Consider the following 948325-nt stretch of genomic DNA (forward strand, 5'->3'; position numbering starts at 1 on the left):
ACTTATCTGGCATTGTTTGAATAAAAAAAATGAATCTCTTAGGCAAAGCAAAAGATGCACCACTCCCACTTCTTTCTAACTGAACAAACCTGATTTACAGGGAAAACAAAGGCGATTAGCTTAGTGACGCTATTGTGAAACATATCAATAGAACATGGCAGTGTTTCAATCTCGGTAAAGCCTTAGTGGTGTTTTAAATAAAGGCAGGGTATGTCATCTTCTTTAAAAATATGTTACATATTTTTGTTATATTTCTCATTACGTCCTGATTTCACTAATCTAATCTAATTCTGAAAAAGAATATCTTAAATGTAACGCTGTAGCAGGACTATAATAAGCCCATACAATAGACTCAATTATCCTGGATGTAATTACTCTGTGTCTGCCTTGCACTGAAACTCACTGAAACTGAGTCTTCCACAAGCGACTAGCTTGACATATGAGACTGCTACAAATATTTGCATTCATAATGCTTGTGAAATTACTTTTGGGGAGGCCTAAGGATAAAAACTGTTAGTCGATGCGACTTGGCAACTCTCTTGCTAGATCTTTTAACCTTTAAAAGCGAGCTCTACTTTCATCTCTCACTTGAAGAGGAATGGCAAACATGTGCTTGGTTTATCAGATGGATGATTTAATTAATCGAGCGTACCATTGCTAGTTGCTCAAGATAAGCAAAGTAGCCTTCTAGATGTCCTTTACATTCAATATTCCTTGTTACATTTTCTATTTAGGGATGAAAATTGTAAAACACCAGCAAAAAGGATGATTTAAATTCTTCAAAGATTGTTTATTTTAATTATTCATCAGAATACAGCTATGCATGGTTAGATAAATACACATTGTATGAATAAGAAAATTGACAGTGCCATATTTTGACATGTGAGTATACCAATACCATAGATATAAGTTAATTCAAACAAGGATGAAAGAGATTTAATGGTTTCACTTTGTAATTTGGCTTATTTGACTTGTTTCGGGAAAAAGCCCCGAAAAGATAGCATTTGTAACCCTCATTATGTCAAATATTGCTAAAGTGCAGTGCTCATGGAAGCAAAAGTAATTTGAAGTGCAAACAGTGTAATTAGTTTCTGAATATCCCAGGGTTTATGAGTCATTTGTTTAGCTTAATAGTGTCACGATGATTAAAATAGACCCGGTGCTTAAATTTAGCATAATTCATCACTATCATTTAATCTGACAAACGAAGGTTCATCCACATCTCCAAAAGAATCTTAGATCTTTGTTGAAGACAAAGTATTTTTTTTGTTTAACTAGCAATCACATTCATGTTGTGGAAGTGGAAATCAGCACTAACGGTGTTGTTGGCTTTACAGTAACCAAGACAACACTATCAGGCAGGATGCTGTAACGAGACTGATCTTCTGGCTTACTCCACTTGGAACCGCTGAAGATGCAGCAACTGTTGTTGTTGTAGTTACAGCTACCACTGTAGGTGGTTTAGTTATAGGAGCAGCTGTTGTTGTTGTTGTTGCAGTTACACCTACCACTGTAGGCGCTTTAGTTATAGGAGCAGCTGTTGTTGTTGTTGTTGCAGTTACACCTACCACTGTAGGTGGTTTAGTTATAGGAGCAGCTGTTGTTGTTGTTGTTGCAGTTACACCTACCACTGTAGGCGCTTTAGTTATAGGAGCAGCTGTTGTTGTTGTTGTTGCAGTTACACCTACCACTGTAGGCGCTTTAGTTATAGGAGCAGCTGTTGTTGTTGTTGTTGCAGTTACACCTACCACTGTAGGTGGTTTAGTTATAGAAGCAGCTGTTGTTGGTGCTGCAGCCGTAGTTGCGGCTGCTGTAGGTGCTGCATTAAAACAAACCATTAGTTTGAACATTTGTAAAACATTTTGATCATGTTCTACTCATTACTACTTACATGTTGTGTTCACAATGATTGAGGCGGTTTCAATGTCGAACCCAGTAACGTTTGAAGATGCTTCAATCAACAGTGCTTTAATGTCATCGTTTTGAGGAACAGATGTCATATTAAAGGAAAGCTCAATGTCGTTGACGACTGATCCTTGCCTGCAGAAGGAGAAACAAAAGATTCATTTTGAAGTATTAGATTACCACTATTCTTTAATTGTTACAAATATAATACTGTATCAATCAACACAATACCTGAATGACACCACTCTCATGGACTTGTATGAAAAGAATATCCTTAAGAACATGGGATGAAGCTGCAGAAACAGACATTAATTTGTAATTAAACAACATGGGTATTGTTTGCTGTTCACTAATTTCTAGTAAAACATTCCAAACTATGTTTTCATGAGTTTTTTCTGAAATTAGGATCACTGTATTTTTGACTAAGTAGCAAAATGATCCTCTTCATAGAATTTACCGTGTTGCAACCGTGTTCACCAGTAAATGCAGACACAAAAGTTCTCTTTCAAGATTTCATTTGCCTTTTGTAATTAAACTGTGTATGTGTAAGCAGTTTTTATGGTTTAAAATTATTCTACTTAATGTTTTCTTCCTTCATTTTTTGCAAGAAATTTGAATATGTAATATATTTTAAGTACGTATACTCTCTTATAAGTTTTCAGTCTTTAGGTTGAGGTATTGAGGTCTTTGATACAATAATTCAGTAGTTAAACCAGATTCAAAGGACAAACTTACCTCTTCCATGATCATTTTAGAGCGCTTTAAAAAAGCTTGAGATGCTGGATTCAACAAATCAGAAGAAAAAATGGATTGAAGTGATCTGAAAGTCGCAAATCTTGTTGTGACTTCTAAAGTTGTAGGTGTGGTAACTGTTGGTAAGGCTATAGTTGTAGGTGTTGCAGTTTTAGTCACTGCAGTTGTAGTTGCGGCTGTTGTAGTTGCCGAAGTGGTTAATGAGGTTGTTGCTCCCAATGTTGTAATCACTGCAGTTGTAGGTGCTCCTGTTGTTGGTGCTGCTGTCGTCGTTGCTAAAGTTGTTGGGGCTGCTGTCGTAGTCGCTGCAGTTGTAGCTGTGGCTGTTTTTGGTGCTGCTGTCGTCACTGCCAAAGTTGTTGGGGTTGCTGTTGTTGTCGCAGCAGTTGTAGGTGCGGCTGTTGTTGGTGCTGCTGCCGTTGCTGCTAAAGTTGTTGGGGCTACGTTTGTAGTCGCTGCAGTTGTTGATGCTGCTGTTGTAGTCGCTGCGGCTGTTGTTGGAGCTGCTGTTGTCGTTGCTAAAGTTGTTGGGGCTGCTGTTGTAGTCGCTGCAGTGGTTGTTTGTGTTGCTGTCGTTGTTGCTAAAGTTGTTGGGGCTGCTGTTGTAGTCGCTGCAGTTGTAGCTGTGGCTGTTGTTGGTGCTGCTGTCGTCGCTGCCAAAGTTGTTAGGGTTGCTGTTGTTGTCGCAGCAGTTGTAGGTGCGGCTGTTGTTGGTGCTGCTGTCGTCGCTGCTAAAGTTGTTGGGGCTACGTTTGTAGTCGCTGCAGTTGTTGCTAAAGTTGTTGGGGCTGCTGTTGTAGTTTCTGCAGGTGTAGCTGCGGCTGTTGTTTGTGCTGCTGTGGTTGTTGGGGTTGCTGTTGTTGGCGCAGCAGTTGTAGGTGCAGCTGTTGTTGGTGCTGCTGTCGTTGCTGCTAAAGTTGTTGGGGCTACGTTTGTAGTCGCTGCAGTTGTTGGTGCTGCTGTTATAGTCGTTGCGGCTGTTGTTGTTGCTGCTGTCGTTGTTGCTAAAGTTGTTGGGGCTGCTGTTGTAGTTTCTGCAGTTGTAGCTGCGGCTGTTGTTGCTGCTGTCGTCGTTGCTAAGGTTGTTGGGGCTACGTTTGTAGTCGCTGAAGTTGTTGGTGCTGCTGTTGTAGTCGCTGTGGCTGTTGTTGGAGCTGCTGTTGTTGTTGCTAAAGTTGTTGGGGCTGCTGTTGTAGTTTCTGCAGTTGTAGCTGCGGCTGTTGTTTGTGCTGCTGTGGTTGTTGGGGTTGCTGTTGTTGTCGCAGCAGTTGGTGTTGGTGCTTCTGTTGTAGTCGCTGCGGCTGTTGTTGGAGCTGCTGTTGTCGTTGCTAAAGTTGTTGCGGCTGCTGTTGTAGTCGCTGCAGTTGTAGCTGTGGCTGTTGTTGGTGCTGCTGTCGTCGCTGCCAAAGTTGTTGGGGTTTCTGTTGTTGTCGCAGCAGTTGTAGGTGCGGCTGTTGTTGTTGGTGCTGCTGTCGTCGCTGCTAAAGTTGTTGGGGCTAAGTTTGTAGTCGCTGCAGTTGTTGTTGGTGCTGCTGTTATAGTCGTTGCGGCTGTTGTTGTTGCTGCTGTCGTTGTTGCTAAAGTTGTTGGGGCTGCTGTTGTAGTTTCTGCAGTTGTAGCTGCGGCTGTTGTTGCTGCTGTCGTCGTTGCTAAGGTTGTTGGGGCTACGTTTGTAGTCGCTGAAGTTGTTGGTGCTGCTGGTGTAGTCGCTGCGGCTGTTGATGGAGCTGCTGTTGTCGTTGCTAAAGTTGTTGCGGCTGCTGTTGTAGTCGCTGCAGTTGTAGCTGTGGCTGTTGTTGGTGCTGCTGTCGTCGCTGCCAAAGTTGTTGGGGTTTCTGTTGTTGTCGCAGCAGTTGTAGGTGCGGCTGTTGTTTGTGCTGCTGTCGTCGCTGCTAAAGTTGTTGGGGCTAAGTTTGTAGTCGCTGCAGTTGTTGTTGGTGCTTCTGTTGTAGTCGCTGCGGCTGTTGTTTGAGCTGCTGTTGTCGTTGCTAAAGTTGTTGGGGCTGCTGTTGTAGTCGCTGCAGTTGTTGTTTGTGTTGCTGTCGTTGTTGCTAAAGTTGTTGTGGCTACGTTTGTAGTCGCTGCAGTTGTTGGTGCTGCTGTTGTAGTCGCTGCGGCTGTTGTTGGAGCTGCTGTTGTCTTTGCTAAAGTTGTTGGGGCTGCTGTTGTAGTTTCTGCAGTTGTAGCTGCGGCTGTTGTTTGAGCTGCTGTTGTCGTTGCTAAAGTTGTTGGGGCTGCTGTTGTAGTCGCTGCAGTTGTTGTTTGTGTTGCTGTCGTTGTTGCTAAAGTTGTTGTGGCTACGTTTGTAGTCGCTGCAGTTGTTGGTGCTGCTGTTGTAGTCGCTGCGGCTGTTGTTGGAGCTGCTGTTGTCTTTGCTAAAGTTGTTGGGGCTGCTGTTGTAGTTTCTGCAGTTGTAGCTGCGGCTGTTGTTTGTGCTGCTGTGGTTGTTGGGGTTGCTGTTGTTGTCGCAGTAGTTGTAGGTGCGGCTGTTGGTGCTGCTGTCGTCGCTGCTAAAGTTGTTAGGGCTACGTTTGTAGTTGCTGCAGTTGTTGTTGGTGCTTCTGTTGTAGTCGCTGCGGTTGTTGTTGGAGCTGCTGTTATCGTTGCTAAAGTTGTTGGGGCTGCTGTTGTAGTCGCTTCAGTTGTTGTTTGTGCTGCTATCGTTGTTGGGGTTGCTGTGGTTGTCGCAGCAGTTGTAGGTGCGTTTGTAGTTGCTGCTAAAGTTGTTGTTTGTAGTGGTGTTGTCGTTACTAAAGTTGTTGGGTCTGCTGTTTTAGTCGCTGCAGTTGTAGCTGCGGCTGTTGTTGTTGCTGCTGTTGTCATTGCTAAAGTTGTTGGAGCTGCGGTTGTAGTCGCTGCAGTTGTTGTTTGTGCTGCTGTCGTTGTTAGGGTTGCTGGTGTAGTCGCTGCAGTTGTTGTTTGTGTTTCTGTCGTTGTTGCTAAAGTTGTTGGGGCTGCTGTTGTAGTCGCTGCAGTTGTTGCTTGCGTTGCTGTCGTTGTTGCTAAAGTTGTTTGGGCTGCTGTTGTAGTTGCTGCAGTTGTAGTTGTGGCTGTTGTTGGTGCTGCTGTCGTCGCAGCCAAAGTTGTTGGGGTTGCTGTTGTCGCAGTAGTTGTAGGTGCGGCTGTTGTTGGTGCTGCTGTCGTCGCTGCTAAAGTTGTTGGGGCTACGTTTGTAGTCGCTGCAGTTGTTGTTTGTGCTGCTGTTGTAGTCGCTGCGGCTGTTGTTTGAGCTGCTGTTGTCGTTGCTAAAGTTGTTGGGGCTGCTGTTGTAGTCGCTGCAGTTGTTGTTTGTGTTGCTGTCGTTGTTGCTAAAGTTGTTGTGGCTACGTTTGTAGTCGCTTCAGTTGTTGGTGCTGCTGTTGTAGTCGCTGCGGCTGTTGTTGGAGCTGCTGTTGTCTTTGCTAAAGTTGTTGGGGCTGCTGTTGTAGTCGCTGCAGTTGTTGTTTGTGTTGCTGTCGTTGTTGCTAAAGTTGTTGTGGCTACGTTTGTAGTCGCTGCAGTTGTTGGTGCTGCTGTTGTAGTTGCTGCGGCTGTTGTTGGAGCTGCTGTTGTCTTTGCTAAAGTTGTTGGGGCTGCTGTTGTAGTCGCTGCAGTTGTTGTTTGTGTTGCTGTCGTTGTTGGGGTTGCTGTTGTAGTCGCTGCAGTTGTTGTTTGTGCTGCTGTCGTTGTTGGGGATGCTGTTGTAATCGCTGCAGTTGTAGCTGTGGCTGTTGTTGTTGCTGCTGTTGTCATTGCTAAAGTTGTTGGGGCTGCTGTTGTAGTCGCTGCAGTTGTTGTTTGTGCTGCTGTCGTTGTTGGGGTTGCTGTTGTAGTCGCTGCAGTTGTTGTTTGTGCTGCTGTCGTTGTTGGGGATGCTGTTGTAGTCGCTGCAGTTGTAGCTGTGGCTGTTGTTGGTGCTGCTGTCGTCGCAGCCAAAGTTGTTGGGGTTGCTGTTGTCGCAACAGTTGTAGGTGCGGCTGTTGTTGGTGCTGCTGTCGTCGCTGCTAAAGTTGTTGGGGCTACGTTTGTAGTCGCTGCGGCTGTTGTTTGAGCTGCTGTTGTCGTTGCTAAAGTTGTTGGGGCTGCTGTTGTAGTCGCTGCAGTTGTTGTTTGTGTTGCTGTCGTTGTTGCTAAAGTTGTTGTGGCTACGTTTGTAGTCGCTGCAGTTGTTGGTGCTGCTGTTGTAGTCGCTGCGGCTGTTGTTGGAGCTGCTGTTGTCTTTGCTAAAGTTGTTGGGGCTGCTGTTGTAGTTTCTGCAGTTGTAGCTGCGGCTGTTGTTTGTGCTGCTGTGGTTGTTGGGGTTGCTGTTGTTGTCGCAGCAGTTGTTGTTGGTGCTTCTGTTGTAGTCGATGCGGCTGATGTTGGAGCTGCTGTTGTCGTTGCTAAAGTTGTTGCGGCTGCTGTTGTAGTCGCTGCAGTTGATGTTTGTGCTGATGTCGTTGTTGGGGTTGCTGTTGTAGTCGCTGCAGTTGTTGTTTGTGCTGCTGTCGTTGTTGGGGATGCTGTTGTAGTCGCTGCAGTTGTAGCTGTGGCTGTTGTTGGTGCTGCTGTCATCGCAGCCAAAGTTGTTGGGGCTGCTGTTGTAGTCGCTGCAGTTGTTGTTTGTGCTGCTGTCGTTGTTGGGGTTGCTGGTGTAGTCGCTGCAGTTGTTGTTTGTGTTGCTGTTGTTGTTGCTAAAGTTGTTGGGGCTGCTGTTGTAGTCGCTGCAGTTGTTGTTTGCGTTGCTGTCGTTGTTGCTAAAGTTGTTTGGGCTGCTGTTGTAGTTGCTGCAGTTGTAGTTGTGGCTGTTGTTGGTGCTGCTGTCGTCGCAGCCAAAGTTGTTGGGGTTGCTGTTGTCGCAGCAGTTGTAGGTGCGGCTGTTGTTGGTGCTGCTGTCGTCGCTGCTAAAGTTGTTGGGGCTGCTGTTGTAGTCGCTGCAGTTGTTGTTTGTGTTGCTGTCGTTGTTGCTAAAGTTGTTGTGGCTACGTTTGTAGTCGCTGCAGTTGTTGGTGCTGCTGTTGTAGTCGCTGCGGCTGTTGTTGGAGCTGCTGTTGTCTTTGCTAAAGTTGTTGGGGCTGCTGTTGTAGTTTCTGCAGTTGTAGCTGCGGCTATTGTTTGTGCTGCTGTAGTTGTTGGGGTTGCTGTTGTTGTCGCAGCAGTTGTTGTTGGTGCTTCTGTTGTAGTCGCTGCGGCTGATGTTGGAGCTGCTGTTGTCGTTGCTAAAGTTGTTGCGGCTGCTGTTGTAGTCGCTGCAGTTGTTGTTTGTGCTGCTGTCGTTGTTGGGGTTGCTGTTGTAGTCGCTGCAGTTGTTGTTTGTGCTGCTGTCGTTGTTGGGGATGCTGTTGTAGTCGCTGCAGTTGTAGCTGTGGCTGTTGTTGGTGCTGCTGTCGTCGCAGCCAAAGTTGTTGTGGCTGCTGTTGTAGTCGCTGCAGTTGTTGTTTGTGTTGCTGTCGTTGTTGCTGTCGTTGTTGGGTCTGCTGTTTTAGTCGCTGCAGTTGTAGCTGCGGCTGTTGTTGCTGCTGTTGTCATTGCTAAAGTTGTTGGGGCTGCTGTTGTAGTCCCTGCAGTTGTTGTTTGTGCTGCTGTCGTTGTTGGGGATGCTGTTGTAGTCGCTGCAGTTGTTGTTTGTGCTGCTGTCGTTGTTGGGGATGCTGTTGTAGTCGCTGCAGTTGTAGCTGTGGCTGTTGTTGGTGCTGCTGTCGTCGCAGCCAAAGTTGTTGTGGCTGCTGTTGTAGTCGCTGCAGTTGTTGTTTGTGTAGCTGTCGTTGTTGCTAAAGTTGTTGGGTCTGCTGTTTTAGTCGCTGCAGTTGTAGCTGCGGCTGTTGTTGTTGCTGCTGTTGTCATTGCTAAAGTTGTTGGGGCTGCTGTTGTAGTCGCTGCAGTTGTTGTTTGTGCTGCTGTCGTTGTTGGGGTTGCTGTTGTAGTCGCTGCAGTTGTAGCTGCGGCAGTTGTTGTTGCTGCTGTTGTCATTGCTAAAGTTGTTGGGGCTGCTGTTGTAGTCGCTGCAGTTGTTGTTTGTGCTGCTGTCGTTGTTGGGGTTGCTGGTGTAGTCGCTGCAGTTGTTGTTTGTGTTGCTGTCGTTGTTGCTAAAGTTGTTGGGGCTGCTGTTGTAGTCGCTGCAGTTGTTGTTTGCGTTGCTGTCGTTGTTGCTAAAGTTGTTTGGGCTGCTGTTGTAGTTGCTGCAGTTGTAGGTGCGGCTGTTGTTGGTGCTGCTGTCGTTGTTGCTAAAGTTGTTGTGGCTACGTTTGTAGTCGCTGCAGTTGTTGGTGCTGCTGTTGTAGTTGCTGCGGCTGTTGTTGGAGCTGCTGTTGTCTTTGCTAAAGTTGTTGGGGCTGCTGTTGTAGTTTCTGCAGTTGTAGCTGCGGCTATTGTTTGTGCTGCTGTAGTTGTTGGGGTTGCTGTTGTTGTCGCAGCAGTTGTTGTTGGTGCTTCTGTTGTAGTCGCTGCGGCTGATGTTGGAGCTGCTGTTGTCGTTGCTAAAGTTGTTGCGGCTGCTGTTGTAGTCGCTGCAGTTGTTGTTTGTGCTGCTGTCGTTGTTGGGGTTGCTGTTGTAGTTGCTGCAGTTGTTGTTTGTGCTGCTGTCGTTGTTGGGGATGCTGTTGTAGTCGCTGCAGTTGTAGCTGTGGCTGTTGTTGGTGCTGCTGTCGTCGCAGCCAAAGTTGTTGTGGCTGCTGTTGTAGTCGCTGCAGTTGTTGTTTGTGTTGCTGTCGTTGTTGCTGTCGTTGTTGGGTCTGCTGTTTTAGTCGCTGCAGTTGTAGCTGCGGCTGTTGTTGCTGCTGTTGTCATTGCTAAAGTTGTTGGGGCTGCTGTTGTAGTCGCTGCAGTTGTTGTTTGTGCTGCTGTCGTTGTTGGGGATGCTGTTGTAGTCGCTGCAGTTGTTGTTTGTGCTGCTGTCGTTGTTGGGGATGCTGTTGTAGTCGCTGCAGTTGTAGCTGTGGCTGTTGTTGGTGCTGCTGTCGTCGCAGCCAAAGTTGTTGTGGCTGCTGTTGTAGTCGCTGCAGTTGTTGTTTGTGTTGCTGTCGTTGTTGCTAAAGTTGTTGGGTCTGCTGTTTTAGTCGCTGCAGTTGTAGCTGCGGCTGTTGTTGTTGCTGCTGTTGTCATTGCTAAAGTTGTTGGGGCTGCTGTTGTAGTCGCTGCAGTTGTTGTTTGTGCTGCTGTCGTTGTTGGGGTTGCTGTTGTAGTTGCTGCAGTTGTAGCTGCGGCTGTTGTTGCTGCTGTTGTCATTGCTAAAGTTGTTGGGGCTGCTGTTGTAGTCGCTGCAGTTGTTGTTTGTGCTGCTGTCGTTGTTGGGGTTGCTGGTGTAGTCGCTGCAGTTGTTGTTTGTGTTGCTGTCGTTGTTGCTAAAGTTGTTGGGGCTGCTGTTGTAGTCGCTGCAGTTGTTGTTTGCGTTGCTGTCGTTGTTGCTAAAGTTGTTTGGGCTGCTGTTGTAGTTGCTGCAGTTGTAGGTGCGGCTGTTGTTGGTGCTGCTGTCGTCGCTGCTAAAGTTGTTGGGGCTACGTTTGTAGTCGCTGCAGTTGTTGTTTGTGCTGCTGTTGTAGTCGCTGCGGCTGTTGTTTGAGCTGCTGTTGTCGTTGCTAAAGTTGTTGGGGCTGCTGTTGTAGTCGCTGCAGTTGTTGTTTGTGTTGCTGTGGTTGTTGGGGTTGCTGTTGTTGTCGCAGCAGTTGTAGGTGCGGCTGTTGTTGGTGCTGCTGTCGTCGCTGCTAAAGTTGTTGGGGCTACGTTTGTAGTTGCTGCAGTTGTTGTTGGTGCTTCTGTTGTAGTCGCTGCGGTTGTTGTTGGAGCTGCTGTTGTCGTTGCTAAAGTTGTTGGGGCTGCTGTTGTAGTCGCTGCAGTTGTTGTTTGTGCTGCTGTCGTTGTTGGGGTTGCTGTTGTTGTCGCAGCAGTTGTAGGTGCGTTTGTAGTTGCTGCTAAAGTTGTTGTTTGTAGTGGTGTCGTCGTTACTAAAGTTGTTGGGTCTGCTGTTTTAGTCGCTGCAGTTGTAGCTGCGGCTGATGTTGCTGCTGTTGTCATTGCTAAAGTTGTTGGGGCTGCTGTTGTAGTCGCTGCAGTTGTTGTTTGTGCTGCTGTCGTTGTTGGGGTTGCTGGTGTAGTCGCTGCAGTTGTTGTTTGTGCTGCTGTCGTTGTTGGGGATGCTGTTGTAGTCGCTGCAGTTGTAGCTGCGGCTGTTGTTGGTGCTGCTGTCGTTGTTGGGGTTGCTGGTGTAGTCGCTGCAGTTGTTGTTTGTGTTGCTGTCGTTGTTGCTAAAGTTGTTGTAGTCGCTGCGGCTGTTGTTGGAGCTGCTGTTGTCGTTGCTAAAGTTGTTGCGGCTGCTGTTGTAGTCGCTGAAGTTGTTGTTTGTGGTGCTGTCGTTGTTGATAACGTTGTTGGGGCTGCTGTTGTAGTCGCTGCAGTTGTAGCTGTGGCTGTTGTTGGTGCTGCTGTCGTCGCTGCCAAAGTTGTTGGGGTTGCTGTTGTTGTCGCAGCAGTTGTAGGTGCGGCTGTTGTTGGTGCTGCTGTCGTCGCTGCTAAAGTTGTTGGGGCTACGTTTGTAGTCGCTGCAGTTGTAGCGGCGGCTTTTGTTGTTGCTGCTGTCGTCATTGCTAAAGTTGTTGGGGCTGCTGTTGTAGTCGCTGCAGTTGTTGTTTGCGTTGCTGTCGTTGTTGCTAATGTTGTTTGGGCTGCTGTTGTAGTTTCTGCTGTTGTAGCTGCGGCTGTTGTTGTTGCTGCTGTCGTCATTGCTAAAGTTGTTGGGGCTGCTGTTGTTGTCCCTGCGGCTGTTGTTGCTGCTGTCATCATTGCTAAAGTTGTTGGGGCTGCTGTTGTAGTCGCTGCAGTTGTTGTTTGTAGTGGTGTCGTTGTTGCTGTTGTTGTCGCAGCAGTTGTTGTTGGTGCTTCTGTTGTAGTCGCTGCGGCTGATGTTGGAGCTGCTGTTGTCGTTGCTAAAGTTGTTGTGGCTGCTGTTGTAGTCGCTGCAGTTGTTGTTTGTGCTGCTGTCGTTGTTGGGGTTGCTGTTGTAGTCGCTGCAGTTGTTGTTTGTGCTGCTGTCGTTGTTGGGGATGCTGTTGTAGTCGCTGCAGTTGTAGCTGTGGCTGTTGTTGGTGCTGCTGTCGTCGCAGCCAAAGTTGTTGTGGCTGCTGTTGTAGTCGCTGCAGTTGTTGTTTGTGTTGCTGTCGTTGTTGCTGTCGTTGTTGGGTCTGCTGTTTTAGTCGCTGCAGTTGTAGCTGCGGCTGTTGTTGCTGCTGTTGTCATTGCTAAAGTTGTTGGGGCTGCTGTTGTAGTCGCTGCAGTTGTTGTTTGTGCTGCTGTCATTGTTGGGGTTGCTGGTGTAGTCGCTGCAGTTGTTGTTTGTGTTGCTGTTGTTGTTGCTAAAGTTGTTGGGGCTGCTGTTGTAGTCGCTGCAGTTGTTGTTTGCGTTGCTGTCGTTGTTGCTAAAGTTGTTTGGGCTGCTGTTGTAGTTGCTGCAGTTGTAGTTGTGGCTGTTGTTGGTGCTGCTGTCGTCGCAGCCAAAGTTGTTGGGGTTGCTGTTGTCGCAGCAGTTGTAGGTGCGGCTGTTGTTGGTGCTGCTGTCGTCGCTGCTAAAGTTGTTGGGGCTGCTGTTGTAGTCGCTGCAGTTGTTGTTTGTGTTGCTGTCGTTGTTGCTAAAGTTGTTGTGGCTACGTTTGTAGTCGCTGCAGTTGTTGGTGCTGCTGTTGTAGTCGCTGCGGCTGTTGTTGGAGCTGCTGTTGTCTTTGCTAAAGTTGTTGGGGCTGCTGTTGTAGTTTCTGCAGTTGTAGCTGCGGCTATTGTTTGTGCTGCTGTAGTTGTTGGGGTTGCTGTTGTTGTCGCAGCAGTTGTTGTTGGTGCTTCTGTTGTAGTCGCTGCGGCTGATGTTGGAGCTGCTGTTGTCGTTGCTAAAGTTGTTGCGGCTGCTGTTGTAGTCGCTGCAGTTGTTGTTTGTGCTGCTGTCGTTGTTGGGGTTGCTGTTGTAGTCGCTGCAGTTGTTGTTTGTGCTGCTGTCGTTGTTGGGGATGCTGTTGTAGTCGCTGCAGTTGTAGCTGTGGCTGTTGTTGGTGCTGCTGTCGTCGCAGCCAAAGTTGTTGTGGCTGCTGTTGTAGTTGCTGCAGTTGTTGTTTGTGTTGCTGTCGTTGTTGCTGTCGTTGTTGGGTCTGCTGTTTTAGTCGCTGCAGTTGTAGCTGCGGCTGTTGTTGCTGCTGTTGTCATTGCTAAAGTTGTTGGGGCTGCTGTTGTAGTCGCTGCAGTTGTTGTTTGTGCTGCTGTCGTTGTTGGGGATGCTGTTGTAGTCGCTGCAGTTGTTGTTTGTGCTGCTGTCGTTGTTGGGGTTGCTGTTGTAGTCGCTGCAGTTGTAGCTGCGGCAGTTGTTGTTGCTGCTGTTGTCATTGCTAAAGTTGTTGGGGCTGCTGTTGTAGTCGCTGCAGTTGTTGTTTGTGTTGCTGTCGTTGTTGCTAAAGTTGTTGGGGCTGCTGTTGTAGTCGCTGCAGTTGTTGTTTGCGTTGCTGTCGTTGTTGCTAAAGTTGTTTGGGCTGCTGTTGTAGTTGCTGCAGTTGTAGGTGCGGCTGTTGTTGGTGCTGCTGTCGTCGCTGCTAAAGTTGTTGGGGCTACGTTTGTAGTCGCTGCAGTTGTTGTTTGTGCTGCTTTTGTAGTCGCTGCGGCTGTTGTTTGAGCTGCTGTTGTCGTTGCTAAAGTTGTTGGGGCTGCTGTTGTAGTCGCTGCAGTTGTTGTTTGTGTTGCTGTCGTTGTTGCTGTCGTTGTTGTGGCTACGTTTGTAGTCGCTTCAGTTGTTGGTGCTGCTGTTGTAGTCGCTGCGGCTGTTGTTGGAGCTGCTGTTGTCTTTGCTAAAGTTGTTGGGGCTGCTGTTGTAGTCGCTGCAGTTGTTGTTTGTGTTGCTGTCGTTGTTGCTAAAGTTGTTGTGGCTACGTTTGTAGTCGCTGCAGTTGTTGGTGCTGCTGTTGTAGTTGCTGCGGCTGTTGTTGGAGCTGCTGTTGTCTTTGCTAAAGTTGTTGGGGCTGCTGTTGTAGTCGCTGCAGTTGTTGTTTGTGCTGCTGTCGTTGTTGGGGTTGCTGGTGTAGTCGCTGCAGTTGTTGTTTGTGTTGCTGTCGTTGTTGCTAAAGTTGTTGGGGCTGCTGTTGTAGTCGCTGCAGTTGTTGTTTGCGTTGCTGTCGTTGTTGCTAAAGTTGTTTGGGCTGCTGTTGTAGTTGCTGCAGTTGTAGGTGCGGCTGTTGTTGGTGCTGCTGTCGTCGCTGCTAAAGTTGTTGGGGCTACGTTTGTAGTCGCTGCAGTTGTTGTTTGTGCTGCTGTTGTAGTCGCTGCGGCTGTTGTTTGAGCTGCTGTTGTCGTTGCTAAAGTTGTTGGGGCTGCTGTTGTAGTCGCTGCAGTTGTTGTTTGTGTTGCTGTCGTTGTTGCTAAAGTTGTTGTGGCTACGTTTGTAGTCGCTGCAGTTGTTGGTGCTGCTGTTGTTTGTGCTGCTGTGGTTGTTGGGGTTGCTGTTGTTGTCGCAGCAGTTGTAGGTGCGGCTGTTGTTGGTGCTGCTGTCGTCGCTGCTAAAGTTGTTGGGGCTACGTTTGTAGTTGCTGCAGTTGTTGTTGGTGCTTCTGTTGTAGTCGCTGCGGTTGTTGTTGGAGCTGCTGTTGTCGTTGCTAAAGTTGTTGGGGCTGCTGTTGTAGTCGCTGCAGTTGTTGTTTGTGCTGCTGTCGTTGTTGGGGTTGCTGTTGTTGTCGCAGCAGTTGTAGGTGCGTTTGTAGTTGCTGCTAAAGTTGTTGTTTGTAGTGGTGTCGTCGTTACTAAAGTTGTTGGGTCTGCTGTTTTAGTCGCTGCAGTTGTAGCTGCGGCTGTTGTTGCTGCTGTTGTCATTGCTAAAGTTGTTGGGGCTGCTGTTGTAGTCGCTGCAGTTGTTGTTTGTGCTGCTGTCGTTGTTGGGGTTGCTGGTGTAGTCGCTGCAGTTGTTGTTTGTGCTGCTGTCGTTGTTGGGGATGCTGTTGTAGTCGCTGCAGTTGTAGCTGCGGCTGTTGTTGTTGCTGCTTTTGTCATTGCTAAAGTTGTTGGGGCTGCTGTTGTAGTTGCTGCAGTTGTAGTTGTGGCTGTTGTTGGTGCTGCTGTCGTTGTTGGGGTTGCTGGTGTAGTCGCTGCAGTTGTTGTTTGTGTTGCTGTCGTTGTTGCTAAAGTTGTTGTAGTCGCTGCGGCTGTTGTTGGAGCTGCTGTTGTCGTTGCTAAAGTTGTTGCGGCTGCTGTTGTAGTCGCTGAAGTTGTTGTTTGTGGTGCTGACGTTGTTGATAACGTTGTTGGGGCTGCTGTTGTAGTCGCTGCAGTTGTAGCTGTGGCTGTTGTTGGTGCTGCTGTCGTCGCTGCCAAAGTTGTTGGGGTTGCTGTTGTTGTCGCAGCAGTTGTAGGTGCGGCTGTTGTTGGTGCTGCTGTCGTCGCTGCTAAAGTTGTTGGGGCTACGTTTGTAGTCGCTGCAGTTGTAGCGGCGGCTTTTGTTGTTGCTGCTGTCGTCATTGCTAAAGTTGTTGGGGCTGCTGTTATAGTCGCTGCAGTTGTTGTTTGTGTTGCTGTCGTTGTTGCTAAAGTTGTTGGGGCTGCTGTTGTAGTTTCTGCTGTTGTAGCTGCGGCTGTTGTTGTTGCTGCTGTCGTCATTGCTAAAGTTGTTGGGGCTGCTGTTGTAGTCCCTGCGGCTGTTGTTGCTGCTGTCATCATTGCTAAAGTTGTTGGGGCTGCTGTTGTAGTCGCTGCAGTTGTTGTTTGTAGTGGTGTCGTTGTTGCTGTTGTTGTCGCAGCAGTTGTTGTTGGTGCTTCTGTTGTAGTCGCTGCGGCTGATGTTGGAGCTGCTGTCGTTGCTAAAGTTGTTGCGGCTGCTGTTGTAGTCGCTGCAGTTGTTGTTTGTGCTGCTGTCGTTGTTGGGGTTGCTGTTGTAGTCGCTGCAGTTGTTGTTTGTGCTGCTGTCGTTGTTGGGGATGCTGTTGTAGTCGCTGCAGTTGTAGCTGTGGCTGTTGTTGGTGCTGCTGTCGTCGCAGCCAAAGTTGTTGTGGCTGCTGTTGTAGTCGCTGCAATTGTTGTTTGTGTTGCTGTCGTTGTTGCTGTCGTTGGTGGGTCTGCTGTTTTAGTCGCTGCAGTTGTAGCTGCGGCTGTTGTTGCTGCTGTTGTCATTGCTAAAGTTGTTGGGGCTGCTGTTGTAGTCGCTGCAGTTGTTGTTTGTGCTGCTGTCGTTGTTGGGGTTGCTGTTGTAGTCGCTGCAGTTGTAGCTGCGGCTGTTGTTGTTGCTGCTGTTGTCATTGCTAAAGTTGTTGGGGCTGCTGTTGTAGTCGCTGCAGTTGTTGTTTGTGCTGCTGTCGTTGTTGGGGTTGCTGGTGTAGTCGCTGCAGTTGTTGTTTGTGTTGCTTTCGTTGTTGCTAAAGTTGTTGGGGCTGCTGTTGTAGTCGCTGCAGTTGTTGTTTGCGTTGCTGTCGTTGTTGCTAAAGTTGTTTGGGCTGCTGTTGTAGTTGCTGCAGTTGTAGGTGCGGCTGTTGTTGGTGCTGCTGTCGTCGCTGCTAAAGTTGTTGGGGCTACGTTTGTAGTCGCTGCAGTTGTTGTTTGTGCTGCTGTTGTAGTCGCTGCGGCTGTTGTTTGAGCTGCTGGTGTCGTTGCTAAAGTTGTTGGGGCTGCTGTTGTAGTCGCTGCAGTTGTTGTTTGTGTTGCTGTCGTTGTTGCTAAAGTTGTTGTGGCTACGTTTGTAGTCGCTGCAGTTGTTGGTGCTGCTGTTGTAGTCGCTGCGGCTGTTGTTGGAGCTGCTGTTGTCTTTGCTAAAGTTGTTGGGGCTGCTGTTGTAGTTTCTGCAGTTGTAGCTGCGGCTGTTGTTTGTGCTGCTGTGGTTGTTGGGGTTGCTGTTGTTGTCGCAGCAGTTGTAGGTGCGGCTGTTGTTGGTGCTGCTGTCGTCGCTGCTAAAGTTGTTGGGGCTACGTTTGTAGTTGCTGCAGTTGTTGTTGGTGCTTCTGTTGTAGTCGCTGCGGTTGTTGTTGTTGCTGCTGTCGTCATTGCTAAAGTTGTTGGGGCTGCTGTTGTAGTCGCTGCAGTTGTTGTTTGTGCTGCTGTCGTTGTTGGGGTTGCTGGTGTAGTCGCTGCAGTTGTTGTTTGTGCTGCTGTCGTTGTTGGGGATGCTGTTGTAGTCGCTGCAGTTGTAGCTGCGGCTGTTGTTGTTGCTGCTGTTGTCATTGCTAAAGTTGTTGGGGCTGCTGTTGTAGTTGCTGCAGTTGTAGTTGTGGCTGTTGTTGGTGCTGCTGTCGTTGTTGGGGTTGCTGGTGTAGTCGCTGCAGTTGTTGTTTGTGTTGCTGTTGTTGTTGCTAAAGTTGTTGGGGCTGCTGTTGTAGTCGCTGCAGTTGTTGTTTGCGTTGCTGTCGTTGTTGCTAAAGTTGTTTGGGCTGCTGTTGTAGTTGCTGCAGTTGTAGTTGTGGCTGTTGTTGGTGCTGCTGTCGTCGCAGCCAAAGTTGTTGGGGTTGCTGTTGTCGCAGCAGTTGTAGGTGCGGCTGTTGTTGGTGCTGCTGTCGTCGCTGCTAAAGTTGTTGGGGCTACGTTTGTAGTCGCTGCAGTTGTTGTTTGTGCTGCTGTTGTTTGTGCTGCTGTTCTAGTCGCTGCGGCTGTTGTTTGAGCTGCTGTTGTCGTTGCTAAAGTTGTTGGGGCTGCTGTTGTAGTCGCTGCAGTTGTTGTTTGTGTTGCTGTCGTTGTTGCTAAAGTTGTTGGGGCTGCTGTTGTAGTCGCTGCAGTTGTAGCTGTGGTTGTTGTTGGTGCTGCTGTCGTCTCTGCTAAAGTTGTTGGGGCTGCTGTTGTAGTCGCTGCAGTTGTTGTTTGTGCTGCTGTGGTTGTTGGGGTTGCTGTTGTTGTCGCAGCAGTTGTAGGTGCGGCTGTTGTTGGTGCTGCTGTCGTCGCTGCTAAAGTTGTTGGGGCTGCTGTTGTTGTTGGTGCTTCTGTTGTAGTCGCTGCGGCTGTTGTTGGAGCTGCTGTTGTAGCTGTGGCTGTTGTTGGTGCTGCTGTCGTCGCTGCTAAAGTTGTTGGGGCTACGTTTGTAGTCGCTGCAGTTGTAGCGGCGGCTTTTGTTGTTGCTGCTGTCGTCATTGCTAAAGTTGTTGGGGCTGCTGTTGTAGTCGCTGCAGTTGTTGTTTGTGTTGCTGTCGTTGTTGCTAAAGTTGTTGGGGCTGCTGTTGTAGTCGCTGCAGTTGTTGTTTGTGCTGCTGTTGTCGCTGCTAAAGTTGTTGGGGCTACGTTTGTAGTCGCTGCAGTTGTTGGTGCTGCTGTTGTAGTCACTGCGGCTGTTGTCGGAGCTGCTGTTGTCGTTGCTAAAGTTGTTGGGGCTGCTGTTGTAGTCGCTGCAGTTGTTGTTGGTGCTGCTGTCGTCGCTGCTAAAGTTGTTGGGGCTACGTTTGTAGTCGCTGCAGTTGTTGTTGGTGCTTCTGTTGTAGTCGCTGCGGCTGTTGTTGTAGCTGCTGTTGTCGTTGCTAAAGTTGTTGGGGCTGCTGTTGTAGTCGCTGCAGTTGTAGCTGTGGCTGTTGTTGGTGCTGCTGTCGTCTCTGCCAAAGTTGTTGCGATTGCTGTTGTTGTCGCAGCAGTTGTAGGTGCGGCTGTTGTTGGTGCTGCTGTCGTCGCTGCTAAAGTTGTTGGGGCTGCTGTTGTAGTCGCTGCAGTTGTTGTTTGTGCTGCTGTGGTTGTTGGGGTTGCTGTTGTTGTCGCAGCAGTTGTAGGTGCGGCTGTAGTTGGTGCTGCTGTCGTCGCTGCTAAAGTTGTTAGGGCTGCTGTTGTAGTCGCTGCAGTTGTTGTTTGTGCTGCTGTGGTTGTTGGGGTTGCTGTTGTTGTCGCAGCAGTTGTAGGTGCGGCTGTTGTTGGTGCTGCTGTCGTCGCTGCTAAAGTTGTTGGGGCTACGTTTGTAGTCGCTGCAGTTGTTGGTGCTGCTGTTGTAGTCGCTGCGGCTGTTGTTGGAGCTGCTGTTGTCGTTGCTAAAGTTGTTGGGGCTGCTGTTGTAGTCGCTGCAGTTGTTGTTTGTGTTGCTGTCGTCTCTGCCAAAGTTGTTGGGGTTGCTGTTGTTGTCGCAGCAGTTGTAGGTGCGACTGTTGTTGGTGCTGCTGTCGTCGCTGCTAAAGTTGTTGGGGCTGCTGTTGTAGTCGCTGCAGTTGTTGTTTGTGCTGCTGTGGTTGTTGGGGTTGCTGTTGTCGCAGCAGTTGTAGGTGCGGCTGTAGTTGGTGCTGCTGTCGTCGCTGCTAAAGTTGTTGGGGCTGCTGTTGTAGTCGCTGCAGTTGTTGTTTGTGCTGCTGTGGTTGTTGGGGTTGCTGTTGTTGTCGCAGCAGTTGTAGGTGCGGCTGTTGTTGGTGCTGCTGTCGTCGCTGCTAAAGTTGTTGGGGCTACGTTTGTAGTTGCTGCAGTTGTTGGTGCTGCTGTTGTAGTCGCTGCGGCTGTTGTTGGAGCTGCTGTTGTCGTTGCTAAAGTTGTTGGGGCTGCTGTTGTAGTCGCTGCAGTTGTTGTTTGTGTTGCTGTCGTTGTTGCTAAAGTTGTTGTGGCTACGTTTGTAGTCGCTGCAGTTGTTGGTGCTGCTGTTGTAGTCGCTGCGGCTGTTGTTGGAGCTGCTGTTGTCTTTGCTAAAGTTGTTGGGGCTGCTGTTGTAGTTTCTGCAGTTGTAGCTGCGGCTGTTGTTTGTGCTGCTGTGGTTGTTGGGGTTGCTGTTGTTGTCGCAGCAGTTGTAGGTGCGGCTGTTGTTGGTGCTGCTGTCGTCGCTGCTAAAGTTGTTGGGGCTACGTTTGTAGTTGCTGCAGTTGTTGTTGGTGCTTCTGTTGTAGTCGCTGCGGTTGTTGTTGTTGCTGCTGTCGTCATTGCTAAAGTTGTTGGGGCTGCTGTTGTAGTCGCTGCAGTTGTTGTTTGTGCTGCTGTCGTTGTTGGGGTTGCTGGTGTAGTCGCTGCAGTTGTTGTTTGTGCTGCTGTCGTTGTTGGGGATGCTGTTGTAGTCGCTGCAGTTGTAGCTGCGGCTGTTGTTGTTGCTGCTGTTGTCATTGCTAAAGTTGTTGGGGCTGCTGTTGTAGTTGCTGCAGTTGTAGTTGTGGCTGTTGTTGGTGCTGCTGTCGTTGTTGGGGTTGCTGGTGTAGTCGCTGCAGTTGTTGTTTGTGTTGCTGTTGTTGTTGCTAAAGTTGTTGGGGCTGCTGTTGTAGTCGCTGCAGTTGTTGTTTGCGTTGCTGTCGTTGTTGCTAAAGTTGTTTGGGCTGCTGTTGTAGTTGCTGCAGTTGTAGTTGTGGCTGTTGTTGGTGCTGCTGTCGTCGCAGCCAAAGTTGTTGGGGTTGCTGTTGTCGCAGCAGTTGTAGGTGCGGCTGTTGTTGGTGCTGCTGTCGTCGCTGCTAAAGTTGTTGGGGCTACGTTTGTAGTCGCTGCAGTTGTTGTTTGTGCTGCTGTTGTTTGTGCTGCTGTTCTAGTCGCTGCGGCTGTTGTTTGAGCTGCTGTTGTCGTTGCTAAAGTTGTTGGGGCTGCTGTTGTAGTCGCTGCAGTTGTTGTTTGTGTTGCTGTCGTTGTTGCTAAAGTTGTTGGGGCTGCTGTTGTAGTCGCTGCAGTTGTAGCTGTGGTTGTTGTTGGTGCTGCTGTCGTCTCTGCTAAAGTTGTTGGGGCTGCTGTTGTAGTCGCTGCAGTTGTTGTTTGTGCTGCTGTGGTTGTTGGGGTTGCTGTTGTTGTCGCAGCAGTTGTAGGTGCGGCTGTTGTTGGTGCTGCTGTCGTCGCTGCTAAAGTTGTTGGGGCTGCTGTTGTTGTTGGTGCTTCTGTTGTAGTCGCTGCGGCTGTTGTTGGAGCTGCTGTTGTAGCTGTGGCTGTTGTTGGTGCTGCTGTCGTCGCTGCTAAAGTTGTTGGGGCTACGTTTGTAGTCGCTGCAGTTGTAGCGGCGGCTTTTGTTGTTGCTGCTGTCGTCATTGCTAAAGTTGTTGGGGCTGCTGTTGTAGTCGCTGCAGTTGTTGTTTGTGTTGCTGTCGTTGTTGCTAAAGTTGTTGGGGCTGCTGTTGTAGTCGCTGCAGTTGTTGTTTGTGCTGCTGTTGTCGCTGCTAAAGTTGTTGGGGCTACGTTTGTAGTCGCTGCAGTTGTTGGTGCTGCTGTTGTAGTCACTGCGGCTGTTGTCGGAGCTGCTGTTGTCGTTGCTAAAGTTGTTGGGGCTGCTGTTGTAGTCGCTGCAGTTGTTGTTGGTGCTGCTGTCGTCGCTGCTAAAGTTGTTGGGGCTACGTTTGTAGTCGCTGCAGTTGTTGTTGGTGCTTCTGTTGTAGTCGCTGCGGCTGTTGTTGTAGCTGCTGTTGTCGTTGCTAAAGTTGTTGGGGCTGCTGTTGTAGTCGCTGCAGTTGTAGCTGTGGCTGTTGTTGGTGCTGCTGTCGTCTCTGCCAAAGTTGTTGCGATTGCTGTTGTTGTCGCAGCAGTTGTAGGTGCGTCTGTTGTTGGTGCTGCTGTCGTCGCTGCTAAAGTTGTTGGGGCTGCTGTTGTAGTCGCTGCAGTTGTTGTTTGTGCTGCTGTGGTTGTTGGGGTTGCTGTTGTTGTCGCAGCAGTTGTAGGTGCGGCTGTAGTTGGTGCTGCTGTCGTCGCTGCTAAAGTTGTTGGGGCTGCTGTTGTAGTCGCTGCAGTTGTTGTTTGTGCTGCTGTGGTTGTTGGGGTTGCTGTTGTTGTCGCAGCAGTTGTAGGTGCGGCTGTTGTTGGTGCTGCTGTCGTCGCTGCTAAAGTTGTTGGGGCTACGTTTGTAGTCGCTGCAGTTGTTGGTGCTGCTGTTGTAGTCGCTGCGGCTGTTGTTGGAGCTGCTGTTGTCGTTGCTAAAGTTGTTGGGGCTGCTGTTGTAGTCGCTGCAGTTGTTGTTTGTGTTGCTGTCGTCTCTGCCAAAGTTGTTGGGGTTGCTGTTGTTGTCGCAGCAGTTGTAGGTGCGACTGTTGTTGGTGCTGCTGTCGTCGCTGCTAAAGTTGTTGGGGCTGCTGTTGTAGTCGCTGCAGTTGTTGTTTGTGCTGCTGTGGTTGTTGGGGTTGCTGTTGTCGCAGCAGTTGTAGGTGCGGCTGTAGTTGGTGCTGCTGTCGTCGCTGCTAAAGTTGTTGGGGCTGCTGTTGTAGTCGCTGCAGTTGTTGTTTGTGCTGCTGTGGTTGTTGGGGTTGCTGTTGTTGTCGCAGCAGTTGTAGGTGCGGCTGTTGTTGGTGCTGCTGTCGTCGCTGCTAAAGTTGTTGGGGCTACGTTTGTAGTTGCTGCAGTTGTTGGTGCTGCTGTTGTAGTCGCTGCGGCTGTTGTTGGAGCTGCTGTTGTCGTTGCTAAAGTTGTTGGGGCTGCTGTTGTAGTCGCTGCATTTGTTGTTTGTGTTGCTGTCGTCTCTGCCAAAGTTGTTGGTGCTGCTGTCGTCGCTGCTAAAGTTGTTGGGGCTGCTGTTGTAGTCGCTGCAGTTGTTGTTTGTGCTGCTGTGGTTGTTGGGGTTGCAGTTGTTGTCGCAGCAGTTGTAGGTGCGGCTGTTGTTGGTGCTGCTGTCGTCGCTGCTAAAGTTGTTGGGGCTGCTGTTGTAGTCGCTGCAGTTGTTGTTTGTGCTGCTGTGGTTGTTGTTGTTGTTGCAGTTACACCTACCACTGTAGGTGGTTTAGTTATAGAAGCAGCTGTTGTTGGTGCTGCAGCCGTAGTTGCGGCTGCTGTAGGTGCTGCATTAAAACAAACCATTAGTTTGAACATTTGTAAAACATTTTGATCATGTTCTACTCATTACTACTTACATGTTGTGTTCACAATGATTGAGGCGGTTTCAATGTCGAACCCAGTAACGTTTGAAGATGCTTCAATCAACAGTGCTTTAATGTCATCGTTTTGAGGAACAGATGTCATATTAAAGGAAAGCTCAATGTCGTTGACGACTGATCCTTGCCTGCAGAAGGAGAAACAAAAGATTCATTTTGAAGTATTAGATTACCACTATTCTTTAATTGTTACAAATATAATACTGTATCAATCAACACAATACCTGAATGACACCACTCTCATGGACTTGTATGAAAAGAATATCCTTAAGAACATGGGATGAAGCTGCAGAAACAGACATTAATTTGTAATTAAACAACATGGGTATTGTTTGCTGTTCACTAATTTCTAGTAAAACATTCCAAACTATGTTTTCATGAGTTTTTTCTGAAATTAGGATCACTGTATTTTTGACTAAGTAGCAAAAGGATCCTCTTCATAGAATTTACCGTGTTGCAACCGTGTTCACCAGTAAATGCAGACACAAAAGTTCTCTTTCAAGATTTCATTTGCCTTTTGTAATTAAACTGTGTATGTGTAAGCAGTTTTTATGGTTTAAAATTATTCTACTTAATGTTTTCTTCCTTCATTTTTTGCAAGAAATTTGAATATGTAATATATTTTAAGTACGTATACTCTCTTATAAGTTTTCAGTCTTTAGGTTGAGGTATTGAGGTCTTTGATACAATAATTCAGTAGTTAAACCAGATTCAAAGGACAAACTTACCTCTTCCATGATCATTTTAGAGCGCTTTAAAAAAGCTTGAGATGCTGGATTCAACAAATCAGAAGAAAAAATGGATTGAAGTGATCTGAAAGTCACAAATCTTGTTGTGACTTCTAAAGTTGTAGGTGTGGTAACTGTTGGTAAGGCTATAGTTGTAGGTGTTGCAGTTTTAGTCACTGCAGTTGTAGTTGCGGCTGTTGTAGTTGCCGAAGTGGTTAATGAGGTTGTTGCTCCCAATGTTGTAATCACTGCAGTTGTAGGTGCTCCTGTTGTTGGTGCTGCTGTCGTCGTTGCTAAAGTTGTTGGGGCTGCTGTCGTAGTCGCTGCAGTTGTAGCTGTGGCTGTTTTTGGTGCTGCTGTCGTCACTGCCAAAGTTGTTGGGGTTGCTGTTGTTGTCGCAGCAGTTGTAGGTGCGGCTGTTGTTGGTGCTGCTGTCGTTGCTGCTAAAGTTGTTGGGGCTACGTTTGTAGTCGCTGCAGTTGTTGGTGCTGCTGTTGTAGTCGCTGCGGCTGTTGTTGGAGCTGCTGTTGTCGTTGCTAATGTTGTTGGGGCTGCTGTTGTAGTCGCTGCAGTGGTTGTTTGTGTTGCTGTCGTTGTTGCTAAAGTTGTTGGGGCTGCTGTTGTAGTCGCTGCAGTTGTAGGTGCGGCTGTTGTTGGTGCTGCTGTCGTCGCTGCTAAAGTTGTTGGGGCTACGTTTGTAGTCGCTGCAGTTGTTGGTGCTGCTGTTGTAGTCCCTGCGGCTGTTTTTGGAGCTGCTGTTGTCGTTGCTAAAGTTGTTGGGGCTGCTGTTGTAGTCGCTGCAGTTGTTGCTAAAGTTGTTGGGGCTGCTGTTGTAGTTTCTGCAGGTGTAGCTGCGGCTGTTGTTTGTGCTGCTGTGGTTGTTGGGGTTGCTGTTGTTGGCGCAGCAGTTGTAGGTGCAGCTGTTGTTGGTGCTGCTGTCGTTGCTGCTAAAGTTGTTGGGGCTACGTTTGTAGTCGCTGCAGTTGTTGGTGCTGCTGTTATAGTCGTTGCGGCTGTTATTGTTGCTGCTGTCGTTGTTGCTAAAGTTGTTGGGGCTGCTGTTGTAGTTTCTGCAGTTGTAGCTGCGGCTGTTGTTGCTGCTGTCGTCGTTGCTAAGGTTGTTGGGGCTACGTTTGTAGTCGCTGAAGTTGTTGGTGCTGCTGTTGTAGTCGCTGCGGCTGTTGTTGGAGCTGCTGTTGTTGTTGCTAAAGTTGTTGGGGCTGCTGTTGTAGTTTCTGCAGTTGTAGCTGCGGCTGTTGTTTGTGCTGCTGTGGTTGTTGGGGTTGCTGTTGTTGTCGCAGCAGTTGGTGTTGGTGCTTCTGTTGTAGTCGCTGCGGCTGTTGTTGGAGCTGCTGTTGTCGTTGCTAAAGTTGTTGCGGCTGCTGTTGTAGTCGCTGCAGTTGTAGCTGTGGCTGTTGTTGGTGCTGCTGTCGTCGCTGCCAAAGTTGTTGGGGTTTCTGTTGTTGTCGCAGCAGTTGTAGGTGCGGCTGTTGTTGGTGCTGCTGTCGTCGCTGCTAAAGTTGTTGGGGCTAAGTTTGTAGTCGCTGCAGTTGTTGTTGGTGCTGCTGTTATAGTCGTTGCGGCTGTTGTTGTTGCTGCTGTCGTTGTTGCTAAAGTTGTTGGGGCTGCTGTTGTAGTTTCTGCAGTTGTATCTGCGGCTGTTGTTGCTGCTGTCGTCGTTGCTAAGGTTGTTGGGGCTACGTTTGTAGTCGCTGAAGTTGTTGGTGCTGCTGTTGTAGTCGCTGCGGCTGTTGTTGGAGCTGCTGTTGTCTTTGCTAAAGTTGTTGCGGCTGCTGTTGTAGTCGCTGCAGTTGTAGCTGTGGCTGTTGTTGGTGCTGCTGTCGTCGCTGCCAAAGTTGTTGGGGTTTCTGTTGTTGTCGCAGCAGTTGTAGGTGCGGCTGTTGTTGGTGCTGCTGTCGTCGCTGCTAAAGTTGTTGGGGCTAAGTTTGTAGTCGCTGCAGTTGTTGTTGGTGCTTCTGTTGTAGTCGCTGCGACTGTTGTTGGAGCTGCTGTTGTCGTTGCTAAAGTTGTTGCGGCTGCTGTTGTAGTCGCTGCGGCTGTTGTTTGAGCTGCTGTTGTCGTTGCTAAAGTTGTTGGGGCTGCTGTTGTAGTCGCTGCAGTTGTTGTTTGTGTTGCTGTCGTTGTTGCTAAAGTTGTTGTGGCTACGTTTGTAGTCGCTGCAGTTGTTGGTGCTGCTGTTGTAGTTGCTGCGGCTGTTGTTGGAGCTGCTGTTGTCGTTGCTAAAGTTGTTGCGGCTGCTGTTGTAGTCGCTGCGGCTGTTGTTTGAGCTGCTGTTGTCGTTGCTAAAGTTGTTGGGGCTGCTGTTGTAGTCGCTGCAGTTGTTGTTTGTGTTGCTGTCGTTGTTGCTAAAGTTGTTGTGGCTACGTTTGTAGTCGCTGCAGTTGTTGGTGCTGCTGTTGTAGTTGCTGCGGCTGTTGTTGGAGCTGCTGTTGTCGTTGCTAAAGTTGTTGCGGCTGCTGTTGTAGTCGCTGCGGCTGTTGTTTGAGCTGCTGTTGTCGTTGCTAAAGTTGTTGGGGCTGCTGTTGTAGTCGCTGCAGTTGTTGTTTGTGTTGCTGTCGTTGTTGCTAAATTTGTTGTGGCTACGTTTGTAGTCGCTGCAGTTGTTGGTGCTGCTGTTGTAGTCGCTGCGGCTGTTGTTGGAGCTGCTGTTGTTGTTGCTAAAGTTGTTGGGGCTGCTGTTGTAGTTTCTGCAGTTGTAGCTGCGGCTGTTGTTTGTGCTGCTGTGGTTGTTGGGGTTGCTGTTGTTGTCGCAGCAGTTGGTGTTGGTGCTTCTGTTGTAGTCGCTGCGGCTGTTGTTGGAGCTGCTGTTGTCGTTGCTAAAGTTGTTGCGGCTGCTGTTGTAGTCGCTGCAGTTGTAGCTGTGGCTGTTGTTGGTGCTGCTGTCGTCGCTGCCAAAGTTGTTGGGGTTTCTGTTGTTGTCGCAGCAGTTGTAGGTGCGGCTGTTGTTGGTGCTGCTGTCGTCGCTGCTAAAGTTGTTGGGGCTAAGTTTGTAGTCGCTGCAGTTGTTGTTGGTGCTGCTGTTATAGTCGTTGCGGCTGTTGTTGTTGCTGCTGTCGTTGTTGCTAAAGTTGTTGGGGCTGCTGTTGTAGTTTCTGCAGTTGTAGCTGCGGCTGTTGTTGCTGCTGTCGTCGTTGCTAAGGTTGTTGGGGCTACGTTTGTAGTCTCTGAAGTTGTTGGTGCTGCTGTTGTAGTCGCTGCGGCTGTTGTTGGAGCTGCTGTTGTCGTTGCTAAAGTTGTTGCGGCTGCTGTTGTAGTCGCTGCAGTTGTAGCTGTGGCTGTTGTTGGTGCTGCTGTCGTCGCTGCCAAAGTTGTTGGGGTTTCTGTTGTTGTCGCAGCAGTTGTAGGTGCGGCTGTTGTTGGTGCTGCTGTCCTCGCTGCTAAAGTTGTTGGGGCTAAGTTTGTAGTCGCTGCAGTTGTTGTTGGTGCTTCTGTTGTAGTCGCTGCGACTGTTGTTGGAGCTGCTGTTGTCGTTGCTAAAGTTGTTGCGGCTGCTGTTGTAGTCGCTGCGGCTGTTGTTTGAGCTGCTGTTGTCGTTGCTAAAGTTGTTGGGGCTGCTGTTGTAGTCGCTGCAGTTGTTGTTTGTGTTGCTGTCGTTGTTGCTAAAGTTGTTGTGGCTACGTTTGTAGTCGCTGCAGTTGTTGGTGCTGCTGTTGTAGTTGCTGCGGCTGTTGTTGGAGCTGCTGTTGTCGTTGCTAAAGTTGTTGCGGCTGCTGTTGTAGTCGCTGCGGCTGTTGTTTGAGCTGCTGTTGTCGTTGCTAAAGTTGTTGGGGCTGCTGTTGTAGTCGCTGCAGTTGTTGTTTGTGTTGCTGTCGTTGTTGCTAAATTTGTTGTGGCTACGTTTGTAGTTGCTGCAGTTGTTGGTGCTGCTGTTGTAGTCGCTGCGGCTGTTGTTGGAGCTGCTGTTGTCTTTGCTAAAGTTGTTGGGGCTGCTGTTGTAGTTTCTGCAGTTGTAGCTGCGGCTGTTGTTTGTGCTGCTGTGGTTGTTGGGGTTGCTGTTGTTGTCGCAGTAGTTGTAGGTGCGGCTGTTGGTGCTGCTGTCGTCGCTGCTAAAGTTGTTAGGGCTACGTTTGTAGTTGCTGCAGTTGTTGTTGGTGCTTCTGTTGTAGTCGCTGCGGTTGTTGTTGGAGCTGCTGTTATCGTTGCTAAAGTTGTTGGGGCTGCTGTTGTAGTCGCTTCAGTTGTTGTTTGTGCTGCTGTCGTTGTTGGGGTTGCTGTTGTTGTCGCAGCAGTTGTAGGTGCGTTTGTAGTTGCTGCTAAAGTTGTTGTTTGTAGTGGTGTTGTCGTTACTAAAGTTGTTGGGTCTGCTGTTTTAGTCGCTGCAGTTGTAGCTGCGGCTGTTGTAGCTGCGGCTGTTGTTGTTGCTGCTGTTGTCATTGCTAAAGTTGTTGGGGCTGCGGTTGTAGTCGCTGCAGTTGTTGTTTGTGCTGCTGTCGTTGTTGGGGTTGCTGGTGTAGTCGCTGCAGTTGTTGTTTGTGTTTCTGTCGTTGTTGCTAAAGTTGTTGGGGCTGCTGTTGTAGTCGCTGCAGTTGTTGCTTGCGTTGCTGTCGTTGTTGCTAAAGTTGTTTGGGCTGCTGTTGTAGTTGCTGCAGTTGTAGTTGTGGCTGTTGTTGGTGCTGCTGTCGTCGCAGCCAAAGTTGTTGGGGTTGCTGTTGTCGCAGTAGTTGTAGGTGCGGCTGTTGTTGGTGCTGCCGTCGTCGCTGCTAAAGTTGTTGGGGCTACGTTTGTAGTCGCTGCAGTTGTTGTTTGTGCTGCTGTTGTAGTCGCTGCGGCTGTTGTTTGAGCTGCTGTTGTCGTTGCTAAAGTTGTTGGGGCTGCTGTTGTAGTCGCTGCAGTTGTTGTTTGTGTTGCTGTCGTTGTTGCTAAAGTTGTTGTGGCTACGTTTGTAGTCGCTTCAGTTGTTGGTGCTGCTGTTGTAGTCGCTGCGGCTGTTGTTGGAGCTGCTGTTGTCTTTGCTAAAGTTGTTGGGGCTGCTGTTGTAGTCGCTGCAGTTGTTGTTTGTGTTGCTGTCGTTGTTGCTAAAGTTGTTGTGGCTACGTTTGTAGTCGCTGCAGCTGTTGGTGCTGCTGTTGTAGTTGCTGCGGCTGTTGTTGGAGCTGCTGTTGTCTTTGCTAAAGTTGTTGGGGCTGCTGTTGTAGTCGCTGCAGTTGTTGTTGGGGTTGCTGTTGTAGTCGCTGCAGTTGTTGTTTGTGCTGCTGTCGTTGTTGGGGATGCTGTTGTAATCGCTGCAGTTGTAGCTGTGGCTGTTGTTGTTGCTGCTGTTGTCATTGCTAAAGTTGTTGGGGCTGCTGTTGTAGTCGCTGCAGTTGTTGTTTGTGCTGCTGTCGTTGTTGGGGTTGCTGTTGTAGTCGCTGCAGTTGTTGTTTGTGCTGCTGTCGTTGTTGGGGATGCTGTTGTAGTCGCTGCAGTTGTAGCTGTGGCTGTTGTTGGTGCTGCTGTCGTCGCAGCCAAAGTTGTTGGGGTTGCTGTTGTCGCAACAGTTGTAGGTGCGGCTGTTGTTGGTGCTGCTGTCGTCGCTGCTGAAGTTGTTGGGGCTACGTTTGTAGTCGCTGCGGCTTTTGTTTGAGCTGCTGTTGTCGTTGCTAAAGTTGTTGGGGCTGCTGTTGTAGTCGCTGCAGTTGTTGTTTGTGTTGCTGTCGTTGTTGCTAAAGTTGTTGTGGCTACGTTTGTAGTCGCTGCAGTTGTTGGTGCTGCTGTTGTAGTCGCTGCGGCTGTTGTTGGAGCTGCTGTTGTCTTTGCTAAAGTTGTTGGGGCTGCTGTTGTAGTTTCTGCAGTTGTAGCTGCGGCTGTTGTTTGTGCTGCTGTGGTTGTTGGGGTTGCTGTTGTTGTCGCAGCAGTTGTTGTTGGTGCTTCTGTTGTAGTCGCTGCGGCTGATGTTGGAGCTGCTGTTGTCGTTGCTAAAGTTGTTGCTACAACAGCAGCCCCTGCTGTTGTAGTCGCTGCAGTTGATGTTTGTGCTGATGTCGTTGTTGGGGCTGCTGTTGTAGTCGCTGCAGTTGTTGTTTGTGCTGCTGTCGTTGTTGGGGTTGCTGGTGTAGTCGCTGCAGTTGTTGTTTGTGCTGCTGTCGTTGTTGGGGATGCTGTTGTAGTCGCTGCAGTTGTAGCTGCGGCTGTTGTTGTTGCTGCTGTTGTCATTGCTAAAGTTGTTGGGGCTGCTGTTGTAGTTGCTGCAGTTGTAGTTGTGGCTGTTGTTGGTGCTGCTGTCGTCGCAGCCAAAGTTGTTGGGGTTGCTGTTGTCGCAGCAGTTGTAGGTGCGGCTGTTGTTGGTGCTGCTGTCGTCGCTGCTAAAGTTGTTGGGGCTACGTTTGTAGTCGCTGCAGTTGTTGTTTGTGCTGCTGTTGTAGTCGCTGCGGCTGTTGTTTGAGCTGCTGTTGTCGTTGCTAAAGTTGTTGGGGCTGCTGTTGTAGTCGCTGCAGTTGTTGTTTGTGTTGCTGTCGTTGTTGCTAAAGTTGTTGGGGCTGCTGTTGTAGTCGCTGCAGTTGTAGCTGTGGTTGTTGTTGGTGCTGCTGTCGTCTCTGCTAAAGTTGTTGGGGCTGCTGTTGTAGTCGCTGCAGTTGTTGTTTGTGCTGCTGTGGTTGTTGGGGTTGCTGTTGTTGTCGCAGCAGTTGTAGGTGCGGCTGTTGTTGGTGCTGCTGTCGTCGCTGCTAAAGTTGTTGGGGCTGCTGTAGTCGCTGCAGTTGTTGTTGGTGCTTCTGTTGTAGTCGCTGCGGCTGTTGTTGGAGCTGCTGTTGTAGCTGTGGCTGTTGTTGATGCTGCTGTCGTCGCTGCCAAAGTTGTTGGGGTTGCTGTTGTTGTCGCAGCAGTTGTAGGTGCGGCTGTTGTTGGTGCTGCTGTCGTCGCTGCTAAAGTTGTTGGGGCTACGTTTGTAGTCGCTGCAGTTGTAGCGGCGGCTTTTGTTGTTGCTGCTGTCGTCATTGCTAAAGTTGTTGGGGCTGCTGTTGTAGTCGCTGCAGTTGTTGTTTGTGTTGCTGTCGTTGTTGCTAAAGTTGTTGGGGCTGCTGTTGTAGTCGCTGCAGTTGTTTGTGCTGCTGTCGTCGCTGCTAAAGTTGTTGGGGCTACGTTTGTAGTCGCTGCAGTTGTTGGTGCTGCTGTTGTAGTCACTGCGGCTGTTGTCGGAGCTGCTGTTGTCGTTGCTAAAGTTGTTGGGGCTGCTGTTGTAGTCGCTGCAGTTGTTGTTGGTGCTGCTGTCGTCGCTGCTAAAGTTGTTGGGGCTACGTTTGTAGTCGCTGCAGTTGTTGTTGGTGCTTCTGTTGTAGTCGCTGCGGCTGTTGTTGTAGCTGCTGTTGTCGTTGCTAAAGTTGTTGGGGCTGCTGTTGTAGTCGCTGCAGTTGTAGCTGTGGCTGTTGTTGGTGCTGCTGTCGTCTCTGCCAAAGTTGTTGGGATTGCTGTTGTTGTCGCAGCAGTTGTAGGTGCGGCTGTTGTTGGTGCTGCTGTCGTCGCTGCTAAAGTTGTTGGGGCTGCTGTTGTAGTCGCTGCAGTTGTTGTTTGTGCTGCTGTGGTTGTTGGGGTTGCTGTTGTTGTCGCAGCAGTTGTAGGTGCGGCTGTAGTTGGTGCTGCTGTCGTCGCTGCTAAAGTTGTTGGGGCTGCTGTTGTAGTCGCTGCAGTTGTTGTTTGTGCTGCTGTGGTTGTTGGGGTTGCTGTTGTTGTCGCAGCAGTTGTAGGTGCGGCTGTTGTTGGTGCTGCTGTCGTCGCTGCTAAAGTTGTTGGGGCTACGTTTGTAGTCGCTGCAGTTGTTGGTGCTGCTGTTGTAGTCGCTGCGGCTGTTGTTGGAGCTGCTGTTGTCGTTGCTAAAGTTGTTGGGGCTGCTGTTGTAGTCGCTGCAGTTGTTGTTTGTGTTGCTGTCGTCTCTGCCAAAGTTGTTGGGGTTGCTGTTGTTGTCGCAGCAGTTGTAGGTGCGACTGTTGTTGGTGCTGCTGTCGTCGCTGCTAAAGTTGTTGGGGCTGCTGTTGTAGTCGCTGCAGTTGTTGTTTGTGCTGCTGTGGTTGTTGGGGTTGCAGTTGTTGTCGCAGCAGTTGTAGGTGCGGCTGTTGTTGGTGCTGCTGTCGTCGCTGCTAAAGTTGTTGGGGCTGCTGTTGTAGTCGCTGCAGTTGTTGTTTGTGCTGCTGTGGTTGTTGGGGTTGCTGTTGTTGTCGCAGCAGTTGTAGGTGCGGCTGTAGTTGGTGCTGCTGTCGTCGCTGCTAAAGTTGTTGGGGCTGCTGTTGTAGTCGCTGCAGTTGTTGTTTGTGCTGCTGTTGTAGTCGCTGCGGCTGTTGTTTGAGCTGCTGTTGTCGTTGCTAAAGTTGTTGGGGCTGCTGTTGTAGTCGCTGCAGTTGTTGTTTGTGTTGCTGTCGTTGTTGGGGATGCTGTTGTAGTCGCTGCAGTTGTAGCTGTGGCTGTTGTTGGTGCTGCTGTCGTCGCAGCCAAAGTTGTTGTGGCTGCTGTTGTAGTCGCTGCAGTTGTTGTTTGTGCTGCTGTCGTTGTTGGGGATGCTGTTGTAGTCGCTGCAGTTGTTGTTTGTGCTGCTGTCGTTGTTGGGGATGCTGTTGTAGTCGCTGCAGTTGTAGCTGTGGCTGTTGTTGGTGCTGCTGTCGTCGCAGCCAAAGTTGTTGTGGCTGCTGTTGTAGTCGCTGCAGTTGTTGTTTGTGTTGCTGTCGTTGTTGCTAAAGTTGTTGGGTCTGCTGTTTTAGTCGCTGCAGTTGTAGCTGCGGCTGTTGTTGTTGCTGCTGTTGTCATTGCTAAAGTTGTTGGGGCTGCTGTTGTAGTCGCTGCAGTTGTTGTTTGTGCTGCTGTCGTTGTTGGGGTTGCTGTTGTAGTTGCTGCAGTTGTAGCTGCGGCAGTTGTTGTTGCTGCTGTTGTCATTGCTAAAGTTGTTGGGGCTGCTGTTGTAGTCGCTGCAGTTGTTGTTTGTGCTGCTGTCGTTGTTGGGGTTGCTGGTGTAGTCGCTGCAGTTGTTGTTTGTGTTGCTGTCGTCTCTGCCAAAGTTGTTGGGGTTGCTGTTGTTGTCGCAGCAGTTGTAGGTGCGACTGTTGTTGCTGCTGCTGTCGTCGCTGCTAAAGTTGTTGGGGCTGCTGTTGTAGTCGCTGCAGTTGTTGTTTGTGCTGCTGTGGTTGTTGGGGTTGCAGTTGTTGTCGCAGCAGTTGTAGGTGCGGCTGTTGTTGGTGCTGCTGTCGTTGCTGCTAAAGTTGTTGGGGCTGCTGTTGTAGTCGCTGCAGTTGTTGTTTGTGCTGCTGTGGTTGTTGGGGTTGCTGTTGTTGTCGCAGCAGTTGTAGGTGCGGCTGTAGTTGGTGCTGCTGTCGTCGCTGCTAAAGTTGTTGGGGCTGCTGTTGTAGTCGCTGCAGTTGTTGTTTGTGCTGCTGTGGTTGTTGGGGTTGCTGTTGTTGTCGCAGCAGTTGTAGGTGCGGCTGTTGTTGGTGCTGCTGTCGTCGCTGCTAAAGTTGTTGGGGCTACGTTTGTAGTCGCTGCAGTTGTCGGTGCTGCTGTTGTAGTTGCTGCGGCTGTTGTTGGAGCTGCTGTTGTCGTTGCTAAAGTTGTTGGGGCTGCTGTTGTAGTCGCTGCAGTTGTTGTTTGTGTTGCTGTCGTCTCTGCCAAAGTTGTTGGGGTTGCTGTTGTTGTCGCAGCAGTTGTAGGTGCGACTGTTGTTGGTGCTGCTGTCGTCGCTGCTAAAGTTGTTGGGGCTGCTGTTGTAGTCGCTGCAGTTGTTGTTTGTGCTGCTGTGGTTGTTGGGGTTGCTTTTGTTGTCGCAGCAGTTGTAGGTGCGGCTGTTGTTGGTGCTTCTGTCGTCGCTGCTAAAGTTGTTGGGGCTGCTGTTGTAGTCGCTGCAGTTGTTGTTTGTGCTGCTGTGGTTGTTGGGGTTGCTGTTGTTGTCGCAGCAGTTGTAGGTGCGGCTGTTGTTGGTGCTGCTGTCGTCGCTGCTAAAGTTGTTGGGGCTGCTGTTGTAGTCGCTGCAGTTGTTGTTTGTGCTGCTGTGGTTGTTGGGGTTGCTGTTGTTGTCGCAGCAGTTGTAGGTGCGGCTGTAGTTGGTGCTGCTGTCGTCGCTGCTAAAGTTGTTGGGGCTGCTGTTGTAGTCGCTGCAGTTGTTGTTTGTGCTGCTGTGGTTGTTGGGGTTGCTGTTGTTGTCGCAGCAGTTGTAGGTGCGGCTGTTGTTGGTGCTGCTGTCGTCGCTGCTAAAGTTGTTGGGGCTACGTTTGTAGTCGCTGCAGTTGTTGGTGCTGCTGTTGTAGTCGCTGCGGCTGTTGTTGGAGCTGCTGTTGTCGTTGCTAAAGTTGTTGGGGCTGCTGTTGTAGTCGCTGCAGTTGTTGTTTGTGTTGCTGTCGTCTCTGCCAAAGTTGTTGGGGTTGCTGTTGTTGTCGCAGCAGTTGTAGGTGCGACTGTTGTTGGTGCTGCTGTCGTCGCTGCTAAAGTTGTTGGGGCTGCTGTTGTAGTCGCTGCAGTTGTTGTTTGTGCTGCTGTGGTTGTTGGGGTTGCAGTTGTTGTCGCAGCAGTTGTAGGTGCGGCTGTTGTTGGTGCTGCTGTCGTCGCTGCTAAAGTTGTTGGGGCTGCTGTTGTAGTCGCTGCAGTTGTTGTTTGTGCTGCTGTGGTTGTTGGGGTTGCTGTTGTTGTCGCAGCAGTTGTAGGTGCGGCTGTAGTTGGTGCTGCTGTCGTCGCTGCTAAAGTTGTTGGGGCTGCTGTTGTAGTCGCTGCAGTTGTTATTTGTGCTGCTGTGGTTGTTGGGGTTGCTGTTGTTGTCGCAGCAGTTGTAGGTGCGGCTGTTGTTGGTGCTGCTGTCGTCGCTGCTAAAGTTGTTGGGGCTACGTTTGTAGTCGCTGCAGTTGTCGGTGCTGCTGTTGTAGTTGCTGCGGCTGTTGTTGGAGCTGCTGTTGTCGTTGCTAAAGTTGTTGGGGCTGCTGTTGTAGTCGCTGCAGTTGTTGTTTGTGTTGCTGTCGTCTCTGCCAAAGTTGTTGGGGTTGCTGTTGTTGTCGCAGCAGTTGTAGGTGCGACTGTTGTTGGTGCTGCTGTCGTCGCTGCTAAAGTTGTTGGGGCTGCTGTTGTAGTCGCTGCAGTTGTTGTTTGTGCTGCTGTGGTTGTTGGGGTTGCAGTTGTTGTCGCAGCAGTTGTAGGTGCGGCTGTTGTTGGTGCTGCTGTCGTCGCTGCTAAAGTTGTTGGGGCTGCTGTTGTAGTCGCTGCAGTTGTTGTTTGTGCTGCTGTGGTTGTTGGGGTTGCTGTTGTTGTCGCAGCAGTTGTAGGTGCGGCTGTAGTTGGTGCTGCTGTCGTCGCTGCTAAAGTTGTTGGGGCTGCTGTTGTAGTCGCTGCAGTTTTTATTTGTGCTGCTGTGGTTGTTGGGGTTGCTGTTGTTGTCGCAGCAGTTGTAGGTGCGGCTGTTGTTGGTGCTGCTGTCGTCGCTGCTAAAGTTGTTGGGGCTACGTTTGTAGTCGCTGCAGTTGTCGGTGCTGCTGTTGTAGTTGCTGCGGCTGTTGTTGGAGCTGCTGTTGTCGTTGCTAAAGTTGTTGGGGCTGCTGTTGTAGTCGCTGCAGTTGTTGTTTGTGTTGCTGTCGTCTCTGCCAAAGTTGTTGGGGTTGCTGTTGTTGTCGCAGCAGTTGTAGGTGCGACTGTTGTTGGTGCTGCTGTCGTCGCTGCTAAAGTTGTTGGGGCTGCTGTTGTAGTCGCTGCAGTTGTTGTTTGTGCTGCTGTGGTTGTTGGGGTTGCAGTTGTTGTCGCAGCAGTTGTAGGTGCGGCTGTTGTTGGTGCTGCTGTCGTCGCTGCTAAAGTTGTTGGGGCTGCTGTTGTAGTCGCTGCAGTTGTTGTTTGTGCTGCTGTGGTTGTTGGGGTTGCTGTTGTTGTCGCAGCAGTTGTAGGTGCGGCTGTAGTTGGTGCTGCTGTCGTCGCTGCTAAAGTTGTTGGGGCTGCTGTTGTAGTCGCTGCAGTTGTTGTTTGTGCTGCTGTGGTTGTTGGGGTTGCTGTTGTTGTCGCAGCAGTTGTAGGTGCGGCTGTTGTTGGTGCTGCTGTCGTCGCTGCTAAAGTTGTTGGGGCTACGTTTGTAGTCGCTGCAGTTGTCGGTGCTGCTGTTGTAGTTGCTGCGGCTGTTGTTGGAGCTGCTGTTGTCGTTGCTAAAGTTGTTGGGGCTGCTGTTGTAGTCGCTGCAGTTGTTGTTTGTGTTGCTGTCGTCTCTGCCAAAGTTGTTGGGGTTGCTGTTGTTGTCGCAGCAGTTGTAGGTGCGACTGTTGTTGGTGCTGCTGTCGTCGCTGCTAAAGTTGTTGGGGCTGCTGTTGTAGTCGCTGCAGTTGTTGTTTGTGCTGCTGTGGTTGTTGGGGTTGCTTTTGTTGTCGCAGCAGTTGTAGGTGCGGCTGTTGTTGGTGCTTCTGTCGTCGCTGCTAAAGTTGTTGGGGCTGCTGTTGTAGTCGCTGCAGTTGTTGTTTGTGCTGCTGTGGTTGTTGGGGTTGCTGTTGTTGTCGCAGCAGTTGTAGGTGCGGCTGTTGTTGGTGCTGCTGTCGTCGCTGCTAAAGTTGTTGGGGCTGCTGTTGTAGTCGCTGCAGTTGTTGTTTGTGCTGCTGTGGTTGTTGGGGTTGCTGTTGTTGTCGCAGCAGTTGTAGGTGCGGCTGTAGTTGGTGCTGCTGTCGTCGCTGCTAAAGTTGTTGGGGCTGCTGTTGTAGTCGCTGCAGTTGTTGTTTGTGCTGCTGTGGTTGTTGGGGTTGCTGTTGTTGTCGCAGCAGTTGTAGGTGCGGCTGTTGTTGGTGCTGCTGTCGTCGCTGCTAAAGTTGTTGGGGCTACGTTTGTAGTCGCTGCAGTTGTTGGTGCTGCTGTTGTTGTCGCTGCGGCTGTTGTTGGAGCTGCTGTTGTCGTTGCTAAAGTTGTTGGGGCTGCTGTTGTAGTCGCTGCAGTTGTTGTTTGTGTTGCTGTCGTCTCTGCCAAAGTTGTTGGGGTTGCTGTTGTTGTCGCAGCAGTTGTAGGTGCGACTGTTGTTGGTGCTGCTGTCGTCGCTGCTAAAGTTGTTGGGGCTGCTGTTGTAGTCGCTGCAGTTGTTGTTTGTGCTGCTGTGGTTGTTGGGGTTGCAGTTGTTGTCGCAGCAGTTGTAGGTGCGGCTGTTGTTGGTGCTGCTGTCGTCGCTGCTAAAGTTGTTGGGGCTGCTGTTGTAGTCGCTGCAGTTGTTGTTTGTGCTGCTGTGGTTGTTGGGGTTGCTGTTGTTGTCGCAGCAGTTGTAGGTGCGGCTGTAGTTGGTGCTGCTGTCGTCGCTGCTAAAGTTGTTGGGGCTGCTGTTGTAGTCGCTGCAGTTGTTATTTGTGCTGCTGTGGTTGTTGGGGTTGCTGTTGTTGTCGCAGCAGTTGTAGGTGCGGCTGTTGTTGGTGCTGCTGTCGTCGCTGCTAAAGTTGTTGGGGCTACGTTTGTAGTCGCTGCAGTTGTCGGTGCTGCTGTTGTAGTTGCTGCGGCTGTTGTTGGAGCTGCTGTTGTCGTTGCTAAAGTTGTTGGGGCTGCTGTTGTAGTCGCTGCAGTTGTTGTTTGTGTTGCTGTCGTCTCTGCCAAAGTTGTTGGGGTTGCTGTTGTTGTCGCAGCAGTTGTAGGTGCGACTGTTGTTGGTGCTGCTGTCGTCGCTGCTAAAGTTGTTGGGGCTGCTGTTGTAGTCGCTGCAGTTGTTGTTTGTGCTGCTGTGGTTGTTGGGGTTGCTTTTGTTGTCGCAGCAGTTGTAGGTGCGGCTGTTGTTGGTGCTTCTGTCGTCGCTGCTAAAGTTGTTGGGGCTGCTGTTGTAGTCGCTGCAGTTGTTGTTTGTGCTGCTGTGGTTGTTGGGGTTGCTGTTGTTGTCGCAGCAGTTGTAGGTGCGGCTGTTGTTGGTGCTGCTGTCGTCGCTGCTAAAGTTGTTGGGGCTGCTGTTGTAGTCGCTGCAGTTGTTGTTTGTGCTGCTGTGGTTGTTGGGGTTGCTGTTGTTGTCGCAGCAGTTGTAGGTGCGGCTGTTGTTGGTGCTGCTGTCGTCGCTGCTAAAGTTGTTGGGGCTACGTTTGTAGTCGCTGCAGTTGTTGGTGCTGCTGTTGTAGTCGCTGCGGCTGTTGTTGGAGCTGCTGTTGTCGTTGCTAAAGTTGTTGGGGCTGCTGTTGTAGTCGCTGCAGTTGTGGTTGGTGCTGCTGTTGTAGTCGCTGCGGCTGTTGTTGGAGCTGCTGTTGTTGTTGCTAAAGTTGTTGGGGCTGCTGTTGTAGTCGCTGCAGTTGTTGTTGGTGCTGCTGTCGTCGCTGCTAAAGTTGTTGGGGCTGCTGTTGTAGTCGCTGCAGTTGTTGTTTGTGCTGCTGTGGTTGTTGGGGTTGCTGTTGTTGTCGCAGCAGTTGTAGGTGCGGCTGTTGTTGGTGCTGCTGTCGTCGCTGCTAAAGTTGTTGGGGCTGCTGTTGTAGTCGCTGCAGTTGTTGTTTGTGCTGCTGGCGTTGTTGGGGTTGCTGTCGCAGCAGTTGTAGGTGCGGCTGTTGTCGCTGCTAAAGTTGTTTGGGCTGCGTTTGTAGTCGCTGCAGTTGTTGTTTGTGCTGCTGTGGTTGTTGGGGTTGCTGTTGTCGCAGCAGTTGTAGGTGCGGCTGTTGTTGGTGCTGCTATCGTCGCTGCTAAAGTTGTTGGGGCTGCTGTTGTAGTCGCTGCAGTTGTTGTTTGTGCTGCTGTGGTTGTTGGGGTTGCTGTTGTTGTCGCAGCAGTTGTAGGTGCGGCTGTTGTTGGTGCTGCTGTCGTCGCTGCTAAAGTTGTTGGGGCTACTGTTGTAGTCGCTGCAGTTGTTGTTTGTGCTGCTGTGGTTGTTGGGGTTGCGGTTGTTGTCGCAGCAGTTGTAGGTGCGGCTGTTGTTGGTGCTGCTGTCGTCGCTGCTAAAGTTGTTGGGGCTGCTGTTGTAGTCGCTGCAGTTGTTGTTTGTGCTGCTGTGGTTGTTGGGGTTGCTGTTGTTGTCGCAGCAGTTGTAGGTCCGGCTGTTGTTGGTGCTGCTGTCGTCGCTGCTAAAGTTGTTGGGGCTGCTGTTGTTGTCGCAGCAGTTGTAGGTGCGGCTGTTGTTGGAGCTGCTGTTGTTGTTGCTAAAGTTGTTGGGGCTGCTGTTGTAGTCGCTGCAGTTGTTGTTTGTGCTGCTGTGGTTGTTGGGGTTGCTGTTGTTGTCGCAACAGTTGTAGGTGCGGCTGTTGTTGGTGCTGCTGTCGTCGCTGTTAAAGTTGTTGGGGCTGCTGTCGTTGTCGCTGCAGTTGTTGTTTGTGCTGCTGTGGTTGTTGGGGTTGCTGTTGTTGTCGCAGCAGTTGTAGGTGCGGCTGTTGTTGGTGCTGCTGTCGTCGCTGCTAAAGTTGTTGGGGCTACGTTTGTAGTCGCTGCAGTTGTTGGTGCTGCTGTTGTAGTCGCTGCGGCTGTTGTTGGAGCTGCTGTTGTCGTTGCTAAAGTTGTTGGGGCTGCTGTTGTAGTCGCTGCAGTTGTTGTTGGTGCTGCTGTTGTAGTCGCTGCGGCTGTTGTTGGAGCTGCTGTTGTTGTTGCTAAAGTTGTTGGGGCTGCTGTTGTAGTCGCTGCAGTTGTTGTTTGTGTTGCTGTCGTTGTTGCTAAAGTTGTTGGGGCTGCTGTTGTAGTCGCTGCAGTTGTAGCTGTGGCTGTTGTTGGTGCTGCTGTCGTCGCTGCTAAAGTTGTTGGGGCTGCTGTTGTTGTCGCAGCAGTTGTAGGTGCGGCTGTTGTTGGAGCTGCTGTTGTTGTTGCTAAAGTTGTTGGGGCTGCTGTTGTAGTCGCTGCAGTTGTTGTTTGTGCTGCTGTGTTTGTTGGGGTTGCTGTTGTTGTCGCAGCAGTTGTAGGTGCGGCTGTTGTTGGTGCTGCTGTCGTCGCTGCTAAAGTTGTTGGGGCTGCTGTTGTAGTCGCTGCAGTTGTTGTTTGTGCTGCTGTGGTTGTTGGGGTTGCTGTTGTTGTCGCAGCAGTTGTAGGTGCGGCTGTTGTTGGTGCTGCTGTCGTCGCTGCTAAAGTTGTTGGGGCTGCTGTTGTTGTCGCTGCAGTTGTTGTTTGTGCTGCTGTGGTTGTTGGGGTTGCTGTTGTTGTCGCAGCAGTTGTAGGTGCGGCTGTTGTTGGTGCTGCTGTCGTCGCTGCTAAAGTTGTTGGGGCTACGTTTGTAGTCGCTGCAGTTGTTGGTGCTGCTGTTGTAGTCGCTGCGGCTGTTGTTGGAGCTGCTGTTGTCGTTGCTAAAGTTGTTGGGGCTGCTGTTGTAGTCGCTGCAGTTGTTGTTGGTGCTGCTGTTGTAGTCGCTGCGGCTGTTGTTGGAGCTGCTGTTGTTGTTGCTAAAGTTGTTGGGGCTGCTGTTGTAGTCGCTGCAGTTGTTGTTTGTGTTGCTGTCGTTGTTGCTAAAGTTGTTGGGGCTGCTGTTGTAGTCGCTGCAGTTGTAGCTGTGGCTGTTGTTGGTGCTGCTGTCGTCGCTGCTAAAGTTGTTGGGGCTGCTGTTGTAGTCGCTGCAGTTGTTGTTTGTGCTGCTGTGGTTGTTGGGGTTGCTGTTGTTGTCGCAGCAGTTGTAGGTGCGGCTGTTGTTGGTGCTGCTGTCGTCGCTGCTAAAGTTGTTGGGGCTGCTGTTGTAGTCGCTGCAGTTGTTGTTTGTGCTGCTGTGGTTGTTGGGGTTGCTGTTGTTGTCGCAGCAGTTGTAGGTGCGGCTGTTGTTGGTGCTGCTGTCGTCGCTGCTAAAGTTGTTGGGGCTGCTGTTGTAGTCGCTGCAGTTGTTGTTTGTGCTGCTGTGGTTGTTGGGGTTGCTGTTGTTGTCGCAGCAGTTGTAGGTGCGGCTGTTGTTGGTGCTGCTGTCGTCGCTGCTAAAGTTGTTGGGGCTGCTGTTGTAGTCGCTGCAGTTGTTGTTTGTGCTGCTGTGGTTGTTGGGGTTGCTGTTGTTGTCGCAGCAGTTGTAGGTGCGGCTGTTGTTGGTGCTGCTGTCGTTGCTGCTAAAGTTGTTGGGGCTGCTGTTGTAGTCGCTGCAGTTGTTGTTTGTGCTGCTGTGGTTGTTGGGGTTGCTGTTGTTGTCGCAGCAGTTGTAGGTGCGGCTGTTGTTGGTGCTGCTGTCGTCGCTGCTAAAGTTGTTGGGGCTGCTGTTGTAGTCGCTGCAGTTGTTGTTTGTGCTGCTGTGGTTGTTGGGGTTGCTGTTGTTGTCGCAGCAGTTGTAGGTGCGGCTGTTGTTGGTGCTGCTGTCGTCGCTGCTAAAGTTGTTGGGGCTGCTGTTGTAGTCGCTGCAGTTGATGTTTGTGCTCCTGTGGTTGTTGGGGTTGCTGTTGTTGTCGCAGCAGTTGTAGGTGCGGCTGTTGTTGGAGCTGCTGTTGTTGTTGCTAAAGTTGTTGGGGCTGCTGTTGTAGTCGCTGCAGTTGTTGTTTGTGCTGCTGTGGTTGTTGGGGTTGCTGTTGTTGTCGCAACAGTTGTAGGTGCGGCTGTTGTTGGTGCTGCTGTCGTCGCTGTTAAAGTTGTTGGGGCTGCTGTCGTTGTCGCTGCAGTTGTTGTTTGTGCTGCTGTGGTTGTTGGGGTTGCTGTTGTTGTCGCAGCAGTTGTAGGTGCGGCTGTTGTTGGTGCTGCTGTCGTCGCTGCTAAAGTTGTTGGGGCTACGTTTGTAGTCGCTGCAGTTGTTGGTGCTGCTGTTGTAGTCGCTGCGGCTGTTGTTGGAGCTGCTGTTGTCGTTGCTAAAGTTGTTGGGGCTGCTGTTGTAGTCGCTGCAGTTGTTGTTGGTGCTGCTGTTGTAGTCGCTGCGGCTGTTGTTGGAGCTGCTGTTGTTGTTGCTAAAGTTGTTGGGGCTGCTGTTGTAGTCGCTGCAGTTGTTGTTTGTGTTGCTGTCGTTGTTGCTAAAGTTGTTGGGGCTGCTGTTGTAGTCGCTCCAGTTGTAGCTGTGGCTGTTGTTGGTGCTGCTGTCGTCGCTGCTAAAGTTGTTGGGGCTGCTGTTGTTGTCGCAGCAGTTGTAGGTGCGGCTGTTGTTGGAGCTGCTGTTGTTGTTGCTAAAGTTGTTGGGGCTGCTGTTGTAGTCGCTGCAGTTGTTGTTTGTGTTGCTGTCGTTGTTGCTAAAGTTGTTGGGGCTGCTGTTGTAGTCGCTGCAGTTGTAGCTGTGGCTGTTGTTGGTGCTGCTGTCGTCGCTGCTAAAGTTGTTGGGGCTGCTGTTGTAGTCGCTGCAGTTGTTGTTTGTGCTGCTGTGGTTGTTGGGGTTGCTGTTGTTGTCGCAGCAGTTGTAGGTGCGGCTGTTGTTGGTGCTGCTGTCGTCGCTGCTAAAGTTGTTGGGGCTGCTGTTGTAGTCGCTGCAGTTGTTGTTTGTGCTGCTGTGGTTGTTGGGGTTGCTGTTGTTGTCGCAGCAGTTGTAGGTGCGGCTGTTGTTGGTGCTGCTGTCGTCGCTGCTAAAGTTGTTGGGGCTAATGTTGTAGTCGCTGCAGTTGTTGTTTGTGCTGCTGTGGTTGTTGGGGTTGCTGTTGTTGTCGCAGCAGTTGTAGGTGCGGCTGTTGTTGGTGCTGCTGTCGTCGCTGCTAAAGTTGTTGGGGCTGCTGTTGTAGTCGCTGCAGTTCTTGTTTGTGCTGCTGTGGTTGTTGGGGTTGCTGTTGTTGTCGCAGCAGTTGTAGGTGCGGCTGTTGTTGGTGCTGCTGTCGTCGCTGCTAAAGTTGTTGGGGCTGCTGTTGTAGTCGCTGCAGTTGTTGTTTGTGCTGCTGTGGTTGTTGGGGTTGCTGTTGTTGTCGCAGCAGTTGTAGGTGCGGCTGTTGTTGGTGCTGCTGTCGTCGCTGCTAAAGTTGTTGGGGCTGCTGTTGTAGTCGCTGCAGTTGTTGTTTGTGCTGCTGTGGTTGTTGGGGTTGCTGTTGTTGTCGCAGCAGTTGTAGGTGCGGCTGTTGTTGTTGCTGCTGTCGTCGCTGCTAAAGTTGTTGGGGCTGCTGTTGTAGTCGCTGCAGTTGATGTTTGTGCTCCTGTGGTTGTTGGGGTTGCTGTTGTTGTCGCAGCAGTTGTAGGTGCGGCTGTTGTTGGAGCTGCTGTTGTTGTTGCTAAAGTTGTTGGGGCTGCTGTTGTAGTCGCTGCAGTTGTTGTTTGTGCTGCTGTGGTTGTTGGGGTTGCTGTTGTTGTCGCAACAGTTGTAGGTGCGGCTGTTGTTGGTGCTGCTGTCGTCGCTGTTAAAGTTGTTGGGGCTGCTGTCGTTGTCGCTGCAGTTGTTGTTTGTGCTGCTGGCGTTGTTGGGGTTGCTGTCGCAGCAGTTGTAGGTGCGGCTGTTGTCGCTGCTAAAGTTGTTTGGGCTGCGTTTGTAGTCGCTGCAGTTGTTGTTTGTGCTGCTGTGGTTGTTGGGGTTGCTGTTGTCGCAGCAGTTGTAGGTGCGGCTGTTGTTGGTGCTGCTATCGTCGCTGCTAAAGTTGTTGGGGCTGCTGTTGTAGTCGCTGCAGTTGTTGTTTGTGCTGCTGTGGTTGTTGGGGTTGCTGTTGTTGTCGCAGCAGTTGTAGGTGCGGCTGTTGTTGGTGCTGCTGTCGTCGCTGCTAAAGTTGTTGGGGCTACTGTTGTAGTCGCTGCAGTTGTTGTTTGTGCTGCTGTGGTTGTTGGGGTTGCGGTTGTTGTCGCAGCAGTTGTAGGTGCGGCTGTTGTTGGTGCTGCTGTCGTCGCTGCTAAAGTTGTTGGGGCTGCTGTTGTAGTCGCTGCAGTTGTTGTTTGTGCTGCTGTGGTTGTTGGGGTTGCTGTTGTTGTCGCAGCAGTTGTAGGTCCGGCTGTTGTTGGTGCTGCTGTCGTCGCTGCTAAAGTTGTTGGGGCTGCTGTTGTTGTCGCAGCAGTTGTAAGTGCGGCTGTTGTTGGAGCTGCTGTTGTTGTTGCTAAAGTTGTTGGGGCTGCTGTTGTAGTCGCTGCAGTTGTTGTTTGTGCTGCTGTGGTTGTTGGGGTTGCTGTTGTTGTCGCAACAGTTGTAGGTGCGGCTGTTGTTGGTGCTGCTGTCGTCGCTGTTAAAGTTGTTGGGGCTGCTGTCGTTGTCGCTGCAGTTGTTGTTTGTGCTGCTGTGGTTGTTGGGGTTGCTGTTGTTGTCGCAGCAGTTGTAGGTGCGGCTGTTGTTGGTGCTGCTGTCGTCGCTGCTAAAGTTGTTGGGGCTACGTTTGTAGTCGCTGCAGTTGTTGGTGCTGCTGTTGTAGTCGCTGCGGCTGTTGTTGGAGCTGCTGTTGTCGTTGCTAAAGTTGTTGGGGCTGCTGTTGTAGTCGCTGCAGTTGTTGTTGGTGCTGCTGTTGTAGTCGCTGCGGCTGTTGTTGGAGCTGCTGTTGTTGTTGCTAAAGTTGTTGGGGCTGCTGTTGTAGTCGCTGCAGTTGTTGTTTGTGTTGCTGTCGTTGTTGCTAAAGTTGTTGGGGCTGCTGTTGTAGTCGCTGCAGTTGTAGCTGTGGCTGTTGTTGGTGCTGCTGTCGTCGCTGCTAAAGTTGTTGGGGCTGCTGTTGTTGTCGCAGCAGTTGTAGGTGCGGCTGTTGTTGGAGCTGCTGTTGTTGTTGCTAAAGTTGTTGGGGCTGCTGTTGTAGTCGCTGCAGTTGTTGTTTGTGCTGCTGTGTTTGTTGGGGTTGCTGTTGTTGTCGCAGCAGTTGTAGGTGCGGCTGTTGTTGGTGCTGCTGTCGTCGCTGCTAAAGTTGTTGGGGCTGCTGTTGTAGTCGCTGCAGTTGTTGTTTGTGCTGCTGTGGTTGTTGGGGTTGCTGTTGTTGTCGCAGCAGTTGTAGGTGCGGCTGTTGTTGGTGCTGCTGTCGTCGCTGCTAAAGTTGTTGGGGCTGCTGTTGTTGTCGCTGCAGTTGTTGTTTGTGCTGCTGTGGTTGTTGGGGTTGCTGTTGTTGTCGCAGCAGTTGTAGGTGCGGCTGTTGTTGGTGCTGCTGTCGTCGCTGCTAAAGTTGTTGGGGCTACGTTTGTAGTCGCTGCAGTTGTTGGTGCTGCTGTTGTAGTCGCTGCGGCTGTTGTTGGAGCTGCTGTTGTCGTTGCTAAAGTTGTTGGGGCTGCTGTTGTAGTCGCTGCAGTTGTTGTTGGTGCTGCTGTTGTAGTCGCTGCGGCTGTTGTTGGAGCTGCTGTTGTTGTTGCTAAAGTTGTTGGGGCTGCTGTTGTAGTCGCTGCAGTTGTTGTTTGTGTTGCTGTCGTTGTTGCTAAAGTTGTTGGGGCTGCTGTTGTAGTCGCTGCAGTTGTAGCTGTGGCTGTTGTTGGTGCTGCTGTCGTCGCTGCTAAAGTTGTTGGGGCTGCTGTTGTAGTCGCTGCAGTTGTTGTTTGTGCTGCTGTGGTTGTTGGGGTTGCTGTTGTTGTCGCAGCAGTTGTAGGTGCGGCTGTTGTTGGTGCTGCTGTCGTCGCTGCTAAAGTTGTTGGGGCTGCTGTTGTAGTCGCTGCAGTTGTTGTTTGTGCTGCTGTGGTTGTTGGGGTTGCTGTTGTTGTCGCAGCAGTTGTAGGTGCGGCTGTTGTTGGTGCTGCTGTCGTCGCTGCTAAAGTTGTTGGGGCTGCTGTTGTAGTCGCTGCAGTTGTTGTTTGTGCTGCTGTGGTTGTTGGGGTTGCTGTTGTTGTCGCAGCAGTTGTAGGTGCGGCTGTTGTTGGTGCTGCTGTCGTCGCTGCTAAAGTTGTTGGGGCTGCTGTTGTAGTCGCTGCAGTTGTTGTTTGTGCTGCTGTGGTTGTTGGGGTTGCTGTTGTTGTCGCAGCAGTTGTAGGTGCGGCTGTTGTTGGTGCTGCTGTCGTTGCTGCTAAAGTTGTTGGGGCTGCTGTTGTAGTCGCTGCAGTTGTTGTTTGTGCTGCTGTGGTTGTTGGGGTTGCTGTTGTTGTCGCAGCAGTTGTAGGTGCGGCTGTTGTTGGTGCTGCTGTCGTCGCTGCTAAAGTTGTTGGGGCTGCTGTTGTAGTCGCTGCAGTTGTTGTTTGTGCTGCTGTGGTTGTTGGGGTTGCTGTTGTTGTCGCAGCAGTTGTAGGTGCGGCTGTTGTTGGTGCTGCTGTCGTCGCTGCTAAAGTTGTTGGGGCTGCTGTTGTAGTCGCTGCAGTTGATGTTTGTGCTCCTGTGGTTGTTGGGGTTGCTGTTGTTGTCGCAGCAGTTGTAGGTGCGGCTGTTGTTGGAGCTGCTGTTGTTGTTGCTAAAGTTGTTGGGGCTGCTGTTGTAGTCGCTGCAGTTGTTGTTTGTGCTGCTGTGGTTGTTGGGGTTGCTGTTGTTGTCGCAACAGTTGTAGGTGCGGCTGTTGTTGGTGCTGCTGTCGTCGCTGTTAAAGTTGTTGGGGCTGCTGTCGTTGTCGCTGCAGTTGTTGTTTGTGCTGCTGTGGTTGTTGGGGTTGCTGTTGTTGTCGCAGCAGTTGTAGGTGCGGCTGTTGTTGGTGCTGCTGTCGTCGCTGCTAAAGTTGTTGGGGCTACGTTTGTAGTCGCTGCAGTTGTTGGTGCTGCTGTTGTAGTCGCTGCGGCTGTTGTTGGAGCTGCTGTTGTCGTTGCTAAAGTTGTTGGGGCTGCTGTTGTAGTCGCTGCAGTTGTTGTTGGTGCTGCTGTTGTAGTCGCTGCGGCTGTTGTTGGAGCTGCTGTTGTTGTTGCTAAAGTTGTTGGGGCTGCTGTTGTAGTCGCTGCAGTTGTTGTTTGTGTTGCTGTCGTTGTTGCTAAAGTTGTTGGGGCTGCTGTTGTAGTCGCTCCAGTTGTAGCTGTGGCTGTTGTTGGTGCTGCTGTCGTCGCTGCTAAAGTTGTTGGGGCTGCTGTTGTTGTCGCAGCAGTTGTAGGTGCGGCTGTTGTTGGAGCTGCTGTTGTTGTTGCTAAAGTTGTTGGGGCTGCTGTTGTAGTCGCTGCAGTTGTTGTTTGTGTTGCTGTCGTTGTTGCTAAAGTTGTTGGGGCTGCTGTTGTAGTCGCTGCAGTTGTAGCTGTGGCTGTTGTTGGTGCTGCTGTCGTCGCTGCTAAAGTTGTTGGGGCTGCTGTTGTAGTCGCTGCAGTTGTTGTTTGTGCTGCTGTGGTTGTTGGGGTTGCTGTTGTTGTCGCAGCAGTTGTAGGTGCGGCTGTTGTTGGTGCTGCTGTCGTCGCTGCTAAAGTTGTTGGGGCTGCTGTTGTAGTCGCTGCAGTTGTTGTTTGTGCTGCTGTGGTTGTTGGGGTTGCTGTTGTTGTCGCAGCAGTTGTAGGTGCGGCTGTTGTTGGTGCTGCTGTCGTCGCTGCTAAAGTTGTTGGGGCTAATGTTGTAGTCGCTGCAGTTGTTGTTTGTGCTGCTGTGGTTGTTGGGGTTGCTGTTGTTGTCGCAGCAGTTGTAGGTGCGGCTGTTGTTGGTGCTGCTGTCGTCGCTGCTAAAGTTGTTGGGGCTGCTGTTGTAGTCGCTGCAGTTCTTGTTTGTGCTGCTGTGGTTGTTGGGGTTGCTGTTGTTGTCGCAGCAGTTGTAGGTGCGGCTGTTGTTGGTGCTGCTGTCGTCGCTGCTAAAGTTGTTGGGGCTGCTGTTGTAGTCGCTGCAGTTGTTGTTTGTGCTGCTGTGGTTGTTGGGGTTGCTGTTGTTGTCGCAGCAGTTGTAGGTGCGGCTGTTGTTGGTGCTGCTGTCGTCGCTGCTAAAGTTGTTGGGGCTGCTGTTGTAGTCGCTGCAGTTGTTGTTTGTGCTGCTGTGGTTGTTGGGGTTGCTGTTGTTGTCGCAGCAGTTGTAGGTGCGGCTGTTGTTGTTGCTGCTGTCGTCGCTGCTAAAGTTGTTGGGGCTGCTGTTGTAGTCGCTGCAGTTGATGTTTGTGCTCCTGTGGTTGTTGGGGTTGCTGTTGTTGTCGCAGCAGTTGTAGGTGCGGCTGTTGTTGGAGCTGCTGTTGTTGTTGCTAAAGTTGTTGGGGCTGCTGTTGTAGTCGCTGCAGTTGTTGTTTGTGCTGCTGTGGTTGTTGGGGTTGCTGTTGTTGTCGCAACAGTTGTAGGTGCGGCTGTTGTTGGTGCTGCTGTCGTCGCTGTTAAAGTTGTTGGGGCTGCTGTCGTTGTCGCTGCAGTTGTTGTTTGTGCTGCTGTGGTTGTTGGGGTTGCTGTTGTTGTCGCAGCAGTTGTAGGTGCGGCTGTTGTTGGTGCTGCTGTCGTCGCTGCTAAAGTTGTTGGGGCTACGTTTGTAGTCGCTGCAGTTGTTGGTGCTGCTGTTGTAGTTGCTGCGGCTGTTGTTGGAGCTGCTGTTGTCGTTGCTAAAGTTGTTGGGGCTGCTGTTGTAGTCGCTGCAGTTGTTGTTGGTGCGGCTGTTGTTGGAGCTGCTGTTGTTGTTGCTAAAGTTGTTGGGGCTGCTGTTGTAGTCGCTGCAGTTGTTGTTTGTGTTGCTGTCGTTGTTGCTAAAGTTGTTGGGGCTGCTGTTGTAGTCGCTCCAGTTGTAGCTGTGGCTGTTGTTGGTGCTGCTGTCGTCGCTGCTAAAGTTGTTGGGGCTGCTGTTGTTGTCGCAGCAGTTGTAGGTGCGGCTGTTGTTGGAGCTGCTGTTGTTGTTGCTAAAGTTGTTGGGGCTGCTGTTGTAGTCGCTGCAGTTGTTGTTTGTGTTGCTGTCGTTGTTGCTAAAGTTGTTGGGGCTGCTGTTGTAGTCGCTGCAGTTGTAGCTGTGGCTGTTGTTGGTGCTGCTGTCGTCGCTGCTAAAGTTGTTGGGGCTGCTGTTGTAGTCGCTGCAGTTGTTGTTTGTGCTGCTGTGGTTGTTGGGGTTGCTGTTGTTGTCGCAGCAGTTGTAGGTGCGGCTGTTGTTGGTGCTACTGTCGTCGCTGCTAAAGTTGTTGGGGCTGCTGTTGTAGTCGCTGCAGTTGTTGTTTGTGCTGCTGTGGTTGTTGGGGTTGCTGTTGTTGTCGCAGCAGTTGTAGGTGCGGCTGTTGTTGGTGCTGCTGTCGTCGCTGCTAAAGTTGTTGGGGCTGCTGTTGTAGTCGCTGCAGTTGTTGTTTGTGCTGCTGTGGTTGTTGGGGTTGCTGTTGTTGTCGCAGCAGTTGTAGGTGCGGCTGTTGTTGGGGCTGCTGTCGTCGCTGCTAAAGTTGTTGGGGCTGCTGTTGTAGTCGCTGCAGTTGTTGTTTGTGCTGCTGTGGTTGTTGGGGTTGCTGTTGTTGTCGCAGCAGTTGTAGGTGCGGCTGTTGTTGGTGCTGCTGTCGTCGCTGCTAAAGTTGTTGGGGCTGCTGTTGTAGTCGCTGCAGTTGTTGTTTGTGCTGCTGTGGTTGTTGGGGTTGCTGTTGTTGTCGCAACAGTTATAGGTGCGGCTGTTGTTGGTGCTGCTGTCGTCGCTGCCAAAGTTGTTGGGGTTGCTGTTGTTGTCGCAGCAGTTGTTGGTGCGGCTGTTGTTGGTGCTCTTGTGGTTGTTGGGGTTGCTGTTGTTGTCGCAGCAGTTGTAGGTGCGGCTGCTGTTGGTGCGGCTGTCGTTGCTGCTAAAGTTGTTGGGGCTACGTTTGTAGTCTCTGCAGTTGTTGGTGCTGCTGTTGTAGTCGCTGCGGCAGTTGTTGGAGCTGCTGTTGTCGTTGCTAAAGTTGTTGGGGCTGCTGTTGTAGTCACTGCAGTTGTTGTTGGTGTTGCTGTCGTTGTTGCTAAAGTTGTTGGGGATGTTGTTGTAGTCGCTGCAGTTGTAGCTGTGGCTGTTGTTGGTGCTGCTGTCGTCGCAGCCAAAGTTGTTGGGGTTGCTGTTGTCGCAGCAGTTGTAGGTGCGGCTGTTGTTGGTGCTGCTGTCGTCGGTGCTAAAGTTGTTGGGGCTACGTTTGTAGTCGCTGCAGTTGTTGTTGGTGCTGCTGTTGTAGTTGCTGCGGCTGTTGTTTGAGCTGCTGTTGTTGTTGCTAAAGTTGTTGGGGCTGCTGTTGTAGTCGCTGCAGTTGTAGTTGGTGCTGCTGTTGTAGTCGCTGCAGCTGTTGTTTGAGCTGCTGTCGTTGTTGCTAAAGTTGTTGGGGCTGCTGTTGTAGCTTCTGCAGTTGTAGCTGCGGCTGTTGTTGCTGCTGTCGTCATTGCTAAAGTTGTTGGGGCTGCGTTTGTAGTCGCTGCAGTTGTTGTTTGTAGTGGTGTCGTTGTTGCTATAGTTGTTGGGGCTGCTGTCGTCGTTGCAAAAGTTGTTGGGTCTGCTGTTGTAGTCGCTGCAGTTGTAGCTGAGGTTACATGTATAGTTACATGTAGTTAACTAACATAAGTAAAGCTTTTCAATACAAGTATTTTTTGTCCTCCGTACGTCTTCTCAAATTTCTCGATATAGAACACTGATATAAATTTGAACTGAAAATAATATTTTAGATCTTTGCCACAATCCCATCTCTCTCGTTCTGTTTAGAATCAATTCAGTTGCAATTGATTGACAATTCATAATAGCAGTGATTTTTACATCAAACAACTTACCCATCAGTAACAGGAAAATGAATACTTTCCGTTTGTCTTCCATAATGTTTCCCACTGAATCAAATAACAAACAGACATGTAAGACATTATTTAAAACGTATCCTCTTAACCATAGTATACATTCCATTTCCCTTTCTTGAACACATAAATACTAATGACATTGACAGACATTTTTTCGCTTAACGATTAGAGGCTGAAAATTCATTAAACTTAAATTTGAACCTAAATTCTACCTAGATTATGACCACTTGTAGCAGTTCTGGTTGATCGTCTGTCGGTTTCTTACCACTGCCCCCGAATGCAATTCTTTAATAAACTTTTGTCTTGTTTAAGTCATTAACTGGACCAAATACCAGCAGAGTTTAGGGAAAGTGGTTGAGCAGCCCAAAATGGTTTTAATCCGACTGCTAATGCATGGAATTTTGTTTTTCGTCTTTCCCACCTAACTATTATAAATATACAATATAGAAATCATGAATATAGTATAATAAATATATTACAATGGAGGATACATATATTACAATATAATTATATATATATAAAATCTAATACAACATGTTTGTATATATATAATTACATTGAATCGATGGGAAGTACTAACTAACTGTCAGTGAGACTAGGCCTAGGATATGTTGAACATACAAGGAAAACTTGCATCTTCATAGGAAGTTAGCGAGACAAATTTTCCTACGCATCATATAAAGAATCTTTTTGACCCATCAGGTTAAGTCGATAATCATATAATGGCCGCATTGTAGCCAGTCTTTGAGTTCCACCAGTGTAGGTTTTAAAAAGGACAATGAATTAAATATAGATATTTTGTGATTTGGAGGGGGATGAAAGGAATACAGATTTGGCATAAACAAAGATGTTGAGTCATACTCGTTAAACAGTAGCATTGTAGCCTTGGAATATTCACTTTCCTAATATTTTTGATTTTTGGTTTCATAGTGTTAACTGAAAAAACAAGTATACTGAACTCACAATTCATTTCCACAACAAATCAGTCTTTTAGTGTATATGGACCAATGTCATGACAGTATTATGATTGGATTTTAAAGTGTACTTACCCGAAATGATGACCTATGAGATAAAAAGTTGTGAATTCCTCCTCTCTTTCTGCTTCCGATGTTTCAAAATTATTTCAGTATTTTTATTATTCGGTCTAGTTCACATAGTGGACATTGCAAACCTTTCACCTGATGACTTGTGACTGTCAACATCTATGAAAGCCTTTATACTGAAACAGGATAAAGGCCAATGACGTCACTCATTGATGTGCTTTACCTTGCGATGAAGACAAAGCTGTGAATCTTTTGGTTCCTTCGCTCAGCACACTCCCTTCTCTTGTTTTGAAATGCTTGTGCATTCCACCTAAGGCTATGTTTAAACACGTTTTTCCAGTATGACGGTAGAACAAAGTAAGAATTAATTCCATCTGCAATGTAAAAAACACATTTTTGAAACATACATTGCAGTATACTGTTTCTACACTATATACTTTAATGACATGATTTCATGATCATACCACCATTCGATACGGGGGATAATTAGTGGGGAGAGTAAAATGTTTCTGTACAGCGTCATTGTGGTGTTGTGGTTAGCACTGTCGCCTCACAGCAAGAGGGCCCTGGGTTTGACTCTGCCCTGTGGCCTTTCTGTGTGGAGTCTGCATGTTCTCCCCCTGTCTGTGTCGGTTCTCTCCCACAGTCCAAAGACATGCACCATCCCCAGTGCATGTCCTAGCTCCTAGCTCCTAGCTCAATTGGGGACTCTAAATTGCCTGTGTGGATGGGAGTGTGAATGGTTGTTTCTCTTGTCTTGTCCTGTGTGTTACCATTGTGACCAATCCCATATGTACCCTGTCTCTTGCCTGAAGTTGGCTAGGATAGACTCCTGCAACCCTGTGTGCAGGATAAGCGGTTTAAAGATGGATGGATGGAATCTTTCAGTACTTCACATTTAAGTTTCGATAAAATTAAGACATGCCCATAAGGAGTCATTGAGCTTCTAAATTTTAGGTAGCAGTAAGAACTGGCTTGCTCCAAGTCTGATGGTGCTTAATGAAATTCCACAATAAAGGATTAAGCTTCCTGAAAGAAGAGGTATATATTGAACAAATTGAAAAAATATGAGGAAAAATGTCAACATTCACTCATTATCTACTTCTGATATTTTTAACGATTTGAGTATTTTAATTCAGTTCAGGTTCACCTAACACCTTAAGGAACATTTTTAATCAAGAAATGCCATTAACATGAATCACACCATGTTATCTTAAGAAAAATAATTGCAGCTTCATTGGCTCTCAGGTGCACACTCCCTACCTTCTTTTGTTTTGTTGTTTCATTGTTTGCATTCCAGCTATGTGAATGTCAAAAAAAGTTCTATAGATCTCTAGTGTGTGGTAATAGAGTGGGAATGTTGGCACAACTTTGATGCCAGTATCATCTTAATAGTCTTCCCTTATATTCTTATTATAAAACTCAATTATTTTTGTACTTTTTGTCAATACAATCCTCTTTGAAATGATCCTATTTGATAAATGTTTAACATGTATGTGTTCTTTTTCTTTTTAAAATACAGATTTTTTAATGTTAAATGCACTATTATTGTTGGAATAAAAACAAGTAACCTTGGTACGATATGGATGCCAGGATTGGAAATACCTACGATGCAAGCTGTGTTATGCGTATTGGTGATAAGGCAAGTATAAATAGGCCACAAAAATATTGTTTATTTAATTGTATTCACACAAAAATATTCTGAAAGGATGATTTGAGGATTGAGGACAGGAGATAGAAAAACAGACCCATAGAAAGAACCTGAATGGCGGGTAGACCGACCGCTGGACAACCAAACAAATCATCTCGTCCATATTCATCAACACAAGGAGCCATCACACCAAATGTGTTTGTACATCATCTACTCACTCATTAAGTTTTAGCTCCAGGATTAAAGTCAGTGTGGTTTGTGACATAGTAAAAGTTAAATGAACCACTGTTTTTTACTGCTCACTTTAACGGAATGTGGTATTTGGAACAGTTCCTTCAACATGGCAGAAAAACATGTATTCCACCGCATTACGTGTTTTAAATATTTTCATTTGAGTTATCTCTATCTTTTGGGTATACGTTGAAACCATTGTTTCAGATTTTTAAAATTTGATTCATACTTATGGAAAACGTATTTTCTTGTGAGAACTTTGCTGATCATCATGACCAACATGATCATGCAGCAGAGCAGACCAGCTGGTTGCGAGCACCTGAAAACTCAGCTGTCATTAAAGCACCCACGCCCTCCATTGTGTTTCGCTTAAAGCTTTAATATTTATGGTCAAGTTAATAACAATAAACATCAACCATAATAGTCATGTAAGGGGAACATTTATTATAGAGCACAAAGGACAGAAAAAATAAGTGTTGTCATCCGGTTTTATAATAAAACTACTTAACTACTCAAGAACTGTTAAATTCATTTGTAAGACTAGCTGACGTGGTGACGTCATCAAGTAAGGTGCTGTTCCAATTGCACAATGATCTAATTCTAATTATTATGTGCAAACACGATAATAGACACATATTGTTTATGTAATGATATTCACATCATATCCCTCTTACATGATCTTTTTTTTGCCTGCAGGAAACATTAATCGTTTCTCAGGACCGCAGGCGGACAGTGGCTTATTAATTAGATGTTGACATTTCTTTGAAGTTTGTCAATAGAGCTGGATTGACCAATTATTATTAATTATTATTTATTATCTGGCTTTCTTTGAATTATAAATAATGATAAATAAATTATTTTAAACTGTGTAAAATAGTAAACAATGCAAAAAAACATCACTGGTTTTATATGACTCAGGATTCTAAACAAAATAATATTGACCTAAGTATCATTAAAAACAAATGTTTAATTATGATGGTGTCTCAAAATCAAAAAAACGATAAAAAAAACAAATCAAAAAGAATAAATGGCAACACTGGGACATTTTCAGTCAAAAGCACATCTTTGCCGGTCCCCGTTGGGAGCCAAAACCTATAAAAGGTCCATGCCGGAAGGAAGCACCGCAGATCACGAAAGAGGACTTTCAGACATGCTCCAGTAAAATGAGAGTTTCTGGACATGACAGCGGCATTAGAGCTGTGATATACAGTTGTACAGTTGTGCACAATGTCCAGATGCATTTTTAGTCTTTGTGGTGAAATGATAACTTACAACACCCGTCCACGGGAGGCTTTTTTAAAGAAAAATAAATAAATAATTTAAACATGTAAAAAACAACAAGAAGATACATACACACAGTACAAGTGGACCTACACGACTGCTAGGTGTATGAGCAATGCTGCTTCTCTTGAAACCATATTAAAAACATTCAAATTGTTTTCTATTTTCAATTCTGTTTGTTGATCGTTCCACTCTGCTGCTCATGAACACTGTGCTATTGGCAACCTGTAATTTATCAGGAGACTCAAACCTTTAAACGTCTACAAAACCATGCTCATCAACCTGTCTGGCAGTGTTTGAGTAAAAAGAGAATTTCTTAGGCAAAGCGAACAATGCACCACTCCCAGTTCTTTCTATCTGAACAAACCTGATTTACAGGCAAAACGAAGGCTGAGATTAGCTGACTGACACTATTGTGAAACGTATTTAAAGAATATGGCAGTGTTTCAATGTCGGTAAACGTCACTGGTGCTTTAAATAAAGGCAGGGTACGTCATCTTCTTCAAAAATTCTGACAAAGACTGATAAATACACATCGTATAAATGAGAAAATTGACAATGCCTTATTTAGGAATCAGGAAACATTTATTGCCAAAATACTGTATGTCAAACATACAAGGAATTTGTCTTGGCGGTTGGTGCGTGACAGTAGACAGTGTAACAATAGACAACAAGGCAGCAGTGCACAAGTAATAAAATAAGGTAAAATGAAATGCTAATGCAATGGGTTAGTAGAATAAGGCTATGGATTAGTATAAAACAAGAGAATAAAGTTAGAGTTAAAAATTTAAAATATTAAAAAAGTATTAAGCATAAAGTGCACTAGCGAACAAGTAACAAAGTGACAAGTGACGACAAAGTGAAAAATGACAGTTAAAGTGACGTGCAGTATGAAGCAGAGTGAATGTTATAGTCAGTCAGTGGGGGACCGGGCTTTGTTGATGAGCCCGACTGCCGACGGGAAGAAACTGTTCGTGTGGCGGGAGGTGTTAGTCCTGATGGACCTCAACCTCCTGTCAGATGGAAGGGGCACAAACAGTTTGTGTCCGGGGTGAGAGGGGTCGGCTACGATCTTTTTGGCTTGCTTCAGAGGCCTCAGGAAGAACAACCTCTGCTGAGCCTTCTTTGTGATGGAGCTGATGTTCAGCTCCCACTTGAGGTCCTGGGTGATGATGGAGCCCAGGAAACAGAAGAGTCCACAATAGTGACGGGGGAGTCACACAGAGTAATGGGGGAAGGTGGAGCTCTGTTCCGCCCGAAATCCACAACCATCTCCACTGTCTTTAGAGCGTTGAGCTCCAGGTTGTTCTGGCTGCACCACGACACCAGATGGTCAGACTCCCACCTGTAGGCGGACTCATCCCCACCAGAGATCAGTCCAATGAGGTTGGTGTCATCCCCAAACTTCAGGAGCTTGACGGACTGGTGACTGGAGGTGCAGCTGTTGGTGTACAGGGAGAAGAGCAGAGGGGATAGAACGCAGCCTTGGGGGGAACCGGTGCTGATGGTCCGAAAGGCTGAGACATGTTTCCCCAGCTTCACGTGCTGCTTCCTGTCAGACAGGAAGTCTGTGAGTCGGGCACGTGCAGCTGGGAGAGTTTATCCTGCAGCAGAGACGGGATGATGGTGTTGAAGGCAGAGCTGAAGCCCACAAACAGGATCCTGGCGTAGGTTCCGAAATTATTGTATGCGAGCTGAATGCACTTTGCCTTTAACAAGATGATTTGTCTGAAGAGAGGTCCATTTTATTTTATTGTTACTAAGAGAAGCTTTGTACGTTGAATGACTCAAACATTGCATTATAAATAAGTTATATAAGTTAAAAAAGTTACTTGAACTTTATTGGTATGCAGTCACCAATACTCTGCTGTAATACAGTTATCCGGGCCGCTCCGTGTGTGTGGTGCACCCTCTAAATCCGTCCCCCCTACAACAGTACTACAATAAACGATCCTATTGTTACATCTTTCTTTTTCTTTTTTCAAGTTAGTCTCTTTCCCTGACTTCGATATTCTAGTGTATATATATATATATATATATATATATATATATATATATATATATATATATATATATATAATATATATATATGTATATCTAGTGCAATAACAATCTAACAACATAGACAATAACAAATCAACGTGTTCAAAACATCAGTTTTTTCACAAATGCAACAAGTGTATACAACAACACATTCCATTTCTATATATACATTTTTTCTTTCATAATCCATCCTCCAATCACTGCGAATAGTCCATCAGGTAGTGGGGCCTGACAACTTGTTGACCTGACCTGGTGACCGTCTCCCGGTTTGCTGGGCCACCTGGCACTACGGCCTCCTCAGTCACAGTTGGTGTGGGTGTGTTCTGTGTTAGTGAGCGCCGGGTGAGATTGTGTCTGAGGTGGCGACGATTACGCCTCACAACACCACCTGACTCCAACTCCACCTCATATGATCTATGGCTCACCTGTCGGACCACCTTCGCTGGTCTCCAGCCCCCGTGTGTGCCACAGGGTTGTATTCTCACATTGTCCCGTCTCTCCAGAGTGTCCATGTCTTTTGCTGCGCGGTTGTAGTACTTTTCCTGTCTCCGTCTGTTGTTTTCCAGTCCCCGTTTGTTGTGTGTTACCTCTGGCTTCAGCAGAGTGTCCTTCGTGGGAAGCAGGGTCCTGGTCCTCCTGCTCAGGAGTCTCTGTGATGCGGCCCTGGCTCGGCGTGTTGCGATGATCCAGCATGGCCAAGTACGGATCCTGTCGTGCTGCTGAAGCCTTCAGCATCAGGCGCTTGGCTGTCTTCACCGCTGACTCCGCTTTCCTGTTACTCTGCGGGTATCCTGGCAACGATGTCCTGTGTTCAAAGTCCCACTTTCGGCTGAAGTTGTCACGGTGTGGTTCACTTCCTGTCTTATTTTGTAGTTTTCTGCCACTCGTGTCCCCGGGTAACTTCACTTCCTGCCTTGTCCTGTCATCCCCTGTGATGTCTAATAGTTTCCACCTGTGACCAATCACCTGCACCTCCCTTGTGTATTTAAGCCGTGTGTCTCTTGTGTCACTTGTCGCGTCATTGTCTTTCGTCGTGGATGTGCGTGTTTCCCGTCTGCCGTTTTTCCCCTGGTTACTGTGTGTTTTTGCCTTTTGCTTTTGCCTTTTTGACAATTAAAGTCTTTTGCTTTCCAAGAAGTCTGCGTTTGAGTCCTGCCTCCTCCACGCATCCTTGACAGAAGTGCTGAAACTCTAGTGATGCATATTGGGGTCCGTTATCTGAGATAACAATGTCCGGAATCCCTTGTCGTAAAAGTGGGCCTTGAGTTTCTTGATCACTGTGTTACTCTTCGTGTCACGTAGATAATCAACCTCCCAAAAGTTTGAAAAATAGTCTACTGTTATCAGATAGTCTTTATTGTGAAAGGAGAAAAGGTCTTTCCTCCCTTGGCCCAGGGTCTGCTTGCCATGTCATGTGGGTGTAGTGTCTCTCTTTGTTGCTTTGGGTCCACTGACCTACATATGTCACATTTGGAGATAAAAGTCTTGATCTCCTCATTCATTCCAAGCCAGTATACACACTCCCTCGCTCGCCTCAGACATCCCTCTACTCCCAGGTGAGAGGAGTGGATCCTGTGAGTGATGTCCACCCTGAATGCGTCAGGTATCGCGGCTCTGTCCCCTCGGAACACTATGTCATCCTGGAAACTCATCTTGGAAGGTGTGGTAGTGCCTGATGTCACTTGGTAAGTCCTGTTTTCTCTTGGGCCACCCTGACAGTATTCTATTTGCCACACTCTAACTTTGTGTCGTCTTTTGTTGCAGCCCTGATGGCACTCAGCCTCTCTGCTGAAATGGGTAGGTAGCCAACCATGTTTAAAGTCTCTATATCTGTCTCACTCTCTCCCCTAGTGCTCTCTGGTAAGTATGCTCTGCTCAGCGTGTCTGCAAGCAACATATCCCTGCCTGGAACATAGGTCACAATAATATCATACTGCTGTAGCCTGAGTAACATTATCTGCAGTCTCTTAGGTGCACTAAGTAGGGGCTTGCTGTGTATATTCTCTAGAGGCTTGTGGTCACTCTGTACTGTGACCTCTCTACCATAAGTATACTGATGGAACTTTTCCATCCCAAACACAATGGCTAAACATTCCTTCTCTATTTGGGCATAGCCCTTTTCAGTTGGTGTGAGTGCCCTACTGCCAAATGCTACCGGTTTACCTTTCTGTGTCAGGGCGGCCCTCAGTCCTGTGTCCGATGCGTCACACTGAAGTGTCAACTCCTCTTCCTTGTTGTAGTATTGTAGGACTGGTGCTTTCGCAATTTTGTCTTTCAGCCGTTGAAACGCCCCTTCTTGGATGTCTGTCCATTCCCACATGTTCTCCTTGCGCGTGAGTTGTCTCAGAATCTCAGTCATCCGAGAGGTGATCATAGAATTTAGAAATATAGGCCTTGGCATCCCTCTGATTGCCCACACTTTCTCCGGGTCAATCCTCAGTCCATCGGCCGTGAGCAGATGACCTATGTAGGGTACCTCCTTCTGCCTAAGCTTGAATTTGTCCACGTTCAGCTTGATCTGCACTGTGCAGCAAAATGATTTTCCTTTCCACACTTCTTACATTTTCTTTCAAAAGCTGGGCATTTTTTCTTATTCCTCTCGTGTGTTCTACCACAAAAATTGCACAGTATCTCATTGTCTTCTTTCCTTCCTTCCGTCTGTTTTAGTGCATGTATCTCCTCCACTGTCTGTCCTTTCAGTGTTCTGCAATTCTCCCTAGGCAGCTCTGTAGCTCTACAGATGTGCAGGCATGTATCAAGAGTCAGCTTCTCTTCCCTGAGTAATCTCTCCCTCAGCGCTGAGCTATTTGTACCGCACACAAGCCGGTCTCTAATCAATGAATCTCTAATGTCCCCAAAATTGCAACTGCTAGCAGTCATCAATACTCTGCTGTAGTAAAGTTATCCGGACCGCTCCGCGTGTGTGGTGCACCCTCTAAATTAGTGATGTGTCGTTCGTGAACGATTCGTTCATTTTGAACGAATCCTTACAATGACTCGAGAGTAACGAGTCCTCTCATAAAAAGATTAGTTCATTTTCTCGTGGCCACGCATCGGGACTTGCATAGGCTCAGCCAAGGAAACAGAAATGATTCGTTGAATGCAGGTCACGTGGGAAATGATCCTTCTGCCAACCAAGTGGTACCAGTGCTGAGCCTATGCAGGTCACGTGAAAAATGAACGATGAACAATGAACGAATCATTGACCCGAAGGCTCGGTTGGTAGATGAACGAAACATTGACCCGAAGACACGGTCGGGAGGTGAACGATTCGTTCATTTGCCGGATTACAGATCTTTAGATCATTTTTCACGTAACCTGCATAGGCTCAGCACTGAGCCACGCTAGCATCAGGCTAACGTCCCCGTCCATCCACGCTAGCATCAAGCGAACCCTTACATACAACACATAATAACAACCTCGCTACCAGACTGTGGACTTCACCGCTTTATAACAAAGCTTTTTTGCAACGTAAATGGATCAGTACCGCCGCTGCCCATTTTTAACACAGGGGACCGGCTATGCCCCGGAGAGGTCAGTGTTGTGTGGACGGGACAGGGCTATATACTGGCCATCACACTACATAATGGGCGTTTCGTGTTGACAACGACCCATCCTGGAAAGTCCACTGAGTGCACGAACCCAAAGGTTCCGACATGCGAGCACCGCATGGAGGCCGGCTTTGGACCGGGGCAGCGGTGATTTTATCCCAGTTTGCATGTTTATTGGCGGACCTTTAATTGCAAGGTTCTGGCCGTCAGTGGTAACCAGAGCGAGCTCATTGTCAGTGAGATCAACGTGACCCGGGTCCGGCGGTACGAGCGGAGTACTCACTTGTCTGGACGGCCGGCTACAGGCTGAACTTCACGTGACCTGCATAGGCTCAGCAGCACTGGTAGCGATAAGCAGTCAGCATTCTTTCTCTGCGCTAGCAGGTTGCCATCGCCGTCTGAGCCGTCGTGTTTTCAAACGAAAATACCATCCAACCGTATTGGTTTAAAGATGATTTTTTGAGCTCAATTCCATCGTATATCTTCTTTTTTTCTTCTTTGGACGACCATTCAGCTTTTACACTGACATTCTTTTTGTAAAAGGTGAGCTGTCTCGATGGGTTTCTAGCCCAGCTAGCATTCAGCTAACTTAGCTAAGCCACCGGTTTGGTAGGAAGTTCGTCTTCGTTACGATTTAATATTGGATTCCAAGTGGTGTACTACCAACGTGAATTATCACGTTCGGTTCTAACGGACCTCGTTTGTGTTACGATGTATAGATTTACCGGTTTTACCTTTAGGAAAACCTCTATTGTTATGAACGATGAACGAATCATTGATCTATTCGGTGAGTACGAGTAGATCAATGATTCGTCTTCGATTCGGTCTTCGGATACGGATCTTAGGATCATTTTTCACGTGACCTGCGCTCAGAAGAGGAAACAGAAAGGATTTGTTTACCTCGTTCACTTTCGCGTGGCTAGGTTTAGTAAGGAATGAAATGAACGAATGACTCGAAAAAAGATTAGTTCATTTTGCTGAACAAGATTCAAAGAACCGAGTCGGTAAAATGATCATGCCATCACTACTCTAAATCCGTCCCCCCTACAACAGTACTACAATAAACAATCCTATTGTTAGTCTAGTTTAAGGATCACCATGTTAAATGTAAACATTTTTAGACCTTTTTAAGACTACACAATTAACTTTAATTTCATGATCATACTGGCCAAACTAAAATACAATGGAAAACTAGTTGGAAGGATACCCTGTAAGGTTATTTTTTACTACATCAGTACTTCCCAGCAGTTTATAGAATCATTCTTAACAGTATAATTTGAATTAACAGCCTTCCTACTAGGATGAATGGCATAAAATGGATTCAGGGATTTAACAAAGTATGAGACAAATTTAAGATTTTGCTATGATTGAAACTTGCCCATAATGAGTCACTGAGCTTCTACATTTTAGGTAGCTCACAGCATTTGCTCCAAGTCTGAAGGTTACTGAAATTCCGCAACAAAAGATTCAAATTCATCCTGATCAAATCATCAAACTGATAGAATATGTATATTTGAACAAATAACTCAAATTCATAATACAACCATGATCTAAGGTCTCAAAAAAGACAAGGAGCCACCTCCTCTTCCTCTATGGACCGTCCTTTGTTGTATAATTACCTATTAATATACTTACTTAAGATCAATCTAATTCTGATGTGTTTAACGATGTTAGTTTCTTAATTCAGTCCAGGTCATAGCTGCTATATTACAAACCATTCACCTAATGTGACATTTCATGAAACGCCTCTGTATTTAAATGGAAAAAAATCCCATTAACATGATTCACACGATGATGTTTTCCTTTTGAAAAAAAATATAGAGTCGAACAAAACCGAATGACGTAGAGATAGATTATCAACTGTCAGTGTCTTGACTCAGTATAAAAGCACACGCCCTACCTTCCTTTGTCAGGCATTACTGGCATTCTATGTGAATGTCAAAAGAAGTTCCTCCAGAATGACAAACAGTGACAAAAAAACGTGTGGTAATGGAATGAGAAGAGGCAAGATATGGATACCAGGTCATCTCAGAATTATATTGGAACTTTTTTAGAGAAGGACTCACACACATTTACAAGTACTGACAATAAGACATTAGCCGTAGACGTATTTACCTTTAGGAGCCGAGATTCATCATGATGTTTATACGGACACAGTGTTCCTCGACAACCAAAACACTACTACTAAATCACTGAGTAAGGCGTGTGGGAGTAACGGAAATACCTCCGATACTGCATAAGGGTTTGATTTGCATATCGGTGAGGAGGCAAGTCTACCCACTGATCCGATGATGTGTTGTGATATACATGCATTTTTTCTAATGGCAAGTACATGACTACACCTCTACTTTTAAACTTAGAAACAAATCGGATGAGCAAAAGTCATAGTGTAGAGGAACACAAATCGCAGTAGATCCAAATCTTGGGCTTTCCATGGTGGGCTGGTTGCTTCTGAATACAACTCTGGAAACTGAACTAAAGCAATTCTGTCAAAGCTGCAAGATGTTTTCTGACTTTGAAACGAATCCAACCTCGTGGTACGGACAAAAAACATTAGGAATAACTCATTTGAAATAGGCATTAATCATGCTGATGGTCCTGTTTTTTCTTCATGGTATTTGTTTTTAGAGCTATTGCTACTTTCGTTCTAAAAGGGATTACAACCTTGTGTTGGATTTACCGGTTGGATGATTTTATGAATATAGGGGGACTACTGGTAGTTTCTAAATAATACCACTTCTGCCTTTAAGATCCCTTAACCTGCCTTGATACATTTTCAATTAAAACATCATGAATGAAACATAACACAAGAGACAATTTCAATTCATCAAGACAAGTGTATTTTGATTGTTATAACGTATTTGAAAGAAATTGTACAAACAACCCACATTTTCATTGAATACAGTGATAGAGGAAGAAGTTGTCCGTGGATTACTTTGACATACATGCTTACCCTTACCCTTGATATAACTTCATTTAAAAGTAATTGTTCAGTTATACTCTTATACTACTGTGATAAGTTTTATTTATTTTGTTTTATTTTAAGTTTTATTTATTTTGTGAAGAAGCGAAATCATTTTATTATTAATTGTGCAAACATTTTCCGACATCCCCTGGTTTACGATTATGTTTTTTTAAATAAAGACTGAAATGAACCTGGTGCTTAAAATTGGCTTTGTCATTTCATCCGGTCCATGATACTGGACATTCCCATTCATGAACATGTTAGACAGACATACCTAATCATCTGTGCTTAATACATTCCCTTGAATGATCTTAGATCTTTGCTAAAAACAAAGGCATGTTTATTACTAGTGATGACATTTACTTATTGATAGAAATTCAAATGGAAAAATCATCACAGATGATATTGTTTGCTTTATAGTAGCCATGACAACACTATCAGGCATGATGCAGTGATGACAATGATCTTCTGGCTTACTCCACTTGGAACCGCTGAAGAGGTAACCGCTGTTGTCGTTGCCGTCACACCTACCACTGTAGGTGGTTTAGTTATAGGAGCAGCTGTTGTTGTTGCAGTTACACCTACCACTGTAGGCGCTTTAGTTATAGGAGCAGCTGTGGTTGTTGTTGCTGTTACACCTACCACTGTAGGCGCTTTAGTTATAGGAGCAGCTGTTGTTGCAGTTACACCTACCACTGTAGGTGGTTTAGCTATAGAAGCAGCTGTTGTTGGTGCTGCAGCCGTAGTTGCGGCTGCTGTAGGTGCTGCATTAAAAAAACAAACATTAGTTTGACTAACATTTGTGAAACTTTAGACATTTTTCATCATGTTCTACTCATTACTTACATGTGGTGTTCACAATGATTGAGGCGGTTTCAATGTCGAAGCCAGTAACGTTTGAAGATGCTTCAGTCAACAGTGCTTTAATCTCAATCTCTTTTTTAATCTCTTTAATCTGTTTTGAGGAACAAATGTCAAATTAAAGGAAAGCTCAATGTTGTTGACGACTGATCCTTGCCTGCAGAAGCAGAAATAAAAGATTCATTTTGCATTAGTATTAGATTACCACTATTATTTAATTGTAACAATTATAGTACTGTATCTCTCAACACAATACCTGAATGACACCACTCTAATGGACTTGTATGAAAAGAATATCCTTAAGAACATGGGATGAAGCTGCAGAAACAGAAATGAATTTGTAATTAAACGACATGGGTGTTGTTTGAAATGTTTTACTAGAAATTAGTGAACAGCAAACTATGTTTGCAACTACAGTTTTTTCTGAAACTAGGATCACATTGTTTTTGTTTGCATAGAGGGAGCCCATCATGCCTAAGTAGGGAAAGGATCCTCTTCATGTAATTCAGTAATGTGTTTCAACCACGTTCACTAGTAAATGCAAAAATTTGTTTCAAGATTTCATTTGCATTTTAATATTGAACTGTGTGTATATGTAAACAGTTTTTATCGTTTTAATTTATTACCCTAAAAGTTTTCTTCCTTCATTTTTTCGTAAGAAATTTGAATATGTAATATCTTTTAAGTATGTATACTCTCTAGTAAGTTTTCAGTCCTTAGGTTGAGGTATTGAGGGCTTTGATACAATAATTCAGTAGTTGAACCAGATTCAAAGGAGAAACTTACCTGTTCCGTGATCATTGTAGAGCGCTTTACAAAAGCTTGAGATGATGGATTCAACAAATCAGAAATAAAGTTGGATTGAAGGGATCTGAAAGTCACATATCTTGTTGTGACTCCTAAAGTTGTAGATGCGGTAGCTGCTGGTAAAGCCATGGTTGTAGGTGTTGCAATTTTAGTCTCTGCACTTATAGTTGTGGCTATTGTTGGTGATGCTGTTTTAGTCGAAACAGTTATAGTTGTGGCCCTTGTTGGTGATGCTGTTTTAGTCGCTAAAGCTATAGTGGTGTGCTGCTGTTGTTACAGCAGCACACCACTATAGCTTTAGCTTTTGCCGTTGTAGTCGCTGCAGTTGTAGTTGCGGCAGTTGTTTGTGCTGCAGTTGTAAGAGCTGCAGTTGTAGGTACAGCAGTTGTTGTTGCGGCTGTTGTTGGTGCTGCTGTCGTCGTTGGGTTTGCTGTTGTAGTCGCTGCAGTTGTAGTTGCGTCTGTTGTTTGTGCTGCTGTTGTAAGAGCTGCAGTTGTAGGTACAGCAGTTTTATTTGCGGCTGTTGTTGGTGCTGCTGTCGTCGTTGCTAAAGTTGTTGGGACTGCTTTTGTAGTCGCTGCAGTTGTAGTTGCGGCTGTTGTTGGTGCTGCTGTCGTCGTTGCTAAAAGTGTAGGGTCTGCTGTTGTAGTTGCTCCAGTTGAAGCTGCAGTTGTTGTTGGTGCTGCTGTCGTTGTTGGGTTTGCTGTTGTTGGGGGCTGTGGTTGTGGTCGCTGCAGTTGTTGTTGGTGCTGCTTTCGTTGTTGGATTCGCTGTTGTAGTGGCTGCAGTTGTAGTTGGTGCTGCTGTCGTCGTTGCTAAAGTTGTTGGGTTTGCTGTTGTACTCGCTGCAGTTATAGTTGCGGCTATTGTCTGTGCTGCCGTTGTGAGAGCTGCAGTTGTAGGTACAGCAGTTGTTGTAACGGCTGTTGTTGGTGCTGCTGTCGTCGTTGCTAAAGTTGTTGGGTTTGCTGTTGTAGTCGCTGCAGTTGTAGCTGCGGCTGTTGTTTGTGCTGTCGTAAGAACTGCAGTTGTAGGTACAGCAGTTGTTGTTGCGGCGGTTGTTGGTGCTAATGTCGTCGTTGCTGCCGTTGTAAGAGCTGCAGTTGTAGGTACAGCATTTGTTGTAACGGTTGTTGTTGGTGCTGCTGTCGTCGTTGCTAAAGTTGTTGGGGCAGCTGTTGTAGTCGCCACAGTTGTAGTTGCAGCTGTTGTTTGTGCTGTGGTTGTAAGAGCTGCAGTTGTAGGTAAATCAGTTGTTGGTGCGGCTTTTGTTGGTGCTAAAGTTGTTGGGGCTGCTGTTGTAGTTGCAGCAGCTGTTGGTGCTGCTGCCGTCGTTGCTGAAGTTATTGGGGCTGCTGTTGTAGTCGCTGCAGTTGTAGTTGCGGCTCTTGTTGGTGCTGCTGTCGTCGTTGCTAAAGTTGTTGGGGTTGCTGTTGTAGTCGCTGAAGTTGTAGTTGCGGCTGTTGTTCGTGCTGCTGTTGGTGGTGCTGCAGTTGTAGTTGCGGCTGTTGTTGGTGCTGTTGTGGTCGCTGCAGTTGTTGGTGCTGCTGTCGTTGTTTGATTCGCTGTTTTAGTGGCTGCAGTTGTGGTTGTTGGTTCTGCTGCTGTTGTTGCTAAAGTTGTTGGGGATGCTGTTGTAGTAGCTGAAGTTGTAGTTGCTGCTGTTGTTGGTGCTGTTGTGGTCGTTGCTAAAATTGTTGTGGTTGCAGTCGCTGCAGTTATAGTTGCGGCTGTTGTTTGTGCTGCTGTTGTAAGAGATGCAGTTGTAGGTACAAAAGTTGTTGCGGCTGTTGTTGGTGCTGCTGTCGTCGTTGGGTTTGCTGTTGTAGTCGCGGCTGTTGTTTGTGCTGCCGTTGTAAGAACTGCAGTTGTAGTTACAGCAGTTGTTGGTGCGGCTGTTGTTGGTGCTAATGTTGTCGCTGCTAAAGTTGTTTGTGCTGCCGTTGTAAGAACTGCAGTTGTAGGTACAGCAGTTGTTGGTGCGGCTGTTGTTGGTGCTAATGTCATCGCAGCTAAAGTTGTTGGGGCTGCTGTTGTAGTCGCTGCAGTTGTAGTTGCGGCTGTTGTTGGTTCTGCTGCTGTTGTTGCGGCTGTTGTTGGTGCTGCTGTCGTCGTTGCTAAAGTTGTTGGGGCTGCTGTTGTAGTCGCTGCAGTTTTAGTTGCGGCTGTATTGTGTGCTGCCGTTGTAAGAACTGCAGTTTTAGGTACAGCAGTTGTTGGTGCGGCGGTTGTTGGTGCTAATGTCGTCGTTGCTAAAGTTGTTGGAGCTGCTGTTGTAGTCGCTGAAGTTGTAGTTGCGGCTGTTGTTTGTGCTTCAGTTGTAGTTGCGGCTGTTGTTGGAGCTGCTGTTGTAAGAGCTGCAGTTGTAGGTAAAGCAGTTGTTGGTGCGGCTGTTGGTCCTGCTGTCGTCGTTGCTAAAGTTGTTGGGGATGCTGTTGTAGTTGCTGCAGTTGTAGTTACGGCTCTTGTTGTTGCTGCTGTTGTAGTCGCTGCAGTTGTTTGTGCTGTTGTGGTCGTTGCTAAAGTTGTAGGGGCTGTGGTTGTGGTCCCTGCAGTTGTTGGTGCTGCTGTCGTTGTTGGATTTGCTGTTGTAGTGGCTGCAGTTGTAGTTGCTGCTGTTGTTGGTTCTGCTGCTGTTGTTGCTAAAGTTGTTGGGGCTGCTGTTGTAGGTACAGCAGTTGTTGTTGCGGCTATTGTTGGTGCTGCTGTCGTCGTTGCTAAAGTTGTTGGGTTTGCTGTTGTAGTCGCTACAGTTGTAGTTGTGGCTGTTGTTTGTGCTGTCGTAAGAACTGCAGTTGTAGGTACAGCAGTTGTTGGTGCGGCTGTTGTTGGTGCTAATGTCGTCGCTGCTAAAGTTGTTGGGGCTGCTTTTGTAGTCGCTGCAGTTGTAGTTGCGGCTGTTGTTTGTGCTGCTGTTGTAAGAGCTGCAGTTGTAGGTACAGCAGTTGTTGCGGCTGTTGTTGATGCTGCTGTCGTCGCTGCTAAAGTTGTTGGGGCTGCTGTTGTAGTCGCTGCAGTTGTAGTTGCGGCTGTTGTTGGTGCTTCTGTCGTTGTCATTGCTAAAGTTGTTGGGTTTGCTGTTGTGGTCGCTGCAGTTGTAGTTGCGGCTGTTGTGTGTGCTGCCGTTGTAAGAACTGCAGTTGTAGGTACAGCAGTTGTTGGTGCGGCTGTTGTTGGTGCTAATGTCGTCGTTGCTAAAGTTGTTGGGTTTGCTGTTGTAGTCGCTGCAGTTGTAGTTGCGGCTGTTGTTTTTGCTGCTGTTGTTTGTGCTGCCGTTGTATGAGATGCAGTTGTAGGTACAGCAGTTGTTGCGGCTGTTGTTGGTGCTGCTGTCGTCGTTGGGGTTGCTGTTGTAGTCGCTGCAGTTGTAGTTGCGGCTGTTGTTTGTGCTGCTGTTGTAAGAACTGCAGTTGTAGGTACAGCAGTTGTTGGTGCGGCTGTTGTTGGTACTGCTGTCGTCGTTGCTAAAGTTGTTGGGGCGGCTGTTGTACTCACTGCAGCTGCCCTGCTTTTGTTGTTGGGTTTGTTGTTGTTGGTGTTGTAGATGTAGGTGCTGCAGTTGTAGTTCTGGCTGTTGTTGGTGCGACTGTCGTTGTTGCTAAAGTTGTTGGGGCTGCTGTTGTACTCACTGCAGCTGCAGCTGAAGTTTAAAGAAACATTGAATGAAATTTTGTCAAGAGCTTCACGTTAAACTGATTTGTTATTTTAACTATATTTTTCACTATATTTTCAGCCATTACTCAGGAACCTTAAAAAGCAATGATTAAACATCCAACAACTTACCTATTATTATCAAGAAGAACGAGGCTATCGTTCCGACATCCATCTTGTTTTCGCTGCACAACCTTAAACAATGGAGACACTTTCTCAGAGACACATCATTTCTGTAGCGGCAATCTTTAAAGTTTATTATTATTTTAGTTCCAGAGCTAATGTATTGTAGATTATGAACAAACAAACTCCTCAGAGAATTTGATTAATTTCAAATTCAGGCAGTATGATCCGGACCCTACTGTACTCAAAAGCTATTCAAATGAAGAATTCATTCTGTCCATTTCTTACTGTTACTTCTATACTGTTGTTTATTTATATTAAGTTTTCGCCACCGGAGAAAAAGGGGGGATTTGAGTTGAAAGAAAGTAAAGTGAGACAATGGCGGCACCGATTGGAAATATAGGCGACAGCCACTCTGCGATCCCCGGTGATTCCTCCCACTCCTGTCGTTACTTTTGCATCCGCTATCGCTTCAGAGCTGGACGCGGGGAGGTATCTCGGGCTGCGTCTGCCATTCTTTCAAATCGACACTCCTCCAAGAGACCCGCCCTCCTCTGATTCTGATTGGTTTGTTTCAGGTTCATGGCCAATCAAACCAACAATGGCAGCGAGTATTACCCAATATGGGGCAGAATCGGCCAAATCTTCACAGAATTTCGGTGGAAGACAACTCTGTAAATATGGGACAAACCCTGTTCCCTATTGATTCAAATCGGGACGCGCTATTTTATTCTCAAATACAGGACGATTCCGTATTTTAGGGCACGGGTGGCAGCTGAAACACTAGATCTAGCTAGAACCGTGTGGCATGCGGAGAGGGACAATATAGAAACGCCTTTTGACGGAGGGTAACATAACATTGCAAGACAGCAATAGAATAGTACTTCAATGGAAATGGCAAACAAAGATGCACAGCAGCTAAGTGCTTCAACCCAAGTGCATAAGTTGTGTACTCATTTCGGAAACAAAATCGTCGGTGGCAAGCCATTCTATTGCTGTGGGAGAACAGGTCACCAGTGTGACTTAGACTTAGACTGCAGACGTTGTGGCAAAAAGGGTCACATTGAGCGTGTATGTAAAAACAAAAAGGGACAGTCAACCAAAAATACTCAACAGAGGAAAAGTGACTTCACAAAGTACAAAAATAAACTGCACAAACTATAGCACACAGAGGGAGAACACAGTGACACCCCATGGATGCTTGTCATGGGGTTTTCGAGTCATCATTCCGCCACAACTTAGAAAGCAGGTGCTTGAAGAACTCCATTCACGGCACTGTGGCATAGAGCGAATGAAAGAGATTGCGCGCAACTACTTTTGGTGGCCAGGCTTAGACACAGCTATTAAAGACAAGGCAAAGTCATGTTCTGCATGTCAAAAGATGAGATGGCAAAAATCCTTTCAACTCTGCCTATCTCCCCGCAATCTCTTTATGGAAAACTCCCACTTTCCCCTTGACCCTCTCGTGAATGCATTTGCATGACACGGAAAAGCGCAATTCACCCTTTTTAATCACCTGAGTTTGCCTTGTTTGTACATACCTCGCCATGCTTTTACATGCACAATGCGAAACCAATATGCCTGAAGTGGGCACAAAAGCATTGGCATTAGGCCCTCAAACTATGTAACAAGAATTAATTATGAGAGAACTGGGGATGCTTTTTGCTCCTGAAAAGAGTCTCAAAGTCTGGAGTTCTACTTCAGAAGACTACAGTGAGTTTTCTGTCCCAGGTCAAGGTGCTCCTGTTCAAATGCATCCAAAATTGTGTGGAATTTGCAAGCTTCTTCTGGAGGCCACGGTCAGAGGACACTTAAAGGGTTTTTGACAGCTTGCTTCAGAGAGAAATGTGTTTCTCGACCAATCCAGCTGTCCAGATTTCTCCTCCATATCAGAAAAGTAGGAAGAAAAATATTGAATTAATTGGTCATGTGTCCCACTATGGCCGACATGACTGGACCTCTGTCTACATACTAAAAGAGGTTCAAAGAGGTTTAAAGGCTGGTGTCCTTGCCATGCAGAGACTTATTCACTATGTTCATTTTGCTAAATATGTCTGCCAGAAACATTTCTGATCAGCTCCCATTCTTATTCGGTTTGCATCCTATCCCAGACTAGCATTTTTTCTTTTTCCACTTTTTTCAACCACTGGTTCAGGACCAGCGCATTTGTTTGCAGCAGTTCTTTGTGTTCAGCTCCTGTTCAGAGGCGTTGAAACCTGCGTGTCTTGACTGGATGTAGTTGATCTTAAATAATTTAAAGACTTTTTGAAAGCATCTCAGTACAGAAAGATCTATGGCTGAGTGGTAACGCATGGAATCAGTGTGCTCGCAGCTTTAATTACACCGGTTTCTTTTCAGGTCACCGACAAATTTCTTCTTATATTCCATCTTCAATTTCTCTGGTCTTTTTTTTCATCAGTTCTTACCAACGTTAATGAGATATACATGTGTACTTCTGGTACCTCAAAAAGCAAAGTACTTTAACATGCAGTTGCAACAATTTTAGCTACTGCCCACAAGCCTCAATCAGAAATTAACTATTACTATAGAACTATTGTTAAAGGTAGGCTATAGGTGATTAAATAAACGTGATATGTATAAGCGTCATGAAATGGATTGGTGGATGAACCAGTTCAAAATGCGTTTACTGAAGTTTATTAAAGCTTTTTATTAAATGTACACATATTGGTCAATTAGCTTTCTAACGACTGTGACACGGACGTGTGGCGGAGCCAAATGCAGCACAACGGCACGGAGTGTTTGGTTAGGCTTTTATTAAACACGGCCTCACAGCAGGCGTTCGGCCACAATGAGAGGCAGAGCAGAGTTCGGTCCTCAGGATCGGGGAGGAGATGCCGGGAGACAGCTGGTGCGATCGCTGGGCCGGTCGGGGATCCGGAGCACAGGAGCCGGGCAGTCCAAGGAGCAGGCAACAGAAACCCGAGGCGCTCAGGCAGGACTCGTGGTCGGGGACAGAAGGCTGAGGTGCTCACCGGGGCGGAGACAGACGAACGGGTCGGGAACAGGCAGGGTCGAAACCGGGAGATCAGTCCAAGGTAGAGCGCTGGAGAGACTTGCATGTCGCGAAGAACAATCTGGCAATGACAGGCTGGGTGTGCAGTGCTTATGTAGCGGGGCTGATCGTGAATGCGAAGCAGGTGTGGAAGGCAGGAGAGTGACTGATTGTGGATGCGGGGCAGGTGTGGAAGATCGAGCTGGCAGGTGAGTGTGACAGACTGTAGGTTGCACTAGAACAGTCTTTCCTGCAGGTCTATTAGAGTTGACTGAAGCGTCACAAAAAAAGGATATGTAGTCCATCGGAATACACAATCCCCTTCTGCAACAAATCCCCCCTTTTAGTGTATATGGACGAATCTTATCATAGTATTACTTATGGATCGTTGAATGTAGTCACCCAAAATTAGATATAAGATGCAAAAGTCCCCCTCTCTTCTTCCTTTCTATATTTAAAAATATTTCAGTGTATAATTCTGTCCAGTTAACATCTGTGACATTGCAAACCTTTCTCCTCCTGTGACTCTCAACCTCTGTGAAGGCTTTTATATGGAAACGGAAAAGAGGTTGATGATGTAATTCATTGATTATGTCTTGCGATGAAGAGAAAGCAATTCTGAATGGTAGGTGACAAACTTTTAGTCCTTTGTATCAAAATTACAACCCACTCCTTTCTTTTGTCCTGTTCTTTTGTCCTTTGGCTGTGCATTCCAGATACATAATGTTGAAAAAAGTTCCACCAGTTTGACCACGGAAAAAAGACATAATGGAGCAAGAATAAACAGAAGAATAAAAACACATGAAATTATAATGAAAAAATATAGTATATTATTATGGAAATTATAAAAATGTGAATAAAGCTAAAAGTATGAATATTTATATCAGCAAATAATTCGAAATTCTCCCACACTACTCCACTCCTCCGCTCTCTTCACTGGCTACCAGTGGCCGCCCGCATCCAGTTCAAAACATTGGTGCTCACGTACCATGCTGTGAATGGATCGGGTCCAGCTTACATCCAGGACATGGTCAAACCCTACATCCCAACCCGCACTCTCCGCTCTGCATCTGCAAAACTACTCGTCCCTCCCTCACTGAGAGCAAAACACTCGACTAGGTCTCGACTCTTCGCTGTCCTTGCGCCGAAATGGTGGAACGAGCTCTCTGAAGACATCAGGACCGCAGAGAGCCTTCACATCTTCCGCCGCAAACTAAAGACACACCTCTTCAGACCCTACCTCGACTAAAGACTAACAAATTGTAGCACTTAATTGTACTTGTAACGTCACTCATCTATAGCAAATTGTAAATTGGCTTATATGAGGAAATTGCACTTTCTTGTTTCTTGTTCTCCTGAGTTTGTACCCTATGGTTGAATGCACTTATTGTACGTCGCTTTGGATAAAAGCGTCAGCTAAATGAAATGTAATGTAATGTAAAATAAGAAATTATTTATTCATATTGGCAATATTTATATGTTCCAGTCTTAAATCACTATTTTTAATGAGTTAATAAAACTCCAGAAAAAATGATTGAGCTTGCGCCTCCAGGTCACATCTGTAGTATTACAAACCTTACGTGACTTTTCAATAAACGCCTCCATTATTGGATTGAAGGCTTATGACATGATTAGAAATTCTATATTTTGAAAACAAACCCAAAAATGAACCACACCCAGTGTCAGGATACAGAATATCAGCTGTCAGTCTCTTAAAAGGTGATTTATTACCAGGCTGCAACCTGCAGTCTTAAAAGTAAAGGGAATGCAGAACTGGCTTAACATGAATTCTTTCTATTATTAGACATCTGTATCTAGTGAGATGAAAGGTCAAACAGGGTGTGCCCTTTTGGTTTGGCGTAAAGGTTTTTCCAGGGAACAAAGCTGCAATTGGTAAGTTAAATCTGGCTTTTTGACATGTTAAAATAAAAATATATCTAAACGTATTGCTGGGGCTGCTGTATTAAATATATTTGGGAAGGCAATTTATAACAGACAAGGTAAAACCCAACATGAAATGTGAATTTCGGTCACTTAGGACACATGTGCAAAGTTTTTGAGCATTGCAAGCCACTAAACAACAGGCTTCCATTTTCATGGTGAGGGATGCATTGGCACGACCACAGTGTTTTAAAAGAACTTGAATGAATGCAGATTTCACAATCTGTTAAAGGATGCAATGTGGACATAAGTTATAATGGCCGGCTAACTGTTGTTAAAGTTACGTGTACTAATGTATAAATTCACACTCATGTGAAATGTATTCATGAATTTCACCTAAATGTAATAATAAAATTTGATAACCTTGAATCAATCGTCAGTAATGATAACCATAAAATGTGGCAGTTATTGGATCGACCTTGGACCGAAATGTATTTTTCACAATTTTGCATTTTTGCAATTGTAGGTTTGGCAGTCATAGGTACCAGTTGTCGTAGGTGCTGCAGTTGTAGAAGCGACGGGTGATGGCACAGCAGCTTTTAGTTTCTATTGTTGTGTATTCAACAGTCTTATGTTTGTACAGTATACGTATGTATATGTGTGTATATATGTGGCAAAGGGTTCATGCCAAGGACAATTATAATATAGTATTTGTCCCCTCATGATAAACTCTATCTTGATCCATATAGATTTTATTTTAAACTAAACTACTGTGATACAAATGTAAAAACGTTAAATTAAATACAACTCCTTCATGTTACAAGATACTGTAAAAGACCTTTATTATTGTGACCTTCTGACAAAATACAGCAATCATAACTGAACTGAATAATATTCGATTAATATGACGCTTTTCAGCTTTTTCCACTTTTCAAATGATCCTGCACAATATTTGGAAAATTACCAGCAATTGTGGCAAGAGTGGCTGTCATTTATCTGACTTCATTTCCCTTCCCTACAGCAAAGAAACAGTCAAGTTTTCAGAATGTGGTCCATTTTGTAACATCTCACTCAAGTAGTTTTTTTACCATTCTGTCTTCGCGCTATTTTCCTTAAGAGCTTATACAGGCTAAAGGTGATGAACTATACATATTATATATTATATTTAACCAGAAAAATACTTCACAGAGTGAGGAGACCTCTAAATAATCTGTGGAACTAAAATGTCTGAGCAGAGGATCAAATCCCTTTTTAAACAGGTGTGCGTCAAACAGAAATCTTTGGTTATACAGTTGTATTGTTACAGTTCCATTCCATTCAACTCCTTAAATCCTAATGACATGTGTCATAGGTTCAACTTTTTTCAGAATTGTTATGACACCTTTACAAGGTGCCGAAATAATAAGACGCACGCGATCATCATTCAATCTGTCAGTTTCTTGGCTGAGTGTAATGGCATACTCCCTTATTGTCGTTTGAAACTCTGTCATGTGACTGTCTCAATGTCTAAGGAAGTTTCACCAGGGAGTTATGAAACAACTAATGAATTGGTTATATATTTATTGTTAAATGGTAATGGATTGGAAAGAATTAATAAAAAATAATTAAGCAAGCATAATGAATTGCTCTTCTGAGTTTGTATCCCTATGGTTGAATGCACTTATTGTAAGTTGCTTTGGATACAAGCGTCAGCTAAATGACATGTAATGTAATGAATGGAAACTGTGATAATTACAGTGATGTGGTGTCCATAAACCTTAACAATAATCTTAATTATGTTCAATGTCAGTTTATTTAATACCGCACACAATGTACAATTAATACTATGTAATAAGTAAGCGTTAACTTCTCAGGAGGTTTTGTGACCTTTGTGTCCTCAGTATGAAAAGGTTTCAGCTTACTCAATTTCTTGGAACTGTGTCATGGCATACTCCCTTCATTCATCCTGTCAAACAGGTTCCATGTGCATGCCAGCTGCGCAAGTGTTGAAATAAATTCTACCCGTACAGTCAGTTATGACAAACAAGATTTGCATATTAGCAATATTAACATATTGAACTAATATTTTATATAATATCTGGAGTTATTGGCATAAATGTGACAATAGATAATTCAATGACTGACCGACTTATTGATGACTTCTTGTTTTTTTAAGAAATTAATTCACAGCTCGTTAAGGTTTTTCAAGTCCTGCATATACCCAATTATGCGGCTCTTCATTGAACAAGGTTTTACAAGTGAGTAAAGTGACATATTTTCTAACTCACAGCATTTATTCACAGGCAGTGGTTTGTTTGTCATGAAAGTTCTTTAACTATCCTCTGCCAGGGGAGCAGATTAAACCTCAACATCAATATTAGATTAGAAAAGGGTTTGTAAAGGGTTTGTCTTCCTTGTGAAGAGAAGAAAGGTACAGTGGTTCTATAAATATTAAACGACACAGTAATTACACTATGCATAAACAAGATCTATTATTTTTGCCCGTCGCAAAGTATATGGTGTTCTTATATAGTGGTTGAACGACTGTACAAACTCCTGCTTGGTGGTAAGTGGAAAGGTCCAGTTTTCTTGAAATGATTTTGGCATCAAACAACAACAACGCTGTTTTATACTCCTTGTGATATGTTGATTAAGTTGAATAACTTACAAATGTTGTTTGAAGTATGTCTGTTGTTTATCAAGCCAGAGGTCAGGGTGAATGAGAACAGGGCTGGATGTCTCGGTATGGCACGGTCTTTATAGGATTTGTTAATCATAATACTGATATAAATAGTGATAATAAAATGTCCCAGAAATGTTTATAGAATCAAACCGCAATTCTATTTGGTCCATTTAGTGATTTATTATGTGACATTCCATTCAGTGCTTTTTTGCTTTCTTCTGCGTTAAAGAGTGTCAACGTTTGCTTGAAAGCTGAAGACACTGATGTATTGTAATGTCCACGGTCTATCTCAAAACAAAATGTCTCCATAAAATGCACTTATTATACTTTGACTCAAGTGTGAATCAAATAAGAAGATTTGTGAGTGACTGAGAGCATGTAAAGACGCTGTTTGTCTGATGGCTCCCCCTGTTGATGAATGTAAGTGTAGTTTTGGTACACACTTTTACTTTCTGTATTGACAGAATAATCAGTGCACCAAGGGCCAATATAAATGAACAATGAACAAAACTCGACAGGAGAGAAAATTCTACTGACATCTAATTTATTTTTTACAAAGGTATCAATGTCACAACAGAAATAAGTTGAAAGTGTTAATTGACCTCAAAAATTAGGTGGCAATAAAACCCAGAAACAAACACAACAACAATTAAATACCACGGAAAAAAACTTTGAAAATGTGTACACTTTGCTATGAGCATGTATTTGGAATATTAATTTGTGTAACTTTTAGGACGCACAGACAGAAGAGACCAGTGAGGGTCTAACTGACCAAACCACCACCAATATGAGCTATAACTAGCTGAACAAAGACGACTCACATTCAGCGTGAGAAGCTGTGTAGACGTGTATCAGTGACGTTATATACATGATATCTGCTTAGTCTACGATGTAAGCTAGCAAGTTGAAACATGTGTTCACGTCCATTTGATTTATTATGATTGTTTTTGGGATGTGCTCATTTTTCTCGGGAAATCCATCGGTGTTGGCGAACATTCTTCTGAAGTATGACATAAGTGAGGGTTTGTCTGGACTTAAACTCAGGATTTCCAGCCATCAGTTTCTTCTGATTTGATCATCGCCGATTCAATTCCCAGCTCCTCCGGCCCTTGGGAAGGAGACTGAATGCCAAAATGCTGCCAACTTGCCATCAGGGTGTACAATATCAATGTTATCTAGATTAGATCGTGATGGCCTTTGACATTGCATGACATGAACGTGAGCCTGAAAGGGTCAATGTAGACATGTACTGTAAAGCGCTTTGAGTGGTTGGATCTTTTAAACGGCAAGTCCATTAACCATTGTTCACACTTGTGGGGGTAAATGTAGGAATCTGTGGAGTTGAAAGAAAAAGATAATTTACTGTGGAGAGGATCTGACAAAACACAAACGAGGCATCACAAAGCACGTTGTTTAGACATTCCAAGAGATTTATAAATTTGTTAATGAATATAATGGCGTAAAATAACAGTTCAAAATGTTGGGAAAGTATGCTTAAATATGAGGCGACATATGGCTCCCAGTACTAATTACTACCAATCACTTACCACACAAAGTGACGGAAAGGCACTTTATCCTTCAAAAACAAACAAGATATAACAATTAAGTTGACAAATTTTGCTTCAATTGGACATAGCCTTCCTTTATGTTAAATTTATCGCGTACAGGCTGAAGCATTCAAAATATGAGGGGGAGGTTAGTCTACTCATTTAACACTCCCTCTCTCAAAAAAGAGTTTCCCAACATTTGAAACTACTGCCTAAAAGTATAGGTACCTGATTTGTGTCGTTCTGGTCTGACTGGCTTGTAACTTGGAATGTGGTCCAGATGACAGATGGGTAACCAAAGTCAAGCGGCCTGACAGCAGCAATTTCGGGGGTATGGTTGAAAAAAACTATATTTCCTCGAGAAAAAGGAACAGAGTTAGGATCAACTTGCTGTTGTGTTATGTTGGCTTCAATGGGATTTAGAGTTGATGCATCCAGGGAATTGGGTGTTTTGTTTGCCGTTGACTCTGCAGTTTGTCCTGCAACCGTGGGTTGCGCTGTTGTTATTGCTGCTGTTGTTGATGTTTGTGAAGTCCCCAATTTGGTTGTCGCAGATGGTGCAGCTCCTGTTGAAGTTGCTGATTGTGTGGTTGCAACCATAACCTGTGGTGGTGTATTTTGTGTAGCTGTTGTTGCTGGATATATTGTGAGTGGAGTCGGTTGTGTTGGTATGGTTATGGGCAAAGTTGTGAAGACTGTTATCAAAGGTGGTATATTTTGTATTATTATTGTAGTCACTGATCCACTGAGTGTAGATGGGTTCAAAATTGCAGTCGACTTCTCAGTTTGTTTCGCCGCTGTGGGTGTCTCCGTCCTTGCTGGTGCTGATGTTTGAGTAGTCACTGATTTAGTTGCTACTAATGATGCACCTTTTTCTAAAGATGTTGTTTGTACTGTTTCTACTGGGGTTTGTGTTGTTTTTTGTGGTGATGAAACAGAAATGGCTGTATTTTGTGTTGGAGTTGTTGATGATTCTATTGTGGGCGTTATAGATTCTGTTGGTACGATTGTTGACCTAGTTTGTGTTGTGAATGCTGTTGTCATAGGTTGTGTAGTTTGTGTTCTTGTAGTCACTGATCCACTATGTGTCAAAGTGCTGGAAAGTGCTGTTGATTCAGCAGGTTGTGTTGTAGCTGTTGTTGGTTCTGTTGTCACGGATTTTCTTGTTTGTGAAGTATCTGATGTGGTTGTTGCAGATGGTGGAGCCATAGCTGAAGATGCTGTTTGTCTGGATACATCTGTAATTTGTGTTGGTTTTTGAGTAGATGATGCAATAGATCCTGTACTATGTGTTGTTGTTGTTGTTGTGGATGATTCCATTGTGGGAGGAATAGATTGTGTTTGTACTGATGTGGACACAGTTTTCGATGTGAATGTTTCCATGATAAGTGGTGTAGTTCCTGTGGATGTAGGTAATGATCCACTAGGACCAGATGTGCTGTGAATTTCCATCGATTGGTTAGTTTGTTGTGCAGCTGTGGGTTGCTTTGTTGTTAATGATCCAGATGATTGTAAAGTCACTGATTTAGTTGCTACTGATGGTGCACCTTTTTCTAAAGATGTTGTTTGTACTGTTTCTACTGGGGTTTGTGTTGGTTTTTGTGGTGATGAAACAGAAATGGCTGTACTTTGTGTTGGAGTTGTTGATGATTCTATTGTGGGCGTTATAGATTCTGTTGGTACGATTGTTGACCTAGTTTGTGTTGTGAATGCTGTTGTCATAGGTTGTGTAGTTTGTGTTCTTGTAGTCACTGATCCACTATGTGTCAAAGTGCTGGAAAGTGCTGTTGATTCAGCAGGTTGTGCTGCAGCTGTTGTTGGTTCTGTTGTGACTGATTTTGATGTTTGTGAAGTATCTGATGTGGTTGTTGCAGATGGTGGAGCCATAGCTGAAGATGCTGTTTGTCTGGATACATCTGTAATTTGTGTTGGTTTTTGAGTTGATGATGCAATAGATCCTGTACTATGTGTTGTTGTTGTTGTTGTTGTGGATGATTCCATTGTGGGAGGAATAGATTGTGTTTGTACTGATGTGGACACAGTTTTCGATGTGAATGTTTCTGTCATAAGTGGTGTGGTTGTTGCAGTTAGTGGAGCCCTAGCTGAAGAGGCTGTTTGTCTGGATACAACTGTAGTTTGTGATGGTCTGTGTGGCGATGAAGAAAATACTGTTGTTCTTTGTGTTGTGCTCATGCATAAATTTACTAAGCGCGTAGAGCGTGATCTTAATGTGGGAGCAAGAGACGATGGTTCCATGAGGACAGAAGAAGCAATATTTGTCTCATCGCCGGCGTCTATATTTTCACTTAAGCTTCCCTTTGTTGATGTGGCACTCAGTTGTGGAGTTGTTTGTTTGTCCCATTCTTTTGTTGTCTCCATGAATGGCTGAGGGTTTGAAAGTTCACCGACCTCTAGTACTGTGGTGGTCCAAGCATTTGTTGAGTTAATTGTAGGAACCTCAGTAGAGGTCATGGCCCGTGCGTGACGCAGGCATAGAGCTGCGTGAGAGGAGGCAGAAGGGTTCATATCAATTCATCTTGCACAAAGTGTAAAAAATGTGGTTTGATCTCTCAATGTTCACATTAGCTCTTACATAAAAAGTAAAAAAAGATGAGTAAAATAAATGAGAGGTGGATTCAAAGCTTGATAGATTAATGTGACAACATAAGCCATTAATAGTTTCATGACAGTGCCAGTGTTATATACATAGACTGGAGTTTGTCACCTGCCACTAATATTATGAATCCGTGGTTCATGCTTGCAGGGGAAGGTTATTCAGGAGCAGCATGCATATCTGAAAAGAAAACACAAGGTATGTGGCCCGCAGGGCAAAAGGACTCGTTGGAATGTTTAAAACAGGATATTAAATAAGAAGAATTCTTTAAATTAAAATTAAAATGGTGGTTCTCCAAAGACATTTTGAGATGCTATAGCCAGAGATGTCAATATAAGTAATTTAGCTCCTATAACATTGTCTCTCAGTGAGAAAAAAAAAGTCTTTGGAAATACATATTTTTGATTGCACAGACCTGGTTAACTACTACCCTCATTGCAACTTGAGTTCAGTCACATTCTCGCGTTATGTTATGTCAAGTTATGGGTTGTTGGAGTCCACTTTTTACAGCACTAACAATAGCTTCCTTCCCTTTTAGATGGTCCAGCTTCAAAGAAACCACAGCTGTTGTGAATTTGAGAAAAGCTTTTCTTTCTGTGACGCATGAAAAGATCTCAGCAAGTTCTTCCTGTTCTACCCCACTCGTCTTAAACTGGGTTACATATGTGCGGTGAGAATGAATCAACCGTATTGCTTTAGTTATGTTTGCTTTCAACTCCAAATAAACTATAATTCCGCAGAGCTTGTCAATTGTAGATTGTGCTGATTGCGAAGGCCATTTTGGTAAAGCGAGTTCTACTATAGGGATAAATAAATGTTGCTTGACTAGTGTAAATCCACCCATCATCCTTCAGAATTCTACAATTTAATATTTATTCCTGAAACCCAGATGTCATCCTTCTGACGCAAGTTTTATGACCCTTTATTTAGTTGAATCAACAACAAGGTTGAAATAGACGTGTAGAAAAAAAACACATGAGTAAAGCATCTCCCACTGTCAGTGGGTGGAAAACAATTCATGACATGCAGGAAAAGGCAAAGCCATGAATAACATGTTCTATTAAGAGAGTGTTTTCAGGATGACGTGTTTTTGTTGGCCAACCCTAGAAGCTAGTGTCCTGCATCAAGCATTGGATATGTTTTTTTCACAAATTAACTGCACTAATATTTTTGGAGCGGGATACCATCTAAAAAGTAAAGTTAGGTAGGTAAAGTTAGGTAAAAAAAGTAAAAAGATGACACACTAAACTTTTGAACTATAGTCTCGTAAACTTGAGTTTCCTCAACAGGGCTGTAAAGGCAGACTAGTTGGTGTGATGTCTTTGGAGTCTTATTTGGCCCCTTTATACGGGTATACAGGTAAAAAATTCATGAATGAGGTATTTACTGACTTTTTTAATATTACAGAACAGATGCTATTAAATATCTTCAGCATGTTAACAACAAGCCTTCTTTCAGGCATCTAACCAAAAGAAAGATTCAAAAGAGGTTTAAACAAACAAAACAAAAGGGAAAAGAGAACTAGAGGTGTAAAACGCAGGTTATTCTTTTTAAGGCTTTAGTACTCTTTCCTGCAGTCTTCTGTTGGTATTATGTAAATAAAATAGGTGAATGGAAACACATTTAATGTAACTGCTATTGAAAAACAGTCAGACAAGATTCTACCTATTCTACCTAAATATTCTCACAGAGGGCCATTGGAGGATAGAATCTGTCTGGGACCTTTGGCACAGCCCCCACCTGTCTGTTCTTTATTTCTTTCTGACTCTCACTCACACGCAGACAAAACAGGTGTTTTCAGTAGTTCTACACAAAACATCTTCAAATAAATCTTTAAATTTACACTGTAATCGTGAACCAACTTGAAATTGAAATCAGATGAAAGAGAATCTAATGTTTACAGTTGTAAAAAATTCAGAAATTGCACCGACCTTTCCACACCACTGGCTTCTTAACATGCAACTATTTTCGCCACACTGAACCTAAGGGTAACAAGAAACCAGTTCTACCTGTTATGATCACACCTGCCTAGGGCTCTAAACTTGCCCTGGACAATAAGGTCAACGGGGTGGATGCTACGCCCAACAAAAGTGGAACAAAAGTGGAAGCTCTGTTTTTTTTTTGCGTGAGAAATTGGATGTGTGGCGGAAGTGCGTGAGAACAGAGCGAAATGAGTGACTGGCACTAGAGAAGCCTGCCTGCCAGTCCTTTTATCAGTGGTGAAAAAAATAAAATGTTTCCATCTAGTTTTAATAAATAGAAATAATAAAAATCAGAAATAAATAACATTTATTTCAAATTTATGAATTTAAACAGCCTGCGACCTGACGAGAAAATGACATATAAAGGAGGATTTCAGTGTGCACTGAAGCAGTGGTCCCCAACCACCGGGCAGTGGACCAGTACCGGACCGTGGGCCATTTGGTATCGGGGCGCAATACAGAAAGAATATATAACTTTTATTTTTTGTCATTTGACTTTTTTTTATGAAAAATTATTGAAAGAATTATATGAAAAATTATTAAAGAAAATTGACCAGATTCTCTCCTAAATATGTGCTCTCGTCCTTCTTGACATATTTCCCAAGTGTTTTTTTTTCGCATTTACAATTATCCACTCCTCGCTTCCGCCCACCAGCGGACGGAGATGCCTTTTGTATCGATGGTCAACAGTCTGATCTTTTGGCGCAGCAGTGACGGAGAAGACCGGGGTTACTATCACAGTATATGATATTGTAAAATGTAAAATAAAACAATTCTATTAATGTTATTTTCCCGTTTTTATTCAAATATAACATCTTTTTTGACACCAAAACATTACCAGTTCAGTTGTATTTTTAATTGGATGGTTCCACACCCAATTGATTTTTTCAACGCTACATTGTTTCCAATCATTAGTAGACAGTACTTTAACATCTACTGGGTAGTTGATATGTCACTTTACATACCTAATGTGACGGAACCACTTCGAATAGACTCTCTATCATTGACCCCCCAATAAATTGTATTGATATCATTGTTGTATACTGTCCGATGTAAAAGGGCAATCAGACTGCAGGTTAAACAATAAATTAATGGTATTATCAAACTATTTTAATGTGTGCCATTAAGGACCGATGGACATGATAAGTGAATAAACATAAAACCTAAATCAATGCCTAAATGTAGAAATCGTTGAGTTGTAAAGTTTAACTACATATCCCATAATCACCTTTTCCCCCCGTTGGTATGGAAGCCCTTGGGTCCAAATATAGTGTTTGCACATCCGCGCTACCGCTACTGCTACTCTTAAAGGAGACGCATCCCAAACGGGCCGATACTTGGGTTAAGAAATATGAGGTTTGCTATCGCTTTAAGAAGTAGATCATGTTGAATGTTGGTAAAATTAAATCGTCATATAACGTTAATTTTGTTTTATTTATATGCGAGTTATTGAAATGCTTGCGTAGTGACTTAACGTTGCCGTTACTCTACGACCGAGCTAACATAACTTGGTCCCAAAAGGGCCTTCAATGTTACGTTGGTAATAACGCTAATTACATGTTCTATCCTCAAAAATAACGTCACGTCAACTGACGCCAATTACAAAAGTCCCTAAGGGTCATAACCGTTAAATATGAGCAGCGTGGAAGACGACGTTTCTGGTATTCGTCCCGGGACTGAGACAACCGGAGACTCAACGGAGGCCGCAAAACCATCCCCGGACCCGACTGAACCGTCAAGCGGGAGAAGAGGAAGTAAAAGGCTGGCGAAAACCCCAGCGGCCTCGCCGGACTCCAGCGGCTCTGCGGCGACATTTCGAGTTTTGCGAGCAAGGGCAGTTGGAGCTGGCAAAAGTGCCGGTGGTAATTCCAAGAATGCCGCTTGCACGCCAACGCCTTACGTTAAGAGTGTGCACCGTGGGCGTGGGAGACCTCGCTCAAAAATCACACCGTAAGTGGTTGCAAGCATGTTAAATACTTTGCAGCACGCTAGTTCTATGGGAACACACTATCTAACGTAATGTATGTCTCCCTCAGAGGCAAGTTGGATGTGGGATTGCACTGCAAGGAGGCTGTGGTTGTAGGAAGTGTGCTATGGGGGTTCTTAAAGCTATAGGTTTACCAGAGGTTGACACCAAAACATGTTAGTTAAATGCACGTTTTGGCACTTGTTATCATTTTCAAATGATCCATTTAACACGCTGTGTGTGTGTATATATATATATATATATATATATATATATATATATATATAAAATAGTTTTTATTTACTGTAGACTTTCTCTCACACAGACCTGCGGGAAAGAAATCCACGTCCAAAAATGGTACGAAAGACACATCAGTCCTTTTTTATCTATTTGTTGGAATTTTGTTGTTGTTATGCATTACATTTGTCCCCAATGCTTGGGCACTCTTGACTTCCTCAGCATCCAAACACACTCCTGGTTCCAAGCTGCCTAAAGCTAGCGAAAACAAAGGAAGACCTTCAATCCAGGCCTCTCGTACCACGCCAGCAACAGCTTGCAAACCTGAAGAAGAGATGGCCGCCGGTAAGATAAAGGCTACTTGCATTGTTGTTACTGCGTACTGGACATGCACGCGTCAGGAAAAGAAAACTTTGGGCAACTGCAACTATCTGAAGCTAAAAGAACATATCCATTATCTCTGCTTTTCAGTAGAGGAAACCCGTTGTTTGAAAGGAATCAATGACAGGTGAGTGGTATACTTGTCATTTAATGAGCACATGTTTCAAGTTTGATTTGCCAATGTGATTTTAATCGAGGCCAGTGTGGTGTGTTTGTCCATATTAGCCTCGCAGGTCCAGATGCAGCTCTTGACGAGGACCCCCCATTCAGAGATGACCCAAATGACTGCATCTATAAACCTGAGACCAAGACGTACGCTGAGCTCTCTGCCTTTCCATGATGAGTATTGCATTGTTTTTCAGATTGAATTAAGTTCTGTCTGTTAAATCCTCAGGGAAAGAACCAGACGGAATACAATATTAAATCAAAAGGAAGTCAAGAAAGAGGAGTCGGAAAAGGAGGAGGAGGAGGAGGAGGATGAAGATGACATTAAAAAGGAAGAATCAACAGAGATTGTTGTGCAATGTGGAGATGGAGTGGGTGATAACCCAGAGCCACCCAGGAAGTAAGCACAATAGGGGTTGGTAAATAGTAAATGTACAGAATAACTCATGGTTGAACACCCCAACAATACATTTATTTCAATTGTCATTGTTACCTGAAGCTAGACACCCTCACCAATGTCTGATGGACTGCTTGCTTACTAAATGTTGCATTACGAAGGAATTTAACAATAAAGATATTATCCTATTGGAAGTTTCGGTAGAAGGATTAAAGTATTGGTTGACATTTAGTTTGTTGTTTTGTAATATTTTTTGTCTTTTGCTCTAGGAGAGGTAGACAACAAAAAGATGGCAAACTCCCTCGGCTGCCAAAACAAAGGTAACCGTCTATTACTGTGTGTTTATCACCGTAGTATTTTTATCAAATATGATTAGTGTACAATTTCCCTTTTTTTATGTCTCCATAGGAAAAAGCCCCCAGTGCAGTATGTGCGCTGTGAAATTGAGGGCTGTGGTACTGTCTTGGCCCACCCACGTTACCTACAGGTTTGGCATCCTTTCAACTATTTTCAAAGGCGATGTGTAAAATTTGGGACTGGAAACTTATATGGAATATTATTATTATATTATATTATTTGCCAAAGAAGTCACATTGGTGTCCAATATACTGTTTCAGATCTGTAAACGTATCGTAAGGTTCACAGTTTGGTGATTGTGGAAGGAAGGACAGTGATTTGGCTGTAACATTTCTTCTTTTTCTCTGGTCTCTTTATTTCAGCACCATATCAAATACCAGCACTTGCTTAAAAAGAAGTATGTGTGTGATCACCCCTCGTGTGGCCGATTGTTTCGTCTGCAGAAGCAACTGCTGCGCCATGCAAAACATCATACAGGTGACGTCAAGGCCCAAATGTTTATTCACACAGCATCAAGACTGGCAACATACCTAGTGTTTATTTGATAATGAAAAGACCAATGTCATTTCTGAGCTACTTGAAGTGCCACGGTGGTAAATTAAAGCCCCACATGTTCTGTCCTTTCATGTGGTTTATTCATACTGCTTGTCATCTGTATTTCAGATCAAAGGGACTACATCTGTGAGTATTGTGCTCGTGCCTTCAAGAGCTCCCATAACCTGGCTGTGCACAGGATGATTCACACGGGAGAAAAACCAATCCAGTGAGTAGCAAACGGCCGATGTAACGTCACGATGCCATTATTACAAGAAAGAAAGCAAATTAATTCATTGTAGTTTCATTTATGTGGAAGCTAACCATTTAAAATAACCATATAATACATAGTCTATTAATTAATTCATTGTAATGTTAAATACAAACATTGTCTGTGTTGCTTGCATGAAGAAATTATTTTGTAATGTTCTTTTTGTAAAAGACTTAAAAAAAACACAAGGCTTCAGAAGAAAAAAGATCCTCGCTGGGTGGAGCTCAGTTAAATTAATCTCAGTCAGTTCACAGAATGAACAATACACCACATACAGTTTATAGTTTATCAGATATGAAATAATAGGTATAAGTATAGGTGTAAGTAGGTATATTTAAGAAAAATGAATGAAAAGGGACTTTAATCCGTTATCCTGAATTATTAAAAAATATATATGTATTTCAGTAATACTTCGGTTATTGTTATCAGAACAGCTTTTTTTGTGTCAGTGTGTTGTTTCATTAGATGATTCATCCGGAATCTTTTAGACTTTTGCAGTGCTATTACTGCACAACAAGTGCATACAGTATGTACTCGTCATCATTACTTAGATCTTTCCTGATAATGTGACTCAATGTGACTCAAAATACCTCACTAATTTACCCTCTGATCCTCCATTGGTTTTAGCAATCGTGATGACTCCTTTTAGAGTGGAATTTAAAGTCACATGGCACGCCTCACCGTGCATGGCAGTAAGCCAGCGCCAAGGACACAGGACCATGAGCTGTCAGCATATATCGCAGGGTTAATAAGACTTTCTCCCACTATATATCCTGTCTTACACCATTTTCACTTAGATCAATCATCCCTAAATAAAAAGTCATTCATTTTAAACTCAAATGTATATTTAGCTGCTTTGACTTGAGTAAAATGACCGGGGGGATTGTAGTGAACAAGGAGCAGCAGGTCTGTAACCTGGTCTTTGTTTCCACCCTGTGGCAGGTGTGAGATATGCGGCTTCACCTGTCGCCAGAAGGCCTCCCTAAACTGGCACATGAAGAAGCACGATGCAGAATCCTCCTACCAGTTCTCTTGCTCCATTTGTAGCAAAAAGTTTGAGAAAAAGGACTCCGTCGTTGCACACAAGGCCAAGAGCCACCCCGAGGTGCTCATAGCTGAAGCCTTGGCAGCAAATGGGGGCTCAGTGATATGCAGCCCCGGCCTGATCCCCGAGCCCGCCCGGGCGCCCTCCCCGACCCAAGAGACTGCCCCGGAGCTCAGGCAGAACCCAGAGACCGTCCCGGTCCTCACCCAGTCCTACCAGCCCAATGTCGGCCAGGAGAACCAGGGGACGAGTACGCTCGCTCCACTGCAGCAGGTGGGGGACCCGCTCGCCCCACAGACTCAGGTAGATGGATCTCTGGGCCAGTTCCTCCAACTGCCCACGCACCATGTGGTAGAGGTGGCCCATCCGCAGCAAGCCCCCACCTTGCTGCACCTCACGGCTGCTACGCCTACAAACTTCTCCAGCGTTGGCCACCCCCAGCTCCTCCAGCTCACCGCCCTCCCTGCCTGCACCGCTGCCCCCACGGCCTCTGCGGACCCTCAGAGCACCCTGCTCACACTGAGCTCCGTCACCACACTGGCCTCCACGGCGTCTCTGGCTTCCCAGCAGGCTTTGCAGTGGGGCAGGGAGACTGATGGGAGTGAACCGTTACCCGGAGAGGGCGAGCTGTGGGAGAGGGTGGTGGTGGGTGGCGCTCATCAGGATGTCGGGGAAATGATGTGGCAGGGTCACGAGGAAAGAAGGAAGGAAGATGAGGGGATTGTGTGGGAGAGGGAAGGAGCGAGGCCGGTTCTTTTACAGTGTGCAGAGGTTAATGCAGAAAGTTTGATCTAGATGAAGAAAAAAAGCGCACACACACGACAGGATCATAACAGGAACTTTATGCAGGGAGGTTTGGCTTTAAGAAAGGAACAAAAGACCGAAGAACCTGTCACAAGCTGAAGCTGATGTTTGAAATTATAGATATGTCTCCAGGGAGAGTAACAAAGTAGTTAACTATAGAGAGCTACTTGTATCAGGGAGTATGTATTTATTATATTATTGAAAATGTACACTTTTTACTACCTACTGAATATGTTGATTTTGTGACGTGTGTTTATATAAGTGTGTGTATATATATATATAGATGTTAGATGAAGAAGACTACAGGATCATGGTACATGTTGTGCAAAAAAATTTAAAAAGACATTTATACCCCTCATGTCCATATGTGAATGAACTAGTGTTATTAACATAATTTGGTCAACTCTAGTAGTTTTAGATACCTACAGAACAAATTAACTGTGAGCAACAATTAAAACCAAACAAGATTCTTAAAGTAAAATAATCTTTATTGTGAGATGCATTCTAAGAAAGAGTCCATGCCTTTTCACACAAATTAGTTTGATGAACAAAACAAAACCCATAATGATTTGACATATTTTGAAATAGAGGTAAGAAAAATCTTTTCTTCCTCAGCAGCCATTTGGAGTTAAAGTAGATAAATCACAAGTGTAATTTGTATTATGGATTGCTCCCTTCTATTTAAGTGTCTGCGTCAACATCCTATGCAACATGTTGAAATGTCTTTTGTGAAAAAGCCCAAAACCTAATTTTCTAAAGATACTATCGATCATTGTGAGTCGTCACTTCCCTTTCAAATTGAACTCAAGCATCTGATTTAATTTGTTACAGATTGTTGCCTTAATCATTTTTCACAGGTAAGACTATGCAGGGAGCAGCATAGTTTTTATCGTGTTTTTTTTCTTGAAGCAATCTTCGATAATATAATATACCTCTTTGCACTGCAACTACTACTGAGCATTCGTAATCATATAATTTTAATTTATTAGAAAATGTTTTCAGATTACTAATAATAAACAAACTGTGTTCGAACGTTTTTGTCTTTTATTCCTGACACCGTCTACTGTAATTATCTACATTGTTTACATTTGAAGGAAAAAACGCATCAAACTACTGTATATATGAAAATTCATCTCTGACATTTTTGGCATTTTATAAAAAGTGTATACCTGATCTACCAACACTGATACCAATATCGAATCTTAATGAATACACCTTTTTTAAACATCTTTTAAATTTACCCATTCATTCAAACTTTTAGTTAGCCCAGACGCTGAGAAAAGATAATTTCTATTATATTTTTGGGATTTGTCTTAAAATACTGGTAACTTAATAATGTCCAGTGTTTATTTGGTTTTGGAGGAACTTTGGTTTGAATTATAGGAACCGAATGTTACCCGTTCTATGTGTTTAAAAGTACTAGTAGTGAATGACTAGAAGAAAGATCACATGTCTGCTCTCTACACGGATTCCCACACCTGGGGAGGAAATAGTTTGGAGGTTCTCCCACATTATCTTCCTGTGACTACAAAACCCCAGTAAAAGAAAAATGTTTTGGGGTTTTATTTGCGGGGTGGGTGGGCCGCATAGTGACGTTTTTGATGATGAAAAAAAGGAACGGAAGTACGCCCCCCCCCCCTTCCTAAAACGCCCCCGTGTCTTGCGCAACCAATTAAATCCCCCGTAGGTGCGCGCCGCAGTGACACTCGCTGGGTTGCGATCCACGGCCCGGTTCTGAGCTGCTAAAGTACCGCCCCCCCGCCCCCCCCCCCTAAGAGTTCCGCTTGTCAGATCGGTTCCGTTACCGACGCAGTCGACGGTAGGTGCTCCGCCGGGTCCGCCGGGTGCAAAGCGCGGCCGTACTGCAAATGGCAGAGCGGCAGGAGGGACCCGCGCAAGACGCGTCGCAGACGGAGAGAGCGGTGGCTCTCGCCCGGCTACTTCGCCACGAATGTGCTCTTCTGCTCCAGCTATACGTGAGTTTTCGGTTAGCGGCACCGTCGTTTGTGTTTATGTGATTAAAGAGCTGCCGGCTATGCTACCTGTAGCATTTGAGTGACGTGTTTTAACATTCACCGGCGCACACTTGGTCATTCCCGGCAATCCTACGAAAAGCCCCGCCCCCTCCATTTCCCTTAGGATGCCTAATGGCTGGAATGTATTGGATTTTTTTTACATTTTCCACCCGTCATGCTTCTGTTACCCATCCTTTTTTTTGCTCTACTGATAATAAATGTAAACTATAAGGACTGTGGTTTTCAAATATGTTTCTGTCATGCCTTTTCTTTGGAAGGTTAAAAGAAATATACTGTAAAAAAATATATAATGTATAAATATATAAAATAATACTGTACTTTGTTGCCAAATGTATCAAACCCACTTAACCTAACAACGTCACTGTAGTGTTCTGTGCCTGACTAAGCATAATCCCGCTGAGTGAATGTGGTATGGTGGTTTTCTTATTGCCGTGCTTTTCCTTGTATCTCTGTGATGATTAACTACATGTGCATTAACCATTAAAACCCACTCTTCAACCTCAGCGCTACTTTACAAATGATTACAAGCTTGTGCTGTGTGTGTGTGTGTGTGTGTGTGTGTGTGTGTAATGATAATATGAAACATAATAATATATTGGTGTATTTACTCGAGTTTACTTGACACTTCTAAACTGACTGCTACTGTAGTTGTATTTTATTTGAAATCCCCCATATTTATTCCACAGCTTTAATAGGTAGTTGCTTGAAGACTGCAAAAAAACATCTGAATCTTATTTGGGAGACACTGGCCTTGTGTATTGGGTAGGTGAAAAATAGCTCCACCCAAACTACCCACAACAGTTTAATACTAGTCAAAAATTGATAAGTTACTATTAGCGATATATATATGTCGGTGTGTGGATGTGAGTGTGAATGGTTGTATGTCTCTGTGTTAGCCTTGCGATTGGCTGGCGACCAATCCAGGGTGTGGTGCACTTCTGAAATATGACATCATTTTAAAACGTAGTCGGTTGTGTTTATGTGATTAAAGAGCTGCCGGCTATGCTACCTGTAGCATTTGAGTGATGTGTTTAACATTCAGTTATTCCCAAAAGGGGTGCAGGGCAATCATACTAAAAGCCCCGCCCCCTCTCCCCAGTCCCTCCATTTTCCATCCGTCATGCTTCTGTTACCCATCCTTTTTTTAAACTTCTTTTTTAGATGATCTTTCACTTGATCAATACACCTGTCCTTAGTGTTAATGTGTAACTGAGCTGAAACACAAGGTGAGGCCGAGAAGCCCCTTGCGCCCGTCCGTCTTGCTCTGCACTCTTGTGTTCAAGCCCGAAAACAAACCGTCTCGTTCTCGCCCCTGTTCAGAAAGAGAAGGAGACCTTCCTGTTGGACCACCCCCCCGACGCAAGACGCATCGTGACCCTCTCCGCGGACCCCGAGGAGCCCAGCGCGGAGCAGCAGGTGCAGCTGCTGCACTCGGCCCTGCGGCAGTGCCTGGGGCTGATCCACTGTGTCATCCAGAAGGAAGAGGAAGAGTGGGGCGAGCTGGAGGGCGACTACGAGGCCGCGAAGAAGCGCGTCCGGCTCCGGCTGGAGCACTTGCTCAGCACCACCAAAGCTCTGGTGGAGACCGAGGACGTGATCCTGGAAGTGACCCCGGACCACAAGTGTAACGAGGTGAAGTGATTTGTTTATGATTTAAGTTTGTAGCGCGTGGACGTTTTCGAAATTCGACATAGTTTCCCCCAAAAATGTGGTGCTTAAAAAGGAGGGTTTTAACAAATGGAATGAAAAAGAGGGGGAAAAAACAACAGACCGTCTCCTGACCAAGAACATTTCATGTGTTTTTCAAAGATTTAAAAATGTTTTTACTAAACAAAGCATTGCTGCGCAGTTTCTTACTGGACAACAACAACAGGAGCAGTTAAATGTAAAAGGGTGCTGTATTATATTAATGTGATAAATGTCTTGGGAATGAGTCATATCTTTAAATGAACGATGGATTAAATGTTTAATTTGAAAGGAGTCCCTCATTTTTACGACTCCAAAAATAATTCTAACACAACCCCGCAAGTCCCTCAACTCTGCGAATTATTTCAGGTTCCCTATTTTCAGCACCAAACCACAGGCAAACATAGTTCGCAACTAGTGGCGAAAAGTGGGGAATCTAGCAACAAACAGTTCATTTGGAACTTGCATTTGTCAGCTAAACATGAATATAACTTCAAAGAAATGATGTGGTTGCTCAAAAATATGTTATTGCAGGTTTAAGTGCATTCACTTTTGCAAAACTTTGTCATTCTGGAAGCAAACAGAAATATTCATGTATGTCTTCAGTAGTCTCTGAATTGGTTGTTATGCTGCATATTTTCTTTCTCCATCCCTCAGAATTTCTACATTATACGTTGAAAGTGGCCATTTACTCTAAAGCCGCGGTTACCAAACTCAAGAATGCCGCGGCCCAATTTGAAATCTGAAAATCTTTCGCGGCCCACCCAAACCTTTAATCACAACTCTGATCAAAACATAATGACTAAATGACCTTGAGAATTTAACCAAAATCAAATATCCGCGAGCAAAAGCCTGTCTCGCGCGAGCAAAAGTTCGTCTCCGCGAGGTATTTGCTCGCTTGCGAAACGTGAACTTCGTTGCTCGCGAGGAGAATCTCTGCTCGCGCTCGAAGGAGTTTTTTACGCGCTCGCTGTTGTTCTTTTTGACAGTAAGGTGGAGACGGTGCTTTCAGGGTCCGATCAATGCCGCGAGGTGCGTCCGCTCCCGCCGCCCCCCTCGCCATCTACGCCTTAAATCTTCGGCTGCTTTTAGAATAACTTATTTTCTCCTTTTAAGATGGTTCAGCTACTGTAGAGAAAAGGGCACCGTCTCTCGCTCTTTAATCTCATGAAGTGCTCGGCGAGAACGACAGCTTTGTTTCTCCGACGCGCCCTGAAACAAGCTCCATATCTCACGCGCTTGAGCTCCGCTCGGCATCCGCCCCTAACCCTTTAATCCACTTTTACTGTTTCACCGTTTTCTTCTATTCACTGTTCCTCTTTTCTTGATGAAAGGTTGCGGATGTTGACTTGCTTCCTTCTGTGTAGGAAACCGATGGCGGTGGGGGAGCTTTTGCGCTCAAAATGTGGACCTATCATGTTCTGCTGGAGCTAGTCCACTGGGCTGAGCGCGCTTCGCAGACCCTTCATGTCCTGCACACAGAAAGGACGGAAACCGAAGACGTCTGATTCAATCCAACAATGTCTGAATGAACTTAACACTAACAGCCAGCTTCCCCATCTATGTATTCAAAATGGAATATTATCTCTTTGGAATATGCTCTGTGAAAACTAGAGGTTAAGAATCGTGCTGCTTTGCTAAAATCCCAGTTGATCTCCTTTCTAACAAAGCCCTGTAGACGTTTTTTCCCGGACGTTGGTATTTCCACAGCAAGTGCTAAAATGACCTCTAGTGTGCCACAGTTGCTGTTCCCTTTAACGAAGAAGTAAGTGCAGACCTCTAAAGTTTGGTTTGCAAAGTGGCCAGTTACACTGTTTGAAAATGTTTTTTGTTTTTGTATACGGTGTAGTATTTATTTTATTGAAGTGGATATATTTTGAGTACTAACTATCTACCATTTTCATCTACTAACTGCTAGAATGTAGCCAGAAATACATGACTGATAAACTGTGACAAACTGTATCCATTTGCTGTCTTAATAGGTCATGTAGCTTTATATGTCCCACCGTATTATTAACACATGTATTCTATGTGATTCCATAGCAAATTTCAAATGCTTTCAAATTTGATTTTAGTTTGGATCAATCCGTGAGGACCACGTGGAACGTTCGCTGCCCTGGTCAAGTTCTCTCCAGATGTTATACTTGAATATGCTGCTCTACTGTTTGCAAATTGAAACTATAAGAACTGTGGTTTTCAATTATTTTCTGTCATGCCTTTTCTTTAGAAGGATAAAAAGTAGAAAAAAGATATACTGTATTTTGTGTCGCCAAATGTATCAAACCCACTTCACTGTAGTGTTCTGTCGCTGACTAAGCAAAATCCCGCTGAGTGAATGTGACTTCCAAAATTGTTGGTATGGTGGTGGTACTACATGGTGCATTGACCATTAAAACCCACTCTTCAACCTCCGCTCTACTTTCCAAATGATTACAAGCTTGTGCTGTGTGTGTGTGTGATAATATAAAACCTAATAATATATTGGTGCATTTACACAAGTTTACTTTACACTAGAGGACTGATACTGTAGTTGTATTTTATTTGAACTCCCCCATATTTAAGCAACAGCTTTAATAGGGAGTTGCTTGAAGACTGCAAAAAGCATCTGAACCCATCTTATTTGGGAGACACTGGCCTTGTGTATTGGGTAGGTGAAAAATAGCGCCACCCAAACTACTCAGTTTAATACTAGTCAAAAATTGAGAAGTTACTATTAGCAATGTATATATGTATATATATAAATTTTATATTACAGTATATAATATATTAATTAATTAATTATATATTTATATATCATATTTATGATATATTTATATGATATATATATATCATAGTCAATGTAGTTGTTGCAGGGGATATGTAGGCCTAGCTGTACAAATGTGGTGCACTTCTGAAATATGACATTTTAAAACCACGTTTCTGAGCAATCCTCTTGAAATTAAGAACAGTTCTTTAGTAACAAGCTGGTTAAACAGAGAGAAGCTGGACAACATACACAACACTGATATTTCCACGACAGATCATAACAAACGTGCCAGCGTATGCTGAAACAGCTCTAATCGATTAAACTGCGTTGATTTGATCGGCGCTTCTACGTGGAATTTACAGATCACCCATCGAACACCCGCAACCCTGCATCAACAATCAGCGCGACCGCGCGGGTTTTGGATCCCGAGGTTGAGGGAACGCATCTTCCGAGGAGGTGGGTGCACCCCATTTTACCAGCAGGACCCCGAAGGATGTTGTGCACATGCGCACTGGGGGCAATCTACCGGAGCGTGAGAGGTAGGGAAGGGAGTCCTAATGGCGGAGAATGTACGGTCGCCCTTTGACTACCGGGAGCCACCGACCCTCGACAGCGACGGGGATGGGAGCAAACCGCCGCCGCCGAGGGGGTGAGTGGGCACAGAAAAGCCCGACGCTTCGCTCAATCCGGGGAGAGGGAGAGAAGCGTGTGTGTGTGCGTGTCTGTGCGCGTGTGTAGTTTTCACCGGGGCTTCTGTGTGCAAAATGCGTTTGTTTGGTTAACATCAGAAGCCTTTTTTTCCGCGTGCATGATTTCAGCGTTTAAATGGAGAAAACGCAGCGGCGGTAGCGGGGGTTGTCGGTTTTTTCTTTGTCTGTTCTTTAGCTGCAGCTGCTGTGGACGCAGAGGACGCGTCTTCCCGCACCCGCCTCGCGTTTAATCTACCGCCTTTTAATTTTGGTGTTTTGACGGCAGCGACGTCTCGGCGTTAGCTGCCGGAGGCTAGCGGGCTAGCTCCGGTTTAGCATCGCCGTTAGCATGCGCCCAGCAGGAGCCCTCCGCTACGTTCTTCTCGTGCCGCTGGCCCAGCGATGCGCCCTCTCGTCGGTTCCCGCCCCCCGGCCCCGTCCCCGTCCCCGTCCGGTACCGCCGCGGATCCCCGCAAGCATAATGCCCGCAACAACAAAAAAACAACCTGCTATCGCGGCCGTGTTTGTGGCGCTGTGGACGCCGCTCGGCTGCTCAGCCGGCTGAGATCTGGACTCGTGGCTCGTTTGGCTTCGGGTAAACAAAAGTTGCCGACCTGTGGCTAAAAATGAAGCCGAAAAACCGATGGCCGTCACCGGGCTCGTTGGGCTTTGTGGCGCTAATCAGGTCTCTGTTAATGCGCGTCTGGCGTGATTTGAAAGAGAGGTGGGGCCATTTCAACACATGAAGACGGCTGAAATCTGTTTACACACCAGGTGCCTGTTTCCAGTAGATATGTGTGACGTCACGTGAAATCAGGGACTGGTTAACACCTGTACTGACAGGTAAACGCAATGGACACTAGCCTGGATGTGGTGCTTAAATTCAAGTGTTGATGGACAGGCTACAATTATTGTGGTGTCAACAAAAAAATGATACCTTCGCGGAGTCTTTACTTTTTTTTTTTTTGCATCATTACGATTAACATTTGTGGTTTTTATTGTGTCTATTGGAGAACACAGGTTATTTAAAAATGTCTATTTTGGGCATTTCTTCACAATTTCCGTAATTTAGATTAATAGCACAATTAATCAACATACTCATGAGTCGACCCTTAGATGAAATGCAATATGTTTGCTTACACTTTTATGTTTGCTTACACACACCAATTTTCTTCTACTCGACTTCATGCACTCAAAACCTGCAACCAAAATATCCAAATGTCTATGTTTCGATGGCTTGTCGTATCGAAGACATTTTCTCTTCTATCACAAACAAGAATTAAACGGCTGCTGCCGTCATTGGTTAAGCGGTTCGTAGCCTTACAATTTTTGTGGATGACTCAGTAATTGAAGAGAAATTCAATTACTGCTTTGTTGCAGGTCTCGCATGTTAAAATATTTACCAGAGGAAAGTGTGAACTACCATTATGCAAAAGAAGCTTGGTTTACAAAAATTAATTAAATGTATTTTTTTTTACAGGCGGGTGTGTGGAAGAAAAAGGAAGGGAACACCAGTGAAGGTGTGTGACCGTGCGTATGTAACAGAAGATGAGGAGGAGGAGAGCATGTCGGAACACAGCTACAGTCCTGGTACAAACACACACACACACTTGACCACCTGCTGTTTGTGTATTCATCCTCTGGTGCTTGTCGTAATTAGCAACATATTGTAGTACAGAGAACCACCTTTCATCCTACAAACATACGGCTGGTGTTTTTTGTGATGAAGCAGTTAAGATTGGCAGGATTTAAATCTAGCACATCTCTCCCAGGTGAGGGCCAGTACCCCGAGGGAGCAGAAGATCGCCTCCCTCCGCCCGGCAGTCCCTACTACTTGCCCGATCCCACCCAGCTCTGGTAGAGGAGACCCTCGCTTAAATAACTGTGCTTAGATGTTCTTCTAGGTTAGGGATCCAAATTGCTAATTTGTCTTTATGCTTCCCAGTGTGCCAGAGTTGGGGGAGGAGGGAGCGAGTGGTGTTAGGGGACCTGTCCTCTTCCATCCACCGCCCAACTGTCGGATTAGAGAAGTCCACTGTGGGACCCAGGTGCGGTTGGTCGTCATAGCGATCCGAGACATCGCCAAAGGGGAGGAGATCACAGTGGACTACAGCCTGACGGACTGGGGAGAGAATGCAATGGTGAGCTTCTAACAAGTGATGTTCAATCTTTTTTTCTTTATTCCAATGACCGCAAAAAAATTCTGCACGGGAGGCGTTATCCAGACATCAACTGGATATAACAGAATGTAGATCCTGGTGACACCAGCGATATGTTGCGCTTATTTCATCTGTTTTCATTTGAAATGTGTCAAACCAGGAGGAAGAGGCTGGCCCCCACCCGCTGTCCCTCTCCGTGTCTGACTACCTTACCCCTTCCTGGTCGTTATCCCCCTCGTCCTCCCCGCTCACCCACTCTGAGCCCAGCGACTCGGACCGCGAGGAGGACGAAGAGGAGGAAGAGGACGACGACGACGACGATGAAGAGGAGGAAATTGAGGAAATAAGGGGCCGGATGCTTCGTCGGCGCAAGAAGCGCAAGCTTCCCGCAGAGGTCGATTCGGAGAAGAAGAGCGCGCCCACGTCCGCCAGAGGACCCGGGCACCCCTGCTCGTCGTTTTCGCAACCGGCACCTGTCGCGACCCACGCCAGATCCCAGTCCCAGCCCCCGGCCAGCGCCCTGGCCCCCCCGACCACCACAAACAACAACAACAACAACAACAATATTAACATGAACATTGGGAGCTCCGGCGCCGCCACAGTGAGCCGGCGGCAGCACTGCCCGTACTGCGGCCGCCACTACCGCTCTCTGGCGCGCCACCTGGAGAAGCACCACGCCAACCAGCCGGACGTCAGGTCGGCCATGGAGCTGGCGCAGCTGCACGCGCACGGCTCTTCAAATGGCGGCGCCACGCACCCTCACCCCTCCTCCTCCTCCTCCTCGTCGCTGTCCACCGCCGCCACGCACACTCACTCCTTTGCTGTGCCTCAGCCCTCGGCCTCCAGCCCCGCTCCCCCGCCCCTCTTCTCCAGGGAGAGGGAGTCGCCGGCCGCGCGCCCGGGCACAGGCGGCGTCTCCTTCTCCCTCCCGCTCTCGCCGCCGGCCTCGGCTCAGCCGGCGGGAAGCGGCAAGAAGGGAACCGGCCTACCGCTGCCCGGCTCGAAGCGTCCCGCGGCCCCGCTGCCGTCACGGGTTAAGAGTCCGTCACCGCCTCCCCCGGCCGCTCCCAGGAGGGGTCGGAGGATGAAGAGGGAAAAGCACGAAGAGCAGCAGAAGGTGGAGGTGGAGAGCTCGAGGAGCCAGGAGGAGCTGGTGCCACCTCCCACCCCCGAACCAGACGTAGATCCCAACGAAGATCTAGAGCTGAGCGGAGACGGAGAGGAAGACGCACCAGAGGAGAAGAATGGAGAGATTGTAAGGTATTGTTGGATTATTGTTATCAATATGGTTTTTACTGTTCAAGGGTTTTCTTTGTGTTTAGTGGTTTCAACAGATTTTTAAAAGCCCGACCCCCCCCCCCCCACTATCTCTTTTCCAGCACACAGAGACATCACATGTCTCCAATGCTCTCGTCCCTCTCGTGTTTGGTCCTCTACCTGCGGCGGCAGCAGCACGCCTCTTTCCTTTCTCTAACTCGTTCTCCTCATTCTGCTGAGTCCTGGCGCCTGCTCTGCCATTCCAGCCTGTCCCTGCTCATCCTCTACAACCGCCACAGGGAATGCGAGGTGGCCAAGCTCACTGTCCAGGACTACCACAACCGCGTCACTCCTCCGGCGACCTCCGTCGGCAGCGCCCCTACCGGCATGGAAGCAATGCTGTCCCCCTTTGAGCGCCAGGTCCTCTGTAACCTACCGCGGGCTAGTGTTTTGGGCAAGCGCGGTCGCATCCAGCCGCTTATTCTCCCGCCGCACTGTGAGTCCTGCCTGGACCTACTCCTTCAAACCAGCCCCAACGTGGGCGTGGACCCAGAAAGCCCATACGTCTTCTCCCGGCCCTACCACTCGCCTGCCACACCTCTCCGGGGCACGGACCTTCTGAGGAACCTGGCGCGGTCCAGCGGGGCCAAAAACCCCGGAGCGGTGACAGCGACGCGCGTGCGGAGGCAGGTAGCGATACTCACTCAACTGCTCCTATTGGATGAGGGGGAGGGCCAGCATGGAGCCACCAAGCAGCTGGAGGACTTCCTGGAACGAGAGTACCACGTGACACAGAACTGCTCCACCATCATACGGGACCCGGCACTGATGGGTCGCGTGGGCCGCGTGGTCCTCTACGGGGAGAAGGAGGGCGTGCTGTTCAGAGGGATGAGCCTGCAGCACATCTGCCTCGAGTTGGATGGTAAGGCGTTCCATCATGTCTTTTTTTAATCTTGACGTAAAATGATGAAATGGCTTGGGCCCGTCTGCAAGTATTTCAGGCATGCAATGTTGAGTTTAATGCAGGTTGTGCTCAATAGTTCACTGGTGTAAAACTGTTGATAAAATGGTTTGGACTCAAGTTCAAGATGGACTCCTGCACACTAAAGAAGTGCTTAGTTCTTAATATGATGCTTCAAGTATGACGGGTCACTATTGGCAACAATGCAAAAAGACACATTTCCCAAAATACATAACTATTGCTTTTTGCAATAGTTATGTATTTTGTATTATTGTATAATTAATATATAAATAATACAATAATAATTATTTTGTATTATGTATATAGTTATGTAAAAAAACATATTTTGTATCGAGCACCTTCACCATTTAATGTCTGAATTTGGAGGAGGGAAAAAATTCGAGATGGTTTGAGTTCTAGTAACTTTAGCTCCACGAATGTGTTTTAAAAATGAGGTGGGAAGTGTAGGTTCTTTTGGGTTAGGAGGTATAAAAAAGTTGAGTTAACTACTCCCCCATTTCATTGCCGTCCCACAGTAATGTCCGGCAACTCAGCTGAGTCCTTCTCAGAAGAATCCGAGGCCGAGGAAGAAAAAGAGGACGTCAAAGAGAAAGCTGAGGTGACGGTGAAGAAGAAAGGACCGGGGCGACCGCCGCGGAAGAAAAGGGCCACTGTTCCCTCCTCGGTCTGCCCATCAATAGCCAACGTTCATAAGAGACGATGCATTCCACCCAAATCAGGTGACCACCTGCCACTCACAGCCGATGACCTCCCGAACCTCCGTCCCCGTCCCCTGTAAATCTGATCCTGTGCTTTCTCCTCTCTCCCACAGGGAAGCGCGGCGTACTTAAGCGCCCCTGGTCAGAGGACGAGCGCGTAGCCGTGGAGACCAACCTGAAGAGGAACCTCATGGAGCTGCGAGTGCCGGCGAAGGCCGACTGCGAGCGCTGCCTCGAACTCTGCCCCCTGCTGGTGAGCAACCAGCGGGACTGGAGGGCGATCAAGTTTTACGTTCACAACCGCATCCAGCTGCTGAAGAAGCAGGGGAGGCGGGAAAGCGCCGCGGCCGTGTGCTAGGTGGCGGCGGCACAGGACACGTACCATGTTGTAAAAAAAAAAAAAAACTCCACCAGCAATCGTGATGAGCAAGCCGAGCGCAGCTTCTCTTTTTGGGTGCCGTCCCTGAATTCAGGTGCATGCAGTGTCTCATCGCCCCCGGTCATAAGTGAGTTGTGTAGTAATGAGTTCCTCTGAGGGTCATACAGACCCACACGTGGGGCCCGGTATCTGTTCAAGATGTTCTCTTAAGCTGTTGGACAAGATGTACGCAAAGATGTGAATATGCGTTCATTTTTTTTTTTTTATGTCATCCTTATTTTGTGATGTAGTTGATAGTGGAGAACAGCAGGAGATACATAAAGGCGAGAAGGTGACATGAAACGAATGCCCCTGCATTTGGCTGATGACCAAACATGAATGTGTAAAGCTTTGGAAGAAGAAACCAATGGTTCTGATTTGTTTTAAATCACCACAGATTATGTATGTACGTAACTTGTATAGTTTGTGTTTGACATTGACTGACCGTGTGCCCCCAACCTGCGGCGCCAAATCGACGTGCGTATTGAAAAGTATTCTTCATAGTCGAGGACCATTATGCACCTGCGAAGTGGTTCATACCTCTTCTACCATGGTCGTAGTCAGACTATGTATCAAGGTACACCTACTTGAATTCATTGTGTACCAGATATTAAAAAAATAATTTCAGAATTAATTTATGGTATTATCCATAATGTAAATACTTCCTAATCTATGAAAAATATACAGTAGCGATTGCATAGTATTGTGTTATGGTGTATATACTGTAAATACTACCTGTACTTATTAAAGTGTATGACATTTTGCTGTGTTTTCTTAAACTAAATCGTGATGTGAGTCTTATATTGTGAATGTGGAGTGGAGAAAAAAACAAAACAAATATAAATTCCTATATTGATTGAATTTACTGAAAAAGCTGTTTTACACACATTCTAAGATAGTTGGTCATGGAAGAAATTAACAGGCTAAAAATAAAAGTTTTAAGTTAAACCGTCTGCCTTTTTTCAGATGCTAACATATATGTTTACTGTACCGTTACAAGACCAAAATAACCAAAAGCCCAGAGAACATATAGTTGTGTATCATGTAATAATTATGTCATACTTGTAAATCACTCGAAAGAATCAAACTTAACAGTGGATATAAACCAGGATTAAACAATGGAAAGATGTCACCTTTGAAGGTGGTTGTTAAACTGCTAATGAGACAACCCTCCTCCACGTTGTAGAAGGAGAGCTCTCCGTGGTCGTGATCCAGAAACACACCGACCGTCTGGGGTCTGGAGCTGACCGGCGGTGAGACGCTCGGTTCCGTGTTAAACTGGAGGCCATCGGGGGAAGAGGACAGGAACCAGCAACCGTTCAACGTAGTTGGCCAGAAGTTGGACACCTGGGGCAAGACAGCTCTACTCGTAACTCCTACCCACCAGGACTCTTTCAGAGGTACATTAGGATCTTCACCCCCCAAAGAAACCTCCCGGTAGTGTTGTCCAGAAGAGAAGCCACTAGTTCCTTTGACAGCTGTGAGACAAGTAACTGCGTCTCCGTCGGAATAGGCACCATAAGCGTTTCTCAGTCGACTGCCCTGGATTGTGAGATGAGGACTTTCCGTCTGTTCAAGTGTGATATTTACTGCAAATTGAAAGCATTAAGACGTTGAGATAAGAGAAACACTTTGCACACTACACACATACTTGTTATTTCCAATAATTTCTTGGTTGTTACCGTATTCATCCTTGATTTCTTTTGAAAGGTTTTGTGACGGGATCACTGCTGAGTCTGTAAGTGAACAATAATCATTACGTTATGACAATTGTGTATCACGCTGTTTAACTTTGACGTGAATAGTGACCAAAGTCACTTCTTACCTTCTTTTAAAAGGTGATCTTTCTCTGAAAAAAATAGAAATAAAGTTAACCCATAGGTTCTGTTTATTTATGTCTCCCAAAGGATTTCACACATAAAGTTCAAATGTGTTGTCATTTACTGCTCAGCATGTGAAAACAGATTTATGATGTCTTGCACTGAAAAAGCTTTCCATGGTTTGAAGAGAACTTGCTGAAGTTTTCAATGTGTTGAGGACACGATGAGAGACCATGTTGTATTTGGGTTAATATTTGATTCTTAGTAGGTGCTTTTTAAAACGTGTCTCACGAGTCCTTTATTGTATCAGGGCCAAGAACAAAAAAAAATTGTTGCACACGTGCAAATAATTGTCACCCTATTTACCAATAAGAGGAGGGCTTTTCAGACGGCGTTGGGTATCATGTTGTCTTCTTCCCACACTGCTGACAGGAGCGGGGAGGTTCCCACTTCTAGGAAGGAAAACATTTACTGTAGAGCAGAAGGGGACATTTTTTTAGTTGAAATAATCCACTTCCAACATACTCACCTGTCACAGAGAGACTGACGGTTGCCCTGTCGTAACCACGTTCACTGCTGACGTAACAAATGTAATCCCCAGCATCTTTAACTGTGGCTTTTTCGAGCTTCAGGCTCACGTCGCCCTCCGTCAGCCCAGCAGACGCTGCGTCCTTCAAGCCAAACGAGACTCGGCCCACATACGAAGCATCCTGGGATGCATTCTCAAACTTCTTACCCCGGTAAGATATGATCGGGGCGTCGTAGTTACGATACCAGGAGACCTCCAAACCATCTGCACTCTGTGGTGGATTGTACCAGCATGGTAGTGTGATGGTGTGGCCGCGTCGCACAGAGACAGGAGTCCTCACTAAAACCTCAAGGCTTCCTGAAACTTAAATGTGAGTAACTGTAAGTTATTCTGGGTTTTGTTCTGAACTACTTAATAACTTAATAAAGAGGCTTTATTGCCTCCTGTATGTCCACATCTCTGTGTGAAGTACACAGTGTTTGATGCAGCATTTTTTCGTTGATCAAGGATCATGTTGAGATTATATATGGTTCCTAAATGCACACAAAAACTTGATTAGGTTTAAAGTGTTCTTAAAAGCAGTGTAGCACAAAATGTAACATTAAGTTAATTAATCAGAATAAACTGCGTCAAATATATATGAATTGAGAGTTGTGCATTGTAAAATGCAAGTTTATGCAGAATAAACATAACTAAGAACAGATGTGAAGATGACTTACCTGGGGAGACACCACACAGAGGTGCACCAAGAGAGGCCACAAGGCACATACACATCATCAGTGCGCCTGGAAAATGGGATGGACACAATTTATGAACCAACCGTAACATCAGGACGGCCAAAGGTACAGTCAACTCTCCAAAATACACAATCTGGCTTCAATTAATATAGATTTAATATCAGAAACTGAATGGAATCAGAACATTGCAATAAACGGTGTGAGGCGCGTCTTACCCATCGTGCTGCTGTAGCTCCAGAGCAGAAAAACTCCTCCACGTGGTTCTTAGTGGGCTCTGGATCTTGAATGCAACGATCAAGAAAGAAAAAAAAATGGAGAGGATTGAAGGTCAGTTTTGATTAATGTTCAGAAAACAACGACCTTTAACACCACGCGTTCTTATCCAGATATTTACCTATAGACCTCGCTCTTTCACTTCTGATGTCCCCGGAAACAGTTGGAGATTAATGATTTAAGGAAAACGGTCTTCTGCTCTGTGAACGCCTTCAATAAATGCTCACCTGGGGATCAAGAGAAACGTTTGCAGGGACTTAATGCATGTGCATTCATCCACTTGGAAAGTTTAACCTTTCCTGAAAAAAATCCCTTACAATGAAAAAATGATTATGGAACATCAGATATATGAAAAGTTAAGACTTAAGCTTATTTATTTAAACACAATTTAGACATTTTTTTAATGTTTGAATGGAACGGGTTTGATATCCATGATATAATTGAATTTCTTTATGACTGATAATAACACTATTATTGTTTTTATAGACACCTGTCATGACGTAATGAACTTACACACTCCTCTACAGCAGGTGGCGGCACACGCTTTAAAACTTGGTTTGCAGTCTGCATATAAACTAGGAGCCTGTTAGCAAAAGGCCAAGAATGTAAAGGATTTCTGAATGGGTGAGAATATAAGCCAGATGTGGCATGTGTTGAAGAAACGGGGCGTAATCCAAACTTGGTTTGTGATTCAGGGATATGTGTGTGCATACAAAGGGACGGTTAAGGGTTGCATGGGGGAGGATGTTAGAAAGAAGTAAAAATGGCCATAAGTAAATCAGGTTTAACTACTCTCATTATGTTGAGCCATCTGGCTAATTTTGCATTAGAGGTGTGTTATGACTGGGGTCATATGTGTAGTGTTTGTGGGTTTCGTTTTGTGTCTTTTTGTTTTCCCTTTATTCAAACAGGGATGTGCCACCACCAGGCGCGGATTGGTGGACTGTCTCCCACCCGTCCTGTAATTGGCTGCAGCCGGCATATAATGGAAGCCAAGATGGCGTCCGAGCCAGAGCAGGCCAGAGCAGGCCAGAGCAGCAGCAGAGCAGCAGCAGCAGAGCACAACCCTCGTCCGCCTCCTCTTCCAACCAGCCACTTGTAGCATACCGTGAAGCTGAATAAGTATTCTGTTTTTCTTTTGAGTTGGTTTTCTCCTGTTTTAGAGTAGTTAGGTAGGTAAGACTGATGTCATTATTTTTCTCCTTTGTTTTGGTAGGTCAGCGTCTTATTTTTTAGCTAGGTTCGTTTTTTGGTTTGTTTGTTATATTGGGGATGGGCAACGGCGAAGCCGTGGTTTGTTTTTGCCTCAACATACCGGGTTTTTCTCAACCTAGAGCTTTTTTTCAATAAATATCCCCTATACAAACTTAAAGTGTGTGTGGCTACTTGGGAGACGGGGAAGATTGGGGCCTATTCATGTTGCACCTTAGGCACCTCTAGACTGGGGCGTAACAAGGTGATTTTGCATTTTTATAATAAAGTTTGGCAGGAAGGAATGTTGCCCGGACTTTGGAAACAATCAGTTGTTGTACCCATCAGGAAACAGGGGAAAGATCCCAGTAATTCCTCAAACTATTGACCAATAGCATTGACTTCCCACGTGGGATCACAGACAGACTGACATATTTTTTGCAAACTAGGAATCTTGTGTCGAAATATCAAATTGGATTTAGAAAAGGAAGGGGAACTATGAATCCTAGAAGCAGAAGTGAGGAAGGCACAAGTGAATAAGGAGGCGGTGGTATATTCTTTGAGGTTAAAATGTATTTATATGGTAAGGAGCTGGAGAGGACAGAATACAAATCTTTGGGAATGTGGTTTGATTAAAGGCTCACCTGTGATGTGAGAATTGGGAAAATGGTTTATAAATGCAAAAAGGCTTTAAATGTAATGAGATGCTTGGTGGGAACAGAGTGGGGAGCCGACACGGCTGCTTTAAAAGCTGTATATGTGCGGCTGATAAGATAAGTAGTGGACTATGGCTGTGTGGCTCACAGGCCGTAGGTTTGATATTGGGACTGTGGAGTGAAGAAAAAATAGAAATAACAAATACAAGATCACATATTGATTGAATTTATTGAAAAAGCAGAGTCACAAAGAGTACACACACATTCTAAGTTGTGAGTTAAGCCGTCTTCCTCGTATCAGATGCCAACATGTATGTTAAACGTTACTTAGTGGTGGTGCCAGAGTCCTGTTTTTGTCACTTTGTCACCAGCGTCTCTCGAGTATGTCGGTGCTGCCGCCACAGATCCTTCGTGTCCGGCTTGTAGACTCACTTCTGCAGTATTTCTGTTCGTAGTGTGTTTACTGCTCCGTTACAAGACCACAATAACCAAAAGCAAAGACAACATATAGTTGTGTATCATGGAAATAATTCATGCTTAAAATGTACTCACATTCACAAAAAGAGGAGTCACACAGCACATGCAATAATAACTTCAAAAATGATTAGAATTTGTGTATAAATGAAATTTGTATAATCAGGAATCAGGAAACATTTATTGCCATATGTCAGAGATACAAGGAATTTGACTTGGCGGTTTGGTGCATAACAGCAGACTAAAGCAGATAAATTTCAGTGTATACTTAATAATATGGTATAAAAACACATGAAAGCCTACGTTTTTACTATAGTGAGTATAAAAAAAACACAAAATGAAATGTGGATTCATCATTTAGATAAAAAAGATTGACACCACCGTCACATCTGCAGAGAGGTTTCTATCCATGTTATTCTGTTATTCACATGCACATTTGGTTTGGAGTTTGTGCTAAAATAACGATAGACAATAAGAAACGTCTTCTCTAAAATTGACTTGTTTTCAGATGATGCGTCGTTCCCCATTTCAGTCACTCAACACTTTTCCCCTCAACTACAGGAGTGTTCATCTGTTTCACTTCTACAGGTGTCGACATGTCTGATACAAAGACTTTTGTACCACAAGACCCACCCGGTTCTTCCCTCTGTAATACCTTCATACTTGATCTGTCTCCTATACCAGGATTAAACAATGGAAAGATGTCACCTTTGAAGGTGGTTGTTAAACTGCTAATGAGACAACCCTCCTCCACGTTGTAGAAGGAAAGCTCTCCGTGGTCGTGATCCAGAAACACACCGACCGTCTGGGGTCTGGAGCTGACCGGCAGTGAGACGCTCGGTTCCATGTTAAACTGGAGGCCATCGGGGGAAGAGGACAGGAACCAGCAACCGTTTGACGTAGTTGGTGAGAAATCAGACTCCGTGGGTAAGACAGCTCTACTCGTAACTCCTACCCACCAGAACTCTTTCAGAGGTACTTTATCATTGCTCCTTAAAGAAACCTCCCAGTAGTGTCGTCCAGAAGAGAAGCCACGTGTTCCTGTGACGGCTGTGAGACAAGTAACTGCGTCTCCATCAGGAAAGGGACCATCGCCGTCTCTCACTAAGTCATCCTTAATTTTGAGATAAGGATTTCCCGTCTGAAGTGTGACGTTTACTGAGAATTGAAAAAATGAAGACGGTCAGATAAGAAAGAAACACTTGACACACCACGCACATAACTGTTATTTCCCAAAAAGTCTTGAGTTGTTACCATATTTATCCTTGATCTCTTCTGATAGATGTTGTGACGGGATCACTGAGTGTACAGGAAGAATAATCATTACAGGATGCAAATATTGTATCACAGTGTTTTACTTTGAGTTGAATAGTGATCAAGTTACTTCTTACCTTTTCTTAAAAGGTGATCATTCTCTAGGGATGAAAAAAATAAGAAATAAAGTTAACCAATAGGTTCTGTTTATTTATGTCACCCAACGGATTTCACACATGAAGTTCAAATTTGTTGCCATTTACTGCTCAGCATGTGAAAACAGATTTATTAGGTTTACCACGGGAAGAGCTTTCCATGGTTTGAAAAGAACTTGCTGAAGTTTTCAATGTGTTGAGGACACGATGAGAGACCATGTTGTATTTGGGTTAATATTTGATTCTTACTAGGTGCTTTTTAAAACGTGTCTCACGAGTCCTTTAAAGAAGTGCTGGACCAGAAACCGAACACTAATTTGTGCATGTAGTCATTTCATACGTGTCACAAACTGTCTCTGAGATGTTGCGTTAGAGTAATAAATGATGCGTCTGGTCATTCTTACCGTCAGCATGTTCACTTTTTAATTTGGGTTCCTTCCCTGAAACATAGAACATCTTCAGAATTTCTTACCAAGTTTATATTTAAAACATCACAAACAAGTCTCAGAAAAGCCAAACCATTACTTGTCTTTTTGTAGTACAAGACTCCAAGAGACACCACAGTGGCACAGAGGAGCAAAGCGAAACACACCCATCCAGCTGGGGAGGATTTAGGCTCTAAAAAATAAAAAAGTAATGCATTTTTATGTATTGTCTCTGAGTGAAGGACAAAAGAAATTAAATTGTTGCACACGTGCAACTAATTGTCACCCTTACCAATAAGAGGAGGGCTTTTCAGACGCACTCTTGCCTCTTTCGGCTCTTCGTCAAAGATTCCTACTGAGCAGGAAACCTCAGAAGAGCTGGAGACAAGAAGCCAACTGTGGACTGACTGAAGACCGGACGAGTCCTCGCTGTACCTCAGACTTCTGGTGGATTGAAGAAGCTGTTTTCCATTTGACCAGCGCAGATACGGCGTTGGGTACCAGCCTTCTGACTCACAGCTCATATTCAACATGTTGTCTTCTTCCCACACTTCTGACAGGAGCGGGGAGGTTCCCACTTCTAGGAAGGAAAACATTTACTGTAGAGCAGAAGGGGACATTTTTTTAGTTGAAATAATCCACTTCCAACATACTCACCTGTCACAGAGAGACTGACGGTTGCCCTGTCGTAACCACGTTCACTGCTGACGTAACAAATGTAATCCCCAGCATCTTTAACTGTGGCTTTTTCGAGCTTCAGGCTCACGTCGCCCTCCGTCAGCCCAGCAGACGCTGCGTCCTTCAAGCCAAACGAGACTCGGCCCACATACGAAGCATCCTGGGATGCATTCTCAAACTTCTTACCCCGGTAAGACATGATCGGGGCGTCGTAGTTACGATACCAGGAGACCTCCAAACCATCTGCACTCTGTGGTGGATTGTACCAGCATGGTAGTGTGATGGTGTGGCCGCGTCGCACAGAGACAGGAGTCCTCACTAAAACCTCAAGGCTTCCTGAAACTTAAATGTAAGTAACTGTTATTCTGGGTTTTGGTAACATTTAAGTTCTGAACTACTTAATAAACAGGATTTAACGCCTCACATATGTCCTATCTTTGTGGTGTTTATTGTTTTAGTTGATCACGGATAATATCGAGAGTAGCCTATATATAACTCCTAATTGCAGAAAAAAACGTGATTGGGGTTTAAAGTGGGGATGGGGGTCGTCGTGGTGCAGGGGTTAGAGAAGGTGTACTGGGAAGCACAAGGTTGGTGGTTCGATGGTTTGATTCCAGGCTGCCCCATGTTGCATGTCGAAGTGTCCCTGGGCTAGACACCTAACTAACCCCTAATTGCTCCCCGGGCAAAAATGTAAAAAAGCCATGGGTTTAAAGTGTAATGTAAGTCGCTTTATGACCTGTAATGTAATGTAATGTAAAGTAAAAATAAAAGCAGTTTAAGGATGTCGCACAAAATGTAACAATGGGGGAATAAATCTAAAATAAATCTGAATAAACTGACCAAATGCATGCATGGAAAGTCGTGCATTGTAAAATACAAGGTTGTGGAGAATAAGAACAGATGTGAAGATGCACGCGACTTACCTGGAGAGGCGCCACACAAAGGTGCACCAAGAGCGGCCACAAGGCACATACACATGATCAGCGCGCCTGGAAAATGGGATGGACTCAATTTATGAACCAACCGTAACATCAGGACGCCCAAAGGTCCTCCACACCCCTCCAAAATATACAATCGGGCTTCAATTAAAGTCTATTAATAACAGAAACGGAATAAAATCGGAGGATAGCGATCAATAGACGGCGCGAGACGCGGCCTACCCATCGTGCTGCTGTGACTCCAGGAAGGAAAATCTCCGCTGCTCTTCGATGGCTTTAGATTTTGAATGTACCAAATAAGAGAGAATAAAAATCGAGAGGACTCGAGAACAGTTTCGATTAATGTTGGGAAAACGACGACCTTCAACACCGCGCGTTCTTAACCAGCCATTTTCCTGGACCTCGCACTTTCACTTCTGATGTTTGCCGGAAATAGTCGGAGATTAATGATTAAGGAAAACGGTCTTCTGCTCTGCGGACGCCTTGAAAATATGCTCCCCCTGGATAGCAAGAGAATTACGCACCGTCGTGTCGACGCACTCGTTTCCATTGGTTCTAAAAGGCTTGCGTGTGCCAGAACAAGTGTCGGCAAACGTCGGTTTGCCGGTCGAGGTGTGAACAAAGTTGTGGAGGAAAATACGGGACAAATGTGTCCGCGATGAAAAGCAGCAGTGGCGATGCACGGGGCAATAAAGTCTATGATAAATAAATAAACAAACCAACGACTTCCACACACAAAGACGTGACTCTCTAGGTCGTCTTCGACAACAACACGTTACTCCACTTATTGTTCTGCCGGTGAATTGCTCTGCAACACACGCAAGACTTTTAGAACCATGAATTGAAACGAGTGCGTCGACGCAACGGTGCGTAACGCAGAAGCAGAAGCATGCGCCAGTGACGGCTAGTATAAGCGGTCATATTTACGCATTTCTTCCGACAAAAGCTCTTCAATCTGATCCGTTCTCTCGTAAACATTCTTCTTTTAATAATGGCTAATCTAATAATGGCTAATCGTTTTAATAATGGTGGTATTGTGCTACGAAACCAGAAATGTGAGACTCGGTAAAGGATGTAGTTAGCAGACCAATCGCACCCTTGTGCGCTGCAGGAGGCTTGCGAGGCTTGCGCAGCTTTTGACGCAAGCCTAGAAAAATGGCTCGACACATGCAAGCACGCAAGGAGGTGTAAAAGGCACGCAAGGGACACGCAAGGGACACGCAAGGGACACGCAAGGGACACGCAAGGGACACGCAAGGGACACGCAAGGGACACGCAAGGGGCTCTTGCATCGCTCTGAAAACGCAGAAGCATAAACTAGGCTTTACGTCTGCAGGGATTACATCCCTTACGTCCATTACATTTGTTCATCAGAGGAAGTTTAACCTTTCCTGAATAAAATCTCTCTATAAACGAGTATAGAACATTATAGAACAGGGGTGGGCAAACTTTTTGACTCGCGGGCCACAATGGGTTCTAAAATTTGACAGAGGGGCCGGGCCAGGAGCATTTGGAGGGAGTGTTTGGGCTGGATATACTAAAGCATTAAATGTAGTGTGTGTAAACCTCATAGCACAGTAAGAACACTACAACCCAATTTATTAACTGTCTTTCAAATGTGAAAAATAGCCCTTATCAGTTAATAAATTTGTCTCAAGGAATATGCAAGATATGGCATTTACATACTATTTCGCAGATACTGGGAGGAGGAAATGTAAATAGATTAAAATAACATACGCACTGTGATTTATCAAGATTGCGTCTGTTTTTAATAAGTTTCAATCGAAGGTGCAAAGTTAAAGAAATCTACATTTATTGAAAAATGGAATCACTTTCAATATTCAAAACATATTATTACACAACGAAATACTCAAGCTCAATAATATCTACTTGTTTTAAACTCCGCAAAATCATGGATGGATTGTCCTGACCGCGCGCTCTACAAACTCGCCACGGACGCCCTCGCCTTCACGCGCAAACAGTACACGTGTATCGTTGCCAAGCACACAGACATAGGCTGTATTAAATATACTACCTGCAGCTGAAAATGTAAATTAAGAGCGATGTGCGGCGTGTTAATTAAGCTACTGTACCGCTGATGTGCGTAAATGCGCATTGCTCTCTTAATTAAAAGACGCACTTCCAAACTTTCCATATGCATTTTTTCATAACACAGCAGAAAAACTCACCATTCTGTTGACTCTGTAAATTAGCTGCCAACCTCTGAGCAGTAGCCGCCCGTTCTTGTGTTGACTGCATAGTTTGCATGCTTCGTGGCAAAGTGACGGCTGATATTGTAATCTTTGAAAACCGCAACAGCTTCTTGGCATATCAGACATACAGCCGTTGATCGGACTTCAGTAAAGTATTTTGTTGTCCACTCCTTATTAAACACTCGGCATTCGCTGTCCACTTTCCTTCTCTTTCACAGAAGGGCTTAATGGTGACGTGAAACAAAGTGAAAATTAAAGTGAAATTAAGAGAAATACGCGCCACTCCAACAACGGTCAATGTGTTTTGAGTGCCCCCACTATTGGGGAAACGTGGGCATTGCAGGCAAAGGGGGAAAAAAGGGAGGTTTTTACTATAATTTGGACACGTTCGGCGGGCCGGATTAAAAAGCCTAACGGGCCGTATGTGGCCCGCGGGCCGTAGTTTGCCCATGTCTGTTATAGAACAAATGAAGAATAAAAAAAAACGTTAAAGCCTATTCATTACATTATTTAAATGTTTAAATGCAACTGGTTTAGACAATTTCTCTGTGAAGTATTTTATTTTTACATTTATTCTAACAACACTACAGTTGTGTTAAATCACACCGCTCGTGACGTAATGGTCGTACACACTCCGCTACAGCAGGTGGCGGCACGCGCTGCTAAACCTGTTTTGCATTCCACTTATAAACTAATAAGAAGCTTGTGTGTGGCGGACTTTCGTCCGTACACCACCGTTGGTTGGAACTTACTCCTCTTTGTGCTATTTATTGTTATCCGCAGGGGGTTGTAACGTTGTATGTAAGAATGTACGAGTTCAGTGTGAGTTTGGGAGAGGTGTGGTTAGCGTCGGCTCCACGGTGACTTAGCAACGCAGTTCTAGCTAGCTGCCGTTAGCTGATGCTAGCTGCCGTTAGCTGACGCTAGCTAAATTGACGTCTGTAAAGGTCGGGTCAGCGTCACAGTGCTGCGTGGTTCATGTTTCGCAGTCGACATGTCTCAACTCTCCGACTCTGACGACACCACTCCGTTGCTCGGGGATGATTCGAGCAGGTGAGTGCACAGTTCAACGGTGTTCGCAAGTCTAACGTTAATAGCCATAACTTTGAGTCGCGCGTGTTGTTTGGGTTCCTGTGCACAGCGATGCCTCTCAGGATGAAGATTACAGGAGTCGTTGGCGGTCCATCCGGGTCATGTACTTCACCATGTTCCTCAGCAGTGTAGGTGAGGATGCGCTCCACCTAAAGACCGGGGGTTCAGTCCCTCGCGTGGGGTCACAGAAGGGGTCTCCTCCACGCTCGGGGTTTGGAAAAGTAAAACGGAAATCATCTTCACCATCACTGCATTATACTCTAAAAGTATTGTTATTTTCCTTTTGTGTCAATATGTACTGTTGCAATGACCGTGATGCATCGCTGTCTGCCTGTCTTGTTCTTCAATTAAATCAATCTTTACTCAATGATTAAGTTTAATTTGCCTTTTCAGGTTTCACTATTGTCATCACATCGCTTTGGCCCTATTTACAAAAGGTATGTAACATTACAGTGTTGGTTGACAGTCCTCTTTGTAAAATACTTCTGACTGGTTTTGCTGATATCCGTAATACAGATAAAGGCACTTCCCCCCCCCTTTCCAGAAACCTTGCAGGGTAAACGGGAAGTGAAAGAAGCTACAAAGAAAATTGTTCTTAGAATAGGCCTAAGTACTGCACTTGACCTGTGGGCTAGTCACGCTTCGTAGAATGCAAATTTAAACACCCTGTCGCATTCTAGTTATGTGTCAAGTACCTGACTACATGCATTAATAATGGATTGAATTTTAACCGTCATATATATATATATATAAGATGCTCATGATTCCACATGTTTTTTGGGGGTGGTTTCTTACAGGTCGATGATAGTGCCAGTGCCACCTTCTTGGGATGGGCCGTGGCAGCCTACAGCCTCGGCCAGATGGCAGCCTCGCCCATCTTCGGCACTTGGTCCAACTACCGGCCCCACAAGGAGCCCCTTGTGTGTTCCATCATCTTGAACCTGTTGGCCAATGTCTACTACGCCTACGCATACCTGCCCAGAACCAATAACAAGTTCCATGTGCTCATATCCAGAGCCTTAGTGGGCTTTGGAGCAGGTAATTTGTGCAGGGCCGTTTCACATTTTTGAAATGTTAACATACCTGCCTGTAAATAACTACTTTAATTGAATGCCATGGATTTGCTCATCATTTCTAATATTTGTGAGCCATGTCACATAACTAACCTGCCAACAATCGCCTTAATCTCATTTTTATGGCAGGTAATGTTGCGGTGGTGAGGTCCTATGTAGCCGGAGCTACATCACTAAAGGAGAGGACCGGTGCCATGGCGAACATGAGTGCCTGTCAGGCCTTGGGTTTCATCCTAGGACCAGGTAAAGCTGGCTCTAATTTGTTCACATCATATAAACCAGGCCGGTGACAAGGGGAAATGACGCTGGCGTAGTGTTTGTTCTGTTTTTCCACATTTGCATATCTTTTGTACGTGTCAGCTCTGCAGGCCTGCCTGTCATTCATCGGTGAGCACGGCGTCACGGTGACTGTTATAGACCTGCAGCTCAACATGTACACTACTCCGGCTTTACTCGCCGCAGCATTCTGCTTCATCAACATCGTGCTGGTTGTTTTTGTGCTGAGGTGAGGCGTTCAATACACATATACATGTATATATTTTTTGTTTTGATTACGAAGACTTGAGTTATCCTTTTGTCTGTGTAGTATTGAGTTTCTCGATGCTATTCTTAAAATGTGGATTCTTGTCCACAGACCCCACCACGTTGATGAACAGGGACGTGTTCAAGCCATCAACTACACATCGGAGGGTATTTATTGTCTTACTCTCCAGCCTTTGTCCCCAGAGTTTGATCAATGTGGCGATTATAGATTACAGAAAAAGAAGACTGCCTTTGGCCCAGTTAAGAAATCAAAGGAAGAGTTGATAGATTTAGTGGACAGTGTTTGTCATTCCAAGGGAAGACATCATGCAAAGCAGCTCAATTCTTAGCCGGCTCTTTCAGTACCGCTGCAAAATATGTAGTATAAAATATCTTATGAATGCAAGATAATACATTTCCTAATAAGTCTTGCTGTTCGGTTTGTGCTTTGAATATCTGTATCATCCCCTCTCCTGTAGATGGAGAGGATGTTGTTGAAGAGAGTGATCGGACCATTGATCACATAGCGGTCCTGACTTCCAACGCTCTCTTCTTCATCGTCATGTTCATCTTTGCGGTCTTTGAGACGTAAGTATTTTATCACTTCATCTACGGAGGCAAACCAGTTACAGTGTTACCTTTTGCTTAGTTTTCCTTGTCTCTGCATACTCGGCCTGAATCAAAATCTGACTTGAGGTTTCTTCTTTTTTTCTTTTAAAAAAAATAATTTTCCAGAATTATCACCCCCTTGTCCATGGACATGTATGCTTGGACCAGGACAGAAGCTGTGTTATACAACGGCATCATCATCTGCTGCATTGGATTACAATCCATATTGGTGTTTATAATTGTAAAAGTGGTCTCTGCAAGGTAACAATCTTCATATATGTATGCATTGGATAAAAATATATTTCATTGTCAGAAATCCTTCTAAATTAACCAAATGAATGATTTGCGTTCAGGTATGGGGATCGTCCTGTGATGCTCGCTGGCTTGGTCATTATACTCTGTGGTTTCTTTATTCTCCTTCCATGGGGAAATCATTATCCTAAAATCCAGTGGGCAGGTAGGCACTGTTCCGTTTTGTCTGAGTAATGAATAGCTGCTGAAGCATTGCTTTTTGGCTCGGTTTGCTGATGTATATTTATTTGTTTTATTGCAATGCTCCTGCTTGGCCTCCCCGCTTTGAGTGTAGGGACATTAGTATATTGGTGTTTTCCTGTTGCCAATTCTCGGGGCTGCGAGAATACAGCGGAGAGTTACACGGGCTGCCTGTGGTGGGACGGCTCCCACTGTTGCCTCCCAGCACGTGAGGGTTCGATTACTGGGCTGGTCGGGCGTTCTGTCTGTCGTTTGCATGATCTTTCCGTGGTTTCTATCTGGGTTGTCAGGTTTCCCCCACGACAGCCCAAAGACATGCAGCTTGGTACAGGAGAGCCGGTTAGGAAGATAACTGACTTGAAAATGTGTCGTCTGACTTAAAATTTGTCCTCTTTTTTTATTTTTATTTTTTTAAATAGACCTGAAAAACGGCTCATTAGTCGGTGAGATGAATAAAGCCTCGAACCACTCTGTGGAGCCAACGGGCTGCCCGTATGAACAGACCTGGTGCCAGTACACTCCTTCCATCCATCTGGCGCAGTTCATCTCCTCTAACATCCTCATCGGGGTGGGGTACCCGGCCTGCAACGTGATGTCATACACACTGTATTCCAAAATCCTGGGACCCATACCTCAGGTAAGAGGACTGCACGGTAATGACAGTGTTGCTTTAACAAGCTGAAATGATCAGTCCTTTACATCACTTTGAATATTTCTTTATTTTAAAATCGTACATCTTTTGATAACTCTGTGTGGCTGCTTTTCATTTGCAGGGCGTGTACATGGGCTGGTTGACAGCCTCGGGGAGCGGAGCACGAACAGTGGCCCCCGTCTTTGTCTCCCAGGTCTACACCATCCTGGGACCACGCTGGTGCTTCAGCCTCATCTGTGGCATGGTGGTAGGTGCCATCGTCCTCCTCAGCTGTTGTTACCACCGACTCGTGGCCTTTTCTGTACGCCATAGAAGAAGCGTGTAATGAAAACTGAAGATTCCAACTGGACAGCCGCACTGCCTGATATCAAACGGAACTGTCCACTCGTCACCGTCTGCAGCCATCTCGAGTTGGACATTGCCTCAATTCTAATAAGTTCCCATGACTGCTGAAGGGTTACATTCTTCATTTCATTCTTCTTCCAACTAATCACCAAAGACCAGCACCTGAATACAACGGCATTTCAAGTTAACTGGCGATGTGTTACCTTGCCACCGTACTCTGGACTATGAGTGGAGCAGAGCGATTTTAAAAGGACAACGACAACAACAACAACCTAGAACCAGCCTACAATGTCCTGCAATTTTGGGTAGACATGCCGTACATGTAGTATTCATTTGTAAATAAAGAGTGTAATATAAATTTTAAAAAACAATTTTCAACTTCTACAGATGCATTCATGCTGTCTTTAGCCGTCTTGGTATTTATTATTACTACTCGGTTCTGGGCCCACATCTGACCGTGCTTAACTATGTCAGTCGTGCACGTGGCACTGATTGGGCAACGGCTACTCTCCGCGCGGTGCTTATTGGTCGCGGTGCCCGGTCGAATAGGTCGACTCATACTTTGAGTCGGAGGATTGCGAGGTCTTGACCCAGGCCAGTCACCGATGGCGGTTTCCCACTGCTTTTCTCAAAAATGTAAAAGCAAAGTCCGGGTTCTACTTAAGGCTCTTTTGTTGCTGTTCCTCCCTGTCATTAACAGGTGGAAACCGAGAAGCCTTTGAGAGTGTGTGGCGTGCTCGCTTTGCAGGTTGCTACGACCTTTATTGGTTGAAAGCAAAAAAGCCATGTAATTTTATTTGTTATTTTTTCCATGATCTTGAATGGAATTTCCCATTATCAGGAGGGCCGACGATATACAAAAGTTTCATCATCTCAGATATTAATTTGTAACTGGGACCACTTTAGTAAAAGGTTCTTTGAAGGCCGTCAGATTTCATTTGAGAATGAAAACGATGCAGGCATGTTGACTATGTGGACATAAGAGCAGCAACCGTGACCCAATGAAGTGTACTTTGGAATACATGCTATCAAGTGTTTACACCAATGGAAAATTTAGCTACTGAATTATTTTTGAATAATCGAATGTAACATTCCTTGTACTTTCATTTTGCTCTAAGTGAAAAGTTTTACTGTGAAATGTAGAAAGATACAAAAATGACATTTGACATCCCCCCCCAAAACAATCTCTATTTTATTAAGATAATGTTCCTATTTCTTATAATTAATAGCTATACTGGTGGTTGTTTTGAAGCTACAAGTTGTGTTTTTAAAAAAACGTTTTCAGGAAATAATATATGATGAATGCGAATGATTTTCTAATATATTAAAAGATTATGTTCTTAAAATGTCAATTTAACTTTGTCTTCAAATTGATCGAAATTGGTGAAGGACTTGTGCAAATTGGAGTTCTGACCCTTGATGTGTACAATGCAAGATAATATAACCCACTCGTAAGTAATCTTCTGGCAGCCTGTTGAATGTTAAACCCGAATGAGACGTGCAAAAAGCCAAGAAAACCTCTGGCCATAAAGAAATACATTCAGCATTTAACAATGCATATGTGTAAGACCTATAAAGGGCTTATCGAAGTCAAGGAAGGGAATGGAATAGAAACAATGTGGGGGGGGGAATAGGAGCACGGATGCGTCGCTGCTCTGGAGTGTCACAGTGCGCATGCGTCCTTTTGAAAAAAACAAGTTCCGCACGTCCACGTGAAGGCAGAAGCTGGCTGAGAGCGCGCAAACAACATGCACTCTGCCAACGTTACCAGCGGCTAACGTTAGCGTCAAGTTATTGCCACTCCGTGGCTAATTAACTCGAATTTACGAGCCCAACAGGCGGTGGAAAAGCCAGTGTGACTAAACATGGATATATATAGAGACGAGACCGGTAAGAACACGCCTATTAGCCTCTGAAAGAAGTTGGTAGCTAGTTTTAGCAAGGTAGCTCGATTGTCGTAAGCTAACGCTTAGTTGGAAGTTAGCTTGCGTTCCCACCGTGAAGTGATACGTGACCGAACAGCCCTGTGCGTTTTACTACGTGCTGATTCTTCACGAAATTAAATTGTCTGCTTGTCTTCCTCCTCAGAGTTTACGGATCCTCGGATGGTCGTGAGTATAAACTTTTTTTAAACTTCCTTTAGCCTCACACACACACACACACACACACACACACACACACACACACACACAGGAAAGATACCCGGGGCTCTTGTTTATGGGTGGTGAAGCCTCACGTGGGTGCGAGGTTGCTGTTTGCAGCCGCCGTCGTGCGTCTTTTATGTTGACGCCAACAATGGATTCCAACTCGTCTGTATAGATGTACTCTACAGTTCGGATATGCACCTCGTGTGTCTATCCTTCATTTGGGAAACTTTGTTGTTGCGGTAGTTCTCCATAAAAAAATAAGTCAAACACACAACAGGATAAGAGTTGGCGTCGATAAGTTACGGGTACACTTGGCTATTGTAGAGGGATCCGCTATACTCCGACATGTCAACTAGCAACTATCACATCTAATTCATATGTTATATATTTTGTGTCGTTAAATATATATTTTCCCACATTTGGTGTCATTGTAATGATGTGGACGGGGGGCACAGCAACATAAGAATGTCATTGTACGGAGTAACTTGTTAAATTACACACGACAATAAATGTGTCGAATCGGCTTCAGTCCTCGTGGCCTGTTTTTGTTTTTTATCTTTGCCGGGAAGATTGTCCGAAATAAACTGATCGCATCATCTCATATAATTTGGATAAAGCACAACTTGTGTTAACGCCCTGTACTTTTGGTCATCCCCTCTGTACGGGCTTTTTGTTTCATTTCCTCAGTCTCTGTCTCGTGATGTGACGTGAGCTCTGCGTGTTTTTGTTTTACATACCGTGTAGTCCGTGAGAATATTTCCCCACATTAGATTCGGTCTCCAGAATGGACTTTGTATGTGTTTAGTGTTTTGGTAACCTGCTGATGTTGATCCAGTGAGTCATCTTCCCCTGGCTAAATGAAAGTGAAACTTTAAGAAGAGTGTTTTCGGGTGAACTCACTGCAACATACAGGGCTGCCATTGGAACACAGCTGCAGACCGCTTTGAGGACACATCTGCCCTTTATTTTGTCTTTAACTGAAGGACAACTGTAGAAGGCTGACTGCTGAGCTTATCTGATTTTTCTCCTTTCCAGCGGAAGGTTGTGGATTTGTTTGATTCCTGTCACAGTTTTGAAACTATAATAAGAATGGGACTTCTTGGTAAGAATCACACTACACGTCTGCCACACGCACAAGTTTGCTTTCAGTGTTTTATTTGTGAAATTGCATTCAACTTAAAGAGAACATTATCTTTCCTAGCGGATATGAAATATGATGATGGGGGAAATGTCACAGATGACGATGATGATTATGTATATCAGAGGCCGTCTGCCAAGGTTAGTAATAACTGCTCACGTTGGAACCATACAAAGTCATCTGGCATCTGCTTGCACCTTTTAAGCACTTCATCTTGTGATATTCCTCGCACGCTCTCTGTAAAAAGTTCTTTCATTTGACCCGTCTCGTCAAATAGACGGAGTTCTTATGATGTGATTTGGTTGAAATCACTTCAATGTTTTAATGCTACTCTTGTAGGACTCTGAAAGAAGAGCCACATTATTAGAAGAATTAAAAAAGCAGGAAAAGGCTGAGAAGAAGCGACACAAGAAACTGGTAAATTCCATCTAACCACATGAGTTTCCTATCGATGACTTGATGTCACGTTGTGTGGATTAAACCTTTTTCCTTGTGTGTGTGTTCTCACCCTCCAGAATCGAAAGGAGAGAAGGCGACTTGAGAAGTTGGAGAAGGAAAAACAGAAACCTACAAAATGTGAAACGGTAGCGATCAATGTGTGCAACGTCCTAATTACAAATTTCAGCGAGCCTCAAATGTTAACGTTTATTTCCTGATTTGCAGGGGAAAACTGATTCGCCGCTCTCTAGTACCGGGTGGACCAAACTAGTCAATGATAAATCCAAAAGAGATACCATTTCTAGTGATGAAGAGTATGACTCGGAAAACCAGTTGGACAGCAGTGACTGTAGTGAAGACAAAACCAACGATGACAATAGCACCAGGAGCGACTCGGCACACTTTGAGGTACCGCTCGCTAACCGTGTGTATTTCAAAGTTGTATCATATAAGAAGTGTGGATAAACGTTTCATTTAAAAGTATGGAGTTGTGTGCGATATGTTTAGTTCGGATTGAACATGTGAGATGTCCTTTATTTTAACATGAAACTGGTTAAAATGAGTTAATTGCACAGTTACCCAACAAATAAAAGTAAATTCTACTGTGCAAACATTTTTGCCCCCTGCTGCTGTGTGCAGAAGGCCATCTTGAGACTTTGGCTATGTAATTCTAATTTAAACTACTGACATGGGGGGAAAGCGGCGGTCTCATTGTGCGACAGTGGGCAGTGTACCTCGAGCTTCTTCCCGTAAAAGCGTGCGCGGGTCTGATCAGAGGTTCGAATGCGTCTGTTCTTGTATTCTTTTAAGGAACTGGACATGAACAGCATGTTTGTGAGCAAAGCGGCTCTCATAGCCAGGCGTAAACTGGAGCAGAAGCAGGAGACGAAGGAGAAAAAAAAGTCCCCCGTCAAAGAAGAACCCAAAGTGGTCCCCGACAAACTTGATAAAGACCCGGATGATGAAAAGAAGGTGAGGTGTAGGTCGGGTTGTCCTTGCAGACATGACGCTACTCTGGATAAGACTGATCATCTAATGTCTCACTTTCCAAACAGGATTCCCCCACCCTTGGGACCCCCACAGTTGGAGATAATGTAAAAATAAGCACCAATTTTGCAGGTTCGTTTCATCCATCGAACCGCTACATCAGCACATTCTAATCTGTAGATAAAAAGTTCATCTTTACATAATTTTTTCAATTAGACCTTTTATTTTAAACTGAATTTTTCTTTATTTTGTTGTTAGTTATTGGAAATCGGTTTGCAAGTGCTGGAGACTTTAAGATGGCTGTGAAGTATTTCACCGACGCAATTAAGCACAACCCTACAGAGTTTAAGTAAGAGCACGTCCAGTTACTTAATTTAAAGTGAATTGGTGCTTTCACTTGTTCTTATCAAAGTTTCCTTTCTGCCGCAGGTTGTTTGGCAATCGTTCCTTCTGTTTTGAAAAGCTGCAAGAATACGAGAAGGCGCTGGCTGATGCCGAGCTGTCCCTCGGCCTGTTACCGGGCTGGGTCAAAGGCCTGTTTAGGAAGGGCAGGGCGTTGGCAGGTCTAAAGGTAAGCTGTCTCCTTTATGTGCTCTATTATTAATGTCACAGCAAAATCATCGAAATGTATCCAGCTCAATGAGTTCTCATTGCTTGAGGTCACCAACATGTTTGTTCACATGAGGAAACCATAGGATGTATAAAAGTGTTTTAGCCTCATGATGCGATTCACATCTTAGCAATACAATCTCGTTGCAACACAGCTGATTTTATTCAAAGCGTCGTTGAGCTTTCCAGGACGGCTGTAAACATTGACTGACGACTGGGCGGATTTCTCCTGCGCGATGACGTTCACGGAGGTTGAACATTGATTTTAATTTGATTGTTTTTCTTCCTCCCAGAGGTACGAGGAGGCCGCTCAGGCCTTCTGGGAAGTCCTCAAAGTGGACGGCTCCTGTGCTGAGGCTGCCCAGGAAATGATGCGGGTGCAGATAACACAACTGATGGTGTGTAGTCCCGCTTGGGGGGGTTTGAATGTTCTGTACTCCATGAAACAACATTCATTTGTGGCATTTGAAACCCAACGTTTATTAATGTGTATTTAAGACGTCACCACGCTATAAAGCAGATAGGGCGTTTGACCGCTTTTGTTGCGGTCACACACACACAAATGTCTTTAATACTATTAAAGGCAAGTCAGTAGATGATTGACTGTAATTCTGTTTCTGTTTCAGGACTACGGTTTCACCCGGGAGCAGAGCTCAAATGCTTTAATTATTCATGGGACGGTAAAAAAAGCCCAGGAGGTGCTGTCGAAGCTTAATCAGCAACCTGGTGAGTGTGATTCTACAAACAAGCATCTGAAGTACCTGCTGACGCCACCATGCCATGTTTCATTTCCTAAACTGTCATTGTAGCTCAATTAGCTTGTATGATTATCCCAGATTGAATCATTTTGAAGTACATCCACGTCCATCTGTGCGCTTAAACTTGTCTTTGTTTGTAGGAGCGATTCATTCCAATAGCACCGTCCAACCGGCCCAAGCAGCCGACGGTTTCGGCCACTCGTCGGCCCTCACAGCCACCGCGTTCCCCACTCGTGCTCCTCATGCCCACGATGCACCAAAACCAGCGTTTAAGAACAAACCTTTAGGCCCCGTACAGAATATGTTGAATGTGCCGAGTCGACCCTTGAAGACCAACAATCGAGCCACGCGTCCGCCACGGTGAGTACACGTACAGTAACAACGCTTGAGCATCATGTGTTTTTTAGATGGTATTTGTTGGCATTTTGATGAAAAAGTTCAGTGAGCGTTCTGTCAACAGTTGGATCAGTTATTTACTTATCAGCAAGACAAACAGGAGGAGAATAATAATCGGAAGACATGCAGATTAATGCAAACTATCTTTATGAATCTATTTTAATTTTTTTTTGTCCATCTCACATTTCTGCTGTGCCTTTTTAATTAGTATGGATGATATAGTAGCTGACGGTATTTCGACGTGGTTTGATGGCTTAACCGTGCTCCTGTATATACTTTGCACCTGAAGGACGATTCCTAATCCTGTGGAGCGAGCCGTGTCCTCTGGCAGGCTCTCAACTCCTGTCCACCACAGCCAGAAATCTCCCTTATAGTTAAAACTTTGCCACACAGATCCATATATCAATGATGGATTAGTTAAAGCATAATGGATATGATCCACGGTTAACTCGATGTTCCTGTTTGAGCCCTTTTACCAACTGCACTTATTGCTGCTTCCTAATTAGACGATATTTATTATTCGAGAACAGAACATCACAGAATGCTTTCATGCAGTTTAGACAACTGCCATTGGGTCTCTGCATACTTGCTCGTGTCTGTTTGACTTTTTATTTTTCCCTCATCAGTGAGCTGTTTCCAGTCTGGGTGGGAAACTTGGTTAGCCCGGTCAACGAGTCTGTGGTTACTAATCTGTTTAACAAGTAAGAAAGCACTGGTCCACATTTCTACAGCCTAACCGTTGAAGTCAGATACTCTGCTCGCATACCAATTGTTGGCTTGCTCTTCTCTTTCAGGGCCGGCGATGTCAGTAGTGTGAAGATTCTGAGTTTTAAAAGATGTGCTTTCGTAAACTTTACAAATCTAGAGCATTGTTATGAAGCAATCAGTCGCTTCCACGTGAGTACACTTGGAATTTATAAACTACTTCGTAGATGCCTTCTATCTGAGAGCAGCCATGTTTTTTATTTTAAATTGAACTTTTTCCTTCTTGCATACTTTCCAATGAGGTGCGGAATGAGTATTTATTGTAAATAACCCTTAAGGCCCATAGTTAGGACTTTCTTTTCTACTGTCCCAAAGATTATTAGGAGGTAAATAATGTGCTTTAATTTAAAAAGGAAAAATACTCCATGGACTTTCTATTTGTATGTTCCCATAACAAGTTATTGCTCCTCTCTCTCCTCCTGGTTTTCCTTCAGGGTTATGAGCTGAACGGCATGAGGCTCGCTGTGAGGTTTCCAGATAGGATTCCTAACGGTTTGGGAATTTCTAGTTCTGCCCTCATATCGGAAGAAGAGGCGAATATGAGGTTAGTGCTTCAATAACACCCCATGTTTTAGGACATTTGTGTATTGGCTTACTTTGGTGTGGGATGAGAGAGTTGACGTTGTCTCGCCTTCTTTAGTTACAGGACAGACGAGTTCGGCGAACAGAGGTACACCGTTGGAAGTGGACGACCAATTCGCGCATACAGACAAGTCACCAGCGACTACAAAAGCCCCCACGAGTACTGAGGAGGGGAAAGACGCCAATGAAGCGCAGACTTGACCAAAGAATGACCATATGTCAATAGCCACTGAAGTATTAGTAAACAACAAAGTAGAAATGTAGTAGATGCTGAAAATTACCTGATTTAAAGAAATTAGTTTTTTTTTTATTTTCCGTTCATATAAGGATACTGTGAGCTGATTCCAGGGGCAAACTCTCCCATGTCACATACAACAGCTGGGTGAATTTTGTTTTAATTATGGTATTAAGCTTTTTAAAATGATTTAAGTTAAGGACAGTGGATAACACACAGGAATGTTCTAAACTCAATAACTTACTGCCTATATGTAATCAAGATTACTTTACTTATATGAAAAACAGTGACTTGCGTATTAAAGGTTCTTTCATATTCATTTCTCTCCAGTCTTTAACCGGGGGGGAGATTGTTTGTGCCAATATTTGACAAGACGCTCCTTCACGAGCCAATAGGTGGCAGTATAAGCTAAGCTTCGCAACAGAGGCAAGCAAACACTGTGAGAACTTTCTAATTTAAGAGGACAAGCCGACTGAGCACTTGAGCTACATGCTTCAGTTTAATTTGTCCAGGCGTCATTCAGTGGGGGTGAAAGTTGTAGGGTTAAAAGTAATGCTGGTTGTACCCTGATCATTTTCCTCCATCAAAGGACTGCTAGATGGAAACCTCTGCCGTATACTGACAATGAAGGTATGAGAGGGACCACATCAGCTCTACGAAGAGAAGCCATGCTTGTGACATCGCCGTATTTCTGATTTATTTATAGTGCCAAATAAAAACACTGCCAGCGGGTGTTGCTAAAATGTATAACAGCTGTGGTACAAAATGACAAATTACTGCGAAAGGATTTTGAACATGAATTAATTTCCACAGTCTATAAAGCAGGAGAGCTAATAATTATTACAGGTCATTTTAACTGACATTTTTAACCCATGGCACCTTACATTTTTGCCCGGGGAGCAATTGGCGGTTAGGTGTCTTGCTCAGGGGCACTTCAACATTACAGGTCAAGTCATTGGATAGGACATGGAGCAGCTGACCTTGTGGTTCCCAGCGCACCCTCTCTACCCCTGCGCCACGTCAACCCAATTAATACATTTTATGACAGTTTGTTTGGCTCTACTGCGATCAAAACAGTGTCAGTGGAGCCCTTTCAATGAGAACAGGGCCATGCCTTTAGTGCAATTATCCTTTTTAGTTCTTAAGTGTATACTGCTTCACTATCACGGGAACAATAGCAGCTTTGTGGGGCCCCTCTGTTTGGTAGGTGGTGTTTATTAAATGAAACCCTGATCGACTAAATTACTTCCTACGCTTAAATCAATTGCAAGAGTTCAATGAATTTGGGATTTTTACTTGAACATTAGTGGCGCCGTGCAAATGAAGTGAATTCATGGACCATCCTAATTAATCGCTTTTCCTATGTAGGGTATTCTAGTGTGTGCCCTTTTCGCAACAGTATTTCGTAGTGCAATTTTAAAGCATATTAGAAATCCACCTGAAGGAGGCAGTTAAGCTGCTAGAATGCCATCGCGGCTCTGATGAAGAGGAGCAACAGGCCTGCCGACGCACGCCTTCCTCGCTTGCCCTGTGGCAAGGTCATCCAGCCTCTCGGGTCAAACTCCACTGTCCAGCAAATTACGTTTTATGTTGGCAAGTTGAAAACCGCTTTTATTGAATGCTACTTCGTATTTGTTATGCATTAAAAAAACACCACCCACCATTAGGTCTAGTGAGTAGCTTTTTCTGTCAAAACGGTCTTTTTAACACCCAGAATTCAACAGGGCAAACTTCATCTGCTGATGAGGATCTGTAGATATTCAGCTTCAGATATTCAGACATTCAGCTTCAGTTGTCGCCTTATTTTCTCTCATTGTAAATTTGTCAGAAGGTTCTTTGAACCTTTCAAAACAGCACATGTGTCTGTTTAACTTGTAATTAATACAATATGTGCCACTTAACAGGTTTCATTTCAAAAAGATAAGCCGCAAACGAGAGCAAAACTAAAACACCATTTAACTTATTAAGAAAAAAAAAATCATAAAATGTTGATTGTTTGGGAAGAAACGAATTGTGCTTTCTTTCTCAAGCATTACAAAAACTATCTCAGATAACACAAACGGGTTCAATTTATAACAATAGTTCCTTCAAAGCTGAAAGCACCTACAATGAAGTAGAAAAATAAAGGGTGTGTCCTTCCGACATAAGGCATCGGGAGATGTTCCTGGTCTTGATATTCCTGATTTCAGAGAACCGCTCTGACTGCCGTCAATCGTCCTGACGTCCAAAGGACCGAATTGGACGCAGATCTGACCTCATGTCAGGAGTCCAAGCTGCATCTCCACTGGACGACCTCGGCGGCTCCGGGGCAGACGTCGGATTTGGTCCCCTCCACAGCACTGCTCCCAGGTCAGCTCCACAGGCAGATGTTGCTCATGGCCTGGCAGGTGGAGCTGCTCTCTGCGGGTGACAGGTAGATCTTGCCGCTGGGACAGACGCACACCTCGTACACGGGCGGCCGCCGGGAGGCCCGGTCGGGCTGCTCCGTGTAGACGCCGAGCGGGAGACCGGCCAGCTGAATGCTTCTGGCGTCTAAAAGTATCTGGGGGGGTGAAACGTCAGAGATATGCCAGATGTTAGTCCAACAACGTGGCTCAAGGTGAAGCGTTACCGACTCAAGCTGTTAAATGACTGGCACATTCAGTGAATCCTGTGCGACGGGTGGAGTGGATGCAGCAAGGGGGAGACGGGAAGGAAGAACTCCATCTCTCTCATCACGTTGTTTGGTTTGAAAATAGTTTTTGTAGCCATGTTAGTTGTGTTTGACACCACCTGGGGACAAACTGGAATGTGTCAACCACTGTGGGATTCCATAAAATATAATAACATTTTTAATCATTGGGTCAAGATGTAGAATTTGTAAAACACTTTTTTTTACAAGCCTAACTTGTACAATGTTCAGCACGGTAAAGCCAAATCTTGTCATTTAGAATTCATTTTTCAAACTGAATTTTCTATCACACATGGAAAAGGAACATGTAACCACCTCAGAAGGGAACCCTATTGAGATTAAATACATTATATAGAGCATACAAATAAATGACCTCACCTCTCCCTCCGTGGACTCCAGCTGGAGATCCTTTCGCCCGCTGACCTTCAGCGGGCCCTTGGCAGCCCTCACTTCCACCCCTCTGGGAGCCTCCATGGTCAAGGTCCGCGTCGGAGACTCCAGCCTTAAATAAATAAAACGCAGCCGAAACAAAGTAAATCAATCTTTTGTGTGTATACTCCTCACCATGGATGGTGGTTGTATCTGGGCCCTGGTCCTCCCTGACATCACCCGCTGTCATTATCATTGTGAATACGCTCCCTAAGCGTCCCCCGTTTTTTGGGGGAGATTTGGGGCTGTTCAAAATGAATAGAATTGATGTTTGCATCACTAAGATTTTGCCTTTCAGCGTGAATGAATAACGGAAGTCACAGGTTTGGTACAAGGATATATTTGTAGTTTAGGAATATATCTGTTTACTTGTTGCGAGCAGTCATTTAGCTCTTCTCACTATTATAATACAGAATGGTATCAGCTGATTTTACCTTTCAGTAACTTGAGGTTAAAGCATTTTTTATTTTCCTCCTGTGGGCTATTTGTCTACACAGGGAAAGATAAGTGCAAGAGCCAATCAATGTGGAATTTGTTTTCATAACTCGTAACCGTTTCAAATTGATTCCCTCCCCATTCTTCCCCAAATCGGTTTCCAATGAATTTTAAATGGGAGACTTTAAGGAGCCGTCTTGGAATCGCTTAAATCTCCATACCCTCTCAAAGTGACACACATTTCGGATTATGCACTCTTGAATAAGGGAGAAAAAAAATATAAAGGCAAATGAATTTCATTTGCATTTTAAAAAGCTTCTTTGGCTTCAAATCAGTGCTCGGTAGATACAGTTTGGAAAGGCTTTGTGAAATGTCTTTGACCCGGGACTATCTAATGCGTCTCTGTTGTGGTTTCTTTGACTCTTCTACTGCGGTTTGGGATTTTTCCTCTCAAATAGGTTGACATGATGACATATTACTGGATTTACTTCTTTTGAGAATGCTTTTGCTAATTTAGTATGGATAAATGACAAAAATATACACCTAATATCCTCAGTCCCTCTCCTGTACTATTAGTTTGTGTTTTCATTGTAGATACGGATGGATGTTGATAGTTGCTCCTAATGGAGAGGACACTCAAATGTGTGATTGTTTTCCCACCAATCATTGTCGACTTTAGGTTTGAGTATTGACAGACCCTGATTTAGATACTTCATATATACTGAAAAACAGATGAGAGCAAATGAGACTCTCTCCCAAACCTTTAACCAATTAGTTCACTTGTATCTGTACGTGATGTCCTCCGGTTCTGCAGCTCAACCATTTATCTCACGGCCAACTAAGAGCATCACAATACCAGACAAGAACACTCGTGCTGCACTGCGTCTCAATCCCAACAAATTGGGAGTCAGAAAAGTCCGAGCAGCCGTAAGTGGGACCAAGAGGAGTTGTTCCGTTCTGCCTTTATCTTCTTAATGAACCTGTCACTCTTGTGTGGACACAGCTACCAGCAGAAAAGGGGGGGAAGGGAGGGAGGGAGGGCGTTCGCGGCTGGACTCTGAACCTGAAGATGAGCGGCCGAGTGCGGTGGAGGGAATGAAATGATGGCACGTCGTGCTGCTCTCTGATGCCGGGCCGAGACACGCACCACATGTGACGTCTACACGGACAGCCGTCTGATCCGGTTCGCTCTTCTTAATGCTAGACTTTGTCTCACTACAGATCCACATGTGCTTTTAAAGCAAAAACAAAAACAAACAGAAGAAGTTTGGTCTCGCGGCGAGTCAACACATGAATTCTCACAGCCAAATTTCCTGCAAATGTTTGTCTTGAGAGTGACGCCGAGCGACGGAGATCAGATGTGAGGGAGCTGATCAGAGCTGTGACTAAAAAGGTGATGAAGCTGTGAGCAGAGACCAGGACACGACGGGCCGACACGTCTCCTGCAGGACGACATCCACCCGATGACGGCGCCGCCCTCGTCTCAGAGAGCTCAGCACTCCGGACGGCTCCTCAGCACCAGGGCGATTACTCACAGGTCACCGCACACAAACACGTCTCAAAGAATAAATGAAATAAAAGCGACGCAGGGGACCAAAACAACCATAAATCAAACCACTCAACTGTTAAGCTTCAGCACTACTGCCGCGGTGCAACACGACGACAACAGTCAACAACCATTTTGGAAGGCTTCAACCGCATCAAAACAGTTAATATATTACATCTTTAAATTATATTTATGCATAATTGTGTGTATAGTTGATGAACATATTATTCTAGTTCATCCAAGTTACTAATCTGCACTGTGCCCTTGTGTTTTCACATCAATTTCCTAAATTACCTTTATTTGTTGGCTCAATTTATCCCGGCCATGTGGTCTGTTCTCTCGAACAGAAAGCAAATGGAACTCAAATGATATTTTTCATATTTACCCCACTTATTTCATCAATTTCGAAATTCTGGAGTTACGCTGGTGTTGCATCTTGTGGCAACCAATCTGACGGCAAAATAAACCTGCATCTCATCAATTCCCCTTAATAGATTGGGAAAAGTTGGAAGCAGACATGGATACAATCCTGCAAACGTGTTGACAGTGAAGTGTACATGGATGGTTTATATAAACGGCAAAAGGGGTTATTACACTCTGTGTATTAAATTATTCAGAAGCGGCATGATGACGACAAGTGAAGACAAACTTGAGCGCTGGCGTTGGCAGACAAAGCGCTCGGGGACAAGAACAGGTGCTTCAAAGAAAAGGGAGATCTCCAGTGGGTTTCTTTGATTAAGGCTGCGCTCTGTTTTTTCTCCCAGATTACTTTTGGCTCGCAGAGAAACAGAACACAGCGCACAGAGAGCGACGTTTCTTTAAAGGCGGGGGGGGGGGTTGGGGGAGAAAAGAAGGGCAACACTGACGCGAGCCAAGCCGCGTCATCATCATCATCATCGTCATCATCATCCACAGAGGTTTGCTGAAAGGTGGCGCAAAGATGCACAATAAACGCAGATTTAAAAAATAACTGCAGGTCTGCGTTAGAAAAAGTGTGACTTTTCACGTAATCATAGAAGATGATACATTAGATTCAAAAGGTGTGATCGATCACCGGGGAACCGCGGCTCATGATTTACTGTCTGGCTCCATGATGAAGAAGGTGCCTGATTCGCTGATGGTAAAAAGGAACAGGGGGAGGATTTGCTGGTGTCTGGATGTTTATGTCAAACCAAATATAAGAAGGATACGGTTCGATCGGCAGGCAGGGTTACAGTCAAAAATCAAGAATAGTAAATCTTTTACCGAATTGTGGTTGGCTTAAGTGACATCAAATGAGAAAAAAAAATTCTAAAAAAAAGAAATAAATCAGAAATCTCTAGCTTTCGTTTCAACATTTGCTTTATTTAATGTCCCGACAGTACCGTTGTTACTGCTCGTTTGAAAATGTTTGCGTAATTTGTTTGTACAGGAATAATTTAGAAATAGACAGAAAAATTGACTTTTGAAAATGTAATTCAAAAGCCCTGAGCCATTTTTAAGGCCCCTGCTCAAAAATCATAGCCATAATAAAACATGAATATGTGCTGTGCGGTTGCTGGTTAAGAGTAAATGAAGATGGCACATGGAACAAATGAAAAGTTCGCCTAAAAGAAAAGGCACTTTCGGGGTGATGATCATCCCTTTGGAATGATGCTAGCAGAGCCCTGAACCTCTAACTGAGTCACATTCTCTTGGCAAAGTGGAATTTTAATTATAGGAATTGTTTATTACAGCGCTAAAGCTTGAAATGTTTGAATCGGTTTGCTAAATTGAGTCTAAAGGATTATGAAATTTGGTCATTCATTTACATGGTGTTGGAATTATGTGAATATATGGCTCATATGTTCTTATATCCCCCGTCCTGCTGTTTATTTGATGTACAGAATTACTTTTTTCTCGCGTTTATTTTTTTTGACGCTTTGAAATCAACGCCAGACCCAAATCTGGGTCCTCAGGGCTGAAGAGAGAATCAAACTTTCACATTGCATACATTATGTATGAATGGCATATATTTAATAACTTTGACAGACTATGGCTTTACATCCAAAAGCCAATCAAGCAGACATCGTGTCGGAGATTTTTTGTGTCCCCACGGTTGTGGCCACATTGCAGATGGTCAACCCCGAGCTGTGTGTGTGGGTGTGTGTGTGTGTGTGTGAGAGACAGAGGGGTTTGTGTGTATGTGCGCTTGCTTTAAAGTGAACCTCATCAGCATTCCGCTCACTCTGGAGGAATTAGATGCAAGAACACTGCTTTTTCTGCCAACTTTGATCCCAGCACTCCCCTCAGGACCAGTTGTGGACAACAAACCACACTCGTTACAGCTGGTTAGGTGGCCGGGGGGCCGGGGGGGCACTGGCGATCACGTGCTTCGGATGCATCTCGACCCGTACGAACGTCACGCGCGCCCTCGGTGCTTTAATCGATTCCTGACTGCGATGGAGAATGACTAACAAATGATGTCAGCCCTGGGCTGTGAAATTAAAATGATGGTCAAGCCTGGTTTTAAATCTGTGTGTGATAACGAGCCGACCGGCAGATCGAGTTTAGAGGGTGCTTGAAAATAATTATTCTCATGAATAACGGTTACTGCCACATTTTTCTTCTTTTTTTTATCCCGGAGCTGCATTGACTTTGAAATGCCGTAGAACATTTTTCATCATTAATTAAAAGCTCTTCATCTTAATTGAACAGGAAATGAACATGTGACATTAAGCTTTAATGAACTCCCGTTAAGTCAATCAATATGAACTTACTTCAGGTCTTCAGTAGCTCTCGCCTGGATCAGGGGAGTTTCAACTGAATGTCCAAACACAGCGCCTTCTAATCCTAAAAGAGAATGTATACTTTTGCAATTTATAAAATGAAAGGCGAGCATGAGCCAACTGCATCCTTGGTATTCAACCATCTTTCAACATTTAGCTGTACCAGATAACGGAGTCTTCGGTCTCCTTTGACATGTGAGAAATCTGTCCAGAATGACCCAAGAAAATGTTTCAGACGTTTACAAATTCCCAGCACAGCGCATTCACCTGTGACAGTGAACTTTTTGGTCGTCATGGTGACCTCCTCCTCGTCAGCGGTGAACAGCAGCTGGCCTCCGTCTTTACTCCGGACCTCTAGCCTCTGGCACTGGGCCTCCACGGCCTCGGGCCCTGCAGAGCGGCAGACATCCAGGTTGGCGCTTCTGGCTTTCACCACAATAATACTAGAAGAACACTGATTACAGCCAAGTGTGGTGCTGCATATGAAAATTGAAAGCCTCAGGTGCTGAGAATTCAATTTGTATCAGTTTACTTCTACAGGCATATTCAATATTTCAGGACTTAATGTATGTTTTAGTTTGATAATGAAAAAACATAGTTTTCTGGTACGAAAAGCAAACAACAATGTTCTTTTTGTAAACGGTGCAGTCAAATAAAGGTTGCCTCGCGGCTTTGCAAAACTATTTCCGAGCATGTCGGACTATTGGCAATCTGAAACACTCTGTAAAGTGCTTGCTCTGCAAATTAAACGCGCCCCACAAAGCTGGATCAGCCGTGCCTTTGCAAGGAGACAAATAAGGAATCTTGTGAGGAATAATAATTCTTGTTCTTCAGACTTTGGTGTTTATCCAGATGTGAATGCAGAAACTTTGAGAGTCTGCCTTTCTCGCGCTCACTTCCATTAATCCACCGTCTGCGACGGCTAGGGAATGAAATTACTGTTGCCAAGCTTCATCTAATCTCAGACAAAAAAATGCACTTTCTACAAAAACAGGCACTACATTTCTGAGGAAGGTCAAGTGTAACCAAAAAGTCTCTTATCACCAGTCTTGTCAGAATCAACTCTCAACTTATGTTGGCGGAGATCAATAGCTATTAATCTTAATAAGCAGATCCCATTCGTTCCAGTGGTCATTAATCATGTAAATGGCTTTGGTAATTTGGATTGACTGATGGTTGAACTTGACTTTAATAAGAAGAATCCATTGCCCTTTCCAGTAAGAACTTCAAAGGTTAGCGTCTGGAAGACACTACGGATTCTTTGAGAACGCCACAGAGACAATTAAAGATGAATTGCTCCGCTTATCTTGATTAAAGTCATTAATTTACAGCAAGGGCTTATTAAAAATATCTTAAAAAGATGTAAAGGCCGAACCCACGTGTAACTTCCCATGATGCACAGATAATTACATGATTATTTCAACATTAAAAAAAGGCACAAACTCAAATAAATAAGTAAACTGCCTTAAGGCCAGACCTCAGGCAGTGATGTCACAGCCGGCGTTTCCCCCCCATTAGCTGTGGAAGGCGAGCGGCGCTTCACCATCTCAAGTGAAATGGCTTCCAACCGGAGCGTCCTGAGTGGAGACTCACCCACTGAGAGCTGAGCGGTCAGCTGGCCCCGGTCGTTTCTGGCGTTCAGCGTTACGTTCTTCTCCGACCTCAAGACCAACAGGCTATCCTAGGGGAAGCGTGGGTGTGGAAGGAGAGAGGGGCCGGACGAGGGAACAGACAAGAAATATGTTATTTTACGATCTTAATTACATACGCCGCACTTTGTTTTCGTCATTATCTTTTGTGTAAATAGCATTGTATTATAATCCACATCTACTAATCATTACAACAAAGCCCCAGAGAACCAGATGCACAAAAGACAAACCGAAAGTTCAACCGGATCATCTCCTTCAGTCTCTTTAAACAATTGTGCTCCCAAAAGAACAGTAGCAACTGCTAAATGCTCGCATTACATAACTTCCTCTTACAAAATGCCAGGAGTTAATTGTAATACATTATCTCAAGCTTGTGCGCTGTGTAACTGCAGAGGTCATTCGGTTTAATTTTCATGCCCTCCTTCACAATAGAAATGCGCATCATGAAAAGAAGTTCTCCAGGAAGCGCAGCATCGCCAAGAAATTGGAGCTCTTGATTGGAAGCGCCTCCTTTAAGGATTTCACAGGTCTTAAAGCGTTTTCCCGAGGGCCGTGACTTAAGACGTCGATGCTCTGAACACTTCTTAGAGAACACATAAAAGGCTTTTTCTTTTCTCCATTCACCGCGCCCTTTGAGGAAGGTCAAGCGCAGATCACGATGAACGCAGTGGGTCCGTCAGACTGAAGGATTCCCACGGCTGCTGTAAAGCAGAGGATGCCTCGCCGCATGAAATGAAAATCGTTACAGCAAAAGCAAACCTCACACGATGGAACTGGCTTCCTGAGAGCGGGTGTCAAATAAAACGCAGACTTTAAGCATAAAGATAAAGGGCTGTGCTCAGGATTAATGTGTAAACCTAACCAAATATTTGCATTAATATATTTGGAATTAATTGGAATTTTGCCACAGCTAATTTGCTTACTGAGCTGAACAAATAAATTTAATGAATTAAAAAATTTAATTGAACAATTAACAAATTGTCATGTTGAAACCCACGGTTATTATGGCTTTGTTTTTCCCATCCAAATATCAAATGTTGCAGGCAGGCTCTTTCTATGCACGGCCAAATTCTGTAATACGTCCAAATTAAACCGGTTCTAGCGAGTCTGGATGTTCGGGTCTCTGGGGCTGAGCCCGTTGTACATTCGCATCGCTTTCGTTCTCGTCTGCAGACGGCGCTTACGATCGTCTTTGTCACGCATCACCAACGCAAGTAGGGAGACGTTTCCCTCCAACGAAGACTCACCTGCATCTGATGCTATTTATAGATCAGTCCGGGTCCCCAGGAGACAATAAGGCGAGCAAACAGCTGTCTAATTCGATGCAATTTTACTGTTCTCTAGATTTCATATTGCACACCAGTAAAAAGACAATTACATGAATATAGTTGTATCAGGAGTTATTTGCAACAGGAAAAGGATAACAAACATGTTTGCATTGTATTTGGTGCTAAAAAAGAAAGGTTTAAAGTAACCCAACACCTTCACTCTCTGTCCCTGAAAACATCAAATAAAGCCAGAAATCTGGGGGTTATTATGGATTCAGATTTACACTTGGAGAGTCACATCAAATCAGTAACAAAATCGGCCTACTACCACCTCAAAAATGTAGCACGACTTAGAGGCCTCATGTCAGCTCAAGACTTAGAAACACTTGTACATGCCTTTATAACCAGTAGGCTAGACTATTGTAATGGTCTCCTTGCAGGTCTCCCAAAAAAACTGTCAGGCAGCTCCAGCTTGTTCAGAACGCTGCTGCTAGAGTTCTAACAAAGACCAAAAAATGTGAGCACATTACACCAATTCCTAAATCCTTACATTGGCTCCCAGTATGTCAGAGAATTAATTTCAAAATCCTACTGCTTACATATAAATCACTACATGGTTTAGGGCCAAAGTATATCACTGATATGCTTCCACTACATAAGCCTTCAAGATCACTAAGATCTTCTGACACCAATCTGTTAGTGATTCCCAGAGTAAATACAAATCATGGGAAAGCATCATTTAGTTACTACGTAACAAACAGCTGGAATAAACTTCCTGAAGATTTAAGACTTGCCCCAACTCTGACCACATTTAAAACAAGACTTTTTAAAATTTTAAAAAATTTAAAACTTTTATGTTCAGCTTCGCCTTCTGCTAAATTTTATCTACATTGCACTTTTAACCTCTGCCTTTAATTAAACAATTTAAATAAGATTTTAATTTATAATTTTATTTGCTGTTTTTAATTGTCTTTTAATTCCTGCATTTTATTTCCCTTTATTGTATGAAATGTTACGATGTGAAGCACTTTGAGTCTGCCTTGTGTATGAAAAGCGCTATACAAATAAAATTGCCTTGCCTTGCTCACAAATAAAAAATTATAATTGAGTGTTTGAAAAACGCTTTATACATTTAATTGTTCCATCTTTGAGAAAGATGTCAAATTTGACCTGTACATAATTCACACTAATGATGAGAAAATGAGCAATGTGACAAGAAGCCATAGCCGCAAAGGGTCAGACTATCAGGGATAATTATGAAGACTCGTGTGGACAAGTTGCATCTAGCGTACTTCCCCGTCTCCATCAGCAGCCTTTAACCGGCTCACTCGACTCAAAGGTCAAACAGCTCGCAGGCTGAAACACTAACGCATCCGTTTGGTTGTTTTCTCTGAACCCATTCAGGCAGAAAGGAGGACCATTTTGGTAAAATCCGCTCCTGCAGTGGTTTAACACAACTAACATTCTGCCTTTCAGGATGGAAATTCACTGGAATACATTCAAATCACAAAACACTAAAAGCAACATATCCAAGTGGCCGCTCTGCTAAAAATTAACACGCTCATCAAATGTAATTTGTTCAAGTGGCAGCCGACCTTGTTATAGTCGAGTCCCAAGACTTGTTTCCTTTCAGGTGTTTGCGACAAATATGCCTGATATAAAAAAAAAAGGCATTAAGCTCGACAAGATAAAACGTGAATTTTGAAAAACAGTCAATTACGCACTGAATAACGTATCATCGTCTGCATGGATTTGCCTTTAACACACTTGCAGAGCTGTTAGAAATACTCAGATAAAACGTTCTGTGAAAGCTTCCAAATGAGAAACAGGAAATGCATCAGCAGCCAGTTTGTGGAGTCTCTGACCCTCTTTAAATGTTCTCTGTGACGAACATGAAGGGAAAGAAATACCTGCTCAAATTTTTAGCGTCGCAAACACTCGAAAGCATAACGGCAGTGTTCGTCCAGCAAGTGGGACTGATTTTTAAAGCCACCTTGTAATAAAATTTCAAGCGTCTAAGTGATTTAATCTGCTCAGAATTGAAGTAGGATTGTGGCTTTTACATGTGCAGTTGGTCCAATAAAACGCCTGAAATTGGAAATTAAGGCCCTCCTGTCACATCTTGTTCATGGTTCTCGTATCGGCGTCTTTTTGCGGTTCAGGTGTGCGTGTTCTGTTCCCCCCGTAAAAGCTGGCAGATGTACAGACAGATAAGCAGACCTGCACAAGAGCCCAGAGGGAGGAAAAAAAACCTAGAAAATGTTCCATCCATCCGTCAGATTTGACAGAGTACTCCGAGGGCATCACTGAAAGCTTGCTGCAAAAGCAGCAAACACTTGAAAGGCCGTTGTCTTCTTCCAGCCTCTTTCGTGTGACCTCAAAGGAAACATTTATCAGCTCAAGAAAGATGTGAAGGCAAAGTTTTAAGGATAACCAGAAATGACGGCGACACGCCTTCTGAATAATGTCATGGCTTTACAAACCATACTGTAACGTTATTAGATCAGAGAATTACTGCTCAGTGTGGATTGCGTGTAACAGAGGGGTTTTATACGGTTTTATGCTGCTGTCGCAAACAGAACTGATGAACACGGTGACCTTGAATCAAAGCAGTAAAGAAGCGTGCTGTGAAACAGTCACCACGCTAAAGCAGAGTTTGTTCAAAATACGCTCACGTAGAAAATTAAAATTGCAATTATTGACAGTGTCTCGGTGCTGAATCCCCGTGTCTGCGTGGGTGCTCTCCCACAGCACAAAGCCATGCAGGATATTCTCGAATTATCTTTAAAATTGGCAGAGAATTGGTTTAAATTAACTTTGGGAAACATCACATTTATTTTGTGTACAACACAATATGACTGCAAAAGACCTGTTGAAACTCCCTGAAACACTTTTTATTCTATTCTATTTTATTTATTGGGCAGGAATTACAACCAACATAAACCATTTGTGCAAAGTTAACGGCTCACATTTTCCAAAATGCGACTGAGCGCTGATTCAAGGGACAGCGTAGCCTGTTATTTGCTGCCAGCCATCAACATTCCTGCCAAAAAACCCACCGAGGGAGCAACTTCCACTTGGTATTCAAAGATTATGGCTTCGGTCAATGCTGGAGATTCAAAGCACTTATTGATCCAAGAGAAGTAAAACTAAAGCTACCTTTGAGCCTCAACAGCGACTTGAACATATGAAAAGTAAAGAATCTTTCTAGCTTTTAACTCCCGCGGCCCACCGCCGTCCGCCGTGATGACTTATTGATCAGCCGCGGTTATCTGACCGAACAACAGCGGCGTCGTGTCATCGGAGAACCATAATCCCGCTCTCGCGCTGCTTGACATATTTTCTCAGGTGAGAAATATCGAGTGACCCGCAGAGATTTTAGTCCCTGCAAATATCTCTGGTGCGGGTAGATAAGGAGGCCACTGTAAAACTAGACAGTAAAAGCGTCTGCAGGTGGTATTGCACCGGGGGCTTTTGTTATACCTGCTGTGGCCTCGAGGTGTTTGCAATTGCTAAGCACACAATTATTATATTTAATATATACATTTAGCTCCAACCACCAGATCAAAGAGCACGAGGGGTCAATACCAAGTTGTCCCACAATCCGCTTTTGGCAAATTATACCAACTATGGAGTCACTTGCCACCATTGACGTGCCTCAAAAAAAAAAAAATTGCTTGAAATTGCTTTCTGTACCGTGGCTAATCACTGAAAAAGAGGATAATCCAACTGAGCGTCTGTGATTCGTGTGGGAGAAGAACATTTGAAACAACTCGGCACTGGGGCTGTGTTGGTTAATCTACTAAACATCAAAGAGGAGAAGAGGGAGGGAAGAAGTGGAAGAGGGGAATTTATGGTGTGGGTTTGATTGGAAATCCAGCGGGGGGACTCTGGTCCCTCTGTAATCGCCTGTAATCTCCTGTAGCTTGCATGTGGCCTGAAGAGGAGCTGAGAGGCAGCCTATTACCCGTCTCCTGCTGATTGAGGCCCTGATAGTGCACTATTGGAGGATGACAGGAAATGAGGAGGAGGAGCACAGGACAGGGAGAGAAAGTGTAAGCTCTCCTATCCAAGCACCAGTATAAAGGACAACATCAAAGTAACGTCAGAGCTCGGAGAGAAGTTTCCCTTTGTTGCAAATTGATTGATCAGAACTTCCAACATTGTGAGATCGATGCCCGTTTGTCTGCAGCTTTGGAGAGAGATCTTTTCATGCGAGAGACTTTCACATGCCTGTCAGTAGAGGATAGTTACTCCTTGTTCATCAGCGCTGCAAAGTATTAACCCAAAGGCGAGTTTAAGTTGTTGAGGAGAGCAAAAAGAGGGAACCTACCCTTCTGGACTGGATCTCGTTCACATAGAGGGGCAGAAGAAACTCAGAGATTCCCTTGAGGCGAATCCCATCCTGCTTCAACTCCAGGTTTCCCATTCCGTCCTGCAACATAATCACGGTCGTCACGCACAGAGCGACGCGGCCTGCTGTCGCTGAGCGGCATTAGCGAGAGCGCCGGCGGACTGCAGCGTTGAGCGACACGCGAGAAGCAGGACACGACATGGAGGTGACAACGCCACCGACGCTCGGCGGTGAGGGGCCGCGTGCAGCGGGGCGGCGGAGTGAGGAGAACTGACGCTAATGTGTTAGAGGACGTCGAGAAGGCTCATGGGGATTCGTGCCCGCGCAGATTTACAATGACTGTATTTAACGTGGCGCCGTCGCGTTGGATGAGGCTGGCATCGGCCACGTTTTCCACCTGGTGAAATCAAACTGAGTTTATTCGCTCAGTCACTGTGTTTGCACGTATGCTCGAAGCTGGAGAAATAAATCAATGAGAACATGCATATATGTGTGTGTGTAGGTAACAGGCCTGATCCGGTTATTTCAAGCCAAATGGTCTGCAATGAGCGTTAATAAAGGCAGAGTGGTTAATAATGGCATGAACGTGCATATCGTTTTAGATTTAAAAACATTATATCAAGTGATTACAATTATGTAATAATATGTTGAGACACAGAGAAAAAAATAACATTCATTAATGCTAAACCTGCAAACCAAAAGTTTCCTCATTGATGTCAAGAATACCTGTTAATGATCAATGAAATTAGTAGGCTCAACATAGTTGCCAATTATTATAATATTATAAAAACATTTTTATACATTATAGAAAATGTGTAGTATACAAAAAACGCTGGTGTTTTTAGACTACAAAGCTTCAAAGTACGGTTGTTCAAGTCTTTCTGTAGAGGAACACTTTTGAAATATCTGATTGAGAATCTTGGAAGATAAAAGCCTCCATTTTTATCTTAAGCGTCCCCCCCCCCCTCCTCATTGTAGGTCTTTCAGTGCACATTGAACAAGGTTATACCGTGACACACAATGGGCAAAGTAAAGTTCTGACAACAGCTTTGTCGGGATCCCAGTGAACAGATGGGCCCTGCGGGATGCGATGAAAGAGTCCACAGTGCCTTTTGCATAAATGGATTGAGATCGTAAATTATAGGAGGCGAAGTGGAGTGAGGGAGAACTCCATCGAACAAGATTAGAGAGCCAACACTGCAGACGGACACGAGGACAAAGTCAGAAGAGCCCAGGAGGTGGGAGTTATTTGCACTTTACGTCAGCAGCCCGACGGTAAAGTCCCTCCTGCGAGGGGACGTGGAGATTGCGTGCGAGCCGCTGTCAGTCAAAGGCGGAGGAGGGAGGCGGGACAAATGCTTCTAAAACAAAAAGATCAGTTTAACAAGATATGAGGGGTTCTGCTGAGGCAGCAAAAACAGTTGTGTAATGTGCCTTGTGGCCTCTTTGAAGTCAGAGAAAATAACCCTGGAGACTGCTGGACTCTGTACTGCTGTTATATTAGATCATATTGCAGCACCACTGGTAAATGCCAGCCAGTGGCCTACTTGGAGAAATACCCATGCACTTAATATTATTTTGGACGATTACAAAGAAGTTACATCACAGACGTTTTTTTTTTATAACACTGGGATCCACTAATTTGCTGGACAAATGGAATAAAAAGATGACTGTCATTGTGACACTCACAGGTAGGTATAGTTTTGCTAGATATATATGCTTTACTCTGGGTAAATGGGATGTTATTGAAGAAATGAACCGAACAGAACATACAATGGGGTGAGAACATTAGTAGTTGGCACCCAGCATGCACGACCCAGAAATCTCTTCTTTGTCTCCCTGAGCTTTTCAGTTCCACCTTTAAAAGGATTTACGTTACGATTTACGCCCTTTGTCTTCGAGCGAGTGACCCGAGTGTTGGTAGGACAGAGCAGGGGTGTCAAACTCAATGACACAGGGCCAAAATTAAAAACTGCCATAAACATCAAGAGACGCGAAGTTGCTAGTTTTGTCGCCAGTGCCTCCTGGGACACATATAACAAAGTTAAAGAAACCACGGTTGTAAAGCAGCAGGACGCAGCGCGGTGGCACGTGCCGTCTTATGGAGAGAGACGGACAGCGGTGAGGTTCGTCTTCTGGAACGACACCAGCAGCACCGATAAGGTCTTTAAGTCGTGGCACAGACTGATGAGAGGCTGACGGAGTACGAGCGATGGCAACAGTCGAGGGACGCATCAGTCACGGAGCGAGGATGCTGCCACCGCTGCTATCTCGAAATAAATAAATGAATAAAGCGCTAAATTGTTTTCGCGTCGTCCCTGGAAATGTCACGGCAGCGTCTGCCGGTTTGGTTTGGGATGAACACGTTCGCCGTCAGCCGGCCCTGCAGACCAGTCGCTTCCAATTCTTTTGGTCAAATCGACGTGAGACAAAGCACATTTGTCCACTAACCCTTTGAATTAAGGTCATATATATATATATACATATATACATAAAGTATAGAAAAAGAAAAGCCCTGTCCTGGATCTATAGACAGTAAAATGATAAATTGGAAAAAACTTAACCTTGAGAGAGTAGACTATGCAAATTAGTAGATTAACACGTGTGGTCATTATTTGGGGCTTATTTTCACATATATATTGCCTCTTGTCTTGCGGTGGAAATTTTTGGTCCTCAACGCATTTTCTAATGGACAGGCGTAGTGTTGAACTGTAAGTGAAGAAGCTATTCATCAAATTACCAACGGACTCAAATAAGTGTGTGAACTATCACTTGGAACATGATGGAAGCCTCATTCAGTGGTTAAATGTGTAGCTTGCACATCAATACGTAAGAGGACATGCTTCTGTTTGGGCTGCTGCACTGTGTACTCGTCTCTGTCCAGTGATGCAAGCAACACAATCCCTCTTGTATTAAGTCCCCGAAAAAACACATTGGAACAAATCATCTTTGGTTCCAGTGGACTAGTGACCCGTTTTTATGTATCAAGCCGGTTGCGAGCACCAGCTTCTCAAATGTATTGTAGAACTTTTCTTAGTTTTATTGAACTGCAAATCGTATTTCTTCAGGTTTTAGAAGACTAAAGTTTGTATGAGCATTTTCAGTATTTGACCGAATAATGGAGACATTTTTATAAACTGTGTACAGTATCACACTGCGCCCATGAAGCCTGTTCCCTCACAAACACGTTGCTGCTGCCATGTTCGCCACTATCGTACCGCTTCGCCGCCTTGTACTCACCACAGAGAAGTTCATGACCTTTATGATCCAGACGGTGAGGGCCATGTTTACGATCATGGTGACCAAGAGCAGCAGCAGAAAGAAATAGAGGCACCGCTTTCTCCAGCCGCGCAGCCCCACCGGGTCCACGGCGTTGCCGCCCGGTCGCTGGAGATGCAGGGATTGGGACGCGAGGATGAACTGCTCCTGGGTAATCTGGGGGGGTGGAAACACAAAACACGGGCAGGAGCATCGTTACCTCGTGAGCACCACTGGAAGCGACTCTGGGCTGAGGCACGGCTGGTTAGTCCTACAATTACGTTTGTAAAAGTGGTGCTACGACGTAAAAGAACTACGTGCGAGTGGAACACGTGTACGCAGGCTGGGGGGAAACATCCAGCCGTGGTAATTAAATTGAGCGATGGATATTTCAGTCTGTAATATATTCTTCTTCATGACATTTTTCTACGGGTCGCATCTTTATTTTGGTACAATTATTTTCTATTATTTGAAACCTTTGCCATTACGTGCCCGGGTACACTGGCCCTGCACACTTTCAGAAATTGGACTACTTCGGGGTAATTCATCAAACTAACCTAGAAGAAAGGGTTGTTTAGGTGGCTTTATTTTATTAAAAAGAGAAAAATGTGCGCTTATCTCTGCCCGAGAGGGGAAACATCAATCAAGAGTCATCGATCACAGGTTAGCAAGCAGTTGTGGGAATAACTGGCCCAGAAGTGGAAAACATGTTTGAATTTACAATTCTTTGTTAAGTCAATACTGAAAACCTGCAGGAAGATCTGGAACATAATGTACTAGCCAGAGCCCTTAATATCGTTTTCAGTCCTGGAAAGCAAAGTCCTCCACATTCCCAGCACACGTTCATTACTTATGAAAAGGACGTCTCTGAAGCCCAAGTGTTCAAGCCATGAAATTTTAAGCTTTTCTGCCACTCCGCGGGAATGAAAACACGAGATGGATTAAGGAAAAAAGAGGGTCAATTTGGTGCCGGAGAAACGTTCCTTCACTCTGGCTGAGTAACTCCGCGCCCGGCAGCCTCCGAGACGCCGCTACTCACCAGCTCTGATCTCAGATCAGAGAGGATGATGTCTGTCAAGTGCGGTCATCCGGGCGAAGGCGCTCTCCAGCCGGCCGTGGCCCCCAGGGGGGGCCGACGGTGTGAAACTGGACGTCGGGGTGGATTCGTAACGAGGCCGCCTGGCAGCAGCCCGGCGTCTTCCACGGATGATTAAAAGGAGCAAAGCACTTACTGGTGCAAACCAAGTTAAAATGTCCAGCATCGGCAGAGTCCTTTATTACGTCCAATTAGGTCAAAGACTTTTGGGGGAAATCCTCATACTTCCAAAGAGCAACTGTTTATTGCACACGTCGGTACTAAAAACCCTTTTGATTGCATGAAACGTGCGTCTATAATCGACACACCTGCGCACAGTGAAACACCGTGTAATGAATGCATCACTCAAGTCACGATCCGTGCCACGCGTGCTTTAATCACACTCAAGCTTGTCATTAGCGTGTGCCACTGATGGCAGGTGCCATTAGATACCGCGTGTCCCCGACAGCGCTAATTAACTGCGGCAGAACAAGCAGAGACTGTTCGCCTCAGCGAGCTGAAGCCTTTTTTTTTTTACTCGACCTAAGGTTTCGAAACGAGGCGGGAAATTTTACCCTCCTGTTTATTTGAGTATAACTGCACTTTAATGAAAAAGCAACGCAGCAGGAAGTGTGTTTTAACAAGCAGGAGACAATATATAGGCCTGTGATGGAAGTTATTATTGCTGCAACAAAGCCATATCCCTTACTAGGCTGATCAGTTTATGAGGTTGTTCATTAACTAATTGATTACTCAACCAATCGTTGCAGCTACACTTGACAGGGTCTATCAGGAGCTGAAATAATGAGTTGATTCAACATTTTTGGACAATCACATCTGGCTTGCTCAACGTACGGCTTTTCTGCATGAATATATCTGTGTTTTGGATTGTTGGCCTAGAAATGTCATTGATTCCAATATATATATATATATATATATATATATATATATATATATATATATATATAATCAATCTGCACTGATGCCTGAGTCTCCTCACTTCACCCACTCCTTAAGTTGCGGTTTCTTTGGACGATCCATTAAGGCCCTTCCTCCCAGTGGTGGCAGATGACTCCCAAATGGATGTTGTGACTTTGCAGCAAATACAAATGACCCATGACGCTGGCCTAGAAATGTCAACGATTCCAATTTAAGCAGCGATACAGCTGAGGGACAAGAGCCTTACGAGGAGTGCTTACACAAAGGCTGTAAACTCTCAATGTGGTGTCAGAGATCCATATTTGTCGCCCCCCCCAACAATTGCACCTTTACGGTCGGCAGAACCATACGCTGAGTAGGTCCCGAGAATCATCAAGACACTCAAGTCTCTCCGCATTGCGTATAATCCAAGACACTCAGATTGTACAAATGCATTCTTACCACATCAACAATTAAAAAAAAGAAATGTTGTAGCCTGCGGCCGTGCCCCTGCTGGACAGATTCAGTCTATTTTCAATGCCCTGTTGCTAGGGGATACATCAGCACTTGTAATTACTATAGCAACCCATTGTTCCCACCGCCAGTGGATCCTGTGATTTCTTTGCAGGACTTTTAATGCATACATTACCCTGGAGCCTCCTAAAGCCCAATGGAGGGGTGCGCACAGGCTGGCATTTTGTCAATCCGTCATTTCAGCATGCCCGTCACAGCGGAGTCCCACAAACAAGCCGGACTGCACTTATCAAGATGTCCAAATGCAGCGGCTGTGAGAAACAACTTTGACTTTTTGGGAAAAACGAAATATGGATTGCAAAGCGAGCTGTGCATGTGGGAAGACCTCCATTCATCAGTAAGCTTCAGCTGGTCAGGCAATCACCATTTCATACGCAAAAGTACGGCTACATAACCAAAAAATGTACGTCTACTGGGTCTGACCACTCCGACTCCAACTGTATAATTAATCTTTTTTCTGCCCTTTAGCAACATGAGAAACAGTCCTGATAATAATTAGAAAATTGGAACAGTGGTTAAAAGTAAATGCAGGGACAGATGGACGCTTAGATTTTGAACCTGTGATGCAACGGTCCGAGGATGGACAATAAGTAAGTATAAATATCGCACCCACTTTTATTCAGTAATAAAACTATCCGCTAAAAATAGTCGCTCCGTTTGGAGCATATGTCACGCCTGACGCATCTGCACAGGCCCAATCGTGTGTCCTTCTACGAATGGCCAATAAAATTCAATTCAAGTGGTTGTTTCTCTTACAACTATTTCTTTCTACATACTGTGTCGTTTCGGTATTTTCACGAAGGAATGGAGCGGCTTGAAAGCAAAGGGCATCGTGGTCCTTTTCAGGTCAGCCACGTTCACGTACTTGGTCAGTTTTGTCCAAGTCTTGAGGTCCCGATAGGCTCAAAACTACAAATGAAGCTCTACAGTTACCAACAAACCTACTAATCAAAACGTGTTACAGTATATTCAAGACAAATATCAACAAATCATCTCAAACTCAAAGATGGGCGTGAAATCTAAATCAAAGCTACGGATGGTTTACCACTAGTGGGTGGGGGGGGTCCTCAGAGCTTTGACTAGAGACATTACAGCTGGATCCAACAAAGCCGGCAATTACCCAGCATTCCCCTCCCCGCTGCCAGCGAGCCTCATCTTCACCAATTAGCGGGGTGGGTGATATTCCGCATGCTGTTTTGATGAAACGGCGGCATGCCGCCGAGGCGGCAAAATGCGCCCGAGAATCCCCTAATGAAAGAAAATGAGACGTTGTTAATACTTGATGGCGGTAATCAGCGGATCGGCTGGCGCTCTCACTCAGCGGGGCCACGGGAGTCCCGCGGGGGGCCACCTCCGCTGGAGGTAGGAAAATATTTGAGATGTGCTAATGACTGCGAGGCCCGCGCTCGTCCATCCCGAGTGCGATCGGGGGCCCCAGTCGCTGAGGCGGCAGCCCCGAGCCAAAAGGGAACGCCATAACGGCACAAGAGGAGTATCAAAGCACCTGTTCATTACGGTTCCATGGGCTCTTTTGGTTTGACGGGAGGCCTGATCAAAGAGACGGAGGAGCCCGAGCGCACGACTGCAACTCGGAAAACCAATTACACTTTGCAAGCATGCAGCTCAGCTCATTGACGTAACCATTTTGCATTCTGTTGATGAGACAATCAAGCTCTGCTTGGATGCAAAATCCAATTTTTCTGTGGCGCCATCATCTCTGGAGGGTGTGTGTGTGTGTGTGTGTGTGTGTGTGTGTGTTACAATAGCGGCATCTCCTGCGGCTCGGTTGCCTTTTATGGAAGGGCGCCGCAACTCTTCCTTCGGCAGGAAAGCCACCAATAAACAAAAAAGGTAAGCCTGCAGACTGCGGCGAGGACCGAAGACCTCCGAATGAATCTGGCACGAGGAAAGGTCGCAGCTGTTCAATCAGAACACGCGGCCAACCAGGGCAGAGCATCGTGTTTGAGGAGGTTTTAGGATGGAATTTGATGACACATTCAAGAAAAATGTATTTGCATTCAGTATGACGGAAGTGTGCAAATTTCCTCGTCACCTCTGGCCAGGTCTCCTTTAGGTGTCATGGCTGCAGGGGGGGAGAGAAAAAGACATTTCCTGGCCAATCCCTGTTTGGGGAGAGCAACAGGGTAGAAGTGTGACATCAAGCCCATGGGCTTCATTTGCATTCATCAGAGCAACCAGCACAAGAGGATGGGGGGTGCAAACTTGAGAGGTGCATTATCTACAGAAATAATGCCACAAAGCCAATCTATACAAAGCACAGTGTGCACAGTGTACACAGAGGTTGGGGGGCGCAGCGATTATCCGAGAGACAAACTTGCAGACTTGTCAACCAAGCTGCAAGTGCTGGATCAGCGCGCAGTGAGCAGGAGGGATTCCTCCACTGATAAGCTCCGTGCACGCGCGTGCGTGCGCCAATAGACGGACTCTGGTGCACACAGACCAACGGTAACTATCGCTATGTGTGTGTGTGTGCGTGTTGCAGCCAAGATGCACATACTGTAGCCAGAGGTTAGTGGCTCCAAAGCCGGAGCGGAATGATAATGAGGAAGCATGCGGGCAGAATATTCATAGGCTGTCACATTTCAGGGAGGCTCGACGAGGAAAATGCGCAGAATAGCAGGTAAATGCCGAAAGGGGGGGAGAGGGGGGGTGTTAAATCCCCGTGTTCCTCGCTGGAGGGAGATCACGGCAGTGGAAGACGCTTTACGCTCACCTTGTTTTTAATTGGCAGGGACTATTTTTCAATGGCGCAATTAGTTAAGTGGTTGCACCTGTTGCAGAGGACACGGGAGGAACTTGAGGTTTGCGCCGCTGAATAAAACGACGTAGAAATTACTGAAATACATTTGAGTAAATTTACCGCCCTTGAAAGCTTTGGTTTGACCAAACATTAACTTCCCTGCTGCCTGTGAAACTCATCAAAGTACCGTCTTACCTTAAGCGTCTCTATGTCGAGAGTAGCCGCCTGCTCCATGTTTCAGTCTCATTTGTCCCCAGTTAACTTACATATTTCCACAAAGTTTAGACAAGCAAACCCCTAGAAATGAAGCCCCGGCGCGCCACCTCGCACGCGATTCCTCACGTCCATCCAGCGAAAATACAGGTGTCCAACGGTGTAAATAAGTCCCATTTCTCTATTTCTTTAAATCATTTTTTTTGTATCTCTATGGGCTGTAACTCCTCTCAACGCGAGCTAGTTCTTCACAGGCTGCTCTCCTCTCGCGCAGGCTGGTGCTGAGGAAGCGACTCGCTCAAAAAAACCTCAACGGCCATCAAGTCAGTGCGAGTAAGCTGCGGCACTTCCGGTGTTTGATTTAAAGAAGTAAAGGTCGTGAAGGATGTGCGTCTCTACAGTAGCGGTGTTGTTGGTCTGCACACTCAAAGGTTTCTGAGTCAAGTGTCAATTAGACCTCCGCTCAGGTCGAAGCAGGATACAGCTCTGGTGTGTGAGCAGGGAATTAAATGTTCAGAGTAAAATTATAACTAAGGGACTATAATACAATGTAAACGTACATTAACATTTTACACGACAAAGTACAGCCTTTTAGTAACAAGATGTACTTACTTAAATAATATTTTCACATTGACAATTGTTCAATTTTTCACATTTTCACCTTTTCTTTAAAAAGTACTTAAGGAACATGTTTCATTTTTAAAGGAGTCGCATGTTTCTTTTTTTAACGTAAATACAGATAATAATATATAGTTTAATTTGTAAAAGTCTTTAGTCCATACCTTAAAGTAAATAAAATACCCACAGCTGTCAGTACATGAATTGGCTAAATGCATTTAGTAACTTACCACCACTGGTAATGGTTATGGCTTTGTTATTTCTAGAGGGCAAATTGCATTTTTGTGTTATGGTCACAAATAGCTAAGTATGAATTTCATTCTGAAAATATGGTGTCACTCCATCTCCGGTTTAATCATAGTTAGCTCTCGCTAACTTGACACGGTCTGAACCCCATTAACTATTTAAATCGAGACTATGGGGGCAGAATTCTAATTCAACAGAGGCAATTATTTATCGGAACCGAACTTTATCTGACTGACATTTGTTTAATTGGCTTATGGAAGCCATAAAAAGGTTGTTTAGATGAGAAGAAAATAAACTTATTCCTTATACTTAATCTACCTCCGAGGGGCTTTTCAAATTGTAACGATTTGTTTTCCCCAAGCTCACATGGTACTTATTATTATTCATTATTCTGTTGCTCCATCGGGTCTCATTTATTGTTATCTGATGCACTCTGCAGGAGACATGGCAACCCTGCTATGATTTAATCTACCAAAAAACATTCACCGATGTAACAGCCCAGAGTTTTGTGCATGCATCAGGTTAATGTGTGTTATTTTAATTGTTATATTTGTGTACCGGAAATGAATAATACAAACCAAAGAATAGACAGTGAGGAGAGTATTTTGATCAGTTTTGTTTACAAATTGGTTATTAATGATAATATATAGGGCATATATGTAGCTCAAATACACGATTTATCCTCGTGGATATCAAACATGTATAAACCAGAGAGTTGGGAGCATTCCATTATACGTTATCCACACATATTGGTTGCACTATTATTATAAATCCCGTAGAGGGCAGCAGAGTTAAAGGCTGCTTTTGATTTTCAGACCAACGTAATCAAACCGGAACGCCAACTCTGAACTAGGATTAATAATCAACTACATACACGTTTATTGATCATCGCAAGGATGTCAGACGCCAAGCAGATCATCGCTCAGAAAAGGTAGAAAACTAACATTTAATTGGCGTTAGGCTTCCTTTTCTTATTATTCCTAAATGTGAGCTCTTAGTAAATAGAAATGCCCTCCTATTTCGTAATAATCTTAACATTGTAGTGTTTATAAATCGACCACACAGTTATATGTAGGCTTTAAATCGAGGTATTCATTGTTGATAATGATAAATTATGCGTGATTGCAGATCGATAGACTGGCTTTACGTTATTAGCTATCCAGCTGCTTGATCTGCCCGCGATAATGCAGATGTTGTGGTTGCATCGTTTGATTTTTAATATTTCGCATCACCCGCGTCTTTTCTCGCAGTGCTAAAATAGCGGCTGGAGCGGTTGTGTGTGTTGAAAGCGAAATAAGAGGAGACGTGACCATAGGTGAGCGTTTGCCTTTAACTTCTCCGTAAAGCGCCATTTCTCTTATTGTTATTGCTACCAGGCAGCTGTGAGCTCCGGTTTATTTTCCATCTCCTTTCCGTTTTGCAGGCGCTAGAACAGTTGTTCACCCCAAAGCCCGGATCATAGCAGAGGCCGGGCCGATCATCATCGGGGAGGGAAATCTGATCGAGGAGCAGGCACTGATAATTAACAGGTAGACTTTGTATTACAACACACGTACACTAATTAACCACCCCCAGTTTCAACCCCTCTTATTTCGTCTCCACGTGTGTTTTTGTCTATAGTTACCCGGAGAACATCATGCCAGACGCAGAGGGAGTGGAGCCAAAAACCATGGTGATTGGCACCAATAATGTGTTTGAAGTTGGATGTGGTATCCTTTTCATTTATCGTTTGTCCACCAGAGAGCACTGTCGATTTATTTCGGCTGTGAAATATGGCCACACAGTTTACATCCTCGTCACTGTTATAAAGGACAACAAGGAATGTACAATGGAGGTGTGGATGGACTTAAAAAAACATTCAATGCTATTGATCATGTATTATTATAGAAGAAACTGTGGAGATGCGTTGTTAGAGGGATTGCATGCTGATGATGTGTTACTGGTGATAGACATCTCTACAGACAAAGAAATAATTTGTTTAATCTGATTGGTTTGAGGTTACTTGCGGTATTCTGCAGGATAGGTCTAATAAACTCAAGCTTAAGCTCGCTCTTTAACATGATGACTAATTGTTTTTAACTTATTTAAATGCGCATTTATTTTCCAAACATGACCTATGCTATTACTACTGGTAGCTTATAAACCTTAAAAAAAGAATAACCATTTTTTCAGGTTCGAAGCACAAATTTGTGGGTTTAAATCCTTGATGATTCTTCCACAGTCTCACAAGCTTTGAAAATCGGGGACAACAATGTGATTGAGTCTAAATGTAAGTACCTTAATCACCAACTATAGTGTGTGCACCCTGAATATAATCCACTATCCAGTTACTATATTCAATTTCGTACCTCGGTATCAATATATTTCTATTATTTATGAACGTTTTCTGGATACCAGACAAGAATGGTTAAATCATATGAAAATACAACTTCGTCGGCAGATTTTTATTCAAGTCCGCCCACCATGATCTATTCAACCCGGAGATATTAATGCCTCTGCTCACGTTTAATCCCAGCGGACCTCGGGAGAAACGTGATCCTGACCAGTGGCTGTATCGTGGGTGCGTGCTGCCAGGTCAACGCGTGTGAGGTGGTGCCGGAGAACACGGTGGTGTACGGCTCAAACTGCATCCGCCGCGTGCAGAGCGAAAAGCCTCAGGTCAGCGTCCGCACCCGCCTGAAGGCCAACTCGGCCCACGTGCGGAACGCCTATTAACCGGCCAGTGTCCTTTCTCCTGTTTTCATCCTGCAGTCTCAGACTCTGCAGCTGGACTTCCTCATGAAGATTCTGCCCAACTATCATCACCTGAAGAAGACGGTCAAAGGAAGCGGCACACCTGTGAGGAACTGAGAGGAAGCTGGACCCCGGAGGGATCGTAGCCTACTTCCTCCGACCCGATCTGGCACCTGACGCCACGCGCCGACTCAATTCCCTCAACTTGCACGTGTCTTGTTACACTTTAGGGTTCTTCTTTAACGCCTAGTGGAATGCTTCTGCCTTTGTACATTTCTTCCTGCATATGAGGAATGCCAACATTTGCTCTTGCACACTGTTTTCACTGTTAAGAATTGTAAATCTCCTGTGCCATTTTTATGTTGAAGAATTCTACTCGTATGTATGTATAATCGTTCCCATTAAAATATTGCAATAGAAATGACTGAAGATTGCATTTCAGCTTGCATTTCTCCTGAGTGTTGGTTTTATTTACCACAAGGAGGGACTATTGAGCAACTGTTTGTTCCCCCTCTGTGGTTCCTGCTCTGAAGGCTTTGTTTCAGCAGCCATACAAAATATTATAAGTAATGAAACAAAAAAGAATCCTCATTTGTTAAGTACTCTGTGCTGAAAACTGTAATAAATTGCATTTTATAGGTTTCAATTAGGCATTAAAAATAACATGCATTAGTTGCTGTAAGATGATTCTGCACTTAAAAACTGCAATCTGCAGAAATGATGCCTCAAAGGATGACCTTGGGTGTGGTAGTCACCATCTTGGATTTGGCAGTTGCCGGTCATGGTAATCTTTCTCGGAGACTAGTTTATTATCCTAATTGAGCTTGGGTGCAGTGGGGTGCTGAATCAGACATGTTGCACCCCCCCCCCACCCTTCCCCTCCCTGAGCCCCCCTGGGCTGGTGCTCCCATCTGTGTGCCGCCACAGCCTCTCGGCTTTGGGTGCGGATGGATGTGCGCGTGTGATGTACAGCCAGTAGCTCGTCGCTGCCCCCCGAGACCCCCCGGCAATGAGCAAGTCGCGCTGTCCTACTTCAGCATTGGCCCCCAAACTCTTGGAAGACGCTAAACAAAGCGCACCGTCCAGCTCGCTGGGCCTTCTGACGTTCAGGTGCTTTGTGTGGAGCTCGGTGCAGCAGCTCCCTGTAGGAGGCACGCAGCTGGTGTGGCGGCCGCTGCCAGTACATGTCACGCTGGAGTCCCACGAGGAGTCCGCATCAACCAGGGGCTAATTATTTCAAGCGGGGCCACGTCTAGGCTCCATGGTGTTCTCCCTCCTTCTGGGTTTTGTTTTATGTCCCCCCTCCCCCCGCTACTATTGTTTTATTTTTATGTTGGGGTGTTGTCAAAGAGTCAGCTTACGTCGACATGACAGGAAGACAGATCGCGGGCGCAGTTGCGCGGGACTGCGGAGGGACGAGGGCCTCATGGGTGGCAAGTGTGGCCTTTTAATCGGCCGCGTGTCTTTAAAGAGGCGAAGTGGCTGTGATGAGAGCGACTCATGGCAGGAATTTGAGAGGAAGTTCATATGTTGTTCTATTTTTGGACGCGGTTATTAATACCTCTCCCTTACTGTACTGCGGTGAAACGGAATTATCCAGCTCCCACTCGGGCACTTTCGTACATTGCGGTGGTATTTGCTTTTCCTTTCATGGGTTTATCTCAAACTCAATATTTGGCCTTTGCAACAATGTGCAGCAATCTCTGAAGAGTCAATAGTATCCTATTGTGAACTAAGAGGGAAGCGTGAGATTTCAGGTAGAGGCACAGCACACGGACACGCGGGAAGTTGCTGCAATAATGTGAGCGAAACGCAAGTAAACATTTCTCCACCATGTAGAAACATGTCACCTTCTCACTCAACTGAATGAGAAGGTGCGCCAAAACCTTTGACTGGTACTGTATATATCTATAATACGGGGAGGGGGGGATCTTCTCTTACAATACTGCTTGTTAGGCTGTTATGACCTGGATTTTGGGCAGCCCACGCAGTTGCAGTCGGGGTGTAGTCCTCTGCCGTCAGTCACGGTTAAACAGGCCACCGCTTGGTTTGTGAGGATAAAGGCTTTCTGACAACTGACCTTTGCTTCCAGGTCCACTCCACCTTTAAAACGTGAAATGTGACCTATAGACCGCAGTGATTTCCATTGCAATCCCACAGAAATAATTAATCTCATCACAACAGGGACCCCGGACCACTGGATGTCATGCCTTTTAAGCCTCGGTAGCCATGTTGGTCACTTTGGTCCAGACTGAAATATTTCAGCAACTGTTGGTCGACTCGCCATGAAAATTGATATAGATATCTGTATCTCCTTGAGTAATGACTTGGGTGGTCTCCTGTTTTTTTTTACCCCCCCAATCCACCACGAGTTTCAGATTTCTGGTTTTGATATTCAGATACTATGAGAAAATCTAGGAATCAAAATAACATGACGCCAGAAAATTTGAATTGACTGTAAGTCGCCAATGCACAAAAGTTCAGCAGCTCGACCGAAACTACAAAAATAAAGATTAACTTTATTTTACAGACACATGCCGTTCAATAAAGATTAAAGGTGGGGGGAAAGTCAAAGACCTCAGGAGTTTGGTTTAACCTTTTTATTGGTTTCATTGCACAACAAAAGAGACAATATAACTCGATGTACTTCCCGTAGCCCTGCTCGAAGGCATTTTAGAACCACTCAACAGCATTCAAAGGGAACATTATAGCCCATTACGTAGACCTGTGTCAACATTTGGGAATTTGAGCCTGGGAGACAGACTTAGCGTGGTCTCTGCTCTCCACTCAGCCCCTTCTCTGCCCACTGAGCCGTGAAAGTTTATTGTACAGTTTAAGGAAAAAGACCCGGCCCTATTTATCGTGTCTACTTTGACAAAGACTATTGTCAAGACAACGATTATTTTACTCAAACTAAAAACTATTCCAGACACGTGTCTCAATAATTTGGACTTCATGAAGTATGAACCCAAGACTTTTTGAGGGAAAGTTGAATAGTTAAATAAAAGCTTGTGGTTTGCTTTAGTTGATTGAGGGATGAAAAGCTTTGGTCTGCCCACCAACTTGGTTCACACTTTCAACTACAGGAAAAAAAAGGGTCCCCAGAAGACGAAGCCTACTGACATTGTTGATCCCCTAAACTCTGGTTCTGCATCAAGGCTGCCATTTTTGTTTTTCCTTCAAACAATATTGGATGACAGAACAAGATGATCGTGATGCTGACGATCTGTCGCGTCTGTGAAGACAAAATTAAATAACAAGTCAGACAATCATAAAACAAGCCCCAAAAAGTACTGTTACATTAATTCAACGTGATCTTTACGTTACACAGAGGTTAGGTGAACGGAGCGCTGCGAGGAAGCTATGGAAAAAGATTAAGCTACAACAAAGCACAAAGCCTCTCATGGCCAATTAGAGTGGGTCAATCTGACCACAAATTGCTCATTGGTGTTCTTAGAGGAGGATCAAGGGCCTCAAAGCACAAGGGAGGAACGCTGTGTATCAGTAAGTCAAAGGAATGGAATGGCCTGGCCCTGGGCCCAACGAGAGCCACTTACCCCACACCAGGGTGAAGTGTGTTGCTCTGCCAAAACCAGAGCCGCTGTCAGGTGCGCGGGCCGGATGGATCGCGGCGTTGTTCCTCTTCTCGCTTGTTTTGGAGAAAGTTGGGAGGAGCTGGGAGGAGCAGCGATGAGGACTTCGCTTTGATGCCGAGTTCAGGAATGCGAATGAAACAGCGAAAGGGGGAAAGAGGCGAGACGTCTTTGAGTCACGTGACTGCGGCCGAGCGGATTGCAGGAGCGGCAGGGCGCCTCACCTCGGGGATTCGCCGCTGGTCGATACATCGGCATTGTGTCATGATAGATTCTTGCATCGGTGCTCATATCAAGCTGGCCTTTTAGCTGTGAGTCAGTGATCCAGAAGACCATATTGGATAATCTGATTTGTGTTTCAAGCTTCAAGCCTGCGTTTGTGTCAGCAGAGGCCCTTGCGATATAGTGATATAGGTTTGTCATCTGGGCAATAAAAGTATTTTTAAAATAACGGAATGACATTTTGGGAGATTTGCTTGCTTGCTTTCTTGCTGAAGGTTAGAGGAGAAGATTGATTCTCCACTTTCCTACCTATTTTTGCTAAACATGGAGGCATAACCTGCAGCTAGCGAGCTTAGCATAAAGACAGCAAGCCTGTCTCTTAAACAACAACAAAATCCACTTACTAGAACTTGCATGAGCATTAATGTATATTCTTGTACGAATGAAACAAACAAGACTCTGTGATGTTTTTTTCTGGAAATTCAACTTTAAACATGTTGCATTCTTATTATATTCCAGGACAAGACATTAATGAGAGGGAAAAGGTCTCATAGGGACAAGGATCTTTGGGGTGAACTGATGAAAATCTTCCAGCAGCATCAGTCTAAAAGTGTTAACTAGACTACAAGACTTCCCAAAAACAGCTGTTGGAAAAGGTGTGCCAATAACCCGGGTCATCTTTTGTTTCAATACGGTTTTAAAATGTGTCAATTTTTCTTCTTAATCGTGCATTTTTTAAATCTTGGAGTGAGGCTTGCATATTCTGACAAGCCAACTGTCTCTAGCTTCTTATTTAGCAGACAGATATGTTGCCCCCGAGTTATATGTTATATATACGTGTATATATATATATCTTCTCATCTAACACTAACAAATCAAAGAGGATATTTACCAAAAAAAATCCTAATTATTCCTTTCTAGTCTGTGAAATGAACACACTTTTTGACATCAAAATAACTACCCCCCCCACCCGCCCCATCTTCGTAAAACAGATTCTTGATGGCACAAAGACACCTTTTCTGTGAGCCTGGACCGCTTCAAAGCTTGCTGACATGTTACCCAGGACATTGTGACCAGACACCCCCCCCCCTGCCTCCCCCCGCCCCTATGTTTGTCTGTGTGTGTTTTTGTGGGAGAGGGAGGGGAGGGCCCCCCCTCCCTCTCGGCGCATCAGACCACACAGCTCAGCCCTGAGACCTGTCAAACACAGCTGGGACATCTCCACACCCTCCCTGCACACTCCCATCCTCTCCTCCTCCTCCTTCCTACCTCTCCTCCCCCTCCTTGTTCCCCAGACTCCGGCGGGAGGCTTTGATACAGGGGTGTTGAGCAGCAAGGGGAACGTTTCCAAATTTATCTGCTTCGAAGACTCCGAGAGCCTCCTCCCTCTTTCCCAATCCCGAACTGCTTCTCATCAGCATAAAAGCGCGCGCCATGTCCCCCCTCCATTGTGCATACTGATATGGACACGATCTAGGAGGGGGGAAGAAAGAGCAGAAATCCCTGCGACCGATCTGTGGTGACTGTTTTTCCCCACTTCCTTTGTTGCTTGTTGAGGTGCAAGTTCAGCAAAAAAAAAAAAAAAAGGACTCACTGTGTTTTTTTTCTGCACCGGCTGTCATAAAAATGCGAGTCTGTCCCGTGGAATAAATGTCGCGCGACATACAGTCAAAGTCCCCACTACCGAGCTACTGTCAGCCCTTGAACTTTTTCGTAGCGGAATACAAAGCCAGGCAGTTGCTCAAAATAAATGTTTTGAAACGGCGGAGCGATCAAGGCGGCCTTGTCACCCGATCGCTGCTTTTAAGGCTGTTTTGCACCCTGCACTGTAGACAATAATAGGTGTGCAGGTGAACTTTTGAGTGATTGCTCATCTCCACTATTGTTGAGGCATCACTTCCAAGCCCCGGGCCCCGCCTGTTACCCCACTCACAGGTCATAAATCAAACAGTCTTGGTTGAGGGCCACAATGGATTAATGCAACCTGTTTTGTCGAACGCGAAATCTTTGGAAATGCACAGGTGTCGTCTCCAGGACGTCCTGAACGCACGGCCTGCCGCGTACATCCAGAACGAAATAAGATGTATGAGTGATAGTGAAAATAACAACAACAAAAGGCCTTGAAGTATCACGTAAAACGTGTTGAACGGTCAGGTGGATAATTATCTACTGCTCTGTAAGTCTATAAAGATGATGCATTGTGCTGAGGGCTACATTTCAAGGGAATAAGTTAGGGAAGAATAGAGGAAATAGTCCTGAGAGTGCAGGGTAACAACACATCTTGTGGTGCCAGATTTATGGGCTAAGCTGATGTCATGCGGCCTGAAGGCTAAAGTTTAACAGTCAACAAGTTACGATACGGAAAACAATGAGCGACTCTTTAAGAGCATATATGAGTCAAACTGATGTGTGCAGATTACTTTTACAAAACAAAGGCATGCTGGGCATTTCAGGCATTTCAACGACACACTCAAAAATGACTCTTAAAGTACATAATGAGTCACGTGCAGCCTGTTTATAATCAAGGCAAAATGTGTGTATGGTACTTATGAAAGGCGTAATATATTCATGCACATGTTTCTCTACCATATGAACAATAATCCTCTCACCCTATTGGACCAGGTTAGGCTACTAGCTGCCTGTCATGTGTACTCCCTGGGTTAGGATTAGGGTCGGACCTTAGCCAGAATAAAATATCAACAACATAGAGACGCAACAGCATTATTCAATAAAGGCAAACCCACAAAAACACAAACTCACTGCTGCAGCCGGACCGCAGTCTTGGCATGTGCATTTCTTTCTTGGGAACTTGTGGTGTAATGGCAACCGGGGGCAATAAAAAAAGTTATGCCAGCTTAATTTCCAACACTGTAAGATGTCAATAATTAACATTACATTGTTGTCACGGGCTTAGTTAGTTGTTTTTTTTGGACAATGCACACAAAGGAGTAAGACGGGAGGTAAACAACCCATTCATAATAAAACAACATGCTGCTCCGCACAACACCGTTCGTGATCGCATCAAGACGGTGCACCCGAGCCCTTCACCCCACCCTAAACCCCTCCCTCCCATCGCTCCATCCCTCCATCCCTCCCATCCCTCGTAGATAGGAGGGGGTGGGGGCGGAGGAGGAGGGGGGAGTTTGCCTGAGGCGCAGTCCGCTGAACACTCAGCGTGGTTTCGTTTGGGGAGCAGCAACAAGAGAAGACTTCCCGGGGACGCACAGGAGTATCTGACCTGCACCCGCGGCCGACTTGTTTCACCGCCTTTTGCAACAACAGACAAACAGACAGACAGACAAACAGACAAACAAACAAACAAACGCACAAGACGGAGAGATCCTTCCTCGTCGCAGAAGTCGCGGTGGAAGCTCGGGTCAGTGGGAAGGTGGCAGCGCACGGACTGCGGTCTCTCGGAGGGAGCTTCATACATTTGGGTCCCGAAGAAGAGGAAGGAGACGAAAAAGAAGAAGGAGAAGAGACGCGAAGCGGGGCGAAGAGAAGAAGACAAGACAGTCCAAGTGAAAGCGAGAAGAGAGCCCGCCTCAGCATGAATAATAGCAAAAGCGAGAAGGAGATCGAGCAGAGTGAATTCACCAACCACGAAGAGGAGGTAGGTGCCCCGGTCTGCGCCCACCTGCCGCCCCGCGGCGCCCGTCCGGGTCCCACCGTTTAAACACGGCGTCTCCTGCTCAGCGATCGAGAGGAGAACCACGAGCGTCCCAAACGACGTCTCCTCCAGATGTTTAGCGTTTAAAAAAAAAAAAAAAAAAAAGACAATGGAAAAAGTTGCTGTTATATCATTAGATGTTTTACGTCATCACACAGCATGCGTATCCTATCCTGTTTCACTTTTTATATATTTTAATATTCATCTTTCATGTGTTCTCCGTAGCAGTGCGTCTTTCCTCGTTCAGCCCCACACGGTCCCGTACGAGTCAGGAGCGCGGCGGGACCTGATCATAGATTAATCAGTAATAACAAGTTCCCAATTAACGCACTACATCGCACACGATGTTACCTGAAAACCGACTAAAGTGCGGGATGGTAGAGGTAGACTTGGCCCAGCCTTGAAAAGCACCAGTGAGAGAGGGGGGGGGGGGGGTTTCCAGTGCCAGGGTGGGAATTAGTTTTTCACTGAAGCTGAGGGAGCAAGCGAAGTTCAGACAACTGCTGCTGCAACATGTACGCAATACGGCTTTGCAGCTCCGGACCCACCGCCTTTAACAGTGATGCAGGAGCACAGCCTCTCTATCGATGTGACTCACTGACATCTTCACACGGCAGACAAATAGAAATTTTGGGGGGAAATAAACATGTGAGGTAATCCTCTCAGTGCCCGGTGGGAATGTGTTTTTCCGTATAGTTCAACATTGCACAATCTGGATTCACGATGCCTCTTTAAATCTGTGGGAATAAAATGGTAGTGTTGCTTTGTGCTTGTGGCGATTTTCTTTGGCACAGAAGTATCTCTATCCGGTGGACGGAGTTGTTATTTCAGAGCCACCCTGCATCCCCTTGCCAAGTGACGTAAGAAAGGTATATCGGATTATATCCGATTTTTTCTCTTGGAGAAATTTGATTAAGGCTCAGTGGGCTGTTCGTCACTTTGTAACTGAATATCCAAACATACGCAGCCCTGCTTAATACCATATTTGGTCCACTGATGAGGTTACCATGGATGCGGGGAGTTGCCGTAGCACCATGAGGCACCGACTAGAGACTGACTTCTTGGAAACCTGATGGAGACTTTCAGTTTGTTCACCTCGTGACCTTATGTACTCGGTACGGTGCTGCAGCAGAGGTACTTCACAGCCCAAATACTGTGTGCGCCAGCACTCCAAGGCAGGGCTATAACTGATGGTTATTGTCAACATAGATCAAGGAGTACTCGTGTACATTGTCAGGGAGCTTTACATTTAAATCTATAAAAGGCTGACATGATATGAGGGTGGAAAGTTCACAGGTGCTCAGGTGTAAGTCGTATAACAGAGCAAAACAGAAAATAGTCACATTTTTCAATCTTTGAGCTGCATTTTGCAGAATAAATGACTTAAATGGTTTAGAGATTTTCAGTTTAGCACTAAGCATTGGTGTTATTGATAGGAGATAGTTCCAACCAAACCGTACAAAACATTTCACATAATGACATTGGACAGCTGTGATTTAGATCCATTAATGGAATAGTCGATCGCTATTGATAACAGTTTCTCACTGGATTCCTTTTTTGTGACCTTAGATATACCAAGCAGTTAGTCGGGGAAAAAAAATGAGATTAGTGGTGAAATAATCATTTGTTGGTCCAGCTCTACTTTCCCCCGATAAACACGTCTCCGGACTAAAATCGCTGTGATGACCGATGTGCCGGAGCACCGGACGGCAGCCGTCCCTCAAATTGAGTGAAAGGCAGACAGCGAGGCAGCGAGAGCGAAGGCCCGAGGAGTCTTAATGGAGGGGGAAATGTTTGGAAGCCGTCCAGACAGGCTGGGGACTTAAATGTACCCGGTCGAATTAACGTAAGGTCAGACGGCACCACTTTATCTTCTGTGTAGCGTTGTGCGCTGCATGCAGAGAAGGTTCGGGGGAGTGGTGGGGGGGGGGGGGGGGGGGGTACTGTACCACGCACACACACACACGGTCACAAGCGAGCAGACGTGGCGAGGTGCTGTGACGCACACACACACACAGACACACACACACATGCACAGACACATGCACACACATGCACGTGGTGTGCATATTTAGAGAAAAAAGCACTCCCACTAAGAATAATGTGAATAATCTGCGAGTGTGACTTGCATCTTTCCCTTGTGATTCATGAACATCGGAGTTTAGTCATTCTGGTCACAGAAGCGGAGCTGAGCACACGAACAATAGACCTGCTTCATGGGTGATCAGTTTCTAATTTGACATTTTCAACCGAATTCAGAATGCCGAGCGACTCGGTGCGCAGCGACACTAGAGGAACCACGACCTCTGACCCCGCGAGAGCCAAAGTTTAACGGCCCCCGGGCCGGTGTGACTCTCACACGCTGAACGCCGCTGGCGTCCCCCCTCCTCCCTCCTCACCCACTCGATAGATCACTGATTCGCACCAAGTAAAAAAACGCCGTCGTCGGTGCTTAGTGTTTATCTGGGCGAGAGACCAGCGCTCACCAAACATGGGCCCGCTGCAGACGAGGTATGCAGGTTTCCAGCCCCGGCGGCATCTAATCTCTCGGGCCGTGGCTTTAGACGGAGCTCTTATTATCAGGCGTTGCGGGACGCTGTCACGTACCGCCGCACTCAGCGGCCGCCCGAGCGGCCGAGGTGATACGCCGTCTCTCACGGACATCGAGAGATACGTTCCGCAGCAGCTGATGTTTTCCAGGCCTTGTATGGACAAGAGACCCCCGCAGGGCCTCTTCGGTGTAGACTTGAACAGTGGGATGGTTTAACAGAGCAATTGCGGTTTGTTTTTCGTAGGATGCTTTTGTTTGTTTTGGGGAATGTTTGTTTGATATTGAGTGTGGTAAATGGGGGGAACAATTCCAGACGCAGGAAGGAGCACATGCAGCGAGGGAATAAACCCAGTTCACGAAAGGTTAATCATATCAAGTCGTATCAAAAATGATCAGCAGATTGAGCAATGTAGATAATGAATCTATTGATCAATACTCTTTTAAGCAGAAATATGTAATATTTAACAAACATCTTTTGCTTATGGACTCCCGCACATAGATCAATTATGTATAATTAGTCAAATTAACTTATTTGTTCCAGGCCCCATTTTAATTATTAGTTCATCATTTTAAGTTCATTATCAAGAAAATTGCCCAAAAGCTTTGCTCTTTACAGTTTGGTCGGCACTGCAAACCATCATTTCTTTACTTCTGATTATTGTTAGGCCTGTTTTGTGTTAATGAATAGAAGTAGGAGGTGAAGCACAGGCCGCGGGTGCATGGAATGTATCAGAGCTAACCCAGTCACCCGCCTAAGCTTGACCTCTGGCTTCTTCTCTATCCATTGCCCCCGAGCTAACTGGTGTTTATTTAAGATCTGCCCGGCCTCCTCAGCCCTGGAGGTCCACTGACAAACCACACCTGATTTGTGTGACAAATGAGTGGACACAGAGTGTCTCTCCTGGAAGTAACCGTCAAACACAGCGGCGGTTTGAACTCTGTTGATTCTAGTTCTGGCCGACCATAAACGTGTAAGTGGATCTTTACAAGCGCCCCAAAGAGAAACAGAATATCACTCAAGCGGAGTTCAGCAAATGCGCCGAATCTCCCTCGGGTGTAATTGGGTTTTGCTTTGCCTGCTCCGGGTATCCACCGGGTTCCTCTTCAAATAGCAGGTCATGCGGCCGCCGTGACCTTTTCCATGGAGACACGTAGGTGGGGAGAGGTGCTCTGCGGGAGGAGCGCGGCTGGCCGGCGTGACCGCGGCGTGGGCGTGTGTGTGCGGTCCGTATTCGAGCATGTATCTACGAAAAGGGCACGCAGATATGTTAACGCTCCGTGACATGAAACGTTATCGGAGGGCAGCTCAGAGGGTAAGGTGGCCATGATGGGGCGACAGCTACAACATAGGATGAATGTCACGTATCGCTGAAGACAGGGTTTGACTTTCTAGAGTCAAATAAAGTAAAAATGACAACAAAAAAATGATATATTTGATGTACCCCGTAACAACAGGCTCGCCCAAACCGTTAAAAACCCTGCTGCGTCTGCCCGTCTGATAGGTGGGAGTTTATTTATAAAAGCACAACGGGAATTGTCATCTTATCTTAGCCATTTGTCAGCTGCGCGACAAGAGGTATTTGAAAAGACAACAACAAGGCTTAGCGTCAGGAGCGGCTGGCGAAGGGTCCCGCGAGACACAAAGAAAAGAGAAGACTGAGAGATATGAAGAATTCAAATGTATTCAAAAATAATTCAAATGTAAGTATATATATACACACACACGCACGGCTATATATAAACGATCAAAACTGACCGAGAGTGAGGAGCGACGCCCTTTTATGCGGCGCCGCTTCCCTTCAAAGGCCTTGCTTGTCACCGTCTGAATTTGCTTTTTTAAATTAATGAAACGCGACGCCAGAGGTGTGAGAAGTGCGGGTTCCTGCCTAGACAGCGGCGGCCATCTTGCCTCGCTTTGTCACACCGTATTTATGTTCGTGGTCTGTCACCTCCACTTTGATATTGCTCTCAACATCCGCTTTACAGCCCCCCCCGCCCCCCCGATTCTCTCAAACCTTTCAGTCGATACTTCTCTGATTCATCTAATTTATTTTCGCTACGCCCGCACCACCACCGCCCCCCCCCATCCGTCCTCCTCACTCTCCCTTTCTACACTTTTATCTCCTTTCCTCTCAGTTTCCCTCCCTCCTTCCCTTCGTCTGTTCCACCCTTTTTCTCCCCTCTCTTTATCTTGTTCTCGAGCCAATTCCTCCCTCTTTCCGTCGGCCTCCGGTGCTGTTTGTGACTTACCCCCCCCCTCCCCCCTCTCACCCTCTCTTTCTCTCTATCGCTCGGCAGAGTCCGAGACATACTGCTTATCCCCCTTATCGCCCCATACGTTGAAAGCGTGTCCCTGCGATCGCCGAACAGAACAGAAGGACCGTTTATGGTCACGGGAAGAGCCCTAAAGAGAAGGGTGAGCAAGGCAGAACGGCAACAAGGAGAAACTTGTCCAAACCGACTATCCAACCGTGAGCGAGGTCAAAGCGCTGAAGATTAGCTTGGAGAGGTGGGAAAAATCGAATCGAGTAATGGTTGGCGAATAGGCCGCGGTGGATTAGTACGTGAAACGCTCCGACTAGGTCTGATGTTTCCCACTGTTGGTTTTCACGATATACTTTTCCAGGAAAAGACTAACTTTTCTCTTTTTTTGTTAATCCACTTTAGAGGAAGTGGGAATTCATAGTGATGTGACAATGACATTTCCTGACATTCTTTCGTTGCTGCCCTTGATTGGCTAAGCTCACTGTGCAAAACCATCTGGTGGTACAGCTGGTTTCTATTTTTATCATCAATTAGTTGGCTTAAGTATTCTTTACGGTAAAATAATGTTAAAATGGTCTGATTACAGCCTCATGTATGTGAATATCTTAAGGTTTCTTTACTCTTCTGGGACAGTAAACTGGATATGTTTGAGTTGAGGACTCACACAGATGTCCTCTTTTGGGAAACACCGATCAACATATTTGACCCTTTCACAGACCAAACAACTGATCAATTATTTGAGAAAATAATTTACACACGAAATTACATTGATACCCTTAAAGGAAAGACTATCCAACTTTGTTTGTGTGACCTGGTCTTGGCTAATGTAAGTAATTCCTAATATTATACGTCTCCTGTAAATTGTTATTTGGGGTTTGGAATACTCATTGGACTACAAAAACAAAAAGTATGAACGGAATGAAAACGTGATAGATTTATTTGGTCGGATTCTTAAGTGCTGTCGCCGATAAACAAAGGAACAGCTGCACTGTCGCGCAAAGACAACTCTTTGGCAGTTGGCTTACATTTCTTCGTGGAGACTTAGAGGAGGTCTGAGTATCTGTTGTTTTTGTCTCCACTTGCACGGGACACTTGAACCCTCTGCCCACCCAACCTCAAAAAACCAAACAGCTCGACGTGTCCACATGGCCAGGCGGCAACAAAGGGAGTCCAGGAAAAGGCCGACTCGGACTTGGTCGATTGGTTTGCGTTAATGAGAGCCTTCGGCATGTGAAGCGCCAGATGAGAGGAGGTGAAGATTTCCGATGAACTCCGAGCTGTCAGTCGAGGAGTCGAGCTGACGTGCGGCCGACGGGAATCTACGAAGGGGCCCCTTCTCCCCTCCAATGCGCGCTCAAACGACACCTCACCGGGTTTTCTTTTTCACGCTGAGTTGGAAAACGGCTGCTACGAAAGAGCGAGCACGTGGGCCATTAAGACACAGCGGGGGTTGTTTTCCAGGTTAGATTTTGAAACTGTAATGGCGAGGGGAAGGAAAGAGCAAGGGGCCGGGAAAATTGTAGTAAAGTGGACGCTTACTTGCTTTTCCTAGGTCATTTGTCTTAAATGTCCTTTAAAGGTTAACCTGTTGGAACATTCACAGGCCCTCACCGAGCTGTAACGGTTGGTCGAAAGCACTTGCGGGAGTAAGAGGGGGGGAGAGAGAAACAGAGAAACTCTCTCTCGGAGTTCACTTTGTGGCGTTCAGAGTTCACTCGACCTCGCGGTTGACCCGCGACCGACACAGCAACCCAGGGCCCCAACCTGCGCCCTGTGACCCCGAACGTGAAACTTTACCCGTCAGACCCGGGCGATCAGCGGACGGACAGAGTCATCTATTTATGGTCGCCTGACACCTCTCGGGGCCTGCAGACCGTCACTCTTCACGTTCTCCGGCACACGGGATGAAGCGGTGAAAAAAAAAAAAAACCCAGACTTGTGAGGATGACGGAGTACGATGTCAACGCGGAGCAGTGACAACTCGGCTAGCAGAAGAATAGTGCGAGTCTCTCAGCCAGACTGTCTTCGACGAGGCGCGCGCTCAGCCGACGCGAGAGCTCAACTTATGCCCCGCGGGCTTATGGGTAGATAGAGCTTGGTCACAGCGAGGGGGACCTGTGCGCGGATTTGAAAGCAGCCAGAGAGGGTTTTCCAATGGAGAAGTTGATCCGAGCTTTGGGTTCGTACGCGGGTAATGGCGTGAACACGCTCGCTCCACAAAGGGCTACTGTACCGTCTCTTTGGAGGCTTCAAGGTTAGAGCCGGTGTCCTGTCACATCTGGCTCAAAGGAACCTGTATCTATTAACTCGGCTGTGAAATACACACTCGCGCGCAAAAAGGGAGGGAGAAACACGCGGTAATCATCTCCCGTCGCACCAAGGTCGCGTCCCTCGTTTCAGCCAGAACGAGCGGTCAAAAAAGCACTCAATTAAAGTCGGAGCAAATATCTGAGAAAGTCACCGAGTGCGGCAGAATGTAATGAGGCAATAGGTGCAACGCGTCTTATAAGTCCACGACGCAGGCTGAATGGAAACGACACGCGAGGAGGGAAGTTGCAAGGTCATTTAATTAGACATATCGAGCAGGTTTCTTGATGGTTGTCAAATTGCATCCTGTGCTTGGGTTATTGAGTCAATTTTGGCTCCTTTAATTAAAGCTTCATCACGTTTGATAGCGGAACGAGGGTTTTGGTGGAAGGTCTGGGTTTAAGTAAGCTTTGCATTTTTATTAGTTGGGCCAGAAAAAAAAAGAAATTATTGAGCTAAAATGGCTCTTACTTTTGGCCTTTTTTAGCCATTGTTTCTATTGGTGATGGTAATATGTTAAAAAAATGAATTCCTGACATTTCACACAAGCAGTTAGACAATCGTCATTTTTCTTCCAGGTCAGCCCGACGCATTTGGAGGTGATTACCAAGGGGAACCATAAAATTATTATGCAAATTGTTTCGTTGTCACCACCCAGACCGACTTCCTGCTTTGACCTCATGTACATGTCACCCGGGGATTAGTGCACGTTCCTTTGACTTCCAAAGGAAGTGGTTTTGAAAACCCGGCTGGACTGTTTGTTTTCTTATGATAGTCGGAAAGATTGTGTTTCTTGCCAAGATGGAATAGCAATGTCATTGTGTCCCCAGTGGGGAAAAAATGATTGGTTGATTATTTTATTAGCTGATTGTGAGAAAATATTCAACATTAATAGCAGAAACTATTCTCTGGTTACAGTTTCTTCAATGTGAACTTTTCTCAGTCTTCTATGTTATTGATATTTTAGGGTTTTGAACTGTTGGATGGATAAAAACCAGGACTTTGATACGTCAAAAGGGATTAATTGAGATAATAATTAATAAATAAGTGCTGATAAAAACACATCGATTCCCAAATCTCATAAATTACTCTTGTGAGTACAATATTGAAAAAAGCAGCTCTAGAAACAGTTTTGATCAATCACCAATAATGCCTCACAGAGCCCTCGCCCCTCCCTCCTCCAGCCCGGGGAGGGGGGTGAGGGGCAGCAGCAAACCCTTTAAGGTGCGACGATAGAGTATCAATAAGGCGATGACCTCATGCTCGGCTCGTGGAGTCGAGAATCACTGATTAGGGGTGCATTGATCCCATGGGACTTGCTGCAGAAGTGGCCTTAATAGGATGTGATGTCTTTCGGCCCGGGGCTCCAAACGCCGCTGTACCCTGCGAAGGCGTTGCCAGGGAACTGCGCTGGTACGCCCGGCTGTGAGGTGCTCAGCTGGCCTGGCGGTAGGTAGCGGCTGCTGTTTTTGATAGAAGCCTTCCCTTCGTGCTAGCATGTGAGCACGCCATAAATGGTCAATGATTCAAAGGCCCACAGCGGGCCACCCAGCACTATGGAAATGTAGGTATGTGACTCACCGGGAACCAATAAAACAACGCTTCTAAAACCCAATAAAGAGGCGGCACAGGGTGCATCTTTGCTTTTCTTCTTCTTTTCCTTTTTTCACGAATCGGGCGGAATCGGCTCAACCTCCTCCTGCTCGACCTTGGGTTTACTACGTCGTGACACTTTGATGTTCCACTTTAGATGGTCGCAAAGAGTTTACGACCACCCCTTTTTTTTAAATCCTGGAGGCAAACGTAAACAAAGAGCGATACCCGTGATCAGCAGCAGATGTGTGCGGGAGGGCGGCGTCGACGCACACGTCTGCGAATCACTCAATTCACACACAACGCGGCCGATCATATATCACAACAGCTGACGTCAGGGAGTCTCAGGAAAGAGGCTCGACGCAGCCAAGAATGTACCATTGTTCTCTGTGTGGAAGACTTGTTGTTGTGTGTGTGTGTGCGTTTGTCCGGACCCGTGCGGCACACACAGCTCTCAGGTTTCTTTTGGCCTGGTGACCGGATAGGAGTTAGAATCAAATATGGGATCTCGGATACTTTGGCGAGGGAGGGAGAGCTGGACGGTGGAATTTGATTGAGATGTGCGCCAACTCTCTGTTTAAGGGTACAATTTGAGGAAGTGCTGCAATCTGCATGATTATAATCTAAATACCCTGTTTTGTATTATTTGAAAAAGTCAGGGCCAAAACATTTACACAATTGTCATTTTGTGCTCATGTGCAGCTTCAAGTCCTTATGAGACATTCCAAACCTTCAGTTTTAGGCCCTTTAACTTCCTCATTCCGAAAACCATTTTGAATTTTTTTTCAATTTTTCTACTTTCTTCGGGGGAAAAATAAGCGCTTAATCAAGTAGTAGACAGGCTCAATCGAGTCAAGTTAAGGGCGATCACTTTTTCATGTGCTCGCCCAAACGATAGACCAGAGTTTTGAAGGGTAATGCCTTTGTGTGTGTGTGTGTGAATTAGTTGTCTACGGCGAATAACAACCTTAGTGATTTCATGACGTCTTCTGTTTCCACTGCCACGCCGTCTGATTTATCCCCCTAAGTGCTGCCCTCGCATGGCGTCCGACTGACACTCTTTGTTCCCGTGTATCTCCATATAAGGAGACCCTCTGAAAGAGTTCCTTTAAACAGACGTGCCAGAGACAGAGGCCAGTGACAGCCCCGCAGGGTTCAACTCGACTCAGATAAGATAAGAGCGAAGGTGAGAAAGTCGCCGAGGTGAGACGTTGCAGCGGGATGGCCCGGTTTGGCACTCGCCAGCCATCGCCGACCCCCCCTCCCCCCCCAGTTGCCAAGCTCCTTTGTTTGTGCGTTGCTCCGCCTTAGGCATCAGTGGTGCCTATCAGGTTTCACGAGGGCATGAGTTGTAGTGTTAGTTCAGCAGTTTCTTTGTCCTCGGGAGTTGTGAATCCGCTACCTAATGAATGTGGGAGCGGTGCATCCACGCCGCGTAAAAGCATTCCTGTAGCTCCATTCGCCATTCGGCCTTGAATAGAATCGGAATATTGAATAAATAATTCAATTACACACTGAAGTCCACTATCACATTATTGATGCGGGTGTGTCTAGGGTGGAGCTGTTGGCCGTCGGTTTGATGCTCACGGTCTATTGTTTCACTCTCCCGTGCCCATAAGCAATTTCTTCTACCGAACCGAATTTAATTAGGTGATCACCTATGAGGTGCTATTAGTGCCTAATAATGATTTAATGAAAGTGTCAAAAATGGTGTAATGTTTTCTTGGTCAGACATTTTTGGTCATTTTAGTTCTTCAAAGCTTCAGAGAGGTTGAATGCACATGCTTTCGTGTTAATAGCACCCAGATGTTGTAGCTTATTTTTAGAAATACCCGAATTAACAACCACACTGACCCGCTTCAGTTCAGACACATTTACAAGTGGTTTCGTTCTGTTCATTCGCCTCCGAGATCGTCGTTGGCCTTGACAGGACCTCTCAACACCTGAGCGAGTTCTGTAGTGCTGCGATGTGTCCGTGTTTACTTAATGTAGCAATTGGTGCTACCTGTCTGCAAATATGTGTTGAAAGAACTACTGCACACAAGCTTGTTTCAGACACGGCAGCCCGATAGTCTTATTTCACGTATCGTTGCTACTTCTCTGTGTTCAGATTAAACAAACAAGCTGATGACCATTTTTAAAAGGTGCTTGTTACCCCAGGACGGAGTCGAGCTAGTGGTTTCCCTATTCTCTATTTTTTTGCTAAGCTAACTGCCTGCAATCTTCATGCTTACTCCTTCCTTTTTAAATATTAACACCCTTTTTGGGGAAGCAGAGTCTTCATTTAACCTTTTTAGAATTGCAGGCCTTCCGATATATGTTGCTCAAATAAATTCTAGTACACAGTGATTTAGTTGTTCTCTCGTACACCAAATTTTATCCCTTTTCTGAGCACATGAAGTATGACAGAGGAGCTCATCTTCAAGTGTTTCCTCTTTGAGGGTCGACTTTGAGGTGGAAAACAGAAGTAAACACTGAAAAAGTAAGTTTTACCATCGAAAACGGCTGTCGTGTTTCCCACCTCACCTACTCCATAAGGCACGGACCACCGCCGCTACATTTTCCCTTTAGACTCTCCTCGCGAGCGTAAACATTGCAATTCCCCCGCAATGCCAACTTAAGTTGCGAGTTGAAAAGTTCAAATGTAAAACAGAGGCCAGCGCTGCGAGGGGAGGGTTGCCGTAAAACGCATCAAGGCCGTAGATCACACAGGAGAATACAATGTACTCACTGTAGAAAAGGTGTGTGCGCCTGATTGAGTGTTTGCAAGGCTGAAAGACGTCCCTATCAGTATTGCGAAAGTCTGTCTTTTAGTGAAAGAACTGTTTCTCTCGGGTCCTGTGTCATTCTCCCCCTCAGCTTAGTTACAGTCAAGTGCTGTAAAGCTATTTGTAACCAGTGGAAGTTAATGAAAAATACGTGATCTCTTTCTTGTCTTCCCCAGGTCCGAACGCTATTTGTCAGCGGGCTTCCACTGGATATTAAGCCGCGGGAGCTCTATCTCCTGTTCAGACCATTTAAGGTATGTTTGTATGTTTTAAACGGCGGGGCTGCGGCTATTCTTAGCAGCTTTTCTTTCCAGCAGTCAATGGGACCTCCATTAATGGTGATGAAATAAGCGGCAATGGAAAACTCTCCCGCGAGGTTCGAGTGTCGGTGTTCCGAAAGCCGAGGTTCAATCACATCTTGATCCGCCGGCGTGTGTCTCATGGAAAATTGGCCTACCGCCTGCGATGCAAAAACAAACCTGTTTGCTTCACCTCAGACACCTGACGTTGTCAGGAGCACAAAGGGCCCTAGAGTTTGGTTCTAGTGACTGCACGTAGAAGCTCCTTGTGATGCGGTTGGAGTGAATAACGCCACGCTGGCTCTGCACCTAATCTCTGGCAGACGCTGCCCACGCTGCTCCGAGCAAAGGCTTTTTATCGTGTGCGCAGTAAATCTTTGATTTTGTCAGGTTAGACGCAACGTCTGGTGCATATGGTTTTCATAAGGGCTCTTTAACTCCTAAAAACCATTCATCTAGTCAGCGGTGACACAATAAAGACGTTTCACTCGATGGATGTGGAGCTCAGTTTGTCACGAGCAGAATGTGTATCCGCATCACCTTCGGGCCGTTGTCTTCCTTCTCCTTCTTGACGTCTTCTGTGTTTGTTTCAGGGCTACGAAGGCTCCTTGATAAAGCTCACTTCTAAACAGGTAGGCCTGAAAGACTCGCTGACAACACAAACATCCCTCTCTCATCACGCTGTTACTGTTTGCATTGCTCATCCTCACCTTCCGTTCTTTTTTCCTTCGTTCTTCCTCTTGTGTGGTTTCATCTTGTTGGAGTAGGACAGATTGGCCTCCGTCGCTTGGAGGACGGGAGGTGAAAAAGTCGCCTTTGGCGGTCGGGTGGTACGCTTGTAGACAGTCAGCTCCGGTGGGACTGGGAGGGAGACGGGAAAAGAATTTTCAAGTGCCAAAAGCGAGTGTTCTGACTCGCGGCCGAGTTTTGGCCTCTAGGGGCGCCGGACTGAAAATGAGCTCTGCTGACAGGTGTCCACATCGAGAGTTAAGCGATTTAGCGTGATGTCAGTGTGCTTAGTACCACATTGCGCCGTGGCGCGGTCATTAGGGGGGATTTATGGCTATTTTTAATCGAATGTGCGGACTATAATACCGCTGAACTGAGAACAAAGGAAAAATGTTTTTTTCCCCACTATTGAAATAGAGTAAGACCCCGTTGCATGAGTTTCCCTTTTTTTTTGGTTTCATTGTGCTTGCATAATTTAAAAATCTTTCATACATTTGTTTGTTTGTTATCATTCATTAGTCTTCTATACTATAACTATTCATGTTTTGTTTATTGTTTTTTATCCTCATAGTATTTTGCTTAAAAAAAAGCACACTGAACACTCCCTGAAATCCTGAATCTTTGAATGATCAGGGACTCGTTGGCTGCGAGACCTTCCCTCAACCTCCTGCTTTCCAAATTCCACAATGTAGAAAGTGTGCAGGTTTTATTAGTTTTGGCTGTTTAATGACTAAATGAGACGCTCTTTTGCTGCACTTTGCCCCCCCCACACCCGGCTCCCCCCTCTGTGCCTCCCCACCTTGCCTCGTGCTATCACAATGGCCATCTTCCACTTGACTGACGTCAAGTTGCTTAAGTTCAAGTGTGGCAAAGCGGTGCGCGACATTCCTCGGGCCTGATCTCAGTTTTGAGCGACGCCTCCCGACCGGCGCCGATGACAGCGCGGACGTAAACTGCCGACCGGTCCGAGAACACACAGCCATCTCCATATATAGCAAGAGCCACATCTCAGGCGCTTTCTATTTATATTCCTGTTACGCTTCCTCCTCCTGACGTCTTCCTTTAGTCTGTCTTTCTTTCTTTTTTTCCTCATCTCTCTACTTTTTTCTTCTTTTTTTCTCAGCTTTCTCTACTTCAAAATTCCCATAACCCGAGACGGCTTTTCCGGATCATGCGCGGTTGTGCGACCCCATGGGAGCAACATGTTTAGAGATTTTATCCCCTCCCCCTCGCCTCCTCTCAGCATCCCCATCCACACACGATATGCATTGCATTCTTTGTTCGTAGCTGCAACGGAGGTCTGAAATCTGACACCCGAACTGGCATCACGGTGTGTTTTTTTGTTTTTTTTCCTCACCTTTACTATTGCGGGCCCGGCCTCTGCAGTGATGTCACCAGAATACAGAACAAGCACGGGGCAAACAGATGTACGCCGTGTTTTTCAACTGACAGGCCCAAAAAAAAAATGTTTCTACCTCTCGCTTTATTCTCACCTTCAACCTCTAAATTCTCAGTCTCAAGGTCCCCCCCTTCACCCCCCCCCACACACACACACACAAATTCATCTTATTTTCTAGCTCTTCTTTCAGCTTTGACCCCCCCCTCTCTGCCTCTCTCACACTCACTCACGCACTTTCTTGCTCTCACGTTGCCCGTATTTGGGCATATGGGAGCTGAATGATGGACTCTCCTTGTACAATGTTAGCGGCCAGCCTCAACCCCCCCCCCCCCGCCTCTCTCTTTCTCTCTCTCTCTCTGTTGCCACGGTTTCATAAACAGGATGAGAGAGAGAGAGAGAGAGAGAGAGACACAGGGGGTTGGGTAGGATATAAAAAAATAATAAATAAGAAAAAGAAAAAGAAAAACATGTCCATGTCACTCAGGCAGAAATGCCGACTCAGTTTTCCTGCCTTAAACCATGTTTCTTTCTTTTGTTCTGTCTTCTTGTCTCCCCAGCCGGTGGGGTTTGTCAGCTTTGACAGTCGATCAGAGGCGGAGGCTGCTAAGAATGCCTTGAACGTAAGTGTCATGCCCTCCTCGCGCTCCAGCTCGGCGCAGGCCTATCTTGTGATGACTTGAAATTGCCTCTCTCTCTCTCTCTCTCTCTCTCTCTCTCTCTCTCTCTCTCTCTCTCTCTCTCTCTCTGCCCGCTGTGCAAATGCATCTGGTAATCGGGGAAATCCGGACGTTCCTGCCTTTTGCCCATCACGTGCAGAAAGGCAGAAACGGCGGTGGAGAACCAACATCTCGTGGCAGCTCCCAAGTGTTACGGGTCGAGCAAATACAGGCTATTTTTCTTAAAGCTTTGCTGTAGATGCTGCAAGGTCGGGAGGACCATTAGCTTCTTCTTCTTCATATACATAGCATTTATTGATCCAGGGTTTAATCTTAATCTGACTTATTTCAGAATGTAGCTCAGTAGAAAAGCCTCGACGAGGCAGAATGTGGAAGAGAGTCCGTCCTCACAGGGTTTTACTCCGCTCTGTTGAAACAAAGCACAGACAGACAGTAATGAACACCAGCTCTCACACTACTTTATTTTCCCACAAAAAAACAACAAGATTTATCGTTTATCGTCTAGCTAAAGTGCAACCGTGACAACGCGGTAGAGTCTAGTCAACTTTCAGTGAGTTTTTTTGGAGCGCGTCAAAGGCAAAGCAGGGACTTGAAGGAAGTCTAAAAAATGATCATCCTATTACGAGCCAACAATAGTCAGACTGTTTCCACTGAATCGCTCAGCGAGTGCTGAGAATTGAACAGTGCTCTTGTTTTTCGGGGGAAAGCTGCGTCCCGGGGGGTCATATGGAGATAAGCCAACATCTATCTGCATATTGAAATGTGTAAAAGACGCAGGGAAGGAACGGGACTTGTTTCCTGTCAAAGCAGGACCGGCATCTTTTATACAAACGACTTGATTCCTCCCAACGACACCTGTGCGACGACTGCCCTCGTCGCCGAAAACGAAGCCCGCAGAGGCGCTTAAGACGCCCTAAGACCCATTTTAAGGTAGAGATCCGAGATGCGCTCAGGCCTCATTAAACCCGTGTACCTTATTATACCTCTGTAGCCTCGACCGGCAGAAGCCCGGAGCGCACTGAGCCAAGGCAATCCCAGTTAATTCCCTCCCCTTCATGGGAAGAGTCATCCCCTCGCTTGTTTCTGCTCAGCGTTGCCCGAGCCTGCAGGGACAAGCCGAGAAAACCCGCCTCTCTCTCTGGCTCTTTAGCTGCGGGGAACTTCGCTCTCGTTCGCGTTGAATTGGACCGTCCGTGCTTTTATTATGTGTTTCAACTACACACAATCTAATAAGGTGAATTAGAGGCGGGCTCATAGTTGCTGGTGGAGTCCTTGCAAGCCTGGCTGCTTCCAGAGCGGGCCGAACAAATGGTTCCTTTGTGCGTGGATGAAGAAGAACCTTTTGTTTATGTCACTTTTTCTAAGAAAAATGATTTGGACCGCCGCACATGTGGGGATCAGCTGGCAAGGGAGGGAGAGCAACCGAGCAACCGTTGCTTGGCTTGTCACGCTGGTATATATCTAAAGGCTTTTAGCAGTGGCATCTCAAGAATTTGGCAGAATTGGTTGGCAGAAATGTTTGGGGCGGTGATGCTGGCGATATGTCACGGCGATAGGCGGATTTGATAACATGAGATTAAGTTACAGCTACAGGGTTCAGCGGGGAGGGAAGAAGGAGGGCGTCGTGGCCTTGAGTCATCAAGTTTGGATTTTTTTTAAAGTGGGCGTTACGTCCTTCCGCAGCAGCGAGCTTCGGCGTCTCAGCCACCGAAAATGTCTCTTGCGATTTAGACGATACCCTTTGGTTAAGAAATGCTGATAGATGAAACGATGCAACGTGTCATTTCCAGGTATCAGCCAGGTCCCAACGGAGATCTAAAACACAACGAGGCTGAGAGTGAGAGGTCATTAGAACTGTATCCATGTGGTTTGAATTAGGCTGCTTCATCCCTATTCTAAGGCACAAAACTATCAAGTCTAGCAGTCGCTCTCTCTGTCGCATCGCCAATGTTTCATCTTTCTGTTTAAGGAACAGTTTGTTTAATGGAAACTGTTGCTAATTATTCAACAAGCGTCCGCATTGAGTAAGAGATGATGATGAGTTTGAGATTTGTCCAGGAAAACACGGGGTATCCAATAACCAATTGATAGACGTGTTGTTAACCCTTGCAGGAAATTGGTCTCCACACTAACTTTGATCAGCATTTAAAAGCGATAGAATTATTAATAATTATCAAATGTATCAATTGGAATACCAAATAAAATCTGCAATGAACATTTTGCAATTATACTATGATTATAGACCTGACATTAGCTTTTTTGTAAGTTATATAGTAAAAAACATATGTAAAAAAGTCTAATGCTGACTGAGTCCTTATGATAATTCCACTTTTCAATCTACCAGTCCATCTCTTCCTTTCTACTTCAAAGCCGGCTAAGAAACAATATTTATGCTTACACATCTCTTCGTCTGATCTCAGGGGGTCCGGTTTGATCCGGAGATCCCTCAGACCCTTCGGCTGGAGTTCGCCAAAGCCAACACCAAGATGGCCAAGAACAAGCTGGTTGGCACCCCCAACCCCCTCCCCTCCCAGCAGAGCCCCGGGCCGCAGTTCATTAGCCGAGACCCATGTGAGTACTCTGAGCATTTCTCCTCTTTCCTCTTGGTCGGTGTGGACGCTCCCTTTGGCCGTTAGTTGCTGCGGTTGGAGGCGACTGGACAGCTGTTACCCATTATTTGTCATTGGTAGAGAATTTGAGCTTCAGCCGTGACTATCAGGGCAAAATGAAGATTGACTCTGGATTGGATCGAGTGTTTTATCCCTCAAAACACTGACATTTTTGAGAATCGGGTCAATAGCGTTTCTCTCAGTCACCTGTCACCTCGATTGTATCATTCCCGATTCCTGATGATAAAATGTGTGTTTGAAATCTTGTTTGATTACCATTCGACCCCGTCATTACTTCTTGCATTAACGACTCCTAAACCGTTCACGTTCACTGTTAGCCATAGCTCTCATTATTTGGAATCATTGCCTTTGAGTATCAGGTGTGTGTAGAAGATTCAATTGCAGCTCTGTTCACTTAAAAAAAAAAAATCTCCATTTAGTTAAATATTTTCCACAGTGGTCAAGGATTCTGCAAGAATCCACCATTGATTGTTGAACAGGGGGGGCCAGCTGCGGCTGAACATTCCTCCTAAATGACCAGACCACTCTTATCTTGGATCTCTTTTTTTTTGCCAGAGAAAGGGTGTGTACTTAGGGCCTCAGTGGAAAATGGAAGGAAACGATTAATGAAACCGTGACGTAATCACCATGAGACAAATTGCTGTCATTTCCTGATAGGAGATGTTTAAATCAGGCAGTTTTCTGATCATGCTGCGATTAACACTGAGCTCGGGGGAAGAGGCTCCTTCGGATCGGACGGTTATACAATGGCGCTCCCACAAGCTGCTTCTTCTTCTGATTTTGCATTTTAAATGTACGCTTACTCTGCACCACTCTGCGCTGTCACCCAACTCTTCACTTGTGCACCATTTTTCACTTCACATTCAACTCAAGTAACTTGTCACATCTGGGATGGTTTCCTCTCATTTTATCCAGAATGAAGTGTCTTAGATTTAAAGGGAGTGTAATAGACTGTTTGGTAGTCCCTGCCCTCTCTTAGAGAGTTTTGCCAAGCCTGTTAATCTTTCCCTTCTCACCCGGGACATATGCAGCTTTAGAATAATAACAATAGTGACAGATTTACCACTTGAAATAGTTTTGAAATAGTGTGCCTATGATTTCAAGCGGAGAAAAACAACAATTGTCAGAGCTGAAGCTAAATAGATAATCAAGCCAATGTAAGTTTCATGCCTTGGTTATCTCCGACTGATTTAGCAATTTTTCCAGCTGACAGATTTTAAAACAGGAATTGGGGTAAAAAGGATTTGAGATATGCAGTTGATGCTACACGCGAGCTTTTTTGGCAAGATATTGTGCTAGACCCACTGATCATGCTCACGCATCATGTTCATGCAGCCTTAGTAGACACGTAATCTAACGCTACATTAATGAAAGGCGTTGTTTGTGTACTGCAGCTTACAGATAAATAATCCTGATACCATTACTAGCATAAGAAAACATTTCAAACTGTATGTAATAAGAAAAGGCAAAGCTGTGTAGGGTCGCTGGAGTGTATGATGTATGAATCCAATGAAAAGCAGTTTAGAGCTGCCAATAATGCCCCAACTCCACTAGCAGGGTTGCTATTGTAGGTGCTAATGGATGAACATCTCTCTCCAATGTGGCTCAGGCTTGAGCAGACCAGCACATATTTGAATCCATAAGAAATGAGAGGAAGCTTCTTCAGAAAACTCATGCTGCCCTTGTACTCCACCTTCGCAACCACGTTTCACCGCCGTCGCCTCCACGCCGTCTCTTTAGCCACCCACCCGTCCACGGGCCACCCTCCTCACTCCACTCCTCGTCTTCTTCTTCTTTCCACAGATGAGCTCACAGTGCCCGCTCTATATCCCAGCAGCCCAGACGTGTGGGCGTCATACCCGCTGTACCCGGCGGAGCTGTCACCGGCCCTCCCGCCCGCTTTCACCTACCCCTCCTCGCTCCACGCTCAGGTAACCTGCGAACCTGTCCGCTCCTCCTCCACCACCACCACCACCTCCACCACCACCAGCACCACCTCGACCGCCGCCCCTCACTTCTGCCTGAGCCCACCGCCCAGAGCCCTGAAATCTCTCTCTTCTCCATTCCACAGATGTACCTCGGGGCACCACCCAGTCTGTGCATTTTGCACATTTTCTGATTAGTTCTCCAGCTCTTCTGCTGCTGGTTAAATGCGTGTTGTTTTGCAGGCAACGGGGGTAGTTTTGGTTTTGGAGAACTTTTTTTCTCTTACGTCCATGATCATAATCTAATGATATCTTAAAAACTGCCCGTTCTGAAATATCATAGAAGCAGGAATTTGAGACTTTGATTTATCGGTTTATTGATAGAGAAGAAATTGACTTCATAAATATTTGATGTGCATGAGTATAGTCCATTTTTGACCGTTCACTCTAACTCATACCATGTGACTTTATTAATCCCCATCAGCGGCATCATCAGTACAACTAGAAGGTTCACTGGTTTCAAATGTTTGCATTGACTTTTGACCATCACAGACTTCCATCAATCAAATCCCCCCCTTTCCGACCAACAATGTTCTAGTTTATTGAGGCTTTCTAAGCCGCACTGTTCCACTGCGGGTTCAAATAAGAGTTCTTTATTGATCTCTCATGGAGCACGTTTGAAGCTGCCTGACCCTGTTAAGATCTCAGCATTAGATGTACCGTTTCTGAATACTTGTTTGTCGATTGTCTTTTTGAAGCTTGCAATGATTTCTCACTAGTAACAGTCTCTGGGTTATTCACTTCTTTTATCTCTACCAGAGGGTCTATAGATTCCGTACATAGTTAAGATGCTAAGGTGAGTTAGGTATAAAGCCCGCTAGCAAAGACACTAAAGCAGATGATGTCAGAATTTGAAATAAGTGCGAGGTGAATCTGCCCAGTTGGCATAATTCTACATGCGTATACTATGTGAGCTGACAAACACAACGGGAATCTGGCTTTCAAGAAGGGCTCGTGAGTAATGTTCGCATCTCACCACCCTTTCCAACCTTGAGGAGATACGGATGGGAGACATAAATATATGTATAATAAACACTCTTACGGTACACACACACACACACACACACACACACTAATTTGTGGTAACGGGCTCAGCTTTTTATGGCTCCCTGGTTTATCAGCCGTTGTCATCTTTTTTAGCACAGTAATGTAATTGGATTGCTCATACATTTTAGCTGTTTCATGTAACCCATGAAACATGCTTACGTAAAAAAATCCACCGAATGACAAAGATTGACTAAAAAGCTTGATGAGTTTAGGGACTTTTTATGGCAATTAGGCTTATTTGCTTTCTTGTTATACTCTTACGACTCTATGTTAAGCTGAGCCGATTGCTTAGCCTGGAATAAAGATCGTGGAAACTGGGGGAGCTGTGAGATTGTCAGGCCTCGAATTTGCCACCACCCCGTAATACAACTATTGTTTTTTATCCTTTGGAATAAACATAGAAAATAAAAGGAGCTAATTATGCATCTTTACAGGTGCTTGCAGCTGGATTTCGATAGCTTTTGCCGCCAGTCTATGCTAAGCTAGGCTAACCAGCAGCTGGCAATAGCCTTATATTGGTGGGTGGGTGGCGGGAATAACATTTTAAGTGACAGAAAACTATTACTATTACTAAATACTAAATTGAATATTAATTCAACGTTTGTGTAAATGTACGTTGTATAGACTCATATATTTGTATATGTGTGTGTATTCATGTGCGTGTGTTTAGATTCGCTGGCTCCCACCTGCAGATGGAACTCCTCAGGGATGGAAGTCCAGGCAGTTCTGCTGAAGTATGTGTGAGTAACACACACATACACACACACATGCACACGCACACAGACGTACACAAGCGGCTCTAGATTGACCAAGAAGTGTGAGTTGCGCTGTGAAAAACCTTTAGTAAATGTTATGACACTTGATTTAAACAGGCACGGAGGTATTTCTAAACATATGTCGGGGAATATCAAAGAGTGTATTCCGTGTGCGTGTAGCGTGTTCGTCGAGTAAGCGCCCCCCCCCCCCCCCCTCTGCTTACGCTCAAACCCCCCACGACAGCCCTCCGTCCGGCCTACTGCCAAACTAACCAAGTGATTAGTCACATCTCCGCGTGCCGCAAAACAAACAAGCCTTTTAGGAGTAAATGTGAGAGTAAAGGAGCCACGGCGAGTATTCGCACATCATCGCAAGACGTGAGAGACGCGATTTAGCGGGGAGCGCTATCTCACAAAGGCCACAGAGGGCGGCGGTGTGATGCTTGATCCCAGCCATCAAAGGTAGGAAGTCAAACAGAATATATGATTCTCATATGGCGACATTTGAAAAAAAAAAAAACAGGCGGGCTAAAATGCTCATATTAGCGGCTTTGATAGGTCATTTTATAACCAGTGGTCAAAGTCACTCGCCCTTTCACCTTGTACGCCATTTAATCCGTCGCTAATCTAAAGATATTGATAAGGGCAGTTTTAAATGGAGGGTCTGAATATTTCTTCCACCACTTATAATGAACTGATTATGCGTCTTGATGATTTTCCAACAAAATCCTCCTCTTACACTGAATTGCTTTTTTATTAGGATCATACTGTACATGCTCAGGGTTTTCTGTGGAGGATTAGAGGGAACTTCATGGTTCCACAGATCTCCCTTCTGGAAATACGCCTCGTATTCATTGCACTTGTGTGTGAGGGACGGTGTATTATAGTGCACACATAAAGAATGAACTGTTGTCCTACGATGATGTTTGCCCGGTGCACAACATATATTAGGGAATGTTTGTCATGTTGTCAGACCCTGGCTGGATGAAATACAACTTTTAATTCATAAAAGCTTTTTGGTCATTTTTTCGCATTACAACAAAGTGCACAGTGGAGAATTATAAAGCATGGATGGTCGTAAATGTGGAACATGCACCGCGATCTGCTGAGGTACTTGGGTATTGCCGGAAGGGCAGTTATTATGAATCTTTATTAAAAAATGATTACCACAGGGATGGATTTAAAATAAATCGCAGATGAATTCATTTCAGTGGCGCTGCAGACAGGAAACAGAGAAGTTGGATTCTAATAAGTGCTTAGATAAGCATATGAGGCCACCGTAGCCACGCATGAGCTACGCGGCATGTGCGCCTCGCTCATCTGCCTCGGACACACCGAACGCTGTTGTGCTTGTAGGAAAAACAAACCCAGAAAGCACAACAAATCCCCTGCTAGTCTGTGTTTCTCTGTTGGCTGACTGGGTCTGTGTGTGTTTCTCTGTGTGTGTCTGTGTGTGTGTGTGCGTTTGCACTCGGCGCCAGTCACGCTGTCCCCAGTAACCTCCCTCTCGGGACAGGAAGAAACATGTTCTCCCGACCCCTCGGGGAGTCGCTGAGGAGTGGGTGGCTGGGGTGGAGGCCCACATTCATCAAGCCGTTGATTGCTGCTAGTCCCGTAGTCCCTCTGTAACCCTGCATCCTCGCCCACTTATCTGTTCCCAAACACTAAACAAACTACATGAGAACAGAAAAAAAACCACACTTTGTCTTTATCGTGGGGGTAAAAGGAGGAAGGGAGTGGAGGTGGGAGGGGCTTTGAGGAAATAATTACTGCTCCATCAAACAGGGAGGAAGTCATTTGGCCGGTCAGGCTGCCCCAGTGGATATTAGCTCCGCGATGAAACAACAACATGCCCACATCCGCCTCTCAGCAGAGGGTGTAGTGAAGCTACAACATCCAGGCAGAATGTTGTGATAATCACAGGCCACCGCAGCAGGTGTACACATAAGCAACACACTCAAATTGCGTGGTGTGCATGCGTACATGCCCGGGCAAATATACGCAAGAACACGCGCACAATCAAAAGGATTTCGGTCGTACAAAACAAATCCCAGAGACCGACCTGAGTTCATCCATAACTACACAGGAACAAGTGATGAGGTATCACTATAGGTAAGTAAGAAAATATGGATCTAATCATGGCAGAATCACACCGTGGCATTATATAAAAGTAAATAATACATATATATATATATATATATCAGTATGGGAACCATAATACAGGAAGAAGGAAGGTCAACTGTCAGTGTTGAGTTGGCCCCGCTGCTCTGTCCGTCCCTGATATTTTGCAGCTCTGCAAACAAACAACTTGTGTTTTTCTTGGCCCCTTCTGCTCTGCACAACGGCCACAGTCGAGTTAGAAACACAGTTACTCGATGTGTCGATGTGGGATAGGGTTACGTATTCGCCCGCTGCGATCGGCCCGAGAATTTTAGCTTCTTGTTGTTTCCTGCAACACAACAAGAATGCACCTGTACAATCCGTCCGCCGTGACTCGGCCATGTGCCTTAGAAGAGAGCCGGCGCCTGTGAACTGTTGCTCACGCTGATGAGCGCGTCGGCGGGCATTCGCAATGTGGTCGCTCGGTGGTTGTCTCGGCATTCGAAGGACGTGTGTCAGAGAATGCCGCGCGCCTTCGGAAGTCTAACCGTGGCAGACATGAATGCATGCGCGCGTGTGTGTGTGTGTGTGAGCAGCTGAAAGTGAGGAAGTGTCCGGGGGTCTTTCTAGTCGTCGCGGGTGACGAGTTGTCCTAATCACCTGGCATCCCTGCTGTCAAAGGATGTCAAAGTTTATGTTCAGCTCTTGATCATTCAATCGGGAGCTGGTATCTAAACTGTGATGACTCAGTGATTTCCATTGCGGGTTTCTCTGTTGCTGTGCGACCCCGGGAGGCCTCGGCCGGTCGTTCGTCTGACTACTTGTGAAGCGGAATTCTATTTGACGTTTCATGCTCCGGCACAGAGCTGGATCCAAAGACAACCCTAATAGTGGACATTAATGCCTAGTGAACTGCAGGCAAAGGTAATCCGGATTTTCCATCTGATGTGACATGCTGGGGGAGTGCGGTGAGTATCATGCATGCTTGTGTGTTAGCCCGAGAGAGACATGTGTGTGTGTGTGTGTGTGTGTATGTGTGTGTCCGGCTGCCTGCCCTCAGGAGATTTTTGGCCAATAGCCCGACAAAACCAATGGTTCCTGTACAAAGTTGGACTAACTCCCACTGGAGAGCTGAGGACCAGCTGGGGCCCCTTCTAATAAGGAAGTGGTACTTTATTCCTTCACCCCCTACTGACGCACACACACACATACGTAATAGCAACAGCGTGGCCTTGTCCCTGCACCGGGTCTCAGACCTAGATACATGTCAGCAGCTGCATTCATCACCGCCCAGCTCCAGCAGCGATTGCTGGTATGTGAGAAACACAGCCGGGGCCTAAAGGCTTTTCTCCGGATTAAAGGGGCTTCAGACGCGCCTCTTCTTCGTGGGCCGCGCTGCGCAGGTAGAGATCTTAAAGGGCCATACGGGTGTTAGTGAAAAGTTTTAGGCTAATGAGTTAGAAATTGAGCGCACTTTACATTTTCACACAGCGTTCTCGAACATGGGCTCCCGGTAATGAAGATGAGAGATTAAAACACATCTGTGGCAGGATTAGATAGAAAAGACAAATACCATCCAGAGTGGTTTTCACAACTTGGAAACTGTTTTTTTTTTCCTCATTGATTGCAGACTACAGACAACCGGAGTCGGTGTTGGTTCTATATTCTCGCTCTTCCTTCGCAGCACCAGATCAATGAGCACCGATAACAGACACAGGAACACTTGCCACCTGAAGCCTGGCTGGAAAAAAAGAGGAAACAAAGGACACATTTACTGCAAACCCAGTCCCTTCCCACATTGTCAAACACTACGTGTTTACCTATCTCACATTATGCGCCCGGGCCTGACTTATTGAATGTAACACATTAAGCTCGCGAATCACTAAACCGTTCCCTAATCCGCCCAGACATGTTCAATGATCAACCCAATCTTTAACCTTGGTGTCTCAGCCAGAACAAATAGGGGGGTGGGAGGGTGGGGGGGGGGGTCTGGAAGTATGCGTTGCATCAGCTTAGCCAAGCGGCTGTACGGCGCATCGATTCCCCTCATCCTTGATTGAACGCGCAACAGGGCATTAGCTAGGCCAGCCGTGCCCCCGTTAACGCAGCGCGCTCCGATCGGGGAACAGTTCCCAACTCGACCGCCTCTCCACCGTTTCTTTCTCTTAAGGTCATGTTTGGTGTACTGATGGTTTATTGTTCCAAAGAGTCCCCCTTCTTCCCCAACCCGAGTCGCCCCGGCCTCCGAGACATGTCTATTTTTGGTGATACATCCGGTGGGGGGGGTTGTCGGAGGGTTGGCCTTTCTCTTCGGTCTGCCGGTGTTGCAGATGGGGGAGTTTTGTTGGAAAGGGATCATAGGAGACATGGTTGTTAGGCAGCAGTTGAACATAAGTATTTAAGACCATTGTCAGCCAACATCCTGTTTGCCACAGTTGGACTTGGAGCTCGACAGGCTCGGCCTCTTTAAAGGGTCGGTCCCCTGGTCAGAGTGTGTGCCCCACATCCTGAGGAAAGAGTTTAACAGGGTCTGCCGTGGCTGCGTAGGAGCTTTGTTCCGTTTGTTGAATCTGAGAAAATTGCTTTAGAGACGTCACTCGAGTGATCTAAACCTTTACAGAAAGGTTGCATTACAAAACTGTGTGTGTGGGTGAGGTTTAAAAGGTGTGGCCGAGAGCATCTCATACAAGCTCCAGTTGCTTTGTGTCCTCCAGTATTTCTGGAGACTGAACATCATGATACTGAACGTTCATTTCCTTTCTCTGTCTTTTGTAATCACAAATTGGTGTCCCTTTCAAGCTACACACAGCTGTACTTCAGCCATAAGTTGCCTTCAAAAGTCTTCGACACATCGCGGTCAAACAGCAATAACACCGAGGAATCCACGTTGAATCGACAGCCGGAACAAGACCCCCCGCGTGCTATCGGTCAGGACTCTGGTCAAACTCGGCCTTCGTTTGTGTCCTCAGGTTCCTGATGTGTGATGGTGGCCGTGGCCGGCTGTGACGGGCGTTGCCGATCGCCTCTCGTGTCCAATTAGAACCCACGGGTGACTGACCCGACTGCAGCCCGCGGAGCAGCGTACCGTCGGTGAGTTCGCGGCCTCGGGACTTTGTGGCCACATTGACAAAAGGTGTAAATCTCGCCTCGGATTTCGGGGGTCGGATGTGAAACAACTGACAAATGTCCCGGGTTTGTTATTTAATTTCTTGATTTGGTGGGTGGGGGGAAGGGGTGGGGTTGTATGAGCACTGCCAGAGACATCTGCTGGAAAACACAGCAGCAGAGAGCCATATTGACAGCGCGGCGACTTTTTATCTAAAAAGTGCGCGCGCGTCAGTCTTTGTGGCGGCGTGTGATTTTTACGGGTGTGCAAATGTGTTTGTGTCGCGCCGTCCCCCGTGTTTTCATTAGACGAGGACGAGGTTTCGTGTGCGGTGACCATGGCAACCTCACCCCTTTCCTTGTCTCTCTCTCTCTCTCTCTCTCTCTCTCTTAGGCAGCAGCAGCCTCAGGACATTCTAGACCCCAGCCTCCATCACACATCGAGCCCCCCCCCCCCCCCCCTCTTCTCCCCCCCAAGTCCTCCCAACTCCTTTTTTTTATACTGTTACATACTCATGATTTACCGGCAGCGCTTTGGCTACACCTCCTACGACACCTCCGTGAAAGGTAGCGGGGCGTGCGCGACAAAGCCGCCAAGGCCTCTCGCTGCGCACGTGTTCATTGCGGCCGCGAGGGCGGCGCCGGCACGTTTCGCGCGGCGTACAGAGGTGGTGTTCCGGAGCGCCGCCGGGTAATGTTATTATACGACTATAATTATTACTATTCTGTATATCGTTCATATTAATGTTATTATGACTATTAGATACATGTTGAAGCATGACTTTGCAAAAAAGAAAAGTGAGAAGAAAAAAAAAACAAGCAACGCTGTACATTTCTAGATATTTTAAAGAAATACAAAAAGGTATTTTTGTAATCGAGACTGTTTGAAATGGTTCTGTTCGATCGGTTCGTGTTGTGACGAAGCGTGTGAGGAGCTCTCACACTTTATAATTCTTTTTTCTTTTCAATCCTTCCTGTTTTTTTTGCCATTATAAAGTCGCCCCTGCTGTGCCAAAGCAGTCCTGTGGGTTTTCTCTTGTCTGTTCTACGTACCGTGGGCTTTTAGGGTCGCTGGTGTGCGTCTTTGCGTGGTGTCTTCACCTCACGAAGCAAACATATTGGTCCTTTGTCTGAAATCGTCGTGAGAGAGAAACACACCTGATCTCGCCCGTCAGCTTCGGCGGAGGTAATCAGATGTGTTGAGAGAGGCAGCGACAGCAACGAGGCATCGCTGTGAAAGTAGAGCTACACCAGAGACTGCAAAACACCGCAAACTGAGCCCTGCTAAAATAAGGAATTTGCTCCTTCTCTTGTCTAGCGGGAGGACAGCGGCACAGTACGGAGAAACAAAAGACCAAAGGCATTTTTCTTTTACACTGGAGAGCTATCTAGGCTAGTGGAATTATTCCGTTTTTGACTGCTTTGTAGTCCTCAGTCTGATTTCTTATGAAGTACGACTTTGTTTTTGCTGCATGTCTCTTTTGGTGTCACTCCAAAAGAGCCACTCTGCACCTGAAAGGATGTTCACTTTAAGCAATTTGTCTCTTTTGTCTATTTTTAGGGAGCCAACGCGAATCATCTTGCTTTCGTAAATTTACTGAAGATTGGGAGTGTTAAAAAAAAAAAACTAAAAACTTTTGTAATCGTGTGTATTCTGGGCCTGCAATAACGTCTTTGCTGTTTGACATATCATCGAGTGATCTCATTCCTCTGACGATTTTGACGCCAAAACCACCATTTATGTCGCATTTTTACGAAAAACAAACAGTGACTCTTGTACTTTTCTGATGAGGCCAAGTCACACTTCAGTGACGTGACGATCAAAAACAGAAAAACCGCAAGAAATACAATCTTCCCCCGCAAAGTTTAGCCCAGGTGTGTACAATCATATTGGAGTGGTGAAATCATATAGTCAGTGTTTGTAATGAATAATAATAATAATAATATGCACATCATGTCAACTGATTTTCTGGAGCAGTTTCTGCTTTACAGACATTTTTTTAAAGCCAAGTGTGGCACCAAATTTATTAGAACAAGTATTTATAAGATGTGTGTGTGTGTGTGTGCGTGTGCGTGTGGGCGTGTGTGTGTTTTTATGGGTATCATGTTTTTAAAGTTAGAAGATGCCCACCATATAATTCATTGTAAGTATTATTGTACGTTTAATTGTATATTAATTTTGGCGGTTTTCTAGAGCTTCTTTTGTGTGTTTGTATCTGATATATGAATACTGTTTTACCTGCATAATTCACTGTGAAATCTAGAGAAAAACCTCGAACGAATGGATCATTTTGTGTTTCGCCAGCAGTACGGTACAGAAGTTCCTGGAAATGAATATGATGATCCCACCCTTTGTCAACAGTTTCAGTGTACCCTGTGCGTAACTGTGTGTTCTGTGCATGTTCACGGCATGTGTGTGTTCTTCTTTTCTTTTCCTTATCGCATACAGTACTGTTGATATTTATGTACTTTAGCCGCTGTAAGGAGGAACTGTATTTCAGTGAATTGCAGAGGTTTGTTTGTTTGAAACCCCCCAAAAAAAGTGATCAAATGAGTTTTTATGAAAATGTTAAATGAAGACATTTCCGGCCATCTGCCATTAAAGATTGACGTCATCCCCGCAGTCGTGACTCCCTTATTTCATCTCCGTGAATGTGATTGTGATGCGTTCACATAATTCAAATAAACAATGAGCCAAAAACATAAATCATCACATCATCAAATACGTTATCAGTTACATAAATACTCAAAGAGGAATCGGTAAGATTTGATGTTATCAACTTATTAAATGTGAAAAAATCTTCACTTCTTTGCATCACTAAGTCATTTATTCAAAAAAGATAATTCGTATTTTTGTTCTGATGATTTTTCACATTTTAACCGCTTAGGAGTTGTTGTTGGCCACAAAGAAACCCGCCTGCGTCCAGCTCCTCTTCACACCTGCCGTTGGATGACACCCCCCCTCCCCCACCCCCCTCCCCCCACTACCACATCAAAACACGATGTGGGATCCTATAAAGTGGTTTTTGTGCCAGGGGAGATGGAGCCCTCTCGCTGGCCTCTACAAGAATAGCGCTGCCCAACCCGGGAGCACGGCGGCTCCAGAGACGCAGGCCGCAGCCAATTTAGCTCCCGTCTTCGCTGTCCGCCGCTCTCTTCCTGTCTGCTCAGTCACACCAGGTGGCACGCAGCAGCTTCTCACACGATGCACACACAGGGTGTCACAGTGGAGTGAAGCGGGGGATAAAAGCGCCTGTGTGAGCGTGCGTCGGGGGGGGGGGGGGGGGGGTCAAAGGGGACACGCTCATCTGGGTGCATGAATGCAATGCATACGCGGGCAACACTCTGTAATAGCGTTACTCCCTCAGACGAGTCCATTAAAGAGGTGTTTCTGTCCCGTTTCACCCACCCTCATTCCGGCTGCGGCGTGCCTGACTGGCGCCTTTGCCCGCGTTGGACTGCTGTGAAACATTGACCGCCGCTTACCGTAATGGGCACATGGTGTGCCATCGGACAGGCCCGGAGAGTGTGCGGACATGCTTCGTTTAGCGCCCTGGTTGGGAAACACTTGAACTATGTGTACTTTTTGTGTGATGTTTAGGAGCTGTAAGCAGTGTAAACAATCCGTGATTTCCCCTTTTCCAATTGTTTTCAGAGCCAAAGGGCCTCGGCCTCCCGGGGGTCACGTTATTCAAGGTGAGGCTTTGACTGATGGTCAAACCGCAGATTTAAACCACTGAGAAACAATTGTAAAGGCTCTCAGTCTGGGATCTCGCACCTCGGTTGCTCTACCCATGATACATCGACACTATCTAATACAAGTCCACGTTTCAAGGCGATTGAAGAGGTTCGGACACAGAATCCGACCCTGACTAACTGATGACTCATCATTTGTCTGCGCAGTCACTGTCTGAACTCTGATTGGCCGAAGGTTTTTTTTTTTTTTTGTCTTCCCGGAAAGCCTCCTCCAACCAAAAGCCCCCCCGACACTCCCCACCACACCGCCTTTTGTCGTCGTTACACTTTCAGATGAGCTGACGACTTCAGAGTGAGTCAGTGGATTTGATTTCACAGCAGGTGTGCGTGAGGGGGGGTGAGGAAGGGGGGACTGTCCTCTCTCCGATCCCCTTGTTCTCTCTCTCTCTCTCTGTGTGTCTCTTTTCTGTCCACCTCTAACTGTCTTTTCTCCTCCTCCTCCTCCTCCTCCTCTCCCAGCTTTCATCTCCCCCGAGTGGGCCCCCGATCCCTCGGTCTCACAGCAATCAAAGCACTGAGGGCCGACGCTCCCACAACGTTGCAGCTTCTCGCTGATTCCGTGTTGCCCTCGGTCGACTCTTTGGATTCGTACATGGAGATATTGTTTTAATAATCGGAGAATAGATGGTGTGTGTGTGTGTGTGTGTGTGTGTGTGTGCCTGTACAAACAGGGTGTGTTGCGTAGGATAACTTGACCGAGGATGACATCATAGAACAACCAAAGGCCCTTTCTCTCAGATGATAAAGGGCCCCACAGCGCCACCAGATGGTTATGAAAGCACATCACAGGATTGATGGCGACTACACGCACACACACACACACACACACACACACACACACACACACACACACACACACACACACACACACACACACACACACGGCTCACATAATCAGTGCTAAGTTTTTCCATCCTTTGCTTTGGTAAAAGTAGCATTACCACAGTGTACCATGTACCATTGTAAGTAAAGAGTCTTCATTCAAAACGCTTCAACTTTTGTACAAATGATAGTTTGAACAAAAATCTACGCCGGGAGAACAGTGTTCACATCATTTATTTCCGTAAAAGTAAAGAGGCCATTCTATACTTTCAATTCAGCATTTCTTTCATGTACAGAGAGGCACTTTAATCTATGACGAGGGGGTCTTGTTGTATAAATGCAGATGAATGTAACTGCAGATGAATGTAGCGGAGAACGACCCGTCACAATATCATAGATTGCCCTGCAGTACAATACTTGGGTCAAATGACTTTCCGCCAATGAAAACTTACCAGTAACTACCACTGTAAAATCAATGTCTTGGAGTTAAAAACATCGTGATCTTATTAATCACCCTTATTCATTAACTGTACTGCATTCAAGCAGATTGTGCAAAGATAAGCTGGATGGATTCCCTCCGAAGCACCTCTGCTGTAACACTCGACACAACCACAATCTTGTTTAAAACTGTGGCTGAAATTAAAAGAAAAGTTATTTTGGACTGCAGATTCAAAGAAGACCCAGCCTGCAGGCTCACGACCCCTCAAGCTTTACAGCATCTGAGGGGTCTCAGAGGACTTTTCTTCTAGCGCGGGATTCTAGCAGATTAGCCGTGTACGTGGTGGGGTTACACCTCCATGAAAGACGGTGCCACTCAGGGCCCAGTGGGGGATGTGGGGGCGATCGATCAATCGACGGCAGACGTCATCTCAGCCTGTCTAGGCTTACGTGGCCCTCTGAAGGAGGGGTACCTTCACTCTTTATTAGTTGTGCTTGGAAGATGTTTTTTGATCTTCTCTCATATTTTGCAACGTTTCTTATGAATCCAGCAAACAGTGAAGAGGGCGAGGTAGTGATGATATTTGTCCGAAATGTTGCGTTACACTGAACCACCAATGCTTTGTTGCCATACACGATACATATTGTTAATGTATTCTCCTAAATGTTGTGGTGTAGATCTTAACTCGGTTGTGTGGAACCACATTTGTCCCATAGGAAAACAAAGGAAAAGAAAAACTACTCAGTGCTTTGGAGTTTGTGAGCTCACATTTACAACTTTCACTAATGCGCCGAAGCGTCTGGTGGTTCGATCCTGAGGTAAAAGTGGACACACGTCGCCCTCGTGTGGTCAGAGATGCGCAGTGCAAATACCCTCACCAAAAAATACCCACGTCATCTTCATCATGTGAGAGATCGGCATTGCCCTTGACCCCAAAGGCCGGCACATGACAGCACAAGACCCTGCTGACTGCATGTAGGAGGGAGGCCTGTCGGGCTGAGTTCTGCCTCTCCTGAATCAAAAACAGCCATTCTGCACTTACCATGTAAAGATACCTACATGCTGGCTACTTAGAAAACAACACAAGACAAAGTGACCCATGAAAAGGTTTTAATTGTTACAGGCAATACAATTTAAAATCAACCATCAGTGCCAATCGACCAATGTATCTCAAGGTGTGTGGGATTGTTATTGCTCTGCTTCCTTTAACACTGATTCGGTCCGGTGTGAGACTATTTGCGGCTGTTTTGGTGCGGCTAAAAGCACCGGGAGGTCAAGTTTAAGTGTTGTTGGAGACACTTAAAACAGTCTCATTCCTCTGCAGCTGATCATGCTAATATTTTTGATGCATATTTTTTCGCCCAGATTTTGACGTATTCGTGTCTGAGATTTATGTGTCCGCCCCGTGGAGGAGGACGAATTCCCTCTGCCATCGCTCACAGTGTCGAAAATGAAGTTTAAAAAAAAAAGAAGGCAACAGTAGCATGCATCTCCAGAGACAAAGCAGCCGTTGCCTCGGATCGATCCACATGGACGGCTTCGATTGGAACCGCACTGTTCCATTTAATCAATGACACACTGTGTTCAATTTTTTAAAAACAACATCTTTCAATGGAGGGAGGAACACAAAAAACAAAATGACGCTTTCCTCTTTTGTAGTAGGATGGCAAAATAAATCTCGGCTAGATGCCACAGGAGTCCTTGGCCCTTTGTGGTGGGCTGGTTGCTGGGATCCCCCCAAAGGCACATTACTCTGAGGCGGTGACGGATGTTTTCCCTTAGTTTCCATTAGCGGTTCGTTCCCCTGTGGTTCTCTCCTCTCTAGTAGTCGTTGTCCCTCGCGCTGCATGCTGGATTATCACAGTTGGCCGTGATTCAAGCCGGACACCGTTGAGCCCACCGGGTTTTAGGTTTGTTTAGAGTCGTTTAACTTTTTTCCAGACATTTTTACATTGATCTCACACACATTGATCTTCCACACATGTGGAACACACTTGATTTAGATTTATGTCTCATGGTTAGAATACAAACGCAAATACAGATCTACATGGTTTCCTCTATATAAAAATAAAATGTCAATTTAGACTCAAGTTTACTGCTTCTTGAAGATCCTCTTGGCATCCACTCCTTCATAGTTGTAGCTCTAAGGGTGGGGGTAAGGTGGAGGGGGGGGGGGGGGGGAGTAAAAAACTGTCACTTTATGTGGAAAACCCCCCACACATACTGCGTATCATTGATGAAATGCGTCGCGGTGGACTGACCTGTACAAGCTCTCCTCCCACCAGAGCTCGAGTGGTGGTCAGGACCTTGCTGTTGTCCTTCCTGGTGAATTTCCCTTTCAGCAGGTCACCTTCCATCTCCCACGTACCCTGGTTAACCAAATACACAGTTGGTGCACAAATGCCTGGTATTACTTCTTTTTTTCCACCTCTACATATTGACTTGGCGCGTTTGGCTTGTTTTCCACTCTTCCCCCATCGGCGAATAAATCAGCGAACCAGCCGTAATTTTCCCTGAAGTGAACCATTCCTCGTTGGCGCTTCGGTTGACTCACTGAGACTTCGGTGCCGTCGGCCAGGCTGTAGTCGAACGGGACGCCCAGAGTGAAGTCGATGTCTTTGGTGCGGAAGGTGCTGGACTCTTTGATTTGAAACTGGTCCCCGGTCTGCTCGATGGTGACCTTCAGGTTGTCGTGCTCTGCCAGCTTTCGCTTCATGATATTGACACCTTAAACAGAAGTCACATGGTAACACGTGGCTGGATTCTTTCAACTGTGGGATTGAACAAAGATGCATCCGTGTGTCTGAAATCGGGCTAGTCGAAGTTGCAACTTGTCTGCTTTCCAAATCGGCTCGTCCGTGACCCCAGTCCAAAGAAAGACCTTTATTTAGCTGCTGCTGCTATTCTTATGGGCGGCACCATAAACACCTGCGGCTTATCAACACGTCACCGCTCCGGGCCTGAGCACTCCCAGTGTCAGGTCGCCTGCAAACACGTGACACGGGTTCCGTGCACTGACCCCTGGCGAATCGGACCCAGAAGGCCGCAGAAATAGGCCACGTCGACACTCACCCATTTGCTCCATGAACTTGTCGTAGTTGTCGTTGCGGTCGACCTTCCAGGTTCCGTTGAACGTCATGGCGGAGCGGGCTCGCTGTGGGGTTCCGGAGGGGCAGCCGATGGGGGGATGAGACACTGGCAAAGACCGTGGGATCGCGAAATGCCCGTTGGACTCCCCTTTATATACTCTTCTCCCTGGCGGCCAACCCTCCACCCAACCCCTCCCCCCCTCCTCCTTCCACCCTCCCACGCCGCCTGAACTGGCATGGAAGATGCTCTGCTTTATCTCGCAGATTATCTGTCTGTTGATGTGGCCATTTAGAGGCTAGTGCCAAATGTAGGGCGATTGCCGCACGACCTCGAGGGTACACTAATAAATAACCTGAGGGCAACTAGTCTGTGAGTCTGGCACATTTAAACACTGTGGCACTGTTCCTCGGTGGAGGAGGGGGGTGGAATGAGAGGGCTTCTTTAACGGCTGCTCATGGCAGTGACCCAAATGCGCCCCTTCTCGGGGCCTCAATCCTTTCTCTGTGGCCCCGTTTGTGCCCGGCATGAGAATGAGTCCTAAAGGACTGACGACTCGAGCTGGCATCCTAACAATGAGTATTGGCCCGGTGTGGGACAAAAGGACGGAGAATGGGAACTTCACGTTGGTTCAGAATGAAGAGTTGGACCGTACAACCAGAGTATTTGCAAATTTGTAACACCATAAATAGTCGGGAATAAACTTTAATAGGTGTTTGTGTGAGTGTAAAAATCAACCAGCAGACACTTTGTGTGATTTACACGTCTGTGAACCCTGAATCTGCATTCATATTTACAAAGTAATATATTGTTGTTGCATGGTGATGCAGTTTAATCACGTATTGATTTGAAAGGTTTTTATTGACAAAACCAGTACAAAGTGAGTTCTGTGCATACTTTCCTTTGGCTCCCAACTGTGTCGCACGGTCTTCACCGGGGGAAAGAGTTTGCTCATTGGTGGCTTTGTAGACATTAACTGCACTAAGATTTTCAGATTGCACAGAAGTGGATGGAAACCAATGGATGCCTGCAATGGGAAACATCCAAACGTTCCCAATGTTGCTCGTCAGCATGAGAGATGAGTGTAAAAAACAACAACACTGGCAGTGCTCTCAAAGTAGTAAAGTGGTTGTCATTCAGCTTGTGTCCTTGGACAACGGGGCACTATCGCTGCATTCTTGGGGGGAAAAGTTCTGTACTGTTGCATTAGCACACTAAGTAACATTGTGGTTACTTGGATAAGCAACAATAAGTAACTGCTGACTCTCCTTTTTATTGCTGTCAATGAAGTGAGTTTGCACTTTGACTTTTTTTAGATCCTCTGATATGATTTGAACCGTAGACGTGATGGTGGTTCAAACTAACATCATAATCGGTTTAAGTAGATATAATTATCGTTTTATATGTCTGCTTTTATCAACAGAATAGAACACACCCTGTCCACCGATCCCCAACCAGCGTCGCCGTGTTGTTTACGACGTTGCAGCCTGCAGAGAGTTCTCTCTGAGTCTCTGGGGCGGACGTTACACGTTGATGTCATACGCTAATGTGGCTCTGTATAATCTCACTAATGACTCTATTTTCTAATGTAATTAGGTAAATGATACTTTTACACAACGGTGTGCCCCAGAGGTCTTAATTACTCGGATGAAAGTTAAGACATTTTTACAGCATGCATGTGTTCATGTAAAAACAAACACGTGCAAAAACACAAAAAAACACATGAACTATTAATGAATTGCAAATTCTTCTTTCTTGTAATTCTTTAAAAAAAAAATCAATTTAACGTATGAGACACTGTTAATTGGACAAACCGGTAATGGCATTAAAAGACAAACGTATTAAAAGTAACAGTAATTAGTATTTCATAAAATAAAACAAATTAGACCAGAAATACTACAGTCAATATTCTACATATTCCCCCATTATTTGGCAAATTAACAGGATTTCTGTGGACATTGGCGCTGAAGATGACAGAGACTTCTCAGAGATGTACCGCTCCACCTGCTGGGCCGCTGACGCAGCTGCAGGCACCACTTCACTTTCTTATTGAGGACACTCGATGCGGTTTATGCAGATAAAACCACAAAATAAATATTGAAATCTGGGTTTAATCCATTAAGGAGTTGCAGTTTAGGAATGTCGGCTATATTGAGTAAAGTGTGACATTAATCTATTTAAGCTTTTTCACATTAGGTATAACTGTGCTAATTAAAAAGCAGTCACATTAGCAAACATTAATGTCTAATTGATAACAAAAACAAGTGCTTCATCTTAGACTCTGGCTGAAATGATGTTTGGCTGGAATTCACAGGGGATTTACAGACCCCAGCATTACCTTCAGCATCAAAAAAGTTACACATTCTGTAAGAAAAAACCCACAACCCTGTTCCAAATATATCCCCGCCGCCTCTGCAGACTAAGTGAAAGTCAATATTATCGAGACTCTGCAATGAGGCAATATTTGAATTTCGGATGGGCCTCGGACAGCAGAGAACATTCAGTCCCCCTGACGCGAGTGTGAGACCGGGCATTATGCTGAATGAGAAACGCTGTGTCAGAGCAGGGAAGTGGGATAATTGATCCAAATTAGGAAAGAGTGACCTAAAGCACTCTGTGAGCGCCGGCGTGGGGCAGAATGCGAGTGGCGTTGATACGTCTTCTCCAAGCAAAGCAGGGACCCTCGGTGCTGCGCGTGTGCAGGTCGTCGTTCATGAACGAAGCCGGTGGAAGAACACCACAAGGTTAGTAAAAGGATGCTCATTTCAGCAGGATGTACTTTATTGAAAGTCACCACAGAGATGCCTTGAATGTTATCAGAGCATCCCATATAAATATCACTCAAATCCGTGGAATAAGATAAGGTCAATCCTACCTTTTGCCTCCCTCCTTGGTAATGGCTTCTCCCCCTATCTCCCCCATTCAGCGGTTCACCCATCCATAAATCTTTTTGTTTTTTTTCTTGCATCAGTGATACATTTCGGCTCGGAGAGACAGATTACGCCTCTTTCTCGGATCTACATCCCAGAGCGTCTGCTGGGACCGGTGCCGCCACCCACCGCAGGACCTCCGCTGCTCCGCTGCTGGGGGCTACCAGCATGGCCTTGTATGTGGGTTCGTAAATTATCCGGGACCAGGCGTCGTGCAGGGCCAATCCCAGTAGGCCATATATGTAGGCCACGTATGCACATGAACCCACAGAACTAGATGATAGTGTGACTCCGCTGCCCGTCCCTGTGTGGGCATAATGTCCCCTTTGAGTCTCACAGCAGCAAAATGAGACAAAATGATCGGCTTTGTGGATGAATACAGAAGATAGCCGCGGTCAGTAGAGACATTTGAATGATTCCTAGAGTAAAGAATTAAATAAAGGGCATCTGTATGTTAGTTGTCTCTAACTGTGATATTTCGTCATTAGAAAATAGATTAAAATCTTCATCTTGAAACTAAGTGAAAACATTGCATAGGATACATGTGTTATGTTTCTTTTATTCAAGTAGGAAAACAGAGTTAAAAGTGTATTTTCAACAAATTTTGAATTCGGATTCATGCACATATCAATAAGTTGTGCCAACTTTATATCCAAATAATTCAAACCCATTATTACATTTTGAGTCCTGTTTATATCCACCAAAACCTTCTTTTATACATTGCACAATATATCGTGCAAGAATAATTGTCAATATCTGGAAATTATTAAGATATTTGTGAATATTGCATGACAATTCCGCCAATGTGTTCACATATATTTTCATTTTGAATTACGCTTTTCTGACTTCACAGAAATCTTTTTCGTTAATAATGAACATGAAAAAAAAAAGTTAAAAAGTGTGATTAAAGTTATCCAAAAAGTCCACAAGTGTGTGTATTTCTGTGGATAATTGGTCCATTAAGATGGAACGAGTCCCATCGTACCTCCTGAGAAGGTCCCTGGAGTTCAGGACTAGATGTAAAACATCAATCCCAAATTCCAACACTCCAGCTTGATTGAAGAGCCGTTAATTACAATAATTTCATCTCTCTCGGCTGATTTTAATTTCCTCTCAGTGCATTTGACCCAATTTTGCTTTGATTAAGTTGACATTTCCAGTGAAGTTCAGGTGAGTGGAATGTTTGGGCAGAAGAAACTTTTCCTCGCAGACATTCGACTGTATATTTAAAGGATCCGTTTCCGTGCAAGCTGGCGCACATCGGCGTGTTTTTGTTCCGCTCGTGACGACTTAACACCTTCTTTTTTCCTCAGCAGATGTCTTAATCCTAATGACACGATCCAACATATGGGCAAACAAACAGGGGCCTGTTCTTAATCTGTGTGACCGCGGCGCAAACCTCCGACCCAGGTTGTTAAAGTGCTAAATCGTCATCAATAGCCACTTGTTATCAAATCCTCCGTAATTACTCTTCCACGGGGGGTGTGAGGTGGCCGTCCTCCAGCATCCTGTAAGTAATATTCTGTGACAAACGTCTTCTTTCTCACAAGTCCCCTCTAACACCCTCGTAGCACTTCCCACCTAATCTCGACGTTTCCTCTCCTCCACTCGGTCAGCGGAGGGGTTTTTGTGCCGAGAGCGCCGACTCTAAGCTGTTAATTGCAGGTGGTGTGCGTGTACGCTTTTCCCAAATCCAAACCCCCCCCCTTTTGTTCGCTGCGCTGTGGGAGCAACAAAGGTTCCTTCTTTTTTGTTGTTGTTTTTCTTCTTGTTTTACTCCCTGCCCTGACTCTCGGTGTGGGGACGAAGAAAAGGATTAAGTCAACATTTCTCATGACCTCTGAGGCCTGCGGTCGGAGGGAAGCTCGCATGGTGCTTACAATAGGCAACCTGGCAGGAGGGGAGGCGGGGGGGGGGGGGGGGGGGAGGGGGGGTCCCAAAGTGGTGGAAGATTCAACAATAGCTTTTTACATTTCCCATTCTGTGTCTTTTTGAAGATATGTTAACGTGCGTAATATTTGACACATTTCCTCGAAACGGTAATCGAGCGCTAACGTAATCCCGAGCGGCGCCGCTGCAAGGAGTCTCTCCCGCTGAGACGGAATGAGTCATGAAGGCGCGGAGCAGCCTGCTACAGTTAACTGTTGTTGTTCATTTGCTTCCCATTACAGGAGCACCATTTTGGCTAATTAGTCGTGACAGTAACTTTTCCCCGTGGTGTTGATTAGAACTAATGAACGGCTGCAGGCAAGAGGAAGGACTGGTGCCCTGAAGGCGCCATATTCACGGGTGATCCAACCCCTCCCGTTTCTTTGCCACAAAGGCCAAACTATGTTCTAGTGTGTGTTTTATTCTTTTTTTTAAATGAGTTTTTATCGATATTCTGTCAATCATCACGAAGCATTTATAGTTCCATAGATGTTTTTGTTACAGCTGTGTGCCTAAAAGTTTCCACTTCACTTCATTAAGTGCATGAATACGAAAGCATGAATACGCCAGGAAAAAAAGCAAACCCGAGCTAATCGGAAACGGACGCCATACGCGATTGGAGTGTTGTGATTTGTCTTTGCCACAAAGCTCTTTGACCCTTTCTTTTTTTCAACATTGCATCATCGTCAATCATAATCTTTCCGTAACAACTCATCCAAAAGCTGCCCGCTACCTCCCATTAGTCCCATGGGGGGGGGGGGGGGGGGGGCTTAAGGGGATTAGATCTGAGGTGAATGTCTCGCAGGAAAACACCATGCCGAATGATGCATTTAGCAGGGAAGCAAATCGTCGGGACAATCTGATTAGCGTTGTGCAAACTTATCTGCGGTGAAACCTTCCGTATGCATCCGCCACAGGGAGACACAGAGAGAGAGAAAGAGAGATGAGATGAGATGATTACGGTGAAAGAGATTCGTCACGAATGCACAACGTCTACCGACAAGTCGATGGATTCATTTCGGGAAAAAAACGCGTCACTTCACAGTTTGATGATAAATAAATGCCACTGTACTTTCCGTTTGCTGAATAGGACACCACAGCCAACGGATAGCTTAGCTTAGCATAAAGACTGACAATCTAAACCCAACAAACCGGCACCATTATGGCCGCCTCTAGAAAACTACGGTCCCTCCACTTCCTTCCGTCAGTGCTGCTGGTCCCGCTTGACAGAACGCCCTTCATTCAATGCTGGCACAAGGTGCCGAGGCCGTCACAGCTGTCCACAACATGCAGAGGGTAATGGCACGGTTGGGGAGAGGGATGGGGGCTCCCGGGGAGCGTTGCAGGGGCCTGGTGTCGGTGTGTCTCGGAGCCCCTGATGTTTATCGGGAGATATTCTGGGGTGTGATCGCGGACTCTCCCGCTTCCATCACCACCTGCTCGAAGAAATCAAAATAATCACCGCCGCGCTAATGTGGGTGGCGGTCCTTATCTGCAGCCAATCGCGATGGAGCTCGATGGAATCGCTGCTCATTTCCTCCAAGATGAGGAGGGAAAAGCTCATTAAGGAGATGCATTCATTTGGATTCAACAGAAGCTGTTTTAAATATTCTTTAGTTGCAGCAGCAGCTCCCTTCCATGTGTCCTGGTTGTCATCCCTTGTTTCGGCACTTCTGTCTACTCGTGTATCTGAGAGTTCTAATAAAACACCGGTCATGAGCACGGTAGGTTTGTTGCTTGCCTTGTTAAAGGCTTGTTGAAGGCTCAAAGCCACCTGGAACTTTCATGAAGAGTCCATTTTATGTGCAGTTTTGAGTGAGAATTCATAATGTCATTCATTTGTATTGCATTGAAGGCCAGCCAGAAAAAGAGTACAGGCCCATTTATCGGCATTATACACTTTGTATGTGGTGATCAATCGTCTGTATGTTTCTCCTTCTGACGCCTTTTGCCGAAAACCGAAAAGTTTCTTTTCACGGAATTGCTGTCGAATCACAGTGGTTTGAACATGGCTCTGAGAATATGTTTGGTCATCTGAGCAAATATCTGACCCCTCCGGAGGGTCTGACGGCTTTGGCAGACCCGGTCCACCCTGCTCCCGAGGTATCCCTCCACCTGTTAGATTCCTGACCCTCCCACCACTCTTAATGCCCAGCATGACAGACATACAACCAGCCGGGACCCCCGGGGCTTCCAACAATGCAAGACCCTCCCTCAGACACGGAGGAAACATTTGGGGATTACAAACGTAAGTCCTTCAGAGTCAATCACCTGGAAAATGAAGCCCCTGAATGGATGCCCAGACCAATATACGGTCACGTAAGGCACACAGGGCGGACGAAAGAGAACAGTCAGGTGGAAGGAATACAGGCATGCTGGGAGTTGAGAGTGTGAATTAAAACTCGCCCGCTGGATAATAACAAAATGTGGAACCAACTTCTCACGTTTCCGGATCTTGCTCACAAAGCGTTGTGAGTGGATTGTTGCTTGGTTGTGCAGGAGCGAAGGGAAAGAAGAAGAACAAAAGTGGTAGTGAGTGATTTGCCCTTTGTTGTTGTCGTCGTTGTCCAGGGGCACAATCATTTGATGCGGAAAAAGGGCGAGATTCACTGCACACACACTCCCAACGCCGATGAGTACACTTATGCAATTATTCCCACAAATTTTTATCCGCCGTCATTATTCTCGCGGCCGTGAATTATTCATGGGATTGTGATTTCTTGAGCGTGTGTCGCCTACAAATTCAAAAGTTGCATTTGCACACCTACTGCCAGGCTTACTGACATTGCACATATTGAGATGGGTGGCAATTACTGTTCATCGGCGTTCAGCAAAATATATTCACAAGATGATCGAGGGCGCCGAGGACGCAATGCGGCTAAATGAAATTGAACTGTACTGAATATCTAATACGGAGGCTGCAGAACAGTCACGCTAACCTCCATCATTGAATGTTAAGTCATGTTTAAGCACGTGGGGATTCTATTCCAGTTCTATTAAGTAAAATATGAGCTTTTTTTTTACTGTTATCTCGACACTTAAACTTGGGAATGTGCTGCATTCGGACTCACACTTCGCTGCAGCCCATTTAGTAAACATTCATGTGCAAAATCTGATTAGGTGAGCCAGTTTAACCTTTTGGAATTTCACAATGAGATTATAAACATGGCACGTTTGCGATCCTCACGTTTCCAACAAATATATCGCTCTTTTTGTGCACCACATTTACAAGATGCACCAAAAAGCAAGACCTTTCATTTAAAGTAGTCATGGATTACTTTTTGTTTTACTGTAATGCAATTCTTATCACTTGCCATAAATAAAAGATAAAGTCTATTTTTGTAGACAAAACAATAAAGGCACTTTTACTAGGACGTAATATATTCATATCCATGCACATATTGCTATTTGAATGACCATCGCTCAATGACACAACGTCTTTTGGGATTCTGTTGGGAGAACTGTTCACTCAAAGTACCACAAAAGGGTCCTGCTTAAAATAATTTCACACCTTATTAAGCTAAGCTTGTTCCTTGTTGTTTAACTGGGATCTAAGGCGGATCATATTGCACACAGTCGGGTAAATGAACCTGCGGACGGAGGAGAAAAACTCAACTGTTCACATTAGCTGGTTTTGAAGGTGTTCAACTCGGAAAGGTCAACCCTGAATCGTGCAGTTTTATGTTTTCAGCGCTGCATATGAAGTTGCTGTCATTGCGTGAGGTGAACGTTTCTTTAGCATCTAATGGAAGGTTTCGCTGCATCTACATGGAAGAGAAACGATGTGCTATTACCTGCACGTTCACCTGTGTTTTTCTCAGTGGGAACCCTCTACGAATAGTTTATTCTCCGCCCGACGAAATCCCGCTTTGATGTTTTTCCCTGTTGTGTTCGGCTATTGTGTGTGTGTGTGTGGGGCGGGGGGGGCAGCCCATCCTTATTCCGTGCTAGCAGGGGCAGAAAGAAGCCTTTCGAACCACTATTTTCCTGGTTTAAAGCTTTCATCTCATTTGCCGGTTAAGGAAGTGTCCTGCTGTTGTGGAGTGGTGTGTTGTTTTGTTGTGAGGGGCGGAGGGGAGGGGTGTGGGGGGGGGGTCAAGGCACCCTGCTCGGTTTAGGAAACCGGAGCGGCCTTAATAACCTCAAAGCCCAGGCATTGATTTGACGAAATAGTATTTGGAATTAGATGTTGCAGCACAAGCAAATCCCAGCTGGGGTAAAAACAATTCCCCCCCCCCCGTCGGGAGGGGGGAGGTCATCCCTTATAAGGGGACCCTTTTACCCGCTGAGAGGATCAAAGCCGCGTCCTAAAGGAAAGGGACACACTTTTTTTTAAATCTCAGGGTGAAAACTAAAAAAGTCCTTTTCAGAGGGAAAAGAGGAAACACGCATCAGCTTATTAGCTTAACGGGCTGAAGGCTTATTACAATACCTCCACCCAGCGGCACCAGGTACGCTGGTATTTTATAATTCTAACCACACAATGGATGACAAAAGTGCTGGAACATGTTGTAAGACCAAAAGGAAACTTAATTCAACGTCCCCTTACAGCTTTCATGAGAATCTTCCTACCAGTTTTAGCTTTTCTTTTATCTTTAATCAAATCTGAGCAAAGTACATGAACCGAGGGAGGTGTTTACGCTCTGAATAGATAGATGGAGAGATAGCAAGCGGAGCTCGGGTTTAGATTTATTTTTTACTTTGACAAACCATCACCTCAAAGAACGGATGTCGACGGCATTTTGATCACAACTTTGATCCGTAGAAAATCTATTTCCATCTACGCTCCACCTCAGCTATTCATAGAAATAGCTATCTGAGAGGTGATTAACTATTCAAAGAAAAAAAAAATGGTTAATCAGTGAACAAAGGGCTCGTTATTATAGGAGAGGAACAGGCCTGACAGGATTCAGACAAAAGCAGCACAGCGGAGGCGCTTTCGCTTCAATGAGCCCCTCTGTCGGTCATCGGAGGTCCTCCGAGCTGTCCTTTTGTATACTGTCCCCGAACGCCTCGTCTCCCCCCATGTTCTCACTAGTGCGTTTTCGCCCTACAACCCCCCCCCCTCACTTGTATGTAGGTCGTGTTGGGGAAAATACAGAGATGAAACTACTAGAAAAAGAGCTCGTCAGATACAGGATATTTTGTCACGATACTAACATTTTTTTTGCAAACATTACCATCAAACATCATTCATTTCAAGAGAAGACACCATAGTGAAAGCTGCTTGAAAATATTGTCACCAAGTTATATTTCTCTAACATTGAACTAACTTATTAAAATAAAGTACGCTAAATAGTAAAACAATAACTAGAACTACATGGTGTGCTGTGAAGGTAGTTGTTGCAGATGATGTTTTTTTTCATGTCATTGGTCCACATTTCTTAGCAAAAGAGGCGGAGCGATAGCCAGAAGGCAATCTGGGAACGCATCGGCTCTCGTCTGATGACAACGGCCGATTGTTAACTTGCTACTTGTGAAACAATCAGACTGTAAACAACGTTCGGCACGAGGAGCGGAAAGTGGGTCGGGAAATCCGCTGTCTCCGAAACCCCCAAAACTTTTGTCCATTGCCCCCGGAGAGGTTTAAATAGTCCCTTAGCAACACGCTGGCAAAAAAAGAGGATTCTTGTGGGAGCATAAAAATAGATTTAACCTCTTTTTTTTTCGCCAAACAAACCCCTGAAATGGAGCACACACTTGTTTGAGTGGAAACACTGGTGGCTGTTAAACGCCTCGTGGCTTAATCCTCTCTGTTAGTTAATGAGGATTCTCAACAACACGGTGCCAACAGCGATTACTCATTCGTGTCCCTGGCAATCGTGATTGAATTTTATGGGCACTAATAGCCTCCAAGATTTGCACCAATTAACACAGGTATTAAACGTTGAAATGTACTTAGTTTGACTCAGCAATCCTGGATCGACTTTATACACACGACGTTCCAATAAAAAGTGCAAATTATCAAAGCTTTCCAAAGTTTGTAAACTGTTTTTTATAACTTCAAATGAGGTGGACTACTTTCTCACACTCTCCAAAGCTTCGCGGACGCGATAAGCCGTGTTTGCGATGATCAGATAAACTCAGCGAAGCCTGTGAACTCAAGGTTGCAGTTCTCAGGATCTGACGCCCGCATTGATGTTGGGACTCCACTTGTACAATTGTACAACATCCAAACTGATAAAAGACACCATTTATCTCGGGTCTCGTAGATGTGAGCGCGGTCTTCAAAAAGTTTCCCCCAAAGATCCGCAGCGTCCCCCATTTGTTCTATGTTTTTGAAGAACTGTGCTTTGTTCACACCTGTGGTCAGCACTTTATTTTGTATTTTTTTCCCCTTTATCCGAGTATAATCTGCATGCAGCCAGCATTCTGCAGTCTATAGTCCTGAATAGACTGTAGTGTGTATTGTTATCTGTTCCTCTGTCTCTGTACCTGACTGACTATGGTTCCGCAGTAGCTTTGAACCATAACCAGGTGTCAGTCCATGTACACGCCTGTTGGTGTGGCTTTGTCGCCAACATTGCTAAATGCAGAGAGGAGTAATCTTACCTGAACTCCGGAAAGATCACAAATACTAACCCTAAAAGCTTGAAACCTTTTAAAGTTAAACGTGTGAATCAGTTATACCGTAATTATTAACATTCATCAGCGAATTAAGGAAAGTTTTAATTTCCCCACCGCTCGTCTGATTGATACTGGCTCTGCTGCAAGGATTATAATTTAGATCAGTTAATTACTTATTGTGGTTTTTAATGGTTAAAAAAGTCTTGATTGGGCAGGAAAATGTTTTAACATGACTATGAGCGGTTTTTCCATCTGTCTTCAGATAGAAAAATGTCCACCGTTTCCAAAAAAAGAGGACATATTTTAAGTTGTTTGCAAAACAAATAAATAACACGGGGTCCAAATACTAAAGTTATTGTGGTCCTTCAGTTCAACTGTGACTGTGAGATATATCTCGTCCCAGTGGTTTCCTCTCCCCGGTATGCTGGGGGCGACTGGGGCAGGTTTGCTTCTGCTGCCTCGTGGAAACTCATTCCACCCACTGATACCCGCTGTGTGCGTTAATAATCCGATCACACGAGAGCGTCAGGCGCTCAGAATTGGATCCGAACTCGTGGAACATGTTTTAATAAGACACATGCACTCGAACAATCGACCTTGGTGCGCACAAACTTCCACTGGATTCGCCCCGACGGTTTCATGTTTCCTCTAATCTCTGCAGCAACTCGCATCTGATCTGTTTGCAGATGCCAGTTGCTATCAGAGACAATGTTTAACAATTGCCAAGCTGTTATTGTCTGCCACCGAAAGAAGAACATTTTCCCATAACACTGCCAGAGATGCACGGTGCTGATGTGTCCTCTTCCCGTGCTCCTCGTTCATCTGATAGCACGCCGCTCGCCTCCGTCTTAATGCTTCACCTGCGCCCTTCGCTTGTTTGCCCTTTCCTTCCCAACGGCCTCCCGGGCCTTCGCCTCCACTCTCGCCTGGGTTCGCAAAAAGTGAAACCCTTGTAATGACGACGCCTTTCTACAGTTTTAAAGTATCTCTTCTAAAAAACGCTGTAAGTATTTTTCTATTAACCATGAAGTGCTGTGAGGTGTTTAAGGTGCTGCTCACGGGGATGAACACACGCGCTTTGGTGTCTTTAACCTCAATTGTTTCCGTTTTTACAAGTAGTCGCAGCGGTGCGTTTAACCTGAAAGCATGAATACTTATTTTGTAGCCCTACGTCAATGTACAAAACAATCAAACAAAAAACTCATTCATATTTGCAGAGAACCAACGGAGTTCTTTCCCACGTCGTGTCCATCATTACGACATCCACTTCCTTGTCATCGTCGGTCAAGCGGCACATTTTAAAAACACACACACACACCTTCTTTAGAAACTTGATTCTTTAAATCCTTCACACAGGGCTGTGCTCATCTGCCACTCAGTTATGCATTGTTTGGCTGCAAAGATCTCCTTGCAAGTGTATCGTTGAATAAAGAAGCCTCTCTGGCAGTAAACAAACACCGGGTGTTGCCTGACTGGGCGCACGGCGAGGAACTCTCGGGGGTTAAATCTCAACCCGTTTAGACAGCGAAGGTTGTATTCATTGGCGCCTGACCAGAACCTTTCAAGAAGATAATGTTCTCAGCCGACGCACCGCCAGCCTCCCCGAACCCCCCCTTTACACACACACACACACACGCACACACACACACATAATTAGCTGTTCAAGCACATAAATGCCTACACACACATACGCTCACACACAGAGTGTGCCAGTATGTAAAAGTGCAGCGTGTTGATGCAGATGTACACATGGGTGCACTCACATCCCACACACACACACACACACACACACACACACACACACACATCCGTGCTCATGAGCAAACGCCGCTGTCTTTGGGCCCCCATTGTTCCCTGGCGCTGAGGCATTGCCGGGCTAAGTGAGGGGCCCTGATGGATACCTACCGGACTCGGACCACCAATAAAGGTGGGAGGGGAGGTGAAAAGGGAGTAAATGCAGGAATATTGAATGGGAGAGAAGGAGATGGCAGAAGATAGAGGAATAGGAGGAAAATCCATTGTGCCGTGCATTCAGATGCACAGGTGTGCGTACGAGTGCAGTGTGGATGCTTCCCTTCTTCACTGCATGGGTTCTGATAACAATAATATGTCTGTTTTTCTTGTTGAATTGAATACTCCAATAGGAAGATAATTTCACATATTGTTTGAGCTAACTCAGTAAGAATTTAAAGTCAAGGTACTGCTTCCATGTGGTTTTCTCCACAGTATTTCAACACAACTTAGCCGCCATTGACGGCCATTCACCCATCAGCGGTGAAGTGGAGGCTACTGTGTGGCACTTAAACGACAAGGGTGTGAAGTGACAGATGAGAGAGTAAACACACAAAGGTTAAAATCCCTTCACGTGCTGAAAGAGGGGGATTCGCAGTCACTCCAGGGCTGTATTCTCAGAACCAAGGAGGCCGTCTTGAAACTTAAGACATCGAACTGTTTCCAAGTCGAAGTGGTTTTCCATGAGGATTTCTTCTCTTCCCAGTTGGCGACAATAACTGGATCGTAATTATCTTGCACGCAGACCTATTTGGATCAACAACGTGACGTGTCTTTTATTGACACCCTGCAAGATTTAAGTTCAGATGGCAACGATTTTTAATATTTACGGATGGGCTTCTACTCCTCTGCCCTACCTCCTCACTTCTCCAGCTCCTTCCTCCCCTGACAGTAGGAGACATCAGGTTTTGCAAGATGTGTGAGTAGATTAGCAGCCACCTTGCTGCAGATAAGAAGCTGTCCTGATAAAGCCCTGTCCTGGGAGGCGCGTTGCTGTGATGAAACACCATATCTGACATGAGCAGATCTGTTAAGAACACAATTAAGACACTGTCTGCCGCATCTCTTCTCCAACTGCACCTATCCCTGCTCTCCCTTCATTCTGTGTTTGAAGTGAGGTTGGAAAGAATTCATGTCGTATAAACCGAAGAACTGGATGTAAGGTTTTTTATACGGAATAGATAACTTATATTACGACCAAAGTGTAGACTGACACCAACGAATCGAGAGAATGACCTTGTATCCGACTGTAACCGATCGGGTTTGAAGGCACTTAAATTAAACAACCATCTTGGCTCGGCCGTGTGGTAATCCTATGATCCAGAGACAAACAGAAGAGGCAGTAAATGAGTAAATATAACACTTTAGCTTTTATCCGTAATCCAATTTACAGAGGCTTTTCCAAAACGGCTGTTTTTGTCCCATGTACCTCCTCGGGGTAATTATAAATACGGCTGAAACGGGTCCTCAATATGTACTCAGACACGCACATTCACACGGGCTTGTTAACAGCACGCTGCTTCCAGCCAGCATCTCCTGCAAGAAAAGGCTGAGACTGGTCCGCATAAGAGGTGTGCACGAAGAGGCAGGTGAGAGCAGCTTAATGGGCCTGGATAAACTCACCAGCCACGAATCCAAACCTCAAGTTCAACGTCACAGTGGATGAAATGATTAGATCTGCATGCGCGTCCACACAGCATCTGCATCACTGGCATTTGTTTATGTTTTTAGGGCATTCTGTGTTGATGGATGCGTTTCAAATCCTCTCCATGTCCTGCCCAGCTGTAGTGCGTCTGTACCGACCCCTATCTGTCCGTCCATCCAGCCCTTTAACTCGTGGATCATCTTTCTGCAAATAGCAGACTCTTCATTATCTGGATGCTTTTGTTACGACAGTTTCCCCTACACACGTACGGATTTTTTTTTTTTTTTGCACTAAATGTGTTTGGCTTTTGCATATGCACACATGCATGGGTGTAATGGGACAGGTGGGCTAGGTATGCTGCTGATAAGACCCGCCACCCTGAGGACAGACGGATCCTTGTCAGAACGAGGTAAAAAGGGGGGGGAAAAGGGGCTCAATCTGCCACTCACGCGTTTGGCCCTCAAAAGCAACAAATATCTTGTATCAGGTTGAAACCCTTAATAGGGTGTTTGTGGGATAAGTGGTGATATTAATGACTAACAACAGCTATTCCCACATCGAATTATTGTGTATTATACTGTAAGCAGTTTTCCCGGCCTCTGCTTTAGCAGACCTTCCTCCGAGATGCCCTCCGGAGGATCATTATCTCGGTAAAAGGCCACGAGGGGGTTGAGCGCTTCCATCCAGCACCTCTTTAACCCACATCCATTATTCAGAAGGAGTCGAGTGGAGTCATAACTACAGGGAGACCAAGAGAAGCCACCGATAAACCCCCACTCTTAAATCTACGGACTTAGGAGGCGCCAGGATTAAAGGATGCTGTTGTTAACGTTTTGAGTTTATGTGACATCTCCGTCAAGCCGCTCACATTTTAGCAAACGGAAAGAAAGGAAAGTCGGGTTTGGCCGAGGGCACGTGTTTCCCTTGGTGACTGACACTGTGTTTGTGACATTACGCGCTAGTTGCTTTCCGTGTGATACCAGGTAGGCAATCTGCTGCGTGTAACTAGATCCTGTTCGAGTGGAGGGATATGAATGAAACATGTGACAAGGTGTGATTAGTCGGGCCGCCAATCTTGCTGGGTGTTTATTGACAGATGGGTCTTTTGTCGAGGTAATTTGTTGAACAGAACAACCAGGTAGTTAATGACCTGTTGCCTTTGTGTCCATCGGGGCCATTGTTGTGTTAAAAACAGCCTAATAGTGAATATTCATTGCTCAGTGGGGTGACCAAAGTGACTAATTGTATCTAGCCGACCCGAGGCAACATGGTTATCTTCCCATTTACACACCTGAATCAACAAAGTAACAGTTTTTTTAATTTGTTTTTTTTACTGTTGGTGCATATTACACACAATGAACAATTGAATCAACGGAAATCTTTAATGAAAATAAAATTCCCTGCAGCTCACAATTCCCAAAAGTGCAATTATAGAGATTGTACAAAGTCTGGACACGGTTGGTACTTCTGCATCAGATCATCCCACCATTCATCCAGGATGCAAATCAATGGGATCAGGTAGGCTGTTAAGAGGCCGGAGCGGAAAGGGGTGTGACGAGGGTGTCTTGTTACATGTCAAACCACCTGGAGAGAGGGACACTTAAGGCGTCTTGCTCCAGGGTGTCAGCGGCAGTAGAGAGACGCCGGTCCCTCACAGAGAGATCGTTCATTCCCATCGGACTGTACGACTTTTCGCAACTTGTCGGGCCGATGGAGAGCAGCGTCACACCGCTCGGCTCGCCGCTCGGAGGCCTCCACGTGCCTCCTTCCCTCCTGCGCCCTCCGCCTCTCTTCTTCCGCGGCTGCAATCCCGTCCTGGAGAGGGGATACCCGCGCACGCCGAAGTGCGCCCGATGCAGGAACCACGGCGTGGTGTCCGCGCTCAAGGGCCACAAGCGCTTCTGCCGCTGGAGAGACTGCGTGTGCGCAAAGTGCACGCTGATAGCGGAGCGGCAGCGGGTGATGGCCGCGCAGGTGGCGCTGAGGAGGCAGCAGGCGCAGGAGGAGAGCGAGGCCCGGGAGCTTCGGTTCATGTACCCCGGCCCCGGGTCTGCAGGGGACACGGGGATCCGTCCGGCGTCACCAGTAGGCCCCGGGGGGCCAGCGGGCCAAAGCAGTAACCCGACGGCTGCCGGCTGTGATGTTTTTGGAGCGGAAAGCCAGAAAGAAGGTACATTAGAAATTGAAATGTTTACTTTGAAGATCATTTAATTGTTAAATATAAAATATACCCCTCATTAAATTCACAGTTGGATGTTTGAAGTCTGAAGTTTGTACTTAATTCAAGTAGCCCGAGTAGTGATTCGAGTAGTTTTACTCACACAAATCCTGTACAAAAACCATGTGTTTTTTTTTCTACATTTCAGATAACAAACTTAGCAAGTACAGCTTTTACAACGGATTTATGGGCCGACCCCTCTTTGCACCCGACCCCGCACGGCTGCCCTCCCCAATGGACAAGAAAGATCTGTCTCCAAACAAGGACATCACCACTTCATTCAGTGATGACCGCGCAAGTCCATCCCCAGTGTTCGACCAGCACTCAGACCAAGTAGAGAGTCCGGAGAGGTCGCTCTCCTCGTCGGATCCAGAGTCAGGCACCGAGTCGGACAAACCCAAGGACTGCCGGAGCCAGAGCCCGAACCGGGACCCCACCGATATAATGGCCAAGATCTTCCCCCACCAGAAACGGGACACTCTGGAGTCTATGGTGAGAACGTGCAAAGGTGACATTGTCAGGTCCATTGAGCTGGTGCTGAGCTCCAAAGAGAACCAAATGGACTCTGATAGCTTGTCTCTGTCCAATCACCCGAGCGCACTCTGGCATTCTGTTGGATGGCCTGGAGTGCTCGGTGGTCTGGGGAACAAGTCGGCCTTCTCCCCGCTCCACATGCCGCCGCCGCCGCCGGCCGCCGGGGGAGACGGTCTGTACGGGCTTAACCCCCGCCTGGGCGTCAGCCCTCTACGGCTGGCGTATTCCTCAGCAAACGGTGGGATGGCCAGTTTTATGTCACCGTACATGACATCCGGACTGATGCCAGTGTTTCCAATGCGTCCACCCTTGGACTCCTATTCATTCCCGGGCATGATGTCATACCTTCAGAGCAAGGAGTCCCTGTGCAGTAGTGCAGGTCTTTACACAAGACATAACAGTGAGAAATGACAAATAGGAATTTCTAAAAAGAAGTCATTCATTTGGTACAGTCAAAGACCTGTATGCTATCTGTAAATGTTGTAAAGTGTGTCTATTGTTAATAAAACTACCAGAAGTTGCTCCTGTTTCATATGTGTTCATGATTTTTTGGTAATAACATATCTATCTTCCTATGATATGAGATAAACAAATCACACATATTTTATTATATCAATGATGCTACATTTGAATTGAAATTCAAACGCCAGAGAATAACACCGTTAGATCTAACGAATGAGTGTAACACCTGAACTTTACCGCTACATAATTCACAATTACATCAGTGATGATCTGCTACGGTTAGTCAGGCTATACCAGAGGTGGGTTTAATCATTCGGTTGCCACCACTTGCTTCACACTTTTCACCAGGAAAAAGCAATGATGGTGTGTGTTGCATGTAGTACACGATGATGGTGTGTACCGCATGTAGCATCCAGACCACCTGCTGTGATTGGTCGACGGAATCACGTGTGACTGGGACAGAAAACCAATAGCAAGGCACAGAACAGACATCGGATTGATTTTTTCGGGAAGTACGGACACGGCGTGTCGAAATTTTGAATGCATTACAAGTTATATCATGAATTTAAAAACACATTTGAGCGGGAATTTATAATGCAGGAGAGAGACAGTTTATAAGTGTGACAACTGACATGACGTTTCCTCGTTTTAGTCGCCTCTGTGTTTTGTTGTGATGTCGTAGACTCGCGGAGAATAAGAGGGATATCTTCGTCCCGTAAGTGCCCTTCAAGCTACTTCGCTATCACATTATTTGTGTAAATCACACCGCGTAGCTTCAACAGCTCTGTAGCTTCAACAAATACAACATGACGCACGTTCCTATGAGGATGTCCTCGCTGTTGGATACTATAGGATACTTGTAGAGAGCTGTCGTTCCTGTTACGTGTCCCATGAAGACGAAATATTTGTTTTGAGTAAAGAATGCCTAATTAAATGTAATTTATTGACCATTTCCCGTTATTGCACTGGTTAGTAAAGCAACTGCGTTGCTTAAAAGTACTTAATAAAATGCCTCGAGTGTCTCCTTCGTTTAGGAAAACGTCTTTCCTCACACTCCTTAATCACGTTAATCCCCAAATACTCCTTACACACTTGAATGGCGTTCTTTCATTCATTAAATGCCATTTAATAAACCAATAAAGCTTGCACGTTGCTTGTCTTTCCATTCTAAATAAATTGTCTAAAGTGATTAACATGAACATGAATAAGTGCATGGTAGAGGGATAAAGCCATTCTCGCTCACTATTGGTCAATATAATGACACGTGGCTGTGATACTAACCAATGGAAAGGCTCAGAACTGTCAGGTGACCGCATGTTTCAGGAAGTCCGTAAAAATGTATGCGTTTGATACAGTTTAGCGGGTTATTGTAAAGTGTGAGACAGTTTATAATTCTGCCACCTGACATGCATTTCCACATGATTATCGTCGCCGTCTTTTGGTTTGGTTTTGTAGACTCACGAAAAATAAGAGGAATATCTTCGTCCTGTAAGTTATTTCCCCTTCAAGCTAGCTAAAAGCTAATTAGCTAATACATTATTTATAGATGACACAATTCTTTAAAAACAAATGTCAACATGCTAAATGTTATCCAAAGTGGTTTCTAGCTCCAGTTCAAGACCATCGACATGCCTCCTTCAGTAACGTTTTCATTCTCTAACAGACAAGCGGTTCTTCAGGGAGAGGAAGTCTTTTCTGTGCATCGATGGCTCCAAGATCATCCCCTTTGAGCAGGTGAACGATGACTACTGTGACTGTGAAGATGGCTCAGATGAACCAGGTAATACGTGCATGCGGGTTTTCTTTTGCATGCTGTTTATTTGCAATACAGTTCTGCAATAGTTGCCCTTCTGAGTTTTTGTTTTCACTAAAACTTTCACTACGGATGGCTCACTGTCTATAAAAATGTGCTCTCACTTCAACATTTCAGACTATATTGTAGCCAGACATTTGCTTTATGTCCTCATGATACTTTTAGTATTACTCAACTCATTCTGGAATTACGTTCTCGTTCTGAATATCACCACGTTAATCACTTGTTCCTTGGGGAACCAGAACCCTTCTAAACGGCTCATCAGGCTGAACAATGAGGATCTGTGGCTACTGGCAACAAATACCTGGGTTTCATTTATGAAGCTAAACTCAAAATGCGTATAGCAGAACACTATAATTGCAATGTAATTGCGCTGAGTATGAAGTCTAACTCCCTCTGTGTGTTGCCATCAGAGCTTCTCTCTACTTTTTGTTATTCCCGTGCTTGATCGGTTGCCGTTAACTTTTAATCCAACAAAAGGGCCGTGAACTTACTTTGATTTAAACCTAGAAAATCAACACGTGGCCACATTTAAGAGCAAATTGCCCCCCAAACCTTTGTTAACATCAATTTAGAAAAAATAGGGGTAATTTCATTTTCAGAAACAATACATTTGTTCAGCACTGGAACCGCTGCCCTGGTTTCCTTCACATGAATGTTAGTGCACTCAAGTCTCCTTGGCTTGCTTGTGGCCGTTGGCCTGCACTGTGCATGTATGGTGGTTACCACTGATAACAGCGTTGTTGTGAAAGCGTAGCGCCTCCCCCTCAGGTAAACATGGTCAGTATAAACATCGGCAACAGTGCTGACAGAACTATTTCTGCGACCGTCTCAAGGTTAAGCACCGTGAGGAGCCAGTAGATGCGCCCTTCATTCTGAATCGAGCAGCTTTTAACTCGCTGAACTTGAAGCTGCAAGATCCAAGATTGGGGGCATTTGGATTGCCTCGCCGTGGCTCTCGGGCGCATAGCTAAAAGGTCCCGGCAGAGCTGAGAGGGTTTTCCTTGAGGGGGATCCGGAGGCTGGGTGACGTGCTTCCGTTGTGACGGCAATATCAACTTTAACCCTCGTATGAGTGCATTGAAGCGCAGTGGCTGTGACCCCATCAGTGGGGCACGCTCCCATGCAATGAAAGGAAAGTAAAGCAAGGAGAACAGCACATGGAGGGAGAGAGGGACTTCTCTGCTCAGGTAGATATTATTGAGATATATATATATATATATATATATGCCCGGGAAAAATGAAACCCCACTGACAGCTGATACAGCCAGTACAGTGCACTGAAAACAAAAAATCTAGAAGTCATTTCTACCCTCAATTTATGTTTTCGATTTCCTTATTAGGACTTTTTATCAGAGTAATGTCTGCTCACTTTCACCTCAAAATGTTTTTTTGATTTTCCAACTGCACACTGCTACCACTTGTTAACATGGGTGAATTCTACTCTTGAGCAGGTGTTAACCAGGCTGTTGAAAAATAAGTAACTAATTAAACAACAAAATGCAATGCGGCAGAATCATCCGTACAGGTGCCCGTTGAAAGCGGGCATATTATGTGTTCCTCTTACCGGTCTGCATGCATGTATTAGGAATAGCTTTGACTTGATCAAACTGTTTCCGATGGTTAGTCAATGACTTAGTGCTGACCTCTGCTTCTGACTCCACGTAGGCACCTCCGCCTGTCCTCAGGGCCGATTCTACTGCACCAACCTGGGTTTTCGCCCACACTACATTCCGTCCTCGCGGGTCAATGATGGCATCTGTGGTATGGCTTCTTATACGGCCTTATATTGGATGATGATGATAATACTATTGGATGATGATGATGATGATAATACTGCTGAGAGGGGACTTTAATGCACTTTGCCGGACCTGAAGTGAGGCAATGGATGAACAATGTAGTTCACAATGTAGTGGTGACCAGATTTATTCTTTTAGAAAACGACTCTCCTTCGTATTTGTTCAAATGTAGCGGTGTGCACACGCTCACTCTCCTCTGTCTTTTCTCGCGAGGCTTTTCTCCACTCTTTCTCGTAAAATCGACCCCATCAGATGTTTTTTCAGCCCCCTCTTCTCATCCACTTTGGTCTTCCCGTAAATCTCCCCTTCGCTACCAGTGCATTTCATCGTGGCCGCCTCCTGTCTGTGACCGGTGCTTTCGGCACCCTTGAACAGCACTCTTCCTCCTCCTTCCTTTCCTCCCTTTATTCTCCTCCCACTTTACTTCTCAATGGCAAACGCAACACCGCTTTTCCTTCGCCGGTTGTTTGGAGCTTTTTCATTGGCTTCCCTTTCTGAGCTGTAAATCTCTCGTTTCACCGGTCACCGATAATTGAGAAACCTCTCAGTTTGCCCACTCTGGCCCTCTGGGGCGAAACATCTGATCAAAAGGCAGACAGATCCTTGCGTAACACCAAGCAGCTGATCTTTGTAAGCGGAAGCCCCACTCTGAAGTAGACGCACAGATCTTATTTTCAATGTGGCCGAAAAGTGACGAAAGCCCTAAAGGGAATGTCTTTGCCGTTCATGTCTGGCGGTTTGATAGAAGGCTACTCTGGTCACCTGGTCAGCTTAGCGCATATAGATTTTCTTTTTTTTTTTTTTACAGATTATACATATTTATGAGTGATGTTTAAAAGGGCTGATTTGCTTACCCTTGGACAAAGGCAAGCTATCTGTTTCCCCGGTCTCTAATCGCTCTGCTAACCGGAGCTACGTTGGGAGTGAGACGTGGGGGCTGCAAGACTGTCGTACAGACTCTGGAATCCTAAAATAAGAAAAACCTTCCTGGATCTGGGGATTTTTATTTTTATTTTATCAATTCATTCTCAGACACTGATGAAAATGGCCATTGCAACTTCCCACAGCAGCCAACCTCTTACCCCTGACCAGTGATGAATCAATCCATCAATATTGTTACTGATCCGTTTTCAGGTTTTCTTAATGAATGTTCATTAATATATGATGCGCTGTTGGAAAGCAATTGCTTCTTCTCACCTTTTTAGGAGCAAAGGAAAGATGCAAAGCTCAGAAAGTAGCTAAAAATGTTATTTTCAATGTTGCTGACTGTGTTTTTGTGTTTTTGTTTTGTGTTTTTTTTCCCCTCCTGTCTGATATTGTGAATGCTCATCTATTCTCTTGTATGTGTGTTGGACCGGTTTCTCCTGTGCCAGATTGCTGCGATGCTTCAGATGAATACAACAGCCACGCTCACTGCCAGAACGCTTGCTGGTCAGTTGAATCAAAACTGAGATTCAATATTTGTAAAATAACACATGCAGAGAGGCCCACGCATTGCTAAAGAAGAAGGGAAAAAAAAACGTTTAATCAGCCCATTCCATTTGGGCAAATGTTTCAAGCAGTAGATTTTGGGCAATTTAGCTAAAAAAGCCGATCCAAGCCGCATTTAAAATGAAGGTATTCAAACTAGTATCGCTGTGCCACCAGGGGGCATAGTGTCACTATGGTTTAAAATCTGGATGCAGTTCCCGCCCGCTATTATAATGTGAACGCATCAAAATATTGTTTTGATCCTCGATAGAGAGACGGATCTGAGTCCCCACTCTTTTCTCTCTTTTCGCAGAGCAATTTTGTACTTTCAATGACTCCATCCTGAGGTGTTTTTCATGCAGAAAATTCAGCTTCTATACAATGTAAATTGCTCCGTGCATAGATGGCAGGTCCACAAATAGATAAACCCATAAGAATTCAGGCCCCGTCGGCTTATATTTATCATCCTTTCTGAGATGCGGGCATGGACCGTACCCTTCTGCTGTGTAAATGTAACTCCTAATAAGGTAACCCACTTCTGTTGTTGACGGCCCTCTTGTTATTTCACATATGAGTATACCTCATTATGTTTTCACAAGGTCCTCACTCGTATGCTGTTTGCCAGACTTCAAAAACAATTTAGTTCAGCCCCCCCCCCATCTAATTTACTCTTCTATTTTTCCCATTTGGATCCCCGTTGCATTGTGGGCCCTTAAAAATTGGATCGCGCCATCTCAATGACCATAGCAGGGGTGGCGGATGTTTTCGCTGTAATGATGAGGCTGTGCGTCTCTCGCTCTCCTCTAGGAATCTGGGACAGCGAGAGCGAGCATACGTGGAGGGCCAGATGAGGACCTTGGACGAGGGTTTGCAGCTCAAGCAGCAACTGATTGAGGAGGGAGTGCTGCTCTGGAGAGAGAAACAGGTACACTGAAACCCTCCGCGAAGGCTGCTCCCCCACGCCTTTTCCCCCCTTACATACATACACATATGTGCGTGTGTGTATATGTTTCTAGTCTCCGGCCTGTTTATTTGAACTTGAGCTAACAAAAAGGTGATCTGACTTGGATGAGAATCAGCAACCACAGACAAAATGCCACAGTGTAAGTGTTTGGATGTGGTCAATGATAATTCTAAAGAAGGCTCTAAATATCACTTTTCTTCCACTAAAGTTAAAGGATTGGGAGCTGATGCAACCTGCCTTAATATTCATACCATGTTGAATGTTTCAGTAATGTAGAACAGAATAAATTAGTCTTTCAACCTTTTTTTCTTCTCTTTTTAAAAAGAATATTGCACAGCTTGCCTTTGGTATTGTTTGAGTCAAACCATTTGTGCTTTGGTATGTTATTGCTCCAATTTAGTTTTGTATACCTATAGCCTGCCCCCCCCCCCCCGCCATTGCATTCATGAGATGATGAATTGAGTGTGATGAAATTCAAAATGTACCAAGTCTCCCATTCAAAGTTTCCAGTCATGTGCAACGCACAGAAATATATACCTGTCAAAAGCTGCTGTAAATGTGCTCCAAGACAGTCAGGAGTAAACGGTGGGGGTTGGATTGGCACAAGTAAACAAGCACCTGGGTCATCGAGCCCCTTTTTTGAATCGACATGATCCTCTTTATGGAGCTTCAAGAAACTACTCGACAGTTTCCGCTGCGCTCCGACTGCTCGTTCAACAAGCACGAGGCCAAATTCCAAACCGGAGCCCCGGGGTTCAGTGCAAGAGTTGCGTGGTACATTTGGCATCTGAGGATCTCTCTGGTGTTTGGTTTAATACATGTATTGTCTGGATTTGAGAAATTCAAATCAGTTTTGCATGTTGCACGTCGAAAGGTCTCCTTCCCTTGTTTTAATAAAAAACTATGAGACTGGAGTACCAACGTGTAGTTACCGTCATTTCTAAAATTCCCACTAATTCTTTCACTCTCTCGTGGCATAATCATGTGACAAGCGGCGTCCTTTCAAGGTCGTCCGAGGCACTTCTCACACACACACCTTGCAAAAAGAAGTGTTTAAAGATGTATTGCTTGTGAGATGCAGTTAAAAATATGCCACTTCAACTCAAGAGATCTTAAGTGAAGGACACACACACACAGATGCATACAAAAGCTCACTCGCAGCTGATTTTTTGCAAGCTGAAGGTCTCTGAGTGTGTACCCTCTCGTTTTTATATTTAATTTTTTTTGTTTCCATGCTGTGTTCGGAGGCGGCTGATTGGCAGATGGAGGCCGCGGTGTCACCCGGCCCCCCGTGGCCCCGCAGCGCGGCGGGGCCCTCTTCTCTCGGCGCGTCTTTGTTCCACGTGGCAGGGTTACCTCGGCGGGGCCTTGTCTCGGCCGCCACACACCCTGACCCGCGAGTGAACCCTTCCCGCGGTCCAAAGGGTTAAACGAGAATCTGCTGTTGGAACAAACGGGACGCTGGGGAACTTTTAAATATAATTAGAATTCTTTTTTAGAAGGAGAGCTGAATGCAGCATGTCAGGAACCTACTGTCGCTGCTATTTGAATACAAATGGGTATTCAGTAAAATCTCCTTTTAGAATGTTCGGCCTTTCTGCCCCCTCGTTAATTGTAAAACCTTTTGATCAGGGAATAATGTGCAGGGTGTGTGAGTCCTAAATCCCCCCCAGGAACATTAATGCGGCGTTCACATCGGTTGACACTGATTGATCTTTTAAAACCAAAAAACAACATCATTCGAACAATTCGGATTGTGTGAGTACGCAAATATTCATCTTAAAAAAGCTTTAACTTCATTGGAAAAAATATGGCGGAAAAGCAGATGCCTTTTGCATTAGTTGTTGCGGTGGAGGAACAATTTACATGTTGTGGCTGTTATTCACAAGTAATTATGTTTTCGTTGAGTCAACGCGGAGCCCATAAATCACGGCGGCAAACCGAATGTGGCTAAGCAGCCAGCGTGGCCTAGAAAGGTAGTCATCCCCGTCCGGACCAAGCCGAATACATCACTGCCTTATGAGAGGACACACACACACACACACAGGTAAACGAGGAGCCGCTGCTCTTTCATATTAATTGGTCCATTACAGAGAGTGATGATAGCTTGTGCTCGGTTGTCACAAGCTGTCCTATTTAGTGTGACAGCAACGCCTCCTGACGCCGAGGATTTAAAACAGTCCACAGGGCTGGTTGTGGTCTGGACCTCGATGCTCTGGTGAATAATGAAAGGTGCGTCGCGAGCCAGTCGGTGTGAATCCAGCCCCAACTTTCTATACAAACTTTGAACAACATGAAACTTATTAAATGAACAAGAATGTTTTAGGTCTCAATCAACAGATCTCCCTTGAGCTACAAATGATCTACGTTAAACAAGAAAATGAGCAGCTCTACGATGCACTTGTGTGTGTATATAAATAATATCCTTTTTTTAGTTGTACAGTACCTTCGGCGCTCGAGCTGTACCTGAATAGAATAAACCCAATTCGGCTCTCCGTTGTCTCTCTGCAGGCGCAGCTCCGAGAGCTTCAGCAGGTAGCCGAGGACCTGCAGACGAAATTGGAGGAACGCCGCAGCAGGAAGCAGGAGGCCGACCGGCTCAAAGAGCAGACGCCGAGGCCGCCAGAGGCCGGGGACGGCCGTAAGTGCCTCGCCACCTTTTTAACCGGCTGTGATTTCGGCCCGAGTCCATTCAAAGCAATTTGCCGGGTCCGGCGGCATCGCTCCGCTTTGCAGGTCACAGGTCACGGCCGCGGCTTCCCAAAGGGCCCCGTCCGTTTTATCTCAGCCCGGGCCTCGCGCAGAACGCAAAGTAAATTGCCGCTCGCTGCTCCGGCCCGGATGACAAGTGGCAGAAACGTGGGAAGGCGGCCGGAAGGGTTAAATACAGATGCCTGTGCCATTGAAATAAATGGACTGGGAAAGGAGAGCTGAGCAACAGCACATCGCAGTCCCACCGCTCTCCTTTTACAGTCCTCAAACCCTCAGAGAGAGTGTGTGTTGGAAAGCACGGTGTACAGCTTAGTTTTTTTTTTTTACGTGGGTCATTTCTTTAGTCTGTAACACGTACTCTGCCCGTTGAAAGTCGTAATCAAAAAAAAAAGTCGTCATGTTCTCCTCTGATGGCCATTGATTGTGCGTCTCACGTCAAACTGGCCCTCAAGTTCGACTTTTGATTGCAGCAAAGGTCATTCGAACTTGCCGGTTCCTCTGAGCGAACATCCATCATGCTTCCCACTGTGCCAGCTGACCTCTGCCCCCCCCCCCCCTCCTCCACGTTGCCGGGGCTGTCATTGTTCGCTTCCATTACTGCTCATCTTCAGGGCGTAACAAGCATCCATCAAGGTTCTGGTCCGTGGTTGCGCGTCTTGTCCGCGTCGGTCCGCATCCATCGAGGCTTTTATCAAACGGTTCTACTGACAGTTTGTGTGTGTGTGTGTCTGTGTGTGTGTGGTGACTTCTAAGTGCAGAAGTTGAAGGAAAATTCCAGTGACTTAAAAGCGTTTTCTTTCCTGCTTGCAAGCTATGGAATTACATGTTGACGACAACTTGAATTTTGGTGAGTGCTCCTTTTAATCTGCCGACAGTCTAACTCTGCAGAAGCTTCAGTGTTGGTTTGTTACAGCTTTAATGAAGGGTTGCTTCCTTCTAGATTCCACTGTGGTAAATTTCTATAGTAAATCACTACAATCTCCGTCTCTTTATCGTCTTGTAACCAGTCGTATCCTTATGAGGCTGGACTACCAACGATATTCTTTAATGTCCTTTAGAATTATTTTCTGACACACACGTATGGTCCAAACCTGCCTTACTTAAGACCCACACGGACAAATAGTTATCTCAATTAAATCTCACATGAAAGAAAATGTTTTAGTTTGAGTCCGGAATGGAAAGCCAGAAGAACGAGCAGCCGAGCCCGAAAACTAAAACCGAGCAAGTCTTTTTAAACATTTTTTTTTACTACTGCTGTCGTTCAAACGTGTCTCTCCGGGGCTCCGCACGCAGTTTTCAAGGACCAGGTTATTTGTACCCTCAAAGGAAATTGCAGTTTCTCGATGCGCAGCGCTTTCGGCACAATGGAACAATACCCCAACGGCTCTGAGGTTTCCGACGTCGCCGTTGCGGTGTGAGAAAAATGACGTGTACGCCGTCCAGCATATATCTGTATTATTACGTTCTCAGAGTACATGCATATGGCTTTTATGATCGATGGATTATGAACTGTTGCCTGTGGTTACATTAGCTAGCTCAGCATCTACGCTTCTGTCTCACCCTGCAAAGCATGCTGGGGAAATACTCATCGGATGACAGACTTTCGCTTGTTTTGTTTGTTTGTCCTCTTTTTGGAAGGAGAGCCTTCTTAATGCCAGGCTTCCGTCAGCTTTTGGGGTTCACGCGGAGGTCTCTTCCTTCATGTGACACGATCCCCCCTCGCCCGAGTTAATGGTATGTCCCCCCCCCCCCCTACTCAAGAGTTTCCACAAATTCATCGGTAATCCGTCGGTTGACCTGATTTCTCCGGTGCGTCCAGTGAGACATCTCGCGTGCCACTGCACTCATGTACGTTGTCTCGTGGCGTGCATTAGGTGCACTGCGATGGGGGGAGGGGGGGCTTCGGCATGCCGAACGTTTCTAAACTCACCGTTATGTCAAATGGTACTTTTGAATTGAAGAATCACGCAATTTCCATTAACAATGAGGTCAATCGTTTAGTGGTTTTGTAACAACTGATGCAACATTCGGGCCTGTTTCTTCATACACTTGTATTGCAGTGGTCATGTTAGTCGTTACTTATTCAAATATGCCGTTTTCTTTCTGTGCCAGTTTTGCCAATCCCCTTTTGAGCCTTTTGTTCATTACTAAATCAGAAAACCAGACTGTGGCCCAACTTGTTCTCGTCAGATGGCGTTGTCAGACGGACCATAACATTGTGATACACACGACCACATGGGCATTCATTTGGTACATGCGAAGGTTTGGGACAGAATAACAAAAGCTGATCTGTTCCCCCAGCATTACTCAGCCTGGGGGAGATAATTAGTGTTTTAACGGAAGATGACTGGTTTTGACTTGTTGAATGAATTAATTTGACTAATTATTTGCAGAGGCCGAGAAGTATTCCGCGAGAAAAGGGCCAATATCTGGAAAATAAGACACAATGATGTGATTTTCTTTGAGTTTACACCTGCCGGGGTTGTCTCGATCTCAATATGCAAATGAAGCGCGTGCAGCCGACGGATTTGTTGAGTGTGGTTATTGTTCGCTTTATTGTAAGGCACCCTTTATTTTATAAATGACACCGGAGGGAGCACAATTTACACAAGTTTGTGGCAAACCTCCAGTTTTGCTTGATTGCCGCTTTCCCCGCGTTGTTATTAAACGCCACGTTTCCTCCAGATGTGATGGCGGTCTTTGTGTACATGTTTATGAGCCTATAAATGGACTTTTCATAGGGCTTTACGAATATCAAGAAACATGAAGCAAATACCAGAATATGTCCTACAGATTTTGCATTCCAGTAGAAGTTCCCTTGAGACCCAATGCAGAAATTTCGAAATGACTTCTAAATGTATATTTATGTTTTTAGAAATGGGCACAACTTTTGAATTTATTTGATTTGTTCCTACAGTCATTTTTTGCTGAATATTATATGTATTTTTACTGGGTGTTTTTAAAAAATGTTGAAAGTGCAATAGACTGCAGATACAATGGCAGAGGCGAAGGTCAACAAAGTCCTGACCCAGAATCCAACTTGGGACATTGCAGCTCAAGGTCCCGCACGACCCAGTAGGCCTTTGTGCATTTATCCATTTCCTGTTCTTAGCCAAAGCATCACGCGAGGATTGTTGCTCAACATGATTTGGTTCATGAGGATGACGTTTCTATCCTGTGTTTTCACAAAAAGTGGTAAGCTTGAATAATTAGCAGCCATTCACATTGTCACACTAGTTTGTGTCATTTGTGATTTTCGACTTCGTAAATGTATGGGCAGCTTAACACCAGCAAGCGTTTTTTGAATATATTTTTGCTTCTGTTGCACTCTGCCACGTTCTTTACAGTGCCGCAGTCTTTTTCTGAACTAACGCAGCGTGAGTCACTCTGCAAACCGCCGCCATCTGATGCACCGTTTAGCTTTTCAAAGCGCTTCTTTGCACGTTCCACCTTTTTTCTATTTACACACTCTACTGTGCTCTTTAAAAATAAAGGCTCAGTGTAACACCTGCAGCCTTTTGGTACATCTCCATCTCAAAACCTCCCCCTCTCCCTCCCCAAAGGGGTAATTTCCTTCCCTCCAAAATACTGCTCGCGCTATACAGGAAAAGAAGCCCGCGTGCGTTGTGTTGGCCTCGGAGTGCTCCGCCTCACAACAACAGAGGAGGCTCTGTGCGGATAACGCAGGTCCGTGCTGATGCCTTGCCTCCTCCTCTGTTCTCTTTGTTCCTCTCATTTTTTACGGGTATGACGCGCTTGCCATCGCCAGGGCAACATGGGTGGATGAGTGATGGTGTCCATTAGTAAACACAGCCCCCCCACTCCCCCCATATATGTGCCATCGGCCTAAAGAGCCAATGTCTTGAACCGCCTTCCTCGCTGTTTTCTTTTTTTTCTGTTATTTCCACTCACGCCCTCCTGCTCGCTCATCACTTATTTTTCCATATTCTACCCCACTCCTCCTCTTTACCTTTTTACCCCCCCTCCCCCGCCCCCTTCCCCCTCCCCACACACACACTGCTCCATATTTTTCTTCCTCTGCCCTCCTCTCCTCCCTTCGCCATCTATCCTCCTCCTGGTTGTTTTTCAGAGCTGCAGCTCTGCAGTAGGAGGAGGAAGAGGGATGAGACCATTTCTCTTCCTCCTTTTGTGCACTCTTTTTTTTTTTTGCAAGACAGAGACTAGAGAACAGGCTCAGAATGTCAAGCATTAGGTCGGGAATAGAGCGCCGTTTGAAACAAGTGGATCAGCCTCTGATGCAACAGATGAATCTGGGTGAGAAGTCCGGCTCCTTCGTACATGTTCGCTGCCTTGATTCATATTGTCGACGGGAGAAGTCGGGAAAAATAATTCTGAACTTAAATCCCCCCCAAAAAAACAACAAAACTACAAAAAGGAATTTGAAGTTGATTTTGGTATGGTTGCATTTATTAACTGGGGTTTAGTTTTTTTTTTTTAGTTTTTCTTTTTTTCATACACCCCAACAGCACGGCCTCAACCCACTCCACTGTACACTCGATAAAAAAAATGCTAATTCCACAATTAGCTTTTCTGTAATTAGCGCGGAAAGGTAATTGCGGCGGATGTGCAATTAGTATCATGTAAAGTGCTCTTCCCCAGACTTCGGGGCCAATCAGTTTGCCCCTTTTTAACGTTCTCCGTCGTGCGGCTGCTTATGCGCGAGAGAACTTCCTCCCACCCCGATGAATGCGATTCACAAAACGATTTTTTTTTGGGGGGGGGGGGTTTGCATCTCTTTTTCATCTGCCTGTGAATATGAATGGAGGAGAAGGGAAATCACTGTCAACCAGCCGTTGCAGCACAAAGCCTCCTGATTGCATTTTGGACTCTGACACCCGTTTTTTTCTCTTTTTTTTTTCTTCCTACAGGGAAACCAAATGTTCTCGCACAGCGTGACTGACTCTTTGCCTGATTGCCCAACATGCTCCTCCACCCCCCCCCCCCCCCCCCCTCCAACGCACTCATTTTTGAAAACCAACTCCAACTCGGTCCATCTCTCTTTTCCCAACTCTGTTTGCATTCAGATGGATTCATGTTCATAGCCGCGATTGTTGCTTTTAAAAAGCCATTGCCTCTCTTCCCTCCCTCTTCCCTCTTTTTATGAGTCTTTGTGCTTAGAAGCTAATCAGCTAGACTGGTGTGTCTTACAACCTTCTTTTTTTTAATACATTTTTGCATTAATCCAGATATCATTTTTTCTTTTTAGGTCTTTTTAGAGGTCAGAACAGCACAGTAACCGGCACTTTCAAGTTACTGGACAGCAATAAAGATGGAAGGTAACTAACATACAGCTTTTCTTTTTCCTGCATTGACCGTTGAAAAGCTTGTGGCTCCAGTTTTTGTGTGTTTGCCCCATGATAACCCATTAAGATGACACGATGACGACCCTCCACAATCTATCCTTGTCAGCCCTCACCATTCTTTATAAAAATGGAAACGTTTTGGATAAAACTGTGTTGGCAAAAATTCTCAGATACAATGATCCACCGATTGGCCTTTTTTCAAACCATCCACTGATGTTTTTGTGCTGAAACAGTTTTTCCGTCTAGAATTTTGCTCTCGCCAGGGTGAAAAGGTTTCTGTCACAGTATTGAGATTGCTATGAAATCCAATACTAAAGAAATTCCTATAGCATATTTGCTCATTTGGGGCTTTTTTCCTCCTACTGTGCAGTTTACATTTTTTTTTTTTTTTACCAGAGTGGTTGAAGGCCGGGGAGTGTGGAAAGAAAGGGAACAAGGTCGACGGTTTCAAATTTTTCTTTCAGTGGTACGCTTTATTCTGTCTGCCCTTGAACAGTGCACTTCAACACAAATGTGTAGTTTAACCATTGCATACTCAAATGAGCAAGGTTTATTGACGATGAATACATCTGACAGAAAGTTTCAGTTGCCGGCTGTGCTTGTTTATTTATCAGCTAATTTCCTAATTTCATTTGCAGACAAAGCAACCCTCTTGTGTGTGCATGAAAACAAAGGTAGCTGTACGTGAAGAACTCAACCTGTATAGTTAAACTTTAACTTATGATGCAGACCGTGAAACGGAGACAACGCCTGAAAAAAAAAACAACAACACAAAAAATCATTGCTGCTTACGCTAACCAGGCATATTGTCCTAGAAAGGAAGCGGGGCATAATAAACTGAAAACGCTATCAAGCACACCGCACTAAGGTCGAAGTGCTTGTGCAGCGATTCCTTCTTATTTATTTTGCTTCCAGGGAGCGCAATGTGCCCACTTATGCATTTCCCGCGCCTGGACGTGTAGCTATTATTCAGCCCCTCCGCCCCACCCCGTTCCCTCAACCAGCTCCGCCTCCATCCATCCACTCCATCAGCTCCACGAGACGCGCTTTAACAAACGCATTACCTGGTCAAAAAAAATATCTGCGAGTGGCGCTTATATTCTGCACGGCCGTCACTTCGGTCCATCAGTCGACGAGAGGCGGGGAGCCGGCCGCCTCCAGGCGAGACGAGTATTGATGGCCATTTGAATAAAAAGCAGGGAGTGGCGGCTGTGTATGTGCGGTACATCACCATTTTCTCTCTTAAAAATAAAAAAAAAGACAATGCCCAACGATTGCGACGACGAATGCGTCCAAAATCCTCCTCGGCTCACCTGCTTCTCGCACACAGCGATCTGCTGACATCGAACCGGATGAGCATGCGCATCGCAGGCTCTTTATCGTCTCCCTAATGGTACTTGGCTGAACGCTAGCCCGTTCTTAATCCACTCAATTGGAATTGCTAATCATCTTCAATGCTGATTCCCAGATAATTGTTCTCTCACTCATCATGTGAACTAATCAAATTTTTTTGCGTCTATTTAGCCGCCACTAATTGCTTTCCAGGACAAAAAAAACAGCCATTTTTCTTTCGTGAGGGCGTGAATCCGCTCTGAAATCCTTGAAGGGATACGTCACAAGCTAACGGGCTGCTGATTATCATCATAATTGTATTTGACAACAAATATTAAAGTGGGAAAAGTTATTGTTGCCACATCTGGAAGAAGTACTTTCTAACTTTCTATCACGTTGTACGATGGAAGGAGAGGAGGGGGGACCCCTCCTCTCCTTGGTCATCAAAGCAGCTTGTGGACTCGGTCGCCATTACTTCAGCCCGAACCTTCTCGAGCGCCGCGTCACACGAGCGAGCCCCTGTGCCAGCTGGCAGGCGTTTGGCAGCCCGGTGCCGGATTAACTGGTACCAGTACGCCGGCCTATAAATAGACTCCACCAACTGCTTCAGGAAATGAACCATGATGGAGCCTCCCAGAGGCCCGCGACCAGGTTGTGCATTTCATACCCTGGTCTCTGTCACGATTACAAATGTGTGTGTGAAAGAGTGAGTTTCCCCGTGTGTAAGTGTGCATCGCCCAGCACCTCCTTTTTAAGATCTCTCTCTCTCTCTCTATATATATATATATATATATATATATATATATATATATATATATATATATATATATATATATATATATATATATATATATATATATATATATATATATATATATATATATGATGATTGGAGCTGAAGCGGGTTTTCTTCACACTGCTCTGCAGCCTGTGTGCGCGCCTCACAATTGCCATTGTTTTCCTCCAGCACTTACCCCGGCCATTGATCCTCTGTGGTGGAACAAGCTATTTCGCTTTGTATGTTATCGTGCGCTTCCGCTCTCGATGGACTCCCGGGATTGATCTGGCCTGCGCGGCCATTATCTCGGCTCAGTAATGTTAGTTTGGGTGGAACCTGAGGAAGAAAGACCCCAGCAGGGGGAGTGTGGCCATAGAAAAGATCTAAGTGTTCCAGGATAAAAGGTTGTGTGTGTATGTGTGCGATTGGGATTTGTGTTGCGTTGTGTTCTCCGCCGTGTGGAACGAAGTGCGCCAAAACGGACTCAATGCCATGTTGATAAAAGCCAAACCTAGCAAAAGAATGAGCTCACCCAAGAAGAAGGCAATGAGCTTGATTCTGTAGTGCTGACTCCAAACCGCTGTGGCTCAATAATCCATTTACTTTTGTGTATATATTATATAAGGACGGCTATGACATCTTCATATCATTCAGTCATGTTAAAAAAGAAACGCTAACATACTCAACACATTCACACAGATGTCTTTTGTTTTCTTTTTATATATTGACCTCTTTTCCAGTAGCAGGAAATCTCCCCGTCGTCTAACTTACTGCTGCTTGTCTGTCGTTTTTGTGCGCGACAGCATAACGGTGGATGAAGTCCAGGCTAAAGTGGCACTTGTCCACGATGAAGAGCGGGTTCTGTCTGAGGATGAAGCGGTGGTAAGTTTTATTCTTTTATTCACACCGTTTCCTCTACAGTGCCGGTGACTTTTCAGCTTTGGCCTTCACTGAGTCCTTGTGATGGTACGTTATATTATCTAAATGCATTGATCAACAGAATGTCAAGTTAACACCCTTAAAAGGCTTTTAATCCATATTTTCCTTACTGTTCATAAATCTCGTGAAAAGAACACACAATCTTTTTATCCTAAAACAACAGCTTAACACTGTAGCTCTTTGTTGTTGTTTTTTAGGAACTTTGTGGTTTAATACACAGTCAGTGTACAAGTGAAGTATTTACAGTTGTGTGTGTGATATTGCATCACAAGTACAAGTACAAGCTCACTGGCGCCATCATCCATACGTACCGGACGCATCCCGAGTATGCATGAGATGCCAATGCTGTAACGTCTCCGACATTAACCACGAAGACAAATCGCTAAATGCTGCTCCTTGGGCTGCGTTGTGCGAGGCCACAGCCGCCGTTTCCCCCCCCCCCAGACCTGTTGAACTTCACGAATGAAGTTTGCCGCCAGAGGGTCACAGAGTGAAACATTGGCTGCGAGACAATTGTTTGAATGTTGCGGCGTTGCTCTGTGTGTGTGCGTGTGTGTGTGTGTGTGTGTGTGTGTGTGTGTGTGTGTGCAATGTGACAAGCCGACCAGGTGGTGAAAATCCGTGTTGATTTGTTGTTTCCGCTGGCTAACGGGAAGACATTTCCTAATGGATTCGACGAGAAGCGGATGAATTTGGAAATGAATATGCATGAGTGTGAAAATGTGTACTTAACTGCAGCCACAACAAAGCCAGGCACAAATTAAACAGGGCTGCCATTGACTAACATGTAATTTGCATTAGAACTGACAAGCGGCCCGGTGTTGGCGCCTTAATCGGGGTCCAAGGGCAGCGGCGGCGGTGCCAAACGAGAAGTTAATTCTGTGTACTGTGAGGGATTGGGAGAAACACTTTTGCGCTATTACCATCCATTAACTCTTTTCTATCACCTCCCGTGCGCTCCTTTCCTCGGAATACCTAACATTGCAAGCACGCCCCCCCCCTCACCCCCCAAATGTGTGTAAAATCCTTCTCAGGTGGAGACCGACTGGGTCGTTGAGAGAGAGAGAGAATAAGGCGGCTTTCATGTTAATGTTTTAGTCGTATACGTGGACAGGGAGAAAAAGTTATTTCCTCATCTGAAGACCCTGATTACTCTTCCTCCGCTCCACTCGGGGGATGATGCCGCGTATTGATTTCTCGCCCGCTTATTCAATTTTTTGTCATTTCCACAGGCACCCACAGAAAAAAAAAAAAATGTGGTTTCCACTTCAGCGGCTCAGATAATTCAAGAACAGAGGATTTTCAGGAGAACAATTTGATGATCAAAGGAGGCACTCCACTCGGAAGGGGGAAAGGGATTCTCTGGCGTGGCACTCCCTCACTATGCCATCATTACGTTAAAGCCCTCCAGTCCTTTTGGAAACCACCGCTAATGTAGATTCAAGTATATTCGCTTTTAGGAGGTAATCATCAGGTATTCGAGGAGAATGTCTTGTCAAGCAAATTGGCACCATTCTGGTTGAGTTGTCTCCTTTTCAAACAAAGCACAGAGATCTGGACAGATAGATTTCAATACTCAAACTGAAGCATTTGGACAAAATTAGCTCTGGCAAAGAGAAGCCTGTCCTCGCTTTTGTCGGTAACTGCAGTACAATCCATTCTCGGGAGCACTGATGTGTGACCAAGCTTGGACTACAGCTCTGTGCAGGCGAACAGAGCTCAAGGAAATTGCCTTTCTCTCAAGAAATGGGCATTTCTTCTTCTTCTTCTTCTTTTTTTTTTTTTTTTCTTCTTTTTTTTGCCGAGGTGAAATTCACTTATCCATCTACTACCCAATCGCCTCCCTTCAAAGCCCCCTTAAGCAGTCTGCCTAAACCCACAGAGTGTTCTCACATAGTTTTTCTTTTGAATAGAATGAAATGAATCCTCATGGGGCAAAAAAATCGTTTGAGAGCAAAGATGGATGACAAGAAAAAAACCAGTAGGTGCATTGGGAAGTCCCCCTAACAGCTTGCTGCTGGGTATGTAAATCGCCCTCTTTTTGTTATATTTTTTCTTCAGTTTGATAATATTTGCTTTACCACAGGGGTTCCAGAAGAAGAGCTGTCATTAGTTGGTAACGACGCAGTAATGAAGACGGTAAAGCGCGTCGGGTGTAGTGGCGCGTGGACAAAAGGGAATAACCGGCTTCAAGAAGCTCCTGAATGCTCGAGGTGCTCAATGTTTAAATCTTATCCTTATATCTACACGCTGTAATCTTCTACTAGTACAAGGTAAAAACATTGCGTGCATTTTCGAGCTTTATATTGAATGGCTGGTAAGTTATTGCAGATACATTTTGGTCTGTGATACTGCGGATGAGAGATTTCATCTGTTTGCTTCAGGCTTAATCACCTGATTGGCAGTGACTTAAGGGGCATATATACTAAAACTATTTAAGATTTTAAACACTGGGAGAAGTGTTCGGGGGGGGGGGGGGGCTGCTTTGGCTTTTTTACCTTTAGTAATGCATAACTGCATACTGGCTTTACACCCACTGAAACATCCAAACAAAACCCCAAAATGTGAATTAAAAATGGAACGTTTTATGTTATCTTTTAGTTAGTTGAGCAATAACATAAGAGGCCGTGATTTTAATGATACAACAAACTGAATAGTCAGAAAGGAGATAAAAGGAATTACATAAATTAAAAAAAATGAATAATCAAAAGTTCCCAAAGGAGATTAAAGCATAAAAACCTCCCCCACACCTTTTTATCCGTCTCTGATACGTTGCTGAGCGACAGAGAAGCACCTGCGCAGCGAGCTGGTCGGCTGCGATCCCCCCCCCCCCCCCCCCTTCCCCCTCCCCCCTCGGCCACGACGCCCAACTCTTTCAGTGTTCCCGACATCCACGGAAAACACCCGGCACCTCGCCGTCGCCCTCCTACCCCGAGTCACTTGCTACCCACCAAGAGTGGGGGGTCAGCCGCTACGTCCGGCCCCCCGCGCCATCTGTTGGGGGGGGGGGGGGGGGGCAGTCGATGTTTGGCCTTCGCCAACGCTGAAGTCTCCCTTCGGGGAGGCTTATTTGCATTCTTGTTTAAAGATGGTATCCGGGTTGACGGACCCGACGGGGGTCCGACCGAGACTAGGACAAGGACCGAGTCCAGATGTAACCGTGACTGTGACTGTTGCACACTTCACCCCACCCCTACCCCCCCATGATTGAATCGACCGCCACGTGAAGGGCAACGGCGGTGTTACAGCACATGGGTGATGTCTCGCCGGCCTCCAGAAGGGGGCAGCAGGCCTCTAAGTGAGCGCTAATGGGGGGTGTGGAGGGGGGAGGATGCAAAGTCACATTCACAGGTCATTTAATCTCTTTGTTTTGCAATGGGCTGGGCCTCCGGTGCTGTTTTTCCGCCTTGCTCTCTCAAACAGAGGCAGGGAGAGAGAGGGAGCAGGGAGATATCGCCCCCTCCACCCCAATCTCCTTCCTCATGCATTTGCCGGCTGGTTCTGTAACGCTTGCAGTGATTCCAGGATTTAATGTGCGCGTTCTGAGGAGGAGCATTCTTCTTCTTTTCTTAACACACACACACACACACAGTTTCATTATCTGAAATGCCTTTTCTATTCGGCGCCACGTAGCATCTGACCTTGAGTCTGCCGACCCGAGTCCGCACTTGAGATCCGCGCTCGTTCCCGAAGCCGGCTCCGGGATGTAAGCCGCGTCGGTTGCGCACTTTGCAGCCCGTGCACCGGCTCGCCCGGTGGATTACACGGCAGTCAAGGTAAATCATGGGCGGCTTAGACTTAACCATCCCAGTAATCTGGATAGCGGTAAACACCGCCGGCCTTATGCGTGTCCGTTTGTGTATGATTACAGTCCTGTGTTAAAAGCCGACCGAGGCTGGTGGGCCGAGGGCAAAAGAGGGCAGGAGAAGGGGGTGGGTGGGGGTAGGGGGGGGTGTCTGCGCCTTTAACCCCCCCCACCCCTCCATCAGTACCATTCATCACCTTGTATCACATGTGCCATGTTTTCCCACTCCCCAGCTGGAGTGCTTTCAAGCTGTATAATGCGAGATGACAGGATGAAACCAGAGGTGGAGTGATACGCGGTTTGCAGCAAACTGACCTGCTGAAACTCGCTGTTCTGTGTCGTGTTGTTCTGAGAGGACTTTATTTATCTACCAGAAGGTCTCCTTCTATCTGCTCAGTCACTCTCGTCAGTTTCTCCCCCCCCACCCCCCCGCTTACTTACTCGTTAAGCTGTGTTTCTCCACAGAACATTCCTTTTTATTTCGTTTCATGAGCAATACGGAATTGTGAATAGCGACACTGTAAAAACAAAACGCCACCCGTGTCAGACTTAAGGAAGCTGCGTTCCTGCCGCTTAGACTCCACCGCCGAAAGCGCCGTCTCGCGAGCTTCGCTGTCAAACCAGCCTTCCGGCGAGCTCGAGGCAGCCGTTTGTATCCTCATCGCCTCCAAACCACTCGACAAACACTATTGATGTTGCTCCTGCACACAGCGGGTGGCCCCACGTCGAGAACGGGTCCCACGCCGAGCCGGCAGCGGCGTCCAGGCAGAGCACGCGCCGGCTTCCTCCGGGACGAGCCGCGCCGGGGCTTCCCGAGGCGGGACGCATCGATTGCTGATTCTGTAGCAACAGAGAGGGACTTTTAGCATGCAGAGGGAGGTATTCCAACAGGTATTCCTACATTATGCTCACGACAAAAAGGGGGGTTCTCTGCTTATTATTGCTGCGTAGTGACTTCATACTCAAATGGACACAGAGCGTTGGGCCCTTGATACGGCATATGTATCTACAACACAAGAAAATGAGCCAGGTTAAGACGTTAAGAGATTAAGACACGTTTCACCTGCAACGTAACGAAAAAAAAGAATGCACATAAATAAATCTAATTCCAACACATGAAATATGTAAAACCAAGACATGAGCAAATGTTTTTTACTTCTTTTTTTTTAATGATAAAGAAAACTAAACCCTCCCTCCCTCTCTCGTCGTCAACTCTAGGCTTTTGAGACGGGCTTGCTAGCGACGGGATGACACACGGAATGACAAAACTCGTGTGTCTGTCTGTCAGGCTCGGTCTTTATCCCGCTGACATTTGCTGGCTCCGACTCATCCGGGCTCTGGAGAAGCCGGGGATAAGAGTCAGACACAGATGGCTCTTTCCCTTGCAGTTCTGTCTCGCGCGAGATTCAGGATGGGGGGAGGGGGGGAGGGAGGGAGGGAGGGAGGGAGTAGGCGGGGGGGGGGTTTCAAATCCTTTATTTTTTTAAACTCTCTGAAATATAATTGCCTCTTCAAGCGAAGAAGAGTCCAGCGAGTCTTCACCTACTGCAACAATGTGTAGGTTTTGTTGTTGTTGTCTTCTTTTTGGCCGCTTCTCTTGGCCCAGGCTTGATTCTTTTTGTCGTTGCTGACCCGACCTGTCGGGCCGTGGGGGCGCGATGGGGCCGTTGCTTTCGGGCGGAGACGTTTCTTCTCCTCCCAGCGAGTCAAAAAAGCCTCGTGCCGTTTAAAACTGATGAGAGACACGAGAGAGGGGAGGTGTAGCTGTTGAAACCCATTGACATAAAAACAAGAATTACGCTCGCCCGCTGTTGTTTCCAAATAACGACCCCCCCCTCCCACCCCCAACTTCTGTGTGCCGAGGACTGTCGCCTTTTTAGCAGACATGTGTAAGAGCGATAGAAATTGTTACGTAAGAAACATTTAGCGACGTCTTTCATTATTTATTTATTTATCCCCTGCAGCTTTCCGCAGCTTGATCCTTTGTCTTCTTCTTTTTTTTTTTTTTTCTTTCCCTCCCGAGCGGCCTCAACTTCTTCTCTGCTCTCCAGGTAGTTCAGAGCGAACGCGTGGGCCCAGAACAAAGGGAGCCGGCAGCTGATCCAATGACGGCAGCGATGCGAGAGGGTCCCAGGTGGAGTCGTGACTCAAGTAGCACTCCAAGATGGGGAGGTGTTTGAGGGAGCGAGGGGAGAGGGTACGGGGGGGTTGGTGGGGGGGGGGCACACAAGCGGCGCCCTGTGTGACAAGCTGCCTGTTGTGTGTGTATACTCCTTGACAGCGGGGAAAGCAAAGAGACAGCAGACCTCTGCCCCCCCCCCTCCCTCCCCCACCCACCATCGCTCCCCTCGCCGGACCTCCGCCAAAGTACGACGGGACTCATATTTATTCCCCCTGAGCGGCAGTGGCAGGCGTGTCCTCCTCTGCTGCCCCTGCGCTTGTTTCAGTGAAACTGGCGTTGAAATAGCAGGAAGATGTTCGCCGAGCAGCACGCGACGGGGAAGCCGAAGCTTCACTATGAGGGTCCATCATCACAAGGCTTTGCCTTCGCATATACAAAGGTATAAAGTTCATCAAAGGGTAGACTTAACCCTCCTATTTTCTTTCAGTGTGTGTTCAGGGGAACTTCTCGGTGTGGTCAAGTAAATGAACGTGCAACGTGCGATATTTCGTTTACAGATGACCGTCGTTTCAACTCTTAACCAGCTAATTAATACGACCGTCAAACGCACATCACAGGCGACACCCAGGGAAGAGTGGGATTCCATAATTGGAAATTTTCCTCCCAGGAATTGTTCTTCGATGGAACTATTCAAACGCTGTCTCTTGAGAAATGATGTTGATGCGAGTGTGTCATCGTGTCTTAGCGGTTTTTAATAGGAGCCGCCACAGGCTCGGCCTAATTTCCCCGGATCGGCAGCGTTGACCATTAACGCTTTTATTGGAACGCGCTGCCGGCTTTTCATTACTTTAAACGTCAAGGGTTGTAAATAATACAGTTAAAGATATTGCCCCTTTCCCCTGTACACGGATTGAGCATCGCATTATTCTCCGTCTGGCAGCGTACAGAAGTGACGTCATCCACCGGCGCCCACTCGGGTGCTTCCCTGTGTCTCCGTAGTTGTTTGAGATACGTGACCTGATTTCCTTCACCTTGTGGTGCGTGTGTGGTTGCGCGGCTGTGCACTTAGGTCGGGGGGGGGCAGTGCCGTCGCCCCTCTGACTCATCCCTTCCTGCCTCTTTCCCCTTTTCCTCACGCACTCCCTTTGCAGAGAGTGACATTTATTAATTAAATATGTGTACTGCCGCGGGATGTGCCTCCCTTTCCACTATCTCCAGACACTAATAATTACATTGGCATTTAGCTCTGTGATAAGCCGACCCCATGGCCTTCATGAAATGTTCCCTGGGCCCTGATACTGAGCAAAATATAGACTGAGGGGAGGCTATATTGATCCAATCGCCCGCCTGGTCGCTTTTATCTTAAGAAAAAGAGGAACCGTCCATTAGCATGGGTATAAAAAGAAGTCTTTGACACCTGATTTCTACATAATTAAAGGCTGAAATTGAGCTTTTCTGGAAGGATGCTGTTTAATTGAAGTTGGAGCTGATGTTGACAAGCTACCGCAGGTAAACAAGGGATCATTTTTATCTCTGACGGTCTAAGGACTACTACCTTTGCCTGTAGAGACTTAACTCACACCACCTGACACACAGTGCATCATGATCAAGTTTGAATGAGCAAATACACGACGGATCAGCTGCTCAAAGCTCAACGGCATCCGTGTTTCCGCTTAGAATATTTCCCTGCAAAGTGAAGTGAGCTAAAAAGCTTTGGAGTATTAAGCTTGATTTTGCTTTACCTAATTGCTTTGCCTCGCGCGGCCTAATCAGACTGGTGCATTGCCAGATTATGTGGTTTGTTAGCTTTAGGGATGCACCAATTGATGCCTGAGTCACAATCACTGTAATCATGCATTGGGTTTATAAAAAGCTCACTGGTACCAGTCACATTTTAATAAATTGTCAGCAATTAGCCCGCTATCCGTCCCATCAGTTACCATGGCACCGCGGCCGTTTGCGTTGGTTTTTATTGACAACCTGTTTTTCTTTTCTTTTTCACACGACTCGGGTTGTGCTTCTCAGACCTGACTTCCAGCCTTCCTTCGGCGGGGGTTAGAGAATGCCTTTGTTACAAATAGCAGCGTGGAGCAAATCACTTCAGGTTTGTCTGAATAATCACTAATCACCAAATTAAACTGGAGATTTGAGTCCCACAGGTTTGCAGCAAAGGCCCCGGCTGTTTCAGCGGAAAACACCTGGGCTCCAAATTGGACCTCCGTACTCGGGTTGATGTACTTCCGGTATCGGCTGAGATGGCCGGTGTTCTCGCTGCCTCGGGACTCGTGCGAAGGGACGACTAGCGGAAGCTTTCCTAACCTGCTAACTGCTCGGCTGAGGAGAAAAGCCCCAAAACGAGTGGCGAAGATGAGTGAATGAGGCAAAGTGAAGAATGTAGCCGCCGGCTTTTATTACATGCGACTTTCTGCCCGGGCAGGTGTGTATTCATTCCGTATGCACACACTGTGGTGCTTTAATACTGCGTGGAAGTGGTAATACTTTCCGCCGTGTGGGATCATGGTAATGGATGTCTCATCTTTTTGTTTGTGCCGTTTTCCACTTGTTTGCAAAGCGCATTTCATAACTAGAAACCCAATAATCTCTCGGCGGGTAGATGTACGTGGTGTTTGTAAAACTCAGCTTCTGGGACTGGCTCGATCCATCAAACACCATAACGGAGTATGTAGCGATGTTATTTGATCTTTCCTCTCCTTTCTCCCACTCGCTGTAATGGCAATATCTCCGGTTGTGTCAGCCCTGGAGTTGGTTCCTCTGAATAAAGGGCAGAGCTTATTCGGCGGAATTGTTGCCAAATGTTCTCATCACAGGAGTCAACTCCTTCAGAAATTGCAGTTCAGATGCAGTTTGAGGACTAATGGGGTTGCCTGATTTGTAAAAGTGATAAATGCTTAATATGCAATTTGCGGCTGTATTAAAGTTAAACTTCTGGTACACAGCGAAGATCTAACAATTTTTTATTCTTTTCAAATTTTTCAAATAGTCTTTTCCCCTTGTGATTAGCCATAGTTTGTTTTGTTATATAAAACAATTAAATGAATATGGGCCAAGTTTAAACTCATCCCAGTCGTACACCTTGGAAGTAGAAAAGGATCACATTGGTTCCCCTATTGAGTCTAAAGGCCGGCGCATGCTTCTGCGTCGCGTGTGTTGCAGAGCAATTCACCTCCAGAACAACAGGCGGAGTGACGTGTTGTTGTTGAAGACGACCTAGAGAGTCACGTCTATTTATTTATCATAGACTTTATTGCCCCGTGCATCGCCACTGCTGCTTTTCATCGCGGACACATTAGTCCCGTATTTTCCTCCACAACTCTCGACCGGCAAACCGGCGTTTGCGGCGATCTCCCTCCGTGAATCCAACCCGCTTTATACAACCCGCCAACGGTGGCAAGGGACACGCAAAGGGGGTCTTGGGTCTGCGTTGCTCTGAAAACGCAGAAGCATAAACTAGGCTTAATCTAGACTAATCTAATTTATTGAGCAGGGTAACAAACTAGTCAGTACGGTGCAGATATTTCTATGATTAATTTATCCATCTATTGTTTTTTTATTCACAATTACTGAAGCCCACTGCGACGTCTTCAGACATCTTTTGTACAACTCTAAATGCAGTCCAAGAAACCCGCCAATCGTTACACATATTTGGCTTTTTTTGCTTTTTTTAATCGCTTAAATGATCGTTGCAAATTAATTAATCTGTAGAGCGATGCACCCGTCAGTGCAGAATCTCCCCTTCCAACCAAACTGCTGCTTGTTGTTTAACAAAGGTTGCGCTCTACATGAAGCCTGAAGTTGCGGTACCAACGGCTCATTTCCCTCTCAGCCCACTCAGCATATTTGGTACCCCCCCCCCCTCCCTCCTCCCTCCCCAACAAACACAGTTTTTGGCTTTGGGAGCGGCGACCCCGAGCCTTTGCCGCGGTGTGATTCACACCACCTGCCTTCCGAATGTCCGCATCCACGGCGTTTATTAGCTTAGCTAAATTGTGCATACTATTCAAAGGTCACCGCCCGCTGCGACACGCCGCTGCCAAAACCGCTGCCCGCGGGGACGCCTCTTCGGATGAATAAATGCTGCAAGCCGCACCGCCCTCCGCCCCTCCTTTACCTCCCAAAATGTGCAGCACATTTGGCTTTTACGGGCCTCGCACAAGGCCCTGTGACGGATGGGCGTCTGCTGGTGCGCTTCGCCTTACTGACTTCCATTTCAGCCGGCGAAAGGCAGCAGATTAATTCGCTTGTCAAATTTCCCTTTTTTTTGTTTTGGCCTTTCCTTTCTTTTCTGCAGGGGTTTATTCAGATCGCAAGAACGATGGGTTTGTCCTCCAGTGAATTAAAACATGCAGTATATCTGTATAAGTACAACCTACCAGGTGATGAATGGTTTTTGACTCCGGGAAGCAGTAAACTTCCTCCGTTTGGCTGTAAAAACTGATTTAATGAGAGAATGACTTGAATAGATGAGCAGATATGGCAGCGGGGATTATTGGCAGTGGAGCTGAATGGAGGGGAGGGTGGATGATATCCAGTTTATCAGTTATGTAATGCACTTTTTATGAGACCATACCTGCAGGGGCCAGCAGGCACTCTGCACGAGACGGGTGAACGCGAGCTGGAGATGCGTGTCGAAACCTATACGTGCTTTCGAGGAGACGTGTACTCTTACGGTGCATGTTGTGTCTCAGGTGGTATAAAGAATTTAGAGCGATGGAAGGCACGACCCGTTGAGTGCCTGTAGAGATACCGAGGCTCCATGTTTGATTCATTTACTGCGTTTGCACACGGGTTTTGTTACAGTATTTATTGTGCTTAAAATAATTACCCCTGCCTCCCTTCCCTCCCCTCCAGGCTTTGTTGGGAGGAGACCATCAGATGGATCTAACCACGTTTCAGCACACACTCTGGGACATCCTGACAAACGGAGGCCGTGTCAAGGTGAGCGCCGCCCCTCTGCATCCTCCCTCTAGCTGACTGTGCTCTTCATTCACTCCTTTGGGGCTTTTTTTTAATTGTTAAACAAGAAAATGAAATGAATGGACATAATTCTTCACCAAAGGGGTAAATAACGCACCTGCAATGATGAAACACAAATAGTTCCCTCTAGTTTGCCTCATTGTTTTTGAGGGATTTTGTAGTTGGTAGTTTGCTTGTAGTCGGTGAAACAGGGAGGATTTGCACTGCTTAGTTAATCCGGTGACTCCATCGTTGTTCTTTAAGCGCGATTGGTAAGATTAAAGAGCAAGAGAACCAGCGTTTTTTTATTGTTCTGTCTTAGCATTTGTAAATAGAATCTTGTTGCAAAAAGACAATCTAATGGACTGTTCTAGAAATCTAACTTTGATGTCAGATCTCTTTTACCAAACCGTCCTCGCTCACTTCCTCCTTTCACCTCCAGCTGATTGAAATCACCTCCAACCTTCTGCTGTCTGTCATTTAACTTCGATCCATACCAAAAAACATTTCCCTCTGGCCACTGGGGAAAAAAACCAACTCCCCGCTCCCAATGGCTGGGTCGATCCCCCCCTATCTTCCCTCCTGGACCATGAGCACCGAATGGGGAAAATCAGTTTCTGTGCAAAAAGCCTGATTAAATGTAGCCGGGGGTGACGTTCTTCTAGTTACCGCCGGTGGGGTTTGACGTCCGAGCCTGCCGGCGTCTTTTCCTCACAACCACGTGTGTTCGTGTCGCGGCTGAGGCCCAAAAGAAGAATGTCCGCGCCCTCCTCTCAACCCCCCCCCCCTCCGTCTCCTGAACCGAGGACACGCAGAGTACGCGATACCATCCCTTTCATTTCCGCTCTTCCAGATAAAAAGATGAGACCGGGCAGAGCAGGCAAAGGGAGGCCTATCGGCGGTGATTGAGTCCCTTCGCTAAGCCAGCGCGAGGATCCGCTCAAATAACCCGCCGTGCCGATAAGGAGCCCGTCATCGCCATAGACAAAAAACACATCGCCCGTTCTGATTGGATTGCGCCGTCTGCCCCGGCTTATCTTAGTGTTGCTCCATCATAGGAGGTGAAATTATAAAGGCAAACTCGTGTCCCCCGTCTGAAATGCATCCGCTTGAAATGGAGCCGGGTTGTTGTTGTTTGCAGTTGCAGCGCAGGTTTGAATTTGATTTTGCTTCCCCCATTTTCAAGCCGCTTTTTCAAGACGTCTGGCTGCCGTTATGGAATGAATTCATTTGCAATCCATTTTCTGCTCGTATTGCCATCGAGTGTTTGTTTCTGTAACGCTTTCGTTTCTGACCAAGCAAGAAGATTCTCACAATACAACTGGGAAGATAAACAAAACAAAGATTTGCGCCACTGCTTTAGAAATCAGTTCTATAAAAATAATAATGAATAGAAAACAATTCAAAACCTACCACAAAATGTTCCTTCCCCTCCTAAAAACCTTGAGTTCACTTCCCTTTACCTGTTCTCACGTCAAGCAAGCAAGCGGCCGCTGCAGGTCTCCGCCGACGCAGGTTTCCAAACCTGAACCTTTTCTGTTCGCGCACAAGTCGGCCGCTCTTCGTCCCGTACCGGTTGTTTCTCTGCGCGTTCACGGCCGGGGGGGCCTGCTGAGAAGCTTGCTCGCTCGAGGAGAGCTGTGACTGCGTCGGTAGATGTAATGGTTGGTGGCTCACAGAGGAAGCACTCCGTCTGTTGCGGGAGCGGACGGCGGATCAGCGGTTCTTGCGGATGCAGCGTGACGGTTTGACGCAGCACAGGCTATAATAAGACTTTCTTTTTGGACCGCGCTGCTGCAGTGTCATTACTTTAACTGCCGTTTTGTTTTGGGCATCTTTCACTCGGCTGCTGATTTATTCATCCTTTATATGCAAAGCAGCCAGAGACCAGCTTGTGGGGGGGGAAAGGCCGATGAATGATAAAGCATTTTTAACGAGCTATTGGAAAAGCTTCGCCTCTCTCGCATGTCAGCTGCTGTACGGCAGTTTACCAGCGAGGCGTTTACATCCTCCAGGAGGCGTGAAACCCTTTTAAAAGCACTCGAGTCGGCTGCTATTTGCCGCCCCGATAAAGCGCCCCGCCGTCGCACCCGTTGCGTCTCGGGCCATATGTTCGCCTCGCCGTTCTCTGGTTGCCTCGAAACCCCTGAATCACAAAAGCCGCGTTGCTTTGGGAAAAGACTTGAACCTGAAAAGCCGGTATGACTCTGCTCTTCACGTGCACTTGAGCATGCCGTCGCTGGTGTAAACAGGAAGTAGATTGGTTGCTTGGTTACAGAAAATATGAGAGGAAAATGGTAGTCTTTTAACGAGAAAAGGTAGTGCTTGATCTTTTCTCTCTTTCTCTTTTTCTCTGACAGTGACTTTAAAATGAGCACTCGTGATCAAAGTTCACTCCATCACGGGTCGGTAAATGCGCTCAACAAACGTCTCTCACTCTTTTTGGGTAACGTTGTCTCAAGTCTCGTAGCCGGGCGCGTTATAGGCGGGAGTCTCTGTAAACAAACGAAATCACAAAGGTTTCTTTGTTAGCTGCAACAAAATGCGCATTGATAACAAACGTCAAATCTTGCATCTCAATCGCGTTCAGCGAAGCCTTGACTTCCGACGTCCTCTCTGACCGCTGATGACGCCTCAGTAATCGCTCTATTTGTCCGCTCTGTCACGTGACGGGGCCGGTGGAATCAGGGCACGCTGTTCTTTAAACATGTTTGTCCCCCCGCTACTCCTTTTTGTACATTTTTACAACCCTTTCATGAAGAGGGTCTAATCAGATCTGACATCAAGAGCATTTGGGGGACTCTGCATCTATTGCGGCACCTTTTTCTCCCCCCTCCCAGTGGCACGCGATGGCTGACGGGCCGGCGGTTGCCAGCAGACGGCCTTCCTCTTTCGGCCCGTCTTACCGACACGCCTGCTCCTTTTTTAAATTTTTTTTAAATTCCTTTTCGGTTTCCCTTCTGCCACAAACAACAGCTCGTTCGGGCCAGAGTCTGGCAGAGGATTATTTAGCTCTTACTGAACACTTTTTAGTATGACTACAGAACTTCTGCCGATCCATCTGACACTGTTGCAAAATGGCGACATATGGCCACAAATCTGTTTTAGCACAGACTGCAACAATTATAGCACTTAATGATCTGATTACATGCTCTTAAGAGCGTACAGGAACTTTATTGTGCTTCTGTGGCCAACTTGGATGTTAAAATCAGTGAACAACTGACGAGTGTTTTCTTTGCAAAATAGTTTTTCCTGCACTTCCGTCACAGTTCACCGAAGCCTTCACATAAAATGCGCGTGATCGCCTTTACCGTTATTTTAAGCCCTTTTTTTCCCTTCTCCAACGCCATGGAGGGATGTATAAAAGTTAACACGCGTTTGTGCGTGTGTGTGCATGTGTGTCCCTCATTTACATAAAATGGTGTGTTTTCCATCAAACCGTGTCACACATGATTCCGCCATATGTCCACAAATTTACCCCTGACTGTTTTCTCCCACACTCAAACATGTAAACGGACTACGGAGAAACCCATCAGAGGTCGCCTCGCGTCGGCAGCGGCCCCCGGTTCAGAGCCGAAACGCGCATCTCCAGAAGACGTGACTCATACGGTAGAAGGTGCTATTACACTGTTTTTCGGTATCAAAACACAATCGCAACTCGCATGCGACATTTGACAGCAGACGGGGGGAGATATTCTCCCAGAGAAGAAGATTTTGTTTCGGAAGTGCCATTAAAATGAATCAAAAGATTGTGAACCTCCGTGAATCACTCCATCGCCGCTCTCGCGGGGACGTGGAGACACAGAGGAGGAAAGTGCCAGCAGCTGTGCATGGGAGTCGGAAAAAGAAAACCACTCGGGGCGTCTTTGTCCTCAGTTTAAACAGCGCCACAGAGGGGAAGGGGAAGGGGAGGTGGCAGAAGAAGGGAAAAGAGACGAGCGCTTTCTCACAGCTGCCCAGCCCGAGGCCTGAAATGTGTGGCGCTCTTCTCGTCAGCGTGTCACCAGCAATCCGTCCTCGCCTGTCATTACTTCAGCTCTCGCTGAGCACACGCGCACACACACACACACACACGCGCGCGCGCGCCGTCTCTCAGACACACACAGCGCACACTGTCTGTGCTGTCGCGGTCTACTCTTAAATGCTGCCAGCATCAGATCCTCCGACGTGGCCAACTTAAACGGAATGGAAGACAGACGTCCGTGAAACGGGACGGCATCCTGGCACTCCAAACTATAAGACCACGAAAGAAAAGGAAATCCGGTGGCTAAATGATTCAAATAGGCAGTGGGCTACCACATTAACTGTAGTACATGACCGTCACCAGTCATCTCAACAACAGCCATCTGCGGCGACCCGATCAATCAAATGAATTCTTCCCGCAGACGGCGAACAAAAGATGTGTAACGTCACATTCGCAGATTATACAGATTATTAGAGCTGCACGCAGATGACACACTGAAAAGTGTGGTGGAAAAGAGACCAAAAGCATGCAACACATTACAATACGATGTGAAATGTGCATAACGTGGCACGCTTATAAAGAAGGGCCTCGTCTTTGCTGCTTTATCACCGAAGGTATTCCATGAGGTCGGTGTCTCCAACACACCGTGAGTCGGTGCACAGGCGGATATTTAAATTGCATCAGTTCCTCTGACGGAAATGTGTATAGCCTTCAACTCCCTTAGAGCTTTTAGTCATTTATTTTGATTAGCGCTGTATTTAAAAGATAAGTCTCTTAAGTAAGTCGCCTGGGAAGACGGCTTGGCGAGGGTGGCGGCGGGGGAACAAGATGAAGTCTGTTTGATGATTATGAACTCGGAACTATCGGCTTGTCAATTAATTAGGCACTTCCCGGGTACATGCGCGCCCCTCGTTTCATTCGCCGGGCCCCGTCTCTCGGTGGACAAATACCCGCGGCGCCGCCATTGTATGTCTAAGTCGTTACACGCATCTCCCGCAGCTGGGGAACGGAGAATAAAGATCCTTCAAAGGCAGAAGGTTTTCAAGAGCCTCCTTTTTTTTTTTTTTTTTCCTTTCTTTCTCGGAGCAGCGCGTGTAGCCGCTCGAAGGCTTTACTCTGCCGGTGTCTCCTTTTCAGACGCAAACAAGAGCTGGAGACCGACGTGGACATGAAAAGGTGGGTGGAATGAGAGGACCGAGCTCGAAGTGAGGCCCTCCCATTATTTCTGCCTCGCAGGCCGACCACGTGTGCGGCGAGGCGTGCAACAAATAGAAATGTGCATTTCACATCAAAGAGGGGAACGCCGCACATACCTGGGGAAGATTCTTCACATTTTCCCTTCCCCACACGCGTTGTTGGTTCTGTATCCGTGCCGACAGGCGGGGGATAGATGAGCAGATTCCACATACGTGTGTGCATTTCATATGTGACCAAGCGTGCACGAAGGCCCGTCCAGGAAACTGCTTCCTAGAACCCACGTGAAGGGAAGGGAGGAGAAATTAAGCCTAAACCGAAGGTTCAAATACGAGTGTGGTCTCAGCAGGGTGGGCTAGCGAGCTAACGGCTCTGTGGATAAATGGTATACAACCTCTGTTAAAACCCCAATATGTGAAAAAAACGCCTTCATACGTGAGCTCTACAGGAGCTGGCATGTGGTTTGTGTTGCCTTTGGATATAGAACCTTGTCATTCATGTTGGTTCAGTCCATTTGGGTCATTCCCTAATATTGCACAATGTTTACTGGATAAGATAAGAATGGGTGACGGTGGGCACATTTATAGTGGTTAATCTAATATAATTGTTATAAGAAGAATAAAAATACAGAAAAAACACACATCGAACGAGCTGACAAAGCTGCACGGAATAACATTAGTGCATTTTTATACCATATTTTTTAACATTTTTTTCCCAGCTCTGGTGACTCGTTCTTTTTTTTTCTCTTGCCACGGCAATTTTCACATTTGTACTCATTTTGTCAAAAATATTCTGAACCTCAAATAGCGCGTGCGATGTCACGATGATCTTAAGCGGGTTTTTGTTCTCGTCCCGAGGTGGTGAGTCACATCGCGTTCGGCAACGCCTCTCTCTCTCTCTCTCTCACACCGTCGAGTTTGCAGTCTGGTGGAAAAGAATACAAAAGACAGCATGTCGCATTCGACAAGTCATCGAATCAGACCCTTATTTCCTCTGCCCCTTATGTGGGAATCCGTTTGGTCCTCCTCAGCATCACGAACCCTCTGAAGAAATATGTTTTTGCACAGTATTTTCTTTTTAAATGTCCTAATGCCTACGAGCGTCAACAACAGAATATCGCACATCTGTAGAAGCACCCATTTTTCCCTACCTCAGGTGGCTACCCAGCTCGGGATACGACTCAATATTTTGATAACAACATTTCACAGCTGCAGCTTGGCAATCGGCAATATCTACTCCAGCAACGGTTTAGTGATTATCTCCCTAAAAGCTTCCACGAGGTGAGGCGCTGCAACACGACTTGGATCTTCCTAAATGAGCGCCGTGTCTCACAGAGAAAATTAAAGACCTAAAATTGTTTTGGCTGCGGCGGTTTCTCCAGCGTGACCTGAAACAGAACGCTAGCATCCCGGGCATGTTGTTCTTTTCATCATGGCGCTGTCTGTCAGAGGCTCCTGGGAGCCTCCCGGAGCACAAAAAGGAACCTTGTATTTTGCAACATCAAGCGCGTGGCGCCTCCAATGTCCGCTGGGGGTTGCGTGTTCGAGTCATGGAGTCGAGCTGATGAGCTTTTAAAATCCCTCTCTCTCTTTCTTTCAGACACACACACACACCAATGTCGCTTTAAACATTAATGCAGGTGATACCCAAGGTCTTACGAGTGTATAGAGCTTTGACCTTGTTCTGTCTCTGTGCTTCCATTACCTGCTTGTAGATCAAAGACACACATGGTGCACCAGGCGTGGGTGAAGATCCTCCCTTAAAGGTAGCGGACAGAGGTAAGTTATCAAACCATCTCGCTTCCCACTCGCACAATGCACCCCCCCCCCCCCCCCCCCCCTCTCTCCTCTACGGGTCACAAGCTCAGGGGTTTGGGTGCTTCTTTGAATGCTAGTTGCGTAAAGATCGCATCAAAGTGGGCACCGTTGCTCAACTAGATCTTATGAGCTTATGAGAAAGTAAGGCTGCCAACGGAACACATGGAAACATGTAAAACCTTGCACGTTTTAATAGTTTGGATCGTACAGAATGGCAAATATAGAGAACAAACATGCTGCTGAACAATTGCTGGAAAATATTTACTACAGAGTTGGACTAATCCAAATTTATGATTTGATCTTTACCTCCACCTTGAGTGAAAAACAATGCAATTTGATTCTCAAGCTTTGGCACTAACTCAATTTAAATATCTTATGATGGCCGATCGCCCTACTTTTAAAACCTAGATGTGTAGTTCTTGGGATTATTGTATCTTTTGAAGAAGCACATGCGCTGGGGGGGATTGCGGTGTTTTTTCGTACCACCACTGGGAGGGGCCCAAGCTAGAATGGACAAATCTTAAAAATAGTGGCGTTAACTAATAAATACACTAAAAGGTATATGCACAATTATAAATAATTTTGTTTCGTAGATGTATTTTTATTGACAAGCTACTTTTTGTACTATGTAATGCACAAACTATTGCTGCAATCGAGGATTGTTATATGTCTATTTGGGACATGTGTTGTCATTGTGGGGACAGAATTTGCGGTGGTGAAATGTGCAGGGAACTCTACAAACAAACGCAGCCATCAAACACTTTTCAAATATCCTGCTGTTGAATAGAAGTATTCCAGCATACCTATTGTCTGAGAACAACAAACAGATTACCCATGCATGAGAGCTTTCCATTTCTTTGGCCCTCCTTCCGCACCAAATATATGTGAGAATGCACTTAGTGTGGGTGTGGGGCTTATGTGCGAGGCTGTTTGTGTGCGTCTCGTTTTTTTTTTTGTTTTCAAGGTGATGCAGCTAGTTTATTCCCACCTTCACGCCACAAGCATATTATCCCGCTCCAGCTGCTTCGAGGAGACAGGCGCAGGTATTTATGGCTAGCATAAAAAGCGTGTGCATTTCCCTGTCACCCTACAGCTCCAGGTTTACGGCACGTTTGACAAACACGCTGAATAAAAAAGAAAAAAAAATGAAAGAAGGAGACTGTTCAATTTGTATAGTAGTAGTAGAGTTTACAGCCTGTCTGTTGTGCATGTTCCCCCAACGGAATCTGCTGTTAGGACACGTGTGTGTGTGTGTGTGTGTGCGCACGCATGTGTGTCTCGCTGTCTATGTACGCCTCCCGCTGTGTCGATCTGCCTGCCTGTCTGCATGTGCCTCTGTGTGTGTGTGTGTGTGTGTGTGTGTGTGTGTGTGTGTGTGTGTGTGTGTGTGTGTGTGTGTGTGTGTGTGTGTGTGTGTGTGTGTGTGTGTGTGTGTGTGTGTGTGCGCGCGCGCAGCCCGCCTGCTCTGAAACACCAGCAACAGATAACAGATGGTCCCGCTGCATTAGAAGTGTTTTATTTCCCCGCGGAAGCCAGATATGTCAAAAATAAGCATGCGCAACATTAGTCACTTGGAATATTCATGCCCCTGCCGTCCGATGGTTTCCTTTTCGCAGCCAAAATATGCCCCTAATTCTCCTAAGGAAGTTAGGGTAATAAAGGGGGGGGGAAGCAGTCATCAGCTGAACGGATCGGGCCTGCACGCGGCGTGAATGGAGGAGCTTCCTCCCAGGTCTGTAAATAAACGGGGGGGCTACAGTGAGCTGATGTGTTCATAACGAGAACCACGTCCCTCCGCCCCATTAGGCACAGCGACGTGCACATGCACGTGCAAAATGGTAATTAGCACCCACATTGCATCCCCCCCCCCCCCATCGACTGGAGCAGACTGCACTCCTTCATAGACACGTCTTCGGGAGTCCTCAGTCACTTCTCCCCCCTTTTCTCCTCTCCACCTCCCTTTGGAGCTTCAGCCTCTTTAATCTCCCCCTCCTAGGCTTCCCACTCCCCTTTACCACCATTGGCCTGCGCCGTCATCGGGCCCGGTTAACCGTCCCCGTAGTTGGCAGTCGGGAGGAGGCAGGGGGGGGGGGGGGCGATGGCATGGTCGCCAAGGAAAACATGAATTGCGAGCAGCTCTTTCTCACTCGCCGGGTCCCTCGTGTTTAGGGTTAATTTGTGGCGGTGCGCGTGAACGTCGGAGAAAAGAAGAGAGGAGGAAGAAAGGAAGAAGCTACCCGACAGTAAAGCACTGCTTATCACATAAATGGAATATGATTTATTCAGGAATATGCAAATCCAACAATCACTCTGCCTTGTTTACCGAAGGGACCTTCTGATTCAGAGTCTGCGCGAGAGAGAGAGAGAGAGAGAGAGAGAATAGGCCGAGCCAAGAGACGGTGCATGTAGAGAGGCTTTCAGCAGCAACTAAATCTCTGCTTTTCCTCAGAATCGTAAAGCGAAGGGTGCCGGACCATTTTGTGGTTGTTTCGCGCTTTTGAAAAACCTATTAATTGAAATTCTTTGAGCCGGATTGCTGATGTAAAGAGTGGAGGGATGCAGGCAATACATCGTCTTGTACCATGTAAATACGGCGCAAGACATACAAAGCTGTTTCATTAAGGTTCATATTGGGCCACATGCTGCCGTCCGTAACCGTAGCGCTGGAAGTACTGTGACTGATGATATGAAAAGGGCTCGGCCTGAGCCCGACTCGTCCCCTTCGCTTCATTTTGGAAAATGCTAAAGAACAAGAAGAAGAAAAAAAAAAAAAATGCATGGCGCCGAGGAGGGGCAGCGCGCGAACGTGTTCAACAGGAGTGTCTGAGTGGGTGTTAGCGTTCTATTTTTAGATGCTTTTGCTGACACGGATAAGTCCCGACCGGTCGACTCCGTGTCAACATCGGCGCCGCGCGGCTCAGGGCGGATTTAAAATAGTGCGTAGAGCCATTTTGAACCCGCGAATGGCGGATTTCTTTTAATACATTTAGAGAGAGATGTCAATATGAGCACCAGCATTGATGTGTTCCATCACAGTACAGCCACAGCATATTGTTTGCCGCTCAAATAAAACCCCGTCAAGGTGCGCAGTACATCCTTAAATACGCATTTCGTAGCGACCAAAACATTTCAATCCAAACCCGAGAAGTACTCAACGCTGGGATCAAAATGTCTGAAGAGATCTTGTCAACTTATTCTTCGATCAGATCAAATTTCAATCAACATTTTGTCTAAATTGTATTTAGGAAAAGTCCTTGTACAGCTACTTGTTTGTTTATAATTTGAATAGTTGGGTGTTTTTTGTCCATTGAAAACGGGGCTTTATAGAGAAACTGGTTTGTATCCCACAAAGGAAGATCTAAAAGAAAGCCATGAATATGGGGTGCTTTAATATTTAATCCACCGGTTGTACAAAGGATGCCACGGAACACCAAGTAACACAGAGTGTTGCAGATCCTCGTACCGTTACTAATAGCGAGCCTTCGTTCTGCCTTGAAAGGGAGTGAGCACATGTGCTTTCCATCTCCACTTTTGACAGCACCGAGCAATTATTGCGTTACCTCTGCAGGAGTCATGCTCCATTTGCAATATCATCCTCTCAGTCAACTGCGTTTATTCAATACATCCTTTTTTAAGAACCTGCGGGTTGGGATTCACTTGTGTTCATTGTTTCCCAAAAACAGCGAAGCCCGATCAACCTGTGGATACGCGGTGTGCGGGAACACAAAAACAAGGTGTTGTGAGCTGATAAGTGTGGACGACAAGCGGCTACGGGGAGATCTGAGGACGGTTTCTCTGCCGCGTATTAATCCGCGTCTCCGGGGCCCGAGGTCATTGCGGTACGCCGCTGTTTGCCTCGGGTAGGAGAGTAAAGATTTCTCCCCTGACGACCGCACATCTGATGCACGACACACACAGATGCAATACAGCGTGTTGTTAAAAGATGAAACCCACAGCCGGGTGCTGTGAGCCGGGACGCAACGTACCACGTGCAGCCGAGCGACAGTTCGACGGCCTCAAATTTGATTCCGAACCGCCTTTTTCCGTCGGTAACCACATTTAGTTACCTGTCCCGTTTATTTTTTTTTTCTCTCTTCTCTTTTATCCTCGCCTGGTCGTGGAAACCGGTATTTCGACGCGGACATTTTCCCGACTCTCTGCCGAGGGCCCAATTAGTGGCGGTGTATTGATTTCTCTGCGCGGCGTCGCGTGCACTCTTCGAGGTGAGTCCCCTACAGCTACAATACGAGTGTGTAGAAGGCAACAATTATCCTTTTCTAACAGATTCTCTGAGGCCACACAAAAGAGAGGAGGGCTCAGAAAATTGATCTCTTCAGGCTTGTAAGCCTGTTGCAAGTGTGTGTGTGTGTGTGTGTGTGTGTGTGTGTGTGTGTGTGCGCGCGCAGACACGGCCGCCCGCAAACTCAGTGATGTCTTCCAGCTATAATATGCAACCTTTTGATGTCCGTACCCTTTAATAATTATGTTCAAACTTTTCCTATTTATTCTCTCTTTGAGTGTTGACATCGAGCAATGAGAGCAGATACGGCGTATCGGTCTGGCTTTGTGTGACCATGTGCATATTATATGAAATTGCCTGAAATGGGCAATTTGGTGCTATTTTTAGACCGTGTGCATTTGCAGTGGCCATTGTCACGAGCAAGGTTGTAGTTCTCAAGCACCGGAATCCATAGCAACGCCGATAATGGCAGAAATAATGTGATAGGAAATGGAAAAAAGGAGTTGAACCAGATGGCCGTTGTTTGTTGTTCTAGTTTTCTTTCGTTCTTGGTTTGGTATCATGGATTTTGTTCTATATGTCCCAGCTGGTTTAAAGTAGACACCACAGCCAGATGAGTGGCAGCTATTTGGACATTAACTTGATTATTTGAGCAAATATTATAAGAATATTTTTTTCCCCTATGTTATAGTTTTAGGATTATATCTTTAAAGGGAACAGAGACCCACAACTTTCGTCCACCTCCTCAGAATCTAATGTATAACGAGGCAAATGTTTTCTTTGCCAAATGGAGAGTGAGTAGTCACTCTTTCTTTATTTGTATTTATTTACTTATACTAAGAAATCCTGTCTGTCTTTCTGATCACGTCCACTCATTCTCTTCCCTTATGCTTTCTAAATATGCAACACTTTCGAGTTGTTGCAGCCATTTGTCCTGCAAACACCCCCCCCCCCCCCCGCTCCCCCACCCTCCCCCGTCCCACGTTAAACATGGCTGGAAGATATTCTCATCTTCCCTGTGAATGTATGTCACATCAGCGATGTGATGCTAACCTGCTGCAGCCACACACCCTCCATCGTGCTATTTTTTGCCACGCGCGCGTTGCCCGAGAGGTCAGCGGCACAGCAGGGTTCCTACTGGGCTGAATTGCTCGGAGGCAGAAGTTAATTTCCAACTCAACAGAGAAGAATGACTTTGCCTCGACCTCCCGTGCTTGCTGGCACAACAAAGACGTTGTGCTCTTCCCAGGAGACGAGCACCGCGAATCTGTTATTCAAAAGCCGGCCTTTACTCGCGGAGTGAAATGATACGAAGGAATACATATTTTTTTATTATGTAATTTAGTCACAACAATAGTGTTTCTCTGCCGATCTCAGATAAAACAATTAGATGTAGATACTTTTACCAATTATAATTGATTTGGACCAATATATGCAATAATATAAAATATAATCCAAAGGCTATTAACTGATTTTAACTAAAGGGTTGGGTTTTCTTAATCTCAATTTAGGTGTAATCTAATGGCACTCAGTTTGTGATGCTCAAAGGGGCAAATAAAAATTGAAATAAAAACATCTCCTTCCATAAGTGATGACCCAGTTACTGATATTGATGATCCGCAGGCCTTTTCAAGTGCAGTTCAGTGTAGGAACTTCAGTTGTGGTCCTTCTTAATGCTGGTAAACAAATAAGGGTTCACTCTCCAACAACACTGTAGTAATAGACAACATAATAAAATAGATCTGTAACTAGTATTAGTAGAACTGGTAACAAGTGTTATTAAAATGAATGTTCACCAAGCTCCGCCCCCTTAGATGCTGTTGCTACTCCTGTTTAGCTCTCTGTTCTCATGCGACACATGAGCAGTCTACGATGTGTGTTTTTCGGGCTATATAAATTAGCTAAGCTAGCTCAGTGGTTAACGGAATGATCATTTTTGGTGGAATTACTGAAATTGAAGTATTGTGGGGCCGCCATCGCCGGTGACGAACCTAAGCGGGCTCACTTTGCTTTCCTTAAAAAAACGGTTCCCTTGGGAAGCGGTCGGAGCTCCTGCTGCGCAGCGCGTCACTTCTTAATAAGCCTGTTACTCCGATTATTCTATTAAGATGTGTTTCAAGGGCCTTTTGTATCTGAGGTTTGGAGACGTTTTCACATCATTTGGTATTCACAAGTTGTTGTTCTCTCGTGCCAGCTGTCCGCATTTCGTACCGAATCTGTTGAAACATTTTTATCAAACTGTTAATGTAATGTTTGATTGACGCAGCGTATCCCTCATTTTATTTTAAATTGTACTCCACGTTTATGTGGGCCTATGCAAAAATTTAGTTCTGCTTCATACTGTGTTTTACTGAACAACGCAGGCAATAAAAGGAGCTATATTTGTTACATACACTTCATGTAGGTATAGTTTTCTACCCACGTGTTGTCTTTCTAATCAGAACATTAGTTTAGATCTTGGATGAAAATGATGGACTCTCATATGCACATTTACATACATTTTAGATGTGTGGTAAAGAAAACACTAACAGGCAAGTGGGGTCTCTTGTGCTGTAGAAGCGGCAGCAGCAGCTTTGAAGGGGGAAATTGCACGTTTTTCATTCCTTCAGTGGATTTACTGCTTCCAACCCGAAGCCTGGTGGTTTACGCGGGAACGACAGTTCTCTCATGCGCTGCTCACCTTGGACTTTGCGATGTTCCCGGGCTATAATAAGCACGTTGGGCCAACATAAGTAAGTATGACCATTATGCGCTCCGGTATCACTGAGTGCCCTCCCCCCCCACATCCCTCCAACCCGCCTCATGCTACTTTAACACTTATTAGGGACACACTTGAAACTCGCCCACGCAGTTCACCGTCAGCCCATATTCAGCAGGTAATAGGCTTGAGGCAGGAGACACCAGGAGACACATTTCCTTCCAGAGATCATTGAGGAGGGAGGAGGGAGGAGGGGAGGGGAGGGGGGCGCGGTGATCGTTTCAGTGGTAATGGTTCATTTTGATTTGTGACTTTAAAATGGTGGCTTCGGCCAAAAGCTCTACAGCATTCAATTGCTAACTGACCCACTTTCCCTGTAGATTCTCCAGGATTCGAATGGCGCTGTTTAACGGGAGGTTTTCTTTTCTCCCGGATGTCTTGAGCTAAGTTAGTACAGCAGAAAACTAGCACCGAGGCGCCATGGAGACGATAACAGCAACGATCTTTCAAGAGTAATGCATCTCGCTCTGTGTGAGGTGAAACGGTTTCCACAGCGGTGATCAGCCTGACGATCGCAGGCTTTCAAGTCCTGTTACAATCCGTCCTGGCAGTAGTCGACTGAAAGACAGAAGAAACCAAAGTCCCACTAAAGCGCTGTGTTGCTTTGATGAACTGGGCTATTGGCAGATCCTCTAATCGTTAGATGTGCCTGTCAGATTTTATTGGAACAAAAACTTGAATGCTAAACTGAAGAATTCGAGCAAAGCACATGATGGAGAAAGACGTTTGTCCACCTCGATAATGATACACAATGAATGAAGTAACATTGGCTCGCTGTTAATAGCAGCGTACGTTCGGAGCTTGGCTGTGGTTGAGTTGAGGAGATGCTGACCATCAGGAAGACGATGCTTTGTGCTGTCATCGCCCGACCTGTGTTTTGCTGAGATTATGTTCCGTGTGGTTAAAAGACGGATTCTGTGTTCCGCGAGAGCTGCATCCTCCCGGTCTCCGGGGGACACGGTGGTGGTTCAGGTTCAAGCAGAAAGGCTTTTGCGAGGAAGCGCGAGAGCAGCAGAAATGCTCAGCCGTGGGATTTACCTGTCAACGGTACTTAAGCGTGTGCGCTAACACTCGGCCTGCGATGGTGAAAGCACTGGCTGACGGGCCTTCGCAGTGATCTTTGGTCACCAGCGGCTCCATGCGCGTCAGAGCCAAGTTGAAAATAAACTGGCTTTAATACATTTCTCTGTTTTGAAGGGCCGCCATGTCTTCAACATTGATTTTCGCGTGAGATTAAAGATGAGAGACGCGCAGGTAAGCCGGTTCCTCCACTGACGATGCAACGGGAGAAAAGCGGCCTCCGTCATTCCAGCCATCTGGAGGTCTGGCTCAGACTTGAGGCCGTAACTTTTAATTGGAGAGACAGCGGTGGGAGGCGGAAGAGCAGGAAGGAACGATCCCAGCGGAAAGACGGGCGGCGCCTGCTGCCAGATGGACAACCCAGCGTTCGCCCGAGTGCACACCACTTCATTTTCGGGCCGACGCGGTGTGTGTTCCACCGATCGATGTTTGGGTCAGAGATGAGTCGGATTCCGCAGAACGCTGCCGTTTTCACACGGAAGAATGAAGGCGCGACTTAATAGGTCATCTTGGGGCAAAGATGCCCTAAGATGACCTCTCCCTCCCTCCCTCCCAGATAACCTAGAGACCTAGAACTCTCGGTAATTGAGACGGAATATAAAAATATACGGGCCGAAGCCGTTTTCAAATGTTGAACGGACGGATCCTGTGCTAGGCTCACTGGGTTGTGCAGAGTTGTATTGTGTGCCACCCCCGCCGTGTTTCCAGAACAACGTGTGCAGCACCGGGCCGGATAAAATCTTCACGGGCGGCATGTGGCTGCTGTGCGAGTCATCTGATAAGAGGCCATAAAGGAGCCCTGCGGGGCTCGCTCATCAGAGCGCTCGCTCCTTTGCGTCCGTGCGGTCACAGCTCGTCTCACTTTCCCTGTCTGCCGCGGCGAAGCCGTTCTTCATTCAGGAAAAGTCGTGTTGATTAGATCCTAGCGGCCGTTTCTTTGCATTTTTTGCAGCTATGCTAAGCTATCCCCCCCCTCTTTTTGGTGGTTTCTTTTTTTGCCTCTGTCGTATATCTGATCTGTAAATGTGATTGAAGCCGTAGGGAACATTACAGTGAAAGTCCCCTATTCCTTTTGTCCAAATGACAGGTCGCTGTCACTTTATGAGACGGACGAAGCCACCAATGTTATTCATTCCGTTTCTGTATAATTCATGGCAGATACGTTTCAAATGTATTCCCGTTCGACTCTGGAGATCTGCGGATGTCCTCCCGTTTTCCGGGTCCCCGCGGCTGCGGATTTAGAATTTCTTTCAGCAACCGCGGGTTCACGTTTTATCAAACTGTGCTGTTTGTATTTATAGATTTACTGTCACATCGGTGTGTAAAATGCTATCTGATTGCTGTCCAGCGACGACGGCTCAAGTGTTGACAGAAAATCCGAGAGCTGTGTAGGTGAGACACGAATGATTAACTGTCAGCTGTGGTTTCAGCCGCATCCCCCTGAAGAGTTTGGGAAAGTAGGTTCCAGGTTTAACTCTTAGCCCCCCCCCCCTTCCTTCTCCATTCACCAGCATGCGTGTGTTTTTCTCCATTTTACACCTCTTTCACACCACATATTAATTTCCCCCCTACCTACCCAACCGCAAACCCCTCGACGTAGAAATTCAATTTGTAGTGTATGTTTCATTTATACTCCGATTTAGATTTATTTCATGTTGACTGCTTCTAATTAACTCTGGATGTGCGGCGAGAGGGGGGCGAGAACGAGAGACACGGAGAGATAAAAAAAAAAAAGTATAACTCCTCACATCTGCCAATGAGTTACACCAGCAATCATTTACCACTTCGACAGTAGTGCAGAAGCCCCTCCAACCCCCCCTCCCACCGTTCGTTGTCCTGGCAACCGGTGCCTTGGTGATTGATTCCGTGCCAGTGTGGCGTCGCCGCGGGGAATAGAGCGCGTGAGCTTAGCGTGCCCGCTACATCTTTCTAATTAAAATGGGATTAAAGAGTCATCGCCGTTGTATGTTCAAACAAATGCAAGGCTGCGGAAGAAAATCAATTTTGGTAAATGTCAGGGCTGTTGAATACAACTAGGGATAAACAAATGTAAGCGAGCTCAACGCGCTGATATGCACACTATATGGAGATTTACCTACATTCCATTTGCATGTCGGGGGTTGTAGCGATCGGCAGGCGCCGGCGCGTCCCTCCATCCAGGAGTCGAGCATGATTGACGGCGCGTGGATCCTGTTATGCAGCGCAAATCACCAGACACAACAATGACTCCGTTTGTTGCTGTGCGCTAATCACAAAAAAAAAAAATGCTTCAAATTGGAGCTTAATGTACATCCCAAATGAACAGCGTTTTCTGTTAATGTAATTGGATTAGAGGAGTCAATCATCGTTGCTGTTGTCTTTCTGTTCACCGAGGTGCAGAATATTGTTCCATTCACAGTTTCGAGGCTTGATTACTTCACGTTTTTCAGCGTGGAGATTACTGTAGCTCTGTTATGTTGCATAGTCTCCCCTGCATTTGAACGAGAAATGAATGTAATATGCAAGGGGGAATGACACGTATTGTAGCCTTTCACAAACAATGCTTCAGTCCCAATGGGTCCATTTTACTTGCACATAATAGCACACCTGTTTTGGCTCGGCATGTGCTACCTTCCCTTTTTCTTCGTAGGACTACGTAGCTGTAGTGATATGCCGTTACCACGTTGTTCAAGGCCCAGGAAGCTACTGCTACTATCATTACAGTGACATTCTTCACCATAATTGTTTACTTGAGTCGCATTTCAAAGTTTCTTGAAACAATCAACATCCCCAGCGTGAGACCCAGAAGGTCTCCGTGCAAAACGGCTGGAGGATCGCGAGCATCAAAGCAGACAGAACCGAGTGCAGGGCTCTGTTTTCAGATTTCAATCAGCACGGTACAGTCGGCTAGGTGTAACATAGTGCCTTGGACCTGTTCCCAAGTGAAGCTCTTTGGCACCGGCTGTGTGGGATGTGTCATTTCAGCAAAGGTAATAATAGGCCGGGGGGGGGGGGGGTGAGGGGGGTGGTATAACATGGCGCTTTTTGAAAGAGTGCCTGGAAAATCGTGCTGGCAGAAGAAAAAATAAAGGGTTTGGTTGTAAACAATGGAAGGCCTGTTTTGGGCTTATATGTCATTGTGTGACTCAAATGTATATTAAATTTCTCATACCCCCCCCCCCCCACCCAACGGGAGCGCCCGTGGACCGGGGGTGGGCCACGAGTCCCACATGCCTCTCGGCAGGTAACAAACTACTCTCTGGAATGAAAGTGCAGTTACAGCCTTACGAAACGCGAGTGCCTGCATTCGGCATTAAATCAATTCTGGCTTGTTTTTGCCCTCTCAATCTTTTATCAGTACGGGCGTTCTAACATATTTCCCTTGTTTAGTCTTCGTTTTTCTGGAAAAATAAATATGACAACATGGAGCATAGTGCTTCCTTCCATTCCCCTTTAAATTGTGTAAATTGAAAACATGTCTGTGAGTGAATAGTATTCACGCGCATTACGCGCTTGATTGAGTGGAGTTCATGCATGCGCACGGCTCTGATTAACACGCCATGCAGACGCGCTTTGATGCAAATCAGCGGGAGTAAATGAAGATGCAAGCGCAGTTGCGGGTTAACGGTGCCATGTCAGGCCAATGGAAGTATTTTTCTCACCACTCTTAGTAACCGCGGTAAAGCCAAGGAACGGCGATGGGGACCAGGGCGGATTGCAGCGAGATTCATTACCGGTTTCCATGGTTTCCTGGGGGACGGCTCCCATTGACCCTTGGCCTCACTTTTCATCTCGCTCCAAAGGCAGGTCAAAGCTTTCACTTATCCCGTAAAACATCCCAACGTCCGGATCGGAGCCCTGTATGTTAATCAAAACTCGACAAGCAGGCACCCATCCTGACCTTAAGCACTTGGTCGGATTGTGTGCTACTGTGTGGCTAGTGTCATTACCCTGTAACGAATCATTGCCATCATCCAAAATCACTCTGAACAGGCTGGAGGACGTTAGCCTGGAGCCATTTCTGCTGTGTACACAACTCTCATATGGCCGGAATAACGGGAACAGGAAGTCTGTTTCTACAAGTTGCTCAAGTGGATGAAGGTGGATGACAGTAGACAGTTTATTTTTTTTCTTATTTTTTTTCGGGTTGTGTGTAAAAAGTCACACATACGTGTGCGTGATCGGTGTCGGGTTTGCTCCCATCTTGAGCAGAGAAGAAAACCATCTGGGATTGTGTTTGTGTTAAGCAAAGTGCAACGATTTTCCACTCCCTTTCTCACTCACACACAGGCGCCTGGCATCATGTAGGAACTAATGTGGAATCTAAATCTGGACCTTGTTGATAGAAAATGGCAGGTCACGCTGTTTGGCATGTGATTCTCACAGACCCTCCTGCAGGCAATGGCGCTAATAGTTAATTGCAAGCTTAATAGGAGACATGATTTTGTGTGATATGGCACTCAGATCCAGCCACTAACATTTTTTGTTCATACATTTCCTCTTTATGAAAAAATGTTTTTTCTTTTCATTTTAAAATGATAATGTAGGAAACTGCCTCTCTGTTCCCTCAGACGAATGAATAGATGGATGGATATCAGCTCAAGCAAGCCATCTTGTCTCCACTCGTGAACTTTCGTTAGTGGCTTGCAACAATGTGCGTGCAGAGATCTGTCTCTCACCGCCGCACGCACACACGCACACACACGGCGCGCTCTCATAGACACAACCGCTCGTCATAACTGTTGGCTGCCGACTCACACCCTCCCCCTGCGCCTCCTACTCATCCTGCTGATTGGAGTTGTCAGGAGTCAGAGGGTCACAGTGGAGGATGTCAATAGGCCTCATTCACAGACACAGAGAAGCGCGCTCGCGCACGCACACACACACACACACACACACACAAAGTAAAGCAATAAAGGAGAGAAGCCGACTAAATGACGGACAGGCAATAAAGCGGTCCTGTCTTAAGTGTGTTTGAACACACCCCACAATCCCCCCCCAGCACGCCAGCAGCTGTGCATCAGCCCGCTCTCCCACTCGCCGCGGCGACGCCAGGAAAGAGCATTCCATTTATATTCATTATTCACCAGTCAACTGCTCTGATTTCAGTGATTGGATATACCCCTGTACCACCCACTGGCTCCTCCCTCGCTTTCCTCGGTCCCACGGGACGGCTCAATGTGTCTCCTCAGCGCGCAGGGTTGATAGCTCTGTTTGTGGGTGTGTTTCTTTCACGCGTGCTGAATGGCGCTCGGCGTGTGGCAATCACCAGGCTTATGGGGTACTAGCAGCGAGCTGATGGATTTGATGGGGATTTGTCCTTAAAAGAAAAGGAAAATTTCAAAGCCTGGTTACACAACATGAATTAATGTACTTTCCTTTTTTGTCCTCAAGCTGCGATCCTGTTGCCAAATGTCTACTCACAGAACTCTCAAGGTCACTTCCCACACTGGATTTTTTTTTCGCAGCATCTGGTGATTTGTTGGCAGAGGGATTTGATGATCTGAAATTAGCTTAAAAACATTTTATAAAATGGAACATAGGGCAAAAGTAGAGCTGAAACAACTAGTTGATTGACAAAAAATAATCAGTTTAAGAATTTTCTCATGAATCAATAATAGTTATTAGAATATATTTTGACCTTTTGCCCTTTTTTGGTCTGCTGTAGAATCATGATGCATGACTAATACACGGTTTCCGTCTGACGCAATCCCCCCCACAGTCAATCAAAAAGGACCACAGACAGGTGACTACAATCTTCCTCCCAGTGTAACACATTTCTCATAACAAATAACCCCCTCCTCCCCCAGGTCTATTCCAACCGGTATCAGGTAAACCGGTGAAACGACCATCAGGCTCATCATTAACAACAAGGCGCTGCCGAGTAAAAGAACTGTCTGTTTGACGGGACATTGGCTCGGCTATCTTTATCTCCCGACTATAAGCCGAGGGAACCGCGCGCAGAAGCTCACAGGCAGTTTGCTCTCAAATTGTTTTGGGCACCTGTCATCCTCTATTATAATTAGCAAGTGCACGTCTAAATAATTGCCATCAGGCTACGGCTGATGTACCAGTGTTGGTAGCCATAGCGCCCCCACACCCTCTCCTCCTATGCCATGTTTTTGGAGCTCTGGTATTATATAAAGGCCCGGCGCGCCTTCACAAAGCAGTGCCCTTAGCGCGGTCTTAAGCTGTGAATTCAGTCAGTCAGCGACAGCATCTGGAGCGCTGAAACAAAGTAAGTGACACAGGAGGGTTTGGTGTTTGCTTCGCCATTTGTTTTGTCCACACACACACACACACACTAAAACACAGATGCGAGCACATACAGGCAGCTTTTGATCATAATTGTGACACTGCCAGGAGTGAGGGAGGTAACGCTCTTGTCCCAGTAGGGATTGGGCATGGTTGTAAAAGTAAATGAAGCAGATGGGTCTGTTTTTGAAATGGTGGCGCAGGGGAAAAGAAAAGAAAAGGCTCCTTTGAGGCATAAAGTGGTTGAAGTGCTTGTTAAATTTGAAGGAATGTGCTGGCACAGCTACTGTAGGAATAATGTTGAATACAAGTACAGTAATGATGCACATCTACCAACCTTCAATTTGATATTTTCACAGAAAGAAGCAGGGATCGGTAGTGTGTATCTGAAAACATGCATCCCCCAAAATACCCAATTCTGCTTTTACTGTATTGAGAATTCACAGGTGTGGTGCCATAATTCTTCCGTTGTGTGTGTGTGTGTCTCTGTGCTGGAGCCGTGCTCCAGGGCGAATGTGAGAGTTATCCCCGAGTATCGCCAGCTGTAGCGTGACGACTTGACTCACACTTGTCGTCCTCCCTCCCGCTTTCCCCCGATTAGACTGATGCAGCGTGGAGATGTATGTCAAGTCCACGCACACGCGCGAGCATACAGAGTGAATTTGTGGAGCCGTGGCTCTCGGGCAGGCCGCGGGTCACCGGGCTTTTCTCCACAAACCTCCCCTCTCGCCGGTTGCTGCTGCTGGTGAGCGGTGCCCTCACTGTGCGGATAGCGGCCACTTGCACCCTTCCCCCTTTACCACCCCTCCCCCCCCACCACTCTGCATAGACTTATCTGACTGCACAGTTGTACGTGTCAGCATGTCTGTGAATGTCGCTGTGTGTTGGTGTGTCTCTTTTGTGCAAAGAAACCGCGCATGTGGAAAAGGGCATTATGCGTAGCGTGGCTTTGAGTGGCGTGTTGTCTAAAGAAATGGTTTCCTGTACCGAAAAAAACGGAGTTCTTCCATCAGGCTTTTGTCCTCGCGGTGTGCCCCGAAGCGCTGTGCTCATCGAACAATGTTACTTCTACTTACCACTCATTTGGATCCAGGCACAAACGTTCAGGCGAGAAGTCGTGTCAAAACGGCAAGAGGAAAAGAAGCCAGCCTGCGGAGAGCTGTCTTGAGTCTGAATGTCCACTCGCGCGGTTGCTGTGTTGGAGTAGTTGTGGCTCACTGAGCCAATGCCCCCCCCCATCTCCCCCCCCCCCACCCCTTTCTTTTTCTTTCCCTGTGTGTGGTCAGTCTTTCCGAGGTGCCTGCTCAGCAAGCGCTCTCCATGGTGCTGACTGAGACAGACTGGCGCTGTCCGTGGTGCTATCGTCACCGGCCCTATTTTGGGTGGTTCCTCGCTCAGCCTCAGCTGACGGCGTTGGCTTTCGTCCGCTCCGTCCTGTTTTGCTACCTCATCTGTTTCTGGCCGAGCGCGTGCCGTCCGCGGTGCTAACGCTGCTGGTTTGAGCCGCGAGGCGGTCCGAGCTGCCCGGTAATCTCTGATAGCTGCAAGCAGATCCAACTGTCGCTCTGCATCCATATTTTCTGAATCCTCAGCAGCAAACCTGTTTGTTTTTTTGCCATCTCATATCCTTCCTGTTGAACGTGCATCAGAAATAAAATGTGTCGTTGCCTTGGCTAGTCTGTGTGCATTGAGGATTTTTCCTGTTGTGTTTGGTGACTCACTGTGGGGGGGGGGCGGCGGGTTGTCACTGGCAATCTAGTGGCGTCCCGCTTTTGATTCTGCACTACCCGTCTGCTCCGCAGGTGTGGCTGGCGCGTCGCGCCCAAACGCCCCGGCTTTGTCTTCACTTTCAGTGGTTGAGCTGCAGGTTAAATACTTGCACTTGAAATAACGCCAGGAAGCGGATTGTATTGTTACTAAACCTAGTTTACGGTGTTGCTCACACACTTTGTGCATGATGCGGTTCGGACCCAGAACGGCTGTGGATCAATGCTGGATCCTGTAAACGTTCGAGCAAAGTTATAACGTTGTAAATTAAACTCTGGGAAAGCGGCTACTTGACGAGTTGCAGACGTGCAGCCGATGATGTTATTTGTGTCATGCTACTTATCTTGATGTTGCTTCTTTAAATGGGATAAACCAATTAGCTCTGCATGTGCGGTGCACTTTGAACTGATTTAGTGGGGTTGCATCTTAAGCTATAAGAGATGTGTAGTAGACTTATTCATAGATGGTGGATATTTTGGCGCAAAGCGGATCCTCGTTTCTCCCCATGACTGTTGTTCTTGTGTTGTGCCGTCCTCTACGGCTGGCATTACGGCCCTCGACATCAATCGCATCCCCGCCATCTCAGTCTCCCGCATGCGCCGCTCACATCGGGGGCGGCCGTGGGACTTTTTCTCCGAAGACGCGTCTCGCCACTTAACAAATGAACTGGCATGCGATGAGAGCGAGGGCGGGGGGGGCGGACGCTCGGCGGGGTTTGCAAGCCTTGGCGAGGCCCGATGGTATTTAAAAAGGCTTCGTTCAGCACTTTCCAAATGAGATGTGGAATTGTTAAGCAGGAGGGACTCTGCGTTAATGCGGCCACCTCTGACCCCCCCAGCCGAGGGCGACGCGTCCTCAAAAACCTAATTGCCCTCACCTTGAGTTCAACAGATGGAGCGAGGCGAGAGTCGAGGGAGGAGCGGGTCAGAGACAGTGCGCCACGTTTCCCTCTCGCTGCAGAAGGAGCCGCTCGCGCATTTGCTCGTTGGCAGGAGGTTGAAACGATGCGCCTCTCACCTTCCGTCGCCCTTGTAGCACGGTTTCGATAGCCACCGGAGGAATGTATTGGATTGCAACCATTCGAGGCATACACCAAATTAGCCCTTTTTTTTTACTTTGAAATGTTTGGAAGTCTGATTTGAGCAGCTGCCAGATTTCCGTGTCTCATGTTGTCTGAAATAGATGTATTTTTTTTCCCTTTCCCGGCTCCTGAAGCGAACGGTGTTTGGCACCACACCAAGATGATCCCGGATGAAGACATTTCGTGAGATGGTGCAGACGAGTAGTCTCCCGTGTGCAGCCCCAGTTATGTCTCGAGTTCTCTCTTTTGTACGCACGTACTTGTCCGTCACACATTCTCCTCGTTCCCCGCGTCTCCTCGCGTTCACCTCCGCATGCCTGCACGAGCACATATTCAGTCATCTCTTGTTTATTTTTAAACGAGACTCCCTCAGAACCGGTGCAAATCGATGTTCCCCTACCCTCCCTCCCCCCCGCCCCCCTCAACATCTGCATTTAGGCCAGCAGGAATGAACTCTCGCATCGATCCAACGGGCGTGCCGCCACCACCTCTCCTGCTCGGCCACCTCGGCGGACGGAAATCACCACTCGCCAAACCATCAAAAGGGAGCGTGTTGATTTGTACACGGGAGTCGTATCCTTCCTGCTATTACAGTACGTTGCAAGATGACAGAGTTCCCCCGGAAGGGGACCAAGTCATGAGCAGAGGAGACACAGAAGTAGGTCAGCTCCAAGGCTGTTTGTTACATCATACATATTCATAAACAGCACCCAGTTGTTGCAGGGAGAACTCCACATAGACTGTTTATTCTGTTCATTGCGCCCCCCGCGCCCGTGCACCCGCTCCCATCCCCATGTCCTCTGTTAAAATGTTAAATAGTGATTAAGCATCGCGACAATAACACGAGCAATTCCACTCCGCTGCACTTGTATTTTTATCATGTAATTTTTATATTTATCATGTATTTTACGCGGTGACTCTGATTGTTCCCTCTAGAAAGTCGTCCCTCCTTCCGAGGAATGGTACGTAAAAGCACAATGTCATCTCTGTCCACACCTCGTCCTCCTCAGGGCAAAGCTAGCCAGCTGTTGTTTGTTGCAAAAATGGGAATATGCAATTTCTAAAGGTCTAAAATAGAGAATTAGCGCATCTAAACATTTGTAAAGCGGAAATATTTTCCACTTATATTTGACAAGTCACTTGAATATTTTGGGGGACGTTGATTGTGTGGTGAATAGACCCCTTTTTTTTTATTTCAGTGCAATTACAGTGGCGCGGTGCTGCACTTTGTCCTTCAACAATTGTGGATGAAAAAGACTGCTGAAGGAGAGTGTGGGAGACCGAACACAAACTGAGTCAGTCACAAGGCTACGAATTGCACGAGTAGTTCAAAACATGATGCTATTTCTGCCAGCTACTGTTATTCACTCAACCTTAATACAATCAGACACTCCAACACAAATATTATGCAGGGGGGGTGAGATTGACCTCTTCCCAACTCTCAGCAGCCTCTGCTGCAGTTTCAGGATCATTGGTGGAATTTGGTAGGCTAACGAGAGAAACGTGGAAGTGGAAGTCTCGACTTCCATTAACTGTTGGTTTAATTAACTATATTTGTTTATGAACAACTTTCTGTCTGGGATTAAAATGCCAACATTTACTCACATTTGTTTTTCGCTGGCGAGTAACGTCACAATGTTTCCGTCTTACCTTGGTTGAATAGGCTCTTTGGAGTAAAAAATAAAATAAATAAATAAAATAGGGTAATTAGCGCCTTTGTGCCCTCGTGTTTTGGTGCTCGCAGGTGTCTGTTAACACAGCAGCCGGCCCCGTTGACGGGAAGGCCTCTTGTTCGTTGTTACCACCTGCCATAAACATTTCATTACAGGAATCCTTAACCTATATATTCTTTTATCCCTCCCCACTCTGCAGTCAGAACAAGCAGAGAGAGGGGAGAGGGAGGTGTGGGGGGGTTTGAGGAGCTCATACTGAAAAAAAAAGAGGAGTTTTATGTCAAATACAAAGCAGGCAAAGAGGGGTTGATGCCGTGGGGGGAATGAAGGAGGTTGCGGAGGAGAGTGAAAAGGGAACTTGCACGGGAGCTTTTTTTTTTACAGAACACAAAGAGAACTCCTACATGTGCCCGATAGTCGACATAATCCAGCTAAAGGTGTCCGCGTGAGGTTCGCCATGTGTCCTCGCTGCGTTGCCCTCGCTCTGTTCGACACTGCACACAAGCGGCGGGGCTTCTTTTCTTAGCGTTGGGGAAACATTTGCCTCGCTTATTGATTTTGTCTTTCGCGTGGAAACGCTGCGTCTCCGGCTCGAGGTATGTATGCACAGGAGATTTCCCACTGAAGACGGCATGCACAGCGCGCAGCGTATTCCTCGTCTTCTATTTTTGTGCCACGGCCTCGGTGATTTCAAAAACACCCTTGACAGCGTCTAGTGCTGAAAGGGAAGCGAAGTGCGGTACACTTGGAAGTGAAAAAAATGTCATCCACTGATCACTTTAGCTTCACCTTAAATCCTTTTGTAGCCCCTTCTCCGATTGAATGCCCCCTTAATTGTGGAGAAAGACGACTTTTTAGCAGAGTGAAAGGCATTTGTTTTTATGCACCGAAATAAATCATTTTTGGGATGTGATTGTTGAAGTGGCCCATTATGCTGATTGGGCTTAAAAGACGTAGCAAGAGCACATAGAAAGCCGGCTTGAGCGGTTCATTTATGCAGGCTGTGATTGTAATGGCATGACATCCATTGACCGCATGACCATTAATCTAATCTCTGCCGTCATTAAACCGTCCTTTTTGTCGCCCCGCGCTGTATGCGGGCCTAGGGTTATGTCGGCCTGACTGGTGCAGAGACCACTCCGGAGGCTTTACTCGCCCTGTGTTCCGTGCTCCGGGTACTTCTGAACGCCTGGCTGCTCCATCACGCCCTCTCCCTCCTCGGCTCTCCCCCCCCCCCCCTTCGCCGCCTCGCCATTGGCCGGCTGCAAGGGGTCAAACGCGCTGTGCGTCTCCTTTGGCCAATGCGGAGCATCATGATCCGTCTTGTGTGGGAAAGGCCCGAGAGACGCCGGGCGTGGAACATGCTACTTGGTATTCCGTCGAGGCCTGCGACGCGCTTCCCGCGCATGCACTCTCCTGTCTGTTGTCACGGCGAGATGGGACGCGTCCACTCCCCGAAGCCCCGGTAGATCCCCGTGTCCATCGGCGCTAGACAATAACGCTTTCATGCCATTTGGTGCCGGTGTAATCTTGCAACGAAGGGTGCCGCGGTCAGCACGGTCCACTCGGCGTATGATTCCGTTCGCCGTTGCCTCGACCTCTTGTGAGAAGAGGGCCAGACAATCAGTGGCGCAATCGGACGTTGTTTGAAGAGGTTCAAGTGTAATTTAAGATGGGATGACGTGACGCGTCAAATTGGAGAAAATGTTTCGCCTCTTGGCTTCTAAAGGGTTGATGGCTGCACTACACCAGTTGTTTTAATCCCATTTGATTAACTGGCGACAATAATACGAATGTAGTTTTCTCGGAGTTATCGCTCGGCTTTGCAGAGTGTTAACTGTCTTTCATTTCATTGTTTGGTTTTATGGTTTAAAAAAAAAAACAGGAAACCACATTTCCAGCAGCGCCAAGAGGCTCTGTTAGAAAAACGCAGCACATTACCGGCCCAACACTAAATAACTGAAAGATTAGGCTAGCCGCCGGCTAGTGAAGACGGTGGAGCAGTTGGCTGCATAAAAAAAGCCCAATATTTCCCTCAGGGGTTGTTCAAAACCCAATAAGAGCTAAAGGGAAAGTCAATAATGTAAATTCAACAAGTGACCAGTAAAGCAAAGTGCTTTACGGTTCTTATGTTTTCATTTGTTTCATTTTTACCCAGTGTGACAAAGAGAGACAAACATACCATCACAGTGGCCGCCCTCGCTGTTTTCACACCTCCTCCTCTTTTCATCTCCGTCTCGGTAAACACAGTTGTTAGTGTAAAGAGGCTAATAAGCCTGCGGGCCTTTCGGCATTTACCACACCTGGAAATAGCATTTCGCAGTTTATGCGCAACCTCGCTCCTCGCACAGTCCGACATATAACAGCCTATTCTTAGTGCCCACTGTTCGGCAGCTGTTGAGATGCAACAGCTCGACAGCGTTAATTTGTGCAACCTTTTGTTTCGTCTCGCTGCAGAGTGGGAGGCCACCAATCTGAAGAAAGTGGAGGAGGCCTACGACACCGTCAACATGGAAATAAGGTAAGGGGAAGAAATGGAAGCGGAGGTTAGCTTCCATTGCCGCGAGCATCTTGCTGCTGCTTCTTCGTTTTTGTAACCCAATGCTTAATAGACTCTCCCCGTTTGTGCTTTGGCATAAAGGGAAGCGGCACAGTAATGAGTTTGCACAGTGATATCTAAGGCTAATCTAAATGAAGAAAAACAAACGCTGTGAGTAGACCTATTCAAAATTATTTTGAGTGTCTTCCTAAGTACGAAATGTCTTTGTGGCATTTTAAAGATAGACATGGAACAAATTAGTGTGGCAATCCCGAATTATTTTTTGTACTGCAAAAAAAATGTCATAACAAATCCGCCGACCCGTATATTTCCAATCGAGAAAGCCCGGAGAAAAATGCATGTGACGCGCCTCTTCTCGCTCTCAGAGGTCTTTACTCTGAGCTGTCGGTCAGCCAGCAATAGCTGATAAGTAGCTAACGTGGCCCCCAGGCCTGCAAACTGTTCATTACAGTAGGCGGAGAGGAGAGTCAGCCACAGAGATGAGAGATGGCTGTTACCAAAAGGTCAGGATCCCCCCCCCCACTAAACAAACGCCTGCATGGAGGGGAGGGGGAAGGGAAAATGAGCTGGCATGACCTCCGTTCCTCTAGTTCTTAGTCCACGTTGCTCCGATTGCTCCTGGTCACTTCCTCACATGTGTGGCGCGTTGGAGAGGATCCCCCGTGTGCAGCGCTAGTGCAGTCGTACAATTAACACGAGATTAAGGTCTGTCCTTTAAACCTTTTTATTCCTTGAGTGTGCTCTAAAGGGTAATTTCCACAAAACTTGACCTGGTGCATGAACGCTACGACCCCTGCCTGACAGACACTCGCGTGCACACACATTCGCGTGGCCTGTGGTGCCTTGGTGACCCCGAGTTATCCCCTTACGCCACCCGACACTATCGACCCTGAGCGAAACAATCACTCGCCCCAAACATTTGTTAACCCCATTAGCAATTCTGTGTTATGAATATGGAAATAAGGGCCCGTGTGCCGTTTGAGATAGGGCTTAGTTCCCTTGTTAGCGATTAGTGGAGAAAAGCAGCCCTCGCCAGCGCGGATAATTGGAGCCGCGGCATAGAAACGGGCTTTAAAGGGCCACCTAATCAACACACTATTCAGGAAGTCAGACAGTAAGAGCAGCGGGGAAAATGAAGCTACATTGTCAGCACAGTTAGGAGTCATCAAGAAGTTATTGGAGCGGCTTGTCAGGGACTCGGAACAAATGACCCACATCCAATAAGCGTTTGTCTCCGTCTGAAAGGGGGGACTTTTTTCTGTGCTGCACACGTTGTACTTAAACTATTATATAACTTCTTTTTAAAGCTGTACCTGGAGTTAATTCCCGGAAAACCTTAGCGGCCGGTTTTAGAGTGCCCTTATATTTAAATGCAGCTTTTAGTTTGCTAGTTGTCTAATACGTTTCTTTTTGTTTTTCTTAGTGATCTCCGGGAAAAGCTGGCTATTGACTACGGACCAGATTGGGAGTTTCTGTTTCTGAACAGCCAGTGTTACAAGCTAAAAGTATATGAGTAAGTAGCAGTTTGCTTTTTTGATTCATCTGCTTCTTTTGATCAACCTTTGCTGTGAATCTAGTCTTGCACTGACCAAGCTTCTCATGAACCTTATAATAATACATAATAAAACGCTATGAAGAATCATTGCAGAATCAATCATTTAACCAGGGGCTGCTTATTATTTTCATTTAAACTGTGAATATAATCCGAAACCAACACCAAGCATTTCGGTAGCTACCATTTAAAGTTGATAGTTTGTGAGCTCCAAGTCACCCAGGAGAAAGCTAAGCAGCTAAATCAACTTAATTTAATCAACAGAATGAGCTTCTTTTACTCTCTCCTGCTGCATCCCTATGGTGCCTGCTGGGGAAGAATCTGTTCTCCTCAGGATTACTTGCCAGCTGGAGCTTTTAGAAGCCTGTGGGTGGTTGCAGTTTTGAAAGAAATGAATCTGAGATCTGCACCGAGAATTCATTTTTCCCGACATTCTTGGAATCGGTGGGTTTCCCGTGACACCGGTTTCACTTGTTTGCTTAGGTTGCCATTTAGGAGGCAAAATCATCCAATAGGCATCCTTGAAGAAACCGAAGAGCACCATTTGCACCAGCATGAACTCAGTCGAACCTACCAGCACCCTCTCAGCAATGTACCAGTCACCCGCCCCCCTTTATCCTTGCTGTTTGCCTTGAACTGTGATCCTAAAAAGATCTGACATTGACGGACACATAAACCAACAGCTTTGTATAACACTCCCTCCCATGGCCTCGAGTGGCGAACCAACAGAGCTACAGCTCCCCTCCAAAAATGGAAAATAATCACTTGCCTCTTTCTCTTTGCTTCTTGATAATCTGCTGAAAGCATCTTACAATCGGCCCCCCACCACCGCCTTGATTGCTAAAGTCTTGATTGATCTATGAATAAGAGATAGAGGAGAAGCTACTTTACATTACTTCACATTTCAGCACAGGAAGACAGCCCACAAGGAGCTCTCGTAGGCGTAGTCCCTACCTTCAGCACAGTCTGAATATTCCTCTCGCGAATTTGTTGACACTCCTCAAAGCGAGTTAAATCGCGGGGCCGCGACTTATGCAAGACTGTCAGGTCGGATCGACTCTGCCGGCGCTCTCGTGTCATCAGAAAGTACGGCAGTTCAGTGAGACACGCCCGCCGCTGTGGTTCGGCTTCGACAGAGACGAGAGGGGGGACGTCGCGGCGCCAGTGACCCTGCAGAGTGTATCCGCGGAACGCCAGGCGGGCTTCTTCTGAGACGCACGCCATCCGGATGTCCCAAAGAGAGCCGTTCAACAGAAGCCATATTTAATCATTTCATATAATGCCCCGACGTGGAGGCCTTTTGCCATCAGAAAATTAATGAAACGCCAGAAAGCGAACCAGACTACGGATAGTTACAGAGGAATGCACACAAATAAAAATGTAATCCGCGTTTATCAAGGGGGCAGAAAGGCAGAGGGTTTTGTTAATCCTAATTGGAATTGTCTAACGAAGTGGCCGCGCTACAATAGATGTTTGTACAGGTGCCTCAGAGGACCCGGTAGCTCCCAATTGCCATAGACACTGTCGCTAAATTAAAGCATAACCATTAGGATTACTCTTGTTGAACTGGTCATTCAATGAATCGACTTCAATGGGTCTCGTTTGGACATTTGTCCGTTGAAGAGATTGCATTCACCTGCTTTAAGATGTTAATTCTGTCGTGTTGATGAAAATCACACATATTTTAATTTAGAAAAACCAGGAACATTTACTCTGTTAGTTTCTGTATCAATACAGCAAATAATGGTTGCCAATATGTTCGCACAGCGGTGTGTGTGTGTGTGTGTGTGTGTGTGTGTGTGTGTGTGTGTGTGTGTGTGTGTGTGTGTGTGTGTGTGTGTGTGTGTGTGTGTGTGTGTGTGTGTGTGTGTGTGTGTGTGTGTGTGTGTGTGTGCGCGCGCGCGCGCGTCTGGTTGAGGGCGTAACTAAGTTTGAAGAAGACCTGGTCCTCCTCACTTTTCCTGAGTGTGGGCACAGTGCCTTTTATCCTCCTCTCAAACCACCGGCCTCGTCAGCTGCCGGGGACACTGGTCCTTTCCTGTTGGAGTCCGGGGGCCCGTGGAGAGTGTGCCCAATCCACAGCAGGGGCCGCCATCTGACGTAGCAGGAGCTCTCCGTTGGTTCAGTAGACCTGTGCGTTGGCAACGAGCGCGCGCGCGTCTGGCGGGGGTCATGAAATCATCCCATTCCATCAGTCTTTGTTCTGCTGCCAAGTTGACAGCGCGAGAAAGGAGACGGGCATGAGCGCGGAGTCTGTGGGCTGCTTGTGTTGAAACAGTCTGGGTCAAACTTTCAGAGATTGTTTATCCAGCTTGTCAGCGCACACCAGGACTCGCTGTTTCTAATTCGGTTTGAGATGGTTTTAGAGCCAAGTTGATCAACTTTATTGGTTGAAAGGTTTTTGGGGTTTTTTTTTCCTACTTTGTTACTGCTGCCAGTAGCTCAAGTTAGATTTTATATTTTTTCTTGTTGCACAGCTAGAAAAAGAGAATATAGCCCTTCAAAACATAGTAGTCCCATAGAGAGCCGGGGCAAGTGGCACAAAGGTAAAAAGAATATAACCTACAAGGGATACAGCAATTTGTCTTCATGTGCAGCTGTATTGCAGTATGTTTATTTTTATTTTCCATTTGAAAATGAGCCTTTCGAATATAAGGTTATGAGATAAAAAAAGCAAGTTGTTTTAATGGTGTTATCGAATCACCTTCAGACCAAAAAGGGATGGCTTATATGAATTGATCAAACCTTTGATCAAAACTCAACGTCTTCTGTCGCTTGTATCCAATGTCAGTGTTGATCGCGTGTATTATTATTATGTAAGACAAATCAACGAATTATCAACATTTATTAAGTACAGTTCTCAAAAATGCATCAAAATTGGCATCAATAATATTAAGTAATTAGCTAAAATAATATTAACATTAAATCACTCCACGGCACAATGCCTGTTAACAAAAATAAATTGAGAGGCGATTCTCATGAAGTATATTAAACCCGATTAGCAGGTAGAAAAGGACCCTGAGTGCATTTTTGAAATAATTAAAACACCCATCCCTAACCCTGTATCCTGTCTTCCATTAGCCTCAGCTCTACCTCATGAAGCAATAGCAATAGGTTCTTTAGAGATGACCAGGAGAACGATTTAAGTGATTTGCCAGAAGCTATTTCATTGCCCAAAGTGATAAATACGCTTCAAGTTGTACTTGTTTTGTTTGCTTTTTCTGAATATAAATCGAGCCATCTTTTTGAAAAGGCTCTGCAGCTCTCTGTTACTACTATTATTTCCCTGAGTAGTTGACATGGGAATACAGGGTCTCTGCTGTGCATTCCAACAGGTTGTTTCCCAGAGGATCTCTTCTGCACACTGTCAGCTCTGCATGAAAAAATGCAAAGCCCAAATATAATAAGCTGCTTGCATCTGTGCTCCTCCATGTGGAAAATGAAGGTAAACGTAAGAATGGCCGGCCCTGAGTGTCTGCTTTGAAGCCTGCATTGGCTCTTTGGGCTACCGGCAAACTCCCCTCTGTACTACCAAGTGAAAGGAATTGCACTGACCTAATCTCACAATGGTCATGTTGATTTATTTTCAAACTCCTAATAATTGTAACTTTTCTAATATTTATTGCAGTATTGGAATTGGATTCCATGATTGAGCTTGTGAGTTGAATCTATTACCAAACCGTGCAGAACTCCTCCACCACAGACAAGAATCAAAGACTCCCAACTTTCTCTTTACCCTCCGACTGTAGTTGATTGTGTATTGGATGCATTTCTAAAAAGCAAATGCCCAAGACAGTCGTTCCTGAAATGAAAGTAACTGCAGTCTGATACTGAACCGTCTAGCTGTGGACAGACGCAGAGCTGCACACGAGACGCTCACTCACTCACACCGATCACATGATCCCACTAGACGAGTTGATAGTTTTCGTCGTGTGAATGAATCAATAAGTGAGGGAAAGTCCAACCCGTTACTGGAACTTATGCAACTTCTAAACGTGTGCGCCGAGGTCGACTGCAGCAGCGTTGGTTTTCCTTTTAAGTCTGCTGTGAAACAATTAACCACGACACGCCGCGCCGCCGAGCCGCCTTTGACCTTTCGCCAGTGTTACCTGTGAGCCAATTAACGAGTGCGGCTGCTGTTGCCGTTTTGCGGCGCCGTCGGTGAACTCCACCCACAGTCTAGTGGGAGAAGGGCTTAATTGCCGTCTCTCTCCCTCTTGAGTGGATCTCAGTGGACTGAGTGATAAATATACTTGTCTTGATGTGACCTTGTGAATAGCAGTTGGATGACAGTCAGAGCTAATTAGCGATGGACTGACGAATACAACCGCATGTACAGTTCAGCTTCTCATAGTTTGTAGCTTTGTTGTCAATCTCGGAACTAAAACAACCTACTAAAAGTAATACCTTCAAAGTCCAAGCAAGCTACGTGTCCCTCACTCTCTCAACGATGACACATGTGAAAACGCAAGGACTCGTGTGCTGCCGTTTGTCAGTAGCTCACATTGGACGCATCGAGGGGCTGCAGCCTGCGCAACAACGTGCGTTTTGGGTGTCGGCGCGCCTGCCAAAGACCGACACGGGCGCTCCCAACTTATTGTGAGCTTTATCTTTTGATCCTTTTGTTTCCTCCGCCCAGTGTCCCCCGTTCTGCACGTCATCACCCATCACAGTTGCGACCTGTTGAGTTGGTGATTCACTTGCACAAGCGTCACCACCCTTGATTCCTTCCCACTCTCTTTTTGCACACTTTTGTTATCTATTTGTCTTTCTGCCTGCCTCTTTCTTCTGCCTTTGTTCTCCTGGCTATATTTTAACCTTGTCTTTCAGGCGCTGTCAGCCTCGTCTCTGCGAAGCCTTCCTCCTCCTCCATGTCGCTCTGTGCTCATTCGCTGAGGATAGCTGGGCACAGTTAGTCTAAATGCGCGCGTTTTTGACCTTTCTGCGCGCGTATCCTTTCCGTTTTGTCGGATGTGCCGAATGTGGCCTGGTGGTCCTGGAGACGCAGCGCTTATCAACCTGCACCTCCGCTTACGTGTTGTGCTTTTCTGATTCCTCCCCACTTATCTTCTACCGAGGCGGCGCGTTCTCCGTCTTTTGTTTTCTCAGAAGCAGCCACGTGGAGGCGAGCGCCCAAGGTCAGATTGCAGCGCCCTCGCTCAGAAATAGAAGAGTTTTTTTTTTTTTTTTTTTTGTGCGTTTGTGAAAGTGCTCACTGGCGTGTCAGCAAAAGTGTGCAGGGATTGATGGCTTTGCCTTGCGGGTAAGACAGAGGGTCCTGGGATGGGCGTAGCGGCATGTCTAGCTGGTGTTTAACTAAATCATTGACATCAATAGAATGATTAATAAATCACAAAATGAGTATTTAGGTAAGAATGAATCTCAAGTTTCATATTTGATATTAAGGTCGGTGCTTCCAGCCACCATCCCATGGACACACAATAGCGTCAGCGACAGTCACCCAAATTGGAAACTGAATTACACAGATATACGTTTCTCTTTCTTTACGTGACGCGCTGTGTTCACCAATTCATCAAGGTGATGGCACAATGTTTCACTGGAGAAGATATCATTCATGGTTTTATGCTACAGGAAACATTCAGGAGTCTCCAAAGTCAATAGGGTTTGTTATCAAAATCTAAATATTACAATCTGGAGATGGACTTTGCTGCAAACATGGTTGTTGGATGTATAAATGATAACTTAAAACAACATCTCAGGAACCTTGCTGCGCTGTGGGGGGGGGGTGGATCCTCTATAGGCTTAGTCATGGTAAGACCTATTTAATTTGTCTCCAAGCTGAACTGCTTACTGTGCAGTCCAAAAGGATGCTTCTTGTGTGATTTCAGTAGACGGGAACGGTAAATAAATACGTCAGTGAAATTAAGAAGCTTTTAACACCCACAAACAGTGAGCAAGAAGTCGCCAGCCGTTTGCTCACCCCTCCCTCTGTCGCCCTTTCTCCCCCCCCCGCACTTCCCAGCCCACACATACTTACGCTGCAGCCATTTTTCACCGTTTCGTTCACCATCATCACTAAGGCCTTCGATCAGTTGGTCAAGTGATCGACTCTCTAATCAGCACATTGGGGATGACCTCCGCTAAGCGCTGACTCCTTTAGACTTTACGCCAGTAGAAGAGCAGTCACCATAGTTTGCCTGCTGATTAGCTTTGACCTGGAATGTGTTTTTGTTTTATTGGTGCTTTTTACAAGTGGATCAATGGAAAAACAGAATATTGGATGACTCTCAGCGTACAAAGTGGGTTTACCAAAGCAATAAAGAAATACCATAAATTATAGCGCTGACAATTCATTAATAAAAATGTAAGTTACATGCGTAAAAACCCCAAACCCTAAACATGTTTCACAGCTCTTTTGAATTTAGAGGCAGATTCTTTGTAGATTTGCTCACTACCAATGATAAATGTAGTAGATTGAATGTTTATTAACAGCATAGAGCAGCTGTGGGATAAATCTATATTATATCTGGTTGAATAATAATTAACATGATGACATTTTCAAAATAATATTTTTTACCTTTGTCCTTTTATAATGGCAACTTTATTTCTCAATGACCTAAAACGTTGTTGGTATTTCTGTTGTGCATTTTCCAGTCTACTTTTCAACTTACGAACCCATAGCAACAATCCAGTGGGGAACGGAAATGAATCAAAAAGTAATAATCAAAAGTCTTCACTTTGCGGCGCTGATGGAAGTTCTTTTTTATTAGTCTTTTGTCTAAGGCAGCATAAAAGAGCCAAAGAAGCTGTAAAAGTATAAAAGATGAAATGTGCCATTTCGCTCAATGGGGATGTTGCGTGTGCTTTCTCCCGCTGCAGGTATACTTATACCCTGTGCCCGTTCAATCAAGTCACACAACAGAGCACCGCGGGAACGGAGGTCTCATTGGGGTGAGTACGTCAGCCGCCTCTCCTTTTGGAATCCCAAACAGTGGCACCGGTCACAGTGTGTGAATGCAACGCCTAATGTGAGGGAGCCTTTATCCAAACGTTGGGAGGGCTTTGTGTGCTGTGACATTTAGAGTCTATAGCCGAACAGTTGTGTCAAAAATAGCTTTAGGAATCTAAGTCCTCCTTGGTCTTTAACACGGGATTTATGTATTTAGGATTTACATTTTGTTCTATTCACAAAAATTCACGTGGCAGCATTTTTACGTTTCACCAAAGGAGCTGAAACACGTCCCACCACTGCAGTCCTTTAATCATTGTTGCAGAGCTCACGGGGAGTTACTGTAAAACCAATATTTGCGCTATTGATTTAAAAAAGAAAATGTTATTCAATCTCTGTTAGGCTTCATGTGACCTTTAATCAATCGGTAACAGATCTCTATTATAGTTTTAATACCCTTTGATCAATGACAAACAGGGGGCAGGTTTCATATACTGCTGCGCTTTTATTTCCTCGGCCTCGAAGGGTTTCAATTTCATCTGAAGGATTATACTCTGGCCTTCTACAATCCCCCTGGGGTGGGCGGCGTTGAATGCTCCACGTTGGCTGTGTATCAAAGAGAAATGCACCTCTGTCCCCACAGAAACATATTTTGCGGCGTCACAAGATGTTATTGTATATGATTGTATCATACACAAGCGTGTTAATATTCAGATTAGGGACGTTTAACTAAAGGTTATTCCTGGTACGTGACATTTGTATCATCGCTGTCGAACGGATGAAGAAAAAAGTAGATGACTTTAAAAAAAACGACATGAATTTTAGTCTAGAGGTGATAATTATGGGACGTCACCTCGCTGTCATTTCTCCACTCTCTTATTAGCCTTTACCAACATTGATCCGACACTTTTATAGGTTTCAATTATAGGAACCGTCGACGTTGAAACCTCTCTCGAAACAAAAGCTTTTATGAATCAATGCAACTCCTCCCGGAAGAGGAGGACTTAATTGCAATGATGTTTTTGTTGTAGCGGGCTCATACTCGTCTGGCAAACAGACAACATTAAAGGCACAAATGTGCTACGTGTCAAAACATTTGTTCTTTCAGAAGTGATGCCATTACGCTGTACTTGTCTTCTTTTGGCAATTGAAGTGAGACCTTAAATATAGTTGATTGGCAATTATCCCTTTCTGCACATGTAAGTTTTGCTTTCAGATGACAAATTAATTTGAAGCTAACCCAAGGCTGTTTTTTTTTTTGTTTTTTTCCTTCTTTTCTTTTTGTGCTCCGCCACCTCCCACACTACCCACTCACTTTTGGAGCGGAAAGTGCAATGTTTCACCACGTTTCTAGCGCAGGAAAGAGGAGGAACAGAATGCTAGCTGTGAGTAATGTGACCCCAGCGCTTCATCCTGCCTGTCACTCACGATGGTATGGAAGGGCAGAAGGACCAAAACGGAACCCAGTGGTCAAACTCTCGTGTGAATCGCTCCCTCTGTTTGCCAAACGAACCTTGAGGGAATCGTTTCATGTATATAAACTCTAAATATGTTTTGGATAGGACCGAATGAGAGCGATTTTTTATTTTTTTTTGCCTTCACTTCAACGCGATAACTGGAAAATAAGGCTAGTTTCTGTTTGATCACATTCAGACGAAAACCCCTCATTGGTATTTTCTGGGTGTGGGTGAGTGTTGCAGCACTGTATGATGTACTACACTGTTTCCATAGAGTGCAGTGGCGGTATATGTGGAATGGTTTTAGGGGAGGAGGGGGGGGGTCCATGAATCATGGCTTGCACGCCGGGAATAAAGTTCATTTTTTATCCAGACAGACCATCAGTCAGCGCCTGCAGGATATAGCTGAGCCGCCTGATATCAATCTGCATGGAGGCATCCTCGCTCTCCCCAGAGGGGAGGGGGGGGTTGGGGGTGGCGAGGGGGGCACTTTGATTTAAACGGCAGCATTTATCACACCTGCTCCGGCATTCTAAAGGACGACCACGGGAGAAGGGAGCGGGGCAGCAGCATTAACATGTGTGGCCCGTCGCCGTAGCTCGCTGCTACACGTAGCTGATTCGGGTTTAGTTCCGACGACGCTCCCGCCGCGCCGAATGGGTGCGGTCGCTCCTGTTTTTTAAAAATTACGACTCTTGGCCGGCGCGCACGTTTGTGTCAAGGCTCGTAAGAGCTACGGTTGTTCCCTCGACGCTAACCTTCCTTCACGGTTGGTTTTGCAGCATAGTTGGCTGGTGGGCCGTTAGCTTTACAAATGTTCCTAATAAACAATAAATCCTGGCGGGAACACTTCCTTTTTCTAGCTGCTCGCTCTTCTATTATTGCCACACACAGATTTCCTAAGGCGCGGCAGTCATACTGTATGCTCCCAATTATCTGTAAATGTAGATATTATACAACTCGTATTCACTCCTTGAATTGCAACGTCTCGGTTTTTCCATTTGGCTTTCCTGCCTTTTGGTCTCAGCAGCTTCAACCGCTTCCTGGAATGGCTGTTGTAACAATAACATCAGCCGCGATAATGATAATGGAGTAGAAGAAAATGCTTGCGTTGCGACAAACACCATCCCGCTGTGACAGCGTCGTCCGTCTTCATAATGCCCCCCAACCCCCATTTCCCGAGGCAGGGCCCAATAACGAGACAGCAAACAAAGGTTTATTAAATGCGCCTGAAAAGACAAATATATACACTGGTACGCGTATCGGTGATTTTGCAGAAGCACGCGCGCGTGGGGTTTGATGCCGCCCCGGTGTTTGTACGAGCTTATTTAACGCGGCGGTGACTCAACTCTTTGCTCCAGGAAGAAACATCACGCGCATGTAAACAAAACATAGATCTCCCTTTGTCGGCGGCCTGTCACGTTCATTTGCAGCGGTATCAATGTGTTCACACATTAACACACAGTGATGGTGAATAATGATGTGTTGAGGCCCGTGGTGTGGCAGAGGCCTCGGTTTGAAGTGTGTTTTCGGGTGTGGTTGCCGAGGATCCTCTTGGTACCGCTGTTGCTTTTACTATTGAAGTTTAAGTTCAGGGTATCTTTTAACTATTTACATATTCCCAAACTTTGCATTTCATACAGCAATTTTCTAGACAGAAACTCTTGCCGAGACAAGTATTACATACGATTGAACCAGTCGAACCCTGTTAAATGAAACTATGGTCACAATTTTGTCTATTTTGAGTGCAGGCGGGTAAACCTAGTCGGTGGGTAAAACAACCTACATCGTGATGGAAGAGTTTGTTCATTTCCAATCATTTGTGTTTTTCATGGAGGGAGCTGGAACCAAGCGGTTAGCGTAGCTCACCACTTTGACTGAAAGCAGTAGGAAACAGCCGCCCTGCTCTTTTCAAAATGAACACATCCAGCGAACAGCCCCTCAAAAGCTCACTTATGAGCTTTATCTAAATTGGTTAATCTGTAAAAACAACTATTTGTGGTGTCATGTGGAGTTATGCCACATTATTTTTTTGGCCAAGCAGCAGGGACTTTTTTTTTCTTTCTTCTAATCTGAGATAACACCCTTTGGTTCCGAGCTCTATACTTAATCTTCCCATCTAATTGCAAGAGAACCAATTAGCATTTACCCAAGATGTTTAGCTACCGTGTTAAAGCAGTTACTGTTGCACCTTTTGTAGTTAAAACACTGATAATTTTTCCCAGTTTAATGAGTCTCTTTTAGTACTCATTAAACTCAAGCTCTTTGGCCTCGCTGCCTTGCTGCCCTACTCCATGCTTGCCAATTGAAATATTACGCAAAATAAAAGACAGTCCTGACTGGAGGTCATGAGTAATAACAGATGTCGTCTTCCACAGAGTCAAATCTGCATGTTACGCGTTGATAACGTGATACAATGATACAAACGTGTTGATTAACGTGTCATTTGATAATAGCCCAGAAAGACGTCACTGGGGTCATGCAATCTACAGCCCATTGGTCGTTTTGGTTATTCATTGTGCTCAGATTCAATGCAAGAGCAGCATAAACGTAAAGCGTAGAGTAAAGCGCAGTGACCGTCTTTTTTCATTGTTTTCAAAAAGGAAAGTGAAACAATAACGCCATATTGTAAACCTCAGGAAGACAATTAGAGGCAGTAACTTTATTCCATTGTCGACGACAAAGGATAGAATAATGTGAAATGTAATTTCACATTTTCATGGGCAAAAACGGACTTTAAACGGGAAGCAAGCAATCAAACAAATAACGAAAATCTTTTCAAGCACCGAGCACCTAATGCATTGCCCCATTTTAATCTCTCTCAATTGGCTTGAGTACATCCAGCAGTACGGCTTGCTATCAGTCTGATGCGTTCAAGTTTTTAAAATGTAGGTCCCCAGGAAGAACATTGTCAACATCCAGTAATTGCTTTTAGTGTTCAACCCATTCCCTGCAAAACAACCACAACTACGGAAAACAACTCTTTTACAGTGCACTTGTCCATAATGACCGGCCACCATGAGCATAAGTGCATTTGCAATAATGCAAAGATGGCTTAGGATAAACACATCAGTCCAATCAGTCGTCGTTCCCAGCGCAGCAGGAACTTAACTTCTGGTATCAACTTTTCTGGCAGCGCTAACACCCAATGTTTTTTGGTCTCAACGCCCACACCAGGCGTATTTTCCTAAGAGGAGACAGAGGAAGGTGGGGAGGATTTAAATGTAGCAGCGGACGAGTTGCGGATCAGTTGAAAGGTCATCCAATGAGTCTTTGTTGGGGGGCTCCTGGGAAATCAGGTGGCCGGCGTGTTTCGGGGGGGTCACGGGACCGGCGCGTGTCGCCCCGCAGAGTTCAAGGAGCTAAGCCGTCTATCGCGCCGGGGTCAAACGGCTCTGCGCTCGTCATTATCAAGAGAGAACACAGACAGAGAGAGAGAAAGAGAGAGAGAGAGAGAGAGAGAGGGGGGAAAGGAAACTGCTCACATTTAGACGCTGCTTGAATAAACCATTTTCAAAAGAATAGTGGAGGACTTCAAACAGAAGAAGACTTGCGACACTTGGAAATGTCCTGTCGATATTTCGTGGCTGAATCGGATGCGTGGTCTGCAGAGGCAGGCACTGTGCCGCTGCGTGACCGAGTCAACGGAGAAAAAAGAAAAAGCTGCGTTGTGAAACGAACATAAAAGGCCATTAGTGTTGTCTGTTGCTCCTGCAGGTTCATACCGTTCAGTATTCAAACCCACAGGTCTCCCTTGAACTGCCTTATTGAACAGTAGATGTTCAAACCGAGAAAAAAAAACCAAAAAAAAACAGTGGCGAAGTAAGGTAGCCTAGCAACATTGGAGCCGGAGTGAACGGCTGTGTATGCCCACTGCAAAGCAGCCACGCAGTGGAATTGATGGAACAAACCCCTGAGAGTGCAACACGCCGGCCACCGGGGGAAATACAAATAGGTTGGCTGCGTGTTTGTTTGTAGCAGGACACCTTTTTCTCCTATTCAACGCCGGGCTCATGTTAAAAAGCAGCACCAGCTGGTTTGGCCGTGTCAATGTCTCCAAAGGTTGTTTTTGGTATAGTAATACAAATAATGGAGACGCATTAAAACAGCACAACAGGGACGATAAATACACTAGAGCTCCAAAAAAAAAAGAAAAGAAATACTTATGGGTGTGCTGGAGAGAAGAGAATCCTGAGAGACGGAGGTTCAGTGATGTGATGCCTGCAGGCTGTCCGTGTCCTTTAAGGGGCCGTTAGTATGAATGGCTTAGCTGAGCAGATTTACTGGCCAAGAAAGTAGGTTCTACTCCATGACCATGGTAATATGGAAATATATGCATTTAATCAATACCAGTCCGTTCCTTATGAGCGCAGCTGAGAAAGCCCGTTGTTGGTTTTAAATGTCTGATGTGCATCGTGTTCCTTCTCCTTTTTTTACGAGCAATTACTGTTCACTTGCAGTTTTCATGTATAAATAGAAAAGCACTGGTGCTAATTATATTGATGGGTTACCATTTTATTGCACAGCGATCACATGGGAGCTCCGTACAACAGCATTAGCCTGACATTGAGTCAGGCACCTCTCGACAAAATATCCTCACTGGAGGTTAAATAACACTGGATGTTAAAACCCCATTTTTATTTTGACATGGTTCATATAACCATAAAAGTGCAAGTTCTATCACCTGGAGCTGAAACCCTAAAGTCACTGCCTTCCATATTCTAATCTGTACCGTGTCCAACTACTGATATTAAGTTGTACCCCTTTGTGCATTATACAACAATTTGTGCACAATAATACAAAACATTGCGCCATTGTAACTTGGTTTCTTCGATAAACAGTCTTGACAGCATTTCTTTTAGCGCCAATCTAAAATTTTAAAAGCACTGTTGATGTTCTGGTACATATATATGATTTATGGATTTACTGCAATGAGGATGCATCATATTTCTCCTGGCATTTTCCCTGTACAATTCTTTTTTTTAATTTAAGAAAAGTCTTTCTTGTTGATGCATACTTTCCATTTTCCTATTCGTGTAGGTTTTAATGTTCTTAAGTATGTAATGGCTTTCAGTTCCTCGTCTACTTACGCATTATCTCACTATTCTGATTTAATTTCTGTCAAATTAAATGTAAAAACAAGGACACATCAGATTTCCATTTATATGCAATTAGTATTTATATATATTTTTTTCTTTACAAATAGATTAATTGCTTTGTTTGTTGCTCGACTGTAAACTCACCCCATCTCACCTAATAAGTAAAGCGATGCTCCCTTGCACATGCTCATAAAAAAAGCACAACCCATCCCTAAATTTGTTTTGATGGGCTTTGGCTTTTTTATGTTACCATTATTTATTTTTTTCCCCTCGTCTCAGCCATAATGATTTAACCTACAGAGTGGTGGCTGTTTGACTGGGACAAGTGCATAATTATACATTTAAGTGTTCTACTTAACGCGCTCATTTTCATGCTGTCAGGGTCATTTGCTGGAGTGCCATTAGTGTGGAGCGGCCCCCCTCTTTACCTGAGAGAGGCGCCTGCCGCGGTTCTACCGGTGCAGCCCGTCCGTTCACACAACGCGCTCACTGACGCAGGACGAATGCTGCCCCGTATTTGTGGCCCTGAATCCAGCCCACACTTTATCTGGCAATCAGGGCGAAAGGGTAACGACTCTTGTGTGTCTGTGGAGAGGGTTGAAGTTGTAGGTAGCGGGGTGTGTGTGTGGTGAGGGGGGGGGGACACCGTGAACCCCCGATGGCCTTTCTGCCGAGTAGCCATGGCAACATCCAGCCGAGTCGTTAATGAGGCCCGGTTGAGCCGTTAGCGGAATACTGATTCGGGCTTGACATCGGCCCTCGTTCGTGTGTCGGTCGGTGTTGATGAAATGTGCACCCTGGGTTTGTTTAATAACCGCACGTAAAATGGCATCGGTGTCCAAACAAAATGTTCCACGGATGTTACTCAATGATTTAGAGTAATTATGTTGGTCAACGTGCCAAAATCCATCCGCTGCGCTGTCTGCAATTTCAGTAATTGACCTGTTGAGGATTTATTCATACCTGCTCATAAACTATTACCTATTATGTTTTAATCGTAATTATATATGCTCTTTGTATGTCGGTCGTATGAATTGAAAAGCTCTGACCGAGCATGCGTGTGCCCTTCACGGGTTCCCGTGCGTATGGATTATTTATCGAGGTGCGGTGGGGGCACAATTGGCGGCGGGGTTTGGGGGGCGAGAGGAGCATCACCGGCTGGCACAGTAATACGTTGATCTCCAAACGCCGCTCTCTGATGTGACCTTACACGAGTGGCAGAGGTCAGCGCGGCGCGACCGGTGAGGGCGGCGCTCTGCGGTCAAATGAGCCGGCGGCTCTGCTCCACGCTGTAAGTGATTAGCGCATTAACGGTGTAGTGGGGGGGGCGGGGGGCGACCGACTCGCCGCTTCACACCGCTTGTTAAAGCAGTTAGAAGCATCGCTGTGAGGTATGATTTATTGCAGTGGCGGCTAACGAGCGGATGCGACGGACTTAGCCATCTTAACGCAGGTTGGGATTCGGTGTGAGAAGGTGGGTGTTGGAGAAGCATTTGGTAAAGTAATCTGATGGCGAGTTGGCACGTGGGTCGCTGTAAGAACTCACCGTTCTAGTTGTACAAAACGTTTCCTTACTATCCTTATCGGCAGGTTACTTATAAATCTTCTAAAACCGTACATATACGCCAAGCCATAATATAGTCACATAATACTCTTTTCCTTGAGGCATCAAGGAGGTGAAACTATCATTTGCATGGTATTTTCGAGGATACCGGATGTAATTGAATCACTACTCCATCTGCTGTTCTTTGTGTCAATAGAAATCACACCTCAGTGGTTCAGAGAGAAAATGAAATGAGATTGACTCCCTAATGTGTGCAATTAGAGGTGTGTTTTTGTTCTGCAGGGCCCACTTTCTCACCCACAATGCAAAGCAAATGTATGGATAATATAATTTAGCTGTCTAGATATGCTGCTTTTACAAGTTTATCTGTGATGGAAGTGGCCTTTCAGGGCATTAGAGGAGGCCAGACGGATCAGATTAGAAGCCACATATCTGTAAGTGTGTTTAATGTCATCCATCATTAATAATTAAAAGGAAGTCTGCATTCGAGGCTGCTCCCTTGCCTCCATGCGGTCGGAAATAGATTTTCTACAAAAATAAGACTGACTATGCTGCCAATATTAATCTATACAAATAATTTTAATTAACTTTATTGGACTTAAGTCTGCTTTTCTTTTTTAAATCCTGTGTATTTGTGACTCTGAGTAGTTGGGTGGGAACAGTTTTTATTTTAACAGGGAACTGGAGCTGCTACAAGGGCACGTGTGCATCACGGCTGCAACCTAAAGCCCAGATGTCGATGCGTCCCTGGTGCCATGAAATTATGAAATACGCTCCAATTGGATGTTTTTCAGAGGTGCTCTTAATGAGCTGCGCACCGGTCTGGTGAGATGTAGAATGGTCATCCAACATTAAGTGCAGGAAGGTAATTAGAGGTAAGGATCTGGACTCATCTCCCTGAAAACATGCTTCTATGTGACTGAGCACCCGCTGCCACTACAGACCACCTTCGATTATGCCCGACTTTAAGCATTTGTTGTTTTCTTCATTTGTGTGATGCCATGTGAATACATGGGATGGGAGGAGGAGGGGGGGGGTGTCTAATGGAATCGAGTCCCCTTCAGAGCCAGCCTCAAGTGGCCATTCGAAAAACTGCACTTTTTGACACCCCCGCATTAGTTTTGTCCCCCCCCCCCTGCAAGGAGGTTTCTGTGGTCGGCTCAGCAGCGAGGGGCCCGGAGCATGTCACTTCCTCCGTCTGCCGCGTCTACTGGAATCAATCCACTTGAGGGCCTCCTGGTACTAACGGAGCGCTAAAACCCAATCAAACAGGCTGCAAGGAGAAGGGCGAGACGCCGGAGCCAGCATCCACCCGTGTGAGCAACCCCACCTCTGGATGAACCCGTTCAGGCCTCTTTAATAATCCATGTACAACCTGGATAGCAGAAAAGCCACATTTGTGAAGCCCATGATGGGTTACAAAAGAGTGCTGAAGAGTGCTTTTTAGAAGAAAAAAGAAGGAATCAGAGAGTTTGCCCTCTTCAAATGGCGTTTAAAAAAGTTTTTGTAGGACACTCTTTGATTCAAGTAAAGTGTATTTTGTATCCCGTTGGGTGCACAGAAAGGCACAATTGTTACAAAACCAATGAAATTATATAATTTCTATAGGCCATGCCAAAACCATACACAAAAAAAGCAGATTTTTCTCCTCTAACATCCTCTGGAAAGGTTAATGTACATTTATTGACTGGGCTGGACAAGTAGGAGAAGCACTTTGCCAGATTAAAACAACAAACCGTTGACTTATTAGCTTTTTTTTAAGCTCTTTGCCCAGAGTGATCAACAGAACATTGACTGGCTATTTACAAAAAGGCTTTTAACCCATCAGCTTTCATTCTTCTTTCATTTTTTTCCCCTCTCTGTTCTGATTATTGAGTTGCAGACTGAAAAAAAAACCTGAAATCTGTAAAATCTTCAATCGACCGTGTACTAATGATGCCTATTAGGATTACAAAGTTTTCCAAGAATCGATCCTTACCAGCAGCAGGACTTTGGGCAACGGCACCTCAACAAAGCCTCTATAGTTCCTCAAAAGTTCAGTGGAAGTTAGCGGCCGCACGCCTCTCCAAATGGCACCCGTCCGTGCCGTGGGCTGCGTAGGGCGCCGCCAACTCTCACCCCGGTTTGCTTTGCTCTCAACTCCCCTTGAAACGCTTGGTGCGAACGTAATTAGCCGGCACCGGGCAGGCGCGGCCTCGTTCGAGATGGGGCCCCTCTGGCGCCCGTGTGTCTCTTCCGCTTCCCTCGTGTGGTGTTGTTGCACACAGGCTTTGCTCTGAGAAAAAATGCTAATTGATATTTCCCTTCCATTGTTGAAGAAGACACAGAGAGAGAGGACGCGTGAGCACCGGATGCCAAGATCCAACGGAGGGCACTGCCAGACCGGCCACCATGCCAGCTTTTTCTTCTTTTTTTTTTTTTTGCTGTGAGGATCTGATTTATAACTAATCGGTGTCTTTTAAAGGAATGAAGTTTTTGCGCAAACTTGTCGTTTAAAAAAAGGCTAGGGACTTTTTGTTTGGCTCGAATAATGGACAATTTGATGAAAATATTATCGGCTCTTGTTTCAGGAGGTGGGGGATGTGGGAAGGACCACCGAAGAACCAGTACGGTCGGATGGTGTATGAGAATGGAGAACCCTGCTGGCAGGGAGGCTCACGCAGTACCACAGTGAGTACAGTTCACGCGCTGGAAGCACCGGGAGCATATGAGCGCGAGATCAGTATCATTTCTGTCCTGTCGGAAATTCCACAAAAGCTTTTTTTGTCCAAAAAGTCTCCACAGTTCTCGCACAGGCTGCCTCGTCCTGTACCTCAACACCTGAATCAGTCAGTCAGTAAAAGATGTTCCCTCGTGATGGCCTACTCAGCAGCCCGCACAAAAATATGTTTAGCCCCAAGCTGCAGCTGACTTGCCTTTCCCCCTGTCAGACTGCATCGGTTTTACGGTGAATGTCGCGTTCTCTCCCTCCACCCCCCTTTTTTTTTTTTTTTTTTACATTATTGACCTGTTTTTACGGAAAGAATTTCCATTTTTGTGTTGATAGTGATTCACATTTAATTATCTCATTTTCTGGGCCCCCCCACTCCTCTCCCCTCTTCAAATCAGTCCAATAAATGTCGTTTGCAAATGTATGAGCTCATAATATCCAACGGGGGCCTCCTTTTGAAAAGACTAAATTTAATTCCTTTGATACGAATCCCTAACCGAGTGCAGTTGGCATAAGTGAAGTCTCGTTAGAAGTCAACGCTCATTAGATTTGAGATGCTGAATCTCGTCTTTGCTGAGTGCTCCGGCTCTCTGCGGCGTTACGCACCTCTCGGTGCACCCGCGAATCTTAAGAGTCTGCAGGGAAGGGTGGACTTGGCTGTTTAAGCTAATAGTCAAATTCCCACTGCTTTACTCCAGATCTAAAGGAGGGTTACACTTTATCTTCATAAAGGGCCGACTGCTGCAGACTCAGATAAATATTGTACTCATATTGCTGTTATGATGGCAAAAGCTATAAAAATGACTACTTGTCCCATTGTAGGGTCGTTGGTTTCATTTAGAATTATCTTTGGCTTTTGGTCGCTTGTGTCGCCCAAGCTCTGAATGCTACATTTCCCATGTTTCAGGATAAAAGGCCCCGTGTTTTGGAATGAGTAGTATGACAGACCAAGCCAGAATACCCGTGATGACATCATCCAGGTTCTTTTGTTAGATTTGACAAAGCTCAACAACAGACCTGTTAACCTTGTTTACGGGCTGAGCAATACTAAACTGATTCTCATGTGTGATATTGATTCAGTTCTTTTCTTAAGTGAGAGTGGAGACAACACAACGGGGAAAAGTACTTTTAATCACACGTAAAGCAGAAAGTATTGCCCCCCAATATTGGGCTCCGGCACCTGCGAGTCAAAATGTAATCAACAATAATCTTGTACACACACACACACACAAAACACGTTTTTTTTTAAATCTATGGCTATGAGTCGAGAAAAGGAATCACCGGTTGTACGAGGCTGAAGCTTGAGTACAATAATACCTGTCAAGTTCCCATCGCTCTCCCTCTCCAGCTGCTTTGTGTTCGCAAGATGGGTTGCTATGGAAACCCCCTAGAAGTAAAATAACTTGCTTTCCCCTTGTACTCGCTTGCAGAAGGTGTCAGAGTCACCGATCACTGCTCACACGTGGGGAATGTGATGACACTCCTCATGTATTTCACAACGAACCTGATTATGTTTGAATCTGGCATAAATCCACCCACATGCGGTTAATCTCAATTCTTCCCAGAAAGTTAGATATTGCTGCGAGAGTCCCTAAAACGAGAGGTAGGACGGGACCTTGAGCCAGCCTCCTTTTGGAGATGAAACTGCCATTGCTCTTGACTCGGTCTAACTGCACCACCTCCACGTTTTCCCTTTGTGCTTTTTCTAGGTCACGCTGACATGCGGAACAGAGACAGCCTTGCGATCGGTGAAGGAGCCCAGCAAATGCCAGTACATCATGGACTTTCAGACTCCCGTGGCCTGTCAGCCGGTGCTGAAGCAGCGGGGCATACACAGTGAACTGTGACCCCTTCCCTTACTCGCCCGGTCTAGATTAATTTAGCCCCCCCTGGCTAGCCTCCGGTGACAGGCGGAGGTCCTGAGGGTCCCCTCTGACATCTGTGTTGTCAGAACATATATATACTTCCAAGCAAGTCTTGCTAAGGTCAGAATCTGCTTTTCAATAACACTGCACCTAGACCACTTAGTTTTCCTGAAATGTTAGTGTTCCGTTTGTATACTGCATTGTTTAGTATTTTTGAATCTGCACTTCATACCTCATATGGTTTACCTTCCACTGTTACTAAAAACACATGAATAGGTTAACAATTTCATTCATTATGGTAAACATGAGCATTGATTCAAAATATATGGATAGTCCTCCATATGTAGATATGTGTTTAACCCAGAGCTGAAAGTAGTCTTGTGTTTGAGTAGAATTTGTTAAAACCACAGTGCCCCGCTGTTCTACGGAATTATTCGGTCTGTTAAGAAACCAACTATAATCTATTTTTAACCAGTTATAACTGCATTATTTAATCACCTTGAAGAAAGAATATGCTGGGGTCCGAGCACCGCCAACGGGGTCAAGTGTTGGTGGTAAAACAACACACTGTTTGCTTTGGTTCTTTCAAGTGTTTTGTTGACAAAGGAAAACATACCATTCTCACTGTATTACATATCAGTATATTCACAATGAACACTGGACATTAGAATGTGTAAAGGACATTGCAACCGCTGTATCGAAAAATTATCCATGAGCACAAATAAAACCACATACTTTACCATACCTGTCCTAGATATGCTTTTACTATTACCATGTTATATCATTCCCTGAACAAACCATAAAACATTAAGTATAGACCTACACATCTCTATGGTCCCTCAACACTTATATTAGTGATTGATTGTGCACTGAAAGTAACTCAAGATTCTGCCAGCGTTAGCAGTCTGCTCCTTACAATGTGAGATTATGTGCGTTTTGCAGCAGGGCTCATTAAGAGAGTGAAATCGGCTGTCGGGAATAGGCTACATTTCTACCCCACTGGTCCACTGTTCGCCTGTTAGCAGTGCAGTTTTTTATTTACCTGGTATTTTAATGGTGAATCAACAAAATTTGCTTTCACGTACGTCTTTTGAAACAATGGTCAGGTTTGTCTATAGTATCAACTGAAACACATTCGTGAAAATGGACCAGCAACATTCCCCATCATCTAAAATAACATCTCCCTGTATATGTAATGTTTCAGATATGCCAAAGATGATGTCTGCATAGCAAACATTGAGGCTTTCCCACCACAGCAGGAAGATGCTATATTGCATCGTTGCCATATGGTGTGATGTAACGCTGACGGGTAAATAACTTTACATCAGATAAAACCTGTTCTCACAAAGGACCGGTTATCAACAACTAGACTTTACTGAATCATCATGTAACTGATCATAAAAGGAAAAGGATGAGCTCTGGGAACAATTCAGATGGAAAGTCTTCCCAGTTGAGCGTGGGAGTATTTGTGTGTTTACTCCAAATTGCTCAAAAGCTGAGCCCAGAGGCGTTGTATTGCGTTAAATCGCCGACTCAGGAACTGGACTCCCCCTGCCTGTTATCTGGAGTGGGAGAGGGCGAGGCCTTCACCGGATGGACGGCCACATGAGCCCTGCACTTGTTTTTGGAGGTTGTTCTGAGCTCCCTCGGAGGCCGGCTCCAGGCCCAAGGGAAGAATTATTAATTATTATTTATTATTTCACCATTTCAACACGCTATACTACGACCTAATTCAACATGAAATACTATGAGTTATTTTTCACAATTTCGACTATGACTACTACTACTATGACCCTTTTCACCATGTTATACTGTGACTGTGAATGTTGTACTATTTTTTCACTTTTTTGACACGCTATACTATGACTTCATTGTTGGAATGCATTGAGATGCATTCCAAGTATTGTTCTTCGAATCTTTATTGTTGGAATGCATTAACGATGCATTCCAAGTATTGTTCTTCGAATCTTTATTAGTTGGAATGCTTTAAGCATTCCAAGTATTGTTCTTCTAATCTTTATTAGTTGGAATGCTTTAAGCATTCCAAGTATTGTTCTTCTAATCTTTATTAGTTGGAATGCTTTAAGCATTCCAAGTATTGTTCTTCTAATCTTTATTTCAACTTATTCTTATTCTATTTCTTCCGTGCCACCTTTCAACTGCTTCCCATTTTCAGCTATTTAAACCGTTCAAATATTAAAATATTCAGCTCCTTTCTGGCTTGAGGGCTATGTATGTTCAGCTTTCTACCTCTTAAGCTTGAATTTATATAAATCAGTAATCATGAATATTTCGTCTAATGGTTTTCCTATGGAGATCGTGTTTAAATCCTCTTCAACTTCTTCAACTTTCAGATTTTTCAGCTTCGCAAATCTTTCAGCTACAGACACCATTTCAACTCTCAAATGTTCACACAAGTCTTAACTATTTTATGAAAAAAACTGCTTCTTCATATCTATTGTACTTTTTTTATAATCACTGATTATGTTTCACTAGTTCTTCGCTCCGTTTCTGACTTTTACATGAGTGTGTATTGCGTCTGCTAGAGGCGGGACCTCGCAGGCTAGAGTGTGGGGCATCGCAGGAATCTGGTTAAAAAAATATGGAACTTCTGTCCTTGCAGCCAAAGTATACACTCTAGAGGCTTCATTTCTTCAGATTAATGAGGGTATGGTTGTGCTGATTGGATTAATGTGTTCATGGAATCCCAGAGTTTTTTAGTTTTGGCGCAAGGAGTGTTTGAGTGACACAACCTCTGCCAAAAGCCCCATAGGCTCCAATACAAATCTGCCGACATATTTCTCACAAAAATCCACAAGGTACACGTTTTGTAAACGGCCATAGGAGCCGTATTTATTACCGGACAGACATAAAAAGCACATCCACGCGTTCGGTAGAGTCTTGGGTCTCATACAAACGCCGTATTTTTTAGATAGCTGTTATAGTTTTTCGCTGGTTCCCATTTGTCTGAGGTGTGGATTCTGTGTAACTTGCTGCCATGTCTCCCCTTTTGCAGCCGCACAGGTGCGGCGTTGTCGTGGTTACGAGCACTCACACGCCGCAGGATCTGTCTGTGACTCACAGCTGCTCCTTGTGACCTGATTAGTGGAGTCACATGACGCAGCTATGCTTTCTGTCAACAGACCAATATGATAAAGACACTCGCCCCCCCTCCCCCCTCCACCCTGACCTCTACTCACTGTTAATCACTCAGTCAGTCAGTATGTCTGTCTATTTCTCCTCCTCTCTCTCTCCCTCTATCTCTTCCTCACCACCCCTCCCTTCCTCACCCTCTCACCCTCCCTCCCTCTATCTACACCCCCCCACCCCACCCAATCCAATAATTTCAAAATAAAAGCCCCATGGAGGGAATTTTTACTGTAATGTTTGTGATGAGGCCTATTAATTAAAAACTTCTTAGTTTGAATAACAAACATTCTGTCTCCCAACCCCCCCTCACCCAATTCCATCATTACAAACTAAAAGCCTCAATGATTATCTGTACCTTAACCATGAAGCGGTTTTGTTGAAATACGCATTGCTCTTTCAAATACTACTATAACCACTACGAATATTACTAGTACTTCTAGTAGAACTACAACTGATACTTCTACTACCATACTACTAGTATTTCTACTGCTATTAATACAACTACTACTAATGTTATTAAAAATACTACTATGGATAATAGTATCAGTATTCCAGCTGTTTCTACTGCTATTGATACTAAACCGACTTCTACTGCTAGTACTAATACCCAAATTACAACTAACATTACTACAAACAATTTTAAACCTTTTTATTCATCTCAGCTTTTGTTATTTCTGTACTTTTTAAAATTCATTTAAGCTCCTGCAACTTCTGTTTTGCAATATTTCACATTTATTTCAGCTGTTTTCATTTCTGCTTTTTCAGCAAATCTATTGAAATTCCTTTCAGCTTCTCCCATTTCTGTATTTTCAACTATTTCAAATTAATTTCAGCTTTTCTAATATCTTTTATTTCAGCAAATGTATTCAAATTCCCTTCAACTTTCTGTATTTTCAGCTATTTTCAAATATTCAGCAAATGTACTCAAATTCCCTTCAACTTTCTGTATTTTCAGCTATTTTTAAATATTCAGCAAATGTATTCAAATTCCCTTCAACTTTCTGTATTTTCAGCTATTTTCAAATATTCAGCAAATGTACTCAAATTCCCTTCAACTTTCTGTATTTTCAGCTATTTTTAAATATTCAGCAAATGTATTCAAATTCCCTTCAACTTTCCGTATTTTCAGCTATTTTCAAATATTCAGCAAATGTACTCAAATTCCCTTCAACTTTCTGTATTTTCAGCTATTTTTAAATATTCAGCAAATGTACTCAAATTCCCTTCAACTTTCTGTATTTTCAGCTATTTTTAAATATTCAGCAAATGTATTCAAATTCCCTTCAACTTTCTGTATTTTCAGCTATTTTTAAATATTCAGTGCAGCTTTCAGCATTTTGCATTCCAACGCATTTTCAGCAGGAAATGCTTTTTCTAGTTTCAACTTATTCTTATTCTATTTCTTCCGTGCCACCTTTCAACTGCTTCCCATTTTCAGCTATTTAAACCGTTCAAATATTAAAATATTCAGCTCCTTTCTGGCTTGAGGGCTATGTATGTTCAGCTTTCTACCTCTTAAGCTTGAATTTATATAAATCAGTAATCATGAATATTTCGTCTAATGGTTTTCCTATGGAGATCGTGTTTAAATCCTCTTCAACTTCTTCAACTTTCAGATTTTTCAGCTTCGCAAATCTTTCAGCTACAGACACCATTTCAACTCTCAAATGTTCACACAAGTCTCAACTATTTTATGAAAAAAACTGCTTCTTCATATCTATTGTACTTTTTTTATAATCACTGATTATGTTTCACTAGTTCTTCGCTCCGTTTCTGACTTTTACATGAGTGTGTATTGCGTCTGCTAGAGGCGGGACCTCGCAGGCTAGAGTGTGGGGCATCGCAGGAATCTGGTTAAAAAAGTATGGAACTTCTGTCCTTGCAGCCAAAGTATACACTCTAGAGGCTTCATTTCTTCAGATTAATGAGGGTATGGTTGTGCTGATTGGATTAATGTGTTCATGGAATCCCAGAGTTTTTTAGTTTTGGCGCAAGGAGTGTTTGAGTGACACAACCTCTGCCAAAAGCCCCATAGGCTCCAATACAAATCTGCCGACATATTTCTCACAAAAATCCACAAGGTACACGTTTTGTAAACGGCCATAGGAGCCGTATTTATTACCGGACAGACATAAAAACACATCCACGCGTTCGGTAGAGTCTTGGGTCTCATACAAACGCCGTATTTTTTAGATAGCTGTTATAGTTTTTCGCTGGTTCCCATTTGTCTGAGGTGTGGATTCTGTGTAACTCGCTGCCATGTCTCTGTCTTTTGCAGCAGATCGTTAATGATCACAGGTGCGCCGTTGTCGTGGTTACGAGCACTCACACGCTGCAGGATCTGTCTGTGGCTCACAGCTGCTCGCTCCTATGACCTGATTAGTGGAGTCACATGACGCAGCTATGCTTTCTGTCAACAGACCAATATGATAAAGACACTCGCCCCCCCTCCCCCCTCCACCCTGACCTCTACTTACTGTTAATCACTCTCAGTCAGTCAGTCAGTCTAATTCTCCTCCCCTGTCCCTCTCTTCCTCACCACCATTCCCTTCCTCACCCTCTCACCCTCCCTCCCTCTATCTACACCCCCCCACCCCACCCAATGCAATAGGTGCGCCGTTGCCGTGGTTACTCGTAAACACGCTGCAGTATCTCTGTGTGTGACTCACAGCTGCTTCTATGACCTGATTAGTGGAGTCACATGACGCAGCTATGCTTTCTGTCAACAGACCAATATGATAAAGACACTCGCCCCCCCTCCCCCCTCCACCCTGACCTCTACTTACTGTTAATCACTCTCAGTCAGTCAGTCAGTCTAATTCTCCTCCCCTGTCCCTCTCTTCCTCACCACCATTCCCTTCCTCACCCTCTCACCCTCCCTCCCTCTATCTACTCCCCCCCACCCCACCCAATCTAATAATTTCAAAATAAAAGCCCCATGGAGGGAATTTTTACTGTAATGTCTGTGATGAGGCCTATTAATTAAAAACTTTTAAGTGTGAATAACAAACATTCTGTCTCCCACTACGAATATTACTCGTACTTCTAGTACTACAACTGATACTTCTACTACCATACTACTAGTATTTCTACTGCTATTAATACTACAACTACTACTAATGTTATTACAAATACGACTATGGCTAATAGTATTCCAGCTGTTTCTACTGCTATTGATACTAAACCTACTATTACTGCTAGTACTACTAATACCACAATTATAACTAATACTACTACTAATATTACTACAAACAATTTTAAACAAATTTAAGCTCCTGCAACTTCTGTTTTTAGAAAATCTATTGAAATTCAGCTTCCCCACTTCCTGTATTTTCAGCAGTTCTTTAAAATAATTTCAGCTATTCTTATGCCTCTATCAACAGCAATTTTTTAATATTCATTTCTGTATTTTTTTGCAATATTTCAAATTTATTTCAGCTGTTTTCATTTCTGCTTTTTCAGCAAATCTATTGATTCCTTTCAGCTTCTCCCATTTCTGTATTTTCAGCAATTTCAAATTCATTTCAGCTTTTCAGCAAATGTATTCAAATTCCCTTCAACTTTCTGTATTTTCAGCTATTTTCAAATATTCAGTGCAGCTTTCAGCTTTTTGCATTCCAACGCATTTTCAGCAGGAAATGCCTTTTCTAGTTTCAACTTATTCTTATTCTATTTCTTCCGTGCCACCTTTCAACTGCTTCCCATTTTCAGCTATTTAAACCGTTCAAATTTTAAAATATTCAGCTTATTTCTGGCTTGAGGGCTATGTATGTTCAGCTTTCTACCTCTTAAGCTTGAATTTATATAAATCAGTAATCATGAATATTTCGTCTAATGGTTTTCCTATGGAGATCGTGTTTAAATCCTCTTCAACTTCTTCAACTTTCAGATTTTTCAGCTTCGCAAATCTTTCAGCTACAGACACCATTTCAACTCTCAAATGTTCACACAAGTCTCAACTATTTTATGAAAAAAACTGCTTCTTCATATCTATTGTACTTTTTTTATAATGACGGATTATGTTTCACTAGTTCTTCGCTCCGTTTCTGACTTTTACATGAGTGTGTATTGCGTCTGCTAGAGGCGGGACCTCGCAGGCTAGAGTGTGGGGCATCGCAGGAATCTGGTTAAAAAAATATGGAACTTCTGTCCTTGCAGCCAAAGTATACACCCTAGAGGCTTCATTTCTTCAGATTAATGAGGACATGGTTGTGCTGATTGGATTAATGCTTTCATGGAATCCCAGAGTTCTTTAGTTTTGGCGCAAGGAGTGTTTGAGTGACACAACCTCTGCCAAAAGCCCCATAGGCTCCAATACAAATCTGCCGACATATTTCTCACAAAAATCCACAAGGTACACGTTTTGTAAACGGCCATAGGAGCCGTATTTATTACCGGACAGACATAAAAACACATCCACGCGTTCGGTAGAGTCTTGGGTCTCATACAAACGCCGTATTTTTTAGATAGCTGTTATAGTTTTGCGCTGGTTCCCATTTGTGTGAGGTGTGGATTCTGTGTAACTCGCTGCCATGTCTCTGTCTTTTGCAGCAGATCGTTAATGATCACAGGTGCGCCGTTGTCGTGGTTACGAGCACTCACATGCTGCAGGATCTGTCTGTGGCTCACAGCTGCTCGCTCCTATGACCTGATTAGTGGAGTCACATGACGCAGCTATGCTTTCTGTCAACAGACCAATATGATAAAGACACTCGCCCCCCCTCCCCCCTCCACCCTGACCTCTTCTCACTGTTAATCACTCAGTCAGTCAGTCAGTCTGTCTAATTCTCCTCCCCTCTCCCTCTCTCTCTTCCTCACCACCATTCCCTTCCTCACCCTCTCACCCTCCCTCCCTCTATCTACACCCCCCCACCCCACCCAATCCAATAGGTGCGCCGTTGTCGTGGTTACTCGCTCACACGCTGCAGGATCTCTGTCTGTGGCTCAAAGCTGCTCCTTGTGACCTGATTAGTGGAGTCACATGACGCAGCTATGCTTTCTGTCAACAGACCAATATGATAAAGACACTAGCCCCCCTCCCCCCTCCACCCTGACCTCTACTTACTGTTAATCACTCTCAGTCAGTCAGTCAGTCTAATTCTCCTCCCCTCTCCCTCTCTTCCTCACCACCATTCCCTTCCTCACCCTCTCACCCTCCCTCCCTCTATCTACACCCCCCCACCCCACCCAATTCAATAGGTGCGCCGTTGCCGTGGTTACTCGTAAACACGCTGCAGTATCTCTGTGTGTGACTCACAGCTGCTCCAATGACGTGATTAGTGGAGTCACATGACGCAGCTATGCTTTCTGTCAACAGACCAATATGATAAAGACACTCGCCCCCCCTCCCCCCTCCACCCTGACCTCTTCTCACTGTTAATCACTCAGTCAGTCAGTATGTCTGTCTATTTCTCCTCCTCTCTCTCTCCCTCTATCTCTTCCTCACCACCCCTCCCTTCCTCACCCTCTCACCCTCCCTCCCTCTATCTACACCCCCCCAACCCACCCAATCCAATAATTTCAAAATAAAAGCCACATGGAGGGAATTTTTACTGTAATGTTTGTGATGAGGCCTATTAATTAAAAACTTCTTAGTTTGAATAACAAACATTCTGTCTCCCAACCCCCCCTCACCCAATTCCATCATTACAAACTAAAAGCCTGAATGATTATCTGTACCTTAACCATGAAGCGGTTTCGTTGAAATACGCATTGCTCTTTCAAATACTACTATAACCACTACGAATATTACTAGTACTTCTAGTAGAACTACAACTGATACTTCTACTACCATACTACTAGTATTTCTACTGCTATTAATACAACTACTACTAATGTTATTAAAAATACTACTATGGCTAATAGTATCAGTATTCCAGCTGTTTCTACTGCTATTGATACTAAACCGACTTCTACTGCTAGTACTAATACCCAAATTACAACTAACATTACTACAAACAATTTTAAACCTCTTTTTATTCATCTCAGCTTTTGTTATTTCTGTACTTTTTAAAATTCATTTAAGCTCCTGCAACTTCTGTTTTGCAATATTTCACATTTATTTCAGCTGTTTTCATTTCTGCTTTTTCAGCAAATCTATTGAAATTCCTTTCAGCTTCTCCCATTTCTGTATTTTCAACTATTTCAAATTAATTTCAGCTTTTCTAATATCTTTTATTTCAGCAAATGTATTCAAATTCCCTTCAACTTTCTGTATTTTCAGCTATTTTCAAATATTCAGCAAATGTACTCAAATTCCCTTCAACTTTCTGTATTTTCAGCTATTTTTAAATATTCAGCAAATGTATTCAAATTCCCTTCAACTTTCTGTATTTTCAGCTATTTTTAAATATTCAGTGCAGCTTTCAGCTTTTTGCATTCCAACGCATTTTCAGCAGGAAATGCTTTTTCTAGTTTCTTCATCTTCAACTTCTATTTCTTCCGCGCCACCTTTCAACTCCTTCACACTTTCAGCTATTAAAATCCTTCAAATATTAAAATGTTCAGCTTCTTTCTGGCTTGAGGGCTATGACTTTTCAGCTTTCTACCTCTTAAGCTTGAATTTATATAAATCAATAATCGTTAATATTTTAACATGGTTTTCAAATGGAGTTTGCTTTTCAAATCCTCTTCAACTTCTTCAACTTTCAGATTTTTCAGCTTCGCAAATCTTTCAGCTACAGACACCATTTCAACTCTCAAATGTTCACACAAGTCTCAACTATTTTATGAAAAAAACTGCTTCTTGATATCTATTGTACTTTTTTCATAATCACTGATTAAGTTTCACTAGTTTTTCGCTCCGTTTCTGACTTTTACATGAGTGTGTATTGCGTCTGCTAGAGGCGGGGCCTCGCAGGCTAGAGTGTGGGGCATCGCAGAAATCTGGTTTAAAAAGTATGGAACTTCTGTCCTTGCAGCCAAAGTATACACTCTAGAGGCTTCATTTCTTCAGATTAATGAGGGTATGGTTGTGCTGATTGGATTAATGTGTTCATGGAATCCCAGAGTTCTTTAGTTTTGGCGCAAGGTGTGTTTGAGTGACACAACCTCTGCCAAAAGCCCCATAGGCTCCAATACAAATCTGCCGACATATTTCTCACAAAAATCCACAAGGTACACGTTCTGTCAACGGCCATAGGAGCCGTATTTATTACCGGACAGACATAAAACGCACATCCACGCGTTCGGTAGAGTCTTGGGTCTCATACAAACGCCGTATTTTTTAGATAGCTGTTATAGTTTTGCGCTGGTTCTCATTTGTTTGAGGTGTGGATTCTGTGTAACTCGCTGTCCTGTGTCTGCCCCTTTGCAGCCGCACAGGTGCGGCGTTGTCGTGGTTACGAGCACTCACATGCTGCAGGATCTGTCTGTGGCTCACAGCTGCTCCTTGTGACCTGATTAGTGGAGTCACATGACGCAGCTATGCTTTCTGTCAACAGACCAATATGATAAAGACACTCGCCCCCCCTCCCCCCTCCACCCTGACCTCTACTTACTGTTAATCACTCTCAGTCAGTCAGTCAGTCTAATTCTCCTCCCCTCTCCCTCTCTTCCTCACCACCATTCCCTTCCTCACCCTCTCACCCTCCCTCCCTCTATCTACACCCCCCCACCCCACCCAATGCAATAGGTGCGCCGTTGCCGTGGTTACTCGTAAACACGCTGCAGTATCTCTGTGTGTGACTCACAGCTGCTTCTATGACGTGATTAGTGGAGTCACATGACGCAGCTATGCTTTCTGTCAACAGACCAATATGATAAAGACACTCGCCCCCCCTCCCCCCTCCCCCCTCCACCCTGACCTCTTCTCACTGTTAATCACTCAGTCAGTCAGTATGTCTATTTCTCCTCCTCTCCCTCTATCTCTTCCTCACCACCCCTCCCTTCCTCACCCTCTCACCCTCCCTCCCTCTATCTACACCCCCCCAACCCACCCAATCCAATAATTGTTGGAATGCATTGAGATGCATTCCAAGTATTGTTCTTCGAATCTTTATTTCAACTTCTTCTATTTCTTCCGCGGCACCTTTCAACTCCTTCACACTTTCAGCTATTAAAATCCTTCAAATATTAAAATGTTCAGCTCCTTTCTGGCTTGAGGGCTATGACTTTTCAGCTTTCTACATCTTATGCTTGAATTTATATAAATCAATAATCATTAATATTTTAACATGGTTTTCAAATGGAGTTTGCTTTCAAATCCTCCTAAACTTCTTCAACTTTCAGATTTTTCAGCTTCGCAAATCTTTCAGCTACAGACACCATTTCAACTTTCAAATGTTCACACAAGTCTTAACTATTTTATGAAAAAAACTGCTTCTTGATATCTATTGTACTTTTTTCATAATCACTGATTATGTTTCACTAGTTCTTCGCTCCGTTTCTGACTTTTACATGAGTGTGTATTGCGTCTGCTAGAGGGGGACCTCGACGGCTAGAGTGTGGGGCATCGCAGGAATCTGGTAAAAAAAATATGGAACTTCTGTCCTTGCAGCCAAAGTATACACTCTAGAGGCTTCATTTCTTCAGATTAATGAGGGTATGGTTGTGCTGATTGGATTAATGTGTTCATGGAATCCCAGAGTTCTTTAGTTTTGGCGCAAGGAGTGTTTGAGTGACACAACCTCTGCTAAAAGCCCCATAGGCTCCAATACAAATCTGCCGACATATTTCTCACAAAAATCCACAAGGTACACGTTTTGTAAACGGCCATAGGAGCCGTATTTATTACCGGACAGACATAAAAAGCACATCCACGCGTTCGGTAGAGTCTTGGGTCTCATACAAACGCCGTATTTTTTAGATAGCTGTTATAGTTTTGCGCTGGTTCTCATTTGTGTGAGGTGTGGATTCTGTGTAACTTGCTGCCATGTCTCTGCATTTTGCAGCCGTTAATGAGCACAGGTGCGCCGTTGTCGTGGTTACGAGCACTCACATGCTGCAGGATCTGTCTGTGACTCACAGCTGCTCGCTCCTATGACCTGATTAGTGGAGTCACATGACGCAGCTATGCTTTCTGTCAACAGACCAATATGATAAAGACACTAGCCCCCCCTCCCCCCTCCCCCCTCCACCCTGACCTCTACTTACTGTTAATCACTCTCAGTCAGTCAGTCAGTCTAATTCTCCTCCCCTCTCCCTCTCTTCCTCACCACCATTCCCTTCCTCACCCTCTCACCCTCCCTCCCTCTATCTACACCCCCCCACCCCACCCAATCCAATAGGTGCGCCGTTGCCGTGGTTACTCGTAAACACGCTGCAGTATCTCTGTGTGTGACTCACAGCTGCTCCAATGACGTGATTAGTGGAGTCACATGACGCAGCTATGCTTTCTGTCAACAGACCAATATGATAAAGACACTAGCCCCCCCTCCCCCTCCCCCCTGACCTCTACTTACTGTTAATCACTCTCAGTCAGTCTAATTCTCCTCCCCTCTCCCTCTCTTCCTCACCACCATTCCCTTCCTCACCCTCTCACCCTCCCTCCCTCTATCTACACCCCCCCACCCCACCCAATGCAATACGTGCGCCGTTGCCGTGGTTACTCGTAAACACGCTGCAGTATCTCTGTGTGTGACTCACAGCTGCTCCAATGACCTGATTAGTGGAGTCACATGACGCAGCTATGCTTTCTGTCAACAGACCAATATGATAAAGACACTCGCCCCCCCTCCCCCCTCCACCCTGACCTCTTCTTACTGTTAATCACTCAGTCAGTCAGTATGTCTGTCTATTTCTCCTCCTCTCTCTCTCCCTCTATCTCTTCCTCACCACCCCTCCCTTCCTCACCCTCTCACCCTCCCTCCCTCTATCTACACCCCCCCAACCCACCCAATCCAATAATTTCAAAATAAAAGCCACATGGAGGGAATTTTTACTGTAATGTTTGTGATGAGGCCTATTAATTAAAAACTTCTTAGTTTGAATAACAAACATTCTGTCTCCCACTACGAATATTACTCGTACTTCTAGTACTACAACTGATACTTCTACTACCATACTACTAGTTTTTCTACTGCTATTAATACTACAACTACTACTAATGTTATTACAAATACGACTATGGCTAATAGTATTACAGCTGTTTCTACTGCTATTGATACTAAACCTACTATTACTGCTAGTACTACTAATACCACAATTATAACTAATACTACTACTAATATTACTACAAACAATTTTAAACAAATTTAAGCTCCTGCAACTTCTGTTTTTAGAAAATCTATTGAAATTCAGCTTCCCCACTTCCTGTATTTTCAGCAGTTCTTTAAAATAATTTCAGCTATTCTTATGCCTCTATCAACAGCAATGTTTCACTATTCATTTCTGTATTTTTTTGCAATATTTCAAATTTATTTCAGCTGTTTTCATTTCTGCTTTTTCAGCAAATCTATTGAAATTCCTTTCAGCTTCTCCCATTTCTGTATTTTCAGCAATTTCAAATTCATTTCAGCTTTTCTAATATCTATAATTTCAGCAAATGTATTCAAATTCCCTTCAACTTTCTGTATTTTCAGCTATTTTAAAAAGTTCATTTCAGCTTTCAGCTTTTTGCATTCCAACGCATTTTCAGCAGGAAATGCCTTTTCTAGTTTCAAAATAAAAGCCACATGGAGGGAATTTTTACTGTAATGTTTGTGATGAGGCCTATTAATTAAAAACTTCTTAGTTTGAATAACAAACATTCTGTCTCCCACTACGAATATTACTCGTACTTCTAGTACTACAACTGATACTTCTACTACCATACTACTAGTATTTCTACTGCTATTAATACTACAACTACTACTAATGTTATTACAAATACGACTATGGCTAATAGTATTACAGCTGTTTCTACTGCTATTGATACTAAACCTACTATTACTGCTAGTACTACTAATACCACAATTATAACTAATACTACTACTAATATTACTACAAACAATTTTAAACAAATTTAAGCTCCTGCAACTTCTGTTTTTAGAAAATCTATTGAAATTCAGCTTCCCCACTTCCTGTATTTTCAGCAGTTCTTTAAAATAATTTCAGCTATTCTTATGCCTCTATCAACAGCAATTTTTCAATATTCATTTCTGTATTTTTTTGCAATATTTCAAATTTATTTCAGCTGTTTTCATTTCTGCTTTTTCAGCAAATCTATTGAAATTCCTTTCAGCTTCTCCCATTTCTGTATTTTCAGCAATTTCAAATTCATTTCAGCTTTTCTAATATCTATAATTTCAGCAAATGTATTCAAATTCCCTTCAACTTTCTGTATTTTCAGCTATTTTAAAAAGTTCATTTCAGCTTTCAGCTTTTTGCATTCCAACGCATTTTCAGCAGGAAATGCATTTTCTAGTTGTTGGAATGCATTAAGATGCATTCCAAGTATTGTTCTTCGAATCTTTATTCAACTTATTATTATTATTCTTCTATTTCTTCCGTGCCACCTTTCAACTCCTTCACACTTTCAGCTATTAAAATCCTTCAAATATTAAAATGTTCAGCTTCTTTCCGGCTTCCCTGCTATGACTTTTCAGCTTTCTACCTCTTAAGCTTGAATTTATATAAATCAATAATCGTTAATATTTTAACATGGTTTTCAAATGGAGTTTGCTTTTCAAATCCTCTTCAACTTCTTCAACTTTCAGATTTTTCAGCTTCGCGAATCTTTCAGCTACAGACACCATTTCAACTCTCAAATGTTCACACAAGTCTCAACTATTTTATGAAAAAAACTGCTTCTTGATATCTATTGTACTTTTTTCATAATCACTGATTATGTTTCACTAGTTCTTCGCTCCGTTTCTGACTTTTACATGAGTGTGTATTGCGTCTGCTAGAGGGGGACCTCGCAGGCTAGAGTGTGGGGCATCGCAGGAATCTGGTTAAAAAAATATGGAACTTCTGTCCTTGCAGCCAAAGTATACACTCTAGAGGCTTCATTTCTTCAGATTAATGAGGGTATGGTTGTGCTGATTGGATTAATGTGTTCATGGAATCCCAGAGTTTTTTAGTTTTGGCGCAAGGAGTGTTTGAGTGACACAACCTCTGCCAAAAGCCCCATAGGCTCCAATACAAATCTGCCGACATATTTCTCACAAAAATCCACAAGGTACACGTTTTGTAAACGGCCATAGGAGCCGTATTTATTACCGGACAGACATAAAAAGCTCATCCACGCGTTCGGTAGAGTCTTGGGTCTCATACAAACGTAGTCTTTTTTAGATAGCTGTTATAGTTTTGCGCTGGTTCTCATTTGTTTGAGGTGTGGATTCTGTGTAACTCGCTGCCATGTCTCTGTCTTTTGCAGCCGCTCGTTAATGATCACAGGTGCGCCGTTGTCGTGGTTACGAGCACTCACATGCTGCAGGATCTGTCTGTGGCTCACAGCTGCTCCTTGTGACCTGATTAGTGGAGTCACATGACGCAGCTATGCTTTCTGTCAACAGACCAATATGATAAAGACACTCGCCCCCCCTCCCCCCTCCACCCTGACCTCTGCTCACTGTTAATCACTCAGTCAGTCAGTATGTCTGTCTATTTCTCCTCCTTTCTCTCTCCCTCTATCTCTTCCTCACCACCCCTCCCTTCCTCACCCTCTCACCCTCCCTCCCTCTATCTACACCCCCCCACCCCACCCAATCCAATAATTTCAAAATAAAAGCCCCATGGAGGGAATTTTTACTGTAATGTTTGTGATGAGGCCTATTAATTAAAAACTTCTTAGTTTGAATAACAAACATTCTGTCTCCCAACCCCCCCTCACCCAATTCCATCATTACAAACTAAAAGCCTCAATGATTATCTGTACCTTAACCATGAAGCGGTTTCGTTGAAATACGTATTGCTCTTTCAAATACTACTACAACCACTACGAATATTACTAGTACTTCTACACTAAAACTGATACTTCTACTACCATACTACTAGTATTTCTACTGCTATTAATGCTACAACTACTACTAATGTTATTACAAATACTACTATGGCTAATAGTATTCCAGCTGTTTCTACTGCTATTGATACTAAACCTACTATTACTGCTTATACTGCTAGTACTACTAATACCACAATTATAACTAATACTACTACTAATATTACTACAAACAATTTTAAACAAATTTAAGCTCCTGCAACTTCTGTTTTTAGAAAATCTATTGAAATTCAGCTTCCCCACTTCCTGTATTTTCAGCAGTTCTTTAAAATAATTTCAGCTATTCTTATGCCTCTATCAACAGCAATTTTTTAATATTCATTTCTGTATTTTTTTGCAATATTTCAAATTTATTTCAGCTGTTTTCATTTCTGCTTTTTCAGCAAATCTATTGAAATTCCTTTCAGCTTCTCCCATTTCTGTATTTTCAGCAATTTCAAATTCATTTCAGCTTTTCAAATATCTGTCATTTCAGCAAATGTATTCAAATTCCCTTCAACTTTCTGTATTTTCAGCTATTTTCAAATATTCAGTGCAGCTTTCAGCTTTTTGCATTCCAACGCATTTTCAGCAGGAAATGCCTTTTCTAGTTAGTTGGAATGCTTTAAGCATTCCAAGTATTGTTCTTCTAATCTTTATTAGTTGGAATGCTTTAAGCATTCCAAGTATTGTTCTTCTAATCTTTATTTCAACTTATTCTTATTCTATTTCTTCCGTGCCACCTTTCAACTGCTTCCCATTTTCAGCTATTTAAACCGTTCAAATATTAAAATATTCAGCTCCTTTCTGGCTTGAGGGCTATGTATGTTCAGCTTTCTACCTCTTAAGCTTGAATTTATATAAATCAGTAATCATGAATATTTCGTCTAATGGTTTTCCTATGGAGATCGTGTTTAAATCCTCTTCAACTTCTTCAACTTTCAGATTTTTCAGCTTCGCAAATCTTTCAGCTACAGACACCATTTCAACTCTCAAATGTTCACACAAGTCTTAACTATTTTATGAAAAAAACTGCTTCTTCATATCTATTGTACTTTTTTTATAATCACTGATTATGTTTCACTAGTTCTTCGCTCCGTTTCTGACTTTTACATGAGTGTGTATTGCGTCTGCTAGAGGCGGGACCTCGCAGGCTAGAGTGTGGGGCATCGCAGGAATCTGGTTAAAAAAATATGGAACTTCTGTCCTTGCAGCCAAAGTATACACTCTAGAGGCTTCATTTCTTCAGATTAATGAGGGTATGGTTGTGCTGATTGGATTAATGTGTTCATGGAATCCCAGAGTTTTTTAGTTTTGGCGCAAGGAGTGTTTGAGTGACACAACCTCTGCCAAAAGCCCCATAGGCTCCAATACAAATCTGCCGACATATTTCTCACAAAAATCCACAAGGTACACGTTTTGTAAACGGCCATAGGAGCCGTATTTATTACCGGACAGACATAAAAAGCACATCCACGCGTTCGGTAGAGTCTTGGGTCTCATACAAACGCCGTATTTTTTAGATAGCTGTTATAGTTTTTCGCTGGTTCCCATTTGTCTGAGGTGTGGATTCTGTGTAACTTGCTGCCATGTCTCCCCTTTTGCAGCCGCACAGGTGCGGCGTTGTCGTGGTTACGAGCACTCACACGCCGCAGGATCTGTCTGTGACTCACAGCTGCTCCTTGTGACCTGATTAGTGGAGTCACATGACGCAGCTATGCTTTCTGTCAACAGACCAATATGATAAAGACACTCGCCCCCCCTCCCCCCTCCACCCTGACCTCTACTCACTGTTAATCACTCAGTCAGTCAGTATGTCTGTCTATTTCTCCTCCTCTCTCTCTCCCTCTATCTCTTCCTCACCACCCCTCCCTTCCTCACCCTCTCACCCTCCCTCCCTCTATCTACACCCCCCCACCCCACCCAATCCAATAATTTCAAAATAAAAGCCCCATGGAGGGAATTTTTACTGTAATGTTTGTGATGAGGCCTATTAATTAAAAACTTCTTAGTTTGAATAACAAACATTCTGTCTCCCAACCCCCCCTCACCCAATTCCATCATTACAAACTAAAAGCCTCAATGATTATCTGTACCTTAACCATGAAGCGGTTTTGTTGAAATACGCATTGCTCTTTCAAATACTACTATAACCACTACGAATATTACTAGTACTTCTAGTAGAACTACAACTGATACTTCTACTACCATACTACTAGTATTTCTACTGCTATTAATACAACTACTACTAATGTTATTAAAAATACTACTATGGATAATAGTATCAGTATTCCAGCTGTTTCTACTGCTATTGATACTAAACCGACTTCTACTGCTAGTACTAATACCCAAATTACAACTAACATTACTACAAACAATTTTAAACCTTTTTATTCATCTCAGCTTTTGTTATTTCTGTACTTTTTAAAATTCATTTAAGCTCCTGCAACTTCTGTTTTGCAATATTTCACATTTATTTCAGCTGTTTTCATTTCTGCTTTTTCAGCAAATCTATTGAAATTCCTTTCAGCTTCTCCCATTTCTGTATTTTCAACTATTTCAAATTAATTTCAGCTTTTCTAATATCTTTTATTTCAGCAAATGTATTCAAATTCCCTTCAACTTTCTGTATTTTCAGCTATTTTCAAATATTCAGCAAATGTACTCAAATTCCCTTCAACTTTCTGTATTTTCAGCTATTTTTAAATATTCAGCAAATGTATTCAAATTCCCTTCAACTTTCTGTATTTTCAGCTATTTTCAAATATTCAGCAAATGTACTCAAATTCCCTTCAACTTTCTGTATTTTCAGCTATTTTTAAATATTCAGCAAATGTATTCAAATTCCCTTCAACTTTCCGTATTTTCAGCTATTTTCAAATATTCAGCAAATGTACTCAAATTCCCTTCAACTTTCTGTATTTTCAGCTATTTTTAAATATTCAGCAAATGTACTCAAATTCCCTTCAACTTTCTGTATTTTCAGCTATTTTTAAATATTCAGCAAATGTATTCAAATTCCCTTCAACTTTCTGTATTTTCAGCTATTTTTAAATATTCAGTGCAGCTTTCAGCATTTTGCATTCCAACGCATTTTCAGCAGGAAATGCTTTTTCTAGTTAAACTTATTATTAGTTGGAATGCTTTAAGCATTCCAAGTATTGTTCTTCTAATCTTTATTTCAACTTATTCTTATTCTATTTCTTCCGTGCCACCTTTCAACTGCTTCCCATTTTCAGCTATTTAAACCGTTCAAATATTAAAATATTCAGCTCCTTTCTGGCTTGAGGGCTATGTATGTTCAGCTTTCTACCTCTTAAGCTTGAATTTATATAAATCAGTAATCATGAATATTTCGTCTAATGGTTTTCCTATGGAGATCGTGTTTAAATCCTCTTCAACTTCTTCAACTTTCAGATTTTTCAGCTTCGCAAATCTTTCAGCTACAGACACCATTTCAACTCTCAAATGTTCACACAAGTCTCAACTATTTTATGAAAAAAACTGCTTCTTCATATCTATTGTACTTTTTTTATAATCACTGATTATGTTTCACTAGTTCTTCGCTCCGTTTCTGACTTTTACATGAGTGTGTATTGCGTCTGCTAGAGGCGGGACCTCGCAGGCTAGAGTGTGGGGCATCGCAGGAATCTGGTTAAAAAAATATGGAACTTCTGTCCTTGCAGCCAAAGTATACACTCTAGAGGCTTCATTTCTTCAGATTAATGAGGGTATGGTTGTGCTGATTGGATTAATGTGTTCATGGAATCCCAGAGTTTTTTAGTTTTGGCGCAAGGAGTGTTTGAGTGACACAACCTCTGCCAAAAGCCCCATAGGCTCCAATACAAATCTGCCGACATATTTCTCACAAAAATCCACAAGGTACACGTTTTGTAAACGGCCATAGGAGCCGTATTTATTACCGGACAGACATAAAAACACATCCACGCGTTCGGTAGAGTCTTGGGTCTCATACAAACGCCGTATTTTTTAGATAGCTGTTATAGTTTTTCGCTGGTTCCCATTTGTCTGAGGTGTGGATTCTGTGTAACTTGCTGCCATGTCTCCCCTTTTGCAGCCGCACAGGTGCGGCGTTGTCGTGGTTACGAGCACTCACACGCCGCAGGATCTGTCTGTGGCTCACAGCTGCTCCTTGTGACCTGATTAGTGGAGTCACATGACGCAGCTATGCTTTCTGTCAACAGACCAATATGATAAAGACACTCGCCCCCCCTCCCCCCTCCACCCTGACCTCTACTTACTGTTAATCACTCTCAGTCAGTCAGTCAGTCTAATTCTCCTCCCCTCTCCCTCTCTTCCTCACCACCATTCCCTTCCTCACCCTCTCACCCTCCCTCCCTCTATCTACACCCCCCCACCCCACCCAATCCAATAGGTGCGCCGTTGCCGTGGTTACTCGTAAACACGCTGCAGTATCTCTGTGTGTGACTCACAGCTGCTCCAATGACGTGATTAGTGGAGTCACATGACGCAGCTATGCTTTCTGTCAACAGACCAATATGATAAAGACACTCGCCCCCCCTCCCCCCTCCACCCTGACCTCTACTCACTGTTAATCACTCAGTCAGTCAGTATGTCTGTCTATTTCTCCTTTCTCTCTCCCTCTATCTCTTCCTCACCACCCCTCCCTTCCTCACCCTCTCACCCTCCCTCCCTCTATCTACACCCCCCCACCCCACCCAATCCAATAATTTCAAAATAAAAGCCCTATGGAGGGAATTTTTACTGTAATGTTAGTGATGAGGCCTATTAATTAAAAACTTCTTAGTTTGAATAACAAACATTCTGTCTCCCAACCCCCCCTCACCCAATTCCATCATTACAAACTAAAAGCCTGAATGATTATCTGTACCTTAACCATGAAGCGGTTTCGTTGAAATACGCATTGCTCTTTCAAATACTACTATAACCACTACGAATATTACTAGTACCTCAGTAGAACTACAACTGATACTTCTACTACCATACTACTAGTATTTCTACTGCTATTAATACAACTACTACTAATGTTATTAAAAATACTACTATGGCTAATAGTATCAGTATTCCAGCTGTTTCTACTGCTATTGATACTAAACCGACTTCTACTGCTAGTACTAATACCCAAATTACAACTAACATTACTACAAACAATTTTAAACCTCTTTTTATTCATCTCAGCTTTTGTTATTTCTGTACTTTTTAAAATTCATTTAAGCTCCTGCAACTTCTGTTTTGCAATATTTCACATTTATTTCAGCTGTTTTCATTTCTGCTTTTTCAGCAAATCTATTGAAATTCCTTTCAGCTTCTCCCATTTCTGTATTTTCAACTATTTCAAATTAATTTCAGCTTTTCTAATATCTTTTATTTCAGCAAATGTATTCAAATTCCCTTCAACTTTCTGTATTTTCAGCTATTTTTAAATATTCAGCAAATGTATTCAAATTCCCTTCAACTTTCTGTATTTTCAGCTATTTTTAAATATTCAGCAAATGTATTCAAATTCCCTTCAACTTTCTGTATTTTCAGCTATTTTTAAATATTCAGTGCAGCTTTCAGCTTTTTGCATTCCAACGCATTTTCAGCAGGAAATGCTTTTTCTAGTTATTATTCTATTTCTTCCGCGCCCCCTTTCAACTGCTTCCCATTTTCAGCTATTTAAACCGTTCAAATTTTAAAATATTCAGCTTATTTCTGGCTTGAGGGCTATGTATGTTCAGCTTTCTACCTCTTAAGCTTGAATTTATATAAATCAATAATCATTAATATTTTAACATGGTTTTCAAATGGAGTTTGCTTTTCAAATCGTCTTCAACTTCTTCAACTTTCAGATTTTTCAGCTTCGCGAATCTTTAAGCTACAGACACCATTTAAACTTTCAAATGTTGACACAGGTCTAAACTATTTTATGAAAAAAACTGCTTCTTGATATCTATTGTACTTTTTTCATAATCACTGATTATGTTTCACTAGTTTTTCGCTCCGTTTCTGACTTTTACATGAGTGTGTATTGCGTCTGCTAGAGTGGAGAGCTCGAGAGCTAGAGTGTGGGGCAGCGCAGAAATCTGGTTAAAAAAGTATGGAACTTTTGTCCTTGCAGCCAAAGTATACACTCTAGAGGCTTCATTTCTTCAGATTAATGAGGGTATGGTTGTGCTGATTGGATTAATGTGTTCATGGAATCCCAGAGTTCTTTAGTTTTGGCGCAAGGTGTGTTTGAGTGACACAACCTCTGCCAAAAGCCCCATAGGCTCCAATACAAATCTGCCGACATATTTCTCACAAAAATCCACAAGGTACACGTTTTGTAAACGGCCATAGGAGCCGTATTTATTACCGGACAGACATAAAAACACATCCACGCGTTTGGTAGAGTCTTGGGTCTCATGCAAACGCCGTATTTTTTAGATAGCTGTTATAGTTTTGCGCTGGTTCCCATTTGTTTGAGGTGTGGATTCTGTGTAACTTGCTGCCATGTCTCTGTCTTTTGCAGTAGATCGTTAATGATCACAGGTGCGCCGTTGTCGTGGTTACGAGCACTCACACGCTGCAGGATCTGTCTGTGACTCACAGCTGCTCCTTGTGACCTGATTAGTGGAGTCACATGACGCAGCTATGCTTTCTGTCAACAGACCAATATAATAAAGACACTGGCCCCCCCTCCCCCCTCCACCCTGACCTCTGCTCACTGTTAATCACTCTCAGTCAGTATGTCTGTCTATTTCTCCTCTCTCTCTCTCTCCCTCTATCTCTTCCTCACCACCCCTCCCTTCCTCACCCTCTCACCCTCCCTCCCTCTATCTACTCCCCCCCACCCCACCCAATCCAATAATTTCAAAATAAAAGCCCCATGGAGGGAATTTTTACTGTAATGTCTGTGATGAGGCCTATTAATTAAAAACTTTTAAGTGTGAATAACAAACATTCTGTCTCCCACTACGAATATTACTCGTACTTCTAGTACTACAACTGATACTTCTACTACCATACTACTAGTATTTCTACTGCTATTAATACTACAACTACTACTAATGTTATTAAGAAATACTACTATGGCTAATAGTATTCCAGCTGTTTCTACTGCTATTGATACTAAACCTACTATTACTGCTTATACTGCTAGTACTACTAATACCACAATTATAACTAATACTACTACTAATATTACTACAAACAATTTTAAACAAATTTAAGCTCCTGCAACTTCTGTTTTTAGAAAATCTATTGAAATTCAGCTTCCCCACTTCCTGTATTTTCAGCAGTTCTTTAAAATAATTTCAGCTATTCTTATGCCTCTATCAACAGCAATTTTTTAATATTCATTTCTGTATTTTTTTGCAATATTTCAAATTTATTTCAGCTGTTTTCATTTCTGCTTTTTCAGCAAATCTATTGATTCCTTTCAGCTTCTCCCATTTCTGTATTTTCAGCAATTTCAAATTCATTTCAGCTTTTCAGCAAATGTATTCAAATTCCCTTCAACTTTCTGTATTTTCAGCTATTTTCAAATATTCAGTGCAGCTTTCAGCTTTTTGCATTCCAACGCATTTTCAGCAGGAAATGCCTTTTCTAGTTATTATTATTATTATATTTCTTCCGCGCCCCCTTTCAACTGCTTCCCATTTTCAGCTATTTAAACCGTTCAAATTTTAAAATATTCAGCTTCTTTCTGGCTTGAGGGCTATGTATGTTCAGCTTTCTACCTCTTAAGCTTGAATTTATATAAATCAATAATCGTTAATATTTTAACATGGTTTTCAAATGGAGTTTGCTTTTCAAATCGTCTTCAACTTCTTCAACTTTCAGATTTTTCAGCTTCGCGAATCTTTCAGCTACAGACACCATTTCAACTCTCAAATGTTCACACAAGTCTCAACTATTTTATGAAAAAAACTGCTTCTTGATATCTATTGTACTTTTTTCATAATCACTGATTATGTTTCACTAGTTCTTCGCTCCGTTTCTGACTTTTACATGAGTGTGTATTGCGTCTGCTAGAGGGGGACCTCGCAGGCTAGAGTGTGGGGCATCGCAGGAATCTGGTTAAAAAAATATGGAACTTCTGTCCTTGCAGCCAAAGTATACACTCTAGAGGCTTCATTTCTTCAGATTAATGAGGGTATGGTTGTGCTGATTGGATTAATGTGTTCATGGAATCCCAGAGTTTTTTAGTTTTGGCGCAAGGAGTGTTTGAGTGACACAACCTCTGCCAAAAGCCCCATAGGCTCCAATACAAATCTGCCGACATATTTCTCACAAAAATCCACAAGGTACACGTTTTGTAAACGGCCATAGGAGCCGTATTTATTACCGGACAGACATAAAAAGCTCATCCACGCGTTCGGTAGAGTCTTGGGTCTCATACAAACGTAGTCTTTTTTAGATAGCTGTTATAGTTTTGCGCTGGTTCTCATTTGTTTGAGGTGTGGATTCTGTGTAACTCGCTGCCATGTCTCTGTCTTTTGCAGCCGCTCGTTAATGATCACAGGTGCGCCGTTGTCGTGGTTACGAGCACTCACATGCTGCAGGATCTGTCTGTGGCTCACAGCTGCTTATATGACCTGATTAGTGGAGTCACATGACGCAGCTATGCTTTCTGTCAACAGACCAATATGATAAAGACACTCGCCCCCCCTCCCCCCTCCACCCTGACCTCTGCTCACTGTTAATCACTCAGTCAGTCAGTATGTCTGTCTATTTCTCCTCCTCTCTCTCTCCCTCTATCTCTTCCTCACCACCCCTCCCTTCCTCACCCTCTCACCCTCCCTCCCTCTATCTACACCCCCCCACCCCACCCAATCCAATAATTTCAAAATAAAAGCCCCATGGAGGGAATTTTTACTGTAATGTTTGTGATGAGGCCTATTAATTAAAAACTTCTTAGTTTGAATAACAAACATTCTGTCTCCCAACCCCCCCTCACCCAATTCCATCATTACAAACTAAAAGCCTCAATGATTATCTGTACCTTAACCATGAAGCGGTTTCGTTGAAATACGTATTGCTCTTTCAAATACTACTACAACCACTACGAATATTACTAGTACTTCTACACTAAAACTGATACTTCTACTACCATACTACTAGTATTTCTACTGCTATTAATGCTACAACTACTACTAATGTTATTACAAATACTACTATGGCTAATAGTATTCCAGCTGTTTCTACTGCTATTGATACTAAACCTACTATTACTGCTTATACTGCTAGTACTACTAATACCACAATTATAACTAATACTACTACTAATATTACTACAAACAATTTTAAACAAATTTAAGCTCCTGCAACTTCTGTTTTTAGAAAATCTATTGAAATTCAGCTTCCCCACTTCCTGTATTTTCAGCAGTTCTTTAAAATAATTTCAGCTATTCTTATGCCTCTATCAACAGCAATTTTTTAATATTCATTTCTGTATTTTTTTGCAATATTTCAAATTTATTTCAGCTGTTTTCATTTCTGCTTTTTCAGCAAATCTATTGATTCCTTTCAGCTTCTCCCATTTCTGTATTTTCAGCAATTTCAAATTCATTTCAGCTTTTCAGCAAATGTATTCAAATTCCCTTCAACTTTCTGTATTTTCAGCTATTTTCAAATATTCAGTGCAGCTTTCAGCTTTTTGCATTCCAACGCATTTTCAGCAGGAAATGCCTTTTCTAGTTCTTCTATTTCTTCCGTGGCACCTTTCAACTCCTTCACACTTTCAGCTATTAAAATCCTTCAAATATAAAAATGTTCAGCTTCTTTCCGGCTTCCGGGCTATGACTTTTCAGCTTTCTACCTCTTAAGCTTGAATTTATATAAATCAATAATCATTAATATTTTAACATGGTTTTCAAATGGAGTTTGCTTTTCAAATCCTCTTAAACTTCTTCAACTTCTTCAACTTTCAGATATTTCAGCTCCGCCAATCTTTCAGCTACAGACACCATTTAAACTTTCAAATGTTGACACAAGTCTTAACTATTTTATGAAAAAAACTGCTTCTTGATATCTATTGTACTTTTTTCATAATCACTGATTATGTTTCACTAGTTCTTCGCTCCGTTTCTGACTTTTACATGAGTGTGTATTGCGTCTGCTAGAGGCGGGACCTCGAGGCTAGAGTGTGGAGCAGCGCAGAAATCTGGTTAAAAAAGTATGGAACTTCTGTCCTTGCAGCCAAAGTATACACTCTAGAGGCTTCATTTCTTCAGATTAATGAGGGTATGGTTGTGCTGATTGGATTAATGTGTTCATGGAATCCCAGAGTTTTTTAGTTTTGGCGCAAGGAGTGTTTGAGTGACACAACCTCTGCCAAAAGCCCCATAGGCTCCAATACAAATCTGCCGACATATTTCTCACAAAAATCCACAAGGTACACGTTCTGTCAACGGCCATAGGAGCCGTATTTATTACCGGACAGACATAAAAAGCACATCCACGCGTTCGGTAGAGTCTTGGGTCTCATACAAACGCCGTATTTTTTAGATAGCTGTTATAGTTTTGCGCTGGTTCTCATTTGTGTGAGGTGTGGATTCTGTGTAACTTGCTGCCATGTCTCTGTCTTTTGCAGCAGATCGTTAATGAGCACAGGTGCGGCGTTGTCGTGGTTACGAGCACTCACATGCTGCAGGATCTGTCTGTGACTCAGCTGCTCCAATGACGTGATTAGTGGAGTCACATGACGCAGCTATGCTTTCTGTCAACAGACCAATATGATAAAGACACTAGCCCCCCTCCCCCCTCCACCCTGACCTCTACTTACTGTTAATCACTCTCAGTCAGTCAGTCAGTCTAATTCTCCTCCCCTCTCCCTCTCTTCCTCACCACCATTCCCTTCCTCACCCTCTCACCCTCCCTCCCTCTATCTACACCCCCCCACCCCACCCAATCCAATAGGTGCGCCGTTGCCGTGGTTACTCGTAAACACGCTGCAGTATCTCTGTGTGTGACTCACAGCTGCTCCAATGACGTGATTAGTGGAGTCACATGACGCAGCTATGCTTTCTGTCAACAGACCAATATGATAAAGACACTCGCCCCCCCTCCCCCCTCCACCCTGACCTCTTCTCACTGTTAATCACTCAGTCAGTCAGTATGTCTGTCTATTTCTCCTCTCTCTCTCTCCCTCTATCTCTTCCTCACCACCCCTCCCTTCCTCACCCTCCCTCCCTCTATCTACACCACCCCACCCCACCCAATCCAATAGGTGCGCCGTTGTCGTGGTTACTCGCTCACACGCTGCAGGATCTCTGTCTGTGGCTCAAAGCTGCTCCTATGACCTGATTAGTGGAGTCACATGACGCAGCTATGCTTTCTGTCAACAGACCAATATGATAAAGACACTCGCCCCCCCTCCCCCCTCCACCCTGACCTCTTCTCACTGTTAATCACTCTCAGTCAGTCAGTATGTCTGTCTATTTCTCCTCTCTCTCTCTCCCTCTATCTCTTCCTCACCACCCCTCCCTTCCTCACCCTCTCACCCTCCCTCCCTCTATCTACACCCCCCCACCCCACCCAATCCAATAATTTCAAAATAAAAGCCCCATGGAGGGAATTTTTACTGTAATGTTTGTGATGAGGCCTATTAATTAAAAACTTCTTAGTTTGAATAACAAACATTCTGTCTCCCAACCCCCCCTCACCCAATTCCATCATTACAAACTAAAAGCCTCAATGATTATCTGTACCTTAACCATGAAGTGGTTTCGTTGAAATACGCATTGCTCTTTCAAATACTACTATAACCACTACGAATATTACTAGTACTTCTAGTAGAACTACAACTGATACTTCTACTACCATACTACTAGTATTTCTACTGCTATTAATACAACTACTACTAATGTTATTAAAAATACTACTATGGCTAATAGTATCAGTATTCCAGCTGTTTCTACTGCTATTGATACTAAACCGACTTCTACTGCTAGTACTAATACCCAAATTACAACTAACATTACTACAAACAATTTTAAACCTCTTTTTATTCATCTCAGCTTTTGTTATTTCTGTACTTTTTAAAATTCATTTAAGCTCCTGCAACTTCTGTTTTGCAATATTTCACATTTATTTCAGCTGTTTTCATTTCTGCTTTTTCAGCAAATCTATTGAAATTCCTTTCAGCTTCTCCCATTTCTGTATTTTCAACTATTTCAAATTAATTTCAGCTTTTCTAATATCTTTTATTTCAGCAAATGTATTCAAATTCCCTTCAACTTTCTGTATTTTCAGCTATTTTCAAATATTCAGCAAATGTACTCAAATTCCCTTCAACTTTCTGTATTTTCAGCTATTTTTAAATATTCAGCAAATGTATTCAAATTCCCTTCAACTTTCTGTATTTTCAGCTATTTTTAAATATTCAGTGCAGCTTTCAGCTTTTTGCATTCCAACGCATTTTCAGCAGGAAATGCCTTTTCTAGTTGTTGGAATGCATTAACGATGCATTCCAAGTATTGTTCTTCGAATCTTTATTTCTTCATCTTCAACTTCTTCTATTTCTTCCGCGCCACCTTTCAACTCCTTCACACTTTCAGCTATTAAAACCGTTCAAATATTAAAATGTTCAGCTCCTTTCTGGCTTGAGGGCTATGACTTTTCAGCTTTCTACCTCTTATGCTTGAATTTATATAAATCAATAATCATTAATATTTTAACATGGTTTTCAAATGGAGTTTGCTTTCAAATCCTCCTAAACTTCTTCAACTTTCAGATTTTTCAGCTTTGCAAATCTTTCAGCTACAGACACCCTTTCAACTCTCAAATGTTCACACAAGTCTCAACTATTTTATGAAAAAAACTGCTTCTTGATATCTATTGTACTTTTTTCATAATCACTGATTATGTTTCACTAGTTCTTCGCTCCGTTTCTGACTTTTACATGAGTGTGTATTGCGTCTGCTAGAGTGGAGAGCTCGCGGGCTAGAGTGTGGGGCATCGCAGGAATCTGGTTAAAAAAATATGGAACTTCTGTCCTTGCAGCCAAAGTATACACTCTAGAGGCTTCATTTCTTCAGATTAATGAGGGTATGGTTGTGCTGATTGGATTAATGTGTTCATGGAATCCCAGAGTTTTTTAGTTTTGGCGCAAGGAGTGTTTGAGTGACACAACCTCTGGCAAAAGCCCCATAGGCTCCAATACAAATCTGCCGACATATTTCTCACAAAAATCCACAAGGTACACGTTCTGTAAACGGCCATAGGAGCCGTATTTATTACCGGACAGACAAAAAAAGCACATCCACGCGTTCGGTAGAGTCTTGGGTCTCATACAAACGCCGTATTTTTTAGATAGCTGTTATAGTTTTGCGCTGGTTCTCATTTGTTTGAGGTGTGGATTCTGTGTAACTTGCTGTTCTGTGTCTGCCCTCTTGCAGCCGCACAGGTGCGTCGTTGTCGTGGTTACGAGCACTCACATGCTGCAGGATCTGTCTGTGGCTCACAGCTGCTCCTTGTGACCTGATTAGTGGAGTCACATGACGCAGCTATGCTTTCTGTCAACAGACCAATATGATAAAGACACTAGCCCCCCTCCCCCCTCCCCCCTGACCTCTACTTACTGTTAATCACTCTCAGTCAGTCTAATTCTCCTCCCCTCTCCCTCTCTTCCTCACCACCATTCCCTTCCTCACCCTCTCACCCTCCCTCCCTCTATCTACACCCCCCCACCCCACCCAATCCAATAGGTGCGCCGTTGCCGTGGTTACTCGTAAACACGCTGCAGTATCTCTGTGTGTGACTCACAGCTGCTCCAATGACGTGATTAGTGGAGTCACATGACGCAGCTATGCTTTCTGTCAACAGACCAATATGATAAAGACACTAGCCCCCCCTCCCCCCTCCCCCCTGACCTCTACTTACTGTTAATCACTCTCAGTCAGTCAGTCAGTCTAATTCTCCTCCCCTCTCCCTCTCTTCCTCACCACCATTCCCTTCCTCACCCTCTCACCCTCCCTCCCTCTATCTACACCCCCCCACCCCACCCAATCCAATAGGTGCGCCGTTGCCGTGGTTACTCGTAAACACGCTGCAGTATCTCTGTGTGTGACTCACAGCTGCTCCAATGACGTGATTAGTGGAGTCACATGACGCAGCTATGCTTTCTGTCAACAGACCAATATGATAAAGACACTAGCCCCCCCTCCCCCCTCCCCCCTGACCTCTACTTACTGTTAATCACTCTCAGTCAGTCTAATTCTCCTCCTCTCTCTCCCTCTCTTCCTCACCACCATTCCCTTCCTCACCCTCTCACCCTCCCTCCCTCTATCTACACCCCCCCACCCCACCCAATGCAATAGGTGCGCCGTTGCCGTGGTTACTCGTAAACACGCTGCAGTATCTCTGTGTGTGACTCACAGCTGCTCCAATGACCTGATTAGTGGAGTCACATGACGCAGCTATGCTTTCTGTCAACAGACCAATATGATAAAGACACTCGCCCCCCCTCCCCCCTCCACCCTGACCTCTTCTTACTGTTAATCACTCAGTCAGTCAGTATGTCTGTCTATTTCTCCTCCTCTCTCTCTCCCTCTATCTCTTCCTCACCACCCCTCCCTTCCTCACCCTCTCACCCTCCCTCCCTCTATCTACACCCCCCCAACCCACCCAATCCAATAATTTCAAAATAAAAGCCACATGGAGGGAATTTTTACTGTAATGTTTGTGATGAGGCCTATTAATTAAAAACTTCTTAGTTTGAATAACAAACATTCTGTCTCCCACTACGAATATTACTCGTACTTCTAGTACTACAACTGATACTTCTACTACCATACTACTAGTATTTCTACTGCTATTAATACTACAACTACTACTAATGTTATTACAAATACGACTATGGCTAATAGTATTACAGCTGTTTCTACTGCTATTGATACTAAACCTACTATTACTGCTAGTACTACTAATACCACAATTATAACTAATACTACTACTAATATTACTACAAACAATTTTAAACAAATTTAAGCTCCTGCAACTTCTGTTTCTAGAAAATCTATTGAAATTCAGCTTCCCCACTTCCTGTATTTTCAGCAGTTCTTTAAAATAATTTCAGCTATTCTTATGCCTCTATCAACAGCAATTTTTCACTATTCATTTCTGTATTTTTTTGCAATATTTCAAATTTATTTCAGCTGTTTTCATTTCTGCTTTTTCAGCAAATCTATTGAAATTCCTTTCAGCTTCTCCCATTTCTGTATTTTCAGCAATTTCAAATTCATTTCAGCTTTTCTAATATCTATAATTTCAGCAAATGTATTCAAATTCCCTTCAACTTTCTGTATTTTCAGCTATTTTAAAAAGTTCATTTCAGCTTTCAGCTTTTTGCATTCCAACGCATTTTCAGCAGGAAATGCATTTTCTAGTTCCGACTTATTATTATGTTTCTTCTATTTCTTCCGCGCCCCCTTTCAACTCCTTCACATTTTCAGCTATTAAAATCCTTCAAATATTAAAATGTTCAGCTCCTTTCTGGCTTGAGGGCTATGACTTTTCAGCTTTCTACCTCTTATGCTTGAATTTATATAAATCAATAATCATTAATATTTTAACATGGTTTTCAAATGGAGTTTGCTTTCAAATCCTCCTAAACTTCTTCAACTTTCAGATTTTTCAGCTTTGCAAATCTTTCAGCTACAGACACCATTTAAACTTTTAAATGTTGACACAAGTCTTAACTATTTTATGAAAAAAACTGCTTCTTGATATCTATTGTACTTTTTTCATAATCACTGATTATGTTTCACTAGTTCTTCGCTCCGTTTCTGACTTTTACATGAGTGTGTATTGCGTCTGCTAGAGGCGGGACCTCGAGGCTAGAGTGTGGAGCAGCGCAGAAATCTGGTTAAAAAAGTATGGAACTTCTGTCCTTGCAGCCAAAGTATACACTCTAGAGGCTTCATTTCTTCAGATTAATGAGGGTATGGTTGTGCTGATTGGATTAATGTGTTCATGGAATCCCAGAGTTTTTTAGTTTTGGCGCAAGGAGTGTTTGAGTGACACAACCTCTGGCAAAAGCCCCATAGGCTCCAATACAAATCTGCCGACATATTTCTCACAAAAATCCACAAGGTACACGTTTTGTAAACGGCCATAGGAGCCGTATTTATTACCGGACAGACATAAAAACACATCCACGCGTTCGGTAGAGTCTTGGGTCTCATACAAACGCCGTATTTTTTAGATAGCTGTTATAGTTTTGCGCTGGTTCTCATTTGTGTGAGGTGTGGATTCTGTGTAACTTGCTGCCATGTCTCTGTCTTTTGCAGCAGCTCGTTAATGATCACAGGTGCGTCGTTGTCGTGGTTACGAGCACTCACACGCTGCAGGATCTGTCTGTGGCTCACAGCTGCTCGCTCCTATGACCTGATTAGTGGAGTCACATGACGCAGCTATGCTTTCTGTCAACAGACCAATATGATAAAGACACTCGCCCCCCCTCCCCCCTCCACCCTGACCTCTACTTACTGTTAATCACTCTCAGTCAGTCAGTCTGTCTAATTCTCCTCCCCTCTCCCTCTCTTCCTCACCACCATTCCCTTCCTCACCCTCTCACCCTCCCTCCCTCTATCTACACCCCCCCACCCCACCCAATGCAATAGGTGCGCCGTTGCCGTGGTTACTCGTAAACACGCTGCAGTATCTCTGTCTGTGACTCACAGCTGCTTCTATGACCTGATTAGTGGAGTCACATGACGCAGCTATGCTTTCTGTCAACAGACCAATATGATAAAGACACTCGCCCCCCTCCCCCCTCCACCCTGACCTCTTCTCACTGTTAATCACTCTCAGTCAGTCAGTATGTCTGTCTATTTCTCCTCCTCTCCCTCTATCTCTTCCTCACCACCCCTCCCTTCCTCACCCTCTCACCCTCCCTCCCTCTATCTACACCCCCCCAACCCACCCAATCCAATAATTTCAAAATAAAAGCCACATGGAGGGAATTTTTACTGTAATGTTTGTGATGAGGCCTATTAATTAAAAACTTCTTAGTTTGAATAACAAACATTCTGTCTCCCACTACGAATATTACTCGTACTTCTAGTACTACAACTGATACTTCTACTACCATACTACTAGTATTTCTACTGCTATTAATACTACAACTACTACTAATGTTATTACAAATACGACTATGGCTAATAGTATTACAGCTGTTTCTACTGCTATTGATACTAAACCTACTATTACTGCTAGTACTACTAATACCACAATTATAACTACTACTACTACTAATATTACTACAAACAATTTTAAACAAATTTAAGCTCCTGCAACTTCTGTTTTTAGAAAATCTATTGAAATTCAGCTTCCCCACTTCCTGTATTTTCAGCAGTTCTTTAAAATAATTTCAGCTATTCTTATGCCTCTATCAACAGCAATTTTTCACTATTCATTTCTGTATTTTTTTGCAATATTTCAAATTTATTTCAGCTGTTTTCATTTCTGCTTTTTCAGCAAATCTATTGAAATTCCTTTCAGCTTCTCCCATTTCTGTATTTTCAGCAATTTCAAATTCATTTCAGCTTTTCTAATATCTATAATTTCAGCAAATGTATTCAAATTCCCTTCAACTTTCTGTATTTTCAGCTATTTTAAAAAGTTCATTTCAGCTTTCAGCTTTTTGCATTCCAACGCATTTTCAGCAGGAAATGCCTTTTCTAGTTCAACCTGCTATACTATGACCTTTTTTCACCATTTCGACACGCTATATTATTACTTTTTTGACACGTGATGCTATGACTTTCTTCACCATGTCGACATGCTATACTATCACTTAATTTGTTGGAATGCATTGAGATGCATTCCAAGTATTGTTCTTCGAATCTTTATTTCAACTTCTTCTATTTCTTCCGCGGCACCTTTCAACTCCTTCACACTTTCAGCTATTAAAACCGTTCAAATATTAAAATGTTCAGCTCCTTTCTGGCTTGAGGGCTATGACTTTTCAGCTTTCTACCTCTTATGCTTGAATTTATATAAATCAATAATCATTAATATTTTAACATGGTTTTCAAATGGAGTTTGCTTTCAAATCCTCCTAAACTTCTTCAACTTTCAGATTTTTCAGGTTCGCGAATCTTTCAGCTACAGACACCATTTCAACTCTCAAATGTTCACACAAGTCTCAACTATTTTATGAAAAAAACTGCTTCTTGATATCTATTGTACTTTTTTCATAATCACTGATTATGTTTCACTAGTTCTTCGCTCCGTTTCTGACTTTTACATGAGTGTGTATTGCGTCTGCTAGAGGGGGACCTCACGGGCTAGAGGGTGAAGCAGCTTAGGAATCTGGTTAAAAAAGTATGGAACTTCTGTCCTTGCAGCCAAAGTATACACTCTAGAGGCTTCATTTCTTCAGATTAATGAGGGTATGGTTGTGCTGATTGGATTAATGTGTTCATGGAATCCCAGAGTTTTTTAGTTTTGGCGCAAGGAGTGTTTGAGTGACACAACCTCTGCCAAAAGCCCCATAGGCTCCAATACAAATCTGCCGACATATTTCTCACAAAAATCCACAAGGTACACGTTTTGTAAACGGCCATAGGAGCCGTATTTATTACCGGACAGACATAAAAAGCACATCCACGCGTTCGGTAGAGTCTTGGGTCTCATACAAACGCCGTATTTTTTAGATAGCTGTTATAGTTTTGCGCTGGTTCCCATTTGTTTGAGGTGTGGATTCTGTGTAACTTGCTGCCATGTCTCTCCCTTTTGCAGCCGCACAGGTGCGGCGTTGTCGTGGTTACGAGCACTCACACGCTGCAGGATCTGTCTGTGGCTCACAGCTGCTCGCTCCTATGACCTGATTAGTGGAGTCACATGACGCAGCTATGCTTTCTGTCAACAGACCAATATGATAAAGACACTCGCCCCCCCTCCCCCCTCCACCCTGACCTCTTCTCACTGTTAATCACTCTCAGTCAGTATGTCTGTCTATTTCTCCTCCTCTCTCTCTCCCTCTATCTCTTCCTCACCACCCCTCCATTCCTCACCCTCTCACCCTCCCTCCCTCTATCTACACCCCCCCACCCCACCCAATCCAATAATTTCAAAATAAAAGCCCCATGGAGGGAATTTTTACTGTAATGTTTGTGATGAGGCCTATTAATTAAAAACTTCTTAGTTTGAATAACAAACATTCTGTCTCCCAACCCCCCCTCACCCAATTCCATCATTACAAACTAAAAGCCTCAATGATTATCTGTACCTTAACCATGAAGCGGTTTCGTTGAAATACGCATTGCTCTTTCAAATACTACTATAACCACTACGAATATTACTAGTACTTCTAGTAGAACTACAACTGATACTTCTACTACCATACTACTAGTATTTCTACTGCTATTAATACTACAACTACTACTAATGTTATTACAAATACTACTATGGCTAATAATATTCCAGCTGTTTCTACTGCTATTGATACTAAACCTACCATTACTGCTTATACTGCTAGTACTACTAACACCACAATTATAACTAATACTACTACTAATATTACTACAAACAATTTTAAACAAATTTAAGCTCCTGCAACTTCTGTTTTTAGAAAATCTATTGAAATTCAGCTTCCCCACTTCCTGTATTTTCAGCAGTTCTTTAAAATAATTTCAGCTATTCTTATGCCTCTATCAACAGCAATTTTTTAATATTCATTTCTGTATTTTTTTGCAATATTTCAAATTTATTTCAGCTGTTTTCATTTCTGCTTTTTCAGCAAATCTATTGAAATTCCTTTCAGCTTCTCCCATTTCTGTATTTTCAGCAATTTCAAATTCATTTCAGCTTTTCAAATATCTGTCATTTCAGCAAATGTATTCAAATTCCCTTCAACTTTCTGTATTTTCAGCTATTTTCAAATATTCAGTGCAGCTTTCAGCTTTTTGCATTCCAACGCATTTTCAGCAGGAAATGCCTTTTCTAGTTTAACATGCTATACTATGATTTATTTTTTCACTTTTTCATCACGCTATACTATGACTTCATTTAACATGCTATACGATGACTTAATTCAACATGACACTTTTCACCATTTCAACTTTTTCGACATGCTGTACTATGACCTTTTTTCACCATTTCGACACACTATACCATGACTTCATTAAACATGCTATACTATGACCTGTTTCACCATTTCGACACGCTATACTATGACTTCACTTAACATGCTATACTATACTATTTATTGTTTCACTTTTTTTTGGCATGCTATACTATAGCCCTTTTTCACCATTTCGACACACTATACTATGACCTTTTTCACCATTTCGACACACTATACTATGACTTCTTTCAACATGCTATAATATCACCCTTTTCACCATTTCGACACGCTATACTTTGACCTCATTCTTCACCTTTTTGACATGCTATACTATGATTTATTTTTTCACTTTTTTGGACATCCTATACTATGACCTTTTTCACCATTTCGACACGCTATACTATGACTTCAATCATCATGCTGTACCATGACTTAATTCAACATGCTATTCTATGACTTATTGTTTCACTTTTTCCACACGCTATACTATGGCTTCATTCAACTTGACTTTCTTCACCATTTTGAAACGCTAAACTATGACACAATATACTATCACTTAATTCAACATGCTATATCATGACCCTTTTCACCATTTTGATACACTATACTATGACTTCATTCATTCATTCATCATGCTATTCTATGATTTATTGTTTCACTTTTTTGACATGCTATACTATGACCTTTTTTTCACCATTTCGACACAGTATACTATGACCTTTTTCAACATTTCGACACGCTATACTATGACTTAATTCAACATGCTATACTATGACTTTTTTCACCATTTTGATATACTATGACTTCATTCATCATGCTATACCATGACTTAATTCAACATGGTATACTGTAATTTATTGTTTCACTTTTTCGACATGTTATACTATAGCCATTTTTCACCATTTCGACACGCTATACTATGATTTATTTTTTCACTTTTTTCGACATGCTATACTATTACCTCTTTCACCATTTCAACACTATGTAACACTATTACTTAATTCTTCACTTTTATGACACGCTACACTATGACTTAATTCAACATGCTATATTATGACCCTCTTCACCATTTTGATACACTATGCTATGACTTCATTGAACATGCTATAATATCACCTTTTTCACCATTTCGACACGCTATACGATGACTTCATTCAACCTGCTATACTATGACTTCATTCAACATGCTATACTATAATTTATTGTTTAACTTTTTTGACATGCTATACTATAACCTTTTTTTTCACCATTTCGACACAGTATACTATGGCTTCATTCAACATGCTATACTATGACTTTCTTCACGATTTCGACACGCTATACTATGACTTCATTCATCATGCTATACTATGTCCTTTTTCACCATTTTGATACACTATACTATGACTTAATTCAACATGGTATACTGTAATTTATTGTTTCACTTTTTCGACATGCTGTACTATGACCTTTTTTCACCATTTCGACACACTATACTGTGACTTCATTCAACATGCTATACTATGACCTTTTTTACCATTTTGACACGCTATACTTAATTCAACATGCTATTCTATGATTTATTGTTTAACTTTTTTGACATGCTATACTATGACCTTTTTTTCACCATTTCGACACACTATACTATGACTTCATTCATCATGCTATACTATGTCCCTTTTCACCATTTTGATACACTATACTATGACTTAAATCAACATGGTATACTGTAATTTATTGTTTCACTTTTTCGACATGCTATACTATGACCTTTTTTCACCATTTCGACACACTATACAGTGACTTCATTCAACATGCTATAATATGACCTTTTTTTTACCATTTCGACACGCTATACTATGACCTATTTCAACACGCTATACTATGACTTAATTCAACATGCTATAGTCTGACATTTTTCACCATTTCATCATGCTATACTATGTCCTTTTCCACCATTTTGATACACTATACTATGACTTCATTCAACATGCTATAATATGACCTTTTTTTTCACCATTTCGACACGTTATACTATGACTTCATTCAACATGCTATACTATTACTTAATTCTTCACCTTTTTGACATGCTATACTATAATTTATTTTTTCACTTTTTTCGACATCCTATACTATGACCTTTTTTCACCATTTCGACACACTATACCATGACTTCATTAAACATGCTATACTATGACCTGTTTCACCATTTCGACACACTATACTGTGACTTCATTCAACATGCTATACTATGACCTTTTTTACCATTTCGACACGCTATACTTAATTCAACATGCTATTCTATGATTTATTGTTTAACTTTTTTGACATGCTATACTATGACCTTTTTTTCACCATTTCGACACACTATACTATGCCTTAATTCAACATGGTATACTGTAATTTATTGTTTCACTTTTTCGACATGCTATACTATGACCTTTTTTCACCATTTCGACACACTATACCGTGACTTCATTCAACATGCTATAATATGACCTTTTTTTTACCATTTCGACACGCTATACTATGACCTATTTCAACACGCTATACTATGACTTAATTCAACATGCTATACTCTGACATTTTTCACCATTTTATCATGCTATACTATGTCCTTTTCCACCATTTTGATACACTATACTATGACTTCATTCAACATGCTATACTATTACTTAATTCTTCACCTTTTTGACATGCTATACTATGATTTATTTTTTCACTTTTTTCGACATCCTATACTATGACCTTTTTTCACCATTTCGACACACTATACCATGACTTCATTAAACATGCTATACTATACTATTTATTGTTTCACTTTTTTTTGGCATGCTATACTATAGCCCTTTTTCACCATTTCGACACACTATATTATAACCCTCTTCACCATTTCAACACGCTATACTATGACTTCATTCATCATGCTATACCATGACTTAATTCAACATGCTATTCTATGATTTATTGTTTCACGTTTTCGACATGCTATACTATAGCCATTTTTCACCATTTCGACACACTATACTATGACTTAATTCAACATCCTATACTGTGACCTTTTTCACCGTTTCGACACGCTATGACTTCATTCAACATGCTATACGATTACTTAATTCTTCACCATTTCTTTTTTCACTTTTTCGACATCCTATACTATGACCCTCTTCACCATTTCGACACGCTTTCGACAGTTGACTTCATTCCATCATACTATACAATGACTTAATTCAACATGGTAGACAGTGATTTATTGTTTCACTTTTCCGACATGCTGTACTATATCTTCTTTTTCATATTTTTGACATGCTATACTATGACCTTTTTTCACCATTTCGACACACTATACTATGACCTTTTTTCACCATTTCGACACACTATACTATGACCCTCTTCACCATTTTGACACGCTATACTATGACTTCATTCACCATTTCGACATGCTATAGTATGACTTCATTCATCATGCTATACTATGTCCTTTTCCACCATTTCGACACACTATACTATGACCCTCTTCACCATTTTGACACGCTATACTATGACTTCATTCACCATTTCGACATGCTATAGTATGACTTCATTCATCATGCTATACTATGTCCTTTTCCACCATTTTGATACACTATACTATGACTTAATTCAACATGCTATAATATGACATTTTTTTTACCATTTCGACACGCTATACTATGACTCAATTCAACATGCTATACTCTGACATTTTTCACCATTTTGACACGCTTCATTCAACATGCTATACTATTACTTAATTCTTCACCATTTTGACATGCTATACTATGATTTATTTTTTCACTTTTTTCGACATCCTATACTATAACCCTTTTCACCATTTCAACACACTATACTATGACTTCATTCATCATGCTATACCATGACTTAATTCAACATGCTATGCTATGATTTATTGTTTCACGTTTTCGACATGCTATACTATAGCCCTTTTTCACCATTTCGACAGACTATACTATGACCTTTTTCACCATTTCGACACACTATACTATGGCTTCATTCAACATGCTATACTATAGCCCTTTTTCACCATTTCGACAGACTATACTATGACCTTTTTCACCATTTCGACACACTATACTATGACTTCATTCATCATGCTATACAATGACTTAATTCAACATGCTATTCTATGATATATTGTTTCACTTTTTCGACACACTATACAATGTCTTCTTTTTCATATTTTTGACATGCTATACTATGACCTTCACCATTTTGACACTCTATACTTCATTTATTATCCTATACCATTACTTAATTTAACATGCTATACTATGACGATTTTCACACGCCCTTTTGACCATGTCAAAAAGCTATACTATGACTTAATTCAACAAGGTATACTATTACCCGTTTCACCATTTCTATGACTTAATTCTTCACTATTTTGACACACTTTACGATGACTTATTTTAACCTTTTACTAGCTGGGAAAATGTCTCAGCCTCCCGGACCATCAGCACCGGTTCTCCCCAAGGCTGCGTTCTTTCCCCTTTGCTCTTCTCCCTGTACACCAACAGGTCCACCTCCAGTCATCAGTCCCTTAAGCTCCTGAAGTTTGTGGATGACACCACCCTCATTGGACTGATCTCTGGTGGGGATGAGACACGCTATACTAAACAGCAAGAAATGACCAGAGCGTGGCAAATCAGGGGAGGACACATCACGACTGCTATGAATCAAACACCAAGACAAAATTTTGCATTGGGTGGACGCTCAGTTGGAACGTAGCAACCCGTATGAGTCTTAAAACAATAATGTCGTGGTTTGGACGTAGCCTGAGGGGGAGGCATGCTTCGAGAGGAGAAAGTGTGTAGAAAAAAGCAGTGTGGTGAGAAGAAACATTTAAAACTGAGCGAAAATAGCTCGGGGGAGGTATAAGCAGAAATGCCCATCATGTTAAGGGTAAATGTTTGTGTTTGTACGCACGCCTACGAGCAAAGCGCAACACTTCCCCTGTGGAGTGGATGAGTGTAAGGGTGTCGCAGTTGGAGGCTGGAAGGCCGAGCTGTGATAGCATGTGGTTACCATGGGCCTCCTGCAGTTGGCTTTTCCCACTTGGAGAGGAGGCTGTTGAAAAAGAGGTTCAGGGGTCTGGGAATCCCTTTAATGTAGGAGGATCCCTACATATGAAAAAACAAACATATTCTGACACCAAAGACCAGCGTATAAGCCATTACTTCATAGGTGCTTCAGGTACAAATTACTCAAATGAGCTTTTACTCCGTTCATCCTCAAAATGTGAACACATGAGCGTAAATGTTTGCATTTTGGGGGTCTGGCGCTTGGTCAACAGGTGCAATCCAAAAGACTTCTGTGGCCCGGTCTCCTTTCGCTAATTATATTTCTTCTACTTGTAGCCACCGTTAGGATGATTGATGGGAAGACATGCCGGGAGAATGGTTAATTTTTCAGGGAAAGAAAGACCTGAGAGAGTAGGGAAGGAAAGAGCAGCATGCCATGTAAATAAAACAACAGGATGGTGTTTTATTTAAAATGACAGTGATGACCACTCTAAAATACAAGGAATTGGAAGCCAGTGGAAGCGACAGAACGGGACAATAAAGACCAGGTGAGATTGAAGAACGAATGAAAAGCAGAAGAGAGGAACTGGGATGTAGAGGGAGCGCAGCGGGATCCTGGTGGGCGAGGGGAGGGGATCCTGAAGGGCTATATTAAGCTCAGTTTCTCCACAGGAGCTGCTTAATGAAGACAGAGTTTGTAAGTAATTATTGGTTATCAACCTGATAATAGTCATTGCTCCATTTTATGGAGCGGTTTCCTCACACTTACACAATAATGGCGATTATTAACAAAGCGCCGGCTCTGCGTTGCCGCTTTGCATTTCAAACATCTTATATTATGTCATTATTTTTGTCTTGCATAACACAGGTTCCCGGGGAGGGGCGAGAAAAAGTAATTACTGCATTCCTTTAAGCAATAGGGTAAACAACAATTTAGCTTTCAAAACAAATATTTAGGGGGGAAAAATAACTGTTGGTCATAACTTTTGCGGCAGCTAATATTTCCACATTTGGAAATGACATGATCCCCCAAATACAGATCAAACCAGTTGAAAAATGGTCAGAATTGAGTGAGATGACACAAAGTAGCGAGGGTAAGACAGCCTCCACAGTGCAGGAAATGTTTCCAATTTAAGGGCTGCAGCAGGTGAGACAAACGGATGGAATCTGAGGATAAACAAACTGCTTCATCCACACATCATACTGTGGACTCCACAAAGACATTTTACTGCGGACGGACGGACAAAAAAAAGCACTGAGAGGCCAAAAAAGGGTTGATCTACCAATCGGCAAAGACCTGGACAAGAGTTGTGAACACTGACAGTATAGCCTAAGGAATTATTGCCCGAACAGCTTTTCTGAACGGAATCTGTCTCTTTGAATAATAGTTTGCTTGCCAAGTATTGGATTTGAATGTGAGATGACTGCTGAGAGGGAATAGAGACACAATCACCTTTCAGCAGAAAAAGTAAAGTCAGCAGTTATTTTTCCACACTGTTTGATTCGCTCATCAATTACTGCAGCAGCAGTCGTGATAAATAAAAGTCAACAACTGACAAATCATTGGCAGTCACCCAGAGCCCACTGCAGCATGGAAATAGAGCTCATCTTCACGTCTGTACACACACAATGTTGCTCTATACAAGTTCTTCGTCAAAGTCCATTCAATTACACCAAGCCTCTTATGAAACATCCCGTTTTTATGCCGTAAAATGATACGTCTTTAATTGTCTATAAAATTGTACCAACTATATTAATGACCTGATCTGTTTGAGCTCAATTGTTCTGTTCAAGTTTACAATAGCAATTACCATGAAAAAAAAACATTGGCCTAGAAATTACCAAGACTGAATAATAGTGCAGGAATATGGAAAAGACAATAATATTTGTAAGACGTCTCCAAGTTCAGGATGATGATATCTGTGCACGGAATACATTCATTCATTTGTAGTAGGCATGAACGAGATATTAAGGCTGATGAGAAATCTATTCAAATAACTTACTTAGCCAGTAAGTATTCATGAACACAACCCCAATGTGTCAGAATGGAAATTTGATCCAATCCCAAAAGAGGGAGCCAGTAACATTCCCGCTGTGCAGAAAGTAGGCTACACTGTGCTTAACATGACACAACACTGACTTATACAGGAAAAGGTTAAGTTAATGCTCTGGAGATGTAGAACACTGGGGGAAGGAGTTCCTCATCCCCAGACAAAAGGGAGGGGAAGGAAAATAAACCTTGCATTATTTTGAGAAGAGAATTATGCCTGTGCATCCCAGTAATTATAAAGCAATTCAGAGCCGACTGATGGGCCTCCGGTGGATTTCCCCCCCTCCCTCCCTCTATACTCTGGCAGCCTTATCTTCTCCTACCACAACTGCACAGACTTCAACACACATTTTAATATGGTAATTATCGAGTGAATTCTCAACACTAACCAAAAGAAAAAGCCCAGTATTAAAAATGAGATTCAGCCACCAGTTTTCTATATCAACACAACTCTCTCCCGCTACCAGACTAGGAGGATTTATTCAAGGTATTTATAGCCCCCCCCCCCCCATCTCTTTTGTGTGTACTGCCAGGCGCACTATTTACAGTATTTTGCTGCCTTCATATGGCTGATTTGCTACCGTGATAAAAGTCAATGAATGAGAGCGCATTGTGAAAAAAATTGTATCATTATTTAGCGAAAATACAGCACCGGCCAGCCTGAGCTATTCTACATGGCATATCTTCATGATATGGCATAAAATGGACTACATACATCGTTATGAACAACAACAAAAAAGAAAGCAGAGTTTGCAAATGAGTTGCTTTTCCCCCCGTAGATTGAACCATGGTCCCAGGTTCCAGTTGAAACATAAAGAAACAGGAGAAGAGGAAACAAGTGAGCCGTGGAGGCAAGGACCTCCCTACGGACTCCTCAGTCTCCTGCCAAGTTCTTTCTGTTTAGCAAAGCTAAAGCTGTAAATGCTGTGCAAAGAATCGGTTGCAGGGAAAAGGAAACTAAAGGTACGACTGTTCCTAAGTCACCGAGGTCAGCAGATACATTTGTTTCAAGTTTATGTTGCTGCGGGTTGGACTTAGATACACTTATGTTTTTTAAAAGGCCCTTTCCCCTGAGCCCATATCCGCTGTCAGTCTCCTTCTCACTCTACTTCCAGTGGTAGTGTTCAGTTATTCCAGTAGGGAAAGCCACATTGTACCGGATACATTTTTAATAGACTCTAACATATTGGAGACAACGTAGCTTGTAGTTGGGCGAGTAAATGCCAGGGCTGTCTGGTATCACCTTCTGAATCAATTCAGTGTTGAGGCCTCCAAGGTTTCACTTCCCCTCGTCTATGTATTTACTCGCGGTAAACACCGTGAGGTGAGTCCCACCTGAAGGAACCCGAAACCGCAAAATCAATCTCAATTTTCGATCTAGGGCTCGCCTTTCGAAAATATGACTGACAGTGCTGAAATCTGACTATACAATGACAACAATGGGCTGAAAAGAGCAACCGACACAACAGTCAAACCTGGTCGCCATGGATTCCTGTGTACATGGATGACAGGCTTGTGATCGGGTCCAGAATCTACGGTTCCCACGCATCGGCTTCGTCTCCTTCCTCGGTCTGCTCTCTCATTCCATCCATTACCACCTCCCTTCCGGGTTTGCTGCGCAGCCCGGCCTGTGGGCCCAGGGATGTTGTATTAATTAACTCGCCTCACTGCACTCTCATCAAGCTGCCGGTAAATGGCCCCGCTCCAAGTTTTCCCTCCCGGAGCGCGCCAAGATGGCAGCATCCGTAAACAACTTCAAATTTACGGCACTGCAGTCACAGCGGTGAGGCCCCCGCCACTCTGTGCACGGAGGGGGAGGCGGGCTGGAGCGTGCACCCCCCCCCCCCCCCGCATGCTGCTGTGTTGTTTAATATGTAGATGCAATGAGTTTTTTTTTGTTTGTGAGGCTCAAACTGCTGTCGCAGTCATCTATTTTTTGCTGTCTTTCTGGTGCGTGTGATTTGTGCTCGGAAACAAAGTGCAATCTGCACTAAGGGATTTGACTATGGCTCAGTAGTGGGGCGGCCATAAACAACTGTGTACTTTTTGTGTGGCATAATTAAAATGGCTGCAAATCGTTGTCAGTATTGTCGTGGTGTGACGAGCAGCCATGCAAATGACTCCTCAGAGAGTGTGCGAACCATAATGAGGTAAGTTCCACGGTGCGTTTTATGTAGCAATGGAACTGGGCTGCTGGAGAAACACAACCGCACAATCTCAGAGTGTCTCATGGTGGCTTTGAATAGTCACTGTACATAATCAATTCCTATCAGAAGCTCACTCGATCAAGGAATTCTCCACCTTTGCTTTCCCCCAGAGCCCATATTTACCTCAGTATACATTTTGAATACAAAAGGTTTATGAATGATGGTTTATTACAGTGTGGGCAGCGCAGGCGTGCGCGCGTTTGTCAAAATGAATTATTCAGATTGTGAATGAATAAATCCATTTGTATCAGTAAATCACTCAAAAGTATTTTATGCAGCATCCAAAACCTCTTTTTTTGCAGAGCTTCGCAAAAATGGTTCACTGACACTATTGTCATGGAGGGTTTACTCAACAGGCCCACTGGTCAAAGACATCGGGTCTCAAGACGTCCACGGGTCCTGGGCAGTAGCAGCCATGGAACGTGACGCAAATCATCCCCAATGAGACACAAAAAATAAGAAATAAAGAGGAAAGAGGACCAGCCTATAGCCCCAAAACTGAAAATACTGACAAATGCAAAACAACTGCAAAGATGGAATGTGACACAAAGCAACATGTACGACATGACAACAAGGAGACTACTACAAACCGAAACACGTTGGCAACAACGAAACCCTCCTCCTCGCCCTTAGACGCACCTTCCTCCTGATTTCTCTCTCCGTGGCTGCAGTGGGTTGAAAATAGCCCTCGCAGAGACACACCACAGGAGAGTGAGATCAAACATCATTATTCCCTGGGTAAATATTGTGGAGAGATCTCATCTCCACTGGCTGCGCAGGAAATGAGGGACGATGCACTGCTGCTGGTGTGCTCTGGTTCCCTTAAATCAGGCCTTATCACAGGAGAACAGAGTTCGGTGAACATTCAAAGATTGCTGAAAAAAAAAACTTCCACTTCACACTGCATAAATGTATGGACAAATCATAAATAGGCCAAGCGCATCCAAACAAGCAACACACAGACTTCAAGGACGAACACGCGCACACACACTCACGCAGAGTTTATCACAGCCTCGTGCGTACACCAACAGACACAGCGGGGGGTTGCAATCTGTCAAGTGTGTCCAAACAGCATACAGGTCCTTGTTCGTGCCATCGGTCTGCAGGCTCAGAATTGCATTTTAGGTAAAGATGAATTGAGATTTACAAGTGAGTGTGCAACAGAAGGTGCTCTGCATCGGCCCCGTCGCTGTCAATCATACCGATGCCCGCAGGGCGCCGTGCAAATGTTAGAAACTGACCAGAACGGCAGCAGCTCATTAGTCCGACTTGCCGCGAGGAGAGAACTTAATTCACACGTTGAATCCGGCTACAGCTGCTTCACAACAGGAGTACGGCTCTCCCCGCAGCCACTTCAGTAGAGTTTATTCAATCAAAACACAGTGAGAGGCTTCGTAAACATTGTCGTAGACAAGCAGACCGCAACAATGCTGCTGCTGCTATAAGGATATTTATTCCTCCAATGATGCTCAACTCGGTCATGTTTCTTTGTATTGTTCTAAAAGGGTTGCACACATTCTGTTCAGTGGACTAGAGGAGTGTTCAGTGCTCGCACAAAGTTACTTGATCTGTTTTGAGTCCTTTCCTTTCTACCATCAATGAAAAGGTACGGCATTTACGTACAGTGCGAGCATATATTTGATGATCAATGGAAGTAGACTATTGAACAACTGAAGCTTTTTTGTCGACATGAAAATATATATATATTTAAAGCTATACACTGTATCAAACGTATAAAAAAGGACTATTAATCTTAATCTTCAAACGGGAACTTTCTTAAACATGCATTTAATGAATAAAAATAGAAACGAGGCTCATTTCTCCCGATCCTACAGACCTAATTAGGTCCAAGCCGTCTGACTTTAACATCTGTGGGCGTAGATCACGTTTCATTCTAAAAGCGGCAGATGCAATCCATCACCATGGCGTTTCTTCTCACGTGTATCTTGTTTTTGACTCAAGAGTAAAACCTAAAAAAGGGCTCTCGCCAGTCCTGTCAACTACGTCATACACAATGCGATATTGATTTTTATATTGTACCACCAGCAGGACGAGGAAGTTGACCTAAACGGAGAAACAACGATTCTTTTAATCACACACCACTCATTTGTGGCAACAGCTGTTTTATTGCATCACTTGCTGGAAAAAAAAACCCCATGATGCACCTGTCTGCCCCCAGCAGGGGGCCCTTAATGAACCCGAACGCCTAAATTAGTTCATACGTTTCCGAAAAAAAGAGTGCAGCCTGAAAAGCCCCACTTCCACGTAACCGCGGAACAAGACTTTTGGATACTAGTCGCCACTGGAAAGAGAACGGCCTCTTCCTGAGGGGCGGGCCGGAGCCCTCAGCGGCTCCCGCTAAGCTGAAACTCATCTCTGATTTACAAAGTCTACAGTCTGAGGCATAGATTTCCCCTCTCCTCACACTGTCGGGGAAAAGGATCCAGTCGGGGGGGAAGGAGCCTCGTCTCGTTGATTGCCGGCAGCTCGCCAATCTCAGGGCTCGTTTTCGAGTGGGTAAGAGTAAGTGTACGAGTGGCGAGGGAGGGAGGGACCTTTCCGTACGACTGCAAAACCCCCAAAAAACGCCAGATCTCCAAACGTGGCGCCTCATCTTCCCGTTGAGGATTAGTCAGGGCTGTTATTCCAATCTTCCTTCACTGCCTCATTATGGGAACGGAGGTGCCGAGGCCTCACGGGGAGAATAACACCCAGCGAGTCCCCTGTTGGGTCGTGAGGGAAGATGTGCCTCGTTGGCGGTGATCTAACAGGGCCCGACGAAGGCCGGCGCCGACCGTTGGTGATGTAATAACTTAAATCCAATCACCCAACATGTCTGAGCGTGGCCTGCCGGTAATGGAGGGAGAGCAGAACAAGGCCGTACGCGGAGCTGAAGGATTTCTTTCATGTCTGAGGAATCGACACATGATGCAAAGGGAGAATATATCCCCTGAATGGGAATACAGGGGCATTTCCCGTGTGGGGATTTTTATTTAAAAAGGGTTTCCTTTCATTTTTGCCATTTTTCAAATTTCAAGTCAGTCAGAAATATTCCCCTAACTCAGATTTCACACTTTTCAACTTTGCTTTAGACTTAATTGAATTTGTGTGCCGACGATGCCAACCAATCACCACTTCTTCTCTTCCATAGACATGTGCAAGGCGTCTCACCCTCCGTGACTGCTTGGTAAAAACAACATTTCAGGGACTGCTTGAAGGGTTTGGGTTACAAGGGACTAAACCTGACACAGATACGAGGCACTTGTGAATTTAGCTGTAACTGATCTGCGAGGCCGGGCCATTAAATGGATTGTATGAAAGTCACATACATTTTTTTTTTTAAATCTTTTTAAAAAAACACTACTAAACCACTCCACCCCAATCAGCCTAAAATACTTTTTATTAAAAACGTTCAAGGGCCTTTCATCTGTGGATGAAAGCAATTTTGTGATGAACTTTCCACCGAGCCCACTACACCAGAGGAGCACGAGACGGATGCGTTTGAACCCAGAGGGTCAAGCAGGGAGGTTCCAGTGCTCCTTCTGCCAAGGGCGAGAGAAACAGGCTCGTTAAAGGGAAACCAGACGAGATGTTGGCGGGGGTCTTTCCAACAAAATAAAGGCAACAATGACTTCTGCTACACAGGTAGAAGAATGACTTCAGCTAATAAACGTTTTTGCTAATTTCTGTGTCGCTACAACCTAAATGCACTATTTTGTGTGAGCAGTGCATGAAAACGTCAAAGGGAAAGGGACATGAGAGTAGAACCTTTTTCTTATACATATACTTCCTACACACACACACACACACACAAATATGTGGTGGAAGTTCTTTTCATTTAATCCGATTCAATTCTGCCCCAGAAACAAATTAACTGTAGCTACTGCGTTGAGGAATATATGTGACTGGGGAAATTATGCATCTCAACGTGTTTAATTGTTTCAAAATTACTCTCCGGAGCGCTTCACGTTGTGCACACGAAAAACAATCTGTGAAACATTATTCCATTATGCAAATATATTTAAAATGCCTTCCCATTCCACATCAAATGCATAATTTTTTATAGAAAGGGCATGAGGCCACAGCTACATAATGGGTGAGAAGTTGTGCATCAGCCATGCACATCGATCGTATCCAGTTCAGAACTCCGCCCACATTGTCTTGTGACGGTAATACCCAGACGTGGAATATTTTATGCCCGGGATAGTTTGACAATGGCCATCCTGCAAAGTAAATCATTGCAACAGATCTGTCACGTTTGTGCCGATTGGAGTGAGCGGAACCCAAAACCTGCTGGACCGTTAATCACAATCAGTGGAAAGACCAAATATGTCCACGTGCACCTGCTGACGTCAGCGCTCAGCACAAGACGTGGGACCATGTTTTATTCATGTCCTGTCCCATGCTACGACATGCTAGGCTTCACAACGGGTGGCTTGATAATAGAGGGACCATCTGGGAGAGCTTTTTTCCCTTCTCATTAACAGTGGGTCATCTTCCTCTTCATCCTGCCTCATGTTTCAGAGGACAGCGGGCCGGAGCGCAAGTCTCCTCATGCCGGTCAAAGCTGCATCACTGCAATGGTTGAAATACTGGAAGTAAAAGAATGAAAGTGAAACAGTAAGCTGTAGGTAAATGGAATTGGTGGAAAGCAACCGTTTAACAGGTTAAGTTCTCAGCTCCAATAGGTGGAGCTAAAAGTTACCTAAATCAGTATTAAATCAGAGCTAATATGTCATCAACCTTAGGGCAGAGGTTCAATGCATTCCACCTTAAGGTGGAGCCTAATTGTATGACAGAACTTTAAGATAAAAAAGCTTTCAATACTCTACACACCTGGGCCCAGAGTTCATGAAGGCGAAACCATTGTTAAATATTTAAAAAATTGAAAGAGCAAAGCAAGTTAAAATTGTTAAAAGTATAGTTAAATTGTTAGCTAAATGTAAGAGACACATTTGCATAGTTGCATATGCTGTCACTCATTGTGCTGGTGGACAAAAACAAACTATTTTTATATAACAGCTAAACAAGTTTAAACATTTAAATAATCATATTTAGAACAGGTTGTTCAATTGAGTGATTCCGAAAGTGCGGAGGGGGGATGTCATAGAAAAAGGTCCCACTGCAGTAGACACACCGCATTGGTCCGTCATGGAAGTACTTTGCCACTTCATACGCTGGGTGAGTTTTAATTCATATTTCTAAAATGCAATATTTTGACCTTTGTATATTAAGCAGAGACCCACTCTGTAAAAAAAAATGGGTCTCCTCTCGAAAGCCCCTTTTCTTTACATCAAACAGCTGAGAAAGATGAGACATAAATTTACAGCAACTCATCAGTGAAGGCCATTAACGACTGAAGCCTAATCCGATCTCATCCAGCAGCATGTAATCACAACACGGGGCCGGAGGGTCTGCCATGATATGCTCCCGCTCAGCTGGCACAGGAGCTACCAGATAACATAAGATACAAAACCCAAAGAAGTCTCATGCAACCTGAACATGGACACTGCTTTCAAACCACGCACAGGACTCTCAGAGGAAAAAAAAAAAAAACTGTCAAGAACGATCTCGGCTGCTAGAGGAGTCAAATTAGAGCCTATGAAAGCTTTTCAAGTAGCGCACAGGTTAGCCGCCTTATCCTCCGATAGCCACACAGATCTGGAACGACGACGCGCGCCATGAATATAGTTTATGTGCTGGAACTTTTTCTTTTCTTTTTTTCCAAACTGTGAATGCTTTAAAGCTTTAAAGAGTGGTTTCTTCAGAAGCTCCTATCGGTAACCTTGCAATGGCCCTAAAAATGACAGTTGGGCAGCTGGAGGTAGCTGCGCAGTAGGGAAGCACACTTCAAAGCGAGCCATTCCATCTCCAGCGAGGCCGCCGGCCTCAAGTGCAGCATGAGATAAAAACATAAAACGTGAAGAAAAAAAAAGAAAAAAATCAATTCTCGATACGAGGCTTCTTCCTTCAAGCCCTGTGCTGCCGTTTGACAGTGCATTCAAGAAAGTACCTTCATCCTAAATGCCGAGGAACTTTACAGCAGGCGTTAATCCACCAACCGTCGCTCCCCACAAGAGGCACCGCAGCACGTGAGAAGGCGAACACCCCGGACGACGACACAAGGAGAAACTACCTGAGGGAAGATAGTCCACCTCTTTGTGTGCAGATTCGTGGCGACGCAGTCAAGTATGAATACAGTAACAGGGAGAGGAAAGATGGCACATACCTTCAAGAGCTTTCCACAGGCAGAGTTTAAAACGCTTCCTCCTGGAAATGATATTCTTTCCACCTGGCTCCTGCGTTTACTTATGGGGGGGCCACCTTAAGGAATAAAACTGCGCTTTATTGCTTACATAACTAGTTAAGTAATTAGTCTGTTTTACTGAGAAAGTGGATCAGATCTTAACAGCAGAAACACTGATGGGTTGATCGATTTCATAAAGAGCAACGACCAATGGGAAAACTCCAACTAGACCGACCACTGGCATCGCCTCACTAGTTTCTTTGGTGACGCTGTCCGAGTTGGTTCCTCAGGCTGATCCCCTTGGCTGCAGTCCAGTAAAAGAAATTATATATAAAATGTATATTCAATAAACACTGTAATAAACATGTTAGGACATACAGTATAATATGTCAATAAACAAAAACATTAAGTCGACAATATAGGGTATAAAATAGTCAATACAGTAAAATTCTGTTAGAATCAGGCTACATTAACGTAGACAAAAATATTGCAAATGTTGTAGATGGAAATTTTTATATTTTTAAAAACACCCAATAGCTCTAAATAATGACACTAAACTTATGAAAAAGTAAAGTATACTTCCACAGGGAGGCCAGAAAACAAAAACTACACAATTTGAAATTTCTGAGACCCGCTTGTTAAATTGACAATTGTTTTGGATGAGTGATGGAATCCAGTCACAATGCTGCATTGCCCTTCAACTTATTTATTGATGTACTGAACATGGAAGAAATCCAAAAGTATCCAAACACAAAGTAAAGAACATGTACATCCTTTTAAATACTCAACAAAAGATATTCTATTCCAAAAACGCTGTTAACCAAGTCAGACTATACAACTCCAAATAAATAATCATTCTTATATTAAGAATTGAGATAAGAGGGGTGGGAGGGAACCGTTTTTCATGCCGGACCATCAGAACAATTTGTCAAGAACCAAATCATCATGAAGAAGTTACAAAACGAAAAAACGTATCTTAAAACGACGATGAGTCAGGCATGAAAACCTCAGTTTCTAACCCACGCGGCAAGTATCACAACTCATCTAGATTTAAATTGAACTTTTACAAGTAACACAAATAAGGAATAGATAAAGAAGAAAAAGCAGTTGCAAATATAATCCTAGAATGCATAGCACACTGCTCATTTAAGGGGAAGCTTGACGAGTACTTTGAATCCAAAGCCCGGATGCAGGTCCAGTATTCAGTGCATCCCGCGCTCCACCAGCCGCCACTGGTTTCATCAGGACCACTGGGACGCTCTTTGACAAACTCTGGCAAACTATTCTGCTGTCGTTAATGGAACGGCTTCACCGACCTTCCCCCAAAGTGAATAAAGCAATACACACCTTTGTACGATTTTAAAGACAGGTTATATGCATTACGTTTTCATATATATATATATTAGAAGTATGAAACAAAACCCAAAAAACTGAAATAGTTCAAAACTGTGGTTTATATCCATTCTTTACCACATAAATATATAGATCTTTAATGTTTATATATAAAAAACAAAAACATGTCTATAGTTTAATAGATTTTTTTTTTTCCCCAAACAAAGCAAGACTATCTACAGACCAAACAACCAACAAATTTGATGCACTGTAATGCTAGTCCATGGGACAACAAATCAAGTATTTCAAATGAAGAGAACTCAAGTTGAAAGATTAATATCCTAAATAAAAATACCTTAAATACTCAAAAAAAACATGTATATATAAATATATATACACATCATACTTTCCAATGAAGTCCAAACTAGAACCAAAAGAAGTACTCAACATAAAAAAGGACTTATTTACAAAGCTCAAAGCTCAGGAGTAATCCGTTCTATTCTTCCGACCAGTTTTTTTTAAGCAGCAGCCTTCATTGGCTTGTCCTCGAATCTTTCATACAAAGTATGTAAAAACCCTTATTCTTATCGGTTAAGACAAAATCAGTCCAATTCTATATCATTAGGTACATCATGAGCTCCGTCTGAAGGAAACTCTTTAGGAAGAACTGATTTTCATCCCCCATTTACCTTTTAAGATATCTCCATGTTAGAATTTTGCATGCACTTTTTGCGAATAAACCTTTGTATTTCTGTCAGTTTTCAAATCTCCCCCCCCCCAAAAAAAAAGAAAAAAAATGGAAAGCGAGTTGCTAGTTATATAACAACCAGGATGACAGGGGACCCACAGATGATTTTACAAATGAAACCAGCACTGTCATTGATTCTACAATCTAAAGATAATACAAAGATCTCAAAAGGTATCTTTTACATCATAAATCTCCCCAGAAATTTCAACCACTGCAAACTTTCCTGTAAAGTTCAAAAGCTCACAAGGTGTCATATGAAGATATTTTCCAAAGTATCCAAGTCAAAATATTTTGTTCCAGGTCCAGTAAAAAGTTTCTCCAAATTTCTTTTTATAAAAATAGATGCTTTTTAAACCCACATCAAAGAGGTTCTTAGCTCTTTGGCAAGGTACTGCTTTAAGAAGATTTTTTTTTGTCTTTTATCCATTACGTTTACAATAAGCAACATTATGCAGCCAACCAATAAACAACTTAAATTACATGAACTGAATACTTACAAAATCAACAAAAACCCAAATAGTTCAAAGTAAGTACTTACTAACCACTGAAGGCATAATGCACCCAAGATAATCAGGACACATAAAATTACAAAGAAAATCACTACACATAACTTTACAAGACTTACTGTTCAAAGCAGATGTGCAACTAAAAAAGAAAAAAACCCATAGCAACATTTTAGATGGTCAATCTGTAACGAGAGCAAGAGAATCAAACATCGCAGGCACTCACACCTGCAGACTTTTTTCCTGTTTTAAAGTATATTAAGATTCAAAGCGCAGCGATGAAAAAGAAAATTACATTGGACCTTGAATTTAGTTTTTCTTCGTAACACTGATTTACAAAGCCGTTTTTACTAATGTAGAAAGTTACGGTCAATGCGCTTCCATTTTGTGTTTCCATCGTCCGCCGAGTTTCCTAGAAACAATCTCAGCGGGTATTAGGCTTTGTGGGTTTTGTTGGTTTTGAACGAGACTTGCAGCACTCTGTCCCCGAGGCGGTATCCATTCAAGCTGGCGATGGCCACGGCCGCCTCGTCGTAGTTTGTCATGGTGACAAAACCGAATCCTTTGCACTTGTTTGTGTTGAAGTCGCGAATAACCTTGACGTTTGTGACGGCACCGAACGGCCCAAACATCTGCCAGAGGATGCTCTCGTCTGCGTCTGGAGCCAGGTTGTAGACGAAGATACACCAGCCGGTGCCGGCGTGTCCTGGGATGTTGATGCCGGCCAGGCTGGTCACCCCGTCGATGGCCATGGGGGAGAACCGGCTGGAAAAGACCAAAAGTAACGTGGTTCAAGGCAAGAGGATGAGAGGGACCCATCAAGAGGACGGGAGACTTTGCCAACAAGCGGAATAGAATCTGACTCCGTCTCTGCAGAGGTCAGCAATCGCCACGTTTGTTTGTTTTCATGATAATGTCTCACTGTCCATTCACAAACCATTTTAACAATATATATATATATATATATATATATATATATATATACAAAAAGAAAAAAGGTTAAAGTTATGAAGCCGTCAACATGTGTTTTTCTTTTTAGAGTTCAGAGTTCATTTACAATTCAGAGAATTTGCTTGCTGCGCTCATTAGGAGCCTACTGAGAAAGGACTGGTTAACACAAAAACGTAAAAGGCCAAATTGTAATAGTAAATTAGTGGTGTATTAAAGTTGGAGTTCGGGCCAAGACTAAAAGCCACGCGAAAGCCCTGGCGTTTGGCAAATGTGGTGTTGCAGTTTAAAGAAACAGCATTCAAAGTGCAGGGAAAGCCTATGAATTATTGCAGCAGGTGTCACATAAGATTAGCTGCTCCAGTTGGCCTCTCAGGGAACATCCACCATGACAGGTGTGCTCCCAGCATCAAGGACACACAGAGAGATTTGGCAACGAAGACGTCAGCCAAAGAGCAAGGCTGAAGAGAAATCACACGTCTATTGTCGCTGGTGATGGGCCTTTGAGCTTCCAGGGGATTGGACTCAATCACACTCGAGAAAGGCATTCTTAAAACTGGACTTTGACAAACTGGTATCCCGGAAAATCTTGGAGGACCACTGACGCAACAAAGTTTAAAAACAGGACAAAGCTGTCCATAAAAGATCAAGGTAAGAGTATGCAACTGTGTGCAATCGCAAGTGAGACATTCTGCCTGTAGTTTGGACACGTTGTGACATCAAGTCAAGATTAAAGCATCCCACTGCATCCCTGTCACTGACCTCACCCCATACAGGCACAAAACCTTAACAGAAGGACATCAGACGATTAAGGTACTGTACATGAGGCGGTCACGTTTAAGATGACAGAAGGACGTCACCATGACTACTAGTCACATACAGTAGCAGCTTAAACGTTAGAGGGTATGCTAGAGGTAATTTTATAGATTTCGGTTCCAACACTTTCTTCTACTGCTTATCAGGTATTCATAATTGGCATTGGTATTAGTACAACAACTCTGGTAGAGCAAATTCAAATGATTTATATTTAAAGTGACGCATTCAACCCCCAAACCAGCGGTCACCCTAGAGAATCCAGCTACGATGTATTGTGGCAGAGGGAAAAGGAGTGTCGAAGGTCAAAAAAGCAAGTAGTCTTTGTTGAGACCCGTCACTCATCTATTCCCGGGTAAGTGTTTAACTTTCTGCATTGTGCACACATGCTTAATATTCATCACTTGAAGATTATTATAGATAAAAGTAATCTCTAACTCCCTTATGTTGGGCCTGATTTTCCCCCACGATTAAAAATAAAATCTAATTACCTTTTGACTCCATAGGCCATGTTCAGCAGATTATCCAACCTTCAAAACAAACAAGGGCCCACACATTAATTTGATTAAAAAAAGACTTGAAATTTCACAGATGAGAACATTTTCTGATAGCAAAAGTCAGTTGTTGCATTCAAGTTTATTACAACAACATTATTTCTTTCCCAAGTTTCTGACTGAATATGTTCATCAATATTCATCCTACACAAATCAAGCAAGCTGGAGAAGTACTGTTCATATAATTATGAAATACTGCAGCTTTCAGAGCATATACATTGGAAAATATTACATTCCCATGAATTGTGATTGTATGCAAACAGTACGTCTGAGGTCCATCAGTGGACTGAAAAACAAATAGTTTCAAACTAAGCAAAACGTTTATGCTATTTAGTGACTTTTCAATCAGTTTTACTCATCAGTCTCATATTTATCAATATCTGATGAAACCCATTTGTATCGTAGGCCTACACGTGCACCGGAGGGAACACAGTAAAGTTGAAAATGTGAATATGGGAAGGAATTATTCTGTCTGGAGTATTGATGAGCTTCACCGAATATTTTCAAAGCACTGCCGTGGGACAATTTAAATGCTAATTTCAAATAGCCTCATAGGGTCAGACTCATAAATCACTGGCAGTATTAACTAGCCTTGGTTGTAATCAGATTTCCAATTCTTTTTTTTCTTTTTTTGGTGTGCCCCTTTTACCTGAAGCGCTGTGCCTGCTGTGCGAGGGGTCCTGGGTACCTTCGATTGGGTGACTGATACAGCTGGGAGAGAAGTGCCTGACTGGTCTTCTGGCTCGGGTTGTTTGCAAACTTGACTGTAATGGGTTCGGTGGCACCAGGCGGCTTCTGACAGTTAAGTCCCTTGATGGCCTCCTCGGCCTCAACTCGCCGATCAAAACGAATGAAGCCGACCCCCCTGGAAACACCTGAGCAGAGAGAATTAACATGAGATCAGAGGCTGGGTTTCTCTTGAAAAGTCATGCAGCGAATATATTTCCCTCAAACAGTAGTGGGATTGTTTTAAGCATCTCCAAACAGTGGGTTGATGAGGCAGTGCAGACCAAGAATACTTTTAACAGCTTAAAAAAAAGAAAATCAGTTATGTTTGCTGAGGCGGGAAAAATATCATCAATTCAATCTGAGGTATAAAAAGAACCGTACATATACGTTTAATACGCATACACTTCTATACAAAGTGAGCATTTAGTGAATTTCTTAGTCAATACAAAGTAGAGGCCCGCGTCAGGTTTTTTACAAACCATGCTGATGTCTATCAACTAAATGGGAAATTCTTCAAATGCATATACATAAGAATAAGGGGCAGTATTATTAACACTGACCCATTACAAATCAAGAAAAGCGGCAATACCAAAGTCAAAATGTGTAACCAAGAATAAACGTGGGGGAAGTGATAGAGTGGACTTGTTTTGACAGAACACCAGCGTTTCCCATCGTGGGAAATTGGCAGGCAGTGGGTAGAAAGAGCTGAAGATTGTGAAATGTACATACTGACTAAGACTGAGGAAAGAGAAACCAGAGGAAGAAAAAAAGTGGCAAGAAACAAACATTAACGGCAAGCAAACTTTACAGAATAATTCCGTAACTACATTGACTTCCATCATTTTCTGTGTGAAGGGATAGCAAGTGAGTGTTATACTTTTTTTTTCAAGATTAATTGGCTAGCTATTTTCATTAAACCCGATATCTTGGAAGTTAATTTAAGCATTGGTCCTTCAACTTATTTACCTCTTACTGCCCTCTTGGAACAGCCATGCTTGTCTTTTGCTCTTGGTCTGGTTTCTTCCTGCTGCTTGCCAATCAGCCTTGAGCATCAGTATCTTGGCCAAGTCAAAATGAGGTTCATCACTCAAAGTACCACATGCTGCCTGAGCTACCACTGAGCTACCACTGCTTGATGCATAGTACTCATTTAAAAGTATTAGTTGGTTTTCCATTTCTCTTACGGTATGAGGTTGTGCATTTTAGCATTGCAGTATTTGATATGGAGTGCAGTTTTGGTTTTTAATCTTGATTGAGTTTGAGTTGTCAATGAGAGCTGATTTAGTAAAAGGCATGGGGGGGGGGCACCTTTGTATAAACAGCCTGCTGGTTTCCCCTTCAGCACGTTTCAGTACCTTGGATTTTGGTGATTGGGTTCCACCTTCTACGGTTGGATCATTTGATTGTTCTGATAATACTGAAGTAAAAGATTTCCAAAGAAAGAATCATTCAATGAATGCATGCAGGCCTGAAGGAATATCATTAGGTTTCACTTTCGTTTATCAGTGTTTGATAAGGATTCTGCTACCACATGACAGTTAAGTGTGAGAATAGAACTTCTCTGAATGCATTTTGTTTCTCAGGCATTGGATGTACACATTGGTGATGTGAAGAGAAGGAGAAGACAGCAAAGAAGTCAGGTTAAGTGCAAGCTGAAGAGAAACTGAAGGGGAAAAGTAATTATGTCGATTCGAGACTCGACACTTAACATTTTCTTTTCTGTCCATCGACGCATATTTATGAACATCTCTAGAGGGACACTGCATGTTTGAGGATCTCATAACAAAACCTGATGCATTTCTTGGGCCTGACTTGTTTTTCATAGGGAGTCACTGCAGGTAGGAGGTGAAGAGAAAAGAAGCACTGGGTGTGGGGGTCTGACATGTCCTACTCACCAGTCACCTGGTCCACCAGAATGCGTGAGGTAATGATGCGTCCATACTGAGAGAAGAGCTGCTCCAGTTCTTTCTGAGTCATGGTTTTTGGCAAGCCGCTGACGTACAAATTGGCATCTCTGATGGAGGCGGAGCTTGGACGCGCATAGGAAACCTACAGAGGGACAGTTCGCACGACCACCAGCACATTAACTTCATATTTGAACATGCATACCTCTAATGCAAATTTTCCAAGCTCAAGGCAGGTTATTCATCATCTCCTTCCGAAACTAACCAGAGCAGGGGAGCAGATGCTGTGACCCAAATATTATCAGAGGAAATTAAAACACTAACTGGTAATTAACCAGACTGAGCTTTCATTAAATTCAGTTATGCTATGGAGCCAACATGTCACTCTGACATTAATACATCAGTTACTGATGAAATCACACCTAAGCCCATGTGCAAAAACAAAATGCCTTAGTTCAAATGTTTGCATGAAAGCTCAGTATCTTGAGGAATGCATTGAAATTCACAGATGGACCTTCAATTGCTATTGGCAGTCTTTCCAATAAAATCACTGTTTCTAGTAAACACGTCCAAATCAAAGCATATTATACGACTCGCATATTTTTCATAAAAAAGTTGAACTTCAACAGGCCTGTCTAGACATTTAAAAAAAGATAATGTGCAAATATCTATAAAGAGAGGCGCAACTGTCCATTAAAAATAACCTTGGTTATTTCCTTTTCTAATATAAGGAGATACTTAGAGAACACCCGACAACAGGCCATGAAAAACATAAAAACGGGAACAAGGCAGTTATCTACCAGTTTGAATCAATACTTCATCAATCACCTTCACGCTTTATTTGATGCCAATATTTGCAAAGTACATTCTCCAAAACACCAAAGTTTATTTTCACTTATAACCGTAGAGCTAGAATTTCTGGATATGTAATATATTAAAGAAAATGTTCCACTGTTATAATAAGAGGTGGGGAGAAAGCGGTGTTCGATATTACTCAAGGGAATTGAGTCCTCTTTAAATATTGTATTAGAGGTTAAAAAAAAATGGTCAAAACATAGTTCACACAGGTTGTGCCAGTAAATTAATTTTCTAATGTAGACATTTTTCATAAATATGCCGATGTGAAATGTGAAAAGATGTGAAAAAGGATCTGCTGAAAAATATCTGGCTCCACCATCCAAAGGTCCTGCAGCACTATCTATATGAAGCAAATTTGTTTTTCCACTAGCGCATTTAGTTCTACATTGCCTGATGAATGCTAATGGGAGCCTCCTTCCTGTAAAAGGCATACGGCAGTGCCACAGCACACGCAACCGTAGCAACAGTTCTGCTCTACTTGAGGCCGAGGCAAAGCTGCATGTGCCCAGATTAACAATGGGCCTCTCCCTTTCCACCCCACGTTTCTCCAGCCTCATTATGCTTCCGACTGCTTCACAGAGCGCGAGACATGAACGGCACGTCTCGCATTTTTGCAACCAGTCATGAATGGTAACAGATTCCTGTCAGTTCAATACAACCCTTGGATTAGGATGCTTAATTGAGATCGGGATGAACAAGGTAGTGCTTGTTATACGAAAAACAAAAAACATGCATGCCATCTTACCTTGATAGTCTTGGTCTGAAGTCTCAAGCCATTCAAGGTGTTGATGGCCTTCTCTGCATCCTTCGGGTCCACGTAATTCACAAACCCGTAGCCTAGGCTCTGCCCTGCAATCACAACAGCACAAGCTATATAAAACTAATACTACTACAAACTGAAAGGTGACAGCTAAACACCAACAGCAATAAAAAAAACATTACATTTGGATTCATTTGGCAGAGCATGAAGAACAAAGGAGGTCGCAGGCAGAGGTCCACCGTGCATTTGGCTTACAACTTCTGTTAAAATTACCAAACAACTCTGACAGGGAATTGCTCTGCTTTTTCACCAACTCATCTCTGACACAGTGCAGTAGCCGAGGCTCAACGTGTTCCCCTCCCTTCCGTTTATCTCTAAAATGTACAATAGATTGACACCCACTCTTTATGTGCACTGAGCCAATTCAATTTCCTCCACCCACACTGGATCTCTCTGCAATTCCACTGCCGGTCAAGTTCACCGTCTCAAGCAGCTCCAGCTCATTAATACAGTAAAGCAACTTGATTAAATCTGGTTAATGTTTTCCACATCCCTCAGTATGAAGTTCATGCCAAAGACAAGTTTTGAGAAATGCTTCAGAAAATCCGTTCAGCGATGGGAAATTCACAAGGTCAATATTTGTTCATAAAAATAAAAAAACATTCAAAATAGGTCTTTTTCTTATGTTTTCATATTGGCTACATCAGCTCTTGCATTCACATCTGAAATATAAAAGAATCAATGTAAAAGTCACAATATTAGACCACTTTATACTTAGATCATGTTAAACAAGAACAATTGATTCATCAAGGGAAAAGGAGGGACATCCAACTGTCACAATATCGCTTGCAGCATTGCCCTGAACTTAGCTTTACTGTACATCAAACATCCCATTTGTATCCATGCCGGTTTCCATCACATCTTACTAACCAGTCGCTGCTCTCATATTGTTCTGCCGTGATCAAGTGAAGGTCATAAACTTAATTTCACCTTGAATCCCGGGGGCTGTTCTAGCCAGGAGAAACATGCAGAGCCTTTGAAATAAGCTGGTGAAACAATGCTTTTACTTAAGCCTTGCAGGCAAACCGTCTCCCTCTTCTGCACTACGCAGGGCGCATGTGGGCACGCTATGCCCTCATAGTAATGTCCTCCTATGGGACATGCTGGGGTGCACGTTTAAGCAGATGACTGCACCCATTTTCCATTGAAAGACTACAACTGCTCATAGTGGAAGGGAAATGACAAAGACTGAGCTGCAGCAGCAGCCAAGGACATTTGCAGCAAGGAAGAAGCATGACTCTCTCTGGTGATTACTTGAGATCTTCTGTAGAACCAGTACACTGATGTAGGCTGGCTTAAATCCAACGCCACAAGACCAAGGGAGACAAAAGCAACACAGTCCGGAGGGGATCGGGTGTTATGTAGAAATTGTTGAAATCAAGGCAACACTCTTCCAAAAATTGGCCGAGGCTTCGAGTAACACATTTTTCCCCAACTGATTTTTGAAGTCAGTTTTTACTCAACCCAATTAGAGTAATTAAAGAACTTTTAATTATACTAATTAGTTATTGATATGCTGATTACTTGGCGAGCATGCAAAAAAAAAAAAAGAATCATCCTACATTCAAATCGGTGCTTCAGAAATATCTGCATTGACAAAAACTTCTGCTCAACAGCAAGGATCAATCCCCTTTTCTGACTCGGGCAGGTTTCATAAATGTGAGCCAAACACTAATAAAACTGACAAATCCATTTGACTGTAACTCATTAAGACAACAATTTGCACGCAACTCCATCGGAGCAAGCATCGTTACAGCAGACACATTATGTTTTGGACAAGTTTATACATTTCCATCTGAAAAAATAGAAAAATCATAATTGAAATACATCAATGCGAAGAACTCAGTCTTCCCACCGGGCACCTTGCATTTCTAGAACTAAAAAAGGAATGTTTTTAGATGGCTAATTACTCCATTATATCTCAGGTCGATTCCAAGAGCATTTGGATTTGTGCGGTAAACGAAGCCCATCCACACACCCGGTTTCCCTACAGACGCCAGTGCGAATGTCATCCTTAATATAATCAAAGATAAGCTCACGTTCTGGAAACAAAGTTTGTGTAACGTCTACACACTAAATCACTGGCTTCTTTATGTAAAAAAAAAAGGCTAAAGCTAGAAAATACCATGACACAATTTTTCACAACAAGCAAACACTGAAATACAAGATGAACATTACTGGGACGCTACAAGAGAAACACAGACCATGCGTTTTTATAAACCTTTTGGCATTTTCTACAACAAGGCAGCCGCATGAGAAAGAGGACCAGCATAAAGACTGATTGGATTGGATTAGTGAAGAAAAGATAGTCACATGATTTTCTATCCACCTTCCTGCCTGGATGAAAACTTCCACGGCAAGTTCCATCCGTCTGAAGAAAACCGTTTTTTCAAATCCCGCCCCCCCCCCCAAAAAAAGGTTAATTTATGTTACTCGCTCAATCAGAATCCACATTTACAAGCACCACTTCATCGGGGCTTGTAGTATTGCCTCAAGTCCTTTCACTAAAAAGCCAGTTGATTTCAAGTTGTTTTATTTATTTCCTTGAACTTGAATTACTTTGAGCGCTGTGTTCACACTTGAGCCGCTAAATATGCAACCTGTCAGGCATGTTAATGTTCAATCAACTGAGCAGACTGTGCTCAACGCTGGTTTTAAACAAGAAACACTTGTCAATTCAGCTCAGACCGTTTCACACATCAACAATCAAATGCAATTTTTTGTATGCATGACTACATAAAGGCATTTATTTTTATGCAAGACAACACTTGATCATTTTTAGCATTCTTGCATGCCAAAAGTCTAAATTCCATAAATACAAAATGATAGACCCCTTATGCCTTGCATCTCTACAAACACACCAAACTTTGTTTGCAACTCCTTTCTATCATTCCTTTCAAAAATAATAGCGCTTTCATCATTTATATTGAATAGTTAAGTTGTAATGGGTTAATCAAATTGCAGGCCAACTTAGAAGGAAAAATGCATGCACATATTTACAATAAATGAATTCAGAAGAAAAGCAAACATTGCAAAGAAAATGCTATAATTACCTGTTATTTTGTCTCGAACTAGTTTACAGGACTCAATTTCTCCGATGCTCCCAAACAAACTCTTCAACTCCTCCTGGGTCATGTTCTGAGGCAGATAGTTGACTATCAAGTTAGTTTTACTGTCCTCTATGCTCCCTGACTCGACAGGCGAGGAGCAGTTGTTCGAGATTGTTGAGGGCCCGTTGCTTGTGTTGTTGCACGTTGGCCCATTGGACAGCTGTGTTTCCATGGCAGCAATTACCTGCTGAAGTGACCAAGACAGGAGAATCTAGTCAAAACCACATGTAAATTAGACAACACCCAACAAATCACTAATTGTTAAGAAAACACATCGAAACATTGTTTTGTCTGGAAATAATGTTTTTAACCTCAACACAAATCATCACTACATTTTCAAAAGTACAGAGCTTTAGAAAAAGATTCCCCATGCTGTAGTTTATTGTCTGTAAACACTATTTAGTGCAGCATATAAGAAGCAACAATTATGTGTTGCCAGAAGAGCAGGCTTTTAAATGATGTAAATGGGCAACTCCAGCGTTGATAGCCGACAGTGTGACATGTTTGATCTTGGAGGGCTACCACAGGTGGAAAAAAAACAATTTCAAAGTACGCCCAGTGAGTTCCCGCTCTGCTATTGTGACGGTCTAATAATCTTTCAGGAGTTAAACGTTTGATAAATAAATATTGAAAAGAGGAAGTGGGAAATGGCGACAAAAACATTTTATCAGACAAAATGATCCAGGCAAAGCCTACAGCTGTAGTCACTAGTATATTAGCATAGATAAATATATTTTAAATGCTATTGTAGCAACAGCGTTTGACGAGACATCGCTTGTTAATGGATTCACAATGTACACAAAGCAGATCAGTGTATCACACCACATCATTTAAACTATTCAATGACATACACTAAATCAGAGTAGACAGGCTTAGATCACACCAACACCTGAACTTCAAACAGACCATGTGATTCATTTGACTGGAGGGTCTACACATGACAGAGCTAACATCATTGGTATGGAGAGTGTGGAGACAGAGTATTGAGGAAGAAGTGCCACAGACCCCAGTCCAAGGCTCGGGCGCCCACGACCCACTTCTGAGCAGAGAAGCCACGTCGCACAGTCTGACTGCCATGTTAGTTTGGTTTTGCCGGCTGAAAATGTGGACACAAAAAGTACTTCACGTTAGATCAGCAGAAACAGGAAAGGCAACAGTCAGATGTGATTACATGCCATTGTTGGGGGTGAGGGTTAATGTACTGGCTCTGGATGCAGGTTGGCAAAAAAAAACGTATTGTTTCACCGAGTCACAATTCTTCTTCAGTAAGGAGGAAAAAAGGCAGACCCGAGCAGGGAAAAGTGTTCCGTCAAGAGAGAAACCTCTCCATGAAACTGACAGTGAGACAACAGCTGAAGAGTAAAAATCAATTGGTCTGCTACAATTACTAATATACAGAGATGGAGCAGATTCTTGCGTCGCGTCGACATGTCCTGCATGTGTTATCTAGTCTACAGCGCACACACAAAAACAATAGTTAACATAATTTCACATAATTCAGTCATACTTTAAAAACAAACCAAACTTTTACAAATGAAAAAAAGTATTCCTCTAAGACTTAGTCACGAATTACTAAAACAAAAACATGAGTACAATACATTTTACGTGCACAATTGCTCCTGTTTGCCATAGTTTTTTCCTTCAGTATTGTGACTTTCTTTGGACGAGTAATGTTCCAGCTGCATTATGCCGTGGTAAATTAAAGTTACTTTGCCGATCTACAATAACCATAACAGATTTTTAGGCATGTTTTTTTTGTTCAGTACAGACGACTGAGCATTTAGTGTTCTATTTATTCACTTGTTTCACCTTGTTGGTTTGCATCTTGGGAAAATGTCGGCCCGATACAACTCAAATGCAAATTGATTTTCTCTGCTCAAGTGATGAAAACAGCATCGCAAATTGTGCACTGGACGGGTTTAAACCTGATCAATATTTCTCCTTCAGCTCCTCAAACCACAGCTAATGTGCCATTTTAGTGTTTCAACACCGCCATAAAAACAGGATGGTGGATAGATTAAAAAATAAATCTTCATAGTTTCATAGAGCCACAAGAGATTAAAATAGTTTAGTATAGTTCTTGATTGAATTGCTTTTTGTCAAAACATAATCTGCCCTTCACACATGTCCATAAATCTATGCACAGCACATCAATAAAGTCGTGTGCCTTCACAAACCGTTACACATTTTATTTGATTAGAAAAATAATCACGCCACAATACTATCCAAGTGTAAAAAAACGCTTGTTACGTTTGTAGTCAGTGTTATTCACTATATTTCTTCTAGACTGTTAGTCCAAACCACGCAAATCAAGCAAAAAAAAAATAGAAAAGTACGCTCATACAGCAAAGACTTTCTACCCACATGACCCAATTCCATTCACTAGAAGAAACAATAACAGCAGAGGAGGATTCAGGCCTACATTGAAAACAATCACTGAAAAACACAGGAATATGAAATTCCAATTAACAACTCTGGCGCGCACACACACACAAACTCTCACTCTAAAGAGACTCAAAGAGAAGTATACTGGATATTTAATTTGCAGACTATCCGACAAACGATTGAGCAATGAGATATGACATTTCATCCTCGAGAGACTCTTTGGATTTTATTGATTCTTATCGCCCACTTAAGATGCAAGTGGAGCATATGATTACACAACTTTAAATGACTTACGAAGGCAGCAAGGCCAATATTTTTTCACATGAGCAATTTCAAAAAATATTTGTTCAAATAGACTCTTCATCTGTTGTATTTAGGGATGATCCCCGTTTTGATCAGTACAAACAGACAAAGGGAGAAAATATAACTGAAGACTGCATTTCATGAGATCATTCTTTCTAATTCAGCCTGATGGGACAAAAACAGCCGAAATCTTACTTTGAAGTCGAAATATTATCATCTTCTATATCAAATCAGGGTTAGCGCATCAGTTTTAAACTGATAAATCAATACTATTTGAGACAAGTACAGTCAACATTGACACCAAGCACACTGCAAGCTTCTGTCACGCAGTTTGAACTTTGCAGGTTAACTTTGCAAGTCTTCTGCTTTTCCATCTGTTAAGTATCTCAAAATATAAAAAAAAAAGAAAAAACCTGAAGACTAAAATATTTAATTTGCCTGCTGTTTTATGCCTCAACTTTTTTGCAGCTTAATTGCGATTGCAAAGAAGGGCACAAAGACAAAGCATTAAAAACCATCAGTGATAATTAGCCAGTTTCACTTGCCAAAAGGAACTTAAGCCACAAAAGGCCTCTCACATGTACGGTAACTGAGATGCGCGGCCACCAAAGAACATATTGTTATGACGAAAATGACTTATTTCAATCTCCATTTCATACCTTTCACATTTATTCCAAATACAAAGCATAAACATTGGCCATTGTCCCGCTTGAGATGGTGCCACAAGGACGAAATATTTCAGTAGATAAACACTTGGAAGGGAAAGCTTGGCAAGATGCCTCTCCCCAAAAATGTCACACGCGGCTTTCACTGTGTGCAGCCAGCCAGCAGCCTCCTTTTAGCGCAGTCATTTGAGTGCGGAGCAACTCGCTTCCCTTGAGGCCTTTGCCTCGCAGTTTCCTTAAAAAAAATAACAGCCCCAGATAAAGACCACACGGTTCTTTTTTGGTTCTCCCCGTCGTTGCTGAGATAAACCCACCCACCTCCACAGTTTTACCCAACTGTGCTGGTCGCCCATTAGGGCTTATTAAAGTGTAGTGTGTTCAGTCGTCGGTGCTCTCAGATACAGCAGCCTTCTCACAAGGGGAAGAGGCTGAGGCACGCAGAGTTACTGAGGAGGGAATACTGAGATTTGCACATGATACCTTCACACGCAAGCTTGGGATACCGGATGTGAAAACAATAAGGGACATTTCAAAGCTAAAAAGCCAGTGCTTTGCATGTAAAGTAAATTCCAAGCTTGGCCATTATTTAACTAGAGAGGTACTATACTATACTGTGCCTTAACCACGTGCAACGCTTCAGCCCCTTAAGCTGGTGAGTCTGGCGCTGTTTTAGCAGCTCATTGATTGTGCGAATTACTTGGATAGGTAACTTTCAGTGGGTGTTGGATAAGCTACACAATACCGCTGGAAGTAAACTTCAAGTCACAACATAACATTTCATGCTTGACTCCTGTTTAGCAAATGTTAGTAAAGGAAGGACAAAAAAGTACAAAGCTGAAGTACAAAAAAAAATGAAAATGTTTTCTGAAAGATTTGAGCAAGACAGGGAACTGCACTCAACCCCGCATTGTTGTTGTTTTGCACAAAATGGCGATATTTAAATACGCATGGGTTGAAAAGGCCTATGGCCTAGTTGCTCTTCTACAGCCAGCCTATAAAACAACATAGTGTTAGCTCTTGGTCTTTAACACCTTTTACAGGATTAAAAAAAAGGTAAACTTCTGTATGTTTGACTAAATAGATTGATGAGCATTATGCTCAGAAACACTAGGAAAAAGTTAAGATTTGGTTATAGAAACGTACAATCTGACTAACCGCAAAACTTCTCGAACATGAACCTGAAGCCAAGAGCGAGATCAGCGTGTACTGATGTGACACCGAGCACTAAGTGAGGAGGCACGCATCTCTGCTACTTGCTCCTCAGAGGATTAAATTGACCAAGTATGCGTGACAAGCTGCAGAGTGAAAATCTCCAAAGTGCACACACTGACGTGCTCGGCCTGTCCTTGAAAAAGAAAAGCCCACAAGAAACGGTTTAAAATATCCCAGTTGAAAACGTGGATGTGACGGAAGTATGCAAAGGCAAATGCTGAACAACGATGTGAGCATCCGATATGCACATCTTAACCAATGTGTAAAAAATACATAACATGGGAATGCAAAATACATTGAATACGCCAATTCGCTTAAAATGGCGCATACTTTGATGTTAATTGCACCTGGTCCAATCAATCGTAAAGCCCATCTAATTCATCAACCATCAACAGATGCTGATCAGCAGTCCACAACCCAAAAATATGCTTAGTGTTTGAATGTTGTTTAGGTTTTCATATTCCTACTTCAACTTTGCAGACAGAAAATTTAAATATGAGCAAAAATGTACAAACATAAAAACCCTCCTAATACTCTGAATTTCTGTCATGGAGGTTACAACTTTTTAAATGCAAAAGAATATTCTTCCCTGCCAATATTCCCAAAAAGACATTCCTACAAAGTTGTTTACACATGGCACAAAATGAATAAAACATTTCCACTGACATGCAGGTTTGCATACGTTGGTGTCACACTTGTATTACAGTGCCATGCTTCACCTTAAAGGTTTGGGTTGCAATATTTACACATCTCCAGAAAAATTTGATCCATAGCTAGATTTCTCAATGATGAAAAGTAGTTATGTTTCTCTTGACGCGTGGACATTCGCGTTCTACTTTTGGTCGTGTTTTTGAAAGTCTCAGTAGTTTGGTTTGTGTGCAACAAACAGAGCCGGCCTCAAAGAAACAACAGACCCTAATAGAGATGCACTCGGGTTAGCTGTGTACTAACCGAATACCCCAAAACATCCGAATAATGTTGCATCTCAATCAGAAAACGGTCCAGTCGGAAGGCCTAATTAAGTCTTCCCGATGGAGCATTTTCTCATGTCATTCGATATGCTGAGAACATTAGTGTTTTATTCTTTCCAACTTGATGCTGAAACAATTAAAAAATATAAAGTTGCCATTGCTTTTAAATAGGAACATCTCTTAAGAGTGTTTTACTTCAAATGGAAAAGTGTTATAACCAAGCGGTTAAACTTTTTTTTTTAAACTATTTTATACTTAGAAGTACTCTGATAATAGCACCATAAACGAATGGACTGATAGTGAAACCCAATAATTTTTCAGAAACTAGCCCACCTGCTATAATATAAAAAGGTGTGCAGGACATACATCATAAAAAGGCTGCAATGCTAAAGCTGGACTTTGATTACCAAACAAAAAGGACAACAAGCCATACAGTCAAAATGGCAACTTCCTGTGTGCGATGTTGCCTCACACATGAAACGATCCCAGTCACCACACAGTGAAGCATAAAGCTCATCAATTAAATACTGTAATCAAATCACAGAGACCCAAGACATTCAGAACACTGCGTCCCTAGAAGTAAAAATAATCGCGATTGTTCACTTAGCAATAGGTTCATTGCTGAGATTGTGACGTTTCAGTCTCTTAAGCAACGGAGACGTTTTAAATTTTTTTTGGCTGGAGGTCTTAGACCATTCGCATTGTATTTATTTGGTGAATTTAGCAGTCAGGTCCCAAACAGTAAAGCTAGGGATGCACCAACACCCAGGAAAAGGTTCGATTCCGTTCTCCTGATGCTACTATAGCAACGTGACGTTTACCTCTCACCAACAGCCCAATGCACAGGCAGGTTAAATTACCCATTTACCACCAACCGTTCACCCGTCCCACAGAGTTAACAGCAACAATGTTGCTGACATTCTCATGTGCAGCCACCACATCAATTAGCCTCGCTGTAAAGTTGTCAGTTGTGTCTTCCTTGCATACGCTGTCAGGGTTTTCACCAGTGCTGTGCAAGCTCAACGTAATGCCTGCCAATTTCCGGTCGAGACAACGAAACAGTAATGTTGTAGTTGTTAATGTAGTAGTGTGCAGTTTATAGATATAAAACGCCTCGTGAGAAGCAAGTTAAACTTACATATTAAAACCCCTACTTCAAACTATGCTGTGGGAACATAAAACAGGAAAACTACGTTGGATGTTGAAACCGCAGAACGTGAGCAACATCTGACAAAAAGTCACCGTTAGAATTGTGATGGCATCATTAAGCGTTCCTCAGTACCTGGTACAGGCGACTAGTCGAAATTACTGATACTAGTTTTACATTACAGCTCATCCATTACAATACAGTCGCTACGAGCTCCAATTCAATGGAAAACAAATAACTGGAATGTTTAGACACCACAAGGTTTATTTATGCCACATTGCTTCTCACCATCTTCAGGCCTGCACACTTAAACAGGCAAACATTAAGCAACATGCACACACCACATCACACCTTTACAAGGTGTGAGATGTGATCTATAAAAGCTGCCGTGATGCACCGGAGGGGTCAAGAACACTGCATTGCTGGTCTTCAGTAACGACCCACACACATGCAGAGGGAGAGCCCCCCTGTGGTCAACAGACATTGAGGAACACATGAAAACCAGCCTGTGCAGCAGCATCCCAACACTAGACTGCAGAGGGAGGGGGGGGGGGGGGGGGGTATTAGCTTCCATACTGACCCAGTCCTGACCGCCGCACACATTGAAAGTTCATTCACGGTCCTGTGTTTTAGTCACTATGTCATAAGCCTTTATTTACAAAGGCAAACGTGGGGGTCAATAATACATAAAGAGACAGCCGCTCTCATCGCTTGTCACGCTCACTAGCACAGGGGCTGCTAAAATCGTGGAAGTTGCGGTGGCAGTGAAGACGAAACGTACCTCAAAGCAGCATTTATCAATAGCAGCATGAGGGCAACTCCCATCTGTACCAATGCTGGACTTATGAGATCTGCTATGATAATACATTTTAATCAAGATATTTCCTTGTGCCGTTGATATGACTGATATTAAATAGTGCCCTTAGAGTACCCTTTTATGCAATATAAAAATTCCAAAAGGAATAGAAACTCATTCAGTATTTTGTAATTAAATAGTTTGAATAAAAATTTGTTATTGCAATAAGTAATAGAGGTTTCATACGGTGATTGGAAAAGAAAGCTGTGCAGCCAACTACTTTATTAAAAGGAAAACATTTCTCAGCTTGCATCTGTCTTACTAATGTTACATTAACATATAATCACTCTAGGGTGTAAACCTCCAGTCACAGCCTGGTGAGGAGATTTTCCAGACCCTCAAACACTATGTCCACAGACGTGTTAGCAAACGCCAGGTAAATTAACTGGTCAAGCTCTTTGCTGCCAGCTGAACAATATGTAATATTTTTATAAGCTACCAACTGAATTTTACACACTACAGACTGCCAACTATAAATCAGATGCCTGGGGCTGCAGCACATTTATCTCCTTAATATTCAAGACCAGACAGGCTACCACAACCCTTAGTACACACTAAAAGAAAATGCAAAAAAAGACAAGAATATGAGTTTGTTTATATCACAGACACCAATTCAACAATTGTCAACAGAGCCCTTGTGCACTTAATCTAATGTAAATACCCAGCCCCCCGAACCTGGAGTTGCAATAACCCCCCCCCAAAAAAAAAATAACCCACACATTTTTGACCATTTACAAGCAGACAGTTGAACACATTAGTATGCATACATCACCCCCCATGATATCACTAAATTAAGACTAGCTGCATTAATGATAAACATCACATACATCCAAATGCGATACCAAAAAGTAGATACGGATACACTTTGAGCAATGCACATTATGTAAATAGTAAATTCACAGCCAACTAAATATTCTAGCGACTTTCGAAAAAAAAAATAAAGGGATAAACAGGAATTTATGGTGAAGAGTAGACCTGCTCCATTATACACGCGCGAATCCATTGGTGTGAAGCCATGTCAAAAAAGGTCAGCAGTGACTGGTAGATCCCAGTTGAGTTTAAGGAAAGAAAAAATAACGAACCGCATTGTGAAGTGGATGAATATGGGGGGTGAGAATAATCAATTAGCAGTGCAGCTCTCAGCTAATCTGTGACACCTGCGCCGCTGCGGCCAATCTGCGCCACCGGACCAGCTGCGACGGCACGCGACTGCGAAATGCTAAATGGGCAAAAGAAAACGTGTAGTAATGCTTTAAAAGAGTAAAAAAAGTAATAATAATGTTTTCACTTCTATGAAAACTGCCCCTCCACGCGGACTCCGGTCACGGCAACTAGTGGCGAAGTCGTTTAATCGAACAAGGCTCGGAAGGAACCGAAGCGCGAGCCGTGGAGGCTTCGGCCAGCGGAAGTTGGATGTTAGCTAACCCCGAGAAATGCGAATGCGCTTTGTAACGGCACCGACGTCGCTTGGCTACCCTTTTTATTTGAGCACGGTAGCCATTTTTGTGTCACGTTAAAAACACGAATACTTCCAATGGAGTTCTGCGAGCAACGCGTCCCGACCCGGGGGCCTCGCGGGCCGGCTTTTGTTCGACTTTGCTAGCTACACCGACTCTTAGTCTATTTTCGGTTTAATTCGCCAGTCCGTATCTGTTGCTTTCGCAGGGGGGGGGGGGGGGGGGGGGGCGCTTACCTCGAGTTCTTCAATCGGCGTCGCGGGTATTTAATGATGTAAAGTCCGCAGACGTCAAACTTTTGGTCGCAGTAGGCGCAGCTCAAAAAGGGGGCGGTGGCGGGAACGCGGCCCCCCAAGTAAACTAATCAGACCGTCGGCCAATCAGCGTGGAGCCCATCGCCAACCCGGAAATGCACTATTTAGTAATTGATTTGCTGCAGGTGTAGCGTTACTATTGCTTCATGGTTCTTTAGTTAAAAGGGGAATTTTGGCTCAACTGGCGACGCAAAGGGGAGGAAAAAAACGCAAACACACACGACATTGAGTTTTCTGGAGCGGTGTCAGGGTGGCACCAGCCTCCCCGGGGGACCCAGGGGAGACCAGCCACATAACAATTAGGTTAATTTGACCCACCATATCATTACGGCAGATATTTTGGAGCATTGCGGTTTCAATTTTCCGCATAAAATGATGGTCACGTATTTGACAAAAGTGGTCCCCGGCATAACAAGCAGAACCTGTTTCAAATGGGAATCCTGGTCCCCGGCATAACAAGCAGAACATGTTTCACATGGGAATGCTGGTAAGTGGCATTCTGCACAAAAGGATCAGGATCCAAATTCAGAGAGGGATTTCTTTTGGTGCAGGAATTATTGCCTCGTCTGTCATGACAATAAAGACCTGCGTTTGAATTCAGAAATACTATACGAATATGTCTATGAAAGCAGAACTTGGTCATCGGGCGACTCCAAGTAGCGCAACGCTGCGCGTAACCTACATAGCGTTACTCGTTTTAGAGTTACACTCCAGTCCCACCATGGCCCCTGTGCTACGTTCAATTTACACCGAAGAAGCCTTCCGTGTACCACTTAGCTAAATATCCCACTTGTATTTTGACATTAGTATTCTCATTAAATGCAAGTCTTGATCAAGGGGTCAGAAAAGGCAAAATTTAAATAAAAGCATGTCAACATCTGTATATAAGACATTGTAGAATAATCCAAATATCTCCAACAGGGTAACGTTTTTACTTTAGATGCAGTAACGTAACCGACTACTATGCGGATCCCACGTTTTCAGCACTCTACCCGGGCCTATACGTCTACCCACATGAGGAATAAATAGGTCCATGCCTGGCATCCTTGAAGGTCCTGAAAAAAGCACAAGTGCAGTCTCCTTGTCCTATCGTATGATATTGCCAAAGCTCCGCAGATCAGAGTTGGACATCAGCAGTCATTGGAAGCATGAATGCGTCGCGGTGACTTTCCGATCGCGTTCGCATGCAACGCGACTGAGACCGCAGCGACCGCACGATCAGCTCCACACGCTGTCCGCCGAGAACTGACACAGAATACAAATAGCCAAAACATTTGATTTTTCCCAGTTGCGTGAGCAAATGTGTAAAAAAGATCTTACCGTTTCTATAAATGAAAGTTATGGACGTCCTTTGGCAAACAATCTTTGAATGAAACACCTGGCCAAATAGCGTGTAAAATGATGAAATTCCGCTCTCTTAGTTAAAACTTGGAAACATAAAAAGCCAACACAAACAAGATAAAATGAGGAAATGAAATATTTATTAAATCAAAACACAGAGATGATTTCCTTTCAGCAAATGTATGAAATAAAAGGAAAAAAGGAACAGAAGAAACAAAAGGAATCAAATCATTAAAAAAGCCGGCTTCAGCCTGTCTCGCTCTTTACAGGTGCGCCACACAAATACGCGACATCACTGAGTGGAAACCAACGCGAGGAGGAGGTGGTCTTTAAAAGGAAGATAGTCCTGCCGGCAAATATATAGGGCCGTATCACAGCATGTCTATACCTCTCCGCTTCATCCATTCAACCTACACACGAGCACGCATTGGACGCGGAAGTATACCCGGAGAAGCTCCATCCACCGCTTGTGCACACAGAAGCTCTCTAACGCTATTGGCTCGCGCGCGGTCCTCGTCGAGCTCAACAGTCTCCCCGAATCGCAAGATGCCATTCGTCCCCCGCACCCGTCACTCAATGGCATTTAAAGTCAAACATCGCCTCGCCGAGACGCGCACAGTGCAGCAGGCGGGGATGACTCCGCGCCTCGAAAGTATTCCGCTATTTGTCGCCATCATCCAACAAAGGGAAAGGAGGGGGGTACACGTATGTGTTCATATGTGTGCAGACTTCATGTGCAGGGTGCATTTGTTTTTAACTGGAGGTTTTATTCCATTTCACACCCCCAGATTAGACAATGAAACAGGCTCAGAACTATTATCTCAACAGGCCAATCTGCGCTCGTCGTAAACGGCGATTCTCTGCTCCACCCTGGCCAATCCCCCCCCCCCCCCCTCGCTTTTCTGCGCCATCACCGTTCATCAGGACAAAAGGTGTCGGGAGGATTTGAAACGCCGTTAGTTATCGGCGCTGGAGGCGAATCCCCTGCGTTCGGCAGCTTTCAGCACCGCGGACAGCGCAGTTCGCTGTTCAGCAGCCTGCATGCTTCCAGCTGCCTGCCTCACACACTTCCAGTCAATGGTCAGCTCCCAGCAGCCGACCCATAGGCTACAAAGAAGGAAAAAAGAGAAGGTGGGCGTTCATTTGAGCTCCCCAGGCAAATTTCAAAGAATAGAAAACACTTGCCTTGAGCCTAACTTTTGGTAACATCACAGCCTTTGTGAGCTAGCACACAATGCACACTTTAAGACTTTCTAGCGGGGGTGGTGGCAGGCTCATCCCAGAGCATGTTTTGTCAAATTTCAGAGGGTGGAGCAACAGTTAGGCTGGCATGGCTACAAGTGAAGAGGAAGATCAATGCTTGACAAGGAAGATCGATGCTTCCGAACAAATACGCCTCTATATAAAGACCTACAGTACCAGTCAAAAGTTTGGACACGCTTTGCCATTGAATAGTATGAGTAAATGTGTCCAGACCTTTGGCTGGTGTTGTCTATATGTGTGTGCTATGTATGTACACACACACACACACACACACACACACACACACACACACACACACACACACACACACACACACACACACACACACACACACACACACACACACGCGCGCGCGCTATACACATAGATACAGTATGTATAGTTTACTGTTCCAATCTGGGACGTTATAAGAACCGCGCCACTGAAATTGAGTTTGATGTGGGAGTTTCTAGCTGAAACGTTTTAAGGTTCAAATCAAAATCCGTCTTGAAAAAGGGTTTTCCAGGATTTACATCTTGATGACAGCATATGTTTAATTCCTGCTGTTCTAGTCATTCATGCCCACAAATATCAATTAGATGATTAGCATTTAGATAGCATATAAGAATTCTTAGAATGAAAAAGAACATGGACCTATTGCCCCCGCCGTTAATGGTGGTTGCTGAATGTCAGGAAGACTTACTTGGTAGGAAGATTATATTTTAAAGATCAGACTGAGGGTTGAATATCTCAGGGTAAATCAGTAATTCTGTGAATCTTGTTTCCAGAAATAGATTTCATTAGACTGCAAATTAGCACCTAATAAAGGGTCAATTGGACAAACTGACAAATCAACTCTCTTGCTTCAGGTACTGCTGGGCCTCTTCTTCAAGTCCGACTTACTAAAACTAATCCCCAGAGACAGTATCACAGTCTAGCAGTCAATCCGGTGGCTCCGGGTTGAACACATACAAGAACTCTGAACGCTGGCGTATTAGATATTTTGCTACTCGGTGGGGGGGGGGGGGGGGGGGGGGGGGGTGTTCCCTGCGCCGCGGCCAAGGCAACAATCATTAGAGAGTCCTACCCGACTCCGGTAGCTTTGGTCCAGCACTATCTTCCTGTCAGGCCCTCACAGCAGGCTCCTGGCCAGCTGCACCACACCCAGGGAGCTGTAAGAAAACGGCCACCTTCATTCCACCAAAGAGACAAAAGAAGCACGGGGCAATGGTCTTCTCAGCTAGCCCAATGAAAGATTAATAAGTGAAGCAATAGTAATGATTAGACTGCGTTACACATTAAAAAGGATTTAGCATGTTCATGGGACTTAAATACTCGTCACAGTAAGGAACAAGTTCACTGCTGCCTCCTTCAGCCATTTCTTGTGGAATTGACAAGTACTTGTTAGCACATTTCCCCTCCCTATCTGGAAAAAAATATCAAAACAGTTGTTAGCTAGTATGCATAATGTAAAATATTCTAAGTCAATATAAAGAGACAGATAACTCAAAATAGGACGTTTTTGATCTGGTGGTCATCTTTATGTCGTCTTTGTTGTTTGTATACCCACAATAGCACTTTCTGATGTGGACAGAAGGCTGATCACACCCTTGATGGGCCGTGCCAATGGCGTGGCCTTCGAGGAATCACATTAAATCATTAATAGGAAAAAAGGCAAGCTTGAATTACACTACTACTTACAGCAGTATGAATAAATTTTAAAACCTACTCAAAGCTGGAATTAGGTAAATACAGAATTATCTTGAGGCGTGTATTCAGGCAAAAGACCATAGTTCAAGGGGATTTGGTTACAATAACCAAATATTCATCAGGGGGTAAGATTAAGGTCAGAGATGGGTTTACTGGCCCCCAGCTAAAAGGTGTCAAACAAGTTCATCAGGGGACTCTTGACTGTAAAGCAATATAGCTCTAATGGACAAATCTAAGTGCGGATCATATGTTCCGGGGCCAGAAATATGCACAAATGCGAAATATATACACCCCCTTGGAGAGAAAGTAGATCAATGCCATGGCAGCTCTGATAATCCATCGCTGTCATTCCGAGCACCAAAGTCTAAAACCATTCGGACAAGAGGAATCGGGAGCATTCCTTTTACTGCGAAGGCAACAGTTAGACGCGGACTCCCCACAGTAGGGGTTGCTATTATCCACCTGATGGACACACGCCGTAAATCTACAAAATATACACTTATGTGGTCTGGAGCGAATCTGGAACGCAGGGCATTGAATGAGAAGAACATGAAGTACCATTCAATTGTAGAAAGTACATTTATCTATTACTGCCTGTACTTGTATTTTCTTTACATGATCAGTTATTCTTGGACATTTCAGATGAAAATAAATATAATGTTCAATGGAGGATTTTTTTTGATTATTTGATTATTCTCAAAGTGGGATACTGTTTTACTTTTTTTCAGAGAACATACAATGTGTCCATCACTGCACACTTAACAGGAAAATGCATTCATCCAATGGCAGCCCACAGCAAAGAGAATGAAAGTGAATGACAACATAGCAGATGACCAAAGGAAAAAAAACAAAACCTGCACCTCCAGTACCGAGGAACTGACCTCACACAGCTCATAGAAATATTCCCGTCTCCATCCACTCATCTCCTCTGTGCTCCTTGATAACCTGTACAACGCACGCAGCGGCCCCCGCCTCTTGCTATTAAGTGTCAAGGGTTTAGCGCCCTTCCCCGCACACTTACCGGCAATCCGCGAGGTCGAAGGGCCAACATTTGATCAGATGCGGGCGTTCCACCTCCTCAAAGGGTCCTGGGGACCAAGACGTCAATAGTGGATCCCTTGAGACATTCACGCTCCCTGTGACCGAGCCCCAATGGTCCCAATGGTCCCAGTGTTGCATGGAGGTGATTATTAATGCTCCCAGCTGGGACAGGACAAAATATGTCAATATGAGCTTCCCGAAAACCCTGTAAAAATATCTCTTTGAAGGCCTTTTCATCTTGCAGCCCACGGATTGCTGTGCTCAGACAGAAGTGGAGAGGCAGGGGCTCTCCTGGGGGAAACTACAGCATTCGCTCAATTATTTCTTAGCAAAACAACCGTTTTTATACCTCAATTTAATTTAAACATAAAGGGCAACGTCACCCTTTTAAAGAACTCCCACATCAAACTTGGCTTTAGTCCATTCCGATGAACAGAGAGGAAACCTATCTAATCTTGTTTGTGAAGTCAGTGGAAGGAAATAACCAAGTCAAAGTGCTCAGATGAGTTTTACATTTTTCCAAGTATCTTTTTGGCCGTTCTGAAACACACAATTTACGCTTCTAACGACTTGAATCCTTTCGTATGGATCCCGTTGTGAGAGTGTCATCAGTATCATGAGAAACTGAGAATTTCTAGTGACTTAGTGAACTACATAGCTGGAGATTTGTTGGTGGCGCCTGTGCGCTGACAAATAAATTAAGTCAAACGGGTCACAGTTTGAAGTCACACAAAGCACAACACTATCACACAGGCCAACAGATATTCAAGAGCGTCTCGGTGCTAATGAGCACATCATGTTACTAACAAGATAGTGAAGCAGTGAATTAATTATTCAAAAAGGTATACCATAAGTAATGCAGCAAACAAGACCAATAGAAGGATACGATACATACATACAAAACAGGACCCTAAAGATTATGCGGGGGGAAAAAAAAAAAAAGTTATGAGGACACAAATAATTTCAAATACGTTCTAAATGTTTCTGTGGAAAAACTCCTTAACCCGTCATCAAAACAATCTTTAGACTGCTAAACAACAGCATACATGGTAACAATGAGCTCTAGGTTGTAGTTCATGTGTTCAAATGAGATTTTTGTAGGCCCTTCTAGGAAGCAAAAATGTTTGATCAAAGTAACACGGTGAACATAAAACCCTTTTTTGTAAGCATCAAAGGTGCAACGCATAAAGGAGAACAAACACAAAGAATGCTGTTGTGATGCTAATGTCTTGCTGTCATTTCACCTGCTTTAAAACCAGAAGCCTTCAGGGGGCTGAGATCACTACCCCTTTTTCTACGTTTCCCCGATGGAATTAGAGGTTGATGCTTGTGCATGATGTCATTGATTGTGGACCATCCAATATGGGTTCCTGCTGGGAAGCCAGAGCTCCCACTGTGACTGTTATGGCTATGTAATGCAAGACTGGGTGATGTCATTGCAGGAGCACAGGGACCACGGAGAAAAAGCATTACATGTAAAGTGGCAGCAAATAACACCGCTGGGCAGATTAATATTGTATACGAGACAAATTGGCTTTATTAACTTTTTTCAAATTGATTTAATGTCTTACACGGCACTATGCCAAAGTGTATACCAAGAGTAGGGTTCACTGTTTGATTTGCGTTTTGATATTTTTTGTTTTTTTCTTTGTTTTGTACTCAACCTTCTTCCCATGACAATGAGACAGTAGGAAATCCTGGACAAAAGAAATGAATATCAAGAAAGCTAGAAGGAGCATTATCAAACTGATCAAATCCTTCAGAAAACATTTGGAAGAGCAGCTGTCAATAGTGTTGCTGTTTTTTTTTGGCAACAGTGACGCCAAAAGCTATGCTGGGAGGGAAATGGAAAAACTGACAAATAAAACTCTTTAAAATTCTTAGGATTCTATTTTCTTTCTCAGACAAACCAAACCAACAGCAGTTACTTTGTGTCTCGCCCCAAAAGTGGGACTTTTATTGAAAAGCTTCTCCAACGTGATTAAAAAAAGAGAAGCCCTTAAAGGAACAGAAACCAAATAAAGCCTGAAAAACATTTTCTTTCATCTCATTCCTCGGGGAAATACTTGCTTTGCAGTAGAACAGAGTGAGGTTTCGGATCTGTGAGAAAACAGGGCATGAAATCTCAATTATATGTGTCAGGATTCCGGGAAATTTCAATGTCTTTTTTATTTTTATTTTTTTTAAACCAGTCTCTGGGAGAGTCTGCCGAGTGCTTGACCACCCGGTTCTTCACCCCCTGAAATAGCCTATTCCCATATAGCGTGATTGGAGAGCGGGCTGGACAGCGTGGGCCTTTTCCTTCGGCGGTGAAGGGGAGGGGAAGTGGGCAGCAGGTGCGGGGGAGACAATGATCGATTCGGTTGTCCACGGATAAAATAAGAAATCAGGAGGTTTTATGTGGCACCGCTCCCCGGCAGCCCATCACACAGTCCAGGAGATTGGAAAGTGGAGTCCCCCCCCCCCCCAAAAAAAACAGACAAAGGGCATCATTAAACAGCCACTCTAGACTGCTCACACTTTGTTTCTAAAGTGGAATTTGATCTTTGGCTCCCTTTTAAACCCAAATGTCTTAGAAGAAGGGGGAGTCTCTGGCCTTGTTTGATTGAAAGCCAATTGTCTTTGCCTTTAGTCTCTGGCACAAGTCCACAATGCACTAACTTTTGAGAAAATAAGCTCTTTGATCAGCAGCAGTTCCTTCTCAATGTCTCCAGTATCTAATCCGTTTTCTGTAGTACATCCTCATTAGAGCGGCGACGCTTTAGCGTATGGTGTCTTAATTGATGACACGGGCTTGTGCTGCTTCTTATTGTGCACTGTATTGTGTGCGCTTTAGACACAAGGGGTCAAATTGCGGTGCAAAGTGAGTCATAAGCTAATTTATATGAAATCAATATTTCAGCTTACAAAACAATGCTTTGTCAATCGCAGACGATCCTTTTAAAAGGCTACGTATTCGCAGCTGCTGCACCTCGCCAACTAAACCCATTTGTGTTTTCAATCCGTGCCTTTAAAACACACGTTTAGCGGCCGCATCCTACCTGGGCCGTCCTCATGTCACGTCCCCAACTAATCGATTACCGTGTCAAAACCAATCCAGGAAAATCAGCGCTACAGAGCCCAGAGGGTGTTTCATTTTCATCTTATTGACGTCTAAAAACGCGAAGGCCCAGTGGTGGTGCCGGAACACGCATGATTCGATTTAGCTATTGTCAGCCAAGACCTACTTCCAGCTTCACGTGCTATTGTCGTGGTGTTTGGTCCCTGTCACGTGAAAGCCTTCTACTCTAGCTCCAAAATGCCACTCTTTGGAAAAATAAAAGCCTTTTGTGTTTCTTACATAAAAGCCAACACAGTTCTGAAAGGACACAGTGGGCAAAGTAAACAAGTATGCATTCTCAAGTACTGTAGTTAAGTACAGGCACTTTGTCTACTGCATGACATTTCAAAGGGAGACATTGAACCTATTAGTCTCAGACAAAGAATTAAGAGATTGTATCTGTGCAAAGTCCAAAACGCATTGTTATATATTTTCACGGTGTCGCTGACTTTCTATTTCAAAAGTGCCGAACAATTATATTTTATTATTCATTAGCCAGATATAAAGTTAGGAGCCAATGATTTTCTCAAAATAAAAAAAGCAAAGATTTAATCAGGAAGCAAAGAGGTGTGGGGGGGGGGATAAATGTTATACAGTCAAACAAACAGGTGATGGGATGATTAATTATTCAGCCATGGTAGATTGCTGAGATAATGTCTCCTGCGCCCTGATGAATTTAGCTAAAGGGAAACACATTGGATCCCATTTGGGTTCATTGTCTGAGGTATGATTCAGCTCTCTGGTGTCACTTTAGTGCATCACGCCAGTTAATTGCTTTCACCCAAAGACATATTTGTACAAATTAGACCGCCCGGCTTTACTGAGAAGATGAATTGAGCATGTAGCTCCTTGATTATGGAAAGGTGATGTATTGTGATGTGATTTGAAAAGCCTACATAGGAGGACAAAGAGGATTTGCTCACTCAATTAGAAAAACTTTGGTCCACGGCCTCGAAGAAAACAGCCTTTACGTTTACATCCCTTCACAATACGTTTGGAGAATCAATTAAAGAGATCGGTTGGAATAGATGTTGCCAGTTCAAAGAAAGAAACAACAAAAGCGGTCCTCTCTGTCTACCTTCTCCCAGGTCGCCTCCACTCAAGATGTAATAAGACACAAACAAATGAGCTTTCCCCAAATAAATGTTGTCTTTCAATGTTGAACACATTATCCGTATGAATGCACCTTTTTGTTAAAGTTACCGTTAGATTCCTTCATGCAGATACTGGAAACAACGATACTGAATATAAAGTCCATATGAACACAAACAGGAAGTCATCCTGTCAGGGTTGATTAAGGCAAAGACAGATCCACCCTAGCAGAAAATACTAACGTCACCAGTTGTTTTAGCATGCAAACATTGACTCGATGGCACAAAACACATCACGCACCGTTGGGGCTCACATGTTGGCTGCCTTTTTGAATCAATGATGGATCATCAAGGCGATTCGAGTTCATTCCTCTGGGAACCACGAGTGCTTTGACGAAATGCAATGTGACCACCTTACGGCGTATTGGTAGAGATGCGTGCGGCAAGCTTGCACAAAACACCGGTGAAGCAGCTTCACCGAAGACACGTCCAAAAAAAGTTTCAGGGATGTGCCGTCGCAAAGAGCTTAGCGGGTCGGGCATCTTGAGATGCGTGTCAGAATGCGAAGAGAAGAGGACAAAAATCCATTTCGATTACAGTCTCAAAATGGAACATCCAGGCAGAGGATAATCTCAAGCACCTTTTCTTCCACGGCTGCGGACCCTGATCATACGGACCCGCGCGTGATTACAGGAAGCTCAATTAACGTAGGCCCGGGGGGACAGTTCAATCTCAGAGACAAACATTCCCCCAGCATAGATTACGTGACCTGCAACCAATGGTCTATCTTAGCTCCCTTGATTGAGTTCAACAGGTTTGCGATGGTGGGCCCTGCAGACGCCCACTGGAAACTCGCAACCTGGAAATAAAAGAAAGCTACATTGTACATGTACTTGCACATGTCTCATATAGGTTCTCATATCCATCCTCTGCGGTCATGCAAAGTTAAATATGCACGTGCTTGCAGTGAAAAAAGGATGAATAGTCTCCACACGCCGTGCATCCCAAATCTGATTGATGCAAGTCCTTTTGGCAGATCACACAGGGGTCTCGTGCATTTACTCCCTTTGCACTTCTCAGCGCTACAATCCGCACATTTTACAGCAGAGATATCTCATTTAAAATGGAACCGTAATTGAATCCGAGATCACACGCTCACAGATACGGTGCCTGTTCCCTTGACAGAGGCATATCAGGAGCATCCTGACGTTTCAAAGTGGCTTTCATGCGATTTCACGAAAATACGGCTAATACGGTGTGCTTAGGCAGATCACAATGGGCATAATCCTGTGTTTGGAGGACTACCTCCCAGTGGCGCGCAAATAATAAAGAACCCTCTGTCTCCAACAGATGAAATGCTTCAGTCGTTCTGACTTGTTGTGACTGAGACTGAGATTGAACAGTAAAAAAAAAAAAAGAAAAAGAAAGAAAATGTGACAACCACAAAAAGACGTCTTTGCCCCTGCGTGTGCATCGTTTGTGGGCAGCAGGAGAAAACATAAACTGAAGCTGTAGAGGAGGCAGACTTGCATCTTGAAATAGAAATGTTGCAGACAGTGTCTTGATTTAATAAAAAAAAATGCTCCACCTTTATGTGGAGAAGGAAACAGAAGCTTTATTTAATCCTTCTGTGCCTGGCTAATGCCACATTTGAATAAACATTTGTTCACGTGATATAGTATCCGATGCACTGTTGCCATTGGTAACTTATTTTGTACTATCACTTGCTGTCCAATAAATCAAATATTAAATCACGACAGTCACATTTGAAGCTCTGCTTTACAAAATGTAATTCAGAGCCGACTGGCACATTGCTTGAGCTTTTTACAGCTTCTCCCCTCCTGGGAAAGAAAAGACAGCCTTTTCAAAATCAATAGCTATCTAAAGGGGGCGAATCTCACAACATCAATCTTCTGGCACCGGCAGTGATACTCGGGGAAATTAATCTATGCTTTAAACCGAAGAAATGTGCCAATTGATCTTTAATTTTCTAATGGAAGATACTCACAGCTAGGCCAAGTTACACCGGCTCAGAGCTTATTCAATACAAGTCTAATGAGGTCTATTATGAGTCCTTTTGAAGCATCCGAGTGTGCAGGAAGAGGGCCCGTGAAGTGGAGGGCACGAGTCATTATGCCCCGACGTTTGGCAAAATGTACAATTGCAAAGGGAAGATCATTTCAAGATGAATAGCTCAGCTGGTCCCCATGGTGATTATTTGTCCCTAAAATAAAAAGCACTCAGGCTTAAAGATCACCACGTGGCCCGTGGCAGTTGATGAACTTCAGATGAACTTCATCGTGGCGCTTGAAGTTCTTGACGATTTAGCGATTGTTTCACTCGTTCATAATATCTGAAAAGCCACCGATTGGGCCAATCAAGGCCGCAGAGGGCTTCACACACACAAGAGAAGACACGCGGGTCACTCTGCATTTGTGCAAGCTTTCATCAAACAGGTGAATCCACCGTGGCACCCACGCAGCGAGAGCCTGAACAAAAACACTACAGAGGAGAAATCAGTCGAGCCTGTCGCGTTGACCTACTTGACAGTGGCGTGTGAGCTGAACGGTGAGAGCATGAGAAGTCAGTGTCTGTCGTTTTCTTCCTCGCTGTCTCCTCTTCCCCTTTTCCTCTTTGTTTTTTCCCCGTTTCATGTCTTGCTGCTTTTTTGTAAATCACAACATGTAACGGAGGAATAGAGACTATAAGCGCAGGATAAATTCCTTACCATAAAGGAGAAAGACGTTTTCACTCTCTATGTGAAAATCAATTCTATGGGTCTAAATACGTATCACAGATCGTAGTGTATTTAGAAACTAATTAGAAGCGCTTTGAAGAAAAAAATCCCAGAAATCTCTGACATGAATGAAAGAAAGAAAAAGTAGCCAAGGGCACCACTGAAAGCACGATGATAAACACCAGGCTGAGCCGTTTTTTACACCTCTGCCATCTTATTTAAAATTCCAATAGTAAATACACAACTCATGTTGATTTCAGCGCATTTTAAAGGTAGTTAAAGCTCAACTGGTATGGTGTCGCCGTTTAAGTAAGAGAGATACACTCACTTGAAGTAGATCTACAGTAATACTGGAAATATCCTGACAGAAATAATTGCTCATAAGCCCATGCTGTCACTCATTGTATGGTTGCCAGGGGTAACTGTTGGTTGGACTAGAAATCCTGTAAAATAGAATTTCAGCTGAACATGTGTGTGTTGCTATACCTGGATGCCTTAAAACGTATGTGTGTGTGTGTGTGTGTGTGACACAGTTATGCAGAGGGGTCCGCTGAGGCCACAGGAGGAGATAAGAACCCCACAGCTCGTTTGCATCGCATGCTAGTTGAGGACAACTTTTACACGACACCAAAGATTTGTTTGCAGCCAACTTGCTCAATGGTTGCCGTTCATTCCGCAATCAAGCCTGGTTTTGATACCACTTGCCACCCGCTCCCATTTCCTTTAGGCTTCACAAGGTCGATCAAGTCCTGGCTGCAGAGCCTTGATATATTCGTAGAACTTTGTCTGGGAAAGGAAAGCAAATCAGTGGGTTTTGCCAAAATCTTTAACTATTTCCTTCACAAAAGAATCCACGAAGAAACCCTTCTAGACGGGATAAAGAAACAGGAACATTCTGGCCTTCCGCACACCACGTAGTGAGGAATTGTTCACTACAAACTCAATATTTCACTTGCTTTACTCTCCGTCATGGCAGCTACTCCCGACACTGGGGAACAGTTTAGAATCAAACTGCCAGGAGTCGACAGCTCTGGTGCTTAGGGAGGGAGGGAGGGAGGGAAGGCGGGAGAGAGAAGAAGATAGCGAGCGAGCTACGGAGGAAGGAACGTGGCGGCACAACAGGTAGCTCTGTCAAACTCCAGGGGTCTGCCTGGTTGATCCCCGCCTCGCATTAGAACAGAGAGCCGACACACAGGCAGTGTAGGCAGAGGAGAGGATTCGGGGGAAGGAGGCAGATGGAGGAGGCGAGAAAACAAAAGAGGAAGGGCAAAGCGAGCCTCCTAAAAGCCCTTCCGCTGACGGGTTCGGTGTAGCCGAGATACATTTCAGGGAGTGCTGCTGGTAAAACAAAGCTTTCGCCAGAGGAAGGTTGGGCGGATGGAAGGCAAAGTAATTGGAAGCTGCGGCACGACAGGCTGCTGGGTTAATCCCCCCTGACCCACTGACTCACTGGAAGGGCTGTTTCTGGAGGTAACTGGAACTGCCGGGTGAGCTCGGGGAGACGCCGCCCCCACACTAAAAAAAAAAAAAAGAAAGAAAAGAAAGTCTCTGCGGGTGTGAGGAGGAAAATACACAGCAATCCTCCCGCCTCCTCCAAATACGTATGGAACCATGGCGAGGTACACGATCGTGGCGATGGTGGGAGTGTGCTCCACATTAGAGAGTTTTGCAGAGCGAGAGGCCGTCAAACACCAGAGTGTTAATGTCTGCAACGACGTAATCTAAAGCCCCAGCGAGCACGCACGGACCACCACCACCACGTGGGCACAGAAGAAATAACAATGAAAAAATCCCCACACATGCAGAGAGAAAGAAAATGGCCTTCCCGTCAAAGAGGGGTCAGAGGGACGAGGCCAGACGCGAGCGTCAGACTCAAAGGAAACTCTTTTCCACCATCTACAAACAATGACAGCAGTGTGCGCTTAACAGCAAGGAGGTTTTCACAATAAAAGCTGGAGGTAAGACACAAGCGAGTCTTTCACCGCCGCTTGTTTTTGCCGCGCTGTGAAAAAAGGACATACCAGACGGGGGAAATGGGTGGAAAAAAAGCTATAAATTATTGAACGTCCGACTAACCAAACCCCCTAATAAAATAAAGGGACCCCCCCCCTCCGCTCCCCAAAATGCTGTGTCTAGACACAACATTGTATTACTAACGCTTGACTTGTCGATGCACCAGCACTCAAGAATTTGCATATTTGTTCAGCTACATGAACTCTGTGATCAAAGTGGCGGGCGAGCATGTTCCGTGTGTTTAAGTGAGCACTTCGGACACGTCTCAATTACTGTAAGTCAAAATGGTTTGGGGGCATTTTTGTTCCGTTTGTAAAAGTACCTTTGCTCATATGGTACATCGATACAATCTAAGTATACTATTATTATTTTAATACCTTTGAAGTTTCCAATGAATGAGGAGGTGAAGTACATCACATTATTGAACTGCCTGACAGTGTAAAAGGTACCACACGTTTTACGACACATGCAAATTCTCTCTAGTAATAATTTGTTTTTTTGTTTTTTTAAACATGAAGTTCAATAAACCTCTTGATCACACTTCCGCCATTTGACGAGTGACAAAGTGTTCAAATATTTTAAAGAAAGTGTCGACTTTGGGACGAGGGGCCTGCAGCAGTGTGAAGGTGAATGCATCCTCCAGTACGTATTGATGACAAATTCAAAATCTGCAAAGAAAACACTATCAATATTAAACAACTTTCCAAACCGGTTCATCGGTGAAGATTCCGACATCGACCGCGCCTCGGAGACGTCTCTGTATCACAGGGCTTCCTAAAGGAGACAAAGAAAACGAGGGGTTTGCGGTTATGGTGAGGGTGGGGGGGTAATGGCACGCCATTACATTTTTAATGCTCTCAACCCCCCCCCCCTCTTTAGTAAGATACTCAATTATTGATGCATTTATTACGGCCCGGTCCAAAGAGCTGCAGAGTTAGACCAGCTGTGACAAAAACGACAAAATCACAGTCAACATTCAATCTTTTTCTATCCGTCGTCCTTCTCGGCTGTCACACGCACATTCGGGTGCAAGCAATAACATTTGAATGTCAGAAAATAATTCTTGCAGTAATATTTTCTAATATCAGAGTCACTGAAAAGGCCATGAATGGCCACGAGGGGGGGGAATGAAATGACTTACTGCTTTTCACTCGTGACAGTTCATAATTCCATTTTCAATATCATTTCCGTTAAAGGTTTAAGGTCGCTCTTAACGTACATCTCATATACATCTTTTGAAACCACGTTTTCCCTCGTCCTTCAGCGCGAGACAGGTGACAGCTAAAGTGAAATCTCTTTTATTACTTCCCCCGCCATCATCGCGAACGAGCTGTAATCACACATCCCCTGAAGAGGGCATCGGACGAACGGCTTCATGGGGAACGATGCCTCGACGCCGCACCTGCCGCCTTGTGAGGAAACCCATTTCACCTCTTCCCCAGATGGTACCCCAGGTTCTCATGCAGCAGAGTTCTGCGGTTGGCAACGCCAAGCACAACAACTTCCACTCGTTGGTAGAGCAAACACAGAAGCTCCCAAAGGAGCCGCGTGGTTGAATTACTAAGCAGAAATTCCATCTCAAAATCAAACATCTCCAGGTGGACGCACGACTTTCCGATCCACAAGATACAGTAATTAGCAGCTGTTTTGAAAAAGCCCAGTTTCCCTTAACATGGTTCAATATAATTACTGGCTACACGGTTCCAGTTGGATTGTAATTGGAAGCGGAGTGGCTCTATTCCGGCTGCCTCATGTCAGTGGATACGCCACTTGTAATGTATGGCGTTCCACCCACTCACTTCGAGACCACACCATGGGCTCCATGTCGAGCTGGTGTTCCACATCGCTCGGGGGATGCTGAATTGCCAATTTGCAGCATTAAATTCAAACAAACTGCCCGTGCATTTCCTTCCATTGCCCCGGCTTTCTGTGAATTATATTAATTGATCTGTTAGCGTTTTAATGCTTACGTCGAAAAGCAGTTTTTTTCTGCAGAATAACGACCTGAATATCTCCAAAATCTCCAACTCTACCAACTCACAAGCCGCTGCAGTCAACAGCGGGGGTTCACAGCTGGCAGAGGAGAGAGAAACATGAATGGGAGGCTCAGACACACATGCCCTCAAGACGAGTGATCTTTCACTGGCTACTGACACTTGCCAATTACAAACCACCCACATCCCACTTGTTTTTTCAGAGTAATTAGTCAGGCCCAGTGCGTACTCCAGGAGGGTCTCGGGGGACGAAAGAAATCAGCCACAGGTCAGCCGGCTGGGTGGAGGGTTTAGTGGGGGCCCTGTCCATTCAACTCTGCGTTGGAAATGTGTAGGCTGCATTGAAGTGGAGTAATGGAGTGAAGGTTAGGCACACTTAACGTCAAGGCTCACCCCCCCACGCCCGCCTCCCGCCTCCCGATCATCATCGGCCAAGAACCATAAAGGGAAAACAAGACATAAACAACCACTCGGAGGGCTTTTCTTTCCTTTTACATCCTGCTGGTACACCGTTGATGGCGGATTCAACACGGCAAAGAGGGGAGGGTAAAAGATCCGCGTTCACAGCTTAACTTCATTCTGCGCAATAGATGGGAAATAATTCTGACACATTTTAATAGGTGGGAAAACTCTGCTCTGGACCGTATGGCTTTCTGCTAAGGAGAGCAAAAGTAAAGGTGTGACCCAGCGAGGCTGTTACCACTGGTGAAAATGAGCAATGGGGACTGAAAATAGTTGCCCAGATTGAAGCCCTGCGCAGTTAAATAAATTTGGGACGTCCGTGCCGTATGACAAAGGAGGTTAACAATATAATAACAATAATTTAATTATTATACCTTTTGATGCTGATGAAAATCCACATGGATTGAATAACCTCGGGTCTTCATGTAGCTAACCCTTGTCCCATTTAGCATTCATTTATCAATCTTTTCAACAATCATTGTAGAAGGTGTCGAAGTCATAATGAGGATGTTTTATGAAGGAACAGTGTGTAACCATTTTGGGGCAGTACATAAATGAATTAAATCAGTTTTCTTTTGGGCTCGGATTCATTGTGAAGTGGGCTGGGGGCAAAGGCCGTGACTCAGACAGGTAGGCAAGACACAAATGGTCGAAGGGCTTTGGGTAACAAAATCTAATCGTTTTTTAGGGTTAATATGTTCATGTGGAAAAGGATATATTAATAGAACAATGGAAAACAACAATTTGACCTAAACCAACGGGCTGGACATAAAACAAAGGTGAGAAGATTTAAATCGGTTGAAGCACATTATAATTGATAATAAGAATCATCCAGTCCGAAAGGAATAAACATGAGAGTTGATCTACAAACCATTTTTGTAGATGCCAAAGAATGACCATCCTTTTTTAACTGTGTTTTTTTGGTTGAATATGATAATGTTAACTGCAGGTTGAATGAGGGATATTGGCTTGTTGTACTGGGAGATGGAGATTCAACCTTTTTGACCACTGGTGGGCTAGAAGGACATTTTGTAATTTCCAGAGAGTGTTCTGGCAGATGACTTTATTCTAAAATATTTTGTTTGGATTCATAACCCACAAGACTAAATGATTGAAAGGACAAGGACATCGGAGACACCCACAGATGCCGCTCTGACGAAGGAAGGCCAGCTGAAAACCAAATGACATTCACGGATTTTGGACATGGACTTAACCGAAAATAACTTCTTGAGACGTTGCCATGGCAGGAAAGTGGAACAGCAAACGCAGAGGACAGTAGGAGTAGTTGTGTGACTTGCCTGTGCTGCCGCGGCATGATAAATACCTGGTGGGGAAAAACCCAGAGGAATTGTGGGACACCGATGGGAGCTTAGTTTCAGCTCGGCAGGAGGCGCTTACATCCCCCGTTTGTCCCTCTTGACCCCCAATTCAACATATTTACAGCATTTAGACACAGCAGATGGTTGGGGTTGTTATTGTACAGAGCAGGTCAGGAAAGAAAAAAAAAAAATCACAATGAGCAAGACAACATTTTCAAATCAACAGGCTGTTATTTCGTTTTCAGTGCAGGATACATGCTGAAGCCCTTTCAGTTTGTTCCTTCTTATGTTAAGTTCACGCTCAGTCGTTGTCTACTTTCAAGGTTTCGCTAGGAAACCTCAGCGGCTTGCATGTGGGAGACGGAGAAAGACACATTAGCAATGTTTGTGAACAATTCATAGTCACCCACCAAAGAGCGCCGTGTCCAGTAATTGTTGTTTAATTGGAAGTGAAATGTTGTTTTCTGGTTTGACAGTTTACAATGGACTCTGAGGGAGGTGACTCCACTGGTCCCTCCATGCACACATCTAATGAAAAACTCACTTAACTGATTGCTGTTTTCTGAAAATATGTTGGACAATGGTAATTGTCCCTAGCGCGTAATAAAGTATTTATTCATGAGTTGAAAACCAAAATGCTATTTACTAGATTTCAAGGTTTTATGTGCCTTTTTTGCAGGTGCAAACTCAAACGGAACAGTGGGAGGAGAGGACATGAACACCATGTGAGCTTAAAAGCGAGCCCGATACGCTTCTGAAAGAAACGAAGCACTAATTGTGTTTCCGGGGCTCTTCTTGACAGAACAAAAAGGCGTCTCCTCAGATGTCCATTACCGGCTGTTAAAGACTCGCCCTCGCGTAGAGTCTCTCTGCTCAAGGCCACTGAAACAAAACGAGCAGGCATCAAAAACACCCCCCCCCCCCCCCCAAATAAAAAACGGTCAAGTATCTCTCTCCCACTCTCTTCCCTCAGCTAGTGCACTCCACCCTCTTTTATCTCCCCCTCCATCTCTCCCCCTCCCGCCCTGCTCGATCAAGGCGGCGAGACCCCCTGGGAGGCTCTGATCTCCAGTGCACATCCTGAAGAATTAATGACTTCTAATGTACCAGTTAATGCAGAAAAGGCGGAACATCCATCATAACTGACAATTTAATGGCGCTTTCATAGATTGGACACTCACATCTCGCCCATTCTCCTTCACCGTTTGTCCCTTCCCCTGTCTTGATAGCAGACAAGACACACATGCTCGTAGAAATACAGCACGTGTATAACACACGCGGCACAAACAACAGCAGCAGCAGCATTCCGTCCTGTTCAGAGTTAAAGGTTCCTCGAATGTCTTTTTTTCGGTTGCATTTGAGCATTAAATGCTAACCAGGAACCGTTCATGATAAAGTACACAGGATCTATGGTAGTTATTGGCGCGTGAACAGGGAACAAATCAGGAACTGACTGAAATTATAAATGACAATACAAGTTATTTGATGTTACATGACTGAACCAAAGTGATTTGTTCCTACATATGTAAATCATGTCGTTCACTTTCTTGATGAATTTTCTGCAATTAAATTGCAAAGCAGCTGCTTAATAGCCCACAACGATTAATTAATGATTCCTTTCCTACACATTAGTTACTATTTTAATTTCCCCTTTTCCAAAGCAATGCTTCATAACTTATTGATGACCTCACTAGTATGTTAAAAGGAAAAAAAAACGCTTTTTACAGGCAAATGGATCTCTATAGATCATTAAGAACAAACAAAATTAATTGTTTGTAGACGCATGACATCATAACCTAAGTCATTCCTCTAAAAGGGTTTAAAGCTGTAATTCTATGCTAATTACATCTTTAAATATTCTATGTAATTCTAAGATAAAGAAATGAGTCTAATCTAAAAAATGTGTTTGTCACCATTTTTGTTTTCTTTTTATAGTTTGTTTTGGTTTTCATTGCATATAAATAAAAATAAAATAAAAACATATTAATCAGCAGTTAATCCTTGGTAGGGTTTCTCTTATCTTGGTAATTGCACAGGGTAGTGTGCGCCTTATTGATGATAAATGTTACCCAACTCTCTCTCACGGAGGATGTCTTAGTCAAGATTTACTGATACCGTTGTTCTTTCCAAACACAAATAATGCCCTAAAATACGGCCATTATATATAAAGATGTGGAAGATGATCCCCGGCTTAGCGACTTAGGCGTTGCAATGAAGCACATCAGAAGTCCATTATATCTTCTGCAGGTATCCTTGCTCAGAAGAACAAATCAATGGGATGACGCGACATGGATACTGTAGATGTAATGTATCTTTGACTGCTGCAGTAAAGTCCAAATCGGCTGGAAATTCAAGGCCAAAAGCTGTTTTTTTGGATTCGCTACATTCATGCAGGGAAGAACACATTTCACAAAGAACTACGCGCCATTGAGCATCAATTGCTTAATTGCTTCACTAATCCCACTTTAAAAATGACAGGCTTGGCTACGCAGTAACCATAGCAACCGTGGGACAATATGATGCTGTAAAAACACCTCACTGGGCAGAGAGAGAGAATTTCTTGGCGGCCGAGCCACGTTGACCTGATGAAGAGGACAAATACTCCCTGGGACAACTTGCACTCGCGGCTAATGTCCCTCTCAACGCTTCTGAAATTATGTTGGAAGGGTTGTTGGATCAATGGGACTGTCCGGCGACGGGAGGACGGCCGGGGCCACCTCACAGCCAGCTGAGTAGGTGTTCGATGATGCCGAGTTCAATTTATTGCAGCACCTCGAGTTGGTCTTTGTAGGATTTGTTCTGGCAGGAGGAGGAGGAGGCAGATAGTTTTCACTCTGCTATTCCCGGAGAGCGCAAAGATAATTGCAGTGTAGGAGACAAGAAAACAGACCACAGCCTGAGTATATTAACTTAATAAAAAAAGGAAGATGGAAGAGAGTTAATGAAATTACCGGGGAAAAGCTGCAAAAGAGGAAAAAAGTTAAAGATTCATGAAAAAAAGGTTTAGATTAGTGCTGTCGCCCTAAAGGCTAACAAACCTTGTATTCCTTACCTCTCTGTGCTAATGTTTACAGAGAGGAACATTCGGGGAGAGCGCTCGGGGTAGCAGTACAAAAGGGACAACCCTGCAACAACAAGTATGCAGTGTGACGTGCGGAGACAGATCCTGGCACATGTGGATGCTGGTGTGCAGTGGAGCGCAAATTCTGCATGAAGGCAAATTCATGAAGGTATCTCCAAACAAACTTCAAACAGTCACACACGCTCTTATCAAAGCATAAGTTTGAAGGGATTTCTGTCTGTTTCCATACCGGCAAAAAAATGTTTTGATACAGAAGCTTTCGCAGTTGTCAGTTTCTGTCCTTGGTGCTTTCAGTTGCGTTGGATAAAAAAGTGCTCACAACTGAGCCTTTAGAGGATCTTGCGTCAATGGAAAATTCAATCTGGACAGTTTTTTGGGGGGTGGGAGGGACATGGCTGCTCACAGGTCAAAAGTACAAGATAAGCATGTTTGTATTGACCCAGCAGACGGTAAGAAAATCGTTGTCATTGACTTGCAACAGAGCTCCAGATTGCCAAATACAGCAGCGGCGGGATCGGATGACTTGCCACTGTACGACCGATAACGCGAGCGGTGAGTCTGCCATGCGTTAAATGGGGAACATTATCCCCGAGTCAATTACAGATCTTTATTTTTAGCACATGGTCCTGAGGTGCTTTGGTTCGTTGTCTTGAGGGTAAAAGCCTGCCTCTTCTTTTTCCAGTCAGCACAAAAGAACAAACAAAGAAAAAAAAGAAAAAGAAAACAAGCAAACAAACCGCCCGTTCATAACAATCTGCTCCTCTATATCCTTTCAAATGTTACCGAAAAGATGCAGAAGCCCCCCCTGGCATTGTCGTCACGAGGTAAAAGTGAGTTTATAAGGAATCACAGCAAATAATGAAAGCAATGTCTGCCTTCTTTTCCCCAATTCTACCGGCAAAGCAGCAATTCGAAGTCAAATAGCCTTCGGTAACCGGCGGATTATGTTTAGCCCGAGCTCATTTAATTCCTCTATTATTTCTCAGCGAGCTCTCTGCTCCAGAAATCACAGGAAATTGATTCCATTATCTGTATCACTTCTCCTCTGTGCATAGCACCTGCATATGAGATCCAACGCACCCCTTCATCTGAACAATCTCTGCCATTGAAGCAACATTACTATTGTCATGGCAACTAACCCCCCTGCTCCATAGAGAAACTGAAGAATGCAGCATCCTGTTTTGTTGGAGTCACGTATACCAGTTTCAGATCCGTGCACGACACAAATCACGACTTTTTTGCCGGAGAGGACGTCCTCTGGTGTGCTGAAGGTAGTAAAATCTCAGACTGTTCGTGACCAAACAGCTCACGCCTTAGACAGACCTGCATCGTCCATAGGGGCCAAAAGTGGAGCACACTATAATAAACTGACAGTTTCCTTATGACTACACATTCTGCACATATGCAAATTCCTTCTATGGGGATGCATTTACCTTGTGAAGAGACATTTGTGTACTGCACTGTACATTTGACGTACACACCAATGCTGTAGATAGCAAACGCGGATGTAAACAATGCAAAGTATGTATGTATGAATATAATTACATTAAGTAATAGTCTTTTTGCAAGCGAAGAAGCAATGTACTCGTTTTACTTTACAACTTCTAAACGCTGGATAATTTATAAGAAAAACATGCACGTACCTGAACACAGCTATGGATAAACATGCTAAATAATGTTAATGCAATGATGATTGGAACGCGGGGAAATTTCACAGCATAAAATGTCATTGTCCTTCTTACAAAAGACCCTGGATTACCAGTGCTGCATCTTTAAATAGCAATGAATAAAAGAGATTTTCAGTTAGTGGCAGTTAGATCCTCAAGATGAGTCTTTGCTGATTTTGTTGCACATTTTTGTCTCTATGTGTCAAAGAAGGGACCAAGTGAGGGTGGAAGAACGGGGCTTTAGTCAAGGACATCGGCAAAGCACCTTGCAAAATGTGATTTCCAAAGTGTGAAATTTCCTCATTCTCTCCCATGATAGCTTCATTTCATAGTGAAAGCTAATTATGCGTGCTATAATTTATTTCAGCAGTCAAGCCATCAGCTGGTCAAATACAGAGCGGCTCAGCAAATGAAACACCATAATTGCTTTGGCGAAAAACAAATGCTCTTTAAGATCATCATATTTAACACACGCATATGATTTGGTGTGTTTTTTTTTTTTTCTTCATATATTTTTCATATATTCTCACGTGGAAAAAGTTGTCAAACTCTCCCACCTATGTTTATTTCTTTTAGGTAGACCGTTTTTTTTACAAGAAAAACAAACGCACCCCTTGGACATTGTCTTGTTAAAAAAAGAAGGCCAGGCCAGATTTAAGATTCACTGGGGTTGCAATCTGCATGCTAAGGCCCATCAATTTTTCATGGCTCTCACACTGTGAGCACTCACAGCCAGAAGGGGGTAATGCAAAATTGATTTGTGTATTAAGACTGCTTAGCCAAGCAGGCATCACTGGGAAAAGTTGTGATTACTCCCTGGGGACTTGAGAAGGCCATGTATAGCCAAAGTGATCTAAAAAGGGACTCTTCTGTCTAAACACAGAAAAATAACCCGGAGTAACACTGTAAATGTAACTAAACTCATCATTTTCTAGCACCATATGGGGCCCGTCAGGAGGAAACATTAACTATTTATGACATTTGTACTTTTACAAAAAGAAAAAAAAAACACTGCCGTACCCACCATTGAGGTACATAAAGTCCACATATTGATCTTTTCGGGCGTCAAACAAGCCACTCAGGCGGCCGAATCGGGACGTACCACGATACGTTTACCTAGACAGTGCTGCTAGTGGACTACTAGTTCAACGCCGTTCATCCCCAGACTGCATCCGAGCCACAGCTCCTGTGTGTTTAAGGCGGCAGTAAACAGTGGCCCCGTGATGCCTGTCGGTTAGTTTCCCTTTGAACGCCTACGTTTGTTTTCTTTCTTCACTGCGACCGACAGAAGTGAAATGGCTGTCAATCAAAGCTTAGTTCTGAGAAGGGAGGCGATATTGGACAGGATGAGGAGACGGACAAAGAGAGAGGGCATGTGATGGAGTGGCAATGAGAGGGGAAGAGAAACCTAAACACAAAAGGGGCCCCTTGTAAATACAGTTTGTGGACCCGAAATTTGGCCATTATTTATATAAGCTAATTTTTGCCAGAATATTGTTCATAAATGTTTGGTCCAAGATTATGAAAGCTGCGTTAACCTCACAGGGAAGGCAACCTGTGTGTTTTGCCAATTGGAAACTGAATACAAAATAGATGTACAATAATAAACGGTAAATGCGCTGCCCTGGTTGCCTAGGATAAAGCCTCTCGCAAAGATCACATCATTTAACTCGGATGGGAAAGAACAGTCTATTCCGCGTGCATAACTACAGGACCCGCGTCCGTCCTGGGTTTACAAATGCTCACCATTTTTACACTGCCTGCCTGCATACGCCTCACTTACACAAACACATCGCAGCACGCGTGTAGGGGTCATCAAACGAGGAGGCTGGACTCTCGGCCAGCTCCCCCTGCCTGCCGATACCAGACATGTCCTTCAGGGATCAAAGGAGGTGAATACCTGCGCTTTCTTCATTTTGGCGGTTGCAACCATTATCAAAGGGATCCCTAATCAGGGGAAATGAGCTTTGGTCGCGAGGGCAGGAATTGTCGTGCCAATTTTCGTTTGGTTTCCCGCTGAATCGTTCAGTTTTTGCTCAGCGACGGCCGTCGAGAAAGAAACAGAAAAAAAAAAAAAACACTGTTTGTGTGAATAGCAGCTTTCATGAAGTTCTGAATCGAAAAACTTTCCCTGCCGCCGCCGATGTGAAACAAATTCACAGCATCCCCATGAATTACACACCCATCAACTCAGCCTCCCACATTATGCTTTGACAACTCTTCAACTCTGAAAAGCACTCAAAAGGTCATTTCTATCCCGCAACATGAAAGGCTCACTCTAATAAAAGTAATTTAAACACCATTTGCAAAAGAGTTGGCGCACGTCTGTGTTCGGTGAGTCATAGTCGGTTAATGGTCAGCTCAACCAGCAGAGTTAAATACAAATGGAAAGCCATTTTGGGATTATTGCCGGTGTCATGCAAGCTTGATTTCGCGCTGACCTGCGTGTCAAAACACGCCCTCGACTCCGGGGGCCTCTGGTGAGAGGCTGAGCTGAGATTGAGTCGATTAGGAGGGATACTGCATGCACGTGGGGGTGGGGGCAGAATACCACCGGAGGTGTTGATACACAAGATAATTATGTTGGACGAATGCACACGAACAAATGTCGCCCAATTGCATGAAATTACTGCCAAGGTAAAAAAAAAACAGCTAGAAAGTCTGAGTGATAAACACTCCTCTGGGCTCCTTATGCGGTCTTGGGGAAACAAAAAAAAAAAAAAGAAGCTCATCCCTGTCAAGACTGCAACCTGTGGTTGAGAACGCAATTGGGAATGGCAGCGTTGCTTTTTATCCACGTTTGAGGAGGCAGTTACTGACCTTTACGACTAAGAGCTATAACATGTTGTCTGCAGCATCTGGGCTTTGGCCGGCAGTCACTGGGCTATTTGGTGATTATGGAAATATTTGTAGATGTCTCTGCCGGGAGAAAGCCCAGGGGAGCGTTTACCAGACCTAGCATCAAGACCCCCCCTCTCCCACCCGCCCCAACTCATATTTCTGTGTCAGATTCCTTTTTTTTGTTTGCTGGTTGTTTCTCAGCCTGCAATCTTCTCCTTGAACAAACTATCCGAAGTATCACCACGGGGATGATTCTGTGAGATACACACATTTCTATATTATCATTGTCCGCAGGATGAAAAGCAGGAACTCTCAGACACAATAATCCTGGATCCACATCCTAAAACCCTGGCAGTTAAATTACATAAAATCAAAAAGTATACAGCCTAATTCAAATTAAATCTGATTGAATCAGAGCCTGAGAAACAAATCTTTACAGTGAAAATAAATCCTTTGATCAAACACCCTTTGATTAAACAATGGTCTCGCTCATACAATTGCATTTTTATCAGTTGTTTCCTTTTCAGTTTCTGGTCGTTTTTCTTACCTCGTTGTGTGCAAATGAGAAATGATTAAAAGGAACACAACAATCAGTCATTACTTGTATTTTTCTTTGAATTGTAAAGTAGCCAAAGGCAATTTGCGGGTAAAAAACACTGAATGGGAACTTATCAAAGGGTGTTTTTTTATCCGTTTGTTTGCCTTCACTTTGCTAACCACTTTTACTTTGATGGAGAGCTGAACGGTATTTACAATGTAACGGATACCTGCAACTGGAATGAGGACAAATAGTTAATTTCTCCTAAATTCAGTCATAAGTGTGCCTAAACAGTACAATGCAAGCGATCACAGCAGGATTGCCCCACATGCGCCACTTCAACACCTCTTATGAAACTTCCAGAAACATTTCATTCGTGAATGTTCTTCCGTAAAGAGGTCAGACCCAGAATCTGAGCCATTCAAAGTGTATTTTTACTGTTTGGCAGACGGATCTGTAAGTGCACCGTCTCGAATACGTGGGAGGATCTTATCTAACCTTTCCTGCCTCATGAAAAATTCAGTATCCTGGCCACCAATCTCCGCCGTCTCAGGATGTTATGTCCAACACAGAGGCGGAGGTGCCGGGGAGAGAGGAGGAAATTGCTTCGGACTCCAGCACCGTATTATCACTGCGAAAAAAGGCCTCATTCAACCCCATATTCCATACGGCGCCCTGCACCGCCAGCATTCGCAGCAGTCGGGCCGCATTGCAGGCGTGATGTTTTATGTGTGTGTGTGTGTGTGTGTATGTGTGAGAGAGGCCTGGCTTTGTGATGGGTACGTGTGATAGGGGCGGCAGGTTACGTAACCAGAGACAGCCCGAGCGGCAAACCGCGGCGAGACAGCTCCCCGGACGGAGAGGGAGGGTCTAACGCGACTGAGCGACAGAGATGTCGGGATAAAGCCTCCTCGTCAGTCGCCCTGCAAGTGTTTCCCACCAGCTCCCTCACCCCCCTCCTCACCCCGGCGCCCTTCTTCCCTGTGGTGCCCGGTAAACAGGAGACCAGAGATTCCAAATATCAAGAAGCGCCTCGACGCCGAGGCATCTGCCCTGGGCTTTTTTTTTAGCAATCTCACGCTCAGCTTATATTGCCACTCAGGCTTTGACCCCTGTGGACAGGACGGAGATGGTTAAGTGACAGCGAAAAAGCTCCAGGACAGAGTTTTCGTTCATTTTAAACAGACTCCAGCTTTATCAGTGTTGTTTCCTTTTATTAAACATATATATATATATATATATATATATATATATTTCTGGGCTATATATATATATATATATATTTCTTATAAATAACATACACCTACTAGCTTTCTATCAAAGAGGATGATGAGGAGATGACACCACTTCCATGTCTCGGCATTATAGAGGGTAGCAGCCTTTGATGCGGCAGACACTTTGTTATCTTCTCTCAATATGCATGCACGGGGAAAAAAGTCCAAATGAGTAAAGTAATTTAAAGTAAATGAAACATTTGATTACTGGCCAAAAGTTTTGTATATTTGCCAAATAAGCAAGAACCAATTAATGGAGAGGTTTGGGGGACCTACGATCCATCCCAAATATTCCCTTTCGTGTCCAAACCCCTCTGAACCCTTTTGAATCTACATGGTTAGGCCCATAGAGATACATTAGCAGGGCTTTTTAAATAGCAGTGATTCAGTCGCATGAAATGCTAAGCTTACAGTTAGCCTAGCAGCAACCCTTTTTTGCTTCTAACATCACGCAGAAAACAGTCTCCGGAACTAATGCAATCAGTTGCAGGATAAAGGAGGGCGGCTACGGTGGCTACTACTGTACAGGGTTTAAATTTAAGCCCGAGGTGTGAATCAACCCACGCAACCCGGCCAACCACCAACTGTATGTTTGCTTGGCTTTGCACAACAGTGTGAACAACACCATCAGTTGCACAATCGCGCTGTAATGCCTCAGCCCGTTAGATAAGAAGTCGCACGGTTTTCCTTTTTGTTTGTTTGTTTGTTCCTTCCACCCTTGCCTGCGCCTGGAAGGGGGTGGGGGGTCGGCACCCCGATCGGCACGCACCGCCCCCGGAGGCAGAGGACATGGGACAACCTAGCCAGGGCGAAAGGCGTGGAGCCTCAGCAGCCTGTCTGGCTGGATGACAACACGGAGGATAACATGGGTGCTGCTGGGAATCTCTATGACTGAACTGGTTTTTACTGGGAACCATTTCCCTTGTATCAGCACTACATTTGACAGTATTAGTTACTAGTTACATTGCAGATTCAGATGTGTAGTACGCAGCGCAAGTGAACTGATGTATATAGCCTAGTAGTTAAGTAGTAGTGGTGGTTGTCAAAATTGTGATGGACACATTACTTCCAATAATTGTAATGCAATTATATAGGTCATGGCGCAGGGGTTAGAGAAGGTGTGCTGGGAAGCACAAGGTTGTTGGTTCGATTCCACTCTGCCCCATATTCCATGTCGAAGTGACCCTGAGCAAGACACCTAACCCCTAATTGCTCCCCGGGCAAAAATGTGAAAAAGCCATGGGTTTAAAGTGTAATGTAAGTCGCTTTGGATAAAAGCGTCTGCTAAATGACCTGTAATGTAATAATATATATTGTACTTTGTGTACTTTTACCTTTCGTAAGTTGATAATATTTTTAAACCTCTGCTTAATTATTTTGTTTTTAATAATGTAACCGTTTTGTAAATTTAACAACAAGTTAACCTTCATATGAAGTGTGCTCGATGTCTCCTGTTTTCATTGTGGAAATAAACTTCTGTATTACAATGGACAAGTACGTGCACAAACCTGCCAGACTGAGCCATTTTGTTACAATTACAATTATATTATCTTTTAATGAGTTTAGGCCTTCTATTCTCATTCTCATTACAATTCGTACACGGACGTTCCTTTTTGTTTTCATTCCAATAAAGCGTGCTATGGAAATAAATTACCATTGCTATAATATAAAATGACAATTACTTCTATAATTGTTGTATATTGCTAAGATTTTTTCGTCAAAGGCCTGCTTACAAGCATGCAAGTAGAGTTGGCGTCCATTGTTTCCCTTGTCCCAGTGATCGGCAAATCTGGGTGATGTTTGGCAGCTTGATAAGGTTTTTATTATTCAATACAATAAAAGAAAACAGCTGCATTTGTCTTAGAAATAATCTTTTCAGCTCATCAAATATTGCCTGGGTAAATGCCAGCCTATTAATATTGCACATTTCAGGCGTTTGCGTGTGTGACAGCGTATTAGTAATGCGCCAATAGCTCGATATTAAGCATTTCAATGAATATAAATAAGTGAACTTGTTCATTCCCCGATAATTTACCAAAATACGTAATGGAAACATTTGCTTTTGATAAGTGCCCAAAAGATTCCAAGTAGAGCTCTTGCTTTACAAGAGCAAGAATAATGTGTTGGGGGTTAAATCAACAGGCGATGACGCAACAAACAATTAACTTTTGATTGAAATCTAACAGAAGATTGAGCTCAGCCCCGCATGTGACCCCGAACACTGCTGAGAACACACAGCTCCTCGTAGATTCAGAGCCGTCGCCTTTCCCAGATGCCCCGCACTGAATTTTCCCGGTAATTTGACGGCACTAACCTGTGAATTTGAGCTGCTTTCCGGTTGGAATCGTGGATCCGAGATCACATCTCCGTCCCTTTTCAAAACCGCCCTGCAGAATGTCAAAACAGCAACCAGATTAATCACTTTGCATTATATTCATGTATACTGAGAGCAACCAATTACATTTGTTATGCAGAGTTTCCATCAAAATAAGCTTCAAAGTCGTCCAGAAGGATTTGAAGTGACCGTTCATGCACATCAGTGTGTGACATTTAGAGTGCGAGTTCGAAAATACCAGTTGGCTAAATCTGCATTTATTATGTAAATAGGAAATATGTGAAAAACAGTAATTGCAACACTATTTTAAAAGCCACTTTCAAAATGCAGCCTCTCTTTTGTGTCCCTGTTAATGCGGCAGACTATTAACTGCCCCTATGCGGTCAGTAAATGTAGCAATCAATGTATGTATGCTGGTTGCCATGGTTTCCTGCCCTGCTTGTGTGCTGTGAGTTGAGATCTACGTTGGAGAGTGGGATTCGTATTGATGTGGGGGCATTGCAACAGAAGAAAAGGGATTGTGATTCATCTTTACAAGAGGAGAAGGAATAGCTTCAGACTGTCTGGAGTATTGTGGAGACTGTAGAGATATTATTGTGTTGCTTTAACAGCGTTTGTGTTATCTGGCACCTCGACCTTGACGCTGAGCATATCCGACCCCCCCAAAAAAGCAACAGCATTGAGACTGTAATCAATACCTGCTGAAGTAAAGTGGCCCGCACCCTGAAGTGTCTTTATGGAGCACCGGCGGATAAAACGTCTGAATGAAACCAAGATAATGACTTCTATGTACTCAATAAGCAGATATTAATTATCTGTCCGACAGATTAGGGCACCAGACTTATTGAGAGCCTTGAGATAAATGGCTTTCTGATCGAGAAATAATGAAAACCTTTTAAGGTCCTCTAACCAAGCGCCCGTGAATTTACATATTAATTCCTGCCCTTGTTTAGGCCGCTGATCTTCTTTTCCCCAACGCCACACCCGAACAGCCCAGCAGCACCGCGCCGCTCCACCTGGAGTTGGATGTTATTACAAAGACGACGTCTCCAGCATCCCCCCCCATCGCCTCCCCTCTGTGGAAAAGTAATGAAATGATGAATTTGTCAAACAACCGCAGGGTGACAATGATGAATTTCGCGGTATCTCTCAGACTAATAGCTCTGTCAACAGAAACAACTCTGTAGATGAGCGCAAAATACCAGAAGCAATCTCGGCATTTGTGGTTTAATGCACCAAACATCGACGGAGGTGGCTTAAAAATGAGCCTGCAAATTTGTCATTGATGGCAGGTTAATCCAGCAGCGATTACTGAGGGCCACAATACATTTTATTTCTTCTTTTTTTACACAAAAAGCAAAATACAACCACTGTCCCGACAACAGCGTTTATCCTCAGAATTCTGTGGCGGGAGAGGGGGGGCTGCATTTGGCTGCCGTCCAGTCCTGTTTTGACCGGCAAAACGGCAGCGTGGTCTCGGAGATGCTCATGAGAGCCGAACTGAGCCGGTGGCGGGAGGAGGCTCGTCTGCCTCGGCGACCACGAGGCGAAGGAAACCTTCTCCTTAGAACTGCCAAGGCATTCCCTCCAGTTGGCAAAGTGTCGGCGGGCGTTATGTTCGCGAGCGCTTCTCCTGGCTGTTAGGGAAGGCTCACTGGGGGGATTCCTCCGAAGCTGCAGAAAACTCCGGCAAACACAGGTCGCTTACGCTATAATTAATATTTAAACTTGGTTGGTGGATCAACAGTACAGATCGCGCGTGGGCGGGAGCAACCTTTTTTTTTTTTTTAACGTTTGCCAGCAGCTGCCAGCAGTTACAGTACATTATTGCTATGTGATCCCCCGATGAGTCCACTGATAAAAGCAATATTCACTCGTGAAATATCACATCAAAGACAAGCCATTTTTATTAGTACCACTGAAATTAACTGCATTAAACCGTCATCAGAATTGCGTTGGAAGGAAGGCTGAAATAACAACACAGTGCAGTACATTCACTTATATAACCTTTCATTCGAAAAAGCAATTATTTCAAATGAATGCATAAAGTGGCGCACATTAAACGGGTTTTCCAGTTTCTTTCGGCAGTTTAAAGAGTTCGGTCTTACATAACGAATAACGGTGGAATACGATGTGCATGGACGCAGATCTAAAATTCTTATTGATGCGATAACAACTCCAACCATACTTGGGTGTCCTTTCCTGTATCAACGAAGGCTGCATATGTTCATCAGTGTGAACGTGCATTTTAACCTTGACGTGATCGACACACTTTCACACGCATGTTTTTGGCTGAGAAACAGCAAAACAAAGACACCCTACTTAAGAAACTCATTAACTTGGTACAGAGGCATCATTATGTATTAACCACCACCATTGTCTCTTTGTCGTGCGTGTGCGTGTGTGTGTGTGTGTGTGTGTGTGTGTGTGTGCTGGGGGTGTTTTCACACATGTAAGAAAAGGACTATCTGCCAAAGTTTTTTTCTTTCTTTTCATTCTTCCTACACGTGTGAGAGTTGTTAGCCTCCCCGGTAACCGGCGCGGTGCGGCGGCTCGGCGTGCGTCTGACCACGTACCAATCAGTGGCCCGGGTAATGAGTATAATTGATTGGAGCCTCGTTCAGATTCTGCGGAATAGAGCACGCAAATTGTCCTTGTCCTAATGAGGGCCCTCCTCAACGGCACAATCAAAAAATTTCCCTGCTAATTTTGCGAGCTGACGGGGGTGCGCCGTGTTGATTGCATGGCGGGTTGCCGGCGCCAACAGCAACGCGGATAGACGAGGTGGCGGTTTATCTCCATCCACTGAGGAAATGTGACGCCTGCGTACGGGTTCCACGGATGCGGGCCGGAGGCCGAGAGTGTGCACATAATCCATATCTAACTCCTGCGAGTTTAATCATTATTATTATCGCGCCATTGATTGGTCCCGACACTGGCTGCAAGAGAAGTTATTGTTTGTGCTCCATTGAGGAGCACAAACCGCCGAGGCCCTCCATCATGCTTACAATGTCAATATCAGGGGGCGCTTGATTCCTCCCTTGTCCTCACGGAAATATTCACGGTGCAAACGGAGCGCGCGTGAATATGATGGCGAGCACTTTTATTTTTTTTTTATCCCAGATAAGTCACCGTGTGTTTTGTGGTCCTTTCGTTTTCGGGGCTAATGAACGATTAACGAGGGGAAGAGGATTTACTTGCCTTGGGCTTTTCTTCAGGGGAAGGTTAATTTCGTTCAATACGCTGTACAGCTTAGAAGCCAGCACTTTATCCAAGCACTGGCCTTCTCGCAGGGAAAGGCACTGGGCCGCCCTGCAACCCCTCGGCCCATCCTTAATCCTTCAAGGATCCTGTGGTCAATATGGTAAGATTGATCCACCTCTCCAGTCAAATAAACTATTAAATGCATTAGCGCGACAGCTCGGGCTTACTCTATATTATGATTACAGTCAATTACTGATTCTGTGGTTCCGTCTAAATGTTGAAATGCTCGACATTGCAGGCTCGAGCAGCCGGTTAGAATAGTGAAAATGGAGTCACTGATAAACAGTGCTGCGAAAAAGAACCTTGAAATTCTGTGCGTTTACGGTTTTTATCAGTAAAACCCTATAGGCGCCGATCGCTATCTTGTTGGCGATGGAAGTTAAAAATTGAAATCCGGAGAGCTCGGATGACAACGATTTATAGGCGGGTGTAGTACCATATTTATCACGGATTATTTACAGAGAGATAGTCTGTGATGAGCGTGGATGATGTGTGGGGAGTGGAGACGTGGAACATGAATCATAGTCTGGCTCCACCGACAAGGACAAAAAGATCAAGAACATAGAACTACCCTAAAAACTCTAATTCATGTGTTTATCAAGCTCAGCCCTACGAAGCGTTCCAGTGTTTTTCCTGTCATTGCTATAACCTCAGGACTTATTGGTGAACATTTCTTGAGTTGACTCTACGTCGAACGCCGTATTCTGCATCCAAACGTGGATTTTAAATAACTGTCAGAATAAATGTGTGGAGAGGTGTTGTCGTTCCACCTTTGACTTCAACCCGTTCTAGATTTTAATGTGTTATTATGACGAACAAACTTCACTCGAACAGCAGGAGCGATAGCTCAAGCTCACAGCACATTCGTGCGGGAAATGCTGTGAATCACGACGACTGAATGACGAAGGAGCTTTGTTTAACGAAGTGAACGACAGTACGGCGCTAACAGCTTTTAGGGATACTGTGGTGTATCAGAGCTAATGGTCAGATGAATCAATAGGAAACACTTAACGGACCTTTTATGAAGAAAACATTGCACTTATTAAGAGCAGAGCGTACGTACTTTTCAGTGAGTGACAGGCTTAATCATGCAACCCCCCGAAGAGGCAGTGGAGTAAAAGACTTACGGTTGACAGGTGTTTTTAAACATTAAGAAGCATTGCGCTTTTAATCAGGGACTGAAAAACTGTACCAATATATTTTCCTTGTTTTTTTATTGTGCTGGACAATAAGTCTGTGTTGAAAGTTCCTCCAAAGTTCTCAGTAGCTACTAACTTGTGACCCTCCGCATTGGGGTGGCCTGACTGATGCTGCTCCGCTTCTACGCCTTCAAACCATGAAGCCCACACCGTCAATAAATGCCTCTCTGCATGGATATCAGTGTTTGGGGAAAAAACGAACAAAGAGCAGGCTGAAATGAAAAGGGTAGGCGCTAAAGCATATGCATATCGGAGTGAAAATAGGATTTATGGTGTGCTAATGTTAGCACCACATATTTAAAAAACATAAAAACCATTTAAAAACGTAGGTATTTTGTATTTCTTTATTTAATAAATGTGAGTATGTTTGTCTGTTTTGTGTAGCATTATCAGAGAGAATCTCATTGAAAATCTTAATGGTACACATATTAGCAAACTAACGTTAAGCTAGTTCAGCTAATTATGCAACAGTATACAATTGGCAGGTATTTGGTGTAAACAGTAAAAATATAAGAATAATTTACAAGGAGATTTTGAATTGTAAATGTAACTGGCTACTTCTTAAAATGGCTCATTTTGTGGGCCGGCTGTATTAGAAATGAAATTCAGCAACAGGAAGTGAATTTGCATTATTTAGATTCTTCATCAAATTCGTTTTTTACATAGAGCCTTGTAGGACACTTGTTCGGGATATTTCCTCTTTCTTGCTCATGTATTTCTCGGTATGCTCCTGCATCTTAATCTCAGAACTTCTGCTGAAAATAGCATCATCAGCTGCCTCCAGTCACAGACTTTGGGTCTGTCCTGTGAATCCTGGGTGATAGAATTTTCAGTAATCCTCTTGGATTAAGAAGACATCCTCTAATACCTGGGGATGCAAGTCTAGCGCACTTAGTAGGTAGTATATGTAAGCCTGTGTTGCTGCATGGGGAGGAGTGTTTGTGATGGAGAGAAGGAGAGGGAGAAAGAAGAAGGGAGTGAGGAAAGAGAATAGAGGGGGAGAGAAAGAGCTTTAATGCCGGTGTCCCTTTCAGACATGCTTTTAATTCTTCTGCAGGAATATCAGCAATATTTAACTGGAAATGTCACAGAATGTCAAGCTGGAAAATGTCACTGGGGAAGGACTGGAGGGTGACCTCAAACCTCCCCTTTAAGATGAAATAAATATGCCTCTGTGCTGTTGTAAAGACAGGGTTTTTTTCAGGCCACGATTTTTCCATCCTGCACATGCAAGTATTAATTTTCACAGCAACAGAAGACTGGCTGGGGAGGGATAAATAAAGTCATAAATTGTGGCAAGTGAGGACGCGGCAATCTTAGGTTACTATTCTGCACTGTAATCTTCACAGCTCAGCTACGGTTACATGAATAACCTTAGCACCACAGTCGGGAGCTTGCAGGAGTAACCTACAACGAGCTCCACCCGGCGAGACGCACACGCCGCAAACGTGTGCTGGGTGCCTGTGCTCCTCCCACCGCCCCGGCGCCGACTCGGACAAGCATTTCATGCCAGAAGACACGCTGCAGTGTTATGGCATTTGTGTTACCACGCAGGGCAACGCAACTGCCCTCAGGCCTGATGAGGTGGAAGCCAACACCAGGCAGCACTGCGAGGTGTCTCACTGTACCGACGCACATGATACCGAGGGGGGGGGGGGGGGGGGGGGGGACATAAAGCGACTGTAATCCGAAGTCAATAAACTTGGAGACAGAGGAAATATTCCAAGAACAGGAGAGAGAACACGGGGCACCGTTCAGTGAGAAGAGATTTTCTAATACCTTTCTTCTAAGCTGCACTGGGGACATTTTTCATCAGAGGGCAGAAATGATGGACTCTACCAAGACATTAGCCGCGAGTGCTAGGTGTCACATTAGATACGCATTTGCTTTGCTGCAGTGCATCAGAACATCTTTCCCCTTCCCTTCCTGCTACATCTCCCGTTAGATGTTTACGTCAGTGCTGTTCTTGTTAAGGAAATTGATAATAATAAGATTGAGCCCGTTCTTTGCCGAGTTTTATAGTTTCCAACAACGGAGTGTAATGCAGATTATTTCAATCTGGCCGAGAGATCAAGTTGACCCGCAACAGGAAAAGCAGTATATTTTTTTGTGAAACTAATTGTTTCCTGTGAAATATAGCAAGCTAATATTGTCCGGGGCTTCGCTACCGTTGAAAGACTCTCCTTGCACAGCCGGTTTCACCGGCTGGTCACATAAAAGGAGACGTTGTCCACACTGAGCTACAGAATGAATCGAACGAAAATGGCTTTTTTACAAAAAAAATGTACTAAAAAAAAGATTCCAACATCACGATAAAACCGATCAGACGGCAACTCAATAAACTTACAGCAGCCGTATTGTTGTACTGATAACCACAGCGCTTCAGTGTGCAGTGGCATCGCTATTGGGCTCGCTCACAAGTTCCGTATCATCAACCAGTGACCTGTGTTCAACAATACAACACAGGAGGGGAAGTTAAACACTGCCTTTGGTATTTCTACATGACACATCATAACATAGTACTAGCTATCATACAAGTTCCCTTAAATCAGTCTTATCAAGAGGGGCGTCTCCATTAGACATCATGTCCCATCCTTGATACCTACGATTTGCAGACCGGGAAGGGCTGAGAGTTGAAATACGCTGCGATACTCCTTTCTCCGTACGTAACTGAATCAATATATTAAAAATGAAAGGGGAAAAAAAAAGTCTACATCCTTTATCAAACAACACAGACGAGAAAACAATTTAATTAATCGGTTTGGTTTTGGATTAAAAGACTCCTCTTCAACTAAGGTCCCTGAATCAAACAAAAATCTAATTTACGCGGACAAAAGATTTTGCGCCAGCAGAATTTCTAAGTGGCTCACCGAGGGTCAGGCCAGATACGGGGTGACACTCAAAAGATGTGTGTTTTTTCCCTTCCTGCACTATTGGCAGGTAATTATATTAAAGGTGCATTATTTCAAGGTCCCAGTCCTTTAAATGTGATAAAGTGTAATCTGCTGCCTGTGTGTCCTTTTCTGAGGTCAGCCTGCTCCCCCGCCCGTCTCTGCAGCTTTTCCCTCCATCCAGAGAGACTGACGTTGAAAACATACGGCCCGCTGACGGCCTAAGACGGGAGATCGTGATTTCCTGCACGTTAAAATGCAGCTCTCCAAAGCGTGTGCTAACCAGTAAGTGGTCTTAAGCAGCCGTTGGGAAGCGTGGGATGCAACGCTTTGTGCAATTGGCAAACAAATATGTAATGCAAAGCTCTTTTGATGAAGTAACTTTCAACACCAAGGCGCACAGTGACTGGGACCTTGAACGGCGGAGAAGAAACAGTTACCGCCGACACCTGATGAGTACACAGCTGCAATGCATTGAAAGCCGCCCACATCAGGTGGCCAGAACCCTCTTGGAACCCAATTATACACTTTCAGATACTTCTTTCTTATTAGCTCAACCTCCCAAACCACACAACTTATAATACAGCAAAAGCTTTTAGGGTCAAGGACAAGAAAATATGTTTTTATTATGTGATCCACCAGGAATTTCCCATTATCTCAGTGTACCGCTTTCAGGGGTGAATAATGCTCTGAAGAAATGAAGTGCACTGTACATTAACCTGTTTGCCAAAGATTGAATCAGGAAAGCACCTCGTACCCGATGACCTCGACCCAATTTCAAATCTTGATTGCAGTATTTTTGTAGCCACAGATCCACGTGTATGATCAAGCCTAACATCCTCGTTACGCTGGTTGACATGGCTTCAAAACGCAGACAGCGTAGCTCAAGCTCTCTCGGGCACCTGATCGGCCTGGGGGCTGAGTAAAGGCCGGCCGGCGTTGCATCACTTCCAGAGGAGGATGAAATGCCAGAGTTGTTCCAGATCGTGTGTGCACCGCATCCCGGTTCCCACTTCCATCAGACCTCGTGTCCCCAGGCTCAAGTGCTGCGACATGGGACTGAGAAAACACGCTTTAACCTTTTAAGTTTGGATGTTTTTTCCATGTATCTGTTTTTCAAGACTAAGGGGAAATAGGACATTGGCTAATATTGATTTTTTTTTCTTCTGTCTGCTCTGAGTCATTGCAAGTTTTCACAGTTTCGTACATTCCGGCTACATCACACGACCGCTCCACGAGCTTCTTTTGAATGCCACAGGGTGTTATTAAGTGTTTTCCTTTTGAGAAATCACAATATGTACTTTAACTTTGTCTTTTGTAGCAAATACCATCATTGTTCTCCTTTTCTAGCCATCTAAAAACAGCAATTTCTTTCCTATTTTGTCAGTTCAGTTTGAAGTTTTTGTTCTGCATTTACCATTCCTCTACAACCCTCAATGCTCTTATTATGCACAGCATTCATTTGAGTGACACAGCAGTAATTTCCCATTTAATGATTGCATTGTTCTCCCCTCTCTTCACGGACATTAACTTTTATTGCATAATAGCTTGGCTTTGATGCTACACTAAGTTTGCCTTTATGCTCGTTCATAAACATTGACCACAGCTGCACATTATGGCCAACATTTTCAAAGTGTGAAGTCAAACAAAGTCTTTGAAATGATCTGTGACGGGCCTGTTTGGATCCACGTGCCTCTCAGAATGGTGAAACTAAATACTTGGGAATGAAATGTGCAGGTGTTTTTCAGCAGGCAACTAGACTAAATTAAATTGCATCTCCAATATGTGCACCGATGAACAGGAATCGCTGTTGGATGATGAAAACAACCCCCTTCAACAACAAGGCCTTTAAACCCCTCGAGATAGACGGACCCGTCATCACATTGAGTTCCATAACCGGGTCACGTGATGACCTTTTTTTTTTTTTTTCAAAACCCTATAGCATTCTTTGTTGTATATGAGAAACAAATCTCACATTAATTGACATCACCCCAAGACTTTATCAAGAAAGATTAAAAGAATATTTCTACATTTTGGCAACAGTTAGATATGGAGATTGATGCCACCTTTGCACTGAGTTACGACCTAGAACCAGTAGACATTTAACTAGCTAGAAATATCTATCAAAAGTTTAAGGTTTAACATGTTGTAAGAATTGGGATTCAACGACTTTGTCGAGAGATTTTCGGGAGATTGGAGGTGTGTATTCTGGCCACACCAGAACCCCACAGAAATGGTACCTTCCCACCCAGAGTCTTATTTGTATTCAGACAAAGTATTTGGATGCAAACTTGTGTTACTTTGATATTTGTTTGCTTTAAATATCATAATGAAACAATATTGTTGGAATAAACGGGAGGGAAGCCTCAGAGTGAGTGACATGTACCGCTTTAATGACATGAATCTGTGCAGCCCCACACTGCAGACATAGAACCCCTAAAAACCAACCGCTCCCACATGGTCCTGTGTGACGCTATTTGAGAATTTATTGCATTCATTAATAATAGATGGCTTCTAGATTGAGCGGAAAGCTTTCTAAATATGACAGTTTCAGGGCTTTTTGATATTAACGCGAAGCAGCTGAACGCATGCTTTATTGACTTATTGACACTCGCCGCCTTCATGTTAAGCCAATAAAAACAATATGATTCACGTGTTGACTTTTCCCTTGTCAATTGGTTTGCATGCACCCTGCCAGTTCAGTCATAAATATCTGTCAATCACACGTCAATCAAAGCGCCCAAAGACGGTTCCCTGAGCCCGGTCTGACAGCGCTGAATGCTTAAGTAATCTTCGCCTGCTAACCTTTTCAAGACACCCCCCAAAAAACGGGGAAAGAAATAACCATTTGCATCTCTGCCATGTCGTCAAGTCAAACCCTCACCAACAAAATGAATGATGTCAAGCCCTGATTTGACGTGCCAAAGTGTGTCAGGAAATCATCTCCCCACCTGTCCCCCAACAACGCCACAGGGCGCCATGCTCGCTGATGAGAGGGGTGGGGACAAGGCGGCGTTCCCCTCCCGATTCCCCCAAAAATAGACCCCGTGTCTCATGTCCTCCATGTCACGACACATTGTCAGGTAGCTACGCAAAGTTGCAATTTGTCCAGGTATCCGCAGTCAAAATTTTTAATACAAGCGAGACGGGATCCGTCTAAATTTAGATCAAATCCCATTAAGCTTGCAAACTCAGTGACACACTGTAGGAGGGTTTGGACCCTAATAGAACATGCTCATGCACTGCACTCTTTATTTGGCACGTTATCGCTGACAGTTGTCGTCTATTGTAGTGTGCTACTTGCAGATTGCATGAATTAACAGAGCATGCTTGGACAAACAGGTAGGAATTGCAATTCATTATTGTAATTAGACAGGAATATTTACAAAAGTAGCATGCTACTCTTCACAATAGTAATCATTTTGCACTGTATTTTGGTAAATGCTATGTAAGTAATGCCCTAAGCATTGCTTACGTTTGCTTTTAGCCAGATTACAGTCCACATTTTCAACACGCTATTTGACCTGTAGGAAGCTTTTCACACCTGCTTTGAAATTTTCACAGTGCACCTCAACAGCTCTTGATAAAGGATGTTAGTGTAATGCCGCTGGGGAAACAAGCTGTTGATTAAAACCGATATCTGTGGCATTCTGCAGAAGCGGGAAATAAAAAAAATAAAAAAACATGTCCATTACCGCAGGGTTGAAAAGGTGCTTTGTATTCTCCGGGTGTTGTGACGCCCTGTTTTCATTTAGATATCAGACTACATGCTAATGTGAAGCCCATAAACCAGAAGCCATAAAGCAAGCCAGCCCCGGATTCCTGATTAAAAAGAGTAGATTAAGAGGCAGCATGGCTGCACAGTAGACATAAGTCATACTTGCTGCCACCGTGTGTGAGCACTAAGAGAATTTGCAGTCTGCTCTCCCCTCCCTTTTTCACCCAAACATGGCACTCGGGGCGCCTTTCTTGTATATATCATTGCTGCCCTCTGGAGTTCTACACTCATTTGCTCCTTAATGAAGATGCCAGAGTGGAATTAGACCGTTGCCTATAATGGGCTGCTCTACCACAATGTCACATTTCTACATTGGAAAGACTTCAACTGCCGCATGATGGAGTTCTAGTTGGAATCATAATTAATTTATCCTTGAAAACACCAAATCTATGAGGATATGTGCTTCGCAGTCTCTTAATTCCCCAAAAAGTCTGCGCAAAATAAGTCACGTGGCAATCAGAAGAACATCCAGACCTCCGCTCTGTTTCTAGCACAAGTTTCAGTCACTAAAAAAACAAATCCACATTGACATCAATGCTCATTCCACACCTGTGGTGCGATGTGCCTTGTGACACGTAGCTCAACTGTTTCCCCTCAGGCCGCCCGCCAAATAACAGGGGAGCGCAATTAATGACAGATGGCCGGGCGATGACCACGTCCTTGAGCCGCAAGCCTTATTGGCACCTACCGCTAATTATATCACATATAACACAACTAAAAGCATAATAAATCCGGGAGGGAGTCGAAGGTTTTATGCAAGCCCTCTCCTCTCCTCTTTTTCTTTTTTTTTTCCCCGAGTGCGAAATTGCTCTGCTCTTGAAATATCTGCAACCTTATGACACCTATACTGCATTAGCTTAATTGCCTTTTTCCCTGCCCAGGTTGCCGGGCCTTCGAGAAACAGACTGAGGAGAAGAAGGGAAACAAAGAAGCAGTTGGGTTAAATAAAAATGATGGGATCGTTCCACTGATTAATAACAATCGCGGCCAATTAGGTGTCATTGCCTGCTAGAGGTGGTTAGCGGCAAGAGTCCGCGCCATTATGACGTGCTGTGGCAGAAATGGTCAGACGCTGTTGAAGGGTTATTCATTGCACAGGTTTTTGTCTCACTGTCAATGAGATCCTCAGTATATTACCAAAAGTGTGATTGCCATTTACCAAGAGGACAACTATAGATACGTAGATAGATAGAAGAGGTACAGATAATATGAGAACAAAGAGACATGGATCCGGCAAAAGTTCAATGAAAGTCCATTAATGAGGACACTTCTTCTCACATGAGGAGTCTCAGAAAGTCCGGCGCTTACGCGTGTTTTTGCGGCGACAGCTTGTGCCACTGCGGGGGGGGGCGGGTTTTCCCCTCAACGCGGAGTGACACTCCCCCCCCCCCCGACCTCCCCATCTCGCCGTGCGCTCGTTACGGGGAGAGTGATGACGATGTCTTGGAGCAGCTGCTGCAGGGACCAACCCCCTCACCCCCAAGCATCTCAGACCACAAAGGCCGCGTTCAACGCAGACACTCGGGTAAATGAGCGGTAATGTACTGCGTCAAATACACAAGCTCACATGTGTCATGGAAGTCGTTTGAGGTTTGCGTTGCCGGGCTCGCACAACGGTCCGGGCCACCCTGCAGATGTACAATCGATAGCTGATATCGACTGGCTGGATTGATTAGCTCACCTGCAGCCTTACGCAGCACTCTTTTGAGAATGATTTGTTGCTTTTGTTTGGACGGGTGTTTGCACGATTAGCTGCTTTACTGGGAATGCAAGACCACAAACTCAGGAATGAGATGTGTCCGAATGCATCACATTTCGCAATGCGAGAAATGCCTACACCACTGGATCATTTTTCAATGGCTCATCTGCAATAGACTTGCCCCCTGTGATAGATTTTCCCTTAATCAAACGACCTGGCAAATAATGCCTGGCATTGCATCCCACTGTAGATCATGTTGCAACACGGAGCGAGCGATGGGCTGTCGGACAAAGTAAGTGACCACGATGTAGGGCTCAAATCTTATATGGATGGTGCCAAAGTCCACAAAGAAAGCTGAGTGTGCAGCAGGACTGCTTACTTGGAGGAAAAGGGAGATTTATTAACATATTTAATTAAATATATTGAACAACCACGGATCATGGGTTCAAAGGAAATGGAATTTCAGGAGGAATTTGATTAAAACGGCGTGAGTCCACATTGTTAAGAGAATGTTAACCAACCCTTTGAATAAAATATGGGAAAGTAGGAATGCCAGAATGTGGACAATGATTAGCATATGACATGCCTTGATTTACATTCATTTTTCCCCTGTCCTAAATAATGCTTTCACTATTGTCCAACACGGGAACTGCGACTAACCTTTTGATCTAACAAACAAAAGAGCAACAATTGCATATTTCCCTCTAGTCATCTGAAGAAATCAACAAAAAAAAAAGGAACGTGTTGATAAGGAAAACAATCACACTAAGTGGACTGCAGCGACGGCAGCTGAGTAAGCACAGCAGGACAGATCTCCCTTCACCGCAGAGCAAAACTAACCTTTAAAACCACCGAGGCAAGGAGAAGGGGTGAGGCAGGATCCCCCCCCCCCCCACTCCCCACTCCCCCTCCTCCCTGTGCCAACACTCAACTATGTGCCGTTAAACTCACGGCGCCGCAATAAAAAGGATTTCCAATGAACACCAGGATAAAGAGGAGACCACGGCGGCACGTCGGAGGACGGAGAGAGGAGGCAGGAGAAACGCACCGACGGTGGAATCAATAAGGGTGTGTGAGAAACGCTCCCAATGGCTCGCATTTCCTCACTGCTCATCAAAAGGTTATTTTACACCCAAAAGCGCGTATTGATTGCGCGCACTCGCCACGGTCTATCAGAGAGAGCCCGAGAAATATCTGCCGGGGGAATTTACACAGTATTTATTTTTTGTATTAGGATTAGGGTGGGCGTCAGGGACGATCAATGCTTGTTTAATGTATCTGGCGGGATCAAGTCATGAATCATAGGCTCTGGGGCTATTACTTTTTATTTGGTATTACCCTTGGCGAGCTTAAGGGCCCAGATATCCTTCGATTTAGTCAACATATGGAATTTTAATCCATTGCAACTCTCATGATAGTGCCGAAGCTACCTGGCAACAATGTGTTTGCTAAAAATATATAATCAGGCACGACCTAGAAAGGCTATTTACGATGTGTAATCCTCTTTTTTACTTTTTTTTTTACTTTACACGACTATGAAGCAAGAACTAGTGATTTGTTTAGCCTGTAAAAAAAAAAGCCTCGGATCAGGTCCTAATTTCTTACCCAGTGGAATGTGTGAACTGGGCCGACGTGCATTTCTGAACAGTCCGCCCCACACGGGTTGTCTTTACTAGCAACCGGGTAACATTCAGAAAGGCAGATTTGTTGCCATTTTGAATTTTTCACAACTAGAGAATGCAAATGTCACTCTTACTAACTGGCTTTTGACCTTTTTGCCAATGTGCCTCATTAGGAGGTGGTTGCAAATAGTCGTATAACCAAGCAACAAATAAAACAAAGGCTACTGTGACCAAAAAAATCCCATGAATTCATCCCTCCTTATTAGCAGGTTGGCTGTCAAAAGTAAAAACGGTGTATGAAAAGAGAAAACGCCACCACCACCATTTCTTCTCAAAGACAATGACAGTTTCACCTTGTCAGGAACTTTCCCCGTGCAAAGAAGACCTTTGGATACATGCTGCTGTCAAGCAGCTGGCGCAAACTGCCCGAGCCGTCGCTGTTTGAGATGAGGAATTCCAAAACACGCAGCCTCATGACAAACGGTTGAGATGAATTCATCAGCGGAGGATGCGCTGGGTAGTTTAGCATTTCTGCTGATGAAGGAGAGTTAGCGGAGAGAGCGCGGATCGTTCCCCCCCCGCACCGTCGTGGTACCGTTCCCGCGCGCCCTCAGACAGTCATTGACACGGACCACATGGCCAGGCAGCAATCCTGCGGTTCAAATGAATTATTCAACCACGACCAATAAGCCAATGTTCCGGCAGCTCAGCCTGTGACACACAAAAAAAAGAAAAAAATACGACGGCATCCCCACTTACGTCTGTTGAAATCAGAGATTAATAAGAGCACACAAACGTCAGCACAGTGACAAACAACAACCGCTGTGTTTGATCTGCATGGATTTGGGGGAGGAATCTAATTACCAGCCGCTTTGATGTGGCGCGCAGGGGGGCAGAGAAATGTGACAGACGGTCCCCTCAAAAAGTCGGTTTGTTAGATCTGATTTAACTAATTGAGGATTCAATACAGTTTGTAACAGCGCGGCATCAACCGCCGTAAGAAAACATTAAAGCTAAAAGGGAAATATATGCTAAGGGGAGGGGGGGGGTTATACTTAAGGGAGCAAGTTAGAACCGGCAAGTTGTGATATCTACAGTTGGAAGATGAGACAGTCAACAGCCAACAGCTCCGCGAGGACGGAACAAAGAAAAGATTCGGGGACCAAGCTCACATAACCGGGGTAAGCAGGCAAGATCGGTGCCATGTTAAGTGTTGCCGTGCCACATGTGCCACATGTGTCACCTGAGCCACGTCGCTATCTGTGCCAAGAACAGTCACTATTTGTTGTTTTATATCATTATAAATTCATCATCAAATTCAATGTCGAAGCCTTCAGCTCTGAGAAACAGATGATTTCTTTAGGACGAAACAAATCAATAAATGCAAAAAATACATCACTAATGGGAAAAAAAACAAACCATACATCCATGTCGTCTCTCTCACCTCATTTCTCACTATGTTTTGCACACAGGTCTCACATGAAAACGCTGATTGTCAACTGTGAGGACACCGCAACTGCCAACGGGAGACTGTTACTACACCCCTCTTATCCTGATTTACATGCGTATGAGACACGGCACAGCGGTGTGGTCGGTCGCTTCAGAGTGTCACAGCGAGGAGGGTTTTAGAGCCCCGGATGGAGACCCTGGCCTCATGAAATGCACAGGAGACATCGTCCCCAGTGGGACCAGCAGCGGCATCATTCAAAACCTATAACTCAACGTCAACATGAAGTGACATACAGAAGGCGTTGCAAAGAAGGAAAACAAGATGGACGAGAAATGACCTGCGAGAGAAGCAATCTAATGTGGTTTGGGTTCAAAAGGGAGACTTGAAGGTTTTTGTAATTGTGTTCATCTAAGAAATCAAGTCTTCCAAAGTTCAGACTAAAGAGCAGTACAGAGACAAGATGAACGCCTTAACGGTAATGGTGGCTGACAGTGTGATTAGCAACTGACAGCACCATTAGCTAGAAAAGTCTCCCACTCTAAGGGCCCCTCTCCCCTCACTTTCCTTTTCTTTCTTCCGGCGTAGCCGAAGCTCTTTGTTACCAAATCAAACATTCTTTTTTTTTAGCTTTACACGAGCGTAATAGGGGAAAGGGGCGTCGAAGCGCTAAAGGTAGCGTTGCAATTTCAGATATTTTTTGCCCCTTATTGAAAAAGGAAAGCCGAACGGAAACACGGCAAACCACTCGTCTACTGTAGGCTGCAGACCCAAAACACTCGGAGCGGCCGAGCGCTACAGCTACGGATCAATGTTGCTTTCTCTTGACAGGGAGCGATTGATCACAGGCCGCCGTGAGATTCCGAGATGAAAACAGCAGGTGTCTTCTCTGGAGGAGGATGTCGAGTAACAGAGCGGCGCACCCGCTGATGAAACCGACGGGCCGGCAAAGACGTAGAAACCAGAGCCTGGGCTCGCCCACGCACCTTACGTGACTAGACTCGATTGAAGAGCCTGAGACCCGGGGAAGCGGCAGCTCTTGCCGCTGCTGCCTTGGAAGTCAGTCACATCGGTCTCCCGCTGTTTGGAAATGATTTTCAATTGAGGTTTTCGGGGGGGTTTTGTGTCAGTTGCAGAGCAACATGCCCTGACCAGCGTTAAGAGGTGCCTTTTCAGTGACTGTGTGGCTACGAAAATGTCTGTTTTGATGGGTTTTTTATGTGATCATTGTGCTTTTTAAACCGGAACAAGACTGACAAAGGCGACTTGGACATTTGTGATTAAACTAACCCCAGCTGCTTTCTGCTTTCGGTGGCTCTTCTGCACATACTGGCCACTGCCCCTTCAAACCGTCGCAGCCACAAAAGGCCCCTTTAGTGTTTTGACCAAAAGACTGATTTCCCATACTAGCCTGTTATCACAGCTCCCAACTTTCAAAAGACACACAGGGGACAAAATCATGTAACATTTTGTATGCTGCGCATTCAGCTCCCCTATTGTCACCCTGATTATACATCTATGGAAATTACGATGCAAGGAGCGTTCGGAGCATGAGGCATCCATTCGGGATTGATTACATGGATATCACATCCCATCAAGGACATCAGCGGGGTCCTGGCAGGCTTAAGTAATTCAGCCGCATGTTCAGACATGTTTAGGCAGGCTTTTGATGCTTCAAAAAAGGTTGAAATGTTTGTGATAACATCTCTCGCCATCTATTCATGCGGTGGCCTGAGCCTGCGAATGCAACGTATCCCAGGCTTTTTAAAGGGCAGCGTTGACCATAAAGAGAGGCGGATGTTTGAATCATGACATTTACTGACAATTCATGACAAGAAGGAGAAACTTCAAGAGATGCGTTTGCCTGGTTGATAATAAACCAACATGTGTGTCGTTCTGCCACATTTATAATTAGCATTTCAAGTAGCGTTTATCCAATAAACCCAAGGTGAGATCCGGCTTGATTGCATTTTGGGGACAGCAAATTTAATTTCTAAAGGGTTGGGCAAAATCCATTCCACAAAGGGATCAGTAGTACAGTATATATGAAGCATCAACCGCAGGAGTATTTAAAACCCTCCATCAAATGCTGCTTACTGGATGTAACAAAGTTTCTTTCTTTGAATGTTTAAATGTAATCCCTTTAGAGAAAAGGAAACGGGAGGTATACTAAAATGTTGTGTCATCTAATGACCTCTAAAATGTATCCAATGATACATTAGGGGTCATTAGTTTATAACACAACATTTCCATCTCAATTAAAAAAGATCAAATTCAGCACAGAGCTTCAGAAGGTGCAGACAGGCCTAAAGCATCAATACATCCATTTATTTAAGATGAAACAAGCTTGTAAATAGTGACTACTAACAACGGCTAACCTTCTCGCATGATTTATTATGTATCTGCTGTATGGTAATTCAACCAGATACTCTCATTTGGAGTTTTTATCACATCTATTTGCTCAACTTAGCCTTCTTAGAGTTCAACATAAACAACCCCCAGAAGGTCCATAAGATCCAATATATTACTGAGGCATGAAGTCGGGTTGAAGCAGTTCAGTGGGAGATGAGTTCCCACATCGAAATGGGCTCCTTCTCCTCCTCCTCCTCAGACAGGTGGGGTCAAGGCTGGGAGGTAATCCAATAAAGCTGATTCACTGCGTTGCTGCGATTTGGGGTCACGGTGTTCTCAGACGATGGGAGGGGAAGGGAAACTGGTAATTGTCCTTGAGAAACACCACCGGTTGAGTAATGCGCATCGAGCCAGTCGTAAGTTACACTGACAATATTACTACGGACGGGCAATTCATGCTCAAAACTTTGCTGACGGAAATCTTTTCAGACATTGGAGTCTTTGGCTTGTTGACAATTTGACTTTCCAAACGAGCAAAATGGAAAACAACGGCGAGATGCATGGGAGCACCTCGCCCACTGTTGCGGACTGGCCTTGGGGTTGCCAATTGCTCCGTTATGGAAATTGCATCGGCTACTTGTCAGTGGTGATGTCTTAGGAGGCAGGGCCACCTAATTGGTTTAGAAAGTATTGTGCCATCGGTAGGAGCCTATGGGTGCTTAATATCAGGGATCGTGTCGCAGGAGGGAAGCAGATGATGTCGTGCAACTTTTCCTGTGTCAACAGAAAAAAAACGGAATATGCAGTTAATTTGAATGGGAGAAAATGCATTGCAGAGAAAAAACTTGTACTTTGCAAATGAGAACCACTATCCATCAATGAACCAATTGTGGTCATGACCACTTGTAAGTGCACAGTTCGCAACACTTTGTTTTTCAAAATAAAAAAAGGTCATGTCTCTCCATCTATTTTTCGCTTTAAAGTCTTGGTAATTGTTTAGCATTCTGTCCCACTGCATTTCCTCGCAGAAGATACAGTAATGTCTAAACTAAAGAGAAATTGATTCTACTGCCCTTTCTCCAGATAATTTAAATGTTGGACTCTGCTAATCTCCAGTAAATTGTGGTCCAAACTTGTAAAGGTCACGGATCCCCGGTTCCTCACGTGGAACGCCGGCGCAAGAGTCACTGTCTGCCCATCAGCGCTCGGGCCGGGCAGGCGGGAGGTGACAGACAGCTTGGGGGTTGATCAATGTGCCAACAGCTATTAGGTACGTAGGGCTGAAAGGGCAAGTGTGTTTAAGTGAGCCGCCAGGGAGATCAGGCTCTCCATCACCAGCATTTGGACTTCAGCATTGAGATTAGCCGGTGACGATGTCTTTACGGCCATTAAGTAAGGGAGCGAAGTCAAATGTTCGCTGACCAGCATGGCAGGTTGGAACTGAGAAGACTCGCTTTGATCGGTTACTATGGCTGTGGTGTTTGTTGCATCCTTATTTAGAAAGATCATTTGGATTTAAATGACCAGAAGCAACTAGAACCCTACAGTCTGACCACAGGTCCAAAGGAGGTTTCAACCTCATTTCAACAATGTAAAAAAGAAAAATGCAGTATCAGTACATTTTACACTATATTTCAGTTAGAAGGAAGATTTTGGTTTGGCTTCAAAAAGGGGATTTTTGTATTCTCAAAGAGAAAAGATCACAGATAATTTCTCAGTGCCGCAGGCCCATATTTGTCAAGTGAAAGCCGAGAGCACTATACCCAAACGTTAAAAAGGTCACAAAGACGTAAACAAAAGGGCAGTGATGCCTCCCTCTCCTCGCCCTATCACTGATGTGTGTCCACCAGGAACGGTTAAGGACAAGAGGGCCTGAAGCCGGGTCCAATGCTGAGAACCCCCATGAGGGGTCCGCGTACGTTAACTACTGCGTTCAATAGAAAATCCCAAACAAATGTTGAATTAATCGGCCAACTAAGGTTGCCCTATTTATTTGAATTATATTATTTTAAATAAGTGGTAATAATGGTTTAGCGCCTCAGGGACAATTGATTTTGATTGTGGATGTGAGCGTGAACCAGAGTCAGGCCACACGTGGGCAGAAAAGGCTTATGTATAGCTAAATGAAAACAAATGAGGTACACAAAGGAATTCTAATAGGGAAATGTGGGGGGGAAACAGGAAACAAAAACACAGATCAAGGTCTGGAGAGTAAGCAGTAAACTTCGAGTCATCTGAAGGTTTTTTCCAGATTGTTTGCTTTTTTTAAAAACACAAAGGGTGAAAAAAGGAAATGATGAACAGGGTACATTCTGGAGCTGCGACAAGGCAGTCAAAGGACAAAAGGCCATCTGCTTTCTAAAATGCTCACCTAAAAAAACAGTTCTGTGTTTGAATTTGTTGAAATACGAGAGGCTTTTCCATGCAAACTGGAATCAGTGGTTTTGCGGTTTATGAATGTAGCAGTACACTACATTTGAATTTTGAGTCAAACTTTACACCAGCGTTATTAAATCATTTTTCAAATTTCTGTTTTTCTGTTATTTTCACCATTTCAATTAATGCCATTGTGAATATTAGTCAACGGGTACTTTGTAATGCAACAGTTCATCCACAGCTTCATCAATGTATGCAGAAAAGATGAGCTAGCTCTAATAGCAGATCCGTTCCAAAAGACATGGATCAAGATTTTTGCTGATGTAATTAAAATCTTAAAGGTCTGCATAACATTTAAAAAGATGAAGAATAATAACTTTGCCCTCCAAGATCTTTTCACATTCCTGGTAAAGATGAACGATGTAAAATGATCATCAAAATGATTCTTGGAGGAGACTATTGAAATCATTTTTTTGGGAGGCTGAAATGCCCCGACATGCCTTGTGCGTACCTCCTTACGACCCCGGCTCTCTTTACGGTAAATACGATCCGATCCCACCGAAATGGAGATCCAGCAGTTAATGTTTGTAATTCCCAAAACACGAGGGAGCGGGTCCGCCAGCTCTCCCTTCAACCTGATAATTGGCCCGCACCAAAGATCTGCAATTACTGCACATCATAATTAACGTCCTGCTTTCCGGAAATGATTCAACTTTTGTCCTTTCGCAGGTTTATTTCTCAGTCTACAATTAAAGCTGCCACCTGAGGAAATCCGAACGCACAATTACAACGGAGAGGATTAGTAATCATGGGTCAGTGTAATTTAATAGTCATCACACAGAAAGGCTGGTGTCGTAAAGGCTGTCCTCTGGAGTTAGGCTGGCTGTCATGAAACCGGAGCCGTTTTCCATCACGCACAACATTAATTTACGGATTAGCGGCAAAGAGAAAGACACAAAATAATCAACAGAAGAGGCTTCCTTTAGTGACTCAGGAAAAGTGATCAAATGAAGGACGTCCCAACACTGGGGATGCAACACTACGAGTCCCGATAAGAAAAGGAAAGATTATAGTGTCACAATCCAACTATTTAGAGTGTTTCGAGTAAAATTTTAGGAATAGGTGATACAAAACATAGGGTACAGAGACAGAGCGAATTATAGAGACAGATGTCCCTCTATTGGTAATATAGTTTAAAACTGTTCTGGTCGGGCTGCGAACATCCATCCCCAAAAAGTTGGAACTACAGCTGTCAACAAATGAAATGAAACTTCTACTCAAACAAATACAAGAAAAAAAAAAAGATATCCAGATATGAAAGTCAATATTCAAATGTGGATGAAAAACCGTGGCACCACCTCAGCTGCCCGTCTCGTGCACTGAATGCGTTTGACGGGAGCCACACAATGCCACGGTAATGAATTATTTACTAGTTATTCACAATAGCATGTAATAAATATGAATCAGATTTCCACTTAATAAATAAACTAAAATGGTAATTGATCACCGTTTGGCTTGATGCCAAACTCCGTATTCCTTCCAGTTAATTTGAGTTGCTTCCAGCTACTAGAAACCTACCTACACTTATTAAAATAGTAAAACGGTGGAAATTCCATGTAAACTGATTGTGAAGCACGACAAAAGAGGATTGGGGGAACTTACTGGTACGCTAGCATGAATCATTGCGGGTAAGCACAAAGTGGAAAAAAAGGATGCTCTGTAGTGCTTATTATGCGAGTGTGGTAAACTTCTCCCCCGCTCACAAACATCAACAACACCAAGCCGCAAGACGAGTGGACACGAAAAGAGCGTTAACAAAAAAAACTGAAGCCACATCATTCTGAACAGGCGCAGCTATTGATTTCTACTCAAAGCATCAATCACTAATGCATTAACATTAGTCAAGGACGCAATTACACCCTCTCTCATTCCCCCAGAGAGACAACAGGCCGCTGTGCTTAAGTGGCTGAATCACACAGCCGATGGCCGGCGTCGAACTTTTGAGTCTTTGTTGGTAACGTTGGACACTAATGGCCCGTCATGCTGTCAAGACAAGTAATTCCCCTTAAGCAACGAGGATGAGCGACGGTTTTCAAAGGGAGGGGAGGATGATAAATGTATTTGTGCGCTCATTTGGTGCTCAGCACATCATTTATTCTCACTTGTACCGCGTAGATTCAGCAAGATTACTTGAGCTTCCATTCGGAGCGTCAAGACGGGGAATTTTCTGTGCCTCATTATGTGAAAGGTGGTGATTAGAAACCACGTTTCCTACAAGAGGGGGACTGAAAAGCACAAATCACTGGGTTAAGAGCTTTTTGCACAAAACAGGTGCAACATCTCCCTGACGCACAGACTTTTGACTATGACATCTGCTGCTTTGTCCTTGTGGTTTACGGTCAGAAGAATGAAGCATTCTCAAAGGCAGCGGACGGTTTGGGTGTGATCAACCTTGTGATTCACCCTCATCTTCCATCACGGTTATCTTTTTGGTCACGTTGCAGAACGCCAATCATCTTAGGAGAGGTGCGTTAACCAAAAGCCAGAAGTTGAGGCTTTGAAGGCCCAAGGTAGCACTGCTGCAAGTTCAGCGTCTCCAGCACACCAAACGGAACCGACGTGAGCCATTCTTAACTTTGGCAGAAATGAGATTCACTGCGCAGCAATATTTAAAAAATGAAACGCCTTCCTTTTAAAGATGGATGCTGACCGTTAAAAAGACAATTTCTTTAAATGCTACATTGAGGCCGCAAAGACGCATTTACATGTGTAGTGCAAAAAGACGCACCTTCAGCCGATGACGGCATCGCCGGTCTGTTTCAAAAGAAAATTCTCTCGTCTTGCGCAGCCAACAATCCAAAAGGTGTGATGCAAAAGGTCCCAAGGCCTTGTCACCCGCCAGGTGGGGCCGTCCCAGTCACCACGGCAGGTCGTCCACTGCTGCGTAGTATACGGAGAGAGCACCATCACCGCTGGCTGGCAGTGCCAGCGGGATTAGTTGCCCGAGTGCAGAGACCTTTTTTAAAGTGAAGCGGTCTGAGCTGCCAGGTGTTGTTTTTTGCTCACTCCACAGAAAACGCAGAGGCGCATCTTGGACACGGTTTAAAAGCATACCGGTGGAGAAGATTCACTGGGTAGATCCAGTAATTGGGCATTGCCTCGTACCTCCAAGAGACTTCACCATCTGGATGCGGTGCCCCCCCGAGTGAGGGACATGCTGTCCCGTCCCTTCAGCATACGCAGGTGTGACCTACATCTCTGCCAGGCGCCCATTGATGTTATTTCACGTCCACTAGAGTATTTTTTTTTTCTTCTTCTTCTTCTTCTTACAACTCCAACTTAAATAACTCTGCTACATCTCGGGTTGGCGTTGAATCAAGTTGAGGGACTGTATGAATAAGACTACGGTTGGGCCTTCCCAGTTGATGTTTGGAGCCAAATAGGTTGTTGGTGGGGACGTCAAAGTGGTGCGCTGCTCCTGGGCAACAAAGAATAAGGAACATACTGAACGGGCACACGCTACTTTAGTCTTCAAAGCACTGATGAATCCCAATGTGACTTTATTTAAAGACGTACGGACGAGTGGAAGGGCCGCATACGCGCTGAATCCAACGAATGAACGGTCAAAATCAAATCAAAATTTTGAATTTCAAAAATAGAAAGCCTTGTGCCAACAATCAATTCCTTCTAGTGGCTTCATTAGCCCGGACTGTTTCTGAGCAGCGTACAAGCTGCATCCAGACTGTCCTGCTTGTCTCTTCCTTTGCTGCCTCGATCAATCTGGCCAAGATCAACCATTCCATCGGATTACCATTGACAGGAAGTCTGGACCTGCTGAGGGAGGCACTTTCCCTCCGGACGCTCGATCTGACATTGGGACGGACAACAAACAACTCTTGTCCACAGGGAGCGCAGTTCTCCATAATCCATACTGACCTTCCCTGGCTGCAATTCAGCTATATTTTTAGTCAGATTGAAACCTGGCCGTGTGCTGTTGATATGGAACACATTGCAACAACTTTCCCAGCGGCACACCTGACTATGTTTTTATTTTAAACTGCGGGAATCTAGTGATTTAAAAGCTTAGACATAAGATATTTTTATGACTCAGTCACTGTAAACATTAATGCAATTCATTTATGTTATATATATTCATGAATAGCATTATGAGTATCTATTGACATTGCATGGGACACTCAATGACTGATCTGTTGTTAACATTTCAGCCCTGGAAGTTTAGATGCATCTCTATGAAAAACACAATTTCATTGAAATAAATTGACACTCACATACGCTTAATCTCAAAAGGACACATTCCTCTTAAAACTGATTATCTTCTGTTAAAACCAAATCAATATCTACGAGCAAAAAAACCCTGTTTGTCATTGATGTCCTCAGTTCACTTTGTATGGAGATACGTTTAATATGCGTTTGTATTCCTTAGTTATTACCAAGACTTCTTGTTGCATACTCTGGTTGATCATTGGGAGAAAAGTAAATTAGACTGAGAAGATAAGATTATTTGCTGGTTAATTGGAATATAAATGTCAAAATAAGTAGGTAAGGAGGAAGAAAGGCAACTGTACACAGCATGTGTGTGTCTGTGAGCTTTCCAGCAGCTGCAGTGCTTTCAAGTCTCTATAAAGTACAGAATCAAGAAATGGAGAACAGGGAGAGTAAATGTTAAAATTACCATATTGATGGATGTTACAAAATATGCGCTTCATCTTTTTCATCTAAATTTCAAAGATGCATAATCATAACGGTCATTTTCTTTGCCCGTTAGCAGTTTCCAGAATTATTCAATTCTTAGGTAATTTTACCCACAAAGTCAGAAACCATGTTTTTATGTGGGTCGTGACTACATGTCATAAACTAACACTGCGCCTGAAGTGGTGAACACAGTTGCTTTTCTTCATTTACTTTAGAATAAACAAACATTTATTCAGTATTTACTATGAAAGTAAATGAGTCACATGCTTATTGGTGGATCCTCGGCAGCTTTGTGACTACTAACTTTTTGGAATTCACTGGGTAAAGCAGTTGGCCATGATGGCGGGATGGAAGTTGGTCAGGGTTCTCATCAACTACCATCAACACTCACATGGGCATACCACTACCCACAGCGAACCCCCCCCCCCCCCCATTCCAAACCAACCAGCAGAAGGTGAGCGAACCAAAATATGAAATCAAAGCTCGTCAGGTGCTTCCACTTAATGCCAGCATCTCTCCACGAATATTTCTGACAATGTTTGAGCTTGAGGCCAAGCAGTATTAGTGTACGTTTAGGTACATTTGTTGTGATCAAAATAAACCTTGAGTGGGACATTTGGCAGGAGAATTTGGCAATTTTAGGTAGCTCCATGACACTATTTGGACAGATTGGTGCTTTCATTTGAGAGAATAAATAAATGTACATTCGCCTGGTTTCGCGGGATTTACAAGATCATTTATGAAAATCTTTTATGCTGAAAAACATCCGTTTTTACTAGTTGCAAAATAATTTTTCTTTCTAATTTTTACAATCTTCATGGGGAAAACCACTTCTGCCTTTTCTGAAATAATGGGATAATTATCTCAGTAGTTGATGTAAAATGCTCTGTTAAAGAGGTACTTTAAAATCCCAAGAGAATCTCTTATTTACTTAAGAGCTTGATTTTAGGGAAGGACCCATGTTTAGTTTGGAGTTGGTTTGACTTTGAGACAACTGTGAGACACATTAGGCATTTTTTGTTTGTCAATTGTACTAACTAACCCTAACCCATCTCTGGACATTGCAACCGTTCAAATACCTGACACGGATTCAGATAATGCACTAAAGAAAGCCTAACACTGTTCATCATGTGATATTGTGTGCAGTCACCTTTGAATAGTAATCAGTATTGTCTATACATTTCACAAACAATATTTTGTCACATTGCTCCTTTGTTTGAATTAAAATGCCAAATGTTACTGACTGCCAAGCTGCCTTTAATGTTTTCTGCAAAACAGTGCTATAGATGCTCTCATCTTTGTGTTTGCATAAATTGTCCATGGATAAGCTGCTGCAGGTTCCTCGCTAAGGTCTCCATAGCAACACCTTGTCATCTGTGGTTAAGTCAGTCTATGCAGCACTGGTGTCACAGGGAAATAAAGCGCAGTACCCATCACAAAGTGACAGTGCAATTTATTTTACTCCCTAATCCTGCAGGCCCCCACCCCCCCCAAAAAAAGGAGAAGCATCGACACCTGTATTGATTAAAGGGAACGAACAGTTTTCTGTAAATACAAAGGCTTCCACTGCTAAAACTGGCATTTTTCTTTGTGACTGTATACTCCATATTGTCACAAGGACTACATACACAATGAGCTATTCATTAGTGAAGTGAAGTGACAATGCATTTGCAGTTTTCAGAGCCCATTGGGAAACGCATCGCAGCTCAGGTCATGTAAATGGATGAGATTGTTGTCATGGTCTTAAATCACGGAGGGACGGACAGCTCGTCCAAACACTGCAAAGCGAATCTACATAATCTATCAATACGCTGTAAAGCTCTGGGCCTTCAGGAAGACGCAGGAGATCGATAATGTCCTGCAAGTATTGACAGGGCTTTAAATGGTGACTTAACACAATGTGCACTCTGGAAACATTTTTCACGGTCTCTCCGATATGCTGTTGCACATTTGTTACAAAGGCTAATCTGTTCATTCAAGAGACTGGCGCTGTGGACATACAGTTACTGAGTTTTGATCAAAATCTGTTCTTCGTGTTGTCACCATGTTCGTCTCTAGGATAAAGAATAAGCAGGAAAGGAAAGTTGATGCAATGGAGATCTTACTTGTTAGCCACAGGCTGCTTAGACGTTCTTGCACCAATAAATAATCCAGCTGGCAGGATACCGCTATGAATGTAGAGTGAAAAGTGGAGCTCGATTAAAAACTATTGAAAAGATACTGTAGAAATACAGTATATTGTAGGTTTTACCATCAATGCTTATGGGAACATTGGACGAGTTCAATGCAGAGATTGTTTCAGACGACGACAAAAAGAGAACGAAAATGGAACTGTCCTTATGTCGAAGAATCTTTAACCGTAATATTTTAAAACTACCAGGTCAGTGGGTGGTTGGACGGTAATTTACCAAATAGACTAAAACCAGAATAAGGCCCCGTCGAGCGATAAGACAAGAGCTTCTGGGCACCTCTCTCCAGTACACTGATATTTTGAGATCTTCACTCTAAAAGCGTATTAGATCTTGATAGCAGGCCAACGAGCTGAAGTTGGTGAAAGCGGTCAACATTACCGCTGCTGAGCATTAGCACGTTAGCTTGAAAACAAGCTCTGTCAGTTTTATTTTCCGCAGAGCGAAATGTGTGAAGAACTGTGTGGATAATAAAGGCTGATGTGATGACAAAACAATGAGGGTTCTAACTTGTTTTAGGACAACAACTCACTGAAGTGTTTATCATTTATCAAGGATTCAATTAAGGACTACGCCCACGTCAGATCGCTAAAATAAAGATGTCGGGTTTTGTCAGTTTATTTGGTAGGAACGGTGCACATTTAGAAGACGTCCCTGTAGTTGTGCCAGAGTTTGCAAGGAGGCTATTTTTCATCTGCGTCCCCTAGACAGAGAATAGAGAATTGGCACAATCCCACATTGCCCAGCCTGCTGATTTCGTCTGCATGTGTGAGAGCAGAAAACATCCAGGGATTTTGAGAGATTACTCAGTTGTCATGGCTGCACAGCCTATTGGTTTAATAGTGTAACCGAACTGGCCCAATTGTAGAGAAAGGAAAGAAACTGACTGTGTTATTAGATGATGATGCTCATGTTGATTTGACTCCTATTTCTGACCGTACTAGCGTTACATAAACACAACACATCTTCCCTCTGAAACACAACTCTTTTCTCCCCACTTTCACCGCAAGGGGATGTAATACAAAATAATGGAATCAACGCAAAGTCACACTGACTTTTGAATCCGACCTTCACAATATATTCTAATTATCCTGGAGGCCAAGCGGACCGCGCGGCAAGATTTGAAGACGTTCCCTCCAGGCGTTCGAGAGATCACTTTCACGAGAACGGCCCCGAAACATAACGCCTGGGGCCGCGGCTGTCGCCCGCATGGAGGCCCCTCAAACCTGAAATGCTACACCTAGCCGTTGTCGTTTGCATGCTCGGAAAAACGTTTCCTCTCTCGACAGCAAAGGAAGCGTTAGGTGTCTGCTAGAGAGACACAAGCACGTGCCGATGGAGGTAAACACTCCGATGTGGAGGTCCTTCTGGGGCGACACAAGTCTCCAGCGCACATTCTGAGCATCGCTACTTACGTTATGATTTATATTATTATTATATTATTATTATCTACAAGCACATAGAATGAATTGAAATAATAGACAATACAGTTTGTTTAGCGCCAAAAGGTCTCATCATCTACACTCTGTTCCCCGAGCCCTGAACCTCGACTATTCAACAAAGCCTTCTTCTTTTATATTATCTGCTATCGGTTATTTCTTCTGTGTCCTAGCATGATGCAGACCCGGCGGAGCACGGTGGGCAAATACGAGAAGAGAAAAAAAACAACTCCTGGACCATTATGAAAGGCGAGGAGGAATGTCTAGGAAAGCCGTCTCACACGGTGAGAGCCTCAAGGTATCGCGCTGTGCACTTGAAAAGACTGAAACACCGCCGACTTCTCCCCTTTCGCTGCCTATGATGTGCATCTTGCAAGCTTTTTTTTTTTTTTTTTTTTTTTTTTAAATGGAGGCGGTTTAGGAGTCAACATGAATCCCACTGGATCGCTGCTGCACTCGTAACAGCAAAGGATGTGCCGAAGAGCCGGGGGAATATGGACTAAGTGGGCTGTGAAGGGTTGGAACACTTGGAAGTGGATTTTTGACAAGTTGACACTTCTATTTACATATCTGGGTGGCTATGAATGTGTGAAAGACGGAGACATTCGGGGCATTACAGTCAGTTATTTTAAACTGGTAGATGATCAAAGCTTAACTAAACTAACCTCTAGCTGCAAACAGGTCATTTTTCGGCGTCTTTTTAACAGACAATTAAGTGACTAATACATTGAGCTCATTGTTTTAGCTGTGTATTTGATTTTGTTTTACCACACCGTCCTCATTGAACTTGTTTGAATGCTACATGCCCGGTAGCAAATAGCAGAAAAATGTTTCATCTACAAAAGGGGAGAATCTAATACCCATCTGAAGAGCCACCTATTTATCTTGACAAATGGAGATCAAAACACAGGTAATGTGAGGAGAGATGCTTGACTTGTATTCAGCCAGGGAGGTGGGGGGGTGGCAAAATGAATGCTAATGTCACTCCTCGCTGCTCGATGGGTAAACAAGGAACCGTTTGCTTACAAATTTCGCCATTAAACTTCATCAGGTGATTTGTCATCGTTGACTTTTTCAGACACTCAATGGAGAGGAGCGCCGTGTCCACCGCGCTCTGAATGTAACAATTCAGAGGGATTTCTGACACGTCCATAGTAACAGCCCACGCCTAAGCACTGTCAGGAAATGCATCCATGTATTAACAACACACCACATTCAAGAACGAAAAACACGCCGGCCGGTGGGTTTTCCCCACGTCACAAGGTGAAAAGCAGATTATATTTTCTGAAAGCTAAATGTCATTTTAGCATTTGACATTTCAAAGAAAAATCAACCACTTTGCACTCCAACTCATTTAGTGTTAAAAATAAGCTTTATACTGTTGGTGTGTGCAGTTTTGCCTCAAACTGCCCCTGCAGCCAATGATTGTGATTATGGGCCTACATTGGGGTCACGCTTGGGCCCTTGACCTCCCCCCCGCCCTCTCTGCAATAGTCATCAGAAATCTGGCATTATTCTGCCATACCCAGCTCCCACTTAATGGAAACATCTTAATAGATGGATGAGGATTTCATGGGAAATGGCAGCGGTCGTTATGCCGTGATTTTCCCTCCAATGTATTCTGCCACTTGGCTGGTGGAGGGAGGGATGAACATCACTTCTCGTAGACCCTAAACACAGATCGAAAGGCATGCGGGCTGGCAATGCCACAACGGGCAGGGGGGAGGAGGGGGGGGTGCAGAAAAGCGAAGGCTGGATGATTGATGGAGACTTGAAATGGAGGACACCCACCTCCGCTCTCATCACGCCTGTATAGGCACAGCGTCCCTAATTTCCACTGGCTGGAACCAGGATGGGTCTAATGAAAAAGAACTGGGCTCTTTTCCTCATCGTTATAGGCTTTCTCTCTCTCTCTGTGTGTCACTGTCCTTCCTTGTTACATGCACCCAACTGCGCTCTCTCTTTCTCTGTAGACGATTTCTCTATTGACAAAGTGTACTAATGAAATGTCACCTCAGACTCCTGGTCGAGAGGATTGATGCGCCGCAACTTTTTTTTTTTGTACGGTTATTTGAATTTTCCTTCCCTATAAGTTTCTCACCCTTCCTCCATCGATTTGTTTTCTCCCATCTATTTTGCAACACTGGAAATGAAATGATATTTCCGTGCCCAAGCCCATTTGTATCTAGAGATGGGTACCAACATCGACCAAAGAAACGGCCCTGGGGACAAATTATTAAAGACATGGTGGGAAAAAAAATATTCTAACCTGCTCAGAAAAGGTATGATATCGTTTCACTGGCTTATGTCTTTTCGTAGTTGTAGTACTTGGCATTGATCAGTTTGCCTTCTCTTTTCCACAAATCCCGGCATCTTGGTTGTCCAACTGCCTGCATACCATAAGAGCAGTCAATCTTTTGAAATAAAATAGGAGACAACGATGTTAAATAGAGCATGTTGTCGCGCGGACACCATCTGAACAGGGGAGAAATTGCTATCAAATTGATTAATAAACACATTTATAAATGTTTAATCAAGCAGCGTTAATTGCATGGGTGGCGGACGGCTCGAAAGTTTCAAAGCTTCGTCGGACTGAGTGGCGGCGCGGTGGGTGCACGTTGGCGTGCCGTGCACGGAGTTTTAAGTGGTTGGAGGGATAGGCGGTAAATACCTACAGGACCATTTAGCATTAACCCATTTGCTTCAAGACCAACATAATTAATGCGGTAAAGACCATTTCATTTCATCGGACAATGTTGACTGGATTGATGAATTGCTGTCATTTTAAGCCTCAGTGGTGATTTGGTAATCATGGCTGCTCCGCAGGGGGAGATGGGGGGGGTTGTAACGGGTGAAACGGTGTGCGGACCTCGACCAGGCTGCCAATCACCTGCTCGTATCTGCAGAATGAATGCAAACTCTCTTCTCAGCACGGGGCTTCTTGATTGTCTCAACTCCTAAAACAGTCACAAACAAGGGGCGGTAGTTGGATTTGGTAATTACAACATTCCTATTAACAGCGAAAATGAACTAACTAGAGACAATGGAGGTCGGGCTTTTGTCACCGAGGTTTGGAATAATGGTTAGCTCGTATTTATCTCAAGATTTGAAATAGCTTCTGCTCATTGAGTCCAAATTTGAATTGCAGATGGGTCTGGGTTTTAAGAGATGGAACAATGTGTGGGTATTTAAAGCAAATCAGCTGGGAGGTAAATTGGATCACTCCCAGTTAATAATCTTCTATTGTGTTCCAGCGTTCACAATGAAGCGCTCACAGGGCCAGAGCATACATTTTCAATTAGCAACACCAATGGTCTCTTTTAATTAGAAATATCTGCTCGTATTACCGTAAAAACACCTAAGCAAAGACCCAATTTACAGAATGAACTTTGACCCAGCAGTTATATATTCATGCTGCAAAATTCACAACCTCTTGTTGTGCGACCACACCTATTGCTCTGCACCAAACGGCTCAACACCGAATCCCACCAAACATACGAGAGAGCTGCTGCTGCTTTGTAGCCGTCACAACTTTCATGATGAACCTTAATCACACGTCAGCTCTTTCCTCTTACGTAAGCCAACGTTTCATAGTCATGTTTTTTTTTCCTAGACAGATACTTTTCAGGCCTGTCGCATCGGGGGGGTTTAAAAGACGTGCGACTTCACCACGTAATCTAGATTTACACGGACAGGTGACTTCATTAGGTGGCAGCGTGAAACACAGAGCCGGCAGCCATCGTCATGTCAGATGAAAATTATGTTGTCAGAATGGATTGAGATATTTACGGATCACCAGCATAATGTAGTTGACTGCCTCGGTGACATTTCAGACACCAATTGGAAAAAGGGATACGATTACGTTAAAGTGAACATGTTTAGCGATGGGGATCATTGATGATTGGTAAATGGTACTGGCGGCAAAATAAATCTGCACATCTATAAAATATATAATTGCTCCCTTTGTGCCAATTCAATCCCATCCGTGTTTTCCGGTTTGTTGCACCTCTACTTACTTTAACCAGCCTAAACAGAAACAATACTTCATTGCACAAAACATCCGTATTTTTGGAATCAAAAACCTTACTGACCGGACATAATCAAAATGCTGGATGATTGGTTTGGTTCAAACATAACTTTTAAGTTAAGTTTAACTTAAGTTTAGGCGTCCTTCGTTGTCATGGTTCCAATTAACCGAGCGCTTGAGATGTGGGAACGATTGTGGTCACGGTTCACAGGAACCTTCGGGTCGACCGCAGGAAGCGACAAACAACCGGCACGGAGGCATTAAAGTCCAGCAGTTTGTGTCAACTCATGTGAAACATGTAAAAGAGCTCAAGAGCAGCAGCTTTAGCGCATCATTGAATCAACAACGTGCACATAATCCAGTCAACAATCGACAGCAGGAGCGTTCCGAGGTGTGTATGTGTGTGTGGGGTGGGGGATGCAAATCCACACGAAAACGCTTGTACACTTTCATCTGTTTGTTTACAAACAGCCCCCCCCCCCCCCTTCGTTTGTGCTATTGTGTGTTTACTGCGGGGTACTACATGGCAGTAATAACGTCTGTGCTGCAGTGTCTTTGTCTCCACAATCACAGGGACATCCTTGGGCTAAAGCAGCCTTCCCGTGGAGCGAGACACGTCGCACTAAAAACACTGCATTTTCTTGATTTGTTCCTCTGATGGAAACACACATACGAATGGTGCAATAAAAAAAAAAATATTTAAAAAAATGGAATACAATAAAACAAATTCTCTTTGCTGGCATTTCATTTCCGGGAGTGGGGGGGGGGGGGGGGGTAGAGTGCCCCTGAGTGACTTTTTGACAGGCGTTTGTTTTTGAAGAAGCGCTGGGGTGATTTATTTATTTCTCCGACAGAGTGGATATGCAAAGCGGCGTTGCACTCTCTGCTCTCCGAGCGCCATGATTCCTTGAGCCCTCTTTGTTATTCATTGTTTGAACAACAGGCGCGGCGGCGCTCCATGTGCACAGACGCTTCCCTTCTTCCACGCCGAGACTGCTCAAGGTGTCGTTGGAAACGCCAAACATTTTTCACTTTGAGTAAAGTATAATCCAAGATAATAAAGTTCATGTGACCAAAGCTTAGCGCGCCCGCTTTCATAATGCTGATTAAAAATTAACTGCATCAGTTGACTCGGGCTTCAAAGCCAATTTGCCGTGAAAATTGAAGGAGACGAAACAGAGCACAATGGACTTGAGGCAGCATGTTGATTAGAATTGATCACTGCATTAAGTGTCTTTACATTTATTGTGCAATGAAACGACTGTAGACCGGTACATTCCTTAAAATACAGTTTCAATCCTATTAGCATTTATCATCTCCGTGTAACATATTACACAATGGCCTCATGACGCAGAGGTGATTTTCTATAAACGCTTGGGCATTAATCTTCCAAATTAGCACAACCTAAAATGGAACGGTCCTTTGTCTGTTAGGCTGCGGTGCCCCCCCCCCCACCACCCGCCCCCTCGGCCTGCGGATTTGGCCCATGTTGCTCTACCAAAAACATTTGTGAAACTGTATAGACTTATAAATGATACATACCGGGATTCTCTTCTACGCAGCCTCCATCTGTATTGATGAAGCCCAAAGGTGACTTTTCATTAATATCGGTGCTCCGCCGAGATATTGATTAGAGCTTCTATCATTCCCATGATCACATTTCAGGCTGTAATGTGAAACTAAAGGGTCTATGAAGAAGTCTTATTTTACTTCCATTTATGGCCGGTTCAATGGTTCAAACGCGGCGAGCATCTTCTGTTCCCATCTCAGCTTGCAGTGCAATAATATGTTCGCTCGGTTTCAAATGACAATTCCCTTTCAGATTGCACAAGCTCTCGTGTTATATTCATTGTCCTTTGTGCATCATTGACAGGTTTAGTTCTATAGTAGTAAACACAGTAATGCTATAAAAGATGAATTTATGCTCAACATGTTCCCACCGACGTAGAAATGTGAGCAGATAGTGACCTTCTTTAAGATATAAAGCCGTTATCAAAAGGTCTTTTTATAACAATAGACCCATTTCAGACAAACTGAATATACTGAAATAATGAATGCCAAGAAAGCTACTTTAATATACATCATAAAACAAATGCACTTCATATTAAAAATCCCATTTAAAAAGAGTATATTTTATAATATATATTTTAAAGCTTTCATTGAGGTTTTTGAATGAAGCCGTTTGTTTGTGTATTATATCGATGCATAACACACCCAAAAAGTTATTTTGGTTGTGAACATGATTTAAGGTACCGATAACACAGAAGAACGCCAGCAAGTGAGAGAAATCACTTTTTTTAAATGCAATGATCATGTCTTTGAAAATCTAAATGCCTAAAAATCTGTTTTCTATATTGGAAATGATTACATCCATCTTTTCAATGACTTTCATACTCTACAACTCGAACTGTTTGGATCACACTAGTCGAAAAAACAACAGCGCAGGCTCCACTGAAATTTGACATTGAAATAAGATCGCAAAGCGTATTAGTGAAGTTCCACCTTCATCTGAAACCAAAATGTACTGAATGAATACACCTGAAAAAAAAGATTTTAAACATGCATCCAAGTCGAATTTGAATGATTTATGTCAACGCCTTCGGACAATTAAGTACAGCCCCAAAATAAATGACCTCTAGTGAAAGTCCTTCCTGGATGTCATCACTGTCACCCGCTTTTCTTGAACATATTCCATGTGATTGATGTCTTTCCAATAACTGAGTGAATGAGTGAAAAAGTAAGAACATTTCTACGCTCATATTACTGAATGAGGCCCGATTTATAAAATGACACAAAGTCCAAATACAAGTCCAACATAACTCGTTAAAGCGCCTGATTTCTTGTTTGTTTTCTCCGAAAAGAATTAAAGAATAAATCCTGGTGACGGCAACGGCTATAAACTTTAATTTCCTGTCCAAGTACATTTTATACAGCTTTTCCATGCCTCCCCGCCCCCCCAAAATGTTTGTCTCCTCCACAAAGACGAGGATTAAAAGGAAAGGTGGAAACTCAACAAAAGGAACATTGCAGATAAAAGCGATATGCTTTATATTAACTGTAGCGAGAAGCATCGATATCACCCGACCCGTCCGCCTGCTCCTTGTTATCAACACAACACGGTACCATATACGAAAGCAGACCTGGGAGAGAAGCCTCGGTGGCGTGCGATAACGGCGTGGCGAGGTGCCCTTTGCCTGCAGATAGGCCTTATAATGAGGGGGGAAAAAGGGGCAAAACATTGGATAAATAATACATGGCTCATTTGTAAATCAATGGAGGGGCACCAGGCCAGCGAATAGGCTCGAGGATTTATTCTGATTACAGATCGGCAATAAAAGGCCATTTACAACCTGAATGGGACAGGTAGTAATTAAGAATGCCGCCTTAAAACAAAAGGGAGAAGGGGCTCTGTAGGAGTGTGCCGTTAACTCCGGCGAGCGCCACTGCATGTTAATGGCCGCGCTGTAATTCGCCTGCAGTTGGTGGACAAGCCCAAGAAAGCCAGTCCTCCAGGAATGTGCAGTAGCCATCCATCTTGTTGTAATATTTGGACCGCACTGCAGCATAATACCATCGGGCCTGCAATGGATTCGCTGCATTGTGAGAGGGGGCGGGATTGGAAATTGAACCTTTCTCACAGGGATGGTTCTGTGATAAACCAACGTGGGTTAAAAACACACTTCAGGCCTTAAAATAATCAAAGTTGGTTGTCAAAGTCACAACAACTTTCATACCGTTCATGACTCGTGACTTTTCCGTTGTGTTATTCTAATTAACTTCCCGCTCATCGTCCCACATTGCAAAAACACCGGCACATCGACTACATTAGTGTCGATCTGATTTCATCCCCCTGACAACATGATGGATTAAGTGCTGGTGGCTGCAGTCGGCCCCTTCTTTAATTGGTTTGTCTAAATGTTTTATGAAATCAAGATAAAATTCAATCAATCCCCCCCCCCCCCAAAACTGCTGATTCATCCTAAAACGGCGAGGCACATTTTGATTGATTTCGGTCGTCAAGGGGGCTGCAAAGGTGATGTGCGCCCGAGCTGCAACAGCTCAAGGTTAAACAGCGCAGGCAGCGTGACAGGAAGGAGGGGAAACGCCAACGGCCACACGGGAAGGAGAAGCCTTCGGATCCGACTGCGGGACACACTGCCGGCGCTGCTACAAAAGGAGCTTCGCGGACGACAAGCGACGGCCAACACATTTGGAGGACAGAATGTACAGTGTTGTGCAGCGCTGACTGTGCTCGACCAAAGGAAAGATTGCACAATGTGTTGATTCGTTTCACCATCAGACTTTGATTGGAAATCAATGATCATTGCTTTCTTTTTTTTTTTAACCAGCAAAGACGTGTTTTCCTCATTTTTCTGCTCGGTTAGGCAACGATTTATGCAACGTTGTCTTTAGAACTGCTCATGTTGTAAATCATTCTTATGCGCTCATTCTGATAATAATCCATAAAGAAATAAATATGTGGCGTTCAGGGCTTCAACAACTAAAAAGCTTGACGTCGTGGACGGCCGCGCTGAAAGTTAAATGATCACCAAAATATGTAGGATCCCTCCTCCCTGCACCATAAAAAGGTCCGTACAAAATGCCACAGCAGTCCGCTGCAGTTGACATACAGATATTTCACCGTGGACCTGTGGCGGTCCGATTCCAACCCACCGAGTTCACAACGTGGGCACTCTGAACTCACCCTCGAGCTGCAGGAAATGTTGGTCCGCCCCGTTCCCCTCAAACACAGCACGAGAAATCTGGGTGACAAGGGGAGTGGAGGGGGTCAGGTTCACAATGTGACTTTTGTACATGACGCTCAACGATAACAAATAACCCCGGCTGTATTTATGGAGGGGGGAGGACAAAGCTCTGTCTCTGGAGGGCAGAGTTGCGCCAAAATCACTGGAAGACCGATTGTATGAAAATGATACACAACCTAAATAGGCCACATGTTCCCTGCGTAGGTGTGGCCGAACTTGTAACCTGTATCTTTTTTACGTATTTAAGTGGTGTGGTTGGTGGTGCTACCCCTAAAAACAACCCAAACGATAACACCACCATTGTTACCGATTAATATTCTGTCATTCGACTAATCAATTCATTGACTAATCACTTCCGCTGCAATTAAGATTAAAACTGTGCCGCCGTCGCTGGAGAAATTGACAGCTTACTCTGCATTGAAGATATGCGCCGGGAAAAGCTTTGTTTTATCTTGATGATTTTCAGTGTGAACGTGTAATTATCCTTTAATGGATTTTGTAATTGCGAATAAATTGCCTATTTGGAATGAGGGTTGATGTTTTTGTACGAATTAAATTGATTTCAAATTAAAAGCTAATTGAGCATTTATCAGGAAAATGATTTTGTATTGCAAGCAAGCAAAAACAACCATTGAGTTTTTCCTACATTTGCAAAGGTTGCCGGCTGAGCCGCAATAGGAGCTCGCCGGCTGCCAGCGGCTGTGACTCACCGTACCACTCCGCATGGATGTTGTTCCACAGTTTGTCATATACTATTCGGGATGTCAGCTGAAGCGCGAGGACGGCTGAAAACGCAAAGCCATTTGCTTGCCTATTGTACGGCCGCCTCCAAGTTATCTGTCAGGCCTGGCAAGCGCCCTATTATTTTCTGCCATTTGACTGTCCCCTCTGCCACAGTGCAACACTTCTGTCGTGCCATGTGATCAATCCGATTCTTTTGACATCTGGCGAACAGTATCTAGTGATCTGTAATGGCCGTAATGTTTCCTGTCAGAAAACGGAGCGGGGAAATGGGATGTGGGAGAGGGAGAGAAAGCCAACGTGTGAGTAAGAGACTGTGGGAAGAGGGAAGAGGAGATAACAGAGAGAGGACGGGCAACCTTTATGGCAAATATCACAGTCCAGAGGCAGAACCGCAGCAGTTTTATTGTTGTGGCTTCCCGTTATATCTGTGGCCTCGCCCCATTTTCACTACCTATTGATTTGTTGAAATTTGTTGGGAGGTTGAGGAGAGACGAAGCCAACAGAATGGCAACATAACTCCGCTGCTACCGTGGTGACCGGCTTTTACTTTGTATTACACACGGCGCGCCTGTCACTCACGGAGCTGTGAAGTGCCTCATTAGCCCGTTGCTATTTCCGATGTCACAGAAAAAGATCGGCTTTAGATTTCCCTCAACCGGAAACGACTGAGGCCTTCTTCAATGTCAAGTTCGAAAAAATTTGACGTATGTCAATTTCTACAGGAAATATATTGATTCCTTCCTTTAAACGTTTTGCCTACGACCATACGTTTATCCTGTGTATTGCTAAATGTGGTCTCCTCACAACTGTATGCATACGTTTGCTGTGCAGTGCTGCAGAATTGGTTTCTTGTCTACCCAACATGTCTTGTGTGTGGTCCCTTGGTCGGTAATACCTCGCTTACATGGGAAATTCAGCGTTCCGTCAATTCAAGACCCGTCACAAAGGCAACAATCGGAGGAGAAATGAATCTGCGGCAAGCAAGAAAATGTGAAGAAAAAAACCTGTCACACTGCTTATAATGGCAAACTACCTCCAGAAGAACACAAACCTCCCTGTGTGCTTGCAAGTCACCGACTGCACCTCACTAGCTGCCATAACGATGTTTTGTGTTGCGCTAGGAACAATCTGCAAGTCTGCATGACACTGAACCACCTGGTGGAAACTAATCTCTCTTCTAATGACTTCTGCAGACATTATATCTTCTGGAGAAATAATGAGAAATATCATCAAGACGGAGCAGAACGGAAAAACTTTGGAAATATGACTTTTCATCCTGCAAGCTGCAATGAACAAAATCTTTGTATTGACAATTGTGGGGGGAAAAAAAATACATGCGAAAGATGTCACTTGTTGCGGCACATCCACAGAAAATGATCACCCGATTTGTACTGATTTCAAGAAGGCTATTTCCAGATCACTGTACATTACCCCCAACACCTAACAGTAGAAAGAGAAAGTTGAACAAAGTGACTGGTGGGTGAACGTCGTGGAACGTTGTTAGATATTTCCCTCAGAAGTTGAGCATTTATGTTTCTAAAATATATCTTTGTTTGTAGGTTTGTGATGGGGACTATTTTTAGACACGGATTAATACACCGTTTCCGCACCTATGTGTATTTACATGTATAAACTAAACAGTTTTCCGAAGAGTTGATAGTCTAGAATATCATGAAATGTGCCTTTAAGAGCCTGCCAACAGTAGATCATATTCAGTCATATTGAGAGACAACACTTACAACATGAAACTATCATTAATCGTGTTTAGCACCCTGGAAATGATGCATGTTCCAGGTTTTTAATTATGTTTACTACAGTGCAGCAAAGGATGGAGCTACCTTTCTCATTGGCCCTAAATAATTCAATCTGAAGGAACTCTGCATTCTAGAAATGAAGAGACAACATTGCAGCAGAACAGCAGCGGTAATTTGGACTACATTCAATTTAACGTAGACGAATAACGAAGGTGAAAGTAACCGGAACAGACTGGGAAATCAAATCAGCCATTTCCCTACCGGTGCACATTTGAATCCGTAGTCACTCAAAGTGGGGCAATGTATTAAGTGGTATTAAGAGTACACGTACACAACACTAATCCAACGTCTAACTATAAAGGAAAATCCAGAGATTCCAAATGTTGTGTAGTATATTTTGATGTCGAGAGACTCTCCCTCCCTCCCTCCCTCCCTCCCCCTTTTTTCCACTATGACAGACCATAAACATTGTATCCAAATTGGATCGGGGAGATGCGACCGCAGTCTGCATCTGCTCCGAGAGACGTACATTGAGGCGGCTGATTGTTGGAAGAGGCACTGGAAATTGTGCTGTCATGGTAGAAAATGCTGAGAGATTAATATGGGTGACCCCCCCCCCCCCCCCCTCCCCCGCATCATCTCGCTTGCATTACCAAGCAACAAGGGCTCGGGGAAATAAAGAAATATAAAAAATAAAGAAGGAGAAGACACCGCTCAACCGGAGAGGGGACTGTGACATTATGGTGAGGATTCTGCGCGTGGGTTTTGTTCACAGAGTCGCGGGCATATCCATGCGAGAGCCATTACGCTCTGGAGTAGATTGGCTTGGCTTTGTGCTGAGGTGTAATTGCGCAGCTGTGGGACATTAGTCCTCGTAAACAAATTGGCTTCGGGGGGGAGAAACGCCTTTTGGATCTACAAGCGCGGGGGCTGTACGATCTGCTAGGGTGAGGCATCTGAGATTCTATCCATAGATTTGGTCTGGGGCAAGATATTTAGGCCGCTCTGAAATCACTCATGTTTAGACACTTATAGGCCGGAGAGGATGATTAAGAATTTTGGGGAATTTCCAGGGTTAGGGTTAAGGCTAAACCTTTCCATAAATGGCCAAAAGGTCATTTTTTACATTGATGAATGAACTTGTGTTCAGTTATCTATTAGATAAATGGTACATCCGTCACATGAAGAGCGTCGTCGCCAAATCCACTGAAGTTAAGAGTTGAAAGATCCATTTGTGATGGATGGTCACAGCCCCTTGAGGATGAGACATCCACTGAACTCATCATACACACAGTACAAGAAAACAAACGTGACAAGCAGGAACCTACCAAGCACATCCAGAATCTTGATAAGGTTTTAACCAGAGGTCCTGTTTTAGCTATGTGTAGATGGATGGACATGGCAGGCTATCCGTGGTATAATTCAAGCTCCTACAGTTACACTACATGGCCAACTATTATTTTTTAGCCAACATGACGACGATGTAATTGGCAAAATCATTAGTATCTATTTTTATGTCCGGTATTTACAAATGGTAAAAAGGTACCAAAGTATTTGTAGTACTTTTCCTAGTCCCTTTTAACTGCACAATATCATCTTAACTTAAGGTAGAAATGAGGAGGAATACATAACTATGAGCCTGGATAGTTACAGAAAAAGGTTGATGTGACAACTTCAAGTCAGTAGTCTGATTAATCTCTCTAATAAATTGTGGAACAGAGCCATCTTTTTATGAATGGACCTTCACTCTACGCAAGAAATGATTAATCAATGTGTGCTGATGAAATAAAAAATACATTTATTTTCTGAGCGAACTGCACAACTTGTCAACTTTGAATAATTATGTGGAAATGCAGATTCCAATTAAGTTTTTCTTCTTTTTTTCCACCATCATCACTCAACACACGTCAATAGCAACTGAGGATTACGACGTCGCAAAAAGAAATAAAGAAAAACGTTGATGCCGCCTGAAAAAAATTGGCCGTTTAAATGAATAAAAGACAAATCATTCATCACATTAGATGTGGTAATGGTCACTTGCAAGATTTCGATAACCAATCACATTGCCAGGACAATGGTGCAACCTCAGTGTCAATAAAACAAAGCATGTCTACTATTTCATCAGAAGAATGAAAGATCTCTTCTCCCCGAGCACCCAGACAAGCGCTTATCCAACCGTTTCAGACCGGTTTGTGAATTGGCGTGAAATGCAAATTCGGAATTTTACTTTCAAAGTAGCGCGGAGCACCGAGGGGAGGCAAACGGCTCCTATAAAAGTTTCATTCCAACCTGCCGGCAGTAATCCCTTTCTCGTTTCTCCTTTGAACGCTTTCGGTGCAGTTAAAAGAGGAACAATCGATAATGAACTGAATGTGGCCACATTAGAGCCCCATCTGGGATATGAACGCTCTCTTCCCCCCATAAATCTATAACAAAGGGTGAAACGCAGTGACAGCTAATGAGAGAATATGCTTCCCTTTTTTTTTTTTCTTCTCCAAACTGAAGACAAAACAGCACTCCCGACCGTTTAGGAATCCATTGGTATCCATCCACGGAGCCCACCATTATTCCTCCATCAACGCCATTCAGAGGTGTCATCTTAATGTGCATCTGTCTCAGGATGATGACTGAAAAGCTTCTTTTAACGTCTCCGCATCCCACTTCTTACGTTACCCTGTAACATTAAAATCATCTTCTCTATTAATAAGGGTTTCCCTATTGGTTTTCCTGCGTATTGTTTGAATGTGGTCATGTGTTCCCTATTCCCTCACCGGTTATAGTCTACCTCAGTTAATTAAAGGTAATTAAATATTTTTATATTCCTGGTTCCGAGGACGGGGACGGTCATATAAATACTGTAATAACAGGGCGGACTTTCTGCCGCGAAGGTCAAGTATGTCACAGACTTGTCTGTGCCTCTTTAATATTTAATTACTTCAAAATGAAAAACAGTTCATGCAATTTAAACATACCTGCAGGTCATTCAGAAGGACCTTCAGATGTTGCGTTTACAATATAAGCAGGGTTGAGTTTTAAGATTATTGTGTTTATTTCTTCTCTTCTATAATCCCCACATTGGAGCCGATATTCATCATGGGTTTATACATCATGTGAAAGTGATCACGTTGTGTTCTGAATCAGCCAGCCTACATTGAGAAAACAAGGTAAAATGCTTTGGTCTCAGAAAAAAAGGGATCAAATTATAACAACTATATTTTACAATTTCCATTTGCCCAAATTTCTTGTTTCACTTGCCAACAGTCCAACATTTTTTATCACTTGGCTGAACTGAACAGTTAATGCATTGACCAAAACCGAGATGCGTAGAGTCTACAGACAGTGTTCCCTCAGAGACTGTAATGCTTGTGACGAAACCCAAACAATTTAATTAACAAAGGCATTTGGAAAAATGTCAATTTCGGATGATGGTTGCTGGATAAAAGGATTTTTTTTTGTCACCCACAAATAGAAACCTCCTGGTGGCACAAATGTCAGGAGACCGTCCAGTAGTCGCTGAAATATCTCAGTCCTTACCAACATGGGGGGGCGAGCGACCCAACGCATCCGGAAGGCGACATTAGAGTCTTTGTGAAATCTCCACCACGACCACCACTCCCACCTTTGGCCCGGGACTCATTTGGCTAATCAGCAGTTCCGGGACTTCGGGGCAACAGCCGCCTGAGTGGCAAGAGCCAATATCTACCGCAAGGGAAGTGGTGGGAGGGTTGAATCAATCAATACGCCAATATGGAAAAAAAAAAAAAGGGATCCATCGTCTCATCAGCAGTCTCCCGGAGCGCATAGGTCGAACCATGTATTTGGATCAAGAAGCAGCCGTTGGTGGAGGCTGGGGTCAACACGCCTGTCTGCTGAATGCGTGACCATGCTAAAACATGGCATCTACATCTTCTAATTCATCATATCATACTACTCTGCAGTCCTAATGGTCCAGACTGGTGTGAATGACTGTTATTAACGACATTGGACCAAAGGGCCTCTGAACTCCAAACAGATTGTGTGCATGTTGAACCCTGTTGAATCGAAGTAGCAAAGAAAAAGCACAACGCGGTCATATTTCAATGGTGCATAAATTATAACAATCACTCTCCTAAAAAAAAAAAAAGGAAGAAAAAAATGCACTCAGTTACATTCCGGCTTCCCACGCCAGACACGCACAGCCTTTACAGAGAGCTTTTAACCGATTGCATTATTTAAAAAGCCACCCCGAAGCACAAAAGCAATTTGGTAGAATAGCAGCCGTAAAATATAGCTTTCAGAATTCAGTCGTGGGCACAAATGCTTCGTCGTTCATCACAGGCTTTTTCTGTGACTGCCTCTGTCCTCTTGTCAGACATGGCACCCGTCGGCCCCCACCGCGTTGCAAAGAGTACAGTAAGTGTTGCTGCCGCACTTCAATACAATTGATCTCACATCAGGTACACTTGAACCCTACAGCCCCTCCGACTCTACGGCACATTCACCGGTGGGACTCGATTTGAAGTCTCACATTAGCTCCCATGCAACGCCATGAGAGCGAGCAGCGGATGCACAAAGACCCCACGGTCCCCGTGTCCAAAATCTCAAAAGGTCAATGACCACAATTTATTTTGTGAGGGGGGGACTCGGGATGTGTAATTCAAAGCTATTTGAAAGTAGACTATGAACTTCCCGGACAGGAAAAAGAGAAATTTCAGCGGGCTCTAAATCACATGGTAGAAGGAAAAGGGAAACGGAGGGTACTATGGAACTAATTAAAATGCTGAAATAGTTTAACCTTCAGAATTTAATGTTCAAAGCCCGCTTCTCACTCCAGCAGAAAGTGGCAAATGAAATCAGGTCTGAGCAGTGACACGCCGTGAGAGACGGAGACAAGTTCAATATGTATGATTTATCTACTTAGACAAATGAAATCACTGTCAGCTTATTCCTGCGAAAAAGGTTTCAATGTCTCCTCCCTGGAAGGAAATGCAATTTGTATCAGATTTAATTTTGTCACAACTTGTTTTTTTCCCCCCTCCTTCCTCCAATGGCCCATGGGAATGGCTTTAAAGGGCGAATGAATACAAGACAGCAGAAAGTAGGCATCCTGTCATTATCGTTACAGTAAAAGAGCAGTTTCTTACCCTTTATTGGTACTCTTATCTAGTCTGGCAAGGAAAACAAGTATATTATGCGTTTTCAATATTAAAAAGACCATAAATCTTCACATTGAAATGTGCTTAATGAATTCATTTTGATCCAGAAAAAAAAGCCATATTTACCTTGCTTATCAAAAGATTACATTTTTGCGGTGCACAAGCGTTCTCCCACAACCAATCTTTCACCATGTCAGGAAATACGACAGATGGAATATCTCATTACTATTGAGATAGTCCACCCATGAAAAACAGCTCCTTTGTTAAGAGACACATTTTGCAGAGTTTCGGGTGGATGGACGAGTTGATGAAAAGTTGGTCCCTCTTTTATTATGCCAACAAATGGGAACCTGATTAGAATGTCTATGGTCTACAGTTGCTGACCTAGTGTTCACATATTCACCCATTCCTGCAGAAAATCACACTGCCTCCTCACTTTAACGGAGCTGTATCAATCTGATACCCCAAACGAGTGTTTGGTTAACTTTGCATCATCATTTAATCGCCACAGGCGGCCGAGACAAGTTCTTAAAACGCCCAGACGCTGGATCGTTTTCAAGCCCGTTCGGGTCTCCACACAATGAAACTGTCAATACTTTCATTCTCTAAAGAAGAAGATCTGAAAGGATCTGGAATGACGTTGACAACCTGAAGGGTGATGCGGCTTTGACAGAAGCCAATGTTTTTTTTTTTTTTTAAGTGTGATCTCAACACGGTTTGTTGATATCTGTGCTGCAGTCGCCAATGGAAACCGGCCGCTTCAAATTATTTTCAGCCTTGATGGCTTTTCTTCACATAACCATTCATCCAGCCGCATTGAAGACACCTAAGAAGAAGAGCTAACGGATGTCATGGCCGGATTTAAGTGTATTTCCCATTTACTCTGCTCGCCCCGGCCTATTTCGGTCCCCCGTGTCATCATTTCCTGAATAGCATCCTCAGCGGCTAACGCCAGTCTGAATGATAACAATGACAAATGTGCTTGCTTTCATTTTGCAATCACCATCACCTCCGAATCAATAGTCATTTTCTCCAAAAGGATATCCACATTAGCTGAGTGAATGATTTATGAACTCGTCCACACAACTTCAAGTACTGAGAAAACCACAAAAGGATGAGTTGGAGAAACCTCCATTTTAACTCTTGAGTTAACTGTCCAGGATGAAACACCGGATAATGGTATTAGGTCAAGTATTAAATGAATCTTCGGCAAATATATATAACAGTCTAAGCTCTTACCAAGGACAAAACCAAAAAGCAACAGTTTGGATGAAAATAAAGGCAATTCTTCTGGTTGGCAGAAGACTTTGTGTCAAACCGGCGTTTCACATAAAGGGCAGAAGTTGGGAGGTAATTATCGATGAAGCGCAAGAGAAATATTGAGAGTAAGAAGAGGCAGATGCGGAGAACAGATTCTACCAGCTGAGAAGAGTCTCAGCGCCAGCAAAATGCCAGACAAATAAATGTCAAATATACAAATGAAACACAAATACAACCGAGTGACATCTGAGGCTCAGCAGCCAGGCTGAAAACACAGCGACGACCCCGACGGTGCCAAGAAAACGCCGCATCCACATCCACCACCTGTTCATACAGGCAGTCGCAGGCGTCCTGTGGCACACAGGCTCAAGTTGAGTCACTGAAAGGCAAATTCCAAACGCAGATGAGAAGAGCAACCGGGATGCTGTCGAGTGCCCTGAAGTATGAATTCATCTCATGACTAAGACCGGGATGTATAAATAGCTATAGTAGCTGAAGTGGGATGTTATCCACCACCTTTCCTTTCTCGGTGTTTCACATCCGAGCCGGGTTTCGATTTGGCGTAACATAAGCATGCTGACGCAGTCGACGCGGAGCTGAGGGGAGAAGACGGCAACCGGGAGCCACGACGTACCTGGTTCAAGTCCTGCTGGGGATCTTTGTTGCATTGATCTTTCCCTCGGTTCCTGTCATCTCTACAGTATTGCTGTCCAAAGACAAGTGTGTGATCTTTAAAACAAGACTGATATCTTGGCAGAAAGTGGCTTATCAGTATATTATAGCATTTATTCCATAAATAACAATTTGTTGTAGTGTCAAAGATGTGTTGCAATATATTTTGCACATTGCCAGTTGACACCAATTGAATCCAGTTTAGAATTTAATCTTTGTTCAAGATTCCTTCCTTGCCGTTTGTTTTTTGGTGATACTCCTAATGTGTTCATTTGCAGTAATGGCTTGGAAAATCAATTCAATGCTGTAATTGTGCATTGTATAAAAACGCTGTTTTAATTATCCACCACATCCAGGAGGTAAGGAAAAAAGGTCTTTTTTGTGTTTGTTTAATGAAGCCTATTAAGCTGTACATTCAAAGAGCTTTCACTTTCCCACACAAACAGCAAGAATGAATGACACTGCGCTCCAAACAATGCTGAGGTAAAAGAAAAGGTTTTTTGCAAATGACCCTGATTTCCTGAAACTATTTTTCTCTTAACGTTACCCATCCGTAATTGAGAAAGCAATGACTTACATTTTTTGCTGTGCTTAACAATAACACAGGGGATCACGGTTTAAACAAGCTTCTGTCGTGTGTTTGTTTGTTTCTCTTCCATATTGAGAGGTCCAAGGATAAATGCTGTGGAGCAGCGGGATATAGACTGCAAATCCAGCTGTCAGAGGCAGAATAAGGTCCAGATCTCATCTTTAAGTACCAGCTGGCTGAAGGAGGGAGTGGGATGGGGGGGTGGGGGGAGGGGGTACCCTGCACTGCAGATAAGGAATAGTGTGACCTTAATCCCTCAAAATGGAGCTTCCTTTGGCCTCAGGAAGTCAGAAGAAACTGTACCACCAGCCAGTCCGCCAACAATATCACTCTTAGCGTTGCATTCGGCATTCTGCTGGTAGAAACATTAAAAAAATAAATTTAAAAAAGTGTCATGTAAACAAAAGGCTGCAGCTGGCGGCTTACTGGTAGGCATTTACAAAAGAGATATGAAATAAATAACAAATGTGTCTTCGAGAGATGCTTAAAAAAAGCAGTTTGAGGGGTTTGAATACCTTCTTTTCAAGGTGTCCAGTGGCTTATTTGTAAATAATTACTTACTTTACAACAATTATGAAGAAGGAGATCTGTGATTGGCCGTTATTGGACAATGTACCGGTTGAGGTCCTTGGAAAAAAACAAATTACAATTATTTTAGATGAATAATTCCTGTGACCTTCTGCTACATACAAGGCTGAATGCAATGCCACACGTTAATGCAATACTTCATTATCTATAAATTATTCATCATTAAGCATCATAATATCTCCCTGAGTTTGCGCCTGTTAGGTAGTGTTACCAGCAAATACTGCAGCAGTCCAACAGTTCTCTTGGGTTTCTCGTCTTGTTTTTCGGTGAAACACTTGGGGTTTTGCAAACAAGTGTGATATTTTCCCCCTCAGGGGCCGCTTACATTAAATATTAGCACCGACAGGTGTAGATGTCTCGTGTCAACAAATCATCTAGCTCTCCTCTAGCTCTCCTCCATCTTTGGGAGTCACCGACCGGGAGTCAAGAGAGTACAGTTCCTTTAATGAACAAAAAAGATTAACATTAACACGTGAACATTGGTAGTTGTTTCACACTATATTCTTAAACATCTAACTAATACATGAGAAGTTCGATCATCATGGGCCATTGCTGATAGAAGCGGTGTCGTGTCTCTCAGAAAATCATTTCCTTTGTACACGAGTCAGGCTTTGGGCTGTTGATTATAAGAAGAAAGTGCTTCTCGACTCCAAAATAGAATCTGAGGTGTATTGTTACATTTCACTTAAATGGATTGGATCTCGGCCACAATTAGCAGCTTCTTTGTTCCATTGTTAAACTGTCACTTTTATATTAGGGCCCATCTCTAACCTACATTAAACTCTGCCAGAGGCACGTCAATATTATTGCCAATTCCACAAGTGCCAAAGGAGGTTGATGAAAGTTATAAATTACTCAATGCAGTCTGTAAACTGTTTATATTGCCATGAAGAAAATAAACAGAGGCGGAGCAGGTAGAAAAAGATCAAGATCTGTAAAGCTCTCAAAAAGTAAAAAACAGGCAAGATAAGCCTTTACAGCAACACGTAGAAATGCCCACTTTTCCTTTTTTTCTTTGTTGAAGTAGGTAGAAAGTAGCTCAAGACCCCCCGCCAATACAAGCAAATGCCTTGCAATGAGTTTAGGGCGAATCTGTGAGGCGCCTCACTTCAACAACCCGCGGCGGACGTTTCATTTCAGAGGCCGAAATTAAAAGCGCGATCAACCCACAGGACGGAGGAGGGCGGTTCCTGTGGCACGCTGTCTGAAGGTAAACTGCACACAGGGAATCTGCACAGCCACACTGGCCAAAGGGTCTACGTTGTGGTGGACGGGGGTGGGGGGGGGGGGGGGGTGGGGGGGGCAGTGTATGAAAGCACAAGTTGTTATGGCAGAATGTGTTAGCGCCAAATAAAAGGTCGGCAGCAGGAGTGTTTGACGAGCATCTTAAAGTCACCGCTGATGTATGTAGATGGCCGCCTCTTCACGCCTCAGACAGGCTGCGGCCGGTCTCGAGGAAGAGCGAGGCGGCGGCGTTATGAGCTCCTACACTGCCCCCTGTTGGAGATGCTCAGACGTGCACGATGAGGCGGTAATGAACTTCCAGACAATGATTATGGTATGTAAGCAATGAAGAAATGATACACCTTCGTAACGTACGAGTCATTCAAGCCTTTCAACACGGCAGTGCACCGTCTTTCAATGAGATTTTCGATGACTAAGCCAAGTGTCTTGGGGTGGACGGGTCATTTCATGCGGCCTGTTGTTGCTTATTGCCTGAGCAGAGTGGATAAATCAAACCAATGGCCTGGGAACCTTCCCGGTCGGCCAAAATGGTGGGGAAGGAATGAAAGCCCACACGTTGGAAAATGAACTGCTGCCTTTCGTACCGAAATCCCACATGATGGGAAAGCAGCGAAGTGGCACTACACCGTGACAGCGCCTTGTTAGTGACTTTAGCCTAAAGAACCACTGCCGCCTTGGGCTCCTTCAGAGAGAACAGAGATGGGAACGTGAAATTTGAAAATCGGGGAGAGAGAGAGAGAGAGAGAGAAGTTATCGTCAAGGTGAGGAGAGGAGAGAGATGTGGCCACGGATCATCGGCCTTCTGTAGTTCAAGAGAGGTTCATCGAAAGCTCTCTCTCGGATTCATGTCGTCCGTTTAGCTGTCCGTTGGTCCCCGGGGTGCGTCGCTCTGTCTTTGCAGTCTGCTCAACTTGACAAAAAGGGCAGCAGGAGGCTTATCAAATCTCCAGCAGCCAGGTTCTCAGCCAAGTTACATATTTCCAATGAAATTCACAATAGAAAATTCACGAATCTCTCGCAGTCGTACGGACAAAGAGGTTTCTGCTTCTCGCCGGCAAACATGGGCCATATGGTGGTTTGAGGCTTCTGAAGGAAAAAAAAAAAACAGCCAGTGATTTGGCAGGCAGTAATAGTAGTCTAATTACAAACAGTGCCTCTGTCAGTGAGTAAGTGGGCATGCCGAATGCTATGAAGAATGGCTCCTTCTGTCTTTGTCCAGATGACTGAAAGGCAACGGGAATGAAAAAGGAGAGTCGGATCTAATTGCCACAACAAATGCCAAAGTGGCAAATGGCTGTTGTCAAACGGAGACGGTTTTATACATGTAAACAGGGAAATTAAGCAGAGGACAGCTCACGGAGCCATTTCTCTAGTGGAAGACTGCGCGTGCCGTTTAAATAGCCGTTTCAAACGGAGCAAAGCGACAAACACTATCAAACCGCTGCTGATGCACATGAAGGGCGAAGGAAATGAGGGTAGGGCGTCGACTTCAGTCAAAAACAAATCGTAAAGCCGCAGCATCAGCTGAAACAAAGTACGTACGAGTACTTTCAATCAAATCTACAATTTTCTATATTAAAAACAAATCTCATTCTTCATTTTTTGGTCGCAAATGCAGCTACATTTCCGTGAAAAAGCTCTAGGCTGCCCGCCCCAACAAAGTCTGAAGGACAGTGGACCATTTAGCATCAAAAGTGACAGACGCAAAGCTCGGACGTCAGCGTGGAGCAAACACAGCCGTGGAGCAAACACAGCCGTGGGGAGCGAGAATTTGGAACTTAAAACGGTGGAAAATAACATGAACATCTTAAGATGACTGCATGCTAACTAGTTTGCCACTTAAAACGGTGATACAAGTCCTCCATTCACAGCTACTCCCGAGTGACCAACACACGAGCCACTGCAGGTTTAAAAAGGAGCATCAATAAGTATTATTGACTTGCAGTAAATCCTCCGTAGCTATTTTAAATGGATCCCTTTGAGTAACCAGCCTTGTTATTCATGCCATTTGCCTCCTTACCCCCCGCCACCCTCCCTCCCCGTGTCTCAACTCTCCGCTAAGAGAGTGGCAGTTGGATGGTCCCATGTTCCCTGGTGGGTTGTTTAAACAAGAGACGAGCGTGAGGGCCTCCTGGAGCAAAGCGGCATCTCAGCTGCCGCGCCAGGCAGCCAGACGTCGCTTGAAGGCCTGACGCCCTCCGGCCGCTGCGCCTTGATGCGCTTCGGACATCACACCCCCCGTGGCGGCAGTGAGCTCCGCGCCGCGGCGTCATGATTAAGCCGCCAGCCCCTGCCTGGTCTCACTCAATGAGGTCGAGTCATTCGTGACATCCCACAATGGACGGTGTCAGTCTCAGGTTTTTGGACACGGACGCCCGAGGTCATCAAAGCGCATGGCTTTTCACACTAGTGTATGTTTGTCTGCTCGGACCTCGGCGTCACAACAGGCCACGGACCACAGCTTTGCCCTGAACCAAAAAGGAACCGCCCACACAGGGCCAAGCGTATATATGAAATACAACATTAGTAACATACTGAAGACCCAGTTAAGGAGTGTAGGCACCAGCCTCCCACTCTGCAAAAAATAATCCCTCAAATCTGTGCGCGTAAGCAGGGACGAACCCAGAGACGGCTTTTCAGACGCCTACACTCATAGAATCCGAAGTTACAATACATCATTTACGATATTTGGGCTACCCAGCAGTCTGAAAGCAATGCATCCATTTAGTTGTTGCCGTGTGACATGAGCAGGATGTATGTGAATGAAAAGGACGGTCCAGTGTTAGTGCCTAGGTCTCTCTCTACATTATAATAATATCTGTATATATCAACATCCATATTTCAAAATGGATATACAGGTTGATGAACACATGTATAGCCAACATAGAAATCTTAGACCCAGGTTTCTTTGACTGATTCTTATGTTTTGCAACTCCAAAATGAAACTGAAAGAGACTCAGTGGTTTCATTAAGGCCCGGCTTCTTATTAAAAGATAATCAGCACTAACTGGTTATCAGGCTCCGACTATTTCACTTTAAAAGAAATCAAGGGCAGTAAACCAAAACAACATAATACGAGTTGGGAAACGATGTATGTGATGCAATGTGATGTAAACTAGTAAAGCACTGGCCAGCACTCCGATCCCACTCCAATATGCCTTTATAGGAAATTCATGAATGCAATCTGCACTGCACCCATTCTGCACAGTACAACAGCAACAACAAAAACTGAAGCTTCTCCAAAAGGTAGAAGTAAGTAATATTCAGCCAGTGCGTTTGCCTCATGTACTCGTTTCCCAACTTCTGAATCACATTATTGTATTATGACATTCCCGTGTATACAACCTGGGGCCACACAAACTAGAAAGCCAAACAAAGCAGATACGTCGTTTCTGGATTGAAGATAGATTACGTTTCGTTTTCTATCGTGTGCATAGTATGTGGCTGCAGAGCCTCAAGTGTCTGAAGCATAATAGACAGCATGCAAACCAATTACAAACAGCGCTGAAATATACCTCATGCTTGAGTCAAATTAGATATGAAAGCCGTGACATTTAGCCTCTCCATTCCTTTTATTATCCGGCAGAAACCGTGCTTCGATGGAATTAAAATAAAAGCAGGCGCAGAAAATGCCGGGATGATGAACCGGGAGGTTGTGTGCGTGTACCCTAATGATTCGTTTAGGCTCTACTTCAAATTGAGAAACAATATGGGCTCAGAAGGCCGACATGATTTGCACATGCTTTTCAGCAATGGCTTTGCTTACAGCTGAAAACATCTTAATTCAAGAGGCTGGGGTATTTCACATATTTCAAATAAAAGACTATTATATTGTCGTATTCGTTGGATGGTTCAAAAATCCTACATACAAAGCGAGCAGGCTAATATGTTTTCTTCTCCACAGACAACCGTTTTTTCATATGTATTTCTGAGGAAAGCAAGACAGAAATAATGTAAATGTGTTCATAGGTGCTGCTGTCACAATTAGACTGAAATCCGGTCTTCAAACTTGTTAGTTTTGGAACTTGTGAAACTGACACCTTTCCCATCGCTGAGAGAATTCTAATTATAAAGAACCTAAAACGACAATAGTTACATAAACCCTAGCCACTGACGTTAGATTAGTCTTTATCCTAAAAAAGAATTGCTCCTGTAACGTTAAATGAAAACGTCCATATGTACAGAGGCAATTATGCGAGAACAAAACCGCCTCAACTTACCCGTTTTCTACCAATACTTAGACTAACTAGCTCTACACTCAATAAAAAATCCTCAAAAAACAAATTGTCGTGAAAACCCATATTGTTTTCCTGAAGGAAACTTTGTTGTTGATCACTCAGGGAAGTATTGCTCCGGTCACACTTGCCTACTATTCTGGTTGTGTTGCATCCATGCGTCTCTTATGGCCATTATCGGCCATTACTAGGGCCAAGCTGTGGTGCCAAGTCCAGCCGGTACTCCTTGGAGCCCCCCCCCCCACCCCCCCTCCCTGCGCCCCATCGTCGACCGAGTTACACAAGAGACTCACGGCCATCCTGGAATGTCTGTGAAAGTCATCAGGATTTAATGAGGTGAAGTGCATTGTAACAGAAACTAGTGGGGGGTCTGCTGCCGGCTGCCACTCTCCCCTCATTAAAAGCGTTCTAATGGGCTCTGAAGAGGGAGAACCAGCGGCTGACCGGCTTAACGCTTGTTCAGGTTGTCAAGGAAAATCATTTTTGTTTAAGGTACGAACTTGCCATTCAGCACTGAAATATTGATTCAAGTAAACTTCAAGGGGTCTGCTGGCTGTGACTAGCGTCCGCCGCCGGTGTCTGTGGGGGCCGACGGCTTCCTGCGACTCGGTGAAAAGCGAGACACGGGAGATGGTTGAGAAAAGAAAAAACAAATCTCTTGGTAATTGGCGTTCCTTCATCCGTTACGTCCAAGAGTTTATAACACAAGGCCATGGGTTAGTTCCTGAACGCAGCACGGACGGTCAACAGATCAGGTCAGTTGGTCAGTGTGCGTTATGTCTGATGAACATCCCCCAAAAACGGCAGCTCTTTGTGCTCGTCTTCATCGTGGGCTTCATGGTTTTCAAGTTCACGCCTCAAAAGCAAGCCGCCAGCCAATCGAGATGAAAACATTCTCCATTTAAAGTGACAGTTTATGGAAATGAAACAGAAGAGGGCATTAGAGGGCTTTTTTTTTTCCTTCCAGAAGAACTAATCACACCATTAGCCATATTAAAACGACTTTGCATTTAAGGAAAGGGCAAATGATTTCAATAGCATGCAATGGATTTGCTAGTCTGTGTGTCGTCGTCCTGGTAACAGAAGAAGGTAGCTCTATGAAAATTAAAGACCGGGCCAAATGACACGTTAATTAGTACGACAGTAATTGTCTATTTATTCAGTTAATGAGTGCAGATGCTTAAAGTAGATAATGGCCAATATGTCCTTAAGGTACTGTGATTAACATTAAATGAGCTCTGCCCCCCCCCCTACACTCGAGCAAAGTCACGCTCCATATCAGGTTGTATGATCTAAATGCATCGTGTTCGACGGTGTGATAATAAAGGGACACGTGGGCTGAGTTGAGTCAAACTGGAGAATGGAAATGTGTAACCACATGTAAATAATGTGGTTTCCTTATTTCCCCACATTTCTAAATGAAATGCAGTTGCGCTGAAGATGGATGTTTGAGCTGCAAATAGAAGCTCCACAGTCAGTCGACCTCTGGTCAGTTCTGACAGGTAATGCTGAGAATGCAAAGACTCGGATTCATGCAGCCATTACAATTTCTGTCACCCGAAAAACGGAAAAAGTTCAAAAGAAAGTCCTCCAGTCTGGTGAATGTGGCGACAGTGACGGACACCTTAATCACCACTAATCTTAAAAAAAGATTCGTTTCTTTCCCCCCGCTGACATCGCGGCGACCGACATTCAAACAGCGTCGCCAAGAAGTCTGGAAACAAAGTTTAGCGACGTCTTTGTAAATGCACATCCATCATGCGTTGTCCTCGGTGGAATCGAGAGACGGACCTGAAATCCCTGAATGATTTTCGCAGGGGGGCACTTTCTGTGATGTGAGGGGAAGCTATAACTCTTCAAAACAGCAGTTATCCCCGGCAATCTATAAACATACATCATCCGGCAACAACACATTCATCACAGCACGGCACAGAAAAGAGCTGAGGAAAGGGGAGGTTTGCGTAATACCTCTGATTAAATCTCGGGGAAAGCGGCACAAAAGCTACATTCTCGAGCAAAATCGTTTGTTCTTGGCAAATTAGTGTGGGCAGGTGCCATTATTCTCGCGTGAACTCTTTTAGGCTTTCGGAGAGAAATTCATCTTTTCAGAAAATAGCAGAGAGCAAATCACTGTGAAGTTATTCAATCGCTACCTGGTGATTCAAGTTCAAATTACCTTTTTTTTGCTTTGTATGCAACTACTGAGCTTCAGCGTCGATGGCATTTGGAACGATGGGAGCGACTGACGACGTCTCCTCCAGGCTTTAATTCACCCTTTTGGACGAATAACCCGTCGCTCCCCTTGCAAGGCCTGCAGACGCTTCCTTTACACTTGGGTTCGATTTTCGACCAACACCTCGACGTGTTTAACCGACCCGTCGCTGCGAAACCGCCACTGCATGCTGCTGCAAATATGAATAAATAAGCAAACATACGCTTGTCTTATGCCCCCCCCCCCCACCCCCCACACGGCATACTGTTCTCAACTCAATTTCACACTCCACTGCCTTCTCAGACAGGCGGATGCCAACAGCACAAAGTGAAGCATTTATTTATTTACTTTTTGGGAGGGGGTGGATTTGTCAGCCTGTGTGTGTGTGTGTGTGTGTGTGTGTGTCAGAGAGGTGAGCGTTTGTGTCTTTCTGCACCTGACAGGAACACACGGTGGGTGAAGTGAGTGCCATTCTACCCAGGAGAGACTCGCACAGAGACAACAGGCGTATCCAGGGGGCTTGTTTTCTTAGTCACTCATCCGGTGTTTGTCCCCCGCCGTGTCTCGACGGGGGACATGAAACGCTCCGCGTCCACCGAGAGAGAGAGAGAGAGAGAGAGAGAGAGACAGACAAAAACCCTGCCGCGATAACGCTGACAAATAAGAAGGACCTCTGATGTCGTTTAAAAACACAAGTGGGCCAGTTGTCTACGCACGACCTGTTAAATCTCTTCAGGGACCCCCCAGTTGCATTATGGGAAATGTTTGAGTTTTAGTAACTAAAGGTCGGGAGACGGTGACCTATTTTAAAGCATTCTCTGTTGCATCCTCCATTTAATAAAAAGCTAAATGGATCATCCCTTTAAATCAGGAGGAATATTTCTGCAATGTGGCATCATGAAGTTTTAAACTTTTCTTCCATTTACGAAAGATCAGCTCACGGCTCGTCCGAAAACACCTATTTTGTATCGGTTGCTCACATGTGACGTCAAGGACAAAACCTTTAAGCCGGCAGAGTTTCCGCCTTGGAAATGAGTCGAAGCACAGCCGTGTGTAACCGCAGGTTCACCGAGCAGTTCCTTATCACAAAGGCTTTGTAGAATTGACTCAGACGATGTCAAATAAACTTCCTGCAAGAATCACAAGTAAGCAGGTTTGACATTCTAATGGCCGTCTTCATTAAGTCTCTCGGCAGGGGGGGGGTGACGTTTGAAACGAATGTGACATTTCCAACTCCAAAGAGTTTCCGGTCTCCGGCTTTTCCTCCAGCGCCTGATGCTCGCTGCGCGTGTAATTTATGCACAGTTTGTGATCCAACACAAAGCTGTGTTTCCTAAGCCGCCGCAATCCGACATCCAGCGGCAAACAACACGCGTATCAGCGTCTGCGGAAAAGAGCAACAGCGTGCCGGCGGGGTGGAAAGAGCCGCTATCTGATGGCAGCAGACGTTTTTCCCCCAAGGCGCGGGAAGTCGCAGGGGTCAAACAGCTTCGCAGTCCGAGGCTGCAGCTTTCTGAGGCCAACAGTGAATAGGTGTTATTCATTTGTACCAACGATGTGCCGCGCGACGGCGGCAGTGCAGAAACCATCTTTAGGCATCCGGAGCAAAAGAAATTCACAAATCTGACAGCGAAAAACGGTCAGAAAATCTGATAGAAAATATTTATATAACATAATATATAAATCTTTACGCCTCGACACTTTCTTTAGTGATTTATGAAATTGTAAAAATGGATACAGAACAATCCTTGGTGTGGTAACCGAGGGTTACCGGTTTGAAAAGACAAACAGGGGCCAGTAAAAGACTGTGCATGGCAGACAAACGTTGCCTACTTTCCCTGCAATATGAAGGGGGTTCGTCCTGCCCAGTTGAGTTTTATCCAACACTCTGCACTATTATCATCATTTCCCACCGAGCAGAAGCTCCCCAGATGCTCCCCAGAGAGCGGCATTGAGCTGTACCGGCGCCTCTGCCATGTTACCATGGAAACCTTCCCATGGCGTAGCCCATTACAGAAACAGACACTTTCGGGGAGAGATTTCAACCGCGGTGTAAAAATACTCCGATGGTCTTTTTGCTCAAACTCCAAACGTGGGGGCTGGCGTTACCTGCTCGGCGATATTGGGGACACTTTGTCGTTGGTGTTTCAAGGTTTCCTGTTGTCAGAAGAAGATAGCACACCCCCTTTTCTTCACACAGCATGCAATATAATAAAAAGTACTACTGTAATCACTCTAAACTGCGGACTAATTTCATCAAGCATAAATTGAAAATAACGAAGAACAGCCCCTCGTCTCGCCATCGACGTCCTCCATCAGCTAAATGGTCCTTGATGAGGTTAAGTACAAGCGTGGCCCCTGTTACACACATTCTGCTGTGGGGAGCTAATTATTGTGCAGGCCTGCTTGGTTCTGATTAAGTCACGTTTTTTATTACGCCGTCTCTGCACCCGTGTAATGAGTCTGGCGGAAGGATGATAAAGCTTTGATAAAACATCCCAAACGGCTGCGATGACTTCTCATCTTTCGAACATGAATGAAAAGGCTCCGGTGAATGCGGAGCCTCGCTCCCGGCGGCAGGATGTGGGCTTTTTCTTCTTCTACCTCTGGGAACAGAGGAAACGGATAACAGTGGGCCTCCTTTTGGCCCCTGCTGCAAAAAAAACAAAACCCAAACCCACTCTGACGAGACGGGCACTGCATCACAGCTTTGTGTCTTAAGCCACAGTCATCACTCACCACCTCAACGCTGATTGCTCTATTATGACACATCATTACCTCGGCGACCAATGAGTCACCTCGGCTAAAGGGCGAGTTTATCGATACCGAGCGGCGACGGCGACGCGAATACAGGATGAGTCTTGATGGATCTTTTGGTTTTAGGATGTGGATTTTTTTTCTTTTTTTAAGTGACTCATCACTTCGTCGTGACCTTTAATTGAGCAAAGCAATGGTCAATTTGTCTTTGCGGCAGGGAAAAAAAATGGCATGAACGCTCAATTGTGAAGTCCTAAGAGGGCTGCCTCGCCTGCCGCTGATTAATTTGGGTTGGGCCCGATTAAGGTGAACGGCAAGGGAATGGTGATTAATGTCGCAGTCACTTCAAACTCACCTTGATTAATTCAGAGGAAATTGTTATTCCTGGGCCAAATTTCCTACAAATTGCTGATTTCTTAAGCGCATAAGCAGGCGCACAGCAGGAGCTCGTTCGACAAGGATGTTTTTGCGTGTTTTGGCATTTGATTGCTAATGCAAACAATGTGTTGCACTGGCTTATTTGCGGAGGGCGTCAACAGATGGACGACAAAGCGCGGCCACACTTACCCCTTCGGGCGGCGAGTCGGAGCTGGTCCAGCAGCTTCAGGTGCTCTTCTCCTCCCCTCGGCAGGCATGTGTTGACCAGCAGGCTCGGCAACAGCGGCTTCTGCTGAGGCATCGGAAATTACATTTTAACATCTGGTCCCCCCCGAACTCCTCACTGGAAGAATTCCACCAGCAAAACGAAGTCTTTGGATTGACTTTGTGAGATATTACACAAGCTCACAGAAACCTGAAGGTTGTCCTAAAGACCAAACGGACCCCAGCAGTCGGTAGAAAACACATGTGCCTCCTTTTGCTCATTGGGACCATTAAAAGAGACCGTTGTGTCACAGGAACAGAAACCAAAAGGAATTCAATTGTGTCTGCAAAACTGTTTGTTTGACTTAAAACGAAGGGAACAAACAAGACGTATCGTTACTCTTGTCACTACGGTAGAAATTAGCTACATGCTGCAGTAGTTAAAACACACAACGACCCCATTAAAGCAAGGAACATGAGAAGGAATAAACGCCTCTCCTGACATTCCTTTTGACAATTACTTCTGTATTATAATTGCTTGCAGGCTGTTGGTGGGAAGCAATTTGACAGTTTTATCACAACTTTGACCAAAGTAATTTACTTCAGCTCTGTTGCACTTCTGTGGGAAATAAATCAAAATAAATAAAAAGTAAAAAAAATGACACCCCACCACGATTTGACAGTTCAATGTCTTATGTCAAATGGAGGAGTTTGAAAATAAAAAGTGCGAGTTAAAAGGGCCGTGCGCGGTGATCCATCTATCTATCGTCCGCCGGGGGGACACGTTGGTGGTCCTCTGCGGTCCATGGGACAGCTGGGACTAAATCCAGGCAGCTGCACAGGAACTGGGATCAGCTTTAAGGAAACCGGATTCAGCGTGGCTTCAGAGTTTATTCTTCTATTTCGGATTTTGTACCATAACAAGTCCGATGCGTTGTTTGTTGGTTTGCTGCTTGTTCTAATATGGTTCTCTGTATGTATGTATGTATATATATTATATTTTAAAATCCTTATGCTGTTTTTGCCTGAACATATCTTGAATGAACAATTTTTCCATTGTAATATTATAGCAATAATAAAAAAATAAAAAAAAATCATTCCCTATTAATACAAATCCACAGAGTAAAATATATTTCTAATTTTGTTTGATCAAAGTACATTGCTGCAGCGGAAATGAATGTTATGCAGTTTGACTGAATGTTTAAAGAGGAGCAGCCTGTTTGACATGGAAGTTGGTTTATCGTTATTATAACTGAATGAGCTTCAGTAGGTTCCGTTATTGATGTAGAAAAAAAAAAGAAAGAAAAAAAAAACACAATCTGATGCTTCCATAATTATCTCTGATGCTATAACCCTGAATTCTCAGAGCAGGGCTGAATATTTGCATATGATCATAGATCAGGGTTGCAGTCTGCATGCTCACTTCAGTGGGAATCAGTCGTTTACTCATTGAAGACTAACCACAGATAGCGTGAACATTTAAAAAACACACGGTTCTACAGATTTACACTGAGCTCGGTGCATCGGTGGTAAAATATTATTCAGTCGAGGCTATCGAGCAGAACACGTTGGGGAGGAGGAGGCTTCATTGTCCTGCTGGTCTACCTGACAGAATTTCAATGCTTGTTTGATGGTATTAATGCACCATTTAAATGCAAGAAGGAAATCCACGCGATGAGAATATGCACAAAATCTGAGAGTCAGATGTCAGAGGGGTGAGCGCCGGGGAGGAATGTTCTCAAAATGCAGAAACTACAAGAGCGGAATATGAAATGTTCAAATCTTTTTCAGGGATTTGAGTGTAACAAAGTACTGTCGCCCACTTCACATTTTTCAAAAAGGGCCCTTAATGAAAGTAGCACAATGGTCATTCCTTTCCATTCCAAGACAAGAGGACGACAGCTTTTTTTTTCCAACAACATCAACAGCCGGCCAAAATCTGAACTACTTACCACAGAGTCCGGAACCTCGCTTAACCAGAAAGGCCAGAAGCCAAACAGTCACGTACGCGTCATCTAGCCATCGTATCAAATAGGAGCCTCCTCACACAGGAAATCAAGAACATTGCCAATGCAACAGCAGTAGTGCACAATTCAAAAAAGGTAATCAAAACAAACAGCTTTTGGAATTAAACATCTCTTCGACTTGGGGGGGAAAAAAAAAAAAAAAACCAGTCTGAAACTTGAAGGAAATGAAATGTGTGATGAGTCATTGCTCGGAGAAATCAATTCATTTAGTCATACAGGAGGTGCTAAGTTATTTATTGCCTGTCAGCTTGAGGTGCTGCGGAAAGAACAGAGGCGCTAGAGGAAATTTGTAGAGACTTATTTTATTGATGTACAGGATGTGTTCTTAAAAAGACAATGACATCAGCATTATCACACGTCAACACCTGCTTTTTTTTTGTCTTTCCTCCTTTTTCACAAACATGCTGGTGCTTCCAGCCTGTGGCTCCGAGGAACAAAGCACACGTATGAACACAAATTCACCCCAAATCTCAAAATACTAACTGAAAGAAAGGGAGCACAACAAGCGTCAAAAATAAATCATTTGAAAATATCGGAATAGCAGCAACGTGCACCAAATCAAACCTTAGGGAGGGAAGCGTTGCGCCTTAGCAACAGCAAAGACAACCTTTCCTACCGAAGCGCAAGCCTGAAATACTCACTGTACACAAGAAAACTAATCAAATTTTAAAAATCCAAGACATCGTGGCAGCTTACCACCTTTTCTGAAAAGAAATGCCGTGTGGTAATTCAACAGTGGTCACGTGGAAACGGCTCGCAGCTTGTCAGATCATGTGGAACCGAGGCGAGAGGCAACGTGCAAACAAGCAAACAGCCTCAGCTGTCATTTGTCAGCAGGAAGTACAGCAAACATCCAGGCACACGGATCACACAGCGAGCACGGCAGGGGCGGTCAGCACGTCGGTCGAAAATGTGAATATTGGCACGTGCAAGTCACATTGCAATACAAAGTGCAGCTGAGAATAACGGGACCGGTTCCAGTCATTTTTTAGGTTAAATGTGTCTGACATGAAAGACATTTTACTTCAGAGAGCAGGTTCCAATTATTCATAGTCGGAGGACTACAGGTGGCGTTCACGTTTAGTGGCAATCCATTTGGTAATTCTTAGGATATTCAAGTCCAACAGACCGAAACTGAAGCAAGCGTTGAAAGGTTTTCAAACACAACAAAGTGAACTAAATACACAACCACTCTGTTTAAAATGGACTTTGCAACACGTCACTGAAACTTTCAGCAAATCAGTGGTTTGGTCGCATCAATGAGGGAGAATTTTTTTTAGCACAGAAATATTTTACACACTTTTTTCTTCAGATCAACTGAATCATCAAAGTATTTCCACGTGGATCACGGAATAGGAAATAGAAAAAAACTCAGCATCATCTCCATCGATCGCTTCTTAGGGCTGCTAATTTTGAAGCCTGCTTAAAAAGCCACTTGTGTGCTCGTACCACTCAAATAGCAGTAGTGGCACAAATAAAAAAATAAAATAAAAAAACACTGACACTACGAGCACTTTAGAATCGTATTATTTGACAAATACCTTCACATGCACTAGACTAATGTAACCCCAATTCCTCCAGTGAAATAACCCTCTTAAATGCAAACACAGAGGAGCCACGATTCCTTGTCTCCTCAGGGGATCCGGAGCCGTTTTGCTCTGGATCTGCATGTAATTGCACACACAGCAGAGCATTACAGTATAAACTAGAACAAAGCAGCATCAGAATAAATTACAGCAAAGATGCTACATCAAGCGGTGGGATGCTATTAATTCCTGCTGCCACCTAGACGGATGGAACGCAATCATTTTAAAGCCACTCTGGCAGATTGACTTAAGTTGCTGCATAGTTGTGGAGAGCACTTATTTTATAGCTAGGTGAGTATTTCCTGTTCTCTGTATTATGTTTGTAAGAGATTTACCTCAACTTTTAAGAGATGCAAATATGAAAAAGAGACACGCGAGTGACGTTTCTGATATACTCACATCGTCTAACATTGATTTAATGTCACTGTAACTGGACAAATAATTTAACCTTTAACACTTTTATGCTGTCTTTGCATTTTGACTGTGACGTGAGCCGATAAACCCTGTGGGCCTCGCCACACACCACGGGTCAACACTGCCATCTAGTGACCAGAGGGAGGAAAGCAATCGAGGACGGTGCATGGTTTGAAAAGGTACACTGGGAGCAATAAATCACGGGTTTGAAACAGAAATCAGGCCTGTCGCTGAAAAAACAGATTTAATTAGGCCGAGACCAAATAATGGACGCTACATATCTATGGCCATGGAAGGCTTTTTCCCATCACTTGCTTTCATCAGGGCCTTGATGGCCCTCGCCCTCATTTCTAACTCCAGTAGCTCCAGTTGCTGAATGGATGGCTGACCTGCTGCAGGGCCGCGGCTTGAAGCGGGTAGGCCTTGAACAGATAAACTGGCATCTGTGGACTGCGGCGGTACACCCTGCTCTTCAGTTTCCTCTTTGCCTGGAGAGGAGGAGACGGCTAAAATCTCGCTGACGCTTCTGTCTATGTCGCTGAGGATGTCTTTCTTTGCTTCCGGCGCCTGGGGGCCTTTGGGAGGCTCAGGAGCCGTCGGCCCCGCGTTTACAGCCGGCTCGGCACCGTCCTTGCTGCTTTCCGCTACTTTCACCGCCGCAGCTTTAACAGTCTGCTCGTCTTTGGGTCCCTCTATGTCGCTATCGTAAATGTCTGCGTTTATGCTTAGGACGTCGCTCTCCTCTCCGGAACCAACACCCTCTGGAAAGAACATTGCAGCAAAATGTCACATACACAATGCAGCTTTTTTTAGCCTTTATTCTGTATCAGAAGTTCTGTTTAAGTTGAGTGCCTGGGGGAGTCGCTCTCACCTTGCTTAGGGTCCTCAGCTTTTGCAGTTTCTTTGAGGCAACATGTCGAGTCCACATTATTGTCTTGCCTTGGTGCATTAAAAACAGAAATAAAGACATTGAGAAAAAGCATGAAAACAAAAAACTACTTTTATTCAGAAGTGACTAGAATAAGTTTGCAAACGCTTCACTCACTGGCTTTCCAAGGTCTCTCTGTTTTGTTTGCCGTTATTCACAGATGTCAGTTCCTCTCCTATAAACAGGAGCTTTCGGTGAATCATTTGTTTGCAATACTTGGATTGTGCAAAATCATTTTTAGAAAGAAATGACCAAATTGCCTCATTTCTTACCTGCTAAGATCTGTGCAAGGTTCTTCTCCGAGATCAGCTGCAGTTGCTCCCAGCACATCTTCTGGATTTCCTCTAAGCTAAGGTCCTGTGAACCATAATGTGTCGCTTTAATAGCCTGTTAAACAGCAGAAGCCTATGGCATTACTTCTCTATTTGTATTTGATAGCCATTAACATTTTTTTCATTCATGAAATGAATACAGTTGGCACGAACAAAAAAGGAAAGTTTTTATCTTAACTGCCAATTTACTATACAGCTTCATAGCTAAATTATAGCTATAGATACAATATCACCTGCACTTTAACACAAATACAATTGATAACATTAACAGCCGTAACTATCAAACGCTAGCTAGTTTTAATACGGGGAATTTTAGTCCGTTGCAATTAAATAAAATGAAACAATTATATGCAACACAATACAACATATGCCTAGAAAAAGATGGAACAAACCTTTTCATGAAATGATCACTAGTGTTCAAGGTGTTGCTGCTTTTTCAGCCAAAGCTGTTGCTGTTGGAATGTAGCCAACAGTCCAAAATATGGCCAATTATGTTGAAAGACAACACTTGCCAAAGCACAAAATTAGGTCCAAAATGCCAAAAGTTGCAGTCAGTGAAAACGCAGGGTAGCGGCAAAAGAACTTTTTTTAGATTTGTCATGAAAATTGATATCAACAACATTTAAGAAAGTACAAATGGACAAGTACAAATGGACAGTCACATGTCATAAGACATGTGACTGTAAGCCATGTTGATAGAAGATTTACTGCGATCGGTATCAGTGAGACGTAGGCCTTATTCCAGTAAGGCGTACAGATAACACGCCCATTCACACAATCACCTTGAGCTCATCTGGCAGCATTTTGCGGAGCTTCTTCTCCCCCAGCACATGGAGACACTGCTCCAGCATCTCCCGCTTGTCGCCGACGTAGGCGGTGATTGGCTGGAACGGCAGGCCGAGGTCAAGGCCGCCCTCTTCAATGTCACTGCCAATCCGGTCCAGCTCCGCATCGGCCAGGTCATCCTTGGACTCCTGCTTTAGCAAAAACACAAGGCGTCGCTGACAAGTGTCTCCAAAAAAAAAGGTGTTTCCGGTTCTGAAGAAACACCACGTGACCAGGTATGTTTATCTGCGTTGACTGTAACCTAGAGACCAACCCTGACGTTGATTGACATCTTGGTAAAATGAATGCAGTCAATCACTAACACACACACACACACACACACACACACACAACTACAGAAGGTCACAACAAGCCCCCAACACGTAGACTATGTATCCTTATGCTGTGGGTCAACCGGATATAACGTTAGGTTAACGCTGCTTTGTGTGTCTAAACAGAAACGTTAGCATGAAACTAGCGTGCGCTCCTCTCACCTTTAAGCCGGATTCCGCACTTCTGCGTTTGTTGCCGTCGTGTCGTTCTTCGGGCTGCGCGTGTTTCCGTTTCTTGTCGCCGCTGCTCGATTTCTTTTTGAGCATTTTGGTGGCGCAGGAAAGCTGTTTACTCGTCGGCTCGGTGGCTCGAGTTGAGAGCTTGAATGTCGCGGGAAAAATGTGTCATCAGAGAGCGACGACACCTTATTTTGGTGTCGGCGATAAAAAGCCGCCATTGATTTCAGCTACTGCCCCCTACTGGACGGGGGCGCTGCTGCGTTTATATAATTTTCCACATTCACAAAGAAAAAAGACCAAATCTTCACATATATTTCGCAGAAACCTCTATCATATTAAGTTATATAAAACATTAACATTTTTTTCATTACTATCCCAAATTATTAGTATTGTAGCTGAATTTTAGTTTTTAAATCTACTGTAGAGACATTCAGAATTGTTTTACACATGGACAAATATTGCTTACTATAATGTATTGCGTTCACTACCATCATTATGAAAAAGCTCCATAGCGCTAGACCGTTACCATATGTCCATATGTGCCATTAGTGACTCTTTACGTCGCCATATTATAGTCTTTTTCTCGCCTCCACAACGACAAAGACTGGCCGTCTGGTGTTACATTCTATTCTATCTGTCAGTATCTGTGATTGAGCCTTGATGTGTCGCTCCCGAGCTGTTGATGGAAGTGCAAATCCATTCAAACTGTACACCACTCAACACTTTACACTTTAAAGCTTGTTTCGGATTACTTGTGACAGTCAGTCACACGTCCTCTTCCTGGTTTTCACACAGTCTTGGCTTCTCCCGGTTTCCATCTGCCTCACCATTTCATCGGATTCAGTACTGTAAAAGACATCCACTGCCGCTGCTCATTTAAATGGTTCAGGTTTTCACATTTTAAAATCAGACAGGACTGTTGTATTCAAAAATGAAGAAACGCCGGACGGACAGAGGTCATCGCAGATCGAAAGGTTAAATCAAATGTATTTAATAAAAGAGATGGTGTTGTGGTAAAAAGAACATCTCAGCTGAGGAGCCGCTGGTCTCAGCAACCAACAGGCCCCAGGTCAGTCCTTTTGGCCATCCCGGCCATTTGTTGCCTCCACCAGTGAACTCGAGAACAATGGTTCCTACAGGTATTTATAACAATGCTTAAAGGTGTGAAAGTCAGTGTCCACACCTCTGGGAGTGGTCTTCTGGTGAGTTCAATGTAACTCAGATTTCGAATGACCCTTAGTCAATATCAGTTGTTGTTCAAGTATTTACATGCATGCATTCCAGTTGATGACATTACATCAAATCATAACTACATTGGTATTATTCTATTACAGTTGCAGAATTACAGTGGTTTTACAATATTGTCATTACTTTATTGATTACACAGTTTCAGAATCATGGCTGTATTCTGGTGTACACTATATGCATTTTTATTAGTTTTATGAACCGGGTTGTATATTTGTTTCTAATATCCTACAGGACTTTATCACATGCATGTTTTTTTCCCCAAGGAATTTAGTGGTCACATAATGACACAGAAGGAACGAATAATTACAGCACTTCCAATACACCAATCACAAAGAGACATACGTACTATTCATGGTTATGGTGCATCGTGCAGGACCCATAGAAAAGAAAATGTGACAAAACAGCTGTAAAAATGTTTATTTTGATGTTGCGCAGATGTTTTTCTGTTTTCATTTACATTTGACATAAATAGAGAAGACTCACCGATATGAACACATTGTCGAACATAATCACAAAACATTGCAGTTAAGACTGAATACAAAGGGTAGATATCATCAGACAGGAACATATTTCATAAATGACAGCAGACAGCAATACAGTCCTTACATCTCCTAAACAATTTCCTTTAAATAAAGAACAAAAAACGTCTCAGATCTACATTACATTTATAGCAAAAAAATGTATCCTTATTACAAACAAGGTGGCCATGTATTTTTCTTCAGCTGGACGGGTTCCAAGGTTGTGACGACACAAACAAGTTGTAAATCACTCTAATTGGCTTCCCCGCCTCTGCCTAAAAGGAGGCAGGAGCCAATGCCATGACTGCCCGGGCGCCATGGCGACAGCTGTCTCCACATAATGCAGGTTGTTATCCTGATGCCATCCGCCAAATTATGCGGTGGATATGGTAGGAGGTGAGCATCGATCACAATCACGTCAAAATGTGTTTTCTTTGCAACATCTGCTCCCATGTGTCGGGATATCACCTCGTTAAAAGGGCAATGATGGAGCAGCCACTGTTGAAGGGGACATTGCAATCGACAGCCACGAAAAGGACCCGAGAAACCATCCCATTCTGTATGCGACTGTGTGAATCTATAGCAAAAAAAAAAGACGTAAAATGAAGTAGCAGTTTTTGTTATAAGAGCAACCCTTATCTACTGTGGCACATTTGTGTTTTCTTAAATTAGAGGTTGCTTCTAGAAATAGTATAACTGATTCTCGCTTTGTCTTCTAAATATTGTCTGCTGAATAAACATCAAGGTGCTTATTTTCCTGATGAGGAAATGTGAGTAATCAAGAGATGTGCTGCAGTGAATTGCTTTTTTTTCACTTGTTTGATTTAGTCTATTTGCAAAATGCAGGTTCAATGATGAATAACAGCAATACGCAACAATTGGAAATACTTAAAGTAATATTAAAAAGCTGGAGGAGCTCAACCCCCCCCCCCCCCCAACCAAAACAAAGAAGAAAAAAACAACAATCGCAGTGGATTGTAAAACTAAACTGAGTGAAGACTGAAGGTACAAGAACATTGCTTAAAACAAAACCGAATATTTCAGTTAAATCTGGAGACAAATGAATGTAGGGATGTTTGTTGTCTGTTTTCATGGTTTCACGAGAAAGACTTTTTTATTAGGCCTTGATTTTCTTTTAGGATTTTACAGCTGCAAAGAGGCAGTCTGTCTGAGACTTGCACTTCATAATAATAATAACAACTTTATTTATACAGCTCCTTTCCAAGCAAAGTTGCAAAGTGCTTATAGTGCTATACTGATAGACATACACATGCCATTGTGTGCAAAATCCTTAGAGGCTTCTAAGCCAATAAAACATCTTCAAGAAAACATCTTCATAGAAAATATGTGTCAATTTACACGCAAATCAACCGCACTCAGCACAGTTACTCATTTTGGGACTGAACACCTTTATTCAACCGATATAAAAGTGTTATGTGTGAACAGACAACTCTCAAATCAACACCCGTCTTTGACAAAACAACACGTATTGACGGTGCGTTTGTTTGGTGCAGAATAACAACTTCTCTGCCAACTGAGAGTTGAGCTGTGCATTTTAACTGCGGATCACTCGACACATCCGTGGGACTAAGCTTCAGGTAGCTTTATTAATTCAAGCTCAGACTTATTTTTGGGGCCAATTATTCCCCTAAATGCAAAAATGATGTGAGTTGTGAGCACATGTGCATCGGTTTATAGAAGATTTAAAGATATTAATTCAAAGTATATCCATCCAATGATGCTTCACGCTGACCCCACTGGTACCCGGATGCTGTGATAACGTGGCCGTTTCTCAGGTGGTCTATCTTGCCGTGTCTTTAAAAGTAAGCTACTTGTAGGGATCCGGTTGCACAGCTTTACAGAGGGAGATCGATTGACCAACCTAACAAACCAGTTTCTTCTTAAAATGAATCTCTGCAGGCAGGTGTTTGGATTGCAGGCCATCGGAATGGCTGTCCTGTGTCTCTTACTGTGAGTATCCTCGGCTGTCATCCCCCAATAGCAGTGTGCTTTATCGGTTCAGTTGTCTTTACAAAGCTTTCTGCAGCCGGCTGACAATTGTCACCAATTACATTTAACTAAGGTATCAACGGTGGGACATTTTAATCAGTGAACGTTTTGTCTGACAAACTGTTCTCCTAGACCTTTTTTTTAATACATCTGCTACCTTAGTTATAGTTCAGTCAGTGACTGATGCCGAATAAATGCTGACGATAGACGGTGTTAAAAAACGCGGGGCTCAGTTGATAAAGCAGTGTGTACTGAACCTGACAGATACACATGGTCCTCAACCTGTATGGATGACAAGTCCTCCAGGCGCTGGGCAGAGATTCAAAATGTACATTTTGTTTTTCGCCAGCCGCTTCCAAATGATTGTATTTTTTCTTGTTAATTATTAACTTTGCTCATTTTTCTTTGGGACTTCTGCCAAGACCTTAAAATTTGAATTTCTTTATTCATGTATTCGTCGGAGGGGGAGGGCAAACTCCAAGTGCCTTGAATTACTTGAGATGTATTCTCTTCATGTACTTCACGCTGCCACTGCATTCTCCCAAACTTCTCCCAAATGTTCCCGAGGCACTGAAGTCTCAAACTTTGAAACACGACAACCCCTCAAAGCTCCCACTCGTTTGTCTTATTCCAACAAGGCTGTAGAGTCGGTGCACTTTAACATGTCTAATTCATCCCTCGGAGCGCTCATGAATATTTTAAGGACGCCTCTGCCGCGGTGTACACTGCCTCGTAGATAGCCGGTAGGCAACGGGCGGCCAGTGTTTCTCTTTTCCTCTTTTGCCTTTGAGTCCCACCTGATTCGAACAACCTTCACTCAGCAATGACCGCTGTTCTGCCTGCAGAAATCAGCGCGGGGTAGTTAATAGATTTTTAATACACATCTCTGGCTTTCATTACTGAAGGCAACAACTGTGCACACAATGCCTCGTTTTTGCAGTCCTCTAACAAGCTGCCAAGCAGCGCCGTGGATAAAAGCTGCTTCCTAAGTGAGACCAATTGATGTCTAAGTTAACAACATGACAAATGAGGGAAGCAGGAGAGCTGTTGTATTGTGATCCCGAGCCGGATACAGGGATCGGTCCTTTAGTGCCATTATTGGATGCTTTTATGTGGTGCTATCAGTTGTTTAGTTGTAAAAGCGGCTGAATGTGAAGGTTAAACCAGTTCGTGCCGTCTTCTTCTATAATGGTTAGATGACATTGCAGAGTTACAAACATTTCATCTCTGTAATGCAGCAGTAAACACGTCACCTGTGTAGTTGATTTGGTGTCATTGGTATACAGTGAATATTGGTCATGTCAACCGGAGTGAATCCTCACCTCCCTAAAATGTTTAAAGCTGAAGCCCCACTGGATCAGCACATATTCTCCTTATATTTTGTGGCGGAGTCCGCCATTACGGCACTTAATTGAAATTGTCCGCCTATGCATATTTACAGAAAAGTATCTTGAGTGATGCTCCTTTCATATTGGTTTGCAGTCGCACAGTGTGTCGACCCACACTGACAGTGTGTGAGTTTCTTTGGAAGCTTAAAATGAGCCGACGAGCTCAACTTGAAGTTAACATGAATAAGAGGCGCTCAGGATCATGGGACATCTACATTTCCATGGCAACAGAGCAAAGTCAATGTGGAGGAAAGCTCAGTCAGTGGACCTTGTTGAGCTTATTGAGCAAAACACTAGATCATATTTATGTTTTATTCTTATTTTGAAGAGAAAATATCTAGTTTTTGCAAGATTCAGAAAACTCTAGAGTTGTGAATTTGGTTTGCGAGACGACATTATCATGCATTACTCTAACCGAGAGCGACTTTTATTATTTCTCATGAGGGTTGAAGCTAATCCACGCTTCATTTCTCCATCCCGAGCAGAAATCATCGCAGGAAAATCCATCTTAAATCTGTGCTGCACCCAGGGGAAAAAAGAGGCTTTATTTCACAGCTGGTGTGCATTTCTCATAAACCAGTCAAGTGATGTCAGTCTTCTCATATTCCAGCTGTCACCGCGGCAGCTTTTTCTGCTGGGATAAGCTGCTCCCTACTCAGCCTGTAAGCCTTGAAATTGTTTACTAAATAATAAGATAAAACAGTGCACTTCTTCACAGGACGAAAGCAGTGGAAGTGGAATGAAAACCGACGCGTCTCATCTGCACACGTTCACGGGGGAGCAGTTTAGGAATAAGCAACATGTGAAGGAGTGTGTGGTAAAAAAAAAAACTCACCCCGTCTGCCCTCCTGCTGGGACGGAGCAGTCGACTTTGAAGCTTCTTCTGGAGCTCGACCAGCATCTCCCTCGCAAAAAAGGTTCCCAGGAGCCGCGCTCCGCCTGCAGCCGAGTCGGAGAGAGCGTGAGCGAGCAGGGAGAGAGCGCCGGTCGGGGGAAAGGGTAAGACGAGAGCCAGGCACACAGGACGGGGATTGGGTCGTCCTTTCGCCTGTGATTCAGTAATTGATTGGGAGGGGAACCGACAGTGTCTCGGCTCCCTCAGGGGTCAAACCACAGCCTCCCAGGATCCTCGGGCACTAGTTAGTTCCCAGGACACTCGGCTTACGTTGTGGCCTTTGTCGTTCAATAGAAGGCGTCAATGGAGAGATGAGATGATGGTTTTGTGCTTAACGTTTGGAAGCTACTTGCCACCACGGCTGGTTTTGTTGGCCAAAATCAGAGCGAGTAAAAGGAAGAAATGATGAGAGTAGAGACATGCGAACCAGTTTCAACACATTAAACCCCAAATATATTGTCACCGCACTTAAATGGCTTTTTAACTTAAGACAGTTGTCGTTAATAGGACTCAAATACACAAGCAGCTGTGACTACAGCCATTCTGCTGAAGTGCAAACAACGAGAACACTAATGTACAGAGGCCTGAAGCATAGCAGCTAATGTCGTACAATATCCAGTCTCAATCTAGCTTATCAGCCTGCTTACATTTGGGAACGTTATGTAGGATTTATTGCATTACTGATATTTCCATTGACACAATATATTCAACCTAAAGTAGAGCTATACTGTGAAACTTCATTTCATAAAACATTTCATGCAGGATATATCAATGAACTGTAAATTAATTATAAAAAGAGAGAGCCTCCTCACTGTCTTCTTAAAATAGTAAAGTGTAGCTAACAGGCATACTTATTTACTCTTTTATCACTGAAACAATTAAATGCAGAGCATCAGTAAAAAAACGTTCTCTGTAAATCCTTGCTGTAATATTTAATTGTAATCATAAAAAAATCACACAACTCATCATCACATCTATGATTAAAAATAACACTATGTAATACAATAGAGATTCACCAGCTAAAACACAACATCAAAGCATGAGTCCTGTCCTACCAATTCACTGGCAGGATTGCTAAATATACCAAAACCTTGATGAAACCTATGGTAGCTTTGTGAGGACGAGCGACCGACCTTGAAGTGTGATTGACAGGAGCCAAGTCTGACACATCAGAGTAATTTCCAGCTGTCAGAAGAATATTTACAGTCAGATAAGCCCTGGATTCACCCTGGACTCATTTTGGAGCAATTCCTCCTCTCGCTGGAACTCTTTAAGACTTTTTAAGAGGAAATGTGAATCACGTCAGATAAAAGAATACAGAAAGGGGCAAACGTGTGTGTGTATATATATATATATATATATATATATATATATATAAACTTCATTTCATAAAACATTTCATGCAGGATATATCAATGAACTGTAAATTAATTATAAAAAGAGAGAGCCTCCTCACTGTCTTCTTAAAATAGTAAAGTGTAGCTAACAGGCGTACTTATTTACTCTTTTATCACTGAAACAATTAAATGCAGAGCATCAGTAAAAAAACGTTCTCTGTAAATCCTTGCTGTAATATATATATATATATATATATATATATATATATATATATATATATATGTATATATATATATATAATATGTTTCGCTATTGGACTGCAATGGTTCATTTGTATTAAATCCAGGTACCTGCACTAAGATTTGCCGTAGATGGCACTGTTTCATCGCAGACGGAGTCTGACTCCTCTCGCCTCTCCTTGCTGCCCAGAAACAACGACGCAGGCGCCAGTTCGACATGAGTATGATGTCATACAGTGACAAGCCAAGCCCTGAACCAAAGATTCTGGTGGTCCGTGAGGGGTGCTCTTTAAAAAGGAATTGAAGGGGAGAAAACAAACTGAATCATATACATACTGATAGCATCCATGTTTAAGAATACCAAGAAGTCAGAAGCTTATTAGCCGGTGGAAGAGAATGATTGTTTATCTCCCACGAGGCCGTGTAGACGGAAGAAGAAGTAGGAGTGACCCAGGAGCCTGGGGAGTGTCTGGGACACAATGTGTTTTGTGAGTCTCGAGTGGATATTAATGGCCCCTCCATGATGGATATCATCTTCAACATACCATCCTGTTTCATTTTGATGGATGTCAATGGAACAATTTGAGGCATTGAGCAGTGGATTTGCTAGTGTTGACTGTGGCGGAGTACGCTAACACAGTACAGAGACTCAAAGCATGACAAAGGAATCTATACAATATGTGACTCTCACATGCATGACGTAACTATATACTTATGCCATATGCATTATTACATTACATTACATGTCATTTAGCTGATGCTTTTATCCAAGGCGACTTACAGTAAGTGCGTTATGGGTTTATTCAGTCATTCGCTTCAGGGGTAATTTGCGTTTAGTGCTAATTAGAAAATGTTGCTAACATGCTAAACTAAACTGCTGAACAACCAATGTCATTGGGAGGAAGTTGTTGCTGGCATTTAGCTAAAGGCAACATTTGTCTGTGGCACAGTGGGTAGAATTGGTCTCACTAACATTAACATCAACTCAATTGGAAACAGCAGTAATATATTTCAAATTCTACACCAGGAATAATACATGAATAGTGTTTTCTGCTTTAAAATGGACTGGATGACATTTAAAGCATTTACATGACTTAAATACTAATGAATATAAAACTCCACTTTTGACTGTTACATTAGGCTTATCTTTTTTATGTTGGTCTTTTTTACAAGGTCATTTTTTCTTGTATGTAGAGAAAAACACAACTGCAAATCAAATAGAAAATGTACACTTGTTATTATTATGTATCTAACATAATCACGATACCACCTAAATGCATGTTTCAATTAGATAAGTTCTAAGAATTGATGTAGAAACAAATATATAGAAGTGGGTCGGATGACGTCCCTCAAAAAGTGAATAACTACATGATACTCGGCTGCAAAGGGAGTGGACGGGGGCAGAGAGTTTTCCATCACTAGCATCGGTTGTTATGGTGCCATTTTGCATGCTGAAGAAAACAGGACACACACACACACACACACACAACTCAGTGGCACTAAAGGGGAATATCAAATAGGTAGTAGGGCCTGGGTCTGTCTTGCACTGCCTATCAGACGCCTTTCAGCTCTTTGCTCGGAGGAACAAAAAAAAGGAATCCTCCAGTGAGCAGGCTGATGGCTGATTATGCCTGACAATACCATTTCAAAAGCATCTCACCCCCTACATGTGACACAGCAAAGCGTTGGGTGGGGGCTGTTGCAATCCCCAAACTACTTTCAACTTCAACTGAGTGGCGCAAAACTACAAAATGCAATACATCACTGATGCTTTAACTATTGATGTTCTCCTGTCACTGGTCCACTGTGTACCCTCATCATCCATCACAAGTTCCTACCTGTCTCTTCTCCTTCTCCTTACACCTGTACTCTTTACAAATGAGCTCCCACGATGCAGCCTGTCTATTCCCACCTACATTAGCCCTATCACATTATTCTTTGCAGTGGAGCTGAAGTGTTAGCTCAGATAAAACTGCTTTATATCCGAGCCCAATAGTCGGATTTGTATCTGGGGCGGATACCAATGCGGATGATAATTTCGCTTTACTGTTAAAATGAAATGACTCACAGATGAAGGCTAACAAAGGGCATTTGGGCTTTAGCAGGTGGAATAGCCCACCTTAATTTAATTAATTAAATTAATTATTACAGCCAGACAGATTATTTGATATTACTTTAAAAAAAAAAACAGAACAAATAGGCATTCATACAGTTACATTCATTTAATATATTGCTAGACTAAAGATGTCAAAGCTTTGCAGAGTCAATTAAAGTTTGAATCAGCTTTGGTGACTAATTCTGAGGCCCATCACATCTGTAAAATACAAATCTCTAAGGCGGGTAAATGTCTCCCGAAAGGTGTCAAAACACTTTTCGGTTTTTCACAAACAGAAATCCTGCCAATTCTAAAAAGAAAGTATGTTTTATTAAGATCAGTACAAGGTGAAGGCACTGGTGGGAATAAGTGAAAAAAATAAGACTCTAATATCTACGAGCTCTTCTTTGGCTTAAGTTGACCCTCTGTTCACTCACTAAGATGGAGGAGATGGTTTGGGAAACAAACAACAATCTCCTGGGTGAGCAGCCTGCATTTGTTTGACCCATTCAGCCCCCCGACGTCCTCCCTGCACTAACGCTCTAGCTCCTCTTACCAAGTCGCCTGCTCCCATCGTGGCCTCCAGAGGTAGACGACGCCTCCTTATTTGAACCGGTGATCGGCCAAGTGTTGTGTGACGAGTCTAACGATAATCCTCTCTCTATAGGTTTGTATCACAAATCCTATGCGTTTGTAAAACTGATCAGTAACACAACAATGGAGTGGACAGTGTTGAGGGTACTGGATGGCGCCATTAATATGATTGTCATGCACATGTCATCGGAGTCAAGACGGTACAATATATTACACATTTGAAGAAGAGCAGATAACATAAGCTACTACTTGTTCCGTTTAATGGTAAAGTGTGTTTTTTTGCTGCAGAATCTCGTTGACAGTGTGATAACTTTTCACCGCAGGAGGTCTTACGATTATTCTGACCAAATTTAAATCGATTGGAATAAATCACTGGGAGGAGTTTGTTAAACCCGGATAGCTCGGATAGCTCAAAAAGGTCAAAGGTCATCATAAAAGTGAAATGGCCGCCTTCCTGTTGGGAATACCTCCGAGGGGCATTTTTGTACGTCCCATCACGCCTACAAAATTTCCTGCAGCCCGTTGGAACGCCACGATGGGGCCAGTCCCGATGGGGCCAGTCACGATGGGGCCGCAGTCCACTGCCTTGTGTGCAGACTTTCAAGAGTTGACCGATGGCCACAGCACCTTGTTTTTGCGCAGCAACGTCCTCCAAAGCGGCTTTGTCCGTGCTCAGGTCTTGAACCGCGCCTGCACTGTTAGCGTCCGCTGAGCCCACGGGGCGTGGCACCGCCCCATTGACATGGCGGATCACGGCTTCGATGGAGCAGCCTAACCTAATGTCCCTGCGTCCTACACCGCTTGGCACGACCTACTCATTAACAGGTCCAAGGGCCCACACCCGCCATCTGTCCCGAGGCTAAGGTTCAGGAGGGAGGGGGTGGGGGCCCACTGTGCTCTATTGCACTCTCCGTGGCCCTCCCAGTCGAGATGCCAAGGAGCAGAAGGTGACATTCCAACTTTCTCTCTCTGTCGCGCTCTTTCTCTCTCTCCAACTCGGGGTTCGATTTATTTAGAGGAAGCTTGGATCCGAATGCAGCATCGCGCCGCACTGACTACACAAAGAGGTGAGAGAGTCTGGTGTGTTTGTTTACAGTGTGAAGAGAGAGCAGGGGAGGGCGTCTCCTTAAGAGTCTCAAATTGACAGCATCTGGCGTTGAAAGTCTCACAGTGTGTCCCTGTGAACATGCTCTCCCCTGTGCACCTTTGGTTGTACCCATTGGCAGTGACTTCCAGGGGAGATGAGTGTTGGTGTTTTTTCCTAAAACACTACAAATTAATTTCAACACTCAATCACGTTTAGTCTGCCTTCTCTTCAGGTTCATCCTCTCCGCAACCTTTCTTAAGATTTTTTTTTAAACTAATTTAAGTAGTCTTTAAAGGACAGGTGTTAAAGAACAGTTCGATTTCTTGTCCTTGCTCCATTAGATGTGATAGTTATCCATTTGTTTTCAATCACACTAACGAAGGATTTGATTGGCACTCTAAGAAGAAGAAGTGTACCCCTTGTTTTCTGGCAGCATGCCCCGCTAAATCACACACCAATACAAGTCCAGTACAAAGGTGAGAAGCTACACTTCCCACTGCATTCTCATTCCTGACCTGAACCACCAGGGGCCAGTAACAGAACATCTAATCAACATGTGGACAGTCATTTAAAAATACAGAATGGCCCTTAAAACCTCATGAGTGGTCAGTTCCTGCAAATACCTGGTAAAGCAAAGGCAAAAGTGCATTGATAGCGAGCTGATGGGTAACATGTATGTGTATTGTCCAATTCTGTTCATAATGACGCATGAAAGAAGTGCGGCGTGTCGCTCACTATTTATCACACATTCCATTGGAATGCAAAGAAAACCTTCCCCGGAAGTATCCAAGCGCAGCCTGCAGCAGGATGGGAGGGTTTTGATAAGGATACTGCAGCTACGATGTGGTGCCCGAAATGATGAAATACAACCTTTGCAACACAACAGGGCATCGATGTTGTGTTGCAAATGACTCCCCCTTTGATGCCTCTCCAGTGAGCATGCCACACAGCCACTTCTTCTTTTCTCTCCTTCTCTTCACCTTTCTCTCTGGTCACAAACTCCAGCCCAGAGTCTCGTATGTGAAGTTTCTATAGCAACCATGTTGCCGGCATGATCTCACCATTTAATTTCCCCAAAGGCTGTCTGACAAAGAGACGAAAAACAAAAAAGACTTTTGGAATCAGGGTTGACTTTGTGGTTTGGGGTATAAGACCACATGTACTCGATATTGAATCTACTCAATGACTGTCACTGCTGAACTGTTACCTGGGCCAAACAATCACCGCCTGAGATCATTGTTTTTCACCACTTCCATCGCAACAAGACCGCATCGCTGTCAAAAGTGTCCGTTCAAAACGTCCATTAAGAATAAAAAAAAAAAAGCAATATCAGCCATCACAGCGAGATTAGAAAACGTGTGTCATGCTTTGTTCCGGCAGGCGCCTCAAGGCAACAACGCCACGTCCGTCACCTCCACCCAGGAAGAGCATATGAGGGCCTACTAAACAGTCAGTGCACAGGACAGTGCACAACCTGCCTTGTTAATGTCTCCATGACAGCAGGAGATGCCTTATGTGGGTGGAACACACACAGCCTCGGCATTGATGGGCATTCATGGGGTTCGCTTACCCAGTTGGAAATCCGGCAGCTTTTAGGCTCTGGCTGTGGCTCCAGAGGTCTTTGGAAATGTCAATCATGTGCCCTTGGACCCACATGCTGGGACCAGGGCTTTACAACTCAACTCTGCCCTACGGTTCTCTTGCAATAATAAAAAAAAGGACATCTCAATAGACCACATCTTCTAGTGGGCAATTCAAATTAAATTGATGTTCAAATGTCATCAAGGTGAAAACCTTTCACTTTGACATGAAGTGACTTGAGTGAAGTGAGAAGGGTGCTTTTGAGGGTTTCTTGCAGAGAATGAGAAGATTGAATGCCTCGATTTCCTGATATTTACCAACGATTAGGACAGTTAATAGTTGAGGATTGACAAATGTGTCATTTGTCAACTGACATCATTATACATAAATCAGTAGACTTCAAACATGATTTACTAGGGTATGTGTAGAGGCAGAAAAAATTATTTAGAATATAAAGAATACATAAATAATATAAATGGAAAAAGACTAATGGAAATACCCACGTATCTTACTCTCGCTTCTATTTTTCCTATAATTGAAAGAAAATTAATAGTAGTTCCTCCATTCTCTCCCTGAAAAAAGAGTGAAAACTAATTTTGAAGGAAACATGCCAGTGCTTTTAAATTCTGAAAACCAAATTTAAAAACACTATAAAACTTCAAATAAGTGGCTGCAAGGTTGAAATGGTCCAATAACCCAAATCTAAAAGCTGGCCAATATTTTGTGTGTTATTGATTTTGCACTGATGTTTATTTTTTATGAGCTTTGCAGTTTTCCTGCAAATTAACAAGAAGAAACATACATTTGGCTGTTTATTATCACTGACACATCTATTTGTTTCCCAATCTAGCCTAAAGTAACATGATTTATTACAGCTCAATCATTTTATCTGCCTCCGTAAACATTTTAAAACATCACTTTGCCTCGGCGTTACTGATGCAGCCAAATAAGTTCAGGTAGACAAGCCAGAAACTCACACAGACATTGATTCCCTGTTCTAATAAACACCAGGACTAAGTGTTTGTGCAAAAGTTATTATTCTGAAAGCTGGAATAAAAGCAGAGGAGAGGTGAGCTTCTCAAACAGTTACACGTTTCCTTTTTCCTTTTTTGTGATTCATCAATGGAAAAGCTATTATGATTTGTTCCTCTAAGATCAGCACTTTCTTCTGGAGGCTTCTAAAACTCTGCATTTATCTATCACTAAAATGCTCCAAATAAAAGGCCACCCCCACGTCACCAATGGCACCAATGACACAGAAGCATTCAGGCTGCATTTCTCAACAAAGAAACCGCAGCCACCTCACAAACTGCAATCGTGCCTTCGTCCTTAAAGTATGAAAAGAAAGAAAAGTAACCGTTGCCTTAGAACCATTTGACAGTGGATAACCATTTATAAAGTCCTAAGCCTTTCAGTTTGTCAGGGAAGATCAAACAAACATTCTTTTTTTTTTTCTCAATATTTTCGCTTTGACTTCTCCTGAAAAGTCAATATATTTGTGCTGTGTGACTCCACCGGTTTACTAATGTTTGAAATGCAGGAGCTGCTGTCAAAGAACACCAATTAGTGAAAGCTGTGGTTCAAAAGGAGGCCAAGCTTGCCATTTGTCTTCATGATCATTCTCAGTCGTTACAGGTAAACAGAGCAAAGTCCTTTGGAAGTCTGCTATATTTTTAGGTATCTGCCTCCGGAGAGTGCTCTCTCCTTTCCAGCGGGAAAAAAAAGGCCTAATATAATCATATCGAGCCATGACAGTACTTCAAACCAAGCAGAACAGACAAGACCATAAAGCCATCAATAATATTCCAGCGCAAGGAAGACAGGAAAAGCTTCTTAGACTTTCTACATAAATATTCAAACAATTTCATCAGGACCCTCATTCGGATGGCCCAGTCATGCCAGGTAAAATATTTGACATTGCCACCGGGCGTGTTGGAAGATAAAGCGTCCCCAAGTGCTTCCGCCTGTGTGGCCCGTGACGCCCGGGTCTCTATCTTTCCTATTCTGAATGGATCTGCCACTCGGCGCTCCCCGCCACCTGTCAATCACGACGCATTAATGACCCTCATTATGTGGCTCGGCCATATGGCGCCCCGCTCTGTGTTTTTGTGTGTGTGTGTGTGTTGCCGGGACGCATGCTCCGCCGTCCTGAAAGCAGATTGCACTGGAGACGAGGCCGAGCTCTTGGTCACCTCCCTTAGAATCTCATCGCCGTGGTTGCCCTGACAGAGGAAATATGGCTGAGGGGCTGGAGGGAGGGGGGGTGGGGGGGGACAACAGTAATGGACTCTCTGCATCTGCTTCAGAATGTCATCCCAGATGTCCCCTTCTGCATGAACGGGCAGAGTTGGATAATAGCAATGTGAGGCCACCGAGGGGTGGCTGGAAGCTTCTGAATGGCACCGAGTGTGCGAGTCATAATGAACTTTTAACCCTTTGAATATTGAAATGTCAATCTTTGTGACAGTCGTTTTCTCTGTGAAAAGGGAGTTCATGCGGGTTCTGCATCAGAAGCTGACGGTAAGTCGATCGGAATGGCAACGAATCTAACCTCCAATATCAGTCGCCTGCAGAGAAGATTAAAAACGTTTGATTGATTTGAAGATTGACGTGGACACGCCTGTATCTTGCAGGCTCACATGCAATCAAAAACTTGGACTGCTTTGCAATGGGAACCTTTCTACTTCCACTGAGACTTAAGTAAAATGCCAGATGTCCTGACAATGCCCCTTATTAAAGCCGCGGCCATTCCACCAGGGAGTTAGATGAGCAGATCGACGTGCCTGTGCCGCGTTTTCCCCGGTTGCTTGGTAACCTGCAGTGACGACAAGTAGATGTCCCTGGCATGTGAAGCCAATCTAACTGCCTTCTGCTCCGTAGTGTGTGACCACAGCTCACAAAGCAAAAGCAGCAACTTAGCAGCTCCGTCCACACAAGATGCACTCCGGCAACGCACCGAGCAGAGGATATACCAGCATTTATGTCGCAGTGAGAGTCCAACCCAAAGTCACTATAGCAATGAAAGCTGCGTAGAAATATGCATGGTGGGCAGTAAAATGTAAGCCTGTGGGGAGCTTGAGTAGACAGCTGGATCAATTAAATGAATATGCACCAGAATTTAATTTAACTCTTGGCAAAAATGTGATACTCAAAATGTACAACTATTATGGATAAAAAATACAACTGGGGTTTAGGCACATATTTTTATACCCAGTTCACCCAAATAAGACTGGATACGAATGTATATGCAACAGGTTATCTGTGGGTATGTGAGTTCTGAATGAATCTAAATATGATTCAGCACATGTTTCTGTAAATCACAATACTGTACAGTTTTAAAAAAATGTCTTTATGTACTTGAAGAATGCAGTACTCTAAATAGGTTTGTTGTTGCACAAATGACCAAGGCAAATTCCTTGTAAGTGAACAGCGATAAACTTCTGATTCTGATTCTGATCCTGACCATGAACCAATGACTCTTTTTTACTTAGTAAAGTAGTGCTTCCTGTTTGTGATTCTTGTCCCTTGGCTTTTAAAAATGGACAGGAAAATCAATTCCCCGTAATGCATTCACTTTTCTGTGCATTTTTATTTAAAAAATCATAACAAAATGAAAACCTCTCAGTCTTGAAGCAGGATTTCAGGCCGATTGTGGGCAGACGCAATGACTCCTCTGGTCAAATTGCACTATGCCGACCAACTCCCTGCTCTCAAGAGGCATTTACCCTGTCAGTCCTATTTCATCTACATGTAATCTCTAATGAGCCTCATCTGTCTTTCTCGATACATTGAATGTTGCTTTCACATTGTGGATGGTAGAAAGAACCTAAATACACATATATTTGTGGAAACGGGTACTTTTTCTCTGATGTAGTGAAAAGCAAGACCTTCCTTAACTTACTATTCTTCTTTTTGTAAGAACCGAAAATGTAACATCTTGGCTGGCCGAGCTTTTCCAATCCCTTTATTCACAAACTCATATTTAAATATTTGCAAACATTCTGTGAGACGTTTTCAAATTAAAAAAATTGACATCTACTCTGCTTATTCAGTGTCGGTGGACATGGATTGGTTGAGCCGTTTAATTAGAAGTCTGGTTGCCAAAGACGTCGACTTGCACCTCACGATGTCGCGTTTATTTTTAGACCCCAGTATCAACAGCGGGTGCTCCTCTTCGGCGAGCCCCGTCCTCAGAGACAACTACATGCAGAGGACCTCCGTCTGCTCCTCTCTACTGTCAATAACATATTCCAGTGATTTGGCTTGCGCGGGGGGGTAATCAAAGCCTGTGGAAACACAAACAACAACGCAGCGCGACTAGACACACGCCCGCACCGAGGAGGTGTCTCTCCTTCAGAGCCGTGAGCCATTGCGTTTGGTGTTAGTGGATCCATTCGGTGAGTGAAGTGGTTTGATTAAGCGTCTAACAGCGAGGTTAAGATAAGAACATGTGCCAGTTGCAACACCCGGTGAATGACTCCAAAAATGTGGTTTCTGTTGATAAGGAACGACACGAAACTGAGAAGCAATCAATTCTCGGGAACAACTGGAAACTGGTTCGTTGTTAATTACGTTTTCGGCTCACCTACATCAGAAAAAAAGAATGCGTTCTGGGTTCAAGTACCCAACCAGCTGCCCCTCAACAAAAGAGTTTTTTATTTACCATCACAATGCATTACTATCATCCGTAAATAAATCGCTCACTCAATCACAAGGTGTCAGCATTAAAAACATCAAGCTCATCACACGGCACTAATGCGGGCTTTTGGGCCGCACTCCGGCTGTGTAGCTCCGCTCGGCCCGCTTCCCGACAGACTTCAGATGCGGTAAAACAACTCAAGGGGGTGAAGAGAGGAGACAAGCTGAATCCAAAAGTCCACACTTGCCCAGACTTGCGGGCTTTGCAGAGGGGTTAGGGCAGGCCTTTGCCAAAATGCATTTAGTCTGCAAGGGCTCTCATGCGAAATATTTGGTGTGGACCGAGTCTCCAGCAAGACTGCTGGCCTGCACACGGTGCAAGTGAGGTTTCTCACAGCTCACTGCTCCTGCTGATGTGACCGTAAAAGACATCAGGTAGGGGCACGCTGGTAGCTGACGGGTACTGAAGAGCTTGCACCGTCAAGGCTTGAGTCCTTACCGCAGCAGGCCGGGTGTTAGTGAAGCCTAAAACATCTTAAACATCTTAAAAATAGCGTTGTGATATGTGAAGATTATCTCGCTGAACAAAACGTGCGAGTGTCATATTTCTGTGTTTGCCACGGAGCACGTTGGCAGGTTTTTGGATGCAATAATCCAAAATCCAGTGGAAAAAACCCATTGGCAGAAGGAACCGGTGCGACGTGTACTTCTTTGGGTGGTCTACGAAGACATGTCATCACTTTATAGCTGGGGACTTATATGGCCCACTGGTGTTGGTAGGTCAATTACACACTCAAATTTATTTAGGAAGTTGCTATGCATGAATGCAAACGTTAATGTTGCCTTTGACCGCTAACTCTGTATCATGAAATGGAAGCCGCACAGACAGAAAATCCTTTAACTCCTCGACAGGCTTTTGACCTTCATCGAGGCAGCGTTTGTCCTCTTTGAGCAGCCTTTTACATCCGTGTAAATCAACTTATTCACAACCAGCACTTTCATTGTCAAACTCCCCAAAAATCTTAGTCCACCAGGGCTCCGGGGTCAGGACAGTCTGGACATTTGAACTTACGGATGGAACAACCACGGCACAGGAAGCCCGCCGGGCGGAGAGCAGCAAGCAGAAATGTGCTCTTTGACTAAAGCTGTTAAGCCCCTGCTGATCGATTGGCCTGGCCTTTTACTGGCACTGTAAACACACACACACACACACACACACATAGTAGGACATTGCTCTCTCTCTCGCCCATACTCGCATCATTGGTGCAAGTGCAAACATGTCAAAAAGACATCCTGCTTTTTTCATGGACCCAACACAGTGGCACTTGTTGCTTATGAAAACCAGTCGACAGCGTATCTACTAACAGTCCATGATTGTCTCCGGATGTTGGTTACAAAGATACTTATGCATTTAGTCTGATGATCTACACCTCTGCTCTGTAGTGGCCCAACAGGGTGAAATAAGAAAGTTTGCTCACTAGGTTCCTGCTGCATTCACGTTCCTATGGCCTGTATCTAAATAAGAGAACATTGATGTATGTGTGACTGGCCATCATGCCTTTCTATTTGCCTTTTAAACTAGAAGCCAGACAAAAACTGTGTCACCACTAAAGGTAATGTTGGGTTTTTTGAATGTTGCCTTCTGCCTTTCATAAGAAACCGAGGACCATTTGAAGGAGCTCGTCCAGCTGCTGCAGCATTTTCAAGGTCAGTCATTTTGTGTGTCCTTAATTTCTTTTCCCCTGATGCAGCAAAGTATAGTAATGGTAAACATATGTATCTCTTTCTTTTTTAGCCGACTGTGCTTATCTGTGAGAGTGCAGCGTGCTGATACTGTTTGTTTCCAAGCTGAGGCGCCCCGTTCCGATATGGCTTTAAACAGCGGCCCGCCGTCTCGCTTACTTTGTATTCCAACGGCGCTAAAGGTCAAAACTCATTGGATTTAAAGGAGGACGGAAAAAAATAAAAAATAAAAAATGCCCCCCTGGTGTCTCATGGGGGGACTTGCGACCAAAGGGAGACCAAGGTGGCTCTTCAAGTGCGGCCCTGAAACGCTCCATCAAAATAAAAGCCTGGGTGAATTATCCTGAACGCAATGACGCTTCGCTGATCAGTATGCACCTGGAGGTAGGTGTGTGTGTGTGTGTGTGTGTGTGTGTGTGTGTGTGTGTCGTGCATTAATAGGTTATTTCCTGGCTTTCTTTTTTTACCTCTTAACCATGGCCTGCATAACAATTCAACTTTTCCCCGTATATGGGTTGTATTTATTCATTCTGGTTTGACAGTCGTTTGTGAATCTGTTCAAATATACACAGATCACAACCCCAAACAGCTAATATGTCGCGCAGTTTGTTTGCTCCAGAAGTTTTAATTACAGATGCTTCCTGGCACAATTAAAGTTAGATAACAGAACCACAGCGACGGGAACCGGCATCTGCTCATGCTCCCAGAACAAGTCCGGGGCGTAGCTGCTGGGTCACACAACCCTGTCGACGTGAATAATGAGGTGGTCTCCGGGGCCGAGTCTGCGCCAGACCAGGTAAGGTGGCGTGCTGGTGGGCAAAGCATGCTGGGAGCCAGCGCGGGCAGCGCCTGCCGAGTCGGCTTCTGTGCACACTCTAAAGGGTCGGGGCTGTCATTGGAGTCGGGGGAAGCCGAAACCCTTCGTGGTGTCAGATGAACGCTGGGAGGGAAGCGGGACACTCAGGTACAAAACAGATTGGAAAGTTCTCGGAGCCGTTGGGAAGAGAGAGAAACAGCCGGGCGCGGGAGCACCTCGGCCCTGGACTGTCCTTTCTTCTCCTTCCCCCACTTCAGCACAGCTCAGCAACCTTGTTGGACAAAACGATCCCCTCGGCCAGCCCACTAGACAGGGTGGGTTTGAAGTGGCAAAAGGCGGCGAGAGCCTGATCGTTATTTCACCTCTGTGTTGTCAACGAGATCACCGGTACCCTTTCGAGCGAGTGCGACACTTTCTAGACAAGATTACAAGTCTCGAACACTTCTGAGATGTCATGGCTCCGTTCCGAGACAAAACGTCAAAAACACACCCAGTCACTGACAGAGGAGGATTTTAGGGAGTAAAAAGGATACGGCTGAGAGGACTCTTCCAAGAAGGTATGAATGCTCACAATACTGCTTCAACGCCTCAAACCTGTCTGATTGGAAGGAAAACATTCTCACTTATGAATCAATTCACTGAAATGTATTTGTGTTTTCAGACGTCAGCCTAAGCAGGTCCAACATGCATTTCTGATGTCATGGTTTTGACTCACCCAACCACCAATGCAAGCAACCTTTCATGGAGACAAGCTACACAAACAGTCCGGATGTAACCTGGGAGGCATTCCATTTCTGCTGTTGCAAATTAGTAGCAAGGGAGGGGGCAGCAACAAGGGATTACATTACCCCACTCAGGGAAATTGCTCACAGTCAGTCCTATTCTGTAAAAGCTGCACTCGAATAGGACTCCATCCCTGTGACGGTGAGAGACCTGGATGCATTGAAAGCCTATTAAAGGAAATGGCTAATTAGTACCCAGCTCAGTCAGCACTCTGACATGACACCACCTTACTGTCCTAATCTTTCTCAGATCGACTTTGTCCGGTCAGTTTGCTGCCACCTGCCTGTCGAGCTTGCAATTACCAGTCGCTCTTCTCTCCGTTTCCATCGAACGTAGCAGAAATAGCATATTGGCTAAGTTTGATTCATATACAGAGATGTTTTATGCATTCACGTGTGCTTTAGGTACTGTTTGTATGGTGCACTGCAGGTGGGTTTTGTGATTGACACTTAAAATGGAGGCAACATCTCCAGCAGAATAGAAAACCTTACTGAATCAGATTTATTGGGAAGCCTATTAGCGGTTGCAGAGAAAATTACCGGAATCAACCGCTGATCACGTTTGTCTGCAAGATGCATGTGGATGAATTATGCCCATAGCAGTAATAAGGAGGTGCAATGATCAAATGCCCCCGATTGCAATTTCAATTAGTTAAGCAAGTCCAAAGGGAGACAGGATGTGAGGACTTGGAATGTAAAGTAATTCACCATCGATTGCAAAGGAGACTTAAAGTAAGCTCGATACTTATAATGGCCATAATCAGCTCACCAGACAATCCATACGTGATGCTGCTGTGACAGCAAACCCCCACCTTCAAAGACGAGCAGCACTTTGGAGGCGGCAGCCGGGCGGGGAAAGAATCGCCCGAGGGTGCTGGGAAATGTCTCTGACTTTGTGGTGGCGCTGAAGCATTCAGCGCTGCGGGAGATCCTAAATGAACACCAATCAAAAGGCCCACGCAGCGAGCTTGAACCCCTCATCATCCCTCAGCATGGAGCCCCAGAGAGGTCGGTGGCTGTTGAGGAAAAGGCATCTGGTGTAACTTTAACGGCCCAGGAGTAAAATTGCGGCAATGCTCGGGTCATCACAGCTATTCCCGACGCAGTCTTGCCTTTGTTCAAGATTAGACGTTTGATTAAACGGGACCCCGCCGCAGAATGTGTCAGCACAACCCCCCCCCCGGTACCTCCACGCCAGCTTCCACAGAGGTCAGTGAGCCACACAGAAGACAATGCGAAGCTCTGAACTCGCTCGAAATAGTCCGGAGCAGCGCTGCAAACAAACGACAGACTCAGCCAGTGGGATTCCGCCGGCATCTACGACGCCTCAGAGGGAATTAAACAAATGCCACAAACTTAGTAAAAGCAAAATGTCAGCAACAAAAACCATGACGGCCGCCATAAAAGAGTCTGTGAGAAAACATTTTCGATAGCAGGTGTTTCCTATCGTAAACTGGGGGCAACAAGGACAGCGATGGTATTTTTTAAATCAAACCCAGAGACAAGACAGATAGTTGCGTGTGACACGTATGCATACAAATATCAACAAGCAAAGTAGGAGAAGCTTTTTCCACAAGGAAAAACAAGCCAACGTGATGTTTTACACAACAGCACACACTGTGAAATACAGGGGGCCAGAAGTCCAAAGTGAAGGCAGCGTTTATCTTTTTTGCTTTTCTTTTGTCTGCAAGATGTTGCCAACATTCGTTCACACAGAAAACACACCGCCTTTGGAGCAGATTTGACTTGTTTATTCACATTGTGCTTGGGCTATGCTACATGCAAAACATAGCCGGATGTTTAAATATTGGCCTTGGTGAATGTGACCCGCTGCACACATGAGTCTTATGAGGACAATTATCATAAAACTAATAGCTTTGCACTCACATTGACACAGCTTGGACCGACTGCATGCACAGCATTCATGAGGAGCAGTTATTGGGTCTTATTTCGACACTTGCTGGCTCAGCTCTTAGTGGGCGGGGCCGAGGTGTTACTGGTCACGTGAGCGACGGATCCGTTCCGCACAAGTGTGTCCCAGTAAGTCGCGACAGCGAGGCGGCATACGTAACACCAACACCCTGAGATGGAAGCCGCCAAATTAGGAACCCTAATTCTTACTTAATTATTTACACCCGTGCTCCTCCTGCTGTGACGTGTCAAAATGTCTTGCAGGAGTAACGGCACTGAACATCACACCGTTAAGAGATGTCACAAGGTCCTCATCTACTAATTAAATATGTTTGAATGGGCTCTACCTTTCGTCTGCAGAAGAAAGTCTGGAAATACTTAATAGTTGAGACAAATACTGAATGAAGTATCAAACAAATACTAGTAAGTTCAAAGTAATGATTAACAATTAAATAACTGAGCCATAATTAGGTTTTAAATCAGTTTTGAAATCAGAAAAAAACGAAAAAGGCAAACTCAGATTTGAGTAAACGTCTGGTAGATATTTCACAATACCAACTTCTTTCTTTAAGGTCAGGAACAGCTTCAGGCAGCACTTAGAACACGTTGAGTATTGCAGCCTGCAAAGACTCAACACCCTGGCACCGGAGCGAGCCCTTGACTTTAGAAGTCAGAGTCAGAGTCAAACCTGATTTTCATTTTTACTAAATTTGTGAGCTGTGATGCATTTGTCAGTGATCCTCTAAATGACATCAGCAATGTTAACATCATAGATGTAATAGAATACATCTATGACGGTCAGCTGCAAATCAGTTATAGATGTGATGTTTCCTATTTTTTGAATGATTGCAAATGCAATAAATTCAAGGACTTCTATGAGTGTTAATGTGCATTTAAGAGAATTACAGCACTTTGGTTGTTGTTCTTGTTACAGTGTTTTAATGCTTATGTTCCCTGTAGGACAAGTTCAAAGAACAGTTGTTTTATACTCTGGTGCCCCAAACAACACCCTGTTTGCTTCAAAATACATCTAATACATAAACTATTTACCGTATATCATGACTGATGGATGAATACTGTTTTTATTCTCATAAAAAGTGTCATCATTATATCAAAATTATGGAAGGAAAAACTTCAAAAACACAACCGACTTTGATAAAATCACATTGTTTTTTCTGCAATTGCACAGCTATATTAATACACACCGGCTGTCAAAGGCCAATTTCTTTGGTTGATATCCAAGGCATGACAGACATGATTTATTTCCGTGTGTGTTCTCCGGCTTCTAAGCCGAGTCCGAAGACCTGCAGGTAACAGTCGACTCCAGGAGCGAATGTGAGTGCGAATGATTGTGTGTCTCTCTGTGTGTGTCAGCCCGCTGACGGCCTGCCAACGTGGCCGCGCCGGGATCCGCTTCAGCTTCTCTGCGACTCTCAACAGGATCAGTGTTTACACATAATGAGAGAATGGACGGATGGAACTTTAAAATGACTCGACTCCCGTTAAGGGTGCTTCATGGTTTGCAATGGAGCCCTCAGACCATCGCCAGAGGGAAGGTATAGTGGAAGCGTGGCGAAAACACGGTCACTTCAAATGAAAGATAAAGGAGAAAAATACCTCTAGACAGACAGAAAGTAACAGGTTGCTCAGAAGAGTCAAGAGTTAAACTGCAGGGAGATACACAAGGCAGCTTATACCACAGGAAGCCTGAAGCAAGAACAGCAATCTCCGAGTACAGAGGGTGATTACAGTCTGAAAGGGTGGCAGGAGCTTTCTGTAAAGCTCGCCTGTCGAGCAGATCATTGATCACAGATCATCGCCTCTAACTCCCGTAATCTTCCCATTCCGGCTGACAATGCCTTTCATTGTGTTCCTCTGACTCCACGCGGAGATGCGGAAGATGTTGAGTCACGGGAAAGATTGTTAGGTATAGAATGAGCTTTAGGATCGTATTATCAGTGGAAAAAAGAGGTGGTTTGAGAACCAAACAAAGTCAAAGCCAAATATTTTGAGGAAGAATGAGGACGCACTGTCAGAGTAACTATGACAAATGTCCTTCCCAAAAATAGGACTGCAGCATTCAATTTACTGAAATGGAAAATATCTTTCATTTGCTATCCTGGGTAAATTTTTCCACTCCCTCATTTCATAGCAAATAATAATGCTAACTAGTGCATCAAAAAAGACAATTGTATTTATTAAATGATCTAAATGGACAGCAAGGAAAACTAAATACACGTTTAACGAAAGCCCACGAATAGTTTGCTCTGAATGAAGAAGAAAACAGGTCTGGCTCTGGACATTTCAATTTATATACATTCAGAGAATCAATGGCTCACGTGAACTAACGCCTCGCACACACAGACCCTCCCACCCAACACTGCCCCTGCTCATAATACCTTCGCAGTATTACACTTGGACGAGAAGTGCGAGGGAATAATGGCAGAATTTGACAAGAAATCATACCTCAAGACAGACGTTTTATCGCCTCCGCGAAGTTCCCACCGGACTGATTGCCTCTGGAAGTGTGGCCCGCAGCGCGGCGCTCTAATGAGCAAGGGGAGACAAGAGGTGAGATACATGCAGAAAGCCAGAACATTAACTCAAGATAGTCTAGTTAAGGCAACAGTTTGCCAAGATTAAGCCTTGTGAGAAACAGGGGCGGCGGATCTGAGGAAGCCATTGAAGAACAACATAGATCATGTTGGAGTCAGTAAAACTTCCATGAACACTCTGAGGATTTGCTAATTCTTACAGACAGTTAATGACCCGTGAAATCAAGCTCTTTGCTAAAATAATCCCAGGGAATTCCTTGTAATGCATGTTAAATTCAATAATATTGTGCAGTATATATGTAGCCCACTGCATGTTATCAAGTGTCTTCATATCAAACAATTGACATTATTTTTAAGACACCAATACAACCTAAGTTGACCAAAATGAATGAATCAAAGTATAGCTATGAGTCATTGTGGTGCTCTTTTATTCAGCTATATGTTTGAAAACTGAGATACAGAATATAAGATTCAGAAACTTACAGAGGATCCCAGCTCTCCTCCTCCCCATCTGACTGCCACTACAAAGCAAAAGCAAACAAACAACGTGCAGCTGAGAGGGGAAAGAAAATATCTATACATATATAGCTCTGTAATTTAGAGGGAAAAGTTAAGCAAATACTTAAATAGATTAGGCTAGCTTTGAATGTCTAATCCAGCAGGGACAAAGCAGGAAGGAGTATTGAACATGTTTCTTCATGAATTATTAGAAAGAGTGCTGTTTGAAAATAAGAGTTTTGTCTTGAGATTTAGAACTAAAATCAAGGAAACCTTACCTTAAGGCATTCTAGCTTCGTATTTGCTGGACTGGAAGCAACACAAAAAGAAAAACACTCTGAAAGTGGTAGTTTGACAAGATAATGAGTTTGTTCTCTGGGAAAACATCTCCACCACCCCAATAAAAGTAAAATGCCTTACCCACTCTGCTGCAATCGCTATGTTGGAAGCTCGTGGTCTCGTTTAAAGGACGGACGGACGGGCGAGAGGCTCAACACATGTGAGCCTGCAACGTGACACCAGGGAAAAGAAGGACAATAAAACTAGCTGTAGAAAGTTGAACAAAAGCGACTTTTGAGCTCGGATCCGATGACAAATAAAGCAATGTGCAAAAATGAAAGCTGGAGTCGCAGTACAATTTGAGCAAATGTTTAATCATTTGTCTTGGCAGGATTCAGTGTGGGTAGGACTTATTATTCTTTGCAGCCGGCGTGACAGTCGATTGAGCGCAGCATAAAAGTGATGTCAAGTTCTCAAAGTAAACCAAAGCGGTTAAGTGAGGAGGTATTTACATTCTGAACTCAGTGCAAAGTAATGTAAGTGGCCACTTGGGTTGTACAGCACAGAAGAAATGTTGAAAAGATTGGAGCTGTGTCATGTTCTCTACATCTTAATAAAACTTAACTTTCTATTTCATCTGAGATAAGCAGTATAGGCCAACAGTTTGACATTTGGGATTTCCAAAGTGCACAATGCAATTTCTTTACATATTATAGATATTTTGTCTAGTTTAATTAAAATAACACAAAAAACACAGTACTTTATATTTCAGAGTAAAAAAAGAACATTTCACCACAAAATGACCGTTTGTAAGTCATTACTCATCCGGACATTTCATTTTGATTAGTTTGTTTTTCTGGGAGAGAAAAAAGTCTTAATGAACTGAAGCAAATGGGGGTTTAACAGTTTAACAACAGCCAAACTATATTAAAAGATATTACAAAGCCTCAATAACTCTTTCAGTATATCCAGGGAATTTATTCATCTAATTTATTATGACTTTAAAATCCTTGAGCATCTCAGTGAAAACCGCAACCTTCAAGAAATCAAATGACACACGATGGATGAATTATATACAAACAGGTTTAACAGTGAATTATTCTTTCAAAATTGTATATAAATGGTAAAAAAACAACCCGTGTGGGTGTTTAAAAGGCACATTGTGTGTAACTATTCCCTGAAACTCCAGCTCCCATCAAAAGGCTCTGCATTGATGTGCACACACGGATGCTGTCGTCTTCCCTGCAGACCCAAAGATGTTTAACAGCTGGTTGACGCTCACTCATCGCCCCACTGCTGTAACCTCAACGTCTTTAGCCTCAGATTAAACATCCACGGCTGATTGGAGGCTCAGTCAATTGGCCAAAGCCAGCACATCAGACGGGGTTGTTAGCGTTCAGTTATTTTCAAAGTCAATCATTAAAGTGCCTTTCAGTAATTCACAATATGAGGTAGGAACTAACTGTGGATCAATTTGTTTTAAGCCATATTATCACATTAGTCCCTTGTTGATATCTATTCATATATAAATATCAGCATAACTAACTATCTGGCTGGAAAACACCCACTTAAAAACATCAGTACAAGCTCCGCTCTTTCATACAGTTATACATTTTAAAATATGATCATCATAAACATAAAAAAAATCTAAAACAAATTTCAATTTAAAGTTCAACCCTGGGGAGTCGTAAATATTGTGCAAAGTATGGGGCTTTCAAAAGATCTTTTTTTTTCAACATTCCTCTCCACTAAAGTCGGCAATATACTTTTAACTACATCAAACTGGCCTTTACCTTTCTTTCCATTTTAAGGGTTAGGTTGTGTCATCACTGCAAGATGGAGACAACCTGGGCGAGTTTGCAGGAACTACAACCATATTCTATAAAGTCCATGGCGTTGCCTTTGCAGAGCCGGCATTCACTGAGAGAAGATGATCTCCAGGAGAATAAATATTTGGCGGAAATACAGAATTCCTGAGAGCAAGTATTTTGCAGAGCACATTCACATGAGTTGTGTTAAAGATGATTATGTTAGGGCCGTTACAGAAGACAACACAAACAATTACAGGACATGTCATTTTTGACCAACACATCCGTGCGCATGCTCGATCGACGGTGTGCAAACATCATTCCGCCTTTGGAAATGACAGGAAATTAAGCGCGTTTAAAGTACTGCCGGCCAACAGTAATTGTGATTAGTGTAATGGTTGTTAAACCTCCTGCGCTTCTTGGGAGGTCTTCAAAGACTCCATTGGCAGCTCATCTGAAGTGTCCACTGCGTTGACGTAGGCCTGAGAGTCATCTTCCCCGTGCTGGAGCCTCGCAAAGTTCACAAAGACCTGGAATGTAAATGCGGAGTAGAAGGCACTTAAAGGCAAATTCAAGCTAGAAAACGAATACACACAATGCTCAGAGCCCTGTGGACATTTCCCTACCCGCCCCATTTAGTCCCCCCCCCCACCCCTCTGCCTCGAAAACAAACAGAAGTAGCAGCACAGACAACGGGATGCATGCGAATGAGTTGCCAGACAAGGGCTATGAAGCATCAAGTAAGCGCCTAGGCTCACACAGTGAATGTCAGTTTGACATCTTTGACCAGCTGGGAAGGAGAAATAAAACAATCATTCTTCTCGCTGTGATACCCATTTAATGTCAGAAGAAATCAATCCTACGGCATTCGTAAAAAGCCGTGTGCATTTCATCGCGCCTCAAACGACGCTGTCGTCCAGGCTTTTTATTCTCTTTGCATTAGCTGTCTGTTGTGATAAAACTACACACAGATTTTTACCCCACAGGAGAAGAGCAACAAAGAGGGCTTATAAAAAATGATAAGAGCATTGCTTTTTCTGACTGGGTAAATGTAGAATGTAGAAATGCAAATGAGTCAATTTTAAAGAATATCTCAAAGCAGGAAAAAATAAATTGTCGACTCATTAAAAAAACACTTTTTCACAAATATATATCACAGCTAAATGAAATGGGATGGAATGTAAATACCTGTGAGAGAAGAGAAATAAACAGATCTTAACAATAGTGTCTTTTCATGCTTTTGTTTTTGAGAGGCTAATTAAGATAGAGAAAGAAAGATTTGATGTATTGGTCCCTTCTGTGTAATATCTTGTGTTCGCCAGCAAAAATGTGGACAGAGGCATTTCTATTGCTCTCGTAAACTAGAATAATCTACTGTCATCGGCACCTTTAAAAAGCTGTCAGACACATTTGAAGAAATTTGTATTTGTTGACATGGGACTCACCTTGAGCTCTGACACTATTAACTTTGCATAGCGCTCACAATACCAAACAATAAAACTCATAGCCGTGTATTGAACAAACACATAAAAACTATACATAAGTTCATTTTACAGGTGCTTGTGTACAACACAGCATTATTGGGTGCTATTATTTAATGACCCTCACACATCAAGTCCTGCTGTTAGCCTTGCTGTATTATTACAGCTGATATGTTTAGGTTCAAGTAAGTTACTCCTATTTTGATTTACTAGAGCACAGAGAGCGAGACAACCATTTACGCTCCCGTTCACACCTACTGGCAAATCTCAAGTACAATTAACCAAACCTGCAGGTCTTTGGACTGAAGGAGGCAGCGGGAGAAAACCCACGGGAGAACATGTCAATTCCACACATCGGAATCCGCAGCCGTTGCTGTGTGGCTGCTCTTTAACTCTGCCAACACACTTTATTACCAATGAGTGTTCAAAATGGGGATTTCATGGAATCCACTTCGGAGCTTCCATTCAGAATTTGCAAAGCACAGATTATGGCCCTTTGTTCACTCCGTTGTAAAACAGGCTTTGCCACTTCATGTACACGTACCTCAGAAACATTAGCTAAATGTTCTTAAATACATAGACAAATACAAGTACTGTGTTCCCTTTAACTGGAATTTTGTACGTACATATGTAAAACCTCTTGACCTCAAAGCTGGCGGAGCTGCTGGCTAGTTGGTTTTATTGAAAGTAAAACAGCAGATTACCTCATACCTGAGAGACAAGCTGTGTCTGCAGAACGCCCGAGGCTAAAGTATGCTTCTGTGCGTGAGTGTGATGTCGGACCGTCAGCACTACGTATCAAGGTCACAGTTGTCAAGGCATCTCATCAAGGGAGAATGAGTTAGAGGACAAGAAGGACAGCAGCAAACACAGCCTACGCCAGTCTCTCGCGACCTCTGACCTTGCCACTGGCTGTTATTGGCTTGATGTGCCCAGGCATGCAATGGCTATTACACGTTCGCGTCTAAATGTAATTTGGCCGCAACAATTCCTAAATACAACTTTGATATGTTATCACCTTAAACATACATATGCCTCTTTATATGCAAATACAGGTAAAAACTATAATATATATATATTGTGTTGTGTTATGGGAAATATATATATATATATATATGTATATATATATATATATATATATATATAAAATTTTCACATTTACAGTTGGCGCAAATGCTTTTATAAATACTTAGTTACCATTCACATTGGGTTGAAAGCATCATTAAACCTGATCCTTTACGCATGATTATTATTTGTTTTTATTTATTTTATTTCATTCATTTCTAAAAATGTATCATTTCTGCATTTATATCAGGGCTGCTTCTATTCATTCTTGAATTAATAAGTAATTCATCATTTACATTGGTAGGAGAGAATGTCAGCTTACCACGAGGGGAAGGATTTCAAATGGCACTGTATAACTCCATGAATTTTAAAAAAGTAGTCAAAAGAAAGGGGTTATTTTACATCATATCTGAGGGTTATGAAGGGAAGATATGTTTCTTAAGAGATTAGGTTACTTTATTGCCATATCGTGTGTGATGAAACTTTTTTTTTCACTGAGGTTGAAAATGTGTTTTGCGTCAAAATATACTCACGCTCATCACAAAGAAGAGTAATGATTAGGATCACTTATAAAATGCAACTAAAACGTCGTCTCATTCAGCGGACAGCATATAGCGGCAGGGTTGAATGTCCCAAGGCATCGTCCACACATAAAGCAGCAAATGCTTTGCAGTCCGCACAACCTCCGCCAATAAGACGGCTTAGAAAGTCACATTCTCCTTTCACATGCTCCATCTGCACCGTCTTGGCCATCGGTGTTAATGCCCGAGCAGCAGCCTGTGTGAATCAATATTAATTGTAGTGCAAGTCTTGTGTTCTACTATAGGTCAAGGCCCCTCTCTATAAATCACCAGCTGAAAGGTGACCATCTGGGTCTCCACAGGTTCGCCAGTCCTCCCCTATGTTTTTAGATAATGTGACCTCCTGGTCGGAGTATGATTTATTTACTACGTCTTATGTGGTAAATATTGACCAGAGCAGAATGTGGGCCGAGTTAGATAAAAAGGAAAAAGGAAAAATGACGCGATGCTGGAGGTTGTGGTACGGCTGAAAACCAATGATCTGAGAAGCAAAAGCAGAGTTCTGTAAACAAACAGACAAAGAAACCCGCCTGACTCCAAACGTTAAAGCATTTAGCTTGACTAACAAATCCCTTCTTCCTTCCCAAGTGGTAGGCTAATGACCCCCTGAAGGCCACATTCGACTTGAACATTGCTACTAAAGAGGGTTTTATCTTGAATTTTGTGTCCTCTGGAGGGAGATGAAGTTGATTATGAAAACCTTAACGTTCCTGGATTTCTTTATACCGCATAGTAATTTGATTTATACAACGGTGGCACAGTGCAAATAATTGCATGGATGAATTTTGTTGTTCAATCCTCTCGACCAGCCTCCCCCAGCACTCTCCTCCCCATAGCGGCATAGACCGAGAACTGTGTGGACCCCTCAGAGGTCATCTCCCACCAGGTCTTCTGCTGCAGAGCTAATGGCAGCCTTGCAAGACCAGACACACTTGCCTCTAAGCAGCTGATTGCATAAGGTCCTCGAGGCCATTTGGAAAACACAAGGTGAAGCCAACGCGTAACCTGCCAGGGCTCAGTTTATCTCACAAATCAGGGGGTCCGGCTAGTGCTCTTGGAATAGAATTAAAACAACAGGAACTGGCTGGGGGAGGTTTTTTAAAATGAAGAAAAAAAAAAAAAAGAAGAAGAGAGACCTCAGTCCAGATTCTTGATCGATACCGGGACCTGGAGGCTAAACTATCTATATTGGCTACACAAAATCAGTGTCGTCCTCATTGGTCAGGCTGACACTCTAGAGAGGACAAAGCATAGGCAATAATAGATCTTAAATCTTATGCTGAACTGAACAGACTTGCGTTAGCTGAGAACCCCCTCCACAGAATTACCGCAGGATACTGAACATGTCCACGGAGACTTGACTTGACAGATTTGCTCACATCAGAAGTCACGGGAAGTGGAAGGGTGAAATTGTACATCCCTTTGCTATTGTATCAGCTGAAATCAGCGAGAAAAAAAATGTTCTTCTATCAAGAATAATCCATAACAGTATATTTGGTGAAAAAGGAAAATGTGTCATCACCAAGTCTTTGCCGTGAACAACCCTTAGGAAATAGTCAAGTGCATTGCTTGTTTTTTGCTCCTTTTGTTATTGTTCAGAGCCTGCCAGGTCCCCGATGCACAGCCACAACTGTTCAACGCATGGCAAAAATGGTTCAGGCTCCGTGTGGATTAAGCTCATCAACATGTACCGCCAGAGTTTCTGATTGGAGAGATGAAGATGGGCGATGAATAAATGTATTGTCGGCTTTGTATGGTACTAACAATGGAATGAGATTATGGATTAGCGATGAAAGGGAAAATGTATCACCTCTAGATATTACACAGGTTCATCAGGTGCAGGGGGAATGGAGCCCTGGGACAAATTACCATCTTCATGCAATTTATCTATAATTAGCAGCAACATATCTTTTCTCAGCCTGAATATTTACATCCCACTGCTGTCTATCATCCTTTCACCCATGTCGGTCAGTTTAGGACAAATATATTAGTGTCGCAAATGGGTACACTCCACATATCGAACTTAAAAGTAAAATGTTTTAGGCCTTACCTGATCGAGCGTGGTCTGGGACACGGAGTAGTCCTCCACCCCCAGCCTCTGCTGGTGACTGGTGAACTGGCTAAAGATGTGGGCCAAAGCCCCCTGTGTGTACGGGAGATGGTACTGCAGTGTGTTGTGATGCTTCTCCTTCAGGACGCTGCCCAGGAAGGACCGCCGGACAAAGTCCTCTACAGGCTTCAATTCAGGCGGAGAGCCACCAACCCTCACAATCACCGTGTAGCCATCACCAAACCTGGAACAAGAAGTCACAATTAACCCGTAGGGGCAATAGTCAATGGGGGCATTTGTTGTGGGTGTGTTAATGGGTATTGCACACAGCATTCATTGTGGCCGGGTGATTTGTTGTAATTTTAGGCTTTAAAATAATACAGTGTGGGAAGTACCTTCAGAAGCAGCCATTTTAAGGGTCAAAATGTGAAAAATAAATGAAAATGGGAAAATTAAATGTTTCGGAGGGTTAATGTTGGCTACAAGTGGAAAGTAATTTCCATATGCACCAACTTTAGAGTGGTTGAGGAACAATTTTGTGAGTTCTTTTTTTAATCTAACCCTGCACAAAAAACTGACATAACCCGGATTGTGAAATAAATAATTTGTAAAAATAAAATTGAGTATACAGAAATAATGAATAATCTTACATTTTTTTGGTCTTTAAAGAACCCGAGAGACATCGGGTTAATCTTTCTGTAACTGCAAACATACGTGCAACGCTAGTGCCAAATTCCCCACATCTGGCCACCTTAATAATTCACTTCTCTTTTCTTCTGTGATCAGGGCATGGTGACAAATAACAAGGAGGCCCACTGGAAACAGGAGACAAGACGGAAAGCGCACAAGATGGCAAAATATAATTGGTCTCGTACTCGCTGGATGTGGTGAGCGGCAGGAGCTGGTGAGCCCAAACACCTTAGAGCAGAAGCCGCTTGACTTCATCGGTACATCAACGCTGCCGAGAAACGGATCAACTTTTGCAGGTAATAATAGGTTTCAACACATTCCTCCGCACTACATGTCAAAGAAATCCTCAATTTGAGCCGAGCAAAGCCAGCGACAGAAACAGAAATTGCTTTGAAAGGTGTACATAAGTGAAGAGGCCATTGCTTGATTGAAAGAACTAAAAGGACCAAAAAAAAGCTGATTAAAGGTTGGCTTGGCTTCATCTGTCAACCATTAAATGACTTGAGATCCCAACACAAGACATATCTCAAGCTGTAGAATACAGTTCCGCTAGCTAGGAAACTACATCCACAATACGAATTTGATCAGCTGTATCACAAAAGGGTGCATCTCAAATAAGATGATGAGGTTTTTTTGCCACCTGTCGTTAAGGAGAACATAGGGCTTACTGTCTAAATAACAATACATCCCTGATGAGTAGGCTAAGGCAGAGAAGATAAAAGTGCTTGAACAGCCACAGTTTTGAAAATTTGTCGACATGACTAATATTGCTGAACACAAAATATTGTCACAAATGAAACTGTGCCCCAGCTAAGCTGTAAAGCTAATTAGCGTCATGCATCTTCCCAGTTGTATGCAATGTCTGCTGAGTTCCAACTAAGACTCGTGCCTTGTTATTCTGTCGTTAGCACTCTTATGACCCATTGTTTTCTGCCTAATTAATTCCCTAATGTTGGATTTACTCAGGGAAATGTCCATAGTGGGCTGGTACAGAGCAAGAAGCAACGAGAGTCACAGGCTCCCTTAGTGGCAATTAGAGATATGGTGACTAAACTGCAAGCCTACACAATCCCTAGGGGAGGGGGAGTGGAAGTGATGCTTTGTGCTGGTGCTGAGAAGCACAATGAATAGAGCCCATGAGTAGCAGAGTCCTTACAGCCACAGAGCAAGTGTAACTTTGCATAACTGTAATTCTTCGGGCATTATGATTGGACAAGCCAGACTACAACTTGTACCCACAAGGACAATCAACCCTCATACGCCATCACGCAGCCATACCTACTGCCGCACGGTGTACGTAAGATTTGGTGTCTGTTAGTATTGAGATCTGACACAACATAATATAAAAATAATGCATACATCTTGGTTGGGTCCAATGCTAGAGGCGAATGAAACACCAAAAGGCACACACAAATGTAGACCTCTTCAAGCTTGATCGCCATCAAGCCACCCTGCAGGTGTGTGTGGGGGGGCCGGGGGGTGCAGCACAAGTGATCAAAAGCATCCCCATAACCCTCAAAGACATATTACCCAGCGCACATCCTGTGGATAAAACTGCAGGTGCCCTGCATGTATCAGCGTCTTAGCACTTCATTAAGGAGTTGTCCTTTGGACAGCCCTTCACCGGTTCCAAATTATACTCCACACTGACCCGAGCCCTGCTCAACCTCGGCATGAAATACAGTCCTTTCACGAGGCGTTCATTGTGTACTTAGAGCTTCATCATCTCAAAGTGCAAATGCAAAAGAAGGATCGCCATCAGAGGCGCAGGGGTCTTAGAAACTACTATAATTACTATTAGAACGCATAACAGATGATTGTCCTTCTTTAAGATGCTCCCTCCAGTTGAAATTCACTCTTTGAGACGTTATTCAAATGTATGATTTATATTTGCAAATTAAATTAGGCATAACCGGAATAAAATAATTATGAGTAGGGTACAAAGCATTCCTTTGTAAAATTCCTGTGAGTGGAAAACGTTAAATCCGTATTTGTTTCTGCTGTCAAACAAAAAATATAAAAAATGTGTTATCATCATTGTTTGCAGAAATATCTTCATGCTAAATGAAGATGTAAGAAGCTTGAACCACTAGATATAGGCCAATAGAGCTGTGTCTGGCATCACAACATTCCATCAAAGCAATGAGTGAATGTGACACTGTTGTGGAAAAATGGACTAACAAACTACATTTTCAACAATGCACGGTTGCTCAAATATTATCCCTGTGGCTGGAATGTCACAAAAAGAAATGATATCACAACTTGGTTGTCGGCTGTGATTTGCACACACGGCACCAATAATCCATAAGATGAGTGTTTATCCAGGACACAGCCACGTGATTTCTGATTTTCAAAAAGACTCCACAGTGTGTAATCAGGCACCAGCACCAACACGTCACAGCCATCCTCACACATCAGGCTTAATTCATCATCCAATCAGGAGTATGAATGTAATCCTGCTGTGTTTATTACAGCTGCCGTGTTTTGTCAAAGGAACTGGAATGCTCAGCCGAGATGCCAAAACCATTTTTGCAGAAATCCAATAAGGCAAGAAGGCATTGTGGCTGAAAGGGTTTGTGATATGGTTTGCTGTGTACGTGAGTAATGCAATGCTGTTCCTCGGTGAAAGTAAAAGGGCTTATCAATTAGCTTTCGCTCATTCTTTCTTCATACGTACCTTTCATATCTTCACTGTCTGCACAGCTACACAAGGGGCTTCAGGCAGCACTTTGGAGAAAATATTCTTTCTTTTATATTCATCATTTCTACTCTGCCTCTGTATTCAAAACAAAACACGTTCTTTCATCTTCGCTACGCTGCCTGTCTTCTCTCTCCTGGAATAAACTCTGTCTGTGTAAGGAAAGTTAGGCGTAGACATCTTAAAATGATAGTGCAGCGAGCTTGAAACAATTACTACGCATTTAGCTGGTGAATGGTGATTCTAAAGCAAGAGGCAAGATAGTTGCTATTTGGGGTTGAATAGAGCAAAGAGGAAATAATGAAGGGATTATGTCATTGCTGCAACATATTGTCACAATTAATCCCTGCATATTGTTTCACATTAGAGGAATGATACAGCAGCCCAACCCAGCATGTTGGCGACACTGTAATAGCCGCGCTGCAGCTCTCGCCATCATTTCCATTATTCTGCCTCAATCCTCTCCTCCACCCTGCTCCTCCGGAGAGTCGTTCTTCCATGTAATTTAAAACAAACAACAAGCAGACACAGATAAGGCCTAGACAGGCAGAAAAGAATCCTGCAGCCTTTCTTCATCTAACGGAGTGTAGAAAGGTCACCCTCGCCACAGCCAAACCCTTGTATTTGTGTCTGCGGGGGGGAGAGCGGACGAGGGCCAACGGGTCACAGCGTGGCTCGGTTGTTCTGATGCTTTGATCAGGCGGGAAGTCATACAAAAAACATCCTTAGTTCTTGGAGGGAGAGCTAACAGAGCTCGAGGCACGGGCGCCACAGGAAGCACGAGGAGAGTTTGGCGGATGAATAGAGAGGGGGATCGGCATGTAGCTTAGCTTTGTGCACTCGGAAAACTGTTATTATAGCTTAGATTTATCTCAGATGAACGTGTCCAAAAATAATGACGGCCATGCGCTTGCTAACCGCGAGCCTCTAGCAACTGTGGTTGAACTGGGAGGTATATGCTTTGAATTAGAGCCTTCAAGCAATCGCAAGGTTTCAATGTGAGCTTGTAAGAGGGCTTCAATGACGAGAAGAAGAAGTAGTAGATGTAGTAGTCGTTGCGCTTGACAGTGCAATCGAGAGCTAAGGATGAAGGGTGGATTGGACCTTGACTGAAGATTATTGTGTTCGAATAAAACAGTTAAATCTGTCCTTACGGACCGCTCTTCATTTATGCATGTCAACATTGTGTTTTAAAAGAAATCTGACACGGAGGCTATTAATTCCTACATTTTGAAACATGCATAGTTCACCCAATAAAACAGCCTCTAGCCATGTAGCAATTCTGCATGACCTTGAATGAACACATATAGATGCAAGATTGTAAGGACAACATAATGAAACTGATGCCACTAACACAAATGTTGTGACCAGATGGCAATGACAATACAGATATATCTATATACTGTATATGTAGATATAAACACCTCTCAGGTATGTACCGTACATATTTAGTGACCCATCTATGTCTGTCAATGTTCGAGCAGTCTTAATTACAACTACTTTGCTGATGCGTCATAAACCGTGAAGAGAATTATTTTGTCATCCATCTCTGCTGGTGACACACACTTAAAAGCCATAAACTATTAAGTTAATGGCCCACCTGCAGAGCTGATGTACAGTGAGTGGGACGGAGTTTATTGGACTTCTCAACGTCAACTTCATAGGGATTGATCCAAACTTTTAGACACCACTTGTAAAAACTCTCCAGTGCCCACACCGCATTACCTTAATGCACTTAAGGCACTTTTACCCTCCACTTTTATATCATGACGTGCTTTGAGGTAGGAGCAAAGACTCCGAGCTGGTCTGTGCGCTTACTGCAGGTACTTTATGAAGAGGGGATATGAATGATATCAATCAGTGGAAAATCCGGCGTCGGCTAGCGGGTGTCCTTTCTAACTGACAAGATTATAGGGGATCTTTGAAGCTGCTTTTATTGGTTCCTCCACTTCATTTGGGTTTAACACCTGGGAGCATTTATACCAGCACACCGTACTAAAGCACTATTTATAGCCCCGTGCACATTTCCTTTTACTTATTTATTTCCTCCCTTCTCTGTCAGGCTCACATGAATTCCAGGAAGTGTGATTGAGTTGAAGGATGGAGGAGGATTTTTTTAACAGCCGTGGAGAACAATAATGAAGGGGCTTCTTAAAATGGTCAGAATTCCCCGTCCGAACCCCGTTCTTCAGCCCCACTCACGTCTTCTCCGCCTGTTTAAATGGACTACTTTGGCTCGTTTGGGGCTCGGTTGATACGCGGAGGAGGGGTTGTTAAAGTAGCAGAAGAGCATCTCCGTGATAAAAGACAGGGTCACCACTGAACTAAAGGGGGCAGCAGCAACAAGCACTCGCACGGCCGCGCTGGAAGCCTCGCCGCCTGAGAGGAGCAGAGGGAGGAATAAATAAGGCTAATCTAGTGAGAGGTTTTTGAAGGAGATGAGGCGGTCGGGGGGGAAGCGAGGGCCGCGAATGCGAACGAGTGAGCTATAGGGGGTCAAAATGTGAGCGCGCCCCCCCCTCCCCTCCCCTGCAGTGAGATTCTGCACTCCTTTCAGGGGCCCGGTGATGAAAAAGGGGATGGAGACGAAGCAGAAGAAGCGCCACCCCACCCCTCCCTCTCCTCCTCCGCCCCCCCCCCGCCTCGCGGGTCGACCGCTCACGCCGTGCGAGGATGGCGTGCACCACACGCCACCGTCGACCGCTACCCCTGCTGCGTGATGGAACTCTTCCAATGTGCGTTGGCTCAGATGTTTTACCCTGCTGGATTGATGAGGCTCACAACGAGTTGAAGGGTGGTGAATCACATGCTACAGTGGTTGCGCGTCTGTGTGTGTGTGTGTGTGTGTGATGGAAGGGCAACATGGTATAGCGAAAACACGTGGCGGGACAGTGACGGAGAAAAGAAAACAAACGGAAGACGGCCCTTAATTGCCTTTTCAGTCATTAACAGGGTCCCACACCTCATGAAACATTAATTACACCAAGCGCTGAGGAGATAGGGACGCTTAATTAGAAATTATTCACTGCGTGGCGAGAGCTGAGCGATTTCAGCAGCATGTAAATCGTCCGTGTGAGATCTAAAATAAGCACAGCAAAAATCTGTGTCGGCGTCATGCTTTTCTGGCTCCCCCCCCACCCCACTGTGTCTCATGAATTCCCTTTTAACCGATAGCACGTGAGTGAAGTGGGACATGTGTTAACCCTCCGTTCTCCTCCCGTGTTCGTTTGCTTCCTCCCTTTCCCCTGTCGCTCCATTGGCTCCTACCTACCCGATACCCTCCTGCATGCTTCATACATTATTTACAGCACCCGGCTCTTCCCCCTACAGACAGGATGTAATAGACACAGCGGATCTGTCAATTACCCTAACATCTGGGATGGACTGATTGCTACATCGCTCTCCCACTTTAGCCCCTCGCCTCTCAAATGTCGCTCGCATCTCTCTCGTTTTTTTTTTTTTGAGCACAATCGAAAATAAACCTCTCGTCTCTCCCCAGTGGGACAGCGGCCAGTGATATGACATCGCTGCTCTTGACAACGTTGCCCCCTCTCCTTGTTGTTCCAGGCGTCCCCCCCTAATCCTCGGCACAACTTTAAAAAATTGCCCCGCGCCTCCGTCATCCCAGGTGTATTGATCTTTCTCCTCAACCCAACGACTGCCACCACATCTTCCTGTTGTGTGTGTAGCTCTTCTCCTGTGTGTGTGTGAGGAGTGTCCTTCCTCTTGCAAGATCGCACAATGGAGTGGTAATAATGTCACCAGACTGTACCTAAGGTAATGGATCGGGCTCACTGCTACATGCAGGGCTCAGGATATAAGTGCTGGCCTTGGGAAATGTCAGATGAATATCAGAGGAGGCTCGGCTGCTAGGAGTTAGGGGCAGATCATATCTGCTATGGAGACGTAACAAAACCCATTAAGAGTCATGCACATGGCCCATAAAGGATGTGCGTAATGACGGGTCTGCTGGGAGACACATGTGGGATTGGGGATAATGGTGAAAGACCCGGGACACTGGCCTGGGGCCCACAGACCTGACCGTCTGCTCATTTATGAATCTTTTCACGTAAAATCCATACAGCCATGTCGATGACTCGCTGCACAAAAGTGCACCCGCACGTATGGGGCATACAGGTGGGTTCATTTGAGTTTCAGCAAAAAAAATGAATACCCTGTCATTACATATCCAGTAAACCTTTAATTCCCATATAAAAGCTGGAGTTGTTTTATATTTACATTTTACAAGTTAGTTTTCTTCCAAGGCAAGTTGGCAAATGTGTATGTGTCTAAATGTATTTTTATAACAATGTAAACAGGATGTTTATGCTATGTTTATACTTTTTGATATTAGTTATTCTTTGTGTGTCTCCTTCTCAAATCAAGGAATAAATGCTAAAATAAAAAAAAAAAGATACATTTTATTGTCATCACTAATATAAATGATCTTATATGTAAATAAACAGCAAAAAACCTCAGTTGGACAAAACTCCAAAATTCATGGATTCAAGATTTTATTTGTATTCTGCTCTCAATTGCAAAGGAAGGAGACTCACCTGCTCTTTAGATGCTGGATGCTTCCGAGGCACTTGAAGTGACCATTGACCATGATGGCCATGCGCGTGCAAAGGGCTTCACACTCCTCCATACTAGGAGGAAAGAAAAGGGTGATGTTGCATTAATCACAAGCAGCATTTCACATTTTTGAGTCTCCTGCTTAACAGAATAAAGACATTAAAACTTGTCTTTTTAGTATAAAGAGTATTTTAGAGATTTTTGTAATATCTGTCCTCATTAATGATCTAACACGCTATGTATTTAAGGCAAGAGCATTCATCGCAGTGGGATTTTATAGAGTATAGCATTTTTATAGATGGTAGAACTCAATCAATTTTAGACAATTTCATGATGGAAAATATCTAATGATTTACTGAGAACCTTTCTATTAATTTACATCTGAGGTTTGGATTAGAGCATTTTTACAGGTCCACTTTAACACCTTAAATGGACAACAAATTCGGTAATTAGAGGGATAGGAGGGGACCATCTGTAGTTCTTATGATCTCATTTTTTCTCTTTCGGCCTTGTGCTGGAGCAGGAGTCATTTGTAGTTGAGGCAAAACCTGTGAAGCCTTTCTGAGGAATGGTCCAATTAGGATTATGACTTTGTAAAACCTGGTGAATCTGCCACTTAACAAAACACAACCACCTGGTCATGCCATGGACCATTGGATGCAGCTCAGCCGCGTTGCCTTGGAGGACGACAAATGCTTTCATTTCTCCATCAAGGGAAAACATGAAATAAAATAAATAACAACAGACCATTCACATGCACTGCTAGGGGTGCAAATGATTAAAAAGAACCCAAGCAATCTAGAAAAAAAGTCAAATAAATAGGCATGTTAATGGTTAAATTGTCCATATCAACTTGGTATTAGTCACTTCATCTCGTCCTCCTCACTCTAAACTGTGCCGGAAACTGGCCAACACCGCACAAGAAAATATTTAGACCAACTTTGCTCCAGGAAGTCTTGGATAATGAAAAGACCTGCAAGGATATTGACCGTTTCTCTTTTCATGGAGAGGAAAAAAAAGCTCCATTCAGTCAATAAGCCCCCATGCGTCATGAAATCATCTGAGCAGCCAGTGTGTTTCTGCCGACCAACATTAAGTGTCACACGGAAACAATACCTGCAAACTGAAGACTCAAAATGCAATCAATTTCTAATTACAATACTTGTGGCTGACGTTCTTTTTGTGGTTTGGTTGCTCTGCTACCGCTGGTGAAGAATATGAATAGTTTGATCTTATCTTTGCGGCTGAAGTGTGAATCCATCAGAGGAAATCTATAGATTAGGAGTGACGTTGCACCTGTGCGATGTGAGAATGACTGATCGGCCCTCTTTGATGATGCTTAGGATGCAGTCCCAGAGGAAGCGCCGGGCTTTGGGGTCCATCCCAGTTGTTGGTTCATCCTGTAATAAATGTAAACTGTTTACTTTACATGGCCGTTTAAAAACGGAAAAGGCATTTTTGAACAGACATGAAGACGGCAAGGGAAACACCTGGACAGATGTGTAGAGAAACATATTGGGCACTAATGAGTAGCATTCCGCAGGTATCACATTCAAACCCAGCTGATGAATAAAGGATTTTAAGAGTGAGGTTTGGCAGCTCATTCTGACCCAACACATTAATAAGACACTGTTTGCATACATACAGTCTGGAAGAATTCGGGGTCGACCCATACACACATAATGGAGACACATCCTTCGGCCCTCTCCAACATAGCACAGGACCAACAAACACAGACAGAAGGAGTCTCAGTGACTGTTTCTTTTTCCTCGGGGCTAGTCTGCCCATGCATGATTAGAGAGTGACAGTACTCAGTCCATGAGCTGGTTTCATTCCTGGTTCCTCTCTCGCTAGCAGAATCATACAAATCCCCCCCGGGGGTTTTCCACCACCGTGCCAAACGTGTCCCTGTGCACGCCCTACGTGGCACAGCCTCAAGGCCGCCTCGAATCCCTGGGCTTGCACACAATATTGAAACTGACGCAGACGACACTTTATCCCACCGCCTCAAAGGAAAGGCCTGGCGCTGGCCGCCAGTAACGTAGGCTTGGACTGGAGCAGCCCGACCGGCTACCCCTGAGCCAAAGAGGGGAAGACATGCCTGGAAAGATTATTCTGTAAAAGTAATTCATTATGGATTACTCATTACCTGACTAAAATTATTAGCAGCATAATTTGAGAGGTTACTCTGATTCATGCGAAGTAAAGCAGTTTACGAGGCAATAAGATATATATATATATATATATATATATATATATATATATATATATATATATATATATATATATATATATATATATATATATATACGTTTTTTAGGGCGTATGATGTGGTGGGTTGGACCTGGGAAAACAAGTATAAATTGCAAATTCCTCAATAACAATGTGTACTTCTATTTAAGCGAACCCCCTGTGAGATTTAAGGTCAGTAGGTTTCATAACTACATGGACATAACTTCCTCATGCACATTACAGCTGATTAATCAAAGGCATGTGATGCAGTGGATTCTGAGTCACGCCTTCATTAATCCTCCACCAGAGAGCAGATTCTTTTCCCTGCTCTATAAGTCCTGATGAAAAGGAATTTAATGTGTGCAAATACTCCTCTGTGTGCAAATTCTGTGTGCTCTGAGTTTTTGGAATTGGTTGGTTGTGATATATATATTAAAAGATGACCGTTGAGTGACCCCTGAAGAATACACGCTTTCCATCAGCATTAATGTATTTGTAATCCTTTGGGATATTCAGAAAGGACTTACCGGACTGATTTAACACTTTTTTGCCACTCATTTCCGAAAGCATTTACTATCTCAAAGTCTTTGTGTGCTAGATGAGAAAAAGCCCCCCGAGTGGCTTGAATCCAAACATCTTCACAGCATCAATACTGATAAAAGTATTACACTCTTAAGTCTGAATTTAAAAAAAAAGAAGATTATCACATTTTAATCACTGAAGATGTATCTCACCAGGAAAATGACTCCAGGACAACCGATCAGGGCTATCGCTGTGGAAAGCTTGCGTTTGTTGCCTCCACTGTAGGTCCCTGCCGACTTGCTGGAATATTTGATCAGCCCCAATTTCTGGATCCCCCACTCGGCCACCTTTTGGAGAGAGAAATCAGTGACCAAAGCTACCATGGTGTAGCTAAAAGAGTGTTTACGTGAACCCCACAAACAGACTTTCTTTGGATGGATGATGATTCGACTTGAATCTCCAATGTATTTAAGCTCTGTGATTTTCAAAGACAATGCATGGAAACTGGCATCACTTTAAGACCGTAATCACAGGTTGTTATGAAACTGTTGTTGCTTCAATAACATCACGGCAAACATCTGCAATAAGCAACATCAACACAAGAAAATGTTGAGGCGTCACAATACAACGGCATTGGACGATTCTCAATTAATAATGTGGACAATCTGTTTACCGATTACACCGTTGTGACTGCACAAGGGCTCCGTTTGGATCGGGAATTGGCACCATGAAACGCATATCTCAATGGGCCAAAGTCAAATTCAAGAGTTATGCTCGCAGCGCAGGATTGGGTCTCTTTTCATCGCAGCTACGACATCAAAGCCCTGGCATCGGGTCTGAGGCCTATGGTCGCCGCCGGCCTATTCCCCTTTTGATCTTCTTGTGGTAGAAGGAGTGCAGGGAGGCCGCGTCGGGCCGGCCACACCACTGGGCACGGTGAATAATGTAGAGCCATGACCCGCAGCGGCTGCTTTTACACCACTGGCCATTTTTCATTATGTATGGGTTCTTCCAGAAAAGTGTTCAATCACAACAATAATTCTGGAAACAAATAAACATGTCTAAAAAGTAGCACAACTTCTGTCTTTTGTTTTGTTGTTTTCTAAGATTGCATTATTGCCAGTTATTTTAACCACCCTAGCCATCTGTAGAACCATGCCTTCCTCAGTTTTAACAGCACAAGGGCTCGAGGTAGGAAAGGATTGTGATGGTTACCATGGCGACCTCTTTTTCTGGGACCCCCCGTAGCCTGGCGTAAAACTCAAGATGCTCCCGTCCAGTCAGCAGTTCATCGATAGCATCGAACTGGGGACAGTAGCCCATGTTCTGGTGCACGTTCCTCATTTCTGTTCGTATGCTGGGGATGAGAATTTAATTAGGGTTTGACAAAGCATGTCATTAATGTTTCAGACGGAGAGTATAATATCGTAAAAATAATGAGAACAGTTAGAAAGACAAAAAGTATACATGTCGGAAATGTTGCCACTTTTCATTCAAACAAAACGCATTTACTCAGAAAGATATGTCCAAATCTGTCTTTCTCTACAAACCTTTTCTATACTAATACAAAGCACATATTTGTCGTTTTACATTATGCTATCTATCGATCGACGTGTAGTCTCAAGTCAGCATCCCAAAACAAAAGGAAGCCAACTGACAGAAAAACCCTAATGTTGATACAACCTTTAGCTGGTCCAAGATGGTCATATCATATAACAGTCAAGTGCTTTTTTGTTGTTGTTGTTGTTGTTGTTGTTGTTAGCATCAGCTATTCAGATTCTGACAATGAACATCCAACTATGAATAAGCCTTTAATAGTGCCAATGAATATGAAAGGACGTTTATTGCAATTAAACTTTTGTTTAACATATTCCTTTATAGCCCTACAACCGGCCCTAAACTGTGATGATATTGTATCTATTGAGTTGAACATTAATACAGAAATGATTCTTTATTAAATACAGGAAGGCGGTAAAAGGCAAGCCTGGATCGGTCCAAAGGTTAGCAGCACCTCTTGATACAAACTACAGTGGTAAATTTGAGGCCACTACACGAACACAATACTAACTTAATACATATTAACATTTGAAAAAGTCTTAATATGTATTAAACATAACCAAAACCGAGGTAGTCTACTGCTGCCATAAGTCTGTTCTTCAGTTGGTTTCCCATCACAGGAGACTGCCGATGTTATACCGGCAAGAATTTGTCTTTTGCATCCCAGAGACAGGAGGACGCCAGGTGGCGAGGAGATGCCAGATCCAGGTATGAATAAGCTGTCAGGGGAGCAAGGACTTCCACTAAAAAGATGCTGCTTCTTTTTTCCTTTTGCCAATCATTTTTATAACCGACGCACAGCAAGCTGAAAGCAGAAGAGTGGGCGTACTCACATCTGTTTTGTACTTTTCAATTTTTGTTTTCCTTAAAGGTCTCTGGATTTTTCTTTTAATCTCTCTCAGCCACATACACCAACATTAACACCGTTGTCTCGGGCCTTGCTTTACTCAGCTCTACTTCTTGTTTCTATTGAACTCAAAGTAAATTAACCGATGTATACATAAATGAACGACTGAATAGCGACCGCAGTGATGCAAAACCAACCCGCAGCCTGTCTGACAACCGTGCTCTGATGTGCAGCCTTAGAGCTCCATGCTAGGGGGGAAAATAACTGTTGTTTCTTCCTAAAAATAAGGAAGCGCAAGTGCTTGAGTCTCATACTGCTGGTGTCAAGGTGTTTTTTTCTTTTGGCGTGTACAAAGATTTCTTATGACTGATTCTGTGAGGCAGAGACGAAAAACACAGCGATGTGCAGGGGCGAGGATGTAAAAAGGAATGAAACGTGTGAAAGAGTCAGACAGAAAGCGAGAGCAGAGTTTTCAGCATTTCTGAGAATATCGCGGGGATATGACATGAGAGGCGCAAAGTTGAAAAGGCAGCGATGGCAAAATGTATAAGAGACATCAAAACTACCGAAAAACAACAACAAAGAAGGTGAATGAGAGAGAGGGGAGAAATAGAAAGCAGAGTTACGCGGTACAAGTGAGGCTAAAAAAAGGGTGCGAGCTGTAGAAAAGCTTCTCTCCGCCCGAGCAGCCATCTTGGGTGGCTAATTATGACGAGTGACTTGGTGCGCTGGTGGGAGTTAGCTCCTCACCTGTATCCATTTAGGAAGGCCTCTCCACTGGAGACTGGGATATCTCCTGTCAGCATCTTGAACGTGGTGGTTTTCCCGGCCCCGTTGATTCCCAGCAAGCCGAAACACTGACGGAGACAAAAAGGGGGGATACAAACCTTATTGGAAAGCGGACAGCAGACCCTAACCCTCTCTGCATAAAGCAAATATTTGTTCACAACATACAGAATAATTGAACTGCTGTACGTAATATGCATAATTGGTTCGGTGTTTAGCAAGAATAACAAATGTATGTTTTAATTTCCTGTCTATTTTCACCAAATACACATGGAAGGCACAAAGTTGATACTGTAAAAAGAAAATAATGCGGCAGGAAGTTGTCGCTACGCAGCCCCTCGAGTCCCGCCTTAGGTGGTCCGGCATAAATGTTTGATTTCTGTCATTCATTGATCCCTGCTTGTTTGTGACCTGTGCCTGGGAATGTATAGTTGAGGACTAAATGCGATGTAAATAATGCATGGAAATGCACTGTGTGATCAGCAGAGCCCCGTGAATCACAATATTCCGCTGGCATTTACATTGGGCTTTGAGTAAACAGCGGCCGGGAGGAATGATGCCACCGGGAAGCTCCTGGAGCACGGCCGCCTGTCAGCATTTGAGATTATGTTTAAAAGAAGCTTCCAGCACACAACGGGTGTGTGTCTGTGGATATGTGTAATGTGCAACATGACATGATGACTTTGGATGCTTTAGATTACAGTACATTGATCAAAAGTCAAAACTGTGTAAAGTTTACCTCGTCGCACTTTGTGTCGATTCCCACCGCTAATTTGGCAGTGTTCTAAACCAAACATCACTGGGTCCTCGTTCCTTTGCTTCATAGACTTTGTTGCTCTGGCAATGCTGTTCTACTAGCCTGCCTGTGCGTTTTTAGCACACAAATGCTTGGCAGTAATACAATGGCAGAAAACAAGCCCAATAAGGAGATTAGTGTTTCTCCTCATGCCTTCTCTGAGCAGCATTTGGGAGAGATTTAGATTTGACTTAGTAAAATCTGAGAAGAGGCAAAAACATTTCTAATCTTCAAGAAATAACTGGAAAACTGTAAATCAAAGCTCAGACAGAGTGTATCCGCTCACTGCTCCTGGTTCTTATACGTATAATTTTGTCAAAAAATGTTGTATTGGTATTTTCGAAAAAGGTCTCTCGCAGACCTTGAAGAGCTGCTCGTGTGATGCAGCGGCATTTGGCTCACCTCTGCGGCAGGTACTCCCACACATAGCCTGTCCACAGCAGGGGGGCTCCTCCGAGAGTACACCTGCAGGGAGCAGACAATAAAATGAATCAAGCAGCCAGCCAGAGAAAGGGAAGGCAGGGGGGGAGCAGACAGTCAGCAGGCAAACAGAGAAGATCGCATGACGAAATATGGTGCGATCGCCCAGAGCAGCAGGGAAGAGCAGGGACGGAAGGAGCAGGTGGGGGAAGCAGAAGGGAGAGAGACGGAGAAAGTGGAGGAAAAGAAATGATCAAGAAGGAATCATTTGCAACATTTAGAGCCTTCCAGATGGTAAAAGGCGGTAAAAAAGAAAGTGAGACGCTTCCACAAGGGGGGAACAAGAGGAGGGCGTGAACATTAGTATTTGTGACCGTATGACAGTATTCATGAGGAAATCTGTCTCGCATTTGAGTACCACTTCAGTACCCTCAATAACCTTTAGCGCATTCGCCAGTCAAACCGCTGTTCGATGCATGGAAACCAGCTTCGCTGCGGCAGCATTCAGTGATTCAATACACAGAGATGACTTTGGTGAAGAAGCGTGTTGTCCTTAATCTGAAAAAGTACTCCTGAAGGAAACCTATTACGCATGCTATAAGCCTGTAGCCAAACCAGGGACAGGGTAAGGTTGTGATGTAAAACTTAAACAGCTGGAAAGGCCACCTGATAAGAGCGCAAAACCCAAAGGAAAAAAGAGAACAAAGTCGTAGGCAGTAAAGCCAAAACAATGAGATTAATGAAGCATATTGCACCCACCTATGGAAATGTTTGAAATTTACATTTAACATGTCCTCGTTAAGCTTGTAATATAAAAGATAATATGAGCGTATTTGCATGAATTGCCGATGGGACTTTTAGCTTAAGAGATGTCCTGTTTCAGACTGAAGATGTTTCGTCACATTTTGACCTGCTGGCGTTGCACCAGTACTTGAAAAGCTAGTGAATCGCATCATTGATTAAGACACAGGACACATTAGTGAGCGGACATGTACACCACACCGCATGGTAATCCTATTGATATTAACCAAACTGAAGGAGGGCTAGACTATTAAAACTGTGATGCAGAAACTCTCTCAGGGGAAAAAGAACAATTCGGTTTGTAAGTCACCGCTATAGACGATTGATGTCGTACCACATCCCACATGAAAACTTTCCGTGCTGCATCCACATCCTCCCCCGCTGACCAGCCGTATCCTTGCACATTTGGTAGAGAACTCTCAATGTAAGGGATCATGATGTTTTTTACAGTTTTTTTTGTTTTTTACAATCACAAGAAAGATTCAGCAGTCGAATATTTAATAAATTTGGGTATTTAGTGTGTGAGGTATTTTTCAAAATCCAAGACTGAGAATGTCAGGGTTTGATGTATTTTCAAAGTGGTTTGAAAGCAGCGTTGTCTCACTCTAGCAAGAAAAGACAAGCCAGGACAAGACAAGGCCTTTGTTGTTGTTGCTGACTGTGACAGTCAAGGCATTTCAAATTCTAAATCAAGGACAGCACCGGGCCCCTTTGGGTTACGAAAGAGTGACTATGCGTGTTTACAAGCCCGTGTGTGAGTGTTACAGACTTAAACTATAAATGTTAAAACAAAAACAAAAAAAAGTGACAACATACATTTCCACGGATACATTTATCGCATCGAATCTGCGGACCAAATATTACTCACCATTGAAGACACTCAGCCGTTGCGGACAAAATGCCTACAAGGTAAATTTAGAATGGCCACATCGAATAATGACATTGCATTCACTAAATAGTTGGCACATCGAAATCCTTTCAGTGCCACCTGGCAGCTGCACTTATCAACCTGTATTACACATGCTACTTTTTAGTGACAGTTTGCAGTGCTAAAGCCACATCAAAGCGCCACATACATGTATGGAGGGAGGAAATTAAAAGATAATTCCCCCTCAGACTTAGAAACCACAGCGGCTGATGATAAGCAGGCTGACGTCTAATTAGATGAGACAGCTGAGAGGAGGTGACAGCGGCGGTACTGGGGAAACCCTAAAATGTAGATTTAGGTCAGCACATCACTAGATGTAGACGTTGCATGCTGCAGCTCAGGGAGTGAGACATCACACTGACACTGCTTTTTACAAAAAGGACTCTCCAAGGACTATTCGTTTCAGCAGCATGCGGTGTGTGTGCTACTTTTGGCTGATGTTCCCTCACTGCCGTACCAGATTAGCTCAAGATTGCTTCACCCACATCACCTGTCATGTTCCATTTACCTTGTTAGTGAGTTTAAACTGGATGCCATTTAACACATTTAATTGCATAACAGTTGATATTTTCATGTTTTTTTTATACAACACAAAGTGATACTCGAAACAGCTATTTTTTTTCTGTTAATTAATTGCAATGACTTGGTCAAGTTTCCGCTAGTTGCATGAGGTTGTTATTTGAACCATTAATTCATTGAAAGCACTATTCGTGTTAATATTGTTTCTCTCTTTCTCGCTGCATTGCATCATTTCTTTTCTTTGAAGATAATATTTTGATGATGTAATGAAATCAAAGAATGTACGGGAATGGACATCTTTGGAGTCATTCGAGAGAAGGTAAACATCACAAACAAAATGCAATATAATATATATGATATATTAAAATACATACTACTATAGTATGTGTAGTATCATACATATACATGTTTTGCCCCACTGAGGCAGCACAAGTCTTACTCAAACCGCTTACATGCACAGAATAAATATAATCACAAGAGCATCCTTGAAGTACTCCAAGGTTCAACTCATCACTCTTCAGTCTCCTGAATTCAAACAGCTGTCACAAGGTCCGGTAAAACTTCCACTGTCAACTTAGTGAGTGCCTAGAAGGTTGAAGCGACAGCACCGGGTCGGGGAAACTGCTCACAGATGGACACACTTCCATTACAGTCTGCACTGACGCTAATGCAGCGGCTAAGTGGAGGCTACCAGGTGGGGCTCAAAAGGAAGGGGAGGAGCACGAATCTGACACATGATGGATGGCCTGTCAATCGCTTCAGAGGCATGCTTGGATTTATGACAGGGCTCAGCCTGTGGCACATGGCCACCGAAGCCATGAGCTCATTGATCAATTTGTTATCTGCATCCCAAAAGGACGGGGCACAGCTGTGGTGGGAGTCAACGCGGGCACTGCAGGAAGAATCCTGATGCCTTCTGCCACTGTACTGCTGTTTTCGTGTGATGGGCGGTGCCACAGAGTCTCGTCTTAGTGAAATATTGTCAAGAGATCAAGGTGGAGAGCAACGGTTGCGTGTAAACAGGAGAGAATCACAATTACATCTAGTTTTTGTTTCATTATGGCACAGTTTAAGGCTGCAGATCTGTCTTTTCCCAAGTTCGCTGAACATTAAAAAGTTCTTTTGACAATTTTTTTGGCTGCGAAAGAAACATTCCACTCCACCCGGTTTCACCTTGCCAGATGATTTGTAAGACATTACCCGTCCGACTGATTTACCCAGCGCTTGCGCGGTAATTACCCGAGGGAGTGTGGAGCAGCCCTGTGTCCGTGAGCAATGAGTGAAAGATGAAGTATAGACTGCGGAGGCCGCGGCAGTCAAGGAGCGAAGCAGGGTGGTAAGAACGAAAGGCTGTTAGACGGTCCAGCTGTCGGCACTAGAGGTGCGAAGCAGTCTGCTGGGGTGTCACTTCCTGCTGCTGTGCCGCCCGCGGAGGAAACATCTGCCGATGGATGTGGCGTTAATCTAGCCTGTGTCGCGGCGCACACAACTTGCGGGTGCAGCGTGGGAAAGGCCAGGGCCGTATGCGAGTGCGGACCTCTACGAGGCTAAAATGCAGCCATGTTTCGTTCTCATGGCCAATTGTGATGCATGTGAATCTTCAATCTGTCTTCTCATTTTCCTTGCAAAACTGAACTGTGCATCTGCGAGGAGAAACAGCAACACCCTAAACTTCTTTCACTCCCACATACCCACGTGTAAAGATGAGGTGGATTAGTACTGTATTATGAAAGAACATAACAAAATAAGGAGCAAACAGATAATTACACAAGTTGTCGATTGTAAAATATTTGAAAAGTAAAAATACAGCGGACACAGTGGAATACTGCGCCAGCCAGTATTTGTTATAAAGAATAAGAATTAGAACAAGAGTAAAGATGAAAATGAAAAATAAATATAAAAGAGGCAGGTGAGCTGTTGAATTTCCTGGCTTGTAAAAAATGTAAAATTTACATATACCACTAGACTTTGAAGTACAGAAGACCTTACCATCATGATGGCATGAAGGAATACGCTGTAAGTCTAGGACTTTAAATAATAAATTAATACATTTTTACATTTCAAGAAGGAACAAGTAATCTGAACCTGCAGTTATTCCATGTTTTGGTCAAAAACATATGACTGAATAGAAAAGTGGGAACTACTCACTACAATCAGTACAACACTTTACTTTAGGACTTAATTATGTGCAGCACAATACCTTAGTGAGGTCACAGATCCTCAGAAGGTCTTTCTGGGCCTTTCCTTCATACAAGCGCTTGCGTTCCTGAGCAACATCGATATCCTCCTCCTCCGAAGATAATGACTTTCCTGAAATAAGTCTGGCAGAGAGAAGTGAACCACAGTTGGATGAACACCATTCATTAAAATTTACATGACCTTGCACAACAAATGAACTTGGTCAAAGTTAAAGCTCCATAACAAAATCTCTCTCTCTCTGCTTTTGGAGGAAGTAAATAAAAAAAGGAAACAAATCTGGATAGTTGGTAAACACATTTCCAGTGCAACAAATATTATGGGAAATTAATATGAAGTGTGTTACTCATCCAAATTGCAAAGAATAGGGGTATGTTTTTTTATGACTAAAACAAATACTGCATGGAAATTGACTGAAAACATGAAACTATATTGGTATGAAACGTGAGTGTAGTGAAAGCAAATTTCTTTGGCCAGTTTCAAACCACATTTATCTATACAAATGGCCGCTGATTTTACCTGGGCTTGCAGAAAAATTTATACTGGATGAGGATGGTGATGGTAAACATGACGACTCCCTGGATGGACATGGCACAAATGTTCTTTCCCACCATTTTCCAGCTGAGTGGGTCCTTGAAACGGTCTTCCCCTAAAAGAGGGAAGACTATGGTGTTAAACAAGGTCAATACACAAGAAAAATCATAAGCTCAGAGTATGATTTAGCAGAAATTACTTCAAAAAAGGAACAAGGGGATGTGCGTTTTCTTTCATGCACAGAAAAATAGGTCTTCGTCAAAAAGAGCAGGAGTTTTTTAGCTCTTTGAAGTGTTTTTGAAACATTCATTGCTGAAAGCCGGCTGTTTAAAAGCCACTGTGCCTTAAAAAATAAAATGTAAAAAAAGTGCTGTCACGTAGTCATGTGCGGAAATCAATGTTATCCGGCGCTTTTCACGTTGAGCCCTTTTCGGCTAATGAACACTCAAGTAGACCGGTGACAGCCCCCCACTCATCATCATTTTCATTTCTGCTCTCTGTCTTTCCGGCGTCTCTCAGATTCCACAACCCTCGAGCCCGAGGGGGCAGAGTAAGTAGACAAGTAAAACGAAGGTGCTTGCAGACTCATTCTCTGGTAAATAGCAGTTCTCCACACCAGCCCCCTTTAGGTTGTGATTGCTTTCCCCTTCCTGCTCTCTGCCACCGTCGCAAAATGATTCCTCAAGCCACCATTTCCTGCTCCATGTCTCTAAAGGTAACAGTCCTCTTCGTGTTTCACGTGTCTCTTTTCTTCTCTTGATGGCCTCCTCTAAACTGCCTCCGCAAACCCGGTCCCACCCTCGACCACCCGCCTGGGGGCCGAATGAAGCTCCGCAGGGGGGGGGGGGGGGTTGTGGCACTGTGTTCCCGCTCAAATATCGCCATGCTACAAACACGCTTATGACGTACACCAGTTATTCTACAGTGGTGGGGGCCTCTTACCAAAACCGCTGAAGAGGGTGGCCATTGCCTGGTTCTGAGCCATGTCGATGAGTCCTCGGCCCAGACAGAAATGGGGGAATATCAGCAGCACGTTTTTCACAATGTCATTGATGCGGGAGACATTCTGTTGAGGAAATTGCACACGATCAAAGATGATTATTAGTGGCATGTTAAAAGCTTTGAATATTTAAGGCACGGCTGAGAATGAGCACAGGCCTACTCGTTGACTCGCCGCTTTGAATCAGCGGGGGTCAGCGGTGCACGGGGTTTGGGAGACAGTGCGTAGTGCCCCGACGCAAGCGTGGATAATTAAAAAACATCCCGCATTACATTTGCATGCTGCGAGCTGCTGTGCTGTGCGAGGCTCTAAATGGTCCCGCTGAGGAAGCGCAGAGCATCTCGGTTCATCTACCTTCTTGATGTTGGAATTCTGCAAACATTAGGGAACACACTGTGTGATCTGTGAGGTAGCACACACACACAATGTGTAAACACAAATTAATGAGGTGGTGCTCAGGTAAGCAGATGTGCGTCCTTAAAATCCTAACTAAGGGTAGAAGGAGCACCCTGAGACCAAGAAGACACAGCTGGCAAAACACCAAAAACTGTGAAAACAGAAATTCTGTGTGTGCCTCTGTTCTTTCTTCTGATACTGTATAGAAGAACAATGAGATCAATGTGCACCAAGACAAAGCATATTGTTTCACTGTTTCACGAGGGATACAAAAAAACTAGTCTCATCTTGGCAGGGCATTTCCCAGCTCCGACTTGTCTTTCTTCCCAAAATTGCTCAGTCCCATTATCACTTCCCTCCTTCCCGAGGCAACAAATCAATGGGGTCCAAGTATATCACGAAATGAATAATGAATTTAATGAACACACAATGGACTGGGCTATAACAATCTGGCTCAAATAAGGAAGGACGTACTGTAAGTCAGGGAGGAAGGAAGGTACGGGAGAGAGAGGACTAAAAATGACTGCGCTTGGCATGTTTTGAAAGGCAAGTCCATGCATTATGCACAGGCTACTGGTTCACGGCACCATGGTCTTCAAAGCTCTTACCTACGTGGAGGAAGAACATAAATTCATCATTTCTGTATTTTGGGCAAGACCAAGCAAAGAGTAGGTGGGGCGTGGGTAGCAGTGCATTTTGTCAAAGCTGTGTGCAAGATTTCCAGATGTTGGCAATTGTTGTTGCAATATATATTCATGGGTATGTGTACCTGCTTTGTGATTTATGACTTCCACTGAGTAAGCTTTCGCAAGGAAGGTGAATGCATGGAGCCAGTCTGCCTTAAAAAAAAACAGGCAAATGCTTAAAAAATATTATTATGAATAGCAACTACTGGATTTTTGTTTTGTTTTTAGATGAATATTTAAATATTTCTTTCATAGAGTTCAGATATTAGAATAATAACACTACTACTATGTCTGGTGAATGAGTAGTCAGCTGCTCAGCTTGGCCTTGCAAAGGGACTGCAAACAGATGAGAAGAACTTGCCCGGCTGAGTCCCAAGGTAATCAACTCGCATATCTAAAGTTCAGCTATAGTCTATTTTGTGTTAGTAACTTCCTCGAATTTTCACAGGTTGCCTGGCAACTGGTCCCTGCCAAGAAACAGTCAGGCCGTGAAATCGCTAATTGTCATTTTGGTGAATCGCTTGTGGGTGGATATTGTCACCCTTGGACGGAGCCAGGTGAGGTGTTTCCACAGTAGGTGCTACTTCATGTCCACAGTTTTATATTTAGCAGACAGACATGAAAGGGGCCTTGATCTTCTCATCTCAAACTGAAAAGGAATATTTCCAAAAATGTGGAACTATTCCTTTCCTCACTTTTTGTTCTCGTTATTAACTTTCCTTTTCTCTTGGTGTCATTGCATCTTCCTCTTCTTCTTCCACATGATAATGGAAGCAAAGGTATGTCCACATCTGATCAAATGCAACCTTCAGATGTATGTCTAATTATTATAATAGCTCATACCAAGAGGAGCCGAGGTGCATTCAGGCACATTGTCTTACATTAGCAATATCAATAAACAGATTATAAATTTGTATTTTCATCTAGTTTGGTATGTTGACTTTTATCCTGTTGATGATGGATTTGTTCTTTCATTAAAGTAAGTTGTCGAGACTTTTAAATAATCGTTGCATCTGAGGTTCAATATCGCAAAGGAATGTTTACCTTAAAATGCATCATTCTTCACACATTGCAAACATTTAATGTCAAACATATTCTGTACATCGTTCTGTATGTTAATGTTCGAATGCACACTGAAGTCCCCCCTGTTCTGAACATTCAGTTACGCAGAAATCGAGAAAGCCAAATAAACAAACGGCTATGAACTTGACGGAATCTGGCTGGCAGAGGAATGCGAAGAAAGCAAGACCTAATTTGAGATCAATACATGAAGTAAAGCATGTCTTCTTCACTGTGTGTTCATCAAGGAGATCTTAGAGGCTCTTGGTTGGGGGATGATGAAATGCTAGACAATTGTCCTCTAAACGCCGGGCTATGTACCTAGAAATCATTTTCAAATGGTTCAGAATGTGTTGTAGTGCCTGAGACGCACATCTGACCCACCTCGCTACACATGCTTATTCCCACAGCACGGCTTCATTGAGAATGCTAGGATTTACTTTGCTTGTGAAACTATACTTGTTGTTTTTTTGCCCTGTCATGCTACACCAAAGGACTGATTCGAATGCCCATCTCAAACATCCCGCCGCTGACGGATGGCGGATAATCACACAGCTACACTACATGAGGTGGTTGGTACCTGCCCGCGCCTTTCAGGTTTATCCTGGAAAATCTGCCTGTGCCTGTGGTTATCTCAGAGTGGCACGTGGTGGAGGTATTGATTCAGACATCGCTTCAAGCGCATAAGGCAGGCTGGGATGGATGCAATCCACAGGGGGCCGGCCAGTCCTGAGGGGGGAGACCATCTCCCATTGCTCTGGAGACAAAACTGGGGCACAGAGTCTGTAACACTGCAGCTCTGCGTTCATCTCTTTGAAAAAATATTGCTATGCCCAAAGGGATCTAGATTCACCCAGCGTTTGAAAACAGGGAACACATTGAGGCCTGTGGCTTTACTTTTGAGTGACGTTGTTTAACTAATGCCACCGCCGAGGAGCCTAAAAATGATGAGACAAAGCTTTGAGGCGCGAGAAGTCGCAAGAGGGGAAGACTCGGCTGAGCTGTCAGATGTAGGATCAACCCTTTCTGCCTAGCTGTTGCGCACTTTTGTGCTCTCTCATCGCAGCGAGTTATTTTGTGGGGAGTCTGTTCTCAAAGGATATCCGCCAAACCGGACAGGAGACACATGGCAAACTTGGAGAGTTGATTGATGTTGACCCATCTGGCTCCCATATCGGCAGTGAAATCAAGTCAGATTAGCAGAATTACCACGGACCTCTGTCCCCATCAAGTCGCAGAGACGCACTATCTCTTTCCCGAGCGCCCGGGACAAGAGAAGAGCGCAATAAATCTATCGCTTTACACTGCCGGCGGGCAACATGCTGTCCATTAAATTATTACCAATGGCACCCTGTATGAGTAATACGCTCCTCTGACGCCGTATCAATAAATAAAGTGGATGCACAGGACAACAAAACAATGACAGACAATGACGGACAAGAACTTGCCGGATGAACAATACAAATTGATAATGAATCTTGGCAATGATTACATCACTATGCAAATGAGGCTGCCTCGTTAGGAGACAGGAAACCTGCGTGCCACAGAAGAGCGGCGCCAGAGGAAGCGTCGACTCAGACTCAGCGTGTCGGAGAGGATGGAGTGTGTGCGGAGGCAAAGTCTTCCAGGCAGCATTGCGCTCGGTCTGAAGTGTGGGCTCAGAGCGGTTTGAAGCATCAGATTGGGAAGCAGCCTGTCAGGAACGAAGCGGCCATTGTGTCTGTTGACGCGCAACGACTGATCGGGCTAAATATATATATTTTTTTTAAAAAGAAAAAGAAGTCGCTGTCGTGTGCTAATCACACAAAAAACAATTAAGTCTCAGAATAAAATTGCTCATGTTTAATTCAGTGACCAAAAGAAAAAAGACACAGAGAAAATAGAGTCATTTTCTTAATCATCACCTGTATGGAGCGGAGGTCCCATTGAGAGCGATCTCAGAATATTTTTCTCACCTTTCTAAATTTGTTTTATTTTCATGAAATGTCATTTCAATTCTAATCAAAAGCAGAATGACTGACAGCCACATCCCCTCTTTCTCTTCCTGCGCTCTCCATTACTGATGCAGGTCTTTTTTGGTGTCTTTGTATTTTAATTCCCCACAGACCAAAGCAGGTTGCAGTTAAAATGAACACTTGCTGAAAGATGGATGAGGACGGTTCTCTGAAGACCCGTTTCTCACCAAACGATTAAACAATAAAGAGGATAGGGAAAATAACTCCTTTGAAAAATCCTTGAGAGGATAAAGGAAATAAATTAAAAGTTTGAGCAGGTGGGTAGACACTTCACCCACATGGAAGCCTTTGCTTCAGAAAAAAAAAACGTCTTTCCACAATTGAATTCAATTAGCAAATCCACCGCTTTAGCCCCCAAATATATTTTTTATGCCTCTATGGGAAAATGGATGTCTGTGCCTCCTACTTCACAGGAAGTCTGTCTTCCACCACTCGCCTGCATATATGCGAGTCTCTTGTCTACTACAGTATAAGTTAGTGCATGTGTGTTTGTGCGTGTGACAGCTACTTACGTCGTCATCAAAGAGCTCCAGCACAAAGGTCGCGATGCTGCCGTTTATACCGATGAAGAGGTTGATGCAGGTCAGCACCACGTAGGCCGTGCTGGGCACGCTGAAGATGAAGGAGGCTGGGTACATCATGGGGGTGATGGCCCACCTGCAGAAAGGTGAAAACAAGGCACTGTCACCGGCGCTGCACTAGTTCAAGTTTAGTATTAGAGGTATCAGAACAGCTTAATGTTTCAAATGATATTGTATGAATGAGTTGACTGTATGCTTCATGATATAGCTGGTCACGTTGAGGGCTGTGCACCTCTTTAACATTTTTGATTTGAACCGGTTTTAAACTTTTAAAGACAGAAAATTATGCATCAACCGCTACGTTGGCTCTGATTACCACCGTGACACGCTACCAACTAACAGCTTTAATAAATGTGTTGCACAATTCACTTGCAGGTCTATATAGCATCAGTTACCCCGCTATTGTATGAGATGATGTATGAACATTTCAATTTGTCAACCAAATTTCTTCCTATATGCGTTTGAATATTAAATACATCGAGGAAAAGTGAGGTGGCGTTCTGCTTAAATTAGCAGATGCAGAAGACACTACAGTATCTGATATTATTGAACAATGTGGCAAAATGCAATCTAATAAAGAACCACCCATAGTCCAAACGTCATAAAAAAGGGATAACATTACTTGAGACAAGGAATCGCAACCGGCTATCACTCATAAACAGCTTGAGAATGAGGTGAAATTAAAGTTGATATTGGAAGTTTGAGTATTATAATTTACTTACCCATAAAAAAAGAGCAGCAGAATCAAAGCAGGCAGATTAGGAGGTGAGACATAGGCTTTTTGTTGGAAGCAGAGGAAGATGAAAATCACAATGAGGCATGGGACGAAGTAGTTACACTGCCGGGACAAACAAGCACACGGAAGAAATAAGCACCTACTCCAATCAAAAGTTGAGGACAGTGCATGATTAGGAAATATGTTTCCCTTTGCTTTCATTAGTGAGGACATACAACTAACTAACATTATCCACCAATATTTGTCAGTCATAAAGGACATTATTAAGACATATAATTAGCACTGAAATACACCCACCATCAATTTTCTAATGACTACCCTAAACAACACTGATTTAATATCCAATAAGACGGTTGAAAACAAGAGCTTTCACTTGTAGATCTAATATTCCCAGTAGCTGCTGAGCAAACCTACAGTTTCCAACCAACGATGCAGTAATTGATGTATAGATAAAATAAACAGTGATACTTGCTTATTTACAATCAAAAGGAAGAGTTTAAACTGAAATAATAAGGCATTCTTCAACCTGGATTGCCCCATCCTTTGATAGGGAGTGTTTTATCATGCAGATAGCTTCAGGCTAAACTTCTACTCAGTCAGAATTGAACAAGCATAATGATAATGGTCCAGGTGCCATTCATTTACTAAAAAGGTACCTGATAAAATGTTTACTCGCATGATGCCTCGGGGAAACTGTCAGTAAGGCGGTTGTGTGTAACCAGCGGGGGCGGCCAGCATCAATAATTACGCCTCAGCCAGTAAGTGTTGCTCTTAGGAAGCTCTTTTCCAGAAGGCTGCGGTGTCAAAGCTATATTAACGATTACAGTGAATGGGTGTTTTTTGTTACGTTCAGCCTTCCTGTATACCACGGTACAAAGTATAAAAAAAGGGTAAATTGAGGGCAACTAAACCTGTTCCAGAGTTGTTTCAGCTGCATTATCAAGGATATTTTTTTTACATTTGATGAAGCACGTAAATGAACGGCAAAGCTAAATGTAAAATCTAAATACAAGCAGCCTGACGGAGCTGATACTTACCATGTCCCAGGCAAAATTGGCCAACCAGTAGACAGCCGGGTTCACTCCACTGACAAATTGCAGATGTTTGGCTTTGTTCACCCTCTCTTGGATGAGGAAGAGGACAAAGCTGGCCGGGATGAAGGACATGGCAAAGATAACGCAGATGGACACCACTACATCAGTGGAGGACGTGGCCCTGTGATTGAATGGAGGAAAGCAAATAGGGAAGTTGAGTGGAAAGCTATTATTGTGCACCAGTCCAGGACACTGACAATGACACCAACACCAAAATAAGGATGCGGTGTGTCCATTTACACACTCAACAAAAAGGTTTCCATGATGCACAGAAAATATATTGTTGGAGGTGAACAAAGAAAGTAAATGAAGACAGGAGATATTTTCATCACAACACAGGATTTTCAAGACTGAATGAGAGCAGAGGGGTTTTGGGCTGAGCTAAAGGGAGGAGAGGGATTTATTTTGTTGATGGCACAGAGTCTCGACACAGCACAGAGTTGCAGGAGACAAATCTACAAATTATGAGGCTGTGGATCACGGTTTCTGTGACTCTTAGCCGGCACTTCTTCAGGGCATACTGGTTCAATTTATTTTCAATTTGAGTTGGCCACTAATTCATTGAATCCCAAAGCAGTCACATTTACCTCCTTTGGGAAAAGGACCAAAGACAATGGTCTCGGTGAGAAAAATAGGAAATGTTGCTGTACTGTGCAAAGGAAAAAGTCTATGCGAGATTTTAGGGGAGATAAAAGCCATCTGTTGCCTCTATTCTTTCTAGGAAAGAAGTCAGATGACATTTAAACCACTTTGAAGTGGCATTTGGCTCATTTCCAGTAATGTAAAATACACAATGTTACTTTGCAATGGTAAGGATGCGTTTAAACACATGTTATTACACCTACAGAATTAACATGTGTAACTAATGTTTCAGGCTTGTGTCAGTAGTAATTATGTCATTAGACATTAGCACTACACACATTAATAGAAAGCAACAGTGCAGTTTGTGTATAATAAGGGCATTTAATGCTCATTAGCATTCTGACACAATGATTGGTTCCACTTTCAGTTGTATCTCCATGTAAAGATATTTTTTAAGTCTTCCCCAGTACGCAACAGTCTCCTCCTTTCGTGTTTGAAACAAATGGCTCTTTTCTCCTCCGAGACGTTGACCTTCATTTCACTGTCGTGTCTTCATTTATCCATCCTAGCTTTGAGAGTGTCCTCCTTGGTGCGAGCTATATTGGTATTGATTAACACGGTGGGGGTTTCTTTAAAATCCCACGGTCATCCTCACCTTCACCCCCCCCACCGCCGCATAAGATCTGACACAATTTCCTGCTGCGGGATTAGCATATTAAATGAATCACCCTATGTGGCAACATGCAGATGTGTTGATGATTGGCAACCGTGCACAATTGAAACACATAAATATAGAATAGTCCACCGCAGTGGGTACCGGCCCACATTTCAACAGGTTTCAGGGGTTATGTGCTCTGGTTGTGTGGTAACGAAGGGGGCAATGCTCTGAATGATCTAAGCCCGAATGCTTGAAGCTGCTTAATTGCTGTGTGGAAGGAGACAAGCTATCTGCTAATTAACTAGTAATGGAAGAGCTAAAAAGACGAGCAGCGGGAAAAGCTCTACAGGATCTATTGCTTTTAGGGCTTTTTTTAATGACAAGGGCTGCAGGGTGCAGTCTTAAGTGCAGCGGGAGCTAAAAGCACGAGCTAATTATCAAACCTGAAGCTCCTGGCACAACATCCGGGTTGTCATTTGTATTATACAGCGTTATGTAGATAACATAGAAAACCATTTCAATTTTGATGGGAGCATATTACAATTAATTTGGTAGCTCAACCGTGTAAGGTTTTTAAATGGGATATTTTTTGCGAAAAGCATGCAAGAATCAGAAACAATATTAATTTGCCGAGCGGAACCAAATTACACATCAAATTCAACCGGGGCGCAAGAGCGTAACTTTTTTGTCAGTTTCTAAATTGATACTCCTGAGCAATTAAGAAGTGATACATCCTGTGTATTTCCGTAATGAAATGGTGTCAAAGTCTGACATTTCTGAAAATGATAGAGAATATCTATTTCTGCACGAATGCAGATGACTCGGAGACCTTGTGCGAATGAAGTGGTAATTGCGATAGGTGTGTGCTCCCCCTTTCTTTCTTTCTGCATACGGTTACAGTCTCAATGGATCATAAAACCAGTCGCATTGAGGGCCCACTAAAGGGGATGGTCACTTCATTTTAGATGGTGCAGTGTAATTCTTGTGTTCAAATCTTTATTACACATTGGACAGTTTAAGCTATAAACATTAGTTCATGTTTAAAAAGCCTTCCCTCAAAGTTGCTACAAAGAAATGTCATTTTGCATTCATTCTACCTGCGTTTGTAGGTCAGAGGCATCTGTATTGAAACATAACCAGTTAAAAGTTCCTCATAGTTATTCAATGTTCACTCCTCCTGTAGCCTAGCTTTATTCTTAATGAACTCGATTTTTTTACAAACAAAGCAGCTGAAAATGAGATTGTTAAGAATATAATTTGTCTGTTAAAAATCGGACTCTAAAAACAACAGTTCTTAATGGTTTCACACAACACATTTTCATTTTATCCACCGCTTGAAAGTACTTCGAAAGTAAATTGAAGTGGACCGTAAAATGTTTTTAATTCCGTAGCTCTCGAGTCCTCTGCTCCAAAAGACTCGGCCCTTCTCCCCCCACTCTCGTCCGCAGCCTCATTTAACAGTGAAGAACTGTCCAAGCCTATCTGGAAATCATAGTTGATAAATTGTAGCCGTCACACTCTGTGGTCTCTGAAGTGGAGAGGAATAGAGGTGCATCCTGAATCTGTGGTCGGCGTCATCGTAATCATCTCCTAACTATGCCGCAGCCTCCCTCCCTGACTCAGTGCCGTCGCCGGCATCTGATCACTACATAAATACCTGTGGATCGGCCCGCAGCGACGGTGGTGTGCGGAAATAAAACTGCTATGGTGTGTGCTGATTTGTTAGCAGCCACCGGATCGCCTTCTTAAGGTCAGGAGTCGTGGCTGTGGCACCGTACGCCGAAATTTGCTGCGCTTGGATGCATTCCAATTTCCCTTACTTTAAAGAAGGATTGATCAGAATCCCTAAACAAACTAAACGCATGACATCAGCCACTGATTATGTCGAGGAGCAGACACTGGCTCAAGAGTCGCACAGTACGCAGGGAGCAGTTGGATCCCTATGTTGCGATTTAGCACGCCATTAATCTCGGACTGTCATGGGGAGCCTCTCCTCTGCTAGCCCTGGGATGAAGCAGAGAAAAAAGGGGCGATGTCCTCATAAAGGGCTCTGCGGATGCCTCATCTATCTATCTGTCTCGCGCTTTCTATTGTGTTGTCTCTTACTCATCTGCTCTCCCTTTGTCCGTGCTGTCGCAGCTTTTCTTCCTCCCGCTCCTCCGCTCTGTCCCCCTCTCAGTTCCCCGGTCCCCCTCCTCTGCGTACCCTGATGCAGTTTTAGAAAATCTATATCTGCGTCTTCCAGCAGTCTTCCAGAGTCATTGTTACGTAAAAGGGCTAAATATTTATTTCAAAAGGAGGAGAAAAAATTGCAGCAAACGGAAATAAATTATAGACACCATAAAGAATTTTCTTGTAACACTATTAGGTCCTGAGCACGTGTTAGACATACAGATTACACATGTTGGCTCGCCCATGTCATATTTTAGTCGCCTTGTTCCTTCCTGCCCTTTGACCCGGACCACTACGAGGCACACGCGATGCATTAATGACCAACACCATGGGATTTTCAACATGTACCTAGCGTGGGATTGTACCTTCGCTCCACGACGCTAAAGCCCCTGGCGGCATCTAACCCGATTTTGTTCTACTCACAAGGCCGCAGAGGAGAGCTGATCCTTGGTGAGGTTGAGGGGGTGATTGTACACGGAGATGCCATACTGGCTGGGATCCTGTCCCGCTGGCAGATTTCCCCTCAGGATGGCGTTGTTCGCCACACCGAGGAAGGACGCCATGCCATGCCAGGCGTTGTTGTTGAACCACACCTGCAGGCAGAGGAAGAGAAAAGCATCAACACTGAGCACAGCATGCACCAGCATGGAAAAAGCATTTCATAAATTAAGAAAAAAAATAATAATAATATATATATATATATATATATATATATATATATAAAAAAATATGGACATTTGGACTTGGTGGTCACATTCTTGTGCAGCAGTGAAAAGTACGGACAAGTACGGTTTCTTTTCCATTCAACGGAACATAAAAGGCCAGGACAGTGAACGCCAAATCCCAAAGCGGCATAGCATGCTAGCTGCAGCTTGCACACTTTATTTTAAATGTAAGTGATTCTCTGACTCTGCTGGCGTGCAGAAGAAAAAGAATGGATGATAGAGAGTGGGAGTGAGAGGACTCCCCGCTGGTAGTGCAGCGCTAATTAATAAGAGTGGATGGTGGTTGAATGCCAGCCTAACATAACACTGCATCACAGAGGAGGATATGGAGTAAGCACACACACACACACACACACACACACACATCCTTGCCTCTTGTTCTCCCTGTTTCCACTGCATCTCAGATCAAGCGCACATCAACCGCAATTGATATTATTTCATATCATATTTTCGTCAGAATGCGGTTTCTGAAAGGTCTACAGCTAAAATATCATTTGATGTGTTTGAGAGAGTTAAGAGAACAAGCTTGTCTACTAAAGGCATGAGGGGGTTGAGGGAGTGAACATTTTAAGATACATTGCATTTCTGCTTTTGAAACTTTAAACATCAACTTATTTAGGAGAGGAGCAGCATATTAACTTCCACTTGAACAAATGTGACGTGTGACGGCCCCGTGCTCACGTGCAGCACTTTTCAAAGGCTGTGTAGATTTATCAACACATCAGTCCTTAATAAAGGTATCAAAACAAACGGCACTACGACATTGGTAGTCTGCTGATGTGTGACTATGGAAAGCAGTATGGACTGAACTAAGACAAGTTTAACCTGGATCCATCCAACCAACTACAGCAGTAAACTGTTGCTTACACAACACCTTCATTGGTGCACGATATGCCGAGGTGTCATCATTGACCCTTCCCTTCTTAATTTCAGGCGAATAACGATGTAGGCAGTATACGTTATTATGAAGTGAATTGCGCGTAGAAAGATGTGAAGACAAGTTTTAAGTGGGTTGCGCCATGACTGTCCCTGCATATATCTATTTTTCTATATTTTCTTTCTACATCAACTTAATCTCAAAATGTAGCCAAATTAGACTCACTAATTAATAGATTACCTTTAAGTTGTCCTTGGTTCCCAGCTTCCTCAGCAGCGTCTCAGCCTTCTGGAAGATCTGGTCAGTCAAATTATCCTAGTGGGGACGAAGAAAGCAAGACAACAGAAACACTGAGTTGGGGACTTAATTGGATACACTTGGAAAAACACCAACCGTCTTTGAAATGCAAAGCATGAGGCAGAGGGAGACAAGAATTAAGACTTCCCGGGAGCAGTTGGGTGTGTTGAGACACTTATTTTCCTCAGACTTGGGAGAAATGCACTCTACTGGTGTTGCATGTGAAATGAGCCGTGGGATGAGGGACTTGAGATGACAGGCGATTTCCAAAGTGTCATGTCGAGACCATGCTGTTCAGCCCAACCATAAGAGCACAGAGCACGTTACACATGTGATATAAATGCAAATGGACCTCCTGTTGGAACCTTTGCCTCCGTGAGGGGCGGTGGGGAAGGAATGTGACGTGGAGTGACGAGAAGTTGGTGGATGAAAAGTGCCGTTGACATTTGAGGGCGAGGTGGGGGGGGGGGTGTAGACGAAATGAGAGGAGAAATATCAAGACAGACACCCCAAGAATGCAAGAGTGTGCTCAGGTGCAAGTGCTTGTCTGCTCTGAGTGAAAGTGGAAAGAAATAGACACTAACGGGATCGCAGTCCCCTAAACTGATACCAAGGGACGAGGACCAAGGAGATCACGCCACCTGTGTCCTCGCTTTTCGGGACAACACGATCCTTCACTCAGCCAAAATTGCACCATATCATGACATTTTTAGAATTGTTGAAACATTTCAAGACTGTTTTCCCTGCCAGTTTTCATTAACGCAGCATGAATCCACTTTCCATGACACCACAACAACAACATTCAAAGGTAGTATTGTGTTTGATCAGGCGTTCAACTCCGCTTCCTCAAACCATGAAAAATATCTTGCTTTTGTCTGTAATTCTACCGTTGCCAAGAGAATCATTTTCAGCATTTTTTTTCCTTTTTTTTTTAAACTCCACTCTGGTCTGCGTTGTGCCGAGCGGCGGCGGGCAGCGCCATTAGGCGCCCTCACGGAGGATTAGCGGTGGCTGAAACGAGATGAGAAGTGGGCCAGCGGTCTAATCCCTGACAAACTCCTCCCGGCTCAAGGACAATGACAAGGCTGGTTTGGCCGGCGGACCGGCCCGTGCCACGGATAACGTCACGGCAATAAAGCCACTCGAGTGGCCGGTGACTTCCTTGGCTCGGATTCCAAAGTGGCCTGCACAGGTCAGCGGTCAAGCGTCCCGTGTGACTCACTGGTCATAAGGTCCGAGGGACGGTGTGTTGATACATGTCTGCACGTGTGTGTGTGTGTTAAATCCTATGGTTGAATAATATAAATTATTACAAAATACCGTTTGAAAAGGTTACCACAGAAACAGCGAGCGGTAGTGACATTAATACCACCTGTATAACACACAAGTATTGGGCATAGTTGTACAACTTTCAGTACACAAGCTTTCGCATCGTCTCCGTCACCTCCTGCACCACCAAAACCGATTCCTACCTGCTGGAGCCAATAAATGCAATTAAACTGAAGTCTCAGAGCCCACTTCCCATCCTGCACATGTGGTCGAGGGTGCACCGTCACCGTCTCACACTACACCGCCGGCCGAGCACAAGGGAGACACATTTCCCAAGGACAGTAAAGTACTTTAATAACAAGGAAGCGCTGCGACGGCTAATGCCCGGCCATTAGGGTTACATCATCGCTGCGGCACGAATTAAAGTCACGTTAGTGCCGAGATCCAGGTGACAGAAAACGTGGTCTGTGGAAGGAAGAGACCGGAGACACCTCAGGGCAAAGCAATGTGGAAAACTCAAAGTAGTTTGAGATATATGTGAAAGGTTACCGAGATATTGTGCGTGTGAAAGAGATCGGAGGGGAAAAGTGCGCTGGCATTTAGTTCAAGGAACATGGTACCAAAGTAAAAGTGTTTAAATATGTATATACATGAATTGAATTGAGTTATAAACAAATAGTAGATGAAAAAGGTTTGCGGGATTGTGTGTTTTTGTGCAGAAAGAACCCACATACCTTGATTTATTCAAGGTGCTGCACATACAATCAGAGCCTGTTGCCATGGACACTCAGCTGAATGGATTTTAAGAATCTAGCCCTCCTCTCCTCTTTCATTTTACTCTTTTTTTTTGTCAATCATTCAAGAATACAGCGGGGTCCAAAAGTCCCCAACAAATAGCATCACCTGTACCCAAGATACAAAGCAAGCTGAACAGAGAACGCCATGGTCCAATTAGGAGCGGCTCTCTCAAGGTGCAACTGGCAAACTGCACAATTGACGGGATATAAACTATTTCTGAACCAATTCTTCAGGCCCAAAAGTAGTTGGAACCCGTACTGTTGGAGAAAGACTTACAATGCAACAGAACGCACCCGCCGTCATTGCCAGATTCCTCCGACACGGCAGAGAAACCTTAATCGAAATGGGAAAAGCTTTTGTTTTATCTTCATTTGAAATATAATGTGTGTTTGTTTTTGAAAAGGTAACCTCAAGAGCATTTTTTTATGCTTTCAAACAAACCAGGACCACATGGACCCTAAAAAAGAACACACATACTTATTGACCAGCACTCGGGAGGTTGTTTTAACGCTGCACTCAAATAATGCTTTGGTATCAACACATTTGACATGCAAATTCCAACATATATTCCATAAAAATAAATAACATACCCGAGAGGAATTGAATAGGCCTTTTAAATCCCTGAATGAAGCTCTGATTGCTGCCTCGCTCAGACGGACTTGGGAGTTGACGCCTCCGACAGAGATGCCTCCGTACCTGGGGAGGTGGTCAAAAACACAAAGAGAGAGGTTCAGGTAGGAAGTAAACAGAAGTATGTGAGTAATGGCAAAAATGTACACGCACATTGTTTATTTGTTTTTTTACACTTGCTAGGCACACACACACACACAAACATGAAATACAGGCCTCAAGGAAAAGCAGATGGATATTACCATTAGGACCATGCAGTAATTTGTCTGTCTTTATGACAAAAATAAATCACCCACCCACTTTAAATGCTGCAGCTTATTCAGACTACAATTACCACCTAAGGCCTGCATGTTGCGGTTCACTTCCATGTTGCTCCGTTATATTTAAGTAATAAGGTGAGGCTGTCCTTTATCGTCAATAATGTTACAGTTCAAGGGTGTTGTTAGGCCCGACGCGCAGCAGAGGAGAGAAAATAGTCCCCGTACGTGGAGCTGTTGCTATGCAACTTCCAAGCAGCAATATTATGTTTGTTGGCCTAGCATCAAAGGTTTGTTGATGATTGGCCAGGAGACTAACATTAATTCCCAGGTTTCCCAGGCTTGCACCATTCAATCATTTATTTTACATTGGCCCCATTCCCCCCTTCCCGAATTGTCCTCTCTGCCTAAAAAGTGCCCTAGATTGGTTGCAAAAGCTAGCATTGGCCAAAACTGGTCAATTGCCATCGAGCTAAAAAATAAGGGAAGGGAAGAGACAACCAGAAAACCAAATAAAAACTTGATAAACTAGATAAAAGTCAACGCTCACACGTTACCTTGTTTTCCCAGAGCGTTTAAATGTCTTCACCAAGAAGTCCGTAACGTTTCGTCTAGTTAGATCCAACAATGTTTCTGTTGTGTTCTGGATCCTCTGTTTGAAAAAGAAACAAAGAAACAAAAGTGTTGAAATGCTGGAACTCAACGCTATTGGTTTGCAATTGGTTATCTTTGTAATAGTGACCTGCAGGACTTGTTCGCTTCCAGGTCTCTGAAGCGAGCTAAAAAGATCGCGGCCGACCCCTCCCACCCCGGACAAAAACTGTTTGTGCCCCTTCCATCTGGGAGGAGGCTGAGGTCCATCAGGACTACGACCTCCCGCCACACGAACAGTTTCTTCCCACCGGCAGTCGGGCTCATCAACAGAGCCCGGTCCCCCGACTGCCTGACTATAACACTCCACCGGTCACTCCCCCTCATACCGCACATGCCACTTTAACTGCAATTCATCACTTTGTCACTTGTCACTTTGTCTCTTGTCTGTTACTTGTTTGTTAGTGCACTTTATGCTTAATATTTTTCTTTTTTACTTTTTAATATTTAAATTTTGTAAACTTTATTCTCTTGTTTTATACTAACCCATAGCCTTAGCCTTATTCTACTAACCCATTGCATTAGCATTTCATTCCACTTTATTTTATTACTTGTGCACTGTTGTCTTGTCTGTCTACTGTCGCGCACTAATCGCCAAGACAAATTCCTTGTATGTTTGACATATTTTGGCTAATAAATGTTTCCTGATTCCTGATCCTGAAGGGTAAACCTGAATAATGTATTTTTGGGGCACTTTGCAGCACAACAATCTGTAAACACACAACGGACAAATTATCAGGTTATTAAGTTGATATATCACCTTATGTACACATTGTGCAGGTATAGTGCATCATTCTGATTCAGTCAACTTTCTGTCATCTAATATTCACCCTACATTTGTCCCTCTTTTGGTTTCTGTCAACTACTGAGGATCTGGCTGCAAAGCGCTACATGCTACACTAACTCATGGTGCTGGGTACAGTAGATTTGAGCTTTTTTGCACATTACACATAGTCACATCATGCAATATTATTTTAAAATATTGCTCAGAGCAGCCTCCAGTTGCACAAATTTGCTTCAAAACCTTTTCAGAAAATCTTGATGCGCAAAGCTAGTCCGCAGAAAATAACTGGGGATATCAGACTTTCTTGCCAAAGGCTGCAGCTTTTTTTAAACTTTACTTATGTAAAGTAAATAGAACTTTTCCTTGTACTGTGGCACGTAACTACAGCAGTGATGTAGAACCAAGTGCAGCAGGGCTAACCACAGGAGGACTCAGCCGCCCAGGAAACTCACCCTGTAGATGTAAAAATTACTTCTGCAGGTGAGATCTGTTTGCAGTTATATGGAACAAAAGATTTCTCCTCATCATAATGGTCAATTATGCCTTGCTTTTAGGAGGCCTGCCTGAAATGTAGACCCCCGGCCAATGCTCTGTCTAATGTTGAGGGAACCCTAATTAGATGCCCTTCTGCGGATAAATGGGTACATTCAAACATCCAATTAAGGGAGGGTGCGACACGCGACCCTGAATGCACTCCGCGGTGCGTGCACTGATACTTTTGAGTGCACACGCGCTGCTGCCAACACCAAGCTGCTTTAGTCTTGCTTATTTACAGAGTCAACGCAATGCTAATTAGCCGAGTGATCCTTGATAAAGGAATCAAGACCCCCGACTGCAAGGCAACCAGCGTACCTCCTAGTTATGCCACTTATCTATGCCTGTGTAAAAACAGCTTGGTTTGCAAGCTTTGGGTGCACATCTGTGTTGTTGTTTTCTTTACCTGTGCTCGTAGACCAATTATTAATCACAAATAACATCCAGTACATAGCACATGGCATGGCGGAGCCAGGGGAAATAGAAGCCGCATTAACGGAGAAAGAGGATACGAGAATATGCTGGAGTGAAACCAGGAGGAGACGAATAAAGAAAGTTTAGAAACAAGATTAAAAACAAATAGGATAAATAAGAAAAAGCAGAGCGAGAGCCGATCTGGAGAGAAATGGAAGATAAAATTGGGCGGCTGAGCATCAGAGGATCGAAAAGAAAAGCACGAGGAGAACGGGAATCACTAGGAAAAGAACAAACAGAAGGAGAAAGCGGAGCGAGAAGAGGACGCATCTGGCTTATGAATCAGAGATAAGGAGGACGCGCGGCGCATCCACCTTGGCTTATCTCTGAACAAACATGCTCTTCCTTCAAAAAGTCACAGAAAACAAACAAAACCGAAAATAAGAGCTTTTACATTCCGATGTGTGTACATTGAGTTATACAGGAGCATAGAGTCGGTGTGGGTCTAATTATTTTGGCCGCAGTCCACATCCCCCATCACCAAAAGACTGAAATGGCAACACGTCATTGTGCGATACGTGGGACTGCATCTCTTGTTCATTACCTGGAAACAGCTTCAGAGTGCTTGGCATTCCGCACATGAGTGTAGTGCATCAGTTCCCCACAACACAATCGTAGCTTGATAGCATGGGAAAGCAAACAGGGGTGAGGGAAATGTAAACTAGGGAGTAATCAAATCTGTTGAGCGAGCTGGCATACCGGAGCACTGGAGAGATAAGAGACTCTGTCGTGTTCACATTAATCTCGGCGCTGTTTACATCGCGCTGAACCTCTGAGGTAAAACTCAAATTTGATCTAGTGAGCATATAAAATAAATAAATAAAATGAGTCCGGAAAAGCAGATTAAACTATAATTAACGTGCTAAATTGCCAGCTGACTTCTGAGTAGGACTTTGCCCAGCGATGATCAGGTTAATTGTTTTTTGTTATGTTTTGTTTTTTCACACAAAGCAATACATTTATACAAGTGTGAGCTTGTTATTCCTATTGAACTCATTACACCATGATGTGTTTTTTTCAGAGAAAGTGACAGGTGGCCCGGTGTGAAGCTGTGTGTACTGTGTACAGGAGCCGCCGTTTCATTGCGTTGGGATTACGTCCGCTGTGATCACCATCAAAAAACGCCCGCCGTTAGATAATGGTGAGAGTAGCGTGGGAAGCCGATCGCCGGGCTACGACGCGCACTTAGCAACCGCGGGGAGGGGGGACCTGCTCTGCCTCCGTCCCACAAGATTGAATTGCTCACAATCATACCCGGTGACAGATTTTCATCTGTGCCCTTTCTCCTACGATTAGTCGCAACAAAGGCAAAGCACCACCTCGACCCCCCCAACCTCCCCCACCTCCCAGTCTTTTTCGACTACCTCACAATTAAATGACCTTTTCTGCTTTTGTTTGAGCGTCTCCCGTCTTCTGAGACGGTGGCTCCGGACAGGTAGTTTTACACTGAGACGGACCCGCGGATGTTGGGAGTGGAAGTGACACATCAACAGTGGCCGTCCTGTTGTGTTCTCCAGGTCGCGTGTTGGCTGCCGGGGTTCGGTAAGATGGATTTGATTGTTGGGAGAAAAAAAACTTGTTATGGTTATTTAGGATAATAGTATAATAATGCTGCATTATATAATTACCCATTTATTAAGAGTACAACAAATAGTCCTGCTGAAAAGACTGGTTTACTGTTAAGGGAGCTTTTCTCCCCCCTTAAACTGACAAACTAAGGTAGATAATGGTGTTTTCATTTCCAATATACAAGTTCACACAACACAAATGATCATCCGATGCTCAACTTCAATACACTGATTGATGAGACCATGGGAGAGTAATTTGCAAGCAAGCTCTAGTCAGGCAGGTCTCCATATGATAAATACATCAATCGTAATTCTGTGAACGTGGCGGCTTTATCAATTCCTCTGCCCACATGAGGGCCGATTCATCTACGAAGGTTAAATATCACCAGCGAACGAGAGTCAATACCTCAGAATTGATAATGGGCTCACTGCCATTTCCATGGAAACAATGATTGCACTCTCCCTCCTGCGGAGATGCGTCCATGTTTTATCCCTATCTCGTTGTTTCGCTAGTTTCTCAAGGGCATGTTCGAAAGGATGGAATGGATGAAAGAAAAAGAAAAAATAGTCAAGTGTGAAGCTGGCACACTTTATGAGTTATTCAGCAGGAGAAGCTTTCAGGTCAAAGGGAATACATCCTCACAATGTGCACAGCTTCCGCGGGTGGTCTCTGCCTTGGATTTCTATTTAATGCGAGGTCCCCATGCTGTGGACCAGTCTACAGGTAGGCAAAGCAGCAATGGTGGTAATTGCTTATGTTCCCACACACAAGAGATGAACTTATAGTGCATATTTACATCAAGCGGCCCTTTACAATCATATATTAATGTCCGTCACAATATTTATCCTACCTCGCAGGCAACGGTTCTCTGCAGAAATGATATTCTCTTTAGAGTTCATACTGTATATCTGAGCATGACAGGCACACTAAAGTTTCTATCCCACGACCTTACACTTCATTACTAACAGTAAACTGTGGGTTATGGCCCGCCGGGGGATTGCGGTTAACAGCAGGGAGGCAAAGTTGGAGAAGTGTTGGAGGGTTAAGGGTGTAAAGTTACACACTGAACTAGACTAATGTGCTGATGTTGAAAAAAAAAAAAAGATGACCACGAGAAACCATTTCCCGTCATTATCACTCTGCATGATTTTACCATATAAACTCAAACACTACCCCGGTGGTGTAAATCTGTCAAGATTTTAGTTGAAGAAATAAAAGGAAATAAAAGACTGCTGCCTCTGTGCGTTACAGAGACTCCTGCCACATAAATAAAGAGGTTTCAATATGCAGAAGTAGGCGGATAGACAGAGAAACACAACTTTTCAAAGCACATGGGTTGCATACAAATGTCTCCTCTCTTGTCTTCTGCTAAATTCTAGTGTCTTGTAGAAGTTTCCTATTACAAATCTACACTTCCTTTAGCACAGTGGGAGATGGCTGGCAATAATCTTGTTGCATCATTATGAGTCATAATGTCCTCAAGGTTATTTCCTTGCAAAAATGAGTCCATTTAACATCCTTTTACAGGATCTGGATAGGATGCTGTAAATAAAAGAGATATGATACAAGCGAATGTAACAAGATGGAGACAAGAACTGGCCTTTGTAAATGGTCGTTTTTATTGAGGCTAAGTGTACTAAAAGTGCCAGCCACATACAAAATGACACTATAAAGCACAAATTCAGCAAAGTAGTGACAGCCCATAGAATAACAGAAATTGATTGAGGCTGAGAAACGCTTAAATGAGAGAATGAGTGAGGCCGTTTAAAATGGGAGCAGCAGGTGGAGAGGAGGGAGGAAGCAGAATAAAATAGAGAGGGTTAGAAAAAGAGACCTTGATGGCTTAGCACGATACAGAATGACACAAAGATACAAATAGCAGCCCAACAAATGAGGGTTTCCCTGACAGTGCTGTCATAAGCTGGGAACAAACCGTCAGGGAATAGAGAAAAAGGTTACACAAAGGGCACGTCTCTTGTTTGGCTGTCTCAACAATCATCCTATAACACGATACCTAGACAATTGCTCCTTTAAAGTGGCCCTGGACGGCCTCGTCGCAGGGAGGAGCACACAGAAAGACTCATACGAGTTCAACGAGCCATTTCAGATCCGTGGAGGGTGTGAAATGGCACATTACACAGTGCGGGATATTGCGTAGAGGAGGTATAGGAGAATAAAGGACTGAGATGAGCGCAGTGGTTTCAAACTGTGTCCTTCCATGTCCTGCTTCTCTCTGTGTCGTCTTTATTTTATTACTATTAGAAAAGGGCATTTTGGATACACCATTGTGGGTTTTTTCTTAACTGGGCCAGAATCGTTCTTTACACTCCCTCTCTTCCCTCAATAACAGACATAAAGGTACTTTGCTTCATAACAACATTGCTTTGCAGATTACAATAGTTTTTCTGATTTTACTGAATAATGTAGCTCAAGTAGCTGAAAGCCAAACAATGACAAAAAAGACGATACACACTAGAGCTTCTGTACGTACAGGTGTGAAAAGCAAATTAAACTGTGTTCAAGTTAAGTGTGAAGCATTGAAAGGTTTCTCTGCCCTTGATCTGCAATCGAGAGACCCATTTTTAACTTAGTGAATATACTCTATATACTGTAAGCTGCGGAGACCCACATCAGCCCATCCGATCAAACTGAACTGAGGCTTTCCATCAGCCCATTCTTTTCAACGTATTTACTGTCACATGCACAACAATTACGTAGAGGCCGTCTAAGGCCAGTCTTGATTGAAAGCTCTGGAAATGACCTTGTGTTATGAACTGTTTCAAAATAGCAGTTTGTCTGGCATTCTGCTGCCTGTGAACAAAAAGCTTTCAGCGTGCATATTGTCTAAGGACGGCTTAAGATCACACAAAGACCGCTAGTTCTTATGAAAATGAAGTTGGGAGTACAAAATTGAGAATTAGTTATTGTGTAAATATAAGGGTGTTTCTCAGCCAAATCTAAAAGTATCACACAAAAATCCGGCCACTGCTGCAGTCTATCTCAGTTGTTAAAGTTGTAATTTGAGTGTCGACATTATACCTACCAATATGCACCTGCTCTTGCCAAATACATAGCAAAGGTCCAAAAAACTGTTATATGCTTCATTCAAATTACGGGTCGGGCCCAATAGGTGTGGCAGAGAATCAAAACCCGTGATCAGATAGCAGAACTGCCCCGTCACTTTCCTCTCTTCATCGGGGTACGACGACAGCAAACCAATGCTCAACTGTCTCCATGACGAAGAAAATACTGGCAGACAGAGGTAGGGTTAGGACGGAGACGTTGGAATTCAAATCTCTTATAATGCAGGCACACGCCACAAAGCCTGAGTGTGCAGACAGATAGCCGTCTCTAATGAAATGACTTTGGGTGGAGGTGGTACATTTTCCTTATTGTCTATCTCAGGCTTAGATTTCTCATTAGCATTGTGAGACAACAGTGCAAAGCATTTTGTTTCAAATCACCTACTTTCTCCTTGTCTCTCTGTAACCCGATTGGTTGAGTCAGCAGGTGGCTGCATTTTGCCAAGTATATATTGTTCAAGTAATGGCCTATAAAAGATTGGTATTGATTTCTGGAGTTTGAGACACACAAGATGCCCCCCCCCCCCCCAAAAAAAAAGAATTCATAATTTGAGCAGAAAAGGTCAAGTCCATACTGTCTATACTGGCATTACATGCAGTACAATGTCTTAAAAGGCGCTACAAGGAGAGATGTGGGCATATACCTGAATAGGAAAAACTACGGATCTTGTTCAACTGAATTTTTTTGCCTGTTTGGGGAACCGGGTGAATCCCTGGAAATGTCCAATTCACTGTGTTTGCCCTGGAATCTATTTTGGCCCTGCTTTCATACATGCACGCTAGCTCAGAAAAGGAAGGCAGCACAAAAGACTGATTTACATTTTGCAATGCAATGCAAAATCCTTGTTAGTACCTTTACATTTTTAAATCAAGGATGCTGACTGGGACTTTTAGACAGCAAGCCAAAAGCTTCCATGATAAGCATTTTTTATTGTACTGTTGTGTCATTGATTTATTTTTTTACACTATCCCACTCTCTTGCTGCAGTATATCCCACTGTGACACACACACACACACACACACACACACACACACACACACACACAGTCACGAGCAGTGGCCCTGGTTCAGGTCTTCCTCAAGGAACCTCAGAAGGAGACTTACACACTGACTGCTGCAGGACAACATCTATGACCCTAAAATGATATGCAATGGCTGCATTTACCACCCTGTCGCCGTGCGATCTCCAGACTTACCCGAGGTGGAGGGAGCCCTCCTGCAGCAGGTGGACAGTCGGGTAACATGATGGTCCGTTTAGGCGTGCTGCACTGACACGGGGGGGAGGGGTTAGACATGCTCCAGTTCCCGTTGATGAAGACGTCAGTGACGGACTGGTCAACGGAGGGAGTGAACCAATCAGAGCCACTCGAAGTACACGGCAAGTTCCTAAAAGCAAAACAAGGAAAGGGGGCGAGCGTGCCTAAATGGAAATAATGCTTAACACATCTGCTGATACACAATATGCTTTCTTATCTTAATCACAATTGTAATGGTTGTGTGGGACGAAAAAAAAGGAATCATAATTAGCGTATTATATTCTCTCGTTTGCCATTAGATTGGCGGCATACTTGTACATGAGTAACAAGAAATATATTAAAATATGTGTGATTTATGTTTGAAGAACTTCATTTGAGTAGGCTGCACAGGCTCCTGTGAACTGTGTGGGCTAGTTAGTACTGCATTCCATGGTTTTTTTTAGGTTTAAAAAGATATTATTCAGCTTATTCTGATCCGGATGAACTGGACAGTGTGAGAAAAGCTAATGATTTATTAATCGAGTGAATTCTTAGAAGAGTCTGTAAAATTATCATGCATAGTATTACATGAGTATTCCTCTGAGTTACTTGGCTTTTTTACAGCTTGTTCCATTTCTGCACCGTTTCCTGATGGAGGCCGAAGACATTTGGCATGACTGCATACACATACACCGACACTATTGTTTTGGCTTCTTGATTATACTTACGCTATTGGGTTTCCAATCATGCAGCGAGTCCCAAAGCCAGGCTTGTTCACCAAAGTTTCCACCACATTAGACACCTCAACGATATCTGGCCCATCATTGCTGTAAATATATTGAGGGAGATAATCAATAAAAATGCAAATTCAAACATTTCTGTGTGCAGAAAGGCATTCAGTATCATCTCTGATGGCAGGTGCATGACACTTTTTGTCAATTGTCACACTGTCAATAAAACAAATTCAAAAGTTTCAATTGGGTCTCATGCTCCGATCAAAGCACAAATTTGGTTGAGCTGTGGCTTTTTGGAAACTGGTATTGAAAAAAATGAATTTACAGGCTAAAATGTGAAGTGACACTAGGTGGATCTTGTTAAACGTGCTGCAGAATTGATTGCTTCAAGGAGAGCTTGAGGAGGACAACCTCTAGCCTGATTTGAAGTGGAATTACCCATATAATCCATTCATATTGGTCTTGGACGTCATGGTCAGTGATCCGGTCATTGAACCATCTTCCTGGTTCTGTGCTGACGAGCGTCAATAGTCAATAAGAGCAGAGTTCCCAGAAAAGCCAGGCATTCAGACTCTGCGGGTTTAGCTTCTTTCATAGTTGACAACAAGCATTAGTTCAGTTAAGTGGGCAGTATTTCTATAATCATGTATGAGAGAAACTGCGTTGTCATTATATTGTCATGTCATTATACTATTGGCTAGGGTTATTCAAGGGGTAATGTCTTCAATCACACTTGGTTAGGATTTTAAGACGTGTGGTTCACAATCGATTAGCATTTTACAACTCATCTAATACGTCTTCCACATTGGCAGAGCACAGGAGTTTGAATGATCATTAATCTTAAACGTATCTTGACATTGGAGAAGGCAAGGAAGGAAATGGCGTGCAACAGGGAATCCGGTGTGGTGCAAGTAAAAACTGTCTCAATCAAAACCGTGAGTTTGCCATCTCTTTTCTTTTGGCCAAAGCAACTCCCAAAACACCATCGGCGGTGCAGCGATTCGCACTCTTCCCTGCATGGTTTGTGTCCTCATGAGTGTGCAAGCATGTTGCAACGTGAACGTCCTCGGCATTCATGCGTTCAAGTAAAGTAACGGGCTCTTCACACACAGTCTTTCATTATTATCTCAGTGTCGTGTGCATATCGACGCGCTGCGTCTCAGTTAAACAATCTTCCCCTTTCCGATTTCATTCTCATTACTAACGACACAGATTCTGCCCTTTATCTTAAAGGTACCGTGGGAGTTAAAGCACAGCGTCTCCATAAAGACCCCCTGTGATGGCCTTCTTCCAGAAGTGGCCACAGGCCAGCCGGCCATTTGGATTAATGCAACGCTCACTGTCTCATTTAGAGGCGTCTCCATGAAGGTCATGCGGTCACGTCCGTTGCCACCAATGAGCGCAATTGAAGGGGCCTGATTGTAAAAATGGATTATGTGCAGCCATCTGTTTTACAATTAACAATGGCTGGGTTACCACGTTATTTGAGATAATAAAACTACTGGACAGTGCCAAAATGCAGACATTTGCATATACACCGAAACAGTGGAACTAATGAATAGGTAGTTCATGTAGTCAAACGTCGCAGAAGAAAGAACTGAGGAAACATTAAAAGAAAGTCAAATGAACATTATGTTAGGAAGGATAACTCCTTTGGAAAATAAACCAGAGGATTATCCATTGTAGATATTACGTTATGTATTCTGATCTCATTCAAATTTTTAAGCAATAATTTCACCAACCAAAAACTAGAGCTTATTGACATTACTGCCTCAGTTGTACATTATACAACAGTTGTATAGTTGTGTTAGCTTCAACCTCTAAATTAGGTCAATCAGCATCTTCAGCATTTGTATGCATGACGTCTATAATGCTCCTCTGAATTAACTGCTGGAATAAAACCGCACACCACTTTTTATCATGCTGTCATCATCAGGCAGGATGTTTTAAAGTCCCTGAAGAGAAAAGAACATGTCTACCAGTTGGTAGGAGGGAACGTCAGAAAGAACACTCCAGTTTTAGAATGTATCAAAGAAGAACCATCCCAAGGAATTCCCAAGTTTGCTGAAGGAGTAGTTCCAGTCCAGTCACAAGAGGCTATGTGTCTAAGTAGGCAACTCAGGTACTCCGAAACCGGTGCTTGTGAGCCAGGATTTCATTCCCACTCGTCCCTTGGTGCATTGTGTTAACATTAAGAAGATAGTGTGCTCTAAAATGGATTATCACAGTATTATGTAAAGGTCTTGGCAATCTTTCGACAACACATTGTGCGAGTAACATTGTGCCACTACAATGATATCATGGTTTAGCACCATTGGACAGTGATTCATCCTCAGCAAAGGTAAAAGACGGTGAAATAAGAAAAGCACAACATTGCACATTTTGCCAAATATATCTTCTTTTTTTTAACAGTGTAGTTGTTTGCCCCAAGTTCCTAACCTCAACTTCAAAGGAGAAAAAAAAGAGGGCTTTTTAGAATATTTTACAGAACAGATCCATACCAATGATAACAGCGACAGTGTCATATTTACATGTTCCACAACAAATGCCAGAAGACTGGTCCAGCAAAAGAAGTAGCATGAAAATAAATAGACCAACAAATAGATATGCTCAAAAGTGTTGTCATTTGTATCATGTCCAACAACAAAACAATGGTAATGAAAAATTAAGAAAAGCATTCAAACGATTCACCGTTATGTGAGACACAAATACTTCAACAAAAACAAAAAAGCGTTGTGATAGTATCACAAATAATCAATTTCACTTAACAGTTCATTGTGTCTTGTCATCTTCAAATGGAAATTCCTACAAAGCGCTGTCAGGGGAAAGGAAACACCTGCAGGGCGGGCGAGCAACGACAGCTTCACGTCAAAAGAACACATTATGAATGGGGTGTCAAGATTAGTGTGATGGTTTGGACCAATGCTGTGGTGATGTCAGAATCAAACTTTTTTTCACCACTTTAGAAGGCAGAACCACGTTGCAGCAACTGTGAGCCGACTAATGTGAATATCGAGAGACTTTCTATATATAAAATATATATATATATATATATATATATTTTTTTTTTAGGTGGACATTATATGCGTTACACTTCATAACGGGAGAAGCCATGGGTGCTCTGTTGTTTTTATGTCCTCATCCTCTGCAGGAACTCAACTTTGCATTCAGCTGGTGTTGAAGTGCACCAAGGCCGGGCCTTGTCACCAAGTGCGTGTCTTCTCAATGACAGAGTAGCAAGTTGCCGTCATGGAGGGGACAGGGTCCAGATTGATGACCTCAGCAGTGCAAAAACCCCTTGGTGATCAAACAGCACGAGCAGCACAGTGACATCTTTTTCCTTTGATTCCTTGTCTTTGAAACTACATTTTCTTACAGCGTATTTGCACATCAACTTGTGCTACAATAACTAGGACGCTCTCATTATAAGTTCTATATGTTCTCTGCCTCTGTTAATAGTATACATTCTTTTCTATTAGAATTTCCCTGGGTAGTTATATCATTTGGTGTATTACAGCATCCTTCAATTCAAAACTTAAAAAGAAGGTACTTTTTGATTATATTTCGCAACTAAATCAAACCCATTGCTGGATTGGGTCAGAGTGACATGGACAAAAAAACCTGTCAATTCTTGCCATTGCACAAAGTCGTTACCTGTAAAAGTTGGTTTGAGGCGTATACATCCATTGTTGCAGCTCCAGACTCGGATATTCGGTGAATGGTGGGACGATGAGCGAGAAGATCAGAGACAGGCACACAAAAACCGCGGGCAGAACCACCTAGGACGAAGGCACCAATGTCAATGCTACGTCTTTCATACAACTATGAACAAAGGAACATAAAATACTACAATCACAGTAATGTGCTGTCATTTTCAATGCGGGAGCAGTTATTTTCAACTTCAAGCCCTGTGTAATTACAACAGCGACATCATACTGAGAGAAACTATTTAAGGTGGACTCCTTAATAAAGAAAAAAGGATGATGCCTGCATGGATGAGATAGATATTTGTCTGTACAGGAACAACAGCCCAAGATTCAATGCAAGATCAATTTCGTCGCTCCCTAGCCGAGGCCCCTCACTGTCATTACGTGCTCCGGAATGACTGATGCGATCCACAATATCACGGGCCGCTGTGATAATGGGTGCACATTAATATGCTCGACACCCCCTTGTTTGGGCTCTCCTGCACGCTTTATGAGTTTGATTAAACACTTCCAACACTGCCACCATCATCTGGCCACTCGAATATAATTAGTTTCTCAGCATTCTCTAGGGCGTTTTTTTTTCTTCTTTTTTTCTTAACCAGAAGCTGCCACGCTTATACACCGCCCCCCACCCCATCCAATCCTCTTTTCTTCGTCATGCAATTCTCTTTTTATTTCATTGTTGGAGCTGACAAAAAGGTCAGTGGGAAAAATGCAAGCTATCTCTAATGTTTAATCACTTGTAGGTTGGAGCGCGCTGGGCGGCGGGGGGAGCTTTGCGTACACTTGATTAATTGCAGGGCATGCAATTTGCCAGGCCAATTCAAGATGCTAGAATTGAAAACCCTAAATTTACTTCAGCCATGGAAATGTGCTCAGAAGAGAGATAAAGAACAGCGACGAGAGTGAAAAGTGTAACGGCAGACCAGAGAAATAACTATTCCTTTTCGGTTTCTCTCCCTTTCCCTTGGAGGTAATTGCAGGTGACAGCTGGCGTTCTGCAAAAAGCTTATTATGCTCAGAAAGCCAAAGAACTCTATCGAAAAACGTATGCGTTTAGCGCATTCTCAAAGTCATTGGGGATTTAAAAGTGAGGACAGGATTTACCTGCAAACCGGGCATAAACACCAAAACACAATAAGATGTGTTTTATTTCCCGCAGTCCAATGGATCATTAGATTGAGTTGGTTTTCTCAACAAAGATTCACGCCGTTCCTATTTCTCTAGTTGAATTCAATGCTCTTCATGACAGCATGGGATGTTTTCACTGACGTATCAATGTGGTCTTTACCTTTCTCGGCGCTCAGACAAAAGATAATAAATAGTTAAGTTATTATAAGTAAGTTATAAGTTATTATATTATTGTTATATAGTTAGTAAAGTTATTGTTAAGCATGAACACAAACTTCTATGCTATTACAAAAAAAAAAGATAACATTAGTTGTGAATTACAAAACGTGAATCCTAAGCAGCCTGACAGCTCGGTTCCTGCATCTGGAAAAGGTTGCTACAGTCAGTTTGAGCTCCAAAAACCAGAACCCATCCTCTCCCTGATTTTGACTTTGCCAGCGCTCCAATGTCCCCAACTTTCATCCCCATAAATCACTGCTTTTGTGTTACATGCCATAATCTCCTTTATATCCCCCTAACCACTTGTATTTGAGGAGATTACCTCGCCACACAATCATATCTGCTGACAATGGGAGCTGTTGACATGATAGGGGGGGACTCGCCAAATGAATAAAGAGGGGAGAGGTAAGAGGTGCGGCCCTGCAGACAATGGGCACCTTTGTACGCTCACACACTTATGCCGCCATCCGGGCTCTGCGTCCCCACTAAAGAGGGACGTCCGAGATTGACAGTGACTAATGGGGATCGGTACTGCTGCAAATTACAAGCGGAGCCCATACACCTCAGAAAGGTGGAACGCTGTTCTCTCCGTTGCTCTATTTGTCTCTCTCTCACACACACACACACACACACGCACACGCACACGCACACGAGTAAACTGCGTGAGCTTTTTTGGTTATGATAATTTCAGCATCATGGCAGCTGTCATAACTGATGGCGTTACAAGATATTCACAAACAAAATAGGAATCCAGAGGGGCGGCGTGTCAATGCAACTCAAGTCAGAAGACACTTTTTAAAACTTGGGGACAAAAATTGATTAAGTCCTTTGGAAATTGCTACATAGCAAAATTGACTTTGACTTATTTTAAATTAAACCCGTTGATTGGTTTTGACTTTTGAAATGATGTTTATGAGGAGCAAACCGATGTAGACATGCACTTAATAGGCTAATAGCAGTCTGTCATCACTGTAATTGTTATGCGATCACATTCAATACATAGCTAACGGAAACACATGATTAGCACACAGTGAAATGAAGGGAAAACAAATCATGTGTGTCACTTCGGCTTTCTGGGGACAATCGCGTGAAGCTACTCGGACCAAAAAGGGTACAAAAAAAACAGACGCTGTGGTGAAACACCTTTCAACAACTAACTTGTGGCTTGGACCTGCTTTGGATTAAACAAGTATGATCCCAGCTATCGACATTTTTCTGCTCACAGAGAATGATTTATGAAAACCAAAGAGTGAAATCAGCAATGAGCACGTTGTTCAGCCTCTGTAGTCATTCAGGTTTTCCTTTGGGAGAAACGATGATTATTGAACATGCAGTTCACTGGTGATTTTGCATCACTCTTGTTGTTGCTCTTCAGATTTGTCAAACCTTTTCCTTTACTATAAATACTCTGTTGAAGTGCATTAACACACAACTCCATGACTTATCCCTAAAGATTTTAAATGAGCTTACTTGATCAGATTTGTCATTAACTGATTTCGAAAGGCAACATGTATTTCATGCAATACTACCTTGATCCTCCCATGCAACCCTCCCTGCATAACCCTTCAATTCATCAATATGACAGACTGAGGCCATTACCTGGGCAATGAGTCCCTTGCGGCTCCTTCGGGCGTGGTGGAAGCGCTTGATAAAAAGCGCCATGAACTGCCTCCGGATGAGCTCCCACCCGGTGATGACCGTGGATCCCTTCCCACTGACCACGGCGTTCCTCTTTAAGTCTGGAGTGGACGTTAACCCCACCAAGTTATTTATCATCAATGCATATGTAAAATACAGGGAAAGCACACTAATGGGCGGATGGAGTATAAATTCAGTATTCAGCCAGCCCAGTGGGGCAGTTATTTTTTTATGTATCATGGTTTTGGAGATGGTTATTGGGCATTACTAAGGAGGGAACAGGTGATAAACAAGGGCTTTATTGAAGGTTTTATGTCTCACATTCTTCAAGAACATCTTTACTAAAAAGGAGAACTATCTTGCCACAGTAGTGATGAAGGGAACAAAGCATATTCTGATTGAAAACTATTTTCATGGCGAAGACATTGTATGAAAGTGAATTTCTTTCATTAGGGCCAAATGGAAAACTGAAGTTAGATCATGCTGCATGGATCGGAAGGAAATAATGTTTGTGTAGACAGAGCCCCTTTTTATTTCCTCTTTTTAAAACGGCCACTGAGGTAAAAAGGTCAAATTGAAGTGAAACTAAGTTAATGTTGTTAACTGAGGAATGAAAGGCGGATGGAAAGCAGACATTTTCTAAAGTTGTCTGTAGAAAGGACAAAGTACAGAACCTACCTTCCACTTTACTTGTGAATGTCTCCTTTATTTCTGCATGAAATACGGAAAGAAATGAGCCACAAGCAGCAATTACAGTTCATTTTATAGCACCCAGAATATTAGCATTCGTCAACATTTTGCTTTCGATTAAATTTTCAAACATTTTCCTTCATTAAAAACCGTAACCGCAGGATAAGCTTGAAGAGACTTGCCTCTCCGTCCGGAGGCTTGCTCGGTTTTCACGTGGACGCTGGCGATGCTGTTCCGCTTGGATGTACCGGAGCCTCTTTTGCAGTCTCTCACCAACACCTCCTTTGTTGCTGGGGGAATACAAATAAGATATGTTGTTTTGGCCTGACCCAATTTAGGGTTATAAATAACAATAAGAAAAGCTACCTTCCCCGTATTGCCTTATCGCTCACTTCTATAAGCAAAAAAGTTTTAGGAACGTGAGGAAATGGGGTTTCAGATTAAATTGAAATGGGAGGTTGCTTGCGAGTGGAAGGAAGATTTATTTCACTGGGATGGATCGATGAGAAACAAGAAGTGATTGGTAAACTCAATATTATTTGGACTTAAGCATGAATACAATTTGATTCCACTGGGGTAAGACAAGCATCTCTATTATCTGCAAAAAAGGCTGCCAGTCACCTGCTTTTTATTTCCACAATAATATCACTTTCACTGTGAATGCAGTCAGTGGGGACGGTTGCTTTTACTATATGAACTGCTATTTTTCTTGGGGCGGTACTGCACTGTGGACTGAAGTTTAACTGTTGATTGAGAATCATCAAGAAAATGTCAAAGGCTTAAGGTAGAATCAGCTTTCAAGCTGTGGTGGTTGTGTGACACCGGCATGAATGTATTTTCACACACAAAAACAATGTTTTAAACGGTTATAAATTTGAACAGGGCTTGTTTTTGAGCCACATCGGTTTTACATTATACTGCTCCTCGCACCAACATGTGATGACATGCAAACACATTGTAACCTTACTTGGCATTTCTGCATCCACTCCGCTATCTTCAGCCACTTTAAGGAATATCTGTGAAATGAAGAAATGACCAACATACTTTCTCTTAGACAAAATGTATTGAACAAGCAAACAAAGATTTAACAAGGATGACAGTTACAAGTTTCCGCTGAGAATAAGATCTGGGTAAGTCCCTAACCTTTGCTTGAGCACTTGCTGATAGGCTTCTCACAGAGAAGTGCCCTCTTTGACATTATTTATTAATTCAGGCTATATGTCAAAGATAGATATATCTCCATATTTGAGATAAATGTCCAATTGACCTTCGGTTATTTTCTGCTGTGAGCGTTTCAGCGTCTGCCCTCTAAAAAGTCTCTGAACAAACCTGGCAAAGCCTACAACATTTGTACTGAATTTTATGTGGTGCATCACATCATTCAAAAACATAAAATCTAACTACTGACATCATAAAACGGTCAGAGTCCTTTAAGAGGTTATTTATAACAATAAGCAGGGTAAATTGTATTATATGACCAACGTTAACGAAACACCCCATTTATCAGCCCTTGTTTATTAGTGCCTTCATTGAAACTCACTGGATATTTCAATTGAATGCAAATATTTCAATTGAGTGTTGTTGGACTTAAAATAATAAAAATAAAATAACCTTGTTATGTCTAGATTTTTGAAATGCAAAAGGATTTTTCGGCGATTCCCTGCAGGCCATGAGTGTCTGATTCATGTCTGAGTTACACAAAAGCCAAGTTGGCCAAATACAGAGTCTTACAAATACAGAGAATCAGCAGTTCTGACCGAAAGCTGCTGGTTCCTTAGTTGCCTGTTCTTCTGCGTGACGGCATTTGAAAACTGCCCGTCAACAGTTTGGTGGCAAAGGAGGAGGCGAGGCGACAGGAAGTCAATAATAAATTAAAAAGACACGGCCGGGATGTCAGCGTATGAGCTTCCCTGCTGCTGTGCGATTGTGCATGCCATCTACGCACGCTAGGCTCTGTAGCGAGGTTGTCAATCTCACGCTTAGCGTACCTCCTCCAGCGTCGTGTCAGAGATGCCGTAGCTCGTCAGGCCAAGGTCAGCCAAGGCCAGGTCGAGCACTTGGAACAGCAGGGCAAAGGTCCCATCTGTGGCTCCGCCATAGGGCAGTATGTAGGTGATCTCCTGACCGACGCTCTCTAAGAAGAGCGCCTCGGGGACGTGGCGGCGCACGATTTGGTCTAGAGCCGTCAAGTCGGCTGGAGAAAGAGCTGTGATATTACACACTGAGCAAAACACCAAAAGCGTGTCATAATTGCACACACACACACAAGCAACAGATATTTCTCTGCCTCTTTTAATCCCTCTCTTCCTTCCCTGTGAAGTTGTTGATCAGACTTATGGAACGGAGAGAAAATCGAGTTAAAATAATATTTAAAAGAGCACCCAAAAATATTGTGTATGGAGCACGTTATTGTATGCAGATTAGGACCCACCTGATGCTGTGACCTTTAAAACGCACTGAAACAGATTAGTGGACATAATTCTCCTGTCTCATCCATTTCCAAGCGGGGTCTTAGTGAGAATCAATCAGGACAGTGTTGCAGAACACATCGCATCCATTATCGATCCAGAACCTCTCATACATAATTACTGCAGCTTAACATCCAACAGCTTGATGCTTTATGAAGAGGTAAATGGATCGGCCGTCAGACTGAATCATTTTGAGTGGAATGTGTGTTTGCGTCTGTTTACCGGTGTGTGCTGTCATGAGAAGAAATGTGCTGTCATTTGTGGAAATATAATTATTTTAATGGCATTCACAACAGTTATGTGTATAATCACGTTGAAGTTGAGAGCATTCATTTTCCATCCAAAATAAAATAGTTCCTGCCTAAAATTTTTATCTGATCATGTTTTGTGCTCGTTTACTCATCATGAAAATGATAAACTACCAGCAACGACTTCAGCTATTTGTCTAACTTATTTGAAATGATTTGCAAAATCATTTTTCCTGTTTTTCAATTGATTTTACTATAAAACACAAGAAAAAATCCTAGACTTTAATCCTGCGATTATAATTTTTTCTAGGCCACAGGGCAGTGCAAAAAGGTTTTAACACAACTTTAATATATCATCTCTTTTTTTCTCAATTGGCCAACTTGTTAAAAAAGATAGTTGCTTATCTTTGTAGCAAATATTTGTCATACTTTCTCAACAGTCTGGTTAATGTCCATCATCTTCCAGGTTGTCTCATTGGTTTTCAGCACCCACAAAACTCCCAACTCCTTCTCCATCACTTAAAGCTCTTTCCTTCCCATTTGTACCGACCGTTTTACTGGGACATATAAGTGCCGTCGACCAGCGGTTTGAACAACATCTAGAGGCAGCAGCTACTTTACTACTCCTGTGTTGGCTGGTTGGATAATGAAAGGAGAAATAGAAATCAATGAGCTAACGGCTCCTCGCATCACACTGACTACAGGTTTCATGGTTATTGTTTCCCTGTTTCAAAACTTCAAAAGAGCTTCAGTGTGTTAGGTTCACTTACACATTGTACTGGAGGTTCGATATGGAAATACAGTAAAAAATTACAGAATTATTCATTTTTTATGACATTTTTGAACAAATGACTCCACAGTTTGTTATTCAACTTTGTGTGTTGAGCCAACTGTATAGCATAGATGTACAGGCAGATGTAGGTGCAGTGAGCGGCCGTGATAGCGACGGGGTTTCTACCTGAGGGCTCCGTGTTGTTCCAGCTCTGGCTGCCGATGCCATCATCCGGGCTGCTGCTCCTCGGAGAAAAGTCTTTCTCCTGTCAGTGAGAATTGGATTACAAGAGATTTGTCATCCGCTACCACTGAGAATGATGAACAGTGCTTCTCTGACAACTCTTTTTTTTTTACGTTAATGTTTTAATGGAAGCCGTTCGTGAGTTGCTATTTAATTGCCCCCCAAAAACTAAAAGCGTCAGACATTGCGGTCAATCGGTAACGCAACAATCTTTTCAGTCCAAGACAATGAACCCAAAGGAGAATTAGATTTTAATTCCAACAACTGCGAGAACTTCATGACAATCATTAAATGGAGTTTAATCACGCTAAATGAGGGCAGGACAATGGCGCTTTGTCCAGCTCTTTTTCAGAGTCGCATTGGCTGTGTAATTACAAATGATTCCATGGAATTACAAAGCTTTCCTTAAGAAAAAAAAGAAAAGGCGGGGGTTCTATTCTACCTAGCCCACAAAGGTGTTTGCATGTTTATTTATTTATTTGAAACAAATGACTCTGCTCACCTCAAAGAGGCTGCAGACTAATGGTAATTGCTCTAGCCCTGCTGGCATCAGTGCATCTTGTTCATTTGCTCCTATTGATTAAAACTAAGTGTGCGAGGCACCATTGGCGAGAAAAAGCGAGAACCACCCCTTTCCCCTGCGACAATTAGTATCATCCAGCACGAAGGCGTTTGCCAATTCTCATGCTGGGAGAGACTAAACACAGATCATTACAGGGGGGCGGGGGGGGGCAGCAAGGGAGAAGGAGAGCACAGAGAAGAAGCCATGTTCAATAACAGACCAGAGAAAGGCGACTGACTGTTTCAGCGGGGCTTGCAGCTGAAGTTCATTTCTTCGTACGCAAATCTAAAATGATGATTTTGTGTAGTTAATTCAGGGGGCATAGGATAATAAAAAATAAAAAAAAGAATAAGCGCAGTTGGGTGGTCAGTCAATGGCCCTAATCTTCAAATTTGTTGTTAACTGGAAATAATGAGATCAAACACACCCATGTGTGGGTCGACAGCGGAAGTACCCGTGATAAAGATGATGCGCCCCATCCGCGCATGTAAAAGCAGTCAGCCCGCATGCTTTCTGTGCGTACCTCTTTGGCCTCGTGGTGTATGATACCGTCACGCTGAGCTGTCATCTTCTCGGTGCCATCCCGGACCAGAGTGAGGTAGTAGCCGCTGCCGAAACGTTTCTTGAGGAAGAGCGAGGAGCCGAAGCAGCGCATCTTTCCGTGGGAGATGATGGCGATGCGATCGCCTAAGATGTCTGCCTCATCCATGTGGTGTGTGGACAAAATGATGGTGCGACCTGCAGAGAGACAGACAGAGACGAGCGCTCGGGGCCTTAAGTGGTGTCTTTGTTTGTGGTGGGAGTAATAGTCATGAAGGACAAAAACATTTACATACGGCAAAGGAAAATAAATAGCACTTCTGAATCATTTACTGTTTCATGACAACCTGACACGAGGAGATGCCGCAGATCAAAAGTGTTCAAAATCACGCCAATATCACAATCTGTCTCAGCATGGCAGTCACTTATCTCGTTATTGCCGATGTCACAGTGTTTTTTACTCAACAAAGAAACCTAAGAGGAATGCGTGGGCCTGATTCTGGGACTACATTCAAACTACGATAGAGGCCACAACTCTACGCCTACGTTCCGGAACACATTTCATTTCAGCTCCCTCCCTTGTGCTGCGAGTCCTTTGATTCGACAGGCATCAAAATGAGCTCAATTGCAATGACAACTGCAGGAGACATTGGAAGGTTATTCACAGGTGTCCTCCTCCGTTAACACAAAGCTGCTTCACATAACACGCAATTTATTATCGCATACCCCAGAAATCAGATAAAGAGGATCAGATCTGTAATTAAGTCCCAGCGTGGTCTCGTCTCCCCGGTCGGCGTGACGGCGCCATCACAGAGCACTCTGGAACTCTTGATCCAGTCCATTTCAAAGCAGGAAAAAGTTAACCTGATGCCTTTACCCTTATGTGATGAAGACAAGATCCTGTTCAGTAACTGTGAAAAGTTACTTCTTTTTTTTCAAACGATTCAACAAATGCTAATTACAGAGGATTTATTTTTAGCCATGCTGTCGGCGTGACTTTGTGGATGCCGAGATCGGCTGACGGGTTTCGCCACTTTGTCTAAAGGCCTCATTTTGTAATAAATGTATTTTCCAAAGATCATAAGAAGCTAAAAGGAGGCTTTAATCATGTCCATTGCGCTAACATTTAGCTCAAAGCACTGATGTTCCCAACTGTAGAGTGTCCATAGCAAGATTGCAGACTCCTTTTAAGTTTTGGGAAGCAAGGTCCAGATCGCATTAACTCCTTTTAGAGATTAGAGGTGTGTCACATCAAGCCCACTGACTTCAAAACAGAAAGATGTACTCTCAGTAGGTAGATGATTGGGTGGCATTCTGTATTCTTTGAATTTGGTGTTTTTTTGCATAAGGTCAGGTGCACTGCTGAGCTTTTTAGTGGTCACACGTGTCTAAATCTGTATCGTCGCAGATCACATTACTCCAGGGACAAGGACACACTCGGGGGTGATTAGCTGCAGCACAATGCGGCCATTTTTCTTGGCCAAGTATTTCGGAATCCGTCTCCCCTCCTCTCATCTCCCCCCCTCCCACCCCTTTAATGCCCCGCGACCAGCTGAGCTGCTAAATCCATCTTCTCTCAGTTAAGTTTTGCTGCCTCATGCTATGCCAAGCAAGTCGGGATCCTTCTAAATACGAACTCCAACAATAGACCGAATGCCACAACTCAGTCACTTTAACATATGTGGGGCGAAAGCAATGCTTGAGAAGGGAGGGCGAGTGAGGGGGGAGTGGTTAAGGAAATTGCTTGATGCTTAGTTTGACTGCGCCAGCTCATTTAGTATGGGATGCTCAAACCCACAAATGATTTTTCCCGAGGATGTGTTTTGCTTTACAAAAGGGGAGAAAAAAACCAAATTGCACTGCATCATCTGCGAGTTGGGAGTAGAATGAATGTGTTTGGACTGCAGATGGCCAACAAAGGTATGTTGATTTATAGTGTGTTGTGGTGCATTACGGCACAGAGTGATATATCAAATGGAGTTCCTTGCTCAGGTAAATTGTTGGTACTCGCAATACGTACAACAAGTGAGGCTGGGGATCTTGTTTCTGTTATTTAGCTTCCTTCCCTCTAAATCAAGTTGATAGAAATGGATTTCACAGTGGGTGAGTAGGCCTGGACTAATATGATGTACATCGGCAGTAAGATGAATTACAGGACAAAACTGGATTAACGGCTGTTTGCGGCAATCATCCATCAATCCCTCCATTAGCTGGACCTGCTAATCCCAGGAAGGGAAGCAGGGGCGGGACGCGATCCCACCCAGAGATGTGAGGTGCATCCTGTCCACGGACATCCAGCTGCTCAAGCTCACATTGGCGCCCATGGGCCAGTTAAAGCTGCCTGTTAGCTGAACCTTCACTGTGGGAGGAAAACAGAGCAAAACCCACACAGGTGTGGGGAAGGCCACATAGCCAGGAGGTTCGAATCCTGCAATCAATTTAGGTCAATAAAGTGTTGGTCATATGACGCATACAGCCCGCTGTAGTCTTCCTCTCCACCCTCTTCAACATGTTTTATTTAAAAAAGCATACCAATCAATTTCAGAAATGTTTTTTTCTGTCATTAAAACAACTCGAGTAAGATCACGTCAAAGTAAAAAATGGCCTGAATGCAGGCTATTATTTTCACTGGAATATTGGCTTCAACCCTACATTAATTTGTACATGGGAAATGCATTATTTATGGAATTACAACTTTTCTACAAATCACAGAGAAACTCCAAAATGTCGAGAGTAAATATAACTGCTTTTTAACTTTTTAAAGTTTGAACTCTGTAGGAATATCGACCATTTTACACATTTTCTTTCTACACTTTGTTCCTCACAAACGGAATGTCCTTCCTACAGGGGTCAGGTCTACTTTCAGGCTGAATAAAGCATCCATGTTGTCAGTATTCACCACTGGATTTAATACGATTAATATTGTAATACAATATGGAATTTTGGAGGAGCTGTTTTGTCTTAATTACATACATTAATACATTAATGTACATAAGCACATTGTAAACCCTAACAATTTGATTTTAGGGGCATTGATAGTTTTACTTCAAGTTATTAATTGTCCGAATACAAGTTGTTAAAATGAGACATTCTGTATGTTCAGTACCCAGTATCAAAGGTTTGGACACAATTTCTCATTCAATTAAATGAGAGAGTGTGTGTTGTAACTGGTGCTGGGATACTTGGATAAGACATTTTATTAATCGAATTTCAAATGTTGTATACTGTGTATAGTGTGCATCACTGTGAAATACAAATGCCATAATTCATAACTCAGTTAAGAGCAATCTCAGGTAAAAGGGAAAAGAAATCAGGCCTTTCAAGGTAACAGAATGGGCGTAAATTGGTAAAGTTATTAATTTACAATCAATAAAAGAGGTGATATGAAATGCTGCTGCCACAGCTAAAACACACAAGTGTGTGAGTAAAAAACCCATTATATGAATAGCTTCATCAAAGCCAATTCCGTAACATAATGAACAGGGTAATTTAAAAGTAATCAGGTTCCAGTAGTGGATAATAACGAATGACTTTAAATCTCCATTTTCTACAGGAAATAAAAGCCTCATAAAACTCATAATTCACTACCAACATGTGACCATATTATGCTTGTATGTAAAAACACCCCGTAACCTACAACAAGATGGATTTAGCACAGCTGTCTACTCTACATCTTAAATGTACAATAAAGGATCTAATTTGAAATATGTTTTCCATGTTCCTTTGTACCATTTTAAGACCAAATTCAGGCACAACGGAACTCAATCAAAACAATACCCACTTAGTGTAATCGAGTCGACCATCCTGTATGAAAAACCCTGCACGCCCAATTAGCTACAGAGAACTGCAATATTAGGTCCAATTCCAGCCTTTTCATACAAACAGACTGGCTGCGGCGTTACTTCTTTAAATGACAAACCTTAGTAACACTTTGATACGAATAGGACCGCAGAGGCAGAAAACATGAGTCATTCAAGCAGCCAGGATGTGGGTGTTCTCATTATAACGGAGTCATCTCCCAATTGGACTGAAAGGACTTGATCAGAGAGGGAGAGAGAAGCTAATGATACAGCGAGGGCGGAATGTCACTCAATGCACATTAAACATTTGTTGAGAGTTGTCTTACTATGACGTCCATGTCCTGCTTAAAGCCACCAGCAACCACGCAGTATATAAGGCCAGAGAGTGACAAGCAGACCGATGGTGCAGACAATTACAGACTCTGTTAAATAGCAATGTCAATTAAAGCTTCTTGGATTCACTTGTCCTCACTTCCATTTCAATCTGTTCTAGTACAAATTATAACTTCTCTCCACCCACAGTGTCACTGAGGGCAAAGGGGAAAAAAAGGCAAAAGAAAATGTGCTGGCAACTATGGATGGTGATTACCTTAACAGCTTTCATATTGAATATATTTCAAGTCCACCTTGAACTTGAGCTCAGTTTTCGTAAGTTTCTCATCTTGGAACGGATCAAACATGCACAGGTGTGAATACAAGCCAATTCTACAAACTTGGAGGGTTTCAAAGCCTTTGGCGGAGCCTTGGTTCTTGCCGCCTTTTCCATACCTTGTTTGTATTTCAACAGCAGTTCCCAGATACCCCGGCGGGCGTAAGGGTCCACTCCTGCTGTGGGCTCGTCTAAGATGACGATTTTTGAGCCCCCGACAAACGCTATAGCCACAGACAGCTTCCTCTGCATCCCACCTAAAACACAGTACAATCTCCATCAGTATCCTAGTATTGTAGGTACTTTATGAAAAAAGGTAAAAACTGCAATTGACATGACATTTTGTCCTGTGGTATTCTGCCTGTTATCAGTACAAGGTCCTCGACAAACATCCCTCAACATTAGGTTTCAGATGTGGAATGGACTCAATATTGAGAACTGTTTGTCGAATAAATGTGTCAAGGGGTCCCTCTCCAGGTTTTTATTGTCACGATAGAGTAAAATGATTGATAGCAGAGGGGTAGATACACCTTCCTTGGGTTATTCTGGTCTCCATTCTCCTAGCTCGCTCTTCAAAATGCATCCAATGCAGTACTAATGTAGTGGAAATGTCAGCATAGATCGAGCTTGAAAGTCATATTTCAGTGATTTTGCACACAAGCAATCCGTGACTGGGAACAATTTATCATGCAGGACTTGCTCATGCCCCCAAGACAATGAATTACAACCTGTGACACAAAGGTACTGTGCATGTGCACCATGAGACAGCTGCTTGCACATGCACATTTAACTGGGCAGCATTATCCTGAATAGAAGGCATAATCTACAGGCAGAATTCCTTCCCCGAGGAAATGAATGCACCGAGCACAGAATTTGATGAACACATCAATAACTAAATTTACATTTTTACATGAATTCAATCAGACACTCCGACACACACATCCCAAAAATGTCATACATACACACATCCAGACACACCTGACAAGTTCTTAGCAAGCTCCTTCCGTTTGTGTGGTAAGCCGACATCCTTAAGCATCTGGTCCATCTCAATTTTCACCTCGTCTCGGCTGCGTCCTTTCAGCCTGGCGTAAAAGTAGATGTGCTCCTCCACCGTGAGGCTGTAAAGGTGAAAATAATATCGCAACGCCCATTTGATTGACATGTGAGGCGGCACGGGTGACAAAAGAGGCCATCACCTGCCACCCATTCATATGTAAGTGTTTGAAATATCTAAATGTTAGACGGACGCATTCTGTAAAATTATCTGGCTCAAACAAAGGCATTTTTGCGAAATAATGTAAAGAAAAGTACAGAGTTTCATCATAACCTCATTAATGGCCTCAGAAGAAGGACACTAATATGTCTAACTGTATGATTGCATGAATATTTTAACCTGTACTTAGTGTTAGATGCTTTGACTGCCTGGGATTAATATTAATGAACGTAATTTTCAGGTCCTCAGACATAATTATGATCTAGGACTAGCGTTGGGATGCAGGTACCCAGCTCGTGGGAGAAAGAAATAGAGGGGACTCTAAAGGTGGAATGCAAAGGAAAAAAAACTGAATAGCGATAGTGAATAAGTCAAATCTGGGGGGGAAAAAAGATAATGGTGTGTTGATATGAAACATAAGCAGAGACAGAGCCCCAATTATGCATATTACCACAAAGCACTATAATGATCTCTTTTTTCCCCATGTCCTTCTTTTTAAAATTCACCGGAAGCAAAACATGATTAGACTAATAATCAGAGAGGGAACAGGAATGATTCGAAATTCACTCACTCATTGAATAAGACATTGTGCTGCGGGCACATTCCCAAGTACTTTCGGATGCTGTCCATGTCAGTGAGGATGTCATATCCGTTGATAAGAGCTGTCCCCGATGTGGGTGGGAACAGTCCTGTCAGAATTGACCTACAGAGAGAATAAAAGACACAAACAAGACACAAAAAAACAGATTCGGAAAGCTAGATTTAACGATATATGAAAAAGGGTTTCACTTAAAAAGAAGCAGCTGCAGGGACAGGAGATTTGGAGCAATGATTATCCTTATCGTCTCCATTAACTTGTCAATGTCATCTCATTAGTTACACTATAATTAGTTACCAACATCAGCAAAACATTTCCAAACAACAAACAAAATATCATAATATTAACACTTCAACAGCATTTTTTGATATTGTGTCATGGTTATAGATAGTGGGATGCTATGTGGAATGTGACGAAACTTCTGCATATTCTCAAAAAAAGCAACAAAATGCTTGCTGTTTTCTCATGCCTTAACTGTGACGCTGCCTCTCTGCGGTGGAAATGCATCCACAGCGAGCGCCGGTGTGTGACAGAGTCCTTCCTCTGTCCTCTCTGTTATTGTTCTCTGTTACGTTTCGTTACAGCAGCTCAGAGCCGATGTCTTCCCCTCGGCCCTTAGTCTTGCATCACTTGCTCACTCTCTCACTCATTCTGTTTCTGGGCCACTGGCTTCTAACCCCCCCCCCCACCCCTCCACCCCGCAGAAAAAATGTAAACAGCGATTAGATGAATTACGCAATCAAAACAACGGCCGAGGCGGTTTGCTTTGAAAGCAGGGGGGGGCGGTACAACAACGTTGCTCCAGTACAGTCGGCATTGTTGGATTAGTTGCACCCGGAAAATGAAAACACATGATCGCAGAGCCAAGAGCCCAAGTGTGGGAGAAATAGATAATGAAACTCACATTGTGGTCGTTTTTCCAGCTCCGTTGTGGCCGAGAAAAGATGTGATTTGATTCTCGTAAAAGTCCATACTCAGTCCGTCCACAGCGAGCTTCTTTCCAGTCTTGTAGATTTTAACGAGATTGCGGACCGAGACCCCTGCTTTCATATTGGGAGATGGTTTCTCCAGATACTCTTCAGAAACACAAGGCATACATTCAGACACACACACACACACACACACACACACACACACATTGTTTCTTTTCTCAAAGCGGTTTGGTGTAAATTTTTATCTTGTTATTATTCTGTTTTCCATTTTAATCTTGTTTTTTTAAATTGTCAATCATTTGTACCACATTTCATTAGTTTGACGGTCGATTTAAAAATAAAAAATGATTATATCATTAACAATTAAAACAAGAAACAAGCTTAAACAGATACAATTAAATAAATAAAGCTGAACATTAAAAAGGTAGCTCTTCTATCAGATACTCAAGGACAACAAGATAAATACTGCACTACTAAATTTGTAATATGTATTGATGCTACCGAAGGTTTATTAATATATGCTTTTTTTTTAATTAAGAATTATTCTGTTGATACTTCAAAGATATTGATTGGGCCTTCAGCAATGTAAAAAGAAACTAAATTAAAACTAGAACACAAAAATACCCCACTCCTCTGAAAGTTAATTGGAAACATTTTTTTTAACAAATTCCAGACTTGAAAACTCACCTACGCTCTTCACCTTCACAAAGTGGCAAACTCCATTAGTACCCAGAGTGAGAAATAAGGTGCTAATGTTTGTTTGCTACCCATTCCCATTCCCTTCCCCGTCTTACTAAGACTGCATTACCTCTAGTAGATGGATGAGCGGTTGGGAATGTGATGCATACATAGCAACTCACCAGAGGTGTGAACTGAAAATGTATATGGCAATTTACCGTCATGTTCGGTCGAGTTCTTCAGCACGCCAGGGTCAATGGCGACCGTTGAGGCTGTCCCACACCAGTAGGATGCAGTGAAAGGGAAGTACCATGGCCTCGGGATTCCATATTGGCCTGGCATCGAGCGTAAAGAACATTACAACAGCTCGGCTTGTGGTTATTTACAGTGCGTGTTTAATCTTGACATTCTAGCACAAATCTTTTTTTAATTGGAGTCAATGAGAAATGCATTACAACTGCTGCATTGGCAATTCCATTAGGTAGGACTCGGGGAAAAGGGTTTCATGCAAGAAAAGTAAAGTAGATAGTTTTGGAAATAACACGAAAACAATGAATCTGCTGAAAAATGAGTACCTGGAAAGACATTCTCAATGTACCAGGTGAGAAGGCAGTAAATTGCAGCATCAACGAGCATCATGATGATGGACACTATGAAGGTGTAGTTATCTCCCTCTTCTGGACTGCTGTTGATGTTGTACCACTGAATGCCGATGCCTTGCACCTCGTACTTGGCAAAGTTCTCACAGCCGTAGCCAAAGGCCACACATGACAGCAAACTCTGGGAAGGAAAATCATACATATTTAAAAGTTCTGTTTGCCGCTTTGCGGATTGATGATAAGATTGACCCCAGTGTCGTGTCGGTTTGATGAATATGACGTTAGAGCCAGAGAATAGTTAGCCACAGCTAGCCTGTCTCAAACAGGCCGGAGTCTCTGCATTCCGGGCAACTGGTCCTGTCCAATCAATAGATAATCACAAGAGCCGCTATGTTACAGTGAAATAGCATTTTTACACTTCACACAGTTTGTGTATGGTTTGAACCAAAAAGGATAAAAAGTGCTATCAGTCGCCTGCTGTTTCCAGTGTTTATGCAAAGCTTTTGAAGCTACTAGCTAGCTACATATTTAACCGATATGAGAATCATTACCACCTGCTCATCAAATTCTCTGTAGGAAAGAAGATCTCTGTTCTCTCAAAGCGTCTTTTGAAGTAATATTTCACTAAATAATTCAGGTAAATTACTTTGTATTACCACCCAAGGTCACACTCAACTGATCAAGAAACTACTGCCGCAGACGGAGGAAGAATACACACACAGGCATCAGCCGGTTTAATTGCCGTGTTGCCTTTGTGGAAATCTCTCAAGACTTCATTTTAGACAAGAACAAAGATGGAGACTGAAATGTGTGTGCTGGAAACCAAGACGTGTTGACGCTTTTCATACAGAAGGAAATTGCAAATGACGCTTTGCCCGCGAGACATCATCTACCATGGCCTATCACTCTGCGTTGCCATGTTGCCTGCCAGCTGTCTTCTCACGCCTCATTTGCTCGCAGCATTCTCACTCCCGTCGAAGTAGCTGAAGCCATATAGGGACGAACAATCGCGGATGCCTCGTCGCCACGTTTATCGGGCAGAGACTCCAGAAAGCCCTGCAGTGACACCGAACCGGTGGCCCGGCATCCGACACTGCTCGCGACTTCCTGTGTTATCCTCCAACCCCCCCACCACCGCCCCCCATATTCTGACAAGCAATCAACAGTCAGCCAGTAGATGAGGCGTGACAGCAGGGCTAGTGGGCATCCATCCTTGAACTCAGTGTGAACGGCTGACAAAACCACAGGAGCCACTTATTTGGCATCTGAGAAAAGGGCTGGGGCCTGGAGGCAGACAAATAAGGCCCCTTCCATAGAACACACGTCGCTAACGCTGCAAATTCAGCCGGCATTCAGCCGGCTGCAGACAAAGAGCATTGTTTAGGGGAAGTGGGATCGGCATTTTAGCACTTTCTACGACGTCGCTTTGCAGGACAGTTTTTTTAAAGTAGACGGATATGACGGATATGATCACAATGGAGGGAAATGTCTTGTATTAGATATTAGAAGGCCGACACCAAAGAACTGCAGAGTCCCTTGTGGCTTGTTTCCTGCCTCTATGTCTGTGTCTCTATGTCTGCCTCTATACTGTCTCCTGTTGAGTGTATGTAGTACATTTTTAAAATATACAGTACAGTGTCGACGGTCATAATACTGCAAACAAAAAGTTTCAACAAAAACATACGCTCAACGGAGCTGCCAGATGTTGCAAAAGAATAGATCAATTCAATTAATTCCAGCAAAGGAAAACAGGAGGTGTTTTTTGGAGAATGATGTTGCTGAGAAAATTACCATTTTTTGAGGACTGAAAGATTAATTAAAAATATTTTGAGCTTTCGGGATATCTGGGCTCTCTTTTGTTTCTACCTCATTAAAAACGGGTTGAAAGAGGGAGAAATAATGAAAGTACGCAGACAGGTTGTTGGATATTGACATGGTGGCCCTGTGATAAACTGATACTTACAAAGCTGCAATCTAAACCCGTTATTATAATAATACATTCAAGGGATCTTTTATAATTCTGTTCCGATTAAAGACTTCACTATCAAGGACAATGTGTGTGCGAACACACACACACGCAGTGTAAACTGGAAGTGGTTTGGTCAGAGGAACATTGCTCATGCTAATTAGGGGGCTAGAGGGCTATTCATCTAGTTGGAGCAGGGGAGAAAACGCTCACTCGCAATGGGGGGCACCTGGCAATGGCACTTTGTGCTTGAGATTAAACAAGGTTTGCCGTGCATTATATATAACATGCCTACGTAAGGCGGCGTTTTAAAAGGGCTTACAGAAAGACAAGCGATGTCGGCACTGCTGGATGTAAATAGCGAGGTCTACAAAGTGTAAGAAAACCAACGGGACTCCTGCCAGGTGCCAATGGAAGACATTGTTGACCTCCACTATTCAAATTGATAAATACAAAACACAAGACTGTTGGCCATGGCCACCTGCACCCCACACAGCATTGCTGAAATTGACAAATAAGAAAACATGAGCTGATAGAAATTTGTGTCTGTTCTCTGCAGAAAGGAGAGCTGGAGGACAAATGATACCGGCACCGTCATAAAGGTCAGGCCGAAAGGCTACACTGAAAGTTGAGCAATGGTGTACTATTTATCTTTATCTCTTTGAGGATAAGAGAATATCACAAACTTCCTCACTCTGTCTCTTCTATTATTGAAATGTTTCATGGTACTGTCTAGTTTTTGACAAATCTCTTCAGTTTTCCGCCCAAATAAGTCATAACAAACTGGAAAAAGAATGAAAAATTACACATATTACAATACGTCTTAAGCTTTTTTTGGGTTTATACCGTACGGAACTATTCAATTCATCTTGCACACACAGTTGATGTCTTATTAACAGAATTGGTTAGGCAGGATAACGACAAATCCCTCACACATATTATCGATAGTGGGACAGAAGTCACTTCCATATATAAAGAACCAGCACCAATCAAATCAGTCCTGTGCCTTTTTGGATGTCACAGTAAAATAGAATTATTAACCCGGATTGAAAAAGTTGTTGTAGTTAGAAAACACAGGGCGTAAGAAAATAACTCAAAAGACAGTCATGTATGATAACAGCTGGCGAAGATATTAAAAACCATGTCGGAGCCAAAGACGGACTTACCACAGCAACCTTGGCCTGTAAACCCATGACGTCCCTCCAGGCGTAGCAGAGGACGTGCGGCAGGTAGAGGACGAAGTAGATGAGGCCACCGCACGCCGCTGCTAAATTGGCCTTAGAGAAGAAGACGCTAATGAAGAAGCACTGAGTGATGGTGGCCAGGCAGAACACCAGCAGGAAGACAAAGATCACCGAGGGGTCGCTGTACTGCAGCACATTGCCATACTGTGTGACGAGACGGGAGGAAAAAAAACAAACTATATTATATTTATCAAGATGACCAAAGAACCAGCAAATGTGATGATTATAGTTCATTTATTTATACGTAGTGGGGAGAGTAAAAGAGTGTTTTGAAAGGGTTAAAGGTGGTCAATATGGAATTGAGGCTGCAGCGTCTAGCGCCTCCACTCGGTTCTCAACATGGAGAAAGCAGAGTCGGAAGGTAGCAGCTTATGTACGTTCTCCGTTTCAGATAGGTAATTATTCCACGATATCTCTACATTGCAAAATTGTTGCTCGGCGCTGTATTATTGCTCTAAATCCATGACATAAAATGTATAACACATCTCGTGTGTTCATATTTCTGATAGACCTGAACTTATTTCAAAGTAGACTGATACTCTTTTACATGATAAACCTCTCTTTTACTCTGCCACTTTTGAAGGAGGACCCAACGTTGATTTTAGTGAGCAACTCGTTCATCCATCCATTCGAAAACAATGGCGTTATTATAATGGATGCTATTGGGACGAAATCCTTACAGGACACTGTTACGTGGAGCTGTACGGACAAACACTACAGATACTCTTCTAGTGAGCGAGTTACAAGTACAATTATCTGATGTTAGGGCTTTGGTTTCTCCTTGGATAAACATCTTCTGCATTTTAAAAACAAGTTGCATCACTCCATTAGACCTCAAAGATATAACTCTCCAAAATCAGTGTTGGATCCTCCTTGAATCATTGTTGAATCATTTTGAAATCACCTTCAGTACAAGGGAAAGGAGGAGAGCGCTGAAGGCCAGCGGCAGCAGGCTGGACGCTGCCCAGCTCAGCCAATAGACGGAACCTCTGAGGCCCATGATTCTCACGGTCTCCTTAAGCCTCGCCTCTTTCTCAGCGACGATGCCCTTAATGATCATGGCCACTGAGTATATCCAGGCTAAGGTCATGTATAAGGGGAGGGACCTTGCCAGAGACCGGAGGAACCTAAGGGTAGGAGGAGCCCGGACCAGAGAAGATGATCACACATTTTAAATCTGGTATTAACGAGTAATTTGTATGTAAAAACATTATCCCGAAAATTAACTTCTCTGATCATAATTCCTGTTATTGTGATACTGCCAGCGATATGATTGGATTTGAATAAACTAAGGAGACGAATTGGCCTCTCCAACATACCAGATGATAGAAAGCTTTTTTGCTATAAGAATACCTTATTTCTGAGGACAGTCTGGGTGACTTATCAACATTTTGTGCTGCTTATGATGTGAAGCACTTTGAGTCTGCCTTGTGTATGAAAAGCGCTATACAAATAAAATTGCCTTGCCTTGCCTTGCTTTTGTTTCCTCGTCAGTGGCTACTCTCTCTGGGGTTTGTTGCTTAGCAGCTGGTGGGTTTTAAGAGACCTCAAAGAGACTTTGTGGGACCCCAAAAGAGGAGGTCTATTCCTTGCCGGTTCCTCACTGTAAGCATCACCTTTCACACGGACGCAGCCATTTCATCCATTGCTGATATATAAAAATATTGATTACAACTGCTTTAAGAATGTGGCCACGCTGAGCAGACTGCACTTGCTGAGATGTTATCACACAGCAATCCATGAAGGTTCTGATTGCTATGTGCTCTGCATACACGTACAACCTGATTACCGTGCTCTCCAGGGGAGATACCCGTAATATGGATTAACGGTTAGTACTTGGCGTAAATGCGGACAGGTCTGTCATCATGGTAATGATTTGAAAAAGCCCTTGCACGTGACAGTACTGTTGAACGTGGTGACAGTGGAATACAGGTGTGACCCATCATCAGTGTTCAAGAAGCACGATATATAAGAATGATATACCAGTAGAATGCTTAATCTCCCAAAGTAAAGCATTATCATGTATAAAAAGTACGAATCACTTCATTTGTATCTGTAACTATCATTTTAAAGTTGTAGCAGTTTTAATTACAAAAGGTAGTTTACTACATAATGATGTATCATATTTTGAAATTCAATTTTCAAATGAATGAATTGACAGGAAATGCAGAAAGATACAGAGATCAGGGACCTCGAATTCAGACAATATAACAACTATACCTGTTATGTTAAGCTGCTATCCATTTATGCATCAATAAGGTCTAAACGTGAGCAAGCGTTTGAATAGTGGTCTCACATCCAACACGAGGTTCATCACTGATCAGTGCGAGCATTCATGAAAAACGACACCCTAATTCAGCCTCTTTGGAGACTGCAGCCAAATGTGAAAACATCCCAAATACATCAGTTTGGATGCCAAATAATAATTGCATCACCTCCTCTCTGATGAAAGAGAAAACAATTGTAAAAGGACTCAGGTGGAGGTGACAGAACGGGTTGTTGTCAACCTGTATCCACATAACAATAATTACCATTTAATTTGCTATTATTATTAATGTCCTGGAAATGGCTGTGAAATTATCATTTAGAATGGGCCTGTGATCTGAATACACATCATGTTTGCGGTTGCTTCTCCAAGGCATTCCACTAACTCAATTTATTGTTATTAATGCTTACAAATTGTTGATAGCTTGCAAACACATTAGGCTGATGGGAAATTACATTTCAGCCAGCTGTTCAAATATAAGTTTTTATTTACCAGCCACATTTCCCAATTAAACTGCAGAAGAATTAATTAGTTCGTCCTATAATATCAATAACTTTTGATTTCACGACCCGCGACTACAAAAGTCGCTTGGCGACGGCCTCCAACTAAAAGGGAGGGAAATAATAATGCTGCAGCCTCGTGTGTCACCCCGGGGCTCGAAGCGGCTCCTTTTTGTGATGACCGGGCTCCGTGCATCTGCTGCCATCGATCGCTGAGCGTGATCGCTCCAACAGATAAGCAAGTTCATTACATCCCACATAATCATTGGTTCAGCAGACTGGAAACACATACTTCCAGTAGGTAGACAACTGCTGAATAAAAAAAAACATTCTGCACATAACTAACGTCACGTTGTGTTTCGCCTCTTTTCCGGGAATAACACCAACTCCATTTTGCATTGCAAAAAAGTGTCCCCTGTGAGTGATGATGTTAGACCCATTAGATGATTGTACTTGCAGAGCATTATGCATCAAGAGTGCGATGATGAGGAGATAGGTTGCGGAGTCCAGTAGCAATGCATTTGAAATCCTGAAAATGCATAGCGCTAAACGATCAGTACTGAAATTACAAAACAGAAGCCGTCCTTATATTTAAGCACAAAGGTAGAAGAGAAGCAATTACAAGAAATAATAATTTGCTGCCGTGATTTTCTTTTGACAAAATTACATTTTTGGTGTCGAGCTCAATTAATTACAACAAGAAAGCTGATTGTAAGAATCACAGATAATGGTTTGATTTAGTTCTCACTAGTCGGGTTATGATTACTAAAATTAAAAATATAACAAAACACAAAGCATGACAAATTCTCCGTGTCACGTTGGACGCATTTGGTTGGAGGCTCATTTTTCTTGGTCCTCCTGCACTTGACGAGCGGCACCGTGATCTTTTGGCACGTTTCTAATTAGTAACAACAGTACACGAGTGTGCGTTATATTCCTTTTGTATGCTTTGTGTTTTGATATGTCGATCCTCTCAATGCCTCCTTTTCCACTGACCTTAACCATGACACTTATGAGCGCACAGGGAACCGTGAGCAGAACAATGTTCTCTGTGAACGTCACAGACCACAGGGCGCCGTTCTGAATGCCAACGACGCGCAGCACTTCCTTGAGCCGGAGTTCCTTGTCCAGCACGAGGTCTTTGATGGTCATGCACACGGTGTACATGAAGGCCAGCACCAGGAACATGGGGAGGATGCCTCCAATATTCTGGATGAAGCTGGTTGCGAAGGGAATCAAAAAAGGTCAGGATTGCACATTGACAAAAAGGAGTGGGTGAGGCTGTGTTAAATACTTGGTTATCGCTGCCAGATGAGTGTTGGCGTGCTTTTAATCCGCTGCATGCTGATCATGTTGGTTTATTTAGATGTTAACTACTAGTTTTTGGAGACTGAAATGAACCTTGTGAAGTTTTTTGACAAGTCAGCGAGGAAAATTTGCTGTGTTGTATACAAATTAATGTTATTATATATATATGGGTGGTGACATCAGGAACTGTAATTGTGAATATATTACATCAAAAAATTATTTAACTGCAACTATTTTGGTTAACTGGTTATTAAAGTCCCTTTTCAAGTCACATCCAAAGTGAGGGACGACTTTTTTCTACATCTAATGTGATAGTAAATTGTTTTTATTAGTAGCCGACACCACTTTTGGCTTTAACGGAGATCTGTGAGTATTTCTGGTATGGCTAAAAAAAATGTCAATAAATAAAAAGGCCTGAATGGTATTAATAAAATGGTCAGCTTTTACCATGCACACCCATATTTCATCTTAAAGGTTGCCTTTTGCAATCAGGTAGACAATCATAACAATGGGGGTTGTGTTCATGGAGTCAGTGTTTTATTTTCGCACTAAACTAACCTTCATAAACCTGGTGCATCAGCTCAATCAAGCCATTTAGTGTTGCACCTCGTCCCAGATGGGATGTGTGATTTAATCCTATTACAATATAATAAGGCATTATTAAACTGGCTTTATAATGCCACGCAAATACCGTGTAAATATCATCTCCCCTGACAATATAACAGTTTAAAGTTACGTTTATTTTGCTCTATTAGACACTGAAGGACATATATCAGATGGATTTTGACAAAGTAAAGATTTCCCAAATTGCTGATGATCTTGTGTAAATACTGACGTTATATGCAAGCAAGGCACAGTTCAGCATGGCGAATGAAGCCTGATGTGAATAAAGGAGTAATTGGCGTAACGATGGTCCTATTTAAAGGCAATATTTTTTCACTACATTCATTTTAAGTTTCAGTCCTGCAAAATATGGTTTCGCACGGAGAGTTTGAATACAAAAACTTAAATGAGAGAGAGAGCGAGGTTAACATTTTTCTTTTGGAGGACACTGCCTGCCCTTGTGGGAATGATCACTTTCAAACACGGCCTAAATAATACAAAACAAGAAACGCTAAGTTCCTGTTTCATTAAGTTAATACCCATAGCGACTAAAACTGAAATTCGCATGAGTAGAATTGCCTTTGCAAGCCCGTAATTCACAACCTCAAGAGCTTGAAATCCATGCACTTCAACAAATAAAGCTAACTCGTACATTGACACCTTTTCTGGGGAGGTGAGGAGTCTCAAGTCGCAGAGGCATCAGGTGGAATACTAATTCTGGTATTATCTGCTCCCGATTCCACCCTAACATCTCCGTAACAGCTGACAGCTTGTGTGAGTTTACTCCTTCTCTGACTTGTAGCACGGAAGGGGGAAGAGATCAGTCATGCACACCGCGTCTGACACAGACAACCTTGCCACCAGATGCTCTTGAATTATACATTCTCTGATCGATCAAGGGTGCTTAAGTAATAGAACTCCCGGCAGGTCCGTGTTACGGGGCTCCAGTTACATCGGCAGCCTGACCTAAATTTAGGTAAGCTGGAAGAATGATTTCTCAGTAAATCCAGAGATAGTAGAGCATTGTCTCCCCAGAGGTTGGCGTTCTATGCTGTAAAAAAAAGAAAAAGCTTCCTGTCTCATTATGAGCAAATATACCGTTGAGTTCCTTGGCTGGGTGGAAATGAGCAATTCATTGAAGGGAGCAGGCTTTATTGTTTAATGTGGATTATCTCGCCGCTGGTACAAATTATTACTTTATGGAAACTCTGCATGCAGTTATTGCACAAAAAGCACTCAGGGACCTATATGTCGTGTTCTTTTGGGGGTTTTGTGACATAAATATCTCGTGTATAAAACTAAGTAAAATTCTGTGAGACAATAGCGATGCAACATATTTTAGAAACTATGAATATAAAGATCATTTTATAGATTCAAATGTCATCTATACACACAGAGTCATATCCAAATAGCACGACATACACTTTGTGTGTATATATATACAATATATATATATATATATCTATTATATTGATGATTTAACAATAAGAAAATATTGGATGTGGGCACCCAGATTGTAAAATAATTCAATACACAGCGCATTCTGTACATTCCTCTGTTCCCCACTATTTTTATACAAGCAAGAATGAATACTATTTTTAAGGCTTCCACACAGTACTACTAGTGCTCACATATGGTTAATTAGCTCCTTGAGATGGACGAAAGCATATTCCTCTAAAATCCTCCAGTTGAATAGCCTTCCCACCCACTGTGGCCCAAAGCAGTCTTAGATCTCGCGTCAAGACCAGAGCACAGCCTCGGTACCCAAACGCGCATTGGAGCAGATGTGGCTGATAAGAGGGTTTGTGTGCCGCCCGGCCCTGCAAGGGTCAACCTTTCTCCCACACGTTAGCGCGGGCCTGTGTACAATGTGAATAGGAAGACAGTGGAAGCTAATGCAGGTTAGCTATCCCAAGTTTTGAGATGCCAACTGGTTCAGCTGTGGTGGGAGCGGCCCGGATTGCTGGTAGAGGATCAGCTGTGTTACAGCCAGCAAGGCAAGAAATAGGGAGTGCAAAAAGCATTGTATTCCAAAGGCGGGTCTAATAATAACAGTGTCGAGGTCAGTGCAGGTAATTCTTCCTTGCTAGTTGAAGTGCAAAAGTACAAATATAACTATTTTGATGCGACAGTTCTAACAGGAACTATATGTGCAGTTGGCAACGGTTTTCTGAGCTGTTGAAATATTTTCTGTGGCTTGAATTGTAAAATTGTCAAACCTATAATCTAACAACAAGAAATAAAATGACTGCAAGTTACGTCCAAATTTCTACAATGTCTAAAATTGCTGTACGTTTGTTCAAATTCATATGTGTATGATTTATCTCACATTTCCTTCCTGGAGAAAATAATTGTCTTCTGTGTGGCACATCGGAATGTAACTAAATGCTGAGAGAGAAAGAGAAAAAACTTTCCAGCAGACGGCAAACGTGTTTGTCTGAATGCAAAATGTTCTTTCCTTCGTTCTGGCTGACGACACTAAAAAATGCAAGATGAAAATAATTACCGCTGAGGTTCTTCCCCATCATGCTTCCCTGTGTTTGAGCACATCGTTCCTTTGTGTGATTTCACTCTCAATTATTTATGAATGAAATAGCAGTTTTCAAGTGTTAATAATTTATAGAAATGCCCAAATGGTTATTCAGGCAAAGAGTAAATGGTGAGGGGATTTGGGATATTGCAGCACTTTATGGATCACATTTATCTTATTTAATTATTACTCCATTGTGTAAGGAAGATGAAATTGAGGCTACGGGACCTTCATTAGCAAGTAAGCTGTATCGTGTCTAATTTCAGATCATTATCACAATAATAAGCTGCAAATGACAATGATAAGCAATGCTCTATATTCAGAATGCAGCGCCTGAAAGTGCTGAGCATTTCTAGAACATTGAGAATTCTGGTGTTATGGTTGTAATTGACAGTAATACAACATCTTGTTCTAACTGCAGCGTGTCTACTCCTTAATGTCAAGAGGAGAATATTTTACAATACAGGTCGTTTAATATGCCGAAATAGAGAAGGAGCATCACCACTCAATCTAATCTAAAAGGTACATATATATATATATATATATATATATATATATATATATATACACACACATACAAGAAGGAAAGCTTTTGACGAAGAACCAATAGAGAACCCTGATAATTACATTCATTACACAGATTTGTTTGTTTTAACAAAGGGGTTGTCATCCTGTCTCAAGGACAAACAGGTGGTACAGAATAGAAAATAAATATTTAAAACAGGTTTATGATAGCTGGCTAAAACCTTCAGCGCATTTTTTTTTTGCTTCTTTTATGCTCCCTTCAGCTTTAAAGCTCTCATTGTCATTGGCTTTATTGTAAATTCGGTGCTATCTAAGCATTTCAAATTTTTAAATTAGATCCCTAATCTCTGGAACTGCGTTTTCCCACAGGAAGCAAAGATTCGTCTCCACTGGAAAGGGGCATATTGTGTTGTTGGACTTAAATCTCCCTGGTAATCATCTCCGCTCTTGATGGCATCATTGGGCTCTTCCTTTATTAATGAAGATCATAATGTTTTGTGGATGGGAGTAATTTCCCAGACTCTGAGGAAATCTTTGCTGTGGGAGATTAAGAGTGATAACGCATAATTCCGCACCCTAGGTGAATGATCTAACATGATGGAAGCCAGTGCTATTGATTGATACATACACAACGCAGTTGGAGCCCTGCTATCAATCTTTGAACATGATGGAGCGAGATACAAGAGGTGGGGTACGGTCCTCTCACAGAAAGAAATGCCTCAGAAATACAAGAAACAAACCGGCGTGTGGTAGTTGGTTAAATAATTTACCATCCATCAACTATTCACGAATTTCTTGTGGTTTTAGTAAAATCAATAGTTGGCCCACTCATTCTCTTGCTGCCTTATTTATTTATTTCCCCTTGTTGAGTCTCAATTTATTATTAATCGATGATCCTCAAAGATGCCTCATTGTTATTGCGGAATTTTAAATGTGACTTTGTCCCTTCTTGGTTCATCAGCGACAGCGTGAGACACTCACGGACGAGCAACGCGGATATTAAAGAAAGGTTAAGTTAGACAAATATGACAGCACATCATGAAGTTTCCACGGGGAAATATGGAAGCCCTGAGTGATTGGTAACACAATAGCTCAACTGCGTGTTGCCACTGTGGCAACTCTCCAGAGTGAGCAGAATTGCGTTATATATTGCCGCCTTCCCATATGCAGTAATCACGAGGCTGAAAGAAATAAAAACCTTTGTACTCACCCATCATCCACGTAGCAGGGGTACGGCATTTGCTGTGCAAAAACACCAAGGGGCTGGGTCTTTGACGTTTGCACTCGTATTATACCATGGTCCATCATATCCTGCAGGTAGGCGAAGCCTCCCCAAATATAGCGCAGGTCCTTAAAGGGGTTGTCCCGAGCCCCGGGAGACCAAGACCTTATTAAAATCAGACACACCACGATCTGTCTTAGCAAAGGGCAAGTGAACCACAACCAAAATGATGAGAAGTACAGGCAAAGTTTCATGACTGCTTATGGAGATCATATTTTTACACTGTAAACTTTGAAAGACAAGAGGAGTCGTCATCTCTGGGCTTACAGAAAAACATTGACCTTGAGTAAAATATGCTTTTCAACCCTTTAGCAGAGAGTTAGAAGCAAAGATTGATACATCTAAAGGGTTAATAAATAAATAAATAAAATCAGCAAAAGTGTCTTGTTTCCCAAAGTGTCAAATTATTCCTTTAACAAATGGCAATTTCAGTAAGTCATTGTTGTATTTTAGAAGGAATGATAGCAATCCCTTATTAGTGTTGAACGGGGAGGCTGAGCGGTGTCAGGTACCTTTCTTTGAGTTTGTTGGTGGGCTCCACGTCCTCAATGTCCATGCGGATTTTGTATTTGATGTACGCAGGGAGGCCGCTGGAGTTCGGCTGGAGGTTTTCAAAGACGATGGCAGCCCAGAAGGTACCATTCTCCAGAAGCTCCAGGGCTCTGCTCACCAGACGGCTTTCCGTGGGGGCCGCCTCAAACTTATTCAGGTTTAAACACTGTCAACAAATTACAAAACTTATTTAATACAATCGTGTTCTATCATATGATTCCGGTTTTATTTACATTTTTAGTACCCACAAAACAAGCAACAAAAAAAAGAGGCAGGCATGGACTCACTGACAGAATGGCAGATGGATATTTTTTCGAAAAGTATCGCTATTGACTCCAGTTTCAAATTATCTGGAGCTGCCAGGGGGTGGGAAATGTTTTGGGCTTCGGCAGAGACAAGCAAATGAGATACAGCTTCGCTAGCACGCCCCGTTCTGTAGCCTTGTCCCCCCGTCTCATGAAACGATAATGAGCTAGCCGTCCTGGGAGGCAGTCACACCTGACAGCTGTCCACACATCCCCGCGCTGCAATAGTTGTATCATCTCTCCCCCCAGGATCGTGGAGTCTGGATTCTATCTATCAGCCACGCTGGTAAACAAAATATCACAGCAATGGCTTTTGCTGAGGAGATGCGAGTGAGGGTATCACAGCTGAGGAGTGGCTACGCGAGAGTTTGAAAGTGCACAGGAAATATTTGGCGTAAAGCGTGATAGGAGCTACAGTGTTAACCGCCAAGTCCGATGACTGATGCAAATCATAATGCATCAGAACAATTGTATTTCTTGGACTGCTCTTTAAATTAACTAAATGTATGAACCGCCTACACTGGAGGAATAGTATTCTGAGACTTTCTCTTCTCCATTTAATCGTTAAATAAGGTCACTATTTGCTGTCAAGTTTTCCCAACTATGATGTTTTGAAAGAGATGGATTGTTTGTGCATTTTGGTTTCCCTCTGGTCTTTCACCACTGGAGCAGACGTTAAGGCTCAACAATCTGATTGAGCCCCGGACGGAGAACTATTAGCTCACCAATCCCATCTTGGCCTCACTCAGAAAAACACCCAGGGAAACACGTTGAGTTCTCGAGGTTGCTTCATGCTTGTTGACTAATAGGAGTTATAGTAGCTCATGATTCCTACTTACATAAATTACTTAAGTGCCCTAAATCTTTATGCAATGCATCATTAAGTATACTGTAATGCATCATTACCTTTTAGCAACGGTGTCATCTGAAGCACCTCATGAAGTGCTATTCCAAGGATAACGAAGATGACTCAATGCAACTGTTCACTGCCTTTAGTGCTGCTGGATACAGAATTACCCGCTATGTTGTTTGCACGCCAATTGTAGTTCTTATTCTTTCTCTATTATCATTTAACATTGATATTTCTCTCCTTTAACCTTTTGATCCTATTTAATTCTGGGGTGGTTCATGAATGCAGCAGGGGAGTGGTTTGAATGACAACATTTACTAGTAAACATCCAAAATCAAAGTTAGATTATAGACAGTGTCATGCTGATTTGCCCTGGATATCAAGGCGATCTATCCCCAACATATGTATTTCCCCCAGACACGAGGGCACCACAGTAAAGGGTTGCCTACTAACTGTCTCTATCCCCATATCCATTTTGAGCAATGTCATTTCCATTAGGGCAGAAAACATATTGCATTATGTTAGAATTTCATTGGCCGTGTATGGCTAAGCCCAAGGACCCAACCTGCCATCTCCCTTGTAGCTTGATGTAATGTGTGTGTGTTTTAGCACAGATAGCTGTGCCAGAGATCAATATGTCACTGTCAAAGTGTGTGCGTGTTTGCCTACTTAGGGACACTTTGTTTGATACAGACTCACTATAGTCTTTTTTTTTGTCATTTTCAGCATTATCATGGAAGCAATGTTGCGACAGATCTTCCTGTGTGTTTAACATTTAAACTGAGCACCAGCTCATTGCTAAAAAAAGAAATGAACATAACGTTTAGATATAGTTTAGAAAGGTTTGCCACTATTGGGTAATGATCATCCAAGCTGCAAAATAAAGTCATCGTGATAAATGTCTGAGACGCTGCAGCACTAACTTGGCATGTCTTTAATTAGCTAACCTGGATAATGTTTACAAATCTAAAAATACAACCACAGAAATCACATGTAAGTTGAACTGAACAAATAAAATAGAAGTGAGAGGGTAAAAGAAAATAAGAGAATTATCACATCTATATATAAAATAATCTTTAATGCCAGCGTACAGAATATCATTCTAATTCAAATCCCCCACTTAGCTGAAGTAGTAAGCGTTTCATATCAAGCATAAACCAGAGAATTACGTACACCGAGGAACTTTGAGAGAAGCTTCAGGAAGTCGGAGGTGGCGTTGAAGGTGTCCCGCCAGTTGTAAGGGGGCATGCCGGCCGGCCGGTCCTCTGGAGGCCCGTTGTACAGGAAGTTGGCCAGGATCTCGCCCGTCCATCCCGTGCCGTCGAGGCGCTGGTTGAGGGCAGCAGCAAACAGCGGATTTGCCAGCAAAGTCTGATTTCAAAAAGCACAGAGACGGGTTTCATTAGTTTCCCTGGTTACCGGTGAGAGGTTTAGAATGAATGCTATGGAATCTGAGGACCAAAACGCAGCTAATTAGTTCAGCGCAGAAAGCACGGGAGGTGGGAGCTGTGCTTTGGTGGCAGTGGTATTGGTTCTTCTGGAGCATTAATCAGAAGCATCCAGAGAGATGGACCTGTTACACTTCACGCTCTGGAATACAACTATTCGCATGGCTAGGAAGTGCTCGTGCATTCCGCACGACATAAATGCAGTACATACGCAGTGCAAATGTGTATTAAACAGCAGGGAGTGGATATGAACACAAATTGAGACAGAACACAAATTCAAAAAAGTGCTAGACAGAAAGCTCCTTACACGGTAGTTCTCGCATGATTAGATATTTTTACTCCCGCGTGTTTGTTTTAATCGGTTGCCCTCTATTTAGTATCCAACAACCATTTATTCCCATCACTCCCACCGCGTATGTTCACAGTTCAAGGCTTCCGAGAGATAAATGCCCAATTAGTTCTATGACACTTTTGCTTTAATGACAGTGATACTATACAAAACCAAAATTAAACACAACAGTGGTAATTTACCTGCCATGTACACAGGGGAACACCAAAAAGGAACCTCACCCGCGGAGACAACAGGTTACTTAAAATTACACACAGCCATTAAATATTCCGGGGGCGAAATAAAAGGAAATCCCTTCTCCCTTGAGAAACAAAGGTTCCAGTCGTTGATTGCGTATGGCTCACAGCACCATGTGGACTCTGACTTTTGGGGAGGAAAGGGCGCAGGCTGTCAGCAGAGAATTAGGCCTCTAAAGTGTGAAATTTCTGAGTTTAGATTCAGATATATTCCGGCCAGTGTGCTCAATGGCATTTCAGTGTCAACACCTCTGATGATATTCTGCTTAACCTTAAGACAAAGTGTCAAATTAAGTAATCTCAATGCTGCATGTGACCTTTAAAAAAAAGAAAAGATACTCAACACGTCCGGCTCAGAGGGTGAAACTTTAAGGACACGTCCCATTAAATATAGAAGCGGCAGAATCCCTTTGGCCTATTGATTGCGACTGTTAGACAGGCTCCGGATTTTGACATCTTCATCGGCTCCATTTGGCACAAATTTCTGGGGCGTTTGGGTCAGTGAGCTTCAGATATGCAATTTAACCTTGTTGGTCATGTGTCAAATGTTTATGAGGAAGTGACATGTGTTTGCTTGCCTTAAGAAATAGTCCGATCCCTGTAGAAATTGTCAAAATAGCTGACAGGTTACACGATTGAGCATGTGTCAATACTTTTGCACTACCAGTTCACGGTAAATCAGACCCACGTAAGTTTATACATGAACCAAATCATCTCTGTCATCATCATTAACAGCCTGGTTGTCTACTGTTGGCTTTCTTCACACTGCGTCGGAGCCGTATTGAGTCACTGCTACCAAAGAACAGAATCTCAGCTGCTGCCTCACATCACAAGTATTAAAGCAAGCTATTTGTCACTGCGATTAGTCAAACAGCAATCACCAAAAACACACTTTGAATATTATAGGACAAGAAGGAGCCGCCGCAGTGAGCTGTCGGACACAGAGTCGTCTTCGTAAACTTCTCAGAAAAGTAACACACTTTACTGTCTCATGCTGTTGTGTGGAAAACAACTTAGGTCCTGAGCAGCATGGAATCATATTTCAGTTGCTCATGGCGAAATGGAAAAAAGGCAGATTATTGACATCTTTATTAAAACAAAGTCAGTCTGTTTGGCTGCACTGTAACTCGGAGACCTACAGTGATAAACTGCGCTCGCAGTTACCATAGTAACCACAGGCGCCAGCAAATCAACAAGGAGTGAAATCTTAAGGATTCCAGCTTTGACCTGTAAACACAATGCAATGTCACATCTAGTTATGTCAAACATGTTCCCAGACAATTATACTTTGTACGTGGTCTCTATACTGTTTGTCCTACACCCTGGTTCTTCCATCTCATACTTGCTGGAGGTGTATGGGGGTGGGATGGCAATTGTTCCATCAAACGTGAGGTGCGTCTGCGACCTTGACGGACCTCTGTGGATGACAGCAGCCAACAGCTTCCCATGTGCGGGGAGAGAGAGAGAGAGAGAGAGAGAGAAAGGGGGCCAGGAGAAAATGAAGACAAAGGAGGATTGCCGGCCCATTTGTGTAAAGGTTAGGGCTAGGGTAATGAATACCGTGGCTATATGGAGCTCCCGATGTCTGCTTCCCTCCAGCTGCCTATAAGCTCATTTGGAGTGACACTGGAGTAATGTCAGTGTCAAAGAAATACGGATAGAGGAGGAGAGAGAAGAGGAGGCGAAGAGTCCATGTCCTTTTACTTCTATAGATAATCCTTTCCGCCAGGATGAAAATGATCCTGCACTTATCCATAATTAGCTTCCTCCTTCGGTTTTCCTTCCTAACAGAAGGTGCAACAAATTGGTATAAACATCAGTTATACCCCCACCTGCAGTATATATAAGTCTCATCACGTCTTTGTGATTTTTACCTGAAAATGTTGTTTTTTAAAGAGGCTGGTGGATTTTCTCCACTTACATATTTCATTTTTTTTTTAAATTCTGCTTTTATAGTCGCTGCATCCTCAGCTGAACACGGCTCAGCATGTCTGTGATCAGTTAGAGACACACATTGACAACAGCAGCAGACAGACAATTGATTTTACACGCATGAGTACAACTCACTTGTGACTCTGCTGCAGTTAATCAGTGAGCTTTAGAAGTGCTGGTTGGTTACCAGCTGGTTGTGTCTTGTGGTAAGCTAATGCTCCCCTCGCTGTAGATTCATTGAGGTGTCAATGTTACTCTGGGCAAAAACAAGCGTACTTTTCAAAAAGTCGCATTAATCCTCTAAGTTTGTACCGTTCAGGTTAAAAGGTGAAACTGCATCGTGACAAAGCTATTGTCCAGCTGAAGCCCAATTTACTGCAAGTGTAATTTGACAGATTTAACTTTTGGGATATTCTCTGAAAACTGTCACCTGTAGAGATCCTAGAAACAAAACATTTTGAACTAAAAAAAAAAACGTGTTTCAGGTCATACTAAATGCGACCTTACCCGTAATGCGTTGACTTGCCGGCCATTTTGCAGGGTGTCCCAGACGCGTGGCCCGAGTTCCTCCCACAAATCAGCCAGCTCCTTTAGCATAGCCAGGGCATTGAATGTGCTATTTGCCTAAAAGAAAAAAAAGAAAATTTACATACACACACACACACACACACACACGTTTTATAATAGATCCATGTTCGCAACAATAGCGATGCCGACTTTCTCTGACTGGGAGCGTACCCGCTGAGCGTCTCCTAGTCGCTGTGAGCCAATCCAAACATGAAAGTACATCTACATGTTTCAGCCAACCCCGAGAGGAACTCATCATATTGTTACACCGCCACCCCCCACGGTGAAGAAATGTAAATAGGGTTATTTACCCCTGAACATTGACTTGTAAACAATCCGCCTGTATCTTGTGTGAAAAGGGCCCCCTGCGCCAGCACCGGACCACTTGCTGTGAAGTCGGCGGATTTTCCTTGTGCTCATTATGTATTCTCAATAAAAAATCCTCACGGCTTGCCTGCTGTTTGTTTTGCTCATGCGGTTATCGAAATGACACTAATATGTTGGAGAAATGTCACGTCCCGAAAATGCATTACATCCACCGCGTTCTATGAACAGGCCTCCTGACAAACTATCGTGATATATTTATTTTTCATCCCCAGGTGGTAACTTTGTGTGACTGCCAGTGTTTTTCATTTCACTACTGGAGGCTCCTTCAAAGTTTTTACGCACACTCAAAAATGGACTCGGCCCTGTACATGGAAGATAAGCAACTGCACAGAGAAAAATACTGTTTCACCTTCACAAAATACTGATACGAGCAACGAATTCATCTACTTTGCTATGAAAAGTTTCATTGTTCTTACCTCCTTCACCACGAGGCGAACAGCAGGTGTATCAGGTGTGTAGAGGACCTTCCCCTGCAATAACTGCTTGAAGGTGCTCCAAATGTAGCGCAGACCAGGTGTTCCCTCCAGGGTTTCGACAAGATTCTGACAAAAAGCATCTACAGCAGAGAAGAACAGAGGACATAAGACTGCGAGACACGACCTAACCCCCCCTCCCTCCCCTTCACCTCTGTCAGAGTGCTGTTTGCAAACTGTTTGCGTGTTCTCAGAACAGGACGGATGAGAAGAAACGAGCGGTCTGATGCGGAAGAAGTCATAACATTCGCAGCACCTAGTGCTGGTAAAATGCCAAATGACATGAATGCAAAGAGTGGAAGGTACACAGCTGGTTCACACCAGATATATAGTAGTGATCCAATCACGGCACTTCAGAGCAGACAGCCCACAGAGACTTTTGTACCTCCAGATAGATCCATTTTTTAGTATTAGTAGCAACCCTGCTAGTGTAGCTGGGAAAATAAATCTATACAGCATAGTATTGCAATATTTTGCATGGCAATCTTGTATCGATACACGGAGGCCAAGTATCGATCTTTTATATTTCGTTATATATAAAAAAAATAAATGCCTTTTACATTCACTAAGAGGCGCTGTGTGGTTTTCTGATGAGGTCAGCCGAGGTCAAAGGTCAGCGTGATTGGTAAGGAGTCAGTCATTTTAGAAATGCGCTGTACGCATTTATATCAAACGCCTGGACCTATTCTGGATTTTATAACAAGGAAAGGAAGATAGGTGCCATTTGACAATAGGAAACTCTGGAATACTACAAACATGAGAAATAACGTTAACCAAGAAATTGCAATAAATCAAAATATTCAGGAGATTTTGTAGAATCTGGGGCTCTGGGTTCACTGAAACGTTCTCAGTGACGGCATTTATACATCCAATCAACACATACAAAAAGAAAAATCAACAGTTACCCAATCAACAACATTTCGTCATGTCAACTGCAGTCACCGGGATCCAATCATATCTGTTAAAACACACCTTACTCCTTGCATACATTTGCAAGATTCTTCCAGAGAATGTTCCCCCCTGCGTTTATATATTGAAAAGCTCTGCTACTCAATTTCAACTTCAGCAAATGTATTTACAGAAAGTTTAGGCAGACTATTTAAAACACACACACACACACACACACACACACACACACACACAGGGAGGGAACACAAGCAGAGAGTTAAGACCCAAGTACATCAGAAAAGGCTTCTATGGAGAGGAGTGAAAACGTCGATATGCTCAGCGGCAGCGCGATCATTACTCATTTAACGTGAACATTGCGCGTTTGTGAGAGCGTCGAATAGGTTACACGAGGACCTGCGCTGCATGTGCCCTAGCTGGGAGTAGCTCGTGCCCGTATCGTCCTTGCCCCTGGGCTGTGATTCTCACAGTGCTGTAGCTCATCAGACATCTGATCAATCAGTGCGTGTCGCCTGCCAGTCAATATGACCGTCTGTCTGCTTTTCTTTTGATCTGTTGCTAACTGTCCCTTTCTTTCAGACACCTGTCATCACATCAGTGCTTTTCCCTGTCTCTTTTCACGCCCCCCTCCCCCTGCCAAGACTGTAACCTCAAACCCTCGACTTCTTCTCATCTCACCAGTGTGACCCATTTCCGCCATCAGAGAGATTTTAGCGGCCATTTCTGGTGCAATTAAATGCTATCCTGTCTGTCTCCTGGCCATCTCTACCTGGTGCTCCCGGGAGGTCTGTGCGCGGGCAGCTAATGGCCACCCCTTAGACAGAGTAGGACCAGCTGTTCCCTCTACAGGCTGCACAGATGCTACTTCTCACAATCATAACACTTGGGAGGAAAAATGGGTTTGACACAGCTCTCTCTTGATAGGCGTCTCGTGTCAGTCCAAATTGTGGGACTGTCACTGTTTCAGGAAAGAGTAGACTTTAATGCATGTTAATAACACTAACACAAAAGGGGCAGTCCTGATGGACTGATGCTGAACAAAGGAGACCAATCATTGCAAAGCAGTGGTTGCTACTCTGGATGGGGATGCAATAAGCATGTAACTATTCATGTTACAAAATGATGCTTCCCTGAAGTTATTGCTTTTTTGCTCGTGAAAAACAAGATGCATCTACATCTTTAAGCCTTTAAACATCCTGTTGAATTGCTGTTCCACTGATTGACTGTTGGTGGTGGACTCAGGCAGAGAGGGGAAGCGATTAAAGCTACTAAGGCATCGACAGAGAAGGGAGCAGGCCAGGAAACCTAAATGTGAATGAAGCAGGATTCATATGGAAACTGTTCTGCAGGACCTCAACGCAATGTGTAAGAAATGCTCAATGCCAATTTCACTGGATGTTTACAGGGTAAACAATGCTTCATGTGTGCTAGAAATAATAGGAAAAGCTACTAACAAGTAGAGAAATCCATGTTACAGTAATGGGGCATCAGGCAGGAAAATGTGCTTTTAATTAATATTTGAATGTGTGGTTTCCTGCAACATAGAGTCTTCGATCATAACCATTAAAGCTGGTCTCAGTTTATGTTGCACTCTATATATTATAGTGTTGGAACAGAATTGTGTGATGCTGTGGTGTGTGGGACTCATTTTAAAGTTATACCTGGTGCAATTTGAGAACAATATTAGGAGGCAAAAATTGAAAATAACTTTGCCGTGTACAGCATAAAGTCCAGTTAAAAATGTAATCCTAAACACATTAGGTGAATAGATATGGAAGGTCAAAACATTGCAAAAAAAAGCTGCACCCATAAAGCAGACAGACTTGCCATGGGAGACTGGAGCCCCTCGGCCCCCCGACGGGAGCACAGCTGGCTTCATGAAGACACGAGTTGTGCCGGGATCGGGGTCTTCATGGCTTGAAGCCGGGAACAGCACACTGCCACAGAGGAAATGGCGCCACTCAGCCCCGGATAGCTTGCAGTCGGAAAACGCTGGGGATTTTTTCTCCCACGTTTCAAACAGCCAGATATACTCGGAATCCAAACCAGGTAAAACATTTGAACCTTTCCCAAATTTTGCGGCCAATGTACCAATGACAAAAATAAAAGTAAACTATATTCCACCCAAAAACAACAACAACTCTAAAGCTGAATATGGTAAAATACTGCAATCACTTCAGTTGTTCTTTCATCATCATGTCTAAAACAACGTCCTGGGCGTTATTGTTCAACAAGGACACATACATCTTAGTCCCTAGTCTGCGGCGCACAAGTCTGTTCAATTTCCTCACATTTTTTAGCACATCTACTTCAATATGCATGTCTGCAACACACCTCTTCTGTGTATACAGTCTACTTCTTTGTTCTATAAATACCTTATGAGATTATGAGAAGAGAAAACAATGCAAATGGACCTGGACAACAGACTCTGACCGCGACACAAAAGCTAAAGCATTATAGACAATGCTGGAGCATGAATGTAGATACCGGTGACAAAGCTCTACTCTCAAACATTCGTATCTTGGGAAAGATGTATCACTTTTTGAAAATGTGTGTGCCAAAGGGACTGCCACATTACAGGCGTTAGCCGGAGCTGTGGGGTTCTTTTGACAACACTTCTTTGCTTTCTTTCTCTTTTTCCTCATCTTTTAAACACAAGTAGGAACAGAACAAGAGGCTGGGTTCTTTACGCCGGGTCTTGCCACAGTCTAATAATTGCTTGGAGCCTCAAGTCGGCCCCTCAACTTACCTGGCAAATTTAATCAATTTGAGTCGCCCCCTGGAGAAGGGCTCTGTTGGCCGCACACACACGCTTTGTCTCACGTGCGCACTCGTGAGAGCACGGGGACCTGCCGGCGCACACAAACGCACACAAAGTGTGTGTCAGAGGCACACAGACCGGCAGACTCACGCGCCAAATGTGACACGTCAGTCCAGAGCGATATACTTGCTTGCTTTAATCGAGGAGCACTTATTTCTTACAAGCGGTACAAATCAACTACTATCTTACAGCCTTCCGACAGAAAGTCAAATAAGCCTGAATAAATGTCATCCAAGTTCCTTTCTCACACGAGACAGAAGCCACATTGACATTCATTCGTACGCAAGTCAAGAATTCCGCCTTCACCGGCTCCAGCGTATTCAAAGGGGCGCACTTAGAACGGGAAATAAAAGGGTTCCACTTACTAGTCATTCAAAGTGACACCGATGGGAAATGCTTGGAGGATGACAGCACGAGTCTCAAGATAATTAGGGAACGTTATGAACAGTGGGGGATGGGGGGGGGGGGGTGACAATAGGACGATTGTGACAATCAAAAGTGCAAAATAAAAGACTATTTTGACAGATCAGCAAGGAGATTTCACTTGAAAGGCTGATGTTTGGTGCGGGTACAACTCACAACTTAAAGTTCCACTTTGGAAACAGTGCCAGACCAGAAGACAACCCAGGTTTTACAGGGATTTCCATAAAGCCGTATTTCTCTGTATGTTACCAAATAATGTTCAGCCAGGAAAGCAACCACTAAAAATATAAGTGTAGAGTCTCTGACCACGTTAACAAGTAATCTTTCACTAATTTCTACGACAATTCCAATGTGTACCATTGCAGAGCCATGTAACAGCATCTTATTTGTTATCTGTTCAGCAAATTGCAAAATTGTAATAAGTTGTTGGAGAGCAACAACAGAGTATAATGACTCGGACGTTTTCCTTTGCCGTCAACAATTAATTGGGAAGGGAACAGTGCGCTGAGGCATTAACAAAACCTCTGTGTTGGCCTTCTCTGTTGCTACTCTGCTATTCCTTTGAGTGTACTTTTACATGTATAAAATAGTTGTAATTGGCTATTATGCCGACGCGCTGCATATTCCAGATTAATTTAACCGTACATAGACCAACAGAAAGAAGCCGCAGAGCAAGTCCCAAACAGCCATTAGCATGCTAACAGAGATGTTAGTGCTTATTTTGTATGGACGATACTGTGTTTTGCCTAATTTACACTGGCACAAGCATGCAATTCCACTTTGCAGTGTAACTTTATTCCCAGGAAATTAGGGTTCTTATTAAAATCAAATTCCTTGCGGTTTTCTCCACAGAAGAGGCATTTAATGAAACAGAAATGCTTCGTCTCTAATGAGCATGTGACTCTAGAAAGTTACGCTGAAGACCTAATTTTTTTGGGAACAAACACTGTGATGATCTTCAAGGCCGTCTCCACCAACACGGAAAGCGATTGTGCTACTTACTTACTCGTCTCAATTTTTATGTGTGTGACAAACCTGTACCGCACCAGTAGGAGAGTATTTCATTTTTAAATATATGTAAAATATTTTGATTAAAAACTGTATCCATGACAATACATATATGTATTTAGAAGTATGTTTAATTATTTTTACACTATACATAATTGTATTTGTTACTGAAGAATTTTTACATTAGATGAATAACAATACAAAATATTAACGCACTTGTAACAAAAAGAACATTTTGAAAAAGGTCTGTTGTTAAAGTCCTTTTACTAACCCCTAGCCTTATTCTACTAACCCATTGCATTAGCATTGCATTTCATTTTATTTTATTTTACTACTTGTGCACTGCTGTCTTGTTGTCTATTGTCTGTTTTGTGTCTACTGTCAAGCACCAACCGCCAAGACAAATCCCTTGTATGTTTGATATATTTTGGCGATAAATGTTTCCTGATTCCTGATTCTTGATTAATCAATACATTTTTAAGTCTTAAAATGTCCAATCATGAATCAAAATCAGGCAGGTCTTGTTTTAAATTTCCAGTAGTGTGATAATCCTATGGGCTCTTCAAGTCCCAAAGATGAAAAAACCTGTTACCATTGGTTTACACTGCAGGCAACATAGCTGTAGTATGTTACAGATTGTAATTGTCCGTGTAAAATGTGGCTTTTCACTTTCATATCGAGTCCTGTACAAATGTGTGGATCAGGAAAACACTTTGATGCAGTAATGCCGTCAAAGTGTGTTCTGGGTTAGATCAAAGTGTGATTCACATCAGTACTTGACTTTATCTGCCATCCACGAATGCTGGTGGAGTATATCTTCCCTCTTTCATTAATTGATTCCTTGCAGGCATGAGCGCGTTTGTTCACAAGCATACTGAAAGTGGGTGGCGCGGCCTGCACTTTCAAAGCAGTGTGAACGTACCAAAGAGTCTTCAAAATGTAGCTACCTGATACACACCATTCATTAAAAGTGCTGTTGCAAAAGGCACACAACTGTGGCTGTTAAAGCTACGGAGAGCACTCATGTTGTACCATGTTACCGTGTTTATACACTGCCACAATCACAAGAATAGTGATACAACAGACAACAACATCGTGGACATCAATGCACTTGCCCTCATTATACCACAAGGACCACAAAGGTGACCACATAAATGACACTAGAAATAAACAGTCCATCTATATAGGAAAAACAACATACAATGTTTGTACACCTGATAACCATATGCCAGCCATGGTTGTGTAAACCACTCTTGCTGACAAGTGCAAAATACCAGTTTTAAACTTAAAGTGTTTTAGTGACACCATCTGTCCTCCACACAAAGTTTGTGTCGCCATGTGTTCTTATTTAGGATGTCATATATTCTCGCCTTGGGACTGATGCACTACGCAGACAACAACATCAATTTCCACTTGGGATTCGTTGCTGGGGACTTCTCTCTCCATTTAGAAAACATCACTGTGTCAGAGCGGGGAGTGAGTGCACAGCTTTTAGATGGAAGGAGGAGCTGATTTGATCGGCTACGATTGATGCCGGCCCCCGACGCGCCCGCGAGTAACCTAGTCCCCATAAAACACAGGTACCTTTTGTGCCGTGCACCCACTATTCATGGAAATAGGAACCATTGTTGTAACATGGACCACTCTGGTTTGCACTGAATATGTCTGTGCAGAGTACAGAGGAACCTCCAACACTGCCTGAGAACTTTGATTTGATTATTCATGATTCACTCAATCCTCTGCCACCTACCAATTAGGCATAACTCCCACTCTACCCAACCTAGTTATGCTTTTTCGCCTGTGGTTGGCAAATCACCAAAGGACTGCAGATACATCATTGGTTTTTAATGTAAAAATGTTTTCCATTTGCTGGCTACAATAACTGTACACAGCACTTTGCAGCCAAAATGTAGATTGATGATAAAGGCAATGTGATGACTTTGCTTTGTAAAGGAGTTTACTGCAGCACTTACCGGAACTGTTGCTGGTAATGGAGACAGACGTCTTGTTATCCATCTGTCTAGGTGAGCTTAAGCTGATGTCAGGCGGCTTTCCACAAAGCAGCATACTGATACTGCCAATCATGTCCTTTTGGAAATCCAAAGAACTAGCAGCCTCGAAGACCATGGAGTTCTGCAACCTGGTCATCTGAAAAAAAAGGTCCGTAATCTCTATGAATTCTTCAAATGCAGAGAAATAGCCATGTGATCATAGAGTAAAAGCATGTATTTCAGTGCGTGTACGTGACCGAGTAGCAACACTAACCTCCTCAATCACTGGTAATGCATCTTGAGTGGTTTTCCCAATCAGTGTGACTGTTACATTCAGATCCAAAGCTGAAGATACCTTAAGGAGGGAAAAGCAGATGTTTTATAGAACAATACTGTAGCTACCACATGAAAAGCAAAAAAACGTGACAGTGATGAAATCCAATGAAATCAATTAAACTTGCCGTTAAAAAACAACATTGTTTCAAATTCTCTTCTTTTTAAAGCTATTTTCAAAATACTATGTTTATGTTATTGTAGTGCATAACGATTAGCTCCAGTTGAAAAATTCACAATAATTTCTGTTCATAAATGTTGTGTGTGTTCACATCTTGGCTAAAAACACCAGCTCTATTTCTGCCTTTCTGCTGAAGCTATTTTATTTTGGCAATACACACACGCATTTATGCATCTGGACCGGGAAATTGTGTCCTGACATCATCCTCCATAGCGCTGGTTAATAAAAACTACATTAAAATGAAAAGTGGCACTGTGTGTTACAGTGACATCCTGAACGTACACGGGTCCAATTACTAGAACTAAATGGCATGCCCTTTTAACCATTGTCGTTTTCATGCATCAAGTGTCAAGTAAAGCCTGCACTAGGAGGGTCTGCATTGTCTTTCAGCAAATAAAATTACAGAGATTTGAAACATTGGTCCAGAACAGACATTTTCAATCAAGAGGGTGAGCGAGGTTTAAAGAAGGGCAACACTGCTTTCGTGTTATTAAAATAAATCTTTCTCAAATAGAATCCCACTCAAGCACCACTGCACTATGGAGCCCTTCGTGAAGCACACACATAGAAGGAGAATCGTGCGGGAGTGACTCTCACTCTATTTAGAGTTCTACGACGGAAAATCACTGATCAATGGACGGATTTTGTGTGTTGTTGCATTAGGAGATGTGAAATTGAACCTAGTAGTTTTCTCAAGCTCATTTGTTGAACTTGAACTTCTAATGCACTTTTTAACAGCTCAAGACGTCAATGTTTTCTTTGCCAACCTGCTACCAGATTAGAGAAGGTAATAAAACAGAAATTAAACAGCCACAAGTGTTTTGAAGGGTAAAATGCAAAGGAGCGTGACATTTGAATGACACGAGAGCCTCATACATTCAAATGTTTTTTTTTCTTGTTTCCATCTGCATTGTGTTATGAAATGATTGCCAGTAAACCGAGTTGTGGAACCAGTGTCTAAATCCCCTTCTGCCACTCGCGAGCGACCCCGCTGATAAACCCGGACTTCTTCCCTTGTCCTATCCTTTATGTTGCAGTTGTTGCTATCACAATCACTCAGCGACGTCCAGCTTTAAGTGTGAGGGCTTGATGTTCTTTTCCGTCCATTTGCTCGCGGCACTGAAGAGCCCGTCCGCCATATCTTGTATGGGCTTTCCTTTCTCCTGCATCTGAAAATGCCTGTGGGCTTAAATTGTTCAAATGCTGTCTCCTACAAACTTTCTTCCTTATCACTTATTTATTGGATTTTCTGTCCCATATATATTTTCTCCATGAGATAAGCTCAGAGAAAAGTGCAGTCTCTTATCATCCCAAAAGGGAACTCAGAGATTTAAAAGAATTCAACAAAACATTGGTTCTAAGAAATAACTCCCAGCTGATTGTATGCATTCTAGTAAAATCCCTGGAAGACACATTTGGCGATGAGCATTTTAAATGTGTTGACCCTATGGGCCTAAAAGTGATTTATTCCATGAAATAAATGAATAAAAAAAGAAATGCATTAACATAATGGTACAGTAGCAACGTGCTGCCTGTAGGTTATCCCTTTGAATTGGATGCACAGGCAAATTTTACCTTTAAAAGCTATTTTCTTTTCTATGTAAGTCACAGAGCAAGAAAAGAATAACATTTGACTTTTAAATTGGTGACTCAATTGTCCGTCACAGAAAATCATTGCCTTTCAATTTACTGCCAGCCCTGCGACAATTCCAGTTAGAGCAGACTCAATGATATCAAAACACTTTTAAAAAAGGTATCAAGGTGTGGAGTTTAATCTTACTATTGATAGAATATCCATGCTGAAAAGGACCTTGTGCAGTGACGTGTATTCCTTATTACAAAAAACGTGACTCTAGCGTTTCATTTTTTCAAGTTCAAGGTTCAAGGCTCAAGGTTGCTGAATTTAAGCAAGAAATGGCAGAATGAAGAGCCGAGCCTCGTGGCTCAAGATGGTTAGCAGCAACCCCGACGTTAAGGGCTAAAATCAAATTGTGTCTGCAAATATGAAATAATAAGGTATTCAGCACAACATTGAGAAAACAAACAATGTTTCTCAATCACTGATAGATTTGGAAAAAGCAGTGGCTAATGTTTCCAGCTAATCAATCCAGCCTGCTAGCTTCTAATCCTACCAGTGGAACAGACTAGTAAATACCTTATATGTACATTCTCAATTCCTCAACTGCTACTGTGGGTTGAGACACACAAAAGCTTCAGATTTACAGCGCAGACAGTGCAATTCATAAGCATGTCAAATGTAGGTGACCTTACAGAGCAGGAAATACGGCTTTTCATACGTAGAGATTATGATCTGTATTACTACAGTCAGGCCAATTAATGTAAGGCTCCCGAATGCATTCACTCCCTAAGTTTGTCAAACTGAGACTAATTGTGTGCGAGTCGCTACGCAAGACTCCAAGTCTCATCAACTTCAAAAGTTGTGAGGTCCCTTCTTGGTATGGAAGACAGCTCACCTCAGAAAGCACTTTCCCCCCATCCAGGTTCCGCTGGAACACTTGCTGGGCATTAATCAGCTGCTGTGGATCGCGGGAGCAGCTGACATTTGTAAAAGCCTCCTTTTCAGCTTGGCTGCTAAATTGGATATACTCATCATGATCCGTCCCCTCGCACAGGACGCTCCTCAGGTCGCCTGGCCTCGGGGTGCCTGTCGTCTGAAAAAAGAAATACAAAAAATCGGTGGAAGTTGACTAACAAGGGGACTTTGCATTGGAGCATATTGGGTTCATTGTGTACACGTTTCACAGATCAAAAGGATCAATGTCCTTGGAACCTTGTGCCAGCAGAGAGCATGCTGCATCACACTTGAAAAGCAGATAGAAATTATTGTTTTGACTTGTACTCATCCACGAGTAAAGACACAGTGAAACCAAGAAAGACAGGATACAGAGAGAAGATAGACAATGACTTTGAACTAAATAGTACATTTTGCCATCATAATGCCTTTATACTTTCTTTTAATCACTGCGCACTGTAGCTAAGCATCCTCGTCAATATGAGTGAAGCAAGATTTGCAGCTCAATTAATATCACTTGATACATATCATGGTATCAATTGGGGAACGTTTAGAGACATTTTTATTGCTGTTGCGACTTCATTTAATTCCAAATTACCTTCTCTAGCCAGCCTCAAACAACTTGTTTTAATCAAGTAAATGTTAGAGTTTGCTTTGATTATGACTTGCATAGCTGTCTCAGAAGCAGTTCTTGCCAATATTATTTTACTTTTAAAATACGCAAGAGAAACATTCTTGGCACATTTGGTCCTTTGAATATTTTGGTCAACAACAACATTTAATTTTATTTACAGGAGGAGGTAGAAAATGCTGTTTCAAAGCAGCTGGCATTTCTATTGAAGAATGTTTGTCGTTTCATCATGCGACCGGTGTGGCGAAAGGATACTCACTGGATTGAGTTTAATCTCAGCATTCATGAGGCTTTGGACCACCGTCGGTGGCAGCGACAAATTCTCTTTTAGATGTGTGGAGAAAGTTTCATCGTCTCTGAGAATACTCCTTAGGATCACCGGTTGAGCTTAAACATAGAGAAGCAAAAGTGTTACCTTGGCAGATTGATGCACAACAATACAAAATATAGTGTACAGCAGTGCAGTTGATGTACTGGTAAGCGAAAAATTGGAAGGGGAATGCGAGTGCTTCCATTTCATAAGATTTGTATTTTCATAGCCGTAAATTCTCCCTACTCGCCATCTGCACTGCAGATATTTTGCAGCCAACTCTCTTTCTGTCTCTGCCTCCCTTGCCATCCTCCTGCATTTTATTTCCACGTCACTGTTCGCAAATACGGGTGCATGTAAAAGCATGAGTGAGCGCTTGAGTTCTCTGCCGGACACCTGTGCCGACTACGGAGGAGTGTCAGCCTCGTAACAAAAGCGACATCAGCCATTCCGGTGCAACAGAAGGCTGGTTCAACATGTGCACTGGAGGGTGTTTTCCATCGTTGAAAGGAAAAGGTTCAAACTAGCCCACGACTACATGATCACTGCATTGCAGTTGCCGAGAACATAGTATTGTAATGACATGAACAATGTCCCTACAAGACCTCTATGAAAAAGTTCTTGGTAGCCTTGTGATTTGGTTTTGTTTTACAAGTTGCCAGAAGTGGCTTTAAAGTCGGATTTATACGCGTTTAAAGGACGCTTTCAAGATGACTGTTGCAATTAAACTGCTCATTGGTGCAAGTAGAGGTTGAGCACTTGAGTTGAATGAGTGGTTAAGAGGGGACAATTTGTTGCTTAACACGTACCGGAGAGTTCACCAGTCATTTTCGTCTGAATAGGTGCCCACGGAGAGGCAGGGTTTAAATTATATAGGTTAAGAAACGGACGGTCATTTGTTACGGCCCCTCACAATGGCATAACATCACAGGGATGCCACTAAAATATCTTCACAGACAACTGAAACTGCATCTATTCAACATGTGTTTTCTTCTCTCTGGGTCTCCTGCTCGTGCTGTCGAGATAACGAAGGAGGTTACGCAATTTAATTAAATTAGCCCTTTTGCAAGTGTAATGCATTCAGCTTAGTCGATTGTCAAGGTGAGGGGAGGAAGTGACTTATGCAGGGTTATTCAAGGTTCAATTAGGATAAACGTCTTATAAAAATAACAATCATTCTGATTTGTTTTGAGTTAATTATGCTGTTTGATGCAACCAGCTGAATGGATATTATTATGCCCCTCATGCCTGCCGGAGCATCAGGGCGGTCCGGTGGGCCGGGTTAGATCATGGGGAAGAAAAACATGCTCTGAGCTCCTCCTGAACACGCATTGCCGTTCTGATTTAAATGACCACCTGAGTCTTTTAATCAACCCAGGGAAAAAAAAAAAAAAAAGGACAACACAATCCCCTTTGCCATCCCAGTCTTTTGATAGTACTCCATTCCCCATTCTTGTCCATGACCTTTTGTGCTCTTGCCTCCCAACAGTGAATCCCATTAATTATGCCCAGGCTTAGATCTGTGATGGATTTAATCTCGTATATTACAAGCCAGCGACCCCAACCAAAATGCAAATGGCCCTCAAGCCGCTTGCTGAACAGCGGCCTCGCCCCCTCCCCACACCCCCTTGTCTCTTTGCAAATTAGGTGCTGTATGAAAATCTGAATATCATCAGGGTAAATGAGCCTAATGCAAAGCAGCAACTTATCAAGACAAACGATCTGTCAGTCTGCACAGCAAATTGCATCATAAATAATCATGCGCTATTGTTTTTGAGGGATAAAGGGGAATAACAAATCCTCCAACTTGTCATCGACATGAAGGGGATACTTTCCTTGATGGAGAGTACTTAACAAAGACGTAGCGGAGTGATTGTTGCTGAGACGTGATTTTTGCACTTTGTACGCGCACATCGAAACACACCAATGTCTATGTTGACCTTGTTGCTTTCACGATTACTTTGACGGTTGTGTTTGAACCTTAAAACTAGGTCCTTTCATGAATTGTGCCATTGTTTTAAGGTCCGTGGATCCAGGGAATTATCTTTTACCAGGGTTTGCCTTTGCCAGGACTGAATCCCACTGGTCGAGGTCCTCTGCCAGCAACTGCGCCTTGCTGAGAATGGATCCGTTCGCTAGGAGGCTTTGCAGCTCTATCAACATCCTTGAAACTCTTGTTAAGCAGAAAGACAAAAAAAATATATCACAAACTGCAAATGCCACGTCTTCGATCAAATCGGAAATCATTGACGAGACATTAATCTCCATCCTAATGTGCTCCATGTTGGGAGACGAGAAGATTACAGGGCACATCGCAGTACGTACATGGAGTCGTTGAAGTTGTTGACTTGGCCTGGCGTCTCCCCCGGCGTCGGCTCGTTCAAACAGGGATTGTTGATGTTGCACACCATACCTTGAAGCCAGGGAAGCACGCCAGCCGACGGCATGGCTTTATTCGGGAAGTGGCCTACAGGAATATAGGTGAATACTTTCAGGATTCCTCAAGTCAGATGCCTTGTTAACAAATGTTTTGATGTATGGATTCAGTGATGTCACAACTGAGTTGTTACGGGAATACACGTTAAGATCTGAGGGCTAGTTCTGAAGCTTTGTGTGACCTGTGAAATACATTTCACCATTGCATCTAGGCGTGGTCTTACATTGGCCTTTAAAAATAGGGTTGTTGGTGGACCGCACCCACACCAGGATGATGAAGAGGAACAGAGGCCACACCACTTCAACGACCAGCCGCACCTGCACAAAGGAGAAAGTGGTCTCATTTTCATAACCTTCATGGGATATATTACTGGAACATGTTTTGGCTTAAAGCATTTGCATTGTATTTTCGTAAGTGAAGCTTGACAACACACATAAACTCAAAGCAAATATAAAAGCTCAGGCGACAAGACAAACGGAAAATGTCGAGTCACAGCCGTTGAGGCATTGTTAATGATCGACTAAGATGATCTCACCAGCTTGTGTCTATGTATGTGTGTCTACAATGTAGCTACCCAAGCCATAGTCCACATGTTATGCTGTTGTTCTTGCTTTTACTCCGAGCACTTACGGGATTTAGGGAGAAACCTCGACGTGTGACTCCACAAGTCAAAGCTATCACACACACTCCCTGCCGTCTCCTCCACACATTTAATCCTCTTCTGGATGAAGAACACCAACCACTTCCTTGCTTTAATAAAAACCATTCAATACCTGCCAGCAAATAGAGGCCCATGTGACAAGCCAGGCATTTTATTCCAACCTCGGGGGATGGGTAAAGAGAGAAATTGATGACCTCGAGGCTTTACTCCTTCACGGAGTTGTTTCTCATTTTTTCTCTGCTCAGTTGGCCTTAAGGCGCCTTCTAAAGGCAAAGTACGAGGACCTTAGAGTTATGAGGTATACACACGCGCACACACTCAAGTCAATGCTTCCTCATTTACCACACCTACATGATTATCTTTACTATTGTTTTTACTGTGGAAACTCTGAAGTAGTGGAGTTCCTTTTTACATAAGTCACGGTAATGTGCACCTTTGAAAGAAGAGGGGCCAGGTGACAAGGGTTCATAATTCAGCAAGAAGCAATTTCAGACAGCGGACAACTTCCAGTGAGATATTACAACGCTGCGGCTCATCCTTCCTTCCTTGTCTTCAACCAGACGCCGTCTGCCACTGCGGCTTTTCTACGCATCCGCAGACACACCATCGCTCCACGTCCCCTTTCATTTCACTGAGCCTCCTCCCGCCACCCAGAGCTGACCCGGTCTGCCTGCACGCTCATTCTTTTCAGCGTCGCTGGCAGAGCGACTTGCTTTGAGGAATCAACTAGAAAGCTCCAGTTATCCCACAGCCTCGCTATGGTAACGGATATCGTATATGATGACGCACATTAGCACATAATAAGAGAAGCCATGAACGCTGCCGTTGGTGCCTAGATAATTAAACTGGAGGGCAGGCAGAGGTGAGGAAATACAAAAACACATATTGCATGTAATGTCACAGCGCCATGGCAACCTCATAAATTAAAGTGGGTTTCCTGCAGAGGAATGGGAATAAGGGATGGCGGTTGGAGACATGTATATATTGTTTAAGCAAAAGTCTATGATGTTGTCAATGAATTACAGAACAGAAACTAAAAAGATTTTTTGAATTATGCCCTTCCCTCCCGTCTGTGTGTCAAGAGAGGGTGTAGTTCTGCTGAGAGGGTAAATTATCATAATGTATTTCAAAGAACAGAAATGGTAACGGAACACAGAGATCATGGGGACTTTCTCAATGCTCCCCAGGCATTTACCATTGGACACTTGTGTCTTTGTGAGTAGATAATCTCCTCCTATGAAATTATGTGAAATAGTGGACCATAAAATCAGTTTCATGCCTGTTATAAAATCTTAAAATGCTTGGTGAAGCATTCATATAATTGGTCATTAACCTCCACAAGCCCTCCAGAAGCACCATTGTCCTTGCTAACTCCCTCTGGTTTTGTGTAATGCCAATATTTCACGTTGACATTGGCCAAATATCCTACATTCCATGCACAAAACCACTAGTGTCCCCTTCCATGTTCGAGGGGGAACGCAGCTGCTCATTTCTCCATTATATAAAAAGGAAAGTTCTTTCTGCCGGTTGACAAAATTGACGAGGGGAATGTTTCACAAAATCAAAGTTGTAAAATTGCAAATGACTTTGCCTTGAGTTATTTCCAAGAAAGTATAAACTTTGATGAAAGCAAATCTTTTTGTCACAATGTCCTTTGTTCTACTTTGGCAACAGGCACAGTGCTGTGCTAGAACCCATTCCAAAACAGGTGGGTGGATGTAACTCCCATCATCACTGCAACAACGCAAATCAAAGGGTAACAAAGAGTTACATCAGCCCCATGACACGTAAGACGAAAAAAGACAATGACAACTTGTTTTGACCTTGACATGCAGTTGCGACACATTGTGCAACTGTTATCTTCCCCCGGCATGTGACCATTGTGGAGGACATCAGAGGCAATGAAATCCACCACATATCACTGGGTCATCGTGTGTAGGCCAGTGCTTGTTATGTGATCAGGAAGTAATGACTTCGGCTACGGGAACCAGCCGGGGCAAAGGGACGATGCCTCATAGGATTAAGCATCGGCAGCAGTCGCGGTAAGGCCGCTAAATATTCGGGATCTGTGTAAAAGTAGTCATGACAAAAGCCCTAGTTCAGAACAAAATATCGACACGCGTATTAATCGCACAAACAATTTGGATAACAACGCTGAGGACGGGCCTTGGCAGTGAGTTTTTTGAATAGAGCCAGAAGGAGCGTTTGCCCTTCAACTGAAGTCTCCAACAATTGCCACTCCGTGTCCCGTTTCTTTTGACCAAAGAGTGGCTCCGTTAGGACTAAAACACAAGCGACGTGACATAACGTGCACAAGAGACACATCTCCCAAAATTGAAAGTGGCACTCCGAATTGGTTGGCATTACGGTAAGATTGTTCTTTTTCTCTAGTGGGAGAGCTAAAAGGCGGCTTACTTCTATAGGAGACCATTTTCGTAGTAAATCCCTCCTATTACTTCTCCTCTCATGAATAACTTAGTTGCCCTTGATAACACAATTCTGGGACCGTATACTCACTTTCCCTCCGTTGCCGACCAATCTTAGCAGATATACGTGGATTTGCAAAGGGGGGGTTGGTGTGCGAAAGCGTACCTTTTGTCTCTTCCGCAGAGTGAAGTTCTTCCACAGGAGCAGCGTGAACTGCGTCAGGAGACCCATTACGGCTTATCCTGGCAATATCCTGCCAAAGCGTCGCTATGGAAACTGGCCCACTTAATAAACCCTGCAGGGAATAAAAGGCAGAGTTTGGTTTTAGTACAGAGGAGCAATGCATCTTCGGGGAGTGCCACTAATCATCCACTTCCCCGGGCCATGGGGCTTACCGTTCAGCACCTGTTCTAAGAATTATTATCACCTAAACTCAGAATATCTCAGGACGGGGCCATGGCTCACCTGGAGGTTGCGCAGTTCCAAGGATCAAGGAGTATTTCATTTTAAAACCGTATGTTTGTTTTTCTTAATATATACTGTACATACAAAATATTAGGCAGAACCTAAAACCGCTGTTCATCTGAAAAGGTGGGTAAGGCTTTGAAAACTGTGCTCCTTAACGACTACAAATTCTCAGAAAGTATTTTTTTTGTGAACATATCAAACGAAAAGAAACAACTTCATGAGCAACTGCCAAAGATTCCCGTAAAACTTTTATCACAGGTTTTATTACACACTGAACAATGATTACAGAGACAATAAACAAATGGATCTACTGTGGCATTTTTACACCGTTACATCAAGTTTGACCTTTATAAAAGAAACTCTACTGGTGACAATGTCTCTTTTGACTGCAGCTCAGTCATTAGTCTGCCAAAAAGGTCCCAGGCATTATTACAGGAATGTTACGTGTCTTTAAATATAACTATACAAAAGGCAGTTTTAACGGTTCAAAATGTGTTGCAGTAAAGTATCATCCTCTGTAAATCAACGTTTGGGTTGTTCGCATCATGCGAGTATATTTTAGGTTAAATCCATGCAAAACTTCCATTTTGAAACTAGTTCTATGGGCAGTAGTAGTTTTGTATCATATAACTTTGTGTGATTGGTACGAAAGGCCAGGTCTTGAAAAATAGTTTTCACCTCAATGGAACGGTGGAATGGAATGGAATCGAGGTTGTCTCAGAGAATGTTTACAAGTTAAACTACAAGCAAATGCGAGCACGGCTTGAAACACTGAGAAGCCTTTAATAATAATACATGTTTAATTGTATTTACTAGGTCAAAGTATGTTACCTGGCTGTGTTAAAAGCACTTCAACGGATGCTCTGTGGAGACTTGAGTACGTGTGCAGGGGGAGGGGGGTGGGGGGGGTCAGTTAGGGATGGGCTTTTTTGCCGCAGGGTGGTCCTGACAAAGTGCCACCTTTTAACGCTCCATTTCCTCTTTCTGTACAGCTTCCATCTTCCCTCTGTGTGTTTACATTATTTACTGCTACTTCAGGGATGTTTTATTTACCGTCATGGGAAAGTTGAGGATCCCTCACTTTCAAATGTTACACTCATGTAGGTTTAATAATCTAATGTAGAATATTGGTGAGGGGTAACACATTTGTAAGGCTGTGCTGAATCAGGCTGTCAAACCTGTCAATCAGCTGTGAGACTACATTCGCCAGGGATTCTTTAGGTTTAATTTACGTCAATTCCTAGCTTTTCTTAGGAGGACTTACTACTCACTATTTGGTTTCACCTTCATTTTATCTTTGGAATAAGAAAACTGGCCTGGGTCTTCACAAAGAGGCCATATGCGCAGGAACTCTCGACTCCATCAAATGATTGGATAATCGAGTGTGCTGCTGCATTGGTCTGCCCTGCTTTTCAAGCCTTATCTTTTGAAACGTGAAGTGCGTAAGAGGAGGACAGCCTGGTACCTCCTCCACTCTGAAATCATGTCAAGCATGAAGGGTAAACAACATTTCTAAGAATACCCTCAAACTAAACTATAGTCTAAAATATGTGCATCCAGGCTGTGTTGGTTTCCGAGGAAAGAGATGCATAAAGTAAAGGACGGGGTGTGTGATTTTGAATGTGGGTGGGGGGGGGGGGGGGGGGGGCAGCTCAAGAGCTCCTTTTTCAATTCCACATCTAAAAGAACAGAAAAGAAGTAACAAAAGAAGATGTGATTGTGATTTGCATTGCAGACGCAGAGTTAAAGAAAAAGAAGCAAACACAGTGAACACAGTTCTCCAGAGAACAAAAAACATAGACTGTGAAGCGTGTTTCCCAGATCATGATTTTAATCTCCAACTAGGAGCAAAGGCAATAATGGACGTCCTTTTTGGACTTGTTTTTACACAGGAGTGTGGCCAGCAGGCACCGGCATCAGTTTGTTTCACCGGATCATTAGTTCCACTACATTAGACAATGTAGCGATAACGCAAGTGCTGATGCACTTTTGTGGAGCAGGGACAGCAAAGCGCGTCATTTCAGCCCCTAAGATGATTGAAAAGAGGAAGCAGATACTCGCCACGCAGCGCGAGAGCAGAGGACGGCAAAGCATGCCTTTGAAATCTTTTACAAAGGGAGGGGGGGGGCAGCTACGGCCCTCTGAAGGGCGTAATGGTCCCTGTGCTCCTTCGCTCAGTCTTTTTTTGTCTTTCCAACTCGTCTCTATCATACGCCTCACCACAGCAGGACGTCACATTACTGCGAGAAAGTCGAGCCAAGGACGTATTTGTGTTGTTTTTATAATTCCAGGTCATACGCTATATTGAAACCGTATTCAACCGTTTTCCCTTTGGACGTTATATCCAGCTTGTTTCACAAGAGCGCAGTTGGTTTTTTGCTTAACATCAGCATGATCATGCTGATTATTTAATTGATGTACAATTTAATCACCAGCGTGAACCCTCATCATCCTGCTGCTTTAGTTCATTGTACAAAGATAATGTGAACTGACTAAATGTTGTGGAGAGGGACATGTTATGCAGATAATGTGGTGTAAATGATCCTTCAAACGGATACCTGCAGTTTTTGGATGAAAATACAAGAGAACCACAACATTGTTCACCAGTAACAAACGTCTCCAAAAACAGCTCTCTGCGGTCATTTAAACATTAAAAACAAATGGAGAGCATCTCACTGTCGTTCACTACTGATGCTATAGTATAATGGGAGGAATGACCAACGCATATGATATAAAATAGTTAGAAAAACACACTCCTGACCACGTTTTGTGCGTCCCTACTTGTCTGTCTGTAATTCAATCGTTTTATTGCCAAACTATCTTCAATTACGAAGACGTGAAGCGGTGATATTAGTCTGTCAAAATGATACCACTGATACTAGTCTATACTAGTCTGTCATTACACGTAATTAGTTCAAGAGACGAAACAGCTCCCGGCTCTGCTAACTGCGTTTCCCCGAGCGACCTGTCAATCACTTTTAGCAGCTAATTACTCATTCATTATAAACAAATGAAAATGATAAATAAAAAAATGATACGATCCACGTTAGCACTTAGGGAATCATGAAGACATGTCATTCAAAACTAAATAATTTAGCACAGTCAAAAGGTACGCTATATATGGCACTACCTCTTCACTACTTGTTACATGTGTCCAGGCTCCCTGTTAATCATTAGTGTTGGAGTAAGCTCAGCGCTTTACCCTTTCGACTGAGCAGCCGTTGGAATAAGAGCATGTCTGAAGTCCTTCAAATGCTGTCAACTACAACAGAAGTAACAATTAAAAACTGGATTTATTTGCATTCTAAGCCTGGAGACCAGTTTATTGAAGACATTCGAATAAGACAAGCAGATCTCAAGGCAAACGTTTTGATCCACTTCGGAGACGAATGGAGTAAAACACAGACAAGTGTACGGACTCCCGGGCCGGAGCCCTGGGAGCAGAGAGCAAGCTACAACAAAACCAGCCCGCAGATGAGAGGCAGCAGCACGGGAGGACCGGCTACAAAACATGTGTCGTAACAGAGGAAACTAAATGTCAAAATCAACCTACCTCCGAGCTGTTTACTTTCCACCCATCAGCACGTCTCAGGGCCTGAAGATGGATTTGACCGCTTTTAACTGCCGGCCCTTATGAGTCACGCTCTTTACCATCTCTCCCTCTCTCTGTCTCTCTCACGCAAACACACACACACGCCCACACGCCTCTTCTACCTATCATGTTTCTGTACCCTTTTACCTGGAGTCATAAAGTATGCAAATGACCTCGGCTGGGCCCGTTCGTAGCAACAGTAGCCACACTAACGGGGCCGGGCAGCACTCGGGTGGTGTATATGTGGCGCAGCGCGTTCCCTTAAGCGGCGCCCCCGTGGCGGAGCATCGTGTAGTCTCGTCTGAGTCACCTGGCGAGGAGCGGCGGGGGTGAACATTTATGCCCTACATTTGCCACTTTTTTGCATTTGTCTGGCGGGGGTCTCTCGTAGGAAACGTTCAAATGTAGTCACCTGTTGACTTGGCACAAAAAACATTAAGTTAGTTAGTCCTAAAACAGTTTTTTCAAATGAGTGAAACTTTAGTTAGAGGTCAGAGACTAGTTTGTATAATGTGTTGTATAAGTGTTGTTAATCTGGCGGGGTTAGCTAAGTGAAGTAACAGGAGTGTTTTATAGCAACTATATAGTTTGGTAACAGAGGGGCTATGGTTTTATTACGCTGAGTGATAAAGAATAACATCAAAGCTGCACAGGGAGGACATAAATGTGTTGATGAGAGGGGTGTTCAGACATGAAATAAACAAGGATGCTTCACGCTCGGAGTTATATTCATGTGTTCATTATTATGTCATTAATGAATGGGTCACTGAAAAATGTTTTTTTCACACCAAAGATAAAGCAGGGATATTAAATCATTTTCTGCAATTTAATCCCATTGAAATTCCATTTCATTAGCATTATTGTAAAAGTGATTATTTAGGTTTTTACTGAGTGAGATTTGACAGATTTACAGCCAGATTGCTGTCAAACTCTCTTCAAGCTCTCAAACTTTGTGAGTAAACTTTTTTTTCCCCGTCCTTCACAATCAACGACGGCTCCTGTGATTCTTGAGCTGTCGCTCCACACTCTCAATTAGCTCCACACGCTCACAGTCACAGAACCCGGGTGAAACCTCAACTGCCCAAAAGTAATTGCTTTGAATAATGAAGTGCTGCCGCTGGAAGGAGCCGGTGTAGTGGAGTACACCTGCTGTTCCCAGGTCAGTAAACCCCGCGTTAGTCTAGCCATGCTAATGAAAAATAAGGTGTGCATTTGCAACAACAACCACCTTGTAATTTGTTTCTTGCATACTTAGGGAACAAGTGATAACGGGAACACAACCTGAACCCGACGAGAAGAAATGAGCAAAGGGGCGTGAAGTGAAGAGCTGGATGAGCCTACAGTAAAAGTAAAGAAAGTACAGAGGAGGCTATGATGAAAGCAAATATTCAGCGAGGCAAAAACACTTCATTTAATAGCTTCCATGTCTGACTGGCTCAACATTGCTACATTATTTCCAGTCTTTGGGATGCCTGGGTGGAATGATGGGCAAATTATTTATTATTCTAAAAAGAATAAACTTTGTTCCAACTTTAACACCCTCACCACCCAAATCTTTATACAGTGTGAATAAAAGATAAAAGACATCATGTGATCCGCGGAAGTCAAAATATTCCTTACATCACAAACTAGAGAAAGGAGTTAGCCCGCTCATTGCAACTCAAGTGCATGCGATAAGTTCACTGACTGGCGATAAGTCAGTAAGACCAGTGAGCGCTCGCATTTACATTGTGAACATCTGAAAAAAAATGATCATCAAACAAATACCCAAGCGAGGAGAGCCAAAATCCCAGGCTGCTTAACCCACGGCATCGCACAGCGCACAGATTCATTGCTTGCGAGCCAGCGAGCTGGCCAGTGTTCTTCTGCCCACTCATTGTACGATTTCACCCTGTCTGTTGATGAGGTGGGAAGTAAACCGCCAAGTGCTTGTTAACCATGTTCACGCGGACAGCTGATGGAGGGATAACTTTCAGCAGGCTTATCGGGCCACAGTTGGCATTTTTTGTTTTCCTTCCTGTAACGTCTACCTCTGGAGTTTTCCGGGGGAAAAGGAAAAGCAGCAAATAACAGCCTTCCTCGACGGATGCCGTTGCTGCTTCCTGACTGCCGGCCACGGGTGCCATTGTGTTTGTTTTGACTTCAGCCCACACAGACTGTGCAGAGGAAGAACAATTTCTAAATGTATGACGTCTGTTCTGACATGGCCACCGTACGCACTGCAGTGACAACATGAGACAAACAATACCTAGAAATCTGGACTCACAAGGCCGGTATATGTTCAAGCAGATGCACTGCTTTTTCACTTTGAAACCAATTACAGATATAGATATGAGAAGATAAAATAAAAGACTATTAATCAACTTACACGGTTGATCAAGAAGGAAAAAAAGGACATGGCCTCTAGATTTACTCGCTGTTTTATGTCTTTGCTATCCAGGCAAGTTACAGTTTACATCCATGCCACAGATGAAATCATTTCAATAGATCATTTCATCCCATTAAAAAAAAGTGTAAATGTTAACATTAGAACATTAAAAACACTGACAGAATCCTAATCGCCTCATCCATAAGTATAAATTTTCTTCAGGATCACAAGAAAATCGGTGCAGAGGAGGGAAGCTCAACTTCAAAGCACACTGGTTCCGTTAGGAAGGGAGTACTTTTTCAAGTCTCTCTCACACGTGCTCGTCCGCGGGAGAGAAGGAGGCGGTTTCCGTGGTTGCAGCGCGCATGAAAACCACACCGTGACGACATGGAGCGGTCCCAAAAGTCTGCAATGGTCAGGATCAGGCCCCTGACCATTGAAACAGTTCATGGATTGACTCCTCGATTAATGTCTTTCTGTTACTCTGCTGATATCTCATTTTTTGTGCAACATTACTCAAACAAAGTTTGCATTGAGCTGAACCGCTTACACGTTTGTCAGTCGGTGTCATGATAATCAGTTGCTCGCAGCTAATTGGTTTACTTCTTTTTGCATTAATGTGGGTAGCAGGACGTGCATTTATAAATGCATGTATTAAACTGAAACCGGCCGTTGCATTTTTGACGTTTCAAATAATCAGATCAAATAAATTCTAGCCAAGGTAAAAAAAAAAAAAAAATGTACTCCTTTTTGCACGTCGCAACCTGTGTCAGAAGGGCCACAGGCAGCTGGGGCAGCTGCTGCCACTTCCTTGTATTGGTACAAATACATATTTTCCCTTTGTTTTTCTCACAAGTTTAACTCAATATGGAAACACAAAGATACCATGATGTGCATTACTGCTCGCACTGCTAACTTTCTGTAAGTCATTTTACTTCAGTGCACTCATCCCTGCACCTTTACGCTAATCTTGAAGCTTATCTCAATAGTCCAGTATCCAGAATCTCCCCTTCAATAAACGTATCCTTCCAGCAGGTAAAATATCAGGCTCCTCTTTCCATTCATAGGCCCGGCTTAAGAGATTCACTACTCATTATCTGGGAGAGTCACACAGACTTATCATCTGAACTGATGGATGGCCCTAGAATCTCTCTATATATGTTTAAATATACTATGAATAAAAGACTCAATCTGTTGGAGAGCAGCTGTGGGCTGGTCAATGTTATTTTTTTCAATCATGCAGAAAAATAAGCAAACATGCTTGTGTTTAAATGCTTGTTAAACACAAGCATGAACAAGCATGACGTTACCGATACTCACAACTTCTAGTTGGTATTCCATTCATCAGCATCTGAAAGCGCTCCATTTGTTCCACAACTTTAAAGACGGTGTATGCTAATTGCTTTATTGTAATGATCATCATCATCACATGCTACTTAAGGTATATATATATATATATATATAACTATAGGCCAAAGCACAAGGTGCAGAAACAACAAGTGAACGAGGGGGTGACACAACATCGACACTGGTCTTGCGACATCGTTCCGATATTGCGACTGCAATAGAACCTTTGGTTGTCAGTGTTAAATCTATGCAATGTTGAGCTTTAACTTCAAGGTTTTTTTTCCGATCAATTCAGATCAGCTATCGTCGATTCCCTGTAAACAAGATAAGGCCACCGGAAAGACACACACAGGCATGATTCAACACTTCTCTGATACTGTTCTATATTACCAGCTTCACAAGGTTAGCATTTATTGCATGGCTGTTGTATTGGATTGCAATATTTCTTCGCAGAATGTGCCAGTTATGTTCAAACTCCCATACGTCTACCTCCGGGGACAGTGCCAATAATGTGAACGTGCTTGCAAATAATTTCTTTACAAGGTAAAATGAAAATGACCAAACTGATTGCGTATTGATTACTGCCAAGTGCCAACTAGAACAATTAGAGTAAAGGCAGGTTGTCCCTGATCTCTCTGAGATGTGCTTGGAACTCATTGAGTCTTGCAGAGATCAAAGCAGTATTCTGAAACGCATATCCATTGAAGAGGAGGAAGAGGTCAGAGCAACTTTTGCTATCCAAACCCTTATCAAAAGTATGAATCGTAGTGTTATGCTCGAGAGGAAACTGAAAGAGAATATCCCACTTCACAGCAGCATGTAGAGGCTGTTTGGGTAAGTCATAATGTGCACTGGCAGGCCACATATTGGAGGGCTTGACCAAGAGGCTTGAGTAATGCTTATGTGTTGCTCAAATAAATCTCACCATCTTTTCTTTCTGCGCCAGCATAGAACCTCCCTCAGGAGCTGCTGATCCTACTCCACCATCACCCAGTCTGTTCTCTGTTCTCACTGCATGGTTTGGACAGGCCACTAAACAGACTACAACGGATCATCAGGTCTGCGGAGAGAATCAAAGGCTCCAGCCTTCCATCCTTCCATCCTGGACTTGTACACCTCCAGAGTCAGGAAGCGCCAGGGAAGATCACTGCAGACCGTCACACAACCTGTTCAGACTCCTCCCCTCTGATAGGCGCTACTGAGCCCTGTATGTTAAGACCCCCAGACACAGGAACAGCATCTTCCCTCAGACCGTCTCTCTGATGAACAACTTATCTGTCCCCTTCTCCCCATTTGCACGTCACTCTGCACTATAACCTGTTATATACATACACATATACACACTTTGGGTATATTCATTTAGATCTCGTTAAACGTTAAATCCAATCTTTATCTTTTTAGGGAGTAAACCCAAGTCAAACATATATCCATAAAAGCATACGTGGCCAAAATTGCCGATTCAGATTCTGAATCATCAGTATTTACCATCCGTCTCATTCTTCCAGTATAAAGTACTAAGTTTGGCAGATGGGACGATAGTTAGAGGGGAAAAAATGAATAGTCTGTTGTATACACAATAGCACATTTAGGTTTTCCCATTATTCAGCATGAAAAAAACCTCAAATCTGAATAATGAATGTTTTTTTTTTAATGATATTGAATCTAAATGATTTTTAAGGGGATTATTTTTCTACACAGTACACAACTTTGAAATTGACATTATTTATCATACTGTAAAACTTTCAAAGTGAATTAGTGTTTTTAATTTGGTGAGTAGTGCGCTATGACCACTGTTTATGGTTCCATGTCAGAGTGAATTCAGACTGCTAATGGCAGGCCACGTACAAAGTGTAAGCACTCCACCGACTCAGACACAAATAGACTTGTATTAATGTCAATTAGTACAACGCTCATATCAGCCGTTAACCTGCTCCCTATTACTTTTCAGAAGTGAAGTAGAGAAGAAGGTGCGCTTCATTAATCAAGTCCATTTAACCTTCCAGTAGGCATTCCGTATTCTAATGCAGTCAAAGAAAAAAAATGGTGACAAAGAAAATACAGAAAACAGTTAACAGAGAAGGTGAAAGAAGTAGCTGCAATCAGGTTTAAGACACAGACTTTGAATTAGTCATTAGTTCTAATTAGTTCACACAAAGTACAGGAAAGTTGTGTCTCAACATAACATTTTATTTTTATAGCTTTAACCAACGCATACAATGTTTGCCAATGTCAGCCTAAAAAAAAAAGGCGGTCCGGGCCCTCTGGGCTGGGAGTACAAGGCACTGCCCAGAGGTCAAGGATGTTGCTTTCATGCTCATGAGAAAAGGCGGAGAAAAAAAAGGAGCGGCGATGCATTATAGGCAACATCTGTCATATTCACAAGACAGCGCTGTAAAGAACTGTAGCATTTAATTATACTTTCTTGTGCATGAGGGAATGAAAAGTTGAGAAGTGTAAATACTGAGCTATTTCTAAATTGCAGCAAATAAGTGAATATATTGGAAAATTAAATGGTGTTCCCCACAAGTTCTTGTGGTAGTTTGATAATTAATGAGAAAGCTTGAGCTATTAAGTTTAGCCTTGATAAAGGCAACATATTAAAGACTATCGAATAGATAGTGATCAGCATGATTTAATTTAATTTTTCTTACTTTTTACTCTTAATTTCATTCATTACCCCGGCATAGACGATGGCAAACAATGATACACAACAAAGGTGTTAGAATGTAATTCCTCTTCAGAGTCAAGCAATTAAAGAAATCATTAATTATTTTTATTATTATTTATATTATTTTTGGCTGTTAAGACCATATCATTCTTATTTTACGAGACATTCATTCCTCCATAAATCCCTGAAAAGTAATAATCCCCAAAGTCTCCCTTGGAAAATCATTCTTAGTGCATTTTTCTTTTCTTTTTTTGTGAACACACATAAAAGTTTTCCATGCAGGACCCCTATGTTTTAATGTTTCAGATTCCACGTAAAAAAAAAAAAAAAAGACCTCACCATGCAGCACAATAGAGCTGGACTTTAAATAAGAGGTTAATCCATTACAAATTAGAACCATCCAATAGCTTTCCCCAACCGATCCTTTACGTAATGCGGCTGGGGTAACACTAACACAGATTTTCGAATCGTTCTCAGTGTGATGTTACAGCCTTGAGCTCTGGCTGGGAATACAGGAAATTGTCTTGTATCTTTTCATGCTGTATTTGAGAACAAGAGGTTGCTCTGATTCACCTCACCGCATGAGGGAAAAGAGTCGATAAAAGGCGGATAAACTGGCTGGAGGACATGTGAACGAGCAGCATCCATCTCTTAATGAAGACCCACACTGGAACTAGTTTGGAGCAGCATCTGTATGCACGGCATTTTTCCCTCCGTTTCACAGTACAGTGCTTTCCTAGCAGTGTACTGTTGACTTCAAAAGGTAACGTAGTTTGCTGACCTGTAAATATATTATAGATCTGCAATGCACCACATCTCTTTACTGCACCAGTAAAAGAAGAAATGAAGCACAACATAATCTAAAATAGGGGCTTTTTACAAATGTACTTAAGGGGGAAAAAAGCATCAATCTTCATGTAGCCACCTGTATTGCCTAATTTGAAGCTAAAGAAATATCTGCTACTAGTTAATGATAAATTATCACTAAGTATAGCAAAAGGTCATCAAATCTTCCATTAGAGCCTCTTACAAGACTTTCTTGACATGTTTTTATCTAGTCTTTTGAACTGTAAAGCTCTGGGTAACAATGGGTTTCTAAAAGGTTTGACCTTAAGAGTCATACCTTTGAGTGCAGACAGCTCCGGCGGACCCAAATTGCTCTCAGTTCAAAGTCTGATTGGCATTTCAAAAAATAGTGCATCGATTTGTTCAGGTTATTTCCCCCTCTGTGACACTCTCCCCGGGCTGTTATCGCAGCAGGATGTGGACTTGCGCCTCGGTGGAGGAGCAGGCGGCACCAGCTGGCTCGAGGTAACTGGTTACGACCCACGGGTGAACTGCAGCAGCAGCAGTGGACGGAGGCTGACCAAGGCGTAAAGCTGCTCACTCTTCATACGTGAGTCCAAGAGGCCTTTCAAAAGACAAGAATGTGCCAGGAGGCTAAACTAAGCATATAATCCGCACATGCCGTGTGTCGAAACTTTCAGGGCACCAATGACGCCAAGCCTACGTATCTTCACAAGTGCCTGACCGATGAGACATCTGCTCTGGCATTAAGGCCTGGGTATGTACAAGGGGTCGCAGCAATGAGCAATATGGATAACACGTCTAATAAGTCTGGTTACTGTGTTCTAGCCTCCGATTTTAGCTGATCATCTCTGTCTGCTAGCGGACTTCAAAAAATGGTTGAGGCTTGGGATTTCTTTTTCTTCATTAGTGCTACAGAATACACGTCAAGGCAGACTGAGCAAAGTCATCTGCTAGTCTCACATAACAGATATCTGACACAGACACTTATATCTGCTTGTATTTTTACGAAAGCAAGCGATTGAGTATCGAACATTTTTCACTTCGATGGATTGCAGCACTCTGATAGAAGGCAAAGGCTGGAAATAAAATAAATGGAAAGACATTTACACACAAAAAAAAATGCAGCACCTCTAAATGGATACCGCTTTGAGACGGAGCTCTAAAGCTCATGACGTTGAAAGCAAATTTAACCACAACTGACGTCCATAAGTGCAAAGGACATTTCATTTAATTGAGTCATGATGGATTTTAACCGATGGTAAAAATACATACAATATGTTTTCTATGTGTCTAGTCAATATAATGTTTTCAAATGGGCTCATCTAAAGTGATTGACAATTCCCATTGCTGTTGCCTGCCTGTCTGTTTGTTTAGCGTATTTTTAGAAAACATAAGAGCCATAAGAGTCAGAGTTTACAGAATACGGTGTTCAAATCCAGACCAAAATAAACCCCACATCTCTTAACAGTAAAGCCGCTGGCCTGACAAAAATATTTAGCCCTGCCACTCTCTCGATATTGGCTATGTCACCTTTTATTGCATGTACAATGGACCAATGTCAAACTCATTTTGCCCGAGGTGATTTTCTGTACCATGAACAGCACAATAGCTTTGATGATGGCGTCCACGAGAGGAATCTAAAAACAAAAAAGGTAGATACACGTTTGGCTCAAAATGGTACAATGTCGGATACTCAAATGACATATAGATGTTAAGTGGCTTGTTAACTGAATACAATCAAAATGTATGAACTGTTTTAAATACAACCAGACAGTGCTCGATGCTCGCTGTATCGTGAAGGCATTAAAGGAAATGACCTACACAGACCTGCAGGTATATGGGTTATTTCTTCCTGATTCGACCTCTCCACAGGACAGGCTTGATTGACATCGTCCTCACTTACTGGTTAGACTGAAATCAGGGCTACTTATACAATTACAATTATTATTGGAATATTGAGTTGGGTGACCTCAAGCAATTCCCAGCAGAGCGTACATGACCCACTTGCCACCTGAGCAGTGTGGTAATCAGCAAGAATCACTGAGAACACCTTTATGGGTGTGCATGGCTTGTCACAAAGCAATTTACCATGCACTAAAACATCTTTATACCAATTATCAGGCTTTTAGCCAAAAGTGTCTCCCAATTTACAATTTTCTGTTTGTGTTATTGTTATCCTTTCAGCATTAACCAGGGAAAATAACAACCAAGACCTCTGGAGCCAAGCTGGCCAGATACAAGGAGCGACCGACAGAAGAAGAAAAAGGAAATTTTACTACCAAGATAGTGACAACCAATTTGGCCAAACAGCCGCCACGTGGCTGCTGCAATATGATATGTCAGCAGGGGAAGGGACCTCTACATTAAATGTCAGGACAAACATTGCCCGTGATGGGCTGACCATTGAGGTAATCCATTACTGGGCTCTGATAATGGCGCCTCCACAATCTCTCTGAGAGGCTCCCTCAACACCCGTGGGGGTTTGCCGGTGGTGGGATGACTGGGAATGATTTGAGTGGCGACTGTGAACGTGGTGGACTGTGAAAGGACTGTTAGCGGACCTAACGGGGAAAACGGGGAGACTTAATACACCATCTTCAAATACATCTGGCGAGTCCAAGAGCCGAGATCAATCCATCAGGTGCTTGTTGAAAAACGGACATGCAGAGGGATATGAAAATTGTGCGTTATTTTCTTGTATTAATAGCTAGTTAAATAAGAGTAAATAAGGATACAGCCTGATAACACTATAATACGAAATTCATACAACACGTGAATTGGAGCTTTTATTAAAGTTAAGCCAGTGTATTTTAATACAATGAAATAGACAGACAGTGGATTTAAAAGAGATCATCATCTGGAGACAGATGCACCAGATGTATGTCGCTTCTCTCATCATAATGCATTCATGAAGAGGCTTTCGGTCTTTTCAACAGATGAAACGAATCAAGAACAAATTAAGAACAAGGCTGTTAAGCCACGAGTTACTTCGCTCCGAGAACAGCAGCTTTAGACGTGACCAAGCAATCTATTAAATAGTAAATCTATTGAAATTCTTACAACCAAATGTATGACATTGCGATGCCAGCAGTCCACAACTGAACAAGACTTCATCGCACAGAAAACATATTTGTATGGTGATTAACAAATAAATATTTCAAACTGAGAATAATGTGTTTCAAGTATGTATTGAAGAATTGGATCAGCCCAACTTCCCCACTAAATTAGAGAGGTACTTAAGCGTTTGTAGGTTGGGCCCGGCAGTCGAGCCAAAAAGAGTGTGAGGTCAGGTTCACACTAAAGTGAAGAGATAAAACCTTATTTCTCAAATCAAAAATGCAAATAAACTCAGATAAATGGAATAATTGCAGATAATTGGTCATAAATGACACTAGCTGGTTGATTGGTTGTGGCAGTGATCGAGGGGCCTTAACAATGCATCACCTAAAAGCATCCACAGCTTATTATTACCCTTCAGCTCTCCTGCATTGTTGGAGCTAATTAGGATTATTAAAAAGTATCTACATTGAGAAAATACACACACACACACACACATAAATGATTAAATACACATCTACGGCAATTATTTCTTCACCACATATTTGCGGCGAGATTAGATTATTGGAGTGGACACAATCACAGCTTCCTTCCTGCCCACGGGGCATCTACAATTGTTGCTAGCCACCGATAAAATTGCGTGTATGAGGTTTATGTAGACAATGGCTTTGTCTACAAAGCATGTGGAGCTGACAAGATGCGCCTCAAACGGCGAGCTACACGGCTGAATTATGGTTGGGCACACACATGCAGGTGCTCAATTTGAAATAAACTTTGAAAAAAAGCAATTCAAAATCCAACCCAATCACTTGGGAGGATAGGTGACATGGTGGTGGCTGAGTAAAAGAGAAGGGGACAGGAAGAGAGCACGCATCAGCAAAAACCTCAGGAGTGTTTGGAGGGGGGCGTCTTGTGCAAAGAAAGGCATTCATTTATTTTATTTTAGTAAAGGTCAGCTGTGGATGTTGGTTTTTACAGGGTTTTTCATGTCATTTAAGTGCACTGATCAGGAGAAGCATTGTATTCTATACAATTACAACAGAGGCCTTCTTTCCTGTTCCATCGAAAGCCTGAAAAAAATTGGGACCATGGCACCAAGCAATTCATTTTTATTCCGTAAAACAGCCACCTTGGAGGAAAAAGTGGTCTTGCACATTTCCTGCTACGGAAGATTGGACAAACCAGCAACCAATACGTTGTAAAAGTGCCACAGGAAGCTTGGGTGGGGAAGGTTAATGAACCCGCCTTTTCCATCATCCTGCTGGGTGTTTTTACGGGACAAAAAATTAATTACTTGTGACAAATATACTAATGCTTGGACTGCCATTTCTGCCAGGCAACCTGTGAACAAAAACATTTTGCCAATGCTTCCATTAGCATTGGACTTGCCGAATCAGTGCCTTGTGTCAACACACACAAAAGAGAATAACCAAAGGTCCATCCATTGACTCACTGACAAAACATGGCAGCCCATGAAAAATGCACAGTTCACAAGGTTCGACACTGATGGCACGGCGCTTTCAGAATAAAAACATGGTACGCTCTCTGCCAGACCGCCTGTAATCTCTGGGGGAACAGCCATGCGAAATGACAGACATCGGCCCTCTGGAGCTCGCAGCTCCACTTTCCTCCGTCCCTGGCACCGTTACAAAGGCCAAACTGCGGGGCTTTACGGTTTCTCTCTTTACAAAGTGCAGCAAGATGCTCTAAAATGGTAATGAAATCATTTGTTCTATAGTTTCACTGCCATGGAAATAAAATAAAATATTTGAGTATCTCGCGTTAGCAGCATATTAACCCCATAAGTCGTAATGCTAAACGGCGTTGCCCTTTTCTCTATTGGTCAGTTTGAGGAACTGTGCATCAGGCTTAATGTGTCTGAGTATTATTGTATGGACCATAATTATTAAGCTATTAAAGAGTGTAACGTTTTAATAATTAAGATGCTGGCTCATGATTCCAGTGACATTATATAGCTGTATGAATAAATAAATATAGAACGAAATGTTTTAAGATCACCTTACCTTTAAATGTGTGACTGCTGCCTGCGAAATGGGGGGAAGTGACACTGCTGTACTTCATGATCAGCCCACTAGGCAAAAAGGCAAATAATTTAATGTGGATGGCGGATGAAAATAAGGTAATTAGACAAGGCTTTAGACACTACTGCCATTGAGCAGCTGAAGTATAGCCACAGGAAGACAATCAAATAGCTATCAATTTCCTCTAATGGTCGCATTTGGTCGAGGAATGACAAATTAGAATCCAATGAAGTTGTACTTATTATAGCTGAATGCTTGGCTTTTAATATCTGTGCGGTGTTACACTGAGCTCACACGCAGATTACCCAGAACACACCACGGCAAAGCGTGAATTATTTATTATGTTATACTGAATAGCGGAAACTTTAAGTTGAAAGATCCCCGAGAAAAAATGAGTGTAGACATTACAAATAGAGCTTCAGATCATATGTTTTGTTTGGTTAAGGAAAAACAGCACACCCACTCTGACATCAATAGCCAAGATAAAGTGAGCAGAACCTATTCCTCTATTGTCATAATATTGCTTGTCTATAGTAAAGAACTGTCGGCCTACACAGTAATCAGTGAAAGGGAAACTGCCAATGATGAAAACATTCGCAGGTTACTCAGAGTAATTTCATTTTGAACAGAATTGGAGCTTCCACACTTAATAAAGCCCGGAAAAATTGTTCACAAGGCAATTTAGTGGAGCAAAATATACTCCAATAGTGTTTATTGCTGTTTGCTCCAAATATCAAGGTGACGATACCATAAGAAGACCCTTATAACATTAAAAAAACCTGAAATTCTTACGTAAAGGCATCCATCTGCCGACTCAGATATGTCAAAAAAGCCAACTAAATTAGCCAATAATTTCATTGCCAAAGAATGAAAAGAAGTATTTGAGTGTACGATTTAATCAATCCACTCACTGTCTAGGTGGCCAGGTGGGAGTCACACCTAATCGACAGTATTTGTGCAGGACTACTCCATAAGCACTGGCATAGATGGCCTTTAAAGCTCTCTTAGTGAGACATGCATAATTACGGAAACACAGACACAGATGCTCCGGGTGATATGATGCCATCAGAAAGCTCACGTAATATAATGCTGGCACATCATTTGTCCTATGGGAGATTTAACCTAACACAGGAGTTCATTGCAGATTTAGCTGGATACTAATTTCAGTCATCAGTCTTTTATAGGACACTGGTTGAATCTGATTGTATATTCAATTGATCCCCAAAATAATGGAGGCCATTAGCTGTATAAGCTGGAATATGTGGATATCTTTTTTAAGGAAAAAAAGCTACATGTTGGACAGTTCTAAAAAGACCAGAAGGATAGCAGGGTTTTCCTCGAAGATATGATAATAACAGCAAAGGCTGCAGTCAACTCTCTCTCCATCTGGTAGGTCATTTGTTGCCTCAAATTGCTCCCAGGACAAGGCCATTCGGTTCACTCAGGAATGATCTACTTGAAACGGTGCAATGTCAAAGGCTTGGGAGACTTGTCTTGGTTAGCCTTCCAGGGGAAGAGAGTACCACAACTTCTCCATGGAAATAGCTCTCGATAAGCAATGTGGCCATTACTTTAAGTTAGATGGAGGAAAAGGGATGGTGACTGAAACTCATATCTCAAGAGGCAATGTAAGGTCATGGCAGTAACATGGGAAGAGAATGGATCATGTGCTGGAGGAGAAACATTTGTAACGGACTGATTTACAACACAATTCGGTTTTGATGACAAATTTAGGCAGAGGTCCTGCTCCCAACTCGACGAAACGAATTAAAAGCAGCATGTTTGGCAATGAGCAATACAACAAACAATAGAAAGTAAAAAAAAGATGTAGTCTGACACATGCAGTATCTTTGGTATTCTTTTGATATTGACATCGTAGTGTGTACACGAGGGACTACACAATGACATCTGCTTTAAAACCAGGAAAAGAAATAATGAAATCTGTCAACACAAAATCCCAAAAGTTCACCTGCAAATAACAAAAAGGGAGGATGGGAAATTAAAAAGCAGGCCCAGAGATACATAATGAAAAATACATCATATGCCTTCAGCAAAGGGAGACTCAGTTTGGAAAATGGCTTAAACTTTTGATTAATGAGGTAAAAGTACAAACACGGCATCAAAAGTCTCCCTGCGAGCGGGCTTTCCGATCACAAAACGAGGAATGACGAGAGTGTGAATCAGGGAGCCAACCAAAAAGGGAATGCTTCTTCAATGAATTGGCATGAATGAAAAATGAGCAAAAGAATGAGGATAAAGTTACCATCAAAATACCCTTTAAGCACACAAAAACATTACTTTTAAAAGCTCCAGTACCGGATCAGGATCCATGTGTGAGCAATTACTGTGTTCGCCTTAAACAGCAAACGAATGTTGCGTTACTCTTGCGCACGGCTCCTTCTCACATTTGAAAATATGTTCAAATTCAGACATTTCAGCAGTATTATTGTTGTTTTCTCTAGAATGAGTCAAGCTACCTAAAAAATTATTACGTTTAGCCACATGATGAGTTCAGGTCACCTGCGTTTTTGCAGCGCTCACAGCTCGACACACACAACCACAGTAGTGAGGCACATAAAGCCAACGCCTCGGCTCACAGCTACCTTCACGTATAACACGGGCGATGATGGATGACGCTCGACTATCTGACTGCACAAGGTAACTGATTAGAACAGTGTTAATAAAAGAGCCGGCTCGGATGCCCTCTCTGTCAGAAGGTGTGGACATATATATCAGGGCTTCTGCTCCTCAGCAGGGGAACACTGCACCTGCAGGTTTGGAGAACTAAGCTCTGCTACATTTTGCGATAGACTCCTTCGTATCAGCTTGAATTAACGTGAAGCGTAATGCCAACATCACGCCGACATCCTTGCCAAAGTAACAGCAGCCGTATTGGTTGTGCCGCCGCTGGATTGCTCTGCTCCTTCTGCCACCATCAGTCAAACCTGCTTTCGAGTGAGTCTATTCATCTCTTTCATTTATACATCTTATGTTCAGTATTAACAGTATACATTTGCAGCTCCAAACAATTAATCACTTTACCAACAGCTTGCTAGTTAGACAAAAAAAGTGTATTAGCATGCCTTCCAAACACAGTATTTCATAAAGAATAACAGCCATTAGATCTGTCATTTGCAGACCCCCAGCATGAAAAGCAACTATATTACAAACGGCCCTTTCCTCCGCCACCATCTGTGCGACAGTTCAATTTCCTGTGCAAAGCTTTAATAGTCTTCTCGATTATGTATCTAGAATTTAGATCTCACAAGGTCACCCAAGGGCCACCTTACAAATATCCATCTGCAAAGGGATCTCTTATTTTACCCATAGCAGAACAAAGTTTATTTGCCGGGAATCACTTTTATCGGTATTCTCTTCAAAACAGCCCGGGGCCATTTTGTTTTGACAGGTGCTGGTCAGAGCTGAACGAGTGATGACACAAATATCAAATGACTAAAGGCCAGGAATCTCAACCCCCAACAATGCGGTTAGTCCCATTGGACCACTTCTTCTCAAAGAAGGTGATTGCAGCGGCAGGCGCTGACTACTGCAGAGCAATCGGTTTGTGCAATGCCGATCAAATGCGATACTTCAAAAGTATTCAGGGCCCCAAAAAACAAAGGTCATATATTGCAACTTATCAAACAGAGGAAAATGGACAAAAGACGCTTGAAAGCACGTTGCCGTTCATCACACACATGGTCACGCATACACACAACTGAAACTAGTGTTTTATTGATTCGGGAATATTCTTAAATGAATTTCCTAAGGTCAATCCATCAAGATAAATCGTTCTAGTGCTTCATTAAAGCAAACAGTAACTTCTCGCTCAGTCATTAATTGTAAGTTATTGACCCCAGGTCCCATGACATTTTGATACAAAAGAAGAGTCCCACTGATTTTAGATAAACAGATTGCTGCCTGTTGTCCCACAGCAGAATGTCTTTATCGAACTGACTCCAATTTTGTTCAGAGACTCTGGGCCACATGTACGTACATTTGCAAACGTAACGTTATCAGCGCCAAATCATTGCGAAACAAAAAATGGGTGCAGTGGGTGCAAAAGCGTTAGTAGCCTACATGAGGCCCTGAATGTCTGTAAATGTTGTTATTTTCAAAAGGGACGGATGGATACGAATCAGCCCGATGGTGGATGTCCTTTCAACCTGTAAGTAGAACGTGGGACGCGTCCTTTTTGTGAAAAGCACATGCATAATTTATTTTGTCCTTTTATTTACGGTTCCCAAAATCCCAAAATACTAGATAATAATTCTAACCTATGATCACTGTCTTGTTTTCATCAAAGTTACATTGTTGTTAAAGGGTATTGCAGTTCAACACGAAGAAAAAAAACACAGTGATACATTACTGATGAACTGTAAAACAATTTTTATAACAATAAAAACGCTGTAATGGGTCCCTGAACTCAAGCAAGTTTCAAGACCCGAGTTCTCCGTAGGTTACAAAAACTAATGGAAATCAATGGCTGCCTTGAAGGTGAGAGAAACACAAATAATTGAAACAACAATGACTCAATATCTCAATTAGAGTTTACTTGGTTAAAAACACACCATGACAAGGCATCACAGGGACGGGGCTGTACAGACCTACCAAATCAAAGAAGAAGGAGAAGGCAACGCATCGGCACATTGTCTTCATAGACAAACCCATTGAGCGCCGCTTACGGCTCATTATTATCTTTATCTCATTCTTTCAAGATCTGGATACATTTTTGAAAGGGTGCCACACGTGATACTCCGCAGCAGTCTAGCATCACGTAGCCTCCGTACAGTGGAGCAGATTCTAAATGAGTTGCAGCATCATCACCTTATCCGTGGGCTCTCTAAGGCTGAAGAGGTGCATTTATTTGTATCAGATTATGGGGAATCTTCCCAGCTATCGCCAAAGAGAATATTAAATGAGAGCGAATACAAACACACGCTGCCCCTTCCTCAATAAGTCATAATGTGTCCGTGGAACACGAGCAAGTGTTTTGATGAAGGGGAGAGTAAACATTGCGAGGCTGTGAAGAAGGATGAGCTGGCAGGATGACTTTTTGTCACACGGAAAAGCTTCAGAAATCCTAATGACGCATTTCATATTCTATAATCTTAACTTAAAGAGTGTGTGAAACTCAAAAACAGAAAGAAAAACATTGACTTTGAGAAGCCCAAGCAGGAAGTGAAAATTAGACTGACTTAATTAATTATAGGACTTTTGCACCACTCTAAGGTATGCAATTGTAATTATTAGACAGGTTATGTATTATTTACAATCAACGAGATCACCTTTTACGTCTACTACTCCTCTTATAGTGTGACACTGTCACTGCAATTATTAACTGCAGAGTCCACATACAAAGCCATAACAGCTAGGCCGTATATATTGGGAACATTGGCAATTGAACAAGCCCAGCACATACACAATATAGAACAAGCTCCGTCATCAAAACTCACAAAGCCTTAAAAATGCTAGTTTTTTGTTACCTTAACGTAAGTGGCTGAGAGCACAGACCAAAGTGAAACACGGGAAATAATGTAGAAAGTCACACAAAGGGATACGATCACAAAAAAGGTATCTTTTTGAAATATAATTTACCTCAATAAGGCTGCAGATTAAAGCCATTTTGGTGGAGCGTGCGTTCAAAACTTTGCAAAGTGCTACTGAACATTTCCTTCCACCTTTATGCCTGATATTTCAAGTAGGTCCGTGTGTGCGTGCGTAGCATGTGCAGCACTCAGTACGGCGCATGATCCTATTACAAACAAATTATATACAAACTCCTTTTCCTAAAATATGGTACTTCCATGAACGAATGAATGAAAATTGTACTTTGCCTGAATATTGTTCCGTCTTTACATGGTACTTCTTTATATTTGTAACTCACACTAAACAAACCTGCTTGGAATTTAACTCTCCACGGTGTTTCAGGGAGAAATTGATTGAAATGTATCAAATTAAGAATTTACAAGTAGAGCCTGGCACTTAGGGATGTGAATGTGTTGTTCAGAGCCTGAAATCAAACAAGTTAATCATTGCACAAATCCTCTCTAAGAAACCGTCTAGGAAACTGCCTTCTAATGTAAAGCAGGAAATTGCAGAGTTGGCCGAGTCTGCTTGCACTGTGTAATAAAATGCAATTCAAGTCGGATATAACGACACCCTGAACAGCAGAATATGTTGCAGCGCATATGAAGAATAATATTCCTACATGGAAAATTAAAAATCACCTGGTTTGACATCAGCTCATTCAAAGTTTCTGAAGAAGAAGGTTTGATGAAACTTAAGCCTGCAATTCACAGAACATCTCTGCCTCTCCAACGAATCCAGACTCTGCTGCTCAGCGACACAATTTGAAAACATGGCATCTTCATCAACTACATCAACTATTACAACTTCATCCTTTACATCTAACCGTGTACAGCTACTTGCCAGCATCCATGCTATAACCCGTGTTGGTATTAGCATCCAGCCATATCGGGCCCCTGTGATGAAGGCAGATGTGTGCACATTAGTGGAAGCATCCCTTTAGGATTTCACAGCAGAGGCCAATCAACAGTTTCGACAGAAATCCAGAGGAATATATATTTGTAGCTATTTGTTGGCTTAGTTTGGCTCCTCCGTTGCCTGTGTAAACTCTGGCCTCCCGCAACAGAAAGCCAAGTCTCTGGTCTCGGTAGCATATTTCTGAAGGAACACTGATTATAATCAAGCAAGGCCAAGAGATTAATGGATCAGTGAGCTCATTAGAACCACACACATGATCTTGTGAACTCACATCAAGAAACTGTACACTTTCATCTTTCACATCCAAACCAAAAATATAACCAATGTAGTTTGGCCGTGTGAAGGAAAAAAAAAAAAAAATACATAAAAGACAGTCTGTATGTTTGAAGGTTTTAAGATGCTACTGGTAGCGCAGCTACCTCGCCGTGACACTATCGCCAGAGTCAATCTTCAATATGCTGATTCTATCATAATAAAAGAAAATTGGCTCAATCCCCAAAGAGAGAGGCCCTAATAGAAAATAATTCTGCCCTTGAAACACTCCAGGCCCGGCTTTGATTAGATGATGCTATCTTTGTTTAGACTTGAGCATCTGGGGCAGGACCATGTGTTCATATATTTAATTAAAATACCATTGCTTGCACTGACAAAGGGTACTTATCTCGTCAAAGTGTTCACCCTGGATTTTTTCTCTTAATTCAAAAGATTATCTTTGTTGATTGGCCGTAGATGTGGGATGGACGGGGGCAGCGGTATGGAATCTATTGGCTTGTCGGAATACCGGCTCATCCGCTGTCCACCTTGACAGCGAGCCAGACATCAGCGCCGCGAGCCACCTGGCACTGACACACAACTATTTTACCTTTATCGCTGCAATTTTATCATTCATCTAGAGGTTTGCGAGAGCATAATTACAGTGTCATTATGGTTGTCATAACCTTGCGGCAGCATTTGTATCGCTGACCCACCAGATATGATCTTTGTGTGCTTCTGCAACAAGCCTTGGTAAATACTGATACACACGCACAATGCAGACTGTGGAACATATGGGCCTTTTCTTTTGTTATTATTATTATTAAAAGTGGGGCGGCAGAGTATTATCAGTATATAGTTGATTCAAAGTATTGTTTTATTTGACCAGCCGTCCAAAGTCAAAGAAAAACTAAAGATCATTTGGGAATACTTGTGTTTCATAACAGTTATTAGTAGCGCTGAGAAGCTTTTCTAACTTTTACATGGTGAATTGATAAATATCAATAATATATACCATTTCACAAAACGGAGGGAAATATTCAAAGGAAAAGGAAACAACATTGAAGGGTTTAAATGTTGTATTGATATTGATCAAATGTCGTCGGAGAGAAGAGCGTGTGTCGATCCAGCTGTAAATGACTATTGACATCATTTAAAATTATTCATGATTGAAATGTATCAATTTTTTTTGTGACAACACTTAGTTTTCCATCAGCAGACCAATCGATTAATCAGCTAATGTCACAACTCTATTTACAGGCACAATGTAAAGTAATTGCCTTTGTCACTAAAATGAATGTGCCCTGTAATATCTCATTTTATAGAAAAACTAAATATGAGAAATGTTTTAGATTTGGTTGTAGCGATCTAACGCGTTCGCAATGCATCATTGTCTGTCCAGACCGACTGTATCCACAGCGAAGAGGACTCAGCATCTTCCAGGCCGCTGACACCGTCCCTAAAATGAAGTAACAGGTGAACTACGTCGCGCTGCTGCAGTCTCTCCGTGCGTATGTGTACAGTAGCAAACTCACAAATTCCCTGGACGGCCATTACCACTTTCCCAGGTTCCCCTTCTCCTCCTCCTGTGGCCTGTGCACGGAAAATTATGCTCTAAATGAAGTCACCAAGGATGCTTGTGAATGTCACGTAACCTGTTTGCCTGTGGCACAAGGGGCCCGTTTGCATCTCCCAGGTGAGTAAGTGCTGTGATACTGTCAGGCACTAAGGGGGGTCCGGGGGTTCTGCTGCTTCTCCCCGCCGCCATAAAACATGGGCTGTGTTAGGACGAGATGCGGCGTGTTTATGAGGGAGCAGAAGTGACGAGGGGGGGGCGCTTGGCGAGTGTGATTCAGAGACAGAGCAACCAACACACGAGGGGCGTAAAAAAGGAACGTATAAGAATGTCGTTTGGATGATTTATGTGAACAAGCGACAAGAAACAGAACAAATGTTTCTGTGAGTAGCTAGAAAAACAAGAAACTAAGCAGTATTTGTCAGCTCCTGTTAATATTTTGTCAATTTATTAATTAGTTGATAGCACTAAGCAACAAAAAAAAGTCCCATGATTTACTTATTCTAGCGTCTGAAACGTGCATATTTTTCCATCGTCCTTTAATAGTATATTGCGGGGAACTAAATTGGTTTTCGGCTTCTGGTTTGGAAAACACAACACAGCTTAACTTCTAGAAAGCCGGGATGAGCAAATTGCACTATTTCTCTCATTTTACAGACCAAATTATCAATGAAAAACAAACATTGAAAATGATTGTGGTTGCAGCCCCAGAAGGTTTCAGTTAGATTTGGATTGTTACCGCTGTGCCTCCTTCTCACAACAGTAAATCGTGCATTATGATGTTGGCCCTGTTGTAAACACGACATTTGCACTGCATAATGTAGAAGCATTTCTGTTTCCAATAAGTAAGGGAAATAAACCATGCATGCAAATGTGAATTTCAGTCAATACTGAAAAAAAAGAGATGGAAGACCTGTGCCTTGACAAACTCCAATAAAAGTACAATGTGTGCTGTGGTTATTAATAACGTTAGGCTCCTCCCCTTCTGGTACCCAAGATGAGCATCTAATTAACCTTAATTACCAGTTATTCGTTGCAGCTGGGAATTTTACCGACTCTTCTTGTAACCAAATTAGAAAGTCGTCTTTAACGCCTTCTCTAATAAAACCTTCTTTTTTTTAACTGTTAACGTTACCGTGTAATTACGTTGTAGCCAATGTTGTAGGACTATTACAGCTCACCTTTGCGGCGTCTTGTCCAGGTAGGGTTTTTTCTTTATTTTCTTGGGAGACGCTTGAAGTCCTGCGTGGTGTTTTGGCGTCGCACATCAAACCCGCCGATACTGTAGCCTACTTCTCCCCTTCAGCCACGATTTCAACAACCCCCCCCCCCGTCCGTCCGTCCGTCCGTTAGATACACCTTTCAGCTGCACACCTTCACACGGGACACGGTGTTTAAACGTGTGGTCCTTAACTTCCAAGGTCGGTTATTTCCTCCGCAGCTGACCGCGTCCAATAACGTGTCAGCTGTTTGACGTGTTGAAAGCAGGCCTTTAAAGTTATGCTACAAACGACCCACAATGCAACTTTCTTACTTCCGAGGGACTACGGTTACATTTATTGCGGCATTATTATTCCTCTATCTAACAGTACGCTATAGTTTACCAAGTGTTATATTTATCATTGTTTACTTTGTGTTTGGTTTGACAACCCAATTTTCTTGGAAAAAAAAACTTCCCAGCCTAGTGTACAGTAAAACATTAGTTCACATTTAGTCAACTAAAAGCTTTTCCTAGAACGTGAAGAATGAAGCTAAGCGTGTTTGAAGACACAGATATCCACATATGTCATTTAATTTAGTGAGGCTGGTTTGACCTCTGCTCAGGTTTAAGTGGGTGGAGCTATGCTTAATAATGTATAATGCAATGCCTAATCAGTGTCTAATCACCCTAAGTAAAGAAATGACAAGATCTGTGGATCTAACATTAGACCATTACGGCCGACGGGGGGGTTGGCGCTGACGGCCCGACCGGCGAACGATATGGTTGACGGGAAGGGGGCTGGAGGCCGTGGGCCGCACTAACATTAAACTCTCATATTAAGGTGGGGGCTACAAAATATCGTCCCGAGGGCCTCAGTTGGCCCGCGGGCCGCGGGTTTGAGACCCCTGGCTTAAAGTTTCTCCAAGTTGAGTAACCTTCCGTTCTTATTGCAGGGCAGAACAAGCTTTAATATCTCAAGGAGAACCACATTCCAAAGTCTTGAACCCTTTGGGCCCCAAAGTGGCAAACATTGACCAAATCCTGCATTCTATTTTAAATCAATGTTATCTTGGAGAATAAAGCCAAAGAGGAATTTTCTTTCATGTGCCAAGGCTGTCAAGTTGTCCCAATACACAGCTGGAGATGTCATTGATTCACCTTTGATTTTGGAGTTCTGCGAGGCATTCGGCCATTGATTTTTCCCTCGCGGGTGATATGAAAAACGTACATTCTTCTTTTGGGTCACAATCTGAGATCCTCATATACTGTTGTACACACACGGCATGCACCTTTCTCTGGCCACTTGTCTACTCGCAAGACTCACGTTCTTAAACAGCATCATGGGGGCTCCTGTATGTAGTGTCTTACAAACACGCAAATCCATGGCAGACAACATTTGTCCAACACAGCGTCTCTACCAGAGCCAGAAGGACACTTGTCCTTATCAGCACATCCAGTGAACATCCATCCTCCTGTGCTGCACTGTTCAACAGACGTTTGTGCAATTAGATTTCTTTTCAATGACAGCAAGTGAAGGTACCCAAGACGTTCATCAAAAACTTATTGTGTGATTCTGAATGGTAGGTGCAATTGGAAAAATATCAGATTATATAGATTTTTCAAATAAAAGCACCGGAAGACTTTGATTTTCAGTAATAAGATCAAATCAAATGAATCAGTAATGAAGGAGATGGAATAAGTAGGTGGGGATTGGGTAATAAAGCCGCTTGCCACACAGCTTCCTGAGGGGCTTCTTTCTATCGTAGGCATTAGCTCTATTCTCTATGAAAGTTTTTAATAGAAACGTACGTTTTGGAAATATTTGCCTCAAAATAAACTCTGAAAAAGGACACAGCGTTAAACACAGAGTTCCAACAATAAAGGTTGATTCATCAACCAGAACCCCTTGACAGCCAAAAACAGCATACAAGCACATGTCATCACTTACTTTGTGGTTAGGATGCGAAGCAGAAAACTTTAAGCGATGAAGGTTTTTAGTCAAAAGTCTGATGGCCGAGCCAGTTTAAAGTGAATGTACACTTGTGCTAGTTTGAAACCGTTTGCACTTGAGTAATCAGCGGTAATTGAAAACGCTGCTTGAATTCAATATCATAAACTGGCTGCAATCTGTTATGTGCCAGTAAACATCTGTGCGCCTTTATAAGTCTGCAAAGCCAATGGGAAGTGACCTGCAGTGCCGCTTATTCGCAGTGCCATTTTGTGCCGTGCAAGCATGTTTCCAGCCAGCGTCGGGGCAGCTTATGAGCTTGTGTTCCAACTTATTAATAAAGTGGATAAGGAGCCAGACTGGCATCTTCAGCACATTTCATGAACTCGCCCCAGTTTGTAAATGCCATTCAAAATGATGCAGTGGTGGCAAAGCAAGCTCTTACTGTCCACCGAAGTCGAATCTCTAAGTGATTCATGCTCAAAGGGACAGTTCATCCCAAACATGTGGGGCTGTTTATCAATTGGAGATTGGTTCAGTGTAAGTTAGTCATTTAGAGATTGGCCATTGAGCTGTTTGCCTTCTCTCTGACCCAGGGGTGCTGTATTAGCGGTGGGGGTGTAGTTCCTAGCGCGCCGAAGCAAAAACCCATTTGTAAATATCTGTCTCTCTCCAGATATCATTACTCAAAATAGCCCTTATCGGCAGTTTATTTTTTATTTTTAACAAGCTTGTTACCATGTAGGCCCATTATAATGAAGGTAAGGCAAACATCTCTATAGCTGATATCTCACAACCAAAACACTATCTACAGCAGTGCAAAGGTAAGTGCATTTTGTAAGTGGGATTTGGGGATGAACTATCCCTTTAAGTACATGGCCCGATGGAGGACCCAAGCTGTAATAAGAGGAGCCAAACATCCCTGGTAACGTTTCACAATGACTCAGGCATCAATCACAGGACAAGCTCTGGGGAAAATAGCCTGAATTCTTCATTTCTCCCTGCAATAAGTTGCAACAGGCGAACATGATGAGGGAAAAGTACAGAAAGCTTGTGACCATTCATTACAAAGTGTAACATTGATCCAGTGGTAAGAATACGGGTAATCTGTATGTGCATAATGTGATGCTGCTTTATGTATATATGTACATATCTCGTACATGATTCTCACTTTGTTGGTGGGTCATTCGGTGCTGAGCTGGTCGCAAACAGTTTGCTGATGAGAGCGGTTGCCGCAACGTTAAAAAGTACAATACAATTTAGTATCTCGCTTAGAAGGTAGGCGATTCTCACCCCTCTTCCTGTCCTCTCACAGGATGAACGCTCCGTCTGAATTACATATCTCCCGCAGAGTCAAACTCACGTTAATGATACAGTATCTGAAAAGAATTAATTGGTTACACCAGCGATGATATTGAAATATTTATTACAGTTTATGAAATCACTGCTTCTATTGTAAAGCAGACCAGAGCATATACAGAGCACATCCACTGTTTCTGGGCCAACGTTTATTTGGCACTAAAATGGACAGAGGGCTAATGAGGGATATTAACTGATAATAAAAAAATGAATTTATCGTTACATCATTTGGAGGTCCTTCGCTGGTGTCCATATAAAAGAGTTCCAAGACCCAGACAAAACTTTTGTTGTAGCTAAGTGATGAATCTTTGTCAGTTATTTATTTGTTGGTAAACAAGTTCCACTGTTACAACAAATATTAGTTATGCGGCCATTCAACTTGGAAACCGTTATACATAAGGAATAAATAAGAAGCCATAACCATTTCCAAGAATAACAACTTATCTGTGCCACTAAACTTGACTCCATCCTGCATTTGATTACTGTTTAGTAAACAGACAAAATAAATATATTTTCTCCTTGAGGAAGAAAAACAAAAAACACTTCCAGTTTTTCTCACTCCAAAAGCTCTTTCTTTAATAAGTAAAACAAACATCTTTCTGTTTTGTACAAGTGCCTAGTGCTCATTAATGTCCAATTTGTTCTCGCTCTTTCTCTCGAAGCACAAGCGAATGCCAGTGAAGATGCAGACTGCACTACGAACCTTTCTGAGGGACACCTCATGATTGACCTGGACTTGTTCTGTGTCCTCGACGATCTGGGAATCAGAACTCTGCTATCCTCACAGTACAAAAAGGGGGAAGAAATCCAAATGAAACAGAAAGTAGACCCGAAAACAAAGACAAATATGTAGCACAGAAATGCCAGCACGGTACATGTTTTGTTGCGGTATTTTTTGTGTTATCTTGCTTCTATTTAGATGTTCAATTCTTGGAAAGTGATAAAAGAGGAAAACAAAAACAATAAACAGACTGGTACCAGAAAACCAGAAAGGCCAGCACAACAGAACGAAATTGCTCCTAACCACTACATTTACACAGACAAAGGGTTTGCCCGGAACAAAAAAGAGCATACTACTGTGTGCAATGCTAGTTATCTGTACAATTACATAGAAATATCTCATAATTATCTTATTAGTTTTTTTCTCCCTCTTTTGACAACTGTTATTACAGTAAAATGAAAGAAAAACAACAGCTATGCCTGAAAGCATACGATCAATAATTCCTTCGTGGTAATTGTTCAAAGTGTGTGTTTTGTGTTCTTTTTTTCTGTGTCATGTTTTCATCGAAGGGACACTTCAGCAAACAAAATGTGCTGCAACTCACCAAAGAGGAAGAAAATCTTTCAAAAAAGCAATATAGATACAGAAGTATAATAAAATAGTCCTTTTTTTAAATTTCCCATTTACTCTGCAGAAGTCTATAGTTTCGACTTGTGTAGTTGGGCGGGCTTTGCAGTTCATTTTGACTCTCAGACTAAAAATCCTGTGTGAGTAATTGTCTCTTTTCACACCGAGACAAAACACACCAAACCACACAGGGTTGGAGAAGAGGAACACAACATCAACAGATTCCTGCAATGTTTAACCGAATAGTCACATATTAGGCCCCCAGACAAATACAGCGAGAATACCCCGCTTGTGGTCGGCAAAAGCGATTCCGAGTCCTTTGCTCTGCTTCTGTCTTCGGGGGCACAGAATAAAAAGAAAGGCTACCACTGCCAACGACTGAAGGAACGAGGGGACACGGTGAAGAGGACTCTGGTAATAGGAGGGACACTGGAGGAGCGGCGGTGGCGTCGGGCCTATAGGCTGGTGACCAGGTGCGAGGGCTCCGGCTGGGCTTCTTCTGGAGATAGATCCTCTTTGTTGGGGGGCACGATGAAGCCATCGCTGCTGCCCCGCCCTAAGTGGTAATAGGAGTGCAGCTGATGGAGGTGGTTGCGTGAGCCCAAGTTGGGCATGCTCTTGTAGTAAACGTCGTCCGAACTGGCCTCGGGGCTCTTGGCGTCCCCGCCGTCGGCGGGTTCCACGGACGGCTCAGGCAGGCCGGGCAGCATGGGCATGCTGGTGTAGAGGGAGTCCCTCTGGTGGTTGTGGCCGGGCGATGAGCCCTCGTCGTCGGTGTGCTCGTTGGTGAGTAGGGGAAAGAAGCTCTCGCTGTTCTCCTGGGGGATCCTCCTGCGAGACGAGGAAGTGGCGGTGGACGAGAAGGGGTGGTGGGGCAGAGGGAGGGGCGGCGGCGCAGACTGGTGGAGGTGATTGTTCAGGGTGTCCACCGCCTGCAGGGATGGTAGGGGTCTTTGAGGCAACAGCGGGGCGTTGGACTCCTCACGGATCAGGTCCAGGCCCAGGCCTTCGTCGTGGTGCGGACCGAAGGTGGAGTGCTCGTCAAGGCTCAGCGCCACGTTCATCCCCATCCCCATGCCCATGCCCATGCCGTAGCCGCTGTCCTTGCCCCCGTTGCTGACGTTATTGACCAGCTTGTTCATTAGGTTCCGGTTCTGCTCAGTTGCGCGCTCGTGGGAATTGTTGAGGTAGGAGGGGATGTAATTGGAGGTGAGCTCTTTGAGGATCTTCTTTTCCAGGGTGGTCTCCTTGTGGTTGTAACCCCGATCAATTATCTGGACGCAGTCACTCATGTACTCGGCGCTGGCGATGCTGTAGCTGTTGCCATGGTTACCATTCAGTGGTAGAGTATCCATGACACTTGTATCCCGGGCATTGTTCAGGATTCCCTCTGGAATGACAAACATGGGTTGGGTTGGGGGGGAGGGGTAGAGTGGCCGAATGAGAAAAAGCTGATGCGATGTAATTGCAACAGCTAAATGCCACTTTCACCAACACAAATTAATTTCAGGAATTAGGACATGAAGCACAATAAAAAACGTTATCCTGTAAATATGAACGTCATACACACTTACCTTGTAAAAATAAACAACATTTTCTAAGACACAATTAAAGTTTTCAATATTTGATGGCGGTGGTGAAAACACTGAAATATGCGTGACACGCAACAACACAAAGCACAGGCACAGCACACAGACACACACACACAAACACAAAGCATCAAGCAAACAAAGACCAAAAACATGGCCAAGCATGCAACACTTGAACACAAACCAGAGCAACAGCTGTAAATTTGGCCCCCTGCCATATTGTCCCATTTGAGCATATCAACAATAAAAATAGACTTCATGTCTGCTTTGCCCGTGTAAAGACAATTAGTGCTCTCTCTCTCTCTCTCTCTCTCTCTCTCTTGAGACATGAATTAATAAAACATAACAACCCACACTGAAAGTAATGAAACCTTATGTTCTCTCGGTTTTTACATTTTATCAGTTTGACCAAGTCTTTGCCATCAGCAGAGGGTGTGATGGTGTGATTTAATTCAAGCTATATCATACAAGGCCATCCAGCTTGTTACAAGTGTCAAGCCCAGCAATTTAATGACCTGAAGACTCATTTCAGAGACCTTCAAAACATATGTGGGCTTGATCAAAGTGAATAGTGTGATGGTATATTACTAGTGGGACTTATTTACCAGCTTTTATTGTCGGACCGCTCAGTGTTTTGCACATTGGTTGTGCAGTGAGATAAATGACCATAGATGGCATCTCTGCTCACCTTAAACAACAGGAAGGGGCTGAATGCGGATGCAGATAGCTGACCGTTCTATCGTTAACCATTTAATAGTTAAGAACAGAATAGTCAGATAGAAAACTTTTGTCCGGATGTCTTTGTAATAACTCATTCTCGTTCTGCTCTTCATAAGCTGTAAACATCCTGCACCCTTGGTTCCTTCTTCAGACGGCATTGCACTGTTTGACGATTGAACCTTCTCTGCACAGGGAATGAATACTCTAAAATCTTTTCTAAAATGTCTGTATTTCAGTGCCATGGCAATTACTTTGTACGACTTATACTCTCGCCACTATAATGGTACAATATAAACACAATAAATGCATGGACATGGGCACTGATACGAATACAACTTATTTTATTTGGATGGGCCTTATTAAATGTTAAGGTGAGTCTAAATGGTGAATGTATTTGGATTAACTCAATCGGGCCAATGGATATTTGACTGTAAGAAGCAGCAAATTCCTGAAGTCTTTTTTTACATCGAGAATTGCAAAGTACAATAAGCAGTGAAGTCAAGGATGTGATTTTAACTGATTTTTACAGGTCTATTCGAATTGGTGCGGCCCTTTGTCATATAATAATGCTGTTACTTCCAAAGGGAATGACATTTTGTTTTCATTACCCCTTTGTCAGTATCGAGTGAAAAGAAAGTAAAGCCAAAGTCAATTACATTTGATAAGCAATGTTTAGTTTGACTCCCATACTTGTCTCTCTGTAGGGCTCTTTTTGGGACAGCATGAGGGGAAGGAAAGAAGAAAAGAAAACACAATAAGCACAGTGACAGGTAGAAGAGAAATGTGCACATACAGTATGCTGATGACGCATCAAGAAAATGCAGTCGGAATGCTATCGCTTTATATTTGTACATATAATAATAACAAATATTTTATACCCACAGAAAAAATCATGGACATATCCGAGAAGAAAATATATAAAAGCAGAGATGCCTTGCAAAGACTTTTTGCGGAATTCGTCGGGCGCAAAATAGGAACGCTGGTGGAATGACAAATGCACCAGTTAAAGGAATGTACAGTATTTGCATTTTTATCCTTCCACCTATCTCTTTAACATCTAAGGCAATGTAGGTGAATTATAGCCCACTGTCACCAGCTCCGATGCAGCACTTGTATTGAATACATAAATTATGCCCCGATCAAAGCTGTGTGAGTTTTTATCTCAGTACTAACTCACAAATTTACAGTGATTTCATACTGACTGCTTGAAGTTTAATTAAAATAAATAACAGTTCTGCACATAGAAAAAAGTATTTCAATAGACTGGTATCAAATAGATTTATTCTTGGCTGAACAGAGATGGTTTCTAATGCTCAAGCTAACATTAAGATTGGTATTATATTTAAGGACCAATATATTGACCTATTAACCCTACCACCTCGCCTCCCCGACAAAATAAAATGTAGGGGGGATCAAATTTCAATAGATTTAATAACCCATATTTTGAATATATGAATTAAGACATTTTTAAATTAGAACTTCAAAATGGAAGGGAAATTTATTCTTTGAAGGAGTTGGTAAACAGCAATTCATGGCTTAATGATATTCCTCATTTCTAATCTTCAGACTATTATATTCAATGGAACATAGTTAAGCGATCCAAGCACAGTTTATGCTAAAAAAAGAAGCGCCAAACAGAGACTAAAGACATGGCACACAAGCTTCACTAACAACGCTAGAGCACATTTAAAATAAATGCCTGTGGATGTATCCTGCTACCAACAGGCACGCATTTGTGCAATGTCTATGTTCAAATGCCGGGGTGTGTACTTTGTAACTTAGTGGCCTGGCCAGACCAGAAGTCAAGATAGACCCCCAATGAAAGACCCCTCAGCAGGACAAAACTGTTTTGCAACACAAGCCGTAGTTGTTTCAATGCCAACACACAAAACGTAGAGCAGTGTTTGTTTTTTTGTTTTTCATTTTGTATTAAAGCCCAGTAAAATCACCCAGGGGTAGACACTGGCATTTCAGCTCAGTGCAAGTCTGTCACTTAGAGCTCGCCAATCATAAAGTTGCAGTCTGTTCCCGGGCATGAACAAGGATGTGAAACCGCAGAGTTTCTCCAGGAGCAAACAGGAAAAAAAACAACAAAAAAAAACACTGCCCTAACCACAACGTTAAAGAATGAAAAGAAGCCAGCACACCTTGTGTGTTGTACATGCCCAGAGGGTTGTTATAGACTGCCGAGTCCCCAAGCAATGTGTTATAGGGATTGTTAGTGCCATGAGGACGTAGGAGTGCATTAGGTATAAGATGGTTAGCCATAGCCCCTGGAGCAGCCAGAAAAGAGACAGAGCGAGACAGAAAAACAGAAGAGAAGTTGAGACAGAGAAGGGCAGGTGGGCAGATAGGGTGAGATTTGGACAGACAGAAAGAGAGAGAACACACATATCAGTTGGGCAGATGCAGCTGAGCAACGACAGCCATTAACACCCAAATGATCACATGATCATTAATGGAGGGGGGGGGGGGGGTTGCTACATGAAAGTGGCAGAGCTGAACTGACATGGCTAATGGGCCGAATGAAAAGTGTGTCAGTCGTATTGTTGGAAGGCGTCATACGCAACCATTTCTTAAAAAGTAATTCCCCTCTAACATCACGTATAACCCCCCCGAAGGGTGTAGCCGTGTCTGTATCTGCTCTCTGACTCTACTCTTCTAATTCTGCTGCGCTCAGGACGTTTCTGGGCATCAGTACAGAACATTGGGACCCCACGTGGGGAATAGACCCCCAGCCAATAAGCAAGGGTGTGCCGCCTGTTCTCATTCCTAAATCAAACAGCGCCTGAGTGAAAAATGAAAGAACGTGAACGTAAACTGGTAAACAATCAGGGGCTTTAGTTTTCTCCTGATTTACTCTCACTCTCTCGCTCTCTGTGCCTACATTTTATACCTTTAATGCCAGCCATTAGTGTTTCTGTGCTCCACATTCAGGTAGCATACGTTAAGAGACATAAGTCACAAAGAAACTTCAACATGGCCAACACAACACATAAACTGTGACATTTCTAGACCTTTCCTGAACAGATATTACAATAATTAGTAGTTTAAAAAATTTAACAATCTTGGTAATGACCAGTAGGGGCAGAAGTTGTGGTTGCAAAAACAAGTCAGTCTATGAGGAAAGTGATCAACACCGCATGATGTGCTTTTTGTATATTGTGGTTCCATTTGGTGTAAAACAAACAATAAAGAGGGGTAAGGTTTAGGATGTAGCCACATTGGGATAGACAGGTCACTACTGTTCTTTTGTTTTGTCTGCAAAATGCAGAAACAATCTGGCAAACTAAAAGTTCAGTTGACCGCTTTTTCTACCTCTTTTTAAAAGCAGGTACCCATTGCTTCAAAAATAGTTTTGAATTCTGAATTTTAAATCTGCCACATGACCTCAATTAGTTTGAGCAAGATATATTCGCTTGAGGGTGGACTTCTGATTATGCTATTATCGTCTGTATTTATTTACTTTAAATAAGAATATCACAAAATAACAAGCCATTTATTGCCTCTATGTTACACATAGAGGAATTAGACTTTAGAATTATCCTGGCTGCATTTATAAAATATAATATATATATTGTTGAAAGGCCTAGCGACGTGGCCTCTGTGGCCAAGACAGTCATTACTTCAACCTCTCCGCCCTTACATAAGAAGAACATTGGCTCATTTTCTATTCATGAGACACTCATGAGACACTTGTTGTTCGGATCTTGCCCAGATGACACATCCGAATCCCGACCAGATAGCATCAGACCACAGCAGTACTCACAGTCTGAGCCCTGTGATTAGATTTTGAGTGAAGCAATCTTAAATTTGAGTGGTGCAAAACCCCAGATGTTTTGGATTTTTTTGCCGTTGAGAAAAAAATATTTATTTTCAAAGTGGTTGAATGCATTATGCTGAATATCAGGTATGCTGGAAAAATTACTTGTCAACATGCAATTTTGCTATGATTTAGAAGGAAGCAAATTCAAGAGTTTGGAGCAGATGCATGTGTGTGCAACCAATATGCACAGCAGGAAAATAGACAAGAGTGCATTGTCCCTTTATTATGCTCGAAACCTATCAAACCAATCAAATGGATTTAACTTGATAATGACCATCATCTCAAAAGTTGGCGTTTTTTCTTTTAAATGTAATACGCATTATCAAATTTGGAAAACAATTCTTTATGCTATTTAAAGAAAATATAAGCCCTGCTGTTTTTGGTCATCTCTCAGCATTAATCAATATTGAGTTAAGCAAGTATTTGCCGTATTATTATTGATCCTGGAAAACGGAATGTTTAAAATGTTTGTTTTTTTTAACCAGTAATTTGTTGTTGCTGTTGCTGTATGCCCTAATTACAGTGTATTCCATGAACACTAGCCCCTTTTGAATTCTCCAAGTGACAGATCCCCCACTTATTGTGTCTATGTTGGATAAATTGGACAATTTCCAAAGCGTCACTGATTGCACTGATTGTGTGCTGCAATAACCCCGAACACTGGGATAAATTGAACATGCTACGCTATCAGGATGATTGCATGACTACGCTCTCGAGAGGGACGCAACGTGAGTGTCAGCTGCGAGCTCGCTCTCCGGAGGTGGAGGGGTGGAGGGAGGGGGGGGGGGGGGGTTTGGGGGGAATCAAAAGGACAAATCAGCAGGAAAAAGTCGCTGCTCAACTCATAATACCTTAATCACAGCGCTGGAGCAGCCACGGATAAGTGGAATTTGATTTACATCTGTTCCTTGTGATACTTGGGATGGCTGGACACACTCTTCACTCTGGTGAGTGTTGTCTCTATCAAATCCAATCTGGTAAGAAGCCACGGGTATGAAATTGCATTTGTGATTACTGACTCCGCCTTTTGCCTGCGTGGAACGTCTAGGTATGCTTTTCCTCAACTTTTCTACCGCTCCACCTCCCGCTCCAATCAAGCTTCTCCACAATGGATTGAGGCTGTGTCCGTGGATGGTGCTGAGCTGAGTGTCTAATTATTGAGAACCTGACACTTCTGCCCTGTGTTGAACATTAATCCATCATTGTAACCGTGCATTAGTGTCGACACAAGCAGGCGCCCAGAGTGGATTTAGAGAGCGAGCAGTGTGGAACTGGAGCCCTGCATCCAGAGATGCGGTGAGAGTGCCGGGGATGGATGCCAGCCAGGGCGGTGTTTGCTTCTCGGTGTCAGTCTGTGATCTACTTTCTGCGTAATCTGAGGGACTCCGAAGTCAACTTTGTTTCCTGCACTGCTGTCAAATACATTCGGGAAATGTGCTTTTTCCTTTTTACGTTTTTATTTCAGCACTTTTCCCGAGAGGCAATTTCATGAGTCGTACTGAATGGCCAGAACCAGCATTTTCATAAACAATTTGATTTCATTATATTCACTCAATTGTGTTTTTTGTTTGGATTGAATAAAATCTTTTTTTGTAAACTCTTTTGATGATTGGTTGATACTTCAAAAATAAAATGCATCATAAAACACAATTTTGAAGCAATAGGCGACCAAATCAAGGTTTTATCCTTTCAATCAGCCTCGCCGTCACGGTCACATTCTTTTTCCCAAAGTTGTTAACAATTGCACCAAGCACCAAGCTTTTTAAGTAGTTGCATTTAACTTGCTTTTATGTTTGGTAATTATTAACATTTGGAGAGAAAATTGGTCTGCTACTTTGAAATTTTAATAATTTAGAGTATCTGGTGCAAACGTTTTGTGAAATGATTCACCGTAACTCAAGGTTTGTCGTTGAAAGCTTGCTTTTCAAAAAAAGGGGCTTTCATGATCTAAACCCTTTGTGTCCTAATGAATAGAAAGCAACTGCAACCACAAAATCTGCAATCTTATTTGAAAAGCTGTATCTTGTATTAGTAATAACGTCTAAAGGCGAAGGCCAGTGTATTCAAGTAAATGAAAAGAAGTAAATATTCAAGTAAATATTTGCTGTGAAAGCACATACCTCTGTTCAGGGATGCAGAGCTGTTGATGTCGCCGGTCATGAAAGAAGACTCTGACTGTTTTCTGACTGTGTCGTTCCACATTCGACGGATGCGGCTCTGCAAGGACAAAACAACATGCCAAACACGTCAGAATCCACTCTGATCTTTGTCAGAAGTACAGCTAAAGGGTCAAGGTCTGCACACGAAGGGTAACTTCATTTATGAAAATGAAAATCAACCACACATACACAACATCATTGTATGTTTGTGAAGATCTTTTTTATCCACCTACTTTCAAGAACAATTAAAGGGTTGAATATGAAACATAAATACACTGTACGCTTTTTAATAATACATTTCTTAAGCCATTAAACATGTCTGCTATGGGCTAAGAAACATCCAATTAAAGATGAGCACTCGTACTGGGATAGATGAAGTCAATGATAAAGTGATCAGTCAAGCTCTCCAAATAAGTGTCTCAGGTTTCAAATGCTCAATCCAAAAGGGCTCATCCTGGTTAATTATCTTGGGTTCCTTGGGCTGTTGCACAAGTTGAGGATCTGGGTATTCAACCACAAAGCTGAATCCATCCTACGACACACGGGCTTGGCACACGATTTCAATATTGATACACGGATCGGTGATGGTGAAAATAACTTGTTGTAAAATGAAATGTTTAGCGAAGAAATGCCTCTTATTGAGGATAATTAATGCTCATTTTTAAGTGGTTTTGGATTGATATTTTTAATAATACTATTCCACAAGAGTATCATCCCTCCACTGCAAGGACACCAATTTATTGTAAACCAAAAGCAAACTGTAGTACAGCAGCAGGGCCCGTGACAATTTTAAGTTAACAGAAATCAGCTCAACTAAATCATCTGCACTGCCATCACCATTACCTGAATTTGGAACAAATGGCACTGCGCCCTTTCCTCCTGAAATTTTCAATTTGCCATTCAAATGTTGAGCATGTTGTTATACATTCAAATTTCTCTGTCCACGCAGATGTGTTATGATCAATACGGCCCTTCTGTGTCCGCCCCAGGTCACAACTCTTATAATCTAACAGGAAAATACACTGACACAAACGACCTCATTAACATATTTTACGTCATGTTGGCCCCCGGCACTGAAGAGACAGATGGGCTGGAAATGACACTGTTGCTACTTCTCGATATTTTGGACGGATGAAAAAAAAAAAAACCTTGAACCATTCATAGCCAGCGGGTTCCAATGTACTTTGCTGATTACACATTCATTTAGAAGCCTCAGAGTAAGCAATAAACAAGCATCTTTCTGAGTGTCTCCATTCCCGTCCTGCTGATATAAAGCCACTGAGCTTGAGGTTCGAGCAATCTTGTCAAAGCACTGTGTATAATTAAAGGCTTTCATCTGTGTGCAGAAACAGGGTTGTACGGTGGGTTGCAAACGCACGCTCGACTCCAAGGAATATTTATGTAAGTGGACTGGAAGGAAACCACAATCTTTATAATATGCAAATATGTTCTAATTCGGTGTATCATAGCAATTCGTCGTACACTTCAGGTCAATGCGGGCAGAATCCACGAACGCTCAACTTTTACGAGGGGACAGGATTCACATACTTGGGCAGAGAGTCCACAAAGCTCGAGCCGATCCTTCAGTCAGCGCCGATGCTAAACATTTAGGTAATCCATTTTTGTTTTTAGCTCAACAGGCCCGCTTGTTACCCTACTATCACTTCCGAAGGCAAAGCTCCGTCGACATCTAAAACCCAATGAGAGTTGGCCTTTCATGCTGAAGACGAAAGAAAACGACTGTAGAGAGAGAGGGTAGGACTGCGTTTTGCCACCTGCGACCCAGTGGAGTAACGTCCCGGAGCACGGGAGGCGGTGCCTTTTCCAGAGCCGACGGAGCTGTCCACACTTTTGCCACTGCAGCAGTGGGTACGCAGGCATTTGCCGTACTCCTTACGCACCTGTACGGAATAAAGACACAGCCACAGTCAATGATTATTAACCACCAGACCAAATCCAGGGGTAACAACATCCTTTTTGGAGCATTTGGAGAAGCCCCTCTGGCGTCATTGCCGAAGCGCGACCCAACGATCGCCTGGTTTCACACGGCACGTCCTGTCAATGACTCCGTACCTTTTTCTGCAGCACACAGTGGAAGATGAAGATGAACATTCCTTGCAGGGAGTTGAAAATGGTAAACAGGTAGGCCATGACCACAGTGCTCTCGTTGACATACATCAGGCCAAAGGCCCAGGTCAGGCCCAGCAGGCATAGCAAGGCGATCGCTCCAATGACCCAAGATCTGGAACACAGACAAACAGCCATCTTAAAAAAACAGGTGTCGTAGTTGTTGTGCTGAAAGTGCTTTAAATCTGGTTTGCACACAGGGATAAGAAAAATAATCAATTGTACACAACGCAACATTTTGTGACAATAAATGGAGGTGGAAAGTCACAACTTTAACTGAAATGTGTACCACTAGTAAACTAGATATGAAAGAAAACATCAGTTCAATGTATTATCTAATCCACAGGGAGAAAAGGCACACAAATGACATGAAATGGGGAGAAATTGATGAGAAATGACGGTGGCTTCTTCATTTTTTCATCCTTTCACTTTGCTTAGTTGCACTCTGTCAAGCGATGCCATAGACGGTTTGAACTGCATATTTGTACATACGAGAACGCGGTTCTGCATAAATGGTAGAGCAACAGAACATTTTCATTAGCAGGCTATTTAAATGAGTACATGGGATCAGGAAGGGCTCCATCTTCATGCGGGGTACACTCTGAGGGAAAGTGCCCCTTTCTCTTCACCTGCACCCTTTTAGTAAAGAGGCGGAGTTGAGACGACTATCGGGCTCTTGCCCGCGTCCGTCATGTCCGACAGCCTGCATGCTGGACAGTCTTCCCTTTCAGTGGGATTAAGTGCTTTCACAGCCATCTGAAGGAGGCCGTTATGTTTTCTCTCGGCAGCCTCTAATCTGAGCGACACGTTTTCTCAAAGTAAAACTAACGCACACAACCAGATCATATTCATTCAGTATTGCGAAGCTGTTGGATACAGCTAGATATTTCGGCTCCCAAGTTAATGCCATTTGTTATGGTTACATTTGACAATCAATTCAATAAGTCCATAACTATACTTTGTCATCACCAAACTTATTTCCTGCTGTTAAATTAGGATAATTCAGATATTTTAAGTATTTATCTGCTACTTCTAGCTTTTTATGTCAACCTGAATTTTCATATTGGATGTCGAAAAAATGATTTATAACTGTCAAATATAAGCGCTGTATCTACATTACAAAGCTAATATAGCTATAGACTGCACTGTGAAGATGCAGGTGCCATTTAAAACTAATCTTGCTTGTCACATCTGTGGGCTTCGTATATTTAAGACAAGAGTGCTGTGTGCACATTAATGTGGCCTTCATCATGACTTAGCACTTCGCAGTAAATCACGTTCATGATTCAGAGAGGCATCTAGATGGATTCGGCTATGGAAATGTTCATGTGGAGGAGTAAAGTGAAAGATGGAATTATGGGAAAATGGCCCTTCCATTTTTGTCTTACTTGATCTCAGGTTCATAATCTTGATAGCTGAGTGACATGATGAGAGACAAATAAAATAAAATAAGCAGAAATAAATCACATCACATAACAAAACACAAAGAGACGTAATCAAAAACGTGTGACCATAAATACAACGTACACATTTAGACATTAGGAGGGAAACAATACAACATTATTTTGGCAGCGGAGATTAAAGAGGAATTCACAGCATTCACATCCAAACGTCAACACCTGGCGTTCATACATTTTGGGAGGGGATTTGTTAGTGATCTACAGGTGGTAACCCTAATTATCCCGGTTCGCCGAAGTATCTAACTCCCCTCACGGACGCTGGCAGACTTTCACATTTAAGCGGTTATAAATGGGCCAGGTGTGCGGCAAAATAAATGATTTATGAATTCACCAGGGCAACCATTAAACATAATTTTCCCAGGGCTGTCTTAATGACCTGGTTGGAGAGGTACTTCATCACAACGACTGCCCCCGGAATGGACACAGAAACACAAGCAGTGGGCACAAAGAGAACAAAATATTCTCCTCTAACGAGTGACGGCTTTGTCCGCCGAATGGTTTACGACGAAGACACATGAGGTCATAAGTAATGCATCCGAGTGGACAGGATATGAAGAGGCGGCGGCTCCTAACGCACATGGCTTATCTTTGTCTGGAGTTATCAGATACAAATATAGGGGATGAGTTGCACAGCTGCATGGAAGGAGCCGTAGGGCAAAACTTTAGAGACTGCATAAGAGTACCCGAAAAGCATAACAGATCACTTATCAACAAAGGCGGTGCGTTTCAGGCCTTTTTTCCTACGGCAGTACAATATATAGACGTATCTGCCATCTTTGAGGTCTGCAGCAGAAGCTTCATTGTGCCAATCGTCTACTAGAATTTTGAAAGAATTAGCAATTTTGTGCAGAGAACCCGTTCAGACGGCTATCAAATTACCACCAATTTCCTTCAAAATGACTTCATTTGCAGAGCTGCCATTCATTGCAATGTCACAGATCATTTATGCATGAGATTGCAATTGGACAATTCAACCTGGTCAAATCTGTATGAAGTCTTTTTATAGGCTGTTGCTGAGAGGAAAAAAAAGGTTCTGTGACCAAACTCGACAGGGTGTCAATTATTCAACCAAAAGTGTGCGCAAAATGCTAGTCGCCCCCAGTGTTTAAGACATCAATAGCGCAAGGTTTTTTGATGTCGGCATAGACGTTTTGTATCTTTGAAATCACCCTCTTTAGAACATTTCAACTGAAGTTTCTCATTAGTACTGTAAGGCAGCTATGCAAGTCAAAAGTCACACCTTCCTTAACACTTTTTTTTTGGTTTTACAGTCCATCATGTTCTAAATAATCCACATTCAGGAGCAAGTTTGCTCTGGAAAATCACAACGGTGCAAAAGTCATGTTGTAATCCATGAATCACAGGGCAGTGGCAGCCGCTGTCACTATTAATGGGTGAGGAGGGAAAAAACACATCAAACACAATACCAAATCTATTCTACATCCTCTATTGAGAAACGTTGCATCTTACCAGTGCCATTCTACAATAACACATCCATCATAATAACGGTAGCTAAAATGAAGAGGAAAAAGAAAAATGGAAGATGAAAAACGCAAAGATGTTATAGATAAACACAACCACGGATAAAAAGGAAGGATGTGTGTGCTTATCAAAGAAAGAAAGGGGGCAGGTAGAAAGAGAAAGTGGAAAAAGAGATGAAAGATTCAATTTAAAACAAAGCAGTTTGATGAAATCTGAACCAAAGATGGGACATCAAACACTAAAGAGGAACAGCAGAAATATAACACAAAATAGTACACAATTCGTTAAACAGAGATGTCTTGACTTAATTAACCCATAATATCATTATCATGGTCAAACTGGTTCACTCGTAGAGAAGCTAACTAGCAAAGTGAGCTTTTCAATGACAGATTAAAACTGAAACACTTAATTCCCCATCATACTTACCGGTTTCTACCGGTTTATGCAGAAACACACCGTGACATGATGCGCTTGGCTCAACGGGACTTTCAGTAAGGCCGGTTGCCTGAATCGGCCGTGTGTTGAGAAATGGGTCTGGACCTAAACACCGTGTCAGATGAACGAGGGCTGACAAAAGCGCCACTGCTCCAAACCATTTTCCAGCGGTCACGTGAAACCGACTGTTTCGAAGTGAGTGAGTCTCGGGGGGGGGGGGGGTCACGAGGTCAGTTGTTTCGTACATTATGAGGGGCCAGTGCAATAAATCACACGACACAGAGAGCTCCAGCGGTCAATATTTTACTGCAGAACAAACCACGCAATGTGTCTTGCGCCACCAAAGACGGGCAACATACAGAACCGCCATGACAAATGTTATCTGGAAAACTATTACAGTGTTCTTTTGGAGTGGACCTGCTGTTCCCGGCGCAGTCGTGGTCCGCAGCTCCACCAAGCAATCTTGTTCCACACCGTTCCTCAGTACATACGAGCCAATCGAGGGGCTGCAGGTGGATGTGCCTGCGATGCTGCCGGGGTTTGGATCACACTAAGGGTTTGGTTCACAGAGGACGTTTGATGTACATGGTGCGTATGTCTGAGGGTTAAACAAGCTTGCGCTTCTGAGACCTTCGCTGGGCTGCTCTCGAAAAAAAAAATATATATAATGGGAAAGGCCACGCATTCCAGAAGCACAGAGGACGGCCGGATGTACATTCAGGTCACTTTGCGATCTGCTGCACAATTCTCTAGTCGTGACATAATTGCTGTTCTTTCATTCAAAGTGCACACAAGCGATTTACGTTTTCTTTCTACACTCCCTAATTAAATAGGACCAAAATACATAACCTGTTATATCCCAGAATCTTATTACAAACTGGGAAAAAGGAGGGGACACTGAATGTCTTCCACAACGAAGTCACTTCGGAACATCTCCAGTTTGCATTGACCGGTTATTAACATTGCAGCAAAGTATTTGGATGTGATTATAGCTTTGACAAAGCATGGCAGAAAGAGCACCTGTAAATAGATAAGCAATAAAACAAGGCTCAGGTTTCACCGCACTGTTTACATTTAAGTGCGTATTGTGTCCCTTAGTTGCTAGGACACATTTGTAGCAATCGTTAGTTAAGTTATAGCATTAAGTGAGCTTGAACATATGAAGAGCTCATGTAGTTGCTAACTTCAAAATCTAGCAACGTCAGTGTTTCTGAATTCAAAATGCACACATCTCGGTAAATCCAGCCTCTCTGCTTCGTGCCATGTCGAGGTAACTGTAATGTCAGTCACTTTGGGCCTGCTCAAAGAGCAGCACTTTAAAACCGCAGCTCCAGCCAGGAACATCCCGCCGTGAATTTGTAATTGAAAAACAAAGCAGGGTCTGACATGGTGCAGCTTAAGCATGCTATGTCATGCTTGCAGGAGATTCTTTTTGTGTGTATACTGTGTGTATCAGTGTGCCGCGAGGAGCAGGGCAGACAGGGCCACTGTGCCGCTGAGACACAAACAGTGATGTGATGCCACAGAGAAAGAGCCTGAGCGCCGGCCATAAAGTAGACTAATGTGTCCAGAGTGGCTGAGAAAAAAAGTGGAGGAGACAGCAAAACAACTTTACGCCCGGTGTGGAACGAGACCGCACTGACATCAGGCGGCTTGAGCTGATACCAAAGACAAGGACTGAAAGTGCGGTTTCATTCTACAGGGCAAAGGGATCTTAAAAACATCTGTTTATTCACATCCCGTCGGACATGAGGAAACGTTTGGAAGTCTAGCTGACAGTTTGCCGTCTTGGTTTGGACGACTGATCCTCTCTGTTGTTTCATAAACATAGATGCAACAGTGTGTACCGTACGTATACAAAATACAAAAACTTTCACTAGCTGAAACTCACTGTACCTTTGCAAAGCAGACATAAATTACACTTGTACAGTAATATATGTTGAAGTATTCAAACTTATGTTCTTCAGACATAAAGAATCCGACTTTCTATCATCATTATCGTCGCTCAAGCTTCCACGCCATCCGGGAAGCAACCAGGCAAAGGCAGATAACTAGACCCAAACAAACAGAAAGCACCGAGCGCGATTTGAATATTCATTGGCGGCTTGTTGACATCAAGATAACACCTGATCAGGCATGTCAGCTCGTCTCGGGGCCCTTTCCTGCGCAGACAACAGCGTTCTTCAGATAGCGGTGGAGACGCAGAAGAAGAATACCCGTTTGACTGTAACCATGCCTGACACAACCTTTCAGCCTAATAGGAGGTGCTTACCTCGCAGCCTCAGACTCCAGGACCCCTGGGGTGGGTGTTCACACCCCTAAGTGCTTCTAATGAGGTTTTTGAAATATTAAAGGGGGGGTTGGCGGCAAGAAAGTGTGAATTGTTCGGGAACATCGGCTTGAATACAGAGTAAGATCTTTAACCAAGGCTTCATTAGACTGAAGAAATCTGAATAGTATCTCGCACAACTCGATTTCATCTGTCGGAGTGCATTTGGTGGGGGCGACATTCTTTCCATCGGTAACAAACGTCATGAGGACTGCTATTTCTGGAAGACTTTTGTGGATATTTCAGGTGATGCGAGTACTCTTACTTGATGTTGTCCAGGCAACCAGAGTCTGGTTTCAAGATGGCCGTGTGATGGAACATCTTGTAGAGAGCGATGCCCAGGAAGATCACATTGAGCTGAGGGACAAACAGATTTGGTGAGAGAGAGAGAGAGAGAGAGAGAGAGAGAGAGAGAATTTATGTTTCCTTGTTTCAGTTCCTTTCATTTTAAATCAGAGCACTTTGTAGCACAGAGCTGGACCGCTGCAGCCAGACTTGCTTTCCCACTTTGCCAAACAGAGCACAAAATCCTACAAACCCTCTATGGTGGTGTGACGAACTAAACAGAGAACGGTGAGACGTGACAGCTGCATACTGGTAAGGGGGAGCGTTTCCGTCTGACTTATTCAAACTTGTCTCACACTCAGAGACAAGCACAGGGAATAACACTGCTGCAGAGCTTGTTTTCTTTGTGCAATTGTGTCTAGAAAGAAAATGGGTAACGCATTCTACGAGACCCGCGTCATCTTGAACATACTTGTGTTGTATTATTGTAACTATTGCACTGGTAATTATAGTTGTTGTGGCAAAGGTTACCGTGTCTTATATTTACTGACGTTCACAGCTGAAATTAAGCCTATATGAGCTGAGTAAACAGTTTGCCCAAACCGTCACCAAATTCACCGAGGAGAATTGGAGCGGAGCTCCTTTCTTGCGTTTAAACCTAATGAGTCAGTTATGAAGCATACACAGATGCATTGTTAATGATTGCACCCAACTGGAGCCACATTATGTGTGTTGGGATCCAGCAAACAGCTGAGCAGTACGACCTGTGCTACGACTCGTTGGAAAGTCATTCTGACAACAGATTTAAAGCGGATGGATCAATACACGGGATATGTCATTGGAAAATTGGGGCTGCCCTAGTTAGGAAAGGCACAGAAAGTATGTGTGTGTGTCCTCCTGCATACTACTTGTGTATCTACACCCAAAGCTGTCCGCGTGGCTGCTAAAGATACTGTGATTTGGAACAGGAACAGAATCAATCATAATCACAGTGCGCATTGCTCGAACACTGCACACTGAGTCCCCCCCCCGCCCTCCCACTGCCCTCCTCAACCCCCACTAATTGTCTTAGTCGGTGGCTGCAGCGGGGTGACAAACTGCAGTATATGCTCAACAGGGCAGAGAGAAGAGGGAGGATAGGAGTCAGAATCAGGAGTCTCGGTGGAGCATTTAAGCGATGACCCGCAGGCTAAGTAGGGTTAATGAGCAGTAAGGGTGGGGGGAGGGGGCTGGTTTGGGGGTAACGCTTACCATAATTATCAAGGTTGCTGGTCCTATGAAACTCCAGATAAAGTAGGTGTCCAGGCGAAGCCAGCAACTGCAATAAAAAGAGAAGGGAGGGACGGGGTGGTGGGGGGGGGGGGGGGGGGGGGGTACAGGAAGAGATTTGAGGTTATAGCTTCAATTTCCCGCTCAGAGGATATACATCAAGTAGGGGGCTGGAGTGACACAAAGGAATAGGTACTTCAGAACATAGATTGCCGCAAGGGGCTTGGAGAATTATGGCCATCAGTAAGAATTTGGAGGAATGGGGGGCTTCCAGGGGCTAAGACGGCAATAATGATGGCCTTTCATAGCCAAACAGGTGACCTGCGATCAGAGATAAAGAAAAGAACGCAGCGGGATGCAGCTAAAACTGATATGGATGTTGCCAAAAGGCTGGCAGTGACCCGACTCTAGTACACTTCAATTTGTCGGGTTGAGATAGCAAATTAACATTACAAATGATAATTTATGGATGATTCAATTGGTGCTCAATAGAATCCCAGCTGTATCACTCCAAAGGAATTGGATGGACCTTGACCCAGACAAACATGGTCACACAGTCCTTAAGCACTGTGTAAGTGTCCTACATGTTCCTATTAACGGCGATGAATCTCTGAGACCGCTGTAATCATGTCAAGAATTAAATAACACTCTCCTGACCTCAGCTCATATCAACAAAGAACAATCAGATCTCCTTTGTTGAGGCAAACTAAGTACAGGCCAGAAGGGTCTGTTGGAGGTGGCGGTGCCCCTTTGAAATGGCAAAAAGAAAGAATAGTTGATTCATGACCTGTGGTTGAATTATTAATCTTTTAATCTCCGCTGCTGCGGCAGACAGACGCCTCCATATTTGGCCACTGGAATATTACAGTTCGTACGGGCGTGTTGTCATTCAGGCTGACACAGCTGAAGTAGAATATACACTGTAATTTCACAGAAAAAAAATAGTTGTCTTGGCTTTAAAATTCCTTTTTATGAAGAAAGGTTAGCTGACTTCTCTGCCATCAAAGCCTTTTCTGGAAGCAAAAGACAATGATCCACGATGCCGTGCACGCTATTGCGGCTCCATCGTCTTAAAGAAAAAGCAGCATTTACAGCAAAATAGCCGTATAACCAAATGTTTCACTTTTCGTTGGCAAATCAACTGGCAGACAAATGAGAATTGATATGAAGTGACAGGACAAACACGGGCTGGTACTTTGTTGCCCCGAGTCGTCTCCATATCAATGGACGAGGGGAGGAAACACAGGAAAACACATATGGAGGAAGAAAGAAGTGAACAAGCGCAAACAAAGACACACAACACGCACAGGACTCTGGGAGCTCATCTAAGCACATGTTCCGAATGTCGCCGCTTTAAATTATGCCGAAGGTTTCCTTTGTTGTTTACCGTCTTCTTCTTCTTCAGATCACAGAGAGATTTAAAGACTTGGTGGGCGGTGGGAGCTGCGGGCTGTTATTCCCTTCTGCCTCTTCTACCTTCCCTTCTCCACTTGTGTCACGTTTTGGGCTCTTGGAGCACATCTAGTTTCATCTACTTTGCACCATTCCATTAGTGACCAAGCGTTAAAAACAGAGAAACGTGTGCCGGTCAAAACCCAAGCCGTGCGTGTGCCGACAGTGCTGTGGCATTCTGCAGGAATCAGAGACGGGCCGTCCCTTTGAGCAAAGGCGGCTTAATCTGCAAAGGAGTCTTTGCAACGGAGATAGTCATTTCATTGGCGTGACAGTGAGCTGGTGACCAAGAGAGAGCGTGAAGTCATGTGACGCGATTGAGCCGAGGAGATCACTGGCTGCGTTTTTGTTTGGTCTCAAGTCCTGAAGGAAATGATGCCTTTAAAGTCGAGATGAAAATAAAAATTTCTTTAAAAAAAACAAAACGTTCAGATCACATCGCTAGTAAAATATGGAAAATAGCTTACAATATAAATTGGCAAATCCTATTATAAAGCAGTTTCTTTAAATAATACAAAGTGTGATATGTGCTTATGTGAGCCAGTATTATTAACAGACCAGCTTCTACTAATATTACAATCAATCCATCAATTAATCTGATTTGATTTGATCTGAATAATGTGCTCCATCTGAGTCCTCCTTTTACAAGCTGTTTAATCGGACTCAAAATAATGAATTCTAAATCCCTCATTTAGTTTCACTGGGGAATACTCACTGAACACTGGGATTTATAGATTTGTGCATGTTTGGTAACACCGATGTACAGTAAGAAAAGTTTGGTGCAATGGTTTGATGAGTAGGTCATGTTTTTTTTGTTTTTTTTAATCCTGGGTTCCTCAAATTCCGTCCAATGGCTGATACACAAGAAGGTATACTCTTTTTTTCAATATTCTGAATTTCTAAACTACCATTTAAGTGTACAGAATTTTGTTCTGCTCACTGCACTCGAGCAGATTCAAGTCCTTTGCTCAAAGGCACATTTTAGAATAATCAGAGGAATTGAATGGAGGACCTAAAACTTTCTTTGGTCTAGAGATTCGTATTTGATAAACCTTTGAACGGGCAACTTCACAGGCTTTCCTGACCTTCAGGCTGCTGCAGCCTTTTTTAATGTGCTTAGTTACTGGGCCCTCGGCTCACGCCATCTACTAAACCCCGGCTCCCTTTTGACAGCAACTTGTTGGATATTTTCAGCTCAAAGGGATCCCGCCTGTGATACCGCTGCTATGGTTACTGATTCAATTTGCAGCCGGACTATGTGCCCTTCCGCGCCTTTTGCTATTCACCACGTATCACGCCTTGTCCTTCCGCCCATCCTTCAATGGCTGAGTATAATTGTTCCACCGGTGGCAGGCTTTAATTATTCACATGATGCCAAGGCTCAGGCGGTGGCAGCTATCACCTCATCCATCACCAAGAACTATGGCTGCGCCAATCTGCAAATGCACTGTCTGTCAGTTGCGTTGTGCGCAGCCATATGTGTGTGTGTGTGTGTGTGTGTGTGTGTGTGTGTGTGTGTGTGTGTGTGCCATTTATGATAAACATCTTTGAAGCAACCTGCTGATGCTGGTCTTCATTATTTTCAGGAATCAGGAAACATTTTCAGATGGATTTGGGATTAACAGAGGAATGGAGGCCAATCCTCTGCTTGGCAGTACACCGCTTTATAGACCACTTTGAATTTCAGAGGAAAGAGCTTACCGAGGAAGCTTTCGTAGGAAATTCAAAAAGGCAGTCTCTGTCGCGGCCCATCTTTTAGACGGCCCAAGCTGCCACCTTCTCTCTTATTCGCTCTCCGTCTCCCTGCTCATGCGCACTCTCCACCCTCCGTTCCTCTTAATCTCTCCACGCCTCTGTTGTAATTTGTGCATCCTAAAATGCTGAAGACATCAACCATAAACAGCCCGCCAGTCATCCAGAAAAGTCATCTCCTGAAGTGGGCATTTTTCACCGTGGCAACCACGTTGATTCAGCAGCGGGGAAATGTACGCAGCTCGAATAACCATTCGGCTTCATTAAAGGTTGATGATGAGCAATGGCTAATGGAGCGTCAGCGGCAAGATTGTTACGGCCCCTCAAACCAACACAAAACTGTTTGTGTGGCTGTTGATAAAGCACACACAGAATTGTTGTCCATTATTTAGTTTGAGCCCGACCGTCGTCTTATTCTTCTTCTTCTTTAAAAATGATATATTTTGCGATTGTGGGTGTCAACTTTGCCTTCATTTGATGTGTGGCTAAGAGAGCTGAGCAAGATCTTCCATTTGGAGAAGCTTGAAAGCTTGCAGGGAGGAGGAGAGTGTATAGACGGCATGTGTACCAGTGTTGAGGTCTGAGGGGGATGAATGATGTGCAATAACAACTCTCGGATGGTGCTAGCTGTATGAATACCTATTTATACATGACACATACTTATTAATACATGCTTTCCGTCCCTCTTTAATTGCTCTTCTGGTTTGTGGCCTTGTTTCCAAATGACTTTTATGCACCAATGTGCAACTGCTTTAAGTGATAACGATAATGTTCAAAAACTTGTTGTGTACTCACATTCGGTCGGTGCCGTAGCTGCGGTAGTCGACAGCGGCGGAAACGGCCACAATTAACGCCGGGACCCCGTAGCCCACCAGGTAGAAGTAGCGCCGCCGCGAGTGCTCGCTCTCAAACACCTCCACCAGCATGATGTAGAGCTGCACCCCCTCCAGGAACATCCAGGTGAACGCTGCCAGGAAGAAGAAGTGGAGCAGGGCGGCGAAGACAGCACAAGCAATCTGGTGACGGTTTAGAGCGCCAGACACGTACCCGAGGGATAAAGGAGGGAGGGGAGAAAAGAAGGGAGTTTTGAGTATTCACAGTTGAAAACATTTGAATCAAATCCGTTTTAATGCCGCCGCTCGAGGGCGCGGTATGACTTCAAGACGGTGTCCTCCGTGTGAGCAAAACTGAGCAGCCTTTTCTGACCTCTGCAGATTTGTGTCTTGCCGACAATTAGCATTGCTAAGCTTTGTTTGGCTGTAGTGACTGGCAGGAGAACCCGGCAGCTACGGCGCCCGGGTGGTGTTGTTTGCTGTAGCCGGCACAGATGACAGAGAGACAGGAAGAAGCTGAGTCAACAGCGCGAGAGCCAATTGGAGCTAGTCGCATTTAAGCCGCGGCCAGGTGTGAGGGTAGAGACGCGTGTATGCAAGACTAGGATGCAGGTGACTGTCAATCCACACACTTTCTTATATAGATAGATAGATTAGATAATAAGGCACAGTACTTACATGGATTGATCTAATTATCGGCACAGTTGAACATAACTAGCGTATTTTGTCACTGAAACGGATCCAATTAAATAACTAAAAGGTCGAGTGGACATTAAGTGCAGTCCAGAAGAGTGATCTTAGAGCGGCTGTGAATCTCACCTATAAAACGTTATGGAAGGGAAAAGTTCTAGGGCTCAACCATTATCTTTAACTTGTCCGGGAAGTAACTTTGCAGCTGAACTATGGCCAGTGAGGTTTGGCACTAATAGTAATGTGAATATTTGCAAAGCAAAATATGGGTTTTCATAGCATGAGGCTAAAAAGTAAGGACATTCCATTTCTTTGTCTATGAATTTAGTATTTTCTATAATAATTCCATAATTAATTTGGACCTAAAACACATTTATGAACCGCAGGTAACCTTGGGAGTATGCTGCAAACAATCACGTTAACCAAATAGATAAATATAATTAATAAAACGATCATGAACAAAAACATATATTACAGTGTCTGACCTGGAAATAAATTCACAGAATGCAGAAAAGATCACTCTAGCTCGGCACTCCGCCTCATTAGCGAGCAAAAATGGCATGATTGCGGGACGCTGTAGGTGGAATAAAGCCCTCCGCCAACTGGTATACATGTAATGACTCCACATTTGTCTGCTGCGTGAGTGTTGAGCACACACACTCGAAGATGACTGCGCGGTGACAGCATGCCTCCAGCTGCCATCATGGCTGAGCTCTCACAGGAAAGGAATGCAATGCAAGTGTGCTGGAAGACGGTTAAGTGTACTGAACAGTATAATGCAAATTTGTCTGAACCGTTAACAAATTGGAAAACTAAACACGAAGGTTCTTGTGGAGTGAACGGATGAATTCCCGTCACTGAGTATGTGAGTTGGCAGGTGTGGTGTTGTGTGTGCGTAGGAGAGTCTTCTCAAGTATGTGTTTGCCTCTGTGCAACCAGAGGACAAAGAGGGAGTGTTTGTTGAATAAAGAGCATCCGTTTTTTCTTCCCTGTCTGTATTTCTTCTCGTCAGTGAGCCTGGGAGAATCAAAAGAGTTCAGAGCCACTGGCCCTCTCCGGGAAGTACCCCTCGCAGCACAGCAGGACACCAAAGGTTACCTTCTCCTCTCAAAAAAAAAAATCCTTGGCTTTTGAATTTACAGAAGAAGACATGGTGAACACTCCTCAATGAAGAGTGATACAAAGCTTTCAGGTGGCCCTTGTGGACGCCTCCAGGGGCCATGTGTTTGAAAAAAGACATATCCAGACACATTCAAGCACCTCTGAGTCACCCCCATGTTACCCGAGTGACAACATGGAATAAAATAAATAATGATGTCACATCTATATTGGCTAAAAATAAATGTTTTACTTTTAAATTGACTATATTCATGGTACCTATAAACACTTCAGATCACCTCATATACAGTGGAATGTGTTTTTACCACAACTGTGTTTAAAACAGGGGTGCCCAACCTTTTTTGAACCAAGATCTACTTTTAAAGTTGATAGTGTATCGAGATCTACCAAGCCATATCGAAAGCCGTAGCGTAACCACAATTTATTGCGCACCTATATAGGACACTGTTATCTGACACATAGATACAGTTTTAACAATCGTAATACATTTATTGAAGTAAATGTGAATTTGCAAAGAATAAGCACAAGTAGGCCTGGGACTGGCCCGTAACAACACAACAGACAAACAACCCAAATAATACAATGCCTAATTCTTTGAACTTTTATAAGAACTAATTCAAGTTGGAAAAGTGGCATTTCTCTACCTTTTCTGGCACTGAGAGGAGGAAGCTAGTCTCTCATAGTCTGGACAGTAAGAGCTGAGTGCCAGCCGTAAGCAGACTGCAAGGTGGTCATCAGTCATGGTGGATCTGTATTTTGACTTGATGATTTTCATATGTGAAAAGGCCAACTCACACAAATATGTTGATCCAAAAAGTGCAGTCAAATTCACTGCAGTTTGTCTGAGGTTGGGGTACTTCTCTTTCTGCATTAGATTCCAGAATTCGACATTCATGTCAGGTGTTGCTCTGGATTTGAGCTCAATGTCATTCTTCAGTGTGAGGATCTCATTCTCAACAGCACAGCTATCCAGGTTAAAGAGTAATGCCACTTTGGACATTATACAATCCACATCTACATTTTTCCCAAATGGAAAACAGAGATAGCTGACAACAGGCTCAATGGATGCAAAGTCAGTGAAGAGCCTGTCAAATTCTGACAAGATGCTCTGCACTTGCTCATCATAACGTGCGCTCTCAAGCTCCGCCCAGTCTTTGCCCACAGCCTGGGCTGCAAACTCTCACGCGTTGGCTGTGAGACTCACGCATTTGATCGGTTTCACACGCTCTCACGCCACACCTCCGATTTCTCACGGCAAAGAAATTGGGAGACTACCATTGAAAAAGAGAGGCGCCAGAAAACAACAGTAATGTAAGGTTCCCTTTCCTGTCCATGGTCACGTTTACAACGCGCTCGGTATCGCGCTGCGCGGATACGTCGCCCATCAGCGGAGCAGAAAGCGCGTCGTCGGTGTTCGTCCCCCCCGGCCGGTCTCACGCCAAGGTTTTTGGAAAAGTCGGCAGCTCTGTTTCCCTGTTTCTAAATAAATCTATTAAAATCAAATTGATGTCTCGAGTTCCATTATCGAGAGTCGCTACAGTAGCGCGTTAGGCTGCGCTGGTAGGTGCATTGCATTATGTGACAATCTTTGGATCCATTTAAATCCCTATCTGTTATGTTCATGTTCTAGTGTCTAAGTTTATGTGTGTTTTTCTAGGTTCTGTGTGTTGTGCTCAAATGTTACTGTTTAATGTGTAAGAGTGGGCACCATGACCCAACTTAGTATGGCTGTGGGTGAAGTTCTGTGTTCAATGACTCAACAAAGTGTCCTGGGGTCAAAATTACCCGCGATCGACTGGTAGACCGCGATCGACTGGTTGGGCACAACTGGTCTAAACAGATCTTCGAAAATTAGAAACATGTTTGGCGTCAAACTCGATAACCTTTTTTTCTTTTTCTTTTAAATGCATCACCCTGTAGTACTTTGTGACGCATGCTAAACGCATCAGTGCTAAATAAATCGATACTTAAAAGTAAAAATCCATCAGCGGTAGTCTTACCGGCTGATCACCCCGATTGATCCCCACCAGGAACAGGGACTCAGCAATGAACAAGCTGATGCAGAGGTTCTTGTGGATGGTGTTGCGATCACTCTGGAGGCCGCGGAAGAAGCAGAAGGTGAAGAGGCTGATGAGCAGGCAGACCAGGGACAGGAGGATGCCGACCCAAGTAATGACGTCCAGAAGCACGTCGTGAATAGGGTCCGAGTTCTGTTGGGGAAGTGATGAGAGAAAGGGGTCAACACAGTCCAGTCTGTTACTGGTGTTCATTATACTTTTAATATAGTACTCTTCTTATTATTACTCATAACCACATTTTAGCATTTGTCTAAAATGGAAAGACACAATGCCATTACTATGCAATTTAAAAGGAAGAAATTGAAAACATGACCACCCATGATAATCCGCCAGTCCTTTCAAGCAACAACTCGGAAGCTGCCGTTTTGATTATTTATTTAGTTTTTGCTTCAAGGCGTAAAGTGCATACAAGCATCCAATACACCACGTGGCTGTGAGCAAGCCACAGGTGGCGGATATGAAGCATGAATTAGTCAGTGTGAATCAATCTAAAATACGGTTTCATTTTGGTCAGGCAACAAAGTGGAACAAAGTGAGCAGTGCAAATGGTGGCAGGTGTCTAAGACCGGCACAACAGAAACACAATCAAACCACAACATGGTCAAGCTTTCACTGATCCTTTTAGGGCATTGTCTCTTTTCAAATTGTAATTTGCCACCAAAGCCAGTTTGGGGCACTAAAATGCCTTTTGCTGGCAATAAATGTGGGCCTTTATGGGAGAGATAAGGATCAACAGTGACTCCACTGCAGCCATGAAAGAAAATTTACATCAGCCCATAAAAGCAAAGTGCACACAGGGATACTTGGACAGAAGTGGGCAAAGGCAACACCCACTAAAACAGCGGAATCTGCAAAATGACCAACTTCTGCGGCCTTAAACACATGAATGAACAGACGTTACAAGCGTCATTCTGCCAAGATCATTCCCAGGTTCAAACTGAGGACAGTTAGGGTTGGAGCTTTATTAGCAATGTGTAATAGCTTGCATCCCGTCACCAGATACAGGCCATGTGCCTATCGGGCGTAATCAGCAAACTTTAAGCAAATCCCTCTAAAACAGTGATAACAAACTTGTGATGGAAGATTGCAAATAGCTTTCACAAAAAAGAACACAACCTACCTACTAGTAATAAATACACATTTTCAACCGATGCTAACAGATGAAAACATTGTAGTATCCACCTAAAATCATTGTTAGTTAAATGACAACCGATTCCATTTGGAGGATGGCAGGTGGTGTGCATGAAGGGTGTCCTTGATTTGTCTGACAAGGCTGTCGGGGGTTCATCTGAAGATTTAACCGTGCACAAGCACACGTCAGCGAAACAGATGCCCAGCCTCCCTGTACAATACGCATATGGTACCAAGGACTGCGCTGTCATCTGACAATTCAGTATCATGGCACCGGAACGGAAGAAAAGACAAATTATGACACAGGTTTAAATAAGTGTCTCCTATATGTAAAAAATAGGGATGGGCATGACAGAGATAATTACTGTATGCAAGCACTTTGGTCAGCTTTTAAAGCTTCCTAATTTCCCAAAGGGATTGTCCTCTTTTTCATCCTGTTGGGCTTTTGATTCAAAGAAGCGAGTGAAAGCGGCTGTGGTGGTTAAGGGAGGTGTGTGTGGATTTGAAAGAAATCTGCAATCCTCCGGACGAGTATCATGCCTGCTGGGACTCCGGTACCATCTCGTTACAACTTTTAAAGTGAATTGACGACTACGACTGAACGCTAATGAAGATGAAACGGGAATTTAAAGAGAGAAGAATGTTGAATATAATTAATGGCAGACGGCTAATTAGCAGTGACGGACAGTTTAGAAAAACAAAACAGTAAAGGTGAAAGCAATGATTTCTTAACAGCCTATAGATCCAGGACTGACACCGTAAATCAACTACCAGACTTCAGAGGGCAGTTTGGCGGTTTGAGATCAAAGGCGTGTGGTGTGGGGAGGTTTGGCCTTCAGCGAATCATGTTTCACTTTGAGCTATAGCGTTGGACAAACCCAAGAAAATGTTTGCTTGTACTATATGTTTAATATCTCATAACAAGCCCATCTTTAAATCATATTTAGACCACAGACAGCAGTATTCTTAGCAAGGAGAGACAGACTATCGTTTATGTCTTTTTTTATACCTCCTAACACGAGTCAAGTCGGAGTGAGGAGACTTGGGTCAGTGACGTATTGCACAGCAGCCTTGTTTGGTGGCGGCTCGGCTAACGCTAGAACAGAGGGGAACAGATGCTGATCATTAAGGGGCTCCGGTACAATAACAGCCGCAGTGCTCCTTGAGTCTGGGGAGTGCGCTCTTTTGGATTTTCCTGCCTGATGAGCCGTTGTGTATACGTTGGAGGGCTGGAGGGGGTTGGAGACGGGGGACGGGGGGAAGGCACAAAGCAGACGACTGCCTGTGAAAGGGATCTGGATTTACTTGAGTTACTTTAGAGGGGTGCACACAGCTCATTCTTTCCTGTCCAAAAGTATTAGTATATTATTCAAAAATATATATATATTTCTGTTTGTGTTTGCATTCCCTGTACGTGCGGCGCCCGCTGCACTACACAAGGTATCGATGCGGTGGGGGCTACTTGCTGTGGTGCATTGTGAGCAGCCCCTATGGCCTCCCGGGCTGGCGAGCTGTGCACTAGCTGCAGGCTCTATCCATCACAATCTTGCATTCAATTGGAGCGGGGCCAAGTCAGAGAGACAGACAAGGCAAGAGAGTGAAAGACAGAAAGCTATAGAAACACGCTTTCGTCTGGGAGGTGGATGATGGCAGAGACGACGCCGGCTGCAATGCCTCTGCTCAAGTTCCCTTTTACCGGCAGGAGGGCAATTGGCAAATGATATGCAGAGCCTCTGCACCTAACCTCGCACCAACCAAGCCTCGATGATGGGAATCAGTCTAGGGGTCTCTGAAGTGGGCAGACGCAATTTGCTCTGAGATCCTACTCGCCGTGCAGCGAGGGCGGTCGAGTCATCCAGCATCCATGTTACTTAGCGGGGCGAGGCGCATTTATTCGATTTGCCTTCCAATCTTTCCCTTTGACATTTTTCTCTTATTCTTTAAACACAAATATTTTTCATTGCAGACGGATGCCTGGCGAGATTATCTTTGTCCCTGACAAAACAGCACGAAATAAGGTTTCCTGGCACTCGAGCAGGACGGCAAGGAGGCGCAGAGGTGTCAACAAGCTTTTTGCTGCGCACACCGGTCGGGCCGACCGGCCCAATCAAATTTCAATTCTGCATCTCTCACATCTAATGAGGTCTAACAGTCCACGTCCGCGGCCAGACTCTCCCGAAACAACTGCCGGAGAGGGCGAAAGCGGTGAGGAGGACGGAGCTTCAATCCTTCATACCCCCCAAGAACTGCTCTCAGCCCGGAGCCGTGGAGCCAATCCAATTAAAATGCATAAATCTCGATATGCCTCCGGTGCTGGGCTTTGACTCGTGAAATACGGTCAGGCAGGGCAGACAGTTGTGCTAAGGGGTAGTGGCCCACTGCAGGGAGTCATGTGACAAGTTCACCTCCGGTATGACCAAGGATTTACGATCGGCACAGGGATGAGGAACAGTCGCGGAGAGGGCATATGAGTCAGGGGTCCTGGCAAATTCGTCACATTTAAAAAGGGCTGGGGGAGGGAATCCAGCTCGCTTGGCGGGAGTTGACATTCAACACATGCTGCTAATGTCACAGTGTGTTCTAAGCTACAATAACTATGATAAAATGCCCGAGCAGGACTTTATGTTGCCATGGCAGTGAACCCGCCTGTTTTTTTCTCTATATGCGCCCTAACCGTATGAATAGAATCATTTTGAAGCATCTCCGAACTGTGTGTATAGTACTCAGCATAGTGAAATGCACAACTCACCTTGACTGTCCTCTGTCATGATAACTACTGTCTGATGGTGCCATGGATGGACATGTTTGATAAAGACAGTGATTAATGTCACCCAAATATCACCCTGTTCATCATCTAGTGGGATGATTGATTTATATGAACTGGTCTATTGAGAATAGTCTCCACTTACCAGTAGCTCAATGCCTCCATGGGGCCCTTCTCAGCACACCCATCTTCCACGTGAATATAAGCATGTAGCTGGAATGGGCATGAACCACTCGACTAACCCTTGTTGGAAGCACACCCTGATGAAATGGTGGCCATTCAGGGTTCGCTATTGTGACAACCTGCATCTGCTTAAGCAACACCCAAGTGACTCATAAAGGTTCAAGTGGAAGGAATTTATTCTGTATTTAATAGCTATTAAACATTTTGAGCCAGGGTTAATGTGTTAGGCTCAGAAAGAGGAAAATCCTGAGCCTTCTCAGCAAAGTCACATTCAAGTACACTCGCTCCAAAATCAGAATCTATCATTCTGTAAAGACACCAGAGACGTATAATCTCTCACACGCAGCTGCCGTCGGTGAGTACAGTTTTAATTTGTTTATGCGGCCAACGGCGCTGCTCGGATTTCAGGATCAGCCAAAGGCATCAGCTCGCTGGTTAGATAGCTCAAAATGAGTTTGCAAAGGGCTCGAGTGGCAAGACAGCAGTGACGGCACTCAATGACCTTGCAATCACCCAGGACGAGGTTACCCGATTCGCTGTATCTGACGGATATCCTTCTGTAGGGGTGATTCTGATAAGGAACAGGCATGCTTTAGCTATTTGATTTTAATGAGTTCTTTTGAGCTTGCCTCTTGGAAGAGATTTCACATTGGGTAGTTTGAAAAAAACAAAACGGTGTACCGCATTGCCACTAAGGCGCTAAACATCCGTGGGTACGCAGATATTCAAACATCCACAACATGTGAGTTGGAAATTATTCGGAGGAACTAATTGACTTCAGACATAATTAATCCCGATGAGACACAGTCTGGAGGTTCTCCACGGCTGAGTCTGTCTAATAATCTCATGTACAGCACATTCAAGTTCAAGGGATTTTTATGAATTTGAATGGTTGGGCAACTTGTTCACCTTCACCCACACAGCGACGGGGTGAGGATGATTACAAGGCAGTGATTGTTAACTGGGATATTTTGTCTACAAACATTATAACTAAGGTTTAGTAAGTAAGACCCCAAGAAATCATTGGGCCTATGGTTGGTAACTGATCTAAAGATTAATAAACATTAAACGTTAGGTATGATTACATCATTACGTAGAATGGTTTTCAAACAATCACATCTCTTTTGTGGAAAGCCCATCTACAAATCAACTCTTCCAGACAGGACTGGCATATTTTTCTGCTAGATATGAGCAGGATAAAAAAACAAAAAGTGTATTCTCCTCATCAAAACTGTTAAAGTTCAAGCCTCCGAAACCATTGGGAAACTTCAAATGCAGCCTGAACTTGGTTCTAAAATTGTTACACTGGGAAACGCATGACAGGCGACAGCTTATTAAACTCTACATAAAGATCCCTGAATATAACATTGTCATTATCCACAGCCGACGTGCCCACGATCCATTGGCCAAAACATCAAGATGAAAGATGATGGTGATACTGTACTAAGCATCCGTCCTCCAAAGGAAATTGTAATTGCAGCTCGCCTATCTCTTTTTTTTTTCAGCGATGCCACTGAGAAACAAACAAGGTTAGAATATTATCTGCTGCTCTGAGGGTAATGAGTAATAACAATGCAGATATCAGCAGTGGTATGGTCTGTTGCCATGGATACAAAAACAGATCGTTTCTTCAATTTATGAAATTCCTCTCACCCCCTCGCGCATACACATTCCTCCTTTCCCTGCATGCAGTGTGTTCCCAGATACAACAGTGTGACAGTTCAGCGAATGAAAAGTCTTTGTATCGTCCATTCAGTGGCACCTCCCAACAAGCGGCCTTTTATAACAACAGAGTGGAAAAGATAAAGAATAAGGGTGGGGGAGAAATAACTGTCACTCAGCCCTGGCATGCAACTACGGTCCACTTTCCTCTGCTGAATGCAGTGCAACAAGCTAATGTTAGGGATTGGCATGACAGAAAGCACTCCTTTTAACGCTTTCCTTTCCCTGCTTTTTTTGCTGCTTTGCTTTCACCGCGTGAAGGATCCCATTCTTTGCGGCCCCCTCTCTATTCCAGACTCGGCTTCATTCCTGCAAAGAACGTTGTGGGTCCAAAAAGTCACGCTGCTGAGTGACAAATAGTGGCTCTCTCTAGCGAAAAGTAAACCATATCACCCGAGACAGCCCGGAAGAGTTTATGTGCACGATAGCGTGCAAAAGCATTGTGACCACTGGGAAAAAGGGATCTGAGTTGGATTGTGGGGAAAAAGGAAAGGACTACTGGCCTAGTGGATGAGGGACAATTTTTGTTTAAATTCAGAGGAGATGCTCTGGAGAAAGATGCCCTGATAGATACAAAGAGCTCCTCAGACATCCTACGACAGCAGTGATTAAGCAGTCTGTCAGCATTGGAAGCTACAGCACAACGACCGAATATCCTCCTTCCTTCTCCTTGTCCAACACACTGTTTCTCGACACACTTATACTGGTCTTTCCTCCCTTAGCTTTTTATTTTCATTAAAATCACTCCACACAAACCTCAGAGCCCAAACACAATTCCACAAATCCTAATGAATGGATCCCAAGCACTCCACATTTACATCCCCGCATACTGTGTTTATTTCACTTTGTCCGTGCCTTTACCCGGAAGGCAAAAAAGCTAATGGCGCACTGAGACAATCCAGCAATTTAAATCCTTGTTTCGGTCTTCACATGAATAAATAAAAAAAACGTATTTCATGCATTAATAAAGAGGGCGGATGGAAAAGGCTCGGCCTTAAAATAAATCTTGATGGTCTTATATCCCGTTAAAACATATTCAAGTTGGGCTCAAAACTAATTTGAGAATGTTTTATTTTGATTAAGCCTTTGTTTAACTAGGTCCCTCCCAGGGAGTCACACATCTCTTTTACAGGGTACAACTGGTAAGACAAGTTACTATGTTTTGCCAGACCGTAGATTGTTCCATGCAGAAAATCTAAACAGCATTCTTCCCATAACACTAACGATGATTTTTATTTAGATAATAAGGTACAGTAAATAGTGATAGTGCCTTTGAGTTTTCATTCAGGGAACCTAAAGTACATTACTTGGATATTTGCTCCTTAGCTGAATGGACGCCTGCAGTATATGTTTGTACATTGTGCACACAGCACACTACCCGCTGGAGCCAATAACATATTTGGGCTGCTTCTAATGTGGCCGCGATTAATGCTCAGTTTCCACTGAAAGACTTTTTGAAATGTTATGGATAGGTTGTGTATATTGCCAGGATGAGTACCGTGAAGAAGTCCAACACTTATTCCCTCCTACCCTGTGAACAGAAAAGCAAGATGCCGACAAACAGCCTCTGCTTTACAGTGTTTTACGCTGCCTTAACCTTACTTTTCCTGTCAAACTATCATCTCGCAGTGGACATGCTGGGTAAACCGTAACGGATGAATGCGTTTTCATTCCTTTCAAATGGATCTGGTAAATTGCACGGATACATATGTCCATTAGGGAGCAAGAGAAGGGAGAGAGCTGGCCTACCTTGACATCCACATGGGCCATGAGGACAGCAAAATTGGTTAGATGGGTACAGGAGCACGTGGTGTGGGTCCTGTTGGTGCCGAGCAGGCGGCAGTCCTGGGTCGACCAGTGACCCGTCATGGTTTTCTTGGAGTAACTCCAGAAGGAACAGTTGGGGTTGAAGTTCTCCTCGGATTGCTGTCGGGGGGCAAAAAGATGAATGCATGAGTCAAAGTGGATTTAATAACAGGAAACAGTCCAGCACGTCAACTCTTTAAGTACAACACAGGCGTCCAGACTTTATCACATACAAGGCTTTGTCCCTTTCTACCTGCCTTCGTTTGCAGTATAATCACCTGGAACCAGGTTCATTATCCCCCACTGCAATCCGTATCCATTCTAAAGTGAATAGCAGGTGGTCTTACTGTCAAAAAGCCCCACGTCTGTTTTTCATTGTTTTCTGACCTTTCTCCTCAACTTTCACTGCAAGAAAATGGACTACCCCACTGTTTAATAGGCACAATCGCTGCCTGTGACGGACTGCAAACGGCAAGCACACCGCCCCCCCCTGCTTACTCGCTTGCCATTTCAAAAAAGTCGTCCACGACCACTGAGTAACGCATGAGCACAGCAAAACAGAACAACCAATAAATAGATACATCAACGGCCTTTTCTTCTCAAGCCTAATTTCTTTTGTAGCTTCGGAAACAAGAGGAGAGCACGATCCTTTCCTTCATGACTCACTGCTTCCAAGGTTAAACATGTCTGCCGTCTTACCATTTGCACCACGAGGAGCGTTAGATTTCCATAGTTTCATACACGCTGTGGGGTAATTAGTCTAATAAGGTTTATCCTCTGTGAATGTAAATTTGCCGCTGACTGAGTTTACCCTTCACACATCCAAACCCTGCGTAGAATATTCCACGCTAAGGAGATAGGATGACCCCCTGTTCCATTAATGGATTTAATTGGTCCCATTAAGTGGTGAGGCAAGGAAGCAAAACAATAACTAGAGGACACATCATCATCCCAGAAGACCAGTGATCCACAACATCATGGTTGAGAAGGGAAGCCCAAAAACCGGAACATGAGCTCGCCTGGGGAGTTCAGATAACGGCGGTTTATTTTCAAGGGCAAAGTTGAGGTCAACCCAACATACCTGAGATACACATGGATACTCTTTATTCTATTGAGGAGTATAACGTATATAATATTGGATGCCAACAATGATCTCTGACATTCAGAGTCAAATATAATCAAGTTGATTACAGTCGTGTACACCAAATACAATTTAGAGTTTCTCCTCTCAGAAACAGCCAGTTCGCCGATGAGTTCCCTTAACAACAACTCAGACTGGTTCACAAGTTTAACAGAGAATCGGGAGCGCTTGATTTGATCAACCAGAGAGACGTATCGGCACTGAATGCAAAATGCCAAACTATCGCATCCAATCAAATGTAATTAATAGTCTGTAATGATTATTATTATGTAACTAACTGCACAGCCCTCGCTTTTCCTCAAACAGTAATGCATGCTCAGCTCTCTCTCTCTCTCTCTCTCTGAGCACAGAGCAGAACACACTCTGTTCCAAAAGGGCACAGTTTTATTGAAACGACTTGATCCGGCCAAGAAAAGGGTATGAAAGCGCCACTGCCCCAACATTAGACGAACAGTAAAATGGCCGAATCTAGGATCCAAATTACAAATTACACTTAAGGCAGGTGAGTCACAGCAATAACTGCGCCGACATTGCCCCCTGACATTTCACCACCATTCAATTTTGATATCCATAAGCTTCTCTCCTTTCCCTATCTCCTCAGCACGCTGTGTACTTCACCGCCGCTCTTTCTTCCTTCCAGGTCCCTCCTACACACGAGACCCGCTGCAATTCTCTCATGGTTGTTCGACATCCTCGGTAATCGCTGAGGGCGCTGTTTGTAGACAAAACAGGGATATTTCGAGGGTGGCAGAGTGTGGAGAAGATAATGGAGTCGAGAGGGAGTCGTTGTGACTCCCCACAATGACTAAGCAGCCTCCAGCGAGGCTCAATATGACGGATATTTGTTCGAGAGATCAGGCTGGTGTTTGTTCAAACTAATAAACAACCACATGCATCTTCAGCATCACCTTGTGAGCAATTGCTCACACTTTAACTACATTTATTTTGTTCTGAGATGGGATTCCTCCATTTCTGCTGCACATAGGAAATTGAGATGAAATGGTTGTATTAAGGAGGCACATAAAATAAACATACAAGTATGTCGTGTGTGAGAGTAAAATAGAAAGAGAAAAGAAGCCCATTATATCAAAGGAACAAGGTAAGCGCATCTCCAGTGAGACACACATTGAGGGACAGACGAGTACCTGTAGGTGTCTAATGGTAAATACGACAGGGTCCGAGAGGTAGACTTTGTTGGAGTCCTTGTTGATGGCGGCCGTGATCACCGGTGAGTTGACAATGACCGAGTAGTTGGTAGCCATGGCTTCGCTGCCCAGCTTCATGCTGGCATTCTCCGTGGAAAGGTAGACCCCGATGTGTTTGTACAGCACGAAGGCTATCCGAATCTCACCTGCGGGAAGACGACAGAGGGGGGAAAGTGGTCAACGTTCCTCAAGTGACAACCGAGGAAAGATTACCCAACATGGCCAAAAGGATGCAGACAACTAACTACGACACCGTGGAATGATTGTTGAAAGCATACGGTGGTTGGGAAAGTGAGCTGTGAGCTTCATAGTCACCCCGCACTGAGCTGCTTGATATACAGGAACGGCAAATAGCATCAGCCTGAGGTGTGTGAGGAAAGATCAGAGCTAGCTGTGGCCCGCTTCCTCCATTCAGTCAAACTATGTATACAAAGTATTGAATGATATCTTCAAATGCTGAACAATTCTCAGTAAGCAACATACATCATACAGTGTACTGCTTTTATAATGTGACAATGTGCTAGTTATAGAGCTTATATGCTATTGATCTTTCGAAGCTTTCCGCAACACTTGAGAAATACTGAAAATAATTACTCAGCTGAAGCTTTGTGATCACAAGAATAGAAACTGAGGTAAAAAAGACAAAAACAGACTCTAACGTCAAGGTTGCCAAAATGGTCCTGTAATCAGAAAGTCTTTTTAGTTCAGCATCCCAAAAATGTGGAACCTTTGAAAAAAGCAGAGCATTTTTCTTATCAATAATGTCTCTCTCTCTCTCTCTCTCTCTCTCTCTCACTCTCACACACACATCTCTTCCCCCTCCTGCCGCCTCCATATTCAGCACTGACATGAAAGAAAACCCTCCCGCCGTGACTGAGATCACTCACTCAAATGAAGAGAAAACCATTTGGGTGCTAGAGCGCTGGATGAGGGGAAAGATCTGCCGCCGTGTTCTAACGATGCGCCCGGGCACGGCTGGACATACACTTAGTCACCCGGCTGAGAGGGTTTAGGGGGGCACATTGAAGTCATTTGCACCCGTAACGGAATTCCCACAAAACCGTTGCAGCTCCCAATGCAATATTACATTACACACTCAAATAAAACATAATGCTGAGATTGCCGTGTCCAAGGCGCATTTACACTTCAAACCAACAACAAGGGGCCAGCGGATTCGAAGGTTACGACGACTCACCGTTTCTTCCGTGCTGCTTCAACGTGTTGGCCGAGAGGTGGATAGCGTTGCCCTGTCCTCCCGTTTGTGGGAACTTCAGATCAGGCAAGTTCCCGTCTGTGCTCATCCTCGCCACTTCCAGCTCTTTACACATACGGAGCAAACGCGAGCATCAGCAGTTAATCAATACCTTTGACTTTCATGATGTACAACAGACATAACAGACAAACTGCTACAGGCTCATCGTTTGCGGCGGCACAACAGTGCAATATGGTTGCTGTAAACATCCCTTTTAGTTTCCTGTTAATGTGAAAGGTTTATGTTGGAATTTTTGAACGCGGCGATGCCATAACATAAGTATAAGACAGATTAAAGAACAAAAAACGATCCTGCTTTGGACGGAAGCTGACCTCCTTGTGACTTATTTGGTTTAACTTCCAAGGGGTAAAGACGTATGAGCCACTACTCACACAGCAGCCAGAAGTAAACTCATCTCCAATCACTTGACTGATTCACTTTCCTGTACAGCTGATTGTATTAATCCAAGCATCTCTGACGAGCACTAAATGCAATGCATCTTGTCTTTGAAGGAGCGCCTCCCTCTCCACTCTTCGGATGAAGGGGATGTCTGTTTTTGCTGTAAGTCTCTTAATCAAATGACAATCAAGTGTTCAGGTGACGTTGTTTCCTCTTTTAACTCTGTCTTTGGCCTCGACATCTTCATTTCAAAAGATTATTTTTCCCCTGAGAGAAAGGGATACAAGGAGATAAAGACCAGCTACGGAAGAGGAGTTCACTTCTGTGGCAGCTCGACAGCTGTTGTTTTTGCAGCAAGCTCCTAATTTACGGTTCAAAGAATCCGGCGTCATGCAGCAGAGCAAAATGAGCGGCTGATAGAAGCCCAGCTGGAACAAAGAACCCTCGTTCCATCACTTATTATGGTGTGATAAAACTCAGTTTGATCAAGCAGCCGAGCGGGCTCAAATCTCGAGTATCGGTGACCTGCGCAACGTCTGGGCATTCCGTCACATTAACTCTCAAAGCACTGAGACGAACCCACTGAGTCATCGCCAGGCAGAATTAAAGACAAGAAGCACTAAAGGTGAATTCCAAAAGATATGGGGAGCAGTATGGAGTAACACAGGTGATGGAGCAAATAACTGAACCTCCCCCCAAGATGTTGTACCTGCATAGACTATTCCTTAATTTGTTTCCCAAGAAAGGTGTTCGTATAAAACAATTACACTTGAATGCTTTGCGTCTGAATAACATTCACTTTCATATGGGCTCCCTTCATCTACTCGAGGGAGAAATGTCCGCCCCGCGATCGCTCCTTTTTCGTTTCATGGTCAATGACACCGCATTTGCTTTCTGCTGTGCCGATGCAAATGGCAGTCATCTATGGCGCAACACATAAAACTGGCTGGCAGATTAGTCTGCAGTGGAGAATCTCAAACACAATTCCACCCAAGTGTAGGAAATGGAAACTTCATTAAGCCTGATAAGGGATTCCGGAGATGATCAGTAGACTATGACACCTCCGTCTTTGCGAAAGGTTAGTGCCCACGGAAAGCTACAAAGGGGCCACATCTAATCCTCCTTTTTATCGGTTCTCATACCAAGGCTTCCCATTTTTTATCTTAAAAAAAAAAAAAAAAAAAACACCTTTGTATTAACATTCTCTAGCGCTTTTTTTGCAAAGGCCAGGGGGTTTCGGTGATACATTCCTATTCAACTTAGCTAAGACAATACCCCAGATAGCCCACCATTCCCTGGATTCCACGCCTGCCGTTGGAATAAAGAAAGCATTTTTCTTCCCCCTCTCCAGCTCTCTTTCCCCTGTGTGGTTGTGTAAAAGAGCTTACGATGGGCTTTGGGGAATGCCTTTGATGCCATAGTCGTTGCTGGACCCAAAGGCTATACCTTCAAAGCCCGTCTAAATAACACGCTAATCGGCAGAAATCTGCTCGTAAGATTATCATGCAGAGAGTGAAGAACACTCTTGCGCAGACAAAGCCCTGGACCGGCACATGCACTGTGACGTGTAAACACAAACACAGTCACAATGGGTGAGGGAACAGCCTTCCTCTTTGAAAGTGAAGAAAATAGATCTCATTATGAGCTTACATCTAAAATTGGAACCGGGCCTTTATACTGCTAAAGATTCATTTTGAAGCAGAAGAGCCTCCATGAGAATGTGAAACCGAGAGCAGTGAGCTACAGTACACCTGTACACACAAAGGCCATCACTTCACTAGTAATTCATTGAGAGAGATCAATAATTAGCTGCTGCGGTGATTGCTGATGTATAAATGGGCCACCCTCGTCTTCAATTAACCACTCTGCATGGCATGAAGGATCGCAGGGGCCAACTGGCTGAAAAACGAAAAAAGCAAGCCGAACAAACAGAGCGATGAGGCCTAGTAGACATGTCACCGGCCCATAATTAACCAGACCACCACAATAAGCTATAAAATCTCACTCCAGTTGAGCAGGCAATGTCTCGCCCCCCCTTAAAACAAGCCCAAAATCTCCTCAATACCCACATGAATTGTGTGCCAGATACAATAAAATCATTTTTATTAATTATCCTTACGCTTCCTTCCTTTTTAAGTCTACAGACCAATTTTTTTTATGTTGCCATGGCAGCAGGAAAAAAGCTCCACTTCTTGTGAGTGGAGGGCGATACATCATAGCATTGCTTTATTTCTTGATTCCCCTCGTCTCACTCACCACCCTGTGCAAAAAAAAAAGTAATTTAATTCTACTTTGTGCTTCGTAAATGTCTCTCAATGTAAAATACATATTAAATCAATCTAGTTCTGAAAACTCTGCAGGTGGAAATATTGATGACAGTTGTTCCATTATCTGTGCTCACTTGGTATTCATACACCGGAGAGTGAGCACTGAGCCCTGATCTGCACAACTAGTGGCTCATTGTGGCTAATAATTAACATGAGTATAAGCACCATTTGACATGATTGTGCATTTCCAGCCGACTGCCATCAGACATAAGCAGCCCTGCCAAAGTTAACCTCTTGCTCGAGAGAAATGATTAAACCGGTGACCTTCGCACACTTTCCGACGCCGCAAGAGCACCGCTGTCAATATGACAGCGCCGTGGATCAATAGCTGTACGGCAAACTTCTTCCCCCCTGTGCCCACGGCAAAACCAGGATGAAACACTTCAGACACGTGAGGGAAGGGACCACGGGAAAACATCACAAATACAAAACCAAACATTCAGCTCTTTAAGTCCAGCTTCCAATTTTGAAAATATCATAATTGAGAATGCGGCGGCAATAATCTGTTTCTCAGCAGCTTGAGAAGAAATTATCTTAACTCGGTCCAAGACAGTTTACTCACGCAGACGGACCAAATTAAAGTGTAATTTGTTTGCTGGCAGACCGTTTCCATGATTTCTATTGCTAAAAATAATTAAATTCCAGATATCTCCATTAAATAATGTGATCCATAACTTCCATTGAAATTTGAAAAACAAAAAAGGCGTTTCATTAGATTTTTCTACGCCCAGTGTGGAGGAGCCAACAGGAGCTGGAGGAAGTCTCCAGTATCCAGTCAACTGGCTCCACTGGGGAGACACAAAATGGTCCAAACGTCCGGAGACGTTATTGACCTTCAGAGCAAATTCGCGGGCTACAGTTATGTATTTGTGACAAAATGAATGGAAAAAGATTCAACACATAGCATCCTCTTATGTCTAAGATGATAATAAAGGATTTTTTCACGTGAAGCTTGCCGGCTACAGCGTCTTCGCTCGCACTCACGGATGTTGTCGGTGTTCTCTTGCACGATGTCGGTCTTCAGCAGGTTATCGGCCAGGACGAAGGCCCCTTGCTCCACGGTGTCCAGCAGCATGGTGGCGGCCCGCAGCTGCTCGCCCGTGCTCAGCTCCCTCCACGCCGCCTGGGCCTGTGGCTGCAGCAGGTTGTTGACCGTCTCCACCATGGCCTGAGGAGTCCAAATCAAACCATTTAGCCAACAGAAGCTAAGCTGGCCTGGGGCCGCTGTGGTCGGACATGGTGATACGGTGACACGGTGAGAGCGGAGTAAGTGAGATGAGGATTCAGGAGGGAACACAAAAAGAAAAAAAGAAGGAAAAAAAATGGCGTAATCCGGTGGGATTGTGCCAGCATGACGTGTTCACACCTTTCATTTCATAATCATCGTTCTACGGAGCAATTTCATGATCTTATTTCTATTTCATTTATACAAGTTATGCTTTTGGACATGGATTGTAATTGGTGGCAGCAGCACCTCAATCTGCAACGGCATTGGTTATGTGGCTAACTTACTTTTGTTAGCGCTTCCTTCTATCCAACTACAAGCAGAATGATTCATGTAAGTGAATGAGGACCTGTGCTTACACGACTGGAGGCCAGTTCTTACATGACTTGAGGCTAGAGTCTTTAATTGGTGAGATTAATGTTCTTCCATGCAGAGAATCCTAGAACAACAAAGCATAACGAAAACGCAAAACAACATCCAGATGTGCCAATGGTTGGACAAGGCATTTGCTGGTAGCAATAACTATTCACATCCTCTACTGCATAGCAAGTAAATACTATACTCCCTCTAATCTCCTCACGACAACGCCAAAGCCAGTGAACACGCAAGAAACGAGAACAATGTCAAGAAATCATGAAAAATTTAGACCCATTAAAGATTAAAAGAGCCAATGGCAAGATTTATGAATAGAATCCTAATTGGTCGGGTAAACTAATTCATTCCTAGTGCCACGGCACCGAGCAGCGAAATGAAATAAACGTTAAATACAGTAGGTGGTCAAACAAAGAATGTATACACTTAATATGACGCTAATGTATCATAAACATAGTCAGATACAGTATAATGTTGACATTTCCTTATTTTCTGAAAGAAAAAGAAAGTATTTCTTACTTTGCCTAAAGCAAACACTGAGTGAGTTACTTAACCATAATTTAGTGTGTTATAACAGTGATTATAAAATATTAGGAATATACTTTTTACTATTACAGGTATGGAAATTGTAACACACCATCTTTGTAAAAAAACATTCAAATTAGTGACAAGCAATTTTAGTGACCTACCTATAATCATAAAATGCTTTACTATGTTTATAATGTTCATTGTGAATAATAACTATAAATTATATAAGCAACTGACACACCAAACACATCATAATGTATCATTATTTTTTCAAGCGCTTTTCATATTTCCAAAGACAAATGATTTGAAGTTTGCTTAACATGCACTTTAGACATTAACGTAATAGAAAGAGTGTTTCGGATTGCCTTTAGATTTTACGTTTGCACTGCTTCAAAAGCCAGTTCAGGCTTGACATCCTTAAACAACAGGGGGGTGGGGGGGGGTCTTCTGAGAGAACCTCTCTGGACTCTGCTAAGATCCCATTTTTCATCAATGGAAAAGAAATAAAAGAGTTTTCGTATGACTCAAAATCGGCAAGAGGATGAAGCCAGGGCCGATAAGAGAAACCATCTGCTCCAGGGTATCAAAAAAGAAAAAACTGACTTTACCAACCAACTAGTCACTAAGCATTAGTGTAATGGACCCCCACAATTACCTCATAATGTTAAGTTGTGCGTCGGTTTCAAATCACTGTGATAGCAAGAGGAGACTGACTGACTGTATTCCACTCACTGGCGCTGGGTGAGAATTTCAAACAGCACCAGCTGGCTTCTCCTCGTTCAAAACATACCCTGCATGCATTAGGCAGCCCACACGCACACACAGACACACACACACACGCGCGCACACACACACACGCTGTGAAGGACTGACGCAACAGTGAACACACACCTCTGCACCTGCTAGTAGACAAAACCACAAGAAAAGTGCATGCACATACACACGCACAGTCTCCCAACTTTGATGTAATTATTCGTTATCTGCAGCCAATCTCCAATCACACCTTTTGACATTCTGCCAGAGGCAGAGGTTGATTCACTCTCAATTAAGGAGCTCTTTTTCTTCAGGCACTGACATTTTTTTCCCCCGTACCCTTTGTTCAACACTGCAAGAGTTATTTTTTTCTTTTCTTCTTAAACCACTGAAATAATAGTTATTCCAGGGAAAAGATTGATGGACTTGCAGGGAAGCAGTTTGGTTTTTTGCATGTTGAAGAGACGGACAAAACCCCCGATTCAAAACAGAATAATAGCACAGAGGGATCGGGTCAGAAACTTGATGAGGAGAGTCTAAGGGAAGGATAATTGATAAACAAGAGGGGCAGCACCTATAGTATGTGTCAAAGATGCATATTGTTAAGGTCAATTTTCTTCCTGGCCCTTCAGGCATGTACAACATTGTCCAAGGAAATGCAATGAAGCTGGCATAAACTCATTATGCATCATTTGGACTTGCATTAGATTACCAAATCACTCTGATGCAAGTCGTTAATTGCTGGTATTAATATGTGTGGAACATGCCAATTTTCCCTCATTGGAACCAGAGAATGAAATGATGCTATCAAGACTATTAAGTATTGTCTTTAGAGAAGTATGCTGAATTACCTGACCTACACTACACAATATAATACTAATACTATAATAACTTTTATTCATATAGCACCGTTCCAAACAAAGTTACAAAGTGCTTAACAATACGCAGAAGCAAGAGTCTTATAGGGTTTATGATCACAAAGGGAAAGATTGTGTTGCCTTTGCTGCAGAGGAACCAAACAACAACAAGTGTTTGTTCCGACTGCACTTCTGTAATATTGCTCTGTGCCCACGAAAGTTTTCTTAATGTTGCCAAAGATCATTAGAGCTATCATTTAGTTATCATTTTACACATCAAGACGGAACTGTGTCATTTTGGAACAAACGCACTTGCTTTCCTGCAGGCATTTAGATGAAGACTTGATAACATTCACCGTGTCTGTGCGACAAGTAGGAAGCTACGACCAGCAGTCAGTTACCTTAGCGTGACTATATTAACACGGAGCAAACAATCAGTCAGTTGTGTCGTTCAGAGAGCTTTGGAGGTATTTGTAGTTGTTGTGCTGAGCTCAGCTAACCAGCTGCAGAAGAGCGGTATTGATCATCTTCCCACCTCTAAGTAAGTAAACAAATAACAGCATTTTCCAAAATGACAAACTATGTCTTTGAGGACACTAGACAACATGTGTTCCGTTAAAAACAATCTGGTATTGTTGCAGTTCTTTCAGCCTTTCCTTTGGCACATTTCCCCAAATCGGGAAGTAGCAATCTTTTACATTTTTCAAGTTTTAAATACATCGTGTTTATATCTGGACTTTTCTGGGCTGGCACTAATATTTGTAATCGTCCGTGTTACAAATAAATCCTACTCATGACTCTGATGCCAAACACATGACGAATCTGCATACTTACATATTGCCCACCTTCCAAATAAATATTCGATGTGTGCGGTGTCTATTTGGCCGATCATTCAGGAGGAAAAACCATCATATGTCTCGTTGATTCATCCAGGTAAAGTAAGTATGGGACGTTTTGGAAGACAATTTGGCTTATTCATTTTTCTTGTTACGGGATAGATGAAAGAGATAGATGCCACTCTCATGTCTGCATGGTAAATATGAAGCCACAGCCAGCTGGCGGTTTGGATTGGGATGTGCACCCACGCATCGCAACCATCATCACAGTCTGTGCAGGTGAGACGGGACGGCGGCCTGCTGCTGCTGCTTTACCGTTATTATCCCACTGCCACTCCATCTGTCAAATGTAGAGGCTCAGCCTACTGCGGCCTTCCTTCAACCGTTTTCATTTGCGCTACACGACAATCCTTGCCGAAGGAGCGTAAACCGGTTCCTGGTACACGAGGACAAGCTAATCGTTAACCCGGCTCACTGCCAGAATGTTGCACCGGGAGAAAGCACGAGGACTGGGCGTGAAAAGCTGCAGTGCACAGGAAGGAGAGGTGGACATTAGCTTGAGCTTGGCAGGGGTCCCGGCAAGCCTATGGGGTGTGTGTGTGTGTGTGTGTGTGTGCTTTTATCAGCGTGCTGATTGATGGAATGAACTCTGGGTCTGGGAAATTGATTCTAGCTGAGGCTGATCCCCCTTCACTTTCGGGCTTGCTGTCGTTGGCCGGCTATCTAAGTACGGCCTCCTCGCATCCTATAGACCGGGCTCCTCCCACTTGTTTTCACTCACTGATGTGTATGACTGCTCTCAAAAATTCAGGGAAAAAAACACTAGAAATGATCTTGTCCTCTCTGACTCGATGTCTCTTGGCACAGGTGAAGCTGTTGCATCATTTGTACATCTTTTCGCCTTTTTTTTTTGACAGTCTTTGAAAAATCTTTGCAGACTTCATGTTTAATATTTCATGAAATCTTCCCCCTCTTGTAAGTGGAGGGATGCGTCTGTATTTGTGACTGAGGGGTTACCTTCGTGTAATCTTACTCAAATAGCTGTTCTCTATTTATTTATCAATGGCAGAGAGAGGCAGACTATAAGAGGCTTAAAAAAGTCCCACAGCACTTCCTCAGTATAGTAATCAGGCTTCAACACCCAGTGCCATAAACATGCATTCTCTCTAATGGCCATGAGTGGGAGACTCCTCTTTTTGCAAAAATGTCTCAGAGAATATAAAAACCTCTCACTGACTTTGTCAACTCAGTAGACATTGTAAGGATGAGTTTAAGTTCTTCTTAAACACATCATCATATTTAATAACCTACCCTTCAATTAAGAGTGAATGGTGGATAGAGCAGTTAATGCTCTATCCACAATTGGAGAGATCAGTTGATGATTGACAGGTCCCTACCACAGTAGTCAGAGTTGTTTGTGTCGGTCCCGACAGCAACAGGCAAAAAGTCGCTAACTTGAGGCTTGAAAACTGCAACTCCCCCACCAGTGAGTGACATTACGATGACTACTTCCACTTCTTAATAAGAACTCAGCACAAGACAGTTTTATATTCACTATTTTTTTTCCAAAAAACCCAACTTGCGCATATATTTCCCATGAAAACCCTCGTAAATGTACCCCCAACTATTTTCTCATGCAACGAGAAAGTGGGTCCAAATGTTTGACTGCTACTGTACGTTCATGAGTTAGCATCTGGGATTGAGGAAATTACAGTGTGCGTATAGGTTTGTCCTGTATGTCTATTAATATAACTTAAATAATGTATAAAAGAAAGAACAATATAAAATCCATAGGACTTTCTTACACTAAATTATACATACGTGTAACATAAGCATGACATCCCAAGAGTGAGAGAAACCACAGAGACAGATTCAGGCAGAACCGTAAGTAACAGACAGATGACAGATGAACGGGTTTCGGTTATGAGGATGAGGATCGTCAGCTTTTAACAAATTGACTACCAGGGAAATGTTCTCATCTCGTTACATTCTCCAACGAGGAGCCTCCCCTCGTTTCGCCTGCTCTAAGGTCATCCTGCACTGTGACACTCCCCCGAGTCATCTTTGCAAGGTGTCATTTTAATGAGGGGCCAGAACTCAATATGCTCCCTGTATCCTGAAAATTCACTATCGCTCAGCTCCCGCTAAGCAGGGAGATATTAAATTTGCTCTATTATATGTTGAAATGGCCATATGCACGCATCATTTAATTGAAAGTCCCACACCTTCCGTTTAAAAACAAAATAAACGCCAAAGGAAGAGGTCTTTCAAAGCTCGCGTGTTTGACTCTCGCTACAACACGGATGGACATAATCACAGTAATTGGACCTTAATGTCACCGCCTCTGAACAAGCTGCCATTACTATAACCAAAAGGCACAGAAGGAAGGCCGCTATTTTCATCATGTTTGCTCAAAATCAAAAGGGCACAACAGAGAAACATTCCTCCGGGGGAAAAAACAGAATGTAGGCAGTTGTTCACTATATTGTGCGCTTTGCGGCTTTATCAGGGCCACATCGTTTTGGGTGGAGTTAATGAAATTAAATTGGCAATGACATTTGGCAGATATCAAGGCTCATGAACAATAGGGAAAGATTCCAAAGTCATCATAATGAAGGGTCATTTCATCTGCACAGGATAAACACACTGCTGCAGGTTGAACTGCTTGCAAATGTGCAATTCAAACACCAAATGAAACCGTTGAAACTCCCTAATAATCCAAACAAGATAAAGACCTCAGTGCCTGATGAATTAAAGTGTCCTCTTGTTTTTTAATCTCGTTTACCACTTAAGCAAGATAAAAGCCCTCAATCAGGCAATAATCACTCGTCATCTCAATGAGACATCCACCTCCAGCCCTGCACTTGATTTTGGGCCGTGTCCTCCTTCATCACAACCACAATCTGCCTTTCCCCAAAGTACCGTTCAAGTCTGTTTTCAGCGCCGTCCCTGAGCAGAGGGACAGCAAAAGCAGGTGCGCCGCTTATTTGCTTTGTATTCCTCTGCTAATCCCATTTATGTCAACCACCGGGACCCAGTCGGAGAAAACATTGCCCAATTTCCCTAATCAATGAAAGTCCCTCAAAGGCTGGCACCGTGTGCAGTCAATGCCTGTGTGTACCTAAGGCCACAGATGTTGCTCCATTATTCCAGTTCGTCAAGTGAAAGCTCCACACTGTGGGGGACGGAGGGGAGGAGGAGGTCCACAGCTGAGCAGCATGTACAGTTGTGCATGGCCATGTACCATACATCCTCAACAGATACTGCACTATTGGAACATGAGCCCAGATGCTGCAGAGGTGACATCTGGATGATTGGTAATATCATCTAGCGCCAAAAAATGCTCAGTGGACTTGTCCCAAATTTGTCCCCAAAAGTATATTTTTCTTTAAATTAAATAAAAATATATTATCATGCGTATAATGAAAACCTAGTAAATATTACACCTGTTAAACGTCACAACAAATGTGTACATAAATAGGACACCACCAGCCTTATCGTACGACCATCTCACACTCACAAACCCATCGGCACATGGAAGCAGGCTCAGCCATATGAAAGCATTCCAGTTGGACGTCATTTGCTCAATCAGTTGACTATACATAGCAAACGGCCTTCTGATATGCCTCAGAGGAATCGAGGCCGATACACGTTGCTTTACAAGAGCGCTGCACACCATGAATAGAAAACAACATCTGCCTCTGATGAGCAGGTTTATTGGGGCCATGTGCACAGCAGACACGGATGCCAATGTATTCCGTGGTTCTCTTGTCAAGGTAGGAATGATACTGATGGCAGCTAGTATATCGCCCCAGGGATGACAAGATAACCCAGAAGCCTGAGAAATAGCTGAGGGAAGCAATAGACACCTCCCTAAATTAGGACACACATGTATTATGCATCAGGGGGAATCATAACACGTCATGACTTTGGCTGACTTAGTAGTTAGAAGTTGAGTTGATGCTATAATGAGGTCACTTCTTTTGGCTCCGATTTTTTGACTGATGTTAACCACTCATATGGTTTATTTCACTAGAAAACAGCTGTGATGCTCTTTCTTTATAAATGGCTGAGACACACACAATAGATATAAGGCATTTCATATGGCAAGTTTCATGCTCATGCAAAACATGTTTTAGGGACAATATCACGACAAACTGTGTGCTTGCAAGGTAAAATAAGGACAAATTACATAACAAATGTGGGGATGTAACACTGATGTTCACTTGTTGGTATAGATAGAGAGAGAGAGAGAGAGAGAGAGCGAGAGCGAGAGCGAGAGAGAGAGCTGTCCACTTAAAAAGGTCAACTCTAATGATATGGTAATAATATGAAGGAATGGAAGGTGGGTACGTGGTAAAGTTTGGAACAAATACCTGAACATAAAATCGGCAAGAACGCTCTCTTTTCTGCAGCTGCAACCAAAAGGAAATGCAAATCGTTAGCAAAAGGTCATGGATTCAAACAATCCCCCTTGAATACATCCCCTCTGTTTGAAATACAGACTTGAAAGTAGTGAGAAAATTGCTTTCACAAATTGTGTGCAAAGTAGCATATGTACACAAATGATATGCTACCAAAGAAAAACACTTGTGTGTTAATTAGCACTGAAATGAGACGGACTAGACATTTGGGAGTACGCCTCTGACACTGATTCAAAGCTTTCTTTTATCATTTATATTTTTCACATAAGACTTTCTATGCAAACTCAGGAGAGCTGTTTATCATTTGAACCTCTGCCACAGTTGGAGAGTTAGTGCTGACAACAATTTAGCACACCTGAGAAATGACGGAACACTCGGGCTCAAAGAAACGCTGCCGGCACTCGGTGAAGAGCGGATGATTTTAATTGAGTTCTGATACAAGCAAGGTAGCTAACGGTGCTACTGTGCGGTTTGACGGCACCGATGCTAAATCCCATGCAGAAGAGTACCACCCCCCCACGAAGGAGCCTCTTCCTCATCACATCACAGCCCACTCTCCTGGAAACGCTCCCGTCCGTACCGTTAGCCGGCAACCCTTTGATCAGGAAAACTAAACTGATCTCACCGCTAGCCAACTCAATCCTTTCATTGTCTGCTGGCAGGAGGCATTGTGCTTCGCTATCGGAAAAGAAAAAAAACTTTAATCTTAGCTCTTTGCAGATTGTCTCAAAATGATTTGAGCTACGGAAGTAAACATCAGCCACTGGCAGAGCAGAGGGGAAGAGGCAAGGGAAAGATACCATTCGGACCATTTGTCTACGAGAAAAGCCAGAGCAACGTTGGACTATATTGAGGACAGAGAAATATGTATTACATAACAAATGAGTAATCCCACGGCCTTCTAGATCATCATGGATTTAAAAAAATAACCCCTAACCCCTTCCTTTTGCCCTTCACCCTGCTTTAAAAGAGAAGTTAAATATAAGCAATCACAACCACAGCAGTAGCCTCCAATTGAATGTTGCATTTTTACGAGAAAGCCTTTTTTCAAGAGGTATTATAAACTCTAGTTGCCCCTCTACGTGGATTTGTCCATCACAATCCTTTATGAGGACTTTTGGCCATCTTTACAACCTCCCCTCTCCATTGGAGAAAACTGGCACTAAAATCTCAATGGGGACATCTGCGTCCGCCCGGCAATCAAATAAAAAATAAAAAAAAGTCCCAGAATAAAAAAAGACGGTCGGCGAACAGGTGTTCGTGTTTTTCTACAAGTGAAGCCGCATTTAAATTAATGGCTGACATTTGGAAATTCACTAATGTTTGCTCTTCTGTCGGCTGCTCAACAGACAGAAAGCCTTATTTTAGATCGCTTTGCCTGAGTGCCCCTCGCTCTGCTCGACTGAATTGGGGAGTAAACCACATTTGATTCAGGTTCAGCAAAACCAGAAACACGCCGATTTCCCGCAGTTTAGATACAGCCCCATGAAAACGTACGCCGTCCCATTATTAAAAATAAAGTGGAGTGCATTTGGCGAGCATGACGTCGTCAAATGCACCACAGATCTTTTAAAAGTGGATCAAAGTTGAATCAATAGCGGAATACACGGTACTCGTGTAAGGGATGTGTCGGAGCTGTTGACGGCCCACATGGAAAGGGAAATCATTTCATCCGGCAGCAATACGATCATTAAAAGGAAAACCTACTGCTCGGGTCTGACAGGGTTGAAGTTTTATGTTAGCTAAGCCTCACAAGTTTGAAAAGGTTTACGTGAAAATGCAGACTTTAAAGATTGGCACTGGCCACCTTGTTGAGGCTGCGCGCTGCGCTGTCTTTGCCGCCCGGCGTGAGGTTCCTCAGCTGCACGTCGAGGAGATCCACCAGCTGCACCATGGCCTTCACTGTGAAGGTGATGTCTCCGGCCTGAAGATTGCGCTTGGTTTGTTCCGCCAACTCCCTGGCAACGACCGCAGCGGTCTCTCCGGCTCTCAGCTGCGAGAAAGGACAAACAGAAGCACTTAAATGTCTGGACTGGCTAACGTGTATTTCCTCTGCAGAGGAACAAACAAGCCGCATAACCTTTTTTGTTTTTTTCTTCACTGTACCATTGTTACAATGAAAAACATGACAAATTGCTCTGTAGAAGTATGTGACCCCTTAAAATGAATACCGTTTAGCCTGTACATTTCCCCCCGACGGCTTCTATAATGCACACAATTAATGAGTTAAGACGGTCGTCAGCTGAATGTACACACTGGGGCTCATATTGTATCCAGAGGCAATTTGGAAATGGGCTATTGGGGCGATTTCCCCAGATCCTTCCCGGGAATTAACATTTTTTTCCGCAAGCACCACATCAATTATGATTTGCGAGTGTTGCCCTTTTGTTGTTGTGAGACTTAAAACAAGGTTTGCTTCATAATGTTTTCGACACCTTTCAAGGAATTGTTTAAAGAGTGTAGTAAGAATGCCTTTCTGTCTCCAGTCTCATTTTGTTCTGCGTCGTATTTTTCCAAAAAAGAAGCTTTTACGGGATACGTGATGTTTACGCTCCGGCAACCCGACGTTACCAGAGACCTTTTTGCTTGACGTGCGCATCCATTAGTCACATCTGTCGGGGTATTTTGCTATAAAGCAGAAGAAAGGACAGTGCCCCATGGCTTTTTTTATTTTATTGGAGAAACTTGCCAATATCTAACGTGCGAGCTATGGAGGCATCTGCTTATTGACTAATGAGGCTCACCACGAACCCTGAAAGGTTTGCTTCCGAACTTCATACTTTCCCCAGTTATTTATGCTGGCTTTCAAATGAGTTCGTACATACCGTATCAACCCAGCTCTCTGTACCTATTAATGTGCAGCGGTGCCCCTTGATGTCTACCATTTCTCACTTGTAATTTATGTGTCTCTGCTTGCCAGACAGTAAATAAATGGGTCTTAACAACTTAAAAATAACAAGCAATTATTTCCACTGCATTGCCATGTTTCTTTTTCAATTAGTATTAAATGCATTATGGAAAATAAAAGACTTTGATGAGTATAAAAAAGTCAAAGTCAACAAATGAGACCGATTGATTCACCGTACCAAAACATTTTTTACACGTCTGGAACCATAACACAAACCATATGTAATAGTTTGTCTCAACTCAGAACGCTAAATTAATTTGTGCAGTGGACTTGAATAAATGCCAAACAGCCTTTTGGTGTGATGTTGTCTTTAAAAAGGTCTGGCCCCTTCAGCATTTTACTAAAAGACTGGGTGTGGTGGGATGAGCCTAAAAACTGCCGTTACGCCGACGATACGGCCCTATACGGATTTACTCTGGCATCACCTGCTGTCACCGCCTGTGAGTTTATTAGCCGAGCCAATTATGCTGCTTAAATTGGTCTTCGCAGAGAGGTGAAAGCAGGGGATCTTGTCTTTGGAAAATGTTTTCCTCATTTCCCTCTCTGCTCTTCTCTCTTAATGAGAGCTGGGGATGCACAGCAGATAGCTGAGTTTTCTGTCTCTCCCTCTCTTTCGGTTTATCTGGTGTCATTTCATTCCCTTTTTTTGTCTCTACAGATCCCTTCCTCATTTTGTCTACTGAACCATCTGGTAATGAGCAGAGCCACATTCAAGACAATGGCTAAAGATATGAAATAACAAAGTGCCAGATGGACATTCCAGATCTATGAAATGTTAATCTTCATTAAATACGCCCTGTCTTCACGGAGTAGTAGTGTGACTCGCTTATAAAACATTAAATATTCTATGAAGCAATGACACAGTTACTGTTCAATCCATGCAACAACATAGCAAGCCTTAAAGCGACCTCAGGAAGCCATTGCTCGAGTTCATTTATGCTAACAGCCGCCTGGAGTGCAGCTTTATTGCGGCCTTCAAATGAACACAAATGCACCTTAAATTTCTCTCCCTTATATTTTGTTCCCCAGCAGCCATCCTCCATCCAAATCTGCAAAACTGCTGTTTGTTTAATGGGCCGAGCTTTGTGCTGTTGAGTACACCCTAAGTGTTATAACATGCACGCCTCAGGGCCCTGTGAGTTTAAGGGAGAACATCGCCAGCAATTCACAACCTGGAACCCTGATCCTCACTTGCAGCAAGACCCCCCTCCCCCCCCCCCCCCCCCAACTCATCCCCTTTCTATTTTATTCCATTGCAGATTTGAAAATAGGAAGCTTTATATGAGGCTTTGAATAATAACCTGTCCGTAGAGGACAACATACAAATGGTTAACGCTTGAAAAATAGGTAATGCAAATTACTGGTGCATTGTGTCGAAGGACAGAAAGTGGTCTGCATCAGCTGTGGCCCAACGCAGTCCACTAGAGTAGAGCGCTGTGGTGCAGATTCACCCTGCGCCCCCTTCCAACCACTGTAGCCCAACACGAGCATTTACCCTATTATTAACTGAGCCCTCTGCCTAAGCCCTAATAATAATTGAGTAGTTAGGAAGAAACAATGGACAAAAGGGACAACACATGTTTGAATTAAAGCTGTTAAAGCAGCAATGTTGGTTTATATTGTGAGCGAGGTTAAATTTTTAGTGGAACCTGGCGAAAGATATAACATACTTCAACGCCTATAAATACGAGTTTTCATATAACTGTATTCCAAAGAAAAACACAAAAATTCACCTTTTAAATCAACCAACTTTGTATTATTACCCTAAGTAGCACATGTTCTGCTTATTATATCAGCTTGGTACCTTCTGGCTGATGAGTTGGACCCAAGGGGAGGTGCAGTTGCTGAAATTAGGTCCCTGGGGGTCCCAGTACCCCTCTGGACCGACGCACACGTATGAGGCCACACCTAGAGAGAGAAGAGAGACAGCGGCTTAGTGAGCGCAATGACAGCTCAAGTGAGGCGACCAACGTGTTTGTTTTTCTATAAAATGTCTTAAGAGACTATCAAAATTACACACATTTTATCATTTTTCCCGCTGCTTATATACTGGCCATTGCATTCAGTCTTGTCATCTAATGGCCAATTTCTATGTTGAGCACTTTTCTTATTTGCATAACTTGTTGAAACACAACTGTGATTTCCCAAAGAAGCACAATTGTTAAGTGATTAAATTAATGGGTGTAGCGAAATGTAATTGGATGGTTTTATCTTATTGGGATTAAAATGAAGTTGCTTTACTTGAGGCCAGCCAGGTTCACCCAGACGGTGTATGCGTTTAATCATTGAAAGTCAGACAGTGTCTGCATGTTGCAGTTCAACTCTTGCATGAGAAAAATACCGCAAATGAGGTGCCAATTAAGTCTGCCATTGTGGAATTCATCACGAAAGGTCAATTAAGTTGGTCTGAGAAAACGGTCTGTGCACACATTTGAGAGTGTTCCATCTGGACTTAGGAACAATAACACCTCCGGACATTGATTCAAATTAAACAGTGGGACCATCATCTATGAAGGCTCTCTATATTTAACTCTATACCTTCAACCTCATTATAATAAAAGAAAACTTTTAAACTTACCAACCAACACAGTTTGTGGAATAATCCAATGCCTGCAATGTTTAAAAAAATTATAATTCTGTCTGACTTGCTCTACCAAGTATTCCATGCTGACATTTAATTGCCCTTGCTTGTGCTTGTGCTTAGAGGGTGTGTTGGCGGGTGACACGGCCGGCATTAGCGGATATAAAATTTGATTGACATACAATTTCCTCCACCAGTCCACCTTGGACAGCCTCATGTTTGATGGTTTTATCAGATAAGGGACTCTGTATTTCCTCCTATATTGAGAGGCGGGAGAAGGAGCATGAAAGTAGGAGGGAGAAAGAGTGGGAGTCAAGACGGGTGTATGGGGGAAAAAGAGCGGCAGTGAGCGAAGTGAGGTAGATAGAAGGAGAGCTCGAGGAACTTTCAAAGACTGGCAGAGTCGCGTTCTGCATTGGCAGTGTCGTCTGAAGAGCAATGGCTTTGAAGAATGTGCCGAGAGGAGGTTGGGTATGTGTTCCTCTTATCTTTCCATATGACGGTGAGGTCTCAACGGGTGCTGGTGTTGCCCATTAATGAAGCCTGTATCTGTGTGTGTGCGTGTGCTGACTGATTAAATTAATCGATTATTTTGAGGATATGACGTTGCACCACAATCAAGGAGGACTGGCACTATAAAATAATAATTAAAGAAAGGTTTTAGACAAAGGCATATTTTACAATTCAACATATCTCATTTGTATTACTTCTTATTTGGGTTTTTATTGTGAGTGAATAACACTCAAGTCTTTGTTTCCCTGCTTACTGAACTGTATATCTACAACAATGCATCTTCTCTGCGATGTGATTCCACCAGACCTGCAGCAGCGCCCTGCTTGTACCTCTGCAGAGTACGTCCATGTGAGCACTACCAATACATGTGTTCCATTCCTCTCATTGAACATTGAGGCACTACGGAGTTGCTCTATTATTGGAACTGACAGCAGAAACGTACATTTGAAAGGTTTCTAAGTTACTTTACAGTTAAACTTGAATTCGATTGGATTGTGGCACAATCTTCATCAATATAAAATCAAAGCCTCTTTGCCATAAGTGTCCAGGTCCCATTAAAATACAAATGTCCGGTTGATCAGCACATACATAGACATTTCTACATCCTGAGCGAAAGCTTTATATCTAAAGCAGATTATATCTTAAAGCGGACTTGACTTCATTCTCTCTCTCTAAATGAGAGTGTGGACGTCCTCACAGAGTGACGGAATAAAGCATCATGTCTATTTTGAAGACCAGTCAGGTTAACCTAATGGGACCTTGGAATATGGTCTAATGTCCTGATGTCCTGTGTTGGCGCCAACAATGAAAACAATACAATAAAAAGTTCACTGCCAAGATCAAAGGAAATAATTTACGTTATAAAAACTAGCTACTGTTGATTTTCTGATTTTCGTAGAATTGGTTATTTGCATATATTTGTAAAAACTTTGAAAAAGCTACCACATCACGAGTGATACATTCAATGACAATGACTGAAGGACTCTCAATTTACTAGTCAATTTAGGTTACAACTCTCACGTTTAGGAAAGAGCTTTAGGAAGTGAAAGAAAAGGAGCTTGGATTTTAGTAGCTATTGTGAGGCGCCCTCACCCTATACTCTATCATGACTGCCCCTGATACAGTACGTCAAGGGAAATATCCACTATGTGAGTACACTGGAGAGCTCTGCATCCCACATGGCCTCAAAAAATGCCTTAAAATCCCCCAAGTAGAGGTTGAGGGTGTTGCTTGGGAGAAGAACTTCAGGGCAAACATGTTTTAGCTTTCCATTGTCACAATTTGGATCCACAGAAATGGTGGTTGAATGGAATGCCCTCATTTCATCTTCCATAGCACCAAGGGCCAAACTACTAAAAATAGGACTTTGGAGACCCCTGCAATATTAAAATGAAAAAAATTCAAAACCACGGCACCTGTGGTTCCTGGTGGACAGGGCATCGTGGCCACCATGCCCTGCTTGGTCTTGGGCCAGGAGATGTCCATCATCACCAAGGGGTTGCAGTTCTCTACCCGGATTTTGGGAAACTGCGAGGAAGGCGGCGCCTTGTTTTCGTCTTCCGGGAGAAAACCCTCCATAGACGTCTGGACAGGGGCCACCACCGTGGATGTGGTCCGGGGCCACAGGGCCATTGCATTTGTTGTGGCGGGCATCTTGGTGGTGGTGGTCCTGGCTGATGTGGTTGTCATGGTGCCGGTGGTCGGTCGAGTGGTGCTCCTCGTTGTCATGGTGGTTGGGTCCATGTACACCATTACAGAGGACGACGTTTCTGGTAAATCAGAAAGAAGCAACAAAGAGGAAATAGATGTTAGGAAAAATGCAGTTTCAAAAAGAAGACAGAGTAAATGTCTCTCTTTTTAGGCACACCTTATTTATGCATGAGGGGGGGGAGGCAGTGTGCACGCAGCGGGGGCTCTGTTCTTTGCTTCTTTTCCACTTGTCAGTTTAACAGTAGATAGTTAGGAGAAGATCAATTGGAAATGGCAGGTGTGACTTGCCCGGGCGTGCAAGGCGTTTAGTTTTGGACCCCCGCTGGCTGAGCTAACAGACGTACACAGCTGTGCAGTATAAGGGGTGATGTTGACGAGGGCATATCTCTGCGGGTCAATAGCCGGGTGTTGTAGCTACATGCTATTTCTGGGTCAGACGGGACAAACTGAACGGCCTATTTCCAGGACGCGAGTCCTCCCTGTGGCTACACTCCAGGAGGTGCTAGCTCATGACATTGTTTACCTGAGCGGTTGGGGACAAGGGCCATCATAACAGCAGAGCACACACAGTTCGACACACGCACACACACACACAGATTGAACAGGCATTGGTTTGATTAGGGTCCTGTGTTGGCTTGTTTTTCACGAGTTTTGTTTACAGTACAGCAGCACACACAAACAAACACCCACCCACACCAAGATGTGGTGGACTCTGTAATCCTTCTCTTCCTACTCAAATGTATTTACACCTCCTCGACTCGCCGTCATCAATCATCCCGTCTATTCAGCTATTATGTCCCCTTTTTTTTATTCCTTACCCTGTGTTACTGATTGGAAAATGAAGCCTGCAAATATGTTTAACTTTCTGGCTCTTTTGATGAATGTGTTCACCTTGTTATGCTTCAAAGAGTCAGAGACAACACTAAGAGGTCATACTTTAATGGGGACGTAGCCTTTGTTCCTATGACGTAATATCATCATTCAAGAGCATTGCCCTGCGTTACTCACAATACATATGCATTATTTTTCCATACAGATTGTTCAATATGAACTACTGGGATTTTCCATAGTCATGATGTTACTACTGGTTGTAGTCTGGAGTAAGGTGGCTTGCTGTACAGCCTTTGAATAAGTTACTATGAAAGAGCATTTCTCAAAATACACACAAACACAATCTGGGCCTTTGCAAAAATGCAATTTGGGATAGTCGTCTTAATGCAGCGATACAATCAAAATGACAGAAGTGACAAATGCCCCAATCATGAAAGGGGAGTAAAACTAAATTCACTGAGGTTGGATTTTAGGGTGCAGGTATAATGGACTTTACCAAACCACAAAGCTTAAATAACGGACATCACTCTTGAATTCCAATTCTCCAAGATTCTATTTGCAACCGGCTGATTCCCCTGTATGGTCGATTGGAAAGCCGTGAAATAAGACTAAATTAATGCCACTGTTTATGAATTGCAGAGATGCCTGTACGCCGTAATGACACAAAAAAGCCCACTCTCAGCAGTCACTTCAGTCATCGTTTAACAGAATTCACCAATAGCCAAGGTTGATTGAATAGGTTGCCACCACAACAAAAGTCCCGGGCTGATTGATTATTTGTTTTCTCTTGCTAACTAAAGAATTTGCTGTGTTTATAAGATCCGCAGGTATCTTGGCCACTCCTGTGGAGACACTCCATCAGCAAAGTGGGACTAGAACAAGAATCTCATTGAACTCAAGGCACGCAGAGCATTTCTTTACCCCCAGCCGCCTGATAATGCGGCATTATACAACTTCAACAAATCCATCACAGAGATTAAAACCAAATATGCTTATTATACAGACGTAAATGTTAAGTGGAATAAACAAATCTTGGACAAGATGTTATCATACGGAGGAAAATGAATGAGAGATTGAATATGCTGGTATGAAACAGCCACGTGCACGAACACCCTTCAGCCACGCACATCTACCATGGGTTGACACGACCAACCATCAACAGGGCTTTAAAAATAAGTATAGAAACCCCATGAATACTCAAAAAGGCATTTAACATTTCGATCAGCCACAGAGACGTCAAAATTTACATTCTATAACCACCGTTAGACATCATCATCAATCTGCGCCACGGCAGCCCAATGATCATGAAAACGGGAGGGTGATATATCTCCGCGGAGGGCACTCTATTTATTGGATTATTTATGAGCGAGGGAATTTATCTCTGCATCTGCACTTGAGAAGTGATGATAACCCCTTAAACACGTTACACCAACTCTTGGTAAAGGCAATGGCATTTGATTTATGTTTAATTGAAATCAGTGTGGTGGTGCTCAAAGTGCATATGGTAGGAGCGGTAGGATGGTAGGAAATTCACCGCTCATATTGTGGTCAGTAAAGGTCACCCTGCACAGACTACGATAAGACAGTGGCTTGAACAGGCCTCTGAATATAAGGGGAATATTGTACTGGTGGTGACGGCGGATGCAGGAACCATTTACAATGTGACAGATTTCTTGATGATGGGAGTTTGCCGCCCAAAATGCAGACTGATGCAAGTCAGTGGACTGTGCAGGAACACGAGACGCATTACATGCGCTGAATGCAAAGTGTTACCATAGCAGCACTCAGTCGTTTGCCATCTAAAAATGAAGCCGTCCTGAGCGGAGAAGCTGCTCTCCCGCTGTGTGCGTTGTCATCTGGGATTTTTAGTGCCTCCTTCACACGGCGGTTCGAGAGCCATGTGGACGCAATCGCTCAATCATAGAAATACACTATTTTTAACCACATAGGAAAGTGTAAAAATTCCACTGGACAATATATTATACCTTATATCATTTGATTTAAAAATATCAGTGTCATCAATTAGAGGTGGTTTTGTTGAGCAACAGACATGTTCGCAGCAAAGAATAAGGCTTCCACCTCTTTTTTACATAACATTACAACATTTTGTGATAAAATCTTTAGAGTATTTATCTGGGAAATGCTAAAAGCATGTAACCACACATGTCTCATCTCATCAATTTTAGAAAGGCAGCAGTTGGCCATTTGGCTAACATTAGCAGCAGTGTGTTGTATGGCCTATGAGAAATCATGCACTCTCTTCTTGTAAATGTTACACGCTGCTGCTCTGCAGTTCCTCAAAACACCCAGACAAATATTCATTTTTCATTGTCCATGAATTTCAAACAAAGAAATTAACTCAATATACCTATCCTTTCTTAAATAACATAACATTAAAAGTTCCCTCGCTTTCATTAATGCTGGGTAACACGACGGTATGGAGAAATATGTCGTGGGGAAATTGCCATCACAGTGTGAGGTTGTCTCAAAGTCACGGAGAACCATGTCTAGAATGTAATTCCATACTGCCACATGATCCTGTTGAGCCCGCTGTTGAATTATCTTTCAACACGCCGCATGTTAAATAAGCCCGCAAAGACATACACAAGAGGCAGAGAACCGGAGTGGGAAAGAAGAAGGTGTCCTTGAGAAAACTTGTGTATCTTTTCCATGAGATGAGCAGCAGAAAAAAGGAAAGACAGCAGGCACAGTCTGAGAGCCCTATCGCCTCGGAGACATCACAAGGACATTTTGTGTTGCCAGCAAACCCATTCTCTCCAAAGGGATGAAGAGAGAAAAAATGCTCTGGAGCACCAACAAGGTTAAACTTTTTTCGGCATTCTCAGTGGGATTCAAGAGTGACCTTACAGAAAGATTGGAATGTGCGTAGTGTCAACAAAGCTGCCGACCACGTTCAAATGTGAACATGAACTGGTGAATCCTTCTCTTGCTTTTGGATGACTGAATTTCAAGTTGTATTGTCTTCATTAGAAGCTCGACTACCTGTTAGCAGTATCTTTAACAAGTACCTGGGTTCTTTGATGTGATTAGGTATTTTGCAATGAGGTTTTAGAATATAATTCCGCATTCAATGAATTCTGAAAGGCATTAGAGACCTTATTAAAAATGAATAGTACCAACATCCACCTATCAGATATTCATGATTCTTAAGCTTGGGGGCTTACGGCTGTTCCTACACCTGATCAGGTGACCTTTTCATTCATCCTAGACAGGTGCAAGCTGCTGTGGGCGCTCCGGCTTCCTCTCACTGTGAAGCACCTACTCCACTCATCATTCCACACCTCTTCTAATGCCCAAAATCCCCCTCACTAAACGCATCAAGTCTGTTTCCACCACACACCGAGCTTTGTGTTCCATTTCAAAGCATTCATTTCTAACTAATTAGGCTCTCTCTCTGTATCCCAGGGCTTGTGGCTTTCACAATTAGATAAGCACGCTCTACTTTGCTCCTTGAGAAAAAACTGCTATGCTACTATGAAATGAATCCGGTTTATACGACTTGCCATTTCCGCAAAGCCTCGTGGGCTCTGGGAAACTTCGGCACACTCAAGATCAAAAGAGGTGCAAAGGACTTTTGGGGGTAAAAATGAAACCAGCATCAGACTGTGATTCTTTTTTGTGCTGAGCCCAATTACCTTTTAATTTTAATATTAGAACCTTTATGTGTGGTTACAACGCCTGAAAATCAAGTAAAATATTAGAAAGTAGTGTGATGTCCCCCATTAGCCATTAGCTTCTACTGGCCTGTTTCAGTTAATGGAATTTCTGGGTGCTGGGACATGTATTTATAGAGTGAAGCGTAGTAGTGGAGCTATTGGTGGAGCTATTAGAAATACATTTGACCATATACTCTATATTAATTAGTTCCGATGTCAGAAACTCTTATTAGCTATGTAGCAATAAAAAATGGGTACATATACTAATACATATACTAACATATTTGAAACGAATGTTAAGAAGGTGTTTCCTAATATGAAAAAATAGCATCTGAAGAAGGGTTTGTTAATTCTCAGCCATCAGCCAATTAGAGCATTAATTTGAACAACATTGTAAATTTGATGACAAACCTAGTGAAACATGGTCTATTTGAAGCAAACTTGCAAAATCAGTATGCACTTAATAATGGCGTAATTCTCTACACTCACAAGCATATAAATTCCCTAATGTTTATGTTGCATGATGCTACACGTGACCTTTTGTGCTGAATGGTTGGCAACGACATGATAAAAGTCCAGTCATTTAATGGAGACTTTTGTGGCAGGACCACAAATCCATCATATAGTGTAACTGGGATGTGAGGGTGGTGCAAAGATGGTGGTGGTGGGAGTGTGAGGTAAATTATGCAGCCAGACGTCCAGTAATGCTCCGATATCATCTGACATGATGAGAGCCGTATTGGATGGGAACTATGCATTGTTTGCCAATTAATTTCTCATTCCGAAGCGCTCTTCCCGGGACTTGGAGAGGGCATCTATGGAGGTCACGCAGCCCTGGGATAAGGGTATGCCCTGGGCTGATATATACGCAGGCCTGGAGAGACGCTCACAGGGTTTGAGTTGGCAAGAAGAGAAGAGAGCAAAGCCGGTTTGCATATGTGAGGTGCCATAGGGCAAATTCACAAAACAGATCTACAGTAAGTACATAAGAACAGCCATAAGAACACCCAAATACGCATGCATACTGCAGAACCTCATCTCCAATTGCCAAATTAGATTAAGCTAATTAAGTTATTTTATTTATTACTTCGATATATTGTAGAACATTATTACATTATATTTGTAGCATTAATATATATCCTATAACAATGTCTGATTCATGATAAAACACCTCGTCCATATTCGGCCAGATCGTTTATAAAGCCAAACGGAGTAATGTTGGAGTCTCACAGGCTACATGTCTTCAAACGTACCGGAGGGAAGGCAGGAGGAGGAAAAAGAAAGCATATCATCAGAGGGGATTTCAGAGTCAGTAGGAGGAAAGGAGCACTCCTTCAAGGTCTCTTCCCTCTGCCAAAAAGTTAAGCAAAGCTTTTCAAAAGACTCTCGACCAACAGTAGTGCTGGCCAAATGGAAAGAGCAAAGCCGAGTCAAAGAACTCTGACCCTGGTTATGAAGACCGTTTTAGGTCCTACTGAGGCCTCCCATCAGATTTTTCTTGGCTGATTGACCAAAATAAAATCCCTTTTGATTTTTTTTCCTTTGAGTAAATCAACAAGCTAAATGTAATGTGTTCAAATTCTAGAGTGATGGTTTCCCAAACACATGCACGCACACACACACACACACACACACACACACACACACACACACACACACACACACACACACACACACACACACACACACACACACACACACACACAATCAACTCATGTGTAGACTGAGGAGGAGGAGGAGAGGGAGACAGTACTCTAGTTAGACATTGTTTTCCTCCTGTTTGATATTCATTGGGTGAAATCCCTGCCAACTACCTGCTTGGTTCACACACTGCACGGCTGATTGGCTGTGTGGGGAAAGCTCGGGTGAAACGTGTGCGTTTTAGCCAAACAAATAAGAGACAAACTGAAAAGACACGGGGTACCATTTTGTTTACTCTTCTCTAACTAAAAGGGGCAATGAAGTATATTTTTTCTTTTGCAGGTCGGGAACAATGCACCTGTTGCTTATGATCACCATGCATCCTTTTTAAGTATGTCTTTTTTCCCCGTTTTTTGTACGTGTCACGAGAGATGGATTGGTTGTGGGCCTTAATTGAGGGATTGCCTGCCACCTCTCTGGCCACACAGGTGATCTGTGCATGATTTCCGGATCAAGGCAGAGCTGCCAAGGCCCATGACGGATGGCCAGCTGGGAGGAGGGACACCAGGCGATATCACGTGATGGACAACAGCGATTCACACGGGACAAACAGACATGCTGAAACCACTTGTAACATGAGCTTGCACTGCTCAACGGATCCATTCAGAATCCAAATCAGGAGAAAATGAACATAAGTAGAACAGAATAGCATTAATATGGCAACAAGGGTTTTATAGTAGAATGCATTTTTGCATGAGGGAATGTGGATTTTGGAACATTAAGAGAGGCTTTTAAACACCAACAAAGTTGTCCCTGTTTCCATGCAAAGAAAAAAACATTCTAAAGCTGCATTACTAACGGAGCCCTATTGTGTTGCCGCATTAAAGGGTTTGCAAGAAGATCGTGCATTTGTGCATGTGTGTGTGTGCGTGTTGGAAAAAAATCCTTTTAAACTATAATCCCAATCCTTGCGCTTTCCCTCGAAGACATTCCCTGTGCACGAGGTGCACCGGGCACGTGTTAAGTGCGTAGCCTGCAAATAAGCATGTAGCCTACATTTCTAAGCCTCGACATCAAAAAGGGGATTCATGCAGCGTGCAAAAGGCCCGTTTACGACGCAACTTATTTCTTGATGCTGTGTTACCAAGAAAGAAAAATGCTTCTGTGATGACCATAAACAACTGCAGGGTTTCACTTGGATCTATGTGGTAAAGCGTCAAAATGTATCAATCGAAAAGCAGCATGACAGGTGTGGGAGGCCAGTGTGTGAGCAATGGAGGCCGATGGCACTGCAGTTTTTTCGCCTTTAAGAACACACTGAGTCACACTGAGGATTATCTCCACCAGACTCTGCCAGCCAGCATTCACTGCAGAGACGCTCTTAATCAATTTAGCATGTCAGCCACTTCGATCCAAAGCCAAGACGGGCCTGAGCTTCCTAAACATCAGCTGCTTCGGGCACGAAGGTCGGAGCACCGCGTCCGCAGGCTCCCCCCAGGCCAGTGGCGCTGGCGCCGCGCCTCGGCCAGATGGCAACACGGGGCGAAATTACAGGGACGCCAGACGGCGGCTGTATCTATGACTCCAACTGCAGTATCACTCACGCGCCGTCTCACTGGAATGCGAGCTTGAAGGCAACGTCTCAGAGATAGACACTGCAGACACTCCTCTACACTGTCTGAATCCTGGAATTGGAATGAAATAATTCAATGAAAAGCCAAATTGCTCTATTTCCATTAACAGTGTTTTGTTGGGAGTGAAGCCAACGCAATGCATGAGAGTCGACACACATATATGATGCAGCGTAATCAGCAGGAATTATACGAGTGCATCAGCAAGTGTGTGAGACTGAGGGTAACTTTCCCGTGGTCCCAAAGGTGAGGCCAGGTTCAGCAGGAATGTCTTCAGGCTTCTTTTGTTATTGTTAGTTTGCTTTCCTCTCTTGCTTAGGGAAGGTCAATTGCACAAGCCTCAGGCTTCTTGACCATTACATCTGGATTGCATGTGTGTTATGCACATGGACACGTGTTTGTGTACGACTGTGTGGGTGGCAGTAATGTTTTCACGTGTGGAATTCAAATCAAATAAATAATCGCATTTGCCTTGAAATCTAATACATCGTTGTATTAGTTTTCGTTTTGGAATAAAACGGCGATCCGCACTGAGAAATAAAGCAGTCTGAACCTGATCGAACATTTAGACTAAAATACTTTTTTTACAGAACACTGTAACCAATGTGCTTTCGTTGCAGTGGTTCAATTCCAAGTCTTGAGATTATGTAATGGTTTTGACTAAAAATAAAAGGTCAAAGGTGACTGCCGGGGCAGTATTGATTAAAATACTTGACACTGATTTCCAGCAGGCCTTCCGATCGTTTGTGAGCCTCTGCGTCTAGCTAACAATCCTAACTTTGCTCAGTGGACGGGGGATGATGGAACGGATCACGCACTGATGAAAGAGGAGGAACACTAAATGGTGGATTTGGAGAACTGGGTCACAGCTAGTTGGAGGACAATTACTTTCAGATCGGCAACCTCTAGCGAGGCCATTAGCGTCATCGCAAATGAGTTTGCAAAAAGTTCCATTTACCAAAAAATACATTTTTTTGGTCACTGATTGTATATTCCTTTAATGTTTTTTTAAAGATCATAGAGCAATTACTTGGTTGTCCTTTCATACTCGGCATTGGATGTGATCATGTGAAGTGGATTAATGGTGGGAGAGCTTTTATATCTGCCTGGTAATAGCAGTCTGTGCAGCCTCGTTTTTTCATCCCCAATTCAGTGAATTCAATTATCAATCGAGTTGTCATGGAAGCACTCTTGGGCATAGATCATCCGTCCTTGAAAACAGCCTCCCTGTTGAATAGACTTCAGCAACTGCACTGATCAGCACAGGATTATTTCTGGGAGTATACTAAAAACGTTTCTTTTCATGAACATCCTAATCATTTAGACTTTCACTTTCATTTGGTGAGGTTAAGAAACAAACTAACCTTTATCTAGCATAAGATTGTGGGAGGGAGGTAGTACTCCTGTGCTATTCCAGGTATCCTCACCCTGTCCCTGCCAGCTGCCCTGTGGCAGGTGCTGTGCCTTGGCCCATGTGGTTGGGCATACGGTAGCTCAAGCTGTGGCCTCGCCATTTCTCCCTGGCTGTGCCGCCAACTTGCCATGCTCCACTTGTGTGGCAGGTCATGCTTGCTCGTGGAGGGGAAATGAACTCGAGTTGAATGATACCTTTCTGGCACCGCCAGCAGTCGCAATGATTGCTGACAAAATACTACCTGCCCCGCAACCTTTTTACGTTTCTCTTGAAATTAAAGAACTTCCGATAATCCGATGAAACATTTTGGGGGTTCCCGTGGTAAAGCACAGTATGTGAATTTTCCTAGTTTCACAGTAGCCATCTTTGCTGAGAGTTTTCCTCCCGTCACCCAGTTTGCTATTTGATCCATGCACACAAACCCCAATGGCATGTAAATGGTTTCAACATTATAACGCACTAATGTACAGTACTAATGTGCGTGTTGAATTAGTCTACGCTGGCACAGAATCAACCAATTTTGAGTTTACTATTCTAGGATCTCACATTTAGGCTCCTAGTCAGACTCCAACAACCTAATTGTACCACAATAAGTATGCATAGTCAGTTTTTGCATTTTCTCTGGGAGTGCACTAAATTAAATGCTTTACAGTCCATTCAATCACCCTTATATTTTATATCAGCATGTTTATCTGACATTTGTATTATGTTCTTTGACTCCATCCACTTAATGTAATATTTTACTATCTATATTCATGCAGCAGCTTCTCCACTTGGCAGCTTATTCTGCACAACAGCAGCGGCCAGACACGAGTGAACATCTCACTGGAAAGTGTAATGCTGAGGCTTGCATTTGCATCTGAATTGGCATTGCCGTGTGTGTGTGTGTGTGTGTGTGTGTGTGTGTGTGTGTGTTCATTGTGTATCAGTGTTAAAAAGTGACGGATAATCATTTAATACCGAAAGCACATTACAACATCATTTCACTCCCCTTAACTATAACAAATTATATTACGAGTAGCTGTGTATTATCAAAACCAAACGCTGTAAGCATGGTCAGTGAATGGATGAATGCATTACAGGGAGTGTTGAAGCAGGACTCGGGCGCGTGAAAAAAAGAGTCGGGGTAGAGTAGCAGCCGGCGAAGGGAAATAAACGAAACTGGCAAGCGGCAGGTGGAGAAAGCTCCCGAGGAGAAAGCAGAGGTAGGGACTTCGCACTCAAATAACTTTTTTGACTAGAGCTGTTGATGAGAAGAATTACCATGGTGTGTCAAAACAGATTCTTTTTTTTCATTTCATGCTTCAAAACAAGCGCCAATTTATAAAAAGAACAATGGAGCGGAGAAATCTTAAGAGAAGTTTTTGGAAGTCTAACGTGAGCAGTTGTTCATTTCCAAAGACAACAGCTAGAGTGAGGACATTTTATTAAACTCCCAGTTATCAAAAGACAATAGGTGAGGCACGTCATGGGACTGCCAGCTATGCTTTTATACTACTCACTCGTATGTATCAACAGAAGCTATCTCAAGTGAACTTTATTCCAATTTCCCTTCGATAATGAAGGAAAAAATACCACAGTAACACATCAAGCAGCATTCCATGAAGCCAATTATCACAAACGCTTGCCATGCCAAGCTGTTCTTTGCGTCCCACAAACGTGTGGAGCAAGACATATAGCATGCTGAGAATTTTGCTTTTCTTAGAGCCGTTCAATTAGCGAGGCAAAGCATGTAGCTTGTTTGAGGCGGGTGGAATGAGATCTCCAGGCGTGTTAATCAAATGGGTCTTTACAGGCAAAGGTATTCAATTATTTGGAAACATGAATGTGTCAGGGAAATAGTGTAAACATTATTTATTATTTTTAAGATTCTTAGGGTCTTGTTATACCCTTTTCATTTGTATTTTTTGATCTACACCGTTCTTTCTCATTTTCTCTTAATTATCTTTTTTGTACTGGATTTGACTTTCTTTTCTTTTCGGTATGTAATTATCAAGCTTTCTATGCTACTTTAGCTCTGCTTTGGATCTATACAAGACGATACAAGCCTGTTGGGGGCGTCAGCTGGATTCGTAGATGACCGTCTAGGTTCATCCCCCGAGAAAGGGATTCGCATAATAATTTGAAACACCTAAATCGCTTGTGATGTGGCAAGGTGGAAAGATGGTTGGTACTGAAAGAATATGAGTGGGTCACAAAATATATCTAAGAATACTCATTTAAATTAACTTGAATTGAATTATAACAAAGGAGAATATGGTGAATATTCTTGTATTTTTTTATAATATATTCTGCTAAAAACAAATATAAGGACGGCCACAAGTACCAATGTCTTTGCCATTTTGCAGAAATAAAATCTTTGGTTCATAATGTATGTGTAAAAAAACTAGATCAGAACAGATCGTCTTACATCTTAACATGCATTAATATTAAGGGAATAAAGAGAAGTTGGCCTTACCGAGTCTGTTGTCCAGCGCTCCAAAGTCCATAGTATACTTCACGACGTGGTAATTGTTCCAAACGTACAGCAGGTTGTCCCTGGGGTTGTAATCCACTGCGGCAATGTACTGATAGGAGTTGGGGAAGGGGATGTCCAGGGAGCCATCTTTGCTCAACTCTGTGTTGTAGACGTAGTCGATCTTGTTCCCGGTCGCCTCATTGTCATCGTCCTCGTACACAGACTTTACCACATACAAGATCCCGCAGATCATGAAGGCGTTGGATGCCGAGCGCTTGTCGTACGCGGTGTCCCAGGTGCCCTCCACGCGCAACGTGTAGGGGTTCAGCTGGCTGATCACAATGCGCCCGTTGTTTTGCTCTGTGGCATAAATCACCCACAGGCCGTTTTCGTCGACGGCCAGGTCGATGTCCGACTTCCCCCCCCAGCGGTACGGCGATGTGTCGTGGTAGTTGGCGTTGGCGATGATGGCCTCGCCGCTCTTGATGCGAGTCCGCAGGTCGAACTTGACGATGTTGCGCGTGCGCTCCTTGTTGAAGAAGAGCGCCCCGTCGTAGACCACGAAGCCCGTTCCGTCCACGCGGTGCGGGAGTTTGTAAGTGGTGGTCGGCCTTCCGGCGATAAAGTCTTCTTTGGAGGAGTATTCGGTCAAGGTGTCGGTGCGGTACGGCGTCCAGGGCATGTAGTAGATCTTATCGGAGGCTTGGAGCGGGTCTTTGCACCAGGCTCCTGACTGGTGGTCCGATTCAAAGAGGTGCTCGCTCTGGTACACCCTGCGCAGAAGCCCTGGGCACAGGAATACTGAGGAGCCAAAATAGGGGAAAGACAAGTACAGAGTTACATTGGCAGGTATTATCCCATGAATGACACAAACAGCACGTGGATGCGGATAGCTTGACATGTGCAGCCCGATCTGATCCTCTATGAAAGAACGAGGCATGGAGTCACACTCTCCTCACAGTGTCGGGATGATCCAATTAAATGCAAAAAAGATTAGCGTCTGCAAATGTTTTGACATAAAAATACAAGTTAAACAGAAAGTATCCAAATGCAACCACTGTTTTTATTATTTCAAACATGCAGTTAATATATCTATATGAGATACTTGGAATTCAGATATTCTCCAGGCATTAAGGCAATTAGTTTACAACATCAATAAAAGAACAGACTTGGGCTGGGGTAAATAGAGCAGGTGGTGGTTATATCTTCTGACATAATGTAGAGCACAAACGTTGACGATGTTTAACTTACCACGGACAGACTGAGTCTTCCACCAGCATTTACACACGTTTACACCATTTAGTTTGTGTCTACTTAATTACGTATGATTGCAACAGAAAACAAAAAGTTGCATTGTGTTAAAAACTTAACATTAAAAACTATTGTGACAGTTTTTAGCAAATAGTATGAAGCAGACAAACCCAAAGTTAAACGATTTGGATAAATAGCTACGCTGTAATTATTGGCTTTAGGAGATGAAAAACGGAGGGCACAAATACAGTAATTACATCATCTATATAATGATTGCCTGACCATTATTTCACCCACATGACATTTCTAGTCTGCAGCAGGATTTACAATACCGCTGAGTAAACTAATTGAATAGGAACTGGTTTGTACACAGATCTGATAAAGCCAGGCCAAGGCGATGCAGCTGGAGCAGGCCAATAGTCGAAACCGTTTGAAAAGGCTTATTTTAGTTGATTATGCGTTGTTTTGGCAATTATAATTTTCTGTCTTTAAAAAAAAAAGATAATCTTATGGGTTACAGTGTCAGCAGTAATTTGAAAATGAATCTTGTTTCTACATCATAACAAATAATCAGAAAGAAAAAATACACGTGCCATTAATATACTCACACAGAAAAGATTATTCATAAAGAACATACATAAATATTTTCTTTTTTCAAAAGGTGCCTGAAAAAGAAACTGGCCACAGTGTGAACGGAAGAAACAATAAAGGATTTGCACGGCACAGTTCTCCCTTTCTCCCTGGGTTTGGGCCCTGCAGTACATCACGTATAAAAACTGTGTGTCAACGCTCCTCTCGCTGTAATGGGCCAGGAGCCTGACACGACGCTGACAGGTTCTCGCCGCAGATCCGTCGGGAGGTAAAAGCTGCACGCTCCGAGAAGCCGGAGGAGAAGGAGACAGCGAACACAGAGTCTCCTTTCCCTCGTAATCTCTGAAGATTAAACATGTTGTCGAGATGCGTCCCGTCGACACCGAGCCTTGGCACGCGGCTCGCTTTTTGCTCCACTAATGCTAAGAGGGCCGTTTCATTGGTTGAAAGAGACGAGATGTGCTGGGCTACAGGGTCATGGGGGAGGCGCGCTTTTGTACTGACGGCACACTGGGCTCTGTAAAATAGGCTTTTTAATGACGTAAGCACGGAGAAGTGAATGAAATGTATTTGAGAAGTGTTATAAAAGCAATCACGGCTTTCATTGGGAATAAAAGTGTTACCTCAGCAGCACGGACATCGCTGTGAAATGTTTTGAACCCCCCCTTGCGCTTCATTGCTCATGCTCGTAGCCACATGTTTCTGTTTTATGCCATTAATTTAGGACTACTGTGAGAGCTCAAATTTAGTGCACAGCTACTAAAGCTGACCCCGCCCCCCCCTCCTCCCTCATTAATGATTCTATTTCTATTTTAGACTTAAATCTAGGATTGTGTTTAACATCTGACAAAAGGACACATTCCCACCTAATGTAGAAAGATCACGCTACCAACACAAGGCTCCAGGGGCACAAGGGAAGATTTAGTATATGTTCTGGAGCATCACGCTGCGCTAATAAAATAATAATGACTGCTATGATCGGCCTCCAGTATTGACTATCGAGTCCCTGAAGGTTACAGCCATCATTATGTTAGAGCTATAATCAAAAACGCTGACAGCTTATTGGACAAACTATTGATCACCCTCTATAGCCTTGTCCTTTAATATTATGCAGCATAGAAAGCACAGCTGGAATAATCTTCTGTTATTAAAGGGAGTAAAAACATCCCAGGGTTGTGGTATTTTACTGAAGAGGTCTGTAATGACCTTTCCTTTAAGAATTATCATACATGTGGCACTGACCAAAGAGCTGCTCAGCGGTGTTAGTGTCATTGGACATGGAGGGAAGGTTCAGTGAGATGTGGTTGCATGCTGCAGCGTGTACAAGACAAAATGAACGGAAGCATTTAACTAATAAGGGTACATTGACAAATACAAACACACACAATATCAGACACCTGCTTAAGCACCCCGTCACCCAGAAAAACAAGTCTATGCCCAAATGAAAGTGCAGATGAAGAAGAAAAGTTGTTGGCATTTAGTTACCTTTTTGTTCCACTTCTATTTTTAGGCATGAAGGGAAGAGAGAGAAAGAAAAAAGAACAGGTTAATGATGTGTGAACCAGGAAAAGTCTTTATTTTGTAACAGTCACACAACTGAATAAGAAGAACACGGGGTTAGTGGAATAAACACGAAAAGCATTCAATCATAAGCTTTTAGGAAAGAGAAACAGGCAATGTGTCACACATGAGCCTGTTGGAAGAAAGACAGGTTAATCAGGTCTCAAATTGTACAGGATGTTTTTCTGTTTTTTCACTGAGGCCCGGGGGATGGTGATGTGTAAAACAGACGACTTTTTGTACAGCAATAAAATCATTCAACTTTAAGGCCATTTAGAAGCGAGCTTATATGTTCAGGGTACAGCTGCGAGAGAAAAAGGACCTAGTATGCAAATTGAGCCGCCTACATTTCACACTGCGCACAGCGGCAGTTTTCACCTGATAACCTGTTACTTAAATGATGTGAAATTAACCTGTTGGCAAACTGTTGATCATTACACATACGACACTGAACGAACCTGTTCATGGTGGTCAGATGCTTAAAAATACCGTAGGCCCTTGTATGCTTGTGTTAGTATATATTTTAAATGTACACAATACTGTAAAATAAAGGTTTCAAAGAGAATCAATAGGTTTCACTTACAGCTCAGTTCCGCAGCAGAACATGGCTTTGTGCTGCTACTTACAACCTACAACATTACGTCAGAAGACCAAATGAACTACTGGCACTGGCACTATATGCAACACATGTGGTGTAAGGAACATTATTGATCGGTGATTCATTATCATTAAAACCACTAATGACAAGATTTTCTTTTAAGAAAAAACTAAACACAACAAGGTAGAATGTAGATTGGATTTTTTCTGGTCTGATTCGTGATTAGATCCAAACCGTTATTTTAATGAGCTGTTGCACCGCTACTCAAGACAAATTGCTGAAAGGTGTTGCACCTAAAACACCGTTCTCCTCAACACGCCATATGCATTGCTTCCTCCGCTGGGAGCGCATCATGTGAGACGTGGCGTTCGCCTGGTCCTGACCATTCCCCTTCAGTAATCCCAGCTCTAATAAGTGAGGATTAACCTCTGTTACCAGGGCTTACACGAGTCCTCTCCTACAAATGGAGAGTGCCAGCGAGTGAGGTATGGAGGTCAGTGGATAAGGGCAGGTGGGGTAAAGTTGTAAAGATGGGAAAGTTATGAGAGGAGAACGCTATGAACGTGACGCGTTGAGCCGGTGAAAAGCAGCAAGTGATGTGGGGCTGTTTCAGAGAGAAAATAATGGGGAGGGGGGAGAAGCCGTCAACCAGCCCTCCGTGTGGGTCAGATCATACAATCGTACGCTGGTCCAGCATTGCACCTCATCAACAGGCAGTGCCCGCAGCTGTCATGGAAACATCCATCCATACAGCGCCTGTGCAACAATAGCTCTGGGCTACATCTGAATCACCATTACCCGCAACTCAAATCCGCCAATAACTCGGAACTGCACGTGGAGCCCATCGCTCAAATGAAAGTAAATAGCCGATCGAAGCCTCTTCGCCTCCCATGAGCGACCGCCACACAACGGGGACCACCGGGAGGCCGGCGTCTCTGATTGAGCGATGGCTTACAGTGGCGAGGGGAGAGAAGGGTAATGATCTATAGAAAAGGGCATTAAGCGGTGGGGATGTGAGAGGTGGTATACCAGGCAATCGCCGGGGGAGATGGAATACAGGATTCGGATGAAATCGCCGACAAGGAAATACGCCACCCCAAGAGGCAACCGGAGAGTACGCACGCCACTGTCGCTTGACCAAAAGAGAGAAAAAAAAAAGAAAGAAATGATGCTGGATGCAACAAGGTCACCTCTGGGATCACTCTAAGCAATTTGTTAATGTCACTTCCAACCACGTTTCACTGCAAATACAGTATAGGCTGAGACGTACGTGTGACACCAGCCCTGAACGTCCACATTTAGGCCGTCACAGACACAAGTCGAGCGCCAGGAAAAGCGAGAGTGAGAATTGATTCATTTGAGACGCTCCTCTGCTCTGCCCCACCGCGCCCATTGTGACCGTAATGCGATTTTGGTCACGGCTGTCATTGAGTCACTAAAAAGCACTTAGCTCTCTCATCCTCTCATCCCATTCTCTCCCTTCTCCTTGCCTTTCTTTCTGTATCCCCCCCCCGACGTATTAAACATATGCACAAATATACAACAAAAAAAATATATAAGGGTACGTCAGGAAACTCTGTCTCCTCGGTCAAAGAGTTACGTCCTCTTCCATCACACAAAATGAGCCTTTGTTTCCCTTCTTTATCGGCTCTACATGATGAATGATCCTTTATCTGCACGTTTGTTCCAAAACACTTGACAAAACCTTGCTCTAATATTTATATATAATAAGGACAGAACAGTCTTGGTGCTCCCGATTCTATGCTCTGCTCTGTTTCATAATGCCTCAGGGCAACAACAAAAGCTTTCTACCGAAGGTCTGTGCCCCAGAGACATTTTGGAGGTGCACGGCACTCTATTGAATTGTGTGATGACGGTGTTAAAGTTAATTGCATCACTCTCCAACACTCACAACAGTGAATAAGGTGACGAGCAAATGATTTGTAAAAAAGAGATAACGAGTATCGAGCGTCAATCTAAACGCAGAAATGAAGGCTGCACCTTAAGTGCTCGAATTGCTGCTTCAACTTATAATTCAGAAAAGTAATTTCCCTTGTCTGATTGGGAAAGTTAGAGAAGGAAAACAGCTCATCATTTGATTGTGGACAGGAGAGACAAGAAGGGTCTGGAAAAAAAACAAAAAACGGCTGAAATCCGCTTCCTTCCGGTGACTAAGTGAACCGAACTCTCACATTTAGAAATGAGTGAAGAAACACCCCTTAAATTGGACGGATCAACCGGGTTCGCCATTTCACCACGTTCAGTTATGGTGCATTTATTATCTCGGATAGATTTGCAAACACCCGGCTTCACACAATTGCACATGGCACATGTGGAAGTTGCCCAGTGCACACTCTCTTATCTGTTAGCCAGTGAGGAGCCGTTTGGGCTAAAGAGCAAAGCTCTGAAACACCAAAGTTCTACTCACTCACTTATCACAATATAGATTGATCCAAAGATTAGTCCAGGGATGGAAAACTGCTTCCCACACAGACATAGACACAGCCGATGCTTACGAATGAATAGGGGATTTAATAATTGAATTGCTCTATTTAAATTGTAAATTAAACTTTTTGGAGGAGGGGAGGAGGGGTGTTTTTGTTCAGATACGTGTTGAACAGGCCATAGTTAAATTAGACTACTGAATGCATTGCTTGGACAGGTCGGGGTCAATTCCTGGCAACACGTTTGGGCAAAATAATAACTCACTAAACTGTGTGCATGCAGCTTGTAACGGTCTGGCTGCTGTACGGTTCACCCTGCCAGACAAATAAAGCTGGGAAAGGCACCATGGCTTATGGGGCAGTCTACCTAATTGGTCAAGCTGCCAGAACCACATTTAATAAACCGAGCAAGTAACCTAACCTTGAAGATAAGACATTTTTAAAAAGCGGTTCTAAAATTGACATTCCGATGAAAACCCCCAAAATCAAAAGGCTTGTTTGCATGTAATTCAGCTTTTAAAGTGTAGATAACATTAGGCAGGCAATGGTGCAGCATCCTCCTGTCCAGCTTTACCATACACCCTACACGAGTCAATTATATTACTGTATGTTGCAGTCCATACAGTATTTGCTCAGATAATGAATAATTCTAAATATAATTTGCTCCCGAGGTGTCGCTCTGCATACGTATTGTAGTTGACTCTCTCCTTAAGACACACGCCGAGCGGCTTGCAACGGGGACCCTGAGCGACTGAGAGCTCCGACCCCATCAAGTGAGCGGCAGCTGTATAGATTTCCATTTGAATAATTAACGCTTCCCAATTTCACGCTAATGGTTGAGAGGTATCAGAATGGTATCATTAGCCGCTAATAGAGATTCATGGTGGAATGGCAGCGATATTTTTTGCAATATCGCCCCCCTCCCCCCTTTTCCCATTCCCTCTCTCTCAGCGAAGGAGATGCAGAGTGCAAACCTCTCAACTCCATCCCATCATCTTTTTAATTAATGACACAAATTACGGGGCCTTGAATAGCATGTGCCTAAGGACGGGGGAGGACATGCAGGCCACCATATCTCTTTCTCTGGAGTCTCTCTTCATCTCCCTCGTTCTGTTTCCCCATCATTTCCCCCCGGTTGGTGCACATGAGTCTCTCCCGCCATCATTACAGGTTCCATTTCTCAACACCACTCTTTTTCTTTCAACTACTTGTCTGCCCTCTTTGTGTCCCTTCCTCGGACCCAGTCAAACTCCTCCGCGATGCTGTGTCTCCTCTCGCTCTCCCTCCTACTACGGAGTTGGAATGCTATCTCATAACCTTGACAATGCGGGACGCTGCGCGCGTTTGTGTCTCTGTGAGTGAGTGAGTGTGTGTTTGTCTCTCTTTGAGGGACAGGTGCAAGGACTTGGCGCTCAGCCAGCCTGCGACCCACGTGGGACAAAACAACAGAGGGAGAAAAGACGAGTGCAGCCTCGGCGAAACCAAATTAAATACAGTGTTTGTGGAACATGGCGGCGACTGGAGCAGAAATAACCTAAAAGCACCTCCTGAAACCTTTCTTGATTCTCAAGGACCTTGAAGTGATGGAACAGAACAGAGGGACGGGGGCCGGGGGAGTGGGGGAGAGAAAGGGAAGAGAATGTTTAGCCCGGTGTGTGGCTGGATGTAGTGGAACATTAGTGAACAAACGAAAGAAAGCAAAGACAAGCAAATGGAGAAAGAGCTTTGATTAGTATGTTGATCATTAAAAGGAGAGGCCCCCAAAGAGACCAAACTCTAATTAGTGCTGTATCCTCGACACTTGGCAACCCGAGAGTTCTTTCAGACATGTGCCCGTGTGTATGTGAGTGTGTGGGCTGGCTGTTGGAGGAAACACAGATACAAGCTCTGCTTGTGTTATATAAATGGAAGTGTTTATTAACACTTCAAGAAGCGTGTTCAGATTGCAAAGCCCATCTATTCCATTATGTTGGACTAGGTGCATTTTTTTGTCTTTCTGTGAAAAAGGATGGGACGGTCCCGCATGTACGTCGTAGCACAAGAGCGGCTGGGACAAAACAAGAGCCTGATCGATTACACCACCTCGTTCAGCTATTATTAGGGGAAACTGTTTCCGCATGTCCAGATTCACCTCTTCCTCACCACCATTTATCCACATTGGTAATCACAGCCTCCGTGTGCAATTACCTCCCCTCTCAACTGGGGAAAAAACATAGCTTTTTTTCTGTAGGACAATTGTTAATCCAGCATGCCATTTTTCTACTCGACAAAATGCAATCATAAAAAACTAGATATAAATCTGTTTTTTGTATTAGGAACTGTTCTATGTGGAAAACTGTTTTTTTGATACATTTTTTTATGTGAATACTTTTAGCAATTGATGCTGTAGAAATAAACATTTCTTATGAAATTTATGAAAACAAATTTGGTTATACATAAATTGTCCTGTTTGTACATATCTTTGTCATGTTTGCCCCGAATCATGAAAAATTAAATCCCCTCCAGCACACGTATCTGCTTTGTAAACCACATGTCATGGGTACTCCTTTGAGAAAAGAAATGCCGTTAGCAATTGATATCGTATACTGCAACCCCGCCCGTCTACGTTTTATACTCAAGCTCTAGTCAATCAAATCATGGTATTTCAAACTGTATAAGCAGTAACACCCCCATTCAATCAGAGGTAGACGGCTGGCTGCCGACTCCACTAGGCACAAGAGCCTAAACAGCAACAACAACCCCCAAGCTCAGGCCTCCTTCTCATCTAGAAACAGATTTCTTATCCTGCAGCATGCTGGAAAACTGCACTGTAAGATAAGCTAAGTCTGTAGTTGTTTTCTGTTTTCTCTCCATCCCTGCAGCAAATGAGCTCGGTAGCTGAACCGCCAATCAAGCACTAACACCGACACGCCCCTCAGAGGCTTGATGGATGAGACCGTTTCTTCGATATTTCCCTAAATCTTGTTTTTTTTAATCTTCCTTTCTTTAAATAGTCACATAACTACGAACAATGCCTTTTCAAAAATCCTGTACACGCCACTTTCTTTGACTGCAAACAGAGTGATGAATCATTGTGACTTCAGCTGGACCAAAACATGCAGAGACAGGGTGGTCAAATTAAAACCAATGTGCTGTGACAAGATAAATCTCTACAAATTCAGGCCGTGACACCAGCGTGGCTTCACCGTGTGAATCAGATGACAGAACGTCATAGTCATCAGAGCTTTGTGCGCGGGGTGGGGAGTGGTCAGCTGTCACTGAGTGATGTGATGGCAGCACAGGCCCCCTTCACACTCGGGAAGACGTGCGGCTCGTCGCTCAGGTGGGGAGAAGAAGAAAAAAAAAAGCCGTCTGGACGAGGAGGCTAATGCTCACTGGCATTTCCTCAGGGAGCGAGGAGGGTGTGGTTGTGTGATGTATCTGCTGTCACGCCGTTGCCGCCCACACTAGAACCTGATGAACGTGGATTGAAGAGCTCAAGGACAAAAAAAGAAAAAGCCACTGAACTTCAATACAATCTGCTTAGTAGATTTACCGATAACATCAGAGTGATCCACTCCTGAAGAAGCTTAAAATTGGTGCAAGATTATCCAAGGCAAAGAACTGCTTGGGTGCCCGCAAGAGCGACGATGGCGTCCGCACACTGAGCGAGCATCAAAGCCGTATTAATGAACTTTGCGGGGACACAAAACAACGGGGTGACCCAGACGAGACACGTCGCCAGCCCGCACGGTGACCGTGGTCACCCAGGTGGTGTTTACCTAAGGTGTGACCGCTACATAATGGTCTCTGTAATCACACCGCAGTCTGCCCGGGCGGCGGCGTGCGCGGCGGCCATGCGCAGGGCATCAATTTCATGGTTTCACCTGCCAACACGGAGGGACAGAGATTGGTAGCAGGTGCTGACTAGAGCACGCCAAAGCAATCTACTCCACTGCTCGGTCGGCCAAGCCCCTCTGTACTTGTTAGCCGTGTTGTTATTAACTAAATGAATTAAAAAACAATTATTCAAGTTGGAAATAAAGGAACTCTCCAAATGACATGGCAAGTGCGAGCTCAGGATTATACCGCTCCATTCAAATCAGAGGAATGATTGCATGATTATATGTCCTGGCTCAGTTTCCGACGTGTGAGCCATATCTGACAGGGCTGAGCTGGATCCCACTGCGAGAGACGGGATTTGACATTGTCCTTATTAGCTACAAACAGTAGGGGGGTGGTAGGGGCTTATGTATAGCTACTGCCAGCAGGTTTTACGTCTTTGTCTTCCCGGTGCCCCCCCCCCCCTTCCCCCCCCTCCCCCCTCCACATCTGACATGCATGCTGAAGTGTCAGTCCAGGAACTCATTTATTTTGGGGGAGCGCTCATCTGGACAAAATAAATCAGTCAATATACCGTGAAAGTACGGTGAGAGGCACATCACACTGCTGAAATGACGGGCGAAGGACAGGAAAGGTAACGGCGAGCTGTCAACAGCAGAGAGACACTGTCCTCGACAATGCAGGTCTCAAATGCATTTTTTCGGTCTGACCAGTCTGATAGTTGGAGGGGCCACAAGAGGTGATGTAAGTGCTTCATTACTGCTGACGAAGAACACCGGGTAGCTAGAGGGAGATGGAGGGAGGGGAGGGGGGGGGAGACACACAGTTTTCTATAAGCGCGAGGAGCTACGTGGAGAGAAAAGGCCAGTGTGAAAGGTTTTAATAAGACATTAGGAGAATGGACACACATCTCTCCACTGAACCGTGGAAAGTCAAGGTGAGGGGGCGAGGCGCGGGCAAACGTTCACCGTCGCAGCAAAGTCGTGTTTATGAGTCATCATAAAGCGCCAGGACGTCACTTACTAATCTGTAAAGTGCAAGGGGGAGCACGCTCAGACTGCACCAGTACAACAGACAGAGACCTCTGGCAGATGAAGGATGAGTTTACATGACTCCATCATTAATAAAAGGTCAAATATAAGTATTTCCAATTTATTGTATCAAGTACTTTGTTTTTCATGCAATTTATCCTTGAATTTTTTATTGTTTTACATTCATATCTTTCTCCAATGTGATGGTATGTCCTCACAAATGACACACACACAGCTTATATCAAATCATCAGCTCATATTAAGCAATTATAAGTGATGGAGCGGATCAAATTGCAAATTAATAAAATCAATATTGTATCTGCCGCATGTGTCATGCATCAATTGGATTTGGCACTCTTATCTGCCATTATTAACGGTGGATCTGACTGTGCCATCTTATAAAGATATGGAGAAGACAGCGGTAATTTATCCTAGGAGAAAGAAAAAGCTCCAGCAGTATAACACAGAATAAAGCTATGCGTCGGGATGCTAAAGAAGAGACGAGGGGCGGTTGAGGGAACCGGGGGAGCAAATAAATAGATAAGCAGAGCCCTTAAAGGACAAAATGTAAGTGAGAGTGAAGGAGACTTGGAAGATGAATACGATTAGAACAGAGAGGGAGAGCTCGTCGGAGGAATATAGAGTAAAGGCTCCACCACTGAAGGGGAGTTGGAGACATGGCTGGCTGCTTCCCTTATTAGACACTCAAATCCGTCAGGCCGTCTCAGGAACTTGGAAAAGAGACTCATGCTCGAAGCCCATCCACAATTTAGCTGTCGCTTGTCATACTGTGTCACTGTGCCAATGTAAATACCAACATATTTATCAAATCAAGCGAATCTCTTTTAGCTTGAGAATTCAGAGATATTGACCATGGGGCCCACACGCAAGACAGGTCGCACTGATTTAATCGAGACAAAAAAAGAACTCTAAATCTCTAAATCCGGCACATTCCATCCAAAAGGATTGCCTCATTTCAGAGGCCAGAATGGAGCCACTGGGCTGTTACAGAGGAAATGCATCCACAAGCTGCAGTAAAATATGTTTCAGAATGCGTCTCCAGTGACTGTGTGTGATTACACTTTGCTTTCCCGCTCAATATACAAATAAACGCCTCCATGACTTCTGCACGGCCAGCAGAATATATTATCCTTCAATGGTCCTGGACACAATCCACAGTCACGGCAGACAAGGTGCCCCCGTTTCCCTCCCTCGTGCACCCCCAACAGGCGGGCCCGTTGTCACAACAACAAAGCTGCCAGAAGCGGTTTGGGCCGACTGTTGCAAGTTTCAACTTGGCTTTTGTTACGGCGGCTGAGGAGAAAAATAAGGTGAGTAGTTGAGGCGGATATTTCTGCATGTGAATGCCGTGGTTCCCGGGGGTATGATGGCATTTCTATTTGAGCGGACAGCTGTGAGAGAGTGCCGCGGGGAGTCCTGAAAGGCACCGCATTGGATGCAAGCCTTTTTACATCAGAACCATAATGCGGGACTATGTCCTTAAGGGGAATTCAGTTTACATACACGTCTGTCCAAAATGTCACCACCTAATCCTTTTATCCTATGGGACATTTGTGAAAATGCATATTATTAGCGTATGAATCCTTGATTTATGCTTAAAAATGTGAGGCCGTAGTTTTAAGATTAACCTTGGAGCACCTAAACAAAAGGGTGCAGTTCAACTTCTTTGCAAATATCAAAGAAATTCACTTAGGGCAACCTGACGTATTGCATTCATGAGAATGGGATGGACATGAGGTCACTGTGATTTTGACCTTTGGCGACCTTAAATCGAATCAGTATCCGTCGAGTTTATGGACACCTCTGAAAGACACAGACACCGAGTCGCTGGGATGGAGAAGTGTGATTGTTGAAAACAGTGTGGTATAAAATAGCCTGCCTGCTCTGGATCACAGGTAGAAATGTCTTTTTATTTCACAATATGAAAGCTCTTATTAGGCGTTTTGAGGAGGGAGCCATGTAAGGACATCAAATGTTAAAAAGATGGCTTTTGATCAGATTTTGAACCCAGCAGCCAACTGCACGGATAACTATCTGGGACCAAATATCTCTCATACTGCCCGGCAGACAATATGTCCGATTCTAGGAGGCTTAATTACTGTGGCTTCGCCTTTACCTCATACGGCCATGTCCACGCCACTTCCTTTGGTCTCCCCTGGACGTCCTCTCTGCGTGTTGATCCTTCCACCCCATGCTGATCAATCCCAATCCCAATGCCCAAATGTTTCCACTCAAGTACATTGACAATGTTTTTCACCTGCTGCACTAATTAAATCCGTTCTATTCGCTTGTTTCAGAGATGCTTCGCTCGTCTGAACGTTAAGTGGCGTCCGCTGAGCTGAACTGAACCGGAAACAACAAGAGCGTTTCATTTGGATGAAAGTCATGTGGTCTTGATTGCTGCTATGATAACAGAGACATGACATGATTCCTCAAAGATATTAACGCACTGTGAACTGGAAGGCAATGGCAAGCATAAAATAAAAAGTGTAGCTCACATTTCCCTTGACTGACTAACCCTGTTTTTTTTCTCTTTAGCATGTGGTTGACAACATATTTCCCACACAAACGTGTGTATTTCCGAGTAACAATTTCACTCTGCTTATTTAATCATCAATAAATTACACAAGCAATACTCGGTTGTTGTTGTTGGAGTAATTGATGTCATGCCAGATAGACATTGTTTATCTCAGGTCGGTTAGAACAAAGACGTACAAATTGTATTGTATCGAGGACAAAACATTCCTCCATGAACTGTATCATTTTTCACATGTAGAAAAACGCTGGCGATAATATTTTCTGCACCCTAAACGAGATGTTGTGCTTTTGGGATTACAGCAATCCTCCCTTGACTGCACATCCACTGAAGCAACTTCATCTGTTTCGCTCGACTGGATGAAACGTTCAAGATATTTCGGAAAATTTTGTCCATTACTCGCGCGCATGTAGATATGGTTGGTGATGAGCCATTACTGACAGCAGGAAGTGAGCATGGCTAAGTGCACAAGCAGGTGGTTAACACTGGGATATAATTAAGGAATACGTACTGTAGGGGACACACTCATATTGGACCTCAAGATATTTGTAGGTTCCCGGGCAAGGGTCAGGAAATACATCTGGTCCGGCCACAACGGCACACTGGGTCCGGTTGTTACATCTGAAAGTAGAGGGGAAAAAAGCAATGATAGCATCATCAGACAATCTCGCCATTCTCATTGGTAATGATATAACACAGCACATCATTCAGATGTTCAGTGTGTGGTTAATAGAGGTGAACATCTACTTCTGTTGCAGAGAATAGGAGCATTGTGAAGCTCTACCAACTATTTATCTATTCTTCTCCTTTAAATACATAGTCCGTGTAGGATTTCCATAATTTGTTAGTAAGTCTATTAAGTCTTGTAAGTCCCCCAACTCTAAAAGAAACAGTATAAAACAATTTCTCGGTTACCCCTTTAGGGCATGGACTGTTAAATGGGGACGAGTTTTAAAGCAGACATTTGAGAAAAATACAAGCTTTAGCTAAAGGATTGATGTATTGAGGCCAGTTGCAGATTAAAAAAGTGCTTGAAAAAGAGGTATTCAATATCAGATGTGGCATTTAAGTAGGTTGCAGTGTTTTATGATGAATATTTTATTTGAAAAAACACATTATTTTGTTTAAGTGGTCTAGAAAGGTTGACTGCTTTAGGTACGATTCTATTTATGGGAACACATTAACAAACTGATGGGCTAGAGATCTCAGACACCACACTGACGGAGGAAACATAATAGAAAACATGGAGGGACTAAAGCATTGTAGGATGAGGCAGAGTTGGGAGACCCTTCAGGTTGAGATAGTTCACCCCTTGTAAGTTCTGGAGACAATCTAGTTGGTAAAATAATCTTTCTGTTGAGAGGTAGAGCTGAAAGTCACGGGACTGAAACACAGCTTTAACCCATGAACAGGTCACATTGCTATTACTCCATGATGGATGGTGGTGGTGGTGGAGAGGAGGGGGGGGGGGGGGGGTCGGGGATATCAGCTCCAACGGAGAAAGCAGGTCTTCATTAAAAAACACAATTATGGTGCCGGCGGTGTTCTCATGTGACATTTTGTTTTGGGCAGTCATCCATCAAAGCCCCACTTCATATGCACACAGAGCCTTTCGCCACACATGATAGCAAACGTTATCTGAAGACATTAACATTAACGTTGTGACGAGCATCAGACTGCCGCCGCTTGCAAATTGTGAAAGAGGCTCTGTAGATCTGTCCAGTCTGAATTCGAGCACCCGATGTGTACGTGGGGTTTACTGAGACCAGCTGCTGCAAGGACTCACTGTACACACACACACACACACACACACACACACACACACACACACACACACTCGTACGCATGCTTATCTCGCACAATATAAAAAGGTGTTTATTCCCCTGCACCGTTCACAGTGTACGTCCTGTGAAAGCCAAGACAGGGTCTGACACCATGATTCATACGCCACAAGCAAAGGATTCTCTAGACCTTAATTAACATTGATTGGCTGTTGACTAATCAATCGAACCGGTGAGGGACAGGGGCCCCATCTCATTTCACGCCAAAGCAGTAATAAGATGTGGTCTGCCGAGTCCCGCCCACGCAAACTTTATGGGTTCACAAACCCCCATCACCTCTTGCCACCTATGAAGAGTTAATTCCCAGGCTGTAAATGCCAGTCAAATAAATAGGGGGTCAAGCCCATGAAACTGAGAAACAATTATCAAGGCGGCCTTCCCATCCCTACACCCTTCCTCCTTAATACCATTTCTACTTTATTGAGGATACACAATCACAATCTCAGACAGACACACACACACACACACACACACATCTAGTTTGGGGCTTATTTTGTCAAACGACAACATGAACATTATATAACATATTTGACATATTTTGGATTCAACATTGCTGCCCTAGAAGTTAAGCTATCTGGAATATTAATCATAATGTGTAGTAACTTCCTCATGAGGGATGAAGCATTATGTGTGTTTATCATAGATTGCAAACTAAATCCCAGCCGTAACATCTATCTTGACCCATATGCCTGGTGCCGTGCACAACAGCCACAAATACCTCCTGATCTGATTGCCACGAGTGTCCTGAAGTACCGGCATCTTACAGGGGAATAAAATAAGAGGGGTGAATAATAACGATGAAATGTATTAAGTGCAAATCAATGGCGGGGTAGGAGGGGGATCAATAGCAGGAGAAGCTGCCCACGCCACGTGCCACAACGACTTCACAATTACCAATTAGAGGGATAATCAGGATCTCATCAGACAGTTGGCTCTGATGGAGCCCTTTGAACTAGCAGGGGGAGAGAGAAATGGATCCACTCTGATGTATTCACATATGGGAAGGTCGGGTCTACAGTATAAGATTTAGAATCTAGAACCGTCACAATATCAGATTTCCACTACACATATATTCCGGCCAAAACAATTTACATTAACAATAAATAAATGCAAAATAAGATATGTATGCGTGGGCGCATCATATAAATATATAAATGTCTATTAAATAATAAATACTATTATTGTAGTCAGCATATTGCCTACAGTGGATGGCAAGCAGCCAGCTTGGAGAAACAGACATGAGTTCCAATGCAGTACCAGTAGATTTAAACTAATATTGATTTTCCTAGGTGGATAGAATAGTTTTGCTGCTGCTCCTGTTCGCATCACTATATTGCTTTGTACGTTAGCGGGTAATCTTGTCTGTATCTTCAAACTTGGGGCGTGCAGTTTACCGTCTAATGGGGGGCGGGACACTTAATTTGGATAAGCCCCCCATAAAACCCAAGTTCAAACAATCCCTCCCATGTGGTTACGGTCATCACCACTATATTTTGACAATCCCGGTTTGAAACATGTATTCCAATTCTAGGTATTATCAACCAATAGTAGATTGCATCTGGATAAAAACCCTTTGTACAAGCTAAAATGGAAAAGAAAATTGACGTTTCTATTTGGCCTCCTACTGCTCCTTTTTTACCTGAATTTTCTTTTCTCCTCCCTCATAGTTTTTTTCCTCCCGTTCCCTCATCTGCTGTTTGTTATAACTGGCAGATTAGAGTTTAGACTGCCAGCTGACATGGGGAGATGTGGCACAAAGCACAAGAGCCCTATGTAAGCACAAACTGTAATGACTATAATCGCTGGCTGATCCTGCTGCTGCCTCTGCTGCAGGTGGGTTGAGTCCCCCTCAGTCTATTGACCACTGACAGAAGAAAGAAAACAACAAATTTATGAATAATTGATTCAATGAAAGGAAGCGAACGAAAAAGCAGGAGACGGTAGTTTAAGACGGGGACGGTGCAGCTGCTGTCAAAGCCGGACACATTCGCGCCACTGTTCTCTTTCAGAAATCCAGTGGTTTGTATCAGGTGGAAAATACCAACCAGGTGGAAGGACGGAAAGGTTCGGCAGCTTTTAAAAGTTCAGGGGGAGGAATACGGCAATTTGCTCGGAGTGACTTTCCGAAGAATTCACATCAAAGAAGTTTGCCTGCAGTACGTCACATAAGAAGAGAAGCGGTTTCGGCGTGCACGCTTCATTGAGGGTACGCCTCTCTGTGGAGTTCTCCCACTGTGGGTATATGTCTGATAAAACTGTCAGGGGGCACATACTCTCCATTTGCTTTCAGTTAAAAAGAGCAAACACAGCCAAATTGCCTCACCTCCAAGAAATGAACACACACACACACACACACACACACACACACACACACACACATTGCCATTAGTTCCCGTGTTACCAAGATGAAAATATGCACAAGGTGCTTAAGGGACTTTGTGTGAGAGTGTGTGTGTGTGTGTACATGTGCAAAAACAAAGTGTATGCTGGTATTGTGTGCTCGTTGTGTACACTGCAGTGTGTGTTTGCGTTAGGCTGTGTACACACTTGTGAGGAAGGAAAGGGAGCTGAGAACAAAGTGACGGACAGGTCAATATCCCCATCCCTCTGCTGGGACCCATTACGCTTTAGTGATGGTCTTTGCCACCCACGGTCGACTTCATTCATTATCCTTTTTCTTTTTTTGCTGGACGCCACAGCATCCATCTTTCTCATTCAGTCTGTCTCCAGGCGCACGTCAAACACACACACACACACACACACACACACACACACACAAAAGGAAACCTTTAAAACTGCCATGAAATCCTAAAGAAAATACCACGAGGAGAAGGGGAGCAATGGCCTCGAGCAGTGTGTATTTAGCACTGGAGTAAAACCAGGAAGTATTTAAAGTCAACTGTTGAGTGTTGTTTAGTGTGGCTCTTATCCGTCCCTGTGGAAGCTTATTGTTCAACAAGGCTGGCTGAGGAGCTTTGGTATCAAGCTTCCTGTTGTGGAGCTGCTATAGAGTAATTCATTCTGTATGTGTTCCAATTATTGGGAGTTACTTCAAAGATATTCTCAGCTGGGAAAAACTGCAACAACAGTGCTTTTGCTCTATAAGTACTGTTTCTGGTTATGAGGGTTGGGTTTATGTGATCCAATTCTGTGGAATTACACGTTTTAATTGTCATCGGCTTACTACCTTCTAGATCATTGAGTGGGAGAGTTATTACAACTAACATTTTATGTTTAATATTTCCAAACATTGTTCCAAATATTAAGGCTTTCCTTCAATACAGATATATTGGCTGCCAATCAATTCAAATACCTGGATCAACACCACTATTGTCCAGAGTTAATCACAAATGAATCACTAGTTTGTTTTTTATGCATTTAAAATACACGTGAGGGACATTTCTTCGGATCGACATGGGAGTGGGCAAAAAGACGTAGAACAATCTCGGGAAATCACGTAACACCGCCGTTGTAAGCGGTCCACGCGTTGCATAGAACACGGGTTACGTCCAGTAACCGCTGTCTCAAAAATAATGCGACGCAATAATCAGAGTGAAGTCCCCGGAGAGCACAACCGTCGTAGTCGGTCCGAACTCCTCTGCTGGGGTTAGGAATGCACCGTATTATATTTTATTCACTTACACCTAAGATTTTTTTCTTTCTGTCATGAGCTAAACAACATTTTTAGACCAGATGGAAATCGAGAAGTGATACATACATGCATGATGGCACTACCGAATCTACACTAAGTACACTACACTAACAGATTACTCTAAAGATGCCACTTCCTTTCCAAAAGAGTAAGTTGTTGAACGCAGATTAAAAAGCAGAAGAGGAGGATGGGGTATGAAAAGTACACAACATGAATACAATGGGCCAGTGTGGGTGTGGAGTACTTTAAGTACAGCGCTGAAGGGGCTCACTGTCCTTGAGTATTTAAGTTCACATCGCGCCGCGCAAACCGCAATGAACATCTGCTCGCGAACACACGCATGCAGCCGTAATATGTTCCAGTGGTTGATTGATCCAATGTGAACAGTCACAGTTTGCTGCTGGATGGCATTAGCAACCTGCTACAAATCCACAGCAAAAAACATGGTGTGCTGTTTTTAAAAACACCATGGATGACAAAACATCAGCCATATTCCCCTTTTATAGGATTAACTATGTGGAACTAAGCAGAAATGAATGGAGTGCCGAGTGACGGTTCAGTGTAGAGGAGATGGAGTGTTCATGTGCATGAGCGATATGAATGACCTTTATCTGGCTCTATTAGGTATGGAATAAGAATTTGATTCGGGATGGTTAAACAAAGCTGAAGATTGATCATCACTCAAGAACTACTTCCGATGCTTTCGTAAATTCCATGCCATTTAAAAAGAAAAAAAGAAAAAAGATCACTTAAGCCCATCTTTTCCTCCTGACAAACATAATCCCTCGTTGCAATTCACACAGATTAGCTTCAGAAGATTTTTACATCACACAGTTTGGCCTCTCACCAAAGTTGTATTTGGTTTGATAAGCTGCACTTTGTCCCAACACAACAAGCTGTGAAAGAGCCAGTGGCACCAGATGAGAGATGATCAACTAGAACACAGACAACATGTGACTAGATACTGAGAAGTTATGGACGGGGGCGGTGTATGGATTCATCTATGGGCTCCTTCGCTTGGAGATCGTCCAAGAGCCTGAAGTGCAGCACAAGCTCAGCTTGATGAACACGTGCTTTTGCTGTTTCTCCGCGTGTTTGGACGAGTGGGCGCTTTCGCAGAGGTGATGACTGAAACTAGATTCCGTAACTGAGAAGAGAGACTGAGCTTGTTTAAGCTTCCCGATGATGGATGAGACGGATAAAAACAATAGTCAAACGATTTCTGATCTGTGATTTGTCATAATGACCTGCTTACTGAAGCCCACACTGGGATGTAGTCCTGACTCATGTTTCGTTATTTTTATTTTATTTTACAGTATTTGTACTTTATATTCACACTTTGTTTGGGAAGAAATGTATCCAGGCTATTTTTAGGAGTCTTGACCTTGTGACTGCACATTCATTAATGTGTATTTAACACCAATGTCAACTATATGAAAACAGTCTGAAAGGCAAAGATTAATCTCCACAGTAGCGGTCACTACAAGTTCAAGTTGTTCTACAGCAATATTTATGTTCTGAATGGAGCACGGCAGTAAAACACAGACTTGGGCTTCCTTGTATGCTGGTGTGTATATTTTGTTCATTTGAATAATTTAAAGAACGTTCATAAATTTGAGTTGAGGCCAGAGAGATGGTATAGCCTCAGGGGACGCTGTTCCCATTGACGTCCGGACCGTATGAATTGTGCAGAGAGCAGACTCGTGTTTACTGACACCACACGGGCTGATCAGCTGTGTAAACAGGCGCTATGAGGACATAGACAGACCTAAATCAAAAGAAGAGCAGATCGAACAAATACAGTTACGTAATACAAGTCACGGTGCCACGGGATTTAACGGATTAATACACTGATTTTTCACATCTCTATTTGCACCAGTTTGTGGCACCAAAGCCTTCGATGCATCTTAAATACTGGACGTCTCAGGAATGTGATGTACTCTGAGTATGTTTGGATGGTTGAGAGAATGAAGAACCTCTGAGGTCTTCGCTGCATGTTTACTTCACCTTAAGCCCCAACAGCTTACGACAAACACTCGGCTTGTGCAACTGGGGAGCTGAAACTAATTCTGCAGCGGGGGAATGTGCAGAGAAGAAAGCAAGTTCTTCGGGAAGAGTATAAGGATTAAGCATCGATTCGGACTAACATGAATTCCACAACAAAACCAGGAGAATTAGTTGTTTTTTAGGAATAAAAATACAGCTTGGGCCCTGACACACAGCGAGTTCAATGCAATTTCTTAGAAATAACTTGTAATGAATTCAATTTAATGTCATTTTTCTACAACAGGAAATTTAAAGATGAATTGCAAGGTTCACTTGCACCTTATCTTGTTATTTTAAAGGAGAAGTAATCCTGCCGAAGATAAACTTGCCCAGCTAGCCACTGAAATCAGCAGGTATTAGGTGATGCAATTTCTCTTTCCACCTGAAAGGTCAATACGTGATTCTGCACATGCCGTCTACACAGAAATTCCATTAAAGCATGAATTTGGCTAATGCTGGAGAGTGCTGGGGAGTTAAGATGTTTTCAAATTCAACGTTTCGTGAATTACTGATGTAAGCAAATCCCGGGCTGTCATAAAGAGAAGTTACGGTTTATACTTTAAGCGCATCGTTTGAATCAGACAATAAACGTTTTTCCTTGTATGATAATTCATTCCGTTTTAAAGTTCACATTTTTGCCGTGCAATTATATTCGTTCACGCGATGGCAACATACAATCCTTCTTTTGAACACCATGTGTGTGATGATTTCTCTTTGACATCAATGCCAGCCCCTTTCCATGAATGCATCCGCATGTAAAAACTTATCTCTGGTTCAAGGCAGCAACTGGTCTTATGGAGCACAGACACTTGTGTCTGAGTTCTAGCTCTAAAGGGCAAGGATAAACTCGGCGGAATAATCCTCAGCCTTTCCCTTAGATGTCAGGAGATATACATCTTGGAAATAGTGCGGCTCAAAAAAGAGCAAAAAAACAATGTCTTATTTAAACATAATAGTGATTCCAAGTTTGGCAAATATTAGATTGAATCTTTCTCTCTGCACAGAAGCACACAAACATTGAACCGCAGCCTCGTGGCCACGGTGGGAGATCAAATAAATAATGCATTATTTCTTTGTTTTGTTCTGTGAATCCAACACTAATGTTTCTGGAAATCAAACGTTTTCCATTGTATGATCCCCGTGAACTGTGTCCTAAACCAGATAAATGTAAATAACGTCATCATACACGCAGAGGTGTACAATGTATACGATGTATATGATACGACGGTGGATAATTAAAAAGCCTGCACAAGCGCGCCTGTCAACACCGGCACCGGATCACTCTTGTTTAAACCAAGACAACAGGGATTTCTGCAACGGAGGACTGACTTCTCAACATACAATTTGTAACAGCTCATAAGATACAAGAGCATTTTCCCATGGGGAAGCAGTTTCACTCAGTTAGGATCAGTAAGTAACAGGCCAGCTGTCTTTCAGGATTTGACATCTCATGGATGGCCTTTCTTGGAACAAGTAGTTTGTAACGTGGAAGGTAAAAGCACTGAATGTTACTGGCATTTAGTGCAGTCATGAGAAGGAGTGGGCATGTTATTATTAGACGGCTTATAACACAGTCAAAATTGGTAGAAATGTTTTTCTTCCAGCTTATTCAGGACAATACTTAATCAAGAAGTGTTTGGGGAGCTGTTGCTCGGAGAATAATCGGCATTGATTGGAAAAGCGCTTTCCTTCCTACTCAATTTAAAAACATGCAAGTTACGAAGCTGACCTGCTGAAACAGATATTCGTTACAAAAGCCAAAAAAAAATCTATTTTTCAACATCACTTTCATTAAAAGTAAATAAATAAATAAAGCTCGGCATCTGATTTACATATCTGTCAAAATCACGGAGCGTCTAATCTCTGGGTATGTGTATGTAAATCATAACGCCCACAGGGTCTCTCCAGGTGCCTGTAAGGAGGCAGAAGGGAGGGATTGAAATGTGCAATAACTTCACGAATCGATTTGTTTGGTGGGTGAGGCTTATTCACTGGGGCCGGCCCGTCTAATGATTTACGATTTCCAAGATGAATTTTTCTATTCCTGCCAACAAATGATGCTGCACCCAATCTTCCCGGTGACGCCTGATTCATCTCCTGGGCGAAGCCCCCTGGGACTTACAGCCTCCAGGCCCATTTTAGGCTAAGCCTCCTTCGGGGGGACGGGACGTGTAAAAGTGAGGATTGGGTCATAGTCATTTTCATAACCACATCCGTATGAATATGAATGCTACCCATATTGATGAAAAACAATAATTTCATATGCAAAGTGTAAAGTAAGATGTCAGGCTGTACTGTGTTTGTCGGTGGCTCAATTGGAAGCCGTGTGTATGAGCAATCGCATCTCTGCATGCAGCCTAGTGCACACACACACACACAACATACTCTTTCTACGGCATAAAGGAATCCATCCTGAAATATTCGGGCGACAGGGCCATTGAATTGCTGACCGAGGTTAGCCTTTTGAACCGTTCCTGCTGAGATTCTGAGCCCATCTCAAGAGCATCTCTGCAAGCGTCAGATTCCTCGGCCAGCTCCCCAGTGGTGCGGCTGCTGTGCTGGCCTTTAGACTGACAGATGGGTGATAGAAAAAAAGAAAGGCAGAAATGCCACTGCTTTGACTTTTTAAGGCACCGCGTCCCGTTTATTACGCACAAAAAGCGGCATTCGCTGCTGGTTCGACTCAGAAGTTCTTTAGGGAGCTTATGTGGCTGCACGCACTGTGCAGCGGCAACAAAAAGATTCTAATCCTTTCCATGGACCATTATTCAATCTCTATTTTCAGAAAAATTCAGGAAAATTCAGAGGTTTGTATGAAAAAAGAATAAAAAACTATTCCCAACACTCGAATAGAATAGCACTGCTTTCTCTGTGTTCATAATCTACACAGAAATCAATATGCAGCCTCACTGATCCCCTCCGCCATCTCTTTTTCCCTCGTTCACTCTCCCAATTGAGAGCACACACAGACCACGGCCTGCCTTAGAGCACGGATTTTTCATTTCTAGTCGCTGTCACCATGGTAACTTCCAATGTCCGACTCGGGCCGAGATGTGCTTTGAGCGCTTTCCTCCTTCAAAGCCCTTTTTCAAAGCCTTAAACCGCATCGCTTCACTAACGGTCCCCCATAGTGCTTAGCTTCTAGGAGGGTGTTTAACTTCTAATTACCTGACATGACAGAGGGCCAAATAAGTGCGTCTAACTACAAACCACTCTATCTACACAAGGCACAACGCTTAGCGATAAATAAACCCCTCTTCACAATCCTTCAGGTGAAGCCAGCCGAATGGAGGAGGAGGCTGAGCACGACCCTGCAGGTTCCTAACCAGCAAGTTCAAAGCGTATGTTTACACGCTCACTTCAACCTTGTTATGCATTCAAAATGGCCGCCTTTGTTGTCATGAAGAAGAGTGTCTTGGCAGCGCCACCCAAGCCACAATCAAATATTCCTGTGTTGACCGATCAATAACAGCGCCCCCCAACCCCCACGCACACTCCCCCCCCCCGACCTTCCTCATTCACATCTCAATAATGAAAGACGAGCAGGGGTTATGAGTAACCTCGGCGTTCGATACAGGAGGGGTCACGCGTTCGATAGCTCGGCAAGGGTCCAGGCTCGCATTGGCATGCGGCGAATCACAACGGGTCTTAAGGAATTGTCCTGAAGGAAGCATGGTTGGGATTAAAAGCTCAGGCTTGACTGAACTCTCCTGTCTCCTGTGTCAATACGCCAAAGGTACCGTCAGTCACAACTTGAGTCTTGAGAGGAAAGTAATTTACTGGCCCGGAAAGGCACAAAGGCCCTAATTCAGGACAAGATGTATCAATTACAGCATGTTAACAATAGGATGGAGCAGTAGCAAAATGCACCTTGAGTGCAATTAAATATTTTACATTTGCAGGATTAGATTGTTGACATTCATCAATAGAGAATGTAGAGTAGAGAATGTAGTAGAGAATGTAAAGAATGATCTATGGGTGTCACAACTGCAACGAAGGATTTAAACGTTATCGAGTATTCCATCATTGTGTTTGTGTCATTAATAAACTATATAAACTAATTTTTCAAAGCTGTCAAATTTACCCATTTAGACCAAACTGAGAGAAATGCAAATTGGCCCCTTTTGGCAGTTCCTTTTTGCAAAGCACTCATGGATCAGGAGACAACTATTACAGGATTACGTCAGTACTAAAGGAAACTTTGGATGTTATAATTCTCACAGACAACTTGGATATTTAAGGATGGTCCTTTGTCTGTAAATATTTTACTTGAAAACGAATAAATCAAGTCATTGTTTAAGCAATAGAGGGAATTTTTCGTTTTAGAAATGTGTGGAGACATCACTCTTTACTTTAATAACATCTTCCTCCGCAGCTATAATTAAGGAGCCATACATCATGAACACTTGGTGCGACTTCAGATTTATGCACAGCTCGCGTTTGGCAAAGCAGGAGTGCAGGCAAGGTGAACAAGGAGGGAATTAGAAGTCCAAGTACTGATATGGTTTTCTTTCCTGTATTCATAGAGGTGACAAGGTCCTTGTACTTCACCCCACGCAGCACCTTTGTCCCATTGGATTTATCAAGTGAAGGTTGTTTCTTTTTTACTTCTCTTACATACCAACGTCTTCAAAAATACAGCCTGAGGGTCGCAATCATGGAAGAGAGGGGGGGGGGGGGTCTAGAGAGTGTCACCCAGTCTGTTTCTGCTCGGCTTCTTTCCCAACTCCGGTACGTATTTGGCGTCAACGTCTGTTTGTAGCAGCAAGATTTACTGCAAAACACTTGGAAATGACAGCTTTTTGGAGAACACCTTGTTGTGCTGATGTACAGAACTCAAAATGTGTTATCCTCAACTCACGCCTAAATTTCTGGCATCTGTGATGACCTGAGTCCTGTCAAACAAAGCAGGATTAGTGGGTGGACAAGATAACTTTGGGCTAAGCCCTCACTGTTTCTCACAAAGACTTCAAACCGATTTCTGTTTCTAATGTCACAGACCAACGCTTCAAGGATCGGCTTTTTTGGGCAAAGCTTGTGGATAAATTAGCACCACGTTTCCTACCTGGAATAAATGAAGACAAAAATACCGCATTCACATGAAACTGACTTCTAAGTAGTTGGAACAAGCAATTTAATAGGACGTTTATCCGAAAGTACTCCAGTTAGGTAAATAGTTCTCATAATCAGTTCTCATAATCACAACTTTTTCACTTGATACTCTAAATAGCTTCTAAAATGTTATACAGTATTCCTCACTGCGACTGCAGACTCTACCTACATGTACATGATGAGGTGAACCGAGAGGACTTATTTTTAAACCAGCAGTGAAAATGTTTTTGTAGTTATGAACAACAATTACAAAAGCCAAACTTACTTACTTTCTAAGAAAGGATAAATGGCATTAATAACTAATTCAATTCAACATTACTATTTAAAAATGACTGCATTGTCGCATTCTGTCTTTTGTATTTCTTCTCATATTTTACCTTTTCTGTTGCTTAGCTGAGTAGTGGTATTATATGCTGCCGCAACCTGATCTCCCAACTGGAATCAACACTTTCCATTATATCTATATCTTTATTAAATATACTGCTGTCAGGGCTTTTGCGCAATCCTCTGAGGTGGCAATCTCAAATGCAGATTGTGAAGAAATTTGTCTTCCAAGAGCTGATTATATAATTTTTAATTGGACTCAAATCATACAGAGATCAATGGTCCCCACGTAACCAGAGCCTAGTATTAAAATTACATTCCTCATATAGGATGTATGTGAGTGTTAAAAATAGAAATGAGACACTGTCTATTGAGAAACAGATAGTTAGGGAACTCAGAAACTGAGTGGTCAGTTAAAGGTTGGAAGTGAAATGAGAGTTGAAGGGAAGAATTGTTAAGCAAAATAAGTCTATTCATGTATGTGCGCCAATTAGCAGCCTTGCCGACATGCAAAAGGCCGTATTTCAAATGGCGTCAGGATGTACACACCTCACCTATTGTATTTGTACGCATAATGGGGAAATTTCAATTTGGGGCTGTCATTAAAAAAGAATGGGATATGTCACAAAAATGGACAATGACCCAACAGCAGCTTTGTAAAATGTGATTTCAAGTCACAATGGCGTAGAAAAGGCATTACCAAATTTCTAATCTTGTAACTAATCAAGCACCAACTGATGTTGGAAGTGAACAGAATTGTACACACCAATATCAGGAAGCAGTGGGCGTTAAGTGAATTCCATCAACTTTTCAAGGTGACACGGTAAACCTGATTGGGTGGCGACACAATCAGTCGCCAAAAAGGAACAAGGCTGCAGTGGCGTCTCAGATGAGCGATCTTTTATCTCTGCATCCTGCTATGTCATTCTCCAACTATAAACACGGTATCACTCCCTCCGCTCCAAACACTGCTGCCTATGACACAGTTACAGATTACACAGACACTTTCAATTTGTACTTGTAGAGTGAGTTGACGCACCAAGAGAAGCTAGAACACAAGACACATTCAAGAAATGTTTAAAGCTTACAAAACAGAGTGACTTACTACCATTGTGGGGGGCATAAAAAACGGCCTGTGTTGGAGGTGGAGCAGATAATTTGTACTCACAAAATCCAAAATAAGCACTTTCCGTAATGGGGGAGGAGTATCATTATACTGCAACAAATGGTTATTATAATAATTAATTTCTCAACGAAATTGAATCAAGTACTGCAGTCTCCGTTGAAAATGTCCGTCCTAATATTAATGGGAATCACCCGGTTAAATAGAGGTCACACACATTCCTTCCACTGAAAAGTCATGTAAGTAGTCAGCAATTAACCCTTCGGTGAAGTTTTGCTTCGTCCTGATTGTTGAACCTTTTTTTGCAATGCTAATAAAGAAGGAAGAAAAGAAAGGACTTTTCCGTGCCCAATTCTTCTATAATCCAGACCACGGATTCACATCCAGCGCCTCAAAACCGTAAGTAGATATTCAGCTCCCACCCTCTGCAGCCCGACCTCAACAAGCACATGGATTTAGGTCCATGACAGCAACCACAAAAGCCCTAGTCCTACTTTATACGAAGCCCGTTTGGACATGTCCCAGCAAATAATGAGTGGGCGGGCCTGCACTCTATTGTGGTGTGGCATTACTCTGTGGCAGCTACAAGCATTTTCTTTAAAATTACACCATTGTAAGCAACAGCCACAGTCCAGTGGCGGTAAAGGGTATTGATGGAATTAAGTCCAATGAACCAGAATGAAGCGACGCGCAAGTGGGAGCTCTCCCTCTTTGCGATATTGACGTGGTCCAGGTCAGGAGGCAAACTGGAAAGGGAAATTATTGGGCCAGCGTGAGACGCCGTTCTAGAATAAAACCCTTCCAAAACCCTTCATCAGGAGCGTGTGCGTCACTGAGCATGAGGGGCTGAGGTGGCCCAACCAGTGACAGACAGATCTTTCATCGGTACAATTTACCACAGCGTTGTGGGCGCTAAGCCAACACGAGGGGTTTGAACTATTGTGGCCAGCATCTAAGAAACAATCAAGACGTATGTATCATCTTTGGTGATACCATAAAACCTCAGTTAGGCAGTGTCAGCCAGGCTTCGCTGGCCACATTGCTCAAATATTTATTTATTTATTAGATGTGGTGTCATGTAAGAACACACTATGCGGGAGAAGCTATGACAATTCAATTAATCTTTTGTCATCAATTCTAAACACCCTGGGAGTCATGCACAACTCTGAAAACCCTGAATAACACAAGCCTACAAGTGGACATCTCCATATGGATTACTGGATATGTATAGAGCTGAAGTGGCAAACTATGAATATGCAGCCGCTTGGGCTAGATCAAAGTGAATTATGCAAATGTGCTATGAAACATGGATTACAATGGTGTCATCATTTTTTCATCTTGAACATTGATGAATAACGTTTTTGCTTTCCATGCAGGTGTGCCTAGCACCTGAAGATCAAACGGAAAGGTAGTTATACCCTTTTCATTGATTTGGATTCATTCATCTATTAAAAAAAGATCTATGTGGATAAAGAGGAACTGTGATTGCAAGTTTCTCTTCATGATCACAAATATACATGTATTTTCTTGCTAAAAGAGAACTGTGACTGAGACAATGCTAATAAAACAGGTCCTTTGTGAGGTGCTAAGGAAACGGGGTGAAACCGCTCCTCGTCTGGCTCCCCCGATTTCATCCTGCCAAGAGAGGCATTAAAGTACAATAAAAAGACACAAGACATTGGAAGAGGAGCGCTAAGGAGGGCAAAAGGGATTCATAGCAGATCAGTAATTGAGAGGAGAGGGAGAGAGACAGAGAGGGGAAGATGGCAGGATTAAGAGAGGTAGACAGTGCCTTGTAATGCCGGGCTGAGCAATGACCGGTGGCTTTGCCAGCCGAGTACTTTGAGCCTTCCATCGTTTCAGTGGGACTGGAGTACCTCCTCGCCGCCTTAAGTCTCAAAGATGAGTCATCTTCAAGCAATGCTCAAAGCCAACCGAGCCAGGTGATAAGCGCCACCCGCCACACGTGGATCAAAAACACACAGACCAATCAAACATCTTAAACATCCACAACAAATCGTACGACAATCCACTGTTGTGGCAGAAAGAAACGACTGCTGTGTCCTTTTGCACAAAGCTCATAAAAGACTCAAATGTCCCAACCTCTGTAGCAAAGGGTGGAGACCAATCAAATAATATAAACATTTTCGGGGGGGAAAAAGAGTCAAGAGTTATTTCACATGCCGTGAAACAGTAGAGATTACAGCAGAGGAATGTCGATCTAATTGATCATTTGATATGGGCATGCACAAGGGAAATGGGTCCAATGAACGCTAATTGGGAGGGGGCTTCATAAGTAAAGTCAATTCCGATCCAAAGGAGAAACATCTGTCCACCAGAGCATCAGCTGGTTGCAAAGAACGTCTCCAAACTGAAGCCAATGGCTATTATTAACCCAATCACATTCATCCACCAAGGCCATGTCTAAAATTGGTCTCGGGGCAACCATCCCAGGAACGTGCAGTGGGGTTGTGGCAAGATGCCAATAAATAGCACCAAAGGCAGATAATGTGCTTTGTGTTTGCACAGATGTTGACTTTCATTCAGCAATAAAATAACCGGTCTGTAGTAAAACTTTGTTTGGATGTTTGCATGCGTTTCACTTGATTAATAAGGTGGGATTCAATTAGATGCGCAGACTTTTATATGCAATGACATCGCTGCTGCTGCCAAAACTATGACTGAAGCAGTTTGTTTCAACCGTTTACTGCATATGATTGTATAAACAATTAACCACAATAATCCTGTTTACACGACTCTCCAGAGACAGTTGTGGATTTAAAAAGAAGCTAAATAGTCTGCTCACGAGGGGTGGGAATCTCTTGGCACCTCACGATTCGATTCCGATTCAGAGGTCAACGATTCGATTCTCAACCGATTATCGATTCTAAACCGATAAAATAATTATCGATGCATCACGATTTTCTAAATTTTCTCAAATCTGAGTTTGCTACTCAGAGGTTGTTAATCACTTCGTACTTTATTTGATAATTAAAGAAAATCAACAGATGAATTACCTTTGTCACAAATATGATTTTCTATCAACAATGCAGCTTGCATTTCAACGCAATATGGAAGTAGCCTATGTAAAAAAAATATTAAACAGATTCATATTTCTTTTAAATGAATAAAAAGCTGCTCTTAGTCTCAGACCGGTCCGTATTTGTAAAATACCGGAAAAAAGTCCAAATCTGTGAATATCTTGCCAACTTTCAATACGGATCGACTTTTTGGAAAATCCAAATAATGATGTAAGATATGCGCAGGCTCCTTCATAGTTCGGTAAAGTTGGCAAGATATTCAGATTCAGACGGACGGACCGGTCTGCGAGCTGGACGCATTGCTCTTAATGTGCCGGTAATGATGGTAAATGATGGTTGTAGCTGGTTGTCATCTACGGTCCACTACGATTACCGAAGGGGGGCGTCTGTTTTTTGACAACGTTTTATCTCATAATTTCGACTTTCTATCCCCTTTCTGTAGTGCGGAAATGGGCTTCTATAGATGTGTGAATGCATCACTTCAGCCAATCCAAAGACGGGGTTTGTAACCAATCAGATGTAGATGGTGACTGGCTCCGCCCCCTTACTGTCAGTTTTTTTATTCCGATTATTAACTTTTCTGAATCGAGACCGAATCGTTCTAGAGAGAACCGAGAGAAGTTGAAAAATCCCTCATCAAATTGAAGCAAAGAGATTCCCATCATAGTTCTGTTGTAAAACATTAATCTGCCATTCAAAATGAATTTCAGGAATTAGGCAATGATAGTTTTGCCAGACGATTTAAGTTAGGAAACAACTTGCAGGACCAAAATACAAATACATGGGCTAGAAAGAGATGCTAAGGGGGACATTCTTCCAATGATTAGGTAATCGAGCATTAATTACCGCAACAATATACACAAGTTATTGCACAATTATAAATGAATATTAAGGAAAAATATCCGCAAGAAGTTTTGCCATGAATCATCATGAGAAGGTGTCTTTTTATCTTTGCAGAGAGAAGACAAGTAGCCAGGAAAGTCATCAAATGTCTGTAAAAGTTGCATGCCCTGTCTGTTACTGGGAAAAAATGGATTGACTGCTTCAGAGCAGACATCAAATGTGTATGTTGCCTTCTTCTTCATGCCAATTTAAAAAAAAGGAGAAAACTAAAAGAAGAAGGATGAAAGACTATGGAGCGCAGAGAAGGGCAAGTATCAGATCGAGGAAGGGAAAAAGCCGAGTCGGCTCCCTGCACTCTGACTAACCACCTGCTCCTGACTGAATTAGCCCTTTCTTTACTGTTTGCACTCATCCAAGTGAAACTCACTCCCCTAGCTGATAAATGGACTGAGGCCTCCCACTTTCACTTTTCAGAACATTATAAAAACACCGTGTTTAGCGAGCCACCACTGTGACGGCCATTAATCTGACACCAAAAGACCCAAACGACCAGGCCGAGGCTTCCTGAGGGAAATGTGCCCAGAATCCAGATAGTGTACAAAACTCTCAAACTTCCGGCTGCTTTGGCAAAGTCCTCAACTTGCAGGGGCATAACAAAGTCTATAGGGTATTCCGCCCAGGATCTAACAATGGACAACGCTATGGATGATTCAAACCACTGGCTTGGTTGGAGTCAATCTGCTCCTCTTTTATCTCGATCTCCTGAGAAATACCAATCCGTTTGATATGGGGAGATGTCCGACTTCATCCCCCCCGTTCGCTAACCCTGAGCTTCCTTTCCCGTCTAATGACCACACAGTCTTGTCTGGCCATTTCTGGAGACCCGGGCCGACTGGACGAGCTGCAGATTTGAAATGTACAACTACTAATTGGCCAAATGCGGGAGGCCCTTATCAAAACGGACCGGAGTAGGTTTGGGCGTCCCACGGGGCTGAAAAATGAGAAAATGAATGTCAGGTGATGTCATCCACTATAGGAAAAGAAGGCAATGAAGAAAAAAAACAAATCTCTTGGATTTAAAAAGAGTTACGCGAGGGCACGAGGCCAACATGTGCAGATGGTGAGGGGGTTTAAGTTCCTACTGTAATCCAAACAACTTCCAAAGGTGTTTATTACTTATTTTTGCCGTATGCTGATAAGATGTTTTGTCTCTCTGTGTGTCAGAGACGTTATTAATATTCCTTTGCATATTAATGCTGGCAGGCAAAGCCACCCACCATTCTCTATTTGTTCATACAATTACAACGGTCCTTTGTCCCCCGCTGCGCTCATCGGTCATGTTTTTGTTCTGTAATTGTCATGTGCTTAACACGTAATTGTATCATGGAAAAATAACAATAGCCCCCTATGGAGAATAGGCAAGACAAACCGATGCCTCTTGAAAATGTAGAAACTCTGCTGAGTGATCAATGCAGAATTTGTACTTAATAGAATCCAATATGCTGTGTGCCGGGTGAAAACAAAGTGTACATAATTCTAAGCATATCTTGAACAATATAATTTGAGAGTAGGAATCAAAGTAGAAGTCTGTATGATATAACCTTACATTTATAGGAGCACCTTCGAGATATTTGCACGTCCAACTACTAAAGTCATGCATTAATTTACCCGACATCCCATTGTTTGGAGAGTTAAATGTTTATGCAAACCTTGACTTTAAACACGAAAGGCCACCGCGGATAGAGCTGTGGGGGTCATGCATGAGCAATGACGGTATTATGCTCACATCTGCTCAGTATGATAAGCCCTCACTTAATGTCAATGGCACTCTCCTATTTGGTTGAATGAAAGGCTCTATTAAGTATTTATAGATACGATGTGAACACATTCAGCTTTATTTAATGCATTAAGTATAAAAGACTACATTAAAGCTGAAAAAATGAAGACTATTAAAGGCGTAGTGAAGCATTTTAGCGCTACACTTGCATAAAGCCGCGGGACTTAAACCACCAAAGGCTTAGATATGCTGACTTTTATATGGGTCAAGCTCCAAATTCGCCGTATCCTACATTTCCCGTGATGCAACTTTATAGAATCTTTCAATACATTGACTGATATCTTCAGTTTGTAATGCTGGGTTTCTGTTTTATCTGAAAATAAAATATTTTTTTGACCTTTGGACAGCTCCCTCCAGATGTATGAAACAGTTCTCACCGACTGAGATGGAAATCAAACTTAACTAAATGTGAATTGTGCTCAATTAATTACGTCATTGTTTTCTTTCATTGTAGAGTTTCTTAAATCTTTGAAATTTTATCTTTAATAGCAACAATTGTTTGAGAACTTATTTAGTGAAATCCTATGAATGGGTCATTCATTTTCTTTCTAAAACACAGACGTGTCTTAACACGATGAAATGCTCAAAAAAGAAACAGGACTATGGATATGGGAAAGAGTATCAAGCAGATGGTCCCATCCAAATATGTGCCGACCCCCCCTCAGAATCAGGCGGGTGAGGACAGGTAAGCTATTCAGAACAATCATGTTCGGCTTGTTGATGTTCATATACCGTTTTCCGCTCAGCCCGATTTACTCATTTCCCTTAAAAAAGAATGTTTCTTATTGCAAACAAATTCAAGCCAATCAGAATTGTAACATACACACATAACGTCCCTTTGATTTATAGACCTTAGTATTTTTGGAAACCACCATTTTTTCCCCCCAAAACATACATCCATAACATCCTCTTTTAAATGAGAGGATTTAAACGAAGATAGGCACAAAAAAAAACTGCAGGGCATTCTTCAGTTAATCCAACTCTCCCGCTTAAACAAATATCTCATCAAATCCTTCAACTCCGAATCGAGGTCACAAGCCAAGGATAATGAGAACTATAACGTATGGAAAGGATCACCGGCGAAGGAGAAAGGATCCTCCCATCTGCTTTCCCCTGCTTATCCCTCAATCATTCTTGTCCCTCTGTCAGCACGTGTTCTTATCCGTCGGGAGCGCAGCCATTTGTCTCCCGCATTCCAGTGAGTGTGGTGGGGTAAATAATGGCCTGAAAGCATTTATTTTCCACATAAACATCATTAACGAGGAGATTCTCAAATGTCAACTGTCACAAGGCCAGCAGGTTCAAGTCACAAGTTGCGCTCGTTTAGTTTCATCATCCTCAGGAGCCTCATCAGGCTGTGACGTCTATTAACCTTCATCATCAGTGTCATGTGCATTAACACTAAACGTTCAGAGACAAAAATATGTATTGTTCTTCTATGTTCCTTGAAATGACAAGTGTGAGGACATGGCAGTGGCGGCAATCCCAGAGAGACCGAGGCCCGAAACCAAAAGGCAAACAAAAGATGCGTGTGTGTTGTTGGACTGAATGTATTTGGTGGCTTTGCACCTTGCTGACCTGCTTTTCTCCTTGAGGGGTCATGCACCAGCCGGCCACAATGCTATCAGCTGTCCCTTAAGGTGTCTGCTGAGGTCTACTGAGGTATAAGGTGATATATAGCTTTGATATAGCCTGTAATTACTGGCCGTGAAGGCCACACCGCCTTGGGGGAAGGAAGAGGGGAACACAAAAAGAGGGAGGGAAGAGAGGCACTGGGACTCTGATGAGAAAAAAAGGGTCACTGTTGTTTGAAAGCACAAGTGCCCGGCCTCTCCAGTGATTTCACACAATGGGGAAATGGCAGTAGATCTATAAATGCTTTGGAGAGAGGCGGATTCAACAGACGCCTCAGCTCCCAAACAATAAGCTCCAAAGATTGCCCAAAAGGGAATAGCAATGATTGCAAAAACCACAGGCTGCCGTATGCCTGCAACACTATACAAATACTGGCCTCCCATTGTGCTGAATTAATTCTCGGTCGCGCGTTTCAATCACGGCATCATTAGCGTCCATCTAGCTCACAACTGTGCACCACCTACGGGTGACATGTTTATCCAGAGGCTGCGGGTTCGGTGCGGCCACGACGCTCGCGCCACAAAAAGGGGGAGGGTCGGCTAATGAAAGAGCGCCATTCATTTCACCCCTCGTCTCAGCATGGTGCGGGACAACCTTCATTTTGGGATGCATTACCAGCACTCACAGGCTCAGTGGCGCGCTATCACTCAGATGCAGGCCGCTATTAGCTCTCGCTTAAAAGTCTGTAATGGAACCAAACATCTTGCCGAAGAGGCCCCGTACACACCTCCGTGCGTGGGCCAAACTGGAGAAGGTAGCACTCCGGGTTGGTAGCTGAATATCAATGGGGGGCTGTTAGTGGCTGGGGGAGCAGGGCGGATTGAGCTGCCTGAATGTATATTGGCAGCTTGCGAGAGACAGTGACATGGTTGGGCATTTGCTGGTGATGGATGCTTGCCTGGCATGCAGACTGAGTCGGCAGCAGCGTGGCTCCTCTTCAGACGGGACGTGAATGCTAAATACCACACTTGCCAGTCACCACGACTTAACTGGTGCCAGCAGGAGGGGCAGGTGGTACACAGGCAAGGGGGAAAATAGGGAGCAGAGAAGCCACGAGAGGAAAATACTACCGGTGCATTCACAAGCATGCTAATTCGATTCCAAGGTAATGCTTACATTATTGCAACTAAACATGTTTATCGGTTTTAAATTTAACATAATCAGATTAGATTAATTGTCAATCGTTTGCAGTCTTTGCTGTGTCCAGGTTTTATAGATACTAACTACATACAGTTTGGAAAGGTGGAATCGAAGAAATACAAGTGTTTCCCTTTCATTTCAATAAAACATTATTTCCTCAGACGACATCCCATACTGCCAAAAGAACTTCAGAAAGAAGGCGCAGAGTTCTGTCACCCTTAAAAGCAGTGTATTCATATGTTTGCAGCTGTAAATTGGACCTTCATTTTATGTGCAATGTGTTGGGGCCAAAATACAGTATATCAAGTGCATCTTAATATGCACACTGACTTTTTGATGTCAGAACAGCCAAACCTGCTTTGAATAAGTACGTGGGACACAACGTTCTTAGTATGGGACATAATGTAAAGATTGAGTGGACTTAGCTTCGAGATAGAATGGTTAGAACGCAGTCCACATTGTGACTACTCACCACTTTGCTGTGACACGGTCGGTTACGGAGGGCAAAGGCTGTTTCGGTTTTATCAGACTGAAAGATTCACAGGGCAGAACCTATTTCAGGTATCCTAATCCAAAAATACATGGTTATGTTGTCCTGCCATAAAATAATGGTTATTAGACAATACAACCATTATTTTCTGTTTCCCTTTGTGTTCTGTGGTCTACAACTCATCCTTTCAGACATAAACACACAACTTCTTGATACTATTGTGTACATCATGCAAATGCTTTTCATGGTTACACCGTGCCTGTAAACATACTGAATGATCAATACAGGGCAGAAAGGAAACAGGAAAGAACTAGACTTGCCTCACTGCTGATAACAGCTCATTGAGATTTGAGTGGACACTATACTCAAGACAAACGAGTTTAAGAAATACTAAAATGTGTGCTCAGAAGCTACAAACCTGATCAGATCGTGTTAGCTGCATTTGTAAATGGACCACAACCGTGTAAATTAACGGTTATATATAAACATGGAACGTTGTTTTGCCCTCTATCACAGATCACATGGTCACCGCTGAAATCATGTGGTATGCAAAAAGATTTTTCTGCTCAAATTGTGTCTTTTCTTGTTGCACTCTGTTTTTCTTTTAACCCTAATGAGCGTAGCCGCAGGTGCCTAGCAACGGCTCTGATGGTCGGAGAGGGGGGGGTCGTTTGTTGTGCTAACCTCTGCATGCTAATGTATAAACGTGACGCTGTAGCCACAAATATCCTACAATACTCTCATCACAATGCCCTCCACTTAGCAACTTCCTCTCCCTCTGAATGGCCTTCTAGCATCACTGAGACGCGCAGGTAGCAACGAGATGCTATAAGACTTTCCGCAAGTACTTTATGTTGGTTTTGTGTTCTTGACAGTAGCAGGACGCGTTGATTCATTCCTGCAGGAGTTTTTAGTCTGAGTAGGCGGCTGGAGAACAAGGGAGCCACAGGGTGCATCAATTATCTGACAACATATTTCACACTACCTCTTTTCACCATCAGATGCTTTTCACACAGCTGATTATCCAAACTCTGTGGTAGCAAACTAAAAGGACGAGAGCAATTGTTTGATAAAGGCACAAAGGTCCATTTGTATTCTTGAAACCTAAAGCTTTGGAAATCAAAAGTGGACTAAAGTTAATAGGGAAGCAATTTAGATAAAGTCCATCGCTTGCAAGTGCAGCAATAAGTCAATCAACTATACATGCTCACTCCACAGCCGCCCTGAGACAAATTCTGGAGACCAGACTTCTTGGTGAGACCTCGAAACTTGTGTATATATTATCTTAATGTGGACCATCCATTATACTGCAAAAACCAAAGCACGGTAAGCCTACACTGTGTCTGCCTGACAAATAGTCTCCGGGTTCTCGGTCTGTGCACAACGGGGTCGTAACTCTGAAAACAGGACTCACAAGTGGCAGCAAAGCTTATCGAGCACATTTCTATTTGGAGAAATAACTGATTATATATTACTCCAATTAACCACTGACTTGTGTCGGAGATAATTCATGACCGATGGGGATCAGCAGACGAGTACGGTGAGGTTTATACTTCTTCAGCCAATTGATCCACACTGGGGACTGTTACCAAGCCAACAACTACACAAGGGAGGGTTTTCATATCAATTCTGTTTTTTCAATGCTACTAATGGCTTTACAATGTGAACATGTTCCCTCTTACGCAATTTAATTGAGATGTAATTTGTTCAACATTGTAAAATCTATGCAACTGCATTTCAATAGTCTACGATGTGGATAAGGTGAATAACTGCAGCAGTTTTATGAAGAGAAAGATTGAAATACATTTAAGAAGACCGACATTTCTATAGTTAACGAAAACATCAACAGATTAAGACCATTTAGTGAATTCATAAAAGAAGACTGCACGTGGCCGTACCTCTGTGACATGATCTTGTACGCATCCGGGAGGTAACACCGGGTGTTCTCCATCTGCGCTGGGTCGGCGTCACAGATCTTGTCGTCGGTGCGGCCGTAGTTGGCGCTCTCGATCATGATGACGTCCGTGCCCGGGCATCGCAGCTCGATGGGGTAGCTCTCGCACGACAGCTCCCTCCTCACCACCGCCATGGGGATGGGTGCTCGGCTGAAGGCTGCACAGGGAAAAGAAAAGACACTTCACGTAAGTGGAGGGGGTCACAGATTGGTGAAGGGTTTATTCACGTAGGGGTGGAAACAACTCCATCGCAGAGTTAGGTATGGACCAGAATTAAAATTGAATCATTTAAAAGAATCAATATAAGAATATACAAAAGTAGATGGGACCTGCAGATAAAAGGCCCACCCTGGTCTAGAGGGTGTGGGTGGACGGGGCGCTGGCTGTTTGGAGTGTGGGAGGGTGAGTAATACTGCCGGGGCCCTCGAGAAGCGGGGCGTTGAGAAAAGAGACTGTGTGAGACTGACACAGATCAAAGAAAAGGAAATAGACACAGTGTTTACATGTTGGCTGGTAGAAAATAAAAATGAATTACACGGGCATCCCACCGAGGACTGAACGCACCGAAATCAAGCACAGTGTGTATCATGTAAATTGTTACCATATCCTTCCAAACCAGAGTTTATAAATCTTAAGGGACGCTTCATTCTTTTGTCTTTTCAAGTGATACAATGCCCTCCCTTTGCGCGCACACTGGCATGAGGTAGAAGGTCAAAAGGTGCTCGCAGTCTGTCTGGTAGAAATACGCCGAAAATGGCCCTAAGTGGTCGTTCCCTTTGACACGGCTGCAGGCCCGCACGCCCTCCCACGCACGTCTGCGGGGGCTCGCGCGCCGTCGAGCGTGTGCACAAAGGACTGGAGGAGTTCTGTGTTTACAGCGAGAGTAAAAAACGAGCGAGAAGTGTAAACATTGGCCTGAGTGACTGTAGGAGGACTGCGGCAGTTATAGATTTTTTTTATAAACATCCCTTCAGACGAGCGTCTGCGCTGCGAAAGCCACCACTAGACGACGAGCAGCCGGGGACATTCATCAGGGAGGACGGAAAAAGGCAACGGGATTTTCCACATGTGAGAATCGGGCTTGGCGATATCAACTGAAATCAATGTCATGATGAATTTATGATAGCATTTAGCTTGACACCAGTAACTGAGACCCCTTTTTCTTTTACGTACACAAGGATCTCAGGTATTTCCGTCGGTTCAGTGTGTGTGTGTGTGTGTGTGTGTGTGACAGAGGAAGTCTCCATTTTAAGCTCCAGTCGCTTCCTTTTACGCTGAGCTTCAAACCACACGGCAATTGGATGACCATTTGTCCCCCTGTTCAAAACAAATAGTAATTGTACCCAAAGTTGAAATTATTTTGTTGCACAAATATCAAACGGAGCCCATTTATGGCAATGTGATAAACTGCTCTGTGTCTTATTTATTAGGTGTGAGATTGATTCTTTTTTTTGGTTTATGATATGGCTGTCAGGTAAAACGGGTAGCTCATATTTCCTCTGCAAACTATAAAAATGACTGATATCCAAGAGAAGCTACATTTGACTTTTTTCAGCATCACGTTGAATCATACAGTATTTAATGAGCTAAGTGCAACAGTGCTGACAACAGTGTCCATGTGAGTTACTCTATTTGGAATAAAACCAAGCAGAATTCACGCCATAACCGACAGATCATTTTCCCCTCGTCTCTGCTTCCCTCTGCACAGTATTAATGCATTTTACAGCTCATTGATTTGGCTTTACCGTTTTATGGTACACAATCAAGGCAGTTTTCACATCCCCAAATGTCATCCAGATACCACTTCTTATCTGTCTTTGAAAGTGAACCGAAAACACGCGAGAAATCACAAAGACGGAAAGGAAAGGTGAAACAACAAAAGAAGCCCCTCATTATCTTGTCTCTCATTGTGTCTCAGAAATCCTCCAGACCCCAACACAGTAAAGCACACTCGCCATGGAAACACCACAAAGTGGAATAATTGTATTCATTCTGCTGATGAAAGCCATCAATTATCTCACCCCTAATGGGGAGATGTGTTTCGCCCCCTGAAAAAGTACTGGTATGGATCTCAACAAACTTCTTTGAAAGTGACAAGCGCAGAGAAAATGGATAATATAGGTTCACTTTGGCAAATACAAGTCTTGCTTTGTTTATTGATCAAGTCTTTTGTGTGCATTTTCTCTTTTTTGGAGAGCTGCCACCCGGAGAAGGGAGAAAAATACACAAAAATGTTAAATGGTTTCTATTATTTATAGAATTTTTTATTTAAATTTGAATCTTGACTAATTTGATTGCAATGAACCCTCTTTATGAATAATTCCTCCAAGCCTTGTTACTCTGAAAAAAAGCAAAGGGCTCGATAAATGCCAGCTTCCCTGTAAAAAGCATAAAAATAAACATCAGAATAGCGAGCGTTGCGCCGTCAACATGGGCACCAGCAATCCCCTAATGTACGCGAGCAAATGCATGCCAATGGTGTCTCGGATTACCCGCCTAGTCAACAACTGTAGCGTAATTACATTTGTGCCCGGAGGCGGTGATTGATAGGGCTCATATTCCCCGGGTGCCAGAGGCGGCATCCTGCACCGCTGTCTGCCCGTGCTCATCACTGACGGAGCTATCAAAAATCCCGTCTTACGGAAAGTCCCTCCTCTTATCTTCGGCCTATGTTCTATTCTCTTCATCTCTCTTCCCTCCTCTCCGACTAACACGGGGGAGGAGTTTTCGCACACGGAAGGGATCTCTGCACTGCAGATTCTCCCGGGAGGATTCCTCGGCGTACACTGCGGTGTATGGGGATAAAAAGTCACGGGCCGAGGCAGACACTCGCATTGCAGAGCAGAGTAGCGGTTTTCCTCATGATGCCTACAAGTGACATCACTCAAATGAATATTTAGAACAATGGCAAAAGGGCAAAAGAAAGGTCAGGGAGGAAAATGGTCATTTGGAAAATGTCGACCCCCTGCAGCGCTTTTAAAAACAATTTACAGGAGAAAGAAAGCCCTTCGGTGTGGTGAAAGTGGGTTTGTTAATAGTAAATAAATTATACAGAAGGAAGGAAACATGTTGCCTTTAAAAAACAGAGCTCCGGCTCTTTGGTCGCTGGCACATTCTTCTGAATCAACGAACACAGAAGTGCAGATGGAGCGGAGAGAGAATGACATTTAAAAGTCATCATTAGTAACAAAACAGGGGCCTTAAGGGGTCTTGTATTTTCATTTCATCTCCCAAGAAAATATGTCAGAGACATGGAGTTAAGGTCAACTAGCACAAATTATCACAATGAGCTGAATGAGCCTCCGTCAGTGAATGAGCCTCCATCAGTGGAACAGATGTCGGGGACATGTGACAGCTCTCGACAACATGGCTTCAGATCACTTTCAGACTCCAGCTGAAGAGCGTAAGCTTAGACGCGGCGGATAATTTCCCAATAAATAATAATACTCCCCCTACAATTAGGCAGCTGGATAGTCTGGCAAAGTGCCACACACTGTATATCCCCAGTAAAGAGAGGTTGGGGAGGGGGGGGATTTCTCGCCCATTAATAAGTGAGGATGTAATATTTTACCCTTTTAAAGGAGGCTCAGTGTCTGCAGTGGATACCAACCACAAACTGTGTGTGTGTGTGTGTGTGTGTGTGTGTGTGTGTGTGTGTGTGTGTGTGTGTGTGTGTGTGTGCAAGCGGAGCCTGCATTGGAATCAACTCTGACTTCATTGAATTGATGGAGGAGAGGGGAGGACATGATTCAACAGATGAAATGTCTCTTTTTCTAGCGCGACTCACTGGATAGACGCCGGCCCCCATAGCTAGTGAGTAATTAGTGCGTGAATCTGGATGCCATTATTTGATTAGACTTACGGCAGCCTGTCAAACCCACTTCCTTTTTTGCAATAAACGACAATTTCTAAAGGGGCGGGGGGTCATTTGCAGGACTACTTTGAAATTCAACGCATAAAGAAAGATGCATGAGGGATTATTTATCTTGAAGTGAGAAACAGTTCAGGCAAATTGTTCTCCCAAGTAAATTACGTTTACATACGGCCGAGAGCAAGTGAAAATGCCAAATTATCCAGGAAGTGAAGTATCAAAGAACTCTGCATTTCAGGGAACAGCATCAATAAAACAACATTTGTGCTTCATGAGAAGAATGTGAGGCAGGGAATTGGTGCAATCACTCTCTGGTCGCGTCGTCAAGGAGATCAGACAACTTGGGACAAAAGTTTCACAGCTTTGAAAGAAAAAAAAAAGAGAAAATAAACCTCATTGTCCAAACGGGCAGCCAATGACAGACACTACCTGTAGATTGATGAATCCATGAGCTGACCACGGCAACGATCGAGACGCACTTTTCAAATGCGACGCGATAGCTTTTGACACCTTGACCAATGATGCTGCAAAGCACAATTAGCATTACTCATTATGACAGGACCCAGATATCTGTTTGACAAAGCGAATGAACGAGCCATTTGTTTTGCCTCTGCTTGCGTGCACTGACACACATTTGAACACATTAATTGGCAACACACCACGCACTCGCACATTCCAGCAGAGGGGGGAAGACTGATTGAGGTTTCTTTGCTGGGCGGCGACGTGCAAATGCCAGTTTCAGACAGTCAGTCAAACTGCCCATGATGCCTGGAGGGAAATTAGCTCTCAGTGTTAACAAATTAGCCCAGAGGGAGGACTAGATATAGCGCAGTCATTCTAAACTACAGCAGCACACTGGATCGACCTCTTCATGTTAATCTGCTTTGTCTTTTGTTTTGGGGGGGCAGCGGGTGTTATGAGGAGCAACATGCCACCATCTACCTGATGAATCCGAAGAAGTAGGAATCGTCCCCGTGTGGCAGAGTATTGCTTTCCCCCGTCTCTCTCTCTCTCTCCCCAAACCAACAGCGTATCGACACCATGAGAGTTAATAACTGTGAAAGTTAATAAATTGGTCAGCAACCGGGAGGGGATTCTGCAGAGGACAGCAGCCCCCCCCCCCCCCCCCCCGGTGATACGCTTCCAATAGACAGTTAGCTCAGGTCTGTGTACACACAAGTAACAAACACCAGTTCCTTGCCATCACTCCATAAAGGCATGATTCACATACTCCGAACACAGGGGTGAAGTGTCTTTTAATCCAGCAAGCACTTTCATTTCATTAATCACTACTTCAATTTATTAAGTGTACAGCTGGGGCAAGAACGAAAAAAATAAAAATAAAGGGAGACTCTCCCATCAAGGTCTTATTATTTATATTCAACTATTTTCCATTATTTTTTTAGATTAGCTGAATTATTTTGAATTTCTTCATAATTAAAAAAGGCACATGACATTCACGACACATGTTAGCCGTCTTTCCTATTTTCCCTCCCTAAATGTAAACAGAGCAGCAGAGGTCCGTGTCTTGCTTCCTATCAGAGAAGAGCCGTTGTGGCAGACGCTTCGAGCCGGAGGTGAGTCTGTGGAGCCGGCAGCTGCGGCAGCGGCTCCTGACAGCGAGCCGGGCTTTGTTCAGCCCCCGTCATGTCTGACATCCTTCTGCTTTTTCCTTCTCCTTTCGTTGGCGTCCCCCTCTTCCCTATATCCCACCCACATGCACAGGCATCACTCAAGGGAGCATCTCAACCAAGACTAATGCACCTTGGCTCTCACCTACTGTACGGTGTCACACATACACATAGGAAATAGATACACACACACAGACAGACACAACTCCCTGAGCAGGCATGACTCAACATGCCCCTATAGTAACACATGCCCTGATTGTAATTGAGGTCAAAGAAAAGAAACAAGGGGCTGACTTGTGTGAGGAGAGAGAGGTCTTTTCCTCCCTCTTCTTTTACCACACATCAGATGCAATTGCCTAAGGATTGGCTAAATTTAGCATCGCGGACCGAGAACTGCAGCAGGAACGGAGGTTGTTCAGCCTCTAGACAAGGGAAACACTCAAGTACAGGGGCAACGCATTCAATATGAAAAAAAGAAAAACATGCACGCTTTCTACAACATCCTGCAGGAGCCATTTGTGTGTTAAATTGATGTGCTTCTTTCAGATTTACTAGCTACACGTTCCCGTGTGAAAATTGGTGTATTTGCCAAAAAGGTACCACTCTTAAAGACATGCTTATTCCAGAGTTAACAGAGGGATGCTCTTAGGAAAACAACATAGCTCATGTTGTTTCTATTTAATAAAAAGATATTCCTTTTAGGCCATTTTCTTTTAAGCAGTTACGCTAATATACTTGAAGTAGAGGTAATTCAAAATGACATTCGACCACAGTGGCAACAAATTTGCTCATTTTCTGAGTCCTACGAATTCCCAAAACCGATATGCAATCATAGCAATGTGGTGGAGGAAGTATTTAAATTTAATTAAACAATTCATCACATTTTGTTATGTTAGGATATGCTTTGCATGTAAACTATTAATCTTCGGAGTAACTACTAACTGAAGCTGTTAAATTGGTTGTGTTTAATATACTTGTTGTACTTTGATGCCCGATTGTGTAAGGCAATTTGTGACTATTCAATTTTTGTAAAACTGCTTCAGGTAATATTTGAATTGTTTGCTCGTACAACGGGGAAGGCAGTGTGTAGTTTGCCAAATCTCATTCGATCACAATTTCATATAATGCTTTTACTTTTTACCAAACTAATAATGATCTACGTCAGTTTGTCCCTTACTAGCAGGTGGATTTACAGACAGTCAGATTTAGAGTATACCACCGTATCTCTTCCCTTACGAATGCTTTACATTTACTGCCATAGCAACCGATAACATAGAACAAGCTCCATAAGCTCCTTTCACACAAAATGTAGCACAGACTGATGACGGAACAACAAGAAAATGCTTTGTCTTGTAATGAAAGGGAAACAAGGCAATATTGCTGTCTGAATGGATCCCGGCGGCTTTGCTCATTATAGTTGTATTAATAGTGCAATAGAGAGTGCAAATAGAGCTGAGCCCCGGCGCTAACATGCTGGCCACCAGGTTACCACCAGCACAACCAGACTGATGAGAGCGTGAGCCTGTTGATCGGTGGGGATAGCAAGACAAAAACAAGTAAGTAAAGCACTTAATCTGAGATGACCTTAATCAGTCCAAAACACACCACCATCAGTGGTACATACAAAACAAACAAGCGCAGTGTGGTGCAAAGATAGTCACATCATTTACATGAAACAGCATATTGGTTGAAATTTCCTTTGCTGTTTCTCATGAAAACGTATTCAAAATGTCGCCGCGTTTGGAAAACGGGGTAGTGGGAAGTAAGGATGAGCAGCGTTCAGTTTCTCACCATTTGAGGACAAAAACATAAAACCGTCTGTGTGGCAGCGCTCTTGCTTGCATTCTACTTTGTCACAAATATCCCCTCCTAAAGTACCAGCTTAATGAATTACATTGTACCGATTTGTTTTCTGCAGAAAAGGACATTTGGAAATGAACCTAAGTGAATTCTCTTTCCCATATTCCTGCTCGTAGAAACCTTACTGCAGTGTAATATCCGAGGGGCAAAAAGCATGAATTAATACCAATTAAAGCTCAGCGCTGTGCTGTTTACTTACATAATGAAGAACAAGACATTATTTAAATTCAAGCGTGATTTCATGCATATGCATCTGTTATATTCTTAAGGTTTACAAAGACATTACCTCAGAATTGCAAATAATGTTGTGCCACTTCCATAATACAAAGCACTGGCTAAAAACAAAGTCACTCTTACTCAAGTGTAACTGCAGATATTTTCACACAAGCAGTCAGTGATAAAACAGGTGTAAGATGCACACCCCCGCAAAAAAATCCCTGAAAGGTAATATTCAAAGGCATTTGAATGAGCATACACAACAGTGACATGATGAGGAAGCGACTGGGGGGAGGATGTGGGGCTTTGCCCTTTATATTGTAAGAATCCAATGGGTGGTGCAATCTCACATGCCAGGTGGCATCAGCAGATTAAGTGTTTCTATCTGTACTGAAAGTAACTGAAAGCTGTTCCTTTTCCTTTGTCACCTCCCTTGCGATTTGTTCGCTCTTGCATGTTTTCGAATGTGCATCGGCCCACTTTAATACAACATGCACTGGGTTGGGGGAGTGGTTGTCGCCCCAAGGGACACAGCTTCTATCTGGCGCATACACCTACACAGAACACCATTCAGGATGAAAATGTAAAAGTAGGCCCACTCTACCTTTTGCCAGTAGGGTCACTGTAGCTAAGGGACGGACCATGCTGCAACCACTCCGTTTTTATGTACAAACGGGATATTTTAGAAAGGAAAATCTACACCCACTCTGTCCCTGTATCGAGGATCGCTCTTGCACAATGTTTTTTTACCATGACCAGCTCAAACTCCACGAAAAACATTGAAGAAAATGGGACGCTTGCATTAGAACCCAGGTTAAAAGTAGTTGAGGCGATGCTATGATTTGCCAGTCTCCGTTTATGGACTGGACTCAACAATCAATTGTGCGAGCTTGTAGCAATGCTAAATGGTTAGCATTGGCATACTCAAGAGGTTGGAGCCAACGAAAGGAGAAAGGGAAGGGGGTGTATGGGTGGCATTGTACTAAAAGTAGCTCTTATGAATGCAAAGTACCAGGTTAAAAGTCCATATCGAGAAAGCAAATCAAAGAGACAAAGACCTAGAGTCAAATTGAGAAGAAAATGTGCAAAGGCAGATTCTTTAACCACCCACATAGAGGGAAATAACCTCATTCCACATGTATGCAATCAAGGCAATTAGCCTGGGTGGCTACGCTACAACTGAAACACACAGCTACGATGATCTCCTCTGATCGTCCTTGTTTGTGCATTCAACATGACAGCTATCAGACATGGGTTTAGCGTGCTGAGATAATGAGAGCTGAATATGTATGAAGCAACATGTACATGGCGCCCACTCAACATCATCTGGCCTCACCTCTCAACATCCATATTGGACTAAAAAACAAGCATAGTAGGCATGAAAAAGGAAGGAGGTGAGACATTTGGCAAAATCCGCCGCATGGTTGCACAAAAGCAGGTTCAGAGCTGTGATGAGTGGTACAGTAGCACATAGAGATTAGTCTTGCACCTCTAAAAAATGCTCTTTGCCTGAGAAGCTTCAACAGTTCAAGAATGCTGCAAAGCATTAACAGTTCTTCATAAACATGCGTCCAAACTTCAGGCATACGGTCATCTACTGAGTTAAGTCGTTTTGCTACAAGATACAGCAATACATGGACTGGTTTTCACAGGATCTCAGAGTTGCATGGACATGATACCCTGATGATGGGAAGCCACTATTTGACCAAGGAGAAAACCTTGTACAACATTTCCCATCATGACTCATGTCAGTGCTTACAAACCTGTGGCTAGGGATACCTCCAAGGAGATGATTACATCATCAACAGAATACGAATAGTATGAACTCTCAGGAAGTGCAATGTTAGCTGTGAACTTTTGTCATCGAACATTAGCTAGTACTTCTTGTTTGCACTGTGAGCATTAAACAAACGGTCCAATGGGTTAATTACTTTGAAGATCTGAAACTAAATGGAAATACAAGCTTTAACTTTAACATGGGTGGCCTCCGTGACCTTTACTGTGACCCCCATGCAAAATACCCACTATTGTATTATGCAGAGGGCTAATATGCAGCTGAGAAACATCTGCAGCGGTCCCATGAAAATGACCCATTTCGTTTGATGCCGTCGCTCGCTGTGGAATGACATTGCTCATTCTGCCTCTCCAGTTTCAACCTTTTCCTCAGTCCATCTTGCGGCAAAGAAAGGAGCGCATTATCACGCTGAAAATGGATCTCCTCCCCCCCCCCCCTTCTCCTCTTGCCAACCAAAATGAGGGGCAGTGATCACGGAGGCAGCGTATGTGTGTGTGTGTATACGTGCTTGCATGGCTTCATGTGTGCGTGGAGAGTGGGAGGCGAGAGGGAGTGCGCCACTGGGGAATGTGCACCTGCAATTCTTCTCATTGGACACAGTCGGCCTTTTGTTGGGTCGCATGCACAGGGGGGGGGTCTGTGAAAGTTATGGCTCCTGCCCTTTACCCCCCCCCTCCCAAAGAACGACATCATCACCACACTGTTCTTTAACTCAGTTGGGAATAAACAGTCAACAATTGAAAGAGGGGTGCATTTAACAGATGACATGACAGCAACACACATACACACAACTGAGCTTATTTGAGAGCAACCAGATGTAAATAAAGCTTGTGACACACTGCTCCATACGGGAGAAAAAAACAAAGAGTGAAAAACTGTATAATGAACATTAATATTAGATGCTTGTTTTGGGGTGATTTTACTGTTGCTGGAGGTGATTTTGTTGTTTTACTGCCCTGAGGGTCCATTATTTGAGGGAAAACACCAGGGTTTTTTCTTACTGATTATGTTTGTGATTGTGTCTCTGTGATCTCAGCAATTCATTTGGCAAATATAACGTCACCGCAGTTAATAAACTAATGGCCAAAACTACAAAAATAAGACTTACGTTGGGGAAAAAAGTGAAAGCCAATTCTCCTTTCAGCTGCGGGTCAAGGGAGTATTCTTCAGGGAGTGTTTTTGGTAGAGATAACAGTGATCCATGGCCTGAGCTGATGAAGCCTCCCGTGTCTCCCAGCTGTGGTGCGAGACTGAAGCCAAGTGGTGACCCCCAGACTCTTGATATAGTACATCTGCCAGGTATGTGGAGGCCAATAAGCAAGATTTGTTTTCAAATGTGTGGGAAGGCTTGAGAGAAGCAAGATGAAGGGGGAGGTTAGGGGGGTGCTTCTGTATATCTCTGTTTGCTGCATGTGCACTAAATTAAATACATAAACCAGTGAATTTCCCATCCTGTGAAAAGCAGGAGAACTGTAAACTACTTGACCCTGGCATCCTTCCAAACCAGGGGGGGGTGGGGCGGCCAAGGAGCTACCATTACTCCAGCGCTATCCATTCCCCTCTCCTTGTATTTTAATGAGAGCACAATAAATAAGGAAATGCAACGGTCTCCTCCACAATGTAACCCTTCTTTTGTCAATGGCTGTATTGAGTTCCCCTTCGGGGCCACTGGGCCACATTGGAGGCCATCTCCAGTATCATCCTGCCACCCCCACACACCAACACCACCACTGGCTCTCTACGGCTTGCTTCCTCTTGTGCTTATCCTCAAGGTCTCATGGGCTAATGTGTGCCACAGTATCATTTGATCCCCCCCTCCCCACCCTAATGCTTAAAATGCAGACTTACAATACTTCATATTGATTTGCTGAGACAAAAAGAAAAATAATCACCAGTTACTGTGCATGCTTGGTGTATTCAATGACTGACTGAGGGAAGAAAGCGCAGGGTCGCACACCATCCTGCCCATGGTTGATTTTTGCTGCCTCTGTGTGAACGCAAAATAGCATCAGATCTTTGTATCCATACACAAACAAAGAGTACCATTCACATTCACCAGATAGAGTGCTGCATTGGGAGGCACAGATCAAAAGGTAAAATAACGAATGAATCTCTTTCCCCTTTCAATTTCCAATGATTCTCTTTTATTTGGTCAAATAAAGGCGCTATCGCGTCCTCTTGTCCTCAGAGTCTGCCTAACAAAGACAGTATTTTCCTTTGTATTTCTGTAAATGCCCTTATCCTAAAACCCTCAACAGCAGCAACAAAATCTGATGCATCAAACAATCCGAGACTATAATCAAGATTTACTAACAATGAGCGATTAAAGGCAGCAGCCGGTTGTTTAAGTCTCATTTTACCAATCTTCATTCGCAGGTCTGCCTTTTGGTTTTGCTGACAGCGTGTCATTATGTCGCCTTCTTTATCAGCAGAAAGTGCCAGTGTATTTCATCTGGGGGAGCTGGGAAAGTGCTCCACTGTTTGCTGCTGTGTGGCTACTTGGAAACGCTTACACAAGCTGAAGTGCATTTCCCTTCCCTCGAAATAAGATACGCGTGTCTCCATGTCACTGAACGACAACACAAACACAACATCTTGATCGAGCGATTGCTAGATAGTTAGTATGGGTGGAGATATTATCCAGTTATGAAAAAGAACATACCAGTCAGTGGTTCGGCTGCATCTATACACAACCACAGCTCTTGCCCTGAGCAACATCAAGAAGAAAAATTAAAATGGATATGCTCGAGCCTTCCATGCGACTCTCCTCGCTCTGTGCACTCCTGTGCCTGAAGCATGTGCTATACATATCCGTAGCAAAAGAAACATCGCCATGTACAGTACCGCCTGACGTGCTTACATAGCTTTTACAACATGCTATTGTATCACAGATGGACAGAATCTAATGCATTATTTCAATTTCAGATACATATGGAGAGGGAGCTATGAACCGACGTAATAGATGGACAGCGCAACCCCCGCACACGCATGTTATCGCAACATGTGGTTTATAATGAGGGAGATTGTAATCCGAATAATTAGCAAATGTGCATATTGTATGGCCTGTAGGCATGTACCGTAATCATGTGCTGCGGCAGCGACAATTCATCATCGACAGCCTCACTGTGCTTCACTCACACGCTGACGCAGTGGCGCCCGATGGCGGAAACAGAGCTGATGGGGGGGCCAATCCTGCAAAGCGGAATAATTAGCACACACAGCACTGTAGTGGCAAACATTGCGACATGTCTGTGCCTGTGTCGTCCGGAATACAAATATGTCACACAACATGTACATGCGGGCGCGTTGGCTTTTTTTTTTTTTTTTTTACAGGCGAAGGATTAAAAGCATATGCTGCTGGTATGGATTTCACAGTAGTAGGGGGGGAAGTAATTAACTTGAAATCGAGTAAAGAACAGGTCCCCGCCTCGTGCCCCTGCGTGGGTTTAGTTTGCCCTTCCTGCTCCTCACACTCCACCCGCGGCCCAAATTACTGCCGGAGCCCCGCCGTTATGCGGCGCGGGAAACCCTGTGGTACTGCACGCCCACCAATTTCTTTTCCTTTTTTTTATATCCCTGTGAGCCGGTCGGCGGGGTGACTGAGCAGCTCTCTCTCCACGCCGGCAGACAACGGGAGCACATGCGTGTACACCGTGCACGCGCACATTACGCGGGCCTAATGTAAACTAACATCCACTGGCACTTGACCTTGCTGTCAATATCGATCCTCATTAAACACCATTCGGCCGGCCGCAAGTCCACTCTAAATGGCATCATTCAGCGCTTACCAAATTACGCCGGTTCGACTTGGATGGGGCGTCTAATTCATTTATTTGGAAGATATACACACAGGTTCCACTACGGACACCTATAAAACATAGAGGCATTTAGCCCCCCGCTGCCCCCTCCCCCTGCTATCCTTAATGTTGCTGTCATACATTTCTCTTGGGTTGCAAGTTCTGACAGCAATTTGGCAATGTCTACTGGTGCCATGGGCAGCAAAGGCCGTTCTTTTATTTCCCAGATCAAGCAGGTATTGATTTTTTACTCATTATAGAAGAGCATAAAAAGAGAAGGGATTCCTGCGAGCCAGGTTGCCAGGAATAACATGGAAACGAGACCTGAAAGTGAACACAGACAAAAGTGCAACTCAACGCCAGAATTTTACCTTAAAACATTAAAATCTAACAATACTTTTCAAATACAAAGACAAAGACAAAGACCCGCTAGAACTGCAATACAAAAAGCATTCCAAAGAAGCTGCTGTGAAATGAGCATCATCTGAATGACAACAATGGAGGGCACCCTTAGGGTAGGCATAAAATAAGTATTTATTTCTCTATAACTGCAATACTATTATCTGTTTTCAGGAAGCCGTATGCGGCTTATGGGAAGAGCATAAACCACTTCCTGGGAAAAGATTGGAGAATTAAAAAAAGAAAAAAAACTGTTTAAGCATTAAACCCAGAGCGTTTTTTAAGAATCTCATCAAAACCATTTTCAAAGTGATCCTGCTTTTATGTTAAAGTCAAAGAACACAATTATCTAAACTCTCCATTTTGCCAGCATTAGATTGCTTCATCATTAGATTAAAATATGTAGATCTCAAGTCGGAGCTTTCCTGCAGAGCCTAAAAGCAATTCATTTTGAAAATGCATCTCTGTTGTTCACTCATGCTTATACTTAGGACTGTATTGAATTATGGTCATCATCATGTATAGTGCATTATTTTCAGCACAGATCAAGTGCAGTGGCCGTGCACGGGGGACGTACGAATGTCGAAAAGGCACAAGCAGAGGTTTTCCTGCCTGCACTTGTTTACCACTTCCCTGACCTTGCCTTGGTATTCATGGTCCCAGCATGTGCAGTACATTGCAAGCTCCAATTTGAGCGTAGTTTTACACGTTTCCAAACCGCCATCCATTCGGAAGGAGGCAGGCTATCTTGCACAACTAGCGCTGGGGTCTTACGGAACATAAATAAATGCTAATAGTGTGGAAGGCCAGTCGATCCTCTAATTTGGTCCCAATTGACATTTCTCAATTATTAGATAAATAGCTATTATATTCTATACAGACTTCTATGGTCCCCTGAGGATAGATCATAACGAACCTAATACTAACATGCTTCACATTGTTGCCTTTAAGTTAAATATCTCAACTATTGGATGGGTTAGCGTAAAATGTGGTTCACACAACACCTCCACATACATGAGTCTGTTTTTGTAGTTAGTGCTCAAAGGCTCAAATCATTAAACTTTTATTTAGTCAAACAACCGAAGTGTTGTAAGAATAAAGTATTTTTCTGTAACTAATGTGACATTCAAATGCATAATTCACTAGTATCTGTCTTCACACTGTGCCCCTGCCAATGAATGATTGACATCTATGCACTATGGAGTGCATTTATATTCAATGCATCAGGAGGCATCTCACAGCCACAGCTAAACAGTGCCTCAGTGGGCCCCACAAAGAACCCTTTCTCGCTTTGAAATATGAGCAACAAATAAATCATCTGTTTAATTAATTAAGCAAATTAGGCAAATCCGGAGACGCCTTCTCGGATGGAGTTGGTGCCCCGGCACAAGGAGATTAATTAAGTGGATCCGCGCGAGAGCAGTGAGAGCGACGTTGGCGTTACCATAGAGTCAGCTATCCGTAGTATGTTGGTGCAGATATGAAGCAACAGGGGGGGTTTGTTAGGTGCTTGTTGGCTTTACATTTTTTACTTTTACATTGTGTCCATTTTCAACTTCATGAACGAAAGACATAGAAAAACAAAAGAAAGATTGATGTTTTACTTATTCTCTCTACTCTCTGCGCTACTTTTACCGAGTCACCACTTACCTGTCATTTTCCTGAACCGCAGACACCTATATGCTGAACAGATGCATCGGGTAAACGGCTCCCTTGTCTCACCCATCCCTCAATACCCCCCGCCTCCCCCCACCACCCCCTCCCTCCACAGGACGATATCTGCTTCCAGGCTTGATGTATGCACCAGTATCTGACCATGAAAAATATGTGTCAGACTTTACGCTTTCATCTCTCGGATTGGCCCACGAGCCGTCATCCATTATACCCGCCGTGTCTCAGATTCCACGCGTTGGTATAAGTGGAAAGAATAGAAAATCCTTTCTGCAGCGTTTTGCATGCACAGAAACACATGATTAATGTGCTGCTCAGGCATGGCCAGAGTGTTTGGGACGGAACATTTGCATTATTATTCACCGGAACAAAAAACAATGACAAGTGTGCGTTTTACTTATTTTTCAACCCAGTGACAGCATTTGTGATAGAACTTTGATATTAATCTTGCCAGACTTTGTCACTATGGATGAAAACCCATGCGCGCGCGCGCACACACACACACACACACACACACACACATTTGGATCACACGCAAGCCGAGACACTGCCGCACACACACACACACTAGCAAAAGCCGCATCTCCACCCACTCACAGCCACAAATCCCCACCTTCCCCTTTGTAAGCGCCATTCTATCATTGACATTGTTTTATCACGCTTGTCCATAAATATTCCTAATTTTCCCCAGACGATTGTAAAGTGTCAGACAGCCGGTTACGTGTTGACGGACACATCAAGACGGGGAAGGAAAAAGCGCCTTTTTAAACACGCATGCTTTGCTTCTTCCGTGAAAACACGGCATGTGCGTCAGAAAAAAAGAAAAATAAGTGATTTGATTCTATTCATATGAACACGTGTGTGCATGCCTGTGCCTGATTTGATATTTGGGGACTGTAGATCGCAAAGTAGGCCAGCATCCCCCGCAGTACGCGTTGCCAACACACTAAGGCGGAAACACGCACAATGACATGGTGGCAAATACTCCCACAAAAGCTTCTCCGGCTGCAGAACAATTCACTGGCAACATCTGGATGTGTCTGCTTACGGCAGCGGGTTTTGGGTATTATGTTATTTATTTGTCTTAGTAAAAGTGCCAAACGATTTACTTTGGATGTCAACAACTTCATCTGCTGTTCCTTCAGGACGAAGCACCAAAAACACATAGTGACCAAATGCTGTCAGCTGCATGTCCCATGTTCCTATGGGACCAATGCGTGATTGATTGTTGTGTATGAGTAACAGAGCAGAATGATTGATTTACAGGACTGCACAGGTGTTTTGGAACGTTTAAGCCGATTCATGACAAATCATGCGCGCTTGATTTGCTGCCTATCATTTTTCCAAACAGTTCACATTGCTTTTACGATTGATGAATGCTTTTTTCCCCCTACCATTCATACCATAAAGACATGAACTCAAAGCAATGACATATGTGAGGGGAGGCAAATACTATCACCAATCCACAGGACTATGTATGCTTTGAAAAAGTTGCATACATTTGAAGTAAAAACTGGAATTGTTGAAAAACACTTTTAAAGCACAGCAGAGTAAGATTACATACAATTCCAACAAACTGCTGATCCTGTGCAGAGCAGTCAAAATAACACTGCTTTCTCATAATCTATATAAAACGTTCTTTGAGAGAGTGTACTTGCATTATTAGGCTATTATATTGTCATCAGTGGCATAAAACGGTCTGAAAATTTAGTTTATTGCTATTCATTTTGGTGCAATAATCCCACATCAAAAAGTAGTTATTGTGACAGCCCTAGTTTTAGCTTGCAATGTCCTGCACCTCACATTGCACCCGTAAATAACCCAGCTGTAACGTGTCCATGGTGAACCGCCGCGCATCAATCCACTGTGACACTTCCTAATTGGTCGAGGTTGACGTCCTACAGATGGACCATACATAGTGTTTAAGGACAATACATTTCTGGTCAGAAGACAGTGTACACACTTTTTTTAGGGCGACCGGACAGCTAAAGCTCAACAGTTTTGTAGTTACTTCTTATCAAAGTGTATTTTAACCTACATTTGTCATGGTCGGTCTTAGTGGGCGCTAAGAGGTCTCACACTAATCCGCTGCCACACAACGTCTCAACCTCTGGTCAAGGAAGCGCTCTAAAGACATACGCATGACGCATTGCCGTCACCCTATTGAGCATTAAGGCAAAACTAACGATGCCGGAGAGCGTGTTGTCATTAGTGCTTGATGTTGAACCCCGCCGTCTCCGCCCTGCTCCAATATCGCGGCGTAAAAACGATTTAATTAGCTTGAAATCACCCATTAATGGTTTTAGCCGTATCCAATTAACACTGCTACGGGCTATTGCCCCACTCCCAACACTCCTACATCTACACCCTACTTGATTGTGACCAGTGGCTCCACACCCACAAACCACCGACGACGATATCTTTTAATCGGAATCTAAATGACTTCATTTAGTTTGCCTCTAACACAACTCAAAGCAGACCAAAGGGAAATGCTGCAGAACCATAGCGGGCCGCCGGTTACCGAGCTGTGGGAAAAGAGTCCTCACAACTTGATCTGGAGATCTTAATGCGTGAAATGATAAAAGAAGTCATTTTGGTTTTTCCCTCCTGCAATTCTCACTCTACTCAAGATGCGCCACAAAGCCAAAGCGCTGCTAATGATTCTTTGAAAGCAATCTTGGTTCATTTCCTATTGCCAAGAGAGCAGGAGACTGAGACAGGAGGAAGAGGGACGGATCTAAAAATAGATAGAAAGTCAAGAGAAAGGAAGAGAACGCCAATAAGAAATGTGAAGAAAAAAAAAGTTCCCGGGTTCCAGTTTCAGGAGCAAAAAAACCCTGCTAATTAGCGAGAGGAGACACAGGCGCCAAAATTGGGACAGACATAAGTCCAAGGGCTTTTTTTTCTCAGAATCTGGCCCTTAAATAGCAAAAGGAAGAAATTCTGGCTTCAAATCATGCCAGTCACAAAATGCAATGCTATCTTTTTTTTGTTGTTTTTTTTTCTCCACACATCTGCTCCGCGCAGACACAAACACAGAGGCTCTAATGAGCCAAACTCACCGAGAGCGGCTGGTGCGAAGAGGTTGGCGAAGACTAGCAGGCGTGCGGTCCACATGGCCTCCTCCTCTTACCGCCCGCTGCCGACGGTCCCAGTTGAGTTCAGTCTTTTGCCTCCTTTATGGCGCGGCTGCATCCACTGTGAGGCCGGTTGCTCTGGTGCCAGAAGCTGTCCAAAATCTGAGAGCGGGAAAAAAAAGAAAAAGTAAAAACATACATGTTAGCCTTCAAATGACCTCAAATGTGTTCATTTATAGGCGCAACTTGTCTTTTACAGTACGAGAACACAACAGATGGACGCACCATGGCGTCATCATCCTTGCACGCGCTGCCCTCATGGCGTCGTGTGCTTCAAGTTGTCATCAAGTGACATGTTGCGAGTTGCTCAATCGCCCTTCAGCTGAACTCATCCGGGGTGAGATCAGACAAACGCTAAGCAAGGAATGTGTCTGTGTAGATTCTGTTGTCTGCTCAGTCAAATGTGTCAACTCGCCCATCTCCCCGACAACTGACTCGCGAGGAGAGACAGGGCTTCATCTGGGCGTGAGCCGTGACTGCGCGGCTTGAGCTTTATGCACCTGTGAATGCATCTGCACGGCCCAAAACAACGAGGACTGTGCACGCAGGCCTCAGTCCAAAAACACAGGACAACTAAATGGCTAAGAGGATTTACTCTGAGGAGCTGATTGAGCCCGAGCTTCCCTTCACCTCCTCTCAGCTCTTGCGAGTGGCACTGGATGAAGTCATCCCGAAGCTCTCGCCGGGCTAACATCAGATGCGTCGAATGAGCACCAATGTGATGGATGTGAGATTAGCACTTGCCGACGTGCATGTGTCAATATTCACAAAAACAGTGTGTGAAAATGTGCGACTCTGCATCTTGGGTGAAAATTATAAACAGCGATGGATGAGGATAAATTGGGTTTAAGCTATATTCGGATGACATTCTCCAAAGGGGATCATCCCCATATCATGATATTAAGGTTAAGTCAGGTTTAATGATTAGGTAATCCAAACCCCTTGATTATCCACCATCAACCGTGATCTCTTGCCGAAATCTAATCTACGCAAAACGCTAAAGCCAAATAGTGCGCACAATGCCGCCGTCCTCCACCCGAGCATTACCCTCGCTCATCAGGCGTTCTGTAATGCATTCTGCATAGTGGGGAGTTAATCCCGGTTTAGGACGTCAGAAAGGCCGGATACAGAAGGCTGAAGACCTGAGCACCGCCTCAAGGGACAAGGAACTAGAAAGGCCAATTTTAAATACACCTCAAACCTCCTATCAGACATTGCATCCCTTCACAGAGCTATGCTTCCCATGTCACAGTCACATGTACCCTCCTCAAAATCTAGTTCTTAATGCCCATTCAGAAATCCTAGATTAGAGCAATCAGATTTTTGGGAGCAGATATTATTGGGTTTAAGAGAAGGGAAGCAAGCCTTTTTCTGCAGCAGAACATTTGGGCAATATTAAGGGGTCAACAGTCAGTGTTATCAGCAATGTCTTGGCAGAAGACCATGAGTGAACAAAATGACAATCACATCTGCTCTTGTTGACTTCATTCAGTGTGTATATATATATATATATATATATATATATATATATATATATATATATATATATATATATATATATATTTATTAAATTTTTCTTTGAAACACTAAAAGGGCAGTTTTAAAGAGCATTTGATCAAAGAAATATCCTTGTGAGTAAACCGCTCTTTTAACAAAACACTGACAGCTACATGAGAGCTGAATGACATCAAAATCAGATGCACTGACTCCCACGACAAACAAGAAATACATTATGGCAGGAATAATCATATTTGAATAAACTGTCCAAGCGACAAATTAGAATTAGTTTTTTCTCTATGAAAATGTCTAACTTGTAGATAAGGACCCAAAGGGATGCACAGGCAACATGTTGAAAATAAATATTAGACATGACAGCCTGTCACAGGCTACATTGTTTGCCTGTTGGCAGATTGTTTTAAAAGATTAAATTTAGTCTTTTCAGGTTTGCACCCAAAGTGTAAAAAAGGAGCAGCGATGGAGGCCGTTTCCGTTGCAGAAGACAATGAGTGTGTGTAGCGCCGTCTGCAAGTATCCGTGTTAGTGAGACTGAATGCGCCATATCTCACAGTTTAACCGATAAAACTACACTACAGGTGTTACTTAGAAATTATAACATTAAATGAAAAACACTTCACTATCACAGTCATTAATTTGCTCTAACAGAAAGAAAAAAAAACTACTTGTACTAAGAACACAATAGAAACATCATAAAATAGATATTTATGAGAAGGGCTTGGACCCGGTTGAGAGAAAAAGTATAAAAAAAAAAAAAGGTAAAGCATTTTTTTTTTAAAAAGACAAGACAGACGAAGCCGCAGTCCGGTATTGCCAACTGGTCGTGTATTCCAGAAGGAGCCGTGTGATACATTATGGTGCTGACGTTTCAAGGGTACTCACTCAGAGGGGATTCAGGATAACTCCGTTAGATAAGTCAGCCAACATTTAGCAGCTTGTTCTCAGCCACATCAAGGAGACTTCTTCAGTACTGTCTTGCTGTTTCCTGCACGACTTTTTCTAATCAGCGATGTTGTTGTTTTGGTTGCTTTGGTAATCATGCGTGTGCAAAGCGGCTCAGATGAAAACTGACAAATCTAATTAATGACTTTTTTTTTAATCAAAATAAGGCCAAACGGAGCTGAGCGATATCTAGCAACAGCAATACTCGATGAGGGGTAAAATATGATGCCTCGCGGCTATCGGGCGTCTCGGAGAAAAAGACAAATGGGAGGCAAAGAGCGCTACGGGAGATGAAACCTACTACATTAGTTTGATTTAAGTTGGAGACTCAATTAAGGCTGCATTCAAGGGGCTTAGGACAAAAATGAGAGCAAAATTGCCAAAGAAAATGCAGTGGGACTTTTCTCACATGAACATGTCAATTCAAATGAATGCGCTCATTTGCATTCAATTTTGCAAACACCTGTAAAAAGGCGCGTCACCAGATTATTCACCACTGAACACCTGCCACCATCTTGACATTGATAACGCTGCCACGCTCCTCAAATATCCCCTCTTCCCGGTGGCCATATTGACATGAAATAGTAGGCAAACACCAGTTTAATTAATGAAAATAATTAAGATTCCGTCATTGGAGGGTAAACATGGGTGTATTTGATCACATTAATTACGGCCCAGTGCCTTTTTTCTGGGGCAGCGTACTGTGCATGCCGGCTCACGGGAGTGGCACACAAAATAGAACGGCACCGCAGTTCATTTGATAAGGGGGACGTGTGAAAATGGCTGCTGTGTAAAAGGCCCACACCCTGGCTGTTTGACCTGGAGGTAATTAGTATTCTCTTACCTGCTTATTTCATGTCAAAACGGCTGCTGTGAGGAAAGGGGTCTATTGGGGGAGAGTCAAATTTGTAACGTTCTAATTAGGCACAATGTGTGTGTCTGTACTTCTGTATCAATCACACAACACCTGGAATCAACGTTCCTCAGGAGGGCAAGCTGGAAACCTAAATACATTATTGTGAAAAACAAATGAAGAAAATCATCATATTCTGTATACATTGGCATTTGGTTTAATTACCTGTCACCACTACAGTGTAACTTCTCTCACACCATTTTTTAAGGGCCATTTCTTTCTGTATATTTTATAACTCTGGTCAGCCTTCTTGCTGTGAATTGTCTCTAGCTGCTGAATGAAAGACAGACTGCCAGAGGTAAAGGGCAGTATGCCCATTGTTTTACATTCTTTTTACATAAACTTTTCATATTTAAATACACAACTTCCAGTTTACATAGAGTCAGAGTCTCTCCACTGTGGTTGCTGCTCTGCCTCTAAGAGAACAAATTACATACAGTCCGAGATGAACGGCAGCTCATTTTAAATCTCATGGCTTTTGGAAGTACTATTTATTGTACTTTGTTTTGACGGTTTCCATCAACTTAAAATTCTATTAATCCCGATGGGGTTTGTTTTTTTCACTTTCCTCAGTTAACAGACGCGTGTGACAATGTATTCTAATTGTAAACAAAATTGTATCTGTTCCATTCTAAATCTCATTCTTTAAAAACGTCAAATATATATATATATATATATATATATATATATATATATATATATATATATATATTTATATATATATATTTATATCACAATAGAACACAGTAATATAAATATATAGCCACAAAGCAATCCTGCTTCTGTATATGTATCATTACAATCACAGATATCAACAGTAGATAAACTGATTATGATGCAAATGCTACAACAGAAGCGATACCAGTCACACTTCAAAAAAAGGGCTATGCCTCATACGGAGGGCTGCAACTACTGATTACTTTCATTTTTGCAATCAATGATTTATGACATTTGAGAATATACTGAGCCAGACCCACTTTAATTTACACTTCATCTTCAATCTTTAATCTAAAGTCAAAGAACAGCATCAAATACTGTCAATTACTGATACAGCTAAGCTTGCTCTTAAAGCTTCATTATACATACATGGCAGCCATCACACTGGGCCACTTTACCACCTCAGGGCATTCTCCATTTTTCTCTTACTGACCCGAGGAAAGATAATAGGATTTTAATTCATCCCAACACATTCCATACAACGCTTCTGCAACAAAGTGAAACGTGATCCTGGGTGTTATCTGATGGGGATGTATTAAGCAGGATGTTACCAGTCACGCCTGCTTTATGCCCCCCCACGTAACACTATGTAATGAAGTGGGATCTTGTTGCCGGGTTAAATACCATGTCTCCAATTTTCAACTGTTTCATGTCCAGATGCTTATCACACCAGTGAGGAGAGCTTGGTAATTTCTGTGAGACAGTGTGTTCATGCAAATGAAGTGTCACATAAAATGAATATTAATCCAGCACACTGTCTGCGTACCGTTTGATAGATGAGCACTCACTCAGAAATCGGAGACGAGCGCAGGTGATTAAAATCGAGACGATCCGGTCACTCTGGACCTAAAGTTTTGTTTTGGTCCCCCTGGTATGGCTTCCAAACCTTCCCGATGGTTTAGAATTGAGCTTGCTATGAAACCAAACACGGCAGAAATATCCAAATCATAAGTTATAACACGAGTTGAAAGGTGTGAAAAATGGAAGGTAAATGGAGAGTGCCCTGAAGTCGCCGGGCCCTGGAAACTGACACCATGAGCAGCAAGGCATTCACTCGTACAATTGTTTTTTTTCCCACAAGGGACCCCAACACAGCTAGTCAGTGACAGGCAGATAATAGCGCTAACTTTAGCCCGCACCGTCTCCGAATGGTCCTACACGATAGGCTTGTTGAGTGTGACCGATGGCTAGGGTTAAATAATGAAGGTACTGACACACAAACATGCCCCGACTACAAGAAAAAATAATCCACTTCAACAGACAAAGAAAAAAAAAAACATGGATGCAAAACAAAAACAAATTGCCATAAGAAATATTGAATAGTTAAAAGGCGCATTGGGAATGGGTCACATTCCCACAAAAGGAGGGAAACAAAGCACAAAGCCCCAAACAGACGTACAGTTGAGTTTATTAATGCAGACGGATGCGTCTTTTCTATCTGCCTTGAGACAGTTCTCCATTATAATGCAAAGCTCAGACACTTTCCATTTTCCGCCTCTTTCTTTTCTATATTCCCTCTCTTCTTCTCTTCGCATATCTTGCCTAATGCAGCACAAATTGATCCTGAACAAAGGAAGAGGAAGAGGCGGAGCCGTAGGAAGGACAGGAAAGAACAGACTGGGAAAAGGAGGGACGTAAGTGATTAAAGGATGAAGGTGAAGAGGGTGGGAGACAGAGAGAGAAAGGGAAACCAGCTAGATAAATGGGAAGGAGGGATCACATTGATTCATAGATTACCTCTTTTTAAAGAAAAAGAAAACAGACGTGATATCTGAAGGTCATGAAGAGCACTTTGGCTGTTGTTGATAAGGGATGCTTATTTAATTCAAATTCAAGGAGGTCCCGACCTCTACGTCCATCAAATGAAAATAACAAGATGTATTTCCTCTTCATTTCAGCAGTGGTGGAATGTAATTCATTACATTAAGTCAAGCACTTTACCTAAATGCATTATGCATATAATATATATGTATATACACACACACACACATACAAGCATTCCACCAAATGAGTTACTTTGCAGATTCTCATTGACACAAAATATAAAAATCAACTAATAACTGAAAAGGTATTGTTGTGTGTTCCGACCGTATATAAAGTATTTCAAATTAGCACCACCTTCAAAACCTTCACAATTCAATTCTTGTAGTGTTTCTAGTTTCACGTACTCCAGGCTTTCATCTCTCTCACATCTCTTGACGCTGTTGTTCTCTCGCACAATTAGCAATCCATGTGATCGGCTCAATTGAGAGAAGCTACTGCCGTATTAACCCGATCTGCTGCCCTAAAACGAGCCTGACCTCGTGAAGGACGGAGCCTTTACTCAGTCAGGGTCTGGACCAAGGTTCTGCGATGCCCACTATGGCGGTTCAGGTGAGCAGGTTACCATGACAACCTTTGCTGTTGGCCATCAATCTCCTACCCGGAGCATTTGGCATGCTGCGCCCACAAAACGCAGAAAGTCATTCAGTGGCTGGGCTAGATTTGGGATGTGAGCCTCAAGGCAGCACATAACGCAAACGCAGAGGCGTAAACTGCATCACTGCTCAGGACTCCACATAATCAAGATATATATATATATATATACACTGTGACCTCGAAGGTAAATCTGTGTATGGATTTGGTTTTTTAGACAGCCGCATCAATATATTGCCGACGTAGTATGCTTACCAGAGCAATTCTCCGAGATACGAGTTGACAGCATTGGCAGGCTCATGGATATGATGGACACATGGTGGGGGAAAAAAGAGCTCACAGCCGAAACCATTTTCAGCCACCTGTAAAGTCTGACCTCATCACCTTATCGAGTGAACATCTCAACATCTACTACATGGTGACCATTGGAATCATCTTACCGGTTTAAAATAAGCACGTCACTATTGGCCTGTATCATTTAGCTCAAAACGCCGCTGTGTCCAAGCATAGTCTGTTTAATCTGTGGAAGTTATAATATATCTGACTGAGCTGAGAATCGTTGGTTCTGATTGGCTAGTAAAGCGGCCGACCCTCCGTCTACTACAAGGCAGTTTATAGGTTACTAGACAGACAAAAAATGAGGACAGCTTCAAAGCACATATAGCACGAGCACACAAGGAAACACAATAGTCACATCCCATTCAAACGTGAAACAAAGGCCTGCCAGACAGTCTGGACTCAGCTGCGCTGCGTTTGGAAAGCATCTGCTCAGAAAATGCCCTGCTTTTATCTTTTTCTATTTACTTACTTACTTTTTTTCCAAGTCTCAATTTCCCTGCATGTTTTATTCCCAATAACTGCATTAGCATAATTGCCCAATAGACACTTCATTGCCTGCCAGATTTGAGAAGAGAGAGTAAACCTCTCTCTCTCCCTCTCACACACACATACACACAAACACACACCAATTTGAGCTCAGCCTCTGAATCGGGGCTACAGCAAATTCCAATGTCAATAACACTGATCCCGGTGGCGCATGCATTTCAATATCTGATGCCGAGCCAAGTGCACAGAATATAATGAAATCTTAAAACACGATTGCAGAGCATCCCTGTCTTGGCAAAGGTGGCGCACATTTTCTACAAGTATTATTAGTCCTATGCTTAATGCACCAAATACACACCTGATTACGATGTTAATTCTCCCATCCATCTGGCGATGCATGTCGGCACACCGCAAATCGCAATGGAGCGTTGAGGTGGCATCGCGATTGTAGCACGCTGGCAAGAACGGGTTGTAAATGGTCTGTAAATGAGAGGGAGGACTGTGTCCCAAGCCACCGCAGTGGTCACGACCACAGGGAATTCAAATGGGTTCCACCTGGACTCCACTCACAGCTCAATTAGCGGCAGAGCGAGGAGAGGATGAGGAGGGGGCAACTGAGGGTGGGGGAGTGGGGGTTGAACTCAGGTGTGTGTATCTACTTGTGTAAATGTTCAATTCTTCACCTGAAATTAAAAAAAAAAAACTGCTTGGTGGCGTATATAAACAAAGTTAGTAAAAAAAAAAAGAAACAACGTGGCCATTTATGTCATCCTCTACTTTATTTATGCTCGACATGTTACACGTTTGTAAAAAAAGGTTTTCCAACAACTTTTTGGACTTGTTTGGTTTAACTTATTAGAAGATCTCCCTTTAAGTTATAGGAAATACGTTTTTAAACACTACAGGTGTCTACAAACATTCTAAATTAAAAGCATAATTCAAATTTAAAAAAAAATTCAAAATGGAATTCAAGTACAAAATTGAACAGTGGCCTGCATCTTGCGGACAGCGGTCACTCTGAAGTCGTTATCACTTAGGCCGTTAGGAATGGATGTCTTTGAAAAGTTCAAATGCGTTTTTCAAGAACAAACATTTGAATATTCTTTTTGGCCAATTTTGACGGCACTAGTTCACTGAACATTACTTCCTCAGGCAGTGGGAACTCGCAGTCGCATGAAATAACAACAGATTTTCCAAAAGCTACCTTGATTGTTCTCCGAGAGGAACAGAGAGACGGTGTAATTTGGGACCACTGCCGTGATTCACTGCTACACACTGAACACTTGAGGGCCCTTTTATTGAAGCTTAGCAGTTGACATTTCCAGCAAAACATATTTTGTTAAGACCTGCTTTTGTCTTGGATTGTGTACAATGCCCTGGTCATAGCAATGTTCTGAATGTGCAAATAACAATATGAAAGTGTGAACAAATAATCGATGCAGCAATATATTGTGGTGTTTTTTGTTGGCGAGACATTATTGATTCACTGGCACCAACACTGAAATGCATTTCTTTGTCCTGCCTTTTTACCTTTGTGACACTGTAAACACAATGAAAAAATGTGATTGAAAGTGTAGGCTTTCTGGAAAATGTTCTCCTGCATATAGTGTCTTGTAATGCATAGTGCATTTAGTAGCTGTGCCATGTTTGTTCAAAATATAATCTCAATCTTTGCTTCTAACCCTTTAAAGTTAATAATCAAAATAGTTGTATGACCTATAATATCTACCCACACTGTTGGTCTAGAGCCACTTATTTCCTCCACTGCTTTGATCTGAATGAGCATGACTCAGACTCTTTAGATGTAGCATATTTATATCCTAAAGCATTGAAAGGCCAGAAGAATGTGAAGGGGGGAACAGAGCAAACACACTCACCACTCTTTCCATGTGGTCGACAATAGGCCATTTCCTCGTTGAATGACACTTTCTTATTTACCTAGTGTTAAAAGGTAAATAACCACCCAAACATAGTTGACACACGGGTCAAGGGTCATGGCGGTGAATTGCTGTGGAGGCTCCTTTGGTGTTGTCTAGCGGCCTTTAGAAAATGCAGGCTGAAATGTGAGAGCGCTTGTCCAGTTGAGACCTCGGCGTCCCGGCTTTAGAGTGATCGATTAGCCAGCGAGAATAAACCTGTGAATGCCGAAAGGGACGTTCGAGGGCCGAGCTTCAAACTCAAAATGGGAACGTTCAAAAGCAGAGGAAGAAAAAAACAAACAAACAAGTAAACTAGTACATAACCGTCTTTGTTGTGGTTATTTACACACTTTGCAGTCAACCCCCTCACACAGCTGCCGGCCTGGCACAGATCCCACCAACCGTCTCCCGATTGTTAGGGTACAGGTGGCCCCTCGTAGCCAACGCTTCTTCCTTGAGTCGTCAGAGTCCAAGTTATCACGCAACGCTCAGAGATAACCATCTATAATTGGGCATTTCAGGTTTTTTTCCAAGCCACAGGGAAGAAGTGCCTGCCGAGGAACGTATGGGGAAAGTGTGGAGAGCCGGCGGGTAGCCGAGGTCCATCAGCCCTTTCCCCGGACCAGAAGAGAAGGGAGTTTGATGAAAGTCTGATTGGTCTGGGCAAACATCCTCGTGGGGAATGTGTCCGGACAAAGAGAGCAATACTCTCCTCTCCTGTCGAGGGCCGGCGCTCTCAGATCTGACAAATCACGGCCGGTCTCGAGATGCCCGGTCTTACCATGAGTTCCAAAAGCTGATGAGATAGCTGCTGCCCTCGGGAGTACATCAACCTCAATCTAAAAGTCTCCTGGATTTCAAGCTTTTTTCTTCTACATCTGCCTGATATAGTTTTGTCCCAAGAGCCTACTAAGTACATTATGTTCGGTGTGGGTGAACACAGCAGAGAAAGTGAGACATGAGATTTCGGCAGGATTGCATTAACTGTGTAATGTAGTCCTTGTGTAATACACTCAGCAGCATGGACGCTCACGCCGAGCTATTTAGAAGGAGAGGAAAAAAAGCCATTTAGGCCGTACTAGTTTCATTTCACTAGATGCTGACTAATTCTAATTAAGTCATTATAGACTCACTTTGAAGTACAAATCTGCAAACACAAGGGATTTAATGAAGTAAATTGAGGAGCACAAAGAGAGAATGGCATTGATACCATGTCGATGCCATCCTTGGTCGTTCCATTTCCTTTGTTTGTGAGCATGTTGGGGGAGGAAAATTAGTCAGATGTTTTTTTCGTGTCAAATCAGAAGCTGCAGTAGAGCTGCACAGTGGGAGGCGAGGACACCATGTGACCTGTGTGTGCCTTTGTGTTTCATGCCCTCAGACACAATTTGGGTAGTGGCTCCAAAACGGACACACACACACACATCCCACTGACCTTGTCCTGTGTCTCTTGGCTGAGCAGTAGAATGTGTTTGGGTTGGACTCAGCAGGCAACCTTTCTCATTCTAAAAGTGGAGGCCTCCCGGGGTGAGGCGGCCACATAACGGTTGGGGATAGTTAGCGAATGTCAAAGTACGAGAGCAGACTGTAAATTGTCGCTTTTACAGTGCTGCGATTGGGGCTTGCACACATGCACACTGGTGCACACATTGGGTTGGCTGTTGGAGGAAGAGCCTTGAATAGAAGTATTAAAAATGCAATCATCCTTAGAAAATGGGGATGGACTGCAGAAAGAAGAAAGGGCGAGTGCATAAACTTGTTATTCTTTGTCGAATCCTCTTATACAATTGCCCCTTAAAAAAGTATCACACATCCGACCTCCTGCGCTTGCTTCTTCTTTCTCTGTTGCTGTAAAACACACTTGACAAAGTATGGATCACAACTTGTGACCCTGGTCCAAGTCCTAATTGCACTCTGGTGGAATGTTATTTATTCACTTACGGACACAAACACCACTGTTCTCTCTCCGCAGAGCGGAAGAAAGCGAGCAATTGCGTAATTGCTTTTGACTTTTCAGATAACAGACGCTCAAAGTATGTGGACATTTCGCAGACCCACTCGGAGCACAGGCTTTCTAGTGAGAGTTCCTCCTGCTCATGCCGATGGGGTAACTACAGACTCTCGCTGATGGCATTGGCCTTTTCCCAATCAATATTGAGCGTATCAATGCTGGGAGGTCTCTGGGAGCAACCATTATTTGGCCCAAAACGATTGGCCTCTAAGATCTTGAAGGGACGGCGTCCAGCTACTTTTGGGAATTTTCAACCCGATTAACAATCATCTAAGTGTCGCTGTAGACGGATGCAATTTATTTCTCTATATTTAGTGGCATGGCTATGGGGGGGTAATGTCAGTCTGTCCATTTGTTAACCACTCTGGTTAAGACTAAAACATCTCAACAGCTGTTGAGTCAAAATTAATGAGATTCACATTTGTGTTTGCCGCTAACTGGCAAATGTTAGCATGCTCAAACACAAAGGGGGTTGATATAAAACATGCTAGCGTCATTATAATATTTGTTGCTCTTTAAGAAAAAGTTTGCTATTTTTTCCCCGAGTCACAGCTTGAGTATCAAATCATTTTGGGCCCAATCTCAATCTCACAGGTGCTCTTTTTTCACGGTTACTGATCCTCTTTAAACCCAAACACCATGTCAGACGCAACCATATGGACCACATTTCTGGGGAGTCCTGCCAGTCACCTCTATCCCATAAGTTCAGTGGCTTTCAGAGACTTTCCAGCCTTCATCCTCTCTGTTTTCACTCTCATTTCTTTTTGTATAAATCCAACTCTAGGATGTTATTCAACTTATACATCAGGCAATCAGGAGTGAGTGGGGGGCCACCTTTAAAACAACCTCTGAACCCCTTTGCAAATCCACCCCACCGCCATTCTGCAATGAATCTGGCAAAGGCAAAGGAGCTGTTTTTACTTTTATGCCATGAGTGCGGGGTGTCTACTTCAATGCCAGAACTTCCACGAGTCTGGCATGCAATTCCTGGTCCAGTTGGTTTTCAGCACAGGGGGGAGTCTGGAGTAAGGGGTAGAGGGTGTGTGTGTGTGTGTGTGTGTGTGTGTGTGGGGGGGGGGATCTCTGCTTTGACAGACGTCCAAGACTCGCAGCTGATGCCTCGGGCTGGCAAGTTTAATAACATCATCCAAGTGAGACGGTACTGGTGGATCTCATTTATTACCCGATGTGTTCGTGGGGAGGCTGGAAATAACGCAACATCAGCCAACACCACGATGCGTACGTATTGGATTTAGTTAGGCAACTCTTGGTATGCAAAGTAGCAAATAACTAGTAGTTCAGCATTGTCTGCTTATTAACAAATTACTTAGTCCTCCCTGTGCAGTGGCGGCCTTCTCCATGTTGCCATCTTGAGATTGAGAGGTTTTTGTCATTCACGTTTTGTATAATTCATTGCAAACATTAAAGGGTCACAAAACCAATAAGTGTACTACATTTATTAGACTGATGAGATTCTTTTCTTGCTGACTAAAAGACGATTTAAGTTAGTCCCACATTACACATCCCACTTTGTCCATGCTACAGCACTAAATGTGTATTAATCCATAGCTGGAGATAGTCCTCAAACAAATGCACCAACTACTTTTAAAAACCACAGTGCCCCGCTGTTTTTGGAAATTCCTTAGCTTTAAAATGAAGTGTTATTCGATATTTGTGAGTTATAAGATTTGCATTTGAAGTAGGAACAAAAAGATTGCTATGACAAGACAGGTGAGAAGCTCCTTCAATATATACGCACTAGATTGGCTAAACTCAGAGTGAACCTACTCTATTGGCAAGTCTCATGACACTGAGACAAACAATGAGAAAAAGTGTCACTATGCTCTCTGTCCAAATGCTGAAGAAAAGTGTCTCCTAAGGCTTACCTAATCTCACTTATTTTTCCTGCTTCAGATCACAAAAATATAATACCGGGTGTGAGACGTATCTGATAGCTGACCATACGCATGTAATCACCATAGTGAAAATTGTCAGGGATGCGGGGAATTTAGGATTCAAATGCAGACCTCAAAACCAAAAAGACTTTAATAGTCATAAACTCCAAAGGGCCAAGGGGCAAAAATACAGGCACGAACCAAGAACATCGAACATCCAGGACGATAGACAGCGACAAGTGACAAGAGACACACACAGCTTAAATACACTAGGGAAGTACAGGTGATTGGACACAGGTGGACAATCACAGGGGATGACAGGACAAGGCAGGAAGTGAAGTTACCCAGGGAGACAAGAAGCAGAAACTACAAAATAAGACAGGAAATAACCCACACCGTGACAAAAATGTTCTCTAATTTCCTGTCTTCATTTCCCTTAACAACCCGGCTTTCTGTGTAAACACAGGAGACGAGTTTCCCCACTGGCTCAGCTCTGGCACTTCCTGCCACGACGCATCACGCTGCCATCGAGAGGCTGCATCTTTAACGACCCCCGTCATTGAGAATTATGCCTTTCATCCTTTTTGACACATCACAGCGACTGGGTCTCCGAGGTGATTGATGATGGCAACGTGTACCGCAGCGCTCCCGCTTCCTGTTGTCTGAAACGTGCAAAGAGAAAGCCCACAAGCTCGAATCGCAAATCGCTTCTGCTCCACTCGCTGCAGCCCTATCTGGATACATGCGGCATCTGCTTTGACCTCGCACTGCCCAAAGCGGAATCAGACATCAGCCAAAAACACATTCCCGGTATGCGCCTATTCCCAGAGCACACGCGCTGCGGTGCAGCCGTAATGCCAACAAGGATTTCTCCGAATCATCACAACGGAAGATAAGGTTAAGAAAAAGGCTAATGCAATTCTATAATAGAGTGAAGATAATTGAACTACTTTCAAATAGAAAGGAAGAGCACTACGAAACAAGTGCTGTTCTACGGTCAACCGTATTCAGACCACGGTGGCACTCTGGTTTATTCAAATTCTTTGCCCTTTTCCACTGGCGTTAAAAAAGTTGAGCCAATGACATTTATTTTCTTCTTCTTTTCAAACTTTGATTTTCTATCTTTCAGCACTGCCTTTAAATACCACAGGGCCTTAATTTCGTTTTGGAAAGGACAGGAGGCGGCGCACGCGACATTTCCACAGGCCTGTTGCCGGGATGGCGAGTGCACGCCTTAAGTGGAGTGACACAGAGCAATGTCCTCTGTTGAGTCCGACTCTGCACATCATTATTCAGATTGAAGCACACCTCAGCGATCCAAGCCTGTATCCGTGCGCTAATGCTCGCCGCAAATGGCCCCGATAACTCAGTACATTCGAGCGATTCAATCCCCCCCCCCAATCGCACCTCGACCTGATGCTGACAGTTTCTTTGACGATCCCTTAAAAGATTCAGATGACTTGCGTGCACAAAGCACGCTGCTCGAGCTCGGGAGCTGAGGACCGCTGAAGCCCAAACGTGCACTATAAGCGTTTTGCTCAGGCTAAATTGATTTTGAGTTTAGGACAGTTTCTATTCAAATTAGCTCAAGTGTAATGCTGCTAGTTCAGGTATTTTGACACAGCAGTTTGATGCTGGATGTGATGCGTCCATGTTTCTATTTTAACTTAAATGTTTTTATTGCACACACACACACACACACACACACTGCATCAATGCACACAGCCAACATGACCTTCTCCTTACCACAATTGTTTAGACATATCATTAATAATTACTTAACCAGATTAGCTTGTGGGTTTAAAGGCTACGAACAATCAAATGTTACATTTCCTTGTCATACTAATAATGGTAGGACTGATCCATCACACGAGGACTCTTATGTTCCCTTGTTTTTCTACGTATATATGCATCACCTGACAGCTACAGATGTGCATTGGCACCGGGCAGCTGTAAGCAGAGTCAAAGTGAGAGTATGGGTTCATTCACACGCAGCACATTACAACACATCAGCAGCAGGAGCTGCGCATTAAAAGACCAGAGGTCTGGCTCGCGTTTCATGTCAGTTTCACTGTGAGAGGCATGAATGCACATCTGTGTTCATACGGAGCTTGACCATGACAGGAAACCTCAACTCGGTGCAGATGTATCGACAGTGAAAGTCTGAGCAGTGAGTCACACTTGCTGATGATACTTCTCAATAAATGAACACAGACACAGCCCGCAGGTCGAAAAAGGGGAAAAAAGGAGAAACACTGGCTTTTAAATTTTCATAACGTGTCACATTTGAACGATTGAAAACTTAATTATTTAGCGCCTCCAGTCTTTCGGAGCGCTCCTTTATTATACTTCTGTGAAGCAATTTATCCCTTATTGCTTTCTAATAGGGCAACGTATCCCGGGTCACATCGTCAAACAGCTTGGGGAAAAATAAAAAACGCTCTAGTGTATTAGCAGAGACAGGGCATCGCAGTTTGTGGGTGTTGAATTGCCTAAATATGCACATAATGTCCCGTTTACGGTGTGAAGCTCCCCCCCCTCTCCCTCCTCCCAACTAAATGAATTATAAACACAACGGACCTCATGCAAGTGTGACAAATGAAGCACTCGGCTTGGCACTGAGACGACAATTTGTGGTAGTTTGAAGGTTCGGAGTGTTACGTGACTTTGTATGCACATTCAGCTGTGCGGTCAGTAAACTAGGATTTATGCAGAGTGTCTCTAGTTAAGAGAGGGGGGAATATTAGCCCTAAAAGTGCGCTTGAGCTACTGCGTTCAGTAACTTAAAAGTCTGAACCTTAAGCCACGGGCAAAAGTTACAAACACGGGGCCCCTCCTTTCCGTGTGCACTGCGTGAAGATGCATGGCAGACGGCATTGTTCATCTTGAAGGGAAACTCACTAAGAGATACAGCCGAGTATTCAGCGTCCTCGATCACTGTCTCCGCACAAGTTCTTAGAAGCTGTAATAAATGGCCTCGCTCAAGCCCGACGACACAATAGACGATGTGGAGTGAGCTGGTTTCAGAGTCTGTCTATGACCAAATATTATTCTTTGTCAATATGTATGCATTCAAATTCATTCAACTCTGGAGGTCATGTTGTGAAGTGAGACACGCCAGACTTATTTGTATGGCAGCTTAGAATCTTGGCCGAAATCCCAGCCTGGAGCATCTTGTCACATACAAGTAAATATATATCCCGAAAGTCTCCCAACCAAGTGAAGCGCATCGATCTGTTTTCCATCAGGAGAAGAAAAAAGGAAGAAAACAAAAAGAGACGAACACTAGTAGTGAGAATATTTCTGCATCGTTGCCCTCGATGGCCTTTGTTAAACAGTCAAAGTCACCCAATTCCTCTCTTGTTTTTGCCTTTTTGAAGGTCAAATGGCAAACTGCTCTCGAGCGATCTTCTAGACTGTTGCACAGGAAAAACTTCCTCCGATAACTGTACTTTTTTAGTGGTTTCCGCATACGTTACCATGCAAATGACACACTCTGCTGGGTTATTGATTGGTTCCACGGATACAAACAGCAGGGCTAAATGGAAATGCTAAGTCTGCATGGAGAGAAAAGTAATGTGATCCGATGAGCTTTGTCTGCATGGAGGTGTAGCCCATCTGATGTGTCTTTAAATCATTACTGAAACAACATACAGTTCATCATAGTTTTGTGGTCCTACAATAAAACAAATATTAGTGGGTAAATTGCTGCAAGGTTTTTACCAGCGAGAATGATTAAATGTCAAATACGATGAGAAATAATGATCCGTTCAAGAAGAGGTTTATCCAAATGCACCTTACATAACAATTATTAAAAAAAATAGATTAAAGCAAGCTCCCTCGAATATTTCCACAAAGACTACATAATAACATAATCACATTTTTAGAGATTAAAATGTCTTTCACTAAGTACCGTGGAATGCCATGCAGCAGATTTAGGAATCGAGCTGAGACAAGTACCATTTTATTTTCCTAGAACAAGCCGGGGAGCCCAAAGGCCCATTATTCAATCTCGCCATTTACCTCTAGAATTCTGGATAATGGTCTCCGGTCCACTAAACGCAGCGTACCGCATTTAGAAATTAAATAACAAATGCCAATATGCTGTCTTGAAAAGGATATGAAACAAAGCAGCCAGAAAAAGAAAAAAAAAAACATTCCTTCCCCAGTCCGGCAACACAGAGGGATTACAACGCTGGCGAAATCCAAACCAACGGATAATGCAGGCGAAAAACATTTACAACCAGGATTAAGGGGGGAAAAAGCGATGGAAAGAGGGATGGGTGGACTAGAGGAAGAGAAGACGCTCACAAGGAAGGGATTTTATTTACACCGTCCTCCCGTTCATTAGAGTAAATATAGAGCACTTCCTCTCGGGATGTGGAAAAAAAGAGTCCCTCTTCTTTTCCTCAGAGGGGCTGCGAGCCACTGCGCCGGAAATAGTCCTCAGGTGAGAGCCCACAGGGACACATCCAGAGGAGGTGTGCTGCGTCTTATCGTACCCAGCTCCTCTCCAAATACTTCATCTGAGAAGTTGACACCTTTCGGGGGGGGGGGGGGGGAGTCAGCGAATAAGCTTTACAATAGCAGAACTTTTACATTTTTCGCACACCGTGGCGGCGAGGCAGGCTCAGGAGAGAACCAGTAGAATAAATGTATCCGAGCGGGACGTAACAAGCCTAATATAATCTCTGAAGTCTGCAGTGGTTTGAAGTTTAGATAAAGATATAAATAAGGTTCCATCTGTTCCTTGCGGCCGTTTTATGTCCGGGCAGAAGTACATCTATTTCGTTAAAAGCGCCAGAAAAGGCCGGGCCCATTTTTCAAAAATTGATGACGGCCATGTATAAAATATGCAAACTTTTGTCCTTGTGCCAAACAGTGCATCTACTGAATAATAACAACTAGAGGGATTCAGGGATGCAAGTATGCAGAATATGAAGCACTTGCCAACGTCGCCTGTCATCTGTGGCCAAATCAAGGAGACGGGGCCACAGAAGATAAAGGACAAGACCAAATATGTCAACGTTGGACACATCTTCTTATTCCTTTTTATTTATATACTTGGCCTTTCTCAAACGTAAACTACTCTGCGGCTCAGCAGCCTGTCCGTCTCAACTTTTTAGTTCCGAACAGCTCAGGCAGCGATGTTGTCATCTGCAGGACTTGCACCAGTAAAAGACCTCGTCTGGCATGTAAATAAACGATCCATTACTTTATGGTCCTGTTTAGTGGCTCGGATTGCTGTTGGACATTTACAAGTATCCCATGTATTCTTTTTTTCTTTTGCTGGAGATACTGCGGCTTGACAACTCAATGAATAAAGCTGTTAAATGTTCACACTGGATACAACAGAGTTCAGATGGATTTTACACAGAGCCACGGATGGAGATCTTGCAAAATGTATTCTTTGATAGCTGAGACAAGCTGAACATTTGCCTTTAATAAAATAATCTAAAATAATACATCAATTTTATGTCTATTAAAGCCAAGACATTTTTTACATGAATTCCCAGTTATAAAAGAACAACATTAGAAGCTTTATTTGGCATAAGCTCCCTCAATCGGACAGAGTATGAGGCGATACCACAGTAGAAGCAAACCGCTGGCTCGGACAGAGCAGCTTGGGGTTAATTGTTGCTGATATGCAAATGCAATTAGCTTATTTGATCATCCGGTGTCCTATTTTGGTGTCTGATTGCTGAGTCCATTAGCAGAGAACCGTGCAGCTTCCTTAAGGAAACAACGTCCTTGTTCTGTTGGACACACTGCGATCTGATCGCGTTGTCTATTTGGCAGCGACTGGGTATCAGGGGGACGGCTTCATTTCGGGTGAGAAATGTCCTCTGCACTTAAATAAACAAACATTAGCAGAGTACATTGAACGTTTTAAGAAGTGCATCATTAGCGCTTTCGCAGAGAAGATCGATTGACTCATTTTATCGTGGTACGGATGGTTCTCATCCAACTCCTCTGGCAAGAAAGCAAATAAGCATATTTACCAAAATGTTAACCTATCGCAATGGAAATTAGAAATCTCAGACGAATGGATGCAACCTGGTACAGTAATTTCCCTTGGGATGTCAGTGAGACCAGGATGATAGTCTCTCGTCGGCCATCTCACTGAATACCACATGAATTTAGCGTCTGAATTAGTCTGCTTGTTTTGCGTGTGGAACATTTTGTTAGTTTATTCTGCTGGCGATCTGTTTCATTATGGAAGAGAAGGTGGGAGATGGTTGATTGATTTATGGAAATTCATTTTGTGCCTACGACATTTGTCAAGCTGTTATATCAATAGCAACGCTGACAGCCACAACGAACACTCTCACTTCACGGGTAGATCTTACAAATAATGAAATACACAAGGAAGTGCCACACATCGGGGGATTTAATTATGTTAAAAAAAAGAACTTTCACTATGTGCATTTGCATTTGTCACTTCTGTTATCCAAGAAGTGCATTGTTGTCTTAATTCCTCAAAAAGAGATGTGATCACAAAGTACAGAGGAACTGATGTGCTTAAATACACACACACACACACACACACACACACACACACACGCTAGCAAAGTCATGCACACATCTGCTTGTCAGTGAGCCTGTTGGAAACTGTCACATGCTTGGCATGTTCTGGAACTTGGGCAGATGGTAAAGCACAATTAGGCTCCCTGAATCCCTCAATCAATCTCCTGTATTCCAGATGAAGAACTTTGCTGTTTCACTTAGACCCGGTGCTCGTCTGCTCTGCTATTACGTCCCTATTTTGCAGAATGTCTTTCACCTCACACATTTCCTAATAACGGATAATTCTTCGTTGGTTTTGTCTTTTTTTTTTTCCCGCACTCACTGTTTGTCTTCTACAGTCTTCCCTGGATCCTTTTCACAACACGTCCTACGACTCCCCCGCCCCCCCCCTCCCACTTGAGATATTCTCCGCCCTTTTCTGCCTTCTCTCTTGGCTTGTTTAACCACTGGCCCCAATGCAAGACTATAGTTTAGACAATAGTGTTTTGTTCACACCCCAATTACTGTGAAAAGGATTTTTCTTGCCAGAGCCTCACCCAGGACCACAATGAGAGTGTCCCAGAAGAACACGATATCCCTGGCGTTTGGCGTCCTGTCCCATGTTTTACACACTGAGGAGAAGAAAAGGGACCCAGTGCATGCGACACCGGTGGGGGCCATTAGCCGGAGCCGGTTAAATGAGGATAGCTCTGGCTGAGCCGCTAACAGGGCTCGCGCTGGGCCCTTGTCGGCCCCCGAGGACTCTGCCTTTGATCACGGAGATTTGCAACAACCTTCATTCAAAAGCTGCAATGAAACAGCCTGAGTGGGAGAGGAGCTGACTCACACTGACAGAGTTCACAAAAAAAGCAGATTAACAATATATGTGATCATACATGTATTTGCAAACTGGAATACAATCTTCAAAAACGGTTCTTTAAAAATTAATCCCAAATAGAATAGAGGGAAAAAAAAAACTTTGACTCATACTTTTAACCACCAATCATTTCCAGCGGAAGCAAGCCAAACACCCTCACTCAACAGCGGGCCAGACGCCACCTTTGGACTGCCAATCGCGCTGTTGTATTTCCCCCACCTGTGACGGCAAGATGATTCACTAGGCCCGCCAGACTGCATCTAGGGACTGTGTGTGCTGGGGCGTGCTCACCGCCGGCACAGACAGAGGGTGGGGGGGGGGGGGTAACACCACTTTGGGCTTTGCACTGTGACCTGCAAATGCGGCTGATGAAATAATGTGGCTCGTGAGCAGATGTATCACACTCTACCTATTCCGGGTGTAACAATTCACCAATTTGAATCAAGGCGTCGGGCCAAATGATCCCGATATGGCAGATGGGAGCAAAACTGGGCCTCATACTCGCACACGGGGAGAATGTTAAAACCAGTTTGTCGCCCGCGTTGACGCTATAAAGGCAGCAAAAAAGGCGGCACGCGATTGTAGGTTAAATTGGATTTTGTTTTTTGCTGAGCGTATGTTTCTGTCATCTTTTGGGTCGTAGAACTTCGGCTCAAGCTGTGCAGGGAGTACACGGAGTACTACAGAGTACACAGACAGCACACTCATTTGTTTGACAATACAGATGAAATACTAGATATACAAACGTTCCAAATTTCACTCGGGATTTATAGATTGGATATGCTGACTCCCTAGGCAACATAAACAACCGGGAGGATTCCTGCATGATAAAAGTTTTTTTCCCTTTCGTTGCATTATCTCCTGTCACACCTTCCTCGAATCTGGTTTTTACCTCGACTTTACCTCTCTGTTACACATAAATATTTGAAATAACTGCGTGACACCATGACGATTGGTGGATAATAAAGGCTTGTTCATGATCTGTAGTAAACTATACTGTATATGTAGCTGTACATTTCTTGCAATAGGCTTATCAATAAATTGATCAAAACAATTATAGACTGGTCAGGAGACTCTGGACGTATCATTACATGATTATATTACAGTAATTTAATCAATTGGAAGAGAGGTAAATTGGTTTGCAAATTATATTATTGGCACTTTGAGGGATTGTAATTCTAATCTGTGCTCAATACATTTCAGTATATCTCTAACTGCATTATGCCACGGACCACATGTCTAACAGGAAACCAATTTATTCAGGTCGAGAACACTGCCCCATGCGCGTAAATCGTTTAAAACGAATGAAAAGAGGATGAGCTTTATGTTGAAAGACTGGGAAGGAATGGAGAGGAAAATGCTGGTGTGTAATTATACAGGCCGTCGAAGTTCAAAAGTCTTAATGGAATGTCTCATGGCCGAGTCAAATTATTATCTTTTTTCCACGCCATTTCCAGGTGTTCATTATTCTAACCATGGAGGACATCCTCAGGGTCATGCCGTGTTCTAATTCCTAATTAACTGCCCAGAACAGAGATCATGGTCAGCAGTGACCCTGACTGGTGAACAGGGGACAGTCGGAGTTTCGGGGTATTACTCTTACTGTGGTTTCAAACCCGTCGCTCCCATTAAACGCTCCTCTGATGGTCACTGCGCTGCGGGAAAAAAGACCACCTAAAACTTGCTGGAGTCGACCCAATTTATGAAAGACACCTGTGGACATTGGGGCTTACGCGGAACCACTGTTAAATATCTTGGTTAAATTCCCCTACTATCTGTCAACCGGCAAGACAGAGGGGGGGTAACACAACAAATGAATAATTCCTGACTTTGTGGCTAATCTCGGGCTAAAGCTGCATACCTTTTAGTAGCGCGTTTTCACGCCGGCTCTGAGATTAGTCATGTGTACACTCGCTGTGCACATACATATTGGGGCATTAGTGGCATTCACAGGGAATACAAAGGCAGTGGCGTCAACTAAATGTCTATGTTTGCTTTAGGGAGATCAGGCGTGCCCTCTGTGTTACAACACGGGCCACCTGCAGTCTGGGAAAGAGGTTTCTGGGGGGAATTAGAGGATTCTGATGAATGAACAAGACAGACATGAGTAACCCGGCCCAATATACTGCTTATCTACGAGCTTATGTTTCACAAAGGAGGCAGATAAGCTAAGACATGCCGGCTGAATGAGGGAATGCAGAAAAGAGTGGAAATGAGGCCACTGGTGGGGGGTTGAAAAAAAACATACCCAGGTCAAGATCTACAGGAGTGCGGTCAGTTGCGACAGAGCCCGGATGCTTTGAATTGCCGCGGAACAATTAACCATTGACCAGAGGGACGAAACTTGCTACATAGCATGGGATTCATGTCACTCATGGTTATTCTGTTCCAGAGAGCAAGACAACAAAGCATAAAGTCATTCTCAAAGCCCCTAGCTGCCCGGGGCAGTGAATGCAACACTGATCAATGAGAAAGAAAAGCATTGTGGTTGGTATTAGACGACAAGTCTGCTTGCGTGCCTGTATGGATACGATTGTCCAGTCTATTAGGGGGTCTGGAGGGTAGCAGCAAACATTCCATCGCAGCTGTTAACGTGTGAAGTGAAGGAAGGACACACTTATTTTACGGCCTGAAAGTGAGTCACGTACCTATTTATTAACTTTGACCTGAGGCAGAAAAATACATTACTATTGCTACGTGGTAGGCTTTTGTAAACAGGTTTGGAAAGTTAATGTTTAGTGCATCGCTACCTGCCTCAGTGCCATTGTTATAAAAACTACCACTAGGAGTCCCTGTTCTGGTCCACACCTGGATTTTGTGTTTACCTGCTTTAACGCAAAACCTCAATCTGTTTTATTCCGTGCCAACCGGGGACTATATAGCGGTGACATCATAACGTAAGTCCCAAAGGCTCGTTTAAAAGGGGAAGGGTTTCTGAATTTGGGCTGTGCGCGTATCTTCTTGGATTGAGTGTTTTAATACCATAACAGCATTTATATGGCACCAGAAAAATCATTTCTACAATACGAACCCTTAAATGTTTTTACCAAGAGAGTGAAACATTCATCCATTGTTTCCCAAGGCATGTATTTTGCAAAAATGTCACATTTCATAGTTCAAACTCCGAAAGTCTTAAGGTAGTTTTTGCTATCGGTTGGCAATTCATAGACCAGATAATCAGAGAATAAATCAAAGAAGCACTGGATATGTGTGGTCCTATAACCCATTTCATGCATTTAAGGCTATTACCAGCTGTGATGAGTCGACAAAATTAAACTGTTCCCCTGTCTGATCAGCGTTTCTTCTTGTATGGTAAATTAATAGCCACTCTGAGTCCTGCCTAGGCAGTCCTGTTTGAGCACTCCAAAATAAGCCTCACGTGACAAAATTGAACTTCAGTTGCCACTTCGAGTGCCATAATTCCATCCCCTGTGTGTATTACACAATCTTCCGCAGCGCCAGGAAACAAATCCCATTGACTTTATTCCTATTTAAGTGTTCTACTTGAAAATCCTTTATTCTCACTCTTTCCTCCGAACCTGGGGAAAAAAATAAATTACTTTACCCATTAAATACCTCTACCTATTTGAGAATTGCATGCCTCTTAGCTTGTCAAGATTCCATTCACAAGAACCCACATCCAGTCTGTATTTTATTTAAGCCTGAGCAGATGTGGCACACAACACAATGGGGGTTTCAGAGTTAAAATAATTGCCTAAATATAGAGTGACAGAGGCAGTTGCTTCATTCTGGGGAAAACATGTTGAGAAAAAGTGTTGACGGAGTAGGGAGGGACAGTAAAAGGAAGGAGAAAGGATGAAGTGGGGCACCGTTTGCACTCTCCATCAGCAAACAAAACACTACATATTTCTTTGAAAGACAAAGTGTTAAGTTAGGCTACTCTCCGTGCTGTCAATAGCGGCGTTCATCATACGGCCAGCCGCAGTCTATTTATTGATTAAACCATCCATCACTTAAACTCTACAAGACATTATTTCTAATTAAAAAGTAAGCCGTAAATTGTGGGCTTTATTGCCAGGCTGAGGCTGTAAATAAAATTCAAGGGAGGGTGGAAACAGATTGCAGCCCCTGTCCACAATTTAGAGCCACCGTAAAAAGGACAGACGGGCGTGATGGCACCTTTGGGATCTTTGCGCGCAGACCAGCGGGGCTGACGGCGGGGAGGTGCCCTGCTTCATCCCAGATAAACAGATGCAAATCAATGATTTTTCCGGTAGGGATTTTTTTTTTTTTAAGACTGCCGTTTCGCCTCGAAGGGGCCGAGGAGCAGGACATGCATATGGAGACCAAATATGCAAATTCAATTGCCACAAACCACGGGGGAATATGTAAGGGGAACGGCGGTGGATGCACTTGAAAATGATGTACAATCATGAGGCCATGAAAGCGCACCATCACATGACTGAGTTGGCTAGTAGGCTGGCAGTGACAACAAGCGCGTATTATCTATCTGTGTCTCCATTTTCCTCTTTTAAACAACCATTTTGCTGCCAGATTTGCAGTCGTCGGACATTGTTTTATTGATAAAAAGGCCTTCAGCACACCCACACTGTAGCCAAAGCTGTGACGTTGGAGAGGCACACACACGCAGCACACTCTCAGTCATAGCAGAGGACACTTCACAACTTCCCGTTTGACAACTTCTGATTACCTCGGCGTGTACACTGATTGTCAGGCGGCGAACTCCCCCGACAGCCAGCTGCCGAGTGGCAGAGCGACGAGGAGGTTTTTGACGTTCACAGAGGGATGTCTGATTTTGCAGGTACCAGACACAGGGATGGAGGAAATGAAGGGAGGAGGATGGAGGGAGAGGGAGGGAGGGGGAGGTGGAGGGTAAGAAGATGAAGGAACGACGTGTGATGGGGCTCCACGGCCTCCGCTGCCGACGGAAGGAAAGCATGTGCAATCATTGTTCGTCCGTCTCGGTTTCCTCTCCTGGGCCGATTTTCTTTTGTTTTTTTTCTCCAGACCTGCCAGAACGGGAGCAGCTCCAACAACACACGGGGCTGTCTGACAGCTGGGAAATCATATTTGGTTAGCCAATGGCCAGACAGGTTCTTTGCCAAAGTGGCCATCGTCTCTAGGTGTGACACAGAAAGAGAATCACCGTCGTTGAGGGGGGGGGGGACTAATGAGTGAGCTAAAGAGGACAAGATGGAGTGATCTTCTATAAAAAGACGGGCAGTAATCTCTCCGTCTCTTCCCGCTCCTCTACCACTAATGTCCTATGAAATCCAGGCTCCTCCGTAAATCCCGCCGCCTCTGCACATCTAACGGAGCTGATTAGAACCGCACACCTTGCTGCAGCTGGAGCTGTGGACCGGGTGCAGGCCGAGTTCAACGGAGGCTCTGTGTTACAAAAACCAAAAGAGAAAAAAAAAAGCCCTTCGACTTAGCGCGCATCTCTCTGGACTAGACGCTTTTGAATCGCTCCCACTGAATCAGCATGTGACTGCAAATGCTGACTTCAGTGTGCACTTACCATATCTCTATCCCAATGCCTCGGAGCTCAAATTACATCGGTGTCTTTCAAATTAGGGCCTTTGCTGCTTTTGGGATTCTTCTGTCATGTCAGATGATATCAGCGCAGCCCCAGAGGTGCAGGCAGAGTTTAAATCTAATTGTCAACAGCAGAGCGTCCTGTTCGTTTATATTAGCATAAATGGTCACGGTGAGGGGGGCTAGGCGGGGGGGGGGGGGGGGGGGGGCAGGAAGACCCAGTGGAGAGAAGGAAGGAGGGGAGGCCGCCAAGCTGCTGCGCGAGTTTCGCTGTCAAGGGTGTTGTTTTATTAAGATACCCAAACTGTCAGGGCAGGTATCAGGAGAGCAGCCGTGCACATGACAAGATACTTGCACCAACATCCCAGTAACCTCTCCCCATACCAAGATAGCTCAGTCCAGATGCACCGTTCTCTCCGTCACACTCAGGCACACTCGCGCCATTGTCGGAAGGAACTCACCTCTACCAATCACGGCCGCGAGAAGGTTCCCCTGCAGCGGCGCTTTTGGACTGAGTTGTGAGAAGCAATAACAATGTGTGTGAGAGATACAACTAGAGGAAAGGCCCGACCTGAGGGGTTATTAAAGTGTGTTTTTTTCAGAGATCACTCCACTAGACAAAAGGTTTTCGAATAGTGAAACATAGACAGAGGGAGCTTAGCTTAACAGACTCTTGGCAAAAACAAGTGGTCAACATATCCGCCTTTCACCTTCGAAATTAACTGGAGCCGAACAATTAATCATTTACAGTTTTGTAAATGAGTGAAAACCCTCTTAGCGCTGTGTTTGACAAACCCTGAGTGAGATGTGCAATTCTATTTAAATATGCATGGACGCATGCAGAGACCACAGTTGAAAATATATATATATATATAAATATTTCGCACGATATAGTTCAAGCAAGCATTAAAGGACCACTAAAGACATGAATATTGTATACAAAGAGGTGGAAGAGTGGACGAGCACACGGACAAGTCTCAGCTAACGCCACAGACATGCATGCACATTTAATCTATGGATACACAAACCCGCTGACATGCAAAAATACATCAAGAACGAGATATAAAAATTCTGTAATATATCTTATCGTGAACTCATTAAGGTTATGGCCGACTAACGTACAGAGCAGAACAATAATTCAGACAAAAGCAAAAAATGTGTGGCGCACTGTTGCCTGAGTCTACCGTATCATCATTTTAACCCTCAGTTTAAAGTATATGATCCAAAAGTGGACTGAGAGACATTTTCATGCAGCTGCACCAAATATATTTCCAGCAGTTGTCAAGACAACAGCAATTTGCACTGGAGGGTCAACAAATGCATCGGTATCAGCCGTGTGCTACATCAAGCAAGGTGTGCCTTTTAAAGAATTCAGCCACTTAGAGGGGTTCGGTGCTCTGTCCAATACCCTTGAGCCGGGCTGTTTCGGAGCCGACCGTTGTTGCCCGAGTAACAGGACAAAAACAACAAAGACGTGCAAAGTCAACTACCGCTGGATGGGATTCAAATTCAGGAGCACTGCTGACAAAAGGATTTCGCTCCCTTCAATTCAAATGACCTGTTTTGCATCATTTTGAGAAGTCCGGGCTCGATGGCGCAAACTGCGGGGCTTAAGATAACAGAACCAAAACTTGGTGGAGGCCTAATGTCTTCACAAGCCATTATGGTCAAGCTAACTTGAATAGATGAGGCTTTGGACAACCATGATGGGTATGCAAAGCGTTGTAGGAGGTTCATTCCCTCTTAAAAGGGTTGAAAAGAAGTCAGTGTATATTTATAACAACGCTTTGTTTGAATAACATCATTCACATCTTAATTCCAGAAAGAAATCTTAACGCTTAGCCCCGTGATCTGCAGAATCATTACGAAATAGTGTGCTTGTAACTGAAGGATTTTATTCCTCACTTAGCCCGAAACGGATGCCCCTGAAGTAGATTAGTCTTAATCCAAATTGAACACAAATTAGACAAAACAACGTGCGTCAGATGAAGGTTGTTATTTCATGCTGGAGTGCATTAGGTAATATGTCATCAAAGCGATCCGAGGCTTTTTATTCATTTGACATCTTTCAGCACTAATACAGTATCGGATTTCTAAGAAGCAGCAGTACACCGTCACACAGCGGGACATCTGGAAGAAAGCAGCGGGTTGCAGGACGGCTCGCTGAAAAGGGTTTCTACACACAACACAGATCAAGGCCATTCTGTGTGTGTGTGTGTGTGTGTGTGTGTGTGTGTGTGTGTGTGTGTGTGTGTGTGTGTGTGTGTGTGTGTGTGTGTGTGTGTGTGTGTGTGTGTGTGTGTGTGCGCGCGCGCGCGTGCCCCCCGAGAGGCCAGAGCCACGCGCGACTATCGCTCTCAATGTTATTCAAACGGCACCATGATTCTATTCTCACCTGGGCACCTTGTGTGAACATTACTCCTGTGTCAGCAGCATTAAAGTGTCCTTACTTTGCAGTCGGATGTGGTTGAACAAACTGGGGAATTAATTCTGAAAATGGGATTATCCTACGTGTGTAGTCGCTGGGATTGAGCTCGAATGTGCTTCCCAATAATTCTCCCCTGAAATCACTGGGGGAATATTAGCTGCTGACGCCGCATCATAAAGGTGATACGACGCATTCTAATGACGTCGACGGGAGCTCGATAAGCAATGTAAACAACGCATGCACAAAAAACATCTGCACTGCCGCAAGGAAGCGGTTAGTAGAAGAGGAAGGGAGGCCGTATTGAGTTAGTTGAAGGAGAAACTGGTTAGATGGATGTAGCAGGGTGTTTGTGTGTGTGTGTGAGGGAGAGGGAGAGTGGGGGGCGGCAGCAGGCAAAGCCATCATCCATAGAGCCCACAGTACACTCTGGAGGGCAAACAATCTCCCTAATTGAATCCAATCCAGGCTCACCACAGGAGGAGTCGAGGCGAGTGGCTCCATTCAGCGTGGAGGGGTGGGGGGGGGGTGGGGGGGGGCGGTGGAAGGGGGCGGAGAGGGCGTGTGTCTGTATTCGTGCGTCGACGGGATGCGTCGGCGAGGGCTTCAGCTAGCATGCCAAGCGAGTGGGGACGAGGGAAGTAAGTGCAAGAAGCAGGGAGTAAACACAGGGTCACGGAAGACAACAACGACAAACAAGGTTTTGGTGCTTGTGGGATGATGGAGGGTTGGGGGGCGGTGGGGGCATGCAAGTGAGCAGAAGGATGGGAGCCAGCTGCGTTTTTGCATGATTATTACACCGAAAACCTCATTTGCATCAGGGAATGAAATCAACACGCCCGGCAGATCCGTATGGTTACCGACCAAAAAAAAAAGCCCTCGGCGCCGGCGGCAGAAATTAAAGGCTTACCAACGATGTCCCGCGGATTTGCATATGAAGATGAGTACCTATCGTGAAGCATTTTCATAAACATCCCATTGCACACAAAGAAACACCCCCGATCGGCGCACATGAATGTTCTTCATCGCTGTGCCGTGTGCTGTAATCTGGGATCGACGCGTAATGAGACATTACAGCTTGGGCGGCTCGAGTCACAAGGGGTGATATACAAGTGTGCAATACCTTGGTGTGAGGCGCAGTGGGGGGGGGGGGCTTGAGTGTTCTCGCCAATCCTGTATCTCACATGACAGATCGAAAAATCAAGGTGTGACCTGTGAGGAAACAAGAGAGGGAGGGAGGGAGCAGGTTAGGAGACTTTGAAGGATAGTCTTAAATTAGTGAAATGTGGCAGCACTGAATCTCACAAAATACACATCGGGGGAAATAATTAAACCGTCAGCAGGAGGAACTTGTCATGTCTGCCAACAGGATTTCAAGTCACGTTTAACAGGCCTGTGCAGAGCCACCATGACATGGATTTACTTTGGAAATAAAAACAAAAGAAGAACGTTTCGAGCTCGTCTCTTCTGGGTCAACCATTATTAAATAGCGTCTTCATACATTTTTCAGCTGTTGTCTGGTTCCCACAGAGGTGATAGAGCCGGACTGCCGCTGTATGAAGCGCTATTCAGGTCACATCAGCTTTTAATGGCTGATTTATTGGGGCCCGACAGGGGCTCGCTGACGGGCTGCGGGACAAAGAGCCTGTTTTAAACTGCATTAACACTCTGCAGTAAATATCCCATACTGCATTAGCATTTTGATGACTGCATCCCGCAGCCACCTTTAGCACCGCCTCGTTGTCCCTCGTACACATTTCCTGTCGCTCCCTTGCTCCGCCTCTTAGCCTTTGCACCAATCCATATTTTTCTCGCTTTCAGCCTTTGCGTCACTCTGGCACTTTTCTCACATACGTTTTTTTCCTCGCTCATCGTGCTCAATATAAACCTTTGGTGCTCTGATACCGGTGTGCGCGGGTCAAGTGGTTAAGTTTAATTACGGCTGAATTAATGAGCTACATGAACGTTTCACAGCAGTGAATTCAAATTGTATCGAGTGAGATTGCAGTGGTACATTATTTCTCCACCTTTAATGCTAAAGAAATGCATTTAAAATAACACATCTCCCCTTTCACGCCCTCATTATTGTGATGCAAACTGTCTGTACATGTTTTCTAATTAAATCTGACCTGCAATTGAGGTTTCAATGGGAGGCTAGTGTCAGGAATAATAAACCCAACAACAATGAATTAATAGATCTGTGTTTACTATGCAAATTAGGTAGATGTAAGATCTCTCAGGGCTGTCTGTCACATGTCCACATGTATTTCAATAACACTGGCATATACTTTAAAGTGACTTGCTTTGTCAATAACAACTCAATCAAAGAGAAACCGGTTAAAAAAAGCATTTCGGCACTTCAATCAGGTTTGATGTGTCTGTCCCAGATCACAAACAAAAATTAAGAGATGCTACAAAAGACAAACCAAATAATATTGCTAAACTTCTAAATATCATCTGGGCACAATGGCCGGCGGATTTTGGCCTGCACACAAGTGCTGGGGCTGTGCTGCATGAAATCTGCTGTTCATTATGTTTGATCATATTTTAGACCTCGGCGGGGGAAGCAGATGCGATAGTTTGACTCCGACTGAACCGCCAGAGCTGGTTTGGTCAACGGAGCATCTGCCGGTCGTTTGGCCGGCTGGAAGTGTTTGGAAAGGAACACAATCACACCGATGGCAACAGCTAGCTGCTGCCCTGAAGAACAGACAGTTCGCAGAAATGTAAAAAACAATTATACGCTGGGCAGTTTAATGGACTGTAGCTGGCATCCTTTTCAGAAATGACCGTAATTGTACACATCTATATTTTTTCCATTAATTACCTTTGATGAAACCCATATTTGCGGATCTTTCTCATACAGAGACACAGTCAGAGTCCAATTCAAACTCGCTCTCTTATTATCATCTGTGTTAAAGGCTGTCGATGAGAACTGAAGCTTCCGACCCGTCTTCAAAGGGTTTTCGGACGAGACAAATGTACACCAGGCAGTTCCCGGCACTCGAGGCGATCTCGTACCATTAATGCGGATGGATTCTCATTCCAAAAATATGCACTTCTATTGAAGTGCGAGGCATGGACGAACCAATGTGACACGGTGTGAGATTGCAGCTTATAAAATGCCTGGTTGCTGGTTAATGAAAGCATAACCGCAGTTACTCAGGAATGTGATGAGTTAGCACTATAAACCCGTATAGATCGCGTTAATGCGGAACTGTGGGAACAATATCTGTAATTATTTTTTAGCGACATTGCAATTAGGGTGATGTATGATATTTTCATGGAACGGTTAACGGAGAATATTTTACGGCGCTTCATTGTAAATGCCTGATAAAGAAATGAACGTGACTAGCAGCGAGCACCACAACATGTTAAATTACTTTGAAATGAACATTAACAGAAGCTGTGAGCCTTTTAGATCATTTCTTTTGTTTATTAAGTCAAAAGGAAGCAGAGGTGCGTGACGGAGCACCCAGACGGCTCCTGTCTGTACACTCTTACAGTCATTCACTTGTCAGAGTTTATCAATATCGGATCAGCAAATGTACTTGGTACGATAACAGACTCATTTTGAACTCCTCTTAAAACCTGAATACATTGAAGTAGAGGACTTTATGATATACATACTGTAAATAGTGACGAGCTGACGCTAAGTCGCGCCTCGCCGTGTCTTTCATCTTAGGCCGACGGCCCCTTTATGTAACTGGACCTCTGATCTGAAGCTGCATAAGCAAACGTTCAACGTTCTCATCCCCCAAAAAAGTGAAGATGCCAGGATGAAAAGGGTGAAAAAGGTGAAAAGCAAAGCTTTCAGGGGGCCTGTAACAATCTGTGTGCATGCATTCGCCACAATGTAACAGCTCACTAGCATTCCCTTCAAAGCGAGGGAATACGTTGCTCCTTCAGTCTGACAAATGCTTTGCTGATGATGAGGAAGTATTTGAATTCATCAAACGTTCTGGAGCTGGTCCCTGCTGACTTAACTAAGTATACATGTGTTTAATCTCATAAAGCATACACACCTTTACAAAAGCATGTAAAATATTCTGACTTATTTCTTCAACTATACTCCTCGGTAAAAAACGAGATAAAAAGCAAACAAAAAAGAGAGCGCAAGTCTCAGAGCGGCAAAGCAAGAGAAAGTGCACGCTCTCGTATTCAAACTAAACACTCCTTTTCACATTAAAAAGGAAGGTTAACTATAACAAGAAGGTAGTAAAATTGTACCAAACGGAGCTGAATAAGATCCGTACGAGAACCTAGCAGTCTGCATCATCTTTGTGGTTACCTCACGCGCTAGCTTAATGCAGTCTCATGGGAATGATGATTCGACAGCACTTGGACCAAGTTAAGAGACACAGGGCTATCCACACTGCTTCTGCCTTCAGCATTGCTGAAAAACATTAGCAGCTCCCGTATCGGCTTATCATTGTACTCAAAGAGGAAAACTGCTATCAAGAGACAAAAGGACATACGAGGAATCAGGGGACGCATGCAGCCGCTGTATGACTGATCCAAGTCGACATCCTCTGGTGCGTCTCTATAAAAGCATTTACTGAGGCGCAGCCCCGTGGCCCGCCGAAACCTCATCAAAGAGTGGCTTATTTTATCAGTCAAGTGGAAAATGTGCTGAGAAAGAGAGGGAGCGGCAATAGTGAGGAAGTCAGCGAGAGTAACTAGCTATTGTGCCCATCGCTGACCCAAACACCCCCGTTACAGTAGCCGTGGCTGCTCACAACAAAAGCCCTAATCGGTGGAGCAGGGCTCAAAATTAAATGACCCTGTGGTTGTAACACTGAAACTGACAAGCCTCCCTGCGCATGCTGAGGCCAAAGGCAAAAGGAGATATAGCTAATGAACTGAAATGGATTGGAACACGGGCGTTTTTTTACAAGCAGAGGCAGTCTTGAGTAGCCTTTACACTCCTGTGGGAAGAACTGAAACACACTGTTGGTGCTTATTCGACTACAGCTACATGATGATACACACTATTGAAGAGAGATATAAGCAGGTTACATAGAGATCACATTGCCCCCCCTCGGGCAGACTCGACGTGTACCAGCTTAAAATGACTTTCAATAAACTACTTTATTTTGTACGCTGTGAGGAAGAGTCTGCATCTGTTTTAAGGTTCCACCATGAAAAGGTGAAAGCAAAAGGAGAATAATACATGACTGCGTCAGAAAGTCAAATACAAACAAGCTCTGTGTTCATGTAACACAACAAACTGTCATCCAGGGTCTGCTCATCTGGAGGGGAGGGGCATCTTACCAAGTCAATGGGCAGCATTTATAATGCATGGACAGCATCCCTACCCCCAAGGGTCACATTAAATTCAGGGAAGCAGATAACAATTGACTGAGGTTGCTGGCTGCTGCAGGGCTATGATGTATACTTGCGTGTCTGCCGTCTCATTCTTTAGTCTCACTCTAATTATCTGGCTTTTCATTTTCCTGTACCCACTTGTCTCATGTTGTGGATTATTTTTGTCACATCTTCCCCTCATATTTCTACGTCCTCTCCCACCATCTCATTTCCCCCCCAGTCTTCATTTCTCCCCCCGCACTCTGTTGATGGCATACCAATAAGAAGAGGTGGTGAGGGACATACGGCGGCCCTAACCCCAAAGGCTTCCTCATACACGGGCCCTAATTGGCCCTAATTGCAAAGGGCTGTAGGTTACTATGTTGTGTGCACATGGGTATTCTACGTCCACTACGTCTGTGAAAACCTACAAAAGATAGAGGTGATGAACAGACAGCCTCAAGCATCGCGTGGTTCACAACGCCTCCGTTTGGAATATGTATTCATTGGTGTATACGAGCGTGTGCGTTTGAATATTTATGCAAATATGTTTTTGCCACCCTCTGGCCCCAAGACTGCCTCTCAAGCCAAAACGATCATGTGATCGCAACAGGAAATCCCGACTCGGAACAGATTCTTAAAAAAAAAAAGACGAAGATTCATGTGTGTGGGGCATAAACATACTGTACATTAAATGTTAAGTCAAAAACGAGCTGTCAAAATGTCACACAGAAGTGCCCTCCTTTGCAGGGAGCGGTTTGCGTTAACTGGGGAATATCATTATGATAATCACGCATGTCTTTATTTGGAATACATACATATTCCCAGCACGCTGACCAACCTTGCAGCAAAACATGAAAGTCAATAGAGGGGGAAATTGTATGGGTGACACTAGAGGGACTTGACACCATAGGTCCTTCACGAGGGTGTATGTGCAATAGAGCCATTTAGCATTTTTCTGTGATGGTAATGCGACAGAGGGACATTTGTTCGGTCAAGGGTTAGCAGCTCAGAGAGACGGCGAGGACGTACTTGTGACCAGTCAAAAAAAGAGGATTACCTTCTGTCGTATTTGAGGGGATCCATTAGTAGAAATGGAATAAATTCTTCATTCGTCAACAATGAACTGTTGGCTTTCCACTTAAGAGAGCCGTGCTGCATCGTCGTGCTTCCACAGTCGTCTAGAACCAAACTAGTGAGTCCCTTACGTGTTTGGTAGTTTTCCGGCACACTATGAAATGTTGAAAATTGTAAAAAGAAGGTCAATGTCCATTTACTAGTCTCAGACAGGCTTCTTACATTTGCTTATTTGGAAAAGCTTGAAAACTATTGAAGCCAATTATTTTTTCAAATAATAGGTTTATTGTATTCCCTTTCATAGACTAGAGAATTACTAAATACAACACCATATTAAACAAATTTCTTTTGTCCAACTAAGTTGCTCAGAATGTAAAAATAATCGTTTACATGCATAGAAATAGCAAGAAGTAGATATTAAATGAATCAATCAATCAATCCCAAAAACATTGCCATTCAATTTCCACAAATCATTTAATAAACTGAAAAGCAATTAAAAGCCGTTTCAGCTCCGATGAATCGCTTATAAATAATAAAAAAAACATTTGCTGATCATTTCAATGACTTAAGCAGAAATGTAAACACATTTGCCAAATGGAAGCAAAGAACACTGTGTCCCACAACTGCTGCCCACTCAACTCAAAAAGAGAAAACCTGCAACCGATTGAAGCAGGAGATCAGGTTACAGGTGGTCTACTCCTGAATGCTGTTTCCTTCTGCACCCTTGCCCCCAACCCCCACCTGACAAATATGGAACTTGACCCTTTCTAAAATCTGAAGCCGCCCCGCATGTAACCTTGGCATGGGCGAAGGGAGAGAGGCGTGTTTCCAATAAAGAGAAGTCTTTGAGTGTGTGTGTGTTTGTTTGTGAAAAAGCATGAATGCATACTCTGTGTATTTGTGAAATTCAATTGTGTGCGTCCTTGTGAATGCATTTCTGTGTCTAAACATAGGTTTACGTGACCACATGGGTTTATTTATTCATATAGGACGTTTAAGTGTGTGTGTGTGCAAGGGTTCAATAACCATGTGTACAGCAGGGGGGCTCTGGAGTGTCTCAGCACCCAAGGCGCCACGGACATGGCTTGACAGGTGTGTGTGGAGGACCTAGTGGTCTGTAGAACAGCAGCGGGCAGCAGCACAATGTGTCCATTCAGGCCTGGAAGGAGACAACCGAGATATCGCAGGACCCCTGTGAGGAGGGGGGGGGGGGGGCGGTCAGTTGGGTGCATGTCAAACTTCACTGTGACTACAAAGAAAGACATAGCTATAACGGCACCAACACAGCTAATGGGCTGTGTGACCCCATGTTGGGTAGCCGTCCACTGGTCCGTGACACATTTGGGTTGTCGAGAAATCTTCACTCAAGTCAGATAATTGAAGCTAAAAATTGGGTTTGATGTAGAAACATAGGTCTTGATAGGTGAATAGCTGAGAATAGCACAGCAATGACATTTTATAGGCCACGGGTGAAAACACTTGGCAGAAAATATGATTAAAGACTTATAAAGTCCACACTACAACGCGGAATGTGAATGTGCCAAATATGTCAAAAGGTAAACAGGCCGTTAAAAATACATTTGCCCTTTTCTAAAATCTCAGACATCCGATTTTCATCATCAGTCATTTCGGTTAAGTTCAACAACAAATGTTGCTGGCTTGACTCATTTACAATTTGGTATTCGTTCCCCATTTACAAGGATGAATGAAGTGGCCATTCAGGTGGTTATATTTTTTATTATCTCTGAAAATTAATAAATAGTGAGAAAAAATAAGGCAGTAATTTAACTACAGTGGGATGCGTGCCTACAGACAATGAATTATGGTTCCAGACCCACTACGATGCATAACAATTCGCACAGACATACACATACACACAAACACATGTACTCACACACTACGTTACAGCTAGACCTCACACGGCAAATCACTGCGATATATACAAGCTAATGGCAGGATGTGACAGAAATGGCCATTGTCTGAGAGAATTACATGGCTGTGTGCTCCATACGTCCTTAACGCACATCTGACAAGAGCTTTTAAAAACACACAATGCCAACGGCACTGCCATCCATGCAGAAAATTGGACAGCCATCCTTCAGCTGCGACATAAATCTGCGGGGTAGCAAACCGCACTGGGGTGCAATATCGTATAGAACGAGCCTCTGCTGAAACCAAAAAGTAATTGAATGGAGGATAAAGGGGGGATGAGAGTTGAAGGAAAACATGTCATACGAATTTGATGCTCTGTGAGAGAATGCTTTCAGGAGATATGTTGCATGGAATGGACGAGTATGCTCAAAGGAATAAGCAACCAACTATCAAAGAAGGAAAAAAAACTGCTGGATAGCAGCAAAGTTTAGTGCTTTGTGAAGATGGCCCTGATGTCTTTGTGCAAGAAGTCATGTATAAACAGTTCCACAACAACCGCAGGATAACCTTAACCTCCACACATTCTTGGGCACATACTACACACAGGAGGTCTCTGCAGCAGAGACCTCCTACTCCCAAGGCTATCTGCCTACTAAATCACATTTGTAGAGTCATATTAAACATGTAGCCCTGAGGAGAGTAAGAGCTCAGCAAAAGAATGATAGGCATCTTTCTATCACTGAAAGAATTCACTGCATTATTGCATGCTAGTGGCTGGCGTGATAGCGACCGCCAAGCGACTGCTTTAATGTTACATGGTGGGGTTGAGAAAGCGGGTTCAATTCTTCTTGGGCACAGCGAGAGATAAGGGCCATGTTCACATCAGGTCACCTGCAATGAGCAAATGTGACTGCACTGAATGGATAGAATTGCTAATACAAAGCCACACAGTGTGGAGCAGAGGGAGGAGGGGGGGAGGGGAGGTGATTATGGTTGGAGCTACAAGAAAGGGCAGCACAGGAAAAGAGAAATTAAAAGTGTGATGTTCTGCAATATGTGCTATTGCCGGCAGAAGAGAATACGACGTGGACAACCTAAACCCAGTCTGAAAGCTCCCCTACCGCCCCCCCATCCCTAAACCCCACCTCCAACAATCGACTATCCCAAAAAACTTCATGTTAACGGGAAACTGATTAGGCAAGGAAGAAAAATACAGAAACGTTTAAAAACGGTGAGCAAAAATGGTTACGGTCTCGGCTACAACTGAAAGGGGAGCGGGCGCCCAATTGGAAACCCGGACCTTTGAAAATGCTACAACAACAGCAGACACAGCGCCACAGCTGTCTAATTAATCCCAGCATCCGAGGATTAATGTCCATCTGAGTAAAAGATAAAAAGATCTACCTCAACGCCAGTTCAGTGGAACTACAGGAAGCGGTGTTCCCTCTATGGAGGGAGGTGGAGTTCAACCCCTTCAATTGAGGATGATCTTATTAACTACAGCGTTATAATAGCTTTAACCAGTGGTTCTCAAACTGGTGGGTTGACAGGAGGGGGTCGCGTCATCACCCACCCAAAACAAAAAAATAGCGAAACCGACATGACGTATTCAAACCACGACCCCCTCACAGTAAAGTGATATGTAATTATTTTTACATACATTTTTATATATTAGGATGCAATTCATTAAAAACAAAGATGGAACGACCCTATTTTTTTTTCTTGTAGGGGATCCTCAAAGCGGCCCTGACAGAAATAGTTTGGGAACCACTGGCCTAAGTCAACTCTTAAATTATGTTTTTACTAGTTGCCGTTGTTCAATCGTGTTGTCATCAGTACACACTGGTCTTCCGTCAGTTTACTTGGTAAAATAGCTCCACACAAACAGTTTCCAGAGCAGTTGGAGCAGTAGTCTCTCTAACCTCCAAGCTTTTTTTTTTTTCCTTCTAGAAATCAGGTCAGAAGAGTCAAATTTCCTTTTTTAACTTGGCATAATAAGTCATTTCAGCCACTTAGCGGAGGTAACAGTATACCAGGGCACCAAATGGAAAAGCTTTCACAAATGGAAACAATATATCATGACAGTCGGTATATTTTCTGGTTCCTGTTACTCGGGTCATGTATAGGTCGGTATTGAGATTTTAAATGAGGTTGGTTCAGCATATTTTGCATGCCATTAAAATTGTATATTGGTGATGGGTACCAAAACAAACCAACAGTACATGGTAACAGACACAAGGAGACAGATGGCCACCGGAATGGGGTTTCTTATGCATGACGAATTGTCGCATCTGCCGGTGTGAGTGTGCAAAGCGTGCGGTCAGGGTAACTTCTCAAGAAAACAGGAGGAAGCGTCACCTGAAATCAAGCAGACAAATGTCACCTGTTTGATAAGTAACCAATCTTTGTATATGTGCAGTGGCAGAGACAGGCAGGAACCCCACCGTGACCTGAGGACAATCAAGGTTAAGTCCATAATCGATATATATCCAAAAGCTTTGCCATAACGTGTCATCCATGTCACAAACATCCACACCATGGTGGGTAAAGATTGTCACAACCGCTCACAGAAACCATGCAGCCTCCGTCAATGTAAAGTGCTTGTGTGGCCTCTTTCCAGACCTGCCTTGGTTCCTTTACAATTCCTAATTAGATGATGTACATGCTTTCATTGTATTAAAAAGAAAGCAGTGGGGGAAAAAAGTGCCATGTATGGAGCCTTGCTTATTCGCTTGCAGTGCAGCGATAGAGAAAGTTACAATTGTCTCTCTCTCCAGTGCGTCTACACATGCAAAGAAAAACGAGGAAGAAAAAGAAAAGAATCAATGCACAAAAAGCACTTCATTTGTGCTCACTTTCATCCTTTATTGCCAGTATAATTAAAAGTGTCACACCTGTATGTCAAGTTGCGTTTTTGTCCTGTCTCCAGTTGTTTTTTGACTTCCTGTTTTATTTTGGAAACTAACTCCCTCTCGTTTCAGGTCCCTTGCCCTTCCTCATGTGTCACCAGTCTGATTGTCTCCCCTGATTCCTGATTGTGTCCACCTGTTCCCACAACTCCCTCATGGGTACTTATAGTCTGCGTCGCCCCTTGTCCTGTGCCAGTGTGTCTTGTTGTTTTGCCCTGCACACCAGCCCTCACGTCACGAGTCAAGTCAAGTCCGATAACGTTTGTCACGTCCTTTTGATCCCTGTTACATTTCCTCGTTTAAGAGAGATTTTGAGTTTTTGCCTTTTGAATTTTGATCTCAACCTTTTTTCCTCATTAAGAGAGATTTTGAGTTTTTTCCTTTTGAACTTTGATCGCGACCTTTGTTTCCTCGTTAAGAGAGATTTTCAGTTTTTTCTTGTTATTAATAAAAAGCAATATCAGCTGAACCCTCTGCGTCCGAGTCCTCCTCCTTCCTGCCTGACAGTACACACTGGCCAGAATGGACTCGGCAGAGAAGGACCAGCTGACGGAGGCGCTGCGCGCTCAAGCATCAAGACTGGCGCAGCATGAAGACCTTGTTGCTGACCTCGATCGAGGGGTTCGGGGACTTGCTCAAAGCCAGGAGGGGTTTAAGACTGCCATGACCACGCAGGTGGGACTCCTAAACAGTCAGGTAGAACAAATTCTCACCTTGCTCTCCAGGAACCCCGCGGCTTCTCCCGAACAACCCCCCACGCCGTCTGAGCCCCCTCCCGTAGCCACACCAGCAGATGCGTGCACGAGGCTGGCACCTCCGGAACGATACTCCGGAACCATCGGACAAAGTAGGTCCTTCATCATTGAATGTGAAATGCACTTCGAGCACTCTCCGATGCACTTTCCCACAGAACGGTCCAAGGTTGCCTTCATGATGTCCCATCTCACGGGAAGGGCCAAGGCATGGGCCACCGCTGAGTGGGCTAGGAGTTCGGCAGTTTGCTCATCACCAAAGAAGTTTGCCGACGCTCTCAGACTTGTTTTTGACCCTGTGGCAACAGACCGAGAAAGGGCTCGTGAGCTCAGTCAGATAAAGCAAGGTGGACAGTCCGTTTGTGAATACGCCATACGTTTTCGCACCCTGGCGATGGAGAGTGGGTGGAACACCACGTCCCTCTACGATGTTTTTCTGAGAGGGCTCTCCGACCAGATCCAGGACCTCTTGGTCCCATTGGACCTGCCTCTGGACCTCGATTCCCTCATCGCCCTCGCCATCCGCACCGACAACCGCCTACAGGAACGGAGGCGGCAGCGTGGGCCCAGAGGGACACCCGCTGCACCTGGCTCTTCCCCGACGCTCTGGGGCGCCGCATCGCGTCAAACCTCCCCTGAGCGACTCTCAAGAACCCGTGCCGGAGGCGAGGAGGAGCCCATGCAGATGGGGAGGGCCCGGCTCTCTCAAGAGGAACGACAGCGACGCTACCAGGAGGGCAGATGCTTTTACTGCGGCGAGCGTGGCCACCTCATCACCGCCTGTCCAGTAAAGGCCAACCAGTCGGTGAGTCAAGTCGCCGAAGTAACTCCTACTCCACGCCGATTGACCACAGTGAGGATTAAGCACCGGGATAAGAACCTAGAGCTGGGGGTATTGATTGACTCAGGGGCAGATGAGAGCCTAATCGACTGGGGGTTAGCACAAAGACTGGGGCTTCGGGTTGACCCATTGAGTAAACCGGTTAAAGCGAGCGCACTTAATGGAAGTGCATTGTTCACTATAACCCATGTTACAGAACCGGTGGAGCTTCGCATCACCAATCACTGGGAGCGCATACAGCTGTATTTAATACACTCACCTCTGCACCATCTCATCCTCGGGTTCCCATGGTTAATTCATCACAACCCACACATAAACTGGCGCACCGGGGACATTATGGTATGGGGGGAGGGTTGTAGGACCCAATGTCGGGAATCATGCCCCCAAGGGAAGAACCCCACGCTAAACCGTGTCGTCACTCACCCTGTCACAGACTCGGAGATCACCAATCTGACTCAAGTTCCAAGCTGCTACCACCACCTCGCTGAGGTTTTTAGTAAGAGCAAGGCCACAGCTCTACCACCTCATCGCCCGTTCGACTGCGCCATTGACCTTCTGCCCGGCTCCACCATCCCGAAGGGCCGTCTTTACTCTGTTTCCGGGCCCGAGAGGCAGGCCATGAAGGACTACATCGAATCCTCCCTGAGGGCGGGGTTGATCCGACCTTCCTCGTCCCCAGCAGGGGCAGGTTTTTTCTTTGTGGGAAAGAAGGATGGAACCCTTCGCCCCTGCATTGACTACAGCCCGCTTAACGACATAACCGTTAAGAACAGATACCCTCTACCTCTCATGACCTCAGTATTCGACCAGCTTCAACAGGCGCAGATTTTTACCAAACTGGACTTACGCAACGCCTATCACCTGGTTCGCATTAGGGAAGGGGATGAGTGGAAAACGGCATTCAACACGCCGTCTGGACATTATGAATACCTGGTCATGCCCTTTGGTCTCACAAACGCCCCAGCAGTTTTTCAAGCGATGATAAACGATGTGTTAAGAGACTTTTTAGACCAGTTTGTGTATGTGTATTTAGATGACATTCTGATTTATTCCCCCGACCTAAACACCCATAGGAACCATGTTGAACTCGTCCTGCAACGTCTCTTAGACAACGGGTTATATGTGAAGGCGGAAAAGAGTGAATTTCATGCCGATACTGTCGCCTTCCTGGGCTTTATCGTAGCCCCTGGGAGGGTTCAGATGGATCCGGCTAAAGTAAGCGCGGTAGTAGAGTGGCCAACTCCTGATAGCCGCAAGAAGGTACAGCAATTTCTCGGTTTTGCTAACTTTTACAGGCGGTTTATCAGAGGCTTCAGCGCGACAGCAGCCCCGCTCCATGCTCTTACCTCCCCGCAGGTGGCGTTTCACTGGTCCGCCGAGGCAGACGCAGCCTTCCAGGAGCTTAAGCGGCGCTTCACTACAGCACCCATCCTCACGCTCCCTGATCCGGCTCGCCAGTTTGTGGTGGAGGTGGACGCCTCCAATAATGGGATCGGGGCCATTCTCTCCCAGCGAGCAGAGTCTGACAACAAGCTTCATCCTTGTGCCTTCCTGTCGCGACGACTGACTGCAGCGGAGCGGAACTACGACGTGGGAGATCGTGAGCTGCTGGCAGTGAAGGCGGCGCTGGAGGAGTGGCGGCACTGGCTCGAGGGGGCACAGCACCCTTTTTTGGTTTGGACAGACCACAAGAACCTGCAGTACATCAAGAAGGCCAAGCGTTTGAATTCCCGTCAAGCCCGCTGGTCCTTGTTTTTTAACCGTTTTGATTTTTCCCTTTCCTACAGACCGGGATCAAGAAATACCAAGCCTGACGCCTTATCCCGTCTTTTCAGCCCGGAGCCCGTGGCCAGGGAACCTGAGCCCATCCTCCCACTACACTGTGTGGTTGGAGCGGTTACCTGGCCTATAGAGACCAAGGTGAAGCAGGCCAACGGTGAGACCCCCCCACCTCGTGGGTGCCCAGATAATCGTCTGTTTGTCCCTATTAATCTGCGCCCACAGGTGATCCACTGGGCTCACTCGTCTTTGCTCACCTGCCATCCGGGCGTACGTCGGACCATGTTCGCCATCACGCAGAGGTTCTGGTGGCCGTCCATGGAGCCGGAGGTCAGGGAGTACGTTGAGGCATGCTCCGTCTGCGCCAGGAACAAGAACTCCTCCAGAGCCCGCGCAGGCTTGCTACAGCCGCTGCCCATCCCGTCCCGGCCGTGGGCAGAGATCTCGATGGATTTTGTCACGGGGCTACCGACCTCCAAGGGGAACACCACGGTGTTGACCGTGGTGGATAGATTTTCAAAGATGGCACACTTCCTAGCCCTACCCAAGCTGCCCACCGCTAAAGAGACCGCTATCTGCATGATGAACAACGTGTTTAGGATCCACGGGTTCCCCAGAGACATTGTGTCCGATAGGGGGCCCCAGTTTGTCTCGCGGTTCTGGCAGGAGTTCTGTAAGCTCATCGGAGCCACAGCTAGCCTCACATCGGGGTACCATCCCGAGGCCAACGGACAGACGGAGCGCCTCAATCAACAACTGGAAACCAGCCTCCGGTGCCTGGTGGCCCAGAGCCCTGCGTCATGGAGCGAACACCTGACGTGGGTAGAGTACGCCCATAACTCCCTTCCCACCTCCGCCACTGGCATGTCTCCCTTCCATTGCGTTTTTGGTTACCAACCCCCTGTGTTTTCCGAGTCCGAACCAGAGGTGTCTGTGCCCTCCGCCCAGGCCTTGGTCCGCCGCTGCCGCCGCATCTGGGCAGCGGCACGCCAGACGCTGATCAGACAAGGGGACAGAGTGAAGAAAGCAGCGGACCGCAGGAGGAGACCGGCCCCAGTGTACCAGCCCGGCCAGCGAGTATGGCTCTCAGCCAAGGACCTACCCTTGCAGGTCGAATCACAAAAGCTGGCCCCTCGCTTTGTCGGCCCGTTCCCCATCTCGAGGATTATCAATCCAGCAGCTGTGCGCCTCCGTCTGCCCCGGTCCCTGAGGGTACACCCAACTTTTCATGTCAGCAAAATCAAACCAGCGAAGGAGAGCGCAATGGTGCCAAACCCCAAGCCACCCCCACCCCCTCGAATGGTCGAGGGGGGGCCGGTCTACACGGTGAGGAAACTGCTGGCGGTACGTAAGCGGGGACGGGGCAGGCAGTTCCTCGTGGACTGGGAGGGCTACGGCCCAGAGGAACGACAATGGGTCTCGTCTAGCTTCATAGTGGACCCGGATCTCATTCGAGATTTTTATAGAGCACACCCGGACATTCCAAGGCCGCCTGGTATTCGGCCTTGAGGGGGGGGTAATGTCACACCTGTATGTCAAGTTGCGTTTTTGTCCTGTCTCCAGTTGTTTTTTGACTTCCTGTTTTATTTTGGAAACTAACTCCCTCTCGTTTCAGGTCCCTTGCCCTTCCTCATGTGTCACCAGTCTGATTGTCTCCCCTGATTCCTGATTGTGTCCACCTGTTCCCACAACTCCCTCATGGGTACTTATAGTCTGCGTCGCCCCTTGTCCTGTGCCAGTGTGTCTTGTTGTTTTGCCCTGCACACCAGCCCTCACGTCACGAGTCAAGTCAAGTCCGATAACGTTTGTCACGTCCTTTTGATCCCTGTTACATTTCCTCGTTTAAGAGAGATTTTGAGTTTTTGCCTTTTGAATTTTGATCTCAACCTTTTTTCCTCATTAAGAGAGATTTTGAGTTTTTTCCTTTTGAACTTTGATCGCGACCTTTGTTTCCTCGTTAAGAGAGATTTTCAGTTTTTTCTTGTTATTAATAAAAAGCAATATCAGCTGAACCCTCTGCGTCCGAGTCCTCCTCCTTCCTCCTCCTTCCTGCCTGACAAAAAGTGGCTTCAACGGACCTTCCAATCCAAATCTCTCTGTCAGCTGGAGGTGGCCGGCTCAAAGTCATGTGGCGTGATTGAGGGGAAAATGTTTCTCTTGGGACAGTTATAGCATCAGGTATATCCACCACTGATTTGCGTGGAAGGTCGGAGTGATTGACAACTACTCTGGCAATTCACTGGATGAGCATGTGCATGTTTTTTGCAGCGACAGATGCTTATACTGATTTTGGTATTTCAGGGGGTCATATTTAATCATTGCATTATCCTAATTGCCTGCCCACCACCCATCAAACACCAGGACTGTGCAACAGCAGCAACTGGCACAGAAACCATCAAAGCCTCTTTCATGCCAGTTGTTGGTCCCAGTTATTGCCCATTTTTACCAAAGCAATAAGAGTATAAATCATTTTTACATACTATTTCCCAAAGTTTCCTGCATTGATAACACCAGCTGAGAGATAGAAATTAGCACATTACCTGTGTGTCATTGCTGCATTCGAGCCACTGGACCAATTATTTCTGCTCTGCTGCAATTTGAAAGGCCTCTCCAGCTGTGTTTGACGCAAAGCTGGCTTAGGGAGGCTTACTACTGACCAAAAACATAAACAAGATTACAGGAGGCCAACCTCTCACAGCACTCACGAGTGACAAAAGAACCCCTGCTAAATGGACATTTGGTCCGGAGCCGCCAAAAGCAGGAGGAATGTCTTTCTAATGATTTCGACACCTCTTTGGGAGAGACCGAAGTGATAAGAAACGGAGAAACAAAGCAATCGTTGTTGTCCATTCCAATCAATACGAGGCTGTTCATTAGCAGAGACAGCATGGCACACGGAATTAACAGAAAGGGACAGATCAATGCTTTAAGAAAGAGAAACCATATAGGCAGAGGTGTAATGAAATTGGATTACAGATGGCTGCTTAACTGCAGCATTCCACTGATGACTTCCCAGGCAATAACTATACATAGCTTATTAATCATCATAGGCAGAAACTCCATAAAGGGTGGACCTAAGATGACCTTAGAGAGCTCATTGTCTGGTGGGATGCCGCAGATTCAGATTTTGCATGCGGAGCTAGCATGCTACTGTGTAAAGCTATTTCCCTACGTCAGCCAGACTTTTAGCTGCATTTATTATGTATGAGAGAGTAAAAGGGCTCTATGAGAAGATTATAAAAGCTTAACATTTTGATGAGATTAATCTAGCGATCAATCTTTGCATGCATACAGTGGTGAACCAATTAAATTGTGGCAGCAAACAAATAACTATGTACGTTCATGACCTGCTTAAAAATCTCTACCGCACATTATTCTGGAGGCAGAATTATTGCCGCACAATGCAGCATAAGAATATTTCTATCATGTTACGAGCACAGATATACGGTGCGGAAAGGAGGGAGGGGGATACATTTCACAGGAAGGGAGTGTATGCGAGTTGCACAGAGAGGACGATCTGACATCTCAACTCCCACTGTCTGTCATTCCGGCTTGCCAATGATGTATGGTTGTTATATGGCACAAGTCCCCGAGCAGAACCAGTCAATATGACCATGCCGAGGAACTCTATTGCCAGACAATGGGAGACTGTGACCCTTGTTATGGAATGACAAAAATCCATGAGGGTGTTGGGGAAAGGGAATAGGGCTTAAGAGAGGCATGGGGCGTTTGTTATTATTCCATATCACACAGTCAGCATTCCCGTGGTACCAAAAGAGCTGTAAAAAGCACATTCAGATATATATTTTTTGGGAACAATATTGAGCGGCCAGTTCAGCTGTTGCTGTTCTGGTGCTACCTGATCAGAGTTTATATTTTTGACACAGCTTTTAACTCAAAAGCATATTTCTGCCAGAAATCTTTAGAGAAAAGAAATAGCGACTCCCTGTCAGCACCTCAATGTGTGTTTTCCATTAACCCGAGGGGGGTCTCCAAACAGCCCAAACCTTCAGTGTGCCGTATGAAAACTACTAAAATGACGTCCCAGCGCCGGCAGACGAGAGGAAAAGGCCCCCCCGCTCTTTCTAGCTCTTCGCCGGGGGATGTGGGGAGGGGCCCTGCTCCTGCCTGTACGCCAGTGCAGTTATCTGCTGCTTATTATTTGGCTGAATGAGCTGGAGCGGGGCTCGGGGGGCTCGCTTCTGACATAATGACTGATTACAGTCTTGTGGCTCCCCTCTAAGAAATCCCACAGTTACCACCATTGTGCCGCGGCGGCTCAGCATCACAGGAAGGGCCGATGCACGACGAGCCGATGGCTGAGTGGGGGTAGCTGGTCTTTTCCAGTGACGGAGTGACTGCTACCCGGCTCCTGCAGCTGTCACGACTGACAGGGACACCGCTGGACACCTGGCTCATCAGCAGACGTATCATCAGGTGCCTGCTTAACAAATGCTTTTTTCTAACTCATGGGCTTAAACATTTCCAAAGCCAAATTGCAAGAAACGTGACTAAATAACAATCTGCGTACCCTAATTCGCCCGAATAGTGAAGAGCAAATATATCCCCTCTCCCTGTGGAACGGTACGTTCTAATGCATACGGACATTAAGCCCATTAGGAATTATAAAGTGTCACATGAACCTGCCTTTGCAAAGACACCCACCCGGATGTGGAACAGAGACACGTGCAGGTGCGACAGCGGTACGAAAAGCACACAAAACAGGATGTTTCAACAGCAGAGCGTTTCCAAACAAGTGAAGTCCTTCTGTCCGCACTTTTCAAACGCCAGCTTTCAGGCAGTCAATTAAGTTCAAGGTGAGACAAAAATGTGTTGTCATTTAAACGGTTTTGCTCCACTGGGGCGGTGCATCAACTCAGTCATCTTCATTCCAGAGGTGACAAAGGGCTGGCAGGGAAGTGTATACTTGCGGGTGGGTACACACCGCCGCCGTTATCACACTAGCCTGAGCCAGAGCGCGGTAGTAGGTGCACAAAGCGCACCGATTCGGGAATGCTCGTAAAGACGGGGACAAACAACGGACTCCTCTCGAGGAGCCCGCTGGCTGAGGCGGTGGGCCGTGCCGGATCCAAACACACCCCCACACTCCTAAATCCAATCCTATGCTATCGGTTAAGAAAATCAATTCACAAGTCACGAGCACAGAGGGAGATGCAGAAATGCTGCAATACATTTGAAAGTCACAAGTGGAATCAGACTGTGATTCAACCAGGTTTATTGCGGGCCAAATATGCCTTCTCTTAATCAAGAAATCATTTTTTAAAAATACATTTTTCCACCTACAAAAATGTATCTACCCCTTTGTAAATTGTATTATGAATGGGAGTATTCTAGTATTCTAATGTGTTAAGCGGGATATTGAACATTTCTGCAAGGCATTCACGCTTCGTGTTCCATTACAAGCTCTTCTGTGGAAGCGGAAGGCTCAAAGTATAGCAGAATGAAGAAACACTGCAAACAAGACAGTGGCACCATCAAACTTGATGTTTTTCAGTCAGCTGTTTGGTTACCCGGGGTGACGGTGGTGGTGGAGGGGAGAGAGGTGGAGTAGAAAGATGCAACATGACTACAAATTGACGCAACAACAACAACGAGGCAAGAACACTATAGAGAGACAAATCAACCACAATGACACTCCACAATTTGTTGTTTGTAGCCGTTGTGTCTGTCAGTGTGGCGGGTCTTAGTCCCATGCAGCTGAGGCTGGGGGGCTTCAGGGCCCAGGGGTCGATTGTCTTCTAATCCGTCAATGCGGAGGCGCTAATGTTCTTTGTATAATCCAAGTTATACAGCAAATCGTTTTGACATATATATCGTCTCTTTTTTGTACTGATTTACTATAAGTAGTAAATGTAAAGGTATTGTATATGTGGCGTAAGGCGGCGGATGCGAAGCTCATCTCATCTGATATTTACAGATCCCGCACCACGTACACAAGGAAGCTTCGTTTCTCTTTGCTGACCAATTAGTGGTCCGATCAGGAGGTCCCAATGGTTTAGTGAGGCGTAAATACTGACCGTTATTTCCATTCATTTGTATGCGGCTGCAGGTGCACTCACTTATTATGTATTCAAGCCCAAACCTGCCTCCCGAACAGGCCATAAATTAACATCTTTTAGAGCTTCGGTCTCGGAGAAGCATTGCATCTTTGTTTGAATCCTCTTCAATGGTCCAAAGTTCAAGACGAATAAAAAAAAAAAAAAAGATCCAGAACAACAGAAAGCAATCAATTTAGTTCCAAAGAAACTTTGCGTCATAGTGTTAAAGGCGCAAAGACAAATGCATCAGACTTTACGGCATAGTAAAGAGGTTGATGTACTGCGGCTCAGTGCGGCTTTGTCAGTTTGATAGCTTTTGGGCACCTTTTAACACCACCAACAGGGTCGTAAGAGTGGCTCGGATTGCTTTAAATGCTAAGTTGACATTTTTGGGTCCATATTTGCACTCGGGCCGAGAAGGTATCCTTTTCGCTCGCAGACATTCATTTTTCTCGGGCCATTTTTCTTTAATCTCATTGGGGCTACGGTTAACAGTCGTATACAAGCGCTGTATCTTTTCCATCAAGTGAGGGCCAACCGGTTGGATCGCTGTACTTATCGCTGGTCAGACGTACTGCGGAAGCCGCCCTCCGCAAGAAACATTCTCATCAGAATCATTGCGGCGACACAAAAAAAGCATTTCCATCCCCGTACATGAAACGCACAGCTGCATTTGAACAAGCGAGTTAATGCTCGCCGCTCACGTTCCCTCGGCAGGAAGACTTGGTGTCGAAACGCGCCTGCTAAGTGTTTTGACCCCCCGGGGACAATTTAACTACGTGTCAAATTTAGGGTGGAGGCCTCGCAGATAGCAAAAGCACACTGTCAATGGTGATGGTGACGTAGACACCCGGAGCATGAGCTTGGTATGTTATCTCCGCCTCATACGCAGTGGTACAAAATGTGTACCAAAATGAGAGTAAGAAAATTATTTGTTTTAAAGTCCACAAAAACCTTCATGCACAAATATCTAAATCAAATTTTAATTTTAAATGTATTGTTATTTGCAGGATCGGAGAAGTCGCAGACTTCCCAAATCTAGTTCCATACTAGACTAAGCACACATCCTCATCAAAGCACCAGACACACACCCTCTCTCGCATCGGAACTTGTGAACCTGCCACAGAGAGACTGCTTGGAATTAATTTGATAATCCCCTTAATCATGTTGATATTTATAGGTGAACCGGTGGAAAACAAAAAGGGATTTTTTCCTTTTTCTCAAAATAGATGTAGCTGTGTCACACAGTGTTTACGACGATTTTTTTGACATTAGTATATATATTGCATAACAAATACCAGGTTGAATTGTACTTTGTTTTGTCGATCTTCAAAGTCTTATTTGAAGGGTTGTAATAAACACAAAAAACATTGATGGCAAACACTTCAACCCTTCCACTGTCAGATATATTCAATAGCATGTTACACTTCATGTTGTATAGCAAAATCTGCTCCTCGAACACTGACTCTTGGGTACCGTTTTCTTTGAAATGCTCCCAAACATCGGGGTGGACTCTTCACAGAGCTTCAGAGGATCCACACACTAATTGTCTGTTCTTTCCATCAAGCAGCAGCTGAAGTCTCCATCCAAACTGTAACCTCCATTTCCTGCACAGGGTTGTGAAAGCTTGTGTCAAACCCTTTGAGTCCAAGCTCTTTATGAGACAGGACAGCTAAAGTGTTGAGAGGCGTGGACCATGAGGACCTTTCCTCAGCCATGTGTTTTCTTTTTTCATTTTCAGCTTTTAGCTTTCTCCTTTTGTGACATTCCTGCCAGAGAAAGGGCCCCATGGGTCCAACCTGTCTCCCTCCTAACAGCATGATAACTCTGGTCTTTTGGACCTTACAAAAACCAAAGGGCCTCACTGTAGCAGTGGGTGAGATTTGGCTCACAGGAATGTTAATACAGTACAGAAGGGGTGTGTGTGTGGGGGGGGGGGCATAGATCTTTGGCCACCAGACGAAGCAGTATGTCAAAAAAAGACATCAAATGTATATATAAAATATGTAAAGAACAAGTTTTTAAATCCCCGAGCCTTCTGGTCGATAGGGTTACCCTGCAGATGTAACCGGAGTCCTTCCGAACTTCAGTGCTAATCCCAATAATTTACCATGGGTTTCCTCACCGGCCTTGGGGAGTTAAAGTAGATATCCACCGGCTAATAAACTGTGCACACACACTGCAGCGCTGCGTTATCAGCTATAATATAATATTACCGCTGACTTTACCCGTCTCACACACACGGCCGCCCTCCCTCTCTGGCAAATGTTACGCCAAGCACGCAGTTCGTGCCGGCCCAACAGTCAGCCGACAACCTCACGGCTAATGCGATTGATGCGGTGGAGACTAAAGTGTCTGCCGAGGCGACTGTGAGGACTGCCCGGATGGATTTAACCTCCTCGTGCATAAATCTATAGTTGAAAGGTGACAAGAGGTTAACGTCCCAAATAGGGTGCGGTTGTGTTGGCGTAGGGCTTCGAGTAGTAGTCGCACAGTTTTGTGCCTGATAACAATATCGGTGCATCCTTAATTTTAAAAAACTGCCAGAAAATAGAGAGCGTCATGTTCCCTTGTTTGACGGCCCCTAGGATGCGGCAGTGGGTATGAACAAATTAATTCAACTGCAAAACACGTTTCAGAATCCATAAGTTAGACCAACTTTGTGAGATGCAGCGTTCACTCGTGGCGTTCTCCTTATTTTGTAACTCAACATATGGGTGCTGCTGCCTGTGTTAGGCCCAAACGAAAAAACATTTTCTATTGGATAACAATAAATTAATCAAATGATCCTTTCTGCTCTAAAGAAAATCCATGTCATTGCACTGGCTTCAATTGAAGTAAATGGAAGAGGGAGGGACGTTACATTACAGTAAGTGAAGCCATCAACTTTGATTGTAGCAAATTGATTACAATTCCAGCAAAGTGTATTTCCTAGCTGCCAAAAAAGGGTTTGAATTTAAAGCCTTTGCGATGGCGTACCTCTACCAACTCTCTGACTTTGATGAATAAAAATACCATCGAATATTTCCCCTCATAAGTGCTAGGGTCCGTGAAAATATGAAAAACAAATCCCAACCAATACAGTTTCAAATCCCAAAAGAGATGAAAATGTGAATAGCTGAAAGGATATGTGCCGTATGACCTTGAGCATTATATTCAAGCTATAGTGAAATGCCAGACCGTTCCAGACAAAGCATTTAGATTGGCATGAAAAAGGTATTCATTCACTCAGCAATTCTCCTCCGGCGCTTTTCAGACCTGGGTCGATTAGTATTTTGGAGTCATAGGCCAGGGGAGGTCTCACTAAATTCAGCATCTTTAAAGTTTAAGGTGATGAGTTTAAAGCGGAATAGGTACACTCGTTCATTTCAAAACAAAGGGATCCACGAGTGTGTGAGGGGGACGGAGTACGGCCTTGAATGCTATTTGAAGAACGCTTATTCAAATTAACACTCCAGTTAAAAGGCCTGTGACATGTTACTTGATGAAGAAATTGCCAGAGCCCATGTCCTCTTAAAATTATGGCTCATGACGAAAAAAGGCAAAAAAAGATCATGAGGCCTCCATGAATTCATAGTTAGGTGTTTTTTTATGTGGATGAAAAAGATATATATATTTTTAGTTATAGTTTAGTTTTAGTGCTGAAACACTGGCAACAGTCATGTACAGTAAATCAGTCTGTTACCTGCCAGTTTTCATTCATATTTATAGCACCTTGCTATCATAATGCGTCCCGTTACCAGCGATAACCGATCCAAACGATGATCAGCACACTGGCTCATATTCAGAACGCCATCTCTTTACATTGGACAACCACAGATTTGAGTAAGGGAACAATTATTCTATTTTCATACGGTGCCGTCCCATCAGCTGTGCTGCCAGATGCTAAGTTCATGCGCGGTTATATTAAATGTAACCAAGACAGTATTCCACGAGGAGCAGCATTTAACTGAATCAAAATGGAGACACACAGAAAACAAAAGTGTGCAGGTTGAGATAAAAAAAAATAATAATCAAATGTCCCCTTGAGTTTCCCAGGTGGAGGAGGAAGATTTTACTGTTGGTAGAGGAGTGTGTGTGTGTGTGTGTGTGTGTGTGTGTGTGTGTGTTCGATCTGCTTGAGGACACTTCTACCAATGCAGATGATATGACAAATGGCGCTGCAGTTCAGGACATAATAAATGTAATTAATAAAATCAGGATACAACCAGCAGTAATGTTAATGATATTGTGAAATAGGAGGGAAATTACAGAGAGTAAACTAGTCACACATCTGAATCACAAGAGGCCTAATCCTAGACAAGAAAAGGCCTTTCCGAGTTAACCACATTGTTTCGGATAAAATTTAAACATAGAACCAAATTTACAATCATTATTTGGAGATGAAAGACTTTGCTCGGACTCCAGGTGATCGGCTTAGAGTCCACTTTGATTCTGATGTTGAAAGACAGTTTTCTGTTCCTGCATCAAAGCATGCGGCACAACGCCGCACTTCTACCAGACGCGGGGCCAGCAAGTCTTCCTCGGCGGAGGCATCTGCTCACTGTTACTTCCATCACATTGTCCATTAAATAAATAGGTGTGCTGTGCAGTATCAAAAAAGCAATAGTAACACTTTTAAAAAGCGTGTGCGTATATATAACATATTAATCCTACATACATTCACATATCTGGCACATCTTATTCCAGATAGTCATCTGTAGGAAACCACTGCCTCACTCCTCCCGAACAACAAACTACAACAGAAAACAAAGAGCTGCATTGACACATTTCTTGATGTTTTTTTTAAGTCTAATTGCTTCACAGTGAGCGACGGTCTCAGTGCGGTCTGCGCCTTTTCAATGTAAAGTGCAAAAGAGCAGAGGCTGTAAACAATTCACCAGCATGACCTCACAATCTTCTTCAATGCGCGAACTTGATTCATAGGTACGCATTCAGAATGGAACTTCTTCGCAAAGCCATTTTCAGCACCATGTGAATGAGACAAAAAGGACCTTTCACCAAACCAACAATTCTCCGGATGCATTTGATCTTAATGCCGCAGTCCAGCAGAGCGGATTAATTAGTCCGACGGGAAATTGAAATGTTCATATCGGCTATCAATACGTTGCGCCTCAAATCCGCGCTGATCACACCTGAAGGCATCGATATCCCAGTTAAAGTAATTAAGAGCGCCGCGCACGCCAAACACCGGCGTTACCGAGCACATCAACACTGCAGCGGGGGGATGCACTACCGGGCATTACTAACGCCCGCGGCGGAATCTGCACATAATGCCGACGATGGTACAAGTGCGCACGGACACGCGTTCGGGTACGGAAAGTCACACTTACCGCGCATTTAGAAAGCACCGGTGAGACGCAAGGAGAGCTCACGTCCTTCCCGGCAAAGTATAAGCGAGCATTTCTCTCCCTCAGCTGTCTTTGAGTCGCGGGGGGGGGGGGGTTGTGGGGGGGTACTCGTCCTTACGCACCACGGGCAGGGAACGGACTTGATGAGAGAGATGGGATTGGGGAGGGTCCGATGAGCAAGAAAACAAAACGAATCCAAAACAGTGACCTGCGGTCGCTCCGGTTCAATATCCTCGTGCAGCCGCTTCGCTCGAGTCCGCCGTGCGCGTCCTGGGGATGTATCCACGCCGCTGTCCCTTACATCCCTTTATGGCACGAGGCTGCGTCCTTTCTGTGCGAGGAGGGGGACGGGGGAGGGGGGCTACATCACGTCCCGTGGAGCTGAAAGGCGAAACGCCAGCAAGCCGTCGCCACTCGCGCACACAAACACGCGCGTAAAGAGTACCCCAAAAGAATTTGAGAATGGCGGGCGAAAGGGGTAAGGGGATTATGGGAGGAAAAAGACCCTCCCAAAAAAAATCAAAATAGTCTTATAGGTCGTTTGGGTCCCGCAGGCTGTGAGAATCGGACAAGCCAATTGTGCGCACTGGCTGCGGGTAGTTGTGCGTGGAGACTGAGGGTTCGGAGAGCCTGTGAAAGGTGAGAGGGGGGGGGGGGGGGGGGGGGGGGGGAGAACTCGCGATGCCGCTCTCGCCGTATACTCGGGCTCCACCTAGCAGCAAACACTGGATAACATGCTGCAAACCAGAGCCTAACCCTACCCACATATTTTATATATATATATATATATATATATATATATATATATATATATATATATATATATATTGCAGTATGCATATGTATGCATTTCTCTCTCTCAAAAGATTCGATGCCTCTTGAAAACGAGAAGTGCCCATCAACAGCTCAATAAGAGGACAGGTGGAGTTCGTGATGCCAAACACGGTTTTTAGGGGTTGGGGAAAAAAAGGCTGCAATAGTACACGTGTTTTATCAGAAATGTTTTCAGGTGTGAAAAGTTTATAATCCTATAAAAAAGTGTTTTCTGGGTATTGTGTTGTTTTTTTTTGCTGTGTACGTGCAAGTATTATGTTTTACATTATGTCCTCAAGGAAGAGTTTGTGGCACTTTTCTTGCTATCTAAGACTATTATTCAAGTCGAAGGTCGAAGAGCAGTCTTGTTATTCTCCCTCAACTACAATTCCAGCTGCTCTGCGTGGGTAAAGAATTACGTTTAAGAAACAAAAACACAAAGAAATACGTTGACCTTTGATCACTGCAGCAGCTGCACATCTCCAGCTAGAGCCAGCCTGCATTCCACCCCTCAATCATCCGCTAGCCAATTAATCACTTTAATAATCCTCATCAAAATCCAACAATAACAAGTAATCATCCAATCACTCTCCCAGTGATCCACTAATGAGCCCAGGGGAACACCGACCTGGCAAAGCACATTTTTGCACTCGTTTCCTGTCTCAGAAAAGAAACCTTGAACTTCTGAGTGCCCCGATGGAAAAGAACGGGCTGCCTGCGTTTGAAGAGATTTCCGTGTTATCTTCCCCCTGGCACTGCTTTCCACGCACCCCCCGATGCAAATGGATTTCTCCAGGTAGAGCGCTGACCAAAGCCGCCTGCCATGACACTTGCATAAACCACGTAGCTTCAAAGAGAAACCTTCATAGACTGCTGCCATCTTGAAATACAAACAAACCCGCTCCATACGAGCATCACCACTGTGACCGGGGATGCAGATGCCATCGAGCTGGTAAGATACTGCTCTGATTTGGATGTCGGCTCCCTTTTGTCTTCTGAATAACTCACTCCTCGTGACAGCACTCTGAAAAATATTTGAGTGTCCTCCTTTAAAGTGTAAAAGCATTCCAGAAACATGGAAATGAAAATGGAAAAGGAATGAATGAAGAATAAATGTTGTTACTATTTCAATACTTCAGACAACAGTTAGATAGTGATGAATATCTTACTGTGATAAATAAATCAAAAGGCGTCAGTTTTATGTGTATAAAAGTGCCGATTAGCAGCAATAAAATTACATTTTTCTATTATTATCATCTACAATCGACCATCTACAGTAAGGGGATCTGCAGAGGATTTATTCCTTGCCTCATACAGGAAGAGATTTCTTCATCCTTATTCTAAACCAACTATTCCCAAGACAGAGATAACATTACTGCTGCCAGACAATGAGCTTTCATTTCAAAGAAAGCATCCTTACAGGAATTAAAAAAAAAAAAAAAACTCACACGCCTCTTTCAAATTGCAAGAATTAGAATGGGTTCAATTTTGGAGGTGAAGTGTTTTCACAAAATTAAATTTAACACCCACACAACGCACGCATTATGACACAAAAAATCCTGATTCAAATTGTCATCAGAAACAGAAAAACTATTTCATTACAAAAACAGCACAATAACACACCGTTCTTAAGTTGGACCATGGACAGAGTTACATCTTTAAAGCAGATATAATCAATATTTTTAATCACATGTTGACTCACACTACAAATCCACTGCATTGGTCCACAGTTCTCCTCGGTATCTTATTTTGGTAGCAGTCGGCGGTTGTTTTCAGTGAAAAGTGCTCTACCCCCCCCCGCCATCGATCGGCCGAGAGGAGAAGTTAGCAAATGGTGAACCTCCAGCAGTTCACATTCTCTGACACATATTCATAATCAAAGCTAGTGCACAAATATGGGGGAACTAGTGGGTGGTTATGTTATACCGTTAATATTATTGTACTGTAAGTTTTATTAACAAAGTCGACTCTGAATGTATTTGCTTTCCCCAAATCTCTGTTTGTAAAACAGAAGTAGAGGCAAATAAAACAAAAACGTTGTACATAGTTGTTCTATTTTTGTTGATGTATGTAAGTAAGCAAGAAGCTAAACACTATTAAATGTTAATGAATGAAGCCGTGCCGAAGCAATGGGGACAAATACAACACTTTCTGAGCCAAGTCATTTGCGTAAACAACAAACTTATCTCAATGTCTATTTCCTTGTAAACAACATTTCAGTTCTTGGAAGTACGTATAATTCTGTGTGTAACATGCTAATGCTAAATTTCCAGCTGCCAACAATAGATTTACTAAATACAGCAGAGTTAAGCACCTGACACACAGTCATGATTGAACACCATAAAGTGATGCACAGCACCATAAAACCTGTGCAGCCACTCAGCGTGCTGTTGTAAGAAACTCCTGCCAAATACAAAGCTGTTCAGGAAAATTAAGGCTTTTGGGGACAGTTGTTGTGCAAAGTAAATCCAATAATGTAGAAGCCATTTTCCCTGTTTATCCATGCTAGCGAGCCCAGGAATCATCTCTGTGCTGACACTTACATATGCAGCAGTGCTTAAAGTGCTTAGACGACGAGACGTTATTCTTCAGCCGTTTGTGGGGAACTGTGCAGATGTGCACTTGAATTAAGAAAGAGGGCGGCAGAAAATATATTGGAACAAAAAGTACAATGTGGAAACATGGGAGATTTACATTTAGTGTATTAAGCAATGGTGGCCAAGTTATCAAAATACAAATCCAGGTCTTGTTAAGATTAAATCAACGTCACCTGCCACAAACAGCTGACCATGGATCTCACTGTTCGAGTCACAGCTGTTCTTGACCCCCCAATACGCTTTGAAGAGGTTTTTTTAACCAATATCAAGTTGACTGCTTGTGCCTTTGTTCCAGTCGGACAAAAAGAAGAACTCACACTGCCATTGGAGGCCCTTTGTAACCCAAAACACATGCGGTTTAGTCATTTGCTGCGGAAGGACGTCCTCTGCTCCAAACGGTGCGTCACATGTAGGATGTGGATAAATTACCAGAACAAAACAAGGCCTTAAATCAAGGCGTTCCCATCTAAGCCAAGTGGAAAATTCAAAAAGAACAGGTCATTATTAGAATACTCACCGTTTGGGTTTTTTCCAGACTTATTGGTGCCTTCTCCGATTACTTCTCTGCATCCTGGTTGTGTTGAGATCCTCTACTGCCGCATCTACGGTAGGAAAAAGGGAGACAAAACCTGCAGCAATCATTTCATAAAAAGGTGCATTGTGAAGGTCGGCCAAAGCTCGTATGAGGCTTCAGCAGTCTGAGGTGGCCAAACTGGGGAGGATTCTTTTATAGTTTTCATCTGTATCAAGCAAATCGGTTTTCTTCCTGAACCACGGCAAATAGATACATCTGGTTGGATGCATTTCAGGAGCTAATAAGTAACAATACATCTATATATTTAACTTCCTCGACGATTTGGATAATCCAGATGGCCAATTAATATTTTTGCACAGGTCGGTGACTGTGCCTTGTTCTCACTTAGAAATAAGGTTGCTCAAACGGAGAAATAGCTCGATGATTGGTATCAAGAGGAAGAATAAATACAGCCACCTGAGCATACACATATTTGTGAGAACATGTTTCTACTTTGTAATGGTAAAACAAAATTACAATTGGGTCCCTCCTCGCATAGCCCCTCTTGCATCATTAAACACATTGTGTAGGCGGTTGTAAACGTGTTTAATAGTTGACTTTAGTGTGTGCACGCACATGACACCCCACAGTCAGTAGGCACCACATGCCTGCCTACACCCAGCATTACATCAGCTGTGATAAACCACCAAGCAACACCTACCCATCTTTCACCCACCGAGACCTTAATTCTTCAACAAGGGAACCTTCCATTGTGTAGCAACAAGATCCACCCAACATTTAGGACAGATATACAGGAAAAAAATGGATGGAGGTAAAAGTTGTATCTTTTAAATCTCATTTATATGATGACTAAGACATATTGGAGTCTGCTCTAATAGATTGTTTTATCATTATATATAATTTAATCAACAACAACAATTTCCCCATCAGAGTGTCGGCTACTATGCACTTCAGATTAATCTGGGTCCTAATGAATAGCGGTATAATGATTTTGATACAAACTTCGAAAAAGAAGTGTATTCGGAGTGGTGAAATTAAAAGCTGGATCGATGACTCTCGCTCCTTAAGCTAGAGCGCGTCTGTGTGTCTGCAGTGAGTGTGCGGGAGCGTGGCCAGATACACACACTGACTGTCAAGTAGGCAAAGCTTGTGCGTCTGCTTGTGTGTGTGAAACCGGGGGGGGGGTGGGAGGAGACTCACTTCTGCCGGGTGTGTTTTAAAGTTTCAGGTGTGTTTGTTTTTTAGCTTTTAATAAAACTTGTTTCTGAGGCTTTGTCTCTTAGTTGCTTTCAAAGATAGCCAATCTAAAAAAGAAAAGATTAAATGGATGCCACGTCAACAACAATTAATTCAGATAATCAAGCCAACATTTTAAAAAATGAAGTTATTTTTGTTTATTTAGTATCTCCACCCATCCAACCGTCCATCTTCAACCGCTTATCTGGGGTCGTCTCACGGGGGCAACAGCTCCAAACTTCCCTTTCCCTTCCCACATCTACCAACTCTGACTGGCATCCACCTGGGTCTTCCTTGGGCCCCCCCCCCGGGACCTCTTCCCAGCGGGCCGTGCCTGGAACACCTCCCTAGGGAGGCGCCCAGGAGGGCATCCTCACCAGATGCCAAAACCACCTCAACTGGCTCCTTTCAACGCAAAGGAGCAGCGGCTCTACTCCAACTTCTCCCGAATGGCTGAGCTTCTCACCTTCTCTAAGGGAGACGCCAGCCACCCTTCTGAGGAAGCCCAGTTCGGCCGCTTGTACCTGTGACTTAGTCCTTTCGGTCATGACCCATCCTTCATGACTTCACCTTCTGGGTCAGCTCTCTTTTCGCCACAACGGGTGCTGTAAAGCGAGTGCAATGTCGCCTCTGCCGCTCCGATTCTCCGGCCAACCTCACACTCCATCTTCCCCTCACTCGTGAACAAGACCCAGAGGTACTTGAACTCCAACGCAATCCATCGGTTTCCTGCTGAGAACCATTGCCTCAGATTTAGAGGTGCTAATCCTCGACCCAACCGCTTCTTCGTGTATGTAAATGTGTCACATATATGTTGATATAAAGAAGAACCAATAATCTATTAATAATTACTTCTACATCAACATCAAAACATGGGAATGCCAAAATAAGACTAATGTTTTGGTTAATCACTTTGACTGTAATTATGAAATGAATGAATTAAATAATTCTTACAGTTCAATGAGGTGATCAACATGCTCTCAGGTCCATGCTTTAACTATACTCGAGGAGGTGGAAGTGTGAGGCAATTAACTTAGCTTAAAGACTGCAGGCAGGGGAAACAGCTAACCCGGTTCTTTCCAAAGTTGAAAAATATGCCTACCAGCTCCATGAAAGCGCACTAATTAAAACAGTGCATCTCATCGGGATAAAATTTTTTAAAACTAAAACGTGAAAGCATCAATCCAGGGCCTCGTCTTAACAGTTAGGCTGCCGGGGAACAAGCAGAGACATGAGAGTAGAGAGCGGATGGAAACAGTAACATAAGTTAATGTAACCTTAAATAATTCCTTCCTTTAAACAGACGTTTAAATCACGACATGACTATGTGTGTAAGGATTGAAGAAATTACAAGTGTTATTTAATTAGCTTGTTTTTAAACGTAGCCTATAGATAGGTTAGCTGTTCACCCCTGCTTCCGGCTTTTATTAATGTTAGCTAAGCTGTTAGCTAAGTGATAATGGCTAACCGCTTGCTAATATATTCAACAAGCACACACAGTGGTATCATTCTTTCCATAAACTCCAGGATGGAAAAATAAAAAATTACTAAGTGCATTTACAGAATACAGAAGGACTTCCACTATAACTTAACACCACCATTAGTTATTTGTATTTGCTCGCTAACGTCAGCTGTTACTGGACAATGCTTCTTCTATACAATTAATGTTAATTAATGTATTAACAACTTTAATCTAGAAAGTGATATAGGCCAGGTGCTTAGAGGTCTAAAAATGTACCGAAAGCCAGCGCTACGGTCACAGAAGTAACATTACATGGAGAAATTGATCAATTAGCTAGCTTTAGCATGCTGGAGTTTTTGGAACAGACGCAACAGCAAAGTGAATATTGGACGTACACTCACGCGACCAGAAACATGAGCCCGAGGCAATGCTAACGTTGCTCACCGCCCGCTGGATGTGTGAATATGTAATTTCCCTCGCCTGTTCCCCAAGTAGCCCAAAACATATTATTACTTCAGCCATGGGCCTTTCTCCCAGCAGACGTTGTAATATGTCGCGGCAGGAAAAGCGCAGGTGTTACTAATAACACAAACGCTGGCTGTGTCCCATTCAGGTGTTCCATCGAGAGTGGCAGCCAGCCAACACGCAGCACACCAGGCACCTGAAATCAAAGCGGCTAAATTGAATTCAGCCATCAATAATTCCATTATTGGCACCTGTGCTTTTTCGACCATGACAAGTCAAGAGGTGTTCTGTGGAAGGAAAGGCCGCCGTTATCCAAAACACGGTCGAATTTGAACAAGTTGGTTTTATTTTGCTGACATTTGACATCACACATTATTCAAAGTCTGTTATCTTAAAAGATTAAATTATTAGTGTGCCATATTATGCACTCAAATAAGGGACTTTTTTTAATCACATCCTGTGTCTTGCTTGTGTTACGACAAATACATAAAATCGAGGTTGCACACAATGGTTTCTGTTTTGTCAAAAAGTCGTTAAACTTTGATAAGTTTGGTATAATTGTTCTGTCTCATTTTCTATCACTAACAGCCACAGATCACATCAGGTCTCCAATCACATAAAGGAAAAATGACGAAGAAAGGGGATCAATCAGACTCTTATCTTTCCGAATGTCTCAAAGGACGTTTGGCTTATTAGAAGATAACGCAGTGATGTTTCAGTATAAATTGTCTGTTAAATCCAGGTAGGTTTAATTCTGCACCATTACCTCCAATTTGCTGTTGTGTTTTATGTCGATACTATCGTGAATTTGTGTTTACGGTGGTTAAATGTTTATGCATACCTTGTCCCTCGTCTGTTGTATTGTCCAATTTGGCTTTCGCGCGTTGAGAGCAACCGGAGACAACTTCCTATCAGTCTGGGTCAGCATACATGTCCATTAAAGCGGACTCTGATTCACGTTGACTCGAAGACAACCAACTGTTAACGTTGTCCGTCATGAATAACGCTGCGTCCGCTTCTCTGTCCCTCTCCATCAGGCACACCAAAAGGACAAGGCGCGTTCAAGTGCGCAGCGTCCCTTCCACACACGTCACCTTCACATCCCGTCGCGACGAACAGCAGGAGTACTTCTGAAACATGCAACGTGCGCCTCTATACAAACGATGAGCCATGACACGTCGGTAACGCGTGCACTTACCCGTTCTCCACCGACTCCGGTGCGCTGCGCGCGCTGGTTCCACCGTCTGCAAACGGAGCTGTTTCCTGGCGCAGTTTTTTTTGTTTTGTTTTTTTTCCCCCCCAAACGCACGCAGCGTCAACGCTTCTTTGCTGCTGCTTCCAGCTCCAGCCACGCTGCTCCCGACCGAGTCACCATCCGGAGGCGTGGCCGCGGCGGGAGGAGCGGGCCGGCTGACCACGTGCCGCTCCGCGAGTCATGTTTTGCGTTGGATGATGAATAAAAGGAGGTGATGGTTGGCAACCGACAAACAAACTAAAGAGTCACGCGTGAACGTGTTGATGCTACTCTGAAAAAAACGCAACAACAAAAGAAAAAATTTACTGAAAAAAGTTAATTTGTTGTAAATGCGTCTCAACCACCTGTCGCGGGAATGCACATACGTTGAGTGAGTAGAGCTGACAAACTGAACATGTTGCAAAATTATTTGGCTATTTAATGTTTAATTAATGTTGCTTAAGATGTTGAAGCCACTACAACCACTCTGACATGGTTGTGTCTTCATAAATGTATTACATTACACACAACATTAGTTATATCCCATCAGCGAAACAACGTGAAATTGTTTCTGTTTCAACAATAATATCACAGCATTCATTTATTCAGTTATCTGCATCCTAAAGTCGAAGATCAGTCAACAAGCCGACCGCTTTAGCAGAGATTCCTAACAAGATGCTTCCCCTCCCTGCCACACATATGTGGCAACTTCCTCAGCAATTAAAAAAAAGCATTTTCACAAACGACACTACACTATTTATCACCATGACAAGCAGATGCAACTCGCGGCAGAAATGTCCAAAAAGGTTTAAAAGTTTAAATCAGAGGTCTTCAACGTTTTTCAAGCCAAGGTCCCCCAAACTGATGGCGAGGTGCATCAGGGACCCCCTATTCCACGGAGTTTGGTCCGCCATCTTTTATTTTTGAGCTTCACGCTCTTTAGACGTGAGCACAAACGCGATCTGATTGGCTGGTGCCTGCGCTGTCGTATTCGCGTGAAAGGAGCTGTGAGTGAACCGGTGCCCAGCTTGAGAGCTGCTGAGGGAAGCTGAATGTGTGTGTTGCGGATTGACAGATAACTTCTTCTCCATCAATTTATCCGTTCGCTTCAATATGTTGGATTCATGTTAATGTGTATTTAAAGACCATAAATAAAATTCTGATTCTGATTCTGAAGACATTTACATTTGTGGGGAAAAAAATTGTTTAAAACAATTGTCTTATCACCCAAAAATGTCGCGACCCTCCTGCAGTACCTTCGCGGACCCCTTGGGGGTCGCGGACCCCCTGTTGAAGACCTCTGGTTTAAATCATTAAAACAGATGCACAGCTTCAGCTACAGAAAGGGAAAATCATTCAAATGCTTCTGGCCACAAACTGTTTTTAATAATTACTATAATCGTTTCACCCCAGTGGTAAGCACCTCTTAGGAGCCGTGAGGTGACAATGGAAGCCTTTTTAAAGTAGAATTTTTAAAATTTCGCTCTGATCTTTCACAAAAATGTGTCTCAAAATATAAGCGTTACTCCCTGCATCGCCTTTCCCCTCAGGTCTGTACGTCTAAAACGCTGGCATGTTGACCTCAGGTCGAGCATTAGGTCGGTATTTTAAGGACCCTTACATTCCCATTTGACAACTCGGTAAACCAAGGCTGACACAAAGAATTAGTGAACACAAGAGTTGCATCAGAAGCAGTGGTGTCAGCTATTGTGTTGTCCCTCACTTTAATGGGTAGTTAAATACATTGAAATTGTTTTAAGATGCATATATCCATGGTATCATTTACCAGATGAAAAACTGAGAAGTGCTTCTCTTTTGAATTTGTTTCACCTAATGCCGGCACAATATAAATATGTACATTGCAATATATTTGTAATGACATACCCATCAGCTTTAGCTGTATTTGTTGTTTATTGCTATTTAACAAATGTGAACATGCAAATATGATTAAAAAAAAGAAGGTGAACCCCGTAAACAAGCCAGGTTGAGTGGAGCTCAAAGCCCTGCTGTGCTTAAACACACATGGAGCTGATGGATGTGGTCATCTCATCTGCTTTTGCTTCTCAAACCCATAAATGATGGCAGCAGGATGAGAAATCACACTATAGGTTTTTGCAAAGAAAGAACATTGTGAAAATGTCATTTTGAAATAATGATTCAATATCAGAAGATAGAGAATAATGATAATGATAATAATCTTTTTTGGCTATTTCCAGACACCATCTTTATTCAGCTGATAAAAAGAAATTTGCAAAACAGGTTACATATCCTTTCTTGTTTTAATATGCTGCTCGCTGCAATATATTTAGTTGCAGGCGGAAAGAAAAGTCTTTGAGGAAACAGAATGTCTCTTCAAGACAGCAGTGAGTGTAGTTAAATGACCTGCGGCGTATTTGAAAGTCTGGCGTGCAATTTATCTCTGACAAAAACAGATGCTATGGATATGTGAGTCGAATGTAATCATCAATGCCGTTCAAACTGTCTATATAATGAATACAAGTGAGGCACAGAAACGTCTGTATTGCGCGGACAAAACAAGATACTTTCTTTCGCAGCATTGACGGCGCTTACATTTAAACAATGAGCACACATTTCATTCATCCGATTTTTTCCAACATTTGCAAACGCAGATATTATTTACCCTCACTGCTTCTCACCACACCTGTCGTGACTGAGTGTGCTCTCAAAAGCTTTTGGCTTTGTGGGACAGTCGGCGCTTTGGGGCACTAATTGTGGCTGTCAGATATACGGAGGTCAAATGGCTGCACTAAAAGCTCTCTCAAGTCATACAGGTTGCAATTTCCTGCGACGTTACAGAAACTTGAAAAGAATATGGGAGGAAAGAAATTGCTCGTAATAAGCTACCGAGCCAGGTTAGCAATCAACGACCTATAGCAAGCAATCGCACAGCTGCCACGTCCGTGGAAAGGGAACCCAATCGCATTTACTTACACCACCCTTACCTATCGCTCTGTGAAGCCTGAAACGCATGTATGAGACAAATGATTACCTTTTTTCCCCTTGCTTTCACTCAGCAATGATTCTTTTATGTGCTATCGTGTTTGTCTTCTGGTGAGGATACATTTTCTGTAGCCTAGAAAAAAGTCTAATGATCCGAGAAGACTTTTCGTTCCCTGCAGGACCTTTTATCCAGCAAACACATCTTTCGTACTATGAATTGGAGAATTTTGTTCTACATTAGAGCCCCAGAGGAAACTCTAGATCACACAGCAGTTATCGCAGAATGTGTACAAAGGGTTTTATTTTCACGTCTGAATTGGCTTGACATTGGTTGTGTTCCCATGAGACAGAATACAATTGACATTGATGACCTCTCTCTCGCCACAACCCTCCATGTCTAACTGATCTGCCTCTAAAAGTCTCTAAAATGTCTCACACGTGGCACTAAATTGGCATTTAAATTAAATTTCATCTCCACATTCTGGTTTCCAAGAGGAACAAACCTATTGGTTGGGTATCACCCATGAAACCTTTACTCTACAATACTGTCAGGCTACACTTTCAGTTTATAAACCTGTGCCCCCAAAGGCAGAATTCCCTACATCAAGATAATCTTTAAGTTTAGAAAGGTTAAATCCCCAAACCCTGTATTTGGTCTTCAAACTTTGTAAACTCTGTAAACTAGCCCATTTAGAACACAACATGCAGAGCAAAAACATTTGCTAAACAACTTTAATCATGGTGTTGTATTCTTATGTGAAGCCTTTTAGATCTTTAGGGATGTTACACTTGTAGAGGCGTTTTGAATCTTGATGCGTTTATGGACAATAAATGAAGACAGGCACACAATACCGCCTTTCACTCGGCCAAATAACGCCCAATCAAGGAATCACAAATCCAATCGGATTTGTGATTCCTTGAGGCCATTTCTTTATTACACCTCATGACTTCATATACCCAACTAGTATCCAATAAAGCAGGAGGGTGTGAAAAGAGAGGTCCTTTAAAAGAAAGCGCGGTTTCCGAGCAGTGATGTCAGTTTCACTGCAGTGGAAGTGGTCACCTTATTGCTATTGTTATAACTATTGTTCCCTTGATTAATCACATTCGATATTAGTCAGCACACTAAATCACTGTCAAGCATCGAGCCTTGAGTCAAGCCATGTGAACACGAATGGCACGAAGAAGTCAGCTGCCTAAAGACCGTTTGTTTGGACCTGTCAAACACAGGGGTTTCTAACTGCGTTTATCCTGACGGCTCGCTGTCTGGGTCTGCTAAACTTCTCTGGTTGCTACGATAATGTTATTACTTACACCAGTCGTGCTGGACAACATCTCACGGTAGATGCCACCGATCGGGTAAATTGGTGTGTTCTTTGACACAATAATAAGCAAATGAAATGAAAACCAAGCACTAGGACAATGAGCGGGGGGGGGAAAAACAAAACTGAAAATAAACACACAAGAATTGCATCCAGTTTCCACAGATCTGGTGTCACTAAGCGTCTCAAACAATGACTATTGTTGAGGGCTCGTAATAGGCAGGCATAAAAATACAAAATGCTGAGGCCGCCTATAGCACCGAGCTGAGGTCTTCTTCTTTCCCTCTCCTCTTTTCTCGTTTCAATCTCTTGTCTCTTTTACCGTTTGGCTGAGTCAGACCTCCCACACAAAAGTGGCTTATTGTCAAAGTGAGAGGAGAGTTTTACGGTGGATAAGAGAGAGGTAGAAGTAAAGATAGAAATAGCAACGGGATTTAGTCCGTATCAGCTCTCTGAAAGCAGCTTGAATCCCTTTCTCCCTTGTTGGAAGGACTTCTTGCACAGTGACCTTCCTGCTCCCTCCTAGGATCTCGATCCATTTAAACTAAAAGTTCCTCATTGTCACAGGGCAGATCAACAGCTTGTTGGCAATCTGACCAACCAGTGCCTAAGATACAGACCTTCACTTTTGGCTGAAGATGAAGGGAAAAACAATGCAAGTGCAGTACAATAACAGCATTGCTATTTTGGTGCTTTTGTATCTGACTCACGACTTAACAAGGAACCGCTTCTATCCCAGTGGGCATTTGATACATTTCATTTCGAGTAACAGCTCATATCAAATTTGATGAGCATGGCACAATGCCGCCTGAAATGGAGTGCATAATCCTGTAAACAGGACACAGGCCGAGAATTCTGGTTTTATCAGGAAGCTGTGCCCTTTTCCAAGGTGCTTCCTTGGCCTGGAAATACTTTACTTTCCTCTTAAAAATCCCACCATGCACCAGTCTGCATTAGTCTCACCATTCAACTCTGTTGTTGTATTAGTGACATCTGACTTGTGCAGTGTAGTTGGTATTGGTACTTGGTATGTGGTCCACAGACAAACTAAATATGTAAATGAGTATCATCAGAATGAACCACACACATCTTGCCTGGCCAACAGGCCTGATTCACCAAAGAAGGTGACGATCTCACACAGATTGAATCTGAGTTATACCACCAGTTTGTGTTGGTTCTGCCAAGTATGGATACCCAGCAGCAATGTTTGTGAAAGGCCAACATTAAATAATTGAGGTCTGCATTCCTACTTATTTGCCCTACATGACTCTAATATGTCTAAAAATAAGGGCAGCTGTACTTATCTTCCTTTATAATGAGCCCGTATTGAAGATACAGACCATACCGTTTAGCTCAAGGGTGTATAAACAGTGCACTACTGCATCTGTGACACATATGGGTTGCTGGGGCCAAGAGTCCTGAGATGTTACTATTTCAAGGACTTAATCAGATACCTTTGACAAAACAACAAGCGTTTGACATTTTGTCTCCCAAACCTGCTCATTAAAAAAATGAATCCTTCAAGGTAACTTCCAACTCGTCAGTGGTATCAGTGCACACAGTGCAAGCTACGGCAAAGCGCAGCCAAGCTGTGTTGACCTGAGGGGGAACCGGATGGTGGGTTGGTTTTTTTACTTTTTTTTTATCGGCTTTAACCGCTGCATCAGCGCATGGTTGAGCACCGGCTACAAGCCGACTGGTGGGGCTCACATATCCGCTAAAAAGGAAAACACAGAGCTGGCCCGGCGCAGAGGAGATGGAAATACAACACTCAGAGATGGAGAGTGACTTCGGTGTCGACTCAGGTAGACGTTACCCCCCCCAAGTCTTTGTGGGTATATTAATAGGTAGGTATGACTCAACTTGGGGTTTACAAAAAAGAATGCTTACATTGTGATAGTCCAAACATCTCCTCCGTTATATTTACCATCCTGCGTTATTAGTATTATTAAGTGGGAGAAAAGGAATCAGTGCTAGCACAGGGGCCATTATGCAGGTGACACCAGACACCAATTTCAGCCTCGAATGTACCAAGAGGAAGCCGCTTCTCTTAATATTGAACTAACTCGTTATCATTTGCATTTTGATTAGTTTACCACCAGAGTGCCAACCGGAGCCGGTATACAGGCCAACATCCCTCAGGCCCTCGGGGCCCGCCAGCAAGCGGCGCCTCTTCCCGCCCCCCTCCTCCTCTTCCTCCTCCTCCTCCTCCTCAACTCTCCGCGGCCGCCGCTGAAAATGTCCACAGAGGATCGAGTTACACTACGCCCCATCTTTAAGCCCCGGTCCGCGGGGCAGTGCGCCGTTAGCCAGCAGCACAACCAGAGGACAGGGCCGCGGGACGCACCGGGCTTCGCACTCATGTAAGTGATTCTGCCTTGCTTTTTTTCGGACGCGTTCCAGGCGGGACGACGGCGAGTTAATGGAGGGTTTGTTGGCTGTACGACGACGACGACGACGACCTGGGCCAGAGGCGAGTTGCTCGCTTCAATGTCGCTAATGAGACGGGGAATGTTCGGAGGCGCCTGTTGTCGCGGCGGGTTCACCGAGAGGGGAAACAACGGGCTTTAAAGTGTTTCTGTTTTAAGCTTAGGCGTATTTTTGTTCGTCACTAAGTAACCACTAAGAGCGTTTGAAAGAAAAAACACCAAAACCCGGCGATACAAATGTAACTTCTTCCTCTCGGAAAGCCTGTTGCTTTGCTCCATGGATGAGGAGGAGGAGGAGGAGTTGAGAAAAGCGGATTGCCCCAAATGCTTTTTGCGACTTTAATTTTTTTTTTAAACGGACCGTGCATACCTGCGACACGAACACACTCACGCACACTATAGTATATTGTAGCAAACGCTTTATGAGGATTAATACACGTGAAATGTGCGCGTTATCGAGCGACGTCCCCCCCCCCCCGCCCTCCCTCTTTTGTTCCGGAGGAGAGCTGCCCCGTGAAATGACAACCCGTTATTAGCCGTTCGTGGTAACAGGCAAAGCTCGCATGACGCCGCCGGTGATCGTATTTCGCGAGGAGGACCGTGAGGACTTCCTCGGGCCTCCTGTGGATCATTACACGCAACTGGATACGTGGGCCCCTGGAGAGGGAATCACTCACCCTTACTCGGCAGTATGGACCGCTCACCTGCGAGACGTTTGAACGTAGAATTTTTCTACAGGTCCCTGAATGCAGCATTCATGATGCTTATTATTGTTGCCGTATTATTGTAATACATTGGGTCAAACACATAAATCCAATCGCAAAGCAAAAGCTCAGGAGCAGAGTTGAGGCATTATGAATGTACAAATGCATAGTAACTGAGTTTATTTTTGTTGTTGTTGTATGCCAGTACAGCAGATGCTTTCTATTAATTAATATTCTTCGCAAACATAAAGTACACAGCAGCCAGACATCATGCTTAGAAAGCTCATTAGTGGGTTTACATTGGATGAACTGAAAAGTTGAAAGTCAACATAAACAAACCAGTGCGGCAATGATCCCGTTGGCACATGCGCTGCAGCTATTCCAAGATTCTATATAGGGCATTTAATGGTCTTAACAATCTCCTTTAATCGTGTAAAGTCTCCCCGAGTCATGTTGTGCTTGTAACGAAGCCACTATTAGAAACCTGCCAGAGTAATCACAATCTGACGGGCTTATTATACATACTAAATACGTACAACGTTTTTGGTATTTGTGATCAGAGCCTTAAAAACATTGATTGCTGTTGATATTTAACACGACTTTTAACAAATACAATCTAAAAGGTTTCTAAATTGCATTTCCCGTCCGAGCAGTGAGAAAAATATATAAAACATTGTGTTGTTCTTTGCAGGCCTTGAAAAAGGGAAGCGCTCCAAATTGTTGTTAATGGGGAGAAACCACATTCCACTGCAGTTCTAACAATGATAGAAACAATGGGTAAGTAATCACTTTTCTAATCCATTCACGGTAACTGGATAGAACCAATGCCTTTGCCTATTCAGTTGCATTGCTGCCATTGTAAACAAAAACAAAAAAAGTACAAATATCATCCCCACACTCTATCTGCACCTTCTTAATTCTCCATCTTCATTTTTTTTAGATGAGCTATTTCTTTGATTAAATTTTTTTTTAAAAACCTTCTACAATGTGCTGTCCGTCTTTGCCGGCTCGCCAGCCGCGCTTGGCTTCCGCCGTTAGCTCCTCTCAACCAAGAGTAAGAGGCGCTGGACTCAGTTCTGAGGCGTGGGGACTGCCAATGTTGCCGTGTTTTGATAGTGTTGCCATATACTTGATTGTTTGTTTGTCTCCATAGAGATGTATGGGTCTGACTGTCAAACGCGGAGCCAAATGAGCGCCGCCGTCTCCTTTCGTTTCAGTGGTCACTCTCACAGCCGGCCTTATGACCACGTGCTTACTGTGGAAGTGAGACTTAGTCACAGTTGATGGAAGTTAGAGTATTTGCGCGGCGTGTACAGTTACAAGAGGGCTTTATAAAACGTGCTTTTGATTTGGGCGGACCACGATGTAGAGAGAAGGCATCGATGCGATACGATAATTAGCAGCTTTAAATGGAATTGGGTTGTGATTCAATTATTATTATCATGAGCACATGTTCACCCAAATTTCTCAAAGTCTGATAAAGCTCACTCTAAATTAAACTATTTCCGTAATCCAATTTCTGCATGTGCTTGCATATAAGTCAGTGTATAGCTGTAAATATCATACATCTTCTCTTTAATTTCATTTGTAACTGTCTTGTTAATTCAAAATGTTTATTACATGAGAACATTTATGGTGTTTTTCTTGTGTCGAGCATTAAAAAACATGCTATAACGTTACAGACACCGTCATCAAGATATGAAATGTCCCAACGTTGCTGATTGATTGATGCACAGAAGTCATGATATTACTATTTGAAATTGAATGCTACTGGCTTACGTGAGCACACATACATGAGCAAAAATACAGAATAAAAGAGAATCTGATTGGAAATATGGAGAAATTGTTTTTTTGCAAAAAACATTTTCACATGTATTGTTACACAGGTAAACAACATGTCGGCTTTACATGAGTTATATTGAAGTTTTACCGTATACTCACAATAAACTGCATTTAGCAGCCCACAATTCAATTTCAAATGTGATGTTTTCAATGAATCCAACTTGGACTCCAATTTTGATATTGTTCAACCTCGGCTCTGTTCCAGGACCACCTTGTCTTTTGGAACAAACGCAAACAGATGGACACCCACATACATGCCAACCTCTGTGGGGGGACGAAGTGGTGGTGCGGGGGGGGGGGGGGGGGGGGGAACGAGGTATTCCTCGTTATGCTTCCCGATGGTGGGGGCAATGAAAATGACACGGTTACCTCCAAGGGACAAGTGGCGCACACAGAAGAGACCCCCCCGGTGTTATTGGCTTGTATACAACCTTTGTTCAGACAAACAAAGCTCCGTGAGTGCAAGAAGCGGCGTGGAGCTCGCGCGCGCCCTATTAGGTGTTAGTCACAGTGGGTGAGCTTCGGGAAATTGCTTTATTTTCGTCCAGATGACGTTGGGCTTGGCCCATCCTCGCTAACAAGCCACTCAGGAGTTGCCCGATTGTGGGGCTTATGCAGGGTCCAGCAAGCAAGCGGCGGAGGGCCCGGTGCTTTTATCCCCCCCCCCCCTCACCCCCTCCCTCGCCCACCTCCCGATACCAATTCAATGCTCCTGTGAGCCATTGACACAAAAGGCCAAAACAATACAACTCTCAAGACGAACAGCGCAAGTTATGTTGCTGCTTCCACTTGTTTATCGTAAAAAAAGCTAATGGAATCTGAATGAATACATGTGGCGATGTCCTCCCCTCCTCCCCTCTCCCGTTCTCCCTATCTCTGCCCATGAACTGATAAAGCCTCTGTCCTCTGTCCTCTCTCCACCTCTATCTCTACCGCGCCTGCATCCACCCTCCCCAACCCCCGCGCATCCACCCCTTCAATCTGGCCGGCGCTGTCATTGAAATATGCGACGGCTTGCAGATACCCAGCGTGCCTTGCAGGCGGTGGAGCGTCTCCAGGCCAAGCTGAAGGAGCGGGGGGAGGTGCCCACTGAGGAGAAGCTCAGCCTGCTCAAGTCGGTGCTCCAGAGCCCCCTCTTCCACCAGATCCTGGCCTTGCAGAAGTCCGTCCAGCATCTCAGAGACCAGGTAAAATGGACATTTGTTTTTCATGGCCGTCCTCTTTTTAAGGTATCCACAACAATGCACAAGTTTTTCATCAATTAAAAGTTTGAATCGTCATGTCAACAACGCAGTATTCATTCTTTTAAGCCTGGCTGGACCTTTGGGACTGTCAACATGTTACAAAGATTCAAAGGAGTGATAGGTTGCAAGGCCAATGGAAGGTTACACGGTCCTGGTCATTCAGAGGTCTGCATCACATGAATATATATATATGAATGTAAACGGCCAGAAAAGCCAGATGGCTGCATCCCACTTTGTCAGCACAGAAGTAATATAAACAGAAGTGGTCATGTTTAATGATTAATAAGAGCTTCTCTGTATTTTTATGATCTCGACGTTGGATGAGCTGAGGTGGAAGCAGAGGTAATATCAAGTGCCAGTCATAGCTTTTGTGTCAGTGTAGAGAAGTGCTGGCATCTTGCACACAATGTGAAAATATTGAAACCGTGGCACTACCTGTATTATATATAATACCACCCCCCCCCCCCCCCCCACCCCACCTACGAAGTGCCTTCATCTTTCCTGTTCCCCGTGTGACCTCGCCGATTCTGCTTTTGGCTGGTTGCTAAATCCGCCATCCGCGATAGTCTGTGGCCAAATGGCTGTCAGGGTTCACAAAAGCCAGAAATATTATGGGTGCATGATCAGAGGTACTCAGTCTAAGTCAGGGACTCTTTTTCTTGCCGATTCTCTCCATTGAGAATAGAACATTTGAGTGGAGGGGAAGAGCTCTTAAGTCACAGTGGAAAAGGGCCAGGGTAAGCATTTGAGAAATACAGACGGAAATATTTGAGCAATGCGGTGGGAGGCAGGGATGCTTTTTTTTTTTTTTTTACCCCTTGCGGAATTTAGATTACAAAAGCCCTGCTGGCATTTTTGTGTGCTGGTGATTTAGCTTATTTCAAACGAGGTGCATTCCGCCTACTGTATGTGCACGTCTGCGTGTGCCTGTTTGCTGATGCGCGTTTGTTTTAATAAGCAAAACGTATCGAGCAGCGGTTCATCACAAATTCCCTTCAGATTTCTGAAATAGACTAATTCCATGTTGTAATAAACGATAAAGAGACGTGTTTCAGAGCCGGCAACAAGTCGTTGGTTTGTTTTTATAGCACTTTCAAACCCAACTGCATTTGTTTGGCCTCCTCAAGCACAACCAATTTGGAGTTTTTTTTTGTTGGGAGACAAGTGCCAGACATACAAACACACACTGTCTGTCGGTCTTCTGGCTCTGGTAGTTAGGCCGTGCACAGCCCATGTCGCCATGGCGACAAGGCCCTGCGCTCCAATGAGAAAGAGGCCACTGCATGAAGTGGGGCAGAAACAATTTCTTAAATGTACGAGAACCAAACTGGAACTTTAATCCTCTTAGCCAGGCCCCAGCTAACAAAGCTCACGCATGAGGCCAGGAACTTAGCAGCATGCTACGCTAAGTTAGCCCGGCCCATAGGGTTATGTTTCCGGACGCTGCACTAATGGGGGGGGGCGATGCGATGCAGTTTTGTTTCTCGGCACATTACGGAGAGTACATGTTCCCTCGGCGGAAACCTCTGCGCAGTCAACTTCCCAAAGATGCAAATGCGGGAGTTCACAAGGACGGCTTTGGCTCGGCGATGCCATATGCCAAATGGAGTGTTTATGAAGTGATTGCTGTGTGCTATATATATATATATATACGTCAGTTTTAAATCCAGTTCAGATGGCCGTAAACGTTGTGCCCTTTGGCTAATGAAATTGGAAAAACCCTGTTTCATGCAGTTACCTCGTCCATGCGATTCATCTGTCACACACGCAAAGTCATTGCAGTAATTAAAACCAAAGCCTAGCAAGGCATCCAGATGGCCTGCGATGCTTTCCTCCCCCCCCCCACCATGATAGAAATAATGTATTTGGAGCCTACTAGTCATTGTTGGAACATCCGCTAAGCGCCATTATACCCTGAAGGATTAGGCTGCTCTGGATCCAGCTAATCATTGCGGGATAACAAACCATCCGTCATCCCAGTGGCTTTAGACACCCCCGACGTCAGGGTTTTGTTGTCTAAAATTAAACCTGCTGAATGCTTACGTGGACAAGGACGACTACATCTTGTTGATGTCGGTTGGACTTTGGGCAGGATTGTTCCTAGTAAATGCTGTTCTCTGCAGGTGCCTTTCTGCAGACATTCCTCTCTGTTATGTAGCCGCAAAACTGCAAACTGGACAGACACCACAATCGTGGTGGAAGACTTTCACAGGCAACCAGGAAATAGTAGTGAAGTCTCTGAATCAAATACGCCTTTCTCCGCTTATTTCCTTTGAAAGGGAAAAAGCAGCTACGTGCTCGGTGGACTAGAAGGAACCACTTATACAGGGCAGAGCAGCTCTTATACCTCAGTCGGATTACAGGTGGCATCAACGGAAACTTACATTCCAACACATGTGAACCAACTTATTGTTACACTACAACTGTGAGACATCTGGAGGCATCTTATCAATGTGTGAGATACTTTCCTACAGCCACACAATCCCAGCACCTGCAACTTATGTACCAATCTGTGTTTTCATTTTACCAGAATATTTAAATATATAGTAGTAGAATGATAATTGCATGCTTTTTGTTGTTCATTTCTGTCACAGGAGAGCATCCCGGTGTCGAGTGGGAGTGACCCCGGCGATCATGTCGCAACAGTCAAACCCTACTCAGACATATCAGCTTCTCCACACATCAATGGAAAGACGTCATGTGAAGATTTCGAGCACCTCGTTAACTCCATGGCGCAGGTAGAGACAACCGTAAAGCAGAAGCGGCCCTTGTGCCGTTCATTTTGGTACACGCGCACACAAATCAGTATCCGTAAACATGTAGATTACCTTGATTAGTTCCTCCTTGACAGACAAAATATCTGAAGACAGTCAGAGATGAGAAATGCAGACTGCACACTGCGGTCTTTTCTCTTGAGGCACTTCAAATAGACTTCTAAAGGCAGCCTACAGCTTTGATGCTGCAGGGAATCAGCACAACGCTAAAATGTGTGTGTGTGCGTGTGTGTGTATATATATGTATATATGTGTGTGTACAGTAAATGTGTGTGTGATGCAGGGGCGCTGCGTGACGCACGTGGACCTACAGAAGCCAGTGTCAGGAGGCCTTGGCTTCAGCGTGGTGGGCCTGAAGAGCGAGAACCGAGGAGAGCTCGGCATCTTCATCCAGGAAATTCAGCAGGGAAGTGTTGCCGACTGGTACGTAAAAGCTCCGCGTGCCCTTCCTCAAGGATTCTAATCGGATAGCAGCAAAGTCAAAATTCCATCAAAAATGTTTCAACATTTGCCGGTAGTTCAAGACTTAACGGCTGATGAGTCTTTTCACACAGTCTGGGACTAATACAGGTTTTCTGGAATCCTCCAAATGAACCTATTTTACCAAAAAATTAAAGCCACATTTTTGCTATTTTTTGCCTTCAACGCGACCTTGTGGTGTCAAATTTTAATCGTAGAATAAAAAATATCAGACATAGACTCCATACCCTACCCCTTCCTCTCCCTCTCACTGTGACACTCGCATACCCCTTCCTCCCCCACAGTGATGGCAAGCTCAAAGAAGCTGACCAGATCCTAGCCATCAACGGCCAGCTCCTGGACCAGAGGGTGAGCCACCAGCAGGCCATAGGCATCCTGCAGAGTGCGTCGGAGAGGGTGCAGCTCACCGTGGCCAGAGGACCGATACCTCAGCTGGTCAGCCCCGCGGTGTCCCGCACGCCCTCGGCCGCCAGCACGCTGTCCGCCAGCTCCAGTGCGGTAAGGAAACGCTCTCGCGCGCTAATGTAATGGGCAGAATCTTGCATCTATTCCTTTGCTGGAGGGTGTAACACAATACACAAAGACACGAACGAGCATAGCAGCAGCTTCTGCGATCCAACGTGGTATTTAGACATCAGTACGGCGGACGCAAGGAGCTGTCTCGCATCAGACAGTGTTAATCGCTGGATTAAATCAAAAGTCCATTTAATTGCTTCACTGATTCTCCTCTTCTTCTACGCTTAGTGGCAGCACGTGGAAACGATCGAGCTGGTCAACGATGGGACCGGACTTGGCTTTGGTATCGTGGGAGGAAAGACCACTGGGGTCATTGTCAAAACCATCCTTCCCGGAGGCATAGCTGACCAGGTGATTGCTTTAATGGATCCCTACTTCGCCATAAGATGGCTTTTAATATTTTATTATATTTCATGAAACCTCTCAGTGTTATAGAGAGATGTATTTTGCCAGTTAGCTATAATGAAAATCACAAGCTAGCACATAAAGCACTCATGCCCCTCATGCCGTAGCAATAGTGTCATTAGGAGTTCATGCTCAGTCAGAAATGTGACTTTTTCTACCCCAGGATGGCCGCCTGCGCAGCGGCGACCACATCCTGAGAATCGGAGACACCGACCTGCACGGCATGGGCAGCGAGCAGGTGGCCCAGGTCCTCAGGCAGTGTGGTAACAGGGTGAAGTTGGTGGTCACCAGGGGTCCCGGGGACGAGAATCCCTCCCTCTCTGCTGTCATGCCCGTGGTGCTCCCCACTGTCAACGAACAGGTGAGAGCCGACAATACGGCAGAACATTGGTACAAATGCTTTCAATGCGGTAGAAAGTGTCACTTTGAAATGAGGTCATTTGGAGGTAGGACGAAGTACTTGCTCTGTTACAACTGGTCAAGAGGATGATTCAGATCTGAAGTGCAGGTCTGTCCTTTCTTACCTCGACTGGCCCCGAATGAATGGAATGAAAGAAGTAGGTCGCCTGTGACTCACGTCGGAGAGAAAATGTGGCCTTTTTTCATGGCTACTCAGGGTACTCTATTTGACCCCATTTAGACCTGGGAGAAATGTAGTGATTCACTATAGGAATGCCATCGCACGCATGTTGTATAGGGGTCAAGGCAGTGAAAAATCCGTACTTTGGTACTCATGTGGCACAGCCGGATGACTGCAGTGCCATGACTCGCCGTTCCGCTGTTGTCAAATGCATCGTCCTTTGTTTTTATTCGGTTACCAGCGGATGTTGAGCTGTCCTTACCAGTACTCTTTTCACAGGGCTGTGAAGAAGAGGAGGACGAAGCCTTTGATGTGAGCCTCACCAAGAACACCCAGGGTCTGGGGATCACTATTGCTGGCTATGTTGGAGATAAAAATGCAGGTGAGAAATTTCCCTTTGCAGTGGAAGGGTCGTATTGATGTTTAATTTAACTGAAGAAGTTGCGATGATTCATATTTGTCTTGCCTATAAACACTGGGTCAAGCGTGGGATTTGAAAGCGGTGGGTGGATGTGATGAACCCGGTATCGACATGCAAGTCTACGGAGCATCGGTTAACAGCTGATTGTTTTGGATCGATTGTTTTGGACTTGTAATATGGTGAATAATAACCCCACTAAGTTAATACATCTTCACTTTCATAAAATGAACAAATAAGCTCAAATACAAACTACCCGTTATCATGAACTGCTATATATATATATATTGACCATTGAGTGGCTTTGGCCTGAAGGTATTTATTTTGCAAGCGCACTGGGTTTCATCACATGGTTTTTTCATGAGTAGTGTACTGTAATATTGAACCGTGTTCACTAACCCTGACTCGTAACATGAGATGAAACAGCTGTTTGCTTTTCTCCTTTGGGTCTTAATGTCGTGACTCGCGTTCTTTCATCTCTTTACTCACTTTGCACTTGTTCTGACTCCGCAGAGCCCTCTGGCATTTTTGTTAAGAGCATCACTAAAGACAGTGCCGTAGATCAAGATGGCCGTATTCATGTCGGGGACCAAATAATAGCTGTAAGTATGAATTATGCTCTTTGCAGCTAGTGGTTTTCTTTATAACAGTGGCCTACGGCAAAAAAAAAACAGAAATGATGCAGTGAATGCTTAATACAATCTATTATACATTTAGTCAATGACGGGAAATACTGAGATGGATAATTAATAATTCACAATTGACTGATTTTCACTTCTTCCCTGTACCTTGGAATACAAGACTTGAATTAATACACTGTGAGTGTTTACGTGTTTTTTCATTTCATTACTGCAGGACATTAACTATGGAGTGAAACTGTAATTTCTTGCGTCATTGAAACATCAGTGAAACACAAGTTCATTTTAATTGTTGTTGTGGTGTATTGGTGTTTGCCTTATTGAGTTCTGTTCTTAAGCGGTTAATGTGCTGTGGGAACTTAAGAACTAAGTAAAACACTTAATTAACTATGAATTCCCCTACAGTTTTTTTAAATGATCTATATAAATGAAGTTAATGGCTCAAGTAGATGGGAAACAGTCATGTGCAGCAATCTATTTCCACGCCTGCCGGTGTTTCTAATCACTTTGATTAATGTTGCTTCAATCTGCCCTCTATCAAACAAGAATTGAAATGTCACTTTGCACTCACAACGTCAGCACCGGCTGTTTAATCCACGGCCTCACAAATGATCGCCCTCTGCAGGTCGACTGCGTAGACATCCAGGGATACACCAATCAGCAGGCAGTGGAAGTGCTCCGACACACGGGCCAGACCGTCCACCTGAAGCTGATCCGCCGGGACTTCAGGCCCGAGGAGACCCCACCGAACGTGGCCCCCGTGGACGCCGGCCCCGCCCCGTCCCCCCCCGCCATCATCCCCACCGCCGTCGCCGTGATGGAGCTGGAAAGGAGGAAGGCTGCTCAAGGTGGGGAGAATGCAGCGAGAGAAATGTTAACGGGGACATTCTTTGTTACTCATCACCCTGTCAAGAAAAAGCTTTCCCCCGATGTGCCAATGCAGCTCAGCAGGCGCTTTTATGACTCATAAATGGAGATTTCCGTCACTTTTGTCATTCCAGTTAAAAAAACGGAGACTGAATATTCTCCTGATGCGTATAAATAACATTTACTTGGGTTCTACTGAACGGCGGTCCAAATGGAGGTTGACATTGGGATTCATTATTAAATGAAAAAGGAGGCCGTCTGAGTATGTAGCAGCCGTCTTTCTGCTTCTCCAGAAGTATTTATTTATTCATATTTTTGATGAAATAAGTTGTATTTATTATAGAAAGGGAAAAATTGCATTCTACGGAAATGGGAAACTGGTCTCTGTGTTCTACAGAATAATTTATTTTTGTAATACGTTCATTGAATATTGACACAGTTCCTAATACTATAAGAAACTACTTGGCTTCCTAACAAAGTGAAATGCACTGACAGACTGGACTGACCAAACAACCACATGTCAAAAGAAAAAACTAAAAGCTTTCCATCATGTTATTTAGACTCCATATAACTGTAACCATATCCAATAATGAATAAGCACGTGATGCCGAACATTTGACACATGGCTGAGGTCTGCCTTTGTCTTTTGGTATCCATCATGTACTTCCATGTCCTTTTGAACTACCCCCCCCCCCCTCACATTTTTTTATGCTGTTTACATCAAACAAGACAGACAGAGAGTAAAGAGAAAGATTCTGGCGCCCAGTCCTGACAGGACCTCCGGGCCTCTACAAAAGCTGGAAAAAAGTTGCCAATAGCGATGAATGGAGCTTGAGAGTGATTCTGGTGACAGGAAGTAGCCCAGAAACCGGCAGAAAAACTAGCAGCCAAACAAAAGTCGACAGACGGCGAGGGCCAGGACTCTCTTGGCTGCTGCGACAGCGGCACTTTTTAGCATTACAGATGATAAAAATAACTACTTCAGTGCATACCCATATTATATGATGTCATATCCCTGGAGCTCCCTTGTTATGAGCAGAAGAGTTTGGTGAGAAAGAATATATTTTAGCTAATTTACTGGGCATGATATCTCACGTTTGATGTACCAAGTGGTAATGGGCAATTTGATGGCCGGGATTAACGACAGAAATAAACCACTCACTTAAAATTGTTGTCAGTGTTGAAGTTGTTGAGCTCCTTCTTGCATCCCATGAGCAAGAATTGGTTTTCATGCTTGCACTTAAAAGCACCCATTGAACAGGCTCCACCGCGGCTTACTCGGGCGCACTGGTAGTCATTTCACAGGCGACCACTTTGGTGCCCTGCGGAACTCCAAAGACCTAAAAGCGTGGCGTTGGGTTGTAAAAAACGCACCGGGGTCATTAAGCAGATTTTCGAGGTACTGGGATTTGGGAGCATCGTGTATCTCCTTCACAGACCAATAAGGAAGTTCTTCTTCTAAAGTCATCGTCATTATGAAAGAGTAGGTGATGCTCTAACTATTTTAGTGGACTATCAAATAGAAAGATATTATTTCAAATAAGTAATATATATAATATAAATATGTTTTGTGTGTGTGTGTGTTGCTGCTGTTCCTCGTGTGCTTGCGGTCGCCACAGATGAAAAGCCGCTCCAGACAAAGAGTGAAGGACCCGACGTGGGACCCGACGCGGGACCCGACGCGGGACCCGACGTGGGACCCGACGCGGGACCCGCCGTGGATCAGCTTACAGACGAAGACGAACATGGTAGGAGACTGGGATTGTTCTTTTAGGTTCAGGCGCAGAGATATATCGACATCGGCCGCGCATCTCAGAGAAACGAGCGCACTGACTAGCAGTAAGCGCACGGCGAGGTGGGAGATCCACAGAGAGAAAAAAAAGTAGCAAACACACATTTTTGGGGGTTTTGTTTTTATTTTTGAAGGTCTAATTTTAAATACGACAAAAGTAATTTGCAAATAGCTTGATGCGCATTTCCCTTTGCTGGCTGGTGGAACGTTTATGGCAGACTCGCCTTTTATGTTGTTTTGTGTATTCACACTTCTGTCTCGTTATCCGAGGGATGGAGCCAGCACCCTTTGAAGAGGAAGATCTAATGAAGAAGTGGCAAGAAATTCTGGGGCCAAGTAATGAAGTTGTCGTAAGTGTCTTTTTTTTCCACAGCGAATTCCTTTCTCCCATGCAACAGTACTTGGCTCCTGGGCATTTGCTTTATGATGTGAACCGCTCCTCTGGATGGAGTCATTCATACAACTTGTTTCAAAAGCTGGCTGGAATGTGATTTTCTTGTCCCCCCCCCCCCCCCCCCCCGCCCCCCGTAACAGGAGGCTCAGGTGGAGAAGTTCAGTGAGAACAGTGGGCTGGGCATCAGTCTAGAAGCCAACAGCGGGCATCATTACATCCGCTCCGTTCTACCCGAGGGACCCGTTGGCCGCTGCGGAAAGCTCTTCAGCGGAGATGAACTGCTTGAGGTGTGCGGCCCCTTTATTGAAAAAAAAGAGCATTTCATCAGCAGCAGGGATTAGCATTTCTAAGTTACTGTGATATATAACGGAGGCCCACACCAGAGCTAAAAGGTGGCCAGAGACACGACTCCAGATGAATGCTAATGTGGCGGCTGGTTGAGGATTTAAATTAACGGTGATTTAAACCATCGCTAACGATGCTAATATTTTGCCCATTTGAAGGTCAATGGTTTATCCCTGATTGGTGAGACCCACAAGGAAGTTGTCCGAATCCTGAAGGAGCTTCCTCTGTGCGTGACCATGATATGCTGTAGGCCCGCCCCTCACCTGCAGACGGACATGGATGCTGTCCAACCAGAGACTTTCTTAACAGCATCCAAATTAAAGGTAACCTTCGGGACTTGTCATGACACACAATTTGTCAAGGGTTGTTACGTTGGGAAAAAATCCCTGAACGAGCTCAAGGCGATAATAAAGCAGCAGATGATACTTTCAAATAGGTATAGAAACTGCCTGCATCCCCTGAAAAGGCAGTAATGTGAATCATGAAATATGTTTCCCCGCCTCCGCATATTAACACAGGAATATGATAAGGGAGCAATACTCCCAAAGTAATCCTCCTTTATAACCCATCAACTGTTATTAGCTTTGCCGATGTGTCAATCGCTCCATTGACTTTCAACACTGTCAACGATGGGGTATAAAGACTTAACAATGCGCAGGGGAGGGTGAAAGTTTATTAAGACCAATTCGAGTGAAACCTCAGCAGCAGCAGCCAGCAACATTTACTCAAGATATGAGACATCAAAAGCAGCTTCCCTTTGGGCCCGGGGTTTTTCATCATTCCAGCTTTATCTGTGATAATGTACTAAGGCCCTGGCATCGCACATATATTTCCCTTTTATCCACCGCCAGTAACCTGAGCCAGAGACACATCTAGAGGGGAGCAATCTAGGGGGTTGGGAGTTAAGAGTGCCGGTGGCATGCTGTTACACAGAGATTTGGGGATTTTTGCTCTGCAGAAACAAATAGACCCGAGCGGCGTACCGGCTGCTGGAGACTCCGAGGTGAACGTGGCGGCAGCGGCGCAGGAGAAGGTGACTGAGGAGGCGATAGCGTCTCCTTTGGCTATGTGGGAATTGGAGATCCAGAACATCGAGCTGGAAAAGGGGGAAGGGGGATTGGGATTCAGCATTCTGGACTATCAGGTGGGACGTATAGCTGTCTGTAGTGTACATGTGTTGTTGCATTTGTTATCGTCATAAACTATGCAGCAATGAATTACGTCACCAGGAAAGCAATACGTAACATTTCAGGCATGACGTTTTTGAAATTCAACATTTAAATGCTTCTTCTGACAGTTGTACAAGCATCTCCACAGAAAAACACACTATATCATGCCATCATTGCTTATTTTGGCCTTTGCATTCCTTGCGGAACATAAAGCAGAGTTATTATACTAATCAAATAAGTTGAATTCCATAGAAGCCTCCGGCTGTGATAGTTTACCTTTGGACAGCTTCTCAATTTAACCGGACCGGACTTCCCACAGGACCCATTGGACCCCGCCAAGACGGTGATTGTCATTCGCTCGCTGGTTCCCAGCGGCGTGGCCGAACAGGATGGCAGACTGTTGCCCGGAGACCGCCTCATGTATGTTGACACCACCAACCTGGAGAACGCCAGCCTGGAAGACGCCGTCCAGGCCCTGAAGGGAGCCAACCTTGGCACGGTCCAGATAGGAGTTGCCAAACCACTGCCTGTGAGCATTGAAGAAAGTATTTTGTATTAGTACACGCAACTGTTGGTGTGACTTCAAGTTTGATGCATTTTGTGTTGTGTGAGGTTGTGTCGAGTTGTCGGTGTATCGTGTGACTCGGGATCCAGTCAAGAGGGTTCAGCTTACCGGGGCGTGCATTTTTCATCCAGGAGTTGGGCTGCACGGTGTAGCATTCCACCCGCCGGGCCACTAAGAGGAGGCGCCCACTGCCTGCAATGCTCTGCACCATTCGTTTCATACATTATATTATTGAATTTTCTTCCAAGAGCACGTACCCTTTTGTACATTCAAACACATTGGGGGCAGCTGTCAAAATATTGGGGTGGTCGAACACAACGTTCATCGCTCCGGGCGCCTGTACTCTTTCGTATGGGATATTTCGCTCTGCAAAAGAACTTGCATTTTCCCAGCTTTAGAGCTGCATTTCTCTTGTATTGAGCGTGCGGTTGGAATACACAGTGAGACATCTGGGCAGCCGGGGTTAGCTGGATTACTGAGCTGGAGGGAGCCTCTGTAGAATGATCCTCTCCTGCAGGACGCTGAATGCCCCTCTGAAGGATATTTTGGGGGTATTGCCTCTCAAAATTGACTCCCGACTGTGAGCCTTTTCGGCTTTTTTTTTTTATATCTACCTAGGCGGTATTTTTTACAAAATCGATACCAAGAGCTACTACTGAAGAGAACACATTTTTTAAGAATTAATTCAAAGAGCCGTAAACGTGCAGTTTCTCTCCGTTTGAACACTTTGTGCGCCAAGATCAATGTCAAACTCAATATCAGATGTATCAAAACTTCTAACATCTAACATCATTTTCATTCCATACTAATTTATTTGTACTTGATTTGGTCACAAAAAAAAATCAATAATCAAAAATCTAATTACACATAACTGGAGACACTGAAAGAATTTCTCCACTTTCCTAGGGAATATGTGGATATTCCCACTCTCCACACCCATATGGTGAGCAGGAGATTACTTCATCATCCACCATCCATTCATTTGACTTCATAAATATTTGGGTGGAAGAAGGAGAGGAAGAAGGACTGACTGAGGGCATCGTTTACCGAGCAGAGCCTGCATTGGTTAGTTAGCTTTTGGGAAAGATTCTGCAGAGGGAACGAATTGTACTTTACGTGTTATCTCTGCTTCTGCCTTAAATCACCAAGCGAGGTCTGTTAGTTTCTAGTCATACGTAGATTCATGTTATGTAATCATTATCTTGACAAACTGGATTAATTAGTTGTATTTTGTAGAAATAGAAGCTGTCATTAGATAGTCCACAAAATGTATTAATAATTTGGGCGTTCGTTGTTATTTCTGTCCCAGTTGGTTACACTCCTTCCGTTCATTATCACAGGTGGACGCCTGCGAAGCAGACCTGTCTGACGAAAGTGTGTTGGACCTCACTTACTCTGGGACAGAGGACGACACTTTCCAGGCATCCATGATCGCTCTTCAGGGCAGCGGCTGTAGTGCAGAGATGGATTACCTGCACTCATCTACGCCCACGGTAAGCGGGCGATGAACGGCACAGGGAATATACAAGCGAAACCAAAAGCACGGCGTGAAATCGTTCTCTTATTGCATTAAATGCCACTGCAACAGTAATTGCCCTTTATCGCCGTAACTACGCAACACAACGTGGGGTCATTATTCTTTCTGTTTCTTTTGCTACCAAAATTCTAAATGTCACAAGGAATGTGTTTGTGCTTTTGTTAAGGCAGAAAAAACATTTTTTTTTTCTTATGTACGGGGGTTGTAGGTGTGCCTGCTGTGCAGCAGCGACTCCTCGAATAGATATTAAAGAATTATGGGAAATAAACAAAGAAGAAAAAAGGTCACACAAACTGTTTTCCAAAAGTTCACAACCGACCTTATTTGCAGGGCCTTCCCCAGAAATGTATACTACTATAATAGGGCAGCCTAGAGGGACAACGAGGAGCATTTAATAGCACCGGACAGATTCCAAATGTTTGTTATGAAGTCAGACGGCTCAGTCTTCTTGCGAGGATGAACCGTTTCCGCCCCCCCCAGAGAGCTCTAGCGAGAGGCAACAAGTCTGCAGACACATTTTAAAGTGTGGCAGTAAATAGCGGACCAGCGCTTTGTCCAGACTTGCTTGACAGTATCTAATGCGATGCTTCCCGAGCAACGTGAGTGATTTCCTCTTTCTGGTCCCCACATTTAAAGGTCATCTGGTTGTTGAAGATCAAAGGCGCGAGTTCGCCAAGTCACCCTCGGTCGATAAATCAGTGACAGCTATTTCGCTATCGAGTGCGCTAATGGATGGATTACAGTTGTGCTACTTGGTACCGCTTTGTACGGACTCACCCATGTGCATTGGTTGTTCTGTTCAAGACCCTTTTAAAGGCACTTTAGTGTGATCTCCTCCTTCAAGACTGGGCCTTTTTTTAAATGATTGGACCAATTAGATACATTTCCCAGACCAAACCAAACCAATAGTATAATTTCCTTAAAAAGATTTGTTGGAAAAAAGTTATTTAAGGGCATCTTAAGCCTTAAGGCCCTCAGTGTGAAAGTGAAAGTTTAATGTCTGAATGCTTATTATGGTAATTGTGGTCATTTTTTTTCAGAGATGCTAAAGATACTTTACTTCTAGTTGCATCACCCCCCCTCAATTAAGATATATGCATGCTTTACATTCATATACGTTATAGTAATGTGGTTTTCACACAAAACTTGGTTACACTACACAAATATACAGTGATTCCTAAATTTAAACAAACACAGTATCTGAATACCTTCAGCTTTCACAGACCAGTTTTGACCACTGAATAATAGCACAATGTTATTAAACTGAAACGTATTTGCACCCTTTTTTTTGTTCCTAAAGTTTTAAACCTTTCTGCCGGCTCTCAGAGGGAAGTGCTCGCTGACAATCAGCACTGCTCAATCCGGTCTTAATAAAGTCTTAAATGCTGCGACGATAAAACAGAATCTCGTGCACGGCAAGCTCAAGATCACTGGTAATTTCCGCTGCTCTCTATTGGCCTCTGATGGCTTTTCTATGGCTCATTACAAGGAGGGCGGGATGGCGACTGAGCAAGATGAATCCTCCCTGTTGGCCAATTGTCTAACTATCGCGGCGGAACGCTCATTCAGCTGCTGGTGCTTTGTTTTACTACAGCTGACAGCTCGCCTGGACGTGTTGGACGAGCATCTCTGCTTCCCGCCACCGCCCCCGCCCGACCTCGCCGACGACACGGGGCCGTTCTCCCCGGAGGAGTCGGCCCCTTTCACTCCTCCGAGTTTCAGGGGCCGTGACCGGGTTTTCGGAGGCGCGTTGAGCAGCTCTGATCAGTTCCTGGCGCAGCACGATGCTCGAGAGGAGCCGGCGGAGAGCTCCAACTCGTACAGCTCGCTCACTGAAATAGGGACAAGGTTGTCCCTCCCAGATGAGCCCGCGGAGGCTCTTCACTACCAGCAGGTGCCAGCCATGTCTCTGGAAGACATCGGAAATATAGAGATCTTGATAAAGGTAAAATAATCAACTTATGACAAACTATGAATCTGGAGGACTGCGTGTAAAATAGACTTATAGTCGAGCAGTGAGTAATGTGGACATCACAGATATGCCGATTCCAAACACCAGCTAATAATCATCCTTCGTTTAAATAGAATCTCTACAACCTCTCCTGAGTCAAGACTCCTTTAAAACACGAGATAGTTGTTTACTGATACTGAGCTCGTTCCTTTCCAATTCCTTCCCACGGCCAATCAGCGGCACCTACTTTTTCTCCGGAGAGGCCCGCTGTCTTCGGAATACGACCAAATATTTTCATTTTACCTTCATGAATAACTGTTGAATTGTCCGCCCTCCCCCCCCCCCCCCCACTCCCTCCCAAAGGGCGAGGCGGCTGGCGTGAGAGAATCAGCAGCGGCCGGTGACGAGAAAGAACTGACCTCAGGGAGCAATTTTGAAAGGACCATCACAGTTGTCAAGGGCAACTCCAGCCTAGGTATGTGTTAATTTCTTTGCATTCTTTGATTTGCCCTTTTGTTTATTCTCCTCCTCATCCTCCACAGATGTGTAAATGAGGTTGCCGGACCTGAAAAGCGTATTGGCCTTTTTCTTTTGTGGCCTTTTTTAAATTTTTTTTATAAATGCCAGATTTGAAGCAAAACGATAGAAACGATTTTTTTTCAGTCTGAAAGGGTAATTTCATCGCCATACAGGGTATTTCCATTTCAATACCCACCCATGGGGCTGCTACCGACTCAGAGAATACTAAGTTGTAGCTTCAACACGGAGGTGTTATGTTTATAATTTTCAATGCCTCGCTGAAAGCCGTGCCTCATTTAGCTTTTTAGTACACTTTGAAGGTTTTTATTTAATGCTGAATTCTAAATGTCTACATCGTAATGCGTTTGGCTTTTGTATTTCTTATCTTCGCCATGTGGAATTCAAAACAAAATTCCACTCATAAATAGAGCATATGATGTTATTTCTTTTAATATTTGCAAAATAATCCCTTTGCACCGTGCAAGGGAGTTTGAAAGTTTTAGATAGACCGGCCTCCAAAAATATTATGCCGCACTCTGAAGTCACTCCACTGAGAATACATTGAAATCCTTATTTGTGAATAATACGACTGCTGAATAATTTGACGAGATAAGAAGTAGCTTTCTTGTATCTTCTTCATTTCAAGTAAGGGCCCCTTTTCATCTGTAACAGAGCCGGTGCCGACAGGTTTACCGGTGGCCCCGTTGCTTTTTCTTTTTTGATCGAGGAGCTCATTCATCGGTGATTGTTTTTCAAGTTTAAATCTCTAAACTGCTCATCATCATACCCAAATGCACTAACGATTCCTCACAATCCACCCTCCAAGGGATGACCGTGAGCGCCACCAAAGACGGTCTGGGGATGCTGACCCGCAGCATAATCCACGGGGGGTCCGTGAGCCGCGACGGACGCCTGGGCGTCGGCGATCTCCTCCTGGCCATCAACGGCGAGCCCACGGCCGGCCTGACCAACGCCCAGGCTCGCGCCATGCTGCGACGCCACTCGCTCGTTGGACCGGACCTGGGGTAGGAGGCTGTAAATAGAAAGCACACACACACCCATACACACACACACACACACACACACCACACACAACATTGAATGAAATGTAATAAAAAAAAATATATCGAGTCAAACCTCTGACATGTAACGGTTCAATGTTGTGTTTGAATTTTCCCTAATGAACAGTAGTAGATAAAACTGTGATCTATGGACCTTTGCTTTATTAGTGTGATTGTTTTCTGATTGACGCAGTCCTGATTACGATGCAGCTGTTTTAACACCATTGCTACAAGGATTCAATATCATAGATATTCCTTACTTAGCATTCCGGGCCAACTTTCAGGGCTTCTTCATTCCCTGCGCTGCAAACATAATTTGGTTGGTCGTGAACCAGCAAGGTCTTTGCTTTTGGCGCTTTGCTTTTGAAAGATGCATGCTAGTGAGAAATTAAGTGTACAGCACAAGCAACCTTTACAGCTGCCTTGTATACCTCAAGGTCCAGCCTTGTTTACATGGCTTCCAGGATACATGAAAAACGTCATGTGGGTATCTGCTGCTCCTACCGACGAGACGGGCACTAAAACAACACACAGCTATGTTCACTTTGACGAAATAATTGTTTTTATAACATTTAAGGACACAAACATATGTAGCAGAAACCCCAACATATCCGTATGAATGTGAAACTAGGCCTTTTATGTCTTACATAAATGCAAGCGTTACAAACCATACATCCTGATGTAATTAAAGCATATGGTTATTTAATGCAGTGAATTTAAAAAAACAAAAATAATATGCAAAAGTAAATCATGTAACGGGAAAAGGCAGAGGAGCTGCAGTCCAACACGGAAACCTGATGTGGTGTTTCACGAGTTCTGCTTGCTGAACTAAACTTGACAGTTTGTTCGCTCCGGTGCATAAAAGCCAACTCTTCACATTCTAGATCTGCTTGTGCACCCGAGGACGATCTGTGCCCATTTTATGTGTGAGTATGACTAACTTCCACGCCGGTGGCGTTTTTTCGGTTTCCGTCCTCTCGTCCTCTCCGTGTGCTGTTCAGGAGCTTTATCCAGACGCAGAATTAGACACGTGTCCAGCCGGTGATAACGGCAAAGTGCAATTGATGATGATATGGCTCAAAATGTCATTCCGATGGGTCAAATCAAATGTTGAATTTGTCAACTTCTGATATACGACACATATCGTCTAAACAGCCTCTGGATGAAGCTCCATCGACTGCACTTCTTACTGACTTAACTTGCTGCATGACATGATATCTGTGACTAACATTTCCAATCATTCTCTGGATGTTTTCTCCCATTTTTCACTTCCTGTTTTTCCCCATTAACAACACATATCTCTCCCTCGCATCCATTTAATGATTTCACTGGGATTGGTTTCGCCTCTCCGTCTGAGTGCTACCATGTTAAAGAAATCAAACTCTTCAAATGTGTTCAGAATCAACTTCACTCTGAATGGTTTTTAAATGGGTGTCGGATTCTGTCGGCTACCTTTTACTTTTACATTTACACAAATTAGTAATCTGCCCGTGGATTCATAATAACATGTCCTTCCAATTGGAGTCGTCTTCACGACATCGTCATTCACACAGAAGGTAAAAAAAAGACTTGATTTTCACAGACGTTTCTGAAGGCAAGGTCTGTTTTGAGACCGGTTCTAAATACAACGCTTTTGAGTAAAAGACAGTGTGGTTATCAGATTTAAAAGAAACTCTTATGTTCAGTGAAGTAGTTTTAGTGTTTTTCTACCCGTTTCTCTGTTTTGGGAAAAAACGACCTTGCAGCATTTCTAAACGGGGGATAATTGTCATTAAGGAAGGGGATGGTAAGCCTAAAGGTTTGGTTGTTTTAAGAAATATTTGACTCATTTGTGTGTGTGTGTGTGTGTGTGTGTGTGTGTGTGTGTGTGTGTGTGTGTGTGTGTGTGTGTGTGTGTGTGCGTGCGTGCGTGCGTGGCCAGCATTACATATGTTCCAGCAGAGTATCTGGAGGAGTATAAAGCCAGCCGTGTTCAGGCTAAAGATGATGTCTTCCGTGTACCTGCTCCCATCCACGTAGCAGATCCAAAGTACGTCCTCGTGTTGAAGCTCGGCACATTACGTCTGGTGGTTTCATTTTAGAAACAGGTCCACTTGAAAAGTGCCCACAAACCATCAACATTATGGAAGCACAAACCACATGCATCCGGGATCCGTCAGCAGTGTTTCTTCTGACCTGAAATTATTAACTTAGACCACGTGTGCGCACACAACATCAAGGCACGGCCGTCTTACAAACCATCAGCATATTAAAACCTCATCCATTACAAAGGCTTTCATAGACAACAATGTGTAAAACTGTGGATTTACTAATGCTTTGGCCAAATACCCTTTCATCATCAGCTATTACTACCACAATTGGAGGTAATAGCTGATCTATTACTACCACAATTGGAGGTAATAGCTGACCTATTACTACCACAATTGGATGAAATAGCTGATCTATTACTACCACAATTAAAAATGAAAAACTATTAAAAGCAAATAGGCCGGTGCACATGTGTCATGAATCATTCATTTTGTGTGTCAACCTATTTAACAAGGACCCTTTGTTTATGTCTGTGAGGTCTTACAAACATGTTGTAGTCTCTTTTATGAAGGTAATAGCAAAGCTTCTCATGTGCTACCTTCCACCACCAGCTGGTCAAATGAAACAGGGAACCACTTACAAACATTGCCGCACAGCACCACTGATGTTCAACACCTCCTCAGGATACCTCTCATGCATGTTATGAAACTAAATCTATCCTTTAGTGTTTGTCCCTGGAGCTTTCTTTAGAATTTTACCATATCTCTTTTCTTCCATTTTTGTCTATTTAGGAATATTCCAAGCCTCCCTGAACGGGAAGACGGCGAGGGGGAGGAGAGTGCCGCTTATAGCAACTGGAACCCACCCAGGAGGTGGGGAACCACTGTATTCACGCATCTCATCCCACTTTGTGCACCTGCCTGTGACAAACACACGTTGCACAACATTAGAAGCCAGAATGAGCATGAATCATTGAAAGAAAACTAAAAAAAGTCCAATTCTGAGAAAGAAAGAAAAAAACTAAACTAAACCCTTAATTTACCCTGCGTACCTTCCTCAGAGTGGAGCTCTTCCGAGCGGCAGGCAAGTCCTTGGGTATCAGCATCGTCGGGGGCCGAGGGATGGGCAGCCGGCTGAGCAACGGAGAGGTGATGAGGGGCATCTTCATCAAGCACATCCTGGAGGACAGTCCTGCTGGACAGAACGGGACCCTGAAGACCGGGGACAGGATTGTCGAGGTAAAGGAAACAAATAGCTGGAACTAGAAGATGGAAGTAAGATTTATTCTATCAGAAAGCTTTTTTTATTTTGACGACACAAGTACTTCCCGCGCTATTTGATTTAGCGTGCAGTAATTTGAGAGGGGGGGGGGGGGGGGGGGTTCGAGGTCCTTAAAACCTGACAGTGTTTTCTCCACGTCAGGTGGATGGAGCGGATCTGAGAGATGCTACCCATGAGGAGGCAGTGGAGGCCATACGCAGGGCGGGCAACCCGGTGTCCTTCTTGGTCCAGAGCATTATCCACAGGCCCAGGGTAAGTCGCTATAACAACGGCTCGTAAGTGATCGGAAGGTCACCGGTTTGTTTTCCCCATTTAATCTGCAAAGCCCATTTAGGGCACTTTCAAAAAACACAAAGTGAAATCCACAAGCCCTTGTGTCGTATCCGTTTGGCATTTGATATTTTTTTTAACGCCATTTTCAGATCTTTTTTTTGAGATCGAAAACAAACCCTGCGTGGCATATTAAATATATTAGCTAGTATTTAATCTCCAATTGCGACACTCATTAAAACCATATTGACAACATGGTTTGCTGCTTTAAAAAGTGCCCTCAGGCTGTTAAAACACGAGTAAGTAGATTCCCGCTGGGGCTGCAGTTTGTTGGGCTCCAGTGTCGGATCGCTCACAGTCAATGACTCCCCTTGTCATCTATGGCGTATTCCCACTTGCCTTTTCTTCTCTTTCTGGTCACTCCTTACGCCTCGTAGCAACTCATAATTTAATGATGAAGACGGGGGGGAAATCTCAAAGCAGTTACAATCAATTGGCAGTGTGAGGGGGAAAAAAAAAAACCACTGAGCGCTAAATGTACACAGCAGACAAAATGAGCAACTGCTGATATCGACCCTATTTAGTGTTTTGATTATTTAGCGAATATTGGAGTCACCGCAAAATTAATGCAAAAGCAATGTGAATTTTTTATCGGACGATGTTATAAAACGTAATTATCTATAGGTTTTTGTTGACTTTGGTCAGTGTAAAGCTAACGTTAGCCGCCGGCCCCCGAGTGAAGCGAACCGCCCGCTGGCTGGAGCTTCCTGTTAAGGACACATTTCAAGGCCCTTTTTTGTCCAACCAGCAGCAAGAATGCAAATGAGTCCACGTCCTTTATGTCCATGCTACATTTCTAGTTACGTTTGCCTACATTATGAATCGCCTCAAACCTGCGTCTGTGTGTTCCCGCTCCGCTGCCTGGTCAGGCCGAGTCAATATGTAACCCGGCCGCGTCGCCTGCTGTAGAGAAACCCAGCACCTCTTTCACATGCATGCCACATGCCACATGTCAGGTAATCTGTCTCTCTCGTTTTGCCTCTCATTTCTGTTGCATCAGCAATCCATCACAGCTAATCTCCGTTGCATTATCGCTTCTGCTGCCGCCGTTCCTCGTCCCGTCTCTCAAACCGTTAGAGGAGTCTTTCTTTTTAAGTGCCTCTTTGACTTTGATACACGCATAATGTGCGTGTTGACGGAAATGAAGACAAAGTGGAATCGGAGGTCCCTTCTCGGAGGAAAAGAACCAGGGGAAACGCAGACGTCCTGTTTAGTTTTCTGCCACTGAGCCGTCGCACTATTGCAGTGACGTGACCCGCGATTTTGTTTTCAATCAGAAGACTGAGCGAAATGCTAACGATCTATTTTGTCGTGGCAACAGCTAGTTTTTTATTTTTTCTTCTTCTTCTTTTTAAACCTCTGTGCTGGAAGCTCTTTAATGTTGACTTTATATACACTTTCAGATCATATTCTTAATGCAACACCACGGGGGATATTGAAATCTTTCCCGCTACATTTCACAAAGCAACTCACGGAGTAAACAATAGAAAAGTAAATAAGGAAATCTTTCATACCTGCGTTGCCACGCGGCTGTCAAAAAGTGCTCAAGGCGCCCTCAACGCGACAAATGTAGGAAGAAGACGTCTTTCCAATTTACCATAAAGTCCCTGATATTGAGTTGCAGCGCCGCTAAAATTCATAACGATTGCCTGAACAATTTTTTTTTAAGAGGTAAATTATTTTGATTGGATGATACCTCTAAGTGCTGCAGGCTGCTTTTTAAACACAGCCACTGGGCTCCACCTAGAGAGTATAATAGCAAATCCATGCTGTCTCCCGTTAAGTTTCCAATCCTCCTCTTGTAAGCAGTGAATAATCTCCACGTAGCCTGGGGGAACCTCTGAAACTGTTAAAGTATTTCAGAGAAAGCGGCTTTGGCTCTGATTTTTATATATATATATATTTTGTTCATGCGGAGGAACGGCTGTCCTCAAGGAAGCCGCTCGCTTTAATGGTTACTCATTTGAATAAAACCCGAGGTGCCTCTGTCCTGCTCCCCAACTCCCCCACCCCCCCCGAATGGCCTCCGATTCAATTCTGTCACAAAGGATCAGCCGTCATAGGAATTATTTGTCATGTTGTCGGCTTGTTGGTCCTGTGTGTTGCTCGCAGAGGCCGCCGCTGCCCTTTCTGCAGCTAAATAGCCGCCGCGGGTCGAGCGTCGGCTGCACTAATCAAACCTACATAGCACCGGCCCTCCCCCAGGTTAGAACGCTACCCCCTGTCCGTGTCTGCATGCGTGTGCATGAGCGTGTCCTTCACCTGCCCTGTACTGCTTCCACTTGTGAAAAGTTCTGTTAACAATGAGCTGCGTGAACGTGAGAAAAGAAGGTTAAACGTTACAAATGACCGCCTCATGGCCCTTCGTTCATGGCCGGTAGATGACTACCGTGACAATGAATGAAAGCCCACGAGGAGGTGTACAGACTTGATGTGGATTGTTCAAAATGCCAAACTGTTGTTTTAGGGATGGACAGAATAGTTTTTATTTCTTCACGCACTCTCGAAAAAGACATTTCTTTTCACCTGCTTTCATAAATGAAGAAAAAGGCATTGTGGCAAAACTCCTGGAGGTTCACCGATAAAAGAAGGACATTGGGACCTTAAGAAGACTATCCAGGCAAAACCTTGCTTGTTTTTTAAGTCCTAAACACAAGGGGAGAAAACAATTTAGAAGGCACTTACAATTCATTTGTTTTCTCACTTGTTTGTGTGCGTTTTAGAGTGGATTCGCTCGTATGTGCACCACTCCTTTTAGGCTTTGCCTCGTCCGAAAAAAAATGAAATCCCAGTTAAAGCTTTTACTGTTAATGAATTGGATTTTTTCCCCTGATGCCAGCTTTTAAGAGTCCAATTTCTCCTCAATTATCCCTCAAACATTCTCCCAAGTGTCTCGCTGCCAATGTAGAGAGGACAACTTGATAGGACAGTGTGGCAATCCACGGGTGTGGGCAAAAAGAATCTGCTGGGAGTCACGAGTGGTTGCACAAAAAAGGTTTGATTTATTTCTAAACGTCCAAACAAAAAGAAAAAAAAGCCAAAGTAAGTTCTTCCTCTTTGGAGGGTTTGGGTCCTTCGGTCCCGCTCGACGGTCCAGCACTCGATCTCCTCACTGCAGGGAAAACAGAAGAAAAGTCCTTAGGGGTTAACGCATATGTGTTAGCGCAGGCCTCGGCCTGACGTCAGCTCCTACTCACGTCTAGTTCTCCCTGGCTGTTGGAACGGTTGGTCCTTTATAGTGGGGCCCACCTTCATCAGCCTCATGAGCCGCAGCTGTGCCGCTCGTTGTCTCCCGGGGGGGGGGCGGGGCGTATCCCCTTTTAGTCACCTGACCTTGGTGCTGATTGGTGCTCCTAGGGACCTGCACCCGTGGGTTGCCACAACTCCCCCACCCCAGCAGAAAGCCGGGACCCCGCCGTCCCGCCCACATACAAACGTCCCGCCGGGACAGTGCATCCGCGTTAGCATGTTCCTTCCCTGGTCGGTGCTCCACCGTGAATTTATAGTCCTGGAGGGTCAGGAACCAGCGGGTGACCCTGGCGTTGGAGTCCTTTGCCTGCGCCATCCATTTCAGGGGGGCATGGTCGGTCACCAGGGTGAAACTCCGCCCCAGGAGGTAGTAGCGAAGCTTGTCCAGTGCCCATTTTATGGCGAGCGCCTCCTTCTCCACAGTAGAGTAAGCGCGTTCGTTTGGCAGAAACTTTCGGCTGATATACATCACCGGGTGCTCCTCTCCGTCTCGTACCTGAGATAGTACTGCGCCCAGTCCCACTTCCGACGCATCTGTGTGGACTAGGAATGGGAGAGAGAAGGCAGGCGTTACTAGCACCGGTTTGGTGCACAAAGCCTGTCGTAGGCACTCAAAGGCCCCGTTAGCTTCGGTGTTCCATTTGACCTTGTCCGGCCCCCGTTTTCTCGTCAGGTCATGCAAGGGGGCTGCCATAGTTGCGTAGCGGGGAATGAACCTCTGGTAATACCCCACCAAACCTAGGAATGATTTGACCTGGCGCTTGGTCTTGGGTCTTGGCCAGCTGAGAATGGCCTCTACCTTGGCATCCTGGGGTCGCACGTTGCCCCGTCCTATGCGGTAGCCCAGGTAAGAAGCTTCCTCTAGGCCCAGCCGGCACTTCTTTGGGTTTGCCGTGAGGCCTGCCCCGCGAAGGGCCCCCAGAACAGCTCTCAGTCGGCTCAGGTGAGTCTCCCAGTCGTCGCTGTGAATTACAATGTCATCGATATAGGCTGCGGCATACCCTTGGTGCGGCCGGAGAATCTTGTCCATTAACCGCTGGAATGTGGCGGGGGCTCCATGGACACCAAAGGGCAACACGGTGTACTGATATAGGCCTTCGGGGGTGGCGAAGGCCGTCTTCTCTCTGGCCCGAGTTGTCAGCGGCACCTGCCAGTAGCCTTTGGTGAGGTCCAAGGTGGAGATGAAACGGGCCGTTCCCAGCCGGTCTATCAGTTCATCCACCCTGGGCATAGGATAGGCATCGAACTGGGAGGCGTCATTGAGTCTACGAAAGTCATTGCAAAAACGGTAAGAGCCATCTGGCTTGGGCACCAGTACCACTGGGCTGGACCAGGCACTGTGGGACTCCTCAATGACCCCCAGCTGGAGCATTCTACTCACCTCCTGCCTGATGGCCTCTCTCCTCGCCTCGGGGACACGATATGGCTTCACCCGAACCGTTACTCCTGGCTCGGTCCTTATGTCATGGGTGGCCACGGCGGTCCTGCCCGGCAGGTCGGAGAAGACATCCAGGTGCTGCCACACTACCTCACGTAGGTCTTGCAGCTGACTCGGGCTGAGATGGTCTCCCATGGGCACATTCGGTAACGGGATCCGAGCGGTAAGGGCCGGGGTGGGTTGCGCCGGCGGTCCTGGAAGACTCTGCCATTTTTTAAGAAGGTTAACATGGTAGAGTTGTAGGGGCCTGCGCCGGCCAGGCTGACGTACCTGATAGTTGGCTTCATTGACCCGTGTCACCACCTCATAGGGTCCCTGCCACTTAGCCAGGAACTTGCAGTCTGCGCTGGGGACCAACACAAGAACACGTTCTCCTGGTTGGAAGGCACGTACCTGGGCACCCCGATTGTACACTCTGGCTTGGGCCTGCTGTGCCTGTTGCAGGTGTTCCCTCACTACTGGCCAGACTTGGGCCATCCGGGTCCTCATTTGGTCCACGTGCTCGATGATGGTGCGATGGGGTGAAGGCTGACTCTCCCAGGCTTCCTTGGCGATGTCTAAAAGTCCGCGGGGTCTTCTCCCGTACAGCAGCTCGAACGGGGAGAACCCTGTGGACGCCTGAGGCACTTCTCTTACCCCAAACAGAACGTAGGGTAGCAATTGGTCCCAGTTCTTCCCATCGGCCTCCATTACCTTCTTAAGCATCCGTTTTAGCGTCTGGTTGAACCGTTCTACCAGGCCGTCCGTTTGGGGGTGATAAACTGATGTTCGTAGTTGCTTCACCTGTAGCAGTCTTAACATTTCTTTTAAAACCCTTGACATGAAACAAGTGCCCTGGTCAGTGAGGATTTCCTTTGCTATTCCTACCCTACTGAACAATAAGAACAATTCTTTACCCACCGCTTTGGCGGTGGCAGCTCGCAGTGGTAGAGCTTCCGGGTATCTGGTTGCATAGTCTATGATCACTAGGATGTATCGATGACCCCTACTAGTTTTGGGCAGTGGACCTACAATGTCCATGGCAAGTCGCTCGAATGGTTCTTCGATAATTGGCAGGGGGATTAGCGGGTGCCTCACTGAGGGCCGGGGGGCCACTAGTTGGCACTCTGGGCAGCCGGCGCAGTAATCCACGACTGCCCTTTTCATGCCGGGCCAGTAAAACCGGGTTTCTATCCTCTCCCGTGTCTTATCCATCCCTAGGTGAGCGCCCATAAGGTGGGAGTGGGCCAGATACAATACCTTACTGGTGTAGGGGCGAGGGACTACTAACTGTTCGACTGTCTGCCCTCCTTTCTGGCACATCCTATACAGCAATGAATTTTTTGTAACAAAGAAGGGGTAAGACAAGGCACTCACCGGGTCGATGGGCTGTCCGTCGTGGGCGAGCACCCGAGCCCAGGCGTGTTTCAGGGTGTCGTCTTCTTTCTGGGCTGTAGCAAACTGGCCCTTTCTGTTCCCCATCCCGTCCGCGACTAAGGGGAATTCTGAGAACTCCGTAAGGCTCCCGCCCTCCCCCCCTCTGGGGATTTGGGATCCCTCCGTAGCGGTGTCCGTATCGGGGGTTCGGCCCCCCGCCCGGTTGGAGCCTCCTGGTGCAGTCGAAGGCGAGGGGGGAAGGGGTCTTGCCTCTTCCGGGGGGCCCTCGTCGGACGAACCGGACGGAGCGTGGGCCGCACAGGCAGCCCTGGGTCTCCCGCGTCGGATGGGTCTTGGCTGGGAGGCCCTATCGTGCCCTCCCCTCGGTCGCAGACCCCAAAATCTCTCAAAAATGGGGCAGTCGCGTCCAATGATCATGGGGACCGGGAGGTCGGGAACCAGCCCAGCCCGTATGGAAAAAGATCCCCGGGGGGTACACACCTGGATCCATCTCGTTGGATATGCCTTGAGGTCCCCATGGACGCAGGTCACCTCGATGCGTGGCCCCTCTTCTCCTTCCGCCCACTCAGGGCGGATCAGGGTAACCACACTACCCGAATCTATCAGGGCTGAGGTGTCCTGGTTCCCGACCCGAACCGGCACAGTTGCGGCGCCGGGTATTGGGGGGGTCCAACAGGTAGTCATGAGGCACCTCCCTGGGCGGTGCTGTTCCTCCGTGCTGGCGGAGGGCATGGGCACATCGCCCGCAGGGCACTGCCGGGCAATATGTCCTAACTGGCCGCACGAAAAACATCTCCACTCAGACCTGTCGGGTGTTGGGCGCGGAGCGGTTCTCGGAGCCGGGCGAAGAAGGGTTGCTGATGGCCGGATCGGAGCCCGTCCCTCAAGGCCTCGGGGAGCAGGGCATGTCCCCGCCGTCATCTGCTGGCTGACCCGATGGTTCTCCAGTAGGTTAATCAGCTCGTCCACCGACGCGGGGTGGTTCTGGGCTGCCCATCGCTTGGCGTCGAGAGGCAGGGCCCGGATGCAGCGGTCCATAACGACGCGGTCGATGGCAGCTGGACCCTCCCCGGTCACCAACCAGCTACGGGTAAGCCTCCCCAGGCGCACCACCTGGCTCCGCACGGGACCCTGGGGGTCGTACACCCAATCGTGGACCCGCTGGGCGCGGCCGGCTAAATTGTGCCCATAGTGGGCCAGGATGGCCCCCTTCAGCGTTGGGTAGTCTGTAGCCTCCCTGGTCCCGAGGTCTTGGTACGCCCTCTGGGCGTCCCCTGTCAGAAAAGGCGCCAGAATGTGTGCCCACCTGTCTTCCGGCCAGCCTTCACGTTCTGCCGTTCGTTCGAAGACCTCAAGGAAGGCCTCCACATCGTCTCCGGGGGTCTGCTTTGTGAGTAGAGCTGTTGGGGACGCGTGAGGGGCCCTTGGGGTTAAGTTCTCAGCCAGCCGGTCGAATGTCCCCTGAAGGGCTGCCATGCTCTGCACCTGCTGCGCCTGGGCTTGGAGAAGCCTGGCCATCGCGGCCTCCATTGCTTCTCCCATAGTCTCCTGCTTTCGGGGTTACGGCGGTGGAACTAAAGAATCGCCCGCATCCTCCACCATATGTGGCAATCCACGGGTGTGGGCAAAAAGAATCTGCTGGGAGTCACGAGTGGTTGCACAAAAAAGGTTTGATTTATTTCTAAACGTCCAAACAAAAAGAAAAAAAAGCCAAAGTAAGTTCTTCCTCTTTGGAGGGTTTGGGTCCTTCGGTCCCGCTCGACGGTCCAGCACTCGATCTCCTCACTGCAGGGAAAACAGAAGAAAAGTCCTTAGGGGTTAACGCATATGTGTTAGCGCAGGCCTCGGCCTGACGTCAGCTCCTACTCACGTCTAGTTCTCCCTGGCTGTTGGAACGGTTGGTCCTTTATAGTGGGGCCCACCTTCATCAGCCTCATGAGCCGCAGCTGTGCCGCTCGTTGTCTCCCGGGGGGGGGGCGGGGCGTATCCCCTTTTAGTCACCTGACCTTGGTGCTGATTGGTGCTCCTAGGGACCTGCACCCGTGGGTTGCCACAACAGCATGACGCGAAGAACCGCTAACAGCGGTATCTTCTTTTCCAATCGCCAGACTTTCTGGCAACGTCCTTTTTAGCTCCATCGTTGCAGAGAAACGTTGGAGCTCACTCAACGCATCGACCACGCACATCTCGCCGTGGTTGTGGTTTTGCCAAGATTTTGTTTTCTATTTAAGAAAGAAGTACTTGAAGTTGTTCTTTATTCCCCCCCCCCCCAAAAAAAAGCAAAGAAGTGCCCTTTTCTTCACCAGTCTCATCTCTAAACAGATGGTGTTTCATGATACAGCATATGGTCCGGCTTGTATTCTCTCACAGCGCTTTTGACTCGGTTTGAATTTATCCATATTAATGAGATTTAAACACGATGCCGTACCCTTCGCTGTGCGCGATTGGACGTGACCCACATTCATTCATGCTTACTGCGGGTGCGTGATGTGGAGCAGAGGGATTCACCTGCATGTCTGTCCCGTGCGCCGCAGTCGTCGCTGACGGACTCCAGCAATGAGAGAGCCGCGGCGCAGACGAGGGACAACAAGGACAAGGTTGGTGTCTTCAATTACCCTCCACTGACAACTTGAATCAGTGTTTTTTTGGGAGTTCCCCCCCCCCCCCCCCCCTCCCCCCCCGTGCCCTTGTTCCCCCGTCAACTTTTCGGAATCAGGTTTGATCAACATCAACAGCGCTTGCGTTCGGCTCCTCACAAAGAACATGTCGTCGAAGGCGGCGCTGTCACTAGATGAAGCTGTCCGTCAGAAATGTGCTGTCTTCTAAAGTTGTTGCCCTTTGTCTCTTCTCCGTAGGAGGGTTACAGTCACAGTAGACTTTTCCTCCGCCTCTCCCCAACTAACCCTTTCACTCCTACCCCGTTTAAGGTTTGTGGGTCTCTGTGTTGTGCTTTCCACTTTCCCCTCCCGTGCAGTAAACGTTGATTCAGCATGACGGCGCACACGCGTGCAGTACACACCCCTACATGTGCTAACATCCCTGCCGTCCGATTTCCTTGGTGCATTTTTGTCAAGTCTGAATATTGTTTTTGCATTGTGTTTACTTAATGGATGTTAATATCTTTTGGCTTGATATCATACCAAATATTTTGTATGTGTGATTTGTTGTCCTTGTTTTTCAGGTAAGTGAACATATGATTGCTGCATATTAGATTTCTTTAGACTAATTCGGTGATTAAGTAATTAGATCAGTTATTAATTACGCCATTACATTTAGCATTTTTAAATAAAGTAGACACAATTTCAGTACAGTTATTTTCCAATTAACCTAAATGAACCTCTGGCATCCATTTGAAAACATATCACATAATTATTTTTCAGCTTAAAACTAATATCCCGCTCCAGGTGATAAAGCAGTTAATTCTATTGATTCCATCACCAGCGCTCATGAGCCTTCCCGTTTCTGAAAACCTCATTTCAAGCTGCTTCTAAACTTAAAAGAATAAAGACATGACATTCTTCCCTCTCCTTACCTTCCACTAATACACCGCTTTTTTCTTTTTTTTAAAACTCCATCTGTGGCGTGACAGCCTGTGAAGCGTGAAGCGGCAAAGGCATCTCCCCCCAGCCCTGTCCTCCTCCTGCCAGTGGTGCCCCATGTGGGAGAGACTGATACAGACACGCTGACAGAGATCCCAGGCAGACCTGCAGAGGAGGAGGAGGATGAGTTTGGATACAATTGGAGTGAGTTGGATTTCTGTTTTCCTCTGGTAAAAATTATATATATTCCGTTTGCAACAACAGTAAAAACATGTTGTCACGTTCGGTTTATTACACTTGGTCTGTTATAATTCCTCCGCTAAATAATAGTATAGTATTTGTAGACAGAAACCATATTTAGTTACTTACTTTGTGCATGTGTTATCCCCCAACTGCCACTAGAGGTCCCCCAAGGTTCATTTATTTTCTCCCCTGCGCACAAAATCGTCCCGAGTCTGCAGTGAAAACAGAACAGACTCTGGTGCTCGAGGTGCTTGTACTTCGGCGAAAGCTGAAGGACTCATTAGCATGACACAGACACTCAAATGTCAACTGCAGGATGAAGGAGGATGAGGTCACACAGTCAGTCCCATTCAACAACCAGCATAAAGGACACACTTCCAGCCTCTGAACACCTGGGACTGTGGTGAATGTGTGTGTGTGTGTGTGTGTGTGTGTGTGTGTGTGTGTGTTCCCATCCTGCGGGGATACGATTGATGAGGTGGGGCCCGGGGAGGTGAGTTGTGGAGATAAGTACAGGACTGATGGTCCAACAGTGGCAGGGCGCCCAGAACAACAGGATCCCATCGGTCTGAACAGCGGCTATCTCACACACCAGAGACAGGAGAGGTGGAGAGAGAGAGAGAGAGAGAGAGAGAGAGAGAGAGAGAGAGAGAGAGAAAGGGTCAGTGGGGGTAACAATAGAGACACGATTGAGACAAAGAGATAGAAACTAAGCAGTGTGACATTTTAAACTTTTTTAAACAAGAAAATCAATCCAAACACAGACACACACACCTCTCTTTCCGACTCACACCGACATGGAAGTTAGTGCTCGAAAAACGAATCTGGACCAATTCCGCCGGATTGCCAGCTTACATGTGTCCGCTACTTGGACTTGACCTCCTCTCTCTTTCAGAGAACATAATCCAGCGCTACGGCAGCCTCCCGGGAGTCCTACACATGATTGAGCTGGAGAAGGGCAAGACAGGCCTGGGCCTCAGCCTGGCAGGGAACAGGGACCGCTCTCGGATGAGCGTCTTCGTGGTGGGGATTGACCCCAACGGGGCGGCCGGCCGGGACGGGCGCATGGTAGTCGGGGACGAGCTGCTGGAGGTGAGTTGCTGTGTCGATGGTGGGTCTCACCCCTCGAACATATATGATCTATTCCAGAACGTACACACACTTCTGATGTTTTGCCGCATGTGTCTGTAACTGGTATGTTTTGGGTGTCACGTCAGATCAGTGGGCAAGTGCTTTATGGCCACAGCCACCAGAACGCTTCCTCCATCATCAAAAGCTCCCCATCGCAAGTCAAAATCATCTTTGTCAGGTATTCAAACCCATTTTATTCCTATTTCAACCACTATGAATACATTACCATGGCAACAGTCACTTCATTGCACTGCCAGACGTCTTATGGTGAGAAATCTTCAATTCTATTGCAATTTGGTTCAAAATCCAATAGAGGGAGCTATTGTAATTCAACACTAATGTGCAATTCAGTGATGAGAGTTAGGATCATTATTTTAAGATGCCAAACATCTAACACAGCTAACCCTGTGCACATTTAAAAAAAGGGAAGAAGTAATATAATATATATATATATATATATATATATATATATATTTGCTAAAACGATGTTTCCCACAAGTGATTTATTTAGTGTATATAGTTACGCATCCCTTTCCCGACCCCTGAATGACACACTGTGATCATCCCGCGTGGTTTACGCCAGTCCCGACTCTTTGGAACAGGAACACGGAGGCGCTGGACCAGATGGCGGTGGGACCTGTGAGAGAACCCGAGGGAGACACAGTGGAGCCGCACACCGAGGTGACTCATGGCAGCACACATTCAGAAAACGCCGCGGCAGGACAATGATTTTGGAGATGTTAGAGTGCGAAGTCCCGTCTGCATAACAAGCGATAGAACTCAAACCACAAGCCATTACAATTACTTACCCTTGTGCCTTGTGTAATTGACAGTGTCTTCATGCATGTTCTTACTCCTATAAGTGTGTTTGTGTGGTCCCGGTGTTGCCATGTGTCTAACGCCCAGGGAAAATGTAAAAACCACGTACACACGTGTTCCCTGGCCAGCAGACCCAAACACACGCTTCACTTTTATGAACTGCTGCCCTTCTCGTCACAGCTGGAAACCACTGCTGCTAATGGTGATGCCGATGCTTCAAAACATGTGCATCACAGCATGGAGCTGGAGGTGAGATACACTGAACAACCCCCCCACACACACACAACACATTGGACAATCCTGTCTTTCTGAAAAACCAAAATAAAGACAAAATAGAGAGGAAGCAATGCTATAATGAGGGAGGATGTACACAGATAAAGCCCAATGGGGTATGACAGAGAAGGGGAGCATACAGGAGCAGTCGAGTCTGACAGGCTGCCGGCAAAGAGGAGGGAGACAGTTCGTCAAATAAAAAGGGGGAATAAACCAAACAACACATGAATGGTAGCAGAGCCGTTCCCACAGAAAACTGCTTACAGGGAAGTCTGTGGATGATTCCACATGTTTGTGTCTGGGTCTGTCTTCCGTACGGTCAACTGATATCGACAAATATATATTGGACTAATCGTACTACATCATGGACATTAAGTACATCTACTTGTCGAGCATTAGACCCGGTCGGGGAGAGGGGCGTCTTTGCGCTGGTGTGTGACGAGGAGCCCCGGTGTGCGACTATCCAGATGCCCCCGTCGGGCCCCCGGGGAATGACGCGACAGCATCTGGGCCGCTCGTCGACACCAACACACAGAGACCCCCGCCGGGGGAACACGCCATCAGCAGTGTGAAGGATGTACAGGCAAAGCTGTGACTAATTGTCCTTCTGGAGATATTGTGGTGATGTCAGTGATGCTTGTTTTCGGTTAGCTGTGCAGCTGCTTAGCAGTTAGCGTCACAGCCGCGTGCCGGCCTGCATTCTTGCTGTTGATGTACTACAGGTGATGCTATCAGTTGAAGAATCCTAGTTACGCACTATTGTCTCTCCCCCACAGGAGGACGGGGTGATCGGCGGCACATATGTGGAGGGAAACCCCGACAGCGGCGACGCACGTCAGAGTGCGTCAGCGGTGGAAGGCCAGGTATGTGTTACGGTCGATGGTTTGTGTGCACCACGCAGGTTCTCTCCAATCATCACTGGGATCTGCTTCTCACAGGAGGGCTGTTTAAAAGCAGCGGACAAACTCCCAGCTGTGAATGGCGATTTACTGCCGGGCTACACTGTGGAAAAGGTAGTGTGGCTGGAAATAAACTGTCCATCGTCATCTCATGTTACCTATACAGACAAGTTTCCTTCTCCGTAGGAGAAGCGACCCATCAATACAAATCCTTCCTTCCTTCTCTTTGCTCCAGTCCACCTGCCAGGACGGGGAGAGCGCGGTGGATTTATATGTAAGCTTACCCAGCATGCCCAGTGACACAGCGAGCACCCCGGGTCAACCGCAGCCGGAAGCCGACACCGGTGAGTCGGGCGTTGAGAAGTCGGACGTCCCGTTTAGTGAGATCGATAATGGACCAACAGACTTAACACGTCCTCCCTCTATTGTAGTTCAGAGTCGCTCTTCCACCCCTCCCACTCTGGCCTGTGACCCGACGACCTGTCCCATCATCCCCGGCTGTGAGACCACCATTGACATCTCCAAGGGCCGAACGGGCCTGGGCCTGAGCATCGTGGGAGGCTGCGACACCTTGCTGGTAGGTGACATGAAACAGACCATTTTTCACCACAAACAAACACAAACAAGTGACTTGATTTTCTAACACAGATATGGTGGATATATACTTATTTGCACTTTTCACAGTCTACAATCTTTTCTTAAATAACCATTTTCGGGTTACCGCCCACTTAGAACCTTTGCTTGTGGTGTATTACCCGGGTTCAAAATAGCCCCCGGCGGCTCAGGAATGCACGAAAACGATGTTGTCGCGGCCTTCCTCCTCGTCCGCACCTCGGCCCGTCTATTCTGTCTGCTCAGTCAGGCTCGGGGGAGCAGCTCTTTGTCTGGCCTCGGCCGCAGCAGACAATATCCAGCCCTGGAATGTAACCTCTGAACCCCAAATGACACACACACACACACACACACACACCGGAACGCAGAGAGAACACTCTGAGTCAGGAACATGTCCCTTCGGAGTCATAATTCAAAACAAGGACTGTCTGCTGTCAAGTTATTCGAGTGTGTCAAATCTTTCTCTGTGCTCACATGGTCGACTTTCCTGCTTATTGACTCTCATATACACGCACACACAGATTAACTCCAGATGAATCAGGACTCCTTCTCCTGGTCTGTACTCATTTGCGCTCTCTTTTTCCCCTCTCACGCCAGGGGGCCATCATTATCCATGAAGTCTATGAAGAGGGAGCAGCCTCAAAAGACGGCAGGCTCTGGGCCGGAGACCAAATCCTGGAGGTGCAGTGCCGTATAATGAGCGTCACATACGACCTAGTTTAAAAAAAAAAAAAAAAGGCATAGCGCATTTCAATAACTCGAGACGCGGCAGCTCGTGGATCTGCAACGCGAGAGCGAAGGTTCCCAATTTCACTCGGGGATCAAATAGTGCACATCTCAAATGTATATAAAAGCTGCGACCAAAGGAATCGGATTCGCACCCAAACGAAGTCATGAGTTGTTTGAGGACTGAAGAATGATTCAGTAAAAATTCAGAGGGAAGTACCAGCTCGTACGAGGGTGTGTGTGTGTGTGTGTGTGTGTTACATGGAGAGACAAGACAAGCATCCCTGCTCAACTTGGATTTGCCCTGCGTTCGACCTGCTTTGTCACAGAGGGAGGGCGGGGGTGAAGCCCGGGAGGTTTTTTGTTATGGTGGCTCAATCAGTAGACCTTCATTTGAAAAGAGCACACATGCATACACGCACGTATAGACACACACTTAACGACTTAATTGCCCCCCTCCCCCCAATCCAATCCCCCCCCCCCGCCGCGCTATTCGCTTCTGTCCGAGAGCCAAGCGGTTGTGTTTAGAAAACACGGTCAGAGTGGAAAAGTAAAAAGAAGAAAAAAAAAGTGGCTTCCCAGTCCACTGCGAAGCCATTAGCTGCTATGGGAAAAATATTCTTTTGCCTGTCCATGGCGAGGGCTAATGGGGTATTTCCCCCCCTTAATGTGGTTAAATAAGCTGGACACAAAAACTGAGCACTTCAGATTTTCCCAGACGTTTCCCAGACGGCTCCCACTTAAGTTGAATGTGTCGCAGCATTTTCATATTGTGATCCAGTGTTCCGACAGCTCAGCTGGCCAAAGAACACATGCAAACTCAGCGCCTTTTGGGAGCGTTCTGTCTTTCCGTCAGCACTGCAAAACGCTTTGTATCAAAGGGTCTCCGTCGTTTACATGTGACCGACACTCAGACCTCCTTTCGTCTGGTCACAGGTGAACGGCATCGACCTGCGTGCAGCCAGCCACGACGAGGCCATCAACGTGCTGCGGCAGACCCCGCACAGGGTCCGGCTGGCGGTCTACAGGGACGAGGCCCAGTACAAGGAGGAGGACCTGTGGGACTCCTTCACCGTGGAGCTCCACAAGAAGCCCGGCCAGGGCTTGGGCCTGAGCATTGTCGGGAGGAGGTGAATACATATGTGTTATTAGCTCCACCGCTTGGCCAGTGCTACTTTAATCGATGAGACCTGAGTGGACCAGTAAGTGTCAGAATGCTGGACATTTGGATGTGACTCTAATATCAAATTCAGAAAATGTTGCACTACAACTATATAGATTATTTATGTATTTTAGAATGGCATTGGGGATATATTGAACATAATCAGCAAGTAATATTAACTGTTTGAACTTTCTTTTTTAATGCAGATCACGGGACGAGAGGTAAAAAAGAAACTGTTTAGAAAGTGTGTAGTGTAGAGACAGATCTCGTACGTACACAAACACACCAGGACTTTTAGATCTGCTAATGCATTGTAAACCATACTGTTTTTCAATCCCACTTCATGGTTATGGGTCTGTGGGATTTATCAAACATTGCAGAAATGCGAGCAGCCGCGGTGGATCTCCGCATCATTTTTCCAACCCTTTAAATATCTGTAACGATAACTCCAACGCCGACATGCAAAGCTTCTTATTAGCCTCGGGATCTGTTTCAGTGGCACCGGTGGGGATCATGGGGTGAGACAGGGCCGTAAACAACCCGCGGTTACATCTGAGAATGTTCCTACTTCTGCTCCCATTAAAGCCGGGGAGTAAGATTTACTGAAGACGGGCAAATTGGAAACCTTCTTCGACACAACCCTCCACCGAGGCTCCTCTTCTCGCGCTGTCATTCGTGGGTTAAAGCTCATGACGGGTGTGTGCTGATTGATCTCGCCCCTGGGATAACACTTAGGAACGGCTTATCGAGACCACACATGCATAGGCGCTGATGGTTATATGTGTGCGTGCGTGTGAGTGGATTTAATCTGGATTCGTCCCAAGTCCACGGTGAAAAGGGCCAAGTCGGGGTCATGGGTTGAACAGCTCGGACAGCAGCAGGTGTATCGACTTTTAAATGTAAATCTTTGCCTCTGTCACAGTGGTTTTACTCCAGAGGAGGAAAAAAACAAAAAAACATGCTCAACAGTATGGAAAAGGCAACGACGTAGCCGCCTAAAACTCTCTGCTGAAATGGAAAGTGCAAGCAAGCGGTTAGTGGTGAGGGGAGGTGACAGCCAACTGTCTCTGGTGCTGAGCGCTGCACGATCATGTTGCTTTGCTTCACAGCTTGTGTGCGTTTCAGCCACGTGGAGATTTGTACTTGTGATATGCAAAGACAACAGTAGCAATGTCCTCTTTTTTTGGGGGGGGGGGGGGGGGGGGGGGGCACGAGCAATCCTCATGTTAACTTAATGCTCAGAGAAAGCAAGAAGGCTGTGACCATATCGGGCTTTGGCTTTAGGCAATCAAGAGCGATATGTATTTTCCTGACACAAACCCGACTGGACTCTGGTTACCACCCCCCCCTTTATGCCCCCCTTTTGTTGGCAGGGGTGAAAGGAAAACAGATGGTCATCAGATGACTGTCAGTCAATTAAGCAAGCGCCTTGACACGTGTGTCAAGAGGGCTTAACAAAATCCTCAGTATATCATTGGTGAAGGCAGATTACTAGAAGCTATAACTAATACATGTATAAGAGGAAAGTAGAGAACTAATCATTAAAGCACATTTGGCGGCTTCTCACTTGTTGTGGCTGACTGCAACATGTCAGCGTTATGCAGGATTCGTAATGGAAAATAGATGGGGGGGCCATGAAACACACCCTTTCCTGTTAAATATTCCGTCTCACCAGCAGTCCGCTGCTTCCCAAGCGCGTAAGCCACGTTTGTACAAAGACCCACGGGGGGGACATGTGGAATTGCCGGATTAATGGTGTATAATCCATCACATGCTCAACCAGAGTCAGCGGTGCGACACGGTGCAGCCCTCTTCCAGTGCGCGCCGCCTCACCGCCGTGTCCGTCTCTCGCCAGGAACGACACGGGAGTGTTCGTGTCCGACATCGTGAGGGGGGGTTTGGTGGACACAGACGGCCGCCTGATGCAGGGCGACCAGATCATGTCCGTCAACGGCGAGGACGTCCGGACCACCACTCAGGAGGCCGTGGCTGCACTACTCAAGGTAGTGAGCGACCCCCCCCCCCCCCCCCACCCTCCCCCCATCCAAACTGTGCTGGATAACGGCTCTCAAAAAACTGTGCCTTGTGTTGCAGTGCTCTGTGGGGCCAATAAACATGGATGTGGGGAGGTTTAAGGCGGGCCCCTTCCACTCAGAGAGACGGCTGTCTCAAAGCAGTCAGGTACTGTGTTTTCACGTGGGATTTTTTCGGGATAATTTGTTGTTTTTTTAAAACGAAACGAAGGAAGCAACGTAGCTGAATATCTGCGTTTCAGATGAGTGAAAGCGGCAGCCCCAAGGGGCCCTCTGTGTCATGCTCCGACTCTGGGAACCTTCCCGGTGACCATGACAAATTGAGTCGGAGTCCAGAGCGTAAGTATCCTCTTAAGTCCTATTCCTTCTCAGCGGCCATGGAAAGAAAAATAAACTGCGGGCGCGGCGTCGCAAACATTTCGCCTGTTTACGCTTTCTCACAGCTCCGGAGTACCAGGAAACCAGAACAGTGGAGTTCATCAAAGGTCCCAGCGATTCTCTGGGTGTCAGCATAGCGGGGGGCGTGGGAAGCCCCCTGGGGGACATCCCCATCTTTATCGCCATGATGAATCCCATCGGCCTGGCTGCTCAGACGCAGAAGCTCAAGGTGCGACATTTACGCCCTCCTCTCGGTGACCTTTGTTCGGCTTCCAGCGGAGCTCGCATGCCAGTCCGCTCTTGTGTGGGGTTCAACATGAATGTGAATTATGTACAGCGATCGCATCCCCACTCACTTTCCTCCTAGTTTGTGACTCCTAAAGGTCAAGGGCCCTTAGGAGTCAAATGGCAGAGAGGCTGACAATTGTGACTCTGTGTCACACAGGCCGCCGGAGGACAATAGCTATTGCTAACTCGGATAATAAATCTCCCACTCCTGCATTCAAACCACGACGCCTACAGAAGGGCTCATTGAAATGAATGGAGGGGAAATATTGAATAGTATATTCATGGTGCTTTCTCCTCCTCAGCCAGAATGAGAGATGAGAACGCCGCATAATGAAATTACTCAGCCGAACACTGGCTTTTGTATGGCATGGTGAATTGAATTTTCAAAAAAGTATTGGCCGCACCCGGTTATCGTGCAGAGTTATCGTTAGACCTTTGTGAAGAGCACCCGTTTTACGCTTCTCAAAAAAGCACCTCGCTGGTGATACTCGCATATGCATTCTTGATTTGGGGACCTGGGGGAACACTTGAGAGAGAGAGACACCTTTTGTTACATTTGAATTGTTGCAACCCAAACAGTGACGTGCTTACTTCACTGCTTAATGGCCCAAAGTGTTTTTTCTCTCATGTGTCCTTTTGTGTATTTTACTGAAATATCACTTTTCCAGATCGGGGACCGCATTGTCAGTATCTGTGGAACCTCTGCGGAAGGCATGACCCACTCGCAGGCGGTCACTCTGCTCAAGAACGCCACAGGCACAATACAGCTGCAGGTCTCCAATCACACACACACACACACACACCTCTCTGTTCTAATGAGATAATGTAATTCATCTATGTACAAGACTTGCGGCAGACTTTGAAGTTCCATAAAACTACCACCATATTGGCATTTGTGTTGCAAGTCTCCCGCACCATAAAACCGTGTGTCTGTGTGTGTCTGTGTGGTCTCTTGTGCACCTGCAGGTGGTAGCGGGCGGGGACACCACCGTGACGGGTCCCCCGCAGGAGCAGGCGGCTGCAGGTCTCACGCCCAGCTGCATCTTCCAGGATGACCTCGGGTATGAACTGTTTATTAGACATTTTAACGTGTCGGGACACCCGTTTCACCACGAAAATGTCATTCAAATGATTTGAAGCGAATGTAGTCAGGGTAGCCCCTATGTCTCTGTCTTTCCATCAGCCCACCTCAGTATAAGACCATCAATCTGGAAAGAGGACCAGACGGACTGGGTTTCAGCATAGTGGGAGGCTACGGCAGCCCCCATGGGGACCTGCCGATCTACGTTAAAACTGTTTTTGGAAAGGTACGCCTCACATTTCTTTCTTTATATATTGAGCAGGATTGAAGAAGCATTTGTGTGTGTGTGATTAAGCTTAAAAAGTCCCCCTGTGTGTACGTGCGCACGCTCAGGGTGCAGCAGCGGAGGACGGCCGCCTGAAGCGAGGAGACCAGATAATGGCCGTTAACGGGCAGACTCTGGAGGGCGTCACTCACGAAGAAGCCGTTGGCATCCTGAAGAGGACCAAAGGCACCGTCACTCTCACTGTGCTATCATAAACACACACATGTGCAATAACCCGCAAACACGCCTGTTCTTACACTTTTAATCCACACCCAATGTTCATCCACATCAATAGAGAGCGAAACTTTAATGGAGCGACACACCTCGCCGGTGTGACGTCATCACGTCTAGGTGGAGAAGAACTCAAACCGGCAACTGTTTCACCACTGGATTGCTCTGCTAAAATGACCAGATGTTCATCTGTGAAAATATGCACACTGAAATTCATTCATGAAGGAGCTTAATGTAGCTTTGAACACTGTGATCCACGTAAGATTTATGCACGTCTCATAATAAAATTGCTTTTATCACTGAAAGATCCAGCCCAAATAGTATGTAAAATACATACATACATTTAGAAATAGTTTGCCATACAGTGTTTTAACTAGTTGTATATATCTCAAACATGTGATGAATAGTATTCGAATTATAGCCCCGTTCAGTTACATTCCGTGGATCTGGATCCAAAGTATTCACTTGACAAAGGGGTATTTAGCGGTTCCCTTGCTTGTGAGATCATTATTTTACACAAGTGCAAAATCGGAATATTTCTAGGAGGAGGAGCAGATTCTTCAAGGTTTTGAAACAGTCAACTACTTACAAGGAGTCCCCTTACACTAAATTAAGAGCATGAAACGCCTGTGAAGTCATTAACAGATAATCAGAATCTAGCCAACGGCTGTATTAGCTGATAACAGCATTATTTGTCTTTTACATTGCACTGCTCACGCTCACTGATTTCATGAAAGGCTGATGCTGCTGCTGCTGTAACTGGTTGTAGAAAAATGGCCAATGGAGCGTTTTTATGAAGTGCTAATGGCTAGAAGTCTCATACCGTAAATATATACAGAAAGAGGTGAAATCCTTAAGAAGTCTGGGTTAAGTGCACATTTGACAAGATGAGGAATATGTATGACTTGCTCACTGAAATATCGTGCTGCTAAAGCCAATATACAAGGTATTATCTCAGTATTTTCAATTTTCGTTTGAAGTATTAATGCATTTTCCCTAGATGAAAGAGCAAATACAATAACCTGCTATCTAGGGAGTGGACATGTTTAATTTGTCAAATGACTATATAATGGACCTTACTGTATACCCTGTATACTGTATAAGTCATGTAGTGTGTAGTTCCTGAAGTCATTAGGCTTGTGTCGTGTGATCTAGTTTATCCGAAAGTTGGAAATGTGACAGTATTGAATTTGTTCACACTGAATTAAATAAAAGTGACCTTTGGATTAAGTCATCTGTTCCACTTTGTCTTCGTGTGTTTTTTCACCCAAACACAATTTAAAAAACAGAAAGCAAGCTTGTTTAATATCGGCCGATACTAAAATGAAACACAGGGCAACTTCCCAAGAGCATCAGCTCCAACTGCTAGTTGCTAAATACTTAGAGGATACATCACATGGATTTATTTCCCATCCAGGAGACAGAACCAGCTGGTCGCATTCGAATGAAAGGCAAACGGTTTGAAGAAAAGCTAAAACTCGTCAGAGTTGAATGCATGTGATGCACAAGATTCATAGATATGGAATAATATGGCCATGTGCGACAGCACGTGGACTTGCTTGAATGGACTTTCTGTTCTCACTTGAGACTTCAATAAAGCTGGATAGCGAGAGAGAGAGATCTATTCAAACATGGCACCCCATCTGACTACACTGACAGGCACAGCCGCTCCCCAGCCGCCATGTCTGGTGGTTTTGGTCCTCTGTGACTGGGGTTTTTTCGGGTTTCAGTGGGCTGTACAAGTCTAAAGTCCATCCGCTCGACTGTTCGGTGACTCCTTCACCCCCCTGACCCCCCCCCCCCCCCCCCAGCAGTTGAGCCTCGACACAGTGGCCGGCAGCTGCCGCTGTCTAAACCGCGAGCCCGGCTGCTGCCACCGTGCAACCCGGCAGCTGAGCTCTCCACAGGCACCTGTTGTTTTGTTTTAATGGTCCCCTGTGGGGTTCAGAGGTTAGCACGCCCCCCCCCCCCCCTCCCTCCCCACCCCGGGTTCAGCAGACGCTTGTTGGTTTTACACACGAGACATGTCCACACAGGCCTTTCAGATGTGGGATCGGGTGTTACCGCCGCGTCACGCTTGGCTCGAATGTGGGCTCAGGGTGTAAAGATCCGCGTCAGGCGGCGCCAAAGCTAAAGACTGCATTATCGAGGTGTCAATCAGGCCTCTATCAACATTTTCATGGGATCTTACCATGAAGAAGACTTCTTTGTTGTTCTCACGAGCAAGCTGTAACAAAGACACTTTCATTCAGTTTTTTATGTCCGGCTCGGTGCCCCCCCCCCCCCCCTCTCCCCCCCTCTTCCCCCCTGCTACTAAAGCGTCTCACCCCACAGCTTTAGATGCAGTGAGATAAGTTTGTCGCTGCCCATTCAAACATTTCGCCGCTTGGACTCATAGTGATTCATGCTGGCTCCACACTGGCTATGAAGAGGTTAAGCAGGCAGAAACCTAGTGGATGAATGGGCCATGATGACTCAGCAAACACGCCAAGAGGGATGCCATCACAACAGCTAAAAGGAGTTTTGAATGAGTCCCCGGAGTGACAAGAATGGACCTGACAGAAAGATTCTGTCGCGTTATGACGGACTACATTTCTAAAAATCCTGGCAGCACGGGCCTAAGGAGGGCAACGTCTGTCAGCCGGTCAGCTGAAATATCTCGCTCACTACTGGACGTACCAAGAGCAACAGCGCGTAAAAAAGGTCACTGGCGTCCCACTGAAACTGCGAACACTGCAGACAGTCTACCTGCTGAACATCTTTGGGTTTTTGCCAGCAGTCTTGTACCTTCAGTCTCGCAGAGGAACCTGGACAGGTGACACGCTGAGGAGAGCGAGTGCTTCCTTTGTAATTGTTTGTGTAACTAAGGATAGGACACATCCACATGTGTCACAAAGAGCACACGCCAGTTTGAGCGCACACACGCTTGGCTGGACAACATCATTCATCTCCCGACGCTACCCGATCCGGCTCAGACGTCAAGGAAAACATAATTAGAAATTAGACACAGTGACCTCCAGGGCCAGGAGATCACTTTTCAAAGGCCTGCCCTCAACAATGACGCCAACTTGCATGGACAAACCAGCAGGCGTGATTCAATTTCCACTGCGGCAGTGGTGTAAAATTGCTGCTTGATGTACAGACAAGACAAGACAACACTTTCCCTTCACCAGTATTAGAAGAAAAGCAAACTGAGGCAAACTTTTGACCCCTCTGCTCCGTGAATCGGTTTCCTCCAGTTTATAATTATTAGCTGTCAAAAAAGATTAGCGCATCAGAGACGCACACAGTCCTCTGCATTGTTTGAGTCGGCGTGCACTACTGGCTCCTTAACAATCCCTCCTCCAAATACAGTGGTGTGACTGCCTGACTAATTGGGTGGAGATTGTGTCGACGAGAGAATCTATCCACAGGTTACAAACATGTCAGCCTTTTTTCCCTCCGAGAGAAGACTTATGACTTAACTTTATTGGAGTAGGATTAATGATTCGTTTATCAACCACAGACAAGGGGAGATGAGTCCAAACAATAAGAGGCAGATAAGTCTTACAACTCAAACTACGAATGAATATCATTGCCAGGAGAATGAAAAGGGGGCCTTTGCATGACAAATGTGATCCAGCCCTGCAGGATTTTCATTTGTTTGCTCGAGTTTTACATATCTCACTCCTGTGTCTGGTCTCCAGAGAAAAAAAAGAAAATGCCACAGAATCCTCCCAACATTTAGTCTTTCTGTTCGCACGGTCCAGCTACAAACAAACAAACACCTCCCGTTTGGCTACATAAACCTGAAATTATGCTCAAACCAGCAGGATTTAAATTGCTCACAGGGGCAGCGACAGCTCGGCACGCACTCCTGTTGAAATATAGCCGGGAGTGAACCAAAGGTGACATCATGCCAGATCGGATTTCCTCCTCACCTTTGGCGTGTTTGCACACAGCTGGGTGTGAGGGCTGAGGCTGGTGTTTGCACAGAACACAGAACACATGTTCAATGAGGGAACATCAAACAGTGACGCATGTTTAGCCCCTTAAAACTGCCGTTATTACATGTCGGCAAACACCCACAAGTCTACTCAGCTCAGACTCTCGACAACATGGCACACGAGACGGTTTTAAATGACCCGTCTGTAAACCGCACTCTGTCTCTGATAACAGGGAAGCCGCTTTGCCATGAGGCCACCGCTTGGCCTTAAACACACTTTTGAGAGTCTTCTCTTTGTATGTTTGCATTTCTGCTACAGCTTCAAAATGACATCACCGGGGGGGTGCAGGCCCGATAAGGCAGATCAGATTGTGTAATCATCCTTTTATGTGCTGTGTGTGTAGTAATGCGGTGACGTAACCCCCTTTCGAAATGATCGCGGAACCGAGGGGTGAAGAATCCCCTTTGTTCGCCCGTGAGAGCCTGAGCTACATGTGAAACCAGCTATCGCATGGACAGAAAGCCGTTAAATACAAAGGACGCCGTGAGATCCGATGATGAATGCAAAGTACTGTTACCTCATCCTAATACGGATAACTAATTTAACTGAACATTCCTGTCCGTTTTGCGCTTATTTGATTGGCCACAGTCAAGGGTACAGGTGGACCACTTCATAGTCAAGGGATCACTTCAGTCATTCGGAGACGATGATGTCGTTACCAGATCCTTCCAATAGCTATAACAAAAATCGGAAGGCCTCATTCTCTGAGGAGCATGAACCAACAAGCTGCGAGCCATCCCACTAGAGGCTGAAAAACACAGTACTGTAACTGTAGGAAAAAGGTCTGTTAAACCCACCACAATGTGCTTGTTCCACATGTGTTAATGGTCTGTGTTATTGACCGCAAGCCCGTGTTGGTGTAAAAAAACAAAAGGCATCTTATTGATTTTAGGGCTGGATGGAAAAATGAGCAAGCGCTGAAAGGCCATTTGCGCCTCCGGCCCTCGGTGTTATTCGAGCCCATTTTCTCTCTGCGCTCGGCAAACCAGCCCGCGCCATTAAATTGAAGTGTCAAATTAGATGACGTGCCATAAAAAGACGTGTCGTAAAATTGGTACTTGTTCAGGCCTCGACGTGAATGTCTAACTTTTGATTCATGCTAAGCTCTTTTATTTTTATACTGAGGGTAGCATTTTTAGAGCCTGTTATCCATCCCACATTCGCGAGGCTTCGACCCTTATTTAAGACTTGTCGACGATTGCTGTGCATTTTAATGTGCGGTGTTGGAGATGTACTTCAACTGCAGCTGTAAAATGCCATATTCAAACTTGCCGTCCCGGAGAGATTAAGGCCGGCTTTGATCCGGCATCTCACCAAGTCACTACTTGCATCACATAACCATTATCTCACCTCAACCTAGTGTTGTTGCACTGTAATAAAGACTTGATGAAGTCATAAAACTCCACCTGTGCAGAGTTAGATGGCAACATTTTCATTGGAGGCCTCAAGTAATTTTCTTCCCCATAATGTAACCTGTTTAGCATAGCGCTCCAGTAATGGTTTGAAGATGCCAAACACATACTGGTGAGTTGCAGTGTTAGGATTTTGAGGAAACTCCTGCAAGGTTGCATTCTCATACCGAGCAATAAATCGCAAAAGACGCCGTGTACCAAACCGTCACGTTCCCGCAGGGGAAGACATTTGAATCAAGTGGTGACATTTCATTTAAAAGAGCATTTGTTACGCAGCACAATGGAGGTCCACCTGGTTTTCCTTTATATCTTGCTATCTATCTATGCTGGGTGTCAGCACTCCAGCGGCCCTTGCTTGATTCATGAGGACTCCCGGGTGCCTCTGAAAGAGACCACGACATGCTGAACGCAGACCTCACAGCTGCTTTGAAACCTGGACCAGGTGATCCGGTCCATGTCACTCGGTCCTGTTTGAGTGTTGCTTTTCCAAGACATCCCAGAGGCCGCCTAGTACTTCCTGAGTGGACTCCAACCTTTAAAAGAACAGTCACTGTGTCCTTTAGTCATCGTAAAATCGGGGGCGCAGAGGGAACACAAACCGGTTTCTCCTGCCCGCTCTTTAGTCTGAAGTAGTCAGCTGACATTACGCTCAATGCAGATTTAAGGAAAAACTTTCCGTCTAACTTGCATTGACATGCTACTCGCGAGGAGCCAGAGTGATTCATGCGCTCTTGATATGCAACTACGTTCAATTACATTCCTACGGGCCAGTAAAACCACAGAGGCGTAACCGTGCATCATAGTTTCTGACAATGAAATCAGATTAACTTTGCTTAATTGCTACTTTGCTTGGAGGATTCATTTAACGCCTTCCACGACAAACACAGACATCGGGCCCGACACAGTGCTGTTGTTTTGAAAGCGATGAGGTGGGCACATTTCCGCTTGTCGATAGGCACAGAAGCTGAGGTCGAAGAGTCATTTTTCCCTAGGGAGGTTCCTCACCGGTAATCTTTAAGTCGGCCCCCGTGATATGTGCTTATCATGCCAGCTTCAATGACAGCCTCATTAGCTCCTTTAGGATAAGAAACACTAGACTTTCCTTTACGTAAATGTGAATTGACGCGCAATTTGTCATCCACGAAAACCACCAATATGCTTATTTATGCAGTTATTGTCACACAGACAAAAAGGAAGACAGGAACAATCCTAACGTTTCATATGTATTCATTTTTTCCCAACTCCTGATGAATCCTGTCAGATCTTTCTGTGACGTTTTCAATTGAAGGAAAAGTGGCTGTGAATAAACTTCAAAAGGTCATTCTTGGACTTGTCAGTCGCAGCCAACAGACATGGCTGCAGGGCCTCGCTGACTTACTTGATGTCATTAGAGGACACTTGCGCATGACTTGACAGGTTCCACTTCACCAAGGACATGGACGCACTTCTGGAGGAGATACACCCTGTTGGCTGTTGCATTGTCATGGACGTGGTTTCATTTTCTACCCTTTGAAGAAACCGTGCACCGATTTCAACTGAACGCATCGTGTTCTGAGGGAGAAGGAAACTAGATGAATGAGAGAAGATCGCTTCAGTTTCAAACCATTTGACTCTAATCCAATTAGCATTCGAAACCTGCCTTTTATTCAGCCGCTCTGAGTGTTGAGTTATGAATTCATTCAGTCGCTAACTAAATGTGAGAAATGTTTGGTGCTCCTTTAGTAAAAAAAACCAAATCATCCAGAAAACTTGAATACAAACATCTCCTTTGCTTAAAAAGGTAGCAATCTGGAGATGGAACGTCAGCCTCCCCAAAGAAAAACAAGTTACTGTTCTCTCTCTTGTGGAATCGATGCTATGCTGAATTTCTTTTCCAAGATCCATGAATCATTTAAAACTAAATATTCCATTTCAATTTGATGCAATGACAGATTGGAGCTTCAGCATGCAGGCGTTCTGTCTTGAGCCGTGGTGACCGACCTCTAAGGCAGAATATTAGGATTTCGACCTGCCTAACAGCAGCTGCCCCAACCGGGACCCTTGTAGTGTCACTCTCCTCCTCTTTCAACGCGTCCACGGCGTCATCTGCCGTCACAGTTAAATGAAGCACAGAACACGAAGCACAAGCAAACCCAATACACGAATGACAAAAAGATACCATACTGTGTTGTCATCTGCAGGATCTCTATAACACCGACAGCAATCACACAACGTTTTCCCTTTGGGACTGAAGGCATCCGGTTTCAAAAGGCCAAGAAAACAACCAGGCGCTCTCACCACCATTATTGGTCTTCATTTGTCTCAAGCACGACATCCTCACCTGTGTGGTCGCAGCACTCAGAGAAGCTGTGCGCGTGTGTGTGTGTGTGTGTGTGTGTGTGCGTGCGTGTGTGTGTGTGTGTATCGAGCCATCTGACTACATGAGCAGACAGGCCTCCAGTGAGTGCTGCCCGGTGATTTAAATAATGATCTGTGCAGGGAGAACCATTAAATACTGCCTGCAGTCGTACACTGCGCTTTAACACTGAGGCCCCCTTGACTCCCGCGGCGCGCTGTTGACCCCCCCGCATCTAGGAACTTTCACAAACAGGAAAACAGCCGCATCATAACTAACAGCTATACCACAGTATACTACAGTAGAGAGAACAATGCCAGTGTATTACACGGCCGTGGCCTCCCCCCCCCCTGACAGCGGGGGCCTATCAGTAACAGCCTGCTAAGAGGCTTTACACCCCCCCCCCTCCCCCAGCACAAAGAGCTGTCTGTTGGGCCAAGGGGGCGTCCCAGGAGTCAGCAGAGACAGGTGGCTGCCCCCACAGGGTGTGTACGTGGGGGCTGGGAAGCCGAATGCTGGGGTAATCAGAGACAAGTCAAGACAAAAGCGCGGCGTTATTTCAGCGTGTGGGTTTCCTGGCGGGTGAATGTCTGGGTTAAATGTTTGCTGGAAAGCAACACCGTAACTGCAGCAAAGGAAGATGAACACGTTTTTGTTTTTTTTCATCCCGAGTGTCTACAACTTCAGCCTGGACACAATATAAATGGTTCAGTTCTTTCTGAATGATTTTGATGGAGGACAAAATCGATTACAAGGAAAACCCGTGTGTGTTGTGGCTGTTGTCCGTTAGAAAGATAGAATAGAAAGATAAGACGAAGCCGTACCAAATCTAATGTGATATTACAATGATCTCGGCGTTAATTGGGTGCTTGTTTTTGTCTGTATGCTGAAGGACCTCTTGCAGTCCCTCACGTTGCATTTTTGATCCTGCCATTAATTGACAGCTGATTCCTCACTCGCTGCTCTTAGTTTGCTCACTTTCATCGACTTGATCGGCTAACTGTTGAACACTTTCAGCTGCTGCTCTGTCTTTTTATTCAACCCTGTGTTTACTGTGTATTGTCAAAGAAGATAGTTCACTCAAACAATACAGCGGCGGCTGTTAAAGGCACACCTGGTGGAGATTTACACAGTTCTTTGTGTTCGTAAAGGAGATGACAAGTGGGGATTTGTTTAAGGGATTAAAAAATAAATGAGCATGTTTGATGGTTGGTTTTGACGTAGGGCGCTTTACGAGGAAACCACAGCAGATTTTACTCCTAATCCCTGCAAACTTTTAGAAGGTCCTTAACCTCTGAAAAGGTCCTAGGTCCTGTTATACCAATGCTGCAATGTGGAGGAGGTTTTTTTTCCGTCTCACAGTTTGAGGTTTGAACTTGATCAATGGTACCAGGTGGAAAAAGTGTATTTGACCTTGGGTCAAGGCCAGAACTTGGTGGTTGATCCCAACTTGTGCCACACGTTTCCACATTAGGGATACAAGGACCGACGAGGACAGCCTGGTCAGCGGGGAACCAAACCGGGTTCGTTGAAAGGCGCCTCACGGTGATCAGATAGAAACACTTAGAAGACGGAGAACCAGCAGTAGGACACTGAACGACCAATAGAAACCACAGACGGGTGAAATGTGAATGTGTCTCGATAACCTACCGAAGGATCGAATAGTGCCTGTGCTTAAAACTGGAACTATTCAATTTATATTTGATTACCAACCAATTTAAGTTTTTCTTTTTTCAAGGATATTACAAAACACATTTCCAAGCCGGACATCAGACAACAGTCTAGTATGGTGCCACGAAATGACCATGGGAGTGTGTTCTCTCTGGAGGGACATTTGTGGGGAAGTGCGCTGTTTGTTCTTTCCCAAGAGGATCACATCTCTTTCCCAGGAAGGATGACAGTTTATGAGGGGGTGCGGACGGACAGAACGATTGGGGAAAGTGGAATCCCACAGTGACAAGAGAGCTGGGATTCCCTTGTGTACAGTAGTGAAGACAGAGGAGCAAATTCATAGAACGAATGGCCGGAAAATAACAGACAGAAGGCAAGACTTGAAGGGCAAAGGGGGGAAATAAATCCTTGTGAGTCTCGAGGAATAACAACAATACTTTGGAGTAAACACGACATACATGCTCTTTGACAGTTTTCTTTCTCTTAACTCCAGTCGTTCCCTTCAGATTGTGTGTCCCTCTCGGATTGAAAAAGGACAAATGCAAATATGTACCAGTTAGGATTACAAAATAACATCCTGAAAAACAGCTGGCGGAAGAACTTAAATATGAGCTACTTTCTAGCAGATCAACATCAAGTGTTTTTGGACCACTGTGGTTTCAAACAACCGTTATGCTTCACTGTTGACCCCAAGCTGCCAGCTTCCCAACGATGGAGGAGCCTGAGCTATGCTCCCTTAACCATCACAGTGTCATCTTGTTGCTAGGAAACACATGAAAAGACGTTTGACCTTTCAGGCTTCATGTTGCCTGTTTGCCATGTTGCTAGGTGGGTTTCTCATGCCCATGCTAGCAAAACCTCAAAACTTTGGATTGCATGTGATGTTAAATACAGACAAACCACATCTGTACGCCTGAAAGCAGCCATGATATGTGCATTTCGTCTTCAGAACTCGAAGCAAAAGTTCAGAAGCTGTGGCCTGGTCAGTGGCTTCTGTAGACGTCCCTTTGATTCCGAATATAGACTTAGAAAGGCTTCCTGGCCCGGACAGAAAGAGAAGGGAGTGAAAAGAGGGGGGGGATCAAATGGGATAGAGGTTTGTTTTGTTGTCTCCTCTCTATCCGTTGAAGGTTCATGGCTGATGTATTCTGCTGTTTAAGCTCACCCGGGCTGTGGAAAAAAAGGCGCCCGATGCGAAGGGAGCCATCGCACGCGGCCGCGGAGCGAGACCGATTCTAAACAGAGAACCAGCGGATCAGGGCGGCTCGTATGTATTGTCAAAGCTACTTTTACAGTTGGAGCTACTGTACGACTGCTCATTATTTATCCTCAGTCCAAATATTCAGTGTGCTGTCCTTTACTTCCCTCGTTCAGCTAATGCAAAATGCCATATCGCAAAACTGTTGACTGTAAGTAGAGCGAAGGTTAAAATCACTGATCTCGGGCATCAAGGCGACACTCGGTGACTAACGATGACTAATTGGTCGGACAAACCCTAGTTTCCAGCATAAATGGGAACCTACGATAATAGCTGGCAAACATGTTGAGATTGGAGGTGGTCCTTTCGCAGAACTGGTTCCCCCAGTTTGAGCTTTCCAAAGAAAATAACTTCAGAACCAGTCACTCATTTACTCTCACTGTGCAGCACGGGAGAATTAATTGTATGAACAGCTAATTAGTTATCATGAATTAATAGTTTCGTTCTACAAAGCCAAGGAGACTGTTTTGTCCTTTCTTTTAGCATTGTGTTGTTTAAACGAATATCCTGCCGTTCATTCTGTCGGGCATACCATGAATTCTGCAAAAAAGGGTTATGTCAAATTGTGGCACTGGAATATAAACAAAACAAAGTTTATTACCGAATTCTCAAGGAAAAACTCCCCCAAAAAGAAGTCTCATGGGGGGATTTGCACTCTTATTAGCTAGAACCACATCTGATAAATAAACTCTGTTTATACTCATTAAAAATAACCTCACAAGTTATGAATGGAATGTCGCCTGACCAGTTCGCGTGAGCGAGATGTTTCTCGGGCCGGCCTTCTGTGTAATGTTTACAGAAGCTTCCAACGGGGGCTCTTTCTAAATCTCAGCCCAGGCGGCCATTGTCAGCGTGTAATATTATCTCCGACGTGCGGTGCGTCACCTCCTCGGCGTTTGTTGATCGGTGGCTCCCAGGGGCAACCAGAGTTTAACAAGCCACCCGAGAAGTGGCTCCCAGATCCAGCGCTTGGCAGAAGGCCAGCCGGGGACTTCGGTCAAGTCGCTTTATTTTCTCCAGAAGGGATGTTTTCCCCCGACGTGAGCGGTGGACACACATGACTTGTGTGTAATAATCCAATCAAAAAGAAAAAAAAGGTATATGCTCGGGTTTTAAGCCAAAACTGTCATCGCGTCGGCAGTGCGGAGAATCCTGTGTGAGACGCACAACATTGGGGCCAACCTTGACATTCATGGAGTGTTTTTCCTCGACGAAACAAGATATTCATGCCATGGGGACAGGCCTTATTAAGTTTTCCACGGCTTCGTGAATCTCCAGACGCGGAGCTTCCTTGTGTCTGGGAATGTAATAACGCCGACGTGGCCGGTCTAACGTGCCACATCCATCGCGAGCATTAGCATGTCTTCCTAGCGCGCAGGGCCTCCTTCGTAGGTCCACCTTGTCATGCACGAGACGTGCGCTCTCTTTAATACAACGCCGATGTTTGGAGCTGGAACACCCAACAGCACTTTAAAACCTGTCCAGACGCCCAGAGAAAGGAAAGCTCATGAAAGCACAATCGAGTAATCAAGTGGATGTTGGATGTTTACTTCCTACCTGCGGCTTCCTGCTGCAGGTGGGCGCCTGTGTCTCCATCTCTTTTCACCCCCTTGCGCCCCCCCCCCACCACCCAGAATCAACCCCTGTAACGCATATCCTGTAACCTCATTTGGTAGCATGGTGACAGTTTCCCAGATACCAGCCAGTATTGGTTTCCCTTCATCTTGTGGCCGAGACCCAAACCCCAGCGTCTAATTTCTTAATGGATCCCTGCTGGAAGCCGCCGTCCCGACTGTGCGCCCGTGTAATTATTTGTGCTCAAGCAAAGGAACTGGGAGAACTGGGCTGCCTAACTCAGGGCCCTTCGGCCGATTTCCCTGTTGTTTGCTTTGCACAGGACCTCGGTGTCATTCACCCGCAGAAACCCGCAACCCCAGTGGCTGACAGAAGAATTTGGTTGATTGACTGAGTAATTTACTTGAACGATAAGGTGGGGTTTATCTCAAGTGTAATCAGTTTGAGCTGGGAATTCGCAAGAAAGGGTTAAATTTCTGAAATCCTGTCTTCACTAGGCAGTGTCAAACGCCCCCCCCAGAAAAGCCAACTTGTGAGGACAGAGCAAGGCCCAAAAGGAAACGTCTGTGTAAGTGTAGCGTACCATGTAGCTCGGAGGAATTTTGACTCAGAGCCGAAACTTGCACAACCTGTTCTGTGTCCAATTATTTTAATGCCACAAGTTCGCCTGCCCCCCCCCACATCCCCCACACACATACACACTTCCGAGGAATATTAACTCAAGTGTCATGACACAGGTACAGTAGTTAATATTCCATTTAGCAGTTTAGGACAGTTTTTTAATAGAATTGCTGACAGGGAGGTCATGCTGCCGCTCAGTGCGGTTTGCTGAGACTGGGAGCTTAAGGCTGCCAAAGCCTCTGGGAGCTGGAGATAAGGGAAAAACCAAATAAAGCTGCTTTGCACTTCGGTGTGAGACAAAGTTACAAGTGCGCTTAAGGTGCCCGGATAAAGTGATTATATCTGTCTGGAACTAACTAACTAACACTAAGTGTCCTTTGTGTGCAATCTGGTTACTTTGTGCGTCACATGTCATGCAGTGCGAGTGCGACGCATTCAGAAGACATCCGCGCTCCCATCAATGCCAGTTTGAAATGAGAGCGTTTCCAGCGCCAAGTCAGAACCCGGTCTGAGGAAACAAAGTGCTGCGCCCCCACGGCCAAAGAGACCCAACTTCTCATCTTCCTTATAATGACTTTCCCTCTGTAGTCTAACCCCGTCTGGAACTCCAATAATCACATGAAAGATAAGAAGCTAGACAGATGGATAAAAAAATAAAATTAGAATTCAGCAAACCATCGTATCATCTGCAGGGCAGGAAATTCAATTGTCTCCTTTTGGATGGGGGTTATTTTTTTATATTAACTTCAGCCAAAGTGTGGCTTTCCTCAGAGTTTTAGTAACATGATCCCTCATATATTATGACACATGGCATGTAATTCTGAATATCATCCTAAATGGCATTTCTCCCTGCTCGCAGCGTGGGAAGTTTTCAGGGTAAAGCCACCATTGGCCAGAATTAGAATCATCCTCCTGGTTTGGGGTTAGAAAAAAAAAAAGTGACAGAATGACAAAGTGAACTATAAGGGTAATTTACCATGCCACATTACACTCAATCCCATTCCATTAAGAGACTATTCTTAATTTAATTAACAAGGAAAAAGCAACACAATGTTTACGTCATGTCTCATTAAGGTTCCCTAATGGGGTCGGTGAACTTCATTCCAGAAAAATTGAAACAAGTTAGTGCATCAGGGTTTTCTTTCGTTGCATTTAAGACTTACAGTGTGAGTGAGAGAAAAAAAAAATCACATTATTATACCATTTCCACAACAAAAATGAACAGCAACCAAAACAACATAAGATAACAAAACTGCAGGCAGTGTAAAATACAAATAACAAATCAGCATGACTCTTAAAGCTAAAACAACAAACCTGTTTTGGGGACTTAAAAATGTGCCCACAGAGCAAACCCACGCGTGTCCCACATGTGGCATCCCATTGGGCATTAACAGGGGTTTGCCTCGGCCCTGAATGATCGCAAAGACATTCAAATTGCTTTGGTTTTCAGTCCAGCACCTGGGCTACTAATCTCTTGAGTGTACATGTACGTTCAAACTATTTATCAACAGGCCGTGTTTGAGTTAAGGAACTTACATCAGTCAAAACATCGCAGTAAAAAATAAAATAATTAAAAGCTTTGTCATTAACAGTAGGCGGAGCTCAGAATTTGGCATGGAATCAAATTGCACTTGCGTTAACACTTAAACGTACCACCTTAAATAGTTAAAGACACTTGAATCACTCCGCATGAGAGATGCAATTCCCCAAGTGGCTCCTAAATCCTAATCTACTCCTTCACTTCGATCAGATTGTTGGCGTTGACCCGACACAGAGCTCACGTTGACATTTTTCACAGATAAAGACGTCGTGATAATCAGCTTATGCTGCTACTCCTATTCCCGCCCCTGTCTGCCAAGCGCTTCCCCCATCTGTGAAAATAAACTGCTGAGGTATCGGATAATAATAAGAGCCCTTTTTAAAAATAATTTGACCTGCATGATAACATATTAAGACTTAAAGAACTTAAGATGTTGGGACATGAAGTGGCAACTGTTTGAGGAGGTGTGTCCAAACCACACCGTGATGATGCTGGTGTTTACGGCGTCAAAGCGAAGGACACATTGTTAAATCTTTCTTCACATCATATCTCAGTAGTCTCAGTGGCCTCCCTATCCAAAGCAGTAGTATTCATCCGATTCGGCCCGCAGTTTCAGCGGCGATTTGCCCAACTCGTCCCCGACCGTCTTATCGGCGAAGCGGTCGAGGTCTGTGGGTGACGGGTCGTCCGAGAGGTCCTCCTCCAGAGTGTCCAAGTAGCTGCCCACGGACACGCTGTCCAGCCCGTCGCTGTTGCCGCCGTTCAGGCTGTTGAAGCTGCCCCGCAGCGACGTGCCGTCCTGGCTGTCCGACAGGCTGTACGAGCTGCCCGACAGGCTGCTCTCCTGGCTGGCCACGCCCCCTTTCTCTTCGATCATCCAACGGATGGACTCGATGCCCTCGTTGATGCACATTAGCTGCTGCATCAGCTTCACGTCGATGGCTCGTAGATGGGCCTGCGGGATGGAGAGCAGCACCCGGGGGTCAGGTCATAGAGGGTGTGTACAGTGCTCAGATCAAAATGATTTACATTTCTACAGCTTGAGAACAACTAGGCTCCGAATGCGGATGAAGATCATCTGACATAAAGCTCTGGCTCATCTACTTAATGAGCCCTCGTTTCCTCGACAATTGTTGCCATTCTCATACCCTCATATGGGCCGAACACTATGTGCTATTATGTTTAGACTATCGGGCTTTGTTGTGATCGGCGAGACTTAAGTATGTGGCTCCGGAAAAAAGGACACCGTAAAAGATCCAGGAAACCAGCTTTCCTCTAGGATTCGGAGAGATATGCCTACTTTACACAGTATGGCCATTGATTTAAACCCTGCCATGACAAACCGTGCCATTGACCGGGGGGGGGGGGGGGGGGGGTTGGAGGACAGCATATGGGGTCAATCAAAGGGATTCCTGTGTGAGTAACAGTGGGTCAGAATGAAAATACACACACACACTTTGGAGACGAGCAGATGAAGTCCAAGCAGTGATCTCGTGTTAATAAGAAGGCACCAGCGCGTCGCGGCCCACAGGACCAGTTTGGGAAACACAATCAGCGCTGAATCCTTTTGTTCCCGTTGGATAGTAATTCGCTTAATCCATCATATGAAACTAACACGAGCTGAACCATAACCTTTTTCTTCACGGCACATAGTTCATCTGCTTCAGTGGGTCGGCCCCTCGAGTAGCGTCCAATGTGGCTACACACACTGTGTGTGTGTGTCTCCCAGATGTGTGGACACCAAAACAGAGCAGCCGAATTATATTAGAGATGAAATTGTACTGAAAAGCATGCGACAGTGTTGTAGGTCACAATTGTGTCTCTGCCTCATGAATGACAGCCCACCGACACAAACTCTCCGGAGGAGGGGGGGGGGGGGGGGGGGGGGGGGGGGGTGGAGGGGGAGGGGGGGTGGTGCCAGTGTGCTCATTCAACTTGGCCATCTGTTAAGGAATCCTAATACCTTCCATGACCTAACCAAAACTTAAAATGAGGGGAGGTGGGGGGTATTTCCTGAGTTGAGGGGGGTTAATGAACAATTGGCTCTGCGGACGTCGGTGCGCGTGTGTGAATGCCGCTTTAACGTTATGGAGAAACATGCGCCCATCGGTTGAACTTTGCATCTAACAACCATTTGAGTACTGTATTTACATCCGGCATGGGCATTTGCTTTTGGCTCAGGCGGACAAAAAATGAAAAGCATTAGGAGGTATAGAGAGAGAGCATGACTTAACCCGACATTAAACCATGCATAATTAGCTGGTTTAATTATACAGTCAGGATTTATTTCCTGTTGCGTTTGAGGACAAAAACAAGACTCGGGACGACTGTTATTTAACTAATCAGGTTGTAATTATAAGTAAAGTTACTGACAACTTGATTGCACAGGACAGAAAACCAAAAGCAGCTCACCATTTCTTGTTTTAGGAACAACATTTTGCCCTCCAGTCTCTTCAGGTCCGCGGTGTCAGCGTACGCTTTGCGGGTCCCTGAATGCGGCGCGCCGGACTGGTCGGGATGCTTTCCCGCAGCAAGAGAACGAACCAGGCTCTCCGGGACCTTAAGACCCAATTTGGTCTCTATATCCTTCAAATCTGGCAAGGCGCTGTTGTTATCCTCTTCCATTGCAGACGCTCAGAGAAGCCCCACTGGGGAGCGTCGAGGGGGGGGGGACTGAAGCGCGCGCCGCGCTAAAAGTTGCACGACATCCGAGGAAGAGTTGTTTCAAAAAAGTCGTAACGAGCGCTTTGGGTCTCCGCGGTTTTACTTCTAGAAGGCGAACGGCGTGAAATGAGCGGACGGTGACGCCTCGCGCTGACTCTCCCGTCGACCCGCCGGTGCGCCGGCGGACCGCCCCATGCGAGCGGCGGACCAATGGGGAGTTAAGTTTAACGACAACGTGCTCCCTGTTGGCTCCTCCCACAGCAGCGCATCCTCCGAAACCTGACACCGGACAGGTGGAGCGACACCGGGCACGAGGTGAAAAAAAGGCTTTAAAGGCCTAAGGTGTTGAAATGTAGGAGTCCATCCGGAAGGGAAATGGCTAGACTTGTTCTCAAGCCTCAATCCTACAGGGCGAGCACTTTAACTTTAACGTGTTACTGTAAAAAGCTTCCAGGTGGGTGATCAATGCAGGTAAATTAGGTAAAAAGCATGCATGTAAAGCAAGTGAGATCCCACGAACGACGATGCGTTCTTGAATATGTTGTTTCTGCAGCGTCCATCAATGTTAAATGTCAATCTCCGAGAAAGGCGGACACGACTGTGTGGAATTACAATTAAATCATTTGCCATTCACATAGATCCAAACACATTGCGGCAAAAGTATGAACGTCAAAAACACCAATGGCCGTGCGGCATTGATTTGATAAAATAAAGACAGAAGGTGCGTATGGTTTGAGCATACGATTCAGAAAAACCATTGGATTAGAACTTTATAGACATTTTTCTTTCAAATGTTACATTTGACCTGGTAATTTTGATCAATTTATCTTAACACATCTTTTAAAATACGATCCTTCCTCACCTCAAATTATATCTTTTACCAACAACACGAAGAGTTTTAGAAATTGAACTCTTGCACCCCTTTGTGGGCGTTATGCCTCCCTTAGCCTACTAGTGTTTTAGAAGCATTTCTCCTTCACTTATTAAATGGTCTACAAATATGGTGGAACTTGTACCCCTCTATGTTTTAATTTATTTGTTTCACTGTATTCCTTAATAATGTGTTAAAAAACAGTCAGAATCAACCTTCTTTACACTTTATCCACTTATTAAAATCGGAACTACAGGAGGCAGCATTGCTGATCCTGACAGCACAAGTTCAGCACCACCTGCTGTCATAACACCAACATTTCAGTTGGCCACGGTCTCTTTTATTTGACAACATATTCCAATTTTCCCAACCCTGAATCTTTGCAAAACTATACTGTCAATCAGAACTGCACACATCTAACATTTTCAATGACAAATGCATCTTCAATGAGTGCCGCACATCTGTTCTATCTGTAACGAAAAATGCAACACCACCATATTAGCTACATGCACATGAGCAAAGTCAACATTTTACCGCTGTGTCATTAAAAAAAATCTACACATGCTCTGGAGTGACGACACCTCTGTGCTTCAACAAACCGCAACGCTGTGTCACTTGAAAAGTAAAGAGGATGGAGAGGCTCATGTTCAAATGGCGCACTTAGACCACGGATTGGCTCTTGGCGTCGTCGTAGCGCTGGTAGTGGTCCCCGAGCAGAGGCTGGTGGCCCTCCATCTTGTGCGACCTGGCACGCACGGCACACGTGGTGCCGGCGAAAACGACGGCGACGAGCATGAGGGCGGCGACTATCGCTACGGTGATGATCTCCGTCAATGTTAGAGCTTGACCTGGAGAGACAGAAGAGGGTGATTATTATCTTGGTCGTCTGGATTCATTTAAAAAGCAATATCGAAGGCACACCCACAGGAAATGGGGCGAGTAATAGAAATCACCCAGATGGGATACCTGGCCATTCAGCTTCATAGGAGTAACCCAGATTTTCCGGGGCAGTCACAAACATCTCGGCATTAGTCACTGGTGGCCAGAAAGGCACCATGTTGTAGCCTCTGTTGTGACCAATGGGGGCGTTTTCTTGAGGATAGAGAGTGGAATCTGTCGAGAAATACTAAAAGTTAGCAGATTAGATGCCCAAGCTATGTGTAAAAGCAGTGCAATGAGCAGGTTTTATAAAGTGGAAGTGTTAAAAAAAAGGAACCTGGACTGTGTCTTCTCAACCACTCGTCAAATATAGCGTCAGTGTAAGTGTGCAGCAGGACGAAGATGGGGTCATTGGGAGAGAGGTGAGTCTGTCCTCCCGTCCCATTCAGGAAGAGGTGAGCCAGATTATGGAGGCTCCTCACAACAGGGTCGTAGTTCCCCTTGGGGGCGCTGTAGCCTGCCGAAAAAACACGAGAACTCACGGAAATGCATAGAAAATTTACTGTATGTCATTGTAAAAAATGACAAAGAGAAAAGACAGTTTGACGCAGCGTTTGCAGTCGCTCACCTTCGATTGTGTTTCGGAAGCTTTCGGAGGAGGTGGAGTAATAGGGCGGTGTGTCAAAAGTGTTGACCTGCAGACAGTCTGCCACATCCTGGGGCTCTGGGAGACGCTGGACCATCGGCCTGTTGACGTTCCCTGCCGGGTTCCTTCTGATGGGAGACGTCTCAGAGCCTGGGAGAAGACACAGACCAGAGGTACACTGCAGCCATTTCTCTGCACGGTCACCTCAAACAAAGGCCACTTTAACAACAGCATATATGAGCATTTGCCACCTGGGGCGGGAGGGGGAAACAACAAGTCTTACTGTTGCAGATGGTTCCCAGTGTGTCGTAGTCCTCTACGCTCTCGCATATGACCCTCCACTGGGCGAAGAGGGAGTTGCTGCTGAGGGAATTCATGTCAAAGCTGCTCCTGGCTCCCATTAGGTCGTCCGTGCAGATGTCACAGGTGCTCCCACCGATAGCAAAGTTCCAGTAGGGCAGCGCGAACGAGGGGTCTTGCAGCATGTCCTGGTTGTTCACAGAACACGTAGCACGGCCTTGTTAGTTGGTGAATTTGAGGCTTCTTTTGATCATGTTGTTGGCAATGTGTATCCAGCGAACGTGACAATGAATGTTTAGTGTCACATTTTGTCATGGACTCAACGCACAGGAAACGCCTGGTTTCACCTTCACCAACACTAAAGGCTGTTGATGACAGCGTCTGTTTACAATGCACAAATTCATCTGAATATTGCTTCTGTTGAAAAGCCTTTTTGATGACATTTTTTGGTTCTTTGATAATTTAACAAGAAGTATACAATATGTTGAAACAATGAAAAGTAGCATGCAACTACTGGGGAAGCAAAGCAATAAGATGATGGATTAAGAAACTAAAGAAAAGTTTCTGGATAGAAAATATTTCCGTTGGCGGATGAAATTGCTTTTCCACAACCTTTTTGCAAATAAGTCTTGATTTTAGTTAAATAAAAGGCAAATATGATGAACAAAAAACAGGTGCATTTAGTCATTAAGTCGTCCCCATCACTCCGATCGTCACCCTCTCCACCGTCTCGTACCTGCATGTCGCGCTCGAGCTGCAACAGGTGGAACCGGTGCCATGTGACGAAACCGGGCCCCTCGTGGGAGAAGTCCACCCCCCCGAAACTGGCCTGCCCGGCACCCAGGAACGTCTTGCTGACCGAGAAGTAGTGTGTCCACACGAAGTAATTGTAGATGGTGACGTTCTCGAACTGCACGGTGTTCCCGTCGGGCCCGAAGATCTCCGTGTAGCGCCGCGTGGCGATCACCAGGTCGGGGTGCACGGTGCGCTTGGCCTGGTCCAGCGCGCTGATGAACGCCCGCTTCTCATCCGCGCTGAGCTGCATCACGTTTCTTCTTACTGGGGGATTATGGAGGAGGGAAAGTGGATTAACGCAGCTGGTCATGCGTTAATTGGGGATTTTTTTTTGCGAGTGGGGAAAAAAGTAGAGAAATGCGTGTAAGACGCAGTTCCGAGCGTTTCCTTTTTTTTTTTTCAATCAAATGCCCTTTTCTAATTTTCAGCGCCCTAGCTGTTTCAAATACGTTCAGCTTGTTTCATAGCACAATAATGGGAATTCATTACGGTAAAATAAACCTCCCTTGCCTTGTAAAATGGCCAAATTGGCAATAAATTAGTCAAAAACAGTTCATTTTTCTCTGTACATAAGTGCCACTGAGCAATAATACATAATCCCACCAGCTTTCTATTTGCTAGATATGCTCTCCCGTAATTTATAAAACGATATTTGCGCACTCACCGACAGGAACGCGCAGGTCGCAGTTGGCCCCCGTCCAGCCGTGCCTGCAGCGACCGCAGTTATAGCCGCTGAAGTTGCCGTTGCACTGGCAGGTGCGGTTGAAGTAACGCACCGGCCACCGTTCGCGGTCGTCGCGTCCGTCGTGCGGGTACTGCGGACCGTGGGGGCGCGCGTCCGCCGCCACGGACACGCATTGGCCGCGGCCCGCGCTCAAGCCGCACGGGTCGCCGGGGAGCCCAGAGGGCGCCGGGCAGCACTGTCCAGACCGCAGTCCCTCGGGTGTCACGCACTCTCTGGGGAACTGAGCGCTCACGAGCACCGCGCCCACCAGCACCAAACAACAGCAGCGCCACATTTCCCCCCCAGCCCGCCCAAAAAACACAAACTGTGGTCAGACTTTACGCAGACTTTACGCACGGCCGATTCCGTTTCACTTAAGTGCAAGTATGCTCTTTGACCAACGTTATCCCAAATGAATCTGAATCACTTGCAACACAACATTCATCAAACGTCCCCTGCAACGCGCCCAGGCCTGTGCTTCCACTCACCCCAAACCAGTGAAATGTGAACCTTAAATACCAGATTAGCGCATGACCAGATTTCCCCCCGCGTGATGCCATCACACAGCAGCATATTTCCTCCTGGGCATGGGGTGAGAGAAGGTAGTCTGGCCCCTGATGAAAAACTCACTGGACCTCTAAGGTTTCCTAAATGTTGCCGAAATTGGCGGGAGTTTAGTTTGTAAATTGTGTCATATAAAGACAAAAAGTATGATTAATTAACATATATGAACTTTAATATCTGTGCCTCATTTTGAGCGGGCCTTGGTGACTCCCATATGGAAAGGGATGTGTTATGAAATAGCCTAGTAGCCTAGACACAACACTTCTTTATAATCAATTTTCATTTAAAGCCTAAACTAAAAGTTTCTCCACAATTGAACACCAAATAGACAAACCAATAAAATAGCCATAAATGGGTCACTTTGAATGTCGTGATTGTGCTTTCCTCCAGGGCAATAAGATACCCTAATCTAATCTTGAAAAGTTTCAGAGGTTCATGTGTTTGGGCGGGTGATTACAACTTATGTCATACTGACTTTAGAAGTCCTTTCTTTCTCTCCAACACCTCCTCTCCTCCACCTCAGGGCTGCTTGTGCTGCCATGAGCATGTGAGACGTGCAGCCATGAGGCCATTTACTCCACAAAGCCACCTTGTAGAAATGTGCAACAATGAAAAGATGTTACGTGAATCTTATTTAAAATAAAGCTTTTAAATACATATTTTTTCCTGTTGGGAATATATATAATTATATAATAATATTATATAATAATAGTTGTCAAAGCAGCCACATTTTTAAATGAAACATTCCCAAATGTTTATGAGGCACACCGATTTTTTTCTTCCATTAAGTTAGAAGATTTCATGTCAAGAAATGGGTCATTTTTGATGCAGCAGAGTCAGACACATGCTGACTTTTAGTCCCTAGTATTTGATAAACTCCAGCAATGGATCCTCCAATCTCTGCGATGCAAATCCATACCACGATGGACGAGAGAGTAGTAGAGTTGGCTGCCACAAGGCATCCATGTTTAGTGTTTAGGCCCTTCAGCGTGAGACATGTGAGAGTTATCAAAACGACAACTTGAAGGTAAATTTGATCACCTCTGACAGGAACCAGCAATTATGATAACTCCATCATGACATGATTGCATCATTAGACCCTTCATGCCTGACCAACTCTACTCATCAAATTCCAAACTATGTTGTCCATTCTTCACCTTTAAAACAATCCTGAGAAGTGACATCATCGGTGTTATTTTTCCCACGATAGGCTGCTATTGTTGACAAAACCTTAAGCCAACAGCAGCGAGTCGTTTATCCGGGGCAAGATCAGCGAGGCCTTTTTCTTTTTCAAACTCCAAACTCTCACACTCATCCCATCCTTCACACCAGGTCGCAGAGAGGACACCGCGCAGTTTGAACACTTCAAAACCAGACTTTTTTTGGTAACAAGTGAGGCGGCCGATAAGGAGGGATCCTTACAGAACATAGACGAGCCACTTAGAAATCCATAATGGCAGCTCAACAACAATGCAGTACTAAATATCTATTTTATATATAGAAAGAAAAAACATAAAAATGGCCAAAGGCATTGTTTAAGATGAAACCAGAGGTTTCCGTTCCTTTTCGGACTTGTGTGTTTGGATGGGGCCGTGGTCCGTATGTCTATGAGGTGTTAAAGGTTTCCCCAAATAGTGATAGTATTTGCATGGATGGAAATAACTGTTCACTCAAAGTCTCAAAGGGATGAATGCTTATTTCAGCAGAATATGAAGCAGAACTTTGCTTTTTCCTTATTTTCTCACAATTCCCTCCATCTATCTTGTGACCCCCCCCCCCCCCCCCCACCCTCTAGGGGGAAATAGGATGAACCAGATAGTGTCAGGATTAATTTGTTACTTGTAAACTTGGAACCAAAATTATTGATATTTAAATGTATCCCTCAGGCAAACAATCCCCCCCCCCATAACAAAACAGCAGTTTTGCAGGGCGAGGGGAGTCTTTTTCCAATGTGATCCTTCACAATGAAAGGCAAAGATTCCGGACCAAGTCACATGTGTTTCACGTTGCCTATCATTATTCCGGTTGCATGTATCGTTTCATAATTGGGGCGTGAAGGCGAGGATTACACAAAGCTCGCGCTAAGCTCATTCTCATGAAGTACTCGAACAATGCAGCCACATTCCTCATGTTTGTGCGGTTCCCATGTTCCTCTTGAGAATTAGCAGGAGACTCATTTGCTCGCCATTGGCATTATGTTCATTTAAACATCACTATTGACACTATTTGACTGGAAACTAGGTCTAGTTTTCCACGATTCTTTTTAAAATGTCGAGGGTTGAACGTTAACAGTTCTAATGATCAATTATTTGGACCATAGAGCCTTATGCTGGCCGTCAATACATTGTGTATGATTTTTCAGTGGGTATTAAATATTTCAAAGAGCAATTACTCGGAAAATGCACTGCAGTGTGTTCACAGTCACGTTTGCGTTGGGGAGCCATTCATTTACTGATAAAGTCTATCGGAAGTTTATTAACTCTGAAGCTGTGTCAACAGTCTTTAAATGTGTGCATGTTAGATTAGTGTATTAACTAACAGGGATCAGGTTATATGATGCATTCAAAAGGAATAAACATCTCAAGCTCTCACATATTGGTCTACGTTCCTACCGAAATCCACTGCATTGCTCATGTGCACATCCCTTCTGTTCGTCCCGTGACCAGCCCTCATCCCACCGCCATTCCATCCCCAGTCACCCCCCCGCGCTACCAGTCTGTGCGCGCTGACGTCAGTGCCTGTGTGTGAATGAACCTTGGGCAGGATAGAGGATCATGTGAGAAGATGTGACTCAGGCTTAATGGTAATCCTTGCCTTTGGTAAAAAAAAAAAAAGAAATGGCACAGTGGGAGTCATTAGCGGGGAGCTATACAAGCAGTTCATATGACTGTCTCCCCCTCCCCTCTAAGACAATGCCTGCAACTCCTGATTACTCTCTCACCTCATGTCCCCCTGTCTCTCTGTTGACTGCATGAAAAACAGACAAATATTTCTCTCTCTCTCTGAAAGTCCCATGTTAACACACCGCTTGAGGCAAAAGTAGTGAGGCAGCCGTTCCCAGCAGTGCTCTTTTAACCAACCCGAGTCATCAACACTAACCAGGATACTTTCCCTTACGTTAACCAACAACTTAGTTTCACCCAAACTATATTTTCCTAACCCACCCAAAAAAAAAGTTACCATGGTGATATTTGATGTTAAAACAGATTTGTGAAAATTAGAGGGGACTGATTTACCAGATTTCCATTCAAACTCAAGGCAAATATTGTTTTCAGAAAAACAAACATGTGACTTAAGGCGCATTGGAAATATTAAGAGTTGGGTTGGCGGCAATTTTTTCCAGATTTTTCCGCTCCGCCACGTGTAAAACCCCCCCATCTTTTTCAAGTTTACATAAATAATTTAATCCCAGGGACATTTTCTTTAAGGTTATCTAAGTAGACGGTGAAAATTGTTTATATTTGTTTTTGTGACACATGGTACTGCTATTTAATATCAAATTAGAATCAGGAAAAGCTTTTGAAAATCTAAAGCTGGAAATACGGCGAGACTTCTACAGAAAGTTCACTTCCTAATTGAGCTGGGAGGAATGGAGGTCCATCCTCGGGACTCTGCTGACCCAATAAAGCAGGATCAGAGCTAAAGCTCTGATAGATAGATAGATAGATAGAGATACTTTATAGATAGATACTCTGGGGCAGTATAGTGGGATGTGTGTGTGTGTGTGTGAGGGGTCCTTTCGCCTTCACACAGCAGATTTTCTTGCTTCATTCCTTTAACTGCACATACAGCAGAAGGGGCACTCACCAGCAGTTGTAACTGCAAAAGGTGTCTTGGTGCCCAAACACAATGTACGTATGTACAGAGTACGTATTGTGTTTTCCTTGCTTGGTATCTCAAATGAATTACCAAAACTAATGCAAAGACCATTGCAAAACCAACAATGTGATAAAAAGGTACGACAGGTCTGTTAACCCACAGTGACAACATTTCTCACAGACAATTAGGCTGGTTATGACCTTATTTTTGTGCTGAGAAGAAATCAATTTGGATCGTTGAATGGAAACAAAAAACTCCATTAAGTTTCATGCAACTTCTGCCACGGAAGACAAATAAGAGGATGAATGAGGGAATGCATTTCTATGGCAAAGAGCAGAAGTCTATTTGCTGGAAAAAAATAATAGACTTGTGAACAGCAACAGCATAATCACAATGCTCTAAGCATGCCAATGGTCCCATGCTTGAAATCCAACACAATGATATTTACTACCATCAGCATGGTGGCAGTAGTGCTAAATGTGACAGAATACAACCAGTTTGAATGCAATTTTCACAAATTCTGAACTGCTACCAAAGAATAAAAAACAGCCTTCAACTTTGCTCACAATTGATCTCTTCACCGTGTGTAATACAGCCGGAAAACCAGCAGAGGACAGTGACATCTTATGTAAAGATTGGGGCCAAGAGGAGCACCCATACAGTGTTTACCACAGATCTGGGTAGGAATCAATCTACCCTGAGCCAACTGTACATTGTGGACACAACATTAGAGTTTTCTCTGCCAAAATATTAGTTATCAATAACCCTAATATTGACAAATGCGACTCCTTTGTGAAAACATGTGTTGCTTTCAAATCAAGTCATCATCAAGTTTACAGGCAGTATGATGCAAAAACGTTTGGGATGAGAAGGTGTGTCCAAACCTTTGACTGGTACTGTAGTGCAGAACCACATTGGTTTCACAAAAATACAGAATAAGCATTTTATGTGCGTGTCAGCCGGATAGGGCTTCATTTGTTTTGCCTGCGAACCTCCCAGAATGTAGTGGCGGCTCGAGGTGGGCTGACACCCTGACGAATAGCAGGAGTTAGTGCCTCAAATGAAGGCCTCCACCAACATCGGTAGACTGTCCACTTAGCACATGCACCGACATCTTAAATCTGCTGCTCTCCACTACTAAAGTACTTCAGGTGATTTACAGCGCAGTAATTTAAACTGCAGAGGTGCCGTGACCAGGCATTGGCAATAAAAAATGGGAGATCTACCGCTCGGACTGCTGATACCACTTGATTGCTTTTTAACAGTCATTAGTCTTACGGGGAGCCTCGTGGAAGGGCATCATTTTTTGGTCAATCCTTCGGTTCTTCCCTGATGTGTGGAACTAAGGGAGGTGCTGTAAGTGGGAGAGGTGAGGGCAACACACAGCCGGGTGCACAGAGCATCGCAGACAGCGGCGGTAATTAGTGAGGAACACTAGTCTGGCTCCTGGATGGAGCAGAGAAACAGCTGGATCGGGGAGGTTGCGGAAGCCCCAGTCCATTAAAATGCTGCACAGTGGTAAGTGATGACAGGCAGAGGTTAAGATGGGAGCCTGCTCATCATTACCGGTGCGTTAAACGAGACGCTATGAATGGCAGCCGGGAGCCAAATTTGATGCGTCAACAGCCACGTAGTTCTTTCCGATTTGATCCGAATCGGTGTGTGTTTTGGTCGACGTGATCGACGCGCTTCCCTTTCACTCAAACATTCCAGGCTGTTAGTGAACGTCTGTTTCACTCATCCTCTCGCCAAAGCACAACTGCTTAAGGTTCAGGCGGGTTGATCATCATTAGCAGTCCCATTATATTTCGCTTAGCAAGACCGCTACCGAAAGCCCACAGAAGCCATTTTCTAATCACCTTCTGTATAGTGCTGTATACGTAGAGTATGGAGCAAGTGGACGGATGAGAGTCAGGCACTGATGTGGCAAGTCGAACAGCGGTGGAAGCACATCGCCGGTCAGGGTGAGGCAAGCAGGAACAATGTAATAAATCACCAGTGAGCTCCTCGGCCCAGGTGGTTACAGTCAGAGTTGAGGACCGTTCATCTCAATAAACATGTCACACCCACTTTGTCACGTTTTTATGGCTATACAAGTTACATGACTGACGCCAGCTTTACATTTGTTCCCAAAAAGTATGAACAAGCTTTCTTTTATCTGTACAGGCGGGGGTTTTCCAGAAGGATTTTAATTCAGCAGGAGTTCTTTAATACAGACTCTCATTGATCTGTTGCTGCACCACGTCTTTATTTCGCTGAAAACTTTGATAACAATCAAACCACTGAACACAAAAGAAATGCAAAGTTTCCCTGCGTTAATGATGTCAGGGTGGAGTGGGCCTTTCTTTTTGGAACACATAAGACTCGTTAGGTTCCAAACAAACTCTCAAAAGGTGACGTAGATTAGTTTTCCCTTTTGAGATTAGAAGACTTCCTCCTAATGAGACACTGGGAAAACACATGCATGAATTTATATCCGGCGCGAGATGAGAGCAAAACATCACCGCTCAAGCTTGCCAGGGTCTGGTCGCTTGTGGAATGGGCCAAGGTAGATTATTCTCATCTCAAAAGGAAGCGTTTGGACACGTTCCACTCTCCCCTATTCTCAAAACTCTCCAGGAATGATTGCTTGCGCCTCGCTCGCACATCGCAAGTCTGCCTCGCCGCACATTTCTCCTTTCTTTAACTCTCGCAGGTGTGACGGGGTTCTGGCCAACGCAATTCACCTGCCGCAGTCTCCTCGTACCTCACTAGGGCGCAGAGTCATTTATTAGCACTCCGTTGTGCCGTGTAGACAAATGTATTTCATTTGTTATGCATGCCAGGGTGACAAAGGTGGAAATGTTCTCGCTAATTTAATGCCTATTGAGAAAGAAAATTGGATCTACTCCACGGAGCCCCAATGAGTATCCTGACGCCCAAGCTGTCAATTTCTCCCCAAGATTAATTAAAACCAAATTTCCTTGGGACCTGTGACAGTCCCATGTACATATTTCTTCATAATTGGAATCACAGTCAGCTTCTCGGGGAAGAAGGGGTTTCTGGGATGTTTCAGGGAACCAGCAGGGATTTGCGGAGGTTTGCACTGGGGACGCTGTGACTGTACTTAAAAAAAAAACCAAACACATATACAGTTTGAAAAGCTTGAGCACATAAGAGAAGGAGGACATCTCATTTGTTAAAGCATGTGGCATTAGGGAATAGCAGTGGCGCTGTGGCATGAATGAAGGACAATGAAAGGCGAGTCCACTTACATCAGCAGTGAGGATACAACTACAAAAACACCGCGTTCGGCTAAACTCATGCAGTGGCACAAATATATACTGCAATTTATGAATATGCTGGCACAGCAGGAGCAAAACACAAATAAAAGCAGGATAAACAGGCTTCTGTTTTTACATTTCTTTAGTTTAATACATTTCCATTTAAAAAAAATCTATTAAGCAGATAATATGCAGACTAATTCAACATGAGCCACACTGTGACGTTTCATATTATTTAACATTAACTATTAGAGTTTAAATGTAGGATCCGTAATTCTTTTGAGCTTGACCGATATCCCCATTGTGGGACTAAAAGGAATATCTCGACTGCAGGGACCAATTGTTAGGATTTCCTGGCCAGTAGTGCATGAATGGCCTTGTTTCACTTTCACAAGTCCTCCAACGTTGTGGAACTCTAACACTAAATTGCTGGCAAATAAAAACACAAACACATTTTCTTGCTTTAGCAACTCGAAAGATGATACGCTGCTTTTTGTAGCTTCTTTGGTGATGTTGGTGTGTATTGAGTAGATGACCCCCAATGGCATTAATGCAGCTGCAGAGGATTTCAGTTCAGTTAGCACTTCAAAGATAATTCCTGTCTAATTAAAATACCTTTTTCGTGTCTCTCTTCTTATAGGTTTGGATGTTTTTCTCAGTGTTGTAGTCACCATGTCCGATGTGGCACACTGGGACACATTGGTTAAGATTTGTACCGTTTGCTTCAATCTACTCTTGTAAAGTCTCTTTTTGTCAGCGTTCTAAAATGTAAGCAATCAACTTTCTGAAAGTTACTTTTACAGATAGGAATCATGGCCAAACCTTTGAAAATGATATTCAAGTTGTGATAATCCAGAAACCGTCTCAAAAGCGGCCTTCTCGTCATTTCTTTGTGTGTTCATTGATCTTGCAGTTCTATCACACCAGAGAACATTTATGCGCTTCACAAAAATAAGTAGAGCACGCTCCTTTTTTTCCATCCATTCTGTAATCCTTAGTCAAAAGATCAGGCTTCTTTCTTACCTTTCTCCGTAGACTGGAGCTTAGGTACCATCCCAGGATGGATTTGGGTGAGACCTAAGCTGTCTGTAAAGCCCCTGTAATGTTTTCTTCTCTTTTTAGTTGGTCAAAGCAACAGTGTTCACAAGTTAAACGCAGGTTTTGGTGAGAGTTAAGGGCTCTTTTAAAAGTGACGAAAGAAGCACGAGTGCACACGCACACACACACACACACACACACACACACACACACACACACACACACACACACACACACACACACACACACACACACACACACACACACACACACACACACACACACACACACACACACACACACACCCCCCTGTCAAACGGACAGCTTCTCCTCAGAGAAAACGGAACCGAACATAACGAGAGACAGTTTACACAAATACAAACAAAGAAAAGCTGACGGTCGCTAAAAAACAAAAAACAAAACATTTAGAACCCTTCGACTGGGATGCTGACTACTAATTAAGGACCTACAGAGCCCATGCATTTGTCACTGTTTCCTTTGAAGGGTTCTTAAGACACATGATAGCACAAGCAATGCACCAGGCTTAAGGAAAGGAAGTCTTCTCATCTTTGCAGAGACAGGCTATAGAAACATTTGCTGCTAACAGTCAATGTACGGTGCAACCTGAGGTCCCCAGTGCAGTTGGTAATTGTCAGGTCTCATTGCTTTGGTTAAGCACTAGCTGCGTGGAACCTGTGCTATGAATATGAAGATGTCTGGCATCGGTATTGGAGGCTCTGAATAGCAAGTAGGAGCACGAACCCACATCGCATTCTTAAAACAGAACTAACCCCGAAAGTCCTCGTCTTATTAGACAATGTTATTTGGTAAATTCTCTTGAGTTTGTGCTGTTGATTAATTAAATCATTTCGCAAGCCGAACAAGCAAGTTGACCTCGCTCTCAAGGTCTAGTTGGAGAACACTGCCCAAGGATACTTTGCATTTTGAATTCAGTTTTTTATTTTTCCACACCAAGACAAGTTTCTCAATAACAATCATCTCAAGTTTTATGATGCACCCTCCCCCATGGAAACTACTTTTTTCTTATTGAGATATTGATGATACCAATATATTTCACGTTACAAATGTAAAGATAACTCCGGATGCTGGCATCCAAACACGTGTACGAGACAAAAGACTGGAACGAAGGTTAGTGGCGATAATATGTCGAGCCTTGGGATCTCTTTATAAATAATGGTTCTAAAGGAAATGCTGTGGCCTGCCTCAGTCCGTTAGGCATCAGGCAGCGCACGCTTGATACTGAATCGAAGCAACAAGGAGATAGAAGACAGCAGGTTGAAATCTTCAGGGAGGGCGGCAGACTTAACCGGCCCTGACACCGGAGCAACTCGGACTCTTTTTGAAAAGAGGCTGTTCGCTGCCTTCAACAATGCCATCGCACGTGTTCCTTTTGGGGAAATGTTCCCACACATTTAATGTGTAAAGAGATAAAAAAGGTGCATACAGACAGAAGTAAGTATGTATCAACAAACGCAAGTGGTCCCAAAAAAAGGAGAAGAATTGAACAGACCTTCAGGCACTCCCACTGCCATTTGTAGGAGACAATACCATGTCTGCTCTGCATATTTGGGCTGCTTATATAACCAACCGCCGTGAATTATGCAATGCACCCATTATCAATTTTTTAAATGAATCTATCTTTGAGGCAACTATACTTGGGCACTTAAATGTTTTGCGCCTCGTCTCGGAGGTATCGGCGCTCTGTGACGCGAGTTCAGTGGAAGCAAAATAAAAGTCTCCGAAGCACAGCACGCACTTCCTGTCATTGCCATGTGGCTCAAGAGTACAGGCTGGATCCCTCTGATTAAATCTAAAGCAGAAGACGGTTTCCTCCCGTCATAGAAAGTGTGACAGGCTGCTTTTTTCTTTTTGCGGCACTCAGAGAAAAGTTTCTCTGAAAAACCTTGCAGCAGAGAAAGCGGACTTAAGTGTGTTGACTCTGACAGCAGTGACGGAGCTTTGACAGCTGTTAAGCTTTGCGTATATATATTGAAGGCTTTAGCGCCACAGAGCAGGTGTGCTAATTCATGACAGTGTGGAGGTTCGGTCAATAACGCTCCCCCAGTTTACCCTGCTGGCTGCTCTGCTTCGTCATCATGGCGCCTGCAAAGTAGTTCACGTTTCTCTAAATGTTTAGGAAGAGCAAAGGGTAAACTTATCAGAAACACTTAGCCATTCGCCTTGGTTATACCAAAATAACTACTGCCACATCCTTATTTAATCTGGTAGCAATGAACGCAAGAAAACTGTAAAAAATTCTGTAAAAAAATAGTCAATACATTATATTTAAAGGAGTGCTTAACAGCTCTGTGGTTTACACAAACATTTTGATTGTAAAATGTACATGTTCTTATAGATGGTCTCGGGGAAAAAATGAAAATAGTACAAATGTCACAGGGGACGATATCACTTTGTATCCAAAGCTCTCTAAAAAGCAAGTAAAATACCTCTGGTCCGTAACATTAACTTCACAAACTGGCACTTCTCCACATTTTATTTGGCTGACAGACTCAGACGAATATATTGAAAAAGTGAAGTTCAAGCCAAGTGTATTTATTTGGCACATTACGACAACAAAGCAATTTAAAGCAGTTTATATAAGACATAAAAAAACAGACGGATGAACCTTGATTTAAAAAGGAGTAGCAGCGGTTTTGGGGAGTGTGTACCAGATATATGGTGCGTACAAACTGAAGGCAACTTCACAATGCTTAGTTTTGACTGTTCGGTGAGTGCATTTCTTTTGGACGACCTTTGAATAGTTTTTGTAGCAGAGTTACTAAAAGTTAATGCCTGAACAAGTTTTTCAAAGGTTATACAACAAATTAGTCATGGCTTCAATGTCTCTGCTGAAATTCCAGTCTCACCAAGGTCTCTGGCTTGGTTTATGTTTTTTTCAACACTTATTGAAGTTGAAAACTGAATTTTTAATCCTTTCTCCTTTGCTCAAAAGACAACTAATTGTTATTGAAGAAAAATTCTGGCACATCTAATCGATGTTTTGTTAAATGCATTAAGTCAGTGCTATTACTCGACTACGGTCCCCTAGTGAGATGGTTATGTAAATGTGTGTGTCATCTTCACAATTATGGTAATCGATCAGTTTTTTTATTCCGCATGCTGAGCCAGTGGAAGCATGCAGACGTTAAACAGAAGAGACCCCAGAATGGAGCCTTGGGGAACAAAGCCTGTCAAATGTATCCGCTCTGTTTTGTAAATAACCACAGACCACGTCCTTTAATTCGGATTAAAAACAGTTCAGCCGTGTGCCCGAAAGTCCCCCCAGTTTTACAGTCTGTGTGATAAAGTGCTGCGGTCAAGCGTGTGAGATGCAGCGCCGATATCTAATGATACCAGAACTGAAATTCTGCCACCGTCTGTGTTTAAGTGAATGACATTGAAGGCAAGACACAGTCAAGTTACACCAAGAGCCGTCTCAGTGCTACGGGTGGAACCAGATCTAAAGCCTGATAGGATGGCATCAAAACGGTTGTTTGGCGACAAAAGAATTAGGATTCAGCAGTTGAAAAGCAGCCTTTAAAACGCAAGGTTTGATATGGGCCTGTAAGTGTTCATCGGTGTTTGGACTGATATATTTTAGGAGTGGCTTGATCACTGCAGTTTTTTCAGGGCCTGTGGGGAGACAACTGATAGCGGAGACATGTTAACAAGTTCTAAATGATCTGACGCAATTTGAAACATTGTTGAAATATTTAGATTGCCGACCCACACGTAAGTCTTTGCAGTTCAAAGTGAGTCATTTAGGCTCCTCACATTAAGTCAACAGCAGGTTTGCGTGTCTGACCTGTGTGGTTTTTGTTATCACCAAAATATGGCAAGCCAAAAATGGGAGGGGGTCATCCAGAAACCCCTCGGCTAGTTTAGACGATCCCATCTCACATTGCACGATGACACGGCTGGTTTCCCCGCAGGGATCATCAAAGTTGTATCGGCAAGAAGAGAGCCTAAATACATTTTTCATCATTGTTCTGCATTCATCATTAATGGTGATCATGTGAAGCCAGAAACCTTATAACACAAACATGAATCCAGTGGTTCTCAGTGGCTGCTCAGCATTCCATGAGATGCTCTATGATGAACTGTTCTCCCCAAAGTGCAGTCTGCGTGTAAGCAACCAGAGGAACATTTAAAAGGAGGATCCAGGCTTTCTCCTCACACAGACTGACAGTGAGGGAAGACTTCTTTATCATACCATTGATCAGAAATGTGTCCGTTATCGGGAGATGCCCTTAGGCCTAATTAAATATTAAACCTTTTATTGGCTCCCACTAAGGTATTTGTAAATACATTTCATGCCAGGGAAAGCATCAAAGATTCCAAATTCCCCTGCTGACACAGTTGCGGCTATTGCCCCCCCCCCACCTCGCCCCCTCCTAAACCATTTAGGTGCATTTACAATGATGAAAGAGGCAGGAAATTGCTGGTGATGGCTTCCAGGGGAATGGATAGCATATACATCTCAATCTATCTCAGAGAAATTCCATGTTCCCCCAACTTATACGAGGTTATAAAAAGAGATCATAAAGCTATGCTACGTTTAAGGATGCCTCGCCGGTTTACAGTTCCGGTATTCCGATCATCAGATGGAAAGCAGTCCATTGCTCTTAATGAAGCTGGAAATAGCAACACTGCCAGTTCAGCGACTGCACATTGTTTTACTGCCTGCCTGAGAGTAATCACAGTGAGCGGCAACCTGCCCCGTTCCTCGGGAAGCCAACTTGAGTGCACAGTCAGTCGTAAACAACTGCGGACAGTACACACGTCAGGTCTGTCCTGGCAAAGCGCCTTAATTGACTGTCCCGCCCGACGTGAAGGGATAAATCAGGAAGCCCATCATCAATAGAAGCGCCACCAATCAAGTCATAACCCCGGCAAAAATAAATGGAGTGGAGCGTGGCATAAAACACATATTGGCCTTCCCCTGCTTGGTACGTCCATCATTCAAAAAAGATGCATACATTATCCTGCCTCAGCGTCGTTGCAGGAGGTGGCTGTCCCGTCTGGTTGGCGGGCCGGCAGCTGAAGTGAGTCAGCGGTGTCAGAACACAAAGTATGGAGTTCACGTGACCAAACAGCAGATGGAGCCTCTCGCATTGGCTTCATGTGCAACGCCAATAGCGCTTTCACAGGAAACATTACATCACCGATTCATTCACCCCCCCCCTCCTCACCTCCGGCTCTGTGTCATCACGATTGCATGCCATTTATGTCATTAAGGTTGCCGTGTGTCTGTGTGCACTTTAGGTTTCCACACAGTGAGGAGACACGAAATTGCAGAAGACTTCCGTGAAAAAAAGGAACCACTGGCCAAACGTGAGCCACGGTAGCTCGCATGGCAATTAGATGCATTTGTCAACCCTAATCTATACACCGCGTGTCCATCAGGTCCTGTTGGGTTGGATAGTTTCAACTTTGACCCCTTTTTGTGGATGCATGGTGTTTGAGCCCGGAGCAGGCATGGTCATCCTTTTTAAGACCGTTTGACCCAATGTTACATTATATAATGTCACTTCAATTTCTTCAGCAGAGATAATTTGCACTTTGTTGTGTCAATGTATTTTACCACTGTGAATGTTACTCAAGTGGACGGTTAGCAAAGTTGTCAAATTGGCATCCATCCCAATAATGACCGCATCTTTATTTTCTTAGCTGTTTATTTAATTATTCTAATATTTTCTTTGCCCATGAGATGCTTACGTCATTTGGTCCACACTCTATTAGCAACCCTCGCCATAAAGAGCAGGGATGTATCCACACTATGCTGCAATAGAGACAGAGCAGCGGTACTCTCGATGTTTGTTAGCCCGAAGGAGCACCATGGGATATGATCCCAATGAGAGATGACATTTAAGAAGAAAAAAAAAGAGGAGGAAGTAGTAGAAGAAGCAGCGTGGAAAGCTTCTGGCCCGGGCGCAGAGGCGTGGATGGCACTTTTCAGCGCTGATTGCTGTCACAGTCGAGAAACCAGAAGGGGAACCCGTTGTCATTTTGAACTTTCTTTAACAAAGCAGGGACAGAGCGATTTTGCAACTTGTCACGTGCCCGGGAAACGTTGTAAATGCTTCCACACACACACACACACACCTGCACACACGTCTCGGCTCCCTGCGTCCTAAATAATCTCACTTGCGCACAAGAAATTGTCTCCCTCGTCACAGGCGCGCACGCACATGCACACCCACACACAAACGGCAGCGCAGCAGTAGAGCTGGGCCAGATTGCCGGGGCCGAGGACACATGGTGGAATCATCAGTCACAAGAGACTCCTTCTGGTCAAATCAAGTTTGTCCTGGTGTGATCCGTCCCCTCAGCTGGCCCCTTCCAGGTCGGCGGTCTTAAGGGCCGCGCTCGGTCCTTTCCCCCCGAAATCCGGAGCTATGTTAATTACGTGGCAGATTGAAGAATAGGCGGACGATGATTGCGACGAGGCTGTGACTTTGTGAGGACTTTTGCTACGATGCCTCCAATGCTGACGGAGTTCTGTGTTCTTCAATCCACCTTACAGCCAAATGACAAGCAGCTGGAGGGCTGCAGAGCTCCTTGTACAAGCTACATCTGCTCCCCACCATATCTGGATGTTTAAAGCGCCCTTGAGCCGTTGTTGAAGGGCTTCTTGAAACAAAAGGAGGCCGAGGGATACGGCCGACCGGTAAAGTATAGCCATTGACCATTTTCAAGTCCAGGTTAAATCATCACAAAGGAGCAGGAGTTTCAAATGGCCCTCAGAATGTTCCGCCAATTCAATCAAAGTCACATTCATACGTACTTTGAGCAACAAAGCGGCGCTATCTGGGGTTCATTAAATGCAGAACAATGTAGCTCATACATAGATACTGTTGCTTTGCAAAGGAGCTGCGGTGAAATTGAAATACTCCCATGCTGTTTAATGTTACCCCTTGCTATCCGCTTTCACCTATTTGTCAAGGTCAAGTATTTCATGGGAATGGAGAAGAGTTCTGTGCAATAACCATGTTTGAGCAGCAGGTTTCGGGGGAAATGATGGAGCTGAAGTGCAGCGCACAAGTGTAATTGGTCTCCTGGCATCTTCACACGGAGCCTTGATTAACGCGCCTTTGAAGCGTTCCGGACACATTTGCCCATAGAACAAAGACACGGCAGATAATGATGATCAGAAATGTCTAATGTTATTGACAGACACGGTGTTTGAATGTCTCGGACATCCTTCTTTGATGTGAATTGACAGATGTGCTCAGTCTCTAAAGGTGCAGTTATCTCCAAAAAGCCAGACAGGATTATAAAGAAAACGATAGTATTACGGGCAAGCAAGGGTAACATTGATATTAAGGCTCTGTCAAGCAAGGTCACGGAGCATTTTAATGCCCGTCTATAAGGAAACCAATCAGTGACTGTGTGGGTTCTTTGAAGTAAACCCATGAGTGTGTTGTTTGATGGAATACAGTAGTTTGGCAAGTCTACGACATACTTAATAATTTATGTATCGCTTTTATCAGTGAATTATTGTCATTGGATGATGAGGGGTCAAACCTAGCATAGATTCACTGAACAGCAAACAAACTGTCCTATATGACATTAGTCAGTTTACACTTCAAATGACCATCATGTTGAAGGTGAGTGTTCAAAAATGAGACAAAGCCGCTTCATACTCAAATATTCTTGCATTCAAATTCATTATGGTTTTCACTTGGTGTTTTGGGTTTTTTCATGCTCCTCAAATGAAATGTAGAATCGTCTCCCCAACCCTAAAACGTCATAAAGTATCTGCATCTACAAACAAAATCTGAGTCACAAAGGCACTTTTCTTTCCAAACATCCATCCAATCAGTAAAGCCTGTTGGAGAGAGTCGCTTCGGCGTCACAGGGCGACACAGCTACACACATTTGCACTTAGGAGGAGCCCGATTTAACTACAGCAGTCTTCTGCTGGACGCTGTGCGGCTCCGCTGGAGCAGTTTGAGTATCTTGCTCTTTTTTTTTGAGGCGTCAGCAGTGGATTTCTTCCATCCAGAAGTATAAAAAACAGACATATGAGACCAGTTTGAATCAATGTTTTGTCAACTACTGACTGTGGCTGAAATTTATCATATTGTACGTTTTTTCAGATACAACTTGCATTGCCTTGGAGACAGAGGATTGTGAATAGTCTGTTAAACACTTTACTTGTTAGGCCTCCAGACGATCCGAGAGAGAGAGAGAGCTCTACGGATTCAACTGAATTATACTGTAAATATCTGTTCAATAGATGCCCAAAGACATTTGACAGTTTAGACGTCAGGGTTATTGCTCACAGGGAGGTTACAACGGTTATTTTCCACCACATAGAAAAAACTGGTCACATAACTTTTGCAAATCAGTTCCAGATTTCGTTAAAGTGCTCCCATCTTTCCTTTCTAATAGTGTCTGTATTGGTTCATAAATCTTTCACTGAACTAAATGTCATCAGATACCTTGGGTGGTAGATGCCCTATGCAAAGTGACAGTGATCAGAGCAGCAATAATTAACTGATCTTAAGCCTGCTGTTAACTGAGAAAAAACATCTGAAAATAGAATTAGAGAAATGGAGAATAGAAAAATAAGAGCTGCTCAATCAATTTAACATAAAATAAATGTAGGTCAAACAGACTAATCTGTGTTATTATAACAAACACACCTACACATAAAAGCCTGGCTAATGTTTTTGTTTTGTTATTGTCAATGGAACACCTACAAGGTCTTTTTTTCAGCGACAATAACTAAATCTGTATTCATATTCAGGTTCACAATAATAGTAGCGTCATAATGTAATACAACTATGCTGTTAGAATATTGCTTTTTAACTTAAAAGCGAATAAAAGGGAGACATATTTAAAGAGCCATCACTGCAAATGTGGAGAAATAGATGCTAAAACCAAAACAACCTCACATTTCTAGTTTATTATTTTTAAATAGACAGAGTATAAATACTCCCATGATCGCCAATGAGCACCAGCACATGCATTTAAACGACACATGCATTATGGTAAATGGCATTTGTTTCACTCAAAAGTTCACAAGAGTTTAATACTTAAATACGGAAATTGTATACGTTTTAACGACATAACACATGGGCGGAGCTTGGTCGCATTAAGGCCGACTTGCTGTAAGTAAAAGTTTCACGTCTGCGCCGATGTATCAGATCGAGGCAAGAAACAAGGCTAACTCCTCTTTGAGCGTCATCTAGTTTAAGCCGGTTCTGTTTTGTTTCAAACCCGCTCGCTGTACGTATCCTGGGGATTAGTGTTTTTCCTCTGCATGCATATTCAAACCGAATGGGGAGGAAAAAGTGTAAACAATTAAAGAGACACAGAATCGGAATGTGGAGCACTGCACATGGTAGCGGGGACTTAACGTTATGCCATATGATATTCCTGTGTAGGACACCACAGGTCACATGCAAAATAGAGAAGAGCCCATGCTGGGATCCACACTGCGCCGTGCATCCTTAAAGATTTTTGTTCTTCACGCCTTTGGGATGCAGCTAATATTAAGCTAAAGGATGAACAGTCACAATTACGTCAGGATTGATGAATCTTTTATTTCTTGGCGGAGTGAGCCAGAGTGCTTCATCTTGTATTACTTTCTCATTGCTTTCAATATTTTTCCAAATTAAAGCGCGGCTAAGCTGATTATGTCGTGACAAACTGCCGCTCTTGGCTTCAGGTCATTAGTTTCACTGTCTGGGAGGTCACATGTCGAGTGTAAAAGTTTTTAGTTATTCAAAGGTCAATAGATGATATCATTCTTTTTCTTAGAGAGTTAATTAATTGAATCATGTCAACGCCACAGAGCAATCTGGTCAACTAATTGAAATGAATTAATAAACAAAAACCTTCAGACACCCGGAGCAGTTTCAGTCATCATTGCCACTGTAAAATTATACTGCTTTATTATTGCTAAAAATATGCATCTGAGGTGATTCCAACCCACTCCTCAATTTGCCACACTTTATTTCCCCGCCATCACAGTCATTCTTAATCATTTTGATTAAAATCTGCATATTTGATATCTACCTTAATAATCATCACCTGTGTGACCCAGACAGCGGGGGAAATACAGTACACGCTTTAACAAGTACAACTGTCACCGGTGGAAAGGGAGATGTTTAACTACCCACGCGCTTCGTTGGTTGGTTTTTATAAATATGCAGTTTAATTCTCTCTGCAAAGTAGCCCGTTCCCCAGCATGTGTTGACGGCCATATGGGCAGAGGGGGGGGGCGGTTCTGATTATCACCTAAAATGTGTCCAAAAGGGAAAGAAATGAGAGGAAGCGAATGAATCACCGCATTCTGCTCTTTGTTGGTACAGATGACGGCAGAGCTTTTGAAGTCTCCTAAGAGTTGCTAATTCCCAAATGGAGGAATGTCTGAGTTGATGTTAAACTGTTCAAACACAAGTCGGAACAACTAAGCACATAAAAAGGAATCCTTCCAAAGCTATGAATATCTCAGTTAATTTAGTATTTCCAAAATGTTTAAGATCACTGACATGGTTAGGATGTCTTTTACAACTGGAGGTCCAGCAGCCATGCGGCACCACCTGCAAGAGGAATGCACAGCGGCCTTCACCTAAATGGTCAACTGTTTTCACACACAAAGGTAAAGTATTTTCGGTGACCTTGCTGCTCGACACACTTTATCGTATCACTCAATATTCAATCATCAATCAATATTTTCGTGGGGTCAACATTTGCCTTTTTGTTTTTACTGTCAATTATGCATCAGCATACAAACTCTGTTTTAGTCTAACGTGGACGATCTAACGCCTTTTCCAGCTTGAAACCCTGTCGGTTCTCGCGTAGCTTTTCTGCCAGAGATCAAAGCAATGCCGGAGTTCTGTTTTTACCCGACTGCATAAAAGATCAAGGCGTGTAATGAGGCAATCTGAAAGGTGATAGTTCAGAAGATAAAGGTAACGGGGGCTTTGGTTATGTCAAAGAGATGTGTACTGTTGTGAAATTCAACCATCACATGCTTCCATTTTGATTGTACTTGCGATTACGATTAATTGTATAATCCCCACTTGATCTGTGATCACATTCGATACATTGAGTAATATCTCTGTGTTATCTGATATGGAATATCCTGCATGTAAAAAAGACTATGGGATGATACCTTGTGCCAAATGTTTGCAGTAATTAAAACATCAGCATTAAAACTGAAGTCTTCAGTTAAAACACTCAGTTTATATTGTCAACTAAATATATACATATAATATGTCAAATATAATAATGAATCAGTACATAGGAACAAGCCAAAATCAATATATTTCTTTTTTAATTCAATTATAGATCTCAAAATGTAATCAGAAAAAAAATTCAAACACTTTTTTCCTGTCCCATTATATTTCATAAATGTCCCGTTTATTTTATTCTGTTGATTAATCTCAAATAATAAAATAGTATCTTAGTTTAAAACACCTTTCATGATTTCTGTAGTTAGTTGTATTAGTTGAATACTTTTGGGCTCCACAGTCAAGTACATTTATAACACAGAGGCACAAAAAATATACAATTAAAAATAATCAGAGGGCCTCTTGAGTTTGATTCATTCACTATGACCCAGAGAGCAATCAACCAATCCAGTTATTATCATTGACCGTTGGAAGAATCAAAGGACATTGCCATCATGCCGGCACCACGCAGAGATTTCATTTCAGAGTTTCAACAATACTGTGAACTATAAAAAAACTGAAATTAATCTATTGGTCATAACATCAGTCACGCTGAACACAGTAAGCCAGCCACACATTTCCCATCGAGGGAAGGGTGGGGGGGCATTAGCCCTTCATTTTCACTTAACCCTCTTTGACTGGGTTGTTGAGGCATGATCGGACATGCAATTGTTCTGTTAAGCCCCATCTTAGTCAGTCACACGTCAGAAAAATGCCGAAAGCACGGAGGAACTGTCTTGTCAGCTATTGATCACCCCATATATCTTCAGTCAAAATGAAGAAAAGAAAGAAAAGACAGATATTTTTTCTGCAGTCTCAGTGTTTACCTTGACCTCCCCTCAGTTTTGAGAAGGAGGATTAAAAATCACTCAATTATGATGTGCTTTCTAACAGGGTTCTAATCTGACTCTAATAATGCTCATACCCTTATGACCAATTCTGTGAAGGGCGCAGCAACAAAACCCCAAATATACATTACTGAGCCCCCACATTGCTTTCTACAGCTTGCTGGAAAATAATAGCTCAATTGACCAGGGCCATCTGGAGGAGGCAATCTCATTCTACTTACAGGTTTGTCCTGTGAAAAGACTGAAAGACATTTGCTTCTTTTGCTAAAATCCCTCGTTGAACTTGGTAAATTGCTGAAACTATATTTATTCCATTGAATATTACAAGTTTTAGATTCAAAGGGATTGGATCTGTAATTAGGGTTGACAACTTCCTCAACCCCAAAAGAGGGACACTTTTTTCCAGTTGTGCGCGGGCGCGCCATGGCTAATGGATAGTTCTCGGCGACATACTGTGCAAAACGCTTTCCTTTTGGCTTCCCATTCTTTTTTATAGCTGCAAAGTATTTTTTTCTTTGAAGATTCACTGCTCATTTTGACACACGATAACGCTCACCTCCCAGTGGCCAGTTCAAACAAACTGTCACCAACAAGCAACAACCGTGTCCCATAGCAACGTTCGCGTGAGTTTTTGACGCGTTTAAAGAAGCCTATTATTGGCAGTCTAAAAAAAAATAATATTGCCTGTGATTGGAATACGGGACTGGAGCTGTCCCTGACGGACATATCAAAATCACCCATAAATCGGGATGTCCCGGACAATTCGGGACGGTTGGCAACCCTATCTGTAATGTTATTTTCCTCCATTTAGGTCAGGCAAGATGGTTGGCTACTAATTTAGCTTATTGGGAACCAACGCATCTCTGTCACAATGATATACTATTCAAATAATGGAAATAAAGATGCGATGGAAAACAGAAGAACATTTTTTTCAAAGGAATGCGATCTGGCACATGTGATCATCGGGGGAAACTGCGTGACAAACAAAAACGCTGCAGCACTTGCGTGTACTGACAGACTTTTAAGCTTCGTTTCTGAACTTGGTACATTTTGAGTCTTTTTATTCCCTGCACATCTTCTCACCATTTCCTATTCCAGCATAAAATTGTTAAAAGAAAACTTCCAGTCTTGATAAAAACTTGTAAGGTATTTGGAACAAATGCAGGGTTCAGAGAGCTTTCCACTAGATGGAGGACACGGAGGATGTGAATCGATATAACAGGAGAAGGCACAGCTGGACAACGGTGTTTGATATTCCTCGGCCAACCTCATCTTTGACCTCCTTTTGGATCCACAGTTATAGTAGGGCTATTTTTTTTTTACAAAAATAACAATTTTACTCAATGAACACTCATTTGTAGTGCAGAATTAAGTCAAACACGGTGCAATAGCGTTGGGTTTTCCTCTGCTATACTCGGCCTTTTAACAATTAATGACATTTACACCATGGGACAGAAAGCCTACTTGGAGGCATGAAAAAAGTGAATATTAGAACAAGTCTGCTGCCTACGTCCGTGGTTGCCTCTGTTGTCTATTTCTGCTCCATTTCTGTCAAGGAAAAAATCTAGAACGCTGTGATACGAAAACATTTTCTTCTCATTTGGCAAATAAACAGAGTCAGTAAACATGCCTCGCCTTCCTGTTCAGCATCTTTGAAGATTTACCGTTTCTCCTCTGTCACATTAACATTTAACCATGCTCACAGGGCTTTTACTAATTAGGTGAAACTCCAATTCAAAATATTACCAAGCGATAATAAGATTCATGGACCCTTTTGTCCACTTTTGTGTAGCTACAGGAAAAGTATTAAAGAAATGGACTGCATACAATTGTGCACTGTGCAGGTTATGAGGGTAACAAGGAGACAAAAAGAAAGCAAAATAATGAATAACAAGCAATATTTTCATGATTCTTTGCAGTTAAATTGAAAGGGAGAAGGAATAATAAACATTACGCCAAGATGAATTTACAAGTACGCATCCTTTTGATTCTCAGTATGGTAATTAGGTCTAGTTGATGGGTTTTAGAGGTAGTATGGGGAAAAAATGATTCAGTCTTTTTATACACGGTGTTATTGTTTCATTTGAGCTTTCAGCTGCATTCGGGCTCCCAAAACCATCATTCTCCTGAAGCTTCAAAGCAGAGAGCAAAGCTTTTCACCCTTGTGTGCCAACTTTTTGATAAGCACAAAGAGACATCTCAACCACTTGTCAGTCAGCTTTCGTAGCAGCAGGGCCAGAAACCAGGCACGCCGACAAAAACAAACAACCAACACCCCTCCATCTAACCTATCTCGGAATAAATGGGCAAAAGCAGCGGGGGAAGCAATAACCAGACTGCTAAAAACCGCTGCGCTTCCCTCGCACCGTCACACCGGCCAATTCAGCATCTAGACACCCAAATGATATTGCACATGTGCAGGCATGGCCGAGGCGAAGTGTAAATAAGCATTTCCAAGCGCTGCGCTGGGTGTATTACATGGTGTCAGGTAGCCCCAATCAATGCAGAGAGGCAGGGGGAGCAATCAGCCAACCTTCGCCTCCCTGAGATGGAGGGCCACCGCCGCACACACAAACAACCAATCACCGCGGGACAGTGATTGATGCCTCGTCCTGCTTTGAAATCTATCATCCCGACCAAGAGGCTGTCGAAACGTCGCCCGGCAGACTGTTAAACACGGCTTAATATGCATCACCCTGGCAAATAGTTCATCAATTCTTTATTACGTGGACCCGGGTTGTGTAAGCCGTTGTCCAAACCTGTACTTAATACACTAAGTGCTTTGGTGTCCAGTGTGAGACACAGTCAAGTAACGCTGCATTCCATTTAGTTAAATTATCATGGGACGGAATTACTGCAGCAAAAAAAAGGAAACATTGATTTTGCACCTCGATGCAAAAAAAAAAAAAAAAAGTGTAGACTTCATCATTATTGGGTATTCAAATGAATTGGCTTGTGGATACATTTCCAAGTGTGGACCGAGAAAAAGTAAGGAGAAGATACATGTTGACGTACACCAGCGTTTCTGGCCTCAACACTTCATTAGCAAAATTCCGAGCGCATCTCTACTTGCGAGGGCGGTGAGACAACAGTTTGGTTTATTCTTAGATCTGTGAAATCACATTGCATCTTGCCAGTGTCATTCATGCTACCTCACCTCACCCTTTAAAGTTTACTGGGAGACTGAGCATAATACAGGCAGGCACCGTCTTCTTGCCAGGGTTGTTAAAGTCCCCGTGGGATTTTTAGCAGCTTACTTCTGCTCAGTTTCACAAAGAGCTACTTTGCTGCAAACAAATAGTTTGCCGACATAATTATTTAATGCACTTTGGCATACTGAAAGCTGAAGCTTATATGGTGTTGCCCTTGCGGACCACATCCTGCAAAAACTGACATTACGGAAGGTATGTTGCTGCCAAAAAAGGTCTGACTGATGAATGCCAATGCAACTTATGTTGCATTCCTTACAAAGCGACAATAAAACCACCCAAGGGGCAAGCTGCATCTTGCCGTTTATCATCCGCCATCCTGACAAGTCGTTCTCAAATGCCCGGGCACAAGTGTTCCCCTCCACCGCTTGTCCCCTCCTCCCTGTTGACTAGGGGGGAGTCACAGAAAAGGCGGAGGAGAGGCGGCTTCACGGCGGACGTTATTTTTCTTTCCCTGATCCTCGTCTGATAAGTGTGTTTGCTCCGTCGTGTCTTAATCAAGAGGAGGTGGGACTGTGGATTTTGAGGGGCTGCTGATAAGGACCGCACATTTTTAACATTTTCCCGTGCATCCAGGGTTAGAGACCAAAGGCAATTTGGCCCCAGGAGAGGCAGATACAGCGCATTAATGCAGATGAATTTTGAGAGCCGCAGACAATAGCAAAGCCCTCCAGTGGAATTGTCTCGTTGCCTGGATTCCAGTTCATGATGAAATTGATAGTATCATTTTTTGATCGCTGTCTCATACTGAACTACATGATCTACATTGTCAGTCCCGGCACAATTTTCCCGGTGCTTTACTAGAGATAATTGTATCCAGTCATGTAATAAACACATCAAGTAGCACAAATCTATATGCTGTATATACTGTGAGCAAACCACAAAAGCATGACAATCATCCCTTTTCAAGTGGAGTATCTGTGGCAGGTGCAGAGTGGACACTAGTTTAGCATTTTCCACGGTTCAAATCCAACTTTATACCTTTAATCGTCCCTCGCAAATATGTATTTTTAGCCTCGTGGATTCAGCCTCCCCCACTGGCTGCTTCCCCTGGGAAATAACCATTCCCAGCGCTGACGTCTACGGTGTGTCCTCTATAGATCAAACACGCCTGGTCTTGAATTGCCAAGGCCCTCGGGGTCCATGCTGCCAAACACATGAACTGACTTTGTTAATGCCTGCTGGTCAAGTAACAATAACGCCGGAAGGGGTTTTACTCCTCTGGGCCTTTGTCGCACGGAAAAGCATCACATACTATGTAAAGTTACAGGTCTGCAGGTGGGACTATGTGAAGCTTGAAATGACTCTCCTCCTCTGCCGGAGATCAAATATGGGCTTCCTCCCTCAGTTTTGAGGCTTTCTGTCTTCTTCCTTCCCACTCTCATCGTTTAAAAAAACCCCAACCCAATTAGAAGAAACGTATTTGTGTGTGGGCTTCCACTCAGTTCAAACAAAGCCCTAATCATAGAGCATCACTGGCATTGTGAATAAAGCAGCTCTTGGCAGAGGGGCAAAGCATTGGCCTGGATTCTGAGGAAAAGTTTGTTCCACTTTTTCACTGGTTCCACAGTAGTGTGTGTTTGTTGCTCCCATATCAGAGATCAGCACATTTCTTTAATGTGGAAATTAACTTTCATCCTGTCGTGCTAAATTTAACATGGCACAAAAGCAACCAAAAAAAGATGTGGGGCTGGATGGAGCTGTTTATCATTTTAGGAAACCTTCGCAGAGAGAAAACAAAAAATAGGCTATTAAATTATTTTCTCCGGCAGCCATTCTGACAAGGGATTTCTTCAACACTGGTCCATGAAGGGGGCTGTCAAGATGTAGAATTGAGGGAAATGTGTTGGCTCTTATATTCAGAAGGAGGCAACTTCTACTTGTTAATCTCACTTGGTGCAGATTACCCATTTGCTAAGAACTGAGAGGTAATATTCTGCACCACAACGTAGTGAATATTTCACATTTCTTCTGTTTGTGTGAGCCGTTTGTGACCAATGCATATTGCTATGAATAGAACAAGGCCAAGGAAGATCACAACAGGCCAATCATCTCCTTGTAATTGTCAATTCTTGATTTTGGTTGGGAAATTTCCTTTAGCGGTGAGTAGTCACTCAGCCTGTTGTTCAACAGTTTAGTTTATGTGAAGAGCGATTAAGGTTTCATTGCCCGAATGAGGACAAGGCGCCGTTTACGCTGTGATCACTTCATGCGCTATACAGCTTTATTCCCATTAGACTCCCCATGGGTCCAATTATCTGTACTGGTGTTGAGAAGGGTACGAAAAGGGACGTTTTTATGCATTGTGTCAATGTCAGTCTAGCCGTCAACGAGACATGGTGGGTATATGTTTGTTAAATATGGTCCTTTCCTTTGTAGGCCAAACCAAGCTTGATTGATTTAGGCGCGCCTTAACACATCCTTTAGAAATAGAGTCTTTAATATATATACAGTATGACATAAGAAGCATTTTCCCCTTCATAACAATTCACAGGCACAAATTGTCAGCGTGGCCTTAATACATTCCATAACATGCCTTTTTACTATACCATGTGAGCGTCGCGTAAGATTACCATAAAAGATGAAACAGTGTTTGTATAACAACACCTTTATTATTCATATGTTTCATTATGAAGTGGCCATCTCACTAATCTCGGCTAATTAAGGATGTAACGCTTTGGAGACGGGATAGCGGAAACATGCTTAGAGAGAAAACGCTCTCTCAAAGACACTCAAAACTACTATTGATGCGGTGTAATTTACGGCAAGCTGCCCTAGATAACAGAGCAGCCCGCTTGTGTATAGAAATAATATACATCAATTACTTTGCACCCAGCAACTCTTCTTGCACATTCCACGTGCTTCTCAGCAAAAAATATGTGCGTGCAGCTCACGATCGTGTCATTTTGAGGCTGAGAAAAGGACTTTTCTTTTTAACACTGTAGTTATGTCAGTGACAAGAGCGCTCTGGAGACATGATTAAGGCATCACAGCAAGAGAATGAGTTACTTCAACACGCTGGGTGCAGAACAGTATGAGAAAAAACAATAAACCAACTGGGTAATTCTCCCATCAAGTTTTTCAGCATGACGGAAATAATTTGATATGACAATAAATGATATACGAGATGCTGCTTTTAGCATTATATTCTCCGATAGCAACTGAACCAAGGGTAAATGGATTAGGAGGGTACTTCTTGGCTAAGAGGAAATATTGTGTAATAGCTTACCAGAGAAAATATGCTTTGATTAAAAAACAAAACCTGCATATTGACTCAGCTGTAACAGCTGAACAGTGTGCATTTTGATTACGGAGGCAAGGAAGCTGGCAGTGACCTCTAAACAGTTCAATAAAACTAACGCTTTTGGATATCGGCCGATACTGCCGGAAAAGGGCGGCCCATTCAACAAAATTCCATATTAATATCCTATTTATCTTCTGTTGTATGTGAGAATATAATGTAGTTTGACAAATTGACCAAAACTCCTGTTCTACACGAATATTGGATCCTCTCTCAGTATCAGCCAAACCCAAAGCCCAGGTGTCATTATCAGGAGCGTTTCGCTAGTCAATGGGCCAGTACCTGGCAAAATAAAAAGTTTTTCAGTAAAGTCTTGGGTTATCCAGTTGCTTCGGCCTGCGAAAATATGCCTTAACCAGCAAAAAAGAAAAAACTCTGGCCGTCGCGAAAAAGACGTGGGTTAGACGTAGACTCAATAAAAGCTGTACTTTCTGTACTTTCTGCATTGGCCATGGAGGGAAGAATGCTTCCGCAGGACTGCAAGGCCACACTTGCTGAATGTGCAAAGTAAAAAGAAAAAGGACTTCTCGAATCAGTCAAGAGCAGCAAGAAATGTGCATGAAAAAAAGACTACTACATCTGGTCAGTCGTAGCGGCCGAAGTTTGGTCAATGTTTGCTTTTTCCACAGTTCCAAAAGGTCCTTTTTGGATAATTGTTTTTAGGTTAATTCACAGAAAACAAAGCATTTTGCTGAGAGTTGAAATAACCAGGATGTTAAACGAGTGAAACACGCAGCTCCTGGCACTCCAAGGCAGAAAGCAATACGCGTGGTTCAATTACATGAAAACACAACTGCTGTATAGACGCAATTGAGTGAAATTACTTCCAGTTAAAATCAGTTTAGATGATGCCATTTGATGGCCACTGTACATTTATCTCGCGGGGCTGAGGAGGAACGTTGGACAAAGTCTGGGAATCACTCACAGGACCCACTAGGGCATAACAGCACCATGGCGCCCTACATTTTTGTATTTCTCCCCTTCTTGAGGATGAATACATAGAGGAACGCATTGTCTATATCCGCATTTCTATAATTAGACAAGTGGTAATTGTGCCAGCCGGAGCTCACCTCAGAGACAATATGTACTTCGCTAACTTCAGTAAAAACACACAAAGTCCCAGTGAGACATGCTGGCAGACTGATACTTGCTCTTTGAAAGTAAGTAAAGAAATTGAATCAGGTTGTTTGTGATCCAGTTTGCACATTAACCATTGATATCCTGAGCCGTGTGCGTTTGCATGACGTGGGAAGGACTAATTACATTATATTATAATACTAATCACATTCCTGAGGGTCACATAAAATCGTCTGCCGTCATTTCCACACCGAACTGACATCCAAGGAGCCGGGTGTGCATAATTAGCCTTCAAAACGAGATGCATGCGTCTTGAATTACGCTGCACTTATCCCGTCTGCCTCTCTACGCGTCCACGTTCATCCTTATTGATCGCAATAATGCAAGCTGGCCATCGGGTGGACTTCTTCAATAAGATCCACCATACAGAAAGTAGCTGTGCTTTTGTGTTAGTCCGCAGAGCGTAAACAGGTTATCATTTGCTCTCGCATCCAAAGTGGAGGGATTTATTATTCTGGTTCTGCTGCATGACACTTCTGGGTTGTGTCCCAGCAGAGAGCCTCGCTGAAACTGGGTCGAATGTTAAATCGGCGGTAGAATGAAGAACAGAGCAGGAAAGCCTCACACGAAGGTTCGAAGTTCTTAAAAAATATGCATAAAAAAGTTCCATGGTAACACGGTAATCCCACGTTTATTATACAGTGTGGTGTGACTTGACATCCCAGAAGGCAGAATGGTTAGTGTGAAAATGAGTATCGCTTGTTCATAATCCGAATTTGTGCATGTATGTTACAGTCTGGGTCAGTGGGGGACTTAGCCACCAACACACGCATTAGTATGCCCTTTTAGCGCAATGTTGCAAAGACATCTAAGCGATCTATGATATCTAAGCATAACACCGCTGTGGTGAGCTCTTAGCCACTTTTGAATTACTGTGATTTCAAAGAGTTAAAAGTTATCCTCTTAGTAAATGATCATATTCCCAGAAGGATTTGCGTGTTCCCAGGATTCTCCTGCTTTTGGAGATCAGGACACAGTGAACTGGTTGATAATATTTAAATATATATACACATTTTTTGGGAAAATGTTCAGCGCAAGTCACCTCCAGATGTAACACCTCCGGCTCCATCTCAACGCTGTCACGATGTAAATTGGTCCCCGATGCTGCGTCTCTCTTGCCTCATGGTGCCCGTTATTCTCGCCTCTGAATTGGAGCAGAAGTTCGCTGCTGAATCTTTTCACCCGAAAGCTACCAGGGTGTTAATGTGATGCATGAGAAGCGTTTTCAAGTACTTATCCTGTCTGTAGCAAAACATTGAGTTTCTAGTTTAAGCGGTAGACGGAGTGACGAGTTACTCAAACGCAGCGAGAAACGCAGTCGTTAGAAAGCAGCTGACAGGCTTCAGGATGATCCAATAAAGTGACAACATTTGGTGATAAGCGTTACCCCGGGTTACGCACAGCCAAGCGGAAGGGGATTTTCGATCATGTTTGTTCAGGGGGTCAGTTGATATGTCCGAATGTCCGGTGCCACATTAGATTGTGAACTTGAAGATAATGGTGGATTAACGAAGGCAGTACTGGCTAATGGCTTGCAAAAAAACAAACATACTGTAATATTTTCTGAATAGAACCAAAAAGTTAGTAGTCGCCCTCTGCTGGTTATTAGAGAGAATGCACATTTTCCTTGGAAAATGAGGAAGAATCTCTGATCTCAGATGCTTTTGTGGGTTGAACTCCCCCCCTCAAATGAAATACCTCTTTTTAAACTCGATAAATGCCACACCTTTACATTTTCTTGACTTACGATTGGTTGTGTGCAAGGGAACAGTGGCTTTCCCCCTTAACGGTCCATTCGGGACACCAATACAGACCAACAACATTGTGTTTTTTTGCGGTGAGGATTTATTTGGCTAAAAGGTTGTATAGAGCTGCTGAGACTATTCAGTTTGCCCCCTGAAGTCCAAGCTGGTTTCTGGTGAACCTGCATGATAGTGACGGAATACGTCCCAGTGCACAAGCATTCAGAATGTCTACATAGAAATAGCCAATATTCTTGCAGATAGCCTATTGTGACATGGCAAGAACATCTTTAAGACCTCTATGATTATATAACAGCGCACAAGTGGAAGATAAATAAGTGCCAGTAGACAAGCAGGTATGCATTCGGAGCTGAGCCGTTTCTTCCGGTTTTAGGAGCAGCGTCAGGATGCTAGAACATATTATACCACAGACAAAAGAAAAACATGTTCAATTCGATATATTTTGTTTATTTTAGTTTTCACACAAAATTATGCAATTCTGAATCATTTTGGCCACATTTTTTCCATTATCTTAATCTAATATATATATTTTTTAAATATCTAGTTATGTTGTGGCAGGGTTGATCCAGAACCACAAGTCATACCAGCAAACGTATGATCCAGTCCTTATCCTAACAGGGAAAGTTTTACTTGCAGCACCAGCTCGGTCGATAGAGCAACTTTGTATAGACCATAGAGCAGAGACGGTATTTGATGAGGTTCTGAGGCGGTACAAGAAGGTTGGTCCCACTGATCAGTCTCTCCAGGGACATTCATTGCATAGGATGATGGTGGGGAAAATGTGACATGGTACTACAGGAATTACATTTTCTGAAGAGGGTATTGCTTGAATATTGCACCTCCTTTCTCTTGAGGACTGCTTGTTATCGAGTAAATGCAAGTAAGTCAATGTCATAATTGGTGGAATATGTACTTTACACAGTCCTAATCTTGGCATGGATTATGCATTTTCTATTTTCGACATCGTCCCGCGTTTTGTACGAGTCGAGAATAACACCAGCATTTTTCAAAGAGAATAGTAATTAGGGCGTACACCTTGCGACTCAGTGTGCAGATAGAACACAATAATACCCTAATTCAGCTGAGAAATCCATCCGTACTCTGGTGTCGAGCGTTGCATACATTTTATGCACAGTCACACTTCAAAGTAAAAAGTTGATTGAGACACACAAGCAAATTTTGAATTCTCACGCAGCCCCGGAAATAAGAGGATGCACTTTTCATAGTGTTACTTTTATCAATTTCACTTTGGAGACTGAAGTAGTTTTTGACACTTCCTTCCCATAAACAACAGCTGGGGGTAAAATATAGCATTTTTCCCAGCGTATCACAGAGACTGATTCTCACATAGAGAAAACATGTCTTCACTTGTCAAGCTGCTTTGTGAGTCTTCCAAAGGGGCTGCAGACAAATATACTTCACAATAGAAGGAAACAAAACGCTTCAGTGGGCTTTCACCCAACTATTTTCTCTGCCTTTGTGATTCATAACCTGTGAGCCCAAACAACGCCGACAATTTTGTTCGCTTCAGCTCAGATGCACCTATTTCTTAGCAAGGCTCAAAATTCTGGCCAGAAATCGAGCGGGCAAATGCCGTGCGCCAGTGTGCCATCTCCAAATCACCAACAGGCAAACAGACGGATGGCATGCATCATTACTGGGAGTTAATGGACCAGTAGTTAAGATTCTGCATTTATGCAGACTCCAGCATTCTGCATCCAAATTGTTTCAGGCTCTGCATTGCGCGTGTAAAGTAAGATGCACTTTCAGTAATCGACCAATGAGAGCGAGTTTATTATTGGTAGGAGTAGTGGAGGGAACAGACTCTTGCCTTAAGGAAGAAGTCGGAAAACATCAAGCGTTGGATTATCTTGAAGGCCACCAGCTGTTGCCGCTTGTCTTTAACAATGCATCAGCCTGATGGCAATCTCCACTCTATCATGGACCTCAATTTCAAAAATGGGCTGCCAAACTTTTTGATATATATTGTGGAATTGGTAAGTAATGCCAGCTTCTGTTCTGAATTGTGCCGGCAGCCAGTGGCCTGCATTACTCATGCACACAGCGAGACATTTACCTTTGATTTGTTGATCATGTCGAAACAAAGTTCAAGTAATTTAAGTCTGTGCTAACGCTGTCAATAGTAGCATTGAATCGGCATGAAACACATCAGTTCAGTTCATAAAGCAATCCAAGTTCAGTTTTCTTTCATTTAATTTTCATGGAGACTGATTGTGTCAGGAGGCCTTTGTTTTCCCTCAACGCACAAAATCAGCATACGAGTTGTGAATGTATATTGTAAAGCCTCATCCTCAGATGACCTCATGTCAGCAGCTTGCTGCTGTCCTTCCTGCGTTCCTCCGTCACCCGCATTGGTCACGCGAAGAAAACGTCTGCTGCCTCTCATCCTCTCCCTCTCTTGCCATTTAATCGATGCAGACTTACACCCACAGTCCTGCCGTAGCAGACGACAAATGATTAGCAATCATTTTGTTTATGCTGCTGCCGAGGGAAATCTAACTCTCAGGGTTAATGTCCTATATGACACGAGGTGGGCTGCAGAGGAGGGATCTCCCCCGCTTATCTGCGGATCAGCACTTTGGCTCTCCCCTCTTCTGGTGATTGATATTAACTAAGGTGCCGCAGAGGTGAGGGGTTCACTGTAATTGTCGGCAAATTATTTTGTCCGGAAAGTTACTCCTTCCTCTGATGCATATCAATGAGAGAGCCGTGTGCTCCACCCCATCAGTCTGTGCAGAATGCCAAATACCTCGAGCATGTGCCATCGAGTCTTTGGCCGTTAACGATTCCCTCCTCCTCAATATATAATAATGGAGGGAAAGCAGAGGTAATATTCTGCTTAGATTGGTCAAATGTAATCATGAGTTGTTTCCATTTAACATAACTATTGAGTGAAAATTCTTAGATTAAGTAGAAGTCATGAGGTCACAATCGTATGAAAAGCCAATACAAGACTGTGGTCAAGGTTTTCTCCCTCCACCTGCTGCAATTGGTGCTAAATTGATCTCCATAATGAGCTGAGGGACAACAATCATCCTCTTGGGCAAACAAATAGGTCAGTTAAAAACTGCTCAAAAACTAGATAAAATATGTTCACACATTTTTTTTAATGGGCCCTGTTTGGTGTTCATGATCAAAAGGAGGCAAAAAATGTCCTGGACAATGTTTACAGTTTAAATAAAAAAAAGTAACTGCAAAGAAATTGTCATAGCGTCTCAATTTCTGTGACAAAAACCGTGAAAACCACAAACGCATACATACATGGTTAACTGCAACTTTACCATATTCTGACCCTACTCTACTCTGATGTAAAAAACACTTTATGAGACAGGCAGGGGAAAAGTCAATAATTATAATGGAAAGCCCCTAAGAGATGTTAGTAACCATTAATAATGGGTATTATTTCCCCAACGGCTGTATTGCATGACGTTTGACAGATCATTTTCCCATTTTAGCAGTATGAAATTCATTACGGATAGGACGAATGACAACTTTGGTTCTAATCTTGCTCATTATCACGTGGCAACCTGAAAGAATTTTAGTTTCCTTTTTAGAAACAAATATTTCCACAATGTCTGCCCCACTGCTGCGTGTACACCTGGTTTCAAGCCAAGATAGTTGGATGCAATCAAAGACAGCAGGTTGTCAGTTTATTCCAGACGGGGTTTTTCACATGAAGAACAAACACTACCGCACGTAACTGACAAACAACAGCTTGAGACGAAAGAGACCCGAGAAAGCAAAGGCATGGAGAACTTCTGTAAGCACTGACCAGTAAGCAGGGAGCCTCATCTACGGTTTCTAGCAAACACAGGAAACAAAAAGCAGGTATGTCAGCAAGAAAAAAAGGACCAACTCCATCGAGTCCAGGTGGGAGCGACGGGGAGGGGGGGGGAGGCAGACGCTAAGAAAAGAGATGGCGGTGGAACCTGTTAATGAATGGCTATTGGAATCTCTGGGCGGACGCGGTGTTGAAATGCTTACTCGTTTGTGATTAATGACCGCTAGGCTGCTGTAATAGGTACCACTGGGACCACAGACACCGGCACCTTTTTATAGAACAGCCCCAAAAGACAAAAGATGAAGTCCCCATTAGTGTGCTTCTTCAAGGCAAGAGGAAAAAAAAAAGTCTGTGTCCTGGGGAGCTACAGTCATTTCATAATGTGGCTAGTGTGTTTTGTCAAATCAACGGAAAAATTAAAACACGTGAATTTTTCATGGCTTGGCAACCCTGAGTGGTTGCAACCATATTAAAATATTTTGGTAATGATCAGTGATGTATTGATTGTAAGAATAGCATCTAAAATGTAACTTTTATGTACTTATTTAAATACTAGCTTGCTAGTTGAGCATCGTGTCGTATCATTGCAGTACATTTAGTTATGTACATTTAACCTGCGTATGAACATGGAACTTGCAGATCCAACAAACTCCAAAAAAGGTTCCTTCTAAATCACTAACTAACACCGATTCAGAAACCAACACTTGTACGTGCACAACCACAATGCATGCAGTGGCCAATAAATTATTCAGATGTCTTTTGTTCTACACATTACCTAATCCTCCGAGTGAAGAACAGAGTGCATATCAGGTTCCTGTTGCAATCCATTTGACTTTAAAACAACTTTGACTGTGTATGTGTGTGTGAGAACCATACACTTGCTATAGGGCCACAGAGTTGCATCACATCTTTATCCAAATTAACATCCATCTTTGCACTCTTCGCAAAAGCACTTTTGCGAAATACATAAATTTGTTAAATTAATCTTACTGTGTCCCACATGTAGTCAGGCACCGCAATTCCAAAAATGAATTAATCACCTCAACACAATTGCCTTCTTGGCATTTTCCAAGGTTATTTCGAAACTATTACATCCAAGCAAGGTTGGTTAGGGAGAGCATATTTGCTATTGTGACCACAGGCTGTTTTGTTGCTTCTGGTTGTTCAAGTGCCCAAAGTGAAGCATTTTAAGGTGAATTTTAAGTTTGCAATACAGTCTGTTATTAAGATTCCAATTTAGTTTCAATTTGTCGAACCTCCATGCTACTGCCAAGCACTGAAATGTAAATGTTGTTTTTGTCTTTCTGCTTGATGATTTAGTTTTGAAAAAAAAAGAAAAAAAGAACAACTTACAGACTCACTCAGTGCAATGGAATTGCTCTTACGAAACCCAAATAACAAGGCGTAGTACAGTGTTTCTATAAATTCCCTGCTGGATTAGTGTTGGGCAAGTTATCAAGAAGTGTAATAACTTATTACTTCTTTTAAAAATAATATCACTTCACTTATTAGTTGGTATCAAAAGCAACCATTATTAAAAAAAGCTATTAATAAGCAGGAAAGTCAGGCTGCTTTTATCTATGAAAATATCTGGTTAACTGACAGCATCTGCTTTCCACAGTTGATTCATAATTAATGAAAAACCTCTCCATCAATTCAATGAATCCCCGCAGTAGCTGAAGGCAGCGCCTGACCTGACGGGGGGTCAGGCCTTTTCTTCACATTAGCCTAGCTGCACCTCATCTAATCTAATACATCCAATTTGTCAACAATAATCCTGTGTTGTAGAGGAAAGTCTTTTCTCTTTTTCGGAAGTCGATCTATAATCAATAATGATGTTTTGAACAGAGCATTTTTGCAATGTAACTTGTTTTGCATTACTAAAAACTACTAATTCTGTGTTTAATGTCTGTATATTTCTGCTACTGCTACAGTTCTTGACCCATTTTAATTACTTTAATCTGCGTTCTAGATCTTGATACTACAACCACGGAAATGACAAACAACACTATCAAACCCGCGTTTTACTGGATTTGATAAATCCTTTATGAATGCTTTATGAATATTTACCACTCTGCCCCCAATGCGATGGCTTTTTACTTTACAAGCAACAGGTCTTCTAATTCTATGAAGCGGATTTGACATTTTAAAATGCATGTGTGGATTTTGTTGCGGAAATCCAATTTCCCTTTGGAATGAATAAAAAAAAATTGTAGTTTTTAGAATTTTCTATACTATTTCCTGACATTGATTCATGTGATCTGCTCATTGGAAAGACACTTATGCCCGATGTGTTGATTCAGAAATACGGCTAAACCGAAATTTGAAGATCAGCCTGCGGATGTTCCTGGCAGACGTGACAACAAACCATTATCTGGACATAATCAGAGTCACCCAGCTACATCCTCTTTTCCCCCAGTTTATTCTGTATGACATAATCCCCCTTTGTCCCTTTTCAACACAGAAAGCCAACCTGTTCTCGAGTCTCTTTCAAAAAGTCTCTTTCATGGCGTCTGTACAGGGGAGCATAAAAAGATTTGGCTCTGAGATTAATTGAAGAGGGACCTTTAGAAGAAATGAGAGAGGGACAGTGTGATTGTCCCAAACCTTAGCCAGATAATAGTGTCTTGACTGCAGGGATCCCTCTGGAGGTGTCTCTAAGCCCCAGACAATGGAAGAAAAATAACCTTGCGGTAGCCCGGGCTGACACTGGGCCCACCCAGCACAGATTGGTACCATTGTACTACACAGGCAATCTTAATTAGTTTTGACGTCACTATCCTGACGATTGATTCAGGTCAGAGCTTTATCTCTTGAGATCACATTTTCTGTAGAGAACTTGCTGTACGAGGTTTTCAGACTGTGACCAATCAACGTTTTTTTTTTTTGGGAGCTCTACCTCACTGGTAAAAAGAGTAACCTGTGTGAAGCCCATCCGGGTCTCTGGTGGTCCTTCTAAAACTACATTTACAAATTGTATTGGAGGGAATCTAAACCAGATAACGGCATTTCAAAAGAAGTCACATTAAATCAAATACCCGGATTCAGCGGGCCCCGTCTAAAATGCAGTTCTTACATGCAAATTATGGGGGTGTTAAATTCAATCTCAACTTGCTAAGCCCTCCTGCTTTAAATTTAATGACCACCAGATCACAAAAAATGTATTTCTATTTCATTTTCATTTCGACAACTTCTCAAACAGTGTCAACTGATTTCAAGGTTGTTGTAAAAGGAATCAAGGCCACTAGTCGAGCCGGCGTGTTCTGCCACACCCGCATTATTCCATCTTTGCCGAAGCCATCTCTCGCAACCTCTAAGGTTCCGTCATACATTCTTTATGACGGCCCGGATAACCGGGCCTGGGATTTTTTCAGGAATTCTGCTCGGAGGGGAAGGGGTGGAAGAACACAAAGCCGTCAATACATCATGGGGAACAGGGACAGATTAGATGATCGAGGCCTGACGGAGAGACGTTTAAGCAGCAGCATCAGCAACCGGTTTGTGTCCGCCGTGATCCTGACGGATAAGCAATCTGCCCGCAACATCACCTCAACCCTGACAGAATGTGATTCAGCTTCAGCTAGACATTAAAGGATGGCTCTCTCCAAGTAGATTGGGAACAAGCAGAAATCAATTCAAAAGGCCCTGTTGAGGAAACTTTTCGCTTAGACCTCATTTCCGAAAAATCTGTTAATGCTGTTAATGTTTTTTTTTTGTCTGCAGGAGTTGTTTCCATATTAACGTCACGTCAAGATTTAGGGGCTCTTTGCGGAGTAATCATGACATTCATTCGTCAGTCCACTCTGCAGACAGTGTTTTGTGAGAACACCGTGATATCAGTCACCAGGACGGGGTGGAGGCATCCGCAAAGGTCCCAGAGGACTGTGACACCCACACAAGTTGCTCCGGCATACTAGTTCTTCTTTTTCTCAAACTAAAGGGAGGCATCCGCAGCAGCTGCAGCCCGCCTAATGGCAGCTGTATGCTAATGTCCTCCTCTGAGTCAGCAAACGCAGCCAAGTTCGTGGCCGGCCGCCACGGCTTTCTATCCCCAGTGTTAGTGTTCTCCTCCAACCAGTCGGGGAAGAATCATCAAGGATGGAGAACGGCTGAATCGAAGATAGATTTGGCTTTCTTGAAATTATTTTTGCACGCGCTTGCAGAAGCGCATGCTACAAAAAAACGGGCAGGGTTATCCAACTGCAAAACATCGTCTCTTTACGCAACTCCAAATGATTTGAACTGAAGCAAGCGACATTTGTGTAAAGTGTAGACTTTCAACTTGAATTCAATGGATATACCAAATATACAGCAAACAGTTTAGGAATTTCAAAAAAATATGTTCACCATCAAATACGTATGGCCCTGACTCTATAACCCTCTAACATAATTCTGTTCACACCCCTGTGTCCAGATGTAATACCTTATATGATTATATATAAATATAGTGTATAAAAAAGGTGCAAGCTTAAAAGTGACAGAATCTCAGAGTCAAAAGCAGTAGCAAAGGAAATGAGACAGAAGCGGCGATAGTGTTTTATTTTACATATTTCTACCGCCGCCTGCATGTTACACAGCATCAAAGCTGCCTAACTAAGAAAGGTGTGAGGCGACAACGAATGGATCCAGTTCACATGAAGACAACCCAAAGATTACCAGATTTGATAACTACACAATCAAAACGAACACTATCAATACACCTGTTAATATGTAGGAAATTTATATTAAATTTGCTCTGTCTGCAGTCTAATCCACCACCACCACGTTTAAAAACAGCACAGCTCCCTATCAGCTCACAGCGCATGACAAGCTGAACATAAACTGTTGGTTTGTCAGGTATTGGACTAAATGTCGGACTAAAAGCGTTTATCGGTGGTGCATATGAAAGCAGTGCTTCGGGACACCTGGGGGATTGCTGCCTGGGTTCTTTATTCTTCACAAATGGAATTTATTAACATTTCAATAATAAAAGTAAAACTAATGATGCTGCAGAAGCATTATTCAGTTGTATTTAAAAAAAAAACGAGTATGTTCTACATTCATGAATGGTGTGTAAATAACATGCTAAAATGCTATTTAATAGTAAAAAAAACTCTTATAGATAAGAGTTGCACTGAAACCATTCTGACGTTACCCATTCCCAGTGTTCATTCCATGTGAGCAGCCATTATAACCGGGCAGCACACACACCACTCACTCCTTCTCATTAAACACACGTGTCTCGTGTCACAGATTGTACTACTGAAGCACATTCTCTGTCCAATTACAGAACATAACAATCCACCATAAAAGAAAACTCCATTCAAGACACATCCTTCACTTTGCATCAGCTATGACCGCGCGCCCTAGCTGATGCATTTGTTCTTCAAACAGCTGCCGTGAAAAGTTTAACATTATTCATGGCCGAGACCCAATTGCAGACATTATGTGGTGAAAAAGACATTTCTAGAAGAGGAAGAGCTGGAGTGGATCTCACATGAGGATGAAACGCTGTACCTGCATACACTGTACTTCATGATCAAGGGGTCTCATTTTCTATTACTCACTCACCCACTTAACTGTACTTCTTCATCACACGCTTTCTGTCACTGACAACCTTATGCTACACACACACACAACTACATTTATTCCATTAACATATATATATATATATATATGTTCTACAAAGTAAAAGAAAAGGGGAATCAACTGCTGCTTGTTAGGCTCAATAATCAGCAGTCTGCAGAAATCATTTATCTTTGTAACAGTCAGTGTGCTGCATGCATCTTCATGTGCACACACACACGGAGATATGTAAATGCAGACAGATGCGCTTACATAACATCTGCAAGCCAAGAAATTAATAACCTGAAATGTGAAAAAGGAGCCCAGGTGCACGGGCTCCTGTCAGTGGATGTCTGAGATAGTTTAGTGCTAGAATGCTAAAGGAAGGAACGCTTGCTAACTAATGGCTTCCAGAAGAAACCCATATAGTGGATGAGGAAAAGGCATCTTTTTCTTTTTGACCCGTTTCTATTAAAAACACAAGTGCCTTCGGGCTCCCTGGCTTTTCTCCGCAGGCTCCGAGCCGCCAGGGAATCCGACCCTTGAGCTCCATTCCTGTGCTTGACAAGGAGATGACATCATGTCAAAAACAGACGATGCAGTCACTTTATCTAAAAGTTTAGTGATGGAATCCACAGCGATTCTTCACTTTCTCAGGATGCAGTAAAGTGGCACAATAATTGTTGATCCGTTTAGGCTGTTGGAGGGTGGAGGGGAGGGTCTTGCTTTAACATGCATTTTCACACCGAAGCACAAGGAATCGTTAAAGTGTCCTATTTCAACGTAAAATTACCCTAATGCCAAAATACAAGCATCCCAAAAATGGATGGGCTGTCCCCATTGTTGCACTTTGGTGTCAAATAAAATCATAACACCCAAATAGAGTGACACATGGTGAGTCTAAAACAAAAGATTTACTCTTGCCTTGTTTTGATGTATGAATAAACCAATTAGTTCAGCAGAGATAATGTCACTGTTATTGAGCGCCTTTGTGTTTATGTTAATTACAAATCCATAAATCTTTACAAACGGCTTTAGCTAGTAATGGAATTAATTGTAAGCTATTCCGCCGGATTTTCCCACATCCTCAGGATGGTTGATGTGTTATGGATTTAATGCTGTTCATGATGGATTCGGTTTGGCAGAGTTTGCAAAAGAGAAATGCAGAGGATAACTTTTTAGTCGAATTGAAATGAATGCATCTATTTTTCATCATCGCCGACACCCTGCAGTTGTTTTTGCATGTAGAAGGGTTGCATTATTCAATCATGAAGCAGCTAAATATAAACAGATTAAATTTTCAGGTCACAAAGAGAACAGTCAGTGTATCCAAGTTTTACAAAGTCTGTCTTATGCAATCATTTCATCTCATTACACGATAGGTAATGACGGCAATGTACTGTAATAAAAAGGGTGCCTCTTGTTGTTACAGTCCACGATCCTTTTTATTTTTATTTTGAGGTAAGCTCTCCATTGGGGATTTCATTATTTTGTAAGACAATTGCTTAACTCAATACGATGAGATAGTGTAGCTGATTTACATTTTAGTAAAACACTCGTTTCAGGATTTTAAAATAATAATAGCCCATTGGAAGGGAGTTCATTTGCAAACGGTAGTTTTAGAGATTAATTCCACTTGTAAGCTTTTAGTGCTCAAAATCAAAAGCTGCAGGGCATCAATGGGAGCTTTTATACATCCTATTATCACTTCATCATTGAAATTTCGAGATCTGTATATACGTCGTTCAGGTAATAAAACTAAATTGCAGTCTATGTAATATAAAAATTCCTACTCCTGGCCACAGTCTTCAAGTCATCAAAAATGTGGATATTTTATTAGGTACAATAGAGCATTCCATGAGCCAGTCCTGCAATAGATTCCACCTTTGTGAAGGTTAAAGATGTGTGATCATTGTGGGGATGCCTGTTGTTGTGCTGTTGAAATGTACTTGTATCCACCCCATTAGATAAAAAAGGGTTGGCTAGATAAACTCACTGTATTTAAACTTAAAAAAAGCTATGCAGTAATTAACCTTTCCATCGCTGAGGTAAGTATTTTTCCTTGTACCTCTGGCAACTCTTCAACTCGAATAAAGACTACTTACCCCAATGGTTGAATGTCTCCAACCTTTTTTCAAAGCTAGAGAGGAATGCAGTAGTAAAAAAATCTGGATTGAGTGGATGAGGTGCAAACTATTCACTGTTTGCGTGTTGCCCGCTGTGCTTCCACTCTGATGACCACGACATTGTTGTATGATTCTAAGTGGCTCCGAGATCACTGCTTGTGTTCATTATTCATGGTCCACGATAAAAGACTGTCCCTGGGCGGACATAACGTTTGGCTTCATAGGTTTTACAGTAAGTGCAATGTAATTTTAAGGAGGGCTCCACAACAGAAGGAGGGCAAGAAAGACGAACATTGCCTTTACACATCACAAAGGAGTGATGCATTAAGGATTAACGGAAACAAAATGTTGCATCATTCACTGGTGCGATAATGTTAACAAATCACATGAGGAGTCCCCTGGATGAAATCGGCTTCTCATAACCGTTTGTTAATATCAGTAACACATACACACTTAGTTGGCTGTTTAAAGCACTGACTGCCTTTTAATCTGCTGTTGTGATGAATCCTAAATGGGATTGCATTCATCCAGCACCACAAAGGGCTGTTGGACTACTCTCAGCCTACCAATAGCAGGGAGGACGACCGGCTGATGACCTGACTTGTATAAGTGCAGATTGTAAAAGACAAATGAGATCAGGATGTAGTGGGGATGATGGCCCCACTCGGTTAAGGGTTGAAAGGCACAGCCATTAAGGGCAGACATGAGGTAAGTGAAGGTGAAAAGGGCTTGATGCTTTATGTAGATGTACCACTAAAGCTAAAATGGCCCGTTATTTATAATGCTCTGAAATAAACTGTACTTGGGTTTGTTGGAACATATTCATGTTCAGAGCGATGCCGAGCAGTGTGCCCGCTTATAATGCAAAGCCTCAAGTGTTCACGCTGAGAAATATTGGCTGAACAATTAGTCATGTCAAACAATTAACCACGTATGTCACTGCATTGCACTTTCGCTTTTGGGGAGAAGTCAATTATTGAATTAGCTCCATTTAAGCATGCTTTATTCCTCAAGCAGTGAACAGAGGAAACAAAGAAATACCCCAAAGTCCTCTCATCCCCTGGCATGGCGATATACACAGTAACAAGGACCTGTCTGCATATTAAAACGTGTCACTCGTTAGAAGGGCAGCTGAAAAAAAGATCTCGGGCCTCAGCGTGCCTGTTTCTCTGCCAAAAGCTGTGATTAAGAAAGCTTCACTATACCATTACAACACGCTGTGCAGTGAAATAGTAGGCATTCACACCTTTCTGTATATGTAACGAAAAGAGTAAGCACACACTGACTCCCTCTTCTTTGTCCTTGTCAACATGCCTGATGAAAGTCACACGCTGCACAGAGATGTACTGTGAGATGGTTTAGATAGACTGTCAATATTACCACTTCAGTAGATACTGCTTCACGTTTCATTACGGTCTTTTACACCAAAATTGGTGTAATTGGTATTATTCTAGTACAGTTGCAGAATTACAGTGGTTTTACAATATTGTCATTACTTTATTGATTACACAGTTTCAGAATCATGGCTGTATTCTGGTGTACACTATATGCATTTTTATAAATTTTATGAACCGGGTCGTATATTTGTTTCTAATATCCTACAGGTCAAAGCATGTTGGTTTACACATGTTGCCATATTGATTTGGTACAAAGGGGGTAATGCTTCCCCATATACCAGTCACACATGCTGATAAGGTGAAAGACATTTAACATGCCACGCTTGCCTTTCCATCACTTTCTTGTATATATATATATATATATATATATATATTGTCGCCCCTAAATGTAGGAGGAAGTCGAGCCTCGGTGCAGAAAGGAATAGCAATAAACTTTCCATTAACATGGCTCGCATAAATCCTCTTGTTTTAGTGTGCAAAAAGCAGATATGTGGTGCAATCAATGGTGTAACAGAATTACGCCAACTGCTATATGTGTAGCCTATTAGGGTTTAGTTTCAAGTCACCATGAATCTTGGATATTTACCTAAATGAATCGGGCACCTCTATTACATCCGTTTGAACAAGCAAATTACAAACATGTTGAGTCCTTTAGCCTCACGTTTGCGTTCCTATGACAATCTCACCGGATGCATTGTTGGCGTATCAAACGATGGCCTCTTTTTCACCTCTCCGGCCACTGAGAAGCACAGTAAGCCACCTGTTAACAGTCATTTGTCTTCATCATCAGCCTTCTCTACCAGAAGAGCTGGATGCACTCATGGTTAGCCTGGCGAAATGGGCAAAAAAACCCAACAACGGCCAAGTATTATCACTCATAATATGGATGCTCAACTGACAGAAGAAACAAAAAGCAGCATCTGTCTCTTAATGAATAACCTTGCTCGTTTAGAGTTGGTTTGGGTTTGGGGACCTGTTTGGATCATGTGTGTGTGCGCATCCACACAAATCTGTCTGTAGCCACGATGGTGTTCATGCTCAGCTCTTCATAAGCTGTTGGCTTCAGAAGAAGTCGTGTGGATGAACTCCAGATGCATCCATCTTCATGACAGTCATTATTAAGCAACAAGCCACAGTCTTTGATTTTAGACTCCATTGATTAAGATAAGCTATTTCGTACTTTGTATAGAGCGCTGTCTATGACATAAACTGTCTTCACATGACCTTTGTTGTATGTGTTGACTCTGGTGTCTATAAATGTGCATAATAGCCTGTTGAACCACACAGGAATGTTTATGCAGTATTTGGCAGCCTGTAAGCATAAACCATTGTTGTTACAATACAGTAAATCTTCACACAAAAACACATGCTAATGTAACTGCTGCCACACAAGGCTGTGTTCACTCATGTTTAACTCGGCATCCGCTCTGTCTTATGTTGGGGGGGGGGGGGGGGGGGGGGTATAGCCACAGTTTTACATCTGAGGCCCAATGATTAACCTACATCATTCTGAAAAAGAGATGCAGAGCTCATGAAACAGAACACTTCACCCAGAGAATGAAAAAATAAGTTCCGTGCAATGAAATATAACTTAATGACCCTCAATGGGATTTTATCGCCCCCATTCACAACAGACTATTTCACATGTGAGAAACTGTCTGCTGTGCCTCACACAATGTTTTAGCTCACCATTTGCTGATCAGGGAATGGAATCCTTGATGTATCGAGTGGTGCCGATCCCCCGTGTTGCCTGGGAGGATCATGGCGTAAGCCCTTAATTACTCTGAGGGACAGTTCAGTGGCATTATGAGCAGAGTAAACACGCTCACACAAACAAGGATTCAGGACTCGCTGAGCTCAGAGGATGGATGGATGCGTTCTGCATAGTCACTCCTGAGCACACTAGATAATACATATGTGACAGCATGCCTCACATTTAGACTGACATGAGATACTGTTGCAATAATCTAAAATCATAGACATCTAGTCTTAGAATAAAGGACGTAAATATTCTTTGTGACAGGATTCGAAGAAACCACAATAAATCAGGTTGGTATCTATATAAAATGGGTAAAAATACTGCATATCTGATGGAAGAATAGACAGATTGTCTTTTCCTGGTATGATATAATTAGTCATCTCTAAAAACTGTACAGCTGTTTGTAAACGGTTTACATTTGCAAATGCCGAACACCGTCGTTTTATAGGCTGAGTCGACAGAAACAAGGACAGCAAGTACATTAAATACTCTTTCATTCATAAGGTATGTAATGTGAATGTATGTGTAATCTCCAATGTGTTTCACGGAAATGAACCAGCACCTAAAATCTCTAAAAACCTCTCTGAAACTAAATGACAGAAAGGATATCCACCTGCGAAAGAGTGACTTCAAGGGCCTGTTCAAGGTCACAGCATTATCCTCTGAGGACTTCAAACTGGTGCTCTCCAGCTTCTACTCTGGGTCCATTTCCCCGCAACACAAAAGGCCATGTCAATGGCCTTCAGTCATCAGTCCCCTGAGAAATCTGCCACCAAAAAGGGCGACATGAAGCAGCAAAGGTAAAATCAGTAACATGTCTGCCACATGTTTACCACACTGCAATGAAAACACAGGCCACCACGTATGGGTTGGGCTGCCTTTATGCTCTGCATTTGTTAATTTCTAAGGAGTGTCTAAGGAGCTATTTACCATAAACAAAAAGGTTGAGTAAGACTTAGAATAGTCATAATTACGTGGCATACGGTCACACTGGCTTTTATTTGACTTTCAAAATGTTTGCTCTTAATTCCGCTAATGTTTTGATTAATGGCTGGAGTTCATATATTACTATGTTTTTCCTCCTGTTTATTAATTGATAGAAAATGTCTGTAGCCTACATCACATTAAAGGACTCATTTGCTTAATTACAATGTTTGAGAGGGAATAACAGAATGGGCAATGGGGCCAGGAATCGCAAATATTGCAGTAATGAGCTCCCTTCAGCTAATGCCATAACTTCTACATGGAATCTGATTAATTTTTCCTTTTTATTTGATTTTTCTCTACTTGAATCCTGCCAAATGCTATGCTGGTTTGAGTCTGTCACCTCCAGGTTTTTCAGACGTGAATAATTAACCTAATTAAATCTTAATGTTTATCTTTGTTACATACAAATATACCACATCATGCTTGAAGTAGAAATCCTCCCCAGGTGCAGAAATTGGGACACGATCCCATAGGATACAGACCACAGTCGGACGAGCCAAATAGATGTAAAGAGAATTATACAGACTCAGAGAGAGAGAGAGAACATGAGACTGGCGATGCACAACCCTCTACGAGAGCTGCAGTCAAGTATTTTACATAACGGTCAGTTTCCACACATCTTTAAAAAGATCTTTAACAAAAAAAATCAGTTTGATCACCCTATAACACTATTTTAGTTATACATTTACGTGTTCAATAGGCGCAAAAGGGTGTACGGTTGTGTAATGGAAATGGTACAAATGAAGCAGCACCATGTGACATAAGACCATAAGACCAAAGCAATCTTCCATTCTTACCGTGTTATCAGACCATCTTCTGTTCAGCAAGTGCACTAAACTCAGTGGACAAAGTACAATTTGCTTTGGGAAACTCAACAACCCATGCCAGGATGTCCTTTTTTGTATTTGGCTAACGCCTTGCGTGACTTCTTAGAACTTCTTGAAAATGTGGTAAAGGAATTGAAAAGTCTTCCTGAAGAGACTTCACGCGCTTACAGATTCCACAGTTGGACGGCTCGCAGCCTGCGCGGAGTGATCGGAAGGGAGTCTCAAAGTCTGTAAAGATGGACATTGGGATTACAATCAGCCCTCACACTTATCGTACCTTCGGGCCATTTGGGGGATTCAATCCAACTAGTTTAAATAGCTTTTGGACTGTGAGACACAGCCAGCATGCAGTATTTTGAGGGGGGGGGGAAAGAAAATCCTTTTTTTTTAATAGTAGCTTGATACTTCTGATATTTTTAACATATCTTTTATTCCAAAAACAAGATAAAACACCTCAATATATAAATAAATGCGTGTGTATATGATCTAACTGAGCATATCGCCCTTTACTGTACAAAGAATAGGAGACAACAGGGAAATTATGCTGTCGGTAATGTATGATGCTCACACTGATGTCACATTTATCCCTTTTCTGACAATGTCCAACTTTAATACTGTGGGAAAGCAGAATTATAATGTTCCCTTTTTCTAAAAGTTTCTGAGCGAGCACTGTGGAGGTTTGTGTGTGTGTGTGTGTGTGTGTGTGTGTGTGTGTAAGCAAAGCCCTGCCCCTGTTCTGAAGCATATTTTAGACCCCGGTGCTCGAGTGGTGGGGGAAGAAGAGAGGGCAGATGGAAATGTAAGGAGCTGCCGCGGTGGCGCTGCAGTGATCTGAGAGGTGCCATGGAGACGCCTGTCATGGGGGGGGAGGGGTTGGGTGGGGGTGGCGATGGAGCGTCCTGTGATGTTGACGTGTCTGTGTCTGCAAAGGCTGACAATCTGCTAAAGTCAAACTCCTCAGATGAGAAACCCTTGGTGTGTACAAACCTACGATTGTGTGTGTATACTCTATGTGCATTTACGTGTTTGTGTACGAGTTTTGCTCTCTGCGTAGGTGTGCGCATGCTCTTTGGGTGCACTTTCATTTGAGTGTATCCTAATCTTGCTTGCAGCACAGTGACCGGTTCAAAGGCAACTTGACCTAATTAGGTTCCCTTATTCCCCTTCAGAACGCACACGTAGACGCAGTCAATGAAGCAGTACACAATAACGCCGTATTGCTGAACTGCTCAACAAGAAGACTGGTGTAACTCTACTGTGTCTACTGTGGAGGCCGAGCACCATGAACAGGTCAAACTGGTTTGCCAAAGAACCCGAATCCATCTGGTGCTCCGTAATTTGTGGGCGGACTGTGCTCAAAGCTGCCCGACACAATTGTCAACTACGTTTGGCTTGCGACAACAAAGTCAGTTGTTTTACTTTGACACCACAAAAGCATCCATGTACTCGCTAACATAGCAGAAGTGTCAATTCACTATAATTCTGCTGAAAGTTTGGCCTGATATTTGAATGAATACACAGTATTTTCACCAATGCATCTGCAGTTTTCATACAGATGATCTTGTCTCTTAGAAGCCCTGCTAGAATGTTGCTTTGAACATTCATGAAATGACACACAATGCATTAATTGCAACATAATCTTGCTTTTCCAGTCACGATTTAGTTTAGCAATACCAGTTCCAAAGTCTGCCCTGAACTCTTGATTTGTTGTTGATGTACTGCTTACCAACTCCCAGCCTCCTCACCCATATTGCTAAATCAATACACGCAGAGACCAATGTTCACTCTGACAGATTGTAGGTGACAAAAATCAACTCAAACATTTGCTGCTTGTCCATTTAATAATCCAGTTGTAAACAGAGGATGAGGTGATGGCGCCGGGCTCAGGGACACTATTCCTATTTCAATTACAGGAGAACTCTCCAAGGATGTGGTTGAAATAGAGTTCACACCCACAGATGCACAGCCTTTACTCACATGTTTGAGAAATTACAGGAATGGAGTCTAATCAATTCATTTGCTATGGGCAAATTGCATAATTAGCATACTTCCATTCATTTAAATGCCAAAAATGCTTTTCAAATACAGACTTGTTAATTATTTTGGTTGAATCTTACAACTATTTGTAACACCATTGTGTAAACAAAATATGTCCAGACACCCAGAGAGAAATAAAAACACTTGGCAAAGCCCCAAAATGCTTCTATTGTAGTTCCTGCTTCAGTCAGTGACTCCAGGAACCCAGTCGGGTCAGATGAACACAACGCTAATGTTTTTGTTGGCAATCTGTATTTTACCAACTACAGTGTCCAAAACTTTACATTCAATTACATTTTTACAAAAAATAGCATAGATTTGCTTTCTGATAGCAGTGGTTTCAAAGTTAACTTAATGAAAATAAATCTCCATATATGATTGTGAAGTGTTATGGGTATGTATGAGAACAAATTGTGACTGATAATGTGTGAATGTAAGCAGGAGGAGGGATTTATTAGTGAGAAACTGTTATTTTTAAATGTCTGACTCATCCCTATTTAATTGTACCAGTCTGTCAGCTTGAGAGCGGTCCTGTATGACAAGAAGCTGGATATTTGGAAGTGATATACCTCTACTCGCTTGATTTGTCTGCCTGCAGGTTATTAGGTTTAGACTCTTAAAAAGGTCCCTGTAGTTGCTACAAAATGCAACAGCTAATGGCATATTCATGAATGCATGACAGTGTTGGTGATGTATCACAAGACGGCTTTTGACAGTGTAATATGAAGTATCTTGTTCTCGTCAGACATGTTACCTCACTTCCATCTGGCAGTGATATAACACGATAAGAAAAAGAAGATCACTGCTCAACGTTCCCGTCTTTTTCCCAGTTACAGCAGAAGTATCCTTACATGACAAAACCATTAACTCATTCTGGAGGGAAAGCTGCAAAGTCGGCCTCTTTAGGGGGTCTCAGTGTGGGCAGGGCAGCTCCTTAGCCGGCAAAAGGAATTAAGACAAAATAAGTGAGCAGGCAAATCTGCCATAAGGAGGCTTGGCTGGCAAAGATAGACAAATTATCCGGTGGAGTTTAAGCAATTCTCAACATAAGCACATCTCTGTCTGAAGGGGCCCCGAAATGAAGTCCAGTGTCCTCACAGCTAAAAGCAGCCAACGGCCATGACCCCAAAATCAGCCAGAATGATCAGACACAGAAGATGTAGGAAAAACCTTGAAAACATTCCATATAATTTTATGTCAATACATCAAAAATGTGTTTGTAGATGGATAGTTTCTTGCCTTTACAGAGAAAATGGGGTTAGAAATGTTTGATTCTGTCATTTTAAGGTTCAGTGATCACTTGCATTAACAAGGCCATTGTTAATATATTAACATAGTAACAATGGTAATCAGCTAGTGACTATAAATTGGCTGAATTCTAAAGTGCATTGCCTGCATATTTCGAATATAATCATGCATTATTGAAAGCTCACATAATTGGTAATGGTGACCACAATGAAACAGCATAGGATTAAAGAGGTTATTAGTATTCAAATGACTTGTGCTCTCAAATGAATAATTTGGCTCAATACGAGGGACAATTGATATGAATGGGTTTAAAAAAAAAAAATCCAAAACCATGCTAATATTTTTTGTTTACCAGGTATTTCACGATTTACCAAAACGGATATCGGTGCCCAATAAAAAAATCAATGCCGCTTCGATTGTAATTGAGAGATCGACACAAATGTCGAACTGATGGTGTCATGAGAGTAAAAGTCAGAGTATCAACACAGCATTAGGATTCATCCACTATGTCAGAGTTAATGGTAATTTTATTCAACGGTCATTAAGAAATTAAACCAACACCAACCATATGCTGATGGTATGTGGATAGCTGCCTTCTGAGTATTATGGATGTGTGTTCAAAATGTCCTGTCAAACCAATAGTTTGACTTGCCAAGTGTCCAACATTGCCATTCCCTGAAGACACCCTTATTTTTAGGTGAAGACGCGTTTTTATGTGTTGTCTGAAAGTTACATTCTTATGAAAATAAAACGAGAACAAAAGAGACAACCCAAGAATGGATTATGACTCACTTTTTCTTCAAAATAAATTTTTGATACAACAGTATTTGCAGATGACTTTAACCATTTTCATATTCAAATAATGAACTCACTTGCATGGTGAGCTCAATGCTAGACTTGTATGTTTGTGAAAGACATCAGTCCTGCACTACTGAACAACTTCCAGCCACACAATCACATTCTGTTTACAGGCCCCCCGGTCATGGCACACAGACTTGGGAAAAGTAGTTGAGGTTAAAGTGAAGTGCGAAGTAACAGGGGCTCAGAGTGAGAAATCAAGCGATATTTAGTGGGATAAAAATAAGAAAAAAGTTTAAAATAAAGAAGAGAAAAGTCAAACACAGCCGACCTTCACCACTCGATGTCAATGCCTTTTGCAATGTTTCAATGCAAAGAGCATCATATGCCAATCGGGAGACATTTCTTGTCCCAACAGGACAATACACGAAATGCCATCAAAATGCCATCAAGGACACAAAGTAGTCTGAAATCATGTCGCATTTATCCATATTAATCTACGAATACGCATACTCGATCAACGAGACAAAATTCAAAACCCACATCAGGTGCACTTAACTGGTTGCTGAAATCATTCAGCAACATAAACTCGGACATCGTATTGACACGGCAATTAGAGGACTCATGTAACACCCCCAGCAATATCACCAGACGTAATTACAGAGCTAAAATAGAATGATGGCTGGATCAATACAGAAAACCTTAGAGGGAGAGATACCGCATGTGTGCGGGAGCGAAAGCAAGTCTGCGCTTCATTGTGTAGAAGTCGATCTGTGGAAAGAAAAAAGGTGGGAGAGAATGTGATGGGGGGGTTGGGGGTGGGGGAGAGAGGCTTCCCAAAGGATACCACCATTTCGTAGCACACCGCCCGGTGGTACCTCCTGGGCTGGAACTAATTGGTGCGAGATTAACTTTCCAGTGGGATATAATGACCCCGAGCGCTCCCACACATGGTTGGATCGGTGACATGGGAAGGGCCCGGTTCTCTGAGCTGCATGCTGAAAGTGATTATTTGGTGCTGGACTGTCTGCCGTTCACTTTAGCCCAATGGGACAAAGATAGCACGCTTCTGAAAACACTGCCGGGCTGCGATATCGGTTTATGAGGACGTGGGCCGCCTCACAGCTACTGAGTGTGTTAAACCTGAAGCTGCTGCAGGGTGCTGAAATCAATGAGGAGGCACAGAAAGAGGGAGATGCTCTGTTGAGAACGTGCCGCTCACTCGTCAACATCTTTACGGAGAACCAGAGTCGTGAATTATAGCGTTTTTTTTTTTTATCCAGAACGCTCCCAACAAACGCTTATGGCCTCTAGTTTGTGGAAGGAAGGCAAATGGCAACATCCTATAGAGCAAAACTATAGGTATACAAATACAGGTGTTGTTCTTTCAAAGCGGCGTATGGTCATAATGCTTACGTGGCATTATTTTAGGTCACATTGGTCCTCAAACAGCTGCTTGTTTATCTTTGCGCCCACTTCCACCTTCACAACTCGATCACGACAACCTGAGGGCAGCATGGTCAATTTCACTGCTAAGCTATTGGTTGGTGTTGGACAGGCGTGTTGTTGACACGTTGATCTCCGCCTCCTTCGATCCAGCCACTGTTTGATTATTGGCTGGCCGCTTGTTTTGGCTGGATTGGAAATGTAACAGAGCTCTACTGCTGTTTGTTCCTTGCAAAGTTAGTGTTGATTCACATTGAAGCACAGATCATTTCCCCTCTCAAGAGTGAAGAGATTCAAGAGATTCAAGAGTGTGACTCGTAATGAAGAAATACGGTACATCACTGTATACACCTTATTTTTCAGCATAGGCACAAACAATCAATTTAAAATCATGAATTATGACAACGTGATTATATCCCAGCTGGGGAAAATCCATTTGTTTTGAGTCAACATTATGCTTATTTGAAAATACAGCGCACTGTTTCTCCCCGTTTTGGATGATATTCTCTCGAGTCTTTCCCTTTTCAACGTGGACATTATTAATGGAAGCATATGCATAATTGCTTTCTCCTTTTCACCGGCTCTCATCTTTTTCACATTCCTCTTCTGCATGTTCCCCACAGGCGAGCAATTGTTAGTTTTACCCAAGATGCTAATGCATATAATAGGCCTTTTGTTGGGAAGCAGTGAAAAAAAAACGTCATCCATGGAAAAAAGCAGTCTTCTGCTAACCGTTTGAATTTAGGTCAGTTGTCCCAGTTGTCACAGGAGGCTTGACAAGATGCAGCTACCGCAACTCATTTCACCCGTCAGCGTGTGTCGGCACATGGGAGGGAAGAGGCCGTTTTCTTGGGTGAGTGGCACATCGCGCTGGAAACTATTTTACCAGGTGACCAGACTATCAGAGGGACATGTTTGCGTTCGGGATGTTTTGCTTTTCATAATCCCTTATCAACCATCAGGGGTATTTTTGGGTTTAACTAGCAGCAAGACCTCTCGTCTTTATGATGCCTCATGGAAAAGATTAACCTGCAGTAAGCGGAAGTCAGTGTTATACATAAAAAGACAAATGTCGATTCTGTTCAAGTGGATCAAGTTGAAAAGTAGTAGCATTTCAAACATAATAACGGCAGAAAGATAAATATTGCATCCAAGTGTTTTGTTGTCTGATTGTACGGTTAGATGTATCCATCTCAGTATAAAACAGACATCTCATTTTGCACTCTACATTTACAAGATCATAGGAACATTGCGATAAAGCAGAAAAGGGGCACTTAAATACGCTCATAATGGGAAGTTTCATCACCTATAGATCATTGTATTTTCCCTCCTACATCGAGAGGAGACATACAAACCACTTTCTACACTCTGTTAGATTTGTAGTGTAACCCAAATAAAGACCGTATGCTAAAAAAGAGCCACTAGGAGGCCACTCATTGAAGGTTTCCCAAAATGATTTTGCTAAAAGTTGTCTTGAAGCAGCTGTATTAAACAATTTTACCACAGAAGGTTGTTTTAGGAGCAGCGCAATACTTTTATGGGCATTTCATTTAAACAACATACAACTTTGATATGCTCCGGAATTCAGATGGAATCTCCTGTGATAAACTTTGTAAATCAGTTGTCACAGGTTATTTGGACCACTTTCAGAACTGCCAACATTCTCACCCTGAATTCCCCTTTTACCAAAGTGAATAGCAGAGCAACCTGTGTTCCACGGCCAGGTCAGATACCTCAAATACCCAAATCAACTGCCACTGCATCACATTGATAGGGCAAAACAACAAATTGAGCAGCTTCTTTAACTAAAAAAATGTATTAAAAGGCCAAACATAAACGACTAATTTATTGCATATGCAATTTCTCCTCTAAGTCGGAAAAAGCCACAAAACCAATAACTTTGTGTAACAATTATTCTACTTCATACAGGATTCCACCCATAATGGGGCGTTGCCCCAAGTGAGTTGCATGCATATTTATTCAAATTCACGAGTTTGTTGTAAATACTGGAAATAAGTTTTTCAAAAGTAACCACAAATTATACTTTTCTGACAAACATTGCTGGTATACAGAAACAACCAGACACCCTAGGGTGACTACTAAGCATGTAGTTGGTTGACCTGTGTCGGACTGTCCAATCGATTTGGGAGAAAAGTTGCCTATCTGGAATCCATTTAGATTACGATTTGTCCTCGCAATACCTGGACACACTGGATAATAAACATGTGCTGATTAAGACCCGCCGTATGGGCTGATTGGAAAACCTACAATATATCAAGGCGATGTGTGAGTACTGAAGAATACATAACTTGGGGAAAACAATTAACAAGACAAATTGAGTTTGAGAATTATTCATCAACACTTCTAGAATCTCTATATATAGTTAGGAGACACCAACAATACTAAATGGAGAACTTTAGGGGAGGCTACAGACAGACACTGAGGTGAAGCATGACTACATTAAATAAGTTTACCATCTCTACCTACATTTTTTTTTTCCATAAGGACCCATTTCCATTTCTGGTGACCATTTAAATTTTTTTTTCTTTAAAAAGAAATTGGAGCAAACAAAAAGACTGAGAATCAGGAACATTATTGTGCTTAAGGTTCTCAATCTCAAAACCGCTGACGGAAGTTCAGAGAGGTTTGGTCTTTTGCCTCTTACATGACCCACAGTCACTCACTTACTCACACAAATACATCTTATGCACTTCTTCTACATGCTGGAAATACAGTGCATCCGTAAAGTGTTCACAGCGCTTCACTTTTTCCACATTTTGTTATGTTACAGCCTTATTCAAAAATTGATTAAATTAATTATTTTCCTCAACATTCATGTAAATAAGTATTTACAACCTTTGCTTAATACTTTGTTGAAGCACCTTTGGCAACAATTACAGCCTCAAGTCTTCTTGGGTATGATTCCACAAGCGTGGCACACCTATTTCTGGGCAGTTTCTCCCATTCTTCTTTCCAGAACCTCTCAAGTTCCATCAGGTTGGATGGGGAGCGTCGGTGCACAGCCATTTTCAGATCTCTCCAGAGATGTTCAATCGGGTTCAAGTCAGGGCTCTGGCTGGGCCACTCAAGGACAGAGTTGTCCCGAAGCCACTCTTTTGTTATCTTGGCTGTGTGCTTCGGGTTGTTGTCCTGTTGGAATTTTGTTTCTCATGGTCTGAGAGTCCTCCAGGCGGGCTGTCATGTGCTTTTTACTGAGGAGTGGCTTCCGTCTGGCCACTCTACCAAACAGGCCTGATTTGTGGTGTGCTGCAAAGATGGTGGTCCTTCTGCAAGTTTCTCCTCTCTTCATAGAACAACACTGGAGCTCTGGCAGAGTGACCATCAGGTTACTGGTCACCTCCCTGACTTAGGCCCTTCTCCCCGGATCGCTCAGTCTGGCTGGGCGGCCAACTCTAGGAAGAGTCCTGGTGGTTCCAAACTTCTTCCATTTCTGGATGATGGAGGCCACTGGGCTCATTGGGACTTTCAATGCTGCAGAAATCTTTCTGGGGTACCTTCGCCAGATCTGTGCCTCGATAGAATTCTGTCTCGGAGGTCTACAGATAATTCCTTGGACTTCATGGCTTGGTTTATGCTCTGATATGCACTGTCAACTGTTTTACCTGATATAGACAGGTGTGTGCCTTTCTCAATCATGTCCAACAACTGAATTTAGCACAGGTAGACTTCAATCAAGTTGTAGAAACATCTCAAGGATGATCAGTGGAAACAGGATGCACCTGAGCTAAATTTTCAGTGTCATGGCAAAGGCTTTGAATACTTATGTACATGTTATGTTTTCGTTTATTTATTTTTAACAGATTTGCAAAAATTTGCAAAAAACAGTTTTCACTTTGTCATTATGGGTTGTGTGTAGAATGTTGAGGAAAATAATGAATTTAATCCATTTTGGAATAAGGCTGTAACATAACAAAATGTGGAAAAAGTGAAGCGCTGTGAATACTTTCCGGATGCACTGTACATTTAACTATAAAAATAGTTCTGGTTTTCCCTGTTTCGTTTCAAAATTTGTTTTCTGACGATGTTCTTTTTAGTATCACCCCCATGCGTCTAACAGAAAACTGCATAACTAAATAATTTGGAGACAGATAGCAACTCAAAGCAGCCTAGATGCTTTGTATACTGCGAACTAAGTGTGCTAATTATTTAGAATTATTGTTTAGTTAAGAGGGAATAGAACACATTATTTTACTGGAGTGTGTTTGAGCCTGGAAACCGTAAATATGTTGCTGCTCAGAGGAGCAGGAGAAATACACTCATAGGAGTTTGATTAAACATTCATATATTTATATGCAATATCATGTATAGTGCAAATGTAAAGTGTTGGAAATGTAAGATCAAAAGGAGCCAAGGATTGATATCAACACTTCCATACTCACTGACAGATATATTCATCAACTATATTTCACATGTCAAATTTCTTCATCACAAAACCTTCAGAAATGTCAGTGCACAACTCGTTTGTGGAAATAGCAGTCATATGAACGGAATTGATGTTTGCAGACAGTGTCCAATAGATGTTTTATTTAGAGCATGGACTTCAAATATCAGTTCAATACAATATTGTAGTTGTGGTTCAAAGACATTGTGCAGGACCTTTGTTTTTAGAATGTTCAGCAAATTGGAAATGTTTTACCATTTATACGCATCTCTAGCTCCACTGGGCTGTACCTTTTCTAACACCTTTGGGCCACACGTGTTGCATGGGTCGGAAATAGATCTGGCGGCAGTTAGGAGTTATGCTCAGAAGGTCATTGGGGCATCTTGTGGCGGCAACCTCAGAATCCATGTCATCGACGCGGTTTTGATGGATTTTAAGGCATAGTAAGGGGGGGTGGAGGAGGGGGGGGGGGGGGGGGGGGGGGGGGGGGGGAACTCAAAATTGGGTCCCTGCTAGCACATTATTTGGTTCTGTTGGCTTGATCAGACTGTGACCTTCAGTATGCACTGGGATGATTCTCATCTGGCTCGGGAAAGTCTCAGAGCTCCAAAGAGAGAACTGTGGACAGGGACCTCTGCATTACATTGCTTGCCATCTGATCTAAACAGTTGATGTACTGATTGACAGCTCTGAACAACAAGCACAAGGAAATAATCAGTTACATGCACAAAGAGTGATTGGCAGATATCTGAGAAATAAGCTACAGGCTTAGGTATGCAAGAGAATAGTCTTCCTCCCTAAACTTGCGCTCAAGCTTCATATATTTGGATGGAGAGGTATAGACATGCAATTATCTTAGAATGCATAACTCCAAAACTTTTTGTACACAGAGAGGGACATGCTCTGACATCCCCTATTGGTTTTCGGACTACCTTTCTAAAGCTCAAGCGTACAAGTGGACAAAAGAAAACAAAGACAACCCAAAGACCATGGCGCAGTATCAACTTGTTAATCACAAGGTCTCAGCGCCCTAAATAATTCCCTGTTTTTACCATAAATGGCAACATTTACGAAATGAACATCATGCTTGAAACTAACAAGACTCAATTTTGTTTATATTGTTTACTGGGGTAATATAAAGTGAGAAATTGGGTAATTTTCTCATATAATCTTTTGTGGAAAACCCAGACGATTTGTCTCCTGCGATTTGAAAGAATCCAAGTGTTAAGGCACTTTTAAATGCGTCATTCCTCCGGACACGTAACTCTCTTCCCCGGACATCTCTCTCCGTCAATCATACGTAATGCTTAAAAATAAAAAAAATAAATAAAAAAAATAATTAAAGCTTCATCACCCACGTACACAACATATGTCCACCAAAGGTAACGTTAATATATTAATCATCGCACTAAAAAAAATAATAACATTAAGTATCTAAATACGTTTTTGCTATTGATTCCAACACTTAACATGTATTCATACAAGAGCCCGTTAGATATTCTTGCAGCTAGGGGAGAGGGAGCTCGCAGGCTTCCATCTAACTTCATGCTGGCAGGGTGCTGCTGTTAAAAATAGCCACAAGCTGAACACACACATTTCCTCCTACTTACTTCGCACCAAAAACCACAACACGGCGTACACCACAGAACTATATACAGTGCCTCTGTAAAGGCAGATCAACCAGCACCGGTGGTGGGGCAGCCTGGCTATATGTGTTTGGCTTTGTGCAGCGCACCTACTATGTCTGGCTGCTTTTGAAGTTTGTTAGTTTGGCACAGATTTCTAAGGAAATCTACATGCTGCAAGCCGAGCAATAGGAAGATCATTCTCACATTGATGCACCTAATGTCAAACAGAATAGCAGAGTAGTCTGGGTAGCCTAAATACACCCAGTGTCATGGATGTTACCTTCTATGCACATTAACTGGGAGAATTTTGCATTTGTGCCACAAGAGACAATTGGAGGAGTAGAAAAGACAAAGATATTAGGGAAGCAAAGCAAGCGGAAGAACCACTAATTGGAGGTGCCAATCCGCCATATTAAGATTACAAGCAGGAATCTACTGCACGTATTGAGCTGCATTAGCCTGACAATGTGTCCAGGATTTATTTCACTTCTCTCCCGATCATAATGAGGATACCCAATCACGTGATGCAGCTTTGTCCCTGGGGCACTTGTAAGACAATTCCTCAACCTCCAAATCACATTCCTATCAGTCAAAGTCTGACCTCAGTTTACTGAGCAGTGACCACAGTCACAGTAGCCGACACATGGTGAGAAACATGCACCCAGCAGGTTTGTACATAGGAGTAAAATGAGTAATGAGAAAAGCAATGCTGGTTGTGTCTCAAAGTCTCCTTCAACAGCTTAACACAAAGGATGCTACGTCATTTAAATATCTCCAAATCACTTTTCCAAAGTCAATGACCTTTTGAATTCTATTGAGGACTGAGCTCAAGATTTTCAAGAATGCATGTGTGTGTCCTAAGCGCTCCACGCATATAAAACACAATTCCTACCGCCATACGCGCACAACGCACACCCTGACCCTTGATTTGGAAACGGAGGAAATATGCTAATGAATTATTTTTGCAACAAATATATGTTGGTACATACATTTCTTAGTAGGGTTCATTGATGATAATAACAAGCCGTATTTGTAGGGACGCAGTACCAGGGGAAAAAAAGTCAGGCATGACGACCTTAGGCGAAGTTAAAATTGTTTGAGTAAAGTGGCAGGCCAAAGAAGGCTTTAGTTATTTACAAATGATCCATCAAAATCCATTTCTGACAAAAGTCGAGGCAAAAAAAATTGTTGTAAGTTTAAAATTTTTTTCTCATATTAGATCTACAGGGCAAGTTTTCTTTTGACTTCCTCACCGCAGTGACTAGTTCAGCAAGCTATTAAGGCTGTCAACAGAGTGACAGCTGGGTGGAGCCAGAATATATTCACACACCTCTGTAAACTAAGGTAATATTTCCTTATTTGAAAAGAAAACCTTGACAAAGAGAAACAAACATTGTCTGTCGAGTTCAGTGAATTGAGTGTTTTACAATCAACGAGTTAAAATTGCGGGGGATCCGCTGGCTTTAAAAAGCTTATCATTTTTGTATGTGTTGTTCGTTTTGTTTGAGTGCAATTAATATTCGTCCTAAAAATTGTAATGTAGTGAATTATTCTAAATACATTTTGTGTGTGGTTTCCAAATTCCAAGAAGGGGTCTCCAGAACCGGACTCAGAGGGACCCGTCTTACCAAAGAAGCATCCTTGAAAAACACCCGTAGCCATGTTTTATCACATTGCCGTGCTTTTTTTCTCTCTTTCAGAGAACCATCTGCTCCCCTTCACTCACACATACACACACAAACACACCATACATCAAACCATGCATTTATGCCAAGCAATTGAATTCTTATTGGATATAAATCTGAAGAGTGACAAATGAGGCCCCTGTCTTCGCCTTTGCCTTATAAACTGACATGCATCTCTCATGAGTGATTCCTTTAATTAGCAGAGCAGTCTGAAAGATCCATGGCTCTCTGTCTTAACACCTCTGGAGTGAAGACACATTTACTGAGTGGAGTCACAGTTAAGGCTCATTTTGATGCCCGAGTTAACTCCAGAAGCGAAGGAATTTTAGACCTTTTTTTTTAAATTGGTTTATAACAAGGTTTAAGGTCCAGCTACACTAAAAGTTGAACTAATGCCGTAAACATTTCCCATGGAGTAAAAAACAAAAAGTATTGAGAAGTCAAATGAAAAATAGTTCTGTGACCAGTCTACTTGGCGGATTTTGATAATTGACCTATACATTTGTGGTGTCTAGTGCATAACCTTTGGACTGTAAAGTAGGCACAGCTAAATCATAAGTGGATCAAATGAAAATTGTCAACTATATTCAGGCTTGTAGAATGGATATATCCCATCCAGGACCTCGCAATTGGTGTTATTAAGAGTGAAAAAATGTGGAATGTGGACTTTGAGCATCTCCTAAACCTAAAAGACATTCCCACATAACACCAATGGATTTGGTGTCTATCTCTGTGGTTTGGTCACTAGGGTAGTAAGTAAGCTCCTCTGGTGAGGGCAGGAGAGTTGGAGGACATATTTCCTAAACTACCGCGGGCTTCGGATACTGTTAAGCTGTCATGGTCGACAAGTCTCTTCAATGCGTTCAAGAACAATACCCTTGGACTGACATTGAATCAAAGGGGATATCTAGGGGTCTTCTTCACAAGTAAAGGTAAAAGGGATCGTAAGCTTGGCAGACGCTTAGGGGCTTAGCCTGTATCACTGCACACTTTCTATCAGATGGTAGTGGGAAAGATAAGCTCTTTATGTAGTCCTCAAACTTCTTACCAATTGTTAGAAGCTTGGGTACGGTTAAAACATTCAGATTGCGTATACAAGTCTACGTTTCTGAGCTGGTCTCACTTGGGTCTCTTGGCATCTCTCCGTACATTGAGAAGAACTAATTGAGTCCCCTGTTGTGCACCTACGGCAGCTGGAGAAGGTTATAAGTAAAAAGGACTCATGGGTTGCTCAGTTTGCCCTTCAGTCGCTGCTAAACAGGAGAAGGCACAAACACCTTGTGTACAGGTCCCATGCAATCATTACTGCCTTTATATGATGCAGTTCCTTTTGAAAACAGGTTGTTGTGAAACCAAAGCAAAGAGGGATTCATTCAAAGTCTAAACCATCGTGATAGTACTTTTTGGCAGGAGTTTTAAACAGTCAGGAGCGATTGTTAAAACACCTGCAATTACGATATTGATTGGATGTTAAAATTAGACCTTCTTTTGCAGAATGTAGTTACTTTCTTATAGAAGAAGAAATCTAGAATCTCACTCTCGCCCTCAAATTGTCTTAGTCGCCCTGCCTAATCTTTCTCTCTCTGCTCCCTTTTTACCTCCCACTTTCTCAAACGCACAGGGATATACACCCAAACGCTGATGCTCCTCTCATTTATGCTGGCCTTCACAGGGCCAACCGGAGCCTGACATTTTCTCTCACAGTTCAGTGCATACCATCCCCAAAGGGATCTATTAAGTTGTGGTACGGAGAAAGCCAGAGAAAAGGAGAGCCAAGCTTCCGAGTGGATTAGTTAATCAATAAAATGGGGAAGCATTAAAATAGATGCATTCGTTCGTTGATATAGAATAGGGAGGGGGGGGGGGGGGGGGCGTCTGGCTTTCCCAATTCCCTGAGGTATTGATCACGGCAAATGGTGGGTGGACACTTTTCTCCAGGGTTATTGTTGAACACTGAGCTACGGTATTCACGAGAGTCTGCTCTAAAAAATAAAAAAAATAAAAGTTTCATTTGTCCCTCAAATTCCTGTATACCTCTGGAAAAACGATTCAGTGTTTTTGCAGTTATCTTGTTATTTCAGTCCTACTGTACACAACCTCTTGTTGAACAATGACTCTGGAGCAATAGTTTTCTTGTCCTCATGCAAATAATACTCTTTAATTCTTAGGGGAGCAATGTGTACCTCAGCTAATTATCATGCATCTTTGCTGCATTGCTGCACCACTGGACTCGTTTTACCATAGCTAACATCTTACTGAACCTATTCTGCTGACCTTGTTCCTTTGCGAGATGATCCAGTTCCCCGAAAACCCCAGAGAAATGTTAAACAGAGCTCCACTTCAACACAAAGCAACACGGATGACAAAATGATGTCTACACCAAGAAAGTAGTAAGGCTAGGGCTCTTATTTTTCTGCGCAATTACATTTCATTGCCAAGTGGACAAAAAGGGCCTTGATTTGGAAGTTGTTGAAAATGGAGCTTGGATGAAAATGGAGAAATAAAAAATTACGAGGGGGTCTGTGACAGCAGGATTGATGGGGATTGTATCGTGTATACAGGGCAATAAAACATGCATGGATGCTGGTAAACAGACTTGTACAAACCTTCTGTAAATGGTGTCAGATTTATACCCCCTTGAATATGTTGCCTTGTGATTGTGACAAGAAGATAGCATCTTTACATTTATATATCAAATTGGAATGGTTATAACTTGTACTAAACTGTAATGAAATGACTGATACTACCAGGAACATTTCTTTTAATTTAACATGGAAGTACAAATCCACTAAAAGCCACACATTTGAAAAGAAACATCTTATGTTAAGCCCATCCCACGATCAGAGATGTGCTCTGATTTTGGAATTTATAATCTTTAATTGTAGGAACGTTTTTTAACTCCTTATTTTGAAATATGTGGAAAACAATCAATAGCAAGTGAAAACCCAGGAGAAGATTAAGCGTATTGGTGATTCAGCTATATAGGGAACTCATCAAATGTGGAAATACAAATAAAACACATATTTTAAAATCTACCTAAAACTAGACCTTCATAGCAGAAAAATGATAAATCAATTGACAACATGAAGCATGAATGTGAAATTATGTTGTGAGCTTTACAGGATAATATATGCATTGGCTACTACTGAATTAACTTAAGATGCCTACTGATTGGGGTCCCAGGTAAGTTAGTCAGTCATGCATCAGCATCTCCCAGGCCAGACTTGGTTTCTGGTTGGACAACCTATTAAACCATGGTGCAAAAGGGAAATGTGGCTTAAGTTTCAAAAGATGGGCCTTTGAGGACAGTATTAAGCTGCACTCTGACGTTTTTACAATATAGCAGATTCCCTCGTGCATCATTTTGGACTCAGCCCACAGGAAATGACTCAAACTTTGTTACGGTTGAAATCCCTTCCCTTATTCTGTAAAAAGGATTTTTTAAAGTACTAGGTTTTCTATTGGGCCCTTTGGCTATTGTAGTTTTATTTACTTTTTTCATTTGGGATAAAATATCCATGCTATTCACCAAAGGCCTACTGGCCACAAGTTTAGATGAAATTAGAAATCTATAATTTAGTTCACACATTAGAAAGTGTGCCCAGCAGAGTAATTGTTTGGCTAGAGAGGGAAGGAGAGACACACACACTCACACATCTCTGGATGACAACACAACCTTGAATAGTGAAGTATATATGCGTAACGATATATACATTTTTCTATTAACATGAAAAAGCCAACTGGGTAAAAAATAAAAACAAAACTCTTAGCATGCAAGCAAAAGCCTTTAACGTTAGTTTGTCATGGAGCCTAATTGAGAATTTAATGCTTGATCTTCTGACATGATGATAGTTGACACATTTCACTCAGATAATTGCTGATAGAGGAAACTGTATGAGTCCTTGCACTTCATCCAACTTTCCTACTCAAGCCTCTGTCAGTTGATAAAGTCAAAGATCCAACCTAGTGGGATGTTATTGGATTTTTAACAGGGGTGGAGGGCGGCCTGGAAAAAGATATTGCCCAAGAGTTTTTCACCAACACTCAGACCAATATTAGATATTAAACATGGGGAGAAATCACACCACTTGAGGAGCGGTAGAGGGAGAATGAACAAAGGCAGGAAAACACAAGATCTATTAACTCAGATGTTGACAGAAAAATATATCAAAATGGCTCGGGGCGCAATACATCTTAACCAGATTCATGCAAACACAATCTTTTCATTCCTTACTGCATAGTTGTGTTGCGCTTTGTAAGGTTTAGTGGTGTAGCAGGTGCGTAATTGCCCGACAGGTAAATAGAGCTTATGTTTTCATGGATAATGTCCCATTATAAACAACATTCTTCAATGGTCAGGTGCTATTTGGTAGAGGGCTCCAATGTTGCACGAGAGGAACTCAATAGCTAATCAGTTTCAATATCAGTCATAGAATCTTTGTGGGGGGGCGGGGATACCTCTGCCTGTTAGCTGATGTCCGCATGGGTCGTGCTAAGAGGAAACAAGTGTTACTTGGTGCAGCAGAGTCACTTTGTGTTAACAGGCTCTAGAATCGAAGACGTGTAGAGATGTAAACAGTTGACACAATCCAAAACTTCCGTCATGAACAAGGTTTGTGTTCAACTCATTACATGGCAGATGATTCACAAGTTAAAAGTGAAAGTCGTTCGTAAATGTCAGAGTATCACTGTTCATCCTGGAAATAACTGTCTGGTATCATTTCAAACATCTCTGGTTATTTTGACAGGGGGCACGAGAGGATCTTCTTCACGCTCTTCTCATTTGTGAGACAGATGGATTTTTTTCTTCCGTCATGTTCTGATTTAAGACAAAAGAGGGAACACCGTGAGAGCCGCTGGAGGTAGAACGTTTATTTGAATCAGCGGAGAAATTCCTCCTAGTTTGTTAGTGTAAAAAGAGAAAAAAAGGTCTGTATTTATCATTTCTGTAAAGAGTAGTAGTGTGAATTAGTAGAGCATTGCATAAGCAAGACAAATATATATGTAAACCAACGTGTGTGTGTACATATGTGTGTATTTGGATACATGTTAAAACTCAAACTATATCAACTATATGTTGATTCTATATACAAATTTGTGCATCTGGACAATAAGGTAATGAAGCCTAACTGAAAAATGCTCACTTTTTTATGCTGTATTTTAATAAAAAAGTAGTAAACAGTGATTAGCTGCAACCTCAAAATCTCAGGTTTCCATCAAATACCAACTATTAGAAAGATGCTGTTCCTGGAATTCTTCTGTTCTTTTAACATATTTATGGAAGAGCTCTTGAATAATTTATTGTTAAAACTGGATATTTGTATTGATAAACAGATTCAATTATGTGTTCCGTTTCACTGCCTTTCCTTTGAATTGATCTACTCTCCAATGGACCATCAGCACATCTTTTACAATATGTTATGCCTCTCTTCTCAATGGAGGTATTATGGAGAAAAAAAATCAACTCCATGCTGGACATATTTGTGCTAATGAATAGTTTCTGTGCAGCCAGGTACTATTTAAATATCTATGCAAAATAATATCTATCATCACAGTGAAGCAAGAAAATACATCAGGAAGTATTGTAGGCCATCTGCCACAGGCCCACTTGAGAACCACATCTGACAGGTAATTAATAAGAGAACCTCTTGCCGTGGTGGTCAACCTCTTAGGCATATGCCGCTCTGATGACACTTGCTTGTCTGCCATCTTCTTATTAATCATACTAATCACTGAGGAGGTTTTAGTTTCTTTCTCACACCCAAGT

At 43.9% G+C, this 948325-nt stretch overlaps 24 protein-coding genes and 6 long non-coding RNA genes across 106 annotated transcripts; 12 read left to right on the forward strand and 18 right to left on the reverse strand.

The window, feature by feature from the left end:
• Positions 1 to 1891: 1891 nt before the first annotated feature.
• Positions 1892 to 23047, reverse strand: LOC120813476 (uncharacterized). Its single transcript, XM_078107451.1, has 5 exons — positions 23039 to 23047; positions 22535 to 22596; positions 2641 to 5294; positions 2137 to 2198; positions 1892 to 2040 (listed from the first exon to the last, which is right to left on the reverse strand). The coding sequence occupies exons 1-3, from the start codon at positions 23045 to 23047 to the stop codon at positions 2810 to 2812; spliced, it is 2556 nt and encodes an 851-aa protein (XP_077963577.1). The 3' UTR covers positions 1892 to 2040; positions 2137 to 2198; positions 2641 to 2809.
• Positions 21934 to 57791, reverse strand: LOC120822148 (uncharacterized). The gene is made up of 7 exons (XM_040181569.2): positions 57596 to 57791; positions 56020 to 56223; positions 51024 to 51066; positions 23039 to 25716; positions 22535 to 22596; positions 22290 to 22438; positions 21934 to 22217 (listed from the first exon to the last, which is right to left on the reverse strand). The coding sequence occupies exons 1-4, from the start codon at positions 57789 to 57791 to the stop codon at positions 23208 to 23210; spliced, it is 2952 nt and encodes a 983-aa protein (XP_040037503.2). The 3' UTR covers positions 21934 to 22217; positions 22290 to 22438; positions 22535 to 22596; positions 23039 to 23207.
• Positions 57792 to 62904: 5113 nt separating this feature from the next.
• On the reverse strand, positions 62905 to 68939 carry LOC144410435 (uncharacterized). Its single transcript, XM_078107452.1, has 5 exons — positions 68932 to 68939; positions 65231 to 65361; positions 63596 to 65103; positions 63066 to 63127; positions 62905 to 62966 (listed from the first exon to the last, which is right to left on the reverse strand). The coding sequence occupies exons 1-3, from the start codon at positions 68937 to 68939 to the stop codon at positions 64127 to 64129; spliced, it is 1116 nt and encodes a 371-aa protein (XP_077963578.1). The 3' UTR covers positions 62905 to 62966; positions 63066 to 63127; positions 63596 to 64126.
• A 6534-nt stretch (positions 68940 to 75473) lies between these two features.
• LOC120822587 (uncharacterized) lies at positions 75474 to 81134 on the reverse strand. 2 transcript variants are annotated; one of them, XR_013468279.1, is made up of 4 exons: positions 81039 to 81134; positions 79219 to 79287; positions 76722 to 78991; positions 75474 to 76279 (listed from the first exon to the last, which is right to left on the reverse strand). It is a non-coding gene; the product is annotated as an uncharacterized LOC120822587 (long non-coding RNA). The 2 variants fall into 2 exon arrangements; XR_013468278.1 differs by lacking the exon at positions 81039 to 81134 and having other exon boundaries at positions 79219 to 79650.
• A 52-nt stretch (positions 81135 to 81186) lies between these two features.
• LOC120822586 (uncharacterized) lies at positions 81187 to 88278 on the forward strand. Its single transcript, XM_040182366.2, has 11 exons — positions 81187 to 83039; positions 83381 to 83412; positions 83515 to 83637; positions 83764 to 83800; positions 83899 to 83985; positions 84068 to 84238; positions 84505 to 84555; positions 84644 to 84722; positions 84955 to 85069; positions 85256 to 85355; positions 86340 to 88278. Exons 1-11 carry the CDS (start codon positions 82723 to 82725, stop codon positions 87235 to 87237), a joined length of 2010 nt encoding a protein of 669 aa, XP_040038300.2. The 5' UTR covers positions 81187 to 82722; the 3' UTR covers positions 87238 to 88278.
• Positions 88279 to 88840: 562 nt separating this feature from the next.
• Positions 88841 to 93380, forward strand: LOC120822834 (uncharacterized). The gene is made up of 3 exons (XM_040182774.2): positions 88841 to 89222; positions 90603 to 90914; positions 92336 to 93380. The coding sequence occupies exons 1-3, from the start codon at positions 89115 to 89117 to the stop codon at positions 92474 to 92476; spliced, it is 561 nt and encodes a 186-aa protein (XP_040038708.2). The 5' UTR covers positions 88841 to 89114; the 3' UTR covers positions 92477 to 93380.
• A 752-nt stretch (positions 93381 to 94132) lies between these two features.
• On the forward strand, positions 94133 to 100679 carry LOC120822253 (uncharacterized). The gene is made up of 8 exons (XM_040181786.2): positions 94133 to 94363; positions 95884 to 95993; positions 96176 to 96260; positions 96349 to 96544; positions 96723 to 97822; positions 97942 to 98741; positions 99317 to 99520; positions 99613 to 100679. Exons 1-8 carry the CDS (start codon positions 94272 to 94274, stop codon positions 99855 to 99857), a joined length of 2832 nt encoding a protein of 943 aa, XP_040037720.1. The 5' UTR covers positions 94133 to 94271; the 3' UTR covers positions 99858 to 100679.
• Positions 100680 to 100942: 263 nt separating this feature from the next.
• On the reverse strand, positions 100943 to 103104 carry LOC120822601 (butyrophilin subfamily 1 member A1-like). The gene is made up of 6 exons (XM_078107453.1): positions 102986 to 103104; positions 102267 to 102629; positions 102128 to 102189; positions 101743 to 101764; positions 101600 to 101653; positions 100943 to 101506 (listed from the first exon to the last, which is right to left on the reverse strand). The coding sequence occupies exons 1-6, from the start codon at positions 103092 to 103094 to the stop codon at positions 100974 to 100976; spliced, it is 1143 nt and encodes a 380-aa protein (XP_077963579.1). The 5' UTR covers positions 103095 to 103104; the 3' UTR covers positions 100943 to 100973.
• Positions 103105 to 105333: 2229 nt separating this feature from the next.
• Positions 105334 to 109933, reverse strand: LOC120822254 (butyrophilin subfamily 1 member A1). Of its 2 annotated transcripts, none has more exons than XM_040181789.2 (9): positions 109273 to 109933; positions 109036 to 109101; positions 108089 to 108451; positions 107724 to 108011; positions 107532 to 107624; positions 107411 to 107446; positions 106989 to 107012; positions 106852 to 106896; positions 105334 to 106755 (listed from the first exon to the last, which is right to left on the reverse strand). In XM_040181789.2, exons 1-9 carry the CDS (start codon positions 109274 to 109276, stop codon positions 106130 to 106132), a joined length of 1545 nt encoding a protein of 514 aa, XP_040037723.2. In that variant the 5' UTR covers positions 109277 to 109933; the 3' UTR covers positions 105334 to 106129. The 2 variants fall into 2 exon arrangements, with proteins under 2 accessions (XP_040037723.2, XP_077962347.1); XM_078106221.1 differs by having other exon boundaries at positions 109575 to 109723.
• Positions 109934 to 111874: 1941 nt separating this feature from the next.
• mfsd8 (major facilitator superfamily domain containing 8) lies at positions 111875 to 117400 on the forward strand. Its single transcript, XM_040180892.2, has 12 exons — positions 111875 to 112316; positions 112405 to 112487; positions 112749 to 112792; positions 113153 to 113393; positions 113558 to 113671; positions 113789 to 113933; positions 114063 to 114118; positions 114430 to 114538; positions 114686 to 114820; positions 114913 to 115016; positions 115471 to 115688; positions 115825 to 117400. Exons 1-12 carry the CDS (start codon positions 112258 to 112260, stop codon positions 116026 to 116028), a joined length of 1512 nt encoding a protein of 503 aa, XP_040036826.2. The 5' UTR covers positions 111875 to 112257; the 3' UTR covers positions 116029 to 117400.
• A 250-nt stretch (positions 117401 to 117650) lies between these two features.
• On the forward strand, positions 117651 to 124422 carry LOC120821845 (uncharacterized). Its single transcript, XM_040180891.2, has 18 exons — positions 117651 to 117938; positions 118137 to 118159; positions 119231 to 119297; positions 119397 to 119473; positions 119673 to 119750; positions 119849 to 119917; positions 119997 to 120179; positions 120582 to 120743; positions 120827 to 120890; positions 121017 to 121107; positions 121188 to 121329; positions 121661 to 121765; positions 121994 to 122093; positions 122266 to 122485; positions 123148 to 123222; positions 123316 to 123418; positions 123721 to 123830; positions 123927 to 124422. The coding sequence occupies exons 1-18, from the start codon at positions 117914 to 117916 to the stop codon at positions 124033 to 124035; spliced, it is 1803 nt and encodes a 600-aa protein (XP_040036825.2). The 5' UTR covers positions 117651 to 117913; the 3' UTR covers positions 124036 to 124422.
• A 1264-nt stretch (positions 124423 to 125686) lies between these two features.
• On the reverse strand, positions 125687 to 148429 carry LOC120821847 (zeta-sarcoglycan). Of its 2 annotated transcripts, none has more exons than XM_040180893.2 (8): positions 147944 to 148429; positions 142443 to 142637; positions 139182 to 139283; positions 133525 to 133612; positions 132199 to 132321; positions 131923 to 131995; positions 127153 to 127276; positions 125687 to 126645 (listed from the first exon to the last, which is right to left on the reverse strand). In XM_040180893.2, the coding sequence occupies exons 1-8, from the start codon at positions 147980 to 147982 to the stop codon at positions 126454 to 126456; spliced, it is 936 nt and encodes a 311-aa protein (XP_040036827.2). In that variant the 5' UTR covers positions 147983 to 148429; the 3' UTR covers positions 125687 to 126453. The 2 variants fall into 2 exon arrangements, with proteins under 2 accessions (XP_040036827.2, XP_040036828.2); XM_040180894.2 differs by having other exon boundaries at positions 125979 to 126875.
• Positions 148430 to 149602: 1173 nt separating this feature from the next.
• Positions 149603 to 151982, forward strand: LOC120823040 (dynactin subunit 6). The gene is made up of 7 exons (XM_040183103.2): positions 149603 to 149756; positions 150076 to 150140; positions 150249 to 150354; positions 150446 to 150534; positions 151047 to 151094; positions 151341 to 151483; positions 151577 to 151982. Exons 1-7 carry the CDS (start codon positions 149722 to 149724, stop codon positions 151673 to 151675), a joined length of 585 nt encoding a protein of 194 aa, XP_040039037.1. The 5' UTR covers positions 149603 to 149721; the 3' UTR covers positions 151676 to 151982.
• A 2161-nt stretch (positions 151983 to 154143) lies between these two features.
• LOC144410255 (uncharacterized) lies at positions 154144 to 156312 on the reverse strand. Its single transcript, XR_013468198.1, has 2 exons — positions 155116 to 156312; positions 154144 to 154793 (listed from the first exon to the last, which is right to left on the reverse strand). It is a non-coding gene; the product is annotated as an uncharacterized LOC144410255 (long non-coding RNA).
• A 2164-nt stretch (positions 156313 to 158476) lies between these two features.
• Positions 158477 to 187876, forward strand: rbpms (RNA binding protein, mRNA processing factor). Of its 8 annotated transcripts, none has more exons than XM_078106222.1 (9): positions 158477 to 158986; positions 170704 to 170781; positions 171420 to 171458; positions 173512 to 173574; positions 176052 to 176202; positions 178065 to 178192; positions 179964 to 180033; positions 185118 to 185238; positions 185648 to 187876. In XM_078106222.1, exons 1-7 carry the CDS (start codon positions 158924 to 158926, stop codon positions 180024 to 180026), a joined length of 585 nt encoding a protein of 194 aa, XP_077962348.1. In that variant the 5' UTR covers positions 158477 to 158923; the 3' UTR covers positions 180027 to 180033; positions 185118 to 185238; positions 185648 to 187876. The 8 variants fall into 8 exon arrangements, with proteins under 8 accessions (XP_077962348.1, XP_077962350.1, XP_077962349.1 ...); XM_078106224.1 differs by having other exon boundaries at positions 158488 to 158986; positions 185652 to 187876; XM_078106223.1 differs by having other exon boundaries at positions 158488 to 158986; positions 179964 to 180027.
• Positions 187877 to 191363: 3487 nt separating this feature from the next.
• Positions 191364 to 193771, reverse strand: LOC120822555 (fatty acid-binding protein, intestinal). The gene is made up of 4 exons (XM_040182330.2): positions 193343 to 193771; positions 192825 to 192997; positions 192532 to 192639; positions 191364 to 192413 (listed from the first exon to the last, which is right to left on the reverse strand). Exons 1-4 carry the CDS (start codon positions 193407 to 193409, stop codon positions 192363 to 192365), a joined length of 399 nt encoding a protein of 132 aa, XP_040038264.1. The 5' UTR covers positions 193410 to 193771; the 3' UTR covers positions 191364 to 192362.
• Positions 193772 to 208536: 14765 nt separating this feature from the next.
• Positions 208537 to 211491, forward strand: LOC120822255 (doublesex- and mab-3-related transcription factor A1). Its single transcript, XM_040181791.2, has 2 exons — positions 208537 to 210389; positions 210586 to 211491. Exons 1-2 carry the CDS (start codon positions 209792 to 209794, stop codon positions 211380 to 211382), a joined length of 1395 nt encoding a protein of 464 aa, XP_040037725.2. The 5' UTR covers positions 208537 to 209791; the 3' UTR covers positions 211383 to 211491.
• Positions 211492 to 212699: 1208 nt separating this feature from the next.
• Positions 212700 to 289732, forward strand: LOC120822256 (glucosidase 2 subunit beta). Of its 5 annotated transcripts, none has more exons than XM_040181792.2 (15): positions 212700 to 212921; positions 213097 to 213213; positions 214915 to 215010; positions 216419 to 216476; positions 217323 to 217440; positions 219991 to 220120; positions 225419 to 225488; positions 228429 to 228507; positions 239361 to 239447; positions 246338 to 246401; positions 267731 to 267794; positions 269257 to 269346; positions 276226 to 276297; positions 286986 to 287085; positions 288835 to 289732. In XM_040181792.2, the coding sequence occupies exons 1-15, from the start codon at positions 212840 to 212842 to the stop codon at positions 288970 to 288972; spliced, it is 1365 nt and encodes a 454-aa protein (XP_040037726.1). In that variant the 5' UTR covers positions 212700 to 212839; the 3' UTR covers positions 288973 to 289732. The 5 variants fall into 5 exon arrangements, with proteins under 5 accessions (XP_040037726.1, XP_077962356.1, XP_040037728.2 ...); XM_078106232.1 differs by lacking the exon at positions 269257 to 269346 and adding an exon at positions 247405 to 247483 and having other exon boundaries at positions 212727 to 212921; XM_078106230.1 differs by lacking the exon at positions 269257 to 269346.
• On the forward strand, positions 230451 to 234554 carry LOC144410310 (uncharacterized). Its single transcript, XR_013468280.1, has 3 exons — positions 230451 to 230585; positions 230651 to 230777; positions 234421 to 234554. It is a non-coding gene; the product is annotated as an uncharacterized LOC144410310 (long non-coding RNA).
• Positions 289733 to 341315: 51583 nt separating the features above from the next.
• elavl2 (ELAV like neuron-specific RNA binding protein 2) lies at positions 341316 to 451659 on the reverse strand. Of its 11 annotated transcripts, none has more exons than XM_078106233.1 (10): positions 451562 to 451659; positions 392021 to 392093; positions 377239 to 377303; positions 353950 to 354040; positions 352888 to 353131; positions 349760 to 349863; positions 348148 to 348301; positions 346173 to 346398; positions 345461 to 345499; positions 341316 to 343973 (listed from the first exon to the last, which is right to left on the reverse strand). In XM_078106233.1, the coding sequence occupies exons 3-10, from the start codon at positions 377262 to 377264 to the stop codon at positions 343643 to 343645; spliced, it is 1215 nt and encodes a 404-aa protein (XP_077962359.1). In that variant the 5' UTR covers positions 377265 to 377303; positions 392021 to 392093; positions 451562 to 451659; the 3' UTR covers positions 341316 to 343642. The 11 variants fall into 11 exon arrangements, with proteins under 11 accessions (XP_077962359.1, XP_077962360.1, XP_077962362.1 ...); XM_078106234.1 differs by having other exon boundaries at positions 346212 to 346398; positions 451562 to 451656; XM_078106236.1 differs by lacking the exons at positions 377239 to 377303; positions 392021 to 392093; positions 451562 to 451659 and adding exons at positions 365925 to 366009; positions 367569 to 367699.
• A 2230-nt stretch (positions 451660 to 453889) lies between these two features.
• caap1 (caspase activity and apoptosis inhibitor 1) lies at positions 453890 to 458442 on the reverse strand. 2 transcript variants are annotated; one of them, XM_040181059.2, is made up of 6 exons: positions 458183 to 458442; positions 457646 to 457837; positions 456804 to 456888; positions 456649 to 456706; positions 456475 to 456542; positions 453890 to 456364 (listed from the first exon to the last, which is right to left on the reverse strand). In XM_040181059.2, exons 1-6 carry the CDS (start codon positions 458285 to 458287, stop codon positions 455877 to 455879), a joined length of 996 nt encoding a protein of 331 aa, XP_040036993.2. In that variant the 5' UTR covers positions 458288 to 458442; the 3' UTR covers positions 453890 to 455876. The 2 variants fall into 2 exon arrangements, with proteins under 2 accessions (XP_040036993.2, XP_040036992.2); XM_040181058.2 differs by having other exon boundaries at positions 457646 to 457840; positions 458183 to 458439.
• A 1901-nt stretch (positions 458443 to 460343) lies between these two features.
• On the reverse strand, positions 460344 to 484699 carry LOC144410312 (uncharacterized). The gene is made up of 5 exons (XR_013468281.1): positions 484558 to 484699; positions 484416 to 484446; positions 483551 to 483631; positions 464200 to 464303; positions 460344 to 460543 (listed from the first exon to the last, which is right to left on the reverse strand). It is a non-coding gene; the product is annotated as an uncharacterized LOC144410312 (long non-coding RNA).
• A 70-nt stretch (positions 484700 to 484769) lies between these two features.
• LOC120822748 (phospholipid-transporting ATPase ABCA1) lies at positions 484770 to 619076 on the reverse strand. 3 transcript variants are annotated; one of them, XM_078106242.1, is made up of 50 exons: positions 618939 to 619076; positions 593236 to 593365; positions 590206 to 590299; positions 589871 to 590012; positions 589597 to 589718; positions 587495 to 587622; positions 586546 to 586743; positions 583832 to 583912; positions 583540 to 583714; positions 576352 to 576491; positions 575489 to 575605; positions 572190 to 572387; positions 569822 to 570027; positions 569238 to 569414; positions 564058 to 564280; positions 560218 to 560439; positions 557062 to 557266; positions 556705 to 556821; positions 555781 to 555952; positions 554850 to 554981; positions 554044 to 554183; positions 553185 to 553322; positions 548600 to 548814; positions 547458 to 547536; positions 545772 to 545977; positions 544751 to 544799; positions 543966 to 544073; positions 543772 to 543804; positions 543055 to 543194; positions 540053 to 540177; positions 536393 to 536491; positions 535626 to 535815; positions 527892 to 527986; positions 527038 to 527143; positions 524324 to 524398; positions 522905 to 523074; positions 519013 to 519190; positions 517962 to 518077; positions 517171 to 517315; positions 512445 to 512568; positions 511488 to 511617; positions 510973 to 511093; positions 506507 to 506569; positions 505273 to 505379; positions 503334 to 503475; positions 502331 to 502465; positions 500661 to 500764; positions 499346 to 499438; positions 491402 to 491645; positions 484770 to 486754 (listed from the first exon to the last, which is right to left on the reverse strand). In XM_078106242.1, exons 2-50 carry the CDS (start codon positions 593299 to 593301, stop codon positions 486626 to 486628), a joined length of 6714 nt encoding a protein of 2237 aa, XP_077962368.1. In that variant the 5' UTR covers positions 593302 to 593365; positions 618939 to 619076; the 3' UTR covers positions 484770 to 486625. The 3 variants fall into 3 exon arrangements, with proteins under 3 accessions (XP_077962368.1, XP_077962367.1, XP_040038595.2); XM_078106241.1 differs by lacking the exons at positions 564058 to 564280; positions 618939 to 619076 and adding exons at positions 561200 to 561422; positions 597092 to 597199; XM_040182661.2 differs by lacking the exon at positions 618939 to 619076 and adding an exon at positions 597092 to 597199.
• Positions 605001 to 607487, forward strand: LOC120822749 (uncharacterized). The gene is made up of 2 exons (XR_005712735.2): positions 605001 to 605077; positions 606508 to 607487. It is a non-coding gene; the product is annotated as an uncharacterized LOC120822749 (long non-coding RNA).
• Positions 619077 to 622315: 3239 nt separating the features above from the next.
• LOC120822056 (adhesion G protein-coupled receptor L3) lies at positions 622316 to 811712 on the reverse strand. Of its 17 annotated transcripts, XM_078106244.1 has the most exons (27): positions 811512 to 811712; positions 807133 to 807217; positions 778382 to 778470; positions 748703 to 748879; positions 730344 to 730557; positions 705873 to 705982; positions 691508 to 692308; positions 679561 to 679914; positions 676856 to 676959; positions 673951 to 674136; positions 672096 to 672134; positions 664133 to 664316; positions 660366 to 660488; positions 659111 to 659316; positions 656768 to 656944; positions 649141 to 649350; positions 645294 to 645514; positions 641277 to 641343; positions 640006 to 640097; positions 636965 to 637006; positions 635423 to 635449; positions 633981 to 634149; positions 633683 to 633808; positions 631869 to 631965; positions 628070 to 628195; positions 626613 to 626630; positions 622316 to 625003 (listed from the first exon to the last, which is right to left on the reverse strand). In XM_078106244.1, the coding sequence occupies exons 4-27, from the start codon at positions 748755 to 748757 to the stop codon at positions 624069 to 624071; spliced, it is 4683 nt and encodes a 1560-aa protein (XP_077962370.1). In that variant the 5' UTR covers positions 748758 to 748879; positions 778382 to 778470; positions 807133 to 807217; positions 811512 to 811712; the 3' UTR covers positions 622316 to 624068. The 17 variants fall into 17 exon arrangements, with proteins under 17 accessions (XP_077962370.1, XP_077962369.1, XP_077962382.1 ...); XM_078106243.1 differs by lacking the exons at positions 807133 to 807217; positions 811512 to 811712 and adding an exon at positions 803188 to 803865; XM_078106256.1 differs by lacking the exons at positions 807133 to 807217; positions 811512 to 811712 and adding an exon at positions 803188 to 803865 and having other exon boundaries at positions 626579 to 626630.
• LOC144410426 (uncharacterized) lies at positions 788402 to 793829 on the reverse strand. Its single transcript, XR_013468475.1, has 2 exons — positions 793683 to 793829; positions 788402 to 788824 (listed from the first exon to the last, which is right to left on the reverse strand). It is a non-coding gene; the product is annotated as an uncharacterized LOC144410426 (long non-coding RNA).
• A 6218-nt stretch (positions 811713 to 817930) lies between the features above and the next one.
• Positions 817931 to 862683, forward strand: mpdz (multiple PDZ domain crumbs cell polarity complex component). Of its 32 annotated transcripts, none has more exons than XM_078106262.1 (51): positions 817931 to 818193; positions 819655 to 819740; positions 821826 to 821992; positions 824644 to 824787; positions 825107 to 825246; positions 825588 to 825801; positions 826048 to 826170; positions 826388 to 826585; positions 827084 to 827186; positions 827736 to 827824; positions 828486 to 828708; positions 830347 to 830475; positions 830790 to 830869; positions 831054 to 831200; positions 831417 to 831581; positions 832217 to 832402; positions 832747 to 832956; positions 833899 to 834057; positions 834333 to 834485; positions 836124 to 836474; positions 836844 to 836955; positions 837826 to 838024; positions 838945 to 838986; positions 839982 to 840089; positions 840880 to 840960; positions 841149 to 841326; positions 841511 to 841621; positions 842569 to 842655; positions 843812 to 843904; positions 850298 to 850360; positions 850619 to 850690; positions 851353 to 851506; positions 852441 to 852637; positions 852763 to 852854; positions 853279 to 853357; positions 853676 to 853744; positions 854545 to 854631; positions 854707 to 854781; positions 854903 to 855011; positions 855099 to 855244; positions 855877 to 855960; positions 856942 to 857135; positions 857374 to 857388; positions 859023 to 859170; positions 859262 to 859348; positions 859443 to 859539; positions 859644 to 859807; positions 860535 to 860633; positions 860827 to 860927; positions 861050 to 861173; positions 861281 to 862683. In XM_078106262.1, the coding sequence occupies exons 2-51, from the start codon at positions 819725 to 819727 to the stop codon at positions 861425 to 861427; spliced, it is 6411 nt and encodes a 2136-aa protein (XP_077962388.1). In that variant the 5' UTR covers positions 817931 to 818193; positions 819655 to 819724; the 3' UTR covers positions 861428 to 862683. The 32 variants fall into 32 exon arrangements, with proteins under 32 accessions (XP_077962388.1, XP_077962399.1, XP_077962411.1 ...); XM_078106261.1 differs by having other exon boundaries at positions 818052 to 818303; XM_078106273.1 differs by lacking the exon at positions 833899 to 834057.
• On the reverse strand, positions 844679 to 849813 carry LOC144410313 (uncharacterized). Of its 3 annotated transcripts, XM_078106297.1 has the most exons (3): positions 846657 to 849813; positions 844949 to 846590; positions 844679 to 844811 (listed from the first exon to the last, which is right to left on the reverse strand). In XM_078106297.1, the coding sequence occupies exons 1-3, from the start codon at positions 849303 to 849305 to the stop codon at positions 844708 to 844710; spliced, it is 4395 nt and encodes a 1464-aa protein (XP_077962423.1). In that variant the 5' UTR covers positions 849306 to 849813; the 3' UTR covers positions 844679 to 844707. The 3 variants fall into 3 exon arrangements, with proteins under 3 accessions (XP_077962423.1, XP_077962421.1, XP_077962422.1); XM_078106295.1 differs by having other exon boundaries at positions 844949 to 849813; XM_078106296.1 differs by having other exon boundaries at positions 844897 to 849813.
• Positions 862684 to 875306: 12623 nt separating the features above from the next.
• Positions 875307 to 878706, reverse strand: lurap1l (leucine rich adaptor protein 1 like). Its single transcript, XM_040180434.2, has 2 exons — positions 878254 to 878706; positions 875307 to 876796 (listed from the first exon to the last, which is right to left on the reverse strand). The coding sequence occupies exons 1-2, from the start codon at positions 878464 to 878466 to the stop codon at positions 876413 to 876415; spliced, it is 597 nt and encodes a 198-aa protein (XP_040036368.2). The 5' UTR covers positions 878467 to 878706; the 3' UTR covers positions 875307 to 876412.
• Positions 878707 to 879257: 551 nt separating this feature from the next.
• Positions 879258 to 883534, reverse strand: tyrp1a (tyrosinase-related protein 1a). The gene is made up of 7 exons (XM_040180433.2): positions 882661 to 883534; positions 881938 to 882260; positions 881185 to 881389; positions 880884 to 881051; positions 880593 to 880772; positions 880343 to 880489; positions 879258 to 880224 (listed from the first exon to the last, which is right to left on the reverse strand). The coding sequence occupies exons 1-7, from the start codon at positions 883013 to 883015 to the stop codon at positions 880037 to 880039; spliced, it is 1566 nt and encodes a 521-aa protein (XP_040036367.1). The 5' UTR covers positions 883016 to 883534; the 3' UTR covers positions 879258 to 880036.
• Between the last annotated feature and the right edge of the window lie 64791 nt (positions 883535 to 948325).

Source organism: Gasterosteus aculeatus, chromosome 7 (genome assembly GCF_964276395.1).
Source record: "Gasterosteus aculeatus chromosome 7, fGasAcu3.hap1.1, whole genome shotgun sequence".
Taxonomy (NCBI): Eukaryota; Metazoa; Chordata; class Actinopteri; order Perciformes; family Gasterosteidae; genus Gasterosteus; species Gasterosteus aculeatus.

Coding starts and splice junctions, on each gene's coding strand:
- LOC120813476 (XM_078107451.1), bottom strand. Junction 5,295..22,534: donor ATGAGAGTGGTGTCATTCAG/GTATTGTGTTGA, acceptor CAACAACTGAAG/CGACTACAACAGCAGCCCCA.
- LOC120822148 (XM_040181569.2), bottom strand. CDS start 57,791: ATGACTGAGATTCTGAGACAACTCACGCGCAAGGAGAACATGTGGGAA. Junction 51,067..56,019: donor ACACTCTGCTGAAGCCAGAG/GTAACACACAAC, acceptor TCCTGCACACAG/GGTTGCAGGAGTCTATCCTA. Junction 25,717..51,023: donor AACTTCAGGCAAGAGACAGG/GTACATATGGGA, acceptor CAACAACTTTAG/CAACAACAACAGCAGCTCCA.
- LOC144410435 (XM_078107452.1), bottom strand. Junction 65,104..65,230: donor CAGCATCCCCAACAACTTTA/GCAACAACAGCA, acceptor CTACAACTGCAG/CACCACCAACAGCAGCACGA.
- LOC120822586 (XM_040182366.2), top strand. CDS start 82,723: ATGAGCAGCGTGGAAGACGACGTTTCTGGTATTCGTCCCGGGACTGAG. Junction 83,040..83,380: donor CCTCGCTCAAAAATCACACC/GTAAGTGGTTGC, acceptor TCTCTCACACAG/ACCTGCGGGAAAGAAATCCA. Junction 83,986..84,067: donor TATAAACCTGAGACCAAGAC/GTACGCTGAGCT, acceptor TTAAATCCTCAG/GGAAAGAACCAGACGGAATA.
- LOC120822834 (XM_040182774.2), top strand. CDS start 89,115: ATGGCAGAGCGGCAGGAGGGACCCGCGCAAGACGCGTCGCAGACGGAG. Junction 89,223..90,602: donor CTCTTCTGCTCCAGCTATAC/GTGAGTTTTCGG, acceptor GCCCCTGTTCAG/AAAGAGAAGGAGACCTTCCT. Junction 90,915..92,335: donor CGGACCACAAGTGTAACGAG/GTGAAGTGATTT, acceptor CCTTCTGTGTAG/GAAACCGATGGCGGTGGGGG.
- LOC120822253 (XM_040181786.2), top strand. CDS start 94,272: ATGGCGGAGAATGTACGGTCGCCCTTTGACTACCGGGAGCCACCGACC. Junction 95,994..96,175: donor GGAACACAGCTACAGTCCTG/GTACAAACACAC, acceptor CATCTCTCCCAG/GTGAGGGCCAGTACCCCGAG. Junction 96,261..96,348: donor CCCGATCCCACCCAGCTCTG/GTAGAGGAGACC, acceptor TATGCTTCCCAG/TGTGCCAGAGTTGGGGGAGG.
- LOC120822601 (XM_078107453.1), bottom strand. CDS start 103,094: ATGTTACGGTTGGTTCATAAATTGTGTCCATCCCATTTTCCAGGCGCA. Junction 102,190..102,266: donor CGTCAGTCTCTCTGTGACAG/GTGAGTATGTTG, acceptor TTTCCTTCCTAG/AAGTGGGAACCTCCCCGCTC. Junction 101,654..101,742: donor AGATCACCTTTTAAAAGAAG/GTAAGAAGTGAC, acceptor GTTCACTTACAG/ACTCAGCAGTGATCCCGTCA.
- LOC120822254 (XM_040181789.2), bottom strand. Junction 106,897..106,988: donor TGATCACCTTTTAAGAAAAG/GTAAGAAGTAAC, acceptor CTGTACACTCAG/TGATCCCGTCACAACATCTA. Junction 106,756..106,851: donor AGAGATCAAGGATAAATATG/GTAACAACTCAA, acceptor TTCAATTCTCAG/TAAACGTCACACTTCAGACG.
- mfsd8 (XM_040180892.2), top strand. CDS start 112,258: ATGTCTCAACTCTCCGACTCTGACGACACCACTCCGTTGCTCGGGGAT. Junction 113,934..114,062: donor CTGGTTGTTTTTGTGCTGAG/GTGAGGCGTTCA, acceptor TCTTGTCCACAG/ACCCCACCACGTTGATGAAC. Junction 115,689..115,824: donor TCCTGGGACCCATACCTCAG/GTAAGAGGACTG, acceptor TTTCATTTGCAG/GGCGTGTACATGGGCTGGTT.
- LOC120821845 (XM_040180891.2), top strand. CDS start 117,914: ATGGATATATATAGAGACGAGACCG. Junction 119,298..119,396: donor AATAAGAATGGGACTTCTTG/GTAAGAATCACA, acceptor TATCTTTCCTAG/CGGATATGAAATATGATGAT. Junction 123,419..123,720: donor AAGCAATCAGTCGCTTCCAC/GTGAGTACACTT, acceptor GTTTTCCTTCAG/GGTTATGAGCTGAACGGCAT.
- LOC120821847 (XM_040180893.2), bottom strand. CDS start 147,982: ATGGAGCAGGCGGCTACTCTCGACATAGAGACGCTTAAG. Junction 142,638..147,943: donor TCGACATAGAGACGCTTAAG/GTAAGACGGTAC, acceptor CCACCCCCCCAG/ATTACCCAGGAGCAGTTCAT. Junction 139,284..142,442: donor AGGTCATGAACTTCTCTGTG/GTGAGTACAAGG, acceptor ATTATGTTGCAG/GACGGAATGGGAAACCTGGA.
- LOC120823040 (XM_040183103.2), top strand. CDS start 149,722: ATGTCAGACGCCAAGCAGATCATCGCTCAGAAAAG. Junction 150,535..151,046: donor TGTGTTTGAAGTTGGATGTG/GTATCCTTTTCA, acceptor ATTCTTCCACAG/TCTCACAAGCTTTGAAAATC. Junction 151,484..151,576: donor TGCAGAGCGAAAAGCCTCAG/GTCAGCGTCCGC, acceptor TTCATCCTGCAG/TCTCAGACTCTGCAGCTGGA.
- rbpms (XM_078106222.1), top strand. CDS start 158,924: ATGAATAATAGCAAAAGCGAGAAGGAGATCGAGCAGAGTGAATTCACC. Junction 158,987..170,703: donor TCACCAACCACGAAGAGGAG/GTAGGTGCCCCG, acceptor TGTCTTCCCCAG/GTCCGAACGCTATTTGTCAG. Junction 171,459..173,511: donor TAAAGCTCACTTCTAAACAG/GTAGGCCTGAAA, acceptor TTGTCTCCCCAG/CCGGTGGGGTTTGTCAGCTT.
- LOC120822555 (XM_040182330.2), bottom strand. CDS start 193,409: ATGACGTTCAACGGAACCTGGAAGGTCGACCGCAACGACAACTACGAC. Junction 192,998..193,342: donor CAAGTTCATGGAGCAAATGG/GTGAGTGTCGAC, acceptor CTTCTGTTTAAG/GTGTCAATATCATGAAGCGA. Junction 192,640..192,824: donor CCGACGGCACCGAAGTCTCA/GTGAGTCAACCG, acceptor TTGGTTAACCAG/GGTACGTGGGAGATGGAAGG.
- LOC120822255 (XM_040181791.2), top strand. CDS start 209,792: ATGTCAAACCACCTGGAGAGAGGGACACTTAAGGCGTCTTGCTCCAGG. Junction 210,390..210,585: donor AGCGGAAAGCCAGAAAGAAG/GTACATTAGAAA, acceptor TCTACATTTCAG/ATAACAAACTTAGCAAGTAC.
- LOC120822256 (XM_040181792.2), top strand. CDS start 212,840: ATGCATTTCCACATGATTATCGTCGCCGTCTTTTGGTTTGGTTTTGTA. Junction 212,922..213,096: donor AAGAGGAATATCTTCGTCCT/GTAAGTTATTTC, acceptor ATTCTCTAACAG/ACAAGCGGTTCTTCAGGGAG. Junction 267,795..269,256: donor ACCGTCAACATGGAAATAAG/GTAAGGGGAAGA, acceptor TGTTTTTCTTAG/TGATCTCCGGGAAAAGCTGG.
- elavl2 (XM_078106233.1), bottom strand. CDS start 377,264: ATGTCGGAATCTTCACCGATGAACCG. Junction 354,041..377,238: donor GAATCTTCACCGATGAACCG/GTTTGGAAAGTT, acceptor CCACATTTTCAG/CCGGCAAAACCAAACTAACA. Junction 343,974..345,460: donor ATGGCCTATGGAGTCAAAAG/GTAATTAGATTT, acceptor GGTCTTTTCCAG/CCGGTTCTCCCCCATGGCCA.
- caap1 (XM_040181058.2), bottom strand. CDS start 458,287: ATGCTCAAAAAGAAATCGAGCAGCGGCGACAAGAAACGGAAACACGCG. Junction 456,707..456,803: donor CCTTGCACAGATCTTAGCAG/GTAAGAAATGAG, acceptor TCCTGTTTATAG/GAGAGGAACTGACATCTGTG. Junction 456,365..456,474: donor AGCTGAGGACCCTAAGCAAG/GTGAGAGCGACT, acceptor TGTTCTTTCCAG/AGGGTGTTGGTTCCGGAGAG.
- LOC120822748 (XM_078106242.1), bottom strand. CDS start 593,301: ATGGGTCTCCTGACGCAGTTCACGCTGCTCCTGTGGAAGAACTTCACT. Junction 576,492..583,539: donor CATTACCAGCAACAGTTCCG/GTAAGTGCTGCA, acceptor TCTCTGCTGTAG/ATGCTTTTTGTCAGAATCTT. Junction 544,800..545,771: donor CTGACACGACGCTGGAGGAG/GTACGCTAAGCG, acceptor TTCATTTCACAG/ATATTCCTTAAAGTGGCTGA.
- LOC120822056 (XM_078106244.1), bottom strand. CDS start 748,757: ATGTGGACCGCACGCCTGCTAGTCTTCGCCAACCTCTTCGCACCAGCC. Junction 705,983..730,343: donor TACAAGATCATGTCACAGAG/GTACGGCCACGT, acceptor CTCTACTTTCAG/ATGTAACAACCGGACCCAGT. Junction 656,945..659,110: donor TTACCATTAGACACCTACAG/GTACTCGTCTGT, acceptor GCCCCCCGACAG/CAATCCGAGGAGAACTTCAA.
- mpdz (XM_078106262.1), top strand. Junction 827,825..828,485: donor TCGGGGACCAAATAATAGCT/GTAAGTATGAAT, acceptor CGCCCTCTGCAG/GTCGACTGCGTAGACATCCA. Junction 861,174..861,280: donor TTAAAACTGTTTTTGGAAAG/GTACGCCTCACA, acceptor GCGCACGCTCAG/GGTGCAGCAGCGGAGGACGG.
- LOC144410313 (XM_078106295.1), bottom strand. CDS start 849,305: ATGGGAGAAGCAATGGAGGCCGCGATGGCCAGGCTTCTCCAAGCCCAG. Junction 844,812..844,948: donor GGCTCATGAGGCTGATGAAG/GTGGGCCCCACT, acceptor TTTTCCCTGCAG/TGAGGAGATCGAGTGCTGGA.
- lurap1l (XM_040180434.2), bottom strand. CDS start 878,466: ATGGAAGAGGATAACAACAGCGCCTTGCCAGATTTGAAGGATATAGAG. Junction 876,797..878,253: donor TGTTCCTAAAACAAGAAATG/GTGAGCTGCTTT, acceptor TCCATCCCGCAG/GCCCATCTACGAGCCATCGA.
- tyrp1a (XM_040180433.2), bottom strand. CDS start 883,015: ATGTGGCGCTGCTGTTGTTTGGTGCTGGTGGGCGCGGTGCTCGTGAGC. Junction 882,261..882,660: donor CGACCTGCGCGTTCCTGTCG/GTGAGTGCGCAA, acceptor ATAATCCCCCAG/TAAGAAGAAACGTGATGCAG. Junction 880,490..880,592: donor GTTGAGAAGACACAGTCCAG/GTTCCTTTTTTT, acceptor ATTTCTCGACAG/ATTCCACTCTCTATCCTCAA.